The sequence below is a fragment of the Pelobates fuscus genome, chromosome 5, assembly GCF_036172605.1.
Source record: "Pelobates fuscus isolate aPelFus1 chromosome 5, aPelFus1.pri, whole genome shotgun sequence".
In the NCBI taxonomy this organism is placed as follows: Eukaryota; Metazoa; Chordata; class Amphibia; order Anura; family Pelobatidae; genus Pelobates; species Pelobates fuscus.
In genome coordinates this window covers 29,347,973-30,501,405 of record NC_086321.1, presented here as the reverse complement: position 1 = coordinate 30,501,405, position 1,153,433 = coordinate 29,347,973, and the positions used below count along the sequence as shown (strand labels likewise).

The following is a 1,153,433-nucleotide window of genomic DNA, read 5'->3' as shown; positions in this document are numbered from 1 at the left end:
GGACCACTATGGGAGGGAGGGGGGGATAAGGACCACTATGGGAGGGAGGGGGGGATAAGGACCACTATGGGAGGGAGGGGGTGGGTTAAGGACCACTATGGGAGGGAGGGGGGTATAAGGACCGCTATGGGAGGGGGGGGGTATAAGGACCACTATGGGAGGGAGGGGGGGATAAGGACCACTATGGGAGGGAGGGGGGTATAAGGACCACTATGGGAGGGAGGGGGGTATAAGGACCACTATGGGAGGGGGGGTATAAGGACCGCTATGGGAGGGGGGGGGTATAAGGACCGCTATGGGAGGGGGGGGTATAAGGACCACTATGGGAGGGATGGGGTGGGTTAAGGACCACTATGGGAGGGAGGGGGGTATAAGGACCACTATGGAAGGGAGGGGGTGGGTTAAGGACCACTATGGGAGGGAGGGGGGTATAAGGACCACTATGGGAGGGAGGGGGGTATAAGGACCACTATGGGAGGGATGGGGGGGATAAGGAACACTATGGGAGGGAGAAGGGGGATAAGGACCACTATGAGAGGGAGGGGGTGGGATAAGGACCACTATGGGAGGGGAGGGGTAAGTAAGGACCACTAGGGGAGGGAAGGGTAAGGACCACTAGGGGAGGGGTGAGTCAGGACCACTGGGGGGGTGAAGGAACACGGGGGTGGGGAGGTAAGGACCACTGAGGGAGGAGGAGGGGAAGTCAGGACATATGGGGGGGGAGGGGGCGGCAAAAAATTTTTTGCCTACGGCGGCAAATATCCTTGCACCGGCCCTGCACACACTGCATTCACACACTGCATTCATACACACACACACTGCATTCATGCACACACACACGCTGCACTCATACACACACGCTGCACTCATACACACACACATAGGCACACACTGCATTCATTATACACACACTATAAATAAATATTCAATTAATATATTTTTTTTAGGATCTAATTTTATTTAGAAATTTACCAGTAGCTGCTGCATTTCCCACCCTAGTCTTATACTCGAGTCAATAAGTTTTCCCAGTTTTTTGGGATAAAATTAGGGGCCTCGGCTTATATTCGGGTCGGCTTATACTCGAGTATATACGGTACATTGAAACTATAAGGTACGATAGGCTGACTATCCTACATCTGTAAATTGGGTTTTGGAATTAATCATTCATTCGGCAATGCTAAGATTTCATTATAAACATTCAGAAAATGTATTAATCAAAAATATTTCTCTAGAACACATTGGTTTTGAACTCCTGTAATCTGACCTGCATGTATGCTTTCCTATCTATGTTATCCACTAATTTCAATGTAACCCCTTTGATGCTGAGGGAATGATCACCTTTCTCCCTCATATCTGTATTCCCTACAACCCCAAAAAGCGGCCTACCCATACAGTCCTTGTGGTTACCCTAAAATAACTTGATATCTTTAAAGGTACTCACAGTGGCTGCCATGGAGGAAAATCAAAACAAAGTTTAATCTCCTGACACTCTTACAGCTTCTCCACCACTGTGTCTATCTATAAGCCCAATTGAAGTGATTCAACCTAGAAGACACAAAAAGCACATAATCAAATATAGGAAACCTCTTTGTGTGATCCCCATTAGAAGACACAACATTTCCAAAGTACAGAGCAAGAACTCAGAACCCCAAGACTGTCCTGTCAGATCAGTTCTGTGCAATGCCAGATCAATAAGGAACAAAACAGCTATTATCGCCAAACTTTTGGAAACATGCAAATTAGCGTGCATTTCAGAATCCTGACTAGATGACAATGTGGGGCCTATTCTAGAGGCAGCTGTTCCAGACAATTAAGCGGTTTCATATAAATCGTCACTCACAGAAAAGCTCATACACTTGATCTAGTATTTAATTCTGGACTAGAAGTGTCACCAGTAACTGTAAATCCAGTTGTTTGTCAGACCAGCAATCCATACACTTCTTCATTGTATCACAATCAGCAAGACTCCTGCTTTAGAACTTGGTCAAGCACTCTGCTCATTAAAAGAGATGACATCATTGGACATAACATCACCTCTGGATCTAAGTAAAGACCCCAGCTCCTTAGACCTACTCTACAATAAAACCATGAGAGACACCCTGGAAAGCATTGCACCAACACACATACGCACTATCAAAACTCACAACAATGCACCATGGTTTAATAGCACCATCAGAGATATGAAGAGTACAAGCCGTAAACTCAAGAGAAGGTGAAGCAGGACACATGAGCCAGAGGATAAAGCCGTTCTTATCAAACATCTAAATGAATACTAACTGAAGATAACTCAGAAAAAATCCTGACTAGATGACAATGTGGGGCCTATTCTAGAGGCAGCTGTTCCAGACAATTAAGCGGTTTCATATAAATCGTCACTCACAGAAAAGCTCATACACTTGATCTAGTATTTAATTCTGGACTAGAAGTGTCACCAGTAACTGTAAATCCAGTTGTTTGTCAGACCAGCAATCCATACACTTCTTCATTGTATCACAATCAGCAAGACTCCTGCTTTAGAACTTGGTCAAGCACTCTGCTCATTAAAAGAGATGACATCATTGGACATAACATCACCTCTGGATCTAAGTAAAGACCCCAGCTCCTTAGACCTACTCTACAATAAAACCATGAGAGACACCCTGGAAAGCATTGCACCAACACACATACGCACTATCAAAACTCACAACAATGCACCATGGTTTAATAGCACCATCAGAGATATGAAGAGTACAAGCCGTAAACTCAGAACAAGCTGTAAACTCAAGAGAAGGTGAAGCAGGACACATGAGCCAGAGGATAAAGCCGTTCTTATCAAACATCTAAATGAATACTAACTGAAGATAACTCAGAAAAAATCTACATTCATGTAACGTGAAATTACACTCTTCCACAATAGACCCAGGCAACTGTTTCGCACAGTAGATAGGCTCTGAAAACTATGATACATGAATATCCCCACCATCATTTCTCAAGATAAGTGTGAAGAATTTGTGATCTTCTCACAGACAAGATTCCCTCCATCTGAGCCTCTAATCATAGCAGGCCAAACAGTTATACACCAGAACCACTATAGTGGAATGTCAGATTGCACCAGTCTCTGCCAAAAAATCAAATAGTACTTGCACTCAATCTCACCTTAGGTGCAGGTATCTGGGTCACCTCTAAAGGCCAAAAATCAAATACTAAAAAATACCAAAATGATACCACACTCAAGCTTATAGCAAAATTGTTTTAAAAAAGTTAGTTTATTGACACAAAATAGTGATATAGGAAATAGTGCTTATCTATCCTATGTAAAGATAAATGTATATCACAGTTAAAATGGCTAATCCACCATAGTTAAAGTGCAAAACAAAACTTAAATCACCATGAATGCTATAACTTATACCAGGGCTGGACTGGCCCACCGGGATACCGGGAAATTTCCCGGTGGGCCGCATTAAGCTGGGGCCAGGCTGACAGCCCTGATGATTATTATAATAAATCCTCCCCTCGGACTGTGCCAGCCTGTCATTCCGAGGGGAGGGAGGGGCTGGGGGCTGGTGTGGCTGCCAGCAGCTGCAGGGAGACCTGTCAGTCTCCCTGCACAGTCTCCAATCATTTCGGCTGCATGCCCCGCCCCCAAACGGAAGCTCCGCCTCCCACCCACAAGCTCCGCCCCCACGCACGGTTCTGGAAAGCTGCCTACCAGACCAACCCACCATACCCACCATTCAGGCCCCCCCACCTACCATACAGCCCCCCACCTCACAGACAGTCCCCCTACCCACCTCACAGCCCCCCACATACTATACAGCCCCCTACTCACTATACTGCCCCCTATCCACATCGCAGCCCCCCTACCCACTATACAGCCCCCTACCCATACCACAGCCCCTCTACCCACTATACAGCCCCCTACCCACCTCACAGCCCCCCTACCCACTATACTGCCCCCTACCCACATCACAGCCCCCCTGCCTACCTCAGAGCCCCCTACCCACCTCACAGACCCCTACCCACCTCACAGCCCCCCTACCCACTAAACTACCCGCTACTCACCTCACAGCCCCCTACTCACTATATAGCCCCCCTAACCACCTTACAGCCCCCTACCCACTATACAGCCCCCCTACCCACCTCACAGCCCCCCTACCCACTATACAGCCCCCCTACCCACCTCACAGCCCCCCTACCCACCTCACAGCCCCCCTACCCACTATACTGCCTCCCTACCCACATCACAGGCCCCCTACCCACATCATAGCCCCCCTACCTACCTCAGAGCCCCCCTACCTACCTCACAGCCCCCCTACCCACCTCACAGCCCCCTACCCACCTCACAGCCCCCCTACCCACTATACTACCCCCTACTCACCTCACAGCCCCCTACTCACTATGCAGCCCCTAACCACCTTACAGCCCCCTACCCACTATACAGCCCCCCTACCCACTATACAGCCCTCCTACCCACCTCACAACCCCCTACCCGCCTCACAGCCTCCCTACCCACTATACAGCCCCACTACCCACATCACAGCCCACCACCTACTTCACAACCCCCTACCCACTATAATGCCCCCTACCTTTTATACTGCCCCCCTACCCACTATACTGCCCCCTTCCCACCTCACAGCCCCCCTACCCACTATCCTGCCCCCCTACCCACATCACAGCCCCCCTACCCGCATCACAGCCCCCCTACCCACCTCACAGCCCCCTACCCACTATACAGCCCCCCTATCCACCTCACAGCCCCCCTACCCACTATACTGCCCCCCTACCCACCACACAGCCCCCTTAACCACATCACAGCCACCCTACCCACATCACAGCCCCCCCTACCCACCTCACAGACCCCTACCCACTATACCGCCCCTGTACCCACATCACAGCCCCTACCCACCTCACAGCCCCCCTACCCACTATACTGCCCCTACCCACTATACTGCCCCCCTACCCACACCACAGCCCCCTACCCACCTCACAGCCCCCCTACCCACCTCACAGCCCCCCTACCCACTATACTACCCCCTACTCACCTCACAGCCCCTTACTCACTATGCAGCCCCTACCCACTATACAGCCCCCCTACCCACTATACATCCCTCCTACCCACCTCACAACCCCCTACCCACCTCACAGCCTCCCTACCCACTATACAGCCCCCCTACCCACATCACAGCCCCCTACCTACTATACTGCCCCCCTACCCACTATACTGCCCCCTTCCCACCTCACAGCCCCCCTACCCACTATCCTGCCCCCCTACCCACATCACAGCCCCCCTACCCGCATCACAGCCCCCCTACCCACCTCACAGCCCCCCTACCCACTATACAGCCCCCCTATCCACCTCACAGCCCCCCTACCCACTATACTGCCCCCCTACCCACCACACAGCCCCCTTAACCACATCACAGCCACCCTACCCACATCACAGCCCCCCCTACCCACCTCACAGACCCCTACCCACTATACCGCCCCTGTACCCACATCACAGCCCCCTACCCACCTCACAGCCCCCCTACCCACTATACTGCCCCTACCCACTATACTGCCCCCCTACCCACACCACAGCCCCCTACCCACCTCACAGCCCCCCTACCCACCTCACAGCCCCCCTACCCACTATACTACCCCCTACTCACCTCACAGCCCCCTACTCACTATGCAGCCCCTAACCACCTTACAGCCCCCTACCCACTATACAGCCCCCCTACCCACTATACAGCCCTCCTACCCACCTCACAACCCCCTACCCACCTCACAGCCTCCCTACCCACTATACAGCCCCCCTACCCACATCACAGCCCCCTACCTACTTCACAGCCTGCCAACAATCCTATGCAAAAAGCAGATTACTTTGATAAATAGAGGGCGCACAGATATCAGTAATCTGTGAAACCGAGTTCCTAAGATATACTCTAAGAGTATTGTGGTCTGTCCCAATCCTGGATATGTAGCTGAAGATCCAATACAGAATACACAAAAAAATGAAACACAAAAATCACAAATGCAAAATCAGAAAAAGATAGAAAAGATAAAAAAAAAATATATATATATATTTAATAGAAAAATCATCAAAAAGTTTCTGTATTAGAGCGTAGGTTAGATATCACCCAAAGATAATCAAGGAGGCCTCCTGATAGATAGTCATAAGGTGCAGTTTCTTCACAAAGCAGGAAAAAGATCAGGTTTTTCAAGGTAAATCTCATGTTGCTGTGTCTTTAAAGGTTCCTTCTATGACAGCAGGATGGAGGAACCACCGACCCTACTTCTAACCCTACCCTTAACCCCTACCACTAACACTAACCCTACCCCTAACCCTAACACTACCTTTAACCCTAACCCTAATGCTAACCCTACCCCTAAACCCTAACCCTACCCTCAGGGGTAGGGTTAGGGTTTAGGGGTAGGGGTTAGGGTTAAGGGTAGGGTTAGGGGTAGATTCCTGTCATCATTCCCGTCATTTTCCCTCCCTCTCCTTTTTTGCCACTTTTCAGAAATCCGAAGCACTTCGGCACTTCCGAAATTCGACACTTTGGCAATTCGGTTCGGCACTTCTGAAATTCGGCAATTCTGCACTTCGGCAATTCGGTTCGGCACTTCGGCAATTCGGCATTTCGGAAATTCAGAAGCATCCGAATATCGGAATTGCCGAAATCCGTCCGCATTTCCATTCGGAACGAAAGGAATTGCACATGTCTACTAACAATGCAGTGGATTAATTCAATCAAAGCAACCTAACTATTTTCAAGTAGTGACTAGATCTATAAATTTCTTTACTCCTCATTTCCCCTATCTCATTCTAACTTCTTGTCCAGGTCTTCCTGTCATTGGCTGTTTGCATAATGAGTTTAAATAGATAATATTACAGTGACAGAATGTGACAACCTCTATGGCTAATTGTATACATTTCAGAGGTGTCTTCGATTGTTCTTTTATTGTGATCCTAATGATCTCAGTAAAGAACTTGTTTTTAAATTGCACCTACTATCACTTTAGCATGAAATTGAGAACTAAATTGCTAAACTGCCAAATGTTAGTATTACAAACGATCTGTATTATAATAAAGCTTCTCTCGTATTTAGAAATGTTTGTATAGTGTATAAAATATAGCTTAGCCCTTACTAAAAGCTGTTTACCTGTATGCGGCAAATACAGTACCTTAGTGACGCTGTGCACTCTTTATAAAAGTGTTGAATCTGGAAAACACCTGGTTGTAACACCAGTTTGAGAAAGTCAATAAGTTAATCTAAAGTTTCCAACAAACAAGTAATTTGTGCTACACATGTTGCTGAGCAATGAATTCATAGAATATCACTTGGGGGAGTATACATTAAAGATTTTTTAATGAACTGACAACCATTTGGGAGGTCCATACTCTGGTTTCCAGTTTTATCACTCTAGTAACATAGTGATATAGTAATCTAGGTTGAAAAAAAAGACTCAAGTCCATTGTGGTTAACCGTTACTCTACTGAGACTCTACTTAGACTGCTGTAACCAGAGTCACCAAGAGTCTAATTACTCATTGTTTTAACAATGTATAAAAATAAATAAGGAAGAGAAAAAGTTGGTTTGTAGTCCTGAAAAACTTCTAGATCAATCATCAGTACCTGACACTTATACCACGCATAGAAGAGACTTCCATTTAGATTACAGTCTAGAACATTGTTAAAACAATATTTATATAAAGTGATCCTTTAGATTCAATTACCTTGCATGTAGACATTTGTTAAAAAAAACAAAAAAAAACTGATGGCACTTATGGTAATGCTCCATAGTAAAAATGCCAATGCCATGTGAAATAATGTCTGTGTGCACCTAATGCTCACATACAGTAAGTACAGTTACACCAAGTATCTGTACAGTGCAGGACATTTCAGGCACTTTTGCAACCTACATAAAATCTGAGTAATATACCAATACACTTCTCTTATTCTTCTCTCACTGGCTAAAATGAAGACAACAAGCTTGAGCTTTGAAGATTGCTGAAGAGTTTGAAAAAGAGAGGGTGATCACAATGTACAGTCCTAGTAGAGATTCAGACGAGCTAAAAAGAGTCCTGTTTGAGAGATTTGTATGACTTCATAAAGGGTAATCATTCTTTGTAAATTTAAGCTTAGCTAAAGTAGCCTTGATGACGTGTTGGCATGTTGTTTAACACTCCATTAAAGTGGCACTGTTTATTTTAGGTTGTTTGACTATTTTACAACCAGTAAAAAAAATAACAGTGGCACGCCCGCTTGTATTGTGGCTGAGCTTAGACTCTGAAGAAATATATACTTAACTGAAGTGCTCCCTCCCGAGACCACAGGATCCTTCATAAAACTTCTACAATATGTTCAAAATGTGTATTTTCCACAGCTGCAAAACTAAAAATGTTAATGGCAGGATCTAAGCATTTTGTCAATTTTTGTCAAACGTATCATTGACAATAAGGCAAGGTAGTCCCTTCCTTAAAGGAGAGGACAATTTTTTTTACTTCACACTTTTACATCACCGGATGTACCTCAGAAGGCAATGAGATGTCAACAGGCTTTGGCCTTACACATCATTGAAGTCTAGATGATAACATATTGATCTCTGATTTTCTTGTATTTTGTGTTTGCTTGATAAGTTTGTTTTTTTCTCTTGCCTTCTATAAGCAGAAGGTCTGCATACCACAGTACATACTATGCTCCTTGACTTTTATAATTACCATCTAGACCAACTTTCAAGTAAAAACCCTTCACAGTTTTCTTTTTTTATATTTTTATATCCTTTCCTTTGTCATCACATCAATGAAATTGTGTCCCCGAGCTTATGATTATTGTGACGGAACCATCCGTCTGTCTAGTACTCTTGTGGATTCGGCTATTTTAGGCCATCCGTCTAAAGGACTGATTTGGGATGTTATAAAGTATGTTTTACCGTTCCAGCCTGTTTTCCAGCCGTTCGCCTCGTTTCGCACGAACTCCCTGTCTAACATATGGGTGGCCGCCATTTTGGGACTGTTGCACGTGTTCGCGGCCATCTTGTGTACGAACAGCGGTGTTTGCCTGTGAACGCGTGGAACTAAAAACGGATACCCAAACAGGCGAACACCGCTGAGACCTCCATACACCCAGAAGTTCGTGTTGGAACAACCGAACGACGAGCCATTCAGTAGTTACTTGTAATCAGCTATGGGGAATCCAGCGAACTCGGAGACAGTTGTGGATGATAAGGATTTCGTGTGATTTTAACCGGCGAACGGAGACCGACTGCAGGGCCGAAACTTGTGGAACTCTTTTCAGCTAGAAGATCCGTGCAGTCGGTCAAAACTTCAATCGTCCATAACTCCCGAACCCCTTAACCGAATGGGCTAAGATTTGGACAGAGTGTTCCCCCAACCAAGACCTTTCAAGCGGTGCTGGACTCGAGGGTGTACCCCCTGGTTTTGGGGTACATCCATAACTGGGGTGAATTATTGTACAGTTTAATTGTGTTATGTGATTATCTGAGGGGAGGAGAGGTGGGAGTGTTACCCTGTGTATAATTGGTTATTTTCATCCTCCCCCTGGGAGTGCCCTGTGTGTGCCTTTTCCTAATAAAAAGCAGGCTGGATGTTCCAGTCCTCAGATCTTGTTTTGACCCTCAACACGGAGCTTCAGTCTCGTTATTGGGGGATTCTTATTTACGCTCAAGGACTATTATTGGGAACTTATGCCGTTTGGTGGATATCGTTACTCGAGAGATTACTACTTCCCCTGGTTATGGTTCGTGGATTATACAGTATACGAACAAGGACTTGATACGGTGAGAGGGGAAGGCAGACTAAACAGTGACTTACTTATTAAGACAAAAGGTGTCTTAACAATTGGTGGCAAGCGACGGGATGAATCCCACAACACAGAAGGAAAGAAATGCAGTATGAACAGTTAAGACGTGCTACTCTTAAGGACATAATAGAACGCCGAGGTCGATCAGCAAGCAATTTAAAGAAACGAGAAATTATTGCTTTGCTAAGGGAAATGGATGCAACACAGGGAACGGAGAACGCTAATGTGCCCAGCAGTTTGGATTTAACACCCGAGGAGATACAATTTAACCGGGCAGTGCAAATAAGGCTGGCACACTTTGGCCCCAACCCCTCAGCAGACATTGTGGAACGTGTGCAAGCTGCAGTAGCAGCACACCAAGCGCTCCAAGGAAGAGGAGCTGCAGCAGCAGAGGTACCCAATAACGATTCCGGAAGGAAAAAGGTACCATTTGCTGCATTCAAAAACTTTATTGAAAATGAAGGAGAGATCGATGGGTTCCTGGCCGATTTTGAGAGGCAGTGTGCCCTCTATCAGGTACCCACAGACCAATGGGTCACCATCCTCTCTGGGAAATTATCCGGCCGGGCTAGTGATGCATTTCGGGCCATCCCAGAGGAGGAGATCACCAGCTACCGGGCAGTGAAGGATGCGCTTCTAGCCAGGTATGCGGTGACCCCAGAAGTTTACAGACGGCGCTTCAGGGAAACCAACAAACAAAGTGGCGATTCGTATGTGGAATGGGCCTGCAGAGTTCACCGTACTGCAACCCACTGGATGGCAGGATGCCAAGCAGTATCGGGGGAAGAGGTACTACAGGTATTCTTACTGGAACACTGTTTCGAGAAATTGCCTACCGGGGTTCGGGAGTGGGTCAGAGATAGAAAACCCTCTACCCTACCCGAGGCGGCCCGGTTGGCAGACGAATATACTGATGCTCGCAAACTGGACAGTACCGTGGTTAAAGTTCCGACCAGAGTGGAATACCGACCAGCAGCCCCTCCGATTCCAACAACCTACCAACCCCCAGTGCATCGCAGCCCAGTAGTACCACCGTCCAATAATTATGTACAGCCATCCAAATTTAATGCCCGGGATTATTCCCAACCCATCCGGTGCTTTCTGTGCAAACAGTTGGGACACAAGCGCCCGGAGTGTCCGCTGAACCAAGCTAACCAAGCTCAGTCCTGGAGGAGATCAGCCAACCCGAATCAGCGACCACCACAGCCTGCTGCTCACTGTGTAGAACAGGAGGAATTCTGGGGTATCTTGCACGAAGCCGACCCGGTGCAAGCCGCCCATCAGGACAATCGCCAGCAACACCGGCAGACTGTGAAACTAAATGGCCGAGTGGTAAATGGACTTAGAGACACAGGAGCCACCATGACACTGCTCCAAAAGAACTTGGTCTCAGAACACCAGCACACCGGAGACACAGTGGCCGTGAGGGTAGCAGGGGGAGCCGTATTCCGGTTACCTGTTGCCCGTGTTCACCTGGACTGGGGAGTGGGCGCTAGACACGTGGATGTTGGGGTTATGAAAGACTTGCCCGCTGATGTGCTTCTTGGTAATGATTTGGCCCCTTTGGTTTCGGCCTATGCTCCAATGGGTCCCTTGGACGTTAACCCAGTGACTACTCGCTCTCAGACCCGTGCCTCTGGAACCAGCCCACCTGCCGAGGAGGCCCAGGTAAGACCCTTTTCCCCGACTGACACCTTAGCTCAGACCCCCTTACGCTGGGATTCCCCAGAGGAGTTTGGGAGGGAAACCCGGGCAGATCCTACCTTACAAAAGTACAGGGACAGAGCAGACGCTGGAGAAGAAGGGATAGACGGAGAGCGGTATAAGTGGGTGGGGGACAGGCTATACAGAATCCCGAAACCTTCCCAGAAAAAGATAGCCCCTCCGCAGAACCACCAGCTGGTGGTACCCGCGAAATACCGGCAGGAGCTTCTGCGGATAGGGCACGATGTCCCTTTAGCAGGACATCTAGGGTCACGTCGCACAGCCTATAGGATCTCCCAGAATTTCTTTTGGCCCAACTTCAACCAGGCTGTACGGATATATTGCAGTACTTGTGACACATGTCAACGGGTAGGAAAACGGGGGGACCACCCTAAGGCTAAACTATCAGCGATGCCTATTATAGGGGAGCCCTTTTCCCGCATAGCTGTTGACATTGTGGGTCCACTGGCCAGGGCTAGTCCATCAGGCAAGAAGTATATTCTTACTGTAGTGGACTATGCCACTCGCTATCCAGAGGCAGTAGCGCTGTCGAACATAGAGGCAGAGACAGTTGCTGATGCCCTGGTGAGGATTTTTACCCGGGTTGGGTTCCCTAAAGAGATCCTCTCCGACCAGGGAACCCAATTTACTGCGGTGCTCACCCAGCAGCTGTGGAAAGTATGTGGCATTAAACCCTTGCTTAGCTCGCCTTACCATCCACAGACTAACGGTCTCTGCGAGCGTTTTAACGGTACCCTCAAGCAGATGCTGAGGACCTTTACGGACACTTGCAGGGACTGGGAGAGATTCTTGCCGCACCTTCTGTTTTCATACCGGGAGGTGCCCCAGGAATCTACTGGGTTCTCCCCTTTTGAGTTACTGTATGGGAGACGGGTCCGCGGACCCCTAGATCTCATCCGGGGACACTGGGAAGGGGAGACCGAGCAAGAAGGGACCCCCATAGTGCCATATGTTCTGGAACTTCGGGACCGCATGGAGAAACTGTCCCTGATGGTAAGGGAGAATCTCCAGGCGGCCCAGGGGAAACAGAAGAGGTGGTACGATCAGGGTGCCCGACAGCGAGCCTTCCAGGTGGGGCAAAAAGTATTAGTGCTCAAACCTGTGAAGGCAAACAAGATGCAAGCCTCTTGGCAAGGCCCGTACAGGATAGTGGCGCAGATCTGCGATACTACCTATTTGATAGCCAGCTGTTCCGACGAAAGGGTCCAGAGATCCTTTCATGTGAACATGCTGAAAGAGTATCAAGAACGACCTGAGAACATTGCAGCTGTATGTGCCCCAGCTGCAGATGACCCGGAGAATTTGTCTCTCCCTGATCTATTAGAAAGGGACCCCCAGACTGACCTCACCTCCCTCGTACAGTTAGGAGACAGGTTAAACCCCACAGAAAAGATCCAAGCAAAACAGTTGTTATGGGAGAAGCAAGCAACTTTTTCCCAGGAGCCAGGTTACACCCACCTCGCTATACACAAGGTAGAGACCCCCGGACAGACCCCCTTACGACAGCCGCCCTACCGTATCCCTGAAGCAGTCCGAGATGGAATGCGGAAGGAGATACAGGAGATGACCCAGCTTGGGGTCATCGAACCCTCTGACAGCCCTTGGGCTTCGCCTGTAGTCCTAGTACCGAAGAAAGATGGGACCACCCGGCTCTGTGTGGACTACAGGCGACTCAACGAGCGGACTACCACTGACGCCTACCCGATGCCCCGGGTAGACGAATTATTGGATCGTATTGCCAGGGGACGTTATCTGACCACCATAGACCTATGTAAGGGCTACTGGCAGATTCCCCTGGCCGAGGATGCTATCCCCAAGTCGGCCTTCGTCACCCCATTCGGCCTGTACCAATTTAGGGTCATGCCTTTTGGGATGAAGAATGCCCCGGCTACTTTCCAACGGATGGTGGATAGACTCCTGGATGGCTTCCAAGAATTTGCCTGTGCATACTTGGACGACATAGCGATCTATAGTGGGTCCTGGGAGGAACACCTGGTACACATAGGGGTAGTGCTGGATAAGATCCGGGCCGCTGGCCTGACATTGAAGCCAGAAAAGTGCCATGTAGGTATGGCAGAGGTACAGTACCTGGGTCACCGAGTGGGATGTGGGAACCAGAGACCAGAGCCCGCCAAAGTAGAAGCGGTGGCTAACTGGCCCACACCCACTACTAAGACCCAGGTATTGGCCTTCTTAGGGACAGCGGGGTACTACCGACGTTTCGTTCCTGACTACAGCTCTATTGCTAAGCCCCTGACAGATCTGACGAAAAAGAATTTGCCTAAGCAGGTCCTGTGGTCCCCGGCTTGTGAAGCTGCGTTCCAGGCACTGAAGCAAGCTCTCGTGAATGCCCCTATCTTGGCTGCCCCAGTCCCTAACAAACGCTTTCTCGTTCACACAGATGCTTCCATGTATGGACTGGGGGCTGTGTTAAGCCAAGTTGGGGAAGATGGAGGAGAGCATCCTGTCGCATACCTCAGCCGAAAATTACTACCCCGAGAAGTGAGTTATGCGGCAGTTGAAAAAGAATGTTTAGCCCTAGTCTGGGCATTGAAAAAGTTAAGTCCCTACTTGTATGGGCAAGAATTTTCCCTTGTAACAGACCATAACCCCCTCGTTTGGCTTAACCGGGTCTCAGGCGACAATGGGAGACTGCTGAGATGGAGCTTGGCATTACAACCGTACAATTTTACTATTAGCTACAGACCCGGTAAGCTGAACGGAAATGCGGATGGCTTATCACGACAGACCGACATATCCACCACCTCGTAAGTCCGGACATCCCCAAGTTGACCCGCCACAGGGTCAAGCCGGGTCTGCCGGAGTGTTCCACAAGGGGGGAGCCGTGTGACGGAACCATCCGTCTGTCTAGTACTCTTGTGGATTCGGCTATTTTAGGCCATCCGTCTAAAGGACTGATTTGGGATGTTATAAAGTATGTTTTACCGTTCCAGCCTGTTTTCCAGCCGTTCGCCTCGTTTCGCACGAACTCCCTGTCTAACATATGGGTGGCCGCCATTTTGGGACTGTTGCACGTGTTCGCGGCCATCTTGTGTACGAACAGCGGTGTTTGCCTGTGAACGCGTGGAACTAAAAACGGATACCCAAACAGGCGAACACCGCTGAGACCTCCATACACCCAGAAGTTCGTGTTGGAACAACCAAACGACGAACCATTCGGTAGTTACTTGTAATCAGCTATGGGGAATCCAGCGAACTCGGAGACAGTTGTGGATGATAAGGATTTCGTGTGATTTTAACCGGCTAACGGAGACCGACTGCAGGGCCGAAACTTGTGGAACTCTTTTCGGCTAGAAGATCCGTGCAGTCGGTCAAAACTTCAATCGTCCATAACTCCCGAACCCCTTAACCGAATGGGCTAAGATTTGGACAGAGTGTTCCCCTAACCAAGACCTTTCAAGCGGTGCTGGACTCGAGGGTGTACCCCCTGGTTTTGGGGTACATCCATAACTGGGGTGAATTATTGTACAGTTTAATTGTGTTATGTAATTATCTGAGGGGAGGAGAGGTGGGGGTGTTACCCTGTGTATAATTGGTTATTTTCATCCTCCCCCTGGGAGTGCCCTGTGTGTGCCTTTTCCTAATAAAAAGCAGGCTGGATGTTCCAGTCCTCAGATCTTGTTTTGACCCTCAACACGGAGCTTCAGTCTCGTTATTGGGGGGATTCTTATTTACGCTCAAGGACTATTATTGGGAACTTATGCCGTTTGGTGGATATCGTTACTCGAGAGATTACTACTTCCCCTGGTTATGGTTCGTGGATTATACAGTATACGAACAAGGACTTGATACGGTGAGAGGGGAAGGCAGACTAAACAGTGACTTACTTATTAAGACAAAAGGTGTCTTAACAATTATATTATAATTTCTTTGCTTTTCCTTATATATGCTCACCATGGGCATACCCATACAACAGTCAGGTCACACCACAGAGTGCCATATTTGTCCATTAATCTCACTATCATCTATCATTTACACGCAAACCACAGCCATCAGAGAGAACTCAACTTGCTACTGATCCTAAATAAATCAGTCATGCCACAGGTGGCGCTAAACATCATTGTGTTTTTTGGTTTTTTTTGTGAGTGCCCTTCACTTTGCTTTAATGACTTAAATATTGTAGTCTACAAGCTGCTTAACAGATACAGTGTCTTTGCTGTGAGTTCATAAGGTTCATCTTTTCAGAATAGGATGGCTGTGCTATTACGTTAATCTGGTTTATGATATGATAAACAAAGCGTGATGAGAATACATGGTATAAAATATTTTTTATCAGATAATCCTCTTCAAAATCCTCTTTAGAAATAAGAGGTCAGCTATTAAGTATCGATTTTGCAAATCTCTTTATCCTTTATCTGATATAGGTCAAATGAGAATTTTGGAGCCTTCTAAAATACAAAAAATATGTCATTTGTAACTTCATTGAACAATAAAATAAATTTGAAATAATGTGAAGTCAGGTTATACCATAAAGAATGGATACTCCACAAGTCTTTGCCATTTGTTACTAGGGACAGTTCATCATTAACGTAAATATAATTGGTCAACAGGTGCTCATCTTTCAAAAGTAGCATTAAAAGTAATTCTTTAAACAACTATTCACATGTAGTAGTTGCAATTTACTTCTAAACTGTATGTGTCACCGAACAATACAAAATAAAAATAAAAAAGGTTAATAATATGCTACCGACATACTATACAGGTTGTCAGGAAAACCTGGATCAATATATGATTGGGACCTGAACCTATTTAAAAACATATAAAATTCTTTGACATGTAAGTTTCAATTTTGCCATTATAGCAGTATCACTTTGTGGTGGAACTAATGTAGAGAGGGCCTTGGTGCAATAACTTTTTTGGGGCCCTAGCTCTAGCACAAGGATGGCCAAAAGGTAGATCCTTAACTGTTGTGCAACTCTCACAATGCTTTGCCAACTATAGGTCTACTATTTCCCAAGTGTTTGTGTGTTTGAATATAAGCATGTTTATGCACGGAGTATGCGTGTGTGTGGGAATTTAGCAGTATATTTGTATGTATTGATGTAATTTGATTGCAGAGGTGTGTTTATGTAGTGTTGGCATTCAAATGCAGTTGTGCTTTTGCGTGCGGTGCTGGTTTTAAATGCAGGGGCGTGTTTGTGTATTGTGTTGGTGGTTGGATGCTAGAATATATGGATATATACATACACTGCCACATACACAGATACACATACACACTGCCATGCACAAATATACTGACATAAAAAAACAAACACTGACACAGATAAACACACTCTGAGAAATACACAGACACACACACATACTGACACAGATATGCACATTGATGCATCACTGCCATCCTATGCTCATTTGCACCTGCTACAGCACAAGAGGTTTCTGCTCTGCTCCTGTCCTCCCGCCCCACAACCTGCTCCCTCGATCCTATTCCCTCGCATCTCATCCACACTTTGTCTCCCTCTCTTGCTCTTCCTCTCGCTAACATCTTCAATCTCTCCCTTTCTTCTGGCACATTTCCCTCACCCTTCAAACATGCAACCGTAACCCCGATTCTGAAAAAGCCCAACCTTGATCCCAACTCCCCATCCAACTACCGCCCTATCTCGCTACTGCCATTTGCCTCCAAGATCCTCGAGAGAGTTGTGTACGCCAGATTCACTGACTTTCTCGAATCCAACTCTCTGCTTGACCCCCTTCAGTCTGGATTCCGCGCTGGTCACTCTGTCGAAACTGCTGTGACCAAAGTATCCAATGTCTTAATTGCTGCTAGATCACGCGGCCAATACTCTATCCTAATCCTCCTTGATCTTTCTGCCGCCTTTGACACTGTTGGTCATCAAGAGCTTCTTCACATTCTCCGTAACTTTGGTCTATGGGATACTGCTCTGTCCTGGTGCTCCTCCTACCTCTCCCAGCGCTCTTTCAGTGTTTCTTTCTCTGGCACTGCCTGTTCTCCCCAACCCCTCTCTGTCGGCGTCCCCCAAGGTTCTGTCCTCGGCCCCCTACTGTTATCTATCTATACTGCCTCCCTTGGTAAACTCATCAGCTCCTTTGGCGTTCAATATCATTTATATGCAGATGACACACAAATCTACCTGTCCTCCCCTGATCTCTCTCCACCCACCTTGACTCGTGTTTCTGACTGCCTCTCTGCTATTTCCAACTGGATGGCTGCTCACTTCCTTAAACTCAACCTGTCCAAAACAGAACTTCTAGTTTTTCCTCCCTCAAGTGCTGCTACTCCTGTGTCTGTCTCCATCCAAGTCAACGGCGCTGCTATCACATCTACCTCGCAAGCTCGCTGCCTAGGGGTTCTTCTTGATTCTGACCTCTCTTTTACTCCTCATGTCCAATCGATAGCCAAATCCTGTCGCTTCCAACTCAAGAACATAGTGCGCATCCGCCCATATCTAACGCCGGACGCGGCTAAGGTACTGGTTCATGCTGTTGTTCTCTCTCGCCTTGACTATTGCAATCCCCTTCTCACCAGTCTTACATGTTCCCAGCTTGCACCGCTGCAATCTATAATGAATGCGGCTGCAAGGCTTGTTTTCCTGTCCGGTCGCACCTCCCATGCCTCCATGCTCTGTCACTCACTGCATTGGCTTCCAGTTAGATATAGGGCCCAATTCAAAATTCTGGCGCTTGCTTACAAATCCCTACATAATGCTGCTCCAACATACCTATCCTCCCTCATACACAAGTATGTCCCGTCGAGACCCCTGCGCTCAGCCCAAGACCTACGCCTATCCTCTGCCCGGTTCCCCACCTCTGATGCTCGCCTTCAAGACTTCTCCAGGGCTGCACCTGTGGAACTCCCTTCCCTCCTCAATCAGACTTTCACCCAGCCTCCACTCCTTCAAAAAATCTTTGAAAACTCACTTCTTCATTAAAGCGTATCAATTAAACTGTCAGCAGGTTTTTCATCCCCCACCCCATGACTCCTTTCCTGCAACTGTCAAAAATTACCTACCAAGCACTCAATAAACCCTTCTCTAACAAACTATTTAATTCCCCTACTCTAACCGTTTGTGTCACTATACCCCACTCTCTCTAGCATGTAAGCTCATCGAGCAGGGCCCTCAACCCCCTCTGTTCCTGTACTGATCCCAATTATATGTCTGTTAGTCCACCCATTGTACAGCGCTACGGAATTTGTTGGCGCTATATAAATAATAAAATAATAATAATAATCACTGACAGATACACATACACATTGACACACACATAGATGCACACCCATACTGACACAGATACACACAAACACACAGATATACACACATACTGAGATATACATTTACATACAGATATACACACATACTCAACATAGTAACTGACATATATATATATATATATATACACATACAGATATACACGCATACTGACATATATATACACGTACAGATATACACACATACTGCATATATATACACGTACAGATATACACACATACTGACTTATATATACACGTACAGATATACACACATACTGACATATATATATATACACATACCGACCGGACTTGCCTTATTGCCACACTGTTATGTAGCTTTATATTCATATCACTAATACCTTGCTATGTAATTATTCTGTTGTGTTACTTTATGTTCACACCACTGATAGCTGACTTGCCGTTTGAATCTGTCTTAACCTCTGCCTCCTGTGTACAGAACTGCCCTGCAAACCGATCGGCAGGTTGCCATGACAATATGCAAACAAACGCTGTCTCGCGTCCTGGCCGGTCACCATGGTAACGGCCGACGCGCAGAGCGCACACAGCAGCAATCTGTACAGCTGCTGAATACACGAAAGGGAATCAATTTTGCCCGCGATTTTCTGGCGTCCAGGGAGATCGGTACACAGGGTGAGGGGTAAGTCCCAGCTGATTCCTATGTACTGAATTTTGATTTTAATTTGATTAGAACTGTTTAACTTTGCTATATATTCTGTAACAATCACAATGCACTGTTATCCTGACGAAAGTCCTGACACAGGACTGAAACGTTGATTTTTCATGGCAGTTGCCGAATAAAGTTAAGTTATTTATTTTCAACATTGAAAGAAGTCCTTGGAGTGCTTTTCCTACATTTGATCTCTATTAATTCTGCTGACAAGCACCGGGCTATATCCATAAGTTTACAGGAGTGCAAGCATTGGACAGTATTATATACACATACAGATATACACACATACACACATGCCTCCTAGGCATCGTTCTGTTCTGAGTGTGACGTCACTTCCGGGTAAAACAGTGTGTGAGGAGACGCAAGAGCAGCAGCATAGAAGCCTAGCTACCTGACCAGTTTTGTTTTTCCTTTCTCAGTCCCTTAGGAAAGTGAGTTACTGGCTATTCAGAGCAATAGGAGCCATATTTAGTTTTCTAAAGGCCTCTATGCCTTATACTAGTGGTCCCGCAAGGCCAACACCCATCCTCATACTCGGAGGTATTCGGCCCTCGGTCCAAAGCATAGCTAGCCGCCTTGCAAGTTACATAGAGAGGGCCTCACCAGTCACGGACAATTCTGTCTTCTTTTACACCTCACTGAGTGGCCGACATCCCACCACTTCTTTCCTTGGTATAGCCCCTCGGTCCAACGCATAGATAGAGCCTCTCAAGCTGCTTGGCACTAGTAGGGCCTCATCTATCACCACTGAAGCAAATATCTTCGCCACTTGGCACTACTAATCAGCAGCCAGTACCCTACAGGTAAACATTCTAAATCTCAAATTTTCCTTTTTAGTATGTCACAAGCTTCAGAAGGGGGAGATGAGCTTTCACTCCCTTGCACTCCAGCTAGGTCTGGTTCACCTTCTGGATGACAAAAATCTGCCAGCCCTTCTTTGATTAGGTCATGGACCATACCACATATACAAGCGGAACTAAGGCAAAGGAGCATTGCATTCCCGGCTACTGCCAGGAAAGCGGAATTGTTCAGATTGATGCACACGAACACCGATAACACTGGAGCAGGGGAATGGTCTAGTGCTACCATCAACATGCCCAACTTACAGACCATGATGAACTCTCTCCTATCTTCCATGGGCCAGATCAGAGATAGAATCAACAGATATGAATCGGGCCATTCGACAACTAACCCACCATTGTCCAGTGCTACATCCCTAGCAGCCGCTACAGTAGTAACCCTTAAAGTTCTCAGTACATGTATTCTTAAATTGCTATGTGTGTCAAAAAAATCACCAACTGTTTTTTATTTATTTTTAATTTGGCATAGTTTGGTGGTAAAATGGTTGCATGAATAGAGTCAAAAAACCCAGAGTTTAGATAGCTTAGGTTGTCCTCTTTTAAAATAGATATACATGTGAAGGGTTATTCAGGGATCCCTGATGGATATCAGTGTTACAATGTAACTTGCGTTAATTTTGAAAGAAAAATGGTTTGGAAATAGCAAAGTGCTACTTGTAGTTATTGCCCTATAACTTGCAAAAAAAAGCTAAGAACATAGTTACATAGTTACATAGTTACATAGTTAGATAGCTGAAAAGAGACTTGCGTCCATCAAGTTCAGCCTTCCTCACACCTGTTTTTTGCTGTTGATCCAAAAGAGAAAAAAAAAACAAAAAAAAACAAAAAAAAAAACCCCAGTTTGAAGCACAATTTTGCAACAAGCTAGGACAAAAAAATCCTTATTGACCCCAGAATGGCAGTCAGATTTATCCTTGAATCAAGCAGTTATTACCCTACATTGAAAGATTATATCCTTGAATATTCTGTCTTTGCAAGTATGCAATTACCATTACCATTGGGAATTTCTAAAATCAGGACAAAATTTAGAAACTATGCAGCACAGGTTCTTTTTGGCGGTTGTCGATATGCAACAGATTTGGGGGGTCAAAGTTAAAAAAAGTGTTGTTTTTTTTGTTTTGTTTTCATCATATTTTATAAAATCATTTATAATAAATTATATAATATGATGAAAATAATGGTAGCTTTAGAAAGCACATTTAATGGTGAGAGAAACGATAAATAATATGTGTGGGTACAGTAAATGAGTAAGAGGAAAATTACAGCTTAACGGGGGCGTGGCCTAGCAGCGGAGCGGAATGGCTGCCTAATCTCTGAGCTCCTCCGTACTCGCCCTGCACATCGCTAGAAAGCTGCCCCAAACGCAAACATGGGGAAACACACTAAGGCTGGGGGTACCCCCAAACCAGTGGCCACCCGCCCACCTGCAATCCAGGCATCGGTCAGGCAATACATGACCACACAGCCGGACCCATCTTCCCAGGCCTCCGCTGAGGCCTTCCTGTACTCGGAGGCCTCATCCATGAGCCCGAACTCCCAGGTCGGCGACGCGAGCGGAGAACCCACTGAACACCCGCCGGCAGACTGGATGGCCCTGCTGAGAGCACTGCCTACCAGAGCTGATCTGACCCAAGCCACATCGGCCCTCCATGCCTCGATCCGGGCCGACCTCCAACTGATGAGAGCGGACATGCAGGGTATGGCGGACCGCATGGCGCGGCTGGAAGAGGAACAAGACAACCTCACTGTGGCCCACACAACCACGGAGTCCACGCTTCTCAGCCACACTGCCCACCTACAAGCCATGGCGCGCCATGTAGAAGACCTCGACAACAGAGGCCGCAGGAACAACCTGCGGATCCGAGGCCTACCTGAAGGCGAAGAACCCTCAACCCGGCTCACAGACACACTTACCTCCCTATTCAACGACCTTCTAGGCCGTCCTACGGACACGCTGATCGACTTTGTCCGTGCACACAGGGCATTAAGACCCAGAGGCCCTGATGGAGCGCCACCAAGAGATGTTATATGCTGCTTAACTATCTTCTCCCTCAAAGAAGACATACTACAGGCGGCTCGTAATGCGGGATCCATTACTCACGAGGACCACCCGATCCAGATATTTCCTGATCTCTGCCCGGCCACATTGGGCTACCGCAGGGCCCTGAAACCCCTCACTCGAGCCCTGACGGCTCAGAAGGTGAGATACCGATGGACTTTCCCGACCGGCCTAATTGCTCACACCCCTAATGGTCCCATGCCGGTACGCAACCAACAGGACCTGCAGGATCTCACCATTGAGCTCCAGCTACCACCTTTCAACATGCCTTGGCCGGACCCATTAGACTTCTATGTAGGCCCACCGAGGCCGACACGAGACGACCCACTGCCACAAAGAAGAACTAGATCTAGACAGGAGACGGCGCGACCAGTCGGCAACACCCGCTGAGTTCTACGGCTCCTAAGAGACTTTGAGACCCACAGTTTGAGGTACCTGCCTATGAACAATAACCCGCTGGGGAGCTTCCCATAAGGTATCTCACAAACCACACTGAACTGCCGGTCTCCCTCTCTTGTTACACTTTTGGGTGGGGGGCTGAAACGGGGGATTTGATGACTCTGCGGCTCACGCTATGCCTCGACCGCCACTCAGAAGGGGAACATTCTCTTAACCGGCTGCGTTGCCATAGGGGGACTGACATTGCCACACCACCAACCACGAGCCGCAGAGACGGGGAGACTCGGTGCCACCGGCACACTGTGTGACTACTAATAATGGTGATATAGGGTCTCTGTCGGAGGGCCCATCCTCCCCCTCTATTGAAGTGGATGAGTATATACCATGGGGAAGGATAGGCAGGAGGGAAACACAACCACCACACACACGCCTGACGCCAGAGCTCAGGGCCACAACACGACACGCCATCCAACTAGACACGCCATGATGCTCGCACACACGACTCACAAGGCTAGAAGCCTGGTCCACACGACATGCATAATCTTTACGATACCCCACTCACAAGATCACAGATAACCTAGGGGCTAGAGTATTTTTTGGGCGGGGCGGGTAGGGGGTAGCCAGAGGGGCCTTCCACGTGGGAGTTTTTCTTTCTTTTTGTTGTCACCGCTGTAGGTGACCCCACGGGGAAACACCTCGTTTTTTTGTTCTCCTTTTTTATCCTTTCCTCTCCCCTCTCTGAACCGGGACACCGGAGAGAGACCGGGTATATCCGAGAGGCATTCAGTAACCAGTAGGCCACGTTCCCACCTGGTCGGGGTGTCAGGTAGAAAGGCAAGGGGACTCGACCGAACCGCTAGTACGGACGGGACGACTCCACCTCGGCCTACACCCGAGCCATTATTTTGTATAGTGTTGTTTTATTGTTCATTGTTTACTTATTGTTTACATAGTGTTCATTTTATTTTTCTTTTCCTTTTTGTGTCGTCTCTGTATCTAATCCTAGGCGCTCAAAGTCCGGCTGCGGTGTCCGCGTGGGGACTCGGGAAGGGGCCTCATCAAGGACCACCCGTCCAGGTAACACCCTTTCCCTGTACCTCTGACACGCTCCTCCCCTGAACCCGCCCACCACCTGAGTGGTACTGCAAACCGTAGGCCCACCATTTATCTGCCCGCACTACCCCTCCCAGAATAGCCCATAGGTACTCCGTCATGCAGAACCCGAAACCGGTAACCAGAGCAGACATCAACATTGTCTCTATTAATGCCAAGGGCCTTAACCAACCTGAGAAACGATCACAGGCGCTCCGCCACTTTCACAGCCAAAGAGCCCACATAGTATTCATACAGGAGACACATTTCAAGGAAGGTCTGACACCTAGAATGACTGACAAACGGTTCGCCCAATGCTATCTCAGCAACAACCCCTTAGGAAAATCCAAAGGCACGGCCATCCTCCTTCATAAATCCCTACATTTCACTCCCACAGCAACCATGAAAGATGACTGGGGAAGGTATATATGTGTTAAGGGAACGATAGCTGACCGTACGTACACGCTAGCCAACCTGTATGCTCCTAACACTGCGCAACACCGTTTTCTGACTAAATCACTGAAAGCCATCATGGCCTTCACGGAGGGTTGTCTGATCATGGGAGGAGACCTAAATGTGGCCCTACAACCGAGTCTAGACACCTCTACGGGCACCTCGACGATACCCAGACATGTGTTGACCACTATCAACAAAACCCTTAGAGACCAACGCCTGACCGACTGTTGGAGAGCGACACACCCTGATGACAGAGACTTCACCTTCTATTCCAATCCAAACAAGACGTACTCCAGACTTGACTACTTTTTCCTACAACACTACTACCTGACTGATGTTAAGTCTGTGACGATTGGGACAGCGACATGGTCCGACCACGCACCACTCACCATGACGCTAACGTCTCCCCTCTATAAGCCGACGTGCCGCAACTGGCGACTGAACGAAGCCCTACTTAACGACCTAACAGTAGCCACGGAATCCCGAACCGCACTTACTCAATACTTCACTGACAATGTTACCCCAGATGTGACACCCCTCTGTGTGTGGGAGGCCCACAAATGCTACGAGGCTACTTCATAGCCAAAAGCGCAGCCCTGAAAAAAGCAAAGGCTGCCAGACTGGCGACCATAATCACGGAGATACAGGTGGTGGAAACCAGGCACAAACTTACACGGCTCCAGAGCGATGGTGCCAAGCTACTGACACTACGCAGGGAACTGGCATCCATCATGAATGCCTACCACCAGAGGGCGCACCTGCGCACCAAAGCCTTCTTTCACACACACGCCAACAAATGTGGGACCTTGCTGGCCCGTATGATCGCTAAAAAGAGAGCAGAATCCTACATACCTAAAATTCGTGATAAAGAAGGGCGACTGAAACATCTCCCGGGAGACATGGCGGCGGCAATACGGGAATATTATGCGGAGCTTTATGCCATACACCCCGACAGGGAGCCACCACGCCAAGGTGACGCCTTACCAGAAACTAGACAATACCTACGCACACGCATACATAACCGACTTCCCAGGGAAGCTACGAATGCCCTTGACGAACCGATCACGCCTCGCGAGTTAGCCTGGGCCATAAAAGAGTCGAAATTGGGCAAATGCCCGGGCCCTGACGGTCTCCCCACTAGATACTATAAAAAATTTGCTGACGTGTTATCCCCACATCTCTTGACTGCCCTTAACACCTTACGTGACGGAGCCAGCCTACCCACACAGACTCTAGAGGCCAACATCTCCCTAATCCCAAAGGAAGGTAAGAACCCGGAACTCTGTGCGAGCTACAGACCTATCTCCCTACTAAATTGTGACCTTAAACTCTTCACAAAAATACTAGCCCGCAGACTACAAACCTACCTCCCTGATCTCATACATAGAGACCAGGCAGGGTTCACGCCCCAGAGAGAAGCAAGAGACAACACCATCAGGACACTAGATCTCATCCACAAGGCACAAGACAGTCGGGAGGGCCTCCTCTTGCTCTCCACAGACGCGGAGAAGGCCTTCGACCGCATAGATTGGGGCTACATGCTGGCGGTATTAGAAGGGATAGGTCTGGGCCCGCACATGATGAACTGGATACGAGCGCTATACTCCAAACCCACAGCAAGGGTATGCGTGAACGGACTGTTCACGAACCCGTTCCCCATCCGGAACGGCACAAGACAGGGATGCCCCTTGTCCCCATTGCTGTTTGTACTGGCACTGGAGCCCTTCCTTAACTCTGTCCGGGACAACCAAGCCATAAAAGGGATACAGATAGGGCAGACGAGACACGTAGTGGCTGCCTTTGCAGATGATCTGCTGTTTTATGTCACTCAGCCTGAAACATCAATGCCAGCAATTATGGCAGAGTTCCAGCTCTACGGCCAATTATCGAATTTCAAAGTTAACCTCGCCAAATCTTCGGTTCTGAATGTCTCGATCCCACCCAATAGAGTTGCAGCCCTGAAGCACACGCTCCCATTCCAATGGTCTGACACTACTATAAGATACTTAGGCACCTCCATACCAAGAGACCTGTCACAAATATACACCGCTAATTTCCAACCCCTCCTAACCACAATGCGTAGAGACCTGGAGGAATGGACTAAAGTTCGCCTCTCCTGGTTTGGACGCATTGGAGTGTTGAAAATGAACATCCTGCCCAGGCTGCTCTACTTGTTCCAGACACTGCCAATTCACATACCTGAGGCGTACTTCTCAACACTGCGCTCCATGGCACTCAGATTCACATGGCACAACCTACAGGCACGGGTCAAACACGACACTCTCACATTACCAAAACAGAAGGGCGGCCTGGCCCTCCCAGACTTCCAGGTTTATTACAAGGCAACCCATCTCCAGAGGGTGATGGAATGGACCAAATCGGAGGTCCACAAGCTATGGAAGGAAATAGAGTCAGACCAAATATCCAGACCAATAGGGCTCCTACCGTGGCTAGATCACCGCCAGGGCAGACAGCTGGCTAATCCACACCCGCTAATTAGAGCAACCTTAATGGTCTGGCACAAAGTGGGGACACCCTCCTCCTTCACCACGCCCATCTCACCACTCTTACCCCTGACGCATAATGACGCCTTCCCACCTGGACTAGACGCAGGCCCGTTCCAACAACTGTTAGGAAACTCACTACCCAGACTCTGCCACGCTACCACCAATGGCACGACACGGACTCTTGAGTCCCTGCTGCCCGGGGGGAGACCAACGTTCATGCTGCAGTTTAGATACAAACAACTATCCGCTTACCTACTAATAGTCACCAAAGACATCCACGCCCACAGGCCGCTCACAGACTTTGAAAGGCTCTGCCATGACCCAAACCCACTGGCCAGGGGACTGTCCACACTCTACAGCCTCCTCATGGACGCAAAGAGACTTCCCCCACCGAGCTTCATGAGTAAATGGGAAACCGACCTGGGAATTACACTCTCGCCAGCCCAATGGGAAAAGATCTGTACCCTGTCCCTTCACTGTTCAACATCCAGCGGCATACAAGAAACGGCCTATAAGGTACTGTCTCGCTGGTACCGCACGCCACTGGCCACCCACTCCTACGACCCAACCGCCACCAACACCTGTTGGAGATGTGAGAAAGCCCTAGGCACTCTCTTCCATATCTGGTGGACGTGCCCCCTGATACGACCCTACTGGGCAGCGATCCACACGATCATCACCAAATTTTCTGATACTCCCCCCCAATTAGACCCAGCAGCCTTTCTCCTGCACCACACCACCACCCGTAGCTCAGCTTACAAAAAATCCCTAACGATCAGGATCTTAAATACAGCCAAGAGTCTCATTCCCTTATACTGGAAACAAAAGACCCCACCACCTGTGTCGACCTGGTTTAAGCGCATGGAAGAGCTAAGGGCACTAGAGGAACTCACCTCACACGCAGAGGGGAGGGAACAGTCGTATATGACGACCTGGACACACTGGATACTGACCACGACGAAACCTGACTTCCAGACGCTTATCACAGACTGAGTAGACATCAGAAGGGACATGACCCGAGACGATGGGTAGGGGTGACAAGGAAGGACCGACAAGACAGCGCACGTCATACATAAAGCTACCACTGACAGACGTTAACTCGACAATTCTGACCCTGACAGAGACGAAGGACCACATAAACCTAAAGGGAAGGGAGGACACTTTCTCAAACGCTGAGGGATCCCCCCCCCCCCATTCCCCCATTTTTTATCCCCCCCCCCCCCCCTCTCCCCCCCTCCCCCCCCCCCCCCCCTTCCCGGGTGGACTCGCGGGCCGCGCAGCCGGACCAGGATACAGCAGACCACAGGTATGCCATTAAATGCTCAACTACACATGTTCCGACCTGGAAACCTGCGCGTTTCTCTGCATTACTTTACCGACACCTCAGAATCGCTAACAATGTGCCTTATTACCTGTATCTGCCAGTTGTTGGAAACCTGCGTGTTTCACTGAACCACACTTGAGACGTTTACCTTTATTGTTATTTGCAAATTTATTCTTGAAAATCTGAATAAAATTTAATTCACAAAAAAAATTACAGCTTAACACAAACACCGAAGAAATGTAAAAAGAGTCCTGGTCCTTAACGGTAAGAAAATGGAAAAACGGTCTGGTCACTAAGGGTTAATGAATAACCCTGAGAGATTTACAACAGGCCCTTCTTATTTAGACTGTGACAAGATTTACTCAAATAGACATCAATCTCAAAAATTAAAGGGTCTACTGACTATAGAGTTGTTGTTTTTTGAGTTGTCATAAGACTCTGGAAAATGTATACAAAACTGTTAGAATTGGAAAACTATCTCAGAAACTACTGTATTTGGCCACTTTTTTATACGCCAAACTTTTTGGAGTCTAAATGTTATTATATATCAAATCTCTTCAACTCATGGTTTGATGTATTTTTATTTCACAATGTTGAGAATATTTGTGTATCTGAAATAATCTTACAAATAATGGTACAACGTATAAACATGATCCACAGTAACGTCACTGAATCTCTCCTTTGAGCAATGCAACAATTATAAATTAATCTGAACATCATATTACATAGTAACAAAACTATCTGTAACTTTACTGGACATCTGCACTATTTCTCCCCCATCCAACATACACAACAGATAAGGACCCAGCATGCATTGGCTTGTGAATCAAAGACTAAACTATTCTATGATGAGTTAATGTCTGGATGATTAGATAATATGACATTGAAAAATAACTACGTAAAGAATAATAAATTAATGGGATTTTTGGCATTATCTACTGGAGTGGTTTCTATTGGTGAACCCAAGTATAATTTAAAAAAAATAAATTAACATCAAAGAAGTATGATTAATTATAAAGAAATGAGATTTAAAAATAAATCTATATTTATATAAATATATTGTTAATGAGAAAAAAAACACTCCTGAAAAAACATCTTCTGAGTTCACGGTATGTAAATAAAATAGCTTCAAGAGCGCTTGACTTAGATGCCATGAATCAAACAAGTCACTGTGGGATTAAAAAGCACTAGGTTTATCATAACAACTGATCTTATTAAAAGAAAATACAGCTGATGTTTAATTTCCCTATCTGACTTTTGGGGACTTCATTAAATATATGAACGGTACTGTAGAAGATAGTTAAAACATAAGGAATATATAGTGAGTTGTTTTTAACCATATTTGCAGATTTCAAACCGATTGAGCATATGTGGGCAGTGCTGGAACAACAAATCTGATCCATGGAGGCCCCACCTCACATCTCACAGAACTTAAAGGATTTCTCCTGATGTCTTGGCGCCGAAATCTGCAGAACATGTTCAGAGATCTCGTGGAGTCGATGGCTTGAAGAATCAGAGCTGTTTTGGCAGCGAAAATGGGACCTACATGCTATTAAGCAGGTTGTTTAAGTTTTGTGGCTGTTCAGTATACATATAGATTTATATATAGTTGTAATCAAAATTATTCAACCTCCATTGAAAATCAGGTTTGTTGTCAAAATTTACAGACTTTCAGCTGCTTGCAATGAACAAATCAAACAAAACTAATTGAAAAAGCTCAACACAAGAAATGCTTCAATTGGTTTCCCCAAATTCAACTGAAAATGCAACTTATAATGACTTCTCCAGTCTCAAAATTATTCAACTCGCTAAGTAGTATACCTCACAACAGCACAAATAGGCAATACCTGATGCAACTAATCAAGGACTTCATTAGTTGCACCAGGTGTGCTTGAGCTGGAACATTTGAAATACTTGAACTGGCTAGGGGTTTGTTGTGTGTCACTTTTGACTGCATGTTAGAAATATTGCTAAGTCAGAAGAATGGTCCACAAAGTTAAGAGAAGAGATCATCCCCCTACACAAGCCAGGAACAGGATACAAAAATATAATGTAGTAACTGAATGTTCCTAGAGACACCATTGGAATCGTATAACATAGTTCACACTACCTGGACGGGGCAGAAAAAAATAAGCTATTAATGGCTGCAACCAGATTTCTGAGAAGGTAGGCTATAAATAACCCTCAAGTGACTGCAAAAGACCTCCAGCAAGACTTGGTGGCAAAATGCACAGTAAGGCATGTACTAAATGAAGAAGGTTTCCATGCCAGATTTCCAAGATGTACACCACTGCTGACCAAAAAGCATGAGAAGAGTCAGCTCCAATATACTCAAAATCATAGAAATCAACCACAGAAGTTTAAGGATTCTGTTTTGAGGAGCAATAAAACAAAACTGGAACTTTTTGGCCCAATGGATCAGCGGTATGTCTAGAGGAAAAATAATGAAGAATATGCTGAAAAGAACACTCTGCCTACAGTTACGCATGGTTGTGGCTCGGTGATGCTCTGAGGCTGCTTTGCATCCTTTGGCACTGAAAACCTACAGCATGTGAAAGGGAAGATGGATTCATTGAAGTATCAGAAAATCCTAAGAGAAAGCATCTGTGAGAAAGCTAAAGCTTGGGTGTCATTGGACCTACAAGACATTGATCCCAAGCATGCCTCAAATTCCACCAAGGTTTGGTTGAAGAAAAAATCCTGGAAAATTCCAGTGGCCATCACAGTCACCTGACTTGAATCCTAAAAAATCTCTAGAGAGATTTGAAGAAGGCAGTTGCAGCACACAAATCCAAGAATATTACTGAACTGACAGGGCCATCTTTCTGCATGGGCACGCTGAGCACTTGACCGGGGTCCCCACACATATGGGGGCGCTAGCGCAATGCCCATTTGCCCAGGCTGACAGGGGAGATCTTTTGATCTCCTCTGCCGGCCCACGGAGAAACGGACCTGCTTACTTGCTTAGGGCCCTCTCGGTCAAAGATCTCCCTCACTGTTCCAAAGGCCCTTCGTTGCTGAGAGAGAGGTAGGTAAGACCCAAGACTGCAGGAGAGGGAGGACCTGTGAGGCAGTTCCTCCCGCGAGCATGCTGGTTTGAGCTCTGCCGTGCTTTTCCGCGCATTGCCATGCAATGCTCTGACACAGTATTCTGCTCGCGGGAGGAGTGAAGATAGCCTGCAGCCAGATGAGCTGCAGTCTGTAAGGTCTATAGTACTCACCACTCGACCACCAGGGTTGGCTATGTGTCCCCTCATTTACCAAAGGTAAGAAGAAGGGTGGGGGGATGACATTTTCTTAAAACTTGGCTAAAATGTACCTACCATCAAATTGTTTTCTATGAGAATGAATGCTTCTCCTCTTCAGGCGCCCCTGCTGGTTGCTACACTCTTCTCAGGCTCCTGACCTCTCCAGGAATTATCTTAATTTTAACCTCCTTACACTCATAATCCATCACAAATATTTCAAGGACCAATACTGACTCCACATATCACACAACTGGATTTATCAAACTTGAGCGGATGGCATTACTAAACTGAGATACACAACGGATTAAAACATACATCCACTGGACCATTTTACTACCAGGAAGAGATACCTTCAGCTGAACACCCCAGACAAGGTACATTTAAACTAAAAAAAAACAACTCACCTCCATGTGTAAATTGGGTTTTGGATTTGATCATCCATTCAGCAATGTCACAGATTTCATTTCTAAACACCAAGAAAACTAATTGAGGAAAACTGTTTTTTTTTTTGTTTTTTTTTAAATTAGTTTTTATTAGAATTTTTTAATACAAAAGACAAAACAAATATGACATTAAAGGTACACTACAGCACCGAAGAAGGAATTACCACAAGGACATCCTCTTTCGGATAGACGTACAAAGCACAGAGTATTTCGATTGAATCATATAAATATGTTGGATAACTATTACTATACCTAAAAAGTTAAGCTTACATTATCAGTATATCAAGTCATCCCAAATCTAAAATATCGATACTCATGTACAAAACACAAATACAGACATATATATAACCGGATAGGAATAACGGAAATGAATCATCAGGTCTAGAATTCCAAATTAAGAGAAGAATGAAAAATAAAGATCAATAATAAGTCTGAAATCAATATCAAATAAGTATATGGTCAGGGAGCAGTTGTCCACGTTTCATGCCAGCCCTTTAATCATATCAATAAGATTGGCGTATAACATCAAAGTATCTACATTAGGGTAGTCATTCATAAGTATAATCCCTTTTTCCATCTCCAATTGATATAACAATTGGGCTAAAACTTGGTCTCTATTAGGGATCAAGATGCTTTTCCAAGATCTCGCAATAAGAATTTTAGTTGCTATGATGAAAACTGTTTTACTAAAACACATTGGTTTTGAACTCCTGTAATCTGACCTGCATGCATGCTCTCTTATCTGTTATCTACAATGCAGCCTAAAGTGCAAAATCTCACACCTCACTCTGACCTGAATACTGTAGAGCAGGGAAATGTAACCAGCCCCCACTGCTAACATCCTTACAAAAACTAGAAGCAATTTTAACTCCTTCACTGCTGAGGAAATGAACACCTATACTCCCTCGTATCTGTATTCCCTAAGACCCCAAAAAGCGGTCACTGCACTCAATTTCTGACTAGTGGCTACCCTAAAATCCCTTGTTATCTTCAAAGGGACTGACAGGGGCTGTCATGGAGGAAAGTCAAAACTTAAAGTTCAATCTCCTGTCACTATCACAGCTGCTACACCAACCTGTTTACCTGTAAGCCCAATTGAAGTAATTCAACCTAGAAGCCACAAAAACTGCATTTTCAAATCAAGTCTCACTTGGCATCTGACTTCCTCCACTATAAATGTTATGCTGCGCTCCTACAGCCTGGCTCTTTCCGCTGCAAAAGTCAATTACTTTAACACCCTCATAAGTACACTGTCCCATCAACCCAAACACCTATTTCACACTTTTGATGCTCTTCTTTGCCCTTTTACCCCTCCTCCTTCTACCACCTTGTCCGCCACAAACTTTACATCTCACTTCACTGAGAAGATCTCTACAATCAGAGAAGAGATCGCTAATTTCTCTCCTTCCCCTACCAATACATCACCCAACCCCACTCCCTCAACCATTCTACACTCATTCGCACCTGCTACAGCAGAAGAGGTTTCTGTTCTGCTCCGGTCCTCCCGCCCCACCACCTGTTCCCTCGATCCTATTCCCTCATATCATAACCGTACTTTGTCTGCCTCTCTTGCTCTTCCATAAAATTTTAAATCTCTCCCTTTCCTCTAGCACATTTCCCTCACCCTTCAAACATGCAACTGTAACCCCAATTCTGAAAAAGCCCAGCCTTGACCCCAACTCCCCATCTAACTACCGCCCTATATCGCTACTGCCATTTGCCTTTAAGATCCTCGAGAGAGTTATGTACACCAGACTGACTGACTTTCTCAAATCCAACTCTCTGCTTAACCCCCTTCAGTCTGGATTCCGCGCTGGTCATTCTGTCGAAACGGCTGTGACCAAAGTATCCAACAATTTAATTGCTGCTAAATCTCGCCGCCATTACTCTATCCTAATTCTTCTTGAGCTCTCCGCTGTCTTTGACACTGTTGATCATCAACAGCTTCTTCACATTCTCCGTAATTTTGGTCTACGGAATACAGCCTGTCTCCTGGTGCTCCTCCTACCTCCAGTGCTCTTTCTGTATTTCTTCTCTTCCCCCCAACCACTCTCTGTCGGCGTCCCCCAAGGTTCTGTCCTTGGTCCCCTACTGTTCTCTATCAATACTGCCTGCCTTGGTAAACTCATCAGCTCCTTTGACTTCCGTTATCATTTCTATGCGGATGACATGCAAATCTACCTGTCCTCTCCTGATCTCACTCCGCCCATCTTGACTCATGTCTCTGACTACCTCTCTTCAATTTCAAACTGGATGGTTGCTCACTTCCATACACTCAACCTGTCCAAAACAGAACTTCTGGTCTTTTCTCCCTCAAGTGTTGCTACTCCTGTGTCTGTCTCCCTCCAAGTCAACAGCACTACCATCAGCTCTTCCTCACAGGCTCGCTGCCTGGGAGTTCTTTTTGACTCCAACCTCTCCTTTACCCCCACATGTCCACTCAATCGCCAAATCCTGTCGCTTCCATCTCAAAAACATAGCATGCATGCACCCCTATTAAACCCCAGATGCGGCTAAGGTGCTGGTCCATGCTCTTGTTCTCTCTTGCCTTGACTACTGCAATACTCTTCTCAGTGGTCTTACATGTTTCCACTGCTGCAATCTATAATGAATGCGGCTGCGAGGCTCATTTTCCTGTCCGCTCACACCTCCCACGCCTCCCCGCTCTGTCAGTCCCTGCAATTGCTTCCAGTGAGACATAGGGCTCAATTTAAAATTCTGGTGATTGCTTACAAGTCCCTACATAATGCTGCTCCAACCTACCTATCCTCCCTAATACACAAGTATGTCCCGTAGAGGCCCCTACGCTCTGCCAAAGACCTATGTATATCCTCTGTCCGTACTCCCACCTCTAATGCTCGCCTCCAATATTTCTCAAGGGCTGCACCTCTTCTGTGGAACTCCCTTCCCTTCTCCGTAAGACTTTCACCCAGTCTCCACTCATTCAAAAAATCATTGAAAACTCACTTCTTCAAGACAGCATATCAATTAAACTGTTAGCAGGTTTTTATCCCCCACCCCCATGACTCCTCTCCTGAAACTGTCAAAAATGACCTACTAACCCCTCAGTGAATACTTTTCTAACAACCTACTTCGTATCCCTACTTTTACCCTTTGTGTCACTATGCCCCACTCCCTCTAGAATGTAAGCTCATTGAGCCCGGCCCTCAACCTCTCTGTTCCTGTGCGACCAGTTGTCTGGTTATAATTACATGTCTGTTAGTCCAACCATTGTACAGCGCTACGGAATCTGATGGCGCTATATAAATAATAAAATAATAATAATAAAACCTCTTTGTGTGATCCCCATTAGAAGACACACTGTTACCAAAGTACAGAGCAAAAACTCAGAATCCCAAGACTGTCCTATCAGATCAATCCTGTGCAATGCCAGATCAATAAGAAACAAAACAGCTATTATTGCAGACCTTATTGAAACATGCGAATTAGCGTGCATTACAGAATCATGGCTAGATGAAAATGCGGGGCCTATTCTAGAGGCAGCTATTCCAGGCAATTACAAGGTGTTCCACCGCCCGAGACAAGATCGCAAGGGAGGTGGAGTTATGATCTGTGCGAAATCATCCTTAAATCCCAAACCAATATCATTCCACAAACCCCAATCTTTTGAATGCGTAGCTGCCAGTGTATCAATAGATAGAGGATTCCGGATGCTGTTAATATACAGACACCCAGGAGATGGAAAGAAATTTCTTCAGGAACTCGACCTTTTGGCTGGCTTAATCCTGGAACACCCCGGATTGCTTATATTGGGAGACTTCAACACTTGGATTGATGACACCCTATTCCTACTTGGGCAGGATCTCCTCAGCTTGATGAGTGCACTTAGCTTTACACAAATCGTTGCCACTTCCACCCACAGAAAAGGTCATACACTTGATCTTGTGTTCGAGTTTGGACTAGAATTATCACCAGTAACTGTAAATCCAGTTGTTTGGTCAGACCACCACTTCATTCACTTCTCCATTGTATCACAATCAGCGAGACCCCAGCCTCAGAACCTGGTCCAACACCACTCATTAAAAAGGGTGATGCCATTGGATGTAATATCACATATGGATCTAAGTGAACTAATGGGCACCTGTGAAGACCACAGCTCCTTGGTCCGACTCTACAACAAACCCTGAGAAATACCATAGAAAGCATTGCACCAACACGCATACGCTCTGTCAAAACCCACAACAATGCACTGTGGTTTGATAGCACCATCAGAGAAATGAAGAGAAGAGCCCGTAAACTCGAGAGAAAGTGGCGCAGGACACATGATCCAGAGGATAAAGCCGCTCTTACCAAACATCTGAATGAATATTAATTCAAGATAACTCAGAAAAAATCATAATTTTTATCACGTGAAATTGCACTCTCCCACAATAGACCCAGGCAACTGTTTCGCACAGTAGAAAGGCTCTGTAAATCAGCATGCATGCATAGCCTCACCAACTTTTCTCAGGATAAGTGTGAAGCATTTGCAATCTTCTTCAGAGACAAGATTTCCTCAATCCGAGCCTCTATCACAGCAGGCCAAACAGTTACACATCAGAACCACTACACTGAAATGTGGATATAGAGTGAAAAGAACCATTCAAAAGTTACACCCTACTACATGTGTCTTAGACCCTGCTCCAACTCCGCTTATAGCCGCATGCATTGAAACACTCGCCCCAGCCCTCACAAAAATAGTGCAGTGTTCACTAAAAACTGGAGACTTCCCATATCCTCTAAAAGAAGCTGCGGTAAAACCACTCCTAAAGAAACCTTTATTAGACCCAGACTGTATGGCTAATTACAGACCAGTATCCAACCTTCCATTTCTGAGGAAAATAATTGAAAAAGTAGTGGCCATCTATCAAGCTTGAACATCTTTGATCCTTTCCAGTCAGGTTTCAGATGCCGCTACAGCATGGAAACTGCTCTAGTCCGAGTGCTAAACGATCTCCTTATAGCGAGAGAAAAAGGTGATTACTCCATCCTAATCCTCTTGAATCTCTCAGCTGCATTTGACACCATTGACCATAGGATTTTTATAGAGTGCTTGCAGCACACCTATGGTCTAGAAGGCACATTCCCTAACTGGTTTAAATCTTTCCTCATTGGTAGATCACAGAGAGTAACATCAGGATCAAGCTCATCGGCACCAAAAGAACTGGCATGTGGAGTTCCACAATGATCCATCTTGTCTCCCATGCTATTCACAATTTACTTGCTACCACTGGGGGACATTATTAGGCGACATGGCCTAAGGAATCATTGCTACACTGATGAAACACAACCCTACTTCTTCTTTGCTACTTTGATACCACAGACCCAACATGCGGCATCAACGTTGACGTTGGCTGGTGGGCTTATCCTCTTATGGCCATTGGAGGTAACTAAAAAAAACTCCTTTTGTTTAAGAATACATAGGGATTAAGGAGAGAGCGCAGGTAACTTGTTTTTCTTTGGTTTTTGCTATATATTGGGGCTGATGTGTACTGTAGTCATTGCTGCCGCCCAGTGATGGGAGTGAGCGCAGGACTTATCTTTCTGCATTTGTATCCATTTTTTGTATCACTCAGCCTTGTTACAATGCAGCCGCCCATCCCATGTGCTCCCTATTAAGGGTTAATATATAGGGGTGTATATAAAAAATACCCCTTTTTGTCTCATTAGAGATCTTTGCCAGAAGCTCAAGGAAGCAAGGTGGATGGTTAGAGTTAGGACCCAGCTGGGGGGGTCTGCCATGACGTTGGCAGGTGGGCTTATTGTCTTATGGCCATTGGAGGTAACTAAAAAACCTCCATTTGTTTAAAAATACATAGGGATTAAGGAGAGAGCGCAGGTGACTTGTTTTTCTTTGGTTTTTACTATATTTTAAAATTGGCCTGCTAACCTTCAAAGCCTTAAACAATCAAGGCCCACAGTACCTGAAGGAGCTCCTGACATCCTACATTCCATCCCGTTCACTGCGGTCAGCCAGCAAATCCCTCCTGTCAGTGCCAAGAATAAAGACAGACTCAGGTTCCTTGGCATTCAGCTACGCTGCCCCTGCCTTCTGGAACTCTTTACCGTGCGCAATCAGAGAGGCACCATCCTTACAGACTTTTTTCAAAAAGCTAAAGACCCACCTCTTCCTTCAGCGGATGCTCAGCTGACCGTCAGAAACTCCTAACTCTAGTGTCTTTATGTTTGTATATTTGTAAAGTGCTTTGAGTCTCACAGGGAGAAAAGCGCTAAAATAATTGCAAATTTATAGCCCCTCGTACTCGATACATTGTCAGTGCTCTCTTACAGATGCATTTAATTTATGGATGATGTCCGGCACTAACTAGGAAGTTAATGCTGGAAAAAATCAGTAGATCACTGCTTGCAAGGCTGGTTCTACAGATAAAGAAAGGTACGTTTTTAGGACTGGGGGAAGGTATATCAAAAAATGGCAGATGCATGTTTTCTGGGCATATTGTAATAAATGCCTTCATCAAATGTATTAGAAAATATTCAATTTGAAATGTACGATTTCCCTTTTATAACGTTGTGAATATCAGGACTTGAGATGGCGTTTGTAGAAAGTAAGGATGAAGACAAATAGAAGCTAGAATGCTTGGTTTAGAAGGTTTTATCCCTTACAGACTGAAAATGGAGCATTAAATTCCAAAATATCAAGGGCAAATCTTCAGAGCACATGGTATAATCAGCATGCATAGGAAAAGAGTGTTTAAAAGGTCAAACATGGCAGATGAAGAATCCACGATATATTTAGAGTTTATAATTTAATTTCTTATTTCTAGATGTTGTCTAAGTGTCGCACTTTAATAGGAAAATGTGGGCTGCATCAGGTTTTTTTAATTGTTGCTATTTTTGTGTCTTGTAGTATATCCCCTTGCTGCTATAAATGTGTTTTTTTTTTTGTTTTTTTAACAGATTAGACCACTGACAAAGGGGTTTGTTTGCCAATTACCCAAATTGCTGTGAACGGAGAAACAAATTGCAAACTTTAGACTGAATAGGCAAGCTGATTTTTTTTCATCTATTTTTGCCTAAATTTTGCAATTTAGATCACTATGATTCAATGTTTAGTGAATTTGAACACTAAGTCTCCAGTGAAATTACGCCTAAATCTCATATGCTCAGTCTAGGAGGTAAATAGTTACTATAACTACTTCATCTTATTGAAGTGATTTTAATGCCTGAAGTCTCCTGGCACCATCAATCCATTCGATGTTAAACCCGCCCGATCAATGAGATCAGTCCAATTGATGTTAAACCCGCCCGATCAATGAGATCAGTCCATTCGATGTTAAACTCGCCTGATCAATGAGTGCCTGCAGTGTACCTTTAACCCCTTAAGGACACGACGTGTGTGACATGTCATGATTCCCTTTTATTCCAGAAGTTTGGTCCTTAAGGGCTTAATGCAATTCAGGAAACACTGAAAATCAACACTCGCTCAGCCTGAATGCAAAGCATAATCCAGACATTCACCCCATAATCACTTTGCCTATAGGAGTGTCAGCTGCACCCCATTGGTAGGGTTAACAAAGTAGAAACGAACTTCTGGAATTGCTGTATTTCTCATACAGAGATAATTTGTTAATTTGGTTCCAGAATTCATTTGTAGGTGGGATCAGTCTGGCATGAAAATGGAACAGAGTCACTCTGTAATGGCCCCCAAAAAATAGAAAAATTTTTTGAGATATGAGTAGGGATTCATTAAAGGGCAGGATATTCTGTCTACGCAATGTCCTCTTGCACCATGTTTTGTTTTTTATGAAAGCAAACCTTGCAAGATGATCTCCAGGGCTAATACTGAGGTTTAACGCATCTCCGCAGATACAAATAATGCATGTTGTTACCTATACAGAGTGAGTCGAAAGTCAGAACCCACCTTAATACCTCTAAGATGCTTAATATTAATGAGTTCAGGAAGGCTCATGAGAGGATAACATATGTTATAAAGACACCCACTGGTCTATTAGATCATGTTAGAATTTAAAAAATAAAAATAAACATCTAGGAGTGATTAGTGTGGTCCCTGACCTATGACACACTATGTCAGGGGTAGGCAACCTACGGCACTAGTGCCATGCACGGCACTCGAGGTGTCTTTCCACGGCACTCAAGGCTGGTAGAGCCAAACAGGGTCTGGCCTATCAGGAGTCTCAGTGAAACTTCAGATATCTGCTAATACAAAGAGGTAGTGAAGGACAATCCTCAATTTATGCATTGCAGCACTTAGAGGAAGTGATCTCCGATCACGTCCTCCCAGCACTTGTGAATGGGAATCCACACTGTAGTAGAGCAGCCCACAGCTGATGTTGCAGCTCCTGTCCTTGACCTGTACCTGCCCAAGCTGGTCCCCAGTGGAACCCAGGGAAGCCACCCACACTGCTAGATATACACAGACCTGCAGAATAAACCTCCCCTCATACAAATAATATGAACAGCCCACACCCAAACATACACACAATCCCCACAAACGCAACACCACTAACAATCTACATACATGCACACAATTCCACATGCAGCCTCTCACATGCAAAACCCTAAACAGCCCCCATACACTACCTAACACACAATGTGACATATCCACCCACACACAATTCCACAAGCAGCCCTCATACACAGCCCACATTCATATGTATCATACATGATACCATAAACTACTAATGAACATATACAATATAACAGCTCATATACGCACAAATACAACGATACAAAGCAATTACAGTATATATAACACAAGCAGAATACGGCAGCATACACACCTCAATTTAAAAAAATAGGATCGGCAGGGCCGTTTGAAGGAATTTGGGGGCCCCAAACAAAATGGACATTACTCCCCCCCCCCTGCCTCTTTATGTTCTTCTCACCTCCCCTTCCCTGTAGCGTGGCCGAGCTCAGGGTGCACTTCCTGTCAGTCCGGCCGGGAACAGGAAACTGAATCTCCTGTACCACGTGGTACCCGGCCAGACTGACAGGAGGAAGAGGAGCTTGGCCACGCTACAGGGAAGGGGAGGTGACGACAGAGGCAGTGCTGCAGCCGCCTGAGGCTCTCTATAGAGCGCTCAGGTGGCTGCAGCCTTATAGGAAGCGCCGGCCCTGCTTGGGGGCCCAGGCCAGCTCGTGGCCCCAAGCAATTGCTTGCTTAGCTTGCCTGATAGCGACGGGCATGAGGATCGGCACGCTACGGGACATCACAATCCTATATCGGCACAGTGCTGCTAAAAGGTTGCCTACCCCTGCACTATGTATATTCAGATCCCTTTATTTATATTATGTGTTTCAAATGCCATAGCTCAACATTTTCTAATGTGCAATAAAATAGAGTGGATAGATATATACTTGTCTTGTAATAATACAAATTCAATGTGACATTTTTAATGCCACTGTAAAAATGACACAGGTATTTAGAATTGTCAGCGACGATGAGAATATTTCTGAAGTAGTCAGATGCTTGCCCTACACATCAGTTTGTGTCAGATTTTATGAAGACGCGTGACTATATTCCTATCAGATTCTGCTCCATAATCAAAATGTGTTTTAAGAAGTAGCTGTAGCAATGATGTGCGCTAGTCATGTTACTCTCAAAGACTCAGCGAGGGATTCTGGAGAAAATATTCCACGGCAGCAAATCAGCCCCAATTGGAGAAAGGAAATATGCATTGAAGTTTCGTTGCCCACCATGATAAGGCACTGATTATTAAACAGTCAAAGCCTTTCTGTTTTGTTTCCTGAAAAATTGTTATAGAGATTCTTAAAAAGTGACAACAAATAGGTTGATTCAAAAGAGAAAGATTCAAAGATCCATTTGACAGCACATTCAGGTCTGACAAAGTGGAGTCACAACATTTAAAATGTTTGTTTTGGTTTTTTATTTACAATCTTGTTGTATAGTTATAGATTGACATTTATTTATAAAACATATAAATGCCTATATGCACCACTAAAATGGGTTGTAATAGGTAAAAAATATTCTATAAAAAAACAACAAATAGGTGCGCTATATTTGAACCCCTTAAGGACCAAACTTCTGGAATAAAAGGGAATCATGACATGTCACACATGTCATGTGTCCCTAAGGGGTTAAAGTGCAATACTATTAAAGCAGCACACAATATATTAAAAAAAATCACAGTGCAATGGCAAAAAGTGCTTAGTATTGTGAAAGAACCACACTTCTATACATTCATCAATCTGTGTAAAAAGTGCTTCAAACCAGTGCAAATCACTGATATATAAGCAGCAAATAGTATAAAATACACAACTTATTGGAGCAAATGCTTGTGAACTCAAAGGACCACTTCCAGTGATATTGTGCAAAAATAATGTGAAAAAAAACTAGCAAATTTTCAGGTAAAACCCAGTATAAGAAACATAAAACAGAAAAAGTATATATAGTGTAACACTGTAAAATACACACAATATAAAAATGTAAGTGAGGTAGGTAATGGACTCACAAACGCAGAGCAAATGAGTCTGCTCTAACTGTAACAGCCTTAATCAGTAGACCTTCACTACAGCCAATAAAAGAATGAACAACCTTTATTGTGACATAGGTAAAATCAAAAGCTTCTAAAGTCAACCTGATCCCTGGTAGCCACGAGTCGTCTTATTGCTGAATGGATACAGTTGCTGGCCGGCACAAGAGTTTCTGCAGATTTCTGTAGCCGCTCCGTTCTTGATCAGCTACTTCCGGGAGGCGGGGTTAAGCGTGACGACGTCAGATGGCGCGTTTCGCCTAATCCAATCGACTTCCTCAAATCTGACGTTCCAATCACACACTGTTCTTTATAAGTCCACCCAAATGGCGTGAATTAAAAAATGAAGATTCTTCTTTGCTATCTTGACCGTCTGTTAATCCTAATGAGAAGAGAATTTTTCGGCAGTCCCAATGTTTACAATGCAAATGCCGGGGGGCGTGTCCTGGACGCGGACCGGAGCAGCCGCATGTAGCCAGAGCTCCGTGCCGCGACGGCTAATAAAGGTGGAATACGAAGCCTATCACGCAGCACAAAGCCACAGCACATCATCCGGAACCACAATGTCTCAGCCCAAAAGTAAACGGGCAGGAGAGAAAGGGGAGAAAAATAATCTCTTTGCCGCACGGACAACGCAGGGTAAGGCCTCAAGCCAGGCCGAGCACTCACAAGATGGCACCTGCGGGGAACCCGAAGTGGAGAATGGCAAACAAGAAAGTCCACTGACCCACAACTCCCTGAAAAAGTTGCTGGAGGAGATGTCAGACAAAATAGTGAGTAAGATGGACACTGCCATCAGAGACCTGCAAAAAGAAATACATGATATAGGCCAGCGCACCTCGCACGCTGAGGATCCAATCACTGAATTGGCGGAAGCCCACAACACATTGGCAGACACAGTAGAAGGTCTAGTTGAAAGGCTCAATGACCAAGATCTCAAAATAGCTGACATGGAGGACCGGGCACGCCGCAACAACCTGCGGATAAGGGGAGTAGCTGAGACGGTGAAAACGGAGGATCTGTCCGCCCACATCACGGGCCTGCTACGGGAATTGGCCCCTGACTTACCACACGATCTGCTCCTGTTAGATAGAATCCACAGGACGGCCAAACCTAAATTTTTACCTCCATCCACGCCAAGAGACATCTTGCTCAGGATGCATTACTATCATGCTAAAGAAGCAATCCTCAACGCCTGTAGAAAACGGAAGGAGATGCCACCGGCCTACAGAGGTATGACTATCTATGCGGACATCTCCTCCTATACACTAAAGAGGAGACGGGACTTCCGAGAGGTGACCACCCAACTCAGAGAGAATCATCTTCCATACAGATGGGGATACCCCACCAAGCTCCTGGTGATGAGAGAAGGGAAGACTACCGCCATCGGCTCACCAAAGGAAAGCCAGAGAGTCCTGAGAGATTGGAACATCGCAGCCGCGCCACTGACGGCCCAATTGGGGGACAGACCCAAAGTGTCACAGGACTGGAAAAAGGCAAAAAGGAGATAAGAGACAGAGACTGTCAGTGTTGGCGCTCTATGGCAACCTAACTCATGGACATATCAGCTGCAGGGCTGGGTAAAGTACGAAAATACACCGCACTCACGATATAACATATGTGCTCCGGATAGAGCAAGGGGATGAGAGAGGGAATACACTGGGAGCATAAGGGACAAGAGAGTAGCACAGGAACCGGCTCCCTTACTTCCCTCCCAGCTCATTGAGGAGAGCCAAACCAGCCTAACATACCCGCCCAAACACAAAAAAAAATAAAAAGAGCCACCCACACGACCTTAGCACACTCTGAACCACAATGGAGAGCAAAAATGCGTGACTAAATTAACACAAAAAAAAAAACACGTGACGAAATGCATCTACATATATGCATAAAGCCAGCATAGTCACAAGGCTTTAGCACTTTGTTGGGCCTACCCAACATAATCACAAGATATAGCCGCACTTGGAAACAAAATTCCCATAGGCCATAAGCCTCTTCCCCCAAGGCACGACAATGCAGTGCCAAGCCGAACATACGGCATCACTAGTACTCAAGAATGTTTATGTAAATACTTTGGTTTATGTTAATGTATTATTGTATAATGCAAAGAAAAGGAGACCCTTGAAACAAGGGGATCCTGAGAAGCAGCTCTGGACACGGAAAAGGCACTTGAATGCCTGGTAACAGGAAAGGAAGAGAGAATGATAGGTGGGGGAAGAGAAAGGATAAAACGTAACCCTATACAATCCCCCAAACCTCCTTGATATACAGCTCCTTGCAGAGTAGTGGTAATCAATTGCCCATCATAGGCAATATTAGAAAGGAGTATCCCAACTCTCGAAATGCCGCCTAAGTAGTACTGCCCGTGGATAACATCCACCAGGATCAAGGCTAGCTATCCTAAAAATCTGTATACCCTGGGAAACTCAAGAATCACCACATACTAACTAACTAAGTGCTACCTAAACAAAGTGCAAAATAAACATAAAAAGAAAAGTAAAGTAAACGCTCGACGCGCGTTTCAGCGTGGATACACGCCGTCGTCAGGAGCCAGTCAAACACTGTGTGCACTCAAGCCTCTTAAGTACCTGTCATATCAGGGCGAAATGCCCTGCAGCTGATCGGAGCGTTTAGGGGGGCGTGTGTGAGCTCCGTTCCGTCCAGCCTCCTCTACCGCGTCATATCCTCCTGCAGCTAAACATTGGTGGTTATGTGGGTCAATCTAAGTTGATCCCGCGAGGTCCGCCTATCCCCCTTCTTGCTGTCTCACTCACTCGACGTCGGTCATAGGCTGACCGACACGTCCGTTAAGTGTGGACAGGGGGGAGGAGGGATGAGGTGAATGACTAGACGCCCATAACGCCTCCTCTATCACTGGGTGGTCCGTTCGAGTGGGGGGGTGTGTGTGTAGAGTCCCATCTACCCCTATGGGGGGTGGGACTATGTCCTACGTACTGCCCCTTCTACGGACCGATAAGTGTAATAAGGTGCTCACTGAATTGACACATCACTCGAACACCTTATAGGGTGTTAATAAATGGCTGATGTGTGATGAATGATAAGTTTGCAGATGCCTGGGAGTGAAGAGTCGGGTTATTTCAACTTCATCACTTCTCCAGATCTAAATATCATTAAGGAGAAATCTTTGCAGGGCTAACTCAAAACTCCACTGTCCAAAAGAATATAAATGAAATGAATTCCTTTTCTATTACGTACTGAGGAGTATCCATAACTTTACACCATTGTCAACAATAATAGGACTGGAGAGGGGAGATATAGATTAGACTGCAATACATCACCATTTAAAGAGGTAGTCAATTGGTAAGTGCTGTATAATCAGGAAGGGCCGGTGACTATACACAGTGTGTTCATAGGAACAAAAAACAAAAAAACTTTATTATTTACATATATACACAATTATACAGACAGCAAATAAAATAAAGTTAGTCAAATGGGTTACAAGCCTATTGACCGTGGATGTTAAGTACCCTTAATTCTATAAAAATGACGTGAACGAAAACCCTTCGTTAAGTCCTTTGGGGGAAAGTGTTTTTAATTTGTAAATCCAATAAGACTCCCTTTGTTTCAATTTACGATCCCAATCGCCTTTACATTGGGTCTGAGGTATTAATTCTATACCCATGAAACGTAACCTACTTGATGAGTTGGCATGATGTATCTTCAAATGTCTAGAGATGGGGGTTTCCAATCTCCTTCTGACAGAATTCACGTGTTCCCTAATACGGAATTTGAAAGGGCGGAAGGTCTTCCCGACGTACTTAATTCCACATGAACATGTCAGAAGGTAGATAACCCCCTCCGTACGACAATTAAAGAAGGATTGTACAGAATGGGAGTCTTGATTAGAACTATCTGAAAAAGTCCTAGTTTCTTTAGATATGAACTGACAGGCACTGCAATGTCCGCACCTGTATGTGCCCTTAGGGAGGTATGGTTTAGTTCGGTTGCCAATTGGTCCAAAATGGCTAGGTACCAATAGGTCCCTAAAGTTTTTTCCCCTCCGAGCTGTGACTGACGGGAATGGAGAGATCACTAATTTTAACTGATCGTCTGATGTCAGGATTGGCCAGTACCTGCCGAGAATCGACAGCATAGTATGCCAGCCTGCATCAAAAGTTCCGATACAGCGGATTTGGTGACTTGTTGATGAACTGTTATCCTTGAGAAGATCACTTCTTTCGGAGTTTAGTGCCCTTGAATATGCCCTTTTTAGTACTCTATTGGGATACCCTTTATCTTTAAAGGATTTCCTTAGACTGACTGCTTTAGTTTTAAAGTCTTCCACGGTTGCGCAGTTTCTGCGCAACCGTAGATACTGTCCAATCGGTATACCAGCCTTGGAGGGGTAGGGATGGTGACTCTGCCAATTCAAGAAACTGTTTGTAGCAGTTTTTTTACGAAACAGGGTAGTGGATATATGGTCATCTTGCAAGGACAGTGTAATGTCCAGAAAATTTAATTGTTTGCCTCCAATTTCACTTGTGAAGTGTAGATTTAAATCATTTATATTGAGCAATTGCACAAACTTATTGAAGTCTTCTGTAGGTCCCAACCATACTACCAGCACATCGTCAATATAGCGTTTCCATCAATGTACCTGTGTCATATATTGGATCAAGCGTACATCAGTTGACAGATTTCTCTCCCATGTGCCCAGGTATAAGTTTGCATAGGATGGGGCACATGATGTGCCCATTGCTGTGCCCATAATTTGATGATAAATTACCCCATTAAAAAGGAAAACATTTTTGGTAAGCACAAAGCTCAGAATGGTGCAAACAAAGTCTATATACTCTTGGGAGAATTTAGACTGTTGTTGTAAAATTAGTCTTAAATTCTTAATACCAAGGCTGTGTGGAATAGAACTGTAGAGGGCCTCCACGTCCAGACTGCATAATAATGCGTCTTTAGGTACCGTGAGGCTCTCCACAGTCTGTAACATCTGTTTGGTGTCCCTTACGAAGGGGGGAAGTGCCAAAATGAAAGGACTCATTATCTTGTCAAGATAAATGCTCATGTTTTGAGTTAAGTTCCCTGTACCAGAGACTATTGGTCGTCCCGTAGGGTTCGTCATAGATTTATGAATTTTTGGCAAACTATAAAAAGTTGATGTCGTAGGGTGCCTTGTAAATATAAAGTCAAACTCGTCTTTGGTGATTAGGTTGTTGTTGAGTGCTTGGGACAACAACGCCTTCACCTCAAGGATGTATTCCCCCGTAGGGTCCATCTGTAAGGTTTGGTATGTCTTAGTATCGCTCAGCAGGTGGTTGACCATAGCTATATAGTAAGAGCGGTCCATTATTACAATGTTACCGCCCTTATCAGAGGGTTTAATGATTATGTGCGAATTAGTACGTAGGGATTTCAAAGCTTTCATTTCGGCATTTGTTAAGTTGCCGTTTGTTTTGAAATCCAAATCATTAGGGTTTATTCGTTCAATATCCCTACATACCATTTCCAGGAATACTTCTATACTTTTATAGTCCTTAAAATGAGGAGTAAATGTACTCCTGGGTTTCAAGTCGGTCTGGGGCACATCAATTTGTCCGCCGTCCTCATTACACTGTAGCAAGTCAACCAACATATCGAGACATTCCAAGTCTTTGACCGTCAACCCTAAATTCTGTGCTTTCTGCTCTTTCCTAGTAGCGTGGTATTTAAATAGGGCTAATTTACGAGCAAAAAGATTTAGGTCCTTAGTCCAAATAAATTTATTAAATGGAGGAATAGGTACGAACGTAAGGCCTTTCTGCAAGACCGAAAGTTCTATTGCTGATAAGGTAATAGAAGACATATTGACAATTATTTGGACTAAGGACCTAAATCTTTTTGCTCGTAAATTAGCCCTATTTAAATACCACACTACTAGGAAAGAGCAGAAAGCACAGAATTTAGGGTTGACGGTCAAAGACTTGGAATGTCTCGATATGTTGGTTGACTTGCTACAGTGTAATGAGGACGGCGGACAAATTGATGTGCCCCAGACCGACTTGAAACCCAGGATTACATTTACTCCTCATTTTAAGGACTATAAAAGTAAAGAAGTATTCCTGGAAATGGTATGTAGGGATATTGAACGAATAAACCCTAATGATTTGGATTTCAAAACAAAAGGCAACTTAACAAATGCCGAAATGAAAGCTTTGAAATCCCTACGTACTAATTCGCACATAATCATTAAACCCTCTGATAAGGGCGGTAACATTGTAATAATGGACCGCTCTTACTATATAGCTATGGTCAACCACCTGCTGAGCGATACTAAGACATACCAAACCTTACAGATGGACCCTACGGGGGAATACATCCTTGAGGTGAAGGCGTTGTTGTCCCAAGCACTCAACAACAACCTAATCACCAAAGACGAGTTTGACTTTATGTTTACAAGGCACCCTACGACATCAACTTTTTATAGTTTGCCAAAAATTCATAAATCTATGACGAACCCTACGGGACGACCAATAGTCTCTGGTACAGGGAACTTAACTCAAAACATGAGCATTTATCTTGACAAGATAATGAGTCCTTTCGTTTTGGCACTTCCCTCCTTCGTAAGGGACACCAAACAGATGTTACAGACTGTGGAGAGCCTCACGGTACCTAAAGACGCATTATTATGCAGTCTGGACGTGGAGGCCCTCTACAGTTCTATTCCACACAGCCTTGGTATTAAGAATTTAAGACTAATTTTACAACAACAGTCTAAATTCTCCCAAGAGTATATAGACTTTGTTTGCACCATTCTGAGCTTTGTGCTTACCAAAAATGTTTTCCTTTTTAATGGGGTAATTTATCATCAAATTATGGGCACAGCAATGGGCACATCATGTGCCCCGTCCTATGCAAACTTATACCTGGGCACATGGGAGAGAAATCTGTCAACTGATGTACGCTTGATCCAATATACACTGCATGCAGTATTATTAGGCAAATGAGTATTTTGACCACATCATCCTCTTTATGCATGTTGTCTTACTCCAAGCTGTATAGGCTCGAAAGCCTACTACCAATTAAGCATATTAGGTGATGTGCATCTCTGTAATGAGAAGGGGTGTGGTCTAATGACATCAACACCCTATATCAGGTGTGCATAATTATTAGGCAACCTCCTTTCCTTTGGCAAAATGGGTCAAAAGAAGGACTTGACAGGCTCAGAAAAGTAAAAAATTGTGAGATATCTTGCAGAGGGATGCAGCACTCTTAAAATTGCAAAGCTTCTGAAGCGTGATCATTGAACAATCAAGCGTTTCATTCAAAATAGTCAACAGGGTCGCAAGAAGCGTGTGGAGAAACCAAGATGCAAAATAACTGCCCATGAAATGAGAAAAGTCAAGCGTGCAGCTGCCAAGATGCCACTTGCCACCAGTTTGGCCATATTTCAGAGCTGCAACATCACTGGAGTGCCCGAAAGCACAAGGTGTGCAATACTCAGAGACATGGCCAAGGTAAGAAAGGCTGAAAGACGACCACCACTGAACAAGACACACAAGCTGAAACGTCAAGACTGGACCAAGAAATATCTCAAGACTGATTTTTCTAAGGTTTTATGGACTGATGAAATGAGAGTGAGTCTTGATGGGCCAGATGGATGGATTGGTAAAGGGCAGAGAGCTCCAGTCTGACTCAGACGCCAGCAAGGTGGAGGTGGAGTACTGGTTTGGGCTGGTATCATCAAAGATGAGCTTGTGGGGCCTTTTTGGGTTGAGGATGGAGTCAAGCTCAACTCCCAGTTTCTGGAAGACACCTTCTTCAAGCAGTGGTACAGGAAGAAGTCTGCATCCTTCAAGAAAAACATGATTTTCATGCAGGACAATGCTCCATCACACGCGTCCAAGTACTCCACAGCGTGGCTGGCAAGAAAGGGTATAAAAGAAGAAAATCTAATGACATGGCCTCCTTGTTCACCTGATCTGAACCCCATTGAGAACCTGTGGTCCATCATCAAATGTGAGATTTACAAGGAGGGAAAACAGTACACCTCTCTGAACAGTGTCTGGGAGGCTGTGGTTGCTGCTGCACGCAATGTTGATGGTGAACAGATCAAAACACTGACAGAATCCATGGATGGCAGGCTTTTGAGTGTCCTTGCAAAGAAAGGTGGCTATATTGGTCACTGATTTGTTTTTGTTATGTTTTTGAATGTCAGAAATGTATATTTGTGAATGTTGAGATGTTATATTGGTTTCACTGGTAAAAATAAATAATTGAAATGGGTATATATTTGTTTTTTGTTAAGTTGCCTAATAATTATGCACAGTAATAGTCACCTGCACACACAGATATCCCCCTAAAATAGCTATAACTAAAAACAAACTAAAAACTACTTCCAAAAATATTCAGCTTTGATATTAATGAGTTTTTTGGGTTCATTGAGAACATGGTTGTTGTTCAATAATAAAATTAATCCTCAAAAATACAACTTGCCTAATAATTCTGCACTCCCTGTATGACACAGGTACATTGTTGGAAACGCTATATTGACGATGTGCTGGTAGTATGGTTGGGACCTACAGAAGACTTCAATAAGTTTGTGCAATTGCTCAATATAAATGATTTAAATCTACACTTCACAAGTGAAATTGGAGGCAAACAATTACATTTTCTGGACATTACACTGTCCTTGCAAGATGACCATATATCCACTACCCTGTTTCGTAAAAAAAACTGCTACAAACAGTTTCTTGAATTGGCAGAGTCACCATCCCTACCCCTCCAAGGCTGGTATACCGATTGGACAGTATCTGCGGTTGCGCAGAAACTGCTCAACCGTGGAAGACTTTAAAACTAAAGCAGTCAGTCTAAGGAAATCCTTTAAAGATAAAGGGTATCCCAATAGAGTACTAAAAAGGGCATATTCAAGGGCACTAAACTCCGAAAGAAGTGATCTTCTCAAGGATAACAGTTCATCAACAAGTCACCAAATCCGCTGTATCGGAACTTTTGATGCAGGCTGGCATACTATGCTGTCGATTCTCGGCAGGTACTGGCCAATCCTGACATCAGACGATCAGTTAAAATTAGTGATCTCTCCATTCCCGTCAGTCACAGCTCGGAGGGGAAAAAACTTTAGGGACCTATTGGTACCTAGCCATTTTGGACCAATTGGCAACCGAACTAAACCATACCTCCCTAAGGGCACATACAGGTGCGACATTGCAGTGCCTGTCAGTTCATATCTAAAGAAACTAGGACTTTTTCAGATAGTTCTAATCAAGACTCCCATTCTGTACAATCCTTCTTTAATTGTCGTACGGAGGGGGTTATCTACCTTCTGACATGTTCATGTGGAATTAAGTACGTCGGGAAGACCTTCCGCCCTTTCAAATTCCGTATTAGGGAACACGTGAATTCTGTCAGAAGGAGATTGGAAACCCCCATCTCTAGACATTTGAAGATACATCATGCCAACTCATCAAGTAGGTTACGTTTCATGGGTATAGAATTAATACCTCAGACCCAATGTAAAGGCGATTGGGATCGTAAATTGAAACAAAGGGAGTCTTATTGGATTTACAAATTAAAAACACTTTCCCCCAAAGGACTTAACGAAGGGTTTTCGTTCACGTCATTTTTATAGAATTAAGGGTACTTAACATCCACGGTCAATAGGCTTGTAACCCATTTGACTAACTTTATTTTATTTGCTGTCTGTATAATTGTGTATATATGTAAATAATAAAGTTTTTTTGTTTTTTGTTCCTATGAACACACTGTGTATAGTCACCGGCCCTTCCTGATTATACAGCACTTACCAATTGACTACCTCTTTAAATGGTGATGTATTGCAGTCTAATCTATATCTCCCCTCTCCAGTCCTATTATTGTTGACAATGGTGTAAAGTTATGGATACTCCTCAGTACGTAATAGAAAAGGAATTCATTTCATTTATATTCTTTTGGACAGTGGAGTTTTGAGTTAGCCCTGCAAAGATTTCTCCTTAATGATATTTAGATCTGGAGAAGTGATGAAGTTGAAATAACCCGACTCTTCACTCCCAGGCATCTGCAAACTTATCATTCATCACACATCAGCCATTTATTAACACCCTATAAGGTGTTCGAGTGATGTGTCAATTCAGTGAGCACCTTATTACACTTATCGGTCCGTAGAAGGGGCAGTACGTAGGACATAGTCCCACCCCCCATAGGGGTAGATGGGACTCTACACACACACCCCCCCCACTCGAACAGACCGCCCAGTGATAGAGGAGGCGTTATGGGCGTCTAGTCATTCACCTCATCCCTCCTCCCCCCTGTCCACACTTGACGGACGTGTCGGTCAGCCTATGACCGACGTCGAGTGAGTGAGACAGCAAGAAGGGGGATAGGCGGACCTCGCGGGATCAACTTAGATTGACCCACATAACCACCAATGTTTAGCTGCAGGAGGATATGACGCGGTAGAGGAGGCTGGACGGAACGGAGCTCACACACGCCCCCCTAAACGCTCCGATCAGCTGCAGGGCATTTCGCCCTGATATGACAGGTACTTAAGAGGCTTGAGTGCACACAGTGTTTGACTGGCTCCTGACGACGGCGTGTATCCACGCTGAAACGCGCGTCGAGCGTTTACTTTACTTTTCTTTTTATGTTTATTTTGCACTTTGTTTAGGTAGCACTTAGTTAGTTAGTATGTGGTGATTCTTGAGTTTCCCAGGGTATACAGATTTTTAGGATAGCTAGCCTTGATCCTGGTGGATGTTATCCACGGGCAGTACTACTTAGGCGGCATTTCGAGAGTTGGGATACTCCTTTCTAATATTGCCTATGATGGGCAATTGATTACCACTACTCTGCAAGGAGCTGTATATCAAGGAGGTTTGGGGGATTGTATAGGGTTACGTTTTATCCTTTCTCTTCCCCCACCTATCATTCTCTCTTCCTTTCCTGTTACCAGGCATTCAAGTGCCTTTTCCGTGTCCAGAGCTGCTTCTCAGGATCCCCTTGTTTCAAGGGTCTCCTTTTCTTTGTATTTTTCTGGGTTACCCCCTACCTTGCGGCTCTGAGGTAGGCCATGTATAGGGCTATTTTCAATGCTTTACATGTGTCATTGTGAAGTATTGGATCTACCCTATCCATTTTTCTCTCTTGTTATTATTGTATAATGTTTTAAGTTATGTTTACGCTATATATGGTTTATACCTTACCAACAAACGGGTGACAGGGTTAGTGGGTAACCCAATGACAAACACCACACAAAATTTGACGGGCCCCGGAAACCACAAGGTCGAGCCTACTGACAACTCCGCAGACCCATTAAGGGATATAACCTACACACAGGGGGTAAAACAGCTCGGCACGAACAAGCTGGGAAGGGCAGTGACCCCTCCTGACATAAAATACCATACACGAGGTAGAGAGTACCAACCCCATGAACCACCCTGATAGTGTGCTCTTTTAAAGTCAGGGGCCTAAATGCCCCGGTGAAAAGACACCTACTTGCCAAAGAGGTTATAACCCTGGGAGCTGATATCCTGTGCCTCCAAGAAACACACTTTAGACACAATGACCACCCCGTAATATTGACTAATCACAACCCACACCAATTCCACGCCACATCTCCAGCGAAAGTTAGAGGGGTGTCCATCCTGATTAGTAAGGCGGTCTCGTTTACACTCCACTCCATGGACATAGATCCAAATGGCAGGTACATCACTCTCATAGGGAAGTTTAACGACATGCTATACACCATCGTAAACATATACTCCCAAATACCAATCAGAGGAACTTCCTACACAAAGTCCTAACCAAAACAAACACTGTCCAAACAGGCATCACAGTGATCGGGGGGGACTTTAATCACATAATAGACGCAGTGCTTGACACGACACTACCGCCACATAGGAAAAGCCATCGCCCTCTAAATAGGCAATGCAGAGCCATAGCGAAACTCTTGCACACCTACCACCTGTATGATGCCTGGAGGGTTACACACCCGACAGAGAGAATTACTCTCAGAATTACTTTCAGCGGTGCATAACTCGAAAATCGACGGTTTCCTAGTATCAGGTTCGGCACTAGACCAAATCAGGACATACAGCAAATTGCATGGTCGGACCACGCACCAGTAACCATAGAATTAAAAAACAATTATGACTTTAAACACCGTAGCCCCTGGAAAATCAATAACTCCCTGCTTAGGGATGAGAGGTTTGCAGAAACACTGGCAGGAGACCTCCGCACATACTTCCAACAAAATGACACCAAAGAACCACAGATGCTACTCTGTGGCTAGCACACAAATCAGTAGCGAGAGGCCTACTAATAAGCAGAGCAACATACGTGAAAAAGCAGCGTCAAACACAGCTTAGAGCATGGCAAACAGAACTATATGAGATGAATAGACTAAACCAAACCACACCGACTATAGAGACAAAAACCAGAATAGCCCAGATCACCAAGCTTATACTTCAACAAGCACTGGACGCACTTAACTCAAACATGCAACGGCTCAGACTGACACATTATGTGCAGGGCAACAGGGCAAGCAAGCTACTAGCAAAACGACTAAAAACCAGGCAGGCGAATCAGAAAATATCCTACCTGACAGACCAGAAAGGGTCCAAAATCTCCACCCCTAAGGGAATCAGTGATGTGTTCACCACATACTACTCCTCCCTGTATAACATACGAGACGACGCACAAATTACGCACCCGACAAACCTAAATATTAGGAAATACCTAGACGAGGTTACACTACCTAAGATCACAGCACAACACAAAGAAGCTCTCACTAAACCGATAGAGGAACAGGAGATCAGGGACCGCTCGTTCTCTCACTTTACTTTATTTATTTTCACTAAGGGACACTACTATCTCACTATGGGTATTTAGACCCACTTTTTACTTTGCACTGTGTGTTCTTTTCTCTTTCCCTATTAAGCATGGCAATTGGAGTTTAGGCATTTGATTTAAACGCTCAGATTTAGCTCTAGTTTAGAACACCCACAAAGGTGTTAAAGGAGAATTAGGGGCTAGCCTAGAGGATTTCGTTTTAAAGAACTCTTTCTTTTTCCCTTTCCTTGAGCTATTATACCCTATTACTCCTGTATATAAGCTATGATTATACCGAAGGGTGGCTTTTGGTCTATGTGAAATACATCTTTATATCATCACTGTACTGGGACCTTAATTACAGCGTTACTCTGTTCTGTGCATTCTCTGCCTTCACCTATAGACTTAGAGGGAATTTTTTCCTACCCCTGGCTAGAACACTTTACAGGTGATTATATCACCATTCTTGATACTAGTAGCCATATTTTTTTTTGGAGGGGGGGGGCGGGGGGGATGTTATATAGTGTTCCTTTGCCCTTTTCATTTTTTAAGGATTCAATAAAGATATACTCCAATTATTAATGATTTTTTTTTTTTTTTAATTCTTTATTTTTGTGCGCTTGGTTTGGCAAGTTAACAGTTTCCTACATAAAATGGTAGGACAATTTCAAGCGGTACAGTATAACAGTGTTAACATTGAGCTTGCAAAGTTGTGAAGCACATTTTCATATAACAGACAGGCTTGGTGACATACCCGGGGTTGGTAAGGTTGCTACATGCTTGGTGTTATGTGTGTTATTCCCCTGGTGTACTACAAGTGTGGAGGTGTGAGGGTGCTCCCTGGGTCGGGCTGCAGTGTGTCGTCTTGTATGGGAGCATGTGTATACGTGTTGCAAGCTGGTTTAGGTTTGTGGTTCTGGATGCCTGTGTGTACTCGCCTGTGGAGCTCTTAATGGGACCAGGTTGGCTGGGATGACATGTGTGTGGGGTGCTCCGGTGTGCGTTGTACCTGTATGGCATCTCATCTATCCCCCTATCCCTGGGGGAGGTGGGGGGTGGGCGGAGCGGCGGTGTTCATGGTGGGCGCCCCAATGCTATTGTGCGTGGGGGACCATCCGTCGGTCTTGTGAGAGTGGGGGCCCCATGCCTGCAGGGCAAGGTAAAAATAGAAGGAGGGACATTTATATATATAGTGAGTAAGCTGCAGGAGTCCCAAAAAAAACACACAAAAAAAAGAACAAACAAAAAAAACAATAATATATATATACTAAAATAAAATTAAGTTTAGGAGTCTCAAGGTTGGTTCCTCACTGTCCCTTAGTGGGTTCAGGTGCTCTGGGGTTGTCGGCTCCTCTCAGCTTGTTCGGTTGAGGCGCTGGCTGACGTTCCTCAGGTAGTGGTTTGGGCGTCATCTGCAGTGTGCAGTTGTTCCAGGTGAAGTCCCAGTGCGGACAAGAATGCCGGGGCCCCCATTTGGGATGTGAGGTTGTGGGTGGTCTCTGCATGATGGACGAGTAAGGAGCCTGTGTTGCCCCATCTATATGGGATGTTGGCTTTACGCAGGGCTGTCGTCACTGGGCCAAAAGATTTGCATCTGAGTAATGTGGCCCTGGTTAGGTCTTGGAAAAACAAAAGGTTTGCGTTCTCAAATTCTAGTGGCGTTTTGCCCTTTATGGCAGTCATTATTCGGATTTTGTCATGCGTGGTAGCACATCTTAAGATAACGTCTCTGGAGGTGTTAGGTGAGATGCGGGCTGAGCTGGTTACCCGGTATATTCCATCCAGTGTGATTTTTTCCGCCACTGGGAGCGTCAGGATTGTAGACAGGAGGCGCCGCGTGTAGCGCGGCAATTCTTCAGTGGTGATGGTGTTAGGTATGCCGCGGATCTTAATGTGTGTTCGGCGTTGTTTGTCTTCTAGGGACATTAATTGTGCCGCTAGGACATGTTGTTCTGTTTGTAGTTGCTGGACCGAGTCTTGCAAGGTGGTTATGGTGTTGTGGACTTGTGTTATGTCCAATTCTGTGGTAGTGACTCTGTCTGTAATCTGTTGCATGTCCCTTTTAATCAGGGCAACGTCGGCGGCCAGCAGTTTTTGGATGTCTGCCAAAAGCACCTTTAGGTCTCCTTTGGTGGTGGGGGCTGAGTCCTCTGGGGAGACAGGGGGTTTGGCTGGGCCCTCCTGAGGGTACTGTGCGTTTGGGGTCCCCCTTCCCTCCGTTCCTGGGGTGGGGGCCATGTTTGGTGGGGTGTCTGTTTGTTTTGGTGTGGCCAGCCCTGGTCTGATCAGCATTTCCCCTATGTCCCTACCTTGGGTGCTGGCTCCGGTTGTAGGCTTGGGAGTGCGGCGGCCCATGTTTAATGTGTCCGGCGGGGTGTATGCCTGGTGGTCACGGCAATCCCCTTGTCTGCCGAAAAGTGCCTCTAGATTGAGGATTGGTGTCGCGTGGTAGGCCGCGGTTTTGCGCCGCTGCCTAGGTTGTTTGGCGGCTTGAAAGAAGGGCATCGATCTGTTCGCCCCCTCACTGTGGGTCCGGGTGTGTGGTTTGTTTGGGCAGATGGCCCCTCTGGCAGGAGATATTGGCAAGATTGCGGGCGACAGGCCGGGAGCTGTGAAAGATGGCGTCCGTGCAGGTTCGTCGTCAGGCTCCGCCCCCCCAATTATTAATGATTTTTGACATAGGACACTAGTTACGGTATTAGGAAACATAATTTTGCTTCCTATTTTCCCTCTTCTATATATGCCATGCTCTCTAGGATTTGTGGGGATTTTTATACCATGTTGTCCAATTCTTTCTTTTCACCAGCAGTAGTTTTCCCTTAGGGGAGATTTCTTTCATTCTTCTTATTATCCAACAGTGTATTCGGGTACAAGCCCTTGGTGGGGCTGGCACCACCATCTGACCATATTTCCCTTGTCTCTACCTCCCATACCTTTCTTTTTACATCTCTGAATGGTAATAGGTGAGACAAGGAAATAATCTTTTACTTATAACCTGATTAAAGACCTTCCGTCAGGAAAATCCCCAGGACCTGACGGGTTTGACAACCATTATTACAAAAGGTTTGGCGACATACTGGCGCCTTACCTGGTTAGATTGTTCACGGAGGCAGCTCTTAAAGGAGAACTCCCCAGGGAAACGTTGGCAGTGCATATTGTCACACTACCTAAACCGAATAAACCCCCAACGGTGCTACAGAACTTTAGACCCATCTCCCTCCTAAACACAGATGCAAAACTTTTCGCCAAATTATATGCTAATCGCCTGGGAAACATACTACCGCATATCATCCATAATGACCAGGTGGGCTTTATCAAAGGGAGACAGGGTGCGGATAATACGAGGAAGGTTATCAACATCCTCTACCATCTGAAAATCTGGCTAAGGGGGGGACTACTGGTCTCCCTTGACGCCAAAAAAGTGTTTGACCGCCTACACTGGGAGTTCCTACAAGAAGTATTAGGCAAGTTTGACATCCCCGACGGGTTTGTGATGGTGGTGAAAGCCCTCTACAGCGACCACTCAGCGAGAGTACTTAATGCGGGATTTCTATCCAAGCCATTCCAGCTCACAAACGGAACGAGACAAGGGTGCCCCCTGTCCCCCATGCTTTACGTCATGGCATTAGAGCCACTGGCGATTCGGATATGGGATAACCCTGCGATACACAGTATGGAGATAGGGAAAAAGATGTACAAGGCGAACTTATTAGCCGGCGACATAATGCTAACACTCACACAACCACACATATCGCTGCCGAACCTCTTATATGAAATAGAAACATACGGCGAGCAATCATATTACAAGCTTAACGTCACGAAAACCCAAGCTATGGGAATAGGGATACCGCGAAGCGACATAGACCAATTAAAACTCACATTCCCCTTAGACTGGAGGGACGATTACCTCACATTCCTGGGATTGAGAATTCCTAAAGAGCCACAGGTTCTCTTGGAGCTCAACTATGGGAGACTACAGGGAGAAATCAGCGACACACTAAAACAATGGGAAGATAAATACCTGTCTTGGGTGGGGAGACTGGCGGCGGTGAAGATGATGCTATTGCCTAAATACCAGAACCTACTCAGAACACTGCAGATCCCACTCCCTCATACATACCTCCGACGGCTACAAAAAAACATCATTAGCTTCATTTGGGCACACAAAAAAGTTCGAGTAGCCACAAGGATTCTCACTAAACAGGTATCGCAGGGGGGATTGGGTTTACCAGAGGTGCAAACGTACTATAGGGCAACATTGCTGGCCAAAGCATTACATGCACACACAACACACAGCCCACCACAATGGGTGGAGATGGAATCGACCTGGGCATGACCCAGTGGCCTTAGATACCTCTTCTGGGTACCGCATGGGAGACGCCCGTCGCTCCCAGGGATGCCCACTACAACTGACACCCTGCTAAAGGCCTGGGACAAGGCCAAACCGCAGCTAGGGTATACCACTGACTGGGCGATGGCCACTCCCTTATACAGCATACATATAGCATACCCCAATTTTGACCACCGCATATGGACCGGAAAATGGTGCACACTAGTTACACACCTATATAGCCAAGGACTACTGAAACAAGCGCATGATTAACCCAAATGTGAATGCTGAAAATGTCTCATTGAAATGCTATTGTTGTAATACAAATGTCTCCCCCCTCCCCTTTTTTCCTTCTGTACCCTAGTTTCAATATCCGAAAAAGCTATAAAAATTGTCAAATTGAAAAAAAAAAATGCAAATGCCTAACAAGTCCATAATTGCTATATTCCTGGCTAATCATGGCAGCATTTAACATATGGGTTTAGCTCCTCCCTCTAAGCCTCAGGACAGGAAACACAATCAATCAAACAATTAAGCCTACCTTCCCCTACTATATTAGGTACCCCAGTATCCTCCACACCTCAGTCTTTTCCTGTCCTCCTAGCCCTAGGACAGTTTATATATTTTTTTTTTTTTTTTTTCTCTCAGTTTATCTGAAATATTTTTTTTTTTTGCTCACCTGACCATGTTTGATATGGTCTTGTCCCTGTGGAGGTCAGCCTCCCTCCTCAGGAAGCCCAGGCACATGTAGCCCAATCTCCATGGAGTTGGGAACCCCTGGGAGCCTGGGTGGTTAGTTCCACAGGCTGTGGGAATCCTCTGGCGTCCTGTGTGTGCTTCAGACCTCGATCAGACGATCAGCATGACGGTAAGACGCTCGCGCATGCGCAATGCGTCCGACCGGACTCGGAGTGAATTTGCCCATGTCCAAAATGGCAGTTTCGCGATCTCGCGACCAAGTGCGCATGTGCGATCCTTTAAAGGTGCAGAGCGGGAAGTTTGAAATGGCGGTTTTCAGACTTAAAAACGCTCGTTTTCAGTTCCCTTTACAGATACAGTGCTCTAGTAGACTGTTCTTAAATCTCTGCAGGTAAGTGACTTACTTTTCTTTTAAAATCTTCATAATATTGGGCTGGGAATACATTACCTTTTTTTTAATGTTCTTAGCCCTACAGTCAGTATGGATCCATCATCCCCTTCTGCAAAATTAACGAGATCTGCTATAGGTCATAGGTGAGCAATGTTTTTTATGTTTTCTTCACGTTACAAAAAGAGTGCATAGAGGGTACAGTCTTATGACTTCTGTTTCTTACAGCCCTCGTGACCGGTCCTGTCCCAGATCCCCATCGAGGAGAAGGGAAAAACCGGCAGCCTGCCCGGGATGTGGAGCAAGGCCTATGGATAACTGCAGGCTCTGCAGAAGATGCTTAGCCATGGTCGCAGGTGAATCTGATCGCCAGAAGTCACCGCAAGCCTCTACCTCCTCAGCAAAGGATATTGCGTATTGGATTAAGCAAGCAGTGGTAGAGGGAATTGCTGAATCTCACAAGAATAAGAGATCAAGAGGTGAGACCTTCGGCATGGATTCAGATCAGTCTGAAGACGAATACAGACAACCTTCAGCGTACCAGGATTTAGAGCCAATCTCTTCCAGCGAAGAGGAGTATATGGAACAACCTTGCTCCTTGGACTCCAAAGCTATGGAGCATTTGATTATGGCTGTTAGAAGTACGTTAGATTTGCCGGAAGAGGCCAAAGAATGTTCGGCTTCTGACAGACATTTTGGAGATTTGCATAAGAAAAGACCTTCCTTCCCAGTTCACAGCTCGATTAAAGACCTGATGAGGAACGAGTGGCAAATTCCTAGTAAAAGGATTACTAGTCAGGGAAGGCTTTCAAAGTTATACCCGATCAAAGAGGAGGATTCCAGATTGTGGACTACGGTCCCTAAAGTGGATGCTCCTATCATTAAGGTTGCTAAAAGATCTACGCTTCCGATTGATAGCAATGCTTCCCTTAAGGAGCCCATGGATAAAAGGATCGATGCTGATTTATCTAAAGCCTTCATGACAGCGGGTTTAGGTTGCCACCCGGCCGTATCCATTTCTGCTTTGTCTAGAGCCATGCGTTCCTGGTTGCTTGACTTGGAGGATGACATCGATAAAGGTGTTAGTAGACGTCAGATGGCAGAATCCTTAAGGGATATCAAACTCGCCAGTGACTGGCTTTTGGAATCCTCCACTGACCTTATTAGAATTCTTTCGAAGGTTATGGCCCATTCAGTCACCGCTAGACGGGCGCTTTGGCTGAGGTCCTGGGGGGCAGACCTTTCCTCTAAGAATAATTTATGCTCACTTCCCTTTATGGGAGAAGTGCTTTTTGGGAAACCGCTGGATGAAGCTATTAAGAAAGCAGCGGAGGTTAAACAGGTCATGCTGCCTCAAGATAGACGTCCTAAGAGACCTCATTTGGACCGCAGACCTTTTAGGGATCAAGGCTACTTTAGAGAAAGTAAGACCTACAGACCAGGCAGAGAATTCTCTAGGCATTCCAATTGGAAGAGCGGCCAGAATGTAAAATCCTCTAGGGGCAAGACGCAGACTTCTTCCTTTCGCCCCAACAAGCAGTTCTGAAGGTGGCTTACTCCAGGTTCCTCGAGTGGGAGCACGTCTTTTATTCTTTCAGAGAGCCTGGGAAATCATTCCAGATGCTTGGGTCAGATCCATTATCAGCGGAGGTTATCATCTGGAATTCGAAGAATATCCGCCTCCACCAAGGTTTGTTCGCACAAGGCTTCCTGCCAACATCCAAAAAAGAGAGATTCTGAGTCTCTATGTCTACAATCTTCTTATGGAAAAAGCCATCGTACCTGTGCCCATAAGAGAAAGATTCCAGGGTTATTATTCTCCCCTGTTTTTGGTCAAGAAACCAGAAGGAAAATGGAGACCTATTCTAGACCTCCACCAGCTCAACCTTTATCTCAGAGTCAGAAGATTTCGCATGGAATCCATTCGCTCCATCATTCCTGTTGTTCATCACCAAGATTGGATGATATCAATAGATCTCAGGGATGCCTATTTTCATGTCCCTATCACGATCGCCCATCAAAAGTTTCTCAGGTTTTGTGTCCGGAAAGAACACTTTCAATTTCAGGCCCTTCCTTTTGGTTTAAGCACGGCCCCAAGGACCTTCTCGAAGGTTCTGGTCACCATCATTGCCTTGCTCAGAAAAGAAGGTGTAGCGGTGTTTCACTACCTGGACGACATCCTGGTAGTGGCCCCGGACCTAGGATTAATATTTTAACACAGACAACTAGTCCTCGACACTCTATCTCATTTCGGTTGGCTCATCAACTACGAGAAAAGTCTCTTGCATCCTTCAAGAGAACTAATATTCCTGGGAGCAAATTTCAATACGGACACGGCGATTGTGTCTCTCGCACACGACAGAAAGATCGTACTTCAAGATCGGATAAGAGACTTCAGACTGAAGACTTCAGCCTCGGCAAGAGAGATTATGAGGCTCCTGGGGACTCTCTCCTCCATGATAGAGCTTGTCAGGTGGGCGCAGTGGAACCTTCGCCCTCTTCAACAATTTTTTCTGAAAAATTTCAGGACCAGCTCGAGGGATTGGGAGTCACTGATTCACATTCCTTCGGCTCTGAAACAGAAGCTCCTTTGGTGGATGTCGTGGGAACATATCTCCCGAGGATTCCCCTTACGAGAAATAGATTGGGTGGTCATTACGACAGATGCCAGTCTGACAGGTTGGGGGGCACATTTAGGCAATCGATTTTTTCAAGAAAAATGGCCACCGAAAACTCAATGCTTGCCTTCCAACATCAGAGAACTAAGAGCTACTTTCCTGGCTCTTCTTCATTTTCAACAGGTCATCAGACATTGCTGGGTCAAGTTGAGAGTGGACAACAAAGCAGCGGCTGCCTACATAAACCATCAAGGCGGAACAAGGAGTGTAGCCCTGATGAGAGAGATCGTTCCCATTATGACCTGGGCTCAGAATCATGTGGAAGGCCTGTGTGCCACCTATCTTCCAGGGAAGGAGAATGTATTAGCGGATTTCCTCAGCAGACACCTGATAGAAGCTTCAGAATGGCAACTTTCCAAGAGGATCTTCACCCAGTTGGTCCAGAAGTGGGGTCTTCCCCAAGTAGACCTCATGGCAACCTATCGGAATGCGCAGGATCCATGCTTTGTGTCAAGGAGATACCATCCAATGGCAGTTGCTCAGGATGCTCTATCCATCAATTGGGTGTTCAATCTGGCTTATGTCTTCCCTCCGATTCCGCTCATACACGCTGTTCTGAGAAAGGTCTCCAAAGAACATTGCAAGGTGATAGCTGTTCTTCCCTTCTGGCCTCGTCGCCCTTGGTTTCCCCTGTTGCAGAGACTATCGATGGACCTGCCTTGGGAACTTCCAATATCAGAAGACCTGCTGATTCAGGGTCCAGTGTTTCATCCGGAGCCTCACAAATTCAGGCTCCATGCATGGCTATTGAGAGGAAGTCTCTAGTTGAACATGGCCTTTCGGACCAGGTTATCTCAACCCTGTTACGTTCCAGGAATCCTTCTACTTCTTCTACTTACCATAAGGTATGGGAGGCCTTTGCACGATGGTGTAATTCCACGGTTCAAGATTTAAGTTCCCCTTCCGTGTCTCAGGTTCTGGGTTTCCTTCAAGCAGGCCTGGAGAGAGGCCTTCAACTTAACACGCTTAAAGTGCACTGCTCGGCTCTTTCAGCTCTTTCTGGTGTTCGTTGTGCATTAAATCCTATTGTGATTCGATTCTTCAAAGCAGTCATTAGGATTAGACCTCCTATCAAGGGATTCTCGGCTCCTTGGAATCTGCCTCTGGTTCTGCAGGCCTTGACGGAACATCCCTTCTAACCTATCGATGAAGTCCCTATGCAGGTTCTTTCTCTAAAGACCCTGTTGTTACTGGCCTTGGTATCTGCTAGGAGAATGTCAGATATCAGAGCACTGTCTTCTGAGCAACCGTTCACTACCTTCTTCGATGATAGAGTTGTGCTACGCCCTAGACCTGAGTTCCTTCCTAAGGTTGTTACTTCCTTCCACCTGAATCAAGAGATTGTCCTTCCGGGGTATTTTCAGGATCCATCATCTCCTGAAGAAGAAAGATGCCATACACTTGACCTGAGGAGGTGTCTTTCCACATATATTGGACGTTCAGCTAATTGGAGAAAGTCTCCCCAATTGTTTGTGATTCCTTGGGGTTCTCGTAAAGGTGAGGCAGCCTCTGTCGCTACCCTTCGTTCCTGGACCGTTCAGGCTATTTCTAGAGCTTACAGGTCGAAACAGGTTCCGGTTCCCAAGGACATCAAAGCTCATTCCACAAGGTCCATTGCTACTTCATGGGCTGCAGAGTCAGGGGTTTCTGCAGAGAGCATTTGTAAAGCTGCCAATTGGTCGTCTTTGAAGACCTTTGTACGTCACTACAGAGTGGATGTCTCTTCTCATTCTGATTCAGAGTTTGGCCTTTCGGTCTTGAACTCTTATAAGCCTTAAGTGGATATTAAACAATTTTTGTAGCATGACTTACCCTCCCTGAGTGGTTATTGCTTTGGGAATCCCATATGTTAAATGCTGCCATGATTAGCCAGGAATAGAGAAAATGTATTTATACTTACCGTAATTTTCTTTTCCTGGCTATTATTCATGGCAGCATTTGGTCTCCCGCCCTCTCTTGGTTTATTTGTCTTGTTACTGGACTGAGGTGTGGAGGATACTGGGGTACCTAATATAGTAGGGGAAGGTAGGCTTAATTGTTTGATTGATTGTGTTTCCTGTCCTGAGGGTTAGAGGGAGGAGCTAAACCCATATGTTAAATGCTGCCATGAATAATAGCCAGGAAAAGAAAATTACGGTAAGTATAAATAAATTTTCTCTATTCATTGCAACAGAAAATGTAATGGCCATACGAAGAACATAACAAAAAACAACCCACAATTTTTACAGTACATTTTAGCCTTATGCTAAATTTGATTATAACATTAATTCCTCTACAATAACATGTTTTAATTAGGCACCCCTTGCTTAAAGGTATACCACATATATGAAATTAAAACATTTTCACTTGTAAAAAAAATATATATATATATAAAAAAAAACTAAAAACTGGGCATTCATTAATTTAAAATCACATGCCTCAATTAAGCAACACGTTCAAGACAGTACAAACACTACATACTTAGAAAGAACAACCGGATTTTAAAAAATAATCATAAGAAACATTCTCCCTTTGTGCAAAATCAGCATCAATTTAAAAAAAAAAAATTCTACACTGATCAGTTAAGCTTAACCGATCACAATCACTCTGAGGAAGGTTTATCAACATATTTGTTATGAATTGATAAATCACAGAAAACACTTTCTAAGTAATTTGCCAAAGCCTCAAAAATTTGCAGTTAACCGCAAAAACAGTGACTGTTAATTACAGTTAATTACCCATTTAATTTATATTTATAATGTTTATACCTTTATAGCTTTTCTACAGCGTCCATGCCCTTAATGTAATTTTACTCATTGCCCCTTTCCTAGTAACATGACCTGAATATTTCCCGTTTGGTTCATCTGAATATTTTTTTTTCTGAAAATATTGCCTGGATGAAATTCATCCAAAGAAATGCCACCCAAACCAAATTTTTCCGCTGTGCACAAATCTACTAATTGATCAATTTAAGCAAGGTAGACAAGGGGAATATCAAAAACATTTTCTAAAACTTATATAAAATGACAAGCACTAATATTTGCACCAAAAATAGTATAATTTGTAGCAATGTTATTAGCAGTATCGTTCTTTCTGATTTCACATTGGAAGAAAGATGCAATGATATAGTGTAACATTGTTATATTCACTGGGATAGCAATTATTAAATGTAAGAGCTGCACTCACGTGTTGGAGAGCTAGCTCTCTGTCATACAGATTAACAGTTTAACGTGTGAAGTTCTGCTTTTCACAAAGAGTGAGAGCTTGGAGCCTTAATGCGGCCTGTCCTACTCCTCACACAGGATTCCAGGAGGCTCACAGAGCTCCACTTTACAGCTCTGCCAATCATACAGAATCCGCTGCTGCTCTGTGTAGCTGCAAAGATGGATCATGGGTCATGTTCGGTTGACGACATTGCGATTTATTAAAGAAATTTCCTTTTTTTTATCATGTAAAATTAATATTCATGTAAAAAGTATTTGATGATGATTAAACACACATTAAAGAAGCACCCTTAGCAAGGCAACCACTATAACTTGGTTTAGGAGCGAATTTAACAAAAACTGAGACCCATGTTATGCCCAGTCCTCAGTGATCGGACAAAAATCCTAGGAATTACTCTCAGAGACCTTTAGCGGCATGCACTACAATGATCCATAGTTACTCACTTTAGAGTTTTACAATCAGGGTTTTTTTTTTTGGTTTTTTTTTACGTGAAGCTCTGTGATGCACTCATACACACAAAAAATTCTAAACTTCTAAAACATGATTTACATCAGGGCAGTAAAACTTATCTGTGTCTCAAAGAGGTACTGAGCCTTCTACAATTAGAACACTTGGGGTATGCTATCATGTCTTACATTTGTTTATTGACAGATCTTAATTACTGGAATCCTTAATCTTATCATAAATCTAATTGAGTCCAGATGGGTGTCCCTTAACTATTTAGGCACTGATTAATGGTCAGGCTTTATCTTGGTTCTAAAATGCTGGTATCTACTAATGACAGCTAGGAATTGGTGATAAATCCACAGAACACCTAACCATCCTTCCACTCATGGTAGTACACTAACAAACAATACAGAAGTTGGAAAGATTTTTATTAAATCTCATCGAGCCCATTAACACTAATTTCTAGAGCGCTGTACGATACTGAGGATATTATAAATTGTACAACACTTATTGAGCAATTTGACATATTACATTTTACAAGGCAGTCCGTGATCCATTTTTCCTCATTCTTGCATTATATAACATTGAATATCAATAACATTGAAAATATAATAAATACAAAAAATTATCAGAATTCCACTGAACAAGCCCTGTAATTCATTCCATCATGGCCTCTTCCTAAAGCTACACTAAATGTACCAATATTCATTCTTTAGCGATGCCCATAATATGAATTATACTCACACAATAGCAATGCGCACTTTTAAGAGTTATACAATAAATATTAATATTATTTATAATGATTTTCCCATTTTCTTGACACCTTGTTGCTTATTGGTGATATAACCACAAGCACTCTGTGATTTTAGCATCTTATCAGCATAATTCACCTAAACCTCATTCTACTCCAATCCAGGGAGATTCCTTTCTCCTGAAGTTACCTCCTAATATTGTGTATTTGTGTTTAACTTCAGTTAGTGCTAGGATTTTGACTGTTTGATTTTTCTTCTGTTTAACGTTAATAAACATCTCTTGATCTAATGACTGTGTTTCTGAGTTTGTTCCAGTACCTGTCTTCCTGACTGTATCACATTGCTTACCTGCGGTTCCATTCCAGTTACTCCTGCCTCATGGTCAGTTTCCTGCAGGTGTCATCGGGGATTTCATAGCACGACTTGTAGGTTCAACTTATGAGGGAAAATGAATGCTAGTGAACAATTCTATAACAGCTACTATCACATTCTATCACTGCTACTACAGGTAACTGGTTTCCATACCAAGTCCCTGACAGAATACCATTACAAACAGTGGAGCCTGGCAATGTTTTGCCTAGTGCAATGTCAAGCAAATTTTATTTTTGCTAAAATTCACAGATATCAGTATGGAGAATATTGTATTCGAGCATGCAATATATGGGACTGGTGGATGGAGACTGCAAGGTATGACTTCATATATACCTACCAACCTTCATCAGTATGCACTGTGCAGTATGATGGGTCACATACAGAACGTTGCACTATGTAACTATGTAACTATGAAAGAGTTCATGTGAGACTGACTACCATTCCATCACTGAAAGGGTTAATGCCCTACTCTGCTATCTTCTTTTTTTTTTTTTTTTGTCAATCTTTCTTTTATTGAAGCATTTTTGATGGGGTACAGAAGAGAAGGAGGGAAAAGTATAGTTTGATTACAGTAGAGGGTTTAAACATTATCAGCTTTAAACTATTACATTTCTGGGATAACGATGCTTCGTTTTTTAAATAGTTAACTTGTCGTTCAGGAACAACATAATATATTCATGAGCACTGCATGACGTGTTAGAATGTCAAAGGAATAGCAAAATACAATATAATTTCCTAGTCATGCAGTTAGTAAATATAGCACGATTCAGGCTGGATTCGCTCCAAAAACTACCGAACATATCACAACAGAATATAACAACTGTAGCGTAGCAGACAATCACATAACACATAAGTTAAGCGGGTATGACCTGCGTATGGACTAAGTGAACTGTAACACGGCTTCCATTGGTGTCTAGCGCCTCCTGCCCCTTAGTATCACCCAGTTAGACTAACGCTTAAACGGTTTGGTTTTGGGCATGTAGACAATATTAAGGTACCCCTATGCACCGGTCCCTGTCTGAACAGTGTAATGCCTGTTTATAAATCAAATGCATGTGAGCATGTGTTCTCAAGTGTGTGTAAGGTCAGGTGGCAGGTATGTGTCGGTGTTGCATAACTGTCTAAGCTCAAAAATGCTTTTGCTGGCAGCATATAACGTGTATCTGTACCTGCCACTGTTTACCTACATAGCAAGGTATAAGATCAGTTAGATAGGCATCATATTGTTCAAAAGCGTGTCCGACCGTCCGGTAGGATCTACTAAGAGCATGCTAGTGCCCAGAGTATGCAGGCTAGCAGAGTGACAGTGTCCCGTACCAGCGCTTACATGCAGCCTCCATCCGGTTCTCTATCACCCGATGCCGGCTCTGCAAAGGCGATGTGTGTCCGACTCTCGGTTGTTGTGGTTAGCTGCAATCCCTGTGTCAGAGAGGGTGTCCCCCCAGCCCCAGGCTGGAGTGCAGGCCTGCATCTTCGTTCCACAAACTCGGTTGCCTCTGGGGTCCGGGTTTCCTCCTCTTGTGGGAGAGACGGAAGAGCGGGTCGTTGTCTGTCGCTTGCATTTATGTTTCCTCCGCCGATGTGGACGATGCTTACGGGCTCTATGCCCAACGGCCTGCTGCCCGGGTGGGTAAGGTAGCGCTTCGGATGGGTAAGTGAGATGGGTTCTTACCCAGGGTTAGTTCCCTCCTTCCCCAGCATTTACAGTTCCGTTTGTCGTTCTTCTGTGGTGGAGGCGTTTTGGGTCGGGTCGCCTGTTGTCTCCCCTTAGGTGAGTCCCAGGGGTGGGACCGGATCGCCTCTGGGTGCCTCAGTAGTGCGGTCGGTGGCTGCAACATCCTCACCATGCGGGATAGTGTGCCGTCCGCCATTTTAGGTGGTCTCGTTAAGGGCCTGCTGATTAGTGCGCCCGTGTCATGCTTGTGCGGTCTGCTCGGCTGTGTGCTTTTGGAGCAGATTGCGGACCGGGATAACCCCCACCGGTCCAGGGGGGGGTGGAATAGGAATGGGGGCTTGAGAGGGTCGATATCTGGCATTACCATCCAGGAGAGCGGCCGTCTCTCCCTGGCTCCGGCACAGATAGGCCCCATACACGGATTTCGGGTTTCCGGGCGATTTACTACTCGTTTGTGGCTTCATTCGACGCCCCATGGTTACCCTGATTCGATGGGTGCACTCAGGCTCCAGAACGTGTCCGTTAGCGGGGTTTATACCCCCGTTTTCGTCGTTTTTTGTGGGAGCTGATTTACAGCACGTCTGGTCGGCTCTGTGGTTAGGCTCCGCCCCCTACTCTGCTATCTTCTATCTTGTACTTTCCCAAGCCTCTGTTTTCAGAATATTCCAACTTTTCTTGGTAATAACGCACACCACCCTACTCTGTTTCTAACATTAACTGGCGTAATCAAAACATGAGGCTAAGATGCACCAAGACAGCTCTCTTTCACAAGGCTTATTTAATGTATTCAAGTATTCATTTATTGAGAAGTACTATTGTTTTTATTGGTGTGCCTGGGATCCACCTAGACACACCCTCTATGAATAAAACTGTTGTTCCACCATTAAACGGGCAGAGTAAGCCTTGAACGACATTTTGTTTCAGTGATTTTGTTCCCTAAGCATGTTTGAATTGGTGGTGTTCCTGGTGTGTGGTCTCATGTTATGCCCCAGTGAACACCGACCTCCCCTGGCTGTTAACCACAAATTAACAATTTGACACCTTCGCTGAACCGAATGCACATAGTAGAGTGCATGGCCATTTTGTCCTTTGAACGCAGGAAGCGGTACTTGGTCATCGAACGCCTGGAACTGTTTTCAGCCTCGCATCTCTGCGAACCCGGGCAAAGATGGTACTGCTGCCTGTTCTATTTCCCGATCATCTAGACAAAGGGTAGTCAACCTTTTTCTACCTACCGCCCACTAATGCATCTTTCTTGATGGAAAAATGTCCTTACCGCCCACCAGTTTTCACGCAAGTGCGGAATATTTTTTAGAAAGGAGGGTGTGTTTAAAAATATAATAAATGTATGTACATTTATCTTTTTATTTCTACTTCATCCATGTTTATAATGTTTTTAACTTTAGAAAGTTTAATGAGAAAACAATAAAGTAAATTGAAATTACCTTTACTAGTGATTAATGAGGTCCTTGAGGTTGATGCTGCGAGACTATATATTATCTGGTTCGATTTTTGTAAGGTGGATGGGGGGCTGTGAGGTGGGTAGGTGTTCTGTAAGCTGGGTAGGGGGGCTGTATGGTGGGTAGGGGTTCTGTATGGTGGGTAGGGGGACTGTGAGTTGGTATTGGGGCTGTGAGGTGGGTAGGGGGGCCGTATAGTGGGTAGAGGGGCTGTGAGGTGGGTACGGGGACTGTGAGGTGGGTAGGGGGACTGTGAGGTGGGTAGGGTGGCTGTATAGTAGGCAGGGGGACTGTGAGGTGGATAGGGGGCTGTATAGTGGGTAGGGGGACTGTGAGGTGGGTAGGGGGGCAGTATAGTGGGTAGGGGAGCTGTGAGGTGGGTAGAGGGCTGTATAGTGGGTAGGGGGTCTCTATAGTTGGTAGGGGGGCTCTATAGTGGGTAGGGGGTCTGTATAGTGAGTAGCGGAGCAGTATAGTGGGTAGGGGGGCTCTATAGTGGGCAGGGGGGCTGTATAGTGTGTAGGGGGACTGTGAGGTGAATAGGGGGGCTGTATAGTGGGTAGGAGAGCTGTATAGTGGGTAGGGGAGCTCTATAGTGGGTAGGGGCTGTGAGGTGGGTAGGGGGGCTGTATAGGGGATAGGGGGCTCTGAGGTGGGTAGGGGGCTGTGAGGTGGGTAGGGGGGCTGTATGGTTGGTAGGGGGCTGTATAGTGGGTAGGGGGGCTGTGAGGTGGGTAGGGGGGCTGTGTAGTGGGTAGGGGGCAGTGAGGTGGGTAGGGGGGCTCTATAGTGGGTAGGGGGCTGTGAGGTGGGTAGGGGGGCAGTATGGTGGGTAGAGGGACTGTCTGTGAGGTTTAAATGGTGGGTAGGGGGCTGTAAAAAGGTAAATACCTTTCAGTATCCTCTTGGACCGGTGGCAGCTCTCCAGAAACGTGTGGAGGCGGAGCTTGTTTGCAGGGGGTGGAGCTTCTGTTAGGAGGCGGGGCATGCGGCCGAAATTATTTTAGAGTATGCAGGGAGACTGAGAGGTCTCCCTGCAGCTGCTGGCAGTCACACCAGCCCCCAGTTTCTCCCTTCTTCCTCCCCTCGGACAGACAGGCTGGCACTTATCAGAATGATCACCCACTCTCTCAAACAGAGGATTTAGCCGCTGAAATCCCTACCACCCACCTGGAATCCTGAAACGCCCACTAGTGGGTGGTGGGGACCAGGTTGACGACCCATGATCTAGACGAATGGTATTCGGGAGATATGATCTACTGAACAGGGGGAGCCCTTGCTCCATAACAGCAAGGAGGAGCGTTCGTCGGTGTTTGCACAGGAACCCCCGAAAGCCGAACAGCCATCCTAACAAATCCTCTGGAACTATTTTTGGCTATCCCCTCGTGGCCAGTCAGTCAAAACTTTATTCAAGCATAGCTTTTAATCTACCAAACCGATCTGAGTGCTTTTTGGATATGTTGTGCACTTAGATCGGGGCTATTCGGGAATATGATTATTGTGGGGTTCCTGACTTCTTGTCATGTATTTTTGGTTCATGTTAAAAATTTATGAATGTTTCTGTATTTGAGAGATAAGTAAATCATCCTAAATTGGGCTCAATTATCTCTCAAACACAAAGGCTCTTGTAAAAGAAATCTTGAAACCGCATGCTAGGGGCAATGCATAAAATGCTGTGTGTTGGAGAATAAAGTCAGTTGTACTCCCAGAACTGTGTGTCGTCCAATTGCTGGGGAGGAGGTGGGCTATTTACTTGGCATTCTCTTGTTCCTGATTCTACTGTTGGTGATCCAGCTCCGCAACATATGGTACTCAAGTATGCAGTATATGGGACTGGCAGAAGGAGGCTACCTACCAACCTCCATCAGTATGCCAAGTGCAGGTTGATGGAATCATTTAAAGAGCTCTGTGCATGACAAAGAAAAGCAGACTCTGTTTCCTAGACTCCATTTCCATCAAAGACAATCAGCATCTATTATGAATATCAACACTGTCTCATCTCTGGTCTCTAGTCACTTGCAAAGGACACCATACATGTTCCTCATAGTCTGGCTTCCTAAGTAATCTCAGATACAGCAGACCCACTTAGAAAATCTACACCAGGACATTCCCTGCATAATCCCTGTCTGCTGTCTCACCCCTACAGATACTGTGCCAACAGAAATCCAAGCATGCTGCTTGTTATTTTAATCCACAAAATACTGACATGAGTGCGGTGCTCTTTAGCCCCAGATTATTAAAGTTAGTGGAGGGGACAGAAAGATTAATATTTTTTTGGTTTTGTTTATTTTATTTTATATCAGACAGCTGCTTCTCATCAGTAATATATGCTCCATCAAAATACTTTGAGGGGGTTCTGTGCCACCCAGGTGACAGTCATGGGGGGATGGGGAGAGCTTTGATGCATACCTCTCTATTAGTTAGATAGTGTGCAGGGATCATATTGAATACCTGGCGATCCAGAATGAGCGTGTTTCCAGTTATGCTTTAATTGGGATCCTGAAGAGCCTCTGCCCCACGCTGAACGTTGGCAGAGAGGAGGAGATATAACAGAGAAAGACAAGAATATATCATGACATATCCCCACCTCTCTGTTAGTGTACGGGTCTTCCAGCCTTACTCAGATTTTATCAGTACTGTATACTGTATACCTAAACTATGCTGACAGTGTAGCTAAAGTAATTGTTTAAAAACTTTTCCTCAATAACCAAAGCCAAACTTTAGTTTATGTTGACTAAAGAACCATTTTTTATCAGAGCAAGAGAGCTCCATATGGAAATCTAATAACAGATGTATACTAACATCTATAGTGTTTATATCGGAGCTATTACACCTCTTGCTTGAGTATAACTTGTTGCGTTGGTCCTTGGATTCAATGAAATGTAGACCCTAATTAGAAGAATTCTGTTTTGAATTAGCAGGTTTGACATGTGCTAATTGACGGTTCTTGTGAAATGGCTCTAATTAAAGTCAATATGTCTTTTTCAATTAAAATGAAATTTAGCATATACTAACATACATTAGCAAATTAATCAACGTGCAATATTCTATACATCATTTTTTTCACAGCATTATTAACGAATCATCTGACATCCATCTTACCTAGTTTATTTAACTGTACCTCATTATTCTGCGAGAATGCTACGTACAGGAGACCCCTTGAGGAAGAAGATAAGGTGACATCCATTTAATATATTCGATTGCTTAGGAATTTGGTTGATTAAAGATAAATCTACCTTTTCTGAAAGGAAAGAGTGAGAATGTTTTGTAAATCTTAGCGTTCTTACTAATTGTAAACTTCATCCTGAGTTCTCAATTAGTCATAAAGTCGGTGCTTTTATTACGGGCTTACAAGTAATTGCATGCCAGCGAAAGAGAGCCTTCTTAACAATGTTTTTATCTTTTGGCCCCGGCAAAGGCAAGGGCATGAATTAAGTCTCACATTTACACAACAGAACACATCTTTTTAATCATGTTTTGTCACCCAAGCAAAACCTACAAGAATTGCAAGGTAAAATGCCTTTCATTTAAAATTAGTAGAAGTACAGAAAACAGATTGCCTTATAAAAAAAAATACATTTATTAAAAATCCTCGTGCAGAAAAATAAAGAATAAATGAGGTTAGAGTGGAACACATTTTTCGCTTGCAGAACTGTGTTTCACTGTCAGCCTGTTCTCTGCGTGATGCTGACATCCCCATTTCAGAATTTAATGGTTCCATAACCTATCTTATCCCACTTAAATGAAATGAAGATAACTCTGCATGAACTATTCAACGAATGCATTATTGGCAGTCAATGGAAGTGCAGGAAAGCCAAGACAGGTTGACATTAGCCTCTGATGCTATGAATTAGTTGTTGTAAATTGTAAAAAAAAATATATTGTATACTTTTTATATGCATTTGAAATTATTTTGTTTATGTTTACTTTTATAAAACGTTTTTAGCTTTAATTATAGGATCGTCAAATGCTAAATCTGAATTCAAATAATTTTTTGTAGTACAGTATTGGTCAAATATTAAAAAGAGTTTCACGAGAGCTAGAAGGGTAATTAGATTTCGTGAAAACCAGTCGTAACTGGTTGACACTTTCCTCGTATGTGAAAGTCTACTGACAGAACGTCTCAATTGTTTTTGGTTCCATCGTCAGGGCTTTTTAAGGGGGTGCTTTAGGTTGCGAACTAATTTATTAATGCACTATACTCCAGATACTCCAGATACTATAGATAATCCATTAAAATATGCAAAAACAACGAATCCAAAAAATAAATAAATTCAAATTTGAAGTTCTGGCATTTGCTGCAAAGCCATACACTTGTCAGGATCTGAAGTGAGCTTGCCTGAAAACCACAGTGTCTCAGCTAATAATTCTCACTTACATTTATTTAGCATTGCTGAGCTTATGCCTCGTACAGGGCTTTGTAGGAGCATGTCTAGACTTTCTGGGAGTTCTAGGTCAACTGGCAGCTTTCCACTGTCGTTCAGTTGTCATCGTATACCAAGAGCAAAAATGGAACACTGTGTTAGGAGAGGGCCCTTATAGCAAAAAGAAAAATTATTTTTTTAAAAGAAAGTCTACCAATATAATTATTTGTAACCTAAACAACACAGCATAGCTAATTTGTGTGCGTGCCTGGAGTGACTCTTTAATCATGAATCAACAGGCTGTGTTTGGCTTGTGCTGGCTCTGCCCCTGATCTGCCTCCTTGACAGTCTCAGCCAATCCTACTTGGAAGCATTGTGATTGGCTCAGACCACCACTTCTGATGATGTCAGCATACAGCAGACAGGTCAGGGGCAGAGGCAGCAGCGGCAGACTTGCATAAAGTTCGATTTTACTCTATTTAGGGAGGCAAGGGCAGACCAGGGGGGCTAGATGGTAATTTTAACACTAAAGGGTCAGGAATACATGGTTGCGTTCCTGACCCAAAAGTGCTCCTTTAAATGATTGTTTTAAATTATTTTATAAAATATAACAGCATATGGAAATCAATATTTGCACCTGAATCTAGCCATTATTCACCCAACTTTGCTAATATTTTGATTTCATCTTTACATTTCTGTTCATGTATTGACCATATCTCCATATCCCTACACAGGTAAAAAGTTATACATATATATATATATATATATATATATATATATCTCAAGGGGTCTATATGTATTCAATATTTCACACTCCAGTAGATGTGCAACAATTAGTTTTAAGCAATTTGTCAAAATACAATTTGTGGTAATAGTCAAACGAATTGATTTTAAAAATGTGGTTTATTAATAACTATTAGTTACCAGGAAATGTATTGAGATAAATTGTTTAAGTATGCCTGCACTCCCCTAGCCTTTAGTGAGAGTAGAAATTCAACCCTGATGAGTGTCCCATCAATCCTCTAGGATTGCCATTATGAGTAACTATTAGGCCTGTCTTGTAGCACTCCAGATGTTGAGGACTCCATCTCCCACAATGCTCTTGCAGCCATAATGCTGGCAATGCATCAGGGAGATGTAGTCCGCATCTGGAGTGTCAAAGGCTGCCTACCCATGGATAGAACTTGCCACACAATATGAGTAATGCAGTGCATGCTGTTGAGGATAGATGATGATTAATAGTACTCTGAAACAATGTAAATAAAGGGGTTGGGTTGCTGGGAACTTGTTTAGCAATAAAACATTAAAAACTCCTTACTGCTGAGTGGAAGGATTGCGCCAGTTTTTTTTCAACAATATAACCACCTTAATGAGATAAACTTGTTACAATTAGACATGTGCAATTTGTTTCATTCCAAATGTATATGTGTACGAATTTCATGCCATTTGGACATTTGAATGCTTATGAATGTCCGAAGTGCCGAAGTCCCTAAGTGCCGAAGTGACGAAGTTCGGAAGTGCTGAAGCGCCGAAGCGCCAAAGCTCCAAAGTGCCAAAGTGATTTGGATTTCTGAAAAGTGGCAAAACAAGAGAGAGGGAGGGAAAAGTACGTGAATGATGACAGGATTCTTGACCAATAAGCTAATTCCTTTTGTGCAATGTAATTGTCATGGAGTAACACTTCCGGGTTCGGCACTCAGCTGTGAGGAGCCGAACCCCGCCCCCCTCTGACACAGCTCTGACGGTATTTAGGGAGACTGGGCCAGAGGGAGGGTGCTTGGTGATTGATTGTGTGAGCTAACGTGTGAGCTGCCTCCGCGAGACCGCGGGCTCCACAGGCTCAGTTACTGGGAGCTACTTCCACCAGACTTATCTCTCCACAAGCTCAGACAAGCCGTTCCAGCCTTTGAGCAAGTGCAAGGATTGCTGCATGCCATAAAGGATTACTGGAGAACGGATACTTTGCTACTTTACAAGTGGACCATATCTCTGAACTATTGGAGGACTACCCATATTAACCTTAAGTATATCTTTTAGCTATTTGTCTACAATATCATTTATTAATGAACTATTGCTTGCTTACTCAAATCTTCATTGCTACAAGTTACTAATCTCATGAAGGACAACTCCCATCATGCTTATTCACTATGAACTGTTTCTTGCTTTGCAATTACATTCAGTGCTTCAAGTTACAAATCTCATGAAGGACAACTCCCATCATGCTTATTCACTATGAACTCTTCTTGCTTTGCAATTACATTCAGTGCTTCAAGTTACTAATCTCATGAAGGACAACTCCCATCATGCTTATTCACTATGAACTGTTCTTGCTTTGCAAATATCCTTAGCTACTTGATTTTTGTTCCTATTGAAGATTATTCTCATGAACTAATGTTACTTAATGCATCTCTGAAGAAATACTTAATCATGAACTTTGTGTTGTTGATTACTTGCACTTCTTCTTATTGGATTATTGCCTAAATGCAATTCATTTAAGTTTAACACTTATTAAAACTTCGGTTGAATCAAGTTTACCAGTGATTCTCTCTTTTCTTAAAGCTACAGTATTGATACTTAAGGATTCTCCATTTCTTCACTATTGTAATTATGGAGATTACAAGCTGCAGTTGAGTTCCAATCCAAATCACCCCTAGTAGCGTAACAGTAATGCTTGCTTGCCCAATCCGGTTTCACTATTCCCTGTCCAATGAAATGAGCAATAGAAGTGCAATTTGTTTCAGTCCGAATGTACATTCGTATGAATTTCATGTCATTTGGACATTCGGATGCTTACAAATAAAGCAAGTATAAATGACCTAGACTTTGTCTAAATTACATCATGTTATTCAAATACTTATTACCAGCCTACAGAGAAAAAAATCAAAATATTGTTGCAACGGAATTTCATGCCTTGTTTATTGTTTATGTTGTTTTTTAAGGAACTGTGGATTGCAAAAAAAAATAAAATGATATGGAAACTAGTGTAAATGTTCGAAATTAACAATGACAAGATTTGTATTTCTAAGTCTAGCTTAGTACCTCCAAAATATGCATTGACAAAGAAACCATTGGCAATCATCTAATTGTAATAACCTTACTTAATGCAAATTTAAAGAACTTGCAAAAAATAGGATTACATCATCCAATTTATGCCTCTCTGCATTTTTTTTTTTTTTGCATCATATGTGCCAAATAAACTTTGTGTAATTGACAACTAATACCTTTTTACAACACAAGAGAAAACAAAAGATTTTTCTTTAAGTTGATTAAATGAGTCCACAACCGTGAAATTTCTTCGGTTTGACCTCTTGACCCGAGTAATGTTATCTTAACAGATTTACTGACTTAACTGTATTTAGATAAGGATACTTAATCAAGGTGAGACAGGAATCTAAAAATTAAGGTCAGAAGTATTTTCCCTCAATCCTTGTCTTATTCTACTATTAAATCACAAAAACAACCCAACCCTGTCTAAGCTCCGTGATTAATAGGTAGAGTTGGTGTTTTGGTCCAAGGTCATAAATTTTGCCAGTTGCATAAAATAAATGCTGGTGTTTAATTTACTTTGTGTTTTTATTATCGTTATTGTTATTATTTTTCTCTGATTAGTGTAGGTAGAACACGCATATTTCCCATCACACATCTGTATTTTTCATTATGAAGGGAAGGCCCTCTAAATTATTGAAACTAATATTAAACCACAAAAAAAATGGAAAGGACATCACAAAATGTCACAAAGCATCTACAGCGCTTTACAAATTAGTTAAAAACTACAACGGTGGGTTCACTGACCGATGGAATATAAAATCAGACGGAATAACAGCTGAGAGCAGAGAACTCTGAACCCTGGATTACAATGTAAAGCCTGCCGTACATCCAACATAGTGGCAACATTTATATGTATAGATAGCCCCAGATATAGAAACCCCACTGTATCTCAGCTCCTCTGGCGTAATGCGTTTCTTCTAATTTTTTTATCTCATATATTACGTCATTTATATCTCAGAGATAACGTATTGCAGATTCTTTTGTCACTACATAAATACTAATAATAATAATAAACCTGATACTATGTATAAATAATAGGTCATTCTTCATTCTCTCCAATGCCTCAACTACATCCCCCTAAGTGCGAGAGCTATGAGTTAGCAATCCTAAGAGTGAAATATAAGAATGTTACTGCCTGTGCAATATCAGCATGTATTACTTACTGCCTATGCAATATCAGTGAGTGTTTCTGTGTATAAAGTGTGGGTGTGATTCTGCGTGTGCAGTACCTAGAATGTATGTGTAACACTATCGATGTTATTCACTAAAATGAATTGTCCGGAATTTCAATTTTAATTGTTAGCACAAAACTGTGCAGCTAAAAAATTCTTTAAGTCGCCCATATGTAAAAAAAAAATCAAAACATTTTCTTTTATTTCTCATTTCGTTGTTTTATTGTTTGTTTGTTTGTTTGTTTTTTAATGTGCACGTAAAACATGCCCCTCTATATATAAAATAATGTTGTATATGTTTTGCAACTTTTTCTTTTCTAAGTATCTGATTGGTTAGAAATCACAGAAATAATAGTGTTTAAATAAAAAGAGTCCAAATCTAATTTTACACTTAAAAAAAAAATTATGGTATACTAATATTTTTTTATTATTGCTATTTTTATGTCAAGTTAAGTTTTTTTTATTACTCAAAATTCAATAATAACAACTATTCAAGAAGCTAATCATAGGTTTTATGACACAAAAATAAAATTTCGTATTGTAACTTAATTTGGTTATTTTTTTATTTTTTTTTAATTCGATTAGCTTTGCCTAAAGAGTATACTCAAAGATTGTTAATGTAAAATCATGCAAGCTATTGTGAGCATGTTATAACTTTGTTTTTAATTATCCGGTAAGAACGGTATACAACAAAAAAACTTGCTGCGGGATATGAATTGGAGAGGACTTGGAGGTGGAAAGGCATCATATTTTTGTTTGTTTAGATTTTGCATGTGTAAGGTGATCCCCTTTCAGCCCTCTCATCACTTAGAATGTGATTAAAACTTTGCCTGTCTGAACAAAGTGTTGGGTGTTCATACTCTTCACCTTTCTGTCAATCTCTCAGCAAGCTAGTTTGCGGTTTGTGATAGAAGCAACGAATCGCTCCTTTGAGTACGTGGGAGATAGACTGTACCTTAGCAAATTAAACTGGATGCATGATATAGCGTTGTCTTTTAACTTTCTATTCATAAGTGACAACTGTGAGAGCTGAGACTGCTGCCACATTATACAAAGCTCTTTTCTTTTACCGCTTCTCGAATTCCCCACTGATCACTCTTATTTTTATTTCATTTGGCGAATCTCTCTCCGAGTCACATATATATTCTTTGTATCTACTTATGGAATGTCAGTCTCATGTTTACAAATATTGTGTCTTCCCGTAATATGTGTCAAGTTGTAGCTTAATCAGGGGTACAGCAGCAAGATGTTATCCCCCTACAAGTTTTTTAGCACCATATTAGAATATTGTATTTTTTTCTAGTTACTTTGGTTAGAAATAAGGGTAGCAAATAAGGTGGAAAACTGTGAAAAATAGAAGCAAAAATAATATTTAAGCAGCAAAATGGCAAAACCTCTATTGATGAGCAATGAAGAGACTGTGGAGCATGGTGACAAGAGTTTGTTAGGTTTATCTAACACGTTGCTGTCTTATCTCGTTACCAGCAACCATAGGAAAGGTCTGTGTTATGTGTCTGGATATCATTACTGTAGTCACAAAAATTATCACATTAGAAGTTCAATCCATTATCTCAATCACACCCACAATGATACTATGAAGAGACCTCCCATGGTATATATTGGAGTTAAAATATTAGCCAAGTGATGTAGAAGTAACATAATAGGTCATCGTAGTATCTTGTAATGCCTTTATTATTGAACTAACAGAATCTTGAAGCAACAAGCTGTCGGGAGATTCTCCCATTGTCTAGTCTAAAGCATTTCTGAGCAAACCGACACATAGAGTTCACACTTGAATTGTTATGCAGGGATTAAAGCAGAGAAGATAGTACATACCAATAATTAGGGTAGTAGGAAAGAAAAACGACAGAGAAGATGGACATCATTCTTCCCGTGGGTCGTAAGTATTAGGTGTAAGGAACAGACGAATGGTGGCATCATTTCCAATGGCAGTTGGGGAGGTTTCAAGATGGTGGTATCAGAGTCAAACTGTGAAATTAGATTCTGCCCACTTACCCTGATGTACTCAACCCTTAATTAGAGTTCATGCCCTTTTTTAATGGCACAAAAATATAGATAATTGCATTTAGGAAACAGCAACCAGTGTAAAAAAATCTTATCCAATGACAGACCTGGAAGACAGGACAATATGTAGGCCTGTGTTTTAGGGCTTACAGGAAATGATAGACCTATGCAAAGTCAATAAACGTTGTCAGAATCCCACACGAACAGACTAAGCATGATTGAGGGACGTGTACTCAACATGGTGGGCATTGTTCTCAACATGCCGTAAAATCTAGACAGCATTAGTTGCTCAGCCTCCTTTGTATCTCCTGCTATCAAGAAAGAAGGAGACGCACAGTGAGAAACTAACCACATTTTTTTCCTCTACCACACTTATCGTTAGTCCCTACGATTTCAATGTATAACTTTTCATGCAGCAAACACTTAACACCCCACCTGCCCCGATGGCCAAGCCACCACCGCTCATATCATCTGTTAGATACATTAAATGCTTCAGTAATGATTTAGTGGGAAAAGATGCAGACAACCTCTACATTGTCTTTTGAATATAGAAATTAATCCAGGCACTCCAACGAATTCCAAAGCAAAGGCAATTTTATTAGAACCAGGAACCAAAATGTCTTTTGGATCCTGGTTCTAATTGCCTTTGCTTTGGAATTTGTTGGAGTGCCTGGATTATATTCTATATTCAAAATTCCATGTTTGGTCCTTCCTGGTACTGGGACTTATCCATTAGAGCACCCTGAATTCCATGACGAAGGGTTGAGTGCACTTCCACTATCTACATATAACCTCTACATTGTCATCCAGACACCTGGCTGGCTCTTACTTATGGCCTTCTGCCACTGGCCAATCCCCTGGTGGCCTTCTTTATACAAATTATAAAGTTTCACCTAACTCTAGTACACAGGCACTTTTTACTACCATATAAAACACTGTATTTCTTTGTATTTTACCTGCTTCCTAGTTATTCTACCATTTCAAGCTTAAAGACATAAATACACCAGCATCTATTCACTCACAGTTCAGTCCACAATTAAGTTACAGGAGTACAAATTAGATCTACCAGTTACAACCAGACCATTACCCATGCATGTGAAGGCAGTATCCATGCCTCTGTGTGTGATATTGAGGCCAATTAAAACAAATAGACATTCACAACTTACCAATTACATCATGTACACTCCAACACTCCCAGGGGGAGGGGGGGCTTTTACTCAGGGAATCCTGCATTTTTATTCCTAACTTTCCATTTATTTATCTTCACAGAAATTCCTGTGGAAAATAGTCATGGGTTTGTTTGTTTTCTCATGAGAGCAGAGAGTATACATTTGCCATTTGTCCCAGTTGTGTTTACTTGGGAAATGGTCCTGGTGTCTTCTGGATGCTGTCCCTTGTATTAGTTTAAGATTGGGTCGGGGGGTTTGTTTTTGTTTTAAGTACAGAGAAAGCGAAGTTCAAACAGATTAGGTACACAGAGTATGGAAACTGGATGTGTGGGGTACAATATCATAAAGAAAGCCTATGCAGCTCCCTGGGACTCTGTGTATTTCTGAGGAATTCTAGAAAAGGTTCCATTTACCTCTGATTAAAATATATTTAACCCATGTTTCACTGCACATCATCCTTCCATTCGTGGGGCTATTTTGCTCATAGTGCCTCCTACTGACAAGACTATATTTGAACAGGCAAGTCTCGAGGAATTTGAGAAGTTATCTTAGGATGTTTAAATTAAAATGAATAATATAATTCTGTATGAAAGTATATCACAATAGAGTGTGTGTATATGTCTGCATTGAAAATTGATTTTTGCTTTCAAATAAATGTTCTGGGGAGATTTGGATCCAATCATTTCTGAGCATTAAAGCGGCAGTGTCATGGCCGCACCCGTTGTTTTTTTTAACACCTCCCCCCCCCCTCCCGACTCCACTACATCTAATTTCCCCCCTAGTTTCTCCCATATGCCCCTAAGCCCCCCCATATTACCTTTTTTTAAATCTTTATTTTGTGCCCCGACTTAGGTCCTGGGTGCCGCCATCTTTGTGTCGATAGATGAAGGGATATCCCTCTGGGATATGTCATCTGCCCACACTAGATAGTGCTGTGAAATTCCCACACATGCCCAGTTAAACACGTGGGCATTCGCTATTGTCTGAAAATCGTACGGGAATTTCATCTATTCATTCATTGGTCAGAAAGACGAAGGAATGAATAGAAATGTCAGATAAACAAGCAAACACTGAATATCGGTGTTCATTTGCTCATTCATTCAGTTTATTACAAGGAGGGAGCTACCGGCGCGCAGCTTCCTCCTTGTAATATGTAAAGATAGAAGCGGCATGGAGCTGTGCTCCCCACCACTTCCTAAGCACGCCATGTCCTGCCTCAACCCTATATTAGCTTAAGGGAGATTGAAATCCTCGCTATGCCACTATGCCTGTGGCTGCTCACTGTTAAAAAAAAAAAAAAGCCCTCCCAGCCCTCACCCGCCGCTCAGAGTGCTCTAAGTCAAATTACAGGGCGTGGGAAGGCTTTATAAGCCTTTCCCCACCTTGCAGAGCTCAGTCTGTGCAGTTCCCTTGCTGGTTAAAGATGGATTTTTTTTTAGCACCAGGATTGGGTTTTTTTCGCCCTTTTTTTTTATATATATATATATATATATATAAGTTCGACAGGTATTATGGTTTTTTATCTGGCCTTTTTTTGGGGGGGAAAAAGAAGGTTTTAGAAAAAAGAATGTTAAGTTGTTTTTTTTTTTTTTACAGATATTTAGTTTTATTGTCTACCCCTTCACTATTTTTAGGGTGAGGGGGGTAGGTAGGGCTTTATTTAATTTTATTTGGGTGGGGTGATGACTAGGGTCTTGGGGACCCCTAGACACCCGGGGGGTATTTTTAAACTTAGCCCCCACTCATCGCCCATGGGTGGGGACAGGGCGGAAGACAATAGGTCCCCCCCTCCATTTTCATTTAGGGTCCCCACTAGCCGCTCATGGGTGGGAGCCGGGGGGGGGGGCAATAGGTCCCCCCTATTTTCATTTAGATCCCCCACCCACCACTCATGGGTGATGGCCAGGGGAGAGGACAATAGGTCCCCCCCCTTATTATAATTCAGGACCCTACCAGCCGCTCATGGGTGGGGGCCGTGGGGGAGGACAATAGTTCCCCCTCTTTATTGTAATTTAGGGCCCTCACCTGTCGCTCATGGATGGGGGCCAAGGGGGACCCTATGTCCTCCATTTAGTTGAATAGCCCCCACTCGCGGGGCATGGGTGGGAGTTCGGGGGACACACTATGTGCCACTTTAAGTTATATGAATCCTGCCCACACACACTTAAACAAGGGGGTCATATTTGTCTTGAAAACTCATAAACTGTTTCTTGAAAATTTGGAAATTTACATGGTTGCATCTTGATAATTAGTAACAGTTACAAGGAAGCATTTACTACAGTGAAATAAAAGCAAGTGTGGTGAAAGTAACCTCGCCACGGGCTTTTGGAGGGGCCTGCTTGCCAGCCTCTTACTATGGTCCATGTATTAGACCTTGGTTCAGGACTCTGGAAAGGCTTTGTTCATGCCTTTTCCCTTATATGGTTCAGTATATGGCGCAGTATATGTACTTTTTCTGTTCGGTTACCGAACAGTTGGACCACCCGTAATTGGAGTGTGCAGCTCATTACCCATATTAACACCTCTAAACTGCAACTTAATGGGGGATCGGCTGGGTGGTTGTCATTCGTATGGGCGAACACGTGGCGGCGGCCATCTTTAGCAGCGAACACATACAGCGCTGTTTGGTCATCGAGTGCATGGAACTATAATCGGACACTCGATGGCTTGAACACCACTGGGACTTGCATCTCTTCATACGTTCAGCTGAATTCACTTGAGAAGAGTGGCGTTCGGTGGAAACACACTCCCGAACACACTCCAGAACAAGAGACACAGACTAAGTGCACATACAAACAGTTTCATTTGTATATATTGTTGTATTGTGAACTCCTGAAAGAGACCGACCGCACAGCCTGATTTCGTGGAACTCTTTTGGGCAGGAGCCTTGTGTGCGGTCGGTCAAATACTACCCTCCATGGAAATCCCGAACCCCATGAACCGATCTGGGTGATTTTTGGATATGTTGTGACTTTTGTGGGGTTTCCATGTGTTTTATGGGTACTTTCAGGAGGTTGTTAAAACGTATGTTTTCTGTGCCTGGAGATAATTGAGTTTAGTACAGTTTCTGACTCCATTATCTCTCAGGCACAGGGGAGGGATTATCTTGTTTCGTGTGGGAGTGTCTTGAACCTGAGAGCCAATGTAATCGTGTGTATGTTTTTACTGTACTCTACTCTCAGGTCCAGTGGGGAGTGCACCTTGCATGGGGACCTGCATATAAGGCCAGTTGAGGCTGCCAATAAAGGAGTTATTGCTTACCCGCAACATAGAGTCTCATCTCATGTGTGGGGGGAACAGCTGTATCTACTCTGGGGATTACTATATCACTATGCTCCCCTGGGTTATAATTACTTGCTCTTGTAAGAGCACCCTGCTCTACTCTATGCACTGGAAGATGGATCCTGGTCTTGGGTCCAGGGTGGGTGGAGGACAGTGAGACCCCAACCAAGCTGTAACACTGGAAGTGGGGACTATGGTGGTTATGGTGTCTGGTGCGGTGCTTAAGGTACTCAAGGATTACTAGGAAGCAGTGATTGGCAGGGGCACCCAGTCGGGGTGCCAGGTGGTCCATCACAACAAGTATAGTCAGTACCTTCAATTAAATCATTAGAGTTTTCAATGCCACAAAACTGTAGATAATTGTATTTAGGAAACAGCAAGCAGCTTAAAAAAGTATTTTATCCAATGACCGACCTGGAAGACAGAGCAATATGTAGGCTACAGGAAATGATAGACTAATGGAAAGTCAATGAATGTTGTAAAAAATCCCACATGATTTCTTTAAAAGATAGAACAGCCTGTATATTTCTTGTATTTATCTGTCCTGCCTGATAAATTTGCTGTTATCCTAGTCTCCTCCACCCTGTCGAGTCAATTAGTGAAAGAGGAGGCTGAGGGCCGCATCCAGAAAAACAGGGATAAGTATTCTCGCCGCCAGCAACAAGTAATTGGAGAGTGTTTTTTTTATATTTAGAAATGGGGAGTTTATTTCAGGACAATAACATATCTGCTGGGTGGAAAGCCACTCCTGGGTTACCACATCATGACTTGTGTCCAAAATGATTGGTTTGGCGATAACAGGCCCCTTGCACACTCAGACATTTGTTTATTTATTTATTTATAATTTTACCAGGAAGAATACATTGAGATTTCTCTCGATTTCGATGTCCTGGACTCACTAACTCTTCATCGTTATAAAATTGTTATAATTGAACGTTAAAATACAAAATAATATTAATGTACAACACATGTATAAATGTAACACAGAACAGGTAAGAAATAAAAATCAACCATGATTACAGGTGCATTCTGTTTTGAGATAAGTAGAGATTAGCATCTCTTGAAGGATTTTTGTCTGGGGGGAGATTTGCCAGTGTCCAGGAGGTTATTCCATAATTGTGGTGCTCTGTAGGAAAATAAAGATTGGGACACTTTCTTAATATATTGAGGTAGACTGAATAAAGTGCTGGTACTGGATCGGAGGTTATAAGAGGTGGGGACAGCTCAGGAGAGCATTTTGCTCAGATAGGGTGGGAGCTTCCCAGAAAAGCTCTTAAAAACAAGGCTGGAAAGATGAAGGGTGCGTCTGGAATCCATAGACTGACATCAGCATTTTAAATGTTTGCAATGGCTACTTCTTGTTTGTTCTAACATTTTGTTTTTCTGTCTACTAAAGTGCTGCTTTATTGTGCAAGTAGTTATTCCATTATAACTCGTAACATTTTTATTTTATGCTTATTGAGTACATTGCATTTGTATTAACATTCACACTACGCTGTTGACAAATAAATACTGATTTACCGCCCAACCTTTGCAACATTTTATATTCTGATTTAGAATCGCTGCTGTTGTATCCAGGCATGCTGAGTTATTTTTTTTTTTGTTCTTGTACTTTTGAAACTTTTGTGTGTGATGAGCGCATCGCATTGTTACAAAGCTACTTCCCAGTCAAGGCTAGAATACCTTGCATCCTTTACAGAGACAAAATAATTGATGAACACTTTTCTAGAAAATAAGAAACTGGTCTCCTTATGACAGAATTGCTATGAGTTACCACTGACCTTTCTGCCCTAGAATGAAGGACGCAGAAAGCTAATTCAAAGTGTCTCTCATTCGTTTGAAAAGTAAGCAATAAAACCAGGAAACACATTTTTTTTTTCCCAGCACTATTAAACATTTAATTAAAACCATTAAACTCACGTCATGATTTCAATGAAAGTCTTTTGCCACCGAAAAATTGAAGAAGAAAAAAAAAATGATGGCAAATTGGACGTCTGTTTCTGACATTCCTGCTGACTTTACTTTTAAACGAAATCTCGTGACAATCTTGGCAGGTTATAGTCTGCAAATGCTGCTAATTTTATCTAACTGGCTAGCAAATGTAAAGACATCATGTTATTTTGCCAATTGTGCCTTCTCTTGAACTCCTTGTTAAAAGGTACCAGGATCAACCACACAGGGGAAAAAAAGACAAAGATGGCCTCTTGGGATTGATGTGAATGGCTAAATTCATTGCTGTCTGGTCTGGACATGAAAAGATCCATGTACATCATTTGGGAAGGTAGACATCTTAGAGGAGGCAAATGTGATCTTCTAATCTTCAGAAAATTATGTATTCTCAAGTTGCCGAAGAGATGGCTCTGAATTTAAAGGCTTGCACAAGTCATGTACTGTAAAAAGGATCAAATTGAAATTAATCAATCCTAAAGGGCAGGCCCCTATAAATACCAACAACATTACCATGACCCATCAGATCAATTCCAGGACAAGGAAACTGAACTACAAATCTAGACTTAGCCTCAAAAGCCAGACAGCTTGACAATTTCTAAATTAGAAGACAAAATGCACCTAAAAGCTAAAAATAAAAATTGGGGTTGGGGAGGGTCACCTCATAAAAATACATCTTACCCATAGATATAGACATAATATATACATTTATGTCTGATTGCTGGCAATGTAGCATGTGATAGTAGCCCCTCAAGGTTTCTGGAGAGCATGGAAGTCCTGTGAATGGCTGATCTTCCTGACATATGGCCAATTAAGCTGAAGCCATGCAATTTTCTATCGGAATTAATAGTTTTTCATCCTATAGCTGTGTCAGTAGCTACTCAGAGTATCAGTATACCAATCTCCTGTCATATGCAGAGAAACGGACTTCAGTAAATCAGCCTTCCTCTGGATTATTACTACTATTACTGGCTGGCTAAAGAACTTGAAGAACCATGGTCTTTTTTCAAGGACACTAGTTATATAAAATAGTTTTGACAGATGTTACTGTGTTTTATGTGTTCTGCTGTAATTAATCTGACAATGAATCAATTAACAATGTTGCAAGTCTCAATAACAAAAAGAACACGAATGCTGGCCATATCACTTTTCTTCAGTGGTTATGGTATATAGACCAAAACCTCTTTGAAATAAGGATAAAGAAAAGAGATATGCTTACTATATAATACACCAGAAGAACATACCCCCAAAACACACACTATATAAAATATGCACAAAGACGTATATATAAACCCGAGGGTGATAAATACAAATAGAGGGTGGTATGGAAACAATACAACCTGAATATGGCTGATAATGAACGTGGAATCTATAAAATGGCAAAAATACAAAATATGGTGAAGTAAATAAGGCAAAAATACATTTTGCACGTGGTAGAGAACTTACAAGAGAGAAGTGGTAATCACGCCTGTCACCCTGTCAGGGGTACTGTCCAAATCAAAGATCGCATATATATAATAGGAACTGGATAGTGGTGGAAGCAGATGTATATCTCACAATATGTAGAGAGTGGAAATTCCAAGTTCATTCGTTTATACGGCAATGTCACTTTTTCTTCGGCTCAGAAATAAAAGAAAAAAGAAATAGTGCAGATTGTATAAAAATAACAACATTTATTCCAAAGATTGCACTTACAAGAAATCAGTAGTAAAACAGCATATCTCCAAAGTGAAGTAATGACCAGGTCTCCAGGTGGACATGAAAAGAGATCCCAGAATGGAGATGCACAAAAAAATAAATTAAAATAGAAAATGGACTATAGCTGTACTAATAACTAGCATAAAAAGTCCAAGGTGTAGTATCCAACGCGTTTCGTCACTGCAGTGACTTCCTCAGGGATATAGATGTGTTGTAATCTTCATGGTTTATATATCATGCCAATTTTCAAATTCGCGGGGAAATTTTCTCCAATCACGTGTTACTTCCGGTTTTCGGCCGTCCAACTTCCTGCGTTCCACCTTGGAACGCATGACATCACTTCCAGTTTCGGGTCTAATCCGATCGAGGGGAGCCCCCCTCTGCTAGCACTAATTATGGTGCAGCAGAAAAGGCTTCCCCTCTGGAACCACAATAGGTTCCCATTATACAAATATGGGGCAAAAAAGAAAATTATATGTCCCTAAAATGTAATGATAATAGGACACTAAAAACCTACATAGGAATGAAAAAAAGGATGTCCATCAAATTAACTTAATGGGTATAATATAATATAATCCAGAATAATGCATGTCATATCTAAGACATGGCATGCAAAACATGGTAAAAAATAATTATTCTAATACAATATATACTGGTACATGGTAAAAAATAATTATTCTAATACAATATATACTCTGTAGTATCAGAATACATGGCTTCAAGCCATGTATTCTGATACTACAGAGTATATATTGTATTAGAATAATTATTTTTTACCATGTTTTGCATGCCATGTCTTAGATATGACATGCATTATTCTGGATTATATCATATTATATCCATTAAGTTAATTTGATGGACATCCTTTTTTTCATTCCTATGTAGGTGTTTAGTGTCCTATTATCATTACATTTTAGGGACATATAATTTTATTTTTTGCCCCATATTTGTATAATTGGAACCTATTGTGGTTCCAGAGGGGAAGCCTTTTCTGCTGCACCATTATTAGTGCTAGCAGAGGGGGGCTCCCCTCGATCGGATTAGACCCGGAACCGGAAGTGATGTCATGCGTTCCAAGTAACACGTGATCGGAGAAAATTTCCCCGCGAATTTGAAAATTGCCATGATATATAAACCATGAAGATTACAACACATCTATATCCCTGAGGAAGTCACTGCAGTGACGAAACGCGTTGGATAAGACACCTTGGACTTTTTATGCTAGTTATTAGTACAGCTATAGTCCATTTTCTATTTTAATTTATTTTTTTGTGCATCTCCATTCTGGGATCTCTTTTCATTTCCACCTGGAGACCTGGTCATTACTTCACTATGGAGATATGCTGTTTTACTACTGATTTCTTGTAAGTGCAATCTTTGGAATAAATGTTGTTATTTTTATTTTTTCTGAGCCGAAGAAAAAGTGACATTGCCGTATAAACAAATGAACTTGGAATTTCTCCTCTCTACATATTGTGAGATATACATCTGCTTCCACCACTATCCAGTTCCTATTATATATATGCGATCTTCGATTTGGACAGTACCCCTGACAGGGTGACAGGCGTGATTACCACTTCTCTCTTGTAAGTTCTCTATCATGTGCAAAATTTATTTTTGCCTTATTTACTTCACCATATTTTGTATTTTTGCCATTTTATAGATTCCACGTTCATTATCAGCCATATTCAGGTTGTATTGTTTCCATACCACCCTCTATTTGTATTTATCACCCTTGGATTTATATATATACGTCTTTGTGCACTCTTTGAAATAATAAATTGACTTCCCTTTATTCATGTAGAAATTTATGAATTTTCAGTCAAATATATAGAGAATCATTCAGAGACAAAACATTTTAAGCACAATGAGCCAGCTTGAATATCTCAAAATGTTGTCTATCACAAAGATTCACGTGTGTACATACAGTTAATATTGTACCATGCTCATGTAAAAGGGGTATACCTGACAATGCTCTGTATTTCTTACTAAATGGAGTGTCATATATATATATATATATATATATATATATATATACACCATTATTATCATTACTATATCTCATTGTGCAATCTATTTTAAATATCTACTTTTAATTTAACAAGTAGCAGGTACCTTCTAAGATAAGCAGGTATAAAATGTGAAGCCCAAAAGGTGAGAGTCATTTTCAAATGACCTTACAGTCTTAATACTGGATTGCTTTTACAAAAACACAGTTGACTGATGTGATGTGTTCAGAAGACAGGGGAGAGCTTGAACGGATAAGAAGGAGATGCTCTTGAGGGGTAAGATAAGTGGATTATGGAAACCAGTGGGGATTTTCTGGACCTCTGAAGTGACAAACAGAAAGTGGTAACAGCATGAGAATATAGCATTGTAATACTGCCCCTAAATATTGGGAGTCTGTCTTTTTAACAACTTTAAAATGTAACATGATATGCTCATATATTTGGCTGTTTTTTCATGTGGAAGAAAAACATTAATTGTTCAATTGAAATGGGCACTTTTATAAATTAACCTGGTTACACCCCCTGGCTTTCAATCATATAACCGGTCCTTGCACTTCCTGGTTGATTAACTCAGTGGAGCTAAACTCAAGAGGCTGCAATTGCCCAGAGCACCTGGCTTGCAAAGACTTCTCATTGAGCTACATTGGGAAGCCTGTGATTGGATAGCCACAGAAAGTCTGGGCGGGGTTAGAAGGGGAGGGCTTGCAAAGGATGCAGACAAAAGATCTGCAGCTTTTGCAAGCTGTTTTGATATAAACCCCAATGACAAAATGCATAATTAAATACACAAATAATTCAATTGGTGGTATCTCTCTTTTTATTTAAGTATTTATTAATTTACTATATTTCAGCAGTGGAGTGTTCCTTTAAAGAGCACTCCTTCCTAAACCATTTACCATTTTTGTTCAGAAGACAGGATTTCTATTTATACCTTGAGGTTTATGGGGCATTGAAAGTGAACGCTTCATCCTTCATCCAACTGCTACTAGCTAGACTTGGAAAATAACTTTCGCATATTCAAACAGTTTTTTCCTTCTATTCATTTCTCTTAAATTACAACATCCTTACCATCAAAAGCAATGGCCCTCTAATCGTCCTTTAGTTTAACAAACATATCATACCACGAGAGAATGTAAAACCGACAACGCTCATTTATTATTTATAAATGTAAAGAGCTTTACAATCTGAAGAACATATTTATTGTGTGAACACATGTCTAACTACACAACTAGCTATCCATTTATTTTTAATAAGAATGCAGACATAATATGAAATGATACACGCAAATGCTTCTAAACATGATATATGTACATCCCTGTCTTTTATAGACATTTATAAACTAGGTATGTTCATATGTTCTCATTAAGCTCAGAAAAATAACAGGGGATGGTCAAAAGTCAATGATGTCTCTCAATCATATATTTATGTTCGCAAATATCGTCTGAGGATTATAATTAAATGTTTTATTTAAAAATACTGTAAACTTTAATAGCAGGTACGTATCGCATCGGGTTATAAAAGTAAATTGTTTTGTTTGTGAGAAAAAAAAGGTTTGTGTAGACACATTGCACTTGTAAATGTGGATATAAGCAGTTAATTAATACCGTTCCCAATTGATCCAGATTTACATATTTTAAATTCATGTGGATTTTTTATGGTGATGGTACCAATAAAATAGCTAGAAGTAGGCAATCTATATGTATATACGCAGACTCCAAGTTTTAATCCAGTTACTCTCTGCACAGCCGACACGGGATCTTAAACTAGTGACCCTGAGAATTAAAGAGACAAAGTCAAATAGAAACCCCCAACCGAGTATGGAATCAAAGTTATGTATCGCTTAATTACAAGTGAAATGTCTTGGCACTAAATAATGCCATTGTCTGCTCAATGAGATGGTACACTACACATGGTAAAGCTAAATTAAAGAAAATCTGCTGTAAATTATCAACATGTTGGCACGCAGCATAAGCCTGATATTCATTTTTTTTTTTTTAAATGATTTATGAAAACATCTCTGCTGCTGTAAAGGTCAAAAAGTCTAAACAATTATATGATTACATTTTTATTCAGATTTTTTTTAACAATGCTTGATACAGATGACAGTTTAAAAATGAGCATGCCAGATAGAAAACAAAGTTTCAAAATATTCTGCTTTATGTACATCCTATTATACAAAACACAGGTCTGCCATTTTTTTTTAGGTCTATGTGGACTTAACGTGTGTCTTGCATGCATTTAATTGACTTGTTGCGTGGGATTTAGATGAAATCGTATTGTCTAATAAACTCTGGGAAAGCTATGGATCTTTGCTTTGAGCACTTTAAGAGTTTGTTTGCATGACCATGCCTTTTGCATGAGAAAACCATGGATTTTGCTCACTCCATAAATGTAGCACACAGATCAGCTTCACCGTGATTAATATTATCGTTGGTGTGATGCTCGTTCACACTTTACACTACTTTTGCATGCATTGCCTCATAGTATAGTATAGGTCCCTGGGCTGATGAAACAAAGAGGCCTATTCATCAATTTGGCAATGTTACCAAACTGACCAGATAATTGCAAACATTAGGAAAAAAATAACTGAACTTAAAAAATAGTAGACTTTTTCGAGTTCTGCCATTTCGACTAAAAATGTGCAATTTCCTTTTCAATTCTTCCCAATTTTTTGTTTAGCAAATAAGCCATAAACTATTTTTAACTATGGAAATTTAAGGGCAAATAGCTTTGATGTTGTACTATGAGTACTTTTTACATGAAATAATAAAAATGAATTATTTGAACTGAAAGCACTTTTTTTTATTTGCCTCATGGCAGGATAAATTAAGGTTATTTTGGTAAAGAGCTATAAATCTGTGTTTCTCCAGTAAATATGGCTGTAGGGGGCCCTTCCTTTACAATGTCATTTATCAAGTGCTAATAACCTGGTGAGGTGAAAGTTAGCTCATTAAACTCATAGCAAGCTACTTTGCTTCAGTGTGCCTTAAAGGTTGCTAAATAATTGCTTGGTTTTATTGCTGTATGGGTTTTTAATGATGAAAGACGTTAATAATACTTAAAAATAATTACACTTTGATTTTGTGATTTTATTCACCGCAAATAAATAATAATTCTTGCATACCGCATTGTTGTAGGCATTTATTCACTAAATAGGGAAATGCGTTGATCTGAAACAGTTCATGTTTATGCCAAAGTAGGAAAAAGTTTTTTCGATTTTGGCTTACATTTTAAAAAGAAGTCTGCTTTCAAAACAACACAACCTGAGTATTCTAGCAAAAAAAAAATATAAATTTTCTTGTTTCTTTTTTTTGTGTTTGGTTTTTTATTAAGTTTTTACAGAGTCATAAAAATCAACACAAGATCAGTTAACGGGTAAAAGAGGAGTCGTTTAGACAAGGTAGGAACATTGAAGTCACACAGATCAAACTAGTTACGATGGGGCACGTGATGGAAACATTTTTGTTAACTGTAAGCAGTCATACAATGTAAATAAGTGAACATTATAGATCTTGTATGTATACCATAAAAAACAGAATTAGAACTGTGGCTCCTCGATGGTTGGAAATGTTCATGGAGTAAAAAACGTTAACTGAATTAAACCAAGAGATGAAGTGGAGGAGGACAATCGGAGAAAGAGGAGGGAGAGAATGAGAAAAAGAGGATGAGAGTAAAAACAAGGGTACTAGGGGTTGGAGTCTCTCAATGGGAGCGTAGAAGGAGATTGGAATGTATCTTTCCAGATTTTTTTATTTTTTATTTATCTATGGAACCCAAAGCTCGATGTGACATTTTTTTGTATATTCCGGTTTTGTCAAGACTGTATTGGACTATTTTTTTCTATAAGTGTAGTTGTTGTTTTCCACAGTGAGGATTTTGATTATTTTTTTTAGCAGCAATAAGTATATGTATTATCAGAGTTTTATCAGATCCCTTTGGGAAATACCAGCATATTTGATTAAGTTGTTTGGTAGATGAAGTCCTTCAAAGAGGACCAAAATTATTGTAGTAGCTGACAGTCTCTGAAGACGTGAAACAAGGAGTATACAGCCCGGGCACAACTCCAACAGTCTGAGATGAAGCAGTAGAACATATGAGAGAGTCTTTGTGGAGTGAGTTACCGCCTCATTATCCAGTGGTCTAGGCACCTGGTGGCCCCATGACTTTGGACTACCATACATTTCCATTCTGCTGCAGTAAAAGTTCTCTCTACTAGTTAATCATATATGGGAGTTTAGAAGCAGCTGTAATGAAGACATGCTATGTAATAGTAGAGACATATTGTATTTCAGACTATTTCCTAGCCATGCACAGTTCTTTTAAATTGTTGAGGAATACTTGGTTTAAAGAAACAGTTCCACAGGACGAATTAATGAGTTTCATCCAAATATATGTAAAGAACTCTGACGTGGGTGGCTTGTATTTCTCTAGGAGACTAGGGAAAGGTTTAATATCACATTCCTCCAGTAGATTTCTCACATGGTGGACAGCACATGAGCTCTATTTTAGAATGTTAATGTCCTTTGTAGGCAGGTGAAGGGTGGTCAATGGAGAACAGTGTAGCAGTTAGATGTTCCAGAGAGGAGAAGGAGCTTTATCCTGCAACATTTTTAGCATGCGTTTTGTAAAGGAAAGTGCATAGAAGAGAAATGGAAGTTAGACATTTTGAGGGCACCATGTCAGTCGCTGTACTGTGTAAGGCTGCAAGCAGGTATTTTCTATGCATAGTAAAAATAGTAAAAATTCCCAGCGTAAAAAGTTGCGTCATTGTGGAAGCAGAACTACAGTACCAACTTTAGGGATACCTGACACACCGAATTTTGTAGGCAACCAACAGGTCTGTCTAGATATTCTAGGTGGGATTTTTTCCATATCTATGAAGAAATGATTTTTTGAAAGTCATTTAAAACATTATCAGGAACTGAAATGTGCGGAAGCGGTATAAAATTCTAGGTCAAATAGACATCTTTTAAAAACCAGAGGAAAAAGGTTACTTGTGCACTATTCCAAATCCCTGTGCAAATTTATATAAATTAGGGTTTTAGTTCCACTCCAATGGCCATGTATTGGGGCTGATGTATACTATGGTCATTCGCTGCCGTCCAGGAGTAGTGGAAGTTTGAACGCAAGACTTATTTTTGTGTATTCAAATAGACATCTTGATTGAGTTCACTTGGCCAATTAATTTATTTTCCCAGGAGCCCCGCATGGTCTTAATTAAAATTGAAATGGATAAGACATGCTATGGAATTAGTGATTTTCCCACCTAAGTTTAAAGTCTGCTTTCCAGTTAAACTGACAATTATCCTTCAACAGTTTAATTTGGGCAACTGTTAGGTCAATAATAAGGGCCTGAGTTTTCTCTACATTGTTCCGAGAGTATGAAACTGTATTGGAATATGCAGTAATCTTGAAAAAGAATGTAGCGATTACATTGGATTGATAAGGCATTAGAATATGTCATCTGCAAACAGAGCCATGTTATGTTCTTCTTGGGAAATGCCCATTCTTGTAATATCTGAATTGGATTTAATTTTTTGAGCTAGGGGTTCTAAAGCTAAAAAGAAGAGTAGCTGGGAGCATGTACCGTTAGATATACGTAAAGTCTCCAATAAAAAGCCCAAGTTCATTATTCTAGCTGAGGGGGATGTATATAGCGCTTATACAGTGTTCAAAAAGGCAGTTGGGAAACCAGTTTCTGTAATAATTCTCACATGTATTGCCAGTGAAGGTGATCAAACACCATTCCAGTGTCTAGAGCTACTAATAGGTAGGCTATTTTGTTGGAAAAGGCATATTCAATAAGGTTCATGGTAGGTCTGGTGGGAGCAGGGGCGGACTGACCGGTCGGGCACTTCGGACATGGTCCGAGGGCCCGGCCGGGAGGGGGGCCCGCCATCAGGGGGCCCGGCCGCCCCTTTAAATGCTGCAGCCGCCTGAGCGCTCTCTTAAGAGCGCTCAGGCGGCTGCAGCTTCTCACCTCACCTCCCCTGTAGCGTGGCCAAGCTGCACTCCGGTCCGCTGTGCCCGGCCGGAGTGATAGGAAGGTGCACACTGAGTGTGCACCTTCCTGTCAGTCCGGCCGGGTACAGGAAACAGAAACTCCTGTTCCACGCGGAACAGGAGTTTCTGTTTCCTGTACCCGGCCGGACTGACGGGAAGGTGCACAGTGTGCACCAAGATCAGAAAACTTGCAATAGTAATAGTTAGAAAACTGGGCTCAGGAAGTTATCTTTAGGGAGGGCTTGTACAGCCTCTAAAACTTCCTGTTCTATTATAGTCTAAAAGTACAGGCAAGGTAACCTCTTACAAATTTTGATTGGTCATTTGGGAGGATAGAGGGATCCGGATGTAAATTATATAGGGATTTATAATATGAGGTCAGCTCTTTAACATTTTGGCAGAGGTTTATTAGTTTGTCACCTATCATTACAACGGAAGTGGATTACTGTTTGAGAGAGTTACTGTTTCAATGTGTTTGACAGTAATTTATCTGACATATTGATGAGTAGTACTATGTGGCCCAATTTGTGCCTGTCGTTATAATTAACGTAATTTCTGTTTAGTTTTACTGATCTGTTTGAGGTATGGACCAGATGATTGTTCTTTATTCTGTTTCTCAAAGTCTGAAAGTATTGAGGTGAGTTGCTTGTGTTGTCTGGAGAAGGCTTTTTGTGCAATGTGGCTTTGTGCATTAATCAGATATTCTCACTTGTAGAATCTTGAAAGGAGTGCGCAATTTCTGGAAGATAAGTGGTTCATCCACCAATGTCTGGTTGATACGCCATCTACCAGGACCCTTGTTGAAGTGAAGAGTTGCTATAGAGGTAGTAATGTTATGGGAGATGTTTTCCCACTTTTGTTCTAGGAATGACTGCAAAACTATAGTAGATTAACTCAATATTAGTCTCAAATGCACAATGATCAATGAAGGGGTTTGCACCAAAGAAGATTCGTTATATTGTTAAAGGGACATTCCACCGCCCCAAAAAAAATAACAATCACTGTTTAGTAGATATATCCCCAGTGAGAACAGGCATGCATTTAATTAAAAAGAATTTCACTGGGGTATATCTAAAACATTTTGCAAAAGCTGCAGATCTCTTGCCTACAGCCTATGCAAGCCCTGCCCTTCTTTCCCAGCCCAGGCTTTCTATGACTGACCAATCACAGACTTCCCAATGCAGCTCAATGAGAAGTCTTTGTAAGGCAGGTGCTCTGGGCAATTGCTGAGTTAAACAACCAGGAAGTAACAGGATAGGTTGTTTCGTTGACAGTCACTGTGTGTAACAGGGTTAATTTATAAAAGTGCCAATTTCTACTGAAATCTGCACTTTTTGCAAAATTAAAAAATGAGGAAACATTCTTCACACATAAAGCATTTAGGAAGCTAAAGTGCTTTAAGGGTCCAGAGTGTCCCTTTAATGCTCGGAATCTTGGAAAAAATCGCTACTAAATATAAGATAGCAAAAAAAATGATATGCGAATTCATTATAACAAAGGCAAAATTCCAGCACAAAAATATAATAGTAACTTAATAAATTATCATTAATAGGAAATTATATATTAATTGGCCTATTTATTTGTTGTGAATATCATTAAATTAAATGAATGGCCATTTATAGTTTTGTTGTTCCAGAAAGCAATCCTAAATTGTATTTATCCCAAACAAATGATATCTTTCTAACAACACAGTGGGCGTGAGCCTATTTTAATCTGCCTGGCATAACTTCCATTTAAAAAAAAAAAATAGCAACGTTATTATAGAAATAATTTCTCTGACAAGACAAAATAATAAATAAATATAAGCACAATTCTAGATTTATATTAAAAACATACTGCCTAAACTATGTTACCGATATTTCAGGAATCCTAAATGCTTGTTTGCTATTAAATTAGCTTGTAGGCGCAAAAACAATAACACATAAATTACACTGTACATGACAGTAATGTCTGGTATTTAGAGGTAATTATCTGTAGAATTCGACTTTTTACAAAGGATGATGCTACCCTCCAAACATGCAGAATGAACAGGAGGTCTTGCTTTGCAGCCGGAACATGTTTGAGAGGGATTCTATGAAGTAGTGATTCACAGAGAGGATAGTTAGTGCATGGTGTTGGCAACCAACAAATATAGCAGCTTAAAATGCATTAAAATATATTAAACCAGAAATAAGCATGAGAAAAGCAGTTGAAGAAACAACATTACAAACAGGAACTATGACATACTGAGAAGGGGATTGCAAATTATAGGCTTTAAAGAATAACTATAGGGTCAGGAACACAAACATGTATTCCTGACCCTATATTGTTTAGCCCACCATTTAGGTGGCTTGCACCCCCTTAGTCCCCCTATAAAAGTTTAAAACTCACCTTATTTCCATCAAAACGGCCACTTTTTAGCCAATCCAATGCTTCCCCATAGGGAAAGCATTGGATTGGCTAAAATCGACACGGGGCGGGGCCAAATGCAGTTTTGGCCAATCACGACCTCCTCATAGAGATGCATTGAATCAATGGATCTCTATGAGGGAAAATTCAGCGTCCCCATGCAGAACGTGGGGACGCTGAACAGCAGGGCTGCTTACTGTGCAGCCCTGAGCCAGGAAGCACCTCCAGTGGCCATCTAATGAGTGGTCACTTGGAGGTGTCCCTAGGGGCAATGTAAACACTGTGTTTTCTCAGAAAAGGCAGTGTTTACATGAAAATGCATGAAGGGAGCTATTATACTCACCAGAAAAGCTACATTAAGCTGTAGCTGTTCTGGTGACTATAGTGTTCCTTTAATAGTCAACCTAGGACAATTTTCTTTTTCAACTACATATGCAATTATTTCATGAATAACTCCCCATTACCCCCAAATTTGATGGGATTTTTTTTGTTCTATTTCTTAAGGGAACACACCAGACACCATAACCACCACTGGGCACTGTAGTTGTCATAATAGCAGGATTGCCCTGGTGCCTCACCTAATGTAAGTGGTCAAACTGTTTGCTAGCACTGGGATCCACTGAGAACCGGCTCCTGACTCTCCTCTTCATGTGTTGTGAACCAAAAGTTCCTTCTGGGAGTTTACATAAACTTTACTGAGCTAAGCACTGTATTACAGGACCAGCTTATTGGCTGAGAATGTCAGCTGATCACTGTAAGCCAATGTGCCGGGCTTGGCAGAGACCATCACATGGGGAAAACATTTAATAAGTCAAACCATTAGCTAACGGTTTGACTAGTTGCATTGAGTGGTCCCAGGGCACCCATGACTCCAATACCCCTACAGTGCTCAAGCATCTAGGTGGCCATGTAGTGAGAAAATCAAGAAAACCATATATAGATGCAGACGGACTAACTTCAAAATTTTAAGAAATGCCTCCATCGATAGGGCCGTAGAGAATAGAGAATTTCAACATAAAATTCATAGCTCACATGGTCCGGCAGCCACATTGGTTTTAATGACCAATTTTGCACCATATTCAGACATCTTCTCCAAAATTGCTTATTCTCCAGATGTACAAATTGCTGTGTGAGATAATACAATGACCTAGATTCTCACATTAGTGAAATTATTTGTTACAACATAAACGTTGGACCCAGTGTCCACACTAGGTCCTCTCAATGATTATTAAAAGAAGGTCAATATCAAGACGACGAAGAGACAATTACTTTTAACATGTAGTGTAGTTGCATTTGTTGTATCTATGCTCCTATGTGCTTGCCACCTCTAATAGTCAATCAGGTCTAGGGATAGTGCTAGCATGTATTTTTTTGGTCAGTGACCTAGATGAACTTTGTGTCACCTTCCACCCACAGAAAGATACGTTAAAGCAAACTTTCCAAAAGAGAAGGCACTTTTGGCATACAGGCCTTGTAATTCTTTCTTTCTACGGCAGGGTTCTAGCAACACTACTTCAGTACTCTCCCTGATAACAGAGCTGGACCTTCTGAATTCAAGAGTGAAACATGAACAGCTTGATAATGGAACAAATGCTTAGCTAGAGAAATGGGAACTTATATTCAAGACGATAAATTAGTCACATCAAAGTTAAGGAGTGGATACTTTTTAGTGACAACTACCGGAGTTTATCTATGTTTTTTCAATTTGCCAATAGAACACACCTTGTCATACTGAAATAATTGATTAAATTACCTTTTGAAATGATAAGATAAAACAGCGAGGAACCCAATTCCCAATTATGATGGCTTCACTCCACCAAAGCTAGGGGCTTCCAAAAGTGCAAATAGATAATACTAAATTCCATAGTTGGATTGAAACCCATCCTGATATTAATTATCAGTTTTACAGACAAAAAAAAAACAACTTTTGTTCTGTTGCCTAAACATCTCATTCTGCAGACTATTGACCCTCTCTTTCCCCATCTACTAAGAGAATGGAAAAATAAACATGCCTTGTGTTTGTCTTCCAAAGTAAACTTTATGGGGTTTTTGTGAATATGCAATAAATCCCTGAACTGACCTTGTTTTCTATTTTTATCTCCTCTTGTGCTCAAAACCGCATCATTATACTTGACATTTGTACATATGGGACTTATTGTAGTAGCTGTGAAAGGTTTATTAATATGTTTCATCCAAGACTTTGCTATGATAGTCCCTCTGGGAAAAGGAAGATTAGATCAAAGCCCTGATAAACATTGCACACATACAAAGTTAGAGTTAAATCATAGAGGTAGGTTTGTCACACCAGTTTATATAGTACTCCAGCTGGTATCATCCTCGTCCATCTCAATGCAGAGTTAGAATATAAGAAAATTAACAACAGCTGGGTTTGACAGGCTTCAAACAAGTACTGTGTTCATTTTGATTAGACTCACACAACACACCCTCTTCTGTTCTAGAGGTACTTAAACGGTGTCCCCTGATCAAAGAGACTGTCAGCAAGGTCCTATTTCACAGCAGCAAACATTATTTATTTTTTTGGTCAATGTTTAGAGCAGCAACTATTATTTAACAGTATATTATGCCAACATAATATTTAACATACTGTAGCATATCGATAGTAAAACATATATATATATATATATACGTAGTTAATTGAACACAACTGGATCATCATAGCCTTCCCAAATTATTGGTGCAGTACTAATTTTGAGCCCCACTGTCCTGGATTGGGTCTTTGGTGTCTACTCCACTTGACCATTCAGCATGGTGAAGAAATGACCGAACATTCTACAGGCCAAAATTATAGGCAGTGGTGTTTTGTTTTTTTTCTCCAGCTTAGTTATTCTGACCTTAATTTTATTTAGTGTATAGAACTAACTCCATGATTTGCCCCTCGCAGATCAGTGTTTGGTATTGATGGTTGTTGTATTAAGTTACATACATTTACTGTTAACAATAATGTGCACCAGTCACAAATTCAACAGTATTGGCGTTTTGCAGGTTATCTACTTTGATAAGTAATTTACATTAGACTTGGAGATTGATTTTAGGCCGAACTGCAACTCGACTGAGATTGGGCCGTTTGAATCATCAACCAAATTCCTGAATTCCAAGCCAAAATGTACCCATTAAAAATATACAAAAATCATAGACCAACTGAACCGCAAAATGCAAAGTGTGTTCGATTGGGGTTGTGATTCTAAATTCCATCATGACGATGATTGGTGAAGAAAAAAAAAAAAAAGATGTATTGCTGGGGGCAGTCACTAAATGTTGATTTTATTCAGAGATCAAGTGGTTTGATGAACAATTGATTGAAAAATGAGATACAGTACAAAAAAAATCTATATTTATCTAGATTTGGGTTTTTTTTGTATGCTTTTCCTGTTTTTCCCTCTATTGGTTACGTTTACTTTTTCTCACTTGAACTGTGGACCAATGCTCCTTCCCGTGTACTACAAAATATTTTTATTATTCTGAATTGGTCCATGAATTGTAATCTCAGTTTGGAAATTCTGCCAAGTTTAACCGACATTTGGACAAAGTTCGAGTATCCTAAAACAATTTCTGTTTTCTGGAAAAAAAATTGGCTAAGCCAGATTTTCTCACCATGTACAAATCTATTATATACTGTAACTATGGTTTGCCTGTTTGATTCTCAGTTTTTTGTTTTTTTTTAAATTAGGACAAATTGTTCAACTTTTTATGGCCAAATATGCCTATATATATTGGTTATTTGTGTTATTACGCTGCATATCAAAGAGTATAGTTACCCTCAGAAACATGAGAGAATGTAGACCAGATATAGCTATATTTGTTTACCCTGATCCAGATGGTAATTGAAGTAGTTACCCTTTTATTTGAGTCGTTTCATGAACCTGTTAAAGATGTGGTCTATTAGCGGTCTAGTGTAGTACTCTAGAAGCGGTCTAGTACAGAAATCTTGAAGAGGTCTAGTATAAGACTCTAGTAGAAGATTAGTGTCACTTTTCCATGGTCAAAATGTGAGTTAAGGTTCTTTTCATTAAGTAGTTCTCTCAACTGTGTCAATGTGAATTATCCCATCATTCTGAAAACCAAAAGAGATTCAGTAGACATAACAAAACCTCTATTTTTTTTAAATTCACAATAGGATATGACATAGCATGCATGTAACTTTAATTTTGAATCGTTTTGTTTATATATTGGGGCTAAATGCTGTAACCAATGTTGCTGCGTAAAAGTAGTAGGAGTTTGATCTCATATGTGGTTAAAATCGAGTTCTTAACAAGCAAGCACTGGGAAATGCAAATACAAACCCCATATTAATTTATTAATACATTTTTGTGAGACAATATATTGTTCAGACTATGTTTATGATAATATCTCAGTGTGTTTGTCTGTGTGTCTGTGTTTGTGTTTGTCTGTGTGTTAGTTGATTCATTTTTCTTGATATTTAACTTCATATTTATACACATGTAGCCCACTTTCCTGTTATCACTGTCAATTATCAAATATGGAACAGCTGCAATGTAAATGTGTCTTTACAGGTGCTTCCTGCTGTTTTTCCTTCACAATGGATTGATTCTTAGAGTATTGAAGCTCATATGGAAGCTGCGAGTTTGGTATAGAAATGACTCAGGAAGCCAAGAACTTCGCTAAACCATAAGGTAGACAAAACATCTCGGAGCAGCTTAAAGGGAAACTGTCGCTTATCTGGAATTTACACTACTTTACAATTCAATTTATTTTAAAGATTTAGCAAATTACCGTACATCAAATCCAGTTTGGTTCAGTTTCTGCCAGGACACAAATGGCAAATAAGAAGAAGAAATAAAAACGAAGAGGAGATTCATCAAAGTGTTGTCTAATCTGCTCGCATTTATTATATTGTTCCACAGATGTTCTCAAAAAGTGTTCCGACATTTGTCTCAGAAATTGAGAGTCACAGAAACAAGAGACATGGAATAGAAGACTTTTCTGGCAGAAAAAAGTGATGAAAAGATTGATAAACCTGTTGCACCCCCAAAATCAAATTATGGTTCCGGCACAAAAGAAACAACTGATGAAAACCAAAACAAACAGATTTAATAAATTACAGTGAAAAAAAAAAAGCATTAAAAAAATCAGAAGTGCAGAACTTTCATAATTCTTTCCCACTATTTAATTTATCCTATCCTGTGATTTCTCTATGTTGACCGACAGGAGGAAAATAACAGCGTTTATATCAATGGCTGACAGGAAGCCAAGATGGAGGCACCCAGTTGCCGGATAAAGAGATGTGGATTTCTAAATTCTACTTTATTTTTTGCACCTCACAAATAAATATGTGTTAAATATAAGAGGTACGTAAACATAACATTAAGCACCCTGTGCAGTGAGCGTTTCCCTTTGAGCTGACTCAACAGACTCGCCTCGAAGTTAGTACTACTCCTGAGACCATGACTTTCACTGGATTTGTCAGCCATTGTTATTTAATATTGAGCCATTTAGCCAGGTATGAGAAGTTACTTAATATTCCTCAAATATAAATTAGATGGAGTATCTTACATGCACATACGAGAACAATTATTTCTGTTAGCTATAACTCCTATAATAAAACATAAAAAAACAAATAATGGTGCAATATCGTTTGAACTTGTGGGAAAAATGCCAATATTTCCAATTAATTCACACTCACAAGTAGGGAGCCAATAAGTATTAGGCTCAGATATTCAGCTTTGTGGGATATAGGGGGGGTCCCACTCACTCCTCTTATGTATTTCCCTTCTCCCCTTTATTGCATTGAGAGATATATTATGTACGCTATCTCTATAGGACATTTGGAACGCATGTATGCGTTCCACAGGAATAAGGACAACCTACAAATCAGAGGGAGATGATATGTGGAACGCAAGGATGCGTTCCAGCCCAGAGAGGAACAGGAAATCCGTGATTGTTCTTTTCATACGTTCCAATGATGGAACGCAAAACCCGGAACCGGAAGTGCGTCACAAAGAAAAGACACCCGGAAGTAACAGAGAAAGAAGGGAAAAACGAAGATGAAACAGATTTAAAAAGGAACACTACTCACAGGACAGAAAGCCAGCAATTGAGGAAGCCTCTTGGAGAGGCGAAACGCGTTTTGCTACATTTTAAGAATTTACCAGTATATTACATTGTGCACTTTATTGAATAAAGCACTTTTGTTACCTTTACTGCATGCCTGTGACTGCAATCAAAGGAGGATCTTTTACATACAGAGGAGGGAGTGGGACCCCCTATATCCCACAAAGCTGAGTATCTGAGCCTAATACTTATTGGCTCCCTACTTGTGAGTGTGAATTAATTGGAAATATTGGCATTTTTCCCACAAGTTCAAACGATATTGCACCATTATTTGTTTTTTATGTTTTATTATAGGAGTTATATCTAACAGAAAGAATTGTTCTCGAATGTGCATGTAAGATACTCCATCTAATTTATATTTGTGTTTTATACTATTGGTGAAGGTTAAGGGGACCCCACCTTGACGTTAGAGTATTTCACATTAGCACTAAGCACTCACTTAATACCTGCATATCTTTATGTTTACTTAATATTCCTACATGGAACTCTGACAGAACTCTTTCATTCTCCTATGACCATTTCTAGAACCCCTCAAGGAGTATAAGAAGGCCTGAATAGTCTCTTTTAATGCACCTTGCAAGAATGAAAGAACGAGTTTCTTACATTGCATCATGAATCATGAGCCAGTACCATTTTGAGTAAAGTGCTATTCAAAATATTTAAATAGGAAATGTTTTTTTTTAGTAAGCAAACCACATAATATGGATGATCATCTATCAAGTGCTCTCTGGTGTGTAGATATATCCTTTACCAAGAAATAGTTTGTCAGAAATTTACATTCTCCGATAATTGAGAATCCCAAGAAACCACAGATTTGCTATTTTTTTTTTTTTTACTTTTTTTTTCTCTGAGTCTTGCGTAAGGTTACAACCGCACGTTAATTTAAAATTCCAAACCTCTTCACTGCCAATTTTATTTTTCATTTAAACAAAATTAATCAGTTTACGAAAAGGACACACAGGAATAACTGAAAACCCCAGGCTTTGTAATTGAGCCTCACCTGGTTTGGGTCTGTTACATGGATTGCTGATCTCAGTTGAACTGTTATTTTTATGATTGTCAGGCAGATCCTTTTGAGATTGTGGAATTAAACCCCTGATAGAGGAAGAAAAAGAGGTCAGTAACTCCAAACACTCCCTTGAGCACCTGCAGCAGATTTCCCATGGCAGCATGCTGGTAGAACTCGAGGTCCCCCAGCATGTTATCTTTGCACGGGGTGGCTTTGAGAGATTGGTTCCGTGGTAGGCCACTGCTTAGGGAGAGTGCAGCACATCGCTGGTCCAGCATGTGGGCATTGAAGCTTTCATCGGGACATCCTCCTCCTGCTTCCTGCCATTTGTGCTGCATCAGGGCCCCATCTGGGAGCTGCGGGCTGCTGCTTGGTGTCACGTGGGACTTTTGCCAGCGAAGTCTCCTCATGATTGCCCCTGCTATGAGAGAGCTTGACCCAGAAGTCTGAGAACAGGTGGTCCAGCCTTTCAGCGAGAGAGGGCAGCGAAGAGCTGGGTGTGGAGTTGCACGTGGCATCCGCCATGATGAACTGTGCTGGTCTGGTAGTACAGATGACACAGCGTCGGTACTTTGTATCTGTCCCACAGATTGTGGTTGCCAGGATATCCCTCACCGGTGGGGGCGGGGGGAACCAGGGGGAGAGAGTGTGCAAAGAATATCGTCTCTGGGGCTTGTGTGCAGGCAGTATTTAGGGCTCTTTTCTTTCATTTCGGCTGCAAAGCTGCTTTGCACAGAGCTGTTTTGCAGAGCTGTTTTGCACAGAGCACACCTGTTCAGCATGGCTGCTAGGCTCCGCCCCCCCAGATTCATATGCTTCTGTATATCCCATCAAAATGTAAAAACATTATGTCAGTGTTGTAATAATAAACCAAACATCTGTAGCATACAGAACATTGCAGGCAGTTATTGCTACCTGAAATGAAATCTTGTAGTGTACTCAGTGTGTCCATTGCTCTCTCCCCAATCACTGGTTGCTAGAAAGGATGAATAAATTTAGTGTGGCTGAAGGTTGGGTACTGCTTTTTACAGTCCCTCTGCAGAGATTATGTCCTTTTAGCAACTTTTGTCATTCTGCATTTCTTCCTATTGCTCATTGCTTTACTCGAAAGCAGCTAACTCACTCCTCTTAAACACAACAAAGGGTACAATAACCAATCTGTCAAATGGACGCCAAAAACTGATTGGGGTGAAATCAATCTAGCACGTACTTATATAGTAGGTACATCTATAGACCAGGAGCCAAAAGGTGTCGCAGAAGTATCAATCCCATCATGCTTTGCCATGATGGGACTAGTATTTTATTTGCCTAGAAATGCTTTTCGTTTTATATCGTTTTGTTTTTTTGGCAGCCAAAAAAGTAAAAATGCTTTTTTTTTGGCTAGCCAGCGGTAAATAGACCATAGGCCAATATCTTGTCGTACGTTCAAATTAAGGCTTCAAACTGATGTTGTAACCATTCCTTCAAATGATTTTCAGTGTAGTAGAGTGTGCGATAATTTTGTATTTCTGTTCCAAAAAAAAAAATCGATGTTTAAACTTTTATTCAGACAAGACATACTAAAGAAATACTACCATCTGTCATTCCGAACTACAATTCACAATAAAGGTCTCTCAGCTCAGACAGATATATTTTTGTTGCCAAATTAAAGACATTTCCTCCATGTTCACAATTGTTTTGTTTAGTTTCCCCTTTTAAAGTCTTGCTTTCAGAAAACTTTATATTGATGTATATGTTTTATATCTTGCTCAATTCATTTTATATATATATATATATATATATATATATATATATATATATATATATATATATATATAAATATGGCTCTTTTCCTTCTTACCTCGAAACCATGAAATAAAAAATCAGAGGCCGGGGTCTTAAATGAAAGAAGTAATTGCTTGATAGTGGCTTGCTAACTCTTTAAAGTGTTCTGCAGCTGCTGATCCAACTTAGTGCTGGCATTGCACAGTAGAGTCTTGGGAATAAGGAATCTGATTTCAGAGAAATAGAATATAGCTTCAAAGGGCAGAACAGCTCTCCCCAGCTGATAGAACTTTTACTGAAAGAAAACAAAAAGGGGGTAAGAAATACAGCAGCAATATCTCCTGTTACCCCTTAGCAATCCTTCTCCAAACTTTGCTCACATTTATCTAATTATGCACTTCCTCCTCCAAATTCTCTTCTCTGATGGGCTCACTCTTTCTGTTGGTTTAGGTGTATGATTTTAGAGTTTAACCTAAGACCAGACTATTTCGAGCTAAGTACTCGCGTATTAGCTTTTTAAGCACATCAAATACCTTTTATAATTGGAGAGCGCTTTAGTATTTAGGGTCCGGACAATGGGCACGCTTAATAGCCGTGAGGGTTTTATATAGACATATAAATTAAAGGTTAATATCCTGTTGATAAGTAATGCGTAAAGTCATAATCAGATCTAACAGAACTTTAAATGTATCCCCTCTATCTAACAGGAGTAATAGGAGAATTTAACTTCTTACAAATTAGTGTAATATGCGGGGTTATACCATATGCTAACTCACAAATATGTAATTTGGCACAATAAGCATTTTGTTAGAACTGCCTCCATCAGGTCTGCACGATTCTATACTGGAAATCCTTCTGTCTGAGTAGACTTTATATATATAATGTTTCCTGGGCCTCTAAACTAGAGACACATATGTTTCAACCCTTTAATGACCAATGATCTAATAGGCAAGATATAAAGTGATTTTATGAAACCACGGTCCTTAAGGAGTTAGTTAAAACTGTATTATTCCATCACGGAGGAGTCAACTCTAAATGCCGTTCTTTTTTCAGCTTGTAGTTACATTTAAGCAAACAACTTAAATTCGAGAATACAGGCTTAAAGCAACACTCCAAGCACCTTAACCACTGCAGAACTCTGGAGTGGTTATGGTGCCAGGAGTACCCTGAAAGCCCTCCAATGTAAGTAGCCAAACCATCAAACCATTTGTCAACAATTTGACTTTTCAGCTGGAGTTCACTGTCACCATTCTTTGCAGCTAGAAAATTTATGTCTGTTGCAAGCAGGGCTCAGCTCAATGTCTGAGAGAGATCAATTGACACTCTCGGTTCATAAGTAGACCCACCACTGCAGGGCTTAGCTCAAGAGAGTTAACGCAAACTACTAGCAAGAGCTTTTGACTCTTAATACCGGAAGAAGAGAGCCTGTAACCATGCCCGGTGTACCACAGGTTAGAATCAAACCATTAGCAAATGATTTGATAACTCTTATTGGGGTACCAGGGCCTCCTGATACTATAACCACCACAATGCATTTAATTTAATTCTACATTTCATTATCCCAACCTTTCCTTTATTTGACTATTCAAATCTAGATTTAGGCCTAGGAAGTCCTAACTATAAACGGCTGATGTTATAAATTACAGCAACCCTAACCCTAAAATAAAAGCTAGCCTTTAAATGTCCATATTTATATCATGAGCATGCTTAACTCATTGTACTGTACTGCATGTGATAATGACACATTACGAACAATCTGTAACGATGTTCAAGAACACAAAATATCTTTTTATCTATTGTAATACTATAAGACCCAAAATATAATTATAACTAATGATGAGAAGGAATTCTAAGACTGCATTTTCTACAATTCCCTTATGATGGTCCTCACCCACATTTGTTCACTAAAAACTAGATTAGAACATTATGGCTGCTTTGCTAAATTTCTCTCTATATCAATGTCCTTCAAGGAGATTCAGTTACTTCATTCTGGTGCTGACGTGATGTGAGATATCATGTTACATTAGAATTAGTTTTCTAGAGCTTTGTAACAAACTGAGAAGACATCTTCTAAAAGTATGGATGGACAATGCTAGTGTCTACTCAGGACTGGCGCATCCATAAGGCGGCACAGGTAGCCGCCTTTGGGTGCACAGGCTCTGGGGGCGCAAGATTCCAGTGACCAGCAGGAGGGAAATGCTCCCTTCCACCAGGCTACCTTCTGGAACCCCCGGCACGGCGTGCAGGTGTGGTAGAATCAGAGGTGGCGAGGGAGCTCTGATCTCCCTGCTCTGCTCCCTCACGCACCGTTTGCTGATGCCGCGGGAGCCGTAATATGATGTCATATTCTGGCTCCTGGCATCAGTAGACAGCCCGCAAGGGAGTAGAGCAGGGAGATCAGAGCTGATTCTACCACAGCCGCACGCCTCCCAGCAGCCCCACTGGGCCCCAGGGATAGATCCACACCAGCTCTCCAGGTAGGGAGGCTGGGTGGAAAATTTTTAATTATTAAAATATTAATAATTAGTGAGTGTGTGTGTGTCTGTGAGTGAGTGAGTGAGTGAGTGTATGAGTGTGTTTGTGTGTGTATGTGAGTGAGTGAGTGAGTGTGTGAGTGAGTGTGTGTGTGTGTGTGTGTCTGTGAATGTGTGTATGTGTGTGTCTGTGAGTGAATGAGTGTTTGAGTGTGCGTGTCTGTGAGTATATGTGTGTGGATGTGAGTATATTAGTGTGTGTCAGTGTGTGTGTGTGTATGTCTGTCAGTGTGTGTTTGTGAGTGTCTGTCAAATCAGTGAGAGTATGTTTGTCATTAAGTCTGTGTGTGACTATCAGTGTGTGTCTGTCAATGAGTGCCTGTCAGTGTTTGTGTGTCTGTCAGTTTGCATGCGTGTGTCTGTCAATGAATGAGTGTGTGTCAGATCAGGGAGTCTGTGTCTGACAGTGGCGACTGTGTGTTTGTCATTGAGTGTGTGTGTGTGTGTATGTGTGACTGTCAGTGTGTATCTGCCAGTGTATGTCTGTTGGGGAATGTGTGTGTGTAAAATCAGTGAGTCTGTGTCTGTTAGTGATGTCTGTGCATTTGTCATTGAGTGTGTGTGACTGTCAGTGTGTATACTCCACTCAGTGTAGCATGGCCGAGCGGTGCGGACCACTGTACAGGAGCTTCTGTTTCCTGTACCCGGCCGGACTGACTTAGTCCGACTGGGTACAGAAAACTGAAGCTCCTGTACCGCGATCCGCTCCACTCAGCTACGCTACAAGAGAGGGAGTGAGGGGTGTACCAAGGGAAAGGGAGGGGAGAGAAACACTGAGGGACAAGAAAAGGAGGGGGGAGAGAGGGAAAACCCTAAGGACAGGGAAGGGAGGGGACCACTAAGGGACAGGGAGGGGAGAGGGGCTGGATGTGAATGAAACACACAGCAGGGCTTGAGAAGGGGGAAAAGAGACACACAGAGGGGCTGGGTGGGAGACAGATGGGCTGGGGGTAAAAGAGACACACACAAATGAGCTGGGAAGAGCAAAAGACACAAAGGGTCTGGGAGAGAAGGAGTCACACAAAGGAGGAGGAGTAAGACACACAAAATGTGGGAGGATCTAAGGGTCATACAAAGAGGGGAGATAAGAGACACACAAGGGGGGGTTGTAAGAAATACAAAAGGAATGTGTAAGACAAACAATGGGAAAAAATAGGGATAAATACACTAAAGGGGGTAAGACATTTAAAAGAGGGGATAAGAAACACAAAAGGAAGGTTAAGAGGCACACAGGTGAAGATGTTGTTTTTTTTTGGGGGGTGGGGGTGGAAAAATGCATCTTCGCCTATGTACCCAGAAATCCTTGTACCGGCCCTGTGTCTACTATATAAATCATATAATGTATTTAGACAAATTAGCCAAAATCAAGAGTTTATGAACGGACATCAGCTTCAGTACCTCGTCCTTCTGTGTTTTTGGCTAATTTGCATTAAAATAGACATCATGTGGGGGGCGTGGCCAGATGAGCAACCAACAGGGACAGGTAGAACCACTCCACATAGCTGAGAATACCTTCGGGCTGTCAGAGAGCTTAAGTGCAACCCATATACTTTACTTGTTTGACTGCAAACCACCTCTAGTATCGCTGACATCTGTCCTTAATTCCTATCTTTTGTTTTCTATTTGATTATAATTTAATATGGGAGGGCTAACTAACTATCCTGACAAGAAGTGAGGGCGAGCATAAGGAACACGAAGGAGTGTGTGAACATAGACTCAGTTATATTGGTGTGAGTCCTGCGGGTCTTAAGCCTCACTTTACTGAGACGTCTCAAAATGGAAAGATGCCCCAGGCATAATAGGCTGACCGGGAAGAGCGGATGACGGAACCAGACCCATGCCCACTGACTGCAGTTCGACCCTCTGCAACAGACATCAGAGGCAGGTAACTCTGCACCTGACATTATAACCCACCTTCCAAGAAGCCCCCCCAGCACCGCAGATGCACAGTGCTTAAACAATTGTTTGTGCTCTTTTGATTATTATTCCTTTGTAACATGTATTTGTTTTTATGCCATAATCATCTGTACTACTTTATGTAATGGCAAATTTCTTTATTACCAAAATGTGTGGACACAACCCACACCAAAAATAAAGATTTTTTTAAAATAAATAAACGTCATATCTTAAGAAGAATTAAAATTCAGTTAAATACAAGTGTGTCCTATTTCGTTATACCATTTTTAATAGCTGACCCGGGGCATCAAGGTTTCTTTTTTTAACAAGAACATCTTTTATTCCTTTATTCCTTTGCTTTCTATTACGATATACTAAGCCTACGTTATCACAAAATATATAATCACATTACTCTTTCACATTAGCATGTTTTCAGTAAGTTTACTAAACTGCGGTAGCTGGAGACTGCAAGTTTTAAAATAAGAAATCCCTACAGCCTACTTGTATAAGTGATTCATTAATTGCCAGGCATCTACAAAGTCTATTATGCTCTGTTTTTTCATCATCAAGTTTTAATTAAAATATACCATATTAAGTGAGCTCTCTGGGGAGGTAATTTAGCTGACCCCTCGCAGAGTTTAGAAGAGCGGTAAGAGTCGAGAAAATATATTTAAGATCCATCAATCCAAAGGATCACAACAACTAATACCATCGCAAGAGGCTTGTCAAGAGAATTATTTCCACAACTTTAGTTTGAGATTCAGGCAGAAGCATTACAGAAAAAAAAGAGGCTAAATATGCCTTCTAACCTTTGACCTTTGACTCTTGACCCTCTGGTCTCACAGGGTGTGAATGAGCACTTTTTTAAACAAAAAAAATAAAGCTGAGCCTTCTATTTACCTGTCACTTCAAACAATAATTTCCTTCTTGTGAAATGAAACAGTCAGGGATTTTACACAATTTTCCCGAATTTTGTGTCACAGTCACAATCTATCCACACTATCATCACTGTTTTTGTTTTGTTTTAATCTCCTTTTGATTTACTTTTAAAATAAAGTTTCCAACTGAATCTATAAAATCAACAATTAAGTATTAAATATTATATTTTCTACTTAACAAATGCAAATTGAAAGATAAAAGTGGCACTTTGTGAGTTTCATAGCGATCTGAAACAATGAGTAAAGGAGACTTAGAAACTAACCAAGAAATTGATATTCAGTCCTCTCTTATCTTAGATGACCCTTTTATAATGGTCTTAAATTCTATTTCTTTCATTGTGAGGGTGCTGAGTGTCTCGCAGGGGTAGATATTATATTTTATGGAGATTGGAGTCTGTAATTATACGTTTGTATCTATTTAGGAGATTCACTTTAACATACGCCTTTAGATTTGAAACTGTTTTACAATTTCTGGTTGTTGTTTTCACTATGTTTTATAACATTCTATGACCATTATTTTTATTGATGTGTTACAATGTATTATTTGTCATGTGTATTTATACTGTGGTGGATGGATAAATGTTTTCCCCTTTTTATTCTCTGAAGTATCCCTTAGTTGTTGTTCTTAAATGTGTTTTGGTTTTTTTTTACGTTTTATAAAACCTAATTTGGGAATAAAAAATCAAATTGGCATCTTATAACGCAATAATATTTGGAATTGACCAAGGATGGATGGATATGTGAATTGGCGAGCAGATGGATGGATAGACAGGCAGATCAAGCACCCAGCACTCCCAAGCAACCAAGTCCTGCTGAATCTTCAGAGCAGAGACTGGGCCCCTTAAAACAGCATTAACACCCAGCACTCCCAAGCAACCAAGTCCTGCTGAATCTTCAGAGCAGAGACTGGGCCCCTTAAAACAGCATTAACACCCAGCACTCCCAAGCAACCAAGTCCTGCTGAATCTTCAGAGCAGAGACTGGGCCCCTTAAAACAGCATTAACACCCAGCACTCCCAAGCAACCAAGTCCTGCTGAATCTTCAGAGCAGAGACTGGGCCCCTTAAAACAGCATTAACACCCAGCACTCCCAAGCAACCAAGTCCTGCTGAATCTTCAGAGCAGAGACTGGGCCCCTTAAAACAGCATTAACACCCAGCACTCCCAAGCAACCAAGTCCTGCTGAATCTTCAGAGCAGAGACTGGGCCCCTTAAAACAGCATTAACACCCAGCACTCCCAAGCAACCAAGTCCTGCTGAATCTTCAGAGCAGAGACTGGGCCCCTTAAAACAGCATTAACACCCAGCACTCCCAAGCAACCAAGTCCTGCTGAATCTTCAGAGCAGAGGTATCATCTCTGGAAGATCTACTCAAGAATACCTGTATTCCTGTTTCCTTTAAACTCTTATTTTAAAATTGTGTTCTATTCCATCTCCCTCCCTATACTATCACTACTTAATTGATACCTATATCTCCCATCCCGATCTTCTGTTCTTGTTTTGCTTAAAGCTGCTGTGATCATGTCATTTTATGTTCATTCTTTAAGACTTTTTGTTAATTGTTTGTTTACCTAGTGTTACTACTCACTGATAATCTTGTAAATTTATGTTCATGGTTTATGACTTTCACCTATCTGATCCTTCCTATCTTTTTATCCCAAATGTTATCTCCTTTTAGTTTTTCATCTCGAATTAATTACCTCAATAGCCCCATGTCTCCCCACCCATAATAGTGTGTTTTATTTCTTTTTTTTCTAACCTCAGACCTTATATTTCAGACTGGGCCCCTTAAAACAGCATTAACACCCAGCACTCCCAAGCAACCAAGTCCTGCTGAATCTTCAGAGCAGAGGTATCATCTCTGGAAGATTGCCCACCCACCCCTCCCCACACCATCCCACCCCATGGTCGACAACTTACTTATAGATAGTGCACATCAGCTGGTTTCCTTAACACACCAATCAAATCACTAAACCTCTCCTCACCTGAATTTATTTAACACACTGCATCCTTACATTGGTTTAATCACTCATTGATATTTGTGTGTTTGTATATATGATCTACATATCTATATAATACACTTTTTCTAATGTTCTCCCTTCTATTTTTCACTTTAACACTAACTTCTCTCATCACTAAAATATCCCTATCCTTTCACTCACCTGTCCCTAGCAACACCATAATTATTACTTCCACCTTACTCCCCTCCCCTCTCTATTCATCCCATGCACTCTACACATACCTTTCCAGCCTATCTCCACCAACTCCTCCCAAATCCTCTACATACATACCCTCCTACAAAACTTTCAAATCCTACTCCCACCTTCACTTCCTTTCTATCCTTCTGCTCCTAGCTGCTGGTGATGTCTCTCCTAACCCCGGCCCCCTCGCAACAAACTCAGCACATACTAACCCAAGGATCCACACTAATCTCATACCCATCTCATGTTCCTCTAAATCCTCCTTCAATACTGCCCTCTGGAACGCACGCTCTGTTTGCAATATAACTAAATCCACTGCTGTCCATGACTTCTTCATCTCTCGTTCTATTGATTTACTAGCCATAACAGAAACCTGGCTCTCCCCCTCTGACACTGCCACCCCTGCATCTTTGTCCTTCGGTGGTCTCCAACTTACCCACAACCCAAGAAACTCTGAATGTAAAGGTGGTGGTGTTGGTTTTCTCCTCTCCCCTCACTGCTCTTTTAAACCTCTTCCCACCCCCCCTTCTCTCTCTTTCCCATCATTTGAAATACACTCAATTCGCCTTTTCAAGCCCTTCTCTGCTAACATTGCTGTTATTTACCGCCCCCCTGGTTCCCCTCTTCTCTTCCTTGACCACTTTGCTGCCTGGCTACCCTATTTCCTCTCTTCTAACATTCCATCCCTAATTCTCGGGGACTTCAATATTCCTATAAACCCACCTTTGACCTCTGCAGCCACCAAACTACTTTCCATGACTTCCTCCCTCGGGCTATCGCAGTGGGCAGATTCTCCCACCCATGTAGCTGGCAATACCCTTGACCTAATCTTCACTTATGCATGTACAGTATCTAATATCTGCAACACTCCATATCCACTCTCTGATCACCACCTCTTATCATTTGCTCTCACATACCCCCTCACCCAAAAACCTCAGCCTAACCCCCCTCAACTCAGGAGGGACCTTAATTCTCTTGATCTCCAACAGTTGTCAGCTGACATTGATTCACAACTGCTGTCCATCCCTTCCCTCTCCTGTCCTTCACAGGCCATCTCCATATATAACTCTACTCTTACATCTGCCTTGAACACTGCAGCGCCACTCCAAACAAGCACCTCGAGGAGGACCCGCCCCCAACCATGGCATACTAAATCAACGCGCTACCTGCAAAGATGCTCCCGTTGTGCTGAACGCTCATGGAGGAAGTCTCGTACACAATCAGACTTTCTCCATTATAGATTCATATTGTGTTCATACAGTGCAGCCCTTGCCCTTGCCAAACAGTCCTATTTTTCCACTCTCATTAGTTCATGTTCCCGCAACCCCAGGCGTCTCTTTCACACCTTTAATTCTCTTCTTCGCCCTGCTGTGGCCACCCCCAAAACTAACCTTACTGCTGATAACTTCGCATGTTACTTCACTGACAAGATTGAACAGCTAAGGAAAGAATTCTCCCCTCCTTGCCTTTCTGTTTCTCAATCACACATAGATCATGGCTTTCCTACCCTTCAGACATTCTCCCCAGCTACTGACCAAGAGGTGGCTGCTCTTCTTTGCTCCTCTCGCCCCACCACTTGCCCGCTCGATCCTGTCCCATCTCACCTTATTAGATCTCTCTCCACTTGTCTCGTGCCTTCTCTAACACACATCTTCAACTGCTCGCTCTCCTCTGGCATCGTCCCTGCTGACCTTAAACATGCCACTGTAGTACCTATACTAAAAAAACCATCCCTCGACCCATCCACCCCCTCTAACTACCGTCCCATATCCCTGCTCCCTTTTTCCTCAAAGCTTCTGGAAAGACTTGTCTTTACCCGTGTGTCTCATTTCCTCAATTCCAACTCTCTCCTTGACCCTCTTCAATCTGGCTTCCGCCCTCTCCACTCTACAGAGACTGCCCTTATCAAAGTTACTAACGACCTAATCGCAGCTAAATCCAAAGGCCACTACTCCATACTAATTCTTCTTGACCTCTCAGCGGCCTTTGACACCGTTGATCATGCTCTCCTTCTTCAAACTCTTCAATCGCTTGGTCTCTGTGACTCTGTCCTCTCATGGTTTTCCTCTTATCTCTCCCAACGCTCATTCAGTGTCTCCTTTTCTAATGATACCTCCTCCCCTTGCCCTGTCTCAGTTGGAGTTCCCCAAGGCTCCGTCCTTGGTCCCCTTCTATTTTCTCTTTATACTGCCTCTCTTGGCAAACTTATTACCTCTTTTGGATTTCACTACCACCTGTATGCTGATGACACCCAGCTATATCTCTCCTCCCCGGACCTCTCCCCTGCCGTCCTGCAACGTGTCACTGCTTGCCTTTCTTCCATCTCTGACTGGATGTCCTCCCGCTTTCTGAAACTCAATCTCTCAAAAACTGAGCTCCTTGTCTTTCCTCCTCCTAATACTGATCCTCCTCTTTCGCTCTCCCTCCAAGTTTGTGGTACCAACATCAGTCCATCCTTGCAAGCGCGCTGTCTTGGCGTCATACTTGACTCTGGTCTCACCTTTGAGCCTCACATCCAGCATGTTGCCAAATCCTGTAGATTCCATCTTAAAAACATAGCCCGCATCCGCCCCTTTCTCGCACCAGATACTACCAAGGAGCTTGTCCATGCTCTAGTAATTTCCCGCATGGATTATTGTAACCCTCTCCTGATTGGTCTCCCCAATAGCCGTACTGCACCCTTACAGTCCGTAATGAATGCTGCTGCTAGATTGATTTTCCTCTCTAGTCGTTTCTCTCACACCTCACCCCTCTGCCAGTCCTTACATTGGCTTCCTGTATGCTATAGGAGTCAATTCAAGGTACTAACTCACACCTATAAAGCACTGAACAACTCTAGCCCCTCTTATATCTCCTCACAGATCCATAGGTATGTCCCTTCTCGGTCTCTCCGTTCTGCCCGTGACCACCTCCTGTCCGTTGTCCGCACTCGTACGGCCAACTCGCGCTTGCAGGACTTCTCACGGGCGGCTCCCTTCCTATGGAATAGCCTGCCTACCGCCATCAGACTCTCCCCTAGTCTTGCATCTTTTAAGAAGTGCCTTAAAACCCATCTCTTTAGGAAAGCTTATGGCCTCCAAGACTAACCCTTACCTCACATACCTGTCTTTTGCCCTCTCCTAAAGGGCAGCCCACCTTATTTGATTGTAAATTCCTGTCCTAATGTGTTTTACACCCCACCTCCTATAGAATGTAAGCTCGTTTGAGCAGGGTCCTCTTCAACCTATTGTTCCTGTAAGTTTATTTGTAATTGTCCTATTTATAGTTAAATCCCCCTCTCATAATATTGTAAAGCGCTACGGAATCTGTTGGCGCTATATAAATGGCAATAATAAATAAATAAATAAATAGATCACTCTAAAATGTTTACCTTTCAGGCAGATACATAGCACTCTATTCTTTGTGTGTGAGGTTTATGGGTTACAGAACAGCCCCAAAATACGTTTGGAGAGTTTATTCCACCAATGTCAACATCGATCGATCAATAGATAGATAGATAGATAGATTCTCAGTCACCTTTTTTATATGAAGTAAAAGGTAAAATAGGTGATTTGATATCCCTATAACTCCTTTAATAAAATGTTCCCACAAGAAGATAATCTTATTACATAGATTTCACGTTACCAATAATTGCACATTGCTATAAACATTAAATGAAAAACAGCCGGCCAGCTTTGTACGTTTTTAATGTGAAACTCTCAGTATGAAAAACACGTAATGGCCTTACTTATAAGACCAGGTGCAACTGTTTTGTGCTCTTTCATTTATATTGATGTAGTTTAATTGTGATGTATCACTGTGTTATACTAATCTTAGTTGAAAAGTGTCGGGATTATTGAATAGGAGAATTTCCGAGGAGTGCCAAAATAAAGGGGGGGAAAAAATTCAAGTCTTTTGGTGTCAAGAAAGAAATACATAAACTTTATTTCATTTAAGTAACTTACAGAAAATGAATGTGGATCGCCCGCTATAAATCTAGCAATATTTTTTAACAATGAAATATTCTTATACTATTATTCAGATAATCTGAAATATTGTGAGGACAAGAAGTTTTTATTTCAAAGCATAAAAGGCTTCGCTTACTCACTTGCAGAATTCTCCCAGAAACATAAATCACTCAGTATATGTCTAGTTAGTCAATCAAGTGATTTGTAATCATAAAGGCTGTCGGGTGTTGAGTGAATAATGCACTATAGAAAAATCACTAAAAATGCTATATTTCTGATTTTATTACATTTTTGCAGGTTCCCTGTGTTTTAGCTTGTGAAATTGCTGACAATGTATTTGCTAACTTCACTGTTTATTTAAATCAATTTGGGTTTTTTTTTATAGATGTTTAACCTAAAAAAATATGGGTTCCTCCAAATGTTACTAATGGGGAATTTAGTCAAAGGTGTTTGTGATAGACAAGAGTGCCCCACATTACAGACAAAGAGTTGTGGCACATTCCTTTTTGCACTGGTTCCTAGCAGACTTGTGCAATCGGTTTATCCCAAATCGCGATTTGTCCAGGTTTATGGTAATTGCTGGCTCATCTGAATTTCAAAACTCTGTAAAAATAATATGGACAAATGAAGTGGGCAATTAACAAGCTGTTTTGTTTGTTTCATGATTCCGAGTTAAGTTTATGGGACCAAAAATAAAGACACTACACTACAGGAATATATATATATATATATATATATATATATATATATATACCCAGAATCCCTTGCAGTAGCGAGAGCACTGTTAAAGTGAGATTTCTGTGGGCAAGCAAGTCTTATGGCTTGACTGGTGTGTGTATTTGTGTTTAGCAATGTATTAACTATCCACTTACTTCAGCTGGAAGGGGTTTTCATCCACACTTTTTTCCCCACCACAACTGTGCTGGTATGTACTTTATATATATATATATATTATATATTTAGTAAACCTGTAATATATAAATACAGAGAATTTACTGTTTCTCCTCTTTATCCCTCTTTGCATCACTTCTTCGAATTCGGTCCGTGAACCAAATGGTGAGAAAATGCACTTCTAATGCACTGCAAAATAAATAATAATTAAATAAATGATATTTATATTTTGAAGTACAGTAATTGACCTTCCAGTTAAGGTCTATGTGAATCATTTTTGCCAACACGATTGCACGAACGAAAATAAAACATTTTATGAACTACATTCAGCCTATCACATCCCTGAATTTAATATGTTCATGGAACACTTTGAGATGGCTTGAAGAATACCTGCATTCCGCAGCACACTGTTGAAATTATATGCCTTTTCATACATCGTGCAGGCACTATCGTTGGCCAAGGTCAATGGTCATTTGCTGGGTGTCTTGAGTGTACAATATGCTGGCTTGTCTTTATATTCACAAGAGCAAATTTATCAATGTATATTTGTATTCATTCATTTATTTATTTAACAGTTTCTATACAGCACTTATTCACAGCACTTTAACCAGCATAGCAGCGTCGTAAAGATTAAGTTACAGACGCAGCAGAATAATAATATTATGATTAGCATTTATATAGTGCGAACACATTCTGATATTCTGTAGTGCTTTACAATTACAGAATGGGCATATTTGACAACAATTAGCGTGACAATAATTATCAAACGATATTTTGCAGTGTACCCCCAGTTGCTTGGATGCCATCTCATACATATATGTTACCTGCCAATGTCATTATTCATCAAAATTAATTCCTAAATATTATTCTTTGAAAGCCCTTCAAATAATTTGTCAGCCGCTGATGTCAGGTTCACCTGTCTGTAATTTCTGGAAGGAGATATTGATCCCTTTTTAAATATAAGCAACACATATGCTTTTCGTCAGTCCTTTGGTATGATTAGTGACAAAAAGAATCCTGGGAGATTAAAAACTGTGATTTTGCTCGGGCCTGTGAAAGGATTTTTCTAACCTGAGGCTACATTTGGCAAATTTCTCATGAATCCCACATCTCCCTTCAGTCTCATTTTCCCATCTTTTTCACCTCTCTAATTTCTCCATCTGTCACTTTTTCTGTTTCATCTTTTCCCCACTCATTTCTTTCATTATTTATTTCAGTGTTGTCCTAGTATTACTATACACTCAACTCTCTTCCCAGGCCCCCCAGCTCTCTTTTTACCCCCATCCTCCTCTCTCTGTGACTTTTTACAGAAGTTCTTTTCCAGTCTCTATTCTTCTCCCCGTCAGTGTTTTCCATTTTGACTTTTCCTGTTTCCTGCACCAAATTTCTAGTTTCCTCAAATATTAACTGGGAATATTGTGTCACTGAAATAGTTAGTGTTTAATTTCTTGTGCAGGGTGGAATATGGATTAGGAGGTTTAACATTCTGCTCAACCCACTAACAATTTTTACTCTCTCTCCTCAGTTATTCTTTACCTACCTCTAGTATGCGTGATGGTATGTGAGTGATTCAGGATAAAGTCTGTGCCGCCACCCCCAAACAGAATACTGGGATCATTGAAATAAATATACTCACTGAATTCAGATAATGGTTCAGAATTCAGGTACTTCTGTTCCTCACACAATAATTCTCAAGTCAAAAGTTTGGAGACGTACTCAAATATTATCAATCACCAATGCCATGAAGATTCCATGAAAAGTCATGGTTTGTTGAAAAAAAAAAACATCTTTAAACATATGTGGCAGTATTTCAGACCACATGGGTGTGGACATACATGATAGAGCACACAAGGAATACCCAAAAGTCAAAAAAAAATTAAGGTGGGTTTTCAAATGAAGTATGGACATGTTGCGGTTTCTTGGGATACTGCCGAGGAAGTGTCTTTACAGACATGCAATCAATCTAGTCTTCGTTTTAATTTCTTGTGCCCCTTTAAATTTTTATGATGTTTGGGCAAAGTTCATGCTTGTTGGTAAAGTTCAGGAGTAAAGTTTAGACTTTATGGTTCATGGGATCTCGAATTTAGGATCTTGTAGGAAATTGAGCCTGTAGAAAACCCAGGAAGAGCCATTTCAATTACCGTATTTATCGGCGTATAACACGCACTTTTTCTCAAGGAAAATAGGGGGAAAATGATGTGTGCGTGTTATACGCCGATATCCCATATTTACTTACCTGTCTTGAAGCGTGGGCCGGTGCTCAGCGCGCACCGCGGTACTGGAACTTCAATTTGTGCACACTTGTGCACACTTGTGCACACTTCCTTTCAGTCCCGCCGGAAACCGGAACCTGAAATTGAAGTTCCTGTACTGCGGTGCACGCTGTGAAGCCGGTCCACGCTTCAAGACAGGTAAGTAATTATGGGATAAGGGAAAGTGCACCATGGGACAAGGGGAGGGGGGGACACTATGGGAGGGGGGAGACTATGGGAGGGGGTGGAGAATACTATGGGGGGGGGGAGAATACTATGGGGGGGAATATTATGGGAGGGGGGAGAATACTATGGGGGAGAATACTATGGAAAGGGGGGGACACTATGGGATGAGGGGGGGGGACACTATGGGATGAGGGGGGGAACACTATGGGAGGGTGGAGAATACTATAGGAGGGGGGAGAATACTATGGAAAGGGGGGGAGAATACTATGGAAAAGGGGGGACACTATGGGATGAGGGGGGAACACTATGGGATGAGGGGGGGGAAACTATGGGAGGGGGGAGAATACTATGGGAGGGGGGAGAATGCTATGGAAAGGGGGGGAATACTATGGAAAGGGGGGGAACACTATGGGATGAGGGGGGGGACACTATGGGATTAGGGGGGGAATACTATGGGAGGGGGGGGAATTTCCTGGAATTTCCTTCTTAAAATGAGTTGCGTGTTATACGCCGGTGCGTGTTATACGCCGATAAATACGGTAAGTGTTGCAAAGCATAATTATAAGTGTTAATGCAACATGGAGTAAGAGCTTATTGGGTACAAATTAAGATTACTGAATGAAAGTAAGATATGTGTCACCATATAGGGTCTTGATAAACCCTAGCCAGATAATTATCAGGGAGGCGTTTATGGCACTTACAACTAGGGACAGAGCATTTCATGCTCTTTATTTGTGTCTTTATATCACAGTTAGAAAACCTGAGAGCTTGGGAACTGCTGGTCCATGAGATTAAAGGCTAAGGCAATAGGCATCCTCTGTGATTTATGCCTCTGGCCAATTAATTATTTCTCTTTATTATTAATTTAGCAAATATGCCTCAGCTCGGCCTCTTCACTCCGCTAACAACTGTCCCATACTTGCACACGCACCCTAGACACTAGACTGCAGGAATTCTCCAGAATCTCTCCCTCTATGGAATTCCCACCCAAGGGACATTCGACTCTCCCCGTCTCTGCAGCCTTTCAAAAATCCTTAAAAAAACACGTCTTTAGAGAAGCCTATCAACTTGCCCCTTAACTCCTCTTCCCCTACAACATTCCACTGCGGTATCCCAACTACTGTGCAACCTCTTACCAAATAGCTTTCTCATCCAAGGATACATTCAGATCACTTAAGTACATCACTTGACCTCGTGAATTTGTCCCTCATCCCTTTAGATTGTCAACTTGTTTGGCCAGGGCCCTATTCACCTATTCTTCCTGTTTTTCATATATGTTTTGTTCAAATTACATTTTCTCTTGCTTCCCATGGTACAATGCTGTGGAATTTGTTGGCGCTGTATTAATAAGTGTAATTGCAAATGCAGCATTTATAAAAGTAAATACTGGTCAAAACAAAAACAAATGCCTCCAGTTTTAATAGGTCACAGTAAATCTCTATGGTTTTTCTACAGAGCTCTAGCAGTTAAAAAAAAAAAAAAAAAACTAAGCTATATTGCAACATCGAACACAAGAAGACACATTTAACATGGCCCAGTCTTTCAGCTTTCGTGGAATCTGAGATTTTTGTGGTTCTGCTTACACAAGAACAGGCTGATTTGTCTTAGGCTATTACTGTCTATTACTGCTGGAAGTCTCACATAAAGGTGGGAAGCAGCAACTCCTGGCAATCTGCCTAAAGAGAAATCAATGAAACAAATTAATCCTTTGCAGGCTGCAATGACACAGTAATCCATCATTCCGAGCTGCTTTTATACACCAAATCAGAGAGCACAGGAAAGCGCCCTAGGGGACACAACAGACAACAACTTACACTAACACTGAGAAAATACTGGGGAATCAGTTTATTTAAAGAGGATAGATTTCGGCTGATTGCTTATCTCGTCAAATAAAGATTTTACTTCCATCACAAGGTCTACCCTTGGGTGAATGCGTATACGTTCTGCGGCTCTTTTGGGACTTCGCAAAATTTAATTTTACAAAGTGGCTGTAATTTCTGCCAGAAAAATACTGAGAGAGATAAAAAAAAAAACTAACAATGATAAGGTGAAACTTTTTACAGTAACATTGCAAGTTCAGAAAATCGGCCAATAACAGACTTTAAAGTGTAGATTTTTCCAAATACGCATGTTGGCACAACTTTTTATCCAATCATTATTTAAAGGGACACTATATTCACCCAGACCACTTCAGCTCAATTAAGTGGTCTGGGTGCCTTGTCCCTCAGGTTTTAACCCTTCAGATGCAAGCATAGCAGTTTCAGAGAAACATTTGGGGTTAAGCCAGCCTCTAGTGGCTGTCTTCCGGACAGCCACTAGAGACGCATCTGTGACGCTGGAGGCATATTATGCCTCCATCCCACAGATCATCCATAGGAAAACATTGAGAAATGCTTTCCTATGGACACTTTGAATGCGCGCGCGGCACTTGCCGCGCATGCACATTCAACTCCACTAACGTCGGACGAGGGAGCTGACGTCGGACGGGGAGCCCGGCACTGGATTAAGGTAAGCTGCTGAAGGGGTTTTAACCACTGCAGCGCCATGGGAGGGGCACCCTGAGGGTGGGGGCCCCCTCAGGCACTATAGTGTCAGGAAAACTGCTTTGTTTTCCTGACACTATAGTGATCCTTTAAATAGGAAATATATATTTATTATAAGGCATAAAAAGGTTAGCATAGCTCCATCCTTGGGGTAACAGGCAGTGGCATACTAATAGGGGGGTGGGAGGGTCCGCCCTGGGTGCCCCTCCTTGCCACCTACCCTCATAGCAAGAGCGGCAGCCGGGCAGCAGGAGGAGGAATGCAGAGGCTGTCCATGTGATCCACCCTCACTGTGTTATGATCAGAGGCACTCTAACACTCTGTGCGGGCAGAGACACGGTGGGAGAGTCTGGAGTCCGGATCAGCAGGGAGCAGCGAGTAGGTGAAGGAGCAGGGTAAGTGATTGCTAATATTGTGTTGTTTTTTTGTTTTTTTAAAGTGTTTATTTTGTGCAGGGGTCTTTTTCAACAGGGGTGCAGGGTTTTTGTAGATGGGGCAGGGTATTTGTAAAAGGGGGACTGGGCAGGGGTTTTGTAAGAGGGGAGGTTTGTAGAAGGGGGACTGGGCAGGGTTTTTTGTAGATGTGGGGGTGCAGGGTTTTTGTAGATGGGGCAGGGTATTTGTAAAAGGGGGACTAGGCGAGGGTTTTATAAGAGGGGGGTTTGTAGAAGGGGGGGTTTGTAGAAGGGGGGGTTGTAGGAAAGGGGTTTGTTGAAGGGTGACTGGGCAGGGGTTTTGTAGAGGGTGGGTGCAGGGTTTTTGTAGAGGGGAGCAGGGGATTTGTAAAAGGAAGACTGGGCAGGGGATTATTAGAAGGGGGACTGAGCAGGGATTTTTGTAGAGGATGGGCTGCAGGGATTTTGTAGAGGGGGCCAGGGGCTTTGTAGAAAGGGGGGGGGTTGGTTTTGTAGAAGGTGGACTGGGCAGGGTTTTTGTAGATGGGGCTGGTGTTTGATAGTGGGTGGTTTTTACATTTGAATTGGGGAGGGGTTGGCAAACACAGGACCCACCCCAGGTGCCAAATGCTCTAGGTACACCCCTGGTAACATCTGTTTAATGTTATTACTGGTTTTATGTGGTTTGGTCCTTGAGGAAATTCATAGGACCTGTGGACCTTTTATATATTTGTATTTCATTTATTTTTAACCTTTATGTGAATAAACTCCGTTTTGGATCATCCTTTCGGCTAGAGATTTGTGAACCATCATACCGGCCTAGGTGTCCGACGGCTATCACTAAAGGAGGAAACCCAAGCCCCTAACAACATCGAGGGTGGCACCGATAAAATGCTCTGACCATCTGAAATTTGGGAGTGCAATATAACATCAGATTTTGATTATTTTCAGACCAATTAGGCACTATGTTTTATCCTATTTTTTGGTACTTTAGCAGAATCCCTAAACTACCCATTTTGTATATAACAGGAACAGGGGGCCTGCTCCCAGACTTTGGATCCAGACCTGTACCTGTTACTGTGTCCGTTCCTTCTACACGCCAACAGAGACCTCCAGGAGCTACTGCAGCAATGCATTCCTTATGGCTACTCACCTTGCAGCCAGGGCCAGATCCTGGATAAAGGGATGAAAAGCTCTTCCTACTTTGTACCCAAACACGAGACATGACTTAACAGAGGGACAAGACAATACTGGTTTACTGAAAGACAGGCAGTATATATACAGTACAAGGTGTTACGTAAAGGCATGTATATCAGTGTTAGGACCTAGTGGGAGACTACAATGACACAGTGGGAACTAATCAGAGTGTGAGGCACATACACACCCCTGGTGGCAATATTCCTGGGCTGAGCTGAGAAGATGGTAAAGGGGGAAGAGAGCAGGACATTATGTGTAGAGGTGATGCTCACTTAACGACCAAGTTCCATTCCTACGACTTGGTCGTAAAACAAATTGGCTGTTAAGTGAGGATACCGAATCTCACATGCGCTAGATAGCAGGTCCCCCAAATTCCCCCAAAGAGAGACCAGTTCACTAGCACAGGGAATCCCTCAAATCAATGTTCGGGGAATTTCGCCAAACATAGACAAATGCACCAGAGCAGGGAATCCCTTAATCTATGTTCGGGGAGAATTCCCCAAACATAGAACAGCTCTTTAACATGGGGAATCCCTCGAATCCCCATGCTAGAGAGCTGGTCGTAAGTCAGAGTCGTCCTTATACAGGTACAGGTAAGTCGTAAGGCGAGGACTACCTATATACTGGGGAGAGAGGAAGGTCAACAAAGAAAGGGGGGGTTCTCTAAATAAAAATTCCTCGATCTAATGACATCACTGGATATATAGAGTATACCCTCAGCTACCTATGATGTAAACGACAAGTGTTGTTCATAATCCACATAGTTAACCCTTTAGGTGTCAGGAGAGAGTAACGCTTCGTCTTAAAGTTCCATTGTCCAGTACTGTGTACTGTGTCCTTTGTGAATAACCTGTTAAAACGCATGCCCAGATGTTTGTACTGAGATGTTCTGGATGGTGTAGCCTTTCAGTGATGGGGGTAATTTATATAGTCTTTATGTGAAAGGCCAGCCAGTGTACATCTCTGCAAGGTTCTGAGGTTCTGCTATGGTTGGGCTTTGCAAAAGTTTTCATAAGAAACAAAGAAACTAATTTAGAAAGAAAAAAAAAAAAATAATACAAATAAAAAAGTGTGTGTTCCTTTATTGAGTTGTAAACGCATAATCTGTTTAGTGTTAAAAGACTGGCTAATCATATTCCATAATGATAACGAGGAGATTGCAATGGTTACCTAGCAGTACAGCAAGATAATTGATGTGTCTAGTAGGTGCCTGCGATGCCCCTAGGGTGAGATAAATTGAGTTGATCATCATTGCTTCATTCCGTGGGAGATCCGAATTTAATAAGTCCACAATTGGGGATTACTGCCTTTACACATGAGAGGGGGCTAGAACAGTCTGATTAGTCTGATATCTCTAGCAAGCATGGATTAATAAAAAATACATCATTACCATTAGAGGCCAGCTTACGAAGTGTAGCATAATTATAGGCCATTGTTTATGCTATCATAGTAGTAGTTAAGGGCAATTGGATTTACCACTTATACAGAATAAGATAGATGAGCACCAGAGGTTTTCTAAAAATAATATAAATGTATTAACAGCAACAGCTGGATTCTCATTACAGGAAATATTTTGTTATATTGTTTTCTAAATTGCCAGCTTTAAAGGGATACTATGGGCATCAGAAACAACTTTAGCTTAATGAAGCAGTTATTGGATATAGATCATGCCTCTGAAGTTTCACTGATCAATTCTCTGCCATTTAGAAGTAAAACAACTTTTATTTCTGTTTATGCAGCCCCTAGCCACACCTCCCCTGACTGTGACTGACACAGCCAGAATAAAAAATGGTTTCATTTTCAATCAGGTCTTAACTTACTTTAGAAGTTTTTATCTCCTGCTCCATAAATTGATGTTTAATTGCACAGGTGGCTCCTGTCGGCTCTAGCAGGTTATTAACAGAGCAGGAGACAAAAAACTCCAAATTAAGCAGAATGTTCAATAAAGAAGGTTGAAACATTAACATGTATCCATATAACAGAAGAGTGCTCCCTTGCTCCCATAAAGAATTCCGATGCTGTAGGATGGAAAACTAGTGAGCATTTTTCATCGGCTGTCAGTCCAGGAATACATTATGTCTCTGGGCACCCTATAACAGTCTACTTCTGCATAACAGTATCAATTTCATCCATATTTGTTATTGGTTGAGCATGTCAGGCTGTGAATCTGGGGTCTCTAGGAGCCCCTTAAATATAAATGGAGCCACTGCTTGTTTACCTTTCCTAAACCAACACCTTCCAATATTCCGTTTTTAAAATAGATAACTTGTGTATATTCATTATGAAACATTATGAATGCCAAGTGAACTCCAAAAAAAGATTTTAGCTCCCTGTGTTGCTACACTAATATCCCTCTAATACCCTTTGATCTATGTAGTGGTCTGGGTGCATATTCCCAGGTCCCTTTTAATAAACTGCAATCATTGTCTTTCTGGGTTAACTCCAACTCTAGTGGCTGTTAAGCAGAAAGCCACCAGAGGGACTTCTGGGTCGTTAGGCAACTTTTGGTCACTCAACTGGCGCTGGACATCCTTACGCTATGCATGAGGACTTCCAGCATCACCCAGAACCCCATAGGAAAGCATTTTATAATGCTTTCCTATAGGGCAAGTACTAATTCAAGTGGGTTTTTGCCATTTATGTGCATTAGTCCTCCCCTGCCGGGAGGAGCGGAGGAGGAGCCTGAGCCAGCGCCAAGGGACATCGGTGTTGGACTCAGGTAAGTGACAGAAGGGTTTTTTAACCTCTTCTGCACCACAGGGGTTCCTTGACAGAGGAGGGCACTATAAGGAGCTATAGTGCCAGGAAAACAACTTTGTTTTTGTGTCTTGCCCTATCAAACAGGATTAGAGTCGTAACACACTCATCCACACCAAAGAAAAGTAGCTTCCACTCATACAGTAGCTCAAAACAGGATCTGATTCACAACCTTTAATAGCACAGAGTGTTGCAGAATATAGGTAATTGGAGATATAATATTTTTGATAATTACAGTACTATTTGAATATGCTAAGTAAATAAATAACTACATAACTTGAATGATAAAATCACAACAGCAGATAATAAGTGCAAAAAAACAAGACCTTAATAGAGTTTTTTAAATTATTTGTTTATTGATTTTTCACAGACATGGGATATTTAATGGTCGATGCACAGTACAGTCTTGCACTTAAATGGCTTAACACAGATATTAAAATAGGATCTCTTTATTAGTAATATAACATAACCTCAATGCATCTCAGGCATAAAAATAATTCATTTTTGTTGAGATATTTGTACCCAGAGAGCACTGACACAGGTCTCTGAGTGCCTTACCTGACAGTTAACCGCTGATTGCCCAGCACATAGCTGATAGGAAGCTAGCATTTAATGTACTAATCAGCACACTGAGAGTTAAAGGGGAACAATAAGGAACACAAGTTCTGTAGCTCATCACTGTATGAGATTTAGCACGTGTGTGTGTGTGTGTGTCTTTGCATGTATGAGAGTGAGAGTGTGTGTGTGTGTTTGCATGCGAGAGAGAGAGAGAGTGTGTGTGTGTGTGTGTGTGTGTGTGTGTGTGTGTGCTAATTAGTTGTTTTTTAGATGTGTGTGTGTGTTAATATGTTTGTGCGATTGGTTAGTTATGCGTGTTTTTTAGCTAATAAAAGCCATTAAAACACTTTCAGTAGCTCTTTAACCCCTTAAGGACACATGACATGTGTGACATGTCATGAATCCCTTTTATTCCACAAGTTTGGTCTTTAAGGGGTTAAGGGATGCAGATCTCAACTGACCACCCCATACTTCACAGTTAAATATAAATACTTAAATTGTTAATTTATATGAATAATATAGTGTTTTAGAAGTAATTATTGACAACACAATTAATAGGTGTAGTTTCTGATAAATAGTGTGTGCCTTGGTCTCTTTATATAAGGATTTGTTTGCAAACTCTGCAAGCCATAACGTTGCTGTGCTACCATTGTCTATGTTCTAGTAGTGTTACAATATAATGTATTACTGAGGATCTCATTTATTGTATGATGAAGACGTTGCATCAGTTTTCTGTTATGTGAATAATAACCCCTACGGAATAAAATTGAGGAAAGTTTTAAATAATGGATTTTTCTGTAAAAATAGAATGATGCAAAGTTCCATGCTATAATTTTGACTGACAACCTAGAATCTAGCAAAGACAATAACAGATTCAAGCATTTGCTTGCAAAAAAAACGACTTGTGCAGCACGCTGTACAGTAAGTGATAAAAATAGCATTGCAGGTTAAGGTGGAGCAGTAACTCAGATCTGAACAGCTATAGAGGGATTACTCTGTTCTAGAGTGTTTTGCAAGTTAAGGGGAAGGCTTCTTTGGAGCCTTGGTCATACATTGAAAGAGTCTGTAAAGGGTTAAACAGGGCTATTCGCTAAATATTGTGGCGTTTACGCAAGGCAATGACAAGTTTTAAGTCAAAAGAGCAGAAACATCTGATATCAGTCTGGTCTGATGCAAATTAGGTTTGGCGGAACTAAGGAAGAGAAGGCACTGGTGCAAGGGATGGACTGTCTTCCCCCCAGCTCAAGGATGGCCAAAGGTTAGATCCTCTACTGTCTTACAACTTCCAATAATGCTTTGCCAGCTGGGGTCTACCATTTGCCCAACCTATCAGGGTTATATTTGTGAGCAGTTTCCGTTTGTATAAATGTAAGCATGTTTTTATATGGAGTATGTGTGTCTGTAAGAGGGGCGTATTTGTGTATAAGGTTGGCATTTGAAGGCAGTTTTGTATATGTGTGTATTGTTGACATTTGAGTGAATTGTGTATTTGTGGAGTGTTTTAATGCAGTTGTGTGTTCATGTGTAGTGTTGGTGTTTGAACGCAGGGGTGTACGGGTATCTAGTGCTGACGTTTAAATTCAGGGGTATGTTTTTATGAAGTGTTGGTGTTTGAGTGCAGGTGTATGTTTGTATGTACCGATGGCAATTCAGTGCAGGAGTATGTTTGTGTGTGGTGTTGGTGTTTGAATACAGGGGTGTGTGTGCATGTAGTGTTGGCATTTTAAATGTAGTGATGTGCTTTTGTATCATGTTGGCATTTGATTACAGGAGTGTATTTGTATTTAGTACTGGCATTTGAATGCAGTCATACATTGACACACAGACTGACAAACACAGATACACATACACACTGACACACACAGTAAGACAAACAAAGATACAAATACACAATGACAAACACACAAACATACACACATAAAGAAGTCATTATTTACATATTTTAGTTACTCTCCTATTGTCATACCTTTTGGATGCAGACCGGTGGCTTCCCTGGTCCAGGTTCTCTCTATCTTCTCTCTGCGTCCAACTCTGTCTTTCTGTGTGGCTCTCTTGTAAGCTGTGAGGAAGTGACCTGAACTCACTTCCTCCTACCACCGCAACCAAGCTGCAGATCTAACCGAGGCCCAGAAATTTTGAGTTACTAAGCCGGGCTGACTTACCCAGTGTTTTCATAGATGTACCACTTCAAGATGATGATTGGTGAACTTGGAAAGTTGTTGTTACATTCATTCAGACTTTAAACATGTGGCCAATAAAAGTCATGAAGACACCTTCAGGGGTATTCACTGGAATATGAATTGTGGGGAATTCACCAGAGAATTGAAAAGATAAGACCAAAGTTTACACAGGGTTAGAAACGTTAGTGCATACAATACATTTCATTAGTTAATTTGTATGTTATATATTCACATAGAAGTCTAAAATATATTGATATTAATATAAGAAAGGAAGTTTAATTTCATACAAGCCATGCTTTATTATATTTCATTAAGCACCAGGAAAATCTTTCTTAAAACTTGATAACAAGGTTTATATAAAGTAAAAATATGCAATTAATATTAGACTTGCTCAAAGCAAAAAAAAAAAAAAACAATAGCTACTGCCGAACCACTTCATCCAATAATAAAAAAATATATATATTTATGTTTTACTGATCCTCCTTTTTACAATTTATTGGCCACTCCTCACTTCATCGGTGAATAAAATCAAAACTAGCGGCAGAGCACTAACAATTTGTCATTTTTTGACCCATCAAACATCTCTTTTTTTGGCACCACGGGTGTAATTCCTAATCATAAATTAAACTAATGTGTTGGGACATTGTGAGATTTGTTTGGTTCGGCTCAAAATTCTGAAATTTGTGCCATCAACCGATCTGCCCAAATTCAGACAAATTGCAGTTAGTAAGTAAATTAATTTCTAAAGTCTAATATTCCCATTATGTATTTACTCTTCTCCATTTGCACACTAAACCTGATTTAAAAGTGGCCTTTGATATTGGCGGAGAACCCTGGGATTAACTCACCAAGTTTGCACTTTTAAACCAGCGCTGATTACTAAATTTTGGGATTAGTCTGCAATGTAGAGAGTTTGGTTTAGCCATACTAAGGAAAGCCCATCCACAAGACAAAATACCTCTGAAACTTTATATACGGCAGACATGCGTTCTACTACAAATAGATCCTCCTTCTACAAGACCTGCCAAGTCTACGTAATGGGTTCCCTACCATCAAACACCCTCCCTTTCCATTTCTTCCCATGTTTTGTTTAATTGTTTCACTTTTATTTTAGAAAATGGAAAATGTGGATAAATAAGCTCAATGTATTGCATTATTGGCAGTATCAGTGATAAAACATGTTTCTTTACTGGTCCTCGATAAAGATTATAACGAAAAAATAATGTGTGTGTGTGTGTATATCTATGTAAAACTGCAAACAGCTATAGAGATTGAGGTAGTACTCACCTGCATTTATTAAGAGAGATAAAAACGATTTTTTTACAAAAAATCATTAACACAGATGAAATTGAAGTAAGGGGTGTTTTTCCTTTGTGGTAATCATATCATACATCACCACCAATTATTATTATTATTTATAAAGCGCCAACAAATTCCAAAGCGCTGTACATGGGTGGACTAACAGACTTGTTGGACACACATGAACAGAGGTTGTTGACCGCCCTGCTCAAACAAGCTTTCATCACATTATGTCTTATCCACCAAAACAAGAATGCACATCTGGTGCCTCTATGATACTTTTTTTTTTTTTTAATAATGAGTAATTATTTACAAAAGGTCTTATTATGAAGAACAAATAGAAGATGATAGATAGGCCCTGTTATAGTCTTGGAAGATGTTCAACTGCAATGTGTGTTGGGCTGATTAGAGGACATGAGGTTATGGACTGTAGTCAGATGTACAATATCGATGCACATAGGAAATCACACTGATTATGTCTTCAAAGGGCAGATTGCATTACAAAACAGTGTTTGGTCAATGATTGAGGCCCCAAGGCCCCGCTAATTAGTTTACTTGCTGCAGGCAGTTTTCTCTCCTACCTTGAAGGAGGCACAAGCTGGATAATAAATTGCTGAACTCAGTGAAGAAATGGGTTGGCACTCCTGCAAAATTAATTTTTAGGATTAGGTGGAAAAAGAGCAGATTCTGTCTTGCCAACGCTTGCATAGATTATGCAGCCACATCTGGATTAACTTAAACAAATTCAACCGCTTGTTCAGTTCATGGACTTAGCTATTAAAAAAAAGTGATTTAATTTTTTATATCTTATCCCAGACAAGGCTATTACATGAACTCCTTAATTATGCTCTCCCGTTATCCTGTTTACTGAACCTGCAGATCTTTAAACATGGGCTTAAATCTGAGAAAATAGATTTTACACCAACACATCTGCCATTTTACACTTACGGGCTGGTGTTTGCTCTAAATAGTATTCGTGTTTAGAACTCTAAATCTCCCATGTTCCATTAAAGGCTATTTATACCTTACCTTGCCGATTTGAAGTACCGTATATACTCGAGTATAAGCCGACCCGAATATAAGCCGAGGCCCCTAATTTTACCCCAAAAAACTGGGAAAACTTATTGACTCGAGTATAAGACTAGGGTGGGAAATGCAGCAGCTACTGGTAAATTTCTAAATAAAATTAGATCCTAAAAAAAATATATTAATTGAATATTTATTTACAGTGTGTGTATAATGAATGCAGTGTGTGTGTATGAATGCAGCGTGTGTATGAATGCAGCGTGTGTATGAGTGCAGCGTGTGTATGAGTGCAGCGTGTGTATGTGTGCAGTGTGTGTGTGTGTGTGTGTGTATAAGTGCAGTGTGTGTATGAATGCAGTGTGTGTATGAGTGCAGTGTATGTGTGCAGTGTGTGTGTGTATGAATGTAGTGTGTGTGTATGAGTGCAGTGTGTGTGTATGTGTGCAGTGTGTGTGTATGTGTATGAGTGCAGTGTGTGTGTGCAGTGTGTGTGTGTGTGTGTGTGTGTGTTGCAGTGGTGGGGGGTGGGCAATTTTATTATTTTATTCATTATAATTTTTTATTATTTTAATATATTTTTTTTCATTATTATTTCTTATTATTATTTTTTATTTAATTATTATTTTTATTTTCGTCCCCCCTCCCTGCTTGATACATGGCAGGGAGGGGGGCTCCTTCCCTGGTGGTCCAGCATTGGCAGTTCAGTGGGGGGGAGAGGGGGCTGGCAGAGATCTTACTTACCCGTCCTGCAGCTCCTGTCAGCTCTCTCCTCCTCCGCGGCGTCCGGTCAGTTCTTCTGTCAGCTCACAGTGTAAATCTCGCGAGAGCCGCGGCTCTCGCGAGATTTACACTGGGAGCTGACCGAGGTGCTGAACGGACGGCGCGGAGGAGGAGAGAGCTGACAGGAGCTGCAGGACGGGTAAGTAAGATCTCTGCCAGCCCCCTCTCCCCCAGTCTGTATTATGCCAATGTAAGTTGCCATAATACAGACTATTGACTCGAGTATAAGCCGAGTTCCGGTTTTTCAGCACAAAAAATGTGCTGAAAAACTCGGCTTATACTCGAGTATATACGGTAAGCGGTTTTACACTTGGATCTCAATAAAGATTGCAAGGATTATCTATAAACCAAAAAATACTTACTGGGGTTTATTCACTAAACATCAAATTTCTCTTACTACACTATAGTCAACGCTTGGCTATTGATGCTTATATTTGCAATTCAGTTTTCAGTTTTAAATTGTAGCTCCAAATAGTCAACTAAATACAAGGCTTGACTTGAAAAACTGTTTCAATTTGGTTGTTCGGGGTTGTTCTGAACTGTAGCGAATTTAAATTTCTATTTAAAAATGTTGTCTAAAACATCTTAGCTGTGACTATAGCCAAGTTGGCGAATTTCTTCCCGATCAGCTATTTTAATTTCACATTTTAATTAGTCACTAGTCAGAGTTCCATGAATAATCTAGAATGTAGGAACTCTACACAATTTAAGATTATTTAACTTTGAAAAGTACTTGAATAGGAGATATTTATATTTTTATTAAGGTCTGATTTAAATATAGATATTTATAGATGTGTATTTTCACGTTAGTTTAGACGGATTATAATGCTTGTTAATCTATTACTAACTATCCCAATTTATTAAATTATCATTGTTTGATAAATATTCTTTGGACCATTTCTTTGCTTTTTTTTTTTTTTTTGTAGCAGACCCTATCTTGTCCTGAATCTAAATCTAGATCTAGTAAATATACAAACTGCAATTCTGAAGAAAATCTTCTCTTTTTTTTTATATATCATTTTGTAAATTCAGAGTATATTCATCTCCCTGTTTTGTGCTGTATGCCTGCCGAGAGGTTTTACATGCGCACATTATGCGTGCTTAGAAAGTATTTTATTATGTTTTTTGCTTAACTTGCAGTTTACAGCGCAAAACATTTAATTCATGCATTAATTTATTAAACGATATAGTACAAATAATATAACATTGTAATCATTTATGCAGCAAAGTGAAGGCTGTCACATAGTTGTTTTGATGTAGTTACACTAATCATATGGGCACGTTTTGTCAGTTTACTTGTCATTCCAAAGCTGACTCTGCAGTTATAATAAATAATAGTAAGTGTTTATTTTTATTCTATAACAACTATAACACAGGACCAGTGATGCCTAAATCCTTGGCACTTCAACTGCTCTGATCTATGGTACCCATGATGTGGGCCACAGCAGTTAGAGTGGCAAAGATTAGCAATCCGCTGAGTTAGACAAAGATAATGACTCTAAACAATAGTTAAGCTATCTTGGTTGACATGGAATTATTTTCTCTATTTGTCATTCTTTCTTTGTTTTGGTCCATTTTTCTACTTTGTTCTGTTATGTTGCTGTGCTGTATCGATGTTTCTTGTTACGTTCCTCTTTCTCAAACAGTCCAAAACTAATACATGCTATTTATTGCTCTGAGACGAGATTCGAAAACTTAATTTGTTATTAATTCTCGCTCTTATCTCTTGTACACAACTGCAGCAAAAGAGATATACCCAAGATTGGTCTTATTATCATGCTACCTGTGTAAAGTATCACTTAATTGTCCGTGGCTTTGACATCTTCAAGACCTAATAGGAAATTATGAACAGAGACGTGTTGGGTGCCCAGGGTTCACAAGACCAAGGTGAACTAGGCAGCTCAATCTGCCACATTCAGATTTTAAAAAATATACCCTTTTTTGTGGCACACCATTGTTTTAATGGAAGCACCTTTTGCTTGTATACTGTGTCCAGACAGCCATCATTAGTGATTTAGCAGCTATTTACAAACAACATTGTAAACAAACCTCACCAAAGTCAGGTCGTCTGACACGTAGATCCTGTTAGGGTCAATGTAAAATGCATTAAATACAGCCCCAAATTGCTAAACTTGGCGAAAACTTCATTTTTAAAGTTAATGGAAACCCCAGTAGATATAGGGGGAAAGTTAGGTCTTGATGGGAACAGTTTGACTTGAGTTGGAACCAGGTGCAACAGCCACAGGACATGAACATGAATCCGGGCACATATTAGTTAAATCGATCAGTACCAACAATCATGAAAATAACTAATTAACATTTTTATCACCCACATTGTTTTAACCTTAATTCTCATTTTAATAACCATTCCATAACAAGCAGTGGTAACATCACTGCCTTACATTTGGGAAACTCAGGTTAAAAATCCCAGTGAGAACTCTCCACATAAGTGTCCCTAGACAAGACACCTAACTATATATCTGTGTACCTCAAAATCCTTATACAGTGTAAACTTATGTGGGCAGGGCCTTTTTCGTGTCTAAATATCCCCTTTCAATAAATGTGAAGTGCTGCAGAATATATTGGTGCTATATAAATTGATAATACTAAAATAAACTAACATGTTTAACCCCTTAAGGACACATGACATGTGTGACATGTCATGATTCCCTTTTATTCCAGAAGTTTGGTCTTTAAGGGGTAAAAGAGAATTGTAATGACATGACCAAGTCATTCTATTAAAGGGACATTCCAGGCACCCAGACCACTTCTGCCCATTGGAGTGGTCTGGGTGCCAGCTCCGACTACTCTTAACCCTTCAACTGTAATTATTTAAGTTTTTTATAAACTGCAATATTACATTGCAGGGTTAACTCCACCTCTAGTGGCTGTCTACTAGACAGCCACTAGAGGGCACTTCCTGGTTTCTAGCACAGGAAACCTGTGCTAGAGCGTCGCTGGACGTCCTCACGCTGTGTGAGGACCTCCAGTGTCGCTCATTTCCCGATAGGAAAGCATTTTCAATGCTTTCCTATGGGGAGCTCTAATGCTCCCCGGCCGGTGGGCGGAATCAGTCTCGCCCACCGGCCGACGCAAGCACAGGGAGGAGCGGCGCGGAGGAAGAACCAGCGACGTGGGCCATGTCGCTTCCTCTGGTAAGTCACTGAAGAAGTTTTCCCCCCTTCAGCAACTGGGTATTGGGGGGTGGGAGGGAGAGGGGACCTGCAGTGCCAGGAAAACGGATTGTTTTACTGGCACTGGAGTTTCCCTTTAATATTCCCAATATCCATGAGAACAAATGTTTGTTTTTTCAGAAGACTAGATAGACTTTTTACTGACGGCATACGCAAATGTAATGGAAATATTAAACCATGGCATACCTGAACTAGCCTACTAAGTCCAAGATTGGTGAGAGTTCCATCCCTGGATACCGTTTAATTCTTCCATTACGGACATGTCGAGAAAAGAGCCGAGGAGACAATGGAATTCTCTTTCTCCAACTCCTCTGTTGAAAGCAGATGCAAATGGCTTCTGCTGCCCAGAAATGCAAAGCACAGCGATCTCAGGCAGAGAGATACGTGTCTCAGTATTGCGCCATCATTAAAGGTACTGCACATTGTAAACCCAGTAACCATGCTGCACATTGCGCCGTGTACTGTATTTGAAAACATCATTTGACGGTTAGAATAACATGCAGAGCGTCTAATATCAAATCTAACTACAAAGCAATTTTTTTTTTTTATGTAATTTAGATAATATAAAATTTACTGGATAACATATCCTCAAATGAGTAACAATAAAAGATGCAAACGGTATGTTATCGTATGTGTTAATATAGACACAACGACACTGTATTTATGGCATGACAAATTACAAATACTGCAACAAAAAGTGAAAACGCTAGACCTGGTCAACCAAACTTACGGCAGTAAAACATGTTAAAATGAAAGAAATCTCAACGTGCATGTTTTGCTAGAATGTTTTGTAAATTTATGTTGTAATGTGTTGGGTTTTTTCGTTATTTTTTTTGTTTGTTTTTTTGTTGTTTTTTCTTGGCAGTTAAATCGTGTCAGCTTGTTAAAGTTGTTTTCTTTTTAATTTCACCACCCTCTTGAGTGGCTCTGTCGGGAACAAAGAGATTAGTTCTCTTCTGGCTGAAAGGGTTCTCCGTCCTGTCACCACTGTGAATGGGAAGCGTCTGATAATGATCTGCAGAGGCCTGTACGCACCTTCTGCAGCTAATCCTCCCTGAAGTGGGAAGAAATAGATGGAAACTTAAAACTCTAAATAGAGGACGAGGTAGCACCACTTTAAAAAATACAAACCAATTTCAACTTAGGAGTGCCTTGATAGGCTGGAAGCAGGTAATCCATTTACAGTCAATCATTGCTGTCCAAGGTCGGACACATTTGGACAAACAATTTAGATTATCCAAGTCACAGAAGAGAGGTCAAGCTCTAGGTGTCAAGAGAGCCCCTTTCTTGTCCACTCAAAAATGTTTTGACAAAAAAAATTGGAAGCAGTATCCAAACCCTTATTGCACCATAATCACTAGTATGAGCTCTAGTGGTTATGGTGCTTAGATTATTTAAATAATCATATAAGTAGAATATCTCTGATGAGAGAAAGTGGGGAATGTCGAAGACATCTGCAGCTTTAGTTCACCCTGTTCACATTCCGTAAAATATACCATTTTAATTTGGAGTAGATTTTAATTAGAGCATTGCAAGTATACTTAAAGAAAATGTGATAAAAAATATATATATCTTGGGTCATTAGATCAGGATCTGCGCCTGATTTAATGCTTTTTATTCCAGTGAACAAACAATTATTGTACTGCCATTTATATGTTGTTTCTATGTTTTGTGCAGCACTAAAGAATATCATGGGGAAAAAAGAAAAACTTAAAAAAGCAAGACATTAACCGTCATTTAACAGTCATTTTTTTTTTTTAAATCCTAGCCTTAGTAGCAGCAATTTGATTCGAACTATTTTTAAAAAGGCACTGCATGAAACATCATTTAATTGTTTTTCTATTGAACAATGACATTAATGTATAATGTTCATGTTCACAAAATAAATGCATGTGAATCACTAAATGAATCATTTTAGTATATCTCATAAACATTCCTTACAATAGTAGGTTTGGGGGAGGAGGACGGGGGGGGTTTGAGAATACAATTGCCATACCTTTCTATAGAAAACTGGGGTGATGAATTCTCAAAGAAAATTCTATTTATATTATGGGTTATTAATGGGCTCTTTAGTTCTTTAAAGTAATTTAAACAATGTCTGGTCCGGAGTCAGGCAGACATTGGGAACGAATAAATAAGTGTAGCTACCGCTACAGTAATAAATTCGGTAGACAAGTGCTCCCAGCCAATATTTGGGATTCAAAACAGAAAGATAGAGATGTCGGATATAGAACAATCAATAGTTTATGATTAAACAAATTTTAGACATGTATATTTGAATGTAGCATTCACGAAGTATGAATGATTAAGAAAAAGTTACAACGTACTTTTGTCCGTTAACCAAAATGTTTTAATGATAAAGTGTTAGACCAAGCAAGTTGATGGTGCTCGTTAGTGCATTCACCATCGTGCAAAAGGAGATTGAAGAATTGCAAGTATAAAGGGGTTAAACACTAGCTGAGCATCATGGGAAATGTAGTCTATACATTTCTAGGGAGTCATTGTGAGACAATACTGAATTAAATCAGTGGAGGCTCTCACCAAGCAAGTTATAATTTTTTGGGGAGACCATCTTCTTGTAATGAACGCCAAAATTATGGCACTTGCGAGGTTTTTGTTTCCTGTTCATTTCTTCTAAATGGGCAGATTATTTGAAACAGAAGTGTTCCGGGACAATTACAACTTAAAGCCCATTCACTGTACCATTCACACAGCTGACGTTGTGTGATTATTTCTATAAGAAATGACAAATAACATTTCATGCAACATCCATCATTCTAGTAAAGTTTTTCATTCCTAACCGCTGGTGTATATTATTTTTTTGTTTTTTTTATTTATTTTTTTACAACTTTCACTGAAAAAGCAAAAACAACAATATGCAGGTAATATGCATCCATTGCTAAGCTGAAGAGAGATCAAAGCAGCCGATCGGGAAGCCTCCTCCTCTCTACTCTAGTTATCTATACAATCTAATGCAATAAATACAATCCTCTTAAAATGTTCCATTTGTCTCTGTGTCTAGACACTGTCCTTATAATACTGCTAACAGTAATGTCTTCATAAAAGAAACATGATTATTGTTTTTTTACACTAAACACCCATCTCTAGATTGTAGGCTTGTTAAGTAGGGTACTCACCAACCTGTTGTTCCTCTCAACAATTGTAATAGTGTGTCTCACTTCTTGTTAAATCCCGCCTTAATAATATTGTAAAGAACGGTGCAATAAGCTGGTGCTATATAAATGCCAGTAATAAATAATAATAATAACTGAAACCAAACTGCAAAATGAAGAAAAAAATTGCAGATTTGGACAAATACTCAAACCAACTAATGTAACAGCTAGTATATTAACAATTACAATTATTTATCTAGCGCTAACCTATTCTGCATTGCTGACCAATAGGAACAAAGACAAACATGTAATTCGAACAAAATATGTATGGCACGCAGCGACAGTAGGTGAAGGCTTGTACTCTCGACAAACATTTCAGTGTTACAAATAAATATATTTGATGAAGGGAGTGTTCAAAGGTAGGTTTGGAATTCTGAGCATCCTCTTCTAGTAAAAAAAAAATCTATTACTTAGCTCTAATCCACTGACGGGACAATCTCTTTGCCACAGCTCCCCTCCACCACTGGATGTCATGATCTCCTGGCTAATCCAAACATTCTCACTTAACTTTCTGTAGGTACTACTCAGTTTCCACCGCAGGCAGCACTTTCTGCGCATTGCAAGGGTTTCTGGAAGTTATAGTTTGATTGTCAGTGGAACTCGAGTGCTCAGGAACCGCATGACCTGTTCAGCATTATTTTGGGAACAAAAGTGAAACCCTGCAGGTTTAGAGGGTGAGGCAAAAAGAGTCAAATGATGGAGTAAAAAAAAATAAGTTATTTGTTAATAAAACTAAAGAAGATTAATAAAAAAAAAAAAAAAAACATAATCTGTAATCTAACTAATTTGTATGTCTCTTTAGTGCAAAATAACGATACGCATCTTACAGGTTGTTGTATGGTTTGTGAATGCAGAATTATCTAAAAAGCCTAATTTCGTCTTCAGCTCTCAAGGACTTAACTTGAACCACCCTTGGGTTATATTTCCCAATTTTACAAGCTCGCCCAAAGATGTCTTATAGAGTAACAGAAAGAAGAAGGATCATCTTTAGTAAAGACAAAAAGGGAAGAATATATTGTTCTCCTACCTTTCTTGAAATAGGTATAGACAGTTAATCTATAAGGAAGTATGTGTGGAAGTCTAAAACAAAACTTAAGAGTGATATAAAATAAAATAAAACTTTAGAGAATTTTAAATCACAGTCTTACAAGACATGGGTAACCCCTTGTTTAAAAATCTTCAATGAAACTGGGAGGCACAAGTCTTCTACAATGTTTAACCTACAAGTCACTAGAAACCTGGAAAATAAATTAAAGGGAAATTTGAAAAGTTATTTCATTATTTGTATGTAACTAGATCTCCTAATACCAGCAAATTAAAGACATATTCAGTAAGTGGCTGCTGTAGCTACAACAGTAGAGTTTGTTAGACACATAGAAACATAGAATGTGACAGCAGATGAGAACCATTCGGCCCATCTAGTCTGCCCAATGTTCTAAATACTTTGATTAGTCCCTGGCCTTATCTTATAGTTAGGATAGCCTTATGCCTATCCCACTCATGCTTAAACTCCTTTACTGTGTTAAATCCCACCTTAATAATATTGTAAAGAACAGTGTAATGAGCTGGTGTTATATAAATGCCAATAATAATAATAACCGACAAACAAACTGCAAAATGAAGTAAAAAAATTGCAGATTTGGACAAATACTCAAACCAACCACTTCAGCTGGAAGGCTATTCCAAGCATCCACTACCCTCTCTGTAAAGTAATACTTCCGGATATTATTTTTAAACCTTTGCCCCTCTAATTTAAGACTATGTCCTCTTGTTGTGGTAGTTTTTCTTCTTTTGATGTAGCTAATCCACTGTAAGCATCGGTGTAGGAACCAAAGAAAGTGTGTCAGGGATGGCCTGTCATAATTATCAGAGATCCACTTTTGGAGAATATATTAAAGGGATAAACTAAGCACCAGAACAGCTTTAACATAACGAAGCGGTTTTGGTATACAGATTAGGCCCTTGTAATTTCACTGCTCATTTAAGTCAAATCATTAGTTAAATCATTTTTGGTTTTGTCGATGTAACCCTCTCCTGGCTCCTCTATCCCATGGTTGCTACACTCATGACTGTCGGCTCATCAACCAAGTGACCCTTTATCGCCAGGATCAGTAATATCTTAGTAGTTAGGTCTATACCTTTTCATATCTAAGCCGTTATTTAAAAACAGGTGAGAAACAGAATTAAAGAACAAAGGGCTAAATTAGGAGCAATGCGTTGATTTCAACTTGATCACTTCATTTAGAGCACTCTAAATCTAAATTGCTGTTGATAACTTTGCCTTATATGTCACCAAATATTTATGGTGGTTTCAATTTTATATATGGTTGTTAATGTTCATTTTGGGCATTTTTCATTACTTGACACATAATGAACTAAAACAACATTCAACCTAACTGATACCCTGTGTCATGTTTTAGATGGCTTACTTTATATAGAACACACATAAATATACCCGGGGTAACCTCCATTGATGATATGAGTCAGCTGCTCCCTGTAATGTTGAAAAGGGCAAAGTTCCACCAATTGTCCATTCATCGCATCCTATCTCTGTTCAACAGTTTCCAAAGGCTGTAAGAAAAAAAGGAAAAAACATTATTTTGAAGGCCAATTCTTTAAGAGCGACAATGAAATCAGATATGCCAATTGCCAAACACTCTATTAGTTAGACTGTAACAGCCAATATAAAACTTTAAGGCCCTTTGATGCCCTTCCACCGAGCCTCTTCCTGGAAGCTTAGCTGGTTCTATAGCAACTTTAGAAGAAATCAAGGAATAGATCCAGATTCTCTTCTCTGATATTTGAAGATTTCTCATGATTTTGATTCAAGAATATATTTATTCACCTTAATGGATGGTATGTGAACAAAGAGAGCTTGAAGCAAATTTGGCAAGTCTGTTTCTTTTTCCTATATGAATAAAACTACAAAATGTTCTTCTAGTGTCCGTTTTGTTCTCACCCCATTTAGAAGAAATACCACCTTTGGACTATCGATGGCCAATATTAAGTCAGCTCCTTTAGTACTGGACAGAAATACAAACTGCACAACGGACAATGGATCCACATTCCACCTCTGTAAGATGTGCCCGCTTCCCGGCAGGGGAGCACAACACTTCTTACAACTAATAAAGTCTTTAAGGATACAACAATAAGGGAAAACACAAAAACACATAAGTTACAGGATGGAGTGGAACAAATGGATTCAGAAACCTGTACAGTAACTAGCATAGTTCCTCTTTTACCCCTTACCTCGATGTTATTCTAAGTTCTTAACAAAGTTATTTCTCCTTTTAATTGTGTGAGGTCATCACTGCTCTAGATTAAACAAAAATAAGGAAAAAAAAAAAAAGCATGTTAAATGCAATGTATATTATTTGCAAAATCTAACAGTAAAGTTTTCGCCTTTTTTGGTACAACTGCCATCTATTTTCAGTGGGTGGGGAGGGTTTGACACTCGGCCAGTGAGCTAAGCCTTGTATTTGAACTTCGTGGTCTCCAGCATTGGTAGTGTAGATGGCCTGGTAGGCCCCAGGTAAGAAGTCAAACTAAAAATGGTTTCAGTCCTTACAGTGGGAGCATTCCAGGGCTCTATTGGCACCATAACTACTATAATGCGCTGGTTATGGCGCTGGGGGTGTTCCTTCAGGAATCCAGTAACTGATAGGAAAACGTTATGAAGCAAATAACGTTTTATAGGGTTCCTCTATGGTGGATTCGATCCATTCTTTTTAAAATGCATTATATTTAAAAATATGCAAAACAGTGTATTAAAAATAATTAAAAAAAAAAAAAAAAGATACTCATATTTGAGGTCCTTGTATTTTGTGCTCCAGGTTTTTTGTGTAGGATTTTCAATAAGCTCTTACCAAAACAGCAAGTGGCGAATACTTTCTATACTTTCTGTAGTACTGTTGAGCTTTTTCCCCCATGAGCAGTGGTTTGTGGGTACAGCAAGAGCTTCCGAGAGTCGTAGTACAATCAGCTGCCTCGTAATATGTCTACAAGTACAGTGATACTTTTGGAGCACTTGGAGAGAAAAAAAAAGGGAAAACTGCTAAATGGTCTGTGAGTTAGGTCAAGGCGGCTAAGGCTTAAATCTAATAACTATTTGTAACCACTAAAAAGGATTATGGAGAAAGACACCAGGATAACTAAGTATAACCTAATTCCACAAATATGTAGGCGCTCGGCAGGCTGCTTCAACCTGGATTTGCTGAACAAATATAGTAAATTGCCAGATTTGCATCTTTTGCTCCTAGGCAAAGAATCTTTATGCCGCTCCGATCTCCAAAGCAAAAATGCATGATGGGTTAGACGCAAGAGAGCTCTGAGAAATGTATCAGTGATTAATAAATGGTAATAAAAGCAATATACATTTCTATCCACATTGTTTACACTTCTCCGCTCTGTTACTTTAATAGTAATATATTACTATAATACATACATATAATGTGACATGATGTGGAATTGGGATTATGTTTAATGAAAGCCTAGCAATTGAACTAGCTCCTTACAAAAATATTTGCCTTGGGTTAATAAATCTTGCCATGTAAAATACTCACCAGCCACTTGATGTCCATACCTAGTCATGGGTAATTTCATAAACGTCCATATTGGCGCAACAGGGTCCAACTCACATCCTTTACTATAGACGGAAAAACAAAACATACAGAATAGATTTTCCAGATTTCTCCCCTCCCCTCCTTTTTGCTCTGGGGGGTCCGCAGCCTTTAGATCATCCTCACGTTTTTATAAAACTCCATGAAGCACTTTTTTTTTTTTTTTTTTTAATTAAAAGTCTTAAAAAAAAGAAAAGTAAAAAAAACACAACAATAACAAAAAACAATGTACAACATTGTAAACAAATTGCATGTCTAGCATACGAAATGCATGCATTGAGATTTTACACTTAGCATTGCTTTATCCAAGGTTATATCGCCATTATAAATGTATTGTGATATTTAACAAACCCTTTCTATAAATGACAGTAACAAATAAACTTGACATTTTTGTCGTTCACTACTTCACATGTTCGAATGTCGAATGTTTATGCAGAGAATTTGACCTCGCCATTTTTACAAGTAGCTCGTCGTGTTAAGGACACTTGTTTTTACGTTACATTCTATTCTCTGATTCCAACACATATTGCCATTTACAAAGAGTATGTGAACAGCCTCATCCCTCATATTTAATTCATATTTGTCGACGGACTTCCATTAGCTTTCCTTTTTTTTTTTATTTTAATGCTGAAAAACATCAAGTCAAATTATAATGTATTCTTCTCCTTGAGAGGCACTCAGACAACAAAATTAATAGAAGCACCAATGATTTATCTTGCAACAATGTATGTACATTAATGTAAAATTATTTCTTACTGCCGTATGCAGAATTACACAGTGGATAAATTTGGCATGTCATTCTGGATTAGTGCACTTTAATTCCGGTAATGTTCAAAAGGAAAATATCTGCAATTGTTTTCATATTCTGAACAGACAAATCAGCAGCAGCCCTGGTAAGGGAGAATAAAATAATTAAATATTTATGAATTGTTATAGCTCCAATTCACACTTTTTTATTATTATTTTTTTTTAATTGTAAAAGTTAAGAGGTACAGATAATAACAAAAACACAATAACAAATTTACTATCTTCCAAACTACAAGGATCTAGCCTAGTGTAAACAAAATGAATACATGTCTTGATAACGTGCTGTACAAATGATGGTTATAATATATTGACAATAAAGTCTGAGTCTTTTCTTATTAACCTTTTTAAAAACCTATGGGATTTTATGCCACCATTACTATGTGGTCATATATAAGCTTATACATATCCTGCAAACGTTGTATTCACAGCTCCATACAATCCTGCTATAGCTACGTCAATAAAGTTTAATTCTAGAATGTTACAAACCGCGACTAAAATAGTCGAGCTGTAACTGTTGATAAATTGAAGAATTATTAGCCTAAAAGTTTGAGTTTTCAATTCACCACAATTCAGAGTTTAGAGAATAAATTCTATTCAACAAGCGTTGACTTCGGAGCAACTGGTGTAAGTCAGATAAACTATCGGTTGGTGTAAGTGATTTCCGATGCCTTTCCCTGATTTATTGAATTTAGGCTTCTATCCATAAAATTGTCAATCTTTAATTGTGATGGCAGTAGATAAGTCCGTACTTCCTCACTATCACCCCCTACAGGACACATATCCCATTTGCAGACCAACAGTAAAGGGAAATATAAAATATATGTATCTCAGAAAATACACCAGAACTCTTCGGTTCCCAGTTTCTTAGATACCTAACATCCCATTGTACAGCGCTATGGAATCTGATGGCGCTATATAAATAATAAAATAATAATAATAATAATAGGAAGCTCTACACTAAGGATGACCACCCACTCTCCCAACTGTAGTAAACAAAGAATATGTTGAAAAACACACCTCGTGATATCTATCCTTTGTACAATATTTAAATACTGGAGAGCTACGGGCTAAAAACTGGAGAGCTACAGGTGTTCAGTCTACCAACAATAGATGGAAAGTTTGTTGAAAAAGCAAAACAGAGAAAGTAAATGAGTTGTAGAATTTAGGTTGCAATAACCAAGCTGTGATTATAGCCTGGTTATTGCAACCTAAACAATGTTGGAGATTTTTTCCTTGTAAGTTATTTTTGCTTATGTTTTGCAATTGGTTTTTAACTTTACTTCAATTTGGTCTTTGGTGAATAACCCCCAGAGGCTTGTTTTATGGAGTATTTGCCCTTTTCCTGCCCTCCTTGTTTTAGTAAGTATTGCTGGTGCAAAGCAATTTTGTAAAGAACTCTGATCACTGGACTTGTGCACTCACTTCGAATGAATCGCAATACAGGAAATTTTGTTCGATCTGCGATTTGTCCAAATTCTGCAACTCCGAAATGCTATATGGACGAAAACAAAATGGCCACCTTAGGGCCCCTGGGAGGTGGCTGGCTGTACACTAAGGCAGAGTGGGCCTGTGCTTACCCGGTGAGGGAGCGCTGATGTCTGCACTCTTCCAGCACTGCTCCCTCTCATGCCCTGCGGTGATGCCGAGAGCTAGGTTATGATATCACTTACGCCCCTGCATCACTAAATAGCATACAAGGGAGCTGTGCTGGAGACGCATGAAGATTACACCTAACAGTACCCCAGGGAAAGGATCCCCACTGGACCCCAGGGAAAGGATCCCCACTGGACCCCAGGGAAAGGATCCCCACTGGACCCCAGGGAAAGGATCCCCACTGGACCCTAGGGAAAGTATCCACTCTAGCTCCCTCAAAGTTAGGGAGGGTGGGCTTAAAAATAATAATTTGTGAGTGTGTGTGAGAAAATGTGTATGTGTCTGTCTGACAGTGTGTGTCAAATCAGTGAGAGTGTGTGTATCTGTCAGTGAATTTGTGAGTGTTTCTGTGTTTGTCAAATAAGTGGGTGTGTCTGTCAGTAAGTGTATGTATCAGTAAATGTGTCTGTCAGTAAGTGTGTGCGTCGTCAGTGAATGTATGTGTCAGTAAGTGTGCCTGTTAATGTGTCAAATCAGTGAGTGTGTGTCTGTCAGTGAATGTGTGTGTCAACAAGTGTGTCTGTCAGTGTGTGTGTGTGTGTGTCAGTAAGTGTGTCTGTTAGTCAGTATCTGTCAATGTCTGTTAAATCAGTAAGAATGTATGTCAGTGTGTGTGAAATCAGTGAGTGTGTCTGTCAGCATATGAGTGTGTGTCACTAAGTGTGTCTGTCAGTGTGTTCCAAATCAGTAAGAGTATGTCTGTCAGTGTATGTGTGTGTATAAATGTGTGTATGTCCTCTTGGGGTAAGAGAGTGAGTGAGTGTGTGTGTGTCAATGTCCTTTGTGTGCCAGTGTCTTCTGTGTGTAGCTATTATGCGTGTATTATATTTTCATTTTGTGAATTATATACTTTAGATTATACAGTCCTCCTTACATACACAATATTCACATTATGTCATATCTATTTTTAAAAATTCTTTACTACCTTAAAACAGGCTTGTTCTCATATACGGAATTAACTTAACCCCTTAAGGACACATGACGTGTGTGACACGTCATGATTCCCTTTTATTCCAGAAGTTTGGTCCTTAAGGGGTTAAATATCAGTGTCTACACGTTTCATTTGGAATCTAAATCAATAAATATTACTTTCTAGAGGCAGGGGTAATTAGAAATGTTTTGTTAACATGCATGGGTACTTCTGCGTAAAAGGTTATGAAACACTGGGCTAGGGGAGCCACTGAATGTTGATTTTATTCACAAATCGAGTGAGAAGTGACCAAAGAGGGGAAAAGGGAGAAGGATTAAAATAAATTCTATATTTATATAGGATCTATTTAATAAATATGTAATATATATATATATATATATATATATTTTTAGATTGTAAGCCTGTTTTGGCAGGACCCTCTTCAACTATTGTTCCAGTATGTCAGTCATGTTTGGTTGGAATTTAGTGCTTTTTTGTTTAATTATTGTACAGCACTGCAGAATATGTTGGCGCTTTAAAAATAATTGTAATTCTTCGCATTTTATCTGGGAACCAAATTGTGCAAAAATGCACCTATGAGTGAACTGCAAAGTATATACCCAATTTTTACATTATTCCTATATTATGATGGATGAAACCTGATTTGCCCAACGCATAAAATGTTCAGACAAACCAAAATTCTAGGCCATGAACAAGTCTGTCACACGAAAAAGGAAATGCGTACCTTTTATGCTTAATAATACCTCGTTTTTTATAATGAAAAGAGACAAATTTTACTTTTATTAATCTAAGTCTGCATTATGTCAATTTATTTTTTTTTAAATAAATATTGACAATGCACAATTATATGGAAAAGGCAGTGATACAGATCAATGTATGCATTGCGACAAGGTGCTTACTGTTATCACTGCTAATCAAAGGATTAAACAGCAACAATTTAGAATGTCCTATAAAAATAATATTTTTTGCCAAATATTTTGCCAGCTGTGGTAAAACCATGTCACTAATATTAATATTATTGGTGTTTTTATAGCGCCAACTAATTCCGCAGTGCTTTATAATATAGAAAAACTAAAATATATTTAGAACGATGATGATTGATAGATAAAAAATAAATATTGCAATTCAGGATGAATCCTGTAACACAGGTTAGAAGTTGTTCCTTCAATAAATATCTTGTCTTCCTGCTGATGAGCAGTGCATGAAAAGTACTCCCCTATAGTATGTAGAATTAGCTAAACCTTTCTGTGCCCTTTTGATCGAGGACTTTATTTCACTTTCACACTATAGGAGCTTTATCGAGAACAAGGCAGTGCACTTCATGTACTGCGCATCTGGATGTATGGATTATAAGTATCCAGAGAAATTTGGAGTTTTCTGGCATCTCTATTACAACACCAGTCACTACAATTGATTTGGGTATGTAGTTAAAAACATGAATGGATTAAATTACCAAAGAGCAATTCAATGTGAGTCTTCCCATAGAGTTTATTAGAAAGGAAGTCATGGACAATTAAACGTCTACCTGAGGTACACCCAGGACCTTCCCTCACATTCCTGTCTGGATCTGGTTAATAAATCGAAATATTCCAAACTGGACTCAATATATAATGTGATCACAGCATTTTCTCCATCAATTAGTAATGTGACAATATTTCACAATGCCTGGATTGGATTAGTGAAAATGACACTAACATTGGCATATAGTCACTGTCACTTTACTATCTGGTCTGTTAGGGGGAGATTTTTCTGCTAATGGAGAGTGTGTTACCTAAAATAAAATAAATCAGCTTTATAACTGCAGGGTGTGATCACAGACAGCCAGCAGGTACTCAGACTGCAGTTCATTCTGTCTGTCTGTCTGTCTGTCTCTCCCTCCATCTTTCTTCATACACCCTTTACCCCACTGGACACCCCTTAGCACTGAATTTGATAAAATACTCTGTACTCTCTGCAGACAAGCAGCATAGCCAGGAATACTTGTATTGAAGTGAGAAAATAGATTATAGAGGGCTGAGTGCATCTGGAGTGGAATGCAGTATTTTCTGACAGTGAATAACTTGATCCCCCTAGCTGACAATGAGCCTGTTTCCTCCTTCCCATTCTCACTAGTTCAGCACTTAGACACCTGAGGTTAGGGCCCTTGTCTCTATGTGCACCTGTCTGTCTGCAGATCACATGAGCTGACTCTGCATGTGGATTTCAGTAGGCAGCCAGGGGGGTCTTTAGAGAGGATTGATGTGCTGGCTGCTTTGTCTCACTCTGCACAGTCTCAATACAGTCTGAACTATTAACACATTCAGTGCCAACTCAAACAGGGGGTTAATTACATTTTACTGTATTTATACAAGAAAAACTGTATGTCTGCCTCCTGGGTTATTGAGAGATACACTGTTTCAAGCCCAGAATCCACCTCTTGCAATTAACCCTTCAGTTACCAAACTATGCGTTGACAGCAGTGTGAAATTTAACAAATTGGAACCATTTCAATTCCACTCACCCAAGCTGCTTCAGACAGCTCTATGCTGGGTGTACAATAAATAATCACATTTCAGGCTATTTAACCCTTTGATTGCCAGGTTGGTACTAAAATATAATTTATGTTGCACCAGCTACAGTATCAAATACAACTCCCTTAGCCTTAACCAACAAACCAGCTGGCCAAGCGTAGCAGGAGTTAAAGTCCATACCTGCACTTGTTGCAAAGACTGTCTATTCTTAGTAACTGTCTGAACTATTTAAGGCTTCATAACCAGTGTGAGCATATTATATAACAGAGAGAAGAGAGAGATCAAAGGGGGGAGATCTCTTAGGGTATGAATGAAAGTCTAGTGGGTATCAGGTGGAGCAAAGTAACCTGATGACTATCTCTTCTCTCTGTCATTCAAATAGTTAAATTATTTAAGGTCTCCTAAGTATCACCCACTGGGTATGCAAGTGGAAAGGAAGTCAAGGTCTGTTAACTTAAACAAACATATCCCCAGCACACTATTTGGTGACATGACCTAAAGTGAACATAAAACTCCTGATTAAATGGACATATTTGGCCATGAATAGAGCCCTCCTCTGTGATGGGGATCATTGCAGTTGTAGAAGCACCATATACCTTTTACAGGCTAATAGACTCGTTCAGTTCCTATGGCCATCTGAAGTAATTAGTATATGTGCTCTAAGGAGATGATAGTTTTGTGAGCAATAAAGCAATTATCTATCGCTGGGGCTGACACGTCCTCCAACTAAACTGTAAGCGGCTGCTAATTGGACAAGTCATTTTATCTCTATTGTCTCCAATTAGTCCTGCTAAAACCACTACAACCCCAACTAGCTGGTTTCATGCTAATTTGTACATTTCCATTTACACAAACATATTGCCAAGCAGAACCGAGACACTGAAAAACCTTCAGCTTTCTTGGTTGGTTTATTTTTGGTGTGTTTATTTTGTTTTGTTTGGTTAGTTTTGTTGTTGTTGTTGTTTTGTGGGGTTTTTTTTTTGTTTTTGTTTTGTTTTTCTGGGGGAGATATGTACCTCACTCAAGAACATCAGAATAAGATACATGTTGACTTAGTCTATTGACTGTATACAGTGTATGTGTGTCTGTTTTGGGGCAAGAGAGTATAACTTAATATCAGTATTAATAAAAAGGTTAAAAAAAAACTAATCTTCTCAAAAGACACACATTTATTTATTTTTATTGGGGGAGAGGGAATTGTGTGTCCAGTTCAAGTAGCTTTTTTGTATATTGTTTGTTGTGACGTGACTATAACACAATATTGAGCAATATAATGCATTGTGAAGATTTAACATTGACAATAATAATAATAATAATAATAATAATGTATTTAAGCAGGAAGGGTACATTCACATTACTCTGGTTTACAAGTAGGTCCTGGTTTTGCTCTTTTGCAACGTGTTTTAAGCAATTTTATTTATTTTTAACATTCCTTCTGGACCTCTTTTTACCATTAGTAGATGAAAAGTGCATGAGATTTAGCCCAGGTAATGTTGATTAGAAAACTGTAATTTTTAGGGCTTACCTGTAAAACTCTCTACGAACTGGTAGTATTTCATAGTTGTGCTTTATAAATTAAATCAGTAATTTTTTTTTTAATTTTTTTTTAAATGGGCTTTGAGACTTTTGATAAGATCCATTGCTGTTTAAAAGGAGTCTAATTCTGAGTACATTTCTAACTAATTTAATATTTCTCAAATTATTAAAACGTTTAAACTTCTACCTTCCCAGTGTTATGTGCATTGTAATATGGGACTGTGAATGTAAACACATTGATTTTTAACCCAGTTTAATAATATATTATTATTATTATTTTATCATCAGCCTTGCGATCACATTGACAAATGTTTACAAAGAGCAGTAACTGCTGCCCAAAGGGTTAAACCATAGAAACTGGTTCTTAAGTGGTTACGTTATAAAGTAATTAGCTAAAGATGTATCTGGGGGACAAAAAGTCATTATACATCAGTTACATGTCCTCCTTCCTCTTCAGATCTAGAATAAACACGTGCTCTAAGATTTTGTAAACCGATTTAATTTATTTTTAAAAAAGCACCTTTCAACGCCTAATATATATATAAATAAAATAAAATCTGGGATAATTCTAAAACTATTTTCATTTTATTTGATTTGATTAATTACATTAATTATTCTCTCTTAAGGAACCCTTACTTAGAATTGGATGACTGTATTTTAATTCAATGTACATGTAGGAAAATCTGTAACAGATTAAAGAATTTAGACTTTTCTAATCATTTCTCAGAAATGCAGGTATGTATTCACTAAACAGCGAGTTTGTTATGTTCTAACAAACAAGCGGTTACCAGTTGTAGAATTCTACCGAATCAGACTATTTACTGCCTGTAGGTTCCAATTCGCTTCTTCACCCTTGCAATTCACAGTTTATGGAACACACTCCATAATGTTCACAAAGTAAAATCGAATTAGAAAAGAGTTTAACTTGGGAAAGTGTGAATCCTAACGTATGAACGTGTTATATTTATTTTATTTTTATTAATTTCTATCTCAGATTGCTTAATACGCTGTCAGACTCTCAGTGTAAAAAGTGTTAAATCTATCAACTTTTTGTGTGGGATTGCTAAACAGTGTATAATGTAATTTATTGTATAGTTGCATTTGTGTGATATAAAGAAAGGGGGCATTTTATTTTGTTCCACTCCTTTTTTTCCATTAGGGGCGATAAGATGTGCCCTTTCAGAGTTGCTGATCCAGAGAGAAAATAGGGGAAGATAAAAGAGAATTTCAAGTGACCTTTACGCCCTTTTCACACAACCTGAGTGTAGAATAGACCTCGGCTCTTACAATCAAATCCCTCTCCCTTTCAGCCTCTCAGAATTCCTGCAAGGGTTAAATGGTCTCACAGAACTTTCACACCCTCAGAGCAATTAGTTAACCCTCTGTGTGCCTGAGAGTGGGACATGCATGACAGTTTAACACTCGAATGGCAACCACATATACAGTAGCTCTGCACAAAGTTCGACATTCTAAGTAACTCTCTGGATTATTTGTACAGTTAAAGGAACCTCATCTAAATTTAATTTTTTTAATTTTTATTTTTTTTAACAAGCTAAACTTTTTCTCTGTACATTTAAGAGTTTGCAGGGATGCTGAAAGGTAGGCAATCAGATCTACAAATCCGAATTAATAGAGAATTTTGCATCTGAACGATTTGTTTAACATGATTGAAGAATGTTGTCACTTTTATTTTTTATTTTTATTGGAAATAAATATTCACTTGCAACGTTATTTCAACGTGTAATATATTTTCTCCTAAATTGAAAAGCAGTAGTTTTTGACAAAAGTTGAAAAAAAAAATGATGAGAAACATTAAAACTGATCCCGAAACTCTTAGCAAGTCAACAGGGGTTTTGTACAGTTTTATTAAGTGTCTAAATGGATTAAGACGCCTTTAATGCTGATTTTTTTTTTTTTTTCAATGCTGCTTTGTTACATTGTCTACAAACTGAGTTCTATCAGCTGTCCAGAGACCAGCACGTTCTACTGCACGAACAAACTCACATTACCTAATTTGAAAGAATTTTTAGATGTTTTGTGATGTTTATGACTACAGGAAGGCCTCATTTTGTCAGAATGTGGTTAGAATTTTGCACAAAAATGCAGATTGTACAAAATGTAAAAACTATCATCCCTCCTTTATTCCCTTCCACAAATTGCTTTTATATATCATATACATTATCTTGCTGCGTCAAAATATACAGAACATGTAATCATGATTTTAATATAAAATAATTTGATTATTTAAGCTCCATAATGCCTTTTTTCATACATTCCCCAACTTTACCTTAATGTGCAAAATGCCTACATTTATACTTACACATTGGACTAAGTTGAATCAGTTACATCCTGCAGATCAGTGGATGTTGGTAATCCAATTTGAAGTGTGCTCTGAAATTATATAATCATATCCTCGATTAATAAAATGATTATTCAACTAACCCCAATCCTCAGAATTCTGATGTCAACAATATAAATTATATTTTACATTGAGGGCTTAAATACAAGTTTCCAGCTATTTATTAATTATTTGAAACGTGACAATAAAACACAATATTCTGTTAAATTACTGAAACTATAACTATATGTAAATAAATATATATAATGATTACACCTTACACTTTTATTAAAACCTCGTTTGTTTTTGCAGTGTTAATAATATTATGACTTCGACAAACAAAATATAAATAACAGTCTCACTGATGAATTATCCATGGATCTCTACTCTGTGCTAAACACTAGGATTTGAGGTTATTTGTTCTGTAGTATAAACCTCTGTAATCCACATCACATAGTTATTAAATTGTGTCTGAAACTAGCCAATGACAAGGGCTTCCTCAAGTTATATATATATATATATAGAGAGAGAGATAAATGGATTGACTTGGGTTGTTGATGGTTAATCTTAGCTGATTTGAGGATTAGTCTCTACTTTCCCGTTAAGGACCAACAACTAATAAGATCATTTCACAAGATATCCCTAAATAATATCTGGGGAGCCCCACCACCCCTACAGAGAACAGGATAGTATTTATTTAATAACACTGACTCTATTCCTTTAAGAGGGGTTAGCCATGCAAATGAGAAGCTTGGGATTAGTTTAGCTTTTTTTTTTTATTATTTAAATAGGTTGCATTGGGCTCCTCAAATCGAGGCAAAACATGTTAGATGACATTATAACAATTTAATGGACTGTCTAGCGCTGCACCCTATTGTAACTCTTAAAGCACAATGGATAATTTAACTCTGTATCAGTATTTTCTATTTCTATGCAGTAAGAAGCTGTATAGGGGGTTACTAAGGAAATAGAATGCTAGGGAGATATAACAGTGTTTATATGGGGGAAGCTACATTTACACCCAATATTCTATGCCAGTTACTGATTAAGTCACTTTCACTGCCCCATCTTACTGACACTATCGCATAGATTAAATGACTGGCATTGATCTTTTAATTAGCTGGCCAAAAAGCAAGGAGGAGGTGAATGCAATGGACATTTCCATGTTCTGGGTTGTTTAAGGTCTAATCTCCAATCTGTTAACTTGTATTAGCTCTTTATATAGATCATGCATTATGGCCATGTATAAATAGAGTTATAAAATATATTACTCTATGCAGGCCCATTACAGGACCATTAATACCATACCCTGGCATTCTATACTGGGTTATCGTCACACACCATCAACAAGAACCGCTCACAACACAAACAACATTCAGGAACATATTCAGAATTAACTGTTTCTCCTTAAACATCAGATGGGGCTGATTCACAAAACAGGGGAACTTTAGACAATTGACCTGAGATTAAATGGCAAGTTCCAAGCCAAATAAAACCAAGTAAATACATTAACTGAGTAGGGTATTTGTCTTTTTTTATTATTATTATTTTATAATTGACCCAACATATACCATTCCCTTAATAAAACACTTACAGGGTGCAGACCACACTGAGCTAAATGCACAAACACCCTTGTAATAAATGTTCAGAATAAATATGTCAAATATGACATGCAACATCTCAAACATGGAGACCAAAATAAATTGGAAGAGGGGAAATATATTGACTACTGGTTAAACAAATAAGCCATATTAATTCTCCATAAAATGCAGCAAACTACAGACAGCAAGTAACCAGAGACCCATGCTTAGATGTACTTACCGTCGAGGAGATGTTTGGGGGTCTTGGCTTGAGATATTGGAGAAAGAGATGCTCCTTCTCCTGTCTTGAATCTCCTGCCTGGGCTGCCCTTCTCCAGTCCAGCTAGCCTCTCAGCTTCCCCCTGCGTCTCTTCACACAGAGGAGTAAAAATCTAAATGATGCACAGACAGAGCTCTCTTTATGTCTGATTTAATCGTATTCGTTTCACCTTTTCACTGACCAGAAGACAGGAGGAGAGAGAGTTTATTTGAAGAGAGAGAGAGAGGGAGAGAAGGAGAGAGATTCTCTCTGTTGCACAGTCAACACCATCCCTCTTACCAATGCCTGTACAATAGGGGTGCTTGGCCAGGGACCCATTGAAAAATCTCTTTATTATTTCGGGGGAGAAATAAACCGTTAACTATTCGGTTGGAAGTGATCTGAAACTGTCATTAATGGATTCAGTGCCTGCCACCCCCTCAACCCCCACCTTCCCCAACCCAAATCAGCATGTCTGGACGGTAGGGGGTATACTTCAATGCCCTATAGTGTCTTTACCTTGTATTTAATTATTTTAAGAAAAGTAAAAAAAAAAAAAAATAAACATGAATATCCCTGTCGATTTATTTTATGTTTATATATATATATAATGTTTGATAGTGCCTGAGTGTTTTAGATTATTATTTAGGTTATTTTTAACCCTATGACAGCCAGATTGTATTAAAACACTCATGCACTGGCTTTAAAATTGATACATTCTATTTTCAAAAGTTTTGTTTTTTTGTTTATTTTAAAGTCTGGAGAGGACACTCGCCCTCTCAGATTTAAGCTTTCACTCATGTCTGCACATCTGGAAAGAGCCAAGATTAAACGAGCCCCCCAGCAGCGTTTTTAAAGAGGGGGTCCTGCTGTGCCCTTGGTTCTGGGAAGCATTCTGTAGCTTTAACAGCAGGTTCTATTGTAAGGACGTGTTCCACTGCTGTCCGCTAGATGGCAGTCTGCTCCAGCTATTCTGCAATAGAAAGGATGTATCACACTAGCAATGATCTTCTCAGACAAAAAAAAAAAAAGAATCTTATCGTTGTTTCATTAATAATTATGGTAACATCGTTGCTGTCTGGACAATGTCTCCTAACACTTCCCGAACTTTATTTTACTTTTTTTTATTTTTTTCCTGAGAGGAGATAATAATGTGAATATATTTATATTTATTTTAGTGCCATCACACTGTAAGAAATATCCCTCCAGGTTCAGTAAACGTATTGTTCCCATAATAATGTCAACCTCACTGTACAAGTTCTGTGGGTTTAGCAAGTCCTGTTTATTTTTACTTTTTTTCTCATGCATTCTTTCTATTATTATTATTAAAAATTTTTTTTTTTTTTAATCCTATTGCTTTTACTCTGTTAATACTATTTTACTAAAAGTGTCATTTATACTGTTAAACTTTGATTTTTTTTTTTAAACACACACACATATATATATATAAATTGTTGAATTGTTTTTTTTTATCTCATCTTTTCTAAGTTCTCCTAATTTCCCAATCCACCACCCCAAGTAAAGTGTATTTTTTTTTAAAAAAATTATTTTATTTTATTTTTTTTATTATTATTTTTTTTTTATTTTATTTTGTTCAGCTCAGCCCCACAGACGACCCATACTAATCAGGGCTGAAAGTAAATAGCGACAGGCAAGGCCTGTGTGAATGAACAGTGTGCCTGTCACAGCCCCCCTCCCCAATTTCCCTCTCTCCCCTCCTCTCAGCCCCAGCCTTAGGTAACAAGGCAAAGAGGAGAGAGAGAGAGAGAGAGAGAGAGAGAGAGAGAGGAAAAAAAGCCAGAGCTATTCAGCCAATGCAGTGCAGAGGGATTGTCTAACCTTAACCTCCCATTTTTTCTCCCCCCACCCCCTCTCCCCTCATTCAGGGCTCTGACCAGTCAGTCGCCTTTGATTAGTGGCTGCCAGAAGTCCCTCTCTTGGCTCCTTGACATGAACACCATATAAGGTAGCAATCTCCATAGAAACGTGTCAGTTTCAATATTAGAGTCAAAGTTCACTATATACAGCTATTCGAGATCCCCCTCTCAGCAACATTGCTCTGCAAGTCTCCTCGTTTAAGCGCATTTATTTTTTTTCACTGGGTCTATCTCTCCCATTCTCTAACACTCTCTCTGTTTTATTGCACATTCTATTAAGTGGATTTTTTTTTATTTTTGGGGGGGCTTTGGATTTTTTTTCTTTTCTTCTCTTTTCCAGCCCCTTGCTTCTTTATAGACAATTCCAGCAGAGGACCATCCACACTACCACTGGCTTCGTCATCAGATATTTATATTTAAAAAAAAATAGAGATATTTTTTTTTATTATTTTTTTTTTTTTATCTCTGTTTGATTTGCCTGCACTAGTTCTGCATTAATTCTACAGTTTCAAGCAAGAAGGACAAGAGGTCTCTCTCTCTCTCTCCCTTGACTTTTTTTTCCCAACGACTTCTCATTTTACAGACTTCAAAAAAAAAAAAGAAAGAAAGATTTTACACTCCCCTGGTCACAGAATGTAAGATGCTTGTTGTCATTTTCTACCAGAAGGAATAAAGCCAGGAGCCGAGGAAGAAGAAGGAGAATATCTGGTGCTGTTGTTGCTCTGATACTTTGGATCCTTCAATTATTTTTCAATATTTATTTATTTTTTTATTTTTTTATTTTATTTTTTTTGTCCACACTTCTTCCTGCTGTTTCCCTCATGACACATGGAGGTCTTGTACGACTATTTTCCTCTTGACAAAAAAAAATTGAAAAAAATAAAATAAAATAAAAAATTGAAAAAAAAAAAGGAAAAGGAAAAGAAGAAAAGAGAAGAAGGGGAAAAAAAGCAAAGGAAGAAAAAAAAATAAAAAGAGGCAGAGTGGAAGTGTCTGATCTCCTGCAACCTCCTGGCTCAGACTATCCAACAGGACTGGTTCTTTCCTTGAATGGCTGGCTGGGCTTTACCCTGGATTTGGCCCCTGGACACTTACAAACCCTGATCAGCTTTTTCTTTTTTTTTTTTTTTATTATTTCAAGATTTATTTATTTTTTTCCCTCCCTCCTTTCCTCGGCCAGCTGCTCTCTCTCTCTCTCTCTGTTCAGCCCTAGTGCAGCAGGGATCTCAGCCGCAGCACAGCCCAGGAAACCCTCAGCAGAGCAGCGGCAGCCCCCCGGATCCCACCGCTGCAGCCCTCCAACCAGAGCCTGCTGCCCTCCCCACCCCCCAACCCCCCTGGCCTCCTTATGTCTGCTCCTCCGTGCCCTGGGCAAATTGGGGCAGCCAGCCCTGCCACCTCCCCAGCCTGATCTGACGCTTCACCCTCCTCCAGCCACAGCCTGCAACCCGGAGACCAATAAACACAGGCAAGGGGAGACAACACAAGGGGAGGGGGGCAAGCAGCAGCAATTAAATAAATACACTCCCAGCCACTTCAGCATCTTTTTATATATACAAATTATACATCGGTTGGCACTGAGAATTATTTTATTTTTTTTATCCATATTTTTTTTTTATTCTACATAATTTTTTTTTTTTTTTTTTTTTTTTTATTATTATTTTTTTTTTTTTTTCTTGTAATAAGAGGAAGGTGGGGGGTGAAATCCCTGCAAAAAGACAAATCTAAGGAAACGGCTCCCATCAACGGCAACCACGGCAGAGACAGCCAGCTTCTTCTTCTCCTCCTCCAAAATCAGACCCCCCCCGACCCCGGCCATCACCTCCCTCCCCAGTTCTTTCTGGGCCCGAGATATGGCAATGGTAGTTAGCAGCTGGAGAGATCCGCAGGAAGACGTGGCCGGGGGCCCCAATAACCCGGGGGCGGCTCAGCCGGCCAGGGAGCCCACCCAAGCCCCCTCAGCGGCCCCCCACACGCCGCAGACCCCCAGCCAGCCGGGCCCCCCCTCCACGCCGGGCACCGCGGGGGAGAAGCAGCCGCAGGGTTCCGCGGGGCAGAGCGCGCAGCACATAGAGTGCGTGGTGTGCGGGGACAAGTCCAGCGGGAAGCACTACGGACAATTCACCTGCGAGGGCTGCAAAAGTTTCTTCAAGAGGAGCGTCCGCAGGAACTTAACTTACACCTGCCGGGCCAACAGGAACTGCCCCATAGACCAGCACCACCGCAACCAGTGCCAGTACTGCCGGCTCAAGAAGTGCCTGAAAGTGGGCATGAGGAGGGAAGGTGAATATTTCTTCTACCACATTATGTGTTGTGGTGATTAGTGTTGGTGTTGTGTATTGTGCCAAGTGTGTGTTTGTGGTGCTCAGTGTGTGTTTGTTCGTGTTGTGGTGGACTTGGTGGGGTGCTAGCTGTATGTGTTGTGTTGTGTTATGGTATGGTGCTATGTATATGTTGTGGTATGGTGCTAGGTGTATGTGTTGTGATATGGTATGGTGCTATGTGTGTGTTGTGGTATGGTGCTAGGTGTATGTGCTGTGTTGTGATATGGTATGGTGCTATGTGTGTGTTGTGGTGTGGTATGGTGCTAGGTGTATGTGCTGTGTTGTGATATGGTATGGTGCTATGTGTGTGTTTTGGTATGGTGCTAGGTGTATATGTTGTGTTGTGTTGTGGTATGGTATGGTGCTATGTGTGTGTTGTGATATTGTATGGTATGGTGCTATGTATATGTTGTGGTACTAGGTGTATATGTTGTGTATGGTGCTAGGTGTGTGTTGTGGTATGGTATGGTGCTAGGTGTATATGTTGTGGTACTAGGTGTATATGTTGTGGTATGGTGCTTGGTGTATGTGTTGTACCTTGGTGCTAGGTGTGTATTCTGTGTGTTGTGTTTTGCTTTGGATAATGCATGCTGTATATATTGTATTTGTGTTTGGTGCAAAGTGTTTGTGTGGTATAGTTTGTTGTTGTATGGTGCTATGTGTATTGTAGTATGGTGTGTTTATGTTGTGTTATTGTGTAATACTAGGTATATATGTTGTGTTGTGGTACTAGGTGTGTCTTGTGATAGGGTGCCCAGTGTATATGTTGTATTGTGGTATGGTACTAGGTATGTGTTGTTGTTGTTGTATATTACTAGGTGTATATGCTGTGTGTTTTGTAATGGTACTAAGTGTGTGTTGTATGGTACTAGGTGTATATGCTGTGTGTTTTGTTATGGTGCTAGGTGTGTGTTGTGGAATGGTACTAGGTGTATATGCTGTGTGTTGTGGTATGGTGCTAGGTGTGTGTTGTGGAATGGTACTAGGTGTATATGCTGTGTGTTGTGGTATGGTGCTAGGTGTGTGTTGTGTGTTTTGTTATGGTGCTAGGTGTGTGTTGTGGAATGGTACTAGGTGTATATGCTGTGTGTTGTGGTATGGTGCTAGGTGTGTGTTGTGGAATGGTACTAGGTGTATATGCTGTGTGTTGTGGTATGGTGCTAGGTGTGTGTTGTGGAATGGTACTAGGTGTATATGCTGTGTGTTGTGGTATGGTGCTAGGTGTGTGTTGTGTGTTTTGTTATGGTGCTAGGTGTGTGTTGTGGTATGGTGCTAGGTGTGTGTTGTGTGTTTTGTTATGGTGCTAGGTGTGTGTGTTGTGGTATGGTTCTAGGTGTATATGTTGTGTTGTGATGTACTAGGGGTGTGTCTGAGTAAATATTAATGTCACTCTGGGTTTGTTTGTTTATTTATTTATATATATACATATTTCTGTTTCTACTTGCTGATGTGCACCCCCTACCTCTTCCCTGTTTTGCATTGTGGCGCTATTAATATTAATAATAGAGTCTCTCTGTGTGAGAGGATCTGTGTGTGTGTTTTGTGTGTGGCTGCATGCTGTGGGATGTTGTCTGATCCTCTTTAGATGTGCTTCTTCCTCGATCTGTGTTTTTCCTCTTTACTGTCATTTAAACACACACTCACGTACACACACACACACTCACACACACACACACACTCAGAGACACTCAGTCACTAACAAAATCTACTGATGAAACCAGTAGATCCCTCCAGCACCTTGTTAAATGGGGCTCTTCAAAACAGGGGCCTTTGAAAAACTTTAGAAGTGATGCTTTGAGTTTGCTGCAACCTTGTTCGGGAGAAGGGGGGGGGGGGGGGACGTGGCCTTGTTAAAACACATGTCCTCACATACAAGGAATATACAGACAGAGGGAAGTTTGGGCTGGAAACCCTTATAGATCACTTTGTTTCTGCTTATCCCAACATCCTTCTGCTTATCCCAACATTCCACCCTCTCTTTAAGGAAAGCACTATGTGGGAAAAAATACAACTTAATTAATGAACCATTGAATATTAACAGAATCCATATATCGTCTCCAATTGGCTTTGTACCCACTCACTCCTAGTATCCAGTTGGAGATTAAAGTTACAGTGTAGCTATTTTTATTATTATTATTTTTTTATCTGACACTATTTACTGATGGATAAAATGGGCTGGAAATTCTATTAGACCTTCACTAAACAATCGATCAGCCGAATGCATAAACACAACTACATAGATGTATCAGTGAATTCACTTGCTAAGTTAAACCTTAAACTATATCATCATCATGAATATATTGTGCACTAAAATATCTCCAAGCTAATTTAATAAGAGTGTTAGGGACCAGAATTAAAAGTTCAACAAAATAAAAATAAAAAAAATCTCATGTAGAGCCTTTCTGTTAATTTTATATTATTTTATTTTTCTTTGTAGACGTTTGATGTGTGCTGTGTTTAAAAGAAGCCTCATCGCCCCATACATAAATTAAAATAACTGATAATTATTGGAATCCAGCTGTAGGTAAATAAGAGGTGAGGCTTGCCCACAGAGTGCATTGTATGATTTAATTTAAAAATAATAATAATGATAATTATAATAATATTATTTTTTAATGCATTATTAACATAGGAAAATTCTACTTTATCTTAAAGTTATTTTTGTTTACAAGGCAGATACAGTATTTGGCACATGCAAAAGCACACATAAAAAACCACTTTGGTCAGCTATACTATAACCAACCATAAATAAGTATGCTTACGTTTCGCATTCATGGAGATAATGAATACAGTGTTTGGCATCGCTGATACATGATTCTTCAGACTCAAAGCATGCTTTACACAAGCAAGCGAGAAGCCTAAGCCTTAAATATAAATTGCTGGGCACATTTTTCTCAGAATGTTTAACTATTGTAAGTTTCCCTTTTATATTTTTCGACATTATTTAACATTTTAAAATATATATATAATATATATTTTTTCATAGTGTTTGTTTGTGTGTGTGTGTCTGTGTGTGTGTCTGTGTTTGCTTGGCTGAATTAATCTAGAAAAATAAAAGTTGCATTACAGCAGCTACTACAGAGAAAATATATCCATGATGATATACATATAGATATAGCTACATGTATTTTTTATTTTAGAGGCTATATATTTTTAATCGCCTTGCAAAGTATCAACAATGAGCAGGAAAAAAGATCTTACACACACAAGCAGCATGGCACAGCCTCCCGAGTAGAATATATCACGATATGGACGTGTTTTAAATCTATTTACTGTTATTTTTAGATAATATCAGTAGACTCACCCTGTACACTATGAATGAGAGAGAGTGTGTTTCATTGTTGTTGTGTGTGTGTTTGGCATCTGTCACGTTTCTTCCTATAAATTGTTTCTATTCATTGTATTTTTTTATTTGTGTATATGTGTGGGTGTCTGGTAATATATTTATCTATGTCTCTCTAAAAATATATAATATATAATGTGTGTGTGTGTGTGTGTGTGTTTAATAGGTGTTGTATGTAATATATATATGTATAAATATAAATGTATGTGTTTTGTATCTATACGCACATGTATATACAGTATAGACTTCCTTAATGTTATAACATACCTACTGCTCATACAGTGATACATAATATACGTGTATGTATAATGATATATGTATATAGACATCCTTATGTTTATTATATACCTACAGTGACACAGAATATAAGTGTATGTATAATTATATATGTATATTTATATTATGTAGATTGTTGTGTGTGTGATAATATATGTACCTACATGCACACAGACATAAACACACATAATCAAAAACACACAGAGACATGAAAACACATAACCAGACACACATAATCAGACACAAATAATCACACACATGAACACACACATACGTTAATAAAGCCATGAATTCTATAGAATTGTGCCAGGCTGATGCCATTGTTGCCCAGTCTGTGTGTCAGTGTCAGTGGTGTATTTTTGCTGCCCTGGTTGCACATTTCCTCTCCTTTCTCTTTGTTTTTGTCAGCGGTTCAGCGAGGACGAATGCCTCCAACCCAGCCGAACCCAGGCCAGTACGCCCTGACCAACGGGGACCCCCTGAACGGCCACTGCTACCTGTCCGGCTACATCTCCCTGCTGTTACGGGCCGAACCGTATCCCACCTCCCGCTATGGCAGCCAGTGCATGCAGCCCAACAACATCATGGGCATCGAGAATATCTGCGAGCTGGCCGCCCGCCTGCTGTTCAGCGCGGTGGAGTGGGCCCGGAACATCCCCTTCTTCCCGGACCTGCAGATCACCGATCAGGTGGCCCTTCTTCGGCTCACCTGGAGCGAGCTCTTTGTGCTGAACGCGGCCCAGTGTTCCATGCCCCTCCACGTGGCCCCCCTGCTGGCCGCCGCCGGACTCCACGCGTCCCCCATGTCAGCAGACCGGGTGGTGGCCTTCATGGACCACATCCGCATCTTCCAGGAGCAGGTGGAGAAACTCAAGGCCCTGCACGTGGACTCGGCGGAGTACAGCTGCCTCAAAGCCATCGTCCTCTTCACCTCAGGTGAGTGAGTGGTTGGGGTGAGGTTGGCTTGAGTCCTGGGACCTCCAGGGACCTCCTGGACTTGGGTGACTCTCTGTAGTAGGAAGCCTCCTGAGATTTGTGTGGGTGAGGGTGGCTTGGCTCCAGTGACCTCCTGGACTTGGGTGAATTCATGTAGTAGGAAGCCTCCTGCGATTTGGGTGGGTGAGCGTGGCTTGGTTCCAGGGACCTCCAGTGACCACCTGGACTTGGGTGACTTCCTGCACTAGGAAAGCTCCTGAGATGTTTCCTCAACTCTGGGTCTTTTAAATGCAAGGTTGTGGGGGTCCTCAGCCAAGCTTGCAGCTGGGTTACAATGTATTATAGGATGATGGGAGGCTGCACAGAGTGAGTGCTGTCACCCCAAAATTAGAGCCAGTCTGACCCCCCCCCCCCCCCCCCATGTCCAGGATTGCAAACAGCGCCTGCTGGTGATATTTAATGAGGATACATTTAGTTTATGTAGAACAAAAATACATCCATACACCGACTGATTTCCTTTGTCAAAGCACTGTTTTTATTTTTATTTGACTTTATTATTATTAATAATAATAATAATAATGATAATAATAATAATAGTGTTGTTATTATTATTATTATTTAGCAAGGCAGAGTGATAGTAAAAATTCAGGGTATTCCAGTAAATATGAAAGCAGTAAAATAGCCCCATCGAAACTGCCAGCAATAAATCATTTTGCTATGGAAACCACACTCCTATTAAATATTTAACAGATTGTCTATGAAGGGGGGGAAAAGACTGCAAATTGAGTGCAGGCGATGCTTAGATGCAGACGTGGTGAGATGATTTTTTTTTGTGATAGATTTTAAAAGCAATCTCAGAGGTAATCAGTGAGGGCTTCCCCCTTAAACTGTGTCCATTACAAGGAGAAGATATAGTTAATGAGCTATGAATACAGAGAGCCCAGATTGCTAGGATATTTCTTGTAAACAAAGCTAAGGAAACCCACATCCCCATCACACATGTATTTAACATCAGCCAGCTCCTTTAATTATTGCTTGCATGGAATCCATTTTTCTTCGAATTCGATTAAATGATCTTAGTGAATCCCACTTGTGAATAGCTGGGAAATGTTGTGGCTTTATTTTAGACAAAGATTGTCAGAGTGAGAGCCTGGGGCCCAGGCATCCTGGCTGTTCTTTCAAAGTGTATACATTGTGTCAGATAGCTCCTCCAAGTGCATTGTATTGCCATTGAGAAAATGCACTATTATTAATATCGATTTGAACGCCTGATCATTTCTTTAGACCCCAGAAAATGTGATTGCCATGCAGGGTGGTTCAGATCTGGTAGCCAGGATTGTGACTGTCCCCCCCTTAGCACACTCTGTGCAAATACAGCCAAGCCTGGGATGCAGCCTGGAAGAGCCATGAATGAGAGTCTAGATAGATAGATGGATGGAGGTCAGATCACAGGATTACAGAGACCCAGCTATAGAGAAATGTCTGTTTAAATAGCAGCATGCACAATTAAATTCATCAGACAGTGTTAGCTGTGAGAGAGATTCACACAGATACAGCCCCATTGTTTGCACGTGGACATGATAAATGTGTGTCATTCCGGCTATTTATATGGATCATATGTAAAAATTTAATTTGTGTGTGTGTGTGTGTGTGTGAGTGTGTGTCCGTGTGTGTGTGTACATTTAAGTATGTAATGCATTATAATGTGTGTGCATTTACCGAAAAACGTGTTAGTGTAGGTATAAACATGTATGCATAGATGTATGTATGTATAAATATATGTGTGTGTGTGTGTGTTTGCGTTTGTGTGTGTGTGTGTGTCTCAGAGAGCTGTTGCAGCAATCTATTGTTTAAGTTAAGCATATACTCACAATATCTATTTAACTGCTTAATGTTTCCCTGTGTTGCTATAAAACACTTTGCTTTAATAAGGACTGGTCATATACTTCTCTAGAGTGATGTCCTTGATTTGAAAATTAGAACACCTGCATTTAAACAAAATCAGTGTAACATATTATGCATTAATATGGTGCCTATAAAAGTATTAAATACTTTAATCCTTTGAATAATTGAACATGGAAATAGGACTGTCAGAATTAATTAGACTTGTTTCACCCCAGCATCGCAGCTACACCCCCCAACAAACACACACACACACACACACACACACACACATACAGAAAACTTTTATATAATGTTGTTTGTTTGTTTTTTAGACACACTTTCTTTGATAGCCTGTCAGAGAAAATCTAATTGAAAGTTGTTGTTGTTGTTTTTTTTTTGTTTTTACTTTACTTTCAATTCTTATACAAACTCCAGTTTTGTATGACACACTTTACAAGCATCATGTAGAAAATGAGTTTCGTGGGGCTAAGTATTTAAGGCTGGCTTGTGGTTTTCCCATTTAGCCCTCGGAAAATATGTGTAACCTAATGTATTTCTGGATGCCTTCCAAAGGTTAGGTCACGACCCACGTTCCCCTTAAAATAAGAATAATTTACCCATTTCATCTAAACATTAACCGATTCTGCTACTAAACTTCACAATCCGCCTGTTTACTGGAATCTCCTGGGAAACAAACAGTAAACAGTAAACAAATGCAATCTGAGAGTACAATGTAACATTGCTTGCTTGTGATAAACAATAATAATAATAATAATAAATTGCTAATTCTTTATATCAGTTCTGCATAGTACGCTTAGTATTCCAAAACAGATTGTGCTGGCAACTTTAATTAAGACATCATAAAAACTTGATTAAAGGAGTCAACAGACCTCCAAATCAGATGATTATTGTGTAAAATAAAATAAAAATAACAATAAAAAAAATAAATGAAATAAATAATATGTATGTTGGAATTAGGGATGATATACACATTTCCCACCGACTGACATATTAATCCACACTAAATGCAATGCAGGGGTTTCTGATGCATGTGAGCAGTCATTCATATGTATAAGGGGGCGTTATCTCTATGCACTATTAACTGCATGGATGTAACGATGAATTTGGTTTGCAACACAATTCCTAAATCTGTTTTCCAAGCCCAGAGAAGAGGCACAGAATGAATTAATATTCTAATATCCTTATCCCCCTGGAAGGCAGCACACATTCCAGTTCTGTGGTTTTTTTTTATATAGATAGATATAGATATTAATGTTAGCACTGTTACAGTAACACTGTATGTGCCACTCCTTTTAAAAACAGTATTAGATTGCTGATTCCCCAGCATTATATTGATGTAATTGGTGTAGATAATGATAAAGCATATGGGATATGGTACATTTGCTTGTGTGAATGGTGTACACACAGTGCTTGGAGGCCTTGCACATTGTACCTTCAGAGTTATTAGCCAACTATCAACATATACCCTGTAAAACACTGCTGAGATTATTAGATATATCTAAAGGCTGATTAAAGGTTCACAAGCATCATCTCTTTTATTTCAATTTGTTGCTCCCGGGCAAAAAAAAAAAAAAAAAAGATATTTAGTGATTGATCTACCAAAATACATTTAATTACTTCAAATCGTTTCATCGTCTGGTTTATTAACGTCCGAATGAAATCACTTGGTTTTGATCATTTTCGTTAAATTGTCTTTTATTTTTAAGTCTCCAAATTTAGAAATGAACAGTTATCAGGATTAATGCTGTAGCTTTATTTATTTTAACCTGATCTGAGATTTGCTCGGCTGTCATTTCAACATAGTATATATATATATATATATATATATTTATTTATTTATTTTAGTCTTTTTGTTTTTTTTCACCCGAGCAAATTAAATATTGGTTAAGATTTGCCAGGTTCGATAAGAATTTTACAGTTCGATTTGTGATAGGAGTTTTATATGATAAATATGAATTAACCCCATGACTTCCGAGAGATAAAGCCATCACTCTCCCTGCTGCTCTCACGGTTAAGGGGTTAAAGGTCCCAGTTAATAAGTAGTGATATTAAATAGCTTTCTTTGGTCATATGTTGGTGTCTGGGTGTCAGTGTGTGCAGAGCTGTAACAGTGTAACAATGTGTGGTTGGGCTGTATGGCTGCAAGCCTTTTTTAATTCATATTGATGTTTTCTGAAATTGTGTCTGTAGGTGTGTGGATGGGGTCTGTACATTGTGGGTCTAGGTGTGTGGAAAGTTTATGAGGTCTGTACTGTGGGTATAGGTGTGTAGGTGGGTTCTGTACATTGTGGGTATAGGTGTGTGGATGTCTGAGTTAATTGTCTCTATATGTACCTATATATCGTGTTAGTATAAGTATGTATGTGTGTGGATGGGTACTGTACATTGTGGGTAAAGGTGTGTGGATTGGTTATGGGGTCTGTACATTGTGGGTAAATGTGTGTGGATTGGTTATGGGGTCTGTACATTGTGGGCATAGGTGTGTGGATGGGGTCTGTACATTGTGGGTATAGGTGTGTGGATGGGGTCTGTACATTGTGGGTATAGGTGTATGGATGGGGTCTGTACATTGTGGGTATAGGTGTGTGGATTGGTTATGGGGTCTGTACATTGTGGGTATAGGTGTGTGGATTGGTTATGGGGTCTGTACATTGTGGGTATAGGTGTGTGGATGGGGTCTGTACATTGTGGGGGTAGGTGTGTGAATGTCTGAGTTAATTGGCTCTATATGTACCTATAAATCCTGTTAGTATAAGTATGTATGTGTGTATAATTACTATTATTAATGAGATAATGCATGAGTGCAATTTCAAATATAATAATGAGAGAGATAGAGAGATAGATAGAGAGATAGATAGATAGATAGATAGATAGATAGATAGATAGATAGATAGATAGATAGATAGAATTTTATTGTGAGGCTGGGTTCTATAGGATAGGATAGTATGGGTGGGCTGTTTAGATATGTTGGTATGTAGTTATATAGGTGTGTAAAGGCCTGTTTGTGGTGTAATTCTGTAGCTGTATAGTTAGGTTATGTGTTTGTGTTTGTTTATGTGTTTGTGTGTGTGGACTGAATCTTCAGTACTATTTCTATATTTTTATGTTTCCATTGTAGCCTTTTGTTCTATTGAGATATATATATATATATATATATATATATATATATATATTTGTGTCTAGTGTACAATCTGATAAAATAGCTGTTTGTGGATTTCACCGAATGGTCTAATTTTAGAAGAGTGTGTGGTTCTTACTGCACAATATTTAAATGTGTATGTGTGAGTATATAATACACAAGAATGTGTGTGTGTGTGTGTGTGTGTGTGTGTATTGATGTATATATAGAGCAGTGTATGATTTCCTTCTAATAAGTAAAGTAGAGAGAGAGAGTGTGTGTGTGTGTGTCTGTCTGTCTGTCTGTCTCTCTGTCTGTCTCTCGGCCTGACTCTCTACATAAGAATAAATGGGATCAGGGTGCAATGATAGCACCACACCAGCTGTCTAGATTATTTACCAGTTAAATATGCCGAATGTGATAAAACACACTTTGATCCCCTCGAATCTCACTGTTACAAATAGTAAATGGCAGAGGGCTTATGTACTAAACAGCGAATAGCGATACGTTAAGAGCCTACTTACAAAATGTCAGGATGTACTGGCCAGTTGGTTATATTCAGGTAATTTGTTACAGTTTGAAATTGAGCTCCTAATAGTGTCTCTTTAGTACATTAACCCCATAGAGTAACACCAGGCAGGCATGGATCACGTGTTTTCTTTAACCCAGACGTTTGGCACTTAAAGGGTTAAAGTACCCCAGACAAGCTTCATAGCCTCTTGAAACTGTGTGTGTTTAATGGGTTTTTAGAAGAAGCCAGGAGTGTAGTGTGTGCAAATTGCTGAAATCCCCATATACATTTAACACAATAATACTCGGAGCAAAACAAGTGAGCTGTGGCCCCCAGGGACAGGGCCCACGACTAGTGTGGAGCATCCCATCCTGTTTATACCGGGAGTAAAGTGTCTGTGTACAGTCCTGCAGGTATGCACTGGGGTTCATTAAATATACATGATTTTATAGTAGTCAAGTATTTAATTGTGCACTTGGAGATTTGCTCTGTGTGAGAGAGGTTAAGAACCGGTTTACAGCTTCATTATGGCTTCAAATATAGTTGTCTATTCACAAAACAGCGAGTTTCAGTGACAGGATAATGATAAAAAATAATAATGAAAAAAAGTCAAATAACAGAGTTGGGGGGGGGGGGGGGTAAATAAAATACCGACTTGGATTAATATAATATTCTTCCCAATTTGGTTTCTTTTCTCTAAATATTCACCTTCGCTGCATTTCAGGGTCTGCGTTGTGTGCAGATCTCGCTGATTAGTAAATAGGCCCCAGTTATTCTAACATTGCAGCGTCTATCCTGTAAAGAGCGAGCTGTGGCGAATTCACCACCCACTAGCAGATCGCTGGCGTAAAATAACCCATGTATTAAAGAATAAAACATAGACTATTTATTGGTGATAACTCTGTCATTATTCTTTACATTTCTCAAGCCTTTCCTCATTTAACTCCACTCACACTGGGGTGATTTTGCGAGTTTACTATCCAGGCATATTCACTAAACTCCGAATTGTAGCGAACTGGATCCCTAAAGGCACAAAATCACCGAATTGGGAGGGGGTCGAGGTCTCACGTTTAGCTTCAGCAGAGACACCTTCCCTGTCTGTTTAATGAATTATATATTTTATTTCTCTTCTTTAATATAATATAAATAAAATGTTCTTGAAATGCATTTTAATATTGATTATTTTTTTATCAGTCTGGTTTTATGTCTATATCCCACTAATTCGATGCCCTCTCTATTTCTCTCCATGGTCCCCTATAGATGCCTGTGGTCTCTCAGATGCTGCTCATATTGAAAGTCTACAGGAAAAGTCTCAATGCGCCTTAGAGGAGTATGTAAGGAGCCAGTATCCCAACCAGCCTAGCAGGTTCGGCAAATTACTTCTCAGGCTGCCCTCACTTCGTACTGTATCTTCCTCAGTCATCGAACAGCTCTTCTTTGTCCGTTTGGTAGGTAAAACCCCAATAGAGACTCTCATCAGAGACATGTTATTATCTGGAAGTAGCTTCAACTGGCCTTATATGTCTATCCAATGTTCATAGAGAACCTTCAAAGTGGACCTCAGACCATGTGTGGTGGGGAGGTAGACTTATCTAAAGACTTCCTAGAATATGGCTATACCAATAAAGAACTCCATGTGTTTGGAAAATTGAGCAGAAATGGACCAAGGGATTCTAATATTAAATAAACTAAGGATATGGACCTTCCTTGGATGTTCTGTGAACTGGGCTGGATTAATTTTGTACAGAGATAAAAACAAAAAATGGACTGACGATAAATCCCTTGTAGGAACAGCGCAATCCCATCCAATGGAAACTGATGTTAATTTTGTAACATATTAGTCTTTCTTTTCATTTTTTGTTGTTTTGTTTTTGTTTGTTTTTTTCTTTTTGTTAAATTGGATACATTGTATGCGCCTACAGACAGCAAGAAATTCGAATTAGGAAGAAAACAGTTTCCAAATCATTATATAAAAACAAAAACGAAAAAAAAAAAAGAAATTGTCCTGTGTCTATGTATCTATATCTGTTTTGTATTTTTTCTGGTTCCAAACCAGCAATTCCTGTTTATTCTCTACTAATCATTTTTGATATAACCCTTTGCTTAATGAGTGCGATATATATGTTGTCGAAGCTAATGTTCTCCAAGAATTAAAATTGAAGTGAGAATTTAAACAAAATAAAAAAAAAGACTTTAGCAAAATCAAATATATATAAATCTATATAATAAACACTGTGTTTGGCTGTAAAGATGTTGTTAAAAAAAAAATGGCCAGTAGTGGTCTTCTGGTAATATATCCCACAATGGGGAGGTTTATATCTGGATACATTAGGCGATTATACATTTTCTTGTGTGTTTGACGAGCAATGAAACCACCGATCAGAAGGCCAATAATTATTTAATAATTCTTTTTTTTTTATTTTTAAATATTCAACCTTGCTATTTTAATCAGTGGATTTGATGACAGCTATTTATTGCCCAAATTTGCAGGCTCTATTAGAGGTTGATTTTTTTTTTTTTTTAATGTATCCTTTTTTGGGCTTATTATTTTTATATATATATATATCTTATCTGAGCTGACAGTGCAGCCTGTAAAGTGACCTGCCCAATGAGTTAAAGCACAGGGTATACTAGAAGAGATCTTATCATTGTCTGAGCAGTTTGATTGTATAGAGAAAAAAAAACCTTTTCATAGGTCTGAGTACTTCACAATGGGTATTTTGATATGACCCTATTTTTTGCTATCTATTTCAGTAATATTATTATCTCCAGCCTCCTCTCAGGGTAAAGGCTATTCCCAGCCTATTAATATAGCTATCACAGTGGGTTTTTTCCTTGTGTGTGAAGTTTGTAAGGATTTTCATATAATGATCTTTTTTTTCTCTCCCTGAGTGAGATATCCATAGATATATTATAAATACTGGATGTGTGTGTGTAATTATATATAGATATACACACAGACCGCTGTCTATAGGAGACAAACCAAATAAGGATGGAAGATGAGTGCATTCCCCTGCTCCCATCCTACACACACAATTTTCATTTAAAAATCCCTTCTAAAATAGCCCTTTTGAAGGTAAAGGTTCGCCTGATGCTCCTGGGCTGCTGTCGCTGGCTTCCAATCGGAGCATTAATGTTTCATAGAATGTGAGGCAGATCTGTGAGGATACATAGTGTCAGGGGAGCGTTCTTAGTGTATTAATAAGCTAGCAGATTTAAAAACAAACCGAAAAGGATGGGGTTTAAGGGCTTATTGGCAATGGCTTCTCATTATTGAAAATGTATATTTAGAAAATAGTGAATAATTACTTTCTATTCGATTTATAATAAATGAATTCAAGGTCAAATGTAATTCTGTAACATATAAAAAGACACACACACACACAAACAAACAAACAGAGACAGACAGACAGACAGACAGATAGATACAGACAGACAGAGAGAGAGATAGATAGATAGATAGATAGATAGATAGATAGATAGATAGATAGATAGATAGATAGATAGATAGATAGATAAATAGATAGATGTACACCCACACACAGTCAGTCAATGTATACAGACTGCTATGATGTTACTATAGACCCAGTGAGGAAGTCTGGTTCTGTGGAACTGGTTCTGTAAATGAGATGTCAGTCAATCTGTGGTGGAGAGAATAGGGTGAATGACATCATATCTGTATGTCTGTGAGCACACCACAAAGATACTCTCAGATACTTCAAACAGGGCTGTTCTGTGAGAGATATAATCTGGGGAGGCTTATCTTGATAGCACCAATACTGATGTGCAAATTAGACATTTGTCTCATAAATACACCGCTTGCAAATTATTCTACAAGCCTCCCGTTTAGTCTTTTGATGCAATACAAGTGTAGAAAGACATTGAGTCTGGTTCTCCCCCAGTAAGATGGGAGCAGTCCCTCCCTCCCCCGTCCCCCCCTGTAAGACAGCCAGCAGTGATCTAAGCGAGTCCCAATATGTGCAATATTTGATTAGTATCACTGCTATCATTTATTGGGTTTACATTTAACCCTTGCAGGGATCTTCATTTAGAACTCTCTGTTACTGGGTTCAAACCTGAGCAGGCACTCAGTCTTTCTTTGTGTAAATTGGAGTGAAGTCTCGCATGCTCGGAGTTCCTTTAACTCCTTTTTAATTTAATTCCTCTGGACTTTCTGAATTCATTCTGAATTTCGATTGAAACAACTGGCTTTACAGTATTTGCAGAAATATTAAAATGAGTCTATATTATAAAAGTAAGACAAAATGTACGGGCATTTATATTTAAATCGGTTTTTTTTTTTGTTTGTTTTTTTTTTTCCTTGTTTATTTTTATTTTTTAATTTAATTATTTTTATTTGGTAGTTTAAGTAATTTAATGGTGGCAGTGGTAAACAGAAATCCGAAGTTGACAATATGTGGAACAATTTTAATTCATTTTAATGAATTAACAAAAAAATGTCCTGGATCATTTCTTCTATTTGGCTATATGACCCTAAAACCGTCAAATTCGGTTTTCTACTAACCCAAAGTTTAGGGATGAAAATCCATTTTGTCATTTTAATTTTTTTTTACCAGCCTAGAGGTACATCTATCTATTATCTATTAACCATTTCGCTGCCACGTGAATCTCGCTGTATTGGCCTGAATGAAAGCGTTAACCATTTCGTAAGCGACTTTCAGTTAATTTTTGTATTTTATTTCATTCTTTTTTTTTGTTTACTAGTTTTTTTTTTTTTGTTTTTTTTTACACTGATTCTTTGCGTTCTATATAAAAGAAAAACAAATTACTTTTAAAAGTTGATATTTAAAAATATATATATTTTAAGTATCATAAAAAAACTAACAAATAGAATCAATCAACAAATAGAATAATTAGTAAATTAACAAATCATTTATTTAAATTGTTTAATTTACCCATATATCTCTATCTCTATCGAGGCAAACATGGGGTAAATATTTAGCATTAATACAAATTAAAATCCCAGCCTTCTGATTCCGAGATCAGCTTCTCCTGGATAGGTGGGTTATCGTTTGACTTTGATAAATAGGGCAATTTCATCAGCTGACCAAGATGAAACCTTGTAGAGAAGTGTCAGCCTCTCTGTTCAACAAATGCTCCATCTTATCGGACAGTTCTAGGTCACAATTATGGGGGCCAACAGCTACCTCTCCAGCTGTCTGATTGTAGTTTTAAGGTAGAAGTGTAGTTTCCTCTTCTATATTATTAGGTAGTCTGCATTTCTCAGGAATACATTGGTTACAATAATCAAATATCCGACTCCACAGGTTGTCTGGGAAAGTGCGTCAGTTTTTGCGTCATTCAGTATACCATAGTAGCTTTCCTATTTGAACTGGTTTGCGTACATGGTGACGCAGTTTGGCTGATTAAAATTAAAGACATAGTTTGCCAAAGAGTTGGCAAAGTACCTTATTTCCACAACACACAAAAAATGGTATCAGGATATCTGAAACAAATCCACACAAATGGAAGGGATCTCCTGCTTAGAATGAAACATTTATGGACGACGGTTTTATATAATACAATGTATTCAACATGAAAAGGAGGGAGATGTGTGTGAATTGGGGCATGACTTCATGTGATTGCTTCAATGTATATAAAAAAAAAATTAATGTTAAACACTTTGAAATGTTGGTTAGGTGGGGGTTTGCCAAACAGGATAGTGAATGCCAAAAACTGGACTTCTGAAGAGTCCCCAAATCTCTGTCTAACATTAAGCAGCCAAGGTCCCCCTGTGATTTTAACCCTTTCTGCGTTGTACGACTTCATTCAAAGCCTAACAGGGCCAGCTGCAGCCATTAACTCATGTGATGGCATGTCACTTTCGTCCCGATATAATGGGACCTTGCCCGGTTTGATATAAAGGGGTTAATTCGAGTTTTAATTGCTGACACAGTGATTTGTTTGGACTGTTACCTCACAGTTACTTCCCAAGTAAGTTGAAGAATGTTTGAGATTCAGTTCATTGACATTTTATGACTGGGGTCAGACCTCGCTCTTTCTGGGGGAGGGAGGGGGTTAATTTTATTTTACTGCCATTATCGATCTCAGTAAAGGGCACATGTTCCCCGTGTCCCAGGGAGGGCCAGTTACAAGACTTGTACACCATATAGAATTGTAAAGTTTGCCCTATGAGCCTGGGAGTCACAGTTTGGTGACATATGATAAATCAGCTCCTAGCTATGAGTAGCACTAATCACAAGTGCTCACTAATAACTCTTTGTGAACTCTGGGTCCTTGGTCTCTTTTACTACACAAGCCAAACAGTTTTATTCCTAAATGAGTTAAAGAGCCATTTACCTCTGTTGTTTCCTATTCATCAAGCCACAAGTCTAGGGTGCCCCTTATACAAAACTATTTGTTTTCCATACACAACCAGCTGGGTGCAATTTCACGTCTGAGATATCTATCTGAAAGACACCCTCATTTATTACAGCTACTTGTCAGAGAATCCATTTCCCCAACTTCTCTCCCTCTTCCTACATAGCTTTCTGTCCTTCTGAATAACTCGAGACCTTCTTAACTCTTCACGCCCCAGAGAGTTCCAGTAGCCTGTAACTGGTACAGAGTTAAACCATTTATTAACTCTTTTCTTGCTTAGCAGGCGAACCCCTCTTGTGACTATCAAGGGAATCTTTTATTTTTTATTTTTATTTTTTTGTTATTAACTGAGTTGACAGCCAACTGAGATCAAAATGGAAAATTTTAAAAATAAATTTAGAACAAACTTGCCAACAGTGGGGGAAAAAAAAAAACTATCGAAGTAGAATAATTTAAACAAAAATCTCCTAATAAATTGGATCATGTTTACAACTCGACCTTAAATTCGAATGTTGTACTTTCTCATCAAGTCACTGTTTAGTGAATAAACCCCAATGTATCCAATGTCCTTTTAACAGTTTATTTGCCAATCACTCTTTTTTTTTTGTATCACTTGATTTTTTTATTTTATTTTTTACAAGTCACGATTGTCTGCCTGCACCCCTGCAGCTTTTATTAATATTTGTGTTTAACCCAGGCCTGGTTTATGTGCTGAGATTGTCACAGCATCGAATTCCTCCTAGACTGTGTCCGTTGCTCATTTATCAACTAGTAATTACAAAGGTACAAAGATAGCCAAAGCTCAGCACCCTCTCCTTCATACCAATAAACAATTTAATTTGATTATTATCATTGAGGTTTTTTCCAAAGTTGCTCTAGATATCAAATTTAAATTTGCAGCCTGATCCTGTATTTTGGAGAATTTCTCTTATTAATCCTAATTATGCCCTGATAATATGAATGTATATTCCTGTAAGAACCTCCATCAGACTTAACCCTTTAACTGCCAGCAGGTGTGAGACCAATGCAAACTGTCTCTCAAAGGGACCATATTGGTCCACATGGGGAGGGGGGGGGGGGGGTGACAATGACAATATCCAATCATTCAGCTTTACTGTGAGCAATGCTCTGTGTTGATTTAGCTGTATATAACGTTTAAGGCTGATAATATCACTGCTCACTCAGATAAATAAAGCACTAGTAAAATCATGGGGTCATTTATTGATCCCCCCTTAGCTTTTGAAAAGAGGAAGGGTGGGGGAGTGAGAGAGGTGGGGGAAGGGAGAGAGAGTGAGAGACAGAGAAGGGGGATAGAGACAGGGAGAGAAATAAAGCAGGAGAGAGATTCTTTGGCGATGTGGTCTCTTTCCAGGCTAGCAAAGCTCATTAGCATTCTGATCCAATGAACCTACATTGACAACTAACAGAGATATCTAGCTCTCCAGCAGGCCTCCCCTCCTTTTGTCTTCAAATCTCTAAGACCTGCAGATTTATACATCAGAGAAGGAAAGTGAACTTCAGTTCAGCTCGAGGATATTTAGATATCTTGAAAAATTCGAATTTAGAATGTTTTCCTTGTTGCCAAAGGACTGTGAATAAATAAAAGCAAGAGGCATGTGTCCCCCCCAAAAAGTGCATCAAGCTTTAATCTAAAATATTCTAGGGGTGTTACATTTACTATAATATTCTTCAAAGTCCTCATTTGTTTAACAACAAGCTTTTACACCATTTGCATTATATCTGAGTTGGCCTATTATGTCAGGAAAAGGCCAGTATTTGATGAGATTTCTGTAACTGAAAATAAAAGCAGATTAATCCTAGCCTTGCTATGGTACCCTGGTGATTGCTCCCTGTATTGCTAATATCCCCTTCCCATTACTTGATTCCCATATCATAGACTCTTGTTTGTGTATATAAGAAATCATTGACGTTAGCAGGGCAGCCCACTCACATTACTTTATGTTGACAGATGTTTGTCACTTAGTAACTTTTCCCTAAGTTTTTTTTTTCTCTCTCTCTCACTCTCTCTCCCCTTAAGCCTTCTTCATAGCTCGCTTTTGTTGTTTTAAAATATGCATGTCTTTCAGGAATGCCAGTCACGAGTCCAAACTTTGTGTGCAACCTCCCACACAAAATGATCCCTTTATAGGGATCTAGATATGTCTCAATCTGCAGTCCAGTGAAAGCCTCTAGGCATAGACATCAGATCTAACTCCCAAATAACTCAGCACACAGCACTCTGCTCCTCCCAGAGAAGAAATATAGCTAACAATCACAGAAGCCAACGCTCACAGACAGAAGTATGAAGAAGAAAAGTAAGATTTGTTTTTCCCCTGTATTTTTTTTTATTATTACTTTTATGGAGATAGTATCAACATATTGTATTTAAATATTATTTGTTTTAATATTTTAACTGAGGTCCTGCTTCTAGAAGACAAGGTATGTCACTTCATTATACCTATAGAAAACTATATAAAATGTCCCAAATTCACAACTGTGGAAGGATCTGACATACAGATTGATTTTATTTTTTTTTGTATCAATCATTCTGTGTATTAAGATTTCTTAAGGATATTTAGTAACTTTTCAAAATAAAACATAAGAAAACTAATTTAAAGAAATAAACAAACATACTAACTGCTCTCATGCAACTGCAGGCTGTAAAAACAAACAATAAAACAAAAACAAAAACAAACAAACAAACAAAAGACAATTACTTAAATGAGGTGGTTTGTTTTAATTAATTTCATAATAAAACAAATAATAAAGAAAAACATGGCCTCTGACACAATGACCCCCTGCAAAACAAATGTTCTAAATAAACCTTGAGAGCTTGGACCAACTTTAACACTCATCTGTGCCGGAAGTGAAAAGTTGAAACTTTGTAATCAGGTGATGAGTTTGTTGACGAGTTTCTGCCATTTTCAAGTGACGTCACAGTCATGTGAGCAAATCCCCTTCACTTGAGTAGGGCTTCCCAACCCAAATAGGTAGTCCCCCAGTATTTTAACTGGAGGAGAAATAGAAGTTCTACTAGATGTCTACTGGGCAGTGGGGAATGGTGAAATATTTGTTTCTGGGGTTTGTTACCCTATAGCTGACATTTCTCTCTATGGGATTCACCATATGGGGAGCTTGAAGGCCCTGTGCAGTTCTAGGAGCTGATAATCTATGATCTTTCAGCAATATTTACATCCTCTTCTCTAATACACACCAGATGGTTTGCGACTGTGTCACCAAAGCCAGCCAGCTCCTGGGTTTGAACTCAGCAGCATTTTGTTGCAATCACACACCATGCTGAGAACAATTTTATTGGTGACCTATTTTTCATATTTGCAAAAAAAAAAACTGTGTATTTTAAATTTGGGGAAGTTTGAAACCCTCCTCTGTGGCCTCTCTGTAAAGTCTGGAGGTTCCAAAGAAGTATGATCTGTCAGACTGATTTTAGATAGAAGCCACATAGCACATTACATATAAATACAGGCATTCCATAGCATTTCATTGGTGACCACTAGAGTCTCAACTTAAAATATTTCACTCAATGTTACGATGACTTTGAAGTTCCTTATAGAAACAAGTGGATTTTAACCAGAATGATCTGGGTAACATTAACTATAAAATGAAACATTCTGTAAATGTTCCCATATACACAGTAAATAACACCCATAACATTCACACCCTGCCCCCTACACACAATACACAGGCTGTGATCACACAGATCATTTTAGGAAATAGTTTTTTTAAAAAAAACTGCCCATACATGTAAATTAGGAGTTCATTTTTCAATATATTCTTATATTACACATTTACCCTGAAATTCAAAATACTCTAATCTTAGATAGGGAGAGAAAGGGCACATACAAATAGTTATAAATTGGATGTTTGTGGTCGTTAAAAATGTCCTCTTCATTGATGGATGGGAAGTAGGGGAGAGGGGTCTGACAGGCACAAATACAATGTGATTTATTTTAAAAAAAAAAAAAAATACAAGAGAATTTTTTCCTCCATGAAACAGCATTTTCCATTTATTTATTTATTTATTTATTTATTTAAATCTGCTTTTGTCTGCTTTGGTAGAATCCCAGATGTTTATTTTACTGATATAATATACTATTTTTTTTTACTGAGAATACTAAACTCAAGCTACAGTAATTTCGAAAATAATAGAGGCGTCCTGAATAGCTTCCAATATTACACATGTACATGGTCATAAAAAAAAAAAAAATACGTGAAAAAAAATAACATCTGCTTTCTTAAAGCAGAGAGAGACAACTTGCTTTTTTTTTTTTTTGTTTTTTTTTTATATAATTGTCTTCTTCGTTCTCAAAAGAAATATGGATATATAAACTGGCATCCAATTGCCTAACATCTCAGTACTGGCTGCAGAATTTTAAAGGTTCTGATAATTTCTCTAAGCCATTTAGATCTGTCATTTTAAAAAGCTACTTAACCTTAGGCTGGCTGGAATTTTATGGTGGGGGGAGGGGGGAAGGGATTCAAACCATATGATATGTTTGAAATCATTAAATTGTGCATCAAGGATCAATTTAATCCTGAAATCCTGTGCATTTTTTTTTTTACATTGTTTTAATTATTTTTATTGTTTTTTTATTTTTTTTATTGGGATACAAATGTATTATTCTTGGATGTAAATGAGAGCAGATTACCTGTGTTTGATTTAAAACGTATTATTTTTTATTGCAATCATGCTGCTAGGTAAACACAATAATATCACCCCCAATTAATGGTGACCTTTGCTAGAATAGGGGGTAAGAAGGATGGAGAGGGTGACAGTGAAACTTTTATTCATTAGAATCTCTTTAATGTTTGTACAGGCAAATAACATTGCTATCTACAGAGGCTACCTCAATGTTTTGCAGATGTAAAACTTAGACCTGGAGTGACCTCTAATTTCCTTCTAAATCATTCTTAGCCCTCTCCCACTAAGGCCCTCTATAGTGCTTGAGACCAAAGAGGGGGTTTCAGGAGGGAGTCTTAACTTGACAAAGCTGGAGGCACTCTAGGGATTATTAGCTAAACAGTAGAAGGTGCTGAATTAAGAAAACAATTGCAAATTCAAGATAAAATAGCCACACTGAGACGATAGATAGAGTGGTAGAATGATCATTTAGATGGTTATTGTGGCCTACATTTTACAATTAGTTTTCTAATGTCAATATTTAATTCACTAGTTAGCAAATAAGACCTATCATGTGTGGGATGTATTGGTTATAATGACCCAGAACACCCCCCCCCCCCCCACCCAACCCCCCTATGTTAAATACTCCTCCCCCACTTCCCTGGCAAAGACACACAATGATATCATTGGAAGGGTTAAACTGGACCTAGAACAGTCCAAACAACAAATCTCTAGCTATATCGAGAACTCCAGACAGTATAAGGAGACATGGATTTACGTGTGTCTTTTGATCACCCCTGACCTTGACATCAGAGTGTCCCCAATATCTTATTAGACATAGCTAGCTCTGATCATTATATGCATATCAAAAATAAAGGAATATATTGAATTGATGCTTATTAGTGAGTGAGCAGTTGGCATTGTGTTTATTAGACATGGATACAGTTTTCACTCTATTGTGATATTCTAGAACCTCATCCAGAAAATGCCTGTATTTCATAAAACATGTTTACAAATTGGTATATATCCACGCGTGTGTTCCTCAGTGGATAGGTATGTACTGTGCATCTCTTTCTTTTTCTTCTTCTTTTTCCATCTTTCTTTCTTTGAAGGTATTTTCTGGGACTACACATTATTTACTAAATGCCCCTTGTGCGTGTGTTTCCCACTGCCTCTCTAGATGTATCAGTCTCTGTCTCTGTCAGTGGTGCTGTGTTCTGTTTGCATTTGTTCAGAGTGGGTCTGTGTGTGTGTGTGTGTGTGTGTTTGTTTGTTCCACTGTTGCCTAGCTGTCTGTTTGTGAGCCCAGCGTCTTGGGCTGCCTTGTGGATGCATTGACAGCAGGTTAAAGAAATGGCCCCTTTCTGAGTGACAGGACCCCTTTACAAAGGCCACACTGCTGATGATATGAATAGGGGGGGTTTCAAGCATCTATTCTGCTATCACGTCTCATGCCTGTCTGTTTGCTGCCAATCGAAAAATATATTTTCCTTATTTTTTTTTATTTTTTTAAATATAGTATATATAAATATACACGTCTAACACTAAATCACTTTTTATCTGGATAGATTCTAAGCAAATAGGGGGGGGGGGGGAGTGAAAGTTTGGGTCCATATTTATGGGAAGAATTCAAAATAGACGGACCAGCAGGGGTAGTCACGCTTGGAAATAGGGGGTCTTTTCTTTAAAATTGTGTGTTTATGGGAAAATACAAGAAATATTTCCCAGGGTGTCAGTGATCTATAGATAACAAAAGTTGACACATCTTTTACTCCTGAACTTGCAGTGAAAGTCTCCCCACCCGGCAAAAGCCAGTCTGGTAGCAGCTTAATCCCCACAGACAAAGACATATTAACACAGCATTCAGTATCTCAGTAAGATCAGGTAAGTACCAACATTCAGGGTTTTTTTTTGGTTTTTTTTTGTTTTTTTTACCAATAATGATGAACAGACACGGGCATCTAGGGGTTAAATTCTAGCAAGTTAGCAAAAAATAAATAAATATGATTTACTATTATTTTTTTAAATGGAAAATGGGGGGAGAGGGGGGAATGGGGGGAAACGAGAGAAGGTGTAGATTCCATTAACCCTTAGGGTCACCTTAGTGATAGGGGAAAAAGGAGATGGTGGGCATGAGATGGTTAATCTGGCACTGAAAGGGGTCACTGTAGAGCATTTGGAGATGAAATCTGCAGCACATTGCACCTTGATGCCTTCAAAGCAAATATTAAAAGTAGGTTTGATATATGATAGCTGTTCTGTGACATTGTAATGATGAAACTCGCCAGGCAATGCATCTTTTCAATATGTACAAACACAGATTTTTATTATTAACACAGCTCTGCGGTGTGGACATAATAACCCCATTAAGGAAAAAAAAATCCCAACAACTTTACCTTCAGTAATAATTCATTTATAATAAATAACTGTTTCCATAATATTTTTTTTTTCATTTCATGTCTTTAATGTTGACTATTTTGGGATACGATTGATGCTTTTTCGATTACTGTGTTTTTTTGCGAAACAGCTTCTAAACTGATAAAAGGATTTGAAAGACAATATTCTGAGTAATATTATTGATGAGTTCAATTAAAGGACAACTAGTGAGAGAATTGTCTCAGTAAGACAACCAAAAACTGTCTGAGCTAGTAACTTCTACCACCTTGGATGCAATGAATCAATGTTACATTAAGCTCTCGGTCACAGTTGGAGGGGGGCTTACAGGAAAGTAACAATATAAGTATCATTTTTATTTCAAACACATTTTATATAAATTCACTTGGACCACGTATGTCCAAAGGCAATCTCTAAAAAATGTAGTCTAATTAATCAAATGTGTATCAAACATTCAGATATGTAGCTGATGCACAAAATCAATAAATACATTTAAAAAATAAATAAATTAAAAAATAATAAAATATATGTGTGTGTTTATTTGTTTGTGTGGTTATACGTATATGATCATGTTACAAATTGTTTAACTTGTCTAAATAAATATTTATAATCCACACGATGGTCAATTTAGGCAATAAACTAAACACTTTTTTTTAATAATCATTTATTTAGTTGTGTTCAATATTCCAGTTCTATTTATAAATCTGCACACATCATGTGCCTTTACATTAGAACCAGTGTGGTGTCCTGCTCATACACTTGCCATTCGTGCTCATGGCATTCCTAGATCAGGAATTTAACACCTTGGTCCCAGAAATGCATTATTATCACAATGGGGGGAATTCAGCAAACCAAAGCTGGCTTGAACCTTGCAAAGGGCAAAATGCATTCGAGTTTGGCAAATCAATCTCTACTAAACCCAATGCTAATTGTTTAATGCAAAGCAACATTACTCTGTTTAAAATATAGCACTTGTATATTAGTCTGAGTGTTTCATGACATGCCACAGGCTAAGCTTTTATTGATAAATGATCACACACACTGTGGATTTATTAAATAAAACTATATCCCCAGCAGCAAGCAAGGAAGGGAAAGACTCAATAAAGAGAGTGAGGATTATTATTTATTATTGAGACACAAAACACTGAGATACTGGACAATACCTTGCTGGACCACATGGCAGGTAAATGGTTAAATTAAGATAGAGGGAGAGGTCAGACCCTCCATGGCTTATTCTGTGAGCTGCCACCAGTTCTCTCTGTGGGGTGGACTGTCCCCCCCTGTCACTCCCATGCCAACACAGACACACACAATGACAAAAACACTGAGTTCTGCAACTTTCAGGCTGTGAGTGGAATCCTGGGAAGATTTGAATGATGATGGGAAGATGACTGTGAATGGGATTATGGGGGCGGTGAATGGATGTATTGCAGACAAGGACAGTGAGAGGAGGTGCAACCATCACTGGGGAAGGATGAGCTCAGGGAAAGTAAAGCTCATTTAGAAACCTCTGGTTTTTTGGGGGGTTGTTTTTTTTTTTTGCAGAGGTGTGCAGGTCCATGCCAATTTACTAGAGTGTCTATACACCAGAGATAAGTCCAGGTGAGAGCTCACAGCGGTATGATACCCTGTGCCAGCATTGAAGAGAGTGGAAGGAATTCTTATTTCAAACGAGCTGCAGTACTATACGTGTCTGCTAGGTGGCGCTCTTAGTCTCAGAGGAGAACAGAACGTGTGAAAGAGGGGAAAATACTAAGGAAAATCGCATTTTATTTCTATAAAGTAACTAGAATAAATGTATTCACGGTTTCTGTGTGTGTATATTATATATACAGGTGTGTATTCTATGATTGACTTGCTAGTATGCTCCCACACACATATATCTATCAGATCACATGATATTAACTGATATCTTCAATTTATCCTTTAAGATAATATTCAGTACAATTCCAAACTGCTCTCCATGATGACAAATTAATATTATTAATGTGAAAAAAATAAAAAAATAAATATTATTAATGTGATATTAAATGAATCAATCTTGGACTTCATTTCTTTACCTACCAATGCACTTATTTTTAATTATAGACTAAACTATACTAGATTTAAAAAAAATAAATTAAAAAAAATGTCTAAAAGATAAATTGTAGGAGGGGTGGGGGAGGGAGGGGAGTGAGCAAAGTATTGATATAAAAAAACACCAACATATGTAATGTATCTATATTACCCCCCAAGCTCCATCATCGAACTAGATGTTTAACAGTTCATAGAGACATACAGTGAATGCATGCATGGAAGGGTTGTAGGTAGGTAAAGCCCCTAAGTAGACTGTCAGCCCCAGGAATCAGGTAGCTTGAAAGGATTATACCATCAACTTGTTAGGTTTCAAAGCTTAGGAAATAATAGTTTAAATAACGGACTAAGTGCCTTTTTAAATCTCCTTCGATATTTATTTGGATGCAAAGTGGAAGGAAACCCATCCCATTAACCAGTTAGAGTACTAGTGATAAAAATAACTACACAGTTATAGTGGGGAAATTATAGCGACTGTTACATAGAATTCTTCTGGTCAAACGAGCTTGTAGAGAAATCCTTGTTAAATAACTTAATCATAAACTCAAAGAACAAAATCATGATAAGAATATATATATATATATATATATATATATATATATATATATATATATATATATATATAAATATAAGGCTGGTACTGTCTGAAATAATAGAAAAAAATGATGTAAAATAAATGTAAAAAAATAATTTGAAAATTCAAATGGTTTGATCAGAATAAAAACGTGTTTAAAGTAAAGGTTCAAACTTCTATATATTAAACAGAATAATCTAACACAACTGCCCTATTTCATCAACCTCCCAATTTCCCTAAATGTTTTACCTATTAACAGGGAAACAAATGGGAAAATTATGAACCACAACACGTCACACAGCCCCAAAGAATTCACTTATGTTTCAAAGGTTATCGAAAAGAAGTGGGAACAAGTGAAATAATAATACGATCTCCTGTAACTATATCGTTTAAAGAAATGCATTTTAATGTATAAACTATTGTTATTAAAAAACACAGAATTCAAGTGACAGCATCTGTTGTTTTATCTTGAAAACGTCTTATAATGTTTATATTGTTTTTGTTTCTTATAACAAAGTATTTCATTTTGATATCGAAATTCCTGATTATATAAAATATTTCTAATTCACCAAATACAATACTTTATTTGATAACTGGTTTTGCAACATTAGATTTAATGCTAATCATTTGAACTTGTCTGTCAAGTCCCTTTGCAACAGTTTGAGCAAAATATATATCCTTTTTAGTCAGTTTAGTTATATATTATACCTTTTATATATTTTTTCATATGACAGTTCAGTAGGTTTTATCTAAAATCTCCTATTACCTGCACATTAGTCGTTAACATTTAAACTATTTCAGATTTATTAATTGTTAAGTATTTTAACAATTTACAATTTTAATTAGATTTATCTTACTTTAAGTTAAGAGATATAATTTTTGGAGAATATTTTGTATCTTCTAAACCAATTGATCCCAAATCTTAATTTTAATTTCTTTAATGAGAATACTCTTCGCTCAGAGGGAAATATATATTCGATTTTCTGTTTATTTAAACTTAAAAACAAAAACAAAAAAAAACACAGTAAAGTTATATGTTCTTATTATTATGATTAAACAATTAAAATACAGAGAATAAACATTCAAGGGGTTCCATTTAAACCCCCCAAATCTCCTTATTATTATTGTTGCTTAAAGCAAATGTATCTTACAAATCTGAAAAGATACATTCGTTCCATGTGACTTCATAATGTCAAGTAATATTCCAAAGAAAATTCTGAATTCAACTAAAAACAGTTTTTTCGCTTTCCTCTCTTTAAACACCATCTGAATAGTTACATTTATAAGTGTATATATATCTATAATATGTATATATAAAATATTGTTCAACAGGTTTACAATGAAACGAAGATTATACACAAATGGTTACAGTGTATCAGCAAACAAGTATAGATTACCACTGCACAACTAGTTCGAATAAATAGGGTTAGTTATCAAAGTTTCTTTCAATAGCCTGATATGAACTATTGTGTTCATTATTATTACCATATTAATCGGCATTTTGATAAATAAGACACATATAGAGAGACAGACAGAGTGCGTTGTATGTGTGTTTGGATATAGGTGTGTGTTTGTATATAGGTGTGTGTCTATATATGTGTGTGCTTGTATATCGGTCTGTGTATATATGTGTGTTTGTATATATGTGTGTGTGTATATTGGTGTGTTTGTATAGAGGTGTGTGTTTGTATATATGTGTGTTTGTATACAGGTGTGTTTGTATATATGTGTGTGTGTATATTGGTGTGTTTGTATATAGGTGTGTGTTTGTATATATGTGTGTTTGTATACAGGTGTGTATATATATGTGTGTGTATATAGGTGTGTGTATATATGTGTGTGTGTATATATGTGTGTGTATATAGGTGTGTGTGTATATGTGTGTGTATATAGGTGTGTGTATATATGTGTGTGTGTATATATGTGTGTGTATATAGGTGTGTGTATATATGTGTGTGTGTATATATGTGTGTGTATATAGGTGTGTGTATATATGTGTGTGTATATAGGTGTGCGTATATATATGTGTGTGTATATAGGTGTGTGTATATATGTGTGTGTATATAGGTGTGTGTATATATGTGTGTGTATATAGGTGTGTGTATATATGTGTGTGTATATAGGTGTGTATATATATGTGTGTGTATATAGGTGTGTGTATATATGTGTGTGTGTGTATATATGTGTGTGTGTATATATGTGTGTGTGTATATATGTGTGTGTGTGTATATATGTGTGTGTATATAGGTGTGTGTGTGTATATATGTGTGTGTGTATATATGTGTGTGTATATAGGTGTGTGTGTATATGTGTGTTTCTATATATGAGACAGAGGAGACGGCCACGCGTTGTAGATAGGTGGGGGGTATTTAGAACAATTTTCGGTGGGTGAGGGGGTTTCTTTTACTCTAAATACCAAACCAATAAAGGTTGCTGGCGCTCCAGCCTCCAGGCATTAAGAGATGGGAAATTGGGCTTTGGAAGAGAGCTTGGTTAACGCTTTCCTTGCCATTCCTGTCTGTGGGTGGCTCTCTGGCAGGGAGTGGGTTAAGCAGACAGCTAGCACTGAGTGCAGTCAGGTATTAGGAGCTGCCAGATAACTTGCTGTCAGGATCTTAGCAGAGGTTAGGGCTCGATGCTATTGGTCCCCAGTGGCTCTAATTAACGAGCTGTCTGGGATAACTATAGCTCATCAAATGGTAGTCTGACTTAGATCAGCAGCCCAGGTGTATGTACTATATAACGTCTTAGTATACTTACTGTGTTCCTTCCTAATATACTTACTGTATTCCTTCCTAATATACTTACTGTATTCCTTCCCAGTATACTTACTGTATTCCTTTCTAATATACTTACTGTATTCCTTCCTAATATATTTACTGTATTCCTTCCTAATATGCTTACTGTATTCCTTCCCAGTATACTTACTGTATTCCTTCCTAATATATTTACTGTATTCCTTCCTAATATTCTTAATGTGTTCCTTCCCAGTATATTTACTGTATTCCTTCCTAATTTTCTTACTGTGTTCCTTCCCAGTATACTTACTGTACTCCTTCCTAATAGTCTTACAGTGTTCCTTCCTAATATACTTACTGTATTCCTTCTCAGTATACTTACAATATTCCTTCCTAATATATTTACTGTATTCCTTCCTAATATTCTTACTGTGTTCCTTCCCAGTATACTTACTGTATTCCTTCCTAATATATTTACTGTATTCCTTCCTAATATTCTTACTGTGTTCCTTCCCAGTATACTTACTGTATTCCTTCCTAATATTCTTACTGTGTTCCTTCCCAGTATACTTACTGTATTCCTTCCTAGTATACTTACTGTATTCTTTCCTAATATACTTACCATATTCCTTCCTAATATACTTACTGTATTTCGTCCGAGTATACTTACTGTATTTCTCCCTACAACATTTACTGTATGTCTGCCAGGCTATGGGCTCAGCAATCTAAATATGTGTATATATAGTCAACAGGCAGGGGATTAAGCGATAAAAATATGTGTACTTGTAACGAACCCTGAAGTGGTAGCTATGGTTTCGTATGATTTGAGCCTAACGGCTGAGAGCCAGGGTGATTATAGCTCGCCGTTCAGTACTTCTGGTCAGTAGTTAAATTCCCAAGAAACGAAATCCTCTAGTACAGCTTTCCCCAAGTAGCAATCAGGTACCCAAACACCAGCCGAAACATGATGAAGGGTGTAACAAGACTGAAGTTTAATGAGACCACACAGGCTTTTAAGGGGACCTCCCACAGTAGACAAATCAAATAGCCAATCATAAGGTATAGTTACACTTAAACACTCCCTGTCTCCGCCTGTGAGATAATGAGATAATTTAAGGAATAACCCAATTATCTCCAGGTGAAGTGCATACATTTTCCCCAAAATTCAGAACACCCCTCTATGCTTAAGGTATCCCCACAAATGTCACATCCCCTGATAGCCCCGATCTGGGGGAGCAACATATTTAACTTTCACCCAGATCGGTTCAGGTTTTTTTAAAAAGTGTGGAAGTCTTAAGTTACCGACCGCACACAAAGCTCTTGCCCAAAATAGTTCCACAAATTCAGCGTGTGCGGTCGGTCAATTCTGAAAATGTTAAATAACGCTAAAATCCACGAATGGAGCCTCCTGGCTCATAGGAGCGATTGTTCCCCTCCTGTGAATACATCAAAGTACCGAAAAGCGCTCTCCTAGCTGTTCGGGAAATACAGTTCCATTGTTCGTATGCTTGAGACCGGTGTTCGGGAAGTCATGTGTCCGATTTTAGTTCCAGACACTCGACGACCAAGTCCCACTGCCTTTGTCCCGAACAAACAAGATGGCCGCCATTTTCTCCGCCCTGTGGCATTCGTATATACAAATTGCGGCCACCCTGAGAGAGCGCTTAATTGACGAGCTCTTTTGAAGTCAATGAGCCAGGAGGGTGGTCTGTGTTCGGTAGTTTCAATCTACCGAACCAACGTGGCATAAACTAACCGAATGCTAAACAGATGAATGTTCAGAGAAAACCCCGATCTCCTGGTGGGTTTTTTCACAGTACTAAATAGCTTATTTGCTGGGGACTCAGCAATCTATGTACTGCATTGTCTGCCAAGCTCTGGACTCAGCAATAAAAGTATGTGTATATATGTACCTAACTGGCAGGGGACTTAGCAATATGTACTGTATGGATTCAGTAATCCAACTATGTGTACTATATACCTTACTGTCTGGGGGCTCAGCAATCTATGTACTATATACCTTACTGTCTGGGGACTTAGTAGCCTACGTACTATATACCTTTCTGTCTGGGGACTCAGCAATCTATGTACTATATACCTTAGTTTCTGGGGACTCAGCAATCTATGTACTATATACCTTACTGTCTGGGGACTCAGCAATCTAGGTACTATATAACTTACCATCTGGGGACTCAGCAATCTATGTACTATATACCTTACTGTCTAGGGACTCAGCAATCAATGTACTATATACCTTACTGTCTGGGGACTCAGCAATCAATGTACTATATACCTTACTGTCTGGGGACTCTGCAATCTATGTATTATATACCTTACTGTCTGGGGACTCTGCAATCTATGTACTATATACCTTACTGTCTGGGGACTCAGCAATCTATTTACTATATACCTTACTGTCTGGGGACTCAGCAATCTATGTACTATATACATTACTGTCTGGGGACTTTGCAATCTATGTACTGTATACCTTACTGTCTGGGGACTTAGCAATCAATGTACTATATACCTTACTGTCTGGGGACTCTGCAATCTATGTACTCTATACCTTACTGTCTGGGGACTCAACAATCTATGTACTATATACATTACTGTCTGGGGACTCTGCAATCTATGTATTATATACCTTACTGTCTGGGGACTCTGCAATCTATGTATTATATACCTTACTGTCTGGGGACTCTGCAATCTATGTACTATATACCTTACTGTCTGGGGACTCTGCAATCTATGTACTATATACCTTACTGTCTGGGGACTCAGCAATCAATGTACTATATACCTTACTGTCTGGGGACTCTGCAATCTATGTACTATATACCTTACTGTCTGGGGACTCAGCAATCTATGTACTATATAACTTACTGTCTGGGGACTCTGCAATCTATGTACTATATACCTTACTGTCTGGGGTCTCTGCAATCTATGTACTATATACCTTACTGTCTAGGGACTCAGCAATCAATGTACTATATACCTTACTGTCTGGGGACTCTGCAATCTATGTACTATATACCTTACTGTCTGGGGACTCAGCAATCAATGTACTATATACCTTACTGTCTGGGGACTCTGCAATCTATGTACTATATACCTTACTGTCTGGGGACTCTGCAATCTATGTACTATATACCTTACTGTCTGGGGACTCTGCAATCTATGTACTATATACCTTACTGTCTGGGGTCTCTGCAATCTATGTACTATATACCTTACTGTCTAGGGACTCAGCAATCAATGTACTATATACCTTACTGTCTGGGGACTCTGCAATCTATGTACTATATACCTTACTGTCTGGGGACTTAGTAGCCTACGTACTATATACCTTACTGTCTGGGGACTCAGCAATCTATGTACTATATACCTTAGTTTCTGGGGACTCAGCAATCTATGTACTATATACCTTACTGTCTGGGGACTCAGCAATCTAGGTACTATATAACTTACCATCTGGGGACTCAGCAATCTATGTACTATATACCTTACTGTCTGGGGACTCTGCAATCTATGTACTATATACCTTACTGTCTGGGGACTCTGCAATCTATGTACTATATACCTTACTGTCTAGGGACTCAGCAATCAATGTACTATATACCTTACTGTCTGGGGACTCTGCAATCTATGTACTATATACCTTACTGTCTGGGGACTCTGCAATCTATGTATTATATACCTTACTGTCTGGGGACTCTGCAATCTATGTACTATATACCTTACTGTCTGGGGACTCAGCAATCAATGTACTATATACCTTACTGTCTGGGGACTCTGCAATCTATGTATTATATACCTTACTGTCTGGGGACTCTGCAATCTATGTACTATATACCTTACTGTCTGGGGACTCAGCAATCTATTTACTATATACCTTACTGTCTGGGGACTCAGCAATCTATGTACTATATACATTACTGTCTGGGGACTTTGCAATCTATGTACTATATACCTTACTGTCTGGGGACTTAGCAATCAATGTACTATATACCTTACTGTCTGGGGACTCTGCAATCTATGTACTCTATACCTTACTGTCTGGGGACTCAACAATCTATGTACTATATACATTACTGTCTGGGGACTCTGCAATCTATGTATTATATACCTTACTGTCTGGGGACTCTGCAATCTATGTATTATATACCTTACTGTCTGGGGACTCTGCAATCTATGTACTATATACCTTACTGTCTGGGGACTCTGCAATCTATGTACTATATACCTTACTGTCTGGGGACTCAGCAATCAATGTACTATATACCTTACTGTCTGGGGACTCTGCAATCTATGTACTATATACCTTACTGTCTGGGGACTCAGCAATCTATGTACTATATAACTTACTGTCTGGGGACTCTGAAATCTATGTACTATATACCTTACTGTCTGGGGTCTCTGCAATCTATGTACTATATACCTTACTGTCTAGGGACTCAGCAATCAATGTACTATATACCTTACTGTCTGGGGACTCTGCAATCTATGTACTATATACCTTACTGTCTGGGGACTCAGCAATCAATGTACTATATACCTTACTGTCTGGGGACTCTGCAATCTATGTACTATATACCTTACTGTCTGGGGACTCTGCAATCTATGTACTATATACCTTACTGTCTGGGGACTCTGCAATCTATGTACTATATACCTTACTGTCTGGGGTCTCTGCAATCTATGTACTATATACCTTACTGTCTAGGGACTCAGCAATCAATGTACTATATACCTTACTGTCTGGGGACTCTGCAATCTATGTACTATATACCTTACTGTCTGGGGACTTAGTAGCCTACGTACTATATACCTTACTGTCTGGGGACTCAGCAATCTATGTACTATATACCTTAGTTTCTGGGGACTCAGCAATCTATGTACTATATACCTTACTGTCTGGGGACTCAGCAATCTAGGTACTATATAACTTACCATCTGGGGACTCAGCAATCTATGTACTATATACCTTACTGTCTGGGGACTCTGCAATCTATGTACTATATACCTTACTGTCTGGGGACTCTGCAATCTATGTACTATATACCTTACTGTCTAGGGACTCAGCAATCAATGTACTATATACCTTACTGTCTGGGGACTCAGCAATCAATGTACTATATACCTTACTGTCTGGGGACTCTGCAATCTATGTATTATATACCTTACTGTCTGGGGACTCTGCAATCTATGTACTATATACCTTACTGTCTGGGGACTCAGCAATATATTTACTATATACCTTACTGTCTGGGGACTCAGCAATCTATGTACTATATACATTACTGTCTGGGGACTTTGCAATCTATGTACTATATACCTTACTGTCTGGGGACTTAGCAATCAATGTACTATATACCTTACTGTCTGGGGACTCTGCAATCTATGTACTATATACCTTACTGTCTGGGGACTCAGCAATCAATGTACTATATACCTTACTGTCTGGGGACTCTGCAATCTATGTACTATATACCTTACTGTCTGGGGACTCTGCAATCTATGTACTATATACCTTACTGTCTGGGGTCTCTGCAATCTATGTACTATATACCTTACTGTCTAGGGACTCAGCAATCAATGTACTATATACCTTACTGTCTGGGGACTCTGCAATCTATGTACTATATACCTTACTGTCTGGGGACTCTGCAATCTATGTACTATATACCTTACTGTCTGGGGACTCTGCAATCTATGTACTATATACCTTACTGTCTGGGGTCTCTGCAATCTATGTACTATATACCTTACTGTCTAGGGACTCAGCAATCAATGTACTATATACCTTACTGTCTGGGGACTCTGCAATCTATGTACTATATACCTTACTGTCTGGGGACTCAGCAATCAATGTACTATATACCTTACTGTCTGGGGACTCTGCAATCTATGTACTATATACCTTACTGTCTGGGGACTCTGCAATCTATGTACTATATACCTTACTGTCTGGGGACTCTGCAATCTATGTACTATATACCTTACTGTCTGGGGACTTAGTAGCCTACGTACTATATACCTTACTGTCTGGGGACTCAGCAATCTATGTACTATATACCTTAGTTTCTGGGGACTCAGCAATCTATGTACTATATACCTTACTGTCTGGGGACTCAGCAATCTAGGTACTATATAACTTACCATCTGGGGACTCAGCAATCTATGTACTATATACCTTACTGTCTGGGGACTCTGCAATCTATGTACTATATACCTTACTGTCTGGGGACTCTGCAATCTATGTACTATATACCTTACTGTCTAGGGACTCAGCAATCAATGTACTATATACCTTACTGTCTGGGGACTCAGCAATCAATGTACTATATACCTTACTGTCTGGGGACTCTGCAATCTATGTATTATATACCTTACTGTCTGGGGACTCTGCAATCTATGTACTATATACCTTACTGTCTGGGGACTCAGCAATATATTTACTATATACCTTACTGTCTGGGGACTCAGCAATCTATGTACTATATACATTACTGTCTGGGGACTTTGCAATCTATGTACTATATACCTTACTGTCTGGGGACTTAGCAATCAATGTACTATATACCTTACTGTCTGGGGACTCTGCAATCTATGTACTATATACCTTACTGTCTGGGGACTCAGCAATCAATGTACTATATACCTTACTGTCTGGGGACTCTGCAATCTATGTACTATATACCTTACTGTCTGGGGACTCTGCAATCTATGTACTATATACCTTACTGTCTGGGGTCTCTGCAATCTATGTACTATATACCTTACTGTCTAGGGACTCAGCAATCAATGTACTATATACCTTACTGTCTGGGGACTCTGCAATCTATGTACTATATACCTTACTGTCTGGGGACTCTGCAATCTATGTACTATATACCTTACTGTCTGGGGACTCTGCAATCTATGTACTATATACCTTACTGTCTGGGGTCTCTGCAATCTATGTACTATATACCTTACTGTCTAGGGACTCAGCAATCAATGTACTATATACCTTACTGTCTGGGGACTCTGCAATCTATGTACTATATACCTTACTGTCTGGGGACTCAGCAATCAATGTACTATATACCTTACTGTCTGGGGACTCTGCAATCTATGTACTATATACCTTACTGTCTGGGGACTCTGCAATCTATGTACTATATACCTTACTGTCTGGGGACTCTGCAATCTATGTACTATATACCTTACTGTCTAGGGACTCAGCAATCAATGTACTATATACCTTACTGTCTGGGGACTCTGCAATCTATGTACTATATACCTTACTGTCTAGGGACTCAGCAATCAATGTACTATATACCTTACTGTCTGGGGACTCTGCAATCTATGTACTATATACCTTACTGTCTGGGGACTCTGCAATCTATGTACTATATACCTTACTGTCTGGGGACTCTGCAATCTATGTACTATATACCTTACTGTCTGGGGTCTCTGCAATCTATGTACTATATACCTTACTGTCTAGGGACTCAGCAATCAATGTACTATATACCTTACTGTCTGGGGACTCTGCAATCTATGTACTATATACCTTACTGTCTGGGGACTCAGCAATCAATGTACTATATACCTTACTGTCTGGGGACTCTGCAATCTATGTACTATATACCTTACTGTCTGGGGACTCTGCAATCTATGTACTATATACCTTACTGTCTGGGGACTCTGCAATCTATGTACTATATACCTTACTGTCTGGGGACTTAGTAGCCTACGTACTATATACCTTACTGTCTGGGGACTCAGCAATCTATGTACTATATACCTTAGTTTCTGGGGACTCAGCAATCTATGTACTATATACCTTACTGTCTGGGGACTCAGCAATCTAGGTACTATATAACTTACCATCTGGGGACTCAGCAATCTATGTACTATATACCTTACTGTCTGGGGACTCTGCAATCTATGTACTATATACCTTACTGTCTGGGGACTCTGCAATCTATGTACTATATACCTTACTGTCTAGGGACTCAGCAATCAATGTACTATATACCTTACTGTCTGGGGACTCAGCAATCAATGTACTATATACCTTACTGTCTGGGGACTCTGCAATCTATGTATTATATACCTTACTGTCTGGGGACTCTGCAATCTATGTACTATATACCTTACTGTCTGGGGACTCAGCAATATATTTACTATATACCTTACTGTCTGGGGACTCAGCAATCTATGTACTATATACATTACTGTCTGGGGACTTTGCAATCTATGTACTATATACCTTACTGTCTGGGGACTTAGCAATCAATGTACTATATACCTTACTGTCTGGGGACTCTGCAATCTATGTACTATATACCTTACTGTCTGGGGACTCAGCAATCAATGTACTATATACCTTACTGTCTGGGGACTCTGCAATCTATGTACTATATACCTTACTGTCTGGGGACTCTGCAATCTATGTACTATATACCTTACTGTCTGGGGTCTCTGCAATCTATGTACTATATACCTTACTGTCTAGGGACTCAGCAATCAATGTACTATATACCTTACTGTCTGGGGACTCTGCAATCTATGTACTATATACCTTACTGTCTGGGGACTCTGCAATCTATGTACTATATACCTTACTGTCTGGGGACTCTGCAATCTATGTACTATATACCTTACTGTCTGGGGTCTCTGCAATCTATGTACTATATACCTTACTGTCTAGGGACTCAGCAATCAATGTACTATATACCTTACTGTCTGGGGACTCTGCAATCTATGTACTATATACCTTACTGTCTGGGGACTCAGCAATCAATGTACTATATACCTTACTGTCTGGGGACTCTGCAATCTATGTACTATATACCTTACTGTCTGGGGACTCTGCAATCTATGTACTATATACCTTACTGTCTGGGGACTCTGCAATCTATGTACTATATACCTTACTGTCTAGGGACTCAGCAATCAATGTACTATATACCTTACTGTCTGGGGACTCTGCAATCTATGTACTATATACCTTACTGTCTGGGGACTCTGCAATCTATGTACTATATACATTACTGTCTGGGGACTCTGCAATCTATGTACTATGTACCTTACTGTCTAGGGACTCTGCAATCTATATACTATATACCTTACTGTCTGGGGACTCAGCAATCTATGTATTATATACCTTACTGTCTGGGGACTCTGCAATCTATGTACTATATACATTACTGGAGAATTACTAGGCAATCTATGTACTGTATGTCTGCCAAGCTATTAACTCTGCAGCTCAGGTGTATGTTCTGTAGATCTTCATGATGGTCTACTCAGAAGCCCAAGTACACGGTATGCATGTAGTGTGCTCTCACCAATTTTTATTTTTTATTTTTATTCACTGTATTTTGTGTGGTTTGGGTGACCTATACTAGGTGATTGTAGCATTTTACTTATTTTTAACCGTTTATTCCTATTGCTGTTATATTGTAGGTATGGCAGGCTGGGGATTCAGCCGCCCAGGTGTATATACTATTGCTGTCTGTAGACAACCTAGATATATGTATTGTGTTGCTTGTCTGGCAAGAGACTCAGCAGCCTTGGTGTATGTACTGTATGCCTGCCTGACTGGGAATTCTGCAATGTGCAGGTAAAGTATAAATTCCTAGCAGGGAATTCGGCACTTACTGAATCCTCAGCCCAGTTGCACATACTGTATGATTCTTGGCTCAGGACTCAGCAGGTGAATGGCTGCCTGGTGTAAGTACCGAATGCCTGACTGTCTGAGGTGTCAGCAGTGGTGTATTTTGGATTTGTGCTGCCCTAGGTAGGATGGTGCTCAGGAATCCCCCCTTTCCCCCACATATTTAAATTGTCCCCAACCCCTTCCTGTCAAGGCTGCACTTTGACTGACAGACACTTTCTTACTGATGCATTCACTGACATACACTCACTAAAAGATACAGACATTGGCACACATACTGTTTAACCAACACACACTTTCACTGACAGACACACACACTCACTGATAGACACACGCTCTCATATACACTGACAAACAATGACATATACACACACTCACTATTACTCAGACACACACTGACAGACTCACACTCACTGACAGATGCATACACTCATTGACAGACACACACTCTCATATACACTGACAAACAATGACATACACACACACTCACTGATTTGACACACTCTGACAGACACACATTATTACTCAGACACACACTGACAGATGCACACACTCACTGACAGATGCACACACTCACTGATAGACACAGACATACTCCTTGACCAACACATACACACTCACTGACAGACACACACACATTAACTCCCAGAAACACACGCACTCACTCCCAGACACACACTTACCCTGACAGACACACACACACACACAGACACACACAGGTACAGACACACACATTCACTCACTGACACACGCACATTTCCCCCAACACTCACAAATTAGTTTTTTTTTTTTCATTTTAATTTAAATCCACCCAGCCTCCCTTGGAGAGGTGGAGTGGATTACTTACCTGTAGTCCAGTAGGGCTGCTGCGCCGGCAGGTAGGGAGTGGATAGGCAGAGTAGGTACGAGGATGCTCTAATCTTCCTGCTCAGCTCCCTCTCGCACCGCTTAGTGATGCCGGGAGCTGGAGTGATGTCATATTCCGACTGCCGGCTTCATTAAGTGGCGTGCGAGGGAGCTGAGCAGGAAGAGCTCAGGTGAGCATGCTCCCTCGCTGCCCGCCGTGATAGAAGCTGTCGCCCGCCATGGGGGGGCTCAAAAGTGGCCAGCCGGCCAGCTCTTGAGCCCCCAGGACACGAGGCAAACAAGGCATCCGCCTGGGCTTTTTTTGCCGCTCCCTGCAAAGTGCCGCCCAAGGCCTTGTTTGCCTCGTGTAAAATATATCACTAGGAGTCAAGAGTATAAACTGTACAATGAGCAAAAAAGTATTTGATCCCCTGCTGATTTTGAACATTTGCCCACTGACAAAGAAATGATCAGTCTATAATTTTACCACATGACAGGAGGCGAATATTAGCATAATCTTTCTTTACTTAAAACTCCAGCAGCACAGATGAATCAAAACTTTTAAACCAATCAGAAACAATAGTCACTACTAGACATGTGCAATTCGTTTCGGTCAGAATATGTATTCGGACGAATTTCGGGCAATTCGGACATTCGGGTACTTCCGAAGGTCCGAATTGCTGAAGTGCCGAATTGCCGAGGTCCTGAAGTTCCGAAATTACCGAATTTCCAAAGTGTCGAAGTGTCGAAGTGCCAAAGTTCCTAAGTGCTGAAGTGCCGAAGTGCCGAAGTTCCGAATTACAGTATTGCCTAAGTACTAATATACTTACCCAGTGAAAGAAGAAAAATGTTACATTGTATACAATTCTAAATAAAAAGTATACAAACATAGCCAGTATTCACCTGTAAGCATTTGCAACACTTACAACAATCAAGTAACATACATTCATATAAAATGTAAATTACTTGGCCTGTCAATGTAATGACAGGAATGAATAAGTAGATAACTCCCTAATTAGGGGGGCCTAATAAGGGGGGACCTAATGTCCTCCCCCCTAGCCCCCACCCCTGAGCGGTGGGTGGGGGCCCTAAATAGTAATAGGGGGACCTAATGTCCTCCCCATGGCCCCCACCCCTGAGCAGTGGATGGGGGCCCTACAGTAAAATAAGGGGGGACCTAATGTCCTCCCCCCTGGCCCCCACCCCTGAGCGGTGGGTGGGGGCCCTAAATCCTAAAAAGGGGGAAGGACCTAAGGTCCTCCCCCCTGGCCCCCACCCTTGAGCGGCGGGTGGGGGCCCTAAATTATAATAAGGGGGGGGGGACCTAATGTCCTCCCCATGGCCCCCACCCCTGTGCGGTGGGTGGGGGCCCTAAATACTAATAGGGGGCGACCTAAGGTCCTCCCCCCTGACCCCCACCCCTGAGCGGCGGGTGGGGGCCCTAAATACTAAAAAGGGGGGGACCTAAGGTCCTCCCCCTGGCCCCCACCCCTGAGCGGCGGGTGGCGGCCCTAAATACTAATAAGGGGGGACCTAATGTCCTCCCCCCTGGCCCCCACCCTTGAGCGGTGGGTGGGGGCCCTAAATAGTAATAGGGGGACCTAATGTCCTCCCCCCTGGCCCCCACCCCTGAGCAGTGGGTGGGGGCCCTACAGTAAAATAAGGGGGGGACCTAATGTCCTCCCCCCTGGCCCCCACCCCTGAGCGGCGGGTGGGGGCCCTATGTCCTAAAAAGGGGGAAGGACCTAAGGTCCTCCCCCCTGGCCCCCACCCCTGAGCAGCGGGTGGGGGCCCTAAATACTAATAAAGGGGGGGACCTAATGTCCTCCCCCTGGCCCCCACCCCTGAGCGGTGAGTGGGGGCCCTATATACTAATAAAGGGGGGGGACCTAATGTCCTCTCCCCTGGCCCCCACCCCTGAGCGGCGGGTGGGGGCCCTAAAAAAATGCCCCCCCCGGTGACTAAGGGTCCCCAAATCCCTAGTCCCCCCCTCCCCCCACCAAAATAATGATCCCCCTACCTATCCCCTCACCCTAAAAATAATGAGGGGGGGACCTTTAACTAAGAACCTGTAAAAAAACCAAAAAACTTACCATTCAATGTTTTCTTTCTTCTAAAATCTTCTTTTTTCAGCCCCACAAAAGGGCAAATAAAAAAACATAATAACCGCAATAAAAAAAAGAAAAAAAAACGATCGCCAAAAAAAATAATCCTTCTTCACCCATGGAGGGCTCCGCGCAGACTGAGCTCTGCAGGGCAGGGGAAGGCTTATAAAGCCTTGCTCCGCCCTGCAATTAGGCTCAGAGCACTCTGATTGGTGGGTTTAAGCCATCCAATCAGAGTGCTCTGACAGGTAAATGAAGAGACTGACAGGTAAGTCTCTACATTTACCTGTCACAGCACTCTGATTGGTTGGTTTGAAATCCACCAATCAGAGTGCTCTGTGTCATTTTACACAGAGTGGGAAAGTTCTTTGGAATTTTCCCACGCTGTGTAATTTGACTCATAACTCTCTGATTGGTTACTTAATCCACCAATCAGAGAGTTATGAGTCAAATTACACAGCGTGGGAAAATTCCAAAGAGCTTTCCCACGCTGTGTAAAATGACACAGAGCACTCTGATTGGTCTGTACGGAGCCCTCCATGGGTGATGAAGGATTATTTTATTTTGCGCTTGTTTTTTTTTGTTTTTTTTTTATTGTGTCGGTTATTATGTTTTTTTATTTGGCCTTTTTTAGGGCTGAAAAAATAAGATTTTAGAAGAAAGAAAACATCGAAAACATCGACCCCTAGTCACCGGGGGGGGGCCACAATAGGTCCCCCCCATTGGTATTTAGGGCACCCACCCGCCGCTCAGAGGTGGGGGCCAGGGAGGAGGACATTAGGTCCCCCCCCTTTATTAGTATTTAGGGCCCCCACCCGCCGCTCAGGGGTGGGGGCCAGGGGGAGGACATAAGGTCCCCCCCTTATTTTACTGTAGGGCCCCCACCCACTGCTCAGGGGTGGGGGCCATTGGGGAGGACATTAGGTCACCCCCTTTTACTATTTAGGGCCCCCACCCACCGCTCAGGGGTGGGGGCCAGGGGGGAGGACATTAGGTCCCCCCCTTATACCAATTTAGGGCCCCCACCCGCCGCTCAGGGGTGGGGGCCAGGGGGGAGGACAATAGGTCCCCCCATCGTTTTACTTTAGGGCCCCCACCTGCCAGGTCTTTCAGCCTTTTGGTAGATAACTCCCTAATACCGTGGGAATTAGGGAGTTATCTACTAAGCGGCTGCAATAGAAGTGCCGAAGTCCCGAAACTCCAAAGTTCCGAAATGCCAAAGTTCACTCCCTGACAGTAGCCGCTCACTACGACCGGCATTGAGATTCACTCTCACTATAATTAGGTCTACCTTATTTGTTGAGTAAATAGTATTACGCCATTGGGCATACCCCGATTGTACTTGCAGGGGACTCCCGGCAGCCTTACACGGCCTGCACGGACGCTAATCTGTGTACTCCCCTCCACAGACCACGAAATGAGTGATACACCACCGCAGACCCAGGACTTCCAGTCCATGATTAACACCGCAGTGGCAGCATCGGTGGAAAAAGCCCTAGCTAAAATACTCACCCAACCTCTACCTGAGGTATTCAACCTGCCCTCGAGCACATCCCCTTCACAGGGTGATGATGCTGCAGGGTCTGAGAGATCCATTCCAGGCGGAGCCCTGTTATTTAAACACCACAGAACTGGCGCAACACCCGTATCCAGACCTTCAGGGAAAGAACCAGCAAAGCGCACCAAATGGGTGGCGAGGCCTGATCCCTCCCCACCGGTACACTCCTCTGGGGAGAACGAGGACTACCCTCCAGCTCTGGATATCTTAGATGAATGGAGGGCGGATGAATCCACATCCGACGACGGGGATGACTGGCATGCCCTGCCTCCCCACGACTCAGAGTATGTGTCTGGTGCTCTTGCAGGTGCCCCCTCTCCTCAGGGGTTAACACATGACCTCTCCTCCCAGGAGGTAGATGGCCTTTTTCTGGACTCCCAAGGTTGCCCTTTGTTTGATCCTCACACTATTAGACAGCCGAGGTCCTCAGAATGGTCCCTACCCGGGCATTTAGCACACTTTGTGCATGTCTGGATACGCAAACCTCTAGACAAAGAGGTTAGGGCGAGATTGCGGGCGGAATGCCCGAGCCCCATCCTGCCCAATAAGATGGAAGTGACTCCAGAGTTCGACCAAACCGTGGTCGTGTTCATGTCCCGGATAGGACAGGATCCCAGGAAAGGAGTAGAGAGAGGCCTGAAGGCCACGCAGGACAAACTGCTTGATATCCTAGGACCTTTGGCAAAGATACTATATTTCGCCGATGAGGCCTTGACCCACGGCTCGCAGCTGGACTCTCACGCCATATGTGGGTGGGCTCAGAGATGCATGTGTCTCCTATGCAATACCAATGCAGCGATCTGCATGGAGAGACGTAGAGCGGCGCTAGTGCGCACGGAAACTAAGCTCATGAACATGGCAACCAAGGAACTGGGGGCTTCGGCCAATGGTCTCCTGTTTGGCAACGCTTTTATAGCGAAATTGAAGAAACACGTGTCTCTCTTTACGACACTCAACAAGGCCCAGACATCACTGCGACAAGTCTTCCGCACACCAACACTCCGTGGGTTTTTTGGAAGGGCTGGCAGGCAGAGAGGCCATGCCACCAGCCGGTTTTGGTCTTCTGGACCCAGGCCCAACCCTCCATCTACATCATTCTACCAAAGTTCTGCCTACCGACAACCCACGCACTATAGAGTGTTGACCAGGTCCAGAGGCTCTTGGGAACGTGGATGCAGTCAATTCCCTTCAGGTAGGTCCCGCTTTATGTTACCCTTTCATGGCCTCAACTGCAGGGAGATTGTCTCTTTTCTTCCAGAACTGGAAAGACATTTCAGTGGACACCTGGATACGCCAGATGGTTCGGGGATACAACATCGAATTCTCTTCCACCCCCACTCAACTACGCCCATCGCAGCTCCTTCGGGTATCCGAGGCCCATCAGCGTCTCATGGACGAGGAGATACAGTCGCTTTTCGCCAAAGGAGCGGACCAATGGGCCCCTGGCAAGGGAGGCTTTAGCAGCAACATCTTCCTGGTGCGGAAAAAGACGGGCGAATTTCGACCGGTCATTAACCTTGCCAGTTGAATACCTTCGTTGTTTACCGCCACTTCAAGATGGAGGGCATCCACCTGTTACGAGACCTCCCTTTGAAGGACGAATGGTTCACATGGTTAGACCTAAAGGATGCCTACCTGTCGGTTCCGATCGCACCGAACTGCCGAAAGTTCCTAAGGTTCCGTTGGAGAAACGCCACCTGCCAATTCACCTGTCTGCCATTCAGCCTGAGCTCGGCCCCCTGGTGTTTCACAAAACTACTGAAACCTGTCATGGCACGGATACGGACTCTGGGGATAAGGTGCCTGATCTATCTAGACGACTTGCTGATCTTCTGCGACTCGGCCTCTCTACTGGTCTCTCAGACGAGATTTATCGTGGACTTTATCGAATCATTGGGTTTCATAGTAAACAAGGAAAAGTCGGTTCACGGACCAGCTCAAGACGTTGAGTCCCTGGGATTCGACCCTTGTCGAAAATTGCATTTATCCTGAAGGAAATTCGCAAAGTCGTACGATTAGATCTCATGCCTCTACGGCTCCTGGCACATCTCGTGGGTCTTCTGTCCCCCTCCATACAGGTGATATATCCGGGCCCACTCCACTATAGAGCCATGCAACGACACAAGGCCCGCTTCTTATGGGCAGGCTACTCCTACGACCAACTGATACTGATCAGCACAGAGGTGCGCAAGGAACCCCATTAGTGGCTCCTTCATATGCAGGCCTGGAATGGGAAAGCCATCTGTGGGCCTTCTCTGGACTTCGTGATGGAATCGGACACCAGCCTTTGGGGCTGGGGAGCGCATTGCGCAGAGTCCTCCACTGGGGGCCCATGGCTTCACGAGGAATCAGAAATGCACATCAACTGCTTGGAATTGATAGCAGGCTCCTTTGCCATCTGCAGCCTGGCCAAACACATACCGAACTGTTGTATACTGCTGCGCATGGACAATATTTTGGCAGTGCAATACATCAACTGCCTGGGCGGTGCTCGATATCAAGCACTCTCAGAAGTGACCAAAGACATTTATACCTTTTGTCTCTACAGGAACGGAATACCTCCCAGGCACCTCCAACCTCACGGCAGATTGGTGCTCACGCCACTGGAGGGACAACAGTGACTGCCACCTGGATGGGGAGGTATTCGAGGCTCTAAATCAGCTCAGGGGTCCCCTACAGATAGACCTCTTTGCCTCCCAGGTGAACCATCAACTTCCCAGATTCTTCAGTTGGCTCCCGGATCCGGAAAGCGAGGCAGTGGATGCATTTCTTGGGATGTCTCTGGAATATCGCAGTCGACTAAGGACCTCCTCTGGGACTCGTGGGTTCCGGGTACTAGACAATGCTACCTGGTAGCCTGGAACGAATGGTCTAACTGGTGTCTGGAGAGGGACACAGATCCCTTTACGGCCACTGTTCCCGTCATGCTGAATTTTCTATCGGCTATTTTTAAGTCGGTCGGGCTTATCAATCGGTTAATGTTACATGGTCTGCAATATCAGCAGCCCACGTCCCTATCCAGGGTCGCCCGATAGGACAGGACCCGCTAGTTTGTCGACTCATGAGAGGTATGTGACTTTCCCGTCCTCCTGGTCCAAAATATTCTCGCCTTTGTGACGTCGACTTGGTATTGAATTTTCTACAAAATTGGTCAGACAACTCTATGCTGTCCCTATGCCAACTTTCGGCAAAGCTTGCTTTACTGCTATGCTTGGTCTCCTTCCGAAGGGTTTTGGATGTTAGCGCCCTCGACATGGACGGTTTATCCTTTTCCCCAGAAGGGGTCTCTTTTTCGGTTTCGCATCGCACAAAAACGAATTAGTCTTCAATTTTTTTTATCCGTTTTTCTGTCTTTGCCCCGTCTTTGCTCATTCTCCGATATGTGGAGGTTATAGCTTTGCTCCGGTGTTCCCCCTCGGGACAACTACTCATTTCCTATGTCCAACCGCATGCGCCGGTTTCGACTACAACCCTTAGGTAAAATAAAAGTAAAAGCTTCGCCAAACAAATAAATAAAAAATAGAAAATAGAAAATAGTCCAAATAAGAGAAGAAGTCCAAATAAAATATAAATAAGTCTTAGCTGCATGAATCTTCTTTAAATAGGATAAGTTCTACAATGATGGTATCCTCGTTGTCCTTCTTTATATACACTCAATCATCACCTGGCATTTTATACTTCTGAACTCCAAGCAATCCTTGGTGGGGATTATTCCACCTACGCTATCATCAAGGAGCAGTCAGCCTGCTCCACTTTTGTGAGTACCATTTCATTTATTTATTTTATTTTATTACTACTTTTATACAGAGAACACTATTGTTTTTTTATTTTCTGTTTGAGTGGCACTTACCCCTGAAGAAAAGAAAGCTGCATTGTATCCTACAAGCGGGGATTTATACCGCTGTACGTTCTCCACACTAGAGCTGGTCATAGCCCTATTAAATGTGAGTGCTATATTTTTTCTTTTTTTTAATCTATTATATTTTAGTGAACATATTACACTATTTTGGATATCTGTTTTATCTTTTCATCTTATTGGATTTACCTGAGGAAGGACAACGAGGATACCATCATTGTAGAACTTATCCTATTTAAAGAAGATTCATCCAGCTAAGACTTATTTATATTTTATTTGGACTTCTTCTCTTATTTGGACTATTTTTATTTTCTATTTTTTATTTATTTGTTTGGCGCAGCTTTTACTTTTATTTTACCTATTGTGCTGTAAGGGTTTTGAGGGATTCCCTTTTTAAAGTTGCTGCCTTGTTTTGTTTTAAAGCGCTAACCCTTTATTTTCCTTTCGACTACAACCCTCCCTAGATGGGTCCGATTTCTATCGTTGGTGGGCGTCGAATCGACGTTTGGGGCGCACTCCATATGCGGGCGGCAGCCACTCACGTTTTTTCGTCGGGTGCTTCATTGGCGGATATTATGCGTTCGGCTGACTGGTCTCGCGAGGAGACTTTTCATATATTCTATTTTCGCCCTGCTTCTCATGCTTCTTTCGCCCTTCTTTCACAGCGTTAAAAATGCAAATATGAAGCTGTCATGTGGTAAAATTATAGATTATGCTAACGTAGTGTAACTATAATCTTAATTTTAGTAATGACAGGAGGCGAATATTTCCCACCCTTCCTCTCCCTAACAGGCTTCACTGTCTTCTCTCTGTTTACTTCTTCCACTGTTGCTTACGCATGTTTCCTACTTATTATAATGTTGGTATTATTTATGGAATTAACGTGAATTTATCTAGGTATTATCACTATGGTATTGATAAATGTGGCGGAACCAACCTCGCCACTGTGCACTGGAGAAGCCTGGTTGCTGGCCTGCTCCCTTTAGACTATAGCCCTGCAGTTCAAACCTGTTATTTCCCTTGCTGAAAGGTTTATTCGTGCCTTTCTGCCGGGGTGTTCGGTAGATTCAATCTACCGAACAAAGTACCGAACTATGGACCACCTAGGAACTGGAGTGTTCCGTCAATTGACTGCCCAGAAGCTGCGGTTAACCGCAGTTTAATTGACAAATGCTGGGTGGCCTTTGTTTGTTTGCCGAACACGTGGCAGTGGCCATTTTAGCTCCCGAACGGCCAGCGGTGTTCAGCGCCCATACTATGGAACTGAAAACGGACACTTAATTGCGCGAACACCGCTGAGCCTCCAGCATCCTTACCTCTGCATTCGGTAGTGGAACTGACTGACTGTTCATTCGGTAGTTTGACTGTATGAACAGCATCACCCCAGATAGCCATGCCATGGAGCCTATTCGTGTAACGAAAGACTATGGGAAAGACTTTGGCTCCATGGCGATTGAACTGTATGTATGTGATCTGAGCGCCATTCGGTAATAATGTGCGCTCAGATCTAAGCTATCTGGGGATATGTAGGATGTGTATGTTTTATGTGTTAAATGTAACCGTATGTCATTTTATGTCTTTTTACTAACATGTGGTTAATGGAGTTTTGCCTCTGTCCTTGGAGATAATTGGATTAATTCCCAATTATCTCCAGGGCAGAGGGGAGGGATTGTGGTGCATTGTGGGAGTGTTTAAAGGTATATGTCTGTGATTGGTCAATGTCCAATATGTTTCCCAGTCTTCCATCTGGTCCCTTAGGGGAGTGTCCACCAGGTGGGAGACCTGCATAAAAGCCGGGCAGGTTGCCCCAGTAAACCAGATTCTGCTTGACCCTCAAAACGAAGTGTCGACTCGTTATTGGGGGAATTGGATTGTATGCTTACTGCCAGGAGTGTAAACCTTTAGTATGGTTTTTCCTGTAAGGCTGTTTCCGGTACTCGTGTGTTTCATGTTCGGGAGTTGGAGGATTCTGTAGTTTGCAGTTCGGGAGATTGGTGTTTACAGTAGCTGCCTGTGCATCTGGAAAGGGGAATATCGCCTAAACAGTTTTTAACCTCTGGTGAGCAAAATGGTCCGTTACAGATATTTATTGCCAAGTTGACACTTTCCTACGTTTCCACTTGCTGGAATTACCGACACAAACTGACATTGATCACAATAATTGTTTGTAACAGTAACCTGTGGGATGGGGTCTAGCAGAACTGTGATCTCCAAAAACAAAGAGCGAATATACTGAGCTCTCTGATATTAAACCAAACAGAGAACTGAGACGGTATGACTGTAAATTGGATGTTTCGGGTGATCTGCTCCTCCTCAGATTATTATTATCTGTGTGTCCGTGTCAACCTGTTATCTGTTCCCTCTGAGATACATTGTGTTAGTAAAATGTATCACACGAGACCGACAAACACCTTCCTGATAAAGGCATTGCTTATAACCACTCCATCAACATTGTTTAGTTTACAGGAGTTTATTTATTTAAAGAAAACTTTTAATTTGAACGATAATATTGATTCAAAGAAAGGCAATCTGTACAAAGAAGCTGTGAGAATTATTTGTGTGTGATATTTTGTTATATTTTGTAGTGACAATAATAATAAAAAAAATAACATTTAATACATTGTTATTATTATATATGTGATTGTGATGTTTATAAATATAAAATATTTATAAACGAAAGGGTTAATGCTGAAAAGATCGTGATTCTATCATAACATTATATTGTATTTATTCTGATTTCGTTATAATTACTGCCTAAAATATTTTAACACTTTAGGAGGTGCATGTTGTTTTACATCGTTGGATTAGATTAGAGATCACGGTCAGCATTCAGAAATCGGGGATTTCAAGTTTGTCTTAAATCTATAGAAAATAAGTAGAATTTCTATAAATGAATGAAATTTAAATTTATTGCTAAGGTTTTTTTTTTTTTTTGTGTAAATAGGTTTGAAATGTCCAAATCGGCTAATTCTTTGTACTAGAAGCGATGACACTCAATACTCCCAACTACCATATAGCTTAACCCGATATATTCCAGAGATCTAGGACACAGCTAATACCCCCCCATTCTCACATATAGGAGACATATTGTAACAATTCGTATTAATTAGAGCACAATTCCAAATCCACACTTTAAATATTAATGATCCAGTTAACTAGCAGGACGGTTGGTAATTTCATAAAAGATAAGGACTGTTTTAAATCATTAAAAATAAATCTCTCTCTCTATGGGCAAAACCTATCAATCATGATCTCTTCCAAATAAAACTATTGTTTGCAAGAGCGACCTGCTACATATTACAATGTATATACCCACTATTTTGTATATATCTCAAACTATATATATATATATATATATATATATATATAAAACACATTTACAAATTCCATGTGTGTGTGTATTTATACAAGGATTTTTAAAAATAAAAACTTTAATTTAAGATTTTTAAAACCCATTGAGTGCTATCCTATTTTCCAATGTATATTTTCCTACACACACACACACACATATATATATATATATACATATATATATATATATGTATATATATATATATATATATATATATATATATATATATATATAATATTTTTGACGGATTAGGCACCAAGTTTTTGTAGTTTAATTTACACTAGAGTACTGATTTTTTTAATAAATATATCTATATCTACACGCGCACACACACACACTGCATACATATACTTACAATTTCCATGCCATTACTTTAGGTCTAATTTTATAATAACTTGTAGAAAATACATCTGACTTTGATCTTTTGTGTCCCATTCTGTACAGTGATCTTCCCAAGCAGAAACGCACCTGGGTCCTTCTCTAAACCTACATTGAGGATCTGACTTTATCTGCTGAATCTCTGGTTCACCTCTAGGTACAAAGCTCCCAGACATCCAGGGACAGAGACTGAGCTCTCATTCAACCTTTATTTTACAGAGAGACAAAAAAAACCTACTTTCTTTCTAAGAAACTTCATCAGGCTCCTCGGATTTAGCTTAGCATACGTGATAAAACATTGATTGTCCCAGAGCGCTGACCCATCAAATGTGAGGGTTAGTTTTCTCTTCAGACCAGAGCATATAATTATGCAAATACTGAGCTGTCAGTGATCAAGTGAAATACTCACAAATACAATCAATGAAAACGTGAAAACAAAGTGAAATTGACAAGTAGTTATGAGAACACAAAGGCAGATCAGTGGAGCCGCTGATTTGGAGACTTAGTAATGATTGATCTTCAGAAGACTTCATGCTAGACTCGCTGCTACATGGACCTTTTCAGACGATGCGTTTAGGAGGGGTCCAAAGACAAGACATTGAAGACCCCAAGTATTACAGAGCAGTACTCGGGGTCTCACCTTGGCACTGTAGATGTTTAGGAATTACAATTCCCAAAATGTTCATAGTTTAGATGACTCACAGCCAGGTCTCTGAAGAGTCAAGAAGAGCCACCACTGAGACATCAGATACGTTTAATGGGGTTCTAGAAGATCATGATGTTAAAATAAAGCCAAGTGAAGGTTAAGGCAGAATCCATGGACAGTTTATCAATCATGAATAACCTTGTACAAGATTCGGATTCTCATTGAGAAGAGATGATCAAGGTCAATTGTATCCAGGGTTCTGGATTTTGGTGAGAGGAATAATGTGATGTGAAATCAAGGTCTTCCATGGGTTGTGTGAATTATTGACTGGAGGTCAAGGAGAAGGGCATTCATGTAGACTTTGAAACAGTCCAGAATAGATTGTGTGACTGAAACTTTGGAGACTAGAGATCTATGGACACAGGATGGAAGGGACTCTCTTAGAAGAGTTATCCTACCCAAATTGGGATGCACCAGGTTTATAAAAAAAAAATAAAAAAAATATTACCATGATCCTTAAGATTGCTGTAGCGAAGCAAATTCCTCTCGAATAATTGGTAGGTTTACCAAAAAAGCAATTCATTTAGAACAAAAATTCATTAAAAAAAATTCAAATCTATAGAGACAGATACCCTCTACTCTAATAAAACTGTATCCATTATAAAACCACATACAAAGTATGGGTAACGACTGCACCCTCCCTTCACTGTGACTTTCCCTTCAATTCACTATCCTGGGATATGGGGCTACCAGCAGTAATCTGAGGGCACAGGGGCAATTAGCTAATGAAACAAACTTTTCTATAAAAGGCATGTGCTTTGAAATAACAATTGGAATTATTAGAAAGGAATGTCACCTATATTACCGTATATACTCGAGTATAAGCCGACCCAAATATAAGCCGAGGCCCCTAATTTTACCCCCAAAAACTGGGAAAACTTATTGACTTGAGTATAAGACTAGGGTGGGAAATGCAGCAGCTACTGGTAAATTTCTAAATAAAATTAGATCCTAAAAAAATTATATTAATTGAATTTTTATTTACAGTGTGTGTATAATGAATGCAGTGTGTGTGTATGAATGCAGTGTGAGTGTAGGAATGCAGTGTGAGTGTATGAGTGCAGCATGTGTGTATGAGTGCAGCGTGTGTGTATGAGTGCAGCGTGTGTATGAGTGCAGCGTGTGTATGAGTGCAGCGTGTATATGAGTGCAGCGTGTATATGAGTGCAGCGTGTGTATTGAGTGCGTGTGTATATGAATGCAGTGTGAGTGTATGAGTGCAGTGTGTGAGCGTATGAGTGTGTGTATGAATGCAGTGTGTGCGTATGAGAATGCAGTGTGTGCGTATGAGAATGCAGTGTGTGCGTATGAGTGCAGTGTGTATGGGTGCAGTGTGTGTGTATGAGTGCAGTGTGTGTGTATGAGTGCAGTGTGTGTGTATGAGTGCAGAGTGTGTGTATGAGTGCAGAGTGTGTGTATGAGTGCAGAGTGTGTGTATGAGTGCAGAGTGTGTGTATGAGTGCAGTGTGTGCAGTGTATGTATGAGTGCAGTGTGTGAATGCAGTGTGTGTATATGAATGCAGTGTGAGTGCAGTGTGTGTGTGTGTGTGAATGCAGTGTGTATATGAGTGCAGTGTGTGTGTGTGTGAATGCAGTGTGTATATGAGTGCAGTGTGTGTATATGAATGCAGTGTGTATATGAATGCAGTGTGAGTGCAGTGTGTGTGTGTGTGAATGCAGTGTGTATATGAGTGCAGTGTGTGTGTGTGAATGCAGTGTGTGTATATGAATCAGTGTGTATATGAATGCAGTGTGAGTGCAGTGTGTGTGTGTGTGAATGCAGTGTGTGTATGAGTGCAGTGTGTGTGTATGAGTGCAGTGTGTGCAGTGTATGTATGAATGCAGTGTGTATATCAGTGCAGTGTGTGTGTGTGAATGCAGTGTGTATATGAGTGCAGTGTGTGTGAGTGCAGTGTGTGTGTGTGTGATGCAGAGCCTTGGTGGGGGGTGGGCATTTTAATATATTTTTAATTATTATTATTTTAAATTTTTTTGTTATATAATTTTTTTTATTACTATTTTTATTATTATATTATTATTATTTTAATTTTTTGTTATATAATTTTTTTATTACTATTTTTATTATTGTATTATTATTATTTTCATTTTTTTTGTTATATAATTGTTTTATTACTATTTTTATTATTGTATTATTATTATTTTCATTTTTTTATATTATTAATTCATTTATTTTTATTACTATGATACATTTTTTTTGTCCCCCCTCCCTGCTTGCTAGCGTGCCAGGAGGGGGGCTCCTTCCCTGGTGGTCCAGCATTGGCAGTTCAGTGGGGGGGAGAGGGGGGCTGGCAGAGCTCTTACTTACCTGTCCTGCAGCTCCTGTCAGCTCTCTCCTCCTCCGCGCCGTCCGGTCAGCTCTTCTGTCAGCTCACACTGTAAGTCTCGCGAGAGCCGCGGCTCTCGCGAGACTTACACTGGGAGCTGACCGAGGTGCTGAACGGACGGCGCGGAGGAGGAGAGAGCTGACAGGAGCTGCAGGACAGGTAAGTAAGAGCTCTGCCAGCCCTCACAGCCCCTGTCTGTATTATGGCAATGCAAATTGCCATAATACAGACTATTGACTCGAGTATAAGCAGAGTTGTGGTTTTTCAGCACAAAAAATGTGCTGAAAAACTCGGCTTATACTCGAGTATATACGGTAATTGCTGCTACCTGGGTAACTTGCCCAACCATGAATTTAGCAGGTAGGTTGTGGCTCGGTCTGTTGGGCAATGAAGAACCCGATTTCTGCAATTAGCAATCTTACATAAGCCAAAGGGGCTATAAGTGACTAGTTATAATCTGGAGTGACTATGAATCCATATCGGTTGAATTTCCCCTGTTTCTGCCAAGCACTGATCAGTAAGATGGAAGTATAAAGCAAGCTCTGGGCCTTTAAATGGATTACTTCATTCAGAGAGGCACTATTTAACTTTATTTATTATCCTATTTACGCTGGAAATTGTCCTGGGAAGGAACTGAGGATGGATTTAAATATTTCACAATTGAAGACAGAGGGGGAATTATCTGCCACTCCTGGGGTTTCCTATCTGTGTGGAAGTTTCCCTTTCAGGACCCCATCCACCCTCCTATCCCAAGAAGCTGTCTCCTCTCAGAGATTAGGGGCCCATAATATATGCATAGTGTAGGGTATACAATAAAGGGATAGGACCCAAGCCAGGGAACTCCCCAAAGACTCCCAGGCAGCACAAAGTCTCAGCTTCACAACCAATTCCTAAATATCTGAGCAGTTTCCCCAGCAGCAACAGCCAATGGTTCACATGTGTATCCACTAAACAGTGAATAATGTTACGGAATAAAATGCCAATGGCAACATTCAATATAAAATAACAAGATGTGACTGGAGCTGAACCGGATATTCATTTTGCAAATCAACTATTTTAACCTAAATATGTTAATTCGTTGTTAAATTCATTACAAATCCCTGTTTTGTGAAAAAAATACCTTAGTGCTTGGCAGTTTTACAAGTTGTAGCCAGGACATGTAGGGTTAAAAAGGCACAGGCAGGGGGACTAAGTTTGTTTCTGCTTACAGTTAGATATACAACAGAGATAAAAAAAGAAAAAAAAAGATCAATGATTATTGTGGGTTAACATTGTAATATAGCAGGAATGCCTAGTTATGGCACTCCCTATATTTATGAACTACATTTACCAAGATGCTCAGCAATAACTGGAAAAAACTCCTGCTGATAAGAGCTGGACTATTTGTCCAACTCTATTTTGATCTAATATTACCCAGTTTTCACAAATTGCTTTTCAATGAACAGACCCCCATTGTTGCAATAAAAAACACACACACACACACACACACACACGCACACACACACACACACACACACACACACACACACACACACACACACACACACACACACACACACACACACACACACACACACACACACACACACACACACACACACACACAGGCACACACACACACCAGATAAAGCAGACTCAGAATGAGCTGTGTTTTTATCTTACTATTTTTATAATACATCTATCATTTTATTCATGTTTGCATGCTGATTAAACTATGCCATGTTAAAAAAAAATAATACAATAAATTAGAGATTTCATTTATTAAACTAAAACATGAAAAAAATATGTATATACACACCCAAGATGTTACAAGAGCAAAGGATTATTTTATTAAGTGTAAACAGATATACAATGTAGGATTTTTCTGTGCTTTACAAATTGGAACATAAGCAGACAGCACTCAATGAGTTAACAACAAGAAGAACACAAAGTAGCCCAGTGAACAATAAATAATTGTTCAAATTGGTTTAATTTATGAATGAAATAGTACAACTGAACTGATTCAGAGTATTTTTTTGGCATTTATTTATTTTTAACACATCATATCAGGTGTATTAAATCTTGAGCAATTTTATGGTGAAACAGGTTTTAAAGCAAATCCCCATATAACAGATTCTGGGTTTACAATGTCACAAAGTAGAGATGATTAGAGCACAGGTTAATATTAATTCACGGTAAAGTGCTGTATTCTGGTGAGCTTATTGGGTACAATCCAGATAAAAGCTTTTATACTTGGTGTTTAAACATGGCATCAATGTATAAGAAAGCCGTTAGCAGGCCAAGCATGGTGAGAAGGTATAATTTGTCACCTAACCCCTCAAAAGCCAGAATTATTCGCTATTCAATGCCTAGAAACACTTCCCGAACCAAAAGTATCAACTACAACTTTGGGGTTTCTGCAGGGTTACTAAGCCATCATCACTTAAAAGGAATTTAAGTGTCACAATTAAAAATAAATTGTATGTTTAAATAATTAAGAAAATAAGCTTGTATTGATTTGAAAATCAAGTTTGCATTTACCACTGAAGATACATTGAAAGTGAAAACACACACACACATATATATAGTGACTGTCCTTAATAGTATGTAATAGCATGTATAGAGACGATAAAAGTCACTCGGGCAGTAATTTCTAATTAGTAAGGGGCTCAGTTCCTGAACAAAGACATATGTTAAAAAAAACATTTTGCCAAATTTAGTTCAAGGGCATTCGCTCTGAAATTGGGGATTTGTCTTCCACATCTAACAGCATTTGCCTACATTTTAAAAGAGGTGGTCGAGTATTATTCAGTGCTAGTTATCAGATATAACTCTATAATGTTTAGCACACTTGAAGCATCACTCCCAAGGGTCAGACGTTTGTATTTATGGAAAGTCATTCTCAGATGATGTATATTTGCGTGGAGGCACTAAGGGACAGAGTGGGAAGGGAGGTATACTTACCTAAAATCATCCCTCCTTGCCCTAATCTCAGTCTTCCACTCTTGGAAGGTGATACTACTTGGACCTACAGAAACCTCCATAGATTTTATTACACTTACACAACAAGAAGTCACGAGAAGCCACAAACATCTGCTGAGCATTGCGAAAGAAGACTCAACATGGCCGGGGAGATTTGGAAGATGTGGCAGGCATAAGAGAATTACCTTTTGACACATTCTGCCAAAAATAGATGTGCATATACGATAAAGTAGCATGGGTGTTGGTAGGTTTCAGAAACACCTGGGGCTTCAGCCCAAAGGACAACTTGATGACATACACTGTAAGCTCGTTTGAGCAGGGTCCTCTTCAACCTATTGTTCCTGTAAGTTTTCGTGTAATTGTCCTATTTATAGTTAAATCCCCCCTCTCATAATATTGTAAAGCACTACGGAATCTGTTGGCGCTATATAAATGGCAACAATAATAATAATAATAGAGGGGGAAACATCCCCACCTATGACATCCCCACCTTTTTATGTTACGACCCTCCTCTCTGCCCATGAGCAGTGTTCTGGATCTCAGCAATATTAATGTAAGCCTGACAGACTACCTAACTAACAGAGGGGTGTGAAGCAAAGCTTTGTTCTTCAGCACCCTCTCCTAACAGACCACTATACAACTGATCTTTAATTTTATAGTACGCAGGGTAACATTGAAAAATAAACACCAATATCCTCCTGTCCCCACTACAAAACTGTAGAGATCTGGGGCTAAAGTAAAGAGTGAAGAGTGACTCCCCTAGTGATTCCTATGCAAATTAGTCATATTTTGTCTTACAGTATATTTTTCATGAAAAATTAACCAGTTCCAGTGCCCCCTTTACAGTACTTATTTTTATCTTGTATGTGAGGACAATGATTATTATTGGATATTGTTCTCTGTTTCTCTTTATATGTCTTTATCTGTGTGACTTCTTAAAACAGTAATCAGAAAAAAAGAGAATGCACACCAGAAACCACAAGTAATATATAACTTGGTTTAATAAACCAAAAATAGGTTTAAGAATACACATAACATATAAAGTGACAAAAAATAGGCAACATATGAATAATGAACAATAATAATTTACCAGATCTCTCACAAGCCTAATAGGGCAGAAACACGAATCCAAAATAAACCCCCAATGTTTCGGCACCACCTGGCTGCCTTTTTGCGATATTTTTTGTCACTTTATATGTTATGTGTATGCTTAAACCTATTGTTGGTTTATTAAACCAAGTTATATATTACTTGTGGTTTCTGGTGTGCATTCTCTTTTTTTCTGATTATTGCTTGTATTGGTATTTGAGGGAGTACCATTGAGGAATAGCACCCAGGTGATTATAGTCTTTATTTACTGATTGTTTCTCCATACTTTATTTATTATATGACTATTGAGTCCCTTGTGTATGTTGAGAGATAATGTATTTTGTAGACATTGGTGGCATTAGTGATAGAAGGGCAGAAACACGGATTTATACACAGGCTGAGGTGGATGCAATTATTGCTAAGTATAGCATTTGTGAGAGTGTATTTGTGACTGATCAAACTACTCTATACTGGCGGGTTGAGTATTTAAAGAAAAATTTTATTAATTATCAGTTACACTCAGATACTTTGGTCGAATATTTAAGAGTAAGAAGGATCCCACGGGGTTTGAGACTGAATATCAGACCTAGCATTTGTAAAACAAACAAAGAATTTTGTAAGAATTGGTTTAAAATCTTAAATAAGTGCAGTTTGGATCTCATAGCACTTACTGTAGAAGGTTTACAACAGGAGTTTTCAGAGATTGAAAGTTTGTTATCAGAGACTAAAAAGAAGTTGTTGGAGGGGGAAGATAAATCCGTGGTAGAAGAGAAACTTGTGACTATAACAACTAAATTACCTAAGCATAAGGAAGAAATCCTAGGAAGAAAGTTGGATAAATTTCATAGAGATACTGTTGATTATCTAGAAGATAAGGTATACTCCTGGCGTACGTTACGCACACCACATAATCCTCAGTGGCGTAAGAAGAATAACTACGATACAAGCTTATCGGATCCCGAAGTGACATCTGGGGAGTCTGATTCTGATAGGAATCCTCATTTTTTAGGGGCAACTCAAAGAGGAGACGTGGCAGAAGGACGAGGCGGTCCAAACAAGCCGATCCCGATTACAACCGAGCCCAAAAGGAGATATCCAGGGAGGACGAGACATCAGCAGAAACGCTGGTAATTAATATCTCCAGCAAGCAGTTATCTATGGCACAGGTGAGTTTATTGGGAAAGAGTTTTGGGTTTGTGCCCACCTTTGGAGGAGATAAACTTACTATAGATGTTGAAATGGAACGTTTTTTTCGTACCGTACGCCTTAAGAGTTTTTTTCACTTACAGGACGCTCCTATTGTCCAGGAGGAAGGAGTCTTATCTAAATCTGCCAAATTTGATAGGCACAAGTGCAGGCCAAAGAGTAAGTTCCTCCCTCCATTAACAAATGCGAGTGTTGAAACTTTTATAAAATTGTGCCAAATGGATGTGGATAAGATTCGATGGGGGAAGAAACGAAAAATGAATCTAAGCAGACAGGAACGGTCTACGCTTAATGAATTGAGAAATTATAGGACAATTTTGATAAGACCGGCAGATAAAGGTGGTGCTCTGGTGGTCATGGATATTGACGAGTATACGGCTGAAATGGATCGTCAATTGACCAATATACAACACTATAGGATTTTAGAGCTTGATCCAACAGGTGAGTTACAAAGAAGGATTAAAGAAATTACTGGGGCAGCACTTGATGGTGGATTGATTAATAGAAGGGATTTTAATTTTTTGAATGTGGATTATCCTAAGATCCTGTTTTTATATCTGCTCCCTAAGATACACAAGAACTTGAGACATCCTACTGGTCGCCCCATAGTTTTGGGATGTGGATCAGTATTACAACCATTATCAAAATTTGTTGATATACATTTACAACCATTGGTTTGTAATATGCGCTCTTTTGTGCAAGACACTACGGATTTTTATCAATAAGTTGGAATTGATCGGTGATGTCCCTAGTGGCACCTTTTTGTGCACAATGGACATCAACAGCCTCTACACATCCATACCACATGAGGAGGGACTCGAGGCAGTGTTTGGAGCTATACAATCACTTGACATTAGTGAGGCGTACAGAGATTTTCTTATAGAGCTGTTGTCTGTGGTGTTATACAAAAATTACTTTGCATTTGGGGATAAATTTTATCTGCAAATACAGGGTACGACGATGGGGTCCAATGTGGCTCCGACATATGCCAACTTGTTCATGGCAGCATTTGAGGAGTCTTTTGTATATTCTGATCCTTTTTTTCAACAATTTGTTGTCAATTGGTTACGTTACATAGACGACATCTTCTTTCTTTGGACAGGGAACATCGAAGATCTACTTCTTTTTAAAGAGAGGTTGGACACCAGATTGGAGACCATCGAATACGATGACCACCAGATGCATTTTTTGGATGTCTCAATGGAGGTGAGTGAGGGACATTTAACATTTGATCTCTATCAGAAACCGACAGATCAGGCATCGTATTTGCATGCCAGTTCCTTCCACCCTCCACACTTTATTCAACATTTACCGTATGGACAATTTGTAAGGGCAATACGAATTGTGTCCGAAGACTGCAATTATGACAGACGTGCTGAGGATTTAATAAGAGCATTCTCTACTAGAGGATATGAGTCTGATGTTTTGATCAATTGTAAGAATAGGGCGAAATCGTTACCCAGGGAACAATTGTTAACTAAGAAAACAAGAGATCAAAATATTGGTATTCCATGTGTGACAACTTATTCGACACATTCCCAAGAGATCAAACACATTGTAAATAGGCATTGGGAGATTTTACAGTCTGATCCTAAGGTAATGAGAAACCTTTATTTTGATTTAAGAAGCATAAAAACTTTCGGGATCGATTAATGCGGAATGTGGACTTACAAGGAACGAAGGCTGGAAAAGAAACATGGCTCAAGGCGCCAGTGGGTATGTACAAATGCGGGCACTGCATTAATTGCAATGGGGTAATCACTGGTGATTATTTTGTCCATCCAAGGACTGGTAAAAGATACCCTATTAAGGGATTTTACAATTGCCAAATGTAATTTGTAGTGTACATGCTGAAGTGTCCTTGTGGCCTAGCTTATGTGGGGGGGACCACAAGAAAATTTACTACACGAATAAGAGAACATAAGAGCAGTATCAGAACTGAGAAAGTTCAGTACCCAGTGGCCCGACACTTTTCTGAGAAACGACATGCAGTTTCTCAATTGAGATATATGATCTTGGAAACAGTGAAACCCCTGGTGAGGGGTGGATCAAGGGAAGTGGTGCTGAAACAGCGTGAATTGTATTGGATATACGAATTACAAACCTTATATCCTAAGGGTCTTAATGAGGAACGAGACCTCTCCCCATTTTTGTGATCCATATACTAAGGAGTGGGCGATTCTGCCCTGCCTGTGTGTTGTTTATATCTTTATTGATTATTTCTTTCACTTATTTATTTATTTAGATTTCCATGTGTAAGTTACTGATTGGTATAATGTTGGGAAGATGGACCTTTCGAGATACCGGAAAATGGATCGTGAGACTTCAGTTTATTTGATGCTATGATATTGGATACTGCATGGATATATGGATAATTGAATTTTGAATGGATATATTGTATTGCTTATTATGTGGAAGTGGTATATTTCCGTTTATTGTAAATAGTTGAATTAATGATGTATATACTGATGTGGATAAAGGAATTAATTTTGCTGATTGTATATATTGACACATAGCAATGTTCGATGTGTGTGTATATATATATATATATATATATATATATATATATATAATAGATAGATTACGTATTGATTATGCTGATCACTGAAAAAAGTTTTGGAGTACGTATAAATAATTATTTGGTGTTTTGCACCTGTAGATATGTTTGATCTAATGTGCTTATCAATTCAAGATTCGGATATACCATAATATGTTACCATTAGGAGATTCCATTATTTAATGGGGTAATTTATTAATGATAAGAAATGAAAAAGTTTACCATTTATGAATATTTTTCCCTATGCAGCATTGTTAATGAATGGATGCATTAGGGGGTTAATATGTATGCAATATGCCTATTAGGTATTATAGATCAATACCCATTATTAGTTATTATCCATGTATATTCTTTCATGTAACTATAATTGTTATGTAATGTTATTTCATAAGTGATATATACACTGGAGATTATAAATAATTTATGCACTTATTACTTTTCTTCACTTTTTTGTGGTGTGTTTCTTTAAATGTATCGGTGTAGGTAAATTAATAATATGTGGGCAAGTTTAATACTCTTATACTTGCACTTATATCATCATTCTTTCCCCTTTTTTTTATTGCTCTACTTTAATTGGATGACTGTTATGCTAATTCCTTTTATATACACACTCTTTCTTTTTCTTTTTGCGATTGTTGGCTTTTTGGGCACTAGCAGAGCCCGTCCTTTCAATGATAGTGTGTGAATATGTACTGCGCATGCACGGTATGCACGAGGACATTGTTTTCCAGTAATCAAAATGGCGATATTGGCGCCTTTTTCGTGCATGCGCTCTGATATTATTTAGCCGTTTTTTTCTTTTTTCGTTTCTTTGTCCGAGTAGTAATCATGTCTTGTCATTGGATGAATTTATAAGAGGATATAATTATGTCAATAAGTTATGCAATGTATGTGTATGTAATTGGATGAAACCGAGGGCAGAGGTGATGATGTCACTTCCAGTTTCGGTTTTCTATAACGAACTGATGGCCATCAGCTGTGTGAGAGCTATTTAAAGGATGAGTTGTGAGTCTGGATATAAACACCCTTGATAAAGGCAGCCAGGTGGTGCTGAAACGTTGGGGGGTTATTTTGGATTCGTGTTTCTGCCCTATTAGGCTTGTTTATTATTCATATGTTGCCTATTTTTTGTCACTTTATATGTTAATTGTATGCTTAAACCTATTGTTGGTTTATTAAACCAAGTTATATATTACTTGTGGTTTCTGGTGTGCATTCTCTTTTTTTCTGATTATTGCTTCTATTGGTATTTGAGGGAGTACCATTGAGGAATAGCACCCAGGTGATTATAGTCTTTATTTACTGATTGTTTCTCCATACTTTATTTATTATATGACTTCTTAAAACAGTGACATAGAAAACAAGCTTCTTATCAATTTAGAATGTGATAAATCTACTATATACAGTAAACCTTTATTAGAGACATTTCCAAATATTAACATACCTCCCCTCCCCACCCCCTACTAAATTAAAAAAAAAAGAGGCACGGCTGGCACTTAGAGACAAAACACCATCTCATTATCCTTCTAACCAGTTTAGAATAACAAGAAAAGAAACAAAAGAAAATGATAGAAAACAAAGTAGGTGCAGAAAAAAAAACAAAAAACGTAAACATTCCATTTTAAGAGTTTTGTGAAAATGATTTGCTGTTATGTTTGGTAAATGTAGCTTCCCAAAATACTAACAGATTGTGTAGTAAAGGGTCTGCATACAGCTACAATGCCACATACAGTATCTATGGAATATGACAGATCTGGACAAATATTTAGTTGTTTTGCTCTACAAGACCTTCCTCATTCCCTTTTCTGACTATTTGCACAGGGCTTTAGAGGTAAGCCTTTCAGGTTCATGTACAGAGCAGGCTACAGGGATGTCAGAGTTACATCTCTGCAAAACAAAACTGGGATTTTTCCTCCTCTTTCTTAAAGGGTCACTCCAGACTAATACATAACTTTAGCTTGCTGAAAAGCTTTGTGTGTGAAAAGCATGTCCTCTTTTTTTCATTTTGCAAAAAGTGCAGATTTCAATAGAAATTGACACTTTTATAGAATAACCTGGTTACACCCCCTTCACTTTCAAGCAGACAACAGGTCCTGTTACTTCCTGGTTTCGTTAGCTCAATGCAGCTGACCTCAGGAGGCAGCAATTGCTCAGAGCACCTGATTTACAAAGACTTCTCATTGAGCTGCGTTGGGAAGTCTGTGATTGGACAGCCACAGAAAGTCTGGTGGGGTTAGAAGGGAACACCTTGCAAAAGCAGCAGGCAAGAGATTTGAAAGTTTCACAAGCTGATTTTAGATGTATCCTCAATAAAAAAATAAAAAATCAAATGCAGCCAAGTTTTCATTTATAGTATATCTACTAAACAGTGATCTTTATTTATTTTGTATTTGGGCAGTGTGGTGTCCCTTTAACAAAGTATATTACTGCAGGTGGAGCTTTGGAGTCCAGTCCCAGAGTTGAGCAAGAAGAAAGTTTCAGTGAAATGTTTTGCTTTTGAAAAAAAATAAATGAGAGATAACGAGACAATAGGAGAGTTAAGAGATTAGGAGAAAGTAGAGAGAGAAACATTGAGGGAGGCAAATGTTTAAAAGAAAGAAGAGGTTAGCAGTTCAAGTGGGAGGATGGAACATGACAGCAAAAAAAAAAAAGAAGAAAAAAAAAAGATGATCCCTCCTCCATTAACCTGGAGGGGCCGGAAAAGGGTTGCTTGATAACCCATAAACTACTGAAAAAGTAGGGAGAACATGCTGAATTACATTTACCAATTACAAACTGCTGTAATGTAGAGGATATTAACCCTTATTCCCCAGCAGAGGAAAACATCACCCAAATGATAGTCTAAGAGCACTGCACTTACCAGTCTCCCATCACTTGCAGCCTATCGTTACTGTTCAACGTTATGGAAGCAAAAAACTTTAGCAGCCAGAAGAGCTCTGTTTTTTTTTTAAAAACAACCAAATACTTTGATTTTAAATGCTTATAATTTCTCTGTCATTATTATTCTTATGCTGTTAGCCTGGCCTTAAACATTACTCACCACTGCAAGCCTGAAGGGTCCAAGACACACTAACCAGAGGGTGAATTTCTACTCACAGGTTCGAACGTCGTCAATGCCAGGCTTGTGGATAATTTGAGGCCCGGTCTATAGTGGCATCATACTAAAACATCTTGTGCAACGACTCATTGGGTCTTTTCCTTTAGAACCACAAAGTGTGATGAATGTCGAAGTTAGCAGTAATGATTGGTGTTAGTATGGGGACATTTTGTATTCTACCACTGTGTTAAGAGGCTAGGGGCGCAGGTTCACTTCATGAGCTAAGCTCTGCACTGCCAGGCTAAGCTAAATGCTTCTGGCTCTCGTGGAGGAGAAATTGGCATCTTCTAAAATGTATGTTACACCCCCTGACTGACAATCAGCAAGCCGGTCCTGTTACTTCCTGGTTTAATTAGCTCCATGGAGCTAAACGCAAGAGGCAGCATTTGCTCAGAGAACCTACCTTGCAAAGACTTCTTATTGAGCTGCATTGGGAATTCTGTCATTGGACAGGCACAGAAGGCCTTGGCGGGAATAGTCTGGGCAGGGTTAGAAGGTGAGGGGGTGCTTGCAAAGACTGCAGACAAGAGATAATTAAATGCATGCATGTTGTTGTTAGGGATATATCTACTAAAATTGATTTTTAAAAATTTGGTCAGTGGAATGCTCCTTTAAGGCATTGTATTTATAATGCATTAAAATATACGCAAACATAGAAAATATATATAATAAAAATTATAAAAGGAGAAAGCCTGGTCATCTTCAAAGTTCCCGTATTTGATGGAAATCCTGCTGGCTGTTCCTATATGGCAGTGAGCTCTCCGCAAACTAGCAAGCGATTCAGCTAATTATGATGCTCAATTTACCACCCATAGTGCTACTGAGACTCAATGTTGTGTTTCATGAACACAGCATGGGTTTCTGGGAGTATTGTTCAATTGTCAACTTTCTATTGCTGAAAGTTAACAGCTGACCCACAACTCCGAGTAAACTTGTGGCTTCCTGTAAATCAGTATATTGAAGCAAAAATAAAACCATGTTGGGAGAGGGACATAAAGGATGACTTTTAAGAGGAAAACAAACAGAACTCCCCCTACCCACTCCCCACCCACCCATAAACTAAAGAAGATTAAGAAAAAACTCAACACCCCGCTTAACTGTAACCTAATGTATACATTGTGCCGAATGTGTGGATGCATAAAATAACCTTTTCAAATAATCACTTTTGTTTCTGAACAGCTGAAAGAATTCTCGTGCTCTGGATCCATTCTCTTTCACGATTGCAAATAGCTGCTATAAGTCCTGGAAATAACTTTTGAATCTGTGTTGGAGAAGAAAACGTGGCATGGACTTTTATATCATGGAGTTGGTATATTTTATTATAATAAAAATTATAAAAGCGATAGCAAGAATCAGAGAAAACAAAAACATCAGGGATGGACACATCACCATACATTTTAAAAATACGTTTTATGATTTGTTTCCAATGACTAAGCAGTGTTTTTGGAGGAATCCTTTTTATACTGTCCATAAAGTTTCATACACAGGAGATGGTTGGGTTTTGTTTTGTACTAAATGTGTTGGTGGTACTGCATTGTAACAATGATCACATTACATACCTGAACACATTAAAAACAGGGATTTGGGGTTTATTTGTAGAAAAAGTGTTAATTAAAAGGGTTAACATAACTATGTAAAAAAACACAAGTTCCATTTAATTTTATTATTTTTTTTTTTTCCGTTTCAATAAAACAAGTTACACAGTACAATGATGGTTTGCGGTAGGGTTAAATTGCAGACATAATAGAAAATATGGAAGGTAAACCATTTAAAGATTGCAAGAGTACGAAATAATAGGAAGTGATTGATTGTGTGAATTAATAGCAATCCCGTTTTACAGAGAATAGATCAATTTGAAACATTAAAAATATATGGATTTCATAATAATCCCACATAACAAATTATCGATTTTTGCTTGTACTATTCACAGTGTATCAGTTTCATCACAAAAATAAGCTGACAGGCATAATGGCGGAACTAGCGGTCTATACTTGTGAAGAGAAGAGTTCCCATGATCCTCCTCTATATTAACCTTTTAAATGCCAGAGGGTTGAGTAATAAATTATTTACCGCCCTCTGGCATTTGAAAAGTTAAGATTTGGCATTACACGGAAACTGAAGTCAGTGACCTTAAACCAGAGAAAATACAAATAATGAAATATTTATAGCGTTATTAACATGGACCAGAGTCCAATTCTCAGTAGCTAAGCAACACGTATATAAGATATTTAAAATTCTTCTGGCCCTATAGAATCCCATGGAAGCAAAAATCAATAAATCTGTATTAAATGTAATTTCCTGTTACCCAATCTAGCCATCTACAATTAAAAAAGCAACCACTATTATCTTATCTATCTTAAAATAGATATAGTCTTTTTAGAGTAAAAAAAAAGGAAAAGGATTAACCTTATTTGTAAGAATCAAAAGTCAACCTGATATCGTATGGCAAAGCACAGACTATATAGAACATAAGATGCAGATCACAGTATTTTAACATATAGAATGAATTGATTTATTACCCTCCCATAATGAACAGACAGATTCATTCACTGAACAACATATTGTGAAGAACTGACTCCAGGGAAGAGAATTCCAAAACAGTAGAATATAAACATTTCTCAATTTCAGCTATTTTTCCATCTGGGCTATTTTATCCAAACATTTGCAATTTCCTTGTTAGTTTTCTACAATTACCAGTTTAGTGATGAAACCCTACAGCATTAACTTTTCTGCTGCCAAGGGTTCTACCCAGCCTTATTATGTAGTAGTAATCCCAGGCCGCAGAACAGTTAATACTCATTCCCAATTTAACATGTATTGTAAACAAAGAAAAATTCAACATTGTTCGGAACGGTTATAAAATATTTGTTAAGACCTCATCAGACAGTATTTTTTATGTTGATGTTGATGAGGGTTAAAAAGCACATTCAGGCCCATTTCAGATCCATTTGGCACCAAACGTGTTAAAATAGAATTGGTTTGGTTAAAAAAAAGAATGCATGAAGATGCTTTTGTCTCTCTAAAACACATAAAAACGCGAGTGGGTGGTGAATGAGTTAAAATGATCTTCTGTTGTAAAGGCTTTGGGATTCCAAAGTAGCACAGTCAGGAGTTCAGCGGGGCAGACAGAGGTAAGAGTGACGAGGCTGTGGGTACTGGTGTAGCAGACAGACTGTGGCATCAGTTCAGGGTAGGGCTACGACAGGGCAATTAGACTTGCACCATGCTGTACTGTGCTGTGCTGCTGTCATCCTAATGTGTGCTCTGATGGGCAGCAGTGAATCCAAGCAGCAGTCTACAGGAAGCACAACTAGTGAACTCATATTGCTTTGACAGTTGCACTCATCTAGAATAATGCAAAACGCTATTTAAATGTATACATCATGACCCTGTGCTCTAGGAGGAAAACAATCTAATGAGGGATGGAAAGACTGGAAAAAGCAAGTATTGGGAGAGCTAGCAAAGATCTGGTTGACATCCCTTCCCCATCCCATAATTTTATTTAGATTTTTTTTTTTTACAAATCTTCATTCTTTATTCTGTTGGAGCGCCTTGTGGAGGAAGAGGCAGGTTTGAGTTTTGTATTCTTGGTTTCCAAGGCTTCAGAGAAGAACTTGAAGATGGAGTTGAAGCTCTTCCAAGATGTCAGTTCATGACGCTCTGTGCCTGAAGAAAAGAGAGAAGACGTGAGTGACTGAGTGACAAACTATGGTAAGTAGACCGTTCCACATCGCATCCCTGGAAAAATGGGCAATATAGAAGACACGCTGACCAAGGCAGCTGTAAAACCACTGGGTTATATAAGATGGACCTTTCTTATTTACAAGCCTCTAGATCAGGGGTGACTAACCGGTAAATTCCCAGATCATTTGCATGCATTTAGGATGCCTAGTATGACAAAGCATCATGGGATTTGTAGTTTTTAAACATCTAACTTTTGGGCACCCCAGCTCTAGATCAACTGTCTGGGTTTTATACGAGACAGATGCTGACGATTAGACAACTCTAGATCAAATGTCTGGGCATTATAGAAAGCAGGCTCTGCAGGCTAAACAGCTAGAGATCAAATGTTTGGGAATTATTATTTAAATTATGCATGCCAAATGTGAATTCAGAAGAAACAAAAACAGTATTACTAATATCTTTTTCAATTTATGGATTGCAATATAAGTTTATGTACACTATAAGTATTATTCAAAAGGATGAGTTATCCACTGACAGGGTTCATAAAAAAAAGCAGGACCTGTTAGAAACTCACCACAAATTATAAATATTAGGAAAAACCAGATGAATTGGAAAAGTAGCCTTTTTTGTTTGAGCTGGACAATTTTGGCTATAACAGGGGTGCCCAAAGGGTATTTACCCAGATGTTGTAGAACTACAACTCGCATGATGTTTTGCAGGGCTCGAGTCCTGCAGGAACGCGTGGGAACGGTGTTCCTGCACTTTTTTCAGAGGAGCAACGCTGTTCCCCCTACAGGCACTCAGGGGGCAGGAAAAATGCCGCTCCAAATGCCCTGTGTTCCCCCGGCCACCTGATTTGCCCCCCCCCCCCCCCGGCGGGCGGCTCTCTTCCTGTCACACGCGGCGAGCGAGCTGTGTCCTCTCTGCTCCCTCTCACCGCGCGCCATTTTCTGATGCAGGAAGCCAGAATATGACATATTCCGGCTCCCTGCATCAGCAGACAACCCATGCGGCAAGAGGGAGCAGAGAGGACACAGCTCCCTCGACGCGTGTGACATGGAGAGAGCCGCCCGCCTCACTGCAGCCCCACTGGACCCCAGGGATCCATCCATGCCAGCTTTCCTAAAAGGTAGGGAGGCTGGGTGGGTGGGCAATGTTAATTTTAATAATTTGTATGTGTGTATGTCTGTTCGTGTATGTGTGTATGTCTGTTAGTGTATGTATGTGTGTATGTCTGTTAGTCTATGTATGTGTGTGTATGTCTGCTAGTGTATGTGTGTGTCTGCTAGTGTATGTGTGTGTCTGTTAGTGTATGTGTGTGTCTGTTAGTGTATGTATGTGTGTGTGTGTCTGTTAGTGTATGTACGTGTGTGTGTGTGTATATCTGTTAGTCTATGTATGTGTGTGTGTATGTCTGTTAGTTTATGTCTGTTAGTGTATGTGTGTGTGTATGAGTGTATTTACGTCTGTTGGCGTTTGTACGTGTGTGTGTATGAGTGTATGTGCGTCTTAGCGTATGCATGTATGTGCTTCTGTTAGTGTATGCATGTGTATGTTTGCGTGTATGTGCTTCTGTTAGTGTATGCACGTGTGTGTGCGTATGAGTGTATGTGCTTCTGTTAGTGTATGCACATGTGTGTGTATGTGCTTCTGTTAGCGCATGTTTGCGTGTATGTGCTTCTGTTAGTGTATGTTTGTAAGTGTCTGTCAAATCAGTGAGAGTCTGTTTGTCATTTAGTGTGTGTGTGTGTGACTATTAGTGTGTGTCTGTCAGTGTGTTTGTGTGTGTCTCTCTGTCAATGAATGAGTGTGTGTCAGTGAATGTGTGTGTGTGTGTCAAATCAGTGACGTCTGTGTGTTTGTCACTGAGTGTGTGTGTTACTGTCAGTGTGTATCTGCCAGTGTGGGTGTCTGTCAGAGAGTGTGCTTAGAGGGACACTATAGGCACCCAGACAACGTCAGCTCATTGAAGTGGTCTGGGTGCAGTGTCCCAGTCCCCTTAAACCTGCAAGTGTAATTATTGCGGTTTCTCAGAAACTGCAATAATTACCTTGAGGGGTCACTCCACCTCTAGTGGCTGTCTACCAGACAGCCACTAGAGGGACTTTCGGGTGGTTAGGTGACCAAAAGTCGCCTAACTGATGCTGGACGTCCTCACCCTGTGCATGAGGACATCCAGCTTCTGCTAAATACCCATAGGATTTTAACCCCATCAGTGTCGAGTGGGGGAGGGGAGGACATGAGGGAGGGGGACACTATAGGGAATTAGAGTGCCAGGAAAACAGCTTTGTTTTCCTGGCACTATAGTATTTCTTTAAAAGGAGCAGGAAAAGGTGGAGTCTAAAGAGGAAGGGGTGGGTTCTTAATCAGGAAGCGGTGCGCCCTTGACAGGAAGGGGTGGTAAATTTAGATTAGGGGGTGCTCAGGTATAGTCATGCCTAGGGCAGCACAAAATTAAAATACACCACTGTGTGAGTGTCTGAGTATGTGTGTGCGTCTGTGAGTGTATACGAGTGCATACGAGTGTTTTTTTTTTGGTGGGGGGGGGGAGGAGTTCCCACACTTTTTCCCCCAGGACTTGACCCCTGATGCTTTGCATGTCTTTAGAATGACAAGGCATCATGCAAGCTGTAGTTTTAAAACATCTGGGGATTTACCTTTTGGGCACATCTGGCCTAAAAATACCCACAGTTAAGTCAATATATACCCCGATATGTTTTTAAAACAGTGTATACACGTTTATATACCAATGGACTATTTTCCCCTTAATATTGGTAATTAACACACAGTGATTCACAGACTGAAATATATAAGCAGATCCTCATGTAGGTTATTTACTGGACTTATGCAATTCAATAGATGTATTTGGTATTAAAGATACCATGCAAATTCTGTTATGTTATCTCAATTCTAGTGACTAGAAAATAGACGTGGTACATAGATATGACAGGACTATATGACAGGGAAGACTAAATGACAATGTCAAGCTATCGCAAAACAACAACTGCAATAATGCAAACTAACAAAGTACCAAGAGGGTTGAAGTTTATCAATTACCCTACCCTATAGATTTATTTGTTCATGTGTGGTCAGGAAAAGTGGGAAAAAAATAAAATAAACTGGCCAATCAAGACATTGTTGCCCGACTCTAATTGAAGTATGTTTTAAGTTTGCAACATGTTAGTACATTTATTAGTAATTTCCTTTATTTCAGTTAGTCTCTCATGTCTGGTATAGATCCAACAGCATTAAAGAGTTAGTTCCAGTTGTATAAAAATTTAGATTTCCTGTATCATTAGCATTCTCTAATGCTTGCTACAAATCCGCATCATTAAAGGGACACTCCGCTGCCCAATGAAAAATAACTATTTAGTAGATATGCCCCAACAAAAACATGCATGCATTTATTTATGCGTTTTTTCCCCATCGGGGGTATATCTACAAACAGCTTACAAAACATGCATATCTCTTGTGTGCTGCCTTTGCAAGCCCTCCCCTTCTAACCCCATCCAGACTTTCTGTGGCTGTCCAATCACAGACTTCCAATGCAGCTCAATGGGAACTCGTTGCAAGGCAGGTGTTCTGGGCAATTGCTACCTCTTGAGTTTAGCTCCACTGATTCAACCAAACCAGGAAGTAACAGGACCTGATTGACAGCCAAGGGGTGTAACAACATGAATTTTTAAAAAAGTGGCAATTCCTATTTTGAATCTGCACTTTTTGTAAAACGAAAATGAAAATACACAGTCTTCACATATAAAGCACCGTAGCAAGTTAAAGTGCTTTAAGGGTGTCCCATTACCAGCTGCACAATAAATTCTGTGGAGACCACAAAATGTAACGGTGAGCGTCATCATTGAAGCCCCAGTAAAAGGTATTTTAAATGTCACAGTCAGAATGGCACATTTATAATGATGTATCATTTGAGCAATGCCGGAATAGCAATACATTGATAAGGGAATGATGGCGATACAATGAGGGTGTCACCGTAACGTTATGTCCGCTGTAATTCTGATTATGACAATGATGGTGGTTACAGTAAAGACACTACTGAAACCTTACGCTCTAAGGACACAGGATTTCAGCATGGGGTACATGGACATACCTGTGTGTCATTATACACAAGTCAAACTACTGACTGACAGGGAGAGCAGAAGAGACCTCCCATAGGTGGTCCTCCTGCTCTCCATTCATAGCAACCACAGCACATGCGCTGTAATCGCTATGGATCTACCAGGCTGGCAGTGCTAGCACTTGTTAGGGATTATAGGAACTGGGTGACTGATGTCACTCTGCTCCGACGCCGGCAATGAAGCCTGTGGGTCAGCATCATGGAGGAGGTTGACCCCGTTTTTGTAAGTGTTCCCAGAATAGGAAAACCAATCAAGAGCACAAGAGGAGTGAGGGCAGACAGACGTGTAACACCCACCTATGACAGGACAATGCGCGGGAGCGGAGGGTCAGGCAAGTCATGACAGGTTCCCTTAAATGTCTCGTTATTTCAATGTCAGTATTTTAAAGTAAGAATAGCCGAATGGGGTGTTTGATCAGAAACTGATGGTACACAACAGCTGTATTAGTTTTCACATGCCAAACACCTGACGATATGAATGAAATAAACGTAACATTTAGAATGTTTGCTTTTCCAGATACATTTTTATCTGTGTTCTCGCTCTTTCAAGATGCTGACAGAGTGACAAGTCGGTGAAGGAATCGAGCAACACCTGGCGAGCATCCATTCGTCCAAAGCTAGATTTAGATTCACACTTTTCGTCCGTGCTATTCTTAAACGGTTAATTCACACGCGAATAAAAAGCTACTTTTCTGGATGTTTGCCAAAAAAGGTAACTTTTAATTCCTATCATTTGGAAGTGTTCTTTTGCTTAAAGGAACAGGAATACGATCCTGTATTTTCTCCTGTTTTTACTTACCTTTACTCCAATGCTGAGACTCTCTCGGTGCTGCCGGCCACTCTACCTCCTGCAATTTCATCTTGCTTTTGAGTCCAATCCAATGTCTGGAAACTGATGCCCATGAGAGGCGAGTTCCGCGAGGGCATCCAAATGCTTCTCATGGGAAAACATTGAATTCCATGCTTCCCTGTGAGTTACAACCTACAGTGAGCGGGTTTTATTGGTCATTGTGGAGGAAGCACCTCTAGAGATGTGTTTAATCTTGCCATGTTTTACAACGGACAGGACCGATGCACTCAGACCAATGCATTGAGATGAAGTGGTCTGGGTGACTTTAGTGGTCCGTTACATTTTTCCATAGTCTACATCCCGCTTCCATAAAGTGCAACGTTTATTTATAATATATATTTTACCAGGAAGAATACATTGAGATATCTTTTGTTTACAAGTATGTCCTGGAGAGCACATACAAAGACATTGTTACACATTTAACATGAAACATCTGCAATACAATTATAGAGACATTCTCACACATAAAGCAGAATATATACAGCACAGTTATAGATACTTTGCTGCACATAAAATAAATGAAAAGAATTCTAAATTAACAATGAGTATGGTTGATTTTCGTTGTTTTTTTTTTTGGCTGCAGCCATAACATGCCACTGCTCACCCTTACATTCAATGGAATTAAATGCAGAGCTACAGAAGGGATTTCCAACCAAAACATCTAGTATATATTCTTATTCCCTTTATAAGTTTCCATGCCTTCCTTCCACACAATATATGGAACAGCTCTACACATACACATGATATATGTGACAGCTTCCGTGGAAAGGTACATGGGTTCCCTCAAAATAAAATGAAATTTGAGATCACGTTTCTAGCACGGGAGCTTGCACTTTTATGGTAATTTAATTCCTCTGATCCAGCAACGTACACATGCCAACAAGTTGTTTTATTTTCTTGGACGTATGCAAAGTCTAATTACATGAGCCAGCTGATGGCTCCCGTTTAAAATGCTCTCCCCAATCTGTCTCCATTTTAAGCTCTTTTTAATCACAGAAACAATGCACTTAAAATGTGTTCTCTCTCCCATTTCTCATCATTCCGACACTACGTTATATTGATTTACTGTTATGATGTCTACTACATTTAAAATGTATATATATTTTGAAGGTTGTTTCCTATATTACAGTGGATCCCAAACTGTGTGCCGGGCACACAGGGGAGCCGCAAGTTATTTTCCCAGTGCTATCTGTGCTCTCCCCTGCCGGCTCTGCAGGACCGGAGAGGAGATCAGAGTTCTCCCTCTCAGACCCGCTAGCACTTTGCTGACAACCTGCAGGGTAGGGAGGGAGAGAGGACCCGGGGGAGCTCTAAACTGCAGCTCCGCCGGATTCTCCTCTCACGAGCTCTGAGCGTTGCCACAGTTACCAAGGCAACGCTCCGAAACTCGCGAGAGTGATCTTTAGAAGCTCCTGAGGCTGCTAGAGTTCGCTGTCACCACAAGGGCTTCCCCACCATAACCACCACAGATTGCAGGAAATGTCCCCCCCTCTCAGGCAAAGGTAAGCAGGGAGGAGGTGACATCATTTTTATTTTTAACAATAAAAAAAAAGTATATATTTATTAATTTGCCCTCCTACTCCCACAGACCCCACACCACAAAAAAAGCTCCCCCCCCATACACACACACTGCAATGCTTTAAGACAGACTGACTCCATATAGAAAGTATATTTGACATTCCAAAAGTAAATCCCTCTGTTGGGGTGAAAGGAGAACTTTTGTTGGTGCTTCATAGCTAGACAAAGTGTGAAACAAAACAGAAGATAAAAACTTTCTTAGTAATCCGCAAAATAGTATGAGCTGAACCTCTGCCTTTGTGTAATGATATCATTTTGACCTTCTCCCTCATGCATTTTGAGAACTGGGACTATCCAACTAGTAACATTGCATTGAAACCCTGCAACCAAAAGACTACATCAGATTATAGAAGTAGAAATATTGAGAACACTATTTAACTATCACATTACAAGGAAGAGCTGTTTGTTTGCTCTGAAAAGGTCCATCGGACATTGGAGATATGCACGAAAGAAAGATTTGTTTTATATTGTTTTGGATCAATTTGTAATTTTTCAAATTTGGTTTGTCCGGAAACCACGAAATCCACGAAATCCGGAAAATATCGATTTGGAAAAAAACTAATTTTGATTAGGAAATTTGTGAATTATTGAATTTCCGCAGCTCATTTTTCCCTGCAGTGAAGGTGGCAGTCACAAAGTTGCCAAAGAAAAGTACCAATTTTGGGAATTATCAGCTAAACTGCTGAAAATGCTAAATTCGGAAAAGCCCTTTTCCTAATTTTAATCTTTCTGCCGTTTAGAAGATAACGCCCTAATTTGGTATCCTTACATGGGGTTACATGGGATATTTAATTACATCAAACGCGAGAGCAATCTACAACACAGACGAAAAAGCAAAAATAGAAAAGTGCTTTTAGTAAATTAGATTTTCAGGTGTTTAGTAGATAGCTCCCTAATTTGCTATACTTATGGGGAATATTTAACCCCTTAAGGACCAAACTTCTGGAATAAAAGGGAATCATGACATGTCACACATGTCATGTGTCCTTAAGGGGTTAAGGAGACCAAATTATCGTTCTACTAAACAGCTGAAAGACCAAAATTAAGAGCCTGTTTCTTAATATTTACCTTTCAGATGTTTTAGTATCATTTGCTAATTAGGTTTCCTCATCAAAACAAATGGATTTGTTAAATTTTGTTTCAGTTCAATTTGTTCAATTTTGCTTTGTCCCAAGCTGACGAGTTTTGATTCAGGATGCCATTAATTGCACATCTGCATTGCATATTATTGATACACAAATTGATTCCAATTAAAAAAAATAAGGAAAAAGACAATTTTTCTTCTTAGATTCAGAAAGAAGACATGGAGTCAGTAGAAGTATTTTGATTAGAATTTGTGCCAGAGCTTAGTTTTATGATCTGTTTTGCTAACCTCTAATTGATTAAAAATGAAAGCAAGTTATACATAAGAAATTAAAAATAGAAAGTAAAATACTCTCACAACTCCTATAGACTATTGTGTATCTTGGAAAAAGTACTTTATTAAAGCAGAGGTATCTTTACCAAACTATTAATTAGGCTGGCAAGTGAAGATTACTTTAGATCTAAATAAACTAGTTGCTACCATGTAACAGCTAATTACGCAACCTTTAAAGTACTGGAAGAAACGTTCCCTCTAAACACCTCTAGAAAATTAGATACACAGCTCATTATCAAATAACAACTAAAATTGCTAAGAATCTGTTGTGAAATCTGATATCAGGATGACAAACTTGTAGCCTGGATATACTTCAAGGGATTCTATAGTGTAAGGAATACAAAGTTGTACTATAGAACCCACTGTCCCCCCCCCCCCTTCCCCCTTCTCACTGCCCCAGTTCATAAAGGGTTAAAAAAAACCTTGATGTACTCACCCGATTCCAGCACGTATCTCCCTCGGTGCTGGGCCATCACTCTGCCTTCTTTGAGATAATTCGATTGGGGTATGGGGAGGCTAATGCGCAGACTTTACGAACGCTGGTTATTTTTAAGCTGCCCGTGAGGATGTCCCGCTAAAGACATCCACTAGAGGCAGTCTTAGTCCTACAATTCAATTATTGGAGTTTCTCGAAAACTGCAATAATTTACATTGCAGGACTAAGTGGGACTGGGGGACACTGCACCCAGAACACTTCAGGAAATGGTCAGGGTGACTATAGTGCCCTTTAACGGATATTAGAGAATCAATAAAAAAATTTATTTAAAAAAGTGTACTGTGACAGCTTACATTGACATGTACACATAGTGATAGAAATTGTGAACACACTGAGATACAAGAGTAAAAAAATAATAATTATATCATTAATATATCCCACCAAAAAATGAGAATGGAAAAGACCAAGAGGGACATGCATTTTGGTGTCAAATAATGTGCCTTTATCTTGATTTCACTCAGATGAGGTGGTTGCATATTCTGGCAGTCAATTAACAGAACAGGAGATAAGAGCTTCTAAATACACTGCATGAGTTCAAAAATTAGATCTCATTTTTCAGGAAGTGTGTAGGGAGGCTGTGTGAATCACCTGACAGGGGGAGGTATGGCTAGACCTAAAAAAGCTAAGTGACCTAACAACCAAGTTGCAGAGAATTTAGCAATGAGACTGCAAGGGCGTGAGCTATATAATACACTATTTCATGAAGGTAATGTTGTTTTGGTGCCAAGAGTTTCCCTTTACAAGAAAACTCTGAGCATTATGTGGAAAAAAATCAAAGTTAACAAAACACCAGTTATAAAAAAAGTCAATGTTTTATTCAACTAAGTAATTTCTGAAGTTATGCTTCTAATTAAAAACAATCAAGATTTTGCAACCATAACATTCTAAAAATCTCTGCCATAATTTATGATCTCGCAGTACATTGTTTAAAGATTTCAAGGAACCATCTGAATTAACAAATTGGAATACACAAAAAAATTGAATTTTAAAAGGAGCACAGACCATAAATCACATGCATGAACTGAATATATTTTTGTTAAATATTTTTTTTTAAAACGTATATGCAAATAACATACGGGCAGCTAATGAAAATACATTAACATATATAAGTAAAAGAGCCAGTTAAAAAAACAAACAGAAAAAAACAGCCCACACTACGAAACACCCTTTTCTTTTCTCTATGTGACATATATATTTTTTTTCTGAGCCATTGTAAATCACACACCATAAGGTGTGGCTGTGTTACCGCACACTCTGAATAGCATCTGGCTTGTGAATATCATTCACCAGCAGGTCTACACAAGAAGGGCCGTGTTCTGTATGTCACGGTCTCGTCTGCTCTGATGGGCTGTTCTTAGGAAAGGGGTAAAAAATCCCTAAATCCTGAAAGGAAAAAGAGGTATTGTGCTTGGTGAAAATATCAGAAGGCAGCTAGGAGTTAAACAGATTGTTCAAGCAAAAATATCTGCCATGGGACCTTAATGGGTTGAGAGAAATGAGTGTACTGCATAGCTGGCAAAGGGGTGAAGGAAACCACAGCACCACCTGCTTCATCGGTTACAGCAAATTTATTCAAAGGCAGAGATAGGTCATAGGTCTGCAAGGCATGTGTCTGAGAAGCTTAATCATCTCCAAACAGCACAATGTCAGGGTATGCTCTTATAGGGCTTATCACACATCTGCTTGCGCTATTAACGCTTCACCTTAAGAAATGGATGCTGGCTCTTTCCCGCATCCTGCATTATATCAAAGGTCGAGAATAACGGCCAGAGGATTTGGGATAGCACTTCTGGACCCTGCAGACGTACACAAACCATTACCAACAGCGAAATAAACTATATTATATATATATATATATATATGTATATACAGGGAGTGCAGAATTATTAGGCAAGTTGTATTTTTGAGGATTAATTTTATTATTGAACAACAACCATGTTCTCAATGAACCCAAAAAACTCATTAATATCAAAGCTGAATATTTTTGGAAGTAGTTTTTAGTTTGTTTTTAGTTATAGCTATTTTAGGGGGATATCTGTGTGTGCAGGTGACTATTACTGTGCATAATTATTAGGCAACTTAACAAAAAACAAATATATACCCATTTCAATTATTTATTTTTACCAGTGAAACCAATATAACATCTCAACATTCACAAATATACATTTCTGACATTCAAAAACATAACAAAAACAAATCAGTGACCAATATAGCCACCTTTCTTTGCAAGGACACTCAAAAGCCTGCCATCCATGGATTCTGTCAGTGTTTTGATCTGTTCACCATCAACATTGCGTGCAGCAGCAACCACAGCCTCCCAGACACTGTTCAGAGAGGTGTACTGTTTTCCCTCCTTGTAAATCTCACATTTGATGATGGACCACAGTTTCTCAATGGGGTTCAGATCAGGTGAACAAGGAGGCCATGTCATTAGATTTACTTATTTTATACCCTTTCTTGCCAGCCACGCTGTGGAGTACTTGGACGCATGTGATGGAGCATTGTCCTGCATGAAAATCATGTTTTTTCTTGAAGGATGCAGACTTCTTCCTGTACCACTGCTTGAAGAAGGTGTCTTCCAGAAACTGGGAGTTGAGCTTGACTCCATCCTCAACCCGAAAAGGCCCCACAAGCTCATCTTTGATGATACCAGCCCAAACCAGTACTCCACCTCCACCTTGCTGGCGTCTGAGTCGGACTGGAGCTCTCTGCCCTTTACCAATCCATCCATCTGGCCCATCAAGACTCACTCTCATTTCATCAGTCCATAAAACCTTAGAAAAATCAGTCTTGAGATAATTCTTGGCCCAGTCTTGACGTTTCAGCTTGTGTGTCTTGTTCAGTGGTGGTCGTCTTTCAGCCTTTCTTACCTTGGCCATGTCTCTGAGTATTGCACACCTTGTGCTTTCGGGCACTCCAGTGATGTTGCAGCTCTGAAATATGGCCAAACTGGTGGCAAGTGGCATCTTGGCAGCTGCACGCTTGACTTTTCTCAGTTCATGGGCAGTTATTTTGCGCCTTGGTTTCTCCACACGCTTCTTGCGACCCTGTTGACTATTTTGAATGAAACGCTTGATTGTTCGATGATCACGCTTCAGAAGCTTTGAAATTTTAAGAGTGCTGCATCCCTCTGCAAGATATCTCACTATTTTTAACTTTTCTGAGCCTGTCAAGTCCTTCTTTTGACCCATTTTGCCAAAGGAAAGGAGGTTGCCTAATAATTATGCACACCTGATATAGGGTGTTGATGTCATTAGACCACACCCCTTCTCATTACAGAGATGCACATCACCTAATATGCTTAATTGGTAGTAGGCTTTCGAGCCTATACAGCTTGGAGTAAGACAACATGCATAAAGAGGATGATGTGGTCAAAATACTCATTTGCCTAATAATTCTGCACGCAGTGTATATATATACATATATATATATATATATATATATATATATATAAATGCACAAACATGCACTCAAAGAAGCATGCGAGAGAAAGAAAAAAACAAAACAGCGGCCCTGACAGAGTTTAGCATAGCTTGCAAGACTCAGTACTAGTGATGTGTGACTGGCAACAAGTCATGTAATTGCGTACGTCTCATACCTTAACATTGTTAATGTTAATTCTTTATTCTGTAGTAGTAGGTCATTGCTATGGTTACCCTACAATGGTGCAACTCTTCTCATTCCCTTCAGCTATTCGTTCAGTCCTGGTAACCACATTTGTTGCCTAGCAACAGTTTTGTGACATTATCACAATCTGGGAGCCCAGCAATAAAGTCTTTAGTTTTTTTTTTTTTTTTAAATGTGTTTATTTATTTTGCCGATGAATGAGGGGGAAAGGGGAAAAATTAGGCTAGGATCACACAGAATACACAGCACCAGAGATCAGGAAGATGAGACGGTAGCATATCAAAGTCAGAAAAGAGACACAAACACAACCTAGTGATCTTTGTTCTCATGGTGAAAATACTTGGATAAAGAACTGTAATGTCAAGTATTTGTCAGACGAGATTTTCAAAACTTTTGCAAAGTAGCTGTAGTATAGTGGTTGCAGAACTTTTTATACGGGTATTGTGGTTCTACGCTTTATTTAACATTTTTTTATACTGATATACTTTAACACATTTTATAATGGTATTGTAGTTCTATTCTGTAATATGTTTTATACTGGGATTGCAGTTCTAGACTTTACAACAAACTTTCTATACTGACATTGTAGATCTATATTTTGTTTAACCGTGGTTGTGTACCTTATTTAATACTTTTTATAGTAGTATTGTAGCTCACCAGACCCATGGCTGCTGATACTGTACGGTGAATTAGGTATTCACCTGGAGCTCTGACTCAAAGAGTCACTCTCACGCGCAATTTCCTGGTGAAGACATTAAAAGATCTCCCGGAGCAGGCTCAGAATAAAGGATCTCCCTTGCTGAACCACGCTGGGCAGAAGCGGCCCAAAGAAGGCTCTGTGTCCATGCAGCCCATCAAACCCCAGAAGGAAGTGAGCACAGCAAGTTCTAGTCTGCATTTCCTCTGGGTGCAGGCCATGTAATTCTGTTTCCAGAACTCTTGTCAATCAGAGAGTTACTCGCGGTCTGCACCAGGCAGAGTTGCAGACCAGAGATTCAGCAGTGCACTCTGGACCACCAGGGATGGTAATATCCCACCCTCCCAGCAAGGTAACAACCGGAAGATGGTGAATAATTTTGTTAAAAAAAAATATTAAAAATTTAATAACACCCCTATCCCTTCCCATATATACATTCACTCACTACACCCTCTAAAAACACAAACTATACCTACTCAATACATCCCCCATACACATACTATATACTGTATACAGACACTATACATACACTTACACACCACAGCTCCTAGCCACATACAGTACATAATCCCTCAACTGACCTTAAAACACTTATAACACGACAGGCAGTCTTAACACAAATCTACAACACCCCTTACCAGCCCTTCCCACCTTTGTCCACTGATATCCCACATATGGGGACTCGGAGACAAATTACCAGCAAACGCAGTGCGTGCATGTTGTTGAATTCACTTGCACTGCACAATACAAACACAAGAGCACTTTGGCAGGGCTCTGACCATGGGGTGAGTGTGTTTGCCATTAACGATGACATAACCCACCCGCTCTCTGGCCCTGTCCATCGTATGGCCGACTCCATCTTTAAAAGCGGAGGTCACATTTTTTCCCACAATTTGGCCATGCTCTTGCATTAAAAACAGAGAACAATATTTTCTTTACAATTGAAGAGTCCTATAGATACCAACGCACAACAGCTGCCACCATTCTGCCTGTCTTTTGTTGACTTGTTACAGAAACATGGACAGTGCAGCTGTATAATTACACAAAGAGAATGTTTATTAGTAGTTTTTAGATATTCCTGAAAATAATGAGTGAATTGTTTATTTTCCTACTTTGTAGCCAGCCCCCCATATCTCCCATAGACTGGTTGGAAGTATGGATGGAGATGAGCATAGTATGTCACATGTATAAAACAGGTTTCTTCATTAAATTATTGTAGCTTAAAAGTGTAAATTCCCCTTGAATTCACGACAATTCGCACATTGAATCACCCTGTAAATTAGGACCCACCTACTGTAGGGTAGTGCAACACAGTGAGCTTTATATCCTAATATATGTGTTCTATATTACCTTGTTAGATAGTGCTGGGAGTTTTAAAACGGTATCCATAATTCTGCTTTTGTGTATTTAGCCTCATTTAATGATCCCTTCTCCATTAAATAATGTTCATCATCCAGGTTGGACTTAACATTTTTTTTCAGACAACAGAAAACAATTAAATCAATGAAAATAAATAAATGTTATAGTGCAAACAATTCTGAAAAACCATGTGACATTTATATTACAATAATAGCAGGTACAGAGAGGGTCCTGCCCAAACAAGTTTCCAATCTGAGAGAATAAGTTGTTACATTACATTAAAACATCATTCTTTAAAATATAGCTCCTGATCAACTTTTCAATGCACCTGCATACAAATATTTTGTTGTTGTTAATTTTCCCATTGATGTCCATTTTCACACAATAATCCCAGCCTTTAATTGAGATCATTTTGTATACCAGACTTCCAGTACACAATAACCTGTATATTTTAGATGTCAGCAGGATTGCATTTCCCAACAAAACTCTGACACTAGATTTCAGCTAGATTTCTACGTATTCAGCAAAAAATACAAATAAAAAAAAAATAAAAAAAATGAAGCTATAATCCACTCTAGTCGCTTCAGGGATTTCTCTGTCCTTATATGAGGCAATAATGCTTCAGCGGGTGGCTTTGTATTCCCTCTGAAGTACAATTTTTGTTTATATTACAGAATACAAGAGAAGAAACTTGTCCCAATAAAGTATTTGAGGAGAGCGGTGCGTGTTTTTTTTTTTTTTTCTCGATTTGCTATAGAACTGATGCCAAGAACAGAGTTTTTTATTTTTTGTTTGTTAACCTTTTGTGTGACTAACTGCAATGATACACAATAACATTTACATATTTGTTAATTTTTTTGCAAACACAACAATGTTTACTATGTCAAGTAGAACTTCTTCGACATCCTTTTCTGTGTATGTCAACTATGTGCTATGTGCAAAGCTACCAGAGTTTTGAAGGCACAAAGGCAGATGTTAATTTATCAAAGTATAAATGGCATGTCACACTGTGAGCGCAATGTTTGTTATATATACTTCATGGAATCCCTGGGATGACACAGGCAGCACTGCAAACTCTTCAGTAAGCCAAGGGGTTAGAATAATGTGTCAATCAATCAGTCTACTACAACAATGCTGGAGTGATTGTGACTGTCTGTCAATAATACCATTAACTCTGTGAGTGCCAGGGCAGACAAACAATGCATTGCAAGCTTTGCATACAAAAGCGTGGACACAATCTGGTGCAAGGAAGCATACATCCTTTAGCCTCAATATACTTGGCCATTTCAAGAGTATTATTTCAAAATCATTTTTATTGTAGAATTTAAATTGCAATGTTTGTGACGGGATTTCGATTTTTAATTTTTATTTTATCCATGTTGTTTGTATGAATGTAAGACTGATCTTTACGGATCTTCCGGTCATTAAAAGGGTTAAACTCGATTATGTTTAATCAAAATAGAACAGAATGTGGAATGCCTCGTTATGGTGTTAATTAATTACATTGTGATTTGCAAAGAACGAAAAATATAATTTACAATACTTCGAATAAAATCGCCAATATGGAAAAAAAATAAATATTGCCATTTTTACATTTATTTATTTATTTCAATCTATGCTATAGTGACCAAATTGCATGAAAATTAATATTTCAGTCCACCATTTAGTGAATAAGGCCATTGTCACAGTGACAGATTCAAGTAAGTCGGGGATTGGTTACTTTTTTCTGTTAAGTTCTTTGCAAGTTGTAGAGAAAGCATCCACCTGTCAAACAATGTTCGCTTAACCATTATCTTGAACAACTTCTCTAAAAAGGTGAGAAGGTACTTCAGTCTTAATGTTCATTAGTCCACAACCTCTAAAGGTTCCAATTGTGACGATGCATTTGGGATGCGGACCACTGGGAATCGAACAGAGAAGACCAATCCCTCTCTTAAGGGTCAACAAACCGCTTTAAAATGTTAATTATTTGAGTCACTCCTGCAGAGAGTCAGATTTGAACCGGTGACCTCAGGGTGAGAGGCTATGTATCTCAATGCCAAGCCTCAGACAAGCTCATCTAGCCTTCAATCTCATCCTGCTTGGAGTAGTGGCAGCGTAAACGATGTTCGACACAATTTTATTAAAGCTTTTTAAATTCATCAGATACATCAATGCCGCGTAGCCAGAATTGCAATTAATATTTAATTTAAAGAGAAAAAAAAAAAGATATACTTTGCTTACATTTCAATCTTTTTCTTAAATAAATTAAAGTAAAATAATTATTAAACAGATTCATTGTTTATTTTTGGTGTATATACCTTGTTTCCCATTGTTTTTACATGTAGTACGAATGAATTGTTGCCAGGCCAAATTAAAACATTCTCTTCCACGCTGTCACTCGTTCGCTCACCCACTCGGATACTGAAAAATAGTCATTTTCCAGACTGCATTTACATTGATGTGGCACGTACTGACCCTGCATTTATTAGAGTGACCTTTAGGTGGTATGCGCTGATGAACATTGCTGAAAAAGGCAGGGCGAGGGATACATGTCTTTGTTATTTCACGGACAGTGTTCGCTGCTTTGGGTCAAGTATACCGGTGGCACAATCATCAAGTTAATAACCTTCACACCGACAGCTTTACCTGCAGATGCTCCTGATGAGATCGGTTCTCTAATTTATGGAAATGTTAGCTTTAATTTACAGCCAATCTCATGCTCAACGTTCAATGTTTTTAGACTGGTAAAGCACAATAATCAATAGCCCTGTTGTAAAAAGTACCAATGTGACAGGTGACACACAGCAAATATGGGTGTGAAATAAGTACTGTTATAGGAGAAAATGTAATTACCAAGGTACATCATTTAGGTTGTAAGTTGTTTTTGGAAATGGGCCATCTCCACCTACTGCTCTCATATGCCAAATGTGTTTTTTCAGAATGAATGGTTTGTCTTGGTTTATCTACTGTACGACGCTGTGGAATAAGTTGGTGCCATATAGATAATTGTAACAATATGCTTTCCTGGCCCTTTTGTCCTCTGGCATCTATTTAATGGAAACACCAGAGAAAGGACACAGCGCAAGTGCGTAATTAAATTGGTTTGCGCTGCGCAGAACAAATACAGGGCATTTTTCTCACGCAAGAGCTTTTCAGCAGAGTTCTGTACATGGTCTGCCCTGGAAGAGCATTTAACCAACATGCTTACTTTGAGAGGGGGCGTGCTTGTCATTGGTGATGACAAAACACCCCCTCACTGACCCCGCCCCCTTCTTATAGGGCCACTGTGATTAAAAACTACATGAGCCAAATTTCTCTCTCAGTCTGGCCCTGGGCAGGCGACATTTTGGAAGTCAGCTTTGCTGACATAAAGCTTTCAAGTCCCTAATGGTGCCAGCCTGTTTTGTCTTTAAGGCAATGTTTATGTATGTTGGAGAATAATGTACGTGTTATGTATGGGTGCGACGGCTGCTTAGGTTTTACGTGTGTATATGTGGGCTCTGTATGGTGTTGTGTTTGTGTGTAGGCTGGATGTATTGTGTGTGCGTTGTGTGGGTTGTTTGTGGTGTTATAGGATTGTTCATGGTGACATTGTGTATGGAGTGGTTTGCGGCACTGCATGCATGTGTGAGGGATGTTAGTGGTGTTGTGTGTGTGAGTGGTTTGTTGTATTGTGTGTGTGATTATGGGCGACCCCTTGATCCTCTTGCTCTTTTCTTTGATTTGTCCTGCTTTGGGGTGATTCCCTAAGTTGGGCAAACCTCCAGTGTGACGAGGTCACGCTGGCTTCATGCCGAAGAATTAAATGACAGACGGGAGAAAAACTATTTTAAAATCAGTACTGCAGGCACCATAACCACTACAGCACACAGGGGAGAGTCCAAGGTTATGCTCAAACCATAGGTTTACACAAACAACGCAAGACATCAGAGAGACAGAAAAGATACTGGCTTGCTTGGCTGTTATCGAATGTGTTCTAAAAACACAATTTTCTGTTAGAATAAAGAAACAAACATTAAGGTTCATCTCATAAAACAGATCTTTGTCAAACTAAGCCACGTCACAATAAAAGAAAGGGAAAAAAAAACACACTGGTTTGAGTATGAAGATATAAATACATTGAATTTGATAGGCAGCATAACTACAATTAAGCTATATATATATATATATATATATATATTAAGTTTAGCTTAATATGCGTACGTTGTTCTGAATTCCCACAACTGGATCCCTCCATAGTGCCATTTAGAATTTTTTTTTTTTTTAAAGCATAAACTAAGGAATTTTTGCTTCTCACACAACTAATTCATAGTGGATAATTTTGCGAGGTGGAGATTTAATCTCAGGGGTGCAGCTGTGCTTTGTTTAGTGGCTAAAAATAATGCAACCTAGTTAAATATGACAAACAGTACGGAAGACACGCTGGAATTGTATCACAAAGGTGACCTCCCCCCTCTCCCCCCCCCCCCATTTCCAGGCTGAGGAAATATGCATATTTGGAAAGGCTTAACTTGATAGACATTGTGTCTTATTTTCCATCCAATTAACTATGAAAATGCAAAGCAAATCTGACTAGCTGTATATTCTTTTACTACCTATCTCAACACACAAAGTACCTAACCAGAGCAATAACCTCTGTGTCTCAGTATACTAACCAGAGCAGTAACCTCTGTGTCTCAGTATACTAACCAGAGCAGTAACCTCTGTGTCTCAGTATACTAACCAAAGCAGTAACCACTGTGTCTCAGTATACTGAGTGTTGTCAATTCACATCAGGATATAGAGGTGGTTCCTAGAATGGATTGGTCAATGCAAAATAACCATTGGAATTTGGTAGAAATCTTCCACTGTCATCAGAAATGCCAAAATGATATCTCTTCATCTCTTCCTCTGCAGACGTTTCTAAGACCATGTAGATTCTGTCCTGTGTCCACGAAACAAGACTACGTGTCTCACTCTCTGTAAATAAATCTATTGCTGTTAGGGTACCCTGAAACTTTTTCTTTTATTATTACTTTTACGCAGTTTATACCACGTAAGCAATAACACTGCTGTTCTTTGTCTATCCCTGATTTCTTGTGGGGATAAAGAAAGAAACAAACAAAAAAAAAAGACAAAACCAAACCTCTGAGGCCAAAGACAGAATATTTTTTTATTTTTTTTATATAGTTTAATATTCGGCTCAGTGTTGAAAATATACCCTGACATTTTACCTGTCTCTAGAAACCCATATTATGACACAGATGGCAGTCGAACATAAAAAAAGAAAAAGAAATACACACACACACACAAAAAATAATGCTGGCATATCCTTATATCGATTTGTATCCAATTTACTAATTTTTTTTTAAATAAATGGATACAAATTTTAAAAGTTTTTACAAAAACTATTACAGCAAACATTTTCAGTAATGTTTTAGAATATCTTTCAAAAAGCATTTGTCAAATATTTTTGTAACCAATTTAATAAGTCAACTGGCCACTTACATTAACTTAAAATTGATGCAAAATGCTTTATTGCAATTTTACGGAAAATGGCTGTGAATGAAAGTACTGTAATCTAAATCAGATGGCTAAATGTCTATGCACACTGTTTTAAGAGTAAAAAAAAAATGTATATATTATTATTAATATAATTTGTGGAATTTATAAAGCGCCACCATATTACGCAGCTCTTTACAATATTATAAAATAGGGAATTTTCACAATTAATTTGACAAATATAAAATGTAACAAATAAATAGGTTGATGAGGACCCTGCTAAACTGAGCTTACATGTTACGCAAAAATTTATATTTTCCATAAATTTGCGGTATATATATATATATATATATATATATATATTGTAAAGCACTTCAGAAGAAGTTGGTGCTATATAAATATATAATAATAATATATGCAAAGATTAAGATTCCCATAATAGAAAATAAGAAACAGGATTGTGATAAATTTGCTAATTTTTTAGTTGAAAACCTCTCAAACTCTCATAGATTATTTTTTTTTTTAGGATTGTAAAAATTAATTACTACAAAATTTGAAAACTTTTTTTACATTGAGATGAGTTAAAAAACAAAGAGAACTGATAACTTAAATGATCAAATTTAGGTTGAAACAGCAGCATTGAAAAACTGTTCAAAAACTGTTGAACTGCTTTTGGTCTTAATATTGCAATTCAGGTTTCCATTCTCCTGCCCTGTTAATAGCCTTGTAGCCCCTTAAGGAGCCTTGTGTGTGACTAAACCTTTATAAAGCAAGTTAACATCTGATTGAAAATGAAACCTTTATTTTCATGCAGGCCAGTGGAGGTGTAGCTATGGTGGCATAAAAAGGGGAAAAAGGTGATTTATCTCCTTAATGGCAGAGAATTGAGCAGTGAGACTGCAGGAGCACAATCTATACACTAAACCTGCTTCATTAAGCTAGCTATGCTGTCTCTTTAAGACCAAAGTAGCCAAACATGAAGCATAACTGACTTGGGGAACTTTTCAAGTTCATTTTATTTTTACATTCAAATTAAAATTAACTTTGAATTCCTGACAATTCTTATTTCAGCAAATGTAAAATAAGAAAAAACAATATCGTACAATACCACCTATGAGGTTCTCTCTCTCTACTTGTTCAATATCTTCGGGAGAACATCGTTTGGGATAAAGGGGTGTGTTGCTGCCTCAAGAGCAAAAAGGAGTCACTTTTAATGATAGCTTATAGCTTATAGGCTCCAACCCACGTGAGTGGTTTCAACCAATAGCTACTATAATTCATTTTTTATTTTTGTAAACCATCTGCACTATATTCCCTTTTTTTGTTGTTTTACTTTGTATGTACATTTGGACACATTGTATCACTATGTTGGAGAGGTGAGTATACCCCCTCATTATTTATATCTATATTTATTATAGCGCTCCACTCGCTGGTATATTGTTTATATCTTTCTTTTTCTTGTATTTTGCACTTTATTGTGGATTAAGGTATTCCACTTTTTGTGTTGAGCTGCTTTTATTCAGGCACTTTAGTATATCACTCACTATCTCAGTAAGGGATAGTTATTGTTTTCTCTAGGAGCTTAATTTTGCCTGTTGAGGGCATGGTAGGACAGTGACCAATGGTGAAATTTTTCAGCTGGGGTGCACAGCTCTTTTATGAGAACATCTCATAATAATGATTGTGACAATACTTTAAAGGAACACTATAGGGCCAGGAACACAAACATGTATTCATGACCCTATAGTGTTAAAAACACCATCTAACCACCCCAAATATAGTATAATTGGGGGAGGGAGAGGGGAGGGATTTGTTACTGTATATATTGTGGCTGATGTGTACTATGGTCGATGCTGCCGCCCAAGAGTAGTGGGAATTTGAGCGCAGGACTTGTTTTTTGGTATAGTATAATCTTAGCTTTATTCCAGTCTGCTGCTGCTGGCTCTGATCTGCCTGCTTGGTTGGTTGGCTGACATCATCAGAAGTGTAGATCTGAGCCAATGCTTTCCACTGGAAAGCATTGGATTGGCTGAGCTTGTCAAGAAGGCAGATCGGGGCAGAGCCTGCACAAGCCAGAAACAGCCCTGGTCAATCAGCATCTCCTCATAGAGATACAGTGAATTACTGCATCTCTATGAGGAAAATTCAGTGTTTACAGCAAAAAGCCTGAAGGGACTGATTGTACTCACCAGAACAGACACAATAAGCTGTAGTTGTTCTGGTGACTATAGTGTCCATTTAACGGTCATATTCATAGATTTGCACATTTGCACTGATGACTGCTCGATGAATTAGTATACAAATTTTAAAACTTGTGATGCTAATAGTTACGGATTGGATACACATATTGCCTCTTCCTTGTTAAAATAAATTGTAACAACAAATCTAATTATTTGCAGTAAGCAGATAAATTAATGTGTAATTTAATTGAGTAAGAATGAGATGTCAAAAAAGACAGATACGATAAACACATATACACACGAACCAAAGTGAAAAGCAGTAGTAATTACAAAAGTATCTTTGTTCTTTTCAACCGTCATTTCAGCAACAGACAAGTTAGATAAACTATACAGAAAAAAATAAGATATTGTATAAAATTACTAAATAATACTATTCTAAAAGAGACCATCCCAAATGAACAAATTCTTCTTTCCAGAAGGGTCCCAAATACAAAAATATCTAACCTTGAAAATCAAGGAGAGGACAGAGTGCTGGGGGTAGGGGGCTAAGCATTATGCGTTTGTCTACCAAAGCAAATCTTCCAATATTTCAAATGGACAAAGAGCGACATTGTCATTTTAGGGTTGTGAGTTGGGGTGTGCACAGTGGTGGGACTGATCTGAGAAATTGTAGGATGACTTTTTAAATTCAAATTATGCAACTAAACTATAATCCAGAGCAAAAAACAATGTAACTTATTTATAAACACATTTATTGTAGTCTAGAAACACATTGCTGTGAGAGTTATAGCTGAGGTGCTCTCTGATACATGTAGACACGCCACTGATATGGGGCTCCTAGAAAAGGGGGACATTATGATCGAAAAGAGAGACTGAGGGATTTGGGTCAAAAATAGGAACAGTCTCTCTTAAATAGGGACACTTGGTTTGTATGCCAGGCAAAATTTGCAGCTCTAACCTTTAGACCCTCTCCGCTTCATGTTACGCTTTGTTCAAATTGTCTAATTGCAATTACCGTATTTGAATGTCATGTTTGATAAATATAATACCTAAATAATATAATAATACAATTATAAATATAATCGTAATAATGTGACTAAGTGAATATCAATATCCGATTCAGGAAAGTTATCCCGAAGGTAATCTAGGCAAGTTGATAACTTGTCCTTTAACCAACAGATCTCCATAATTTACAAAGCCTGCTTTTTCGTGCAGTACAGAGCAAATCTATGAAAAAGTTTGTATCATAAAGGCCGAATGAGCGACCGACATGTCGCATGAGACAAAGAATAGGTCAGGACAGGACACACAAGGAATTACAGTATAATCACAGCTAAATAAAGCACTTTTCTATAACTTCTCTAGGTGCAAACTCTGAATTTTAACTCCAGTTACTTGGTGTACTTTTAAAATTTCTTTTCATAAACATTATTTAAAAGACTTGCTTCCAGCAACAACATCACTAATCAAATGCAGTCAACCATATTACAAGTCTTTACAAAGGAAAACGAACAAATCACCACTTTACGATACACATTCATTTTCACTCATGCTTCAAATATTTAACTTCTGTCATTATTCACATACTACTTCAATAAAGTCTTCTTAGCAGGCTTTTTTTTCTTATTATTTTTATTCCTAGACATTTGTATTTTTTTTTCCTTCTGGTACATGAGCGATGTTATTTGGTTCCATTATATACAAAAGAAAGATGCCATGTAGCCGCCACAGGCTACTGAATATCAAACAAACACCCCCCAAACTGCAGAATTAGAATTTGACATTATCTCTCTGTTTCTTATGGAAAAAAGGGACCTGTCAGTATAGTCATGTAAACAAAAGAGGTTATCGTCTCGTTTGACTTAAGATGAATATTTTATTTATTTATTTATAAAATATTCTACCAGGAAAGATACTTTGAGATTTCTCTCATTTTCAAGTATAAATAGGAGATGCGTCATATAATGTGATATTAACTATTTATGTTCATGTAAGCAACCATAAAAATCAGAAACGAGGATTAATTTATGTTTCTACCAACGAGGGTAATGTAAATTTATTTTGCCCTGAATATATAAGTCAATCAATAGCTACTCATTGTATCACTTAACATGGAATCATGGAATGTAGAATATTATATTTGTGCATTCTTTAGATCCATGAAAATAGGTTTACAAAAAAAAATAAAATAATAATAATTTTCCCCCACTTCCCCCAAAAATTTCTGGTTTCACTAGTCAGCACTGTGAGAAAAGCGGAGTTTGTGGTACTGGTTTCACGAGCAGTTATACAGACTTTATTTTAGTGATTTATCTCAGTATTAAAAATAAGCAAGACGTTGAGACTAAGCCCAGTGTGCTTGGAAAAAACATTGGCCTATTTCCCCATGCTTAATTATGTGTCTCCAATGCCTGACCGCTATGTAGCACCCAGTCCTTCCCTGTTCACGACACAAAGTCCCTTTGCCATATCTTGAACTTTAACACTGCTGGAGTTTCGTGGACCTTTTTTTACTGGCTTCAAACCATTTCAGGATATAGCCATGTGTTTATCACTCTCTAGTGTCAACTGTGTTATCAAAGATTGGCACATGGTAACTTCTGGACACACATGCATGCACACACAAACTAAAAAACGTTTTATCGGTATGCGTGTTATTTGATATTCTATTCATAAAAAAAAAAAAATCAAAAAGTGGGAGCAATGTCAGGGGAGATAACTTCCGTGATTTAGCATTTTGTTTTTTTAAAACAACATATACAAATAAAGCTTGCATTGTTATTATTATTATTATTATTATTGCCATTTATATAGCGCCAACAGATTCCGTAGCGCTTTACAATATTATGAGAAGGGGGATTTAACTATAAATAGGGCAATTACAAGAGAACTTACGGGAACGATAGGTTGAAGAGGACCCTGCTCAATCGAGCTCACATTCTATAGGAGGTGGGGTGTAAAACACATTAGGACAACATATTGAGATAACGATTGTTCAACGTACACTTCTATACACTTTATGCAACATATCCTCAAAAAAAAAAGTGTTGCTGCTTCCCTTTATCGTGAATTCTTTAAAATTTATTCTTGAGAATGCTCCAACAATTTCACAAATAAAAAGCTTCTAATGGTGCATTTAACAGAGAATTCCTCTCCTCTCCTAACAATAAACAGCCAAACAAAAAGATATACAGGCATTAATCAGAGATATACCATCTCTGTGATACACATAACGCATGTTCCTACTCCGCAAATACAGATGCGTACATAAGACAGCATATTTTATCATGCTTCCCAGGATTCGTTTCACACTATGCATTAAAACGTAGAGACATCACAGCCTGTCTGATAATCTTTGACAACAATTCTAACACTGCCATTGTGGCCACTGGAGGACATGCACGTACTAAGTCCTGACCCACCAAGCTTTTATCTCAATATGTTGTCTCCACAGGCCCGGCAAATAAAGGGCAACTGATCATTTACACATGAATCAACTTTTCTGCAGCGGAGACACTGGAGAATTTTCCTTTTTTTTCCCAGTCTCTTTTAGAGAAGAAGGAAGCCAGGTTTGAGCTTGTCTCACTAGATATCATACCAGTAAAACAGTGTTATGCAAAAAAAATAAAAATAAAAGCCAGCAAAAGCATTGTGAATTCCCGATATAAAACCACAAAAAAAACTGGCAGCCACAAAGGAGTCAATGCATGTATAACTTTAAATGGTCTTGTCAGTAAGTTATCAGTTTTCATCTGATTCAAGAGTGGTGGTGTATTACACATTGAAATGCAGATACATGTGTCATAGATGATCACTATAGATACGTGAAGGTGACCTATTATTTACAGAACTGTTCTGCTCTCAGTTCCATTTCAGATTTTTTTCATTTTATATTAACTATAAACACATTTTAATGGAATGAAAAACAAACAAAAACAAAACTTTAAAAAGACAAAATTAGAGAAATCGTATATTATGTTATCAAATGAATTCTAAGGGTTAAAACAACACATGCAATGAATAGATGATACACACTGAAGTAGAATAGCTTGTATAGTGCATACAAAATACTACAACACAGAGGTTTGAGGACTCTGCATTACTGGGGAGATTTATCTAACACGTAATATTTTGCCACTGGTCCCTAAACACACACTAAATAGAAATCCTTCAAACTAGAACTCCCGAATTAGGTGGATTTTCAAATACGTCATGGATGGGCACATCGTGGTTGTCAATATGATGGTATGCCAAAACTGCTATTCTTATTCTTATTTCCTTTATCTTTTCCAAGTTAATTACTTGCAAGCAATCGGAAACATGTAAACCAATCTGTTTGAAGACAGAATTAAGTCACTAGGTCTCCCATGCTCCGTAGAATGGGTTGTCACGGTCACAAACATATAGCATACTTTTATTTGGGTACGCCATGGTCAACTGGCATGGACCAATTAAAGAGTATGCATGTATCCTATCCCAAAAAATAGAATTGCCAAGTTTATAGCACAGACATTAAATTTGGCATTGAGACTCTTGTAGAATTAAAATCCTTGGGGATATGAATTTGGCAATGACTAAGTTCAGCATAAGTTCACATATTCAGCATCTGGCTACTAGCCATGGGCAGGCAAATAGAATGTTGGCAATCATTTTAGTAAAAGATGGTCAAGTAACCTTCAGGATCTCGAAGAGTAAAAAGGAATTTCTAATACAAACTTAAAAGGAAAGATCACTTCTAAGGATTTTTAATATGAGGTTTCCTTTTCCCAAAAACAAATATGTATTTAACACCTCTACATCCTGCAACTGGGCACCTTCATCGTGGCTTCCTGGAATATTTGTTTTAAGTTTGTCTTTTGCACCTGGCAGTCGGCATACAGAAAGCAAAATGAAAAGAGGAGAAATTAAACAGTTTTTCTATTTCCCCTTATCATTAGAAAATAGTGTCTTGGGCTGTGTACGAATTTAACTGGATCGTAATTTGATTGTATTTTTTTCTGGTGAGTATAATTCCCTTTCAGGCTTTTTGCTGTAAACAATGTGTTTTCAGAGAAAATGCAGTGTTTACATTACAGCCTAGGGATACCTCCACTGGCGGCCACTCAGATGTCTGCTAGAGGTGCTTTCTAGGGCAGTGCTGCACAATGTGCAGCACTAACTCTCAGTGTCTCCACCTGTCAGGGTACCTGAAGCCTCTACCTCTGAGAGAGGTAGAGACTTAGAAGTTTATCCGTCCGGACGGCATGTCTCCTCGGCCCCTCGCGGTTCACTCGGTCTTGCTAACGCCGGCCGCGAGGGAGTCACTTCCTTTTATAGCAGGAGGACCGGAGGTCGACGTCATGACGCCAACCCGGAACATCCTGTCACTCAAATCTCGGGAGACGAATCAGGACTCGCCGGAGGCGTGTCTTCTCTCCCTAGCCAGGATACTTAACAGTGGCTCTCTCATTTACTCATTGCCCTGTCGTGGTTCTAGTCCGCCTAGTCACACAGTGCTTTGTTATTCTCTTGCCTTTTGGTTCTGATCCGGCTTTGGTATTTACTCTCCTGTCTTTCTGTTATCCTTGACCCGGCTTGTCTCTCGCTTACCTGTCTTCTCGTTCCCTCGACCTCGGCTTGTCTCTGACCATTCTATCGTAGTTATACGTTAAGTCCGGCCATTCTAAGGACCGGTATACGTATCTGCTACTCTTTGTACTCTGCGTGTTGGATCCCTGACCCGATCCTGACACCACCCTCTGCATGGAGACACAGAACTTTCCTCATAGAGATTCATTGATTTAATACATCTCTATGAGGAGATACCGATTGACCAGGGCTGTGTTTGACTTGCACTGGCTCTGCCCCTGATCTGCCTCTTTGACAGTCTCAGCCAATCCAATGCTTTCCTATAGGATAGCATTGTGATTGGCTTCAATCAACAATCTGCTGATGATGTCAGCCAAGCAGACAGATCAGGGGAAGAGCCAGCAGCAGCAGAGTTGTATTGAATCAAATATTCAAACAAAAATGCAATATATAGCCTAAAACATCAAAAAAGACTTTGTATATATAGTAATTTGTGCATTATTGCAGAGATGGCAATATTATTATGGAAAAATAAAACATGCTTGTAAACCTATAAAAATATGAATGTGTCTATTAAACCCCCAAATTTAATAATTCTGATGGATAGATGATAAAGCCACCATTTCGCATATACGTGTTGTTAAAACAATGGAATATAGCAGTGGGATTTAACAGTCAAATATCAAAATATAAACAAATAAAACCATCTATACAGCATTATCCGCATCCAACACACATAACAATATGACATTTAAACCACTCCCAGCTCAAATGAGACTGCGCGATTTGTTAATGGACAGCCTACCTTTATTCTCTCAAAATTCTGTCTTGTGTTAAGGGAGAAACACAGGGTTATATAGTGAGCACTTGGATTTGCATACTTCTTTATTTGCTTCTTTGCACTATTCAGTTCTCTGTTTGAATGTTCCTGTACTGTGAGCAGGAAGTAGTGCGGGAACTTTGTTCCCTCTGCAAATACACAAAGAGGACCAAGTTCCCAATGGATTCCCACTGCAATAAAGCTCTGAAAATACACATATAATGAATAAATAAATGTACAATTTCTTTAACAACTAAAAACCAGCAAATAAATCTGCAAACCTACGTGCCTCTAGGGAAAGAAAAGGATTTTAGTAAACAAGCTCAGAAATGACACAAATGGGGCAATGGGCCTGGTGGAACTTTCCTCCCAATAAATGTTCAGGGCACTTAGGTGACAAAGAGATTTGTGCTCACTGCTGCTTTGGGGGAAATAAAAGTCTTGATCAACTCTATATTTGAAGGGATCTACACTAATTTCCAGAAGAGATCAGCAAGACATGCTGTAAGCCACACCGAACCACCAGTTACACGTGACACAGTTGCACTAAAAATTTCATAATTTCATAACTGCTTGCCTGACTATGGTTTGCCTCATGATTAAGGGGGTCGTGTGATACTTTCTTTGAGCTACGTGCTGATTCCTTTTATGGAAATAAGTGACTGGTTATAGCAATTTCTGTTGAGGTCCTTCGTTGCAGTTTTGATGACTACATTGCAGAAGTCCAGCTTGCTGATGTATTATGGGTTCCTAGCAAGATGTATTACGTTATGAGTCTCTTTCTTCACAGACAAATAACTGGGAGACCCACTCTTAATAGTCTATTACAAAGGCGATAAACTCAAAGAGGGTTTAAATATCTAAAATACCACTGAAGAGAAGGCATCAACAATAGAAAGACATCAGGCATTTATAATAATGCGGAGGTCCCTTTCGATGAAAGCTCATTTATTTATTGCCACTTGAAACTGAAGGTTGCTTTCTTTAGAAATTCAAGCAGTAACTCCCATCAAATGAGGATATTTCTCAAAAGTCTTAAGGATGCTTGACTTTTGCAATAAGTCATTTTTGCTCACTGTTTTTTTCCATAGCGCACTGGGCAGTACCAACAAGTGGGTTGTTGACCTACCTCACATACTATACAAGTAGCCTGAAACGGTTATATGAAGATATCAAAGCACATCCTATTCAAAGCCTATTCGAGCCAACATCGGCCCAAGCTCCCCAGTATCTATAAGAGCTCCCCTATAAACCTAAAAGTAAGAGAGGTAGTACTGCCGCTCAAACTATGGAAATAGTATTTTACCCTGAGCAAAAATTTAATTTTTCCAGATGTGAAGTAGCAGTACCAACAAGTGGGACATAGCAAGCTGTAATAAACATCAGAAAGGACCTTAATACTTACAAGAACGTTCCTACTTCCAAGCAGGAATTGATCCATGTGAATGCTCTCAACACTGTCTTTATATGGAAGATTGTGGCTCACAGGCCCAACTCTATGACAACAGGTTGTCATACTCTGTAGGAGATACCCACTACCAGGGAGCAGTGGTGCCCAAAAGCATGTTCTTAGACTCTGTCATTGAAATCCCAGAAAAAAACAGACAAGACGAACAGTTCCAAAAAGTACTCAAACTCTAACTTTTTTTTCAATCCAGGTCTAGGCTTTAACATTTTAAGAGGAACACTTTAACGTCTAGTTAACTGTATTAATGTCTACCCCTCCGTGTGAGGGAATGAAGGTTGAGTTTTACTTATCTTCTCCAGTCTCTGCGGGGAAGTTCTGCCTCCATATTTGAGGCATTGGGAGGCTAGTGTGCATGCACCGCTAAATGCCACACTGTTTCAAACAGATGATCTCTACGAGATCAACTAATAGAAATGGCCAAGGGGAACACAGACAAACATCCTGCAAACTTTGTACACAACATACAAATATATGCAAAAACATAGGACTTCCCGTGTGAGAAGAAACCTTTTACCAACAGATGGAGCTGTGCAACACAATGACACTGCAGGAGGCCAGCAATATTGTCTCTACTGTTAGACAGAGTTTCCTTGAGTCTATAATCTCTGGCCTTCCCTCCACAGGCCATATAGTCTTTTCACTGCCGGTGAGAGGTGGTAGAAGCATCCGTAAAAAAAGCGGATGCAACGTCTGTCATTATACAATTATTGTAATTAGACAATTTCTACAAGTAGACCGCACCCCTATATGCATTTATGGTTTTTACAATTTTCTTTTCTGTTGCTCAAAAAGTTGAGAAGAAAACCACAAAACTAAGGATCAAAAAGTCAAATTAACCTCTAGAATATCTGCACTGTATAATTAGCTCGGCAGCTGCTTTGCACTTTAACAGCAATCTTCAAATGACCTCAAATCTTGGACAAGTACCAAGGAAATGTCACAAAGCATATAACTTAACACATTTGAAAGCACAACAATGTGCAGATATGTATACGTGCATTCCATATAAATTTAAACAAACTGTTTTAATAAAAACCATGAAAGAAATCATCACTTTCTAGATCTGTTTTATAATGTTATCCTGATGTGGGTAGTCAGCACCTTTCTAATAATATTCGGAAAAGGTCAAAGTCTAAGAATTCCTTTTAAACAACTGAAAGGCGCGCAGGGGTCACAAGCTTTGGCATATTTCAGCAATATTCACGTAGTCATAGGTGACTTTTCTATAATGGAGTTCTATGCTATATGAATTTCTGCTCAACCAGTGTATGCAAACCAGACAGAAAAATCTTTATCTGGGGCTAGGTTGCCTGAAGCAACAGAATTTGCTGCACTTTGTTTTAGTATCATAAACTTAAATATTATCATATGAATATCTATACTACAATATATACATATCTGTTTTTTTTTTGGAGGACAGACTGACTCCCCAGTTTTGCACTGGTTCCTCATTCCAGGACCCTATTTAACCTTCAACTGCAGAGAGCCCCAGGAGGATGGATTCCCCAAGTAAGTGGATCAATCTCATAAGAGCAGGCATTAGGTGCCAGAGTAGGACTGGCCAAGAATGGGGTACATTAACGTTGTGGCAGGCTTATGCAATTTATGATCATACTGTAACTAAATCACCCATTATTTTTGCCTTAGATCACGTGATATAAAGATACACATTTCTAATACACACAACACATTATATAGCAGCAAAGTACAATATTGACTACAAGTTTATTTTAGCAAAAAAAAAAAGAAAAAAATATTATATATACATTCACACCATATTGTGAACAAATCACGGATAATTCATAAAGCAAGCAAACTTGGTCAAAAGGTGTAGCTGGTCAAAACAATAAAACATTAAATGAAGCACGATAAAGGCATCTTCGGACAGGACATGGTAGTCACAGCATTCTAGAAACCACTGACCTATTTTTTCCACACATTTCAGTCTTTACTTTACACAGAGATGTATACAAGTCAAAAATATTGAGTAAGTGACAGTCAGGGAGCAGAAATACCTTGTTAATTAGAGGGGTCAGATACCTACAGTCACACTCTGTCAAGCTGAATGGAAGGTGTCAATTACTAAAAAAAAACTATTCTTCCCTACTGTGGGGTGCAGGAGAGCACCTCCGAATAACGTGCGTCAAATCTTGAATCAGATGGGTTAGAGGAGCAGAATACATGTCAATTAAGAAATTTATAAAAGGCAACTGTAAATATGTGATCAAAAAATGACAGTTCCAGAAATATAAGGCCCTTTAATCCCAATCAAGTAGCATTTGAATGTCACAGAATCCTAAAGCATCAGAGGCATCTGTATGGTCACAAGTGACATTTTTAAATGGATAATTCCAAGATCTGATGCATCATGTTAAAAAGCACAAATCAGATTAAGCTGATTCCACAAACATTATAGTTGACTTCATTTATCACGTAGACCTCATGTCTCAGTTCAAAAAACTGCTTTGAGATGAGATAGATCATATGCTTAACTTGTGGCTGAACCATTTGTGGGCACTATGCGATGCTATCAAACCAACCTATTTAAATATGTTATCACTTTACTGATCAGTATAAGGTTGCCCTAACTAGTACCATATATATGAATCTAATAAAGGGGTCAATGTGCAAATAAACACCAGTTCCCCTAAATTTATTACAGATATATGTGAATTAAGTGACTACACCTGCCATTGTATTAATGTTTTATGCAGCCCATTTAAACTTACAGCTGCCTGAAGTCTAACACTTTATGAAATTTGATAGATTTGACATTTGATGAAATCAATCAGTTGCACAACACTATTTATCAAAGGTCTCTGCGTGGAAAACTGGATCAAACAAAGCATCGTATTTATAATGAAATGTTATTTTGCAGCAAGCACTGACATTTTTGTAAATTAAAAATATATATTTATTTATAGCGTAGTACATGGGTGGCCTTAAAAGATTAGGAGGGTGAGATGGGAAACAACCTTCATGATAGACAGTGCTACAGTGACGATAACAATCTTGAGAAAGACACAGAGTGTGTCGAAACATTATCTCTGTAATGACTGAATAAAAACCTGGGTTTCACCACATTCGCCGAGTGCTGGGATTTTATTCCCTTTTAATTGGTGATAAAGATCTAAACAGGGTATGCTAAGCACCATAACCATTACAGCTTACTGGAGTTTTTATGGTGCAAAAAGTCTGTGGGCATCGTCTCCGTTTGTGTCAAACCATTTTCAAGCAAAAAAGACTAATGAAGTTCGACACAAACCTGGTGGAATAGTGGCCACAAGTTATTTACACCATAACCACTATAATGAGCTGTAGTGCTTATGGCATTTCGATCTCCTAGGTTGTGACCTCATTTGAGCAGGACCTTCTTTTCTACACAGTGCTGTACAAAATGTTGACCCACGATAAACACTAATAATAATAATAATAAAATATGAAATGGCCAGTCTAACCTGTTGTAAAACTGCAAATCCCATGATGCTTTTAAATACACATGGTGGCTGGCAAAGTACTATGTAGACTGTAGTTCCACTTCAGCTTGGGATCAGATTTTGTCCCAGCTTTGAGCCAACGGTATGAACACAGGCTGGCCTTTCAGTCAATGGGTGTCCAGAGAAGGCTCCAGATTTTGACATGCAGACTGTTACATATATAATATGATACATGTGCAATATATTGAAGTAGGGAATCCACACATTTTAAACAGAGCCAACTTGGAATTTGTAAACGTTGAAAAGGATTTACATACCGTATATACTCGAGTATAAGCCGACCCGAATATAAGCCGAGGCCCCTAATTTTTCCCCAAAAAACTGGGAAAACGTATTGACTCGAGTATAAGACTAGGGTGGGAAATGCAGCAACTACTGGTAAATTTCTAAATAAAATTAGATCCTAAAAAAAATATATTAATTAAATATTTATTTACAGTGTGTGTATAATGAATGCAGTGTGTGTATGAGTGCAGCGTGTGTATGAGTGCAGCGTGTGTATGAGTGCAGTGTGTGTGTGTATGAATGCAGTGTGTGTGTATGAGTGCAGTGTGTGTGTATGAGTGCAGTGTGTGTGTATGAGTGCAGTGTGTGTGTGAGTGCAGTGTGTGTGTGAGTGCAGTGTGTGTGTGTATGAGTGCAGTGTGTGTGTGTATGAGTGCAGTGTGTGTGTGTATGAGTGCAGTGTGTGTGTGTATGAGTGCAGTGTGTGTGTGTATGAGTGCAGTGTGTGTGTATGAGTGCAGTGTGTGTGTGAGTGCAGCGTGTGTGTATGTGCAGCGTGTGTGTATGAGTGCAGCGTGTGAATGCAGTGTGTGCAGGGCCGGTGCAAGGATATTTGCCCCCCCCATATGTCCTGACCTCCCCTCCTCCTCCCTCAGTGGTCCTTACCTCCCCACCCCCGTGTTCCTTCACCCCCCTCCCCCAGTGGTCCTGACTCACCCCTCCCCTAGTGGTCCTGACTCACCCCTCCCCTAGTGGTCCTTACCCTCCCCTCCCCTAGTGGTCCTTACCCTCCCCTCCCCTAGTGGTCCTTACCCTCCCCTCCCCTAGTGGTCCTTACCCTCCCCTCCCCTCCCCTAGTGGTCCTTACCCTCCCCTCCCCTCCCCTAGTGGTCCTTATCCCCCCCCTCCCCTCCCATAGTGGCCCTTATCCCCCCCTCCCTTCCATAGTGTTCCTTTTCTCCCCCCCTCCCTCCCATAGTGGTCCTTATCCCACCCCCCTCCCTCCGATAGTGTTCCTTTTCTCCCCCCCTCCCTCCCATAGTGGTCCTTATCCCCCCCTCCCTCCCATAGTGGTCCTTATCCCACCCCCTCCATCCCATAGTGGTCCTTATACCCCCCTCCCTCCCATAGTGGTCCTTATACCCCCCCCTCCCATAGTGGTCCTTATACCCCCCCCCTCCCATAGTGGTCCTTATCCCCCCCTCCCTCCCATAGTGGTCCTTATCCCCCCCTCCCTCCCATAGTGGTCCTTATCCCACCCCCAGTGGTCCAGTGGCAGTTCAGTGGGGGGGGGAGAGGGGGGCTGCAGAGAGCGTTACTTACCTTTCCTGCAGCTCCTGTCAGCTCTCTCCTCCTCCGCGCCGTCCGTTCTGCTCTTCTGTCAGCTTACACTGTAAGTCTCGCGAGAGCCGTGGCTCTCGCGAGATTTACACTGGGAGCTGACCGAGGTGCTGAACGGACGGCGCGGAAGAGGAGAGAGCTGACAGGAGCTGCAGGAAAGGTAAGTAACGCTCTCTGCAGCCCCCCTCTCCCCCAGTCTGTATTATGGCAATGCAAATTGCCATAATACAGACTATTGACTCGAGTATAAGCCGAGTTGGGGTTTTTCAGCCCAAAAAATGGGCTGAAAAACTCGGCTTATACTCGAGTATATACGGTATATAATAAAAGCATGATGTCAGATTTGGCCTTTGATGTCTTTTCCAATTAAACATTGCCAGTGTGGGTAAAGTCAGATAGATAGAGTTAGATACGTACCATTAAGGGGGACTCACGGTTAAGGGGTACCTGCATTAAAAATGTTTAGGGCTGTACTCCTGGAACGCACAGCTGGGGTAAATATGGGGTAAATCCTTTCAGGTGACAAAGTGGGATGGCAATTATCGGGTCGTGTATAAGAGCTCTGCGAGGTCTAATGCAGATGTCCACATACAGCTGTGTTGTGATTATCGCTACGTATGCTCTGTAATGTCCTTATTCTATAGCAGTTATCGCTAACCTTGGCACCTCCGATGTTTGTTTGCCATATTTCCCATGATGCTCACCTTACCTGTCTCAGCATTATGGCAAATGCTGATCACAAACATTGAAGTGGCCGGTGTTAGTCGTCACTACTCTGCAGTACCTGAAATTCATTAATTATTGGGCAGAACTAGTAAAGGTTAAACTGACAGAAGCTCTGATGTTTTCACTGATCAGATATTTCAGGAGACAAGGCATGCTTTAAAAAGCTTAATAAAAATGTACTTGTTTCCACTCACAGCCCTCATTTGTTTCTGCCTGGTGTTTTTACGTGACTAGAGCACCCATTAACGCTACGTGAGAAGCAGCAACTTAATGCCAAGGGATCGTGACCTCAACAGCATCACAATTAAGTAATCGAGGGGGGGCAATCATGCTTTTGCTCTTCCATCTTGTGACAGCATAAGTACACAGTACGCCTGAATTTAATAAGTGCAAATGAATGTGTGTGTCAAAAAGCAGGCATTGTTGTGAGAGGTGTTAGAACGCTCCTTCTCAACATTGCAATAAAGTACATGATTTGCCTGGCTAAACTCTAAGCCCACACTCTCCCCACCTGGTATTTCCAGCTTTTCACTGACTGAAACCGGACCATTACCAAAGGTACAAGAGGGGAATGCGATATAAAGAAGTATATTACATATGGAATTGTCATCAACAGAATATTCCAATCAACATAGGAACTTATGTTTCTTGTATAGGTAAAGGTGCAATGAGGTCCCCACTCTGCCAACCTGCACAGTGTTTAATAATTTGAAAAAATGACTGCAGCTATAAGCCCACTTCATCACGCATACATGTCAAAGGGGGACCTATGGCTCCTTGCCATACAACGCCTTATTATATTAAACTACTCAGCATGGCATTTGGGAAACTGTTGCCAATAAAGCCCTACCGTGCAGGGATTTGGGGGACAGACAGAGATTTACCATAGAAAGGCATGATAGCATAACGATAGATTGGGTCACTCTCTGGTCTTATTACTCCAGAAACTGCAAAGGCTTTGTGATTTATAGCAAATGCAGGAATTGCAAGTGTATGGTTTAAAAAATAAATTTAAAAAAAAATGAAATATTAACATACATATTTGGTCTATCGTCTATAGTGGTTATAGTGCTTGGAGTGTTTCTTCTGGCTGTAAAACTTATTTGAACTATCATAAAAAGCAAACAACATTTAAAAAAAATAAATTATTATTAAATGAACACTCCAACCACTACAGGCCAATATTGTGGTTATGGTGCCAGGAGTGCTTTCCCAGGGTAAGAAGTAAAACTACTCATGAATAGTGTGACAAATATTGGACACACTGCTTAGTAGCTCAGAGGCACTTGGTGTGTGGGATAGGAGGGAGACCTTATAAATCCTCTCCTGGTTACTAAGGGTCATGGGCATCCAAAGTATTATTTCATATAAATCCAAACCTCAAAATTTAAGGCATGCAGGAATTAGGAGGGGCATAGTGTGTACTTCGCCTATTTACTAGTGTTCAAGGAACAAGCACATCAATTACAACCTTGCCATATGACAGTACACGAATGGGTAACGAATAAGTGGAGAACTACTCTGCTAGCCGAATATAAGTAGGGAGTGTGTGCGTGTGTGTATATATCAATATATACAGGATGGGTCAAAATTCAAATTAGGATTTGATAGGTAAATAATTTACTTGTTAGTAGTTCATTTTTGTTGTTGTTGCAGGTACATATTATAGCAGAGCCGCCATGTTTTCCTGATCTTTCAGCTCCCGATTACTTCCTGTGGGGACACCTGAACAAGTTGGTATACATGAACAAACCACGTACAAGAACCAACCCGGAACAGCTCAAGGAGAATAAACATGCTAGAGCCTCAATCATTAACTAAAGTTATAAACAATGCGAGGCGGCAAAAGGAGCTCGTTTAAATGATGTCATCTTCTGTACCTAGTCAAACAAATATCGATACCTTAAGCATTCATGGTTTGTAATATCATTGGAATTGGTTCTTAAATAAAAAAAAAGTTATTGACTCCTCAATCACTACTCTGAATTTTGACCCACCCTGTCTGTCTGTCAATCTATGTATCGATAGATATATCACAATAAAAAGATGTATTGAATATAAAAGATTTTACAAAACTTTTTCTTATAATGACAAACACTTTTAACAAAGCAATTAACAGGTTGTTTTTTTTCCCAGAGACCTTGCAGAATCTCAGAACGTTAACTAAGCTTGAAATGTGTGAAGCAAAATAGAAGGAATAATTAGGACAACTGTGTACCTCACCAGACAGAACACAACTTTTACAGACCCTGATGTGCTCATTTCCATTTGGTATTGGTATAAAGAGACTAGATGCCAGAGATTACAGAACAATCTAATGTTCTGAAGAAGCCAAATTAGCCCTAAGAAATAAACGGATACCACATTCTCTAGTGTCGTACCAACTGTTAATCCTTTTGTTGCTCAGAAAGATTTTGCTATGAGCTACAATCACTACAAAGACTGTGTTTTTTAATCAACTAACAAAATGTACATGAATAATCATTAATAGCAGCTCAAAGTTGCAAATTATTCCATTTGAGACCTTTTCCAAGTCATTAACAGGATTCAAAAGTAAAGATGAGAATGACTTTCCTGCGAAGAAGCGTTTTTTTTGGATCACTTAAAGGGAAACGATTGCTAAAATACATGTTTCTTTCATACAGAACATCCTTTTATAATATTCACAAAGAAGAACGTTAGCGTTTCTGTACTTTGAAATTAGAAGGAACGTCTGAATTTGTACAGGCATTTTCACAAAGGTGTAAATTGCGAGGAATTAAAAATATCAAGATTTAGGCCACAACAGCCAAAAACAAATTGGCTTTGTGTTCTTATTCGTGATGGCGGGCTTAGGAATCAGGTTTGTTTACAAACATTTTTTGCACAAGGAGAATGTGTGCAAAAATTCATCGCTCACTCAAGACCTTCAAATAGAGTCCATGATTAACCTGGGGTGTGAATGAGCTTGCATTATTTTTTACAGAAGTATCTCTCTCTATTTTTAATTATTACTGCGTCTTACTAATAGTCAAAAATAAAAAAAAGTAAAAAAATGTATTTTCAGAAACCTTAGCAACCACAACGTCATTAGCCATTTACTAAATGACAGACGTGTTTTATATACAGAAAAGACACTGACTTTGAGCATAAATGCTACAACTATAAGAACATAAGGACTCACATGGCAACCTGTCCTAACCATTGTTGTACGCACAATATATTATGTTCATAATTCATTGGACACTATAGGCACCCAGACCACTTCATCTCATTGAAGTGGTCTGGGTGCAGTGTGCCTTTCCCATTAACCCTGCAAGTAAAAACATTGCAGTTTTAGAGAAATTGCAATGTTTATGTTGCCAGGTTAAGAATGCCCCTAGTGGTTGTGCCCTGGACATCCACTAGAGGCGCTTCCTGCTGTTTCAAGGAGTTTAACTTTGCATGAGGATGAGGATATTCCTGACGCTATAGTGTTCCTTTACACTTTACAGTGTGCATTTAAAATGCTATTGAGTTTCTAAGGGCACAGGTCATGTTTAAAGGGGAACTCTAATGACCATAACCACTACAACTTAATGTAGGGGATCTTGTGTATTAAGGCTATGGGCAATATTTCATGCACAGTGTGGCGGAACCAGTCCCGCCACTTGTGTCTGGAGAGGACTGCTTGCCAGCCTCTTGCCATGATTATGGTCCCTGGGAGGTTTGGCCCTTGAAATAGCAGATTTGGGCATAATGGATTTTTGTTGTGCTGCTGCTGGCCCTTTATCTCCCAGAGAAAGGGTTTGTACTTTTAAATTGGCACTTCGAACGCCGTCGACGTGCCGAAGTAGTTGAAGTGGCCGCCATTCGAAAAACGAACACGTGGTGGCGGCCATCTTGGTTCATTCCATGCGGTCAGCGGTATGTGTAGCCAAATTCATGGAACTGAAATTGGCTACACAGTTCCGCAAACACCGCTGAGCCTTACCTTCTCCCACAAGGATTTTGCAGCCGCAGAGACTAAGTCCCGTTCGAAGATTTGAACGCACGTTCAATGGAACTGTTTTGGGCAGGAAAATGTGCTTGCGGTCGGTCATAAAGGACTTCCATCTAACTTTTTAACACCTGAACCGATTGCCCTGATTTTTGAGTATGTGTTTATTTCTCGCATGCTGAATATGAAAATGTATGTTTTATGTTTGTGACATGTATATTTTAGAAGTTATAAATATTGTGTAAAAACTATATTCCTCTGCCTGTGATAATGAGATTACCCATTGTGTTCAGTAATCATATCACAGGCAGAGGAGAGGATTTTGTGTGGGAGTGTCTGTGTGTATTGTACGGATTGATTGGTTGTTCTGTAATACCCTGTGGGCTGTACTGTTGTTGTGGATCGGGAATAAATAGACTGTATGTGCCAGGACAGTCAGTTCTGCTTGACCCTCAAACGAAGTGTCGTCTCGTTATTGGGGGAATTGGATTGTATGCTGATTGCCAGGAGTGTAAGCTGATTGTATGCTTTTCCTGTTCAGCTGTTTCCAGTGTTCGTGTGTTTCCTGTTCGGGAGTTGGAGGATTTGTGTAGTTTGCAGTTACGGAGACTGGTGCTTGCAGTAGCTGTCTGTGCATTCGAGAGGGGAATATCGCCTAAACGGTTTTTAACCTCTTGTGTGCAAAACGGTCCGTTACACACAGTACCCTGTCAAACCCTTTGTGGGCAGTTTGACAAAATCCAGGTCACTCACCAACACCCATCACCCTCCCTTTGTTGAGCTTCTTCATTAATGCTAAATTTACGCTTCTGAATTACTAGATCAATTAAATCCAACATGGACAATGATTGGTTGAGAGCATGGGGGGCAAGTTAGCCATAGATAAACCTAACTGGTATAACTAATCGTAATTACTTGCAAAGGAAATAAGATGGGTAACTACTGCTTGGGATGTTTAGAATGAATTGACCCGAGCAGCTCAATACAAGAGGCAGTAACTTCCAATCCAAAGACCGCTCCCGTTCAAAGTCAATGGGTTATCAAGTCAGGATTGGATAGCAATTAGTATATCCACCAAGAGCACACAACAGAGTTCAGCAAAAGGGCACATGAGCTGAACTTGGACTGAACTGAGCCTTATCTATGCTGTTAGGCAGCCTTAACATACCGCTCAGAATCTAAGCCCCAAGGGTTAAGATTAGGTGGGCTGTGTTTGGGCTTAAAAATAGAACATTGAAAAGTCAGCATTTAAACAGATACATTTGAGCTTCAAGACCATTCTTTAAATTATCAAACACCTATTGTCTTTACTGACTAATGGTGGCAATGTAATTAACCAACTGAACACAGACAGTTTAATCTAATTGCCTAGGAATAGAAGATTATAAATAGTCTTATCATTAAGGCAATTACGTAATCAATGAAGAAAACAACATCTCCAGAGTATGTGCTTACTATAAACATACACAAGAAAATGAAAAGTGGATTTATATTTTCAGGGAACAAGAAAAAATATATCCACACAAACACACACACACACATACATATGTACACATATACATACACACACATCTAGACAGGCCTGCTAGGATACCATGGGACATCTCTTTCGACAGCTCTAGATTTGGGCTACGGCTGTAACCGTAATCTGTTTTCCTCTTATTTCATATTTCATTTAAACATTGCTTGCAGAAACATTTTGCCGATATGGCAGCATGGATATATTATTATTATTTATAACAATGGATATATATAATATGACATCAGACTTCAGAGGCATTGCCTTACTCATTTCCATCAATAGAACATAGAATCAGACTATAGAGGAATTAACCAAGTTGAACAGTCTTTATGGGCGGGAGAAGCCAATGACCCTGCTTCTCGGGATGCCAATGTTGAGGGGTTTTTTTTGTGCCCAAGCCCATTAAATAAAACATTGAAAATAACCTGTAGCTTGTGTTAACCTTTTCTCCATGAGATGAAGAATCTTTTTTCAAATATGTAGCAAACCACATTATAATCCAGTTCAAACAAGGCAAAACCAGGGCACACAATGCAAATGAGGAGGTGAACTAGAAATCTAGTTTCCTTTCTCCTCTTCTCTGTATGCGTTTTCTATGGAGGCTGCCATGTGCAAAGGACAGAGCTTATAGCAATGACTGACAGGGAGCTAAGGTGGAGGCACCCAGTTACTGCATAAAGAGGTGTGGATTTCTATATATTTTATTATTCACACCTCACAAACACATATTTGTTTAACATAACATTAAAAAACAGGGAAGTGACAATTCCCCTTTAATACACAGAAACATAATGGTTTCAAAATGATGTGTTTTTTTTTGTGTTTGTTTTAATTGTCGATTCTTAACTCTGAACTTTGTTTTTATTACTGTGTTTACATTTCCTCTAAGCATTCAATGAGGAAACATGCTAAGAAGTTGAGATATGGAATTTGATTTTGAAGAACCCGGAGCTCAGCAGATATTAGATTTTAATGTAATGCACGGTTCTACGTGCATCACACCCGGCATGAGCTTTACATATGGTGCTATGGGCATCTTTCAACAAGGGGAGCATTAAAGTGCATTATGTGCACATTTGCATCACAATACGCGGATCTTTATATCAGCGGCTGGTTTAAACACGGGGCTTCGGAGACTGCTGAATATGTTGTGTGTGTGCAGATCGTATATGGACTTCATGGTGTTTTTAATTTCAGTACTAATCATATGCAAAATGTTATGTTTTCTCCGGGCCTTTAAGTACACAATGGAGTAAAGAAATTGTGAGGTCTTCAGAGAAAATAGCATCTATGCCAATATAATCTTCCATTTATCCTGTGAAGCCTCCACGCTTGCATCAAATGAATGAGCCCGTAAACAAATGAATCACAAGTCTGTCCTAGAAGAATGAATGCCTGTTTACTACAAAGCAACGTTTTCAAACCAATAAGTTGCTATTTATTGGCACAAGAGCTACGTTTGGCTCTGTATACCACGGGCATGGTCCGCATCATGGAAACATTTCCATTTACTCCAATTAATTTTTTGTCGAGCGATTCCGCTAGATTAAGGAAGTAGATGGTTGACATAAACATTATACATGAGGACAATGATGAGGTGAAAGTGTGTAATTCTTATATTGTGAAAGGAAGCACAGAAAAGCATTTATCAATAATAAAAATAAAAAAAATAAAAACATTTTTAGAGCCACAAAACAAATCTTAAAACATAGATTAACAATTTCAAAGTCAGATGAAAATATCAGTGAGTCAAACTAAATAGGTAGTTCAGTAAAGATTTAGCATGATTCCTTGGGAGTCCTTGGCACGGATATCCTGTGTATGCTCTGTTGGCAGGGGTGTTTAGTTGCCGGACCCTCCATACATATTGCTAAAATTGCTGGTCTGTCTGCTCCTCTACAGCCCAATCGATCATTTTCTTTACCTTTGATAAGCAAGCATGCAGGAAAGAGTTTTGCATGGATCAGGATTCAGTGTTGTAAATGTTATAGATGTACAGTACCCAATCAATGTTTTCTTTATTTTTTTAAGCAAAGGGAGTACTTAATAGAGTCATTATTGTGATGAAATGTATGTGCAACACATGCATTTCAGATGGGTTGAATGAATCAAATTCATTTTAATCCAACTCCCAAAGAAATCTGTTTGTCCAGAAATGACTAGGACTCCACGGGCTCAAGACATGTATATATCCCACAATGCAATGTGCTGTGAAAAAACAAAAACAAATGGGTTCTAGGACCTTGTAATTTGCCTATTAAAGAATAATGAACGCTGGTCTTTCTAGCCACGAAAATGGAAAACATTTACAGTACTAGACAATATACACACTTAAAACTAAAGGATATATAATATCTTAATTCAAAATAACACAATGTAATGCAACTTGTTTTTAATGGAATAATGAAACAAAGAAATGACAAGTGTGATTCTGTATAATGTTTGTATACATGTGTAACACTTAGAATATAATCTATTATATGGAGGTGTATGTTAGAAAAAGCAGTATTGCTCAATATATGTTTTATTTATATTATTTAGATATTGTTACTTATGCATGTTCGTATCACCAATGGTATACAACATCCGATTCCCGATTCACTTAACTTCCTCATCTAAAATTTGCCAAATTCTTGGGGATCCCCAGTATCCTCTTGCTTAATCCCCAGCTGGCATTTATTTTTTGATAAAATATTTTGCCAGAAAGGAAACGTTGAGATTTTTCTCATTTTCAAGTATATCCCGGGCCCATTAACACTGGATCGTTACATTAGGGTATAATATAATATTAAACATCCAAAATAACATTCTATTACACAAGTTTAAAATTAACACAGATAATTAATATAATCAACCATGATTACAGGTGCCGTCTGTTTTGCGATATATAGAGAGGGATCTCTAGGCTGGGGGTAGATTTTAAAGTGCCCGGGAGGTTATTTCATTATTATGGTGCACTTCAGGTAAATTAACGAATCGCTTTCTTTTTGTATTGTGGTAGACTAAATAAAGTACCAGTACTGGATCGGAGGTTAGAGGAGGTGGGAACAGCCAGGGAGAGCATTCTGCTCAGGTAGGGTGGAAGCTTCCCAAAGAAGCTCTTAACCCCTTAAGGACCAATCTTCTGGAATAAAAGGGAATCATGACATGTCACACATGTCATGTGTCCTTAAGGGGTTAAACGGAACGAGTGGAAAGATGAAGGGTGCGTCTGGATCCAGCGGTAGCCTGTTTTAACATGTCACAATGGTGGGTCATATAATTACATTGTAGCAGCATTCGGCAGAATGAGTTTTACAATGTTGTACATTTGTAAAGGTGCAGGTTTGCAGTGCAGGTGCATACACTACATTCCCTTAATCGATGACGGGCATTACAATTTGTTGTACAATCAGTTTCTTTACTGTAGGAGCCATCATCTGCCTAAAGAGGTCCACAGGGTTGCTACTTAAACAGGTAGCTGCCATGGTCAGACTACTGATCACTATATTAAAGCTACAAGTCCTCCAACAGAAGACTTTTTTTATGATAGATTGTCCTAAAAAGGACACAGCAATTTAAGGGATGGATGTAAAGGGAAGTAGGAAAATATTCCAGACAAAATAAGCACTTTCAAAATATCTTTAAATTATTTAAAACCATAAATAAGATACTAGCCACTTTCTGAGAGAAAATACATGAGCAATATGATTCAATGGAAGAGACTAAATAAAAGCTAATCTATCTGGGGGTGGTATATCCCCTGAAATATGCTGTTAATCAGAGTAGTCAATTTTCTTCAGTGTCTCTTAATGGAAACCATTGTCCAAGGACAGAAGATGAGGACACATGGCCATCGTTTAGCCACAAATTGTGTACGAAAGTTTAGTTGAATACAGAAGACAATTAATCATATCCATATAAAAAGGTAAGTGATAGAGACCGGGACTTTATATATGTTTTTGGTAGACTCAGCACCCCAGGCACCATGTTTAGAAATAAGGCACAGTTTGCATAGGCTAGAGAGAATAGAATATTTACTATTTGAGTGTCTCTTTCACTGGGTGAGGAAAGAAGAGGATGCTACTAGCAAAGGTTAACTTAATTCCTAGCTCCAACTTCCTCCTAGCTTCCTCCCCGCTCCAACCAGTTCCTAGCCCAAGTGGGTTTAGTCGTGGGAGGAACAAACATGCAGGGGATCAAACATTATTATAACGGACTGAACGTTGTGGGTATGAACATAGTCAATATTGGTAACAACCAGCAGTATTATATATCCGCCAACCCCTCAAGCGTTTCCCACCAGTAAATCTTCCCCACCCCCCTGCCCCGGAGCAGACCCCAAGTAGCATTTGTATCCCCATCCCACCCTTCGGGCTGTGCCATGAATAAGTACAACCCCATGTCTGTATGGGTAGTTAGGTTGGGTTTAACGAGGAAGTTCAGCCAGAATGTCCCTGTCCCCCAATCTATGCGTTATACTTGGATCCAGGCATGAGTGAGCCATATATATTATCTCTATGGGTCCCTTGGAAATCGCATAACTCCCTATTGTTCCTATGGTAGCAACCCAACTAGTTTCTATTTTTTTTTCCTCCCCTCACCTTACTCCCCCCCCTATCCCCCACGTCCCTGTTGGCCTCTAGTTTGCGACCCACATACCCATCTCTCCCCTTGGCGTGTTCTTCCCACTTATAGAACGCAACAGGTGTATCAGCAATAATAAACATAAAGAACACTTTCTAGGCATAACGTCAAGGGAAGGAACTGGATCCAGCTTCTTATTACGATGTACAGTTCGGGTCACGCAGAGTGTCTCATCCCACGGCTTTGTCCCATATGTAGACAAAATAAAACAGCCGTATTCGTACCAGAACAGGAACAAAATATGTCCAACTCCCCCACCCCCCTCTCCCCACCACCCCAAGGTCTCATCCGTGAACCACAGACTACACTTATGGAGGGAGGGTCAGGAGCTCGGGGAGTAAGGAGAGATGTGGAGGTGCCACTGTTAGTACTGCATGGGAGGGAAGTCGATCCAAGTTGTCCCATTGCCAGGTATGCTCACAGTTCGGGTGCGCCATTCCTGCATGCATACCAGGTAGTGCGAAGTCGGAGCTGTAGGTTCCATCGCAATGTCCCCAAGATCCATGTAGACATCACCCATCTCTGTCCAGGCTAGTGTGGGTGTCAGGGCCGTTGTAAGTGTATCAGTGAGGCCATTCAGCTCAAAATAAGTAGCAATGTAGCGTTAAGGGCAAGGGGTCCCCCAAGGGCAGATAGGGCAGCATCAGCCTGGTGGTTCAGCGGTATCAGAGTGGTGGTTGTCATTCCTGGCCCCCTCGCGCATCTCGGCGGCGATAAGGTGGGCCCGGTGGCGACCTTCCCCTGCGTCGGCGGGGTGCGCGCTGTGGTCTCTGGCCAGCATCCATCGGTCCTAGGACCCAATCCGGGACAGGTAAGGGTGGTAGTCCCAGATCCTCCAGGAACCTGGGGACCTCGTCCGGCCAGCGGATCGCTACCCATCCGTTCTGGTGCCTCGCCGAGAGGGCGAATGGGAAGCCCCATTTGTATGTAATATTGTGATCCCTAAGGAGTGACGTGATGGGCCGTAGCGCTCGACTGGCCTCCAAAGTAACTGGGGATAGGTCGTTAAATAATGATATTTGTGCCCCTCTGTATTCCCCTGTGGGTTGGGATCTGTCCGCCTTCATGATGGCATCTTTCATGGCAAATGAATGCAGGCAACAGATTATGTCCCTCGGGCCTTCCTCTAGGGAGCGAGGTCTAAGCGCCCTGTGTGCCCTGTCATACCTGGTCTCCAGCGGGGTGTCACCGGGCATAATCAGGCGGAAAAGGGCATACTGCGTACTCGAATGTTGCAGCGGCGCCCGCGGTTGTCGAGATCTTCGACCGTTCTTCTGAGCTGCAGGAGCAGGTCACCCTGTCTAGCTACGGCCGTGTCTGCTGAAGCCATTCTGGCAGTTTGGGCCTCATGGAAGCGCTCCAGCTCTTGGACACGAGTACCCTGCGCTGCCACTTGTGTCCGGATTCCGGCCATTTCAGCCCGCAGGGCATCCTGGATAGTGGTGGTGAGTACCAGGAGGTCTGCTTTTGTGGCCATGGAGGCCGCTATAGTGCGGATTTCTTCCCCGATGCCATCAAGTGTGGAGGTAGAGGGAGCTCTGGATGCGGAGGGAGTGGGCGCCATTTTGGGGCCTCTGGCCTCGCCGCGTGTGTCTGCTGGCGTTTGCAGGAATTCGTCCATCGGACCCAACGACTGCTGCGATTGGGATCCCCTGGGGGTCCCGGGAGGTTCACCACTTCGGTTCCGTCCCATTAGGGCTTATATTAGCGGATTAGTAGGGCTTTGCAGGGACCGGTGGAGCGGAGCTCGCAGCTTAAGCTTCCATCCTGGTCGATGTCCAAGCCACGCCCCCCCCCAATCTCAAAGTTTTAGATAGAAAAAAAAAAAGAAAGTGAAAAAAAAAGTGAAAAAAAGTAAAAGAGAGATGTAAAAGTATCACGAGGGAGGAAAAGAGAGAAACAAATATGTAAAGAACAGATTATTTAGGTGCCTTAGGTCCTACAGACATAAACCACAGACAATTATTGAGCCCAAGAGTTTTGGCCAGTCCTAAAGCCTTTCAAATCTACAATTGCTTTAGGTGGGCTAACACAGCCGGTATTAATTTAAAATAAACTACAAATTCTACCATAAAGAGGTTTATTTCAATAGACAGGGTAACATATCCAACTATTTGCCTTCTTAAAGTACTTCACTCATTACACTATTTACTCAATTAATAGGCGATGTAAAGAGGATGTTGTAAATCACTCTTTGAGTGATTGTTGTGAGAAAAAAAACAAACAAACCCCACAGGCTTTATCCCCATTACCAAGGCACTAATCAATCTGGAACAAGTATACACTATCGTAATGCATGACCTTGGGACTATTGTTATATTGGGAAAAGGAAAGTACTCTTTGCAATAAAGACATCACACTGTGCAGGTTGTGTGATAAGTGCTGCCAATTTGTATAGGCATTTTAGTAATGGAGATGATAGATAGACGGATAGACAGACCTTACAAAAAAGTACATAGTATCTATTATGGTGTATATAGATAAATGTAGCTTATGAAGCTACACTAGTTAAACAAATAGGTGGCATTTGGAAGTTTGAAATACTTGGGATTGGATTTTAAAATCGTTTCACAAATTGCCAAGTTACAGGGATAACATGTTGAGTGAAAAAACATGTTGAATTTAAACATTTCAATGCTTTGCACGAGTTTCTGCCACTATTGCTTTATATTTTATAGAAATGTTATTTCATTCTTTCTTTTGGCACACCGGCAACACCGAGAGGCATTCACTTGCTTTTCTCAAAGCATGTGGCTGTTATCTCAAGTGAGTAATAAATCAATTTGTGTCTTGTGTGATAACATTGTTTGTGAAACACTGTATACTGGAAGAGATATAGAATAGTTGATTAACTTTCTCTTTGAAGCTGTGTATGTGTAATGATCTTTGAGTAAGTCACAAGAATAAAGCTGGGAAAGGAACAGCTCCTTTTAGATCTTCATTTATTCCCCATGAGAAGCACTGTCACCGGCATTGAACACAGGTAAAGCGGTTCTTGGATGGACCCAGAATTTTTCCCACCTATCCTCAAGACGATTTGTACTCAATCGTGTAGAGCGTAAAGTTTGAGATTGCCATAAGGTGTTTTGCAGGTTATGGTTGTGCAATAGTTATCATCTTATACTGCTCTAATTGCAGTTAGTTTGTTTTTTTTAATGTAGAAATTAACCCCTTCTACCGAAAGTGACTATGATAGACATGAGCTAGAGAAATTGTGGATATTCTGTGACTATTTATTTATAAAATATTTTACCAGGATGGATACATTAATATTTCTCTCATTTTCAAGTATGTCCTGGGACCACAAACACTGCATTGATACAATAGGATACTGTCACGGCTCTCGGCTCGCCACATTGCCCCGCGTCTGTGCCTGATCGGCACGACCACGCTGACAAGCTGAGCTTACCTGCTTGGCGGTCAGGACCTCCTCCGCGTCATTTGGGCAGTATGCCCAAAACAATGATGGCACAGACCATGCGGTCGCGGCCATCAATGGCTCCACCCCACAAAGTTATACGAACATGCGTGTGACATCACAATGCCAACGCACACGCACGTTCTGGGGTCAGAAGTCACCCTCCGACCAATCACAGCCTAGAGAGGGATATTTAAATATACCCTAGTACCTTACCCTGTCGTGGTTGCCTGTCCTGGTTCCCGAGAGTGCGTTTTTCCTTGCTGTATTTGTTATTTCCGATATATTGACCTTGGCTATTCCTGATTACTCTGATTTCTAGTTCCCCTGACTTTGCTTGTTTAATGGTATTTTTGTATATCTGGCTTCCTTGACCTCGGCTATCCCATGACCATTCTCTGTCTATATTAGTCCAGCCATTCTAAGGACCGGTTTACGTTCTATCCTTTTTTATTTCCTTTCTATTTTCTATGTAAATGTTACATAGTTCTGCGTGTGTTGGACCACACTAGCAGCCGTGACAGATACAACATAATATTACAAAAAATAAATACAATATTTATACATACACACATACATAAATGTAACACATAACAGGTAATAAATATATTCATACATATAAGGTGGAGTTTCTTTCTTATAAATGATTTGACCATTTTTGGGCAAATGTCGTCAAGGTTGGAGCCAATAAATGTAGGCTCAAATTTCCAGCTTTGTGGAGTATAAAGGTCCCCACTCCCTTCTTTAGGTAAATGGAATGGTTTCCAAAGAATCGAATATCCTCTCAATAGTAGATATAAATGTAGAGTGCTTTATTGTAAGGTGCAGAAATGTTAAAAATAAGATATAAAAACATATAAATAAAAATGGAAACCTTACAGTCCAAAGGTAAGTCCTTAATTAGGTATCTGTAGGTTCTTTATGATGCAATACACGTTTCACCTCGCTGGGAGGCTTCCTCAGTTGCTGATACCGTCCTGTCTGTGGATTTCCTTTTAAATTCACCTCAATTGGCATTTTTTCCCCTTATTTGTGCTATTGTGTGTGTCATGCCCGCTCTGTCGGCCACTTGTCGGCCACTTGTAAGGGATCAAATTTTCCTGGAGGAGCTGGGTGATTGCCTTGAGGGATCCCTGCCATGACAGTGTATGCCTAAAAATGTCCCGGTAAAATGCCAGCTGTGCTCCCTCAAAAGACAGTTTCAGCAAGACATCCCTGGGTACCTCTTGAGCTGCGTGGTCGCTCTCGAGTCGGAAGCAGGAATCCACCACGAGTTGTGATAGAAACATTTAAATACATAAAGGGAATCAACACAGTAAAGGAGGAGACCATATTTAAAACAAGAAAAACTACCACAACAAGAGGACAAGTCTTAAAATAGAGGGTCAAAAGTTTAAAAATAATATCAGGAAGTATTACTTTACTGAGAGGGTAGTGGATGCATGGAATAGCCTTCCAGCTGAAGTGGTAGAGGTTAACAGAGTAAAGGAGTTTAATCATGCATGGGATAGGCATAGGGCTATCCTAACTATAAGATAAGGCTAGGGACTAATGAAAGTATTTAGAAAATTGGGCAGACTAGATGGGCCGAATGGTTCTTATCTGCCGTCACATTCTATGTATCTATGCTTGACCTGTTTGGGCATGAGGAGAGTGGCAAGGAGCTTCCGGCAATAATGAGGGAGCTCTGCTCCGGATATAGTTTCTGGCACTCCCCGTATCCTCAGGTTGCGTGCCCTGTTCTTGTCCTCCATGTTGGCTATCTGGGCTTGGTGGTCAGCACACTGCTTCTGCAATGCTTCTATTGTAGCATCCATAGCTGATTGTGCGAGTTTGGAGCCCTCCATGCTTTCTTCTACTGCGAGCACCCGCTTACTGCTTCCCGGACTGGTGCCATGTCTGCATTAAACATGGCCTGGATTTCCTTCATTAGGGCTTTCATGTCTGCCTTGGTGGAGGGAGCAGAGTCTTCCGCCTCTGTGTGTGCCTGTGGCCATGTTAGCCGCCTCAACGAAGGTGAGAGGTCGGCAGTAATACTGTCCTCGTCTGAGGACAGTGATGTATAGGCCACAGCGGGCGCCATCTTGAGCACCGTCGTGTGCAGGAAAGTGCCTATATCTTGAGAACCCAAGCACGGGTCAGAGCGCATCTTCTTACTTTTCTTCCTCATGTTATCGGGGATTGGGCCATAGCACTTTGAGCTCAGTAGCGGGGTCGGTAACAGCTCGTGGCTCGGTTTGGTAGGGCCGACTCGCAGAGCTTCCAAAATGCATCTAGCTCGTGGAGGCGCTGGCTCCGCCCCCCAAATAACTGTAATTATACTGCAGGAACCAATGAACTAGATTGTTCTGTTTGCGTTACTTAATACCTGCACCTTCTGTAGTGGCAGAGATTTTAAAAAGGAATATTTAAAGGAACACTATAGTCACCAGAACAACTACAGCTTATTGCATTTGTTCTGGTGAGTAGAATCATTCCCTTGAGGCTTTTTGCAGTAAACACTGTTTTAAGAGAAAATGCAGTGTTCACATTACAGCCTAGTGATAACTCCACAGGTCACTCCTTAGATGGCTACTAGAGGTGCTTCCTGTGGCAGTGCTACATACAGTGCAGCACTGCCATTCAGTGTTTCCACCCTCTCCACAGAGACACTGTGCTTTCCTTATAGAGATGCATTAATTTAATTCATCTCTATGAGGAGATGTTGATTGGCCAGGGTTGTGTTTGACTTGTGCTGGTTCTGCCCCTGATCTGACTTTTTTGGCAGTCTCAGCCAATCCTATAAGGAAGCATTGTGATTGGCTCAGACCACCACTTCTCTTAATGTCAGCAGACAGCAGGCAGGTAGAAGCAGACAGGGGCAGAGCCAGCAGCTGCAGACTGGAATACAAGTAAGATTTTACTATATTTAGGGAGGCAAGAAGGTGTAAGGGGGGCTAGATGTTGGTTTTAACACTATAGGGTCAGGAATACATGTTTTGTTCCTGACCCTATAGTGTTCCTTTAAATTATTGTACTTTGTAATATGGCACCAATAAAACAAAAACATAAAAAAAACCAAATAACCTTATAACTTCCTGTAAAAGTTCACGTTTGACAAGAAGTTTGGAGTAATCCTATTTAATTGATTTCACACATTTAGTATAGATAATCAAGCATAAAGTCTTAAAATGTTCACTTTTCCTTTACACGTCTCTGCAGCACCCAGAGTAACATTCTACAAACACAGCAGTTTGGGCCATATGTGGCGGAATATGACATGAACTGCCGCTTTCGAGCTTATAGAATACGGTCCTTAGAGAGAAGAGTGGTACAGCGTAATTAGGCAACTACAAAAAGAACACTACAGTGAGCAGACAGATAAGAGGTAATCCCCGTCAGTGGAATAATTTCAGAGAAGTGGATTTAAAAAGAAGTGATACAAGTGGATAAAAAAAAAAAAAAGGAAGGAAATGGATGTGATAAAACAGTAATAAGTACAGTGCTTACAGAGAGAAATGCACGCTGTTCAAATGCTCCAAAAGTTGGAAGCGTGTACAATAAACATGGCATCCAACTCCTGTCTCAAAGTGAAAATTCAGAGAATGGATTAAGGTCTTTAACTCTATGGATTCCAGAGAGGCAAAGAGATTTGTGGAATCTAGAATTTGTTTTTTTTGATCAGGTAATTGTTTTCAAAATGCTCATTACTTAGCTTAATGCAAAACTGTTGCCGCCATACACAGTTGGTATGGTAGGAAGATCTTAAGGTCAGCTAAGGTATATAAAAATAAAGATGTGGGGGATTATATACAGTGGATCAACAGTATTTATCTTTATAGTTAGGAAAAAGGCATCTCAATGCAAAAATGACTTATACATAAAAAACAGAGTCAACTGACTGGTGGAAATCCACACAAACCCAGTGCGGCACTCCAAAAAAGTGTACACTTTCCCCTTGGAAAAGGGAGGGTTTAAATCAGATAATATAAATTAGGAAGGAGAAATGCACATAGAGTGTAATACACCTCATACAAGAAAGTGCAATAAGTAGATACAGTATCAAAGATGATTCTAAATCATAAGTAGAGTCTACACCATCACGTCAAAGTGTCATTGAGGTAGATGCACAACTCCCCATCTATTATGCTAAATGATCAGATCAATAATCTATAAAATATTTTTCTAACCTGACGTTGCTTCATTAGTGAGTACACTGTTGCTATAAAGGGATGGACATGGTTAGATATGATGTTCCAGATTGTTGTTGAATTTAAATGTTGCTCGCTTAATATTAGAGAGCTGAATGTGTGCAAATAAAACGTTCCTTCCAGGGCTTACAATTTCAAGCCTTATGCCACTAGCCAAGCTTTAAAAGTTACTAGCCACTGCTAGTCTGGAGGGTCCACCTGAATTTCTCCTTGACAGGGCTAAATTTCTATTTCCCCATTGCTGGTGGCAGTGGAAATATTGAGCCCTGCATTCCACACACTGTTGCATCGTCAAACACAAAAAATACATGATATAACAAATAATTCACTTTACACTGAACCCTGACCATACTATCTGCATGTCACAGTAAAAGCCTCTTCAAATCAGGAGAAATAATGGTTTTGGAGATCAAGTGATCATTGGAACTTGTGGGGCTATGACCTTAGCCCATCCACTTTAGGTTTCACTACATGAGCAGTGAAAGATGTCCTTCTGCACAGCACTCTTGTAGAAAGTGTTTACTTAAATGAACACTATAATCGACCAGAACACTTCATCTCAATCTGAATGTGTTGGTCTGGGTGCAGTAGCCCTTTCCTTTTAACCCTGCAACATAAACGAACAGTATTTTACGTTTTTTTTGTTTTTAGAAAATGCTTACATTGCAGGGTTACATCCACACCTAGTGGCTGTCTGTATGAGAGTAAAACTCGATCTCATGATTCGGCCACAGGACTCTAGGAGAGTCATAAAGGCCCACCGCAGAGGAGGCCATGATTCTGCCAGTTTGTGGAAAGGTAAGCAAGGGAAAGTTAAGTAAAACATTTTTTTACATTTATATTGCAAACTATAGTATCATAGTATCCAAACGCTAGTGTCATTCTCTTGTGACCTTCGATATTATCTGGGTATTTAATTCCAGGTGGTGAGCTGTTCCAAACATGATGGAAAACGTGCACCAACAATCATACCGTTGTATTAGTATCTTAATTCACATATTTTTAAACTTTCAAAGCTTGGTCAAAATACAACAAAAAATTAAAATACAACCTTTACATGCTTTATATAGTTGCAGTCATGTAGATTTATACACAATATCGGCTTGGAATTATATAGCCAGGTAAGACATGACTTTTTGTTGATGCAATATATAAATTTCTAGCTATTTACAGAGAGCTGGATTGTCTGTATGTTTAGTTTCACATGCATTGCCCTGTGATTGCACTTTTGTCCGGGTTGGATGAGCCTACTCTGAGTGGCGGTCCTGCAACATAATGCTTGGTAATCCAGGACAGTATGTGTGTCTGTCAACCCATCTACGACAAACACGGGACACACATACACTCTTTGGGGCGATGCCGATACAGAAAGTAGAAGGAAGCAGTTTGCCCACTGAATTCAGTATGACGGCGCCTTCCTTACAAATAATAATTTGCGGTTTTCTTTCAAGTATATTTGACACTTAAATAAAATGAAAAGAATAATGCACCTCCGATGTCTCCACTCATTTGTCTGTAAAAGGTACATTGTTTGTAATTGTCTTGATTATTTTGTGTAGTGGCATTACGTATTAAGAATTAAAGTTAGATTTCCCAAACAATAAAGTTTCTTTACAATTCTTGGCTTTTTCAACTGTGCATAAAAAAACAGTAAGTTGATAAACTGTTAATAAAAACCCTACAATCTTACTACACTAAGCAGTTCTACTCTTAAATGTGCTAAATCTAAATTTACTTTCAGAAGATACAATGTGCTACATTTAAAATATTAAAGCCTTCTTTTATACAGGAGATCCAATGGGAGTTCACAACAGCTGTGTTATTTTTCCTTTTCATGTGCTTTGCTACCATCATAATCTCTAATTAGTTGTGAATATTCACCCCTGATAGAATGATGTTCATTAGAGAAAAGGGAAGGCACATACAACCATTATTGGGCATAATGAAAACTAGGAAATCTACTTTTGAGGTATTTAACAAGAACCCACCGTCTGCAGAGACGTGATTTATTTATGAACCAACATATGACATGAGGTTTTGCCGTGAGCACTACAAAACAGAAACATATTTTGGGTGTTTTGAAGGTACAACGCTATACAATCTTTTTGCTGACTTCTGCTCCAACAAATAGCAATTTGTTCATTTGAACAATAACTTTCAAACCTAAATTTAACAGTGATTATTGGCACATGAAAAAAAAAACATTGTACAGGTGAATGTCTAAAATATGTTTAACATCGTGTTAGAAATACAAATATGATTTGGTCCCAGAATTACATGATCATGTCAGAAGTTCAAAAGAAATGTTACAGAATCATCAGCAGATATCATGAACAAAATTGGCCGTACTTTGTCTTAAAGGACCACTATAGTGCCAGGAAAACAAACTTGTTTAACTGGCATTATAAGGTCTTTAGGTCCCCCTCACCCTCTGGGTCCCACTCCCACCGGGCTGAAGGGGGAGGAAGGGGTTAAACGCAAGAGCCGCGCGCGCATTCAATCAGTCCATAGGAAAGCATTACTCAATGCTTTCCTATGGACGGCAGCGTCTTCTCACTGTGATTTTCACAGTGAGAAGCGCGGAAGCGCCTCTAGCGGCTGTCAATGAGACAGCCACTAGCGGCTGGATTAACCCTAGTGTAAACATAGCAGTTTCTCTGAAACTGCTATGTTTACAGCTGCAGGGTTAACCCTAGATGGACCTGGCACCCAGACCACTTTATTGAGCTGAAGTGGTCTGGGTGCCTAAAGTGGTCCTATAAGTGCAAATTTGTCTGTCAAAATGTAGTGAAGCTAAAACCAGCATCCACTCTCACAGCTTGCCATTGGAATCTCAGTGCATCGTGTGCAAATTCATCTATAGTCCTTTAGATTGTAAGCTCGATCGAGCAGGGTATTCATCAACCTATTGTTCCTGTAACATTTTGTTCTTGTCTCATTTATTGTTAAATCCAACATTTTATAATATTGTAAAGCGTTGCGGAATAGGTTGGTGCTTTATAAATGCTAGAAATAATAATAATAATAATTATAGATCCCCAGTTTGCATTCTTGCAAGTTTAGCTTCTGGTGAATAACACTGCCAGGACCTGAAGACTGGGAAGAAGAAAATAATCATGGTGGGTGAAGAGGTGATGGTCTGTTAATATTTAAATGCCCCTCTAACTCCAGGTTCCACCATATATGCAGACATGTCAAACTTAAGGGTTCTTTGCATAATACACAGAGCAACACCACCACATGTAGCAATTTGCTTAAAATATAGACTTCAGTGTGGCTACCACAGTTTATGTATCTGTCAACACCAAAATGTGTCCAGTACAGGGGCATTGATTGGAGATGCCAAAGCAGGTTGCAATGTGTGAGAGCTCCTTGAATAAAAAGCCTAAAAGAATTATAATCCTCAGCACTAAAGCTTGCACTCACTGGAAATGGTGAGATGGCACCTCAGAAGCACACCCAGAACCTCCAGACGAAGTAAGACTGCAGCCAGACCAGGATTGCGACTACCTGTCACTGCCATCCCCTGCCTCAGACAGACACTCACATTACAGTCTTAACTTCCCCACAAGCTCACAGGTGACTCACCTGCCTCGGGGAGAGCTGTGCAGGCGAAGCTGCAGGACTCAGGCCTCCATATCTGTCCCCAAGGAGCTTTAATGAGGCCTGACTGATGTAACGGACAGACCACAAGGATGAAGTCCATGGAGGAGAACCCCACAGCGCAAGTTAGCTGCCCTTGAGAACAGGTCACCCAGGAACAATGTGCTCCTCAGGGGTTCCTAGAAGCCATACCCTTAGCTGAGCCCTCTTCTAAAAGCTGGTCTCAGACTCTGAACACAAGGACTGGATTCAAGACATGGCTCATAGAATGTTGGAACCCAAAAACTTACCTCAATCCGTTGCACATGATGTGGTGATAAGAGTCCATTTCTACCACCTTAAGGAGACTCTTATGAAAAATGCATGCAAAGTGAAATATTTTCCAATACCCTAAGAAGCTGTATCACGGTTCTCTGATCTATAAGCCCGCATACCTGCATGTTGGGAGGAATTTCTACCAACCACAAAGAATTTACTTAGCCAGTGAATCCTGTACCGGTGAGGGTACCCCACCCAACTAATGATATGGAGGAATGGGATCTAGGTTGCACTTTCATCAACAGAGAATGTGATGGTGTTGCTGCAGGGTTGGAACATTGCACCACTAGAGGCAGTCTTAACCCTTTATTGTAAACATTGCAATTTCTCGAAAACTGCAATGTTTTACATTGCAGGCTTAGGAGAACATGGACACTGTACCTAGACCCCTTCAGTGAGAGGAGATAAAATAGCTTATACTAAATATAACACAAGGCAGTTTTCAGCAACAAAGGTGACAACTGATACTAATGTTAGTATAAGTTTGACAATCTTGGTGCTTATAGCCAAAGTATGGAGCAGCACATACCCCTGGTGCAGAGAGCCTGGCTTTGACCCACAAGCCAGTAGATTACAAAAAACAAAATAAAAAGACAATAAAAAGTACTCCAGCACATCGTTGTATCTGTATCCCATGACCCACGTGGCTATACGTTTGGTGATCTTGGTGATACCTTTGGTGCTACCTGTAAACCGAATTCAAAGTAATGAGAGGAAAAGTGAAACAAGAGCAGATACGTTGTCCGTGTCAAAAAAAAAACAGGGCACTGATTCAGAGTCATCCCACAGATGTCAAGCCAGAATATAGGGGGCTAAAACGGATTGCTCACATTACCAGTGAATTCATTACAGAGACAAAAAAAAAGTACAATAAACACTTTCCCACAAAAAAAACCAAAAAACAGAACCAGCCAGAAACCTTCTGAAGATTTATTTACTCATTTGCCCGAATATACACGGTGTCTGATTCCTAAAATACCTGCTGGACTATTCACAGACGTGGTGCTACCCTACTATTAGCAATGTGAATGTGTACATACAAGGGTGAATCTGAACATATTACAAATCAATAGCACACAGGTTTTAGGGGATTTTGACATATATGTAACGTGACACGGCGTTAATATGTGGCAAGTATTCAGAATGTACCTGCAGTTGCACGTTTAGCATAACTAACATTATTAATTGCGTGCTAGATTACATTTGCAAGTTAATTGTATTACCTCGGTAGGAAGGTGTTATAGGATAAGTTAGAGATTGTAGAATTGTGCGAAGCAGCTGTATGCCGTCATCGAACAAATGGCCAACGACCTCTAATATGACGTTAACCATACAATACATCTTAAGCTGCTTCGGAAATTTGTGTAATGTATACAGAACGTGAAAAATCCAAGCTGGGGGGGGAGGGGGGGGGGGGAGAGTGTCAAGGTTACTGTAAATGCATTTCTGGTTTGCAATACAATATGTATATAAATATACAGTTGCAAGAAAAAGTATGTGAACGCTTTGGAATGATATGGATTTCTGCACAAATTGGTCATAAAATGTGATCTGATCATCAAGTCACAACAATAGACAATCACAGTCTGCTTAAACTAATAACACACAAAGAATGAAATGTTGCCATGTTTTTATTGAACACAACATGTAAACATTCACAGTGCAGGTGGAAAAAGTACGTGAACCCTTGGATTTAATAACTGGTTGAACCTCCTTTGGCAGCAATAACTTCAACCAAACGTTTCCTGTAGTTGCAGATCAGACGTGCACAACGGTCAGGAGTAATTCTTGACCATTCCTCTTTACAGAACTGTTTCAGTTCAGCAATATTCTTGGGATGTCTGGTGTGAATCGCTTTTTTGAGGTCATGCCACAGCATCTCAATCGGGTTGAGGTCAGGACTCTGACTGGGCCACTTCAGTATTTTCTTCTGTTTAAGCCATTCTGTTGTTGATTTACTTCTATGCTTTGGGTCATTGTCCTGTTGCAACACCCATCTTCTGTTGAGCTTCAGCTGGTAGACAGATGGCCTTAAGTTCTCCTGCAAAATGTCTTGATAAACTTGGGAATTCATTTTTCCTTCGATGATAGCAATCTGTCCAGGCCCTGGCGCAGCAAAGCAGCCCCAAACCATGATGCCCCCACCACCATACTTCACAGTTGGGATGAGGTTTTGATGTTGGTGTGCTGTGCCTCTTTTTCGCCATACATAGTGTTGTGTGTTTCTTCCAAACAACTCAACTTTGGTTTCATCTGTCCACAGAATATTTTGCCAGTACTGCTGTGGAACATCCAGGTGCTCTTGTGCAAACTGTAAACGAGCAGCAATGTTTTGTTTGGACAGCAGTGGCTTCCTCTGTGGTATCCTCCCATGAAATCCATTCTGGTTTAGTGTTTTACGTATTGTAGATTCGCTAACATGGATGTTAGCATTTGCCAGTGACTTTTGTAAGTCTTTAGCTGACACTCTAGGATTCTTCTTCACCTCATTGAGCAGTCTGCACTGTGCTCTTGCAGTCATCTTTACAGGACGGCCACTCCTAGGGAGAGTAGCAGCAGTGCTGAACTTTCTCCATTTATAGACAATTTGTCTTACCGCAGACTGATGAACAGCAAGGCTTTTGGAGATACTTTTATAACCCTTTCCAGGTTTATGCAAGTCAACAATTCTTAGTCGTAGGTCTTCTGAGAGCTCTTTTGTGTGAGGCATCATTCACATCAGGCAATGCTTCTTGTGAAAAGCAAACACAGAACTGGTGTGTTTTCTATAGGGCAGGGCAGCTGTAACCAACACCTCCAATCTCATCTCATTGATTGGACTCCAGTTGGCTGACATCTCACTCCAATTAGCTCTTGGAGATGTCATTAGTCTAGGGGTTCACATACTTTTCCCCCCTGCACTGTGAATGTTTACATGGTGTGTTCAATAAAAACATGGCCACATTTCATTCTTTGTGTGTTATTAGTTTAAGCAGACTGTGATTGTCTATTGTTGTGACTTAGATGATGATCAGATCACATTCTATGACCAATTTGTGCAGAAATCCATATTATTCCAAAGGGTTCACATACTTTTTCTTGCAACTGTATAGATATATATATATTTATGTGCATTTATTTCTCTTTTGGATTGTAAGATTATTTGTGCGTTGTTACCTGTTCAAGATGCATAGCAATGAAGGGGCTTTAAATTTAAAATAATGCAGCTGATGGGTTCTGAAGACCACAAGACCAATGGTTTGACTGAAATAAATGTTTTTTGAAGGATCCGGTATGCTTCATGGTTCTATGCATTACCCATGAAAGTGCAAAGTCACAGAAGTATAATTTCACATTATACATCCATATCGTCCCTTAAAGGAGCACTATATGGTCAGGAGCACAAAAATGTATTCCTGACCCTATAGTGTTAAACCACTATCTAGCCACCTTGGCCTCCCTAAAGATAGTAAAATCTTACTTGTATTCAATTCTGAAGCTGCTGCCTGTGAACTTTCTCTGACCTCTGACATCATTAGAAGTGGTGGCCTGATCCAATCACAATGCTTCCCCATAGGATTGGCTGAAACTGACAAGGAGGCAGATCAGGGACAGAGCCAGCACAATTCAAACACAGCCCTGGCCAATCCACATCTCCTCATAGAGATCAATTGAATCAATGAATCTCTTTGAGGAAAGTTCAGTGTCTGCATGCAGAGGGAGGAGACACTGAATGTTTGGATGCATTTTAAGCAGCCATCACCCAGGAAGGATCTCTACTAGCTATCTAAGGAGTGGCCAGTGAAGTTATCACTAGGCTGTAATGTAAACATTGCATTTTCTCTTAAAAGACAGTGTTTACAGCAAAAAGTCTGAAAGGAATGATTCTACTCACCAGAACAAATTTAATAAGCTGTAGTTGTTCTGGTGACTATAGTGTCCCTGTAAACAAAGTTTGTGCTTACGTATTAGTGTCTGATTTCATATTGTACGTCTTTACACACCCACACACAGTTCATATAAAAAGTTCCACAATGATGAAGCTTGTATTAATAGAAGATGACAGATCTGTAGATTTCTATAGACGTTCTACTAAACCACAAGACTAGAGGTTGAGCAGTTTACGCATGTCTCCAGAGTTACCTGGGATTATTTAAGTTATTTTTCCCTAACACAAACTTCCTCACTTAGTATCTTTATAAAAGTGTGTTTTGCACGAAAGCCTCGCAGAGCTGTATTGTAAATGAAAATATAGTAGCATGATGATGGTGACGAATTTCTAGTACTCCTAAAAGGTAATCAAGCCTAAGAACACAGAACAATGGGCCACCAGCAATGGTAAGTTACAAGAATACCTCACTGAACAACACATACACATACACGTTGGCTATCTTTCATTTAAATGAAATAAAAAAATAAAACACAGATCCTAAATATGACTTGGAGATTGCCACAGGTTCACTGTATTTGTGCATACTGTCCACATTGATGCAGAGGAAAGCCGATGTATCTCACAGAAAGTTAGAGGGACTGAGTATGTTGGAAATCTCAATCATTCCCTTGCTAAAGAGGACATCTAACAGGCTATCAATCTCTTATAACATGCATTTCATTATCTGTACAATAAACACGAACGAAAAGCAATTAATCAAAAAAAGAAAGAAGTCTGCATTATTTTTTTTCAGGTTTTCAAACCATATTTGTGCAGAATACCTTATAAATTACAATACATTTTTAAAGCAGAGCTTTTTATGCCAATGCATTTGCACCGATAAAGTATTTCTGCTTCAATACTTAACAACATGGACTAGTTCTGGTCCACAAAGATTTCAACCACAAGACAAGAATTGCACCATGCTGAGGAGTCTCTAAAGGACGTTTCTCCACCATGGTTTACATGTTATTTAGATCTTCACTTCAAGTTATAGAAGGAAAAAAAAAGAAAAAAAAAAAAAAAGAAACCCCTTAAAATATACAAAAACTCTAGTTAAATTATTTGCCAGGGATGGAATTGTAGTGTGCTCGATAATTTTCACATCTTAATTCTAGTTGATGATTCATGGAAAGATCTAAGTACTAATATACAAAGTTTAAATTAAAATATGTAACTCGTTTCACCTGATTGAAAATCCAAGTGGCAAGGTCAGCTCTTTCAGTACACAAACATCTCCGTCGCCTCTGGTGTAGCTGTTATCTTCTTCAACAAGGGTAGACATTTGGTGAGGCCTAAAGCTGGGGCATGAACCCTGGCTGAGCTTAAGATATTTATCTGACAGCCTCAGCTGACACTCTACAAACACATTTGCTCTCCATGACCTCTGGAGCATTTGTGATTAATCAAAAATGTATCTTGGATCCTGAGAATGTGCTACAAGCAGGGACACAAAGAAAGGTGGGCTCTTGATCTTACTTATCGACTTGCGAGACACAATAAAAATAGTAAATAGGGTGATCGATATTCTCACGCTTGTCAGCAGCAGCAAAAACTTTATTCCTAAAGCAGCACTTATTGATCATGTAAATGCTTTGGACTTCTGGTCAAACAAAGGACGCAAAGAAGTAAATAACAGGAAGGAGGGAGGATCTCCGCAGCAGAAGCCGTGGCATGATATACGAGTTATCTGTGCGTGAAAACAAACAGTTTTAAATGCCTGTAATTTTGTTGTTACAAGCATATTGCTGATGTTGAATACTACCGTGCTACACACAAAGTCACTGACAATATGCGTGCATTTAGTTCTTGTATGCTTGCCTAGGGTACTTTAAAGGAAAATACCACTTTGTAGAATATTATGCTTTTTATCCTCTATATTCAACAAAAATGAATTTGTAAGGTATGAAAAATAAAATGAAATGTAGAAGTCAAGGCCTCTGTATCTCAAAACTGGACCCCTCCATTTTGGTTCCTCTTTAGTCACTGTTATAAGCATACCTCAAGGGGTAAACCGTAACAAGTTAACCCAAAAGTCTTCAGTGCAACACCCAATTGCTCTGCCCCTGAACTTCCTTGCTTTGTCTAAGGATTTCGAGCCTTTGATTGAGCGGCCATTCACACATTAACAAAATGGAGTGGGAAAAATATGTACGTTAAGCTGATAGGCTTCCTGTTTGAAGCCTCGGACAAAGAAATAAAGTTTAAGGGCAGAGCTAAAAGGCTTCATATTCCAATTAATTTGTTATGGTGCCTAAAGTGTCCTTTTTACTTAAGCAAATGACTGCCTGTAATAAAATTTGCTATCTAAGGGACAAATTTAAAAAAAACAAAACTAAAAGCTTTTATATATTTACAAAAAATGTATAAAATCGTGACTGTTATTGCAAGATTCTCGACTTTTTTTTGATTTCTTGTAAACATCGTGCCTTGATTGTCCATTAAGGTTGCTTGTACTGTGGTGACAAATTAAGTCTTGACGCGGTTTGACATGCAAGCAAAAACTGACAAATTTAAATGCCAAAGTTGGGCAGTTTAATGACACCTGGTGCCATCTCAGCCCTCATTCTTTACATTCTCTGCAGATGAGATGTGAAGAGATTTTAATAAAACATTATAGAGACGACTTTAAAACTTAATGAAGGTACATAATCTGCTGCAAAGAAACATCCCAGCTTTAATTTAAATGAGGCTCGGTTATAACATATCCCCCACATACTGTTTACAGTCTATAATTTATGCCACTCAATTTAAATCCACTATTCTACATGACTACATAGCCTGTGACAAGCATCTGTACATTGTATGTATCGTTTTTCTGTGCTATAATTTAGCTGGGTTCGTTTACAAATTGGGTACATTACAGGGAGTAATATTACTCTGCATCAAGAAATGATGAACCAGCTCTTCAAAATCTACAAATCACTGCATAATTCTCTGCAATTTAGGCGTTAAATCTCTTTGCTTGTATAGCCAAAGCCAAACCTCTCCTGCCTGTCCGTTACACAGGTCTCCCTGCACACTTCCTGTAAAGAGAAATGGAATTTGTAAACTTAATTTATTGCACATTGTGTTTAATTAAGAATTTCTGCTAGGGCCTTCAGGAACCTCCTTGTGTGTGATTAAAATTCAATGAATTAGGGATCGACCGATATTGATTTTTTTGAGCCGATACCGATAATCTGCGAACTTTCAGGCCGATAGCTTACCGATATTCTGTATATTTACCGTTTTGAGGAAAAAAATTTTTTTTTGCTAAATCTTTTTTTTATTAAGTGGTAAATGCACAAAATATACATGCCAGTCAGATTGGTTTTATGTTTTCAAGAATATTTATGTGTGTGTGTAGTGGATGCAGTGAGAGTACTTGATTAGTAAATGCAGTGTGTGTGTGTGTGTGTGTGTTTGTGTAGTGGATGCAGTGTGTTTGTGTGTAAATATGTGCAGTAGTCTTGTTTCGCGATTTGGAGTTCTGTATGTAATGCCAGGCAAAAGGGTAAGGAATGTAGACAAAGCATACTTTTGTTGTTGTTTTAAATAGCAGTACATTAACAGGAGCATTGGTTCATCCAAAATATTTCCCTGAAATGATTGCATGGATAAAATTCATCCAAACCCAAAACTCCACAGATACCAATCTTTTTCTACCATGCAGAGGTCTAAAAATCAATACAGGAGTACATTATTGAACCAAAGTGAAACCAAAAGCAAAAAAAAAAAAAAAAGCACTTGCACAGCTGAGGCATTGAGTTGGCAGGCACAATAATTTTGTGTAATGAGGTACACCTTTCAGGTTAATATATAACACTTAAAAGGGACACTATAGTCACCTGAACAACTTTAGCTTAATAAAGCAGTTTTGGTGTATAGAACATGCCCCTGCAGCCTCACTGCTCAATCCTCTGCCATTTAGGAGTTAAATCCCTTTGTTTATGAACCCTAGTCACACCTCCCAGCATGTGACTTGCACAGCCTTCCATAAACACTTCCTGTAAAGAGAGCCCTATTTAGGCTTTCTTTATTGCAAGTTCTGTGTAATTAAGATTTTCTTATCCCCTGCTATGTTAATAGCTTGCTAGACCCTGCAAGAGCCTCATGTATGTGATTAAAGTTCAATTTAGAGATTGAGATACAATTATTTAAGGTAAATTACATCTGTTTGAAAGTGAAACCAGTTTTTTTTTTCATGCAGGCTCTGTCAATCATAGCCAGGGGAGGTGTGGCTAGGGCTGCATAAACAGAAACAAAGTGATTTAACTCCTAAATGACAGTGAATTGAGCAGTGAAATTGCAGGGGAATGATCTATACACTAAAACTGCTTTATTTAGCTAAAGTAATTTAGGTGACTATAGTGTTCCTTTAACCCCTTAAGGACACATGACATGTGTGACATGTCATGATTCCCTTTTGTTCCAGAAGTTTGGTCCTTAAGGGGTTAAAAGATCTGTTAGCAGGGAAAACCGTAAAAAAAAAAAAAACAGAGTGAAAGAATAGGATGTCAAGGGGGAGGCAAGTTACAAAGGAGAGAATTAAAGGGATACTGTAGTGCCAGGAATACAAAGCTGTATTCCACTTCAGCACCCACACCCCTTCAATGAGCTGAAGTGGTCTGGGTGCCTACAGTGTCCCTTTAAAGAGGGTCCCACTCGATTGGGAAGTAATCCGGAGGTCTTAAATCTTGCCAAAAAGTGCATGAGTATAATGTACTAGTAAGATTCTTCATAGCATAGAAGTACCAGCCTGTTATTTTATTTTTTTTAAATACATTGTACATTTTATTTGATATATTTAAACAATGAATGTATTGTTTCTATAATATATTTAAAAAGGGTAGTAATACACACTGAAATGCCTCTTCAGATCATTAACTTTGCAAAATAAATTCATAATAATCAGTAAAACAACCACGCACTAGTTTCAAAATATTAAGATATAAAACTAAATACATCTCAATCTATGTTGTCTCATTAAATGGATGTTTGCAAGTCAGGTGAAGGGATATCACAGGAACGTTAGAAAGGTTTAACAGCAGAGCTCACAATTAATTCGGTATTAACGATTAGTTCTAGCCTTATAAAGGTCCTACTTAAATACAGAGACTAGTCTTTTGCAAGTACTAGCCTACATTACACGTTTAAATGAACACTGTATTTGCGTTATCGCTAGTGTCTGGGGTCCCCTAGTGCTGTCCCTCCATTCAGAGTTTAACCTTTTTAAATGCTAAATTAGAAACCCCAGCAGCCGGTCATCTTTGGGCTTCTTGGGGTAAGGAGCAAACTTCCACCAGAGCAACTATGGGCAGCTATGATTTGCTTAGAGTGTCAGTTGACCGCTTTCAGCCTATCAAAGCTCCCATTACTGGAATTAATTAATATGGCTAAAAGGAAGTGCATAATCTCTGCCTTGGACATACTTCCTGTAGGGACTGAGCTGTAGGTGGCCAGGGACTCTTATTCAGTGTTTAACGGCTTGAAAATGTCTGAACACTGAATGCAGGGACAGTGTCAGGGGACTCTAGATGAATTAGTTAGAGCAGGGGTGTCCAAAAGGTAGCACTCCAGATGTTTTAAAACTACAGCTTCCATGATGCTTTGTCATTCTAAAAGCATACTTTGCATCATGGGAGTTGTAGTTCTACAACAACATCTGGGGATCTACCTTTTGGGCAACCCTTGGTTAGAGTGCCTAGATAGTCCCTTTAATGAACATTCCACTGTCTGATGTTACAACTAAATGTTAAATGCTGAACTTAAATAGGACAATGACAAAACAAACAGTAATCTATAGGAAAGGCATGATTCTTCTCAAATTAGACACATTAACTAGAAGTCATATTAAGACATGAAAAAACTCTTGGTTTTTTTATAACTACGAAGTGCACCACAGGTCCAGCTGTGTTTGCAGATTGGTAATTCTTATTAATGACTACATAAACCTCCATAACTATATATAAAATCTATTTCATCTAGAAAGAAAATCCATCATTTAATCATGATGGGGATCCGAATGAGCCAAGGTAAATAATTGATTTGCCCCTTAGGAACATATAGATTGAAAATATAAGTAAACTGCACTTTTCATGTGCCATTAACTCTAACCTAAAAAGATATAATTTGATTTAATAAATGCATAACCGTGAATCACGCATTAGGGGAAAATAATGTCATCTCGGGGTTCAGGAGACCTTTGGTCTCGTTGCTTATTATGATGTCCCCAGAACACAATGTTCAGTGTTCTGGATCATATCGATAGACCGATACACACTTCCTTAATTCCAGTGAACATGCATTGCACGGCCCTAAAATCACAGCGGTATGTGTTGACATCAGTAGTGAAAATGAGCAGAAAATCTAACTGTTCCATATCAAGACGTATTTTTACTACAGCTAATACGCCTTAAATACCTTGTTCCACAGATGAGTGGCCTGGCACCTGCTGCATGAAAAATAGCCAATTACTACTCAGTGTCTCTAATTTTCTGATTCAATTAGCATGCTTCAGAGCTTTCCAGTTTAATTGCAAACTACTTCACAGTAAGCTTTCTGATTAATCATTGCCCATCTGCAAGCCATCGGAAAACTTGGTGGAACAAATTTGTGTACTTTGGAATGCTGGGAGATTAGCAAATCAAACTTGTTTTGGTATATAAAGCCTTAATTTTGTTTGCCCTTTTCAGCTGCACTTGTAAGAAGCTCTGTGCTGCATAAACAGGAAATCCGGACAATACTACGCTACATTATGCATATAATTACTGTAAATACGGCCAGGACTACAGAAACATCATCAAGGCTATGCACCAACATGCATGGATAAGAGGTCAGGAAAACACATTTGGCATTAATTTTAGAACATTATGACAAAATAGAGTGTGTCCAAAAACAACCGCGTGTCACCCGCATGTCATCACTAGGGGGGAAGGCACAGACGACAATTCATAGACAACATTGTACTGGGAATGCACTATGAAGAGTTTATATATGTTCTTTTCTGGTGTGGATCATGCATGCAATAAACTAATACATCGTATTACAATCCTCATCCTTATTTATATTTTATATTGCAGTTTTTTAGTTGCTCCTAATTAGGGTTAGGGTTAAAAAGAAGAAACGAAGAAAGGGGTTAGGTAGTGGAAAACCACCACCACTGCCCCAAAGTAGGTTACAGGAGGTATAGGGGGCTTAACCCCAGAGACTGTTTTGGTTATTCTATTCATTGATTATACTATTGATTGTGCTACTCCCACTGTGGTTAAATCTAATAGGGGTTTCTTCACCCTTTATCTTTGTTGGCAATAAGGGTGCAACTTTGATTTAATATTCTATATTTAAACTCCCCCCTTTTTTCCATTTTTTAGGGAGGTACTCCTTTCTCCTAGACATCTTAGGACTTAGTTCATACGCCCCTGTCTATAATTCTAGTTTTGCCGTTTTTTTACTGTCGGCACTACAACCACTGCAAGATCACTACTATCCCATTAACGCTATTTTCTTTTCAACTGTATGTATGATTAGACTAGACCGTCTTGTCACTTTTATACTGAAACTATTCAGGTGATTCTACTTTGATCGTTTAAGGCAAATATTAGTTATTCACCTTTATCTCATACTCAGCAAAGTGACTCTGTAGGTTTATCCTGCCCAGGCTTTTATTGGTGTTGGTATTTACTTTATCACTATTTACACACACTGTTTTGGTGCATTTAGTATTTTTTCCAATAAAGGTTTATTTACCCTATTTATGTGACGCTTTATATTAGGAGGTATATTTAAGTGGGTGGGACTTTTTGCTGCTTCGTGTAGGTGAATTCTCTACCCCATTTTCTCTGTTCTTTTGCTGTAGGGTTAGGGTTCCTTAGATCTAAGGGCAGAGCCAAGGCATACATCTCCTGGTGTGCTGGAGAACTTTGTGTGTTGTTCTCACAGCAGCTGTCCTTAATTCAGCCATTATCCTATATCCCTTCACGTGCATACTTCCCAACCATCCAGATTTTAGGGTTTTCACCCGTCACTGCGACTTTGTTCCCTGGTGTCCCACTTTTGGGGAAACCAAGGTACAGGCCACAAAAAGTTTAGCAGGAGTGCATCATTAGACATTGTAAACATTATGACCCTGCAGAGAGCATTAACACTGGCCCTCACACCAGGCTAACCTGTCAGTTATTCATATTCATATTCATTCATTCACCCCCTTTATCCCTCCCCATGGGCGTTTTATTCCCCGTCAGTCAATATTGAGAGTTATGCACTTGTATAAAATAACACTTTTGATTTCAACCCGATATTTATTTTGAACCATACTCACTGAGGGTTCTAAGGAAGGTTTTATAACGGAACACTCCACCCACAGTGTATTGCTCCTCCATGACCGGGTAGACAAATATTACTTAGAGCTCGGTGTCCTAGAGGAAGTTGTTGAGGGCAAGGAAGAACAAATAAAATACCCCAAAAAAATTCCCAACAAAAGTAAAACAAACAGAAATAAAATAACATCTGACAAATCTCAGTGTCTGTTCCAGTGAGAAATAAAAAAATGTTTTCAAACATCTGCTCTCCAACGTAAGCCGTGTAAGACATGTTTACCGGAATCTTGCCGTTAAAGCAACATAGGTCACACTGTTCTGACGTTTCCAAGTCTCTGAACGGTTAGGAGGATCTATTTTTCTCTCTGTATTTTCAACCTGTTCTTGTAGCGAGGCAGCGGTACAAATGAACTATGATTGATTTTAAAATCACAGGGAACATTTTGCACACAACCCAGAATATTTAGATCTTGCAATTTATAAAACGATCATTAGGAACTGCATTTTCAGCCACTTTCAGTCTGAAGAGAAGCTCTCTGATTGTCCTCAGTGCGGCAATTCATATTTCCAAGTGAGAGATACTTAGTTGTTATGGCTGGGTGCTTAGAGGAGAATTCAGAGTTTATCTGGGGAATACACAGAAACACACACAGCATTCTAATGCAGGTGCAGACAGGTGCTTTAACTTCAGAAGATGGTCCCCAGAGGAAGAACGCCATGAGATTAATGCTGACGCGATTTAAAGAGATGGCTCTGCTTCTCTGCAAACTGCTGTAAGCATGTATCTATGGCATTTTTTTTTCCAACTGAATTTAGATCTGCTGTTTTTGAGTTATGATAATTCTCTGTTATTTACTACATTCAGAATTGAGTCAATGCTTTCCTATGGGGAAGGCTTAATGCATGTGTGGCAGTAGCCAGAGGCCTAACTAGAAAGCACAGGGCCCCCGTGTGAAAATTGCCCTGGAGGCTCCCCCATCTGTCTATCCCCCCTCCCATACCTTGTCCCCCCACACATGCATACACACACATACAAACACAGAAAGACACATATACACACACACATACATACAGACATACACAGACAGACATACACACACACATACACACAAACATACACACATACAAACACACACACACATATACAAAATGGTTTAGTCACCCTCCTGTTTCCTACCTTTTGGGTGCAGGAGGCTTCCCTGGGGTCCAGTGGTGGTTCAGCCTGATGGGAGTCAGAATTCCCACTCTGACTCCCTCCTGCTTCTTCTTGCACGGTTCCCGGTGGTTGCTGGGAGGAAGTGACCAGGGCTGTCACTTCCTCCCAGCTATGATGTCATCACAGGGGGCCTGGTTGCGCTGTTAAAGCGCTGCAGCGCTGACCGGGCCCTCTGGAAATAAATTTCCATCAGGTGACCCTAACAGCATGAGCCACCCGATGGTCCCCATCAATGGGGCACCGGCGGCTCTACCGCACAGGCAGGGGCCGCAACACATGGCGGTGGGCACCCGTCGCAGGGGTCCACTGTGCGGCCGGGCCACCTGGAGTGGCAGGCACGGTCGCAGCTGCAACCCCTGCGGCCGCGGTAGTTTCGCCATTGGCACTAGGCCAGTGTGCACATTAGGTTCCCCACATCGGCTGACTTTGGTAGAGGAAGAGTCCGACCCAGCACTGAGGAAACCTTGGTGCTGGAATCAGTGTTAAGGCTAGGGGGGAGGGGCACAGAGGTAGAGGGACACTATAGTAAATATACATCTTTATATTCCTAACACTATATGTTATGTATTATGTATAAATGTTTATTCTATTTCCATGTAATTACAACTTACTTGTGAAACATACTTACATGTATACTTCTCGCTTTTTCCCCATTTCAGTATAATTCTGTCCCCACTTGCCCCATATCACAGCACAATAGTGTAAAACTTCACTGCATGTTTGTGATGTTGAGAATGGCAACTGAAGAAGCTGAATAAGCTGGTTGAGTTAGAAACATAGAGTGGCCAATAGCCAGCAGCAGGGGCCAAAAAAGCAATCAGAATGGAGAAATGGGCCAGCAACATGACAACCTGGAGGTTTTGGGCCAGTGTCAATATATTTTACAGGAAAGTACCAAGCATATTGTTTTATTAGCAATGGGCAGAACAAGTTGGGAACAGGTAGTTAATGATGTCACAGCTGTAAATTGAGAACTATTCAATAAAACTCTACAAGGCGCCATAAAAGAAAGACACAAATGGCTGCAGGTGACAATTTTATAGTCTGGGTGTATATGTACTAGATAAACATTTGTATGCTCAATGCGTGCTGTTTACTGCCAATAGTCTGTAAATGAAATGTAAAACAATATTGCTGGTACTGTACCATTAAGCTGATGGAGACACTGTAAATGTTGCATGTGGAGACACTGTATCTGTCTGTAACTATGTGTGAGCTAGCTCATTGGCTGAGAGACCACCGCTACTCTTAAACGGTCTGACTACAAGCAAGGGGAACGGCGCCATGGTTGTTATGGTGTTTGGAGTGTTCTTTTAAGTTTGCTTCTTAGTTTGTATGGGGAAAAGATATGTTGCATGCTGTATTGTTGCAGCGTTCTGAAAAACACTCACACAGTAAACAAACTGCACATTGCCACTTACCTCATCTCACCTCCATCGCCGATACACATTCTCATCATCCAACCTCATCTATTTTATCCATTTTACTTGCCCACTACACTGTCATGCATCCCTTGCTGCCCCCATTCCCTTTCATCTTAAAGTATGATTATTAATTGGCTATTGTTCATTGGGGTCTTAAAAATATCAGATTTTCAACTTCTGGGACTTTGAACAGATTAGCTCCATATTATTTAGAGAGATATATTGTATACATTACAGGTACATTTGGTTTTAAATCAAGATTTCTGCAATCCACCCTATCACATGATAAAAATTCTAGACTAAGATATACAACTACCAGTTATACATATATATTTTTGGTATAAGTGTAAAACACGAATATGTTTTTAAAGCAATCGTTTCTTTGAAAGGACTGACTGTTCACTGTGCAGCAAAAATTGTAGGACAAGGGTCTAATATTTAATTGGGCGATTTTATTAATATGATCAGCACAACTTTGATGATATGACGATACCAGGACATATTTTTTTCTTCGTATAAAAGATTACAAAAAATGTAAGCCTCCCCTCAAAAAGGAGAAACATTTTTAAAATAAAATAAATTGTTTCAAATGGTCAGCAGATTTCCATTTTTTTTTAATAGGTGCAATAAAAAAGTATTGCAAATTCTAATTTACATGAATTAAAGACAATATTCTAATTGCTAATCAAAACAGCAAAGAGCATTGCAGTGACAAGCTATTCACCCTCCCATACGGTTTGTGTCTGCCATGTGGGGGTGGGGGGAAGAAATAAAGATATTAATGTAACAGATGCCCAATCCGTTGGGAAATAATTTTTACAAAATTAAAAAGCAGCATGGCAGTATGAATACATTTATAGGAGCGATTGCGAAAGCGCTCCATGTGTCTACTGGAGCAACAAAAGCATTCAGATTGCTTGCTTTCTAATGCAATTCTTATTGTTGATAGAATCGTGTGATTATGTCCCATTGTGAGTGATCACGAGCATAGATGGTCTTGCACACGACAGTAACAGGGTGACGGTGACAAACAGAGTTTCCAGAATGACATATCCGAGGAGCTTGACATCCTGAAACATTAGACAAAGTGAGTTTTAGCTAACCTATTAAGCGTTCTTCGCCATAAGGGCAATTAGAACTTAGAATGAGTTTCCTGCGGAGTCAGTACTGGCAGCTCCAATTAGTACTCATATAGACTCACTGAGCAATGGGATTAGTTGATAAACAGACTTGGGGAGACTGACATATTAGTGCAGAGTCAAGAACAGTTTCAATTATCATTTTTTTTTCTGGGTTTCCCAAAGTATTTCTTAACAGCACAAAATAAAGGCGTCTACGCTAACGGCGATGGGAAAATATGTCAGAGGGATTTTGCTCTAAGTCTAAAGCATGAAACAGGGATAGGTCACCTACAAGATCAGCGTGATTTAGATATCACCGCACAAATGTAGCTTTATCTTTCCTAACCCACCGAGAGCAAAGTGAAGATGTGTTTCAAAGGTCAAGGCACAGATATTTTTTTTTCCAGAACTGGTTTATTAGCTGGAATCCTAAATACACTATTCATAGCGGACGTTTACTGGTGGATAGCATTCCAAAGCTGTAGCGGGCCCTGTTCCTAGTGTCCTGTTCCCAGGTTCAGACAACACTCAGCCCTGGAGGCTCTCCGTCTTTACCAGGACTTTTCCACTATTTTCTTCTCCCTGCAAGCTGGAACAGCAGAAGCAGGGGTTAAAATCTTCTGCCCCTCCAGTAAAAGGAGGACACACAGTTTGGAGGTTTACACACTGGCATCTCACCAGGCTGAGTCACACTCTTAAATGATTACAGCTTCCTTTAAGCACAGACCTCCGCAGGGGTTCTGCATTCCACACAATACACTTCCCTTACTCCCAGGCAGGAGGGGGTTGGGTTACAGATAGCCATCTCCCGCCTTAGGAGATACCAAGCAGTACACAGGAATACACTTTACATCACATTACATTCAGGGGAGGTTACACTTTAAAGGACCACTCTAGGCACCCAGACCACTTCAGCTTAATGAAGTGGTTTGGGTGCCAGGTCCAGCTAGGGTTAACCCTTTTTTTTTTTTTTATAAACATAGCAGTTTCAGAGAAACTGCTATGTTTATAATAGGGTTAATCCAGCCTCCAAAGCCTCTAGTGGCTATCTCACTGACAGCCGCTAGAGGCGCTTGCGTGATTCTCACTGTGAAAATCACAGTGAGAGCACGCAAGCGTCCATAGGAAAGCATTGTAAATGCTTTCCTATAAGACCGGCTGAATGCGCGCGCAGCTCTTGCCGCGCATGCGCATTCAGCCGAAAGGGAGGATCGGAGGCGGAGAGCTCCCCGCCCGGCGCTGGAATAAAGGTACGTTTTAACCCTTTACTCTGCATCCAGCCCGGAAGGAGGGGGTCCCTGAGGGTGGGGGCACCCTCAGGGCACTATAGTGCCAGGAAAACGAGTATGTTTTCACAAAAGCTAACGGAACAGGGTTCTATTTAAAGAGCTTTAGAGAGAACCCTGGACTGGACCCTGGACTATCTGAAAAATATAAACTAAATCAATAGCCAATGGTCATCGTAAAATGTTTTAACATTATGCTACTTCGTTAGGTCATTCCCTGTAAACGGATTTTATGTTTAAATTATTTATATTGTATTTCATTTATAGAAAGGGCCAAAAAAAAAGATATGTCTGCATTAGGCGGTGTGGTCAACATTATGGAAGGGGGAGGGGCTATGCCATAACATGTTATGTGACGTCATGACCTGCTAATAACCAATTCATGAAAATGTAGTTTAAAATGTTAGAACTAACGTAATCTGAGCAACGGTGAGTCCCGACCACCCCTTCTTCTATTAACTATGCTATATAATAAAACATAAAAATAATAATAAAAATAATATAACTACCCCAGTCAGTGGGAACTACCGTGTTTCTCCGAAAATAAGACCGGGTCTTATATTAATTTTAGTCACAAAAACTAGGGTAGGGCTTATTTATTTACGGTACCGGTATGTACATTGAACCCCCCCTTTAATTAATCCACCCCCCCTTTAATAAATCCACCCCCCTTTAATAAATCCACCACTCCCTTTAATAAATCCACCCCTCCCTTTAATAAATCCACCCCTCCCTTTAATAAATCCACCCCCCTCTAATTAATCCACCCCCTCTAATTAATCCACCCCCTCTAATTAATCCACCCCTCCTTTAATAAATCTACCCCCTCTAATTAATCCACCCCTCTAATTAATCCACCCCCTAATTAATCTACCCCCTCTAATTAATCCACCCCCTCTAATTAATCCACCCCCTCTAATTAATCCACCCCCTCTAATTAATCCACCCCCTCTAATTAATCCACCCCCTCTAATTAATCCACCCCTCCTTTAATAAATCTACCCCCTCTAATTAATCCACCCCTCTAATTAATCCACCCCCCTTTAATAAATCCACCCCCCTCTAATTAATCCACCCCCCCTCTAATTAATCCACCGCCCCTCTAATTAATCCACCGCCCCTTTAATTAATCCACCGCCCCTCTAATTAATCCACCCCCCTCTAATTAATCCACCCCCCTCTAATTAATCCACCCCCCTCTAATTAATCCACCCCCCTCTAATTAATCCACCCCCTCTAATTAATCCACCCCCTCTAATTAATCCACCCCCTCTAATTAATCCACCCCCTCTAATTAATCCACCCCCCTCTAATTAATCCACCCCCTCTAATTAATCCACCCCTCTAATTAATCCACCCCCCCTTAATTAGTTCACCCCCCCCCTTTAATTAATTAAGTCCCAGACATAAAATACCGGTATCTACTCACAGTTCAAAGAGTCCGACCACTGGGTGCCTCACCGCCCGGAATGGATCCTTCCGCTGAAGATCCGTGAAGGCAGATTGACGGCGCTGCGCACGTTGTCATCACGCTGCGCGATGCCGCGGCCCGCAACGCTCCTCCCCCTCCTCCTCATAGAAGAAGGAAGTCCCGCCGGGCCGCAAAGGTAAAATGCCTAGGTCTTATTTTCGGGGTAGGGCTTATATTGCAGCCCACTCCGAAAATTCAGCTAGGGCTTATTTTCGGGGTAGGTCTTATTTTCGGGGAAACACGGTACTGTACATGCTTCAGTCATTTCAAGAAGTGGAGTATTTCATTTCAAGTTTTAGGTAAAAATAAACAAACAAATACACAATATCTACTAGTTACAAAAGTGTAAATGAAAAAAAAAAAAACTTTTGTAGTCTAAAGTTTGACATTTATGACAATTATAGGTTTAATATGTTAGCTGGAATATTTTTTTTTCCCAGAAACCAAGATAATGGAAAGAATACACTCACTTAATCAGGGCCGTGATCCTTTTTGCGTATGAAGATTTAAATAGACATTTTACGCTGCAAAATACTGGGCCATGTGTTTAGAATTATACTGAATAATTAGGGTCTGGGTTCAAGGACCAGTTTAAATGTTCCTTGAGGAACTCCTGCACCATTGAGAGCTGGTCGTAAAGTAAAGAGGTCTATAGATTATGGATTTTAAGTAAAGTGGTGTTCAATAAAAGGGGGCTTTTCCATTTTCTGGCTGAGTAACACAGACACTAAGGAGACATTACCGTTGGTTTAATTACCTTTAAGCAGTAGTCGTGTATCCCAAGCATTCTTACTGATCATTATTATGCTTAACAAACAAACAAAATAAAACTAAAAACAAATTTGAGTGCTGGTAAATAAAAAGTTAGTGTATTGCAAAACACAATATACCAAGGATATAAAGATGTAAAACAAAGATATTGAAACGAAAGTAAAAAAGATAAATGAGAATAGAACTTAAATGAACACTTCAAGAACCAAAACAACTACAGCGCTCTTCCTATGGAGAGCCGGAAGGACTCTGACTGAGCTAATCCTGGAGGTGTAGGTATATATAAATATAATTTACCCCCAGGAGTAAAGCTATGTTTACTGACTTAGGAGAAGTAATATTTGAAGTTGAACCAGAACAGATTTATTTTAAGCCTATGAATTTATTGCAACATTCCAAGCACCATAACCACTACAGCACGCAGTGGTTGTTATTAATGGACCTAATTTTGTAATTAAAGAATGTCTCTCCAAGAGAATGTCATGTACATAATTCGTGTACCTGTCAAAGAGGCAAATCTCCCCCTCCCCCCCAATAATAATTTAGCGAATAGTTGATAACCTTGGGCTATTAGCAGCTGCAGGGCTACTAGTTCTTCGTTTGGCTGACAACAATGTGAGATGCAGTCCATGGGGCAAAGGACTAAAGCTGCTAAACTTGATAAAGAGATTTGACACAAATTATTGAGTGAGTTAAGTACACCGCAACAAAGGGGCATCACTGCCCTCACATCAAGAGAAAAATAACTTCAAAAAGTAAAATACATTGGACAGAACAAATTATTTTTTTTGCCAGAACAGTACTAAAGTGAAATAATTTGGCAAATGATTCCATTCTCCCTGCCTCGGGGCTCATATTTTCTGTGTAAAGCACAAACGGTTCCCTTTGAGGTAGGCTATCCAGCAATGAAACCATTACTAAAGAAAGGTTCTAGAAATACAATTCCAAAATCCCCATATAGGAATAATAAGGCAATGAATGGTTTCTGGGTTAGACACTGATTAGGGTACCCACAGATAATGTGCATATACGCTCATTTAAAGGAACACAAACATGTATTCTTGACCCTATGGTGTTAAAATGACCATTTAGGTGGCCTGCTCACCTTAAAATGTAAGAAAATTTATGTTATTTCCAGCACTGTGCGAGTCTGCTGCCGCTGGCCCCACACCCGACCAGCCAGCGCAGACTGACATTATAATTGATGTTCCTATAGCATTGGATTGGCTAAGATAGTCAAGGAAGTGGGGTGGGAGCAGGGCCAAACACCGGTCTGGCCAATCAGCATCTCCTCATTGAGATGCATTGAATCAGTACATTTCTAAGTGGAAAGATCAGCGTCCCCATGCAGAGTGTGGAGACACTGAATGCCAGTGCTGAACACTGTGCAGCACTGGCCTAGGAAGCACCTCCAGTGGCCGTCTGAGGAGTGGTCACTAGAGGTGTTCCTAGGCTGTAATGTAAACACTGCCTTTTCTCTGTGTTTACAGCAAAAAGCCTGCAGGGACGGATTATACTCACCAGAACAAATACAATAAGCTGTAGTTGTTCTGGTGACTATAGAGTCCTTTTAACTATATTATGGGGAGAAAATATAATGTCAATTGGAAATCTACACCCAAAAATTTTGGTCTGGATAACCCAGTTCTCTTACTTCCACTTTCCCACATTAAACTTATCTATCTGCGTAAATTCTGTGTCTATGATCGACAATTGCTGAACACAACCAGTAGTGTTTAACAACAAAACAAAAAACACACAAAAAACACCAAACAAACAAGTTCATTTTTGTATGCTGCATTTAATGCGCTCACTGTAGATGTAAATTGTGTAGAGTACCTCTCTGTATTGACGGAAATCATTTTATATATATATATATATATATATATTGCTCTTATTTGCACAGCATGGTATTTTCCCCACAATTTGCATTGTTGTAATAGCTTATTGACTGTTTTGAGTTGAAGAGGCTGATGTGTAGCACCACAGAATGCGTCTGTTTATTGCACACGTCCTAAGTTCAGTCACCCCAAGCAATTTAGTCAATAACCAATTTTTATACTTCTATCTTCTTTAAGATTCCACACCAATAATCTGTCTGTTTTTTTTCCTTTTTTTAATTATTTCAGTACTAGGCTAACATTTCCCATGGAAATCAATATGGGTACGATCTATTAGCCAAAAATTCTGCAGTACCGCAATGCACACATATTAAAAATATTGATCTTTTAGGCTACTGATGTTTTCATTGACTTTAATGTTATCAAGCAGCCATAACAGAATTTCAATGACTCATACACACTTTTGATTAAAATTATAGATTACAGATGGAAGGAAATTAGCTATTTTAGCTCGTGATAACAAAATGCATTGTTTCTTTTTTTTTTCAATGAGGTCAGCCCTGTGTGATTATTCTGTGATATATAGTACATACCAATGACTAACCATTCGAGAAACTTCACTTGTTCAGGAGTGACAAACATGAATATTATACCGAAGCCTGCTGCTAATTAAAATATTTATTTTAACAGATGACTTAGAAAGAAAAGTAAGCAGGGCAGTCCCGGTATTTTGGGATTAAAAAAATACTTCCCACGTGTACTGGATCCATCAGGATCTTGTTTAGGACGCCATTCGGCAGCCCTGCATTTGTTTAAATTTCTGGGGACACAAGAACAAGTCATCGCAAAAAGTTCTGTGCAAGCAGATTATGACATTCACTCCCTGCAGAACACTGCAGCTCATATCAGTTATATGAGTGAACTTCAGCAGCACTTAATACACGGGTAACCGTTGTTGGCAAGCTTGCAGTGCCTATACACATGGCACATAATGTTTGTACTTCCACTTGCTTACTTCCACGTATCACCAGTGACACATTCCGGCACTATTGTGCCCATAATCAAAATTTGCACCACTGTCATAATAACAGCCGCAGTGTTGAGTAGCATGCCCAAGACAAGAAATCTTTGCAATTAAGTCACATTTTGAGTCAAAGTTTCAAAAAAAGGATAAATCACTATGGTTTTTTTTTTTTTTTAAATAAAGAAAAAACAAATCAATTTTTGTTTCAAAATGGGTAAAAATCACGTAATGACAACAGCTATGTACCTTGGGTGAATATTACAGGAAAACTCTTATCTAGAGTTTTCATGCATGTTAAAGTTTGAAGAGGAACTGTTACCAAAGAGAAACAGCACATTCTAATAAGTAATGAAGAGCTGGTAATTCGTTAGTTCAGTGGTTCCCAAACTTTTCAGGTTCAAGGCGCCCTTAATATTGCAATATTTTTCCAAGGCACCCCAAGTCAAGCAAATGTCTCAACCTTCTTCTACCTGGCGCAGGTTAAACATTAGATCACACCCAGAACCTTCGTGCTGCCTGGCAGAGAATAAATAACAAATATATAAAATGGACCAAAACATATATTCGTTTTATTCTACCGAACGCGCTTTTGAGTAACGAAAATGAATCCCAACATTTATTATTAATTTTGAGTTTGGTTTTTAAAAGTTGTAAATGCTTACTCGTTTGTGCATTTTAATACTTAAAGAGAGTCTAGGAAACACAACAGATGTTTGCTTTGAGCTTTAACTTGATAAAACTACCTTCAGAGAAAAAGGGACATTTTAATAAAAGGTTAGTATACTTTGTATTTGGAAATTGCTTTCAACTATTCAAGCATATGCATTACCACCTGCAGGCTGAAGTGTCATACACGGAACATGTACAATTACGGCGTTCTGAACTGGATTACTGGATAGAATTCAAGCACTTAAATTGTCAGTCAGAAAGCGGTGAATACCATTTGAACAATTTCTATAACAGGCAGATACCCATTTAGCTACAGTACTGCCTGGGCCAAGGGCTGTCCGCTGATGAGATTAGATGATTTAGACTACAAATCCCACTATTCTCAGGCACTCATAGAAGAGATCAGAAACATTCCAGTAACAGCTTAAACATTATAAGGTGTTTATTCACTAAATAGTGGGTTAACAATTGTATTTCCCGACAACACAAGACGCCATATATATATCTAGATTATAATTGAGTTGGCTAGTCTAACCTGAAAATATATGAAAGCTACATTGCACAGATTTGGTTTTCACCCCAAATTTTTAAATGGCATCAATGCCTTATATTCACAAGCTTTGTCAAAAAATCGAAATTTAGAGTTCATGTCCAAATGTTTTACCATTATAAACAGGGCCTGTCAGGGGTTCCCATTATCTCCTGGTCTATCACATCAAAATTCATCCCATTATTAAAAGCCTCACCTCCCCAATAGGCGAGCAGACCCTCCTCGCACTGCTTGCTGATGATATTCTGTCATTTCTGGCAGAGCCAGAGGCGTCCATACCTAGTCTCTGTAAAATTACTCGATCAATATAGTAAAGTCTCATAATACATAAATAATCTAATTAAAACCCCTGCCCTCTCTATCAGGTTACCGTATTCCTTTGGTCCAATCCCTGAGATGATTCTATTTCTTTGATTGGAGAGACACATCCCTAGTATAATCACGCTGCACATTAGTCAGGGAGAACCATTTTAAGTTGCTGACCTAAATAGGGTCCTCCTTGGTAGAGTGAGCTGGGCTAGATCAAGGTGGTCAAATGATGACCTTACCGATTATTTTTTATCTCTTTAGAACACTGCCAACAGCTATACCAAGCTCACTACTGAAACAATTTAAACAACTATTCAATGCTTTCATACGGAAACGTAAGCCACCCTGGGTGTCTTTGGGCACCTTGAGGCCTCCATTCAGTATTAAAAGGCTACAGTTATTAGATTTAGAGGTGTTATTAGATTTTACAGGTGTTAGATTTCTAATCTTTCTGCCCCTCTCCATTTTCATGGCTTAGAATAGCAGACTCTGACTTTGATATGTTCACGACACACCAACTTCTTTGGGTCCTGCTTTATCTGCACTCCCAAACCCCAAAATCCAGATTAGGATTTGACAGGTAAATAACTTAGTAAATAAGTTACATTTTTGTTGCAGGTACATATTAATGGGAGATTCATCATTGGTAATTTCACGAAGGAACATGTAAAAATAGTGGAATTTTAATGTCAAAATGGCAGGTCAATTTTCTCCATATTTTATTGCAGAGAACGTACCGCCGCCACTTCAATGTAAATAAATGGACCCTCAGTAACGATTGTTTTGGAAACAAATACAACATTTTAAGAGAATGAACCGTGTACAAGCTCAAGGAAAATATTTGTGCAGAAATTCAAGCCCTAGAGTCTCAAACATTAACTAATGTTACAAACAATGCAGTCAAAAGAACTCGAATTTGCAAGGTGGCAAATGGAGCTCATTTAAAAGATCTCATCTTCTGTACATAGTCTTTAAAATATATGATTTGTACATAGTCAGAACAATCTCAATACGTTAAGAGTTCATTGTATGTAATATCATTAAAATTAGCTCATTAATAAAAATGTTATAAACTCTTCAAACTCTACACTGAATTTTGGCCCACCCTGTATAGTAAAGATACACCACTTGTTTTCATTCACGTAGCTTAGCCTGGATTGAAATTATTTAAGTAACAATTAAGTAATGCACAAAAAAACCCCCAAAAAACTAATTAATGTCACTAACAAGTTACTTATTTTTTAGCTCATGAGCTGAGCAGCTCTTCTGAACCCTAGCAAAGGCTCAAATGCACAATGCAATTCCAAATATTTAAACAAAATTCTCTCTGTAAAAGTTAATGAAGGCCATGAATTCTGGGCTACCAGATGCTACATACTTGCATCCAACACACATTCAAGTGCACATATGTCCTGGAAAAGATTCTCGGACGCCCGATAGAAATGGCATGCATCTGACCTTCTTCAAGGACTTCTAAAGTGACTGGGCCAATTAACTTATATGAAACGGATACGTTTCAACTTACGATAAAATGAAAATGTTAAAATACCTCATTACATGTAAGGGGAGAAGAGCTTTAAAAAGAAAAGAAAAAGTGGTGATAATCCTCCTAAATAATCTTGTTAAATTATGTCACAACATGTGTTACTTGTACACCGCTACCTTTGCACTTTATATATTTAAGATCAATATAATTAACCAGTACTAGGTAGTGTTTACGTTAGTTCTCAAAAGGTTAAGAAGCTGATTATCGTTAAAATCAGCTTTGCTGGAGGTTTCACTGGCTGTGTGTAATCAAATTAGACAAGCAGGGCACTGTGTCACCAGACACTAACCAGTGGCACTCTCTTATGTTATGACCTCTTCCATTAGAAGAGACAGCTACTTAAACTTATTCACATTGGTTTGGGAACGATTAGCTTCCATCAACAAAAAACAATGGCCGGAAGACCTTAGCTATGATATGGTTGCTTATAATATAAGAGAATGTTAAAGATTGATCACTAGTCTCTACCTGATGTAAAGGTACGCTAGAGCAGAGGGACAGAAAAAATGCCTTGTTTGCATGTTTTGTCGTTCAGCGAAGTGGTGCTCGACTGGGCTTGGAATTATGCAGAACTTTTACAGGTCTTTGGTAATGGCAAAAAAAATATCGGTGCTGGTCAGTTTGATGTTTTATTGAGAAACATGCTATATTATTAACACTGCATAAATTTATTTATTCACTAATTCATTAATTATAGGGAGCTGACATGGGAAGGGATCATTTTAGGACAAAATATTGGAACAGGAAATATTTACATCACAGTATTATTCACGGTCCTTTCTCTGCAATTCCCCACACTGAAAAGACAGTGTTTGCATAAAAATGCCTGAAGGCAATGATTATGCTCACCAGAACAACTACATTAAGCTGTAGTTGTTCTGGTGACTATAGTGTCCCTTTAAGGCGTGATGTGGTCTTTCTTGGTGGAAAGCACATTGAGTTACGTGGGATTTGTATGGCTGAGAATAAAGTTGTGAGTAAGAAAGATGGAGCAGTAACTTTATTTATACACATTATTGCAGAGTTAAACAGATACTTACTGTGCTAATTGCTTTAGTATATACGGTACTATTACACTTAGAAAGATATCCCAAGCACCTTTTTTTTGGCTTGTATTAACTTTATTTGAATTTTTTTATTTTTACAGTGCGGATAAATGGTACAAGCAGGCATGAGGTGCCCCAAAAGCAGTCCTCAGGCATTTTCAACGTGTAACATATGGGACATCATAGTAACAGGCACATTGTTTTTATATTATAGTCAGGTTTAGTTGATCAACGTTAAGAGTAAGTTTAAACTGTAATCAGGCTTGTTCAGTACATAAGCTAGTCTATTAATGACACTAGTACTATAGATATGCAGCGCTAGGTTTGTAACATGCTAGTGTAGTGAGATTGGTTAAATTATAGATTAACATTCAGGCTAGGTCTAGGTAGGTTACTTTAGCAAAGATATCACCCTGCTTGTTTGTGGTTGCCCAAACTGCCTCAGTGGGGAGGGCCGTCATCATGGAGGTCCCGAGTTCTTACTTATAGGGGGAGTCCCATTGCTGTCCTATACCTGCTCTGCTATTTCTGTGTATCAAGGAGTGAGTGTCCGTCAGAGCAGGCATCAGAACACAATCCGTCCTTGCTGTACTTTTTACATTCTCGCTTGATTCCCTTGTGTTGCAGCCGTGGTTTGTTAAGGTTGCCCCTTTTATTCATCTGAGGGCTGATGTCCACCGTAATGGTGTCGTCTGCATAATTTTGCCGATTTCAGGGTTGCCCTGTTGCAGGCGGCTTGGAGGCTGAGTAAGAGGTCACTCTTTTTGCAGAGGTATTCTGCTTGGCTGGCTCGGTTCTTCCAGGCGGGAATGTTCGGTGCGCGGTGGTTTCTCCCCCCCATTACATCCGTTGTCATCGCAGTTTTGGCTGGCTACGGGGGAAGGTGAGGGATTTCCCGCCTCCCTATATGGCAGTGCTGGAAGGCAGAAGCCGCAATGTCATTTGTAAAGTGGGGGGGGGAGCTGGACTTCCCTTTGCCCCCTGCGCACATGGCACCCGCCATCGTGGGTGCAGCGGTCGGGCCCTCTAGCCTCGATTGCAGTGTCTTGGTCAGGGCCACAGGGTGAGGACCGGGATCACCCCCCCCCCCGGTCCATTGGGGGAGGGGGGGTTACAGGGCCGGGTCCGTTCGGGTTCGTGCTTCTGGCTGATTTCTGCGTTGCAGGATAGTGGGGCAGCGACCGTCTGCCCTACTCACTGCCGGAGAAGGCCTCAGTTGAGGTAACGAGAATTTCTCCTCCAGGGGACTGAAGCTCGATGAGCCAGCCTCTCCCTGGATCCAGTAGTCCTTTTGCTCCGGGCACCATTGCTGTCGGCCTGTTTTTAGGTGGAAAGGCATGTTTTATTGGTTTTATTTGGCATTTTGTTGCAGGAGCTGTTCTTTCTTGCGACCGTCCAGCCCCGCCCCATCCAAGCACCTTTTTAATACCTACATATACCACATAGTTAATAGAGTTATGAGTTATCTTGTCAGTATGTCCTTAAGCATATTTCCATATAACTGGAGCTATAAACCTGCTCCTCTTTTCCCTGTGGATTACAAGGAGGAAATGATAGGATTTCTTGTAGCAAAAAACAAAACAACAAAAAAAACAAAACAAACAAAAACATCTCTATTAAGTGTGTGCCGTGTGGGTGCACAATTGTTCCAACGTCCTCTGCCTGGCTCCTAAATAGCGAACCCAACCCACAGGTACAAACCTGCAGAGGGAGCAGCTCGGGGGTATGATGTGCACCTCCCCAAAATTGTATAAGGTCGGTGTAAAGGCTGATAGTGACTTTGCACGCAGATTGTGAAAAGTCGGTGAAAAGGCTGATAGTGACTTACGCAGCAGTTGGCGGGACAGGAGGCTTGGCGGAAGGAGCTGTAGCTGGGAGTTAAAATACATATTCCAACGAGGGATGAGGGCCTCACTCTACAGTACATAACCTATTCTCAACTTCTTGTATATGTGGTTATCTTTCTCTTATGTATTCAGTATTTTATAAAAAATATGTGACAGTACACGCAGACACTAGTCATGTACACAGAGGACAACTGAGCATCTTGATTACCTCGGCTTCTGCGCAAGCCACTCTGTATGTGAATGTATTATTTCCTATCGCATGTGTCACGACAAAAATAAAGAATTGAAAAAAAAAAAAAAAATACACATTCCATAACCCAGCCTGGACGAAGTTTATGGGATAAGATCTGATAACATACATCAGAATCAGAGGTCCATGATTAGTGGCTTGGGGCGGTTATATGCTGCTGCTGCTGCTGGGTGTCTGTGGAATTCCAGCAGCTGCTAGCATTTTCTTTTAAATATTTTCTTATTATTTTTAAGTAACATTAATAAAAATTATACATTTTTGTCAACGTTTCAAAAATCAATAATGAATAAACATTATGGTATATGCATATTGACATAATAAAAAAAAGATCTGTGCTATGGATACATTGTCAATAGTATAGACAAAAACATTCAGATCATTAAGAAAAAAACTGAAAAAAAAGCTGGGGGAAAATGAATAAATTTCACATCCGTAAAATGACATTAATAATAAAGTTTGAAAAAATGTGCATGAAAAAATATATTTTTTTAATGTAATATATATATATATATTTGCACAAGTGTTGTATATTAAGCGGTAAGCACAGTAAATTATGAGTCAAACATAAATGGTAAAATTATTTTAAAACATATATGCATCATTTTTTTGTATCCTATTATGCATTCTCTATAAGGCATTACAAACATTTGCCTCTTGTGGTCCCTTTAAATACATTTACATGAAAAAGTGCAAACTGCTCAAACCAAACAAAGTATATTTCCAGTTTAGAAAACAAATGAGAAAAAAAAAAAAAAATCATTATTCTCCCAAAAATATTATAAAAAATGTACAACTCATTCCTTGCATTCAAATATTTGACACATGGTGTTATTTATCTATTATTTTTAATGGCATATTTCTTCTATGTACTTACTTTCTTCATACTATATATTTGAACATTCATATCTGATTGTACTGCTAGATCATAATTATGTAAAAAAAAATATCAATAACAAGTTACCCTGATACAATAAAACACTGTATAACACTACAGATGTGTGAATTGTCCCCATATGTTTATGGAAAGAATCGCTAGTCGGTAATGAGTTCTATATAGAATGGAGAGACACCTTACTTTTGATACGGTACTTGGTTATCCTAACAAAGGTCTGGTTTTGATTTTTTTTTTTTAGCTGCCTTTTGGTGGCTGCAATGATTCAATCTCTCTGGAGTCTGATGGGGTTGAAAACCTTGAGAATGAGGTGGGAGGATCTAGGGCAATAGGTCAATAAAGAGCTAGGCCATTGCTGCCTTCTAGAGCCCAACCATGTGGAACTAAGTGTGGCCAAATATCCAGCATGTTGGACTCCAGCCAAGAGTTTTAGAACGGAGGAGTGTTGCCAAACGAGCCCACTATTTTAAGAAAAATAAAAAGACTGACTTTAAGCCTTTTGCGAATGCTTCTCACTTAACATTTAAAAGCTGTGCAATGCCGGAGAGAGCGAAAATTCTCTTTAACTTTTGATAAATACTTCAACTGGTAAAACTGGCTCTTTGGTGTTAGCAGCTGTAAATAGATTAATGGCACTTAACTCCAGAGTACATGTCACAGATCAGGTCTGAACATATAAACGGTTATGTAAAAAAATTGTATATACATATTTTATTCAAAAGATTTAGACCCGTTCGTAACTTTATATTAACAGGTTCATTTTACAGAGCCGTCTTGAGCGATTAATAAGTAATTTCAGTGAGGCAGAGGTTTAGAAATACCAACGAGAAAAAGAATAACATTACAGTTTTACAATCGAAAGTGCAGAATGATAATAATATTAGAGTAAATCTTAGCTAGAGCAGAAGACGACAAATTAAGCACCCTATAGAAATATCACAGCTGGTTCTTTCAGACCCCTTTGCAAAACTTTATCTTAATTAGCCTCTGAAAACACAAAATAATAAACTTCATTGACTTCTAATAAGTAGCCACTGATTTGTAAAGTCTTCGCTGTTGTTTCTTTTTTTTTTTTTTTTTTTAAACTGCATTGTAAAAAGAAATAAAAACATAAAAACTGAAACAATATTTTCGATGTAAATTATGGCTGCTATACCATAAGAACGATATCGGTCATTGAGACCCAAATCTAGCACAACAGTCAAAAGTTTTGGTCCCTGGTCTTCACATCTGGAAAGCAGAATGACCAAAAAAAAGTGCAGTGCATCTTTAATTCCAGGACATTTAGACTGAGTGGACAACCATGTCAAGTCTGTTAGGATGCACATCTCCTGAAGGGTCTGGTCAGTCATTAATAATAGTGCACCCCCGAGTTACCCTCCAAATCATACCACACCGTCACACCTTGTGCTTGCTAAATTTGCCAAATGTGGGTGTAATGGAAACATAGACCACCTCCCCACAATTTTAAAACTGCAATTCATACAATTCTTTGCCAGCTGTTAGACTGCTAGGGGTCTGTCTACATTTTGACCACTCAACAGAGGAACCTCATATAAACCCTTCCTTTTGCTTACCTTCATATGCATGAAGTAAGAAGCAAGAAGTGCTTGAGAACTACTATTTCCCAATATTCTCAGGCAGATATCTTAACGGGACATGTCAAAACAGAAGTGGTCTAATAATTTACCAAAATATCGTACCACCATGAACAATTAAAGCAAGATGTTGGGTGGCTTGTGGGATTTCCAAATCTGGAGTCTTAATTCTGCCCTTACCAGTGGAGAAATGTCTGTGTATTTGTACATGAACTGGAAAATGGAGCCGCTCTTTTGAAAGTCCCATGCACATCTGAACAGATGGATATAAAGAACATGACATGTGACCGGTACATTTCCAGAGAGCAACACCTCTGGGTTGGAGGTCACTGAAGATTTCAACAAATCGCACCAGATATGGCAACAGATTAAGCAAGGGTAGAGATTGCCCTCTCAACCCTAACCTGTTAAGACCTTTGAAGTCTTATGACGACCTCTATTCTACTCTTTCATATTAGCTGTTAGTTACACTAATTACTGCCTAATAGTAAGCTGGTGCCAGACACTGTTTCTAAAGACTTCCAGAGATACAAAACCAGTAATACAATTACCAGTTCAGCCAACTTTCTAGCGGTAACATACAGTACAGTACACACTACAAAGCACGAGTTGGATTGCAAACAACTAAGCAATATCGAACAACTCTGTAAAGATCCTGGCACCAAAAAAGCATCGTCTGCAGCTAAAATAAAAAACACTTTATAGAGTCTTAGAGAACACGTTAGATACATGTGTGTATGATCGGAACGGATACATTCGTGAGAACCCACGGAGATAGATACATATTAGATAAAGCTGACATTCTGTTAAAATTTATCCCACAATGCTTGTCAAAATGTGACATGGAACTGAAATAAAGACTATAGAACTGCTGTCCTACTCTATTATCACTGATTTATCAACATTAATATTAATACCAGGCTAGCACTGTCTAGAAATGGTTTGTATAGAACATCTTTAATGGTAGAACACCATCTGCCATGCAGCACTAAATCAGGCACTCACACTTCCCTTTAAGACACCTATTAAATCAGGCATAGGCAGAAAGGGAGGACAGGGATTCAATGAAACAGAGCCGTTATAGAATAAATCTTTTACACTTCTGAGAGGTGCTGCAATCTACTCAAGGGAGGTCAATGGGTGGATTTTACAATTACTAAATGTAAAAAGAAGATTGTGAAATTGCAAATAAATATTGCAACGAACAGCTCTTCCCTCTCCATTGATAAGATTTTTGTCTTTCTACTGGGTAATTTCACAATACTTAGAACACTACACAATATATTTTCTTTGAACTAGAAAGACGTACCCTGTCTTTACCCTGATCATGCTAATCGCAAAAGTTATTACAGGTGGGATATTAAAAGGGGTAACATGTTATAAAGTAACAGCCAGTCAAAAAATTGGGGGGGATTCGCTAAAGAGAAGCAAGTAACGAATTGTGATGCCAGTCAGTTACCCATTCACACAAAGTGATATTTGACAGGAATAGTCTGACTGTATTCAAGATGGTCAGATTCTAAACATTGGGGTTTATTTACTAAATTGAAAATGGCAACGACATTTAACAATTTGGCCAATATAGCAAAGCTGAAAAACAGATTTGGAGAATGTTATAATTTGGTTACTATAAGGGCAAATGCTACTGTAAACCCTGTTAGGTCCCTTATGTAATATTTATCAAAGGGGGCTTATGTTAAAGGGTTACTCCAAGCATCCTAATCACTACAGTCAGCTGTACCTGGTAATGGGGCAAACAGCTTTGCAATGGTTGGCCACAACTTACCAGGGTCTTGCCAGGGGCAGAGGGTCCTCTTCTCCTGGCTGTAACGACATTCAGCTTCGGCAGCTCTGCAGATGCTGTCGCCAATCACTGGCTGAGAACGTCACCTGATTGCTCACAGCGAATTGAAATATGCACAGAATTTACATTAAGCAACTCTTGTTCCAGGAGGAATAATGACATCCTAACGAGAACGTCAGAGTTGGAGTTCCGGAAAGAGGTTAAACTCCATACTAGGAGTTACCATTTAATATAACAGTAACACTGCCACTTATGCAGGGGCGTTTTAGCCGCAAGGCAAACAAGGCATTTGCCTTGGGCGGCATTTTCCAGGGGGCGGCAAAAAACGCCGCCCCCAAATGCCTAGGGCAAATGCCTTGATAGCCTATTATTATATTATATATATTATATATATTATATATTATATTATATTACCGTATATACTCGAGTATAAGCAGAGTTTTTCAGCACATTTTTTGTGCTGAAAAACCCCAACTCGGCTTATACTCGAGTCATAGTCTGTATTATGGCAATTTGCATTGCCATAATACAGACTGGGGGAGAGGGGTGCTGGCAGAGCTGTACTTACCTCTCCTGCAGCTCCCTCCTCCTCCGCGCCGTCCGTTCAGCACCTCGGTCAGCTCCCAGTGTAAGTCTCGCGAGAGCCGCGGCTCTCGCGAGACTTACACTGGGAGCTGACAGAGGGAGCTGCACAGACCACGCGGAGGAGGAGGGAGCTGACAGGAGCTGCAGGAAAGGTAAGTACAGCTCTGCCAGCCCCCCTCTCCCCCCACTGAACTGCCAATGACACTGGACCACCAGGGAAGGAGCCCCCCTCCCTGGCCAGCTAGCAAGCAGGGAGGGGGGACGAAAAAAAAAAGATAATAAAAAAAATAAAAAATTAATAATAATTAAATAATAAATAATAAAAAAAATAATATAAAAAAAAATAATAATTAATAATATATCAAATGCCCACCCCCACCAACACATACACAAACACACACTGTATCACACACTCACACTTCATTCATATACACACACTGCACTCACACACACACTGCACTCACACACACTGCACTCATACACACTGCACTCATTATATACACACACTGGAAATAAATATTCAATTAATATATACGCACACACACTGCACTCATACACACACACTGCACTCATACACACACTGCACTCACGCACTGCACTCATACACACTGCACTCATACACACACACTGCATTCATTATATACACACACTGTAAATAAATATTCAATTAATATAATTTTTTGAGGATCTAATTTTATTTAGAAATTTACCAGTAGCTGCTGCATTTCCCACCCTAGTCTTATACTCGAGTCAATACGTTTTCCCAGTTTTTTGGGGTAAAATTAGGGGCCTCGGCTTATATTCGGGTCGGCTTATACTAGAGTATATACGGTATATATTATATTATTATATTATATTATATATATATTATATTATATATTATTATATTATATTATATTATATATTATTATATATTATATTATATATTATATATATTATATATTATATATATGAGTGTCTGTGTCTGACAGAGAGTGTGTGTGTCTGACAGTGTGTGTGTCTGTTAGTGTGTGTGTCTGCTAGTGAGTGTGTGTGTCTGTTAGCTAGTGTATGCGTATCTGTTAGTGAATTTGTGTGTGTGTGTGTGTGTGTGTATTTAGAAGGCGGGACGGGGGGGGGGGGAGGGTTGGGTGGGGGGAGGCAAGGGGGGAGAGGGGCGCCTGAGTTTTGTCCTGCCTAGGGCAGCACAAAACCAGGATACACCACTGCACTTATGGCTTCCCCAGAGCCTCAGATGTTACTTATGCCTATATTCAGTTTTTCGCTGTCCTAAAGGAAGCTAATTTCTCATAAAATACACCATGTATAAAAAGCTCACAAGGATTACTTGAGGACCTTAAGTGATAAAAATGATCTGCCTACGGTGGGGGTTGACTGCTGGAAGCGTATAACTTGGGAAAACGTTGCAACCTTGCGGGCTCCATGACACTTGCTCCATCAATCTGATTTAAAGACTACTTATTTATTTAGTATTCACTTGGTGTCTACCTGTTTGTAACCCTAATATATTGTAATGCACCAAGGAATTTATCAATTCTCTATGAAACGGCTAGAACACAGAAGATGTATAATAAAGCACAGACACAGAGTGACAATAAATGACAAGAGGATTCGTTTTACGGAGGTCAAATATTAGTCACAGTTTCTGTGTTTCTGTCAGCGAATAATCTCACATGGTCTTTGGATTTAAATATTAGTGAAGATGAACGGTGTTTGTATGTCGGATGAATGAGGCACATGTTTACAGAACACAGACAGACAGTACATCAGAGATAATAGAATCCTCTCTGATGATTTATATGTGATAAAGCCTGGATGTGGTTATGATCACAAGCAATACTCCAAACCACTTGTTACAATACCCTAACCTCAACTGTTGTCTCTCTCGCTGTACATCATCCTTTCCCTGTCTGAGATGCAATTGTAATCTTTTTCTATGGCTGTCATCTCGTAAAGGGATTTCTATAAATCAATTTTTTAGCATGCTGGAGTAACCAATCATTTCAAGCAATTTAGATAAATGGAAGTTTTCATCATTTATGAACTATACTTCCGTATGTTCCACAATTAAAAATCAATACATCATATCAGTTGTTTTTGACCATTTAACAGCTGTGAAATCCTCTAACACGGTGTATGACCGTTCTGCTCTGAACCGGCCCTATTTGGTAGGAGACGTATCTCCTCATTCTGTTTAACCCCTCAAGGACAAATGATGGTCTATGGCAAAACAGCATGGTCATTTAAGGATCTTGTTCCAAATGGAAATGTTCTTCTGATTTAATGATAGCAGGGCAGTGTAAAGCCCTGACATTTCATCATTATTCCAATAAAAAATATAATTATTTATGGTAACTATGTGCAGCGTTCCAATGCAATGCAAATTTACAAGAGAAACCGGTGTAGTCATAACTTGAAAAAAATTACTTCAGACCTACAAGCTCCTTTCTTAAAACCTGAAACTGATGCTTCACCAAAACTCCACCAATTCTCACTTATTACGCAATGATTCTTTAAAACATGGTACCAGATGTTCCCTGTGAGGAAGGTGTGTAAAACTGAAGTAAAGAAAACATCACTTGGAAAATTAAGGATGGATTGCTATTACTTACCCTTTATTACTTCAGGCATCTTGTCAATACTTAATCGTCCGAGAACCAATGAACAACCAATAAGTGGATACTTTAGTCAGACAATGATTGGTAAAATACAACAACATTTTAGACCATAGTCTTGTATTTATGACCTTGGGCCTTGCTTGTTATCTCGCTGGGAGCCATGGGTACAAAGATTATGCCCTTTATTTTTATTTCTGCCATTTTAACATTCTTTGCTCCACATTATTTTGACTCTCAAATATTATCGCCCTCATTATCACTACACGGTGACCAAATAAACCACCGTTGTACAGTCTGAGCGCATCTTACGCTGAAAACTAGAAATTTCAGTAAAATGGAAAAAATATTTGGTTGTTTAAAGGAGTCCAATAAGGCCAATAATGTCTGCTTGCAAAGACATCAACCAGTCACAGATTAGCCACTTACTGGTAAAGCACAAAACTATACCAACTACAACTTGCCAGAAAAAAAACTAAGGCCCACTCTACAATGCTTCTTTCACCCCGGGCTTGGCCTTAGCAGGAGAAAGCAGCTGTGTTTTAAACAATTTTGCGCTATGTTAGATACATATATGTGTACCATCTGAGGTCCATTTCTCCCATGGGAATTGTTCATGTAAGTGAAACATGCACTTTACTTGTTTATAAAAATAACTTAATTTTTGGGGCGGAGCCTGGACACCAAACGGAGCAGACGTGTGTAACACGAGCAAAAAGCAGGGGCAAGATGGCCCATAGTTCCTCACGGGAGCACCACCCACATTGGGGGTGCACCGTTAAGCCGACAGACATTACCCCGGGGCCAGTCGGGTCCGGGAGCACGGAGATCCGGGTGCAGCCTACTGGGGCAGGGGAGAGACGGCCGCTCTCCTCGGCGCCGAGGCCCTCCAGCGATGCAACTTCAGCCTACCCCCCCATCCCGGACTGGTGGGGGATATCCCGGTCCCCACTGGGCGAGCCGGCCAGGACGAACAGCGGACAAACCAGTCACACGACAACCAGGGGCAACAGGCCTAAAGAGCACAACCAAGATGGCCACCCAAAACGGAACTCGAGAGCGGAGCGCCCATAGCAAGCCGTCCCCGCCAACACAGGAGACCTTCGACTGGCTCTGCAAGAGTTTCTGGGATGCACTGCACAGCAGAGGAGCTACCTACCGCCAGGCACAATTCTGGTGGCATCGTGGATCCGACCAGCGAAAAGACGCAGCCACTACAGGCACACACCAAGAGACTCAAAAGCATCAGTCCGGCGGCGCAGATACCTGCAGTCAATAAGGCGGGAAAAAGCTCCATGTTGCCTAACAGCCGGTACCCGCAGGCGACCACGCAAAAGTAAGCCCTCCACACAAGCGGCACCAAAAAAGCCTCACCAAGCCAGCTTCCCAGCACCCGGCTCAGCACGACCCAGCGCTCTGCGGCCAAAGCTACAAAGCAAGAGAGCGGCTGCATACCCCTCTGAGAGGCATCGAAGTTGGCACCCAACATGGAGAGACTACGCCCAGGGGATCTGCGCCTACCGGGCGAAATGGACTGCGGGCCTCTCCCACTGCCCATCACTCATACCTGGACAGCAACCTACACCCGATGGGCATCGGCTGAACCTCTATGGACACTCCACTAGCCACAGCTAGTTCCTGGTGGTAATCACCTGTTCCATGAACTACCTATGCATCACTATACATTATGCAAACCAACACCAACCGACATCACATAACTCACACCCAGACTTGCCTCACATTAACAATATGATAACATCATCACTCTGTCTCACTTATTACCTAGCACAAACACATGAAACACGTTTACCAGTGGGATTCAACTAGTTTATTAATCTTGTTCATTGCCCCTTTTACATATCTCCATATAGTCCTGTCTGAAGTCTAAGCCATTAAAGAAACGTAGATGTCTCACTCATACTCAGACGACTGTATGTGACATACCTAGCTTGTTTAACTCCTTTATATGCAATGCTCTGCTCGTTCATGCAATACTCATGACCCTTTAAAATGTATTAACAATGAGCAGCCATCTTAAATGTCATGTATAACTATGCCGTATTTAGCTCTTCTCTCAACAAAATTTTAAAAAATTGTGCCGTATATTTACACGCCATGTTTTGATTGTTATACCTGTTACCGCTTACGACTGCTACCGTGGCTGAGTAATTGTTATACCATGCACAACAGAAAATAAAGAATAATAAAAAATAAAAAAAATTTTGTGACCGATTAATTTATTTTATTACACTTTGCGGTGGCTTAATATGCTCAGACATGTGCCGTAGAGTTGAAATGTAATACCATATAGTGAACATGCATTTTTCCTGTTTGATGTATAGGGATTTAATAGCCAACTTCTTTCTAATAAGGCTAGAGGTTGGTGATGATTTTGAAAGCTTGTTGTGTATACCTGGGAGTATGTTGAAGAAGAACCAAACTAGGCAAAATAATGAATAAATTATCAGAAACTTTACTTGTGATTGGCAAGTCTTCTATCCAATAGTTTTTAGTATGTTGGTATTCCAACCAAATATCTGGTAAGTGGGCAGTATAGTGTATGGAAAGGAAGAAAGATTTCATTTTGCAGACTATGTACTTCAGTATTGTGGGGTTGCCGTTGGGTGAAAGCGGACAGGTAGTGAGCTGAGATATGAGCCAACATATAGATGAAAGCACCATACGAGAGAAAAACTGTAGTTTTATCGAAAGGAATTGTATTATTTCTGCTTCCAGAAATCCTGGGCCAACTAGTATACTCCATTCTTATATGCTACAAACCTTAAAGTTCCATTTTTTTTAAATCAACAGATAAGAAGACAGTTAAGGTTGGATAGGTAACAGACTCGGAATACACTGTTCATTGTAAGGAAAGATACCAGTCCATGGCGGAATACATGAACATTCCAACATTGTGTATCAGATTTCAGTTTTGTAAATATGTTGAGATCTTTGTCAAGAAAACAAACAAAAACAAGTAACAAGTCGGGCATTTAAGGAGGAAGGAGACCACTGGAAAGGATGACACACGAAAAGGCTCCATGGTTTGTTCTAAAGGAAATACAAAGTATGGGATGTACATGTTAAAGTTTCATGGAATAAAGAGATTGTACTTTAATAACAAGACCATGATACTCCGGAATATGTGTAAAAGAAAGATGTGTTTGTAGCAGGATGAACCTAATGGGAGATGTTCATACACAACAACTGGAAGTCTGTATGTTGACTACCATCGATCTATAATTCTATATGCATCTAAACCAAGTGATGTTGTTAAAAGTCATTACCCTCATTTATTGCAGAACTAGAAATTCCTATGATGTTTTACAGGCAATTAAGTATGTATACAATAGATGTAATAGATCTAATTTTACAGCCCGAAATACTCTGCATGTTTCACTATCACCTGTATCATTGCAGTCTTCAGCTCTGTCGTTCGGCTATCATCATGTATTTGTACAGCCCTTTATCTCAAAATGTATCCCTTGCTAAAGTCATTCACACAACACCCAAAGTGTATAATCAACTGCTCAGGATCAGAAAACTGGTGCTTGATAGCAGTGATTTTGCATGTCATCACAACACGCAAGGAATATATATGCTGACTAACCACTAGACAGCAGGACCAGTTTTATATTTGCATCCAGGTACTTGGAAGTCTTCGTGCCCATTCAATCTCACTTCTTGGGGCATTATTAAAAGAAGTGACATGTAGGTATTCCCACTGGGGTTCTAGTAAGTATGCTCGACACCAGTATATTTATTATTTTATTTATTTATTTTTATATATACTTATGCCTCTAAATGACATAAGATGCATTGCTATACTAGATGAATTTCACCTGGGAAAGACAAACTACAATCTAGGTACATTAAAAAAAAACTGTCAAAGGGACAGATGCATTTGATGGGGTTGATTTGCCTTAAAAAAAATCAATACCAAAGTCAGACCATTCACTCTACAGCAATTATTTTATAATACTACATCAGTGTATGAATCTCTATACAGCAATGTCAAATAATTCACGTTTCTGGCAAACAGAAAAACCAGCGGAAGAGGTTATGAAAAGTAATGCACAGCTCTCGGCTGGTGACAGGGTTAAACTCATTTCCCTACCCCATGGTTAAATAAAAAAATTAAAAATTGCCATTGTCATGCTTTACCCCATGCGAAAACTGTTGGCTCCAGTCCTCCAGCACATGTCTTGTTACGTTAAACAGCCTAGCAAACTTGTATACTCTCCTCGTTGTTAAGGGCTACACAGAGTAGTTACAATTAACAAATAATTAATTTGATGAATAAATGCCAGGCATCATTTTAATTATTTCAGTTTAATGGACCATTTATGGAAAACCCTTGCAGCCCCGGCTAGGACTACTTTAGATTGGAATCCGGCTATTAGCACAGGATACGTTACGGATATGATTTGTAATTGATTGATTGTAAGTGATTGTAAATGATAGTTCTATTTGCCATCATTTTTCATACAATCTTGTTTGTAGGTTTTGAATGTATTTATTTATTTCTTTGCTTCATCTGGTGGTCTCTTCACATATTTTTGAAGCGAATTCATTTGCAGCATTGGTTTGATTGACTTTCTACCACTGCCAGCTGTTTTCCCTATTATCTCCCTTCTTGTAGAATAGCACAATGAATTCTGTAGTGCGGCGGCACATTATAATTATATACTCCCTGCTATCTCTTTTTCTTCGTGGCGCTTGCCTGTGTCCATTTCCATATGCGTTCGCTATTGTTGGTCTCAGTTACAACGCTGGCCACATGTGATCTCTTCCAGATCTTCTTTAACCTTTCTAGGGGAAAGGGAGGAGGGGTGAAAGCTCCCAATGCTGTGATAAGATGGTCCTTTTAGCACACGTGTATTACCAAGATGGAATCATCTGGACGCGAGCCCATTTACAGCTTCCTTGGCGACCCTAGAACACAATTTAACATAACAAGAACCCAAGTACCAAAACACTAGAAGGACTCATTCACAGACAGCTCCACCCCATAAAGGAAAGATATAATTTCAGTTCAAATAACTTCCTTTTGTCCTTTTTATCTTCTTCCCAAAGGAACAGCAATCAACAAAATAACTACAATTTTACTCTGATCGCGCGTCGCTCGTTTCATCAGCCGTCTGCAACAGCTGGCTCCTCTTATTTATAGAATGCATCTTAGGGCTCCTCTACGAACATGACACGTATCTTCTCACTGCATAGACTTCTCTTAACAGGAAAGCCCCCTATAAATGGATATTATTACATTATATCCTGAGTGAGCACCAAAGAGAACTAAGAACATTCTGCCAAATTAAATAAATAATAATACAAATAATTAGGGGGGAAAAAAAAGCCTCTGTATGCTGTGATGTCAGTTGTGTGTTCAGAAACACATCCCATCATATTTATGAAAGCCCTTACCATTGATGTACTGTACGTGGATTTATTTCTTTGATTCTGCCAAAGTTCTAACAGCAGGCAGTCTGTAAAGGGTTTTTACAGCACACTAAGCACACACAATATAGCTGTCTACATTCATTGCAGTGTCATTAGTCGATGAACCCCACAAAAAGACACACACATACAGGTCTACGATACGTGTGAGATAAATACTACTGGCCTGCAAAAATATATAAATATATAAATATATATATACACCTTCTATGAAAAGAAGTTTGGAGTGCAAAAGCTTAAATTTAGACACACATATCGATATACATATATATATAAAGGTAATTTTAAAAAAGCACTAAGAAGGAAATTTGCCACGTGCATATATATAGAACACTAATAAATTATGTTAAATTTGTATTTAATTGTCTCAAACTCGGATAGAACGAAGAGCAATTTTGTGGACGCTCAACAAAGAACAATGGAAGTGTGGGAAATGTGTTTGAATATATATGTAAGGTGACAGCAGTATGACTACATAAAAAAATCATAAATGGGGTAACTGGGGTTTTACACAGATCCTGTACAAATAGTTGGTAACCACAACACCAAAAACAGCTGTTCTATTAGCAATTAAAGTGCAATTACAAGGCAATGGAAAGACATTAAAAGGATGCGCTCCCCCCCCCCCCCCCCAGGTGAAAAGATGTCAGCCCTTCCCTGATTACGATACATTCAGTGCAAAGCATATTAGTGAAGTCTGATGGAATATGGAAAAATAGGATGAGAGAGTAGGGACGAAGAGAAACATGGAAAACAAGCAGAAACAGGATTACAAATGGCCTTTATTTTATTTGGTTTTAATTTGTACACCTTATGTGTTGCAAGCACCGTTGTATGAAATCTGGAGAACAAGACTATTTAAAAACCATATATCTAATCTTATTAATAAAATACGTGTCATGGTCTGCACCTGCTAGCGATGTAAAAAGCTTATTATGATAGCTATTACAGTTTCCCACAATCTCTATACTACGATTAGATAGCGTGCATTACTGCACAGTGGCGCCCCCTATACTTGGCCAATGATACATCCTGCGCATTATAACATTCTGAAAAATGAGTTCCACCAACATCATTGCTTGCCACCTTTTTAAGAGATAAAATATTGAAGATATTTGAAGGTGGTGTCACGTTCTCTATATTTATTGTAAATGCACACATTTCGTACAGTTAGTATTCACACGATAGTTAGACCGTTCCGTGCAAGCTGGATGGTGGATCACCTGATGTCCATCATAGTCTCCTGTATCCACATATAAAATAGTCTCTGCAGTAATAACAAAACCTTGTAAGTATAGTGGGCCTGATGCATCAGCTCTTCCCATAATAAAAATGATTTAAAAAATCCCTATTAACCTGAATGAGCTCAGTAAGTAACTAAGTCAACTAACTGCTAACCCAACACCCATAAACCAGTCCACGGATAAGAATTATTTCCCTACCTGCACGACTTTATGCTTTTGCCTCTAATGGCTTAACAATGATTTTGAAAAATAATATAGCAGAGCTCCAATACCAAGGGTTGCCAAAATGATGAATCAGAATATAATAAATACAACTGAAAATAGATTTTTGTTTATTTTGTTAAATAGTGTGGCTTCCAGTAGCCTTCTTCCAGTAGCCTTAGTGACCTTACAAATAAAAATGATTCCATTTGCCTCAGGCTGACCTAACAAGTCTGTTTATAAATAGGATCAATGGAGGAGACATTAGCTAGGCTCCACATTCTCTCACTAGCGTTATAGTTTAATATCACACCTGATAGGTAGTGATACTATGGATGCTGTAAATGGTGATCTGTGATCGATGTAACCCATTGGGTGTCTGTAAAGATGCACTCTAAAGTTACAAAACTCAGATGGCAATAAAATATTAACCTATACTTCTACTAAAGAGGTAAAATGACTCTCCATATACCATACCCACTACAGCCTATCATAATGGTTAAACTAGCAGGAAGCTATGGATGATGTTCCTCTTTTTATTTTTTTCAAACTAATTTGAAAGGCTTTGGCCAAAACCCGGAGGATTCCTTTCCAACAAAGACCCAATGCTCGACATAGGATATTGCTGTTTGGTAAGGATTTGATTGTGTCAAATCACCATTAACTGTTTTGGTGCCATCAAATTGACACAGGCTTACAGTCAGACATTTTGGCCGTGGCGAAAGGGTGGAGGTTAAGCACAGCCAAATCCTGCTTACCCTGTGCAAATATTCTGAACGAGTAATGAGAAAGTAAATCATTATTATCATGCCCCAAGCAGAGAGTGTAGGCTTTAGAGTCTGTACCCAGAGCCACCTTGCATTATAATTGCTTAATGTCACTTTAATGGCCTGCAAAGCTTTGCATGTCAATTATTTACTTTTTATTATGCACTGTTTATCTGTAACTGGGTATAGAATTCATGCTGTCTTATCCATCACACAATGAACATATGGTGAATATCAGATCATACGGCTCTTCCATTCATAATGCGTTATGAGCTGTCAGACAAGGTTTCCCCAAATCTGCCCATCTTACTGCACGGCATGGACATATTGCAAGGTTAAAGTGTCATGTTATGGTTCTAATAGTATGTAATATGTGCATGAATTATTTACTTTTAATATAACATATGAGGCAACATATGAACTATGTACTATTTTATGCTTCTTTCAGCACGCCCATATGAATTATATGCATGATTGATACTATTATTACATTATTGGATACATAATGCTAAATTAATTTACCTATACCAGGAGTTCTAAGCTTCTCTGTCTAGAACCAAATCGGCTGAGGCTCACAAATGTAACCACTAAGTAATAGGTTCCCTGGGTAGTGCTGAAAACAGAATCTAGAACTAAATACAACAATAATAATAATAATAATAATAAAAATAAATACTGAAATACATTCTAGGCATGGTTTATAAGTACAGCAAGGGCTTCTGGGAGCGATAGTCACAGGCAGCTGGTGAACATCAGTTGATTTCTGATACTATTTCTTTTTTTAAAAATGTATTGGTGGGGCGAGGGGGGACAGCAGAAATATAATTAGAACACTATATATCAATAATTCTTTACACACAACCATTATTATGCTTATATTAATGGTATTAATGTTAGATAAACTAGACTTACAATTCATACTCTTTAAAACCAGTCCCACCAAACATCCAATTGGGTAAATGAGAATTGTTTGCTGTGAATAAGCCCAACTGATATCCCATTCCATTTTTGTGGACCCAGTACATACTTGAAAACGAGCGAAATCTCAATGTATCTTTCCTGGTAAAATATTTTATAAATAAATAGGTAAATAAATTTGCACATCCAACTCATTATTTGTCATGCGGAGTTCAGTTGGTTAATGCACCAACAGTCCACAATATACAGTTTACTTAGGCTTCTATATTTCACAGATTGAGAACACGAGTATCATTTCTGTAAAGAGCAACACAAACTACACGCGAAATGCCTGCCGTACACATAGTATAACTGCATGTGGGAATAATGCTCATATACAGTAAGTACAACTGCTTGGCTGAAATTAGGAATCTGTGGTTGCAGACTGCTATTGCAGCAAGCACATATGTTCTAATTTGATCATTTTCTTCCAAACTCTTTCTTGGGAAGCGAGGTAAGGGACATAGGATCAATAAAATTGTTATTGTATCTAGTGCTGTGCATGCTGTATGCAAACTATGGCAAACGAGATGGCTAACCTTTGTCATTGTAACTATCGTGGTCTACGTTAATGGTTGAGAATTATAAAAAGCATCAATAACACCCATCAATTCCACCCATGGACTTTGACTCCGTCCCTCTTTAGAAACCACACCTCCCGTTCTATTGGACTAATGGAAATATCAAAATGGCTGTAATTATAATAAATATATAATATTTGTAAAAATCTATTTAATTTAACTCTTGATTATACATATAGAAAGCCAGTTGATATACAACCCAACAAAAAAGAGTGGGAAAAAAAAGAAACACTCTTTAGAATGTGGCTAATATTCTATAAAATATATATATTCTTCAATTTTTGTTTTAACTCTTTGAATACCAGATACATGACCATTGCAGCTCTGACACAATAAATTATGCTAAAAAAAAAGGAAGTCGGCACAATTGTCAGCACAGAAAAATCCCCCCCCCCCCCCCCCAAAAAGACAGTAATTAAAGTGTGCCACACGGTGCTGGGATTTGGGGACATATTTTCAGAAGACACACGGTGCTGGTATTGAAGGGTATATTATTTGCACACACACAGTGCTGGTATTGAAGGGTGTATTATTTGCACACACAGTGCTGTTATTGAAGGGTATATTATTTGCACACACACAGTGCTGGTATTGAAGGGTATATTATCTGCACACACACAGTGCTGGTATTGAAGGGTATATTATGTGCACACACACAGTGCTGGTATTGAAGGGTATATTATTTGCACACACACAGTGCTGGTATTGAAGGGTATATTATTTGCACACACACAGTGCTAGTATTGAAGGGTATATTATTTGCACACACACAGTGCTGTTATTTGCACACACACAGTGCTGGTATTGAAGGGTATATTATTTGCACACACACAGTGCTAGTATTGAAGGGTATATTATTTGCACACACACAGTGCTAGTATTGAAGGGTATATTATTTGCGCACACACATGGTGCTGGTATTGAAGGGTATATTATTTGCACACACACAATGCTGGTATTGAAGGGTATATTATTTGCACACACACAGTGCTAGTATTGAAGGGTATATTATTTGCGCACACACACAGTGCTGGTATTGAAGGGTATATTATTTGCACACACATAGTGCTGTTATTGAAGGGTATATTATTTGCACACACACAATGCTGTTATTGAAGGGTATATTATTTGCACACACACAATGCTGTTATTGAATGGTATATTATTTGCACACATACAATGCTGGTATTGAAGGGTATATTATTTGCGCACGCACAATGTTGTTATTGCAGGGTATATTATTTGCACACACAGTGCTGGTACTGAAGGGTATATTATATTATTTGCACACACACAATGCTGGTATTGAAGGTTATATTATTTGCACACACACACAATGTTGGTATTGAAGGCTATATTATTTGCACACACACAATGCTGTTATTGCAGGGTATATTATTTGCACACACCCAGTGCTGGTATTGAAGGGTATATTATTTGCACACACACAATGCTGGAATTGGAACTGAGATTTGTAATGAGTCTTAGAAGTAGTGGTTAAGTGGTTTGTTTTTCTCCCTGAAAAAATAAATTCTGTAACGGAATCAGGGGTGACTGGTTCTCGTTTTGGGATCCAGGCCTCTCCTACCCAGGCAGTGAGCAATCCGTCGGACTGCGCCTATCACTGTCTTTATAAAGTCGATTTTTGGATCGGAAGCCTAGCTCTTACCTAAAGGCTTTATGACTCTGTAACAGGTCTCAACTACCAGGGAGCAGCAACGCCATGAACAGGCCCTTAGAGTATATCAGTGGACTCCTGGGAAGGGAGATGCTTAGATAACTGTTCCAAAAGACAAACTTTCAAATACGCCACATTTAACATACAGAGCATTAAACATGAATATACAGTAAACAATAAGACAACAATAAAATATAATAAAATATAACTATCACACAGACAGGGCCGGCGCCACCTGTAAGGCGACCTAGGCAGCCGCCTAGGGCGCAACTTACCAGGGGGCGCCGGATCCCTGTCCCCGCTGCGCCTCCTCATGCTGCGCCGCCTGAGCGCTTTAACAAGCCCCAGGCGGCGCAGCACTGCTGCACGGAGGGCGGCCGGGTTTGAGTGACCGGCAGGAGGGAAGCGCAGAGCGCTCCCTCCTGCCGGTCTCTCCATGTAGCGTGGCCGGGCGGCGCGGAACGCGGGACAGGAACCTTTGTTTCCTGTACCCGGCCGCCGGCGGAATGACAGGAAGTGCTCACTGAGTGAGCATTTCCGGTCATTCCGCCGGCGGCCGGGTACAGGAAACAGAGGTTCCTGTCCCGCGTTCCGCGCCGCCCGGCCATGCTACATGGGCAGGAGGGGAGGGTAAGGACCACTAAGGGGGGGGGGGGGTTGTAAGGACCACTAAGGGGGGGGGGGGTTTGTAAGGACCACTAAGGGGGGGGGGGGTTGTAAGGACCACTAAGGGGGGGGGGGGGTTGTAAGGACCACTAAGGGAGGGGGGGGGGTTGTAAGGACCACTAAGGGGGGGGGGGGTTGTAAGGACCACTAAGAAGGGGGGGGGGGTTGTAAGGACCACTAAGAAGGGGGGGGTTGTAAGGACCACTAAGTGGGGGGGGTATAAGGACCACTAAGGGGGAGGGGGGTATAAGGACCACTAAGGGGGAGGTGGGGTATAAGGACCACTAAGGGGGAGGTGGGGTATAAGGACCACTAAGGGAGGGGGGGTATAAGGACCACTAAGGGAGGGGGGGTATAAGGACCACTAGGGGAGTGATGGGGGGGATAAGGACCACTATGGGAGGGAGGGGGGATAAGGACCACTATGGGAGGGAGGGGGGGATAAGGACCACTATGGGAGGGAGGGGGGGGGATAAGGACCACTATGGGAGGGAGGGGGGGGATAAGGACCACTATGGGAGGGAGGGGGGGGATAAGGACCACTATGGGAGGGGGGGGGGATAAGGACCACTATGGGAGGGAGGGGGGGATAAGGACCACTATGGGAGGGAGGGGGGGATAAGGACCACTATGGGAGGGAGGGGGGGGATAAGGACCACTATGGGAGGGAGGGGGGGGATATGGACCACTATGGGAGGGAGGGGGGGGGGATAAGGACCACTATGGGAGGGAGGGGGGGGATAAGGACCACTATGGGAGGGAGGGGGGGGATAAGGACCACTATGGGAGGGAGGGGGGATAAGGACCACTATGGGAGGGAGGGGGGGATAAGGACCACTATGGGAGGGAGGGGGGGATAAGGACCACTATGGGAGGGAGGGGGGGATAAGGACCACTATGGGAGGGAGTGGGGGGGATAAGGACCACTATGGGAGGGAGGGGGGGGGATAAGGACCACTATGGGAGGGAGGGGGGGATAAGGACCACTATGGGAGGGAGGGGGGGGGTAAGGACCACTAGGGGAGGGGGGATAAGGACCACTAGGGAAGTGAGGGAGGGGGGATAAGGACCACTATGGGAGGGAGGGGGGGGATAAGGACCACTATGGGAGGGAGGGGGGGGATAAGGACCCCTATGGGAGGGAGGGGGGGGATAAGGACCACTAGGGGAGGGAGGGGGGATAAGGACCACTATGGGAGGTTGGGGGGGATAAGGACCACTAGGGGAGGGGGGATAAGGACCACTAGGGGAGGGGGATAAGGACCAGTAGGGGAGGGGGGATAAGGACCACTAGGGGAGGGAGGGAGGGGGGATAAGGACCACTATGGGAGGTTGGGGGGGATAAGGACCACTAGGGGAGGGGGGATAAGGACCACTAGGGGAGGGGGATAAGGACCAGTAGGGGAGGGGGGATAAGGACCACTAAGGGGGGGAAGGACCACCAAAGGGGGGTAAGGAGGGAGGACTACTAAGGAGAGGGGAGGAGGGTGATTACCACTAAGGGGGTGGGGGGAGTAGGGGAAGGTCTACTAAGGGGTTTGGGAGAGGGAGGACCACTAAGGGGTTTGGGAGAGGGAGGACCACTAAGGAGGGGGGAGTGAGAAGACCACCAAGGGGGACTGCAGAGGGACAGGGGGCCAAGGGAGAGCACTAAGTGACAGAAGGGGAGAACACGGAGGGACAGAAGGGAAGGGGAAATCAATAATTGAGGGGAGAGCACTATGAATTTTTTAAAAAAAAGAAAGAGCTGTTCCCCTCCCAGTCTCTATCCTACCCCACAAACCCTCTCTTTTACACTACACACATACACAATGCACCCCCCCCCCACACAGAAACATACAATGCATTCCTACTCACACACAGACACACCCGAAACACACAATGCATCCCTTACGTTCTCTTACATAATTAATGCACCCCTTACAGACACACGCTGCATTCAATTACATACAATGCATTCCTACTCACACACACACACACACCCAGAAACATACAATGCATTCCTTACACGCAAACACACACTACATCCCCTATAAACACACTACATCCCTTACACAAATTGCACACATAAAACATCCCCAACTCATGGATGGGCCATGTAGGTGGATTTATGGGTGGGCATTGTAGGCGTATGCCCCCTGGGGGCCCAGACCTTGAGCTGTGTAAGGGACCCTAAAAAATGGAGCTGCTTCCTGTTCGTTAATTGTTGTGAGCACTGTTAAAAACAGTCTCCAGTGAGCCTCTTCTACACCAGACCTGTGGAGCCAGACTGAGCCCATCATCAGCCTCTTGTCCTCATCTGGTGGTAAGTAGGCAATCCAATATATTATTAGTGGCACTAATCTCTAATTTACCTCACATTAAATGGATACTATAGTCACCAGAAGCACTACAGCATAATGTAGTGGTTCTGGTGTCTATAGCCTGTGCCTGTAGGCTTTTTAATGTAAACACACTGTCTTTTCAGATAAGACACTTTGTGAAGACTGGCGTTGGCCCATATGGCAGAGCATATGGGCGGGGCATTGTGATGTCACATGGTGGGCTGGACATATGGGGGGGCGGCAAATTTTTTTTTGCCTAGGGCGGCAAAAATCCTTGCACCGGCCCTGCACACAGAGGAGAATCAGGGGAAAAAATATACAATCCAAATACCAGAGCATTCCCAACAGAAATTATCGAAACAATGCACAAAATATTAACCAGGCTTTACCCAATAGATGGCGCATTAAACAAAGGGCTTTGAAGTACAAGCCCACTCACCTGAGCTTTTTGTCTCCCCCTCTTCTTTGGATGATGACTTGTCAACTTGTGGAGTGGGAGGGAAGGGGGGGGTTATAAAATGAGAGCTGGGGATGTGTCAGGTACACTCAGGATGGCCATTTTTCACATACAGCCATAGTTCTACTCACTGCTCTCAACAGCTTATCAGGACAGTTTGCACTCACTATCAAGGAGTCCATGCTGTGGTGGAAGGAAAGAAGGTGTGGGGTCCTCTTCAACCTATCGGTCCTGTAAGTTTTCTTGTAATTGTCCTATTTATAGTTACATACCCCCTCTCATAATATTGTAAAGCGCTACAGAATCTGTTGGTGCTATATAAATGGCAATAATAATAATAATTATAGCACTGCAGTGGTAACCATTAATATAGGAAACCAGCAAGTTCACCTTCCCCCAGGTACACAATGCTCATAGATAACTCTTTTACCACTGGTAATGAACTTATTTATTATAACTCCACTTATCTGATGGGTGTTACTCTAAGTGCTCCTATGGATGACCACCTGTTGGCAGAAGATGTGCTGCTCATGTCTCCTGAAATAGAAGTTTGTGGCCTACCAAACTATATATATATATGAATGAAACAGGAGTATAAAACAGTAAGTAAACTTAATACCTGCAGATACGCGTGGACAGTCTGGCAACATGGATTCCACCGACGTGTCTAGAGGCTCACTGCTGGATACCCAGTTACAGCAATTCTAGAAGACATTAAAAGTTTGAGAAAACAAACATTTAACTACAAAGCATATTCAAACAATATTCAAAGAAGCAAAGTGATGCAAATAAAAAAAAAAGTTAAATAAAAATGAACCTCCGAAGAACAAAATGATACACTTTATCAGCGGCACAATCCATTTAGGACATGTCCTGCTTATTATGTTTGGTAGACACATTAATTCCTGGAGTCATTCATTAAGTGAGTCATTGAATTTGCAACAGGACCTTTAAATAACAGACTGCTATGATGGCACTGGTTGTTACAAGTCCTAAACGGGTTAAATAAACAGGTTAAACGTGACAACACAGAGAAATCAAACCTAATGCTTTTAAACAGTGTGTTCAATAAATGCTCAGCTAGTGAAAAAGAAAAGAAGATACCGGTAAATAAAAATGTGAATGTGTTCAAAATAGGAATCAACTCCACCTCTGATGAAGGGACATGTAAATTGATTATCTTTCTTACAGGGCTCTGAAAACGATCATGGGCCAGAAGTAATAAACGGTGTAATTATGATTGATTAGGACTCATCCATCAAACAGAACTAAAGACACAGTCATTAATTGTGCACAGAACATTGTCTTGTCGAAGATTCCTCATTTTTCACACTGCAACTAGAATATGGACTTAAAACCTAATGCAACCGAACATGACAAAGCAATAGTGAATACGATGCCACTACTCGCACTTCGAATGGTTACAGATAGTCTACAAATACCACAGTGGGTGGTAGGGGGACATAAAAACCCTGTGCTTCTCAAACAGTTGTGTTTTTTTTAAGTTCTATTTTCTAAGAGACTTATTGAATGTCCAGACAGTTTTATCCCATCAATCACATTTGCCAAAAAAAAAAAAAAAAAAAGGACTTGATTGCTATTCTGGTAAACCAACACTCAGCCGTGTATTTTTAGATGCTGGCCGCTGTCCTAGTTGCGCACTAAGGAATCTTTCCACGTCGTGGAAAGATCCTTGACTGGTAGATCAAATGTCTTATTGTATTTCCTTAATTCATTCTGTCTGGAAGAAGATGTTAGCTGCATAGCAGTGAGGGGAGAATTTCAAAGGCGTGTATCCCACCAATAAAGGCCGAGCAATGGGTATTGAATAGATTTGTCAAGGCAACCCTACTGTTCTGAGACCAGAGAGACCAGAGAGTGCAAAAATGACATAAAGGAAGGGTCGCAGTTAGCGATTACATAGGGAACTCCACAAAGAGCCCATGATTGTCATAAGCAATAGCTGATCAATCAAACAACAAAACTGTAAAGAGATGAAAATATATGGAGATATATATATATTACTTTTTTTTTTAAATAAGGAACATGGTTTTCATTTATATAAACCTATGTCTATCAAGAAGAATAATAAAAAAAAAAAACATTAAAAACAACAACAAAAACAACAAAAAACAAAGACTTCTCAGATCATTCATTTCAGAAATAGAAGAAACCTATAATAGCGGTGTCCTGTTAGAAACAATGTATGGAGATCAGACTCTCTGTGAGTTCCATCACATATAGACTAAGTAATTGAGTATTGCCACTGACCGAATACGGCAGTGAAACTTTGCAGAATGCTATACATTAGCACGCAATTAACATTTACCGTATTCTATGAACTGTGACTACTGCTTGCAAGTAAAACTAGTAATGCTGAAAAGCACTGTCAAGAAATGTAAATGAGAGATTTGCTTCATCATTCATCATACATTTCAAAATCTATGACTTCTATGGAAGCTAAGAATAGGTCGACAATTTTACAGAAATGGCCCTAAAACGAGTTCTCTGTTTCCCCCCCCTCCACCTCTTTACTTCTTTCTCTCTTGGTAATGACAGCAATTAGAGGATCAGACAAGCAGCTATTAGTTATATATATTTTTAATATATCACTCAGTCTTTTCACACACCCCACCCTACTGCACAAAAGAACATCAGACAGCACGGCCTCTGCTAAATTAAATCAATTAGAATAGGGCTATTCTCTTCGGGTTAACTCCTTGTGCGGCAAGAGACTGCACAAAAGGCCGCAAACGCATATTAAATCACACACTTCTAAAGCTTAACGTTTTCATTGCCAAGGCTGGAAATAAGGCAGTCAAAGTAAGGCTGCATACTGCACTATAGCTTTCTTCTTAACACTTTCAGAAGCCTGATGGCCAGGAAACGCAATACACCGCACAATTGTGTTAAGGTCTAGAAACAGAGACACAAATTGTGTGATATTAATGCAGCTGTTTAACACTTTAAAGTATGTGAGCAATTACGAATACATATGGAACAGGAATATAAAACGGGGATAAAAAGCATTATACATTAAATTAACATACGAAGAGTATTCCCGTAGTGGGGAGGCTAACCAAAATAATTTGTTTAATAGGCGCTGGTTGGTTCTTGTTTAGACAGTCTTTTAAGGGAACTCCCAGGAATGGATTAACATATGAAAATCATTACCTTGGGGACTTTTAAAGCCTTTAATTTGAGATTATTTAATTGTAAAATCATTCCTTCAGCGCCTAATTGCTTTTATACTCTCAGGTGACACTAGGACAGGCCATAAATTTCTAATAATCATAACAGGTTATGACCCTTCTGAGCCACTTTCCAGAATATCAAAGGGACTTAGGGCCAAATCTAATAAGATGTTTGTCAACATAAAACATATTCCACGGTTTAAAACATGCATCGTTCATTTTCCACTTGTACCAAATTCATTTAACCCTTTAGGTTCCAGAGAAGTGTATAAGGTACAGACGGAAGGTGAGCAAAAGTTTCTACTTTCAAATAAATTAATTCCTAAAATAATTTCACGTGAGCTACTTTTGTCATATCAAGTCCTTTCCTCTACACGCGTGAGTGTGTAACATGTACCTATGTGTAATGAGACGAGATGCACAATGTGTCATTTTAATGCAATCCCTCTGTTTTGTTTTAATGAAACTGGTAAAAATGACAACTAGTCAGAATAATGGATTCCATCATCAAGAAATTAGATATTTACTTTGTGTGTGGTTTTCATGTCCTGTGCTTTTTTTTTATTTTAACACAGGATAAATAGTGGTGACTATTTATGAATTTTTTAAGAGGAAATTTTTTAATATTTTTATATTGAGTTGGTCTCAACTTAAACCAGTTTATTATCAAATGCCCCAAACTAACTGTTCCTTTTAGCTCCTATTGAATTACTGCTCCCATCGTTAGTAGCAAACAAAAAGTCATTTTTAAAAACTAGCCATATAGTTTAAGGTAATTTTATGTTAGAGAAATTTACACCTGGACACATTTTTTGTGTACAATTTTCAAACATATTTCTGTCTTTACTTTCGGTTTTACATTATCTCACTTCCAACGACTTATCTTATTGTGAACGAGAGAATGGATGCTGTTCTACAGAGTTGTGAGATATGTGTTCGGATTTAAGAACTGTAATAGGTTGTTTTGCATGTCGGCAAGGAGAACTCTTTTTGTAACAATTCACAGAATTCAATGAGGGGCGTGAGTGTGCCCCTAGTCCATCACAGTGTTGGGAGTCAGAAAATTAACATTGATGTATCACACCAGGGCACAACACGATATCTGCTATACTGAACATCGGGCCAGTCACGCAGGTATACCCGTGTAATAATTAGATACCAAATAAACTAGACCAGCAGGGATTATACCATGGCAAGGTTTTGTATAAATAATCTAATTTGTTAATGTTTTTTTCAACAAGTTTTTGCTGCAACTGTTTTTTTTTTCTGTATTCTTATTTTAAGAAGTACTGGAGGTGCCCACCCTGAAATGTGAGCGTCTGCGTTTGGGTAGAAGGTGGCAGACGAACTAGTGAGTGGGCACAAAAATTCTGAAGCAAGCAATGAAGCCAGCAGTGAGTGGGCAGGAATCAGTGAGGTGGAAGCTACTAGTTGGAGCTTAGGTCAAAGAGAAAGAGAGAATAAAGTTTAAAGCTGCATAATTGTGTTATCTGTTGTCCTGAGTACAGATAACATACACCCAGTTAAAGCAGATAGTAAACAGTGGTAATCAGAAGAGGATGTAGTGTTGGCAGAGAACTTTCCCAACGAGTAAGAGTACTCATCCCATTGTACAGCGCTACGGAATCTGATGGCACTATATAAATAATAAAATAATAATGTATAGAAATGCAAGAAACATTAACAAAGTTGCAGGAGTACTCTTCCAGCTGGAATTCCTACACACCAGTTAGGCAACCTTTCGGAACTCCAGATTTTGTGAACCACGTCTGCCACAATGCTTTTACGGCCATAATGCTGGCGAAGCATCATGGGAGGTGTAGTCCAAAATATCTGGAGTGCCAAAGGTTGCTTATCTCTGTGACATACACTATGCAGGGTTATGCTGAAAGCATGGTAAATCTGCTTTTCCCCAGTTCGATATTTATAGGTTTGTTACAATTAATGACAATGCTCTCTCTGTGGAGATATAGGTGTCCACAAGCCACGCAAGACTCTCTGCAGATTATGAAACGTAAAAGTATATAATTAATGGATAAGGAAAAGAGAACGTAAACTGTCCTAAGACATAAAGGTCAATTTAAAACATAACATTTATTTGATATTATAATACATGTATATATTTAATGGACTGCGATTCAGACATGACTGTCTGAAGGACTGTGAACACAACCAAGCAAGGACATATACATCAATTTACTTTGATTATCAGCAGTGACAAAATACAAAACGTTCAATGAATGTGGTAATAGTCAATCTGTTTGTAACCAGCTACAGTTTGTTTTTAACTTCATCTGTTTTCGCAAAGCCCAGCACACATGAACTTTTATACCGGCAGCATAAACCGTGGTATTTTTATTAGGGAGGAAGGACTCAAACGGTGGTAATATAAAAGGAGTTGCCACCATAGTAAGACACTTGCTGCTACCCCTTCCTACCAACCATGGCCTCTGATCCAAATATCATATAACGTGTCTCGTGATACCTCTTGGTTTTGCATTTCATTGGTATTCCAACGCAGCAAAGTACTATTTTTTTTATAGATGATATCCTTCCGAAAAACTCAAAAAGAGCTGCTTTGGTTATTTGATCAAGAATAGAAACCCTGCAGGTTGAGAGGCAGAGGAAGTCATGACTTGAATCATGACGCAAAAGTACTTACAATAAAAACAAAATAAATCCTTCTGGAGTACAATCCCTTTCCTCCCCCAAAAAACCTTAATGATAAGCAAAACAAAACAAAAAACAAAACTCAATTACATAACGGAGTATGTGCTTTCCTCTAAGCAGATCATGATAAGTAGAGTTTCCATTAGAAGCATTATTTGCAACACTGATGGGTCATAATAATCCGAAAAACTAAAGCATGTTTTAGGAATTTTACTTTTGTCACAACATGGCTTAATTTTCAAGAATTTAAACCACTTTTAGAATCATAATCTCTTTAATTAAACAGTGTGCTCTACTGTCATGGCCTTCCAAATATTTCCGTCAGCTTGTGTATTCAAATTCATCTATCAGCAAACTACAACTCCTAATAAACTTTGCCAGGAAAAGACACAGGTGAATAGCAAAGAGTTAACCCCTTAAGGACACATGACGTGTGTGACACGTCATGATTCCCTTTTATTCCAGAGGTTTGGTCCTTAAGGGGTTAATGAACAAGTTTGCCATTTGCCAACAACAGCAGGTGCTGCATTGCGATAGAGTGCGGCAGCTGGCACGCTACTCAGACTATATTATATCCCAGTTCCCTTTTTGGTACACTACTCTTCATCCACTTATACAAGTTTCTATCCTGGGGTTACCCCCCGTTATTAGTGTACCAATTGGACTACTGGCTCGATTTCATTTCTTTTCTTGCGATAGAGATGCTCTAAAATAAATAATTTTTAAAAAGTCTGGAGTTCACCATCCTTTCCTTGAAATTCACAAGAAGAGGGACTTGTTTATTTGTTATATATGTATATATATATATATATATATTTTTATACCCTCTTTAGATTTACACATTGTTTTTTTTTGGGTTTTTTTTACGTTATTAAAAGATAAAAACAAATACATGTTTATTACCTCTCGCATCCATTCTCGAATTGTTTTATTGGCCTCCTGATGCCACACATTGTGTACAGAGTCTGTCAGGGCTACGGCTGTGACCTTATTTTTTACGTCTGCTTCACGCTGAATTATCTGTTGGGTGAAGAACAAAACCAAGTTTATCAAACATATGCAATACGTGAGATTTAAATCCAGCTGAGATAGCGACTCAACAATTACCAGCATTCAACTGTATGCCTCCTTTGTTTGATCTAAACTTCATTGAGCCAGCATACATACTCAAATCTGGACGGGGAACAATCATGATGCTACCAATAAACAGTTACTCAAGGCTACTAAAAGGCATTTTATTGTTCACTGGAAGCTCATTCAATCATAGGAATATTTTGCAGACGATAAATAAAATGCATTGAACACATTACAATGCAGCATCGTGTGTAAATTATACATTTAACGCTAAAAATTTGAATGGCTAAGGTCATTTTTTTTTCTTCTTTCGAATATTTAGCCCTTCCACAGTACTAGTGTCCAACGCAAATAATTAATGCACAAATTAGCTAAAGGAAAGAATTGAGTGCTAAAAATCACACCATTTAACGATGTTTCGAAAAGTAAATTAAAAAAAAAATATATATATATATATAAAAACCCAAAAACAATACAATGATTTTTCATAATGAACACGTATGTATAATGATTTGACGAGTTAAACATACATGCTCAAAGTTTTTCTTTAAATATAACTAAAATTAAAAGCAGCATTAGTCTAACCGATCCCTCAAGTCCACTTTGGGCTCAGTACGAATAAAAAGTAAACCTTGGGACTCGGGCAGCTGAAGCTCTGTCCTTGGTGTCTCAGTTTAACCCCATAAGGACCAAACTTCTGGAATTAAAGGGAATCATGACATGTCATGTGTCCTTAAGGGGTTAAACACTGAGATGGGCACAAAGTATTTGTGAATGACGTCTCAATTTGTAGGGCGGAGAACTGAAAATCTACATCTGAATTTAAATACAAAGGTATTTCTTTTAATGCATTATCCACATAGTGTGCTTATGTATGGATGGTGACGCTTATGTATGGATTTTGGCGCAGTGATGTCCCTTTAATTTAGCAGTGTCAATTTTAATTGCAGTTAGGATGGTGTCATAAAAAGTAACAGTTGTCATTCTCAACTATAACATTTTATATTAAGATTTATACTTTTAGATAGATTACAGAGAGGAATATCACAGATAAAATAAAACTTACAAAGCAAGTCCCACTGGTGTGTAGACTCTGTGGAGGTCTGCCTCATTGCTTTGTAAGTTTTATATTACAAGGGTTAAGCCCTGAGACATCCCTAGCGTGTCCCACTGGTGTGTAGACTCTGTGGAGGTTCGTATGCACATAGTTATGTACACATTGATGTATGTATACGTGTATATTTCCTACCCCTTATTCTTTTTATTTTTTTACATCAAAGATAATTAACACGTTTTTGAGACTTGTGATTCCACACATATTTGCAGAATTTGCATTTCAGCCATCGTTTCTGACAATTCTGTTTTGGGTCTCTGTCCCATTATCCTGGCCCCAAAAATTGAGACAACAGATACCCATAAAGTGGTATTCCTGGGGCATTTTAGCAAAACTCTGCACATGAGAAGTCCTTACTGACAGCACTGACTAACTTAAGGTGCAAACTGGGTAATTGGTATATCTGAGTCGTTACCTTGTGTTACACTCATGGACGTAATGTGAATTTTCTTCGTTAATTATTGCGGGAAAAGATGACAAATCTCCACTAGCAGAAGTAAAACTGCATGAACCTTATCACCTAATTTACAGCAATAAAATGTGTTGTTCCACTTAGAGAAAAACATTGACACAGTTCTCTGACACGTTAAAAACACAAAAATTAATCAAATTTGTGATTTAGTCCTTGCTCAGTAGATTTGATACACAAAAAAAATACTTTTAAGCAGCTATGTCTCCTGCTACTGCAGCAACAAAACCTAAGAAAAAAACAGTGGCCACTAATTTGGTCACATTACATATCTACCAGTACCCTGATCCAGAGAAAATATCAGTTTGTAAAATTGAAGCACTATAACCATTACATCTCATTGAATCGATTATAGTGCCTGAACATCGTGACATTGTAAAGATTTTATTTATTTTTAAATGAAGTATTATGTAAAAAATAAGAGAAACTCATCCCTACATTTAAAATAGAAGGGGAAGGGGAGTGTACTAAATTGTGGGGGGACAGTGTATTTAATTAGGCGGAAGTGCAGTATATTAATTGGAAGGGGGGGTATACTAAATTGTGGGTGGGGCAGTGTATTAGAGTGGTGGCGAGGGAAGTGTGTTAAATTGGGGGAGGAATGGGGCAGTATATTAAATTGGGGTGGGAGTGGGCAGTGTACTAAATTAGAGTGGTGGGAGTGGGGCAGCATATTCAATAAGAGTAGAGGGAGGAGGGGCAGTGTATTAGATTAAGGGGCAGTGTATTAGATTGGATTTGGGGGCAATGTATTGGATTTGTCGGCAATTGGCGGCGCAGCTTTTTGGCACACGTGCACAATAGTGCAAGTTTGATGATCTCAGCCAAAGTGAAGAATACACTCATAGAACTTCAAAATCAACAAGGTAATGTCATTGTATTTACAGCTGTGCAACAGCATACATTCACCATCTCAGTCTCATTACCAAACGTATTTTTAATATTTTACGGTAGTTGGACTGAAACCATAGGCGTGCGCACAGGGTGTGCCGGGTGTGCCTGGGCACACCCTAATCCCCATGGCATGCCCATGGATTCAGACTGGCAGGGGAGATCTCAGGATCTCCCCTGTCGGCTCATGCAGAGCCCAGCGCTATCCGAGCGACGTCTCTGCTCTAAGCCTCCATGGGCCGGTGGGGAGATCAAAGATCTACCTTACCAGCCCATAGCAGCATGGAGGGAGGGAGGCAGGAGAGGACCCGAGGAGCTCTAGTCAGCAGCTCCACCCGGGTTCCTCTTGCGAGGTCGGAGCGTTGCCGCACACACACAGCACACAAACAGCACCCACACACATACAGCAACCTCACACACAGAGCATGCATACAGCACCCTCACACACACACACACACCCACAGCATCCTCACAAACACACAGCACCCTCACAAACACGCACACACACAGCACCCTCACAAACACACACCCAGCACCCTCACAAACACACACACAGCACCCTCACTCACACACACACAGCACCCTCACACTAACTGCACCCTCACAAACACACAACACCCACACACAGCACACAAACAGGACTCACACACACAGCACCATCACACAGCACACTAACAGAACCCTAACAAACACCCACACACACACACACACACACACAGCACACTAACAGCACCCTCACAAACACCCTCACCCACATAGCACACTACCAGCACCCTCACACACAGCACCCTTACAAACACACACACACAGCAGTGTATATGTGTGTGTGTGTGTGTATGTATATACATACATACATATACACGGGGCTTGTGTTTGTGCTTTAGGGTGCACACCCTAATGCAATAGGCTGCGCACGCCTATGACTGAAACATTGGTTATATGCAAATGCACGTCTCCTTAAAATAAATTCACTCTTTTGTTTACTTTGAAGCCCTACGAGCGTGAGGATGTCCAGTGTCATTTAGGCAACCTTTTTTATACTGTACTTTTCTAAATGAACCTACGTTTCGATGAAAACTGAAGTTTTGGTTTTTTTCCGGCCCAGAAAAAACTTGAGATGCATCTGATTGGCAGAGCACTGCCATGCACTAGAGGTCCCCAATACTTCTCTAGGAGAAACATGGTATTGGACCGAGTTCCTCACAAGTGACAATCTCAGAAAAGAAAGAAAGCTGTCTGGCCTTTCCGGTAACGGCATATATTTTTTTTCATTGTACAAGGGAAAACCGACAATCTAAGCAGGAAAAAAAAAAAAAAGAACACACTACGTTTTTACAATAAATTAAAGTTTTCCTTTATATATAAAATGTAAGAAAATAATATAAAATGACAAGCCAAAACTAAATACACTCAAATCATGGCTGCATTTGAAGGAGTTGAGGGTGTGTTTTCAACTCAATTAAGATGTGTATAGTTCCAATACTTTTATACCCAATTTGTTTCCTATTTTGAAAGGTTTAATTTTTACAGCACATTTCCTTCTCTTTAAATTAACTTTAATCACACACAGGAGGCTGCTGTAGGCTCTGGAAGGCCATTAACAATGCAGGAGATAAAATAAAATAAATACATCTAAATTAAACACACTGCGCAATAATGTAAGCTAAAGAATTTCAACTCTTTTTTCAGGAAGTGTGTAGGAAGGATGTGTGAATCACAGCCAAGGGAGGTGGACCCGTGGAGAGCTGGCAATAAGGCGAGTTTTAACCCATTCTGACGGGGCAAGCCACCTAAATGGTGGGTTTTCCCTATAGGGTCAGGAATACATGTTTGTGTTCCTGACCCTATAGTGATCCTTTTTATGAAGCAGTTTTACTTTACAGATCGTGCCCCTGATATTTTACTGCTCAATTCTCTGCCATTTAGGAATAAAACCACTTATGTTTCTGTTCATGCAGACCTAGCCACACCTCCACTGGCTGTCACAGCCTGCATAAAAAGAATGGCTTCATTTTCAGATGTTAACTTTCTTTAGGAGTTTTTGTCTCCAGCTCTGTAATTTGAACTTTAATCACTTACAGGAGGCTCCTGCAGAAGTCTATTAGAGCAGGAGATTAATAAAAATAAATATATATATATATATGTGTATATATATATAAATTAGACAGACTATGCAAAGAAGGAAGTTTAAACATAACATTTCTCTTTACATGAAGTGTTTAGGTCACATGCAGAGAAATGTGACAAACTGATTTAACTCCTAAATGGTAGATAATTGGGCATCTTTACACAGAAACTGCTACATTAAGCTAAAGTTATTTTGGTGTCTACAGTGTCCATTTAAAGGGATCCTATAGTGTCAGGAAAACAAACCCGTTGTCCTGGGACTATAGGCTCCTGGAGTGCCCCCCTCCTGCAGGGCCGAAGGGGTTAAAACCCCTTCAGCAACTTACTAAATCCAGCGTCGATGTCCCTCGGCGCAGGGTCGGCTCCGCCCACGCTCCTGCCCACTGACGTGGGAAACATAATGTGCATGCACGCCAATGGCAGCGAGCGCTTTAGACCTCCAAATAGAAAAGCATTATTCAATGCTTTAATATGGGGAAAATCTGACTCTGGAGGTCAGTGAGGACGTCCAGCGTTAGATAATGGACCAAAAGTCTGTTTGGATTCTGGAAGAGCCCCAGTGGCTGTCTGGTGTTTTACATTGCAGCACTAAGTGCAAAAGGGTCACAGCACCCAGACTACTTCAATTAGCTGAAGTGGTCTGGGTGCCTACAGTGTCCCTTTAATGTAGCTGTTTTAAAGGGACACTATAGTCACCTGAACAACTTTAGCTTAATGAAGCAGTTTTGGTGTATAGAACATGCCCCTGCAGCCTCACTGCTCAATCCTCTGCCATTTAGGAGTTAAATCCCTTTGTTTATGAACCCTAGTCACACCTCCCTGCATGTGACTTGCACAGCCTTCCATAAACACTTCCTGTAAAGAGAGCCCTATTTAGGCTATCTTTATTGCAAGTTCTGTTTAATTAAGATTGTCTTAGGCCCTGCTATGTCAATAGCTTGCTAGACCCTGCAAGAGCCTTCTGTATGTGATTAAAGTTCAATTTAGAGATTGAGATACAATTATTTAAGGTAAATTACATCTGTTTGAAAGTGAAACCAGTTTTTATTTTCATGCAGGCTCTGTCAATCATAGCCAGGGGAGGTGTGGCTAGGGCTGCATAAACAGAAACAAAGTAATTTAAGTCCTAAATGACAGTGAATTGAGAAGGAAATTGCAGGGGAATGATCTATACACTAAAACTGCTTTATTTAGCTAAAGTAATTTAGGTGACTATAGTGTTCCTTTAATGCATAGGTAGTGTCCCTGCACAATTCTCTGCCATTTAGCAGTTAAATCACCCTAGACACACCTCCCCAAGACTCTTATAGCCTCCAAGCAAAAAGGTTTATTTTTTACAGCAGTGTGTTTACTTTAGAAGTTCTTATCCTTCACTGTTAATTTTAGCTCAATTATACACAGGAGGCTGCTAAAGGCACTAGCAGGCAATCAGCAAAACGGAAGAGACAAACATCTAAATTAAACTCACTAGGGAAGAATGGGAAATAAACAAAAAATACTTATTTTTGTCAGGACTTGAAGGGAGGCTTTCATAGTCACAGACCGGGGGAGGAGGTTGTGACCAGGGCCGCAAAGCAAAGGGGAAAATGTATATACCAAAACCACTACATTTAGCCAAAGTTGTTTGGTGCTTAGAATACCCATTTACACCAAGGATGACCACCTTTAGGACATTTGTTCCACAGAACGAAACGTAAGTTTTGCTGACCAGTCAGTCCAACCTTTTCTTTTACAGAGGTAATACCAAGCTAGTTTTTGCATTTGATATAATCACATTTTTTACCCTGAGCACATACCCAGTTATTCTACAGTGTATTGTAAATATTTTATGAGAATTGTACATGTTCACATGGTCGTCTTCATGATCCTGTTTATCTGTATTCTAGATTTATACATCTTCATTTTTTTTGTTTTAATTCATACTCTCTGAATTTGAACAAAAAAGTGTGCAGTTTTCCAGGAGCCGAAGGGTGGAACCTGTCAAATGTTTGTATCAAAGCAACAGCAGTGTGAAAGCTTCATTGCAGTAATTGACATTAAAAATCACTTCATTACTGAAATGGTGTTAATTTTTCCCTAATGAACCAGAAGAATAACATTTACAAAAAGAAGTAAAATGGCAGACAATGCGATCAGAGTTGTTTCGCATTAGACTGCACTGTAAGAATGACATCTGTGTGACTTGATAATTGATATCCACAGGAAGTTCAGGAGAAGACTTCCTGCAGCTGGATGACTTCTGCTCAGATAAGATACAAGTATCAAGTCACTGGAAGCTATACGGAGCACACAGGACACAGTCTCATAAAAAGGGCTTATGTTCATGACATGAGATTGACTGAATGTGTATTTAAAAAATAAAAATTCTCAGTTATTTTATCAGTGATTGTTCTCAACAGTCATATTCTTCTCAAACGTTTTTAATGCAGCTTTGTAAGAACTCAATAGGGAGTCAAAAAAGAGGAACTAGCAAACCAATGTCCATTTTTTTCCATCTATTGTTTGCGTAAATGTTATTGTTTCAGATTACCGTCTGAAGTTTATAACGGACAATGGCATTGTTAACCATATGAGAGAGAGCAGTGACCAGCACTCAAGGGATGAAGGATTTTGACACCCTACCACCCCTCCACCTACAATTCCTTTGTATTTACATTTTGGTTTGAGGGCTGGTATCTTGTAGTATACCTAGAAACATCACATATTCAGACACACAAGGCCACAGTGAAGCCAGCTAGTAAAATGAAGGCAGGGAAAGAAAATCTACTGAAAAAATGGCTCTAATGTTAAACACTGTAATTACAGATAGTGGACAGCTATGCTATACCCCTAGCCATCCACTAATTTAACAAACAAGGCTGTTCAAATACTAGATTTGTTAATGTGATTCCTATTATTTTCCAAAGTGACCATTATAGTGTCAACACAACATTATTACTAAATATCACAGAGAACCAAAAATGGCAATTAAAGAAACTGTTTTAAATTATTATTATTTATATAGCACCAACATATTCCACAGTGCTTTCCAATCATAGAATGTGGATAACTGACAACAATTAGTGCCAATGTTGAATAAAATAGCTTGAACCTCATGGTGATATGGAGGGGCAATTTAGATGTTAGATATTAGAGAAGTGGAAATGAACCCTACTGAAGAGGATGCATTGTTGTCTCTTAGTGTAAAGAGTAAGATTCATTCACTTTAAAATGGGGAAATTTGAAGACTTTCTGGCAAGGAATTGAGGGACAGACGTAGTCAACTATTTCCGGACAGTGCCTCGTACTTCCAATTGCAGGGATCTGGCATGCAAAACTCAAGTAGGTTATAGTTCACCGTGAAATTCAGTAAGTTGTCTGAGTGCAAGAGGGGTGACCCTGAAAATTAAGGATAATGATACTGAAAAAAAGACATTTTCTTAAACCTTTAGCCACTACACTGACGTTACAAAAGCAACCTTGGGCAATCCAATCTGCTTCAATGTGTCTGTTTCACAGCAGAATTGAAATACATATCAATGCGTTGGGCATCTTCTTTCTAGGAGTACTATCACACCTGATATCTAGCCTAGATATCATTGTACTGACTTGGCACAGTTTATCTTTAAACACAGTATCCCAGACATCCAATTTACTGAAACCTCACAGTGAAGGCTCAAGCCATGGGTGAGCGCGTTGATCTCTACCTAGCTTGAAGCGCAAGTAATAATTTTGTTTGTGTATGTCAACGCAAAGACCTTGCAATTAAAAGCATTTAAACCAGATAGTAGGGATGACGAGGAAGATAATACAATGCATCACAGCTGTATGGGACATTTTAGCCTATTTAATACCAGATGGGTACTGAAAAGGTTAGATCGAAGTTGCTATTTAAACATAGCTGGCAGGATTTCCATTGCCGTAACAGGATAACAAAAAGTTGGCTATCCTGTGCTTTGAAGTCCTAACTTCAGTTCATCAAACCTCAGAATGGAGGAAGGAAGAAATACTTACAAATAAGAATAAATTGTGTCAAAATGAATACTACGGGTTACTTGCGTCGATACAAACTCACTGTCACCAGTACAATGGTTGTGATAACTCAATGATGAGCATTTAAAACAGAAGACGTCAATAACTTCTATTTCCTGATGTCTACAAAAAAAGTGCATACAATACTGTGTTTACTAAACAACAATTAAATCGTAAGAGAATAAACAAGATACAGGCCCCGAAGGATGGTCATTGTTAACCATGTCTAACTGACGGGCGATGAAAGTACGGGTGGGTAAGCACATTTAATACATGTAAATGCGGAATTACAAACTGAACAAAAGGTATATCCCTCCATGTCTATCGGAGTGAATAATAGTCAAACAAAAATATGTTTAAAACCTCTCACATACAGGTTAGATTGGAATCCTGTGTTAGGCCTGTCCGTATCTCGATATGTAAATCTGCTGACTACACTACTTACTATATTTACCTACCTAGCCTGTGACCTATTACCTGTACTAAATACAAAATTGTGCAAGTTCTACCGCATACCTCAATGTTACTAATGTCTGAAAAAAGCATGAGGATTACCGTTGGGGTACCCCATGTGCATTTGTTACGTTCATATGCAAAGCAAAAAAAAAAAAAAAAAATATATATATATCCCCCCATGTTTCCTATATATATATATATATATAAACGCTTAAAAGTTGTGCATATCAGAAATATAGTGATGTACGTAATCTTTCAATATGTACGTCTTGCTGGAAATGGCGAAGAACACCCCACAACCGATAACACAGAGCAAGAAAAGGATGATCTAAAAAAAAAAAAATCAACGCCCACGGTGGTGGTGGTGGTGGTGGTGGTGCAGCATTATGTACGTAGGTTAACAACTCTTGACACACCTGTGTGTGAATGTAACAATTCTAATGGTGTATTAAACACACACACACACACATATATATATATAAAAATAAATCTCTGAAAATCCAATAATTAATAACACACAAGTGGACACATTTTTAAACACATCTTTAAGCACATCTTTAAATTAATATATATATATAAATATATATATTAATAAAAAATAAAAAAAAGACACCAAGAACAATATATTTATTACGTGTGCAATTTGCCTTAATACAGCTCAGTGATAATGCATTAATTTCCTAATCAAATCCCTGTATTTTCCCTGAACACATCAAAAGTGAGGGAGGTATATTTCAAGTCACACAGAAAGAAAAAAATATTAGGATACAAAACGCTTTATTATTATTATTGCCATTTCTATAGCGCCAACAGATTCCGTAGCGCTTTACAATTTTATGAGAGGGGGATGCAACTAGGTTGTAGAGGACGCTTTATCTCCTCAATACTTTAACATGATAAGTTACATTTTTAGATAATTCTCAAAAACGCAACATACTGTTAAGCATAATTGGCTAAAACCTATCAATAAAAAAAAAAGTAATAAACCAACACTTGTTTGTCAGTTTCATCTTTGCAATACAAGATGTAAAACAGCCTTATCTAATCCAATGACAAAGTAGTAAAAGCATTGAGATTTGCATCTCTCTTTCCTGGACAATATAGGAAAAAAAAAAAAAAAGTTTCCTATCATTACTTGCACAGTTTAACATCAGATAAGGGAAGAAGTGGATTCTAAGCCAGAACTCTAGAGACTTTATGGGTTATTTACCAAATGCAACTTCTACAATTTAGGCTAAAGTAAGGAAATTTTGGGAAAAGAAAAAATAAAAGAATTGGATAGTTTTATTCAGTTAAGTTATGTTGCAGAACATTGCCGTTCCCCTTGATAATTCCCCACAATCTGCGGTTTAGTATATATCTTAACTGGAGAATAGCTGCCTTAGCAGAATACGATACACGTGCTGGGAAAATGTTATAAGATACTTAATCATCATGCACACACATACAAAAAATACGATTTAAAAGAAATCCTAATGAAAACCACTATAACGGCTCTATAAATGCCACTCGGAAGTGTATTCAAAAAGAAAGCTGTGGATAAGTTCTGAGCGAACAGATTTGATCAGACTGCCATCTGTATGTATTTTTTTGAAAGTGTGATGTTCCAAACTTTAGTGATAGGATTCTTCATTCTTTAACCTTAATTATATAGATACCATCTATCTTTAGAAAAATAGTTAACAATCTAACACATGACAACGAAACAGACTACTACATATGATTGCTTGACTTCCATCTCTCCATGCTGTTGACCATAACAGTTTTATGAGAGGTGGCAAATATTCCTACATGTATCATACTATAGACTGTAAGCTCGGTCCTCTAAGCTTTCTTGTAATTGTCCTATTTATAGTTACATCCGCCCTCTCATAATATTGTAAAGCGCTATGGAATCTGTTGGCTCTATATAAATGGCAATAACAATAATACTATAGATGCAATACATACGGTAAATGTAGAGTATGATACAAATGAAGCACTGTTCAAGCTGGCATAACAATATGAATTACAGCGGCAATTAGGCCAAGCGTAATGGGCTCAACCACACACCCAATTCTCAATGACTTTCCCATGATGCACGGATTTAAGTTCTGCGTTAAAGGGAACACTTCACTGTGGTCAACGAGGGTTTGGGTGAGAACGACTGATCTGGTGTAATGAGATCTAGGCAGATACTAGACTAGTTAGTAACAAAACCATTGCTCCAATCCACTGTCTGGCTCCATTTGAGGTTAAGGTTTGCAGGACATAAGGTCTCAACCCAGCGTCACGCACTTGGACGCGCCAGACATTTGGACCACACTGTAATTTAAGGATCTGTGCTGACAGAGAAACAGATCATCTGTACTTCCGTTTACGAAGATTGGGAATGGTAGAAAGACAAAGGGGACTGCATAGAATCTATAAAAAAAATAAAACAACCGTAGGGCAGCTGACTATCTACACATAAGAACAAACAAAAAGGATTACCAGTTATCTGAATCTGAAAGGATTGTGGGAGCTGAAACTAGATGAAGGGGTACATTAAACTAAAAGGGGAGAGGGGGAGATGGGGGAATGAGGACATAAAAAATGAGAAACTTCAGAAAATAGAGAGGGGTTATAATAAAATATTAAGCAAGGGGAGGGGAGTGATAAAATATTTTGCTTTAGAATTTGTCCTCTATATTTAAATTTTTATTATAAAGAGACACTAATGACGAATGCATAAAATATTGCTTGTTTAAAAAAAGAGTGCTGGATATATTATATTGTTGGGTGATTTCATCCACAAAATACTAATGTTTAAAAGCAATTAAAAAAAAAAAAAAATCAGAACTAATACTTTAGCCAGTAGATAATGGACTACACCAGTTATAAAGAAAGAATGATTCAAACGTTAAATGGGTTGTGAATGTGGTATTTGTTGTCATTAATAATCACTGAACAAAATGATTATTCATTTCTTAGCGAATTTGGGGTAAGCCAATTTCAATCATACGGATTCAACGTAGCTGCCAAAAATCTGCTGCTGATTTATTCACCCATTAGTAAAGTGTGACCAAAAATACCTAAAACCTACAGGGCCTGTCGAAAAAAATTGTTTCCAACATCATGTCTAGCAAAACTCATATTAAAAAAAAGAAAAAAAAGAAAAGAAAAAGAATTCAGTAAGCATAAACTGCAGTGTCAGGAAAAAGCCTAGAGACATTTTCCTGTAAATGAGATACAAATGCCTGTATATTTTTAGCATATGTTAATTCCAGTGAGCTACAGCAATCAAACTTCTGGTTCATACACAAAAGCAGACAATTTGGGAAAGTGATGCTGAGAAGCGCATTTGTGGCATTTGTATTTGTCAATCAGCTTTTTACAGATAACACAGGAATTATTACTGGGTGAATTAGACACCGAGGAATGTGACTCAAATCGGAATGAAATCCCCAGACATGTATACATCACACCATGTGAAAAAATATATTTTGTGATAAGGTTAGATAAACTAAATGGAGAGGAGAGGTAAGGATCCCCTTCCACCCACCAAAAAATAAATGAATAAATAAATAATTGGGAAAAAAAACATTTAATTAAAAGAAAACAATAAACAATCAAGGTGTTCTGACAAGAAAAATCAAAAGGAAGAAAAGTGAAAATTACAAATAAAACCAGAAAAAGATTTGTACTTTATGGATAAAAGTAGAATTGTGCTGCTTCAAAACTAAAAAATAACAGCCGGAAGGTTGTAATGTCCATTCGGAAATCAATACATATTAATACTTTGAGAGGTATTTTACAGGATATTGTGAACGGATGGGGTATGGTGGCCATTCTCCACAGGGCTCACCGATAATTGGTACACTACACTGTCCACAGTCATAACGAGGAAGCTCAAACTTATTGCTCACATATTTTTTAAGGTGTGTTCCGTAACACTTCTTACTGTCTAGATCGTAAAAATGTTATCTAAAAGATTACCCAAAGGAGTTCTGAAGGTGTGTGGATCATAGTTCACTGGAAGAAGATATGAGCATCACTACACACATTCTGTAGCTGTAGGCTGATAGCGCACCTTCAATAATGGGTGGGTAGGATAACTGACACATTTTTTTTTCCCTCTGGGTTGTGATGTGAAAAAAAAGATATCAGAGAACTTATGGCAGATTTATCTCGAGCCACTAACTAGTTTAACTTTCGCGCAACTGTTACACAGGGTAAGTGTGAATTCAATTAGAGACAATGCAGCCATACACTTATCCAAATATTCTATTATAATGACCGTTTTATATGGCGGAATTACTGTGTAATTAAGAACATAACCATAAAACAAAAATTATGGATAACAGCGGATCTAGTGGTTAGAACGCAGGATTCGGAACACGTAACCACCTTAAGAGGAAAGATAGATTATAGTCGTGTTTAGAACTACAGCTTTTATTAATGCCACATTTAATCGAGCAATATAAAAGTGTCTCGAATTTATAACATTAACATCTTATCTGATGTTATACAAACTTGGGTGGAAGCTTGCCAGGTACTCTGAAAGTGTTTGATTATTGTTGGTTAGCTATTTTATTTTATGTCATGCTGTATGGGCACTTTACAATGTTTATACATGTCCAGGATGGCGCTATTAACACCACAACTTTACATTCTGCTTTCTAAACTGCACATACACTTTACTAAACAGTGATATAGATATATATATATATATATATCCAACATGCACTCATTCATTAAATGGCAATTTCAAAACCTCACAGAATGTAATAGTTTTTTTTATTTAAAAACACCTAACCTTGGCAAAAATAACGGGGGGTTTAGTAACAGTATATGAGCAACACCAAGGTACCCCATTCTTGGCAGATCCTACTATAGGAACCTAATGCCTGCTTTTAGGATATTAATTCACTTACTGGGGAAATCCTCCCTCCTGCGACTCTTTGCAGGGCATAGGCACCTGTGACAGAGGGGTGCAAAACTAGGGAGCTAGCCTGGACCCCAAAATATTTATATCTACTTCCCCCGTCAGAACAAACAGTCTATAAACGTAGCTTAAAGTACTTAAGTCGTGAGTTGCATTTATTAAGTAATTATCTACAGTTACACAATAGATTCTTTAATATGAAACAATATTGTCTTTCTTTATATGTAAATTGCCGTTCCATTAACTATTTACTATGGATTTACCTGGGCTGTCTTTTTTTGCATAGCTGGACTTTTTATGTGGTTTGTGAAAGGGTTAAATATGATTTTACCACAAGTAGTACTCTTCTTTTCAGCATATGGTAACTTAACCTAATACTATCCAATTATAAAAAAGGCAGTACTCAAATTTATACTAATTAAGAAGCAGCAGGTACGTAAATCCAGTAAAAAAAATAAAATAATAATAATATATATATATATATATATATATATATATATATATTTTATTTTTTCCATTGGTAGCACAACAGATTTTGAAAATCTCTGTTAATGAGCAACTTGTACATATGGAATATGAATAATTTCAAGCAGATGACGCACAAAAAAGTACTTTTAAGACTAAATACCCATTATCCCCTTTTGGAAGTTTGAGCGGATGATCAATTTGTAGGTGTGATTTAATATAAAATATAAATATAAAAATGGGAACAAAAGAGAAAAAAAATATTATTATTATTATTGGATTTTAGGCTTAATTTCATTAGACTGTAAATTAATTGTGATATTTATACACCTAAAAACAGGAATCAGAGATATGCAAGGCACACCTGCCCAAAAATATATTCTTTTACGGATTATTATTTAAAAACATTTTTTTTTTTTTAAATATTAGTTCTTTAAAGAGATATTTACAATTTTTTTTTGTACCTTAAAACAGTTAACTAAATTAAAATCAATACTCACTCATCTGAGCAGTCACGAATCCATCACCCATGAAGAATCAGGTGAGTAAAAACAGTTCTATATCCCAAGCAGCATGCACAGCATAAAACGGAGGTTTAATGATGGGGAGGTTTGATCGAGTCCAGCTGTGCTTGATCTTTAATCCTAGTGTGGACAAAGGCACTTTACCAAGAACCCCATGATTACTCTCTTTTGGCACTAAAACAGTTGCAGACTATAGTAAGACTACATTCCACATCATGCTCAGCCAATAGTAAGGGCATAATGGGAAATGTAGTCCAGAAAAAGTTTATCATTACAATATTTCAGGATCAACTTCTTAAGGAAAATCTTAAAACTTTGTTTAAATTTCAGTTTCTCTTGTCACTGTATATATTTAATTTCTGTTTGTTACTTTAAATTATTCAGAACAGTAAAATATTCATGTTGGTTTACCATAAAGCAGGTACGTTGTACTGGTTTTAGCAAAATAAACGCAAATGCCCAGTTATTATTATTATTACTGTTATTTTTAATGTGTCCCATTTAAAAGTTGTTGCTACGGTTAAAGGAATATTTCATCACATGAACCTTCTTTCTAAGGTACCAGGAGGTTCCGTCAAAATGCTAATTAGCTTTCAGGGCTTAGACCTCCTATTTTCTCCCAAATCGCTGCAGGTATCTTTAATGTTGGCTGACCTTAGAATGATCTCGCTGTCAATCAAATTACACAGAAGGAGCTAAACATTCTGACAGTGGAACCAGGAAAGGATATCTATAAAAATAGTAAAGATGAAATAGGCCCCAAGCATTTAGCAAAAAAAAAAAAAACAACTAAAATTTGGAAACAAATAAAATTTTATAGCCATGTTTTGATATAAAAAAAAAAGAATGGAATAGTTCATTTAAAGATCTGTAGTCTACAGTCATGATTAAAAATGAAATATATATAGTATTCTTTATTCTCGGTCCTAAATAAATATCTTTAATGTCAAGGATAAAATACACAGTAATATTCACACAAAGTTTCCTTTTGTGTCTACCCCCCACTAACAGATGTTGCCTTTCCATTTCTACTATTTATTTTAATGCTGGAGGTAAAAACGATTAGCTACAGAGCTGCAGTGTAAAGTTCATGCTATTTTTTGTGTTTTTACACCCAGAAAATGTCCGGAAAATGAATGCAACTATATCAGGATCTGAAATTAACTTTCGCTAGCTAAGGGCAATAAACTGCTAGGGGGAGAAAAATCTATTATAGCAGTACTGGCATCTGATGGCTTGTAGACAGTTAACGCCTCCATGTAACATTTCAAATGATGAAATGCTGGATATACCATAAGCTGCCCCTTATTGATTAATCAGTGTTTTGCTTATAAACTGATAAGGCATAACAAGACCATGCCAGTTCTTGTTAAATGACAGATCCATTACTAAAGGTCACGTCGAGACCCAAACTGTCCTAGATTATATGCAGAAGTAATTAGAAATCTGCTCGGGCTGTAAAAATAAATAAATAAAATGCTAAATGCATTTGATATAAAACATGTCACAAATTTGAGCCATGGCAGTTCCCAAGTAAGCTGAAATGGCTAAAATAGGACTGTTCCATTGGTTGAAAGTTTGTTGAACATTTTTTTTTTCCCCGAAGGGATAAGTCCTGCAAAACAACAGCATAGATGTACAAATAGATAATCCATGCAACAGAAAATAAATGATTCTTCGTTAATATTTGGATGTAAAATAGTTGCACATATTAAACCCAACACTAAAAAAAAATGATATATGAGTTAAAGTTCCAGACACTACTCCAGTAATACATCTATTAAAAGCCGATCATTGTTACTTAATGTCGATATTAATAACTGAAATTTCTATTAAAAAATATTAACTATTTATTAGACAAGAGGGTTTAAACTGTATGCAAAAAAATAATTTTCTGTGTTATTCCAGTATATAATTACTTGAAATATACTATAAATAAACTGTACTCAAGGTACCCATTTTGAGCAGCATTTAAATCAAATTAAAATACAAACAAACAATCACAGCATCTACATAGTATAAACCAAACAAATGTCCAGGCACAGGGTAAATCCAATGCAAATTTAATGGAAAGGCAACGTTTTGACTCAAATTTGTCTTTTTCAAGCCATACTCTATGAGGTATAGGAAAACTAAAATGTACACATGAATATTTAAAAAAACAAGAACACAAAATAAAGCCCTTTGCTATTTTCTATTACTATTATCATTAGTATGCACATAGGGAGCAGAAATGGGTTAGAACTCTCAGTAATATATATGGTGCATTCATTGATGGGGAAAATGTTTCATTAATAGAACACTTAGAACTGGACACGATCACATTCAATGTTATTTATTAATTGCAGGTAATCCTACTTAAAAAGAAAATTACTAAATATTTTGAGCGCTATTTAGTGATACACCTAAAAAAAAATATCTTATTTAAATTTTTTTTTGCATTTGATACAACCCTCTTTTCATTTAACCGTTCCCATATGTTCGTGAAGAATTGCAGCAATAAAAGCAAGTGTATTATCCTCTATAACTACAATTTCAGATTGAACAAGTTCCATACTCTCCAATACCTTTGTTATATGTCCGAGGAGACTCAATATAACAAAGGGGTGTTTCTCATTGAAATACTTAAGAATTCATACTTGAAAATTTCCCAGCAATGAAACACTGGATTCTGTGCATAAAACCACTGCATTGGGCATTAAGTACAGGCCTGACAGATTACTGTAGTTTATGCTGAAAGCCTGTCTCTTCCAATCTAATGTTTTGCATAAATGGCTTAATCGAGACTTTTAAAGGATTCTCATTTACACACCGTAAAGCTGTACTTGCTCACTGAACAAGCAATTTAGATTTTTTTTCTGTTTACCTTAATATTTTGATAATATTATTCACATAAGCAAACGCATTATAGACATACATAAACAGTAATATAAAAGATTAAGAATTAATCAAAAGAACACATCACCACAACCTTATACAGAGGTACTATATTTTACAAAACATAGGACGCCCCGGATTAAATACAATGGATAAAATACATAAGGGAATAAAAAAAAAAAAAAAAAAAGGAAATAAAAAGAATTCCGCGTGTATTTGGGGCGCGTTGCAGAATTTAAGTCAAGGGCACCTTGATGATTTTTTTTTTTGTTAAAGGAAAAATACATTTAAAAAAAAAACACAAAAAAAAAACCCCAATGTCTTTTCCCAAAAATACAATAATTGAGGGTTTGGTAAAAGCTAAAATCACTTGATGTATGCTGCACAATAATTACGGACATTTGTGTTAAATCGGCTCAAGGACTTTTATTATATTTTTAAACAATTTAACTGACAGAACTCAAGAAATCAATTTATTGAAGTAGAACGTTTTTTGTGGGTTTTTTTTCTTCTCCTTCTCCTCATAAAGATTCTCGTCATATCACACCGTGAACACGGTATAACCTGAGAACATTTTAAGAATTCATAGAGTCTTCAAAACAAATTCAACATCTAAAATTAAATCCCAGTGTATCTTTACCTTATTTGATAAAAGTTTGTTCTGAGGTTTTTTAAACAGAAAATGACCTTCTATTGGAAAATGTAATTTTAATAATTTTATAACAAAATAAAAATAAAGAAAAAAAAATATTTTATGCCATGCGTATAAAGATAGCAGGCCATTAACGTGAAATATATCCTAAAGTAGATATAATAGTAAACAAGCATACAGGACAACGATATATGGAGGGTAAATATAGATGCTATTTTACTTGCTCCAAACTGATTTAGAAGTCCCCAGGAGTCAAAGAACACACACTTTATAACTCTGCTGCTCTAACCTAAGCTACGAGGTAAGTATTCATCAGCTTAACAATGTTAAGAAACAGTATTTATTCTAATGTAGAATGATATGAAAACGATATAGGCCTGTTATTTATATGTACATAAAATACTTAAACATATACAGAACATTTACGATGTGTATATATATATATGTGTGTGTATTTATTACATACATATCTACCTACAAACGTGCATTCCAGACATACGGACAATATAATAAATTATAAGACATGCACACTACTTTAATCACTTTGGTGATCTTTGCATGACCTGTCTTTAAAATAAATCCCACTAACTCTTTAATTCCTTCTCTTACTTCCGTTCTAAAAGATTGGCACTGCACATGACTGCTAGAAGCACAGCTGATGAGAAATACAAACCTCCTCTCGGGGTAAACTTGAGCTTCTGGGTTTGACAAGAATGGCATTTCTGTTTCAGGAAGAATGTTGCTAAACCCATCTAGGGATGGTGATTGTGGAAGAGGTGCTTGTGGCAGCCCCCTATAAAATTAACACTAGGTGATGGCATTTCACTAATGAATGGAGCACTTTGCTATGTGCTTCCAAGAATTTGATATACCTTATATTTCTGCATAAAACAATGTAGAAGCCTGTGAAGTTTCACTGAACGTTCATATAAAAAGCTGCATTGAAGGATGAGCAGTGCCCCCTAGTGCCCAATAAAAGCAGGGAGGTGTTTATTTTATGTTCGAAATTAAAAAAAAAAAAAAAGGACAAATATTTTAAACTATTAATACACAACATAATGTAACTGCACAAAACACAAAAATGTTTACTTAAAATAAAAAATATACACAATGTTAGTAATTTGGAATATTTTATGTGATATTTTTTTTATCTTGTGTTGCTTGTAAAAAGTATAAATCATTTAATCCATGTATCAATGGAAACACACATCTAAGAGTGCATAAATTCTAACTTCACGTGGAGTGAAAGGTGATATAATCACTTCAATGTGTTATAATGCCCGGTGAACTTGTCCCTTCAGTAGTGCGCCACGCAGCAATGCAGGGCAAGCAGTAAAGGAGTAAATGCCAAGAATCTGTTTGAGATAGCAGGCCAAGCATGACAACGGGTGTCAGCGAGCCCAGCAGAGGCACTGACTGTGAAGATGTCTAATAGATGCTGGTGAATGCACAATGTAGACAGCAGGGGCTGAATGGCTAAATTGGAATGTCTGGGGCCTAGTCAGTAGGTTTCTGATCCGCTGTAGATTATAATTCTGGGTAATGGTAGGTTTTTATATAAACTGAAGTATTATATTGAACCCTTTCCTTTCTAAAGGTAGAAATAGATGAGCGCTAGATACTGTGATCCCCTGTAAAACAAAAAATAGCAAATGAGGTTTATTCCATGGTAATATAAATGATCTGATTAGATATTACCGGACACAAATATACGTATATAGTGGCCTGCGTATTGATGAGGCTGAAATTGTCCGATTGATAGAAAATTAGTTATCTTCTTTTGTTCATTTGGCTCTGAGAAACTCCCCTCGCTCTGGCCTTCATTTAATACGGTTGGATAAGCTTTTCAAATTATTTAATATTTTTGGATAAACTTTTTTAATATTTTTAAATAATAATTGTAAAAGTTTATATATACCGGTAGTTTTTTTTTAATCATATAAAAAAAAAAATGTATCGATATATATATATATATAAATATAAATTGTGATAGTACACCAATCGGCCCCATCTTTCCATTGTCACTTGGACACATGGCTTACTTAAAGCCACACAATTCCAGGATGTTTTTCCCACTTTTTCTTCTTAGTCCATCATCGTAATGCACACAAACTAAATGTGAGAAAAAAAAACGAAATAAAAATAACTAAATGCTTTAGTCACATTTCCAATTCAACACAATTTGCCTTTTTATTTTTAGAAAAAAATATGTTTTTTTTATTTTACAGCTCATATATTTTATGAGCACAAGAGAAAGTTAAAATGATTTGCTCAATTACATCTTTTATTTGTGTGCGTGATTTTAAAAGCATATCCATTGACAATCATATCAAAATATGATATTTTGGGGGCGTGGCTACCAGCGGAGCAAGATGGCCGCATAATCTTTAGCTCCAGCACATAGGCTCCGAAAAACGGCAATTAAACTTTAATACGGGGGACCTGGACTTCCACAAATGCACCATGTCGCAACCTAAACAGAAACGGCAGACAACCAAAGCCGACAAACACAATTTTTTTGGACAAAACATGCCGTCCACCAAACAAACAGCGCTGCCGCGCCAACAAGATGGTGGAGAGGACTCTAACGATGGCTGCACCTTAACCGAAATAGCCGACCAAACACTGGAGGAACCTGTTACCAAACAATTCCTCACGGAGCAACTAGATGCTTTCTCGAGCAGAATGATGACTAGCTGGATGGCTGGCCTGTCAGGCCTGAAAAAAGACATAGGGGACCTGGGCGCCCGAACTTCCTGCGTGGAAGAGAGAATGGAAAACAATCTGAGCTCCCATAACCAGCTAGTGGAACAAATAAACACGCTACAATCAACTATACTTACCATGGAAAACAAACTTATGGACATCGAGGACAGAGCACGGAGAAACAATCTGAGACTGCGGGGCATACCGGAGACGGTAACTCCTGCTGATTTACATGCCTACTTACATGACTTCTTCCATACGCTGTCGCCGGATACACCATCCGCTATGCTGCTTCTAGATAGAGCGCACAAAATACCTAAGCCTCGGCACTTACCGGACGCAATACCCCAGGATGTAATCCTATGTTCCCACTACCACCACATAAAGGAACTTATCTTGAAACAAAGCAGATATGCCAAGAATGTACCCAGCAAGTACACGGACATCAAAATATATCCAGACCTGTCGGCGGCGACGCTGAGGAGACGGAAAGCCTTCCAACCGATTACCATCATCCTCAGGCAGAACCAAATAGCCTACCGGTGGGGATACCCTCTCAAGCTTCTGATCTCCAAAAACAGAACCACAGAGACGATACACTCACCAGAGGACGGAGAAAGACTTCTCCAGGAGTGGAACCTGCCCCCACCGAACAAAGCACCGCGTGCAGCCACTAAAATGCCAAGAGAATGGCGGAAAGCATAACAGCCATGGACTCGCACCAGCTGCAATGCATGATCGCTTTACCCTACCACACAATGGCTGGTAAAGTATTATCACAACCTCCCCCCCCCCCCAAAAAAAAAAAAAAATTTTTTTTATGATTTCCACTGTTGAATCTTGTTTTACCACGTTTCTCCTGAAGACACATACCTCCAATCATAATTGTAATATGCCTATACATCCCCGTACCCCGAAGAGACGAGGCCTGCACTCTACCTAGCATAGCAGTACCCCCCACTGGTTATGAGAAGAGGGTTTTGAATTGACAACAACCCTAGTTTGCCTACGAGGGAAGCTCTCATAAGCCACTGAGTGGGACCACTGAACTAGGAGTGATTATAAATAAATCCACCTATGCAGCTAGATAACCACAGACATGGCACTAAACGAGCAGACAGAATTAGGCACAGCAACTCTGCTTACATACCCAGCAGAATATATAGTTTAAGTTATCGTATTACAAAACAAAAAAAAAACAAAAAACCTTTCAACCTTGTGACCTCATACGACCCTATGCGGAACTTCATACCCATTAATGTATAATAGCATGTTTGGGACCCAATTGTAATCCTATTCCCATAGACCGCAGGGCATAAAGACTACTGTAGCTTTATGCAGGGGTGACCAATAGATTTTATACTGCTGTATTACTGTATACGAAGGTTACTATGAATATTGTTGCTATGAAACTGTATACATATATCTGCCATGCTTATCACTCATGTAAGCATGTATTGCACATTTAGCTTATAGATCCCATGAACCCTGCTCCACAAGCTACCCGAAACAGGAAGCACTAATATTGACTAAGGCATATTCCGCATACACTATGCATGGGGAGTCGGCCCCACGTACTACTCGGGGACTACCAACCACACCAAACTAATGAAGGAGCCCAGGTAGCCTTTTCAGTGAGCAATACACGCATGCTCACCACCCCCACGGTGCCAACACAGGGTACCAAGCCCACCATCCGGGCCATATTTTATATAGTTGAGCTCTCGCTGAGACTCCAGTTTCTCCCTTCCTTCACCCTGACCCAGGTTGCACACTACTCAAGCAACCAAAGTACACCCACACCCGCTAATCTGCACACAGTTCCAGAAATCAACACACCAAACGAATACCCACAAATGCCAGGGATCGCTATGATCTCAAACCACACATGCATAATGAATGCTACCAGACACCGGGAGACAACGAACACACGACGATCTGCTTATACGCATACCCAAAAACCGTTATTGGTATACCACTGCCAAACACTACTAAATATTAGACGATGCAACCCAACGACTAACACCATGCATACAATGAACTGCACCCTTAATGAAAATATATTCACATAATGTACGGGGACTTAATTCTCCCCAAAAACGCCAAATGCTGAAAACAGACATGAAGAAACACAACGCTGACGTGATATGTCTCCAAGAGACTCACTTCCAACGGTTAAAAACACCATCCCTGGGTCTTACACTATTCCCACACCAATACTACTCCACTTACAGTCGCAAATCAAGAGGAGTTAGCATCCTAGTGCACCAATTGGTAGCATTTGAACCGATCAAAATACTTACAGATAGTAAAGGATTGTTGTGTGCCTTATACTAATATGCAATCTTAACAATGTAACATATACCATTGTGAATTTTTATGCACCAAACGACAACCAGAACCAATTCTTCCATAGCTTAATGGCTAAGACGGGCAATATACAGCAAGGCTTACTAATATGCTGCGGAGATCTGAACCATATTCTAGACCCTGAAATAGACAACGCTAAATACCGCAAAACCTAGGTCAAAATCCCTCATGTCCGCCTGTACCTTACTCAATAAAACCCTAACCCAATGTAACTTGTATGACGTATGGCACACCTTACACCCAGGTGACACAGACTTTACCTACTTCTCACACGTGCACAAAACTCACTCTAGAATAGATTATTTTTTCACAACCAGCGCAGGGCTCCCACAAACACAACAATGCACACACGGGGACATAACCTGGTCTGACCACGCACCTGTAATCCTGGCAGTGACAGACGCATTCTCTAATAAAGGCAAAGGCTCATGGAGGCTCAATAACTCACTTCTGTACGACCAAGAATTCACCTCCTCAATAGAACAAGAACTCAAACACTATTTTGACACCAATAGCTCCCCACATATCACAGCTCCGATATTGTGGCAAGCTCACAAACCAGTCATGAGAGGACTATTAATTCGTAGAGCATCACATCTCAATAAACAAAAACGAGCCACACTCATTTAACTACTCATGGAACTAAGAGACACCACACAAACCTACTACCAAACGAGGCAACAAGACCTCCTGACAAAAATACAAACCATAACCACTAAGATCAATGAACAACAATTTCAAAAAACAGCGTATACCTTACAAAAATTTAAAATGACCCATTATGCCCAAGGAAACAAGGCTGGCAGACTACTAGCCAACATGCTACGCAAAAAACAATCAACTGCTAAAATCCCATACATACTATCCAAAGATAACCACAAACTTTGGAACCCACAAGACATGAACCAAGAACTAGTAACATTTTATAGCAATCTATATAATTTACGAGAAGACAAAGCCCTTCACCAACCTACCCCCTCCGACATTGACGGATATCTGCAGCAGATACCATTACCGACGTTGACAACTGAGCAGAAGGACACACTATCACAAATCACGACGGAAGAACTGCAACTGGCGATCTCCCGCTTACCCACGGGGAAATCCCCGGGTCCAGACGGCCTAACAAACTACTATTATAAGACTTTCGCACCCACACTCGTCCCATACCGACAACAGGCATTCCTACATATAGTTAACACAGGCACCATGCCACCGGAGATGCTTATAGCTCATGTGGCCACACTGCCTAAACCAGGGAAAATACCGGACAAAGGACAACATCTTCGCCCCATCTCGCTTTTAAATACCGATATTAAACTGCTAGCAAAAATATACTCCAATAGATTAGCCACAATACTCCCCAAGCTAGTACACGAAGACCAAGTAGGCTTTGTGAAAGGCAGACAAGGCACGGACGGCACTAGGAAAGTCCCGGACCTCATATATAGCCTCCAAAAACGTAGCACAGGCAGCTTATTTTTTATCATTGGAATGCCGAAAAAGCCTTTGATAGGCTTAACTGGACTTTCCTAAAGGCAGTACTACTGAAATTTGACTTCCCACCGGCATTTATGAACACTTTACAGGCACTATACAGTAACCCCACCGCTAGAATATCAGACGCTGGATTCCTCTCTGACCCATTTCGTATTACAAATGGAACCAGACAGGGATGCCCCCTTTCGCCCCTCCTGTACGTCCCAGCGCTAGAACCCCTTACAACTCTCATTCGGAAACATCCCTCTATCACGGGCATTCACACTCAACGCAAAGAACATAAACTAACACTATTTGCAGACGACATACTCCTGACGATATAAAACCCGGACACCTCCCTGCCATGCTTTCACTCCATCCTGGACACTTACAGCAGGATGTCATACTACAAGTTAAATATATCCAAGACGCAAGCCCTAAGCAAAGGACGACTCCCTCTAGACGTGACTCAAAGACTAAAAAAAACATACAACTATGACTGGAGAAGCGACCACTTCTTAGGCATACGCTTCACTAAATCGCATGCAGCATTATTTAATTCCAATTACGACAAACTCTTGATAGAAGTAAAAAAACATCTGCAAGACTGGAAAAAATCCTTCATTTCCTGGTCGGGCCGCATAGCAGCGAGCAAAATGATAATCCTTCCTAAATTACAATACTTATTTCGATCCCTACCGGTACATATACCCCCAACTTACTTTACAACACTACAACGCTGGGTGACCAGATTCGTGTGGTGCGACAAAAGAGCTCGCATAGCACTGAAAGCCATGCATAAACCATTAAACAAAAGGAGGCATGAGCCTGCCAAACTTTAGACAATATTACCACGCTGCTATATTAAGCAGCATAATACAAGCGAGACCGAGAACACAAGCACCACAATGGAAGCACCTAGAAGCAGAATGGGCTAACGGAGCGAGCACTGACAACCTAGTGTGGATCCCAAAAAGACAAAAAGACCACAGATACTGGACTGTCTCCCAACCACTAAATTGACTCTAAAAATATGGGACAGACACCCGAAGACCCTCACGAACTGCTCGACAATACCCAGAGCCACACCACTCAACTCCTATGCATATCTCATCCCAGACTTTAATTACAGAATATGGGAAAGACATGGCATATATTTCTTATACCAAATGCTTACACATACCGGTTTAACACCATTCCACAATTTGCAGGACTCCCACAAACTTCCATCAACTGCACACTATTCATATCGCCAACTATACTCATGGTTCCACTCACAAACTCAAGAGAACGACATTACAGTTCTGGGAAAACAATTGACGGAGTTTGAAAAAATGTACATGGGAACTAAACCCCCGTTGAAAATCATCTCCTCAATATATGCAACACTACCCTCAAAACACGCATTGAAAGAACACAAATTTATCAAAGCATGGGAGGGGGAGCTACATAGGTCATTCAACGACTCGGATTGGGAACGTATGATTTTAACCCCCAAAGCCTTCTCACTCTGCTCTAGACACATAGAGCTAGCTAAAAAACTCCTTTACAGGTGGTACTTAACACCAACGAGACTACACAAATATAACTCGACCATATCTACACAATGCTGGAGATGCAAAACCGGTATAGGTTCCATGTCACATATCTGGTGGACTTGTCCACTCTTACAGCGATATTGGAAAGATATAACCAAACTCATTACAGACAGTACAGGACACACCCTGCCCCATAGATTGGAACACTTCGTTCTATTTGATATACCAGGATCGATCCCCAAACCGGATAGATACCTGATATTCCATATCAACATAGTAGCCCTGGGAGCACTAGCACGGCATTGGTCTACACACACGATACCCACTTTGCCAATATGTATCCAGCACATAAACCAATCCCGCCATTTCAAGACCACTATGAGGAGACAAAATACACCCCCCAAAAAGAATCATAACAAACACAGACCATACTGGGAAATAGCCTGGGAAAAGTGGGAGAATTACAAAGTGAAAATGTTACATGTTTGACTAAAACGTGCCATAACCCACAACTATTCCCGGAACACCGGCACTATCACCAAGAGACAGACCTAACTGGACACACGTTAGGATGTCCTCTTAACCCAGGTCTCCAAGCCCTGCAATACCAAACTTCCCAGAGTGTCAAAACAGAAAGGAACAAAACAGGCTGAACACTAATACTAAGACATAACTGAGCACTCCACGGTGCAGAAACTGAATGATTCCCCAACACACGCAACGCATCAAAGCACCTCGCCCTCAAACCGGACTAATCTAGCACCACAGAGACCAGAGCACAATACGTTGTATTATGAAAATCACAGTTGCCCACTGTAAGCTACACAGCGATAGAATGAAATTTTTTCATGTGTGTACCGACAACGTTATAAAATATGTATAAAAAGCGATAGAAATGGATCTGATGTAATTGTAACCTACTTGCTAATCTCAACTGCCCCCCCCCCCCCCTTCTTCTTTTCTGTATCCCCATGTTTTACTAATCGACAAAACAATAACAATTGTCAAATAAAAAAATTAAAAAATATGATATTTTGTCAAGGAGACCCAGGATTGCAATAGACATTTTGCATTATACCTGCTGAATCTCCATTTGCTTCTAGGTTAAAAAAAATCTTAACAAGATAGAAGTGCAGTGTGTATAAGGACTTTGTAATTAATACCTATCTCTTTGTTTTTCTGCACACCTGCTCTATGAATATTTGTGGTTCTTCTGTCAACATCAGCAAGTCTGGCCCTCTCCTTTGACCTCTTGTTTGCACGTCGTATTTTTTTGCTCACAGAACTGCTATTCAATGTTTTTGTTTATTGTATCATTCTCCACAGAGAGACTGTGGTATGTTGAAGTCCCAGGAACTCCAGCGGTTTCTGAGAGACAGAAACGACCATATCATGCACCAAAAATCAGACGACTGTCCGGGTTACTCTGTTTAGAAAACTTCTACCTAATCTCAGGTCTTAAGTGCTAAGGGCCAGGTGCATCTAATAATAAAAAAATAAAAAAATAAAAGACAACTATTTTGTAACAATAGTAAAAACAGAATTCAACATGGGACAATAATGCAATATGGGGAGGACTATTATAACTGCACAACAAGCTCTATGTAGCGTCTAACAAATCATATAACATTACACTTATTGATAGATGTCAATCAGAGACTTCACAGATTAGTATGGTATCACATGAAACAGGTTCACTCAATCTGAAATTGCCCCTATAGGATTTGAATATATCATTTATCAGGGATGCCAAATGTCCCAGTGTTGGCAGGACTGTCCTTATTTCAACATCCTGCCGCAATCCCAGATTAGTTACCTGGTGTGAACCCCCGGCAAGCTTAGCCTTACACATGCTCACACTACACTAAGAGCAGTAGGACAATGTAGAGAGTGTTGTATCAGTGAGCACTGCATGGTAAGCCCTTTATAGGGCCAGCCTGCATGATTGGCTGTCATCTTGGCATGCATTGATGTAGAGTTAAATTATATATTAAATGTAAAGTTGTGATATAACATGCTACCTTTATATTAGTGCTACCGCGTCGTCAGCTCAGTGGGGGTTACATTACACTATACCCCTTCATTCTGTGCGTAATGTGAACGCACTGGCTCTGCTTGAGAACAATTGAGGCATGGCAATTCATCTCCACAAAGCCGATACATTAATCATTCTGTTCCTATTCCCCAGTAGCAGCAGCAACGACTAGGAAGTGACCATGACAGTCAAAATGTATGCATAGTTGGGGTGCTGGAGAGCAGGATGATAGTCCTAGGGTTATCCTACAGTCATTTCCTGTAGTAGGGTTATCCTCCAGTCATTTCTTTGGCATAGAGTTCTATGCTGACTATGTCGAAGAATTGATTGACAGGTGAGGAAGGTACCTTTTCCTAAATAGGTTTATCTCTGAATCTATACATTTACATGCAATTTTGCCAGTAGGCTTTGTAGATTAAATTAAATTATTTATTATATTAAATACATTTGGACTCCATCACTAGTACTCATTAACAGGGAATCAATGGTTTTAAAAGTGGTCTTTGTGTGCCCCTTAAAGTGTATGATGGGTCTCAAAGTACCGCAGTCACAAAAATCTATTAGAGCAGTTATGTTGAAATGAATCTTTCAGTTCTGCACCTCCCCTCAGGTTTTGCTGTCAAACTCTTTTGTCAACAAAAACTGAGCCCCTGGCTTACGCCCCAGATAAAGGGGCAATTTAATATCCAAATTATTTCTACAAAGCCTTCCAACATGGGACGGCAGTGACAGGTATAGTGCCTGGGCTGAGTTATCCCACTGAAGTATACAGCCAATTTTACAAAATCTCTGCACCTTAAAGCAAATCCCATTTACCTTTCCACCGGTGGGTAGGTAGGTAGTCTTTTCCTAAGTTACACATACAGCAATAACTCAAATCCCTCTCCACGTCAGATGCTGAAATACTCTGCTGTAAGTGATATCAATGTCTGCAAGGTATAGAAATTAGAGTTGAATATGGTATACCAGATGGAATAAATAAGGTAAAGTACTCGTGCTAGTAAACCAGAGAGCATTGAGAGACCGTTATTTTACTGCCCCATATTAGATGATGCCCCTGGGGAATAAGTATAAGTATAAGATAGAAACTCCTGAAAATAATAAATCCAACAGGATGTGGTAACAGCAGCTTCCTTTCTCACACACACATCACAGATCAGGCGATTCTCACTGATGGATCTACCATCATTCATGGAAAAACTGGAAACACATTTTCTACCTTGGTCAAAGAAACCAAAAGCTCACAGTCACGCACTATCACATCTGTAAACAACAAAAACTCTTTCCGAGAGCCAGTGTGGTACACAGGACAGCCTACCTTATCTACAATGAACTTACGTAAACTCTATAAGCACTTGTTGGAGGTACGTTTCTGCAGGTATGGTGGAGCCTCTTTATGCTCTCTCTCTATAAACTGACACATGACACTATTTCAGCATTCTATGATTTTCCTTGTCCATTTACACTGCAGGTAATAGATTTTCTTAACAGTATATTATCAACCTCCTGGAAAGATACATCTCAAAACTACTGCTTCCAACCATAGCATTGCTATTCCTTTATATTGGAACACATACTTCCTCTTTAAAAGTGGAGCTTCCATAAACTGAAAAACTCTCCATAAGATCCTGATCTTCCACATGATGAACCTATGATGATATTTCCTTTTTAATTACCCTTTCTCATCAGTCACATGACACTCCCTCTTTCTATCCTCGTATTTCCCCCCTAATATGATATATATGGTAACCAGTGGTGACAGTGTTGTACTATCTTTATCGTTGCTCTTATCTTGATATATCATATATAATATTTTTGTTGTGCGCTACACACAAATTCATCAATTGCTTGTAATATATTGTAACTTTATGACTTCATCAAAAAAAGACTAATAAGAAAATATATATAAAGAACAATATTAAGAACAATCAGGTCCTGGATATTCCATAATACTTAAAACTTCTAAATTTTAAGTTGCTTAACTGGGCATGAAAGACAAAATACCATCGGACATGAAACATAGCTCATAATACCTATTTTATGTGTGTGTATATATATATATATATATATATATATATATATATATATATATATATATATATATATATAAATGAAATAAAGGTGCACTCCTGGAGTAGCGTTTTTCTATTTTATTGTGCAAACAAGAACGATCAATGCTTTGACCTATTCAGGTCTTTCTCAAGATCAAAAGAGAAAGACTTGAATAGGTTGAAACGTTGATCGTTCTATTTTGCACAATAAAATAGGACAAAAATACTACGTCCAGGAGTGCACCTTTATTTTATATATATATATATATATATATATATATATATATATATATATATACACACACACCGCGGGTTTGCACCCTGGCAGTAGTCAGTTTTGAGTCTATATACCGGTAGAGTGCCGAACTTATCTTTTTGACACACAGACACACACACACACACACAATGGCTGTCACAAATGCTCCACATTCCACACCGCAAGACCAATATAAGTCTCCCCCCTTTGATGAGGCCAAGTTCCTTTCCATTTTTATCTAGTGATAAGGCTAGATTGCTTCCTAAAGAGTGATGGGAAAAAAATGAATATCGTTTACAGGTTGCAACGATTTCACCAATAAACTAGGCTAAACATTTTTGACAGTCCCCAGATAGGATGGTAACAGGAATAAAGCAATTAAGCTATTAACATCTGTTTTTTTTTTATTCTTTCCCATCTTGCAGAGCCTTCAGCCTCCAATCTGATGTGCCAGAGACTTGTTAATGACACTATCACAATGCAGCATCACTAGATACATCCTTGCCTATGAAGATAAGGTCAATGGCAATTACAGTAATTAGGTCTGATCACGCAGTACCAGTGAATAGGTGCAGCGCATTCAAGAATGTGGGTACATTGCGCTTATGCTGCAAAGAACGAAATAAAACCAAAGTACGGTATGCATAAAAATTTTTTTTTTTTTTTTAAATGCTTTACAAAGAGATGCTATGGCAATGGCTTACAAATGTTAAAATGCACTTAAAGGAACACTATAGAGTCAGGAACACAAACATGTATTCCTGACCCTATAGTGAAAACCCACCATTTTGGTGGCTTGTCCCCCTTTCCTCCCCCCCCCCCCCCCCCCCCACCCCATAACACCCTCAGAATGGGTTAACACTCACCTTTTTCATAGCTTTCCACGGGTTTATGGCACTGGCCAGTGAAAAGCATTGGATTGGCTAAAAATCAGCAAGGGGCGGGGCTAAACACTGTTTTGGCCAATCAGCACCTCCTCATAGAGATGCATTGAATAAATGCATCTCTATGAAGAAAATTCAGCGTCCCCATGCAGAGCGTGGGGATGCTGAACGGCAGAGCTGCCTACTGTGCATCACTGACCCAGGAAGCTCCACCAGTGGCCATCTGAGGAGTGGCCACTTGGAGGTGTCCTTAGAGGCAGTGTTTACATGAAAATGCCTGAAGGCAATGATTAAGCTGTAGTTGTTCTGGTGACTATAGTGTCCCTTTAACGTGAAAAAATAAATATATCATAACTGACAAAACGCTCGTAAATGCAGCAATTTTGTTTAATGTTATTTTTTTTTCTCTAATTAGATCTCAACTTTGTTTAAAAAAATCCTAGACTGCAGTTTCACACAAGGGACGTGGAATGCTGTGCATTTCATATGGGTGTTTGGTGGCTGTGTGGGAAACCATCTTGAATGATGAAGAAACTCCCTATTTTTTTATAATTAGAGACAACCTACATGCCCTGCTTAGCATGCACTCAAAATGATAGTGGTAATTGTAATAAAGCAGTGGTTGTTAACATCATAATCTGGTACTCTCCTTGCTGCCTAGAGTTTGGCCAGTTATCAGTTTAAATCATTTTTGCAGTACCAACAAATGGAAGAGTGTTCTTGGCTGTTCTGAGTGCACACGAGAGGTTCACATTCAGTACAAAATGCTTACGAAGAATTGCACATGCACTTGTTGGCTGCTGTGTAGCTTACAAAAGCCTGAGAATTGTGGGGGAAAGCCCAAAAAAGACCGACGTTTCGTGTAAGCTTTTTTTTCTGCCCAATTTTTTTAATGTATTAGCTATTTTTTTTCCTATTCATTTCCAGATAGCTGATGCTTTTGTTTCACACACACACTTTCTCCTTCTCTAAATGTATATTTACGCTATTGTCCCTTTAATTACCTATGGAATATTGACCATTTTATACAATCATGCTTTTAAAGTTTGATGCACTAGTGTCCATGAATATAATTCACAAAATATGGTTCCTATGTCAAAAAAGGCAAACTACTATGATGACTAATTAGAAGCAAGATCGTTCTACAAGACTCAATGCTTTGTATGGCTGAAGGCTACAGATTTCCCACTGATGGACATATGACATTCCCTGACCATAAATAAGCCCAACTTCTCTATAAGACAGTCCTCAACACCTGAAGAATGGAAAAAGGCACAGAGAGACAAAAGGAGAAAGACAGAAGTGTTGAAGTGGGCAAGTTCCCAAGAGTTCCTTTTGTAAGCACAGAGAATGAGGGGAAGCACATGGGTCCATCTAAGAGAATCAAGAAAATAGCAGCTAAGAAATTAAACAAAGGCTGATAGGGCTAATGTTCACAATCCATAAAGCACCAAACTGAACACTGGCTGTCCCATCTTGTTAAAGTAATCTATTTTACAAATGCCACCTAATGCCATATATCTGAAGGGATTCCATTAGAAACATGACAGCAGATGGCTAATTGTCTGTTGCGAACGACGAGTGAAGTAGTGCTTGTTCATGAGGAAGGCAAGCCTGCAAAGGTGGAATATTCAGTAAAATACGGACACTCAGAGCTAAATTATTAAGCCGTAAAGAGAAACAATTAGCCGGTTTACATAAAGATAGATTTTTTTAGGAGCTCCCTGGAACTAATTGTTATTTTGACATTATCAAGAATACCAGGACATAAGTAGACCGAAATGCAACTTGGAACTGCCAACTTGAATTTAGAGTTGTGGAGCCGGAAACAAACACATTTACCTTCTAAACCTGGGTAAAATGTCCTCTCAAACTTAGCTGCTGCGGGAGACACTGTCAAACATACAACAGGATTGATAACAAATCTGGTATACAACAAGAAAACCATAGGAGAAATATACAATAACGAGGACATTTAAGAAAACAAAATACCAGAATAATGAGATGGGTTTATATCATGAATTAGTGACATCAAGGTATCCCCCACATTTGACACAAGGCTCTTTCAGCAACATTTCTGGAGAACGTGAGTTACTGTATGACACAGAAAGAAAGGAAATCTCACTCATTGGATGAAGAAAATATATTGTAGGGAAAAATATATTCACAGTTAAGAAAGAGTATATATTTCTTTTAAGATGGCATCTTAAAATAATTTGTGAAGTCATTTGGGTAAAGGGTTACTGCAAGCACCATGACCACACCATCATTTGAAGTGGTTATGGTGCCGGAATGTGCATCGTTTCGCTTTGAAACGCTGAACCTACAGACGCTAACACTTCTGCTGCCAGAGGTGTAACTCCACCTCTGGCAGCATCATGGGGGGTCATAAGCAAGCCATAAACAAGAGTTACGGGCTAACTAATATCAATTCTTTGTGAAGGTGGCCTCTTGGGCTAGTACGCGCAGCATGCTGGTGGAAGAGAGCCAATAGGGGACTGGCCCTTTTCCTGCTGCCTCAGAGAGGGAGAGTGAGGAAAGGCGAGGAGGATGGAGCCGAGGAAAAAAGATAAGTATAAATTCTTTTCTGTTTCATTTTTTTTGAGGGGGGGGGGGGGGGGAATCCAGGTAAAAGTGAACTTTAGCGTATTTTATTATTTTTACATTTTACTAAAAGAAAATAGCGTATTTTATTATTAACATTCATTATTAAAATACACTTTTACCTTAACCCCTTAAGGACCAAACGTCTGGAATAAAAAGGAATCATGACATGTCACACATGTCGTGTGTCCTTAAGGGGTTAAAAGGACCACTATAGGCACGCATACCACTTCAGCTCAATTAAGTGGTCTGGGTGCCAGGTCCATCTAGGGTTTACCCTGCAGCTGTAAACACAGCAGTTTCAGAGAAACGGCTATGTATACAATATGGTTAATCCAGCCTCTAGTGACTGTCTCATTGACAGGTGCTAGAGGCGCTTCTGCGCTTCTCACTGTGAAAATCACTGTGAGAAGACGCTGACGTCTATAGGAAAGCATTGAGAAATACTTTCCTATGGACTGACGGAATGCGCGTGCTGCTCTTGCCGCGCATGCGCATTCAGCGCTGATTTCGGAAGAGGGAGGAGAGTTCCCCAGTGCCGAGGGAGCCCTGCGCTGGAGAAAGGTAAGAGTTTAACCCATTCCTCTCCCTTCAGCCCGGCGAGAGTGGGACCCTGAGGGTGGGGAGGACCTAAAGACCTAAAGAGAAGAAACAAGTTTGTTTTCCTGGCACCATAGTGGTCCTTTAACTCGTTTAATTTTAGGATCCCCCCCAAGGATTAAATAGATAAGCATCCCAACTTTAAACCTACTGAGTTCACAATATGGGTGTAAAAGTAAACAGGCATCGTCCAGGTGTTTAAATCCCCATCAGGAAGAGGGATGACTGTACATATATTGCATGGAGGCTAACGTTGTGGCATTATACATGTTTCATGAAAGGACTGCATTATCTATGAGCCCATCCTGTAACAAGTCTGGCTGAGCCTCACATCAAGTCTAAGGCACAGATGTGTGGCTCAGCATTATGGGACTGGCAGTTTACAACAGAGGTGACTGTAGGTATTCCGTGTGAGAGTACTTACCGTGCTCTAGGGATAACAATACCCAGCACACCGTAAGTGCCCCCTGCCCTGCACGGTAGATTACAATTTGCCGCAGTCCATGGTGTTAGCGAGTAGACGCCTCCTAGCTAACTTAATCATGGCAGTGTCCGGATTTGGGAGATGGTATGCTAACAGAGATGCTCCAAATTGATTTATTTTATTGTTTTTAGAATATTTGTATGGCGCACCATGACAGCAATGCAAAAAAGAATAAAATATGCTAAAATACGCCTGAACGAAACGGTAAATAATAAAATACGCTAAAAGACACTTTTACAGAGTTACACCAAATAAAATCAGTGTTTTATGAAATTAATACATTAAAATTATTTGTGCAATGGATTTCATTAAACAAAAGGAAACACTGCAGAACCGTCCTGTTGATCCCTTTGGATTCCATGGCACTCTCTCCAATTTTAACATTTTGCCCCCTCCCCTTATTATTGCCAACATTTGTAAAATTCTATTTCCTGTTTTGCACATTGCAAAATTCTTATTCTGTAGTTCGGTAGTAAAATACACAAGCAAATAAATAAGCAGTGAAACTACAGATTTTCGAAAAGATGGACTGCAGATGGTCCGTTCTTAACAGCTATGAGCTCTGATTAGCTTGAGTAGAAAATAAGTAAAAAAACGACAACAATCAGCTACTCTGGAATAAAAAGAAAAGAAACATTATGACGCAAGCATCCTCCTCATTACCATTTTGCTATTCTAGGTAGGAAACTCGAAAATTTCCTCTGCTGTCTCAGCGTAACAAACAAAATGTATGAGCGGCAACGTCACATAAAATGTGAAAAAAAAAATCAAATAAAGCTAGAACACTGAAATCAGTCCCACTGTCCCTAAAACCCACTCTCCACCCAACTCTAGAAGTCGAGGTCCGACACTGTGCAAGTGACCATATTTTACAGCTCCTCACAGTGCCCAGTGGTGAAAGTCAGGTAACGGGCTTCAGATTGCGAGGTCAATCACAACACAGGACTGTTAGGCAAATATGACATCTGCAATGTTGGGAAGTACGCAATCTCTTTGAGCCACTTTTAACTATACACACTAGATCAGGGGTAGTCAACCTTTTAATACCTACCGCCCACTTTTGAATCTTTGTTAATGGTAAAGTTTCCTTACCGCCCACCAGTGCCAACTTAACTAATTTTGTAGCGCAATTGCAATGTTTTTATTTTTAGACAGGAGAGCTCTAGTGTGTGGGGTGCAGTGTGTGTGTGTGCGTGATGGGTTCTGTGTGGGCTAGTGTGTATGTGTGAGGTGTGCATGGGGTCTATGCTGTGTGTAAGTGGGTGAGTTGTGAAAATCTTAAATGATCACTATAGGGTCAGGAAACAAACATGTATTCCTGACCCTATAGTGTTAAAACCACCATCTAGCCCCCTGGGCCCCTCATGCCTCCATAAATATAGTAAACATTTTACTGTATTCTAGCCTGAAACTGCTGGCCCTGTCTGCCTCAAAAAAACAAGCAGTCTGCTGACATCATCAGAAGTGGGAGCCTGATCCAATCACAGTGCTTCTCCATAGGATTGGCTGAGACTGACAAGGAGGCAGATCAGGAGCAGAGCCAGCATGATTCAAACAGAGCCCTGGCCAATCAGCATCTACTCATAGAGATGAATTGAATCAATGAATCTCTATGAGGAAAGTTCAGTGTCTGCATGCAGAGGGGGGAGACACTGAATGTTTGGATGCATTTTGGGCAGCCATGACCCAGGAAGAATCTCTAACAGCCATCTGAGGAGTTGCCAGTGAAGTTATCACTAGGCTGTAATGTAAACACTGCATTTTCTCTGAAAAGACAATGTTTACAGCAAAAAGCTTGAAGGTAAAGATTCTACTCACCAGAACAAATTCAATAAGCAGTAGTTGTTCTGGTGACTATAGTGTCCCTTTAATGTCTCACGCTGCCTTTTTCTCACCTTTTACCGGGTGGGGGGGGGGTCATAATGCGAGCACAGCACTGTATCTGAGCGTTGCCATGGTAATGCGAGGCAAAGCTCCCACCAGCTTGCTAGCGGGAGGGACACAGAGCATCCCAGGCCCTTCCCTCCCTCTGCTGGAACTAAGTGCCAGTGGGCCAGTGAGGGAGATCTTTGAGCCCGAGAGGGTTTACAGCAAGGCTTGCTCTGCATGGGCACGTAAGGGAGATGATCTCCCCTGCTTGCCTTGGTCCATGGTCATCAAGGCCAACCGGGCTTTTTCTGCAGAACCCACCACCGTCCAACTGAAATCCCAAACCGCCCACTAGTGGGTAGTAGGGACCAGGTTGACTACCCATGCACTAGACAGTGTCTGTGTCTTTGAGGCCTTCTTCCTTTTAAATCTTCTTTTAGTGCGTTTGCTGTCCTGGGCGGGAATGCCGGGAGTCAGTCGCTGGGATAACTTCTTCTAGAAGGCAGCAAATATTTGATCGAGTCTGCCAAGCACTGTGTGTTGGCCTCCAGTAACCTCCATGCTTTGGAGAGTCATTTTACTCAAACTGCTGAAAGTGCTACAGGTTCTGCGGAGGCTAACCTAATGTTCATAGGATAACCCACTTTGGCTGAAGGGATGAAGAACCACATGGATAGTTTTTGGTAGACAGAAGCTGCGACATATCATGAGATTGTCTGTCTCTCATTTTCTGGGTCTGACAATTAGGTCACAACTCCTACAACAGTTTTCTGGAGTTTTCTAAAAAAGAAAAAGCAGGTTCCATTAAAACAGGTTGCTTTTAAGAGTCAACGGGAGACAAAATATACTATATGCTTAAGAAGCATTTGTCTAGTCTAGTTACATGGCAGTTGGGATATGCCTACTTGAAACCAATCATTTTCTTTTGGGTATCCCTACCATGCTAGGAGACATTTAGGATGAATTGAGACCAGAATTAGGACAGCCTTGGGAGGTCTATAAAAAGTTGGGGGGGGAGAGTTTATTTGTATTCAATACGGGTTAAAGTCCACATGTCCGACAATCCCACAAAATACATACATCATCTACACGTTCTTCAGCAACCTGACTGCTTTTATTGTAACTGCAGATTATAACCATGTTAAAAAAATGCATAGCAACAAAAACAGAGAGTATGAGAATGGACAAAAGCTTAGAGAAACTCAGTAGCTAGCCCTTTGGTAAATCCCTGCTCAGGTCTCAAAATATTTTTTGCTCACTTATGTGCTATTACAGAGAGAACTGGTTCCAGGGCATATCAGACCAATCCTACCCATATGGGCAGTCCATAACTGAAATGTCGGCAAGTTCTCTCCGAACCAGAGATACAGCAACCCCAGAGGATCGTTCGGCCTTCTATGGGCCTCATCGGTGAGATGTAGCTGACAATACCCCTTTCATAATATTGTAAAGGATATAATCTTTCAATGTAGGGTAATAACTGCTTGATCCAAGGATAAATCTGACTGCCATTCTGGGGTCAAGAAGGAATTTTTTTCCTAGCTTGTTGCAAAATTGGAAGTGCTTCAAACTGTTTTTTTTTTGCCTTCTTTTGGATCAACAGCAAAAAACATATGTGAGGAAGGCTGAACTTGATGGACGCAAGTCTCTTTTCAGCTATGTAACTATGTAACTATGTAAAGCGCTACGGAATTTGTTGGCGCTACATAAATAACAATAATAATAATAATAAGCACTTAAACTCAAACTTTCTTATCAGCAGTGTGGAAGTGCATAAACCGTACAGTGGAGATAGTGCTCGGGAAAAAGCAAAAATAATTAAGAAATAATACCAATAGTAAAGTCAATCAATTTGATTTAAAAACCAAACAAAAAAAAAAAACAATTCTCGAACCCAAATATAAAAAAAAATCATACATTATATTTTACATAAAGATCAATACCGCAAAGTGCACACAAATAACTGTCCTCCCACCACAGCCATGTCCCTGCATCCTCCAACGCTGCCTAGGTACCGACTACTGTTAAATATTACAAATTGTTTAAAGACAAACACAAGAGTTGGCAGAACTCGGGAACAAATATTTGGACAGCTATCAAATGCTGCGTGAGCAGTTACAAACTGGAAAATTCAAGATTATTTTTATTTAGCTGTGCTCTGTTTTCATCACATGTTGCACTCATTTTTATTCTCTTTATAAATTGAAAGTACGGGCTTCATCTATTTTTTCTTTTCTTTTTGGCCACTGATAAATCTGCTTAGATTCCAGGCCCTCTTCCCAGATGAAATACTGAAAATGGCCCTCTGAACAAAATGATGGCTTCTTGACACCTGCTGAATGAGTCTCCAAATAAAACAAAATATAAAAATTTGCATAGTAGAAAAGAACAGATAAGATGTGGTAGATCAAACCAGTCCTTCGTTTAAAACAAGACTCAAACTCAAAGGTGACTCAAAGACTCAAGACTCAAAGGTGGAAGAGACATCAAAGACAAGATGGATGAAGGAACAGACAAAGCTAACCACCACATCTATCCAGAAAACACACTTAACTACTAGAAGCCCAAAAATCTGAAATCAACTGTATGACTTTATGAAACTGCACAAGCAGAGCAAAGCATTAAAAAAAGTTTTGTAATTTTTTGGATGGAGTGAGTGAGCAATATACTTCCGGAGTCTCTTCTGTGCATCATTTCAATCTTGGAGCGAGCATTAGAGAACAGGATTTTTACGATGAGGGGAGGGGGCTCTTGGAAAACCTACTCCCTACGGGCACCTGATATTTATATCAGGCCCTACATGAAGATCTGTGCAAAGTTCCACCACGAAGCAGATTGGGATTATGCTCCTAATGCAACAACTTGCTTTTCCCTGGCATGCAGACAGTTAAAACAGATTGCAGAGCGGCAGTTGTCTGTCTTCCTTTATGGCAGGCTCCTTCTCAGGCTATATAACAGCCTATGTCACCAAATGCCAAAAGATGAGCTGATGGGGAGAGTGGCAGGCCTTGGTTTAATTAGTTACATAATGCTTTGCTGACATTCTGGCCAACAAGCACTTCAGGTTGTTTTTCATGAGAAGGCAGGTGTCAGCTGAGAAGGCCCCTGGGGATAATTTCCAGTAAATGCAATGGGTTGTGTTCATCATGCAAATATACACCACAGAGACGAGCACTCAATGCCAATTCTGTGTCTATGGAAAACGAACCTCTGAAGAAGTAGGAAAAAGAAAAAAAAGAAGAAAAAAAGAAAAAAAAGCTCCCAGGACTGAGCAGCAGAGGGATCCATCTTTTTTTTTACGATTCTCAGACATTGAGAAACAGTTGCTAAATTATGTCTGAGCTATTTCTCTCTGCAGAACTACTTGGCATTGTCACAGCAAGTTATTGTATTAGCAACAGAAAGAGGGCTTTAACAGAGGATTAAGTGGAGTTCAGTTTGGAGGTTGTATGTGTATCTTGGCTTCAGATGGCGAGATGTGTGGTATATTCACAAAACAAAAAAACAAAAAAATGAAAGGATGCTCGAGGAAAGGGCAGGTTGCTAGGCAGACTATAGGCCACCACGATTACGCTGCACTCTGTGAATAATCTGAGTACCAGCCAACCCAAAGAACCCAGCTGGTTGCCAGTTGAATTTGTGAAGGTCTTGCGCTAATGGAAGGGTAGGCGGCTTCTCAGATAAGGATCCACTTTTCTCTGTTCTTGGATGACAGAGTGGCCTTGACAAAAGAAAAAAGTTCATAGGCTGGAAAGATACCTTGCAGTCACATACTATGGTATTTAAAAAAAAAAAGCAGACTTCTTTTAAAGACATTCATTAAGAACATTGGCCTCAATTGATTATTTTTTTGGGATAAACCTTTAAAATAAATTCAGATTTTGAAAAATAGTTTTATATATTGATATCTTTTATATATGCTATATTTTTACTATTTAGAAAAAAATCTTTTAAATGTTTAGCCAAAAATATTAAATTGAGGCCATAATGTTTTATATCCACACATTAAATTCCTAAACACTCCTATTGTGGTTTTTTTTTTTACTCCCCCTCCTCTAGATTGTAAGCAGGGTCCCTCCTCTATCTATTGCTCCTGTAACAATTTGCAATTGTCTCATTTATTGTTAAATTTCCATCTTCATAATATTGTAAAGTGCTGCAAAGTATGTTGGCACTATATACTGCCAACAATATATATATATATATACACACACACACACACTATGTGATTATTATTATTTTTTTTAACATTTTAGTACAATGCCCGACAAGGCCCCAATCTCTCCTGTTTCACAATTTTCAATATTTTACTACTGGCTGATATTAAAGAAAAATAAATATTTGTATGCAAATTCTGCACGAAAATGCATGTGGCTGAGGGTATTACGAAATATAGCAAATTAACCCTTTACTCACGCACCATTTTCACTTTGAAATAAAATAAAGAATAAAACACTATGAATGAAGTCCACACCTTTGATTAAGAATAAGCTGCAAAAAATATATTTTACCTACTAGGGTCGTGCAAAGCTCCCGGTTCCCACTTCCACGCCTCGGTCTGACGTCACATGGACCTCACACGGTCTGTTAAGCATGCGCTGACCCGGCAAGGGGAGGGCCATGCATGAGAGAAGAAAATATGCACAGAATGGACACTAAGCAACCCAGAACTGAGTTCTGGGCTACCAAAGGCATGTGTGCTGGAGGTCCAACTAGCCTCTAGCACACAAAAATAACTCATCATAGCACGGGAAGGGACTCTGCTCCCTTTGTCCCCAAAGGCCACCACTAAACCCACAGGGTTTCCCACACCGACCGCCAGGGGTCTTCTTCCCAAGAGCCTCTGTGCCTGGGAGTATAGGCGCGGGAAAAGGGACCATCTCTTTGTCTCCCAGGCACAGAAAAGCCCACCCACGGGAAAAGAGCTGGTCTCTTTGTCCCTCAGGCTCACAAGAGCCCGCTCAACTCACCAGTGCCCCAGAAGTGCACACACCACTCTCAGGGACACTCACCTTGGTACCTTGATCGACTGGTCTTCGTTCGCAAGGTCCTGGTGTGAAACCCAGACAAGGGAAGCGTCCCTGTTTGGGGTATGCATGTTCCCCTGGCCGGCATTCGTCTATACGAACGGCGGCCACCCAGGGAAGCACTCATTAATTGCGGTTTTGACACTTAGGTTGCGAGGTGGGAACATTCTAACCTAACATTCTAAATGAGGGATTCAGGAGGCAATTTAAATTCCTTTGTGGACCAAGGGGGACATAACAGCTCAGGATGGACTAGCGCAGAGCTGGGGGGAGGACAGGGCATTTAAAATATTTAAGCTCACCACTAATCAGTACAACACCACACCTGAATCATAGTGGGATGACATTGGGTTTTACTTAGTATCATAATGTAGACACTAACTAGACACTGTAAATTGTTCACTATGGACCTGTGTGTCCTAATAAGTTGGTCCTGCGTGACCTATCAATAATTGCTGATTCGGATATGCGTGTCCACGAATGTTGCATCAAACACTTGTCTGCATGATAAATAAATAAAAAATTATTCACAAAATTCCTTAGTGGAAACGCTCCCGAACAGGGAGCGGGTCAAACACACGAAAATACAGGGGGACTACTTGAAAAGAAGAAGGCAATTCATGGACTGGCAGCGGTTTCGCCACAATTTGTATTTGGTCAATCAGCTAAAAGGTAAATAGGAATGTACAATGCCAATACTTATCTTTATTAGAGCTTCAAGAAATGATTCAAGGTATTGCCACTGCAAAGGGTGGTATTTCAATGTTCCATATACGTAGAAATCAACGAATCATTAAAGATAGAGAGTCCTACAGAAAAGTGATCACCCAAGGCAAAGACAAGGTTCACAATGCGGTGTTTGCAGTCTGATTCTGAGCCTCTTTAATTCATTAGGGGGACTATCAGAGGCAACTAAGTAAAATGATTACTGGTTAAAACAAAAACCTGTGATATTTTTCAAAGCATCCTTTTATCTCCACCTTAAAATTACATGCAGCATTTCTCAATGTCTTTCTTTTCTTCAGAAATCACTGCGCTCTGTAACTTTATTAGCCATTTAATGGGTTCGAGGATGAAATGAGCATCTTGTTCAATTACTGGTTTTATGTTCTTCAGAATTTTCCCACGCTGTGTAAAATGACTCCTAACACACTGATTGGTTAGATTTCAAACTGAAATCAATTTGACAATAGGTCTCCTCCCCTTTATTGTTATTTAGGGCCCCCACCCGCTGCGGCACGAATAGGATCGGAGTTTCATTCATTCAAATTAAATTCCGATCTGAACAAAGATCCGAATTGCGTTCTAACACGAATGGAGAAACTGTTCTCATTATGTTAGGACGCAATTCGGTAGTTTCGCCGGCGTTCTGTCTAAGTGACAGGACGTTCGGGAAAAGTGAAAGGAGGCTTCGCGGGAACACAGAGGAAAGGTGAGAATTATGGGAAAATTGCTCTGACCACCAGAAATTCATCTGGTCATAGCTGGTCAGGCATAGGAAACCTACATAAGACAAATAGTCCCTACTTTGTCTTATGTTTATAAAGAAAACAGAATAGATCCTGAGAGAGTGAGAGAAGAGGAATCGATTAAAGAAAGGCAAGTTCGGCATATTTGCAGCCATTTTGTATTTATGTACTAATACCCTTTATAGATTTTGTTATTGTGTCCTCTGTTTACAGCTGCAGTCCAAACGGGCAGCTAAATATGACATCATCGGAAGCCACTCCCCTAAACACTTCAAGTCAGTCCGGGCAATATACTGGTACTTTTCCCCCCAAAAAATATTTTGAGTTCGCGGAGCATAGCTGCTCATTACTCTGCAGATTTTGGCACATGTCATCCATGTTGAATGCCAGTTTTTCACTCTTCTTCCATACTGACTGGCTGTCGGTCAAGCCCCCTATCCAGCCCATCTAATTTATATACCTCTCAACGTAGGGGGAGGGATGAATTGGTATAGGGAGGATGAGCTTGCATGCCAACAAACATCACTGGAAACAAAGACTGGTGTGAATGCTTTCTAGGTTGGCATGCCCACGAGATGGCCAGTCCCCTGCTTAGGACAATTCCCTATATCTTAGATATGAGAAGCCAGGGAACTAAACTTGGATGGGACAAGGGCTAAAAAACAGGACTGTTTGGCCAGTTGTAGGACAGTTGGGAGGTGTGCATTTAGCTCCTTTAATTGCTGCAATGCATCCTACAGATACACATAGTGAGGCTGTGCTATATCATTAGTTACACAGAAAAAGGTAAAGGATAGATAGGTGCCTCTCTGGAGGTGACCACGGGAAAGCATAAACTAAGGAGAGTATTAACTTTTTGAATGTAGTGTTCCTTAAAAGAGGTTTGACAACTTGTCTGTGGTCTGCCACCTGCCAGTCAGACAGTTCCTCCATTAACAGCAGGAAGCTCCTGTGCAGAGCTTCTTCTAGTATTCTTTAGGTAAGCTTCCCCATTATAATCTGGTCAATATTATGAATGTAATATTAGCAATTAATTGATCAGGGGTTTATTCAGTAAATAGTACATTTTGGAGAATTGAAATACAAAATGCATGCTAACATAGCCAATCTGGGACTACAGCTAAGTTGGAAAATGTGTCCAAAACAGTCTTATTGTGAACTAAAGATCCACATAAACTTGCATTATACAATCCCGAAATCAAGAAAATCAATCAGAAAAACACATTGTGCGTGTGTAAACAAGCGCATGCATGAATTCCAGGACATAATAGCAGCTACATATACAAATGCATCTTCTACCTACAAATATCCTTAATTTGATCATTTCTTTCCACGAAACATCATTTATACAAAGACCATCCTGCAGTCTCTGTGACAGCTGATGCTGAATAATCTGCGGGACCGGCTCTGAAGCACTGAGGATCACAGAGAAACAGCCAGAGTTGACAGGTCCGCCCCTTGTGATTTTAGACTGCTCTATATTAAAAATGTCCTGCTGAGAACTTTGCTCCAACTCATTTCCATATTGTAAACATAATGAGACCACTCATGTTTATTTGTGGGTAAAACAACCCCGAGGGGCGCTCACAGCTGCATTCGGAGAACGCCACACACCTACTGCTTCTCTACCATTTCACACGCCTGCCTTTTTAATCACAACTTCAGAAATAGAAACAGCAGGGAGACATGGTTATCTGTGCAGGTACAATAGATACAATCTATACACAAACCAGTGAGGACAATTAAAATTCTATTGATTTAATTTATTTTTCGGCATTTCTCTTTTTGCTTTAATATTCCCACAATGCAAATTTTATTTTCATTCGTTCGGTATTCTTTCTCAAGTGATTAATTGGAAATAATTTAATTATTCGCGGTTTTAGAAAACAAACAAACATGCAGTAGCTTGAAGGGAATCCGTCATCCATAAAACCCGGACCATTCGGATATGTACGCTGTGCTGGCACAATTTGCAGTGAATGCGTAGATTAACACATACATAAGTAGATAGACACCTTAAACTAAGATAGGTTTCCTCCAAAATGATCTACTAAACACTTATAAACAGTTAGCAAAAAATACTATAATTGCAAGAAACCTATATGACCTAAAATTAATCGCAAAATTGTTCACGGAAATAAGACTTGTCACTGCACTGCGTCACTTAGGGGAGATAGGACGGCGAAGATATATTTTGCTTCTGGTTCTGTCTTTACCTTCGTCCTCAATTCTTGGCAAATAAGGGAGCTTTGTCATTAAAACTCTCAGAGATTCACAATAGTTCTAGGAAGGTAAAGGATAGTTTCAAAGATTTCCAGTGGATCCTCCATTTTTTGGCAACATTGTGCACAACATGCAACGTGTATTTTATTTGGTGATATAATTTGGGAAGATCTGAGGGATGCCTTCAACAGGTAAAAGCAGGGGAAATCACAGATTGTAAAAGAGAAATAGAAAAAAAAAAAAAAATCACAGCTATTTTGACTTGTTGACATTTTTGGAGCCACTCATGTGAAATTGTATTCTGTGTTATCAGATTTATGCAACCCTCCATCCTCCCACAAAACCCCCCAAAAAACTTCACTTTGATGGCGGTTTTAACATCTGCACCTGCAGGGATCACATGCAACTGCTAAAGGGTGTTTCATCCAGTGGAAAACATGAAATTCAGCTTGAGTCAATAAATTAAGGTCAAAAGGAGGTGCAGTAGTTTATGGGAAATGCAGAACTATTCCTTTAAGATGAACTGAGAATATCAGACATTTCCTGTTTGAACGGATAATCATTGCATGACGCTGTGAGTCTGGGATTTGCAGAAAAGGAAGGAAATTCAGCGGTATATTTGCAGGAATGTTAATGCATTATCTATAATTCATGAAATTAAAAGGTGGTAAAAACAAACAATCTGCTGTTCTTTTTTTCCCCTAAGTTTTATAAGAACTTCCATTGCGACATAAAAGTGTTCATGGATTCCTGCTAGGAGGATAATGTAATAAACTGTGGCTGTCATTCTTATCTTCCAGAGCTGTCTCTATAAGCATATAAGTAACTGAATGAGATTGAATAACACAAGAAACAAGAGCCATGTAGGTTAAACTAAATTTCCAACGTACTTTAACAGAAATACGATTGTGATAGGGTGAAGTTTAGAGCAATGAAATCTGCATTGGATAAACAAAGATCTTTGGATTGGGAAAAGACAGTAACGTTCTCATAGGAGCATCTGACAAAATTGAGACATCTGCAGTAAAGTTCTCCTTTCTCCCTGGAATGTGTGAGCTGAACTCCACGTAACACCGTCTTCCAAGAAAAGACAAAGTGATCAATGCGAGAACACATCAGCTCCCTTGGACAGGCCAATCAATGCAAGAAAGAACCTTGCCCAGGGCCTTATGCAAATGGAAGCACGTTCAGCAATCTGAGGAGGGAACATGCGCAATACATCAATGGGATCTGATAAAACCTTACAGCTATATCAGCCTGAGACAGTAAATATATAATGATGAATCCCTCATGTTTTCCGTGAACTCTTAAACTAGGTTATTTTCAGCAGCAGGAGGGTAAGGGAAGCTCACCAGCCGGAATGGAGCTTAGGAATAGCACTGCGGCTAAAATGAATAGTTAATTAAGCTAAACTGTGATTACTGCTAATTTAATATTTAGACCTGATGTCACATCGTCTTTTTTCCTACATCAGATTACATAGTTTAGAATGCTCAATATAAGAGGGAAAGTGGTTTATTGCAGATAAATCAAAGCGTATTAGTGGGAATCTTTAGTTACGAAGGCAACACCAGATTCTGAAATAATCGCAAAGAGTTCAAACATAGGACAGAAAACTCGAGTTGGAGTTGCAAAAACACAGGTGGAACAGAAGATGCAATTCAGCCAACATACAATGTGCACGGATTCTGATACTTCGAGTGAAACATTGAAAACCGAATCCCTGGGCTGACAGAGTGATGAGCGTGTAATAAAGTTTGGTATACATAAAGATATGGAACAACGTATCTTTTACATGTGCCTCCTTAAGAGGAACTGTCCAATGTTGGAACCAAACCAATCTGTCTCTCTATTCTCCAATGTTAGGAGTTCAGAATGTTTGATCTGTACAAGTGTTATATAGACTCCCTACAATCCTCACTTAAATTTACTGCAATACATCAATTTGTGCAAATAAAACATATTGATCTTGTTCTAAATTACAGTAGTGTGTCAGTAGGAGAAATCATCAGCTAAAATGTGCAGGAATTGTCCCAATGACTGGCTACACCCCCTAAAACATTTTGAGATGCTGGGCTGTACCTACAAATGAAGAAAATGTAGCTGTCTCCCTATTGAACTATCAAACTTAGTTCACTTAATGAGCAGGGGGTTATAATGGAATACTGTAGCAGGTACACCCTCAGGAACAAGCAGGAATCAGGGAAAAAATAGAAACATATTGTGTAAAAAAAAAATAATGTAAAGAATTTTTTCTGCGCAAGTTTAGGGTAGTGGGAAAACGATATGCATGTTGTGCCTATAGGCATGTTTCACTGGCAATATAGCAATCAGTATGAGGGACTGTAAGGTGTTTACGGGAATTAGTCAGCGGACAAGGTTTCTAGATACAGTTTTCTTTAGGAAGTGAAAAATAGGTTGAATATTTGTTTTAAAACCTGATCATTATGAGCAATGCCCACTAAGCTGGGCAGATTTAGTGCTTTAATACTCATTGACGCTGTGTTTATGCCCGTAGTGCCTCATTAAAGGGAATGTTTGAACTGAGAAAAGTGTTTAAAATAAATAAAGTTTAAATATGCACCAATAGACCCAAAGTGTGGAGTCTCACAAATAGACAGTTTATTTATAAAAATAAAAAAAAAACAGGAATCACTTCATCCTGAGGACTCCAGAGAGAGGTGTAAAATGACACCCTGGGAAGAGAATGTCTGTATTGGATTGACAACGACACAGTGACGACAATGGATTTTGTTTTAAACAATTTGATTTTTAAATAGGGTGGGGCATTCGAGATAAGACACCGGACAACACTTTTGAGACAGGCTGGATGAAAGGTCAGACAAGGCTTTTGGTATTTGGAAATCAACAACTTTGACATGACCCCAGAAAGAAAGAGACAAGCACAGAACCAGGGTTGGAAGCACAAGAGTAAAATATAGGAAAAGGTACATGACTCAACTAATGGCAAGGACGAACTCCAGAATTACTGAACTAGCTGTAGCATACATATTAGTTACAGGAGCAGATCTAGCTCATATTCTTCAACCAATCTGCACATATCAGTGTCATCAAATCATATCTTAAAATGTTCTAGCACAGGAAAATAAGCTTATCTGGTGTCTGTGTGTGAGTTAACCAGTGTAACTATAGGGTACACACAATGTATGCTAATATTAAAGAGCATAACAGATCAACTGTACATTGCACTAGTAGGATTGATAGCATATCTATGGATTATTTATTTTATTATTATTATTTTAATACACAAATAGTAAGTGGGCTGAAATGATTCTTTAGAACAGTTTGCAACTCTAAAGCAGACAAGTCAAAAATCGACCAACCTACCCATGAAAATTTAGTTGGAATTTAAGATGTAATCAATGTATTCTGCATGGAATTTGGGCATTTTATGACAGAAACGTAGTTGCAACAAAGCCTTTTGTTTTTAAATTTGTGGCTAAGGGTCAGATTATGTGCATTCAAACAGCTCAATTTAAATTTTGGGGTTTATTCGCAAAGCTTGAAGCTCAGAGGCACATTCATAGCTTTGTAATATTTGTGTATCCCATGACCGGTGAAAGGCTTGGTATCACCGATATGCAGATCACAAACAGAAACCATGGTCCTTCTCAAGGAAAATGAGCCAGGAGAGTATGATTTAGGTATTTGGGATTGGGATTAACATGATTTGAAACACTGATGTTTCATGGTAACCTGCTCTGTGATATCACAGAATATCTCTGCAGCTACCCTAAGAAGGTATATCCAGTCTAATTCTTCTCTGTGGGATACACCAACAATGCTTCTCATAGACACGCATACAAAGCAATGCTTTACTGTGAGAAGCACTCACTTCCGCTTTTAACTATAGATAAAAGCAAATGAGGCATCTCCCATGCTACCAAGGAGATGCACAAATTAATAACAAACGTACAGATACATAGCTTTAACCCTGAAAACCCAGTGTTGAAGTGCCATAAAGGTTCGGAGAGTCAATTTAATGTTCTAATATTGTTTCATTAGTCAGTTTAAAACTATATACACTGAAAATTATACATTTCTATAATTGTATTATATTTGTTTATTCTTTATTTTATGGGTGGTAAGTCACGTGTTCATGTCTATTCAAATTCTAGAAATAAACTCTTAACTTCCTACGTTTCATGCAATGATTTCCCCAAGGTTTGTGAAATTTTAGAATTTTATATAATCCTAATTAGCAATAGCACGGATTCTAGATCTGTATTGCCACTGATATTAGACCCAGATAGAATACGGTAAGCTAAACTATCATCCCAACCATCTCAGTGTGGAACGTTTACATAGGAGAGGGGCTGCTGTTATGGAGACAAAATCAGTTCCTCGACACAGGTCAATATAACATTTAAAAGCAATTAACCCAACGCTTACACTTGCAACAACAATAAACTTCTATGAATCCCTTGTGAGCAACTTGATACTATTAGCAAACATTTAAAAACATTTTATAATTGATTTTATGACAGGTTACCTTTAAAGTCCGTTATGTGGGATATAGATTACTGATACACTAGCAATGCAACGTACAGTCTATAAAATGCAGTACACAGAATAACATAGCAACAACAAAGCAATGGGCAAAACGTTCTCACACGGTATACAGTTACACCGATTGGTAAACGTAGATGCAAAGCGCTGGTATTTGTGTTTGTGAAATTGAGATTTTGTTTTTTGTAGCAGTTCGTGATACTTTTTCAAGGTCACCATTCTGGTCTCCTACAGATTAAATAACAGCACACCGAGCTTTGAGAACACGAACACTTGGAAAGCAGAATGCGTAACTATATTTAGATCAAATATAGATATATATGTTTTTATTTGTCTTTTCCAAAAACCAAAAATTACAAACTTATAGTAATAGTACTATAAATAAAAATGAGCTCAAAGTAATAGATATATGGAAATTAAACAAAGTCCCTCTTAAATACTACTCTGTTTTTTGTTTTATTTTTATAAATAATATTCTAAAATTTCCAGATAATATTAGTGTTTAGTATTGCAAATGCAGTCCATCTAGTACCTGTTGAGCATGTCAGATCAGTGTTAACTCTGCTTATTATCTATCCTCCTTCTTACTGGGACACTTTAGTATATCTTATAGTAGTAGGAATGATGCTAAGAGGCTACAGCTACACTCCCTCCAGTTTTTATCAAAACGTTTTCAAGCCGCTTGACTAACAAAGATACCACAGGCACACAATACCCACCCCTGTGCATTTAGTGTCATGATGTGGACATTCAGCTTCCTTACTGTGTCAATTCTGCTATGTTAAAATGACTCAATAGAGATTTTACGTACTGAAAGAGTAACAGCAGTCCTGAGAGGAAAACTCTTCCTATACCCCAGAACTTGCAGCCCATCACATACAAATACTTGGATTGGAAACGAGGAAGTAAAACGTCCTCATTAACATGCCTCAAGCTGTGGAGGGAGCCTTTGGATTCTGGTGTATACACAGGTCTTTCTTTTGTATTAGTTTTTTGTCAAACTGCATGAATAAGCTGCAGTGGTTATGGTTGAGAATTTGCAAAAAAGAAAATATAGCACTGGGTGGATAAAGGGAAGATAAAGAGATTTATGGTGTATGAGAACTAGTAATATAGCAAACCACATACTGAATGAACTGAAAAATATGAAAATGAGTTGCATTAAAGTCTTAGTTACTTTGGACAAATTGCATTTTTTTATTCATCTTTTTTTTATGAAATTCAGTTAAGTTTCTTAATTTTGGCTTTCAATATCATTTCATCTACTGACTTTAATTTAATTTACCGTAGATTAAGGCAAAACCACACAAAACAAAAAGCTTCAGATTTAAGATTTAAGCATATTATTAAGCAAATAAATCATTTTACTATGTTATTTTTGTATTCAACATTTTATTACCGCACGCAGTGAAGTTTCATAGATTTGTCTATCGATTACATTTTACCTTTGGGACTAGTGTTGAAATGCAGCGCTGCAGGATATGGCGGTACTTTGTAAATGCCAGTATTAAATAAATTATTATTATTATTTTATTATTTATATAGCGCCAGCAAATTCTGTAGCGCTGTACAATGGGATAACGGTTAATGCACCATTCTTAACTCTGTCAGTGCCGCAAGCACTCAAAAACAGCAGACATGTTCTGATTACATATACAGAGTGAAATGGGTTAGAATACTGAACGAAGAATCTATTTCGTTTTTTTTTTATTATTATAAATGTGACTTTGAGAGTCAAGGCTCGCCAGCGTTTTTATCATCAGCCGGCTGCGGCGTTACAGTTTAACAGCCGCTATATTGCTGAATTCCGTCTCTTTGAGTGTGTTGAAAAGTATCTTCTCAGTAGGGAAGACACATGAGGCTAAACGCTGCTCCCCATTCATAGTATAGTCACACTTTGATGACTGTGTATGCTTTCCCAATAATCAAATCTACTTAGAGAACAGAACTCCATGCTCAAGATGGTTCCTTTCAAATGACTGATTTTTTGGGACAAAGAGAGATGTATTGCTTTATGACAGCAACGCCTCAATCAATGAGACATGATCTAAAAAAACAACACATTTATGGCCTCATCATCCCACACTAGAAAAAAGTGCAGTTAACAAGAAAATCAAGTCAATAATAGACAAGTCACACTTGGGCATATTTACAAGGTGATTATTTTTTTAGCTTCAGAGCCCCATTTAAAAGACTGTGCATAAACACATGTGTTCTACTCCTATTACATTCTAACAAAAGGCATACTAAGTAAATAAACTGCTCAGATCCTGGGTTCTCATGACAGATATGTGATGTGCCTGTGGTTACATTATATTCTAGCTTCCAAGCATGCGCCTCCTGCAGAGTATGCAGACTACAGAAGCCAACCCTCACTGAGACCATCTTGTCTCCTTGACAAAGCTCCTTTCTCACTTCTTATTTACCGGGTCACTTTCTATGACGGGAGAAAAACCTTTAACTCAGCTTGCAAAAATTTTGCAGGCCCTGAGTACCATGACCCTGGCAACCATAAGGTCAGCAGTCAAGTCTTGTTCTCAAACATCTGTGTGGCATATTAAGAAAGAAGAACAAAAGTGGAGATGGGTCCACCAGTGTGATGAGACAGACAAGCAAAGAACTGATGAGACATGGGTCATCTGCTGTTCCAGGTAGCACTGGAATTTTTAAACAACAGAACTGTAGTTAGTGTTTTCACTTCATTGTTATAGCAGCAGGAGAGTTAACATGAACATTGACAAAACTTGGTCTCATCAATGAGTAAACTATGAGTGTCTACCATGCAATGAAAAATGCTAACAAAAATTCTGCAAAATGCATTAAGCGCTTTGCAAGATAGTACTATTTTTATTATTAATAAAGTGAGAGCATATACTACACTTCTGTACAATGTATACATTAAACTGGAAGGGGGGGTGGGTCATTTTTTTTTATTTGTCCAGACATAACATTAAAAAAGTTCCCCATTCAGATAATGTTTTCTCACCTTAACGTACATTCAATACCTCATAATGACAAGGCAAAAACAGATTTATGACACCATTGCACATATATTAAACAAAAAAGATATATATATATATATATTTGTGTACGGCACATTCCGAGGACGTAAGGAAAACAGGGTTTAAAAATAAGTAGTTCCTTAATAGCAAGTCAGTTGAGGTGTGCCGAAACTGACGTAAGGTTAGGCCTGTAAAAGAGGGCCCACCTAGGAATATGAAAAAATTGAGGGTGCGGTGGGAGGGGCACTTCCGAGATCGTCGAAGACAGGTAAGCAGGGGCTCACTGAGTTTAAATAGGGAATTTAAGTGCCTCCCACAATTACAGGCCAAGCCTTCTATTTGTGTACGGCACATTCCGAGGACGTAAGGAAAACAGGGTTTAAAAATAAGTAGTTCCTTAATAGCAAGTCAGTTGAGGTGTGCCGAAACTGACGTAAGGTTAGGCCTGTAAAAGAGGGCAAAAATAATAACCATTGAAACAAAATGCGTTTATTAAGCGGTACATCATATAGTCATATCACAGAAAGCCAGCCTTATCTCTTTCTCTGGATTGGGAATGTATCTGTTGTATGCAGATGATTTCCACCTCCCCATGTTTTTAATTATGTGTGTCGGTACATGATTACCTGAGGCAGCTGTGGCTGCTCCAATGCGAAAAGAATGGCCCGAGAAAGAACGTGGGTTTTGTCCCAAGCGGAGTAAAAGGGTGCGTATGTAAAGCATGAAGATTTTTGTGGTCAGGGGTTTCCCTAGTAAAGCTAGAAGAGGGCTATCGGGAGCGGAACTAGCTTGTGCTACTACTAGCCTATCCAATACACGGACGGGACACCATTTGGTTGACGTGGGATAAAAGTTAATTACCACTGGTGGGCCTGTTTGGCTTGTTTTGGTACGGGTAACGGACAAAGTGTAGTGATCTAGATTTTTAATTAAGTGTTTCTTTTGGAGGCACGAGCTGAAATCAGAAGCTCTCTCTACAGTGAACTCTTTGGGTCTCAAGAAACCATAAAAGGCTAGATAAGCCGCTGATTTGATAATGAGGTTTGTGATATGTTCGAATGGGGACGTGTCGAGTACATCGGACAAATTCTTAAACAACTTACTATCTATGGGGAGGCGTTTAGTGGGTATGTGTACTGACAAGTTGTGAATGCCTTTGAGGACACTTTTAAGAGGGTAGGAAGATAGGAAAGGAGACTTGTTGGGAAAGGAGGTTAACATGTAGTGTTGGATTCCCGTCAAGTAGAGTTTGATTGTGTTGTAAGATAGATTAAGAGAAAAGTGGCAAAAAGTTGTGAAAGCAACCATGGTTTCAACAGAAAAAACATTTATTACATAGTAATTACGAATGAAACACAAAAACAGTTCATATGCTCTGTAATAGGCTTTCCTCGTGTTGAGGGATAAACCCGCCTGAGCAAGCGTGCCGCTCAGATGTAGGAGAGAGCTTAATGCATTACCAGGTCTTCGAACTTTGGAGGTACCCTGGGTCGCTGGGAAGCAGTAGGATGTAGCCTGAAGAACTCCTGCAAATTGAAGCGTGACAGAGCATCAGCGGCAGTATTTTGTATACCTGGGACGTGAACACAGGATATGCAGAACTGGAGATTAGCTGCTAGCCAAGTGAGTCTCCTGACTAGGTTCATGATCGTGAGGGACTGAGAGCGGCCCTTGTTGATGATGTTACAGGTAGCTAAGTTGTCACAAAAACACCTGACTGACTGCCCCCTCCACTCTACCCCCCACGTGTAAGCTGCTGCTACGATAGGGTAGATCTCGAAAAGAGAGGAGGTGGTACTGAATCCCTCGAGTGACGTGGTTTCGACCGGCCAGGAGTCGTATAGCCACTCGTCTCCAAAAATGGCCGCATATCCCAAGGCCCCTGAAGCGTCAGTCCAGAGTACTGGGGAATCGTCGGAAACGGGGGGAACAAACAGCGACCTGCCGTTCCACGAGGAAAGGAACAGCTGCCACATTCTCAGGTCAGCTATAGCCGACTCGTCTAGGGTTGTAGTGGAGTCATCGTCAGGGAGACCGTGCAAAAGTGAAAGGATCCTGGAAATGAACGACCTACCCTGTGGAATTATTCTCATGGCAAAATTAAGTGAGCCTAAAAGTGACTGTAGCTGTTTCCTGGTGCAAGTGCCTAGTGACATGCAGGTGCTAATGTAAGATAGAATACGGTCTACTTTCTCCTGGGGTAGGCTGGCGTGCATGGTGACAGAATTGAGTGTGATCCCCAGAAAAGTAATTTCGGTTTTGGGACCTTCAGTTTTGTCCAGGGCTACGGGGACACCTAAATCTTTGAAGAGCGTGAGCAAGAGATGAAGGCTGCGTGGAGTGCAGTGGTGAGGTTCAATGGTGAGGAAGTCATCTAAATAATGTATCACAACTGGGCATCTGCAGAAGTTAAGGAGAAGCCATGTCAAGGTTTCGGCGAACATGTCGAATAACTTGGGGCTACTTTTGGAGCCGAAAGTAAGCCTGGTAGCGAAATAGTAGTTATCTAGCCACTTAACTCCGTGCAGATGCCAGAGTGATTTATGGATGGGAAGTAACTTAAAGGCGTTGGTAATATCCGACTTACTTAACCAGGCCGCCTTCCCGGAGTAAATAATCGCCTGAATGGCATCATCAATTCTGGCGTACTGAAGAGAAAAATCTTCTGACGGGATTAGTGCATTCAGGCTAGGTGTGGGAGAAGCGTGTGGTGCAGAAAAGTCAATAATAAGCCTCTTTTTGTTGTTAAATTTCCCAGTGGCGATACCTAGAGGGTTAGTCCTCCATGAGGAGAAAGGGGGAGTAGTGAAAGGGCCTATCATGAAGCCGTTATCCACTTCTTTCTGTAAGAGAACTTGTAGGGTATCGGGGTCTGGGAGAGCTGACTGAAGGTTGGGGCACTCCAGGATGCCTGAGGGGAGAGAGACAAAGCCTGTGTGAAACCCGTGAGTGAACCCTGACGTGAGAAATTCCACCAGATGCAAAGAAGGATGATTAGCCAGGTAACGTTGCAAACTCGGAATGTTTATTGGAGTAGAAGCCTTTTTAGGGTACAATTTGTTAGGGCACATCGTCTTGGCATGTGCCCTGAAACAAAGCGAGCACACATGCAGCAGCCTACAAGCACTGTAACTACAACCCCCAGCATTAAAATTATTGCAGACCTGAGCTTTTCCCAAGAACACTATGGGCCTGCCTAATTTATCTCTAACCTCCTTCTGGCTGGAAGTTGACTGGAAATCGGAGTTGGCGCTGCTGGTAGAGGGGATAGCTACGTTCTCGGGACAGAAATTAATAGAGTGAGCTGCAGATGAGCAAATGGCACAGGAAGGGGTTTTGAGACCTGCAAAATGCATGAGAAACAATTCTGTATCTAACTGACCCCAGTCCGTACTGTATTATACTGGGACAATGAAGCGGCTGACCTAGCGGAGAACGACTTGTGATAGTCGTAGAAGGCAAAGCCCCCGTACTTATAAGCCAACTCTATCACCTTGTGAAGGTACAAATCCAGCTCCTCTCTGCGGAGGGGAAAAGCAGTACAGATAACATCTCTGTATAGGCCAAACGCCAAGACAAACTCAGGGATGTTAAGTTTCCTATTCAACCTAGGGTCCCTGGCCCTCATCACTACTGATAGGTCCTCGAACGTGTATGCCCTGTTTTCAACTACGTCTTGAGCCGCTATCAGTAGCGAGGCCAAGTTAACATCCTTTCCCTCAATGATGTCACGTCTGAGAGACTGCGGTATCAGATGAATAGGATTAATAAGGTTGGAAACTTTCCTAGCCGGTGGAGGGTCATTGTTACCTCCTAGAGCGGGCGTGGGTTGGACGACCGGCCCGGGCATGTCGGGGACTGAAGGGACGTTATTAGCTTCCAGGTTATCCAATCTGTTATTGATGGTGGCAACTGAGGACACTAGGGAGGCCATCATGGCGTGTAATTCAGCCAGGCTATTAAGTACGTTAACCTGTGAACTAGGGCCAGGCCTTTCGTTATCCTCAGTAGAGTTCAATAAACGAAACAGTTCATTCTTCCTAGCTGAAGCCGGATAAGGGATATTTCTCTTTTTAAGTTCAGCGGTAATCTTAGGGATAGTCCAGGAGCGATAGCTGGAAGCTGGACTTGGAGGGGTTGGTTGCGTTCTCTGCGTGCCCGACCTGAGCGGGGTGCTGGAAACCGACAGATTGTCTTCTAACACCGAAGCGTTGGACATTCTAAGGGGCAGAGAGGGCGAGTTTAGTGTTGAAAACTAAAAAAGCTGGAGGGACCCCACTTACTAGGCTAGTGCCCATAGGCGAAATTGTATTAGCTTAGCTTTTGTTGGTGGCAGATGAGGCCCTAACTACTTGCCAAGCGGCTATGAGAGGCACTAACTATGATTTGGCGCGTGGGGCCTTGGTGCCACTGAGGTGGGTGGCGGGGAGTTGGCCTCTCGGTGACATGAAAAGAAGCAATATGATTGGCCGTGACTGGTGAGGCCCTAACTAATTTTGAAGCAAGGCTATAGCTATGCGTTGGGACGATTGGCCTGAACCTCCGAACGTAAGGGCTGACCTATGCCTTGCGGGACCTCTAACCTTATAGGCAAAGAGCCCACGGGAACATACCTAAGTTGGCGGGAGAAATTACAACTAGTCCTCGAACCCCCCCCCCCCCCCCCGCCAGGACACCCCAACAACATACCTGCTGATTTTACTTGACCTAATAAAGTATAATCCTGCAGGGAACCAATGGAACTAAAGGAAAAGAAACGTGACCTATTTATGATATGTACTATTTAACTACAACATACACACAAGAACTGGGTGACACCGAGGCCTACCTCTTAACAAAGCTGCGAATACGTACACCCGCGAAGGGCCACTTGCGAGAAGTGTCAGTACTAGTAAGAACTACAACAAAAACAGGACAGGAACAGCCATTTAACACAATGGAACAACATACTCCCTATTTACACTATTTAGCTATTTATGACATTAAGGGGACCACATAACTACTTCAAACACCGAAGTTGAGAATACTGGGCACTACTAAACCGCTTAACCCCTTTCATATCAAACGTAACCACTAAGACTTAGCTTAAAAACGTAAACACAGCCCCTGAACACGGAACAGAATGAATATAAACGTACCCCCTGAACGAAAACGTATGGCAACCCGTTGTGGCTGAAGGAGACTAAGAGGTGTAAGTGTAACTGAACGTGTTACACTGACCGAGAAAGCAGGAGCGGATTGAATGCGAGCCCGTGAGCGACAGGGCTAAACTTACGATTCTGATGCCGTCCGAGAGAGGCAGGAAGCGGAATACTCACGAATACAGCCACCGGGCGTATGAACCGGGCTGCCGGCGGGCGGGAATACTGACGTTACGAATCTGCAAACCGGAAGTACACTGAAGCACTTCCGAGATCGTCGAAGACAGGTAAGCAGGGGCTCACTGAGTTTAAATAGGGAATTTAAGTGCCTCCCACAATTACAGGCCAAGCCTTCTATATATATATATATATATACAAATGGCATAAGTAACTCAGCACTTAGTTGAGGCACCTTCTGCAGCTATTACAGTCTTAAGTTTGTTTGGGTATGATACGACAAGCTTTGTACACCTGCATTTAGGCAGTATTTGCCATTCATCTCTGCAAATCCTCTAGAGCTTTGTCAAGTTTGTCAAGTTGGACCATCGATGAACAGCCATTTTCAGGTCTCTCCAGAGATGTTTGATTGGGTTTACGTGAAGGCTCATGGCTGTGCCTAACTAGCTTGTAGTACGTGGGACTCTTTATCCATTGTAGTATGATACAACACAATTCCAAAAAGGTATTGCACTATGTAATCAGTCAGTTTCAAATCATTTCCACAAGGTGGATCCTTAAAACGAAGCAGTTAACATGATAGAGAAAATACTAGCAGTCCTCATAAGTAACATGCAATCTTAATGAAATCCTAAATAATTTAACAAAAAGTATGTGTTAGGGTAAACGTGAAATGCGTTCACACCCCATTTAGCCTTCATTATGTTTTTCTTCTCACAGGTTAGAATCAGACTTTTTTGTACTTTATGTTAACTTATTTAGGATTTCATCTTGATCGCGTGTTACTTAGGAGGTTTGTGAGTATATTCTTTCCCATGTTGCATATTTTTCAGTAAACAGAGAACTTTAATGTATCCTGAAGCCCAGCAGTGAATCTATCAGCTACAGTAAGTCACCACTGAATACTTATTTTCCCTTTTTTATCGGAGTTGCAGCATAACGGCTATGCGTAGAGGAGGTTTTCTACGTTTCTGAGTGGTTTTGTTTAGTTTTATATTCTAGTATGGTACAGGCCTCTAACATACGTATACAGCATATTGTGCAAAGGATTACCAACAGCTGCCTTCATTTTCCAAAAGGCATTAATGGGTTTTCTCCACTCGCCAGCTTTTCGCTGGTATTAAGAATTTTATCTCTTCCTTCTCTGAGAATTCCAGAGGGGAACAAAACCTTTAAATTATGAATTGTAATAAAAAATACACATCTGTAATGGCCGTAGAGCAGATACAGTTTCAGTCTTCCAGAAACAAATTAGGAGTAAAAACGTCTTTATCAGGTTTCTCAGTGGGCGTTCTTAACAGCACATGCATACTAACTTTCATTATGCATTGCAGTATAAAATATAGCCCACTAGTGTAAATACGGATTCTACAATATACATATATAGGAGAAAACAGTCTGCCACCTGTTGGCCGAACTGGCCTGCATCGAGATTGCATTACTTGGGTCTTCTGTTACTGTAGCCATAATATTATGTTGAATATTGTGATGAGTGTCACTGTCAATGCAGCCAGTACTTATAGTTTGTATTACCCTCTTTATTACAGAGATAAAGATAACTACTTTTAATTATAACTACTTTTAATTATGAATTAAACCTTTTTGGACTTTTCTTTTTTCTATATCATCATGGGTGTCACTGCAAGTTGCTAAGGAATAGTTTTTGTGCTACATGAAGACTGCTAATTTTATTGCCTCTAATAATTGAAAAGACACTTGTGACGTGTGCATTTAAGTAACACTCTAGTCTTGACAATCTCTGGCCATCTATTGGTTTAGTATGAAAAAGTTTAAGAATATTTTAATGTAGACCAGTTCTCTTCCTAGTAAGGGACCACCGCCATCTTAGCATCATAGATAATGCAAAATTAACACTTCTGCTTTCTCAATGCCCGTTGTGTCCAGCCTGGAGGACACTACTTGGCTGAACGTGTTGGTCACAGCACTGTTTATCACATATTTTAATCTGGTGCTGAATAGTGCTAGCTGGTGTTAACCATCAGAAAAAGCATAATCTTTCAAATCAGACCGATATGGATTCCCTTTAGCATGATAAGAATCTGTGAAGGTGGCATGTCCACTTTGATGGTTTCTACAGACCAATAGTAATCAGCCACTAGATACAAAACAATAGTAACAATAGTTTTAGATTTGCAACTAAAGATACACTACTGCACATAAATCCACATTTAGAAATGAGGAAACGTCTTACCAGCTCCACAAAGGCAAGTCCTCCGTAGCTGTGAGCAACAAAAAACACGTTCTCCGCTTGTGCCTTTGAGATGAAATTGTCCCATACATATAAGGCATGTTCTTCAGGACTTCCATTTTCCTAGAATTACAAGGTTATAGCAGTTAGCTCCATTATATAACATACTCTCTACAGCTTTTAAAAAATTAACACAGATTTCCTTGCAACTTTTTGTTTCAAAGAACAGCCAATTATTATATATGTACTTTGTATTTTTGATTTAGCAAAGCAATATTATTATTATTGCCATTTATATAGTGCCAACAGATTTCGTAGCACTTAAATCACAGTTATAAAATAATGTTTTTTTTAAAAAAAAAAATGCAATTAACATGAATATTAAAGAGCTGGATAAACAAGGAAAACACATGTTGTTTCACAGAAGAAATAAAGGATATATCTCTGAATGTAAAAAATATAAGGTAAATAAAATGTATGTGACCATGTTTAACAATAGATTAAAAACATTAAGTTGAAGTCCAATTGGTGGAACGATGACATGCTAATCTACCTCGAATACTTTAGGTATCTTACACATATTACAGGATATTGTAGATATTACAATATGATAATATGATGAGTATACACTTTGTTAAGCACAAGTATGCTCTAAGCAGGACGTTGAACAGTCTGGGATTGCCATACTGGTATTTGATTTGCCTTTAAGTCCACAAGTCTTAAGGTTGTTTGGACGCCTGACATAAATTGCAGGTCTGGTAACATTCAAGACTGTTTTCCAATTCTTTTTTGAGGCCAACTAGGGGAATGCACTACAGAAATGGTTATTATTTTCATTATTAAATAATAACATAGTACACACCAAGCTGGACACAGATCTTAAACATCATAGCTTGAATTTCCACTCTTAGCTTGTACTTGTACTTCAATACAATATTCAACATGCGTGTTCTCCGTCAGGTCTAGTTTGTCTGTTGTAAAAAGCTAGAATTTATCAGACGGTGGTGCGTTCCTTACAGTTACATGTATAACATAAGTAAGTCAGGCGGTGACAAGCATTTTTTTATCAATTACAAACTAAACAAATGTAAAGGTCAACTTAATGTTATCCTTTAAGGAGTCAAGGAAGAGATACATAGACTTCCGTAAAAAAAAGTCTCCAAAAGGTTAGCCATCGGCAGTAATATCTATGAGATGTTTTTTTTACTGGGTTGATAAATCCCGTATATAAGGCTCAGTTGTCTAAAACTCATCTAAACCGATATCCTCAATGGACCCGTAGTGGAGTTTGACAAATGGCTGAATCTTATGGAAGATCACAAGCGTTACATTGTAAAATAATTGCCATCTACTGTCTGTCAGTAATTAAATCCATTCATCAAAACAAAGTAGCAATGCCACAAGATAGCAATTAAAATATGACAGAACTAAGAACATGTCTTCTGTATGTCACTCTTTCAAAATATAAGTAAAGTCAAGCACTTACTAGTGATGCCGGACAATTATTATCCTAGACTGCTATTAGTTTATCCCCATTGTGTCCCACTTTGGGAGGGAACGTCCCTTGTTGGCAACCCATTTTCTACCTTGGTGTCCTTTTCCAGGATCACAGAATGATTGGTATATAGGAATGTCCCTTAGTAATCCACAGAAATAGAACGCATAATAACACACGTAGGAGTGTATCAGACAGTGCCAATGCAATAAAGCAAACTGTAATTTGTGTATGAGTATGCCACAGGGCTTCACATCAATAAAAACCTCCAGCAGTGTGTTCTGTTTATTAGTATAAAACGTGGGTAATATGCAATGCATCGGAGTGCGTTTCCAGATTTAAAATAGTACACGATGCATAGGAGTGAATTTCAGAACTAAATGGCAATAAAACTCACTCTGGTTTATCAAACCTACAGTAAATGTGAATCATTGACATGTCTGGGTTTTTACCAGGAGCCTCTAGGTCTGACAGACAGACTGTGGCTGAAACAATTCAGCGTTCAGCTCCATCCACTCCCAGCACAGACCCATCCGAAGGTGTTCCTCTTGGTCAGTCTTAAGTCAGGTGAACCAGGGCTTAGACTCTTTTTACTAACCGCCACCTTCCTGATCAGCAAGCTACGTCTTGTGCTAAATATGTTAACTAGTTAAGAGATATGATATAGTGGTTCATACACTGGCCATACATATATATATGCTCTCTCTCTCTCTATTTAAAATATATATGCACTTAGATGAACGCTACTGTTCAAAGTTTTATAAACACTAAAATTAGGAGTCTATTTATTAAACATTTTGTTTAGAAAACCGAATTACAAAACTCAAAGTCACAAAACGTTCAAATTTCCAATTTTTCAAACGTTTACAATTTATTTTTCATTCTACCACAATATATAGTCTACAAAGTAAGGCCTGACTCCTGATTTTTTAATTATTTTTTGCTTTACCTCATAAAGAATACACAAATTATTGCATTGTTGACATCATTATACATAGACGTGAGGCACAGAAATATTGTTGTGTCCCACAGCCTCTATAGAATAACAGTTTGGATTTACTAATGCAATAGACAAGTCGTTAATTGCTAAATACCAACTGAAAGAACGGGAAGAAACAATGCCTTATCGAGTGTTGCAGATTCGTACATCAAGGCACTTCAAGGTCTGCATTTATGATGGACTACCTGAGCTGATAACACATGGAATTATCTAAACAACATTTGCATATTGGTGTAATTATTTCCTAAGGTTAATTAGCTGCGGCAAAGCAGTTCCCCCTTTGAGACTGCTCGCCGTGACAGGTTCCCATACTTCCTGTACTGTTGCCAAATTTGACAGATTCTCTCGTGCAATCCTGACGCAGTAAAGTTTGTGTACGGGTAGCCAGAGGAATTGTGTTCTAGAACTCTATGACTGCACAGCGTGAAGGGATATGCTTCCTGGATCTGATTGGCATGCAGCTGGGTTTCTGAGTATATAGCGTATTCACAGAAAAAATATATATATAATTATAATGTACTTGTTACCCTCATTCTAGAAATGACACTGTTGGGGTTTATTCGCTATTTTAGGAATAGTTCAAAACTGGCAAAGGGATTGCAACTTTTAGGTCAAATTAAATCAAACTATGAAAGGCAAACTAAAATTATATTGTTTCTGATTCACTAATTTTGACATACATTTGTAGAATATTGGCAAGAAAATTGGATTTCTGGTATAGAATATATACATATATATGTATTACATTTATGAGTGTTGTATGAGGCATTCATATTCACACAAAACATTTTTAGTAGTGCTCCGCTTATGGGCAGTCTAGCTAGCCTGGCAGCATGTCATTCTGGGGTTCATAGTCATCATGATCAGGATGCCCTGTATGTCACCGGTAAGACCCCACTTACCTGCCCCCAGGCACATTAAGCAAGGATGGCAAAAATGGTTGGTTAGAGTAGCGGCACCATCACTGCCTTAGATTGTAAGCTGGTTTGAGCAGGACCTTCTTCACCAAAACCCCTTTCTATAATCTAAAGTTCTACATAATATGATGACGCTATATAAATGCTAATAATAATAATAATAATAAAACAACAAAAAAAACTGTGACCTACACATAGGTTGTTTGAATCATATGGCAGAGGAAATATGCAGAATAGTTTGACCCAAAGTAAAATCTGAAAAAGTTTAGATTGTAATACATTGAGTACCCATTTGATCAAAATAGACAATATAACGTAACAGGGGGATGGCTAAAATTCATAACTCATGTTAGAATTTAATGAGAATTTAACAAGTATAAACCATATCATGTGACATTAATTTGTTGTCAAATTGTTTTACTTGAATCACAAATTTCTTGTTTGACATCGGTGCTTGGGATGTTAGGATGTGATAGAGTTTGTGTCTTTTCTTCCCAACCTAATTAACCGTGTATCTATGTAATGTGAAATCTGTTCAAGTATAAAACTGCTTTAAATATGGGCATTATATGGTAAAGTTTAATACCACCTGCTTTGTTCTCACAACTATGCTCATTGTAGCATTTTAATTGCACACATTGTAATCAATGCAGTTAATCTATCTAACATAACTAACTGTGCAGAGGAAGCCAGCTCATTGTGCAAAGAAATGTTTGTTAAGGAAAGTAAAGCATTGTCATTTTAAAACATTTTAGAGATAAATGCTGGGGCTTAATCAATAATGAGTTAAATCAAAGAAACGTTCACTTAAGGCAGGGTGCACATCCCTTATCAAAATGGTCTGTTTGTGCTACTGTTTCAAAAACAAACTTCTACACAGTAGAGCTAGCCATAGCATGTGTCCGGATAGCACTACTAGTTAATGTGGTCATGTTCATAATCTTTATTTACTTCGGATCTTCTGTTGGACGCACAATATGTTTTCTTTTACTTTCTCCGTGGGGACAGGGCGGTCACCAGTGGTATCTACTGGCCGCATAAGGTCAGATTCAACTTCTATACTGGGTTCTATGATTTCAGAGATTGATTGGTCGAACTCTCTGCTGGAGGCCCATCATTTTGAACCAAGTAGGGCAGGGGAGCTACATGTACATTGACAAACAACTTAAATGTCTAATTCCCAAGAGTAATTGCTGATGAAACCTCCTTGTTCCTGTTGTACCCAGGTAAGACATTCATAGGCAGCCTGACTTTCCTAACCAGGTTTTCTATCCTTATATAAATGACCTTGCACGTGAAAATAATTATGTGATAACGGCAAAAGCCTTTATATTTCATATGGCTGAAAGCAAGCATACTTGATGTTGCTACAGTCCAGCATCTGTGATAGAATTTATCTTGATTCCAAGGCTCAAGCTTATAGGTGTCATATAATGATATCCTATATTAAAATTGGCTAACTTGGAATTAGGAAATGCTTGATGCTTGAACAACACTTAAGACCATATGTGTCTAAGTCCCGGGAGCAGAGAGCCCCCACCTAAGATGTCTCTACTCTAATGTTTTTGTTCTCTCTTACCTTGAAACTTATTTGTTATGTGTACATGGCGCTCATCCCTATGTCTTATCTGTACTCCCTTGCTATTTTTGTTCTAAGAGTATTTGCACGTAAGCACTTACTTTTTAATGTATAAAACCCAGCTGATGAATAAAACGTCAGAGGCTTATTTTGAATACCAACAGGTGTCTGGTGTCTAATTCTCGCTTCTCCAAGTGCACTTGTAACAACAATTTTGGTTTCCTCTGAATATAACAAAGATCATTATTTGGATCCACAACACATCTTTCAATGGATCAATTCATCGTGGCAGTACCGTTTATCAGAATAACAAATATCTGCATAATTGTTAATCAGTTACTCATCTCCTCCTCTACCTGCTTGGACCAGGCACATTCTACCAGAGGGATGGAACACCGCATTCATTCAGTGTAACCCTGGATGATCCCAGGAAGAAGGATCTGGAAATTACAATATGTATACATCGCACATTCTATTTTAAACAATGACAGCTGGATATAATTGACATATTTCTTTTATAAAACATATTGCTGTCTTTTGATTGACAATATAAGTTCCTAGAAATAAACTAGATAGTCTTTGCAATTTGCATTGACCCACATTTTTCTTGTATCTGAACAATTCAGATCTAAAAAACTGATATCATATTTTTTTCATCCCAGCTACACGACATTGAAAATTCAACTAAGAGTTAGCATATTTTTTTCTTCATTACTGCTTGGCTGAGTCACATTACTTTACTTTCCAGGACAGAATAGACTTTTGAAATACAATATTTGGGATGTGTCAATCATTAACCAGTTGAGTCTATGTCACATATAAGCACATTTTCATATTGTCACTAAATACACAGCTGCCTTTATAGCCACAATTAACATTATTCTTGGCTTTTCTTGTACAATATATTAAGTCCCTTTCCCAATGATCTGATGACATTTTTTGCCTGCCGGGTAATCTCTGACTGGTGCTCCATCCATTGGTTATGCATTTTGCACCATTGAACTTGTTGTTAGGACCTTGTACATGGAACCTTTTTATGACAAAGACTATGGACTTGTGTAGTGAAGAGATGTACTGTGGACCTGCAACATCCGAAGACGCACACACCTGTGTAAAGTATTTATAGACTAAACTCATACTGGCGCATATTAGAGAAGATCTTCCATAATATCATCATCATACCATTTTTTGTGCCACTGCCACTATTTACTCATTTCTTTCATTGTCAATTCAGGGCCTTTGTAAATTATCAGGGCCTTTGTAAATTATGCCTGTCAGGCGTCCTTTTGGGTTTTAGCCAATGATACTCTCACCTTTGTCTCAGTTTACATTCCAGCGGTGTTCATCCTGGATCCAGGTCTCTGAAATACAGACTTTGGCTTGTTACAGTTACACTTTTATCTGCTTTTGATCATGCCTTCTTTTTGGCTTGGTCCAGTTTAAGTTATTCTACAAGTTGCAGATAGTTTCCACTCACTTCCGAGCGCATTAGTCCAGATTTTTGCCACGTTCCTGGAAATAAACTAGAAACATACTGTGGTCCACAGCCTGGCCCCAAGCTTGGCACTGTCTAACTGGCACGTGTGTAATTCCTTCTATTAAATCCATCTATGTCTCCAAACACTTGGCTCACGTTTTAAGCATTTTTCCTCTGTAATGCATTATTTGATTTCTAACATCCTGACATAATGAACAATAGAAACGCATTACTGTATAAATCTCCCTAATCTCCAGAAGAGGATAATTTATTATTTGTTTTAGCATCAAAATTTTGAGAAGCATACTCCAATCTCAGCAAATCTCAATGCAAACCAGGACTATAGAAAAAGAATCAGCTCCGAACAAAAGGTTTAGCGACAGCAAGAATTCTTTTGCTGTATAAAGATTATCAGAAGCAGACTGTCACACGGTGACCTTGCTGGCGTCTAGCTAATCTGACAATATTTTGTAGCGTATTGTTTCAAATCAATAACCAATTAACAAAGTACAAAAGAAGTTGCACTCTTTCCGAGGTTCCTTGTTAAAAAATGGCTTTTGGTTACACATGGGCTGAAAGGTCACTTTTATGACATATCCACAAGTCTTTCAACATCTTGCCATTGTCAGATTACATTACTTTTAGAAATTAATTGCAGTAAGTTAAAAACACAAAACCATTTGCTACAGGCCGCTCTTATAATGGTATGATGAGTGTTGTTTTGATATCAATTTGTATCTCAAGCACCCGAAGATATCGTAATTCTTGCAGTGACCTAACCAGAAGATTGGGAGCAGGAATCTAACTTTAGAACCTAAGGGGATCCATGTTTAGTTAAGATACCTACAGATAATTAAAAAGAATATCAACACAGGTAGAGCTTGGAAAGATAGCACGATATAATAAGTAACACATTTAACTGATAGAGCAAGTCAATAATGAATGGAAAACATGTGCAGAAAACAATCACATCCGTGTGTGAACGCATGCTTATAATGTTATACCTTCTTTGCAGTTCTTTAGAGAGGTGTTGAGTGATAACATTACAAGAATATTAAAGAGATACTGTAGTGCCAGGAATACAAAACTGTATTCCTGGCACTACCGATCCCTCTGCCTGCCCCCTCACTCGCGCCCCCTACTGTCCAGTAAATAAAGGGTTAAAAAACCTTTATTTACATACCTTATGCCAGCGCCGATGTCCCTCGGCGCTGGGTCTAAGCTCCGCCCCTCCTGTCCCACGATTAGCAGGGTATAATGCGCGGCAAATGCTGCACTCGCATTACACCTCCTCATAGGAAAGCAGTGAATCAATGCTTTCCTATGGGGGGAAATCTGATGCTGGAGGTCCTCATGGAGAGTGAGAGGACGTCACATGTCAGATAACGGACCAAAAGTCTGTTATGATTCTAGAAGCCCTCTAGTGGCTGTCTGGTAGAGCTGCAATTTAAAAGGGACACAGCACTCAAACAACTTCAATAAGCTGAAGTGGTCTGGGTGCCTACAGTGTCCCTTTAAATAGATCTCTCATGAATAAAGTCCATCAGATGAAATCTAAACTAAAAGTTTACTACAATTCTAAGGGTAGATTCTTATTACGAACAGGGATTTACCATGTGATAAATACACAAAATGGAATTCTAATGTAACACTAAATTATAACTATTTCAATATAAATGTCAGCTTAGATTTGCCAACAGGTTTTCTAACCTCAGAACCATCAGGTCCCTGCCTCCAATATTGAGATTTGGAAGATCCAGCTAGGAGCTTCCGGTAGCTCCCCTGAACAAAGCACTGCAGTGCAGGGTCAGCGCACTGGCTGAGAATGTCAGCTGACTGCTATCAGTCAATGAGCTAAGTGCTAGACCGCTAGGCTCAGCTCAGGTAGAGCATGCTGCAGTGCTTATGGTACTTTAAGTGTTTCTTTAAATGGGCATTTTGTGTCAGGCACAATAAATAGCTGCAGGTGATGTTCAAATAACTTCAATAATTTGTGGCACATGATTGCAAAAGAAAGATAATCAATTCTATGATTGGTGTTCACGACTTACTGCTAATGGTCAATACATTCAATGAAAAATAAACTGCTGGTTGGGTCTCTTTAAATATATGCTGGGGCTTGTGCTTAAGGGCACAATTTAGAGATCAGTCAATCTACTCACGGTGAAAGCCTGTTTAATGGAAATAAAAATAAACAGGAAAATAATGCCACTGGGAGAGCTGCATCTTTTTAATTAGTGACAATGTAGCCACGTTCTTTTTATAGACAGTTTCTATCCGAGAAATCTCCTGAAGTTAAAATTACCATGGCTTTACCACTGGGAATCACATATTTTCCATCACCATGTATCTCCACAGTTAATATAATGGAGCAGATAAGATAATGAAGGTAAGTAGTGATTATCCACTTGTTTATTCCAACACGGAGAAGGGAAGTGGCCGTGGTGCTGAATGGTCCTTGGAGGTTACAGCCAGTAAAGAGAATCAGGTGATCAACTGGCACTGCAGCTGACGTCCACACAGGAGGAAAGAAAGGGGCTACGTGTGTGTAGCTATTTACGAACAGACAGAAGTTCTTGTATCTTAGAGACAAATTCCAGAATGCTCGTTCATGCAACCCAGCTGCCAACCATGTACATTAAAACAAATGACTGGGCAAAGTGGGCATATAGATGTATTGTGCATGTCCCAACAGCTGTTTGTTTACTTTGATGAGAAATTAGTGGCGCATGGCTGAAAATGTTAAGTCCTATGTTCCTATCCAGGTCTTAAAAGTTACTTGTTACTACAAGTTTGGAAGGCCCATATCACATTGAACAGGGATGACACAGGGATGAATAGGGATGACACTCGCCAATGGCTAGAAGCAAATGGAAAGTGTAAATCCTGTTATTGAGGAAGCACTCATGTAAAGTCACAAAGTGCATGCACTCAGTCATTCACTCTCCAGGACATACTGGACCCAGGACATACTTGAAAACAAGAGAAATTTCAACGTATCCTTTCCTGGTAAAATATTTTATAAATAAATAAATAATACAATGGGAGGCAGCTGATATAATTCAATTTAAGGGCAACACAAAATCAGAAATTAACTTTGGATTCCCAACAATTCATGCTTTAGAAAATAAACCTGAAAGCAATTAAGTAGCTATTCTACACATGGCATGCTTTTAAAGGACTGCTTCTTGTTAAGGCCTACCAGTGACCATACAGTATCACTTAGATACAGATAAGGTGTTCTGTGTGAGTAGAAGGTGATAAATGAAAAATAATTTCAGAGACAAAAAATGTGGGGATCAAAATCGACACCTGTGTCACCTAGCACATAAAGGAGGGGTGTGTTACTTGTCGTTAACCACACCAGTCCTAATGCAAATCTGGTCACAGTGGGATTTAGTTGCTAAACGCAGCATGTACCTTAAAATCACTGAAAATCAGAACGGCCGCTACATAGATAAAAAGCCCATCAACATAGATTTACATATATTATAAGGCTGAGCATTTTTCATTTTCTTACAAGCACACATAAAAATGGTGCCACATTGCATATTTAATCAGGCACTCAAATAGCAGTGTGAAGTATAAAAGGTAGAATATTCAAAAACATGGCACCGGGTACAGTTAAAGAAACAAAAGAGAGAGTGTTAAAAATAATTAGCACGGAATTAGTTGAGAACACTGTACAAGGCTAAATGACATAGCGGAGAAAGCTAGGTCCTTCAGATTTCTTTCCCGATTTATGACAGACTAAACTCTTGCAAATGCACACTTCTATCAGACCTAAGGAGACTTCCTTTGTGTGTTCATTCAGTATGAAGGCAACCAGATGTTTTTACCATCTGTAGTCTTTGTGAAATAAGCTGGTGGGTCTCCATCCACTTCTCGTTGGGCAGGTGTGCGCGTAGCAAAATCACCATCATAATGTGTACACAGTCTGACAGTCTGCAGAGAGCAGGGAAAAAATTCGATCTGCGGGAGCTAGGAAGGTTTCCTATTAAACCGAGCAGGAAAGTTCAGCGTTCCAAAGACAGAGATTAGAATAAACTTGGGTTCTCACTTCCTTGGCCACACTGTGCATGTTAAATTCCGGAATTTAGGGCACAGGAATTCTAAGATATCCATGAAACACAAAATATTGCTTTTTAAAAAAAACAAAAAAAAAGTTGTTGAATCTCTAATGTCATTTTCAGCCTATTTCTAGTTAAAACTTCTAAATATGCACAGCTGAAGGAAAGGAAGAAATAATAACAATGCCCATGTAAAAGAAATTGTTCAAATACATTCTTGGATTAAAATATACACTTATTTAAACACTTAATTGGTTGAACATTAACCGGCTCGCCAGCTTTTATAGTGACATCTGCAGGATCCAGTATGCGACCAAATGCTCTGAGCCAATGGAGGAAGCTTAAACATGTGGTCCGTCACACCAATCCTCCCACTTACTCTGTTTATAATGGGATGAGTGTACATTTCTTCCCAGAAGATGGATAGCTTGTAGCACACCCACCTTTAATAGTTTTAATCATGGGAGGATTCTGCGAATGTCTGTAAGTAAACTTTATTTTAGTTTTCAATGTATGAAACTACTTACAGAAGCTATTATTATTATTTTATTATTTATATAGCGCCAGCAAACTCTGTAGCGCTGTGCTATACAGCTCTCACAGAATACTGCAATACATGTAAAGCTATTACATATATTTTGATATCATAAGACTTGGAAAGTCACTGGCAGCAAATACCACCAGACCACAGTTCATTGAAAGACACTGGCAGAGAATACATCCAGGAACCAGTTCATAGCAGGACACAGGCAGCGGGTAGCTCCAGTAACCAGTCCATAGCAGGACACAGGCAGCGGGTACCTCCAGGAACCAAATCATAGCAGGACACAGGCACAGAGTAGCTCCAGGAACCAGATCATAGCAGGACACAGGCACAGAGTAGCTCCAGGAACCAGATCATAGCAGGACATTGGCACAGAGTAGCTCCAGGAACCAGTTCATAGCAGGACACTGGCACAGAGTAGCTCCAGGAACCAGTTCATAGCAGGACATTGGCACAGAGTAGCTCCAGTAACCAGTTCATAGCAGGACATTGGCACAGAGTAGCTCCAGTAACCAGTTCATAGCAGGACATTGGCACAGAGTAGCTCCAGTAACCAGTTCAGAGCAGGACATTGGCACAGAGTAGCTCCAGTAACCAGTTCATAGCAGGACATTGGCACAGAGTAGCTCCAGTAACCAGTTCATAGCAGGACATTGGCACAGAGTAGCTCCAGTAACCAGTTCATAGCAGGACATTGGCATAGAGTAGCTCCAGTAACCAGTTCATAGCAGGGCACTGGCACAGAGTAGCTCCAGTAACCAGTTCATAGCAGGACACTGGCACAGAGTAGCTCCAGTAACCAGTTCATAGCAGACATAAGCAGCGAATACCTCCAGGAGCCAGTTCATAGACACAGGCAGCGAGTACCTCCAGGAGCCAGTTCATAGCATACGCAGGCAGCGAGTACCTCCAGGTACAAAATGCAAATGGTTGCAAGCATTGTTTATACATACACAATATTCATATACAAATTAATCAAGATTACTACAAGCCACTATTTGCTTATGTAAGAGTTTCACTGTTCCTTTAACATCTAATGAATAGTGTGCATCACTAAGCGACAAGAATAAGCTTCAAAATATGGTCAATTTAAAACCCTTGGGCACGGGAGCTGAACAGCTCTGCTCTAGGGAAAGACTGCCTGTACATGGCTAAAAAAAAAAAACTATCTAAAGACTAAAACAGAGAGCTGCTATTTATGGAAAATCGCCCAATTAGACAGTTGTTAAGAGGACTACCTCGGGGTTCTTCCTTTGGTCCATTAATTATGCTGCAGTGGGACATTTAAAGCGGTTGCTTTAAAATAGAAATCAGTTAGGGGAATCCTTAAAACACCAGTGTCTTCCAGGAACTGGAGATAAACAATCATAAAATAAAATATATTCTGCGCGCACAGAAGTGTTCACACTAATCTCACTAAAATATTTTCTGCTGTGATTCAAATTCTCATAACATGATGAAATGATTGAGAAAGACCAGTTGCTAAAGACACATTTAAATGAGGTTTCAGAACCAAATAAAGTGGACTTATTATTCTATATTAAGACACAAAAAAAAAACATTTAATTTATATGATGTGTTCCTTATAGATATCACTGCCCAGTGGCACCAAATGCAATTGTTTTAGTATCACATGCGAATTACTCTGGAGTTTCCTCTGTTCTCCAGGCTTTCTCTTGTCCCTCTAAAGGAATTTAATTCTCCAATGCTGTCCGTTCTACTGTTCTGGATATGGCTATCCAGAAGAATTTGTCATTGATTGAGCCTCTCCTGATCTCCAAAACACGTTTCTCCGATATTTTTGGCTTCCTCAGTTGGAAATATTGGAGAAACGCGTTTTGGAGATCAGGAGAGACTGTGGACATTTATCCTACCTTTGGTATCTTTATATATTAATTTGTTTTTATAGATTTGAATTTGTTTTAATTGTCTAAATAAATTTGTGGAAGTTACACTAAGTCTCAATTCCTGACAGACCTGCTTGTCCGAAGAAGGGAGGTGATCCCCACAGTGGCACACTTGTGGTTACACTGAGATCCAAGTTCATTGGCTCTCAAATAGATGAGCAGAACCTATACTGCATATTCTGTGTGTATATATATATATATATATATTGCTTCTACAGTATCACACTAGGAACTTTTTCCCCATTCTGCTTTATCCCTTTATCTGAACTACCCCAGGATTAAAGAAGAGGTTCAGGTTATAGTGACTGGAGATCACTGGTACTGTCCTTCCATTCAGCAGTAAACTGTGTTTAATATCTTAAATGCTAAGCAAGAATCCCCAGCAACCCATCCACTCTGTGCTACTTGGGCTACCCAACGTCTGAGCAGCAATGGGCGGCTGTGACTGGCTGACCAGGTGACCACTTTCAACCTATCACAGTGCCATTGCAGGTATGAAGTGGTATAACTACAAGGAAGTGTGTAATCTCTACCTTTGTCATACCTCCAGCAATGGCCCGGCTGTGGTGACCAGGGACCCTCATTCACTGTTAAACTCCTCTAAAACACTGCATGAAGGGACAGCGTCAGAGTATTTCAGGCAATAGAACCAGTAAGATAAAACTGGTATTATGCCAACAGTGTCCCTTTAATGAGACTCACTTATCTGTCAACATTATGTCTGTCAATTACTAGTTAAATATCCTATATATAATAGAATGTATAATTTTAAAGTGCCACAGAAAGTGTTGGTTCTCTATAAATGCTTACAATAACAGTTATAATAACACGGCAAATAAACGAAAGGTCAGGCGTTGTGATTTCACTCACATTCCCATGGCAAAGGAAAAGAAACTTTATGACTCAGTTTTATTGCTCAGATTAGCAGAGTTTTCAAAGCACTGAAGTAGAAAATAATTTAAATCTCAAAAAATGCATCCTGTGGCCAATTACGCTTACCTACAGCCGCAGCACATTAGTCAAATGCACATTATCCACAAGTTTAGTTTAACAACTTACAGAGTTGAAAATCAATCAATCTACTGGATGGCGGTAAAAAAAAATAATATTAATAGTCACTTCATCCGGTTGTAACAGGAAGGTTAGTGTTGAAATGTGTTTTTTATTTGCTAAACATATATTTTTATGGCTTTTCGTTTCAGCAAACTGGGCTCAAATCATGATGAAATGATCCCTTTTTAGCTTTGCATCCTAAAACCAGGTGATAAAGCACTCCGTTTATTCAAGACTCAATAATGGTGTCAAAGCGCTATTTCGTTGATAAACGGTACATCCAGGATTGGCTATTAGCATTATTTTGCAGTGTGTTGAAGGGCTATGTTTCTTCCTATACATCTTTTATGATCCATGACTAGTTTTGCAGAATATACTTTTATTATATTCAATCACCGTGCTGTTGGAGGAAAATGCAACACACTACTGAAAGTATGAGCCAAATGCACACACAACCGAATAATTACTCTTCTGTCGTCTGTGCGAATGAAAAAGGAGCTTAGTATACCCTTTTTGAATCAACTGTGGCCATTTGTCATTCAAGGGCCACCTAAAAGGGCAATAGTCGTGCCACCATGAACTGTGTGTCACACATGGACAATGGTCATGCTGGAATCTAGGCATCGTGCTACAAAATGAATAAGCAATGTTGAGGTTACAGTTTAAGTTTAGAAACTAGAGTCATGGCAGTCCTTATAAGAGTTCTCTCGCTTGTTATTAACCGAATGTGTGATCATGGTAGTATGCATGGCTTTATACATCTCACATTGCAACCATCCCGGTAGTTTTCAAAATTAAAACCGTTCGTCATCAAACCAAGAATTTTAGAGTAAAAACAGGCAACAATCTACTATTCCCTAGTAGATTCCCAACAATTTCTTGTTTTGTGTATGAATTTTATATTTAAGGATAAAGTAGACAAATTTAGGCAAAAAAAAAGGCTGAAAATGTGGAATTCTCTGGCTGATTGCGAGCAATCCCTGATCTTGTCTATAATCATATTTTGTCAGGTACGTTCTACATCTGTGGAGCCTTAACCCCTTAAGGACCAAACTTCTGGAATAAAAGGGAATCATGACATGTCACACATGTCATGTGTCCTTAAGGGGTTAAAGGGACACTCCAGGCACCCAGACCACTTCTGCCCATTGGAGTGGTCTGGGTGCCAACTCCCACCACCCTTAACCCTGCAACTGTAATTATTGCAGTTTTTTATAAACTGCAATAATTACCTTGCAGGGCTAACTCCACCTCTAGTGGCTGTCTACTAGACAGCCACTAGAGGGCACTTCCATGTCTCTAGCTTCAGTCTCGCCCACCATCCGACGTAATGCAGAGGAGGAGCAGCAGCGAACCGAAACCACCGCCGATGGACATTGGCGGGGGTCTCAGGTAAGTCACTGAAGGGGTTTTCACCCCTTCAGCAACTGGGGATTGGGGGGTGGGAGGGAGAGGGGACCGGCAGTGCCAGGAAAACTGATTGTCTTCCTGGCACTAGAGTTTCCCTTTAAAGTTGACAAAGAATAACCATATTTTAAGCTCTGTAACAGTCAGGGGTGTACGTTTTTGCCATCCGAGGCTTATGTATGTTATAGGTAAAAGTCAATACCATAAGAGATTTGTTTGTTTGCATTAGGCGGTATTTAGTTATATAAAAAAAAAAAAAATGTAAAGTGGTGTCTTCTTGGGAGAATAGGGAGTTGTACAATCAGACAGTACAGTAGACACAGGTGCAGGGATATGCATGGTTTTATCTAGGGAGCTATCAGCTCACAGGGGGTAATGCATTGAACAGCGAAGGTGGAATTACACCTTTTGTAAATGGGACTCCCAGGTGCATTGAAATGCTGGTGGTAGAGATCATTAATCCGCTGTAATTTTGTTTCATTGAATGAAAAGGTGAATGGCATGGCTGTGAAAATATAATTATGTTTTCCTTAAGCATATAGCCAAAGTGGAGATCATTTTGCACTAGGTGCTCATTATGACCGGCCTGCCGTGCTTTGAGCAGCTTTTTCTTTTGTTGAGATTAACTGACAAATGCTGTGAAGTTGCAGTAAGAGGCTGAGCAGCTCCATTAACGGGAAGCAGAGCTGGCCCAGGGTGACACAGAACGAAGAACTGCAGCAAAAAAGTTCACCAGAGAGGTAGCATTAGGCAGTAGGTGTATTCTCCATCTGTTAGCATATTCCAAATTCCCATGAACCTTTGCCACCAAAGACCACAGTAAAAAAGTGTTCAAGGGTCATGGGAGTTGTAGTTTTTGCCAACTGCCAAAGACCTGGTAATAGACCTGCAGTATGGGGATGACGACAACTATAACTGTTTGATGTTCCGTTTGTATGTGGATTTCATTCTACAGGGCAGATGTGTACTCAGCACTGCACACCCATATTTTCCAAAATACTATGTACTGTATCACACACTAGGTAAAGAATTGTCAGGCTATTACAAACCTCCCAAGTGAAGTGTGCTTTGAAGGAGACAGTCTGTCCTTGTGACCTAAACCCCTGTTTCATACTCTTTTCAAACGTCCTCTTTCAAAGAAGCCAAAAAGCATGCATCACATGCCAACAAAATATACCCATTGGTATATTATTTAATTTAATGTGATTTATTTATTAAACACTGATCTGTAGTGAGTTGAAACTCTCTCTGCAAAATGTAGGCAGAAACAGCTGATTTAATAAAATTCTCTGACTTCAATATAGTCACAGTTTGCTCCCCCCCCCAATTGTTGCACTTTTATGTTCACTTTGCTGCAATTAAACCCCAGTGTATGTGTTACATTGTATTTGTTATCTTCTATGATGGATTTACCATACGAGTGGATAACAAAAGTTCACTTTCAAGATGAAGCGATTGTTGCCCGAGCACCTACTTACATGGGTGGGTGCCCTTGACCCAAGGTCCATCACACCGTTTGTTTAACAGGTTGCAAAGTGCAAATAGGGTCCCATCACCCCATACAATAATTCTGTGTAATTTATAAGACGTACGGACAAAAAACTGCAATCTATTTGGCCGTACACCTAATAAATATGCAAAACTGATGTAAAAACACAAAGTGCTGGACACTGCACAGTTCACGGGGTGCAGGCTTTTTTTTTTTTTTTTTACCTTACTCCTTCAACTGGATACTCATGAATATTTTTTATAAAAAAAAAAAAAAGTTATGTAATGAAAAACCGACCATAGAGGGGAATAAAGCTAACAACACGAATATCAGGTCACATACAATTTCAATGCGTGCGTGCCCATGGCTACATTGTAGCAGTGAAAGTATCATGCCTGTAACAATCCCATACTGCTCGCATTACAAAGATTCTCAGTGTCCGAGAAGGAAATGGCAAGGGCAATGTGTTCTAATCACTTCACAGCATAAATTGCAGAGTATGTCATTTCTTATAAGCGTCTAAGAGGAAAGGTCATGTTGTTATTTGTAAATTAAGACAAAACAAATCCCATAAACTCAACGTTTGGATGACTTGTGAGGGGCAAAAAAAAATAAATAAAAAAAACAAGATCCATAAAAACGCATAGCTTAAAGATTCAATAAAAACCAAAAGATAGGGAACTGAAAACGGATTTGCAAAATGTAGGCAAAAATACCTAACTTGGAAAACCTTTCTAACTCCACGAACGACACCTGGGGGTTCACTACATTGAGAATTGTTTGACACAGAATGTAGCTGAACTAAAAAACCGAAGAGAACCCCTTCCCCATTTGTTAAAATATTCTAATCTAAAACGGTTTACTTTCTTGTCATTCTCCACATTTCCCGGATTAGAGAATAAAGCACTCTTCTTGCATCTTGGATATTCTGACCAGTATTTTGCAGATTGTTTACCTGTGTCCACAGAATATTCCTTATTTTAATACCGCTCCATAAATGATAGCTTCATCACATTTATTTGTTTTTGCATACTTGATATACAGCAGTGGACATATGGGAAAAAAAAAAAATTATGTTTTTTTTTTTTTTCTTTGCCAAACTAGGACAGAACACAAATTTAAAAACGATCTCCAACGTTTTTTCCCTGTGGCAGCGTATTTTTTTCACATTATTGCATAAAATCCTTCAAAAAACAATCACACTATATATTGTCTGATTCAAAACAGATATTGGGGGGGTTTAAGGCCATGACCGCTGCAGACTAAAGCCAGCAATTTGTAATAACACAAAGGCAAGCTGTCATTATAAAATGATGGAGTCCCATTTAGGGAGGAGAAACAGTTTTTAACCATTTGTAAAACATGCAAATAATAGTGACATTTTCATAAAAAAATATATATATATATATATATATTTTAATATTGCACATCAAACCCACAAATTGTCTCAGCCTACAAGAGTTTGTGCATGCTTTCAACTACATTCTGAAACATGCCAATTTTAAAGTGTATGACAAAATTGTCAAGACTATTCCAGCTAAATACGGATAGTTAGCAGTTATACTTTTACTCATTCAAAAACAAACTTCTGTTCGTGCTAACCATTGTACATCCAACCTCATGTTACCACAAGATATTTATGGAAAATTAACATTTCACTTGCCTTTCAATGAGAATTTGGGGCATTGGGCTGAATTCGGAATATAACGAAGAGTTGGAGATGGGAAGTAAAAATTAAGAAAAGTTGCATGGATGTTGGGGGACAAGGGGTCCTGTGGTAAACACATTGTAGGGGTCCATGTGCCACCTTGGTTCTAAAGAGCACAAGTTAGAGCATTAGAAGAATTGCTTGGAAAGACCAGCACAAAGTGTCAGAGAGCAGATGTGAGGATTTCCATCAATAAGGTACAGCCTATTTGAGCACATTCCCAGATCCTGGCCAGGCATGCAGCAACATATTCTAAAGATACTTTTAGTGAAACAGCTGTGAGATATCTTACAGGATATGGTTGCTTTCCGTTAGAGGCAGCAACCTTTGCAACATTATTGGAACCTTTGCATGCTAGTTCAAATCTGACGCAAAATAGATACGCAGATACATATCTCAAACATTTAAATAGTGATGTTTAAATGAACAAATCGATGATGTTGACTGGTTAAGACAATCGGTGGAGCTCTTTCCAATACAACATCTGAAGAGTTGCACTCAATAAAGCAATTAACACGACAAAAACAATCCATAGACACATTTTCAAAATACTTTATAGAGTAATAGACTCTTTAAACACCGTCTGGCTTCTAGAGGATCAGGTTTTCCACTGTCATTACAGCCAAACAGGAGATCTTACTGAATGGCAGATACAATAATATACAAGAGGACAGAACTCTTACTGCCTGTGCGGTGGCATAAAGGACAATTTGTGCTCCACTTGGGGAAATGTTCCCACGCAGGGTCGGTTGGATAGGAGTTGGACAAGACACAGGCAGGGGTGGGATATGGCGGTTACTTTAGACAAAGTGGTAGTGTCTGCAGGATGGGAGGTAAGCATTTAGTCACCATCTCCTAGTGCTATTAAACATTTATATTCATTATAAATTATATATTCATGACTTAACGAGTTGTTCGCAGTTATAGTGCACTTGGCACGGCATGTTAATATCTCTGCGTAAGAATCAGGCCATCTCTTGCAATTTCAGCCACTGTACCTGGCTATGGCCATCACAACCTATGGCCTCAACTCTTGTGGCAGAAAAACTGCACTTTGTGAGGCACCTAACAAGCAATGCTAGACAATCCTGCCTTTTACTCGGGCATTGCCAGACACTTATAGATCTGGGAAGACTTATTAATGTAGGAATTATCCCACTAAATGATATTAAATGGATTTATTATTAAAGGGTTACTAAAATCCCTTTTGTTTTTGTAAATATATAATCTTACAATTTAGAATGCCCTATTAGGCATTTCTAATTAGATCCATCAAACCCTGCTCCTGTTATAAAGCAGCCATTTAAGCTAAAACTCATCTTGAAACCTTGAAACCAGCGCCGGATGAAACTCCCAGCACTCCTATGCACATTTGACACATACACGTAGGTGGTGGTTACAGTCGAGCCATACAAAGAAGAAATAGACTCCCTGGTTATAAAGTGATATTCCACACCGTGGAGTACTAAATTCCGGTATGACAGAAATTGGTAAGACAAGAGTTTCACAATGCCAAAGGACTATTTGAATGGCAGTAGATGATATAATATTGCACTGTATGACGTGACTTACTCTGATATAGAGCTGCAGGGTCTCCTTTTCCTTCTGGGGGTTCCGGTACTTCTCATAATCCTTCCGTTTCTTTGTTTCTTTGGGAATTCTTTCTCGTCTTTCCCTCTTCTCTGCTGGCTCATCTGAGCTGTCTGGTGAAGGCTGCTGTGCTAGGGGTTTGCTCTTCTCCACTTCAATGTAGTTTTCATTGGGATTCAGGACAATAACTGCATAGTTTTCCTATAAACAAAAATAGCAGTAGTACAGTTAAAAATGTTGTGTCTCTAATTTCAGAGTATGTAATGCATTAAAGGGAAATTACAAAGCACTGTTTACTCGCTCTAATGACGAGAAGTCATTCTCTTTATATTAACAAGTTTATTGATCTTTTGGAGAGACGGGATTAACTCTGCCACCAGAGTAAAGAATAGATTGCACAGGTATAGAAGGGTTTTTCTCAAAGTTAAAACCAATGAATACAATTGGTCAAAGATGGCTAGAACAGAAATATAAATATATATATAATACAGCTAAATTTGAAAGATTGGTAGCCCTTGGAGCACATCTGCAATGTCACAGCTTTCTATTCTAGTATTACATGCCCCACAACTGCTACGCGGAACCTTTCCTGTTATGCAAGGGCCATTGGCCAAGAAAGACCACCAATAATCTTGAATACTTCTAGCAAATGTGAACACACTGTCCCTGTATGTCTTAATCAAAAAATATGAAGCTAAGTTGATTTTCCTAATATGCCATTCTATACACTACCTTTATTAATACTGGTATTTATAAAGGTCCAACATTTTCCACAGCGCTGTACAATCAGGAAAGACAGACAGCACAGTATAGACAAATACTCTGCACGAGAAAAAAATGCTTCCCCAAGAGTTTTAATAAAAATTCTGCACCTCTGACCCTCTTCCCATTGGATATGTGTAGTGGTCCCACAAAAAAATAACAGAATTGTTAGAGAAATCTTTGACACATCCAATTCCTTGCAGAAGTGGTGATGTATCACACTAAATTCACACAAAGTCATTATATAGGAAATTATAACTCTGTAGACTAACCAACCGATGTCCAACTTAACGGAAGCTGTAACGTTTCTTAAAGAGGACACTAGATATATAGATGTACATTTTAAAATCTGTCACGACTTGACTGTTTGACTTAGTATGTATAACACTAAGAGATTGTTTAGTTTTTATGTACACAGCCGATTGTCAACCTTTACAACATTTTAATTCCCAGAGATCTTAACAGGAGAATGTGAAGATGGTACTATTGGTGGGATCGTAATAGGAAAGTATGAGGATTCTTTCCACCAGGATAGGCGAGATCTTAATAAGAGAGTGGTGAATTATTTATAGGGATAGCTGGAATCTGAATAGGAAGAATGCAGGGAAATTATTACTGGGATTGGTGGGATCTTGATTGGAAAAGTGCAGATAATTTTTAGCTGGGATAGGAGATATCTAAATAAAGAGAGTGCATGGGAATTATTATTGGAATGAGGAGATCGTGGAATGGAATTGTAAGAGAGGGTAGGGTATGTATTATTGGAATAGGCTGGATCTTAGTAAGACATTTAAGGGGATTTATTATTGGAATAGGGTGATCTTAATAGTAAGATAAGTCAGGAAAAGTATTATTGGGATAACCGGGAATTTCAAGGGAAAAGTTATAGGATTTTTTTACCATGGTCAGTGGGATTTTAATAGCACAAATACGGGTGATTTACAAAAAAGAATGGTTTTATCAGTTAGGTTGGATATTAACAGGAAGAGTTCAGGGAATTTATTTTGGGATAGAGGGCTCTCAACAGGAAGCAACTGAAATCCACCTTCTTCAAGGACATCTCTGCATTAGCTGGAAATGTAACCCCCATAAAGAGCAAATGCTACATATTGTTGGCATCAAAATGTGGTTCTTGTAGACTTTGCACAATAATGGATCACTCCATTATTTCTTGTTGGCAGCTCTATATTTTCCTGCAGTAATTAAGTGACTCATTCCACTTTGGGATACGATCTGTAAAAATAAATTGTTATGACATTACAGCCCACCATTGGTCGTTTTGTTACCAAACTCAGCATTTTTAACCTGTGTTTCCCATAAACTGGGGTGAAAAGTCAAATGTTAGAGATTTATCTCTGGGTAGAAAGAGTAGGGAAAATAGAAGTATTTTTAGTTTAGTAATACCGTTAACCCACGTAATATATTTTACTACATGGTGTATGACTAATACAGAAATGTACAGAATATAAAACTTTAATTACCTTCTATAAAATAAAATAAATATCTGCAGTGAAACTTCACTCTGCACCAGCTCATTGGCATGTGACACATACAACATCTGTTCTTTATATTGATCGAGAAGAAGACGAGCAGTGAAACAGGAGTACAACATGTGGCAATTATGATCCATACGGGAAAAACTAAATTTATATGTTATATATTACAAAAAAATAATCACACTCAACCACTTGCTAGATCAATAGCCTTTGCGTTTTTCAGGAGTTTAGTAAAAATACATACTTCTATCACTAACCTTTCACTTTTTTTTGTCAATAAAGATTTTAAACCTTCTTGATATGCCAATCATCCTTTTATTGCTTGGGCATTGATCTTCATAGTTTACTCATATGAAGAAGACTAAACATTGATCTGTACAAATCTAACCAGAAAGCTCTACTTTCATGTTGAATGTAAGGGTTGGTACAAAGCCAAGCATCTATATGACACAATGATAACCCCATCACAGAATATTACAGGGCTCTAGGTCTTGTATCCTGGGTCAGGACACACAAATTGGTCCTCACTGGTATTTATCAAGCCCCTAGCATCGACCTACATTAAACCGTGGTTCTCTCTACCCAGGCTAATTCTACATTGGACAATATTTAATTAAGGCATTCAACAAAAGTTATTCTTCAGTTAATTATATTACATTTGAAGAATGGGTCACTGAGCAAAACCTCTATTTGGGAAATGGATTGCGAAGCTAATACAATGCACAGAATTTGTGTCCCAGGCTAATAAATAAATAAGAATTGCTACACTCCGCTTCAATGACCATGAATAATTTACACTTCCTCATTACCCATATCAATTCTGCCCAATCAGGACAGCATGGAGACTGACTCTGCTAACTCACCTATACCCCGGACCTCAACACTAAGTTCTGAAAAGTATCTTTCACATTTAGAGAAAAACAAAAAAACAAGTCTAATATTATTAAGCGATAGGTCCTCTTCCCCACAGACTTGGCTGCTCTATATCTCTGCTGGTGGAGCCCTGGAAATTAACAGTCAGAATGACTTTTTTGCAACATAGAGACATACAGAAATTAACTTTTTGCTTCCAAATTCTATAAAACAAAAAAATACTCAAAGACCTGGAAAAATACCTCCCAACATTGAGAGGTAAAAATATATTTAAGGGATGGAGGAAGAGGGAGTTGTGGGAGGTAGTGTGCTGGTGGTAATGCATGGCACACCAGAGGTGGTCAAGTTCAGTGGGTTTACAAGAAGCCCTTCAGGATTAGTAAACAGGGAGTTCTATGAAGACCAGCACTACAGCAACTCTCCGAATATGGACAGAAGTGCCCCGGGGTAGCCGTGCACAGCCACAAACCTGTTTAAAGAAATGCTTCATTACTTTTCAGGATCTTTTATTTGGAGTCTTCGGAAGCAGAACATCATAGCAAATACCAAGCACAGCAGGAGACAGGTGCAAAATAGTGACTGCCCTGCCACTACTGGAACCGTTGGTGGTGGAACAATGACTAGGGTCATACAATGTTTAGATTGCACACTCAGTTTTACACTGAATTTATCTTGTGCACAGCTTTGCTTTATATATTGCTTCTGATTACAATACAAAGGAGAGTGGAGTGGAGGAGTCAGAGTTAATGAATGTTAACATTTTTTTTTACCCAAAACAGATAAAGATATTCACTGTAAAACACATCCTTGTTATATTACGATATTTTATCAAAAAATGGCTGACCCTCATTAGAACCTGCTTGGCTCAAAATGCACAATGTATATACTTAGAATCATGACAATCATTTATCAGTGTGCCACGTCCTGACACTTTGCAAACAGCTTGTGGGGGAATAGGAAATTACTTTAATAATTAAGAAATCAAAACCAGGTGATTATCATTATGTGAACTCGCTAATTAGAAGGTATGCAGGGCATGTCATTTCCTCTCAGTTAGCTGTAGGTGTATTTGAATTAAATATATATTCATACTAAAAGTTGAAATAGGACAGCTGACGCTGATATTTTATCACATTTACGTTAAATATCCAAATGGCTTTGCTCATTAACATTTATAGCGCAATATCTACGGACAGTGAACTAAATCACATTATAAAACTGCTGCTTTAAATAGTTAACTTTTTTTTCCCTCTAAAAGTATCAATTACGTCCAACTTTCCCCCATAACTACAAAAGATCAAGGTTATAAATGCTGTAAAAAATTCATAAAGCCATTTGACTTTATGAAATTATGATTCATTGCAGATTTTTAGTTCCCCTTTGCCTGAAACTCTGCTAATGGAGAGACTCTAACAAGACTCTACATACCGGGCTGACCAGAGTAAATCAGATCTAAACTAACAAAAGACAAGTTTATTTGGTCTGGCTGTATTCTAATCTGTAAAGCCATTCAGAACATCTTGTACCACATTGTTGCGAATGTCAGGTAGACAGATTGTCATTTGGTGCAGTGCTACAGTTGGTCACACTTGGCTTGTTGTTAAAATGACATTGGCAGGAAGTTTCATGCCCTCCGCAACCCCTTTAACCCCTTAAGGACCAAACTTCTGGAATAAAAGGGAATCATGACATGTCACACATGTCGTGTGTCCTTAAGGGGTTAAACAAGCCACTAACTTTCTTAGAGATTCCTTTCTTAGTTTTCCTGCCATTAATGAAAGTTTAAAAGAGAAATGTGTACCGTCAGCCTGGAGAATCAGTATACGCTCAACGTATACATACATATTTATTAACCATGTGTTTCTAAGTCTGTTTTCCTCCCCATCTTTAAATTATGTTTTCAAGTTACTGCTTGTTTTATTAAAACTTTAAACAGAAATAATCACTTTATCCAATTTCATTTGATTCAGCCAGGAACTCGTTGAGATATGTCTGCCTACACTTGATTTACAAGAGGCGATGCATGCGCGCAGGCTCACAGCCAACATCATGTAGGCTCATATGCAGAGAAGTTTCTCTCATCAGCTTTATAAGTAACTGGTATCAAAAACTACTTTTTTTTTTATTATTCATTTGTGTGGTCTTTGAAGGTGACCCCGATATCTGCACCCATGTTTTGATTGAGTGCAAGTGCATTTGGGATCTTTTATTGTTTATAAGTAGCTGGCACTTGCCTATTTTAATTTTTGTTCATCAAATGCATGCAAAACTAGACATGGCTATTGTGCATCTGCAAATTGCTAGTTCACCTTTTGGATGCATGGCTTATATTACATTTTTGCATAAAAATATATCATGCATCATTTTAAAATTAAATAAATAAATAAATAAAAATCTTAATGATGAAATAGCTGTGGGTTCTAAGCCTGACCTTTGCCTTGAAGTGGTTTTCATCTCAGGTAAAGCACTGTGAGTCTGGTATGAAGTTTTTGTATATAATAAATGTCCAAATCATAAATATAATGTAAAGAAATTCAAGTGACACAATTAACACAAAGTTTTAATAACCTTTAAGACATACGATGATGTGAAGGAGTTTCTCATTCACACCATATGAGAGCCCTGAAGCCAGTTGTGTCAAATGCTTTCAATTAATTTTTATTATTTTATTATAGAGTGTTTTACACATCAATTATACAAATACATTTTTTTTAAAAACGTATCAAATTATGATGCGGGAAGGGATGGGGGTTATATATAACACTTCAAAGCAAGTGGTCTATGGAATGGACTAACTTTTTATACCCCATTATAATATCTTGTGCGATCAGCACTGTGGTGCTATAGTTTTCTATGGGTAGAGTTTGTTCTGGTTAGAAGCCTTTGATAGTGTTAAACATAGGAATTATATAGTTTTTTTAGCATAAATTTCTCTCACACAATTTCAAAACAAGTTTAAAAAAATGCGTTGGGCGCTTTAGATCAATCTAAGTCTTTTTATTAATATGAGCCCAAATACTCTTAGTCCTGACTTTTGTTATGGACCTAAGTTTCTATTATTAAAGATTTTATTTGACATAATACAATAATAGGAAATAATAATAATTATTATTATTTATATAGCGCCAACAAATTCCGTAGCGCTGTACAATGGGTGGACTAACAGACACATAATTGAGATCAGACCACTGGACGTACAGGAACAGAGGGGGTTGAGGGCCCTGCTCGATGAGCTTACATGCTAGAGGGAGTGGGGTATTAAATAGTTTGTTAGGGAAGGGTTTATTGAGTGCTTGGTAGGTCATTTTTGACAGTTGCAGGAAAGGAGTCATGGGGTTGGGGGGTGAGAAACCTGATGACAGTTTAATTGATCCGCTTTAATGAAGAAGTGAGTTTTCAAAGATTTTTTGAAGGAGTGGAGGCTGGGTGAAAGTCTGATTGAGGAGGGAAGGGAGTTCCACAGAATAGGTGCAGCCCTGGAGAAGTCTTGAAGGCGAGCGTCAGAGGTGGGGATCCGGGCAGAGGATAGGCGTAGGTCTTGGGCTGAGCGCAGGGGTCACGACGGGACATACTTGTGTATGAGGGAGGATAGGTATGTTGGAGCAGCATTATGTAGGGATTTGTAAGCAAGCGCCAGAAGTTTGAATTGGGCCCTATATCTAACTGGAAGCCAATGCAAATAATTATTTTTGATTACTCAGTGTGAATATTGGCTTCTTGTTCAGCAGTTTGAGTTATGTTTATCTAGCTATTCATCCGATAAACAGGATCTTATATAGAAACACATACCTTCATTTTCAAGAGCATTCTTTGTCTGTTAAAAAAACACAATAATAGGTCGCGCTGACTACAAATAAATGAGTAATAACAATGTAAAATAAATAAATAAAAAGATAAAATAGAACACAATCTAAAAGACACAAAGGAGAGGAATAAAAATATTAATATTAATATAAATATAAATCCACTTGCACACACTCTGACGGTGAGGAATGGAACAGTTATAACGAATAGTTCCAATACTTTATAGTCTGCTGGTATATTCCAATAAATTAGTGGAAGGCTTGATATGTAGGGATTTCCAATGAAGAAAAATGGATCCTCTAATTCATGGGGTGTCTTGACTCCGTGATATACATGGAAAGACAAAGCAGAGAAACTCCAATAGTGCAAACTGAGGACCAATAGGAGCAGGATAAATATAGGGGAGGTAAATTACTCACCTATTATTGAGCTTAAACTAGCTCAAGTATAGTAAGCGTTCAGTGGCGTCTGCCCCCCACTGGCGGGATAAGGTGAAGATAATTCCTCGGTATAAAAGAAGGGGGAGAAAAAACAACCAAATATAGTGCTCACTGTAGATATGATAAAAATAAGTTTAAACAGTAAAAATGCAGGTACTCACATATGGATGAGCAGGATATACTGCTCAATCTATTCGTTTGGGTGGTATAGTCCCCACCTAGGATTCTTTAGCAGGTATCAGCTTCACAGTAGTATAGGACCAGGTAAAATAAATAAATAAATAAAAAGAAAGGATATATGGCAAAATAATTCTAGGTTAAGCCAATATGCCTTTAATAAGATAATAAATATATAAAAACAGCCAAAACGCGTTTCGCCACACAGGGCTTTATCAACTGGCAATAGATAAAGCCCTGTGTGGCGAAACGCGTTTTGGCTGTTTTTATATATTTATTATCTTATTAAAGGCATATTGGCTTAACCTAGAATTATTTTGCCATATATCCTCTCTTTTTATTTATTTATTTATTTTACCTGGTCCTATACTACTGTGAAGCTGATACCTGCTAAAGAATCCTAGGTGGGGACTATACCACCCAAACGAATAGATTGAGCAGTATATCCTGCTCATCCATATGTGAGTACCTGCATTTTTACTGTTTAAACTTATTTTTATCATATCTACAGTGAGCACTATATTTGGTTGTTTTTTCTCCCCCTTCTTTTATACCGAGGAATTATCTTCACCTTATCCCGCCAGTGGGGGGCAGACGCCACTGAACGCTTACTATACTTGAGCTAGTTTAAGCTCAATAATAGGTGAGTAATTTACCTCCCCTATATTTATCCTGCTCCTATTGGTCCTCAGTTTGCACTATTGGAGTTTCTCTGCTTTGTCTTTCCATGTATATCACGGAGTCAAGACACCCCATGAATTAGAGGATCCATTTTTCTTCATTGGAAATCCCTACATATCAAGCCTTCCACTAATTTATTGGAATATACCAGCAGACTATAAAGTATTGGAACTATTCGTTATAACTGTTCCATTCCTCACCGTCAGAGTGTGTGCAAGTGGATTTATATTTATATTAATATTAATATTTTTATTCCTCTCCTTTGTGTCTTTTAGATTGTGTTCTATTTTATCTTTTTATTTATTTATTTTACATTGTTATTACTCATTTATTTGTAGTCAGCGCGACCTATTATTGTGTTTTTTTGCCATTTCTCTTTGAGGTTATTAGAGGGAACCTCATACCCATAGGTTGCAGCTTTTCATTTGTTCCCAGTCCTATTAGATCACTCAGCGCTGATCCAACACCTATCCTTTGTCTGTTAAAAGCAGCAAAGGTATTCATGTGTTTATTATTTATTCAGAATATCAATCAAAAGGCGCTATTTAAACAACAGAGACTTAAAGGGACTGCAGGTGCCACTGCAGGTCCCCTCTCCCTCCCACCTTCCATCCCCGGTTGCTGAAGGGGTGAAACCCCTTTAGTGGCTTACCAGAGGCAGCAACGATGTCCCTCGTCGCCGCTTCTTCCTCCGCCCATGCTCCTCCTCTTCATTACGTTAGACCTCCCCATAGGAAAGCATTTTTAATGCTTTCCTATGTGTTTTTTTTAGCGACGCTGGAGGTCCTCACATAGCGTGAGGACGTCCGGCGACGCTATAGCACAGAAAATCTGTGCTATAATCCTGGAAGTGCCCTCTAGTGGCTGTCTAGAAGACAGCCACTAGAGGAGGAGTTAACCCTACAAGGTAATTATTGCAGTTTATAAAAACTGCAAGAATTACACCTGCAGGGTTAAGGGTAGTGGGAGTTGGCACCTAGACCACTCCAATGGTCAGAAGTGGTCTGGGTGCCTGGAGTGTCCCTTTAACATTCCATTTCACATTGGTTGCAATATGTGACATTCTCTTTTCTAGTCACCAAAACATGAGATTAATTTCTATATACAACATTTATGCAGTGGTATGTTTAGATCAAAATAAAGAAAACGATGATCTAGTTTAAAGGGTTAGTCCAATGCACTGTGACCATCAGTGATTTGAAGTAGTATCCTCCTGCGGATCTTAGTTATCTATAAGTCAGCAGGAGATGATTCATATAACTAAATAGTTACTGTTGTAAAGTGGTGCCTGAAGTCCGCATGTGCAGCGTTTCACAATGAAACACTGCACATACAAAGCTTAAACCCATTGCTAACGGAGGTTTAACTCTACTTTTAGAAGTGTCATTAAGGCATCACTGACCAGTCTGGAATGAGAGTTCTGGCCTGGCTAATGTAAATTCTCTGCCAATTTCTATACATAGAATGTAATTCATTAGCTTAAATTCTCAGCCAATGAATGGCCACCAATATCGGCATCCAGCTTCTGAAACTCTGGGAAAGTCAGATCTATGTCACCTGCCATAATATACCCTCAGCGTCTAGTGGGAGGGGACCCAGTTAAGAGGGCAAACCATTATTGGGAAATGGAGCCAGGGTACGCCTCACTTCATAACCACAAAAGCAAGGAGTATGATAATAATGGATGATGGATTCAATATTCACATCACATAGTTTTCCAAGGTTGGCATATACAAGGAAACTACAACGGTTTCTCTACTGGTACTAACGCAGGCAAGATCATATTAAGTGTTTGGTAGACTACACAGAGGGTGGCAGCCGACTACAAGTTAAGAAGAAAATCAAAGTGTATATTCCAGCTTAGTTTTTACGATTGGGGGGGGGGGGGAGGAATTCAAGATAGAAATATAATGTTTCTATATTTGTAAAAACATTTCAACCATTGGTTCTTTATTAACGTTTGTGGCCAATCAATTTTAACGATAAATAAAAAATGGAATTTAGCTCTGAAACGGGCTAATGCAACGATCATGCTAGGATTTTTTTATTGATGAAATAGACGTTGGAAAGAGACCGTAAAAAAGGAAAGCTTGGCGATAATGACAAGGATGGCAAAGCATTATTAAGATTGGATTTCTAACAATAAGATTAAACAGAGGGGCAGGCCCAGAAACTGTGATATAAATCTGCCTTAACCCCTTAAGGACACAACTTATGGAATAAAAGGGAATTATGACAGAATATTTCCGTCATGTGACCTTAAGGGGTTAACATTTGAAACAGTTTGGAGTTTACTTTCGACCCATGGCAATAAGCATAGAGAATCAGCAGGAATGTTTTTTTAACATTTCTCTAAAAGAGGCAATAAGCAACAACTGCGTTAAATCTATGCAAGCTTTTAGAATATCCTGTGGAGTTATGCAAATGGTTTATCCACTGTCATAGTCCCGTCTTAACATTGGCCTAGTCTGTGTTATAACAGAGAATAGAAAGCAATTTTAATACAGAGAGTTTAGCTGGGGTAGTATTGCATAGAAGAGTATCTAAGGAGTGGCTCCAATCTTCATCTGTTTAATATGGAACTAGGCAAACAATGGCATTAGAAGGTCCAGGAACCACTTTCTGATGTTTGAGTAAGAAAGCAATCTTTTAGAAGAAAAAATGATGGAAGGATTTCGATTATTGAACCTGCATTGACCACAACATGAATGTGTAAATGCTAGATCCGTTTTGAAATTCTGTATTAATAGTGAAGGGGACATGATAAGATTTGAGAGGGTGAGTGCCTAGCTTAGAGCGTGGATGTTTCCATAAGGCAGAGAACATACACTCTATAGATGAAAGTGTCCTTCTGATCCTGGTGAATGAGTGGAAGTCTCTGAGAACACTGGATTGGAAAACTAGTGTTGGGAACCTTCTAATATAAACAAACAACTTTTTTGTAACTCAAGACTCCAAGAATATCAGTATCACCACTCTTGAAGAACCAGTTGAACACTCTTTATACGAGCAATTTCTGGCAATGCTACTCTCTTTATAAGTTTGGTATTTGGAACAAAGCAAATGAATTTTTTAATGTAAATCATGTTTTCTTTTTACAAATGAACAGATAAATCTCAACAAGTTATTTATTTCCAAATAGATATGGTGGGGAGAGAAAAACAGTCATAATATTTGGCTGTCCAGACACTTCATAGAGCCTAGAATACGCTCTATGAGGGTGTATCACAGAGCCCCAAAATGAATAAAAGAAGAACATGCATTGTGTATAAATGTATAGGAGTACAGTTCACTGGAAGAAAAGTCACAGTGCAGTCAGGGATCTCACATTCTCTCATGCAGGGCTCCAAATTATATATCAGATGTTTGTGGCTCTGACACTCTGTTGATGTCAAGAATTCTTACTTGATCAGAATGGAAAAACTGACAGCTTTTTGAAAATGTTAGAAAATTTGGAACCCATGAATCTCTTAAAGGTGAGGCCCTTGGTGGCTGTCGTCCACTCACCTGGCCTTGGCTTTCATCTTGTATCCTCTTTCTTTCCTTGCTTGCACAACAAATAGGCCCCATAAATACCCAACAGACTTCTATATATTATATGTTTTGGCATTCGGTCTTGTCCCGTGTTTTATTGATTTTTAAATGGCTGACTATCTGTCAATTTAGTCTTCTGTTTGTACGTCTTCAGGAACTGCATAAAACTTCAATGAAATGTTATAGGACACCTGTCATGCACAAAACTAAATTTACTCTTTTAAAAGAGCTTACAATTTCATCTATACATAGTGGTAGCAGTGTTACTACATTTGGCTGCTGTTGGCTGCCCTCCATCATTCACCCATATAGGTGGCGTCTGGGGGATTTTTCTGGACACTCGTATACATTTTTTATTGTTTCACAGTCTATACCTCTGGTGGGGGCCCACATCGAGGTCAGGTACTCTTTATATTTATCTCTTTATTTATATTTGTGTTTCTCATTTTTATGTTTATGTTTTTTATGTTTTTTCTCCAAACTATCTCCACTATTGATATACTTTGGAATTGTCTTTGATATATTTGTCTTTTGGTGTATCGAATGACAAATGCTTTGTGGAGATACTTGGAGGAGATCATTATTGATACAAATTGTTACATTTTGTTGTTTTGTGCATCCATTATTTGATTTATATCTGAGTATCCCTGTCTGGTTAATTTTGCCACTGAGGGTGAAACAGATTGTTTCTTTTAATTAATTAAAGCTTTTATATATGTGGTTACTACTAAAAGATTTATATTCATTTTATATTTGTTGAGGTTTTATATTTAAAGCGCACATACCTATTTATCTGAGTTTATTACTCATTAAGTTGCTGATCCGTGTATGTAGCTGCTCTTTTGTTTAATGTTTGTATTATATAATTTATTACTAGCTATTTGTACCCTTTTGTTATATAGATTTTTTTTGGGAGAAAAAAAAAACAAAAAATTTTTTTCTCTACTGCCTGTCAATCAATTCTTTGGCATAGACTCTATGCCAAATAATTGATTGATAAAGAATAGTAGAAGAAACCACACCCAGGTGATCCATCTCTCCATGCATAGCAACCACTGTTTATGTGCTGTGGTTGTTATGGTAACTCTCTAGCCAGCGTTGTTAGAGTAGAGGGTCAGGTAAGTGGTGGCAGGTTCCCTTTAATTACAACAACAACAAAAAAACAAAAACAAAAACTAAAATAAACTGTAATCACAGTACAGTGTTCCATATTGTAATCAATGTATCTTACTTCACTTCCTACTTCTGGCTGATTGAAATGTTAAGAGTTAGACAAAAAAAGTAGTAAGAAGTAAGATTAAATATGTCATAAAAGCAAGCTGTGATTCTATGGCTGCCAATGATATAAACATGCAGGAGAAAAAAAGGAATTATATAGCTAAGATGCCCAACTCAGTCCTCAAAGGCCATAATAATGTCAGAATTGTAAGATTTCTCTAATTAACATGTAATCAGACAATTAGCATCGTGCTTCACTGAGCAATTATCCTAAAAACGGAGCGTTACAGGCCCCTCCATGACGGATGTTTGACGCCTACTTGCAGGATACGCTAAAAAGAGACAGTGTAACAATTCAATATTGTGATATCTCAATTCTAAAGTAAGATAGCCAAAAGGAAAATCATTCTTATGTCATAGAACTTCTACTCAGGATTTTTATTGGCCTTCGGGCTGGCAAAGCCTCATGGGAGTTATGAATCCATATTGGATGGAGATCTACATTTTGGCTACCCTTATTTTAGTTTAATGTTGTATAGGGAAGCTCAGGTTATAAATTCGGTGGATTTTAGCTACGAGTGGTATGGCTTTCTTTATTCGTCTTAAAGTACGCACAGCGTAAAGATTTGCTGAAATACGGTGAAATGTGTCCAATTTTTACTTTTCCCGCAACAATGAATCAGCAACAACTGTTACAACTAATATTACACGGATAAAATAGTCACTGACAGGGGGGCAGCTTTCACTCCCACGTAAACCTTAAATTAAATCTACTTTACTGGATTAAAAGAAACCAATAACCATTATTAAATAAGTCCAGTGGTTTATGAAATGGTTATATGTCTGTTTTAACAGACTGAAATGCAGATCCCAACATTTTACCCAGCATACATCCATGTAGACTTTGAATTATTGTATCCTATGAATGCAAAGCTGGGACCATGGAAACCAATCAGAAGCGTTGAAAGTAAACATAGCTGTTGAGAGGGCCAGCTAAGCTCCCTTTATTTGGGCAATTTTCTAAAGACGTGACCTGGGATGAAAATGAAAGAACGTGCCATCGGCCTATGTTTTTCTTTTTTTAGGCATCTCTGCCGTTCACAGCATTTCCAAGCCAACCAGTGACCCTGCTTCCCTCCTAGAACGGCACCTCAGTAAAAATTCTTCATTTTGCTGCTGATCCCACATTGTCCTAAAAAATCCCCATCTTTAAACACTTGCAACCAACCCCCCAAAAAATAAAAAAATTATGCTAAGCAAATAAAATATGCCACAAAAACGGTTTAAAGGACCACCTGTTGTCTATTATTTTTGCATAGCATCTACTCATAAATCATAACACAGGGTAATTAATCAAGCTGTCAAATAGGGGGTCACAGGTCATGTCAGAGTGTCACGGGGTTAGGCCTGGGCTGATGGAGGTCAGGGTCACACTGCATTCCTCATTATCAAGTTGGGATGAGAGACCAGCTCAAGCAAACAAAAGTGAAAGCAGATGGAGAAGTGAGTGAAATGAAAGAAGAGGAGGGGGGATAAAAATGAATACAAAAAAAATTTCGCACACAAAAAGGAGAACGAACAACGTGTCAGCTGCCTTCAAAGAAAGGGTAGAATAGAAGGAGAATACATTGACATGGACTCAAAAGACATCACATACGACAAGGGAAATATGGTTCTCCCTATGCAAATAACGAGAGACAGGAAAATTTGCTCTGTTGATTTGGAAGGGGGGGGGGAAGTAACACGAGAAATTGCTGTCATTTACTCAGTTTCCAGGCATCAAGAAGATCCCTGATAGCAAATTAAAAAACGATAATCAGATTTAAAACAAAAATTACAAGTATTTGATATATCTGTTTATTTAAATACGTTCAGTGATGAAATGTCCAGTTGTATATTTCCAAGCATTCCAAAAAGCAATCTTGAAAGAAAATATGATTTTCTTGCCTGTAATCGATAGATCTTAAGGGGAGACTTATGAAGTTGCATTACGGTTGCTCTTCCCGTGAGAAAACAGAAAAAACAGAGTGAGAAACCCCTAGGAGAAACATGGAGCTGTGATGGAAAGATGGATAAAATATAGCAAGCACAGACGCACGTCGGGAAAGAGGGGACATAGATCTATACAAGGGATAAGAGCTAGCTTTCTTAAAGATTTGTCAAGAATTCTAGTAACTAAACCCCTTATTGTATAACATTACTATGAGGATATAAATATAATGGACTGAGATATACATGTATTAAGTACTACAGGTATCCATATTTTTAAATCCATTCGCTATACTATGTGAAAATACGGATTTCTTCTGTATACACATGATATGCACATACACTAATATAACGGTCTATATCATATATGTATATTGTACTGAATATACAATAAAATAAATACAATTCTTTGAGTGTACACCTACAATGGAAAGTTAATGTGTGTGTATTTATAATATAAACAGGATGTTATTTGTAAAAAATCTATAATAATATGTTTTTTTCTTCAAATAGTTCCTTTTTTTGTAATGCAGCCCTCTAACTCATAATTATTTTGATATTTCTTATTCCTTGATGTTATTTCTTAGATCTCTCTAAATTATTCACTTTTTGTATAAAGTTGTATGCAAACCAATTTTTGTAACTGCCCTCCCCCCCCCCCAAAAAAAAAACAACCCCCCAAAAACACAAAACTCTACCAAAGGAAATGGAATTCAAGTATAATTAATTTAATGCACAACTAGAAGTTTTGAGTAAACAAGCAAAAAAAAAAAGTCAACAGCACTAATTTCCTTCGGGATGACACGCATTATAGAATATTAGATCAATATATTGGTCTGCTTTAAATGCAGAATACTGTGCGAAATTAGCTGTCACCACCTCTTCAAAATCTTTGTTAATCTCATTTTGAATGTATGCAGCTTTATCAACACATGCATCAATGTCAGATCCTTGGTTACTGAACCGCTGCACTTGGAAGAAGATATAATTAAAATGTTTTGGCACAGAAAAGGTGAAATTTTATCTTCCCCCATTCCCAGAGGAATTTGTAAAACATGTTGGAAATAATGACAAACACACAACCTTGCCCGGAACTTTGACATTTTAGGTCAACCAAGTGCTATTTATTTCAAAACATTCACTTTGCACTTGCCCAATGCTGTCACCTGCGGTGTTAACAACTTTTAATGGGTATTTTAACACTGGGCTTTAAAAATAATATGCATGTTCTCGGTCGGTATAATGAATCTCCACTAGCATAGTCGGCTCTGGAAATATTAAGCAATATGTTAAAGTATGTGAAGTTACAGTGTTACCCAGTTTGCTTTTAAATCCATTACACTCAAAAATGTTGCATTTTTATTAATACGTAATGTTGACAATCACTAATGCTTGACTGCGATAAGGCTATCAATCAAATATTGGCGGCTATAAAAAATGAACTTTTATTGTTTCACTGACGGCAAGGACATACAAAATAAAGCAAAACCTTCAAAAGAAAAAAAATCAAACAAATGTAAATGTAAGGTATCTGTCTATCAAAATCACAAGGGGCCAAGCACTTCTTTAAATCGGGTTTACACTTCTGTAATACCTGGTGTCCCAACTGGCAGCAGTGACTCCACGTGGCACGTGGGATAAAATCTGCACCTTATGACTAAGCAGTAGCTCTCCGTTTTCAGACTATTAGCATTAATATCTGGGTAACGTTAAACATGACCATAAGAAAGAATAACAGATTTTTAAAAAATGTTTTAACTTTTTTGCAGAAAAAGTAAAAGTTGCTTTGACGTGGATTACGTAATTGCCTTCTTTTGGATCATCAGCTGCACAAGGAATGATTGAAAGTTTGATCATAAAGACCAGAGACAGTTGTGAGAGAAAAAAAAAAAAAAACTTCTCAAAATATAATTCTAGTGTTTATTTTCTTTTGAAATATAGGTGGGTGGTCCTGATGAATGCTTTATGGAATGGAACACTGTAGTTTAGCAAAAGTAACTATCTACCTACTCAAATATAAGACTTCAGCATCTTAACCTATAATCTTTCTGAGATAAATACAAATTAATTTATTCAATATACCTTTCTTAGTCAAATAGTTTGCTTAGTAATTAACACTATTTTAAAGGCTTATATTCTAATTAAATTCATGTTCTTTAAAATCAGGATTCAATACTCACTTATAATTTATGGATGCTTGGGTAAAGGAGAAATAATAAGATATTGACAGATGTTTCATTATAACCTAAAGTAACTATTACTTCAATGCCCCTGAAATCAGCTCTCCAAACAATTTATGCTGATCAACAAGTATATTGATAGCTAAACTATCCCATTACTGCCACCATGTAACCAAGGAATGGACTTATTCTAAATGCCGACATCTACTTAAACAAGGTGTGGTTGGTTTCATAGGTGTTTGATTACTAAGGACATCCCCGAGCCGCAAACACGATTATGAAATCTTTTCCATGAACACACTTCGAAATAAGTAAATATGTTCTCATCTCCAAAAATTTCAAAGGGAGAAATCAGATTTTGTATACCTTTACAACTGAAGTAAAGACAGTGGGGTTTCAAATTTTAGTATACAGAACTGCACTTTGCACGCAATATATATATCTTATCGGGATAGGAGAACATTATGGTGTCTTCATAAAAAGTATCAGGGTTTCCCCTCTGTGTTATAGACGCTTCAGGGGTCTACTCTATGCAAGGGCTAAAGAAAAGCTCCAGAGTACGTTTATTGCCCAGTTAGGTGTCTTTACGAGGAAACCCCACTGGATTTTTGGCCTTTTAATGGTTTCCTTTTAAGACATGTTGTCCATGGTGATAGCCCAGCAGTCCATTAACTTAACCTACTTAAATAACCTATCCTACTAGGATAGTAGTAGCTATATGATGATAGCACTGGGTTGCCAATGGCAACTTCTGTAACTGTTCCAAGCATCTTGGCTTAGTTAACCCAAGTGAATTGTGAAGAAATTCAATGTGAAAGCCCTGCATCTGACAACACTCTGAAACATGACAGTTCTCCTTGTCTTATTCACTCTGCCTTATAAGCACTGTATACACCATCACCCTATTCTTCAATCCAACGCAGTACTCTACCCTATCAAGTCAACTGATTAACATTCAGAAAACATTCAAATTGTAAATGGAATAATACAATTTGGGAATAAAGCACATCTGTAGGATGTCTTTGCGCAATTCATAAAATCTTTTGAAATCTGTAATAGCAGGAGGGATGGATAACAGGAGAACCCTCTTGTGATACATAAATAGTGTAGGTATATAAAGCATAGTGCTTTTAACATATGTAAAGAATTCAGTAAAAAAAAAAAAAATCTACATTTTGTTTTAAATATCACTGAACGGCTTAAAGAAACAAATGAAAGATATTAAGACCGCTCTGAAGAATAGATAAGCATACAGAAATGTCTAACGGCATAAAAAGTACAATATACATTTAAATAGTTCTACTTGCAAAGATTTGAATGGATTGTATTAGGAAGTAACAAAAAAAGTGCACATATATAAAAAATAAATAGAATACTATATATCTCTATATTGCTACATATCCTATAGACTGTAAGCTCGTTTAAGCAGGGTCCTCTTCAACCTATCGTTCCTGTAAGTTTTCTTGTAATTGTCCTATTTATAGTTAAATCTCCCCACTCTTCTAAATTTGTAATGCGCTATGAAATCTGTTGGCGCTATATAAATGGCAATAATAATAATATCAATCCAATTTAACCCCTTAAGGGACGCTGACGTACTAGGTACGTCAGACATAAACGTCCGCGGCAAATAGATTACTTACCTGATCGCCGCCATTACCCTGCTGGAGATCGATGTTGCTCCCAGTCTGGGGGACTGCCCGACAGCCCAGACAGCCCCCCCCCCCCCCCCCAAGCAAATTAGGCCCCGATTTATGAATTTAATGCATTCTCCGGAATGTTCCTTTTTGCAAAAAAATTTGTAAACCGAAAGTTTACCATAGGAATGTATTGAAAACCAATCCGTTCTGGAGTTCAGAAAAAAGTTGGCATGGAAACCAACCCACAATGCAGAACACACAGTAAAAGGCATGCACACAACGTAGCTCAACTCCCTACCTTCCACCGCTTAAGAAATGCACCAAGAAAGTTCCAAAACCACTGCAAAATATTTCTAGAATGGCTCCAAAATTCAATGCAAAAGCCGCTCCAACACCTCCATACTCTACGCCACGTTCTACCCACAGACTCCAGCATGCACGGGGGCGGCGCTATAAACCTCCCAGGCGCAATGCATCGTGGGGAAACTTGCTTTGTATTGCGCATTGTTTTTGTAAACTAGACATTATTTTCAATGGATTTTCATTTGTAAACCGAAAATTATGTTAACCGAGGTACCACTCTATTATATCTATATATAATATGTATATACTGTATATATAAATCTTATGTCATACTAAGTGTATTTTTTATATTACTATATAATACTATATATAATATTATAAGATATAAATAAGGAAATACAATTTTTTTTAAATATTTTTTTAAAAACATATATATGTGTTTAATTTTATGCTAACTTCATTTTGATATTAATATATATATATTTTATCCAAATACACTTATAATTAAATTATATACATATATCTATGTATATATAAGTAAATAAAAATACTACAATATATATGTGTATATATATATATATATATATATATATATATATATATATATATATCTCAATATACATAATTAAATAAATAATTACTAAATATACACGTAGACTGCAAATATATAAATATGTATATATATTTAAATTCTATGCGCCTATTTATGTAATATTTTTACGTAATTAAGTAATTTTATTGATTGCAATTTGAGGGACCTGCCTGACAACCTAGGCCAAAAGTCCAGAGAATTGAATTTGCTGTTTTTGACCCTGTAAGTTCCCATGACACCCTAAAACCTGTACATTGGGGGTACTGTTTTACTCGGGAGACTTCGCTGAACACAAATATTAGCGTTTTAAAACAGTAAAACATATCACAGCGATGATATTGTGAGTGAAAGTTCATTTTTTTCCTTTTTACACACACAAACAGCACTTTCACTGATGGTATTATCGTTGTGATACGTTTTACTGTTTTGAAACACTAATATTTGTGTTCAGCGAAGTCTCCCGGGTAAAACAGTACCCCCATGTACAAGTTTTATGGTGTTTTTGAACATTACAGGGTCAAATATAAGGCTTTATTTTCATTTTTTCACACTGAATTTTGACAGATTGGTTAGGTTGCCTTTGAGAGCACTAGCTAAAGTTAGCGTTCATAACTGTTTTTTGTATTTTTAACACACAAACAAGTGTTTGTTAATAAGTGGCTACTAAAAAAGACTGGACATACTCCATATTACATACCCTAGGTTGTCTACTTTAAAAAAAATATGTACATGTGAGGAGTGATTCAGAGATTTATGACAGATAACAGTGTTACAATGTCACTATTGATAAATTGTAAAATATATATATATATTGAAACAGCAATGAGTCCTACTTGTACTTATAGCCCTATAACGTGCAAAAAAACAACAACCTAAGAACATGTTAACATTGGGTATTTCTAAACTCAGGACAAAATTTAGAAACTACTTAGCATGGGTGTTTTTTGGCAGTTGTAGATGCATAACAGATTTTGGGGGTCAAAGTTAGAAAATTAGTTTTTTTCAAAAAACATTTCATCATATTTTATAATTTTTTTAATAGTGAATTATATATGATATGATGAAAATAATAGTGTCTTTAGAAAGACCATTTAATGGCAAGGAAAACGGTATATAATATGTGTGGTTACAGTAAATTAGTAAGAGGAAAATTACAGCTAAACACAAATGCCACAGAAATGTAAAAACAACCGTGGTCCTTAACAGTAAGAAAATTGAAAAACGGGGTTGAAGTAGAACTAGGATATACGTGTCCAAGGCTGCCAGAGACTGATCTCAATAACATTGTCATGTTCACTACTGGAAGGACCTACCATTAATTCCACACACCCTCTGGTATTAGGATTACTGGGTTAGGGGCTGGGGAGAGGAGGACACAGAGTTCTTCCTGGTATATAAGTATGGGGAGAGTTCCTGAATTAATTACAGATAGCAGCTCCTGCCCATCAATCTTATCTTCATATAAAGAATTGTCCCATTAGATTCCTACCTCGGCCCCTTTCATCCAAATTCCAAATACTTTTTTTCTTTAAATCAGAATGTGGCTCTGTGGAGGACGTCCAGCGACGCTCTAGCACAGCACATTTCCTGTGCTATAGAGCAGGAAGTGCCCTCTAGTGGCTGTCTAGAAGACAGCCACTAGAGGTGGAGTTAACCCTGCAAGGTAATTATTGCAGTTTATAAAAAACTGCAATAATTACACTTGCAGGGTTAGGAGTAGTGTGAGTTGGCACCCAGACCACTCCAATGGGCAGAAGTGGTCTGGGTGCCTGGAGTGTCCCTTTAACAATGTACAAAAAAAGCATTTGAAGAATGTTTGACCATCTGAATGTGAAGAATTAGATTTTTCTTGTAAACTTCGATTCACCAGTGAGAATATGTCCACATTCTCATTCCAATCTTGATTCTAAGACTGAAACTCTTAGAAATCAGTCAATTAACACCAATGTCCATAAATCTAGCCACCACCTTTCCCATGTATGTTGCAGACCATTGCATTGCATAAGAAATGAATGTTTCACCTGCCCCATACATATTTACATTGCAAGCTTCCTAGCAGGGCTCTCAAATACCACCATTTTTTTTCAGTAAAACTTATTTTACGCCCTTTACTTGAATGAATGGGACGTGCTGTGAAATTGGTATAGATATATAATGAAATACATACTCCTGGTGCTCTACTCCTTGCATGTTAAGTCCTCCTCTAGATGAAGCTCCCATGGGCAGTTATAGCTAATTGGCCGTCCAACTCTGGCCAGGCCTTGCAGACCATCAGAGTACAGTCACATATTATAGAATCTTCTCTATCCAGAACGGATTTAGTGTCAACCCCTCTTTCTCCAGGTAATTTCCACTCGTTTGCTAAATATTGTAGACTTAATGCACCTAAATCCTGCATAATTTAGCTTTATCTTTCCCTTTGCTGCCAAACTTGAGTAACTCATGAAACTCCCACATTTTAAGTTCTTTTTCTTCTATAATTAGAATTTCATGCTGCTTAGAACCGGCCCATTGCAAAGCAACTAATGACCTCCTTGTGGCTTAATCCCAAGGTCACAATTCAGTCCTAATCCCCCTCAACCTCGCTAGGGCTTTTGATACTGAGCCTCATTCTTCAGGCTCTTGACAATATTGACAAGTCAGAACTCTTGTTCTCCTCCTACCTTTTCCACTGATCCTTCACCAGTTTTCAAGCTGCAGAGTCTTCATCCCTATAGATTTTTTCCTTCGTTTCCTCTCGTAGTTTATAATAGGAGAATTGTTCTGTATTGGTTTTGTTTGCGTGTACCCTGGCATGTTATATTCATCTAGAACTAGATAAATAAGTTTATTTCTGACTATAATTTTTTTTTTATTATTATTGTTTTATGTAATGCCCATGTACAGCAAATATTTTATATTTAAAATATTCCCAGGATGAAGAAAACTCACTTCCACAGAATTAAATATTATCATACCATGTAAAATGTGTAAAAAATAAATAAAATAAAGAAGACACTGGCATATGAAACATCATCAAACTAGAGAACCAATGTATTCAAACAGACAGGCAGACGGGGTCTAGTTGTCTAATGGTAACTGCCATGGATGTCTTGGTCACCTCAACCAAATAAACTAAATAGGTATAATAATTCCATCTGGACGTTTTTGCTCTCTTGAGCAGGCGCCTCATCATTTTTTTTAGCTTTTATGTCTGAACTAGTGATATTACTTGTAGACTATATTTGCCAAAAATCCCTGGGACTGATGTTAGAAGACAAATTGGCCTAGCGATGGTAATATCCTTATATTAGCCAACTGGAATAGATCTGCCTTTACGCAGACCTCACATTGGGCTGCATCAGCATTGTGCCTTGTATCATGAACATACACAAGGAAAAATTGCTCCACCTCTCAATGTCTCCACGAGAGACACAAAAACACCATTGTGGCTTCCGGTTCCGCCGCCATCTTAGCTGGCCGCGTTTCCCCGCAGCTCTGCTTGAGCAAAACGGCATCCACCTCCATCCGGCGCCCTCTGGCTTTGTGGAGCTGCCCTGCGGACAAGATCTGCTCTCCTTCATCACTGCCGATCGACCGGACTCCATTTGGGGACCGGAGCGGAGGTCTGCTCATCTCTCCGACATCAGAGAGTGAAGACCGGAAGTCAAGGCCCGTGAGACGGGCCGCCGCCGCCATCTAGCAGCAGCAGCTGGATTTCTCTCCCAACACGGAGAAGAGACCCCCTGAGGGCTCCCGGCGTCAGCGGTGGAAGGATACCCGCGGTGTAGATCATGCCAGGTACAGAACCCCACAACCACAGCCCCAATCCTGCATAGGACATCAGGCACACTTAGTCCCCCTGCTTACTCCAACACCAAGGGGCACTGTCTCAAATACCTCATTGGCCCCCACCAGGAATCCAGGCTGCCACACAGTTGCTTCATGTGTAAATAACTACGTTTCCTTTTTTTTGTGTACTTATTCCATTTATTTTTTTATTTTATTTTTTATTATTTTGTGTTTTATTTTATTTATTTATTTATTTTACTTTTCTTTATTTTATTCTCTCCCTCTCCTGTTTTTTTCTTCTACTCCTTTTCATTAGCTGCAATATAAAGACAAACCCGCCCACTGGTCCTACTGCACTCCTGTGCTACAATAAGGAACTGGCATCTCATTCATAATCAGTGCCTATCAATCAGACTCCTGCAAACCCTACCCTGTCACCACTATCTCTCACCTCATTGCTAAATGACCACAGCTATACAGCGCTGATGTCTGACAGCTGCTCCTCTCATAAATAGTGGTGTTTCCATATCTATAGGCACTCGCAGACTGTACATACTCTGGGTGACTTCTATTATTCCCTTTTTCCAATTGGAAGAGGAGAGGGCGATCTTTTGTTCTCTTTTTTTCCTTCTCCTCTACCTCCACCTGATGGGGGGTTTGCACCTGTGGCTGAAAACTCTCCCTCGCTGTAATTAATCAGCAGACTCCTGAATCACGACAAAACCCCGGACACCCCTACGGGTCCTAAGTTGCCATATCTCACCCGTAGACCTCTACTGCACCCTGTAACGCTGCAAAACCTTGGATATCTCCAAGCCCCAAATCTAATATCCCCACGTGCAGGGGTCCTCACGTAGCTCCCCGATAGCCACGTCCAGACACAACAGGAGGAGATGGGAGAAGAGAAATCCTGCGTTGACAGCGCACCAGAAAAGCGCTTTTTTTTTATTTTTGTGTTGTTTCTTTCCATCTTTTTTCCACCTACTATAACTTACCTCCATTTCCACGTCATGGATAAATTCGTTGACAAATCCTCCTCTAAACGACAAAACAGCAAACCACAACGACCTGCCAAGAAACATCCAAGGGGAACCACATCCTCACCCACAGCGGACCTTTCCTCTGCTGGCTCTGACCCCGGCGGGGATCCCCCCATGCCCTCGACAGAGTCTACTTTCATCTCACAGCAAGCTTCAGAAACAGCCCGTGAAGTGTCAAATCTCCTCAAACCGATCTTTGATTCCCAATTCAGGGACATTAAAGAATCCATTGATAATGCAGTCCACTTACTTCAATCCCACTCCACTCAAATCACTCTACTAGAAACCAGACAAAGCGCAACTGAAGACGAACTGCACCAATTACAATCGACCATACGAAGACAACACAACACTTTAACAACCCTACAGGACAAATTAGACGATCTCGAAAACCGGAGTAGGAGAAACAACCTACGGTTTGTGGGCTTCCCTGAATTGATAACTTCGGCTGACATTATTCCCACTCTTCAAAGCTGGCTAAAGGATACCCTACAGCTCAATACCCCCACATCCACTCCCATCGTTATTTAACGAGCACACCGATTAGGGCCCGATAGGCCCACTGACACCACTAAATCACGACCAATAATAGCTAAATTTCTCAACTTCAACGATACAGTTCGTATCCTCATAGCTTATAAACAACTGTCCCAACTCACCTATCAAGACAAAAGAATTATAATCTTCAAAGACTACTCTGTACAAGTCACACAGCGGAGGCGAGCCTTTACTCTCAACTGCTCAGCATTACACAAGAAAGGCATAAGATTCGCCCTGCTATATCCTGCCACTCTCCGCTTACGTATCGCAAATCATACTTTATCTACATCTTCAGTATCAGAGGCCACCACCTTTCTCCAGAATGTTCTCCCAAACTGGAGGGCACCTTCACCAACCTCCTTGGCCAGATCCTCACCACATAGGGAGGAGTGATGAACCCGCAGTTTTCACTGTTATTTGGTTTACCTATCTGTTTATAGTTTGGGCCACTTGGCCTTCCACACACCGGACCCACTGGACTCCTTGCTTACCTCTGACTCTGGGACTCTCTGCCAGCTTGGGCTGGGATGGGCGGAATCCCCTTTTATACTACCAATCACAACTCTACCACCTTCCCCGCCGAGGTATCGGCTAAGAAACCAATGTCTTCTCACCCAGGACCTCTTATCTATTTCTACTATCAAATTCCTCTCCTGGAATGTAAAAGGGGCAAAAGAGAAAGAAGATTTTGACATATTTAAATAAACAGCAACCGCATGTTACCCTTCTACAGGAGACTCACTGGTCACGAGCGGCTGACACGCAGCTTAAAGCGCCTTGGATCCAGGCCTGTATTACAGCTAAATATAAATCCAAAACACAGGGGGTGGCGATCTTACTGCATTCAAGCCTTCAATACGCAATACACAGAAGCGAAGTTGACCCGGAGGGTCGATATGTAATATTATGTCTTACTATCAACTCAATCTGTTACTGCATTGTGAATGTTTATGCCCCTAATTCTTCATCAGGCCCTTTCTTTACAAAACTCCTGACCCTGCTTGCTCAGATAGATGTAGATCAAGTTATAGTTGGGGGGGATTTCAATGAGGTTATGGAACCGGGCAGGGACAGATCCTCAAGAGGTGCGACTCCTCCCACAGACAGTGATCGCAATCTCTCCCAACTCGTATCCACCTATAACCTACACGACCCTTGGAGGAAACTCCATGGCAGTGAAAGGGACTACACTTTCCACTCCCTGGTGCACAATTCCTTCTCTAGAATAGATATGTTTTTAGTGACCCCAACACTCCTACCTTACATATCAAAGACAACCATTGAATCGATAGTGATATCTGATCATGCACCCATCACAATGGCAATATCCACCCCTCCGACTCCCCCACACACTAGACATTGGTGCTTCCCTACATATCTCACGACTCAGCAACCGTTCCAGACTCATTTACAGACCCATTGGGCAAACTTTCTGGATGACAATCTGGAACACATGGACGAACCAAAATTACTCTGGGAGACTTCCAAGGCAGTTATGAGGGGACAGATAATTTCCTACACTTCCTCTGCTAAGAAAAAATGGCAAAAGGACTACGCGGTCCTAGAAGCAGATCTCAAATGAGCTCACACGAGATATTTAGCTAATCCATCTGACGTAAACAAACAAACCTACCTTGACGCTAAGTCCACCCTAAACACTTACATAACTAACTACGCTCAATCAAAACTAGACTTCCAGGCACAACACTTCTTCAGATGGGGGGAGGTCCGGGAGGTTGTTGGCCTGTATGGCCAACCCTAAAACCAGGTTCAAACCAATAACGGCAATCAAATCACCGGAGGGAATCCGGTCCACTGCCCACGCAGCAATCAATAAAGCTTTTTATGACTACTTCAAAAAAATATCGACAGCCCCGACTGATCAACATGCTCAGGGTATGGCTTTCCTAAAAAATCTGAACCTACCCCACATAGACGAGGACTCCCGGGAACTACTTAGCGGCCCCATCACTGAAAAAGAAATTCACACAGCTATCGCTTCTCTTAAATCGGGTAAAGCCCCAGGACCGGATGGCTATACAGCTGAATACTATAAAACTCTGAAACACCAGATCAGCCCCACCCTTAAAGCCCTTTTTGACCAAATCTATCTGAAAGGACTCTCAATAGACTCCCTTAACCAAGCACGTACTGTGCTAATACCGAAACTGGGTAGGGATGTGGAGGATTTGGCATCTTATCGCCCTATATCGTTACTCAATTTGGACCTTAAAATCCTCACTAAGATCATAGCCTCAAGAGTTCAATCATTTCTACCCGAGACCCTCACGGGCCACCAACTGGGGTTCGTGGTTGGAAGACAAATGGTCACGGGTGTCCGGAGGGCATTGGCGGCGGTGACGGGTGTTATGGTGGGCTCCCCCTCGTCTTCCCTCATCAGCCTCGACATTGAGAAAGCATTTGATAGCATCACGTGGCAACACCTGATACGCGTTCTCAAACTGCGCTACTTCGGACACGTCTTTGTGACCTTTGTTAAAAACCTACAGCACAACCCAACCACTTGCATCACAACAAATGAACTAGATTCCCCATATTTCACGCTGGGACGAGGGGTACAACAGGGATGCCCGTTATCACCCCTATTATTTAACCTGGCCATAGATCCCCTCTTGCGAGCCATTGAATCAATGCCGGGCTTCAAGGGCATCCCACTGGGAGATGTCACTATGAAGGCCTCTGCCGACGACATACTCCTATATACCTCGGAGCCGACCTCCTCCCTACGACCTATCCTTGACCTACTTGACAAATTCCATGGATTCCAGGACTCAAAGTTAACTGGTCGAAATCCAGTGCATTACATCTGGGGAGGGGACCGCCTCCTAGCCTGCCAAGGGATGTCCCACTGAAATGGCAAACCTCGGCCTTACAATATCTAGGGATCAAGATCCCAAGAAACATTGACCAACTGTACAAACTGAACATTCCTCCTGTTCTCGCCTCCATCTTCAATGAATTGGAAACACTGGCACAAATTGCCACTCTCATACATAGGACGGGCCAATCTTTATAAACTAGTTAGTTTCCCAAAGCTACTATACCCACTTCAAGTACTCCCAGTCCTACTCTCAAAAAAAGATGAATGCCTTCTAAACCAAAAATTGAGGCACTTCCTCTGGCAGGGGTTGAGGGCCAGGCTGAGTCTAACTAAACTTTACCAAACTAAATGCAATGGAGGACTTAATCTCCCAAACGCCAGTAAATACAGTATGGCGGCTCAACTCCGGCATGCGCTAGATTGGATCCAATCGCAATCACGATACTCAGACCTGGCCCTGGAATCCTTCCTGGCGCAGCCGTATGCTCCTACACACACCACACAACCTACTTTCGGATGACATTCTCTCAAACCCTCTCTTGGCTGTCACGACTAAAGCCTGGAAGATGGCTCGGGCCAGCTTGGGGGCAAGTCCGCTATGCTCCATACACCTACCCCTGCTCCGGAACCCTGGGTTCCAGGACGGATCCAGCACATACCCATTCACAATGTGGTCAAGGCGGGGTCTCGGGCCTCTGAGTTCCATTGTAGATTTTGACACAAACACATTTCTCAACATTGGGTGCATCAGGGGGCGCTTCCCGGACCTTCCCATACCCTGGTATGCATACTTCCAAGTACGACACTATTTTCACGAAGTCAATAACCGCCTCACGCCCTCCGACTGGAGTAACTCTCTGGATCGTCTCTTATGTACCACAAACCCAGCATTTTACTCCATTTCTACCCTCTATGCCCTTCTACGATACACGCCCGATTGTAACACACTAAAAACAGGTCTGGGGAAATGGAAGACTCATTTCCCCGACATCACACCTCAGAACATCCTCAACTCACACTACACTCAAAGTCAACTACTCCCCATGGTTTCGTATCGAGACATATTCCTGACAACCACACACTACGCATACTTCACGCCACATCGACTGCATCTCATGGCAAGGAAGGACTCCTCTACCTGCTTTAAATGCACCCACAACAAAGCAGATATGTATCACTGTCTGTGGGAGTGTCCCATGATCCAGACTTTCTGGAGAGAGGTTACACAATACTTAACGAACAACAACATGACGCCCATACCATTGAATCCCAGTTTTCTACTGTTGGGACCCGTACGCGGTGACCCCATACCTAACAGACGCTTCTCTATGATCATAGCAGCGGTGGGCCGCAAAACCATTCTTCAGGTTTGGAACCAGCCGGGCAGTCCAACACTCACTTTATTCTTAACCAAACTTAAGTTCCTTTTTAAAATGGAATGGCTTCATACCCTAACCAACAAGGAACTTCTGGTGAAAAAAAAAATTTATCACGTGGAAATGGTACATTTCTACGCTTGACACCTCCTTCCAATCTAGAGTTAGAACAACTTTGGAGTACACGGCATGGTTCTTGACCGAGGTGGTGGCGGGAAGGGATCCATTGGGCGTGCTACCCAGTGCCACTTCTCCATAAACCTATACACGGCTCCTGGGGGGCAGGGATGTCCAGTGGACCAGTAATTGTAAATAGTTATTGACGTTGGAAAAATCTGAGGGGAGGGCTGAAAGGCAAATCTATATAGATTTAGGGGATGCAGAACAATCAAAGCAAGATAGACATAAAGAACACACAATGACTAGATAAACATACCTAAAGCAAATCTGTTAAATGTAGTAAAGCAGCTAAATTTGTATGACTTCCAATACAAAATGTCATTCTGACATGTACCGCCGACTACATAACCACTCTCTCATTGCTCTACCAACTTAACACACTCAGATACTGCTCACACCTCATGATAAAATCCGCTAACAAAAACCTTGCACACCACTGCAACAAACACAACCCCACTCCAACACAACATGTTGAAAGCAACACTCCCCAAGGTTATTTGCTTGTTTGTTTTCTGTTATTGTTCTACTTTGACTACAAAAAACTAAACTGGCAGAGAGCGACCATGTCAACCACAACAACAGGAAGAAAAACCTCAACAAAATGACTCTCTACTGTATTTTCCTTTCTGTAATATATAGTTGACATATGTACTATCATATGGCTTTTGCATAAGCCTAAAAATGTTACTTTACCATCCGATCTGCCATTGCAAAAATAAAGATTAAAAAAAAAAAAAAAATACACCATCGTTATGGCTCAAAGAACAGAGCTGTGGTGTATGCAAGTGGTATGGGATGCAAGAGACAGCCATGCTTTCAGGAAACCAGAGATTCAACTGCAGAATGTGCTTGACTTTTAAAATACTCCTTATTGCCAGCTGATTGTCATCTATGGAATGTGATATTATAATAGGAGATTTTCACATTTAAGGAATATATCTGCTCCAGATGTCCATTCTACATCTTACTACATTACAAAAAAAACAAAACAAAAAAAAAACACACACAAAACTTGGGGGAAAACAATTAAAAGAAAACAAAATGTGCCACACACATTTGAATAACAGTGTTGTTATATTTGTTTCGTTCTAAAAACAGTAAGAACGGTTTTGAATATAAAATAATACAGTAACTGGCTAAAATAACAAAAGCCATTCACACTCTACAATACCGAAGAACAATAGTCCTGACTGTACAATGCAAATCTAGTGGCAGTAATTGGGTTTGCTCTAGAAATAGTAAGACTGTGCATGGGAGCTCTAAAAGGAATACACAAAATTCTGTGTGCCCTCAAACAGGAACTGTGTGCACATACAGTAACAATATTTCAGCAAGTCTTCAAAATCACTTTTATACTTTAACATATGACATAGTTCCTAAAGCAGACAAGACATGTACTCTACTCCAGAGATTTCCATCCGTGGCAGGTCAACTGTTGGACTCCAGTCCCCAGGTCATCTGTTGAGTTCAACAGCAGCAGAAAATACAGGCTTTCCCTAAACACAATACCTTTATGTATCCATTATAACTAATGACATAGGATTGTAAAAAATGAAAATTAAATGTAAAAATCCACACCATGGATTCCTCATAAAACAATGAGAAAAATACAGTGTTTGCTTCTATGTTTTAGCACAGAGAATTTACCATAACTTGCACCAAATATCTTTATGGAGTCAGAGACAATCAGTGGATAAAAGTGAACATAACTATTGGACAAAAAAAAGGAGAAACAATCTTTTTGTTTTTATTAGATCAATGTAATGTGTGTCCTGATTATGCCAAGGCTGAACTTGATCGACGTGTCAACTGCTAAATCTTTAAAAATTTTATTTTAAAATCTTTTTGTTTTTTTTGTTTTTAAATTGCGCATTACACGACTAATAGTCATATTTTGTGTTGCATTTTCAAAGCTCTCTTTTACTCAGTGGTGTAATTTACAGAGAAGTGATGTCTCCCCAGTCAAGAAGATGAAAAATGCCTATAAACAGCATTATAATTATATGAAATATTCAAAGGCAATTCAAAGATACTAGAAGACAAAGTAGGGATTGGTTAGCTTTATGTATATGGAAATGGTGACCTATTCCGGACCAGCTTGTCACTTTGCAACAAATGTCAATTTAATTCTGCAATACTTCAAACTGAACATCTTAGTGTGACCACAAGGACAGCTTCTTGATTCTCGGTTGGTGTGGAGAAACATAACATGTCTCCTCCACCTTCCCTGCTCAACTTAATTACAGCATTTTATTATCCCTTTGTTAACTCTTCTAAAGTTTTAAACCAGCAGAGAAAAGCATAGCTTTAAAGGGATACTCTAAGTATCAAAACAAGTTAAAGGAACACTTGTAGTGGTCTGGTTGCACTGTCTTTGTCCCCTTATCCCGGAAGCTGAAACTGCAATGTTTAAGGTTGAAGTGTTAAGACTGCCTCTAGTGCCTGTCTACCACACATCCATTAGAGGTGCTTCCAGGCTGCTTCATGGAGTTTAACTCTGTGAAATGACGCTAGATGTCCTCACGCTTTGCATGAGGACATCCAACATTTTGCAAAATCCCTAGGAAAGCATTGATTCAATACTTTCCTATGAGGAAGGCCTAATGTGCTCAATGTGCATGCACATTAGGTTTTCCCATGCGATGCAGTTGGATGAAGCAGAGACAGAGACAGTGCCGAGGGATCTCGGAGCTGGAATAAGGTGAATGTTTAAGGTGTTATTTAACCCCTTGAGTAACATGGTGCGGGGGCAGAGGGACACTATATTGTCAGGAATAAAATTACTATTCCTAACACGATAGTGTTCAGTTACGCCTCACTGCGCAGTTCTCTGCCATTTATGAATCAAATTACTTCTGATTGTATTTATTCAGTCATAACCACAACTACCCCGGCAGTGAGTCACACAACCTTCATGATAAAACAGTTTAATAAACACATTTTACAGCACAGTGTGTTTACTTTAGGAGTTATATATTCTGCTCTGTTAACTGAAGTTTAGTCACATACAGGAGGCAGCTGCAGTCTGTAACCAGCAATGTAATCAGGGAATAATTAATTTTAAATTAAACACACTTTTTGAATAAAGGAAGCTAAAAACACAGATGTGTGAGTCAGAGAAGGTGTGGCTGCATAAACAACATTATTTAACGCCAACATAGCAGGAATTTGAGCAGTGGGACTGCAGTCATGATCATTAAAGGACCACTATAGTGTTAATAGGTCCCCCCCAACCCTCATGGCTCCCCCTCCTGCCGGGCTCTAGAGGGAGGAAGGGGTTAAACCCTTACCTTTCTCCAGCGCCGGGCTCCCTCGGCACTGGGGACTCTCCTCCCTCTTCCGACGTCATCCGCCGAATGCGCAGGCGTGGCAAGAGCCGCGAACGCTTTCAACCAGTCCATAGGAAAGCATTTCTCAATGCTTTCCAATGTACGCAAGCATCTTCTCACTGTGAAAATCACAGTGAGAAGCGCCGAAGCGCCTCTAGCGGCTGTCAATGAGACAGCCACTAGAAGCTGGATTAACCCATATGTAAACATAGCCGTTTCTCTGAAACTGCTATGTTTACAGCTGCAGGGTTAACCCTAAATGGACCTGACACCCAGACCGCTGAAGTGGTCTGGGTGCCTATAGTGGCCCTTTAAACTAAATAAGTTTAGGCCTTTAGAGTATCCCTTTAAGTTGTTCCTCATCACATGTGCGACAGACTACACTGTAGAGCAGGAGGGACAAGACAATTCTCTCCCTTTCATCCTTTGGAATGTTGCAACCAATCTTGCAGAAATGTTTGCATAATTTTCTGTTATGTTTTAGGTATAGATCACGGTCTTAAGCAGTTATCTGTAATTATTATTTATGTTTTTAAGTATAATTTTAGCCCAGCTTCATTGGCTGGATACCCCAAGTTTTTAACATAATCCCCCGCTGCCTCGTTTTTTCACTGGACTCTTACAACGGGCTAAACTTTTGAGATGCCACCATGCCTAGATTACACCCTCAGGCCTAGGAAAGCTGGCTACATTTCTACCAAAGCTTTGCCTCATGGGTTTGCACCTTCCACCACCTTACTCCCCTGTTTGAAGGTGCGTTGCCTCCCTTCCTTCCTTCCTTGTTCCATCTTGCCGTCTTACCAAAACTGGCTTGCTTTTTTTCTCTCTTCTTATCTTGTGGTTGTTCCATTTGCTATGCATCACTGGCCAACCTGCCTCCTTACGTTATCATCTGGCCTTTGACATCAGTCATTACTGTCCCTTCTTTGAATAGTATCTCCTCATAGCAGGAGACGCTTGTTGCCCCTAGACACATATGATAACCTGATCTACCCAGGTGTTATTTCATTAATGGCATGGATCCTTTTTATCCTGTTTTGCTACATATGCTATCTGTGTTATACACCCTCCAATTTCACCATTGGTGCTTCAGGTGATTTCACTGAATTTTCTCTCATTTTGTGATATTTCTCTTAGTCTCAAAGTTCTGTACTGATTGCAACATCGTTGAGAAAAAAAAAAAAAGTTAAAAAGGAAAAAAAAAACATTGTACCAGTATTTTAACATGAATTCCTGCACCTGATGCAGGAGGCCGTGTAGAATTATTCACTAAATCGTGATTTGTCAGGAATTCAAAGGAAGTAAACTCAAGGTGAATTTAACATTTTAGGACATAACCATATTAAGTAAAGTCAGATGGTTTCAGTTCAACTATTTTGTCCTAAAATTTAAAAATGACTTTGAATTCCCCCCTAAAAAAAATAAACTTAAATAAAAGGTCATATTATTTCGTCCTGCAAGGGTCTTTTCTATTTAATATAGCTAATCAATTCCTTATTGTTCGATTGACTCTCACTCAGTCTAGGGTTCTTACAGCTACACTCCCACCTCACCAGATCTTATTATCCCTGCTGATTGATTTCCAAGCAAATGACCACTGTTCTCAGATATTGACCACTTTAACCTGGGGAAAAAAAACCTTCAGGAACCTCTCCTTGGACTTTAAGACTGATAAGTTGCCTAACGAACCTCGGACTCGGAAAACGGTACACGCTCTCTCTAAGCCCCTCTTGCTTAGATGCTCTAAATACCTGCTGTTCCTGTAAGTTACCAGACATAGCCTATATTTAAAGACAACCAATCCTTCCTGCATGTTGCACACTATATACCGGACTGCTCAAATGTTACTGACCATGGGTCTGGATTCTGGACTTTACTTGTGTTGCATGTTATATACCAGACTGTTTAACTGTTGTCAATCTAGCGTTCGGACATTGGACATCTCTCGATCTCTGAACTTGTAAATCAGACAGTTGTATTGTTGCTAAACTTTGCCCTTCAAGCGCAATAATAACCATTATTACCACTGGCAATTCTCGTGGATAAAACTGGAAACCTGTATAGTGCAATTGTCTCCGTTTTTGGTAATTTAGTATATCTTTTCACTCTGTTTTCTAACTATCTGCTTATTCAACAAGTTGTTATTGTTACAATTCCATTTTTTAAAAAACATGGTATCTTTTTTCAAACTGTAATAATTTCTTCTCCCACTTCATTTACTGGATCCATGTGCTTCTATATACTCTGCAACATCTAATGTACATTTTCAAATCTATTGTGCAACTGTTAATGCTTGTTACCAACTAAGTGGATTTGGCTATGCAGCCTGTATAGCACCCTCTGTTGGTAGCAACCGCTATATGCACTACCTGAATAGCAAGGCTTGTTAATGTGAATATTCAGGTAGATTTGCATATTTCTAATTTTGCAGGCAGGAGAGAGATTTTGTGTTAATGGACTTCCCCAACCCTTTAAAAATATGTCATTATGTTATAATAAGTTGCTGTATGTTGTTTGATGCGATGTGATTATTTGTATTTTTATTGAGTTTTCACCATCACTGTTATACAAGAAGCATACGGGCTAGTTTTGAATGTTCGTTCTGTTTGGAACGGTGTTTCCAGTGTATATTTGGGATCCCAGCCACAGAGTTGGCTGGGTGCAAGATTCATCTAAACCTGGGATAAATCAAGAGAGCTAGGCCTAAGAGCTGCAAGTGTCTTTATAAAGACAAGGGCAATGACATTGCAGGATGTATACCTGCCTGGAAGGAGGATTGCAGAGGAATATGCAAAGCGGACAATACCTTCCTGGGTGAAGGACCGCAGAGGAATAAGCAGAGTGGACGACACCTGCCTGTAAGAAGGGATGCAGCGGAATAGGCGGAGGGACGATACCTGCCTGCAAGAAGGGATGCAGCCTGGTTGGTGGAAAATCTCCAGAGAGACCCCAGTCGAGCTTTGGCGAAAGGGGTTTAAGTGCTCCAGGCCCCAGGCGAACGGCTAAGAAGCGTATAGGGTGGAGGTACTCTGTAGGAGGACAGAGGCTCCGTCATATCTATCAATTACTGTGTCCTTCTATTTTGGCATCATCTAACATAAGTGTTTCACACACAGAACACAATAACCCGAATAATGTGTTCTAGCTCACATGCTTCCGTACTCCATGCTTGACAAAATAAAATAAATTTTTCATTCCAAGGAAAAGAAAATACCTTGACACGGAAAGAGGAGTGCATTCACTGCAGAGACGCAGATGAAAATAAGACTTTAAAGCCATTACAGCTTTCATTATTATCATTACTGGTATTTATATAGCGCCAGCTTATTCCGTAGTGCTTTACAATATTACCAAAGGGGGAGATTTAACAATAAATGAGACAATTACAAGAAAACTTACAGGAACAATAGGTTGAAGAGGGCCCTGCTCAAACCAGCTTACAGTCTATAGGAGGTGGTGTATAAGACACGTTAGGACAGGAAATATCAATTAAATACGGTGGGAGTGAAGCAGAGCTGGAGGAGAGAGCAAAGTGCTGCCCTTTGGGAGAGAGCAAGAGACAGGTATGTGAGGTAGAGGTTTCTCTGGGAGGCCATAAGCTTTTCTAAAGAGATGGGTTTTAAAGCACTTCTTAAAGGATTGAAGACTAGCAGAGAGTCTGATGGGGGTAAGCAGGCTATTCCATAGGAAAGGAGCCGAACACAAGAAGTCCTGCAAGCGCAAGTTGGCTGCACAGGTGCGAGCAGCGGTCAGGAGGTGGTCACGGGCAGATCGGAGGGAACAAGGAAGGGCATACCTATGGATCTGTGAAGAGATAAAAGAGGGGCTAGAATTGTTCAGTGCTTTAAATGTATGGGTTAGCACTTTGAATTGACTCCCATAGGATACAGGGAGCCAATGTAAGGACTGGCAGAGGGGTGAGGTGTGAGAGAAACGACTAGAGAGGAAAATCAGTCTGGCGGCGGCATTCATTACAGACTGTAGCAGGGCAATACGGCTTTTGGGGAGACCAATCCGGAGAGGGTTACAATAATCCATGCAGGAAATTACTAGGCAATGGACAAGCTCATTGGTTGCATCTTGAGTAAGAAAAGGGCGGATGCGGGCTATGTTTTTTTTGTTGTTTTGTCAATCTTTCTTTTATTGAGGCATAAAAGTAATCGGGCATAAAACACAACAGGACAGGAGGTAGCAATCAAAATAGGTGGGAGTGAAGCAGAGCTGGAGGAGAGAGTAGAGAGAGCAAGGGGCAGGTATGTGAGGTGGAGGTTACTCTGGAAGGCCTTAAGCTTTCCTAGAGAGATGGGTTTTGAGGCACTTTTTAAATGATTGAAGACTAGGGGAGAGTCTGATGGCGGTAGGCAGGCTATTCCAAAGGAAAGGAGCCACCCTCAAGAAGTTCTGCAAGCGTAAGTTGGCCGTTTGGGTGCGAGCAGCGGACAGGAGGTGGTCATGGGCAGAGTGGAGAGACAGAGAAGAGGCATACCTACGGATCAATGAAGAAATATAGGAGGGGCTAGAATTGGTCAGTGCTTTATCGGTGTGGATTAGTACCTTGAATTGACTCATATAAGATAGAGAAAGCCAAGGACTGAGAGAGGGGTGAGGTGTGAGAGAAGCGACTGGAGAAGAACATCAGTCTGGCGGCAGCATTCATTACAGGCTGTAGCGGGGCAATACGACTTGTGGGAAGACCTATTAGGAGAGAGTTACAATAATCCACGTGAGAGATTACTAGAGCATGGACAAGCTCCTCACTAGCATCTCGCGTAAGAAAGGGGCAGATGCAGGCTATACTTTTAAGCTGGAATCTACAGGATTTGGTAACAGACTGGATGTGAGGCCAGAATCATGTATAACGCCAAGACTGCGCGATTGCAAGGGTGGACTGATGTGGGTACCACCAACTTGAAGGGAGAGAGCGAAAGAGGAGGATCAGTATTAGGAAGAGGAAAGACAGAGTTCAGTTTTAGATAGATTGCGTTTCAAAAAGCGGGAGGACATCCAATCAGAGATGGAAGAAATGCAAGCAGTGACACGTTGCAGGACGGCAGAGGAGAGGTCCTGGTAGGAGAGGTATATCTGAGTGTCCTCAGCGTACAGGTGGTATTGGAATCCAAATGAGGTCATAAGATTGCCAAGAGAGGCAGTAGAAAGAGAAAATAGAAGGGGACCAAGGACAGAGCCTTGAAGGACTCCAACAGAGACAGGACAAAGAAAGGAGGTATCATTATAAAAGGAGACACTGAATGAGTGTTGGGAGAGATAGGAGGAAAACCAAGAGAGGACAGTGTCACAGAGACCAAGAGATTTTAGAGTTTTGGGGAAGGAGAACATGGTCAACAGTGTCAAAGGCAGCAGAGAGGTCAAGAAGATTAGTATGGAGTTGTGCCCTTTGGATTGAGCTGAGGTCATTAGTGACTTTAATAAGAGCAGTCTCAATAGAGTGGAGGGGGCGGAAACCAGACTGAAGAGGGTCAAGGAGAGTGTTGGAATTGAGGAAACAAGTCAGACAGATAAAGACAAGTCTTTCCATAAGATGAAGGAAGGAAAAAGGGAGCAGGGATATGCGACGATAGTTAAAAGGGGAGGATAGGTCATTAGATTTTTTTTTTTAAAGATGGGTACTACAGTAGCATGTTGAGAGAGAGCAGGTAAAGATGTGTGTTAAGGAAGGCAAGATAAGAGGAAAGAGATCTGATAAGTTGAGATGGGACAGGATCAAGCGGGCAAGTGGTGGGGCGAGAGGAAAGGAGAAGCACAGCCACCTCTTGTTATATGAGGAGATAGCCAGTGAGGGACAGGAGAAAGTAGGGATGGATAGAAGTTGGGAATCAATATTAGCCGATAGCTGCTGGAGGTCAATATAATTCAGATTTCTTCTTAGTTCAGGGGGGTTAGGTTGAGGATGATGCGGTAGGGGGCTAAAGAGAGCAAATGACAAGAGGTCGTGGATCTGAGAGACTAAATGGAGTGTTGCAGAGATTAGATATTGTACATTCATGAGAGAAAATAAGATCAAGGGTATTGCCAGCTTAATGCATATTAAGAAAAACTTAGTTGGATAACATTAGTAGTATCAGTAGAGAAATGGGGGGGGGGGGGGATATTTTTATGTTGCTTATTATACTCTTTGTAATTTGCTATCTAATGTCTAATCTGACACATTTTTTGCATTTTTACTAAAATAAATGAGAGGATTACTGCAAGGTCTCCTTTAATGGCAGACCTCCATCATAAATAGTTCTCATTGCGCTGACTGTACGTTATAAAGACGATAATCACCTGTTGCATTCGTTGGCAACCTATGTATCATCTTATATTGTGTATATTGTGTATAATATTACTGTATTGTCAATATTGAAGGCGTTACTTCCTGTACGACAAACATACTCAATGCTTGTACTAACCACTATACTTTTCTTCTCTCTGAGAGATATAAAAAAATCAATAAAAGAGAATAAAACAAATAGTTCTCATTGAGGTTGAAATGTTTGGATAGAATAATGTATAATGTATCTCGATTGAGATACTTCTGCAGTTATTGTATGCAGTAAGATATGATTTTAATAGATTTAAGAATAAATGAAAGTCTTTCAAACTTAGGAAGAGGGAAACAGTCAAGGAGTTACCATCTGGGTGTAAGTAGACCTGTCACATCTGTTAATAACATTAAATTCTTTATGAAGTAACATTTGTCCTGTGTTTTTAAGTTAAAAATTCCAACAAATTAAAGACTGATATATATTTAAAGTTTTTTTCAAATATTTGTCAAACTTTGTCAGGTACCAAAAGGTCCTCAGTGAATGCTTACATCGTGTAAAACCTTGAATGAGGAATGGAGAAGTTAAACCGAAAAGATCTCGACAAAAATAAATATATAAATAATAATTGATTGCTTCACTGCACTATAACCACTGTATTATTTTATAGTATCATGGATGCAGAACTACCCTGGACCTATTTTCCAGTAATGGGGCTAACTGTTTGCCCTATTACTTGGATCTCCACTGGGTGCCAACGATCATCTAGGACCAGTGACATGTATCCGGCTTCTGCAGAGATGCCAATCTGACCGGCAATTCATTGGCCGAGAACTTCAGGCGAGTACTTTTAGCCAATAAAATGCAACAATTAGTCAGCCCAGAACTCATTTCTTTCCTGGCTACTAATGACAGGGGTTAAGCTCAGTTTTTGCAGTGTTTTATAAAGAAATGCTGCACATGCAGTCTCCTGACACCATGGCCACTTCAAAGTAGTAACCCTTTAAATTATATGAATCATCTCCTGGTGACTTATAGATAAGCAAGATCCACATAAGGACCAGGGATAAACATGTACTGTAATTGTACGTATCAGAACATCTTGCTACCACAAAGAGAAAATACTTTAACATTTTCATCTTCCATTCGATACTGTCCATCACTGCATCTCATTAACAAAAGCTTTCTAGCAGAAGGATGCACTGGTGTTCATCTCTGTTTGTAGAATGTATCTGGAAAGTGGAATCAGAGTGTACAGACTGTGTAACCAAGAATGACTTTGCTCCTTTATATCTGACCTTGAAGCATTTCTAGCATTTCAAAAGAAATCCTCTAGATCATTTTCTTTCATAGCAGAGTATGCCTTGCACATATGTTTGGAGAGAACCCTCTTAGGGGCAAGACACGTCTTGGAATGGTTCCCAAACGTAGCAAGGTTTTTTTTCCTTCGTTACCATGGAGTGTCATAATGGGAGAATTAATATCAGAAGCACACCATTGACACAGCTAAGGCCATTTCTATCTAGAAGAAGTAGTTTAGTCCCTAGTGAAAGATTCTTTTAGACAACCTAACACCACGATCAGGTGCAGCACAATATCCGATCCTACCTTCCTCGCTGTGACCTATGACCCGTGAGCTTAATAATTTAATTACTTATGAGTTATGGGTTCTTTGTAACCTTTCAAATTACTATCACATTAAAATGCAAAAATATGCATCACATGATGTCACTGGGTCAAACAGCTGTGTTGGTAAAACGATGGCAGCACGTATTCCAATGAATAGGAAAATATTAATCATTTATATCTCTCATTAGATGATAAAAAAAACTATATATTTTTAAACAGATTAAGAGACAGATTAAGTTAATAATCGCAAAGTGGTTCAGCTTCCTAACAAGACTTTCTGCCCTCTGCAAGTCAGTACAGAGAGACCGTTTCAGACTCTGTATTGTTATATTCTCCCTATTGCAAACTGACCTATTAATGCGATTTGGTTTTAAAATGTTATATTGGAACGTGAAGTGTTTTTGTTGAGGTGAAATTCTTAACAGCTATTTCTCTTCAAGGCTACAAAACAAATAAAATACCCCTAAAAGCCCTTTTAAAATACCTGTATAGGTAACTCTGACTTTTATCACTCTCTCCAAAATCTTTTCTTTAATTTGTTTTTAACTCTACATCAACAATAAACTTTGTAATTAATCATGTATTTAATGTTTTATTACAAACTGCACCAATACATTTTTAAAGTTAATAAAAAAAAACCCACAAAAAACAGGTAATGTGGCAGGATTTAATCTACTATAAAGATAAAGGGGTAATATTCACTGTGGAGTATTGGTTTAATACAGCTGTTCCAAAAGCTCTCAGTATACCTATCCAAATTAATGGTATAGTGCTAAGTGCCTTATGGTTTCAGTTACCTTAAAGGGACACTATAGTCACCACAACAACTACAGCTTAATGTATTTGTTCTGGTGAGTATAATAGCTCCCTTAAGGCATTTTCAGGCAAACTCTACCTTTTCAGGGAAAATGCAGTGTTTACATTGCCCCTGGGGACACCTCCAAGTAGCCACCCCTCAGATGGCCACTGGAGGTGCTTCCTAGGGCAGTGCTGCACAGTAGGCAGCACTGCCGTTTAGCGTTTGGCCCCACCCCATCCCGATTTTAGCCAATGCTTTCCCTATTGCTAAAAATCGGCAATTCTGATGATGTCATCAAGGAGGCGGAGTCAGTGCCGGCAGACCTGTTCGGCGCTGGAAAAAAGGCAAGTTTTAATTCTTTTAAGAGGGCTGAGGGTGGGGGGGCAAGCCACCTAAATGGTGAGTTTAACACTATAGTGTCAGGAATACAGGTTTGTATTTAAGTAGTTATTTGTACTCTAAAGTGACTCTATATGGTAGGCATGTTTGAGCAGCACACTCTTGTATTTGCGGACCTTATTTTGCCTGTCAATAATTTGCTGTTAGATATCTTCACTGTAAAACGTACTCCGTGGATAGGTACCTTTTGTGTCACTATACCTCATTCCCTCTAGCATGTAAGCTCATTGAGCGGGGCCCTCAACCCTTCTGTTCTTGTGTGTCCATTTGTCTGGTTACAATTAGGTGTCTGTTAGTCCACCCATTGCACAGCGCTACGGAATTTGCTGGCGCTATATAAATAATAACATAATAATAATTATGCTGGAGCTATTAAGGCTAAAATAACTAAGATGGTAAAAACCTTGGATCCTTCATGTAATTTGCTGGGTAAAAATCTTGAGAGACATATTACTAGTTTTGAGAGACTGTGCTTTGAAGTGGATCCGCTGGAGCACAAGATATCTTCTCGATATAACCCTCTCCAGCATTATATAGGTTTAAACCTATACATCGCTTAAAAGGTTTTTAGACAACCCTACTCCCTTCCAACCTGCCTCGCCATGAAATAAAAAAAAAAAATATATATATATATATATATATATATATATATATATATATATAAATCTATGACTATTAGGATAATGAAGACTGATATCCCATTCCTCTATCAGAATGGAGAAACTCAGAGCTATTGAAGAGACGACGACGACATATGACTTTTCAGGCAATCTTGGGGACACAGACTTCAGAACTAGCAATCGCGATGCTTTTGTGATTATTTCAACAATTTAAATGTTATTATGGAACTCTGTTCTTTGCAACCTTGTTTTGCAGCACATGTCAGTTGTCTGCCACATTGTAAAATTTCTCCATACCCATTTATTTTTAGAATCGGTTAAATTAACCTTTAGGACAATTTCAATGAAAATGTATTTACTAAACAAAATAATTCCTTGTAAAACATAGGTAGTTGCCCCAATTTAGCCACTTTGCGGCTTGTTCTAAGACACGTATAGATTCATACATTCTTTTCCACCTGTAACTCCAATATTATGAAATATTAATTATTATACATTGTCATTTTAATATCATAAGTAACAGCCTACAAAAATTATCACAATTCTATTATACACTTACACGTCTAGGCCAAATGTTACAAAAAGCGTGCCGTATATCATACTTATGTAATAGCACTTCAGTAAATTCGCAGAAGGGATGTTTCAATTTAGTTTTAACGTCTGCTGTAAAACCTAGCAGGGGATGATGCTGGCTTAGAGTATCTAAATCAGGCAGTATAAATGCCACCTACATAAACATTTGGTCTCCGCTAAATCAGCAGAGGTAATTATTCATACTGCTGACTTCCATCCCAGACAGTGAAAACAAATTCACCTCAACTATGACAATCTAAAGAAAACCTGTCTATAACAGTACCCCAAAAAATTATATTATCATTCACATAAATTATATATTTGATTGCTGTGAATTCAGATACCTGCTCCCTCACACACCAATTACTGGCGTCTGGTCCTCTTGATCTGACTCCCTCTACAGCATTTTCCAAATCAGGGCAATTTTCCCTGATGACGCTGACCTGCTGGGCTCTCCTGCTCTACTATGTCACTCAATTCTTTGGCATAGACATCCATATCGACTGTATGCTGTAGAATTGACAGGTAAGCAAGAGACCAACAGTTTAAAGGGCTTTCAATTAAACTCTATACATATGCCATCATGTTTGCTGCCATGATGTATAGATGATATAAAATGTTCTTTAATTTAAAGCTGATTTGACAGATACACTTTAAAACATGCTGCTATTAATTGGAATGTCGATTTTAAAGTTGCATAGTAGTAGAGTTTAAAGGGACACTATAGTCACCCAGACCACTTCAGCTCAATGAAGTGGTCTGGGTGCAATGTCCCTCAGGTTTTAACCCTTTAGATGCAAACATAGCAGTTTCAGAGAAACTGCTATATTTACATTTGGGGTTTAGACAGCCTCTAGTGGATTTCTTCCAGACAGCAACTAGAGGTGCACCTGCGACGGTGGAGGCATATTATGCCTCCATCGCGCAGAGCGTCCATAGGAAAGCATTGGAAAATGCTTTCCTATTGCCAGCTTGAATGCGCGCGCGGCACTTGCCATGCATGCGCATTCGGATCCGCTGACGTCGGCAGAGGGAGCTGACATTGGCTGGCGCTGGAATAAGGTAAGCTGGGGCGCCCTCAGGGAACTATAGTGTCAGGAGAACAGCTTTGTTTTCCTGACACTATAGTGATCCTTTAAAAAAAAAAAAAAAAAAAAAAAAAAAAAAATTGCTTTAATCCACCAAATTTAAACTTCAAAATTCTAATTATTTCTGAAAAACATAAAAAATAAAAATTTAAAAAATTATTTCCCATTGTGCCGCAAAGTAGAAAGAGTTTTTTCTTGACAAACAAGTGGCAGGTTCGTCCTTGGAGTTAGATTAAGGAAACATTTGGAAAAACAGCACTTCTACCAAACTCTGCTTTACCTGCGACCTGTAATTGTACTTACTACGATCCATATTTAGCGAAGATCCCTTTTGCATTTACTAAAATAAGATAATTGGTAAAAGGTTTCTGTGTTACCAGCTCATGTAACACATATAAGCATAAAACACACAGGTGGATATATGCAGTAAGCCAATACGGTACAGACATCTGGTTTTAGAGCAGGGTCTCCCGTTCAATAGGTCAAGAAACAATCTTTCATTAGCGTTACAAAAAAAAATAAAAAAAAGGGAGTCTGGAAAATTTCTTATGAAGCTATGTAAATATGTCACTTAATTTACGGACGTCTAAAGATTTAGTCTTCACATCGTTTGATACAACTAGAAGGGTATTAAACTTACAGATGCAGCATTAAACACGGAACATATTGTGTATAAAGTTGCATAACAGAAAAATCACATAATCTGTAAAAAATGACCTTGGTTAGAAAGCTTCCAGCATTGTGGCTGCCCTTTGTTGTAAAGAATTTAAGCAGGAACTGACAAGTATTGATAAAACTATGGAGACAAAGTATTCTATGCCGGGTCTAAAATGTCACAGGTCTATGTTACTATGTTAAGGCCAGGTGTCAAAAACAAATGGCAGTGAAAAATTCTTACTTCTCAACCCCAAGGAATTTGTAAACAGTGGAAGCCAGGAATTCGAAATCTACGTTTACATTATAAAAGAAAGGCCTATTAATTAAACGATGGGGCATTTATTATCACTCCACATAAAGTTCAGAAACTGTTTAGTGGTTACTATGTCCTTCTCTAACAGTAAGATCGTAAAACACAATAAAGCCTATGTATAATTCGGTTTCATGTACAGAAAAAGAATATTGTTTTCAGTTTATTAGTTTATCTTTGAGACCCTGTTCAATTGAGTAACTCATCCCATGCTAAAAATCTGTGCCGTTAATGCCACACCGTAGACCAGTGGTTTTCAGACCAGTCCTGAAGGCACGCCTTTAGGGATTACCAAATTGTGTAAAATTGTTTAGAAAGAAAGAAAAAAAAAAAAAAACACCTTGACGCAACTGGGTAATCCCTAAATCCTGGCCTGGTAGGTGTGCTTTGAGGACTGGTTTGGAAACAATTGCCGTGTAGACAGTCCTGCCACCCTTTAACCCTGCAGTGTTTCAGGGCTCCTGCAATAGGTGTTTGTATGGTTCACTCATCCCTTTCCCCTGGATGTATATCTGTTAATCCAGGTGGGTTATAGTGGGGTCCAGCGTCAGTAAATGGAGAGGAAGGAGGAAGGAGATCTTCACCTGAGTAAAGATACTCTAAGAATTGGTAAAAGAGTGACACATAACATCTGATTCCATGCTGGCACAAAATCTGAATCAGGATTAAAGAGGGAACTGCTTGAAAGACGTCTTATGGATTACTCATATTACACCACCAGGAGAAGAGGCCATTGGGGGGGGGGGGGGAGAGGGTTAAAGAGCCAATAGACACTTTGTAACTCAGCGTCGAGACAAAACTGCAAACAATATACTGTAGTAGTGAGTAATTACCGGTATTTTGTTATTAAATCAATGTTTTTAATAGATTGTTTTTTTTTAGAAAGCGTTTAAAAAATAAAATAAAATACAATACTGTATATGAAAATGTATCACTAGTATAAGATACATACACACATAATAAACACACGAGTGTACTAAACAAGGCTTCCTTAACTGGCTCCCTTAGGGTTCATTTAATTCCAGATCCACTGTCTGCCAGAAATAATAATTTAATTGAAATGATGGTCTAAATTAATTATAGTCATAGGTCGCGGTCACTTTTTAAACTGTGACACCAGAGATACAAGGAACGGATCTCGCAGCGTGTAATGCGGCGCTCCCATATGTGGTACTCAAAGGGTTGAAAATCCCAAGCTCTAAAGCACCGTCTTAGATCATACAGAGTCTACTAGAAATGTCAAGAATGTGAAGAGGCGTCTTTAGCCAAAAGGATACAACTTTAAGTACATAATGCTAGCTTACACTGCTTCGTTTATTCCCCTCTTCATTAGTGAGAAAATGGACTCTCGTAAATGCTTGTTAAAATCCCTACCTACTCTCCTCTAGTTAATGCGCCTGATCCATGTGTGCTCATTCCTGGCTGACAATACTCACAGGAAGATTAATTGCCCCATGTCACACTGTAGCAACCCACGTCCCCTTCAAATTTCCTTTCCTATATGCCGTTAAAATAATAACAAACCTAGTATGTATTTCACGGAGAACAGGTTATGTTTTGTACGCCATTTATTATTTTTAATAAAAACCTAATAAGGAGATAGATAGACAGACAGAACAGAATTCCAACAACTGTACAATTCAACAGTAAAAATAAACTTAATGATATGATAATCATAAGCAATATGTTTAACTGTATCGACCCATCTAAAAAATATGCCAAAAAGTAAACAAAAAGAAATTACAAAAAAATAATCACACACAAAACCATCGTATTTACAAATTATAGTACAAGATATTACCTAACAAAACGGACAATACTTTATCATACTTTTAATTGTTCGTAAATGAAGAAAAAAAAAATGAAAAAAAATAAAACAAAGAAAAAAATGGTGACTTGGATGAGCAGAAATCAGTCCTTGGCAAACATGCATTCCTTCTCAAATGGGACGTGTTTGCTGGAACATTAGAGAGTGTCGCGCTATCAGAAATCCTCAGAAAATGCAGAGCAGAATAGAAACCTTATTACGAGTAACTGGCAGTATCTCATTAAATCTTTCAATTGTCCAATCGTCCACAGCAGACCTCCAAGAGACTTGTATATTATACTCATTGCAATTAACCAAACAAAAGATTTTAACCGCCAGACCATTCTGGAAATGTTTGGTTGAGGCTGTATAAGTGAAATTATATTCCAAGGTTGGCCAGATGTCACAAAGGGTGATATGCATGTGTTCATTTCATCAGCAGCTTTGTGCAAGACCTGTCTATTTACAACACTACAGCTAAGCACTCCGAGGCCTATTCACTCCTGAATCTTTTCAGAAAGTGTTGAAGCACCCCTTAAGCCCACTTAACTACCATTTTCACACACTCTCCCAGCTTTCCTTTTTGTCCTTGCCTCCATTACATCAAACACAGGAACAAAGCAAAAGAACAGAAACTCGGAGGCAGAGAATAGACCCATCACAAATATTAATTTGAAAAGGTGTTGAAGTGCAGAATCTGCTTTCATGCAGAAGGACAACTTGCATTTTTGTGTGAGATTCTCTTAGCTGCAATAAGCTAGGTTTTCAGCCTAAGAGAGGCAAAGACTCAAAGTGCAATTATATACAGGGAACGGATTCAAATCAAACAGCACTCTGAGCTGCTTTAGATCTGTGGTGATAAAGACTTGGCTAGCAGTTAAATAGAATCTCTATATGAGATGCAGGGCTCACTCGAAGGGTACACACAAAGGAGAGAAATGAAAGAATGCCCCTTACATAAAAGTAACATTACAATTTCACTTTTAATTTGCGTGTAAACAACCCTCACCAAAAATCCCTCTTAAACCGTTTAGCCTGTGAAAAACTACGTCATTTAAGCCATGTCCTCTGTAAATGCATTTTTTTTTCTCTCTCCCTCTCCCAGTCATTCCCTTTTTCTGTACTTCAATGAATCGTAATGGCGTTTAAAGAACCAAAAACAGAATTCAAAGTTTAGAATCCTGTGGTCACATAAAAAAAGATATACGTATAAAAATCGAGATGTCGTAGCGTTTCACTTATAGACAGAAAGATTTTTTTTAAAAAACGTGATACATACTATATCTACATAAGCTACAAACAGAAAATGTAAAAACTATAAACATGACAAGCCAGTTAAGTTTATTGTGCCATGTGAAACTTGAATTTATGGGGTCTAGGGCAAAGAAACCTCCATTCTTCCAGCAGACTACAGAAAAAAATTGATGAGGTCATGAATTCTTCTTCTGAGATATATCAGTCTGTTAAATGCAAACATATTAGGGTCTCCATTTTGAAATTTAGTTGTAGTTATTCTTAAAACTAAATTAACAATACAAAAAAAAAATAATCTGCATGTTGAACCATTGCACCTCCCACACTGGCTATTAATTCGCAGTAGAAAGCTGCGCCCTGCGGTAAACTAGAAACCAGCCTTTAAGATGTGTTCATGGTCCCCCATCCACCCCTCAAATAGTACTTTTCCTAAAATATGTTTCCAATCAACACATCACACCAAGCGCGGATCAATCTGGATTCCATTAATAGGGCCACGGTTAAGGCCGCCGCTGAAATATTGCTACTTTTCCAAGTCGGAAAATACAGGCTTTTTTCTTTTTATCACCACCTTCTGTATGATTAAAAAATGTCATAAAACCTAATTTTAATTTAAATCCAGACTGATTTGCAGGTGTTCCTGAGGGTTACAAATTTATCAGGAACATAACTGCGACTGCAGAGATCAAAACATCGCACAGCAGGCTAGCAACTTCATGGGCCACAGACACTCAATGGAACGCGGTCCTTCCCACAGGCTTTATGATGAAATACAAAACAGCCAGCAGGAATCTATATCTTATTCAAACCCAAAGAAAATGTCTCCCCTCCCCTCCCCCTAAAATGCATACACACATACAATTACCGATAATCTGCTTACACTGGCTGACTGCGGTGGGTTTGCTAACATTAAATGCAAACAGTCTTTTGACAGAAAATACAACTAGCCACCGGGTGTCCGGTAATAGTATAGTACTCATTTAACTATTATCTGCCACACATATAGAAAGTATATGCACAGAAATATATACAACAACATTTCAAGATAAAATTCATTTCTTTCAAATAACGTCATTGAGATGTAGAGAGAATTTGAATGTTGTGAAGCTAAAACAAAACAAAACTAAAGTGTACACATAGGAAATGAATATCAATTAAAATATATATAGTTTGTTAATAGTATATATATATATATATTTTTTTTTAAAGGGTTTAAAAAGAAATAAAGATGTATGTATATCTTTTTTTCAGTTGTTATCTGGAAAGAACAAATGGTTTGAAAATTACAACGCAATTCCTTATTAACATAATTTAGACGTATTATGGACCACAGTGATCGCGTGTAAAATGTGCGTACCCAAGTACCGGTATGTTATTACCCCCTCAAGGTTCAATGATGGGGTATAGGCCGTATTAAGAGGCTAATGTTAAAATAGGCAGATTATTCCCACAGCCTGTTAGGATTGCGATGATACCATGAAATATCATTGGTCCTTAAGAGTTTAAGCTCCACAAAACTCCCAGGACATAAAATAATGAATAGGTGCTCTCTTTTTAGATAGGTGAAAATAACAGGAGTCAATCACACCCATCATCTAGAATACAGATTGCACATGTTCATGTAGAAATAATTAGAAATAGGAAACGTGAGTTACGTATAGCTCATATGTGTTATATTTATGCTGGCCAACAATGTAACTCATGGTGTCCAAACAGCAAAAACCACAGAGCTTGAACTCATGTGATGCTTTGATAACTTTAAGGTTGGCAAAGTATTATGAGAGTTGTAGTTCTAAACTGGGGATCTACACGTTATTCATCAGCTTTTTATTGCGTTCAGAATTTACATTGTATCCATCTTGTACTCGCTAACAGACGTTCTAATGAAACTTTGTGGTCATGTTTTCAAAGCAAAGTAGTGTGAAAAGTAACTTTGCAAACCCTTAATGTTCTCAGAGTATGACAGTTATTAATGTTAAAGACAATATGAGATTGACTCAGAGAGAACCCTGGTTCAATCCAAACGTCACAGTTCTGTATCTAATCTGCTTCCCTATATTTGGCTTCAGGAATGACCTAGGGCTAGTGGCTAAGCTTCCTATTAACAGGAGTGTCACGAAAGTGACCCTTATATTCAGTGGGAACGTCAAGGTCACAGACTGTTCCCTGGTGCTGTCTGCTTCGAAAAGCAAACGGAAATCTCACTTGTTTATACAGTTTAATGTCTGCCTTTTTTTTTTTTTTTTTTTTTTTTTTTTAACAGTTAAATACAATTTTATTTTTTAAGTTTGTGTTGTAAATGAGCAGATTGGCCATTTTTAGCGGGACTTGTGTGAACTTGGGTATTTCTCCAGTTACCTAAATCCATGAATTATTAATTACCTGTCAATTCAAACTAAATTGAGCTAAACGTTTATTTTTGTAATACACCACGCTTGATTTTTTATCTGAACAAGAACACTTGTTTCTAAGTGATGGAGGTTTATCTGAAGAATTAACGTGTATTCTGTCTGCTTTAACAAATGTTGAGAAAGTAGTTTTGATCAAAATAGGTTTTTTTGTTAAAAAAAAAAAAAAAAAAGCCCTGCGCTCTAACTCCCACTACTCCTGGACGGCAGTAATGACTATAATACACATTAGCCCCAATACATAGAACAAAACTATCCCAAATCTCTATGTACTGAAATAACGAGTTTTTTTTGGTATTACTCCAATGGACAATATTAATCCTTAAAGGGACACTATAGTCACCAGAACAACTACAGCTTATTGTAGTTGTTCTGGTGAGTATAATCATTAAATGCAGGCATTTTCATGCAAATGCAAACAATGACTCCAAACCTCCAAGTAGCCACTCCTCAGATGACCACTGTGGATGCTTCCTGGGGCCGTGCTGCACAGTAGGCATCAGTGCCGTTCAGTGTCTCCATGCTCTCCATGGGGACGCTGAATTTTCCTCATAGAGATGCATTGATTCATTGCATCTCTATGAGGAGGTGCTGATTGGCCAAAACAGCGTTTGGCCCCGCGCCGATTTTAGCCAATCCAATGCTTTCCCCATGGCAATTCTGATGATGTCATCAAGGGGGCGTAGCCAGTGCCGGCGGACCCGCGCGTCACTGGAAATAAGGTGAGTTTTAAACTTTGATAGGTGGGTTAAGGGGGGAGGGGCAAATCACCCAAATGGTGGGTTAAACACTATAGGGTCAAGAATACATGTTTGTGTTCCTGACCCTATAGTGTTCCTTTAATAGGGTGTGTGTGTGGGGGGGGGGGGGGGGGGGAGCAGCACTGCAAAAGAGCTACTATACAAAATCAAATCTAGATATACAATCAAGCAGGGCTTACTTTTGTGTGTTTGTATTTGCTTTTGTATTACACAGCCATGTTACAGTTCCCACCCCATGTGTACCCTTTTAGGTTTGATAGGTGACGTGGCAGGTGAGAATACACTTTAATGGCCATTGGAGTGATACTAAAAACCCTCCAGTTATTTAAATGTGCCTAGGGATTTGGGATTGTGCGCAGATGTACGTGTGCAAATTGTTTACCAGCTACATAGAACATTATTAAATACTTTGTATTATAGCATGCATTAAAACTTTGTCCAAACTGACTGATAAACACTTCTTTAGGAAAGCATATAAGATGAATTGATAACAGCCCCCCCTCCTCACACCTTGCTTCCTTTCCTGCAACGGTCATATAAATATTGAAGCCCTCACTGTAGACTATTTTAGCAACCTACTTTTCCCATCCATGAAATACATCCTATTTTATGATCCCTTACCTCTCGTGTCACTTTACCCCACCCCCCCTAAAATGTAAGCTTGTTTAAGAAGGGCTCTCCGCACCCTCTGTTCCTGTGCGTCCACCTTGTCTTATTGCATATACTAGCCTTTTACTGGTATTTATTGTACAGCGCTGCAGAACTTGTTGGCACTTCATAAATAATAATAATAATAATAATAATAATAATAATAATAATTTCATAGTGGCATTACAGATTTAAAGGAAAAACATTTTCTTTTAGTTTACTTGTGTAAAAAAATATTCATTGATCATTATAAGTCATGCATGCACAATAAGGAGGGTAAGTTAACCCTGGGACATGTCTAGAATGAATTCCGCTCCCTCTCTCCCACCCCCATTCCTTCCCTTATCTGATATTCATACTACCGCATTTTAGTTTTAAAAGTAATGCTGCAGGTTTTCCATTTAAAATGTATAGAACCGATTATTGCTTGCTGAATTGTGACACATTGCTTTACATCTTTTTTTTTTTTTATATATTTTTTATTTATTTATAAAAGTAAAGAGATATACAAAGTATCACTATTTATAACATCCTTCCCACAGGCTTATCTTTTGACAATGGGAAGAACTTGGTTTCAAATTGTGTATATTCTTGAATGAAGATGTAGAAATGTATATTAATAAACTTGTGGTTTATAAATACGTGAAAGATACATTGCTATTATGCTAATCTGGCACTTTTCCATCACACACTTTGCTTCCAGCTATATTTTATGGTTTCCTGATCCTTAGAAAGAGCTCTTTACATTGCAACATGTGAATATATATGTTAACATAGAACTCACAAAGCTGCACGGCCAGCAAAATATTACTATGTTCTTAGAAGAGTACATAGGGCAAATCTGTAAGGTTGTCATCACACTGGCTTATGACCGGAATGATTTTCAGCGTGCTGGTGTCCATCTTGGAACTGCATCACAGTTTACAACGCTGAGTAGCAGATTCTGATCAATATGGGGGAAGGGGAGAGACGCACATCGCAATCAATAGGATATGTAGCAGCCAGTTGGAATACAGGATTTGCTCAGGAACTCATAGCATTGTGTATGTATTTCAAGTGTTATTAAAAGGAGCAACATAGACTGCAGCCATTTATAACGTGCTGTGCAATTGCGCATAAGCCTTGTCTGATGACACAGGGATGTCCCAAGCATTACATTTACTAGCACGTTCAAGGTAGGCACTCCTGCAATAAGTGCTGCTTCTAAATGCATTCCTCACTATGCCTTTCTGATTTCACTTGTTTTGTCAAGTAAACTGGTGTTAAAATGGCTCACAATCCACTGCACATTATTATTATTTTTATTATTTTATATTCCTTAGCGCTGTACAATGGGTTGCTTCGTGTTTCCATGTTTACACCACTGGGTGCCATTTGAGTACACACAGAATTGTAGGAGTCCCAAGGCAATCATGGATGCACTCAGCATGTGTTATCTGCTTCCATTGGTTTCTATAGGATAAGAAACCAATGGACTTAATGCATTCTGTGGCCTAATTGAACACTCCAAGCACCAGCGTGTTGTAGTCACAACCCATGGGGCCCCGGTGCGAAAACTGATCCGTGGGCCTCCCCCCCTCGCTTACTCTGCGCGGGCCGGAGCCGCAACACATGGCGGCGGGCACCTGGTCGCAGGGGTCGCATGGCTGCGACCCCTGCGACCACGGTATGTATGCCAGTGCATGCAGATACACATACACTTAAAGGACCACTACAGACACCTAGATCACATCAGCTCAATGAAGTGGTCTGGGTGCCAGGTCCCTCTAGTTTTAACCCTGTAGCTGAAAACATAGCAATGTTTCACTGAGGGTTAATCCAGCCTTTAGTGGCTGTCTCATATGACAGGCTCAAATCGCTTCCACAGTAGTTCGTATGGAGACACTGCACATCAAAGTGTCCAATTGCTAGTATATGAAAAATGAATGTCCCAGTAGTTGGCTCTGGCTCCGAGACGCGTTTCGCCCACTTTCAGTGGGCTTTTTCAATCGGAATTGGTGTTGCGGTCATCTTGCCGCTCTTTGATTTTATCCTCTCTTTTTTTGGTTTTATATTTAAAGTGGCAATAAATTTATACTTTCTATATTAGGTCCCATTGGCTTTCCATTCTCTCTTGCTGCTAAAGAAGGGCAGGTGCCCCCCCTAGAGGCACCCAGGTCTACCATCCAGAGCCAGGTTCTCATGAGAACCTGGCTCAGAAAAAGGTGAGCACAACCATAACTACTGGGATTTTCATTTATGCTGAAACATTGTACACTAGGAAGTCTCCTTTTTTGTTTTTTCTCTTGAGAAAACTCACTCCAGCCAAAGGGTGCAGTGTCTCCATACGACACTACTGTGGAAGCAATTTGAGCCTGTCCTTTTGAGGCTCTAATCCATGAGTTTGACTATTATAAACATCACTAAAATACATCATCATTTGTGGATTTACACCATATTGTGTTCTAGTCTTCTGTTTCTTTTATATGTACCAATATACACCTGAGCTTTAACCTTATTATAAGGGTAAGTGTATACCTTTAGCGCTCCACTCACTTGATTAGTAGAGTCTGGATGGTATATCCAGACTACACTAAACTCACTCTGGTTCTATACTATATTTAGTGGGGATAAAAGAGCACCCACTAGAGTGTGTAGCAGCTTTTTGTCACTTAACTACATTTGCAAGCGCACTTTACACAGTAACCACTTATTTGTGCATTTTGTGAACTTCCAAAATATATGTTAAAATTAACCATTTTCAAGCAAGCATCTCCAGCATTTAGGAGAAATATCAGCATACATACGAGACAGTCTCAGCAGACCCAAATACCACCTCACCATACCTTTACAAAAAGCCTACCAATGTGTTAAACAATGAGAGGCAGCTTTGGTAATCTTCATTGTCCGAAACCATAAATCTAAAGGAAACGTTACACCTAATTCTTCCTCCCATTTGAGCATATATAAAGGTTTAATATCTGTGTCTATATCATATATATCAGCTCTGTATAGCACAAAGATAATTTGGTTTCCAAATATTGATAAATCTGTAGGATTATAGCTATGTAATTGTCTAGTAGTAATAATGTGTTTTAATCACAAATATATACAAATTTCCTTAGGTGAAATGAAAAACTATTTTTGAAGATCAGAAAATGGCTTAATACTTCTATATTACATAGCTTATCGACTGTGTTGATCCCCGCATTTACCCAATGTGTAATACAAAGATACCGTAAGTTGTTATTCCTGTCTTTGATATTGTCTGTAAAGGGGCAACTGAAAGTAATTTATTTGTACCAATTAGTTTCGGGGCCCAAGTATTTTTTATGTAAGTTTTAAACATGACAGTTTAACTTTCTATACACTCTTTACGGGTTCTTCTCTCCACAATATTGAAATCGTATTATTTGGTGTCAAACAATTATTCTTGAATGATAACCACAAAGGAGTCTGAAGCTTTGTCAAAAGTTGCACTCCTTGTGCAAGAGCAGATGCAATATAATATGAATGGACACATGGTAAACCCAGGTCTCCCTTCTGAACTGACAGTCTAGCTACCCCAAGTATAATTGGTGGGGGGGGTGGGGGGGGTGCTTTTTCCATACATAAGCATTAATCAAAATCTGAAATTTCTTTAAAGGATCTCCAGCGTCGCTCAATTCCCCATAGGAAAGCATTGAAATGCCGACGCAGTGCAGAGGAGGAGCAGCGGCGGAGGAGGAAGCAGCGACGTGGGACATCGGTGGGATCTCAGGTAAGTTTTCACCCCTTCAGCAACTGGGGATTGGGAGGGAGAGGGGACCTGCAGTGCCAGGAAAACGGATTGTTTTCCTGGCACTGGAGTTTCCCTTTAAAATAGCACTAGGTATCTCAATTGGAATAGTTATAAATATATACAGTATATGTGGCAGGATCATCATCTTAGACATATTTACTCAGCCCAACCATGACACCTCTAACTTGTCCAATTTTTTTAATTGTTGTTCTAATTTTACCAATAAGGGTAAATTATTTTCTGCTATTAAAGGGTTAGATGACTTTGTTATTTTGATACCCAAATAATTAATAGAATTTTTCTGCCAGTCAAAGGAGTACTTATCCTTTAATTCCCTTATAATTTGAATCAACATTCTAATGGGGAGTATTTGAGTCTTCTTGATAATATGACACACTGCTGTATCTCTCAACAGCTGCATTAGACTTGGTAAGCACGTTTCTGGATTTGAGAGAAACAGCAGAACGTCATCAGCAAAGAATGCAGCTTTCTGTACCTCAATAGGAGTATCAATACATGAGATTGTTAATGAATATTTGATATGACAGATGAAGGGTTCTAAGCATAAAATATTAAAGGAGACAGTGGGCAACCTTGGCGCGTGCCATTTGTTATTTTAAATGATTTAGATAAAAAGCCTGTGTTAAATACTTTTGCTGAGGGAAAAGAATAGAGCTAATATGTGCCTCCAGCATTTCAGGCGGGATTTTACCTGATTCTTTATTTTAATTAAAAAGAACAGTTGTGAGGTGTAAATAAAATAATAATTAGAAAATCCATCCGAACCAGGGGCTTTATGTTTTGAGAGGGTGCGGATGGCTATTCGAATCTCATCTTCCGTAAAGGGGGCACTTAGAACTTGTATTTCGGACTGTGTCAATTTTGGTAAAGAAACTAAAAAAAAAATCACTGATATAATTTAATGTTGGATGATAAAAAATAGTATTCATTTTAAGATTGTACAGATCCTCATAATAATCAGCCAGTTTGTCGAGTATATCATTAGGTGTGTATAGTCTTATTTTATCTGTTGAAACAATATCTTGGTTGATAAATATTAATTTTTTAGTTTCGCAGCCAATAGTTTCCTCATTTTGTTGGCTTGTATTTAATTTGTTTGTCTAAGGTTTCTCGTGGATTTTTCTGTGTCTTTAAGGTCTAACAAATTGATCTCATTTTTTATATTTTTTATTTGCTTAGTTAAAGGGACACTATAGTCACCAGAACAACTACAGCTTAATGTAGTTGTTCTGGTGAGTATAATAGCTATCTTCAGGCATTTTCATGTAAGCACTGCCTTTTCAGAAAGCATTGGGTTGGCTAAAAATCTGCAATTTTGATGATGTCACCAAGGGGGCAGGGCCAGCGCCGGCAGACCCGTGGAGAGCTGAAAATAAGGTGAATTTTAACCCATTCTGAGGGGGCTAAGGGTGAAGCCACCTAAATGGTGGGCTTTCACTATAGGGTCAGGAATACAAGTTTGTGTTCCTGACCCCATAGTGATCCTTTAAGCTTCTAGCAGGATTTTGACATAGCAACCAATTCTGTCAACTCTCTGTGAAGTCGTGACCAATTTGCAGAGGTCTTTTTCTTTTGTGTAGTTCCTAATCTAATAAAAGTCCCCCTCATCACAGCTTTATGTGCAAGCCAATTTATCATAATAGATGTAGCATAATTTATATTACCTATAAAAAATTGTGTTGCTTCCAAATCCAAATCAGATTAATTTACCTCCGCTTTCCTCGCCCACGTACGGGATAGGATATAGAACATACTACTATTAACAGGGCATGATCTGACCAGGGGCATGAACCGATCTGTACCTCTTTAAAATTTGGAAGAGTATACATGTCTACTAGGCACATATCAATGCGGGAATAAGTTAAGTGAACTGATGAAAAAAAAAAAAAAAAGAGTATTCCCTTGATGATGGATATAAACATCTCCACGTATCATATAAATCATAAGCATGAATTAAAGCCGTCAGCTTATTACTCAATCGTGACATCCGCTGGGGGGGGGATATTATTCTCTCTAGAGATATCCAAATCAGGATTTAAGGTACAGTTAAAATCACTGCATATTATTAAATGCCTTTTTTTCATTATTGAGATCCTCCTAAAAGATCTCTGCAAAAAGATTATTTGTGCCTTATTTGGCGCATATAAAGAAACTATTGTTATTGATATCCCATTCAGTGATCCCGACAGTATCAAAAGTCTACCTAGTGTATCAACATAATGCTTGTCCATTTCAAATATCCAGCCCACATGAAACAATAGAGACACTCCTTTCATTTTATTTTGGGAGAATGTGTGGTATACCGGAGGGTACCTCTTAGAATCAAATGTAGGCGGATTCGGTATAGAGAGCTGCAAATATCGATTTGGTTTCTTTTTTTTCTCACCTCTCTAACTTTTTTCTTCTTCCCTCCTCCTTTCCATTTGTTTTATTTTCTCTTCCCTCACAATATATAAAGGGGAATATACAAAAACAATAAAAAAACAAAAAAACAAAAGAGTTATACAATTTTTACTTCTCTGCCCAGTATTCTAGGTAACTCTCGAAGTTGAGAGTACCGTATATGTTTTCATTCTACTTTTATTATTGTAATTTTTTATTTGTCTTTTTAAAAATAGTTTTGCTTTTTTTTATATAGAACACCTTTTTGTGTTTTTGGGATACAGCTTAGTCAGTATATCTATGCATATAATGGTATATTAACTCGAACACCTCTCTCTGATTTTGGAACAAAGTTCAAAAGGTTTATTTGCATAAATGAATGTATAATTTTGCATTTGAAGTATATATGGGAAGGTTAGGATGTTTGTGTAATAGGGGGACATGAGATGATATTTGGCATGGGTTCACTATTTTTTTTTTTATTTATGATGTGTTTTAGGTTTTTCTCTCTTAATATAAATTACCTTAACTCACATAAGAGAAGATTAGCTATTCAGGAAATGCATAGATCGGGAGCTGCCGTGATATGCCTTCAGGAAACACACATTTGTGTACAGAACTAAAGATTGATATCCTATTAAGTGATCAGAAAAATCCAAGGCTCTTTTTTTTTTTTTTTTTTAAATCAGTGTCCCTTAACCCCTTAACAGGGCTCGAGTCCTGCAGGAACGCATGGGAACGGCGTTCCTGCACTTTTTCCAAAGCAGGAACGCCGTTCCCAGTCCTGCAGGACCTGCCCTGCTAACTGCACACAGGGGCCATCACACGCGGCGTTCTTCTCCAGCTCTCTCAGCTTCAACTCTCGCGAGACCCGCAGCTGTAAGAGCGTTGCCACGGGTTACCATGGCAACGCTCCGCACAGGCGAGTCTCGCGAGAGTTGAAGCTGAGAGAGCTGGAGAAGAACGCCGCGTGTGATGGCCCCTGTGTGCAGCGGCTGCTACCCTCCACCGGACCACCAGGCGATCTCCCCCCTCCCTGACAAGGTAAGAAGCAGGGAGGGGGGAGTAAAGTAAAAAAAAAAAAAAAAACACATAAAAGTTAAAAAGCAAATGCATCCCCCCCCATCATCCAGCACACACACACACATAATCCAGCACACACACACATAATCCAGCACACACACAATCCAGCACACACACACACATAATCCAGTACACACACACACATAATCCAGCACACACACACACATAATCCAGCACACACACACATAATCCAGCACACACACACACATAATCCAGCACACACACACACATAATCCAGCACACACACACACATAATCCAGTACACACACACACATAATCCAGCACACACACACACATAATCCAGCACACACACACACATAATCCAGTACACACACACACACATAATCCAGTACACACACACACACATAATCCAGAACACACACACACATAATCCAGCACACACACACATAATCCAGCACACACACACATAATCCAGCACACACACACATAATCCAGAACACACACACACATAATCCAGCACACACACACACATAATCCAGTACACACACACATAATCCAGCACACACACACACATAATCCAGTACACACACACACACATAATCCAGTACACACACACACATAATCCAGTACACACACACACATAATCCAGTACACACACAATCCAGTACACACACACATAATCCAGCACACACACACATAATCCAGCACACACACACACACAATCCAGTACACACACACACATAATCCAGTACACACACACACATAATCCAGCACACACACACACACATAATCCAGCACACACACACACACACACATAATCCAGTACACACACACATAATCCAGCACACACACACATAATCCAGCACACACACACATAATCCAGCACACACACACATAATCCAGCACACACACTGCATTCATTATACACAATCTGCACTTACTACAAACACACTACATTCATTATACACACACTGCACTCACAACAAACACACTACATTCATTATACACACTCTGCACTCACTACAAACACACTAAATTTATTATACACACTGCACTCACTACAAACACACTACATTCATTATACACACTGCACTCACTACAAACACACTACATTCATTATCCATACTCTGCATTCACTACAAACACACTACATTCATTATACACACCCTGCACTGCACTATATGCATAGGAGTGCAATTTTTTTTAAGGGGGGGGGGGAAGGAGGCGGAATCTTGGGTGAGTTCCCACACTTTTTTCCCCAGGACTTGACCCCTGCCCCTTAAGGACACATGACATGTGTGACATGTCATGATTCCCTTTTATTCCAGAAGTTTGGTCCTTAAGGGGTTAAAACAAATATTCTCTTGGATACAAGGTGGATGGATCATAGACTGAAAGGGAGTAACAAACATGTTTTTTGCTAACTTGAGAAGGAGCAGGATACTGTCTGCACCATAACAAATTAAGAGTAGGAAAACCATCACACAAAATATTGCCAAAAATTTTAATGTATTTAAGTTTTCTTTTTTTTTTTTTAAATAAGATTAATATACTCTAGATAAAAAAAAAGATCATTCAGGATATGGCTCTGGTCATTCAGCTCACTATTCCCGAACCAATGACTGGAAGACCAGGCTATGGCTATGCACTTTATATTTATGGGGCATTCCTCTATCTCACCTAATTTTATTTTTGGATTTTTTTATTAACATATTTAACTCCCTAGTGACCAAATGTATTTCAAGACTCCATGTGCTTAGGAACAAAGTCCTTTGGCACTTTTGCCATTTGTAAGTTTCACGTAATGTCACTTTTTTACAACGAAGAACTTGATTGTTAAAATGCCAAATATGTCTTGGATTTAAATCTTTTTGGAAGTTAGACAAATATTGCAAGGCTAGAATTACAATTTTATAACAAGACACGGAGGCTCATATTGCATATCCCTTTCTTTACTGTTGACAAATAGCAGCAAAGGAAACAAACAGAATGAAAAAAGAATTTACATGTGATAACATAGGCCCCTCCCCCTCAGGTCCCAGTATAACAGGCAGCACTTCCCTTCCATTTCCCTCTTTCTTTGCTGCTCTGACACAAAGATAAGTACATGCCATATTTTCTCCTCATATTTCTCTTATATACTGTTCATTGATAATTTTCTCTTATTTAATTGATATTTATTTAATTTGTATTTATTTAGTCTTTTATTTCTAAGGTTAGTATTTGTCTCGTTATACACTAGCCTCAGGGCCCAGACCTCCCCTGCTTATGTAATCTTGTCTGTTTCTTCTGCTCGAGCGCCTCTCTGCGCACTTCTCCTTGTTTCATAATTTCACCGCGTATCTCGCGGGTGCCGCGAATCCCGCGAGATTCCCGGCGGCCATTTTCTGACATCCTGTCCCTACCTCTTAGTGTGTCGCTGGTCTGGGCCCTGGTGAGAGCGTTTTTTCCTTGCTTAGTTTGTTTGGGTGACTAACCCATACGTCCTTTATTCCTATCACCATCATGCCTAAACCCAGACTATCTACTGGGTCCGCTCACTCTGGGGAGTCGGATTCCCCAGTAATCAGAACTGAGGCCCCTGTCACCTCAGATATTTCGCCTTCTATGGCGGATGGGACTACCCAACCCGGTGGACCACAGTTTCTGGCGCTACAGCGCTCAGTGACAGACGCCATTATGGCTGCTATGGGGTCTATGTCCTCCACCCTCTCCCACACCATTTCACAAGCCCTCTTGCCCCGTCCTTCAGACGAGCAACTCTCGGGCACCTTGACACCCCAGGGAGAGGTATCTAAAGGGGACTTCAAAAAGGCTGCCCGTAAGTCCAAACACTCCTCTGCCTCCAGAAACACCATGACTGGCGTACCTTCGGTCGCCCCAGAAAGCGTGTCCCATCCACGCAAAAGAGCCTTTCCGCGCCAGGCAGAACGGGCGCGGCTTTGGAAATGTGCTAGAGCACAGATTGAGAGCGACACCGACTCAGAAATCGGGTCAAATGAGGAGGCTATGAACGAGTCAGATACCGACTCTGATGCGGATTCCGCCGATGGCGCTCTCGACCTCCTTTCCTCTGCTCAGGCAGAGATGCCCGGAGGCGAGACAGGGACCAGGAACCCCGCGGCTGCGGGGCCATCCCTCGTGGATCCTTCGGGGGTCCCACTCTTCGACCCGGATGACCTTCATCATCCGAGGTCGGCGGAGTGGCTCCCGGCCGACCACGTTGCCACATACCTGGAAAATTGGGTCAGAAAACCCTTAAGCAAGGCGGCCCGCAACAAATTGAGGGCGGAGTGTCCTAGGCCTCTGGTGCCCAACAAGGTGTGTGACACCCCAGAGGTTGATCCTAAAATGACCCAGTTCCTCACTAAACTGGGCTGGAACCCCCGTAAAGGACTAGAGTCCGCTTTGAAGTCCTGCCAGGACAAGCACCTGGACATATTCAGGCCTTTGGCCAAATTATTTGACTTGGCGGAAGACGCCAGAGCGGAGAACCGCATGGTCGACCCTGAAGACCTTAGAGGTTGGGTCCAGAGAGCAATTTGTATTGCTGGGAGCATAAATACCTCCCTATCTATTGAAAGGCGTAAAGCCATATTATTCAAAATTGAGCCCAAACTAGCCAACCTCGCCCTTACGGAGGCGGGCAAAGACGCCCAAGGACTCCTCTTCGGAGACTCCTTCATTAAAGACTTAGGGCGTTTTGTGGGAGCATTCACGGCTCTAGACAAGGCCCAGGCCTCCATGAGGCGAGTATTCCAGGGGCGGGTCTCTACCAGGGCCGGCAGAATCAGGAGCCGTCTGTCCGGCCGCAACTATCCCCAATCCCGTGGCACGGGAAGAGGCTCCTTTCAACACTATAACCAGTACCAGGAGACCTCCCGCCCCATGTTTTTTCCATCCCGTGGACGTCAATGGCGATCCAGAGGCCTTCGGGGTAACCCAAACTCAAGACGACCATACGGTGAGTTGCCTTCTACCACACATTTCTTCTCCGGGTTACATAGGGGGCAGACTCCAACATTTTTTTTCCCAGCCTGGTCACAAATCACTTCAGATCCCTGGGTACTGGCCACTATTCGGGGCTTCCATATAGAACTCACCTGCCACCCTACACACATTCCCCCTCCTCGACCGATCCGCTTTTCCATCCAGGATCGCGGTCGGATCGACGAAGAACTTTCAACCCTCCAGTTCAAAGGGGCTATCGAACTAGCACCCCCCAGCCCTGCGGGCGTAATAAGCAATATCTTCCTAGTGGAAAAGAAAGGCGGCCAATTGAGGCCAGTCATAAATTTGCGCCCCCTCAATGCCGTAGTCAGGTACCGCCATTTCAAGATGGAGGGTATTCACCTGCTAAGGGATCTCCTCCTCCACGGAGACTGGCTAGCGAAACTAGACCTAAAAGACGCGTACCTGACAGTGCCAATAGCGGAGGCCTCTCGGGACCTCCTACGCTTTTACTGGCGACACGAAACATGGCGATTCACCTGTCTGCCCTTTGGCCTATCCTCAGCCCCGTGGTGTTTCACAAAGCTTCTACGGCCCGTTATGGCCTGGCTACGCAGTCGAGGAGTTCGGCTAATCGTCTACCTAGACGATATTCTCCTCATGGCTCAGGAGCGCTCCACCCTCCTCACACATCTACGACTAGCCATAAACCTCCTGTCACGCTTAGGTTTCATAATCAACTGGGAGAAGTCATGCCTGACCCCCGCCACCCGCTTGGAATTCCTAGGATTCCAAGTGGATTCGGGGGCAGCGACGCTGAGTCTCCCGATATCCAAGATTCGATCCATTCGCAAAGAATTACGCAGGGCCCTTATCCGACCCCAGCTCACCTTACGCCAATTGGCACGCCTCATAGGCCTGCTGGCCTCTTCAATCCAGGCCGTGTTCCCAGGCCCACTCCACTACCGAGCGCTACAGCGCCTAAAGATCGCTCACCTAAGAGCCGGGGCATCCTACGCAGACCTGGTCTCTCTGGACAACGAGACGAAAGACGAGTTGCGATGGTGGATTCTCAACCTGTCTGCATGGAATGGCAAAGCCATCTTCGGCTTAATGCCGGAATTCACGATCGACTCGGATGCGAGTCTACACGGTTGGGGAGCCCACTGCGAGGGCATCTCAACTGGGGGCCGATGGTCGGAGTCCGAAGCCCGACTACATATCAATGCCCTGGAACTTCTGGCAGGCTCCTTCGCCATCCGCAGCTTCGCCAAGGACCGTGCCCTATCATGTATTCGGCTCCGCATGGACAATGTTTCGGCGGTGAGATATGTCAACCACCTGGGTGGTACACAGTCGGCGGTCCTGGCCAGGTTGGCGAAAGACTTTTGGGAATTCTGCCTGGAACGGAACCTGATGGTCTACGCAGAGTACTTACCTGGTCTGCACAACGTCCAGGCGGACTGGGGTTCACGTTATCTTTCAGACACCAGCGACTGGAGATTAGCCAGGAAGGTGTTCTCCAACATATCATCTCTCTGGGGACCATTTACCATAGACCTTTTCGCCTCCCGGCTCAATGCCCAACTCCCACGCTTCTTCAGCTGTAGGCCGGACCCAATGGCGGAGGCAGTGGATGCCTTCCTACAAGATTGGAAGGGAGGCCTCCTCTATGCCTTTCCCCCATTTTCCATGATCCCTCGCTCACTCCTGCAGACCCGCAAACACCGGGCGGAGCTAGTCATGGTCACCCCATTCTGGGAAACGCAGTCTTGGTTTCCCCAAATGCTCGAGATGACGTTGGACTATCCTCGACTCCTGCCGGGTCGCCACGACCTGCTGCAAGACCCGACGGGACGCTATCATCCCCTCCGGCTGGAGGGCTCTCTCCCACTTCTGGCATGGCGAATCTCCGGGGACCCTGGGAAATCCAAGGAGTTTCGGACGCAACTAGACACTTATTGGCTGCAGCATGGGCTCCCGGCACTAGACGGGCATATGGGTCAGCTTGGCGAGCTTGGGCTAGCTGGTGCATGGCTCGGAACGAGGATCCCGTTTCGGCCCCTGTAACAACGATCTTGCAGTTCCTGACGTCTCTCTTCGAAGCCGGTAAGGCTTACAGGACCATTAACCTTTACCGTTCCGCTATCTCGGCGATTCACCAAGGCTTCGAGGGCCGCCCCGCGGGACAACACCCTCTAGTGTGCCGACTCGTCAAGGGCTCTAGATTTTCAAGGCCACCCAGGCCCCGCTACTCCACGACCTGGGATGTTTCAGTTGTATTGGCTTTCCTCTCATCCTGGCCCGCTAACGCAGGACTCTCCCTCAAACAGCTGTCTGCCAAATTGGTGTGCCTGCTCTGTCTCATCTCATGCAAGAGAGTCTCGGATGTCAGTGCACTGGACGTCGATGCCAAGTCATACACCCCGGACGGGGTAACTTTTAACATCAGCAGACGCACTAAGACTTCCATCAAAGCGGTATCCTACCCTAGTTTCCCTGCCTCTCCTTCGCTATGCCCAGTGACCTGCCTTCGTGAATATGAATCTCGCACCGAACCACACCGATCTACTGCCTCCCATCAGTTGTTCTTATCTTTCCGTCCTCCTTTTCACCCAGTTTCCAGCACTACCTTGTCACGCTGGGTGAAATGGCTGCTGGCCCAAGCGGGCATTGACACTACAGTGTTCGGCGCCCACTCAGTACGAGGGGCATCGGCCTCTTCTATGATGTCTGCGGGCGCCCGCCTAGAGGACATTATGAGAACAGCTGATTGGTCTAGGGAATCTACCTTCCGAGAATTCTACTTTCGGCCGGCCCCACACACATTCGCTGTAATAATGGATCAGCTTTAAACTTGCAATATGAGCCTCCGTGTCTTGTTATAAAATTGCATGATTTTGCTATTACATGACGAAAAGTCATGATTTTATTAAAGACACGGAGGCGAGTATTGCCCCACCCTTTTTTGTTATTCTCACACGCTGGTAAGTATGTATCTCCCCACCCAAATTACTCATACCACGATACACCACATAGTATAGTTTGGGACGGTAAGTGGGGCCGTCCTTAGACTTGTTGTTTTCAATATTACTGGATATGTTAACATTGATTGTTTTGTGGGATTGTATATACAAGGGTCTTTGTTCTCACTGGTGTAACCTTGTAACTAGTTGCAAGTATCGACTTTAACCTGTTGGCTCCTGTCCTTTATATCTCCACAGCTTAATCTGGCAAGACGTCTAGCAAGGGTCCGGTTTATTGGTCTCCTCCCGCTGTCCTCCATCGGTCCTATGGATTCTACGGCCACACTTCCCAGTTTTTGATGTTATACCTCTTCGGTTTTTTCTGTTATTACCTTGGGACTTTATTCTCGCATTACTCTAGTTATGGACATTGTTCTTTGGTCGCATCTGCAGAAAGAGGGAAATGGAAGGGAAGTGCTGCCTGTTATACTGGGACCTGAGGGGGAGGGGCCTATGTTATCACATGTTCATTCTTTTTTCATTCTGTTTGTTTCCTTTGCTGCTATTTGTCAACAGTAAAGAAAGGGATATGCAATACTCGCCTCCGTGTCTTTAATAAAATCATGACTTTTCGTCATGTAATAGCAAAATCATGCAATTTAATTCAAACCCATGCACAATTTGGTCTGATACAACTATAACTGCATAGCTACTAACTATAACAACTATAATCCCAGTCACAAAATAAAAATAGGCTAAACAAAAGTACGTATTTGTAGAAAGTTCCCTCCGGTGAGTTTAGCGTTTAGACATCATCCTATGCTAAATTTGCTGGAGATATATATATATATATATTTTTTTTTATTTGTGTGGCGGGGCCGCTGCCGGTCTGTGAATTGCCTGTTTGATGTTATGTGTGTTACCCCATCTTTTCGTATCTTCTGCCCACCAGACCGATACCCCATTTAGAATGTTGGTTTAGAACCTTCACACCTCACAACAGTGTCAAACCACAAGGGAAACAATTAATGAGCACTCCTCTGGCTGGCCGTCGTTCATGCAGACGAACGCAAGCCAAGGGGAGCGTTCGTGGATTTTTCCCTACTCATTCATTTCCCAAATGAGGACCTCCACAGTGCCCCATTAGAACATTCACACCAATTAATCAGTACTTTCGCACTTGCAACAAAAGTGTGAAGCCGCGAGGGAAGTAATTAATGAGTGCTCCACTGGGTGGCCGCCATTTCGTGCAGATGAATGCCACCCAGGGGGAGCATTCGTGTCCCGAAAAGAAGATGCTTCCCTTGCAGGGTTTCACACAGAGACCTCACGAGTGGAGTCTGGTTGAGGAAGGCACCGCTGCGAGGATCCCTGAGATTGGTGTGGGCACTGGCGAGTTTGGTGGGCTTTGCGGTGCCTGCTGGGACAAAGAGACCATCTCTTTTCCCATGGGTGGGCTCCCTGTGCCTGGGAGACAAAGGGACTGCCCTTTTTTTACAGAGGTACAGAGGCTCATGGGAGGAAGACCCCCCTGTCCCCGGATGTGGGAAACCCTGTGTTTGGGTGGTGGGTTTTTAAGAGACAAAGCCCCTTCCCGCGTTAGGTTCCTGGGGAGGGGACGTTGTATGCTGTATGTTACACCCATTGCATGGGGTATGTATAAAAGCTGTGTGCGGCCAATATAGTGGTTGTTGTACCTCCAGAACTGTGTGTCGTTTAGTTACTGGGGGGTGGAGGGGGAAGGGTAAATGCATTTTAAAAAAAGCTTGGTTAATGTCATTATTATTATTACTATTTATAATGTGTTAACAAATTCCGCATTGTACAATGGGTGGACTAACAGACAAGCATTTGCAACAAGACAAGTTGGACCCACAGGGACAGACAGTGCTGAGGGCCCTGCTCAAACAAGGTTACATTCTAAGGGGAATAGGTAAAGTTAAAAGTGACAAGAGATGAGGGTAAAATATATTTCATGTATAAGAAAAGTAATGGGTTTCTAGCAGAGAGAGTGAGCGTGTGTGTGTGTGTGTGTGTGTATATATATATATATATATATATTTGGATGACATAGTAGCAGGGGAGAAAGTAAAGGTGTGGGGAGGGAAAGCTGTTAACAGTCTTATTGATATGCTTTTTTTTCTGCAGAAGTGAGTTTTCAATGATTTTTTGAAGAAATGGAGACTGGATGAGAGTCTAATGGAGTCATCATAAGGTATTGGTTATTAGGGCCACACTGTTTAACTAAATGCTCTGCTAGTGAATGAACAACCTGTAAAATGACAAGAATGTATTCAATATGTAAAAATAAATACGGTATGTATAAACCCACAAGGACCACAGGTTAGGTAGGTCCCTATATGTTATAACTTTCCTGGTGTGTCATTGGTGATCGTGGCATTAAAAAGGACACACATGGCTGTGCTATACAAAAGTATATATAAAACACAGGAATTACCAATATGACTATAGTGCATATATTATACAAGCTTGTACATGTCTAAAGCTCTTTTTGAGATAGATAGATAGAAATATTTATATACACACACATATTTATACATATATAAATAGATAAAACTACGGTACTTATAATAATTGACAGGATTCTTCAGCCATAAACATGCACCTTCCCAGCTTCACTCAGACCGACTGTTAAATTGAAACACTGTCTGACCCAAGGTGGTACGTGTATGTGGCTGAAGGATCCTGTCATATACTAAAGGTAGGGATGGTTTTTTCTCATTTGTTGATGGGTATACTCCATTTAACAAAGAAAATATTTACTTTCAATATTTGATGAAAGGATTATTTTATTAAGAATAGTTTTGAGATGGCATTTCTAATTTAAGTATACATATGGGTTTGGTTTGACCTACCGTCCCACTCCCACATTGTATTTCTTCTCTTTTTCTTGGGTTTCTAAGTGTCCCTCCTAAATGTAATGTCAAAGTCCTGTCTATATATAATAATGGTCAGATGTCCCAATAATGTTGTCCTTTTTAGTGTAGTATATATATATATATATACACACACACACACACTAAAAAAAGGACAAAATTATTGGGACATCTGACCATTACACCAACAGGGACTTTTATGACTGACCGCCTTGCTGAAGAGTTGCTCTTACAAGTTGGGGACTTTTATCACTGATACCAGCTGAATCTGCACCCAATTTAAGCCAGAACATTGTGGCAAATTACCTAAAAGACGACTGGTGTTGAGACTGAGCCCTGGAGCTGAGTTGTCAGAGCCTCTTGCTGTGGCCTAGGCAGGAGACGAGTGGAGCCGACGGCCGCTGCCCTGCACAGTCACTCACCAGTAACACACCTGCTCTTCAGGGCCAGTTCTTGATGGCCCCGTCCCATCCCCCGTCCCCCCTCTGGACAGGAGGGAGTTATCCTGGTCCCCACTGTGGAGGTTGCTGCCTCATTCTGACTGGGTGGAACTCGAAGTGCGGGAGCACAAGGTCCCACTATCCAAGATGGCGAAGCGGCAGCAAAGCACTAAGACATACCCACACTTGAAAGACATCATGGCAAAATACGATTGTCTGTTCCAAAGCCTCCTGGAGCAGCTGGACATAAGATTGGCAACTCACCTACCTCCTTCTCACAAACCCGACGGAGACAGGCACCTGGGGCCCCATGCCGGGAAACCCTTGGCTGAAGCACCTTCCTTGCAAGGAAGCCAACCGGAGAATTCATCAAAGCCTTGCAGCAGAGGCACCACCGACCGCAGACATCACGGCCCACCGAGAACAGTGTCTTGGACTGTGTTCACGTCCAGCACAGTGGACCTAGGGCGATGGTTTTCATCAGGCCTGAGGCTGGCGCATGAGCCCACTTGGGCCCACTGTGGCTGTACTAGACAGATGCATAGCCTAAAGCATTTCCCATGTGAATGGATAGGCTGACTCAACTTAGAAATGCTGCTGCCTTGGGCTTTCATTTTAATATCTGAATATACCATTTAACAAGTCTTAGTAATGTGTCTTATCAGTTACTATGCCATAGTGCATCCTCTTAGGGCTGGGTGGCCTCCAATCTATTCAGCTAACTGTATTGTTGCTTGTTTATACTATCTATGTTTTTCTCTTTGTTTTCGTTGTAGCATTAGTCACAGTAATCTGCAGCATAAGGTCCAAACTATGTATTGCCTGTTCCTGTTTAAGCATAGTTATTGACCACCGTTTATTTTAATTATTTTAACATAAGGAGAAGCTTGAGTACTCTTGTGACTATGAGCAACATGTACATTCTAGCATCAAACTACTTCTGTATGTTCGCTCAGCTTTCCTTTTGTCATTTGTACCGGTTTTTTATAAGGGGGAAAAAAGTGCAGCATCTCCTGACATTACCTGAAATATCTGCGTGTCTACGTTTACTGTTTACCTGTGTACAGTATGCCTAACCCAACTCATGTATTATTTACTGCACTAAAAAAATTAAGAATTATAAAAAATGTTTTACCTTCACTGGAAGTAATTGGCCTAGCCCAACACCTGAAAAAACAGCCTCATCCCTTTACCCCTCCTCCACCAAACTTTACAGTTGACGCAATGCAGTCAGGCAGGTAATGTTCTCCGGGCATTTGCCAAACCCAGACTCGCCCATCAGACTGCCAAACAGAGCAGCGTGATTGGTCACTCTACAGAACACGTTTCCAGTAGCGGCGTGCTTTACACCACTTGCTCCTATTTTATTCACGTGTTTGTAAATCAGACTGCATGGCAAGGTGCTTGATTTTCTACACCTGTGGCAATGGGTTTTGATGTAAACCCCTTAATTCAATAAGAGGGGTGTTCCAATGCTTTTGTCCATATAGTGTATATACACCCCCCATGTGACTTTGGGATAGTGTGTAGGTAACTTTGGCTTAATTTATGCATTGGTGTTGATGAATAACTGACGGGACGGGGGATAAGAATGGGAGTCACTCACGACAGACACCTTGACCACAGGTTTTGCATTGTGTTACCTCTTTAAATGGTAAGAACTAATGGTAAACACTAATATATCATTTGGATACTTTGTAATAAGCTAGAGGCCAGCATCAATGATTTAAATTTTCCCAGATTTAACCCTAAAATGGGTTATTCCTCTGAACTGTGATTACTAGGAATTCAATGTAAATTCCATATTTCAGTCTAAAATAGGAACATTGGAAACATTTTCAAAGTCAGCTATGGTTTGGGCCTAAATATGACTTTTGACGAATAAGCCTTTGTGTGTTAAGATATTGATTTATTTTTTTCCCCAAAAAAAGAATATTCCAAAATTGATCCTGTTAACGACCAGCTATAAACAGGCCACACATAAAGCGTGAATGTGTGTCGCTGTACTTTTATCTGGTTGTAAAGTAATTCATTATTTCAATAAACTTTATTTTTAGGGGTGTGAGCAGGGGGCAGAGCTTTTCTGATACATTTTAGGTTTTTTACTAATAATTTCTGCAATTAAAATGTAATTTAGAACAGCGTATTTTATTTACACAAACTGATTTATTAACACAATTATTGCCATTTAAAGACACTAACCCCTAGAAAAGAGGGTCATTGAGATAGAAAAGATGGGCTAAAATTGCACTGTCCCCCCTACGTCAGGATAGTTGGGAGGCATGCATACAGGTTGCTGGTAGCAACAGGGTAAGTAGCTTAATCACATATTACTATGCTATTTGATAAATCATGTTAATTACATCAAAACCCATTCATAAAAGGATTAAGGTTTGACATACAATTACCTATTAGGACTGGCTAGAGGATTTGAAAATCTTGTTTTGCTACAAGTTACTGCTAATTGTCATGAATACTAATACACTTTAAAAACAATACCATATACCGTATTCTAATTTAACTGGAGCTGTGGTATACACACAAACAATACTGAAACATGAAAATGGCCTTGTGCTTAAAAACATTTGACAGAAATACAAATATATTTTTTTATAGATAGACCCTGAATATATGGAAAATTAGAATTTGAGTCTGAAAAAAGGCAGAAGAGATTCAATCATTTGGCAATTAACAACAACAAAGCGAATCAGTTAGGCCAACCTTGACATCCTAATTTAATAAGCAGAACGGGATTGAAACACGTGACTTTTAAAACAACAATCAGACACATCCAAAACTAGGTTTAATGATGTTCTGGTCCTACTTGAAGAACTATATAATACACGGGTGCCAGATGGTGCTAGGTAGATGTCATTGTTCGTAGTTTGTGAATTAACACTTCTACAAGAACCAGTAGAGGGACAGGGGCTCTCGAAGAGCTGGTCCCTTTGTTTTGGCATCAGATCCCAAATGGCAGCCATCTATCTGTATGTCAACAGCCATACTCTACATAATAATAAAACCAAATGATCTATGTAGCACCAACCTAATCTATAGCACTGTACGGTCAGGATATGAAAACAAACAAATTAAGCATAACAGGGATAAGAGTTGGAGAAAGCTCTTGTACTGGCATATTATCATAACACAGAGTAATACAAGAAATTATTACACAAATCGTGCACAAGCAATCTTCAATGGTAAATGACTTAACTCTTTCAGTGCAAGCTTCTTCTAGTTAATGTGTGTATTCATTCTATATCCTATAGACCTGTTGTTCTGCTGAGTACATGGGTACTATACAATTATTAATATGTCGTACAAAGCTTCTGACCTTCTACACTTTGATTTAACCCTTTCAGTGAAAGATATTTTGGATGCCCTGAGGTTTTATTTCATTCTATACACAGCAGTAACAGATAACGTGTAACGTCTGACGTTTTACATTACACTTGATTTAAGGACGCCCGATATCGCTTGAATTAATTAGAATGCCGATTTTAAAATTAAGATAAATTTAAATATATTAAAAAAAAATAAAAACTTGCATTCATTGTCCAAAAATAAAGGGAAAAAGAAAAAACAATAAAAAAGGGAGTTAAAATAAATGGGAATTCACCACTGCTGTTTAATTCATTATCCCAAGTCATTATTACTTTAGGAACTTGTTACAATTTATATAAAACAAATGCCTGTCATCTGCAATACTGTATTCGTATGTCCAGGAGTTAAAAAGTAAATGCAATGAGGTGACTGACGATTATCTAGAGTAGGGCAGCCCAAAAGGCAGGCAGACAGCTGCACTACAACTCTCAGCATGGTCTGCCAGCCTTCAGCAGTAATATGAAGATACATTACTCTGTGCATAAATTATACAATGTTTTCTGTTTGAACAGCTGTACAATGGAACAAGCATAGAGAAAGATTTACATCCAGCCGGGAGGGGGTTAAACTTTGATGATGCTGTACAAGGGCAAAAGCTATTTCAAACGATAACCCAGTCAGTTTTTTCCTTGATGTTACAGTATAAAAGTTCCTTGATAATGAGTGCCCTGTAGAGGAAGGGTTAAACTGCGCTTTGTCTGTACACAGTCAGATGCTGGTAGAATGTAAATTGACTCTCTTAAGGTTCTGTACGTCTGATCTCAGAAAACCTTCAAAATCTATCCTTGATCTCAGCAAACACGGCAGAGCATAACGTTATTTATGCATTCATTTATCTTTTCATCAAGGGCGGCTTATGTGGTCTTTACTAACTTTGGTATCTCATCACCGCCGTCGCATTGTATGCACTTGTAAGGGGGATAATGGATCTCGGCTTACAATGCCTACAAACTCAGCCCAGAGCCTCGTAAAGCAAATGGCCATAAATGGCCCCATCGTGGCCCGAATCTTGATGAATAAAAATGAAGATCTTGTCAAATAATAAAGTGACAGGTTTATTTAGAGAGCAGGAGGGAGAGAGCGCAAACAGACTAGTGGTTACATTTCCAGTCCGTATGAACACTGCCATCTATCTACAGTTTAGCAGAAAGCTCTGCTAATTTACACGCAGGGCCAGACACGTCAGGTCTTGCTTGCTTTTAGTAAATATCACAGGACTGGAATGGATGATAAAGGGAAAATGTCAGACTCAATACATGCAGTTGTTTTTATTCTCCCCCCCCCCCTCCCCCTCCAATAAAAAAATAAATCTACTTTTTTTTTTTTTTTTTTTTTAAACAAAGAAATGCATTATCAAACAGAAACACAGGGCCCCGAGCACAGTCTCGCTCATGCCAGTTGTCATGCTTAAATTCTGCTGCCCCATGGTTCCCCTGCTTTGACATTGAGATCTGCGCAGCCACGAGAGATAATTATTTCAACCTTCAGGCCATCAGAGTTTGATCACGGTATGAAGTAGATAGTTTGTGGGTTTTTTCCTGTGGATTTTTAGTAAGATTCGCGAGTCGCACAATTTTAATATTTTACAAAGCTCTGCTACTTCTATACTAAAACTTTAATGTTGGCTATTAATATTATCAGTTTACTCCACTATCTATATATATTGAGTGTTTAAGTATACCCCTTGGTATAGTTGGGACCAGTTCTCGTGTTTTCCCCCCTAAATAAGATGCAAGGTTGGGCTGACCCTGCAGGGAATCAAACCTACAACATTGTGGTTTGAGTTGGCTCTTTCTTTATAGCCACAGGGCATAGCAGGACACTGCTGGCACCTATGATGCTATATAAATATAGTAAAACTTTTTTAATGCAACATTACTGCGTAAGAGACACCTTAGCTACACCCCTTGGAGGAAGAGTTAGAGGAGCCAAGACACATAGTTATATGTACTGGTCTCAGAATGTGCTGGTCATGGGGGTTTGGGGATATCCACCACTTCTATAAAATCTATGCGGGAAAAACACTGCCCAATTTGATTTTTTTTATTTTATGTTAGGATCATTACTTAATTCACAAAGAATGTATCTCCTCTTTGCTCTATAGTGCACAATGTTGTGCTAGTCCCTACTCTTACAGGTGAGCTCGCTTCATTAACGATGGGATGAAATTACGGTAAACATCTTTTACAGGAATAGTTTATTGATTAAATACATTTATTTATATGATGAATTTTAAGGAATGATCTTTCTGTTATGGTACAGTGGTATTCTCAGGATATAGGAAAGCAACAATTTAAGAGATCCAGATAGAGGACCATTTGCAGGAATGATCAAACTGCATGATGTCTATAACTAAAGTTAAAATAGGAAAATATTTATACCTCCCATCTGTCCATGTACTACTTGGATATTCCCCATTTAAAGCCCAAACGTTCTGCTTGCTGTTGCTCGGTTCCGTGATATGTGTGTAGGACTTGTGCATCAATACAGGGGATGTATGATGACTGAGAGGATAGCCAACAAACTGTGGAAGCTCCTCCTGGTAAGTCATTGCTTTAGCCACCCATCAACACTTAATGCAACAAGAAAGGCAGAAGGCCAATGCTAAGTGACATCAGCAGGTGCGAAGAACACGTTTCTGGTTTCCAACAGCTGTATATGAGAGTGATGGAAGAGACTCGAGTGGAAATCAGCACATGATTAGAGGTACACAAAGATAGAAGAAAGCAGGGGATACAAGATTTGGGAAATCTAACTTTTGCCCCAACCCTGATATAATGTCACAAATGGAATAAAGTGAGCACAAGCATGGACAGATGTGGGAACAAATAAGGAGGAGTCAAAAAACACAAGGAACTACAGTAATAAAAGAGGACTATTTAAACTAGATAGGAGACCACAAAATTACATGGGAATGTCCATTAGAGGGTAAAGTCGCATACATAGAAACATAGACTGTGACGGCAGACAAGAACCATTCGGCCCAACTAGTCTGCCCAGTTTTCAAAATACTTTCATTAGTCCCTGGCCTTATCTTATAGTTAGGATAGCCTTATGCCTCTAAATGCTTAAACTCCTTTACTGTGTTAACATCTACCACTTCAGTTGGAAGGCTATTCCATGCATCCACTACCCTCTCAGTAAAGTAATACTTCCTGATATTATTTTTAAACCTTTGTCCCTCTAATTTTAATCCAAAGTCCAATTGGACTCACCACCACTGTGTATGTATTGCAACTTATTTTATAAAAGTTTTATACTAATGGAATAAATATAAATTTTATTGAATCTACACGTTGGTGGACCATTTATCCTGCTCAAAGAAGGGTAGAGTCACCCTAGAACTGGACTCATCTACTTACACACTTAGAGCCAAGTGATAGGCTCTTTTTAAGGTGAGAAGCCATCTATATGTGTTTGCACTATACCTTACCTGATTAAGGATTTCTGCACCAGGGCAATTCCCCCTGTCTCCCCCCCTACCTCTTTGTTTTACATGCTTCTGAGGAACATCTTACACGTGGACCTAGAAGGTGTGTGCCACCTTAAGTGCACAACGGCGCAAGTGATTAGAGCCAATCCATAATAGGCTCTAGACCACGTGAGTGCTTCCATTTGGAATATATATTTACACTTTAATTCAACAGTGTTGCACTATATACTTTTCCCTTTTTTTATACAGCCATTTACACACTACTATATCCCCAATAATTTGGGAGTAAGTAATCTACTTTTTAGCGCTACACACCTTCACTAATTTGGCAATTCTCCTTTACTGTGTTGATTCCCTTTCACTAATAAAAAATATTAAAGAGAATGGGTCCAAGTACAGATCCCTGAGGTACCCCACTGGTGACAAGCCCAAGCTTCGAATATACTCCACTGACTACAGCCCTCTGTTGCCTGTCACTCAGCCACTGCCTTACCCATTCAGCAATACTGGAATCCAAACTTAAAAATTGCAGTTTATTGAAAAGCCTTCTATGTGCAACAGTGCCAAAAGCCTTACTGAAATCTAGGTAAGCAATGTCTACTGCACCACCCTGATCTATTATTTTAGTTACCCAATCAAAAAAAATCAATAAGATTAGTTTGGCAGGTTGTCCCTGAAGTAAACCCATGTTGTCTCTGATCTTGAAATCCATGTGATTTTAGATGTTTGACAATCCTATCCTTTAACATGGTTTCCATCACTTTCCCCACTACTGAAGTAAGGCTTACTGGCCTATAGTTGCCTGAGTCCTCCCTACTACCTTTCTTGTAAATGGGAACAACTTTCGCTAACTTCCAATCTTCTGGGACTACTCCTGTTAACAATGATTGGTTACATAAATCTGTTAATGGTTTTGCTAGTACACCACTAAGCTATGTTAATAGCTTTGGGTGTATTCCATCAGGCCCCATTGACTTATTTGTCTTTACTTTTGACAGTTGAATATAACCTCTTCCTCTGTAAACTCACATGTAATAAATGACTAATTTGTCCTTTTTCCTAACTGAGGTCCCTTTCCTTCATTTTCATCTGTAAATATTGAACGCAAATATTCATTGAGGCAGCCATAAAGGCAGACCTTTATCCTCTTCTACATACCTTCCTTCTTTTGTTTTTAATCTAACCAATCCTTGTTTTACTTTCCTTTTCTAATTTATGTATGTAAAAAAAATGTTTTCCCTTTTTCTTTTTTTTTTACTGGCTGTGCTATTTTCTCTTCTGTGTGTGATTTGGAAGCTCTTATAACTTGCTTAGCCGCTTTCTGCCTAATCTTATAGATCTGTCTATCTTCCTCACTCTGTTTTTTTTTTTATAATTACTACATTTATTTTTTTCCAAGTATGTATTGGTTCCATAAAACATTGCATTGTTAAATTACTAAATGCTAACTTTTTGGTTTTTTTTACTATTTTGGCCACATCTGCGGAGTACCACAGTGGTTTCTTAAATCTTTTGCTATTAATGACAAAATTAGTGGAAAGAATAAAACCCTGATGCTAAAACAGGAGGAATTACAAACAAGAATAAATCCCCTGTATATTGATGATAACTATATTATGCAGATGGACTTTGTAGACACTGACTGTAACTATGATATTGTCTATAAAGCTAAGTAACTACAATAAACGTCAAAAGAAAGTCTTGCAGGGTTAATTACTAAAATAAGAGCGGTGGGGCAATCATAGTGAATTTACTTACTTTAGTAAATAATTCTGAACATTGATAACCTATGTAATGACAGAATCTATACTTTACCAATTTCTAATCCAAGTAATATACTGATGGTGTACTTTGAAAGGACCTATATTCAATTATGCTCTATATGAGTTGGCTTATCTAAATGCCAATATTGTTGTAATAGTGATGCTGTGCTACGATCACTTATAGTAACTACTTTGCTATATCCAACTGTTTATCAACACTTATAGTAGTTTCATTCTATTAGATGCTTTATCTATACACTCTTGTCTGTAATATATAGAAACTGTGATGATGATAAAATTCTTGATTACTACATAAATAGCTGTAATTTATGTATTTACCCAATATGCCAGCAAAAATCTGCCACTTAAAAAACAATACATGCCAGGATTGGTAGTACTATTGATGGGTGTATTAAAGCACTGACTGTAGAGCATGCTCAAACCCATGGGTATGCAGTTTATTTTCACTTCAATTTCTATTTTGGGAAGTTTATGTCAATGAAATGGCGACCTGATTTGGTAAGCCATACCAGGCACTCACTTTACCTTTAAAAAGATAATAAGGAAGTTAAATTCCTTTTCAACAGTAAAATATTGGTGTTAGAGAACTCTACTTTTATTCACTTTACATGAAAACAATAGCAGAAAAAAAATGAAGGGACTCTGTGTACCATAACCACTACTATAAGCCGTCAAGCTCATAGAGCAATGCTTTGAGACCATTGGTGGTCAATGTATAACTATATAAGAAAGAAAACCTAACACACCATAATATTGTCACTACAAATTAACATTACATTAGATTTCAACAGTCATATTATTATTATTATTATTGAAAAATAAATATTTTGCAGAGCTTCATAAAATTAAGTATAGACAGTCCCTTAATAGTAAACAAGTTGTAACTACTCGTTACTTTAAGAAGAAAAAACAGGGAAGGGGGATTGACTCAGCAGAGGAAGCTAAAGTGAAGGAAAAAAATAAATAAATAAGAGAAGACACATGGAAAAAGTTGCCAAGAGATTAGAGACGGAACATGGCCAACACAACCCAGATACACACCTGGCAACAAAGTTAAAGTCAACGGGATCATAGAGTTGGGCAGCAAGATATTCCATATTATAAATATGGTACATTTTCAAGAGAATATGGGTTTTACGAGGAAGCTAATTATTAAAACAAACCATGGCAAAATTGAAGACAAAGTCAAGTACAGGCAGACATCACCGTATCATAACCAGAGACAAATGAGGCAGTGGTCTTATTTTAACATTTCTGCATTCAGATATGCTACCGAGATGAAAAAAAGTGTGTCCCTTTGGTAATGAAAAGGAATAAGGAAATTGGAGAAAAAAAAAAAAAAACATTAGCCTGGGGAACTCAAGAGTACATGTTTATAAATCATACTGATTGCAAGATCTCTTGCAATTATCAGATATTCTTGTGCCATGCTGTGACATAACACAACTTGTACCACTGATTTGAGATGCTTGCATGGTAACAAGCCTCAGCTCTGGAAATGGATTTTCAGTGAGTGTCGAGAGGAGAGATAACATTTCTTTATCTATACTACTCAACGCCTTATTTTTTAGCTTACGTCATGATCCTTCGTTCCCAGTAGAAAAATCAGCAGAAATAAAGAACGAAAGCTAAATGCAAAGTTGCATCTACCCTGAACCGCTAAACATAAAGTAGTGTGAAGTATCATAAGACATAATAAAATAAAATACAGTTATAAAATATATAGAAAAAAACATGACAAAAAACCCAAAAACGCATTCCAATTACAAGGAATTAAAAAAAAATTATGTTCTTAACTATTCCACCATTGAACTAAATCAAAATGTCTAAATATTAAGACGCACCGCAAAGATTGATATTAACTGAGCAAAATTATTTTAGGAACTTAAATATCGTCGAGGTTCAAGGCTTACGTAGCAAAAATACAACAATTCATGCATTCATCTCTATAGACCCAGCTGATTTTTTGCTGCCGCAATGCTTGTGAGGTTATACGAGACACAAATAACATACTATGAAAGAGCACTGCTGTCATGGAATTTTCTATAAACAACAAAAATAAACAAAGGCAATAATAAATTATGCTTCTCTTGACATAAAACGCCCTCCAAACGCTCAGATAATTCTATAGATGATATGCAAAGAGTTAATACCGCTACTTTGAAGAGCATACGATATTCAGGGATGCGCTTGTACAAGGTTGACGAAGGGGGTAGGAGTGTTCCCATACTATGTTAAGTTTGTCCCTTAACATAACGTAATGATTTTGCGGGGGAAAAGTTCACACCGCTCCTTTGAGCTCCCCAAAAAGTAGCCATTCTATTGGCAGAATTAGCACACCTGGGACCTTTGCACGATTGAAATGCCTGCGGCAAAATACTTAGTCAATAGCATACTGATGTTCACGTGTGAGAGAATAAAAGCAAAAAAATCTAATAATTAACAAACCTCACACTTATGCAAAAGCTATTTCATAGACTAAGCGTTCTGAAAAATATAATTACAAATTGTGTAAGATCTTGGCTAAATAAAGAAATAAATATTAAGACTCTGCTCTTTAAACTATGATATGTGTGTGTGTGTATATATATATATATATATATATATATATATATATATATATTTATTTATCTTTTTAAATTTTATTATATTATTGCAGATATTCCCCTCTACCCGGGGGGGGGAGGAACAACTACATTTTTCTGGAACGCCTGGAAAATTGCCTTTGCCATGCAGAGTCTATGTATATAAGAAGGTACAAATGCACATGGAAAAAAGAAGAAGAAAAAAAAAAAAAACTACTGAGCAATATTAAAATAAAAAATATGAATGTTGCAGGCAATGACTACAAATAAATAATTTATTTCCACTCATTACCGTTGACCTTTCGGAATTTACATGTTGCCTCATTTCCCTTACCCACTTTTGAGATAATCATGCCCTAGTTACTCAAGTATAAATAATATATAGTCAGGCATCCCGTGTGAGCCTTTGTTTGTGCAACCCTGTCCTCGGTTAAACAATAAAATAAGCAGCACACTGCCAGTTTCAACAGCTAGCTACTAACGCCGAGTGGTAGGAATGTGGAATCTAAAAACACCTGTATTGGTTTATGCATTGCTGTCACACGAATACAAAAATCACTCATTAGCAGAGTTTTATTAACCTTTTGATCGCTGCCAGGGAGAGTAGTTTGCCATTTCCTACGAGATCTAAAAGCCAGCACAAAAAAAATCTTAATATGATTTAAAATTTACAGAAACGGTTTACATTACGGTCTCATAAGCATTTTTTTGTATTTTCTGTTTAGTTAAACAAACAAAAAATGTTTTAACCAAACAAATTGTTTCTACTCAATATTTAAAAATGATGCTCTTAAAACAGTTTAAGAAATCATTTTATCACCGTTTTTATTGTTGCAGTTTGAATATAAAAGATTTTTTTACATTTAATTCAGTGCTCAGATTCCAAGCCACGAATGGCTTTTAGTAATAAAATATGCCGAGCAATCTTGGAATTTAGCTATTCTGCACTACTAGTGAAGTTTTAACGGTGTTTACCAGATAGCCAGATCTTTCAGCAATGAAAGTAAAATTTTATTACAATGCAACTATATGTTCAGATCTGTTCTGACAATTTTCAACATGCTACTTTAAATGTATACCATCAAATAATTTATAATTTATTATTTCAGGGGTGATGGTGTTACAAAAAATGGTCAGCTTAATATTCTTGCATACCGGTGTGTCTACAAAATATATTTGACTCCAGGACTAAATAATGCGAATATATATGAATACGGGATACATAATATTTAATGTATATACATAATGCATACCCTCTTGGAATTTCAAATGGCCAAAGAGGGCCGCATAGGTATTAAAGGGTTATTATTATGGGTTTAAGATTTTTTTTTATTTTTTATTTTATTTTTTTAAGCAAACAAAGATTTACTCGCAGTCATCAAATTAAATATATAGACATGTAAATTTATAGCGGTTTTGCTCTGTGGTAACGCAGAAAAATAAAAACAGAGAGAAAATGTTGACACGGACTTCCAAAACAGGCACACTTATAGAGAATAAACAGAAAATAGATTCACAGCCTTTGGTCATGATAACTCAATAACCTTCAGTTAGGTTTAATAAGAGATGACATTTTATTCATTTATTTTTTTAAACCCTTGAGTGACATTACTTGGAGTATCAAATTATTGATAAGCTGAATGTTTTCCCCAGTCATGACGTATGCACGTCTAAAACAACACACTGACACTTATTAATATAGAGTTATGAATAGAAATCAGACCATTAAGAGGTGGTTTTACGCAGCAAGATGTGTTGATGTTTTTTTTTTCCTGAAATTCTTATATTACCTTATCGTAAGACTGAATATTCCAGTGCTCAAAAACGGGACATTACAAAATAAATATATACTTACATTGCAGAGGAAAAGAAACTGCACTGTTCGCTGCCACGAGATGAAGAAGAGGACAATACAGTATGTGCAAAGTTAACTGTAAAAAATATACAGCCCTTATCTATGGCTGCCAAGTGGTCGGATTCCTGTTTGCAAGGATAGGTGCAGCTTAAGGTAGTCTATTGGTTTGTACAATACGAAATGGAATATCGCAAGGATTAGCAGGCATACCACAGATAAAATTAACACTAAAAACTTGTGTTCAATCATTACCCCTCATATTAAATGCAAGAAAATCACTGACCCCAAATATATATAATTTCATTGTTACCATATAACAGCCAGTATTGTATCCGTAGTATCTGGCAGTATGGTAAACCTCAGCAACCTGGTGACTTGAGACCTTAAACACAGCAGTGCATACTATTTTAAACATGACTTATACTAGGCAGATATCTCCAAGCTCACTCTTACCTAATGCCTCAAGCTGTGCTCTGCTCACAGCATGGAGGGGTGACACACGAAGTTGTGCTCCCTTGGCTTGTGGCTGGACGTGAAAGACAACGTGTAACTATATTATTGGCAATATCAGTAACTAAGGAGGCAAATTCCGCTTATTAGAAAAATATTGGCTCTAATAATCGGCCAAGTTGATAATCAGTTGATCAAGATATGTATGTCAACATATATAGTATCAACCTACACTGGTCTAATAGTCTTGTGGCGATATAATAGAGTATTGCAGTAGTTTTTGTTCCTCCTTTATCAAATGTTACAGAAATGTGTTGCACTTGATAAAGGAACATATTATCTAGAAAGCTTGTCGTTTGAAAATGTTAATAAAAGATTTTGCAGTACATTATTTAGCATCAACACATACTGCACCTACGCTAAAAGGTTAAAAAAAACATTAAAAAGTGGGCACATCAAATAGCGATACTGTGCTCAGGCCTCCCAGAAAAAGACAAACAAAAAAGACGGCAACGTTTCGACCTACTAAGAGGTATTTTTCAAGCTTGAAAGAGACCTCTTAGTAGGTCGAAACGTTGCCGTCTTTTTTGTTTCAATAAATCTGTCTGCGGCTTTAACACTTTGAGTGCCTGGGAATCTCTTTGCTGCATAAGATGTCACAGCTAAACTGGGCCAAGAAAAAAGAAATAGAAATAAATGATCGCATTGGGAGATGGAATGGAGATCACTTTTCAATAAACACTTGAAATAATATTTGTTTTTTATATCATTTTCTTACTTTTGCTAAGAATAATTATTATTTTAGAAATGTTAAATGTACATATTTTGATTGTAATGATCACTACATATTTACCAAACTTCCCATAAAATATAAAAACCTGTTGTATTGCTTCTAGGCCATAACAACTAAAAATTAATCTTAAGACTTTTATTGTATGTAAGCTGGGTTCACCTCACTTCTATTCTATACAGATTCATTTCTTTGTACCATTTTATATCTTTAATATAAAATTGTACAGCACAGCAGAAAATGTTTGCACTATGCATAAGAAATATATAATTCTTGTTTAACTCACTACCTAGTTATTTTACATGAGTACAAATTAAATTAAACACCCCTGCACCATACAGGACATTAAATGCAGCTATTGCCACCTGCAAAAAAGACCCATGGAATACACAGAGGTCATACTCTAACAATAATAAAATAAAGCCCGGTTATTAACCCCTTAAGGACACAACTTCTGGAATAAAAGGGAATCATGACGGAATATATCCGTCATCTGTCCTTAAGGGGTTAACCCATTTAGAGTCACTTAGCAGAGCAGAAGAGGGACAGACTTGATAGAAAAGATAATGGAAGAAAAATTCATACCTTATATTGTCCTTCTGCCCCCACCCTCCCATGGCAATCAAATAATCAAATGGTCAAACTGTTTTTTTTTTTTTTGTTTTTTTTTTAAACTTACTTAATTTGTCTTTGCCTCCTTTGACGTCATCACAAGGGGGAACCTTAATGTGAATGCGGCGAGCGCCACGCAACAGGCCTATCCCTTAGGAAAACATTGAACCAATGGTTTCTTGTGGGGGATTTGCAAGATTCTCAATCTACTCAAAAACATTTTGATATAAAACCAGGGGGCAACTGTAGTTCTTATATACTGCCCCCCAAAAGTGGTCCTTCGTATAAAACTTAGCTTTTGAATGATATGTCAACATTTTAGGTTTTCCATTAAAGCTTAAACACTGAAATTTTTTATCTAAATGAAAGTCAAGATTTATTTTATAGTTTTTTTTTTTTTTTTTAAGAAGTGTCAGGAGTGCTGCCATTCTTTACCTCTCTATTTGATTTTGTAGACTAGCACCGGGCATTACTGAAATTGGACTCTGGAGTACAGGAGGTTCCTGGCATTATTTTATATCACACATACATACACATGCATATATATCTCTGTCCCAGAAGCGATCACAAATCTATGCATATTATTCATATCCAAAGTGCTAGAAGCATTTAAAAGAAAGGAGCGTTAACACATCCCCAAGCTGGTCTACAGGTGCAAATTGAAAGCAAAAATCTACATCTAGGATTACTGGTACAGTCTCATAGTCAGGTCAACCCTGTGAAGATATTAAATCACAAACAGGTAGACGTTATCATAATGCATATGAAAAAAAAGGCAAACTTGCTAGATAGCAGTGAATTTCCAGGGATGCGTGGGCATTATTAATGTGCCTATATAGATTCCATTAACACCTCCAATGTCACCAGCGCCTACAAAGCATTACACAAAGGAGGGCAGAACGTACTAAGACAGAGCTGAAAATGTGGATCAAGCATCCTTTTTTAGAAGAGATAATTGGTAACAAATGGCAGCTGAAGAACAGAATGGGCGCACACATTCAGGCCAATGAGTGGGGAGCTTAATCTCTTACTACCACCAGTCTCAACACATGCCTGCACCTTACATGCAATTAAGGTGCTAACATTCTCCCCGGGTCCATGGAAAATTCATCACGTTGTAAGACCAGAAGCAAAAAATAAAAGAGCTGATACTAAAGAATAAATATTTAGAATATTAAAAAAAGTTTATCTCATCAAAAATCCTACGCACAGTTTACATTTTGGTTCCTGCAAGAGGCTGGGTACAAGGCCGCCCTGGGGTCTTATACTAGTGGTTCAGGGACCATAACAGTGTTTATTATCTTTACCCTTTATTATCTATACTATTTGTAAGATTGTGATTGTTTGCTCCTAGGTGAATGAAGTCAATTGCTTTAAACACCTTAATGAGATGCTTTAATGACTAATAACGTTCCACGCTTTTGGGATAAATGCCGTTTGTCACTTAGATTTTTTTCCCCCAGACTCTTTTCATACTCTCTATGTTTCTATATCACAACATGAAGTATTAATATTAAAAAAAAAAAAAAAAATGTCAATCTATTTACAAATACATCACTGTTTTGTTCATGATAATTTCTTCACAAGAGAACAAAACTCTACAGAAATGGACATATTAGTCACAATTGTTAAAATGTTTGTATATCTGGGATTTCAATTGGAAGTTATAAGACAAATACTGCAAGGAGGGAGTTATGGTTTTAAACTAAACTAAACTGGCCATTCAGCCAAAACAACATTTATGGTGGCAGGCACTGATGCAGCACAATAGGGTCTGGGTTCAAATCACGCTGGATTTGATTTAGATCACAATTTAAATTAGTAGTCAGTAAGACTTGATTTAAATCATGATTTGTAAATGTTAAGGCTCATTCTAGTTGTTACAATCTTCAATATTTACAATCGCATAAATATATATTTAGAATAATAATTTTCAGATTAGTTCAACAGTGACATCAGGATTGATTTTGTCATATACCATTAAAAATACAAAGATTATCTCAAGTTTAATAGGTTAATCACTCATGTTTGAAGAGCAACTTAAATAGGAGGTGCTCATTGTGCGTACATAGATTTGCAGAATAACTGTAGGATTACGGTCTCTTTCTGAACTTTGCTTATTATATAAAAAGTTTGCTTTGAAAAAGTGCATGTTACATCTGCAGACATAAGGTCTATTAAGTTTGATTAATGGAATTCATCTACTGAAAATGTAAACATTGCATTCATATACAGCTTTATGCTATATAAGTAATCCCTATTTCATGCTGAATAATATAAAGAAAGCAAGCTATCTTTAAATAGATTTTTCCTCCACCAGAATTTAATAAAATAATATATATATATATATATATATATATATATATATATATATACACATACATATACACACACACACACACGTTCTAATTCATCCCACAGGTGTCCAGTGTGGTTGAGGTCAGGGCTCTATGCAAGCCACTTACGGTAAGTTCCTGCACACCAAAGTCCTCAGACCCCGTCTTTATTAACCACCCTGTGTGCGCAATTAGTAAAGCCATTATGCTCTTAACCCACTTACTTGCGATATCTATCCACTTGGTGCTCTTTGCACTGCAAGGTTTATACAGGACCATTTATGTATTGGCATTCAAACACATACACACACATTTATATTGATTGATTTAATGCTCGTCCTTCACAATGGCCTGGTGTCTGTTTAGACACGCTCTCTCCCGACCATATAACACTCACGTAGCTAGCATTCAAAGGGTTAATTATCTTTGCGTAACATAAATGCTTAAATATGTCCTTAAAAAAACATATATTACATGGTATACACCCTACAGACATCAAACAAGGAACCATTCTCTTGAAAATTCACAAATCAGAGGGTATCAGAGAGAGCTGCTGATACAACTGATATAAAAGAAAAAATAAAGCACACATCACACAAAACCAGTCCTATTTCTTACCAAGATTAAGAAATCAATTATTTGATGCTATTTAGTATATAATATGGTCGTGAATTGCATCTGCCAATCTGCCACAGCTGCAAGGTACCCTGTTTATAGAAGGTCACTACCCTCAAATTGCTCTTATGAGAGTAATTCTCTCTATGGGACCTTTGTCCTCTGGGACCCTCTCCAATTCGCGGTTCTCCTGGGACCTTGTAATGAGGCACCTGTGATATATTATTCATTTTTAATTCACACCAGTTTGTCAATTTCCAAGATAACTAAGATAGCCATCTCTGACACCTTTTGGAATTATCACCCTGCACTTTTTACCATATTTTAATGGGATCATCAAGTGTTCCAATAGTTTTTTTCACCCTTTAGTAGGAATGTCACAAGAACATTGACCCTTGATAATGGAAGCCAAATACATTTTCACTATTTCATCCAGACTGTTTCTTGTTAATTTTATTATTATTAATAATAATAATAATATACACACAGGCTTACATTATTTAATCTAGAAAATGTATTCTCTTACTTAGAAGTTGTATACCCCACTTACCATCTGACATGTAAAGAGTTAATCCCCCTTTTTACTTATCTTAATTTCAGCGCGGAGGCTCCCTCAACGCTGGCTAGGTCTCCTCCTGCAACGTCACAGCAATTGTTGGACCCAATGCACAGTGCTCACCACACTGAATCAATGCTTCCCCATGGGGAATTTGAAGACGTTCAATGTCCTTCTGCAGAGCGTGAGGACATCCAATGTCATTTCACAGAGTAAAACTCCATTATGGAGCAGAAAGCACCTCCAGTGGCCATCTGTAAGACAGCCACTAGAGGTGGACTTAACCCTGCAATGTGAACATTGTCGTTTCTCAGAAACAGACAGGGACACTGCTCCCAGACCACCTTAATGCTATTTACTGGTCTGTGTGCTTATAGTGTTCCTTTAAATATATACAAATTTAATCCACAGTACTGTTGTCCAACCCCTACCCTCCACCTGGTTCTGAAATGCAGTTCCCACAATTCTGTAGTAGGCCGACTAAGGGTAGGCGTCCAAGGCCAGAGAACCCCAGAGCTATCACACGGTATAGCTAAAAACCTTTTATGACCACCCATGTCATCGTTTGTGTTTTTGTGCTTTGACAAACTATTTTTGTGACAAACACGGCTGCATTACAAGCAACAAGTATGGGTTTAGAAATACACATTTTAATTGAAAATATTTTAATTTATAAAAATGGAGGGCATAAGCATATTCCTCCGTGATACTGAAAGCAGACGGATCTTAATTACTGCATGCATGATATTTTCACTGTTAGCGGGTTAGTCTTTCATTTCAGTGTTCATTGTCCTTTGTTGCCTTTGATCTCCTTCACCATTGAGCTCAGTGTTATATATTCAGGGTGGTCTAACATCAGGTTGCAGTGATCTGTCTCTCTCTATTGGTTGCCTTCAAGGGCTTCCTATCATCAGTTTACTGACAACTTTATTAGCTCAGCCAGATAGTACCAACATCTCCATTGCTCATATACCATTCTCAAACAATCACACTTTTGTAGTCGACTTAGAACAAATAATTATATGAACTCTTCAGATGTTCTGCTCAATAATAAGGTCGAGAAGAGCAGAAACTTCACATTACATGTAAGTCAAGGCTTGGTTTTCATGTTCTGGCTCAAAAAAAAGAGAAAAAATAAATCAATCTGAGATTGATTTTTGTGTATATATTGTTATTGTCAGAGGATTAATTGATGAATTTTTCATTTGAGGAGTCAGTTGGAATAGGCTCCTAGGCACAAAGTCAGAAGAATTCTAATTTGCTCAGCTTTGTATACTATCTAGTGAATTTGTCTATTTTGATATTTTATTATACCTCTAATTTATATCCACCCTTCCCCCATAAAAAAAAAAAGATAAAATAGAAAATTAACCAATGCCAGAATAGGAGAAACACTGGAATACAAACAAAATGATAGTATTTTTTTTTATATCAAACTACTGATAAAAAAAGGAATAAAAATTAAATACTATTTTATATAATTGTCAGCTATAACAAATAATGCAATCATTTATTAAAAACAAATCCACGGTTATAAAATATCTTCAAATAATATATATGGTAAATACTTAGCATTAAGAGATAAAAAAAAAAAAAATGTAATTATTCAAAATGAATGTCTGTTTTGACCATATAATTAACAGAGTATGATGAAGTATTATATATTGGTAGCATGCCTCCCTACCAAACCGATTTTCGGGTACTGTACTGACTTTGTTCCATGGTGTCCCAACTATTGGGGACACTAGGGAACTGTCCCCCAAAAATGTATTGCGAGCGCTACACTCAGGGCTCTGGGATTTTGCTGTAGAGCTCTACGCAGAGTTTGCCCATTTTTAAACTCATTCTTGCCAATCGGCATTAACCTGACAAAATATTTTGGGAGTTTTTGATTTGCTTGTTTAAAATTTTTTATTTTTTTTTAAAAGCCCTGTATATCTTATCATAGGACTACAGGAGGTCCGTTAAAAGCAGTTAAAGAAATGATATCAGTGCAGAACAAGTAGCGTAATAAATAATCCAAAAAGAGAGTATGATATGTCTCAGAGGAAATGAAGAGGTGATTCCAGAAAACTGTATTCCACAGTAAAAGAAAAAAGGTAATAGTTTTAGAAGATCTGTAAACTACAAAAGTCATAAAGTACTCGAACAAGGACCTGCAGATTGAAGCAATTTGCAAAGTTTAGGTTTAGAACTTTGTGAATCTTCGTTAGATAATGGCTGTAAATGGAATGAAGGTATGCAGGTAATGAGTATCTCTATTATATATAGACTGCTCTCTTACTTGGTATATTATTATTGTTATTGCTGCCATTTATATAGCGCCAACAGATTCCGTAGCGCTTATAATATTAACATTAATATAACAATATTATGAGAGGGGGATTTAACTATAAATAGGACAATTACAAGAAAACTTACAGGAACGATAGGTTGAAGAGGACCCTGCTCAAACCAGCTTACAGTCTATAGGAGGTGGGGTATAAGACACGTTAGGACAGGAAATATCAATCGAATAAGGTGGGAGTGAAGCAGAGCTGGAGGAGAGAGTAAAGTGCTGCCCTTTAGGAGAGAGCAAGAGACAGGTATGTGAGGTAGAGGTTACTCTGGGAGGCCATAAGCTTTTCTAAAGAGATGGGTTTTAAAGCACTTCTTAAAGGATTGAAGACTAGCAGAGAGTCTGATGGGGGTAAGCAGGCTATTCCATAGGAAAGGAGCCGAACACAAGAAGTCCTGCAAGCGCAAGTTGGCTGTACGGGTGCGAGCAGCGGTCAGGAGGTGGTCACGGGCAGATCGGAGGGAACGAGGAAGGGCATACCTATGGATCTGTGAAGAGATATAAGAGGGGCTAGAATTGTTCAGTGCTTAAAAGGTATGGGTTAGCACTTTGAATTGACTCCCATAGGATACAGGGAGCCAATGTAAGGACTGGAAGAGGGGTGAGGTGTGAGAGAAACGACTAGAGAGGAAAATCAGTCTGGCGGCGGCATTCATTACAGACTGTAGCGGGGCAATACGGCTTTTGGGGAGACCAATCAGGAGAGGGTTACAATAATCCATGCAGGAAATTACTAGAGCATGGACAAGCTCCTTGGTTGCATCTTGAGTAAGAAAAGGGCGGATGCGGCTATGTTTTTTTTTTTGTTTTGTCAATCTTTCTTTTATTGAGGCATAAAAGTAATCGGGTACAGAATAGAGAGGGGGAGACAATAAAAATCATACTGTGTAAGGATATCACTTTACATTTTCCAATTATCTCCGTGAGTTGTCGGCCTCTTTTTATAATTAACAAGTCTAATGTGTGTAATTGTTCGGTTATGTGCTGGGAGATGATGAGTGTGTACTATCTATTTGTCGTGTGCCCAGCCGGGCTGTCGGTCCTCTGCTATCCAGCATAGTGTGGGGGCGTCAACTCGGGGGTCTCCCTACCTGCCAGTGTATGGAGTGTGTCCCTAGAGTTGCTCCAGTGTTCTCGTGTGTGGAGCCTAGGAGTGTGTCGATATGCGATTGCCGCATGTGTGTCGTGGAGTAGGTCACAATTAACTTTATGGGTCAAAACATGTATTCAACTAACACCTAACAAGGCATAGCATAACAGTACAAAATCGCTGAGTCTATAATTAGTAAGCTGTGTGTTTAAAACTTAAAGTGGTAGAGCAGCTTCTAATTGGCGAGCATAGTTTGTTCAGGTTGGAGCAGTTGGGTGTTCGTTACTTCTCGGTGTAAAGGGCACCGTTCTCGTAGGGTCCCAGACGTGTGAGCTAGAGGTGGTTGTTGTTTCCGCGTCTGTTGCGGGGAGTCCTATGGTCCGTAAGTAGTCGGTTGCGTCCTTAAGTGTGGAAAGTCTCTTTGTGCACCCCTCTTTGATGACTAGCAGGGTGCGCGGCAGAGCCCATCGATATTCAATACCCACGTTGCGTAGTTGGGTAGTCACGGGTCCCATCGATCGGCGCCAGAGCATGGTGGTACGGGTGACGTCCTGGTAGAATGTGAGTTGTGCTGCTTCGAAGTTGAGCGGGGTTTTGTCACGGACCGCTGTCATTATTTGGATCTTGTCGGCTGTCGAGTGGCAACAGATTATAACATCCTGCTGGGCTCCTGATGGTGCTCGCCGTGGCATCGGGATATGGAAGACACTTGCGAATGTGAGCTTCTTCGCTTGAGAGTGCAGCATGATGGAAGCAGTGAGCCGCCTGATGTAGTGTGGTAGTTCCGTTGGGTCTACTGAGTCAGGAATGCCCCTTATTTTTATATTCACCCGTCTATGGCGGTCTTCCGCCTGGTCTGCTCTATTTAGAAGCGTGGTCTGGGAGGCTTGTATTTGTTGTAGTGCTTCTTTCAGCCCTTGTACCTCCTGTCTCAGGTCCAGGATGTTTTCTTCTGAGGCCTGCGTGCGTGCTGTGATCGCAGAGATTTCGGTCTTAAGGAGATCTAGGTCTGCGGCGTGTAGCTGCCTCATTTCATGTAGCAGGTCTGCTATGTCTTGTCTTGTGGCCGGGGTCAGGTTGGGTTTTATTGCCCGTTCCGTTGTATGCGGTTTAGTGTGTGCAGTGTCTGGGGGCCTCTTTCCAGGTCCCTCGTGGTCACTCGGGCCCTCTGGTCGCTCCAGCGCCATCTTTGTGGCAGTTGAGCGCTGTAGCAGTGCGCCTATGTCCTGAGTGTCCTTACTTGTGCTCAGTGAAATCTTGGGCTTTTTTGCCCATGTCTTCGGTGGCCTGTGGTGGGAGCGGGGTTTGGTGAGGAGGGGAGTATAGGTATGTCTCCGGCCACTCCGGTGTTTCCCACGGTGCCCGCGTGTTGCGATGCTCGGGGTAGGCCTCAGGCCTCCATTGGGCTTTCCTGCTGGATTGCGGGAATAAAAAAGGCATCTAGTTGTAGCCCTTCTCCGGGCGTATCAAGGTGGGTGGTTTGCGCCGTCAGTGGGGACATTAGAGGGCTGTTTGAAGTCGTCGATTGCTCTCCTTAGCAGGCTCTTGCGGCCATTCTGTTTGAGCGCTAGGCTCCGCCTCCGCGGGCTATGTTTTTAAGTTGGTATCTACAGGATTTGGCAACAAACTGGATGTGAGGCTCAAATGTGAGGCCAGAGTGACGCCAAGACAGCTCGCTTGCAAGGATGGACTTATGTGGATATCACTGCCTTGAAGGGAGAGAGAGAGAGAGGAGGATCAGTATTAGGAGGAAGAAAGACAAGTTCAGTTTTAGAGAGATCGAGTTTCAGAAAGCGCGAGGACATCCAGAGAGATCAGTATAGCAGTTTGATAATGTAGGTTAGCGAGCAGATTACATGGATCATTTTCGCAAGCGGATTACTAGTATCTTGGGATATACTGATCATGGACTCTTTCATAGGTGACCCCGATAACAGAAGTGGTGAAGATCATTAAAACACACCAAGAAAATGTACAGGAACAGGTTAGTGCTGGCTCCAATACTATACTAGATGTTACTTAAATACATATGGTTTGTTTGCCCATGGTTCTAAGAAGCCAGTCAAAATAATTATTTAAATGGTTGAAAAAGTAATTAAAGGGAAACAGTTTTTGCAGTCTTATATTTTCTTATTCCTACATTTACAAAATAAGAAGTTGCGAGGTGTGAAAAAAATGGATTAAATGCAGAAGCTCACACTCTTATTATCCAGCAAATTAGGCACCTCCATCTTAGCTCCCCGACCATCAAACTTATCGGCTCAGTCCTTTACACCTGGCAGTCAGCACAAAGAAAACATACAGTAAGAGACAGAAACAAAAAGCGATGTTTCTATTTCCCCTCCTTATTTGCACCGTTATCTGAACTCGATTAGGATGTCATGTCATTTACTAAATCTTTAATATAAACTTTTAAGAAAAGAGAGCATCTTGTGAAATAAAAAGGTTAACACAAGTTATAGGTGATTTCCTAATGTTTTATTCAATGGTGTATATTGAGAAGATGTAACAAACATCGTCTTTAACCCCTTAAGGACACATGACATGTGTGACATGTCATGATTCCCTTTTATTCCAGAAGTTTGGTCCTTAAGGGGTTAAAGCAGGTACAGCGGAGGAGGATTGTTCTACTTGAAAAAAAATGCTCAAAAGCATTTAATTTTCAGTTATTTCCTCTTAGTGTTACAGCCAAACAATACCGCACAACCATAGCAACTCAACCTATAGAGAGACAAATGGGAATATGTAGGAGTGTGCACACTAGCAATGTTGCAGAAAAATATACAAAAAAAAAAACAAATAAACTTTTACCGATCGCAGCATAAGTACACAGATTGACTGGATGAGCAAAAAATCAACATGAGAAAAAGTACAATGTGCAGCTTAGTTAATCAGGCCCACTGGCATAGGCGTGCGCACGGGGTGTGCCTGGGCACACCCTAATCACACCTCCGTGCTGCACTGCCTCTGGGCAGACTGACATGTCTGCCTCGGGACCGAGGACCCGACACAGGAGGGGTCCCGGCAGCTTGCCCACAATGCCGCCAGGTGCGAGGCCCCTCCTGTCCGTCTGCCCTGATCCTCAGTCTGCAGCTCCGCCGGGAGTGAGCTGCAGACTGAGGTGTCTCGCGATCTCCAGCCTGTCAGAGCGTTGCCGCGGCAACGCTCTGACTGGAGATCGCGAGACTCACCATGTGGTCTGCAGCTCACTCCCGGCGGAGCTGCAGACTGAAGAGAGAGGGCAACCACTGGACCACCAGGGCAGGTATTTAACCCCCCCTCTGTCCCCTGTCACTCACTGCCCCCCCCCACCCTGCCTCTGCCCCCATACCCCCCCCAACCCCTGTCCCTAGCCCTCTACCCCCCTAACCCCTGTCCCTAGCCCTCTAACCCCTGTCACTACCCCTCTACCCCCCTAACCCCTGTCACTAACCCCCTAACCCCTGTCACTACCCCTCTAACCCCTGTCACTACCCCTCTAACCCCTGTCACTACCCCTCTAACCCCTGTCACTACCCCCTAACCCCTGTCACTAACCCCTCTAACCCCTGTCACTACCCCTCAACCCCTGTCACTACCCCTCAACCCCTGTCACTACCCCTCAACCCCTGTCACTACCCCTCTAACCCCTGTCACTACCCCTCTAACCCCTGTCACTACCCCTCTAACCCCTGTCACTACCCCTCTAACCCCTGTCACTACCCCTCTAACCCCTGTCACTACCCCTCTAACCCCTGTCACTACCCCCCTAACCCCTGTCACTACCCCCCTAACCCCTGTCACTACCCCCCTAACCCCTGTCACTACCCCCCCTAACCCCTGTCACTACCCCCCTAACCCCTGTCACTACCCCTCCAACCCCTGTCACTACCCCTCTAACCCCTGTCACTACCCATCTAACCCCTGTCACTACCCCTCTAACCCCCTAACCCCTGTCACTACCCCCTAACCCCCTAAACCCTGTCACAACCCCCTAACCCCTGTCACTACCCCCCTAACCCCTGTCACTACCCCCCTAACCCCTGTCACTACCCCCCTAACCCCTGTCACTACCCCCCTAACCCCTGTCACTACCCCCCTAACCCCTGCCACTACCCCTCTAACCCCTGTCACTACCCCCCCTAACCCCTGTCACTACCCCTATAACCACCTAACCCCTGTCACTACCCCCCTAACCCCTGTCACTACCCCTCAACCCCCCTAACCCCTGTCACTGCCCCTCTACCCCCTAACCCATGTCACTGCCTCTCCACCCCCAACCCCTGTCACTGCCTCTCCACCCCCAACCCGTCACTGCCTCTCCACTTCCCCCCACCCCCTGTCACTGCCCCTCTACCCCCCTAACTCCTGTCACTACCCCCCTAACTCCTGTCACAACCCCTCTATCCCCTGTCACTACCCCTCTAACCCCTGTCACTACCCCTCTACCCCTGTCACTACCCCTCTACCCCTGTCACTACCCCTCTACCCCTAACACCTGTCACTGCCCCTCTACCTCCCTAACCCATGTCACTGCCTCTCCACCCCTTAACCCCTGTTACTACCCCTCTATCCCCTGTCACTACCCCTCTACCCCTAACACCTGTCACTGCCCCTCTACCTCCCTAACCCATGTCACTGCCTCTCCACCCCCTTAACCCGTTACTGCCCTTCCACTCCCCCACCCCGTCACTACCCCTCTATCCCCCTAACCCGTCACTACTCCTCTATCCCCCTAACCCGTTACTCCCCCTCTACCCCCTAACCCCTGTCACTAACCGTCTACTCCCACTACCTCCTGTCACTGCCCCTCCACCCCCCTACCTCCTGTCACTCTACCCCCAACCCCTGCCTTTGCCCTCCACCCTCCTAACCCCTGTCGCCCACACAGTGCACCCCTCACAATCATACACACTGTACCCCACACACACTGAATCCCTCACAATTACACAAACTGTACCCCTTACAATTACATACACTGTACCCCTCACAATCACACACTGCACCCTTCACAATTATACCACACTGTACTCCTCGCAATCACACACACTGCACCCCTTACAATCACACACTGCACCTATGTATATTTGTATATATATATATATATGTGTGTGTGTGTGTGTGTATGTATGTATGTGTGTGTATGTGTATATAAAAATACATATACACGCGGCGTGTGTGTTTGTGCTTTGGGTGCACACCCTAATGCAACAGGCTGCGCACGCCTATGCCCACTGGTGAAACCTAAATTTATTAGACGAGCATTCCAAAATACAAACGTTTTGGGACCCCTCTCCCTTTGTCAATGTAATATTGCCCCTTAAAGGGATTCTATTGTGCCAGGAAAACAAACCAGTTTTCCTGGCATTATAAAATCCTACAGTGCCCCCCCTCCCTCGCGACCCACCCTCCCCCTTCCATGATGAAGGGGTTAAAACCCTTTCAATCACTTACCGGAATCCAGCGTCAATGTCCCTCGGCGCTAGTTCAGGCTCTGCCCACGCTCCTCCCCTGAAGTCTGCTGGCGGGAGAGACCTAATGCGCATGTACGGAAATGGCCACGCTCGCATTAGGATATCCCCATAGGAAAGCAATATTCAATGCTTTCCTGTGGGGGAAAATCTGACGCTGGAAGTCGTCATGCAGAGTGTGAGGACGTCCAGCGTCAGATACCAACCAAAAGTCTGTTTCAATTCAGGAAGTTCTTCAAGTGGCTATCTTGTAGACATCCACTAGAGGTGGAGTTAACCCTCAAACATAATTAAGGCAGTTTCTCAGAAAATGCAATACTTACCACTGTAGGGTTAAGGGACATAGGACATCGCACCCTAACCACTTCAATGAGCTGAAGTGGTCTGGGTGCCTACAATGCCCTTTTAAGGGATCCTGAAACATTTGTAATTTTGGCATTCTAATAAATGTAGGTTTCACCAGTGGGCCTGATTAAATAAGCTGTGCACTGTACCTTTTCTTTTTCTTATGTCAACCTATAGAGAGAATCAGTGGATTTCAGGTGACGTCAATAAGGATAATAGAATTGCGTTGCTGCTTGAACACTTTTGATGAAGATACATTTTTAACTCTGGCAACTGAATGCATATTCCACAAAAAAAGTCATAAAAATGTCAACTTAATAAATGCTAAGAGCTAGAATGGTGTCATTTTAATAGCACTCTGATGGCACAGCAAGGAGCATTATTACACATTATCACAAGAACTCTGGTGAAATAGCACCATTAGGGCTAGGGAGTGCAAAACAGTAAAATAGAGACTGCAATATCTAAATTTAGGGGCTAGGAGACTGTCCACATTTGTTGATACATTTGCATTCAAGAAGAGGTGTTGAGTGCGTCAATGCTGCCTCACAGAGTTCTGAGAGTGCAAGGCATAATACAGATCCCTACAATGTAACACAAGACACACCAATGTGATTGGCGATGCAAGGGTTACGCTCTCTATAGAACGCTGAATTATTACAGTGATGCGCAGTATTTTTAATGCTACAGTTTCATGAAGCTATTTTAATAGTGATTAGTTTCAAAGTTGCAGATGAATTGAAATCAATGCTCGTGCTCTCCTAGAATCCATTTCTTTTGTTCTGTATATTTTATATATAGCCATTCCAGCCCCAGCGTGAATATAAAACTTCAGCCTTTTGTCACAGCACAACACCAGATCAGGTAGCAGCGACTGGGGTGATCCTTTTAACTGGGATTAGCAGAATTGTTACATGATTTATTTCATCTTGATCATGAATCCAACTGTTCCTAAAATGTCAGCTACAGTACCTGCTGACGCTGAAAGAAGCCTGAAGCCAATACAGATGTTTAGCGTGAGCAGGGGGGCTGCGGATAACACTTATATCTCACACTGCGCCAAAAACATAGGACTGGAATTACCAAACCAACATGCAGCAATTTGCAGAGATCGTGCACTAATAGCCGGTGACCTCAATGGCAGTTACTGGATCACACAGAAATACTGTGATTACTTTTACCGTAAACTGAGAACTGCAAGCATATGCATTTAAACACCAACGATTTCAGAGAGATAATTCTATTGGAAATAAATATGTAATATATACGTACATGGATATATACTCATTTATTGGGTGTAAAATAAGCATGGGGAACCAGGATTGGTACTTGCAACCCTTTAGTAAATTCATAATATAAATTCTGTTTTTTTTAGAGAATTTTTATTTTTTTACCCTAGGGAACTCCATAACACAACCAAAACTACTCCTTTATTGGTATATTTCACTATAGATGAAAGGCTGTAGAGAAGACCTGAAAACCAATCGTTAAATGGGTACTATAGTTGTTGCTTTAACCGACTGAGCTATCTCACAATGATTTAAAAGTGGACACATAGATGTGTTTTATCTTCACATGGAAGCAATGGCTGCCCGTGTAAATGCAAATGAACCCTTCAGATGTTCTGCTCACTAATAAGGTCAAAGATTTCCATATTCCCCGGTAAATAGTACAGTGGAGGTAAATAAAAACGCACTCACCTCTGCAGCACTTCTCTGTTTTTACATGCGTGCATGATGATGCTCAGTGCATCTGCTTTGCATAGTATGCCCTGGCTGTGCCAGGACTGCCCCCAAAAAATACGGTAGAAATAGAATTAGAAACCGTTCAACTAAAGAGAGAAACAAGCCATTATAGGCCCTCCAATTTTTGCGTGCCAATCCTGATTCTGGGGTCCTTTCTTGCTGTCCCAAATTTTTATGATGTCCCCATCTGGGGACACCAGTGATCTCTCCTCTGGCAGCACAATGCAAGCACATCATTGAAAACATGTGCTGTGAAAGGCACTATGACACTGTAGAGAGCACTTCAGTGTAGGTTGGCCACAGGAAACACCCCCCCTCAGGGTTCCCTGTTTGCAATCTCATACCTTCCAATGTGCGGAGGGATGCCAGACAGGTAAGATGACGGTTATGTTATTTCTACAATTTGTAAGTCCCATTTGCCTAGTTGCATGGATCAAAAATCATGGTTGCCAAAAAATACCAACTCCCCCAACAAAACACTAAAATAAAAAACAACAAACAACTACCTCTCTCATAGCTACCTCTCAATTAAAGATACAGAATACATACAGAATCATGATACATGTCTACACAGCTGTTGTCTAAACAATGAATATTGAATCTAGTTGGAAAAGTTAAGACCAAACAGCAATACTATAGAGCAGCGGTTCCCAAAGTGTGGGTCGCGACCCACTGGTGGGTCGCAGGGCGATTCCCAGTGGGTCGCGCTGACTCACACATCCAGGGCCGCCGGCTAGTCAGGCAGACTGACACCAGGAGGGAGCCGGGCGGTTTGCCCTGTATGCCGCCGGGCTCCCTCCAGTCAGTCTGCCCAGCAGCTCCGGTCTGCAGCTCCGCCGGGTGCAGAGCTGCAGACTGTGTGATAGGAGTCTCGCGAGCTCCCAGAGCGTTACCATGGCAACACTCAGGGAGCTCGCGAGACTTTTATTACACGGCCTGCAGCTCAGCACCCGGCGGAGCCGAGACAGGAGAGTTACCCCACCGGACCACCAGGGAGACACTGGACCACCAGGGAGACACTGGACCCTCAGGGATGTCTAATGAAGGTAGGGCACAGAGCCCAAACAATGCCCCCCACCCTAATGTAACCCCTTCTCTGCCCCCCCACCCTAATGTAACCCCTTCTCTGCCCCCCCACCCTAATGTAACCCCCTTCTCTGCCCCCCCACCCTAATGTAACCCCTTCTCTGCCCCCCCACTCCAATGTAACCCCTTCTCTGCCCCCCCCACTCCAATGTAACCCCTTCTCTGCCCCCCCCACTCCAATGTAACCCTTTCTCTGCCCCCCCCACTCCAATGTAACCCCTTCTCTGCCTGCCCCCCCTTCCCCAATGTAACCCCTTCTCTGCCTGCCCCCCTACCCCAATGTAACCCCTTCTCTGTCCCCCCCCCACTCCAATGTAACCCCTTCTCTGCCCCCCACCCTAATGTATCCCCTTCTCTGCCCCCCCCACTCCAATGTAACCCCTTCTCTGCCCCCCACCCTAATGTATCCCCTTCTCTGCCCCCCCACTCCAATGTAACCCCTTCTCTGCCCCCCCCCACTCCAATGTAACCCCTTCTCTGCCCCCCCCACCACTCCAATGTAACCCCTTCTCTGCCCCCCCACCCTAATGTAACCCCTTCTCTGCCCACTCACCACTCCAATGTAACCCCTTCTCTGCCCCCCCACTCCAATGTAACCCCTTCTCTGCCCCCCACTCCAATGTAACCCCTTCTCTGCCTGCCCCCCACCCCAATGTAACCCCTTCTCTGCCTGCCCCCCCTTCCCCAATGTAACCCCTTCTCTGCCTGCCCCCCTACCCCAATGTAACCCCTTATCTGCCCCCCCACTCCAATGTAACCCCTTCTCTGCCCCCCCACTCCAATGTAACCCCTTCTCTGCCCCCCCACTCCAATGTAACCCCTTCTCTGCCCCCCCACCCCAATGTAACCCCTTCTCTGCCCCCCCCCACTCCAATGTAACCCCTTCTCTGCCCCCCCACCCCAATGTAACCCCTTCTCTGCCCCCCCACCCCAATGTAACCCCTTCTCTGCCCCCCCACCACTCCAATGTAACCCCTTCTCTGCCCCCCACTCCAATGTAACTCCTTCTCTGCCCCCCCACTCCAATGTAACCCCTTCTCTGCCTGCCCCCACCCCAATGTAACCCCTTCTCTGCCTGCCCCCTACCCCAATGTAACCCCTTCTCTGCCCCCCACCCCAATGTAAACCCTTCTCTGCCCCCCCACCACTCCAATGTAACCCCTTCTCTGCCCCCCACTCCAATGTAACTCCTTCTCTGCCCCCCCACTCCAATGTAACCCCTTCTCTGCCTGCCCCCACCCCAATGTAACCCCTTCTCTGCCCCCCCCCACTCCAATGTAACCCCTTCTCTGCCCTACCCACTCCAATGTAACCCCTTCTCTGCCCCCCCACTCCAATGTAACCCCTTCTCTGCCCCCCACTCCAATGTAACCCCTTCTCTGCCTGCCCCCCACCCCAATGTAACCCCTTCTCTGCCTGCCCCCCCTTCCCCAATGTAACCCCTTCTCTGCCTGCCCCCCTACCCCAATGTAACCCCTTATCTGCCCCCCCACTCCAATGTAACCCCTTCTCTGCCCCCCCACTCCAATGTAACCCCTTCTCTGCCCCCCCACTCCAATGTAACCCCTTCTCTGCCCCCCCACCCCAATGTAACCCCTTCTCTGCCCCCCCCCACTCCAATGTAACCCCTTCTCTGCCCCCCCACCCCAATGTAACCCCTTCTCTGCCCCCCCACCCCAATGTAACCCCTTCTCTGCCCCCCCACCACTCCAATGTAACCCCTTCTCTGCCCCCCACTCCAATGTAACTCCTTCTCTGCCCCCCCACTCCAATGTAACCCCTTCTCTGCCTGCCCCCACCCCAATGTAACCCCTTCTCTGCCTGCCCCCTACCCCAATGTAACCCCTTCTCTGCCCCCCACCCCAATGTAACCCCTTCTCTGCCCCCCCACCACTCCAATGTAACCCCTTCTCTGCCCCCCACTCCAATGTAACTCCTTCTCTGCCCCCCCACTCCAATGTAACCCCTTCTCTGCCTGCCCCCACCCCAATGTAACCCCTTCTCTGCCCCCCCCACTCCAATGTAACCCCTTCTCTGCCCTACCCACTCCAATGTAACCCCTTCTCTGCCCCCCCCACTCCAATGTAAACCCTTCTCTGCCTGCCCCCTCACCCCAATGTAACCCCTTCTCTGACTACCCTCCCCCCCACTGTAACCCCTTCTCTGCCTGCCCTCCTCCCCCCACTGTAACCCCTTCTCTGCCTTCCCTCCCCCCTAACCCCTTTTCCGCCTGCCCCCCTCCCCCACTGTAACCCCTTCTCTGCCTGCCCCCCCAATGTAACCCCTTCTCTGCCTGCCCCCCCTGTAAACCCTTCTCTGCCTGCCCCCCCTGTAACCCCTTCTCTGCCTACCCTCCCCCCCAACTGCAACCCCTTCTCTGCCTGCCCCCTCCCCCCACTGTAACCCCTTCTCTGCCTGCCACCTCCCCCCCATAACGCCTTCTCTGCCTCCTCTCCCCCCCTGTAACCCCTTCTCTGCCTGCCCCTCACCCCCCTGTAACCCCTTCTCTGCCTACCCTCTCCCCCACTGCAACCCCTTCTCTGCCTACCCTCTCCCCCACTGCAACCCCTTCTCTGCCTGCCCTCCCCCCACTGTAACCCCTTCTCTGCCTGCCCTCCCCCCACTGCAACCCCTTCTCTGCCTGCCCTCCTCCCCCCACTGTAACCCCTTCTCTGCCTGCCCTCCCCCCTGTAACCCCTTCTCTGCCTGCCCTCCTCCCCCACTGTAACCCCTTCTCTGCCTGCCCCCCAATGTAACCCCTTTTCTGTCTGCCCCCCTCCCCCCTGTAACCACTACTCTGCCTGCCCTCCACCCCCCACTGTAACCCCTTCTCTGCCTGCCCCTCTCCCCCCCTGTAAACCCTTCTCTGCCTACCCTCCCCCCAACTGCAACCCCTTCTCTGCCTGCCCCCCTCCCCCCACTGTAACGCCTTGTCTGCCTGCCCTCCCCCCTGTAACCCCTTCTCTCCCTGCCCCTCTCCCCACACTGTAACCTTTTCTCCCCCTGCCCCCCACTGTCGCCTTTTCTCCCCCTGCCCCCCCCCACACTGTAACCCTTTCTCCCCCTGCCTGCCTACTGTAACCCTTTCTCCCCCTGCCTGCCCACTGTAACCCTTTCTCCCCCTGCCTGCCCACTGTAACCCTTTCTCCCCCTGCCCACCCACTGTAACCCTTTCTCCCCCTGCCCACCCACTGTAACCCTTTCTCCCCCTGCCCCCACACTGTTACCAGTACACACACTCCCTCCCACACTGTCACCCTCACCTCCTGTCTCTGTGTGTCCTTTTGTGTCAGGGTGTCTGTGTGTGTGTATACACTGCACACATACTCCATACAAAAAAACATGCTTACATTGAAACACACATTGTGTATATGTATATTTTATAAACACAATATACACACACACCATCCACTACACACACGCACACACTGCAATCAAACGCAAACATTACATACAAACACACCCCTGCATTAAAACACTAAAATGATCTACAAACACCCCTTCATTCAAACACCAACACTACACACAAAAAGCACACCTGCATTTAAAGTCCTACACTACATTTACAAACACCCCTGCATTCAGATGCAAACATTACAAACAAGTACACCACTACATTCCAATAGCAACAGTACATACAAATACACTCATACATGCACACATATACTTAATACAAAAACATGCTTACATTCAAACACTGCTCACAAATATAACCCTGCAATGATGTGCAAATGGTAGATCTCCATCTGGCATATTATTGTTGAAGTTCTCCGACAGATGGAGATCTACCTTTTGGCCACACTTTCACTAGATGGGGGCCCAGAAAACATACTTGCACCACGGTCCTCTCTACATTAGTTCCACCACTAGGATAATCAACGTGAGGTGCCTGGATGAAAGAGCAGGACAACAACATTTCTGATTCTGAGTCTGTGAGTAAGCAGTTGTATGTCTCTAAAACTGATTGCCTTGATGTGTAAAGTTTCTGCGTCTAAAACTGCCATGATATATCAAAATTATGCCTCTAAAACTGCCATGGTATGCCAATTTTATGCATCTAAAGCTGATTGCCATGGTGTGCCAATTTTATGCATCTGACTGTTTGCCATGGTGTGCCAATTGAATGCTTCTGAAACTGATTGCCATGATGTGCCACGTTTATGCATCTAAAAGTGATTGCAATGATATACCAAGTTTATGCATCTAAAGCTGATTGCCATGGTGTGCCAATTTTATGCATCTGACTGTTTTCAATGGTGTGCCAATTGAATGCTTCTGAAACTGATTGCCATGATGTGCCACGTTTATGCATCTAAAAGTGATTGCAATGATATACCAAGTTTATGCATCTAAAGCTGATTGCCATGGTGTGCCAATTTTATGCATCTGACTGTTTTCAATGGTGTGCCAATTGAATGCTTCTGAAACTGATTGCCATGATGTGCCACGTTTATGCATCTAAAAGTGATTGCCATGATATGCCAAGTTTATGCATCTAAAGCGGATTGCCATGGTGTGCCAATTTTATGCATCTAAAACTGATTGCAATGGTGTGCCAATTGAATGCTTCTGAAGCTGATTGCCATGATGTGCCAAGTTTATGCATCTAAAAGTGATGCCATGATATGCCAATTTTATGCATCTAAAGCTGATTGCCATGGTGTGCCAATTGAATGCTTCTGAAGCTGATTGCCATGATGTGCCAAGTTTATGCATCTAAAAGTGATTGCCATGATATGCCAAGTTTATGCATCTAAAGCTGATTGCCATGGTGTGCCAAGTTTATGTATTTAAAGCTGTCATGATGTTCCAATTATATGCCTCTAGAACTGATTGCCATGATGTACCAATTTTATGCATCTAAAACTGATTGCAATGGTATACCAATTGTATGTATCTAAAGCGGATTGCCATGGTGTGCCAATTGTATGCATCTAAAGCGGATTTCCACGGTGTGCCAATTGTATGCTTCTGAAGCTGATTGCCATGATGTGCCAAGTTTATGCATCTAAAAGTGATGCCATGATATGCCAATTTTATGCATCTAAAGCTGATTGCCATGGTGTGCCAATTGAATGCTTCTGAAGCTGATTGCCATGATGTGCCAAGTTTATGTATCTAAAAGTGATTGCCATGATATGCCAAGTTTATGTATTTAAAGCTGTCATGATGTTCCAATTGTATGCCTCTAAAACTGATTGCAATGGTATGCCAATTGTTTGCATCTAAAGCAATTTGCCATGGTGTGCCAATTGTATGCATCTAAAGCGGATTGCAATGGTATGCCAATTGTTTGCATCTAAAGCAATTTGCCATGGTGTGCCAATTGTATGCATCTAAAGCGGATTGCTATAGTTTGCCAATGATATGCTTCTAAAGCGGTTTGCCATGGTGTGCCAATTGTATGCCTCTGAAGCTGATTGCCATGGTGTACCAATTTTATGCATCTAAAGCTGATTGCAATGGTATGCCAATTGTATGCATCTAAAGCGAATTGCCATGGTGTGCCAATTGTATGCATCTAAAGCGGATTTCCACGGTGTGCCAATTGTATGCATCTAAAGCGGATTGCTATGGTGTGCCAATTGTATGCATCTAAAGCGGATTGCTATAGTTTGCCAATTGTATGCCTCTAAAGCAGTTTGCCATGGTGTTCACTTTTTAAAATACGCATTAAAAGCAAGTGGGTCCCGAAAAATTACCATTTTGAAAAGTGGGTCTCGGCCCATAAAAGTTTGGGAAGCCCTGCTATAGAGAAAACGTAATATTCAGTAAGCATTTTCCCCTTACTGTTATTTTCTCCCAAATTTGGCAATCCTGTTGTCTGTTCATAGCTTGGTGAATACAAATGATATTACGTTTATATACATTAACCAAGACATGTGGAGAATTGGAAATCTAATTGCAAAATAGCCTAAATGAATTCTGCTGTATACTCCGCTCAGTTATTTAACCTACAATTTTTCAATGTCCTTTTAATATTCCACAATTCACGATCTAGGGAAAAATTCCCTATATTTATAATTTTAGCATTTCTTTTTAAGTTTTGGAGAGGCAGACCGGGCTTGGAAAAGTTAATCTAAAAAAAAAAAAAAAAAAAAAGGTTTTCTTAAAACCTTTTTTGGTTGGATTAATGCTTAATGGCTTAAAACTAAGTATGTCAGGATAAACTATAAAAATGGTAAAAGTGTCGCCCTGAACAACATGTATAAATGTGCATTTTGGAAACCACATATTGGTATATTGTGATAATTGCTCGTTAAAGACTTTTATTTTAAAGTTAAACTTAAGTAATGTTTTGTCTTTTGCAAGAATAAAAAAAAAAAAAAAAGGAATAAAACAATGTTGATAGCACTTTACAGGGTCTTTAAATCCCTGTAAAGTCCATACACACAGTTTGCAGTGGGTACAAGCTCAGATTTGCAATGCCTCATTAAGAAAGGAAATAAACTCCCTTTAAATGCAGTTTTCATGTTCGTTACCAGATGTCCTTACGAAGTCTGCAATCTCCGATTACTATCCAACAAGTGTTAGAATTGATGTTCAAAGCAATAGTTCCACCTACAGCTGAAAGAGACAAAATATACAGCAGAACTAAAACAAGCAAGAAAAGTGCAGAAATACTGCGGCTGACCTGAACACACCAAAGATGTTCTATTCACAAATCCAAGGAACCCGTTATGTCTAAATGATGAAAGCATGTGACATTCTGATATAACATTACACTGAAAGAAACGGTAAAGAAAAGGAAATAAACATTCCTGTGATCGGTGAATTGGATTATGACTTGCTTCCTTGTGTAGAGATGTGGCGTTCTAAATAGTGTTTTGAATTAAAATATTGCTTGTGTACCTAGTGTGGCCACTGTCTACAGGTACATTAAAATAGCCTATAAAATAGCCCATTATTGATGTAAATAATGGTACACGCCAGGGATGTCCACTTGCCCCATTGCTATATGCTTTGACTATAGAACCACTCGCCTCAGCCATTAGATTAGACCAAAAAATTCAAGGGATTCATCTTGCCGGCAAACAAGTCAAGGTTCTATTATATGCAGATGATATAATTCTAACATTAACTGAATGCGAGGATTCATTATGTCATTTTATGGAACTAATTGAGAAATACAGATCTATCTCTAATTATAAAATCAATGTAAATAAAACACAGGTGATATACACCAACTTACCAGAACAACAACTTCTAACTCTAAAATCTAAATTTTCATTTATTTGGTCGAGTGAGAGCATAAAATATTTGGGAGTTAAAATAAGCTTTGACTGGAACCAAATAATTAAAATTAATTACTACCCATTGCTCAAAGATATGAAAGATACGTTACTTAAATGGAATAATCTATACGTATCATGGATAGGGAAATCTAATGCGGTTAGACATTATTTACTACCCAAACTTGAATATATAATGAGAACCATTCCTATGAAAGTCCCAAAAGACATATTAAAAGAATATCAAAAAATATTTTCACAATACCTATGGGGGAAAAAAAAATCAAGAATAGCCCTCAAATACATAACTACAAAATTTAAGGACGGTGGAATATCATTCCCAGATGTGTATCAAATACATGACGCAATTATGTTCTCCCATATCCTAGAATGGAATAACGATAATATGGACAACTTGTGGATAGACCAAGAGCAAATCTCGAGTAATATATTTGATATTAAAATGTTATATTGGATTGATTCTTCAACATTCGCTAAATTAAAAATACAAAATAAGATAATACTGGATATTTTTTCTAATTTACAAACTTTGAAGAAGAAATTACAGATTACAGAACATCTAACTATAAATTCACCAATTGAAATAATACAAATATATATAGAGGACATTAACATTAAAAAATGGAAAGACAATGGTCTTGTAAAATTAGCTGATATTCTAAAACCAGATCTTAAAATAAAATCGTTTCAACAAATTCTTACTGACACAAAAGGACTTGATAACGAACACTTTACATATATTAGAATCAAACACTTTATACAATCTAAACCAGTACATAATATTTCACTAATAGATAATGTTCTTGGTATAGAACATAAGAATAATATGGTCTCAAAAATAAACAAGGTTCTATATAGTAGATACAATAAGGGAAAAATGAAATCTATGTTGAAATGGGAAAATGAAATTGGAACTGAGTTTTCATTGGATCAATGGAGGGAGTCATTCGATTTGCTTGGAAAAGCGATTCATAGTATAAGTTTGTATGAATTACAGACTAAATTGGTCCATAGGTGGTATATGGTTCCAGCGAGAGTTGCAAGATTTCACTCTCCCACAGAACCTCTCTGTTGGAGATGCTTAAGATGTGACGGAACGTTTAGACACATATGGTGGGATTGCAATGCTTTGGATTCTTTAAAGCAAGTGACATCCACAAAAATCAATACCATTCTCAAAATAACAATGGACCTTTCTCCACAACTATTCTTGCTACATATGAATATTCCTACTAAAATTAAAACTATAAAATATCTAATAATTCATATTCTAATGGCGGTTAAAATTTGTATCGCCAGATATTGGAAAACTGTAAATATTCCCTCATGGAGAGAGGTGGAATCCCAAATAGGATATCAACGTTTAATGGAGAAACAGGTATATAGAAACCTTAATATGACAAACAAACACATTAAGATATGGGAACCCTGGACAACTGAGATATCCACTAACCAATAACATAGAATATACTAAAAGAAACTGGTCCTTAAACTTATAAATTTCCGCGATATGCTCCCTAATGCCCCTGGTGCACTGTGTGAATGAACAATTTTCCACGTATGTTTTGTTTGTTTAGTCTGATAAGATATGACCAGGGGAGCTAGGCATCATTCACTAGCTAACATAGATTACGAGAAGGCAATTGACATGATGCTGATGCTCCATGGCCGGTCTTACGTTAAATTAAAATAATATAATAAAACGAATTTTGATGAAATCTTAAATAGAACTTTTTGTATATACAATAACATATGATGAATTGGCACCTACCCTATTCCTAAGCGATACCAACTCATGGGACAGAAGCCGTTCTGATGTAAACAAAAAACAAAAAGAAAAAAAAAAAAAAAAAAAAAGAAAAAAAAAAAAAAAAAAAAAAAAAAAAAAATAGCCTATAACAGGTCAGGGTGCAACGCAGAGACCATGCCGACCACCATGTAAATTACACGTACAAATAAAAATAGTTTGATAATTTGTGTGTGTGTGTTTGGAGGTTATAATAATTTTGGTTAACTACTTAAAAGAAAGATGATGAAAGCAAATTATTGATTCATACGAATAAATTCGATAATAAAATGCATCTACTATGAAAATAAAGTATACAGAAAACAATAACTAGTGAAGTATCGGCCTGCATATACTGATAGGAATAAAAACTACCCAGAGATATGTTCAGGGGAAACCAAATTGTAAGTTCGAGCGCTTGGAGAAATAAAATAAGACTCGCATACGTGAACCATAGATTACTTCTGCTTTAATGGGAGAGCTTACATATTATATACTTGCGCAACAAAAAACAGATGCTGAAGGCACTTTGTACCATAAAAGGAATTTACAGAACTAAGCATATTTCAACAGTTATACATATAAAAGCATGAAGTTAGTTAGGACATAAGAAGGGGGGCTGAGGGTAAAGCTGCAATCGTCTCCTCAGATACCACAGAATGTCACAAGAAAAATAGATTTTTGCCAGGCTCTGAAACTAGGGTAGAGGTCAAAGCATATCATGATCTAAGTTAGCGAATTTAATAAAACAGACTGGTCATGCGGTCATCTGAAGCTTAAGCCCTGGGTCAAGGTGCTTTCCTTCACAATACTATATGGCATATACTTACAAAATGTGTAAGAGATAAAAATAGCAGTGTGAAAGCAAAACTACCCATCGGTACAGCATGTCCCTGAAAACATGTAGAGTAATTATTGTATCGGAAGAATCGTAACCAAGCACATTGCGTAGGAGCAGAAGCTGTGATTATTTTTATGATTATTACTGTTATCATTGACAGTAAGTGGACTAACAAGCAAGTTGCTGCAACAGGACAGGTCAGACACAGGAAGAGAAGTTTGTATGTGCTCTGCTCAAACAAGCTTACTGTCCATGGGGAGTGGATAATTAAAAGGTAAGGGTGAAATGTATTTCACATGTAATAAAAACTGCTAATATTTTCTCAAATTACACCTTGTGTTTCCATTATAAAATATTGCCATTCTTTGACCTTTTGACATTAACTTTGCAAGATGAGCGTTCTGAACTCCGACTGTGTGAGGGACTCTAAAACGAATAAAAAGATATCTTTCATGTAGCAGGTTATTGTCAGGAATATATAGAAACCCAACACGCATAGTGTAATAGAATAGAGGACATATACCGGACCTTTGAGTAACCGGGCTACCGCTTACAAAGACAGAGAGTAGTCAGGGACAAGCCGAGGTCAAGGAATCCAGTAATCAGGAATAGGGAAAACACAAAATGTGAGTCAAAGGAGAATAGAAGGTAGAATATTCAAATCAAAGCAAAAGTCAGAACCAAGAATACTCAATAAATATCACGCGCTTATTGGGAAAAAACTTGAACCACAACAGGGCAATGACTTATGTCCTAAGAGCCTTTTTATATTGTAGCTCTTTAACTTTGTAGCCTCGATCCCCCCCTCCCCCCCCATTCAAACATTTTGATGGAGTGTGCCGCCACTAACGTCATGATGTTGGGGCGCATAAGCTGCATCATAAAAAGAGGCGGGGCTATCGCGATCGGTGTGAGAACAGCTGATGAAAGTAGAGGGACATTGGGAAAGGTCCCTCTCCACATGCTGGACATCCACAAGCTGTGGAACAGCCTGGGCTACAACATAAGGTACCCTGACAGTTATATGTCCTACTTTAGAATGTCAAAGAGCTAGTTTTAAAAATATTTTTAAGTATTTCAAAAAGATAGAATAGTTACAACATTCTCACACGGACTGTGTTGGAATGTCAATGTGAAAATGACCATGCCTCAAAAGAAAGCAAGACAAAATAGGGACTACTAACTCTTCTGATAAAGCCTCAAGTTGACAAAACGTAACAAGAAGTGGAGTTCCACCATAAGGTGTTGCCGATTTTCACAGGTGTAGCTAGTGACCGCTATCAGCCACTGTATCACTTTTTGCTAGACTTGATCTAAGGAGGTTCCCACGGTGTTGCGGAATCCTCCACAGATATCAGTGCTGTTCTCTATACATGTGCAACAGTGCAGCGCTGATGTAAGATACTGGCAGATGAAGGACCAGGTGGTAGCGCCTTGTTAGAAACCGCTTCAGGTAAGTAGGACTTACTCCTGCTGCACCCTGGACCACAAGCACAATGTGCTGCTCTGTTGGTAACTGGATAATGGGATATTAACTCAATCGGGTACAGTCTGTGATTTATTTCAACCTGCAGAAATCAATCTCTCATTTCTACGCCATGAAAGGTTTTTACAGGTCACAGGTACATATTTGGTAAGCATAAGACTTCTTGTAAAATCTTCTCAACTCAAAGGCCGTTTAATCTACATTCAATATTGTTTAAAAGGGAAAAGTATCAATGTATATTTTTATATATAATTTAACATAGAGTAGAAGATTTTGTGCCACAACTCAGAATCAAGGTAGTACAGCTTTTGGCTATACGGTATAATCAGACACTATTACCGCACAAATAAATCATCTTCTTCTCATAGAACAGGTTCTCAACAAGAATATCAGTAATTGGGCTCTAAATGCTGGTTACATCAACAGACTGTATCCCTTTGCTTCGAGGTCATTCATAAAAACACAAATCAGAGATCGGTTATAAGAAAATGTAACACGGGACAGGGACAGTTGCCTTCATTAAATATGTAATATTTATCATTATTGTACATGACAATTTAGAGGACTCGAGAGACCAAGCAAGACAGAAATAATTATAAAAATTATTTTTACTTAAACCTATTATTTAGTGCAAAACCATATTATGGGAAAGTCTGAGTAGGTCTGCTTTTGGGCAAACTGCTCCCCCCCAACAGCTGCACTAATTGAGACCGCTGCGTCTGCTCCTATAAACGATCTGTCAGGCTGCAGGTGATGACAGTGCTATTGAGGGACTGCTTAGGCAATGCAAGCTCTTTATGTACTATTGATTCACAAAGCCTTAAATACATTACAGTGCATCAAATCACAATGAAAGCGGTTACCATTCCCAAGGCCATAGTTTGTTCAGTCTACATACAGTGCCCACAATACCTACTGAAAGAGGATTTTTTGTTTTGTTTTTGTTTTCTGACAAAAAAATAAAAATAAAAAAAATTAAAGAGTCTGTTTTATTAAATTTGCTAACTTAGACAGGTATGTCGGAAATTTTGTGTGTTTTTGCTATGGATAAAAAAAAAGTAGAAAATAAAAAGTAAAGGGAATAAGAGAGATTGCAAAATAAGCCTGTTATTGAAAACAATTGAGAAAAACAAGATACAAAAAAAGAAAAAAGAAATACTGGTTTGAAAAGGATTCTCACAGCTACAGGTAATTTATTGTTACCACTGGGAATATAATACCTGGCTGAGAGGCAGCAACGAAAAGAGTTAGTACATCAATGTTTTAATAAAAGATGCTTATTAGAAATGCACCCTTCAGGGCTGCAACACTACTTCTTTCTCCTTTAATAAAAGACCAATGTCTTTCATTTGATACTACCTCATTTAAAGGAACACTCCAAATACAAAATAAAGTATATACATAGACACATTTTTTTTCCAAATTAATATATCTTTCCATTTTGAAGTCCTATGCAACTAGCCAGGCCTTAAAAGTTAGTGGCCAATGAAAGCCATAATATACCCTCCAAGACCGGATTTCTACTGGTCACGCCACGTTTTCACTCATCAATAGTTAGTGGAAAATTTGAGCCCCGGGTATGTCTGTATATATTTATTCACTCACAGAAATATATAGACATTGAGACATTATTCATAGCAGCAAAGTAACAGTCACTACCAGACAGGACCCATACGGCAAAGAGGAATCCGAGGCAATCCAACACATAGTACCCGAGTGTAAGCTGTTAGAAAGGGCAGCATTCAGAGAGAGACAACCAAGTTGCTGGGATTGTGTACCGACACATCTGACACACGTCCAGATGGGAGACACCACAATGGGCAGTTGAGAATGACAGGGCTAAGATCATGTTGGACTTTCAGATCTAGACAAACAAGCAGGTACTGGCCTACCAATTTCACATCATAAAGGAAGACATGAGACTGCAGTCGTGGTGGATGTTGCAATAACAAGTGACTATAACATCCGGAAGAAGGAACACGAGAGAGTGAACAGATACCACAGACTAAAATATGAGCTGCAACAGATGTTGAAAGTGAAGGCAATAGTAGTCCAGTTGTTATAGGAGCACTTGGGGCTGTGAATCCCTCAAGTTGGGGGAGTGGTTTCACCAGATCCCAGGTGGGACATCTTAGATCGCTGTGCAGTTCTAGGATGAGCTAAAATACTGAGCAGAACCCTCAGAATCCCAACCTTCTGGTAGAGGATCCGAGAATGAGGAATACAAAAAAATAACAGCTGGAAGGGTGAGAAAATTAAAATAAAAAAATTATAGATGATCTAGTGTTTTTCCTTTCTTTTATGTAATATATATATATATATATATATATATATATGTATTAAGGCCTTTTAGCCTGTAATTGTGGGAGGGGCGTATGACACACCTCTTCCCTACTTAAGGGACACCCCTTACCTGGCTCCATATCGTTCGAGGTCAGCGCTGCATCATTTCCACTTCCGGGTCATCCAGACGCCATTTTACCTGATTACTCCATGAGGTTTTTTAAGCAGAGCTGTGTCAGGAATCCAGCCACAGGCTTTTCCGGCCTACAACCTTCTTTCTTCAATCCATCGCCGTGGATGGTGTCCAAGTGACTCACAAACTGTAAGTCAACCTACCCGTTATGCCAGGCATCAGTCCCACGGCACCATGCACGGGTCAGGTCCTCACTTTACGGCTGCATTTTGTCTAAGTCTGTTCTAAAACCATTGCATGTTCATGCATATCATTCGTTTAAACCCCCTACTGGTCTTTGGGTGTACTACAGGCTTCTCAGACATTATTGCATTTCATGTATAAACCAACGAACCACTGCATTTTCGCCTACACACTGACCCCTACCGGTCATTCGGTGTACTACAGGCTTCTCAGACATTATTGCATTTCATGTACAAACCATCGAACCACTGCATTTTCGCCTACACACTGACCCCTACCGGTCATTCAGTGTACTACAGGCTTCTCAGACATTATTGCATTTCATGTAAAAACCAACCTTGCTTCATTTAAACGATTGTCATTTCGGTTTGTGTTTTCTGGTCGGCACTTATTCATAGTATATTCTATGCACGATTGCTGTTCGCATTGAAATGCATACGGTTAAGCTATTCATGCTAACTTCTGTTTCCATTCATACTAAGATTCGGTTATTCTGCTATGTGTTCACATAGATCTTTTTCGTGAGTTACATTTCATCATTTCATGTATTTACATTAGGTTAAAAAGTTGCTTGGTTAAATAGACAGACCATTTTCATGCTATTTTTAAGGTATCACTTATTACATCAGGGTATGAAACCAGCTAACATTTCTGTATAGACATTGGACTCCCACGCTTACTGGAGTTTTTTTTTTATAATTATCCATTTCATTACAATTAAATCAGCCTACGTTACAGGCCTCATTTCTTTGTTGTTAACCATGACACAAGGATTTAATTCCTTTTCATGCATACTCGGGTTGAATCACACGTACTGATCCAACCAATCATACGTTTCCTGCACAGTAATCGGTTAAACTTTCAAATACTTATTTTACACGATCTTACGTTGTCTGTTTTGTTTCAGTTTGCTTATTATATATATATGGTTTTAATAATAAGTTATTTTATTTTACAATGCAGATATTACATGTATATTACTGTTATGGTTAGCCTACATTACGGCTCCTTTTTCTGTCATGCTCGTACGACATACCACGAGTTCAAGGACACGGTCCTATTTTCAAAGAGTATAATGGAGATATGATGTTATTACAACCATGTACATTACGATTACATGGCACTAACTATTCAGGCCATTTCTTATCATACTCATACGATATACCACGAGTATATAAGAACACGGTCCTACCTTCCACAGAGGGTTTCGGGTTGAATCACACGCATTGGTTCAACCACTCATATGTCACGTTACAACATTTTCTGCATAGATTGTCATTTCACATAATTTCACATGGCATTTACAAACTCAGGCCTTTTCTTGACACACTCAGACGACGTAACACGAGTATTCAAGAACACGGCATATACGTCTCACAAGACTTTCGCTTTTTGAATCACACGTTCTAGTTCATACATTCATACGTCACTTTACAGCAACATTTATGATTCTGCATATTGTCACTTCACATTAAAAAGTCCCTTGCATTCCCAGATCAGTTTAGTGACATGCATATCATCTGATCACCTTCCATATATACACATTACACGGCCAATCCCCTGCTGCCAGGTATCGGACTCAGCGTAACGCTTGTCACCAAGCATGGGCAGTCATGTCACTATCATACTCATAGATTTTACACCTCCCACACATACTGCTAGAAGCCCTAATCCCAGCCTATACAGATTACACAGGTCTCACAGGATCCATTCTCACTCTATCCCTTTTTAGGTTTATCCAGGTTTTCATACCTGTCGAATCTCAAAACTTCATACATACTACCAGGTACGTAAGCCTGCTCACGTTGTAGTTCACATACGTTTCATTCTTCTAGGCCATAGAGTACTGGCAAGTTAGGGGTATAGGCCCAAATAGGTACCTCCCTTCTTGGCATTTCTGCCTATAGTTTAGTGGTCCGCGAGGCCAACACCCCGCCTCAACGTTTCGGAGGCAAACGCCATCAGGCCACACGTGAGTTAGCCGCCTCGCAATATTATAGAGAGGGCCTCACCTGTCACTCCCTCCCCCTGTTTTCTTTTACTATCACCGAGAGGCCTACGATTCCTGCCACTACGACGGGTGGCCTCAATAACCCCTCGCGCCAACTCATAGACAGAGCCTCTCATAGCCACTTGGCAACTAGCAGGGCCTCACCTGTCACAAAACAAGATTAATTTTTCGCCTTTCAGGCCTAGTTAGCCTGCCAGTATCACCCCTGGGGAATCGGTCACTACACCCCTTACCATGGCTGGGTCCAGCACTGGTTGAGTTGCAATCACTTTCTCCAGCCATCTGTTTCAGGGCACATGCTAAATCTGTGTCCAAATAAAATGTATCCCAAAACTATACTTAACATCAATAAACATTTCTGTACTTACGACATTACTGCCACATCATCCATCTAGACATTTGGTGGAATTCATTATCTCGGGTCTATCAGAAGGATTCACACAGGCCTCATACACATGCCTTCCGGAATCCTGGAATGTCCTAATTTACAATCCGCACAACAAACCCTACAGCGGTGGAGACACTCATAGCCAGGAAGTGGCAGAGGACTTCCTATGGGGGCCCTTCCAGTCCCCTCCGTTCACCACATGGCAGACAAACCCCATCGGTATTGTCACGGGGAAATCTTCTCACAAACAGAGACTTATCATTGATCTATCAACACCTCACACCTCTGCCACTCCTAGTCTGAACTCCCTCATACCCTCTGAGGAATTTTCACTGCAATATTCCACCATAGATCACGCCATTACGGCTATCATGCAGGCAGGGGCCGGAGCATGGCTCAGTAAGACTGATATCACAATGCTTTCAAGTTACTGCCTATCCACCCTACACTGTGTCACCTGCATGGTATCAAGTGGGCAGGGAACTACTATTTTGCTCACGTTTAACATTTAGGTTCCAAAGTAGTCCGGCCATTTTCGACGTATTCGCCGAAACCCTATGCTGGTTTTATTAAATATAGCCAGATGCCCTACAGTTATATATTATCTGGATGATTTCTTACTGGTCGAGGAGAATATTTCCCCTCCCAGTAGCCTAAAAGAAACCATCAGTCTATTCGAACAGGTGGGTGTCCCAGTCTCCTCCACCAAGACTGAAGGACCAGATACCTTCATCACATTCCTGGGTATCATACTAGACTCAGCCACCATGCAAGCTAGCCTGCCACGCCCAAGGTAGAAAACATTCTGATCAACATAATCTCTACATACAACTCGGTACTTGCAACCGCAAGAATTACAGTCTCTGCTTGGGTCACTGAATTTTGCCATTCACATCATACCTCAAGGCTGGGCTTTCATCTCACAACTCCTTTACATGTTTCCCACTTTTAGACATGATGGACACAGGTCACCCCTGGATACCCAAGCCACGGCAGGCGTAATTATGTGGAGAAAATTTTTAACCACCTTGAATGGTAAAAGCATGTTCCTTCCAAAATTGTCTGACTCCTCACCTACCATTTGGTCAGACGCGGCGTCTACCACAGGTTTTGCAGCAATTTTTCAGGAACGAATGGCTTTGGGGCAGCTGGCCTTCAGAAGTTCAGAACCTGGAGGGTTTTTCCACTACCTCAGCTCTGTTTGAGATATATCCCATCGTGACGGTTGCCGTGGCATGGGTGCATTTATGGGCAGGTTCGTCTGTACGTTGCTACTCAGACAACCAAGTAACTTGTCACATTATAAACAAGGCCGATCCAAATCGCTGACTATTATGAGATTCTTGAGGAAACTCACCTGGCTGGCTGCATGTCATAATTTTCTCTTGTTTTGTATTCATGTTCCAGGTGTATGTAACACTGCTGCTGACAATTTGTCTCGCTTTAATTTCCAGGCTTTTCGTCAAATACTCCCGTCAGCCGCACTCACAGCCACGAACACCCCACTATTCCATCATCTAGTAATGGACTAGATGCTATTATGCAACAAAGCAGAACATTGTCCCAATTAGCACTGTCTACTAATACCCGGGAAACTTACGATAGAGCTTTCATTTGATTTAAAGATTCCTTTCTGAACACAACATCTTACAACCTTTCATCGTGACATCCTGGTTGGGCTTTGCTTCTTTTTGCCACCTCAAACTCAAACTATCATACAACACAATCAAACCATATCTGACAGGCATCCAACATCACATGCTAACTTTACAACCAGACAAATCAAGTGTCCTCCTACCAATTAAGAACATCCTTAGGGGTATTCAGAGATCCGAACCCCCACATACGGCCCAGAGGCTACCCATAGATTTCCATATTTTTAAAGACTTATACAATTCACTAGATTTAAACCCTTTGCCAACAACACAAACCTCATCGTTAAAACCGCCATATACATAGCCTTGTTTATGGTTTCTTGAGACCAAGAGAATTTACCGCCATCAGCACAACACAGTCCACTCACATCCTACTTCATTCACACTTAACAAAACACATGGACTATTATATCTTGACTCTGCCTCACTCCAACACCAGTCAACATGCACTTTCAGTAGAGGTTAAGTACTATCCTACTCACAACAGGTGGAGCCCCGTCAAACTACTGGACTCATATACCCAGCATAACAACGAACCACCATCTCAACCACTTTCAGTCTACAAGGTTCGGTACTCACTACCACCACCTTTATGACACACGTCAGGTCTTTACTTACACAGCTGGGCCTCAAATCAGCTAACTATTCGGGCCACTCCTTCCGCATAGGAGCGGCCTCCACAGCATCCAGTGCAAACATTCCAGTTCATGTTATCAAGTCACTAGGGCGCTGGAAATCATCGGCTTACTCTAGATACATACCTAACCCGGTACAAGAAGTAAGAAATGCCTTTCAAGACATGTCTGGTTAAAGTATGTATATTGCTGGTATGTAATAAATTTGATTTTCTACTTTTATTTACAGGCCTACCTCATCGTCGGTTCCGGCACACCACAGCCGACTTGCTCTTTTAATACCATCCTACACTTATCAGTGTTTGTATCTTCTGTACTATCATGAGCCCTTAACACAAGTATTAAGGCCTTTTGGCCTGTAATTGTGGGAGGGGCGTATGACACACCTCTTCCCTACTTAAGGGACACCCCTTACCTGGCTCCATATCGTTCGAGGTCAGCGCTGCATCACCCTCCCACCCACTCCTCATTATTAACTCCTTTTCTCTTTACATTTCTTCTTGGTGGGCCCTCTTTATTTACAGGCCTACCTCATCGTCGGTTCCGGCACACCACAACCGACTTGCTCTTTTAATACCATCCTACACTTATCAGTGTTTGTATCTTCTGTACTATCATGAGCCCTTAACACAAATATATATATATATATATATATATATATATATATATTTATATATTTATTACAAGTTGGACTTTAAGAGGTCCTCTGTGGGCTCAGAAACTCAAAAATGTAAGTTTTCACAGCCCTCCCAGAGTTCTCAGCTTGACATGCAAATGAGCACTGACAGGCATTGTATTTCTGACTTCATAATACATTTCTGCAGATACCCTTAGCAATAGATCCTATTTTTTAAAAATTGTTTAAAGAAAATCAGTCAATTTTATTTTAAAATAAACACTTTATTTCAGCTGTGAAAAAGAAAATAATAATCACTTTTATATCGATTTTTAACTATTTATTCCTATGCAAATAGTTTACAATGCCAGCACAAGTCTAACTACACAAAGAATACGGCACCCATAGTATATTTTACTAAGCATGGTTTAGATAAAAGACAATATTGTGTTATAGGAGATGAACTGGATCCAACAGTCCAGTCTTTATTGGTTACAGCGGATTACACAGACAGCACATCAATGTTTAGACTAAGGTACATGTTAACTCAATAGATAGGCACATGATTTTATTTTATTTTATATTTCACTTTTTTTAAACAAAACTACGTATGTTTAGAATATTTAAAAAAATATTCCCAGCAGATAGTTCTTAGTTGTTAAGTATATATAATATAATACACATAAATAATTTATATATACATAAACCCCAGGAGCAGATAAAGCAAACCTCTAAAATATGCAACTTCCTTGTTGATTTTCTGCAACTGCCAGGTAAACTACATTCTAAACTAAAAAAACAGATATAGCTTAATTAAGTGGTTTTAGGTGTACCCCTGCCCCTGCAATCTCACTGCTCAATTTTCTGCCATTTAGGAGTTACATTACTTTGTTTATGCAGCCCTAGCCACACCTCCACTGGCTGTGACTTGCATAGCCTCCCTACACACTTCCTGAAATAAATCTCGTTTTTTTAAGCTCCCCTTATAGGACAGTTGTAGTTCTTATTCCCTGCTCTGTTAATAACCTACTAGAGCCTGCAGCAGCCATCTGTGTGAGATAAAAAATTGATCAACAGATCAGGAGATAAGAAAACAAAAATAACATAAACAAAGTAATTTAACGCTGAAATGGCAGAGAATTTAGCAGTGAGACTGTAGGGACATGACCTATACACCAATAGTGCTTCATTAAGCTAAAGTTATTTTAGTGACAATAGTGCCCCTTGAAATGATATATTTTTATATAATGTTTTAAAGAAAAAAATATATTTTTTAAAGTTTACCCAAACAAAATATTAATTCATTTGAAAATCTTATCCAAAAGTATTTGAATCGAAGCCACTGTGCTGTAAACTTCTAAATGGAGTTATGGGGCCTGGAGGCCCCCAGGCACACGTTTACCTTAAGGGGTTAAACTATTGTTGAATAGTTTAACCCCAAAGTGTGCCTCCAGTGCAGATCTGCACATCCCACAGGCAACATATAGCTTCTGAATCTCAGGGTCGGGAAGCATGGAGTGCTGCCGGGCAGGGGCATCGCTTATCGGCTTAGAGCAGTCAGCTGATTATTATTATGCTATTATTTATATAGCGCCATCAAATTTGCAGCGCTTTACAATGGGTGGACGAACGGACATGTAGTTGTAACCAGACATGTTGGACACACAGGAACAGAGGGGTTGAGGGCCCTGCTCAATGAGCTTACATGCTAGAGGGAGTGGGATAAAGTGACACAAAAGGTAAGGATAGTATTAGACTAGTGACAGTTGCAAGAAAGGAATCAGTCGGGAGCTATTAACAGTTTAATTGATACGCTTTTATGAAGTAGTGTGTTTTTAATGATATTTTTTTTTAAGGAGTGGAGACTGTGTGATCATCTAACGGAGGAGGGAAGCGAGTTCCTCAGGAACGGTGCAGCCCTCGAGAAGTCTTGAAGGCGAGCAGAAGATAGATGTAAGTCTTCAGCAGATCGTAAGGGTCTAGACGGGACATACTTGTGTATTAGGGAGGATAGATAGGTGGGAGCAGCATTATGTAGAGATTTGAAAGCAAGAACCAGAATTTTAAATTGAGCTCTATATCTTACAGACTGACAGAAGGGTGAGGCGTGGGAGGTGCGGGCGGACAGGCAGATTAGCCTTGCGCCGCATTCATTATGGACTGTAACGGCTCAAGTTGGGAGCATGTAAGACCAGTGAGAAGCGGATTACAGTAGTCAAGGCGAGAAAGGACAGTGGAATGCCCTCAGCCAATCAATGACTCCCCATTCAAAAAACTGGCTTGAAAAAGGGGGACCTGTAGATCGGCGCTAGACGCACACTTTGGAGTTAAACCGTTCAAGAACAGTTTAACCCCTTAAGGTATGCATTTCGATGATGTTGTTATGGTGAACAGTGTCCATTTAAACCCTTTTTACCCATGGAGGCTTGCAAGTCAAAGACAGTGGAGGTAGCATGATCTATACATCAAAACCACTTCATTAAGGTAACGTTGTTTTGGTGCTTACAGTATCCTTTTAAATGAACATACCCATACAGTATTGTTGTGGGTCTAATGTACTACTGAGGAACAAAAAAAATCCAGAAAGCTTCTCAGAAAGTCCTACGTTACAAAAAAAAAATACAACCAAAAAGAGATGCATTCTTTGTAGGGAATGGGAATGTTCTCTGTGAGCATATATTGACTGTAACTAGAACTTATAGCTCATGCGTACACAGTGACCTTTCAGCTGAAACTGAATTAGATGCCCAATTTAAAGTTCATTATTGCTACACATAGGCAATTTTATTGAAGGTTAAAACTTGGATATTTAGCATTAAAATATTTTTCACAGAAACGCTAAAATACGGCAGATTAGCAAGAGCACAAGTCCTTACTGAAAAGCCTGTTAACACCATCAACCACAACGAGACAAAAAATGTATAATATCTACATGGGATATATGGTACATAATGGTGAACCGTGAACGATGGGAAATTAATGACAACGAGGGGCTCACAGTATTGGAAGGTCAAAAGTTTTATGAATACCTCTAGAACCATTGTTAGATTATTTTCTCATAATACACGTGTCACATGCATAATTTTAGATGTCTTTTAGATGTATCTTCTTTTAAAATTGAAATTCGGGTTAAAGTTATTGGTCCTTTAATCATTACATACACTGGTCAGTCCATGATTGGTGGGAGCTACAATCAATTTCAGAGTCCAGGAGGGTAACTCCAACTAATCTTCGACAGGTCAGGACATCCGTCCCGAAATTAAGTCTCCCGTGCAAGATTATAATGCATGGATGTTGGGACCTACTGTATTAATATTTTTGGGTGATAGAATATTATGGCGAGCCACTTAAAAAAACTATGTACATAAAAAGACACATTCCAAACACCCTAATATTTACATATCTAACGCTCCGTACTGGATTTTAAAACATGAATCTGCCGTTTTATGGCAGATTCCATAATATACAAAGTGAAAATGAAAAACCAGTCTGGACTTGATCAAATCCCAGCAATGCTGTTGAAGCTCAGTGCGCCGGCAATTGCTAAACCCACCGCAACCCTAATTAACGAATCCTTGGTGTCTGGATACATACCAAAACTTTGGAAGACTGCGAGAGCAGTGCCTATCCATAAAAGTGGTGACACTACTTTGGTTTCTAACTATCGCCCAATATCATTGCTCCTGGTATTGTCAAAAATCTTAGAAAAATTTGTCCATTCGCAACTATGTGAGTATTACCAACAATATAACTATCCAACCCCTGATCAATCGGGTTTTTTAACGAATCACTCCACTACAACTGCCCTCTTAAAAGTTTCCAATGACTTCCAAACTGGCATGGAACAAGGAGACCTAACTGGAGCTATTTTCCTTGATTTTGCAAAGGCCTTTGACACAGTAGACCACGACATTCTACTGCACAAACTCAAAACCTCAGGTATTGGTGATTGTTCGCTAACCTGGTTTCGATCATATGTATCAAATCACTTGCAATATGTGTCCATTTCTGACAGCGACTCCCTCCCTTTCCCAGTCACGTGTGGTGTTCTCCAAGGTTCCATTCTCGCCCCCCTACTATTTACATTATATATAAATGATCTGCCTAATGTCCTCACATCCTCAAATGTACACATGTATGCAGATGACACAGTAATCTATGCAAGCAAATCCGATCTACCGCAGCTTGAGGCTGTGCTCCAAGACCAGTTTACAGAGGTAGAAAAGTGGATCGCAAAAAACAAACTCTTCCTAAACACTGACAAAACTGTCACAATGATCTTTGGAACAGTACCTAAATTACACAATTCCCACCTATCCATTAAAACAAGTTCAAATGGCACACTGACCGCAGTCCACTCTTTCAAATACTTGGGTATGATGTTAGACCCCAATCTATCTTTTGGCCTCCACATAGAAAAACTTGCATATAAACATTATCCAAAACTAGGTTCCCTGTACAGAAACAAATCCTTCCTAAGCTCTACAGTAAAGGAAAAGATTGTACAGCAAATGCTGATGCCAATCATTGATTATGAGGATGTAGTATTTGCATCTGCATCAAAATCCCACATTAATAAACTCAATACATTGTATAACTCGTTCTGCCGATTTGTGCTACAATGTAATTACAGGACCCACCATTGAGACATACTAAAAGAACTAAACTGGCTGTCGCTGGATCCAGACACACCCTTCATCTTTCCAGCCTTCTGTTTAAGAGCTTTTCTTGGAGACTCCCACCCTACCTGTACAAAATGCTTTCCCCAGCTGTTCCCACCTCCCATAATCTCCGATCCAGTACCAACACTTTATTTCGTCTACCTCAATACAAAAAGAAAGCAGCCAGATCTTCCTTCTCCTACAGAGCGCCGCAATTGTGGAACGACCTCCCGCATACTTTAAAATCTTCCCCAAGCCTCAAGTCCTTTAAGAGATCCCTCTCTACATACCGCAAGACAGAATGCACCTGGCATGGTTGATTATATATCTCCTACCTGTTCTATGTTAAATTTTGTATATATTGTGCATTAATATTGTTTTTGTATTTTATTGTACCCTAATGTACCAATGCAATGTTTTGTGGAGCCAGGACATACTTGAAAACAAGAGAAATCTCAATGTATTGTTCCTGGTAAAATATTTTATAAATAAATAAATTTGGTATATATGCATACACATGTAACACAGAAGGAGACAATGGATGTTCAAGGGAACGTATTGTCTTATAGTTCATTTACAAAAAGTTAATTTACAAAAAGTGTATCTTTTTATCTATAGTGATTTGATATTTTTCTTTAGAGCTAGGGGTATTGATCTAACACACCTTGCTTGAAACCAGTAACATTCAGTGTAACACCACTGAAAATGTTTTATGCTTACAGGTAAAAACTAAAATACCTGAAGGGCTATATCCATTTAGTGATGCTTTGGTTAGACAACACTGAGTTAAAACACATCGTAAGATAAAATCTTAATGTATGTACTCCATCTGTATTGATGGTGGAGGTCCTCTCTTAGAACTTCAGATGTTTTATTTTTCCATCATTGATTTTATAGATTCTTCACCAATCTACATGCCACCATGTGGAAAACTTAGCCAAGTGATTAAAAAAAAAATAAAAAGAGATAGTCCGAAGTTCTGTCTTTGCTATATATCACAGTCTTCTCAAGTATAGATGTACAAATAAGTATTTTATCTGTATAAGCTTTTATTCTATATTTGTATTATACTAAGGATTGCTAAATTGTGATTGGCTGCATAGTTATCTATACGATTTTGGCACCAAATTTAACGTGCCTTTTACCTATACATACCCCATGAGCCAGGATGTACATTTTGAATTCATTGAAAAATCCAACTGGTGAAACGCATTAGGATATTGTTATTTTTGTGTATGTTAAATAAAGGTATTTTTTGGTCACTGCACTGGTTTACTGTGCCAATTACCTTTTATTTTGACATCTTATACTTTTATACATTTTATCATCTAACTCCAAGAAAACCTGGGATCATACCACCAATGCGGTTACCAAAGAGCAGTGAGTCTGCTCTACACTTGTATTATTATTTTTAAAAATGTTTTTAATAAGTTTTATCAAAATTGAGGGCACTATTGTTTGCCTTTCTACTTTCTCCTGGGGTCCCGGACACTTCCATTGTTGAAGCAGTTATCCTACAAGTGGTAACTGTACTACTGTATGCCATCCAAGCTAGAGCTGGCCATATCTCTGTGAAATGTGAGTGTGATACCGCTATTTCCTATACGTATATCCACTAGATTTGACATATTACACTACTGGGTCTACCTGCTTTTCTCGTTTACCTTTTATGTGGATATCCAAACTATCTGAAACGGTCATATCCCCCAAATCACCTCATGCCTCATCCAACATCTACAGTTATTTTTTTATTCTCCAAGTAGAGAGACATCTGTATGTGGTAACTTCTATGGACTACGTTCCTTTTGTATTTTACCATTGTTGTATACATTATATTTTATATTCTATCCTTCTTATATCTTTGAATATTGTCTGAATATTGCAGTTTGGTCTTTGGCACAGCCACTTTTCTCTAGTTTTTTTTATTTTTCCACGTCTTTTTAATGGGTTGAGAGGGATTCCGTTTTGGGGTTGCTCCCTTCTTTTTATTTATTTTTTTATTGGTTATTTAGCACTGACCCACTTGCGTGTATTTGATTTGTATGTATACCAACCACCCCCTCAAAAAAAAAATTTAAAAAAAAAATGTACCTGCCCATGCATAACCCATTCTGTACAGTCACAGCATAACATTTGGGTGAGTTTTAACTGTCCAATGTTGAAGAAGCAGTATTCCTATTCTATAAAGCTAATGAAATCGTAAAGTCTAGCTTATCTTTAGAAGCCCAACTGCTAATGTTTTAACATCGTGCAATGTGATTTCAAAAGGCACAGTAGATCACAAGTAAATCTGGGCATTTAACAATGAATGATGGCAGCTACTCATGTGGAATATCAGGCATGCAGCAGGCTGAGCCCCATGCCTAATCCATCTTTCCTACTCTGTATGAAGGCGCTGAAAGATGTACAATCCCAGGGATTTATGACAACTTGGCTTCTTGGCATGCATTTTTCTCTCTTTTTTTCTTTTCTTCCAACTTTGTCATTTTAGCTGTTTGGCTACAGAAACTAGTGCAATGTAACCTCCCATTAATGTGCAAGGACAAATCACATTAATAAGCTGAACAAGATTATTATTTTTTTTATTTAGTAAATTTTTTGCATTTATTATTTTATTCTAATGTACGACATTTCGTTTTTCGAAAAAGCATACCAAACAGCATCTCTTTCCGCTAACGGGGATATACCAAGTAAAAGTTTGATACAATGTGTAAGTTAGGTTAGTGTTCTTAATGCTTGCTTATTCTCAACCTCCTTTAGTTATCTGAATACTAATAAGAACTAATTAGATTTCTGCTAGGCACTGATCCCTATCTTTACTACAGCAGCAGTGGTTATAATGCCTGCAGTGTTCCTTTAAAAATATAAAAAAAAATTTAATGCACTTGAACAAGACAGTTCAACTACGCAATAGGCGTAGTGTTTCAAAACAACTGCTGTAAGTCCTTAAAAGCCCACCTCTTCTGCAGGTTTTAACTCTAAGCTGACCTCCCCTCTGTTTGCACAGCACTAACGTTCTTGTTTATGTTGGGCAGTGTCCAATGTAATAATATGACTGCTATTTTGGGGTCAAGAAGGAATTTTTTCCTAGTTTGTTGCAAAATTGGAAACGCTTCAGACTGGGTTTTTTGCCTTCTTTTGGATCAACATCAAAAACATATGTGAGGAACGCTGAAATGATGGACGCAATTCTCTTTTCAGCTATGTAACTATGTAATGTTTATTATTCTACTTGTAATATACTTATTTAATTTTTTGTATTTATTACAGATATCATTTATAGAATCCCTGCAGTGTATTACCTTTACCATACACAGGTATGAAGAATTCCAGATTAACAAACGCATCCCAAATGATCCACAGTAAACTTTAGTCTCACAGTTCATGCAAGTCCGTGTTGGGCTACAACCCATTCAATACTGTGACTTAATTATTGACTGCAACCAACCTTTGTCTATTGTGGAAAACAAGAGTTTTAATCACATTCGCTCAGTGGTTGACCAGAAGCACGTCCCAGGGTGTGGTAGAACAATTGTCTCAAAAGTAGAAATCCTTGCTCTGGAGCCATGCAGAAAGCTAAAAACGGTGTTAAGTAAAACAAAAAAGGTATCTGTCGCAGTGGATATTTGGTCCCATAGAAAAATGAGGGGGTTTCTTGGGGTATCTGTACACTTTATTGAGGCAACTGATGAGGAGATTAAGCTTAATTCAAATTTACAAGCTTGTAAACATTTCAAAGACAAACACACACACAACGGTGAAAGAATCACTGAACTATTTGAGGGCATTTGTGATGATTTCAACATTAAAGATACATTAGATGACATTATTATTAATAATGCAACCAACATGAATAACGTCTTCACTGTCAGCTTCCCTAATGAACAAGAAGAGGACATAGATGATAAGGATCAATTTTTTGACCCACATCTCTGGAATGACCTAAGCCAAGAGGAGAAGCAATCCTGGTTGCTGCTATAGAAAATACACAAAGTCTTCAGTGTTTTGCCCAATGATCCAAAAACAGCTCATTGCTGCACAGGGCAACATTCAAAAATGCTTTTCAGACTGAATTTGGAGAAGGATACGTCCCAGCTGCTGTTAATACTTCAGCGAAGTCTCCAGAGTATAATAGTACCCCTCATGTACAGGTTTTATGGTGTTTTCAAAAGTTACAGAGTCAAATATAAGGCTTGTGTTTCAGTTTTTTCACATTGAAATTCGCCAGATTGGTTACGTTGCCTTTGAGATCGTATCGTAGCCCAGGAATGAAAATTACCCCTATGATGGCATACGGTCACAGAGGCAACTTAACCAACCTGGCAAATTTCAATGTTTAAAAAAAAAAAAAAATGTAACCTGCAATATTTGACCCTGTAACTTCCCAAAACACCATATAACCTGTACATAGGGGGTACAGTGTTACACGTTAGACATAGCTGAATACAAATATGAGTGTTTTATTGCAGTAGAAGCAAACAGTATTATGACATTCACAGTTAAAATGTCATACAGAACTAAAAAAAATACTAGATAAGAATTGTTCTACTACACAAAGCAATTGAATACAAGACACACTGAAAGAGTTAAGCATTTCTATGCCTGGTTAATGGCAATAATTTTAAGGGTTAAACGAATGATAGCAATGTGGGCTTGTGAATGTCGTGTAAAGGCGAGGGGGAATTAATTGTTGGTTTGGACTGATTTGAGTGTGATGGCTTTGCCACCTCTGCAAAAAACCAAAACAAAAAAAAACAAACAGGATGTTGTCTTAAGTCTGATGAGAAAATAACATATTTTACTATAATTACAAGCAATTGGAAGCCTGCACGTGTATCCCTCCCTCTCCTGCAAGTAAAGAAACAACTTTGTAAAAACTCTCCTGACTTGATTTGTCTTCTGCTAATAAAGTGATGCTCAAAACACTGTGTTAACGTGCTGGGTGTCCCTCCCTCCCTCACTTGGCAGCCTTTAGAGTCACTCAATGTGAAGCAGGCATTTTGCAGGCTCATGAAGACATCAGCCGACTCTTTAGCTGCAGGTATCCCGATGGCGTACAGCCTAACTGGCATTACTTAGATGTGAAAACTTGGATGGGAACCACACACTTGCAAAAAGGCCAAAGGAAATGGCTGGGAACACTCAGAGACATTCACTTAATTCATAAATTGAATACGCTCACTTGCAAAGGCATTTTAAGTATGTGGGGATTCTAGCTGTGGGACACGGGAATAAAGCAAGACAAACCATTCAAGTCATTTCTAACTAATTTGTACATTTTGTGTAATGTCCTAAACCTGTTCTTTTTACATTTTATCAGTTTGCTCAAGGTACACTCCAGGTACCTATATAACTTCCAAGCACATCGATGCTACAGGTAAGATAACTTGCTTTGTTTATTATGTATTGATAGGATTGTCTAAGGTTTGCATAAAATAATATTCTCACAGGTAGAATTTAGCTTGATGGCCGTTACAAATAGCACGATATGCAGTGACAAAAAAATGTATTTGCAATGACTGCACAGGCCCAGATGCTTCATATGATAACGTAATTAAATTTGTGTGTTCATATTCAGGGCTACTCTCATACATGGCTCTGGGAGAGCATTCTGATTGGCTGAAAATCCCACTGATTCTACGAAACATTTAAAATGTACCCTTATTCTCAAACCGTTCTTCATGCATTTTGGGGGGTATTCTTCCCAGAAGAGCATAATTAATGCACAACATGTACCCATAAGTCCAAGGACATCAAAATAATTATCTTACACAAAATTGCTCACCTCTGTAGGATCACAATTGCTCCCTCTTTATAATGAGTCTTTTGTTGTAGTCTTCAGTGTCACTGCTGGCTACTCTCGGCAACGATGAGAAGTTAAATAGTCTTTTATACTTTACTATGCTAAATGTATGCATTCTTACCCAAGGAACTATGGCCTCCTTAAACTCTCCTCCTCCCCTCAGTTAGCGACTATAGGTTTATTGATAGTGGATTAAATTAAATTTGCCTCCTCTTGTCTTTCACTAGAAAGGGAATTTTGTAATCCATCGACCACTATGGTCTTTTCAATGCTCTCTTGCTCAATTAATATTTAACATGTGATTTGAGTTATTTTGCTATATGTATATATTTATTTACGTATGCGAGCTCATTGAGCAGGCCCCTCAACCTCTCTGTTCCTGTGCGTCCACTTGCCTTCTGGTAACAATTACGTGTCTGTTAGTCCACCCGTTGTACAGCGCTACAGAATTTGCTGGCGCTATATAAATAATAAAATAATAACCTTTAAGGGTTTCAAATCTGAATGTTTATTTCTTATTTTTAATGTAATCGAAAGAGAAAATACAGTATGGTTATTTATGGAAAAATAAAAAGAGGATACATAAAGATTACTTTTGCACATTGTAAAATAAAAACCTAAATATTAAACAATAAATGCAATAATAACTGATCTTTGGCAATAAAGGAATTCTGATATCATCTCGGTACAACAAGCTTTATAGCACAACACATCCTATTATATAAATGAAACATGCAGAAAATTGCAGTGGATGGGTGATAATGAAAATGCAACACCATTTATTAATTTTAAAAACCCATCCACTGCCCTAGAGATTCCTCGAAGGGGAAGGACAAGTCTGAATTTCACTATCCACAGCCACAGGCAGAAAAGTGAGATAAACTAAACAAGCACATCCCAGAGGGAGAGAATATGCCTGGAGTAGTTAATGACCTTACATACCTTGCTGTTAAATATTTGATGTTCGTAATTTCTTAATTTTCTTGTTTAAAGAAAATTCTCATTTTAGTTTGTTTATAACGGGTGAAGCATTAAGAATGCAATTTAATGCAAAAACGAGCCCCATTTATTTGTAAATCTAGACAGAAGGCAGTAAAACGGCCCAAAGAGAATGTCACAGGAAAGTACCATCGCTGGCTAGAGCAGGCATAGGCAACCTTCAGCATTCTAGATGTTTTGGACTACACCTCCCATGATGCTTTGCCAGCATTATGGGTGTAAGAGCATTAACACTGTAGTCCACAACATCTGAAGTGCTGAAGGTTGCCTACCCCTGGGCTAGAGGGTACTTTAACACTAGGGAAGGGGTCTATCAACGAGGTTCATTTTAGGGGTTTGCGCTTTAGTAAGAATTAAGTCAATTACATCCCACATTAGTTCCATTATTCACAAGGGTACACCTGTGCACAAGATTTCCAGTGTCCAATAGGATTATGGCGTACACAGCATACAATTCTAAGGATTCCAATAGTGAGCTGAAAGCCTGCTGCACCTCACACAGTAATGAACACTGCAATAAACCTACACTCCGATGAGTGCAGCGCCATCACAGCATTGCTAGAATGGCAAAGCATGATGGGAGAGCTAGATGAGCACTGTGTTATCAACTACCCAAATGTGTTGCATAAAGTACAGCTACCTGATGAACACATAGTAACTGGTCTTTAGGCTAGCAGTGTATAAATGAATGTTACATGGAAATAAAGGGATGCTCTGGGCATCATAACAACTTCCTCAGAAAAAAGAGGTTATGGTGTGAGGAAATCCGTGTGTGCCTGAAGGGGTTAACACATTAACGAATGGTTTCAATCCAAATACTCGAATCCTAGAACTCTCCTCCCATCAATTAGAAACTATAGGTATGCCGGCAGATGACTGACTCACTAGAGAGCGCAGGACCATGAGGGAGCACATGAATCCAGAGCCCGTGAGCTCGACCCAGCTACGTTGCAATCTGAGGTTTGATCTGGAAGCATTAGACTGCGTCACGAATACACTCAACCCCATTAATAGGTCCCCATTTACAAAAAGGAGTGAGAAATATATGTACGTTTTACATTTACTTGGGAACTTGCCTTAACTGCTCCATGTTCACAATATTGCCCCTTAATTGCACAGTATGCGTGACCTCAAATGTGGACGACTCTCCACTATGTAAGATTTACAGTAACTATTTAAAAATTCTATAACTTAAACTATACTTTTAATGTTTTTTTTCCGTTTTGTAAAACTTTAGGCATGGCACATTTTGTTTTGCCATTCCATTTGAAAACTTCTAGCCTTCACCTCTGATACAGTACAACATGTATCACAGCGACTGAAGTATTGTGGCATCTCAAGGATGGTTTGAGGCCTTCCCAGGTGGTTGCCTTGGGCTTTTACTGCAAGTCAGAAAAGTCATTAGCTATACCTGTCATACATTAAGATCAAACAGATCATTAATTACACTGTAATAATTGAGAAACCGTGGAAATTACACTACCGAGCTGCAGATGTCTGCATTTTAATACAGTCAGTTCTGAGCTTAAAGGGATAGCACAAAACATCTAACTTAATTATGATGGTTTTGTGTACAGACAATGGCTCATACAGTGTCACTGCTCAATGCTCTGTTAATTAGGAGTTAAATAAATTTATTTAAAGGTTTCCATTTCAAGGCAATCTTACAGCACAGTGTGTTTACTTTAGCAGTTCTTATCTCCTGCTCAGTTAATTGAACTTCAAGCACACACAGGAGGCTGCTGCAAACAGTTAACAGAGCAGGACACAATATCTTCTAAATAAAACACACTGTGCAATAATGGAAGTCTAAAAATTTGATCTCTTTTACAGGACGTTTTTATGGAGGTGACAGCCATGGGAGGTAAGGCTAGGGCTAGTGATTTAACTCCTTAATTGCAGAGAATTGAACCGTGATACTGTATGATCTATACACCCAAACTAATTGATTAGGCTAAACTAGTTTTGATGTTTACAGTGCCCCTTTTATCAATGGCAGCAGTTGAAATAACTCCGGCCCTGGGCTGTAACAGCCACTACCCTTGTGCTAAACACTGGAACGTGCAATGCCCCAACAAGAAACAACTCCAATTAATCCCTACCATAACACTTTACCACTTACTGTACCCCAAAACTACCACAATTACATATCTAGGACTTAGCTGAGCTCAGTCTATTGCGGACAAGTATATATTGCCAAAATGTGTGACTTCATAACTGGCATCCTGCATTACTACAGCGTGTAACAAGCCCAGCTCCATGTGGTTCACCCTAGGCCCCTATCCTCCGGCAAAGATAAGAAACTTGGAGGGGACTCACTAAAAGAATTTAAAAGAACAACAACTCTAATGGATGGTAGGAATGGCTGGAAGAAGGGTTACAGACAGGGCTATAGGAGGACAGTAACAGTTAAGAGGAAGGGGCCAGTGACATGGGGATAGAAAGGACATACATTGCACACTGACCCTTATAACATGGAACGGTAAGGATTTCGTTGTTTTTTTTTTTACCCCCTTTTAATTTAATTGTCCAAGGTGCTAATGTGGAAGGTCAGTCTTCTAATTTGTCATGGCAATCTACTTGTTCCGACACAAAATAATCTCAATTATAAAGACTGTAACTCCTGTCACGAGAACTGGACAATAAAAGGGATTTTTGATGAACTCTGCATATTCACAAATTAAATCTGAACAGAAAAACTGAGCAAAAATAGCGGATCTGGAAAAAATTCTCTAACTCCACTATAGTCACAACATGGCTATTTATGGCTCCGTTTTGCCATTTGGATTTGTTTAGAAAAATATCTGAGTTTTGAGAATTACCTTGAGTGTCTCACCCTCTGCACTCCCATACTATCTTCCTTTGTCATATGTTGTACTGTCTGTGTGTCAAATGTGTGCAGAGTGCTGACTGTGTGGTGTAATGGGTTGCTCGGATAAAGGGATACTGTAGTGCCAGGAATACAAAGCTGAATACAAAGCTCAATTAGCCGAAGTGGTCTGGGTGCCTACAGTGTCCCTTTAAGACCTCCTCCTGCTTGGATTTCTGCAGGAGGAGTAGGCTATGATCCCAGATGGTCCACTAGGGTGGGGTTATACTAGCTGGTGGTACAGCCTTGTGATCTAGGGGGGGGAATCCTGGATGCCTGGTGCTCTAACGGGGAAACATGACGTCTGTACCTCCAGCAGATGCAGACCTCCCTCACGGTACTCGCATTCAGTTAGTAAAAGTGCATGCTGGGTATGCTGGCAAGTGCATGGTGACTCACTAGACAGCGCTGGACTATGAGAGAGCAAATACTAAGGTCTGCACGCGCCGGATGTGCAGACCTCAGCCCCGGGACCAATCACTTTCAAGGCAGAATTACTGCTTGCTGTGGCAGGGCTAAAAGAACAAAAAACACAATACCTGTCTGGTGCCCAGAATTAGATGTGCCATTTGTTGGACGATAACATTTCCACATCCTTGCAGAGGCACACATACTATCATACACAATGACACTTAACACACCCCTGTTCTTACTAATCCTTAACACAAACACATCCCTGCATTCACACATGCTATGGGCAAAATGTGAATCAAAGCACTAGTTGTGTTCGCTTGTTGTAGCAAGTTGCTTTTATGTAGAACTTAATCAAATCTGAGGTGAAATGTACAGAAAGGAAGGCAGATCGCGCTCATAATTTTTCATTTACAAAAACGTTTCATATAATCCATGCAATGCGCTTGCAAATCACCTCTGCCAGAGGACCAAGTCCATAATCCTTTCACCGTTTCATTTTAAGTGTTTTATTAGTAAATATTTACAAACTGGATATTAAGGTGACAAACTCTGCATCGCAGCAGTGTATAAACGTATATAAACCTACCAACTATACTGCAGAAAATGAAAAAGATATCGTAGAGTTAAAAGACTCTTAAAGAAAAGACATCTTGGCTAGCACAATAAATAAACCAAACATTAATTTCAATATTAGGCAATGAGTTCTGTTATCTCACCTATAGCATGTGGAAGACAGGACTGTGTTACAAGGAAATAAGATTACTGAGGAAGATTCTATTCAATTAACATCATTTTTTGAGTTGATGAAATCATTAAAACAGAGCTTTAGCCGGACTTTTCCAATGCATTTAAAACATATCTTAACGTGTATTGATATTCTGGTCAGATACAAACCCCAAGGCTTTTGACATACTTTTTGAAAATCCACACCTCCTTTCCTAGATGGTCTCCAGAGCCACAGCTAGGCATCCAGCACACTGAATGGAACATCAGATGCTTGTAATAGAGAGACGTTAAGTCCGTTTTACCTTGGCAGAAAACTTTTTTTTAGGGGCCGAGATCATTTTAATTATTCATAGTCATTTCATTTTTGAACAGGTGCATTTGAAGTAGATATTACAGGATAGATCCACATAAATGTTAGATAAGGTGTGCAGGATTTATTTAAAGATCGCTCTGTGATCAGACTGATGACCTCTTTGACCATATATATATATATATATATATATATATATATATATATATATATATATATATATATATATATATATATATATATATATATATATATAAATATTCTATGTGCATGCAGGTGTGCGTGACAGCCCAAGTTGGGGGTTTTGGGTGAGGGGCTAGAATCCAAACAAACAAAGCTTTCACAAGATATTTTTTTTTATTATTCTGTGTAAGCAGAGGAGCTTACACTTCAAACGAGTAATTGGATTTTCACAAGTAAGTTTTTTTCCCTGTTCAGTCATGACAGGGCCACAAGGTAATGATGCATCTGCCATGATGCAACAACCTGGCATGTCTACTGTCAAAAGTCAAAATCATAAAGGGATAAGCTGTCGTTAACAGCCTCTCGCCGAACACTGGAGCTGTCAAACCTATTGTTTTCTCTCGCTGGTATGGGGGCTGGTGTGGGCTTACCAAACCTGTCAGTTCTGTAAAAAAATAAGCTTTTAACCTCTGCTAAACCCCTTCACTACCACCATGAATCCTTTGGATTTTTATATATATATATAAAGAAAAAAATTTAACGTGACAAAAGCTTATATTTTGCATCAGCAATTAACGTTTTCATTGACAATGCCACGTTATAATGTGCAAAACAAATGCTCGGTAAACGGCTCCCATTCAGACCCTTTTCTTTCAAAGCATTAAGACAAAAATAATTATAATTATTTAATTGGCTTAAACAGTATTTACTCAGCAGAAATTATACCTTTCCTTAGCTTGATTTATTTCACACAAATTATTTTTTTACTATACTGGCTAAATATATACTATTGCAGTATATGCAGATGCATGCTTAGCTATAGGTTCCAGATCTTCCTGGTGTAGTATTTTCATTAAATGCTGCATTCATTTAAAAACTTTGAACCACATGTAAAACCGAAGACACATACTTTAATGCACTTGGTATGTGTCCAAATTACACTGACGGTGCTGTCAAGTATTGCATATTTTGTTACATATAACTACTACTGCAATAAAGTTCTACATTACACCAACTAATGCATGAAAGGCAAGTTCTTATATTTTATATTTTAGTTAAGTTACAAACTATGACAACTATGAAGTTTGCTAGTCTTACATATGGCAAAGTATCCTGGGAGTTCTAGTTTCACAACATCTGGGGATCGACCTATTGGACCATACCAGTTTGTATTATTGAGATGTTGAGGTTAGTATCCTGATTTCCTTGTATTGTCACAATGAAAACTCTTGGTTTTCCAGTCAGTCTATATTCTGGCCGCAATCCATCTAGTTATTATTGTTTGTATTCAGTTCAACAGAGATTCCCATGTGGGAAAGACAAGTCCTCACTGACACTCAGTGGGAGAAGAGATTTATATATCCTACAATCTAACTGCTATATCAGAAACACACACACGAATCAGCATGCAAGCTTCTGCCACCAGACCAAGTCTTCTTTGTAATGTACTCTGAGATAGGAGAGTAGCACTTGCACATCTCCCTTATTTTCCCATTTTGGAAAAATGTTCACTCAACTATCCTGACACAAACAGATTTCCCAGTTTAATTACAAGGCAATGTTACAGAGGCACACAACCACAAAACAACTTTAGCTTAATGAAGCCGTTTTGGTGTATAGATCACTGCTCAATTCTCTGCCATTTAGGAGTTTAATCACTTTTGTTTACAGATCCAAAGGCACACACCTTACCAACACTTCCTATAAAGAGGCATCTAATGTTTACACTTCCCTTATTGCAAATTCTGTTTCATTTAAAATTACTTATCTCCTGCCCTGTTAATAGTTTGCTAGACCCTTTAAGTGCCTCATGTATGTAATTAAAGTTGAATAAACAGAGCAAGAGATAAAAAAAAAACAAAAAAAAAACACCACACTTTTAAAGTAAGTTAGATCTAATTGAAAGTGAAATAATTTTATTTTCATGCAGGCTGTCTTAGGCACGGCCAGGGGAGGTGTGGCTAGGGCTGACCTGACAGACACAAAGTGATTTAACCTAAATAGCAGAGCAGTGAGTCTTCAGAGGCATGATCTAAACACAAAAACAGCTTTATTAAGCTAAAGATTTTTGGTGATTACAGTGCCCCGTTAACATCCTACAATTACTGAACAGATAGACATGTTAAAATGATCAAAGAATGGACTAATTTCTCCAACAGAGTGGTAACCACCACCAATATCACTGGTTTGGTGAAGTCTTCCTGAAACCTTCCCTGCTGCCTCTTTTGTTGCCAGTGAATGTGCTGTTAATTTACAGTCATGCATTTTTTGCAGCAAGCTCTTTAACAAATCAGGAATATGGAGATATCCGGGGCTGAAAGCCTGCTTACCTGTACACAAGAGGATTAATGAAAATGATTACCAATAATAAATGCAGTAATTCCAGTTTCCTGGATCACCTACCTTCATTGCTCGTTTGATGAAAGGGATTTGCGTTCCACTATCCAGGTCCTCATTTATGATCAGTCTTCGTGCCCACTGTCCAGCTCTCACCACTCCACTGCCATGAATTAAAACTAACATTTTGTCAGGGTTCGTCAATGCATCTTTGCTCATAAAAATAAAACTTTTTGGTTCCGTTTCAGAAGCATCTATCTGAAAGAAAAAAAAAAAGACATAAATATAAACATGTGCGAATGTCACTGGCATTCCCCTGCCACTTTAAATAAAAATATAATAAAAATGAATATACGTACACACACTCCGAAACCTGCACGAATGGGAGAGCATCGTAAAAGAGGTTATATTTTTAGTGTTTATTTTTAATTATCTTGCAAAAGACACACTATACTGTAGTAGCAGTATTTTGTTCTAAATTCACTTCATGTTAAATGCCCAGGAAGGCTCATTTTAAACAAATAATAATATTATTCAAACCATTAAAGTGCTTTCATGTTTCCAGTATTTACTATTATGCTGCACCTAAATTCATAGTGAAAGGATCATCATATTAAGTTTAGGAGATCTGGAGTAGGTTAGGGAAACACTGGCTTGATGACCTCATACCTTGAGGTTACCAAGCAACCCCTACCATCCTCATCCAGCCACTTGAAGCTTTCAATATAGTGAAACAAGCCGATTAATAGACATGATTAAAAGGGATCCTCCTGATAGCGGAGGCACTTTGCAGTTAATTTTCCATTGATGGTGGTCTGCCGCCCATCAGGAGAATCTAAACTAGCCAGCAAGATCTATTGCACCCAATTTTAAGCAATAATTGACAGTTGAAGTTATTTTAGCTTTAAAACAAAATGTGAATAGGCAAAATCTGCAGAAAGCGGCTGCTCCACACCAATAACCACTCAGGCATCCCCAGAAAGTAACCCATGCCCAGCAGTAAAATACCCTGACTTCCTCTGACAGTGGCCCCTTGCTTGCAGATAATCACTCGCAAATAATGACAGGAACTCCAAGAAGATGGGCCTTTCTTGCCATTAACTAGCTAATAGGTGGAGATAGTAATCCCTGCTTGCCAATAGACACCCTGGCACATTTGCAAAGTGTCCCCGGCTAACCAATAGGCAGTTGAGAAAGTGGTCCCTGCTATTCAATAGTTGAAAAGGGGACCACAAGAAAGTGTCCCTTGCTTGCTAAAAGGGTCCCAGGCGTCCCAAGAAAGTTGCTTCTGCCAACCAAAATATGTTCAAGTACCCTAGAAAAGTGGCCTCTGCAAGCCAATCCGGGTATCACCCCAGCTGATCCCTGCTCACCAAAACACAACTAAGCACCCACAAGAAAGTGCCCACTGCTAGCCAATAGGTGGCCAGTAAGTTATAAAAAAAAATATTTCAAAAAGTACTCTAGCATATCCTAAAAGGGCAGTTTTGGAAAAAAATTATTTTGTTTTTCTCGTTTGTTTAATTGTCAGAAAGAATTTATCATCACACAAAAATAAAAACAAGTTAAAATATAAAAAAAAACTGCTGCTCAACTAGCGCATTGCAAAAACATGAAATGGAATTGTGAAATCCAACAGTGATTAGATACAAGAATATATATATATATATATATATATATATATATATATATATATATTTATATTATTTCAGGGTCTCCACAATGAATGTAAACTTACAACTTAAGATATGGGCCACAACAGATGTTTCTCATAAAACAAATTCTTTAGTCAGACATTTTAAATGTATCCTTTTAAAAGTCCCAATTAAGACTTCATACAGCAGCAATTTGTCTTGTTACCGTGGTAATTTATTAAACACAGCCTTCACTGAGGAACGTCCATAAAAGGTCAGCCCTTTGCACAACCTTTTTTTATCGACAATTCAACCGATAATGCATTTAGTTCTAGCAGCAGAAAGACCACATAAAGCAATTTGTATCTATTAATTCCACACAGTATGATGTGGGTTAATAAACCCCAATAACCTTAATCTTCTCTTTAAAAATAGATCTGGATAACTCTGAAAGCCAAGGACATTTTAACAAGAGGAGGTCAGGCCATAAAGGTTATTAAAACATTGCTGCTCAACCTACACCACTTCTGTCAATACGGCAACGCGCAGAGACTTATTTCTCCGATACTATAAACATCAGATTGTTTTTACACATCTACTTTACAGGAACATAGAACATCAAGAAGTGAATGCAATAATATTTGCATCATATGATATTTTCATAAGATATATTGTTCTTTCTTTCTACAATCCATTAATTGTAAGTTGTTTTATTGCTTGGATTGGTCCATAGTATTTAGCAATGCATATTTATTCAGAGATATAGCTCAGAAACCTCCAACAGGCATTTTGTTTTCTTTGTGAACTATTGAATAAACTGTTTATTCTTATTCTCAATCTTCATATTGTTGAAATTTGTACTATAAAAAGTCTGTCTCTAATGTCTTAATAAGGCAGGTTACTATTGAGCAGAACTAGCAATGCGAATAGGTCCACACAGATAAAGCTCGGACTCAACACAAAAATATACATTTGTCACAGAGACAATACATCTGAGAGTGTTTGTAGTTGGACTGTGTACACTTTTTCTTTTTCTTTCATTTCTACAACTGGTCATTTAAATGCTAGGTATTATTTCACAAACTCTTCTCTGTATTTTAATTCACCAGCAGGATAAATCACTTTTATCAGGGACCTTAAAAACATTATCAAGATAAAATATAACAAGCTGAGCACTTGTACAGCTGAAATGTTTGTCCAGTCGCCTGTAATCATATTCCCAATTTGTCCTCGATTGTATGCATATTGCTACTTTGTGGAAAGTTAAATAAGCCACTGAATTTTAATTGGCCCATACATTAATATGTGATTTTAACCTCTTAAGGATCAATCTTCGTAATTCTCTTACTGCCCTCCCCACCCAACCTCCAATACACTCATAGCTGTCCCTTCTCTTACCTAGCCCTTGTTTTCTGCTTTGTATCTATTGAATCTATGTCTGTCCAGTATTTTAAATAATAAGAATGGCAGACTAAGAAGCAGATGCTGCAAAGTCCGGCATCTTCATTTCCAAACGCTTCTTCAAAATCTCTCTCTTACTATTCTACAAGTCCCAAAAGTCAAATCTAAGAACTTTGAAATGACTGTAAATATCTGTGCTGCTTTGCTTTCGAAAAACTAGAGGTTTGGAGTGCATAACAAACTAGGGATTGTGGAAACCATGAGAAGGACAGTTGGAATCGGTATTCTGATACAAACCAAAATAAACGGCCTTGTACAAGTTCACTCGCTGGTAAAGAACAATGGCCACACACCACATCAAAATCTATCTGCAGATTGAAGAGAGCTTAATGGAATACAATTTGTAACAATGAGACTGTGCATCATGTCATGTCAAAACTGAAACTGTTATATATTATGCACAATGTGATAAAATACTGCACTTGTACAGTCAATAGAATGTACAGATTGAGATTATATACATATATTATTTTTTGGAACAGAGGAGGTAATGTCCCCGTGGAACACAAAATTCAGCCTTGAGTCATCTTGGTCCTCTATTTTGGCTCCTATGCTAAAAGGGGTCTTAATCAGGCTTTATAGTCATACAGATAGAAAGAATAAAAGAGTTCCAGCAAGCAATAATATAAAACCAGATCTGCACATCAACACATACAATGCACTACATTACAACAAATGCACACACTGATCTGAGCAAAGCTATTCAATAATTACTCTGCCGCTGAAAAGGCTTTAGATTGGTTTCGCTTTCATCTTCTCCCATTATGAGAATAATGGGTTATAAATCAAGTATCCATCTTTGTATGATGTAAGGAGAGAAAACTTTCATAAAGGGGCCACAGATTACTGGAAACATAAAACGGAGAGAAAAAGGAACTCCGTGGAGATGTCCAACAGGGTTATTTGATTATCAGCTGAATGCTACAAAGGGCACTTCGGAGTCTTCAGAAGCTCAAATAAAGAAGAATTTACATTTATATAACATCTTACATTTGTCCTTATTCTGTCTACTGCTTTTAAAAGGAGGAAGTATAAGAAATATCGAGCACTTTCAAGAAATCGCTCAATAGCATCTATAATACATCCTTTCTGGATGGATTATATATTAATATAGAAGATGCCAACCAAATATATTGTCCAGGTTAATATCTCAACTAATCTAATATGCACAGATAATATCTATGTATCTTCTGGGACTATCCACTCATGACACATGGGCAAATTCATTATTTGGGGAAAACAACGCAAGTGAGGGGGTCTGTAGACATTACATCCAAAAAAAAAAAAAAAAACTTAGACACAGTGGTGTATGAATGTCCCATGAATCCTGAAATAGACTTTCGCCAAACGATTATGCATTTTAAAAAAAAAAAAGTTTTTTAAATAAATGAAACATAAGAAAACACTTACATTTAAATAGTAACAGATTGTTTTTTAAATAATTGTTTTAGTTACAGATATACAGTTGTGTGTTGAGTAACAAATGCCTGCATATTTTACCGAATGTGAGACACATATGAAACAATAGCTTTTCAGTCAATTGTATCCTCCAAGTTGTCTGAGCATGTTCAATTGGAGATCACAACATTATTTGTATTTTTTATTTTAGTATATTGTACTTATTGTAACTGGAGTTCTTGATGAATTGCATTCAATTAATCTACAGAAACGAGTGCAGAGGGTGGGTGGGCAAAGGTCCATCAGTACCTTCAGCTTTCCACCCTATTGATACCCAAATTGATCCTTATGGAAAGTAGACACGGTGTTCTTAACCGGGGGCTATCAGCTTGTCCATAAGGTATGTATCGTTAATTTTGGGGATAACCTGTGCTAGTGGTGGGACCTTAGGTCTTATCCACAATGGAGCTATAAAAAAATAATAAATGTTTAACAAAGCGCTGATTTAATTACAATATCAATAAATGCATTTCTATGTAATATTAACTTAATCAGCTGCTACCACGCTGTAATGTGAAATCCCCCCCACCCCCAAAATACATAAAAAAAAACATTAAACCACAAAAAATATACAGGTACAGGGGAGCACTATATTTTAAATGAGTGCAATCAATAAAATGTAAATTAAGACTCAAGGTCATTAATATTTCGTTTTAGATCATCAAGTTGTACAAAACGATTATATCCTAGAATAGACTATATTTCCAAAAAATGCATTGAGACCTTTTATTGTTGTTAATTTTTAAATATGGATAAAATAAACTACACTATGAAGAATAAATATGTGGAATTATCGTCAGAGATAAAGAACATTTTCCTCTATCACAGGTAAAATTTATTTTCTTCAACTCTCAAAAAAAAAAAAAAATCACACTGTTGTGAATGTGAGTGTTGTGTATTTGGATTCATCTGGAGGACTTCCATACCTTAATACACATTTGTCACACTGCTAGGCTGCACACCAGAATTTTAGAATCCCTAAGTTAATGCTTCTGCTTTAATTATTTTGAAAATACATTGACAGAAAATGCCAGTAAATGCCTGCATTATGTTTATTTCCTGAAACACAAGATACAAAGATACATGGCTAAAAGATGTACAGATTAAATAAAGTCAGTTTTGAAGATTATTCCCCCCAATTTGGCTCTCGTGGTCTAAAACATGAAATGCTGTAGGGCTTTCCAGCAATTCACACTTTACCAAATAACCATGTAAGGTAGTTGTATAAATAAAACCTTATTCTATTTATCCTGGACGCATAAAATAAAAATAAATCACACCCATGGTTCTGACATAAAAGCCACACTGAGGTCCACTCGAGCTATTTATTTAACAAGGTGCATGCTGTTCCTATATTAACCCAACTTCGTCACAAGTGCTCTCATGTAACTGGATGTGAAGATGATCTATTCCATAAAATGGACAGAAGATAAGGTCACACGTCTACACTTGGTGCCATCAGTCTTAACACCATAAAACACAACACTGCTTCAATTACAACAATCTAGAAAATTAGTATAATGGCATTAAACAGAGTAGACCTTGCTCGTAAAGACAAATCCTGATCTAAAGCACAATTAACAAGACAATATTGTGCAACATAAGGGTTGAAGGGGATACCTTCAGAGGCAAGGCAGACATTCTGAAACACAGATCACATTCTGAACCAAGGACATAACTAGAATTGAAAAACCCCTGGCTTCACCTACAATGGATATCTGGCACATGCCGTTTCATACACCAACAGTTAATTACTCAAGATGGCAATAGGTTGTTCCAGGAAATTAGTTTAGAGAGCATTGAGACAGTAGACGCTGGCTGGTGAGAGGAGGAGGAACTGGGAGCTAACTGGAGAAGCAATATGCCTCTCACCACTGTGATTTATAGCCAAAACGAAGAACAAATGAAGTGATCAGTAGAATACTTACTGGCAGATAGACTTTCTGAAGATTGCATTCCATCTCCAGCAAATCATAAACATGTTTGGTGATAATCTGTAAAACAAAGTACTTAGAAAAGTTAGTCTGTTGAACTATGTATCAGTCTTGAATTCAATGTATACTTTTACAATCTTACATGCATATGTGACTATAAATACAATTTGTAAGTTAAAACTAAAAATTGTTTAAAAAAATAAGAATATACCTTTGGAACTCTAAACTAATTGTTCATTGCTTCATTTTGAAATAATAAATAACAAAACTCTTAAAGGGTCACGGTAGTCACCAGAACAACTACAGCTTATTGCATATGTTCTGGTGAGTAGAATCATTCCCTTCAGTCATTTTTTTAGTAAACACTGTCTTTTCAGGAAAAAATAAAAATCAGTGTTTTAATTACAACTTAGGGATACTTTCAGTGGCCACTCCTCAGATAGTGATGAGAGGTGCTTCCTGAGGCAGTGCTGCACACCGTGCAGCACTGACATTCAGTGTCTCCACCCTCTGCATGTAGACACTGAACTTTCTTCATAGAGCTACATTGATTCAATGCATCTCTATGAAGAGATGCTGATTGGTCAGGGCTGTGTTTCACTTGTGTTGGCTCTGCCCCTGATCTGCCTCCTTGATAGTCTCAGCCAATCCTATAGGAAAGCATTGTGATCGGCTGAGAGAATCACTTCTGATTATGTCAGCCAAGCAGGCAAATCAGGGGCAGAGTCGCCAGCAGCAACAAACTGGAATAAAAATGTGTTTTTTATTCCTGATATTTAGGAAGGCAAGTGGGGGGGGGGGGGGGGGGGGGTAGATGGTGGTTTTAACACTATATGGTCAGGAATACCCTGACCCTATAGTGTTCCTTTAACTATAAGAAAACAGAGTTGAAAGTCACAGCCATTTCCTGCATTTCCTTAAATTTCAGCGAGTTCTGCCCAGAGCAGGAAGTGGCTCATCCAATCAGGAGATTTTCATAAAGTTCACAAGATGATTATCTCACACCCGCCTGCTCGACAGGGATCTATATAGTATTTAGTTCAGTACTTTGCAGCAATGCTTTTCACAACATGTGCACCGTTTGTCCACTATGTTCACGGCTTTGTGAATGGAGCTGTATACTGTGATTGCCCAACATGGCTGCACATGATGTACACAGCTCAGGCTCTTTCACAGAACCTATCAGGGAAGCTTGATAATTGAAGATATCAGCCTTATACCTGCAGTGATTTTTGCAAAGTATAAAAGTAAATTTACACACAATAACAGTGCCCACAGTAAAAAAAAAAAATTAAAAAAAATTACATTTAGTAATTTTACAATTAACAATTTTTACAAGCTAAACGTAAAACATTGGTTGAAAAAAACTGAAAGCATAAGACATATAGACAATAGAAGATATAATTTGAGGACTTTCCTCTGTGTGGAAGGTCTCCTGTATACACAAAAGTGCAGAGCGGTTCTGGATTATGTCACAGAACCCTCAATGCAAAAGTGGCAGCTGTCCACACAACAATCTGAAGCTTCTATGTAACTGGCATCAACTAAAAGGCAAAAACTAAGAGGGTGGCTTGGTAAGGTGCCTCAACCCAGCAAATATGAAAATATACTAGAGTAATCAAACTGGTACTATGATTAGCTTGATAACTTTGTTATAAACATTACCTGTCAACTTGGTGCAACAATAAGGTATCACTGAGGATTCCGCTGAATCTTCTCCTTTATTCCATATTATTTGCACTTTCTGAATGCACATTCTGCCGTATCATTAAATGTTACTCCAAATTAAATTAAATCTTTTTCCATTTCATCCCTTTCTACTTTCTATAATCACTTCTCCAGAATGTGTGTTACTTTTACAAAAAGAACAAAACGTTCAAATGAGAAATAAACCTCTCCCGTTCTGTTTTCCTTGCACGATGGAAGTGATGGTTTAGCATCCTTTAGAGTAAAAACAAGTTTGTAGATACAGTTTACTTTCTAAATGAGATTAAGCCTAATGCCATTTCAAGCATTTAGCAAACGTACAATCACAACGATGATAAAGTGTGCAAAATATTTTTGCTAGAATGTGTTATGTACTTTTGAGAAAATTCTATATCTTACTATTAGTGTGTGAAACATTTCTTGTACATAATGTACTATAACTAAAAAATCATCATCATGTGATATATATGTAGTGGAAGGTCCTACAATATCACTTTTAAAAATGGCTGCCGGTATTACACACTTTACTCCTAAAACCAGTAACAAACCAATGGCACCAGTTGGAAAGAACATTTGTGCAGCCAAACTACATTCCTTACTAGCATAACATTCATTTAATAATGGAATATTTGATTGCACTCAAGTCAATAAATGTCAAGAAGAGTTAAAGTAGCTCTGAAACGGTCAGGGGTCTTTTCATAATTTGCAAAAAACTCAGATGGTGACTTTGCTGCTAGGTGTCCGGTAACGGCAGCCGGGAGATATCCCACAAAGACGCCGCCACGCTTTTCAGCTGCCAGGAACCCACATCAGCGCTGTATTCTTGTGCAAGCAAGAGATGTAGTTGTTATGGTGCTCAGAGTGTTATTTAATATAGATGTCAGGCTGAAACTAGACAACTGCATTGTATAGGGCACTGAACACTACTATTACAGCCTAAAATAATTATCTGACAAACCCAATGGCTTACTAAGATGCGTCATAATTCATTACAATGTATTTGTGTATGAATAACATATCCAATTACATTGACAAGTAATATATGTGCGGAAGAGACAGCTATTCCACACCATGCTTGAGAGAGGTTTTAAAGGCAATAAACTCATATTTGGGAAATATTGGGCACTTAGTGCTTTGTCATTTAGCTTGGGGATCCACATGTGACATGTGAATATCTGGGCACATCATATTTCTAGCCAGGAACTCTAACCAATAAACTTAGTGTAGCGGCACTGCCTTCCACAACCAATGATGGAGACTTTTCGGCGCAGGGGGGAGTTTAACGAAGGCCTTTTCCAGCTATTTCTTTTCTAACCGGCACACTGGGAAAATGCTTGCAAACGTTTGACGAGTTACTTCACTTGAGTATTTCAGTTTGTTAAACTAAATTAATACACGACTATGCAGAGCGATCTACTTGTGCAGTCTGTGCTAATACTACTAATAAAATAGTTTGTATAATGTATTTTTGTTCTCTTCTTTTGAGCGACTGCTGTATACGATTTTATTTTGTTTTGGTTATATCGCATATATTTATAGACACACATACACAATTTATTGTATAGACAGGCACGCACAGAGTGAGCAATACCTATGCAATGGCAAATAAATAAAAGGATCAGCACAATAACCTTGTGTTCTATTAGGATATGATGTTTATTTGGACAGAAAGAATATACTCACTGTAAGTACAATTCTCACCAAGAACACCATACACCTGTGAGGACCTCCCACGGAGTTAGAAAAATAATTAGGTGGGAATAAGCGACAGCCTGCAAGACAATTCTGCTAAAAGCTGCATTTACTAATGCAGAATCACAGAGTCTTTATTGGCAGACAACAGTGAGAACAATGGGCAATGTAGTCACCCTACAATTATCCTCCAGGGAAGCTTCCATAGGGCATGAAATTGCTACTGCTCCCCTAGAACTGGCTTTCAGCGCACACTGTGAGTGGTTTACTTTAGGTACCATATTCTTCTGTGATAAGCCATGGCACGCCATCTGGCTATAGATGACTGTACAATACACATATAGTGTTTTCATAGAGGTGCTTTATCATATTTCTTTCTTCTGTGATAAAACACATCTGTTTAGATATATGACAATACAAGTAATTTTAATATATTCTGTTTATTCCTTTAATATTTGGATTAGAGTTTTTGTAACTTGAAGCATGGACAGTCAGGCCCACAAAGTGAATTTCTATATTTAGTCAAATTAGAAAAACAAAATATGCTTTTAATTGGTCAATATTGAAGTAAAAATGTGACTTTCACGTCTCTACAGGTCATACATTAGTGAATTACCCTAGCAGAATTGCTTATACATTGACATTTATCAATTTGGGAATTCAACAGGGTAAATTTGGCCTTAAAATGAAGTAGGATGTCCTATTTCATTTTAGCTTTACCATTTGGCTAGAATAAATGGAATATTAATTACCAGCAGCCAGTTACAACACAGGGCACCAAGTGACTGCACTAAAAGTGCATTGCACAGAAAAACAGACACTGCTAAGTACAATACAGCATTCTGGGCATTTGTATTTCGTAACCTTCCTGCTAAGATACAGCGAGATCATTTCCTTGGCAGAGGAAGCTGGTAGTCTCCATTTGACTTGAGCACAGAAATATTCTGATTTAAAAATGGAAAACCAAACTGCAAATCTAAGGCCAAAACAGTCAAGATGGAAAAGGGGCTGGACTGGAGTACTCTTCCAAATATGCAATTTTTTCCTAAAATTTTCCATTTCTCTTTCTCAAATTGCACTTTGGCAAATAAAACTCATTATAGTGTCTCAAAAAGTCACCCCATGTTCCCTCTCAGATGAAGTTACTTTGTTACCACAACATGCGGTGACATTCATGAGTATTGAGGTTTAAAAGCTATGGCTGTGTGGGTTTGAAAGGTGAGATTTACTAACTTTTCTGCCCTCACTGTGCCGGCCTCCGTCCTGCCACTCCTCCTCCTTGGCTGCGATCGTCAGTGTAAATGATCTCACCAATCAAATGTTTCCCCACAGGGAGGGCGGAAGTGCCACTAGTGGCTATTTGGAAGACAGCCACTAAAGGCATGTAAATTCTGAAATCCTTTCAGTTGCAGGCTTCTTTGAACTGGCCTGGATGCCTATAAAGTCCCTTCAACTACTTCCACTATGTGATGACTGGATTTCATTAAAATTCTAGAGATTTTCTTATCCTGTTTTCTGCTTCTAATAACAAATCGGGAATGAAAGCCCATGGAGTTTCAACTCTCCTACCCAATGATCAGTGAGAATCTACGGCAGAGGTTGTAGAAGCACAAATGAAAAGGGACAAAAAGTAAGGAAACTATTGATACTCTTTTTTCCTAATTCACATGTTCAATTACAGAGTAATCAAAGCACAAGGAGAACATTTGGACCCACCAAGGACCATGTAGGTCTTCCATCATGAATTACAAGTCACAGAGGAGATCCACTGACATGCATCACAGATCCATAAACTGGCAAGAATTATCACAAGCCTTTTAAAAGGAATGGGGACACAGGTTTATACTGCAGTAAAAAGGGAATCATGTTGGCATACAAGACTATGTTTATCTGCAATTAAAATCCAATTTAAGGCTTCACTGTTTATCGGCCATTGACAGCAGGTCTTGTGAAAGCCATTGTGATATTTTAATGTTCAAGAAAACGAACATCCTATTTTTAAAGCTAAAACCAAAAAAATATATATTTTTTTTTGTAAACAATTCCCCAGCTCCTTATTCAACAATAAAAAAGTTGTCTTTTTTTTTTTGCCAAATGCTAGCAATATAATCAACGTTTCAGAGAAGAGATTAGAGCCTCACTAAGCATTCTTAGCAATACCACAATTATAGTTTTTAAAACGGAGGCACAAGGATGTAAACTATTCATTTGTGGAGACATCTAAAAATACTGTTTGCTCAAGACCAAGTTGTGAGCTTCTGATACAAAGGCAACAATTGAAGTATTTTTAACCAGATCCTATTTCTAACAAGCCGTACTAGCCATTTAGGAAGCAAATGCAATGATTTCTCATTATTTATTTATTTTTAAAACTGGGCTTAAATTGTGGGATTTTGACTGCAATTACAGATTATAACATGGAAAGTGATTTCAAATATCAGCTGTAGATACACATTAGTAATGATAACAAACAACATACATCACTAATAATAATAATAATACATATATTCTATAATGATTTGCATACTTTACTCTTTGCTAATTTAAACTAGACACTCATTCTATTTTGATCTAAACATACAATCGCATTAATATTGCATTAATGATCGTTACAGAAAAAAGTAAAAAAACAACAACTGTAATCTCATTTTCTGTCATACATAGCACCTATTTACTATGGTTTAAAAAAACACAACAAAAAAAAAACAACATATTAAAGAAAATGTAGCGAAGCCGTATCTGAATTACAGAGGTATACGACCTTTTCATTGTACAGTTTATTGCTAAATATGGAGTATCTTAGATTCTAAGTACTTAAAGGGATACTGTAGTGCCAGGAATACAAAGCTGTATTCCTGGCACTATCGATCCCTCTGCCTCCACCCTTCCCGGGTAAATAAAGGGTTAAAAACCCTTTATTTACTTACCTTATCACAGCGTGACACAGGGCGTGACGACGTCCAGCGTCGGATAATGGACCAAAAGTCAGTTACGATTCTGGAAGCGCCCCCTGTCTGGTAGACAGCCACATAGGGAAGACTTAGGGATGCAATGTAAACATTGCAGTTTCTCTGGAACTGCAATGTTTTACATTACAACACTAGGTTCAAGAGGGACAACACAGCACCCTGACCACTTCAATTAGCTAAAGTGGTCTGGGTGCCTACAGTGTCCCTTTAAGCAAAGATGGATGCTCTCAGTTGCAGGACAAAGATTTATGGATTTCCACATAATTTTATTGTTCACGTATTCGTTAAGTACCGTATATACTCGAGTATAAGAAGAGTTTTTCAGCACATTTTTTGTGCTGAAAAACTCCCACTCGTCTTATACTCGAGTGAGTGTCTGTATTATGGCAATTTTCATTGCCGTAATACAGACTGGGGGGAGAGGGGGGCTGGCAGAGCTGTAACTTACCTTCACCGCAGCTCCTGTCAGCTCCCTTCTCTCTCCTCCGTCCGTGCAGCTCCCAGGTCGGCTTCCTCTGCAACTCTCGCGAGAGCCGCGGGGTCAGAGCGTTGCCACGGGTTACCGTGGCAACGCTCCGCGCGGCCGCGAGAGTTGCAGAGGAAGCTGACCTGGGAGCTGCACGGACGGAGGAGAGAGAAGGCAGCTGACAGGAGCTGCTGTGAAGGTAAGTTATAGCTTCCTGACAGCCCCCCTCCTACAGCCCATCCACTGGACCACCAGGGAGTGAGAGCCCCCCTCCCTGGCCAGCTAACAGGCAGGGAGGGGGGACGAAAAAATAAAAATATTAATAAAACAAATAAGAAAAAAAAATATTAAAATAATAACAAAAAAAATAATACAATTAATAATAAATTAAAAAAAATAATTACCTAAAAAAAATAAAAAAAATATTAAGATAATAATTAAATAATAATTAATAAAATGCCCAACCCCCACACTGCACTGCATTCATTATACACACTCATATACACTGCACTCATATACACACACTACACTCATACACACACTGCATACACACTGCACTCATACACACTGCACTGCATTCATTATATACACACTGCATTCATACACACACTGCATTCATACACACACACACACTGCACTCATACACACACACTGCACTCATACACACACTGCACTCATACATACACACTGCACTCATACATACACACTGCACTCATACACACACTGCACTCATACATACACACTGCACTCATACATACACACTGCACTCATACATACACACTGCACTGCATTCATTATACACACACTGCACTCCATTCATTATATACACACTGCACTCCATTCATTATATACACACTGCACTCCATTCATTATATACACACTGCATACACACACACTGCATTCATATACACACTGCATTCATTATATACACACGCTGTAAATAAATATTCAGTTAATATAATTTTTTTAGGATCTAATTTTATTTAGAAATTTACCAGTAGCTGCTTCATTTCGAACCCTAGTCTTATACTCGAGTCAATACATTTTCCCAATTTTTGGGGGTAAAATTAGGGGCCTCGGCTTATATTCGGGTCGGCTTATACTCGAGTATATACGGTATATGGAAAATGTAAACCTTTTATTAAAAAATCCTAGGAAGTGACACCAACCATTTAAACAGTAGAAGTCCTTCAAAATTCTAAACTGAAATAGACCGTCACATGTTGCCATGCATTCACGATGACTTTGTGATGTTCATTGGTTAAACTGATTATTGCTTTAAAATTTAGAGAAGGAAAACACATAATTTTGCCTACACATGTAGGTTAGTTATTGATGTTGCATCACAAAACTTTTTTTTTTTTTTTTTTTTTTAAAGTGTCCGTTTACTCACTTCTCCTAAGGCTTCATATCGCTTCTGGTTCCATCTATGTAAGTCTTCTCGAAAGTTAAACACAAAAGGCTCCCCGGTTTTAATATGTCTTAGCTGTCCCACTGAAATAAAACATTTTGCAGTTTGGTATTTATTTTTCAATTAAACATATTTGTAACAAATTAAAATGGAAAAAAAATAAAGGAAGCAAGCTCTAAAACAAACGACAAAACCTGGATATATGTAGAATTACAATTTAACAATGGTACTCTACACGTCGAAAATAGTTAACGTAGTTTTCTTTTTTTTTTTTTTTTTTTCCCTTAAACTAAACTACTCCATGTTTCTAACTTTCAAGATGAATTTTCAGAGAGTAACATGGTTATAGAAATTCATCTTCCTGCAGAACCACAAATCCACCTCTACATCCAAGGGTTTATGTATCATCAAAGGAGTATTTCCCTTTATGATATTTGAGAGCCATTAAACACATCTACAGGACACTTTGGACAACTGTTTAATTTATCATTAGCCTCAATGTGTTGGGAACCATACCAGTGGGTGTGAGGCTTACATCCTATCGGTGGAAGTTCTAAATTTTTCTCTGCCTCTATGGGTAGGATTAATGCAAACACTACATTTTTGTCTCTATGGATGATCCTTTGTGGACTGGTGTTTTTCCACACCCCAACTTTCCTTAAGGTTGCGTGGCTTTGGTATGTGGTCTTTCTGAAAATTACAGCACCACCTCTTCAACTCACTGAATCAATTCTCAATTATTATTATTTTTTTGTAACAAAACTCGTACTCCGCTTTTGAGAAAGCTAGTCAAACACTATGGCCGAGGGAAAAGAAATAAAACACTGAAGGTATGTCCATTCTTTCACAGCTAGATTCCAGTCTTGGAAAAGCAGATGAGGGATCGTTCAGTTGTTCAGCTTTCGGGACATAATTGGCATGGAAAAATTTATTTTTTTGGCAGAATTAGATATTGGTTAATATTGAATCTTCCAAAAAAAAAAACATTTTTTTTGGCAGCTTCCCTCTCAAAAAAATCCAGAGTTCAGTAGACACAGCTGAATACCTGGAGTCAATGCTGACAATATCAGGAGACATCGATGAAAAATAATGAGGTCTGAAGGATGGCACGGAGAGGCTCAGTTTACAAACTCAAAACACTTGGTCAAAAACACGTTATTAAAAATAATTCTACTTGGGAGTATTTAACAGTTCTGCTTTCATATTACAAAATGCAGCGCCTCTCAAAAATATTCTGCTAAGCTAGATTTATTACGCTGACCCTGCAATGAACTCCGTGAAGGGAAACTTTAAAGACAACATTCTAATGAATAAATGAAAGTGCAATTATTTAAATTACGCAGTGCAAGTCAGAGCTTGTAATCGATCTTTCGTTTTGCTTCACACACAAATTATTATATTATATACACACATATATGCAAACAAAAAAAGTTAGAGGTGTATTTGGGCGCTTCTTGGGATATATATAGGGTGTGCATTACCTTTTTATAAGGACTTTTTATTTTGTGGTAGTGTATATTATACCAACTGCCTACATATGTCCTATTTTTTATTATTATTGTTTTAATAAATTTTCTACTATTGCCAAGATCCTGCCTCTGGAATATTTTCGAAGCCAATTACTGGCACCCCTGCGCTGGTACGGCTCTACACTTGTGAGTTGACATCTCATATTTTATTTTAAATCATATTATCATACAGATTTCACTGTGTATTGCAATGTCTGTTTTTTATAGATTTTTCAAGGAAGAATTGTATTGTTACTACTAGACGCTACTATTGGGAAGTATACCGTAAGTGTCTCACTGGGTGTTGTATTTGTGTGGTAATCTGATTATCACGTATTTTTGTCATACACACACACACACATATATATATATATATACACACCCACTAAAAGAAATAATGAAATTATGACAGTAAATTATTCACCCATTTAGTTTGTCAACTTCCTATCTAAATGCACAAAAGTTATTAATTATTTCAAACATGACATGTATGTGTCCGTTTAGATATATTCTTTATAATATCTATCTAAAATAACTTACACCACACCAAGGGCAGTTTTTTTTTTGTTTTTTTTTGATGTGGAGCTCTACCACCAATAAATATATATATATATATATATATATATATATATATATATATATATATATATATACACACACACACATACATACACACACACTTCACTGAATTTTTTTTTACCACAGAAAAGGGAGTGAGCAAAGGTCAGTGCAACAAGAGGGAACTCAAATGTCACACACAAACTGATTATTATTCTAAGGATTATAGGTTTTCTTTTACAGATCCATATCAACCAAATGAAATATGTATACACTGATCAACCAAAACATTAAAACCACCTGCCTAATATGTAGAACACCTCGTGCTGCTAAAGCAGCTATAATGCATCAAGGCATTAGCAGGGGATCCTTAAAGTCATGCAAGTTGGCAGTCTTCTTCCATTGCTCCATGGGCCAGTTCTGATGCTTATGCCTCCATTTATATTCAGAGAAGCCACAATAATAATATATCACTTACATTCATTGAAAGCATATTCAAAGCCCTCCAAGGTGTCTGGGAACTCAAGAGGTGGTTCATCCTTTTTCATCAGCTCATCCAGGTCTATTCTAGAGAGCAGATCTAAACATAAACATGAATATTAGAATACATTAAACATATAAAGTCATGGTGACATAATTTGCAACAATTAAAACACCAAATATCAGAAGATTGTGACATTATTATTATTGCCATTTATATAGCGCCAACAGATTCCATAGCGCTTTACAATATGATGAGAGGGGAGATATAACTATAAATAGGACAATTACAAGAAAACTTACAGGAACAATAGGTTGAAAAGGACCCTGCTCAAACGAGCTTACAGTAAATCAAATAGTTACACACCAATATACTTTAAACATTTTCAGTCAAGCCATTTTTTTTTAATAAATGTTTTAATAAACAGTTCAAACCCAACCAGTGATGTGAATATGATGTGCTTAAAGCTACACCTGGGCACTCTCATGGTACTTACTCCCATGTCTACATAAGGGAGAGAGCTTGCATAGAGCTTTCAAGGCTGATATATATTAAAGGGAGTAGAGGATTTGCAAAATGGTACTTTAGCTCTGGCTAAACACCAGCTTTTCATCGCTTTTAAGCACAACTTGGCAGCAAATATTATGTGGCTTGGAACACTATGGGGAAGCACTCATGAAAATCTCAAGAGCCAGGTGGGGGACATACCCGTGATATCGGCCTCCTACTGTCACAACCGTGTAGGCCTAAATTTAATACTAACCAAGGCTCTACATCGGTCTCGGACGACGAGGACCAAGAGCCAGAAGAGACACCATTTCAACTGCGTAGTGGCCATAAACTCTTAATACAAGGCTTTCATCTCTTCCGAGATGGCGGTGCTAAAGGATGACCTGAGCATGCTGTCAGGTAAGGGCCCAAAGGAGGACATCCATGGCTTTGGAATTAAACAGGATTCAATTGAAGCCCAACTACAAGAAGTAACTATTGTGTGTACATCTGAGTGTTAAGGTTGGACAACTAGAAAATATCACAAGACATCGTAATTTGAAGGTACGAAATATCCCCGACATCATAGAACCTGGTGAATTGTCACAGTTTACTAGGAGGTTATTCTCTGTTTCTTTGACTCCCAAACAGGCTAAGGGATTATCACTGGAAGGACTTTACTGCCTACCAGGGCGACCTAACAACAAATCCTCTGTACCTATAGATGCAATCCTGTGTTTGAAGACACTTAATGATAAGGAGGTATTTTTTAAAAGTAATCAATGGCCACATACATTTTTCACAGATTTAAACCACTCAAAACTACAATGGCCTGCATCTCTAAAAGGGTTGACCTCACAACTACGATCTGCTGCTAATCCACACAAATGGGGGTTCCCACTGGCCTTTGTAGTAGAAAGAATTGGCCACTGTTATAGGCCGACTTCCTTGTTGGATGCGGTCTCACCATTCCTGCACACTCTTTGGGACTTGATGCTCTTACTACCTCTCAGACAACCTTTAGGACTACCAACCAGTTAGACGTGGATAGTGTTGTGGGTTTTTGCTCCAGGCTGTAATGGTCCAGAAGACCCCGGCCAGACGCACGAAGAGTGTGCCTCTATTCATGTTTCTTATGTTTTACTTTTCATTTTTAGATGTTTACAATGCTTTTATATTAATGCAATGCAATGTAATATATGACTTCAATAGGTTTTTAGAACAGCAGATGGACATACCCACATAAACCTCTAAATTGCTTATCTCTGTTGACCTATGTGGTTACACATACTGACGCATAGTTAAGTAACAAACCCTACCCAGAGTTCAAGGGTTATTGAACTTCATATTCTTGGAGGTACTTGTACTTGCCTATTACTTTGCCTTAGGCCCTTGATGAAATGCATATTGCCTTATAGACCCATCAGCTAGCCACCAACTCTACTAGACAGCCACTAGAGGTCACTTCCTGATTGAGGACCTCCAGCGTCGCTCATTTCCCCATAGGAAAGCATTGAAATTCGTTTTCAATGCTTTCCTATGGGGATACCTAATGCGGTCTCCTTGGCCGGTGGGCGGGATCAGTCTCGCCCACCGGAATCAGAAGGAGGAGCGGCGCGGAGGAGGAGACAGCGACGACGGACATCGTTGCTGCCTCAGGTAAGTGACTGAAGGGGTTTTCACCCCTTCAGTAACCGGGGATTGGGGGGTGGGAGGGAGAGGGTACTGATTGTTTTCCTGGCACTGGAGTTTCCCTTTAATGAGCGACAGTGATGATTAGCCTAGCCACAGCACTACTCTACTTTAAGACTTTTTTTTGTTTGTATTTGCTCAGTAAAGAATACCGCTGCCTGTAATTTACAGACTAAAGGCCTCTGTGTAGGCCGAAACGTTGCACTTTTTGTTCACATAAACGTGCCTTTCTGCAGCAATCCTGAGTGCCTGGACCTAATTTATTTTATATAATTTACATACTGACACTTTTTCTTTAAAAAAAAACTAAAACTCAAAACAGAGGCTATTACTAGGTGTATAATATGTAATGTCTTGATAATTGGAGCCAATGTATATCAGCTTTTAGGTAATGCGATTTCTTCTATGCCTCAATAAAAAAATAAAAAAATAGTTCAGTTTCGCCATTGGTTCCCCACAATTCCCCCTTTAGTTCATGAGCATTAACACACAATTTATAAACTACCTTTAGGGATCAAGGATGTAGCACCAACAGGTTCAAAAGATTAATGTCTAACGAATCACTGTTTTTTTTAGTCCATGTTTTTATTTTTTTTTCCCATCTTTGTGTTCAGAAACAAAACCCGCCCCAAGGTGAATTTAAAATAGTGGAGTGTTTTCAATTGGTTCTGGTTCATAAAAGGCCAATGACTCATTAAAAGCTAAACAAGATTACACCATATTTGCACTGATTAGGATGAGAAACCTGCATCTGAACACGGAAGAGAAAGCTGTACTTGACCCACTGAACTGACTAAATCCTTCTTAGACTTACAATGGCGGCAATAAGAAGTAAACCATGAGCAGATTAGTTTTTCCCAGGTTCAGCTCATCGACTTGTATCGCAGCGTTGCACATTTTCTCAGTCTTTCATAATTAAATGCATAGCAGAAGCTTAATAAGAAACAGTTTCCGTAGTATATTTGTGAAGATCAGAAAATTCTATTCAGTCTAGGTGTATCACGGGGGTTATTTGTTATAGGACAGAGAAAGCTATCTAAAATCCAGTCAGCGGAGAAATTCAGACTAATCTACAAAACAATGTGAAACAGCCTTCTTTCATATTCTCAGATTAAAGGGTGAGACGTCCGGAGAGTACTCGTATTCTTAGATAATAACTCAAAGTATCATTGATTGTGGTTTACGTCAGGTATGCCAAATGATTTTCCATTTAAAGCAGATTTTGTATTTGTGCACCTCGATAAACGCAACAGCAAGGTGAAGAACATATAAAAATAAATAATAGGAGTCATTTAAGGTACATCAGACAGAAACAAAAATTAATTTTTAAAACTCAAACATTCCATATGACACTATGGCCTCCATTTAATAAGCTTTTCAAATGATTCGATACTGTTTGATAAACTTTTCAAATGAATTATCTACCGAAGTCGCCAGTAAAGTAGTCCTTTATCTTGCAATACTTTACATGGGGTTTGAAATGTTAGCGAAAAGGAAAAATGTATGTTTTCTCTTATACAGTAGGTGTAACAAAATAGATAAATAAAAATGGTCAAACACTGCTTGTATGTATTTGCATGGACCCTGAAGGAATTATTAGCAGTGCAGCTTACTAACTATTGCAACATAGCGTAAAAGGAATGCAAACAAGCATAATGCCCTCATACAGTAAAAGAAGGAGTAAATCATATATTTATAAAATAATGGGTATTGTAATACTTGTTATACGAACAGTGAAACAGCTTGTGTCCATTCACTCCTTCCCCTCCCTGACTGTAGGAATAATATCACCTATTTAAACCTCTTGTACAGTTTAAAAGCAGGGGTAAGCTTACAAGTTCAGCAAACGTCCAAGCATTATATCGTCACTAGTGGTTTTTGGCAGATAAATTAGTTCCTCTACAGGCTGGTAATCATAACTAGACTATACATGAGGGTGAGTGGGGTTTTATAGACAAGATTTCAAAATACACAAAAATGTAAATGTTTATCCTCTAGTTGGATATTAAAGGGGTTAAACAATGTAAAGATTCACTGCATTTACCTGGTCTTTGCAAATGTGATATCCCAAAACTCTTCTTATGTAAATATTTAAAGGAACATACAAGTAGGATACAGGGAAAAGGATTGTAAAGCTTGGAAAACATTGAAATTGAAAGCTGTTGCATTGCTCTGTAAACAAACTTGGTCATTATGCCAGGAAAAAGGAGAAACTAAAAAGAGTACAGTTTTGGTCAAAATAACCAATTTGGAAAATAAATATCTAGATATATTTGTCAAATCACTTGCCTATTTCACACAGCTCAGACGGGTGACATTTGGTCGGCCAAAATATGTAGCAGACAAAACTATTTGATACATACCTTTTAAAGCAGTAGTCTTCTCCTTTTCATCTGGACCTCCTCCTTGCTGGAGCTGTGCCATGTTTACAGAAACCAACCACAAGACAAAAGCCAAGAGAAGAATGGACATCAATCTTCACAAGTTGCCCTGAAATGTACAAAAAAAAGACAAACTTTAGTAGAATTTTATTTAAGGCATTTCAATGTTAGAAACTGTCTGCAGTTCTCCTGACCAAATGTAAAATGAAGTGATATTTTAATATAAATCCAACGACTTAGTCAATGGTCTACCTTTTATTTACACTGAGAATAAATATGTTAACGTGCACATTTAAAGTGGCTCCACCAACCAATTGCATAAGTAAGCAAGTTTATCAATAGATCACTTTTGAACAAATTCAGCTCCTGTAATAAGAGTTCAGCTTAGCATCCCCGAATATGGCAAAGACATTCAGTAGGGTTTAACAACAAATGCTAGGATAAGAATGCATGAAAACATTTGAAGTGACCTTAAAAGCATTTCAAGCTTTATTGAAAGCAAAACCTTGTCTGTTAGAGAAACTAGCATACCAAGTTATTTATAAACATGAAAATATGTCAAAGATGGTTCTACATGACTTTAAGAACCAAGGTCCTTGGGGTTTTCATAAAATAATAAAAAAAATAAAAAAAAGACATGATGTAAACTGCAATGAAATCCTAAAGCAATCAAAAAATACAATAAAAGAGAGACTATTTTGTCTTAAACATCAACTAGATTTTTACTTCATTTTGCAGCAGCAGGCAAGCTACGATGAGCGGCAGGTGGTCGGATAACAGTAGAGTCTGAGCCAATATGGCTGCTCATTGGACATGTGCAAAAATTTATTTTGAAGGCATTCATCCGTATAGAATGCCCTAAAGCCACCAAATAGATTCTGAAATTTTGAACCAAACACGCGCAATACCTATATACGGAAATTATTCAGATGCGGACAATTCAGTTCATATCGTATTAATAAACCAAATCTTCTGAATCAGAATCATTTTCATGTATGGTTATGGAGTGATTTGTGAGGAGAAACACGCAAGTTCGGTGAACTGCTAAAAATCCTGATCCAGTCTTAGCGCTGTTGTGAATCTCATCGTGCAGGAGATTTTTTTATCTAGGGAAATAGCTATTTGGATGTTCCTGCTCTTCTCTTCCATATGTCGTGGAGATCACAGAGTGGAAAGGCATCAACCATTGGAGTCTACACTCTGCAGTTTTACACCCAGCCTGATTGAGAGGCTCAAGTCTATGTGAGTGGGTTACCATTGGGGATTTTATTCAACATGCCCATCCTGTGCATATGTACAAAAGATTTTTATATGTTGATCTTGTCAATTGGGACAGCAGCTTATTTTTTGAGGTTATTGTACGATTCAGTTAGTTTAATTCAAATGCAGAACAACAAAATTTCATAATCAATTCTTTTGGCAGTTTTAAGGCATTCTATTTGGACGAATGCCTTAAAACAAATTTCTACACAGGTCTACTAAGTAAAAAAAAAAATATATATATATATATATATATCTTTTAATTACCAGATTTTACTAATTACATGACGTAAAGTCATGATTTTATAAAGGACACGGAGGCGAATATTATGCTTATCTCTTTCTTTATTATACCTCAGCACCAAAGAGAAGGTATAAGACATTCATAGAAAAATACTTCAGAACAGGTTCTCAAAGGGTTAACACAACATTATACCCTTAACCAATGGGAACAGTCCACATATCCATAACCACCCATGTGACCTTTCCTCTCCCTCTTTCTTTGGTCATGCCAAAGCTGGATACTATAACTTGAGAAGAACAACTGGAAAAACCTATCCATTGTGTCGAATTCTTCCATATAACTGAACTGTAGAAGTTATCCGCGTGAACTGTGGTGACAACTGGTCATCCAAGGCATTGACTGTTGCTCCTCAAGCTGAAATGGGATAGAGAAAAGAAAATGGTAAAGTGTGATCTAGCAACTGTTTGTCACATTGATGGTGACTAATTCCTACTATATTCTTTATCTGTCTACAGACTAAATTGCGTGCTGTATGTAATATAACTTTATCATATATAATCGAATTGAATCTAGACAAGACCCCAACAATGACTCTGCATGCTAAGACATATCGGGTGGGAATTCAACTCTTGTCTTCTAGTTGATATTGAGATGACATACTTACCGGGTGGGCCAATATTCGCCTCTATGTCCTTTATAAAATCATGACTTTACGTCATGTAATTAGTAAAATCTGGTAATTTTATTAAAGGACACGGAGGCTCATATTATGCTAGTTCAAAGCTGTGCAATGACTGTCGATGATACGTGGTCTGTAGGGTGAAAATAGTATTCCTTAAAGGTGGATTCACGGGACCAGTCCGCCGTCCGCAATAGGTCTTCTAATCTGCATCCCAAAGTAAATGCTTTAGACGCCATAGCTCCCCTAGTGGAGTGTGCCCCATATATGGACGTATCTATATTTGCGGGGGTCATTATCCACTTCACCCATCAGGCTATCGTTGTTGAAGATACCGGTTGGTGTGGCGTGTTCATGGCTAGAAACAATTCATGCTGTCTCGGGTTTCTAAATGCCTGTGTCCGTTTCTCATATTCCTTTAGACAGGCTATTGGACATAGGTTTGTGTTGTGAGGGAATGCTGGGTATGATACTGATGAGATTGCTGTTTTAGTACATCTGGAAATGTTGAATGTCACTCCCGTTGGGGTGAACGAGCGTGCATCAATGTCTAGTGCCCGGACGTCCGAGACTCTTTTGCATGATATCAGGCAGAAGAGCATGGCCAGTTTCGCTGATAGTTGCTTCAGTGTGAGGGTAGAGTTCTGTGGCCAACAGTCCAGTAAATTGAGAACTAGGTTCACGTCCCACACCAATGTGTATCTGGGTTGTGTGGGTCTTGCAAATCGAACCCCGCGAAGAGTCTGCCCATCAGTAGGTGTTTCCCTGCTGGGGATCCTTCTATACCCTTGTGTCCGGCGGAGATCGCTGATCTGTATACAGTGATAGTCCGGTACGCTAGGCCTTGGTCGTATAGGAGTGTAAGGAAACATAACAGGTAGTTCACAGGGGCACATACGGGATCCACTTGTTGTTCCATGCACCAACCACTCTGGGCGTTCCAAGCCCTACTGTAGGATCTCCGTGTTCCTGGAGCCCAGGCTCCCGCCAGTAGCTCGAGAGTTGCCTGTGGAACATCTGGCACGACCCAGGGTCCCCGGAAAGGAGCCATGCTAACAACTTGAGTTGACCCTGCATCATCAGTGGATGTGGGTTTCCTTCGGGATCCGAAAGGAGGTGCGGGTGCTCGGGTAGTAGTCTGGGGAGGTCTATGGACATCTCCATGAGTGAAGGGAACCATGGCTGTGCTGTCCAGAATGGTATTATGAGGACCAGGGACGTCCGTGAGCGGTCGAGGTGTACCAATGTTCGTGCCAGTAGCGCGAACGGGGGGAAAGCATACAGTCTTTTGTTCGGCCATGGTTGGAGAAAGGCGTCCATGGCTATCGCTTCTGGATCCGGTCTCCAGCTGAAGAATTCCGGCAGCTGTGTATTCAATCGAGACGCAAACAGGTCCATGTGCATCGGGCCCCATAATGTTTGCAGCCGTAGGAACACTCCGCGATTCAGGCGCCAGTGGCTGGCATCCCGCAGGTGTCTGAAGTTCCAATACGCTACGGTATTCGAGAGTCCCGGAATGTATTCGGCTTGTACCGATATGTTGCATTCCAAGCAAAACTGCCAGAATTCTGTGGCTAGGTCTGCCAAAATTTTGGATCTGGTGCCGCCGAGGCGGTTGATGTATTGCACTGCTGATATGTTGTCCATCCTCAAGATGATGGAGCAATGTGTCGTGGGACCTAAGAGGCTCTTCAGGGCGAATGCACCTGCCATAAGTTCCAGGCTGTTGATGTGCAGTGCTCTTTCTGATTGGGACCATCTTCCGCCTGTGGAGATAGGACCACAATACGCTCCCCAACCCCGTGTGCTGGCATCGGATTCTATTATGCAATCTGGGGCGGTGCCAAAGATTGCTCTGCCATTCCACGCTTCCATGTGTTGCAGCCACCACCTGAGTTCCTCTTTGGCTGTGTGATCGAGTGGCACGGAGTCTGAGTAGGAGTGACCTGAGTGTAGTTGCGCGGCTTTCAGTCTCTGTAGGGCCCTGTAATGCAGAGGTCCCGGGAAAATTGCCTGTATGGAGGCTGAGAGGAGTCCAATTATTCTGGCTAGTTGTCTCACAGTGAGTGTTGGGCGCGCCAATGTTCTGCAAATCTCCCTCTTGATGGTTTTGACCTTTGTGGGCGATAGGCTTAGGGTCCCCTGGACTGCCTCTATAGTGAATCCTAGGAATTCCATGGACTGGGAGGGGATTAGGACCGATTTCTCCCAGTTGATTAGGAATCCCAGGTTGTGCAGGAGCAATATCGCCCAGGATAGGTGCTGTTGAAGTAAGAGGGTATCCTGTGCCATGATCAGCATATCGTCCAAATATATGATCATGCGCACCCCTCTGCTGCGCAGCAGCGCCACCACTGGCTTCAATTGTTTTGTAAAGCACCATGGTGCTGATGATAGGTCGAATGGCAGGCACCAGAATCTCCACGTCTGTGTGTTCCATTGAAATTGGAGGAGGTGATGACACTCCTTTGCGATGGGGATGGTGAGATAGGCATCTTGAAGGTCTAGTTTGACCATCCAATCCCCCAGCCTGAGAAGGTCTCGCAGGCAATGGATCCCCTCCATTTTGAAGTGGTGATAACGTACAAATGCGTTGAGAGGGCGTAGGTTGATCACTGGCCTTACTCCGCCGCCCTTTTTGGGAACCAGGAACAGGTTGCTCAGGAAACCAGGGGAGTGAGGCGCGACTTGGTAGATCACGCCTTTCTCCGTCAGTGCTCTGATTTCCCTCGACACAAGTTCCCTGTCCTGTGGGGTAAACACCATCCGCCGTGGCATTGCTGATTGGATTGGGTTGTGCACAAACTCTATGTGGTACCATAAAACTGTGTTGAGGATCCAGGCATCGGACGTGAGTCTTTGCCATGCCCCGATAAATTGGGATAGTCTGCCCCTCACATATGATGTACAAGAGTGGGGGAAAGGAAGGGTACTTACCATAAGGCCGTCGGCCGTATGTGGCGCCCCGTGTCCTCGGGGTTGCCATGATCTGCCCCTGACTGCGGGATTTCTGGTCTCTGTCTGTGGGACCCTGGATATAGTGGGGCCTCAGTAGCCCCGGTAGGAGCCCTGTGATGGGCAGCTGGACAGACGGCCCCGTGGTCTGCCAGCCCCCCAAAAAACCATTGGTGAAAACACTCGTTTCAGGTTTGTTTGCGCCTTGTCCAGGGCTGTAAATGTGCTCACATAAGTGCCCAACTCTTTTACAAAATTGTCTCCGAAAAGGAGCCTTTAGCCTGCGGTCCAGGCTCAGATATGGCCATATTAACCAATTTTGGGACGATCTTCATGAGGATTGCCTTACGGCTCTCTGTGCTTAGTGCAGCGTTGGAGTTGCTGATGAGGCAAATAGAGCGCTGTGCCCACTCTCTGATAGCCAAGAGGTCCACTGGCGTGCCACCTGAGAGTGCCGCTTCGACCATGTCGAAGATTTTTGCGCTGGGGCCCAAGGAGTCAAGCACCTTGTCCTGGCAGTGGTGCAGGGAGTAATCCAGCCCCTTTTTGGCTTTCCAGCCAGCTTTTCCCATAAACTGGGCAATTTTAGGGTCCACTTGCGGTGTGGCGCAGGCCATATCAGGGACCGTCGGGCGTGGGCATTCCGCCCTGAGTTTATTCCTGGTAGTTTTATCCAGGGGTTTTCTTATCCTGGCCGCTATATATTGGGCCACATGGTCAGCTGGGAACCATTCAGTAGACCTAAGGTGTTGTAGGTCGTCCGGGATAAATAGGGGCTTGCCCTGTGGGTCTAGGATGATGGAGTCATCCTTGGCCACCCTACCCGTGTTGGTTGGTTTGACTGCCAAGCTGCGCTCCGGAGAGGAGTTCTCCGATTCAAAAGAGCCGATTTCCTCGGACTCGCTCAATAACTCCTCAGGGTCCGAATCAGAGCCGGATATCTCTGTTTGGGCTTTTGCCCATTTCCATGCCCTCACCGTTTTTGCCCGGCGGGTGGCTCGTTTACGTGGGGGGCCCCACGTCCTCATTGGTGACAGGACGCAACCGGTTCGTCATGCTCGTTTTGGAGGTGTGTCTGCCCACGTGGTGGGTCTTTTCTGTAGCCTTGCGGCCGCTGAGGGATGCAGGCTTGTCATCTTGGGCCTTAGGGCGGAGGCCGCCAGGGTTGTGGCTAGATGCCAAGATGGCGTTGCTGATGGATTGGGTCAGATTATCTGACATCGCCCCCATCGCCGTGTAGATGGCTTGAGTGACCGATTTGGCCATGGTCGCATCTAGGAGTGAATGGAACTCCTCCGAGTTCAGTTGCTCCATAGATGCCACATCCTCTCCCTGGGGGGAGATTGGACGTGTAGTAGGGGACACGCGGTGTTTGGTGTCCTTACTGGCAGTAGTAGGGGTGGAAACTTCCTGGTCCCTGGAGTGCTGCATTCTAGCCAAAGTACCTGGAGCATGCTGGGACAATAAACTCACAAGCAGTTGGAGCAAGGGTTAATCTGAGTGTACTCAGAGTATATGTGTGTAAACTTGTTATGAGTGTACACAGCAATACTGTCTCTTTAAACCCTATGTGGGGAAATAACAGTAACCCTCCAGTGAGACAGATGGAAAAGAGACTGAAAGAGATCTCAATGAGTGACTCTCTAACAGTGACAGGGCAAGGCACAAGCAAAGGCTGTCAGCTTACCGAGTGTTCCCTCCGGAATTGCCGCAAGGAAGCACTGGCAAGCTGTCAGCCACAGCCAGTAACCAATCCGCGCGTGCGCCCGCCCCTCAGGGCGCAGGGAAAAGCGCGGCAAAAAAGTCCCCGTCAGTGCCGGCAATGATAATGGCCAACGCACTGCGCGACCGCCATTGCGCATGCGTGCGCAGCACCCGGCTGTGAAATACCTGCGCTGGGCAAACAGCCGCAGCGGGGTATTTCTGGGGACAGTGTCGGGTTGCCGGAGGTGAGCAGGTAATAAACTACCCGGTGAGGTGGGGGAGGGAGTGGGTTTGCCGCCGGGGGGGGGGGGCGGGAAACCGTAGAGAGGGATTTTAAATCACAATAAAGCACAAGAAATATACTGACAAGCAATATTTAAAGAAATACATATATAAGAAATACATATGAAGAAAATTACATAACAGGAATATACAAAATCAAGCAAAAAAACAAACATAAGCTCCTCTGAAGTAGAGAGAGCTAAATTGGGTAATACTGAGCTGAGGCAGCAGCAAAGAAAGAGGGAGAGGAAAGGTCACATGGGTGGTTATGGATATGTGGACTGTTCCCATTGGTTAAGGGTATAATGTTGAGAACCTGTTCTGAAGTTTTTTTCTATGAATGTCTTATACCTTTTCTTTGCTGCTGAGGTATAATAAAGAAAGAGATCAGCATAATATGAGCCTCCGTGTCCTTTAATAAAATTATGTTTCACTACATGTAATGCATTTTTAAAAACTGAATTTTTTTTTAATTTGTCGATCGTTATAATACATTTCTTACACAATTTAGCAGAAAGCAGAGACTCAAGCCCGATTTTTCCTACTACATGTTACCATTTTCCATCAGAACCCACTTCTGTTGGTGGCTCATTGAAACCAGCATATTTTTGCGTGTAACAGAAAATATACCCATGGCATCTCAATAGGCATGCACAAAAAGAACCATGTTGGTGGCTTAACCTACCAGGAACTGAAAACCAAAGGATTATTGCATTGATGAGAGAGAGTTTTAGGTAAAATATATCTCCCTTTCCACTCTTTACCCAGACACATGTGAATATGTTACCTTGGGGGATCTTTTTGTGAAAGTAACGTTAAAAAGACACTGTCACAAACGGATTCATTCACTTATAATTCCCTTACAGCAACGTTGAAAAGGCAGAAAAAAAGTGTCCCGGGGAATCAGTAGAATAATATTTTCACAAATCTGTATTTTTGTGAATTTTAGTGGGTAAGTCACACAGTGCAATATGGTACAGATGTGATTTACAATGTGACGCAACCACCCTCAGTGCAGCCCCTGGACATACATGAGAACATCATTTTCACCCCAGCTAATGTGGAACAAAATATCAATAATAAATATATATATATATATATATATATATATATATATAAAACAGTAAATCATGTCTAATGTAAAAATAATATATCATCTAGTTCTTGTATTTTACGATGACTTAATACACACATATGCAAATGTATGTAAAATAACAGATGAAATTAGTAAATCTATTTTATTGGACTAACAGAATTTTGGAATGACGAGCTTTCAGGAGAACCTCCCTTTCTCAATCTGAGAAAGGCAGGTTCTCCCCACAGCTTATCATTCCAAAATTCTGTTAGTCCAATAAAAAGGGATATTTTTCCAGCTGTATCAATGTTCTAATACGGCTACAATCTCGACTCTTTCTTTTACACACAGTGAGAAAAGGGGCAAGTGAGAGAATGCTTTGCCAAATGGGAAATAAAGTCAGGATGTGAAAAATAAAATCTAAAGGATTTGTGTGGTTAACTTTCAAGCACCATTTGTGAGATACATGAAAAAATGAAGTACTCAACTGCACTCATGAGAAAATTCATATTTCATGCTTGAGATGGAATATAATATGTCGATTAAATACTCCTCCGTTCATTGAGAAGAGCCAGAAGGATTGCATGTATGAACAAACCCTCAGGAAACAAAAAAAAGAACCTGATATTTCCTAATCACGGAGGAGGTTCGGAAAATTGGGTAAGTGATTTGTAAAACGGTAAAGTAGAATGGAATCCGATTTCCTTCTATTGGCAATCTAGAAGAAGAGGTCTTCAGCGTAATGTTCTGTGTAACTAAAACTATTCAACATCAAATCAGTATAGGAAATGCTTTCTAAAACTGATAAAAACCTAAAACAGCTCTTCAGTACAAAACAAAAGTGTGTTAAAAAAAAATGGGGAACATGTTGCCTATGGGCAGTCACATTAAAGCATGTCTGTCACTAATATCTACAGTGCAAAAAAGCAACTGTCTTACATTGTCACAAATGTACGGATGATAAATGCCATTTGGAACAGAGGGTTCTTTTTTTATTGAAGTCTGCAGTTGGAGGTTTAATACGTCAACATTCAGAGTAATACAAAGATTTATTCCTAACGCTATAGTTCCCTAGTCCCAAATTAGTCCCTACTTGTGAGAAAGAAATAAAACCTTTTTCCAGCGCCAAGACCCCTTGGTGCTGCTGCCCACTCGGCCTGCCACGATGCTATTGCGGAAGTGTCACTTCCTTGGCAGTCTTCCATTCCAATGCTCCTCATAGAGAACGTGCGAACGTCCAATCAAGTGCTTCAAATGGGGAAGCATTGAATTCAATGCTTTTCTACGAGCTGCATTTAAGATGTTTGACGTTCTCATGGATATCGAATGTCACATGACCAGGTTTCACTCCGTTTTTGCAGTAGTTGCGGTCTGGAAGACAGTCTCTAGAGACAAGTCTAACCCTTCCAGGTAAATCCTGCCGTTTCTACAAAAGGGTAATTGTAGCGGATTGGTACCGGGCTGTCCTACAACATGCATGGGAATAATTGTATTCGGTCATATTGCTGGTTTAATGTGTGTGAACATGCATGGGAATAATTGTATTCGGTTATATTGCTGGTTTAATGTGTGTGAATTACTGTATTCCTCTGGTTGTTCGGTAGAAACATTCGAATAAAACAAGGGAATGAAACTACCGAACAACCAGACCACCCTGTGTAAAGGGTGCCTTCAATTACCGTTTGCAACAATGTTGCAAACTGGTAATTACCTATTCGTACAGTGTGGTCTTTGTTCTCTGGGTGGCCGCCATTCAGGATACGAACACGTGGCGGCGGCCATCTTAAACTGCCGAACAGCGGTGTTTTGCCGTCGAGTGTCTGGAACCGAAATCGGACACTTGACTAGGCAAACACCGCTGAGACCTCCAGACTCCCAATACTTCATGGGGAAACTACCGAACGGCCCGAATCCCCGTCAGGCCGAATCCCCGTCAGGCCACTTAACAGCAATAATTCACCTGTTTGTATTCGCCTGTTTGTGACCGACCGCAGGGCCAAAATGCATGGAACTGTTTTCGGATACTTTACCCATGCGGTCGGTCAATACTTTAAAGTCCCATAACTCCCGAACGCTTTATCCAAATGGGCTGATTTTAACATATGTTGTTCCTCCAGGCTAGGGCTATCTGGAGATATTGGACAAGTATTTAGGGTACATCCAAAACTTGGGTAAAACTATATACATGATAAGGGGATTATGATGCTAGAGGAGGGGAGGAGATGTGTGGGAGGTTACTGTTCACAGATTGGATAATGTATTAAGTGATAGAACCTCCTCCCTTGCATGGGAGAGGGCTTTATAAGGCACTGTGGAATAAAGCTTGTCAGTTCTACTCCTGAAACTGTGTGTCGTCCAGTTATTGGGATTGCGATGGGGATATTGCTGTATTACTCTACCTGCTAGAAACCTTGCCTGTGGACTTATCACCTTGTACCTGAGCCTCACTGGGTTCTCTAGTGGAGAATAGCTGTGAAAGATCGGCTCTCCGCTACATTGGTTGGCAGCGCTGGGATCCAGACTCACAGAGGAACAAGCGTAAATGGAGTACGGATGGAGATTGATTTTTCTGCACTAAAACGCTCCACGCTAAAGGACCTCCTAGAGGCAAGGGGTATACAAGCCAGCAATAAGAAGAAAGCAGTACTTGTTACAGAACTCAGGGCAGAGTACAGAATGGAGGGCGATTCAGTTCCTGCACAGAGGGAGCCGGGAGGAACACCACAGGACTCGGAATTCCGGAGGCAGGTTCAGTTCAGGCTATCCCTTTATGGGGAAAACCCCCCAGCAGAAATTATTACCAGGACAGTGACCGAGGTACAAGAATTCATCCTAAGGACACAGGCGACAACAGTTCCAGAACAAAGCTCTGCAAGTAGTGTACCACAGGAAGGTAAGCCTAAAATACCATACCAGGCTTTTAAGACATATGTGGAGGCAGAGGAAGATATAGACGCTTTCCTGCAAGACTTTGAGAGACTGTGTGCACTGCATAAAATTAACACAGAGGAATGGGTACCTATTTTGGCCGGAAGGTTAACCGGGAGGGCAGCAGAGGCATATCGGACTGTACCTAATGACGAAATAAGGAATTACAGTAAAGTAAAAGAAATTATACTCGCCAGGTATGCTATAACACCCGAGGCATACCGGCGGAGATTCCGGGATTTAAAGAAAGCAGAGAAGGACTCGCACGCAGAGTGGGCATGTCGATTACAGAGGGCAGCACTCGGGTGAGTGCAAGCTAGCGGGGCACGTTCTATGGAGGATGTAATACAGATGTTGCTGATGGAGCAGTTCTATGAGGGAGTAACCAGTGAGGTCCAGGAATGGGTAATGGACAGAAACCCTACTTCCCTCACCGAGGCTGCTAGAAAAGCAGATGACTACCTGGATGCACGCAGGCAACAAAAACCTGCAGCTCCAAAAGCAACTTTTAAAACATTCGGGGGAACCACCTACACCCCAGCTCCACCGAGACCACTACCACCACCCCCACCACCCGCTGCACAGCCCCGGTTCCGACAACCCACCGCTGGCCCCTGTCATCACTGCCAGAAGTGGGGACATTATAAAAGGGAATGCCCACAGCTGCGGGACCGTTCCACCTGGATTCGTCCAGGCCCACCTCCACCCAGGGCGGCCGCAGCCCACCACTACCAGGACCTAGTTGCCACCCCGTATGGTTCCGCAGTCCCCATTACCACTGTGGAACAATGGGAGGTACTGCACGAGGCAGATCCTGTCCAGGCCAATGTGGACAATCTACGGCACCATCGACAGACCGTATATCTGAATGGTACAGCAGTCCGGGGGTTACGAGATTCGGGAGCCACCATCACTTTGGTACAGAGCCACCTGATTTCAGATCAGGCAAAACTGAACAAAACTGTTGCCGTCCGGGTAGCCGGGGGAGCGGTGTACCGGCTACCTACAGCAAGGGTACATTTACATTGGGGAATGGGACAGGGGACGTGGAGGTGGGGTTGATGCCGCATTTACCGGCGGAGGTTTTATTGGGGAACGATCTGGGGAGGCTCACTTCTGCTTTTGAGCCCCAGTCGCCCACCACAGGGGAGGTCAACCCTGTAGTCACCCGACAACAGGCCCGCACCCAGGACCACAACACACTGCCGGAGGTCCAGGTAAGCAATCCTACCCCCCCTCTAGAATGTGTCCCCTGGGCCCCACCTAATGAATTTGTAGCTGAAGTTGCAACAGACCCCACGCTTCAGGTGTATAGGGACAAGGTTGTCACGGGCTCCCCCGGGGCGGAGGGAGAGAGATTTATCTGGGATAAACAACTTTTGTACAGGGAAACAAGCAAGCAGATTACGGGGTCAGACCCAATAGCGATGAGACAATTAGTGGTACCGCAGCGGTACCGGGCTGAATTACTCCGGATAGCGCATGATATTCCGCTATCCGGACATCTAGGGGTTAGTCGCACCAGGTACAGACTAACCCAGAGTTTCTTCTGGCCAGGGATTAGCCAGGAAGTGCGCAGATATTGCACGACTTGCGATACCTGCCAGAGAGTGGGGAAAAGGGGAGATCGCAGGAAGGCTAAACTTCACCCCTTACCCATAATAGAGGAGCCTTTTAGCCGAATAGCGGTGGATCTGATAGGCCCCCTCAATAAAGCCAGCCCGTCAGGAAAAAGGTATATCTTAACGGTAGTAGATTATGCCACCAGGTATCCAGAGGCAGTGGCTCTGACCAACATCCACGCTGAAACGGTCGCGGATGCCCTCATGCGGATATTCTCCCGGATGGGATTACCCAGGGAGATTATCTCGGATCAGGGCACCCAATTTACCGCAGAATTCACCCAACACCTCTGGAGGATCTGTGGCATTAAGCCTATTATCAGTGCCCCTTACCACCCCCAGACGAACGGGCTCTGCGAACGATTCAATGGTACCTTAAAGCAGATGCTCCGAACCTTCGCAGAGACCCACAAGGACTGGGAACGATTCCTGCCGCACCTCCTATTCGCATACCGGGAGGTGCCGCAGGAATCCACGGGGTTCTCCCCGTTTGAATTACTGTTTGGGAGAAGGGTCCGAGGTCCATTAGATCTTAGAGCATTGGGAGGGAGACCGGAGCACAGACGGCACCCCCATCATACCATATGTGTTGGCCTTTCGGGACCGCCTAGAAGCGTTGACCAAGACGGTAAGGGAAAACCTTCAGGCGGCCCAGACCCGCCAGCGCACATGGTATGATCGGGGAGCCAGAGACCGTAGCTTTCAGGTCGGGCAGAAAGTACTAATTTTAAAACCTGTCCGACATGATAAGTTACAGGCCGCCTGGCAGGGCCCATATAAGGTGGTGGAACAAAGATGTGACACCACCTATATTATCGGCCCCTGCACAGGGACTGGGGGGCGACGCATGCTCCATGTGAACATGCTGAAGCCCTACAAAGAGCGTACTGAGGAGGTAACCGCCATCTGTGCCCCTAACACGGAAGAGTTTGACAGCTTACCCCTCCCCGATTTGCTGGGGAATGGGCAGTTGTCTGGGGATTTAGGGGAGGTTGCGCTGGGAGATCGGCTGAGCCCACAGGAGCGGATCGAGGTACAGCAATTATTAGAAGAGAAACGCGACACGTTCTCTAATGTACCTGGATACACGCCTCTGGCAACTCACCGGGTCGAGACCCCAGGGCAACTACCCATGCGCCAGACTCCCTACCGCATCCCAGAAGCGGTACGGGCAAACATGCGTAAGGAGATTGACGAGATGCTCCAACTGGGGGTGATTGAACCCTCAGACAGTCCTTGGGCATCTCCTGTAGTCCTCGTACCAAAGCGAGACGGTACGACCCGCTTCTGCGTGGACTATAGGAGATTGAACGAGAAGACCGTATCCGACACCTATCCGATGCCCCGGATAGACGAGTTACTGGACAGAATGGCCAGGGGTCAATACCTCACCACTATTGACTTGTGTAAAGGTTATTGGCAAATCCCCCTGGCCCCAGACGCCATCCCGAAGTCGGCCTTTGTCACCCCATTTGGCTTGTACCAGTTTAAGGTCATGCCATTTGGGATGAAAAACGCCCCAGCCACCTTCCAAAGGATGGTGGATCGGCTCCTGGATGGATTTCAGGACTATACCTGTGCCTACCTGGACGATATTGCTATTTTTAGCAATACGTGGCAGGAACATTTAGCTCACATAGGAGCTGTGCTAGATAGGATAAGGGAAGCAGGTTTGACCTTGAAGCCGGCCAAGTGTAGTATCGGAATGGCTGAGGTACAGTACCTGGGACATAGAGTAGGGTGCGGTAAACAGAAACCCTGGTTGTTCGGTAGAAACATTCGAATAAAACAAGGGAATGAAACTACCGAACAACCAGACCACCCTGTGTAAAGGGTGCCTTCAATTACCGTTTGCAACAATGTTGCAAACGGGTAATTACCTATTCGTACAGTGTGGTCTTTGTTCTCTGGGTGGCCGCCATTCAGGATACGAACACGTGGCGGCGGCCATCTTAAACTGCCGAACAGCGGTGTTTTGCCGTCGAGTGTCTGGAACCGAAATCGGACACTTGACTAGGCAAACACCGCTGAGACCTCCAGACTCCCAATACTTCGTGGGGAAACTACCGAACGGCCCGCCATTCGGTAGAAAGAACCCCACGAACTAGGGGATTCATCCGAATCCCGGTCAGGCCACTTAACAGCAATAATTCACCTGTTTGTATTCGCCTGTTTGTGACCGACCGCAGGGCCAAAATGCATGGAACTGTTTTCGGATACTTTACCCATGCGGTCGGTCAATACTTTAAAGTCCCATAACTCCCGAACGCTTTATCCGAATGGGCTGATTTTAACATATGTTGTTCCTCCAGACTAGGGCTATCTGGAGATATTGGATTTGTGGATGTACCCCAAGTATTTAGGGTACATCCAAAACTTGGGTAAAACTATGTACATGATAAGGGGATTATGATGCTAGAGGAGGGGAGGAGATGTGTGGGAGGTTACTGTTCACAGATTGGATAATGTATTAAGTGATAGAACCTCCTCCCTTGCATGGGAGAGGGCTTTATAAGGCACTGTGGAATAAAGCTTGTTAGTTCTACTCCTGAAACTGTGTGTCGTCCAGTTATTGGGATTGCGATGGGGATATTGCTGTATTACTCTACCTGCTAGAAACCTTGCCTGTGGACTTATCATCACCTTGTTCCTGAGCCTCACTGGGATCTCTAGTGGAGAATAGCTGTGAAAGATCGGCTCTCCGCTACAGTAATGTTTTACATTGAATGGTTAAAACTACTGGGAAACTGCACCCAGGGCACGTCATTAATATGAAGTGGTCTGGGTGCATTTAGTGGAAGCTACGCTTTTTTTGTGAAGACCCATTTTCCCAGAATATTTACCTGCCCGTCGTGTCCCTTGAGTCTCATGAATCTTCCTTTGTCCTTCCCCAAGCATCATGCATGTCCAGTACAATTGTCTTTGCTTCTGGATGCTGGGCATGTGCGGACAGGCATCGGGGAGAAAGGACAAACAGAGGCAGTCACTACCGGGCTCCGAAACATGGCAAAGGATTGTAAACAGATCCATTGCCACAAACGAGGAGATAAAAAAAAAAAGTAAAATCTGATGAAAGTACACAAATAAATATTTACATTGGGGCACATTTAGGAAAGAGTCGGAGAGACCGAAAAGTTTTTTATCTGATAACAGTGCTGCTTTTTGTAATATTCAAAAATAATATATGTATTATTCTGCTACCCCAGTTAGCAATTTGAAATGCTTTTGGGCAAAGGTACTGCACCTGCAAAACCTTACAGATGGACCTGTGCCATTTCTCAGTAAGGGCAGTTTACATTTTGCAATTGCCAAACCTAATTTAGACAGCGACTAAAATAAATTCAATAATTGATAAGTACGCTGACACCATCTATGAGAAGCATTGGAAAGGCAGATCACGGCAATAGGTGAATACAAACAGTCTGCAATGTCTCTCTAGTCGAAGTTTTAATTTGGAAAAAGTCACCAAACTTTATGACTTCAATAAGGGCAGGTCTGACTACAATGAGAAATCTGCCCCCCAGTGCTGGTTTACAGGAAAATAATGATTTTTTTTAAAAATGTTTCTTGGGAAAGGGGATGTCCAGTAATCTAAAATTGAAGAACAGGGAGGAGAGAAAAAGGATGATTTTAAACAAAATGATCATTTAAGGTTTAAACTAGTTTGCCAATATCAAAGCAAACGTCTCAGGTAAGTCCTACAGTAAGAGATCTATCCATGGTATTTTCAACTAAATGGGATGACCTCTGATTTGTTTAAGAATACCCATTTTATTTCAGATTTTGCCTTTTATCTGAAATCAGTAATGTGCCTGGACATTGGTGTTCAAAGTACCCGATGTAGCTTGATGACACGAGAAACAATTTGAAGAACATGCTGTTTTGTGATACATGATTAAAGGTATGTTTCAGTGTGAGTTTTACGTTTTCAAATGTATAAAAAAATAAGTATAGCTTGAAATACCACTTCCTTTTTGAAGGCACAAAATAAATACGAGTGGCTGATTTCTTTTAATGCCAGATTTGAGGCAATGTGCCAGCGACTTGACCACAGACCTCAGGTGACACTGACCCCTAATATCTCAAGGCCCCAAAATGCCCCTACAGCGATTAATTTACTGCCTCATTCCGAGCTCACCCTAAAGCATGGCACACCCCTAGCTACACGGGGGAAGGGAAATGCTGGACTCTATGCCGGCTCTTCTTCCAAGCCGGGGACCCAAGTGGTGGTAACCCCCCACGGCCATCCAAACACCCCGGGGCAGGTCTGTAACACGACTGACCAAGGGGCCCACAATCCTGGTGAAGGGATCAATGGAATACAGGCGTGGGTGCCTGCACAGGCCTTGGGCCGAAGATGCAAGGAGCATGAACCACGCAGACCCTCAAGCCGACGGCAGGACAGTGCATATACCCCTCTCAGACAGGACACCCGGAGAGATGACGAGAGAACAGGGGTGCCGTGGCATGGACTGAATGCGGACACGCTGGGACTACCACTCCAAGGAGTTGGCTGAAAGCCACGCTCACACAAATGAAGGATGCTCCAAATTGCTGAGACCCAGCGGCAGCCGTGAATGCAACCCACTCCTCACTCCTTGATATGGCTATGGTTGTTGCCAGATTAAATTATTTTCACTCGTTTTTTGTTTCTTTTCTGTTAAAAGCTACAGTGACCCTATCCGCAATTAACTCACTACAAGGGGACCCTATCTTCACACAGCCTCAATGACACACACTGTCACCCCAACCATAATCCCGCATTCCCACCTCACTTAACGTGCCGATCCCAGAACAACACTTGCAGCATATAAGCGGGACTATGGGGCCCCAGGGTGGGTGCCACAGGTTACAGACCCCTACACGCACTGCCTCAAGGGCCACACTTCCTCATGTACCGTCTTCCTTTGTTTTAATCTTAATTTCATCCCTATTAGATGGGGTTACGCCATGGTTTCATAGGCATACAACTACACAGGAACCACGGCGGGGCCACACGTGAGCCATATAGATAGGTGTTAGCATGTACCCATATAGGTCAGCCCCTACACTCATTCGATATCGCCAATCACGCCTGACCACATATTCTACTCGGCACGCCTTCATAGGCATGTTGGCTATGTATTTGCTTGATTGCCTCCTATTACCAGGAAGCACCATTCTAATTTTACTTATGAGGCAGACAGCACACCATTAGCATCTGCCAACAGCAAGACATATACTCTAGATATCACGCAACTTAGGCAGAGACGACTAGCCAGTTAGGCATTATTTGACTAACTCTAACTACCCTTACCCATTACCTTACCCAAGAATCAATATATGCCTAATATCTTAAGCTGACGACCTCAAAGTGACTCACCGCAATAGACATACACAATTTGCCGTTTTTTAGCATGTCTTGCAAAGTCTAAAAACTGTGCTTTCCTCGGACCAATATACAAATGTTAACTTCTACTTGCTATCTAATTGCCTGCACATGTTGCCGTGCTACGGTTTGTTTCTTTTCCCTTTCTCATACTCGTGTCTCAAAAGCATGTACTACACCTACGTTTTCGTATAACCACACATGTCTAAGTAACCCACACTGACCGCTTAATTTGTATTACTATATACATAGGACATGCATGACTAAGCTGTGCCCTAGCTATTTCACTAAAAATGTGTGCAGTAATCCCATATGTACTCTAACTGTAACACTAAAAATGTGCTGGCTCATCGAAATGAAGCAAAGTGATCGCTTTAAAAGTTCAATACCTCATGTAACATGTTTCATTGTGAATTCTGCATATTCTTGCATCTGTTATTGTGACAATGCAGGATGATTTGTTCATTTGTGCACAACAAAAATAAAGATTTACAAAAACGTTATGATATTTTTACGTAGAAATGCCTTCAGTGGCCGATTGTCAAACTGACCGACACTAGAGGCATACTTACTGATGAAATGTAAACATTGCCATTTCTCGCAAACAACAATGCTCGTCGTCGTACAGGAATAGCACCAAGCTGTAGTGGTTTTGGTGCTCAGTGTCCCTTTAAATACAACAAAGCGAGTTTCACATAAAGAAACAAGAAGCGAGGAAGGCCCTGCTCAAATGAGTCTAATTAAATTATATATGTAAACTATGAAATGGCTTTTCTTTCCGAGCCATATACACTTGGTATGCACAGAAAAACAAAATATCCAGAAATGTTCAGAATGCACTGCTAAAGCCGGCTTTAAAACATTCTGACAAGTCCCACCAGCGCTCCAAAAAACACACAGTCATCATCAGTAATGTTTACATTGAGCGAGCATGTCTGTCATTGTATCCAAGTCAGTCTGTCACTTTATCAGTGTGTCTGGCTGTCACAGAATCGGAAACTATGTCAGTGTGTCACTGTCAGCAGCGTGTCTTCCAATGCGTTATTTTTATTCTGTTATTGTCTCCGTTGTATCTTATTCTGTCTGTCAGTGTATGGGCATGGTAAAGGAGGCAGTGATGCAGAGAAAAGGGTAAGAGGGACAAAAGGATTGGAGATGATGTGTGTAAGGGGGAATCCATAGGGATAAATGATTTATAAGGAGGATTCCAACTGTGCTAGTGCAAGTATTATTTAAACTGGGTGAAATGACCTGCATCGTGTCAGCTGTTTACATAAAACTTCTCAAGTGTGACGTCTCAGACACTCAGCGTGCTATATAAAATGCACAAGAAAAGACAGATTTTTTTTCCCTGAGTAAGAATGAGAATTGTATTCAATTTATAGATAATATTTTATATTGTATGGAAGGAGGCTCTACTTAAAAGTCAGGAACAATATGGTGAGAAGAGATTTTATTAAATACTGCCAAAGGAACAATGATTTTAAGATAAACCTACAAAGGGATTTTCTGTACATATAGAGCAGAAACTTGCACTCTAGATTGATAGCTGGTAATTTGCCCATCAGGACAAGTTAAAAACACACACACACACACCTCAATAAACAAAGCAAGTATCACCTCAATAAACAAAGCAAGTATCACCTCAATTTCTCAATTTCCTTCTGGGGGTGCTCCGTCCTCTAGGCAGCGCAAGTTTCCCTTGGTTTCCCTAGTAACCCAACACTATTCTATATTTTTTGGGGATAGTGATCAGAGTGTACAGTAATAAAATCAATATACATTTTGTATATTTGGGTCTTTGTAAAATACGCAAAGACCACAGAAGGTGACCGAAAATAATAATAATAATAATAATAATAAGTGAAACACAACCAAAGCATCAGCATTTCTGTACTTCTAAAAAAAAAAACCTAACCCACTAGAACATCAAAAACTATTGAAATTCAGTACAACATTTACACCTTCCTCTTGCATTGTGTAACCATCTTCATAATCCAAACAATAATGCCAATGGATATGACAAAATAACATTTGATCGTTGTCGACACTTGCTATTGATTACCTATACACAGTCACAACACTGAACGTGGCATTGTAGAAACTACATAACAAATGCAACAATTATAGAATGTTTACATGAATCAGGCTTGATAATAGATCAAACTTCACAATAGCTAATGAGGCTTCCATTAAAACTCAGTAGCTACAACAGCATAATTCATTTATATTGTTGCAAATGGAACACAATGGGATGGATCTGTCAATAAACGCATTTTTAAGCTTCCAGTAAACAGTGTCATGCCAAAAAAAAAACAATTTAAAAAAAATACCGGGATTGGAAGACAGGAGTTCACCAAACAATCAGTAAAATCTTTAGCAAGAATATTCAGTAATAAGATTTACAGAAATCACAATATGGTTACATCTGTTAGTAGAGGGGTAATGCGAACTCCCCATACGTGATGACTAAACAAAAAAAATGAGTTTTGAAAAGAACCAGAAATGTTTAGAATATTTTAATCTTGTACATACTTATTTTTTAGGAGCACAAATGTATTCAATTTATGCTAACAAATATTATATGCTGGTAGTGTTCCAAGTGGGTGCACTCCTGAAATGTGTGTAAATGCATGATTCAGGGGGGAAAAGGTAACATCTGGAAATATAGGGTTCATATTGCATTCACTTTCACATTTACATGATTATGTGCACATTTTCTTATGTAGAAAACGGTTACTCCAGCGGTTACAAATTAATCAGTACTACTTTGTATTCCTTTTTTTTGCTAATAATTTTCATCGATTAAATTCATGAAATAAGAAATTATTATTTAAACAACAAAAAAAAAAGTAAAAAATAAATTTGCATTTTAAAGGATTTTTTTTTTTACAACAGAAAGAAACACAATAGCGATTTAGATTCAGGGCACCCCTAAATTAAAAATGAAAGCGTTTTCCATTCAAACAATGTGACTCAGTCCATGTAGCGCTCGCTCAGCCTCCCGTAAAGTCTACCTCTTCGTCTTCTCATCCAATCCAATGCATTGCACAGACACGTATTGATGAGCAGCAAGCACCGCTCTCATCCAATCAAATACTTCTCATAGTAAATCTTTGAATCGGATGCGTCCACACAATAAGCATTATGGGACATTTAAAATCCTCATGCACAAGGACGTTAAATGTCTCAGAACCAAGTCAGACTCGGTTGTAAGTGCAGTGGGGGATCAGGAATAAAGCTACAAGAGGTGTATTTAGCCCTGTAATATAAACATTGCCCTATCTACAAAACGGCAACCTTTTACACTGCAGAACAAAAACGATAATACCACTGCACCCAGACTACTATATAGAAACTAAGTGGACTGAGAACTTTATCGAGGAGTTTCGGAGTTCAAATCATGTCCCCTGCAGTCTCACTGCTCAATTATCTGTCATTTAGAACTTAATCAGTGATTTGAAGGTGTAGGGAGTCTGTATGTGCAGGGTTTCAGCTTTAAACACTGCACATACAGTGATAGTGTCTGTTGTCAGCTTGTACTGCATGCTTCGCTCAGAGCCTTTCATTTCAGGTTTTATTACACACAGAGGGGGGATCTTCCCCTCAGTACCCAATAGGGCACATTACACCGGAGAGGTCCCCTGTCTCAATAGGATTATAGTAACCCTTTAAGCTTCTGCTCTGTTAATAGCCCGCTAGATCCTGTAACAGCCTAATGTGTGCAATGAAAGTTTAATTAACAGAGCCAGATACAAGAACTTCTAAAGTAAACACACTGTGCTGTAAGAATGGATTGAAAAGCAAGGCATTTTATTAATGGAGGCTGTGTTGATCAGAGCCAGGGGAGGTGTGGCTGCATAAACAGAAATAGTGATGTTATTCCTAAATAGCAGAGAATTGAGCACTGAGACCTCAGAGGCATGATCTAAACACAAAAACACTTTCATTAAGCTGAAGTTATTTTGGTGGGAAGAGAACACCAAAAGGGAGATCGTGAAAGCTGCTTACCGGTCTCAGAAAACTGCAATTCTCACAGTGAGAAAAAAATTAGCAGGAAGATAAATCCCACATTTGTGAACCAAAAAAAAAATAAATACAAGACCAAATAAAGAGGCACAGTAAGAAAGATTCTGTTTGACTCAAAGCTGGTCTTTCTAACGTCTAATCACTTTTCATATCTTCTAGCCCTGAATTAATGTAAATACACTTCTATTACTGGGTGTCCTCACAGAAATTGATGTCAGTTTTGGTCTCCAATTTCCTTCAATATCATTGTTTTGCATTCTTCTGTTTCCATACATCTGCCAAAAATCAGCATCCTCTTCTAATCAGCACTGAGATAGGACAATGGTGCAATGCTTAGTGCATAGTATGAGAGTGATCAGGTGACGTTCTCAGCCAACAAGTTGGCTCTGGCACTGTAGGACTTATTATGGTTAGACTTCTTCCACTGGTGGGGCACAATGGCACTCTCGACACCAGAATCATTATGCACCCCAGTTATGGTGCTTGGAGTGTTAAAGCAAAATTGTCTACTGTTGTCTTACTCCAGTAAATGCTGCAATAACAATCAATAGCTTAAATCAGAGCAAAATGGAAACGGTACTTCTCTCCACTGCACTTCCACAAATACATATGGTATCACAGAGGTTAGATCAGTTAAAACTTGTGGGATTTTTTAAATAAATAAACCCATAGTTTTAGTTTACTATGCACGGGAGTTCCTTTATTTCTGGATTTACAAGCCTGCCGTTCTGTAGGCAAAAACCTACAGATCCGAATACTGCTTCACATTTACACTATGCCCACCAGTTAGGTGTTAGCCCCTTTAATTAGTTCTGGTAATTGGAGATAAAAGATTCTGTGAAGAGAAAAAAAGGGGGAAAAAAATGTAATCTCAGAGCAATTATCTGCTTTAACTCTGATCACTTTTTAACAAGTTAAATATGTAAATATATGCACGTTTCCAATTGTATGGTTGCCCGCACACTCCGTGTTGGAAGCAGACAAGCAGGTTGTATTATATAAATATTTCGCACTCTGGGCACGGGATACGTCTATGCAGATGTGAACTTTTTTTGTCTTTGGGCAATGAGCATTGTTCTATTTAAAGAAGACTAGTGTGAACAAAAAAAAGTTATCTACTCCTCGTATACACTTAAATGAAATGTGTTTTTGTTTGTTTTAAGCACCACTCCACAGACATAATATATAAGCTCACCTGACAAAATCATAAGCCAGCGCATGCAGGTAATCCTACTCATTAGCCATTAAAAGAAAAAAAAAGTTTTGGAACGGTGTGAAAGTAACCTTTTGTCTTGTTTTGACATTTGTTTGTGGCTGCATAGATTGTCCATGAATGTCCAGGAGCAATGGGAGTTTGCCTACAGATCTAAAGTCTGAAGAAGCTGCATTGTTTTGTTAGTAAACAAGAATGCCACCGTTCCATATATTATAACCTATAGTTATTGTGGCGGTTTGACCAGCCCCTGATAGAGGAAAATAGAAAGCCTGCATGGTAGACAGCTTTTTATCCACAATATGCAGAACAAGTGGCAGGTGCTTGCCTCTCCCCCCCTCTCCCCGTCGTCTCAAGCACTATATCATTAGGCAAGCTGATCATTCACACAATCAGGGCAATCGGCTAAACTCTGCAAGAAATCTTACACAGAATCCAAAGCTTGGGGATTACACGTTTCCAAATTACTGTCACAGCGGGGCTGCTTTATAAAAATAGGTGCCAGCACAAAACATACCTCCCACTATGAACCTAAAAACCCAATTACAAAAATAAAGCACAGCATGCGAGAAAATATTCCACTTTCCACAGATTCAGAAGGCTTCACAGGGGTCCTTATATTTTGTAAACTGCACAGCACTTAAGTATGGATCTTTATATCTTTTGTGTTTCAGGAAATAAACATAATGCAGACAAAACACGCAGGCACTTACTGGCATCCTCTGTCAAAGTATTTGAGGCATAATGAAAACAGGAACATGAAATCTGGGCTTCTTAAACTCTGATCTGCAGACCAACAGTGTCATCCATGTGTATTTAGTATGGAAGTCCACCAGATGAATCCAGACCCACACAAGTTTTTGTTTGTTTTTTACAGCTACAGTGTGATTTTCAAATTTTAGGTGAAAACAGATGACCTGGAAACCGACCTGGCGTGGGGAGTGTTTCCAATTTGGCTATTTTGGTGCGAAATGTTAAACGCTCTTTGGAATCCTGACAACTCATACTATAGTGAAGAATCCGGTATAAGAATATTAACTGCCACAGCATTTCTGTAATCATAATGCGTTACAATGGGTGCATCAACATAATAATTGTCAATTTAGCAACCGATTATTAATAATATATAATCTGATTTAATGATTATTTAAAAAGGAAATTTAATGGCATCAAATAAAGCTTAACTCTGCTAAGTAGGGTATTCATTTAATTATTTTACATACACTTTTCAAATGATCACAATAGGATTTAAAAAAAAAAAAAAAACACTTCAAATTATTTATCTACAAAAACTTCCCATAGATTTTAATGGTGACTTCTGCAGATACATCATTTGAAAAGATTAACATTTCAAAAACGCAGCCAAAAGAAGATCCACCAAACTTGTGCATGTGTAGCATGTGTCTTATACGCACAACTAAGATGCACAACTCTTAACCCATGGAGAAAGGCAAGCATCATTTGTCAGGGTTCAGTATAAAGCGGGTTTTACTGCGCATGGGTGAAATTATACTTCTATTCCATAAAACGCCTGATTGACAAACCGATAGACATTTGTGAATGGTGAGGCCTCTTCCTGCTCAGGGAGGAGTGAGTCTGTTGCAATAAATAACTGTGCAAGTGAAGGAGCATTACATACTTTTTATTTCAAAGACACATACTAAGATATGTTTATTAATTAATAGAAGGCTAGTCAGATATAAACTTAAAAAGGTTTAAGGAATACAATCTGCTTTCCAAGGTATCTTCCCCAGAAATGATTAAGGAGACACACATCATTTGAACATTGATTTGGAACACCCATCCCCTACTAAGCAAACATTGAGTGTAATGGAAAAGGTCACAGACCTTGTTGAATTTTGTAGTACTCAAACATCAAAAGAAACAAGCCAACAGCTACCTCTAACTCCTAGCGTATGAGAGAGCTAAACAAGTCAATGTCCTCTGGCAACAAAGGGTCAAAGTGGGCTGCACTGTCAGAACCTTTCCAGGTAGAGAATGTCAATTTTACGTGATGTCCGACCTGACTGCCCTCTAACTCACACTGATAACAAAGATGAGCCCTTTCCTTCAGCAATGGGACCTGTTCTGCAGTTTGATATGATCAGAGGGCAGTAGAGATGGGAAATCAGGGTTAGTAAATTTCATTACTGTTAGAATCCAATAACATGTTTCAGTGCCCGATGTAGAACAGAAATAGACCAAGGAAACATATCCCATTTGAAATCCCTATTCCTTGCAATGGTGCAACGCAAAGACGGAATACCAATTTGTGCTTTTACTCTGCTTTGTGTTTGATTCTGTACAGTAGAACAAAACTGTAATTGACTCCACACTATAGGTCTATGAGTTTATCAAACATGTAAAAAAAAATGTATTTTTTATTTTATTTTATTTTACAATAAAAGGATTTCTTAGTACTAACACAAATAACACAATTACGACTGTATAATTACCCAAATCATACAATGTGTCATATATTGCACTGGGCCAAAACTCTAGAATGTAAGGTTGTTTGAGAAAGGCCCTCGTTAACCTCTTGTCCCTGTTAATAGCTGTAATAATGTCTTATTTGTGGTCATTTCCCCTCTGTAACATTATAAAATGCTGCAGAGAATGGTAGCACAATCTAAATGCTAGTAATAAGAATGACGGTTATAAAATGATAAAACTTGTAATGAAATGTGATATGTTCTAAAGATACCGTAATTTATTACCCTTAGCACATAAATAGGAAATCAATCTACGTTATCACTACCTGGTCTAGGTTAAAGGTTATATTTTTTTCCCCAGTCAGTAATACAATCAAATTTTAATACCAACACTATAGAAACATGAGACAACGTAGGGGTTCCCCTTACTGTATCTTACAATTTCTTATCCGTTTTTACTTATGACAGCAGATAGAAACTGGCTGCATTTTATGCAATTCATTCAGATTTCATCACGTCATCGTTATGGTCAAGCAAGACATTTTCATAACTCCAGTGCAAGAATATAACAATGATGCAGTTTCTATTGAAGACAATCAGATGGTGGCACAAGTAAGGAGGGCTTTAGAGAATAATTGTGCTCTGCTTTGAGTTGTCAGTAAATTGATGTGTCACCTGGAAGAGGTTTTAGCAAAACTTCTACAAGTTCTTAAAAAGGGACACTCCAAGTACCTAAACAATTTATGTTCGACGTAAAACAACATACCTTGCTCATACAGACCCATGATGTGAATCGACCATTTTTTTAAATAACTTTTTAAAAAGTTATAAATACGATCTGCCGGTAGAAAAACATAACATAACTCTTCCTTCCCAAAAGGGAATGGCAAGACCCTAGTGCCCTTACCTAAATATAACTATGACAATGCTAGGCTAACCCTGCTAACATGATAATGCAAATAGATTAGATCAGATTGTTTTGGGGTAGGATGGGGTTGCATTTTTTTCATTTTTTTTTTTTTTAATATAATAAATCCACCCTGGAGAGTCTCTTCCAACTTTCTAAAGACAGATAGCAGCATCTACATATAACTGGTGTTCAATTAAAAGCCCCTTTTAAAAGACATAATTATCAGTCGTTTGTCAGTAATTACTGCAGACATTATCCTTATCACACAATATAAATAATTAGAGATCAAATATTTATCCAGTTCATCCTGGCATTGTAAATATCAGAAATGCATAAATTAATTATTGATTTACATTTTAAAGAATGCCATTATCAACAGTGAACTGGGATCGTGGTTTTCAGGTCACATAGAAAATACACCTGGCATTGCTATGAGATATGCTGAAATGATACACATTGTTACCCCAAGACTATTACTGCTATAATCATTCATATATGGATTTTTAATTGAAAGAATATAGTTTAGGAGATTTCACACATTATATTGTAGCTATGAAGTGTTATTTCAATGCTTGATTAATTGAGGATGTAAATCTCACAAGCTATAAAACTGCATTAATACACAGATATCAATTTATTGACCCTGAGTAGCATCGCTTAGTTTAGAGAGTTACTCCAATCATCATAACCACACTCCATGGAGAAATGTGGCACATGTAGACTCCAGGCACCATGACTCTCAAATCTTGTTTGTCCCGCCCCAATAAAAAAAAAAAAAAAAAGACTCACCATGCCACGACAGCAATAGCAAACATATTCAAAACAATTAGCGATAGATCAATTGATAAATCAGCAGGCTATTTATGCATATGTAGACTGCTATAGCTTGACCAGGCTTGGTACACATGAATAGCCTAGATGTAGCATGACATTCCAAGAGTGAATTGCACATTTTTATAATCAGAAAAGCAAGAGAAAACCATAGATAAGTGGCCCTGCCAACATGACAGGTTGGCCAAAAAGTTGGCAAACAGGCGATCCAATCATTCAGATAGTGATGGTTGCAGATCTCGGGGTGCAATGTTACACGTGACGTCCAATTTATAAATTTTTATATACAGTTGTAATCAAAACTATTCAGCCCCCGTTAAAAATCAGGTTAATTGTCAATGAACAAATCAAAACAAAAGCAATTGAAACAGCAAATGCTTCAAGTGGTTTCCCCAAATTCAACTGAAAATGCAACTTATAATGACTTCTCCAGTCTGAAAATCATTCAACCCCTTCAAGGCAAGAATCTTTAGTACCTTTTGCTGTTATGACCTTTCATAGTTATATAGCTGAAAAGAGACTTGCAACCATCAAATTCAGCCTTCCTCACATATGTTTTTGCGGTTTATCCAAAAGAAGGCAAAATTAAACACTGCCTGTGCAACAAACTAGGAAGAAAAACATTATTGACCCCAAAATGACAGTCAGATATCTCTTTGGATCAAGAAGCTATTACAGCACATCCCTGTATATTGTGTTTTTGCAAATATTTATCCAGTTGCGGTTTAAACATCTGTATGGACTCTGGTAAAACTACCTCTTCAGGCAGAGAATTCCATATCCTTATTCTTACTGTAAATAAAAAAACTTTCATTTGCCTTAGACTAAATCTCCTTTCTTCCAGTCTAAATGCGATACATAGTGTCCTATGTATAACCCTGTTAATGAATAGATTTCCAATGGTTTGTACTGGCCCCAAATATATTTGTATTAGGTTAGGATATCCCCTCTGAGGTGCCGTTTTTTTTAAAACTAAAGAGATTTAAATTGTTTAACCTTTCTTCAGAACTAAAATGCTCTATTCCTTTTATCAATTTTGTAGCCAGTTTCTACACTTTTTCTAGTGGCATAAGATCCTTCTTTAGAACAGGTGACCATAATTTCACAGCATATGCAATGTGTGGTGAATGTATGCCCTTGCTGTAAACAAGATGCATAGTCAGACACCACCAGCTTCTGGCAGCATTCCTGCAGAATCTTAGTCTATTGCTCATGAGCAATGGCCTCCAGTTCAGTAATAATCTTGGGTTTGTGTGCTGCAACCGCCTTCTTCAAATCCCACCAAAGATTTTCTATGGGGTTTAAGTCAGGTGACTGTGATGGCCACTGTAGAATTTTCCAGGACTTCTGCAACCAAGCCTTGTGAGATTTGGGATGCTTGGGATCATTGTCTTGTTGGAAGGTCCAACAACGCCCAAGACTCAGCATGACATTTTCTCCTAGGATTTCCTGATACTTCATTGAATCCATTTTGCCTGCCACACACTTCAGGTTACCAGTGCCAAAAGATGCAAAGCAGCCCCCGAGCATCACCAAGTCACCACCATAGTTAACTGTAGGCAGAGTATTCTTTTCAGTATATGCTTCAATCTTCTTCCTTTTAGACATACTGCTGAAATGGGCTGAAATGTTTCAGTTTTGTTTCACCGTCCACAGAACAGAATCCCCAAACTTATGTGGCTTAGTTATAGGATTTTGAGCATATTAGTCAGTAGTTTGGTACAACTTGGAGTTCTGGCATGGAAATCTTCTGCATTTAGTACGCTCCTTACGGCTCCCACTGAAATCCCACTGCCTGTTGCCACCAAGTCTTGCTGCAGGTCTTTTGCAGTCACTTGAGGATTTCTCGCAACCTGCCTTCCCAGAAGCCCTTAATTAGTTGAATCAGGTGAGCTTGAGACGGTTTTGCATAGTTGTGCTGTTGTGAGCGATTCTTTTCAGAGGGTTGAATGATTTTGAGATTGGAGAATTCATAAGTTGCATTTTCAGTTGAATTTGGGGAAATCACTTGAAGCATTCGTTGTGTTGAGCGATTTCAATAGCTTTTGTTTGATTTGTTCATTGCAAATAGCTGAAAGTCTGTAAATGTTGACAATAAACCCGGTTTTTAATGGGAGTTGGATAATTCTTGTTACAACTGTACATACAGGGCTTAAATTTGGAGTGCACTGCTACTATCCAGGCCATATACCCACACATTATCCAGTCAATAGGCATGTTAACCAACTAATCAACCTACAGATTGCTGATTAAATAGTTTGAGCTCAAGAGTGCAGAACTACATAGAATAATTAGACTAAGGAAAAACATCAGAATCATACTATTAAGTCACCATTCGGTTTGTTGTACCATAAAATGCAATGTTTTGATCCTTCAGTTGATCTTTCTTGTGCATTAGAGTCCCACAGAGGAGCATTTGCTGCTCCACATACATACTTTGCCAACAGGCTTATTACTCATCCGCATCAATCATCTTTATAGGGTCATACTAAGCACCTTAAACACACTTCAGACACATCTTTTCATCAGAGAATATTAAGTCAGACATACTTCATATGTTCTTTAAAGGGATTCGCCAACCATTTTTAAAAATAGAATAATGCCCTATTGGCATTATTCTATCGATTTCCCCCACAATAAACTCTCAAAGAGCATTTTAGATGTAAGTTTTACATACCTTAATCTAGCACCGGGAGTCTTTGATTGGTGGATTTAAAGGGCTTAGAGTGCATGGGCACGCACCGAGCCCGCTAGGGGAGGGCAAAAAAGAGATGGAGGGAGGGCAAGGAACTTTAAAAAGTAACCAATCGGAGGAAGAAGGGAGGAGACACAAGAGCTTTCTAAGTGCAGGTAATGCCTGCAAGGGAGAAGCTGTTGTATCTGCACTCTGACGACAAACATTTTTTATGCACGTAAATGACATTAGGTAGCCTGGAACAGATTTCTGGGCTAACTAGGTCATGTGTGCCAGGGGTCTAACTTGCCTCCAGCACACAACTAACAATATCTCTGGATCCAGACTACTGCCACTCTTACACGTATGGTTTAACAGGACTGAACAGCATGAGATTGGCCTAAAAGATACACATTTATTGTAACAAAAACTAGATGAATTTGATCCATTGGACTGCACATGGTGTGTATAACAAAGCAGTTCTGTCCCTTTTCATTTTTTCCCCTCCTCATCATAAAAAAAACACTCGATTGACAGTTATTTAAAATAAATATATATATAAAAAGCTGCAGCTGTCTGTAGTCTTTGCAAACCCTCCCATCTTTAAGTGTGCGCGTGCGCATGCGATCGGGGCATTACGTGCAGCTAAAGGAGCTGTAGTACAGCTCAAAGAGAAGTGGGTAGGTCAGGAGCGCTCGAGCCGAGCCCACCTGACACTTATGTTAGCTCTGTGGAGTGAGGGAGCAACTACTGTGGTCTGCACCCACCAGAGGTGCAGAGGACATGCTCTCTATATTGCCCCTGCCACAGACTAAAAGCAAACTAAAGGCACCTGGAACTGCATCAGGTGATAGGAATTCCCCATCCCTATCCAAGTACTGTCTAAAGGACAGTTGAGCATATTCCTAGTAACCCGTGCTGGACAGAACTCCGCATTAAACTGCTACCAAAGAAATGTAGGGGCCACAACACAGCTTTTATGGCCATGCAGAGTAATAAAGGCATGTTTGCTTCATAAATCTGTATTTTTAACTACACATGCAAGACCACACATTTACCCTCAAAGTTCTAAAATAAAGCATTTTACTCACCTGATTTCCCCAGGCATTGCTACTCCTCTGCAGTCTGAGATGAGCAGAACTGAACCTCAGATAATACAATGCTTCCAATACAAGCACTGGGGGTTGCAATGCTGCACCAATTAGCATCTCCTCAGAGATGTTCGGTGTCACCATGCTGCATGTGGAGATGTTGACCGTCAGCTCTTCTGTTGTTGCAGGACAAACCTGTGATCATACGGATAAGCCTGCAGGGACAGTCCTTGCCCTAGAACCACTACATTAAAGGGACACTCCAGGCACCCAGACCACTTCTGCTCATTGGAGTGGTCTGGGTCCCAACTCCCACTACCCTTAACCCTGCAAGTGTAATTATTGAACCACTACATTAAAGGGACACTCCAGGCACCCAGACCACTTCTGCTCATTGGAGTGGTCTGGGTCCCAACTCCCACTACCCTTAACCCTGCAAGTGTAATTATTGCAGTTTTTTTTTAAACTGCAATAATTACCTTGCAGGGTTAAGTCCTCCCCTAGTGGCTGTCTAATAGACAGCCACTAGAGGGAACTTCCTGCTCTATAGCACAGGTTTTCTGTGCTAGAGCGTCGCTGGACGTCCTCACGCTGTGTGAGGACCTCCAGCGTCGCTCTATTCCCCATAGGGAAGCATTGAAATTCATTTTCAATGCTTTCCTATGGGGTGCGCGCATGCGCATTAGGTCTCCTCGGCCGGTGGGCGGGATCAGTCTCGCCCACCGGCCGACGTAAGCAGAAGGTGGAGCGGCGGGGGAGGAGCAGGCAGCGACGTGGGAGTCCTGGCACTGGAGTTTCCCTTTAAGCTGTAGTGGTTCTGGTGCCTAGAGCAGGAGTAGGCAACCTACGGCACGAGTGCCATGCACGGCACTCGAGGTGTCTTTGCATGGCACTCAAGGCTACTAGAGCCAAACTTCAGATATCTGCTAATACGAAAAGGTGGTGAAGAACAATCCTCAATTTATGCAGCATGTAGAGGAAGTGATCTCAGATCACTTCCTCCCAGCACTTGTGAACGGGAATCCACACTGTAGTAGCACACTGCTGTTACAGCTCCTGTCCTTGACCTGTGCATGGCCAGCCTGGTCCCCACTGGAATCCAGGGAGGCCCCCCACACTGTTAGATATACACGGAAATGCAGAATAACCCTCCCCTCATACAAATAATACAAACAGCCCACACACAAACATACACACAATCCACACAAACGTAACTCGCTAACAATCCACATCCATGCACACAGCCCCGCATGCAGCCTCTCACATGCAATACCCCAAAGAGCCCCACACATACACTACCAAACACACACTGTGACATATCCACACACAATATTCCACAAGCAGCCCCCATACACAGTCCACATTCATAGGTATCACACGATACCACAAACTACTCATGAGCAATATAATAGCTCATATATGCACAAATGCAAAGCAACTACAGTATAAATAACAAGCAGAATACAGCAACATACACACCTCAATTTAAAAAAATAGGACCGGCATGCTACGGGACATCACAATCCTGTTTCGGCACAATGCTGCTAAAAGGTTGCCTACCCCTTGCCTAGAGTGTCCCTTTAAATCGGAGTGGCAAAACTGAGGCAAAAGTAGCAAAGTTATGACTATGGCAGAGTTGGAAAATGTTTCCAGATCTGCTATTTTTGCCTCATTTTCTCCTAATCAGGATTAATTTCTGAGAATGCGGAGATAAGTGAACAGCTGTCAGTGAGTGCTCTGGGCTGGTTAATGTCAACTCTGTGCATAGAGCTTTCACAGTTCTTCATTCACTGGCTGAGAGTATTCGCTGGAGTCTGGAGATCTGCATGGTTTGAGGATTGGCGCCCGTCAGGACCCAGGTAAGTGGCAAACCATAGTAGTAAAGCAGCTTGCATCTTTTCCAGGTAATGGCACCAGGTTACTCCTGGCAACATAATAAGCCCACTCACGTGGCATCAATATTTTATTAAAAAACAAAAAACAACAACAACTTGCTCAGGTTTTCTATAAATTTAAAAAAAAAAAAATGTTTTTGAAAAAGATCCCCCTCATCTATGGTCTGCATCGTGCATGTTATTGTAGATATGGTAGTTAAATACATTCCATTCAGCACACTTTCTTCTTGCAAAATTCACATTGATCAAGAGACACTACATGCACACAATCCAGTGCAACTTATCAAAGTGGTCACAGGTGAAGTCTCTCCTGTTTTCACACATTAGCATATCTCTACTTGGAATTACCCTATGGATTAATGGCAATTCAACAAAGTGGAGCACTTCTAAGCAGTACAAATACTTTCACCATATAATGAGGAAGTGATGAAAAATGGGAATTTGGCCTTCATGTAACCCGTGGAGTCAGTCACTGGTGTGAGCTGATAAAATCTCTTTGGCATTACCAATGGACAATGTAGGTTTAGGATGGGATCAAGAAATGCAATTCACAATTGCACAAGCAAGTTTGAACTCATCACTTGTACCGAATGCACCGATACAACATTCTGAGCAATGGGTATGGAAGGATCAAGATTTGTAGGACCCAGATAGGACCTGTATTAGGCTTGTGGCTGACCGACTGGCACCCCGACTGGGTGCCTCCGCCAATCGATGCTTCCTAGTGCTCATCGAGTACTCCAAGCACTCCAGCCTACACCATAACCACCGCAAACCCCGCAGGCAGCATTACAGCTTGGTTGGGGTCTCGCTGTCCTCCACCCACCCTGGAGCTAGTGATTATAATCCAAGGGAGTATAATGAGTATAGCAATCCCCAGAGTGAATATAGCTGTTCCCTCCACACATGAGACAAGGCTCTAGGTTGAGGGTGAAGAGGAACTGTTTAATGGCAGCCACAACTGGCCTTATACGCAAGTCCCCATGCAAGGGGTTTTCCATAACATATTCCAGGGGCATTCCCCACTGGACCTGAGAGGGGACTATGACAAGCTCCCACACAAAATAGGATAATCCCTCCTCTGTGCCGGAGAGATAATAGAGTTAAGAATTGTACTAAACTCAATTATCTCCAGGCATAGAAAACATACATTTTACAATATCGCGAAAGTACCCCCAAAACACATGGAAACCACACAAAAGCCACATGCGCTGACAGTCCCGATCTGGGGGACCAACATATCCAAAAACCAACCAGATAGGTTCAGGGGTTCGGGATTTCCATAGTCATAGTTTTGACCGACCGTGAAGATGGTCCTATGCCCAAAACAGTTCCAGGGAATTAGGGCTAGCGGTCGGTCTATCTCTGGTAGGGATTGACCGATTATTGGTTTTGCCAATATTTAGATTTTTTTTGTAAGTATCAGTCGATAATCCCCAGCAATACCGATAACGAATAGTTGGCCCGGCACGTCCATAAGGCGGCACAAGCGCCTGCCTTAGGGTGCACCGGCCTGGGGGGCGCTAGATCAGAGTGACCGGCAGGATGTGGGAGCACAGTGCTCCCTCCAGCCAGGCACTCTGTCTAGCGTTGCAGGGCGGAGCAGTGCGCACCGTGGTACAGGAACTTATGTACCCGGCTGGACTGAAAGGAAGTACTCACTGAGAAGAGAGCACTTCCTGTCAGTCCAGTCGGGTAAAGGAGGCTGAATCTCCTGTACTGCTCTGCTCGGCCACGCTACCAAGAGACAAAGGGGACCAAGAGAGAGGGGAACAAAGGGACGGTGGGGGGGCACTATGGGCCAGGGGAGGGGGGGAAGAACCCTATGGGACAGGGGAGGGGGGGAGAGCCCTATAGGACAGGGGAGGGGGGGGGAAGAGCCCTATAGGACAGGGGAGGGGGGGAAGAGCCCTATAGGACAGGGGAGGGGGGGAAGAGCCCTATAGGACAGGGGAGGGGGGGAAGAGCCCTATAGGACAGGGGAGGGGGGGGGAAGAGCCCTATAGGACAGGGGAGGGGGGGGGAAGAGCCCTATAGGACAGGGGAGGGGGGGGAAGAGCCCTATAGGACAGGGGAGGGGGGGGGAAGAGCCCTATAGGACAGGGGAGGGGGGGAGAACACTAGGGGGGAGAGAGGAACATTAAGGGAGGACACTAAGGTACAGGGGTGGAAAGGGAAAAGGAACACTGGGGTAAGGGGGGACCACTAAAAGAGAAGGGAGAGGAACATGGGAATGGGGGAGCACTAAGAGACAGGTAATGAGTCGGGGGGGAGTAGGGGGGAGTTCCTACCACACATATTTACACACAAAAACACTGCTCCCAATACACAAACACTGAAACCACTACACACACGCACACATTGCATTTACTAATCAAATACTCTCACTGCATCCACTACACACACACACATAGATATTCTTGAAAACATAAAAATCTGATTGGCATGTATATTTTGTGCATTTACCACTTAATAAAAACAAAAAAGGATTTGCAAAACAATAAAAATACGGTAAATGTACAGAATATCAGTAAGCTATTGGCCTGAAAGTTCACAGATTATCGGTATCAGCTCAAAAAAATCAATATCGGTTGATCCCTAATTTCTGGAGTACATTAATCACATAAGTTTTTAAAGGGCCTATAGTATCTTGGAAAGAAGTTGGCCAGCAGGTCCCTCCAAGAGCCCGTGGCGAGGGCGCCTGTAGTCTGACACGGACTCTGGACCAAGGGTAACATGTCAGACTGGTTACTTTCCTGTCTCATGGCAACACGTATATTAGATGTCAATATAAAAACATGTGCACATACATTAACATAACAGAAGAAAATGCAGGTCCGAAGGTTTCACTAGACTACGCAGAAAATAATATTTTGCATCTAGAACACGGAAGACTACTTAGCATTCCCTTCCTGGCTAGTGTCATTTGATTGGCAGAAAGCAGTATTATTTCCACAGCCAGGTATACATCAACATGAAACAATAACAGTAGAAACCAGATTCAGAAACACTTTGTATGTTAGTCATGTATATTTTCATATCAATAATCATTTTTTTTTGGATGAGACAATGGAAAAAGATGAAGTTACATAAAACTTCCAAATCTGTGAAAGGATCTAACAAACAAAAGACAAAACTTTTTCGAGGAGCACGAAAGCATCCGAAACAAAGGCTCCTGACATGTGTTTGCAAAGTCGTGTGCAGCAATCTTTAATACAGGGTTTGACACATTTGCTTGGAATCTAGGAGCGAGATAAAAAAAGTTAGGAGACAGGTTTTTCAACATTCTTTAAAGGACACTTTGGTCACCAGAACCACTACAGCTTAATGTAGTTGTTCTGGTGAGTATAATAGCTCCCTTCAGGCATTTCTATGCAAACATTGACTTTTCAGAGAAAAGGCAGTGTTTACATTGCCCCTAGGGACACCTTTCAAGTAGCCACTCCTTAGATGGCCAATGAAGGGGCTTCCTGGCTCAGGGCTGCACAGTAAGCAGCACTGCCGTTCAGCGTCCCCCGCTCTGCATGGATACACTGACTTTTCCTCATAGAGATTGATTCAATGCATCTCTATGAGCAGGTCCTGATTGGTCAAAACGCCATTTGGCCCCACCCCCGTGCCGATTTTAGCTAATCCAAAATTGATGATTTCAGCCATGGAGGTGCTCCCAACCGCAGCATCATCAGTACGGTGTCCACCCAACCTCTCTACCTTAGGGATGCGTTGGGGTCAAATGGGGCTGCTGTCATCTCCCTGCTCTGTTGTTTAGTGATGCGGGAGCTGGAGTGACTTCATATTCTGGCTCCAGGCATCACTGGAGGGCACACAGGTAGCAGAGCAGGGAGATGGCAGCTCCCTTGCGGTTTCTGCAATCAGCCGCCCTCAGTGGTCCGTGAGCTGCTCATCCCGCCCGCCTTCCTCAGATCTCCATGAACTGGCCACCCTTCTGCCTGCCTGTCTCCGCTCTACATGCCTGCCCTCCTCTGCTCCTAGGCAGCTGAACAGGCTCACAAATCCCAAGCCAAATTTCCTGGTCGCCATGACGACCAGGATTTGTCGAGCCCTGCTTTAATACACATGGTTATTCATAAAGGTGAGAACTGCTGGAAATTTAAAGTAAATATCAAATTTAAGCCAAATAGCCAAACTAAAACCAGAATTTTCTAGGAGAATTTTTAGAACTTGGTTATTTTAGACACAATTTTGAAATTCACTTTTAAGTAATTCTCACCCTGAAAGAAAGAGTTGTTGATGCAGAAAATGTCTTCCAACAGAGGTGGCAGAAATCAATCAGAAGTCTGTTTTTATCCAGAAAAAGGAAAATGTATTCCATCTTCCATAAAAGCATGTTTTTACATATCAGTTCTTTAACTCTGAATACGTCTGCTGGTAATATAATAAACAATTAATAGTTTCAGTTACCGGATAAAAGAATAAAGAAAGTTTAACTCTGTGTTTCAAAAAATACTTTTTAGAGAGGGGAAGCCGTCTTTTCACTTTTTACACTATGCTTACTCATCTCTTCCAACGGCAAATTAGATCATAAAAAATAAAAAATCAACTGCTCATATGCAGAAGCAGACTTGCTACCAGACTAAATAAAAATAGCTTGCACAAGCCTGCCTCCTACGACGACACACGTGGCCTTAAAATGTGTTAGCTCACAGAACAGCAAATCAGAAGATTTTAGATTATACATATGCTACACTGTTCTTCACATCCAGATTTACGATTCACGTAAAGACTGTATATGTGAAAAAAAAATATGCTAACAAAAATTACAATGTAGACAAACAATACAAAGGACAAATTTTAACCAAAACACAACTTTGATAATCAAACAGCTGAACAAGCACTCTTAAAATCTACGAATTTAATAAAACCTGGCAATAATGTTATATTTAGTTGTTTCCTTAGTAGCCACGGTAAAGAAACAGTGCAATTACAATGTATTAACGTGCTTATTCAACACTGAACAGTAAAATAAATGTAAAAAACTAGCAATTGCTAGATATTTGAATTTGCAGATGCTAGTTGACAGCTGGTTAAGAGACTGCATTTTTCCTCTTTCCGACAATCTACGAGCAGAAATTTGTGAGAAGGTTTTGGAGATTTTAGTTTTTGTTCATATTTTTGTATAAGATACACAGTTATGCCATAATCATACTCCCGTCAGTCAGGCAGGAGGCATCTTGGATTTATATGTAAACATATCGGTCTCAGATCCTTGGCTGTTGGGAGTATAATTATCAAGTACTAGGGACCCTTTTTTTGCAAAACGTTACTTTTTTATACGCAATGTTCATATTTTTTCTTCATTACAGTGCTCAAAAAATATATATTATATAAAATGTCATGCAGTAAACAGTTGCTGATCATGCAAACGCATGCGCTGCTCACCCACTCTGCCTCCCTTTTCACAGGTGCGTTGCACGTGCGATCACCACCGCGTAGTCGCAAAATTATTGTTTAAAAAAAGGATATCCCAAATGATTTTTTTGTTTGTTTTTAAATTGAAAAAATATTTTAAAAATGTATACAAAATAATAACAACAATAATAAAAAAAAAAGAATATTAATTTAAAAAAAGAATAACCTTTCCAGGATATTTATTGTATGTTGACTACACACATTAAAAATAAGACAGGGTAAAGGACCCTGGTAGACAGTCCACCATACAGGCACTGCTGCAGGGTTTTAAGGCAGGGCCTGGACAGTTTTAGTAATATTTGGGGGCCAGTGTCAATAAAGCCATGGTAATAACCCAGTCATTATAACCAGCTCTATCTGCCAAGGGGCAGACTGGCAACAAGCTCATTTGAGAGGACCCGGCCGGAAGTAAGCATGGAAGGAAGAGCAAGGGGGAAAATGCACTGGGAGTCTGCGTTTCAAGCCTCGCTCTCGATCACGCTCGACCTGCTCATTGGCTGCTTCGAGTCACGTAACGTTCTGCGCCGCGAAGCTTGCCGGGACATGTAGTTCCGTCGCTCATCCAGCGTCACTGAGCCTCAGGCACAAGAGACTACCGTTCCCAGGTTTCCGCGCGCTGCCAGACTCTGCATGATAAGCCACACTGAGGGTTTAAATGCTGTGTGTTAGTGTAAGAGCATGTGAATTGCACAGGAAGGGCTCAGGGGGTCGGGGAAACCATTTTGGTTGCTGGCAGCAATTCCTCTGAGTGTCTTCATAATCCCAAACAGGATATTTTGGCTTTATATTTTATTATTTATTATTTTGGCTTTATAAATAACATCTGAGCAGGGGAAGTGGTAAAATCAGTGTGCAATGCCCATAGAATGTTATTTGACACCATTTTGGTTATAGGTTACAGTTTAGGAATGCCTAAAATAAATTACATTGTTTACATTTTATTTCTCACGTATTCTTCCTAAAGAGAGTCTAGGTACTAAAACTACTGCAGAGAGTGCTGCTGTGGTTGTGGTGCCCAGAGTCCTCTGGCATTATCACAGGGTAAACTATGAAAACATTTAAAGTGGCACTGTCACCATCTGGGAACTTTGCCGAATTTGCAAACTCCCCTCGGGGTGACATCGCAGCTGGTGGTCCGGTGACCGCGGGGGGCAGGTGAAGGTGAGATTATTTACCTGAACCTGTCCCTTGCGAATGCTGCCATCTTTCTCACACTGCTCGTCTTCAGCTAGCTGAAGTCACTGCCGTACTCTTGCCCGTGTGCGAGAGTAAAGGATCGAAGTCTATGGGGGGATCCTGCGGTCTCCATAGATCCTTAATAGACATAGACATGTCGGGGGTTGACTCTACAGTCAAAATTAGTCATTAATAAAGATTAAAACTTTTTTGAGATTGGTATTCCTTAACATGCAATATGTCAATGGGAAAATTGCTATTCAGTTATCAGTTATTTTTTATTTTTTTTTATATCAAACCAGTTAATGGTCTAAAACAGGGGTAGGCAACCCACGGCACTCGAGGTGTCTTTCCACGGCACTCAAGGCTGCTAGAGCCAAACAGGGTCTGGCCTATCAGGAGTCTCAGTGAAACTTCAGATATCTGCTAATACAAAGAGGTAGTGAAGGACAATCCTCAATTTATGCATTGCAGCACTTAGAGGAATCACTCAGATCACTTCCTCCCAGCACTTGTGAATGGGAATCCACACTGTACCTTATTATAATAGGTCTGTATCAATTTAGCTCCTATACATAATAAGCAAAAAAGATCATAGTATAATACTGCAGTGTAAGATAGATCAAATATAGCAGTCTTAATGGTCCCACTCACATGGGTTGGAGCCTGTTAGTGAAAAAACTGTCTCACGTAAAAGCGCTTAGGGAGGAATTCCCACTGAAGTCCACAAGGCTGGAGCTTGAACCTCCAAATATGAGGGAAATAGAGCAGGCAAAACACCAATTTTAGAAATATATCAAATGTATTATTTATTAAAAAGCATTTAAAATCTTACATTCCAAATTGGGTAATGTCAGCATCAAGCACAACGCGTTTCGACGTCACAATACGTCTTCCTCAGGTGCAGTATTGTATTCAAGCTCAGCATACATTTAAATAAGCAATTTTGCCCAGGAAACGGGTACAAGGAACCCGCCCTCTTTGCCCATCAACCAATCACGTAAGTCCATTTGATCTGTGACTCCGGGCTCTGACGTTGTTGTTATCACTTCCGTGTTCTTGCGTTCCACCGCTGTTACTTCCGGGTTCTCATGCGTTCCACTTACGGTATTCATGCGTTCCAGCAGTTATCAAGTCCGTTTTTGCTCGTAATCATAAAAGTTAATAATTCAGCATACACAGAATGAAATTAGCTCGAGGCAAAGAAAAAAAAAGGGGGGGGGAAAGCATACAAAAAATCATCAATATGAAATACCCTAATCAAGGGAACTAATTTTATAACAAATAAATATAATTTAATTGTATATACATAATAAAAACATTATTAAAAAAGATATTAAATATAATTATACATTTCAAAATCAATATTCAAGCTATTAGGAGAGAGGGTTTCCAATTCAAAGATCCATTTCATCTCAGTTTTATTTAGGATCCTTATATGGTCACCCCCTCTCCATGGCTTAAAAACCCTCTGTATTCCCATAAAGTGCAAATTTTTGGTATCACCATTGTGAATTAAATTAATATGTGCCGATACAGAGTGGTTGAGAACTCCCTTTTCAGTGTTCCTGAGGAATATTGATTTTGAAATGTATAATTATATTTACTATCTTTTTTAATAATGTTTTTATTATGTATATACAATTAAATTATATTGATTTGTTATAAAATTAGTTCCCTTGATTAGGGTATTCATATTGATGATTTTTTGTATGCTTTCCCCCCCCTTTTTTTTTTTCTTTGCCTCGAGCTAATTTCATCCTGTGTATGCTGAATTATTAACTTTTATGATTACGAGCAAAAACGGACTTGATAACTGCTGGAACGCATGAATACCGTAAGTGGAACGCATGCGAACCCGGAAGTAACAGCGGTGGAACGCAAGAACGCGGAAGTGATAACAACAACGTCAGAGCCCGGAGTCACAGATCAAATGGACTTACGTGATTGGTTGATGGGCAAAGGGGGCAGGTTCCTTTTACCCGTATCCCGGGCAAAATTGCTTATTTAAATGTATGCTGAGCTTGAATACAATACTGCACCTGAGGAAGACGTATTGTGACGTCGAAACGCGTTGTGCTTGATGCTGACATTACCCAATTTGGAATGTAAGATTTTAAATGCTTTTTAATAAATAATACATTTGATATATTTCTAAAATTGGTGTTTTGCCTGCTCTATTTCCCTCATATTTGGAGGTTCAAGCTCCAGCCTTGTGGACTTCAGTGGGAATTCCTCCCTAAGCGCTTTTACCTGAGCCAGTTTTTTCACTAACAGGCTCCAACCCATGTGAGTGGGACCATTAAGACTGCTATATTTGATCTATCTTACACTGCAGTATTATACTATGATCTTTTTTGTTTATTATGTATAGGAGCTAAATTGATACAGACCTATTATAATAAGGTATTTACCCTTATCTTATACATAAACTTTGGGATATACCACTAACATATTATTGCGTGTATCTATCACGAGCGCTGCACACTTTCTTGTATTCTTGTGTTATGCGTATTGTGGGACTGTGGTGATTAAATCCCACTAGTGTGTTCCAGCAGCTGTTTCTTAGCGCCACAAACTATACCTTTCTTTTTGTAAATAATACGAACAGCCCACACACAAACATACACACAATCCCCACAAACGCAACACCACTAACAATCTACATACATGCACACAATCCCACATGCAGCCTCTCACGTGCAAAACCTCAAACAGCCCCCAAACACTACCTAACACACAATGTGACATATCCTTCTACACACAATTCCACAAGCAGCCCTCATACACAACCCACATTCATATGTATCATACAAAATACCATAAACTACTAATGAACATATACAATATAATATCTCATATACGCACAAATACAACGATACAAAGCAATTACAGTATAAATAACACAAGCAGAATATGTCAGCAAACACACCTCAATTTAAAAAAATAGGATCGGCAGGGCCGTTTGAAGGAAACCACAGCAAAGCCTACAGGAACCACAGCATAGCCATACAGTTTAAGTTCACCACACTTTATATAAATAAAAAAGGTTTACAGTGCAAATACTGCTGTTGCATATAATGTGCATAAAACTTGAACATTTTCAACAATTGAAAATTCCCTGTGTTCTCCTCATCCCCCCTCCCTGTGTTCTCCTCATCTCCCCTTCTCCTCACCCCCTCCCTGTGTTCTCCTCATCTCCCCTTCTCCTCACCCCCTCCCTGTGTTCTCCTCACCCCCCCTGTGTTCTCCTCATCTCCCCTTCTCCTCACCCCCCCTCCCTGTGTTCTCCTCATCTCCCCTTCTCCTCACCCCCCTCCCTGTGTTCTCCTCATCTCCCCTTCTCCTCACCCCCTCCCTGTGTTCTCCTCATCTCCCCTTCTCCTCACCCCCTCCCTGTGTTCTCCTCATCTCCCCTTCTCCTCACCCCCCTCCCTGTGCTCTCATCTCCCCTTCTCCTCACCCCCCTCCCTGTGCTCTCATCTCCCCTTCTCCTCACCCCCCTCCCTGTGTTCTCATCTCCCCTTCTCCTCACCCCCCATCCCTGTGTTCTCATCTCCCCTTCTCCTCACCCCCTCCCTGTGTTCTCCTCATCTCCCCTTCTCCTCACCCCCTCCCTGTGTTCTCCTCATCTCCCCTTCTCCTCACCCCCCTCCCTGTGTTCTCCTCATCTTCCCTTCTCCTCACCCCCTCCCTGTGTTCTCCTCACCCCCCTCCCTGTGTTCTCCTCATCTCCCCTTCTCCTCACCCCCTCCTCCTCACCCCCTCCCTGTGTTCTCCTCATCTCCCCTTCTCCTCACCCACTCCCTGTGTTCTCCTCATCTCCCCTTCTCCTCACCCCCCTCCTCCTCACCCCCTCCCTGTGTTCTCCTCATCTCCCCTTCTCCACCCCCTCCCCGTGTTCTCCTCATCTCCCCTTCTCCACCCCCTTCCCCGTGTTCTCCTCATCTCCCCTTCTCCACCCCCTTCCCCGTGTTCTCCTCATCTCCCCTTCTCCACCCCCTTCCCCGTGTTCTCCTCATCTCCCCTTCTCCTCACCCCCTCCCTGTATTCTCATCATCTCCCCTTCACCTCACCCCCTCCCTGTATTCTCCTCATCTCCCCTTCACCTCACCCCCCTCCCCGTGTTCTCCTCATCTCCCCTTCTCCACCCCCCTCCTCGTGTTCTCCTCATCTCCCCTTCTCCACCCCCTCCCCATGTTCTCCTCATCTCCCCTTCACCTCACCCCCCTCCCTGTGTTCTCCTCATCTCCCCTTCTCCTCACCCCCCCCTGTATTCTCCTCATCTCCCCTTCTCCTCACCCCCCTCCCTGTGTTCTCCTCATCTCCCCTTCTCCTCACCCCCCTCCCTGTGTTCTCCATATCTCCCCTTCTCCTCACCCCCCCTCCCTGTGTTCTCCTAATCTCCCCTTCTCCTCACCTCCCCCTCCCCGTGTTCTCCTAATCTCCCCTTCTCCTCACCTCCCTGTGTTCTCCTCATCTCCTCACCCCCCTATGTTCTTCTTACTCCTCCCCCTCCGTGTTCTTCTTACTCCTTCCCCCCTATCCCGGGCAAAATTGCTTATTTAAATGTATGCTGAGCTTGAATACAATACTGCACCTGAGGAAGATGTATTGTGACGTCGAAACGCGTTGTGCTTGATGCTGACATTACCCAATTTGGAATGTAAGATTTTAAATGCTTTTTAATAAATAATACATTTGATATATTTCTAAAATTGGTGTTTTGCCTGCTCTATTTCCCTCATATTTGGAGGTTCAAGCTCCAGCCTTGTGGGCTTCAGTGGAAATTCCTCCCTAAGCGCTTTTACCTGAGCCAGTTTTTTCACTAACAGGCTCCAACCCATGTGAGTGGGACCATTAAGACTGCTATATTTGATCTATCTTACACTGCAGTATTATACTATGATCTTTTTTGTTTATTATGTATAGGAGCTAAATTGATACAGACCTATTATAATAAGGTATTTACCCTTATCTTATACATAAACTTTGGGATATACCACTAACATATTATTGCGTGTATCTATCACGAGCGCTGCACACTTTCTTGTATTCTTGTGTTATGCGTATTGTGGGACTGTGGTGATTAAATCCCACTAGTGTGTTCCAGCAGCTGTTTCTTAGCGCCACAAACTATACCTTTCTGTTTGTAAATAATACGAACAGCCCACACACAAACATACACACAATCCCCACAAACGCAACACCACTAACAATCTACATACATGCACACAATCCCACATGCAGCCTCTCACGTGCAAAACCTCAAACAGCCCCCAAACACTACCTAACACACAATGTGACATATCCTTCTACACACAATTCCACAAGCAGCCCTCATACACAGCCCACATTCATATGTATCATACACGATACCATAAACTATTAATGAACATATACAATATAATAGCTCATATACGCACAAATACAACGATACAAAGCAATTACAGTATAAATAACACAAGCAGAATATGTCAGCAAACACACCTCAATTTAAAAAAATAGGATCGGCAGGGCCGTTTGAAGGAAACCACAGCAAAGCCTACAGGAACCACAGCATAGCCATACAGTTTAAGTTCACCACACTTTATATAAATAAAAAAGGTTTACAGTGCAAATACTGCTGTTGCATATAATGTGCATAAAACTTGAACATTTTCAACAATTGAAAATTCCCTGTGTTCTCCTCATCCCCCCTCCCTGTGTTCTCCTCATCTCCCCTTCTCCTCACCCCCTCCCTGTGTTCTCCTCATCTCCCCTTCTCCTCACCCCCCTCCCTGTGTTCTCCTCACCCCCTCCCTGTGTTCTCCTCATCTCCCCTTCTCCTCACCCCCCCTCCCTGTGTTCTCCTCATCTCCCCTTCTCCTCACCCCCCTCCCTGTGTTCTCCTCATCTCCCCTTCTCCTCACCCCCCTCCATGTGTTCTCCTCATCTCCCCTTCTCCTCACCCCCCTCCCTGTGTTCTCCTCATCTCCCCTTCTCCTCACCCCCCCTGTGTTCTCCTCATCTCCCCTTCTCCTCACCCCCCCTGTGTTCTCCTCATCTCCCCTTCTCCTCACCCCCTCCCTGTATTCTCCTCATCTCCCCTTCACCTCACCCCCCTCCCCGTGTTCTCCTCATCTCCCCTTCTCCACCCCCCTCCTCGTGTTCTCCTCATCTCCCCTTCTCCACCCCCCTCCCCATGTTCTCCTCATCTCCCCTTCACCTCACCCCCCTCCCTGTGTTCTCCTCATCTCCCCTTCTCCTCACCCCCCCTGTACTCTCCTCATCTCCCCTTCTCCTCACCCCCTCCCTGTGTTCTCCTCATCTCCCCTTCTCCTCACCCCCCTCCCTGTGTTCTCCATATCTCCCCTTCTCCTCACCCCCCTCCCTGTGTTCTCCTAATCTCCCCTTCTCCTCACCTCCCCCTCCCCGTGTTCTCCTAATCTCCCCTTCTCCTCACCTCCCTGTGTTCTCCTCATCTCCTCACCCCCCTATGTTCTTCTTACTCCTCCCCCTCCGTGTTCTTCTTACTCCTTCCCCCCTCCCTATGTTCTTCTTTCTGCCCCCATGTTCTTCTTACTCCTCCCCCCTCCCTATGTTCTTCTTACTCCTCCCCCCTCCCTATGTTCTTCTTACTACTCTCCCCCCTCCCCATGTTCTTCTTACTCCCCTCCCTGTGTCCTTCTTATTCCACTCCCCCTGTGTCCTTCTTATTCCACTCCCCCTGTGTCCTTCTTATTCCCCTCTCCCTGTTTCCTTCTTACTCCCGTTCCACCCTCCCTGTGTCCTTCTTATTCCACTCCCCCTGTGTCCTTCTTATTCCCCTCCCCCTATGTCCTTCTTACTCCCCTCCCCCTGTGTCCTTCTTACTCCCCTCCCCCTGTGTCCTTCTTACTCCCCTCCCCCTGTGTCCTTGTTACTCCCCTCCCCCTGTGTCCTTCTTACTCCCCTCCCCCTGTGTCCTTCTTACTCCCCTCCCCCTGTGTCCTTCTTACTCCCCTCCCCCGTGTCATTTTTACTCCCCTCCCCGTGTCCTTTTTACTCCCCCGCATATGTTCTTTCTACTTCCCCTCCCTCCCTTCCTCCCTCCCTCCCTATGTTCTTCTCACCTCCCCTTCCCTGTAGCGTGGCCGAGCTCAGGATGCACTTCCTGTCAGTCTGGCCGGGAACAGGAAACTAAATCTCCTGTACCGCGTGGTACCCAGCCGGACTGACAGGAGGAAGAGGAGCTCGGCCACGCTACAGGGAAGGGGAGATGACGAGAGAGGCAGTGCTGCAGCCGCCTGAGGCTCTCTATAGAGCGCTCAGGCGGCTGCAGCCTTATAGAAATGGCCGGCCCTGCTTGGGGACCCAGGCCAGCTCGGGGCCCCAAGCAATTGCTTGGTTAGCTTGCCTGGTAGCGACAGGCCTGAGGATCGGCACGCTACGGGACATCACAATCCTATATCGGCACAGTGCTGCTAAAAGGTTGCCTACCCCTGGTCTAAAATATTATCAAAACTGAAAGATGTGACAATATAACATACATAAAAATTGTGAAATATCCTACATGCAACCAGAACACTGCAGGGGGAGTACTCTAAAAGTTCAGATCTAGTCAATACATAAATATACAAAACATTCAATTAATGCTCCACAGTTTGTTGATAACGTGTCAGGATTACAGTATGATCCAGTACGTAGAATTGTGTAACACAGAGGACTGATAGGTAATGTATACAGGGAAAACAGGGAAGTCAAAAACAATGCCAAAATCAAACTACCAGAATAACCAGAATCAATAACACGCTCTCGGACAACCACAAGGGAAACCACTACAGGGCACTGACCAGGATGAGAACTGCGCCTAACTACCCCGCCTGTGGATCTGATTGGTTGTAACCGGCCTTTGACCCCAAAGGCAGTTACCAGGTTCCTATTTGCATGATTGATGCTCAGCACAAACCCTCATGTGGATTGATTGCTGCTCGCCACAACTTTTCCTGTCAGGACAGTAATTTTGCTCGGCACAACTTTTCCTGTCTAAACAGTAAATTCCATTAATCACATTTTTATAAACGGAATACGTGACATAAGGGCAGTAAATGTGGTACAAAAAAGACTAAAGAAGTGAAAATGGCAGTAGGAAACAGAGAACGGGAAGATGGAAGAGAAAACTGGTTAAAAAGAGAGTAGGATTAGTAAGCCAAAAGTATCTGTGGAAACCGGAGGAATTGAATCCTGCCTAGAAAAAGGAGCAGTCAGAGGAGGTGATATTTGCCTGTCCAGTAGGTAAAGGAAAACACCACACTCTCAAGAATCGTGGTGGTGGTCTCTGGCGCCAGTGGAGCGTGGGAGGACAATGTAGCGAGACAGGTCTGATCCCAAGATGGGGTCCAGTCTACCCTGTTCATGCTGCAATTGGTGTTTGAAGTGGGAGTATTGAAATTGTGCCAGGATGAAGAGTGTGTCTTCTCAAAAGGTAAGGGAACACTTAGCTTTCTATGGCTCCAACTCCAGCCACAAGGTGGTTCGAGATGTGACATCTGACGTCATCAGGATACTACTGGGGGAAAAGGAGAAAGCAAAAGAGCACCAGTTCTGTCTAGCTGAGATGAAGTTCAATGGAGAACAGCTACTATTCACAACTGTTGCCATATAACAAATTTAACACACGTCTTTAATGTGTTTTCAGAGACTGAAGAGGAGATGGATGGATACCTCCAAGATTTTAAAAGACATCAATGCTGGTGACACTTTTAGAAGATCACCCAGTTACAGTATCTGATAAATTGTTTTCAAGATTTTTCTTGATCAGAAAACAGTCAAACCAGACATGCAGCAATGCCATTTGCTAACAGCACCTCAGGAATTCTGGAGTACTGTGCATCTAGTCAACAGTCTGAAGCATTTTACTCTGACTTTGGAGGAGATAAAACACTAATGGGTGACTTCAAACATTTTCATCCACATGTCTGTGAAAGGAACACTAGACATGTGCGATTCGTTTCGGTCCGAATATGAATTCGGACAAATCGGACATTCGGGTACTTCCGAATGTCTGAAGTGCCGAATTGCCGAGGTCCCGAAGTTCCGAAATTACAGAATTTCCGAAGTGTCGAAGTGCCGAAGGTGCCGAAGTTCCGAAGCACAGTATTGCCTAAGTACTAATATACTTACCCAGTGAAAGAAGAAGAATGTTACATTGTATACAATTTTAAATAAAAAGTATACAAACATAGCCAGGATTCAGCTGTAAGCATTTGCAACACTTACACTAATCAAGTAACATACATTCATATAAAATGTAAGTTACTTGGCCAGTCAGTGTAATGACAGGAATGAATAAGTAGATAACTCCCTAATTCCCACGGTATTAAGGAGCTATCTACTAAAAGGCTGAAAGACCTGAATTGGTCTTTCAGCCAAATTTACTAATACTAAGTAAAGATTACTTAGTATTAGTAAATTATGCCCCTACTCGCTATACCGCGAGTAGGGGCATGTCTATTAAACAAGGACACTAGGTCCCCTAGTTTAACAAAAATAAAAAATAAGGTTGAGACAGCCCCCCTGGCCCACACCCCTAAGCGGTGGGTGGGGGCCCTAAATACTAATAAGGGGGGGACAATGTCCTCCCCCCTGGCCCCCACCCCTGAGCGGTGGGTGGGGGCCCTACAGTAAAATAAGGGGGGGACCTAATGTCCTCCCCCCTGGCCCCCACTTCTGAGCGGCGGGTGGGGGCCCTAAATTGGAATAAGGGGGGGGACCGAGTGTCCTCCCCCCTGGCCCCCACCCCTCAGCGGCGGGTGGGGGCCCTAAATACTAATAAGGGGGGGCCTAAGGTCCTCCCCCCTGGCCCCCACCCCTGAGCAGCGGGTGGGGGCCCTAAAAACAATGCCCCCTCAGGTGAGTAGAGGTCCCCAAACCCCTAGTCACCTCTCCCCCCCACCAATAAAAATTATCCCCCTACCTACCCCCCTCACCCTAAAAATAATGAGGGGGGGACCTTTAACTAAGTACCTGTAAAAATAAATAAAACTTACCATTCAATGTTTTCTTTCTTCTAAAGTCTTAATTTTTCAGCCCCAAAAAGGCCAGGGGGGAGAACATTAGGGGCCGGGGGGAGGACATTAGGTCCCTCCCCCTTATTAGTATTTAGGGCCCCCACCCGCCGCTGAGGGGGGAGGACACTAGGTCCCCCCCTTTATTAGTATTTAGGGCCCCCACCCGCCGCTCAGGGGTGGGGGACAGGGGGGAGGACCTTAGGTCCCCCCCTTATTAGTATTTAGGGCACCCGCTGCTCAGGGGTTGGGGCCAGGGGGAGGACAATAGGTCCCCCCATCATTTTACTTTAGGGCCCCCACCCGCCGCTATTTATTTTTTTATACAGTGAGCAGTCACAGTAATTTTTACTTGGTATTAGTAAATTTGGCTGAAAGACCAATTTAGGTCTTTCAGCCTTTTGGTAGATAACTCCCTAATACCATGGGAATTAGGGAGTTATCTACCAAGTGGCTGCAAGAGAAGTCCCGAGGTGCCGAAGTCCCGAAATTCCGAAGTGCCGAAGTTGCCGAATTTCTGAAGTGCAGAAGTTGCAGAATTTCTGGAGTTCCGAACTGCTGAAGTGCCGAAGTTCCGAAGTCTTGAAGTGCCGAATTGCGAAAATCCCGAATTTCGGAATGCCGAACCAAACCGAAAATTTTCGAAAAGGAACACCCACTAGATTGGAGCCCCAGGAGCAATAGGGCCCGCATTGGACCGGCAGCATTCTATTATTCCGGCAGACCAGGCCTCTCTTCTCTCCTGTACATCATCGCTGATACAATGTGATGTTGGATCACTTCCTACCAGTGCTCATGGAAGTGGCAATGAAGATTGCATGATGAGCTAGGAGCCTGCAATCATATGCCTGCTAAAGCCACACCAGACCTTAGGAAAGACTCTGGTAACTATAAAGGTGTGTGTGTGTGTGTTTGGTACTGTATATTTGCAATGACATCCAAACTGGCATGGAACAAGGAAACCTAACTGGAGCTATTTTCCTTGATTTTGCTAAGGCCTTTGAAACAGTAGACCACGACATTCTACTGCACAAACTCAAAAACTCAGGTATTGCTGATTGTCCTCTAACCTGGTTTCGATCATATGTATCGGATCGCTTGCAATATGTGTCCATTTCTGACAGCGACTTCCTCGCTCTCCCAGTCACGTGTGGGGTTCCCCAAGGTTCCATTCTCGGCCCCCTACTATTCACATTATTTATAAATGATCTGCCTAATGTCTGCAAATCCTCAAATGTACACATGTACGCAGACAACACAGTAATCTATGCAAGCAAATCCAATCTACCGCAGTTTGAGGCTGTGCTCCAAGACCAATTTACAGAGGTAGAAAAGTAGATTGCAAAAAACAAACTCTTCTTAAACAAAGACAAAACTGTCACAATTATCTTTAAAACAGTACCTAAATTACACAAATTACACAATTCCCACCTATCCATCAAAACAAATTTAAATAGCACACTGACCGCAGTCAACTCTTTGGTAAAACTTGGGTATGTTAGACCACAATCTATCTTTTGGCCTCCACATAGAAAACTTGCATCTAAACTTTATCCAAAACTAGGTGCCCTGTACAGAAACAAATCCTGCCTAAGCCCGACAGTAAACGATTGTACAGTAAATGCTGATGCCAATCATTGATTATGGGACTCACCATTGTGAAATGCTAAAATAACTAAACTGGTTGTCACTGGAATCAAGACGCACCCTTCATCTTTCCAGCCTTGTGTTTAAGAGCTTTTCTGGGAAGCTCCCACCCTACCTGAGCAGAAAGCTCTCCCCATCTGTTCGCACCTCCTATAACCTCTGATACAGTACAAGCACTTTATTTAGTCTACCTGAATACAAAAAGAAAGCAGTCCGATCCTCCTTATTCTACACAGCACCGCAATTATAGAACGACATCCCGCACACTTTCAAATCTTCCCCAAGCCTAAAGTCCTTTAATTGAGAGATCCCTCTCTACATACCTCAAAACAGAATGCACCTGGCATGGTTGATTATATATTTCGTACCTGTACTAAGTTACATTTTGTATATATTGTATATTAATATTGTTTTTGTATTTTATTGAACCCTAATGTATCAATGCAATGTTTTGTGGACCCAGGACATACTTGAAAATAAGAGAAATCTCAATGTATCTTTCCTGGTAAAATATTTTATAAATGAATAATAAATAAATAATGTGTATAGCAGAGAGTATGTGTATTATTATTATTATTACTGGTATTTATATAGCGCTAGCATATTCCGTAGCGTTTTACAATATTATCAAAGGTGAGGATTTAACAATAAATGAGACAATTACAAAACCTGTGTTTATTATACATTATCCTCCCCATAGCCAGTAACCTGTGTTTATTATACATTATCCCTCCATAGCCAGTAACCTGTGTTTATTATACATTATTCCCCCATTGCCAGTAACCTGTGTTTATTATACATTATCCCTCCCATAGCCAGTAACCTGTGTTTATTATACATTATCCTCCCCATAGCCAGTAACCTGTGTTTATTATACATTATCCCCCCATAGCCACTAACCTGTGTTTATTATTCATTATCCTCCCATAGCCAGTAACCTGTGTTTATTATACATTATCCCTCCATAGCCAGTAACCTGTGTTTATTATACATTATCCTCCCCATAGCCAGTAACCTGTGTTTATTATACATTATCCCCCCATAGCCACTAACCTGTGTTTATTATTCATTATCCTCCCATAGCCAGTAACCTGTGTTTATTATACATTATCCCTCCATAGCCAGTAACCTGTGTTTATTATACATTATCCCCTATAGTCATTTATCGTTGGACCCAGGGCCGGTGCGTCCATAAGGCGGCACAGGCGGCCGCCTTAGGGCGCACGGGCTCCGGGGGCGCAATATTTCAGTGGCTGGCAGAAGGGAAGCTCTCCCTCCTGCCGGCCACCTTCTGGCCCCCGGCGCGGCAGTGCTGTGATGTGATAAGGCGCTGCTGGGCGGCGTGCGGCAGTGCTGTGATCAGGCCCGCGAGGGAGCAGAGCGGTGAGATTAGAGCTCCCTCGCCGCGCCTTATCACAGCACTGCCGCACGCCGCTCAGCAGCCCCACTGGACCACAGGGAATGATCCATCATCCACACCAGCTCTCCAGGTAGGGAGGCTGGGTGGAAATTTTTTATTTATTAAAATAATTAGTGAATATATGTCATGTGTCTGTGAGTGACAGTGTGTGTGTCTGTGAGTGACAGTGTGTGTGTCTGTGAGTGACAGCGTTTGTCTGTGAGTGACAGCGTGTGTGTCTGTGAGTGACAGCGTGTGTCTGTGTGTGAGTGTCTGTCTGTGAGTGACAGCGTGTGTGTCTGTGAGTGACATCGTGTGTCTGTGAGTGACATTGTGTGTCTGTGAGTGACAGCGTGTGTGTCTGTGAGTGACAGCGTGTGTCTGTGTGTGAGTGTCTGTCTGTGAGTGACAGTGTGTGTGTCTGTGAGTGACAGAGTGTGTGTCTGTGAGTGACAGCGTGTGTCTGTGAGTGACAGCGTGTGTGTCTGTGAGTGACAGAGTCTGTCTGTGAGAGACAGCGTGTGTGTCTGTGAGTGACAGCGTCTGTCTGTGAGTGACAGCGTCTGTCTGTGAGTGACTGAGTGTGTGTGTGTGAGTGAGTGCGTCTGTGTGTGTCTGTGAGTGATTGCATGAGTGTGTGTGCATGTGAGTGTATGAGTGTGTCTGTCAGTGTATGATGAGTGAGTGTCTGTCAAATCAGTGAGAGTATGTTTGTCATTGAGTCTGTGTGTGACTATCAGTGTGTCTGTCAATGAGTGTCAATCAGTGTGGGTCTGTCAGTGTCAATGAATGAGTGTGTGTCAGATCAATGAGTCTGTGTCTGTCAGTGACGTCTGTGTGTTTGTCATTGAGTGTGTGACTGTCAGTGTGTACAGAGTGTAGCGGAGCGGAGCGCGGTACAGGAGCTTCTGTGGCCAGACTGACCAGGTACGGCCGGGTACAGAAAACTGAAGCTCCTTTAGGGGATCTGCTCTGCTCGGCAATGCAACAATAGAGGTAGGAGGCACACCAGGAAGGGGAGTGTGACCACTAAAGGGGTGTGGGGTGCACCAAGGGACAGGGAGGGAATGAGAGAGAAACACCAAGAGACTGGGAAAAGAGTGGGGGGGGGATAAGAACACTAAGGGACAGGGAAGGGACCACTAATGGTCGGGGAGGGGAGAGGGGCTGGTTAAGAGGCACATAGGTGAAGATTTTTTTTGGGGGGGGAGGGACAAAAAATGCATCTTCGCCTATGTACCTAAAAATCCAAGCACCGGCCCTGGTTGGACCTAGGCAGCATGATGTCTTAGGCCGGCCCAGAGAGTGAGTGAGTGAGTGAATAATATAATATATATGTTCAGAAACATATTAGTAATATATGTAAATCAAGTTCATGCACAGAGGGTGAAAAGGTATTAAAGAAAAACACACTTTTTGCATTAAATTTACAAAGCCAAACTTTTAAAAGCTTTCCTCATTTCTTTCTCGGGATGAGGAATATATCGGTTGTAGACTGAGGATTTCCATCTGCCCAATCTTTTAATAATATGCACTGGAGTGTCAGTGTTGAAGGAGACCGAAGCTGCCCCTATTCTAAATGAAAGACCCGAGACATGGATACAACCCAATCTTAGGAGTAGTGTTCTGATGTAGAAGATGAATTTAGCCGTAGTCAGAGTGATTCAGTGAGAGTAGTGGTGAAATGTGTGTGGCATGACTGAGTGTGGGTAAGTAAGAGTCAAGTATTTTAACTGGGCACTAGTTCTAGGTGGGATAAAGTGGTATAGCGGATGGATGAGTAGTTTGGTTCGTTTTAGAGGTTTGTAGAGAAAGTATATAGTGATCATGATTTTTAGCGATATCCAATATTTTTAAGGTGGTCCCAGTACCACCACTCATATCTGGTGTCACAATAGCTTGCATTTAAAAAAAACAAAAACTTTTTTGACTGTAATATAATAGCAGTCAGTTTCCTTCATACGTGTGCGTTTCAGGGCCTGCCAGGGCACAGTGTCACACCAGTGCAACTCATATCTGGTATAACAGTAGTGTACATAAAAAAAAACAAAACTAGAAATTTGACTGTGAAATAATAGCAGTCAGTTTCCTTCACACGTGTGCGTTTCAGGGCCTGCCAGGACACAGTGTCACACCAGTGCAACTCATATCTGGTGTAACAGTAGTGTACATTTAAAAAAAAAAATACAGGGGGCTTGTTGTCACCTTTCGGGGACCCTTGGTGTTGTACGTGGCTGGGTGGAGGAAGAGACCTTCAATGACATCAGTGAGGACAAGGAACATGGCTAGCTTGGTATCCAACCTTGTGCAAATGGGGAGTTTGCAGTTGTGCAAATGGACTGTTTGCGTTTTTTTGCGGTGCGTTAAACGGGGAGTTTGGTCTGTCACTGTGAAGCGGGCAAACCCTTACACTACCTGATCGATACAACATCATACCTGATGTTTTAAAGCATGTTATTCCAAACAATTTAGGAATGTTAGGTGATTTATGCCCTTTATGGATTAAAACCAGACTCTGCATGCCACAGTCCAGGTGTTAGTCCCCTTGAAACAACTTTTCCATCACTATTGTGGCCAGAAAGAGTCCCTGTGGGTTTTAAAATGTGCCTGCCTATTGAAGTCTATCGCGGTTCGCCGGGTTCGCCCGTTCGCGAACATTTGCGGAAGTCCGCGTTCGCCGTTCGCGAACGGAAAATTTTCGCGACATCACTAGTGATATATATAGGCAATTTAAATAGTTGGCTGCACTCTCGGATTTCCTTAAAACGTAACTTTTATTGAAATATTTAAGAGAAGATCAACGTTTCAGTCCCTCTTGTGGACTTGGATCAGGATCATGATGAAAGTCCACAAGAGGGACTGAAAGATTGATCTTCTCTTAAATATTTCAATAAAAGTTAAGTTTTAAGGAAATCTGAGAGCACCCGGTCACACAACTTTTAAGTCTGAGTGCAAGGTACAACAGCTTTTTATATATATATATATATATATATATATATATATATATATATATATATATATATATATTATTGATACATTCCTTCTTCTAATTCAAAATATTAGTTATTTCATGGTAATTCAATTATACAGTAAAGCATACTTACACACAGACACAGACAATCTTACTGATGCACACAAATGGGCTCATTGACAGACAATCTCAATGACACACCCTACAGAAGAGCTCACTAACACACAGATTCACTACAGACAAGCTCACTGACACACACATGCTCACTACAGACAAGCTCACTGACACACATATGGTCACTACAGACAAGCTCACTGTGACGAGACCAATCTCGCCACATTGCATTGGAGGAGCCTGGTTGCCCGCCTGTTACCTCATGACTATGGCCTGGGAGATTGGGCTCTTTAAAAACAGTATTTGGCCATACCAGAGTGTATGTCACTCATTCTGGCCCTTTAAATACTGTGAGGAAGGATTGGCACTTTTTATATGGCACTTCGGATGCAGCCGAAGTGGCCGAAGTCGTCGAAGTGGTCGCCATTCGACAAAGGAACACGTGGCGGCGGCCATTTTAATTTAGTCGAACGCGGTCAGCGGTGTATGCTAAAGAATCTGTGGAACTAAAATCGTCTACGCAAATACACGAACACCGCTGACCCTTACCGTTGCCTCCACTTCGACACTTCGGTTAAAGTCGAAGTACGTTCGACAATTCGAACATCCTGTTGTAATGTGCTATTTGCACGAACGGACCTGTTCGTGCCTTCGAAGGGGACTTAGCCATCTTTCTGCAGGAAATTGACCGACCGCACAGCCCAAATCTATGGAACTGTTTTGGACAGGAAAATGTGCTTGCGGTCGGTCATAAAGGACTTCCGGCTATCTTTTTATCCACTGGAGGGATTGAGAGTGTTTATGTTTAAAGTATGCTGAGTTTAAATATGTAATTTTTATGGAGATTGGATGTATGGTTTTAAAGTTACAGGGTATGTGGAAAAACTGTATTTTTACTGTCTGTGATAATTATGTTAAACCATTGTGTAACATAATTGTACCATTGTGTAACATATGTGTGTAAATGCTGGGAGTGTCTTCTGTAATGTACGTGTATGATTGGTTATTTTGTAACACCCTGTGGGTGGTCCTACCTAAGGAAAACTGTCATAAAAGAAGGTTCTTTTGGTGCCATTAAACAGAACACTGCTTGACCCTCAACACGGAGCTCTGTCTTGTCTTTGGGGGATTTACTGTATGCTGTTAGAGACTGATTGCCCGGAGTGTAAGCCGCTTGGGTGCTTTTCCTGTTCGTCTGCTAACACCTATTCGTTAGGTTCCGGTTCGGGAGTTTGGAGTGCTATTTTGTATGCAGTTCGGGAGTTTGGAGCATTCCCTTGTATCCAGTTTGGGAGTTTGGTGTTCTGCAGCAGCTGTGCCTGTATCTCTGGAAGGGGGAGATCTACTAAACGGCGGTTTAACCCTTTTATGCCCGGGGTGCCGTTACAATTGGTGGCAAGCGGCGGGATCGTTCCTACAGCCAGTAGGACAGCTAAGGGAGACACCATTTCTTTGGATTTTACAATTTGAGGGCAACGCATGTCCCAGTACAGCGACCCTGACAGCACCAGGATGGAACCAGCAGTGGAGTACAGATACTTTCTGAGAGAGTATGACCATATGGTGTGGTTCCGGCTAAGCTTCTTCGGACCCAATCCACTGGAGAGATCTGTGCAGTTCGTGAGGAACTCTGTGTTCGCGATTCTGCTAGACAGGGCAGAGAGAGAGGGCCAGCTGGCACGTTGGGAGGAACTCCAGCGGCAGGTACAGTTACGGGAAGAGGAGAGCCCAGTCTCCATTCCCCAGTGGCAGAGTGAGTTAAAGGGAATTGGGCACCCAGTCTCCATTCCCCAGCGGCAGAGTATCCTATAGGGAATAGAGAGCCCAGTCTCCTTTCCCCAGCAGCAGGACTCTGTATTGGGAGCAGAGACAGTCGGTCTCCCTCCCCGCGGCTGGAAGTATATATGGGAGAGGAGCTTGTTACCCCCTCTCCCCAGTGGCAGGCTGAGTTACAGGGGGCAGAGATAGTTGCCCCTGTCCCCAAGCAGCAGAGTGCATTGCAGGGAATTGGGAGCCCAGTCTCCATTCCCCAGCGGCAGGCTGAGTTACAGGGGGCAGAGATAGTTGGTCCTGGCCCCCAGCAGCAGCGTGTGCTACAGGGAATTGGGAGCCCATTCCCCATTCCCCAGCGGCAGGACTCTGTCTCCATTCCCCAGCAGCAGGACTCTGTATTGGGAGCGGAGACAGTCAGACTCCCTCCCCCGCGGCTGGAAGTATATATAGGAGAGGATCTTGTTACCCCCTCTCCCCAGTGGCAGCTTAACGTACCAGGGGGAGACAGTAAGCCCCACAACTGTGCAGATGGGACCGTGTTCTCTGCACTTACAGCACAGGGGGTAGGGACGGTCGGTCCTGCCCCCCCATGACAGAGCTGTTTAGCCAAAGGGGAGACAGTCGGTCTCCAGCAGCAGAACTGTGTATCTAAAGGGGAGACAGTCGGTCTCCCCCTCCTACAACCAGGCTCCAACCAGGCTACTTCCACGGTAGTGCTGGCACCAGGTCTCTGCCCACTCAGCAACCCACCAAGGCAACCTACCAGCCCCCCGCACAGATGTGGTGATGCACCTGGACCTGGAAAAAGTTCTCCTCTACCCAGGTTTAGTAACCATTTATTGTGGGTGGGCTGTACTGCTGATTGTGTTTTGTGGGTGGGCTGCTGGACTAACAAGGGCACTGACCGGCAGGAGGTCAGATACCCTGTTAGTCTGTTTGGAAAAGGGGAGAGATGTGACGAGACCAATCTCACCACATTACATTGGAGGAGCCTGGTTGCCTGCCTGTTACCTCTGGACTATGGCCCTGGGAGATTGGGCTCTTTAAAAACAGTATTCCGCCATACCAGAGTGTATGTCACTCATTCTGGCCCTTTAAATACTGTGAGGAAGGATTGGCACTTTTTATATGGCACTTCGGATGCAACCGAAGTGGCCAAAGTCGTCGAAGTGGCCGCCATTCGACAAAGGAACACGTGGCGGCGGCCATTTTAATTTAGTCGAACGCGGTCAGCGGTGTATGCTAAAGAATCTGTGGAACTAAAATCGTCTACGCAAATACACGAACACCGCTGACCCTTACCGTTGCCTCCACTTCGACACTTCGGTTAAAGTCGAAGTACGCTCGACAATTCGAACATCCTGTTGTAATGTGCTATTTGCACGAACGGAACAGTTCGTGCCTTCGAAGGGGACTTAGCCGTTTTTCTGCAGGAAATTGACCGACCGCACAGCCCAAATCTATGGAACTGTTTTGGGCAGGAAAATGTGCTTGCGGTCGTTCATAAAGGACTTCCGGCTATCTTTTTATCCACTGGAGGGATTGAGAGTGTTTATGTTTAAAGTATGCTGATTTTAAATATGTAATTTTTATGGAGATTGGATGTATGGTTTTAAAGTTACAGGGTATGTGGAAATAACTGTATTTTTACTGTCTGTGATAATTATGTTAAACCATTGTGTAACATAATTGTATCACAGGCAGAGGGGAGGATTTTGTGTGTAAATGCTGGGAGTGTCTTCTGTAATGTACATGTATAATTGGTTATTTTGTAACACCCTGTGGGTGGTCCTACCTAAGGGAAACGGTCATAAAAGAAGGTTCTTTTGGTGCCATTAAACAGACCACTGCTTGACCCTCAAGCTCTGTCTCGTCTTTGGGGGGATTTACTGTATGCTGTTAGAGACTGATTGCCAGGAGTGTAAGCCGCTTGGGTGCTTTTCCTGTTTGTCTGCTAACAGCTATTCATGAGGTTCCGGTTCGGGAGTTTGGAGTGCTATTTTGTATGCAGTTCGGGAGTTTGGAGCATTCCCTTGTATCCAGTTTGGGAGTTTGGTGTTCTGCAGTAGCTGTGCCTGTATCTCTGGAAGGGGAAGATCTACTAAACGGCGGTTTAACCCTTTTATGCCCGGGGTGCCGTTACACTCACGATCACACACATGCTTACTACAGACAAGCTCTCTGTACACACATGCTCACCACAGACAGGCTCCGACACACCCATGCTCCTTACAGACAAGCTCACTAACACGCATAAACACATATGAACCCTACAGATAAGCTCACTGACACACATACAAGCTCACTCACTAGCAGGCACCCACAGAAACTCACTAGCAGGTGCACACACACAGAGACTCCCTCACTATCAGATGCGCGTGCGCGCGCACACACACACAGAAGCTTGCTTGCTCACTCACTAGCAGATGCACACACACAAAGTCATCCACACACAGAGGCAGACAGTCACTGACACAAACATCCACACATACAGAGACAGGCAGACAGCCACACACACACACACACACACACACAGACAGACACACACACACACAGGCAGACAGTCAAACACACAGGCAGACAGCAGCATACACAGGCAGATGGCCACACACACACACAGGCAGCCACACACACACAGTCACACACAGGCAGACAGTCTCACACACACACACACTCACAGGCAGGCAGACAGTCACACACACAGCCACACACACACACAGGCAGCCACACACACACAGTCACACACAGGCAGACAGTCACACACACAGGCAGTCACACACACACACACACACTCACAGGCAGACAGTCACACATACACACACACACAGGCAGACAGTCACACACACACACACACACAGGCAGACAGTCACACACACATGCAGTCACACACACACACAGTCACACACACAGGCAGACAGTCACACACACAGGCAGACATTCACACACAGACAGTCAGTCACACACACACACACACACACACACACACACACAGTCACACACACACACACACACACACACATACACAGACAGTCACACACACAAAGGGAGACAGTCACACACTCACAGGCAGTCACACACAGACACACTGACCTGCTTCTTAACTCCACATCCCTTGGAACTCCTGGAGGCTGGTTGTTGGGGAAGCAGGGACTCCTTCCTGCTTCCCATGCAGAAGTTACCAGGGCCCCCACACACACACAGTCACACACACAGGCAGACAGTCACACACACAGGCAGACATTCACACACAGACAGTCAGTCACACACACACACACACACAGGCAGACAGTCACACACACACACACACATACACAGACAGTCACACACACAAAGGGAGACAGTCACACACTCACACACAGACACACTGACCTGCTTCTTAACTCCACATCCCTTGGAACTCCTGGAGGCTGGTTGTTGGGGAAGCAGGGACTCCTTCCTGCTTCCCATGCAGAAGTTACCAGGGCCCCCGCCGCACGCTAGCTCCACCCCCGCCTTTTTTTTTTATGATCCCGGCCAGCCATGTGTGAGCTGTGCCGGCCGCCTCGCTCCCCCTGCTCCCATGGGACCCTGTGCGGCCGCACAGCTCACACATAGGCGGCCGGGATTACAGGAGCCTGATCACTGATTAGGGCTGTCAGCCCAGCCCCAGGTGCCGCGGCCCACCAGGAGATTTTCCGGTATCCCGGTGAGCCAGTCTGGTCCTGTCTGGGTGTGTGTTTCATTGTAGTGCATGTGTGTAGAAGCAGTCTTTATTGTGTGTATGTAGTTGTGTGTTTAGCAATGTTGTCAGCAGAGTATGTGTATCAGAGTCTGTGTGTATTACAGTATGTGTATATATGTAGAATGTGTGTGTATCAGTGTACATGTATTTGCCAGTGTGACTGTGCGTGTGTGTTTAGTATAGAGTGTGTATTTGTGTGTATCTGTGCTTGTGTCTGTGAGTGTATATTTTTGTGTGAATCCCGTGAGAGTGCATGCATATGCACATTGGTGTATTCTGGCATGACAAAACTCAGACACCTCCTTCTAAATTTAATTTCCTGTTAAAAAACCAACACGCTCTTTACCTGACAGACACATGCCTTTACCGATGCCTACACTGACATACACACAGTCATTGTCACACACACTGTTTAACTAACACACACTTTCACTGAAACATACACATTCACAGACATACTCACTCATTAACAGTTACACTCACTCACAGTTACATACACACTCACATTCACCGACAGACACACACATCCACCGACAGACACACAAACACACTAACTGACAGGCACGCATTCACTGACAGATACACACTCACTGACAAGACACACATGCACCGATAGACACACAAACACACTTGCAGACACATTCACCGACAAGACACATACACACTCACTGATAGACTTACACTAAATCAGTGTTATACACATATACTTACTGACAGACACACACTGAGAAAAACACACACTCACTGATAGTCACATATACACTCAGTGTCAGACACACACATTTACTAACAGAAATGCATACACACACTGACAGACACACACACATTCACTGACAAATACACACACTCTCTCTGACACACACTATTTGACAGACCCACATACACTCACTAACAGACACATACTCTCACTAACAGACACACACACTAACAGACATGCACACTGACACACTAACACACTCACCAACAGACAGTGTAAATTTCAATCCACCCAGCCTCCACACCTTTGCAGGAGTGCTGGAGTGGATTCTCCAGTTCCCTGGGGTCCAGTGGGGATCCTTTAACTGCCAGATGGACAGGCGTGCGGTCAATTTAGGCGGCAAGGGAGCTCTGATCTCCCTGCTCAGCTCCCTTGTGTGCCTCTCAGTGATGCCGGAGCTGGAGTGAAGTCATATTCCTGCTTCAACAGACATACGGGCTCATTCCCATCTTGCACCCTGGCACTGTGTTACCCCCCACAGCAAGCACCTGCATATATGGGATGCATACACACACACATACACACAATCAAACGCCGCCAATTACACACATACATAACACACTCAGCCAACCATCAATACAATCACACTGAGCTAATACACACATCCCACTCAGGCATATTGCTTAGGTGGAGTAAGGGGGGCCCTTCTTTGATTCTTGCACCGGGGCTCTGTGATTCCTGCCATCTTTGATCTTCAGCTCCTGATGCTTCATCTGCCAGGAGCGTAAGTTAGAGCTGTACTCTCGCACATGCCTGAGAGCACAACACTGATGTCTATGGAGGATCCTGCAAGACCTTCAGTAGATATGGTCCTGCGATGAGCGAGATAATGCCTTATTCCCATGCTAGTGCTGGCTGTGGAAAGTGACAAAACTTAAAGTCTATAGTTCTGCCTTTTGTTAAGTTTTAGAAAGTTAGGGATTTACATTACGTCAAAGTAAAAAAGTATTACTTTATTTTTTGATTGCCTTGAAATATCAGTAAAGTTCCGTTTAATCTTTATGAAATGCTCAGTTTATTACTATTATTTTTTTCAGAGGTGGGTTAACAGAGATCATTGCTGGGCACTGTAGACCTTTGCCAGAATGAGTGTGAACAGAATTCTTCTAGTGCTCTGTGATGTTCTAGATTGATAGATCAACATTATTGAATTGTACATTATTATTATTATTATTATTATTATTATTAGCACAAAAATATGTACATTTTATTCTGAAATGCAAAAAAAGAAGGCACCTCATATTCAATTTGTTTCTGTAAAACATAATTTATTTAGAAAATCCTTGTTAAAAAAACACAAAACAAAACAATTTAAATTTAAAGATTAAATTACATTTCATCTTAAAAAGGTAAACCTCAGCAATGTCAGGGAAAATGTGTACATTATATAATGACAAACCTTTTGCAATTCTGGGATTGTGAATGTATTGATACTTAGTGTACTTTTTGGTATACTTGCAGTGCCAGGTGGGCCACGATTCCTAGAAGCAAACCTACTACCATATTGCCACTTGCTGTGAGTGTGTTAGTACAGTGTGAGGTGCCGCTGTAACTTTTCAAGCGCTATTTGCTCCTGCTGACAAAAAAGAAAAGCACTCCCCTCCCTACAGTTATTTACTATTTAGGGAGCTGGGAGACATAACCTGTACTAAATTAGAAGAGGGCTAAATTATAATGGCTGCAGCTGATGCCTCGTAGCTTAACTCCCATTAATCGGGAGTAGACCGGGACATGTATGTATTAGAGCAGGCCTGATATTAGGGGGTATTACACAGAGTCCGTCAAACTGTGCATTCTGCTCTAAAAAAATGCAGTCTGTGTGTTGAAAAATATGCATATATTATACATAATGGCGAACTGTGAATTATGGGAAAATAATGCATCTAAAAATTCTAGCAACCTGTAAGGATTAGGACTACAGTAAGTGTTAGGGTGAGTGCAAGGGTTTTCACAGTTCCTTTATTCTCAAGGTACCCTGGGACATACATGTTACCTGTTCCACTCTCCCTGATTTTAGGTTATACTCCCACGTCACAGCTTACTTTAGCTTAGGAAATAAAATAAACACTCCACACACGTAAAGCACCTGAGCTTGATGAATAGCTTCATATGTCTGCCGCATGTGACAGTTTATACAAGTGCAGATTTAAATAGAAATAAACACTCTTATAACTGGGGCCAGGAACACCTCTGTGGCTGTCCATCTGAAATCCAGGGGGGATTTATTGCACTTCCAAGCTCACGGAAGTGTCTTGCGTTCTGTGCTAGCGTGTGCCTGCCGTCTCTCCTTCTCACTGAGCTGTATTACATGTCATTGCAAGGCCAAGCTCACGGAAGTGTCTGGCGCTCTGTGCTAGCGTGTGCCTGCCTTCTCTCCTTCTCACTGAGCTGTATTACATGTCATTGCAAGGCCAAGCTCACGGAAGTGTCTGGCGCTCTGTGCTAGCGTGTGCCTGCCTTCTCTCCTTCTCACTGAGCTGTATTACATGTCATTGCAAGGCCAAGCTCACGGAAGTGTCTGGCGCTCTGTGCTAGCGTGTGCCTGCCCTCTCTCCTTCTCACTGAGCTGTATTACATGTCATTGCAAGGCCAAGCTCACGGAAGTGTCTGGCGCTCTGTGCTAGCGTGTGCCTGCCTTCTCTCCTTCTCACTGAGCTGTATTACATGTCATTGCAAGGCCAAGCTCACGGAAGTGTCTGGCGCTCTGTGCTAGCGTGTGCCTGCCTTCTCTCCTTCTCACTGAGCTGTATTACATGTCATTGCAAGGCCAAGCTCACAGAAGTGTCTGTTGCTCTGTGCTAGCGTGTGCCTGCCTTCTCTCCTTCTCACTGAGCTGTATTACATGTCATTGCAAGGCCAAGCTCACGGTAATGTCTGGCGCTCTGTGCTAGCGTGTGCCTGTCTTCTCTCCTTCTCACTGAGCTGTATTACATGTCATTGCAAGGCTGCAATCTTGTGTGTGTGAGCTTGCGGCTCCAACAAAGAGGTTTCTCAATAAGATGACTCTGACTGTAGTATTCACCGGTACAGACCTGATATACACAGTCTTATAGTAGCTTTCGTTAATCTTGGGCAGACTAGCACATGTATTCCTGGTGCTGCTCGAGATTTTCAATGGTTTTCCCATTTATATACATTATAGTGTCCTAAATTACTTTTTATTTTAATGGGCTAATAATTTGGGGGACAAAAATACTTTATCTTTAGATCATATATATCTCAATGTATGTATAATGTATGTGTGTGTTTGTATGTTTATATGTATAATTACAATAGTTTATATTTTGTGTTTATGAACAGTTTTGAAGAATCAAGGACATATAATGTCAGATAGCCAGTAGGTTCTGCCTGACTTGCTTCAATGTGACAAGAACGAGGTTTAATAAGAGGGAGATGAGGGTCACTGCTTTGAAGAAGATGCGTTTCCATTTAAAGTCATTTGTCTAACTTGTTCCAGTAAAATCTTTTCCTCTTCACTCAGACTTTGTTCATCTTTGGCCTCCCACCTGTTAGAAAGAAAACATTAATTAGGCTTCTGCAACTTGGGATCCTTTTGTATGGATTAATGTAAGACTTAGCTCTCGTATGAATGAGTCACGTGATATGTCATGGGTGACTGTGGTGTCTCACAGTCAATCAAGGCGCAATTACCAAATACAATCCTGTAAGGAATTTAATGATCGCATTGTCTTCCTTAGTCATATGTAACCATAATTAGACCAATTATTTGCCGGCTTGGATATTAAGAACAAAAAAAAGTTTTTTCAGGTCCACTGAATCAAAGAATGTTTGTCAATTGCCTATTTAAAAAAATAAAAAATAAAAAAAAATAACGATAAATGGTAAAATAAACTGGATTTTCTTATGCTTCGAATAATATTACAATAGATGATAAACATTTCACAGACAAGGGAGCACCTCATTGTGTAACTGTTTACAATCTCACCTTGGAAATTATACCCTAGGGCATCTGCAGACATTTTTCCAGATGGGGCAAAGACAAAAGAGATGTCAAGGGATGGATTTACATCCTAGAAGCCCATAGGGAAAAATACTTTAGATGAGTGGTTCTCAAACAAGTCTTCGAGGACCACCCATGGTTTTGGAATTATGGATGTCATTTCTTTTCCTGTGGGAAACGTGGTAAAATGTGGAATGTTGGTGGTCCTTGATGACTTATTTAAGAAGCACTACTTTGAATGCCAAACACTTGACACTTGCACAATTAAACAGACCATCCAAATTGTCAACAGGTATAGGAACATGAAATGAGACTATATTTTAAATTGCAGCTGACTAGGATTATCTATGAAAAATTAGCTACATTTAAGTTACATTAGGTATATTTTGTTCCAAATTCTACAAAAATAAAGGAAAAAAATGCATAGAGTAGTGCTGTGTACACATGTATAGACAATACTACTCTGTGTATTTTTTGTTTTGATTTCATTATTTCTGTAGTGTTTGTGATGTTACGGTATTTTATCTTGAAGATTTGAAGAAAACCTTTTTCCATCTACAGAGATACTGTGTTCTTTGGTACCATTTTTTTTAACCTTATTTCCTACTGGTGATTTGAATAAGGTGTATAAGTTCTACCTTCTCGCTTTAAGTGCACATTTTGTTCCAATACTGTTATAAATAAAATTAACACATCATTTTTGGTAAGATCCATTTTGCTTAATTACCAGACTTTTGTTGCAGTAGCTTTAGTTTAGTGTTTTAAAACAAATGGTAGACCAAGGGTTGGTGGACCGGCCAAAGGGGTAGTTCACCATAAAAGAGGCACCAGACACCGAAGCACCGCGTGCACCCCACCTATGGACCCGCAGGCCAAACAGCTGAGTTGAATGATTGTTATAGACCTTACGGACACTTGTAACTATAGGGATTTAAAGGTTTAAATAATAGGAGGCAGTAAAGAGAGAGAGCAAGGACGAGGGTTTACGGAGGGTCAGAGCCCAACCATGAGGCAGACACAGACACAGCTGGACCAGGTCACTTAAAGTAGAAGCAGACAACGATCAGTTTGCCACCTGAACCAAGACAGGCCCTAGGGGCGACTTTTACTGCTCAGTTAAAGAGGTTAAGGTGAGCTCTACGTATCCCAGGATACGGACTAGTGGACAATAATGAGGTTACCTAAACGTCCCGACAGACTAAACAGCCGCTTCTTCTTGTACTAGAGGGTCACAGACAGATTAGAAAGCAGACATATACGCAGCTAATCATGGTACCGCACACCACCAGCAGAAGGTTTACAACAAGCCTCATATACCCAGAAAGACCTTAAGGGCAACTTCTGCTGGATTTATACCACTCTGAATCTAGGGCTAAATGAGAGATCTGCGCATCTCAAAACGTTTTACTAAACAATAACGAGGAAACCTGCGTGTTTCCAACAATTTAACCATATGCTTCTCTTCTTTCTGTATCGCCATAAAAATTTTGAATACAAAAATAAATTTACAAAACAAAACATATGGAAATAATAGTGAGATATGTGCCCTAGCTTCTATGTATTGCAGATAAGTTATGGGCAGATGCAAGAGGGGCATGAAGAGTATCAGAGGATGTCAGTATGCCTCTATACCTAGAAACTGCCCAGAATTAACAGAATTGTTCTAATTAGAGATCAGAATTCACCTGTACTGGTTTTATTTCTATGGTGTCTTGCGTTCCTGAGATAGCAGAGAAAAAGAATTGCAACTGCTAATTTCTCAATTCTAACAATCCGTAATTCTACCTCTCTTGATCCCTTGTCACTCCAAAAACTGTTTTACCATTCTGTACTTAAACAGTTTTTTACACAGGCCAAACCGTTTCTTTCTTTAAATTTTAAAACAAACAAAGCTGATGCAAACATGTTATTAATTCTAGAATGAATCAGGATCAGAAAACTTTGCCTGGTGAGATATGCAATCTTTCTGACTTGTTTAGTTTCTCTTTGACTCCCTGTATTTTATTGTTTGTTTGTGCTTGTTTGTTCCAGTGTTAATGTAATTAATAATTGTATTTACTGCTTAAACACTAAAACTATTTTTTTAACCCCTTAAGGACCAAACGTCTGGAATAAAAGGGAATCATGACATGTCACACATGTCATGTGTCCTTAAGGGGTTAAACTGGTGTTTTCTGCATTTGTATAATATAACTTGCATGAATACTTGGAGTGCATGGAGTGAATGGATACCTCACAACATTGATGAGACCACGCAGGGTGGGCAGGCCCTGATGGGGCATTGCTCGCAACACAACTTGTGTCTGAAATGCCCACTGCAGGCTCGTAGTGCCTATGAATAGTGATGTACCGAACGGTTCGCTGGCGAATAGTTCCTGGCGAACATAGCGTGTTCGCGTTCGCCATAGTGGGCGAACACATGCGCAGATTCATTTGGAAGCTGCATACATTTTTTATTTTTTTTATTTATTTTTTTATTTTTATTTATTTATTTTTAAATTCTTTATTTTTGCAGTGCATGGAGGTATAACAAATGAGCATGTGGTACCCCAACGGCATTCCTCATGCTTTTCAAGTAACAATTGTAACAATAGGGTATATGTTAATACCCTAGTCTGCGCAGAGCCCTCCATGGGTGAAGATGGATTAATTTTTTGGGGGCGCTCGGGTTTTTTATTTAATTTTTACGTTTGACGGGTATGATGGCTTTTTATTTGCCCTTTTTTGGGGCTGAAAAATGAAGATTTTAGAAAAAAGAAGACGTTGAATAGTAAGTTGAATTTTACTTTACAGGGTAGTAATTTTATTCCCCCCTCACTATTTTTTAGGGTGAGGGGGGTAGGTAGGGGCTTTTTTTGGGGGGTGTGTGACTAGCGGCTTGGGGACCCCTAGTCACCTTTGATGGGGGAGGGGGGGATTTTCATTTAGGGCCCCCACCCGCCGCTCAGGGGTGGGGGCCGGGGGGGAGGACAGTAGGTCCCCCCCTTATTGTAACTTAGGGCCCCCACCCTGCCTGGGGGGAGGACAGTAGGTCCCCCCCATTATTCTTTTATAGGGCCCCCACCCGCAGCTCTGGGGTGGGGGCTGGGGGGAGGACAGTAGGTCCCCTCCTCTTATTGTAACTTAGGACCCCCACCCGCCGCTCAGGGGTGGGGGCGGGGAGGAGGACAGGAGGTTCCCCCCCATTATTGTTTTATAGGGCCCCCACCCGCAGCTCAGGAGCCATGTTACTCTGTATATAGAGGGAGCCATGTTTACACTGTATATAGAGGGAGCCATGTTACTCTGTATATAGAGGGGAGCCATGTTTACACTGTATATAGAGGGAGCCATGTTACTCTGTATATAGAGAGGAGCCATGTTTACACTGTATATAGAGGGGAGCCATGTTACTTTGCATATAGAGGGAGCCATGTTATTCTGTATATAGAGGGAGCCATGTTACTCTGTATATAGAGGGAGCCATGTTACTCTGTATATAGAGGGAGCCATGTTACTCTGTATATAGAGGGAGCCATGTTACTCTGTATATAGAGGGGAGCCATGTTACTCTGTATATAGAGAGGAGCCATGTTTACACTGTATATAGAGGGAGCCATGTTACTCTGTATATAGAGAGGAGCCATGTTTACACTGTATATAGAGGGGAGCCATGTTACTCTGTATATAGAGGGAGCCATGTTATTCTGTATATAGAGGGAGCCATGTTGCTCTGTATATAGAGGGAGCCATGTTGCTCTGTATATAGAGGGAGCCATGTTACTCTGTATATAGAGGGAGCCATGTTACACTGTATATAGAGGGAGCCATGTTACACTGTATATAGAGGGGAGCCATGTTACACTGTATATAGTGGGAGCCTTGTTATTCTGTATATAGAGGGAGCCATGTTTACATGGTATATAGAGGGAAGCCATGTTACTCTGTATGTAGAGGGAGCCATGTTACTCTGTATATAGAGGCGGTGCCCGGGGCGAACTTTCGCAGGGGCGGCAAAATGCCGCCCTGTGTCTTGTGTAAAGGGACCGGCCGCTAATGAGACTATCTACCCGAGTTTCCCATCCAGCAGCAGCAGGGTCCTCTGTTCTCGTGATCCGCGAGAGCGTTGCCGTGGGTTGCCATAGCAACGCTCTCGCGGATCGCGAGAACATTGCCATAGTAACGCTCTCGCGGATCGCGAGAACAGAGGACCCTGTTGCTGCTGGATGGGAAACTCAGGTAGATAGTCTTATTAACGAGCATGGAGAATACTGGGCCCCTCTAAACTGCCCAGTGATACTGTGCCACCGGACCACCAGTCGAGGAGGACGGGAGGGACAGGTAAGTGGCAGCACTTATTCCAAACAACATACTGCATCTGCATACACTCTACACACACTGCATACACTCTACACACACTCTACATACACTGCATACACACTGCATACACTCTACACACACTGCATGCACACTACACACACTGCATACACTCTACACACACTGCACACACTGCATACACTCTACACACACTGCATACACTCTACACACACTATACACACTCTACAAACACTATACACACTCTACAGACACTGCATACACTGCACACACTGCAAACACACTGCACACACACTGCATACACACTACACACACTATACACACACTGCATACACTCTACACACACTCTACACACTCTACAGACACTGCATATACTCTACACACACTGCACACACTCTACACACACTGCATACACTATACACACACTGCACTAACTATACACACACTGCACACACTATACACACACTGCATACACCCTATACACACATTGCATACACACTATACACACACTGCATACACACTATACACACACTGCATACACTATGCACACACTATATACACTGCACACACTATGCACACACTATACACACACAGCATACACTTCATACACTATACACACACTGCATACACATACACTCAAAAAAAAAAAGCAACATTAAGTTTTATATATACTGACAATACAAAGGGTTCTTTGGCTTAGTGATCGGGACACTGCAAAGCCACACATTACCTGTAAAATATTATACATGCAGGTACTGCGTGGACATAATGTAATGACCAAATTCTGTGTTTTTAGTGAGAAGTAAGCCGATAGAGCAGATCTCTGGTGAATGATAATTAAAGTGGAAATCACAGCATATCAGGTGAAAATTAGTTGCAATGTGTTTTTTTACATAAATGGCAAAAATCAACTTTGGCTACTGATGTAAACCAGATTATTGCATAGAAGTCATCATCCCATTATTTGTGCTCTTATTAGTCAGTCAGGGATGGAGTGCAGTGCTGTTATTAGTCAGCCAGGGATGGAGAGCAGTGCTGTTATTTTTATTTATTTTTTTAAATTCTTTATTTTTGTCGTGCATGGTTTGACAAAAGGATGTACGCTGCCACAACAGCAGACATAATCACAGCAATATCACAGATTCATACATACGTGGCATTGAGGTGAGAGCACATTTTTTTTTTAAACAAATTTTTAAACATATTCAAACGTGGTAAGACTATCTAGTGTTATACGGCAAGCAAGTATCAGCATTAGTGGGTACACGAATAGAAAAAATTATAACGTTTATACGCGGTAGAACAAAAGAAATAACAACATGTTACTAAGCAAGATATGTTGGTTATGTTAACCCATTTGTGTACTTTTTGGTTAAACTATAAGTTAAACGCGTACATAGGAATAGGTTTAGGTAGTTCAAACGCTTATGGTGTGTGTTAGGCATTATAAAAGTATGGTGCTTAGCGATACATAGGCTATGACAGATTACGTTACAGACAGATGCATTTCCAAACAATAACGGCCTGGACGCCTACCGCGCCTCAGCTGCGGGGACATACCTATTCTCAACAGAAAGCATGCTTGTTAATCTTGCGTGCAAGGAGTTACGTCTGATCTTACAGTGCCACAACAGCATCACCAAGCAGTACAGTGTCATGCAACATGGGGCATTAGTATGGCAGGCTAGGTCATTGCACATTTTTAAAATTAAAGTATAACTGGAGAAGCATAGCATATAAATCCTATAAATCAGGGTGCGACAGTACTAAAGGTAGCTGGAGATGGGGTATCTAGGTTATCAAAACGCACTGGAAGCGTGCTGGTCATTTTTCCCTTCTTTTTTCCCTGGCTTTTCACAGGTTATTTTACTGTGGCATATAAAGGAACATCACATTGTTATATATAATTAACAGATTAACACAGGTAGTGTCAGAGAGTGTCAAGGTTATAAGCGCGCTTAAAAGTAGTATAGGCTAACGCTAACCTTGTAAGACATGGAGTAATTGCAAGGTCTGGTTTCAGCTGATTACGAGCAGCAGGGAACATGCTAACGTATTTTGACTGGCTTATACAGGCATTGTAGCGAGATTTAAAGCATGGTGTCTATTGAAACTAATTGCAGACCTGGTCTGGCTGCAAGTCTTGTTTGAATTGTTAAGGGCTGGAAGTTAGAAGAAGAACAAAAACTAAGCCAGCAACATGACCTTGCCAAGAGGGCATCTATTGGTAGTTTGGGTAGTTAGGAGACCTGCCCTTTAGGAGTTACAGGGGTTGCATGTATAACAATAGTCAGCACAATCCCATATGGCCATCTGTCAGTTATATGCTGTATATGAGGTGTGCAGAGAAGCATATTCAATTACACTTACACAGTGACATTTGGTGTAGAACAAAGTAAGCTATGACAAAGCATTGGTTAGATCTCTGGGTGTCTAAGTAGTATATACACTGTAAAAGATACAAAAATTATACGAGAAACACAAACTAGCCTTTTGTGATAGGACTCTATGATGAGAACCAAACTGCTGATTCCTGGCTATCATGAAGATTTTACAATCTGAGTGAAAGCAGCAAGTGTGAGATTATCGGCTGAATATAAACCTGCTTAATAAAACAGTCGAGTGACTAACAGTTATAACTGCGCAACAGGCTCTCCTCTTGGCAACTGAGCTTCGAGTAGGCAAAGAAAAGGTGAGAATCAGTGAAAACATATGTAAATAAGCATATTTAGAATAACAGGCTAAGAATGTAGGCGTCTACACTGGTAGAGCATGTACTTCCATGGTAGCGTCGCGTGATTCAGGCTAAACAAGAGTGCAATAAGTTGTGATAAGGAGAGTCTGCGGTTGGTTTGAGAGGATACCAAAGAAGTAGGTGTAGGGCCTCCCGGCATGTAGCCCATTCCTGTCATAGGGTGGGTGCTGTCCCGTGTTGGGGGAGTCCTCAGTCCGGAACAGGCCACTTCAGTAGTCCCCCTCCTCCAGAAGAGCCCCCGTGCGGTTCCCACTGGTATAGTGCAGCCCGTTACTTAGGCTGTAATAAGAGACTAGAGAGTAAAACATATACCGTCCCGGATTGAAGAGGGTAAAACTGCGGCGAGCTGTGGTTCAATAAAGCAAAGTTGTCAGCCCTTGGCGTTGTAAATATTAGTCGGCTAGGTGGTTGGGCACATATATGGTACTGCGGGAGGCCATCGTTAGTGCAGTACCGTTGCCAAGCCCCGCGAGTGTGTGTGCAGTCCTTATTCTATCGATGCTGTTGTCAGGATTGGAGCGTGGGCATCTCGGCCTTTGTTAGGTAGTGACCGAGGCGTACGTGACTGGTGTGGTGTTTCGTGGTACAAAGGGGGCGCAAGTGGCTGGATCCCAGCTGTGAGCCGGGGTGGTGTGGGTTCTGTGATCCGTTTGGGAGGGAGGGTACCTTGGTAGGCCTTAGGCCTGTAGTAGATCCTCCGCATCCTGTGGGCTGTGGATCTGGTGAGTTGTTTCTCCCTGCCTTACAAAGAGTGTATGAGCCGGTCGCCAACGGTATGATATTTTGTGCTGCTGGAGTGTAGTCGTGAGGGGTCTGAGCGATCTACGCCACGCCAGAGTTCCGTTGGAGAGGTCATTGTAGAACGTTAGCTGTGCATTTTCGAAATGCAGAGGGGTTTTCCCCCGGAGGGCGGTGAGAATCGATGCTTTATCTGAGCTATTTTTGAAGGTAAGGATAGTGTCCCTCGTGGCCGTGGCCGGGGCCCTGGCGGATTTCGGGATCCGGAATAGATCAGTTGGAGCTATGTGTTTAGTGTGATCTGTGGGGAGTATAGTGGTCAGCAGGCGCTTGATCATGTGCGGTAATTCTGACTCCGGCAGCCCCTCCGGGATCCCCCTGACCTTTAGTTTGTTTCGCCGTCTCTCATCCTCCTGGGCATCTAGGCGCCATTCAAGCACCGTGTTTTTGCGGTTCAGTTCCTGCACTTCGGTCTGCAGTGCGGCGACAGCGCGCCGGCGGTCTTCAGAGGAGTCCTCCAGCACGGCAATTCGGCCCGTGAGGCCTTTCAGCTCTCCCCTTAACGCGGTGACATCCGCGAGGATGTTCGTTTGTAAGTCCGCTAGTAGGGCTTTCAGCACCCCGGTGGTGACCAGGTCGGCATCAGGATCGTTCCCCGCCTTGCCTGGTTTTGCCCTCGGTGTTGGGTCTGAGGCTCGGAAGTATTCTTCTTCAGCTCCCTCTGAGCAGTCGTCCGAGAAGTCTGTGCAGGCTCCGTGGAGCGCCGCCATATTGGCTTCGCTCGGACCGCATGCTTGCCGCCACATGTCCCCTATTGTCCGTCCTGGGGTTGGTTTGTCCGACATCTGCTTTTTATGTTTACGTCCCATCGGCCTTGATGGGTGTCTGCGTGTGGTCGGTGGTTAGTGGGGGTAGTTTAGGCAGTTTTTCTGCTTAATTTCTCCGGTTTGAGCTCGGAGCTCAAGAGTAGTGCGTCCGTTCACCTCGGCTGTCAGGCTCCGCCCCCCAGCAGTGCTGTTATTACTCAGCCAGGGATGGAGAGCAGTGCTGTTATTAGTCAGCCAGGGATGGAGAGCAGTGCTGTTATTAGTCAGCCAGGGATGGAGTGCAGTGCTGTTATTAGTCGGAGAGCAGTGCTGTTATTAGTCAGTCAGAGATGGAGAGCAGTGCTGTTATTAGTCAGTCAGTGATGGAGAGCAGTGCAGTTATTACTCAGTCGGTGATGGTGAGCAGTGCTGTTATTAGTCAGTCAGTGATGGAGAGCAGTGCTGTTATTAGCCAGTCAGTGATGGAGAGCAGTGCTGTTATTAGCCAGTCAGGGATGGAGTGCAGTGCTGTTTTTAGTCAGTCAGGGATGGAGAGCAGTGCTGTTATTAGTCAGTCAGGGATGGCAAGCAGTGCTGTTATTACTCAGCCAGGGATGGAGAGCAGTGCTGTTATTAGTCAGTCAGTGATGGAGAGCAGTGCAGTTATTACTCAGTCGGTGATGGTGAGCAGTGCTGTTATTAGTCAGTCAGGGATGGAGAGCAATGTTGTTATTAGTCAGTCAGGGATGGAGAGCAGTGCTGTTATTAGTCAGTCAGAGATGGAGAGCAGGACTGTTATTAGTCAGCCAGGGATGGAGAGCAGTGCTGTTATTAGTCAGTCAGGGATGGAGAGCAGTGCTGTTATTAGTCAGTTGGGGATGGAGTGCAGTGCTGTTATTAGTCAGCCAGGGATGGAGAGCAGTGCTGTTATTAGTCAGTCAGTGATGGAGAGCAGTGCAGTTATTACTCAGTCGGTGATGGTGAGCAGTGCTGTTATTAGTCAGTCAGTGATGGAGAGCAGTGCTGTTATTAGTCAGTCAGTGATGGAGAGCAGTGCTGTTATTAGCCAGTCAGTGATGGAGAGCAGTGCTGTTATTAGCCAGTCAGGGATGGAGTGCAGTGCTGTTTTTAGTCAGTCAGGGATGGAGAGCAGTGCTGTTATTAGTCAGTCAGGGATGGAGAGCAGTGCTGTTATTAGTCAGTCAGGGATGGAGAGCAATGTTGTTATTAGTCAGTCAGGGATGGAGAGCAGTGCTGTTATTAGTCAGTCAGAGATGGAGAGCAGGACTGTTATTAGTCAGCCAGGGATGGAGAGCAGTGCTGTTATTAGTCAGTCAGGGATGGAGAGCAGTGCTGTTATTAGTCAGTCGGTGATGGTGAGCATTGCTGTTATTAGTCAGTCAGGGATGGAGAGCAGTGTTGTTATTAGTCAGTCAGGGATGGAGAGCAGTGCTGTTATTAGTCAGTCAGGGATGGAGAGCAGTGCTGTTATTAGTCAGTCAGGGATGGAGAGCAGTGCTGTTATTATTCAGTCAGGGATGGAGAGCAGTGCTGTTATTGGTCAGCCAGGGATGAAGAGCAGTGCTGTTATTACTCAGTCAGGGATGGAGTGCAGTGCTGTTATTAGTCAGTCAGGGATGGAGAGCAGTGCTGTTATTAGTCAGTCAGGGATGGAGAGCAGTGCTGTTATTAGTCAGTCAGGGATGGAGAGCAGTGCTGTTATTAGTCAGCCAGTGATGGAGAGCAGTGCTGTTATTACTCAGTCAGGGATGGAGAGCAGTGCTGTTATTAGTCAGCCAGGGATGGAGAGCAGTCCTGTTATTAGTCAGTCAGGGATGGCGAGCAGTGCTGTTATTAGTCAGTCAGTGATAGAGTGCAGTGCTGTTATTAGTCAGTCAGAGATGGAGTGTAGTGCTGTTATTAGTCAGTCAGTGATGGAGAGCAGTGCTGTTATTAGTCAGTCAGTGATGGAGAGCAGTGCTGTTATTAGTCAGTCAGGGATGGAGTGCAGTGCTGTTTTTAGTCAGTCAGGGATGGAGAGCAGTGCTGTTATTAGTCAGTCAGGGATGGCGAGCAGTGCTGTTATTAGTCAGACAGGGATGGAGAGCAGTGCTGTTATTAGTCAGTCAGTGATGGAGAGCAGTGCTGTTATTAGTCAGTCAGGGATGGAGAGCAGTGCTGTTATTAGTCAGTCAGTGATGGAGAGCAGTGCTGTTATTAGTCAGTCAGTGATGGAGAGCAGTGCTGTTATTAGTCAGTCAGGGATGGAGAGCAGTGCTGTTATTAGTCAGCCAGAGATGGAGAGCAGTGCTGTTATTAGTCAGTCAGGGATGGAGTACAGTGCTGTTATTAGTCAGCCAGGGATGGAGAGCAGTGCTGTTATTAGTCAGTCAGCGATGGAGAGCAGTGCTGTTATTAGTCAGTCAGGGATGGAGTGCAGTGCTGTTATTAGTCAGTCAGGGATGGAGTACAGTGCTGTTATTAGTCAGCCAGGGATGGAGAGCAGTGCTGTTATTAGTCAGTCAGCGATGGAGAGCAGTGCTGTTATTAGTCAGTCAGGGATGGAGAGCAGTGCTGTTATTAGTCAGTCAGGGATGGAGAGCAGTGCTGTTATTAGTCAGCCAGGGATGGAGAGCAGTGCTATTATTAGTCAGTCAGGGATGGAGTGCAGTGCTGTTATTAGTCAGTCAGGGATGGAGAGCAGTGCTGTTATTAGTCAGTCAGGGATGGAGAGCAGTGCTGTTTTTAGTCAGCCAGGGATGGAGTGCAGTGCTTTATTAGTCAGCCAGGGATGGAGTGCAGTGCTGTTATTAGTCAGTCAGGGATGGAGAGCAGTGCTGTTATTAGTCAGTCAGGGATGGAGTGCAGTATGACAAGTATGACAAGCTGAAGCAACAAGTAGTTGAATTAATACAGATGTATTGTCCTCAGGTGGTAAAGGAACATGGCATTGTATGCTGTCACACAGTTGGTAAAGGAGGATGAGCACCGGCTCAGGAATGGGCAACGTAGGGATATTTCATTAGCAGGTACTATAAATACACCTCACTGAGCAAAGTTGGTAGAAGGGCAATTATAATGAGGAACTGAAGAGATAGATTTAAATATGACTCTGAGATGCTTCACGTTGGGACAGATTACAAGTCAAGTCTTTCTATGAGTTGTATTTAACCTCCAGTATGCAGCCCGATGGGTGAGGATGGTTAACAGTTTTCCACGTGTTTAGCTGCAGTGTATCAGTCTAAATCTGTCCAGCATTAAAGGAATACTCCATAGAATTAAAAACATATATAATAATTTAGTATATACCTCAATGAATGCATTTTGTTTCCATTGGGGGTATATATAAAAGAGCTTGCAATAGCTGCAGATCTGTTGTCTGCAACATTTGCAAGCCCTCCCCCTTTTCTCCAGCCCAGGCTTTCAATCTGTGCTGGGGTACACTCCAATTAGAGGCTTCTCATTGAACCATAAATGCAAGCTCACACGCTCACAGCTTTACAAGGATTCTCAACGAGCTTTGCCAAGCATTATGTTGGCTTCCTGTACCCTTCATGATCCAATTCAAACTGCTTGCACTAATCTACAAAGCTCACAATATGTATACTACTCATTACATTTACTTTTTACTGAACTAATATACCCCATCTCAATCCCTTCACTCTGGAAGCAACCTTCTGCTCATTCCCGCACTGCCAAATCGTATCTGCAGGATTTGTGAAGGACTACCGCGTTCCTATGGAATTCACCTACCCCGCGCCATCTGATGCTCTCCTTTGCTTCCAGTCCTTTAAGAAATCACTGAAACCACATATCTTTAGGAACGCTTAGAATCTTCCTGGGTGACTCATTTCTTTTTACAATTGCCCTCCTCAGTTCCCTCACCTCTATAGTCCAGATCATCGTATCCATCAATCCCTCCTTCCCTCTACATGCTTTTTTCCCTTTGTGCTTCTTTACGCCTTCCTCATAGATTATAAGCTCATTTGAGCAGGACATTCTTCACCTCTTGTCTCTGTTATATTCTGTATGTCAAATACTTGTCAAATATCCTCATTCTATAATTGTAAAGCTGTAGAATATATGTTGGGGCTGTATAAATTATATTAATAATAATAATAATTTCAAGTAAGGCGCAGGCTCTCTCACAAACTGGAATACTTAAAGGCTAGACAGACACAAGCATTGTGCCTTCAACATATGTTTTATAAAATGGGGGCTATGCATAATGGAAAGTATTGGTGCAGTGCATTAAAAGTGTAGTAATCGCCATGGAGATAAATGTTATATTACTGCCAGTCTTACACGTTATATCAAAAATGGTCATCAGAAAAAATAAATAACCTTACTTCCTGTTTTTTTCCCTCAAGTATAGACCAACAGACAGACTGGTGTGTGGAAGGATGGACAGATAAAAAGAATGTAGACAGACAGACAAAATGGTAGCTGTATAAGACAGATACAAAGATAAATAGAAGGAAATATGGAAAAATTATTGGCAGAACGTGGCGTTTTTAATCTTATTAATACTGTAGAATACAACCTCTCTTTACCTAAGATGGAGACATTAGATTTATTTATTCAGAAGAAAAAGAATGCCAAAAATCAAACCTTGTGATCTGGTGTCATGTTTGTATGTAAAAATTCACACAAAGTTCTTTGAACCTTATGAAACATTTAAAAAGACGTAAGTAAGCAATACATCGATCATGGTTAAATAAAAAGAACGACATGAAGAATGAAGCCAAAATGTCATTAATCTGTTAGAACTGGGGAATGGCATGGCTATAACAAATTAATCCATCTCATTCTATCAACAGGGAATGCCATTAAGAAGTCCACAACCCATGTGTGAGTGTCCTTTCTAGGAAGCCAGTGTAAGGAGACAATGCCATTTATTTGTCACGAGAAAACATATTTGTAAAGTAAATTCTGGCCCAGATCTTCATGGCAGTCTGGTGTCCTCAAGTTACAGTAACCCAAGGGTCAGTGTTTACCACCAGCTACATGAAAGGGGTGTGAGTTTCAGGTAAGAGATCCTTTTTGAAAGCAGGATAAATTAGCCAAACATCGGACAACATCGGACAAAGACAAGTCAAATACAGCTATAGGGCACACCGGCTTTGTGTATGGTGCCATGAAAGGCATGCGGAAAAAGAAATACGATATCATTTGTTTAACAGATGATTTGGTTTCATTTTGTGGGGGGGGGATATTTGTGCTTATAGGGTATATTCACTAAGGACAAGTTATCAGACAACAAATCGTAAATCTGTAGAATTTATCAAGCTTGGCTATTTTGGCTTGTATTTTTTAGCCCAGTGTTCCATGAATAAATCCCAAGGTTTTATATATGCACTATGCACGAGGAGGCTAAACGAGTGAAAGATGCCACAAATTGACGTTACAAGCATAACTTCATTGTCATAAGACTCAACATGGCAGCCGGGTTCAAATGTTCAAATTAAGATGTCAGAGGCTAGAAGGACCTTTTGGGCACACACTGTATGTGACCTTAAAGTTCACCTATATTTATTATATATATCCCGTTTTAATTATATATGAGTTCTCTTCAGGTTTGTATCACATCTCCCACATGCCCCTTTCATTATTTCTTTCATCACGTCCATACATGTCCATGGATGGAAAAATTACCTAATGATGCAAGAGTATGACCGGTTACTCTATACACCATAGGAAGCTGACCAAGTACTTTGACGTTGATTTAATATTTTTGGATAGGCTTTTGAAATGATTACAATCTGTTGGAAAAACATTTTCACAAAACCAGAACAACTTCTACATACATTGACCTTAGCCACCAGATGAACTCTTGCACAAACATGGCTGAAAGCAGAAACTCCTTGTAATACACAAAATTGACAAACTGACAGCACAAGCCAGGGGAACTTCTAGGAAATTAGAAAGAGTTTGGGAACCGTGTCTGACTAGTGATTGAAATGATAAGAGCAGGTGAGGCTTTTGCTTATCGCTGCTCCACTTTGGGCGGACGGACGTCCTCACCGTTCCCACCTCTCCAACATGGATCCCTAGATTTAGTCTTGCAAACAAACTTCATTTTTGGCTCCATATACCCCACTGCCCACACCAACCATCAAATACCCCACTGATCTTTAGTATAACTTGTACAAGAGGACCCACCCTCTTTCCTCTAACTCTTTTCTACTTTTCTTCCGCCTAGAATGCTTTTATGAGATACGCATACAAGAAATGGTAGAGTTCTTCGATTATCTCGTTATGATACTACCCAATTACATGGCTTACAGGCTTTCAATGGTGCCATATCGCTTAACCTGAAACACATGGTTTCTCATTTCCCTGTATTACATAGTTTTATTTTGTTAAAATCATTGGTGTTGTGTGCATAGGATATGTAAACTGTTAATGTTTGGATTACTCTCTATTTGATATGATCCATCACTGTTTTGGTTTTCTATTATTATTATTTTTTATAATTGAAGTTTATTGTTTTACGGTTTTCTATTATTTTAAACGATTTTGAGAAACCTGGCTGCTGCACCACCCAGATTTGTTAAGTTTTTTCTTTATTGTGAGTATGATCACAAGCTGTATCATTTTGCCAATGCAAAAATAAAGGATTTAAAAAAAAAAAGACATTTTTAAATGGTTTATCTACAGAAGTCACCATTAGCGTTTATGGGAATTCTCGTGGATAAATCATTTGAAACGTTTTTCAAACAGATTGTAATGATTTGAAAGCTTATCCAAAAAATACTAAATTGTGGCCTACTATAGTGACCTTCTAACGATTACCTTGGACAGCACCTTGGAATTTCGCATGGAAATTTTCCTGACATCTTTATGAACAAGAAAATTTATAATGATATTATCTTCGCCAGTACCAGCTATTTCTGCATTGCATACGATATGTTTGTTGCTTAGTGTAACATTATAGACACAGTATATACACATGATGTAAATAATATATTTGTATGTGGGTCTATTGGGGTTATTCGCTAAACTCCAAATTGTAGCAAACTGAGTTTCAAATGGAAAAATACTCTATAACAGCTAAGCTAGGACTATACCCGAGTCGGTGAATTTTTCCAGACAAGCTATTCTAGAATCAAGTTTGCCATTTGGATTTTATTCAGGAACAATTCAGAATTTAGTGAAAAAAACGGTCTGTCTGAACATGGATGAGATTGTGTAGAGGAGCAGAGTCCCGCAGGTCTTACAGTGTAAAACGTTGCTGTTTGTTTATAGACACAACTCAGGATTTGTGGACTAAAAAGCAATCACAAATTTTAGGCAATAATTAAAACATTGATTCAAATCCTCCATTTTGGACTAACATTCACAATGAATTCTCCACCACGTCCAGTTTTTAATTAATAACTTCAAAACGTATGTTGTGCCGAGCAAGTTATGATATATACCGTATATACTCGAGTATAAGCCGACCCGAATATAAGCCGAGGCCCCTAATTGTTCCCCAAAAAACTGGGAAAACTTATTGACTCGAGTATAAGACTAGGGTGGGAAATGCAGCAGCTACTGGTAAATTTCTAAATAAAATTAGATCCTAAAAAAAATATATTAATTGAATATTTATTTACAGTGTGTGTATAATGAATGCAGTGTGTGCATATGAGTGCAGCGTGTGTGTGTATGAGTGCAGTGTGTGTATGAGTGCAGCGTGTGTGTGTATGAGTGCAGCGTGTGTATGAGTGCAGCGTGTGTATGAGTGCAGTGTGTGTGTGTATGAATGCAGTGTGTGTGAGTGCAGTGTGTGTGTGAGTGCAGTGTGTGTGTATGAGTGCAGTGTGTGTGTGTATGAGTGCAGTGTGTGTATGAATGCAGTGTATGAATGCAGTGTGTGCAGGGCCGGTGCAAGGATATTTGCCCCCCCCCATATGTCCTGACCTCCCCTCCTCCTCCCTCAGTGGTCCTTACCTCCCCACCCCCGTGTTCCTTCACCCCCTCCCCCAGTGGTCCTGACTCACCCCTCCCCTAGTGGTCCTTACCCTCCCCTCCCTTAGTGGTCCTTACTTCCCCCTCCCCTCCCCTAGTGGTCCTTACTTCCCCCTCCCCTCCTCTAGTGGTCCTTATCCCCCCCTCCCTCCCATAGTGGTCCTTATCCCCCCCTCCCTCCCATAGTGGTCCTTATCCCCCTCCCTCCCATAGTGGTCCTTATCCCCCTCCCTCCCATAGTGGTCCTTATCCCCCCCTCCCTCCCATAGTGGTCCTTTTCTCCCCCCCTCCCTCCCATAGTGGTCCTTATCCCACCCCCCTCCCTCCGATAGTGGTCCTTATCCCCCCCTCCCTTCCATAGTGGTCCTTATCCCCCCTCCCTCCCATAGTGGTCCTTATCCCCCCCCTCCCTCCCATAGTGGTCCTTATCCCCCCCTCCCTCCCATAGTGGTCCTTATACCCCCCTCCCTCCCATAGCGGTCCTTATACCCCCCTCCCTCCCATAGCGGTCCTTATACCCCCCTCCCTCCCATAGTGGTCCTTATCCCACCCCCTCCCTCCCATAGTGGTCCTTATACCCCCCCCCTCCCACAGTGGTCCTTATACCCCCCTTTTTTTTATTATTATTATTATTATTTTTTATTTTATTTATTTTTCGTCCCCCCTCCCTGCTTGATACATGGCAGGGAGGGGGGCTCTCCTTCCCTGGTGGTCCAGTGGCAGTTCAGTGGGGGGGAGAGGGGGGCTGGCAGAGCTGTACTTACCTTTCCTGCAGCTCCTGTCAGCTCTCTCCTCCTCTGCGCCGTCCGTGCAGCTCCTTCTATCAGCTCACACTGTAAGTCTCGCGAGAGCCGCGGCTCTCGCGAGACTTACACTGGGAGCTGACCGAGGTGCTGAACGGACGGCGCGGAGGAGGAGAGAGCTGACAGGAGCTGCAGGAAAGGTAAGTACAGCTCTGCCAGCCCCCCTCTCCCCCAGTCTGTATTATGGCAATGCAAATTGCCATAATACAGACCTTGACTCGAGTATAAGCCGAGTTGGGGTTTTTCAGCCCAAAAAATGGGCTGAAAAACTCGGCTTATACTCGAGTATATACGGTATATATATATATATATATATATATATATTTAAAGCCATTACTGCAATGAGAAATAGTAAAACCACAGGAGGTGGTAAAGCAATGATGACTGGCTGAGCGTCATGTGATATGCAGTTCGTAAACCTTTATTATGCTAAAATTAGTCATCACCACCCTAGTGTAAAAGTGCTGAGAGAATTAGATTGGCACGCTGGGCAAGCAGGGCTGAGTGACTCACACCATCACACAGACCATGCTCAACACACATTATTAATCATGACTTTGCCATTTTTTTTGTGAAGATTGTCTAAATACTAATGGATCTGTATTACAACCTTTTACGGCACGGGGTAGACAATGAGAAGCATGTCAGAGCTTTGTCTACACCGACCTGTTACATAATCGCTTATATGGGAATGCTTAATTAACATCTGATCGGGGTGAGCATAATTTATATGAAGCAATCAAATTATTGCTGTAGCCGTATGTATACGGCGAGGTAAGACGTGAGGAGTAACAATAGGAACAATTATCTTGTAGGTTGTACGTGTTACTGGATTACTCAGGATTACTCAATGTCATCAGATATCACTCGGGCCGCAATTTGTAAAACAGTGTGATAAATAGTGGGAAATTATATTGTTCAGGTAGAGATAAAAAAGCCTGTTAATGGTTCATTTCCCAAGTGTTTCAGCCATGCCCTCGAACCATTTAGCAAAGTCAGTTCTTTACATCGAGTCTGTGAAATGCTAGCATGCTACACTTTCATATTGAAATCATAGTGAGATCACATTTCGGCAAGCTGAGCAGAGAGCCTTGTTCGCCGGCAGAAAATGCAATTTGTAAAGAGAAAACAATCAAAGGAGTGGGTAAAGATGATACCTTTGTAGGCCATATGGTATTATCAGATTGAAGCTTTCTGGAGAGCTCATGTCATTTCTTCAGGCATCAATTTATCAGGAAGTCTGAGAAAGGGAACAGACACAGAATGTCTGCATCTCACAACAGAATCATTGTGTAACCCCATATAGCTCTTTACTGTCATCGCCACTCTTAAAGGCACCCCAACAACATTTGTAAAAACACAAACGGAAGATGCCACCTACAGATAACAGATAAAAATGGTGCGCTGCTCTTTTAAGGGCAAGTAGTGCTGTGATACAATTGTATTAAGAACTAAAGGCACAGTGTAACAAATTATTATACATACAGAAAAGTTACGGGACTTTACAGATATACTATTATTCCTACAAGATGTTCTGTATTTTAGAGAAAGCAGGCAATGATAGTAGCCGAAAGAGATAGAAATAAATACTGTTGTCTGTTAAACTCACATCACTGTATTCTGTGTTAAAGGATAGCATTTATTTTAGTAAACAAGTACCGTAAATAAATAGCTGACTCATTTGGAATCAAAGCTGGGCAATTACGGTCTTCTTGATGATGTGAGCAAAATGTTCAATTGTGGAACCCTGAAACGGAGTATCTCGCCGAAATTTAAACCATACACCATCTTTATTCCATAGCCCCAGTGGACGTTTTAAAACATAATTTTGATTGAATACCCATGGTAACAATTTGACTGCCATCATAACTTTACATATTTCGACAAGCTGATGCCAAGGAACAAAGTGCGTAAAGAAGATGTTGGCAAACTGTAACCGTGTTTAAGGAATACAGGTGATGTATGGTTTAACCTGCTAGAAGATCCTCAACTTCTTAGTTAATTAACATTTTGCTTATATGCTGAGTTGGAAAGACTTGTGAAACTTTGGCATAGTTGTTTTATAGGCAAACGCATGCAGTGAAGGAAAAAAATATTAATGGTAATTTTTGTAGCCTTGAATTACACATACTTTGATATGTATCCTGAATGTTTTCAGCCAATCAAAACAAAGCACTATCTTGTACAATGACTTGAAAATGTACTTGTAAGAATAAAATGATGGTGGCCCCAATTGATGGAACCTTCGGTCTGGCCGGCACTATACATTTTGTCTTTTCTAATCATCACCTTATAAACAATCCGAGACTATTCGTAAGCAATACTTCTTCTCTAAGCAAAATAATTAATTGTATAAATTATTTTAACTGATTACATCAATATTCACCTTGTAGTAAAAAAAATAATATAATCAAAAGAACTGTTATCAAACATAATATTATATGCTATCCATACTTACATTAATTCTTTTTATATCTCATAAGGCGGCATACCCACTACCCAATTAGCAGGCCGTTCTACGTCCCACGTCTAAATACAATCCTTATTAATAATATGTGCAATATAAATATTAATCAGATCTGCTGTTTCCATTCGTGTAATGAAATCTTATAGTCATATCCCAAATTGTAATCTATTTTTAATAATAGTAATCTATTTTTATTTTACAGACGTAGAACTGTAAGAATCATTCTGTAGGTGGTGGGTTTTTTGGTTTGTTTTTTTACGTTTTTTATTTTCTTATTTCTTTTTTGGAGTGCTCTCCTTTTTTTTCTCACAGACTTGCATTAATTCACCATCTGCTGGCTTCCAGTCATTTATTTGCTTTAATTGCTGGTCATTCATCTCTACAGTTTGATGAATCACTGGGAAAAGCTAGCAATATCAAAAGGATTATGTATGAGGTTTAATTTCTGTCTGAAATTATCACAGTCAGCAAGTTAATACCAGGAGTTAGTTAGTTTATTTATTTATTTAACTCCACCCGGGGTAAATAGCCACCTGCATTAACACTTTCATTGTCGTCTTGGAAATTGCCAATCTGTCCCACATTTAAATGGGTTGTCAAGCAGATCCAAAACGGTGTATTCGCTTCCCACGTAATGATCTTATTTCACACACTTACTCATTTAATTTGCCACCGCCACCACAGTGATCGGTGCAGTAAAATTAAATATGAAATAAAGAAAAATTAGGGAAAATACCTCTAATGACTGTCATTGATTACACCAAGACAGGTGTGTCGTGCCTGGGAATTAGTATCGGCAAGCTCATTTGTCATTTTTAGGAGGCCTAATTAAAAGCCTTTTCATTAAAGAATCAGTGTATTTTATTCAGTGAATTTTATGACAACCTTGAGTAAAAGACAATAACTCCAAGGTGGGTGTCAGTCAGAAATAACCCATACCGAAATAAAAACTCAACAAAACGATGTGGCAAGCCGAAAGGTATTCACACATTCCACAGTACTCGGCAACTTTACAATTTGTTTTGAGTTCTTTTTGTTTTCTTTTATGTTGCAAAGCAGTTAGAATGTTTTTGCTGTTTCTCTGTCTGTATGTTTAGGGTTAATTACTAAAGTGTGAAAATGTCCTTTTTTAGTCTAAACTTGCTGTGCAGTCGTGGCGGTAATCAGAGGAGCCTCCTGGATGCTTGGGGCAATATTACCAAACATGTGACCTAAATTTAGCAAGGCTTTTCTGCTCTAATAAGCCACTACCACCGAACACTGATTGGTACAGAAATGTCCCCACACCCAGTTAATTAACTTGACATAGGAGTTGGGTAGTTGGCAACTCTTTCAGTCTTCTTACTGCTAGTGACGGAGTGGTACTAGGATCCATTGGTGGCTGCCAATCTTTTTACTCACATTGGTATTTGTGGGATATCATCTGTGTGGTGTAATACATAGATAGTGGGCTGATTGGAAATGTTGTATTTCTATTATTATTATTATTTTATTATTATTATTGCCATTTATATAGCGCCAACAGATTCCGTAGCGTTTTAGAATATTATGAGAGGGGGATTTAACTATAAATAGGACAATTACAAATAAACTTACAGGAACGAGAGTTTGGAGAGGACCCTGCTCAATCGAGCTTACATTCTATAGGAGGTGTGGTGTAAAACACATTAGAACAGGAATTTGCAGTCAAATAAGGTGGGCTGCCCTTTAGGAGAGGGCAAGAGACAGGTACGTGAGGCAGGGGTTAGTCTTGGAGGCCATAAGCTTTCCTAAAGAGATGGGTTTGAAGGCACTTCTTAAAAGATGCAAGACTAGGGGGGATAGTCTGATGGCGGTAGGCAGGCTATTCCATAGGATGGTTATTGGTTACCGGTATATCATTATAGGAATTGGGTTGGTGCCCTGCCATAATCAGGACTGTGGGTTCGGTGTAATTGTGATGTTATTTTGGACTTTCATGGAAAGGCGGATTGTATCTTATTTGTACGTTTTCTGTCTGTTCCTATAATAACTTGTTTGCAAAAGTGGACGGACTTATGAATTATTATTTGGGTTATATTACATTTATGAACTGTAAACATAATTCAATTGGATAATTTTTCCACTTTGGCTCTCGTAGCCTATAATCTGAAATTTCATTCCCCATAATTCACATTTTAGTGTAAAACCCTGTCTATGTTGGAATCACACTTTGTCCTATTAACCACAACCCATCTTTGGCATTGCTTTGTCCATACTCGAGATGTTCTGCTGAGCATTCCTTTATCCTGCGAGATTTTCCATAGTCTCCCCAATTGGCAATTGAACATGTTTGACCAATGAGACTCCTGGCAGATTCATCTACCTGGAGATGAAGAAGGAAGATAATGGCACCAAAAAGATAAAACCTGTGGTGAGTATAACTCTCCCCCTCCCCCCCCTCTTTTAAAGGGACACTTCACCGACCACACTTCTTTTTTTTTTATTACTGTAAACATAACTCAACTGGATAATTTTCCCACTTTGGCTCTCGTAAATTTTGAAATGTAATTGACCATAATTCATATTTTAGTGAAAAAACAAAAAGATAAAACCTGTGGTGCGTATATCTCCCCCACCCCCTTTTTTTCTTAAAGGGACACCACTGACCAAACTTCTTTTAAAAAACAAAAACAAAAAAACTATTGAGCCACTGACTGCCTCTTCCGTTTAGCTCCACTGAGTTAAAAACATACCAGGAAGTAACAGGACTGATTGTCTGACTGACAGGCAAACAGCCTGTGACTCAGCATTGGTCGATCCTGTCCTTTGTTTTATCCTCCAGTTTATTGTCTTTAGAATACAAAGTTGTCTCCATGTATTCTTTTTAAAGTTACACTCAAATTTAATGTATAATTTAAATGTACTATTGAATCTCAATAAGCATAAAATAATTCAATTCAAAATAAGATTAAAACGATCTTCCAATCTTAGTTTCTATTTGAAAAACAGAACTAAAACAAACTAAGAACCAACACTTCCTCTTGGGGATTTTTTCACTAATTCAGAGCATAAACATCATCGGAAATGAAACAGAAAGTTTCCCGAACGGCCTGCTGAGCCAGGAACCTATTGGTTTCTGTGGGGAACTGCTGTGAGATTTTACATTTTAAACATCTATTTGATTCAAAAAGAAAGATATGCATATTCGGTCATATGATTACTTGGTTATACAAAGGAAATTCATTTGACTGCAGGTTACAATACAGTCACAGGTACACAGAGAAAGTTGATATGGACTGCAGTGCTGTTAAAGAGGCACCTAAAGTATAAAAGATAAGAGTTAGTGGCTCACCACATTGATGAATCTAATTTAAGTGGAGTGGTCTCAAAAAAGACCATCTGATTGGTGCAGCACAGAGTTTTGACGCACATGCGCATTAGCCTCCCAATGCTTTCCTATTGAAGATTGATGATCTCAGCCAAAGAGGCAGAGCTTTCCAGAGGAGACGGGCTCTGCATGGAGAAAAAGGCAAGTAAAATCAAATTTGTAACCCTGGTACCAGGCCCCCAGTCACTCAACATTGACTAGGGTACTATAGACTTGTGAATATATTTGTGTTTTTAACGCTATAGTGTTTCTTTAACCTTTATATATTACATCTGTAGAATTCGGATAGAAGAATTAATCACTAATGCCATGAACTAAGTTGGGTCCCTTTTAGAAAAGTTAATAGGATTATCACTAGAGGGAGAATTATCAGGTATTCAAAGTGAAATTAAAATGTCAGGCCGAGATAACTGAACTAATAAAAATATTAAAAACATCTCCAAGTCTGGTGTGCTTCCAGTGTGGCGATAGTGGCCTTAGATTTGAAATTCACTCTGAATTCCTGACATTATTCACTTTAGTAAATACGACTATATGAAGCACTGTTGATATATCAGTGAGTTAGAAATCTAATGAATAACCTCAAGGGGCCTTGGATTAAGCAGTTTCTGGTTTGTACCACATAGTTCTGAAATAGTTCTGTGTTTTTGCCCCATAGTTCAAATCAGGTTGTTCAATATGGCACCCAGACCACTTCAGCTCAATGAAGTGGTCTGAGTGGTCTGGGTGCCAGGTCCCCCTAGTTTTAGTCCTGCAGCTGAAAACATAGCAGTTTAGTGACAGCCACTAGAGGCCACTCTTGCGATTTACACGGAAGAGTAAATCGCACTTATTTGACGCTGGATGTACTCACGGAGTCCAGTGTCAAAAAAGATCCCCATATGAAAGCATTGAGCAATGCTTACCTATGGGCGGGTTTCCTCGGGAGCTATAGTCAATGGAGGAGGAGAGGTCACCAGTGCCAAAGGAAGTCCGGACTGGATTAAGGTAAGCAAAGAAATGGTTAATTAACCATTTATTCGCCGCGGAACGGGGGCCCTAGTCACCTAAACGGTGACTAGGGCTCTATAGCATTAGGAATACATATTTATATTCCTACCACTATAGTGTTCCTTTAATCCTGCAAGGTATCTATTGCAGTTTATAAAAACTGCAATAATTACACTTACAGGGTTAAGGATGATAGGAGTTGGCACATAGACCACCTCAATGAGCTGTCCCTTTAACTGGAATGTGAATGTTGCAGCATTGTTCTGGGTTGTGACTAACCAAACTCAATCGATTCAATAGGAGGCAGAGATCTGACGACTGGGGGGATTGACACTTCTAGACGGGAGTAACTCCACCCAGTGTCTTAAAGTGGCAGGCATAGGAAATATACAGAGACAAAGTAGTCCCTAATTATATCTTTTGACTGAGTTGGAATTTCATAGACTGTGGAATCCTCCATAGACATCAATGCTGTATTCTCACACCTGCTAGAGTTCAGCAGTGACGCTGGCTCTTGGCGCTAAAGTGGAGGAAGATGGTGGCGCCCACAAGAGACAGGTTCAGGTAAGTAAATATTAACTTTACCTCCCCCTCCCTCCTGGCCAGCGAATCCTCTGCGACGATGTTACCACCGGGGGTCAAATTATGCAAACTCCCCAGACGGTTACAGTGCTGCTTTAAGGAGAGATCTGGCACCTGAGTACTTCCAGGCGTGTACAAATATCAGTCATTACAGACTGCACAGACTGTCATGGATAAGAGATCTGCTGAACTGTGCATTGCTGCTAAAGGTCATGCAGCATAAAGATTCCCGATTCCCTGACTTACGGTAGGCAGTTAGAATATATGATAGAATATAATGCATCGAACGCCAGCGCTTACCATCTCATGGCAAGTATTGCCACATTATTTATCTCTCTAAACACCGCAAACTGTTATAGGCATAATATCTTTTTATTATGGAGTTTTATTACATCAATAACCAGCCAACATGGAAACAGAATAATTGAAATCATCTTTAACATGGACTTAACAGCAGCCACACAATGGCCTGGGGTACTCCACGGGGAAGATTATCAATCAAAACGCATATTTTGGCTGTAGCAGGAAGTGATTTATACGCGGAGATACATCAAATCAATTAATATGAAACACTAGTGCAAAAACATGATTACTGGGCCAAGTATTGCACTTGGAATAAATGGTAAAATATGGCTCATCTTCAAAAACCTTTTTTTATATACTGTAGGGTTGCAGGAAGTCAAATTGTAATTTAAATTTATATCCAGTCAGAAGCCTTTCAATAAGTATAGAAGCCCATCTTGATGTCATACAGGTCTATGTGAAATAACCTCTTGATTGCCAAGCTGGCTGCAATCCCATCTGACATTCCGTGTGTTGTGGGGTATGTCACATATGAATGTTTTAATATCAAATAGATTCATATGTTAAACAGAGTAAGATCACAGTTATATGACAGGAGGTCTGCTGCCCCCTGGGAGCCTTAGGTATCCAACATTTTCCCCTTAATCAGGGCCCAAGTTACATGTCAGTTGTCTATAAGCAGATAAATCTAAGGCACCCCCTGCTCCCACCAACACCGCCAGCCCCCCGAAAATAGGCAGTTAAAGTGAGTTTAATAAATGTATTAGCTGAACACTGCAGGCACAAAAATATCTAAAAAAACACATATATTCAAATTTGACAACTGCATATCTATATGTACGCATATATCTGCTGGTAATATATTATGTTTGAATCTGTGAGTGTATAAATCTGGGTAAATGCAATACAGGGTTAAACATAATGTTAGAATTGGTTAGGGTAAAAGGGGGGTTAAAGAGGGGTTAATTTCAGAGTTAGATTATATACAGGGTTAGTTGTTAAGAGGATTTCCGTTGAGAAGGGTTATAGTTGTTGTGTAAGGGGTGTTTAGAATTATTAGACACAGGGCTAAAGTTGGGTTAAATATTGAATTTGGGTATACGGGGTGTCTAGGAATATTGCATTTGGGTTACATTTGGGTTAAATTGGGGTACATGGAGTGTTTAGCTTTTAAGATCATTTAAATTTAGGATTAAGGTAAAGGGTTTTTTCAGGTTTAGGCATTGAGTGTTTAATGTGGGACCTAAGGAAAAGGTTTCCTCATGTTTTGGGAAGTGTTACATTTAGGATTAGTAACAAAGGGTTGTTTATGGTGCAGGGATGCGTTACATTGTGTGCATCACTCAGTGCTACCTCTGCTCCTTCTGTAAGGCATTTCCTGTGTGAGAGGCTGTTAGTGGGCAGATAGGAAGTTATTTCTTCCACTTCCTGTCTGGCCTCACACACAGACACTGGAGGAGCTGGGACAGCACAGAGGTTTTACACTCTGTATAACTATTCCTGCACTATTCCTTCTACCACCGAGAACAGGCCACTTACTGGGAAACAAAGGAAACTTGTCGAGACGTCTGGTACTGATATCTCCCTACCAGCCCAAAAAGGTACATTAAAATTGCTGTATATAGGCACCTCTATGCATGTCCCTCTTCTGCCTATATGTGGCCCTGACTTTAATTTCACATTATTTGCAAGTGCTTGTTTAGAAGCTCCATGGTCATATTTTCATCACCATGCTTGATAGTAAAACTAGGTTTCAAGTGACGTAACTTAGAAGTGAGAGTCAGTCATGTTTTATTTGTGCTGAAGGTCTGTAGACCAAATACAACTGAACAGAAAGGTCCACAGACAGGACTGTATAAAATGTTGGACACTGAGATGCAGACACATTGATCACTGGATAAACGGAGTACAAGAGGGATAGTCATGGTTGACTATATGGATTACCTGTTATGTGTTAAATTGATATATACTACATACATAATAGTGAATGCAGTTATTCGCTTGACATCATGGTTAATCACTAAACTCACTAAGACTGACACAAATCCCTTCTAATGAGATACAGCTTGTAAAATAACAGTTGTGAATTAACTCCAAAATTCTAAATTAAAACTCCAATAGCTGATTAGAATTTTTTTTATTTTTTTTTAAATCACCAAATTGGCTTTAGTCTCACGTTGGCTGATTTTGTCTCAGATTTGCAATTCAGATTTACTTGAGATTTAAGTTGCTAAAATTTTGTGTAGTTTAGTGATACCCCTTTGTGAAATTAATTTCAAAGGCAATGTGTACAGTCACCAAAGTAGTTTGTAATGACGGTATATTTGGAAGAAAGTGTTCTCTACATTCTGTAATGATGCCTTCAAAAAATGGATCAAACTTAGTAAAATATAAATACATAAATAAAATGCACACACAGCTAAACACCAACTCAACGTTCTAAACACAATTACCAGAATTCAACTAAAATATTAATAACTGCAAAGGACACTGTTAACAAGCAACAGTAAAAAAAAAAGATTTGGAGAATTATTTTATATGGCAAAATTATTTTAAAAATGTTAAATGTTCACGTAACCCAATCCTTGCAAACAATACACAGATTCACATTAAGGCCTAACGAGGAGCAGAAAACCAAGGATCCATAGATGTGAATAAATGTGACCATGGTTTTAGTCATCGCTGCCTAGGTGTTCTCTTTGACTCCGAACTCTCCTTCAAGCCTCATGTTCAGTCTATCGCCAAATCCTGTCATTTCCATCTCAATAACATTGCGCGCATCCGAAGCTACTTAACGCCAAATGTGACTAAGGTGCTGGTCCATTCCACTGTCCTTTCTCATCTTGACTACTGTAATACACTTCTCAGTGGTCTTACATGCTCCCAACTTGTGCCGTTACAGCTCATCTTCCTGTCCGCCCGCACCTCCCACGCCTCACCTTTCTGTCAGTCCCTACATTGGCTTCCTATAAGATATAGGGCTCAATTTAAAATTCTGGTTCTTGCTTTCAAATCGCTACATAATTCTGCTCCCACCTATCTATCCTCACTAATACACAGGTATGTCCCGTCTAGGCCCTTACGCTCTGATGAAGACTTACCTCTATCTTCTGTCCGTACTACCACCTCTGATGCTCGCCTTCTCGAGGGCTGCACCGTTCCTGTGGGACTCGCTTGCCCCCTCCGTTAGATGCTCACCCAGTCTCCACTCCTTCAAAAAAATCATTAAAAACCCACTTCTTCATAAAAGCGTATCAATTAAACTGTTAATAGCTCCTGACTGATTCCTCTCTTGCAACTGTCATTAGTCTAATACTATCCTTACCTTTTGTATCACTTTACCCCACTCCTTCTAGCATGTAAGCTCATTGAGCAAGGCCCCCAATCCCTGTGTGTCCAACTTGTCTGGCTACAACTACACGTCTGTTCGTCCACCCACTGTAAAGCGCTGCGGAATTTGTTGGCGCTTTATAAATAATAACATCATAATAATTATATGTGTGTATCAAGTATGACATTACTCAGGGTAACAGCTATATATAAGGTTCCGTTTCCATGAGTAAACATAAACATATACCATGTCCAGGGTTTTTTCTCTTTTCATTGGTGTCTTTGTTAAGATGTCACACTGCAGTTTTGTATCGGCCCCATTGTCTAGGATACAGCTTTATGAATTAGGCATTATCTGCCCAATTTACATTTGCTGACTGCTGGCAGTCCGATATGTAGAGAGCACAAAGCCAGTAGTTTGAGCTCAGTGTCTGGACCCACAGAGAAAGGTTCTCATAACATTCCAATGGAGTATGCCTTTAATAATGTCTCCGACTGTCTGTTCCTGGGTATTTCGCCCATTACATGAGTGTTTCACAAGCACTGGAGGGCTTCTGGTCTTCACAGGGCTTACCTTGGTCGGCAGCCTGTAAGAGTTTGTTGCCGATATGATGCATCTATAGTAATACACACAACTCTTCTAATGTCACACTGAACCAATCAGACCTCATTCCAGCATGGTCTCTTCCAACCATAAAGGGCACTAAAGGCACCCAGACCTATAGTTCTTTGCACTATAGTTTCCCTTTAATTTATGGCCCACATTGTTTGGAGATGTGCATCAAGCCATAGTACTGCATGCTGTACAGTCTGGTTACCCTACACATTAAACATGTAATACATAGTAGTAAAAGTGGTGAGACAGTAAGGACAAACACAGGACAGCCATAGTGCAGTACAGCTATATATAGAGATAATATGGCCAGAAAGATGTGGGGGAGTTTAGCAAACACTGCACACCGTGACTGTAATAAGTGTGATGGTGTTTCTAAAAGCAGCAATGCCCGAAGCAGACTAGAGGAGCTGAATTCATACATTATAAGTATCCTGTTCTCCGAGTAGCTCTCTATTGTAACACAGCTCTTTGCTTCCTGAAACAAATGCCTGAGTTCTTGCACGTTAATGTGCATCCACAATACTCATTTTAAGCAGTGTTTAGGGAAGACAGACTTGTTTCGGCTTTATTATTAAACTATACTATCATGGCTTAACCTTAACACGTTCAAGAATAGATTCCAAGAATACATAGAACATGAGTGTGACATATTATACTCTAATTTTACTTTTTTATGAAGTTGTTCTGCTTGCGCTCAGTCACTTCTGTGGCAAACATCCAGGGACGTTTTAGCCACGAGGCAAACAAGGCATTTGCCTTGGGCAGCATTTTCCAGGGGGCAGAAAAAAAAAGCTGCCCCCAAATGCCCAGGGCAAATGTCTTCTTAGCCTTGCGGCTAACTGACAAGCTAGACGTCATATTCCGGCTCCCGGCATCACTCTGCGGCGCGCGAGGGAGCTGAGCAGAGCGCTCAGGGGAAAGTGCTCCCTCGCCAGCGCCGCCCGACCGACCACCCGACCGAGAGCCCCAGGGAGAGGGAGAACCCCCCAGCATTCCTAAAGGTAAGGAGGCTGGGGGGTTAAATAAAAAATAAAAAAAGAGAGAACTGGTCCTGTTACTTCCTGGTTTCTTTAGCTCAGTAGAGCTAAACTCAAGAGGCAGGCAACTTCCCACAGCTAATACTCATTGAGCTAGATTGGGACATCTGTAACTAAAAAGCCACAAAATGTTTGGGTTAGAAGAGGCAGCCTTGCAAATCCTGCAGACAAGAAATCTGCAGCTTTTGGAAGCTGTTTTTATATATATCCCCAATGAAAAACTGCATAATTAAATGCAGGTATATTTCCATTTGGGGTAAACCTACTAAATTTTTATTTCTAATTTGTTATATTCAGACAGTGCAGTGTCCATTTAAGATAAAGACACAAAGGCAGTCGAAAGAGAGAGCAATTTCATCAGTGTATGGTAGTTCAGCTCAGTTTGTTGCTGGACGGATATAAGGTGGATAAAGTGATTGAGCAATCCATCGGATTGAAAACATGCTTGTAATGCATGTAACTCATATCTCTAGTTCAACATAATTGACTACACAAGACTTGCTTAAGCACAAAAAACAATAAAGCGGCTGTCAATAGAAACACAAGATTAACTTCCCTTTTATTGATAAATCAATTGATTCTCACTTCCATCAATTGCTCATTCTCCCAAGATATCATTTGTCACTACAGATAATGTCTTCTTACTGGAATACTTTAGAGTCTGCTGTAAGTCAGGCGAAAACTGGAAGCTAAGACCATATTCGCTGCAAGTATTTAACTTTATTTATTGATTCTTTATCTGAAGGAAATGCCTATTCCACTAGTCAAATTTCATCTTAAATAAAAAATGCATGTACATTATCCTATATGAAAGTAGAAGAGATACTGTTATTAACACTCATAATAATAAGAAAAATGATCAACTACATTTATAATACATACAATTTATGTGGCAGACAAGTAATAAAATTACCATAATTATAAGGTTATGTGACCAGCGCAGAGCACTGCACGACAAGAAAAGTCATCTTCTCAGAGATGGATTTTCCATTATGTGGACGCTTAGGGCCCAGTTTAAGATAAGGGCCCGATGATCCTCTGTCATCGGTGGTAACGCTAACTCTGTCTGTGAGGGTGGCCCTTCCTGAATTGGCAGAGAGATCAAGAAATCTCCCTGACCAGTTATGTACCTCTTCACAACATTGAGAGAACATTCAGTCCGCACCTATATCAGGTGCAGTCCCATCATTTCTCAAATACTCTCCGGACTTACAGAGGTGCAGAGCACATGCTCCCCTACTGGACCACCAGGACCTGCCCAGAATGCCATCATCTGGACCACCAGGGATTAGGCCCCCTGCTTCCAAAAAGTAAGCAGAAGGGGGGATGCTTTTTCTTTTTTGTTTAAAGAAGGAAAGATGTGTCCGTGTCTTTATTGCTAACAATGATTCTCCATCAATACTGATTATGGTGACCGGAGAATCGAAAATCGAGGGGAGTTGAGTCCAGAACAGCATTAACCCTTTCAGTGTCGAGAGGCCTCACCCCCACTGTTTCAAACTCCTTCCACAACACATACACACAACACTTAACCACTACACAGAGCCACCACATACAGTCACATACAATCTTCTCTCTACATATATAACACTCTGCCTCCTTCACACACAAAATTAGGCCACCACACACACAACACAGCACAGCTTGCCCCACACACAGCATTCACACTCCTCCACATGCAACAATTAACCAACCCACACAGCCACACTCAGCCTTCCCCAACATACACAACACTCTGTCTTCTCCAAGCACAAAACACACAGCTACTAGACAACACACAGTCCCCTACAATTTCATTCAAATTATTTTATTTCAGGAGACACACAAAACAATCAGCCAACACACACAAAACACTTAGCCATCCAAGACCCAAAGTCTCTAAGTGAGACACAATCTGACATCTGGCCTAGGGCCCGAAGGTATCTTAATGTACCTCAGCATCTTTTGTTGGTCTAGTAATAAGAGCAAGTGAGAAGTAAGTGAGAAGTCCACTGAGTGTTTACATACTTGACAGACACGGTTTCCTTCTTTGTTCCTGGAAGTACCTACCATACTCTGAACATTAAAACTTATCCTACACCAAATTCCAGGTGTCATTGGAAAGGACTTCAAGAGATCAAATATAGAAGACCCATTGGGGAGTGAACAAGGAAAGATACCAGTATATACAAAGAAAACTGACAAATGTAATTGATTAACTGATCAAGCTGTTTCTTCTAAGCCATCACTATGTTATTACAGTGAGATACAAGTCAACCATTACATCCTCCCCCCTCCCCCCCTTAAAATAAACCCTTTTGCATTGCACAGTGTCACTTCACAATTATCAGACTGGTTGATAATACAGAAAAACAGTAGGACCAAGCAGAAGAATTATTGTTTTCAGAAACGACTGACTTACTATTATTAGTAAGTTATTACTACACACAAAATGTTTCCAAGTCGAGGTTACAGAACTGGAACACAGGAACTTAATCCTTTATCAAGAAACCTAAATTTCAGAGGTTCTCCAAATATATAAAAAAAAAACAAAAAAAAAAACCTTGCCACAACATGTATAGGTACAAAAAGTATAAAAACTAGAAGTGACACGATTCAGCTTCCTGTAATAGTTATGGATGAAAGTCTTTGGGTGCTGCCATTTTTTGATGGGCATCTACTTGCACCCAGTGCCCTGCCTCATTATCACCTTTATTAGCTAGTTCAGTGGAAAACAAAATAACTAGTAACAATTAAATATAAACTTTCTTCCACATTTGTAGTGGACTTGCGTCAGCATCCAGCAGTTTTGATTTGATACAGTCAGGTGAAAAAAAGTTCAGCTGTTGAAGTCTTTGTAATTACCCAAGTCCCAAATCCTATAAAAGTATACAGTGAACGAAATATCTTTTTAAATACTAGAAAGATAAGTATTCTTTTAAACAGCTAAGTCTGCGACTGACCTTGTTCTGAACCGCTGATGCTCCGTTCATTATGTTATATTTATATTCATGTATGCATAAATTCTGTCATACATTCATGTCTTTGAGAAAAGCAAAGAAGCCAATGTTCAAGCTCTGCATGCTAATAATGGGACCTCACCTTGACACAGAGCCCTGTCCTGTACCACTGCTAGGAGACTATGCATTCTACCCAGTCAATTCAACCTACAAAGACATGTTGGTTTACGGAACCTGGCATTGTGCGCAATGATAAGTTTACCTAGTTTAAACACCATACTCAATTTTATTTCTACTATTATGCTATTCTAAATTCCCATATCACTCCAAACTAATAATAGTGTTTATTCATCTATCTAATAGAATTGCATGCGTGGAAAAGATAAGACGTAAAAATCCCAAAGAGTGAAAAAATAAAATAAAAAATAAGTAAGTACAAGCAGAAGGTTAACTGTGGGAAAGCGAGATTGCAGGATGACGTGCTGGGATCTCAGCAGCTGGGACCACACTGAACATATGTTAAATTATGAACTAACTTTTAAAAGTGGTTCATAAAATGTTATGTGGCTGAGTGCAAAAGAAATAGCTTCTTCGATGCGTACTAGTAAGAAGAGCTGGTTTAAAGTGTCAGCTGCTTTATTGGTGTACAGAGTGCTGTTTTGGATATATTTATTCCTTGTTATCAAATGTGAATGGTGCAATAGGCCACAGGGGTACAGAAAAAGAATTGGGAGACTTATTGTTTCAATAAAGTGGTATGTGATGGGAAAGTGAATTCAAAGCTGGTAGAATTCTGCCGGTTCCAGTGGTGTAATGAAGTAGGCCTAGCTGCAGAAGGAGAACGGACCTTAGTACTCAGCCAGAAGAGGTCAAGTGGTGTATTTTGCAGATATCATGATGGTGGGTCGGTGTTTCTAAATTTCGTACAAATTTTCAGGATCCTAGGCGGGGCAATTTGGCAACGTACCCCTGTCCACACAATCTCTTCAAGCGACAATCCAGGCACCAAAACCACTTCTGCTCATTGGAGTGGTCTCTGTGCCAACTCCCACCCCCCTAACCCTGCAAGTGTAATTATTGCAGTTTTTATAAACTGCAATAATTACCTTGCAGGGTTAAGTCCTCCTCTAGTGGCTGTCTGTCAGACAGCCACTAGAGGGACTTCCGTGGTTTTTGAACATGAAAAGTGTTTTAAACGATGCTGGACGTCCTCACGCTATGCATGAGAACCTCTAGCGTCGCCGGAATCCCCATAGGAAAGCATTTAACAATGCTTTCCTATGGGGAGGTCTAATGCACGTGCGTGGCCATTGCCGTGCATGTGCATTAGGTCTCCCTGTTGGCTGACGTCGGTGGGGGAGGACCGTGGGCGGAGCCTGACTTAGGGTCGAGGGACATCGGCGCTGGATTCAGGTAAGTCACTGAAGGGGTTTTAACCTCCCTTTAAATGATTAGTGACACATGAGTAACAAGCCACTTATAAATATCTAACACCCTCTCACTCCCTAGGACTCACATTGATGCACGACACCCAGCCTAGCTCTCATGCAGACATACATAGAAACGTGCAGTTATGCTAACAGACTAACACACGTACATACTCAGACACTACACTGGCTCACATCCACTAACACATACAACAATATATGGTGGTTGAGAATATATTACCTGGACCACTTAAACTTAACACATTAATAAAGTAATTGTATGTCCCCTCGATTCTATGAATTTGGTTCTGAATATATATAAAGTGGTATTGAGGAGGAACTGCAGTGTTTACGAGTCAATAAAACAGCGGAAATAAGAAAGTAAAAAAAACAAAAGTTAAAAGCGATCACGCTGGGGTGACTTTGTTGCCACATGATGCCTCCGGCATGCTCATATGCACTAAGATATATATGGTAACTGAAATTCATTTTTTCGAGCAGTAAAATACAGGTGAATTCGCCATGTGTACGGCACTGCCAGATTTAACAAATTCATAGACTTTGACTGGCGTAGCCTGCTAAAGCTTGTAAATTACAGAACGTATAGACTCTTATAAAAAAAGATTAAAAAGCACAACCAATAGCTACTTTTTAGTTTGCTAGTAGGTTGTGCTAAAACTGGGGATGTGACAATTAGTCTTTAAGCAAAAAGATTATCCTTCCGTCATGCTGAAGTTGTGTAAAAATTGAGTCATCATATGCTCGACCTCGCAAGCAATGCCTCATACATTGTCAGGAAAAAAATCACTGAATGTTACATTTTTTTTAAACTTGAGTCTCTAATTTTTCCACAGACAAGACAGGGTTGGGATCAGCTTCACACTGACCTGACTTAATATTTAAACATTTTAAAAAGATGTTTATATGAAACGTACGTATCATCCAGCGCAAATATAGAGAGATTGCAGCATCACAAATTTTACATCATCGTAAAAATAGTCTAAACAATCAGCATTTTAGCCCATATACTGTTCCTTTATTCTAATTGAATCGCTTAACACTAAATAAAACAACGTTTCAACATACTGTGTCAACAATATTCTGTAAATTGGCAAAAAAACAGTACTCGCTATATTTTCTATTTTTATAACAAGTCAGCTGTGCAATGGGCTCTTGCTTAAACTAGACAAGTAATGTGCTCTCAATATATTAGCTATGACACATGGGCTTAGCACAGCCTACGGCATGCTTATGGAGAGTACCAAAAACTTACCTGCAAATAACAAACAGCAGACAAAATGTTTTCATTCACATTTTTCACATTTCAGTTTCTGGTTACTACATTTTTACAACTTCTCTGCTAAATATGACAATTAAAATTTCAATATGGAATTATAATAAACCATGGGCAGAAATTTATACCTGTAATAATTAAGTTGTTACATAGTTGCATAGCTGAAAAGAGACTTGTGTCCATCAAGTTCAGCCTTCCTCACATTTGGTTTTTGCTTTTGATCCAAAACAAGGCAAAAAAAACAAACAAAAAAAACCAGTTTGAAGCACTTCCAATTTTGCAACAAACTAGGAAATAAAATCCTTCTTGACCCCAGAATGGCAGTCAGATTTATCCTTGGATCAAGAAGCATTTACCGTGCATTGAAAAATTATATCCTTGAATATTCTGTTTTTGCAAGTATGCATCTAGTTGCTGTTTGAACATCTGTATGGACTCTGATAAAACCACATCTCCAGGCAGAGAATTCCACATCCTTATTGTTCTTACAGTAAAAAAAAACTTTTCTTTGCCTTAGATTAAATCTTCTTTCTTCCAGTCTAAAAGCATGACTTTGTGTCCTATGTAGAGTCCGGTTTGTGAATAGATTTCCACACAATGGTTTGTATTGAATTTTAAATTTGTTACCAACAGTGCACATTTTTTTGACATGCCAGCTTAACCCCTTAAGGACACATGACATGTGTGACATGTCATGATTCCCGTTTATTCCAGATGTTTGGTCCTTAAGGGGTTAAAGGACCACTATAGGCACCCAGACCACTTCAGCTTAATGAAGTGGTCTAGGTGCCAGGTCCATCTAGGTTTAACCCTTTCTACTGTAAACATAGCAGTTTCAGAGAAACTGCTATGTTTACAAATGGGTAAATCCAGCCTCCAGTGGCTGTCTCATTGACAGCCGCTAGAGGCACTTCCGCGCTTCTCACTGTGATTTTCACAGTGAGAAGACACAAGCGTCCATAGGAAAGCATTGAGAATGCGTGCGTGGCTCTTGCTGTGCATGCGCATTCAGCCGATGACGGCGAAAACGAGGAGGAGAGTTCCCCGCGCTGAGGGAGCCCGGCGAGGGAAAACAGGTAAGATTTAACCCCTTCCAACCCCTAGAGCCCGGCGGGAGGGGGGCCCGGAGGGTGGGGGGGGGGGGGGACCTAGAGACCCTATAGTGCCAGGAAAACGAGTATGTTTTCCTGGCACTATAGTGGTCCTTTAACTTGCAGTTTGGCTCCATGTGACTGTCACCATGGCAACAAAACATATACATTTACAGTTACAAAGTATGTCTCAGATATCTGTTTTTAAAGTTTTGATATATAATTTTCAAATACACTTTTCTATATTGTTACAAGGATTTTGACATCCCAGTATTATTGTTAACCAACTTTATCAACTGTTACAATGGGACTATTGGCACCCAGACCACTTTATCTCATTGAAGTGGCCTGAGTGCAGTGGCCCTGTTCCCTTAACCCTGCAATGTTAAACACTAGAGGGGCTTCCTGCAGTTTCACAGAGTTTGACTCCGTGAAACAACACTGGGCGTCCTCAGGCTTTGCAGGAGGATGTCCCCATTGGCGCTAACACTGGAAGAGACATCGGCGCTGGAATCAGGTAAGTGTTTTAAAGTGTTTTTAACTATTTAAGTGTCGTGGGAGGGGGAGTGGAGGGGGCAGAGGAACACACAGACAGCTTAACATTCCTGAAAAATGTAAATTAACAGGAAAGCCATGCCAACATACCTGCCACTATACATATAAGTATAAATGTTAGAATGCAAGGTGTTCATCTTGAAATTCAGTAATGCACAGATTATTGTTGGAGCTCATTATTTCTAAATATACCGTATCTAGGTTGAATGTATATCTCTGCATGACAAGCTGCATTTATTTTTTTCTGCAGCCTTCTTTCAAACAACAGCGACACCATGGGGTCCTCTATTGACCAACTCCTGCATTCCACAAGAAGATGCAAGGTTTGAGAAAGCTGATGGCTTTACCTTTCGGCAACTTCTGTTAGCGGGACTTTGCCCATAAGACAAAGTAGCCCCTACTTAGTTTCAGAACCGGATTAATTGCCCAGGATCATAGGCAGAATGCTAGACTAGGGCTCCTTCTAGAGCCCAGGGCTCTGTTCTGTGAATGGGGGCAGCTGAGTGTCGAGTGTGGTTGGGGAATGTTGTATGTTTGTGTGTGAGATTGAATGTTGTGTGTGGGTGGTTGAGTATACTGAATGCAAGAGTGTCATGTGTATGAAGAAGGCTGAGAGCTGTATGTGAGAGGGGGGATCCTAGAATGGTCTGCATCAGACCAGGTGCAAACCACATTGCTCTCTTGAAGTAGTGTGGGGGCGTAGGGGGGCAGAACTCAGCAGGGAGATCTTTTGATCTCCCTACCAGCTCAGAGAGGACCCCTCACAAACCGGGCCTGAGCCCTAGATGGCTGCCTGTGCTGTTTTCTGGGTAATCTGACTCTGCCTTCTCTTATAATATGTTTTCTTTGTTTGGAATTTCAAAACCAATGCAGTATTTCATAAATATTGTATCTACTACTTAAAAAGTTACCAGATGTGACAGCTACCAAAACATGGAATCCAGGAAGACATTTGGCAAATATCACATTCTTAATCACTCCCCTTTGGTAGCGTATAGATTACACTTTCAGGTTTAATTACTAAAGTGAGAATTGTTTGTGAAACCAAAACAAATTTACAGTGAATTTGAAATATAAGGCCAAAATTGCTGAATTGGAAAAATTCCTTAACTCAGCCATGCTTCCGGTTTGGCTAATTTGCTCTGAAAGGTGAAATTTGCCTTAAATTCCCAACAATTTTCACTTTACTATATTGTCCACACATCTTTGATATGTCCCATTTAAAATCAAATATTCAAAATGAACTGTGGGATTCAGGCACAATTATAAATATATTTTTTCAAGTTATAGTAGCAAATCAACAGAAAAACCATGCCCGTGTTATGAAAACACAAAAGGTTCCATAAATTTTCAATATCATTAACTTTGAATATTTCCTTTGCATTTATTTCTTTCAAGATAATATGACACTTTAAATAATGTAAGAGAACACTTAAATTATTGCCTTGTGTTTCTTATACTGTATTGATTTGCACTCCCTATTCTTCATGCCGTTACACAAATGACCCGTGTATTCCATTTAGAATACTCTGATAAAACACAATATCAACAATATATTTATTATACTCGAGGCTCAAAGTCTTACATGTGGAATTTGAAGGCTGTGACGTGAATATGTATTGGCTAAATGACCGAGTTAAAAATACACTGCCAGTTTTTTCCTGTCTCATTTCCATAAATCTTTATGCTAAATTACATTATGGAAACAATGGAGGAAGAAATAAATCCCTTGGATCTAGACTGCTGCGTGTAATAAATTAAGTTAAGAATAACATGCATTATCAAATTAACTGTTAGTATAAGCATATCTATTTTATTAAGATTATTTTATAGATAAAATGCTTTCATAAGTTGCAATTTTAAATGGATATTGAAATGGGCAGTCATGGTAAGGCATATTTATAGCTCGTAGGAAAAGACACAGTCGTAATTACCAAAACAGTGGTTTTAGGATTAGTATGTAACTTGAAGCCTTGCTTTGTACTGTATCATCAATTTTGAAAAAGTTTTTTTCAACGCAATCTGTAGAGGTTTTGAGTAGAAGCCCAAAATAAAAGATAAAAGAGGTTTCTAGCACTTGCAATGTCCAAATGTAAAAGACAGCTGTTACCCCCAAACCAGAGTCCCTCTAGTTTGGTCATTGATATGGAGCAGAGGAGATGAAAAATTGGGAGAAGCGCCTTGGAAGGGTCCCCATTTGAGTAGAAGAGCCTGAACCTTCAGCAGGAAATCCTTCATCCCCCATTCACAAGTTGCTTAGAAATTCACAACATTATTAAGACATAGCCATAGCTCATCCTCCCCAGATCAAGATTAAGGAAGAGTGACACATTTTCCAGTGGACAAGTTATTAACGGCTTATTAATGTGAATCGATTTGAAACTCAGGTGTTATCGTTAGTTTGGGAAGTATAAATACCCATTCAATAAGTGGGCTAAAACACAGAGATAACGCTTTATGGAAGCAAAGTGGAGACTGCATTGTCAATGTCCCCAGTCGTAAGTATGAAAAGTGGTTTTATCAGATAATCATCTAGTTCCCATGCCAGGCTGCTTTTTGAGCGAATACCACCAACCACAGTAAATAGATGTGACAATGTAAAAGCACGTGTCCTGTTAAAACCATTAACTACTGCGTGGGCCCCTTAACATCAATAGGAACCATATATCAGTTACATTCATTGAGATAAAAACACTGCTGTGTGCAATAAAATCCACCTCTTGTCTAAAATAAATACTGAGAAAAATGTAATATTTAGTAAAAAGGTATATGAGGATTATATGGCCTTGCACTGGATAATGCTTATACGAACCTAACTAAGAGAGGTAACTTTTTTTCATTTACAATATAAGGTACGTAGCTTTCTGTTAGCAATAGCATACCAGTGATAATTAATCACGCTGACTGTTTTATCACAGTTTGGATTAAATTCTGTTGCCAAAGGTAAGGCTCTCTCATATTTTGCCTAGAGTGCCACGAGAATATGGCTATTGAATTACCGGAGATAAATTTATCTTTAGAAATAGAATCCCGCCCTTTATTTGCATGAAACGACTAGCAGACCCGTATCTTTTACATATTTGACAATTTAAAAAGGGACAAAAAAGCACCAGTACTTTAAAAAAAAAAAAAAATGTTTTAAATGCAGTTTTAAGCTTAATAACAAAACATTTGTTTAAAACTTTAAGTATGAAATTTCCTAACACAATCTTACCATCTAAAAAGAAACTATAGTTTAGGTAGCAATGCAGCTGTATAAATACTGCTGTTTTCTCTTTTTTTGTTGGTTTAGTTTATAACTTGTTTTATTTTTGCTTTGTTTCTTATTTTCAATGCTGAACGAAAGTCATGTAGCGAAACATCAAACAGCAGGCACTGAAACATTTCGAGAGCATTTTCCAGTTTTACTGGCAGTTTCACAAAGCTCTTATGTTAAAATAAACCATTTCTTTAATCTCTTTAATGCTGGTGCAATTACTGCAAAGTGTTAAATAAAAAGGGCCATCTACCAGGCCCCCTAGATTAAGGCACATAATCGAAGCAAGTTTAACAGTTAAAGGGACAGCAACCTCATATAAGCCCCGCACGCAAACTCCCACTAATCTTGGTAACAATGACTATAGGTTCATCAGCCCAATTATATGAAGAATACCAAAACTATGCAAAGCTGGATAAACGTGAACTAAAACCACCTCACTACCTAACCAGCATATTTAGAAATCTTACAGTTTTAACCGAGACACGCTGAGTAAGATGGCTGCTTTATAGGTGGGAGTAGTGGTGTTTATTACAAACATTTTGCATGGGATTTCCCCAATATTTGGGTACGTCTGTCTATTTTATACATTTTCAAGCAACAAAAACTGAGAAAAGGGTGGCGCTAAGAATAGGTGAAATATCATTGGTAGACCCAGTGCAGCATACAGAAAAATCCCCTAAGTGTATAGTCACTATATATCACATACATACAGGAGTTTAAAAATGGAGATATGGTGATTGCGCACACATTGGTTGATATTCTTGCATTAAGTAAAAGATCTGTGGATATAAAAAACAACATAAGATAATATATCTTTTTTTTTTTTTACCAATGATGTAGCTTCACTGGGGTCCTATACCAGTTGACCATAATTTTGTAGTTAAGTTCCTGGATTTTTGAGCTAAGTGTGCCTTGGTGTGTTAGTACGTGGATCTTCTCCCATTGTTGGTCTGATATTGTTTGGTCCGTAGCTTGTTCCCAGCGGGACATGTACCGCGGTGGTGCGCGTGGCGTGGTTGTGAGCAGCATAGAGTAAAGCTGCGTGATTCCTTTCAATGGTCGATCTCTGGCTACGCACATGTGTTCGAAGGCGGTTAGGTCTCTATGGAACAGGTGTTTGCCCGTCGTGGTTTGGTGAAAGTGCTGGATCTGATGGTAGCGGAACCTAGTCATTAGTGAAATGGTGCCTTCTGGGATCAGCTCCCTTAGTGTTTTCAGTCCCGTTGTGGAGCATAGACGCTTCATATAGGTCCAGTCTGAGCCCCCAAGTCCTGCAACGTCCTCGGGTCGTAGGCCACCTGCGATATCAGGGTTGTGGGTTATAGCTGTCAGAGGGCCTGACGTCGTGGTGAGTCCGTCTGTCAATCGGGTGGAAATCCATATTTGCATCGTGGCCCGGATAAATGGGTTTTGGGTCATTCTGGGGTCCTTTAGAGGGTGTGTTGTCCATACTGCGGACGGTAACTTTCGGGCCACTTGGTTGTTCTCCAGTTCCCTCCAGAGTTTGTCTGAGTTTAATGTGTGCCAGTCCACCAACCGTAGTAGGTGGGTAGCCCTGTAGTAATGAACTATTGAGGGGAGAGCCAAGCCACCCATGCTTTTGGGCAGGGACAGGAGTGCCCCGTTAACAAATCTTATTATTGCAGTGTTGAGCGTCTGGAAGAAGGTCCTGGGTATCATGATTGGGATAGTTTGGAATAGGTAGAGCAAGGAAACACTACATCGGGACTTAACATGGTTCGACCACAAGACTACCCTAGATAAGGCGATATCCCTTCTGTATCAACACATGCTAGTGGGACACCTCACCAACAACGACCAATTCCGCAGACGCTGGGAACGCATGCTGGACACATCCTTCACCGCGGCCCAATGGGATAAGAACCTCATATTGCACCATAAATGCTCATTGAGTTCCCAATACCAAGAAACAAACTACAAACTCCTCTCATTCTGGTACAGAACGCCTGATAGCCTACACAGGATCTTCCCGAATGTATCTGACACATGCTGGAGATGTGGGGAAGAGCGAGGTACACCACTACACATATGGTGGGACTGCCCACTCATTAAGCCATTCTGGGAAGAAGTACAACAGAAAACAGGGGAAATCTTAGGGACGGAAGGAAATCTTAACGCAGAGGCGGTCCTCCTACACTCCACACCAGACACCATAGGGGCATATAGGAAAAACATTCGTAGACACCTGCTGAACGCAGCCAAAGCACTAATTCCACTATACTGGAAACAGACGACTATCCCAACAATAAGACAATGGATGGAGCGTGTAGAAGAGATATATAGAGTGGAATCAATGCAGGCCACCCTTATGGGTCTCGAGGACAAAAATGTGGAGAGATCGCGCCCATGGCTGATTTACATAGCAGACCGAAGCACAGCATTTACATAGCAGACCTGCAGCCCCGAGGAACCCCGCGCCCCCCCGGTTGGAGACTGAAACCTGATACGATACACGCGATAGCATAGGCACGGGCAATGGGACCCCCTACCCTTCCACACCACCCTCCCTTGAAACCGCTTTCTCTCTCCCCCCCTCTATCTCCTTCTCTTATCTCTCACTCGTCTTTCATCTAAGTACTCCGACAACGATCCATGAACTGACTGAATAACAGATGCAGCCCACCCCAACCCGAGATTACCAACGGATGCATCACACACTCACACTCAGACACCAGACTAGAGGCGAACACCTCTACCACGACATCACAAAATACAAACAAGAAACACATATAAACAGCAAATGATGGTCCAATAGCCTTCACCATCTCATCAGGGATGAGGCCCAAAGGCGGCAAGGAGATGTTAAGAGCGACCAACTGGCTGACTTAACATACAACCTATCGGTATACCAAACCACAAGCCGCAACCTGGTCACCCATATGACTTCTCTAGCGTGTTAAACATGATTAAACTAAATTTCTGTATAATGACGTACTATTGTTTAAATGTTGATCATACATTCTTCGCTGGGACCTGCGTGTCCGTTATACTCTGTTTGATTGTTGCATATAAATTTATGTACCACTGTGCATCGATCAGGGCAAGCCCTGAAATGTTTTTGTATGAATAAAGCCATTTTGACGCTAAATAATGTAAATGTCAAGAAACTATTACAATGTTATTATCAGCAAACACATTAAAAACACAAATAAAAGGTATATTAAACACAATATTTAAAGGTAATAGATCGATGTAAAAAATATGTGACACATTTACAAGGCAGTAAGTAAATATACTTTTTATTTACATTTTATTGTATTTTGTGTTATGGTACAAGATTGGATATAAATCAATTGATCCCCAAAATCTCTCAAAGGAACACTGCAGACATCGTAAGTGGTCTTCAACACCTTGTTATCTTAAGAGGTTAAACAATTTATGAATAGTTTAACCCCCAAATTGTTGAGATAGCACCCATTTGCTTGCCCTCCTTGCTTCTGGTGATGGTCTGAAGGTTCGATGTGGAACCCTTGGAGTCAGGGGCGTACCGGGAGAATTTGGCACCCCAGGGAGGGGGTGATGGTGTGAGGGGGTGATGTGAGGGAGGGGGTGATGATGAGAGGAAGGGGGTGATAAGGGAGAGAGGGTGATGTGAGAGGGAGGTGATGGTGTGAGGGAGGGGAGTGACGGTTTGATGGAGAGGGGAAGGTGAGAGAGAGGGGGGAGTAATACTGTGATTGAGGGGGTGATGTGTAAGGAAGGAGGGTGATGGTGAGAGGGGGTGATGATGAGGGAGTGATGTGAGATGGGGGTGATGGTGTGAGCGGGGGGATGATGATGAGGGGGGGTAATGTGAGAGGGAGAGGAGGGTGATGGTGTGAGGGACGGGGAGTGATGATGAGAGGGAGGAGGGGTGATGATGAGAGGGGGTGATGTGAGAGGGAGTGGGGGTGATGATTTGATGGAGGGGGAAGGTGAGAGAGAGGGGGTGATAGTGTAAGGAAGGAGGGTGATGTGTGAGGGAGGGATGATGAGGGGGGTGATGATGAGAGGGGGGTGATGATGAGGGGGTGTTGTGAGAGGGGGGTGATGGTGTGAGGGAGGGGGTGATAGTGAAAGGGGGGTGATGGTGTGAGAGAGGGGGATGATGATGAGGGGGGTAATGTGAGAGGGAGAGGGGGGTGATGGTGTGAGGGACGGGGAGTGATGATGAGAGGAAGGAGGGGTGATGATGATAGGGGGTGACAAGGGAGAGGGGGGTGATGTGAGAGGGAGTGGGGGTGATGGTGTGAGGGATGGGGAGAGGGGAGGATCGACTAAATACCTTAATTCCCTGGTGGTCCAGTGGGCTCCTTGGTGCAGAGCTGCAGACCATGAATCATGTGAGAGACCCAGTCAGAGTGTTGCCGTGGTAAGCCGCGGCAATGCTCTGATTGATCAGATCTCGCAAGACACATGGTCTGCAGCTCTGCACACTGCGGAGCTACAGACCAGAGTCTGCGATGGGTGCAGGAGGGGCATCTCACCCGGCGGAACATCGAGCAAGCCACCGGGCTCCCTCCTGGTGTCGGGTCCTGTGTCAGTGACCCAGGACCCGACCTAGTCTGCCCCGGGCACCCCCCTAGCGAGTGGCACCCGAGGCGGACTGCTCCCTCCCCCCCGATAGGCCCAGAGTTTCAGCTAATCACCAGCTTCCCATTCACGTAACTGTGTGAGAAAGGTATATATCCCATCCTGTGCCCAATCCGGGGCTTCCTCATAAATAAACATGCTACATAAAGTCTGTTGATATTCTAAATCAAATATTTTAAGTTCTTTCAAGCAAAGCAAACATTAATAACATCCATTTTTTGAATTACCAAGATATTAAACAAATCTCCCTTTCAAATTTAGAACATTGTTTATTTCTCATGTTTTACGAGTGTGAATACTAATTTAATATCATAACACGATCGTAACCTTTCATGACGGAGGAGTACACCGATAAAATGGTTAAGAGTATAATAGAGAAAAACAAAACTGAAATATTTTTTATGCTGCATATAACCTTCACAAACGCACTGTGGAGAGAAAGGTAAATTATAAAAGTATGCATTCACAGAATCATCTCAATGCCATAATTATAGAGACAGCTCCTCAAAAGACTTTAAAGACTCATTAAAATATAAAACAATACTAATTAAATCCATATTTAAATAAAGGTTGTATAGCTAATGGTACCACAAAACCCATGTTGCAAAAGGAAATTTTGTATGAAACTAAGTTTAAAAAAAAAAAGCACATTTATTTTGAACAAAAAAAAAATATATATTATTTATTAGGCAGTAACTTTATCCGATATAAATTATACCAAAGTTTTCAAAGAAATTGTCACACGTGGGTATTTAGCTTTCTTACCTAAATTTAAATCATGAATTAGTTAATGGTTCCAGGCCAATTACTTTCTAATTAAGTATGTGGGGTACCCATTGCACTGATTGACATCCGGTCTTATAAAAGGAGATACAATATAATTGCAAAAAAGAGCAAAAAAAAAAAAAAAAAATTAGGTAGAATCCCAGGCTTTCATATACAATCCAAGATACATTCCTTTTAGAAGTGCGACAGCCTTTAAATATTATAGACACATTGGGGCAGTGGCAAACATCCCCAGACTGCAAAGACTTTCCTATCCACCATTCCAAATTTTTCCAGATAACAGCAATAAATTACAGTTGCAAGAAAAAGTATGTGAACCCTTTAGAATGATATGGATTTCTGCACAAATTGGTCATAAAATGTGATCTGATCATCATCTAAGTCACAACAATAGACAATCACAGTCTGCTCAAATTAATAACACACAAAGAATGAAATGTTGCCATGTTTTTATTGAACACACCATGTAAACATTCACAGTGCAGGTGGAAAAAGTATGTGAACCCTTGGATTTAATAACTGGTTGAACCTCCTTTGGCAGCAATAACTTCAACCAAACGTTTCCTGTAGTTGCAGATCAGACGTGCACAATGGTCAGGAGTAATTCTTGACCATTCCTCTTTACAATACAGCAATATTCTTGGGATGTCTGGTGTGAATCGCTTTCTTGAGGTCATGCCACAGCATCTCAATCGGGTTGAGGTCAGGACTCTGACTGGGCCACTTCAGAAGGCGTATTTTCTTCTGTTTAAGCCATTCTGTTGTTGATTTACTTCTATGCTTTGGCAGCAGGGGTGTATCCTGGTTTTGTGCTGCCCTAGGCAGGACAAAACTCAGGCGCCCCCTCAACCCCCCCCCCCCCCGCCACCCCCACCCAACCCTTCCCCCGCCTTCTAAATACACACACACTGACAGATACGCATCCATTAGCTAACTGTTAGCTAATGGATGCGTATCTGTCAGTGTGTGTGTGTGAGTGTATGAGTGTGTGAGTGTGTCTGTTAGTGAGTGTGAGTGTGTCTGTTAGTGAGTGTGTCTGTTAGTGAGTGTGTGAGTGTGTCTGTTAGCTGCTAACAGACACACTCACACACTCACTAACAGACACACTCACACACACTGACATACACACACTAACAGACACACACAGTCAGACACACACACACTCTAACAGACACACTCTCACACACACACACTCTAACAGACAAACAGACACACTCACACTCACTAACAGACACACACTAACAGACACACTCACACACACTAACAGACACACTCACACACACTAACAGACACACACAGTCAGACACACTCACACACACTCTCACACTCACTAACAGACACACACACACACACACACACACACACTAACAGACACACTCACACACACTAACAGACACACTCACACACACTAACAGACACACTCACACACACTAACAGACACACACAGTCAGACACACTCACACACACTAACAGACACACACACTAACAGACACACTCACTCACATTAACTCATTTTTTTTTATTTACCCCCCCCAGCCTCCTTACCTTTGGGAATGCTGGGGGGGTTCTCCCTCTCCCTGGGGTCTAGTGGGGCTGCCGGTCGGGCTGCTGGGCTGCGTGCTGGGCGGGCGGCTGGCGAGGGAGCACTTCCTCTGAGCTGTCTGCTCAGCTCCCTCGCGCGCCGCAGAGTGAGGCTGGGAGGCGGAGCCGGAATATGACGTCATATTCCGGCTCCCAGCCTCACTCTGCGGCGCGCGAGGGAGCTGAGCAGACAGCTCAGAGGAAGTGCTCCCTCGCCAGCCGCCCGCCCAGCAACCAGCCCAGCAGCCACCAGCCCAGGATGTCTGTTAGCCGCAAGGCTAACAAGGCATTTGCCCTGGGCGTTTGGGGGCGGCTTTTTTTGCCGCCCCCTGGAAAATGCCGCCCAAGGCAAATGCCTTGTTTGCCTCGCGGCAAATACACCCCTGTTTGGCAGTGGTGTATCCTGGTTTTGTGCTGCCCTAGGCAGGACAAAACTCATCTGTCCACAGAATATTTTGCCAGTACTGCTGTGGAACATCCAGGTGCTCTTGTGCAAATTGTAAACGTGCAGCAATGTTTTGTTTGGACAGCAGTGGCTTCCTCTGTGGTATCCTTCCATGAAATCCATTCTTGTTTAGTGTTTTACGTATTGTAGATTCGCTAACAGGGATGTTAGCATTTGCCAGTGACTTTTGTAAGTCTTTAGCTGACACTCTAGGATTCTTCTTCACCTCATTGAGCAGTCTGCGCTGTGCTCTTGCAGTCATCTTCACAGGACGGCCACTCCTAGGGAGAGTAGCAGCAGTGCTGAAGTTTCTCCATTTATAGACAATTTGTCTTACCGTGGACTGATGAACAGCAAGGCTTTTGGAGATACTTTTATAACCCTTTCCAGCTTTATGCAAGTCAACAATTCTTAATCGTAGGTCTTCTGAGAGCTCTTTTGTGCGAGGCATCATTCACATCAGGCAATGCTTCTTGTGAAAAGCAAACCCAGAACTGATGCGTGTTTTTTATAGGGAAGGGCAGCTGTAACCAACACCTCCAATCTCATCTCATTGATTGGACTCCAGTTGGCTGACATCTCACTCCAATTAGCTCTTGGAGATGTCATTAGTCTAGGGGTTCACATACTTTTTCCACCTGCACTGTGAATGTTTACATGGTGTGTTCAATAAAAACATGGCAACATTTCATTCTTTGTGTGTTATTAGTTTAAGCAGACTGTGATTGTCTATTGTTGTGACTTAGATGATGGTCAGATCACATTTTATGACCAATTTGTGCAGAAATCCATATCATTCTAAAGGGTTCACATACTTTTTCTTGCAACTGTGTGTGAAAAGATAATTATCAATCTTCTTGGAGGAATTATAGGGATGATATATGTATACCTTTACAAGACAACATATATATATTGAATACATAGGACATTTCCTGCCATCCCAGGTTTTATCTGTGGTGTCCTACATCAGTAGATTCCAGGGATCTGCCCCAGGGCATCAGTAGAGGGTCTACATAGTGTCAGGATGCTAGGACCATACATAGAGGGCTTTGTTGCATAGAGTGAACTGTTTGACCTAAATGGGGCTAGCTAGGGAGGCTCTCACTCAGCATGGCATGCATTCAGTTACGCTGACATTTTGTGCATTCTTCCCCCATTTCTCGGGGAAATCTCAAGTAGAAAAATCGGTGTCATAAGAACACTTCCCTATGCCCACCCAGCCCCGTCCCAATTTCCTACTTCTCAATGTCTCAATGAATAATGTGACAGAAAGACAGGTATGGTGATTGATGAGAGGTATATCAGACCATTTTAAATCCAACATGTTACCCGTTACTTATATAAAATGTCAGGGAGTTGTCTTGACACGTTTTGAGGGCTGTTCAGAATACACACCAGGTTTTGTGTGTTAGCTAAGGAACCCCCATATGTAATTCCTGACTGGATCTTACCAGGTTTAAATGTAACAGTGGCGGCTGGTGAAGTTGTGGCGTTAATCTACCCTCCCCCGCCCCCTTTTTTTTTTTTTACCATATTTTAGCTTACCCCCCTGCACTCAGATACAGAATTTTAGTGTTTCTAAACTATTGCAAATACAACTATTCCCACATAAAAACTGGTATGGCCCTGCCCCAAGTTCCCCTCTTTGGACGAGCCTCCACTGAAATGCAAAGCCTAATCGTGGCCAGACAGAACAACTCAGACGTATTGTTGGAGAGACTGAATTGGATAAAAACTATGTAGAAATTGGAATGCTGGACTTTATTTTGGAAAATTTTAAGTTTGCTACAAAGCGGAATTGCAACTGTGTAAGTGCCTATGTGTATACTGTGGATGTTTTTTTTTGGCTGTTGTCACTGCTAAAAATAAATTCTCGAATCGCAATCTATTTTGTCATCTGCTTGCGTTGGACCTAAAAGACCATGCTTAACCCCTTGAGGACACATGACATGTGTGACATGTCATGATTCCCTTTTATTCCAGAAATTTGGTCCTTAAGGGGTTAAAGGCCAGTAACATAAATGTTACTGTTTATATGGTCTGTTGACAGGAGATTATGGCGGAAAACAAATATCATAAATTGTGGAATTAATTTTATCCCCTTAAGACCGGAGGGCGTACAATTACGTTCGTTTTTAAGCGGCTCTAAACGCCGCTGGGCGTAATTGTACGCCCTCCGTTTTTTTTACTAACCCGGTCGCAGGCGATCCCACGCCGCCAATCGCGGTTGGGGGGACTCCCAGGGAGCCCCCTGCGGCACGTCCGCCCTCTTCAGCCCCCCCCGGGCCATGTGAGAGTGAGGTCCTTGCAAGGACCTCACAATCACATGGCCGGGATAGCTGGCTGCAGCATTGCCAGCAGGGGGACTGCCTGTAATGACAGTTAGTCCCCCTGCTGGCTGGAAATCAAATTAAAATAAATTAAATAAGTGTAAAAAAAATATATACACTTGTATATATATATATGATCTAAGTATATATATATATACACATATACATACACACACATACACTGTCTAGGTGTATTTTACTATTAATATATATATATATATATATATATATATATATATAATTATATATATATATTAATATCAAATTACACGTAGACTGATACTGATTAAATATATATAATTATTGATATATATATATATATTTATATATAATATAAAAAATAAATATGTAAATACATAAAAAAAAAAAATTAAAAAAAAATTTAAAAATAAATAATTAAAAAATATATAGATGTGTTATTTCGTTCTAACTGTATTGTGATATTAATATATATATATTTATATCAAAATACACGTAGAACGAAATTATATATATATCTATATACATAAATATATACGTATATATCACTATATATATACCTATATATAAATAAAAATATTAAAAACATATATATATATATACGTATATATACACATATGTGTATATATATATATATATACATATATTACTTCTACACATATATTTATGTAATATTTTTACATAATTAGGTATCCTAATTAATTACAATTAGCGGGACCTGCCTGACAACCCTAGCACTTTGCTAGCACTATATTTAACCCTATAACTTTCCAAGACACCATAAAACTTGTACATGGGGGGTACTGTTTTACTCGGGAGACTTCGCTGAACACAAATATTAGTGTTTCAAAACAGTAAAATGTATTACAACGATGATATCGTCAGTAAAAGTGACGGTTTTTGCATTTTTCACGCACAAACAGCATTTACACGGATGATATTATTGCTGCAATACTTTTTACTGTTTTGAAACACAAATATTTGTGTTCAGCGAAGTCTCCCGAGTACAACAGTACCCCTCATGTACAGGTTTTATGGTGTTTTCAAAAGTTACAGCGTCAAATATAAGGCTTGTATTTAATTTTTTTCACATTAAAATTCGCCAGATTGCTTACGTTGCCTTTGTGACCCTATGGTAGCCCAAGAATGAAAATTACCCCTATGATGGCATACCATTTGCAATAGTAGACAACCCAAGGTATTGCAAATGAAGTATGTCCAGTCTTTTTTAGTAGCCACTTAGTCAAAAACACTGGCTAAAATTGTCGTTTTTTGCATTTTTCACACACAAACAAATACTAACGCTAACTTTGGCCAGTGTTTGTGACCAAATGGCTACTAAAAAAGACTGGACATACCCCATTTGCATTTGTTGTCTACTATTGCAAATGGTATGCCATTACGGGTGTAAATTTAATTCCTGGGCTACTATACAGTCTCAAAGGCAACGTAACCAATCTGGCGAATTTCAAATTCAAATGTAACGTGCTATATTTGACCCTGTAACTTCCCAAAACACCATAAAACCTGTACATAGGGGGAAGTGTTTTACACGTGAGACTTTGCTGAATACAAATATGTGTATTTTATTGCAGTAAAAGCAAACAGTATTATGACATTGACAGTTAAAATGTCATGTAGAACTAAAAAAATAACATTTCTTATTTTCTCCCATTTTTTTCATATTAAATTATGTTTCATAGCGACATACTTGATATTAAATGAAAGCCCTGTTTCCCCTGAATAAAATTATATATAATAAGGGGGGTGCATTTAATATGAAAGAGGTGAATTACGGTTGGACAGACATATAGCGCAAATGCCAGGTTTTGTTTACGTTTTGTTTTGTTCACAACTTGTACATTTGGCTCAGTCCGGGTTAAATTCCAATGAACCATATAATAATAAATAATATAAACAAAAAATGAATAAACAAACAATACACAAAACAGAGACAACACAATGTACAACCATGGAGTTTGTGGTTTGAAGGTTCAATACCTTCAAAACGATGACTCTACACCAGGGGTGCCCGAAAGGTAGATTCCCAGATGTTTTAAAACTACAGCTTCTATGATGCTTTGTCATTCTCAAGGTATCCAAAGCATCATGGGACTTGTAGTTCTACAACATCTGGGGATCTACATTTTGTGCACCTAAACACAAATATATACAGGGTCAAAAAATAAATTTAATGAGTTAAGATGGTTTTGAAATATCTTCCGGTCCAGTGTATGGGGTTTTTTTTGCTGGAGAATTAAGGTATATTCCCTAAACTGAAAATAGTAAATGCTACACCAAAATCACTATACTGGAACAAAAAATAATTCCCCAACTCAGTGATGTTCCCTGCTTGGCTTTTCTGGCCATAAAGTGCAGTTAAATAAATGTGTCGGTTCTTCACAACCACCACTATAAAGAATGGCCCATAAAGTAGATTGCAAGAAACACTATAGAACCTTGCTAAATCGTTTACATTATAGCTCGTGTTATTCTTGTAAAGACACTCGTAAAGGAGTGAGCACAATCACAGATTATAGAATATTTTACCATGTTCACACTAATATAATGATTTCAAAGGAGGCAAAACAACTTTAACACATCCATATAGTCGGAATGCTTCACCGCTCACAATATGCAAACTACAAAAGGAATCTTGCAAACTCATACACACAATCAACCTCAGCATTAATTGTCTTCAGAACTCTATCTTGTGACAGCTTGTCTCTGCTTGTCTCAGATGCCTTCAAATTCACTGTGTAAACCAAATCTTCTACACATGATTATGAACATGCAAATCCGCGCCAAAGTTTGTAATTTGTCAAATTCTCGGGCGCAGTGAAACCCAAAGGCGTTATGGTTTAATAAGACACAAATTAATGGAAGATTTCCTTTGCAATAAGTAATTGAGCTATTGGTATATATTACTTTGTAAATATGCTTATTTTCAGAAGGCAGTGATTAACCTGGAATCACTGATCCTGAAGGAAGCGATTCGTTATTAAAGGACATATTCCGTTCATATTTTGCACCACCTGTTCTCTTCTGTACAAGAAGTTCTCATATTCAGGTCATTGCACATATCTTTGAAGTAACTGCCTATAGTGCCATTTCATCTAATATGATAGTTATAACGTAAGTCAAAAGGAAAATGTACACAGACACACAAACACACAAGTATTTATTATCTAAGACCAAATCGTGTGTGGACGTGATGGTGGTTCACCCTGGCCATGTAATGGACAGAGTCCAAGAACTGAGAACTCTCTAACTTGGATCTCGGGGTCTTTGCGCCCTTGGACTGTGTGTAACGTTTTAAGATGCCTAAGACAGTGGGACGATATACTAAGAAGTGAGCCAATCAGTGCTCAAGTTCCAGGCTCCCTTACAGAGACTCGAGTGACATAATTCCATGATCTGCAGGCAACATTGAATCAGCTCAATGCTCTTATTACTCACCGGTTATTGTGAGGAGAGCCCCTGTACCTAGGTTCCAAAAACACAAGAAAGCTTTAGACCACAACATATCTTAAAGACCTACACATACATACACCAAAATCCCAAATATTGGCATTTTGGACCCACTAAGCCTTTAACCATGTGCTAAAAAGATGCCGCAAGAGGGTGTGGTGTGCAGAGATCCAAGATAGATGCTTGATTCCACTCTGCTCTGTATCAGAACAATGAAAACTAAGTGCTTCAATCAGAAGCACCGTGCTACGGGCAATTTAAAAGGAACTATAGAGGCTTCAAATCAAAAAGGGACTTGATCCAAGAGCCCTGAGTCCTCGAATGCTCAACATTACTTACCAAGGACACCATGGCCTCCCCTCACAGTACCTCTAGACCATTCAAGCTATGTGTGCACTTGCTGCCCAGTCTGCCAGAGGTATGGCGGCAGATGAGCTAACCTCGAATCTTGAGGCTCTCTGTTTTGCTATCTCCTAGCTGCCGACTAAAGAACATTTAGAGTCCCAAACATCCTTACTTACCTCTCGACTTACCAAATCTACAGAGAGTTATTGGCACACAGGTAACTTTGATCAAGGAGACTCACTTGCTGTATTTGGGCAGAATTCGGCTCCAGAATTCACACAAAGCAATCTTGCTTCTTTTCTTATCTCAAAGACTAAAAGGATGGCAGTCCTGTTTGCTGACTTTGTGTGGTTTTGGCACATTGAGACATATAGGGATCAGGGGGATAGATTTTTTTTTATAAAGGGACTGATAACACTCTTTTTTTTACATTTGCGAATGTTTACTCTACTAACTCTAACCAGGTCTATTTGCTTTTGCAAGTGCTTTGATTGTTAGACAAATTCACTGAAGATATTTTGTTTTTCGGGAGTGACTGCCACTCAAACTGTTACTAAGCAGCAATGTAAACATAGCCTTTTCTCTGAAAAGGACACATTTACATTGGTCAGTCTACAGAAACAGGCAATAGACACAAAAAGCACTCCGTTAAGTTGTAGTGATTTTGGTGACTACTGTGTTCCTTTAAACTACCATAAATGTGTTTAGAAATCAGACTCTGTAAATAAGGTCATTTGTACTTGTTTCAAGTTACATTTACAGTCATAAATCGGTATTAGTAAGTCAACTAAAATTTCTCAGAACAGCACGGCCCTGACTATACCCACACTCACAGCCCTAAAATTAAAGTGTCCCTCTTTGTACCTATGAAATGCCGGGGGTATGACATAGTAGCCACGTTTCGGAGATGGAAATCTGTTCAAATGTGTGGGAGAAAGACTGGAAACTAGAATTAGTTCTTTACAAACAGAGAAAAACTTTAAGTTCATGAATATCAAAAATGGAAAAGAAAGAACCAGCTTTCAGGTGAGAGTTCTACCAGAAAGGAATAATGAGAGGCGACACACGCTGTAGTGGCAGAGGCTGACTCTTTAACCCCTTAAGGACCAAACTTCTGGAATAAAAGGGAATCATGACATGTCACACATGTCATGTGTCCTTAAGGGGTTAAAGGAAAATGTCTTACAAATTCCCTTTCTCTTTTAACGGCGATGGTTTTGTTATGAAATAAATCGATTTGTGGGATTTCATAAACAGATAAATGTATTTCTATTCAATATTCCCAGTTTGTATATTGCATCCAGATCTTTACATATTGAGAATACAGATAAACATTACATAGCACAGTCTTCTGTTCGGAATATTGAGCGTAAGCATGCAGGCTATAAAACATGCACACAATTTGGTTCTCTTTTTGAAATCTAAATCAATGTTTGACTCGTCTGTTTTGGAAAGCAGCGTGGGACGGCAGCCTTGCAGACAAACCACTGTGTCTTACAAAAAATGAACAAAAGGAATTTAAATATGATTTGTATTGTGGTAGTCAGCAAAGGAAAAGCGAGCATCATTTATTTGATTTGATTGTGACCTTAGATCAGCAGGATGGATGAATTAGGAGGGGGGTAGGAGATAGTGGGATGCCCTTGATCCATAAATATATTACCTCACCAGCAGTTACTAATAATCATGTAAAGAGTATGGAAGGCATGTTCCTGCTCGGTTAACTCTTTCAATTGCATATTTTAACCTTTTCAGTGAGAGAGAAGACAGCAAAGCGTTGTCACCTTAATTTTGATATTGCCAAATCTCGCCACGTAAGCAATAAACAACAACATTAGTGGAAGTAAGAATCGTTATTGTTATTTTTATTATTTATTCTTCATCCCCGGGCATGACAGTTTTGACAGCTCAAGCCTGGTTGATTAATGTTCATAAGAACCCCTAGATTGGCTGTCTCTTAGTGATCTCATTTTGTGCAGGAATCCCTGGGCTGGTACGCTCAACCAATTCACCACCCAGGTGGCTATATTTGGACTAAATGAGCCGTGAAAGAATTTTATCTGCACCCGTCACTGCCTTCCTTCATGGAGTCCCACGGTGTGTAACCACGACTCTGTCTTGATTTGTCATAAGCCGTCAATACAAAATAAATTATTGCCTCTCTCACTTGTCAATGAGCTTATCTTCACCTCGGCTGGCCTAATGATTGGAGACTCAGAGGGAACATTTCCGCCTTGGTAGATGTGATTATCATCGGACACATTACTCTCTCATGTTCTACGACCAGTTTAAACATGTAGGGTGAGCCGATTAATTGGATCTTTGTGACAATGATAATAGCATTACACTCTAACGCTACAGAAGCTCATTTTAGATACTGAAGATAGGCTATGTCCTGATGATTTCTGCGCTCTCGTTCCCCATTATTCACAAGTGTTCTTTTTCAAGGTTTGCAGTTTACAGCAGCAGAATAAATCGGTCAAAGCATAAAAGATCAAGCGCCCCTTCTCTACGATAAAGCTGATCATACACAAGTAAAAAACAAAAAAAGTCTCCAAACTAGGTAGCAAGTCCACTTTTACAGCCACAGAATGTCCGTTCTTTATGTTTCCTGTATATTTACAGCATATTATTCCCCAGCTCAACTCAAATGATATCTGTCATTTGTAAATAGGGTGCCTTTGGGTTGCATAAAAGGGATTGAGTTACAACTACCATCTAGTGTACATTACAGAACTGAGAAATAGTGCTTTTTGTTTCCATCAGGCTTACTTTAACTCTTTTATGGTGTAGTTGCTTTGAGATATGCGTTAGAATACTGTCTATATTTTATTGTTAGTGTAACTGAATTCTAGAATACATGGTTTTCCAGTGGCTTTTAAATTAAATACCGTATATACTCGAGTATAAGCCGACCCGAATATAAGCCGAGGCCCCTAATTTTACCTCAAAAAACTGGGAAAACGTATTGACTCGAGTATAAGACTAGGTAAATCTCTAAATAAAATTAGATCCTAAAAAAATTATATTAATTGAATATTTATTTACAGTGTGTGTGTATGAGTGCAGTGTGTGTGTATGAGTGCAGTGTGTTTGTATGATAATGCAGTGTGTGTATGAGTGCAGTGTGTGTATGAGTGCAGTGTGTGTGTATGAGTGCAGTGTGTGTGTATGAGTGCAGTGTGTGTATGAATGCAGTGTGTGTATGAGTGCAGTGTGTGTGTATGAGTGCAGTGTGTGTGTATGAGTGCAGTGGGTGTATGAGTGCAGTGTGTGTGTATGAGTGCAGTCTGTGTATGAGTGCAGTGTGCTCTAATTCCTTGAATAGACTGTCTGCATCTGGTGAATCCCAATTGTTGGAAGTATAAAATAGGGGGGAAACTGCTGGAGGCTATTGACTAATATTTTAATAAAAAACTTAAAGGGACACTATAGTCACCTGAACAACTACAGCTTAATGTAGTTGTTCAGGTATTATCTATAGCTCCCTGCAGGCAATCTAATGTAAACACTGTATTTTCAGAGAAAATACAGTGTTTACATTGATTGATAGGAATACCTCCAGTGGCCGTCACTCAGACAGCCACTAGAGGGACTTCCTATCACGCAGGGCCCTAAAAAGGCCCTGTACACGTCAGACGTATTAAAATACGTCTGACGTGTTCAAGAGAGAGAAGGCACTGTGTGCGCACCTTCTCTCTCCAGCCTGTCAGCGGAGGAGGGTGGCGGGCAAAGACCGCGAGCTGAGCTGTCACTCAGCTCAGCTCGCGGCTGAGCACACTGCGCGCATGCGCGGTAGTGCGCTCAGCACTTCAGAGGGCGGCATGAATGCCACCCTCTGAAGTATGTGCGCATGTGCGGCGAAGCCGCGCATGCGCACAAGGGAAAAATGACGCTTCCAAATGGAAGCGTCTGATTGCTCCCTGCTCGCGCCCGCCTATTTCGTCATTTTGACGAAATAGGGGGCGCGGCTTCACGGGCTCCCGGCGCTGGAACGAGGTGAGTAAAATGTCCTCCCTGGAGAGTCCCTTTAAAGTCTTTATTTAATAGTGTGATTGGTCTTTAGAAGGTCAGGAGGGCTGGGTTATCAGGTTTTGTATTAAGTTTGTTCTAGAGGGTGCAACAGGTTGTATTGGATCGTTATCTATATCAATATCATTAAAAAGAGTACTAATCATTTGACCTGTTAAGGTTGTAAACCCATTGGTTCCCGGTTCTTTTCCCACAGTCTCCCGTTTTTTTTGCCCACGCTCTTTTTCCCATTCATTATTTAGAATGTCTCTATGCTTATTAGTCATATGTCCTGTCAGTTTAAGTGATACGGGTTATGCAATGGCGTCCTAGTTTAGGCTGAGCTACATGTATATTAAGTTTTCCCATCCTTTCCCTCAACAAAAGTAGCTGTTTTTAGAGAAGTTTAATTTTTTTATTTTTCCAGTTAAAAAGAGTCTAGGAATTGTTTAGCCTTAACAAAGGCCTGCTTTTTGTTTTTGTTACATCACCTGGTGCAGCCATATATGTTAAATAGGCATATGCCAAATCAGTACTAAATTGATTTAATTTTGGTGCCATTGTTTTTTATAATTAGAAACATATGCTATTATTTATTTGGCTTTGTATTACTGTCTCTGATGTTTGCCAGTACAAAATTGCATCATCTATGTGGTCCAAGTTGTCATCTGTGAAACTGTCCCAGGCTCCTACAAATATCTTTCTAAAATAATGTTCTGTTGTTAGATAATTTGGCAACCTCCACTGTGGAGTGAAAGGAAGGGGTGGACATAGATTTAGAACCAAATCAATTGGTGCATGGTCTGAGATGAAAATGTTGTGTATTTTTGCCTGTGTTACCTTACGCACTAGCTTAGGGGAAACCAAAAATAAATCAATCCTGGATGAGATGTTATGGGCTCTAGATGAGTGTGTGTAATTCCTGACTGATGTTTTGTATCCTTCAGATGTCTGTGAGGTCAAGGTTTCTCTGAAAGTGAAGTCCCTGGTACTCCTGAGAGTTTGACTATGGAGCAGAGTCAGACCTGTCCACCCAACCATCTGAAGTATCCTCCTATAATTATTTTGTAACCTACAAAAAGAAGCAGTAGGTTAAGCATTGGAATTGTCTGGAGCTGTGGTTCACAAACCAGTCCTCATGGCCCACCAACAATCCAAGATTGTATTTCCCTGTTTAATTCCAATAGTGATGAAGACAAAACCTAGACTGTTGGTGGGTCTTGAGGACTGGTTTGGGAAATATGAGGAACCTCCCCTCTGGATCTAAAATTTGTTTGTGTATACTGGGGCAGTTGATTTTTTTAAGTAATGTAGCTACTCTCCTTGAGTTTGGCAATGGCCGAAATGCATGTATCTATCTATCTTGCGTTAAGGGTAGAGGTTGAGGGTTATTCCAGTGGGTTTCATGGAGGAATACCACCTACAGGGTGCGTTTAGAGAGTTGGAACAGGATTAGCTTATGTTTGATTGGGGTATTGAAGTCATTAATGTTCCAGGATATTAGTTTAAGCCCATGATACAAAACTGATATTGATGTTAAAGGGTGAGACATTAGTCTTGGTCAATTAAAATTGTACTTTGATTTATTTATTATAAAAAAAAAACCTCAAGTGAAGAGGTTATTTATTCTTTTAAAATTAACGTGATCATCAAGTTCTTTCCTGATGATATTACAGTGCATATCTGCTGACCTCCATTAAACTAGAAGCAGAATATCCGGCATTAAGTACAACAATGAAATAAACAACATGGGAACAAAGGACACCAGGATTTGATGCCAATGCTAATGGGATTAAGAAGATACGACACATCAACAGAGCACAAATGCAATCAATCACGAAATACACTTAGTAGCACCTTGAGTTGTACAGCACAGGAATACTGGAGCTGACAAAGATTTGCCATTCAGAGCACTTTGTTATTAATGGGAATCAAAGGGAAATAAATTCACATGAAATATCACAAGTTCGTAATGAATAAAGGATTAATAGAGACTCACTTCCATTACAGTACACAGTGGTAGATACTGGCAAAATCAATACATTAATCCAAATATCCAAGAAAGGACAGTGTGGAATGCACCTTTTATGTGAGCGTTCGATGACTGCGGGTAATTGTCTGGCTGTTGTGTGTACACAGACAATGGTAAGTAGTCATCACAGAAAAGGTGTATAGAACTAATGCCAACAATCATGTATTTATAAAGATCAGCAATGTACTATAAACTCTCACTCACCGGTGTCCATGAAAATACATCAATAGCATGCATTTTTCACTCACTATCATCATACCATAGTAGTCAAGAGCCTATCTTTTGCACAAACGAATGTTCTTCGGATGGCTTTTTCAATAACTATAGCTTTGTTAAAGTGCACTTATCCGCCAACAATGACATAGTGGCACTCTATGGAAAATGATATTGCATGTACAATTAACCCCTTTTTCCTCCCGGAAAACTGTGACAGCGGTGCACGCTAAGCCGGAAATTGTAGAGAATTTACAAAGGAATAGCACATTTTTGCTATTTACTGAAAAAATTCTACCTGGAGAGCATGTGGATTTAACATTTAATGTTCAGGTCCTGCTCAAAAGAATGAAGAATTCACAAAAGTGCCGGACAAAAACGAGAATTGACAGCCCTAAGAGACGGTTTAAATTAAGAGTGGAGAGAAAGTGGCAAGTATAAATACACAGATAGAGATCACAGCGTGACTGTCACTTCGACAGGACTCTCATAGCACCATGCAGGTTAGAGAAATATAGAATGTAATTTTAATTGATTTTTTTGTAGAAAACATCGCTATTAACTTGTGCTGGGCATCAAAACAACTTTAGCTTAATGAAGCAGTTTTGGTGTATAGATCATGTCCCTGCAGTCTCACTGCTCAATTCTCTGCCATTCAGGAGTTGAATTACAAAAAAAAAAAAAGAAACGCAAGCCCCTTCTCACTGTAAAAATATATAACAGGCAAGTCCCTATTATACATATTTGAATTTGTCTCTGTGTGCTATCTCATATAAAATTCATTTATGTCAATGCATCAGTGAGCCTCTAGGAGCCATTTAATACCTCCCTCCCATTATTAATAACTGTCTGCCTTAGGCAAAGTGACAGGTCAGCAAAGGTAAAAGACATACAACCACAGTTCTGTCAGTCATGCCAAGTGTCTGGTTAAAACCTCATCCCCCATTATTATTTATATAACAATTTAATATACCTATCATTTTGCATTAGGCAAAGGGTTTCTGTGGCTATTACTATTAATACAGTTACATCTGAAAATACATTTCTCTACCTTGAAAATGTCATAGAAATGTTGAAATTAACTTGCATTGTTATTCATTTATAACAAAATAGTAAAATTGGCTGGTGATTCTGCAGTTACAAAGCACAATTATCTGCTAAGACTAAGAGCACCCCGGATCTGGAACATACTGAGCCCCAATAACAATGGTCTGACTCTTTGCAATCAGTTAAGATTCCCTAATTGACCTTTTGCCGCAATCACAATAGATTTATGGATTTAGAAATATGTTTTTCGTTAAATAAATGCAATGAATGAATCACTACCCACCGCTGTCCATACAGCTTCATAGTACAATAATAGCGTGCCATGACAACGCCTTGTTGCTGTTGCTAAATCACCCTTGCGTGCTACCGCGTGAGCCAAAGAACGTTAATCTTTTTCAATTTTTCCTAGTGCTTTAGGCAACATGGATACCTATCTGAAAGGGAAAATCTATGTCCAAAACAGCATGCATTTTGTACCTGTATAATTAATTGTTGCAAAAAATGCATTTATTAGAATGCGCACAAATACTTCCTAACCCCTGAAGACTTACCTTACGTTAGCCTCTGCAGCTAAGGAATATCCACCTGTTTTTGCTGGACATTCACCAATTAACTGCTGTTCATAGAAAGGCACATAGGACGAGAAGCTTCCTGTCCCAAGCTTCTCTTAGAGATTGTGGTTTTATTGACATTTAGGGATTCATATTGAACCCCCCCCCCCCCCCCGTTCTCCCCCAATATATCACCCTTTAAGGTTGTATTAGTTCAAGTGTCCATTAACGGTGACTTGTTATATAGAAATGTGTGATCTGCAATTCTTATCAGCCTTAGCCAACCACTGGATAAGACCGATTGGAGTTATATTCCACACAAGTTGCACTATCCCGTTACATCACATGTATATTGTATAGTTAAACTCCCACCAGTCTTGGCCAGCATATCACTCAGTATGATGGGAGTTTTTAAAGGAAAGCCGAAGCAGGCAACTCCTTGTTCTCAGAATGATGGGACGTGAATTCTCGACAGAGTGGCTTGTGTTGTATTCCTCTAACATCTACCCATAGAATGAGCAAACGTCAACATCACAACCAACGTATGTTTAGATAATTATATTGCCAGAGGCAATAGGCGCTTTGACACTGTGTGAAACGCACTCAGCCATGGGCAGCCTGTCCAAGGTGTCTGGAGGTAGAATTCTGCAAATACTGACAGCAGAAGCAAAAGCTGCACAAAACTGATATTTCTAACCAGGAAGTGAATATTCCAGCTGGCTGACTAACGTCCAGGAAAGGCAGCCCTACACACAGAAAAAAAAGATATTCATTCTGAAATAAACCTTAAAAAAAAAAAAAAAAGGGTAATGAAGAGACAGGGGTATTACACCATAACAACTTCAGTAAAATTAAATTGTGTCTAGTGTTTAAAATGTCCCTTCACAGGAATAATTTATTACCATAGCAACCTATGCTTCTTGGATAGGTTATGGTGCAAAGCTATCTAATTTCCCTGTGTCTCTGCACATCGTGTCTTGTAACTGCAGACATTTAGAGGGATAATCCCACCCCTTTACTCACATATGCTAGAGCAGTAGACTTACATTAGGAGAGACTCCACGATCCTTGATATAGTACTGCATAGCTCTTTGTATACAAGGGATCATGGCAGTACATACACTGAAGTTATCGGTAGGCTGACAGCAGCAATACTGCATAACTGTCTGATGAACAGAATTGGAGTTGAGCATTTAATTCATGTCCTGTAAATTCCCATTCAGCAGGAGTTTATGGGATTCAGCTCTCCGAGTGAATACTAAGGAATTGCAGATTTCAGACTAATCTGGAGTTTGGGCAGAGGTCACTGAAGAAAGCTACAAATTCTGACATATACAATTTTTATTTTTGCATTCCCCATATAATGCATTGAAATTAAGATAAATTCCAGTGTGGAGAGTACTTTAAACTAACCTAGTTCTGGGTGATCACATCGTAATATCTTTGAAACATTGACACAAAACGGGAGCCAAAGAAATAAAAAAATGCATTCCACATAAGCTTTCCACAATCAAAGGTTGTTTTAATTGAGAATGAAGTTTGTGATTAAGATTTTAATTAGTGCCAATCAGAAATCTGCAGAGAATGTTTTACATCTCTATTCTTTCAATACAAATCAAGTGTGTTCTGAAAGTAGATTAAACAGATCTGGTTATTTTTTTTTTTTTTTTTATAATTTATATTTTATTATGCAGTCAAAAGTTACGAAATTATTAGAATATATAGGTGTGGCATATGAACCCCTTTTTTTTTGGACTGACAGGGAGTCTTTAAGTCTGCCGGTATAGTACATGACTGTGTTGAATTGGTCAGATTTTTTTAGGCTTGGTTTTAGCCTGGGTGTCTTTTATGTGTAAGACTCGAACCTGGTGCATGCGCGCAGCCACAGATAATTTTGCAGGGTATCACAAGCAAATGTATCATTAAAGTAATCCAGCAATCTGTCTGCTGCATATCCAAGGGGCAGTCAGAACTTGTTGGATTTGTGGCCAGACTCCATATTGGAGGCAGCCACATTGGACCATCAACTGTTAAAGGCAGGTTTCTCATCCCCCACCCCATGACTCCTTTCCTGCAACTGTCAAAAATGACCTACCAAGAACTCAATAAACCCTTCTCTAACAAACTATTTAATTCCCCTACTTTAACCCTTTGTGTCACTATACCCCACTCCCTCTAGCATGTAAGCTCATCGAGCAGGGCCCTCAACCCCCTCTGTTCCTGTACATCCAGTGGTCTGATCTCAATTATGTGTCTGTTAGTCCACCCATTGTACAGCGCTACGGAATTTGTTGGCGCTATATAAATAATAAAATAATAATAATAATAATCTTGGCAGCCATATACATCTGCAAGTTAATCACTCTCGTTGGGTTGGTGACAACCCCCACTTACCCTTTGAGGAAGATGTGGAGAGTTACAGAGGTCTGACGTTATGTCCAACAACATGGGGACATGAGAGTCGCTGCTTCCCCATATTTTGCCGACCTTACCCTATCATCTTGTTTTATTCCTCTGTTAAACCATGAAAGAATAAAGGCAAGTGCTTTTACGGTTCATGGTTGGATCATTCTGTTTTTCTGGAAAATTACCTATGTAAGTTCATGGTAAGTATGTAGAAAGCCAACGTATCTTTCAAGTGAGTAATAAACTTGAATGTGACTGAAATACTCTTTGTGAGATTGGGTTCGTCATTGACATGTTTCTTCTTGTGGCGATTCTCCCGCCTGTGCTGGTTTAGTATGGACAAGTGTTTTTGAGCTATATACATATAGAACCCAGTTAGGTGGTGACACATTAATATGAGGCACGGAATAGCTTTTTCCCAAAAAAGCACAACTAAGTAAATAGCAATATTATAGTTAATGTGAAGAGTTGTCGCTAAATAAAAATACATAGTGAAGACCTCAGTTCATTCAAATAAAATTACAATATATCATCCAGAAATGTATTTTTGAACTTTTTGAGGTATTGTATAAAGCACAAGCAATATTGTTAGCTATAGCATTCTGACCCTTTTTCACCAACACTAAATAGAAGTACCAGCATAAGAAATTGCAAACACCACAAAAATAAACATTTAAGTCACAATAACCTCTAGATTATAAATATTGCAGATCTGTGCATACCCACATTTTGTTATGGAAGCTCGGCACTAGACAATATATTAATTCTCTTCATTAACGATACTTCCCCTTTAACTCAAAAATGATTTGTTTTGTATTGAATTAAAAAGTTCTTTCAATATGTTGTATTTGTATCCTGTACGTGTTATAAGACCAGTGAAGGCTGCGAGGATAAAATATTAAAAATGGATGCCAAAAAAACCTACATTTGTATGGATCATAAAATGTATCATGAACAGCTGAATTGTTGAATACATTTCAGTATCGAGGCCAATCTATACAGAACATCTTGTAAATATTCATGTCATCTAACTAGATTTATGCTTGAAGAACAAGAAAGGTAATATACGATTCAGAAGCTATATTATAGCAACAAGTCAGGCTGCTTCTTGAAATCACAAATGCAATGCTTTTAATCCAGGGAAAGGGTCCTGAGTCACCAAAACCTGTGGTTTGCTTGTAGATGTTCCATTGCAAAATTTAGTTTCACATGCTTCGTCTGAATCGAATGTCTTACAACCCAAACTTGGACGAATCGATCATTTCGGATTTACCTGTGTAGTCTTATTAAAGGGCATTTGATTCAGACAAGCTATCTGAAACATATTTTTGCACAAGTCTACAGTGTAACTGTATAAGAAAGCTCGCTTCCCTAACGTTGCAGGGATGACATTTGTGAGCACTGAATGAATTAACATAAACGTTCAACTTTTCTTTCCATATGGCATTTCGAGGACCCTTCGGGCTGAGATGGCAGGTTATCTGAGGTCCTGTGGGCCTAGACCTCCTGGAACAACAGTTTTTATATTATCCACTACTGCATATTTGAATTTAATTAAACCGCTCTCGAAACAAAATCAGGAAAAAAAACACACACTTCATTGCATAATATGTCACTTGTAATAGATATTAGGGTTGTAAGATAGTGTTACGGGTTGCATGAACATTAAAGGGTTACTCGGGGCATAGTAACCATTACAGCTTGCTCCTGATGCCAGAAGTAGCCTGCTGGGCTCTGAGCTGTCTGCTGATTTGGTCATTTGTTGCAGAAGCCGGACCGCTTATGCTATCACCATTCATTGGATGAGAGTGTCAGCTGACCGTCCTCAGTTAATGAATGTCATTCCCTGCAATTACATTTGTACAGGATTGACATTAGCCAGCCCAGGACTCTAGTTCTGGTCTGGCTGATTACTGATGGCTGATGACAACCCAATGACACCTCCAGCAGAAGAGGGGTTAAACTCTGTATGTGCAGTGTTTCATACTCCAGGCCCCATGACCACTTCAAATCACGGAGGTGGATGTGGTTCTAGGAAAAAGACACTGGGGTCACACTTGTTTACATCTCTGAATTCCTCCGCTTTATTCCCATCTGATCCCAGTGTCTCTTTCCCAAACATGTATCTAGTCCTTTCTTTAAACATTCGTAAATCCCCGCCTGCACTTTTTTTTTTATACTTACCTCTGTTTGTCACTTACTTCAATCACATGAATGTGATCAGTGGTTCCATGCTGATCAGTGATTTTGTTTTCCTGTGGCTGGTAAAGTGATTAATCAGCCATGGTCTAGTGGTCGCATTAGAATATTAATATCACTAGTCATCTAATCAAAAAAGCGTTTTCCATGGGGGGAGTCCTTATTTGACAAGACGGATGGCCGTATACAGCCACTGTGAGATCACTGCTCTCAGAGGTAAACAGGAAGAATGAAAACTGCTGTATTCCACAATTCTGTATCTAGTTATTGATGAGATAATAAACCAGAATGGGTAGGTGTAAAAATGTGGTATAGTCTCTGGAGCTGGGGGATGTGATCACTACAACAAGCACGTTTTGGGGAGACATTTATTTCCTCCTGCATCATTTTTCCTTTCTTTATATCTTCTTCTGAAATGTATGCAGAGAAGGGCCCTGCCTACCCACAAACAATCCAGACCACTAGCACTCATTATTGCCAACATTTATGAATGGGGCTACTACAAATTAAAATACATTTTAATTGTATTTGGGTATCAGTACTCAGAATTGTTTCTTATGAATTAAAAGCATAGCTTAAAGCGGAACTGTCACTTCTCTGGAAGTGAAGGTTCCTGACTCTCTGTCTCCAGTAAACGTTACTGAGGGACCAACTGGAATGGGTTAAGTAAAACAGACACTTACCTCTACTGTATATCCCAGGCTTAGGACAGTATTGCCCATGATGTTTTTTTGGCACATTAATGCCTGCTCAGGTATCAAAAGAAATGCCAAACAAGTGCTCGGACATTCCATCCTTAATTAGTGTCGTACACAAGTATATATCGGCTTAAACAGCACTATGGCATTAATTATTTACTTGGCATCCTGACAGGTAATGTAAAATATAAAATAAAATGTAAAAAAAAATAAAAAGAATGAATATCTAAATTTTGTTAAATGGTTACTCCAAGCACTATGGCTGCCTTAAAGTGGTTATGGTGCCTGGAGTCTGTATGTGCCGCAGTTCGCTTTGACACACTGCACATACGGAGAGTAAACCCTTCATCTTCCAGAGGAGTAACTATGATTCCGGCAGCTTCATTGTACGTCTTTAGCCATCCCAGGTTGGCTAATATCAACCTTGAGGAGAATGCTGCATGGCACCCCATCCATGGTGCTCAGCCCACCCTCCCTGACTTCCAACCCTCTCCAGACAGCGGAAGTGACGCTAACCACAGAGGATCAAGCTGCAGGGAGAACTTGGTACTGGCACTGAAAACGAGGTAAGATTTTGCTTTATTTCTTTTTATTTCTATTTTAAGGGGGGGTGAACCACCACAGCAAGGGTTACTCTAACTAAAACCAGTGTTTATGAAAGCACTGGCTTTTGATTTCTTGCACGTGTTAGATCCACTTTAAGATTCAAGTTCTTTGGAGGCAGAGCTAGCCACAAATGTAAGCAGACACATGAGCTTAGAGCTCCTGGGAAGCCTCACAAAAAACACCCGCTTTTAGCGAATAAAGCAGACTAAAACCTACCTTACCAGCCAGATGAACACCATGGGACGTAAACCTTAGCCCTGCCGGGGTGATATGACACAGACATAGAGGAATATCAGAGAATTACTCAGCGTTACACTGCACTCACGGCCTGCCAAGATAGTGCCCGCAAGGGATGTCTCAGGATCCACATCGGATGAGGGTAAAATGGAGGAGGTGAGAGACCTAGAGTGCTGGAACACACACGGGCTGATCCTGTTATGGACCCAAAACACACACCAGCAACCAAAGCGGACATCCACGACCTCCTTCATCAATTGAAAGCTCTCTCTGCAGCTGACATGCCCTGGTCAGGGAGGATATGGGTGTAGTAGCAGACCGGGTGCAGGCTGTGAAAGCCACAAATAGCACCATTCCAGACACATTACCAGATCTACAGAAATACATGGATCACTGCAAGCAGACCAACAAGCACCTGGAGAGCAAGGTTGCTGTATTGAAAGACTCCAAGCGTCAAAAAAATCTCTGTGTCAGAGGTATTCCTGAGGATGTAGACGAAAATGAAATTGGCCACTATATGAGGTGACTGCTGACATCGCTCCTCTCCTCAACTAAAGCCAAAGCAATCCAGATGGAATACTACTACAGGGTACTCAATGCACCCAACGATCCAGAGGGAGCTCCAAGAGATTTACTGGTCTGTTTCTCCAGAATCAGACACAAACAAATGGTGCAAACAGCTACACGCTCCTCGCCTACTTACAAGTTCGAGGTAACTAATTTATCTTTCTAGGTCTACAGTTTCGTGGCGACACGTGATGAGACCAGTGACTCAGAAACTAAGAAGTTTCAATGTCCCTTACCGCTCTGGCCCGGGACGTAGGTTGCCTGTGATACATGAGGGGAAACATATACACATCCTGCAAATGTCCGACTCAGAGAAATTCTTTCAGATGTTGGGTCTTTCATCAGAGACTGCCCCAAGTCAAATGCCAGAGCGGCTCCTTGCAGCCTCCACCCAAACATGGGACGTCGGGAAAATCAAACTATTCTACCCTAGACAAGGCCACTTACAGGGATCACAAGCATCCACCTCGGAAGACACCTGAAGGCCTGCTGAGAATGGCTAGTGTCACATAAAGTGTACGTTTAATGCCTGACCTCAAGTTACCAGTTTTATAAAATTATCACTGCTTGGCTCACCTTTATCTTTTATGTTTATATTTATTCCAGATATGATTCTTTATTTTTTTTTATTAATGTCTCACTGAGATATAAAGCAGAACAAAAGTTCTACTTAAACATAAAATAGCAAACATGATACAACAGCAGACAGGCTCCCGAGAGGTTATTACCCCCCTCCCAATCCCAAAAGGTTATATTCTAAGCTGATAAGCACAAAATACGTGCATCTTATAGCTGACCCCCATGGCTATGACTGCCTAATGTTAGAACTTTTTTTGTTTATAAGGCAAATGTATATGTTGACAGTCTCCACTTATATTGCAATGCACCTAAAATGTAGCACACCTGCCAACTACATGTTGTATTACATATGATGATACGCTGCCATAAAAACTATAAATTGAAAAAAAAAAAAGGATTCAAGTTTTTTAGTTAAAGTATTTGGTCGTTTAACATGAATAATTCATATCGTGGTGTAATGATTACATTGCAGTTCAGTTTTCTGTAATACAGCCTCCATAATGTATTTGTTGCCTTTAAAATAGTATTTACGCAGAGCACTTCTCTTACTTTCACTTCTTGCTTTTCTTTAAATGGTACACTATGGTTTTTTTGTTCCAGAGAATGCATGGTTTTCAATAAATATGCCATCATAACAGATATAGTAATAATAGTCTGCAGCCTTTTTATAATTTCATTTCAAACTGTACATATAGATCCCATACAATGCATTCCATCAAGGTCATGAGCTAAAGAAATGCTCACATAAATGCTCTTCAGTAAATAGCCAATTCATGGAGCCTTTCCACGTAAACCACCAGGCTCACTTTTTCCATATTGGGTTCTACATTCAAGACTAATAATTATATGAAATGCTATGACGTTAAAATAAATGTGACGGCATTACATTTGTGGGAAAGTGTGCTAAAGTGGAACTATCAGGTTACCGTAAAAAATGATTTCTGCCTTTATTCAATCTAAATGTGATCTCCTTTATATCCCAATATTAAATCTAACCTTTATTAAGCACTGCTCTTGGCCTCAAGAGGTGAATGATTTGCATTTATCCAAATAGGGGTTTTCCTAACCAGATTGGCCATTATTGCGATTATTGCCAGACCACAATGGGCAAATCAACATCTGGGGGTGAGTTTTCGTCAGCTTGTTGGACCAAAGTCATATTAGAAGAACTACCAGTGAGCTGTAGTACACAATGTTTGGTAAAAACGGCCAGCAAGGTGCCATTTTATTAATTCAACCACTGGGTCACATTTAGGACATGTTGGCTATATGTCCCATGAGTAAACATGGAGCTCCATGCAAAACGCATAAGGAGCCTGTGATGTTTCTATGTCACTCTATGTTTGGTCGCCTTGACTTAAAATTTTGAAATAGCCAAATACATTTTAAAAAAATATATATATTTTGACCCAAACCTTGTGGATTATTTGCTTGATCTTCCGTGAAGCTGGTATTCGGCGTTCTTACATTTCAGACATGACTATAATCATGCATGTGTTAAAAAAAAATAAAAAAATATTTATATCTCCTTTGTTCACAGAATTGGGATAAATCCCAATAGGCTCTTCTCCTGTGCTTTTACTGGAAGTGCTCTTCTCAGTGCTTTTACTGGAAGTGCCAGCATTGTTCTACAGATCCATCCTATGACAATGTGTGCGACTGTATGTGGCTGGTTGGTCACAAGGAATATGAGACACTTTTGGCAAAGACAATAGCTAATAACCTAAATACATGGTTAGGGATCTTCTTCCATTTAGCTGTTGACATGGGCGTAGGAACCAGGGGGGATGGGGGGGACGCATCCCCCCCAGCAAATCATGTGGGGGGGACAGGTTATGGGGAAACCCCCTCCGGCTCCGCCAGCCCCCCTCATGCTGCAGCCGCCCAAGCGCTCTGCAGAGAGCCTCAGGTGGCTGCAGCTTTGCCCGGGCTGGTGCGTCCATGAGGGCGCACCGCCGGGCGCAGCATGAGGAGAGGGGCTGACAGGACGGACGTGCTCAGCGCTCCCTCCTGTCACTCCCTCACTGTAGCGTGGCCGAGCCCTGTATGGTCCGCGGGTACAGGGAGCATCTGTCTCCTGTACCCGGCCGAACTAATAGGAAGTGCACACTGAGTGTGCACTTCCTTTTAGTCCGGCCGGGTACAGGAAACAAAAGCTTCCTGTACCCGCGGACCATACAGGGCTCGACCACGCTACAACAGAGGTAGGGGAGGGGGGAGGAAGAGAGTAGGGAGGGAGGGGGGGAGAAAAAAGAGAGTGACAGGGGGGGGGGAGAGAGTGACAAGGGAGGGAGGGGGAGATAAAAAAGAGAGTGACAAGGGTGGGAGGGGGAGAAAAAAGAGAGTGACAAGGGAGGGAGGGAGGGAGGGGAGAAAGAGTGACAAGGGAGGGAGGGAGGGGGAGAAAAAAAGAGAGTGACAAGGGAGGGAGGGGGAGAAAAAAGAGAGTGACAAGGGAGGGAGGGAGGGAGGGGGAGAAAGAGTGACAAGGGAGGGAGGGAAGGGGAGAAAGAGAGTGGGGAGAAGGGAGGGGGAGAAAGAGAGTGACGAGGGAGGGAGGGGGAGGGAGGGGGAGAAAGAGAGTGACAAGGGAGGGAGGGGGAGAAAGAGAGTGACAAGGGAGGGAGAAAGAGAGTGACAAGGGAGGGAGGGGGAGAAAGAGTGACGGAGGGGGAGAAAGAGAGTGACAAGTGTGGCGAAACCAACCTCGCCACTGGGCCCTGGAGAAGCCTGTTTGCTAGCCTCCTACCTGCTGACTATGGCCCCTGGGTTATTTGGGGCATATTTTACTGTATATTGCTGCTACTGGCCCTTTTAACAGCATCTATGGACATATTGGGACTTTTGGGACTACTGTCCCTTTAAGACTGTGATACATATTCTAGTGTACTGCCTGTAATATTATATGTGTATTTGTGTGTTAAGTTTAACCTGGGATATGTATGCAGCATTCACCTGATTGTTCGGTAGAATCACTCCATTTATTATATTGAGTGAAACTACCGAACAACCAGACCACCCAGGAATAAGTGTGCCTAAAATTACAGTTTGCAACAATGTTGCAAACGGGTAATTGGCAATCAGTGTAATGTATTCTTTGTCCTCTGGGTGGCCGCCGTTCGGGAAACAAACACGTGGCGGCGGCCATCTTAAACTACCGAACAGCGGTGTTTTGCCGTCGAGTGTCTGGAACTAAAATCGGACACTTGACTAGGCAAACACCGCTGAGACCTCCATACTTCAGGAATTCGTATAGAAACTACCGAATGACCCGCCGTTCGGTAGAAAGAACCCCACAAACAAGGGAATTCATTCAAACCCTCTCCAGGCTCTATAACACAGGCAATTCGTCTGTTTTCATTCCCTTGTTTGTGACCGACCGCAGGGCCAAAATGCATGGAACTGTTTTCGGATACTTTACCCATGCGGTTGGTCAAATCTTTGGAATCCCATATCTCCCGAACCGTTCATCCGAATGACTTGAATTTTGAATATGTTGTCCCCCTGAATAAGGGCTATCCAGCGATGCTGGATTTAAAGGTGTACCCCCTGTTTTTGGGGTACATCCAGAACTTGGCTGAAAAGGTGTACCGGATAATTGGGTTTAATGTTATCTGAGGGGAGGGGATGTGTGGGCTGAACCATGTATGTGATTGGGTATTTTATGCCTCCCCCTGGGTGTGGACTGTATGTGTATTATTGTAATAAAAGCCAGGCTGGATGAGCCAGTCCAGAGTTCCTGTTTTACCCTCAAAGTGATGTGTCGTCTCATTATTGGGGGAAGGATTTATTGCATGCTGTTCCAGTTGACTGCTAGGAGTACAAGCCTATTCGTATGGTTCCTATTCAATGGTCTACAGCATTCATATGCTTGGGAGAATTTAAAGGTTTCTCGGATTCGGTGATTGTGGTGTCTGCCAGAGTGCTTGGAGTCCTCAGGAAGCACTAGGAGCATCCATTAACGGAGGTACCCGGTCGGGGTGCCAGGTGATCCGTTACAACAAGGAAGGGAGGGGGAGAAAGAAAGTGACAAGGGAGGGAGGGGGAGAAAGAGAGTGACAAGGGAGGGAGGGAGGGGGAGAAAGAGAGTGACAAGGGAGGGAGGGAGGGGGAGAAAGAGAGTGGGGAGGGAGGGAGGGGGAGAAAGAGAGTGGGGAGGGAGGGAGGGGGAGAAAGAGAGTGACAAGGGAGGGAGAAAGAGAGTGACAAGGGAGGGAAAAAGAGAGTGACAAGGGAGGGAGGGAGGGGGAGAAAGAAAGTGACAAGGGAGTGAGGGGGAGAAAGAGAGTGACAATGTAGGGAGGGAGGGGGAGAAAGAGAGGGGGGAGGGAGGGAGGGAGGGGGAGAAAGAGAGTGACAAGGGAGGGAGAAAGAAAGTGACAAGGGAGGGTGAGAGAGAGTGACAAGGGAGGGAGAAAGAGAGTGACAAGGGAGGGGGAGAAAAAGCGTGACAAGGGGGGACAGACGGGGAGAAAGAGAGTGACAAGGGAGGGAGGGGGAGAAAGAAAGTGACAAGGGAGGGAGGGGGAGAAAGAGTGACAAGGGAGGTAGGGAGGGGGAGAAAGAGTGACAAGGGAGGGGGAGAAAGAGTGACAAGGGAGGGAGGGGGAGAAAGAGAGTGACAAGGGAGGGAGAGGGGGAAAGAAAGTGACAAGGGAGGGAGGGGGAGAAAGAAAGTGACAAGGGAGGGAGGGGGAGAAAGAAAATGACAAGGGAGGGAGGGAGGGGGAGAAAGAAAATGACAAGGGAGGGAGGGAGGGGGAGAAAGAGAGTGACAAGGGAGGGAGGGAAGGGGAGAAAGAGAGTGACAAGGGAGAGAGAGAGATTGACATCCATCACACACACACACAAACAAACACAATCACACAATCATGCAACCCTTACACACACAGCAACACACAATGCATTCCTTACACACACTCAATGCACCCCGTGCACACACACACACACACACACACACACACAATCACACAATCATGTAACCCTTACACACACATAAACACACAATGCATTCCTAAAACACACTCAATGCACCCTGTACACACACTCAATGCACCCCTTACAGACGCACACACTGCATCCCGTACATACACAGAAAAACACCTTGCAGCCCTTACACAAACACGGCGGCACTCCAGCACTGGCGTTAGTTAACATGGCAGAAAAATAATTGGAAAGGGTTAGGGGGGCTACTAATAAGGATAGGGGGAGAGGGGTAGGTAGAAAAATAATTGGAAGTGTTTAGGGGGGGCTACTAATATGGATGGGAGGAGGTAGGGTGGGTTCTAATATGCATGGAAGGGGTTAGGGGGTACTAATATGCATGGAAGGGGTAGGGGGTTAATATGCGTGGAAGGGGTAGGTGGGGTTCTTTTGTGCATGGAAGGGGTAGGGGGTTAATATGCGCGGAAGGGGTAGGTGGGGTTCTTTTGTGCATGGAAGGGGTAGGGGTGGTTCTAATATTCATGGGAAGGGTATGGGTGGTTCTAATCAGGAGGATCCCGGCGCTGTATCCAGGTAAGTAAAACCCCTTCCCTGTAGTGACCCTTTAATGTTATTATTTAATCATTTATATAGCGACTGCAAATTCCGTAGCGCTGTATAATGGGATAAACAACTCCTAGTTTATGGAATAAGAATATACCCGGCGAGTAAAAATGCTATCCCCCCAGATTTTTTTGGGTTCCTACGCCCATGGCTGTTGATCATGAATCAGTCAGAAGTTTGATTGTAAACTGCATCCCTAGTCTTTTGCAGTTTAATATTTGTAGAGACAGGACTCCCTTACCAGTTTGAATGCCAAGTTCTGCCAAAACAGGTTCATAATACCTAGCAGAACATATGTGGCTGGTGTTTTAACTCTTTCAATTGTTATGTTCTTTGCAGGATAATTCGTCTCACTAATTAACTTTGCTATAGTCATATGTGCCCTACATTTAATGTGTGAATTCTATTTACTGCACAAGTCTGTTTCATTCTAAAAATGTTTCATGTGTGTTTTGACGCACGCACGCACGTACGCACGCACGCACGCACACCATTTAAACCATTCAGTGAAAAATAATTTAAATAAAATTAAAAAATTCTAACGATAATTTAAACATCCCATGCTACACAATAAGACTTAATAGGCAATGCTGATTCTGCAATATCCCATATTCTAGAATAAGAAATAGAATTTGGAATTATGAGCCTACAAAATTAACTGTAAATACATGGAAATTATCCCTATTTCAGAATAACATTTACAAACGTTTACTGTGATCCTGCAAAGGAAACTAACTGTGGAACATTTCCTATAATGATCTTGCAAGAGACAGAAATGCCCACTATTTTAGAATTCAAATTATCATACGGAGCAGGCATCATGCAAAGGGTGCACAAATGATCCAGATGTATCTACTATTCTGGAATTATCATACAATAGCCATCATCCTGCTCTTAAAGGGTTACTCCAAGCACCACCACCACTTCAGTGATTTTAAGTGGTCATGGTGGTAGGAGCCTGAATGTGCAGTGTATCTGTTTGAATCGCTAGACATTCAGAGTTATTTTCGCTTGTGTGCCGGGGCCTAGTTAATGATTTTGGAATATAATATAATACAATTAAAGAAAAAATAAACCTAAAACAAACGTCGTTTTTTGTAAAGGGTGCTGAATATGTTTGGACACATAGTAATTAGCTGCCTAATTGTAAAAAAAAAAGCAAAAACAAAAAAAACAAAAAACAGGCTAAATGATTATTTATCCTGGCTGGCTTATAAGCAACATTGCACTCGGTTTCTGGAAAGCAAGGGTTAATCGCGCACCACTGAGAACCCTCCATGAAGGCGCATTAGCTAGAATCGATAACATGAGGGACAGTTTAGGCTTGCAATGCATTTTTGGTCCAATTAATAGATTGCCCGTGCGTTGGGTATTTTACATGACAAAAGAGGGGAATATTAAACTGCCATTCATAATGAAAATGCACTTTGCAAATTAAAAGCACCGAAACAGAAATTTTTCACCCTGTTTAGGAAATAAACAGTCCTTAACCAATTAAACAGCATTGTAATAATCCTATGATTTATTGCAAGTTGTTTAACTTTCAAAACTCGGCTAACCCATATTAAGGTCGCAATCCATCATGTCTTGGTTGGAAAGGCAGCGGATAATGGTTGCTGTATTCGCTGCTTTTGATGATAAAATGAAAGAAGTATTAGCACTTGTCAACAAAACTGCTTACAACATAACATTAGCATGCATGGCTATAGCATGCCTATTCATTATTCTGTCAGCTCCACACATATTGTTACAAGCTTAAGAAACATTTTGTTGGGCTGAAACCAAATGTATATGGTTAAGTTTGCTGATAGACTGAAAGACAGAAATGTCTGGGCTGACTTACTGTAGGTGAAGTGTGAATAGAGACACAGATCCTGTAACCTGTACGTATTGATAGGGATAAATAAAAAACACGCTGAATTATTCAGTATCCACCTCCTCTATTTGTGTCTATCAAAGTTATCAATTGCCCATCAGTCTCTGTGTCAAAACAGAATGGATTAATCTGGCTGAAAACAAGGCAAATGAATGGATGTTATTTCAGGGTTGTGGGTTTGCCAAACTATCAGACAGAAACCCAGGCAATGAGATTCTCCATCAAAAGTGGGATATCTGCCTTAAGTGAGCACATGATTCCCAGCTGAGAGCCAAGAATGCACTTAGAGCACCTTCAGTAAATGAATCCACCTTCCGTAACTGCAAACGCATTATCAACAGTGATAACGGTGGCTACAAAGTTATTTTTGAAATGCAGACTATATTTTACCTGCACGTCTAAATATGTGAAATATGTCTGTAACCTGGTAATAGCGATTCGCTGTATAGATAGTAACAGTACACAGAATTTCACAGAATCACAGTTTCTACTAAGAGTAGATGGAGAGCAGTCTGTAGAAAATAATTGTACATTATTCTGGCTTTCGTGAAGAAATATATTTCATTTAAAAAATAACAGGCTTCATCAAAAGAATAGGAGGGGCGGGGCCGGAACCTGAAACGGAGCGGACGCCATTCTAGCGGGCTCCCACCTTGTAAACCGAAATCCGCTGAAATCTCGGAAAATACCTGTCATCCGAACCGGACCTTGTCGGAACCGTGTCCAGGCCCATACGCCGAACCGGCAGATGCCTTTCAGGTACACTCCGAAGTCTGGGAGTGCAAAACGCAGGCCTAAGGCCTACCACGCACCAAGCCTGCACGGCCTCGAACAGTTACTCGGCGGGACATACCTACAGGGTGATTCCGATCCGGAAAGTGACTTTGAACCATACAGACCAGAGACCCCCGAACCCATGGGGAAACGCACACAGAAGGCTCACATGGGTCCCGGTATGGCACAGGACATTGGAACTTTGCTCCAGAGGCCAGCGCTGCCCAAAGCTACCGCCATGGCCCACACACCTTCCCACTCATCAACCCAAACTGACACAGCGCTTACAATGCCGGCAAAGAGCACAGCAATGGGAGACTCTGATTTTGCCACTAAACAGGACCTACAAAACTGGGTCAAAGATATACAGACAACTTTGGCAGCTGATGTGGGACGCCTGAAGACCGACATGCACAATGTCAAAGGGCGCATCCAAACCACGGAACAAGACATCACACACCTCAAAGCCGGCATGGTGGACATTCAAGATGCCGTGCAGCAACTCCAAACCACACAGCACAGCTTAACGCTACAAATGTCCGCCCTAGAGGACCGAGCCAGGCGAAATCACGTGAAAATAAGGGGTATACCTACAGAAATCCAGGCCGCTGAACTGCCGCATTACGTGCGTAGACTCTTAACCACCATCCTACCACCGGCAGTTAACCGTAAGTTCGGGCTGGACGGCATATACAGGCTCCCAGCCTCCCCCAGGATGCCTAACATGCCCACCAGAGATGTCATCTTACGATGCGCATCCACCCATGATAAAGCACAACTCCTGGCGGCAACCAGAGGTAAAACACCCCTCACCTTTGAAACGGCCCAGCTGTCCTTCTACCAAGATCTCACCAGGGCCACACTACAATGGCGCAAGACACTATCACACTTCACGAGCCACCTGCGCAACCTAGGAGTGCCCTACAGATGGGGACCACGAAGATCCCTGCTAATCCCCCACAATGAACTCACTCACACGGTAACATCGGGCGAAGAGGCACCTGCACTCCTGAAAAAACTTGGCCTACCAGACTTACCTGCAACCTTACCACCGGAGTCACAGCACGAGATAGGGGACCCAGCCACCAGCATGCCGTTCATCCCACGAGACAGGACACTGTCGAGTCCCCAAACCTGACAACAGCAGCCGGAGTGCTCACAGAGATCTACGTTGCTCGGTCGACATTACTGGGATCAGGGCTTTTCTTAACCCTCCCACATATTACTCTCAACAGCACAACGGCCACTGGACTAAGGGACTAAGCGTCCTGCATTTCTTTCCTGTTTTTTCTCTTCTGTTTTAATCCTAAGTTTAAAGTTTATGTATATAATTCCAGCCCTGAAAAGCACAGGATGTGACAAGGCCCTGGGCCTGCGATAGGTACCAACGCACTAATGCCCTCCCCCCCGCCACCCCCTTGGTTAGGGGTAATGCATCACCGCGTGCCACCATAGACCGCTACTCGAGTAATAAGTCTCACTACCTGACCATGACATAATACCCTGCAAGCAGCATATCGCAACCACCAACCCTACTTACAATCACGTTAATAGCATGAGCCTCAACCCTGACATATAGGGAATTTAACGTTAAAGTTCTTAAGCCGTGTTAGCATTTCATGCTTAGCCCCTCAAGTGACTAACATCACTTCTCACTCAGCCATGTTTAATATAATTGTTAGGCTGATATCCACTTTGTCCCTGACAGAGGCGCATTTACCCTATTACCTTCCTAGCAGACTGGAGAGATTAAACCTGAATATATTCCTATTGTTTTTTCTGATATGCCAATATACACCATCATACTGCCAATTCCTCATTGGATTATCAGTATACACGCTGCAGATCTAATCTCAATGTTAGCTTACACTGTGACCTTCCACACATGTTATAGATGACCTGCTAACATACTTATTGTCTTACCCTTTGCTAAACCGGATTATAGTAACTTCATTTTATGCATGTATAGAATGTAACTAAAACTTACCGTTTCATGCTTCAGATTCATATGTTTTTTCACCATTTTTTTTTTCTTTTTCTCATTTGCTTCCTTTACTATAACTCAGACGATACCACCGTAAAGTTCAGTTACCTGTATAACTGTTTTACTATATGTGTTATTAATTTACTAGAAAGCTTGCTGATACAAAAAAAAAAAAAAAATGAGGCTGCTATTCGTAGGAGATGTACTATTGTGTAAAAGTGACCCCACTATGTACAAATACTGTGCACCCCCTCTTCTCTATTATGTATCCCATTTGACTCCTGCCTCAATAAAAGAAAGATTGACAAAAAAATAACAGGCTTCATATATGGCATTCTCTCTTTACTGCACCTCCATAGCAGCAACAAAAAAAAAAAAATAAGAAAATCAGTAAACATCCATTCAGTGAAAAGGAACATCAATTAAAATGTTGAACCAAATTAGCACTTCCTTTACTTAGTGGCAAAAGGATCCAGAACAGAAACGAGCTGTCCAATAAGTGATCATCCAATAAGTGACCATCAAAGAATATACCTTCAACTTGGAATCCACCATCCAAGAATATACCTTCAACTTGGAATCCACCATTAAGAATATACCTTCAACTTGGAATCCACCATCAAAGAATATACCTTCAACTTGGAATCCACCATCAAATAATATACCTTCAACTTGGAATCCATCATTAAGAATATACCTTCAACTTGGAATCCACCATCAAAGAATATACCTTCAACTTGGAATCCACCATCAAAGAATATACCTTCAACTTGGAATCCACCATTAAGAATATACCTTCAACTTGGAATCCACCATCAAAGAATATACCTTCAACTTGGAATCCACCATTAAGAATATACCTTCAACTTGGAATCCACCATCAAAGAATATACCTTCAACTTGGAATCCACCATCAAAGAATATACCTTCAACTTGGAATCCACCATCAAAGAATATACCTTCAACTTGGAATCCACCATCAAAGAATATACCTTCAACTTGGAATCCACCATTAAAGAATATACCTTCAACTTGGAATCCACCATTAAGAATATACCTTCAACTTGGAATCCACCATCAAAGAATATACCTTCAACTTGGAATCCACCATCAAAGAATATACCTTCAACTTGGAATCCACCATTAAAGAATATACCTTCAACTTGGAATCCACAATCAAGACAAGACGTGATAAACTAGCACATTACATGGCAAGAGAAGAAAGGAAAGGCGTAATATAGTAATATCATATGCCATTCACATAACAGAACATCTAATATCATGCAAATGATGTATCTAAATACAGTACTAACTACAATGAAAATCAGATATAAAAATGGCAATGTAAAATATACGAATAACACAAAATAAAGCCATAACATAATCAGACAAATCAAACAGCAAGGGTGCGAAAAAGAGGTGGGAAAATATCTGCCTCCTGTCATTGCTAAAATTGTATTAAAAGATTATTTTATTAAAAGATTATTTCTTCATGAAAGCTAGAATAATCTACAATTTCACTACATGACAGGAGGTGAATATTTAGCATCTCTAATGCTGCCTAAGCAACGAGAGTGAGGCATGAACAGGGAAGCAAAAATAAAAACATTGAAAGGTATCCTCTCGCAACCAATCTGCAGATAATATCATGTACGGAAGCCCCCAACGAAAAACCAGACAAAACCGTTGCACCTGAATGGGCTCCAAAAGCAAAAGAAACACCCACAACAGACAATAACCAATGCACCCAGCGAGCCAGGGTCTTAACCAAAACCGGGTTGTGAGAGTTTAAATAGACAATGAGAAGTTAATCAGGTTAAGATAAAATGGTCACTGGACCTATCACGAGACTGTCCACTGGGAGATTCGTTTTTGCAGAGAACACCAGCAGAATACAATTGGTTCCATCAGATCCAGTCCAGTGCATGGGCATTCCTCCACATGCCAAGTCAGGAGGGAGATTGCCACTAGTGGAAAAGCGAGCGTTGTCCAGCCTCGCTATGAATCGGCCATCTTTCGCACGGTTTAAGATAATAACGCAGAAAATAAATATATAAATAAATAAATATATATTATATAAAATGAGTAAGTGAAATTACCCATTTCAATATTGTTGAATGGAATAGATCAGCCACAAGACAAAAAAACATCTTATTTTCACGCCTCAACTTTCTAAGTTTGATCCAGAAGTTTGCAGTCTGACAACTTACTTTAAAGCTCTAAGTGCTCTGGAAGTTGTGGAGAGTAGTTATGTCGACTCTGCAACAATCTCAGGCCAATAAGAGTCTAATAAATGCATATGTCATAGGACAGACTATGCAGTTACCATGTACTACCCATTTGTTTTGGTTTTTTGTCAAGAGCAATTTTTCCTAATTTATTTTCATTTATGGGGAGCATCAACAGTTACCAATATTTTAAGACTTGGTTCTATTATTTTGCTACGCTTACCAAAAATGTATCTTTACTTTTTAACAAAGCATTATCACTTCAATAACCTTTCTTATTTCTTTGTACTGCACATTTTTTGCCGTTTTTATTTTTTTTTATTTTTTAATAGCACAAAAATATAACTGATTGATGGATACTCTGCTTGTTTACACCGGATGCGGATGACACTTGAAGCATGACAGACAAGCCTTAGCTCTAAGCACAAATCATGTAGGAAAGCCATATATTTCACAGAGTTGTGGTTTGGATATTGTGCGGATAACCTGGATTTTAGGCTTTATGCACAGAGTGCTGTCGTGAATGCAAATAAAACAGCTGCAATCTCTGGGATATCACTGTTACATGTTATCACGCGTCTGCCATTGAACAATTTATCAGTGGACCTTTCACAGATGGAATGCCACATAGCCAAGTACGTTGGGTAGAACAGAACAATAATCTGACCTTTATCTATCGAAGAGGACAATGATCAATAATTTACCGAAGCTGAGACAACTAAACCACTCTTTGTTTTAGAAATAAATAACAATGTATAGAATAAAAAGGATGAACGAAGAGCTGTGCTGAAAAAAAGAAGCAAAGTTGAATACTGGAGTAATTCTGGAACAATGTGCTAAATATGAAATTTAAATACATTTCACCATTTCGTATTTGTATCAAATTATGGCTAGATATATTGATTTTCAGTAACACCATTATTGGCAAAGAATTAAAAAATTGCAAGTTATAATCATAGTCCCAAATGAATTGTTAGCACACTTTTATCTTCATATGAGGTCTGTATGGAAAAAGTCCAGCCATAGTTAATATAATGATAATGGTTTGCGAGACATTAATGTAACCTGGCAGCCAAGGAGAGTGGACTGTAATGCGCATGTGTGAACAATAACAACTTCACTGTACTAGTCAGGGGAGCGTTAGATGCTGTTGACTGAACTGTTGTACTGTGTGGCCGTTGCATTTAAAATGACTGAGCGAGTAGAGCAATAAATCTGCATAAAATTTAGCGTTAAGCTTTATTATTCCCTCAGTGAAACTAATTTGATGATTCAGAAGGCTTTCAGGGATGATGCAATGAGTGCAGCGTAAATAAAAGTGTGGCACAAATGCTTCAAAGATGGTCGTGAATCTGTTGAAAGATTTGGTGCCCTGCAACTTCTGGCTTTCCCCAAAACTAAAATCACCTTTGAAAGAGAAGAAGAAATTTCAGGCGTCGATGAGATTCAGGTAAATACGACAAGGCAGTTGATGGCGATACCAACAAAGGATTTTGCTGTACGAGCCAGGCGCATTGCGGTCAGAAGATCACTCAGCCAATGAGCTAATCCATTCACTGCTTGCCTATCTCAGTGCAATGAGCTTTTGGGCACGAGAAGATGACTGGTCCCTGGCAGACTCTAGGTTAGCCTTCAAACTGCTCCCTTATAGTTTGTCTACATCCACTGGGAGGGTATCTTCATTATAGTTATTTAAGGTTGTAAATGTTGTGGGGGCAATTAAATACCTGAGCAATAAAGTCATTCTTCGTTGAAAACGAAATCCAAACCTTCGTCATAGGTTTAGTCCAATTCTTCATCACAAACTGAGGCCAAGAATGGGATAATGGTCAAAACATCACCCTTGCAGTTGCCAATATAAAAGGATACTCATTGACTTTCACCACATGTATTTATTTGAGCACAGATGCAAGACTAATCATGGTTCGAAGTCAGAGCTTTTTGAGTTTAAACAACATCCATGTAAAATGGTTTGTGCCACCAAAAGCCAGTAATGATCAGTTGTATCCTGCTAGATAGAATATAACATCACACAAGTTAAGGTTAATAAATGTTAAATCCACAAATATTATATCAAACATTTATATATCTTACTTTTTTTTTATATTTAAAGTGCTATCAGGATTGACTCATTTTAGAATAGATGTTCCTTTAAAAGAGATGTAATGCCTTCATTTATAGACTTTTAAAGAAGCAATTTCATCATGCTATATCGAGAAACCTGTACAGAAATCCGTCTGTTTTACATATTCATTTTAACCATCTATTATATTATATTTCCAAGCTCGTAATAACCAGGATTAGGTTTTATTTCACGTCTGAATTAAAAGTCTGTAAAACATATAGGAGATTAATAAAAATAAAATCCACATTAAAAATGATAGGTAATTTGCGCAAGAAGGACTAACATTATAGCAGAGGCCATAAATGTATGTGAGTAAGAATATACCTTTAAACAGACAGTATCAGATTAGTTAACTGCCATATTATTGCTTAGCATATTAATGGAATTGAGATATGCATCATTAACTTGTGCTTTGCTTGATACACGTGGTCCCTTAGGCCAAAACAAAACCTAAGGAGCATTCATTACCTCTAACATTGCTGTATGAATATAGTTCTTTTCATAAACATATGTTTTTGTAATATAAAGTTAGTGCATATGTATATATATCTTTATCTATAAAAATAGGTAAACAAGGCACTCCTCCTGCAATTCCTCTGTAGTAAATCAAATGACTAGGTGCAATCCCGCGTTCAAATATATATCAATCAATAAAGGGAGCACTCCAGGACTTCAGTATAGTGGAAACAAGTATTTACTGTATCAAAAACATGGTACAGATTCTGTGTAAACGAAATCAACGTTTTGACCCTGCTGGGGTCTTTATCAAGATGGAGAAAGTTCAGCACTGCTGCTACTCTCCCTAGGAGTGGCCGTCCTGTAAAGATGACTGCAAGAGCACAGCGCAGACTGCTCAATGAGGTGAAGAAGAATCCAAAAGTGTCAGCTAAAGACTTACAAAAGTCACTGGCACATGCTTACATCCCTGTTAGCGAATCTACAATACGTAAAACACTAAACAAGAATGGATTTCATGGGAGGATACCACAGAGGAAGCCACTGCTGTCCAAACAAAACACTGCTACACGTTTACAGTTTGCACAAGAGCACCTGGATGTTCCATAGCAGTACTGGCAAAATATTCTGTGGACAGATGAAACCAAAGTTGAGTTGTTTGGAAGAAACACACAACACTATGTGTGGCGAAAAAGAGGCACAGCACACCAACATCAAAACCTCATCCCAACTGTGAAGTGTGGTGGTGGGGGCATCATGGTTTGGGGCTGCTTTGCTGCGTCAGGGCCTGTAAGGATTGCTATCATCGAAGGAAAAATTAATTCCCAAGTTTATCAAGACATTTTGCAGGAGAACTTAAGGCCATCTGTCTACCAGCTGAAGCTCAACAGAAGATTGGTGTTGCAACAGGACAATGACCCAAAGCATTGAAGTAAATCAACAACAGAATGGCTTAAACAGAAGAAAATACGCCTTCTGAAGTGGCCCAGTCAGAGCCCTGACCTCAACCCGATTGAGATGCTGTGGCATGACCTCAAACAAAGTGATTCACACCAGACATCCCAAGAATATTGCTGAACTGAAACAGTTCTGTAAAGAGGAATGGTCAAGAATTACTCCTGACCGTTGTGCACGTCTGATCTGCAACTACAGGAAACGTTTGGTTGAAGTTATTGCTGCCAAAGGAGCTTCAACCAGTTATTAAATCCAAGGGTTCACATACTTTTCCCACCTGCACTGTGAATGTTTACATGGTGTGTTCAATAAAAACATGGCAACATTTCATTCTTTGTGTGTTATTAGTTTAAGCAGACTGTGATTGTCTATTGTTGTGACTTAAATGATGATCAGATCACATTTTATGACCAATTTGTGCAGAAATCCATATCATTCCAAAGGGTTCACATACTTTTTTTTTGCAACTGTATGCAAATCATGAAATTTAGCAAGAACAAGTGTACTGGCCTTCAACAGAAACACAATATCAATAAAAGGAAAAACATTCTTTACCAGCTGTTCATTCATAAACCATTTTATACTCATTAATAGGAGGAAAATGTTCCACTATTGAGTTTAAGTAGGCCACATCATCAGAATACAATGTAACTTGGAAAGTGCCAATATAAACCACAATGTATAAAAAAAAGTTCTGCAGACAGTTTTCCAGCCTAGTGTTACAGTAATTACAAATGAAATATGTTACATCATAATAAATTACATTGATTCTAAATAAAACAAACTATATACCAACAATGAAACAACCAAAAACACGAGTTACAAAACAAAGCATCTATTACAATTGTGCATGGTAAAAAAGATTGGTTCACCTGGAAATATTTTTTGTTTCAGTCAATTTGGGTTTCGTCTATGTGGCTTTTCGGTTTGAGCAAATTTTGTCCATGCAATGTTAGATAAAGCAAAATGTGTTGAATATGCAGAATATCAGTGTACTACAAAATCCTAAGTATATATTATGTATATAACATATCTTATGCATATATTAAATTATTAAGTATATATCTTGCAGCACACTGTACATTTTCTCACCACTAATGCAGAGATATAAAAGTAACCAGTAGATGTAAAAGCAACAATAAATACAGGTGTTACTCGAAAAATTAGAATATCGTTCAAAAGTTCATTTATTTCAGTAATGCAACGTAAAAGGGGAAACTAATATATGAGATAGGCGCATTACATGCAAAGCAAGATAGTTCAAACCGTGATTTGTCATAAGTGCGATTATTATGGCTTACAGCTCATGAAAACCCCAAATCCACAATCTCAGTAAATTAGAATATTGTGAAAAGGTGCAATATTCTAGGCTCACAGTGTCCCACTCTAATCAGCTAAGTAAGCCATAACACCTGCAAAGGGTTTCTGAGCCTTTAAATGGTCTCTCTGTCTGGTTCAGTAGGAATCACAATCATGGGGAAGACTGCTGACCTGACAGTTGTGCAGAAAACCATGAGATCCTCCACAGGACCGGTGCTAGGATTTTTAGTTACACAGGCGAAGATGCATTTTGGTGCCCCCCCCACCCTCGTTTAAAATAAGGTTCATACAAACACAGAAATAATCATACAGAGACATACAGACACAGACAGAGACATACATGCATACAGAGACATGCAGGCATATAAAGACATACATACAGAGGCATACCGTCATACAGACACATACATACATAGACACACAGAAACATACATACAGAGACATCCAGGCATACAGACACATACACGCATACAGAGACATACCGCAACACATGGCGGCGGGCACCTGGTCGCAGGGGTTGCAGGGATGTGACCCCTGCGACCGCGGTATGTACGCCAGTGCATGCAGATGCACACACAATTAAAGGACCACTACAGACACCCAGATCACATCAGCTCAATGAAGTGGTCTGGGTGTCAGGTCCCTCTAGTTTTAACCCTGCAGCTGAAAACATAGCAGTTTCAGAGAAACTGCTATGTTTCACCGAGGGTTAATCCAGCCTCTAGTGGATGTCTCACTGACAGCCGCTAGAGGAGCTTCTGCTATTCTAAAACACTGAACGTCCATAGGAAAGCATTGAGTAATGCTTTCCTATGGGCGGTTTGAATGCGTGCGCGGCAAGAGCATTCGGAGCTGAGAGGCGGAGGGATCCCCAGCGCCAAGGGAGTCCGGCGCTAGAGAAAGGTAAGTGCTGAAGACACACACACACTCTCACGAACAGATGCATACACACCAGCTAACAGACACACACATTTACTGACAGACACACTCAGCGACAGACATACATACACACTCACTTACAAAACATACACTCTCACTGACAAACACACACTCACTAACAGACATCAAACAGACTCACTAATACACACACAAACACACTCAGTAAGAGACACACAGTAACACACTCACTGACACTCACTAGCAGACACACTCACAGACACACACTGACACTCACTAGCAGACACACTCACCGACACTAGCAGACACACTCACCGACACTAGCAGACACACTCACTGACACTAGCAGACACACTCACTGACACTCACTAGCACTCACTAGCAGACACTCACTGACACTCACTAGCCCTCACTAGCAGACACACTCACTGACACTAGCAGACACACACACTGACACTCACTAGCAGACACACTCACTGACACTCACTAGCAGACACACTCACTGACACTAGCAGACACACTCACTAGCAGACACTAACACTCACAGACACACACTGACACTCACTAGCAGACACTAACACTCACAGACACACACTGACACTCACTAGCAGACACTAACACTCACAGACACACACTGACACTCACTAGCAGACACTAACACTCACACTAAAGACTTTTCTTTTCTGTCATGTTGTTTCTTTGCTATTTAATGCAAAATAAATCCATGTTCAGTATATACATAAATCCAACTCACAGTACCTAAATAAATTACATTTTATATACATAAAAAAAAAAACACTCACACTAACACGTTTGTTTTTTTAATTTAATCCCCCAGCCTCCTTACCTTGTTGGAGTGCTGAAGGGATTCCCTGGGGTCCAGTGGTGCTGCTGGGCTCCTGGGCGGGCGGGTAGGCAGGCTGGCAGGCGGGCACACGCGCGAGGGAGCACTCTCCCATGTGTGCTTCCTCTTCAGCTCCCTCGCGCACCGCGTAGGGATGCCGGCGCCGGAAGATGACGTCATCTTCCGGCTGGGTATCAGTATGCGGCGCGCGAGGGAGCTGTAGAGGAAGCACACATGGGAGAGTGCTCCCTCGCGCGTCCGCAGAACCGGGCGCTCGGCTACGCTACAACAGGTCGTCGGTTGGAGGGGAGCGCAGTGCGCTTCCCTCCTTCCGCTCAGCCTGATTTTGCGCCCCCAGGGCCGGTGCGCCCTAAGGCGGCCGCCTGGGCCGCCTTACGGTAGCGCCGGCCCTGATCCTCCATAAAGAGGGAAAGCCTCAAAAGGTAATTGCGAAGGAGATTGGATGTTCCCAAAGTGCTGTATCAAATCACATTAATAGAAAGTTATGTGGAAGGGAAAAGTGTGGAAGAAAAAGGTGCACAAGCAGCAGGGATGACCTCAGCCTGGAGAGGATTGTCAGGAAAAGGCCATTCAAATGTGTTGGGGACTTTCACAAGGAGTGGACTGAGGCTGGAGTCAGTGCATCAAGAGCCACCACACACAGACGGATCCTGGACATGGGCTTCAGATGTCGTATTCCTCTTGTCAAGCAGCTCCTGAACAACAAACTATGTCAGAAGCGTCTTACCTGGGCTAAAGAAAAACAGACCTGGTCTGTTGCTCAGTGTTTTCTTGTTTTTTTTTGCATCTCATTTGGAAACCAAGGACCCAGAGTCTGGAGGAAGAATGGAGAGGCACACACTGCAAGATGCTTGAAGTCCAGTGTGAAGTTTCCACAGTCTGTGTTGATTTGGGGAGCCATGTCATCTGCTGGTGTTGGTCCACTGTGCTTCATTAAGTCCAGGGTCAACACAGCCGTCTACCAGGAGAGTCTGGAGCACTTCATGCTTCCTTCCGCAGACGAGCTTTATGGGGATGCTGACTTCATTTTCCAGCAGGACTTGGCACCTGCCCACACTGCCAGAAGCACCAAAGCCTGGTTCAATGACCATGGGATTACTGTGCTTGATTGGCCAGCAAACTCACCTGACCTGAACCCCATAGAGAATCTATGGGGCATTGCCAAGAGAAAGATGAGAGACATGAGACCAAACAATGCAGAAGAGTTGAAAGCCGCTATTGAAGCATCCTGGTCTTCCATAACACCTCAGCAGTGCCACAGGCTGATAGCTTCCATGCCACGCCGCATTGATGCAGTAATTACGGCAAAAGGGGCCCAAACCAAATACTGAGTCCATATGCATGCTTATACTTTTCAGAGGTCTGATATTGTTCTATGTGCACTCCTTGTTTTATTGATTGCATGTAATATTATAATTTACTGAGATTGTGTATTTGGGGTTTTCATGAGCTGTAAGCCATAATCATCGCACTTATGACAAATCATGGCTTGAACTATCTTGCTTTGCATGTAATGCATCTATCTAATATATTAGTTTCCCCTTTTACGTTGCATTACAGAAATAAATTAACTTTTGCACGATATTCTAACTTTTCGAGTATCACCTGTAAATGTAAAAAAAAAAAATTGATGAAAATAAAAAAATAAAATAAAAAATATATATATATACACATAATGGAAAAAAAATAGATTTTCTCATCCCTTCTGGGTGGTGTATTTTATTCCTCATTCTCGGGTTCTCTACCAGAGGCTTGAGAATCTCAGGGTTCAGCACAGTATCTTTTTCCTAGAAAAGCACTCTTCTGGACAGCGATCAGATGTCCCACCTGGAATCTGTTGAAGCCACTCACCCAACCTGGGAGTCACAGCCCCGAGTGCTCCTATCACAACTGATACTACTACTGTCTTCACTTTTCACTTTCCACCTCCTTTCTAGCTCTACTTTCAGTCTTTAGAATTTGTCCATCTTCTCATGTTCCTTCTTCCTGATGTTCTAGTCACTGGGTGTTGCCACATCCACCACAACTGCAGTCTTCCATTTCTTGTCTACCACCATGGTGTAAGTGTCACGGTAATATACCCCAACACGCAGGAATAGTTCAATAGTCAATAGACAAGAAACCAGGGTTCGTCTTACCGGACCTTAGAATGGCCGGACTAGGACGAGTAAGAAAGACAGAGTCTAGAACAAGCCGAGGTCAAGGGAACTGAGAGACAGCGTAACGTAGAACAAGCCGAGGACTGGTACACAGAGGACAAAACAGCGGATAAGCAAGCAAGGATAAGGAGAGAGCGGAGTCAGGAACAAAGCCAAGGTCAAGCACCAAAAAACCAACTGAACGATACAAGCACTAAAGGGAACTGGACAGAAACCACGATAGGGCAAGGAGCAAGGGAAACAGGTGAGTACAAATACCCTAAAGTTCACTTTGATTGGCCCTTGTCATATCCACGCCCCCAAAACGTGAGTGTATGGGGAACGTGGTATGACAGGGGCCAATGGGAGACTGATTCTAGTTTAGTCTCCCACTGTCCCTTTAAGAGCGCGCCCGAGACGCGCGGCGCGCTCTTAGTGTCGGGCGGGACACGTGACCGCTTCTCGCGGTCACTGCCCGCCTGACAGATCTTATCATTGGCTGAGCCGCGCGCGGCTCGTGCAGGAGCAGGACCGCGCGCGGCGAGAAGAGAGGACCCCGGCCGGCCCCTGGAGAGGGTAAGTACCGCTACAGTACCCCCCCCTGAAGACACGCCCACCGGGCGGGGAGGAGCAGGCCTGGCAGGAAAACGAGCGTGGAAAGAACGTACAAGGCGAGGAGCGTGAACAGCGTCAGCGGAAATCCAACTGCGTTCCTCAGACCCATAGCCCTTCCAATGTACCAGATATTGGAGGCGACCCCGAAGCAAACGAGAGTCAATTACAGCCGCCACTTCAAACTCCTCATGGCCCTCCACAGAAACCGGAGGAGGAGGAGGGACATGCCGAGTATAACGGTTGCACAGGAGGGGTTTTAACAAGGAGGTATGAAACACGTTAGGAATGCGTAGATTTTTAGGAAGATCCAATGCATACGAGACAGGATTAACCACATGCAAGATACGAAAAGGACCAATAAAACGAGGGGCCAACTTCATAGAAGGCACACGAAGACGAATATTGCGAGTAGAAAGCCAAACCCGGTCTCCCACAGCATAGGATGGAGCCGCCCTGCGATGCTTGTCTGCCTGAACCTTCTGGCGAGCAGCTGAAGCCACCAAAGAACACTGAACCTGCTCCCAAGTATTACGTAGACTAGCCAAATGTTCGTCCAGAGCTGGCATGCCCTGTAAGGAGAATGCAGCTGGAAGAACCACGGGATGCCGGCCATAAACAACGTAAAAAGGGCTGTTACCGGAGGATTCATGAGCAGCATTATTACGAGCAAACCCAGCCCAAGGAAGAAGGTCAGCCCAATTGTTCTGATGGTGGGACACGAAACAACGAAGATACTGCTCTAGAGATTGGTTGGCACGTTCAGCAGCTCCATTAGACTGGGGGTGGTAGGTGGAAGAAAACGAGAGGGAGATACCCATCTCTGTACAAAACGTTCTCCAGAATCTGGAGATAAACTGGCTACCCCTATCGGACACGATCGAAGTGGGAATACCATGCAACCGAAACACCTCCCTGGCAAAGATAGAGGCAAGTTCCTTGGATGATGGCAATTTGACAAGAGACACAAAATGAGCCATCTTAGAAAAACGATCCACAATCATCAGGATGACAGTTTTACCATTAGAGGGAGGTAATTCAACAATAAAATCCATGGATATATTGGACCACGGCCTCTCGGGTATGGGCAACGGATGCAACAACCCACAAGGAACTCTGTGGGAGGACTTCATACTGGCACAAGTGCTACAGGCATTAACGTAATCGGTGACGTCCTTGCGCAAGGAAGCCCACCAGAAATATCTAGAAACTGCTGAGAATGTCTTAGAAATACCAGGGTGTCCAGCAGTTCTAGTGTCATGATATAATGACAAGATGTCTCGTCTCTCTGGTATGTCAACGAATAGCTTATCAGCAGGCCTCTCCCCAGGAGCCAAGTTTTGTTTAGCCTGAATAGCTTGTAAGAGAGAAGACGAAATAGAAAGAACAGTAGTAGCTATTATTCTGTCAGGCGGAATGACAGGGGTAACGTCGACCTCGAGTTTGTCAGTAGTCTCGAATTGTCTGGACAGAGCGTCAGCTTTAGCATTACGATCACCCGGTCTGTATGTGATTATGTAATTAAAACGAGACAAAAACAGAGACCACCTGGCCTGCCTAGAAGACAATCTTTTTGCTTCACTAAGGTAGGAGAGGTTTTTGTGATCCGTTAAAATGAGGATGGGATCCCTAGTACCCTCTAGCAGATGTCTCCATTCCTTGAGCGCCAAAATGATAGCCAGGAGTTCACGATTGCCTACATCATAATTCTTCTCTGCTTTAGACATCTGTCTGGAAAAGAAGCCACAAGGGTGTAACGGCTTTTCAGGTGAATCTCTTTGAGACAAGATAGCACCTACCCCTATCTCAGAAGCATCAACTTCAAGAATAAAGGGCAGTGAAGGGACAGGATGCTGTAAAATAGGAGCAGAGGCAAATGAAGCCTTCAGGAATTCAAAGGCCTCGAGTGCTTCTGGTTTCCAGACATGAGTATTACCATCCTTCTTGGTCATTCTGGTTATAGGTGCTACAATGGCAGAAAACCCTTTAATAAAGCGCCTATAATAATTAGAGAACCCCAGAAAACGCTGAATGGCTTTCAAACCCTGAGGTAGAGGCCATTCCATAATGGCAGACAGTTTCTTGGGATCCATACGAAAACCCTTGGCAGAGATTATATAACCCAAGAATTGGACTTCAGATTGATCGAATGAACATTTTTCGAGTTTGCAATAGAGACCGTTAACCAGAAGAGTTCTCAACACTAATTTAACATGCATGTGATGAGTCTGTAAATCAGTAGAATAAATTAATATGTCGTCCAAGTATACTATAACGAATGTATGTATATATTGACGTAGGACATCATTAATAAATTCTTGAAAAACTGCTGGGGCGTTACAAAGACCAAAGGGCATCACAGTATATTCGTAGTGGCCACTCCTGGTATTGAATGCGGTCTTCCACTCGTGATCCTTTTTGATACGTATAAGATTGTAAGCACCCCTAAGGTCCAATTTAGTAAAAACTGTGGCCTGTTTAAGCCTATCAAATAGTTCTGTGATCAAAGGTATGGGGTACGCATTTTTGACGGTGATTTTATTTAGGCCCCTATAGTCAATACAAGGCCTTAATTCGCCATCTTTCTTAGATACAAAGAAGAAACCCGCCCCTGCCGGGGAAGAGGATCTTCTTATAAATCCCTTCTCTAGAGATTCCTTAATATATTCCTCCATAACCAGATTCTCCTGAGGAGATAAAGGATATATTCTCCCTTTGGGAGGCATCGTACCAGGTAATAAATTAATAGCACAATCATAAGGCCTGTGAGGCGGCAATTTTTCAGCCTCCCTTTTATCAAAAACAGATTTAAGAGACAGGTACTGAGGGGGTATGACCGTAGGCACGGGAGGAATATTAGTAGAATTCAAAGGGGTGATTTTAACAATACAAGACTCTTGGCAAGAATCACTCCAAGAAACTATTTGTCCTGACTCCCAATCAATGGTGGGATTATGAGTACGTAACCAAGGATACCCTAACACGAGGTGAGAGGAAGGAGAAGTAATGATCTGAAACCGAATGGTCTCAGAGTGTAACACCCCTGTAGACATATGTAGAGGAACAGTTTCATGTGTGATAACTGGAGAGCATAATGGTCTACCATCTATGGCCTCAACGGCCAAGGGTGTCTCCTTCTCTCTGGTGGGTATGTTATTCTCCTTGACAAAACTGGAATCAATAAAGTTTTCGGCCGCTCCGGAATCAACCAGGGCTAGTATATTCCCTGCTACGCAGTTACTACCAAGGTGCAGGGAAACAGGGAGAAGTAATTTATTAAGAGGCAAATGTGAGGACTGTGATGTCACACCCAAGGCCAGTCCTCTATACGGTCTTAGGTGCGATAGTTTCCCGGACGCACGGGACATTCTTGTCTCATATGACCCCTCCTACCACAATAAAGACAAAGTCCCTCCTTTCTCCTATAAAGCTTTTCAGCGTCAGTAAGTTTGGCAACCCCTAACTGCATAGGTTCCTCCTCAGAACCTTTAGATCCCTCGGGAGTTAACGGGAACAAAATGTCTATTTCTGGACCTGGTATATAACCTGTCACGGATCCTGTTATCTATATCGATAAGATAGTCAATCAGGTCCTCCAGGGGTACAGGGAGGTCCTTAGCTGCTACCTCATCCAACATAGTTTCAGACAGACCCTCCATAAACGCAGTAGTAAGCCCATTATTAGTCCAATCTACCTGTGAGGCAAGGGTACGGAACTGAATAGCATAATCGGCTACAGATTTAGATCCTTGCTTTATTCTCATTAATGCCCTGGCGGCATTTTTTGACCTTTTAGTCGTGTCAAATGTTCTACGAAACGCTGTGAGGAAGCTAGTGAAGTCGTGTACCATAGGCCCATTAGCCTCCCAAATAGGATTTGCCCATTCTAGTGCCTTATCCGTAAGCTGGTGCATAAGAAAACCCACCTTAGATCTATCAGTGGGAAATGAACGTGGGTACATTTCAAAGTGGAACTCCACTTGATTAAGGAATCCCCTACATGTCTTAGCGTCCCCTCCATACCTAGGTGGCGGGGTTAGATGTGCTGAAGCATTAGGCATATTAGCTGTGTCTGGTATAGGGTTTACAGGAGGCGCAGGTACAGGTACCGGAGCTGATCTGGATAACAGTGTCTGGATGGCTTGAGCCATTTGATCCATACGGTGATCCTGTTCTGCAAATCTAGCCTCATGAGTGGCCATCTGTTGTCCTAAACCTGCGGGGTCCATGGCCCTATCGTAATGTCACGGTAATATACCCCAACACGCAGGAATAGTTCAATAGTCAATAGACAAGAAACCAGGGTTCGTCTTACCGGACCTTAGAATGGCCGGACTAGGACGAGTAAGAAAGACAGAGTCTAGAACAAGCCGAGGTCAAGGGAACTGAGAGACAGCGTAACGTAGAACAAGCCGAGGACTGGTACACAGAGGACAAAACAGCGGATAAGCAAGCAAGGATAAGGAGAGAGCGGAGTCAGGAACAAAGCCAAGGTCAAGCACCAAAAAACCAACTGAACGATACAAGCACTAAAGGGAACTGGACAGAAACCACGATTGGGCAAGGAGCAAGGGAAACAGGTGAGTACAAATACCCTAAAGTTCACTTTGATTGGCCCTTGTCATATCCACGCCCCCAAAACGTGAGTGTATGGGGAACGTGGTATGACAGGGGCCAATGGGAGACTGATTCTAATTTAGTCTCCCACTGTCCCTTTAAGAGCGCGCCCGAGACGCTTCTCGCGGTCACTGCCCGCCTGACAGATCTTATCGTTGGCTGAGCCGCGCGCGGCGAGAAGAGAGGACCCCGGCCGGCCCCTGGAGAGGGTAAGTACCGCTACAGTAAGATTGGTTGAACAGTACTTGCTTGTCTGTCTGGATCTGGAAGTCCCACAGGATCTTAGCCCTGTCATTCTCAACTACCCTTTGTGGTATCTCCCATCTAAGCTTGGGCAGGTCCAGTCCATATTTTGAGTAGATATTTTGGTTTACAATCCCTGCAAATTGGTTGTGTCTCTCAGTGTATGCTGCTCCTGCTAACATCTTGCAACCGACCACTATGTGTTTGATTGTCTCAGAAGCCTCTTTGCACAGTCTGCACCTTGGATCTTGCCTGGTGTGGTTGACCCCCGCTTCTATTGATCTGGTGCTGAGTGCCTGTTCCTGTGCTGATATATATATATATATATATATATATATATATATATATATATATATATATATTGTGGCAGTCCCCTAATGTTCACTCATCTTTTTTTCCATCAATCACTCAATCATCTTAATTTTGGTTTCACAGATATACGGTAACTCCAAATCATGAAAGAAACAAAACATTTAATCCATTATCCATTTCATTTGTTTCGTGATTCATCCATCAAGCATTTCAGAGTTACGGAATTCGGACAAATCACCAATCATCCAAAATTTGGATGAACTGCAATATGTTTGTAACCAACTGCACAAGCCTATTTTCTATATTTAATTTTAGGATATCCCTGTACCTGGCTTTAATACATTGTATGCCATCCTAGGGATTGAAGCCAAAGTCGTAGGACAATGTTAAAAAGTCCCACCTCTACTTCAACGAACCTTCCAAAATATAGTGTCTCCACATATTTTAATGAAAGGCTATCAGGAGGGGGTTATGGCCCAACAGGCAGAATCAAGTCAACAAGAAAAACGTATTACCGGTCTTTAGAATGGTCGGACTTAACATATAAAGAATAGTCAGAAACAAGCCGAAGTCAGGGACACAGACAGGAGCATAAACGAGAAGACAAAGCCAAAAGGTCAGGGATAGCAGAAATACGGATAATCAGAATAAGCCAAGATAAAAAACAAGGAGTCAATAAACCAAACACGCTCTCGGATAACCAAAGAAGTGGAAACTAGGACAGGGCAAGGAAGAAATAAAGTAATGGGCTTATATAGCTGTAACGTAACCTTCCGTTAATGAACGCTTCCTAGCTTGCGCCGAGGACCACAAGCACCGCACTGGACACCACAACCACTGCAGACTCAACAATCGCCGTAGCTTAACTGGAGTCTCGCCGTCTTCTGTCTACCCTGGATCAGTTTCTGTCCTCCAGGACCGTGTGTGGGAAGACCTCTCCTCCAGGAGAGCGTATCAGGGACAAGCTCTTAAAAGAGCTAAGTGATTAAAGCTCAGGGGAGTATGCAGAGCATAGCAATCCTCTACGTATTGAGGGTCAAGAAGATCTGTTTTACTTTGCACCAAAGGGCCTTCTTTTATGCAGGTTTTCCCTACATAGGACCACCCACAGGGTTTTACAGAACAGCCAATAACACACGTACATTACAGAAAACACTCCCAGCAATTATACACAAAATCCTCCCCTCTGCCTGTGATATAATTATGGTACACAATGGGTTAACATAATTATCACAAGCAGGAAAAATACAGGTTTTATACATGTACTATAACTTTAAAAACATACGGCCAATTACATATTCAGAATCAGCACACTTTAAACATACACACTCTCAATAATCAGACAAATCCATCCAGTAGATAAAAAGTTAGCCGGGAGTCCTTTATGACCGACCGCAAGCACATTTTCCTGCCCAAAACAGTTCCATAGATTTGGGCTGTGCGGTCGGTCTATTTTACACAGAAAAATGACTAAGTCCCATTCGAATGCACGAACGGGGCCGTTCGTGCATTTAGCTTAGTATACCAGTGAGTTCAAACTGCCGAACGGGTCTCTGCAGCTGAAAACTGAGTGTAGGAGAAGGTAAGGGTCAGCGGTGTTCGTTGAAATGTGTAGCCGATTTCAGTTCCATGGATTTGGCTACACATACCGCTGACCTCGTTCGAATGAACAAAGATGGCCACCACCACGTGTTCGTTTGTCGACTGGCGGCCACTTCGACTACTTCGGCACTTCGGCTGCATCCGAAGTGCCAATTTAAAGCTGCAGAACTGCTCCAATACAATTTAAAGGGGCAGCAAGAGTCTTTTAAAATCCAATCTTCTAAAATAGACTTTAACAGGCAATATCTTCCAGGGGCCATAGTCTTAAAGGGGCATTGTTCACCAAAGTCACAATGTGCCCAGAGATGGTTCTTAAAGGGCCATACACAGTCCAATAAAAGTCCATAAGCCCAAATGCTGGTTTAAGAGGGTACAATGTCCCAGGGGCCATAGTCGCAGGGGAGGAGGCAGGCAAGCAGGCCTCTCCAGGACAAAGTGGCGAAAGGCACTTTGTCACAATAGCCCTTCCCATTCATTCATTGGAGGACAGGGGTCACCTGACTCCAGAACGTGAGTGTGTGCTCTTTGTGTGGCCGCACATGCACGTCTGCATGACCACTAACCCTGCTGGAGGCTGCTGCTTTTACAGCGGGGATGGACGCGCTGGCAGATCTGGCCATGATCCGCTGCAACTTAGGTAAGTCTTGTTTATTATTTAAGTGACCACACCGATCGGGTGCGATCATGTGGTGTCACGGACTGGAAGCTGTGACAAAGGCATTGTATGTGTGAGATATTCATTATTCAGTAAAATGCCTGTGTTTATGGGATAGCCCCATGTGACACTTGGACTAAATAATACACATCATGAATATAAGACACAATTCACCATTATGATGAATATTAGAGCAAGAAGAGTAAGATGAACTTCACGGATAGCCTAATACACACTAGGAGGACATAACAAGCCATACACTTAAAGGCACATGCATCACTTTCAGACAATGGTCTCGCTCAAAAGCTTTAAATGAGAACATTGCCGCACTTCGCAGGCTGAACAAAACAGGTAAATGTGATTTTTTATTCATATTTACCTGCTTCCTCTTTCTTATACTTTCCACGCCCATTCCAGGGGGAACATTGGGGTAACATTGATCAAACCGAGTCTAAGAAAACTCCCTTAGCTAGGAGGAGTGTCCAATATTCTGTTTTTGAGGTAAAGGACCTCTACTACAGTGTACCGGGCTAGACACAGATTACTTATTTGTTACCCTGGCATGTCACACCACAGAGTATATTTTGGTTAGTAAATAAAATACATAATAATAAAATGTAAATACCAAAGAGGCAGATCAATTGACTAGAATGTGGAATGAGAACTAAACAGGCAGTCTAATAAAAATAATATATATATATATATATATAAAAAATATCATTATATATATATATATATATACACGGTATATAAAGACCTGGTGGTCAAAACGTTGATCACATTTTTTGTTATGATGTAATCACACTTATAAACATATTGTGAAGCCCTATAAGTGCACCCTGATTTTGCTATTTGGATAAACTATACGCAGAGGCACCTAGGCCATTTATCCATTTTTTGTTAAGGAAGAGTGGAATAAAAAAATAACAGATGAGCGTGTAGGAGAACCTCTCTTTCTCAAGTTTAAAGGATTTCTAAACAAAAACGACATATAGAATTCAAAGTTGAGTTGTGATACAGGGTTTAAAGCGACATAAGTGCAGACAATACAAGAAAATAGACACCAGATTCACAGAGGGTCGTAAACATTTGAATTCTATGTGTCGTTTCTTTGCTCAGAAATGCTTTTAAATTGAGAAAAGCTTGTCATTCCATAATTCTGTTAGTCCAATAAAAAATTTATTACAAGATACAAATTTAATCTGTTATTTTAAATCGGCATCAATGGACCAATAGGGCTACAATCTCTACTTTTCGTGTATATAAAAAAAGAGAGGCTAGTACAGTAGTTTTATTTATAAAAATAAATAAAAGCATAGGAGAAAGCAGGACTGATCACCTGTATCAGTTCTTTAAAGGGACACTGTAGGCACCCAGACCACTTCAACCCATTGAAGTGGTCTGGGTGCAGTGTCCCATCACCCTTAAAGGGACACTCCAGGCACCCAGACCACTTCTGCCCATTGGGGTGGTCTGCGTGACAACTACTATCAAATTAAATCCTGCATGTGTAATTATTACAGTTTTTATAAACTGCAACAATTACCTTGCAGGGTTAAGTCTTCCTCTAGTGGCTGTCCAGCCTCTAGTGGCGGTCTGAAAGGTGTTTTAAACAACGCTGGACGTCCTCACACTATGCATGAGGACCTCCAGCCTCGCCGGAAACCTCATAGGAAAGCATTGAATAATGCTTTCCTATGGGGAGGTCTAATGCGGAGCCTGACCCAGCGCTAAGGGACATCGGTGCAGGATTCAGGTAAGTCACTGAAGGGGTTTTAACCCCTTCAGCAACATGGGATGGGGGTGGGAGGGAGGGAGGGGGCACTGCAGGGTCCTGCAGTGCCAGGAAAATGGATTTGTTTTCCTGGCACTGGAGAGTCCCTTTAACCCTGAGCATGTAATTATTGTATTATTTTTATAAACTGCAAAATTACCTGCCAGGGTTAACTCCTCCTCTAGTGTCTTCATACCCTTTAATACAAATTCCAACCTGAATTCTTAGCCTTATATACAACCACCAGCAGAGCACACTGCAATACCTATCAGTCTCAGCCGGCACACAGCTTACAAGGCAATATTTCAATTCCATTTTAAAGCATCAGAGGCCACGGCCAATTAAGGATAGTGACTATGTAAAAGAAAACCTTGTTACGTGTAAGATCTTCACAAGAAACATCCCTACTTAGCAACAAGCAAACAAACAAATTAGTTTATTAGTAATCTAACATTACAAACACTGCTTAGTGTGATAGCACAACAACAATGCTTCATTCTGATTGCAAATTTCATTTGGATCTTTTCATTGCACCATGCAGCTAAAAAATTATAAACACATTACATCCATTAGCAGTGCAAATAATTTGTAGGCACAGGTTGAGATATGCAGCGCAAGCTAAACAGAGGCGCATTTGCAATTTAAAGTATAATTCTTGATAATGAAAATGTAAAGCAGTAGTTCTCTTTTATTCAGTATGGCAGGTTAGGAGTCCCTATGAAGCCACGGCGAAGCAAAGAGTAGATTAATAATTCAATTTAGCTCTAGAATGTGCAAGTGAGGCACTGTGCGTTTTTATTCTGTTACCAGCTGCTGACCCTAATATGAATCAACCAATTAGACATCTCTGTTTAATTGCTGGTTGCCCCATCTAAAACTCACTAGGAATGTTCATTTTAAACAAGGCAATATTGCCTTAAAGAACGTTCTTCATGCCCCTACCGGAGACAAATAGTGTGATAGGCACGTATAAGGAATCTTTTAAAACGTTTGTGGATTATTATAGCTAGTGTTCAGTAACAAGCACTTCTTAGTAACAAGCCAATTTTTTTCCCCCAAATCCCTTTGGCAGAGCACCAGCCCTCTCAGATAACCCCACATAAAGCAAATATCATTTGTCTGAAGTTACATTTGCTCCTTATTATCACACGTTATGCCACTTAATTCGTTATTCAACGAATGCTCTGTCTTGCTTATTAGATGCAAGGTAGCCGCTCTTCCCCGAAGGCCGTGTATGCAAAAGACTCCTTGTAATTCTGTCACTTCAAACCTCTCTTGGCTTTTACATTGCTCTAGGAATTCGAAATAAAGAAGCAAACAATTTAGATTTATTCATGACAATATTAAATCTGAGTATGATAAAATGATGAAAGGCGAAATATTGCTTAGAAAAAAAAGTTACAAAACAGTTCGGACAAACTGATCGCTGGTTAGATAAGAAAAAACAAAGTCGCACATCGATGATACCAACAAGAAACATCTTGGACATCATTTTAAAATAGTACTTGCACAAAATAAAAACAGTTCAATGCTGTGGTTCTCAAGCTTTTAAGAATAAGACCCCTATGGACATAGCCTAATGGCCATGCCTTCAGTTGTAAATTGTGAACCTATTCTTTAATTGTATTATAATGTACTGTATACTAAAACAAATTCTGCAAACCATATTTATTGGGCTCTCAACAGTATACACGGAGGCTATGTTGTCCTGGGAATAACGCTGATGCGATACTGAAAAATATATTATGGGCAGTTGCCTGAGGCCTGAAGTTTGCAACATATTTAAAGGGACACTCCAGGCACCCAGACCACTTCTGCCCATTGGAGTGGTCTGGGTGCCAACTCCCACTACCCTTAACCCTGCAGGTGTAATTATGGCAGTTTTTTATAAGCAGCCACTAGAGGGCACTTCCGTGTCTCTAGCACAGATTTTCCATGCTAGAGTGTTGCTGGACGTCCTCACGCTGTGTGAGGACCTCCAGCGTCGCTCAATTCCCCATAGGAAAGCATTGAAAAGCATTTTCAATGCTTTCCTATGGGGAGCTCTAATGCACATGCGCATTAGGTCTCCCCGGCCGGCGGGTGGGATCAGTCTCGCCCACCGGCCGACGTAATGCAGAGGAGGAGCGGCGGCAGAGGAAGAAGCAGCAACGTGGGACATGTCGCTGCCTCTGGTAAGTGACTGAAGGGGCAACCGGGGATTGGGAGGTTGCATATATATATATATATATATGCAATTTTTCTGAAAATAGTAATTATTATGTATATAACAAACACATTTTTTGATATTTCAAATATATATTGATATATCTCACAACTCAACTCGTGAGTTTTTGTTGAGACTAAATAACTTTTTTGTATTGAGCATAATAACATTTCTCAAAAACTTTACAGAGAGGAGAATTACACTTGCCATAAGCACAACCCACAAATTAGCTATAAAAAAGACAACAACTTGATTCAAACATGTTTTGACATAAATAGAATCTGATCATAAAAAATGTTTTGTTTTTTTTTGGTGGCAATTGTGTATGCACGATATGTTCCTAAGGCTTTCTCTATGAGAAGCACTGCATTGGACAAAAGCCACCAGAACTGATGACTTCGGTGGAGGCGGAGAAGCTGCTGGGAGGAAACTGCGGTGCTGGAATAAAAATAAGTTTGAAAGTTTTCTTTACTTGTTTGTATTTTTTTTTATCATTTTAACAAGGTCAAGGGCAGAATTTAAATTAAAAAAAAACAACAACAAAAAAACCAACCACAGTTCAACGTTCCCATCACAAAAAATGTATAGATGTTAGGATGGTCTTCCTGTTCCAGTAAATTCTACACTTGTCTGGATATAGGATTGCACAATTATCTTTAAGAAGATGATTTTTATGTTGTTTTAAGACCCATGTGGAACCCCCCCATCCCCCCCAAGATTTCAGTGTTTTAATAATCGGAGTGAAGTATGAGTTTTTGGAAATGCAGGTTGCAGTGATATTGTGTGTTCCTGAAGGAGGGTGAGTCCATAACATTACACTCCAGGATTGAATTGTGGTCGGGGTGAAGGAATTTAGTGCTGTGTTTTAACTTAGACAAATATATCCTTTTTGCAGTTGCTGTACATATTTATTGATGAATGATGCAAAATGCTATTCCCATACCCAACACTAGGCACAGAGATACCAGGTGTTTTATGAGTTGCTAGCAATCCAGGTTTCAAGGTATTTATAGATGTTCAGATTGATTTAGAATATATCACACAGCAAAATGCACATATATTTTATAATCATTACTGGCTGATTTTATATTGTGTCCCAGAGAAGCAGGATCAGCAAGTAAACACTTTTAAACAAATATGCAACCATAATAAAGTTTTAAAAAAAAACTTTGACAACTATGTATAAACATTTATAAACTTACTATAAACTTGGTCAGATTGCATTGTTGGGCACGCCTCTCAGCTAGCGGAGTGTCCTCAGCCTCCCCTCCCCTTCCCTACCCATCTCAGTATCAGACCAGTCCACTAATAACAAAAACAGGGCACCAGTGAGCAGCAGCAGGAGAAAGAAACTCGATTCTGGAGTCTGCTCTGTATGATCACACTGATCAGACTCTTCTTCCCCTGTCAGGATGTTGCAAGGCGAAGAGACCGTCCAAATGCACATGTCTAAATGTGTTACACTTTCCCAGCATCCCTATGGATAGAACACTGATTGGGTAGATCAGTGCCTCCCTTGGAGTGGATGTGAAGAGTATAAAAGAAAAAGCAGGTAAACATGGAAAAATACCTGCTTTTTCAGCCTGCAGAGTGAGGCAGCTGTTTCATTCAAAGCTAAAGCTTTTGACTGAGGCAGCTGTCACAAAGTGATGCATGTCCCTTTAATCCTGAATCAGGACAGCCAACCCTTCTGACGGATCTGAAAGATTTGGCAGATAATTTATTTTTTTCCACATGGAAAAAAGGACTGTATCAGCTTTGCACACTTTCTCTTTCTGTCAGCACCCATACATTTGAACGTAATTTGCACACTTTCTCTTACTGTCAGCACCCATAAATTTGAACGTAATTTGCACACTTTCTCTTACTGTCAGCACCCATAAATTTGAACGTAATTTGCACGCTTTCTCTTACTGTCAGCACCCATAAATTTGAACGTTAGTCATTATGAAGTTGTTGTTTACATAAAACAAGGCTGCAAATTGGAGCTTAACATTTAGACCTCAAGCCATTGAAAGTGACAGTTTTTTTCCTGAGTGTTGCTTGTCTAGACACTGGTTTTAACTTTGCATATCTACATGCTCCGCAGCATAAACACTGCAGATAATCTATGCGATCGGTTTATTTCCTATGTACCACGGAAATTATACTGCTGCCCTTACAGTTCTATTATTACTCTGGTCGGGCAAAAGATATCCCTCGCATTCTGTTCAACTGATTTTGGTTGGTATTTCATTGCCTAAACACCAATAGCATTGCGCACAAGTGATATCCCACTCGGATTGGAAAGTATCCACAAGCATACCAAAGGTTTAGAAGAGGAATCCACACATTCTTTATAGATAATTAGCCAGATGCAACCTTGTATTTGTATTTTTGTGCTTGTTTGTGGGACAGACCCTCAATCCAGAATAAAATATCCTATCCGCCTAACATTACAGATACAGAACATTTTACTTATTGTGACTGTGACGAAATGCCTTTTGTCACTGGGTTTATTGGTGACAAGCTGCCCTTTACCCCTGGCTGTTGGAGGAGCCTGATTGCAAGCCTCAGTTCCTGCTTAACCCTCAAAGTGAAGTGTTGTCTCATTATTGGGGGAGGATTTATTGTATGCTGTTCCAGTTTGACTGCTAGGAGTGTAAACCTATTCGTATGGTTTTTCCTATTCAACTGTCTACAGCATTCATATGCTTGAGAGTACTCATATGCTTCTCTGATTCTGTGGTTGTGGTGTCTTCTGCAGTGCTTGGAGTCCTCAGGAAACGCTAGAAGCATCCTTTAACGGAGGTACCCAGTCGGGGTGCCAGGTGATCCGTTACAGTGGTGGCAGCGGTGGGATGGCGTCCTAGTGCGAGGAGAAGCAGCTCGGAGACACAGTTCGTTTGGAATTGCAATTTGAGGGCAACGCTAGTATTCGTACAGCGCGCCTATTCACAGCAAACATGACTTATCGCTTTGAGGGCGAGGCTTACAGGAAGGAGGTAGAGAGACGGTTAACCAGGTATGGCCCGAATATTTCGGTAGAGACGCTCCTGGCCACCGTGCGCAAGTTGGATGAGGAGAATCGAGCGGCATGGGAATTGGAGCTCCGATTTCGGAGATTGGGGCTGTGGCCAATCGGTCTCTCCTCCCTGCAGCAACCAGCATCCCAGGGAGAGGAGATTATCGGTCCCTCGTCCCTGCAGCAACCAGCGTCCTAGGGAGAGGAGATTGTCGGTCCCTCGTCCCTGCAGCAACCAGCATCCCAGGGAGCCGAAGGTGCCGTCCTTCCTCCCCAGCGGCAGTGTGTACCCCAGAGAGCAGAAGGTGTTGTCCTTCCTCTCCAGCAGCAGAGTGAGTTCCACGGGGAGGAGGCAACCGGTCTCCCTTCGCAGTGGCAACTTACCCCACAAAGGGGAGACCCTAATCCCCCAGAAGGTGCAGATGAGACCGTAGTCTATGCACCCGACATACAGGGATGCTGGACGGTCTATCCAGATCCCCAACTACCATCACAAGAACACCGGGCAGAAGAGGTAAGCGATGTCTCTCCTCCCCAACCAAGTTGCGTCCAAGCTACCCCAGCAGAAGCGCTGGCATCGGGGCAGAGCGCAGTTGGCCCCTGCCCCCCCAGTCTCCACAGCGTGTTGCCCAGCAGCACCAGAGGAACCACCAGGTGCAGTAAATGTGTGTTGTGGGTGGGCTACTCATGTACTTGTTCACTGTGGGTGGGTTTATCGACTAACTCAGGCACTGACCGAGAGGTCAGGTACCTGGTTAGTCTCCCCCCCCAAAGGGGAGATGTGTGACGAAATGCCTTTTGTCACTGGGTTTATTGGTGACAAGCTGCCGTTTACCCCTGGCTGTTGGAGGAGCCTGATTGCCAGTCTCTTACCTGTTGACTATGGTCCCTGGGAGATTTGGCCCTTCAGGTGCAACATTTGGGCATATTGGATTTGTATGGTGCTGCTGCTGGCCCTTTAAAAACCATCCGTGGACATATTATGACTTTTAGGAACAATGTCCCTTTAAGACTGTGTAGCAGATTGCATTCAGGCTGTCTTCAATATTATGTATGCTATTATGTGTTAGGTAAATTGTAAATGTGTAGGTTCTATGTGATAAATGTAACAGTATGTATTTTTACGTCTTTTATTGTCCTTTGTCTGCCATGTGGCTAATGGAGTTTTACCTCTGTCCTTGGAGATAATTGGATTACTTCCCAATTATCTCCAGGATAGAGACTCTGTGGAACTGTTTTGGGAAGAAAAGCCATGCTTCATTTGGTAACAAAGGACTTTCCCTTAACTTTTGAACCACTGGTCTGATTCGCACCATTTTTTAATATGTTGTTCCCCTGAATGGATTGATTGTGAATATGTATTTATAGAGATTGGATGTATGGTTTTAGAGTTGTGAAAGTTGGGTAAAAAGTATGTTTTAACTGTAGGTATAATTGAGTTTCCTCTCAGGATAAGGGGAGGGGATATGTGGGATGTAACTGTGATATGATTGGTTGTTTTATCCCTCCCTGTGGGCGGTCCTGTATTTGCAACAACTGTAATAAAAGCCAGACTGGGTGTGCTAGCACCTCAGATCATTTTGTACCTTCATGAAGCTTTGGCTCATGTTTGGGGGATTGGAGAACTACACTCTGGGGATTGCTATAATCACTATACTCGCCAGGGTATAATCGCTGAGCTCTGCTAAGAGCTTGTTCCTGTTCCAGCTCTCTGGATTTCGGAGAGGTCCACCTACTGGAAGCTGGACCCTGGTCTTGGGTCCAGAGTGGGTGGAGTCGGCGAGACCCCAACCAAGCTGCTGCGGTTCGTGGGGTCTGCAGTGGTTATGGTGTCAGGCAGAGTGCTTGGAGACCTCGGAAAGCACTAGGAGCATCCGTCAGCGGAGGGTACCCGGTCGGGGTGCCAGCGGTTCCGTTACAGTGACCAGTTCATAAATTGCAACGACTCAATGAACATAAAGCTATGTTTAAAGGAACACTATATGGCCAGGGACACAAACATGTATTCCTGGCCTTATAATGTTAAAATCACTATCTAGCCACCTGATCCCTACACTGACGACATTAGTTTCACCACTGATGTCACAAGAGGGGAGAGTATTTTGGGGCATTTTTTTGTGTGAGCCACTTGCAGTTTGCCCTATATCCATTTATATTTCCAGTAGTATAAAGGAAATAAAAACACAATCATGTTTAACTTTTCATACAAACCAGAAAACTGCATAATGTTTGGTTTTTCATCTGTTTTCTGAGATTTCTTAATTTAAAAAGGAGACCTCCGGGTCTCATACCGTACTTTACATCCTAAAAACTATGAGTCTCCAAACGTTTTACGTTATTAAGCTTTCTGATGACCATCACTTAGAGACCTCCGAGTTTCAATTCATGACATTTTGTACTGCTGTGTCGTTTCAAATGTCAAATAAAAAGATATTCACAAAAAAAAAAAAAGAAAAAACTAAAGTAGACAACAATCTTTCAATTAACCTGTAGCCAATGGCTTGCAATGTGCTCCAAGAAATGGGACTACATTCTGCAAATACATTAATCACTTTCCAGCCAATAAAGGTACATTATGCAAATGCTCAAACGAACTGCTAAACCACCATCCTCTAGTCAATGTACATGTACAGTCAAATAGACATAAGATAGTCAAGGAGTCTGAAGGAGGAGAGGAAGGAATATATATATATATATATATATATATATATATACACACACATATTTCCTGTCCTAATGTGTTTTATACCCCACCTCCTATAGACTGTAAGCTCATTTGAGCAGGGCCGGTGCAAGGATTTTTGCCGCCCTAGGTAAAAGTAAAGTTTGCCGCCCCCCTCCCTCCCTCGTGACATCACAATGCCCCACCCATATGACCTGCCAATGCCATGTTAACTAACGCTAGTGCTGCAGTGGTTCTGGGGACTATAGTGTTTCTTTAATGTGAGTTAAATTAGAGATTAGTGCCACGAATAATGTACTAGATTGCCTACTTACAACCAGATGAGGATGATGACGGGCTCTAGCTGCAGTCTGGCTCCACTGGTCTGGTGTAGAACAGGATCTCTGGAGGCTGTTTGTAACTGTGGTCACAAAATCAATGTTCTGGGAGAACGGGAAGCAGCTCCATTTTTTGGGGGCCCTTTACACAGCTCAAGGTCTGGGTCCCAGGGTCCACCTTCATGTTCCACCAATGAGTTTGTTCACAGGGGGTGGAGTGTATAGGGGATGTCCTGATTTGTGTGTAAGGAATGCATTGTGTGAATCTGTGTTTGTATGTGTAAGGGCTGCAAGGTGTGTTTCTGTGTATGTAAGGGATGAAGTGTGTGAGTCTGTAAGGGGTGCTTTGAGTGTGTGTAAGGGGTGCATTGAGTGTATGTAAGGAATGCATTGTGTGTTTCTCTGTGTGTAAGGGATGCATTGTGTGTGTAATGCATTGTGTGTTTTTCTGTGTGCAAGGGGTTCATTGTCTTTGTGTGTAAGGGGTGCATTGTGTGTGATTGTGTGTGTGTGTGATGGATGTCACTCTCTTCTCCCCCCCTCCCTTGTTACTCTCATTCCCCCTCCCTCCCCTGTCACTCCCCCTCCCTGTCAAAGTCTTCCCCCTCCCCCCTGTCAGTTTCTTTCTCCCCCCCTCCCCCCTGTCAGTTTCTTTCTCCCCCCCTCCCCCCTGTCAGTTTCTTTCTCCCCCCCTCCCCCCTGTCAGTTTCTTTCTCCCCCCCTCCCCCCTGTCAGTTTCTTTCTCCCCCCCTCCCCCCTGTCAGTTTCTTTCTCCCCCCCTCCCCCCTGTCAGTTTCTTTCTCCCCCCTCCCCCCTGTCAGTTTCTTTCTCCACCCCCTCCCCATGTCAGTTTCTTTCTTCCCCCTCCCTCCTGAGTGTTGCTTGTTTCTTTCTTCCCCCCCCCCTACCTATGTTGTAGCATGGCCGAGCTCTGTATGGTCCGGCCGGGTACAGGGAGCTTTTGTTTCCTGTACCCGGACGGACTAACAGGAAGTGCACACTCAGTGTTCACTTCCTTTTAGTCCGGCCGGGTACAGGAGACAGATGCTCCCTGTACCCGGCCGGACCATACAGGGCTCGGCCACGCTACAGTGAGGGAGTGACAGGAGGGAGCGCTGAGCGCTTACCTCCTGTCAGCCCCTCTCCTCTGGCTGCGCCCGGGCGGTGCGCCCTCATGGACGCACCAGCCCGGGCAAAGCTGCAGCCGCCTGAGGCTCTCTGCAGAGCGCTCGGGCGGCTGCAGCATGAGGGGGGCCGGCGCTCCTGGCGGCGCCCCTTCCCAAGGGGCGCCCTAGGTGGCTGCCTAGTCCGCCTAACAGGTAGCACCGGCTCTGGCAGGGTCCTATCGTTCCTATAAGTTTTCTTGTAATTGTCCTATTTATAGTTAAATCCCCCTCTTATAATATTGTAAAGCGCTTCAGAATCTGTTGGCGCTATATAAATGGTGATAATAATAATAACTCATATATACACACAAATATTAATACATGTTTTATAAATGGTTTTGCTGATGTCCTGACGTGTAGTTTAAGAATGTAAATGACGATATATTAAGTTTTCTGGCTTTATCTCGTACCTTTTGATATAGTTTTATTCCATTATACTAATTGACAGAACGCTATTATTATAGCACGTTATTTTCCTGTTGATATCTGGAGCAGCCATTAGATTTGCTCATGGTTTTACAATCCTTACATTTTTCTTGCAAGTGGGCTATTTTAGAAGTCACCTACTGGTTTTTACAGTGCAGCCATATGCTGGATAAAGATATTTAAGCTGTCAGGATAAACCGCTTCTGTTTTCATTTTGCATTTATTTCACTGCCAGACTCAGGGCATAAATTTTTCATTACCTGCAATGCTATGAATAAAAGATTAAAACGAGGAACTGAGAAGACATTCTAACACATGCAGTGTATGCAGGACATTGTGCAGACACACTATGCACAGCTACACCTTTCATTTTATTCTATTTTCTTACGTCAAGAATATTATTAACTTGGTTAATACATCATCAAGTCAATTTAAATATGCCCAGAGCTGTAGGTACATGCTTCGGTTCCAATTAACTATTAACCCTGTTCATTGCCAAACAGGACTATTCCTGTTGCAAATTGCATGCGTAATGCACCAGCCTTATAGGAATATATATGGATGGTGGTCGCTATAAATGGGGCTTACCATTTTGAACCAGTTTTCCTGGATCTATATTACTTCTATTGATGGGCAGTAGATAAAAACTGAAAAAGGCAAGTGTTCAAGTTATAAATCAATGCAGTTCTTTTTTTGTAATGCGTTTATGACAGATGACCCATAGCCCATCCATTAGTGTTGCAAGTGAGGGAGACAGACTTGAATCCAATGACCAGACTGTTCGTAAAAGTACTTGGGGGGAGGAGCTCTGGCATCAGAGAATAAGATTAAAATCGTGGAAATTGTGAGGATTTAAAAGATATGTTGTAAGAGACAGCTTCCGAATAGTATGCCTCTGCAATTAGCTGTAGTGGATATGATGTTTGGAGTGTCCCTTTAAAGGAATACAACCCCCTGTGTTTCCCATAAAAATAATAAAATCAAGGTTTTTACTTACCTTTTTCCAGCTCTGAGGCTCCCTTGAAACTGCTTACTTCTTCTCCTCCGGCGACGCCATGGCATCTGCTGCAATGGTCTAGTCCAATGCTTCTCGTATAGGAGCGTTGGGGATCTGATGCATATGCCTGATGAGCTTTCCCCCGTTGGAAAGATTTGAATCAACGCTTTCCTACGGGGGCTTCCTTGTTTGGTGACCACGTTTTACTTGGTCAGTGCAGTGGAAGCATTTTTAGTTGCTGTCAGTGTAACAGCCACTATAGGTGTGCAAACACATGGTAAACATCTTGAATTGACAAGATGATAAAGTGATCTGGATGACTTTATTGGTCCTTTAATATTACAAAATCAATCCATTTACCAAACAAAAAACAAAACAGGCTCCGTAATCAGATCAATATGGTATTACATCCAGATGCTGTTTTAGCCCTGATGACAGACAGATGATTTCAATGACTCTGTCACCATGTACTGATGCAAAATTGTAATTCTTTCTTACGTGTCAATGACCCATATGCATCTGGTGTGGATCACCTTTGGTAGTAGTTAAGGTCTGGTCTGCTTTAAAAGAATAAATATGTACCCAAAGAAATGCTTATAATATAGTTACGTAGCTAGCACTAATTTAGACTGCACCACAACCTGCATATTGCCGTCAAGCTAAGAGTTATTATTGGTAGTGGAATTTCAATTGTCTTAGGCATCTTTATATGTGATCCTCAAACTCATCAATTTGTGCGAAGTGCAAGCATATAATGGGGTAAATGACGGTTTGTTTCTTTTTTGTTTGTTTGATTCAAAATAGTGGCAGCGGTTTACAGGTTACATAAAGGTGCATATTCCAAAGATATAATGTCGATGTGCAGATATAAAATCACAGAAAAGTACATCGTTCAGACAATAATAAAACAGTGTTACATCAAAGAATATATTACAGACACATAAACCTGTCTTAATTATAAAGATCAAAACAAAATGTGACCACACAAACATTGCTATGCTATCAGATAAGGTGTTCCAATTAATGACAGAGAGGGTTCACTAATTTAGAATTATAAATTTGGGGTTAAAGATGCCAAAATGCAGTAAAACTCTAGCGATGAGGTGATTATATCTAACCAACATGTCCCCATCCATTGAACAGACACTAATAGTATCTAGTTGCATCTGATAGTTCATTACAAGTAACGTACACAAAAGACTGCTCATTACATTAAGTACAATGAGCATGAATTTTGAGTAAAGCCGTCTGGTTAACATTACTAAGCTGCTTACAGCTGTTCAAACTTTTGAGATGATATTTACTAAAGTATCAGTGGATTTTGCTATTATAGTAATGCTGTGTATACTCGTTATGACACTATACCATAACTTAACAATAGCTTATTTTTGTCCTTTTTTTTGTGTGCACACTGTCATATCTCAAATCAAGTGACAGAATTGGAACATGTTTTTGACACAGTTTCCACAGTCTAGTCTCAAAATAATACAAATTATTCATACCTCTGGCAATAGGTTGTGAATATGTTTTCATTGTTAAGTGTATATTTGAATTCACTAAATGTAGCAGTACTAGCCATATCACGAGCAATATGTACAACTCTAGCTATTACCAGTTTTTTTTCTGGATTAGTGCAGCTACAGCTCCACAGTCCAGGAAGAAAAGACTTTATTTGTCTTATACTTTTCTGTCAAAATCCTACTCTGTTCTACACGAATCCCACTTTACTGTGTGTAAAACCTACCCTGTCTTCCACGCTAACACTTTGCTTCCCAAATTAACAGCACATTTTAACAACTCACTTTTTTTAACCTTTAACAAAATTGCCGTCAACATTTTGCCGAACTTTCTTCACCATTAAATATAGACATAACAAACACATAATAGCACGAATCTCGAGATGCTGTTGTGTTGTATGTGTTTTCATATTGAAGTGTGTGCAACCAGAAATTGAAACGCTTATGAGAAAAAACAAAACGTATTCTTCCTGATCTCCTCACTTCCATCAAATTCCCAAACATATTTTAAAACTGCAATATATATACATAAAAATTGTATGAAAAAAATGCACATCATACCTAAAACACCATACTTTTTAAGTATTTTGATTTTGAAAAAGAATTTTCAGTTAGAAATGGTCAGAATAAATAAAATAAAAATAGAATGTGCTTCATAATTAACGCTCACTGGGTGTTTTAATACAAATAATGTTCTTAGTACACTTGGAAAGGAAGTTAGAAACTCACATACGAGGCTGATTTTTCTAATTAATCTGTGTTTCCTTATCTACCACCATAGTATGTGTAAAGCAAATGGTCTCTTACATGTGAAGAGGAGGTGATGGACTCTTGCTGTGGACTCTAGCTTTGGAGTGTTCCTGTAAAAGCCAAGGGTTAGCTATTTATTTTTGCAATACATATAATTTCTTTCTTTCTGATGTACTTGTCTGGTGCTTAAGCCATGTATCTTTATGAAACATGAATACGTACACCTTGCTTAAGACATCTTAATGAAGTTCTTGTAGAAACTGTTGCATTGCAGGGTTTAATCCACCTCTAGTGGCTGTCATACTGCATGCCTCTAGAGGCGGTTCCACTTCACAATCCGAGTAAAACCCAGTCATGTGACTAAGCATTGATTACAACGCTTTCCTATGGGGAAGCTTGGATGCACGCGCGGCACTCCCCACGCATTAGGTTTACAATGCCCTTCTATGAGGAGCTTTGGTTTGGACTATTGGACCACCTCCACGGGAGGTAGAGAGGTGAACAGTGCCGAGGAAACCTCAGCGACGGGAAAAAGGTAAGTCAATATTTTATTAAACAATTTTTATGGAGGGGAGGCAAGGGGTGGACCTATAAAAAAGCAGGGACAGGAGCACTATAGTGTTAACGCTACAGTGTTCCTTTAAATAATCTGGCAATGTTGCTTCCCATGGTCATATTTTATTGACCAGCATACACACTCACAAAAGCAATGCTTAGCACTCTGAAAATGTATTTATGGTCATCAGAATAAAATTTGTATTTAATTTACCATCTTCAGTTACTGAAATCAATATATAAAGTTACTGAAATTAGATATATAAATTCACAAATAAATTGCCAGAGTTGTGCTGCAATCTCTCTGTTATTTTAATATTTTTAATTTTTTTTAATTTGGGTTATTAAAGTCAAACTTTTCCCAATCCAGGTATAACTTTATGAGTGATGATACCTGCCTTCGGGGGGAATTTAACAATTGCTTCTGTGGTCCTCTGATTAGCTTAAGTTGCTTACAACTGGTTCGGAAGAATGAGAACGAGGGAAACTATGGAAACGAATACAGCAAAGCAATAACAGAAATCACGAGCTGAGCAACTCCTTCTCCATATGCCGTCCTGACAGCCTAGTTCTAACACTGAAAAATCCTTTAGTTATGCCAGAGGGTATATTTAACACTCACGGGGTTAAGGCAACTAGCAGTAGTGTAATCTCCTGGAGGATGCTGAAAAATAATATAAAAACTGGGAGCCACATGAATAAAATATGATATTAAAACTAACTTCTCTCGCTATCATTTTTGAACTAGCCCCAACGTTTTTTTTTTGTTTTTTTTCCTCTAACCCTTGCTTTATTTTAATGGCCTAAAGTGTATGATGAAGGCGTGAGTTCAGAGCGGAATAATATTTGAAGGTTACATGTATTCTTGAATGCCAAAAACTCAAAGATCTTCTATCTTTCATAATCCGCTATAATATGGTTACAAGTGCATTGAAATTCATCTTGTTAGAATGGTAGTAATATATCCCACCAGGACTACTGTTCCTAGTAGCAATTTAAAATAATTATTGTGAGACTTGATGCTAGACATCAGGTTTGTAACAGAATTACAATGAGGAAAGTGTATTAGAGACAAAACATTGCTGGAAGAAAACTTCATAATGGTGCAATTTGAAACCAAGCCTCAATTTTAGAGTAATAGATTCTCTTTATACTGGCACAAAAGGCATAAATGCACTTAGCAAATTTAAATCTATTATTCGCCATGCTTTGCGGAATGTGGTGCAAAAAAAGAAATGCAAAAAAGAAAGTGGCGTTACGTCTTTAAGCGTGTTTTTCATGTAAGCGGGGTTCTTCTGCGAACAGGATTCTATTCATATCACCTCATTATAGGGAGAGATAAACTACCCATAACTGCAGGGAATGCTACAGGTGAAACTGTATCTATGCAAGTACTACACATACTAATTAGGAGTATTAGGGGTTGCAGTCACATACAGCAAATTGCAAACCAGCAAAGGGAACATACGACAAGGACAGCGGCAATACACGTACTAGAATTTTAATTTAAATTTTTTTTATTAGTAGTTAATTGATTTCATGGTAAAACTACAAAAATAAATGTTATTGTAGGAAATAGAAAGTTTGCAAAATATCGAGGATGTAATCAGAATCAAAATGCACAGAAACAAACAATGCAAGTCACAATGGTGGTTGTAGATAAAGTACGTGTTAAAGGAACAGCGACACATAAAAATACTGTATACAATCTGACAAGGCTACTTGAAACCTTATTTTTGGTAATAAACATGGGGACACTGTCGCTATGTGAATGCAGGGTGGGTGCACTTAGGTCACAAGGCAGGTGCCCACCAGCTGGCACAGGCCTAGCTCAGACTGGGTGTAGTTAAACAGGACCATGACTTTGCTGGTGGGGATGCTGGTTTTTGCTGTAGCTGCCCACTGGTAATAGGTCAAAATGGTGGGCGGTGGTTTCAAAAAGTGGCATTGCCTCTCCAACATCTCCTGCCTCTTTCTAGACTCTGGATGCTTCCTCCCTGTATCTGGCATCCAATAAAGCACCTATTACACCGTGAACCTCGGAGAGATATTCAGAGAGATTTCTGTAAAGGTCAGTAACTATAGCTGTGTGACAGCTGGGCAACATAATACAACAGCACCTACCTTTAATTACAGTCACTCTGTCACCCCACCAAACCGTCTTTAACACATAACGTGTCCCATGCCAACAATTATCACCCTGTCACATACCTGCACCTCGCCTCTGTTACTTACACCCACCTTGTTATATACCCCCACCACCTGGTTTACGTATGTTATTTATTAGATATTATGTTTTATGACATTATTTTGTGGCGGAAAATATCCAATTGAGGTTTTCATTAGGGAAAAAAACAGGTTGGCTTTCAGAGCATGCAAGCAGTGTCCTATACCTGCTAAAAAAAAAGGCACAAAGGAAAACTTTAAAGGAAATGAAACCAATAGATTCTAATAACAATAGTTGACACAAATAGCAAACTGGATGCACTAAACAATTGTATTTACATTTCTGAGATCAGCAGCCAGTTAGCTGATGTAAATCCATATATGATAAATCAGATTATGGATACAGTATTGAGGCACGGGGGAAAGAGATAGATACGGATTTACATATACACCTTATCAAGGACAATCCCATCGCACGCCAGAGCACTGGATTGGCTATGATTAGGCCATCCGCAAGGAAAACTGTTGCAGAAGTGATTCCAGATTGTAAATTTGCTTGAGAAGGGCCGATTCATCTCTTAACATTTTGTATGTCAGCTATTTGTTATCAAGTATCCCCTTTTTTGATGATTAAAAAAGCACTACAGCATTTGTTGGCGCTATATAAATAATAATAATATATTAAGTATATTTTTCTACCCCTCACTCACAAAAATAAAATCCCGCAGCATTGTCAAAAGACTGTATCCTATTCAGAGAATATTACATATTTGCTTAAAGGGACAGTTTAGTACCCTTGAGGCAGATGATGTTGTTATGGTGCCAGAAGGCCCCCCAGGTGCACGCTTACCTTCGGGGGCAGAACCGTTCTCGAACGGTTTAACCCAGAAATTGCCTCCAGCGGAGTATCCCCAATGCGGCTTCTGAAATTTCAGTGACTCCCTATTCACAAACTGGCTTGCAAAGAAAGGTACCTGTTGCAAGCCATTTTTGTGAAAGGGGAGTCACTGATTGTCTCAGAGCGTCAATTGACTGCTCTCAACCAATCAGTGGCCCCTTTGCGCGGCACCACAACACGCTTCCTAAAACTGAAATTTCATAAGGGGGGAGCTGTGATTACTGCTGGAGGCAACTTTGAAAACGGTTTTACCCCTGAAGGTAACAGGGGGCCTCTGTGAAAGAATTTACTTTGATTCGAAGGTTCAAGTTTATAGGTGTCATATTAGATATCCTATATTAAAAGTGGCTAACTTAGACTCAGGAAATGCGTAATGCTTAAAATGACATTAATTTAGAATGATGTCTAGTTCCGGGAGCAGACAGCCCCCACCTGAGCTGTCTCTCCTAAATCAGTCTGTTCTTTCTCGGAACTTATCTGTTATATGTACATGGTGTTCATCCCTATGTCTTATCTGTACTGCTTTCACCCTTTCACTCGCTTCCTACTACTGTCCTATGAGTATTTGCACGTAAGCACTTACTTTTTAATGTAATATAAAACACATACTGATAAGTAAATGGCACAGGCTTATTTTGATTACCAACACATGTCTGGTGTCTCAATTCACGCTCCTCCAAGTGCACTTGAAATAACAATTTGGGCTCCCCTGAATAAAACAAAGATCACATTGGATCTATATTACCTCCTGGCACTAAAACAACTTCATCTACATGTATAATAATACACGTGAACTTACCACGCAATGCCTATGTACGTATAACTAAAGATGTGGTGTGAGAGCCATATTTTACATCATGAACTTTACTAGAATCATTAATAGTAAATTGAAATATTTCTCATGTAATTGATTTCAGAAAGAAAGTACAACCGATTTCAGAACATATAACCACAAAGATGGAACGAGTTGGTGTTTTAACTAAACGAGCTATCTCACATGGTACTTGGTAAATTACACTAGATGGAAAACATTGTTCTCTTACAGAAACACCGAATCTAAAAACGTGATTGAGAGTACTGAGCGTTGGAATCCAGTAGCACTTTTAGAAGATGACTTGCTACTTGCACAGTTGGCCAATCAGAGACACATGATATTGGTGTAGACACTAACTGCAGATACATGTCTCTGGAAAAGATTTAGGGAACATTTTGCCCTTCAGGTGACTTGGGCACGCTCATCTATAGAATAATTTACACAGCTTGCATTGTGAGCAATGATATCCAGCCTGGCAGTATTACAAAGTGCAGATTCCCTCACACATTCTCCTGATTAAACAAATTAACTGTGACGTTCACTGGAAATGTACACAACAGAATACGGGAAATGAACAGATACAATGGCCAAGCCTGTATTTAATTTTAATTAAATTTCATTCTGCAGCTCAATTAATCCACGTCTCCAAATGTCAGCAGGACTTAGGCAAATGGAATAGCATCTGCCGTACCGTACACTAACTCAGAAAGCTGACAGTATATTCAAAGTTTACAAGTGGCTCTGTAAATATTGGCTGTGTCTATTGAACATATAACATTCAGTGGTAATTTAACTACACAAACAACCCCCCAATAAATGGATATGCTTTCAATGCATGATAGCCTAGAACTATCGAAAAGTCACTAAAATAAAAAGTCGTTTATTTTACAGATAAAGTTTTATTTACGCTACACTTATTTTGTTGAAAACCGCATGGCATTTAAAAAAATCCATTGTACATAGGGAGAGTGTATCTATCAAAGTTGTATTACGCAGGGGAATATTTCAAATTTCCTCTGAAACAAGCACTTTTGGCCTATGATCACCATCCATTGTTGGATGGATCTGCCGAGCCCTGGATGAGGGTATGTAGGCCATGACTTTCCTGGTTACATAGGTGTCAACCATCCAAAATTTGCTTCTACATTCACACATTTTGGGGTTCTTTTCCAGCAGATTTAAGGCTCAGGAATCTATCCTGCATTTTGCCGGCAGATGTAAAAATGCATGAGGGGATTGGGCACTAAAACCATGCAAGGAGCACTTTAGCAGGCTCCATGGATGGTCTGCTGGATCAGGCAGGCTGTCAGTCAGCCTGGACACACACTTTAGGGGGGGACATTCCCCCTGTGGTGGGACCCTTTTAATACAGACCACCCACTTTGACCTCCAGCAAGTTGGCTGGGCTCCTGCTCTCCCCTGCCCACCTCCGTCCTAAGAGCTGGGCAGGAAAAGTGATTTTTAAACCCTCAGACAAGCAACCAGCAGGATTTATGAGACTGTGAAGAGTTATAAAACCAATGCTTTGCACTCCATCAACACTTCTTGAGGAAGAAAGTTGAAAAAGTATATGCAATTCTACCTTATTGTTCTTTTGCGGGAAATAATCACCTGCAAATAGTCACTCCAACGTGTTCAATGCTCCAGGACAAAGCAGAGAGACAGATGATAATGGCTTACACCATGTAGGCATGCCGTATTACTTGGCCACTATGCATGTGGTTGAAAGATAGATAAGTAGGCAGATAGATGCAGTTTCTGAAGCACACAGTAGGGAAAAGACTGAACAAGAGCAGGAACGGACTGACAGCAATCTGTGCCCCTGGGCAAACTTAGGCCTTGGGCTGCCCCAAATTCCAAAATATAAACATTCAAATAGACATGGTTTTATTCACTAAAGAGTTCATTGCAGTGCATTGAAAACAATCACACAATTTAGGTCAGCATTGCTGGTTTTGAAAAATAATCTCCATTATAGTTACTATTTTAGCTAGCTACAATAGATAGATATTTTAGCCTGAATATACTCCGTTTTAAAATTACTCTGTAGTGAATAAGCCCTACAGCTGGTCAGCAATAAATATTGGAATATTGACAAGTAATTGCCAATGTTAGTCCAAAATAGGCAAGCTAGAAATAAAGTGGTGTAGAATTTTCCAATTTGGTTAATTTGGTTTACAATGTTTGATCTGTGTGATCAGATTTCTACAATTCCATCTTCCGTAAATAAACTTGTATATTTGTATGTGTGTTTATGTATAGTGATGGTACGTGTCTTAATGGGTCACATGTTTGTGGATGCATGTTTTGTTTTGTTTTTTCCATCTTGTGTCAGTGAGAATGTATATCTTAATTTGTCGTGCCAGGATTTGCGTATTCATTCAAATAAGCAAATGTATTCATGTTTTGTTTATTGGTAAGTTTGTGAATGCATGTGTATTTGTGTATGTCATATTATCTTCACCATGTGTGTCTGAATGTATGGGTGTACAGTGTGATTGTTTGTGAAAGCAGGGTTGCATTTGTGTGTGCAGTGCCAGTGTGTGTATATGTAGTTAATGTATATTTAAGGCAGTGTGTGAATGCAGAGTTCTAAATCTTTACTGTTTAGATGTGTATATCTTTGTAGCAGTAATGTGTGAATGCAAGTGTGTATTTGTGTGCAGTGTGAATACAGCAGTGTGTGGATGTTGGCTATATTTTTTGCACAGTGTTAATGTATTTGCAACACAGGAAAGTCTTTGCAGATGTGTGTGATTTTAAATGTATATCTGTGTGGAATGGCAGACTTTCAGTGTTTTTGAATCTTTGTGTGTAATGTGTGCGTGAATGCATGCTAGTGTGTGTATGCAGGAGTGTATTTTACTGGAGGTCACTGTCATGGGCGTCCGCAGGAAATCTTCCAGGGGGTAGGGAGGCATAATGGTAATGACATCCATGCTCTGTTCCTTTTTGACAGTGTCATGCAGGGAAGGGGCATGGTCATTGTCACATAAAGCGCAGGCATGCAAAAGATTTGAGAAACCTGATGCAAAAGATGAATAAAAGAATCAAGTTGCCGTTGTCTGATTTGAGTGTTGCGATTTCTAGTCTGTTTTAATGTTAACACTATTCAATGCACCACATTAGTCATACACACATAATCAAGGCACTATAACTGAATTATAAAAATAAAAATGACTGCACACAAAATTATCGCCACAGCACTAGGTAGCAGCACAGCAGTTGCCACAGTACTTGGAGACACTCACAGCACTAGCTACAGCACCAGAATGTGCCCACGGTACCAGATTGAACCCACAACACTTCCCGCACCTTATAAATGCCAGTAATAATAATAATAAAGGTTCCTGGAGGGGGGCTCTATAACAGAGAATCTATTAGAAAAAAATTTATTTTCACCTGTGTGTCTCTTAACCCCCGTTTTGTTTCTTATCCCATCTTTTGAATGGGATAAGAAACCCCCCTTTAGTTTACTTTATCCTCCATTTTTTCCCTCTGTGTCTTACACCCCCCTTGTGTGTCACTTACTTCCCCCTTTGTGTGTTTTACTTTCCCTCAGCCCCTTTGTGTGTTTCTAATTTCCCCCAGCCCCATTGTGTGTCATTGTCCCCTTCCCAAGTCCAGCTGTGTGTCTCTTGATCGTCTTCCCAGCCCCTCTGTGTCACTGCCCCCTTTTCCAGCTCCTCTGTGTCCCCTTCCTCAGCCCCATCTGTGTCCCTGTCTCCATCCCCAGCTCCTCTGTGTGTAATTGACCTCTTGCACAGCCCCTCTGTGTGTCCCTGCCCCCATCCACAGCTCCTCTGTGTGTAATTGCCCTCTACTCCAGCTTCCTAGTTGCTCTGTCCGTCTGTCCCTGCTGTGTAATTTCAATTATTACGGGCACAAAAAGACCAATCTGAAATAACATCATATTTCCTATATGCAATTACATTTATATGGCTTGCTGAACGTGTTCTATGCACCCTTCTGGCATCCGAAGGGTTTAGCTTGGTTTCAAACTCTCCAGCCTCAGCATCCAGTTCCAATTGTTCTGTAAATGAAGTTACTGCTAGCCTTCTTTTGACCTTTTTGGGAGTGCCACATTAGTCACTTTTAATCTTCTGTTTACATTTGATCTGAGTAAAGATAATGGTCTGGTATTGATTGCTGCTGAGAATTCATTGCTATGTGTGCTGGATTCCAAGTCAGCCTTTTTCCAAGTTTTTACATCAGAATTGTCACATTGCTTCTTTGAAAGAATTGCTCAGTAGTAGATCTCACTACTAATACATAGACATTAGGTAAAAATAAAACATCACATCCTGCTTTATACAGGTGTAGAGGGTCCTTGATACATTCTATTCTATAACGTTCTAATAGTAGCCACTTAAATGGAATTTGATCAGTTCACCGCAGCCTGCAGGAGGAGTGGTAAAAGAAAACAAAGGGTTGAATCCAAAAATGCCACTAGAGGTCATGGGCAGTAAAATAAAATGGCTGTATGATATACTTGTAAGCATATGGAAAAAGAATTAACCATGGCCTATGGTTAATTCCCTATTAAGAAGAGCTGACTCCAACACTGAAAGCCAAACATTTCTTTTTGTTTTATAAGAAAGAACCTTTAAACCTCAAATGACTCAAAATAACCCTCTAGTGCAACGGATTATATAGGTTTTTACGGTTCTCAATTACAGAAGCACTAACTGTAGTTATACAAATATGTATTTCTAACTTTAAAGATACTACACTAAAAGGTCAAAGGAACACTTTAGTGACAGGAATACAAACACTCTAGTGACAGGAAAACACATTTTAGCTCACCGAGCTAAATGCATCAATGCATTTTTTCAGCACTCTAATGCAGTGCTGCACATTGTGGCGGCCACTAGAGGTGTTACTAAGCAGCAATGTAAACACTGCCATTTCTCTGAAAAGGCAGTGTTTACATTTAAAAGCCTGCAGGGACATGCTATACCCACCAGAACAACTACATTAAGCTGTAGTTGTTCTGGACTATATTGTCCCTTTAAGCATTTGTACTTACCTTTTAGCCCTCACTTCAGGACCACAATAAGAGGTATGAGTGGCAGCCATTAGAGGTGTTCTTAGAGCTTGATAAAATCAAAGGACTGCAATAAAAGTTTCTTTGAACCAAAAACACGACATTAAGCTGTAGCGGTTCTGGTGCTTACAGTGTCCCTTTAAGGTTCTTTTATGTGAAGAAATAAATCACGCTTTCTGCGTAATATTAGCAATCACAACCCTATGTAAGTTAACCCATATGATAAAATATCTAGCTGCTGTATGTCATAACAAATATACAAAACTCTGAGTGCTTCTGACAACATAAAAAATCTTGGTGATTGAGGTTAAATGGTTTCAGTGACTCATCAGATTCATACATCACAATTAGTCTTCATTCATACATCAAACTGTCTGTACATTATTTGCCGTACATCAGGCGGTCTGTAGTTCTTGACTGGATGTGCATAAACTTTGTATAAGGTCATTAAAGGCCACTAATAATGCAATCAGCAAGCAGGGTCTGGACTAATACAATGTGTGATAGTTTATTAGGGTTCTATTTCATTCATTTTGAGTGCTTTAATTCTGCCTATTGCTTAAATGGACCCCGGAATAATGGCCAACTCAAGTCCTCTACACCAGACATGACTATTTAACCCCTTGTATGCTGCTTTATATCCTGTTTTTAGCCAGAGGCGTAACTAGAAACCCCTGGGTCCCTGTGCAAAAACTGTCACGCCCCCCTCCCCCATCCCCCACATGTTTCATTCCCTCCCTCAGCTCCTCCATGTGTCCCATTTCCCCCAGTTCCTCCCTGTGTCCCACCCCCCCATGTGTCTCCTTTCCTCCCCCACCCCACCATTTGCATAATTTCCTCTCACCCCCATCCAGCCTTCATTAAATCCCTTCACCCCATCCACCCTCAACTCCCATCCAGTCCTCATTAACCCCCTCACCCCACATCCAGCTCTCACTCCATCTTTCACCCCCACCCAGCCCTAATTTATCTCCTGCACCCCCATCCAGCCCTCATTAACCCCCTTCACCCAAATCCAGGGTTTATAAACCTCCCTCACTCCCCATCCAGTCCAATTATCCCACTCACCCCACATCCAGCCCTCATTAACCCCTCTTCCCTCCATCCAGCCCTCATTAACCCACTTCACCCTCCATCCAGCCCTCACCCCCACTCACACCCCCACCCACACCCCCACCCAGCCCTTATTAACCCCTAACCCTCCATCCATCCCTCGTTAACCCCCTCACCCACCATCCAGCCATCATTAGCCCTGTGTCCCCACTCTTCCCCTGTACCTTATGATTGTGTAGCGCAACACACAGAGAGATTGCCGCAATACACACAGAAAGACCAGCAGGAGGGGAGCAGCACAGTATAGCGCTGCCCTCCCACCGGTCACCCAGCGACCATGGGGCCCAGGCCGGTGCAGCAGTACACCGGCCCTGTAGTTGTGGTGACCCACCGTCGCAGGTGCGGCCGGGCCCTCTGGACTGACGGGGCTAGTCGCAGCTGCGACCCCTTTGACCATGGTAGGTACGCCAATGCCTTTAGTATATATATATATATATACTAAATTGACAAGCCTCCCAAATGTCCCGCTTTCAGGTAGGCAGTCCCCATTCCAGGATTCTGTCCAATTGTCCTGATTTTGTTTCGTAGTGCACCAAAGACACCAGGAACCTGTCCTCGGGCAGCACAGAAGGAGTGTGTCAGTAGACACTCTTGTGCTGTGTAGAGGGCATTTGGACCATGCAGAGAGCATTTCAGGCAGCACTCTCTGCATGGACAGCTGCATGTGAGGCGGGCCTGTAGGCTCCCAGTCAGCCTGATGTGCGCTGACTCCACGCTGACATGCCGACCCATTTTTGGTGTAGTTTCAGTAAGGAAGCATATAGTCACATCTAAATGATAACATATGTGGCTTATACTCAAACACAAACTCATACTACTTTAACAATATATAAATATTCAATATTTTCCATGACAAATTTGGATGCCATGCTCGGAAGAGTCTGTTACTAATGCTTCAAAAGTAAATGCAAAATGAATTACCAAATAACTTAGCTCAGATGAAAAACCATGGTAACTGAGTATTTGACAATTCTCTGTGTTTTGGAACATGAAATGGTACTACTTGGAGGAGAAAGAATTTGCCGAGTCATCAGACCTGTAGAAGAGCCAAGTCCATTTATCCCACACCCAACTTGTATTAGGTTTTACGGCACCTAGTGAATACATATATAGAGAAGGATAGCCCTCTAAAAAAACTTTTGTTGGACATCTCCTCCCAACAAAAAGCATAAAACAGGACAAAGTACTTGGGGGTGTGTACCAATGTTTATTCTTATGAGTGGCATCCTTCAGCTCTACTGACCATTTATTATATATTGACAACGGTTTGCTAGATCCAAATGTTGACCAATTTTGGTGAGGAAATACAGGTCATTATTTACCAAGTGCCTAGTTCATGACCAAGGCCCAAGAGGGTGGGTCCATAGCTTGAAATCCAGACCATGTCCCATTGTGTTGTTCATTCCTTCTCATAAACCAGCCTAGCAGTGCCTGTCCCTAAAGACTAGTTGCCTAGCAGGAGGGGTTTCGGCAGTAAGCAGATCTTTTTCTCATTTCCAACAAGCTCAGAGAGTGTATGGTAGCAGGAGCACATACTGAATTATTGGACTGGTTGCCGGTTTAAATTGTGCACAATGTTTCCATAAAAGGGCCATACAACGATAAAGAAATATATGCAGTAAGGGTAAGTTAACATAGAGATATGGAAACCAGTTTGGTCTGGTATGAACGTTCTCTTCTGGAACAATAGAGGCGCAATCTGCACCAGCACAGTGAGAAAGATTGAGAGAGGAATGCACACACAAATAAAGACCTAAATTAATTTGATCTGAAGTCCAGCCACAAAGAGTAAAATGTTGTTAAGCCATAGCTAATGGGTAGCCATAGAAAGAAGGGTCAGAGGCTCACAGGCCAGTTCATGTTATATCAAAAGGGCCCTGTCCATGGGCAAGATGGTAGCTACGTTTCTTATTTAGAAATGTTACCAGTAGCTAATGTAGATTAATTAAGGTTACAGCATCCAGGTTACTTGTCTGGAAATGCTTGTTTCAAACAACTTTGTATATTTTTCTGTCCAATGAGTAGCATATACAAGTAAAAATATAGATATAGATATTTAATTTGGTATTTTTTCGCACTCTTGGGGGCGTAAATTTGTTCCCTGAACTCCCTTCTCATAATTTCCTGTTGTCATCTGCCTGTTATGTTAACAATCACAGCTTGTGTTGCATTGCTGTAGAAGGTCAAGCAGTATTGATGTGTTATTAGTAATTTAGCATTTAAAGATACAATGTAATAGTTCAAAACCAGATCAATGACATCAGAATACAGCAAAACATTGTAGCTAATACTACAGAAAGAAGAAACTGAAATATCCTAACGCGTCTTGAAGTTAATTAGTTTGAAGGTTGGAGAACTTAGAGAAGCTATTAGTTCTCAGAATATATTGGCCACAGTAAAGCTCGAACGTATTGCTCATTTACACCTTATTATATGCTTTCCTTCCTTTCCATATCTCTGTTCATCTGGTCTCCATTTCATCCTCTCGACATGCAGATTGGAGTTGACTCTCAATTACATAAAGTCTTTCTCAAAAGATGACAGTCCGAATACAATAGAGATAAAATATATCAGGGCTAAAATAGGTGCGTTCAGCCCCACTGGCGCTTCATCATGAAATGATCTAATTCACTGATGCCTCTGCCCGGTTTAACATATGTTCTGTTCACCGCTTGCGTCACTCTTCATTTAGAAATGCTTCTTTTTTTTCAGCCCTTCAAGTAATATACATTGCGTGGCTGAAGACAACCAGTGAAAGGCAAAAGAGTATTATCATATGATGACCTGTTCCACAGCGTTAAACCCCTGTCAAGATTTGATTTTAACACAGGACCCAGATGACAGCACATCAATCCCAGCATCATGTTGTGAATTAGACTATTTTAATTATTATTTGAGCGCAATATGCATGAAAATGCTGTGTCACCAACTAAAAGAGTTTCACTGAATAAAATCCAATTCTCATTTGGATGCTTAGAAATTGTTTTGTTTTTTTTACTTTTTTTCGCATCAGCTAAATACAATGTTATATCTTTCATCTCAAGGAAAAAAAATATTCCCCCCCCCCCCCCCCCATATTTATTTAAGTCTGATCGCTTTTCAACAGAAGATAAATACTTTGGGGTCCCATCCAATCAAAAAATACATAGATGTAAGAAGAACATTTTCACCTTCTCCTTTTCCAACCGGTTCTGTTGTGTAGGGGTGGTAGAGTGACAAATTTTGGTACATACTGTAACATCTCTGGAAATTACATGTTTCTATTTAAAAAAGTCACCTATAAATTGGGTTCACCTTTTCCATCATATTATGCTGTTATTTAAAGTGTGTATTTCGCAATTGACATTACAAACCTGTTAAGTCCTGGCGCTGTGATAGCACATTCTGCATAGGAAGAGACAAAACAGAGCCTATTACACTCTCTAGATGGACCAAAAAAAAAAAAAAGACAAGAATTTGCAGAGGGAAAAGTAGATTGGTGTTGAAATATAATAAAAACAGTCAACTTACTTTCTCTAATGAAGTTGTGATGTTTGATAGAAAGTGTGCTTTGGCCTTTTTTGTTGTTGCTATTTAATTTCACCTTGTGTGTTCGGTGTACACCTTTTTTTCCAACGGATTTGATCATTAAAACCCAAGAATTCTGTAGGGTGAAGTATTGTTTTCTTTTTTTTTTTTAGGTTGGAAATTGTTTTATTATATGGTATGAAATAGATAAACGGTATCTAGCTGCTTGGGTATATTTGGTTCCTTACTGATTTATTTTCTGAGTGTCAGCAAGCGTGCAAACATGCATCGCCATATTGGCACTAGAAGCACTGGTGAGCCTAAAACGGCAGATGAGGTCAGCATTTACTAAGAAGCCTCACATACAGTATGTTTTGTCCACACTAAATGTTTTTATGTCTATAACCAACCCCTTCCCTTCCTGTTTTTTTGTATTGGGCACCATCAGGGTTATTTGCTAAAATAAGAATTCAAAGTGAATTTCACATTTAAGAGTAAAATAGCTGAACTAGGAAAATTCTCTAATTTAGATTTATTTCCAGTGTCGCTGGTTAAAGTGAATTCACACTTTAAGTGGCCCTGCGTGACTTCGGTCAGAATACTTGTTCTTAATAGTAGGATGGCTACATATCTGGACCATAGTTGCCTTTAAAGGACAACTGGCATCTATTTTTTAATATTAAAATCCTTTCATCAAGATTTGAAAGGACGTGTATTTTTAAAAAATAAAGTATACGTAAAAAAATAAATAAAAGAGTAAAGCCTCTTCCCTTACTTTGGTAAATGACAGGATTTCTCTATGCATGCATTCCTAATGCTATCGATTTAATCTAACTAGTATCTCCCCTCCGCCATGTGAGGGATTGAAGGGTGAGATTTACTTACCATTCAGCCCTCGTCTTGCTGGTCTCCAGTCTTCTTTGGCTGAGATAATCAGTGCAGATGATCTCAGCCAATCCAATGCTTCCAATTGGGAGGAAAGCATTGGGAGACGTGTGTGCATGTGCAGCAAAATGCAGCTCTGCGCCAATCAGATGGTATCTATTAAAAGGATTTAATTGAAATAGTTGAGTTTTACTCAGCTATTTCGGCAAAAGTACCTGTAGCAGCTGTCAGAATGACTTGTAATGTTTTCAGCTGCAGGTTTAAAAGGACAGGGACATGGGACCCAGACCACTTAATTGAGATAAAATGGTCTGCGTGGCTATAGTGTCCATTCAATTATAGCTTATAACAAGTTACCGTAAATGTGTTTTACATAGTGTAAATTAAAAAGGGGGAAATGTTAACTGAACTAATGTTGAAAAATGCAAAGTTATGCACTTCGGCGTAAAGAATGCACAACCAATGTATACCCTTAATGGAAGCAAATTAGAGATAACACACGAAAAGGACTTGGGAATTGTTATAGACAACAAACTATGCAACAATGTGCAATGTCAATCAGCAGTGGCTAAGGCCAGTAAGATATTGTCATGCATGAAAAAGGGCATTCATTGTCGGGATGAGAATATCATTTTGCCTCTTTATAAATCACTGGTTAGACCACATCTAGAATATGCTGGGCAATTTTCGGCACCTGTTCTAAAGAAGGATATTATGGCACTAGAAAAAGTGCATAGGCAAGCTACAAAATTAATAAAAGAAATGGAACACATCAGCTATGTAGAAAGGTTAACAAATTAAAACCTCTTTAGTTTAGAAAAATGTCACCTCAGAGGGATATAATAACATTATACAAATATATCCGGGGCCACTACAAACCATTGTGTGGAAATCTATTCACAAACCAGACTTTACATAGGAAACGAGGTCATGCGTTTAGACTGGAAGAAAGAAGATTTCGTCTAAGGCAAAGGAAATGTTTTTTTTTTTACTGTAAGAACAATAAGGGTGTGGAATTCTCTGCCTGAAGAAGTGGTTTTATCAGAGTCCATACAGATGTTCAAACAGAAACTAGATGCATACATGCAAAAACAGAATATTCAAGAATATAATTTTTCAATGTAGGGTAATAGCTGCTTGATCCAAGGATAAATCTGACTGCCATTCTGGGGTCAATAAGGAAGTGCTTCAAACTGAGTTTTTTGCCTTCTTTTGGATTAACAGAAAAAAAACTAATGTGAGGAAGGCTGAACTTGATGGACGCAAGTCTCTTTTCAGCTATGTAACTTTATTAGTTATGTTTGCAAGACAGTGCAATGCTTGTATTAATCAGTATATGTACAATCCTTTAATTAGACTTGTAACTTATTATGCTAAATAAATACAATATTTATTCTTAGAATGTATATAGATTAAGGTCTTTTTGCTGGTATAATTGGATCATGTTTTATCTAAAACTGAGCTATTTGTTACTTTCAAAATTTTCGCATCTACGAGTTAAAAACATTTAAAGAGATCTTGTTACATTTTGAGGATGTCTTTAAAGGTTTGGGAAATTTAGTAATTAAAGGAACCTGTACATCATCAATGTATTTTAATGAGTATGATATGAAACCCGGGGTTCTGGACTCTTGAGGTTGCAGAAGTGTATAAGTGCTGCTTTCTGTGTTGCTGGGGTAACAGTCTGAGTACATTTAAGAGGTGTTGCTCAACCCTTTACCATCATGACCCAATTAGCAGGGATTCAGAATCCATAGAATGTTACTTTAATAAGAACACTTCACATTTAGAATTATATCTGCCCACAGGAAAATTTGTGTTGGTAGTTGTGTGAAAGGGCACTCACATCTAATCTTCGAAGGTACACAAGAAAGGACACCTGCCTGCAAATGCTCAAAGGCACAATAATAATGAAGACTCGGCAACACTGCTTCTTCAGTCTGTGAATTTTATTCCAACATCCGATAAAATGGACCTGCCCATGTTTTAGACATGTACAGAATCTTTGTTCGGTGATTGAAAAAGACACTACGAGCAGGTATTATGTTGCTAGAGTAGGACCTGCCAAGAATGGGGTACATTGGCGTTGTGGCAGGCTTATGCAGTGTATGAATATATACTGTAATTAAACCATCATTATTATTTTTCGCCTATGTTCGGTGTTTGAAAAAAAAAAAAGCAGATCTGCAAGGGGAAGCTCCAGTATCAATTGTCTCTCTCCATGTCCGCTCCCTGCTTCCCTCTAGTAACAGTTATTCTATTTCTATTTGTTTTTTAAGCAAATCCTTTGCCTACCTCCGTCCACCACCTCCCTAACCCAGATCAGAGCACAAGCATGCACTCTGCACTGGTCAAACTGGTCCAATCAAATGCGTCTCTTTCACCCCATTATAGAGTTGGTGTAATCTTAATGTATATAGAGTTATGACCTGCATTTTTCACAGAGGTTCAATGTTTAAATCCCATGTGTATGACACAAATTACAGGTTTGTATATTAGACAGGGAAAACTACAGCCAACAAAGTTACCTCCACTAACTTTCTCATTCCCTGGCATGATAACTCAGTAGTGTGTCTTCATCTTCTTCACCTTACTAATATAGATTGATCAAATTCCTCTTTAATTTCCTCACCACTACGTGCCCAAACTGTGATCCCCAAATAGCACTCCCTCTCTTATTGGTTGACTGACATGATGTTTGGAATTAAAAAAGAAACAATTAAATCAGAAGTAGTCTTTATTTGTGGTCTGATCTGATTAGTCACTGGATATCCACTATCAGTACAAAGTCTCTACAACGTCAAAGACTCTACAATATCCTATTGAATATCTACATTGGATGCTGACCCACTTTAACTCAGAGACTTTGTGCTGCTGTGTTAATATGACTGCTTGCTATCTCTTCTCTGAGTAGATTGTCCCACTTTAAAATGTGTACAATTAGATCAAGATATAGTGACTAAGTAGTCTATTCCAGTAAATCGAATCACTACCAGTTAAAGAACACTATGACATGAAGCATTATTCTGCGGAGCATACTCTAATAGTTGGATATATTACGCAAAGTCACTTTTTCTTTAGCTTGGTTGTGTGCCTCTATAATAATGTTCTTTAGGTACTTATATTGAAGGCTTGTTCCCCTTTATTTTTTGTATTTTTCCATGCCAGACCAAGACACACAACTGTTCTCACTTTCATGGGATTTCTGCTTATTTTTTGATTTACATTATTCTATATACTGGTGAGTTCACATTGTTTAAGGACAACGCACTGATAAAGGGCTTGTGCCCAAAACATTTGCGCTTGTGTCCGTCAATAAATGCTAGCAGCACTGTGGTGTGCACAAAATAGCTGATGTGCAGACCTAATTTATTTTTTTGTTGGATATATTTGTGTTTCATTGCTGGACCTACAGTGTGAGGGTCTTGCAACACAGGTCACAATTATTTATGTTCTATTTTTAAGGTACTGCAGTAATCTTAACCTCAATTTTCATTTTAGTTGGATATAGTAACTATTGTCATAAACGGAATGCACCTCATGCCAGGGACGTATTAGCCGCAAGGCAAACAAGGCATTTGCCTTGGGCGGCATTTTCCAGGGGGCGGCAAAAAAATCCGCCCCCAAATGCCCAGGAAAATGTCTTGTTAGCCTGGTGGCTAACTAAAAATCTGGTCGTTCGAGCGGGCGACGCTGGCGAGGGAGCACTGATTAGTGAGAGTAATGCTGGGACCAGAGAGCTCACTAATCAGTGCTCCCTCGCCAGCGCCGCCCAGCAGCCCCACTGGACCCCAGGGAAAAGGAGAACACCCCACCAGCATTCCCAAAGGTAAGGAGGCTGGGGGGATTGCATTTAAAAAAAGTGAGTGTGTTAATGTGAGTGAGTGTGTCTGTTAGTGTGTGTGTCTGTTAGTGAGTGAGTGTGTGTGTCTGTTAGTGTGTATGTGTCTGTTAGTGAGTGTGTGTATGTCAGAGAGTGTGTCTGTTAGGGAATGTGTTACTATATGTGTGTCTGTTAGTGAGAGTGTATGCGTGTCTGTTATTGAATGTGTGTGTCTGATAGTGACTGTATGTGTGTGTTAGTGAGTGTGTATGTTTGTTAGCTAGTGTATGCGTGTCTGTCAGTGAATGTGTGTGTATTTAGAAGGCGGGGCAGGGGGGGAGGGTAGGGTGGCCCGATGGGCCTGAGTTTTGTCATGCCTAGAGCAGCACAAAACCAGGATACACCACTGTCTCATGCCAATATAAAATATCAAAATGCCTAAAATTTGGGTAAACAGCATTTTATAACACTAATTGATCTTTAAAATTACTCTTTAGAAGATGAGTCAATAACTTTAACAGGAAAAGAGTAGAATTCTGACGTATATTAAACCCTGGGCTCTATCTCTACTACTGTAATAAAAATACTTCTTTGTGAAATATATAGATGTAGGTCAGCATAAAAACATTCTGAATCAATAGGATCACATTTGCATGTATATTCTATATTCAAATTGTATTACATGTTTTGCCTAAAGTATACAAAAATAACCATTAAACACCTGGAAGTTAAAATGTTGCTATAAGTTTGATTGAAATAGCATGTGATTTCAGTAAATATGCTGCAAACACAACAAATGACAATTTTCAGTTCTTTACAACCTATAAAGTGTTTTGAAATTTACTGTGCGTAATAATTTGGAACAGTGCATTGTAAGTTTTTTATGTTTAAAAAAAAATACTGTTATCATTAGGAGGTTTGTTCAATAAAATTTTAATTGTACTCTTAATAGTTGATAACATGAGAATTATGCTGACTGTTATTTACATCAATTATTTAGGTAAATGAGTAAATTTGCATAATAATTTGGAACAGGGTGTATATTTGGATGTCTGTGCTGCTTTTCAAAACTGTTATGTGGTACCATTTCCTTCAGTGAATCCAAAGATTTTACTTTTATATAATTGAGTTTTGGTATTTCTGAAAGTACAATACATTGTGCATTACTGGTGGGTCTTACACTGTAAGCGTTCTGTATGTTTTGGTTAACTACGATTAAGGTATCATTGATTTCACTTGCACATCATGTAGGTAATTTGGGTTAACCAAAATTCGCTCATCTGGCATTTTGACTCCGACGACTTTTGTCCATGCAATTGTTTCAGGAAAAACTATTTAGACAAACTAAAAGGATGTGAAAATGGACCAATCAGTGAATTGCAAGATATATACATAACAGAAATCTTATACATATAAATTGCAGTGTACACTGATTGGAGCATTTTCCTGACATTTAGTTCACAGATCAAGTGAGAAGTAACCAATAGAGGCAAAAAAGCTATGTTATATATTTATATATTATACATGTATTAAATATATACTATATAAATGTAGATTTGTTTACTATATCGATCTGGAGGGATCTTTGGGACCGCAATACCCAGGGCTTTTAATAAAGTAGGTGCCTCGGCTAGTGATGAGATTTTGAGTACAGTCCCGTTATGAGTGACCACTAGGAAACCTGGGGGATCTCCACTGGTACTCCACACCAGCTGTTCTCAGATGGCTAGTTACAGGTTGCAGGGATTGTCGCCATTGCAGAGTGGACCTAATGAGGTCCTGGAAGAAGGAGAGACTTTTCCCTTCAAAAGATAGTTGCGCCTTGCCTTGTAGCGCTGTCATCAGGAGTCTTTCATCCTGTGAGGTGGAGCATCGGACGATCACATCCCTCACCACAGTAGAGGCAGCTCTGCCTGCTGCCGGTAGACGGTAGATCCCATCTATGGTGGATTTCTTGGCATGAGTCGGGGGCAGTATGGAGGCCACTAGGCCCCTCATGTAGTGAGGTAGCTCGTCAGGTGTAATTGTGTCAGGTTCCCTTCTGATTTTCAGGTGGTTGCGCCGTGACCTGTCGTCCAGAGCCGTATAGTCGAGAAAGAGAGCCTATTGGTGTGCTTGGAGGTCTGAAAGCCCCTGTTTAATTGTAACTATGTCATCTTCTCAGGCATTCACCCTGTTGTCAACTGCCTGTATGTCTGCTTTGATAATTGCCACATCAGAAGTCAGGAGAGTCTTGAGTTCCTGAACCAAGTTGCGGAAGTCCCGCTGAGTGACCGGCGCAGACCCATCCATGCCCTCTGTTGTGCCAGGTACATGCTCAGGTGGTGGGTCCGGTTGCGCAGGCTCCTATGGTGCCAGTGCAGCTCTGTGATCTGCCTTGTTCACCATTTTGGCTGGTTGGTGCCGCTGCAGTAATGCCCCTATGTCTCTTGATCCTGATGGTGGATCCAGAAAAGGCTTCTGTGATCATCTGCCCATCTGTACCAGGGGAGATTGGTGGGCGTCTGGAATAGCAGTCAGCCTCCGGGTCTCCATGATGCTGCAAGCTGTCTAGCAGTTCCGACTAGTTCAGGCTCTATGGGGGCTTATAGGCCCTGGGCCTGCGCTCCTGCCTTTTTACCCTCACGGGCTGAACGAACGGCAAAATTAGCCTCTGGGTCGCTTACACCGTGGAGTGCCAGCCGGTAGCAGGCTGGGTGAGGGGCTTAGCCCTCAACAATCATGCTTTTGTCGGCTGAATGGAGCTCCACCCTAACAAACACAATTTAAGTCTTCAAACTCATGTTGGGTGTAAGAGACAGGAGGTTATGTACCTAGTAGCCAGATGAGATAAAGATGGAATTTACAGAAAAAAACATTCTCCACTTTATAGTATGTTCCAGATTTGACCCAAATATGGCTATTGAGAGAAGGAATATGATAATACAGTATTAAAGATATTGGGGGATTGTGCACTCAAATGGCAGATTAAATCCAATGTAGATGAATGCAAAGTTATGCACTTTGGGTTAAAAACAAATGCACAAGCAACTTACACCCTATATGGTAGTGAATTAGTGAAAACAACACATGAGAAGGATTTGGAAATTGTTATAGACAACAAACTAAGCAACAATGTGCAATGTCAAACAGCAGTGAGGTATAAAAAGGAGCATTCATTCTCGGAATGAAAATATAATTTTGCCTCTTTATAAATCATTGGTAAAAACACAAATTGAATATGCTGTCCAATTTAAGCACCTGCTGTAAAGAAGGATATTATTCACTAGAAAAAGTGCAGAGATGGACTACAAAATTAATACAAGAAATTGAACACTTTAGTTATTAGGAAAGGTTAACAAATTCAAATCTCTTTAGTTTAGAAAAAAATGGTACCTCAGAGGAGATATGATAGCATTCAAGAAATATATTCGGGGCCAATACAAACCATTGTCTGGAAATCTATTCATATACAGGACTACACATAGGACAGGTGGTCACTCATTTAGAATGGTGGAAAGGAGATTTAGTCTAAGGCAAAGGAGAGCGTTTTTTACAGTAAAAAGTAAGGATGTGGAATTCTCTGCCTGAATAAGTGGTTTTATCAGAATCTGTACAGATGAAACAGCAACTGGAGGAATACTTGCAAAACATAGTATTTTTAGATATAAATTATAATATATGGGATTACGGCTTCTTCATCGAAGGAGAGATCTGACTGCCATTCTGGGGTCAAGAAGTAATTTCTTTCTAGTTTGTTACAAACTTAGAAATCTCTTCACACTGTGTGTTTTTGCATCAACAGCAAAACAGATGAGAGAAAGGATGAACTTTAAGTATGCATGTCTCTTTTCAGCGATGTAACTATATAACTAATAATATAATATAACCTTTTGGACTAATAATGTGAGTGATAGTCTAAGAACAGACAGCTAATATCATATCCTATCATCTTTAGCAAATGTTTGGAAAAGAAATAGGCAAGATACATGAAAACACAAAATTCATAAGAATGATGATCTCTTTATCTACTGAAATCCTGAATCTACAAGGGCCTCTTGGTTTGTGATAAAATAAAACCGCATTGGGGGTATCAAGACAGATTTGTTGTGTGTTTCTAAGGATTTGGTTTTTATCCCACATATTAAAAACTGTGTAAATCAAATTTGCAGTTACATTAAACTAGTTTGAGTTACATTAAACTAGTACTGCTTTATTAAGATAGATGTTTGAGGGTCATATATATGTGCATCCAATTTATGTTTTCTTTTATTTCCCACATTTAAAAATATATAATAATAATCATGGTAATCCAAATGTGAACGTTAAATAAAATACAAGAAGTCGGCAAAATAAGGTCAAGAAACATAAAAGTACATATATCTGAGCAGAGACTTGTCTCGGAGGTCTTGCAGACTGATGTGAATACATGTTTTGTGTTCTAAATCAAATATTTGAACGTTAAAAGTGCTTCACACAAAGCATAGCCGTGTACAAAGATTTCTGCACGGGGCATTATGTGTACATATAATTCTGTGATTCCTTCTGGCTACAATTCTTTTCAGTTGTAAAACCATATTTTTCAGGTTTTAAAGCAACAACTTACTTCTGAGTTGTTGCAAATCCTGCCTGATTTTTATGAATTGGGTGTAAACTCTACAGGCACTTCTGTACATGTAAGAAGTCCTCATAAATCATACATAGTGCACCATATTTCTTAAGCCTGAGAATAACTTCAATAAGGGGGAAGAATAAATCAAAGTGGAAATTGCAGAAGAGGTACGAAGGAGCCTCTATATCTGAGCATCATTCAGCCGTCACTAGCAGACTTCTACTGCAATATGTCAAAGCATGTACAATAGAATACATTTCTTAGAATCCCCTCAGTCTTCAAAGGAACACAGCCTTGTAGGACAGGGCAAGAAGATTCAGCATGCTTGTATCTGTTGACAAGAAGTCACACTGCCATCGTACAGAAGTCTGCTTCTCAAGCTCGTGTAGATTATAGCTCTTTTCTATTTTATACGAACAGCTCTTATTTATCACTCAATACTCCCTTCATGTTAAGTTCTCATCCACCTTATTTTAACCCTTTTGAGTAAAAAAAATTAGCTTTACGCACCAATGCACTTTTGAGGTCTTCATCAGATCGTGCACACACGACTTTAACAAAAAAATTTTGGGATGTTCTCCAAATGCCACCTAGGGTACAGAGGTTTAATAACTATGTTATCAGTTTACAAGTTGCAATGGTGACCTCCGATGTGCAGTTTGTTTATAAAATCACATAATGCCTTAAACATTATGTGATTTCTAAATTCCTAATATAATAGTATATGAGGAAATGTTATGTAACAAAATATCTGTCTTTGAATGTGAATTTTCCCGCTGTGTTGAAGTTTGAATAATTCCAGTGTTTGAGGAGGCCATGGGCAATGCGGGCTATAATGAAGAAAACATCTTCAGTGTTCCCTGTGTATAAACACGAAGTAAGCTCCGAGGGAGGTCATTCATTAGCTTATTTAATTTTGACACATCAAATGATAATTTTGCACCCCTCCCCCCCTATTTTTCTTTTTTTGCACCTGACAAAAAAACTACCCATTAGTTATAAATGGCGTCATAGTTGGTACATGAAGAAAAGGAGACAATTACTCAGACACTGTATTGGCAGCCAACAATTATTCATCAAGAGCCTTTCAAACACAGAAATTTCAAAGTGGCAGATTAAAGAAAATACAAGAAACTTTTGTTTTAGGGGAAAAAAAGCGACGAGTCTTAAACAAAATGTGAAAGAATGAAAATGCCATTAAGGTATTGTAGCAGAGCTGAATGGAAGCTGTATTTTTTTTTTCCTTAGATTTGTAGGTTAGCGAAGACTCAATGTTTTAGGATTTTTTTTTTTTTTTTTTCTTTTTTTAAAAACAAAATGTTACAAAATGTTAATGGACGAATTATCACAAGCAATTCTCTGGCTTTGAAGTGCTTCACGGGAGAGCACTAGGTAAATAAATAAGCCTTTTGCTATTGGTTGTCAAGGTAAGAAGTATTTATTAAGAAAGAGTTGAAATTAAAGGCAAATGAATATGCTAGATTCACAGTAGTTGACTCATGTTCATTTCATGTTTAAATTTTTTTTTTTTACGGATAAATGGGATAGAAAAAAAAAATTGTTGCTTGTCCGTTATTTAAAAAAAAAAATACACATTTATTTCCCAACGCTTTTTACTGCCCCAGGACAGTTGCCTACGACAAAACACACATATGCACACACACACATATATACTAAAATAATATATGGCCTTTTACGCTTATTCTTCTGAAAATATAATACTCTGCTATGACAATAAAAAAATAAAATAAAAAATAAAAATGTAACAAAAAAAAAATCCTTTGTTTAGGCAAGTTGAAGAGTTTGCTAAAGTCCCTGTCCCTGTCCCCACGGAATTCCCTACTTTTCCCATCAGCACCCTGAGACCATTTGAATTTACACGCTAAAATAATTCCTCTGAATATGGCAACATAGGAAGCAATATCCCAGCAATCAGTTTTCATAGAGCCAGGCTGGCCCTTTCACATTACTGCTGCCCTGCATTCATTGTTCTTCTACCGCATCTGTCAGCATTTCCTGACAGCGCATTATAGAGCACATGGCTACAAAGTCAGTATCAATCAGCACGAGACCATGCGGAAACAAGCAACAGACTATTGATAATGTATCCTAAATCAGATCATCATAGCTTAAATCACAGGACTCTTAAAAGGAGGCGACCTACTGGGAATATGTACTTTGTTTCATTGGAACCATCCACAGCAAATAGCTTTCAGATTCTAACTCCAATACTGTGGGTAAGAACGCATGCAACTGTATCAAGCCAAGAAAGTAAGAGTTCTGCAGAGCTGTAAGTGGTATATATGTGTTTCCTCTCTAAGTCAGAATGTGTTACATCTGGTAAATAGGTTTAAAATATCACTTAGCAATAAGTAAAAGGCTGAAGTACATAAATAGCGGATAAGAACATGTAGCTTAACTCGAAAATAATAGTTTGAACATTGAGTTATTTGATAACCATGCCAACCGATAACACTGTCAAACAAAAATTGCTTTTGTTCTTGAGTCACTGAACTCAATGGCAGAAATATACTGTTCTCTTTTGTACCAATCTTATTATTATTATTGTTGTTGCTTTAATGGGAATATTTTTGCAGTTATTTACATTGTCATTATTGTAAATACCAGCACACGGCCTTGCTCAATCAATTAGTAATCAATGCAATTTGTCTTCAGATATACAATACATAATTAAAAATAAAATACAATAAAAAGTCTAAAATGCCCAGACAAAAATCTTTCCTTTTCTTACTCTATCTACCCCCCCACCCCATAAAACATTTAAACATTACCTAATCTGTTTGTGTTTTTCTTTTTTAAGATTATATAAATAGAGTAAACCAAAAGACAAAAATGTAAAAAAAATATATAAGCTATAATAGTGAAAACTAAATAAATTGAATACAAACAAAATGTTCTAAGAAACAAAAAAAAAAATCAAAAGCGCTGAGCACAGGCAAACTATTCATTTGAAAAGATACTGTTTTAGACGGACTGTTAAACCAAAACGTTTGTAATTTCTCAAATACTTAAGTAATAATTTTTTTACATTTTTTTTAAAACACATGCAAATTTGGTGAAGTGAAAAAAATAAATTAAGGTGATAAACAGAAGAGAGTCTGACTTTGTGCTTAGTATTCCTTAGTTATCAGCATAATTGCTGCATGTCTGTCATCACTAGGAAAAGGGGGAAAAAAGTGCCTTTCTCAGCTGCTCTGCTTGTTTTGTTCCGTAGTCTTGTAATGTGGGAGAAAATATGTGTCATTTAATGAATAGTGCTATTCTTTGTCTGACAGCTTCATATCTGTTAGGTGTAGGAGGCCCTACTACTTTCATTTCTGATAATGTTTTTGACAGTGTGCTAAATTCCTCCCCCAATAGGCCGACATAGATATTTTCTTAAAAGGGGCTTCATCTTTAGTGAATGGGTGCCCTCTTTTAACCCCCTTCAGCTTCTCGTCTTCCATTAATTGAGCTGATCAGATTGAGCATATGAATTTGTCTTTGATGTATTTGTGTTTAGTCGACGTAGCTGTCTCTCTCATTGGCAGAGGCCGAAGCTCTCAGACAAATAGGGCTGTTGCCGTGGTAACAAGCAATAGCAAGGGATCTCTTGAAAAATATTTTTATTTCAAAATTCAAACCGGAAAATTCTCACTGGGTATGATGCTAGGTTTTCAACATGTCATAACTAATGATTAATGCAATTAGGAATCTCACTTGTGTTTTAAATAATAAATAAGGCTAATTTCCCAGCCCTTTTTTTTTTTTTTTTCTTGATAGCATATAAACATGGAACGAAAAAACCCCCATCTCTTTATCCATCACAAAATAACTTATTAATGACTTTAGATATAGATAAAGTGTTAAAACCATAGACCTAAAGGTGATCATATTTTTAATTATTTGGGCTGCTCTGTCTTTTTGGTAATTCCCTTTTAAAAGCAGGTGTAGGAATCTCTCTCTAAATGTTGAAAGCTATACCAGTGAGTGAATCTCAGAGGATGAAAAAATGCCTATAGCACTTTTTAATTACTGTGCTTGAAACGTGGCTTGATGCAGAACATAAGTTTTACAGGCCCTGATATCTTAAAATACTACATTTGTTGTTAATGCAAAAAAAAGTGCTTGACAAGTTCCATTAATCCTTTGCCTGCCAGTGAGGTGTCGCTGACAATGGAAAAGCTTTCATGTAACAGTTCTTGGTACACATTCGGCTCTGCCAGTGTCGCTGGAATTCTCGTGGAAAAAAAAAACTGGTTGGGAATTATTCACTAAACAGTAAGTCGCGAATAGGCTGAACGAATTCAAAACAGAAACACTCAAAAAAAATATAAAAAAAAAAAAATGTAAACAATGATATTTCAACCTTAATGTTTACATTTGGTTGTCAGCCATAAACTATGGTGAATAAAGAACCTTCAGTAACAAAAACTCCTTAACAAAGGAGCAACATGCTGGGATGTAACTCCCATCATCCTTAGCAATAGATATTATTATAAAGCGTTAACACTCAGTAATATCATGGGCAAGAGTAAACGAGCCTGCAATGCCTGGGAGAAATCTATAAACACAGATACTGATATTATGGAAAGCCCGGCTCACATTACCAAGGCAATGATTGTTTATAGGGCAAGGGTATAAACATTTCTGGGTGGTCTCATCCTCCTTGATGGCCTGGATTGCTAAATCGTGATTACCTTCAAAATAAGTTATCTGACATATACCAATGTTCATAATCAAACAATAACAAGATACAAAGGACTAAAGTAATTTAACATTCTCTTCTCTTTAACCAATATTAGACCTGCGCCATTTTTCTGGAAGGTTATTTTTTATTTTCATGATGAATCACACTGTTAACCCTTTGAGGGGCAGCATAATGTACACAAAGATGGCAGTGATCAGGTTAAAGGCTAGACACAAAGGCAATGTATATATATATATGGTACAGGCAACTGTTCTGGGCAATATACATATCACTCGTTTTGTCCAATAGACTTTGAAAAGGAAAATGTTAAAACAAGCAACAGTGGCAAACCAACTGCTGGCAACATAACCTGTCCAAATTCAGTATTACATTTGCCAACGGTATCAATGACCTTTGGTTATTAGTATCAGTATTGTGAATTAAATCAAACCATTAATATATGCCCAACCAGAACATTAAAGCACCTGAAAGATGATCACGACAACCATTAATTAATAAATACAATATGTTTTCTTTATTTTAAGCAGGACAAAGGGCAAATGAGCTGCCTAATACAGTACCCAATTTATTTCAGCTGCAGGCTAGTAGAAAGACACTATGGATAATACTTATTACTTTATTTTGTGGTTGGGTTTATGCACAATATAATACTGAGACAGTAAATACAAAAAAAAAAGACAGGGTTCACAAAAAGCTAATTTAAAAAGAAATGTAATGTTTTTTTTTTTTCACATGGTTATAGTGTAGGTCAATAATAATAATGCCTTTAACTAAATAACAGGACATTATTTAGTTTGCAACCAAAAGAAGAAAATGTTGATCTAAAGCATTAACACTACGAAAAAACAAAACAAAAAAAACCACCACCACAACATAATCAACTGTGCAAAGAAAGCTTACTATAACATAGAACAAATAAGTGATAAAAATCTACCAGGATTGCCGATAAAGATTGTGGCACAGAAAACATCAATGCAAGCGGTGACTTAATGTAGACCTGTGTGTCCTTGAGCCAATTTCAATTAATATTCATAATTTCAGATAAGACGATAATAGACCTGATTTCATACATTACTGTTATGTCGACTGGTAGAATTTACACATTGCTGATTAAGTTAAAATATATCACATATAATGAATAATATATTATGATGAAGATAAACTATTTATCTTGGTTCTAGTATATGCTTTAAAAAATATAATATTCAGTAAAAACAAGAACACTCTATTGTATTTCTCATCAGGACCAAATACAAAACAGGGCAGTTTACAGAGATAGGTTCATTCATTTACAGTTGCAAGAAAAAGTATGTGAACCCTTTGGAATTATATGGATTTCTGCACAAATTGGTCATAAAATGTGATCTGATCATCATCTAAGTCACAACAATAGACAATCACAGTCTGCTTAAACTAATAACACACAAAGAATGAAATGTTGCCATGTTTTTATTGAACACACCATGTAAACATTCACAGTGCAGGTGGAAAAAGTATGTGAACCCCTAGACTAATGACATCTCCAAGAGCTAATTGGAGTGAGATGTCAGCCAACTGGAGTCCAATCAATGAGATGAGATTGGAGGTGTTGGTTACAGCTGCCCTGCCCTATAAAAAACACACACCAGTTCTGGGTTTGCTTTTCACAAGAAGCATTGCCTGATGTGAATGATGCCGCGCACAAAAGAGCTCTCAGAAGACCTCCGATTAAGAATTGTTGACTTGCATGAAGCTGGAAAGGTTTATAAAAGTATCTACAAAAGCCTTGCTGTTCATCAGTCCACGGTAAGACAAATTGTCTATAAATGGAGAATGTTCAGCACTGCTGCTACTCTCCCTAGGAGTCGCCGTCCTGTAAAGATGACTGCAAGAGCACAGCGCAGACTGCTCAATGAGGTGAAGAAAAATCCTAGAGTGTCAGCTAAAGACTTACAAAAGTCACTGGCAAATGCTAACATCCCTGTTAGCGAATCTACAATACGTAAAACACTAAACAAGAATGGATTTCATGGGAGGATACCACAGAGGAAGCCACTGCTGTCCAAACAAAACATTGCTGCACGTTTACAGTTTGCACAAGAGCACCTGGATGCTCCACAGCAGCACTGGCAAAATATTCTGTGTCAATCAAGTTATAGCTTTATAGAACCACCTCTAACTATATTACAGCTATAAGTCATTATGGATGAGTTAGTAACAGTTTTGAAATTTGTATCCTTGTCGGTGAAACTGCTCAAGCTTTGAGGATGTATAGGGAACTTTGCTGTATAGAAAATATTTCCATGGAACACGATCACATTGCTATTTGGTCTTTGACTAAGCCATTCTAAGACATTCAGGTTATATTTGGGTCATTGCAGATTGATACAGGTTTTCCTGTAGAACTGCCTGGTATTTAGCTCCATGTACCTTACTCTGAATCATTAAAGGGACACTATAGGCACCAAATAAACTTCTGCATAATGAAGCAGTCTGATTGAATGAACATATGATTGAAAATTAAAAAAAACAAAATTATTTTTCATGCTGACTGTCAGTCACAGCAAGGGGAGGTGTGGCTAGGGCTGCATAAACATAGAAACAAAAGTGATTTAACTCCTAAATTACAAAAAATTGAGGAGTGAGACAGCAGGGGCATGATCTATACACCAAAAGTGCGTCATTATAGTCACTTTAGTGCCTATAGTGTCCATTTAAGAGTTTCCCTGTTGCTGCCAGTGAAACGTTCTGACAACATGATTCTACTAGCTTTGCACCACACCTAGAATTTTGTGCTAAAAACAAAAAGTCAAAATTTCGTCTCATCAGAATAAAGACATTATTGCCACATGTTTACTTTGTATCCCCCATAGTATCTTCCAGCAATGGCCCACTTCCTTATATCCAAGAACCACGGCTTAGTGATGTGTTCCATGACCAGTTACAGTTATCATAGCTGCGGTTTGCTCCAGCTGAAACAGCTTTATCTCTGGCCTCGACATTAATCTTTAAACAGTCACTCAGTTCTGGTGGGCTTCTCTACAAAAGTCATGGCTGTGCTATTTTCTTTTACTTTTTAAATAATAGATTTTAAAGCGCTCCGGGGGATTACAAAGTTTATAATATTTATGGAAATATTTATTTTTAATCTAACTGTAACTTTTGATAATGTCTTGGCCTTCATTATGCTGTTTGTTCGGATATGATTAAATGGTGGTCACACCAGATATTGACTGGTTTTCAGACTCTCCCGGAGTCCCCAATACAGTAAAACTGTACATTTTAGAGTGGCCTTTTATTGTGGCCAGCCTAAGGCACACCTGTGCAATAATCATGCTGTCTAATCAGCATCTTGATAAGCAACACCTGTGAGGTGGATGGATTATCTCGGCAAAGGAGACATGCTCACTAACACAGATTTTGACAGATTTGTGAACAATATTTGAGAGAAATAGGCCTTTTGTGTACATAGAAAAAGTCCTAGATCTTTGAGTTCAGCTCATGAAAAATGGGGGCAAACACAAAAAAGTGTTGCGTTTATAGTTTTGTTCGGTGTAGTTATGGAACTTTGAAATCTAACTAGTCTCCTCAACTAACTAGTCCTCACCAGCTGGTCTATTCTCATTACAGTGCAGGAACAATCCACCTGATGCCAACTGTCCCGATTTCAGTGTCCTGCCATTCCAATTTTGTTGGATCACAGGGAAGACGCCAGTGCATAAGAGGCATGCCCCTACTATGGGCCATTTCGCTAACATATCCTCCCTAAGCTGGAACATATGCCCCAACCTATGTCCCTATACACTTTTAAAAGGGGCAATTTCAAGAGAAAACTAAGTTATACGCACCAAGCTGTCAATCAGACCGCTGGCTGCTCTACCCGATATTGCTTTGCGTGCATGCGTTCTGCATGGGTCATATGTTTCAGATCGATTGCAATATTTGGTCATTCCTGGTAGAAAAGTGGATAGCGGATAACAAACTTTTTCTAAACACTGACAAAACTGTTACAATGATCTTTGGAACTGTACATAAATGACAAACTACAAAATCAACAACTGTGTTTCAGAACAAATCCAAATTGACTGACAGCAGTCTGCTCTTTGAAATATCTAGGTATGTTGCTAGACCCCAATCTATCCTTTGGCCTTAACATTAAAAAAAAAAATCTCTTCAAAACTTTACCCAAAACTAGGTGCCCTGTACAGAAACAAATCCTGCCTAAGTCCTACAGTAAGGAAACAGATAGTACAACAAATGCTAATGCCGGTCATTGATCATGGGGATGTAGTGTATGCACCCACACCGCAAACCCACCTCAACAAACTTAATATATTATATCATTCATTCTGCCGCTTTGTACTAGAATGTAATTACTTTACCCACCATTGTGACATGTTATAAGAGCTAAACTGGCTGTCGCTGGAATCCCGATGCACTCTTCATCTTTCCAGCCTTGTGCATAAGAGCATTTCTGGGAACCTCCCACCCTACCTGAGTAGAATGTTCTCCGTGGCTGTTCCCACTTCCTATAACCTATTTAGCACACCGCAATACAAAAATAAAGTGGCTCGATACTCATTTTCCTACAGAGCACCACAATTATGGAATAACCTCAGGGGCGCAGTCAAATTTTCCTTCAATCTAAAATATTTTAAAAGATCTATGGCAATATACCTCAGCACAGAATGCACCTGTCACGGTTGAATATATTTATTACCGGTTATGTATTAAATTGATATATGTGTATGTGTGTGTATATATATATATATACACACACAGTGGGACCTCGGTTTACAAACGCCGCGGTTAACATAATTTTCGTTTTACAAATTAAAATCCATTGAAAATAATGTCTCGGTTGAAAAAAAAAAATTGCAATACAAAGCAAGTTTCCCCAGGATGCATTGCACCTGGGAGGTTTATAGCACCACCCCCTGTATGCTGGAGCCTGTGGGTAGCACGTGGCGTCGAGTATGGAGGTGTTGGAGCGGCTTTTGCATCAAGTTTTGGAGCCATTCTGTTTGCAGTTGTTTTGGGACTTTTTGGTGCATTTCTCAAGCTGTGCAAAGGTAGGGAGCTGAGCTTCGTCATTTGCATGCCTTTTATTGTGTGTTCTGCATTGTGGGTTGGTTTCCATGCCAGCTCATTTTGACTTTTTTTCTGACCTCCAGAACGGATTAATTGGTTTTCAATGCATTCCTAAGGGAAACCGCGTTTCGGTTTACAAATTTTTTGCAATAAGAAACGTCCCAGAGAACGCATTAAATTCGTAAACCGAGGTCCCACTGTATGTATGCATGTGTGTATATATATATATATATATATATATATATATAGTGTATTGTATTTTTGTAATATTGTATCCTATTGTAACAATGCATTGTTTTGTGGACCCAGGACATACTTGAAAACGAGAGAAATCTCAATGTATCCATCCTGGTAAAATATTTTTGAATAAATAAATGGTGGCCAGAAAATCTTCAGTACTCAGGATCTCCTGGTGGAGCAAAGCAGCAACAAGGAGACCCTTTCAAAAATGGATTACAGGTATGTAAAAAAAATCATTACAAAGAGAAGGGGGAGGGCGGGGGGGCAGGAGTGCTTCTAAACCTAGACTGGCAATAGAATACATTTATGTATAACTGTAGTGTTCCTTTAAATTACTTTAAGTTAAAGACTGATGCATACTAGCAGATTCACATATTTCTCACTCACTAAAATGAAACACTTTGCCTCATTCACTTTCTTTTTACTTGATAATGGTTTTCCATCCCCATTTACATTTCATTCACACGATACATGGTAATACACTAGAACAGATATGATGGAATAAAAAATATTATTTTATCATTATTATTATTGTACATTAGACATTCTATGCAAAACGCAAAGAACACATCTAGAATAATTAATATGAGAATAAAGTACAGGAAGACCCATTTCTACCATGAGGGCCTATAGTGTTAATATTATATGTTAAATGTAAGAGCTGAACGGGTGGTAAGACAGGGGACCCAGACCTTATGTTACAGATGTTGCTTGTCATGGAGAAGGCAGAGAAGTCAAATGTTCCATTGGGAAAATATCGTTTTTTCTTGTCTGACAGTAAATCAAACAAAGAAGGAACAATATTCCCCAACCTCGCTGATCAAGGCCTCTTTACCCAAAAATCATGCATTAGGTTTAATGCTTTAATTTGGAATAGAGTGAATGAAGATTAACCTGTTCATGACAGATGCCGTTCCAGGATTGTCATTAAAATATAGGATTTAAAAACAAAGAAAAGTATCCTCCACTACTCTTGGGCAGCAGCCAGGACTATAGTATTCATCATTTCAATATAGGAACAAAATCAATAAGAAAGTTACCTGTGCACTATGCCAGATCCCTGTGCACTTTTTAATTACAGCAGTTTTTCATACAACTGCCAATGGTTACTAAAGTGTAAGCTCACCTGGCAATATCAGGGTAGGGTAACATTTACGCTAAAAGGCAACATCTGTAACGAGACCAAATTGGAAAGTCTCATGCATCCGTACAAACAAATAAGCCCTCAAGTATTGTTCTATATGCAGGTTATGAACAGGGAAGCAGTGATGCACGGTCGTCCATTCACTATGTATTTACGGTACCAACTAGTGATTTGACAAGTCTTCTTGGATTAGTCCCTTCATGGTCAAATCAAGTGGTTCTATGTATGGAAACCAGTATTGACTTTGTATTTATTATTATTATTATTATTATATATTAGTGTATGTATTTAATTAAATACATCCTAAAAGCATGATATAATTTGTATTTGAGAAGTGGAAGAGATGGGTTTCTTTATGTGTCCATTAATGTAAATGCCGCTAGAACCATCTGTATGAATTTAGATGTTCTCAAACTAAAAGTGGCAATGATGCCAAAAAAAGTTTCCCTCATGGAATACGCCCAGACGAATTTCCCAATCAAGGGTATACTTACTTCATATCCAGTCTTTTGCTGCTAATCCGGGTCCACGTGTATCACTAGGTGAGGATTGTTCTACACACCGGAGCAGGTTGTTGTTCTAAGTGATGTAAGTAGGTTTTATCCTTTTTCCATTATTGTTACCCTACATACTATACCATTGAGTTTTTTTTACCTTCATCTCTTTATATATGGTGACATTTACCTACTTGAGAGCCAAACAGTGTTGACATCTACAAAGAGATCCTTCGACGGGGATTATTCCATCCAGGCCCAAGAAATAGAGCTTGTATAGCTCTATGAAGTGTGAGTGTTTATTTTGAACTATTCTAATATTTGCACTATTGTAATTATATACTGCACTATTATTGTGTCCTTTTTCTTTAAGATATACATATTTGGATACCGCCCTCTACCTTTACGTATGTAATTTAAATCTCCAGCGCTGTTGACCTTGTTTTTTTTTTTTATCTGTATGGAATATGCCAAGTCTCTGTTTAGTTAAAACACATAAAGTCATAAAACTACCTTCTAGAATCTCTTACATATCCTGCCCTGTACAGATAAGAGACTATGATATTTATGTAAGAATTGGAATACAAGAATGCTGGATAGGTAGATAAGATATTTAGAAAATAAATGATAGGAATCTGATCATATTTTGGTTGGTAGTTACAAAGGTTCTTTTTGAGTATACTCATTAATTGCTGTAGTTACAGCAATTATATTGTTTCTTATTGGATTAACATAATAATTAGTCGACTATGCCTTCTCTAACAACATCAGTTGTTTAAGTGTTAAACTCTAAGACCAAAGGAAGAGCGGAAACCTTTCGAAAGCTTGCCTTTTAAACATTATGTCAGTGCAATAAAAAATGTATAATTACAAAAAAATATGGTTTTTTTTGGCATCTTCTCTATGGAATATATATAACAAAGTATATTGTCAGATGCCGTGCTTATATGTTTTGTGGATAGTCATGGCAGCCAACCTTTATAATAATATATCTCAATGAAGTCCAGCGGTGGAACTACCACCAGTGCAGCAGCTACGGGGACTGCATACTGCATGGTCCATTAGCTGGCCCAGGAACTGTGCGGGAGGGAAAGTGAACTGACCCCCAACAGCCCCAACCAGCAGAAGCCACCCCCCTGCACCCAAAAGGTGGAAAATAGAAGGTTTGCTAAAAGATGACCAGCATGTGTGTCTATGTTTGCCATTGTGTGTGTCTATAATATGTATGTGTGTCAGTGTGTATCTGTATGTATGTCAGTGTTTGTTTCTGTGTTTGTGTATCTGTATGTGTGACAGTTTGTTTATCTGTGTGTCTATGTATTTGTATGTGTGTGAGTGTGTGCATATGTGTGTCTGTATCTGTATGTATGTCAGTGTGTGTATATGTGTATGTGTATAAATTTCAGCATTCAAAAACTAACACCACACACAAATTCACACCCTTATTCAAACACCTACACTACATACAAATGCACCCCTACATTCAATAGCAAACACTACACACAAGTATACCACTGCTTCCAAATGGCAACAGTAAAGAAAAACACACAACTGCATACAAATGCCAACGAGACACACAAATACACCCCTACATTCACATACACATACTCCATACAAAAACATGCTTACCTTTTAGATGCACAAACATTGCTCAGTGCTAAATAGAACCCTGCAAGGGTGGGCAAATGGTAGAGCCCCAGCTAGCAAAGCATTGTGGAACTTGTATGATGATGAGGATCTACCATTTGGTCACCATTGCGATGGGGCAAAACATATTCTTGCACCAGTACCTCTTATGTTAGTTTTGCCACTGCTTAAACTATATTACTTCACCAGACCAGTGTATAGCTTACATAGCCTCCTAAATGCAGTCAATAAAGTTATTAAGTAAATAAACCTATACAGCTAAACAGGCCACAAAAGAAAGATATAATGAAAAAGATTGAAGATAACTGCAGGCCATTTAGCTGTATAGGTTTATTCACATAATAGCTTCATTTATATACTATTTGATTCGTCTCGTACATGGGCTCAAGCCCAATTCTTTAGAGCTGCAGATTTAGTGACTTATTTGCTAAAAATAAGTTCTATAAGATGAATATAACAAGTAGTGTTTTATTCTCCAGTTTTTGCAATATTTGTACGTGTCTTTAGGTATCGTTAGGTTAGTTCTCATTTCTATCCACGTTCATTCTTTTAGTGAAGTGACCTGTGTCGTTGACTTGCATTCTGCTGGTGCTCGTTAAAATCCCTTTGCTGGTGCTTGCCAAGGCGACGATGTTCACATCTTCCCAGCTTTACTTCTAATACGAGGATGACCACAGGAATCAAGCTCCACTCATCATGCAGATGGTTGGCAAACCAGCAGTAATCCCTGGGGTACTGGCCATCCTCAGCATTGCCTTCGCTAGTTGAACACTAACAAGAAGATGTCAAAAATAGTGCCTTGTCTGTTGGATTTTTGGGGGGAAGAGACACAGCCTTCAAATGGAATTAACTATGACTGCAATATTCTTTCTTTTTACAAGTTCCACATGGACGTAAATGGAGTAATCAATAATTAGAAAGATCTACGACCCAGCTGTAAAAATGGAGGTTAACACTGTATGTTAGCATGCTGAATAGAATGCTTAGAATGGTCTTTTGTAAAGAATGTCTCCCTCTGCCATAAAAATAAGATATCAAAGTATGGATTCATTCAGATATACAATAAGATAGTGTTTCGGATCTGTATATTTAGTGTTAGACAGCTGCTTTGTGTGCCACTGAACCACTACAGCTGTAGCTGTAAAATTGCTTAAAATCTAATTCTCTTAATATTTAAATAATGTATTAAAATTTAATTTTAAGCACCTGGAAGTATGCGTTTATGTGCCAGAAAATGAGGTAGCTGGGCATGGTGCTTCTATACATATGGGACTCAAAACCAACCTATCACAAATAATTACTAGGCAGGAGCAGCTGGAGTCACCATACTCAGCATTTAGAAAAGCAGGTCAAAGTTGCCTGAATTCTTCTCAATTTCCAGGTTTTACCCGGTATTCATGTGCTCGCTGTGCTTTATTATTGTGTGTTTCTAATCCTTTGTGTGCAGTGGCGAAGATGATGATGGTGGCGGTGATTAGGCTGTTAATTGTTAAAGAGAAATTAGAAAAAGATAATTAGTACCCAGAAGCATTAACCCCTTCAGCACCTGGGGGTAAGATTCACATTTAACTTATGGGGTTAATATTATAAGCTTAGTAACAGGTAACTCACAGTTTGTAGTGCTGAACCAGGTATCATTAAATATATATATTTAGTGTAGATTGGATTAGCCGTATTAGTCCAGCCGTATTATTGTTAGTCCAATAAAAAAAGGTATAATTGCATTATATATATATATATATATATAGATCCCACTTAGCAGTACACCAAAATGTATAGATGTTTATATGTATAGATATAAGTGTGTGTGTATATGTCATATATATCAAATGTTTGTAATATATATATATAATCCAAGATAGAGTGAATTTGGGCTTTTCTCGAACATGTCTTAAAAAAGAAACAGATATGTTGACTACACAGTATGTTAACTACACAGTATGCTATATCTGCCGTGAATCTTAATAAAATACAGATTAAAAGAACTGTGCACACACAAACACAGTTTTAATTTTTTTCAAGGCTACTTAAAATCACGTATCTCCGCAAACAAATATGGGGATTCATTTTATCAGATGGCCATATCAGGGTAAGCCTATCACTACGTCACAGTACCCCAATATCAGTGGGACTCACCAACACCAAAATTGGGATATTATAGTTTTGTATGATGTGATTAAAATTTAGGGACAAATAGTTTATGGGAGGTTTCAACCTTAACCCAACAGGACTGTAACATTTTTTCTTTATATACTTTGTTTGAAATCCACCATTATTATTGTACGAATATTGTGTGAATATTTGTTAGGGTGCTCAGGGTGCTCAGTATTGTTACTCTGACGGACACCATACTTTAATTTTTAAAAACAACAAAATGTTTGCGTAAAAAAAAAGTATGCAAACTAAAATGTGTTTATACAGCCTTATCAGTACATCCCATGCGTGTTACCGTACTAACATAAACTAATTTATAAAGTACATGGACTCTGAATACAAAATACAAGTTTACAGACTATTAAGATTAGAGTTTGACACACAATCGTAACCCATCTTACTATTATCATTAAGAACATCTATTTTCATCAGATATGTGCTAAATCCAGAGCCCCTTAGGCTGTTTTATGATAAACCAATATAGCAGGTTGTCCTATATAAATTATACACACAAACATATATTCATATAAACAAAAAGAACAAAAGACGTCAAACCTAGACATGTTTATATTGTATACACTCACACGTGTGTACATAGAAATATTGATGCAATAGAACTATGGGTGGTATATGGGGTGGTCTTTATCATAATCTACTCTACATTTTACAATTCTAAACCTATTCACATAGAAAAAAATAAAAAATAATGCCTAATTTAATAAATTAATGGATCCAGAAAAATGTTGAAATGATGGGCCCAGTGAATGACAATGGAAAATATGAAGCAAGGCTTTACCTTGCGATAAGCCTCACAATTAAAGAGTGCTAATGAACGCAGCCTTCAAAGCCGAAATCAGGAGGCATTGATTGGATTGCTCGAAACTTTATGTTTTGACACCTTCGTCTTTAGTGGCATTATATTGTCTTATTCCATCTTACAAAGAAGGTATTCTGCAAGGCCCACACATGAACAGGAGACAGCCCTGCTCATGAAAGGGACTGTCAAGGCACTGAGCCAAAATGGGTCTCATTTGGATTTCAAGAGAAGAAAACTCCTAATGCATTTCATTACAATGTATGTGAACCACTCAAAAGAGGGATGGATTGGGATTTTCATTCCTATTAATTTATTGAAATTCATTCAGTTTTTCATTGTATATCACTAAAGACCATGCGTTTCAAGCAGGCAAACAATGGTTTGGCCAATAACCAAATATGCTATCGTGCCCCTATGTAAGATAAAGGGTAACGCTTTTTTTTTTCCCCCCGTTACAACTGGGATTTGAGATGGAAAACAAACTAATAAATGTAAATACATAAATAAACCGAAGCAAGACAATGTTCCTTACTACACTCATTTCTTGAAACACTTACAACACAAATAAATACCGCACTGCATTGTATGCGGGCTGTTGTGAATGTATTTTATTGTCAGTTAAAGCGTGGGTATATTAAATGATATTCATGTACATTTCATTCAGTTATAAAGATATGTGTTAAAATGAAATGCAGGAAAGGAATTCACAGGAAATTCACATAATGACCTCAGTACGCCACCGTACATTATATAAACAATCACAAAATACACAATGCATTTGTACTATTTAAAGGGGGGTAGTCACCATTTTTTCTAATACGTTTATTTACTTATTCCATCTTGTGAGGTTTAAAAAATAAAATATATAAACCCACATTACCCTATCATTGTACCGGGTGCCTCCATCTTGGCTAACTGTCAATCATTGTTATGAGCTCTGACCTTTGCGCCTGTCAGTCACCTTAAAGGGAGAATAGAGAGTAGGAGAAATAGAGACAAAGGGAGTAATGTATAAAATGTGTTCTGCTTTGTAACGTGGTGCAAACATGATAAAAGTGACCAGTGAATTGTGCCTCCTGGTTTCCACGATGATTGGTCTCTTTTAGTACTTTAGTCCAATTATTAGAGCGGAACACTTTTTACACATAACTCTCAAATATTGTATTTCTCTTCCTACAATACCATGTGTGCCCTAACTGTGCCTGAACAGGATTCTGATATCATTTGCTAACTCTTTAATATATATTTAACAGAAAGTTGAGCATCACATGAAAAAAAGGAAAAAAAAAAGTTATACATGAAGTTCAATGTTTTATTTAGTGGTGTATTGTCCAGAGAAATAACAATGTCCCTTTTATAATGTCGAAATTATTAAAAAAAAATGTATTCCCAGGTTTTGATAATGAGATTTTTTTTACATGTAACATATCATTGAAATACTTCTGTAGCAAGTGTTTTTCCAACTTTTATTGCTAGATACTTGTTAAACACAAGAGAAGGTCTCTATTTAGATTCAGATTGCTGTAATTTCGTAAAGGAAGCTTGGTATTTAGAACGCATGTGTCACATGAAGGGTATGTTAAAGATTTTACCATGGGTAATTTCTAAGGAGAGTTCAAGGTCATTGCTGAAAAGGGATATTTCTAGATTTCTGAACAAAATTCTAAACACCTAGAGCCTGGAAGAATTAACATCATGATGCTACAAGTTATATTATACCAGACTATTGTTACCAGTAGTCATGATTTCTCTACAGCCATCAGGAAGTGAAGAGCCTGTGGGAGAGATTTATCAAAGTGTTCTGAAAACGGGTGCAAAGTACTATGGGTGGAGCAATCACCAATGAAACCTGTGGGACCTGCAGGCACATCCCATTGGTGACACCTCGCCTAATGATTTGCCTTACTTCTCAAAACATACGTGTTTAATAAATTTCCCCCAATATGTTTGTTTTTCTTCTTTTGTGCAGTATCACAAAATATATTTTTTTTAAAAAGTAAAAATAATAGAGAATTGTAAATATGTATTTATTGTATATTGTTCTCACTCCACATCTTCCAAGAATAGAAGGTACGTTCTTTAATAGATAGAAAAACAGTTCAGACGGACAAGTGATTTATGACAAGTTTGCAGATTTCAAACTAGAAAGATCATCTGTAATTTAAAGAATGCAACACAGAAAGATCATATAGTTAAATGAATGCTAATTGAATGTCATTAATTGGAAAGTTTGTCATGTATTGCATATTATTGTTACTCATAATCAACTGATTAAAAATGGTTCATCTAAATTGAAAGCTCCATGCAACAGTTATCATCAAAAAATATGTACATGCAAAACAAACAATATTTATGAGAATAAGCCTCTGCTCTAATGTAATATAAATGGCTATAAAATTTACAACAGCTCTACTAATATTTTTCATTTAAAATGGGTTTTAATCCTGAGAAGGCGCATGGCATTTCTTCCTGTTTTCAAGTATGTCATTAATTGAGAAATGATTCCACTAAACAAAAATATAGTTTAATTAAAATCTGGACTTTCTAAATAGGTACATACCACAAGGTTGTCTTTAAAAGCATCATCAGTGATTATTTTATGTAATAATATTACAGATTAATAACTAATTACGTAGTACATTGGAAAACACAATTATAAAACACATACACATAGTAGACACACAAATATGATCCCCAAGAAAGCAAAGCTAAGATGCCGGTCTGCTAAAAGCCTTTCATTAAAGACGTGATGCAGACTATTTTGTATCCTAATTCATCTACTGTATTTTATATATGTTTTGTTTGTATTACATTGTGTTTCTTAATTTAATTGAATCTGCTCACAGATAAAGAAGGAGTCTAGTATTTTAGAAAATAAATGGTAGATTTTAAATAAAACAGACTTACTGTGATATTAGCCCTTACAATAAGATCTTTGATGTGTACTTTTTGTTTTTATACAGTGCATTGTCTATACAGCTAGAAATCTAAATTTGGTGCCTTAGGCACTGGATTCTAATTAGTCTTCCTACATTTGAACAAAGTACAATGATGTGATGGTGGCTACAGTTGCAATCAAAAACCAGGAACACTAATTAAACTTATGCATTTAATATTTATTTATAAGTATTGAGATAGCATTGAGGATGCTCACAGTGGTGCCTCCAAAAACATCTGGCACGGAAAAAATTCTACTTGTCAATGGTTAGAGGGCAAGAAGGAAAATTATATATATATATATATATATATATATATATATATATATATATATATATATATATATATATATATATATATATATATATATAATATAATATAATATACAAACATACAAATAAATATAAGCAATATTATGTTGCAAATTATTAAAATAAATATTGGGGAAAAAATAGAAATTTAAATTGTGTTCACAGCTTTACTTATAATACTTTTTACACTGGTAGTAATAGCAGTATAGATACAGAAGTATACCTCAAAAATAGACGTATTAGTCTTATTTATGGAAATGCCTTATATATTACGGATTTATAACAGTCGCTGGAAACCGCTCCACATAAATATATATTTGTAGAAAGAAGACCTCACAGTCAGGCCTTCAAACAATACGGAGGAATCGGGACAGGCTGAATGGGGCTGTGAAATGGGGCGTCAATAATGATGCTCAGAATTGGCAGGTCCACCAAGAAAAAGGCAAAAAAGGGACAGACTCACTAAGATGCTTCCTGGCTGTCCCGCAGCCTTTAGGACCATGTAAGGGTTCCCTGGGTGGTCCTAGTGACTGTGGCACAGCGCAAGCACATGCTGTACTGCTTGGGTCCATTTCCCTGGTGTCCCTAGATGTGCAATACCAGGGTACTGAAGAGGAATAGTGGGACAGGATCCTGACAGTAGGACTCTAGGGAGGCCTGCATTGACAAATCTTAGGTAACTATTTTATAAGGCATACATGCCACATATCTTGTTACATTATCTTTTTCACAAAATGCATTGCACTTTACTGAGAATATTGTAATCTTAATCTGGATTAATTCAGATAAATAAAATTTCCCGATTCCCCAAAACCCTAATTACAAAGCACTGCTGACATGGGAAATATAAGTCTGAAATGGCAGGGGTCAGGGCACTATCAGATCAGAATATTGCACCTATTCTCTTTCATAAAGATGTAGGTAGTACATTTATGACAGCCCACTCTTCGTTTAGAGACCTGATTTGTCCTACAACAATAAAAACATAATTTTGTTTTTTATAAGTTGCATCTCCAAGTACAAAATAAGCCAGGGATTTGAGAAACTGTAGATGAGTCTTTTTCAGATAGGTTTTCAAATCTGATGGGCTGATTTGCTGGTTGCATTTCATCTTAAGGATGGAAGAGCCAACTACAATCAGAAAACACTAAACATTTTTGGTATAAATCCTATGGTTCATTTGAAAAGGTGAAAATCCAAGCAATGACACTAAAACCCAAGCCATATGGTGAAAGTAACTCTTTCTAGTGCTACAAATAAAAGCAGTGTGATTTAAAAAATAAATAAAAAAAAAATGAACTGCAAACTTCTGTAGGTTATATAAAACCCTGGTCCATAAAAAGAGAGAGAACATTCTATAAAAAAAAAAAATGGGCCTCTATCTTTTTTGCCACATCCTGTGCGATGCAGTGCCGTGTCATATTGAACACGTTTGGGGCCAGGCAAACCGTTCCTATCGCTTTCTCCACCCGTTGGACAGTAGAGGAAAGGTAAGTGCAGTAGTTCTAAACACCCCCAAGACCCCTGGCCCTCTACTATACAGACTATATGCAATCATTCAGGCCCTAGTAGTATAATAATTATTCTCACCTCCCTCCCCTAAATAGGACCGGTGGATACTTACGTCCCTTTTCTAGTTTAAACAAACTGACCCATTTTCTATGCCCCCAAATATCATGGAACAAATTAACCAACTACTACAGTACCGGTGGGTGGTAGATCATAATAAAATAAAACACTAGCTAAAAAAAATCCAAGTCAAGGTTTTGCATCTTACTGCATAAAAAAGCATGGCCAAAAAGTCATACCATAAAAAGTATAAAAAAGAAAAGCCAGTGTAATTGAGCGGTGATAGTGTGTGTGAATTCAGTGTATGTGATCCCCATTCCCTTCCCATGTCACTTGCCAACTTCCTATTCCCATCACTTTGTATCAATTCCACTCACTAAGCAATTTTCACCCCTTATTTATTTTTGTCTATTTATTTGCCTTAGTGACACTTTTGCGTGCAGTGCCACTTCCTGTCAACAACCATGTTGCATCTCCCATCCATCACCTTTTATTTAACCTAATCCATTTCATCTTTTATACCCATGTCAACATCCATTTTCTTCCACATAAATAACCACTTGCCTCTCATGCCTCTCCTTTCCAGTATATATTTAAGGTTGACCTTGATGGACATTAGTCTTTTTAAACCAAAATAATATGTAACTATATACAAACTCAGAAGAAATTAGAACATTCACGGGTCTTGCAGAAAAATTTGGTAATCAACAATCACAGCATAATATGCATTTTCTTAACCTGCAGTGTCTTGATCTTAATTAAGACCCTATCATTCAAAATGGCGATGATATGCCATGCTTACATATACACACACACACAAACACTAAGTAAATGTGTGTGTATTCTCCACTGAGGAGAGGCAATATATTACTCCACTGCACAATGCTACTGTTTTGAAGGATAATCTCCACTGAAAGCAGATGTCCAAACACCTAAGCTAGTGGTGAGTGGTTTAAGGTCCCAACATTGCCTCTGTCAAGGGATGAGTAGACAGTTCAATGTCCTGCAGCTAACTCCAAAAGAAAATCCCAGGTAATATGATGTTCACTTTCTTTAGCTGTGAAGTAACAGGAGTCTAGAATAGGACTTCTAGACGATGATGATACCTATTGTACAAGGCCCTATTGCCCAGTCCAAGACCAACTTGTTATCAGGTCTATCAAGACAAGGTGTTAAAATAACAAAGAATTAAATTGAAAAAGTAATTGGCTGATTCTAGGATATTTCCTAACCATACATTACAGTAGAGTGATTGATTTTCAAGGTCTTCATAGACCTTATGAAGATTTCAATACATAGTGTGTAGGTCCAACATCATTATTAGTGGATATTAGTTGATACAAGAGGTTATTATGTTTTCTGCATATAGCCTGAAGCAAGAGTCCAGAAAATTGGAAAAGTTACAGCAGTGGAAAGTAAGTAGAGAGTAAGCTAGAGCATCATTAACGTGTGATCACCGTCCTCAAGAACTGGGACATGATCCTGAATGTTTCAATCCTCAGCCTAGATTTCACTGAGACCAGTGAAGGTCTATAATTAAAGGATATTGGGCCATAAAACATATGGGGTTACAACTGAAATATAAATGAGGAATTGTAACTGTGAAAGGTGTAGTAAAATGGGGAAGTATTTGCTATTTGCTACATTAATGGGCTGCTTTCACTAAACAGGAAAGCATTGGGTACTGACAATGAATTGATTTTTTTTAGGCTATAATAGCAATTTTGCATTTTGTCCAATCACTTGTAATTTTCTAGTCAATTCTACAAAATTCCTGGTTTAGCTAGTGTAGACGGAAGAACAAAAAATGTTTTACTTAACAGCATCTTTTTATACTACACATCCCCTTTTAAAACTCGACATCGAAATCTGAAGAGATATACAGAGAAGATGTTCTATTGTGAGCAAACGGCAAATAAATAAACAAATACATCATGGAAAATATGTGATATAGACAGCATCACATGAAAACGATGCCTTTTGCCTGATGTGCTACTGGTTTATTTTAGCGGCTTTGGGTAAATCATTCTTTACCATCTTCACACAAGAAAACAATTCTTCTCATCTTCAGCAGACTAACAAGACGCTGGACTCCTGCTGTACAGCTTCAGGCCCAGAATTAAGGCTAGAAAAGCGTGGGGAATTAACGGGCAACATTTGTTTGGGCATTTTAAGACAAGAAGCCATCCATTTCCCAGTGCTCTTTCTATTTATAGCCAGGTTGCTTTTTGCTTGGAGAATCTTTAAAGAGTTTGAGATCCGCATGAAACCCATTTCAAAAGTTATAGAATATAGTGTGATGTACGCTAGATAAATTATAATTAACAGCAACAAAAAAAAAAAAAGAAAATGCTTAACCTGGTTAGACATCTTTTGTACAGACATAATGTATTAAAAAATATCAAACATATGCTCTCGGTGCACTTTAACACCATTAACATTTAAAAGTGATTGACGGCATTATACCAATACCATTTACTGAGATTCAGGCAGATCTGTTTTTATGTTAATCAAGCAGCATGGCACTTAAAATAAAGGTTAAATAGACATGGAATCTTACAATACAAAAGTTAACAGCAGATATTGCCTCTAGATGTCATGTTACAATTTACTTATGCCAAAAAAATTAAATGAAAAAAATAAATAAAAGTAAAATGGATGTATAGTTTAAAAATGTAGTCAAATTGCATTTTGCCAGGTCATGATGAATACATTTCCCAAAACACTAGCATGTTTCGGTTTTGCCACGAACATTTATTTGTAAAGTCCAGAAATTCACTGGAACACCAAGGGAACGTATAGAATCAATACGCATTCATGCCACTGTCATGTGATTGTCATGTGACGTGTCATTGCACTCATATAACTATGCTCTGATGTCACAAACAAAATGAGTTAAACAATGCAGTGAATTAGTGAAACAATGTAGCTTTTGAGAAATGCTAAAAACTTAAAAGTGGCAGTAGAATATGGGTGACATTTTAATCTATTCATTTTATTTTTTTTAAATAAACGATCCAGAACACATTTTGGAACAATATGGCGAGATTCCTTTTTATGAAAAGTATGTCCGTAACAGTGATCCATTCTTCTTTTTAAAGAATAGCATATATAATTAAAAAAATATGCAAAAGTAACCAATCCAAAACTAAATAACTAAATAATAAAATTACTTATATTTAATCCCCTGGCTTTGCAATTGCAACCAGTGAGCATTTCCCAGGTAAGCAAGTGATCGACCAATCAGGATGCTCAAATCATTTATTTTCCCAGTAAATAACTGAACAGGAGGGGCTTTCTGGGCAGAGCAGGGGTTTCTGGACATTGAAGTACAGTTAAAATGGGGTAGGTGGGACCAAGGAAGAGTAGATGAAAATGACATTTTTTTTTTTTTTTAAATCTATACCAATTAAAAATGCAATAGGTTATTTAGACAGGGCTAAATAATGCACAAAAGTTGATGTGTGTCTGCAATTTCTTTTTAGAATTGTTTTGTTGTTTTTCTTTCATAGTGGAAACATAATGCAAAGATCGCAATGTATTCCTATTTCTTGGTGTAGTACCTAGCTAGTAAATATTAAGCTTCAAGACAATAATACTATTGTAAACTCGTTTAGTTTTCTCAATTGTTTACAATAAAGATCTTGGTGAATCTTGTAAACTGGGAGATTCTGAAGTTCAAAAATGCATTTTCAAACAATGTTCCTATTTTTCTTATTACAGTTGAAGACATAACCATACTTAAAGTGTTCGAACTCATTCCCATCCCATTCAAATCCCATGTGCCCTATAATGTGGAACCAAAATAGCCAAAAATGTTCGAACCTTTTTTTATAGATATTTTGGATTACATTCTGCTACGCAGGCTGGAGGCATAATGCTAAAAAAAAATATTGCACTTTTTTTAAACAAAGCCTTCTGCCTTGGTAAAAAAAACAAAAGAATAACATGTTATTAAACATGAATATTATAACCTGTGCATTGTATGCAGCCAAATTATTAAAGAAATCAACTGAAAATTGAGAGTTTCTGTGGCATTAAGGTAATATTATTTGATCACTTGTTATTGTTGTCGCTAGACATGTAGATGATGACAATAAGATATGAAATTTCAGTACTCAAATAGGTATGATAATACCCCAAATTGTTGTTCTCTGTTAAATTACAGTTTTAACGTAAAAAATCAAGGCAATGCGCTTTTTTTTATATGTAGGATTAGAGATAAGATTGATTTCACCGACTAAGGCAATTGCATCGGTTGTCTAAATGGTGGCAATATCAGTGCCAGATCAGTGTTTATCTTTTCATCTTGCCCATTTGAGAACACACAAATCAAATGTTTGAAGGACATTTCACTGACCTGTTACGGCCCTTCAAACACAATACTGGTATTAGTCATATAAGTGCCACACGTTGTAGGAAAGAAAGCTCTATCCCTGACTGTTTTGCGACATCTGGTGGTCCCAAGCATTTATTAAAACAAAAACAAAACAAAAACAAAAACAAAAAGATATATAAATAAATAAATGATCCCTGTCTTTCTATATTATAAAATTGAGTCCAAAAGGCTTTAGTCCCCCCCCCCCCCCCAACCCTAGTGGGGGGACAAAAGCAGGCCGGTCTCTAGAAATACAACTTGGACTGCCATGAATCTATATGGTGCAAAGGTCACGAGTCTTGAGCCTGGGATGACATGGTGACAATAGGACACTTTGGAGTCTGAAGCTGACCCAGTTTGAATACAAAAAGGACCATGGTCGCATGTTCCCACACATTTAGATATAAAGCAACATGCAAAGCATTCAGTTTAGTTGAGAAGCCTTGGGTTTAAAAAAATTAACCCTCGAGTTTCTTATGGGTTGCTATGAAGTCTATATGAGTAGATATATATACAGATAGTTAAGAGATAGGCAGTAATGTAGCCAGCCATCCAGCTAATGTTAGATTCAAAGTAATCCCAACAAGCTAATCTGGAATTTGAGATTTATTTGTGCGTGTAGTTACCTTAAAAAAAATCTTTATAGTTTACATGTGAAAAATACGTAGATAATGTCAATATGTGTTAAGTGAAAACTGCACGATAAAATTAAACAATAAAAAAAAAAACATAGTATATTTTTTCAGCGTGCAAGCCATTCTCTCAGTGCCCTAATTATTACAGTTGCACAGATAACTGCAAATCGGTTAAAGATAAATAAAAATAGAAAAATAAAATTAAATAAAACAAAAAACAATGCAATACATCTCGGAGAAACAGCACAGACTGACCTCTCTACGAAACAGCAGGGCTATGTATTGGTCTCAGTATGAAGCCATAATCATCCCATTTTAAAAGATGCTGCTACAGCTTTACCATTTCATTTTGCAGTTTTTAAGATAGAACTTTAACAAAACCATGCTGTGGCTGTAATAACGTCCTCTTTTAACTCTTTAAATGCTGACCAGAAGCTAGAACACTGTAGCCTGGGAATACAGAATCCTTCCAATGCCCTTTGTCACCGACAGTTACATTATATATTGTATTTTCTTGAAATACCGCATAAAATATTATACGCTAGTCTAGAATCATCAATATTCTAAGTAAGATTTCACACATTTTGCAAAAGCGCATTATCATCAACACATTAAATGAAGTTCTATGCCGTTTTTTTTCTTTTCTTTTCTATCTGGTTTATTACAAAAGGGATCTATTCAACAAGGGATTCCTCCAATATTAAGCCTATGGCATAACTCCTTATTAAACAAGACCTTAAATTATTATAGGTTAATGATACATATTATTGAGAACATTATGGGAACATTATTTAGCATGGCTAAAAAAAAAAAAAATACGTGCAGAAAAACTACACATTTCGGTTCTGTGCTGTTTAAGTATTTATAATAATCAGTTTGTACTGAAATGGATACTGGAAAACGCAAATACAAATGTTGAATTATGTTTTACAATTTCATTTATTTAAGAAAAATTATTGAACAAGTAAATATTTTTAAAAAGTTTAATTTGTTAATAAAATGTTTTTTTTAAATATGAATATGAATAATTCAAATATATAGGCATTTAATATATAATATACAAGAAATAATATCACTATTATTTTGTTAAACTGTAAGTTCTTCCCCACTTCCCCCCATCACCATATTAAAATCATACTATAAGGGAAAATACAAATAAAATAAACACAATGTGTCTTAAAACAATATAATTAATTACGAGTATTAAAATACATATTGCATTTTTTATGATGTAAAACACTACAATAAATGCAGAGGGGTCTAAGGAAATTCACCTGTCTCTCTTTACAGGTACCCTGCTGATGTGAAGCCCAAGATTTCCTGGGAGCAAATCCTTTATTCTACTAGGTACCGTGTACCAAAAAGCCGTCACACATAAATGAAAGGAAGGATGGCTAAAAACACAAATTATTCCAAACCAGCTCAAGTCCATTCACAAGCCTTACAGATAGTAAGTAACCTTAAGGAATAAGGTCTGTCAGGAAAGATAATGTACCAGAGGTATATGACATTAAAGGAAATAGAAGGATTTCAATACGAGGATCACTTACATTATCTTTCAATATAAAATAAATGTACACTCCAGGCACTGTATTTACAAGCAAGCACACTGTAGACAATTTAGTAATAAGCATGGCTTGCATGATAGCAATTTGAAAAATTAGAATGACATTCTTTTTTCTCCACTACCTTTGTCCTTTCTTGCCTCCCACTACGGGCCTCGATTTAATATTTTTGGATGAGCATTTCAAATCACTTCATATTTTCAGATATACTTTGAAAATAATTTTTTTCAAAATAGTAAAATAGAATACAAATAAATACAAATAATACAAAAAAAATATCAAAAATATATATCACTTGTAAAAATATTACTTTTTTTCTTAATACTTAATAATTTGAAAAGTTTACCCCAATATATTAAATTATTTGAAAATTTTAACCAAAAATATAAATCGAGAGCATCATTTTTTGTTTTGTCTGTGAGGTTAAAGCCCTCATAACAGTGTCTTCTATTAAATTCACATCTAATTTGGAACGTCAACTCCCATAATACTAGGCCAGCCCTAAGGTGCTGGAAGCTGGGAAAACTAAAACCTACAATGTACACATTATTCCTACCTTGTTATTGTACACTTTTGAATTCCTTATTTAAAAAAAAGCAAACTCATCAAAACTGTCCTTAGCTTCACATTTTATAACTTGAATTTACCAGAAGTCTATGCATTTATTTTAAATAAATAAAACAGTTTGTTTTTACAGTAACTAAGGATCTGCGTGTCTTTAGAATGCTCATGTGAATGGTACAAACAAGATTCAAATATATTTAAAATGACTAAAATGTATACATGCCAATTGCAAAAGTCTTCTCACATACCAGGTCAAACTGAAAAAAAAATCATACATTGTATAAAATTATTTTATTGGTTGAATATCCTTTATGGCATAACTATCAAACTCCTGCAATAGCATATTTTCTGATATCCAACTCTTAAAAATATAAACATATTTTGCACAAAACAAATTCTACCTTTACTTTACATTTGCGTTATTTGGATAACTTGTTTTTACCATGAAAAATGCTTTGAGATTTCTCATTTCTAAGCATTCACATACCATGTTTAATATTTAATATAGGACAATATAATAACATTGCAGTCATTTCTGCTGCTTTTTGCCTTACTGCAATAAGGCACTCTTCCGTTGCATTTAAGCTGCTGGTAGATTTGATATTTTTGGAAGCCTAGACTACATTCGATGAGCCATATAGAATGAGGCTGCCAGGTGCACTTCCTTTTTGTAACACATACATTCAGTAGCTAAGCTTTTGTCCTTACCCATCCATGTGGGTACCTTCATATGAATGTCTGTTAAGCATATACAAGCCAAACATAAAATTAAAGAAAATACGATTGTGGACGATTTTAAGCAGTAATGTTGCATATTTTTGCCCTACATTAAACTTAGGTTAGGATCCACCAACATTAAAGGGGCAGTCTAGGCACCACAACCTCTACAGATCTTTGTTGTTTTGAAGAGATTTGGCAGAGGACAAAAGAGAGCTACAAACACAGGGGGTTTAAAGAGACACAGAGGTGGGTTAAGAGACACAGGGGGATTTGAGAGACACCGCAGGTTGTTAAGATACATAGGGTGTTAAGAGACACGTGGTGGCTATTAATAGACATGGGATATGTTAAGAGACGCAAAAAGGTCTGAAATAGATGCAAGAGGGATAGAAAAAGACACAGAGGGGCAAAAGGGGTGTAAGTTAAGGGGTACAATACACTAAATGGGTAAAACATTCAAATGGGGTGTAAGATATAAATGAAGGGGTAACAGACCACAAAAGGGTGGTGAAGACACAAATGCAGAAATAAGAATGTCAAAAGGGGATAGAATATGCAAAAGGGGGGGCGGGGCAGGGCCGCCAAGCTGAGCGGTCGCAGGACAGATTAGCTCCCGCACACGATGACCCATTAAGCATGAAAATCGGGTTTCTAGGGGGAATAGATGGTCACCATCCACGACCCTCGATGCACACGGGCTACCGGAGCTGAGGAGAGGCTTGCTCCTGGAGTTCTAGTCCCTCGGAGGAGAGGTCCCTGCTGTATCAGGCGGGGGGCCTACCTGGCGGTGAGTGGAGTGGACGGCCGCCGCTCCACTATCCTGCCCAACGGAGCCTGACAAGAGCATGGCACACGGCGGACCCGGTCCCGTTCCCCCCCTCTGGGCCTGGGGGGTGATCCCGGTCCATGCCCCAGAGCCGCACCCGGAGACACCGCCGGACCATTGGGCCTACACCCAAGATGGCGGCGGCTGAGCCTGCTGCGAAAGCAACAAGCCCTCTGCAGACCTTTGAGGAACGACTAAAGGCTCACTTCAGCGAATTCTGGCGGAAACTGATATGTAGAGGGGCAAAAGCTACAGGAGAGCAGCGGAGAGAAGACGGGCAGTCTAACTTACCTCCCGACCACGAGTACCTGATGGCTGACGAGCACCGGAGCCCACCAGCGCCTTCTAATCTTCGCCGCCTTCAGGGTGCAATGGGAGGCCCGCATGCACCATCCACCGCCAGTGTCCTCACCCAACGACCTATCTCGGGTACCGACATGGGTGGCTAAGCGGAGGAAAGCAGAACCTCACCCCTTAACTGCACACCAGCATGTAACCAGCACCAGCAAGGGACTTTCAGGGGGTCATGCCGACGGAGCCTAGTGGAAAGCAGAGGCAGACCTAAGCCAGCTCGGTAGGGAGGTCGAAGAAAGCGCACAGCACCGCATCGGCACAGATGCTGACCCAAGACAAGCTCAGCCCTTGGCCCTTAGGATGCAGGGGGACGTATCCCCAAGCAAGGCTACCAATCCCGGGTACTCACCACTCAGCGATGCCGATGACTGCGGGCAGAAGAGACCCGAGACCCAGAGCAGAATGTCGGGAGCGGATGGCCAATGCACAAAGCCATTTTGGGGGACAATATCATACCTGCAGCTGGCGTGGGCTAAGTGACTCTCGAGATTTTTAAGCTAACTGTCTTATTCTTTTCTCATTGTTTTTCTTTAAGCTACATATATATGTGATCTCTGCTAGGCTCATAGCCCATAAGCCTCCTCATGTACAATGCCTCAATTAGTGAATCTGTTTAGCATGCTAGACTAAGGGCAAGTTAAGTTAAATGCTACACATAAGCTGAGGGTAAAAATTAGCGTTGGTAAACCAGCCTATTAACCTATCGTTGATACCTATATACACAGCGTGTTTAATGTCCCACGATGCGCAGTGTCACTCTACAGACATTAATACACTATTATAATACTCTGACAAGCCGCTCAGAACCATTCTGTTATTCACTCACTAAATAAACTTTTAATGAACCGTCTTGAAACAAGCAGGGATAGTGCACACAAACAAGAATTATACTCCAGGGAATGCTTTATACTACATGACTATCCCACACGTAACCCGTATGTGAAACCGCTAGGCAGCTTAGATATAGATGTATGTATAACGAAGCCTGCAACTTGACTGTCTGTAACAATGTAATTAAGTTTGATATACACAAAAAAAACTACAAAATGCATATTCTCATGCCACTGTTTAACTTTTTGGTATTCTTGAATAACGCTGTTGTGGCTTATGTTTGAAAACCTGTAACCACCTGCACAACTACAAATAAAGAATAAAAAAAAAAAAAAAAAGAATATGCAAAAGGGAGTGAGACTAAATGTTTAAGAAACACAAATGGGGAAAAAGCATTGCTAACCGGGGCAAAGGGGCGGGGGTTATGAGTTTCGGTAATTTCGGCATTATCATTGTAGCTCAATGTTTTAGAGAGACTCAAAGACTCTATGTACCATAACTATTACAATGGGCTGTAGTGTTGATGGTGCGTACAATGTGCTTTTAATTAACAGTTTACTTGCCAGTTTTTTTGTATTGTTCCCGAATATATTTGCATTGTTATCATAATCCTTCTTCTCTAAAATATTTTCTGTTTTCAAATGTAAACAAACTGAATTTTCCTATTTTTTTTCCATCCCTTAATAAATTTGCAGCCAGTCTATGTACGTTTTTACAATTCAATGTGTCCTTCTAACTAATGCCAAAAGTGCAATGTCAGTCAGTGGCTGCAAAGGCCTATATTTTACTGTTGTGTATAAAATAAGGGCATTCATATGAAGAATATGTTTCTTCTCTGTAAATCTGTAGTAAGACCGCACATTGAATATGCATGTTTTTTCTTTCTAACAATTCTGTGAAATTCAGTTATATTTTTGTCAGTTAATAATTACTTTAAATTTCAGCTGGATTGAACAAACTGAATCACCCTGGATTTGGACAGACACATTTACACCAATCACCATCCGAGTTAATCCATTGTGAATTGAATAGTAGTTGCTTAGTTCCTAACTGTACAATTTAACTTGATGGTTTCATGAAATACAAAAATTAACCTTGATTTATTGCTTTTTAAGATATATCAAAGTGTAGTAATTAGTAGCAATCCGTTATCACATTTTGCATATGTAACTGCCTACCCCATTGTCTTTCTATAAAAACACATTGGCTTGACAAGCGTTATGTTCATGCATTAAAGGGGCACGTTGGCATTATAAATAAACGCTGTACTTCTAATTTAGATTACTGGGCACCCCTTCTCCCCTGAAATAAAGCAGTTGCTTATCCATATTCATTGGTAAGAGGGTCTTCCAGTCAAAAGAAAGATTCTCATAAAAAAGCACGAAAATACATGGAGCATGTGCAGCAATCTCTGTGCTGTGCCTACAATGACGTGGCACACCCCTCCCAACATTGTACCAAGACCACTGGGAGTCACTCTCCACCTCAACTACGTCCTATAGAGAGCTGGAAGACCCTAAGCAGCATCTGTTCGCTCTCCTAAGCTAAGTCCTGCAGTGCAATCATTGGCGGATTGCCTTACTGGGCTTAGCTCAGTTAGAAAGCTTCCAGCTTCCCATAAGAAGAAGTGGAGGTAGGGAGCGGCAGTTGGCGTACCCCCAGTAAGTCATTAGAGATCATTAATAGAGCAAACCCAAATACTTTGGAAAAGACAAACTATTGTTAACATCCTTCTATGAAGAGGTCAAAGAAACAAACATTGAAGAAGATCAGGGAGTGATTTTAGAGAACATTATTCATGATATATTGCTGTAAATTAGGTATATCTCTGACAGATGTATCCACCTCTCACTTAAGTACAGAATGGACACACAGACTTCTGACGTAAATCCAGCTGTATATTATGTGTTCAAGAAGCATTTGTACAGCCATAACATAAGTATGTCTTATTGCTGCTTTATCACATCCCATTGTGCACCATGACATCCAAATATTTGATTGCAAGATGACGAAGAGTAGCTTTGATAAAACTAACAGCGACATATAAGAGCCTTGAGTTTTGATTAATGTCAGGTTATAGCAGTGTGGGAGGTCTAGCATGCCAATCATAAAGACCAGATGAAGGCATAAAGCTTCAGTAAGATCCAACATAACTTCACATTTATTATATAGAAGATCTACTAATGTGAGACAGGAAACTCCATCTTCAGAGTGACGCTTGACCAGCAGTTCGTTAAAGGACACGATGGAGCACCATCTCTCACCAAACATGACAATAACATACTGTGTCACATTGTGTTGTATGAAGATTGGTGGATAGACCAGGTTACGTGAAACCATAACAGCACAAGAAGTTGACCAAAGACAGGGCCAATACTACCATATGGTGGCACAGGTGGCCACTTTTGGTTCACCAGTCTGGGTTGCACAAAATCCCTGTGACAGATGGGACAGGGGTGCACAGAGCTCTATTTCCTGCAGGTCACTCCTTGTAGCATGTCTTCATGGACAACGGTACCCACTCAGACAGGGGAATGAGCAGCAATCAGCTTCCTCTATCACTTTCCGTGATGCCATGCTAAAATAGAGGTTAGAGACACAAAAAGGGGTTGAAGGAGAGCCACAGACACAGGATGTGTTAAGAGACAGAAAAGAGATACAAAGGTCTGCTAAGAGACACAGTGAATGTTAAAGGGACACTCCATTGCCCATGTACAAAATAAATTAAAATCACTATTTAGTAGAATTTACCCAAATAAAAACGTGCATGCATTTAATTATACATTTTTTCATTGGAGTTATATCTAAAAACAGCTTTTAAAAGCTGCAGATCTCTTGTCTGCAGCCTTTGCAAGCCTTCATCTTCTAACCCCGCCCAGTCTTTCTGTGGCTGTCCAATCACAGACTTCCCAATGCAGCTCAATGAGAAGGCTTTGCAAGGCAGATGCTCTAAGCCAGGGGTAGGCAACCTTCGGCTCTACAGATGTTTTGGACTACATCTCCCATAATGCTTTTACAGCCATATTGCTGGCAAAGCATCAAGGGAGATGTAGTCCACAACATCTGTAGAGCCGAAGGTTGCCTACCCCTGCTCTAAGCAATGCTGCCTCTTGAATTCAGTGCAAATAAGCTAACCAAACCAGGGATTTACAGGACCTGTTGTCTGTTTGAGAAGCGGGTGGTGTAACTAGTATTATTCATAAAATTGTCAATTTCTAATGAAGTTTGCACTTTTTCCAAAATGAAAAAACACACTCTTAACACATAAAGCTTTTCAGCGAGCTAAGAGACACAGCATGGTGTTAAGAGACATAGGGGGCTTATTAAGATACATGGGGGGTGTTAAGAGATGGAGTAAGAGACACCAAAAAGTGGTAAAGTCACACAAGTGTAGCATGAGAAGATACGGTGGGTAAGGTGGGTAAGATACACTAAAAGGGGTACAATATACTAAAGGGGGAAAGGACATTCAAAAGGGGGATAAGAGACAAATAAGGGGGTAAGAGACCACTAAATGGTAATGAATAGAAGGCAGGAAACAATACGCAAAAGGGTGTGATACAAAAGGGTTAAGATACACAAATGAAGCAAAAGCATGGCTAACGAGCCAGAGAGGGTGTTATGGGAGACAGGTCTACACTTTACCCGTGTGGTCAAAATCCTGGCACCAGCCCATGCAAAATGAAAGTGCCAACAGTAACCTGTGACCCATAGTGCAAAAAGTGGAAGTCTGAATATAGTAATCAGCATCACATGGCCAGCGTGAACATGGCAGACAGTCATTCAGCCATTGACCTATTCTATGAACCTTTCTGTGACCGCACACAATGGGCAAGTTAGTATAGTAAGTGTCACTATTTACCCTTTTACTAGTTAGAAGAAGAAAAATCAATATTCCCAATATTTCCTCTACACAGGCATATTAATTATATCACTTTTCAAGTAAAACAATGCAGTTTGTATTAAGTGAACATGTGTCTCTTAGATGGAAATGAAAGTCTGTATTATGTCTGAATATGCTCCACAAGCTTTGACTGTACATTATATTAATTTTCTCAGTTTTTTCCAATCCATTGTTAAATAGCCCATATAATTATCTCAGGAGAAATCATTATGTCTCCTTTATTGCTAATTTGATTAGCTCTTTAATGGTTAGAGTTTGTCTAAATTTAATTCTAGTTAGTCAACTTTGTCTGAATGTAAGTGTGCATTTAGGACAGCATCCCAGAGGCATAGTGCAAATCACACATCTCTGATTGCACTGCCCCTAAATTGTAAACCTGACTCCAAGCAGTGAAAGTTAATAGTCATTCTGCTCTCATTGTCTTATGGTATAATCAGGTAAAATATCAGAGAGAGAAGGAACAGTGTGCATGCTCAATGAAAGGGAGATGATGGGAACAATGTGTATGCTGCGTGAAGATTTAAAAAAGTCCCTAAACTGAAATTTTTTTTTTTATCTGTGGAAATATGCATTCAGAAGCCACTGCAACAGATGCTACGTAGCAACCTAATGACACATAGTACACATAGGACAGGATATTTATAATTATAACATTTTTATGAAATACTCAAAAAGACTGTGTTGGAATTTCTTTGGGTCTACTTTGTCATATGGTAAATGGCTGCCTTGACAAAACTTGACAAAAGGTTACCATCATTACTTCCCTAAAGTGACGGATGTGGGAATAGGACATTTTCCTGCACAAGATAATATCTATGGAGGCTCCTGCTGTTTCGTAGGGTCCTCCATAAACATTGGTGCAAACACCGTGCATCATGCACGCACAAGAGTACAGTACTGACGTAGGCTCTGACTGATGAGGCGCTAGAAGCTGAAGAAAGAATATGGCGACGCACGTGGGTGACATCATCAGGTGGGTATAACTACCTACGGCTGCAACCCCAAGCGGTAAATTCATCATCTGGGGTCTTCGCAAAATAGGCAAACACAAACAATGACAGGGCAGCTGAAATTATACCTTTTACAGTACAGTACAATTAAGAAACAAATGCAATGGATGTGAACACATTTAATAAACATTCATGCATTAAAAAGCACATTAAAAGTCAATAGTAGTGAGACATAATTGTAACACATCAAGTTAATCTTCTTCTCTAGTAGAAACTATGTATACCTATATAAGATGCAGAGAAGCCTAGAATTTGGAAGCAATTACAAGAAAGTTCAAGGACAGTACACCTCCCTGACTTCTCTCTTAAGAAGGGACAGGTTTTCTTGTTCTATCTTACATTTTTACTTACAGAAATGATTTTCAGTAGGTTGTGAAGGTACCTAAAATGTTCTGAGATAGCCATAACAAGTCATACGTCCTAAAATTGAAGTATCCAATCTTAAAATGTTAGGAGGGATTGGGAAGAAACAAAATATGCCAATTTTGTTTCACATTCTATTCTAGTACCTTAAAATAGTTATGTGTGGAATGAAAAGGGCTTTCTTAATATAGGGACTTTCAAACTTTGCAGTTACACACTAATATTTAACTTTATGCTTACTGATTTTGAGCTCCTGAAGCTATTTGGGTTATATTGAACACTGAAAATGGAGTCTAATGGTTACAAAAAGATTCCTATGTAGTTCTGAGTCTCTATTTCCAATCAACAACGCTAAGAGGATTGTGGTGGCTAAAATATGTGTCCACCAATATTCTATGGGCATTCAAATTTAATTGGTTTATCTTAATAATAGGTTCAAGTCACACCATGGAAGGTTTCTCCACAAACAGTCTTCAATGGAAATGTTTAGTCGTCTGTTTCTTCGGTAGACTGTCTTCCATGGCGTATTACGCATTCAATGCATAGACAAACTTCTCCAAAATATCACTGCACACTTTAGTATACTCTATGGTAAACCAGCTGAAAGAGTTCATCTCTTCTTTGACTTCTGACAAGCATTCAGAACTTACCTTATGCATTTTTAGAAGGGGCCACAATTTTGCGAATTCTGCATATTCCCATGTCCACAGCATGGGACACTACACCCATACAGACTTTTTAAAATGATCTCCAGATAGCCTGATGTATCAATGAACAGCAGCTGCTCGCCTTTCGAACTCACATCAAAGCCAAATTATCTTGTAAGAAGCTTTAGGTTCTTTCTGATTTTCATAGGTAGATATTGTTGACAGATGGGGTGAATACTTATGCAACCATTTTTTCCCCCCTTTTTATTACATTAATATTTGTGACACATTAAAAATAATAATTTTCAACCTCTTATTATACTGTGTAAAAGAAATAGTAAAAATGTCAATAAAACCAATTTTAGTTCCAGCCTGTAACACAAATATAAACAACCAGCCCCCTTTTACACTCAATCCTTAACCAATCCCATTTACAAAGGTCTGCCTCTTTTTACGGCATACATGCCTGATTAATTTAATGAACGCAATGACTAACTTTCTCGCTCAGCCTTGATCCCAAATATATGATATATAATGGTTATCATAGTCAATATACAACCCCACACTTTTGCCCATTATCCATTGAAGCCAGATAATGCACATCCAATAGCTCCAAATAGCTCCTTCTTCTACAGGACTTAGAAGCCTGGATTCAATTATCAGTCCTGCGTCGAATTTATAGAGACTGTATAAATGAAACTGAAGTCTAGAATCTCTTTTATTTTAAAATTGTAAAAGATAAAAATAAAAATAAAAAACTAAGCGTGTTATTAGTTTGCATAGGTTGCCAAGCTATCTTTAGATGTGACTTTCACAGTCTGTTGACAGCTTGTGAGGAAGTCACTACACCTGTGAGTCTGCGACTGATTAATGAGTCCTTCAAAATCCTGCCTGGCCTTCTCTAAGCTTCACTAGTTTGTTTGTCCTCTGGTACAGCCCAATGGAAGGTACGCTGCATAAAACCAATTTCACCTGCTTTACCTGACTGCCGAGACAGGAGATGACTCTACACTATGAATCCTTTAGCACCAGTGGATTTACAGACCATGTACAAGCTCAATATGTCATTCCTTAGACAAGTAAAAATGTATGCAAAAGCAGACAAAACACTCACGGAAGCACCATGAATTCCGTTTTGTCATAACCCGTCAATCTAAAGACGATCATAAAAATTCATCCCTCATTTACAGTATTGTGTCACCTTGCAGAATGACAAGCTCAAAACCTTTAGTGCCTTTGGAGACAGGGGGACTTTGGGTTATTATAGTGCTGCCGATCCAGCACAAAAAGACAGAATCTTTGTGTAATTCTTTCTTTGTCTTTTATTCACAGAGCTTTTATCTTTGTGTCACACGCTGCGATGTTAAAATATAACAAAGAAATGTAGTTCATGTATATTTCAAAATTGATTATTAAAATACCTTCGATTTAAATACGTCTTTTGCAACCCGGATTTTGTTATTTGATATTGGAAGAATGTGAAGCTTTTTTTTGCATTTTGGTAACTGAGTTTGTCTAGAAATTGAAAGCCTCCCAAAAATATGGAATTCTTATCCCAGAGAATGTCAGGAAGACTAACGAGACTGCCACAGACTCCTCTATATACCAATTCTGATATGAAGGATATGGAAAACAGAAACTATGGATATTTGTAGATGGGTGTCACTTAACAAGGCCCATAATAAACACTAATTTATATATATTTGGGTTTTCCAGACTGACCTCTGTCCCGTCTTATTTCTTAGGATTATTTTTATGATATTTAGGTTTAGGTGTCAAGCACCGATCCTTATACTTAGGTTTTAAAAAGAAAAATGCATAAAATAATAACCAATTATGTTTTAATGTAGATGAAATGTATATATGTATATATTATACTAAATACCATAAAAGCAGATCCACCTATACATATTCCATTACAGAGGGATGGAGGGATCTATGTAAAGCAGATTTTGTATAATCATATCTTTAAATTGGTTACATTGTTGTCTGCAAATGTAGACCATTTAGTAAGCACAAAACACATTGCGCGGACCAACTACAACAACCATTAAAATAATGTATCTCATATACATTAAAATGTTAATGTAACTCAGACACACCAATAGGGTTTTACTTTCATGGGTGTTAACGCATTCATTTTCTTTTTTGCTTCATGGCCAAATGCCTCACCGGGGAATTGTTTAGCTGTTTCTCTCTTTTGTGATTTAGATAAGCACCACGGAAAAAAAAAATAAAAATAGTCCTATTATTGCACCTTGGGCATTAAATAGTAATTAAACTCATCTTTGAAGGTGCTTTAAGAGTTACCCTGGGTGTCATTGTGGTTATATTGCAAGGAGGAGCAGTTTTATTGTTGTCTACATAACACTGGTATCTCCTTATAAGAAAACATGTTTTAATTAATGCATGACGGGGGGCGGGGCCGGGCCGTCGAGCTGGACGGTCGCAGGCAAGAGCAGCTCCTGCTCCAACTCAAGGAATAAACTGCTAAAACAAAGCCTTTTATTACCCAAAAGCAGACAGACAGCGAGGATGATTATAGCAAGGGGACTGTTGGATCCAGGGAGAGGCTGGCTCATCGAGCTTCAGTCCCCTGGTGGAGAGACTCTCGCGGCCCTGACTGAGGCCTTCTCCGGCGGTGAGTGGGGCGGACGGCCGCTGCCCCACTATCCTGTTTCACAGACCCCCGACCAGAAACGCAAACCCGGACGGTCCCGGCTTCGTTCCCCCCCCTATGGACCGGGGGGGTGATCCCGGTCCTCACCCTGTGGCCTGGACCGAGATATCGCAAGCGAGGCCGGGGGGCCCGAGCACTGCACCCAAGATGGCGGACGCCATGTGCATGGGGGGCCAGGATGTGGCCTGCTCCCTCCCTGCGCTTCCAGACCACAATGCGGCTCCAGTCCTCCGACCCGACCACACAGAGAGGCGGACCAACCCTCACCTGCACCCGCGGCAAACCAAGCCAACGGCGAGCTATGCAGGCTGCCTACGCAAGCGGACAAAGACGGCGGCACTGGAGGGACGGAAAGCTGTGCAAAAACCGCTACCGCCAGCTACAACCAAGCCAGCCATCACGCAAGGTATTCCTGCGGGACGACGGACCTCACATTCACCCCCTATCCAGCCAGCACCAAGCCGACCCAAGAGGCTGCGAAACCGGCTGGACGACACCAAGCTCCCTTATAAGGCGAATACCGACCTCCAGAGGCACAACAGCAGCAAGCTCAGCGACCCACAGCAGCAGCCTAAAGGACCCCAGCGTACACCATGGAAGGACTTGATACCTGCTCTGATGGACGCTTGCCCTCTGCTACCCAGAAATAGTAGAGCAGGTATCGGATAGATATGGGACTCCCCCCTGTCGGTGAGGTCTCGGCGGCTCATTTCCACCAGAGCAGCGCAGGCATCAAACAGGGTGCCAACACTCTTGAAGCGGTGTAACTTACCCCAGCTTAAATGTTTTTTTTTCACTATCATCGTGCACCTAGATACTCAATTTTGTCATTCAAACCTGTACACCACACAGCAATAACCGTCATAGCATTACTCTGTTTTAATGTATTTGTTGTTACTCAGAGGTTCTTGAGATATAATTTGTTAGCACAATTTACTTCTACAATAGTCAATGTATGCTTCATACAACCTGCTTGCCTACCATGTAACCTAATGCTCTTTACTTAACATGTCCAAAGCGAGTACAGCTTGTTATTTCAGTCTAAGCAATCTCTATGTGTGTTCGACGCTCAAAATCAGCAGCCTAGATGTATCGACGATAATTACCTACAGTCATGAAGCAGAGTTAGCTGTTAAATCTTCTATAGCCTGTTTAACACATCTATGTCTACAATGTTATGCATGCTATTACTCGTGATTTGTAACACTACTTAACTAACGTCACCTTCTTGTTTATTACATTGGTTTAATCACTCATTGATATTTGTGTGTTTGTATATATGATCTCCATATCTATATAATACACTTTTTCTAATGTTCTCCCTTCTATTTTTCACTTTAACACTAACTTCTCTCATCACTAAAATATCGCTATCCTTTCACTCACCTGTCCCTAGCAACACCATAATTATTACTTCCACCTTACTCCCCTCCCCTCTCTATTCATCCCATGCACTCTACACATACCTTTCCAGCCTATCTCCACCAACTCCTCCCAAATCCTCTACATACATACCCTCCTACAAAACTTTCAAATCCTACTCCCACCTTCACTTCCTTTCTATCCTTCTGCTCCTAGCTGCTGGTGATGTCTCTCCTAACCCCGGCCCCCTCACAACAAACTCAGCACATACTAACCCAAGGATCCACACTAATCTCATACCCATCTCATGTTCCTCTAAATCCTCCTTCAATACTGCCCTCTGGAACGCACGCTCTGTTTGCAATATAACTAAATCCACTGCTGTCCATGACTTCTTCATCTCTCGTTCTATAGATTTACTAGCCATAACAGAAACCTGGCTCTCCCCCTCTGACACTGCCACCCCTGCATCTTTGTCCTTCGGTGGTCTCCAACTTACCCACAACCCAAGAAACTCTGAATGTAAAGGTGGTGGTGTTGGGTTTCTCCTCTCCCCTCACTGCTCTTTTAAACCTCTTCCCACCCCCCCTTCTCTCTCTTTCCCATCATTTGAAATACACTCAATTCGCCTTTTCAAACCCTTCTCTGCTAACATTGCTGTTATTTACCGCCCCCCTGGTTCCCCTCTTCTCTTCCTTGACCACTTTGCTGCCTGGCTACCCTATTTCCTCTCTTCTAACATTCCATCCCTAATTCTCGGGGACTTCAATATTCCTATAAACCCACCTTTGACCTCTGCAGCCACCAAACTACTTTCCATGACTTCCTCCCTCGGGCTATCGCAGTGGGCAGATTCTCCCACCCATGTAGCTGGCAATACCCTTGACCTAATCTTCACTTATGCATGTACAGTATCTAATATCTGCAACACTCCATATCCACTCTCTGATCACCACCTCTTATCATTTGCTCTCACATACCCCCTCACCCAAAAACCTCAGCCTAACCCCCCTCAACTCAGGAGGGACCTTAATTCTCTTGATCTCCAACAGTTGTCAGCTGACATTGATTCACAACTGCTGTCCATCCCTTCCCTCTCCTGTCCTTCACAGGCCATCTCCATATATAACTCTACTCTTACATCTGCCTTGAACACTGCAGCGCCACTCCAAACAAGCACCTCGAGGAGGACCCGCCCCCAACCATGGCATACTAAATCAACGTGCTACCTGCAAAGATGCTCCCGTTGTGCTGAACGCTCCTGGAGGAAGTCTCGTACACAATCAGACTTTCTCCATTATAGATTCATATTGTGTTCATACAGTGCAGCCCTTGCCCTTGCCAAACAGTCCTATTTTTCCACTCTCATTAGTTCATGTTCCCGCAACCCCAGGCGTCTCTTTCACACCTTTAATTCTCTTCTTCGCCCTGCTGTGGCCACCCCCAAAACTAACCTTACTGCTGATAACTTCGCATGTTACTTCACTGACAAGATTGAACAGCTAAGGAAAGAATTCTCCCCTCCTTGCCTTTCTGTTTCTCAATCACACATAGATCATGCCTTTCCTACCCTTCAGACATTCTCCCCAGCTACTGACCAAGAGGTGGCTGCTCTTCTTTGCTCCTCTCGCCCCACCACTTGCCCGCTCGATCCTGTCCCATCTCACCTTATTAGATCTCTCTCCACTTGTCTCGTGCCTTCTCTAACACACATCTTCAACTGCTCGCTCTCCTCTGGCATCGTCCCTGCTGACCTTAAACATGCCACTGTAGTACCTATACTAAAAAAACCATCCCTCGACCCATCCACCCCCTCTAACTACCGTCCCATATCCCTGCTCCCTTTTTCCTCAAAGCTTCTGGAAAGACTTGTCTTTACCCGTGTGTCTCATTTCCTCAATTCCAACTCTCTCCTTGACCCTCTTCAATCTGGCTTCCGCCCTCTCCACTCTACAGAGACTGCCCTTATCAAAGTTACTAACGACCTAATCGCAGCTAAATCCAAAGGCCACTACTCCATACTAATTCTTCTTGACCTCTCAGCGGCCTTTGACACCGTTGATCATGCTCTCCTTCTTCAAACTCTTCAATCGCTTGGTCTCTGTGACTCTGTCCTCTCGTGGTTTTCCTCCTATCTCTCCCAACGCTCATTCAGTGTCTCCTTTTCTAATGATACCTCCTCCCCTTGCCCTGTCTCGGTTGGAGTTCCCCAAGGCTCCGTCCTTGGTCCCCTTCTATTTTCTCTTTATACTGCCTCTCTTGGCAAACTTATTACCTCTTTTGGATTTCACTACCACCTGTACGCTGATGACACCCAGCTATATCTCTCCTCCCCGGACCTCTCCCCTGCCGTCCTGCAACGTGTCACTGCTTGCCTTTCTTCCATCTCTGACTGGATGTCCTCCCGCTTTCTGAAACTCAATCTCTCAAAAACTGAGCTCCTTGTCTTTCCTCCTCCTAATACTGATCCTCCTCTTTCGCTCTCCCTCCAAGTTTGTGGTACCAACATCAGTCCATCCTTGCAAGCGCGCTGTCTTGGCGTCATACTTGACTCTGGTCTCACCTTTGAGCCTCACATCCAGCATGTTGCCAAATCCTGTAGATTCCATCTTAAAAACATAGCCCGCATCCGCCCCTTTCTTGCACCAGATACTACCAAGGAGCTTGTCCATGCTCTAGTAATTTCCCGCATGGATTATTGTAACCCTCTCCTGATTGGTCTCCCCAATAGCCGTACTGCACCCTTACAGTCCGTAATGAATGCTGCTGCTAGATTGATTTTCCTCTCTAGTCGTTTCTCTCACACCTCACCCCTCTGCCAGTCCTTACATTGGCTTCCTGTATGCTATAGGAGTCAATTCAAGGTACTAACTCACACCTATAAAGCACTGAACAACTCTAGCCCCTCTTATATCTCCTCACAGATCCATAGGTATGTCCCTTCTCGGTCTCTCCGTTCTGCCCGTGACCACCTCCTGTCCGTTGTCCGCACTCGTACGGCCAACTCGCGCTTGCAGGACTTCTCGCGGGCGGCTCCCTTCCTATGGAATAGCCTGCCTACCGCCATCAGACTCTCCCCTAGTCTTGCATCTTTTAAGAAGTGCCTTAAAACCCATCTCTTTAGGAAAGCTTATGGCCTCCAAGACTAACCCTTACCTCACATACCTGTCTCTTGCCCTCTCCTGAAGGGCAGCCCACCTTATTTGATTGTAAATTCCTGTCCTAATGTGTTTTACACCCCACCTCCTATAGAATGTAAGCTCGTTTGAGCAGGGTCCTCTTCAACCTATTGTTCCTGTAAGTTTATTTGTAATTGTCCGATTTATATTTAAATCCCCCTCTCATAATATTGTAAAGCGCTACGGAATCTGTTGGCGCTATATAAATGGCAATAATAAATAAATAAATAAATTACGCTTACAAAAAAAAAAAAGTGCTGTCAACAATTACCGCGACAATGTATAATTTGTATTATTACACTGGCATGTATCTGCTGTCGTGAAAAACAAGCATGTCTGTGAATTTAAAGCACTGCAAAAATAAAGAATTAAAAAAAATAAAAAATTAATGCATGACACAAAAGTACATTTATGACTCATCATGGTTATGTCTTTAAGGTTACTATACATGGCAATTTTGAGACAAATGACAAAGCAGTTGCTTCCATGTTGGTCACAATTGGCAGATTGAGGCATGGGTTCAGTCTTGAACCCAATAGTCAAATAGAAGGTCATGCTTTCTCCTAATGTGCAGGCGTGGTAACATGCTAACTGACCCTCACGGACTCTTGTGACAGCCAGTCTATTCAGTGAGCTGAAAAGTGAGTAATATCCCAGGAAGCAGATCAGTGAATGCAGCAGGAACATCTCTATGTAAAATACTATGCAGAACTAAAATTTCTAGACAGTGAAGCAAATATGCTTGATTGTACTGGTCCCTGGAATATCTATTAGTGTTACGGCCAATTTAAGGTAAACATTTTTGTGGGGAGAGAGGACTGAGTATGTTTTCTTTGCTCATGTTATCGTACTAATATAAACATGATTAGGTGTTAAATCACATTTTCACCTGATAATATACTTCCATAAATTATTTTAAGATAGTAATGCAGAGCGGTCGGGGCCGGATCTCTGAGTTGCCTCAAAACTTCATCAAGGATGCTCTAAATTTGCGTAAAACTGCTCTTCTGAGTAATCATCCACAATGCTGGACAATAAATGTGACTGCTCTAAGCAGTGGTAGGCACAGTATCTACCAGCTGCCTTTAATTGTGCTGAGTTTGCCTGGAGGCTTACTACAGAAGTGCTCTTCATACTTACCAACATGGCACCATGGCAAGAACACTAGAGCTTGCAGGATAATTGTAATCTCGTCCTCTTCAAAGGAAATTATTTTGATGCAAGGAAGTTGAGGCTACCCCTACAGCGTAGGCCCTTCCAGCATACTGGTACATGACTTCACTGTCTAATGCCTCTGAACTATGCTTCCCTTGTAGGCCCAATAGGTGGCTCTAGAGTAATATTTCCATTGTGTTTGTTGCCTGCAAGGAACAACATTTCCCCAGCAGACTAGTGTCCAGGAGGAGGGAGGTACCGACTGGTTTACCAATATAATTAGTGGGGATTAGAGGGGGCTTCTGATGTCCTTTTGGAGACGCAGGTGTGTTGGAGGTGTTGGAGGCTGACGGACTGTGAGTTCTTATTCTCAGAGACCCCCATTAGCTGGACTTATCTAACAGATGCTGATGGTCTCGTCCTCAGGGGACATAAGAGGTTCGGAGGGCCCTAATAAATCATTAACCACTCAATACAAGTAGTTGGAGGCAGTCTGCTTTGGACTTCGGATACAGTTAGTACACTTTATTTTACAAGTACACACAAAAAAAGTAAAAACAGTTGTGCTTATCCAGAATTGTCAGATCCTTGTTTCCTCATCCCAGTAAATGCTATTTAAGAGTAGTACTGATGAGGTAAGTAAAACAAATATATACATACCTCTGCACACTTCCATATTCAGGGCAACATTATAGTCCCATGTTACAGAGAAATGTCATACAAACATTTAATAAGCTCTTGCTTTGTGAAATATTCTCAGTAGTGACCATTCCACATTAATAATAACCTCTTAAGGAAGCCCATAATTGTTTTTTAAATCTGCTATATAATGCATAGCATCAGGATAGTCAACATGAAGAAGCAATCTCACTGGACTTTGAAATAAAACAAATAACTGCTTAATTCTAAGCTACCACTTGCAACAGCATACAGTCATCGTTTCAGTTCGAATATTGTGATGTCTTGAAAATGCCTGGTAATAGGAATGAAACATTGACTGTATGTTGTGTTGTGATTGCCTAAAATTCACAATTTGTTTGAAACAAGGCAACCCATACCGTATTACCTCACTCATCTAAAAAGCCTCCCCGATGTCTCCGAGACCGACATATGGTTTCGGACTCACAGTAGGCGCGTTCTCAGTGGAGAAGATAGCGGCGGCAACACTCAAGAATGGCAGGGAATAGGCCTGCACCAAAGCCAAGTGGGGAATCCCAAAGGAGATGAAGTGAGGTGGGGAACGCAGAAGGCTACAAGGGGTTGCCCTATTAATTTTTTTACCACAGAGACTGCACCATTTTATGGGACCTTGTCTTGCCTGTGACAGGTGTGGGCTGAATGATGTCTAGGAAGGCTGCTTTACCTCCCTACATAATTAGCCTAGCTGCAATACGATTAAGCTAGTTCAGATGGTTTCATAATCTGTTTATTGTTTGTTCCTTTCTCTCTTCTTAAAACCATTATTTCTCAGTCAATACAGTAAGCTTTGTCCTGACATGCTCTGGACAGTCACATTTACCTTGTGGGGCCCTGTTGGGTAGTACACTCGACTGAATACATCCATGGTCAGCCACTACTTTTAATACCTAATCACAATCAGTGCACCATATTGTTGCTTTATTTGGTTCTTGCCCAAGCGCACTTTGTTTTATTCTCATGTTCTCTACTCTTCCTTATACTTTAAAATGGCGCCTGAGCATTATTTTGTGTTTCAGTATTGTGCTCAGTACATAAACCGATAAGAAGTCTATGTCACACATCAGAATTTTACTTTTTGTATTTACGGTCACCACTGTACTGCACAATTTGACAAATTTGTGCCTCAAAACTATTTGAAAAAAAAAAAAGGCTAAAAGTAAAGGTAGCCCAACTCCTAGGATGTTTCATGGGGTGAAATGTTTTAAGGTCTGAAATAATAGTATCCAAATCAGTAGGCAGAGGAAGTCTAGTGTCAGTCTGAATTCAGTGACAGAAGAGGTCAACAATAAGGATTTATCAGACAGAGGGCCAACGTTCAGAGAGTAATTCAGAAGCACACTTGATCACAACAGCATAATAGTGCATTTCAAAATAATGTAAATGATAGTGTCTTCCCCTTGAACTTGGCAGCTTTTTTAAAAGTTTATTCAGCAAGATGGTCACATACATTTGTTAGAACAAAGAAATCAACATTAGAACAAGGCGTACATATCAATAACATGAATAAGAGGAAAAGAGGTGTCTGAACCATCAGATTCATCCATGTCAATGTCGCCATAATCTATTCATCGGAAAATTTTAGGGGATGGATTTAGAAATGGAAAGTGAGCAGAAAGAGATAAGAGGGTGAAGAGAACAAGGGGAAGTACGGTATATATGAAAGTGGCTAAGAAGAAAAAAACAAAACAAAACATGTAGAAAGTCTCTCCCGTTCTCCCTTCCCACGCATTTATGTGCCTATACGTGTTGTGGACTTGTGTGAATGTGTCAGATGGCACTTCCCTGAGTCATGGGATGGCATGTGCCAGACAGGCACCTACAACCCCAGTTCGGGCCAGAATACAGGGATAAACATGAAGGGAAACCGAGCATTATCGGAGTCATCAAGATGAGAACCGACCGAGGCCAGCAACCGCATCTAGTCGAACCAAGTATTATTGTAGCCTTGGTAGTTGTCTAAAGCCAACAAGATTAGTTCCTTCACAGTAGGGATGTCTTTCACTCTCTGAGTCCAATCTTGGATTGTGGGGATCGCTTGTCGCTTCCAAACAGGCGAATGAGGCTTTGAGCTGCATTGCTTAGGTATGGAAGCACTGACTTTCAGTATGTGGAAATAGAAAGAGGGAGTGTAGAATGTAGAACACTGGGGTGATTGGAATTTTTATATCTGTAAATGTGATTATCACTGCATGAATGTCTTTCCAGAATGATTGAATGAGAGGAAAAGACCACCAGATGTGATATAAGGTGCCTAGTTCTCTTGTACATCTCCATCTACATCTAAGGTATGCTTTAGGTCCCATTACCAATATCTGGAAAAGTAAAGCAACTGTGTGTAATTCGTCAGAGTGATTAGCATTATAGATATTGTTGAGATTGCATGCGGTGGGGGGGTCCTGCTGAGAGCATAAATAGTAGTATGTTGGAGGCAGAAGAGATATGACTGGTGAAAGGCGGTATTCGCATTGAGCCTATCTCCATATAGCCATTGTGGAGGGGAGGGTATATCCCCTAGGTATTATCGTCAGAGTGCTCCCAGCAAGCTAGGGAAGTGCTCCAACAGGGTGGGTCAAGAGGTGGACCGACAAACCGATATCTGGGATAGGCAGAATTCACTCAGTGAAATTGAAAAATACTCCCCTGCATATTATTCCTATTTCAGGCATTACCCCTACCAATCTCTAAAAAAGACCTGGCACCCCTACAAGAGAAATAGAGAGATTTGTATGGCAGAATAAGAGGCATCGAGTGGCACACAATATACTATACTGCCCCAAAGCTCAGGGTGTTGCAGTGCATGTGATCTACTTGGATTTTGCCAAGGCATTTGATACGGTTCCTCACAATAGGTTAGTCTTCAAACTAAAAGAAATTGGTAAGGATGAATATTCTTCTTCTTGGGTAGAACATTGGCTGGCATAAAGATAGAGTACAACGAGTTGTCAATTGATGGTAAATTTTCAAGCTGAACAAAAGTGGTAAGTGGTGTCCCTCAGGATACTGTTTTGGGACCACTTCTATTTATAAATGATCTTGCAATAGGCATTGAAAGACATGTTTTAGTGTTTGCAAATTACACAAAACTTTGTAAACTAATAAAATGTGAGCAGGATATTGCTTTGCTGCAGAGGGATTTAGATAGATTGGGGGACTGGGCACTAAAATGGCAGATGAAATTTAATGTAGAGAAATGCAAAGTTATGCATTTCGGGGTCAAGAATGCACAAGCAACTTACACCCTAAATGTAGTGAATTAGGGATAACCACACACGAGGAGGATTTGGGAATTGTTATAGACAACAAATTAGGCAGCAATATGCAATGTCAATATGCAGTTGCTAAGGCTAAAAAGGTTTTGTCATGTATAAATAGGGGCATAAATTCTAGGGATGAAAATATAACTTTGCCCCTCTATAAATCCCTGGAATAGGCTGTGCAATTTTGGGCACCTGTTCTAAAGAGGATATCATGGCACTAGAAAAAGTGCAGAGACAAGCTACAAAATTGATAAAAGGAATGGAGCATTTTAATTACGAAGAAAGGAAAAAAAATTGAATCTCTTTAGTTTGGAAAAATGGCGCCTCAGAGGGAATATGATAACATTATACAAATATATTCGGGGCCAGTACAAACCATTATCTGGAAATCTATTCATAAACAGGGCTATACATAGGACACAAGGTCATGCATTTAGGCTGGAAGAAAGGAGATTTAATCTAAGGCAAAGGAAAGGTTTTTTTTACAGTAAGAACTCTAAGGATATGGAATTCCCTTCCTGAAGAGGTGGTTTTATCAGAATCCATCAGATGTTTAAACAGCAATTGGATAAATACTTCCAAAAACATAACATAGAGGAATATAATTTCTCATTAGTGGGGTAATAGCTGCTTGATCCAAGGAGATATCTGACTGCCATTTTAGGGTCAAGAAGGAATTTTTTTCCCAGTTTGTTGCAAAATTGGAAGCGCTTTAGACTTTTTTTTATTTTGCCTTCTTTTGGATCAACAGCAAAAAGATATGCAAGAAAGGCTGAACTTGATGGACTCAAGTCTCTTTTCAGCTATGTAACTATTTAACCTCTTCTATCACCGCTCTATACTTCTCCTACCATTCTTGATGGGACTTGTACTACACATTGTTAACTCTACTATTATGTCACACTGAAACACATATGCCAGGAAAAAACATAATAACCCACCCCTATAACGAGAGTCCAAACTCTATCATAAAGACACCCCTTCTCATAGCACTAAAATAGATAGGGGGTGCAGGTGGGGTAGGGCATCCTCCCACTAGACCTTCAGCCACCTTGCAATTTCATTAGGCGAGGTTAGACAAATGAACAGACACGTACAATTGTATGTACCTAATGGTATAGACCCAACCTCCAAAGCTATAAGTATGTGTATTTTGTTTAAGTTTAAGTTGCATGGATTGAGCACTCAAATGATTTCAAAATGTATCATATGTGACACTTCTCTCTTATGTGATTGTGAACTGTACTATTCTCAAGCTCGCTAAAAGCGGCAAAAAATAAAGAATTTAAAAAAATTAAAACAATTAAAATGACACTGTTGACAGTTGGAGTAGAGAGTTGAGATACATGACTTCATATTGGTGTCCAAACCTAGCTTTGTGAGGACCTACTTGAGGAAAGACCAATCTACCCTGTCAAATGCGCTTTCTGTGTTCATAGATAGTAGAAGAGAGAACTTTGCAAGTGTTGTTTCTGGCTTCTCTGCCCTGAACAAAGTCCACCTGATCTGTGTGTATCATCTTAGGTAGCCGAGGCTGAAAGGGCTAGATTTTTGACAAGCAGCTTATGGTCAGCTTTCAACAGGGAGATCGGTCTGTAGTTTAGGCATAGAGATGGGATTCTTCCCCTCTTTCGGGATGACCACAATATAGGCTGAGAGAATATCAAAGGAACCTCCCTCTTGAATAGCATTGAGCATTTTAAGGAGGTGTGGACAAAGAATGTCAAAATACATTTTGTAATACTTGATAGTGTGTCAATTTGTCCCTGGGCTTTTACCTGACTTTTAGTGCAAGTGTCAATTTGTCATGAGATATGGTTTCCTCTAAAAGTTGTGTACTCTCTTTGTCAATTGTTTGTGAGATGTGGTTGATGAGATTAGACATAGGTGGCAACTTGGGCTGGGTGTGAGTCTTCTTGGCATTGGTTAGTCTGCTTGGTCAGATTATACGGGGAAGGGTAGTATTGGCAGAAACTGTCAGAGATCTCGGTTGTTGTGGAGTACATGTGGCCATTAAATTTAATGTCATTGACATACATCTTCTGTCTGCAAGTTTGGAGCGTATGAGCCAGTAATCTGCTACTTTTATTGCCAAACCTGAAGAAAGATTTTTTGGCTAATCTAAACTGGAATTGGATTTGTGTGGTCAACAAACAATTAAGTCAGGAAAGCAGTGAAATGAGTTGGCGGTATGTGTCTTTGTCAAGGGTGCGTTTATGCGCTGTACCTCGTGAGGTAGTATAGGCAAGTAATGCAGATATCTCCTATGACCGTTGTTTCTTACGCAACAAACCGTGTTTGAGTAGTCCTCGAACAGAGCGTTTGTGTGGGTCCCATATCATGTCTGGTGGTGATGTCATCGAAGTGTTTACTCGGAAGTAGTGAGTCAGGTGGGATCTAACTTCTATTTGTATGAGGGGTCCTCTAAGACAGACTCATTTAAGCACCAGGTTAATGTTTTCTCGGTGGAAGATAGAGGTTTTAGTGAGATTATGACCAATGCATGGTCGGACCAAGTGGTTAGACTTATTTTTGCTTTATGTAAACTGTTGAGAAAATTGTGTGGCATAAACAAATATTCTGTTCATGAATAGGAGTTGTTGGGTGGTGAATAGAATGTGAAGTCTCTGTTGGAGGTATTTAGTATGTGCCAACAGTCTACTAGCTGGAAATCGTGTAACATGTTAGGTGATAAGGGAGTTGTGGCTCCAAAGGTAAGTGGTCTCCACCCACGAGAAGTAGACCTTCACTAAACTCTTCTAGCTTGCAAAAAGTCGTAGCCAGAAAGGACATCTGTCTTTTATTCGGCAAGTATAAATAAGCAAAGGTATATTGAACTTGATCTGGCCCTTAGGAACAGTTACCTGCCCACTGGGTCCAACAGCTCTAAACTGAGACTAAATTGGTCTTTGCAGAGAAAAGACCCCCCTGGTTTTGGTAAATCCGCTTTAGACGTATAAAAGATATAATACAGTGAGTTATAGGTATTAAGTAATTACATGACATAATTAAAGCATATAGACCATGGGTCTGGATCGCCAGATGTTTTGAAAAGTACAACTTGCATGATGCTTTGCCATTCTAAAGGCACACAAAGCATAATGAGAGCTGTAGTTCTACACCATTATGCTGTAGATAGCAGGATAGGTAGCAGGATTGTGTACCATGAGGAGCACATGTTTGTATCCCTAACACTATAGTGTTACTTTAAATAAACAGACGGTTCCTTCCCAGGTACGCGCATGTATGTACATGATACCACGTCACGAGGGTAATTATTTAATATCAATGCTAATTTACAAAAAAAAGGTACTCAATGGAAAACTTAGAAATGTTATGTAATCAATAAATACATCAAATACAGATACCCACATATATGTTGCAAAGCTATGAACAAAACCAATGGCAGGCAGGTTTAAAGCCAAATATTAAATGTATAAACTTAAATATTTCTTCAAAATATAAATACATTATATATATATATATGTTTGAATGTATGTATGTATGTAATCATAGGGATATGACACGTCATTTACAAACTGCGGCATGAATGATTTTATACTATAGCTTTTTTCCAGCTGTGTAAAGATCAAAATCATATATGGTGAATATAAAAACATCTTGCCAATAGCAACTAAAACTGACAAAACACTACATTTGCAAATTTGCAACAACAATATAGTTGTTAGCTGTAGGAGGTTCCCTGCAGATTTTTAGATAGTAAGGCAATGATTTTTACACTAGACAATGCTGAGTATTTATACGGTAATTAAATTCAGAGAAGCTTTTATTAGTTCAGGATTACATAACATTAATTCACCCAACATTTTGATACAAAAAAAGAGGAAAAGAAGAAGCAGGTGCTATTTCTGGGCAAATTGCTAAATAAGAAGCAATCACCATGGATAGTGAAGATAGTTGTAGTCCCAGTTGTGATATGAACACTTGGGGCTCCCAAGTTAGGGAAATACCTTTTAGAGATTCGAAGTAGAACATCTGAGATGGCTGTCCAGAAGAGTGCAGTTCTAGGAACAGCTAAAATACTGTGCAGAACCCTCAGACTACCAGGCCTCTGGTAGAGGACCTGAAAATGAGGAATAAATATACCACCCAGGAGGGGTGAGAATATCAATTTAATTAAATATATTTGTGGTCGTGGACAAAACCACATAATTTAGATGTTCGGGTAGACCTATAATAAAAGAAGGGCCAAGTGAACTATATGAGAGAAGGGAGCGGTGGGAGCAAAGAACTGGACAATTGCAGGCTGCGCCTTACTTACATATATATATTCTCTTTTTTGTTTAATTTAAGAAGGGATTTACTAAAACATAGGCCAGTGTAGCACAATCTCATCTTCCAGCTTCTCTGCTAAAGCAGGTCATGAGACCATGCCTGGCGCAGATTGGAGGGGGGCCGTGAAGATGTCTTCCCACAAAATCACAGTAAAATAGATTTGCAGAAGAAAACTTTTTTGCCCTGTATTCTCTTTAATATTCCTCTGAGTATTGTTGTGTTTTTTGGACTTTTAAAGAAAATAGTGCACCATGAATGAAGGCTAAGGCAGGTTATAGGTGATTTTTATTCAGTGGTGTAATTTCTACAGAAGGGACAGTTCTGCGTTACGTTCTGTGTATGAGCAGAAAAGCCTTGAGTTCATTTTCTACAGTGCAAACATTGTTCGCTCTCGATTTAGAAGAGTTCAAAGTGGTGTTATCAAAATTCCATCCTTCAGAGTATAAAGAACTTTCCTTCTGGGCTCTTACTTGCAAAAACAGCCGGCTATGACAAAGATGTTAGTGCTGCAGTTTATAAATCCAACAATGACTACGGAGACCTGGACTTTGCAAAATAGGTTAAGTACATTGCCCAGGTTATTATGGAAAGCATATGTTGATATGCGGAAATCTTTTATGGTATATTTGGACTTTAAGGGAAAATCTCATCTATATTTCACAATGCTAGCATTCAGGATATCCAGCATTGGTTTAATGGCCCATGTTCCTGAAGGGAAGATGAGGATATGCTGGCAAATAGTTAAGGTGTATTTCCATCAATTGACCGTTAAGAGTTGCGGGAAGACTGTAGGATAGTGTATTTAGAGCAATGGTAGTGGGCTTAGTAATTATGGTGCATGGTATTTCCCTAGCTTTTGGTTCTTAGTCTTTGGCCATGGACTGCAAGTTTAGTACTTTGATCCTTATAGCCTGCACTGTGGAAGACAAACTGTTGGGAAGTAATGAGAGCATCTAGCGAGGGTTCAAATATCTGACCACAGCTCAGATAGATCCTACTTTAGGTAGTCCTTGCATAGTCTGCAGCTTCCCTGAATACATTTTTAAATATATTCAATCCTTGCACTCCTCAAATAAAAACTTGAAAAGGAGTATGCACCAAAATATATATTCTCCTTATTCACGAAACATTGTGATATCAACAATTTAAAACTGTATAAAATATTTGTGGCATAGTGGCACATAAGTAGTGATTATACTCACTGAAAACAGGGTAAAGGAAAGAGAGAGATACACCCCATGCCTAGTGAGGCTGTTAAGATGCTCTAGCAACACTATTTACATACGACTTGGTATTATTATTATTTTATTATTTATATAGCGCCATCACATTCTGTAGCGCTGTACAGAGCTGATATTGCCGGTCTATCTTTGTTTAGCTCTACCCACAGCAACTCACCAGTGGTAACTCGTCTAAAGGGGCACTTAGGGAAGGGTAAAATTAGAGTAGGGTAAAATGTTACCACATTTTTTCCCTGGGAGCAAGGGTTAATTAACAAATTCCCCTCAGTAATGCTTCCTCAGTTGCCGAGTAGCACAATGCAGGCTGTTGGGGATGTAGCATTAAACCATTAAGAACAGTAAACATTGAATGAATGGACAGAGCCAGGGAACTCCAGACACTAAATTAAAGCAGTTACTTTGCCTACAGTGTCCCTTTAAATAGACAATTTCACAGAAGCAACTGATGAATGTTGCAAACTGGCAGGTAGTACTTTCACATTTGTTTTCTAACAAAATGCTGAAATCATAACCGCTGCAAAAAAGATAAAGTTGCAACTCCAGCTAGAATGTCTTAGAATACAGAAATATTGCAAGGGTCATAAAAGGATCATATATTAATGCAGGCTGAGGACACTGAACTGCAGCTAAATCAAACCTTATATAAATGGTAAAGAAGGTTGAATTTACATGTCAAAAAATAAAGTAAAACTAAATCAGATTCCTTTTAAAATCCTTCACTTTCCTGAAGGAAAACTTTTTATGGCTCAGATAAATATATTTTTTCTGAAGATACATATACATAAACTGGCTGCATTAACGTTTTCTTCACTGGAAGTTAATCTAAGTGTTTTGCGTTGATTTTTGTACAAACCTGTAGCTAGAGGCTTCTATTATATGTTCCTGTTTCTTGTGAGATTTCTAACATTGGCAAGGATAAATCACCTGCATGGCCGGCCTCTGGGCTTTAGGCACCCTGTGCAAAAAATCTTCACAGCGCCCCCCCCCTAATTCAAGAATGAATTACGTAGTAAATATTTTTACACGCACACACACACCGTTACACACAGACAGACAAACAACCACAGTTACAAGCAGACAGTCGCACACACATAGTTACAAGCAGACAGGCAGACAAACAAACACACTCACAGTTACAGGTAGACAGTAACCCCTATCCATTATGGGCTGGTGGGGGGAGCGGGGGAACTAAAGTCCCTAAAGACTAGTTGTACAGCAGTTAACGGGTAGCATAGACTGCATTTATCGCTGACCCGTGTGGATAATGAAATCCTCAACCCAGGTGTTGCGGTGCCACACTACGTAGCGCGACATGCAGGACAAGTCTGTTCTGTGCACCCAGACACTCCCCTGAAACCTGTCACCTGGGGCATGTGCAAGCTATGTTGGCCGTACAGCTCACACACACACACACCTACAGCCAGCCCCGATCACCTTTAACCTGCAGTCTTCATTTACTTTCTTTCAGTTTATCTTAAGAGAAGGAGGGCAGAGAAAGAAAGAGAGTTTGATTACTTGTTGCATGAGCAGTCTTAGTAAGAAGAATGCCTCCTGCAGAATTACAGTAGACAACATTCCAACTGCCGCAGCGGTAACAGACCCATGCTAAGTATGATGCTCTTTTTAGCAGTTCCCATAGTGTGTTTAAGAGACAGAGAACGCACAAAAAGTTGCACCTAAATAGGCATCTTTGTATCTTCACAAATATGGAAACTGGCATCCAGACTGATAATGTGGTGATTAGGCCATGATGGTTGTAATATTGAACAATGTAATTACCACTATGCCCTTAGGATATGGCAGGAATTCAAACACAGACGAGCAGTTTAACACCTCCATTCCACTGTAGGAAGAGGAGATCGCGGTTTGACATGCCTCATGATATGGATGCTAACTGTGTCATAAGAATGTCTACATTTACTATAAACCCTCTATTCAATAATGATTTTTAAAAATATGACCACATCTTGTTTAAAACTTGGTACAAGATATATCTAATCCTAGTCTATATGATAATGCAAATACAATTTACTTTTGACAGTCACTTTAAATACTAGCCATACAATTAAATTGCTGCAAACCCCTCCGCCCCAACCTCCCCCCCCCCCCCCAACAAAAAAAAATTCTCACATTGAATTAATAATTAATCCTTAAACTCCCTCACAGATTGAAGATTTTCTCCCCTGATTTTTGGAGACTAAGATGTCCACTCAACGCAATATATTGCATAGTCATTAAACAATAGAAAACCGGAACCTCTCCAACTATTAATGAACTACAACTCTAGTAGACGTGTTAAAATGACCCCTGCCAGAAGATTTTGCCCTGAATAGTGAAACATGTATAGAACACATAGCAGCAGGTGTCATGCCTGGCGATTTGGCCTCTAACATTCTGTAAAGATAAGCTGATGTAATCTCTCCATGATGCCAAATATAATATCTTAGGCTACAGAGTTGCTAGAATTGACAGAAGGCACTTAGCAATCACTTTCCTCTTGTTGAATGTGCGATGTAGACAAGCATCGAGCAAATTACTGCAGCAAAAGTCAGTATTTTGTTTGCAAATGTCCTTGCACTCCAAACTGATTCCAAAGTGGCACAAAGCTATGCTTTCAACGTGTGAACAACCCTTAGCACCAACCTTCAGCCTCATTTAATACAATTTTGTTCACTATTACATTGAATGGTAAGTCATACAATTCCTTTCACCTCTCGTGGTAATGCACATTACTGCTAAGTATACTCAAAATGTGCTGCTACAAACAGCTTCCCCTTCTGTTTTTCTATGCAGGGTGGCAGGGGCATCCCTGGGTCACAGACTTGGCAGGGCCACCATCTACAGCAATGCAGCAAAGATGGGGGATACTTAAACCTAATTTAGAATTAGGCCAAAGTACGTGATTTCTGAACATATTTATTGTAGTTTAGTGGCTCATTAGTGTGTGGTCAGAGCTAATTACTGCTCTCTCCGTCATAGGGCTAACGAGCTGCTCTAGAGGTCTAGTAGTAAACTCTAGCATGGAGCAAACCTGATGTATCCAACCAGTGGTGTATTCTGGTTTTGTGCTGCCCTAGGCAGGACAAAACTCAGGCGCCCCCCCCCCCCCCATCCCCACCCAACCCTTCCACGCGCCACCCCCACCCAACCCTTCCACCCTGCCCCACATTCTAAATACACACACACACATATTCACTGACAGAAACACATACTCACTAACAGACACTCATTCACTAACAGGCAAACACACTCACACTCACTAACAGACACACACTAACAGACAGGCACACACTGACAGACAGACACACACACTTACAGACACACTAAGAGACAGACACACACTAAGAGACAGACACTAAGAGACAGACAGACACACACTAACAGACAGACACTAACAGACACACACTAACACTAAGAGACAGACACTAAGAGACGCACACTAAGAGACGCACACTAAGAGACGCACACTAAGAGACGCACACTAAGAGACAGACACTAAGAGACAGACACTAAGACATACACTAACACTAACAGACAGACACTAAGAGACAGACACTAAGAAACACACACTAAGAGACAGACACTAACACTAAGATACAGACACTAAGAGACAGACACTAAGAAACACACACTAAGAGACGCACACTAAGAGACGCACACTAAGAGACGCACACTAAGAGACAGACACTAAGAGACAGACACTAAGAGACATACACTAACACTAACAGACAGACACTAAGAGACAGACACCAAGAAACACACACTAAGAGACAGACACTAACACACAGACACTAAGAGACAGACACTAACACTAAGAGACAGACACTAACACTAAGAGACAGACACTAACACTAAGAGACAGACTAACAGACAGACACACACTAACAGACACACTATGAGACAGACTAACAGACAGACACACACTAACAGACACACTAAGAGACAGACTAACAGACAGACACACACTAACAGACACACTAAGAGACAGACAGACAGACACACACACACACTAAGAGACACACACTAGCAGACAAACACACACACTCCCATTAACACTCACTTTTTTTATTTATTTAACAACCCCCCCAGCCTCCTTACCTTTAGGAATGCTGGGGGGGGGGGAGGGTTCTCTCTCTTTCTGGTGTTGCTGGTCGGGCTGCTGGGCTGGCTGTTAGGCGCGGGCGGCAGTGGCGAGGGAGCACTTTCCCCTGAGCTCTCTGCTCAGCTCCCTCGCGCGCCGCCCGCAGAGTGAGGCTGGGAGGCGGAGCCAGAATATGACGTCATATTCCAGCATCTTTATTATTTTGCAAGAAGTTATAGCGTTGGATACAGGGGCGTATTAGCCGCAAGGCTAACAAGACATTTGCCCTGGGCGTTTGGGGGCGGCTTTTTTTGCCGCCCCCTGAAAAATGCCGCCCAAGGCAAATGCCTTGTTTGCCTCGCGGCTAATACGCCCCTGTATCCAACGCTATAACTTCTTGCAAAATAATAAAGATATCCTTGTCTCAATGTTTTCAGGATATCAAAGCCAAATGAGGAGGCATGGCCACACTCGGCGAGGGAGGAAGGAGGGTTATTTTTTGCCATGTAAAGAACAGATGTACTAAAGTGAGTGATGCAGTTCGGTTGTGATTTGATACAGTTACTATGGATACAAAGTAATAAGTAAAGTCCTATTTTTACAAAGAACACCAAACAGACTTGACATGGAACCTTGAAGGGTTAGATGTTACTAGGTCAGTCTGATGGCTGCTTAAAGGAGTTATTTAAACCTGGAGTCACGGTTCTGTCAATTCATCTCCAGATGGGGATCTAGACTGTACTTGTTAATACTGGCTGGTCTCTCCAATCACAGCAAATTATCTGTACAACATTACTTTACTAAATAATTTTGACTGAATGCATAATCTGAGGAAGACTATTTACACAATGGTAAATTATGTATCACTCTGTTTACGGCAGACAGTTCACGTAAGAAACCCCCACTTTATTTGTTTTAAAATACAGTCAGATCCTACAAACATTGAAAACCCTCTAAGGGCGGGCCTATAATTCGAACACTAAGCGATATGCCAACTGACCCAATCAATAATGTTTTATATAATCTACTTAATGGAGTGTAACCAACGTGATGGACAGGGAGCTTTTAAGTCCGTGAAATGCGCAGATATGCATGAGGCCAATCACATGCGCTTGTAAGACCGCAATTAAAAATATTTTCTACATTTTTCCTTTCTGATTGTTTTTTATTTCTCTTTCTTTATGAATGACCACAAAGTGTGATTGTTCACGCTATACCTATTGCGACAATGTCTTATTAGAGACGCGTTCCTTGTAATGCAACACTGTATCTGTAAAATCTCATTTGTAAAATTGTTATGTTCATGATAACATTTATGTCTTATTTGATGATTCCGCCACACAAAAACAAAAAAAAAAGCAGGCAGTTTAGGTACCTGTGTTCTAGCAGTGCAGAGAATGTCACCGTATTCATTTTCAAACAGACCGGGAGTAACGCTGACCAATCACAGCTTGATTCAGCTAAGGTAGCCTGTTGATATAGATGGAAGGCAGTGTTAGTTATTAATCATAGCTATTATGATCGGTAATTTCTCAGTGATAAACAAACTAATAATGGGGAAAAAAGAACTCGGCCTGATGGCATAAATCAAACTCAGAGGAGCAGGTTTTTATTCCAATAAAACAATTAATTTACAAATCCACTTAGTGATTTAGTCATTATTTATTAAAAGATAAATCAATTTTCCACCACATTCCAACTGTTAATGGCATCTAGCCCGACTACTTTGTCTGAGAGCTGAAGTCTTTGTTTGAAAGGAAAAATAAATGACTCCTCTAAATGCAGACTAACAATTTGCATTTCCTACTGTCAGCAAGAACTGTACCAGGAAATAAACAGAGAGCGGCTAGGATTTATGTTACATGATGTATCTTAATTAGAAGCCGTTTTATGGTCCTTATCTAAAAAAACGCTTTCACAAAGTAAAATAAGCAGATGGTACGTATACATATTTGTAAGTACGTGAATCAAAAACTCTGGTTATCTATTTCTGATTACACAAGAAATATTATCCTGCTCAGAACGATGTCCGCAATCCAAACTGAACACTTACGGTTACAAAATAAAAGCAAACGAAGAAAAATATTATTTTTTGTTAGGTGCAAACAAGGAAACCCCCCCAAAAAAATAAAAAAAATAAACAAAACATGTGATAGCTAAATAATAATAAAAGAGAAACTCCAGGATGCAAACGACCCCTAAGCATGTGTAAAGACAGAATCTTTATGAAAAGCTATCACTTACAGCACCCCAATTTTATATTTTTGGTAAGCTTTTCAAATGATTTTATATGTATGGATAAACGTTTAAAATCACTTAATATTTTGAAAAATATTTTAATATTGCAATATTTAGTTTTTGTTTGTTTTAAATTCTCAATTTTTGTTGTGCATGAGAGTACATATAACAGAGAAACCCACCATGCCACGACAGCAATAGCAAGCATATTTAGAACAATTAGCGACATAGCAATTGAGAAAACAACATGTTAAAATAAGCAGGTTAGATATGCATATGTAGACCACTATAGCTTGAACAGGCTTGGTACATATAATAGCTTAGATGTAGCATGACATTGCAAGAATAGTTTGCACATTTTTATAATAAGAAAACAAAAAAGAAAAATCTGAGATAAGAGGCTGAAAATATAAACATAGGTAACACATGCCATTAAGATGTCTGGCCTGAGGTTACCATGCTAGTGGGAGTTACCGTTCCTTACCAGCCTATGCCCCTTTGGGGTAGGTAATGACCTTACTCCAGTGATGTGGTTGGTTCACTGGTTCCATTGTTTCTCAGTCAAAGCAGATTATATTCCCCTCGTGTTCTCGCTCGAAGAGCAACAGCACCATTTCCCCTGTTTGGATATATCTGTCTTTGTCTCTGGAGTAGGCTCATTCATAGTCCGGTCTGTGTTTCATTGGTTTTGTGTGTGCCGCCTGTGGCACACCTTCTGCAGGACTAAGGTCGCAGGTCGGGGCCAAGGACCTCGAGGAAGCCTCTCGGGTGAGTGGATATGTGTCATGGAGTAACACTTCCGGGTTCGGCACTCAGCTGTGAGGAGCCGGACCCCGCCCCCCTCTGACTCAGCTCTGACGGTATTTAGGGAGACTGGGCCAGAGGGAGGGTGCTTGGTGATTGATTGTTTGAGCTAACGTTTGAGCTGCCTCCATGAGCTCCACAGGCTCAGCTACTGGGAACTACTTCCACCAGACTTACCTCTCCACAAGCTCAGACAAGCCCTTCCAGCCTTTGAGCAAATGCAAGGATTGCTGCATGCCATAAGGGATTACTGGAGAACGGATACTTTGTTACTTTACAAGTGGAACATATCTCTGAACTATTGGAGGACTACCCATATTAACCTTAAGTATATCTTTCAGCTATTTGTCTACAATATCATTTATTAATGAACTAATGCTTGCTTACTCAAATCTTCATTGCTATGAAGGACAACTCCCATCATGCTTAACATGAAGGACAACTCCCATCATGCTTTTTCACTATGAACTGTTTCTTGCTTTGCAATTACATTCAGTGCTTCAAGTTACTAATCTCATGAAGGACAACTCCCATCATGCTTATTCACTATGAACTGTTCTTGCTTTGCAAATATCCTTAGCTAATTGATTATTGTTCCTATTGAAGATTATTCTCATGAACTAATCTTACTTAATGGATCTCTGAAGAAATACTTAATAATGAACTTTGTGTTGTTGATTACTTGCAGTTCTTCTTATTGGATTATTGCCTAAATGCAATTCATTTAAGTGTAACACTTATTAAAACTTCGGTTGAATCAAGTTACCAGTGATTCTCTCTTTTCTTAAAGCTACAGTATTGATACTTAAGGATTCTCCATTTATTCACTATTGTAATTAGGGAGTTTACAAGCTGCAGTTGAGTTCCAACCCAAATCACCCCGAGTAGCGTAACAATATGTGCCAGAGGAACCTCCTCAGGAATGCCCAGACAATACGACAGGTCAGCCCAGAAGTTGGCAAATAGGCAATCCAGTTGTTCAGACAGTGATGGTTTCAGAATCTCAGGGTGCAATGTTACACATGGCGTACACTATTACTCCCACGACAGGCTTACAGTTGTATTTAGATTGTTTTTTGTATATTGATATATATATGTTTGATAATTTTAATATTTGAAAAAAAAATATTTTAAAAGTTCATCCTAAAATGTGAAATCATTTGAAAAGCTTATGCAAAAATATTAAATTGAGGTCTGTGTTAGGATTCCAATGCATAGAAAAGATATACACAAGACAAAGTAAGAACTACTTTGTTGCCTGTTACAATTACAACTATTTACATAGCGCCTGATCTGAATGTACCCGATAATTGGATGGGAGGAGGAACACAGCAGCTGGGAGGGAGCAGAGGAAGTTTGCAGGGGATGAGGAGGTGTTTGTAAATTGGAATGTCAGAGAGAGTAAGGGGAGAGCTGATAGACATCTCTAAAACATATGTTTTGAGCAATTTTTTAAGGAATCCAAAGACAGAAAGGGTTGGATATCCCGGAAGAAGGCATTCAATGAGAAGCACTGCAAGCAATAATGTGGAGTGTGGGTGCGAGAACAGGACAGTAACAGGTCTTCAGTTCTGACGACTGATGGATCATACATCATCTGATGTCTATGGCACCTCATTGCACAGGACCTACACACTTAGCGCACCTTATTGCACAAGCACAATATTAATTCTGGGAGTTCTTGCAATCTCACAGGATCTTCCATAGATCCACACATACACTTGCACGTATCAAAACATATAGGAGTTGTCTGCAAGGAACATAGTGCTACGGTAAAAGTATAAATTTATATAAATATATAGAAGATTAATACTATCATGTCTTTTTAAACAAAACGTCAGCAATTTCAGTTTAAGCATGAGCTCCAGCTGAGGTTAAACAGGTGAAATTCTCTCACTCATTGTTCATGCTGTTTAATGAATAAAGCTAGTTGTATTATTTTAAAGTAGATTTAACGCATTCCCAGTGCTTTCATTTTTAACACTCTCTATAATTTGAGACTTCTGGGATTTCTCCTACAAATATATACTTTAACAATTAATAATGTGTCCAACTGAGCACTGACAAGTTTAATCCTAAGAGACTGATGTGTCTGAGCCACTTAAGGATAGTTCAATATCCCGATGATATAGAGAAAACAATACAATGGCTAGTATGTAATTTAACAAATGGTCAATGTAAATTTTGTATGAAATTCAATCTTTCTTTCTGGGTATTATAACAATTTCACAGTTGGAAATTCTAATATTGCCCAGCCAGAGCCACTCTCCATCTTTATATGCCAAGTAAAGTCATTGTTGTGAATTAGGAAGCTCATGTATTGCTATAGTTTACTGACTGCTGTTCCTAGAAACTGCATTTTTTTTTTACATAAAACAACATAATAAGTAGATATTAGTTGGGTTGTTTTTTTGAGGATATGAATGTAAATATGAATTACATGCAAAAATATTTGTAATCATAATAAAAGCCTGTTGGGTTTACACTATGGACAAGAAACTTTAGTATCTCTTTACTAAACATTTAGCTTTGATGAGCTAGTTATTTTGGAACGCTAGAAAAACTCTTCAATCTATATAACAGGCACATGTTGTGAGTATCATCTGCCATTCTATTTCACCCCACGTAATTGTCAGTGATAAGATCTCTTAGGATTCCATCACGATATCCTGCTTGCTGTATTGCTGCTTAACTGCTGATCTGGCTCAAGTAAGTCATCGTAAAGATAATCCCCTGGATTTTCCATGACCTTCCAGTCAAACAGAATTCCATAACAATTGTTAAAGCGGGTCTATCACTTCTGATATGTCACATTCAGGTGTATTTTATGTTTGTGTTTTTATTTTTACATCTTTTTTTGTGTGCACCTTTATAAAATGTAGTTATTGAAATACATCTGCAACCCTGCAGGACTTTGGACTTGTACCTAGATGTGACTTGATGCCTACGCACTTCGCACACTATTCATTCCAAAATTGCTGGGGAAAAAACAGCTACTGTAAATTAACATGCCATTCAGCTTATTAAAGTGGTTATGGTGCCAGGATAGTCTCCCTGCAGTTTTTTGCTTAGAGAATTTCTCAAACTGACAAAGCAGGGGTTTAACATGGAGTTCATAGCTCCGCCTACAAGCCTTGCCCATCAGAGACCTGGGAATTACACGTACACCAATGAGATTGGATGTCTCTGCTGACATAGAGGGACTTCCAGGTTCTGATTTCTGGGAGCAAGCACTTACGGGTACAAACAGTGCATGCCCAGTATAAATCCTTACAGAGACATGGGTACTCTTAACTTGCAAGCACTTTCATAGGGTCTCTCTATGTCAGCACACTAAGCGTGCTGTATGCCGAGAAGCAATAATGCACATTATTTATGTATAAAGTTTTCCAATATATTCTGAAGCACTGTACTTTGGTTAGACACAACGTACAATACCTTGCTGACATTACATATTAAACTATAATGGAATCGAAGGCACTGAGCGCTTTGCTTGCAAGTAGAAGAATCAAAGGTAAACATTTTGTTCTCATGGTAGATTCAGCATCCACTCCTATAAAACGGTGAGGATGGAAATTATTATATGTGAACGTTATCATTCAGAGCGATATAACTCTATCTCTGTCAACCTTTGATTAATAGAGTTCTCAAAAACCGATCAGAATGCTGAGAATTTTGCTTCCACTCGGCTTTTGTTTTCGAAGGTCTTATTTCAGCATTATAATGATAAATGTAAAATAGATCTGAGAGAAGATGCTAGTTCTGTCTTTAATACATGGCTATTTATATTTATTTTTATGTGATTCCATTGGGCACCCCATTGATCAGCAATCATCTTTTACATGATCATGGAATCCTTGGAATAGAAATCTTTAATAAGCTTGTCCTGAATTCTGGGACCTTATTATGAAAGCACAAACGTACAAATACAAAAATATACATCTTTCAGGGAGGATTAATATGTATTTCCTTTGGGTCGATTGTTTGCACACTCCATAAAAAAAAAAGCCATTGGTGCCCACAAAAGATTTTTCAGAGGGATTAGTGACATTTTCCTATGGAGATATCAAGTATTCGTTCCTGTGGTTTTAATGGCACAGACCACTTGGCACAGACCACCATAGCATGCTTCCTCATGCTCCTCACATGTTTTAATAGGGCTGAGTGCCAGGATATGAGGACATTTAAACTGCAGACAGGGTATCCTTTCTTGCAGTAGCCAATGAAGGGAGGCATGATGCACACTCTCTTACTGCTAGCTACTAAACAAAGGCCAGATTTACGTCTTCAAGGCACTTTTCACACACAAACAAGTCTTTGTGGATGTCAGAGATGGTAGGGATAAGTCCCATCAAAACAACTGTAATAGATGCTCAGTATTTTATTCTGATTATTGTGTCACTGTGTGAGTTTGAGTGCCCCTCTTGGAACATCTGTGAGCGTGTGCATGACTGTATGTGGGTGTGAATGTACCTCAAAGTACATGAGTGTCTGAGAGTGTAGGATAGAGTCGGTGTCTCAGAATACGTCTGAGAGTCTGTGTAATAGTAAGTCAGAGATCATAGCTGCATATGAGAGTGTCAGATAGAGTCTGTGTCTCAGAATACGTCTGAGTCTGTGTAATAGTAAGTCAGAGATCATAGCTGAATATGAGAGTGTCAGATAGAGTCTGTGTCTCAGAATATGTCTGAGAGTCTGTGTAATAGTATGTCAGAGATCATAGCTGCATATGAGAGTGTCAGATAGAGTCTGTGTCTCAGAATATGTCTGAGAGTCTGTGTAATAGTAAGTCAGAGATCATAGCTGAATATGAGAGTGTCAGATAGAGTCTGTGTGTCAGAATATGTCTGAGAGTCTGTGTAATAGTAAGTCAGAGATCATAGCTGAATATGAGAGTGTCAGATAGAGTCTGTGTCTCAGAATATGTCTGAGAGTCTGTGTAATAGTAAGTCAGAGATCATAGCTGCATATGAGAGTGTCAGATAGAGTCTGTGTGTCAGAATATGTCTGAGAGTCTGTGTAATAGTAAGTCAGAGATCATAGCTGTGCCCCCCTTCACCCATCCCAGCCCTGTGCCCCCTTCACCCATCCCAGCCCTGTGCCCCCTTCACCCATCTCAGCCCTGTGCCCCCTTCACCCATCTCAGCCCCAGTGCCCCCTTTCACCCATCTCAGCCCCAGTGCCCCCTTCACCCATCCCATCCCCAGTGCCCCCCTTCACCCAGGCCCTGTGCCCCCCTTCACCCACCCCAGCCCCTGTGCCCCCTTCACCCACCCCAGCCCCTGTGCCCCCTTTCACCCACCCCAGTGCCCCCTTTCACCCATCTCAGCCCCAGTGCCCCCTTTCACCCATCCCAGCCCCGTGCCCCCCTTCACCCATCCCAGCCCCAGTGCCCCACTTCACCCATCGCAGCCCCAGTGCCCCCCTTCACCCATCCCAGCCCCAGTGCCCCCCTTCACCCAGGCCCTGTGCCCCCCTTCACCCATCCCAGGCCCTGTGCCACCTTCACCCATCCCAGCTCATGTGCCCCTTCACCCATCTCAGCCCCAGTGCCCTCTTTCACCCATCTCAGCCCCAGTGCCCCCTTTCACCTATCCCAGCCCTGTGCCCCCTTCACCCATCCCAGCACCTGTACCCCCTTAACCCACCCTAGTGCCCCCTTCACCCACCCCAGGCCCTGTGCCCCCTTTCACCCATCCCAGACCCTGTGCCCCCTTTCACCCATCCCAGCCCCTGTGCCCCTTTCACCCATCCCAGCCCCTGTGCCCCCTTTACCCTTCCCAGTCCATGTGCCCCTTTAGCCATCCCAGCCCCAGTGCCACCCCCACCCAGCCCAGCACCTGTGCCCCCCTTCATCCATACCAGCCCTTGTGCTCCCTTTACCCATCCCAGTCCCTGTGCCCCTTTCACCCAGCCCCTGTGCCCCCTTTCACCCATCCCAGCCCCGTGCCCCCCTTCACCCATCCCAGCCCCAGTGCCCCACTTCACCCATCCCAGCCCCATTCCCCCCCTTCACCCATCCCAGCCCCAGTGCCCCCCTTCACCCAAGCCCTGTGCCCCCCTTCACCCATCCCAGGCCCTGTGCCACCTTCACCCATCCCAGCCCCTGTGCCCCTTCACCCATCTCAGCCCCAGTGCCCTCTTTCACCCATCTCAGCCCCAGTGCCCCCTTTCACCTATCCCAGCCCTGTGCCCCCTTCACCCATCCCAGCACCTGTACCCCCTTAACCCACCCTAGTGCCCCCTTCACCCACCCCAGGCCCTTTGCCCCCTTTCACCCATCCCAGACCCTGTGCCCCCTTTCACCCATCCCAGCCCCTGTGCCCCCTTTACCCTTCCCAGTCCATGTGCCCCTTTAGCCATCCCAGCCCCAGTGCCACCCCCACCCAGCCCAGCACCTGTGCCCCCCTTCATCCATACCAGCCCTTGTGCTCCCTTTACCCATCCCAGTCCCTGTGCCCCTTTCACCCAGCCCCTGTGCCCCTTTCACCCAGCCCCTGTGCCCCTTTCACCCATCCCAGCCCCAGTGCCCCTTCACCCATCTCAGTGCCCCTTCACCCATCTCAGCTCCAGTGCCCCCCTTCATACATCCCAGTACCTGTGCCGCTTCACCCATCCCATTACATGTGCCCCTTCACCCAGCCCAGTACCTGTGCCCCTTCACCCAGCCCAGTACCTGTGCTCCCTTTACCTATCCCAGCCCCTGTACCCCTTCACCCATCCCAGGCCCTGTGCCCCCCTTTTTCTATCCCAGCCCCTATACCCCTTCACCCATCCCAGCCCCTGTGCCCCTTTACCCATCCCAGCCCCTGTACCCCCTTCACCCATCCCAGCCCCTGTGCCCCCTTCACCCATCCCAGCCCCTGTGCCCCCTTTATCCATCCCAGCCCCTGTGCCCCCTTTATCCATCCCAGGCCCTGTGCCCCCTTCACCCATAACACCACCTGTGCCCCCTTCACCCATCCCAGTCACTATGCCCCTTTATCCATCTGAGCCCCCTTTCACAGCCCCTCTGCCCTCTTTATCCATCTGAGCCTCTATGCCCCTGTACCCACCACAGCCTCTTTGCCTTCTTGTACACTCCTCAGCCTCTCTCTCTCCCTGTACCCACCTCACCCCTATGCCTTCCTGCACCCACTACAGTCCTCATCACTCATCCCTATCCCTCCCTGCACTCACTACAGCCCCTATCCCTCACTGCTCCCACTGCATCCGCTATCCCCCCACCGTCCGTATGCCCCCTGCACCTACTATAGCCCAATATCCCCCTTCATGCACTGCAGTAACTATCCACACACATACTGCAGCCTCTGTATCTCCCCCACACAGTAGAGCCTCTAGTATCATACAAACATACACTACAGTCCCAGTATCCGCCAGCTGCCTACTAAACCCCTATCCCACACACACACACAACAGCCCCTATCCACACACTCTCTGCAACACAACCAGCCCTCTCCACTAACATACGACACTGCAAACAGCTCCATACACACACACAAACCCACAAGGAACCTCACTGTATGCACGTAATCCCACAAACAGCATTCCCACACATTCAATACCACATGCAGCCTCCCTACACAAACATCACAACAGGCATCCTCAGCATGGCAATACTGCATACAGCCTCCTTATACACACACACACACACACACATCACAAGAGGCATCCCCAACATGGCAATACTGCATACAGCCTCCTTATACATACAAACGCAATTATTACAATTACTTATATAGCACCAACATATTCTGCAGCGCAGTACAATAGGTAAAACAAGTCAAACAATTAATTCTAATTCAACATGTTGACATACAGGAACACAAGCAGCATCCCACACAAGTAGCCTCCAAACACATGTGTTTGGAGGCTGCTTGTATGGTTGAACATGTGGGGGATGCTGCTTGTGATGTCACCAACAAACACAGAGGAAGTGTTTAATTAAATTTGCTTCATGTCTTTATTTTAATGGGGGGGGGGATGGGGAGGGGAGCGTAAGGCAAGCTATTAAGGGGTACTCCACTCAAAAACAATGTTTTATTAAAACACTGTTTTTGGTTGGATGCTGTTGGGGATGCTATTTGTGATGTCACCAACAAACACAGAGGAAGTGTTTAATTAAATTTGCTTTATGTCTTTATTTTAATGGGGGGGGGGGAGGGGAGCGTAAGGCAAGCTATTAAGGGGTACTCCACTCAAAAACAATGTTTTATTAAAATCTGGCCCTGTTTGGGGGACGCCATGACTCACACAGCCATGCTGGGTAGCGCGCACATATCTGTATGACAGCTGCACAAAGACCTTGCACCGGGAGGGGGGCCCTTAATCTCCTATTGACCGAGGGCCCTATAAGTTGTCAGTCCGCCCCTGGTTGCAACCTTCTACTCGCTACCTAAAGTACACAAACAACAGACAATAATGAGTGGAAGACCTATTGTCTCTGGTAACTCGAATTTAACACAGAATGTGAGTTTGTATGTTGACCAGATCATACGTAAAATTGTTGTAGAGTTACCATCATACCTTAGAGACACTAAACACACTCTGAAACTATTAGATGGCATTAATCTTCCTGAAAATGCAATCTTGTGTAGCTTGGATGTGGAAGGATTGTATAGTTCCATTCCACACGACACAGGACTGACCCATCTAAAGGCACACCTTGATAATAACTTTACAACCTCAAAGCGACACAATCTATTCGTTCAAGATCTTATGAAATATATCCTGACGCACAATTATTTTATGTTTCAGGGGAAATACTACCACCAGGTGAGAGGGACAGCTATGGGGACGGCTTGTGCCCCCTCATATGCCAACCTCCACCTTGGGTGGTGGGAGAAGAACATAGTATTTGGTACCTCCCTGATGGAATATACCCAATATGTCCAGATTTGGAAGCGCTATATCGACGATATAGTAATTGTGTGGACTGGCACTATCGAATTTTTCAGAGAATTTGTACTCTAAATCTCAACGATATCAATTTAAAATTTACTTATGAAATGGGTGGCAGGGCCATCAACTTCCTGGATATCTCCATTATGATAACTGATCAAGGAAAGGTGAATACTACACTCTTTAAGAAACCAACCTCCACCAATAATCTCTTAAAATGGGAGAGCCACCACCCACTTCCCCTCAAAAGAGGGATACCAGTGGGCCAATATTTACGTTTGCGCCGGAACTGCTCTACAGTCGAAGATTTTAAGACTAAGGCAAAGACTCTTAAGGAACAGTTTAAAATGAAAGGCTACCCCAACAGATGCTTAAAAAATGCATACCAGCGGGCTCTGATGACGGATAGGAAAACTCTCCTTTTGGAGAAACATGGAAGTGACAACATACAACTGATTAGGTGTATAGGGAATTTCGATGCAGGATGGCATCCAACACTTAAAATTCTCAACAGATCCTGCCCACTTCTTCAACAAGATCACCACCTACGGAAAGTTATCATCCCGTATGCATCAGTTACAGCAAGACAAGGTAGAAACATCAAAGATATGCTCGTTCCAAGCCATTTAAGCTCTCCATCTACCAAGCCCACCTGGCTAAAATCGTCAGTATTTGGAACATACCAATGCGGTAGATGCAAATCATGTAAATTAATATTACGTCCATCCAAGAAGATCTTGGACTCTACAAATACACACAAGTTGGACATTAAGACGTTCTTTAATTGTCAAACCACAGGTTTAGTGTATCTATTAACCTGCTCATGCAAAAAAAATGTACGTAGGAAAGACGATTCGTGCATTTAAACAGAGGATCCGAGAACATATTACATCTGTTAACCCTAGGAGACTAATAGATACACCCATTTCAAAACATCTAAAACTCCATCATGGAGGTTCCGCTGAAAACATAAGTTTTTGTGAAATTGAAAAAGTTACACTTGGCCCGAGGGGAGGAGATCTCGATAAAAAACTTCTACAAAGAGAGAGCATTTGGATATACAGATAAAAAACTCTCTCCCCTATGGGCCTTAATGCGAGGTTTTCATTTACGCCCTTTATCTCTGACTAAAAATACCGGCTTAAAATACCTACTATACTACATGATCCACTACTATTTACATAATAGTGGTTTCTCACATTATTTCTATGTATAATATTTTCTTTAATTCATGTGGTTTCTACTTACTTCTGTCTCTTTTTATTTATTTTTTTGTTTGCTCCTGCTCATTGAGAATATTTAGAACTTAATACCCCTCTACATTATAGGGACTCTACCTTACATTTAATCATTCATTTGATATCCAAGCTCTTATACCTGGACCTATAATATCACAATATATTCTTATTCCTGTATTGTCTATTGGTAACTTGTTAAGGACAAAGTACTGATATATAGTCATTATCCACTGATCAATTTATTGGAATATTAGTTACCATGCACTTAGTGTATATAATCAACCTTACAGATGTGTTTTACTGTATGATACATTTTAGATCCTTTTGGATCCCTGATATACATCTGTTTGTATTATTCATCTAGCTATATGGGGATATGATTTGTATTATTGATTTCATATCAATACATCTGTATTTTAACTCAACACATCATAATTTATTGCGGTGTATGGTATTTGCCTTAACACCTTACATGGACATATAACCACTACCTGTTGATGAATATATATTAATTTCGAAGATTTGGTGGTTTACTGGATGTACATGTATCTATAGAACTTTAATAGACATATGATATACCCATGTCCCCTTTCGGATTTCTTCCAACATGCAATATGTGAAAATGCAGTGTTTCCATCCACGGAGGAAAGTGGGAGGAGCTTATTATAATAGAGAAGCTATGTCCATCCCACTTCCTCCGATAGAGTCAATTAGTCTGTTCCAGCGCGGAAAACGGTCGGTCACGCCCCCTACTATGTGGAGGACTTCTATTGGGTAAGAGACCCTTTGAAGTGGGTATTTTAAGCTCACATCAAGCATGTTCGGATTTGCCTCTGACGAAGGTGCTTATAAGAGCACTGAAACGCGCGTCAGGCATTTTCACTGTCCGTTTCTTCGGACATCACTTATTTGCCCACATATTTCACTATATGGCACTATTATGGTTTGTTGGCACTTACTTTATGTCTAACTAGATAGACCTACTATTATTTTTTGTCCTACCACTACTGAGCTTGTGAAGTATATGTAAGCAAGGGCATTGTATACTTTATTGCCATTTCGACTGTTACATAGTCTGTTAAGCAACTTCCTGCTATTTTCTCTCTACATATTTACTTTCACTTTTCTTGCTCTGTTTAATAGATATGCCGTAGGCATTCTAAGCTCCACGATATCTATATCCTCTCATTAGTTGTACATATATACATTGTGGATACTACTACATTAGCCCATATTACATACTTGGTTTGGGATCCCCTTTGTAGTTTTCCTATACTATTGCTTAGAGGATTTTTCTAGTGGTAATTCTTTGGGATTATATCCCTGTACTTTCTCCCTTGGCAGATTGAGTTACTCTATATATTAGAGAACACATTTGAGCAGGATATATTAAAGCTCACTTTTTGTTGTTCTATTTGGTTTATACATACTCATATCTCATACCAGGGATACTGGATATAATTTGTCTATCTATTTTGTAGTTCTATTATCATAAGGAGATTTCCACATTTTCTGATTACTATTACTTCATTTATTTATACCTTTTTGTGAGACTACTTCATTCTTTCCAGATCTATGCAGCTAGATACACCCGCTTCTTGCGGCTGATTCTTTCTGTATGTTTCAATCTTTTTTCTATATACAATTTGGGGTTAGGCCCCTGGAGACCCTTGGAGTCTCCATTAGGTACTGGGTAGGTTTCCCTATACCAGTGGCGCCAATTTCTTTAGGCGCTAAGTGGTAAAGGTTTACTTACCTTATTTTCTATTTGTCGAGTATGTGTAATAGTAAGTCAGAGCTCATAGCTGCATATGAGGGTGTCAGATAGAGTCTGTGTCTCAGAATATGTCTGAGAGTCTGTGTAATAGTAAGTCAGAGCTCATAGCTGCATACAAGAGTGTCAGATAGAGTCGGTGTGTCAGAATATGTCTGAGAGTCTGTGTAATAGTAAGTCAGAGATCATAGCTGCATATGAGGGTGTCAGATAGAGTCTGTGTCTCAGAATATGTCTGAGAGTCTGTGTAATAGTAAGTCAGAGCTCATAGCTGCATACAAGAGTGTCAGATAGAGTCGGTGTGTCAGAATATGTCTGAGAGTCTGTGTAATAGTAAGTCAGAGATCATAGCTGCATATGAGGGTGTCAGATAGAGTCGGTGTGTCAGAATATGTCTGAGAGTCTGTGTAATAGTAAGTCAGAGCTCATAGCTGCATATGAGAGTGTCATAGAGTCTGTGTCTCAGAATATGTCTGAGAGTCTGTGTAATAGTAAGTCAGAGATCATAGCTGAATATGAGAGTGTCAGATAGAGTCTGTGTCTCAGAATATGTCTGAGAGTCTGTGTAATAGTAAGTCAGAGATCATAGCTGCATATGAGAGTGTCTGAATGAATCTTTATGAGTGTGTGCCTGAGCAGGTGTTTGTAAATTGGAATGTCAGAGAGAGTAAGTGTGTTTCTCTCCTGCTGCTGCACATTGATGCCCAGTGTCTGTCATTAGTGGACTAGTCTGAAACTAAGATTGGAAGGTATGAGGGGTTGGCGGAAGGAGACTGAAGAAACTCCCCTAGTTTAGAGGCATAATCAATAATGCAATCTGACTAAGTTATAAATGTTTACTACATACTTTTTTAAGTTTTTCTTGCTTTATTGTGGATTGTACATTTGTTTAAAAGGGTCTGCTTGCTGGTTTGAAAACAAATTGTCGAAGGATCAATGTTCCTTTAAATGTACAATTCACTTTGAATTCCCAGCATTAATCACTTTAGTAAACAGCCCTGTTAGAGTGTTCTTGTGATCTGGACAGGTGATATACAGATTTATTGAACAGAAATACAATAATATATTGTAAGAAATACATGAAACTAATAAGAAACGAATAAGCAGGTGTGCGATTGTGTGTAAAGTGACAATAACACTAACTATAGTGCTATCGAATTCCCTTTCCTTCTGTTACCTGAGATAGAAGTTCATTGGGGAGAGGGAACATGTGCAGCGGGTTAAAGGGTGGCAGCATTTGTTCTGCGCTGGTCCAAGTCATTTGGAAGGCTCCTGATTGCTCTGAGTCTCTGTCAGAATCCTGGACAGACAATATCTCATTCAGCCTCTCCTAAGGGGAAAACACATTTTTATATGAATATAGAAAAGGCATACATCTTATCACAGGACGTTAAGCTTTAAGCACATGTTTCTCCTATTATAAAGAGATGCTTTCAATATTTATGTTATGAAGGTCAAGGTGATTTACTTCTTGTCTTGATATTTACAATTGCACAGGGAAAAACAAAAGAAAAGATAAACATTATCATGTAAACCCTGTATCAAAGGAAAGATTATTATATACAGAGTAAGCATCATATGAGCAAAAATGGAGAAAATACATTCTTAGAAATATATTATTTAAAAGTTATTTTGCATCAAATATTTAGATTAGATAACATGTACTAGATACAAAGTATGAAATGAAAGTGAATCCAAAATCCCATTATGTAAATAATACATTAAATATATGCAGTAAAAAAAATAATAAATAACACAAAATAAACTCACTTTTATAGCTCCTGTTGCTGCTAATCAACATGCACGAATCAGAGAGCTCAGCCCATACCAAGAAGACGCTCCACCAATCAGGAACCTCTCCTCATAAATCATAGGATGTGATCTTATTCTATGGACCTCTGTCTAGCAGAGATGCACTACATCCTCAGCATCATTCATCAGATCTACCTCTTTCTCTCCAATTCACTATTTCCATCTCTCTCAGGGTGAATCTATCCTCTGTCTTCAAGGTCTGACATCTTGTTACACAGACTATAACCACTTCCCAAAAATAATACACATAAACAATTGTCACGTACATGAAATGGTCATTGCAGGCATTTATGAGTCACTAACTTGTGCATATATAAACTTGCCATTGCAGTCAAAAATGAAATGACCCTCATTACAAGGTATTCACCTTGATCCAACAGGAAGTTCTAGTGAACTGTAAGCCAAAAAGCAAAAGCTAACATAGCAAAGTAGTGACTATAACTGAATTGAAGAATTTTTCCAAATTAGCTAAATTGAAGAGTTTAGTTTTTAATTAACTACAATTTGAAGTGAATAGAATAACCCCCCAAGTTACAGGAACACAGTGCTCAGTATAACAACGTTATCAGATTGAAGTTGTTATAATGCCTATAGTAGACCTCCCTAGTAAGTGCCTAAATGTTTTAGTTTGGTATTTAAAATGATTGAAAGTGTGGTTTCAAGCCATGCCTCTGGACAGGAGAGCTGGGACTGTTACTTCCTGGCTCTTATACCCAGACATAGCGTAACATCAGGCACGTATGCGCAGTGCTGTCATGGCTTGTCAGAGAATTATTGCATTCTATAATTCTCTACAACATGAGAATCATTGGCGGATTGCAGTGAGCTCTGCCCATGCATGTACGGGAGGAAAACCCGACGCTGGAGAAAATTTAACAAAAGACATTTTTACATTGCACACAGGGAGCTAAAAATAACTAGGGACACAGAGACTATTGCGTTTACAAATTTGTTTTCTTAATGCTATAGTGTTCCTTTGAAACGTACATAACGACTAGTATTATTGTGTTATCTAAAAGGACCACTAAATTCACCTAGACCACTTAATCTTAATGAAGTGATCTAGTTGCTGTGGTCCTGTCGTTTTAATCATGCCATGTAAACCCTTTTGTAGAAACCGTAGTGTCAGTAGTGTGTTTAACTGGGCATGCACGGGAATTTCAGAGCGCTATCTAGTGTGGGCAGATGACGTGTCCCACAGGGACTTCATCTACCCACACAAAGATGGTGGCGCCCAGGACACAGGTCAAAGCACAAAATAAAGATGCAAAAATAGGTAAGATGGGGGGCTTAGGGGCATTTTGGGTACCTAGGGGGACAATTAGATGTAGTGGAGTCGGGAGGGGGATTAAAAAAAACAAAATGGGATTCGGCCATGACAGAGCCACTTTAAAAGGTTATATTTTGAAAAATCTCACATTTACATTTCTGTACACTAGTGTGTGGCAAACTGTAAAAATTAAAGTCTTAAAATAGTAATTAGGCAAAACCCTAATAGACAATGACATGGCTGGCAGGTGAATAAAGTAGTCTGAACATTTATCAGCTGTTTTTTCATACAAAAAATGGATTCGTAGAAAGCAGAGGCTCTTTCCTTTACAAAAGATTACATTTTATTCCACTGCGCCCAGTAAAAAAAAAATATTAGCATAAAAACAATATCTTATATACAAGTGCTGCATGCGTGCTGAATTGGCAGAAAATCAGAGCATCGTACAGAAAAAAAAATGGATACCCAGACTCCTCTTTGCTCCAATCCAAGCAATTCATATGTGAGATTAGATACAATAATACCTCATTTCTGAATAAGCATCAAGTTGCAAAGTAAATAAATAAGTCCTGCATTTTACAAAATAACATTTCCTAGACAAATGCCTAACAGACAAACTGAATAGATTGGATTACAGGGCAGTGCTGAATTTGCTACTGGCATGAAAAAAAGAAAAAACTAGGTCCACAACCTCCACAGCAAGCGCTTAGCTGCCAGCGTACTTTGCATCAACCCAATACACACCTAATTGCTCGGCAAAAAGGCTCTTTCCCTACCTCATTGAGCTGGATGATGTGATAAATTTGCCTCAGGTATTCGCAGCCACCTGGTTTGTGGCACATATTCAGGGCCATCAAGTTTATTTTCTGCTCAGTCAATTCAAACCTGCTGCCGTGGTTTTTCAATACTGAACCGTCTACCTGCATCGCGGAGAAGCTAAGAAAAGATTACAAAAAAGGATACCTGTGTTATTTATAAACCAAACAGGCGGCAATATTACTTGATCTCCTTACACTGTCCTACGGTACTTTTCAATGTATTGTGGACTGAATGGGTTAACAGTACAGTCTCATGAGGCTGATACCCTGGCAATATCTAAAATCAACATATTTCTTAAAATTCTAAATCTGATTTGTTTTTTCTCGACCCTGAGAGCATCGCAGAACATACCTGTTAAGAGCAGTGGGAAAATGACTATCATTACAAGAAAAGAAAAACTAACTTGCTTAGGCCAATATTTGGAAACATCTTAAAAGCTAATAATTTGTGTTTCTATCACTAGACTAATAGCATATTTCTACAAACAGCTTCCCCTCTTTTGTATGCATATGAATACTTGTCTGGCCGTATCTGAAAAAGGAAATTAGTGTCACAAGGGTAGCTATTATAGAACTCACAGGTTAAATCCATTCAATGCTGCCCGTGATTTTGTGTGGAAAGGTGTTTTGCCCTTGATATGCACTGTTTATAAAACGTACTGCACCCAGCTAAGTTATCGGGCAATAGTTTAAAAAGCTATTAGAGAATGCTGCTGGTTTTGATAATACGTTATTATACACTCTGTGTTCGTGCGCCTAAGGGAACAGAACAAGGTAACATAAAACGCAGCAGACATTGACTTCAACCCCAAGCTAGTTTAATTTTCCGACTGACATCATACTAGGACACACACTGTTAGCATACAGATGCAATATCACATGTTACATGTACAGGGATATTTGCTTGACACATTTACTCACTTTGTACATGACGACACCCTTGCCAAGACAAGTTGGATGTATTTTGCTATTAGAAGTGGGCAAAAGGCTTAGCGTTTATAATTTAACCCCTTACGGACCAAACTTCTGGAATAAAAGGAAATCATGACATGTCACACATGTCATGTGTCCTTAAGGGGTTAATCCCTTGATTATCATTTAATCACAGGAAATGCTTTCTTTAACAGGTGCATTTAAAAATCCTAGATCCAACTCAAGGTGTCACCCTCAAAAGTGAATTTGGTAAAATACAATACCGCAAGAGCAGATCCTTGTTTTAATTATACAAATATTGAGTACCAATATAAACTGACCTCTAGTGCCCTGTTTATTAACAGAACAGTGCAAAACAAGAGGTTATTTACATTCACCTTGAGTAAAGGAGATTTCACTTAAATCAGTGCAAGGGTATCTTGCAGGAAAAAGCAAAGATGTTGAATTCAATACCCAGAAAGATTGTGCTCTTACATTAATTTAAAGGGCTTGATTTTTTCTCTTTAACTAAGCAAGATATGCTGACATTATCAAACAATGTGTTAATTGATGGCATCAAAAAGGACCCAACCTCGCTCCCCCCAACCCCCCTAATTTCCCTTTTAATGCACCATAGGAAATCACTTACATTTTTCTCAAACATATATTGTCATGTTCTATTACTCAGTAAGAGAAACATATAAAATGTGTTGTATTTAGGAAGCTAGCACAATGTGTAGCAATATACAAGGTTGCTAATGCCATCTAAAGCAGTGATTTCCAAGCCAGTCCTCAATGCATGCCTACCACTCCAGGATTTAGGGGTTACCCAGTTGTTTCAATGTGTTTGTTTTTCGTTCAAACAACACCTTAGACAACTGGGTAATCCCTAAATCCTGGACTGGTAGGTGTGTCTTAAGGACCGGTTTGGAAAACACTGATCTAAAGAGACACTAATCACTACTGCCCAATGTAGTGCTTATGGTACAAGGAAGTTTTACTTCCATATTATTCATCCAAAACCTGATCGGGATCGATTGGGTAAACCCCCAGCCTATCATGTTTGTACTGCTTTTGATAAATAATTTGGAAGTGAAATTTCCATATCACTTGCACTCTGATGACCAATTAACTAGTGCTGTCAAAATCAAAGGTTGCCTTCAAAATGGATTGGAAGCTGTTAAGCTTGCAGTCAACAATTGGTTCTCCAATATTAAGTACACTGAACAAAACTATAAACGAACACTTTTGTTTTTGCCCCCACTTTTCATGAGCTGAACTCAAAGTTCTAAGACTTTTCTATGTACACAAAAGGCCTATTTCTCTCAAATATTGTTCACAAATCTGTCTAAATCTGTGTTATTGAGCACTTCTCCTTTGCCGAGATAATCCATCCACCTCACAGGTGTGGCATATCAAGATGCTGATAAGACATCATGATTATTGCACAGGTGTGCCTTAGGCTGGCCACAATAAAAGGCCACTCTAAAATGTGCAGTTTTACTGTATTTGGGTGGTCGGGGGGTCCAAAAACCAGTCACTATCTGATGTGACCACTATTTGCCTCACGCAGTGCAACACATCTTCTTCACATAGAGTTGATCAGGTTGTTGATTGTGGCCTGTGGAATATTGGTCCACTCCTCTTCAATGGATGTGTGAAGTTGCTGGATATTGGTAGAACCCAGAACATCCCAAACATACTCAATGGGTGACATGTCCATGCAAGAACTGGGATGTTTTTAGCTTCCAGGAATTGTGTAGAGATCCTTGCAACATGGGGCTGTACATTATCATGCTGCAACATGAGGTGATGGTCGTGGCTGAATAACACAACAATGGGCCTCAGGATCTTATCACAGTAGCTCTGTGCATTCAAAATGCCATCAATAAAATGCATCTGTGTTCATTGTCCATAAAATACGCCTGCCCATACCATAATCCCGCCGCCACCATGGGCCACTCGATCCACAATGTTTACATCCGCAAACCGCTCACCCACACGATGCCATACACGCTGTCTGCCATCTGCCCTGTACATTGAAAACTGGGATTCATCTGTGAAGAGAACACCTCTCCAAAGTGCCAGACGCCATCGAATGTGAGCATTTGCCCACTCAAGTCGGTACCGACGACGAACTGCAGTTAAATGCAGAACTGTAGTTAACAGCAGAAACAGGGTTGTAAGAAAGGTTGAACCTGATAAAAAATTTTTAAATATACATGAAAGCTATTCACTGGGTTACTAAAAGTAAGAATTCAAAGTGAATTTCAGACTTAAGGCCAGAGTAGCCAACCTGGAGAATGATGTGAAATTCACTTTGAAGTTAGTGAACAACCTTGCATAAATGGAAGATGCAATAATATGCTGCATTTATGATACCAGTATGATATGTACCAATACTTGGTGTGTGGCTTAATGTAGTGGTATGGTGCAAAGGGTCTGTGGATGTATTCACAATTTTGTTTGTGAAACTGTTTGTGTGAAACGCTGCACATCCCTTACGTGAAGGATCTAGCCAGGAGTAGACCATGTCCCCTCCCTCCCTTCAGTACATGTATTCTTTCTTTATTTTTATTTAATTCAAAATCCATCCTTCCAAAAATCCCTCCATCAGAGTGCAGAGTGAGCCATTCAAAATGTCCAATCACAGCCCTCTCTACAAGAAACCTGTGATTTGATTGTGCGAGGCCCTTGCTGACGTAGGAGGGAGATGGGCACCGGGAGCTTTCCCTGGTGCTGGATTACGAGTTTAGACTCTCTATTTTTAAGTTTCAAGGTGGGGACACCTATTAGCAATGCCCTATACACCATTTTAAACCTAAAAAAGGAAAGTCTGTTAAAGTGTTGGAGTAACCCTTTAATAGCTGAAAGATATGTGTGCCATTACTGTGCCCTTCGGAAAAAGAAAAACCTACTTCATTAGGTAATGTCCTCTATAAATAGAAGTCATATACATGCAAGCTTTTCTGTGGAATTAACAAGACAATATAAGGTTTCTTTTTATTGCAGGTACAAGCTACACTTGCTTTATGCTTTTTAAAAAATGTTTTTATTTTTTTTTGAGAGGATGACATTGAAAAAGTTGCGGGCCCTCTGACAAAGAAGTGTATCACCCAAATTGTATCCTTTTCTGTCCATCACTTTGCAGGTGAAGCAGATGATTGGATTCAGTCAGTGCTATGATTAATGAGTTCCTCTCCGGATATGGGACAGCCTATCAATCATGTCATTAGGGAGAATGTGCCCTGAAAAAGGCAGACCTCAGCCAAAGAATAACTGCATTCATCTTAATCTGTATATGCACCCAGCCAGCCAAGTCAGGGTCACCACGATGAAAAACAATAATCTTCAACGCCACAAATTACTTTGCAAAGACGGGCATTTTCCTTACTTGTTTTTGGTTGGCGTGTTGTTCCTTACAATATAAGCCAACTGTTTATAGATTGGCTGTTACTTTGATGTGAAGGTTATTGTAATGAATAGTAATGTTTTCAGTCAGTTTAGAAGACAAGCCGTGGGTACAGCTGCCATTTACTCGTCTGCGGGTGTTTTTCTCCTAATTTAATGCAAGTTAGAGTCATATTTTGATCCATTAGTGTGCGGTGACTGTGAATCTTTGCTGATTATTATAATTGATTAATAAAATGGTTACCAAGACACTGCGCAGTGTTACTGAGTCATTGGAAAAGCAGGTGATTACATTTTGCACACATATGCTTAAAATCAAGAGGACTTGGGTAATTTATACTGCCCCACCTGACATGGGTAACAGATATTGGTATTCTCAGAGCTGTGGTTAATGGACACTATAGGCACCAAAACAACTTTAGCCCAGTGAAGCAGTTATAGAGCATAGATCAGGCCCTTGCAGTCTCACTGCTTGATTTCCTGCCATTTAGGTTTTTTTGTAGCCTTAGCCACAGAGTGTATTTGACTATTCGTATTTGTTCAATTTGTAAGAGAACATCTGATTCATATGGAGTAATAGAAGCAGAATTATTCCAGGAATATTAGTATGTATTTCAATGCCATGTAAATGTTCTGCCTTTGAATGGTGACAAATAAATCTAATGATAATAGCTGAAGGGCAGATTGATTGGTGAAGGGGTAGTCAACCTGGTCCCTACCAAACCAACCAGGTTTGGGATTTCAGGTGGGCGGTGGTGGGTTGTGCAGAAAATGCCCACTGAGCCTCTATGCTGGCTCTGGATGGGCCAGCAGGGGAGATGAAAGGATCTCCCCTGCCGGCCCAAGCAGAGCCAGCCTTGCTGTAAGCCATCTTGGGCTGGTGAGGAGATCAAATATCTCCCTCACCGGCCCTCTGGCACTTATTTCCAGCAGAGGGAGGGAAGGGCCCGGGAGGCTCTGTGTTCCTGCTGGAGGACAGGAGAGTCAGGCTAAAGTGAACATGCCAAAACTAGACCACCAGGGCTTGCAGCATTATGCCCCCCATTCCTGGTAAAAGGTAAGAAGAAGGGAGGGGGAGACATTAAGGTACATTATCACATCTCACCCACCTACACACAGTATAGACCCTATGCACCCTTCACACACAACCACACACTACCTCCTCCCACACACGTATAGCCGTCACACACACATCCCCCCCACACACACACACAGCCCTCCACACAATGTACTCCCCCACCCTCCTTTCTAAAATAAATTTAAAAAAAATAATAAAAAAAAAAATTACAAAATTTGCACTTGAGTTATAAAATTAGTAACTGTGACACTCTGCAACACAATGTTGCTTTAATTGATGAAAGGGGATGACAGAAAAACATAGAAATCAGGGACATTTCAGAAAATGTGGGGCCTGAGAAACTTCCTAATTTCCTACAACACCTACGTGCCTCCATCTTCCCTCCCAAACAAGTCAACTACCTATTTGATGAGGCCTATCTTATAAACAAAACCTCATTGGCACCTTCCATAGTTTCTAAGAACCTAGTAGTGTGCTGACAATCTTATTCAGATGAAAATTGTTTCACATCTGTGCTATAAAGATAGCCCCCATATTTATTTAAGTCTCAGCCAGTCACCTTCTACAACAACCTTACTTGACCCTCCCTCTATATAAAGATGGGAAGAGTTATAAGATTACTGCACCTTCAGAAACAGCTATCTTTATTTCAACTCTGGGGATCACAAACATTCATCCAGCTTCTGTGGGTCCTACTCACTCCTGGGATGTAGGGAGAGTTGTTAAATTTGTTCCAGGGACAGGAGAGGATTCATATGTCTTACTGATGTTTGTCTATTTTCAATTTTTACTGGGCACTTGTTTGTATCTCTCCATTAAGGTTTGAATTATACAGTGGCCCTTTAGGGATATGCTCCCACAGGACATTACTTAACTACCTCCCTTTTCCATTGCCCAGTTGAGTTAGGGGTACTTTCATCTAATGGAGCCATTCCACAACTCACCCTTAGACACTTTCTTAATATCGTTCTTAATGATCCAGGCTTTAATTAGACATTACTTCTTCTGGCTCCATACCTATGTTGCATTATGCTCTTTTCTTTTCCAAAACATTGTAAAGATACTGTTATGATTTATTGCACTATGTTACATATGTTGTGCTGTATTATCTCAAACTGCCTAACTAAAGAAAAGTTGAAAAAGTGCAAAATCCTGGAGTTGATCTACCGATGATTTATCTACCAGTACCTAGCTCACGCTAGTAAGACTATCATCATAAATGGAATACTGGCATCGCCTCTAAGTGTTTCCAGCAGAGAATTACAATGCCTACATTTAGTATTTAATGCGGCAGCAAAGTTATTAGAAAATAATCCACACTTGTGCCACATAAATTCCAGTACTCCAAGCTCTGCATTGGCTGTGTATGAGGCAATACATACACTTCAAGATTGACATGCTAACATACAAGTTGCTGCATGATCAAGGCCTCAGTTTCCTGAAGGAGCTTCCAGTCTCCTACATGTCAAAATGTTCTACTGAGATCTGCAAATGAAAATATATTACGATAACAATACCAGAATCTATTTCTTGTTCTTATTAATATATACAGCACCAATCTTCTGAAATTCACCATGTACAGAGATATATCACTGGAAATGTTAAAAAGAACCGAAATACATTTTTCATTATGCAGGTTTTTAATATGACTTGGGGAAGTGAAGGTAATTACATTAAGAAGGAAACCACAATAATATTTAATAAATGGTTGAAATATTGGGTCAACAAGACCCTCCTGGCTCACAAAATGACGGTTACCCAACATTCAGCTGGATGGTGGATAGGGAAAGGTCGTAGTCTTGCAATGTAAATACTTCACCCCAGCCCAGCCCACAGTCTGAGGGAGAAGGGGGTTGTTTGCTCAGAACCCCATGGCTCCAAAGGGTTCTATGAATCAATGCGGTGGGTTGGAATGTAACTCTGCTGTACTAACACACAGCACTAACAGGGATGGCTAGAAACTCCAGTTAGATGACACAGGAGGAAAGAAGACCTTAATGGGGAGTTTGTGTTGTCTCTTTTAGCAACTTATCTGAGGATTTACCTAGTAAGTATGGCAAATTTCAAGCAGCAAATGATTTGGCATTTGCATACATTTCCATTTTTATTTATTTATTTATTACTTTGGCCTACATTACAAGATAGCAGAACATCCAACGCTTACTTATTTACTTATTTGTGTTTCATCACAGAGCCTTATGAAATAATTGCTATTCTATTAGAGGAGGCCAAATTATCTCTGCTAACAGAATCAAGACCATAAACTCACACAGGTACCCATTGTAGAACTACAACAGCCACAATGCCTTGCCAGCATTTAGAACAGTAAAGCATCATGGAAGTTGCAGTTCTCCACAATTGCCAAGTTTAGTTTCATGTGTTTTTGCTTTGTTTTGTTTGTTTACCTTTTCCTATAAACAGATATGTGGCGTGGTAATCCATATCTATTGCATTACTTAATGTGCTTTGTGCGCAGTGTTTTTTTTTAAAAGGTTCTTCAAAATGTGCGCACAAACTTGAAGTGCTTGAAACTAAGAAGAACGAACGACTACATGGTGCTCAAAACACAAAATATTATAAAATTGTTTGAAAATCAAATTGTGTGCTAAAAATCAAAGTGCTTAATATACAGCAACCATAAACAAGTTTTGTGACTTCATAATAAAAAGAATGGGCACAGGACACATTTATATAAATAAATACTTATAAACCAGTATTGTCCCTTGTAGTATATAAACCTAAAAATCAGGCTCAGGGAGGATCAATTCCGTAGGTTACATCCTACTCACAACATGCTTATCCACATCAGAGAAAAAAAGCCAGTCGCCTTAATCGCCTTAATAATGCTTTATTTCCAAAACAAAAATTGAGGTCGAGTAGGGAAGTATGGGTTATACGTACTGAGTCCGACTCCTCAGCAGCTGCTCCGATTTGTGTTTTGCGCACCATTTAGTCGATATATATACTGCATTAGTTTGGTACAATTAACAGAAACATACAATTGCGCTTACCATTCCATGCTCAGAATTCTAGCTCTTTGCAACTGCTGTTTAATCCATGCTGGTCGTTGTTTCTCAATGTTTTTCAGGACTCTTTGTGATATGTTATTGGGATCACTTGTGATTTTTCCTATTGTCCTTTCCAAACAATGACAAGTGGCAGCCAGCCTCTCCTTACTCCACCTAGAGAGAGTGGAGTGGGTCATATGCTCTACGGTGTTACCGTCTTCAAGTATTTCACAGATAATAGCCACTAGGTTCCATAGTAGTACTCCCATCTCCTTTACTGTTGCATACTGTTCAGATATTTTTCCCTTGGAGAATGAATAGAAATACTTTATCGGGGATGGCAGACATGCAATTATTGAAGGAAGCTTGTCAATAACAATGGAAACGGCTTCTGCTGTCAGTCTTGTAATGCCTTCAAAACAAAAAAGAATAAACATACTTAACCTATTCTATATGTGTTTATTTTAGTATTTTATTTTAATCACATTTATTATAATTAAGTTTAAAGGGACACTCTACTGTCCAAATACAAAATAAATAAAAATCAATGTTTAGCAGGTACACCCTGAATGGAAACTTGCATGCATTTCATTTCATTGGAGTTACATCTAAAAACAGCTTGTCTGCTGCCTCTGCAAACCACCCCCTTCTGACCCTGCCTAGACTTCATAATGCAGCTCAATGAGAACTCTTTGCAAGGCAGGTGTTCTGGGCGATTGCTGCCCAGGGCCGCTGTAAAGGATTTTTATGTATTTACCTGTGTGCCTTCGGTTATGCCTTCTCCCTGCAGTGTAAATTTGTGTAATAAGTTCGTTTCTTTTATGTATGTTAAGCAATGTATTCGTCTACCGAACAGAGACCCCCCTGGGTAGCAATCAGAACTAAGAACGTTGAGAAAACCGCTCCTAGGTGGCATCTTAAATCTCACGAATGTGGTCAGCGGGACTTACGCATAAATTGCCTGGAACTGTTTTCGGCATGGCAATTCCGCGAACACCATGGAAGTCCTGGCTGACTACTTTCCACTTCATGAATCAAACTGGCATAACAGGTGGAATCTACCGAACAAGGGGAGCATTTCTATATAACCAACTGCAACGTTCGTATGGTAGTTTTCGTGTAATTAAGCGCGAACGGAGACCGGCTCTTGCTACTGATTTCATGGAACTGTAAAGCGGATACCACCACATGGCGAGCCAAACTTCCACACGATGCGACACGGAAATTACCGAACGGAATTTCGTGAGATTTGGATATGTGACTCCCAGTATCCTCAGCTACCCAGGGATGTAAATGTTATAATTGTATGTGTTATGGAAAGTACTTTTAATGTTTCTGGCCAGCGGATAATTTAGTTTAGTATGTTGCTGAAACTCAATTATCTAGCCTGGCCCAGAGGAGGAGTCTGTTACTGTTTAAATTGAATGCCTGTTGCTTCCAGTAAATCAGTCTTGTTCCAGCATTAAGCTTTGGCTCATGTGTGGATTATTTGGCGATACCAGCGATATTTATTCCTGTGGATTATTGGGAATTTCCTTTAATGGGGAAAAAGGGAATATGGGACGGTGATACAAACTACTACCGTCACAGCCGCCATCAGGGGGTGACAACCATAAAGGTTGTCACGGGCCCTGCGGTCCTGGGGGGCCCGGCTGCCCTGCCCCACGTGTAGCGGCGGAATTGCCGCCAGTGCAGTTGCACCGGGGCCCACACGCTGATGGGGCCCATCGGGTGGCCCACGCAATTAGGGCCACCTGATGGGCCCTATATCTTCAGGGGCCCGGTCACTTCCTCCCAGCTCACTCCGCGCGGGAGGAGAGCCAGCGTGGAGGCCAATGAAGAGGGAGAGCAGCGCCAACTCCCATCAGCCCCAGTCACCCTCCTGCAAAGAAAAGGTAAGAACAGGGGGGTGGCTGAAAAATGAGCTGTGTGTGTGTGTGTGTGTCTGAAAGCATGCATGTACGTCTGTCAGTATGTATGTATATATGTCAGTATCAATGTATATCTGTATGTCAGTATCAATGTTGTATGTGTGTATGGATGTCAGTGTATGTCTGTATACATGCATGTATGTCTGTCTGTCAGTATGTATGTCTGCATGACATTATGAATGTATGTATGGATGTGTGTATGGATGTCAGTGTCTGTATGCATGTATGTCAGTATGCATGTCTGTCTGTATGAATGTATGTATGTCTGTCAGTATGTATATAAGTCTGTATGTCTGTCACTATGTATGTATTCCAGTATCAATGTATGTCTATGTCATTATGAATGTATGTCTGTATGTATCCATGTATGTCAGTATGCATGAATGTATGTCAGTATGCATGTATGTATGTATGTATGCTAGTATCAATGTATGTCTGTATGCCATTATGAATGTATGTCTGTGTGTGTGTATGTCTGTATGTATGCGTGTATGTCAGAATGCATGAATGTATGTCTGTATGTATGTATATGTAACGGACCGTTTTGCACACAAGAGGTTAAAAACCGTTTAGGCGATATTCCCCTTTCCAATGCACAGGCAGCTACTGCAAGCACCAATCTCCCGAACTGCAAACTACATGAATCCTCCAACTCCCGAACAGGAAACACACGAACACTGGAAACAGCTGAACAGGAAAGACCATACGACCAGTTTTACACTGGCAATCAGCATACAATCCAATTCCCCCAATAACGAGACGACACTTCTTTTTGAGGGTCAAGCAGAATCTGGTTTACTGGGGCCACCTGCCCGGCTTTTATGCAGATCTCCCACCTGGTGGACACTCCCCTAGGGGACCAGATGGAAGACTGGGACACAAAGGGTAAAAGGACCTATCACAGACTTACACATTTCAACAATCCCACAATGCATCACAATCCCTCCTCTCTGTCCTGGAGATAATTGGGAAGTAATCTAATTATCTCCAAGGACAGAGGCAAAACTCAATTACACACATTTTCAGTAAAAAAACATAAAATTACATACGGTTACATTTATTACATAAAACATACACATTCTACATATCCCCAGATAGCTTAGATCTGAGCGCACATTATTACCGAATGGCGCTCAGATCACATACATACAGTTCAATTGCCATGGAGCCAAAGTCTTTCCCATAGTCTTTCGTTATACGAATGGGCTCCATGGCATGGCTATCTGGGGTGATGCTGTTCATACGGTTAAACTACTGAATGAACAGTCAGTCGGTTCCACTACCGAATGCAGAGGTAAGGAGGCTGGCAGCTTAGCGGTGTTCGCACAATAAAGTGTCCGTTTTCAGTTCCATAGTTTGGGCGCTGAACACCGCTGGCCATTCGGGAGTTAAAATGGCCGCTGCCACGTGTTCGGCAAACGAACAAACGCCACCCAGCGGTTGTCAATTAAGCTGCGGTTAACCGCAGCTTCTGGGCGGTCAATTGATGGCACACTCCAGTTCCCAGGTGGTCCATCGATAGGTACTTTGTTCGGTAGATTGAATCTACCGAACACCCCGGCAGAAAGGCACGAATACGCCATTCTGCAGGGAAAATAAATGGTTTTAACTGCCGGGCCATAGTCTAAAGGGAGCAGGCGAGCAACCAGGCTCCTCCAAATTCTATTTAAGTGTCACAAAGATTAAATATTTTGTTTTTCAGTTTAACTCATGGATGGCATTGTTTCTCAGGGCTCTTTTGATCACTGAAAACAATCTCGGACACCTGTGATAATTAGATTGCCAGGTGAGCCCAATTTAAGGAAAAACTACTAAAGGAGGGTGTTCCACATTATTAAGCAGAGCACCATTTTCATGCAATATGGGGAAGAAAAAGGATCTCTCTGCTGCCGAAAAGAGTGAAATAGTTCAATGCCTTGGACGAGGTATGAAAACATTAGATATTTCATGAAAACGTAAGCGTGATCATCGCACTATTAAGAGATTTGTGGCTAATTCAGAGCACAGACGGGTTCGTCAGATAAATGCACAATGAGGAAGATTTCTGCCAGATCCATGCATCGGATCAAGAAAGCAACTGCTAAAATACTAGTAAATAGCAGCAAACAGATATTTAAAGCTGCTGGTGCCTCTGGAGTCCCACGGACATCAAGGTGTAGAGTCCTCCAGAGTCTTGCAACTGTGCATAAACCTATCTATTCGGCCACCACTAATCAATGCTCACAAGCAGAAACGGCTGCATTGGGCAGAAACATACATGAAGACTAATTTTCAAACAGTCCTGTTCACTGATGAGTGCCGTGCAACCCTGGATGGTCCAGATGGATGGAGTAGTGGATGGTTGTTAGACGGCCACCCTGTTCCAACAAGGCTGCGACGTCAGCAAGGCGGTGGTGGAGTCATGTTTTGGGACGGAATCATGGGAAGAGAGCTGGTCGGCCCCTTTAGGGTCCCCGAAGGTGTAAAGATGACCTCTGCAAAGTATGTGGAGTTTCTGAATGACAACTTTCTTCCCTGGTACAGAAGGAAGAACTATGCTTTCCGTAATGCACCATCTCATGCTGCAAAGAATACCTCTGCATCAATGGCTGCTATGGGGATAAAAGGAGATAAAGTCCTCCCCTGATTTCAATCCTATTGAGAACCTTTGGAGCATCCTCAAGCAAAAGATCTACGAGGGTGGGAGGCAGTTTACATCCAAACAGCAGCTCAGGGAGGCTATTCTGACATCTTGCAAACAAATACAAGCAGAAACTGTCCCAAAACTCACAAGTTCAATGGTTGTTATAAGTTTGATTGAAATAGCTTTTGATTTCAGTAAATATGCTGCAAACACAACAAATGACACTTTTCAGTTTTTTACAACCTATAAAGTGTTTTGAAACTTACTGTGCGTAATAATTTGGAACAGTGCATTGTAAGTTTTTTTATGTTTAAAAAAAAAATACTGTTATCATTAGGAGGTTTGTTCAATACAATTTGAATTGTACTCTTAATAGTTGATAACATGAGAATTATGCTGACTGTTATTTACATCAATTATTTAAGTAAATGAGAAAAATATAATTTGCATAATAATTTGGAACCGGGTGTATGTATGTCTGTATATCAGTATGAATGTATGTATGTGTGTATGTATGTCAGTATGAATGTATGTCTGTATGTATGTCTGCATGTCATTATGAATGTATGTATGTATGTATGTATGTATGTGTGTATGGATGTCAGTATATGCATGCATGTCTGTCAGTATGCATGTATGAATGCCAGTATCAATGTATGTCAGTATGAATGTATGTCTGTATGTCATTATGAATGTATGTCTGTGTGTGTATGGATGTCAGTGTCTGTATGAATGTATGTATGTATGTGTCTGTATGTCCTTATGTATGTGTGTCTGTATGTATGTTAGTATGTGTCTGTCAGTCACTATGTATGGCTGTGTGTCTGTATATGTGTGTATGTCTCAGTATGTGTGTGTCAGTATGTATGCCTATATGCGTGTATGTCTGTTTCAGTATATGTGTCTGTTAGTATGTATCTGTGTGTATCTGTGTCCTTTTGTATCAGTGTGTGTGTTTCTGTCTGTGTGTGTATTCCTGTGGGTGGGATTTGGAGGCGAACCCTGTGGGCGGGATTCAAATCAGGAAGTAACAGGACCTGTTGTCTGCTTGAAAAGTCAGGGAGGGTGTAACCAGAATCAATTAAAAAAGTGTAAATTTCTCTTGAAATCTGCACTATTTCTAAAATGAAAAAAAGACACTCTTCACACAAAGCTTTTCAGAAAGCTAAAGTGATTTAGGGCTCTGGAGTGTCCCTTTAATTATTATACTATAACTAAAACTTATTTAACCCCTTAAGGACACATGACATGTGTGACATGTCATGATTCCCTTTTATTCCAGAAGTTTGGTCCTTAAGGGGTTAGCATAATTATCCTGACTCCTCCTTCATCCCTCTGAGTGAGGACAGACACGTGTGAAGCACTGATCAAATTTAGTTTCCTAGCAATCAATAAAACCAGAATAGCTGGAGAAATAGGGAATGCTCCTACAGCAAAGGGCACTAGGAATATGCTCTTCAATTTGGAGCTCAGGAACCAATAACAGGTCAGGATTTCAGGATACCACTACTTTAACTGAGTTAATCAGAGGCTCAGCCATTTTATACCAATACCATTCTGCCTTGAGGGAGGTCCTCAAATACGACAGATGTCTGATATATATTGTACACAAACGTGTTCATCTCTTGGTTTTCATATTTGATTTATTTTCACAATGCAATAATATTACTGTATTGTTTGCTCACTTATTCCACATTTGATTGTTGTTTTTTTTTGTATTAAATTGAATGTTATAGTACTAAATTCAAGCTAAAGGCTTTGGTGAAAATGATTAAATGACTTACTTTTGTGAGTCTTTTTTAGCAGGGTTTCTCTCGGTGTGAAGTTCCACTTCTCTGGCACGGCTTTCATTAAATGATCAGGAACGTTGTACTTATGTGAAGAAGATTCATGACCCACTGGCTCGTTGGAGAGAATGAGGTAGGTTACCTGCTTCACAGTGCCTGCCACGGATCTCATGAGGGTTCTGCGTAAGTATCGGATCACTTGGGGCAAAGGATTTCTGCATGAATGAACTGGGGGAAAAAAGATTAATACTCCTCTGTTACACTGGTAGAGTAAGAACAGAAACGAAATATTAGAGAACTATAGACTATATCAAATATTTATAAACTGTGGTGCTCAAATGTTTGCATACCATGCCAGAAATGGTGAACTTTGGGCATTAATTTTGAAAATATAACTGATAATGCAAAAAAAAATATTTTATTGAAGGATATTGATCATATTATTTATTATCACATAGTTGTTTGACTTGATCAAAAGTTTGGCTCTGATCAAAAGTTTACATACCCTTGATTATTTGGCCTTGTTACAGACACACAGTGTTACCCACACAGGTCAAAATGGCAATTAAATGTTAATTTCCCACACCTGTGGCTTTTTAAATTGCAATTAGCATGTATAAATAGTCAATGGATTTGTTAGCTCTCATATGGATGCACTGAGCAGGCTAGATACTGAGCCAGGGGGAGCACAAAAGACTTGCATAATAAGCTAATGGAACTTTATAAAGATGGAAAAGGATATAAAAAAGTTGTCCAAAGCCTTGAAAATGCTAGTCAATACTGTTCAATCACTTATTAAGAAGTGGAACATTTGTGAATCTCTTGATACCAAGCCAAGGTCAGGTAGACCAAGAAAGATTTCAGCCAAAACTGAGAGAAGAATTGTTCGGTATACAAAGAAAAACCCACAGGTAACCTCAGGAGAAATACAGGCTGCTGTATACAGGCTGCTGTGGTTGACCAAGAAAGATTTCAGCCAAAACTGAGAGAAGAATTGTTCGGGATACAAAGAAAAACCCACAGGTAACCTCAGGAGAAATACAGGCTGCTGTATACAGGCTGCTGTGTTGTTTCAAGTAGCATAATACGATGATACTTGAATAAAAATGGTCGTGTTGCCTTTACTATGCCAATGTCACAAAAAAGCCCGGTTACAATACGCCCGACATCACCTTGACACTCCTCACAGCTTCTGGCACACTGTAATTTGGAGTGACGAGACCAAAATAGAGCTTTATAGTCACAACCATAAGCACTTTGTTTGGAGAGGGGTCAACAATAGCTATAGTGAAAAGAATACCATCCCCACTGTGAAGCATGGTGGTGGCTCACTGATGTTTTGGGGGGGTGTGAGCTCTAAAGTCACGGGGAATCTTGTGAAAATTGATGGAAATATGAATGCAGCATGTTATCAGAAAATACTGGCAGATAATTTGCATTCTTATGCAAGAAGGCTGCACATGGGACGCTCTTGGACTTTCCAGCATGACAATGACTAAGCACAAGGCAAAGTTGACCCTCCAGTGGTTACAGCAGAAAAAGGTTCTGGAGTGGCCATCACAGTCTCCTGACCGTAATATCATCGAGCCACTCTGGGGAGATCTCAAACATGCGGTTCATGCAAGACGACCAAAGACCTGAGGGCATTTTGCCACGAAGAATGGGCAGCTATACCACCTGCAAGAATTTGGGACTTCATATACCACTATTACAAAATACAGCACGCTGTCATTGTTTTGTTTTATGATTGCACCATTCTGTTCTACCTACAGTTAAATCTGAATCCCATAAGAAATAAAAGAAATGTATTTTGCCTGCTCACTCATGTTTTCTTTAAAAATGGTACATATATTACCAATTCTCCAAGGCTATGCAAAGTTTTTAGCACAACTGTATTTTACATATTTTATAAATGTAATGTAATATAATAGCATTGTTCAGTTTTATAGCACAGAGTCTTTGGATTTTGTTTTCTTAAAGGGTAACTTCTTATAATTACCTACCACAACCTGTTGTAGTGCTTATCATGCCACAAGTATGCTGGCCCAGTTCCCCGGTTATGTGAAAAACCTTGTAATGGTGATGTGCATCAGTCTAATGCAGAGCAGCAGAAGCCAGAAACCCAATGCTGGCACCATTCATTGGCTGAGATCATCGGCTGACTCTTCTCAGCCAATGATTGCAAGTCTGTTCAATGAAAGTTGCACAGAATTGATATTAGCCAGCTTGGAGCTCTAGTTCCGAGCTGGCAGATGACACCCCAATGATGCTGCCGGAGGTAAAACAGACCCCAGGCACCATGGCCACTTCAAACCATGGTGAATGGAGTAACCCTTGAACAAATCCACCAATTTAATTTAATTTGACAATGGAACAGCAAGCTTTAGAGCACTATATCTCCCCCAAAAAAGCTAAGGGGAAAAAGGGACCATGTGGGATCCTCCATATATATATTCAGTCTCGCGGGAAGCTCCATAGACATCAGTGCTATACATTGCAAAATATACAAAGACCCCAGAAGATGACAGAGTCGCTTTAAAATCAAACTTTGTCTGTTAGCGACATGGTAGCATGTTTCCATTGATACACTGTAACAGTTGCTATTACCAAAATGGTCCTTTGCCATTTCTCCTTTCACACACAACTCCTGCACTCCACCTCTTTAATATTCCAACAATGTGTTATAATTACATTTTCATGGTAACCACAGCTCCAGCCATATTACCCAAAATCTTAACCTCCAATCCACCTCCACAGTCCTTATATTCAGCCTCCAAGGTCTATTTATGTGGTGGCTGGCTTGCAATAAAAGACAATTTATGGCCACTAAATAAATATCAGGAAGAAATTCCCCTTAACACCTACTGGACATGCAGTGGTGGGGGTATATCTGCTAAACAGTTGATGTCCGTGTGATAGTGAGAATTAACTCACTGCGCACAGTATGCTGTACTCTAAGGTGTGTCTGACACTGTACTGAGAGGGGGCCCTAATCTGCAGAAAGCACGCAGGATCAGTGTGAGTTATTTGCAGCTGTCTCCATTATCTAGTTCCTTTCCTGTTAATTAAATGCTGGAAGAGGGGACGGGATAAAGAGACAGTGTGATCCTCTTACCCTGTCTAACATAGATTGGTGGGAGTTACACCACCGGGGAACAGCTGCTGTTTGCATATCACCCAGTTTATTATTATTAGAGAGGACCTGAATTAATAGCAGCAGCTGCTGACTAGGACTGTAACGCTCACTACTCTCATGCAGATTGGAATTGTACGTCTCTGTGGCGCATAGTATTCGTGTACTTTTAAGTCACTTTGTGTGTGTATATGTATACATGTGTATACACAATATTCTTCTAGTTTTTATTATTCCACCCTTCTGCAAATAACCATTCTCTTTGTGATTTTTAAGCTTTGTGATTTTCCATTATAGACAAATTCCCAACATGACACAGGATTGTCACAAATCTAAAGACTTAGGCCACCAATGACTTGAGAAGCAAAGGTTAGCAGTCTCTGACATACACTGAAATGTGACGGAGTCTACTACAAGTTTAAAAGAAAATTTTATCTGTTCAACATGCACCTTTAGTAAAATGTTTCCAATTTGAGCTGCGGAAAGACGAGACATGTAACAGCACGCAGAGTGCTGCAGCGCTAACACACTGTATACCATCTGGGTTACAGAAGCTGAGTCTCAGAATGAGACAGTGTTAGATGTGTGATCCCTCTTCCATCACATCGACTCTCATACTTCAGTCACTGGAAACCCAAGTTGTACATTTTTACATTTTCCCATATCTGACATCTGCTGCTTTTCAAATTCAACGTGTCGGATTAACTCATTTCTAGCTCTACTGGTGGCATGCAGATGGAGGCGCTGGTCATTTAAACTGATATTCTCACTCACTCATGATCACAATCCTTTCAAAGACTGGAATACATTCATAAACATAAAATGATTTATCAAAAGCCGATCTCACAGTTGTGATGAAACATCTAAATATTTCTCAAATGCATCTACCAAAGTTGAGGAGATTTCAACTGGGATCCACACTCTGAGCCCTATTTTATTCTTCCCAATGTTTGCTTCACAGGCAAAATGTGAAATACACTATCCATTTCTGGACACACTCACATGTACCACACCTGCACTACCCATTCTGGACACGCTCACATGTACCACACCTGCACTACCCATTCTGGACACGCTCACATGTACCACACCTGCACTACCCATTCTGGACACGCTCACATGTACCACACCTGCACTACCCATTCTGGACACGCTCACATGTACCACACCTGCACTACCCATTCTGGACACGCTCACATGTACCACACCTGCACTGCCCATTTCTGGACACGCTCACATGTACCACACCTGCACTGCCCATTCTGGACATGCTCACATGTACCACACCTGCATTACCCATTCTGGACATGCTCACATGTACCACACCTGCACTACCCATTCTGGACACGCTCACATGTACCACACCTGCACTACCCATTCTGGACACGCTCACATGTACCACACCTACACTGCCCATTCTGGACATGCTCACGTGTACCACACCTACACTGTCCATTCTGGACATGTTCACGTGTACCACACCTGCACTACCCATTCTGGACATATTCACGTGTACCACACCTGCACTACTCAATCTGGACATGCTCACATGTACTATACCTGCACTACCCATTCTGGACATGCTCGGAAGCGTCCGAATGTCTGAATTGAACGAAACAAATTGCACATGTCTAGGAACTAACCCCCACAGCATGGAGGAGAAACAAAAACTGCTGGTTCTCCCTGCAGCCTGACACCTAACCAGTGCAGGGCTGCAAGGAGACTTAACCTGTGTTTGACGAAAATACCACTACTCATGCGCAAAAAAAAAAAAAAAGCAAAGAGGTAGCTGGCAGCACTACCAGCTCCCTCCTTGTAATAAATAATATTAAATTCGACCCCCCCCCCATGCATTAAAACCTATGGGGACCACTATAGCCTCCATATTAATAATAAAAGGGAGGTTAAATCGCATAGGGGCATGTTGCCTAAACAGTGAGCAGACAGTGCTTGCTCAGTGTAATTTAAAAACTAATAGTGACTGGGTAGCTATTGCTGCCCAGTTGCTAGTGCCGTTCCCCCAGGGTGGGGAACCTAAATAACAAAAAGGGGGGGGGGACATAGTGCCCCCCCTGCACCTCCACCCAGGGGCTATTAATATAAACGGAGGGACTATTAATATAAACGGAGGGACTTAGTGTCCCTCTCAGTTCCCCACCCATAACCGGAGGGTGGGGATCTTAAATAATTAAATAAAGGTGGGGACACCTAATGTCCTCCCCTGGTCCACACCCATGAGCGGCGGGTGGGGACCCTAATTAAATAATTAGACCCCCAAGGTCCCCAACCATAAGCGGCATTTGGGGACCCAGACAATGGGGGGGACGGGACACCTATTGACCTCCCCCCCGCAGCCCACACCTATGAGCGGCGGGTGGGGGATCTAATTGACAATACGGGAGCGGTGGGTGGGGGCCCAAAGTATCAATCGGGGGGGGGGACCTATTGTCCCTCCCTGCCCCCCCCGATGAGCGGCGGGTGCGGGCCCTAAGTATCAATGGGGGGGACCTATCAGAGTGCTTTGAGTCATTTTACACAGCCTGTAGTTCCAAAGAACTTTCCCACGCTGTGTAAAATGACTCAGAACACTCTGGTTGGATTCCAAGCCAACCAATCAGAGTGCTGTGACAGGTAAATGTAGAGATTTACCTGTCAATCTCTTCATTTACCTGTCAGAGCACTCTGATTGGTTGGCTTGGAATCAATCAATCAGAGTGCTCTAAGTCAAATTGCAGGGCGCGGGAAGGCTCTATAAGCCTTTTCCCGCCATGCGGAGCTCAGTCTGCGTGGTGCCCTCGCTGGGTGAATATGGATTATTTTTGGGGGCGTCAGCATTTTTTTTTTGCGATCTATTTTATTTTAACAGTTGTGACGGGACAATTATGGATTTTTATTTGCCCTTTTTTGGGGCTGAAGAAAGAAAAGAAGAAAGAAGTATAAAATTTTATTTTACAGGGTGTAAGGTTCTTTTTTTTTGTCCCCCCCCCTCACTATTTTTAGGGTGAGCAGGTAGGTAGGATTTAATTTTATTGGGAAGAAGGGGTGACTAGGGGTTTGCGGACCCTTAGTAACTTGTGGGGGGAGGAGTATTTTTTATATTTAGCCCCAACCTGCCGCTCATGGGGCCGGTTTGGTAGACAATAGGCCCCCCCTTTTGTTACTTAGGTCCCCATCCACCGCTCATGGGTGGGGACCTGAGTGGACATTAGGTCCCCCCCCCACATTAATTTATTTCATTAAGGTCCCCACCCGCCGATCATGGGTGGGGAAATAGGGGGGACATTAGGTCCCCCCTTTGTTTAATTAGGTCCCCAACCACCGCTCATGTGTGGGGACCTGGGAGGGACATTAGATCCCCCCCATTATTTATTTAATTAAGGTCCCCACCCACCGGGCATGGGGGCCTGGGGTGGACACCGTTTATATTAATAGCCCCCACCCGCGGGTCACAGGTCATAATGCAGAGGGGCATTATGCCCCCCCCCCATTTTTGTTATTTGGGTTCCCCACCATGGGGGAACGGCACTAGCGCTTGGGCAGCAATAGCTACCCAGTCACTAGTAGTTTTAAATGACAGCGTGCAGCCACTGGCTGCTCGCTTTGTAGGCGACATGCCACGAGTAGGGGCATGTGGGAGGATTTAACCTCCCTTTTATTAATATGTGGGTCATAGTTTTAATGCCAGGGGGGCAGGGGTAGCACTTAATATTATTTATTACAAGGAGGGAGCTGGTAGCGCTGCCGGCTCCCTCTGTGCCTTTTTTTTTTACGCATGCGCAGTGGTATTTTCATCCTTATGGATGAAAATAAATTATTTTTTTACCGAATTTCGGCCTCAAACAAAATGATTTACGGACGAATTTCGCTATGGACAAATTAAATTTTTATTTAGTATGAATTCATTCGTACAAAATGAAAATGTCACTGGTGCACATGTCTAGTATAAACTTATACATGCAAAAACATTTTCCAAATTTGTTGAAGATATTCTGAATCACAGGGGCATTGCTAGATTTCAAATACACCTGAGGGTGAGAACCAAAGCAAAACTGGACAACTTCTCCCTAAGATCCTAAACACACCCAAACTACTCTCCTTAAATGGACACTCTAGTCACCAAAATAACTTTAGCTTAATGAAGCAGTTTAAGTGTATAGATCATGTCCCGGCTGTCTCTCTGCTCAATTCTGTGCCCAGGGCCGGCCTTAGGCCTTTGGGCGCCCTGTGCGAAAAATCTTCACAGCACCCCTCCTTCCTGTTCCCCCCTCCCCCACTCCTTCCCCTCCTCCATCCCCCTTCCCACACACCCTGTCACACACACACACAGGCAGACAGCCATACACACGCACACACACAAACACACGCAGGCAGTCACACACAGACATCCACACACAAACACATACATAGAATGTGACGGCAGATAAGAACCATTAGGTCCATCTAGTCTGCCCAGTCAGTCACACACAGGCAGACAGCCAAACACACAGAGGCAGACAGACAGCCACACACAAACACACAGGCAGACAGCCAAACACACAGAGGCAGACAGACACACACACACACACATGCAGACAGTCACACACACAGAAAGTCACACACACAGACAGTCACACACACACAGACAGTGACACACACACACTGGCAGACAGCCACACACACACAGGCAGACAGCCACACACAGACAGTCACACACACACAGGCAGTCACACACACACACACACACACACAGGCAAACAGCCCCACACACAGGCAGACAGTAACACACACAGTCACACACACAGGCAGTCACACACACACACACATAGACAGTCACACAGACAGTCACACACAGGCAGACAGTCACACACACAGACAGTCACGCACAAATAGGCAGACAGCCACACACAGACAGTCACACACACACAGACAGTCACACACACACACACAGGCAAACAGCCACACACACAGGCAGACAGTCACACACACACACACACACACACACACAGTCACACACACACAGACAGTCACACACACAGACAGTCACACACACACACACACAGTCACAAACAGACAGACAGACAGACAGTCACACACACACACAGGCAGACAGTCAAACACACAGACACACACACACACACAAGCAGACAGTCACATAGTTACCTCTGACAGGCAGTGCAGCTCCTGTATTCTGGTTGTTGGGGGAAGCGGGGACTCCTTCCTGCTTCCCCTGCAGCAGTTTTCCGGCGCTTTTAGCTCCGCCCCCGCCGCAATTTTTTTATTTTTTTTATTTCGGCCGGCCATGTGTGAGCTGTGTCGGCCGCAGAGCGCCCCCTGCTCCACGGCGCCCTGTGCGGCCGTACAGCTCGCACACCCCTAAGGCCGGCCCTGACTGTGCCATTTAGGAATTGTCACTTTTGGTTCTGTTTATGCAGCCCTAGCCACACCTCCACTGACTGTGACTGACACATCCTGCATGAAAAAATGGTTTAATGTTCAATCAGATTACTGTGTTTACTTTAAAAGTTGTTATCTCTTGCTCTGTTTGCACATTAATCACACAAGAGGCTCTTGCAGGCAATTAACAGACCAGGAGAAAAAAATATATAAAGTGCAATAAAGGAGGTTAGATCTCTCCATACAGGGAGTGTGTAAGGAGACTGTGTAGGTGACAGTGACTAGAGATGTATAAACAAAGTTATTTAACTCTTAAATGATAGCGAATTGATCAGTGAGACCACAGGAAGCTGATCTATGCACCACTTAATTAAACTAAAGTTGTTTTAGTGCTTAGAGTGTCTCTTTAATGCAGGCAAATTACATTTCATATTCTTGGGTCCTGGTATTCATGTGGATGCTACTTTGAGACCCACCACCTATCTAGAGACTGTTGCAGACCACGTACATCCCTTCATGGCAATGGTGTTCCCCGATGGCAGAGGCCTCTTTCAGCAGGTAATGCACCCTTCAACAATGCAAAAATTGTAGAAGAATGGTTTGAGGAACAAAACAAAGAGTTCAAGGTGTTGCCTTGGCCTCCACATTCCCCAGATTTTAATCTGATTGAGCATCTGTGGGATGTGCTGGAACAACAATTCAGATCCATGGAGATCCCACCTCACAACTTAAAGTGGCTCTCTCCCCTTTCTCCTGTTGTTTCCTCTTCTCTTCCTTTTTCAGAATCTGTTTCTCTTTTCTTTATTTTTGATCTAGTTCGCTTTAAAACAAAAGACAAAGTCAGGACTACTTTGTCTTATGTATTTTTTTCCTATGTTTGACAATTGTGAAAAAAGGGTGGAGCTTAAATCAAGTTCCACTTCCTTTGTCAACCTAACAAAAAGTTTCCATCCTTTGTCTAAATTGGCGAGCATAGGGATACACAAGAGGAAGTACTCCTGAGTTTGTCTTAAGTTTTAAAACGAAATAGATCGGAAATGAATAAAAGAGAACAGATTCTGAAAGAGGAGGAGAAGAGGAAATAATAGGAGAAAGGTAAGATTGAGGTGACAGAGCCACTTTAAATGATCTGCTGCTAATTTCTTGGTTTCAGAGATCTTGTGGAGTCCATGTCTCAATGCATCAGAGCTTTTTTGGGGACCTTCACAATATTAGGCAAGTGGTTTAAATGTTGTGGATGATCAGTGTAAATATAGGACCACTCCACACTATTTTTTTTAAAAATCACTGTGGCGAAACCAACCTCGCCACTATGTTCTGGAGAAGCCTGGTTGCCCATCTGCTTCCCCTGGACTATGGCCCTATGTTAAAAAGCTTGATTTTCCCCTGCAGAAAGGCTTGTTTGTGCCTTTCTGCCCGGGCGTTCGGTAGATTGAATCTACCGAACAAACAGACGAATGACCGGACCACCTGGGTATTGAGTGTGCCAGTAATTTACCACCCAGAAGCTGCGGTTAACCGCAGCTTAATTGATGAACGCTGGGTGGCCGTTGTTCGTTTAGCCGAACACGTGGCAGCGGCCATCTTAAACTGCCGAACGGCCAGCTGTGTTCAGCTACAAAACCATGGAACTGAAAACGGACAGTATATTCATGAACACCGCTGAGCCGCCGACCTTCCTTCTCCTGCAATTAGTCATTTATCCGAACGCCGGTCCATTCGGTATTTTAATGTATGAACAGTGTTACCCCAGATAGCTATGCCATGGAGCCTATTCGTATAACGAAAGACTATGTGAAAGACTTTGGCTCCATGGTGATTGAACTGTATGTATGTGATCTGAGCGCCATTCGGTAATAATGTGCGCTCAGATCTAAGCTATATGGGGATATGTTGAATGTATATGTTTTATGCAATAGTTGGAACATTGTATATTTTTATGTATTTTTTTTCTGCCATATGTGTAATGGAGTTTAGCCCTATCCTTGGAGATAATTGAGTTACTTCCCAATTATCTCCAGGATAGAGACGAGGGATTACAATGTGCATGTGGGAGTGTTTACTGTTAAACTGTTTCTATTGGTCAGGGTACAATTTGTGTCTCAGTCTTCCACCAGGTCCCCTATGGGAGTGTCCACCTGGTGGAAGACCTGCATAAATACCAGGCAGGTAGCCCAGATTAAACAGATCACTGCTCGACCCTCAACACGGAGCCTTATCTTGTTCTTGGTAGGATTTATTGTATGCTGTTCCAGTTCGACTGCTAGGAGTGTAAACCATTCATTTGGTGTTTCCTGTTCGGCTGTTCGAAGCATTCGTATGGTTCCGGTTCGGGAGTTTGGAGCATTCGCATGGTTTCCTGTTTGGGAGATTTGGTGTCTTCAGTAGCTGCCTGTGTATCTGGAAGGGAATATCTACTAAACAGCTTTTAACCCCTTTTATGCCCGGGGTGCCGTTACAATCACTATTTAGTAGATATACCCCTAATTAATAAATGCATGCATTTAAACTACAATCCTTATGACCTGCAGCCTTTGCAAGCCCTACCCTTTTTTCCCAGGCACAGTCTGTTCGTGGGTAAATAGCCTATCAGAGGCTTAAGCTATGTCTCATGCATGTGTGCATATGTTCGTGTGCACTTTTGCATGGGCACACACTGCACAGCCTTCAGAAAGAAAGCTGGTCTGTAAAGAGGTCTCTAAAGAGGTATTCGGGTGGAGGTATGCATGTTCAAATAGGAAGGAAGAGATGTAGTTTTTTTTGTTTGGGTGTCCCCTTAATTACTATTTTGAAGTATTGCATAACTCCAGAGCTATGGCACTGACTAACAAGAATGATTTTGTTATATATCAAAAGAAGAAAAAAAAAACACTTTTTTTATTCCATACCTTTTCGGACGCACAAGAAATCCCAAAGATTTTCTTGATCCATGTGTTTTTCCAGGAGGATAGTAAAAGATTTAGGTGATAGGCTACAGCAGGAGAATACCGTCAAGATTGCTTCTGTTAAATTTTGTTCTTCATTGCTCTGTCTTTCCAGCAATAAGTCATCATCACTGGCTTCCAGTCTTTCAGTGACTACAAGAAAAAACAAAACTGAAATGTTTAATAAAATCCTAAAAAGAGATGGGTGTTTAGGTTTTAGAAGTTTTGTTTTGGTAATTTTATACATTTTTATACTCCTTCAGGACGAGGGCTATGGAAAACTCTTGCTATCATGACAATATTGTCAGGTTATTGGTCTTAAATGGGTTAAGCATAGTCAGCAGGGATAGTCGGCCATTAGCACTCCAAATGACTTAGATTATGAATAAAGACATTAGCCAGACTGACTCATCTCCAAATATTTAAAATGTTGAAATAGGAAAACTTCTGGTCTGGCATGTGGCTGGAGGTATAAACATAGCACTCACTATTCCCAGACAGGCAGTCACATGACCTACTTGTGTGACACCTGGTTTTCTATTGGTTTTTCAGATCACCCAACAGACAGGCTCTGTCGCCCAGTGTTGGGACAGCATATAGAAAGTGCAGTGCGAATAATTCATGTTATAGCAGCGCTCAGCATATGACCAGTCTTGGTTGGCTTCCCTGCTGGGTAGCCTGTAATTCTGGCATTCATGCAAGCTGTCATGGCATGTCCATTTAGGAGTGGCTATGTGGCTGTGATGCCGTCTCCACAGACTCATACAAGTAGTGGCCACAAATATGCTGCCCTCATTGACGCCTGGCTGCAAGAATATGTTTGGCGCCCCATGTGGGCATAGTCTATTGCTAACTCCTCCCCTTTACAAACATAACACGTCTAACCACACCCATTTTCTATGGAAACTACTCCACCTCCTTGATTTCCCCAACTTCACCAGGTAAGTGCCAGCTTTGCATCCAAAAGCTTATCAGTGGTAATGTTGTTCCCTGTGTCATCTCTGTCCCCATACAGCTTCCCATCTTTGTCTCAAAAAGTAATCCGTGCCATCTTTTTACCCACACAGCTACCCAGTGCCATATTTGTCTTAAAATAGCTAATCTGTGCCATATGTTTACAAAATAGCTTACCAGTGCCATATTGTTGCCCAAATCTCTTACCACTGCCATCTGTGTGACCAAATAGCTTATCAGTACCATCTTTGTGTCCCAATAGCTTATTAGTGCTATCCTTGTCTCAAACTGCCTAATCAGTGCCATCTTTGTCCCAAACCAGCTAATCAATGCCATCTTTTGTCACACATTGACTAATCAGTGCCGTTTTTCTTTCCAAACAGCTTGCCAGTGCTATTTTGTCCTCAAATATCTTGTCAGCATCATCCTATTCCTAATGCCAGGAGATGTCAAAATCTTTGCCTCCCAGCTCTGCCGCAAAGCACCACACAACAGTGGCGGAGCCTAGCAGGATGGGCGTAGCTTTCCTGCCGATGCCCCTCTATCTACAGAGCGCCTGGGATTACACGCCCAGGATCGGCTCTGCTGTCTTCTAAATTTGGCAGCTCTGTATTGCAGAGTATTAAATATCAATCTACACATAATTGAATTGTTAGAACACAACAAAAGGGTTTTTATTATACAAACATATTTCTGAAGACATTTACTATACAGTAAGTTTTACTCCTGTCAAGATCTATTATTTGCTCAAACACCACAAAAATTCTGAACTCTTAGAAATGAGAAAAATTAGGATAGAAAAGAGATACAGAGGGATTTAGGTTCCACATCCGGGCTGTCTCTCCCAAAGAACACTTGGTGGGTAAAAATATAAATGATAGTAAGTTGTTTAATAATGTCATGCGTGGCCCGCTAAGGGTTTGTAGAGTGAATGCTTATATTACAACCCCAGGATTCGTGCTCTCCTCATGGACTCCAACGTGAACTTTTGCCTGCTTTATTATTTTAGGTTTCTGGTAATACAGTTACCATATGAACACATTTCTGGCCTTTAATGAAAAAAACGCACATGATATACTAAAAGCAGAAAGGCTTCCCTGAAGGGAGAGTATCAATTTTCAGAGGGCACTTCTGTGTTCTTCAAGTTTAAGTACACAATGTCATTTCAAAGCACATATCCAACTGCTTCTCAAGGACCTGGCCAGTCAATAGATTTATGCTTTCTGTCATCTCAGCCCTGTGATAATTAAAACAGCTAGCAGAATTCAATACAACAGAGCACTAGGGTAGTAATGTGATCTTGATCAAACATTTGTCAGTCTTTGTTGAAGATGACAGGTATTTGAATAGGTAAGTGAATGGAGTGTAGCTCTGAATATGAGGCAAGGCGGAATCTCAAGTAATGTTGTATTTCTGACAAATGTTAGAGCACTTTATAATGACAGGATCAAATTACTTTATGTGTAACAGGCTAGGGAGCTAATATGTTGCCTATAAAAAAGAAAATAAAACCTTTACTTAGAGATGTATTTATAGAGATATCCTTTTAAGACTGCCAAAGCATTATGTGACCTGCAGACAGCTAGGGATCTGCCTTTGTAGCTACTCTGGTCTTAACAGTACTGTGGCTTCCCGACAATCTGTATTGACACAGATGAAAAGCAGAATGATAAGGTCTATGGATAAGGACGATGGGAAGGTGGGTTGAAAACATGCATGCAACGATGGTAAATGATGACTTATTGCTGCTAAACCAACTAATGCAATACATGAAAGAAATGCACAAACTCGTTGAGGTGTTAGTAACAGAAAATATATGGAGAGCTGTGACTGTCATTGTAGACTTATGATGCAGCAACCAAACAGCGTATGAGGACTGGCTAGTGGTTTGCAATCAAAATGTAATGTAGAACTAAATCAATGTATGCTGTTTACACAGACTAATTTCTAAACACATTTATTGTAGTTTTAAGGCACATAATTGTGAGTTTTATTGCTGTGGAACTATGCTAGACAAACTAACCATATTGAGCTCCTTGAAAAGAGGGACATTAGGAAAAGAGGGACAGAGGGATTTTGAACCCAAACAGGGACTTCCCCTCCTAAACGGAGACACTTGATAGGTATGTATTGTAGATATTCATAAACATTAAGTAATTTTACCACGAGAAGTGCAAATATATTTTGCACAATGTACAAAGGACATTCTTAAGATAAAGTTGCTGAAATAAAGTAAACCTGTCAAGTAAAGTTATTTAGGTTAATTAAAAATGTTTAATCTGTACATTGTGCTAGAATAAAATGTGTTAAAATGGGATCTTCAAAATATACTTGTTTTGACGTTTCCTTCGCGATCAGTGGTTAGGGGATGCCACAAACCAACATTAGGAAAGATGTAAAGACCTTTTGAGCATATGGGAAGTGAATCATGGTCAAATGGAACTATTTATCCCAGGCAAGTTAGCAAGCCTGACCTGTTGCTGATTTTCTCGTTATACCTTGCTCACATTGCCTTTTTTTCCTCAATGAGGCTGTTAAACGTGATGGTTATATGTTTCTCTTGTGTGCTTAGTGCTAAAATTCCTTGCAGATTGGAACGTATAATAAGCTGAAGGATTCGTGGTGGTCTGGATCTGTAAGGACTTCTGCGTCTGTGCACACATCCTTGGATACTTTAAAATCCAGTCACCAGCTTTGCCAAGTAATGTCAAAAGTTCCCTCACTCTCTGGTTTAATTAACACAACAGTGTTATTTTATCTGCAAATATGAACTTTACAATATTCCCATATGTTACTATAGAGTTGTTACAATTTATACCTGTAGTTTGCCACTGTAATGTTATGTGCATGCAGTGTGTACCACTGTCATTTAATGATTCCGACCAATATTTCATGTAGACAGTTATTAATATTTTGGGTGATAGAATTTGGTTGCTAAACTTTTCAATAGTCTATAACACATGCCTACTCTGCCCCCTCCCCCCCCCACTCTCCTTTTCCCCTCCCCCCCCCCCACACTCTCCTTTTCCCCTCCCCAGTCGTAAATACCTTCATATGACTGTTCCATCCCTATTCCTCAGGCCTTACTTCACAATCAACTCAGTGAAGACTGCATTTTTCCTCCCCACTTCCCACCCACCCTCCCCTCCTCCCGCCCACCCAGGCTCCCCTTAAAGATATAGCATGCTCCCCCAGCTGCTTGAGATTCTCACCCAATTACCTCTTCATTCCCCTAACATCTTACCAATAGCTTCTCTCTGTTAACTCTTTCAGCCATCACCTCCGAACTTCCCCTGCTACCTCTTGTCTCAAATCCCCATGGTTTCCTTTAGATTGTAAGCTCACGGGCCATCTAGCCAAGCACTTTGTATAAAAGAGCTCCAATGGCTAGATATCAGCTTACGGGCAGGGCTCTCTTACCCCTTGTATTTGTATGTGTATATTGTACGTTTCTCAACTAATTGTACAGCGCTGCGGAATCTGTGTGCGCTTTATAAATAGCAATAATAAATAAATAAATAAAAATACAGGTGTGATAAATCATGGAGCTCAGGCAACTTGCCTTCGGACAATAAAGTGCTATGGAAAGTCAAGGCTGTAGTATTGATAAAGTCTGCTCAATCAAATGTCAGCAACTTGTGTGAATCATTCAGAAAACAAAGACAGCTTCTCATTTGGGACTAATGAAGTTGATGACATCATCTACATAGGTAATGTCACAACAGTCGACACAATGGGTTGTAAATGTCATGTTAAGCGTTGAATACTGCTATAAATGAAAATAAACTATCTGTACTTTGTTTTTAACATACTCCTGGTATGGATGTGTTTGTCTTTATCATTTATAAGTTTGTGTGTATATATATATATACAGGGAGTGCAGAATTATTAGGCAAGTTATATTTTTGAGGATTAATTTTATTATTGAACAACAACCATGTTCTCAATGAACCCAAACAACTCATTAATATCAAAGCTGAATATTTTTGGAAGTAGTTTTTAGTTTGTTTTTAGTTTTAGCTATTTTAGGGGGATATCTGTGTGTGCAGGTGACTATTACTGTGCATAATTATTAGGCAACTTAACAAAAAACAAATATATACCCATTTCAATTATTTATTTTTACCAGTGAAACCAATATAACATCTCAACATTCACAAATATACATTTCTTACATTCAAAAACATAACAAAAACAAATCAGTGACCAATATAGCCACCTTTCTTTGCAAGGACACTCAAAAGCCTGCCATCCATGGATTCTGTCAGTGTTTTGATCTGTTCACCATCAACATTGCGTGCAGCAGCAACCACAGCCTCCCAGACACTGTTCAGAGAGGTGTACTGTTTTCCCTCCTTGTAAATCTCACATTTGATGATGGACCACAGGTTCTCAATGGGGTTCAGATCAGGTGAACAAAGAGGCCATGTCATTAGATTTTCTTCTTTTATACCCTTTCTTGCCAGCCACGCTGTGGAGTACTTGGACGCGTGTGATGGAGCATTGTCCTGCATGAAAATCATGTTTTTCTTGAAGGATGCAGACTTCTTCCTGTACCACTGCTTGAAGAAGGTGTCTTCCAGAAACTGGGAGTTGAGCTTGACTCCATCCTCAACCCGAAAAGGCCCCACAAGCTCATCTTTGATGATACCAGCCCAAACCAGTACTCCACCTCCACCTTGCTGGCGTCTGAGTTGGACTGGAGCTCTCTGCCCTTTACCAATCCATCCATCTGGCCCATCAAGACTCACTCTCATTTCATCAGTCCATAAAACCTTAGAAAAATCAGTCTTGAGATATTTCTTGGCCCAGTCTTGACGTTTCAGCTTGTGTGTCTTGTTCAGTGGTGGTCGTCTTTCAGCCTTTCTTACCTTGGCCATGTCTCTGAGTATTGCACACCTTGTGCTTTTGAGCACTCCAGTGATGTTGCAGCTCTGAAATATGGCCAAACTGGTGGCAAGTGGCATCTTGGCAGCTGCACGCTTGACTTTTCTCAGTTCATGGGCAGTTATTTTGCGCCTTGGTTTCTCCACACGCTTCTTGCGACCCTGTTGACTATTTTGAATGAAACGCTTGATTGTTCGATGATCACGCTTCAGAAGCTTTGCAATTTTAAGAGTGCTGCATCCCTCTGCAAGATATCTCACTATTTTTGACTTTTCTGAGCCTGTCAAGTCCTTCTTTTGACCCATTTTGCCAAAGGAAAGGAAGTTGCCTAATAATTATGCACACCTGATATAGGGTGTTGATGTCATTAGACCACACCCCTTCTCATTACAGAGATGCACATCACCTAATATGCTTAATTGGTAGTAGGCTTTTGAGCCTATACAGCTTGGAGTAAGACAACATGCATAAAGAGGATGATGTGGTCAAAATACTCATTTGCCTAATAATTCTGCACACAGTGTATATATTACATATTATGTTGCTCCTTTGTTAACAGAAAGCTATAGCATACCTGTATTACTATGACCATAATGTTCTATTCGATTCAGCCCCCCCATTCTAAAATCAAAACTGGAATGAAGGGTATTGCTGCCATTTTTTTCCAGCACCGAGATTGCTTTTCTGTAACTGCTTGATCTACCTTCCATGACGTCGCCCTGATTATTCTAAATGTTACATCCTCATAGAGGAATATTGAGGACGAAAAAGGCATGTGCTTTATATTGCTTTAAGGACAAGTTATGTACCACTGTGATTGACTGCCAATTATATAAGTGAAAGATATGCAGATTGGACATGGGCAATAGCACAATGTCTTTACTACACATAAACCGTAATAATGCCTCATAAATAAAACCTTAATGGGACACTATACGCACCCAGACCACCTCATCTCAATAAAGAGGTCTGGGTGCCATGCCCCATTTTTAACTGGCAGCTGAACGCATTACCATGCTGTCTCTGATTAACACAGCATGGCACTTTGCCGTGTATGCGCAATATGAAAAGATTGCATTGGCTGAGATTAATCTCAATGATCTGAGCTTCCCCGTAAAGTCCTGCATTGCGACGCTCATTTGTTGGCTGGAAGCATTAAGTTGATACAATCTATCGCAGTTATAGCAAACACTGAGCTTGGACCTCTGTGAAAGCACATGACAAATGACTGTACACAACAATATGGTCTCTCTCATAGCTTTCTGTGAGTATTGCAAATACACATCACACATGAGAGCTGCAAATTGTCTAATTCCTCAAAAGAAGCAATACTATTCAGTATGATAAGAGAAGCAGTGCTATGGCCTGTATAGACTTGCTTATTTCATCTTCTGGCTTACATTTAAATACATATCCCACAAACCTCTGCCAACAATGGAATAGCGACAGATTGGCTGAGAGAGCTCAGTCACTTCCTGGTTCCTGCAAGCAAACTACGTAGATCTTACTAAATTTTACTGGTGGCTTTCGCCTATTGAGACGTTACGTCTGGTCTCACTAGGTGTAGAATTTAGAGGTTCCTTTTTCTGCTCTCTGTATTTTCCTCCCATTCTCTTTCTATTTTGATACACCAATTTGTATATTGCTCTTTACAGGCCGGGGGTGAATTATCTTTGAGGCTACATTTTGCTCCTGAAAAATGTTACTAAACTGACCAGCAACTTTTATAATTTTGGTCTGAAAAAGGTGTCAGAAAGTACTACTGTATATGTTGATTAATGAAACGATATAATCAATAGATCACTGTTCATTCTATGTTACTAAAGCATTTTGGTAGCTGGCTTTCCTACCTCAGTATAATAATCTATTAAAACAAGCAAAGACTCTCATCATTTAGAAACCTCACTTTCTTACCTAACAGAGACATATCGGGGATCTTGTGATGTCTTGTATTTTAATGATACAATCAAAAATTATTTAGAAAACAATTTCACCACTAAGAGCACGTTACGATTTCTCATTTTGAAATATGGCCTAAAATATATATATATATAAGTCTGCTAAGCATACCACACTCTTTTGGGACCCACTGTTTAATGGATATGTCTCCTTACTCACTGCATTGTATGCTTGGTAAGTTGTAATTATTACAATGCAAGATGTTGACGGCTAATGATGAAAACTCCTAAAAATTCCAGAAAGGTGAGAAGAATACCTGATATCAAGATTAGAATACACCAAGTCTAAAAAAATAATCATGGTGAAACGTACATGTGATCCCTGCCTATTATTTGAGGCTTGACAGCGGCACACATGGGTTGAAATGCTGCCAGGATACTTTTGGTGACTGTAAAAAAGTTACGTATTTATTTAGGAAACTATAGTTAAAAAGAAGGTTGGCTAAAAAAATACTTACTTGAGTAAGTCAGCAAAGTTCTTGCAATGAGACAATCAGGATGCAGCAGTGTTTCCAAAAGCAAGTTCCAATTACAGCATGGTTGGGATAAGAGTAGTTTCAGCTGACCCTGGACTGCCATTTTTCCTGCTGATGGAGTTCTTTCAAAACGGAAGATAAAGACAGAATAATGTAGTTAATTTATCTATGAAATGAATAGCCTTAAAGTGCAGATGTAATGCTAACTCATTTAAATGTCAATTCCTCCCAGATTACTCGGAAAATGCTTTCATGCTTGCTTACTTTAAAACTGCTCAGGGAAGGAATTACATTTAATCTCAAGTAGCTAAAAGCAAATTAACATTTGGTAGGCTGCCAGATATGTTACTGACACAAAGTAACTTCACTCATCCATTTTGTATAACCGTGCATGTTCTTGTCCTAAGACAAGACTGGCATAGCAGCCCCTTGAGCTGTTTTTGGATTTAAAACCCCAGTACCATCAGCCAGCCAACATCTACAGGGATTTCAATACAAAGATGGAGGACAGCAGCTTAAAAACATTGGTTTGCACAATCACTTTCAAAGCAATACGTCGGTGACAAGGGGTGTAGTTGGACCCATTAATACTAGAGGTTGGGGTTCACTGCAGCCGCTGGGACTGCATATATAACTATAGACTTAACAGAGAATCAGGTGATCTGTGTCTTAGTTCTGCATTGATCACTCTTCTCTGTCACACATTATAAATAATAATACAGTAACATCAGTGACATTTTGGTCTAAGCAATCTGTCTCAAGTCATTATATAAAAGATTTGTGGGGGATTGACAAAACCTAATGTAATATCATATAATAAAGAATATTTGTGAACCCTAGCGCCATGCAAATGCCATGTATCCCCTGCACAGCCAGCAAGCACCATGCAACTACCAGACATCCACTAACCAACATGCAACTACCAAGACATCCACCAACCACCATGAAACTAACAGACATCCACTAACCACCATGCAACTATCAGACATCCAACAATCACAATGAACATACCAAGACATCCATCAACCACCATGCAACTACCAGACATCCACTAACCAACATGAAACTACCAAGATATCCACCAACCACCATGCAACTACCAAGATATCCACCAACCACCATGCAACTACCAGACATCCACTAACCACCATGCAACTATCAGACATCCACTAACCACCATGCAACTACCAGACATCCACTAACCACCATGCAACTGTCAGACATCCACTAACCACCATGCAACTACCAGACATCCACTAACCACCATGCAACTATCAGACATCCACTAACCACCATGCAACTACCAATATATCCACCAACCACCATGCAACTACCAGACATCCACTAACCACCATGCAACTACCAATATATCCACCAACCACCATGCAACTACCAAGATATCCACCAACCACCATGCAACTAACAGACATCCATCAACCACCATGCAACTACCAGACATCCACTAACCACCATGCAACTACCAAGACATCCATCAACCACCATGCAACTACCAGACATCCACTAACCACCATGCAACTACCAATATATCCACCAACCACCATGCAACTACCAAGATATCCACCAACCACCATGAAACTAACAGACATCCACTAACCACCATGCAACTATCAGACATCCAACAATCACCATGAAAATACCAAGACATCCATCAACCACCATGCAACTACCAGACATCCACTAACCACCATGCAACTACCAAGATATCCACCAACCACCATGCAACTACCAGACATCCAACAACCACCATGAAACTAACAGACATTCACTAACCACCATGAAACTACCAGACATCCACTAACCACCATGCAACTACCAGACATCCACTAACCACCATGAAACTAACAGACATCCACTAACCACCATGAAACTACCAAGACATCCACCAACCACCCTCCAATAACAACACATCCTCCGACCACCATGCAATACCAAGACATCCAGTGACCACCATCCAATAACAAGACCATCCAATAACAAAATAATCCTACAGTAAAATTGTATATCTGTCTAATATAAAAATGGTTAAACAGTCCCAAAAATGTGTAATACATATTGTACGCTAAAAAAAGTAGTTATTGTTTCCATTAAACACCTATTAAACGACATAAAAGCCATCTCTATGAAGTGATGATTACAAAAATTTTTTAGAGTTTGTATAACTTTTTTCTCTTGGGGACTCTCACCACATGGAGACTACACAAAATAAATTCAGTAGCTCAGAGTGACGTTGTGTGTTATGCAACACTTTGCAAAGAAACATGATGCTTTTTATTGGCATCTATATAAAAATAATTAATAAAAAGTCATTTATGGAATATTATGTTACAAATATAGTTCATTTTTTTTCCCTAGGACCAGATGGAGAATGATCAAGTTGCAATATATACAAATTCTTGGCTCTTAAATTAGATGCAGATTGAAATACCCGGTGCAATAAAGATGATTCACTCAAAGTGGAACAAGTACGTGCTACAGAAAAGTCTTGGCCACAAAACTACCACCAATAGATGCATGAAGCAGCTCAGTGTCAGGCATATGGAGAGGCATATGCTGCTTCATAACGAACATAGCTCTATGTGAGAAAGACAAGTCACATAAACAGGGACGGAAAACACATCAAATGGAGTTTGCCCATCATTTTTTACTAAATCAACTATCAAACTGAAATGAAAAAGCTAATCATCTAACTTACCCTTTCACAGCAGATGCAACTAGGAAAAGTGATATTTATAGGTGTGAATCAAGTTGGTCTTATGTGAAGATGTACAGTTAATGTTAGAATGTTTCCTATAAACTAAATGATTAGTCCTATACGATGTTACTGTGCGTTTCTTTATGATTGTCTATGAACTGTATTACATCCCAGATCCAAGTATCAGAAAAAGTCCCTTTATCCAAATGAATCTTTAATTTGTCAGCACAAAGTCCAGCTATTGCATTATACTCATGATGTGTGCAGCAAATAATTACTGTAAACCACGAATTTAGCCTAAACTTTCATTTTAGGGACACTGGAAAACAAATAAATGGCAAAAAAAATACCCTGATTTTATTCTCTGCCTAATGCTAAATGTAAGGTCTAAAATTTCCACTCATCAGTGGCCATTGGTCAGTGCAAGTTAGGCCCTGGCATGTCGAATTCACCTCAAGCGAGTGTGTCATAGACTCTGCAGGCTTGCAGTGGGGGGGCAACTTTTAAAGATTGGCTAGGACATTTGACATTTTAAGCCCTGCTAGATGTATTGCTTTTTGTCAAAGCATGGAAACATTCATTGTACCATAACATCATTTTGTGACTCCCACTTCCAACAGGCAAATGTGAGACGTAACAAGAAACATTCTGCTGTAGATTTATCATGAAAACCAAGAGTTCCTTGAGCAATGTTACATACAGAATGAAGCCATGATCAGACTCTTATGAATGGATAAAACATTTGAAATAAATACGTAACTTTTCATAAAGGTAAGTGGACAGATAGGCCCATTGGGAGGTTCAGGCCTGGCAGAGGAACTTTAATAGTTAAAGGGACACTATAAACACCTAGACCATTGCAGCTCATTGAAGTGGTCTGGGTGCATGTTGCCAGGTCCCTTACCCCTGCAATAGTAATTATTGCAGTTATTGAGAAACTGCAAATCTTCAAAGAACAGAAAAGGGGAGTGAATTCTAACCTGGAGTGTATAATAATGAAATACTAATTAAATTGTATTATTACAGCATTCTACTAGTAAAAACGTTTACATCGTTCTATAACAAACACTCACCCAGCGGAAGGAGGGAAGAAATTCGGTTTAATTACAGTAAGCCAGTGCAGGGGGTCTCCAGCTGCTGCTTCTGATGTGTTTGATTCCATTTCTATGAAGATCTTCTTACAGACCCTAAATATAGACAATAGATGGTATTAAACTAGAGTTGAAATGTGCACTTTTTACTTTATCTTAGCCTAAAAATCCTGCTAGACATATACTGTACACCAGGGCCTCAGTACAGCAGCTTTGTAACAATGTGATAAACCTAAAATGCAGTATGAAGTCATAAACTCCAAAACAAAGATACTCCAAACATTGTGGACCCCAGGAATGGCAATCTGACAAGGCCAGTGGAGACCCTGGAGAGACAGAATAGTAGAAGGATAGGAGGAGACAGACGGGGGGGAAAGCTTGTGGTGCTCACATATTGAGCATAGACCAATAGCCGTATTGTTTCACAGCTGGGGATAAATGAAGGAGACTGATTGATGCTTTCTCACTCAGCTTTCAATCAACAGTGTATTAAGAGGGGGATCCCCTCCATGGCCATTCTGTACATGCTGCTCAGGGAGGGTACTGAATACTATATGTCCACCTCTCTGTACATGCTGCTTGCTTCCTCTACAGTGAGACATTGTAGCACACTACAATATTGGTAGGTGGGGGTTAAGAGACACTCAAGGAGTAAAGGAGGTTAAGGCAATCAAGGGGTGAGGGAGGCATGGTGAAGCATCAGGGCCGGCCCGTCCATTGGCCTCAGTGGGGCAATGGCTCCCGGCGGCACTCCCTGTACCTTTAAGAAATCTGAAGCAGGGCCCAGGCCACGTATTTGCACATATATATATATATATATATATATAGCGAGTACTGCTACATGTATGTGCTTTTCAGGGCCCTGCTGGTGTGCATAATGGGAGGGAGTCCTGAGAGTATTCTTACAATCCCTAGCAGCAGCAGGTATTCCTTTCTCGCGAGCAGTGAGAGCGTTACCACGGGTTCGGCATGCATTGTGTGCCGCGCGGAGCGTTGACATTGCAACCCATGGTAAACCTTGTGGCTCGCGTGAGAAGAGTACCTGCTGCTGCTGGGGATGTAAGATCACTTTCAGGGCTCCCTCTTCACTGTCCTCCTGCTCCACTGGACCACCATGGATTCATGTATCCCTCTCTGCCCACAGGTGAGAGGCAGGGAGGGGGAATAAGAGCAGGGGGGGGGGGGTGATAAGTGCAGAGAGGGGGGAATAAGTTAAAATAACTCAAATTTACTTATCACCACAAACACACATTGCACGCACTGCACTGACACAGTCACTGCATTCATTATACACACAAACACTGCATCCACTACAAACACACACTGCATCCACTGCACACACACTACGTCTACTATACACACTCCATCCACCATACACACACACTACATCCACCATACACTCCATCCACTACACCCACTATACACACTACATCCACTATACACACACTGCATCCACTATCCACACAAACACTCAGCATCCATTATACACACACAATGCAATGCACACACTGCTTCCACTACACAAATACACAAACTGCACATAATACACACACTGCATCCACTACACACGCTGCATAACATAATGAACATGGGCGTGTTTTGGTTGGTGTGGTTTTGTTGGAGTGGGGACAGCATTTCATGTTTGGACCCAGGCAGCACAATGCTTTGGGCTGACCCTGGAGACACAAAAGGGGGTAGAGCGACACACAAAATAAATTTACATTTTAGGGGTGGTAACACACACCCTGAGTGCCAAATAAACTAGGTACATCTCTACATCCAATTAAGCCTATAGTTTTATTTCACTTTTAATTACACTGTCTCAGAAGGCTCAAAAAAAAATATGAGCAAATAAGAAACAAAAAACATTATACACCATATTCAAAGGTATATACATTAAGTTTAAATATGATGCCATGAATATAGACATGAAAATAATTTAAATAACGAGCTACAGTAGTTATTACAAAAGACGGCTTTACATATTTAAAGTTAGTTTTGCATTTGTGCCCATTTATATTAAATATATCATGCTATTTTCCTGAAAAGTAAATTGCCACAAATAATATTTTATGAAATGTCTGCAGGGAAATGCCAATTGTTTTCTTAAGACTAAAATATCTACCTAATTGTCCCAAAGTAGATTTTGTGCGCTTATGTCTTAATTGACTCATATCTTACTTATAACGAAGACACAGTGTGAACAAGATCCGCACTCTTTTCTACAATGCTTGACATTTGCTAATGACCCTAAAATAGGTAAAGAAGATTTTTCTGTGTAAACTGAACCAAACACTATAAAGACCATAATGAGATGGCAAAACTGCCTGTGAAGTTGCGTAGGTGGCAGTTGGCACACAGCTGATGTGTTTTACTGTACGAAATACAATAGATAAGAAAGAGCAGTAGCATAATCACCATTTATTTTACTTCTACACTAGATAGGTATTTACTGGAGATCCTTATTCAAGGTAAAAATGTTTTTTAGAACTATCCATAGCTATTAACAACCAATGTGAAACATAATGTGTGTGTACCTGAGTATATCTGAATAGTGCATAACAGCAGAATGGAAGGGTAAAAACTGACAGGGGACCAGAGTAGCAATGTGCACAGGCAAATTATCAGCTGGGACTTGTTTATGGATCTAAGAGCTGCACTAAAGTCCAGAACTGAAAATATTATTTTTTTTCTCAGGACTAGCCCATAGACTCATTACATGTAGATTGCTGTGACAACCTAAATAAAATACAAATAACCAAATCACAGCAGACAACATACAGCAACTTATTTTACCACAATGACATATTTATAAGGGGTTGGGGAAGATATTAATTAACACATAATCTCTCTCCTGCCTGCAGAATTAGCAATATGCAAATCTACCCAAATATGCAAATTATCAAGCCTTGCTATTCAGGTAGTGCATATATCTGTTGCTGCAACCAACAGAGGGCGATATACAGGCTTCATAGCCAAATCCTCCTAGTTGGTAGCAAGCATCAGCCAGACAGGAGAGCACACAAACAATTAACAATAAATACATAATGCACATACATTACACACACCCTGCACCTACAATGGGCACAGGGTGATTTAAACATAGGAGTCATCCAGGTATCTAATTAAAGTGTCCATCCTATGTTTCCAGTGATGCTGGCTACCGTCACATCCCCAATGAAAAATTTACAATTTAATGCAAGCATGTTTTCAATGAGGTATACCTATTAAACAGTCATTTTAATTTTATTATTTTTACATTTGGGCATTTGAAGGCCACTTTAAGGTCAAAATAGCCAAACTATAAAACTTCTATAAGTCATATTTGCTTTCAGCTCAGGTACTCTGTCCTTAAATAGGAAATTCCATTAGAATTCTCACTCTAATAAATAACTCTGCTTGTTGGATTCCCTTATATCAATAGATATATAATATGTCTTACCTTCAGTCATAATTAATAATAATACATAAACTCAATAAAATAAATTAAATAAAACTCAAACAGCAACCCCAAAACATACACATATCAGATTCAAGGAATCGCAAAAAAACAAAACAAAAAAAACAGAACAGTTATATATGATATATGAACTACTAAAAATTTTCAGCAATACAAAAATGCAGTTGATTTATTTTTCCTACTGCTATCCTTCAAAGGTTAAATATGCTGAATTTACAGATTTACAGTGCCCAGGGGCCTCAATTCTAATCATTTCAGGAAGAAAAAGAACATATGGTTTAGAACTTATTCAAAAGCCTGTATCCCTTTGTAAGAATCGCTATTTGCAATTCCTCAACACTATTTTAACAGTATTCCTGATTTCTATATTAGTCGGATGATAATATAGTAATAATAGGCTTTGGTGTGTACATATCTGGTAGTAAATATCTGTGGTTTTACAATTTAAGGTGATTTACATACTCCAAAATCAGCTGATCACCAAATTCTCCAGATTAATCTAATTAAATATGAACGATAACTTGGAACATTTATTACACTTTAAATAGAGACAGAGACAGTAAGGATTGTATCTTCTCTTGTCTGTCTCTGTACACAGAGGTTAACTGTCACTGTACCTGGGTCATCAAGACGTCGTTCGGCCATGAATGTTAACACTGTATGGCACTCTTGCATGAATTTTGGAGCACCGTCCTACTCCTATGCCTACTCCTATGCCCCAAAAAACGGACGGCATCACGCATGCACCCATAGTGCCTCATCCTGCTGTCATTTATGATGCCTTTTAAACTACCTTGAGTTTGCGTCATCTTTCGACACAGAAAGACGCTGCGTAAACAGGCATAATTGGTCACGTGTGTTCTGGAGTCGCATGAGTGAAGTGGATTTCATGTGTTGGAAGCAGGAAAATTGGGCAAGTGAAAATCTAAGAGACTTTGACAAGGACCATAGTGATGGCTTGCTGACTGGGTTAGAGAATTTACAAAACAGCAAGTCTTGTGGGGTGCTCCTGGTATGTAGTGGTTAGTACGTACCAAAACTGGTGCTAGGAAGTACAGCCGGTGAACCAGCTTCAGGGTCATAGGTGCCCAAGGTTTATTGATGTAAGTGGAGAGTGAAGGTCTATCACACAGAAGAGCTACTGTAGCTCAAATTGCTGAGAACACACAGTGCATTGCTGTTTACAGCGTATGGGACTGCGTAGCTGCAGACAGGTTAGAGTGTCCATGATGACCCATGACCACCTCCGAGAGCATCTCCAATGGGGATGTAAGCACTAGAACTGGACAATGGAGCAATGGAAAAAGATTGCCTGGTCTGATGAATCACGTTCTCTTTTAGATAAGGTGGATGGCTAGGTGCATGTGTGTTGTTAACCTGTGCCCTGGGTTGACTTTTTCTCCAGCCTGGCCCTGCTTGTGGTTGTGATGCAACGCATCAGAGCTGTTTTGATAGCATGAGGGAGATCTACACAATATTATGCAGGTGGTTTTAATGATGTGGCTATTCAGTGTATATATTTCCAGGTTTCCTTTAGTTCATTGGCGTGTCGTGGCTTCTGTATATCCAAGTGGGCATTCCTTGTGTTTGTGTCTATTCTGAGTTCTGATTCTCGCTTTTCTAACTGCACTTGACTTCTGTAATTCTGACCTTGGCTTCTCCTATGATATTGTACCTTTCTGTGCATATGTGTGTTTGACTAGGTTTGCATGCATTTTAGGGTAGGGTTAGCTTTGAAAGTAACAAAGGATCAATACAATCTTACACCAGACCCGTACAACTGGACTAGATTGTCAGCATCTGTAACTATTAACTACTACATAAAGGTATCCACACTATGTTTAAGAGTCCACACTACCTAGTGAAAGCTCTCTTTTTTCCATTTGACCAAAGGGGAGACACAGCTCTGTAATCCAAGTTTGGAGGACTGAGGGAACAACTACACTTAAAGATATAATCAATGCATCATTTAAATGTTACAAATAGTAAAATATGTTTGTAATATAGTCAAGGGATTGTGAATAACGTTCTGTGCAAATATGCTAGTATAAATTTTATTTATAAAAATAGCAGCTGCTACACTAAATGTGTAATTTTCCCACAAACACACGTGACACATTTTAGAAAATAGTGGAGCGCTATATATTTAGTGTCAAAACCATTCTGTGCATATATATATATATCTATATTTCTATATATATACCATAAAAACACTAAGCTTAATTTCCTCTTTTGAGCAACTTCAATCAAGCGTATATCCCTTTAAACAAAAACATAAAGTGCAAATCTTTTAAATCAGTTAAAGTGCATGCATTGCCAATTAAACGCTCACAATTTCCAGAGCTATGTAACCTAGCTCTGGTGCGTATCGCTTGTTGGTCCGTTTTGGGCGACCACGCCCCTTGTCGGTGTAGTAGTTATAGTGGTGACATTTTTTCCTCTCCCCCTTCCTCTAGTTGTCTCAGGGTAAAAAGATAACATTCATATAGTGTAGATCCACTTATACGTTAATAAAATAAGTTGTGGGTAATTATCATACTCACAGACATAGAGCCTGCTTGCTGGCTCAGTAAAGATGCTTGGTGGGTTTAAGGACCACACACCCTTCTTTAGAATTGCGGGAGTCCAAAATAGTTTAAAAATACTTTATTTCGATTTAAACATCAATATATTAAAAAACCAATACCAAATGGTGTATAAGAGTCTGTTACTAGTAGTGGTCCTTTTTATTAAAGTGGATCTACACTATATTTGTATATTTTTACCCTGAGACAACTAGAGGAAGGGGGAGAGGAAAAAGTCACCACCATAACTACTACACCAACAAGGGGAGTGGTCGCCCAAAACGGACCAACAAGCAATACGCACCAGAGCTAGGTTACATAGCTCTGGAAATTGTGAGTGTTAAATTGGCAATTCAAGCACTTTAACTGATTTAAAAGATTTCACACTATTGTACTTTAAGTTGTAGTTTGAAGGGATATACGCTTGATTGAAGTTGCTCAAAAGAGGGAATTGAGTGTTTTTATGGTATATATATTATGCACAGAATGGTTTTGACACTACATATATAGCGTTCCACTATTTTCTAAAATTCATCATTTAAATGTATTGTCAATATTATGTGAAAGGCCTGTGGTTTGATGAAGATGCTGATATGTTTATGCTTTGTTACTAACTTGTAGTGGTGGCCTAATTTAACTAATATCAATACGTTTATCTATTTATGTATTTTTTATATGCAGTGATCTGTGTGTTTTATTTGTCCATATATCCCACCAAAAAACTATCATTGTCATAATTTCTTACACTTTTCTCAGCAATGTATAGTTATTGTGAGTTTGTTATACAGACTGTAATTGCATTCTGCACATGTAACCTGGCCATATTTCTGCAGGCTGCAGATACTAAGAGGGGAAGACGGCATGTGACAAAGGGAAGGAGAAGGCAAGTTGCATGGGAAGGAGGTGACCCACTGACAGAGGGTAGATGTGAGCTAGTGATGTATATATATATATATTTTATATATTTATTTGTTTTTTTAAATAATTTTTATTTTTCATTTTGTGAGCAGCAAGGATTTTATTTATTTGTAAAAACTAGAAACAAAAAACAACTAGAAATGGAAACATGTTAAAAGGCCAGGGCATTACAAGTGAATTGTAAAAATAGAAACATTATTTAATATATCCTTTTTCTCTGTATAATTCCTCTCTGGTTAATTGCCAGCTGCATAGGACACAGCTTATGATATTGATTGACAAGGAGCTAAGCTGAAGACTCCCAAGTAGGTGTGATTTTTTACATTCTATTTTATTTTTTTACACCTCACAAACAGATGTGTTAAATGTTTAGAGAAAAAAAACATCCAAACGCAACACAGTAGTCTATTTTCTTTCTCTGTAATTTTTTTCTCTGCACCAAACAATAATTTAATTAAAGGACCACTCTAGTGCCAGGAAAGCATACTCGTTTTCCTGGCACTAGAGTGCCCTGAGGGTGCCCCCACCCTCAGGGACCCCCTCCCGCCCGGCTCTGGAAAGGGGAAAGGGGTTAAATCTTACCTTTTTCCAGCGCTGGGCGGAGAGATCTCCTCCTGCTCTCCTCCTCCGATCCTCCCCGTCGGCTGAATGCGCACGCGCGGCAAGAGCTGCGCGCGCATTCAGCCGGTCACATAGGAAAGCATTCATAATGCTTTCCTATGGACGCTTGCGTGCTCTCACTGTGATTTTCAAAGTGAGAATCACGCAAGCGCCTCTAGCGGCTGTCAGTGAGACAGCCACTAGAGGACATAGGGGGAAGGCTTAACCCATTCATAAACATAGCAGTTTCTCTGAAACAGCTATGTTTATGAAAAAATGGGTTAACCCTAGAAGGACCTGGCACCCAGACCACCTCATTAAGCTGAAGTGGTCTGGGTGCCTAGAGTGGTCCTTTAAGCAGTTTTGGTTTACAGATCATATCCCTGCAGTCTTATTGCTCAATTCTCTGCCATTTAGGAGTTAAATCACTTTTGTTTCTGTTTGTGCAGCCCTAGCCACACCTCCCCTGGATGTGACTTACACAGCCTCCATTAAAAATATAGTTACATTTTTAAACCATTACACTTGCTATAGTAAAAAAATGTGTTTGTCTTTGCTCTTTAATTGAACTTTAATCACACACAGGAGGCTACAGTAGGTCCAACAAGATATTAAAGGGACACTATAGTCACCTGAACAACTTTAGCTTAATGAAGCAGTTTTGGTGTATAGAACATGACCCTGCAGCCTCACTGCTCAACCCTCTGCCATTTAGGAGTTAAATCACTTTGTTTATGAACCCTAGTCACACCTCCCCGCATGTGACTTGCACAGCCTTTCATAAACACTTCCTGTAAAGAGAGCCCTATTTAGGCTTTCTTTAATGCAAGTTCTGTTTAATTAAGTTTTTCTTATCCCCTGCTATGTTAATAGCTTGCTAGACCCTGCAAGAGCCTCCTGTATGTGATTAAAGTTCAATTTAGAGATTGAGATACAATTATTTAAGGTAAATTACATCTGTTTGAAAGTGAAACCAGTTTTTTTTTTCATGCAGGCTCTGTCAATCATAGCCAGGGGAGGTGTGGCTAGGGCTGCATAAACAGAAACAAAGTGATTTAACTCCTAAATGACAGTGAATTGAGCAGTGAAATTGCAGGGGAATGATCTATACACTAAAACTGCTTTATTAAGCTAAAGTAATTTAGGTGACTATAGTGTTCCTTTAACAGAGCAGGAGATAAGAAATGCTAAATTCAACACGCTATGTAATAAGGGAAGCTAAAAAAATGCAAGCTCTGTTGTCAGGACGTGTATAAGGATGCTGACGAGCCATAGTAGCCATAGCCATAGTAGGCGTGGCTATCACTACATAAACAAAGTAATTTAACTTTTGGAGTTAACTTAATTCATTAAAGTAAAGCTGTGTTGGTGCTTAGACTGTCTATTTAAGCACATTCCAACATCCCCCTTTTTTTTCTCTTCTTTTTATATTAAATTATCCCTGTCATGGATATTATATTTTAACAAAGTGAATTATTTTTACTGCACGTTAAAGGGTTGCTCCAAGCAGCATGACCTGTTCAGTGATTTTAATAAATCATGGTGCCTGGAGTCTGTCTGTGGAGCGTTTTATTATAAAAAGGCTGCACATACGAAGAGTGGCTCCTTTGCTCCCAGAGTTATAACTTCACCTCCGGCAATGTCACTGAGGAGTCATCGGCCAGCCCAGTCTAGAACTAGAGTGCCGGCCTGGCCAATGCAAATTGCAATTATTGGCTGAGGGTGGTCAATTGACTCTCTCAGCCAATGAAAAGCGACTTAATCAGGTTCCAGCTTCTGCAAGCCTGATGCATGTTACAGCCATGTTTAAAAGGAAACACAGCACCAAGCAGGGCCAGGTAAGAGGGCAAACCAGTGCAAAACGGTTTGTCCCATTACCAGAAAATGGCTCCATGGTACTTCTAGCATCGTTACGATGCTTGCAGTAACACCTTAATTAACAACAAGAGCAGTTTATTTGTAACTGAGACTAAAATATATTCTCTTTTCAATTATTGTTTTACTTTAAAATAAATAAAAATCACAGTAAAAGATAGACACTCCAAGCACTATAAACACTAACGCTTATTAAGGTTCAATAAAAGAAAAGTGCGATTTAGCAATTTTGGAAACATTGACCAATTACAAAATAAAGGGCGTTGCATTTCTTTTAATAAAATATTCAATAAATCTATTAATTTAGACACTGACAATGAAAAGTTAAACATAATACAAGATTTCCTATATGTTTGTTTTTATACAGAAGTGTCACTAGAAACAAGTGGTTGTGCCTAAAGGAGACTGTGTTGTATTATGTGCATCCCCTTTACACAAGCAGTGTATATTATTATTATATCATTTATAATGGGTACAATGTAAAGATGGTGAATAATATATATGGGTAAATTCATGAACAAGCAGTAGTTTTGATAGTGTGGTTTTAGGATCAAGCATACAGATTGAATTTTCTATATTTTTATATATACAAAAAGAAGTGTATCTATACAACTCAATGAAGTGGTCTTGGTGCCATGTATCAGTAGTTTTAACCCTGCAACAGAAAACACTGCCATATTGCAGGAACAGAAATGTTTTCATTGCAGACCATCGGACTGCCACAGCATTTTGCCGTTCATGGACACTAGCCTCCCGATATTTTCCTGCACTGATGATCTCAGCCAAAGAGGCAGAGCAGCAGAAGGGAGAGCGGCACGGTGATGGCTAAAAGGTAAAACAGGGGGCGTGTCTAACTTCCGGCACGGACGGTCGCATGGAGTAGGAGCTCCGCACACACCCGGGCCAGAATACCTATTTAAATAGCTGCATTCCCGAATCCACACCCTGCTACCGGAGGGGGAGACTACGAGGACTACTAGACAGCCATGTCACCGTCCAAACAAACTAAATTAACGGACACGGTCCGCCAAAACAAAAAAGACCGGCAGAAACAGGCCCAAGATGGCGCCGATAGCAGGGCGCAGTCCCCTGTGCATGATGCCAACGAGCTGCCCGCATCACTTCCATCGGACGATGGCCAAGTGACTAAAGAGCACCTAAGAGCAATGCTCATGGACCTGAGAACTACATTAAAGGAAGATTTCACGTCTATTATATCTGGTATTCACCAAGAATTGGCGGAATTGGGAGACCGCACGGACCAGATCGAACGCCGGACGGAGGATCTAAACTCTGCCCACAACACCATGGCGGACAAATTACGAAAACTGGAAGACGACAACATTAAACTGGCACAAAATGGCGGACATGGAGGACCGCTCCCGCCGGAATAATGTGAGATTTCGGGGAGTGGCGGAGTCGGTGAGTGCAGATCAAATCCCTTCATACATTACAGCCCTGTGCTCTAAACTAGTGCCCGACCTAACCGCTGATATGTGGGAACTGGATAGGGCCCATCGAACGCCCAAACCACCCAGATTCGCCACAGAGGTGCCGCGAGATATTCTGGTCCGCTTTCACTATTTCAGGGCCAAAGAAGCGCTCCTGAAGGCGGCCAGGTCCGCCCCGAAACTACCTGAACCATACGATAAGATATCGATATATGCCGACCTATCAGCCCTAACTATGGCCAGAAGAAAGGAGTTCTCTTCGGTGACCAAAACTCTGCGGAACCACGGGCAAGCCTACAGATGGGGTTTCCCCACGAAGCTCCTCATATGGCGAAACAACAAACTTCACGTTATGGATGACCCGGCAGGTGGCTTGGCAACGTTGAAGAACTGGGGCCTTTGGAACGCGCAAGGAGATGTCTCTACTCCCCCAGAAAAGGCGGCCGCCACGAGTAATATCCGGCCGGAGTGGCAGATGGTAGGCCCCTCACCTCGCTAAAAGGCAGAGAGGGACATTGGCCTTCTGAATTTATCTAGCAACGTAATATAATAGGCTACAAGATATATTCTCAACTGAACGCTCTGCTGCAATTGGGACATTACCTGCTCCACAAGGACTGACGTCTATAGAAACCCTGCTTTCCTCAAGACTCTCCCAGAACGCTGGTGACTGGTGCCGACGGTCGACGATGTGGTATTAGTATAACAATATGTCAATGTAAATAGTTAACATGGGAACAAAAAACCAAAAAAAAAAAAAAAAAATTACCTATAAATAAGAGACAAAAAAAAAAAAAAACAAACAAACAAAAAAAAAAAACAAAAAACAAACAAACAAACAAACAAACAAACAAACAAAAAAAAAAAAAAAAAAAAAAAAAAAAACGCATGGTAATATACCCAACTTCGATGTTCGCGATTTGACAAATGGTTTATATGGTGGCCAAAGCTTACTATAAGTGTGTCTCTTCCCATCCCCCAGAATACCCTCCACGCGTTGATAGAGGACCCCAATTTATGTTATTATCTGTTAATATTACCTGGTAAAGGGATGACCTTACCCAGCACATAGCTTAAATTTCCGGTAGGAGTGGTATCTATCTCTCCTGAATTTATTGATGTTTATTTGTTGTGGGGGGGGATGACTGATGTATATACTTCCACCGTGGTAAATAATGTGAAACGTTGACCGTGACCGTCACTGACTCCCTTGGGTTTTGGGGGGGGGTGCTGGCGCTGACCAGGGAGGAATGGCGTCGCCCCTCCTCCCATGCCATGGGGGAATACAGTTAGGGAGGGAAGCTGTGGAGCCCAAAAACTGGCGGGGCGCCTAAACGGTGGCTCTGTAGCTCGGCGCAATCCAAGCAATTTTTGGATATCATATTGGCAGCCTGTAATTGTTGGGAGGCTAGTGTCCAGACTCAAAATCCCTTCCAATAGATGGAACTAAACATTGGGATGCGATTCTTTAAATACAAAGAAATATTATTTTGGCCCGGACGCGGACCCGCTCCGCACGAACCCCCACGGGTGCTCAATGGACCTGGAGCGTATAGGCTCCCCATTGTACCCCATATTCTACTCTCAAGTTCGAGAGACGTTGTACATACTTACTTTACCTGTATTTTGGTTTACCCCTGTTATCTTCCTACCCCACCCCTTGCCGGCAGCAATCCCCTATATTCATCTAAAACACCGCACGAAACAAAGTCACATTATGGTATCCGTATTAACACTATTTTTCTCAAGGGCCCTGAAAATTAACACTCCCAGACCATCTCCAGTGGGCTCTACAGCACGCATAACTCTACTACTCAATGTCGTGCCACTTTAAATGCTTATCTATGAATGTGAACGGCCTGAATAGCCCTTTTAAACGCAGTTCTGCAATTAGAGAAATTCACAAATCCAACGCAGCCATAGTATGTCTTCAGGAGACTCATATGTGCCAGAAAAACCCCCCTAGCCTAATATCCTCAAAATACCCCCAAGTCTTCCATGCCCTCTCACCTACTAAAACGAGAGGGGTAGCCATCCTGTTCCATGCGGATTGGGTTTTCCAACTTACTAAGATGTACAAAGACGAGTTAGGGAGATTACTAATTGTGGTTGGTTCACTGAATGGTATGCAACTCACAATCGCATCCATATATGCGCCCAACAACTCTCAAACCTCTTTTATTAAACGAGCACTGACTAAAATAACCAAACTCCGTGAGGGGCATATCATTATTGGAGGTGACTTCAACTGTACGATGAACCCCGACTTAGACATAAAACGTACCGAAGGGAAGCTTCCACTACAGCAAGCTACCACATTGAGCCACACCTTTAGTTCACTTCTCCATACGAACGATCTTTACGATACGTGGCGCACCCTATACCCAACAGATAGGAATTATACTTATTTCTCGCAGGTACACCACACCTACTCCCGAATAGACATGTGTCTGGTGGACAAAAGCTCCATAGTAAATATTGTAGAAGTGGAGATAGGAGACAGGACCTGGTCTGACCATGCTCCAGTAATCACCACATTCAGGGCCATGTACCCGGCACGAGGCCGGAGTGCGTGGCGTCTGAACGAATCCCTTTTAGACAATGTAGACACGGCTACCAAATTGGGCGCAACTATTGAGGCATTCTATGACGACCATCGGCACGACCCCTCACATATCGCCACTAAATGGGTGGCCCTCAAAGCCGTACTGCGTGGTCTCCTAATCCAGATAGGGTCGATAAACAAAAGGAAGGTGCGCAACAAAGTAGAGGACCTAACGGCACAACTTCAATCTTTAGATAGCGAAAATAAAATAAGGCCTACCAAAATCTTATCCCAAAAAATCACGAACATAAGAAAAGAGCTACATGCAGTCTCGTTACTAAATATGGAACGACAGCTCCGTAAGCTGAAACTCACCTACTATATGCAAGGGAACAAGGCAGGCAAACTACTTGCACGACGCCTTAAAACCCAATACACGCAATCCAAACTCCCTTACATGACATCGACCGCAGGGACAAAAATATTTAACCCGCAGGAAATAGTAAATGAATTGGCATCCTTTTATGATAGGCTATATAATCTCCAACAGGACACCAGTTTACACCACCCAAATGAGTCAGACGTAAAAACCTTCCTACAGGAAGCGGACTTACCACGTCTCAATGCCCATCAATGCTCCCTGTTGACGGCTAAGTTTACAGAGGAGGAAGTGCGAAACGCAATACGCAAACTCCCCAAACACAAAGCACCAGGCCCAGATGGGTTCTCCAACTACTTTTACACCACATTCGAGACACAACTAACACCGCACTTGACAGAACTCTTTAACTTCTTTGCAGAAACAGGGTCCATACCGGAGGAGATGTTGCTAGCCCACATTGTTACGCTCCCCAAACCGGGCAAGCCACCCACCGAATGCGCTAATCTGAGGCCCATCTCGCTATTAAATGCAGATACAAAACTATATGCCAAACTCTTAGCTATGCGATTACAACCTGTTTTGTTAGATTTAGTTTCCAAAGAACAGGCAGGATTCGTCCCCACTAGACAGCCAGGGGATAATACCCGCCACTTCTTAAACCTAATCTCATGGGCCCAATCTACTCACCAGCGGGGTATACTGCTGGCCTTAGACGCAGAAAAAGCGTTTGATCGCATAAATTGGACATACATGAGGGCGGTGTTGGTAAATATGGGTATCCCGCTATCATTTTTAAAGAGCATTATGGTCCTATACTCCAAACCTGCAGCCAAAATATTCAACTCAGGGTTTCTGTCACGACCCTTTCAAATCACGAATGGTACCAGGCAGGGGTGCCCGCTGTCTCCTCTAATATTTATCCTATGCATGGAACCCCTGATTAGACACATTAAATTAGACCAGAAGATCATTGGCCTGAACACCCCGATAGGGATCCAAAAGATAGCCCTCTTTGCGGACGATGTTCTTTTATTTTTAACACAACCAGAAACCACCATTCCAAAACTACTAGCACTACTGGAGAAATACGGGAGGATGTCATACTATAAAAATAATGCCAAAAAAACACAAGCACTAGCGATAGGGCTCGCTTCCCCCATACTTGCCCGCATAAAATTGCAATACCCCTTCGACTGGAGGAAAACCTCCCTCTCATATCTGGGCATTAAGCTGCCAGTATCGCACTCGGCGATAATAAGAGAAAACCACACCCCGCTTATGCACAAACTAGAAAAACAAACTAAGGAGTGGGAAGGGAAAGAAATATCCTGGCTGGGACGGATCCACACCGTTAAAATGATGACGCTGCCACACATACTATATCTTTTTCGCACCCTACCAATCTCCATCCCGAACCCTATTTTAAAGAAATTTCAGGCCATAATTAACGCACACATATGGAAGCGTAAACCCCCAAGGATAGAACAGAGATCACTATGGCGACCCTTCACAAAAGGCGGGTTGGGAGTACCAAATATCAAATTATATTACAAAGCCTCATTAATGGCTCAGGGACTTACGATTCTTGAACGATCATCTCCTCCGGTGTGGCTCGCAATGGAAGATGCGTGCATGACCTCAGGCTCCCTTCCATTGGCTTTATGGACGGGGGCGACTCTCCCCCCACGCGGCTCAGTGCTACCAACCACTGAAACACTGCTCCAGATGTGGAAGCAGACTGCCCCGCTATTTTTGCAAGGTAATGATATGCTCCTTGCAGCACCGCTTCAGGCATTAACTGCCCGAACGACCAACCTGCAGATTGAACCCTGGCTACGTCAGGGAATTCACCATGTACGTTCATTACTGACCACTACAGGTATCAAACCATTCCCGGATATAGCTAGGGAGTACCAGCTACCGACAGGGGAGCTGTTCCCCTACTTGAGAATTAGGAACATTGTACAAGAACGCAAGCTCAGATTCCAAGATATTAACCTCTTACCTCCATTTCTTCACAAGTGTATGGGGAAGCTACCAAAAGTAAAAGCACTGTCTCTATGCTATACCACACTCTCACTCCAAGATATAGCGTCTAAACTCTCATATATGCTAAAATGGGAATTGGACATGGGGATGCAGTTCCCAGTAACCGCTTGGTATCAGGCTCAAAAAAAGACGAAACAGGCATCCCACAGTCTTTCCCAGTGGGAAGCATTCTGTAAACTAACTATGCGTTGGTATTTGGTCCCGTCCAGGCTAGCGCACATCTATCCGGGGTCGAACAACTTATGCTGGAGATGTCTCACGCAAATAGGGACCCTTTACCATATCTTTTGGACGTGCCCCAAGATCGTTGTATTATGGCAGACCTTAGCGCAATTCCTGAATAACAAAATGGGGATCTCGGTCCCAATGAGACCAGAATGTTTTTTACTACATATTTTCCCGTACCCCCTTCCTGCAGACGAGATTTACATATTGATCCATTGCCTTATGGCGACCAAAACCGCTATAGCCCATAGATGGAAGGCCGAGCCAGCGCCCACAATGAATGAAATCCTTGATAGAATAGAGTCAACGCACACCTATGAAACTATGGCAAGCCGGCTAAACGGCAACCAACACAAACATGAGATAAGATGGCACAGATGGGTGGAATATAAGACGGAGGAATATTAGCATGATAAAAAAAAAAAAAAAAAAAAAAAAAGGAAACCTCGACTCTTCTAAGATAATATAGGAGGCCTACAGCTACCTTGCCCAAGTTACACCAACTGCTGCCCCCCTTCCCTACACTTTCCATTACCCCAAAAATTAACTTTGTTTTAATGCCAGAGGGATAGTGTCACTAAATAGTACCAGGGTACACAAATTTGTTGGTCCCTGCTTCAAACCCAGACGGACAAGAGACCGCAACTGCCTGTTAACAACTGATTTATGTACAAGTGTTTGGTTCTGTACATGGCTGTTGGGACCTATGTAACCTATGTGATATGTGATGTATGGTGTATTATGTACTATTGTCCCCCCCTCCTGTTTTCCCCCTTTCTCTTCTGTACCCCTTCCCTCTGTATACACACTTTCGTGTGACCAAAAATAAAATACATTGAAAAAAAAATAAAAGGTAAAACACACTGTTTTACAAACACAAACACTTACATAGAGGGGAGAACACCTTAATACGAAGCATGTCACTATAGGACACTAACTCTATAGTGTGCTTTTAAATATATACATCTCTGGAGCACTTACTCATGTAGGTCCCTATGGGTGCAGACACGATCAGTACTTACCCCATTACAGTTTATAGCGGAGCAGCGAAGATTAGTACTTACTCATGTAAGGTCCCTAGGGGGGATGTCAAGATGGCAAGGATGGAAAGTAGACTATTACAGTGATTGTGAATCTTGAAAATCCTGCTCTTGGCATGCTCTGTTGGATTTATAAGTTCCTGGACCGAGGTGCATAATGACCACAGAACATTCTCCACACTTGAAAGGATGGCCATGACATCAACTCTGACAAAATAAAGTAAAATAAAATTGGGTTATAATGCAGCATACCACATGTGTATTAGATGAATCCAATTAACAGTCTTTCAATTCCACGTTGACGTTAATTTTGTTTACATACCACATCCTCGATCTCAAGTCATTTCTCAGGGATAAAACACGGCAAAGCACGTTAGATGTGGACAAAGTGTGTCTCATAATCACACAGTTCATTTCTTAATTACAGACAAACCTACCCCCAAAAATGTACAAGTAATATACAAATATATATATAAAAAAAAATACAAATACATACACGCACCCCTATCAAAAAGTGAGGCTTATCGGGAATTCAAAGTGAGTTCAAAATGAATTTCAAATTTAAGGCCACGGCAAAACTAAAGCAGAGTTGACAAGAATACTTTTTCCAGATCGCCACTTTGGCCTTAAATTTGAAATTCACTTTGAATTCTACCATTTTCCCTATAGTAAATAAAATTGCAAGTGTCATATAAATGATTTCATAAACAAAATAAGGGACATAGCTTGTTGGGGTTAACATATAGATGAATGGTTCCTAACACAGTCCTCTAGTACCCCCTACCAGTCCAGGATTTAGGGATTACCCTGTTGTGTCTGAAGTGTTTTTTTTTTCTTCTAAAAAGACCTTAAACACAACTGGGTAATCCCTAAATTCTGGACTGTTAGGGGGTACTTGAGGACTGGGTCGGGAACCACTGATATAGATAATGTTTTTTTTAAAAAAATAACAATTTAAACTAATTAATTTTAATATTTTTAATCAGTTGGGTATTACAAATAGTAATAGACATGAGTGTAGATTGTTGCCTACAAAGTCTAGAGATAATGCACCGTCAATGAGGCAGTAGCACTGAATGAAGGCCAAGCAACATGAATCAATGAATAATTAGAGGTGTCTGATAATAGGATACGTTTAAGTTTAAAGCACCACTACATAAACTGAAGTGCTATTCCAATACACTAGTACATACTGTACATCAAAATGTCAGCAAGGATTTGTAACTCATCCATGCTTGATTTATAGAGAATGTTTCCATTCAGTGCACTGCAGGAAACGTAAACACAGCATTACTAAATGATGAGGCATGACAAGGCCTTCTACATTACACAACGAACAGAACAACAACCAATATATGTACAATGTGCCGTTCGCACCACTTCAATGCTGGGATGAGCACACACATTATCAGAGTTATTTGCTAAACTGGGAATTGCAGGGGACTGTACATTTTAGGATAAAATATTTGAGCTGGAAAATAGCTGAGTTAGAGGTTTTGTTTTTTGGGGTTCAGCGATCACGGACTAACATTTGAATTACCGGGTCAGTTTTCTAAGAATTTCTAATTTAGTGAATAACTCAGGCTGTATCCATTCATTTATGGCAAATTACAAGACATTGTGACAAAGTATGACGTGTGTCTCAGTAACAGTCACTGAGGGTTTGAATAGTCATCCAATCCCAAGAAGACTATATGTACATTAAAAAACAGTCCGATGTTAAGGGTTTCTCTTTAAGTGCCCACATGCGTATTATAGTAATAGTATAGTATAGTAACAACAGTAAATGTGAATAAAAAGTTAATGGGGAAAAATTAAAAATGCATTTTTTTCACATATTTGCTCATAATAATTCTTACACATTCAGTGCAAGTGAATAAAAATAATTCAAATGCCCCATCTAAAGCTATACTACCCTAACCCTATGCTTAAATGAAGGGTAACTGTACACCTACCCTAACCATACCCTTTTCCTAAAATGACAGCACCTAAACCCAGCATTAACCCTTTCCTTACCATAACACTAACACTAAAGCTAACCCTAACCATACCCTTAGCTAACTCTATTCCAACCCTTACCAATAACTGAACCACTATCAGTAACCCTAAGCGAACCCTCCATACAAATGGCAGGGAGTGGGATTTTGCTGCACTCTACTGGATTATTTTAGTATTGCAGGAACATTTTCCTGTATTACTGAATGAAGCATAGTGTCTCCGACGATGACACTGTGACTGGTTTAATTGTCACAATCGATGTGGGGACATGCAGGGAAGCCCTGTCAGGGTCTTTTCAGGAGTGCAATTGCTCAGCTGTGGTGTTCTGAATGAACTTAAAGGGTTCTATGCAGTGCTGACTTCTATATCCATTGAGGTCAGCGTTTCATTCCCCAAAAGGAACTTTCATTAGGACAGTATCAATATAATACATTGTGTAATATTTGACTTTTTATTATCAACCAACCTATATTTGGCCACCAGTAAAAAATAAACTACGTATTTAGGGCAAAACTAAACTCTACAATTCAGAATGAAGGTGATGATCAGTTACTAAAGGCAAGTAATCTTATTAAATATACTGATTATACACAACCAGACTAATATGGCCAGCAGGTTGGTTATACCCAGCCAATGTCCCACATGGCAAGGGAATAACTACATATGTACTGTACATGGGTATGTATCCAAATTATGTGCCCTCTTGGATCCATCCAGGATTTCTGGTACCTGGACTAACTGATCCTATAAGTAGATCCTGATATTAACAAGCACATATTACCGCCACGCAGCAGTTTAACCCTAATCTGTTCATTTTGTTCTCAATAAATTATAAGTCATTGGCTGACATTTAATAGTGAAACGGCGGATCAAATAATCTTGTAAAACCTCATCTGCCGATTAACTGCACAGTAAATGAAATCAGGTTTTCATATGATACATGTACACATGCCTATTATCCCATTAATACCGTATACTGTCATTCTTTTTCTCATTATGTCCCAGATTTGTCCTTTAAATCCAATCATTTGAAATTTAAATGCAAAATAAAACAAAAACTCACACTCAAATCCAGTAATTCTGACAAATGTTTAACCCTCTCCCATGCCCTCTAGATAAAGAATTACAGCTAATCTTGGTGAAACTGTAAAATAAATGCACAGGCAGCAAAGGGAAACACTGCTTGTTAAACCTTTATTAGCTGACAGAATCCGTCCTGGACACTGTGTGCATTAAAGCAACAGTGTCACCTAGTGCTAACAAGAGTGACATTCTAATTGTCCTGTGGATTTATTTTTGACCGTGTCAGCCTTAAGTGTCAAAATGTGCTGTTCCGATTTGCTCCTAGAAGCTGAATGGGTCAAACAGTAAAGCAGAGTCTATAAATTCACATCAGCTTGCTATTAAGCTATAGAAAATACAATGTAACAGAAATTTCCGTATAGAGTATTGTGCTTTTTGCAGATTTGGCAACTAAGCTTGTCATTACTTTTTAGTATCAATTTCCCGGCGGATTCCTTAACTATTTTACATTTTAATATTACAGTAGATGGTATATGCTCATTTCTTCAGGAGAGCGTATCAATTAAACTGTTAACAGCTTTCCCGCCCCACACATTTATTCCTCTCCTGTAACTGTCAAAAAAGAACCAACAAAGCAAACAAACCACTAAGCCCTCAGTGAATACTTTTCTACCACTACCCTTACCTTCTGTGTCACTATACCCCACTCCCTCTAGCATGTAAACTCATTGAGCAGGGCCCTCAATCCCTGTGTTCCTGTGTGTCCAACTCGTCTGGTTACATAGTTACAAAGCTGAAAAGAGACTTGCGTCCATCAAGTTCAGCCTTCCTCACATTTGCTGTTGAGCCAAAAGAAGGCAAAAAAAAAAAAAACAGTTTGAAGCACTTCCAATTTTGCAACAAGCTAGGAAACATATTCCTTCTTGACCCCAGAATGGCAGTCAGATTTATCCTTGGATCAAGCAGTTTTTACCCTGCATTGAAAGATTATATCCTTGAATATTCTGTTTTTGCAAGTATGCATCTAGTAGCTGTTTGAACATCTGTAGGGACTCTGATAAAACCACTTCTTCAGGCAGAGAATTCCACATCCTTACAGTAAAAAAAACTTTCCTTTGCCTAAGACGAAATCTTCTTTCTTTCAGTCTAAATGCATGACCTCGTGTCCTATGTAAAGTCCGGTTTGTGAATAGATTTCCACACAATGGTTTGTATTGGCCCAGAATATATTTGTATTATTGGTTACAATTATGTGTCTGTTAGTCCACCCATTGTACAGTGGAATTTGTGGTGCTTTATAAATATTATATATAATAATAATGTAGTACCTTATTTGTGAAGCTCGCTTGTAGTTGGGGCTAACCTGAGAGTATCTGAAGGTTAACAAAGCCAAGGTTTGCTCCACTACGTCCTGAAGAATTGTCCAGGCCATAAAGGGAGGTAGCACAGTCCATAAGTCATGACGAAGTCCACAACAAAAATAATGCCACATCTGGATGGAGAATGAACATCGTTCGCCCTGACGTAAAAAACAAACAAACAAAAAACATAAAATACATAAAATATATTTTGTAAAAAATGGCAGGACGAATCCTACCAACTGAAAATTTTAGTTGTGAATGGAGATAGTAAGGAGATTTAAAATTATACAAGACATTCTTAATAATGTGATAAAAAAACTGTAAAATGTTTACAAATGGAGATTATTCCATAAATCTGTAAATGTGGAGAGCTGACAAAGGAATTCTAAATGTACGGACAAACCAGCTGAACTAAAATAATTCTTAAATGCACCTATTTCTGCAACTAAACGAAATAGCTAATTCACTAAATAGCTAATTGTGCAGAATAGTGAAGTTTAATATAATTTCAAAAGTAGCCTACAGTTTGATTAAAAAAAACAAAAATGATTCCCTATTTTTTATAGAATAAACTAAAATTATACAAAAATAAAGCTCACTTAAATACATATATACACATGCACACACATTGATCCGCCACAACATTAAAACCACTGACAGGTGAAGTGAATACCTTTGATTATATTGTTAGAATGGCACCTGTCAATGGCAGGGATATATTAGGCAGCAAGAGAATAGTCAGCAAGAGAATAGTCAGTTCTTGTATTTTATGTGTTGGAACCAGGAAAAACAGGCAATTGAAAAGATCTGATTGACTTTAACCCCTTAAGGACACATGACATGTCTGACACGTCATGATTCCCTTTTATTCCAGAAGTTTGGTCCTTAAGGGGTTAAAGGGACACTATAGTCACCTGAACAACTTTAGCTTAATGAAGCAGTTTTGGTGTATAGAACATGCCCCTGCAGCCTCACTGCTCAATCCTCTGCTATTTAGGAGTTAAATCCCTTTGTTTATGAACCCCAGTCACACCTCCCTGCATGTGACTTGCACAGCCTTCCATAAACTCTTCCTGTAAAGAGAGCCCTATTTAGGCTTTATTTATTGCAAGTTCTGTTTAATTAAGGTTTTCTTATCCCCTGCTATGTTAATAGCTTGCTAGACCCTACAAGAGCCTCCTGTATGTGATTAAAGTTCAATTTAGAGATTGGGATACAATTATTTAAGGTAAATTACATCTGTTTGAAAGTGAAACCAGTTTGTTTTTTTCATGCAGGCTCTGTCAATCATAGCCAGGGGAGGTGTGGCTAGGGCTGCATAAACAGAAACAAAGTGATTTAACTCCTAAATGACAGTGAAATTACAGAGGAATGATCTATACACTAAAACTGCTTTATTTAGCTATAAAGTAATTTAGGTGACTATAGTGTTCCTTTAACAAGGGCTAGTGATGGTTAGATGGTTAGTGATGGTTAGACAATTGGGTCACAGCATCTCCAAAATAGCAAGTCTCGTTACTGTTCCTGGTATGCAGTGGTTAGTTCCTACCAAAGCTGGTGCACGGAAGGACAACTGCTGAACCGGCGTCAGGTCATGGGCTCCCAAGACTCATTGACACATGTGGAGAGCGAAGACTAACCTATGTAGGCAATGCAGGCAGTGGTGTATCCTGGTTTTGTGCTGCCCTAGGCAGGACAAAACTCAGGCACCCCCCTCGCGCCCGCCCGCGTCTCCGCCAACCAACCCCTCCCCCGCCTTCTAAATACACACACACATTCACTGACAAATACGCATACACTAGCTAACAGAAACACACACACACTAACAGACACACTCACTAACAGACACACTCACTAACAGACACTCACTAGCAGATACACACACACTCACAGTCAGACACACACACACACACACACTAAGACATACAGACACACACACACACACACACACACACACACTAACAGACATACAGACACACACTAACAGACACACACAGACACACACAGACACAATAACAGACATACACAGACACAATAACAGACACACACACACACACTAACAGACATACACACACACACTGACATACACACACACACAATAACAGACATACACACACACACAATAACAGACACACACTAACAGACATACACACACTGACATACACACACACACACACTCACTTTTTTATTTTTTTTATTTAATCCCCCCCCCCCCAGCCTCCTTACCTTTGGGAATGCTGGGGGGGGGGGGGGGGGTTCCCTCTCTCCCTGGTGGTCCAGTGGCTGCTGGGGGCAGCGCTGGCGGGCGGCTGGCGAGGGAGCACTTCCTCTGAGCTGTCTGCTCAGCTCCCTCGCGCGCCGCACAGTGAGGCTGGGAGGCGGAGCCGGAATATGACGTCATATTCCGGCTCCCAGACTCACTCTGCAGTGCGCGAGGGAGCTGAGCAGACAGCTCAGAGGAAGTGCTCCCTCGCCAGCCGCCCGCCAGCGCCGCCCAGCAGATCGCCCGCCCAGAGGGCTTGTCAGTTAGCCGCAAGGCTAACAAGGCATTTGCCCTGGGCATTTGGGGGCGGCGTTTCTTGCTGCTCCCTGGAAAATGCCGCCCAAGGCAAATGCCTTGTTTGCCTCGCGGCTAATACGCCCCTGAATGCAGGAGGCAGTGTTATGCTCTGGGCAATGTTCTACTGGGAAACCTTGGGTCCTGGTATTCGTGTGGATGTTACTTTGCCATGTACCGCCTACCTAGAGATTGTTGCAAACCACATACACCGCTTCATGGCAATGGTGTTCCCTAATGGCAGTGGTGTTTTTCAGCAGTGTAATGCACCCTTCAGCACTGCAAAAAATGTTCAGGAATGCTTTGAGATAGTCCTCTGCATTGGTAACATCCTCTCAAAGACTCCATTACATATTGATTCTTGGGAGAGGGGCATTGCAGGGTTTTCCTGGCACTGGAGAGTCCCTTTAAGAGGGAATGGCAGTACTATTCACAACTAGTTATGGAGAAGGTAGTGAGCACAGCAAATTGTACTGATCCCAAAATTTAGAGAACCAAGTCATTCTCAGGTCAATATACAACAATATTATCCATAACATCCATCTAATTGTATTAATTAGGATTTATTATGCACCATGTTATGTAACTAATTTATTTTCTTACATCTTAAATGTTACATTTCAGGAAAAAACACTATATCCACCAGATTCAGACCCTCAGCTGTTAACCCTGACCCAAAGATGCCTTTTAACAGAAACAGTATTTGAGTTGTTCAGGCAGCCACATTTGGGTAGAATCATTAGCATTACTAATGGACTTTTATTAACTTCTTCCAGTGTATTACGAAAGGGCATAGGAATAAAATTAACCACACAACTCTACTCCCATAAATATGCATTCATGTGAGAGCACAGGCCGTGGAACATTTTTAAGATATGTCAAGACGTTTCACCTATTACATGTGCTAAAACTGATTTTTACGACTTTATGAGGAATTGGCAGATGTTCTAATAGATTAAGATGACCTAATTTCTTCCTGACCAGATCAGAAGATTAGTGTAATTTCCGGGACTTCTTAAATAAAATCATTCAGTGCTATTATGCTGAGAATAATGCATTCTAATATGAGCAGAGATTCATCAATATAGATTTTATTCAGCTCTTCGTTTACTTAGGAGCTCATGATCAAACATGCAAAGACTATTACTGAGGCGGTTATTTCCTCACAATTTATCCATCTTGTTCTTTAGTGACTCTGAAATTTGCTCAGATAAAATGACAGGTCCCAGTGACCACCAGTATTTATAATAATCTGTGTCCTACTTAGTTCATATTTGCTTATTTGAGAAATTGGATTGTCTTGTATCTCATTATTTACACATTTGGTTGTGAAATGTCAGGAAGGTTTTCCCAGTTATTCACATGGGTACTTTCCGTACCAGTAATATGGTATGGCGATTAGATGGACCTACAATACTGTATGTCATAGATGGACTCTTGATAGGAACCTGCAATACTGTATATCATAGAATATTGTGAGTGATACATTAATATGGAGACAGTAAATAAGAGGAATACATACAGCATACAATCTATATAAAATGCGATATTTCCCATTTGCAGTTAGGTCCTCCTGAGTTAATTTCCTGGGTTGAGGATTGACTGAAGTCAATCAGTACTCAAGTTGACATAGTTCAGAGACAGCAAGAACTACCACTCATGCTGAGTAGAGTTTGATGTCACAAAGATCGCTTAGTTAAGTGTTGAAGACCATGTACTGTATTTTTTTGGAATATAGGACACAAAACGTGGGGTAAAAAACTTTTTGCATCATATACTCTGGATATATCCACTACATTTTTAACTTGGGTCACCCTACGTTCGGCCATGCTACATATTCACTTTGGTCTTTAGCCATTAACTATAATTATTTTAGAACTGTAATATAACACTATATAACCATAATCAGTAGGATATGGGTCCATTTACAAGGCCCATCTATCTCATAATTTCTCCCCATTATTCCACCTCTCATACACCAATAGATCAACATCACTGCTGATACCAACAGCACGCAATATAAACCCAACACAACATTATCGCTCCAGTCATCACTGCCCTGAGAAGATCCCTAGCCCCGGGTGACCTGAGGCACACAGCCCCAAATGCCATACTTCCACAGCTTTAGGCCCAGACCATGGGCTCGCAAATTATGTCTCAACTCAGATATAATGTTCCATATCATAAATTGTTTACAGTAGCCTGCCAAGTCATACTAACTGTGTGAAACATTTTAAACGGTGCAATATGTAATAACACAAGCTCTAATCTTTCATTTTCTGTTTACCACTCTATTAGAAAAACAAAAATCAAATAAAGATGGTCAAAAAAAATTAAAAAATAAACCCAACACACGAGTCTGGATCACTCTAACCAAACACAGTCTATAGTCAAATTTAGGCTTTATGTCCCTAAAGGAGCTTTGGCGAATGGACGGAGCAACCAGGACTACCATTAATCTTTAGATCTTGTCCTATGCTAATTATTACCTGATTCATATTGTGCCTGAGGATGGATATACATTGCTTTGAATTTTTATATTTCTCTGTATGTACTTCTTTAAAATAAAAAAAAATAAAAAAAACCTGAACTGAAACTAAATTGAAACCAGTGCAAAATCAGGGTGAGGGGTGTGATTGGACAAAAGATTTCAAGTGACACTCCAAGCCCCATAGCCACTATAGCTTGGTGTGTTGGTGCAGAATCTACATTTTTTTTGTCCATCTGTTTTCAAACAGTTAGGGTGCAAACAAATTCTCTATTTTTATCAATGGCTTTCCCCTCTGCTTGGGATACCCAATAAAAAAAATTAAAAGGACACTGCAGGCACCACAAATGCTTCATCTCATTGACAACTGATAATAGAACACGGTGAGTTACACTTACCTTTCTTTCTCTGCCGCACTGGTCTCGCCACAGCTGCTCTGCCTCCCTGGCTGAGATCATCAAAATTGATAACCTCAACCAATCCAAAGCTTTCCCATATGGAAACATTGGGAGGCTAGTGAGCATACATCGCAAATCACCACACTGCGACAATAAAATGCTACTCTATGAACAGCGTTTTATTCAGAACTGAGTCTGTCTTGGCTCACACTGTAAAGCGCCTGTAGTGGCTGTCAATAGACAGCCTCTAGATGTGTGTTTAGGTCTGCAATGGAAACATCGCCGTGTTAAAACTAAAAGGCTATTGCATCCAGACCACTTCATCTCAATTAAGATTAATATTTTTTATAATGTGGTTACTTTACTCAAAATATTGTAACTTAGTTCTCAGTTCTCCATGATTAACTATTTGCAGATTTATATGATGTGATTTAATACAGACAGCTGCTTGGGACTTATTTATCCGTAACAGAGGACACCGTTTAGAATTCATCCTAAACCTCTTTGCAATTGGTTAATTATCCACATTTCACTGTTTAGCGAATAAATCCCTGCATGTCCCTATTAATTACAGGACATTTGTCACAAATTAACTAATTACAGGACATTTCTGACAATACAAAGTGCTTTCTACACATTTGTGTTTTAAAACTACTGGAGATTTATACTCCTATAATAGAAACAATAATAAGAGTCAGTAATAACATGCCCCCTAGCGACAACTCGACCAAAACGATAAAAAAGTATAAAAGAATAATAGGTGTGAAGGTGAATTAAAGAGATCTGCGAGTCCATGTTCACCTGGATTCATTCATGCATGTCAGCTGGTCTATTTTCCCTGTCTGCTGTTATTTCATAGTACAATCCTCGGGAAAAACATCTGCTATTTTTGTAAGTACAAGACAAACAGATGTAAGCTTTTATTTAGCTTGTACATATGGTAACAAACATCTGGATTTTATTGCATAAGTCACTGTAATATCATTTCGACAGCGGCAATTACTTATTCTATTGTCTAGAGCTAAAACATCTCACACAATGGCTTAAACCATGTCCAACAGATAATTTAGGAATCCTGTTAAAACGGGCTGTGGTTTCGATACTTGAACATGCCTTAAAGCAATGTTATATTCCAATGTCTGTTAGCACATTGATCAATGAGCCAATTTCACGGCACAGCGAGAACTAACTTTATTTCAGCAAGTAGCCTCCTTGTTTCTGCTAATTTATACGACTTCCATTGCCATCAGAAACCTGCTACTTTATACTGATTTATTAAGATTTAATTCAAAACAATGTCGGTTAAAGTAGAATTGAAAGCTAAAAATGCTGGAAAACGAAATCCAAAGAAATCATACTTTGCAACAAAGTAAAATGGTTTACAAAAGAATAATGTATGCTTAAAAATTTAAGTCTTGAAAATAATAATCATAATAATAATATTAATAAATATGTGTTGGCAATATTTAGTAATTAGCTAGGAGCGCCAGGGTGTTATTTATTAATAGTGATTTATGGATCACTGGAAATTAGTTGCAAAAGTTAGGACAAAATGGCAGAGTTTATAAAAAATATGTCCAACTCAGCAAAGCTCAAAACAATTTGACAACAAATAATTTGACAAGTGTCTAAAAAGGTTGATCACAAGCGACATGTGTATTTTATAATTGACATCTTTGTTTCGTTCTGAATTTTAAGAGCTGGCTGCTACTGTAGCAGAACAGTAAACAAATGTGTTTATTGACTAACTGGTAAATGGTAACGAAGTAAAAACCAAGCAACAAAATACACGGCTAATAATGTTGAATTTCCAAACGACTACTTTGACTGATAATCTGCAAATCAGTTTTCGTGTCACTGTTTATCTAATAATCCCTTAGCAGTACTTTACTATTTGTTATCCCGGTGAGAAACATATTGGTTAACTACATCAAGTAAATTAAAAACAACAATTTCTACCTCTTTCTATATAAAAAATGAATTGCCTTAAACACTCAGTGTAATTTAGTGCTTAGTGAATAAATCATGCATGCTTTTATTTACTAAAATATAATTCTGCAGCATTAACGATAGGATTGCACATTACGAGTTAGTTTCCAAGCTAGGAAAATAAGTAAGGTGACGATTTTATTTTTCTTGTTTGACTATTTGGGTCTGAATGCAGATTTCTCCTGTTGGCTCTCCTTTAATTTCTCAGCCAACATTTCTTGCCCACCTTCTGGGACATAGGGACATATGTGGGCAGGGAAAAGAGCATGCATGCAGGTGGTGGGTCTTTCTATCAGAGGAGGGTCGCCCTCCAGCGGTCTGTGCATAGAGCATTCCTGAAGTGCTCTGTGCATTGTCCTAGCATCCAGTCACCTCCTGCATTTTGAAATCTGTTGAAACCTGCTGGCAGATTTCAAAATGGGGGAGAAGTCCCTCCCTATATTTGCTGGGACAGTACCACACAAACCGGGGCCGTTCCAACAAATTTGGGACTGTTGGCATCTATTGATGCTGTTTATGTTTTAATGTATTAAAATGATCGCGATTCATTTAACCCCTTAAGGACCAAACTTCTGGAATAAAAGGGAATCATGACATGTCACACATTGCATGTGTCCTTAAGGGGTTAAACATGAATTTAGAAAATTGCGTAGCGTATCTGCATTTTGTCGCGATAATAGTCAAGTAATTCAAAAATGTTTTGTTGCTAGTTTCTGGCTTGTAATGCATCTAATGTAAGTCTGTGAGATATAACAGGCAACATTCTTAAACTCACACCTCATAAAATGCCTTGTTGTCATCCCAGTGATGGCTCTCTGCATCGTGAAAAATACTCGTGGCACAAATGTTGACGCAGTAATTAGTAACTTGAATCTGGAGGTCGCTGATGAATTCCTGGTATTGCTGGACAGCAGCAAGAAACAAGGGTCTGCATTGACGAGATGATCAAAAGAAGAAGACATTAAGTGTCTGAGATTTGGGGAGTAACAATATTCAGCTAACAGGTGGTTTTAATCATAATGCATCCATCGGATATTTCTTCCTAGAACTGCAGAGTGAATAAACATTACTAAGTAAATGTATTTAATGTGTTCAGGGAAAATGTGCATTCCACTTCACTATTTGTTGAATTGGTACAAGAAATAGTGTGACAGATACAATATGGTCCATTTTTTTTTATTTAATTTTTTTTTTGTACAAGGGTCATAGCATTTGGCAGTATAAACTTTTTTTACCTGCCTGTTTTTCTATGTGTTTGATATATATATATATAATAATAATTAAAACTTTTTTTTATAAATTAGTTTTAGACTATTTTGTGAATTTATAGCTAGACATTCTCGCAAAAAAAGTACGTAGGTAACACAGTTTTTGATTGTTTACCACAAATCTGTTGTTGAAAGTTAGTCGGCAGCCCTACTTCTGTTTATACATCTCTGCAGAATATGTTTACGCTATAATTACCAAGTAATAATAATATTAATAACAGGAAGTGCAGGATTGCATTAGGCTCATATAACACTCACTGATCACATTATTTTATTATACTAATAAAAGCAGTTATTCAACATCTTGAAAATTAGCTTAAAAAAAAAGAAGTAAATATTCCAGGGGAATATCCATTCTACTTACCTCCTCCATATTACACATGTATTAAATATAATATTGAGTGTTGCATCCTAGAAGGTAAAACAAACATACAAACAAACTAACCTTCCAACAACGTATTCTGATATCAATAAGAAAAGCATGGTGTTTTCATGTGTTATAGTGCTTGTAAGTTATATCATCATTTGATAAATCCCGCATTTCTTCACTTGGGATTAAGTAAGAAAAACTCACTGGTACACAGGTATAAACACTTTGGCTTTGATTTAATATGAATGGATACACTTTTACAATGATTTATTATTTTTGGATAAACTTTAAAACAAAAAAAGTAAGACTTTTTTTTTTCAGAGTAAGACTATTTTTTGTATCTTGCATGTTTTTCTATTTTGCAATAACAGTTATTGTATCCATGGAAGATACTATTCTTTAATAATTCTATTAAAGGGACACTATAGTCACCAGGACTACAGCTTATTGCATTTGTTCTGTTGAGTAGAATCATTACCTTTAGGCTTTTTTGCTATAAACACTGTCTTTTCAGAGAAAATGCAGTGTTTACATTAAAGCCTAGTGATAACTTCACTGGCCACTCCTCAGATGGCCGCTAGATGTGCTTCTTGTCACAGTGCCCTCTGCATGGAGACACTGAACCTTCCTCATATAGCTGCACTGATTAAATGGATCTCTATTATGAGGAGATGCTGATTGGCCAGGGCTGTGTTTGACTTGTGCTGGCTCTGCCCCGATCTGCCTCCTTGACCGTATTAGCCAATCCTATGGGAAAGCATTGTGATGATGATGTCAGGCATGAAGGCAGGTCAGAGGCAGCAGCTGCAGACTTGAATACAAGTATGTTTTTACTATATTTAGGGAGTGTGGGGGGGGGGGGGGCTGGATGGTGGTTTTGACACTATAGGGTCAGGAATACATGTTTGTTTTCCTGTCCTTATAGAGTTTCTTTAGGTAAATTGGAGAGCTTAATGAAGTGGTCTTGGTGTATAGATCATGTTCCTGCAGTTTCCCTACTCAATTGTCTGCTATGTAGGATTTAACTCACTTTTATTTCTGTATAGGTGACCAAAAGTCCATTAGCAGCCAGAAAGCACCTCTAGTGACTGTATGATTGGCAGTCTTAGTCCTGCAAGGTAATCATTGCAGTTTCTCAAAAACTGCAATGTTTTACATTGCCGTTCTGAGTGTGACTGTGACACTGTACCAAGATCACTTCAATGAGATGAGGTAGTATGGGTGACTATAGTGTCCCTTTAACCAGACTGTGCAATACAGGAATTTTATGGAGACTATGGTGGGCAGAGTGCTCTATGGTGTTAGGAATACAGATTTGTATTCTCCTCCACTGCAACAGCCTCCTGTTTGTGACTAAAGTTCAATTTACATAGCAAAAGTTAAACATTTCTAAAGTGAAAACACCGTGCTGTAAGATCTCAATGAAAAGTAAACCATTTTAGGCTGGGGAGATGTGACTAGGGCTGCATAAACAAAGTGTTTAAACTCCTAAATGGCAGCTGCCTTGTAGGCTGGAACAGAGATCAATGACTGAACTGGTCATTTCCACTTTTCTAAAATAATCGTAAGAAAACACAAACAGAGTAACAATACAAACATATTTTCTACCTGAATACAAGGGTCAACATATATCATTGGTTACTGAGAAGATCATTTCAATATTACGACCACTTACTTCTTACTCAGTTGGTCACAATAAAAGTTTAAATGATGAAGAACATGGACGGCAGAGGAGAGAGCAGCAAACATGGATTGCATCGGAGCTTTGGATGGGATATCCTCCATGCGCTCTTCCAGTCGGTTTAGGACCAATGCTGCTACTTTGCTGAAGCCTTCTACAAAACATGTCTTTATTTCCTTTAGAGAATCACCTCTACATGCCAAAGCCAGTGGAAGAAGTAAGTCAAATTCTTCTGTAATTTCAAAGCAAAACTGGTGAAAAGAAAGAAATAAAAAACATGTTAGAAGACCCATTTGTGTACATGTACGTTTGTAAATGGTCATTAACGTATAATTTAGTAGTTCAAATAATACAGGATCATACAGTATGTGAGAACAAGGAAAGGCGCTTTCTAAAGCTTACACACAAGTAAACACACAAACATAAAAAGTACACTACATTCCAAAATACATATACCAAAAAATATACAAACAGACGACATGGATTACAGGGAGTGCAGAATTATAAGGCAAGTTGTATTTTTGAGGATTAATTTTATTATTGAACAACAACCATGTTCTCAATGAACCCAAAAAACTCATTAATATCAAAGCTGAATATTTTTGGAAGTAGTTTTTAGTTTGTTTTTAGTTATAGCTATTTTAGGGGGATATCTGTGTGTGCAGGTGACTATTACTGTGCATAATTATTAGGCAACTTAACAAAAAACAAATATATACCCATTTCAATTATTTATTTTTACCAGTGAAACCAATATAACATCTCAACATTCACAAATATACATTTCTTACATTCAAAAACATAACAAAAACAAATCAGTGACCAATATAGCCACCTTTCTTTGCAAGGACACTCAAAAGCCTGCCATCCATGGATTCTGCCAGTGTTTTGATCTGTTCACCATCAACATTGCGTGCAGCAGCAACCACAGCCTCCCAGACACTGTTCAGAGAGGTGTACTGTTTTCCCTCCTTGTAAATCTCACATTTGATGATGGACCACAGGTTCTCAATGGGGTTCAGATCAGGTGAACAAGGAGGCCATGTCATTAGATTTTCTTCTTTTATACCATTTCTTGCCAGCCACGCTGTGGAGTACTTGGACGCGTGTGATGGAGCATTGTCCTGCATGAAAATCATGTTTTTCTTGAAGGATGCAGACTTCTTCCTGTACCACTGCTTGAAGAAGGTGTCTTCCAGAAACTGGGAGTTGAGCTTGACTCCATCCTCAACCCGAAAAGGCCCCACAAGCTCATCTTTGATGATACCAGCCCAAACCAGTACTCCACCTCCACCTTGATGGCGTCTGAGTCGGACTGGAGCTCTCTGCCCTTTACCAATCCATCCATCTGGCCCATCAAGACTCACTCTCATTTCATCAGTCCATAAAACCTTAGAAAAATCAGTCTTGAGATATTTCTTGGCCCAGTCTTGACGTTTCAGCTTGTGTGTCTTGTTCAGTGGTGGTCGTCTTTCAGCCTTTCTTACCTTGGCCATGTCTCTGAGTATTGCACACCTTGTGCTTTCGGGCACTCCAGTGATGTTGCAGCTCTGAAATATGGCAAGTGGCATCTTGGCAGCTGCACGCTTGACTTTTCTCAGTTCATGGGCAATTATTTTGCGCCTTGGTTTCTCCACACGCTTCTTGCGACCCTGTTGACTATTTTGAATGAAACGCTTGATTGTTCGATGATCACGCTTCAGAAGCTTTGCAATTTTAAGAGTGCTGCATCCCTCTGCAAGATATCTCACTATTTTTGACTTTCTGAGCCTGTCAAGTCCTTCTTTTGACCCATTTTGCCAAAGGAAAGGAAGTTGCCTAATAATTATGCACACCTGATATAGGGTGTTGATGTCATTAGACCACACCCCTTCTCATTACAGAGATGCACATCACCTAATATGCTTAATTGGTAGTAGGCTTTCGAGCCTATACAGCTTGGAGTAAGACAACATGCATAAAGAGGATGATGTGGTCAAAATACTCATTTGCCTAATAATTCTGCACACAGTGTATATGTGTAGAACTGATATGAGAAGCAGGATGGAGTTCCACCACCTGTTTGTCTCATGAACTAAGATAATAGCTCATCGAATAATTACACAATATCTAATGGGAGAATGAGCTCCAAGTAATGAGTGAGGATACCTCCTTCCCTCTTGACTTGACTGAAACTTCCTTACATGAATACAAAAAATATATATAAATAGTTATATATATATATTTGTGGTCGGGGACCATAGGCTCTGCCGCAGAAGTCTTTTGATTTGTACCGAAACCAACCTACCAGAAATTTCTAGTCCCTTTGATATCTAAATCTCAAGATGCACATTGGACATCTTTTATACGTTTAGATTATCTGCATGTTTAGAAAAAGAACAGGTATAGAGATTACCAAGCAGAGACCTGGAATGGAACATTGGAACTAAGCCTGGAATAGTCCAAAATGCCAATGTAATGAGGTAAATGTTGTGTATGTATAAAAGAGACGGTTCTGATATCAGCAGGATATATATGGAAGCCATTAAATATTAGACTAATCACTAAAGCATATATTGGATGTGATCTGGGATTACTTTCTACATTTTTATAGTGCCTTTAAGCAGGCAGCGGCAAGCAGGCAGCGGCAAGGTGTTAATAACCTGCTGAAATGGACTCACTGCAAATTTCCTAATGCATATTCTTGCACCTATGTATCAAGCACTTGTAAAATAACTATGGTGTTTAATGAACAATCAGAACATGTTAATCAGGGCAGAGGAAGCCAACTTTTGACCTTGTATATAATTTGCACGAATGACTCCCAGAATGTATTAATAGGGTGCAAAATAAAAGAATTGCAGGAGGCTGTTTCTTAAGGGCAAATGATTTTGCATATAAATGGTTAGGACTACATGAAGCCATTAAATAATCTGCAATGAAAACATATACATATTTAGAAGCAATAATCTACAATAATGTACCTACGGCATTCCATGCATTTTCCTGAGCCATTGACATAGTGAGTTACTACGGGTACAGCCAAACTTAATACTTAGAATGTACTTAGAACTTGTTGTCACTAGAATACATGACATGGGATTTTATTTGAAACAGATAATCATTTAAAAGAAAAAAGCAATAATTGATAACTCTGATCCCGCTAACGACAAAACGGCCTCTAAAACATCTAATCCTTTACCTATGGATTGTGTTAGCTGGGCAGACAGAGATGGTAAATTATCTTCATGCATGATGTATAAGATTAAATTATTAGAAGAATAAAATGGGACTCTGTCACATTATGTAAGATCACCCATATAAAAGCAATATGAAGCAAGTAAGCACTTTGCTCCCAACCAACAGGTAAAAAAAAACATTATTTAAATAAATCGTCAATACTGAAAGAATTGTACTCATCACTAATCCGTATAATAAGACAGTTATTAATCTTCTATAATCTACGCGTTTGCATAACATCCTTACTAGGACAAATGTTGGCAGAGGCACATTGTTTGTTGAACTATTAAATGACTATAAGTAAGAGGTTGACCTTTTAGTTACTAAATGTGTTTGTATGAATGTGATTTTTTTTTGTGTGTGTATGCCAGTAATTTGTGTATGTCTGTAATTATGTGTAGGTATGTACTTGTGTGTATGTATGTGATTGTATGTATTGGTCTGTGATTGTATGTGTCCGTTTGTGGGTATTTCATTGTGTTTGTGTATGTCTGTGATTATGTGTGTCTGTGATTGTACGTGTGCATGTGTGGGTTGGTGATTATGTGTATGTCCTTGTGTGTATATATCTGTGATTGTATGTGTGTGCAGGTCTGTGATTATGTGTATGTATGTGATTGTAAATGGGGCTGTGATTGTGTTTGTGTATGTCTGTGATTATGTGTGTGTAAATAGGTCTGTGATTGTGTGTGTATTTACTTCTGTGGTTGTATGTGCCTGTGTATATTGTATATCTGTGATTGTGTGTGTATGTGTATATCTGGGGTTATGTGTATATGAATATACATGTGTATGTGTTTAGTAGATAGCTCCCTAATTTGGTATCCTTAAATATGGCACTCCCACATCAGAGTAACAAATAAGGGAGTTATCTACTAAACAAATGAAATATCAAAATTAAGAAAAGGGATTTTGAAGTCGTATTATATAAATTAATTATTTCATATATTTTATGTGCAGCCCAAGATATTTACTCTTCACTCAATGTGGCTCGGGGAAGCCATGTTCTAAGGCAGGGCTGTCCAACCTGAGACCCCCAGATGTGGCTGAACTACAACTCCCATGATTCCTTGGTTATCTGTTTCATTGAAAGAATCATGGGAGTTGTAGTTAGGCAACAACTGGGGGCCCGCAGGTTGGACAGGCCTGCTCTAAGGTAAGATAAGTCCTTTTTTTTTTTTTTTTTTTTTTTTAATAAATATGATTGTCTTTGTAGAGTTACCTAGTTACATAGGCTGAAAAGAGACATGTAAAAAAGGGGTAAGGTACCAGCGCTAATTCAAAAACAGTGTACAATATAAAATAAACCAATATATAATAAGCTGCTAAAACACCATAATCTTATCTTAGATAGTAGAAATAAAACCCAAAGTGATGGTGAAGCGCTATATAAAAATAATAAAATCGGAGGTATTCATGTCTATCAAGTTCAGCCTAGTTTTTTGCTGTTGATCAGAAAGAAGGCAAAAAAAAAAAAAAAGGTTTGAAGCACTTCCACTTTTGCAACAAACTAGGAAAAAAATCCCTCTTGACCCTAGAATGGCAGTCAGATTTATCCTTGGATCAAGAAGCTATTACCCTACATTGAAAAATTATTATAATTGTTTGCATTATTAAACTAATAATAATAGGGGGCGGAGCCGAGCAGCCGAGCTAGACGGACGCACATCGTGTGGGCTCCGCAATACACAGGGTACTAACCAGAGATAAACTCGCTAAGGTGACCCGAAAACGGTGGCAAAGACCCTAACACTCATTATGGGTCGAAAGAGTGGAAAGCTCAGGCCGGATAAACCCAAACTCAGCATGAACATCGCAGATCTTTTGAGGCAAGCGCATGGTGCGACCAGGCCTAAAATGGCCGCCGACTATGATGACTTCTCAGACACCTCAGGAGACTCACTCCTGGATGGGAGAACACCCCTCTCGCAGCCTCCGCAGCATACCCCGGCGGTACCTCGGAGTGCTGACACCCAGCCGGTGACCACGGCCACCTTAAAAGACCTTCTGGCGGGCCTCCAGAAAACGCTTCAGGCCGATGTCGTCGCACTGCGCTCCGACCTCGCGGGCCTTGTAGGCCGCATTGAGTCTGTCGAAACAGCAAACAAACAACAACTCACACAGCTTGGCACATTGGAAGAAGAAGTAAGGAGTCTTAAAAGACAACAGCTATCCTTTGAACAACGCTTTGCCCTCCTGGAAGACGCACGGCGTCGCAACAATATCAAGGTACGGGGTGTACCCGACAACCTAGCGGAGGCAGAACTCCCACATATGATACGGAGACTGCTCTGCGCTATCCTGACCCCCAAACAAGCCAAGGCTATTCAAGTAGAGGGAACCTTTCGTATACCGAAGCCCCGGAGGGCACCAGAATTAGCCTCAGGCGACGTAGTGCTAAGACTTGCCTGCAACAGAGACAAGGCGACAATAATGGCGGCATTGAAGGAGAGGTCGCCATACCAATTCGAAAATATGGCGTTGACTTTTTATAACGACCTCTCCAGAGAAACTCTCCGATGGAGAAGCTCCCTGCAACCTTTCACAGCAGTTCTCCGAGCCGGGGGTATCCCCTATCGATGGCGCTCACCTTGGAAACTACTGGTCACACAGGACAATACTCCTCATGAGGTGCGAGACCTGGAGGAGGCGTCCGCACTGCTGGTAACCCTTGGCCTCCCGCAGGACGCTTTGACCAAGCCTGAAGCAAGAAGCACACTGAAACCGCCGCATGCATGGGACATGGCGAGGATTACCACATTTGTCCCGGCTGCCAGACGCGCCACAGCCGCAACCTGAGCGAACACTCCAACTATGTTCAAATGTTTTGTTTTATTAGTTAACCTCCGACTTAGTTACTACCTGCCAAGGCCCTCCACCCACCGACAAGGGTCAGTATAGCCCTTAAAGCGAGCTCGCTTCCCCCCCCCCCCCCGCCTCTGTGTCCTTCGTGGACCCCCCTTTCACTTACATTGAACACAGGGGCGTAAAAACAAACCAAACCCAGTATACTACCAGGGCAACAATAACACGCCACCGCCGCCTTAAGCGACCTTAACACCCGCACATGATAGTTTGATTGGCATACCTGCCATTACGCACTCTGTCCGAACATAGCAGGACTCAAGAGAGCGATTACACCTCTAATGCTACTCTGAAACTGTCACTACCTCGGTAACAGTCAAAATTAAGCAGACATTCCTACCTATGGTGCCCTCCCTTTATCCGGACTGGAAACAGGCTTTACACTAAGCTAATAATAATTAGCAAAAGCCCTCCACTTAGTCACACACTTTTAAAATCACCAGGCAATTGGTCAATCACATAATTATCCCTAGTCTAAATGCTGCATAGATATGCGTTATACCTGTTGGTGTCTTGAATGTGGTATAGGGTCACCTCTTTTGAAAAACCTACAGGGCATTCCTGATACTACGCCCTTGAGGCATCTAAGCCATTCTACTAGTTATTGTCCCTCCCAAGACCCTAACACTGCCAGCACTGTTATAGGCGGTTTTACTTCAATTCTGACCGATTGAACTGTTGGACATTTCTTTTTTTCCTTTTCTTTGGTTTATTTTTTCTTTAAATTTATACTTGTGATTTTGTACTTGCAGTATATACATTAGCTGAGAAATGTACCTAGCCATTTAAAGTTGTTACATTTATGCTATTCTTCAATTGTGCTCTCGCACGGGCACAACTTACTCCTGCTTACAGCCTGTTTTTACAATTTTAAGATGCAGTTTTCAGAAGTATAAACACTAGCTGAGAAATGTACCTAGCCCTTTAAAAATTGTTCCATTTATGCTATTCTTCAATTGTGCTCTTGCACGTGCACAACCTACTCCTGCTTACAGCCTGTTTTTACAATTTTAGATGCAATTTCAAGAAGTATGTGCACTAGCTGAGAAATGTACCTAGCCCTTTAAGATTGTTACATTTATGCTATTCTTCAATTATGCTCTTGCACGTGCACAACTTACTCCTGCTTACAGACTGTTTTTACAATACTAAATGCAGTTTTCAATGTTGTACCACTTTTATATGTATAAAAACTGTGCCAGACGATCATTTACCCCGCATGTTGAGCGTGGGAAACGCCTGAGGAATGCTTCTGGGGCACCTCAGACCTGCCTGTTATTATTTACGTGCACATCAAAAATAAAGAATTAAAAAAAAAACAAACTAATAATAATAATAATTATAATACCAGGAAAGATGCACTTGACTGTCATTAGTTAATTTTAGAAATTTTAGAAACAGAAAAACTGGTCTGCTGGGAATTGAAAGTGGAATCATGATTTGAGTAGGTAATAGAGCAATGGTCCCTAAATGTATCTATTTCCCCAATGCCATGCTGTGACATCCAGAAAATGATCATGCCCCCTCTCACATGGTTTATATTTGGTATGCTAAGAGCCCCTCAGTGGAGCAGTGGGTACAAACGGTTGAGGTTCCGCGCTCTAATGAAGAGATACATTTTTGGTAAATTGCTAGTGACTATTGTGGGTATTATTAGTGACTTGGGTCCCAATTGGGAGGTATGTTGGAGCTGTGTAATCTAATTAAGAATCTCTACACTCTTTGTAATGCAAAAAGATAATATTTTATTGCAGATAATTTACACATTTTTACATTGTTGAGAATTGAAGGGAATATAAAATTTTAGACTAAAATAGCTAAACTTGAAACATAGCCAAGATGAAAATATTTAAACATTTTGCTAGTTTGGCTGAACATTCGCAATTTTCTCCAAATTTTCCACAATTCATAGTTAAAGGATAACTGTCACTTCTTATGTTTTCAAAGTTTGTTACATTTAATGAAACATACTTACTTTTTTTTTTTTGGAGTGGGGAGAAAATCGAACTTGTTTTAACTGGCTGTGCCAGACTCTATTGTTATCTGTGCTGATCAACCTAACTTGCCTGTTGCTGCAGAACAACAGCAGTAGGCAAGCTTGGTTGAGCAGCAGATGGTCAGATAACAGTCGAGTCTGACCCAACATGGCTGCTCAGCCAGATGAAAAAAAAGTGAAATTTTCTCCAAAAACTTAAAGGGACACTATAGTCACCTGAACAACTTCAGCTTAATGAGGTTGTTCAGGTGAGAACTATAGCTCCCTGCAGCCTTTCTCATGAAAACACTGTATTTTCTGAGAAAATACAGTGTTTACATTGAAAGCTAGGAACACCTCCAGTTGCAGTCACTCAAACTGCCACCAGAGGGACTTCCGAGTTGATTGAGGCATAAAACTCCTCAATCAACTCAGATCTGCTATCAGCAGAGCACAGGGCAGCACTGTGCACAGCATCCTGTGATTCAGTATCTCCTTCCTCTGCATGCAGTCACTGAACTTTCCTCATAGAGATTCATTGATTCAATTAATCTCTATGAGGAGATGCTGATTGGCCAGGGCTGTGTTTGAATCATGCTGGCTCTGCCCCTGATCTGCCTCCTTGTCAGTCTCAGCCAATCCTATGGGGAAGCACTGTGATTGGATCAGGCTATCACATGTCAGCGGACTGCTTGTTTTTCCTGATTCTAACAGCATGCAGATTTACAGCTTCTGGCTTGAATACAGTAAGATTCTTACTATATTTATGGAGGCATGAGGGGCCCAGGGGGGCTAGATGGTGGTGTTAACACTACAAGGTCAGGAATACATGTAGTTGCACTGGTGACTATAGTGTCCCTTTAATATACTTCATTAAAAAATATATAATTCATTTTCATTAAATGTCATTAACTTTTTTTTTTTTTTAAATGGTAAGTGGAAAACTTGATGGCAGTTGTCCTTAAAGAGAATATACCACACAGAGGTGAACATTCTTTGTGAAATCTATTAACAAGCTCATTATATGGAGTGTGTGACTTCATTTCCATAGTCCTTTGTACAATCATCACAATGACTATAATTTATAACATACAATTATGCAGATTTAAATAATAATAATAACAACAAAGTATTTAACCAGAAAAGGTACATTCAGATTACTCTGGTTTCCAAGTACGTCCTGGGGATGTTACCTTAGCCCAACACCCAGGGGTTGTTTCTATCACCCAATTTAAATGCTTCTATTCCTTTGTAAAATATCCCTAATTAAGAGACTAAGCCATTACCAATCATGTATGAAAATAGTGCACCTTTTTCGTAAAGATGTATGAGTGTAAAGAAGAAAGTAGAGGGTATTAAAACTGGCGTTTAAGTTTTGTACACGTGCAATTCTAGGTAATCATTGTTACAATGTATTTAACTTTCTGTAGAGTGTTAAAACTATACAAATCAAAACAGGGTTTAAGTGTTGCTTCTAAAAAGCAACATTAATAACTTAACAGTAGAGTTGAGCTAAAGTATATCTGTTAACCTGAAGGTAAAAAAATGACCGTACAGAACATAATTGGCCAAAAAACAGGATGCACAAATTATATTATTTAATGGATCTGAGTTATATGGATGGAGAAAAGATGTGTGCATGTGGTTAAAAAAAAAAAACACATTCAAAAAAAATATACCACACAAAAATAAAAACATTCACCGTACTCACACCTTCATTAAACACTTTTGCTGTGTTTTCAATCATTAATACTTGCCTTTGCAATTTTCTTTGGCTTTTGCTCATCTGATATGGCTCCATAGAACTCATATGATTTATAGATGCTAATAAGACTGATCATAAAGCCACTGATGGGAGAATACTCTTCATTTTCACGTTGCAGAATTTGAATAGAAAAATCTTCCAGTTCGGTTGGTAGGCATTGCAGCAGAGACTCTGATAAGGCTTTCAAGGTATTCCTCCAACCAAATTTCAAGGTAGGCTGTGAAAAAAAATACATACATTTACATCTGTTACATGTACCCGTCTAGAGAACTGACAGTCCTGACTCATTTAACTCTGACACTCAAGGAGATTGCTGTTCTGTACTGCTAATGGAGACAGGGAAGTTTTTTATAAATAACTTACTGTACCTTATATGTAGGTAAACATAGGGGGGGATAAGTTATAAGCATGTTTATTTAGCAAGCATGCATTAAATGAATACTCTAATCACAAAAACATTAAAATGCATCCCTTGGCATCATGCACAAAACTCAAAACAAGAAAAAACAAAAAACTGACAATTAGGCATGTGTACAACGCACTTTTTTTTTGCGTAACATGCAAAAAAAATTCAAATATTTACATCCCAGATCCATACTGTAGTATTTTCCGAGTCAAAGTACCATGAACAATACAACTTAAAGTGTTACTATGCTATCAGAGATTGCACACGTATTCATAAAACACACCAAGAAGAGACGTCAGTGTACTTGAGCACACAGTTTACATTCATTTTTACAATTAAATGGGAACAGTCACTTTTTCAGGATTTTTAACATTAAGTATACTCATCCGTATCCTAAAAAGTATTTAGGAGGTGCGTAAAATAAAATAAAATGAGAAATCAACTCTTTTTACTTCAGTTCTGACTTGGGCCCCAATTTTTTGGATACACTTTTAAAATTATTTCATATTATGAAAAACTGTTTAATTCGGTAACATTTTGTTTATTCGGTAACCCCCCGAAACATTTTTTTTCAGATTTTATACCAAAATCCCAAACAAAATACTAAATCAATGCCTTATTTGGTTGTCAAATTTTTCCAGGCAATAATGTCAGTCACATGGCCTTACAACTGTTATACAGATAGGACTCAGGTTGCAGAATATAGTGTGGGTTTTTTATGGTAATGATACACATGATCTGTGAACTCCTCACAAAAACACAATAGACTATATATAATAGATGTGACATATAATGGATTTGGCAGATGGTGATAAAATGTTTAATGGAAAATGTCAAAATCTCCTTACCTGGGAGGTGTACTTTCTACAAATATATATTTTGTTTGGTGTTTTTGGATTCTATGATTGATATTATAGGTATGGTCTCAGCAAGACTAAATTTGCCAAAGATTTTGTTTTAAAACTTAACTTCACTCCTTGATCTTTGTTCTATAACTTGCAATGTATTGAAATACTAGACATATGCCTTATTTTAACAATAAGCAATAATATGCCAATCTATATTTCTTTAGTTACACTGGTTGTGCAGAAATGATTATATGCTATACATAGAATTTCCTTATTTTTAATAATTTATTCATGCATGCTTAACGGTACGTTATGTATACATATATGATATCAGAAGAGAGCCCTACTGCTTCTTAACAATTATATAAAGTATGTATAGGTGCAATTAAAGAGAAAGAGTTCATGTGGAAGTACAAACATAGGAAAAGTACCAAAATAGCCTTAGTTCCAAATGGCTGTTACACTTGAACATAGTAATCTCTCCATCCATGTTTGATTAAAAGAGCACGATTAAAAAAAATATAAAATGTACCCTGAAAAGGCCTATCACTGCCGGGACATTTGCTCACCACAGGGCGCTATAGTACCCAGCAGCTAAGTAAAAGGGACACTGTTGATTATTATTTACCAATAATTCTAGATTTGCATACAACACCACCCCTTGTGTTCCCGGTTTATACCAGCACCATCTATGCACACATTCTTGGAGGTGCACCTCTCTACCGGCTGGCTCGAAAAGGGACTCAAATCGGGGGGAACCCAGAGGACTTTAGCATAGTGTATGCCTATCATGATTGGATATATACAGTATAATTAATGTGTGTCTCGAATCTATAAATGCATAGAACTGTGCGCCTAGCCTTGATATAATACTTCTACCCAGATTAGCATGTACCTAGACATAGACAGGTGACTTAGTGTTAGGCACCACGATGGAATAAACACCGCACCTGTAAGCAAGTCAAACAAGGCAAATCTAGGCGACCTGCACCTAGAATGTTTAGCTATAAAATGTTTGTTTCCTCATGCAAGTTAACCTACACGTTCTCAGCGATAGACATAGATTGCATGTTCACATCTACTAATTAGCTTTACATAGCCACGTGGAGTAAGCGACTTACCTTAACATAAGCAGGGCAGAATATGTGATATGATGTAAACCTCCTAGAGACTAATCGCACTGTATTTAAAAGACGCAACTAAATAGTCATGAATCATATTCTACACGCAAGCAGATCGAAAGTTATTGTTATATAGCTGTTAAATGTATAAAAATGTACTCGTTATCCCACTGCTCCTAATATAATGCTTGACAAAATGCTCGAGGAATGCTGTTGGGGCACCATGAGCTTGTATGTACTAATCACCTTGCGCACCAAAATAAAGAATTAAAAAAAATATATACATATATAAAATGTATCATACAGCTCATAGGACTCATATATATGCACGGCCATCAGAGAAACCACAGAACTCTAAAATTTCTTGTGTATATTGTGTGATATATATATATATATATATATATATGATCCTGATGAAAGTCCTATGATGGACTGAAACGTCGATTTGCTGTATAACGTGTGTTTTTTAATAAAGACGAATAATTTTCTTCAAAAAGCCCAGAGTGTGCCTTTCTTTGTGGAGAATTATATCTATATATATATATATATATATATATATATATATATATATATATATATATATATATATATATATAAAATAGAAATGAAGAGATGCACTCTCAGGACTTGGCAAATGAAAACAAGGGAATTTATTCCAATAGGTAGAACATCAAAGATTAACCGACGTTTCGACCCATAAGGGCTTCAGTTTGCAAAATACAGCAAACAGTTTTATATAACCAATTCATATCTTCTGTAGAGACAACCTGTGTTAGTGACAGTTATTGTCTTTTCCTAACAAAATTGCAAATATTTTGCAGCATTATTACAAGATAGAGAATACATAATACTTATAAAGGAAATAGGAGAAACGTATAATATTGCAGCTACATATTTTATTCCTGGAATAATTACCAAGTAGCTTTAGATGAGTGACATAAATCTTAACATACTCTACATTTTCTGTAGGATCTATGCAAGAAATTAACTGAAAATCATAGGGGGGGTTAAAGCAGATGTTCTCTATACTATTATTGTGCCTTTGAGCAGTCCCTCCTCAGTTCCCTTAATAATAAATAACTTATGTTCATTTGTATTTTGAAAAGACACCATAGGCACTGGGGCAACTTCATTTCAATGAATTGGTCTGGATGCCGTGTCCTTGTTTTTTTTTTTGCCTTTTTGTCACCCCTGCAACTGCAAACATTGCTGTTCTGCAGGGGTGGCAATGTTTAAATTGCAGGGTTTAAATGCCTCGAGTGGCTGTGATTCTGACAGTCATTAGAGGTTCTTCTGCAGAAATAGCCAAGTGAAACTCAGCTGTTTCAATCTCACTAGCCTCATAATTATTTCCTATAGGAAGTCACTGCATTGGTTGAGATCATCAAGACTAATGATCTTAGCCAATGAAGCGGGACCAGTCACAGAAAGAGCACTGTGGATTGGAAGAAAAGGTAAGTTACCTAACTTTTTCATCCACTTGGGACGGAGCAGCAAACTAAATGGCTAAAGGTCATTATAGCTTTAGGAATTAAAATACAAGACAAAGAACCAGTTTCACCCCAGACAAGGCTGACTTTGCAGTCTGAGAATTGTTCATCAGGTGTTTGTAAGGATTGGGTTGCTGAGTGGGAAGTTGATGTGCATTAAATTTTATGTTGGCTGCACTTTTCAGGTTTGCGACAATTCACAAAAATACTGAATTGCAAATTTAAAGGAGATGCCTCTCACTCTGGTCTATGACCTTAACCCAAAAACCCATCGCCGGATGGGGCTCATAGCATAGTAATTCAGCCTCCAGCAGAAGTTCTATTCACCAGATAAATGGAATGGATAAATTAGCAGCCATATACAACTACTGTCAGTTTCCTGACAGCACCACTTACAGTTTTGTAAATGGGACTGGGCAAAGGATTCGCCCGAGCTGCTGACTAAGCCTGTGGCTCATTTGCTGAAGCCCGGAGACTCTTGGGGAGGTGATAAGCTGAATGGTGTTTGTAAGCCGTAGCAACATTTTTTTACAGTCAGAGGTAGAAGCACAGCTTCCTCTACCAGTGACTGGGTAAAAAGCACAGCAAAGTAATCACTGCATTAACAAACAACTATAAGGAAGAGGACAATAATAAGAACCTCACTGCATCATAAACTATGGAAAATGCATACGTTATTTTGGTGCTTCCAGTTGTCATTTAAATGGATACTCTAGGCAAAGTAACAACCTCACCTCATTAAAGTGTGTATAGTGCCTGGAGCCCCCTGGCACTGTCTTTCTATTCAAGTTAAATGTTTTAGTGCTAAATAAGGGCCATGGCAGCCCATCCCCTCTAACCAGCAATTGCCGGCAGTGATTGGCTGAGAGTGTCCGCATTCAGCCAATCACAGCAACACATTACTGGTATGAATTGGTATGGCTGGAAGGAAGTGTGTAATCCCTGCCTTGGTCTGTCAAAGGGAACAAAATATATATAGAATGCTAAGGTCATGTGATCACTTTGATATTTCTGTACAAACAAAGCAAAATACATGTATAAGGACGGGGGAGGGGGGCTTAAAGAGTTAAACATAAAATCCCCTTGATTATTTTATTTTTTTGTCAATTAAAAATGAATGTAATGTTATTTATATTATATTTAGGATGTGAAGCAGAAACTAGGCTATGTCATGCTCCAACTGAAATCGTCATTACCCCGATCAGATCCTCCTTACCATTAAAGCCCTCTTACAGAACGTGAATTAAGCAGAAAGTGTTTCACAACTAATTCAATTGATTCTACACATGGTAGGAAATACTACACGCACCATTTCCTTCATCAGTAGAGAATCCTCATCCAAGACATGGGTTTCCCTTGGTTTACTCTCACTGCAGTCATTCTTGGAAATTCCTACACGGAACAAAAATCATCAGAATCAGACATTTTGATATAGAACTACGTACTTAGAGATTTCGAAGTGAATGGGAACGCGATGTAATCAGATGGGGGCCATATGAATTAGTGGTATGTGAAAAGGTTCATATTGTGGGATTCACACTTTCCCGCATTCAGATGAACTCCCATATTTTTAAAACTCCACTGCCTTTCCTGTTTCATTGTTATTTATACCACTGTAGTAGAAGCTTTCACGTTTGCAACAGTTTATTGCACAGCTCCACAGCTATAAAACTCGCTTTAATAAACTGTGATTCTGTGAGGCCAAATGCTGCTATTTCCCAGCTCTCACAGCCTATCATTGCACATCACGAGCAATACCCAATATTTATTCCCAATATTAGGCATATATCCACGGCACCATGGACAGGACTGGATTGTGACTACCCCTGCCAAGTAATCTTTTGTTTTCTTGGTTTATTTTTTATTGATTATTTTTGGTGGGAGGCGGCTTTTTTTAACCACCTGAAAACGCTTTGACAAAACCAGAGGGAGTTGAGCCATAGCTACGACAATAAACTGTGGTGGTTATGGTGTTTAGACTAACATGTTAATATGGGGCATTTAGAACATTATTAAATACTTCAAATGTTATAATACACCTTTATTATAAAAGAAAATGCTGCACAAGAGTCACAAGGTGGCCAGTAACCTTTAGTTTTGGCTAGTTACTTAGGATATTTGAATACATATATATATTCACATATCACAGTACTTCTAAAACACAGATGATCAAGGACAAATACCATTTAAGTGAGGCTCCCCATACTTGCTATGCTGAATCTCACACAGCTAATTAGCTCCCTTATAGACACAATGAAAGATTGTAGAAATCACAGCCAAAAGCTAACATGTCAAGTTTTTCGATCTAGTTTCACCTATTTCTTTTTCCTGCTACCTGTCATATGACATCCTTAAAAAAGACATATAGCTGATCTCATTTTGGCTCAAAGCAGTCAGTGCGTCTGCTGACCTGTCTATTTCATGGACGTTGCCTTTTCAGCCTCCCAGCTTTGACCTTGGTTTATAACGATCTTAAAGGAAAAGGCATAGAACCCATGGCCACTCTGATATCTGCTCTATAATTCCATAAGAGGCATGTTTGGAACCTCAGTAATAAACAAGAACAATGGAGTAACTGAAATAAATTTCACACAATGTGGAAATGGCACCTTTTCTAGCAGTCGTCTGATCACACCTTCCTCTGCAACTAGCACAAATAGAAACTTATAATCCCTTACCAAATCCTTAGTGGAAATTTAAGATGCTGGCAGGCAAGACGTACCTGGATTTTATCTCTTACAGCAGTGTGAGATTATTCTCAAAATTCATTTGTAGGACAAAGATACAGAGACCTTTCTGTCTTGACAATGTGAAAGCCGCAAAACCACTTTTTTTTCCCTTTTCTTATCGTCAGAGGTTATCTCCTGGGAAGCAATTGCCTTCTTAACAGGTTCTTTTAATCCAAACTCAGAGGAGACCTTTATTAAGTTTTTAAAGAACATTGAAAGCCCTAAACAGGCTATATGACTGCCATGGTGCTATATGCTGTATTCATTTGTTCAGACTTTTCACAATATGGAGTTGATAAAAAGGGCAGATGGGCCAACGTTGATTCTACCTGGGTTCTGCTATCTTTCTATACAATCCTTCTATTATACAACAAATTTTTTTTTCCAGTTGAATAAGATTAATAAAAAGCAGGTTTTGCTTAGTGACTTTCCATTGCCAGGAAATAAAAAGATTAAAAAGGAAAAAAAACAACAACAACGATAACTAACGTGCTTGCAGATTAGTGTAAAAGCAAAATAATACATTCACATAATTACATATAAACACTTTGATAAACAGGAGAAGATTAGGGCAAACCTCATATAACCTGCGGGGTTATCAATGTATTTTAAGGTATTGCTTTTATAAAGTGCCGATTTTTAATTCAGTGCTGTACAAAGGGAACGTTACTGAAAGCTGGGAGGGAAAACAGTGCAACCAATAATTAGACAAAGCGGTGCCAAAAAAAGGGAGATCTATTTAATTAAATAAAACAATGCTTACTTTATGTGATGTGTTGTATTCTGTTTCCTTTACTGCATCTTCCTGTAACTATTCCTATTTGCTTAGTGATATTAAAGGGCAAACCTCAAGTGCAAGAAAAGGGGCGTGCAAGAGCTGAAAACTTGTAGAGCTCTGTTAAAAAGCTCTATACTTTTTATACTGTGATCACATTGTGCTATTTGGAGACCCGGGACTGCTAGACAAGAATTCACACTTGGGACTGACTTGCTTGATCCAGGACAGTTAGGAGGTATAAGACAAAAAAAACAAAAAACAAGAAACATGCAGTTCTATAGGAGACAACTATTACATTTGACCATTTAGATTAGCTTGCAAATCAATGTCAAAACTCTGTAAACGTAAATAGATTTATTTTTCTTTGACAATGTATGTTACATTATGTATTATTTTTAGGGTTTAATTGTAACTCTTTGCTCCTGTGAATGTAAATTTTTATATTTTGGTTTTAAAAACTGTATAAATTTAAATAAAACACCATATAATGCATTTAAGGGTACACTACAATGAGCAAATACAAAATAATAAATAAAAATCACTATTAGTAGAAATAACCCCAATGAAAACATGCATGCAATTAAATATGCATTTTTTTTCCCATTGGGGGCATATATAAAACAATTTGCAAAAGCTGCATATCTATTGTCTGCTGTCTTTGCAAGACCTTCCCTTCTTACCCAGCTCAGACTTTCTCTGTCTGTCCAATCACAGACTTCTCATTGAAGATCAAGTCTTTGCAAGGCAGCTGCACTAGGCAATTGCCTGCCTTGTGCATTTAGCTCCACTGAGCTAGCCAAACCAGGAAGTAACGAGATTTGTTGTCAGTTTGAAAGCCAGTGGGGTGTAACAAGGTTCATTTCTAAAAGTGTAAATTTCTACTGAAATCTGCACTTTTTTGTAAAATGGGAAAGTGGACACACTTTTTTACACATGAAGCATCTCAGCAGCTAAGATGGGTCTGGAGTGTCCCTTTAAGAAAATCTTATTTTATTTTCTAAATGCCCCTTTAAGTGTATTTAACCCTTTAAGTCCGGAGGGCGTACATTTACAAAGCGGCTCTAAACGCGGCAGGACGTAAATGTACGCCCTCCGGTTTTTATTTACTTACCCGGTCGCCGGCGATCCCACGCCGGCGATCGCGGTTGGGGGGACTCCCAGGGAGCCCCCCACGGCACGTCCATCCTCCTGCAGCCCTCCCGGCCATGTGAGAGTGAGGTCCTTGCGAGGACCTCACAATCACATGGCCGGGATAGCTGCCTGGTGCATTGCCAGCAGGGGGACTAACTGTAATGACAGTTAGTCCCCCTGCTGGCTGAAATCAAATAAAAATAAAATAAAATAAGTGTAAAAAAAAATATATATATATATACTTAGATCATATATATATATTATATATATATGATCTAAGTATATATATACACATATACATACACACACATACACTGTCTAGGTGTATTTTAATATTAATATATATATATATATATATATATATAATTATATATATATATATATATATATTAATATCAAATTACACGTAGACTGATACTGATTAAATATATATATAATCATTGTTTTATATATATATATATATATATTTATATATAATATAAAAAAAATGTAAATACGTAAAAAATAAAATAAAAAAATAATTGAAAATAAAATATTAAAAAATATATAGATGTGTTTTATTTCGTTCTAACTGTATTGTGATATTAATATATATATATATTTATATCAAAATACACGTAGAACGAAATAATATATATATATCTATATACATAAATATATACGTATATATCACTATATATACCTATATATAAATAAAAATATTTTAAAAAATTATATATATATATATATATATATATATATACGTATATATACACATATGTGTATATATATATATATATACATATATTAATTCTACACATATATTTATGTAATAATTTTACATAATCAGGTATCCTAATTAATTACAATTAGCGGGACCTGCCTGACAACCCATGCCGAAAGTATAGGGAATTTAATTTGCTAGCACTATATTTAACCCTATAACTTTCCAAGACACCATAAAACCTGTACATGGGGGGTACTGTTTTACTCGGGAGACTTCGCTGAACACAAATATTAGTGTTTCAAAACAGTAAAATGTATTACAACCATGATATCGCCAGTAAAAGTGACATTTTTTGCATTTTTCACGCACAAACAGCACTTACACGGACGATATTATTGCTGCAATACTTTTTACTGTTTTGAAACACAAATATTTGTGTTCAGCGAAGTCTCCCGAGTACAACAGTACCCCTCATGTACAGGTTTTATGGTGTTTTCAAAAATTACAGCGTCAAATATAAGGCTTGTGTTTCATTTTTTTCACATTAAAATTCGCCAGATTGCTTACATTGCCTTTATGACCCTATGGTAGCCCAAGAATGAAAATTACCCCTATGATGGCATACTATTTGCAATAGTAGACAACCCAAGGTTAATCTTATTTTCTCCCATTTTTTTCATATTAAATTATGTTTCATAGCTAAATATTTGATAATAAATGAAAGCCCTGTTTCCCCTGAATAAAATGATATATAATAAGTGTGGGTGCATTTAATATGAAAGAGGTGAATTACGGTTGGACAGACATATAGCGCAAATGCCAGGTTTTGTTTACATTTTGTTTCGTTCACAACTTGTACATTTGGCTGCGGTCTTAAGGGGTTAATGGCTGAAAATGTTGTTGTGTTATACTATGGGCAGATACAGTAAATAAATATTTGCACAGAATTCATTTTTAAATATCCTAGTACAATAGGTGAGGTGATCACTGCTGCAGCACCATTCTAGGTTTCATTTAACCTTTTTTTATACCAAAATAATTATTTTGAAATTCTTACCTTGCATATTTCCCTTTATATCACTAGAGTTTGGAAACAACTGTATTTCAGAAATCGATTCTTCCACTTTTTCTTCAAGCCACAAAAAGATTTTGATAAATTTGGATAGATATTTCAGGTGACCAAAAGTTAAATATTTCTCATTTTTCCGCAGGTGATCCCCTGTACCAGGGACTGAATGAAACACAGAGGTTATAAGCAAACGCAGTCACCAAACTCTACAAGTTTTTTAGTTTTTTTTTTTTAATAATAACAAAGATTTATAAATACATTTAGATGTATGAAACAGGTTTAATTTTCTTTTCACATTTACACCAGTTTTTAATGTATAGAACTTGTTACTACAACTTTTTACATTGATGATTATTTTTCTGTAAAATATGTGCCAAAAAGCTGTGTTTCAACCACTTTTAAACGCTTTTGCAGAATTTTTTGCTCCTTTTTTCCCCCTCATGATTTTACCATTATTTATATTCAGAAACTAAGATAAATGATTAAATGAACACGTCATGCTAAAAGTATTTACCGGTATTAGATATATCGCCAATGGACCATGCATGCATTTAGTTATGCATTTTATCATTGAGAGTATATCTAAAAAAAAGCTTGCAAAAGCTGCAGTTCTTATGTCTGCAGCCTTTGCAAGCCCTCCTCTTTTTCCCAACACAGACTCGAAGAAAAGACCAATCAGAGGCTTTTTTATTGAGAAGCCTCTAATTCTTACCCACGAGCATGCGCACAGAGAGTGTAAAGAACCATGGGAGGACCAGGAGGGGGATGCAAGGTATAACGAGCCCTACGAGTGCGCAATTTTTATCTTACATTTTTATATGATAAGTCTACATAAATAAAATATTAAACGTGTAAAAAAAAAAACATGATCAGTAAATACAATGATAAAAAGTGAAATTCAATTAGGATTAATTCAGCAAACATACAATAATAAGTGTGGAGCATATTACATTCTATATGAAAAATAAAAGTGTGTTCACAGGATAGCTTTACTGCTAAGCTAACAAAGGAAGACATTTTATTGATAGTTTCTCTGTAAATTCAACTTACAAAAAAGAAATACTACCTACATCAAAAGCATATAATTTTTATTACCTGTTATTTTGTCTCAATGAGCGAATAAAAACACTTTCTGCTTTTGCTGGTTGTTTAATTCACTCTTGGCCAAAACTGTCAGTGTATTTTTGTACACTTATATAAAAAGCCTAACTACCCTTCATGATATTACAGGAAAACATCTGTACCAAAAAAACCTAAATTACAGACAACATAAAACCATCACTTTTTCTTACAATAAAATCAGTGAGAGCTTAGAGCATTTAAAGACTATTTATTTTAAAGGCAACATCCCACCCCCAGTTTAAGTCGTTATGGTGCAAAAATGTCTAGATGTTTGGTAATGATTTAAGCATGATTTTGGGACCTTAACACCCAGCGCTCCTGCTTCCGTCCCTCTCTGCAGAGTGGTATGAGGAAGGGTTAGAAGGGCAGCCACTAATAACCGGAGAGAGTCAGCTGATGCTTTTTAGTTTAACAATGGGTGCCCATGGGGAAAAAAATGGTAGCTTAAATTGTTATGGCGGCGGGGGTATTTTAAATGATTCAGAGAAAATAAACTGCAAGAGGCTCAGACTCTGAATGCTTGAGAAGTAAAAAAAAAAAAAAATTACAAAAACATTCAAGATTTATACAGATGGCCTCAATCCAGTTATCCAACTCAATAGTAAATGACAATGGTAAGTAACCCTTTCCGGCTGAGACTCGGGATCGAATCTCGCAAATAAATGTGTATGATAATGGTATGATAGGTGATTTATATCAGTCAAGGAACTACAACTTGTGCAGAATACAAGATACAACTTTGGTTTTTCCACATATCACCTTCTCGAGGACGTAGAGGAGATATGTGATTCTTCTTGCACAGATCTCCCTGTACATTCTCCCTTACAGTGCCCTTAAGCTTGCATTTGAGCCAAGGTAACCAGTGTTAAGGAAAAACACAAACCTCTAGTCTAGTCCCTAGCCTAGACCATCAGGGAGACAATAGAAGTCGGAGGTGCTATGTGGTGGGATAGCTAGTATAGTGATGTTTCACCACTGGCTGGAACAAAGGTATCAAAGTACATAAACCCAAAACGTAAACAAATAATAGAGTGTGCATGATATATTTTATTTTGAAGACATTTAAAATATGCTTGATTAAGAGAAAACCTTTACAAGGTACAAGTGTTTTTTCCTTTTTTTTTATTATTTTTTTTATTCCAGTTAAAAAAAAAATCTTGACATAACCAAAGGCCTTGTCTTCTATATTTTTACAGGAATCCAATTTATGTTTAAATTCTCTGAGTAAATTTGCAGACACTTCTTCCCCTGGAAGCAAATTCCAAAGTCTGATTACTTTTTGGATTTCTTGTTACAAAGTTGAACCTTCCCTCGACCTGCGCGATGTTAGAGATCGTCTTAATATTATATTTCGACTCTACACTAACAAGAGCTCATTTGCTTCGGCATATTTGTAATTTATTTCTATCTTGGCTCCCTCGTTTATTGAACACAATAGTTATTTACATTTAAACCTCTTGTGTCTTCCGCTCTACGAATCTTAAAAAATGACTCTGTGTTCCATATCTGTGATGTGTTTAATGTTTATTTGTGGGGTATGTTCTTTGCAATCCTAGTTCTATAAACAGGTGTGCTTTTTTATTTTTGTAAATATATGATTATTGAGAGAGATTTTCACAAGATAGGCCAGAGGAACGTTTCATTCTTTTTTCTGTTAACCAGTTTCAACTCCCAACATTTTAAATGGATAAAGAAGGACACTTTTATTTTAGGGGTTAAAGGGGGTGTGACCAAGGGCAGGGCTGTTCTGAGAAATAAATACGAGCGTCTTAACCCCTTAAGGACCAAGGCTTTTTTTAACTTGCAACTTGGTTATATAGTATAGGTAGACTTGTCTCTTTTAAAAAAAGAAAAAACTACTTCGCACTACTACTTTTACTGTTTTAAAGGGACCCTCCAGGCACCCAGACCACTTCTGCCCATTGGAGTAGTCTGGGTGCCAACTCCCATCACCCTTAACCCTACAAGTGTAATTTTCGCAGTTTTTGTAAACTGCAGTAATTTCCTTGCAGGGTTAAGTCCTCCTCTAGTGGCTATCTTCCGGGTTCTTACGCGACTTTTTGGTCGCTTAAACAACGCTGGACATCCTCACGCTCTGCATGAGGACCTCCAGTGTCGCCCGAATCCCCACAGGAAAGCATTGAATAATGCTTGCCTATGGTGAGGTGTAATGCCGCACATGCGCATTAGGTCTCCCCCGCCGGCTGCCGTTGGCGGGGGAGGAGCACGGCCGGAGCCTGACCCAGTGCCGAGGGACATCGCCGCTGGATTCAGGTAAGTCACTGTAGGGATTTTAACCCCTCCAGCAACATGCAGTGCCAAGAAAACGGTTTGTTTTCCTGGCACTGGAGAGTCCCTTTAAGACTTGACTGCAGAATTACATGCTGATTCTTCATAACATTGATTCTTAAGCCTAACAGTTGTACACTATCAACTGGCTTGTCTCTTCTTACCTCCCCCTACCCTCTATAAACATGTGCAACGTTTATACAAACCATGATCTATGTTATTATGAATGCCATTGAATGACTTGTCTATGCTGTTGTGGCACCAAAGGTTCCTACTTTGTCTCAGTATGTATCCTGGGAGGGTTTGAATGTCAGGGAAATGCCAACACAGTCAAAATGAGAATTTATGAGAATTTCATAAAGATTATATATTTTGGGGGGGGTTAATGGGGAGGGGGGTTATATGCCACTTTACTAGAATAATGCCCTATAAAACTAAAGTGTAACTACCTTTATCCAGTGCCAGGCGAAGCTCGGCACAACCCCAAAGCAGAAGCAATCATGTTGGTTGGAGTAACCATTTAAAAGAACAAAAATATCACTGAGGATACTTACTAGGGATAAATATGGTTAGTGGATATTTAAATTCCATTTCAGGAACTTGTTTTTTTGTAAGATCCATAGTTTATGTATTGCTTCATTACTGCTTACCGCCTGACAATATATGCATTTTATTCTATAAAAATAATTAGACATATAACGATTTAATAAAAGGTTAAAAAAACATGTAAATCCCTAAAAAAAAACAAAAAAAAAAACACGTTGCAATTTTTTATAAGACAGTCAAGGTGAGAGACAGTTGACAGGCAAGATGTGGTAAACATGGTCATTGATTACCAAGGTACAGATAACATTGTATACAATGCGGAATGAGGATGAACATTAATATCATTGCTTTTGTCACTTAAACTATCAGTTCTCAATGCCTCCTGCCCATAAGCTTTCGATGTGAGTGCGGCAAGGCTGCCCTTTTGTAATAAACCAAAGCAAAAACCAAAACACGTAGAACTTAAAGCACGCCATCAGCATCTACTTTGCCGCTAACGTTCTTGTGAATCATGCGTCCAAGGAAAAATGACACCTGGGTTCTATGTGATTCAGGGAAAGGCAACCTTCGGCACTCCAAATGTTGTGGACTACATCCCCCATAATGCTCTTACACCTATAATGCTGGCATGGCATCATGGGAGGTGTAGTCCAAAACATCTGGAGTGCTGATGGAAGTTCACTAAGCCGTACTTCCTGGTCCCAACCACTGGGATTTCATTACTTTCTGAACTAGTGATACAAGAAGGGCTGTTAAGTGATATCACAGCATTTCATTACATTTTTGTATTTTTAAAGATCCAAAAATCGTTCTAATCAGCAAACTTCAATGTCAAACGATGTTAACTACAGGCCACGTGTTTATTTCCTTAAACTATAACATCCTTCCATTTCCCATATCTTGCAGCAATGCCAGGCACGAAAATCATTGTAAGCAAAATAGATGGCAAGCTTCCAACAGCAGAAAAAAATATTAAATCATGCTGTCATTTTATATGAGGGACAATATTTTAGACCAAGCACTTAATCCTTCACAAAATTAAAACTACATATTTTAACATAAACGGTAAAAGAGTGTGAGTCGTGTAGAACAATTAAGTAGTAACCATGATCTAGCTAAGTGGTTATTTTTACTACTAGGGAAACCAAATATTTTCATTGCATACACATTACAAAATAATAGAAAAACATAATATTATGTATTTAAAGGCTTATAAATATTGAAAGGGTTACTCCAAACACCATGATGTGTAGTGGTTATGGTGCCCGGAGTCTGTATGTGCTGCTATGAATTTTTGCCGCACCGGAGAGCAATAGGAGCTGAGAATACAGTTTGTGAAGTGAACACTCTCCCTCAAATCTGAAATGCATTCTGGCTAGGGGAGAAATGAAACACTTTGGAAGCATTATCAAATTGTTCTGTTCTAAAAAGTGGGGCAGTCACCACAGAAACGGTGGTGGCAGCAGGGGTATTCCATTGGTGACTCCACCCCTTTTCCATTTTTGCACCACATTTTAGAACAGGACATTTTGATAAGTCACTCTCTTGTTTCTCTTTCTCCGCTCTATTTGCAATGTTTGCCCTGGCTTTGCTGTATGCTGCGTCTGAACAGGATTATGACGTAATTTGCTAAAACTTTAATATAAAATTAGAAGAAAAGAGATCACCTCAAGGAAAAAAAAATATTTTAAAGTAACACTGACATTATTACTATATATATATATATTATCTCACAAAAGTGAGTACACCCCTCACATTTTTGTAAATATTTTATTATATCTTTTCATGTGACAACACTGAAGACATGACACTCTGCTACAATGTAAGGTAGTAAGTGTACAGTTTGTATAACAGTGTAAATTAGCTGTCCCCTCAAAATAACAACACACAGCCATTAATGTCTAAACTGTTGGCAACAAAAGGCCCAAAGTGTCAATATTCTGTGTGGCCACCATTATTTTCCAGCACTGCCTTAACCCTCATGGGCATGGAGTTCACCAGAGCGTCACAGGTTGCCACTGGAGTCCTCTTCCACTCCTCCATGATGACATCACGGAGCTGGTGATGTTAGAGACCTTGCGCTCCCCCACCTTCCATTTGAGGATGCCCCACAGATGCTCATTAGGGTTTAGGTCTGGAGACATGCTTGGCCAGTCCATCACCTTTACCTTAAAGGGACACTCCAGGCACCAGACCACTTCTGCTCACTGGAGTGGTCTGGGTGCCAACTCCCACTACCCTTAACCCTGCAACTGTAATTATTGCAGTTTTTCATAAACTGCAATAATTACATTGCAGGGTTAACTCCACCTCTAGTGGCTGTCTACTAGACAGCCACTAGAGGTCACTTCCTGGTCCATAGCACAGGTCTGTGCTAGAGCGTCGCTGGACGTCCTCACGCTGTGTGAGGACCTCCAGCGTCGCTCAAAACCCCAAAGGAAAGCATTGAAATGATTTTTCAATGCTTTCCTATGGGGAGACGTAATGCGCATGCGCGGCATTTCCGACCGGCCGACGCAATCACAAGGAGGAGCGTCGCGGAGGAGGAGACAGCGGCGAGGGACATCGCCGCTGCCTCAGGTAAGTCACTGAAGGGGTTTTCACCCCTTCAGTAACCGGGGATTGGTGGGTGGGAGGGAGAGGGACCCTCCAGTGCCAGGAAAACGGATCTCCTCGCGTGTAATGCTCTGAGAAGAGGAGCCTGTAGTGGATGGGGCATGTGACATCACTTCTCTTCCCATCAGGCCCTGCTAGAGATTACCGAGCAGGGAGAGCAGTAAGGGGCACTTTCCATCCACATATACCACCAATAGTTTATGTGGAGCTCTGTGTTTTACTAGTGCCACCTCATTTCTCTTCCCCTTATGCATTTCTCTCCCCATCACTAACATCCATACCCCCCTTCCCATATACATGTATATCTCATATGCATATACATTTAACAATGTGCAGTTATTTCTATTGCCACTGTTATACTATGTGTTTTACAGCTCTTACGTAAGAATGTTTGCTATCTGTGCACAACAAGAAATTTGTTTTTTTTAAACGGAATGAGGTAAAAATGTGATTCTTTGTTGAACTAATTTGCATATGCCCACCCAGAATCCTTTGCGGTAGTAACATCACTGCAAATGTATGATTCCTGTGGGAAAAGCAAGTCTTATGGCTTGACTGGTGTGCAGATTTGTGTTTAACATTGTATTAACTATCCACAGACTTCAGGTAGAAGGGGTTTTCAATCACAATTGCTATATAAAATAAATAAGTATATATATATATATATACACACACATGTATGTGTGTATATATATATATATATATATATATATATATAAATGTATTAACAGAACAATCCAAGGAAAGGTGCCCTGGTGTATGTATTCCAATCATTTGCTAATGGATTGACAATTTACGTGGGGTCTGCCTGGCACCAGTCACTCCCTCCATTGAGAGCTAGAAGCTCATTGATTGAGAGCGTCAGATGATTGCTCTCAGCCAATGAACTAAGCCCAGCAGCAACAAGAGTAGCTCAATGCAGAGAGCTTCTCAATATCAATTAAGGGGGTGATTGGTAACAGACAGAGTCCAGGTAAGTTATCAAGCCATTACCAATCAGTTTGACTACGTACATTGAGGGGAACATGGCACTCCTGGAACCACAACCACTGTAGCGCACTGTAGAGGTTATGGTGCTTGGAGTGTTCCTTCAACTTAACTTTATGTTATACCATTTCCTTTTTATTCATATATATTGATATTAATGACTACCTTTCCCACTCCCCACTTCTGACAACCATCATTATGCACCTTCAGCTGGAAGAGTCAATTATCTGACCCAATGCTCACTATTTTGTAGCCGTGTTCTGCTTTTAAAAACCCTGCGCTCTTTATGCCTGCAGCACTTTCCGTCAGGGTATTCTAAAAAGCAAGGCATAGGCAATATACTGAGCACAGGGTCAGAGAACTGACAATCACACGGTACATAAAGATGGCTGTCCAAAAGTGGGAGAGTGAAAAGTAACACAAGGGATTTCTTAAAACATTGACATGAATTAAAAATAATTATTGAGATGGTATAGTTAACAGGGATAGGCAACCTTCGGCACTCCAGATGTTTTGGACTACATCTCCAATAATGCTCTTACACCCATAATACTGGCAAAGCATCATGGGAGGTGTAGTCCAAAACATCTGATGAAGGTTGCCTATGCCTGGTATAGTATAACACAGATTAGAGATTATATATAATATTAAATTAATTTGATGTCGTTGATCCTTTAACACAAGTCATAGGTATTATAACCCACTTAGTCCCAATTTATAAATTACTTCTAGCCTTTGCCTTGGAGCTGCTGTGGACTATATTGCCCATGATCCTCGGTTGTATTCGAACCAAATACTAGTCATCCCTTAAGTACCAAATGTTATATTTGTTGTGATCACATAAACACATATAAGCAGCAGACTACCTCATGCCAGCAAAGTATGTCCCTGTTTATAAAGGATTGGCAGTTCCATGTAGCCCTGCAGTTGTACAATAAAAGGTATGTTCCATTTTTGAACAGGTACTAAAGAATATAGAGCGTATACTGTGACAACTCAATCCTTAAGGGGTTAATGAATTGGCATATTACCATTTTCAAAAATGAAATCAGTGGCTGCATTTGCAATTGGATGTGTTTGTTTTTTATCTTACGAGTGAAACTCCATTTATCTGTACAATAATAACACAAATAATTCATTTGGAAGGGACTTCATAGAAATTGAAAGACCTAGCACTATTAAAACTAGTAACAATACAGCTTTTTCTAAAAGCCCTGCAGTCAAATGCTAAAAGCAAATGCATAGTTTTGTGCGTTTAAACATGTTAACCATTGTCCAGTATTTGGTTTTAATGTAACAAACAAGAAAGTGTTTTTTGTATTGACTAAACGATCCTTCGTTAAGATGTACTTTTTCTCAGCTAGGAAAGCGTTAACGATATAATGCGGTTGACCCTATCAGAGCAGAAGTGGGCTACACTGCATTAGTTTCAGAATTCAAGTGGATAATGATTTTCTAGCAGTGAAAAAGAATATGACAAGATGTGCAGTGACAGCAGAAATCCAACTGGTTAATTTGTGGCGTACAAGACTCCTTCACTTTACGATTGCCCTTTCTAATGTTCTACGCCTCGTACGCAAGCTGGCACTATCTCATAACACCATTGTGCATGTAAATGTACTGGGGGGAAAAAAAGAAAAAGAAATAAAGGTTAATTAATCGAATAAAAACAACCATAAATGCCAAGTTGCGAACAATAAAATGTTACAAAAAATGTAACTTCAGTCCGGCTACAATTGAAAAGGATGCGGTTTAATAAAAGAAAAGCAATTTAACGGGTCTATTTTGAATTTCAAGACATTAAGGGGTACATTTTCCAAGCAGTGCATGGGGAGTTACGTGCGCAAATCCCATTAACATTAATGTGTTCCTTTGCTCTCAATGATATTAACTTTTAAGTGATGCTATAACTATTAGAACAGTCCTTGGTGACAGCATTCATCTGTAGAGCGTAGATCCTGAATATGCCTGGTTAGACAAAATACTAGCTCACATCTAATGATACGCTGGATTTTACAGAAGATAATAACTAACATATTCCGCGTGGTGAATGAATTTCTCTTCTTTCCCCGTCGTAGAATTACATCTTTCGGATAATATGCATAGCTTAGTATAATCGCAAATTTCCCAAAACTATAAAACGCCATCTTAATATTTCAGCATCTCAGCTGCAATACGGCAAACTAAACTAAATTATTACCGAAGGTGCCAGCAGTGTTCTACACACAGTACTTAAGATAATTATAAAAAATCATCGTCATTACTGCATGCTAGCAATTTTTAACAGTTTAATTTGGATAGGTTACAAAATACATTCAAATTGCGTAGCTATAATTACTGCGAGGCTGTGAGGCTATAAAAATGTTCCCCATCAAATCCCTTTGACCCTGTTAATGTCTGTTCCTTGTTAATCTAAGGCAAACATTGTTTGCAGCGTGCGTTTGTTATAGAATATGATAAAAAGAATGGAATTCCCTTAGCTGTTGTTATTGATTCCAGCGTTTGCGGGCTGAGAGTTAAGTGCCGTTTACAAAACAGAACAGATGCAGATGCTGACAAAAAGGTAAACAGTTGTTGCGTGGCTCGATGCCAGATACGGAGGCGATATATTAAACTCCAAGTGAAGCACATTTCCCCTATGGATTGCACTTATTGCCACTTCATTTCCTATGTGCGCCGTCTCTCTAGTGCTGTGCCTTGCGCTAAGCTATTTCCAGGACTTCGCTGACCCCCGAGGCCCAGTGCTACCTCACACAGCCATTAGTGAAGGGAATTGCATGTGTCTGACACGGGCTGAAACCAATTATTAGATATTTTCTTCAGAATGATGCTCGGCTCTGTTGGGAATGAGCAATCATGAAATAATTTACCTCCTGATTTAATTTTTTCCTGCACAAATTAGTTGTAGTCTGAAGCCGGCTGTACACAGCTGCCTGTAAGACACTGTATCTCTGACTTATCGAGATTACACTTGAAAAGCAAAGGAAGGGGGGGGGGAGAGAGAGGAGACTTGCTTGAGTGAGGGACTGTATAGGTTGGGAAATTCGTCATTAAAGCAGGCATTGACAAGCTTATCAGACACTCTGATCACAAGTGCTCTTAGCTGATTGAAAATGACAGTGTCATATAGAACTACCAGAGAAGCACAGTGTAACACAAGGAGGAATACAGATTCCTTCCTATTAAGGACTGTCTACATCCCAATCTGAACTAAGGAAGCGATTAATGGTCACTTTAAGCACTGAAACAATGATTGCTGCTTGCACAGGTTATGGTGTATGGAGGTTTCCTGTCACTTTTTTTCATTTACAAATCCGCTTTTAAAATGCAGCAATTTGCAAAGAAAAAAACATTGCAGACATAAGCCTCTAGACTGTAAGGTCGTTTGAGCAGGGCCCTCATCTACCTATTGTTCTTGTAACATTTTGTAATTGTCTCATTTATTGTTAAATCCCCCCCTCTTAAAATATTGTAACGCTCTACGGAATATGATGGCGCTATATAAATACCAATAATAATAACAATAAGCTCATCTCACTGACAGCCGACACTAGTGGAAGCATTATTTCCTCCTCTGCCCATCCATGCGTTTGAATGGTAGGCACTTAGTGCAGACCAACCCCGTCACAGCTTAGAGAGAAGGCGCTCAGGGCATAATGGCTCCATGGACAATACTGTGAATGGAGCTGTCAGTAAGCTAGTAGCAGCTTCTCTATAAGTGCAATCGTACTCATTCTATGATGGAGAGTGCTAAACTACATGTCCCACAAACCCCAACCTAGCATGGCGTTCATTGGTTTAAAACAGCTCCACTGAAAGTCATTTGAGCATGCTGACTATCTAAGTTGTTTCCTGGTCTGGGTAATGCTAACTGTAAAACGCGAGAATTTTTAAACAAATGCGGACACTCGGAAACAAAAATGGGGGCCCACCTACCGCCAGCACTGTCCATTAACACAGTCAAAATCCTCCTAAAAAGTTTTACCTAATGCCAGGCTGTATAGACTGTATAGACAGTTAGACTGGTATATACTTTAAGGACCCAACTATTAAGACAGCAAGGAATTTCACTGGCTCTTAAAAACATTAAACACATGCATAGGGGAAAACAATATTTCCCCAAATAAATAAGAAATTGTAGTTAATGTATTACATTTTTAGAATACTAAAGGTACACTCCAGGCACCAATACAACTTTAATGCATTTGCTAGATTGTGGGCTCATTAATATGCTGTATTTCTACATTCTCAAATCTTTCTAGTTTTTGTAAATATTATATAAATAAATGTTTTACCGTATGCAGCACCATAAACCGCCTTTCTTAGCCACACACCTCATACCAGATAGTAGACTTCCTTTACAAATGTATGGACACATACACACACATAAACATATGACAGGACCTGCCAAGACTGGGTAACATTGGCGTTGTGGCAGGCTTATGCAATGTATACAGAAAAATAAACTCCATTATTTTTGCCTAGGTTCGGTGTTTTTATAAAAAAAACATAAATCTTACATTCTGTGAGCAATATAATTGCTTTTTAGTAAATGAGTGAGTGTGTAGGACCTTGTTTGTGTGTATAAACATATATATATATATATATATATATATATGTAATAAAAATTATTACAATTGAAAATCAGGTTTATTGACAAAATTTGCGGATTTTCAGCTGTTTGTAATTAATAAATCAAACAAAAGCAATTAAACTAGATCAACACAACAAATGCTTCAAGTGGTTTCCCCAAATTCAACTGAAAATGCAATGTATAAAGTCTCAAAATTATTCAACTCCTTCATAGCAAGCATCTTTAGTACTTAGTAGAGCACCCTTTTGCTGTTATGACCTGCTGCGAACGGGATGCACAGCCAGAAACCAGCTTCTGGCAACATTCCTGAGGAATCTTAGCCCCTTGCTCATGAGCAATGGCCTCCAGTTCCCATGCTGCAACTGCCTTATTCAAATTCCCCTAGAGATTTTCTATGGTGTTCAAGTCAGGTGACTGTGATGGCAACTGTAGAATTTTCCAGGACTTTTTCGGCAACCAAGCCTTGGTGGAATTTGAGGTATGGGTTAGAACAGTATTCTCCAACCCATTCCTCATGGACCACCAACAGTCCAGAATTTATGTATTTCCCTGTTTTATTCCAATGGAGATACTGACAAAACCTGGATTATTGGTGGTCCACGAGGATTGGGTTGGAGTACACTGGTTTAGAACATTGTCTTGTTGGAAGGTCTAATGATGCCCAAGCTTCAGCTTTCTCATAGGCAGCATGACATTTTCTCTTAGGATTTCCTGATACTTCAATGAATACATCTTGCCTTCCACACGCTGTAGGTTTCCATTGCCAAAGGATGCAAAGTGGCCCCAGAGCATCGCCGAGCAACCACCATGATTAACTGTGGGCAGAGTGTTCTTTTCAGCATATGCTTGAGTCTTCCTCTAGACATAACACCGATCCATTCGACCGTTAAGTTCCAGTTTTGTTTCATTACTTCACAGAACAGAATACCAAACCTTCTGTGGCTCATTTATATAATTTTCAGCATATTGGAGCAGACTATTTTTTGTGCTTTTGGTCAGGAGTGGTGTCTTGGAGTTCAAGCACGGAAATCTTCTGTGTTTAGTACACGCCTTACGGTCCTCACTGAAACCCCAGTGCCTGTTGCCACCAAGTCTTACTGCAGGCATTTTGCAGTCACTCAAGGGTTTTTCACAACATGCCTTCTCATAAATCTGGATGCAGCCATTGATCGCTTCTTTTTTCTGCACCTTCCAGGTAGTGTAACCACTGTTCCTTCAAATTTGAACTTGCAAACTATGCTTCCAATTTTGTCTGTAGGAACATTCAGTGCCTTCACTATCTTTTTGTATCCTGTTCCTTGTTTGTGAAGGGCAAAGATCTCGTCTCTTAACTTTGTCGACCATTCTTTTGACTTAGCTGTATTTCTAACATGCAGTCAAACGTGACACTTAAACATACCCTTCTTTGAAGTAGGGTATACATTCCAATCTTTGAATATCTTTGCCTTTTCACCCTGCTACCCTTTCCGCAAAGACTATTCCTGATCAAACTTCTTCAGACTACAGAATGGTCAACTTGGCCTCCCGATGAAGCTACCAGATGCTGAGCCAGGGCCTTGCTGGACTTCTTCTGGTCTTTCAATAAAAGAAACTCAGACACTTTTTTGAAAGTTTTCATGGCCTTCCATTGCTTTTTTGTCCATAATATTTCCTGATTCATCAAATGTATTTATAAAAGCTTGAATACCACTTTTTAATTTTTTTTTTACATTTTTTATAATTCTTTATTTTATTTGTGCAAGGACAGTGCCACAACAGCGAGGATAAGCAGTTTTCTAACATTGTTTTACATTATTTAGGCATTAGAGGATCCTGCACAGTTTTATATATATATTATTGTCGCTCAGGGCTGCCATCAGAAATTTTGCCCCCCCCCCCCCCACCCCCACCCCCCGTCATGGTTATCACCCCCTGATGGCGGCCCTGTTGTCGCTTGTCAAGTAGTTTCTCCTGTTCTGCTTATCAGGGAAGGTGGGGTACAAGGTCAGATAGAACAAAATAATAGAGAGAACAACATAAGGTGAAATAACATTAGGTCTAGAGGTTAGAGCATTGCTATTCATGTTTACAATGCTAACATAGATTCGGTGAGCAGTTAGTCTAACATGTTATTACATTAGTTAGGCATTATATGATGCTGCACAATTTTATATCTGTTTTGATATCGCTTTTCAGGCACTTTTTCCTGTTCTGCTTATCAGGACAGATGAGGTACACGATTAGATTTATTACCATAAACAACATATGGTCTGCGCTATGAATTATGGTCATTCAAGGACAAATTACCATAAACAACATATGGTCTGCGCTATGGATTATGGTCATTCAGTGTTAGGGTGTCAGGATTATAGGGTGCTGGCTTTTCTACTCATTTATGACTTGGATATGCATGGATGTGTCCGAGTATCAGTCCCATAGGCTGAGTTAAAGTAGAGGCATGCAAGGGGCATATAAGAAACCATATTTGTGTCGGGAGTCCACTAGGATAGACCGGGTCTGCAGTGCAGTCTGTGCCTGTGCCGAGAGACAGTCCGGGGCTTCTTGCCTGTTCATCGTATGCCCAGTCTGTTGGGTGGTCGTTGGTCACTCTGCAGTGGGTATGTGTCATGCAGGTGTGTACCGTCCGCAAAGACGTGGAGCTGTACTGTGCCTGGGTGCCTCGTGGTGCTCTTGTACGCAGGTCCGCCATCCTGTGGGGCTGTGTGAGTCCCATTGGCTTGGTTCTTGACCTTGCTACCCGTCACCACGCGCTTTCCACTGGGTTTTGCAAACCTCCATGGGGTAACAGGCATGCATGTTCTCTGTGATCGCGGCTTCTTCTTCGCGGACGCCACAGGTTCCACTGTGCACTTGGTGGCTTTGGGTGCTTGGCGGGATCGTGCAGGTAGGTCCATGGTTTCGCAGGCTCAGCCATGTGTCGGTCGTGTTCTGGTGTGAACTTCTGCCGTGCCTCCAGTTGTGCCCAAAACTTTTCAAAGATTAGATTCAATCGTGCTTGAGAGGCTGCAAGGTAGCCCTCAGTAATGAGGTTGCTTGCGTGCTCTGCCATCTTGGATGCTGCTCTGCTTTGATACTCAGGAGGCAATGAGAGTAGTGGAGGGCCTCCCGGGACCAGGATAACCCCCCCGGTCCAAAAAGGGGGAGTGGGGGATGCGGGTGTCCGCAGTGATTATCGTTGGTCGGCACCGGAGAGCGTCCGTCTCCCCGGCGCCTGATAAGCTTGTAGGCCGCATTAGGTTAAAGGCTGACGATCCGGACCCGGACGGTTCCAAGTTTGGTGTCTTTTGGGTCAGCACGGTCCCCCCTGTTCAGCCCGTTGGTTTTGCCGTAAAAACCCGCTGCTCGGCTGCGGTCAGTTGAGTTTTCCTCTGGTTTAGCTCAGGAGCCCATGCCACGTGCGTCTGCTTGGCTAGCCAGTCAGGCCCCTCCCCCGAATACCACATTTTGAGTATCCAGTTTGTTTTCTGATTTCCCTTTCAGAGTGGCTTTGCATACATGCATCATACAAATTTCCTGTATTTTCTGGTTGTTTTCTAATAAAGAGACTGAGATATAATTTGTCATGGTCATTATACCATTGCTTAAGCAACAAATCTAATGGTAGCCTAAGAATTTTGCACAATACTATATATATGTCCGATGAAAGTTCGATGTGCAAACTAAAATGTTGACTTACTTTTTGAGCAAATAAAAGTTATATTTAAAGAAATTTGGATGAAGCCCTGTGAGTATTATCTGGATATTGGTTTATATATATATATATATATATATATATATATATATATATATTCCAGTTGTGACATTAGCTTCCTCTTGGCGATGTTCCTCTTGACAGACAAGCAGTGACCCAATACCGAGTGACTATAACATCAGGAAGAACATCAGAAGATGGAAAAATACCAAGGACCGAAAGAAGAGATAGAAAGGATGTGGAAAGTGAAGGCTGTAGTAGTCCCGGTTGTGAAAGGAGCATTCGGGATTGTGACTTTCAAGTTGGATGAGTGACTTCAAAAGATTACAGGTGTGAAATTTGAGATCGCAGTCCAGAAGAATGGTATTCTAGGAACAGCTAAAATACTGCGCAGAACCCTCAGACTACCATGCCTTTGGTAGAGAACGCAAGAACGAGGAATAAATAGATACCACCCAGGAGGGATAGGAAAATCAATTTTTTTTTTATAATATATATATATATATATATATATATATATATAAAATGTCTAAATGATTATTTAGACATTGTATGTATACATAAAATGTATATTTTATTATATATACATAATGATATCATTTTATTCATTATATATTGAGGGATCTGCCTTACAACCCAGGCAGTCTGCCTGCAGTCAATCTGGCAATCCCGCCGATCTGAGTCACGTGATCGCAGTGTCCTTGCGATCACATGACTCAGAACAGCGGGATTGGCTGCAGGGGTACTATCTCGGTTTTCAGGCAGTCCCCCAATTGGATGGGTGCAGGGAGGGCCCGTTAGGGCTTGCTATGCCCCATATCACCATTAAAGCCCTCCTTTTGTAGACAGCATAGAGTGCCCGAATATCGGGAAGAGGATAAAGACATTAATTCTTGCCATGGAGCTCTGCTATACACTCAAACACACCAAGAATAAGGAGGTTCTAGAAAAGAGGAACATTAGAATAGAATAGACAGAGGGATTTGGGACCAAAATACAGACTATTCCCCCTGAAGGGACACTTAGGAGGTACGGAGTAATATTTGTAGAACATGCTGTTTTTTTGGAAAAGTTTCTTTACACTGACTCTTTATTTAATAGTGCAAAGCATAGATGTCCCCAATCAATGGCATTTCAGATATTATTCATTTTAAAAGGAGTTCTACAGTGATGTGAAATTTTGAAGTGCTTTTTAAACAATAACAATCTACTATACATGAAGAGGAAGATTGATACAGAGCACTGGTCAGACATTGCAGCTTAGTGAATTTTAGCATGTGTGAGCACTAAATAAAGTTAACATGTCAAGAACAGCAAAAAAAGAAAACAATAATTCGTTTACCATCGTGCTTAGATTCTACATGAAAAATAAGGTCTTATTAGGCAATATTGCATCTCTGTGGGTGCCTTTAGGGAATAAGCAGGTTTCTAACAAATTGGGGGCATAACGGAGAGAGATAAGCAGCTGTTATTCTATATACTCTACTCATTAACGTGAAAATGCGGTGTCATAAGTTAACACAGACATTTTAATGAATGTGAAATCATTACATCTTTTCACAGTTTAGTACATTTCCCAAATGGCAAGTGAATTAAATAATATGTTATGTATGCAGGCAGGGATAACAAGAGTTGAATACATGAAAGTATATAAGGTCACTAGGGTTTTTGTAAAAAAAAAAAAAAAGAAAATGGTATCTGCCATATTTTAAATATACACGTAATACACCTTTTTAACATGTTTTTAACAAACTGTGACAATTATAAAAGTCGTTCAGAGGCAGGAATATCCTTAAATGGTGACCTAGGCTGCTATGGTGCTTTAACTTCTCCTTAAAGTGTGACACATTGCCTACCTGGCTGAGACTGCAGTTTGCAGAGGGATTAAGGGAGTATATATATATATAACAATTCTTAATCGTAGGTCTTCTGAGAGCTCTTTTGTGCAAGGCATCATTTACATCAGGCAATGCTTCTTGTGAAAAGCAAACCCAGAACTGGTGTGTGTTTTTTATAGGGCAGGGCAGCGGTAACCAACACCTCCAATCTCATCTCATTGATTGGACTCCAGTTGGCTGAAATCTCACTCCAATTAGCTCTTGGAGACAGGGGCGTATTAGCCGCGAGGCAAACAAGGCATTTGCCTTGGGCGGCATTTTCCAGGGGGCGGCAAAAAACGCCGCCCCCAAATGCCCAAGGCAAATGTCTTGTTAGCCTTGCGGCTAACAGACATGCTGGGCTGGTTGCTGGGCGGCCGGCGAGGGAGCTCTTCCCCTGAGCTCTCTGCTCAGCTCCCTCGCGCGCCGGCCGCAGAGTGAGACTGGGAGCCGGAATATGACGTCATATTCCGGCTCCGCCTCCCAGCCTCACTCTGCGGGCGGCGCGCGAGGGAGCTGAGCAGAGAGCTCAGGGGAAGAGCTCCCTCGCCGGCCGCCCAGCCTGCCCGCTAGCGCCGCCCTGCAGCCACTGGACCACCAGGGAATGGGAGAACTCCCCCACCCCCAGCATTCCCAAAGGTAAGGAGGCGGGGGGGGGAGTAAATAAAAAAAATGTGTTAATGTGAGTGTGTGTGTGTGTCTCTGACTGTGTGTGTCTGTTAGTGTGTGTGTGTGTCTGTCTGTTAGTGTGTGTGTGTGTGTGTCTGTGACTGTGTGTGTTAGTGTGTGTGTGTGTGTCTGTTAGTGTGTGTGTGTGTCAGTGTGTGTCTGTGACTGTGTGTGTTAGTGTGTGTGTCTGTTAGTGTGTGTGTCTGTTAGTGTGTGTGTGTGTCTGACTGTGTGTCCGACAGTGTGTGTCTGTTAGTGTGTGTGTCTCACTGTGTGTGTCTGTTAGTGTGTGTGTCTGACTGTGTGTGTCTGTTAGTGTGTGTGTCCGACTGTGTGTGTTTGTTAGTGTGTGTGTCTCACTGTGTGTGTCTGTTAGTGTGTGTGTCCGACTGTGTGTGTTTGTTAGTGTGTGTGTCCGACTGTGTGTGTTTGTTAGTGTGTGTGTGTCCGACTGTGTGTGTTTGTTAGTGTGTGTGTCTGTTAGTGTTTGTGTGTCCGACTGTGTGTGTTTGTTAGTGTGTGTGTGTCCGACTGTGTGTGTTTGTTAGTGTGTGTGTCTCACTGTGTGTGTCTTTTAGTGTGTGTGTCCGACTGTGTGTGTTTGTTAGTGTGTGTGTGTCCGACTGTGTGTGTCTGACTGTGTGTGTCTGTTAGCTAGTGTATGCGTATCTGTCAGTGAATGTGTGTGTATTTAGAAGGCGAGGCGGGGGGAAGGGTTAGGTGGGGGTTGTGCGCGCGCAGGGGGGGGGGGAGGGTGTCTGAGTTTTGTCCTGCCTAGGGCAGCACAAAACCAAGATACACCACTGCTTGGAGATGTCATTAGTCTAGGGGTTCACATACTTTTTCCACCTGCACTGTGAATGTTTACATGGTGTGTTCAATAAAAACATGGCAACATTTCATTCTTTGTGTGTTATGAGTTTAAGCAGACTGTGATCGTCTATTGTTGTGACTTAGATGATGATCAGATCACATTTTATGACCAATTTGTGCAGAAATCCATATCATTCCAAAGGGTTCACATACTTTTTCTTGCAACTGTATATATATATAATATATATATATACACACACACACACGGTTTATAACTGCCCCCCTACTTTTGTCCCTGGCCCACCATGTGCCCCTCCAAATTTAAATCCTAGACACGCCACTGATAAACACTGCAGTGTTATGCTTAGTGTGGCCCTTTTAATGTAGAAACTCACAGTGTTCCATAAAAAGTATAATTTCCTAAGAAGTGAAAATCTCCCTTTAGTGTTTGAGCACATGCTATTAGGGAAAACAAGTATCATAAGGTTTCCTGGTAAGTGGTAAAAAGACTGATATGACACTGGAGACACACAATCAAAGCTACGTAGTAATCTAGGTTGAAAAAAAAGGCCCAGGTTCAACCTTTCACACATCTTGTTATGCTGTTGATGTAAAAGAAGGCAAAAAAAAAAAAAAAACCTATTGGAAGTGATTGGCAGTTGTACCACAAAAAGGTAACTATTTCTTCCAATCCTGGCAATAAGATTTCTCCATGGATCAGCAAACTGTACGCTGCAGAATCGCACGGACCAGGGAATAAAACAGAAACGGAAGGTTGCGATTTTTAGATAGGAGGAAAAAGCAAGCTAGATGGAATAATTTGCTTTAATCTACTGCCAAAATCTATGTTTTCACGGTTTTAGATAGTAAGACATTTCCAGCTACCTACGAGAGTGTTTCAGGATTCAGTAGACAGCAATTTTTATATTGCTTAACGTGCTTAGGACACCTGTTCGGTTTTTTTTACCGAATGTATATTAGATCTGGCTTTGCCCTACGTATTGCCATTTGACTGGAATCTGATAAACAACTAGAAAAAAATAAATATTTTGTGACATGAGGACTGTGAAACATATTAGTTCCTTCAGTGGAGAAAAACATAATAATCTGCTACTGCTGCATCCAATATAGATGGAGTTGTACGAGTGTAACAATGAATTACTCGGAAATTATTTTGTCATGTGGTTCACTGACATTATAAAACATAAAAGTGAAGCTCAAGTGGTTTGAATGCTGTCAAAAAACAACAGGAATGGAATGAATTTCTTCCAAGCCACTTGTGTTGTATTTATGAAATGATATACAGTATGTTTGTTAATCCTGATTTTTTATTAACTCATTTCTCTTTTTCTTTCCAGCTTGTATTTCAGACTAATTGGGTTCATATAAAAAGTCAAATAAAAGAAGGTACTGATGCTAGCTGGAAACCAGAGCGAAAGTTACAACCAAAGAAATATTTCCACAAATATGAATTATGAAGTGGCGCTATCACCCCAGGGCAAAAGGATTTATAACTTGAACATCTCTGTGAAATTATAATATTGTAATAAGGTATGAGTTGCCTTGCTGTGTTCTCAAATAGGTTTATCTTTATTGCAAAGAATACATCAAAATAATGTGTTGGAAAACAAAGTAAATGACCTACAATAGGTCACTGATTTCCAATTTCACTCAATTTCTTCTTGTAATTGACAAATTAAATTACTAATTTTCTTCCAATTGTGTGTTCAAAGAATTGTATACATTAGAATACATCCTACATTGGATTACAGTCGGCATTCGTCTTATTGAAATATTGCAATATAAGATTGTCTCTTGTGAAAACCCAAAGTTAGTATTTGGGGAGCAGGAGCAATTTTGTTTTTGTTTTTTTTGGAGTCTAGAAAAAGTCATAAAATCAGAGTAACAACACAAAAAAACTAAAATGTATCACCGCAACGTGGTCTTTAATATGTGTCAACAAAATGTAATACAGATTTATATATACAAAATACTTTCTGTACGTTATATATAATTAGGGTGTAACAGCCTGTAGTGTGTACATATAATGTTCACATTCCATTTAAGGGGAGATTAATTTTTTTTTTTTTTTAAATTCTTTATTTTGGTTGTGCAGGTGGTTACAGATTATTAACAGACGCCACAACAGCGTATTTCAAGGTTACAGTAGTTATGCAGTGGCGTGATAGTTTGCACATTTTTTATTATTATTGTATAATGTATATCTTGTTTAACGAAACGGTTCCGATTGTCAAAATACGATTAAATAGCGTAAACTAAAACAAAATAAGTAATGCTTGTCGGTGTATACATCGGCATTTGTGTTAAGCGAACTGCTTTACATATGGGGCTTAATCTTCGCCAATGAGACCGTTTATTTGCTAGATCAGGAGTTGGTCACAGAGGGCAATTATCAAGCTGTTAGCGGTTTTAAATGACATTTGGCTGAGGTACTTAAATGTACCGCTGGGTTCAGAGGTTGGGAGGTGGAAACAAGCAGAATTAAGCCTGACTTAAGTGGCCACAGGCCGTTTTACGTAAATCAAACCCTCACAGGGGCTGGCAAATCACGTGGTATAAGTGGGAGCATGCTAGACTTCTTATGGAGCCTGTCAAATGCTATGTATAAATAGAATTGTACATGCCAAACATATCTAGGCTTTACTGTGTTAAATATCTAGCTTAAGAGTTTGAGGTCCTTAGTTTGAGAGGTTCATTGATAACTGGTTTCACGGTTTAACTAACTGACCGCTGAGCCACAGCACCTCCCTGTCAGTCTGTATCAATCAGCCGATGCCCACGACTGGTAGGCCGCCGCTCCAGGGTGCCGAGGGTGCTCCTTTAAAAATGTGCGTGTGTTGCCAGACCCGGATTTCTCTGCAGCGCTGCATCGTCGTCAGGTCGTTTACTCTCCAGCTCGGGTCAGATCCCTGTCCCTGTGATGTGTGTTTCTTCCGCCAAGGTGAGTTGATAGCAGGGGGTCTGTGCTTGGTTTCTCTTTGGCATTTGTAAGGGCGGATGTCAGAGTCTGGTATACTTGTTACCGTTTCCCGCCGTCTGGAGCTCCGAGGATGACTCCGTCTGGAGGCTGTTCTGGGAGCTCGAGGTGGACCTCTGCTCAGGTGGCGTCGGGTCGCCGGGCGGATCCACGCTACCACACTTCGCATCACCAGCTTGAAGTGTCGAGCCCTGGTATGGAGCGATTTCCAGAGGCTGGTACGAAGCTGGTCCAAGAATGCTTGGGTGTGCCTGGGTGGTTTGGTGGGGGTGTTTTGAGCCGCCTTCTCTCGTGGGCGCCTGGAGGCTTGTACGCTTGTGGGCTTGGTCGTTTGTTTGAGCCGCTGTGTGGGGGTAGTCGTCCCCAGCGAGGACCGGGATATCCCCCGCCGGTCCAGAGGGGGGGGTAGCAGGGCATCATCCGAGTGAAACTTGTGAGCAGGACCTATGCCGGGAGATCGGCCACTTCCCCCAGGCCTCAGGCTCCGCTCTAGTGTAGGCCACATAGCCGGTTTAGGTGCTCCGTCCATTTGTCGGTGCGGGACAGATATCACTCTGCTCCTTGTGTGGTCTTGTTTCAGTTTTTGGGCACCTTGTGCTACTGGCATAGTGAGATTAACTAGGAGAATCGTTTTTGTGCTCGCTGGCTTGAGAGCTCTCATGAGGCACGTCTGGCCATCTTGGCTGTCAGGCCCCGCCCCGAGATGAATTATTAACCAAAACAAGTTTATAAAAACAGTTTCAAAATAAGTGTGGTTTGACACATCACAAAATCTAAAGCAGGGTTCCCAAATTAGACCTTAAGGCACACCAACAGTAACCCTCTAAGGATACATGATGGACATTTTCCGTCATGCTGGTCTATTACTTCTGAAACTGTGTCCTTAAGGGGGTAAGGTTTTTGTCATTCTCAGCACAGGAAAATAATGTTAAAATTCCTGAAATATGGACAGTTGGTGTTCCTCGCAGAGGGTTAAGAACCATTGATCTTAAAAACACACGTATTTATGCTCTTTTGGGCATGGCCTTCTTCACCCACTGTTCCCGTATGTCAAACATGTTTAGTTAGAATTGAATGTTTGTCTTATTTATCTATTGTACAGCACTAAACCAAATATGGGTGCTATATATTTAATTATAATTAATATTTTATAGAATCCTTTTAAATGTAATTATACATAAATTAATGTGTACTTTGATGTTTGCATACGTTGCTAAAATGTATAGCACCCAAAACTGCTACAGGGTCAGTACATTCAGAATTTTTACCTCATGGCATAAACCAGGGTTCGACAAATTTGCTTGAAATCTAGGAGCCAGCATAAAAAGTATGCAACCAGATTTTTCGATGTCAAAAATACAATTCTTAAAGGGACACTATAGTTACCAGAATCAGTACAGCCTAATATAGTTGTTCTGAAGTCCATATACTGTCCCTGCACGCTTTTCAATGTAAACACTAGCTTTTCAGACTAAATGCAGGGTTTACATTGCTGTCTGGTAACTCCTCTAGTGACAGTCACTCAGATGGCCTCTAGAAGTGCTTCTTGGGTCTCAGCCATGGAAGTGGGGCCAGCCGTGGCGTCACCAGCACGGTGTGGGAAAAAGGTGAGTAAAAACACCTTTACCTGTGATTGGAGGGGGGCAGGTCACCTAAACATACACACTTACTGACAGACAGACACAGACACACACACTCACTATCAGACACATACAAACTTTCACTGAATTGTCACACATACACACTGCAACACTCACTCACAAATCCTTACTTTTTTATTTTAAATCCACCCAGTCTCCCTACCCTTGGGAGAACTGGAGTGGATGAGCTTAGCCTGGGGTTCAGTGGGGCTGCTGTTATCTCCCTGCTCAGCTCCCTAGAGCGCTGTTTAGTGCAGCGGGTCCAGAATGATGTCATATCCCGACTCCTGGCATCACTGGAAGGCGCGCGAGGGAGCAGGGCAGGGTGATTACAGCTCCCTCCTTTGCCGCTGTGGCTCTCATTCAGCTGCCTGCCTCCCTTATACACCCGTTTGCCTACCTCCCTCAGCTCTCAATGAGCTGATTGTCTGCCTGCCCGCCTCAGGCCTGCGTGAACCGACTGTCGGCCTACAATCTCAGGCAGCCGGTCACCTTAGGGGCTGAACAGGCTCACAAATTCCAGGCAGTGATTTGTCGAGCCCTGGCATAAACAGATTATCTAACTTTCTAACTAACTGTTAGAAAGTGTGTATAGACAAGGCAGTACATGGCGGCCTGGCGCCTGGGATGGGCAGTACATGGCGGCATGGCGGTCTGGTGCATTGGCATAAACAGGTTATCCAATGTATTCCACTAACTGTTAGAAAGTGTGTATAGACAAGGCACTACAATAATTTAAGTATTGGTCCTTACCAGACATGAAAAAGACAGCAATTTAATCTAGCTCACCAAGTATCAATGACTGTCTGTGTTGTCATAATCTAGATCAGAGAAAGGTAATCTTTGGCACTCCAGATATTGTGGACTACATCTTCCACAAGGCTTTTACAGCCATAAAGCTAGTAAGCACTTCATTAGTTGTGATGCTAGCACAAGGGCTATGCGGAGGAGAGTGCTTTAGCAGCGTTCTCTGCATGATCCTTTATGCAGCGGGTTGGCCAGGCTTTCAAGTCAGGCTCACACACCCATTAGGAGGGCAGATCTACCTACATTGCCCTCCACCGATATTGGCACACCTTGGTAAATATGAACAATGAAGGTTGTGAAAAACAGTTTTTTGTTTAACCTTTTATCTTTGCTCAAAAATACACAAAATAATCTGCTTTATCAAAAAAAAAAAAAAAAGAAAAACCTTGCTAAATATGTGTGGCACAATTATTGGCACCCCTTTCGTCACTACTTTGTGCTGCCTCCCTTTGCCAATATGACACCTGTGAGTCTTCTCCTATAATTCCTGATGATGATGGAGAATACATGGCAAGGAATCTGAGACCATTCCCCTATACAGAATCTCTCCAGATTCTTCAAATTGTCAAGTTCAATGCTGGTGAACTCTCCTCCCCAGTTCACCCCACGGGTTTTCTATGGGGTTCAACTCAGGGGTCTGGGATGGCCATGGCAGGCCCTGGATTTTAATGTATGTTTTGGATCATTAGCATGCTGGAAAATCCCACCAGTGCCTATTTTAAGCATTCTAGCAGAGGCAGTCAGGTGTTTATTTCATATCTGTTAATGTATTATAGAGTCTACAATGCCATTCATTCTAATAAAATGTCCAGGTCTGGCAGAAAAACAGCCCCAAAACATTAAAGAGCCACCACCATTCTAAACCATGAGCATGAGGTACTTTTCCATATGTTCACATTTCTGTGTCTGCCAATCTCACCTCTGGTGTTTTTTGCCAAAAAGCTCTATTTTGGTTTCATCTGACCATAGAACCCGATTTCATTTAAAGTTCCAGTTGTGTCTGGCAAACTGAAGATGCTTGAGTTTGCTTTTGGATCAGAGTAAACGTTTTAGTTTTTTTTTTTTAAACCCTTCCACACAAGTTGTGGTGATGACGGTTACATTGGTTTGTAGTTTTGGAGACTTTCTGACCACAAGACATTACTAACTTCTGCTATTTTCCAGCTCTGATCCTTGGAGATTTTGGGGCCACTCAAACCATCCACTTCATGGTGTGTGAGACAATATAGACACATGTCCTTCTACAGGTTATTTCAAAACATTTCCAGTTGACTGGAACAACTTAATTATTGCCCTGACAGTGGAAATTGGCATTATCAATGCTTTTGCTATTTTCCTATAGCCACTTCCCATTTTATGAAGCTCAACAACGTTTTTCCGCATATCACAGCCATATTTATCTCCTTTATCTAATACCCATTGTGATGAATGACTAAGGGAATATGGCCATGTGTCACCTCATAATTATACCCTTGCGAAACCTGAAGTCATGGTTGAATAATTTCCTGTTCCTAGTCACCCAGGTGTATTAATTTTTTGTATTTATCAGTAGGGATATACTGAAGATATATGTGTCTCATATGAATTAATAGAGATGTCAATAATTGTGCCACATATATTTAACAAAATGTTGTTGTTTTTTATAAACTTGTGTTGTGTTTGCAATTGTTTGATATCCATGGAGCAGAGTAATTTTTGTGTACTTTATTTGCTAATATTTACCAAGAATGCCAATATTAGCTTAGACTAAATAAGTAGGGCAATCCATGTGGACTCTATCTCTGAGGTTTAAAGGATTACAAGAGTCACCCGGATTGAAGAGTACTAGAGCTATAGATAAAATCATCAGTTTTGATGTTCCTATATCAACAAACCAGTCTACAGTGGAGTCAAAAGATATCTAAAGATTCATTTCACCTACCCATAATTCATCACTGCCTTCCATTTAAAAATTTAAAGATGAACCATCACTCCTCTGGAAATAACATAATAATACTTTGAACTTTAGCAATATCTTGTTTTAACCATTTTTCAGATTTTTTTTTTATACATTTATTCAAAAATAGCAAATTCCATATAATCCCGTCACAGCACACAATACAAAGGAGGAGAAGAGATATCAACATTGTCTCACGTCTCCTCTTCTCCGTACCCCTTCATACTGCTTTCTCTATGCTGTCCGATGCAAAGGACAGAGTTTATAAGGACTGAGTGATGAATGCGCCCAGTTCCAGGATAAAGAGGTACTGATTTCTACATCTTAATTTTATTTTTCACACGGCACAAAAACATAGTTAGCCCCTTAAGGATACAACTTCTGGAATAAAAGGGAATCATTACTATATTATATATTATATTAATATTTCCGTCATGTTTCCTTAAATTTTTAGTTAAATAATGGGGATAAGTAAGCATAATGTTAAAAATACTGGAAAGTTAAAGTTTCCATTTAAAGTGTGCTTAAAAGAAATATTGAGTTGGTTTGCAATAAAAATAAAGAGTTAAAGAGTTACATTTTTATAAATTATAAAATAAAAAAAAATTAAAATACACACATAAAAATAAAACATGCAATGTTTCTCCTATTACTCTTTATAATTAAGTGTCAGAGGGTTTTGTTCTCGAGCACAGTTTTGTACATCCCTCCTTGAAAATGCATTGCAGATCTCACTTGGACTCAAAGGACTAAACTTAAGCAATACTTTAGCAAAACAGCTGTTTCATGAAATAGTGTAGACTACGTACAGTTCTCCTAGCAGCAACTCTGTCCCCCCCAGGCTGCAAATATCAAATACGAGCAGAGTAATAATTTGAAGGTTAAAATATTGTACATCATTATTAGCTGCTGCGTCCTCCGCTGTGATGATGCAACAGAACCTGACTGCAGCTCTGACAGCGTTATTGCTCAGATGAATTACGTTATGGCTTGAATATGTATAATAAATATCTTGGAGCGTATGTTCTGCCTCCACTGCACCTTCTAGACAGCAGCTATACATCTGTATTAAATTTACATGGGTCAGTGTTAGATTATTCTGTTTTACTCATCCACCAGGATCAATTACCGCAGTTGCATTTCCCTATACGCTGCTTAGTAAAACAAATTCTAACTTGTCTTCTTTCCCCCCCCTCCTACGGTGACAGATTTCATTCCAACCTACATGCTTGAATCTAATGATGAGTTTCTGAATAGGTGGCCATATTGTTCCCAACACACTAGTTTATATTTTCATATTTGTAAAGTCAAGAAAACAAGGTAATGCCTCACGAAACTGCCAGAAACAATTATTTACCAAATAATGTCACAGAAAATATAAATAAAATATATAGCAAATGTTTTGACCATAAGTAGGCACTTAGACTTATTACCAAACCGAGACTTATTAGCATTTAGAACATAAACAAAAGTGCTCAAAACACAATGTCCAGAGTTGCTATTAGTGGACAAAAACAAATTAATTCAAAAATACTTATACTAGAAATGGTGCATTTTCTGTTTTAAAAGAAATAAATAAAATTTAACACGAAAAAAAAAAGTTTATGCTGACTGATAAATTTATATTTATGGTTTACTCATTGTCTATGAGAGTAAATTGTTTAGGAGATACTGCATGCCCCAACAAATGAGGTAGAACCAAACCCAGAAAGCCTTAACATCACCACCACCTTCTTCTTGCTCCTTAAAGAGCAGGAAGAAGATGGTGGTGATCCAGGCAGGAGCAAAGCAGCCAGCACTAGCACCCTAAGGAACATTTACACCAGAGGTAAGGCTTTGTGGAATGTGACCACACATATGAACATTAATGTATCAGTCACTATAACTTTGATTGTTTGCTTTTTGAATTTTAACGCAGCTAGGATCACAAGATCCCATTACTTGTGGGATTAGTTATAACCGAGCAGTACGGACACAAGACACATAAAAGAAGGCTGGGCACAGAAAATAATAACTAGGGACATGCATCAACGCATTCAAAAATGTAAAAAATTATAAAGTTGGTCAAACAGGTGGTCCATGGCTCCAGAGACTTGAGACAGAAGGCCAAGGAAATAGGCAATTTTGTTTTGACTATTTCTCGATCCAGAAAAAAAACACCACATGAACAGGGAATAAATAACATTTACTAAAGGACAAAGAAGAGAAAAAAAAACTACCTAAGACAGAAAGGTGTAGGAGGTACAGAAGACTATCTTACTCTGCTGGAAAATCAGGAAACCAGAAGTTTGACCTCTAGCAGATATAAATATTTTTAATTTGATAATATACAAACCAGCAGATCTGTTTAATGGCCATCAGTCTACAGAGTGAACTCTGAGGATGGTTCTCCCCACATGGACTGTTCAAATAGCTAGACCCACAGAGAGATTTCACGATGAAACGGGAACCCCAGGATAGTAGCCAATAAAAAGGCATTAAGCCTGACAGGGCATAGCAGAAAACATCTAATAGTTCTCCATCAGTAGCTCAGATCTCTGTTCACTTATAATTTCCTCACAAAATACTCCACAGAATATTACTTGACAAGAGACCTTCATTGAAAGAAATAGCAAAACTCGCAGAGCTCCATAATTCATCCATCTCTGAAGGAGGCAGAACCACAACTTGAGAAGTTCCCAGAGGAGGAGAAGGAAGGGGGAAGTGCCTACAAGGCTTTTTAAGATGGGTTCTATCTCTCCAGTTGGGAATTCAATATCTTTGTAGATCATGAATACATAAAAAAAAAAAAAATAATTTGAATGACAAAACAGAAATCAAGTAACAATTAATAAAATGGAGCTTTTCCGTGTTCATTAAGGAACTGAAGCAGACTAGCAGGTTTATACTTAAAGGATCACTATAGTGTCAGGAAAACAAACTAGTTTTCCTGACACTATATAACCCTTAGGTCCCCCCCCACCCTCAGGACCCCCCTCCCACTTACCTTTATCCAGTGCCAGGCTCCTTGGCGCTGGTGACCTCTCCCCCCCCGCCGACGTCAGCTCCCGAGTGGAGCGGAATGCGCATACGCGGCAAGAGCCGCACGCACATTCAAACAGTCCATAGGAAAGCATTTTTCAATGTTTTCCTATGGACGTTCTGCACACTAAATGCAATTTTCGCATCCAGCGTCGCAGAAGTGCCTCTAGCGGCTGTCAGAAAGACAGCCACTAGAGGCTGGTTTAACCCTGCAATATAAACATAGCAGTTTCTCTGAAACTGATATGTTTACATCTGAAGGGTTAAAACCGGGGGACCTGGCACCCAGACCACTTCATTGAGCTCAGGTGATCTGGGTGACTATATTGTCCTTTTAAGCTTTTCTTAATTTAGCATCAGATCATCTGCATGATGCCAGCCCATAATTAGTTTACATTTTGTGACCACCAGCTCTTAGATGGGGGAATCAGTGTAGCACCCAGCACTTCACTTCTGTTGGTTGACACTAGTGATGTACCGAACGGTTCGCTGGCGAATAGTTCCTGGCGAACATAGCGTGTTCGCATTCGCCACAGCGGGCGAACATATGTGCGGTTCGATCCGCCCCCTATTCGTCATCATTGAGTAAACTTTGACCCTGTGCCTTACAGTCAGCAGACACATTCCAGCCAATCAGCAGCAGACCCTCGCTTCCAGAGCCTCCCACCTCCTGTACAGCATCCATTTTAGATTCATTCTGAAGCTGCATTCTTAGATAGAGGAGGGAAAGTGTAGCTGCTGCTCATTTGATAGGGAAATTGATAGCTAGTCTAGTGTATTCAGTGTTCACTACAGTCCTGAAGGACTCATCTGATCTCTGCTGTAAGAACAGCACCCCAAAAAGCCCTTTTTAGGGCTAGAACATCAGTCTGCTTTTTTTCTTGTGTAATCTAATTGCAGTTGCCTGCCTGCCAGCTTCTGTGTCAGGCTCACAGTAGATACTGTGCCCACTTGCCCAGCGCCACCACTCATATCTGGTGTCACAATAGTTTGCATTTAAAAACAAAAAAAATGTTTTCACTGTAATAGATTGAATAGCAGTTAGTTGTCTGCAAGCAACTGTGTGTCAGGCCTACAGCGTGTACTCTGCCAACCTCTGCCAGTGCACAGTGCCACTCATTTCTGGTGTCACAATAGCGTGCATTTAAAAACAAAAACTTTTTTTCACTGTAAAAGATTGAATAGCAGTTAGTTGTCTTCAAGCGGGTGTGTCAGGCCTACAGCGTCTACTCTGCCAACCTCTGCCAGTGCACAGTGCCACTCATATCTGGTGTCACAATAGCGTCCATTTAAAAACAAATCATTTTTTTCACTGTAAAAGATTGAATAGCAGTTAGTTGTCTGCAAGCGTCTGTGTGTCAGGCCAACAGCGTGTACTCTGCCAACCTCTGCCAGTGCACAGTGCCACTCATATCTGGTGTCACAATAGCGTGCATTTAAAAACAAAAGACGTTTTTGACTGTAATCTAATAGCAGTCAGTGTCCTTCAAGCGGGCGTCAGGCCTACAGCGTGTACTCTACCAACCTCTGCCAGTGCACAGTGCCACTCATATCTGGTGTCACAATAGCGTGCATTTAAAAACAAAAAAAGTTTTTGACTGTAATATAATAGCAGTCAGTGTCCTTCATAAGTGTGTGTCAGGCCTACAGCGTGTACTCTGCCAACCTCTGCCAGTGCACAGTGCCACTCACATCTGGTGTCACAATAGCTTGCATTTAAAATAAAAAAAAAACGTTTTTGACTATAATCTAATAGCAGTCAGTGTCCTTCAAGCGGGTGTCAGGCCTACAGCGTGTACTCTGCCTACCTCTGCCAGTGCACAGTGCCACTCATATCTGGTGTCACAATAGCTTGCATTTAAAAACAAAAAAAACGTTTTTTACTGTAATCTAATAGCAGTCAGTGTCCTTCAAGCGGGTGTCAGGCCTACAGCGTGTACTCTGCCAACCTCTGCCAGTGCACAGTGCCACTCATATCTGGTGTCACAATAGCTTGCATTTAAAAACTAAAAAAGTTTTTGACTGTAATATAATAGCAGTCAGTGTCCTTCATAAGTGTGTGTCAGGCCTACAGCGTGTACTCTGCCAACCTCTGCCAGTGCACAGTGCCACTCTTATCTGGTGTCGCAATAGATTGCATTTAAAAACCCAAAAAACTTTTTTCACTGTCCTGATTGGCCAAACAGAATTTGGCCCCACCCCCGTGCCGATTTTTGCCAATACAATGATGGATTGGCTAAAAATCGGCCATTTTGATAATGTCACAAAGGGGGAGGAGCTGGCGGTGGCGGAGCTGGTGGTGGCGGACCCGCGCGGCCCTGCAAATAAGGTGAGTTTTAAACTTTTATAGGGTGGTAAAGGGGGGGCAAGCCACCTATATGGTGGATTAAACACTATAGGGTCAGGAATACATGTTTGTGTTCCTGACCCTATAGTGGTCCTTTAAGCTAAAGTTGTTTTGGTGACTATAGTGTCCATTTAATAAAATAAAAAATGCACTTTTTAATAAATAATACAGTTTGCTTTTAAGCCAGGCTTTACTGTTGATCTTTAAGTGAAAAGTGATCACCAGTGAATTGCCCATTACTACTCCCACCAAAGCCATAATGGGTGATTGTAACGGCCTAAAGCCTACGTTGTTGAGCACAAAATAAATCATTACTCTGTAAGTGAATAACCTGGTACCAACGCTTGGATACGCATAATTGAGTTACAGAAGTAGATTCTATGTTCATTCTCTACATATTGGTAGTGAAAACCAGTGAACACAATCTTTTTTTGTGTTCGTTACTTCTACTTTATATCCATTTACATAAATAAGGGTGTGTGACATTTTACTGCATCCCACTTTCCATTAGTAGCCTGTCTGCACTAATAACTGCTATATTCTATTTAGGTTACCATACCACTAGAATAGCTGCATACAATGGCTATATAAAACTGTAGCCTAAATTAAACTACTTACCAAAGGCATGTACTCTCTGCTTGTGTCTTCTCTTGCTGTGCTTTGGAGGGGCAGTGTGTTCTTCTGTATTTTCCGCATAAAGTATTTCAAAAAATGTTTTCATCTCTTCAGTTATCAATTCAAAAAATGTCTCATTGATAAACTTAATTATTAATGGAGTGTCTACCGCATGGCTTAATGTGCATAGGTCTTCTTTTATCATTGAGAACACCTTGGGGATTGCATCTTGGTAAAGTTGAAGTACATGTTCAATCTGTCTGTTACCGGGGTTGTGTAGAAGACTCAAAATGCTGTTTTGTCGAAGATTCTGATATTTCAAGAGGACATCAGATTCAGGATAAATATAAAAAAGCTGTTGAAAACATTGTGTTTTCACCTTAATCTTTAATTCTAATGTGTAAATGTCCATATTTTCTTGCAGTTTTGCAAACAGATAGCGTCGAAGATGCAGTCGAATTTCATCCCACAAAGTCTGTATTTCCACTGAGAAGCTGTCATCAACAGCATGTAGAGAGGTTTGTGATGTACAGTAAAATTCACTTCCACTGGGAGAGGAAGTGAAGGTAATGCCACATTGATTATACAAGTCTAGCAGGAACTGTAGAACCATCTCTTCCTGGTTCTCGTGGTTCTTCAGTAAATCTTGCTAATATTGGAAAGAAACAAACAAAAAAAAACACATTTCTATGTTATATGGATTTTCTCTGGGGTCAAGGGGGTGAAAGGAAGTAAATGCCAAATGACAAAATGACAAAATAATATCCACATTTCTAAAATGAAACGACAAAATGTTTCAGTGCACTTTGGGAGCTGAAGGAAAACATCAAGCTACTTTTCCATAACTTCCTTTTATCATTCATGGGTAATGCAACCTATGTTATGCTTCCTTTTGTAGACTTGCTATTGTTGAGAATAACGGTCGGCAACTGAACTGGGCATTTTCATTAGTTGTCCCTTTAAAGTTGTGACTGGTGTAGCTAATATTAAACTTCCTGCTGCTATATGAGTGGTCAATATTAAGAACACAAATCACAGCTCGTATTAACATTAAAAAGATAATATTGCCCTTCCATATTGTGCATCTATAGCTCTATTCCACAAACAGAGCAAACCCCGCTTTTATACATAAAATATAAATCGCCAGAAAAAAGCAGCCCGCTACAAAACAGAAAATCTTCCTAAAAAGTGGACGTGCTTTAGTATTTTGCTGCAGATAATTGGTTTGTTTTTAAAAAAAAATATTTTACAGGGCTATCTGTTGTTTCATCTATATTTTGTGGATTAAATAGTGCGTGCAAGCTTGTTGTGTGCGTTATGTGAATAACATGTGCAGAGGCAAAAATAAGACTAACTGGGTTCTTTACTAAACTCCAAATCAGAAAGGAGTGAATAGTAAAATGGAGGTTAAATACCCAAGTTGTGACTATATCAGATTTCTGTTTGCTACAGTATGAAGTTTAGTGTGTAAAAGGTGTATAAATCCCTAAATTGTTTAAAATTAAGGTCAGCAGAAGTTTGTTTCTACCTGCTCCAAACGAATGAAATGATGGAAACCTTTGCGGTTCCACATCTCATGCTCTACTTGTACACACTTCCTAATTCTATTTGTGGCTCTTGCCCACTAATGGTCCGATGGACTCCAGGGAATGGTTGTCTTCTGATACACCACATAAGATTATACTTCAGAAAAATACTACTTTGCTCAAGATTCCCAGCTTAATACTTTCCATATTTGGTGCCGATATCTTTTCATTTTTATAAACTTTTCAAACACCACAAATGTCCACACAACTTCTGTTTTGGTGGGGGAGTGAGGATAGGCTCATACACAAAATATTATTATGTCCCATTTGCACTCTTTCACAGCAACATTTTATGCAGTCATTTTACCAAGGTTTTGAGAAACTGTACAACATCACCATCGGCAGTTTCAGATACTTTGTGAGATGTTTTATGGCACTGACTGATCCACTGGAGACAGTCTGTAGTGTTCATAGGTACAGCGCTACCGGCCTTTTCATTCACTTCCATTCGTAAATTTGCTAGGCAGTCTTCCATGCTGGATAACAAAATAAATAAATGAATTATGGGAATATTCCATATAAGTTTAAAGAAAGAAAGAAAGACAAAAAAGAGTGATAAACATAGATGCAAAACACTAAAGAAATTGAAAAGGATGTAAATGTCCCTAGCAAGATGGGTGATTTCTGGAGGGAAGTGTATTGTGGACGACTGTCTTGACCTTGTTGAATTTCGTGTGCATCGGTATTGTTTACACTGGATGGGAGCCTATTGAGAGGCAGCAAAGATCTGTGGGTTTGTTATTTGTAACTATTTGTTAGCATGTGTTCCTTTTAATATTCATTGAAACAGAGTATGTATTGGACCCCAAAACAAGAATATGGAAAGTACAGCTGTAATCAAAATTATTAAATCCCCAAAAAGCAGGTTTATTGTAAAAATTTACAGACAAATCAAACAAAAACAACTGAAATAACGCAACACAACAAATGCTTCAAATAGTTTCCCTAAATTCATTTGAAAATGCAACTTATAATGACTTCTCCAGTCTCAAAATGATTTAGCCCGTTCATTGCAAGCATCTTTAGTACTTAGTAGAGCACCCTTTTGCTGTAAGACCTGCTGCAAACGAGATGCCTAGCCGGGCACCACCAGGCACTGTTCCTGAAGCCGAATCATAGCCTATTGCTTATGATCTCCAGTTCCATAATATTCTTGGATTTGCGCCTTCTTCAAGTCTTTTTCGAGCTGCTCGTTCCTCCCCGCTCCTGAGTTCATACTTTCCACAATTGAGAACTATTCACTAATTAAAAGTATCCATATTTCATCCGAATGAACTAAGCTTGTAAACACATTGGCAGAGTTGTGTTAGATCTGCATACATAATTCTGTGTTGAGCTGTTACAATTATGTGAATTGCTTGTTAAACCTCAACATAAAAATCTCTAAGGAGGTTGCTGTATCAATCTCTATTAACAGTACAATTAACAACTTGTTCGAAAGATGCTAGCATATGGGTCAAAGTAACGGTATAAATGTGTTATTGTTAAACTTGACATGTGATAACATGTATTATAAGTAGGCACTTTAAGAAAAATAACAATGAGATGGCCACTTAAAGGAACACTAATGTAAATATATTCCTAGTATTATATTATATATATGTATTAACATAGGACTCCTTTTTTTAGTGTAGGTGTCATAAAACATACCAGTAACCTAGCGCCAAGATAAACTCCTCTTTGCAGCCCTACTCACTGAGGGGGTGCATTGGCCTACAGTGTTTGTGTGGCAATCTTAATATGCCAATCCGATAATTATCATACCCATAGTCTACTCATGCAAGCATTAACCACATTCAGCATCATCTAACAGTGTGTGGTGAAGCTGCATATAAAGACCATTAAAAAATCAATGGTCATAAGGAGGAAGAGTATCTATTGGCGGTCTACTTAAAAATCTTAAAATTTCAGTTTCTCAGAAATGGCAATGTTTTACACTTCACGTGAAAACGGACAGTATTAATGAGCCAAAATCTCTACATTAAGATTTAAAGTGTCCCTTTAGGAGTGCTGTTTTGTTAAAGGGAGTTTGTCACTTTTTAGGGGGGGGGGGGGGGGGGAGGAGGGAGGGTTGGTTGCTCAAAGTAAAAGTTAACCAAGGATGCTACCTTTTATTTACACTGTATACTACAGTGAGTGCAGAATTATTAGGCAAATGAGTATTTTGACCACATCATCCTCTTTATGCATGTTGTCTTACTCCAAGCTGTATAGGCTCGAAAGCCTACTACCAATTAAGCATATTAGGTGATGTGCATCTCTGTAATGAGAAGGGGTGTGGTCTAATGACATCAACACCCTATATCAGGTGTGCATAATTATTAGGCAACTTCCTTTCCTTTGGCAAAATGGGTCAAAAGAAGGACTTGACAGGCTCAGAAAAGTCAAAAATAGTGAGATATCTTGCAGAGGGATGCAGCACTCTTAAAATAGCAAAGCTTCTGAAGCGTGATCATCGAACAATCAAGCGTTTCATTCAAAATAGTCAACAGGGTCGCAAGAAGCGTGTGGAGAAACCAAGGCGCAAAATAACTGCCCATGAACTGAGAAAAGTCAAGCGTGCAGCTGCCAAGATGCCACTTGCCACCAGTTTGGCCATATTTCAGAGCTGCAACATCACTGGAGTGCCCAAAAGCACAAGGTGTGCAATACTCAGAGACATGGCCAAGGTAAGAAAGGCTGAAAGACGACCACCACTGAACAAGACACACAAGCTGAAACGTCAAGACTGGGCCAAGAAATATCTCAAGACTGATTTTTCTAAGGTTTTATGGACTGATGAAATGAGAGTGAGTCTTGATGGGCCAGATGGATGGGCCCGTGGCTGGATTGGTAAAGGGCAGAGAGCTCCAGTCCAACTCAGACGCCAGCAAGGTGGAGGTGGAGTACTGGTTTGGGCTGGTATCATCAAAGATGAGCTTGTGGGGCCTTTTCGGGTTGAGGAAGGAGTCAAGCTCAACTACCAGTCCTACAGCCAGTTTCTGGAAGACACCTTCTTCAAGCAGTGGTACAGGAAGAAGTCTGCATCCTTCAAGAAAAACATGATTTTCATGCAGGACAATGCTCCATCACACGCGTCCAAGTACTCCACAGCGTGGCTGGCAAGAAAGGGTATAAAAGAAGAAAATCTAATGACATGGCCTCCTTGTTCACCTGATCTGAACCCCATTGAGAACCTGTGGTCCATCATCAAATGTGAGATTTACAAGGAGGGAAAACAGTACACCTCTCTGAACAGTGTCTGGGAGGCTGTGGTTGCTGCTGCACGCAATGTTGATGGTGAACAGATCAAAACACTGACAGAATCCATGGATGGCAGGCTTTTGAGTGTCCTTGCAAAGAAAGTTGGCTATATTGGTCACTGGTTTGTTTTTGTTATGTTTTTGAATGTCAGAAATGTATATTTGTGAATGTTGAGATGTTATATTGGTTTCACTGGTAAAAATAAATAATTGAAATGGGTATATATTTGTTTTTTGTTAAGTTGCCTAATAATTATGCACAGTAATAGTCACCTGCACACACAGATATCCCCCTAAAATAGCTATAACTAAAAACAAACTAAAAACTACTTCCAAAAATATTCAGCTTTGATATTAATGAGTTTTTTGGGTTCATTGAGAACATGGTTGTTGTTCAATAATAAAATTAATCCTCAAAAATACAACTTGCCTAATAATTCTGCACTCCCTGTATACACTATATGGCATAACTAAATAATGATTTAACCCCCAAGGTGCCATGTGCACAAGCACTGTGGGGGTGCAGGTGAGCATACAGCACTTGGGAAGTAACAAGTAAATGCTTAAGAAGAGGACAGTGTACTCTTGGACAAATAATTTACCCTGGATAGTGAAGTGCTGTGGAGATGTTTTTTACGTATATCAGTTGCACTCCTCACCTCTGTAAGCGATAAGGTAGACCAGAATGACAGCTGGTCTGCCACAAAACCAGGGAAGTGTCAAATTGTTCATAAACGGCTTTACAGTTTACCCCAGGACAACACCAGGGAATCAATGGCACCATGCAACTGGCTAGGGTTTCAGTCCCTTTGAGGAGATGTTCCTGACTGATTGGCACAAAATAGTTTTTTGGTAGCTCAACTGCAAAGTGAGGGACCACTATCAGAGAACCACTAGCAAACTGCTGGAAGGGATTTTTTTTTTAGCTTTCTCTTTAAATGTCAGCTGCTTATGATTTAATAATTCAAAATTTGGGAAGGGGAGTGCCTGCAAGTGAATGGAGATAGACGCTTGGGCACTGAGCTCCCACTGTGGCGGTATTGAACGCAGGGTTAATCAAAAAGCAACCCGAGTGCAACAGCCTTTGGAGTCCTAGGGAGGGTATGGTTACATACCTTGATGATTTCCATTGGACTGAAACGTCAAAAAGCTTCCTCTACAAGTCTCAGAGTATCTGCTCTGATACAGAGCCCTCCTCTCCAAGGTGATATCACCACTATTTCCAATGCCCCAGTTTCACAACTCAATGAGGCTGCAGTACAAAAGCTACTGGATAAACTACAAACCTCAATCCAGTGCAGCTTTACACAGATTGCCACTGACATTCATAGTGATATCAAACCATTGGGGGAAATGACAGACCATATACAGGGAGTGCAGAATTATTAGGCAAGTTGTATTTTTGAGGATTAATTTTATTATTGAACAACAACCATGTTCTCAATGAACCCAAAAAACTCATTAATATCAAAGCTGAATATTTTTGGAAGTAGTTTTTAGTTTGTTTTTAGTTTTAGCTATTTTAGGGGGATATCTGTGTGTGCAGGTGACTATTACTGTGCATAATTATTAGGCAACTTAACAAAAAACAAATATATACCCATTTCAATTATTTATTTTTACCAGTGAAACCAATATAACATCTCAACATTCACAAATATACATTTCTGACATTCAAAAACAAAACAAAAACAAATCAGTGACCAATATAGCCACCTTTCTTTGCAAGGACACTCAAAAGCCTGCCATCCATGGATTCTGTCAGTGTTTTGATCTGTTCACCATCAACATTGCGTGCAGCAGCAACCACAGCCTCCCAGACACTGTTCAGAGAGGTGTACTGTTTTCCCTCCTTGTAAATCTCACATTTGATGATGGACCACAGGTTCTCAATGGGGTTCAGATCAGGTGAACAAGGAGGCCATGTCATTAGATTTTCTTCTTTTATACCCTTTCTTGCCAGCCACGCTGTGGAGTACTTGGACGCGTGTGATGGAGCATTGTCCTGCATGAAAATCATGTTTTTCTTGAAGGATGCAGACTTCTTCCTGTACCACTGCTTGAAGAAGGTGTCTTCCAGAAACTGGCTGTAGGACTGGTAGTTGAGCTTGACTCCTTCCTCAACCCGAAAAGGCCCCACAAGCTCATCTTTGATGATACCAGCCCAAACCAGTACTCCACCTCCACCTTGCTGGCGTCTGAGTTGGACTGGAGCTCTCTGCCCTTTACCAATCCAGCCACGGGCCCATCCATCTGGCCCATCAAGACTCACTCTCATTTCATCAGTCCATAAAACCTTAGAAAAATCAGTCTTGAGATATTTCTTGGCCGTGTCTTGTTCAGTGGTGGTCGTCTTTCAGCCTTTCTTACCTTGGCCATGTCTCTGAGTATTGCACACCTTGTGCTTTTGGGCACTCCAGTGATGTTGCAGCTCTGAAATATGGCCAAACTGGTGGCAAGTGGCATCTTGGCAGCTGCACGCTTGACTTTTCTCAGTTCATGGGCAGTTATTTTGCGCCTTGGTTTTTCCACACGCTTCTTGCGACCCTGTTGACTATTTTGAATGAAACGCTTGATTGTTCGATGATCACGCTTCAGAAGCTTTGCAATTTTAAGAGTGCTGCATCCCTCTGCAAGATATCTCACTATTTTTGACTTTTCTGAGCCTGTCAAGTCCTTCTTTTGACCCATTTTGCCAAAGGAAAGGAAGTTGCCTAATAATTATGCACACCTGATATAGGGTGTTGATGTCATTAGACCACACCCCTTCTCATTACAGAGATGCACATCACCTAATATGCTTAATTGGTAGTAGGCTTTCGAGCCTATACAGCTTGGAGTAAGACAACATGCATAAAGAGGATGATGTGGTCAAAATACTCATTTGCCTAATAATTCTGCACTCCCTGTAGAATACAAAATGGTACAGGTACTGGTACAGGCCCAGAACTCAACGGCAGATAAGCACAAAACACTTGAGAGGCATTTTATTGCCATGGAATCTAAAATGGCGGACTATAAAGACAGGGCTAGCTGTAACAATATCTGTCTCAGAGGAGTACCGGAATCTATGACTTACGCGGATTCTTTCAGCTTCTGCTCCCATTGTAGGACCTAAAGGAGCTTCTTTTTGATAGAGCACAAAGTATGCCAAAGCCAGCCATTTACCGGCTATCATGGATGAGGATTTACTTTTTTAATAGGAAAGAGCAGATTATGAAAGCAGCCAGGGAAAGTCAATCCTTACAAGCCTGCTTTTCAACGATCCAGTTATTTACCTACCTCTTGGCCGCAACGCTTAAGAAACGCAGGGATTTGGGGCATGGGGGAGTGGGGATTATGACAGCGCTCAAGGCAGCAATCATTTACCATTATGGATACCCCACTAAATTACTGGTCAAGAGAAATGGGGCCATAAAAGTCATAGCAACAGTCGTGGAGGGACTTTAGCTCCTCTCATAGTGGGACATTCAGGTGGACCAGGAGGCTGCACAGAAAAGACGTCCCGGCTCTATACTGCCCAAGATTCCACAAGGATGGTCTCACATGGGACGTGGTACCTGACTCTTATACAACTTGGTGAATTTATGGGTTCTTTTTAACTTTTTAGGGAAAGTATTTTTTCTTCATTCTGCTCTCAAAAGTCGTGGGCTCTTTTGCACTTTTTTTTTTTTGATCCCGTGAGTTGCTCTGTTGTGTGTACCAGCAGTAATTGATCTACGGTGAAGGGCAATACAGAAATGCTACCCCATGACCTCCTATTTTTTTGGAGGTAACATCAATGTAGATGTCTTTTTTAACCTGGGGCTTCCTTGCCAAGAAATGTTTCCCTTACTTTTTTTGTATATTGGTTATTTTATTGTTTATATGTCCCTTCCCCTGAGCAAGGTGCTGGTCCCATAGTATATGTGTATACCAGTTGAATATGTGATGGTAGGTTGTTGGGGGAGCAGTGTAGAAGGAAGGTGGCTGCATTTTTCCAATACTGGTCTGGGACTTTTTAATTTGCTGCCAGTTTCAATGCACTCTTCTATCTTCATGTCCCATGCCGTTAACCGTTCATTCTATTAATCTTAAAGGCCTTAATACGCCCCATAAATGGTGCTTAGCTTTGGAAGCAGGGGCAGATGTGCTGTTTTATCTAGGGGAAAACAGACCGTTTTATCCTCTTAATTATTCCCTACAGGATATGATTCCTGTTTGAAGTCGAAAAAGCTGGGGGGAACTAAGATAGTCGAGATAAACACAAAAAGAATTCAGCGCTAGTAATCACAAAATTAGTCAAGGTAGGCAGCAACCCAAATGAAGGAAAACCCCTCGGATCCTTCGGTGGATAGATACAAAAAGATATGGAAGGGCTGCGCCAAATAAGGGTAGATAGTCCAGTAAAGTATTGCTAGGGTGCCAATAGATGGTCTAGGATACTTGATAGAGTTCCTCTGTGGATGCGTCTAGTGTAGACCGTTCCGTATATGTAAATACAAGAGAGGTAGAGGCGACTAATGGTATAGTATGAAAGTTCAGGGTGTGATAGGTAACAAAATGTAGAGAACTCACATTCAAGAGAGCTATGGCCAGCTCTGGTGTGGATTGCGTACAGCGGTATAATCCCCGCTTATGGGATATGTAGGGAGGGGGTCTCCGTCAACACCGTCTGGTAGTCCAGAACTCGGAAAAGAAAGACAGAAAGCGACAATAGTGCTCTCAATTTTGATGTGGTTCAGTGTGCAGATAAGAAGAGGTAAAAAAACTCACATTTGAGGGAGCTATGGCCAGCTCTGGTGTGGATAGCGTACAGCGGTATAATCCCCGCTTATAGGATTTGTAGCGGCGATACGTCCGTCAGCACCGTCTGGTGATCCAAGGCTCCAATATAGAAAAATAAAAAGCAGCAATAGTGCTCTCAATTGTGATAGGTTAAGAGAGTAGTAGAGGAAATAAAATAATACTCACAAAGATAGAGCAGAGGTACTGCTCTATGGATAGGCGCTGGTGGTATGATCCCCACCTAGGATTTCTTGGAGTACTGGAACTTTAAAATTGCCAGTGGAAGTAAAAGTAACCAGGAAAGGTTAAAATGCCAGGAATAGGTAAAAAAAGTTTAAAGTGCATAGAGAGTGCAATAAAAAGAGGATTGGTACAATAAAGTAGCCAAAAAACTTTTATTGATCTAAAATACACAATAAAATACAGAATTAATAACCATAAACGCGTTTCACCATAAGTGGCTTCTTCAGAATGGGATAAAAGTAGTAACCTGGCAGGGGTTGTTTAAATAGGGCTATGTTAATTTGAAAATTGCGCCAAAAGTGTAATTGGCCAATCAGAGACAATTTTTAAAAACAGAAGAGCACAAAAGAGAAAGGCTAGACAGACAGTAAACCCTTCAAACACTTCCTGCAACGGTATTTTTAATCTATCCAACAAAATCTTATCCGCCACCCAAATAGCCGTCCTTAACAAAGGTATGAAATTTGCACCGACTAACCCTTTTAAATCTTTTGAAGCCTTTTTAGACATCAACAAATTTGTTCGCAAAGCTACCCTAAAGAGATTTTTTAACGACAAATTACCCCACACAACCAATTCTCCACCCCCCACGCCTCGTATCAACCCCAATGACATCAACACTCATTTGAAAGAAAAATCCAAATTTTACCCTTCCTACTGCAAATCTGCACCCCTCATCATGTTCGAAAAACTTGTTTGAAAAAATTAAATATAACAAATATGACTCACACAACCTCACCCATGCCGAGCGTAACACACTGAAACAACTACAAGAAGACAAAGATATTGTCATAAAGCCGGCAGATAAAGGAGGTGGGATCGTTATCCTATCTAGCAAGAGGTACATAGATGAGGCACATAGACAACTACACGATACAGAAACATATAACAAATTACCCTCTGACCCCACCCCTACCATCCAAATCACCCTATCCACTTTTTTACAAAAAGGCTTGGATTCTGGCATCCTAACCAAAAACGAATACAACTATCTTAACATCAAATACCCTAAACTCCCTGTCATATATTTTTTACCAAAGATACATAAAAATATTAATAACCCCCCTGGCAGACCCATCGTGTCAGGGATAAATTCCCTACTCTGCAATCTGTCAGAATACATTGACATCCTCCTCCAACCATCTGTTAAATTAATGCGCTCTTACCTAAAAGACTCTATGTCACTACTACGTTTTTTAGACAAATTCAAATGGCAAACTAATTAAATTTTAGCTACTTGTGATGTCCAATCCCTATACACGATTATACCCCACCATATAGGATGCCAGGCAATCAGAGACATTTTAACTAAAGAAAACAGAATCCCCCCAGCCCAAATAGATTTTATTTTAGAAGGTATTAATATAATTTTAACCAACAACTATTTTTGGTTTTTTGACTCCTTTTACCTACAAAAACAAGGCACTGCGATGGGTACAAGGTTCGTGCCAAGCTACGCCAACCTCTTTATGGCCGACTGGGAATCCACGGCCATATGGGGAAGGCACGCTTGGTGTACGAACCTTGTAACATATTTTAGATATATAGACGATTTGTTTTTTATCTGGGATGGCACAGAAGCTCTTTTTAACTCTTTTATCCACCACCTCAACATCAACAATAGAGGCATCACCCTATCCCACGAAACAAGTAAGGAATCTATTAATTTTTTAGACCTCAACATCTTCATTACAGACAACACCATCCACACCAAAACATTTTTTAAAAAAGTCTGCGTTAACACAGCTATCGAAAGATCTAGCTGCCATTACAAACCTTGGTTGGAAAGTGCCCCTCAAAGCCAATTCCTTCGTCTCAGAAGGAATTGCTCCCAAATAGAAGATTTTAATAAACAATCAAATTATCTAAAAGAAAAATGTATTGAGAAAAATTACTCACCAACCCGCCTCAACACCACTATAAATACCATCACCAAAAAAGATAGAGCAGACCTCCTAACTTACAATACCCAACCCACCACCAACCCCATGCCCCTTCCTGTTATTTTCAATTTTAATAACAAAAGTGGCCATGTCAAAAAAATTATCAAAAAACATTGGCACCTCTTAAAAGAAGACGAAATACTTAAAAATATTATACCTGACAAACCTAATGTTGTCTTTAGAGGTGCCCCAAACTTCAAATCCATTTTAACCACCAATTTTACAAAAGAAACCAAACCTACTTTTAATTCTTTTATGCCCAATGCCAGTGGCTTTTATAAATGTAAAAGATGCATTGTATGCAAAAACACAGACCCCTCCGTCCCTTCCAAAACCACCAGTTTTAAATCAAATATCACTAACAAAACCTATAAAATTAAAGATTTTATCAGTTGTGATACCAAAAATGTAATCTACTTGCTGGAGTGCCCTTGTGGTCTCCAGTATGTAGGCATGACCACAAGAAGCCTTAAAGTGAGACTGAGTGAACACTGTAGAAATATCAAAAAAGGCTACCTGAATCACTCAGTCTCCAAACACTTTTGTACACATAATAACGACATAAGACACCTAAAATGCATCGGCATAAAAAAATGTATAATACCATGGAGAGGTGGTAACATTAAGAATATATTAGGTAAAGCTGAGATGGAATGGGTTTTTAATCTAAAAACTCTTACCCCATCTGGTTTAAATGTTGATTTTGACCTGTTCAATTTTATTTAAATTCCTATATACAACCCTTATCTACATGCCTTTATTCTTTATGTTTGGACCTAACCAACCCTCATAATAATAATTTTTAATAATTTTTTCATCTATGCCTTTCCATTTATGTATCTTGCATTCTGTGTTATCTTTTATTTATTTGTATTTGTATTTTTATTTTATTTTATTTTATCTATTATTTTCATTTAACATCTGTAATATATTATTACTCTGGGGTATAATGTAACCCCTATTTAAATCATTATGTTTGGGATTATATTACCCCCTTTTCATGCATACTCCATTTACATATATCTCTGTACCTTTAAACCATCTCCTTATGTTTAATTTTTTTTTTTTTTTTCTGAACTTTATAAAACAACTTTTTTTTTCTGAACTTTATTAAACAACCTTTGCTGGTTTTTTTTTTTTTTTTTTTATGAACTTTATAAAACAACCTTTTTTTGTTGTTGTTGTTTTGTTTTTAAAAACAACTTTCTCACCCTAGTTTTTACATTTAAATAATTTAAATGGACTCATCACCCTTATAACATCACTCCCATACTTTTGTATCCTAATTTTTAAAAGTGTTTTTAAAAATTGTCTCTGATTGGCCAATTACACTTTTGGCGCAATTTTCAAATTAACATAGCCCTATTTAAACAACCCCTGCCAGGTTACTACTTTTATCCCATTCTGAAGAAGCCACTTATGGTGAAACGCGTTTATGGTTATTAATTCTGTATTTTATTGTGTATTTTAGATCAATAAAAGTTTTTTGGCTACTTTATTGTACCAATCCTCTTTTTATTGCACTCTCTATGCACTTTAAACTTTTTTTACCTATTCCTGGCATTTTAACCTTTCCTGGTTACTTTTACTTCCACTGGCAATTTTAAAGTTCCAGTACTCCAAGAAATCCTAGGTGGGGATCATACCACCAGCGCCTATCCATAGAGCAGTACCTCTGCTCTATCTTTGTGAGTATTATTTTATTTCCTCTACTACTCTCTTAACCTATCACAATTGAGAGCACTATTGCTGCTTTTTATTTTTCTATATTGGAGCCTTGGATCACCAGACGGTGCTGACGGATGTATCGCCGCTACAAATCCTATAAGCGGGGATTATACCGCTGTACGCTATCCACACCAGAGCTGGCCATAGCTCCCTCAAATGTGAGTTTTTTTACCTCTTCTTATCTGCACACTGAACCACATCAAAATTGAGAGCACTATTGTCGCTTTCTGTCTTTCTTTTCCGAGTTCTGGACTACCAGACGGTGTTGACGGAGACCCCCTCCCTACATATCCCATAAGCGGGGATTATACCGCTGTACGCAATCCACACCAGAGCTGGCCATAGCTCTCTTGAATGTGAGTTCTCTACATTTTGTTACCTATCACACCCTGAACTTTCATACTATACCATTAGTCGCCTCTACCTCTCTTGTATTTACATATACGGAACGGTCTACACTAGACGCATCCACAGAGGAACTCTATCAAGTATCCTAGACCATCTATTGGCACCCTAGCAATACTTTACTGGACTATCTACCCTTATTTGGCGCAGCCCTTCCATATCTTTTTGTAAGATAGTCGAGAACCCGCAAAATTACTAATCTTCTGTCTCTGTCAGATATTATCCAAGAGGTGGCTAATACCAGAACATGGGATGTATGGTCAACAAACAAAGGTCATAGAAGATTGATGAGGGGAAAAAACAAAACACAAAAACGCGCTGGCAGTTATGGGATGCCTATGCACAATTGGCCCAGTTACAGCATTAAAGATACTTGGCGCACACTCCGCTAGTTTAGTTTAGTATATACAGATGGAGACAATAGGACCTGACAACATTTGAGAGATTCATGGGAAATGATTCTCTTATGGTGAAGTTACAATGGTAATGCTTAGGTTACCACCCTTGAAATTATAATAAGTTGTCCTTAGCACCATGCACAACCTCCCCCTCTATCCTGTTTTGTTAGGTGTTAACACGTTATTTTATTTTTTTGTTCTAATAGGTATGTCTGTTTGAAATATCCATCAATATGGGCTGCTGTCTTTTGCAGTGCCGGATGCAAGGTTGGGGTATGATAAGTGGGTGTGCAATAGAGGTATAGGGTAGATAGAGTATTAATTTCTTCGTTGGTTGGTAGTGTTGATCTAAGTAAGATCTTTCCCACTATGTAACACAGTACTTGCGTTCACTGTTTTCCTTCTATACCCCAAGGAACGGATGTTTCTTAATGTTAAAAAACAACAACAGACTAAAAAAACTTAAAATTTAATAAGAGAAAATTGAAATCAAATTCAGATCAAGAAGCAATTTCTAATATAGAAGTTTCACAAGGCCTGAGATTTTAGAATAAAGAAGTGTCATGTTAAAATAAGCAGGTACAATATGACGTGAATAATAAACAAGTCTTGAAATAAAAATGCAGATGTAAAGGCTTAATTCTCGGAAAGTAACTACGAAGATGCAAATGTTATTGACTAGAACCGGCTTTGGCTTAATGTGAAGGCCTTGTCAATAAGAATCAAGTGTGGGTGGGCTGTGAAATGCTATAGAAAAAGGTGAAGAAAAGAGCTTTTCAAAAAGCTTCCAAGCATGAGTGAATTCAAAATGAAGTGTAGTGAAACGAATATCTTCTCATTATCAAACGGTCTTTTCACAAAGACTGAGCACTTTTAGTAAAAGAGAATACCTCTCTGCCTGTGGCCCACTCAGCTCCCTGATGGGACAGCCCCAGTTGTGAATACAGGGTCTATGAATGACAAGAGATTGGCATGTATCTTCTTAGCTTGTGTAAACTCTTCTCGAGGCTGTGAAACATGATGCTCCATTCGTACACCTTGGCTCTAGGGACTCTTTCTTAAAAGGCTTTTATTGTGGCATCATGAAGTGTCTTATTCAATGAAACCCAACACATTACAGTGCAATGAATTGTATAGGCTTTAGTGTTGGTAGACTACATGAATCTGCTCCAATTAGCCATCGAAAACTAATCTCTGACATCTGAATCTGGGATCAAGCCAACAACCGAAGCCCATGAAGAGGTCAAAGGATGAAAAAGAGAACATTAATAATTTACTCTAAATAGAGAAAAAAAACTTATATATTATACACATACACATAAAACATATACATGAAACAAGCATGCTACAATTTCATGCCATGCATCAACTTTGTTTTGTAAGCTATGCATACCCACGAAAATACATACAGTACATATACAAATGCACATATATATATACAAAACACACACAGTGCCAGAGTGGACTGCATATCTAAACAGGTCACATTTCGACCTTCCCATGCCCAGGTAAATGCTACTGCTAGTGTTCACTGGATTAAAGAGGGCAGTGTAGGTAAGCATGTCACATTCGCCTCCACACCAGAACTGTGGCCTTCCCATGATGCTCCAAAAAAAGGTTTGTTTGTTTTAATGCATGTTATTTGTTCACAGAGGTCTACATGTTTTTTAGTTTTTTGGGGGGATATGCTATATAAAGTTTGACACTTCCTATTGTAAAAATAAATAGATAAAATAAATTAGAGTTGTTTCTGCACAGTGCTCTACACGAAGAGAGCTAGAGTGCTCAGAAGTAGGGTTCCTTATTTTTAAAGGAACACTCCACACACAGAGCGCTTCAACTTGTTGAAGTGCGGTTTCTACACGGAGTATTCTATTTTAATTGCACATTATAAAAGTGCTGATTTTCATGAGAAATTGGCACTTTTTCTGTCTATGTTTTGCTTCCTCCTACCATTAGTTCTTCTGAGCTAACAAATGCCCAGCGCGCTCTACTTGAGCGCACCTGCCTTCTTCCACACATTGCTTCTCACATGCCTCAGACTAGCGTCCTTCTTACACACGATTGCCATGTGCACACACAGAGGGTAGAGATCCAGAGGTTTCTCAATGAGTAGTCTCTGACTGGATATTTTCCCATAAAGAATGGAAGACCTTACGAACGCAGTACTGATAAGAATTACAACTTTTGCAAGCCGGTTTTAGCTGGAATAAAAGCACTTAATATACAGTTACAAGAAAAAGTATGTGAACCCTTTGGAATTATATGGATTTCTGCACAAATTGGTCAGAAAATGTGATCTGATCATCATCTAAGTCACAACAATAGACAATCACAGTCTGCTTAAACTAATAACACACAAAGAATGACATGTTGCCATGTTTTTATTGAACACACCATGTAAACATTCACAATGCAGGTGGAAAAGTATGTGAACCCCTAGACTAATGACATCTCCAAGAGCTAATTGGAGTGAGATGTCAGCCAACTGGAGTCCAATCAATGAGATGAGATTGGAGGTGTTGGTTACAGCTGCCCTGACCTATAAAAAACACACACCAGTTCTGGGTTTGCTTTTCACAAGAAGCATTGCCTGATGTGAATGATGCCTCGCACAAAAGAGCTCTCAGAAGACCTCCGATTAAGAATTGTTGACTTGCATAAAGCTGTAAAGGGTTATAAAAGTATCTCCAGAAGCCTTGCTGTTCATCAGTCCACGGTAAGACAAATTGTCTATAAATTGAGAAAGTTCAGCACTGCTGCTACTCTCCCTAGGAGTCGCCGTCCTGTAAAGATGACTGCAAGAGCACAGCGCAGACTGCTCCATGAGGTGAATACGAATCCTAGAGTGTCAGCTAAAGACTTACAAAAGTCACTGGCTAATGCTAACATCCCTGTTAGCGAATCTACAATACGTAAAACACTAAACAAGAATGGATTTCATGGGAGAATACCACAGAGGAAGCCACTGCTGTCCAAACAAAACATTGCTGCACGTTTACATTTTGCACAAGAGCACCTGGATGTTCCACAGCAGTACTGGCAAAATATTCTGTGGACAGATGAAACCAAAGTTGAGTTGTTTGGAAGAAACACACAACACTATGTGTGGCAAAAAAGAGGCACAGCACACCAACATCAAAACCTCATCCCAACTGTAAAGTATGGTGGTGGGGGCATCATGGTTTGCGGCTGCTTTGCTGCGTCCGGGCCTGGACGGATTGCTATCAGGAAGGAAAAATGAATTCCCAAGTTTATCAAGACATTTTGCAGGAGAACTTAAGGCCATCTGTCTACCAGCTGAAGCTCAACAGAAGATGGGTGTTGCAACAGGACAATGACCCAAATCATAGAAGTAAATCAACAACAGAATGGCTTAAAGAAATAAAAAAAGAAAATACGCCTTCTGAAGTGGCCTAGTCAGAGTTCTGACCTCAACCCGATTGAGATGCTGTGGCACGACCTCAAGAAAGCGATTCACACCAGATATCCCAAGAATATTGCTGAACTGAAACAGTTCTGTAAAGAGGAATGGTCAAGAATTACTCCTGACCGTTGTGCACGTCTGATCTGCAACTACAGGAAACGTCTGGTTGAAGTTATTGCTGCCAAAGGAGGTTCAACCAGTTATTAAATCCAAGGGTTCACATACTTTTTCACCTGCACTGTGAATGTTTACATGGTGTGTTCAATTAAAACATGGTAACATTTCATTCTTTGTGTGTTATTAGTTTAAGCAGACTGTGATTATCTATTGTTATGACTTAGATGATGATCAGATCACATTTTATGACCAATTTGTGCAGAAATCCATCTCATTCCAAAGGGTTCACATACTTTTTCTTGCAACTGTAAATATATATGTGTGAAATCCTATAATATGTCCTACACAACCTAGGAGAATAAACTTAACATATAAAAACTCTTGAAGCACAGGGTATGGCAAGCTAAATCTATATACACTTAACTAATTTAGGCCTTTGTAAAGAAGTGAATCCAACTTCAGAGCCATGTATGCTTGCTGAGACATCGGGAGGACTGGATTAGCATTTCAAGGCACGCCTCGCACTTGAGCAGGAAAGAATACATTTCAAACCTTTATGAAAAAGCAGTAGAGCCTCATGTGTGATAAAGACCTTATAATTCAGCAACAAATCACAATGGAATTGTCAGGGTCTTTCTCCAAGACTGATTCTAACGCCACATCTCACAGATGCTTATTACTTATTCTATTTACAGTAAACTACAATGAGAAAATAACAACTGTTTATGCTATTAAAATGTAGAGAAGGCAATTCACTTGCTGCTGTTGAATGCTCTTGACAGCAACACGTTTTATATACAGATTACAGAGTGCCTCACTCATATCAAGTGATAGGTATAACCTAGAGGGAAAATAATCTACTGAAGAAAAAGTCAGGGAATTCCCCCCCCCGCCCCCCCCCCATATAAAATGTGTGTATAAAATATATCAGCCATTTGCAGATGTACTGTCAGTATAAAGGGTTGCATAAGACACAACTTGCAAAATAAATATATATGTTACTTTGCTCGTACAAGTTTTTCTGCACGTGCTATGCTATTGGCAAAATCTCTAATACGATATACACTATATTGAGTATATTTTCATTTGGCTGGGGCTATATTTCAGGCAAATTATATACTTACGGATTTGCAGGTGAAAAGTAAATACCGGATTTTTCAGAATATAAGACAAATCGGAATATAAAGTGCATCCGCATATTTTAACTATAAATTTGGGGGGGGGGGGGGGGGGGGGGAATAAAACAACCTGTACTTCAGGTTGTGTGTAACAGTGTGAGCAGTTTGATTGTTTTTATTTATTATTATTTTGAGGGGGGTTTATGTTTAAGAGCCCCTCTCTCTGCTTCTTACATCTAGTCAGCGAGGGCAGACAACTTCTCTGGTGGTCCCATGGTGTTCTAGAGATTCTCTCTGCATCTATGCAGACTTTTATCATGAGCCACAGCAATTTGCTGCCTCACAGAGTTGCCATGGTAACCCGCAGCAATGCTTTGATAGGTTGATACGTGCAACAGAGTTAGTAGCAGAAGGGGAGTCTTATAGGCACCGCCTCCTGCAAGGGTAGAAGCTGATTATGTCTCTCTCCTGCACACAGTGTGCACAGATGACAGACATAATTTTTGCACAGAATTGACATTAGGCAGCTCGGATCAGGCTGCCTAATCACATGTGACGGGGGTGCAACTAGCCCACGGCACAAAAAGTGCAGATATTGCAGTATGTGCAGTGTTTCAAGCAGAAATGCTGCACATACAGATTCCTTCCTCCATTACCACTTTAAAAAGCAGAAGGAAGCTGGAAACATGTATTCCCGAACCTATAGTGTTAAAACCACCATGTAGGTGGCTTGCCCCACCCCACCCAGGCCCTTTAGAGGGGAAAAAACATACCATATTTTTCGCTCCATAAGACGCACCTCACCATAAGACGCACCTAGTTTTTAGAGGAAGAAACCCAGAAAAAAAATATTCTGAACAAACTGTCCCATAGTGTTTCTTACTATGGGACAGTTTGTACAGAATATTTTTTTTTCTCCCCTGTCCCATAGTGTCCCCCCCTCCCATAGTCTTCTCCTCTCTCCCATAGTCTTCACTCACCCCCTCCCCATAGTCTTCACCCACCCCCTCCCCATAGTCTTCATCCCCCCATCCCCATAGACTTCATCTCCCCCCCTCCCCATAGACTTCATCTCCCCCCCTCCCCATAGACTTCATCTCCCCCCTCCCCATAGACTTCATCCACCCCCTCCCCATAGACTTCATCCACCCCCTCCCCATAGACTTCATCCACCCCCTCCCCATAGACTTCATCCACCCCCTCCCCATAGACTTCATCTCCCCCCCTCCCAATAGACTTCATCTCCCCCCCTCCCAATAGACTTCATCCCCCCCCTCCCCATAGACTTCATCCCCCCCCTCCCCATAGACTACATCTCCCCCCCTCCCCATAGACTACATCTCCCCCCCTCCCCATAGACTTCATCTCCCCCCCTCCCCATAGACTTCATCTCCCCCCCTCCCCATAGACTTCATCTCCCCCCCTCCCCATAGACTTCATCTCCCCCCCTCCCCATAGACTTCATCTCCCCCCCTCCCCATAGACTTCATCCCCCCTCCCCATAGACTTCATCCCCCCTCCCCATTGACTTCATCCCCCCTCCCCATTGACTTCATCCCCCCCCTCCCCATAGACTTCATCCCCCCCCTCCCCATAGACTTCATCCCCCCCTCCCCATAGACTTCATCCCCCCCCTCCCCATAGACTTCATCCCCCCCCTCCCCATAGACTTCATCCCCCCCCCTCCCCATAGACTTCATCCCCCCCCTCCCCATAGACTTCATCCCCCTCCCCATATTCTTCTCTCCCATAATGTCCCCCTCCCCTTGTCCCATAATTACTTACCTGTCTTGTAGCGTTGGCCGGCAGCACAGGGCGCACCGCGGTACTGGAACTTGAATTTCATGTTCCGGTTTCCGGCGGGACTGAAAGGAAGTGCGCACTCAGCTTGTGCACACTTCCTTTCAGTCCCGCCGGAAACCGGAACATGAAATTCAAGTTCCAGTACCGCGGTGCGCCCTGTGCTGCCGGCCAACGCTGCAAGACAGGTAAGTAAAGCTTCATATTCGCTCCATAAGACGAACAGACATTTCCTCTCACTTTTGAGGGGAAAAAAAGTGCGTCTTATGGAGCGAAAAATACGGTACCTAATTTCCATCGATGCGCGGGTCTGCCGGCATGGGTCCCGTCCCCAATTCGCCTCCTTGGTGACATCATCAGAGTTTCTGATTTTAATCCAATCCAATGCTTTTCCATAGGGGATGGGGCGGGGCCAACCGCCATTTGGCCAATCAGCACCTCATCATAGAGATGCACTGAATCAATGCATCTCTATGAGGAAAAATCAGCGTCTCCATGCCATTGGAGGTGTCCCAAGGGGGCAATGTAAACACTGCCTTTTCTCTGAAAAGGCAGCGTTTGCATGAAAATGACTGAAGGGAATGATTATACTCACCAGAACAACTACATTAAGCTGTAGTTGTTCTGGTGACTATAATGTCCCTTTAAATGTAATTTTAAATGACTGTTTTATCAGTTGATGTTCTAAAACTAAGTGGTATTATTATAAGTTTTTATTCAATATTACCACCATTAACAAACAAAAGAACAAACAAACCAAAACTTTTCTTGGTACCGCAAAACAAAATCAGAAATACTATTATGCATCACGATTAATAAGGGATACTATAGGCATCAAAACAACTTTAGCTTAATGAAGCTTTTCTAGTGTATAGATCCTGCCCCTGTAGTCTGCCATTTATATGGATACTTTAGCCCCTTTATTTGCTTATCTTACCCGAATGCCGATGTACCTCAGCGCTGGGTCGCGTCTCCGCCTCCTCCTTAGTCCCGCTACGAGCTCTGGTCTCTGGCACTAATGCACATGCGCGGGAATTGCATCTGACCTCAACATAGGAAAGCATCGAATCATTACTTTCCTATCGGGAAAAATCTGATATTGGATGGCATTAAAGACGTCCAGCGTCAGTTACTGGACCGAAGGTCCGTTAGGATCCAGAAAGACTGGATTTCTCTGGAACTGCAATGTTTAACATTGCATTACTAAATGCAATAGGGACACTGCACCCAGACCAGTGAAGTGGTCTGGATGCCTATAGTGTCCCTTTAAGAATTACATTTTTGTTTATGTTTATGCAGCCCTAGCCACACCTCCTCTGCATGACAAAATAGTTTCATTTTTAGTCAGATATAAACTTTTTTTTCTGCTCTGTAAATTGAAATGTAATCATACACAGGATGCTCCTGCAGGGTTTAGAAGGCTATTAGCAGAGCAGGAGATAATAAATTCAAAATTAAACATACTGTGCAATAAAGTAAGTTTAATCATTAGATCTCTCGCTCTACAGGAAGTGTCACATGCAGGGAGGTGTGACTAGGGTTGTATAAATAGAACAAATTTGATTTAACTCCTAAATGGCAGAGAATTGAGCAGTGAGACGACATGATCTACACACCCCCTCCGGACGCCCATGTGTAATAGGCTTAAGTATAATGGGAGTGCAGGGATGTAGCACAATAGGAGAGTTGCTTAGCCTACTAGCTCACTTGTATAGCATAGCGTAGTAATCTGGTCAGAAGTATATAGACTTGTATGCAGGAGTTAGGCCAAGCTGTCAACCGAGTGGTAGTAGTGAAATGTATGTTAGCGAGATGTACAGCCTAGTGGCAGGTATTAGCTTAACTACTTGCCTGTGTTGTTTCAGAATCCAAGCTATATGCTAAGTCAGGTAGGCTAAGGTGAGATATTACAAACAAGAGGAAACCTGCTAAACTAAAAGTAACAGCAACATAGCTTGCATGGCCACTGGGTATGCAACATTCCTGAAAAGCTCAGAGAGGAGAACAGAAAACCCAATAGTGACAGGAAAAAGACAATGTAGTCTCTGTTCATCCGATGCCACATAGAGGCGTCAAGCTCCGCCCCCGTTTTGGTGACTATAGTGTCTATAACCTAATTGGTTTTGTAGATGGCTTATAGCAGCACACTGTCAATTGTTTTAATGTCCAAGTCTTTATTTTTTTAAACTTGTGCTTGTTCAGGACTCCTATCACAAATTCACTGAATAGCATTATAAAAATCATACATGTTTGCATGGCAGATTAGTGTGTTACAGTAACCAAAATGGCATCTAATACATGATTTCTATGTTTTCAATTTGACTATTTTGAGTTGAAATAAGACAATTTACAACAATTTACACTTTAGTTAATGACCTTGATTGAAAAAGCTGCTTCTAGTAAACGGCTGGGCTTGAAGCTTGTGTGGCACTAGTGATCTGACAATACAATTCCCTCCTTACAGTACTCTCAGCGACAGTGGAGTGTCTATATCTCCACAACAGAACCAAAAATTCAGACTCTGCTCATTTGCAGGTTAACTCATACCAGGTCATAGGTGTAAGAAAATGAGAAAATGTGTGTTGTACCTTTAAGATCTACATTGTATATATTAAATATTAATGGTTCCTTAAAGCAGCACCCTTCTTTTTACTCTTTAAAAAGAAAAAACTATTTTCTATGTTTCGTCCAGCATCAAGAAAAAGTCTTTGCAGCAGCCCAACCCACCTTCTCTTTCATGATCATGCTTGGTAACTTTTTAACTTCTTGTCCAATCAAATACTTTTAATAGAGAAGCATTGTGGCCAAAAAGTGCATGCTCTGCAAGTGTTGTGCTCACCCAATCAAATGCTTTGCTGCAAGCTGCCTGCAATGCGTAAGGATGTCGAGCACCAAGAACAGAGATTAATTCTGTCCTCGACGAGGAAGCACCATCTAATGGCTGTCAGGGTGACAGACATTGAGGGTAGGTTTAGTCCACAATGGCCCCGTTACATCGCAGGATCAAAACGACAGTGTCACTGAGATGAAGTGGTCTGGGTGCTATTAGTGTCCCTTTAAAAGTAGGGAGAGAAAAAAAAAAGCAACAACTCCATATTTAGCAAATTAATACAAACCAAATTAGAAATACATCCAACATTACCATTGGGCGTTATCTTTCAATTTCTCATCAATGTCATTAAGGATATGCTGATATTCTAAATCTCCTGGGAACATGTCGAGCACGCAATCCAGCGATACATAATTAAAGGGATCTTCATCTGAACAATCCATTTTGGCTTCTGTAACAATAGTAAAAAAACAAATTTATTTACTTGTATATATTAATTTTACATATCAGAAATGATTAAAAACTAAGTTTGCAATTCCACACTGCACTTTTAGGAGCTGTTGTGTTGCAAAGGGGGCATGTCTGTCTAAAGAATTGGAAGGCCAGCCGGGCATCAGTGTCCCTATGTATGACGGTGTCAGAGTCCTCATGTTGCCCAGTCCCCTAGTCTCAGAGTGTCCCCATTTCTCCCAGTGTCCCTATGTCTCAGTGTGTCCCGTCTCACTAGGATACTAGCGGACACTGAGAAATATGGGGACACAGTGAGACATGGGTACACTGAGAGACCCGAGGACACGGAGACACTTGAGGATACTGGGAGACACTGGGGAGCACGTGTGGATACAGACAGGGGGACACTGGGAGATATGGAGACACTGGGAGACATGGGGACACAGACATTTGGGGACACTGGGATAAATGGGGTCACAGACACTAGGGACACAGAGACATGTGGACACAGACAGTGCGAGATATGGGGACACAGACATTTGGGGAAACTAAGACACGAGGGACACTGAGAGACATGGGAACACAGACACTGGGAGACTAGGGGACACTGGGAGACATGGGGACACTGAGAAACTAGCTGAGAGGCATGGGGACACAGACACTTTGGGACACTGGGAGACATGGGGGCACTTGTGGACATAGACATAGGGACACTGGGAGACATTTGGGGACACTGGGAGACATCGGGAAACTAGGTACACAAAGACATGGGGACACAGACACTGGGATACATGGGACATTGAGACACTAGGGACACTGGCTGTGAGACATGGGGACACTGAGACACTAGAGGCACTGGCTGGGAGACATGGGGACACAGAGAGACACTGGGAGCCATGGGGACATTGAGACACCAGGGACACTGGCTGGGAGACATGGGGACACTGGGAGACACTGTGTCCCTAGCGTTTCCATGTCCCAATGTGTCTCCCTATGTCTCACAGCGTCCCCATGTGTCTCAGCGTCCCCATGTCTCAGTGTCCCCTAGTGTCTCAGTGTCCCCATGTGTCCCCTAGTGTCTCAGTGTCCTCATGTCTCCCTGCTTCCTTCCCCCCATCCTTCACATACCTGTAGTCTGTCTCTGCAGGCTGGGAGCTGCTGTCTGGGCTCTCTGTGCTGTGTAGCTGCTCCCCCGCGGATCAGTGAGTAGAGAGAGGCAGGGAGATGCTGTAACTTCCTATCCCTGCCTCTCTCCATACACAGTGACCCCTACTGGCCGGTGCTGGTATTGCAGAGTAATCTGTTTATGTTTATACTGAGAAAAATAATTGCATTTGTATTGCCTGTATTACTGCAAAACCCTCACGGCCAGGTAGCCTCAAATACTGGCTGTGCCTTAAAATACCAGGTGGGCAAACCTAAGAGTAGTGTGTAAAAAAAAAAAAAAAAAGTGTTTTTTTTTTTGTTTTGATTTTAAATGGGCCTATTCCATGGGCCTGGGCCTGAGCCTGGAGCTGCAGCTCCATCAGCCCCTATGTTAATCCGGCCTTGCCCCCACTCAATTTTGCTCATTTACTATAGATGTGCACCATTTCCATGGAGACTGCTATGAATTCTCACGAAATATAGGGCATCTCATTATTCTAAATGGGAGCATGACAACAGATAAAAACACAAGGGCTAATTCTTGTCTGACCATATTTTACTTCCTAACAATAGAAGGTATGGATCCAGGACTGTGGATGGGTAGGCCAAAAAGCGTGGTGACAACAGAACAATCCAAAAAAGGAGACAGCTCAGGCATATCTTGCATATATGCCTCTTTTCCCCCCATCATGCTTTAACCTATTAGATAATGTCATAGCTATCATACACAAAAGGAAAATACAGACATGCTGAGTGCTACAGATTGCAACATTTATACATCTAAAATTGCCATTGTAGGGTACATGTTACTTGAGCTAAATGAAATTGGGCCTGAAGCCAAACTAGAAACACTATCATGTGGTAGGGATAATGTGACAGTTTTCATACTTTTACGTGTTCCGTTTTATGTTATTTGTGTGTATATGTAATTGTTTTATGGCTAAGAGTTTGAGATAATTAAAGAGCTTAAAGTGACATTTTATGCACCATAACTACCACTTACGGAAGTGACTCTATGGGTGCAGTCCACAGGTAGTCCTCTGTGTATGAGTATTGTGGTACCAAAAGTTTAAATTAACACTTCAAGCCTCATAACCACCGCAGTGTTCTGGAGTAGTTGCGGTGTCAATAGTGCCCTGGCACATGTATTGTGAGGACTGAAGCAGGTTTCAAACAGTTTAATATCTTCCCTGCGGTCCATTGGGTACCGTACCCCGCCTCCTCTACTTCTGACAGAGAGCTGAAAGCACTTGCTTTTGAGCTTCCATTAGCTCTTCTCAGCTCAGTAGTGATGTCGCGAACATAACATTTTCAGTTCGCGAACGGTGAATGCGAACTTCCACAAATGTTCGCGAACGCGCGAACCGCTATAGACTTCAATAGGCAGGCGAATTTTAAAACCCACAGGGACTCTTTCTGGCCACAATAGTGATGGAAAAGTTGTTTCAAGGGGACTAACACCTGGACTGTGGCATGCCGGAGGGGGATTCATGGCAAAACTCCCATGGAAAATTACATAGTTGATGCAGAGTCTGGTTTTAATCCATAAAGGGCATAAATCACCTAACATTCCTAAATTGTTTGGAATAACGTGCTTTAAAACATCAGGTATGATGTTGTATCGATCAGGTAGTGTAAGGGTTACGCCCGCTTCACAGTGACAGACCAAACTCCCCGTTTAACGCACCGCAAACAACCGCAAACAGTCCATTTGCACAACCGCAAACTCCCCATTTGCACAAGGTTGGATACCAAGCTAGCCATGTCCCGTTCCTTGTCCTCACTGATGTCATTGAAGGTCTCTTCCTCCACCCAGCCACGTACAACACCAAGGGTCCCCGAAAGGTGACAACAAGCCCCCTGTATTTTTTTTTTAAATGTACACTACTGTTACACCAGATATGAGTTGCACTGGTGTGACACTGTGCCCTGGCAGGCCCTGAAACGCACACGTGTGAAGGAAACTGACTGCTATTATATTACAGTCAAAAAAGTTTTTGTTTTTTTTAAATGCAAGCTATTGTGACACCAGATATAAGTGGTGGCACTGGGCAAGTGGGCACAGTATATGCTGTGAGCCTGACACAGAAGCTGGCAGGCAGGCAACTGCAATTAGATTACACAGGGAAAAAAAAGCAGACTGATGTTCTAGCCCTAAAAAGGGCCTTTTGGGGTGCTGTCCTTACAGCAGAGATCAGATAAGTCCTTCAGGACTGTAGTGGACACTGAATACACTAGCCTAGCTATCGATTTCCCTATTAAATCAGCGGCAGTTACACTGTCCCTCCTCTCACTAATAATGCAGCTTCCGGGGGGCGGGGCCTAACTGTCATGGAGGAAAGACGCACTTCGTGTGAGCTCCCTCAATATCTCACTTTACGCAGCTATCAACAAGCGAATTTCACCCCAGAAGGGGATGACCCAGCAATGTTGCTCCTACCTGACCGACCCGACATGCTTAATAGCAGTCAGCAACTCGACAGAGTCTTACTTACCTCCGCGTGGCAAGTGTGGCCTGGTGCTCACCGGGCGGGAGAGGCGGCCAATCTCCCGATCCTGGGATGCCCAGGAGCAGCTACTTCCCGGCAGGAGCTCCGTTACCCCCCCCCCCCCCCTCGGACCGGTGGGGGTTATCCCGGTCCACCCCTGAGAGGCTGTCTGGAGCTGATGGACGCACAGAGCACAGCCGCCCAGGCTGACATACTCATCTGCGACTCTCCTAATTTGGCGGCAGCCGCGTGTCCTCCTGGTACCAGCAAAGCTTGGCAGGATATTGAGTCTAAGCTGGACAGACTCTTTAATCAATTTTGGAAGCAAATAACAAGCAGGAAGCCCCAACAAGCTCCACCACAGCCCCAACAAGCTCCACCACAGCTAAGCGAAGCAGTCCCCATTAAAATCCACCAACGCAAAAGGCGTTGAAGACGGGACCGGAGGCACAAACAGAAATGCAGAGCCTGCCCCACAACAATGGGTACCGCTTGTGCACCCTCTTATGCCAATCTCCATCTAGGGTGGTGGGAAGAAAACATTAAGTCATCTACGCATTTGCTACCTTTTCTGTCCAAAATTGTATTTTGGTACAGGTACATTGATTACGTCATTCTAGTGTGGCAGGGTAATAGTAATGAGTTTGATAATTTTGTGTCACTCCTCAACATCAATGAGGAAAATCTCAGGTTCACTGCTGAATTTGGTGGGACACCTTTGAATTTTTTAGACCTTACGATTTCAATCTCGGGGGACGGCTCTTTGAAGACCACCCTATTCAGGAAACCTTCAGCATCAAACTCCCTTCTTAAATGGGATAGTTTCCACCCAAGACCATTAAAACAGGGTATTCCCATTGGGCAGTATCTCAGACTACAACGCAACTGCACAGATTTAAAGGATTTTCAAATTAAAGCCAAGATTTTGAGAAAACAATTTAAAGAGAAGGGCTACCCCAACGATACCTCAAGAGGGCTTACCTTAGAGCATTGACTTCTGACAGAACTGATCTCATGTCAGAACTTCCCCTGTCAAAAAGCACCAATAAAACTATCAGGATGATCGGTACGTTTGACACCGGTTGGGATGAAGTCAAACATTCCATTCAAAAATTCTGGCCCATCCTTTTGAAGGATACCCACCTTAAGGAAGTCTTAGGTCCACAAGTTACCATCACGGCCAGGACGGGTAAGAACCTCCGTGATATCCTTGTACCAAGCCACTTTGTAACTAAACAACTTTAAACACTAGCTAAACACTAGCTCCCTGCAAATTAAGCTATAAACCAACGAAAATGCTGATAATTCTGACTCCAGAGGTTTTAAACTGCAAGTAAGCAAGCAAGCTGCTACTCAGCAACGTGAAAGCTACCGATCCTAACCTGGAACACCCTGCTTACCAGCACTCACGTCCATTCTCTTCAAGATCTACTGGGCTGGCGTGCGGGCAGAGGTGAGAAGCGGTAAATCTCCCAACGCAGTGTGCAAGCCCTGTGGCAGTTCTCAAAGAGCCCCGTTACCCCCTCACCCCCTTTGGTGCGTCCCTTTGGGACGCATGCAACATGCACTCTCCGGTCCAGGGGGGAGTGCCCCTTGCATGGGGACCTGCATATAAGGCCTGTTGTGGCTGCCATTAAAGAGATTTGTTTTATCCTTTATGAAGTCTAGGCTCATGTTTGAGGGATTGGAGAGCTATATTCACTTTGGGGATTTTGCTATAATCACTATACTCCCTTGGCTTACAAAGATTGCTCTTGTAAGAGCAGCCTGCTTTGCTTTCTGAACTAGGAGAGGTCTACCCACTGGAAGATGGATCCTGGTCTTGGGTTCAGGGTGGGTGGATAACAGCGAGACCCCAACCAGGGTACGGCGGTTTGTGGGGTTTATGGTGGTTATGGTGTCATGGTGGCAATGAAAAGCCTCTGATTTGCTTTTTCACTGTGAAGAAACTGAAAGTCTCTTCCGGGGAAAAGGGGGAGGGCTTGCAGCGCCTCCATGCAGACCCAATCTAATACACTGCCCCTACCCCCCATTCTAATACACTGCCCACTAATCCAATACAATTCCCTCTCCCCCGTTCTAATACACTGCCCAAAAATCCAATACACTGCCGCTTAATCTAATACACTGCCCCTCCACTCTAATTGAATACATTGCCCCTCCTCCCAGCACTCTAATTTTATACATTGCCCCTCCTCCCAGCACTCTAATTTTATACATTGCCCTCCCTCCTCCAATTTAATACACTGCCCTCACCCTAATTTAACTCACTGCCCCCTTCCCACCTCACTAATACACTGCCCCCTTCCTCCCTCAAATACACTGCCTCCCCCTTCCACCTGTAGCGTTACTTACCTTATCCGGGGGCCGGCCGCGGTCCTCTCTTCAAGCCGCGCGCGGTCCTGCGGCTCATCCGACTCGCCTAACAGGAAGACGGGCAGTGACCGTGAGATGCGGTCACGTGTCCCGCCTGCAGCTAAGCGCGCGCCGCGAGTCTCGGGCGCGCTCTTAAAGAGACAGTGGGAGCCTAAATTGCAAAAAGGCTCCCATTGGCTCCTGTCATGCCAATCACTCCATACACTTACCTGTTGGGGGTGTGGAAGTGACAGGAGCCAATCACATTAGTTTGAAGGCTACTTATACTCACCCTTTTCCCTTAGTTCCTTGCCCTATCGTGGTTTCTGCTACAGTTCCCTTTAGAGCTTGTTGTGTTCAGTTGTGTTTCTCCGTATTTGACCTTGGCTTTGTATTCTGACTTCGTTTTCGCTTTATCCTTGTCTGTTCTGTTTGCCGGCTTGCTGATTCCTGTGTACCAGACCCCGACTGTTCTCGTTTACGCTGTCTCTTTGTGCCCTTGACCTCGGATCGTTCCTGACTCTGTACTTCTCCTATTACGTTGAGTCCGGCCACTCTAAGGTCCGGTAGACGTATCTCTCCTCTGTGCTGTCTTCTGTTTGGCTGGATCCTGCGTGTAGGGGTATATTCTCGTTACACCACCACTCTAATACACCGCCCCACTCCCTCCCTCAATTTAATACACTGCACCACTCCCTCCCTCAATTTAATACACTGCCTCCCAACCCCCAAATTAATAAAGTGATTCCTCCCTAAAATGAATACACTGCCCCCTCCCTCCCCCAAATTAATACATTGGCCCCCTGCCCCCCCAATTAATACAGTGCTTCCTCCCTAAAATTAATACACTGTCGCTTCCCTCCCCTAATTAGATACACTACCCCCTCCCTCCCCCAAATTAACACACTTCCCCCATTCCTTAAATTAGCACACTACACAGGAAGGTCCCCCAAACCCCTCTTCCCCTACCTTAAGATGAGCCGCCCGTCTTCCAGTTCCAGCCCTGCTTTTCTCTGCTCAAGCAGGCCAGGCGATCGGCCATGAAGAACAGAATCAAACTGTCTTGCAGCTGGTCGCAGCCACAACACAAAGTGGCCACAAGGCAATTGGGCCGCAAATATTTCCATTGTGGGCCACATGCGGCCCAGAAGTTTGACATACTTGCTTTAAGGTTTCCATAAAATGAAGAGAGAGAAAAAGGACACAAAAGGACATTTATAAAACTTAATACAGTGCGTTACAATGAGAGTTGAATAACTGGGGCTAAAATAGCCACGCTGTGACTATAACCAAGTCAGAGATTTTTTCTAAATCAGCTATGTTGCCCACAGTTTTGCAATTCCTATTTTAATTTACTACAATTCAGACTTTAGTGAATAACTGTCTCCAGAAAACTTCAAAACAAAAATGCACCCTGTAGTATACATTTTGCATTGTCTTCAGTCAAACGGAAGGTCTACAGCCCTAGCATTTAGAATGAAAACTGGATCCAGCAGCGGCAGCTATAGGAAGCCGTTTGTTTGGAGGACAGACCGTAAAATAAACCAGCTCCACAGAGCAAAATGACAAATTATCATATCAGGGAGATATTTTTCATTATATAGTTTCATTACATCATACAAACTTCAGATCCTGTTTAGCACTCTCCACTAGCAGGAAAAGAAAAAACCCCAACGTTTTGTAAACATGACAGCTTAGTTTGCATATATGTATTCCTCTTAGACGTCTATGTCATTTTTTCAGTTAACTTGTCAAAACAATTTATTTGCTTCCTTTCAGATTTGCATGATCTAGTTAGCCTAGGAAAATCAAACTGTATTGATTCTGCTTGGCAAATCATCATTTCAAATAACCAGTAATGGTAGTCCCTGAATCTCAGCTCCATTCGCTGTGTGACTGGGATTAGAAGCAGTAGGGGAAAGGATTGGACATATAAACCGGGCATAAATACTTAAATTAAAATGAATGCATCACTGTCTGCTTCCGATATTCACCTTCTGATAAAAATGCAGCCGTAACAAAAATTAAGATGAGTTTTTTCCTATCTATAAGTAGTTGTTTATGAGCTGTCAGGTATTGGCTTACTGGATAAAAATGACGCGGATCACTATAGCAGATAACATTTCCCCCATCACATGCATATATGATTTCACCAATGGAAATTTCTAATGAAATACACTGAATTTTCAGACGTGTAAATAGACATATTTTATTTTTTTTCTCCACCATGAATTTTAAAACGCGGAATAACATGCAGGTAGTAATGTAGACAAAGCACCTTGAACCCTCGGAAGTGTTTTTGATAACTTCAAAATAATATATTGTTTCAGGCATGGTTGGGAAAACTCTCTTTATAGCTGTATCTCAAAAAGATTATGGAAGGTTTTGAGTTTATCAAATAAGGCAATCATTTCACTGGGGTTTATTATTTAAATAGAAAATGGTAATGAATTCAAACTCAAATTGCAACATTCGGCTGATTTTCAAGCCAAAATAGTCAGAGTGAAAATTTCTTGGCTGCAGTGGTAGCTGGTGAAGTTTAAAGATGGTGGGGTGCTGACTCCAACCCCCTAACTTGCTGGGTTCAACCCACTTAAACCCATGTAATCAACCACTGATCCAATAACACTGTGTCCTGTTCAAAACCTTTAACCTATAGCTACATGTATTTAGGAAAGCACAACCACTTTAAAGAGGCATCTATAAACACACACACTTTTGAAGGAGCTTTGGCCAGCTCTAGGATAAAGGGCGTTTAGCGGTATAATCCCCGCTACTGGATATACTGTAGAGGTGTGTCCGTCAGTCAGGCCTTGGTTGAGTCGTGCTCCACGATATATAAAAAAAACAGCAATAGTGCTCTCAGTAGGAAAAGATAAACTCCCTTTATCCTAGAGCTGGCCAAAGCTCCTTCAAATGTGAGTGTACTATCTCCCTTTTTATTCATTTTATCCTTGGATTTACAATACTTCACCATCGGCAGTTTGTTGTGTTTTTTTACAACCTGGACGGATGAACTCCCGAGGATTGTACCCATACCCTATCCAGTTATACCAGTGAGAATATTTTTTTTATCATATTGAACATTTTATTACCTGGATGGACTTTCTTTTAACTTTTTTCTGTTGTTTTAAGTGAGACTTTTTTTTACCATTTATATAGGCCTACCTGTTGTCTATTCATTTCGACCATTTGGTCTGGTTTCTATTGTCATAGACTATTGCTTCTTTAGTTTTCAGCGCAGCCCTTACCCCCTTCACTACTTCAGCAATACAAACGCCTGCTTCCTTTTCCCGACTAGCTAGGAGAGCGCTGTTCAGTAGTTTTGTTCCCACGAATTAGGGGAACAAACGCTACTATGAGCCGGATGTACTATTCATGAATTTATTCGGTTTCGAGACTTTCCGAAATAGACCGACCGCACAACCTGAACTCATGGAACTATTTCTGGGCAAGAGCCTCATGTGTGGTCGGTTAAATTAAGACCTCCATGAAACTCCTGAACTGATCTGGGTGATTTTTTAATGTGTTGGTCACCCAGATGAGGGCTATCGGGGGATATGACATTTATATAGATATTAGGTAGTTTTGAGGAAAAGTGTGTTTTTCTACCTGGAGATAATTGAGTTATAACAGTATCTGACCCAATTATCTCCCAGGCAGAGAGGAGGGATTCTGTGTTTACTGTGGGAATGTTATACTTTGTAACGCTATTGTGATTGGTGTATAACTTTGTATTGGAGTCCCGACCAAGGTCCATGTGGGAGTAACCCTTCCATGGGGACTTGCATAAAAGCCAGCTCGGCACCATTAAAAACATTTCTGTGACACCCATTATCTAGTTTCGGCTGATGTTTGGGTACCTGTCTACTTTACTGGGAGAATACACTTGGGAGGCTGACATTCGTATGGAGAATCGTTCGAATCAACACCCAAACTGAGAGCTATAATCACACAGGCTCTGGCAGTTCGGGAGGAAAAAGGCAAACAGGTATCTACTATACCAGTGTTCGTTAAATGGGGGTTGGGGACACTCAACCTGTCACCATGTACCAGCCTCCAATACAATAATTTTACAGCTTGACTTCTGAACAATTCACATTAGTGATTAAGATTTTCAGATAAAGAGACTGAGTGGTTATTTTAGCCTGAATTTGGTTTTCAATTCACAGTTTAGTAAATAAACCTAGAGCTAACGTGTCTAATGCTAGCCAGTTTGGTTACACAGGTAGTATCACTTCAGCAAATTTGGCCTAGCATATATTTAATGGACAAACTGGCTGTGGTATATTTTTATATAATGCTATCTGTGGTAGTCGCCTGCCAATCATCTAAGGCCAGCTCACTGAGAGCAGACCCTGCAGGGAGCACTGTTTCAGGAACATAGTCCATCTAATGATGCACTCACATTATGTTGGGACAAGACCTGAAAAATCAGGACTATCCTGCCAAAATCGGGACAGTTGGGAGGCCTGTGTCAGGCGAGTATAAAAATCGATACATGTGATTATGAATGTGCCAGCGTCATGTAGAGGTTGATTACATTTTTACATTCACCTAAAACTGCCTTTGTCAGCCATACACGCTATATAGGACAGGTCCATTTTAAAGCAATTAGTACATTTTAACAATGCATTATGTGAAGGTCATATGGAGAAACATTGCCATGAGCTAACTGCATTTCCCCACATATTTTATTGAGTAGCACAGACTTAAACAAGGTTGGTAACTCTCACCTGGCATTCATTAGAAAACTCAAGGGCAGAATATTTTATTAACCTGGGCTACTATGAATCAATCATTTCAGCGCACTGCTGAAATATTCATACTTAGGATAATGATTACTTTTCTGGAAAATGCAGATATGGTGAGTTCTGGTCTTAAGGATGTTGCATTACCTGAGTGCACTCAAAGGTCTACACCGAGTACATGATCTGTCCTTTCAATTTATAGACAAATATTAGCAAAGCACAACTTAGAAAATCACAATTAGAGCCAATATTCAGCATTTTACAGATAATCTTAATTGGCCTTGTAATTTATTGATAACTTAGCTTTCTCAGTCACCACACACAGTCTTCTGCACCTGACCAGCGCCAGCCAATGAAAAGCCACGTCGTAACCTCACATCACCCCTTTCTGTGAGTCAGCAAATGTGGAGCTGCGCTGAACGCAGTTAGGCGAGATAGTGAGTAATCTACTGTACATGGGCTGGCTTATAGAGCGATAGGAGTGTCTCACTCCCATCAATAACAGCACTGTACATGCTAGGATCTCACTGATCCCAGCAAGTACTGGCTGCCTGAGAGTGATAGGAGTTTGTGATTGCTGTCAGTGTGTTCTGTTAATGCCAGATTTGTGTAGAAACTTGTGATTCTTTTTCAAAACTTTAACCCTTTAAGGACAGAGTCCGTTGCACAAGTTCTGCTCAAAACAAAACGTAAACAAAACCTGGAATTTGCGCTATATGTTTGTTCAACCATAAATTACCTCATTCATATTAAGTGCATCCACAAATATTATATATAATTTTGTTCAGGAGAAACAGGGCTTTTATTTCATATCACATATTTATATATGAAACAATTTAGTATGAATAAAATTTTAAATACTTTAAGAAATTAAGAAATGTTATTTTTCAAGTTCTGCATGGCATTTTAACTGTTAATATCATAATAGTGTTAGTTTTTACTGCAATAAATTACATATATTTGTACTCAGCGATGTCTTAAAACAGGCTTCCCCAAACTCTGGCCCTCCAGATGTTGCTTAACTACAACTCCCATGATTCTATGAATGAAATAGATGGGCTGAGAATCATGGGAGTTGTAGTTAAGCAACATCTGGAGGGCCGGAGTTTGGGGAAGCCTGTCTTAAAAGTACAAACGTACCCACAGGTGATACTCGAAAAATTAGAATATCGTGCAATAATTAATTTTTTTCAGTAATGCAACGTAAAAGGGGAAACTAATATATGAGTTAGACGCATTACATGTAAAGCAAGATTGTTCAATCCGTGATTTGTCATAAGTGCGATGATTATGGCTTACAGCTCATGAAAATCCCAAATCCACAATCTCAGTAAATTAGAATATTACATGCAATCAATAAAATAAAGAGTGTACATAGAACAATATTGGACCTCTGAAAAGTATAAGCATGCATATGTACTCAGTACTTGGTTTGGGCCCCTTTTGCAGCAATTACTGCCACAATGCAGCGTGGCATGAAAGCTATCAGCCTCTGGCACTGCTGAGGTGTTATGGAAGACCAGGATGCTTCAATAGCGGTCTTCAGCATTGTTCGGTCTCATGTCTCATCTTTCTCTTGGCAATGCCCCATAGATTCTCTATGGGGTTCAGGTCAGGTGAGTTTTCTGGCCAATCAAGCACAGTAACCCCACGGTCATTGAACCAGTCTTTGGTGCTTTTGGCAGTGTGGGCAGGTGCCAAGTCCTGCTGTAAAATGAAGCTCGTCTGCGGAAGGAAGCATGAAGTGATCCAAAATCTCCTGGTAGATGGCTGCGTTGACCCTGGACTTAATATAGCACAGTGGACCAACACCAGCAGATGACATGGCTCCCCAAATCAACACAGACTGTGGAAACTTTACTCTGGACTTCAATCATCTTGCAGTGTGTCCCTCTCCCTTCTTCCTGCAGACTCTGGGTCCTTGGCTTCCAAATGAGATGCAAAAGTTGCTCGTATCAGAAAAGAGGAATTTGGACCACTGAGCAACAGACCAGGTCTGTTTTTCTTTAGTCCAGGTAAGACGCTTCTGGCGTTGTTTGTTGTTCAGGAGCGGCTTGACAAGAGGAATATGACATCTGAAGCCCATGTCCAGGATCCATCTGTGTGTGGAGGCTCTTGATGCACTGACTTCAGCCTCAGTCCACTCCTTGTGAAAGTCCCCAACACTTTGGAATGGCCTTTTCCTGACAATCCTCTCTAAGCTGCGGTCATCCCTGCCGCTTGTGCACCTTTTTCTTCCACACTTTTCCCTTCCACATAACTTTCTATTAATGTGCTTTGATACAGCACTTTGGGAACATTCAACTTCCTTCGCAATTACCTTTTGAGGCTTTCCCTCTTTATGGAGGGTGTAAATGATGGTTTTCTGCACAACTGTCAGGTCAGCAGTCTTCCCCTATGATTGTGATTCCTACTGAACCAGACTGAGAGACCATTTAAAGTCTCAAAAACCCTTTGCAGGTGTTATGGCTTACTTAGCTGATTAGAGTGGGACACTGTGAGCCTAGAATATTGCACCTTTTCACAATATTCTAATTTGCTGAGATTGTGGATTTGGGGTTTTCATGAGCTGTAAGCCATAATAATCGCACTTATGACAAATCACGGCTTGAATTATCTTGCTTTGCATGTAATGCGTCTATCTCATATTAATTTCCCCTTTCACGTTGCATTACTGAAATAAATGAAATTTTGCACGATATTCTACTTTTTCGAGTATCACCTGTATGTACAGGTTTCATGGTGTGTTGGAGAGTTGCAGGGTCAAATATAGGGCTTTCCCCATTACACATTATAATTTGCCAGGTTGGTTTGCTGGGCCTGTGCTGCCTTTGGGACTGTATGGCAGTCCAGAAATGAAAATGAACTCCAGATGGTGTACCATTTGTAAAAATAGACAACCCGGGTATCCTAAATGGGGTATGTCTAGTCTTTTTGTAGTAGCGACTTGGTCTCAAACTCTGGCAAAAGTTAGCATTCATTTTTCACACAAAGACTTTCATTGATTATATCATCATTTCACATTTTAGTGCTCTAAAACACTCATATTTGTGTTCAGCGATGTCTCTTGAGTAAAACAGTACCCCCAATGTACAGGTTTTATGGGGTTTTGGAAGTTTAAAGGGACAAATACAGGGCTTTCTCATTTCAGTTTGCCAGATTGGTTAGGTGGCCTATGTTGACTTTGAGACTACATGGCAGCCCAGGAATGAAAATTACCCCAATCATGGCATATAATTCACAAAAGTAGACAACCAAGGGTATTCAGAATGAGATATGTCCAGTCTGTTTTAGTCACAAACAATGGCCAAAGTTAGCGTTCATATTTTTTTTTACGGCATTTTTCACATTTAAAACACTCATATTTGTGTTCAGCAAAGTCTCACGAGTACAACAGTACCCCCCCCCCCCCCCCCATGTACAGGTTTTATGGTGTTATGGAAAGTTACAGGGTTAAATATAGGGCTTGTAAATTAAATTCAATGGACTTTCTGTCTGGGTTGTCAGGCAGGTCCCTTGAAATATAATTAATTATGTAAAGATAGTAGATAAATATACAAGTTGAACACACACACACATATATATATATATATACACACACACACATACACATAATGTTAATATATATAATTCTATGTGTATTTTGAGATATATATATATATATATATATATAAATAAAATATAGCAAGATACACTGATATTTTTAAATTTCATGTATATTTTGTAGTATATGTATAATATATTATAAGTTATTAAAATGTCTGATTAGCATATTATACGTATAGAATACATATAATTTAATTCTAAGTGTTTTTTGGTATTTATATATTAATAACAAATACAACAGGAATTAAATGATACATGTATAATATGCTAATCATGTGTTTTAAGTAACTTATAATATATACTTGTATAATCTAGTATGGTAATGTTTGATTCTAACTTTATATTTGATTTTCAAGCATTAGGGGGGCTACCTGAACACTGAGGCAGTCCCCCTGCATGCAGTCTCATAAACTGCTTTGCGGCCATGTGATTGCGTCGTCCGTCATGATCACATGACCATGGAGGACCGGAAAGGAAGCAGGGGGACTGCATAGCTCATGAGGAAGTCCCCCCAGACCGGGATCGCTAGTCCAGGTGAGTAATTTGTGGCCGGGGAGCCAACGATCGTTAGGGCAATCTATGCCACCCAAACAGCGTTTAGGCTCACAAAATTTTAACTAGACTCCAAAGCCACTCCATTAAGCTAAAAATGTTTTAGTGCCAATTGTGTTCCTGGTGGAGAGATTCATTTTTTTCCAAGCCTTTTTGGGGCACTGTTATAGAGACCTTTGTGGACAAGGACTAGGATTTTTTTATTGAATCAGAGAACTTACAGGGATCCAGTGCAATGACTGCCATTGGGGTTAAGTATAGTAGGAGAAGCTAACCCTAGCATTGACATTATGTATTTTAAAAGGGACAATCTTGCCTCAAGTGAAATCGGTGAGGAGCAAGCTGGTGGTAGTCAAAACAAGGGATATGAGCATTTACACACAATTTTACAACATGACAGCAGGCTTCGTTTTTTTTTTTTTCTGTGGTACCTTCGTCCTTCAGTAAGCCCTAATATTTACAAGTTACCGCTGTACTAATGTCATGGAAGACACAGAATCCCATGGATCTGCAAACTATGATCAACGCGGCTGTCGTTACATCTGTGGAAAAAAGCACTTGCAAGTGTTCCGGACGGCCCATGGTCGAACTTCCTTCTGCTCTGATAATCTTACTCCTTCACTAAGGAGTGGCCTTGGCAGGCGAAACATTGGAAAAGCGAAGGGGCCCAGTTAGGGCTTACCCAGGGAATAGCTGACTGCATGGGATGCCTCCTAGGATGAAGAGCATGATTTGCCCTACTCACTCCATCCTGGATGAGTGTCAGGAGGATGCCCCTGATTCAGATGATGGGGCTTGGGGCTCTAACACCTGTGTTCGAATGAGCTTCAGACAACAGAAGACATGGATGGTGCTGAAGCTTCCACCCAACCGTAACGTTTTCCTACACGTGACGGGTCAATGGATGTTCGAACCTAAGAACATTTAACATCCCCGATACGGGAATTGTACGCCAGACCACTTAGCTAAATGTATGCACCTCTGTATACGGAAGTCTCAGTCTGTAAACAACTGAGATCGGAGTACGGCAACCTTTGCTACTTGACAAAATTGCCTATATACTCAAATTCAACCAGCTCATGCTGCCTTTTATGGCTTCAGGTGGCAGAGATCAATATAAAGTGGGCAAACGTGGGTTTAAAGGAGCACAGAACAAGCTCCTGGAAGCAATTGGGCCTATCAGCCATGTTATGTACTTGGGAGATGACGCCTACTCCTGAACTAAAGCCTTTGATGCCGACATGGTGCGCAAATAGGCCAAGCATTGCATCTGCCTCCTGGACAATACTAATGTGGCACTCTTCAGGGAGGCGCTGTACAGCACTATTTTGCATTGATGGGAAATTAGCAGATCCCTGGGCTAAAGAATTAGACTGCAGGCATAATGAAAATTGTTTGGAGAGGCGTTCATGAAAGAGCTAAACAAGCACGTGTTCATGTCCTTGAAAACGGCAGAGTCTTCAATGAGGAAGACTGTCAGAAGCAACAACTGGGGTGTTTTTGGTGGAGTTGGTCAGCAAAGACCAGCCAGACAGGTTGTGGATATGGGGCCTTCTTACTTCACAACCACAGGGTTAGGGAAACTTGACAACGGATGTCTGGGTGTTGCAGACTGTTCTCCCACCCCTCCCTCTGTTTTGCGTATGATGTGCATCCCATTGAACTGGAACTTTGAGAATTATGGGCGCAAGGTACCATTCAACCCACCACAGAAGGTTCTACAGTAACATGTTTTTGGTCCAGAAGAATAAGGAGGATTTCGGCCTGGTCACCAAACTTCGGGGTCGTCTATCGCAACTTCAAAATAGAGGGAATTTTTCTCTTGCAGGACCTCCTCCAAGGCGGCAACTGGTTTACCCGTCTGAACCTCAAGTAAGTTTATCTCTTGGTTCTGTACACGAATACAGTTGTCCCTTTTTCCGATTTTTGTGGCACAAGGCACCTTGGCAAGTCACCTGAATTGCATTCTGACCGAGTTCTGTACCATAGTGCTTCACAAAGGTTCTTAAACTGGTGGTTGCTCACTTTAGGGCGTGAGGTATACACGGTATAATCTATTTGGTTTTCTGCCGCGTCCGAGCACAGCTTTTAAGTCACACCAATTATGCTGTGGAGTTGCTGGAATCTCTATAAAGCTCTAATCAACTATAGCCCCTCTTACATTTCTTCACCGATTCATAGGTATGTCTCATCTCGATCTCTCTGCTCTACTGGTGACCTTCTCCTGTCTGCTGCTAGCACCCTTACTGCAAGTTCACACCTGCAAGATGTCTGTCAGACTCTTCCAAAGTCTTCAATCCTTTAAGAAGTCCCTCAAAACCCATCTTTTCAGGATTGCTTATGGCCTCCAAGAGTAACTTCTATCTCTCAGACCTTCCTCTTGCGCTCTCCTAAAGGGCCACAATCCACTCTCACCTCCTTTTCTGCTACTTTTCCACCATGTTTTTTTGCTGTCTCCCTAAATACCCTTCCTATTGTGTTTGTATACCCCACCTCCTCTAGACTAAGCTAGTTTGAGCAGGGTCCTCAACTCCCTTTTTTTTTTGGGTTACATTTTGTAAGTCTCATTTGGTAAATTCCACTCTTATTGTAAAGCGCTGCGGAATAAGCTGGCACTATATAAATACCAATAATAATGGATTGGCAGAGCACGTCACCAGCCTTTAGCATTGAGACTTATTCCAGTAGCCATCAAGCACTCAATGGTAGCCAGTCTTACTTCCAGTGAGGCAATGAACTGAATTTTAAAAAAAGTACACCGAAGTGCAAAGTAACCAACTTGTGGAAACTGGAGTGTGTCCACAGAACTTAATAGGGGATAACCCTTGAATGAATACAATGACACTGAAGAATGGTGATCCTTGGCTAAATAAGCTTTAGGAGAACCACCTAAAGCTTATTTAGCCAAGGATCACCATTCTTCAGTGTCATTGTATACATTCAAGGGTTATCCCCTATTAAGTTCTGTGGACACACTCCAGTTTCCACAAGTTGGTTACTTTGCACTTCGGTGTACTTTTTTTCATCCTATTTCTAGAGGTTTTAATACCATAGAGTGTATATATATATATATATTAAAATACAGAAAGCAGTTCAACATGACCAACTTTCTATCCCAATTGAAAGAATCTAACCAATGGTGTACGATATAGATTCAGTGTTCTCTGATAAAGACGTGACCTATTTGCCCGAGCAGGACAACATAAATGCCAGATTAAGAACCTTATCAAATTTATGCAAACAACAGATTAGGTTGGGGTGGGAAGTGACCTCTTTACAAAAATATCTAAGTAAGTCAATGATACCTAGGGGATTGAGAATCCAGACTACCCCTAACATAGAAATGGATGATCCAGCACTTTTAAAGGAATGGGAGGAAGCAGCAGATACCTGTTCCAAAAAATTTATGGACATCCTGCATAGATTTGAATCAGTAAGGCTGAAACTAGTGAATGAGAAAGTCAATACAGCAGTCGAGGGTATTCAGAGTTGTAAAGATGATCCCTCCTTTGCAGTACAGGAACAAAGACTACAACAAAATCTCAATAAATATCAAAATAATGTAAAGAGTCGTAAACACGGTAAATTTATTAGAGACAATGATGATTACAGGAAGGGAAAGGTATATAGACGGTTTAGAAAAACCACAAGGGCCGATTCAGATCACTATCTGACATCAGACTATGAAACATCTGATACTGATAACGAACAAGCCACTGCTCCTACTGGTAATTCAAATTTACAATCTAACAAGAGAATTCTTAAAAAAGGGGTTGCTTTTTTAGGGCAGCCCCCCTGAGAGGGGGAAATTCAAACCCAAAGACAAACCCGGTACAGAGGAAGAGCACGCAGACAGTATTGAAGGATGATATGAGAGTTGTAAATGTATCAGATATCATCCTTACTCTCACACAAGTTAAAGTATTGATGAGGGGTTTATCCTTTGTTCCAACTCCTCCATTCAACCATTTTGAATGGATAAAGGACATTAATATGTTTGGGAGAAGACTAGCCCTACACAAGTTTTTCAAACTAAGAGACGATAAAAAAGCAAATGAACTAGGATTCAATCCTAGAGAATATCAATGTTTACAGGAACTAGTGTCTCTATTAGAGGACAACGACACCAATCCCACAGCACCGTATACTGATCTCTGTTTGAGAAGCAAGTTCACACCTAACTTTAGGGAGTTTAAGAATATCGATATGTTCATAGACTCTACCACCAATATGATCAAAAGGATGAAGACAGACATGCTCACAGTGAAAACTAGGGGGAATTTGTCTGGGGTAGAATGGAGAGCTCTATGTGAGCTTAAGGACAATGACAAAATCATAATAAAGCCTGCAGATAAAGGCGGTAACATTGTCCTAATTAACAGGCAACATTATGTACAGATAGTTGAATCTATCCTACATGATGAAAAAACCTATAAAGTACTAACCTCAGATCCTTCTTTGAAATATCAAATGGAGTACAAGATCCTCTTGGATCAAGCCTTCGATCATGGTATACTTTCAAAAGATGAGTATGGCAGTATTTACACTAAAAATCCAACAATTTCCACATTTTATTGTCTCCCCAAAATCCATAAACAACAGGAAATACTGACAGCAAGACCAATAGTATCAGGTACAAATAACTTCACAAGTAAGGGGAGTATCTATGTGGATAAGATTTTACGTCCCTTTGTGGAAAACCTGCCATCTTATCTTAAAGACACTATAGATACTCTTAAGTGCTTGGCATCACTTAAAGTACCAAACGGAGCAGTACTCTGTAGCCTGGATGTGGAGGCTCTGTACTCCTCTATACCACATTCAAGTGGTCTGGATCATATTGAATACTTCTTAAAGAGAAGAGGTGTTGAACATAATACTCATACAACTTTTGTGTTAGATTTATTGAGATTTATTATAATACATAACTTCTTCCTTTTCCAAAACAAATACTATCACCAGGTGCAGGGGAACGCGATGGGGACATCTTGTGCCCCATCATATTCTAACCTGCACCTGGGATGGTGGGAAAAGGAAATAGTTTTCTCTGGACAAAATACTAAATTCACTGATCATATCTTTCAATGGAAACGGTACATAGATGACGTCCTCATTATATGGACAGGCACTTGAACACACTTTGAAATCTTTGTTGGAGTACTAAACGAGAACAATCTCAATCTTAGATTCACCATGGAATTTGGTGACCAAGTACTCAATTTTCTGGACTGCACACTCATGATAACCAAGAATCTTGAGATCAAGACTACCTTATACCGAAAGCCTACGTCCACAAACAATTTGCTCCAGTGGGAGAGCCACCATCCTATCCCCTTAAAAAGGGGTATTCTAGTAGGCCAATATCTAAGATTGAGAAGAAATTGTTCGTCAATTGATGACTTCAAATGCAAAGCCACTGACCTTAGGCAAAGATTCAAACAAAGAGGTTATCCTAATAGATGCCTAAAATACGCCTATCAAAGAGCCATGAGCTGTAATCGTGAGGATCTGCTACAAGAAAAATCTATACCAGACCCTAAGAAACAAATTAGGTGTATAGCAAGCTATGATGCAGGTTGGGATGAGGCAAAAAAAGTATTGGGCCGTTTCTGGCCGCTATTAACACAGGACCCACACCTAAAGGACACCAATTCAACTAAGGTGTCCATCACAGCCAGAAGAGGCAGAAATATTAAAGAAATACTCGTACCCAGTCACCTCTCCACACCAAGAAAGACTAACAACAGTTGGATCAGAGTACATGGCACATATCAATGTGGGAGATGTGTGGCATGTGCTTACATTGCCAAAGGATCAAAAATTCTCACAAACTCCATAGACACAATTGAAATTCATATAAAACAGTTTTTTAACTGTAATACCTCGTGAGTGGTCTATTTACTGACATGCAAGTGCGGCATCAAATATGTGGGCAAAACCATACGCCCTTTTAAGAGATGCATAATGGAACATATCCATTCTGTGACCTCAAATAGGGATACACCAGTCGCTAGACATATCAGGTTCCACCATATGGACACCCCCAAGTGCATAAAATTTGCGGGAATTGAAAGAATTCAAATGGGTAAAAGAGGGGGAGATTTAGACCAAACCTTTAAAAGAAGGGAATGCTACTGGATCTATAAACTCGACACCCTGGCACCCAAGGGTCTAAATGAGGGTTTTACTTTTACCCATTTATTGATCCATGATGATAGAAGCAAGATATGTTCTGCATCTGTAAATATGTATATATATATATGTGTTTTGTTGTAGCTGTTTATTAATACATTTCCTGCGCTATAATATATAGAGATTCAAAGCATTATGGTACTTACCTACTAATCCAACATAATAGATTATCCAGCAAGTATAATGACTGTTAAACATCAATCCATTTCGGATCAGTCTTTTTGACCTTTACCTTGCACCTTGCATGCATTTAGCCAATGTAAAATGGAGATTATGTCAAACTGTACCCCAGTATTTTACAACATGGTAGAATAATATATTAGGAAATATCTTATGAATATTTAGTTGATGATATTCACCATGGGATATTTAATGCATAAAGCTCCTTTAAGAAAGATATCAATAATCCTCCTATAGCACCAAAAAGATATCCATTACGGGATTCATAATGCATAAAGGAGTTATGCTTACCCCTTTAAGTAAGTCATCAATTATTCTCCTGTAACGCCACTGGGGCACAGTTAGTGTTTATAAAGGGTACTTTTGAATGCCGGTATTTCCATATGTTTTGGTTAAATGGGCATATGAACCCTTTACCTTTCATACATCATCTTTACATCTTGTATTTTTTTCTATATATGATCGTTATTATTTTTACATTTTCTCCTATATATGATCGTTCCACTCACATATGAGATATGCACACAATGCGTCCGATCATATAATATACACCACTCTTTGGCAAATGTATCCACCGAAACAAACTCCCCAAAGAGGTGGAGTCTTTAGGGGTGGTTTGTTTCCCGGCTCTCAGCGCTAGGCAAGGTCTGCCCCGTTTACGCCCAGGGGGCGGACCAAGGGAAGTTTGACAGCCACACGCTCTGCTATACTTTTTAGGCGCGAATGACACCGGCGCACTCGCGTTCAGATTGGCTAACTGACTTGTATTGCTGGGTATATAACAGGGCTTAGTCCAGTACCTATTTACCTTTGACAAAGGCGCTTGAGCAGTGCCGAAACGTGCGTTAGGTCCTATGCTTTTTTGTTTTTATTCACAGCATGATTTGATGTGATCACTGGGTTGGGGGGGAGAGGGACACCCCTAGCGATCTAGCCTATGTCAGACCTAGTTGTTAGAATCTCATTCCACTGCATTTCTAGGTAGCTCTTTTTCGCTGGAGGGATACTTTGTTCACAAATAGATTTCTCAGTTTTGAGTTACTACATATTATATAGATCTCAACAAAGGATACTTTCTATTTTTTTTTTTTTTTTTTTATGGGATAATCACTATTTTATTTTTTTTCATTCCAACGGTTTTTATTAGACAGGCATGGACATTTTACAAACATGTTTTTTGTTTTGGACATGAGAATGTCAAACGGGTAGGCATCAAATAAACACACATTGTTTGAAAGTAGTAAACAAGCAGAGTCAAGTTATGTCCGATAATAAGATGGCAGTTAACGCATTTTAGACACATTGAGTAGGTTGACAGTAACGCTGTCAAAGAAAAGGTCTCATAACTGTAATTATTAATACTGTAGCTTAATGTGAGCACAGTTTTATAAGTTTTACAATAGATTAACCTTCCAGATTGGACCAATAGCCAAACTAAACTAGTGTGGCATTTATACGTAAAACAGTTGTACGTTAAACTAAGGAGAGCGGATATTAACGTGTGACATGTTCACTGTTGTAGTATATAAGAACTTGGTAAGTGTTAGAGGACATGTAACAGGTTTGCAAAAACGGTGCATCGGTGCCTACGTAGAGGCATAAAGCATCAATCAATCAAACAAGAGGAGACTTATGTATTTCGTAGTGGTTGCGGCCTCACTAATGGAGATCTTTGCTTAACATTTGACAAAGAACAGTTTACCCACGCAGGGGTAGTGTGGTAGGGTTGATAGATGGTTTGAGATGCGTTTTTGGTACATCTGTAGTTTTGCAATCTGAGCCTACGCAGAGGCTTATAACGAATTATCCCTGTGAGTTTTGAGGTCGACATTTCGTATCATTTGGTATTGTATCTTTCTCAAGTATTTTGGGTGTGTGTGGGCTCATGGGGTGTCGTCGCTATGGTAATATTGTTTTATGGTATATTGCATAGTGATCGGTGCTGCGTGCGTTCCAGAGGGAGTCGAAGAACCGATGATAGAGTGCTATATTATGTACCTAGGTCGTGTTTCGTAAAGGTGTAAAGCGGTATGTCTCTAGTGGTTGCCTTGTGGGGTTGTCTGTGGTCAGAACCCGTGTCGTGGGGTCCTTGTGTTGTTTCTCTCTATTCGGGGCCGTCTCCGGATTGGGGTCCGTCGGGTTAACTGCGTGTCGTACTAGTTGGGTCGGGGTGGTTCCTTGGGTGTCCTCCCTCCATCTCTCTACTTGGGTGTGGTGCTGTCGCTTGTGTCTAATGGAGGGTAGGACAGTAGGGGGAGGTCTGGTGTGTCGTGTGGTACCGCTTGGGTCAGTGGTGGCGTGTCTGTGTTTGTTCTGTCTTTGTGTTTCGTGGGAGGGTATGTCATGTTCCTGAGGGGGTAGGGCTTAGGGGTGGGTTCTCCTCGGGGCGCCCGAGCCCCCGCGTCCCGCCAGCACCCAGGCCCCCCTCTGCGCAGCCCGTGCTGTGTGGTCTCGTTGCAGGTCTTCGGGTATCGCCGCCTCGGTCCTCATGTGCCCTGTCTCCGGGTGTGTGTGTCCCGGGGTCCGTGGGCCCTCACCCTTCGTTGTTCATCCGTCGTGGGCGTGGTCCCGGGCTTTGTCTAGTGGTGAGCCATTGTAGCCAGTGGAACCACGTCGTCAGGTATGTCTGGGGTCTTCCTTTCGCCGTCAAGATCATTTCCTCTATGGTCCTTATGGCTTCTACCCTTGTTATCCAGTCCGTCAGGGTTGGTGTCGTGGTTTTCTTCCAGAATGTTGGGATCAGGCTGCGTGCTGCGTTTACCAGATATGGGGTGATCGTTTTTTTGTAGGCAGGGGGCTGTAGAGGTGTCAGATGTAGTAGGTAGTGTTCTGGTGTGAGATCTACGGCGTTGTCTGTGAGCGTCAGAACTACCTGATGGATATCATGCCAGAAAGGTTTGATCCGCGGGCATGTCCACCAGATGTGGTAGAGTGTGCCCAGTTCAGTTCCGCATCGCCAACATTCCGGTGCGCTCGTGTCATACATAGAGGCGAGTTTCTCCGGTGTTTTATACCAGTGCGATATCATTTTATATCCCGATTCTTGGAATCTAGTGCTTATGGAGGTTTTGTGTGTCATCGTGAATGCTGTGGTCCATTGGTCTTGGGTCAGCGGATGCCCAAGATCTCTTTCCCAGTATCTGGTAAAGTAGGGAGGTCGGGTGCCTCCCTGCGGTGTGGTCAGTAGCCGGTACAGGAGTGATATTGCATGCGGCGTGGGTGTGTCTTGCGTGCAGATGGTCTCAAACGTGGTCGGGGTCTAGCTGCCGAGGGTAGGTTGGGGATTCGCTTCAGTGCGCTCACCAGTTGGAGGTATCGGAATTTGGTCATATGATCAGGCGGGTTGGGTGTGGGCCTTTCCGTTAACGGAGGGATGGTCCCGTTCACTAGGACGTGGTGTAGCCTGCACGGGGAGGGCAGGCCCAAGTTAGTCAAGGTCCGGGGGTTGTTGAGCATGTGGAATTGTGTTGTGCCCGAGAGGTGGTATAGGGGGGAGATAGCTGGTGCGAGGTCCGGGTTCCCTGCTATTCTTCTCCACACCTTCAGTGTGGCCGCTATTGTGGGGTGTCTGATGTTGTACCTGCTCGTCTGGCCTGGGGGTTGCCATGGGAGCGAGCTCAGCGGGTCCGTTGAGAAGCTAGCTTCCATGGCTATCCAGAGTTTGTCTCTTGTCCCCTGGGTCCATTCAACTATACGCTGTAGGTGGGTCGTCTGGTGGTACTTGGCCAGGTCCGGGAGTCCCAGTCCGCCCTGCGGTTTAGCTTTTGTAAGAATGTCGTATTTTATCCTGGCCGGTTGGTTCCTCCATACGTATTTCGTGAAGGCTGTGCGAACCTGGGTCAGGAAGGATTGCGGTATATGTATCGGGAGCGTTTGGAGCACATATAGGAAGCGTGGAAGGACGTTCATTTTAAGAACGTTTACTCTGCCAAGCCAGGTGATGTGTGGTACGTCCCAGTCTGCTAGGTCTTTGAGTACGCGTTCCAGGAGGGGAGGGTAGTTGTGTCTGAACAGGTGGGTTGGGTCCGCCGTGAGCCATACGCCTAAGTATTTGAGTTCGTCCTTACGCCAATGGAGCTGGAATCGTGTTTTGAGGGTCGTGATCAGGGTGCGGTCGCATCCCAGGTGTAGGATCTCCGACTTGGAGTAGTTGATGCGGAGGTTGGATAATGAGCCGTACGTTTCGAATTCTAGCATGATAGCTGGGAGTGCCGTTTGCGGTTCTCGGATCGTGAACAGCAGATCATCGGCGTAGGCTGAAATTTTGCTTTCCCCCCATTTGCCTTTTATGCCCCCGATATCTGGGTTGGTGCGGATCGCGTTGAGGAAGGGTTCTAGGCTTAACACGGATACTTTCTATTTTATGTTTTCCTTAGGGTCTTGCTACTTATTTCACAGACAAGTATTCAGTGACAGCAATTTTTTTTTTTTTTTTTTACACTATCTCCTGTGAGAGGTTTTTGACACTCATACCCTAAGTGGAGCTTATTCTTCACTTAGGATAGCCTTACTATTTATACATCTTTGTTAAGGCTCTTTTCTTTGGTATTAAGACAGATTGTAGAGTTATTCAGGATATTATATTATTCTCTACCTCTACTATACCATAGCCTAACTGCAGACTTATAAATGCAGTTCAGTCTCCCCCTGGTGTTCATAGTTGTGATGGTGTATTAAGTTTTATTTATCAAATTTTTATATTTTTTTCTCTGGGATCGTTTTGATGCCCTCATTAAAGTGTTTTTAACAGTTCTGTGTGTATATATATATATATATAATACAACACCCACAGAACTTCTCTCTTGGTTCTACTAAAGCTTATTTAGCCAAGGATCACCATTCTCCAATGAACTGAATTTAGACAAAATCTAACAAACGTCATGTTAGATAGAGATTCTTTGTATTACACTGTGATAGTTCCTGGCCCTCCACCTAACCTACCACAGCCCCTATGCTTGCTCGGCCTCAGCTTTCCCAAATAGCCCCTCCCCTCCCTTCCCTTCCCTTCCCCAATCAAGCTATCCACAGGGGTCCCTACAGCCCCTAACACCAAAAATCCAGCTCTCTACAGGTGTCCCTACATGCCACCCCAACCCAGCTCTCTACAGGTGCCCCTACATGCCACCCCAACCCAGCTCTCCACAGGGGTCCCTACATACACCCCCCCCCAACCCAGCTCTCCACAGGGGTCCCTACATACATCCTCCAACCCAGCTCTCCACAGGGGTCCCTACATACATCCCCCAACCCAGCTCTCCACAGGGAGTTCCTACATACACCCCCCAACCCAACTCTCCACAGGGGGTTCCTACATACACCCCCTAGCTCTCACAGGGGTCCCTATAACCCCCCCCCCCCCCAACCCTCTACAGGGGTCCCTACATTCACCCCCCAACCCAGCTCTCCACAGGGGGTTCCTACATACACCCCACAACCCAACTCTCCACAGGGGGTTCCTACATACCCCCCCCCCCAACCCAGCTCTCTACAGGGGTCCCTACATACACCCCCCAACCCAGCTCTCCACAGGGGGTCCCTACATACACCCCCTAGCTCTCACAGAGGGTCCCTACATACCCCCCCCCAACCCAGCTCTCACAGGGGGTCCCTACATACACCCCCTAGCTCTCACAGGGGTTCCTTAACCCCCACACCACCGGCCTAATCCTCCATGGGGGTCCCTGAACCCTCACACAGCAAACCCAGCCCCCCACAGAGGCCCCACGACCCCCTATGTCCGAGCACCCCGCAAACCGCTCATTCTAAACGGTCCCCATAGCCCCGCCCATCTACGTCACACGTCAAGCGCCGCCCCCAGCTCTTTCCCGCCGCCGCTGCCTGGCAAACCCGGCGTATGTGGTGAGTGCGAGCTCAGCTCAGGTCGGGGAGGAGGAGGAGGAGGGGGGGGGGTTATAATAATACATATCCTTCCGCCACCCCGCCGGTTACCATTCACCTGTCAGCGGCCGCCGCCTCTATCTCCGCAGGCTGTGAGCGTCAGCGGGCCGGGACACGGGGAGCTGGTTGCTATTAGCAGAGTGACGCAGCCAGGGGGTTGCCATGTCAGTGACGTCATCCCGCTGCTGGCGCCCTCTACGTCACTATTGTGAGGGTTGGGGAGAGAGTGCAGGACTGCTGTGTGCCAGTCACAGATCCCCATGGCAACCATGGCCTCCATAAACTACCTTTCCCCGCAATACCTGGGGGTGTTGCTGAGAATCATGGGAAATGTAGTGCAGAAACATCTAGGGTGCAGTGGTCAACAATCATTAATATTGATTATTATTAAAATTAATATTATTATTTATAAAGCGCCAACTATTTCCGCAGCGCTGATTTATATAAACGCGTCTTGCGTCATGATTTATTTAAACGAGTCTTGCGTCATGATTTGTATAAACACGTCTTGCGTCATGATTTGTATAAACGAGTCTTGCGTCATAATTTGTATAAACGCGTCTTGCGTCATGATTTGTATAAACGCGTCTTGCGGCATGATTTGTATAAACGCGTCTTGCATCATGATTTATATAAACGCGTCTTGCGTCATGATTTGTATAAACGAGTCTCGCGTCATGATTTATATAAACGCGTCTTGCGTCATGATTTATATAAAGGAGTCTTGCGTCATGATTTATATAAAGGAGTCTTACGTCATGATTTATATAAACGCGTCTTGCGTCATGATTTATATAAACGCGTCTTGCGTCATGTTTTATATAAACGCGTCTTGCGTCATGATTTATATAAACGCGTCTTGCGTCATGTTTTATATAAACGCGTCTTGCGTCATGATTTATATAAAGGAGTTACGTCATGATTTATATAAATGAGTCTTACGTCATGATTTATATAAACGTGTCTTGCGTCATGTTTTATATAAACGATTCTTGCGTCATGATTTGTATAAACGATTCTTGCGTCATGATTTGTATAAACGAGTCTTGCGTCATGATTTGTATGAACGAGTCTTGCGTCATGATTTGTATAAACGAGTCTTGCGTCATGTTTTATATAAACGAGTCTTGCGTCATGATTTGTATAAATGAGTCTCGCGTCATGATTTATATAAACGAGTCTCGCGTCATGATTTATATAAACGAGTCTTGCATCGTGTTTTGCCAAAATTGGAAATGTCACGAATCTGTATTTTTAATATGTTTACTTATCGCTATGTTGCATATTTTTCGAAAAATACAATGAAATGTAGAAGTCTTTATACTTCAACTGGGCGCCTATGTCTTAGATACCTATTGATGGTATAAACTCTGTCCTCAGAGTAGAGAAAGTTTAGAGAGAAGAAGAGAAGTTAAACAATGTTTCTGTTTATATCTTTAACTTGCATTGCAGTGTTTGCCATGGCTTTGTCTTCTTTGTACTAGTTAATGATGTAATTTGCTAAGTCTTTAAATGTAAAAGAAAACGTGGCATGTCATAAAATAACAGTTAACACGTTACGGGTGTTTTTCAATGTAGATTCCATAGAAGTGACCGCAAATATAATTTATACTGTCTGCTATACTAACGGTTAAGTTGAATGTTAATGTATTTTTAGTTACTGAGCCCGTGTGAATACTATCTTAACAAGCTACTTTTCTACCCTACTCTTACATTTTATATAAATAATAATAACTGATGAGAATGTGTTGCTTGTTTTATATGTAAATGATGTTTTCTTGATAGTTTATAACAAAGAATATTGCTCAGTGTGTTACCCCCACATTAATTATAGGAGTTCACAAGCGCATACCCTGCATACCTGTATGTGCCAAGATGCATGGAGCCTGGCATCAATACAGCCACGACCGTCCATGTTACTTGAGCATTCTAAACGGTACGTGAATGACTATCTGTACAAATTATTGCTCCCCGACATACGTACTCAGGAACCCCAACATGTATAGCATCTATGATTGACATTTATATTCTATCTTATATATTCTTTTCCAAGGATCTTTAACTTTGTTCAGCTCCCTCTCTCCACCCCTTGGTTCCATGACATCTTCCATTATCAGCCAATGAATTTTGCCCAATTAGGGAAATGTATATATATTTTGCTGAAGGGAAACTTCTGCATTAGATATATCAGAAGGGGATGATGGACTGGTGGCACACAGGGACACTGGTAAGGGTCAACCGCTTTGAGTATTTACTTTGCAACTGGACCCTTTCACCCACCATAACCACTACATTGAGCTATAATGATTATAGTGCCTAGACTGCCCCTTTAATATGACAAACATGGACAAGTTCTCCTGTCTTGGCTGGTTGCTCATTACCCCTTCTAAATGTTGACTTTAAACAAAATAAGCGCGATAAGGCCATAATTTCAGTACATTCTAAAACTTGTTTGCCTTTGCAGCTGCTACACATGTACAAGGCTCACAATTCTTTATAGATGATACAAATCTCTTATTGTTGTAACCAACATAACTTAATTTTATGTAAAACTGCTATATCATATACAGTTTTTATTACTGTAGGAACTAAACAAGGTCGTTTCATGTACAACTGTGGAATTCATTCAGCCTGCTTTTTCTTTACTACATTCATGAAATTGTATTTTTAATTTTTTTAGAGCTGTTGTGTTTTTTCTTCATTGTTGGAAAATAATATTGTCAGGGTTTTTTTTTATCAGCAAAGATATATTTAGTTTGTGTTGTTTTTTATGTTTGTCTTTGGTGCTAATGTTGTTAATACCCTACTTAATTGTTCTCTTTTATAAACCATTAGGCTTCTTTATGTTGAACGATATTCGTCCACACTTTTCAAACAACTGGCTATATATAGTGTTTACAGTGTAATTTAACCCCTTAACGCCGTACTATGCCGTCGCGGCTTTAAAGGGCATAGAACGCCGTAACGGCTTAAGCCCCCAGGACCCCAGGACCTCGGCGGTACTCACCTCCACCGCGATCCTCTTCTGGAGGGCTGCCTGACAGCCCAGGCAGCCCCCCCACGGCAAATGAGGCCCCCGGGGGCCATGTGATCGCTCTCAAAGAGCGATCACATGGCCCCCTATAGCTGGCTGTGGATCTGCCAGCAGGGGGACTGTCTGAAATGAAAAGGAAGAATAAAAAAAAAATATTAAACATGTGTAAAATTAAATTAAAAGTATTTATATATATATAATACAAAGTGTATTTTAATATTAATATTAGTATAAATATTAATATTAAAATACACTTAGAATGACGTTACATATATATAATATGTATATATATATATATTATATATATAATAGATATATACACATATACGTATCATTACAATAATAAATAAAATATTGAAACAAAATTTAAAATAAATTATATATTCATATGTAATTTCATTCTAACTGTTTTGTTATTACCGTATATACTCGAGTATAAGCCGACCCGAATATAAGCCGAGGCCCCTAATTTTATCCCAAAAAACTGGGAAAACTTATTGACTCGAGTATAAGACTAGGGTGGGAAATGCAGCAGCTACTGGTAAATTTCTAAATAAAATTAGATCCTAAAAAAAATATATTAATTGAATATTTATTTACAGTGTGTGTATAATGAATGCAGTGTGTGCGTATGTGTGTGTGTATGAGTGCAGCGTGTGTGTATGAGTGCAGCGTGTGTATGAGTGCAGTGTGTGTGTGCATGAATGCAGTGTGTGTGTGCATGAATGCAGTGTGTGTGTGCATGAATGCAGTGTGTGAATGCAGTGTGTGCAGGGCCGGTGCAAGGATATTTGCCGCCGTAGGCAAAACATTTTTTGCCGCCCCCTCCCCCCCCCATATGTCCTGACTTCCCCTCCTCCTCCCTCAGTGGTCCTTACCTCCCCACCCCCGTGTTCCTTCACTCCCCCCCCCAGTGGTCCTGACTCACCCCTCCCCTAGTGGTCCTTACCCTCCCCTCCCCTAGTGGTCCTTACTTCCCCCTCCCCTCCCATAGTGGTCCTTATCCCACCCCCTCCCTCTCATAGTGGTCCTTATCCCCCTTCTCCCTCCCATAGTGTTCCTTATCCCCCCCCATCCCTCCCATAGTGGTCCATATACCCCCCCCTCCCTCCCATAATGGTCCTTATACCCCCCCTCCCTCCCATAGTGGTCCTTATCCCACCCCCTCCCATAGTGGTCCTTATACCCCCCCTCCCTCCCATAGTGGTCCTTATACCCCCCTCCCTCCAATAGTGGTCCTTATCCCCCCCCCTCCCTCCCATAGTGGTCCTTATCCCCCCCTCCCTCCCATAGTGGTCCTTATACCCCCCTCCCTCCCATAGTGGTCCTTATACCCCCCCTCCCTCCCATAGTGGTCCTTATCCCCCCCCTCCCTCCCATAGTGGTCCTTATACCCCCCCTCCCTCCCATAGTGGTCCTTATCCCCCCCCCTCCCTCCCATAGTGGTCCTTACCCCCCCCCTCCCTCCCATAGTGGTCCTTATACCCCCCCTCCCTCCCATAGCGGTCCTTATACCCCCCTCCCTCCCATAGTGGTCCTTATACCCCTTTTTTTTTATTATTATTAATTTTTTTTTATTATTTTATTTCTTATTATATTTATATATTTTTTTTTTTCGTCCCCCCTCCCTGCTTGATATATGGCAGGGAGGGGGGCTCTCCTTCCCTGGTGGTCCAGTGGCAGTTCAGTGGGGGGGAGAGGGGGGCTGGCAGAGCTGTAACTTACCTGTTCTGCAGCTCCTGTCAGCTCTCTCCTCCTCTGCGCCGTCCGTTCTGCTCTTCTGTCAGCTCCCAGTGTAAATCTCGCGAGAGCCGCGGCTCTCGCGAGATTTACACTGGGAGCTAACCGAGGTGCTGACCGGACGGCGCAGAGGAGGAGAGAGCTGACAGGAGCTGCAGAACAGGTAAGTTACAGCTCTGCCAGCCCCCCTCTCCCCCCAGTCTGTATTATGGCAATGCAAATTGCCATAATACAGACTCTGACTCGAGTATAAGCCGAGTTGGGGTTTTTCAGCCCAAAAAATGGGCTGAAAAACTCGGCTTATACTCGAGTATATACGGTAATATATATATATATTGGTAACAAAATACACTTAGAATGACATTCTATATATATCTATCTATATATAAAATACAAATAACCGCAAATATATATAGAGAGATAAATACATATAATTACATAAAAGATTACATTAGTATACACGTAGAATTTAAATACCTATAAATGCATATATATATTAAAATTCTACGTATATATTTAAGTAATTTTTTAACATAATTATGGCATTTGATTAATTAAAATTTGATTGACATGCCTGACAACACAGGGAGAAAGTGCAGAGAATTTAATTCGCAAGCACTATATTTGACCCTGTAACTCTCCAAGACACCATAAAATCTGTACATAGGGGGTACTGTATTACTCGGGAGACTTTGCTGAACTCAAATATTAGTGTTTAAAACTGGTAAATTGTATTACAACGATGATATTTTAAGTAAAAGTGAAGTTTTTTGCATTTTTTACAAACAAACGGCACTCTTATGGACTATATTATTATTGTAATATGTCTTACTGTTTTAAAACACTAATATTTGTAGGTATTGGTGGATTAGGCGCTCACTATATATATTTGGGTGGTGTGGCAGCAGTAACCAGTACAAGGAACCCCAACCTTGTAGTAAATGGATGTGGAAAAAGAAAAAGAAGGAAACCGCGCCCTTAGTGTAGATACGTAAAAATATACAAATATACGTACACAATGGTAATATCAAGGGGTCTTCTTATACAATTGACCTCAAAGAAAACATAAAATATAGAAACAGTAATAGTGTGGTATGTCAGATATAGTGGGTGGATAAATAGTGGTAAGTGATCCACACTCACATGGCCCAGAGCTAACTCAGAGCTCAGCTGTTAACACGCCTGGACGGAACAATCCCCGTCTATGGATGTGTGGCTTTCTTTCGCGATCACAGATGGGCGATATATGAAAAAATAAGAGAACTCCAAATAGTGCAGAGTGTATATATATAAAATATGTGAATAGGTAATAAAGTATCGTACTCACATTTGCTAGAGCAGAACTTGCTCTAGTCTTAAGGGCATAGGTGGTATAATCCCCACCAAGGAACAGGTTGATGATCAATTGACCTCAAAGAAAACATAAAACATAAAAGCAGTGATAGTGTAGTAATTTGAATATAGTGGGTGGATAGTAGGTAATAAGTAATCCACACTCACATGGCCCAGAGCTAACTTAGAGCTCAGCTGTTAATACGCCTGGACGGAATAATCCCCGCCTAAGGATATGTAGTTGTCCTCACAGTCTCAGATGGGCAATATATGGAAAGACAAAATGACTCCAAATGGTGCAATATGTATAAATAAAAGACGTGAATAATTAAAAAAGTATAATACTCACATTTGCTAGAGCAGAACTTGCTCTAGTCTTAATAGCTTGGGTGGTATGGTCCCCACCAAGGAACAAGTTGGTAGCCAGGAATAAAAATGATAAAAAATCCCAGTATAATAAAAAGGATAATTTATTAACAAAAAAATATATATTAAAAGTAAATAAAAAAATATGTATATAGTCTCTAGTAGTCCACTTTACGCGTTTCGCCTGTAAAAAGGCTTCCTCAGAAGTGTGGATAATGTCCTGGTACCAAACGTTTATATAGGAGTCCTAATAATGATGATTGCTTCCTGCTTTGTGCAATTGATGCTTCCTGTAACCACTGGTGAACCGCACGCGTCATACCGGAAGTGACGCGGCGCAATATGTTCGTGGTGATATCCGTGTTCCATATATGGAACACATACAAGACTATAATAGTGGTGCTGTGTTCCATTCAGTTGGATAAGGTCCATATGAAGTAGATCTTACTGCTGGATTATAATACTAATATTTGTGTTTAGTGAAGTCTCCTGAGAATAACAGTACCCCCCATGTACAGGTTTTATGGTGTTTTGGAAAGTTAGAGAGTCACATATAAGGCTTGCATTTCATTTGTTTGACATTGAAATTTGCTAGATCAGTTATGTTGCCTTTGAGACCGTATGGTAGCCCAGGAATAAAAATTACCCCCATGATGGCATACCATTTGCAAAAGTAGACAACCCAAGGTATTGCAAATGGGGTATGTCCAGTCATTTTTAGTAGCCACTTAGTCACAAACACTGGCCAAATATTAGTTTTTTGCTTTTTTCACACAAAAACAAATATGAACGCTAACTTTGGCCAGTGTTTGTGACTAAGTGGCTACTAAAAAGGACTAAACATACCCCACTTTCAATACCTTGGCTTGTCTACTTTTTCAAATGGTATGCCATTATGGGGGTAATTCTCATTCCTGGGCTACCACACCGTCTCAAAGGTAACATTACTAATCTGGCAAATTTCAATTTGAAAATGGAACTTCTATATTTGACCCTGTAACTTTCCAAAACAACATAAAACCTGTTAATGGGGGGTACTGTTGTACTCATGAGACATCGCTGATTACAAATATGTGCATTTTTTGTAGAAAAACCTAACAGTATTATGACATTTACAGCTAAAATGTGAGGCGGAACTACAATTTCTTTTTTTTTTTTTTTTATTTCTCACAGTTTTTAAAATTTTATTCATAATACATTATGTTTCATATATAAATCTTTGATATGAAATGAAAGCCCTGTTTCTCCTGAACAAAATGATATATAATAAGTGTGGGTACATTTAATATGAAAGAGGTGAATTACGGTTGAACAGACATATAGCGCAAATTCCAGTTTTTGTTTACGTTTTGTTTTGATCAGAACGTGTACTATTGACTCCGTCCTGAAGGGGTTAAATGCAGTGTTATATCGGATGTTTTTCTCTCTGCTCATAGTTGTATCCCCATACTAATGGTTGTGTACGTAGCATGTAAGAGAAGACCACTGGGAGGTTTTCTGGGGAAGGACACCCAGAGACCAGAATGATCAACTAGTTATATATTTATTTGTGATACTACACATTTACACATATTCTTAGTTAAATAACCTGGGGAATGTACTTTCTACAAATAGATGCTTTTGTGTAGCGGTTTTGGACTCTGTGACTACTATAATAGTTGTAATCTCAGACTGCCAAATATTGCAAAGTGTCATCGTTAAAATTGTAATTCACTTTGCAATATTTGTTTTATAACTTCTAAAAATAAATTTAAATTCTAGACATGTTGGGAATTTTAACAATCAGGAATAATTAGTGAATCAATTTTATCTATTATAAGTTTGTTTTCTTTAGTTGCACTTATGTAAAAATGATTAAATGTAAACCTGGGGGAAACATTTTTTTTCTTTCCATTTAAAATAAATAAATATTTTATTCATATTTAATATTGTGTTTTGCGCGTGTGTGTGTGTGTATAGCATCAGCACTCTCTAGTCACCAGAACAACTACAGCTTATTGTATTTGTTCTGGTGAGTAGAATCATTACCTTTAGGCTTTTTGCTGTAAACATTATCTTTTCAGAGAAAATGTAGTGTTTACATTACAGCCTAGTGATAACTACACTAGCTACTCCTCAGATGGCTACTAGAGGTGCTTCCTTGGGCAGTGCTGCACAATGTGACTGACATTCAGAGTCTCCACCCTCTGCATGGAGACACTAAACTTTCCTCATAGAGATGCATTGATTGAATTAATCTCTAGGAGATGCTGATTGGCCAGGGCTGTGTTTGACTTGTAAAAAACATAAGCACAGTCATCAGAATTGTTCAGTATCTGAATGTGTGTTTTCTGTTATTCCCAACTCATTCATTTTCTAAAATGTTTAAGATTAGTAACATGAAATGATTGTTTTTTTTATATAAATATAATTACAGCGTGCTCCACTGAACAAAACTCTTTCTGTAACATCCACACTGTATAATGCATGCCTCCCAAATATCCAGGATCGTCCCGACTTTGTATGGTGTGTGTTCCCTGCTGTCCAGCATTTATTGGCACCAGAGAAATGTCCCTAAAAAGCACAGTGCACGTGCAACATCAGTCCAGGGAAGCCGTCAGTTAGCCTGTTGCATTCATGCCAGGTTGACACATGTCCCTTCTTTAATTGGCCCTGCCTCCTTTCTGGATGACATAACTGGGCTGCCTGGATCCCATCTGTGATTTCAAAAGAAGAGTTACTAGAAATTTAAAATTAATTTAATATTTAAATGTGCACTCCTGACCCCTAAAAAACTTAAACTTGCTGAAGTGCTTTAGGTATAAAGAGTGAGTCCTCTTTGTTTTCATTTTTACAAACCGTGCCGACTTCAACAGAAATCGGCACAGTTATAAACTAAACTTGGTACACCTCCCTGGCTGTCAATCAGACAACAGGTCCTGTTACTTCCCCGTTGTTTAGCTCAGAGGAGCCAAACTCAAGAGGCAGGTCATTGCTCAGATCATGTCCCTTGCAAAGACTTCTCATTGCATTGCATTTGCATTGGGAAGTCTGTGATTGGACAGCCACATAAAGTCTGGACGGGGTTTGCTGAAAAAAGCTATAATTAAATGCATACATGGTTTAATTGAGGGTATATTAGAGGGACAAAGGTTTAAAAATAATATCAGGAAGTATTACTTTACTGAGAGGGTAGTTGATGCATGGAATAGCCTTCCAGCTGAAGTGGTAGAGGTTAACACAGTAAAGGAGTTTAAGCATGCGTGGGATAGGCATAAGGCTATCCTAACTATAAGATAAGGCCAGGGACTAATGAAAGTATTTAGAAAATTGAGCAGACTAGATGGGCCGAATGGTTCTTATCTGCCGTCACATTCTATGTTTCTATATATTAATAATAACAAAGTATTTTACCAGGAAAGGTACATTCAGATTACTCTGGTTTTCAAGTACGTCCTGGGGATGTTACCTTAGCCGAACATCCACGGGTTGTTATTATTACCCAATTTAATGGTACTCATTTTATCTATCTCGGAAGGATGAAGGGCCGAGTCAACCCTGTCAGGATTTTAAGCTGCGACACAGGGGTTGAACAGATTCTACTGATGGTGCATTAGCCCACTGTGCTGTTTCACTGGTCTACTATCTACGCAACAGTGACTTTGAGATATATATATATATAATTTAAACATTTGTAAAAAATATTTTGGGCAGTGTAGTGTCCCTGTAATGGCAAAAGCATCCCGAGGAAAGTCCCGTTAAGAGGACTGAAATGTTGTTCGCAATTTTTAAATGACCAAATAAAGAATAGTAATTTTAAAACTCCGTGAGTGCTGCTACCTCTTTGGACACGTATATATATATATATTTATATATATATATAAAAAAAAAAATGGAAAAACCCCTGCACTCACGCTTATGTATAGATCCAATACCGGGTACATACGCCAAAGCTCCAGAAGACACAAATAGCATTAAAGGATGGCTTCTCACCGGATTTAAAAAAAGCTGAAATATTTTATTGAGAAATGTTTAAAAAGACCAAGATCTTTTTAAACATTTCTCAATAATTTTTTTTTGCTTTTTTAAAATGTCATGCTAAGTGTATATATTTATATTAAAATACACTTAGAATGAAATTATATATATTTATATATACCGTATTTATCGGCGTATAACACGCACTTTTTTCCCCTGAAAATAGGGGAAAATAGGGGAAAAATCGTGGGTGCGTGTTATACGCCGATATCCCATAATTACTTACCTGTCCTGAAGCGTGGGCCGGCTTCACAGCTTGCACCGCGGTACAGGAACTTTAATTTCATGTTCCGGTTTCCGGCGGGACTGAAAGGAAGTGTGCACAATAGTGTGCACACTTCCTTTCAGTCCCGCCGGAAACCGGAACATGAAATTAAAGTTCCTGTACCGCGGTGCAAGCTGTGAAGCCGGCCCACGCTTCAGGACAGGTAAGTAATTATGGGAGGGGAAGTACACTATGGGAGGGGAGGGGAAAGTACACTATGGGAGGGGAGGGGGAAGTACACTATGGGAGGGGAGGGGGAAGTACACTATGGGAGGGGAGGGAAGTACACTATGGGAGGGGGGGAGAAGTACACTATGGGAGGGGAGGGGGGGGAAGTACACTATGGGAGGGGGGGTAGAAGTACACTATGGGAGGGGGGGAGAAGTACACTATGGGAGGGGGGGAGAAGTACACTATGGGAGGGGGGGGAAGTACACTATGGGAGGGGAGGGGAGGGGGGAAGTACACTATGGGAGGGGAGGGGGGAGAATACTATGGGAGGGGAGGGGGAAAATACTGTGGGAGGGGAGGGGGGGAGAATGCTATGGGAGGGGAGGGGGGGAGAATACTATGGGAGGGGAGGGGGGATAATACTATGGGAGGGGAGGGTGGAGAATACTATGGGAGAGGAGGGGGGGGAGAATACTATGGGAGGGGAGGGGGGGAGAATACTATGGGAGGGGAGGGGGGGAGAATACTATGGGAGGGGAGGGGGGAGAATACTATGGGAGGGGGGGAACACTATGGGATGAGGGGGGAATACTATGGGATGAGGGGGGGGAATACTATGGGAGGGGGGACATTTCCTGGAATTTCTTTCTAAAAATGAGGTGCGTGTTATACGCCGGTGCGTGTTATACGCCGATAAATACGGTATATATATAAACAATATGAAATATGCATATGTCCATATACATTTGCTACCACTATATTTAACCCTGTAACTTTCCAAGACCACCCTAAAACCTGTACATGAGGGGTACTGTTTTACTCAGGAGACTTCGTTGAACAGAAATATTAGAGTTTCAAAACAGTAAAATATATATTACAACGATGATATTGTCAGTGAAAGTGAAGTTTTTTGCATTTTTCACACACAAACGGCACTTTCACTGATGATATCATTGCTGTGATACGTTTTAGTGTTTTGAAACACTAATATTTGTGTTCAGCAAAGTCTCCCGAGTATAACAGTACCCCTATGTACAGGTTTTATACTGTTTTTGAACATTACAGGGTCAAATATAAGGCTTGATTTTCCATTTTTTCATATTGAAATTTGCCAGATTGGTTATGTTGCCTTTGAGACCGTATGGTAGCCCAGGAATGAAAAGTACTCACATGCTGGCATACCATTTGCAAAAGACAACCCAAGATTGCAAATTGCAAATGGGGTATATTCAGTCTTTTTTTAGTAGCCACTTAGTCACAAACACTGGCCAAAGTTAGCGTTCAAAATTATTATTTTTTTTCATTTGTAACACACAAAGAAATATAAGTGCTAACTTTGGCCAGTGTTTGTGACTAAGTGGCTACTAAAAAAGACTGGACATACCCCATATTGAATACCCTGGGTTGTCTACTTTAAATTTTTTTTTTTACATATGAGGTGTGATTCAGAGATTTATGACAGATAACAGTGTTACAATGTCCCTATTGATACATTTTAAAATGATATATATTTTGAAACAGCAATGAGTCCTACTTGTACTTATAGCCCTAAAACTTGCAAACATGTTAATATTGGGTGTTTCTAAACTCAGGACTAGTGATGTCCCGAACGGTTCGCTGGTGAATAGTTCCTGGCGAACATAGCGTTTTCACATTCGCCACGGATGGCGAACATATGCGATGTTCGGTCCGCCCCCTATTCGTCATCATTGAGTAAACTTTAACCCTGTACCTCACAGTCAGCAGACACATTCCAGCCAATCAGCAGCAGACCCTCCCTCCCAGACCTTCCAACCTCCTAGACAGCATACAATTTAGATTAATTCTGAAGCTGCATTCATTTTTTTTTTGTATTTTTTTTTGTGTTTGTGTTTATTATACATTATCCTTCATAGCCAGTAACCTGTGTTTATTATATATTATCCCCCCATAGCCAGTAACCTGTGTTTATTATACATTATCCCCCCATAGCCAGTAACCTGTGTTTATTATACATTATCCTCCCATAGCCAGTAACCTGTGTTTATTATACATTATCCTCCCATAGCCAGTAACCTGTGTTTATTATACAGTATCCTCCCATAGCCAGTAACCTGTGTTTATTATACATTATCCTCCCATAGCCAGTAACCTGTGTTTATTATACATTATCTCCCCCGTAGCCAGTAACCTGAGTTTATTATACATTATCCCCCCACAACAGTAACCTGTGTTTATTATACATTATCCCCCCATAGCCAGTAACCTGTGTTTATTATACATTATCCCTCCCATAGCCAGTAACCTGTGTTTATTATACATGTTCAGAAACATATTAGTAATATATGTAAATCGGGTTCATGCAAAGAGGGTGAAAAGGTATTAAAGAAAAACACACTTATTGCATCAAATTTACAAAGCCAAACTTTTAAAAGCTTTCCTCATTTCTTTCTCGGGATGAGGAATATATCGGTTGTAGACTGAGGATTTCCATCTGCCCAATCTTTTAATAATATGCACTGGAGTGTCAGTGTTGAAGGAGACCGAAGCTGCCCCTATTCTAAATGAAAGACCCGAGACATGGATACAACCCAATCTTAGGAGTAGTGTTCTGATGTAGAAGATGAATTTAGCCGTAGTCAGAGTGATTCAGTGAGAGTAGTGGTGAAATGTGTGTGGCATGACTGAGTGTGGGTAAGTAAGAGTCAAGTATTTTAACTGGGCACTAGTTCTAGGTGGGATAAAGTGGTATAGCGGATGGATGAGTAGTTTGGTTCGTTTTAGAGGTTTGTAGAGAAAGTATATAGTGATCATGATTTTTAGCGATATCCAATATTTTTAAGGTGGTCCCAGTACCACCACTCATATCTGGTGTCACAATAGCTTGCATTTAAAAAAACAAAAACTTTTTTGACTGTAATATAATAGCAGTCAGTTTCCTTCATACGTGTGCGTTTCATGGCCTGCCAGGGCACAGTGTCACACCAGTGCAACTCATATCTGGTATAACAGTAGTGTACATAAAAAAAAAAAAAAACTAGAAATTTGACTGTGAAATAATAGCAGTCAGTTTCCTTCACACGTGTGCGTTTCAGGGCCTGCCAGGACACAGTGTCACACCAGTGCAACTCATATCTGGTGTAACAGTAGTGTACATTTAAAAAAAAAAAATACAGGGGGCTCGTTGTCACCTTTCGGTGACCGTTGGTGTTGTACGTGGCTGGGTGGAGGAAGAGACCTTCAATGACATCAGTGAGGACAAGGAACGGGACATGGCTAGCTTGGTATCCAACCTTGTGCAAATGGGGAGTTTGCGGTTGTGCAAATGGACTGTTTGCGGTTGTTTGCGGTGCGTTAAACGGGGAGTTTGGTCTGTCACTGTGAAGCGGGCGTAACCCTTACACTACCTGATCGATACAACATCATACCTGATGTTTTAAAGCACGTTATTCCAAACAATTTAGGAATGTTAGGTGATTTATGCCCTTTATGGATTAAAACCAGACTCTGCATCAACTATGTAATTTTCCATGGGAGTTTTGCCATGGATCCCCCTCCGGCATGCCACAGTCCAGGTGTTGTCCCCTTGAAACAACTTTTCCATCACTATTGTGGCCAGAAAGAGTCCCTGTGGGTTTTAAAATTTGCCTGCCTATTGAAGTCTATGGCGGTTCGCCGGGTTCGCCCGTTCGCGAACATTTGCGGAAGTTTGCGTTCGCGAACTCAAGATTTTATGTTCGCGACATCACTACTCAGGACAAAATTTTGAAACTATTTAGCATGGGTGTTTTTTGGCGGTTGTAGATGCGTAACAGATTTTGGGGGTCAAAGTTAGAAAAGGTGTGTTTTGAAAAAAATCATCATATTTTATAATTTTTTTTATAGTAAATTAAATGATATAATGAAAATAATGGTATCTTTAGAAAGACCATTTAATGGCGAGAAAAACACTATATAATATGTGTGGGTACAGTAAATGAGTAAGAGAAAAATTACAGCTAACACAAACACCGCAGAAATGTAAAAACAGCCCTGGTCCTGAACGGTAAGAACATTGAAAAATGGTCTGATCACTAAGGGGTTAAAGTCAATTTAACATGTTTATTTTTTAAAATGCTAATCATAAGAATAACTGTGCCCTAGTAAGGTAACTTAAAGATAACATTGTTGTTTCCAAATTTACACTATTCTTTTTATTTTATTTTTATTTTTACTTTTTTTTCAATTTCGTTTTGTTAAAGCGGATAAAACTAGTGGATATATTTGCAAAATACGTAATTGTGCTGCATTGAATTAAATAAATAATTAGTAGGGATGCACAGAAATTAAACTTCTGGGCCGAAACCGGAACTGAAAATACAGGATGCCCTTGGCCTAAAACCGAAACCGAAAATGACTTTTCCCCCAAACAGATTTGTGTAGGTTATGTAGTGTGTGTATGGAATATAGTGATGTGTAGGAAAGGGATGTAGTGTGTGTACGGAACATGGCATGGTGCAGTATAGAGATGTAGTGTGTAGGGAACACGGAGGGGGTCATTGGTGACAGTGACTGAGGGAGGGGGTGATTGGTGACGGAGTGACTGAGGGAGTGGGTGACTGGTGGCAGAGTAAGGGAGGGAGAGGGTGACTGGTGCCAGAGTGACTGAGGGAGCGGGTGACTGGTGCCAGTGTGACTGGGGGAGGGGGTCATTGGTGACAGTGACTGAGGGAGGGGGTAATTGGTGACAGAATGACTGAGGGAGGGGGTGACTGGTGACAGTGAGGGTGTTAGAAATAATTTTTTTTTTTTCCTGGAGGTCCGGTGTTCTGTCTCTCCAGTCTGCAGCTGCGCCGGATGTGAGTTGCAGACTGTGCTGTATTTTGCAATATCCAGAAGTCAGAGCGTTGCCGTGGTAACCCGCGGCAACGCTCTGATTGGCCACAGATCGCGAGATACAGCACAGTCTTCAGTTTAAACCGGGCGGAGCTGCAGACTGTACTGGCTCTATCGCACGGTAGACGGGAGGCCTCGCACACAGGGCAAGCCACCGGACCCCTCCCAAGTCACTGCCCTATTTTCGGCAGAAATGGGATAGGTGCATTTAGGGCTGAAAATTTCGGCAGCCGAAATTTCAGTGCATCCCTAATAATTAAGCCAAAATAGCTGCAATTGGGGAAAAAAACACCTACCAATTAGACTCCATACGCCAATATTCTGATCTTGTTTTTGCTATGAAATTTTCACTTCACCACATTTCACCGTTTACTGAATAAACCCTTGCGTGCACATTTTAATGTGTTTTCTGTCACAAGAAAAAAAAATTTTTAACAAATTTTTAAAAGATTAAAATGTTCTTCCTTTGAACCTAACAAAACCCTGCTACCAGGCTCAGAAATAAAACAATGATTGCTTAATTTATGACATGGACTCAGTGTGGGAAATGTAACTGGATTATGTACATGAATAATCAGAGTGAGCACACATATTTTGAAGAATATTTGCATTTTTATTGAAGCAGCGCAGTCACATGGTTGTACATCTTTCTGGCTACATGATAGACGATAGCCCTGCAGCAAAAAGTGCCAGACAGACAGGCACACGACGGAGCATAATCTAAAAAGATCCCTTGTAAGACGTTCACCTATGCTAGCTAAACCTATATTAACGTTTAACAACTTTATTTTTAAGAAGTTTGGCCTTTTTATTCTTCATCACTAACAATAGATGCATTTTATTTCGAAATCCTGCATGCTGCGATATATTTGTACATTGACAATGCCATATATAGTCTGATGCCCAGAAGTCATTAAAGGTAAACTCTGCTTCGTGGGAATGTGTTCGGGAAAGAATCTGTTTCCACAATTTATGACAAAAAAAAAGGTTTAGCATGTTTCTAAAAAAAACAAAAACAAATAAAGAAAGTGTGTGTTTTATTTTTGGCACAATATATTCCCACCCCAAAACAATTTTATTGAATAATATTGAGTAAACGAGTATTGAAGTATGCAGAAATGTATGTGAAGCTCTCCCTTAGAGATTTTTAATTGGAAGTGACAGCGCATGCATCATGTGTTATTATGACACATTATACAGACCCATGTTACTTGATGTATACTAGTAATGCAGTTAGGTTATGAGCAGGGTGCATTTGTGTCAAAGTACCTTTTTTATTATTATTATTTTTTTTAACTTTATTTTGAATTTGCATGAAGACAAAAAAAAAAAAGGTGAATACAAAGAAGGTGGCATTTTCAGAAGAGAATAGAGGTATCCAGACCTTGATATAAGGGCAAAAGAAGGATTATAAATAGAATAAGATAAGGAATGGGTTAAGGAGAACAGGCAAAGATGTGATGTAAAGGGGATGTGTGTGCTGTGTTGAATTTTGAAAAGTTTAATTAGTAGGTTAGCAGTGTCCTCCAAGTCTATGCAAGATGCCCTCACCATAGATTTAAGCTTCAGAAGTGTTCATTTTATTGGGAAGATTATCACATCAGGCAATGATACTTTGAAACGTGTGTGTGTGTGTTATTGCTAAGGATACAGTGCCTTGCAAAAGTATTCACCCCCCTTGGCATTTTTTGTGCTTTGTTGCCTCACAACCTGGAATTAACATGGATTGTTTGAGGATTTGCATCATTTAATTTACCGAACATGCCCACAACTTTGAAGATGTTTTTATTTTTTTATTTTTATTGTGAAGCAAACAACAAGTAGGACAAAATAACAGAAAAAGTCAATGTGCATAACTATTCGCCCCCCTAAAGTCAATACTTTGTAGAGCCACCTTTTGCGGCAATCACAGCTCCAAGTCCTTTGGATAAGTCTCTATGAGCTTGCTACATCTTACCACTGGGATTTTTGCCCATTCCTCCTTGCAAAGCTGCTCCAGCTCCTTCAAGTTGGATGGTTTGCGCTTGTGAACAGCAATCTTTAAATCTGACCACAGATTTTCTATTGGATTGAGGTCTGGGCTTTGACTAGGCCATTCCAACACATTTACATGTTTCCCCTTAAAGCACTCAAGTATATCCCTGTATTTAGCACCATCCATCTTTCCCTCAACTCTGACCAGTTTCCCAGTTCTGGCTGCTGAAAAACTTCCCACAGCAGGTTGCTGCCACAACCATGTTTCACTGTAGGGATGGTGTTCTTTGGGTGATGTGTTGGGTTTGCGCCAGACATAGCATTTTCTTTGATGGCCGAAAAGTTAAATTTTAGTCTCATCAGACCAGAGCACCTTCCTCCATACATTTTGGGAGTCTCCCACATGCCTTTTTCACAAACTCAAAACGTGCCATTTTGTTTTGGCCACTCTGCCATAAAGCCCAACTCTATGGAGCCTACGGCATATTGTCTCCAGTCTCTGCTGTGGAACTCTGCAGCTCCTCCATAGGTCTCTGATTAATGCCCTCCCTGCCCGGTCCGTGAGTTTTGGTGGGCGGCCGTCTCTTGGCAGATTTGCTGTTGTGCCATGTTCTTTCCATTTGGTTATGATAGATTTGATGGTGCTCCTGGGGATCATCAAAGATTTGGATTTTTTTTTATAACCTAACCCTGACTTGTACTTCTCAACAACATTGTCCCTTACTTGTTTGGAGAGTTCCTTGGTCTTCATGGCAGTGTTTGGTTAGTGGTGCCTCTTGCTTGTTTCATCCTCTGGGGCCTTCCAAAAAAGGTGTGTATATGTAATGACAGATCATGTGACACTTAGATTGCACACAGGTGGACATCATTTCACTAATTATGTGACTTCCGAAGGTAATTGGTTGCACCAGAGCTTTTTACGGGCTTCATAACAAAGGGGGTGAATACATACGCACATGCCAATTTTCTGTTTTCTATTTCTAAAAAATTGTTTCATGTATATATTTTTCTCATTTCACTTCACCAACTTAGACTATTGTGTTCTGATCCATCACATCAAATTCAGATTAATAAAACGTTGAATTTAAGGCTGTAATGTAACAAAATAGGTAAAAAGTCAAGGGGGTGTATACTTTTGCAAGGCACTGTCTATGCTATACGTGGTACAGGCTGTCTAAAAGCCATCCTTGTTAGAGGGGTTTGGTTTCCAAAGAATGGGCATTTGGGAAGGAAGCTATTGCAGTTTACTGTCAGTGGAAGATTTATGACCTGACAAAATATAAAAAAGACACAAGATGCAATCAAAAGTGTACTTTTAGGACTGACTCCTTGTCTTGCCATTTCCCCACCTACACTATATTCTTATCTGCCAAGTATTTAAAGTAAACATATAGAAAATGTACATTGCTTTCTTTGAGGCTTTAGATGTTTGATCCAATGTGTATAACACCCGATATATTTCCCTGTTATCAAATAGTACGTTATTACTGTAGAAATCATTGGGCCGTGCTTTTTGGTTAACACATCTTAACAAGAAATCTTACATTTACAAACCATCATATCAATGTAGTCGTCATGACTCGAGCTGCAAATAATAGAGATTGTTGCTGTCAATTTTGCTTCCTCACATTCACTTTCCTTCACTTCATCTGATTTTAATAATCCCTGTCAAAACACAAACCGTCCACATTACTTTTCTGACACAGGAGCTTTCAAGTCGACAGAATCTCAACATTCATTTAGCCAGTACAAAGGAAAGCTGTCCGGCTGGACAAATAATATTATTTCCACACTTGACAATCTCTACAGCTAAGTATGCCTTTTAATTTTAACTGAAGCTGCCAAGGGGTTGATATGAGCTTCTTGTTCCGTGTAGATTGACTTGCTGGATTAGTAGAGGAACAGCCATAATTGTACTTGAGGAACACAAATGGGAGATACATTGTGGCCTTGCAGGAGCCTTTTTCGTTTAATATCCTGAAATCTGCAGGCTGTATTCTATAATACACTATCTGTAGATATCTTCTTTTTGGACTGAATTTGTTCGTAGATTACTGGCCACCCTTGTTGTGGAGACCCCATATCTGTGAAATGCTTCAGGTTTCTTTTATTGAATAATTAAGTTGTAGATTTACTGTTAACCGTAAAGCACGCCAGTTGTCCTTGAAATATTTAACCTTTATTTTCTTTAAAATCTTTATTTATCCGTTCACGCTATTTTGCCACACAACAGTAAAACAGGGCAAGTACCTATACACAGCGTTAATCTTCAATGAAAAGAAGCATGACAAATACATATATTAAGTGGTTTAGGACACAGGTTACAGCATTTCCTTCACATTTCTGGTTCATGGCAGGGATCCTGCCTTGTGCCTCTAGTTTGGCCGTGTGCACGCATCACAGGCGTGAACTTATTTTTATTTAATGAGAGAAAAGAACGAAGACAGATATAGGGATGAAAATAAGTGTAAAAAACGAGGAGGGGTAGGCAAGGGTGGGGAAGGGAGGGGAAGGGCGGGGAGGGAGGAGAGGGTAGTGGTCGGCTGGACGCCATAGCCCCCCGGGGGGTGGGAAGGGGACGACAGGCTGCCTGGGGATCCAGGATTGGGTCTGATCTCGCCTAGCATGTGTCCGAGCTGGTCAGTATCTCAGCGGTTGGTGTAGTCTTCCCATGGTTCCCATGTTTTAAGGAACAGTGGAAATATTTAACCTTTATTATTATTTCTAAAGAATTAAGGTTGGAAATAAAAACCATACAAGTATTCACAGCAAAATTTAGACATAATGGAACAGCATATGGCACTGCAGGATAGAATTATATCACTGGCATAAGAAAGTTCCTACAGTACTTGCTAGAGTTGTAAGGAATATGTTTAAAGCACCACAACATTTTTAGCTTAAAGGACCACTATAGGCACCCAGCCCACTTCAGCTCAATGAAGTGGTCTGGGTGCCAGGTCCATCTAGTGTTAACCCTGCAGCTGTATGTTTACACTAGGGTTAATCCAGCCTCTAGTGCCTGTCTCTCTGACAGCCGCTGGAAGCGCTTGCGCTTCGCGCTGGAGAAAGGTAAGTGTTTAACCCCTTCAGCCCAGCAGGAGTGGGACCCTGAGGGTGGGGGGGGGGTGGAGGGGGCCTAAAACCCTATAGTGCCAGGAAAACTAGTTTGTTTTCCTGGCACTATAGTGGTCCTTTAATGAAGCTGTTTTGTTGTACAGATCATGCCCCTGCAACCTCTGTTAATTAGGAGTTAAATCACTTTTGTAACATTGTTACTGTTTATGCAGCCCTAGGCACACCTCCTCTGGCTGTGACTCACATAGCCTCCATGTAGACCTCTCTGTAACCTATAGTGGAGGCAGGGAAAAGTGCCCAGTATAACCCAGATACCAAGTCAAACTGTTTGGCTGCTTACATTGGAGGGTAAGAGTAGCGGAACTATAACCACTACAGTTTGTTCCTTCGAATACCTTTATTTTAGAAGTAGTTACTGTTAAGTACTTATCTATGTGTAGGCATAGGTGTTATGCTCATGCAGTCATTGTTTTTACGTTCTGATGACTTTTTTTTAATAAGCTGTACGGTTAGTAACTTGTGGCCATTTGTATTTATCTGTTTTTGTGCAAAATCACACCTTCGATTTTATCCTGTGTGACATATTGGAAGATGAGGGATACTGTGTATTCTGTCTAAAGCTTTTCATTCTTCCAAAATCTCTGTAAAGGATTAACGAATAAATTAATAAAATAAATGTAAATTTGCATAATTTTTATTTTTATGTTTGCTTGAATTTGCTTTTTCATATGTTTGTGTGACAGTTTAGCTTCTCATGTTTCAAATAAATGTTATGCTAATATTTTATTCAAGAAAATATTACTTGTTCGTGAAGGGGTTAATAGGAGTGACGCACATTAAGCCAAGTATTTCAGTGTTTTTGGTTATGTAAAATCCAAAGAAACTACCCAAAAAGGATATTTCTCTGGAGTGTGATTTCTAATTTCACTTCCTTAAATCGATCAAAATATTCTTAATAATTCCCTTCTCTGCTGTACCACTTTCTGCCCCTTCACTGGCTTCGTATCCTGTAAATCCATACCGCCTGCCTTCCATTTTATTATGAATGAGCTTTGTAAATTCTCAACCGAATCATGGTAGAAAAAGAGAAAGCAGCCCAGTGAGTTGAGATTTTCCTATTTTTAAGCAGTCTAATGTTTCTTGATTGACACGTGCAAGCTTTATATAAAGCACTAATTATTCAACTACTGTCAAGTTCATCAGAAAAATCAATTACTTTTAGAGTGATTTATGTGAAAAGGTGATCTGTGCTAGAAAGTTCACTTTGAAGACGACATTGCAGATAGAATAGAAAAAAAAACAGTGAATAAAGCTTTTAACATCAACCTCTTAGAAGGTAATATCTCATGCTCCCTCCTGGAGTGCTCAGTCGCACAAAATCTGCATGCCCTGTTGAAATCTAATGATATATAGAAATCCTATTACTATTGATTTTTTTTTAAAATGCTCAAGTTGTATTTTATCATGTTCTTAAAAAAAGTAGCCTTTCTCCATGTCAAACACTCAGAATGTGTTTACTGGTATTACATTTGTAGTGTCCACATGCAGCATGTCACTTTACCTATTGCTACTATAGACAAGTCACCTGACCTTGATGATGATGTCATTGTTTCACCTTGAATGAGTCCTGACTCTGGACACTGCAGTACCACATCCATTCATTATCAAGGCAACTTGTCCTATCCGAAGGACACTCAGTTCAGTTTTGCCAAACCTTCTGGGGGCCTCATACAGATACTGTGTGCGCTTGTCAATTAAAAAAAAATAAAAAAAATTAACCTCTTAAGGACACATGACATGTGTGACAAGTCATGATTCCCTTTTACTCCAGAAGTTTGGTCCTTAAGGGGTTAAATCTCTTTTTATTGAAAGAATGCAGGTATGAATAAGATTGAGTTATAAGACGCAGGCCTCAATAGATACATACACGTTCATAGGACACACATGTACATCTTGTGTAGGTCCAGACATATTGTCATATTTTACATGGTTGCTGACGTTTTTTCAACAATACATTAAAATTACGGTAGCATGGGATGCATATCATTTCCCATTAGCGACTTGTGTCTGTGTCTTCTTGTAGTATCATGAGTTATATTGCGCTGTTTGTAAGGTTCAATCCTTCCCACCTCTTATCATAGAAAGAAGGCCTGTGAAATAGGGACAGCGTAAAGAGAAAGAGGGAGTGTATAAGTAGATGTAGAGATGAAAAACAAAGAGGAAGGGCAAAGAGAGTCCCCTGGGCGCCCCCTGTGTCTCCTATCCCTTCAAGCGTTCAAAAGCTGATGTTTGTACTAGAGTATGAAACAGTAAAGGTAACACAACAAAGTAGAAGTCACAAAGTAGTTATCGTGAAAATCACAGAACATTTATGACACGTGGTTTTCTATGCAATCTAGGTATGCTTTTCCTAACAATAGCGTAGGAACTTCAGTAACTAAGATGTTATTCCCGGCTCCTACCTTTTTTATGTATGTTGTATAGGCTACCTAGGTGTCACGTATTCATCCGCTTATAAAAATGTGGTTAATGACATTTACTGTCCACACAGGAAAAGTTGTGCCGAGCAGCAACCTAATCCACAAAAGGGTTAATGCTGAGCAGAAATTATGCAAATGGGAACCTGGTAACTGACTTTGGGGTCAAAGGCCGGTTACAGCCTATCAGATCTAGAGGAGGGGTATTTAGGCCCAGTTCTCATTCTGCTCAGTGCCCTGTCGTGGTTTCCCTTGTGGTTGTCCGAGAGCGCGTTATTTATTCTGGTATTTCTGGTTATTTGACTTTGGCATTGTTTTTGACTTCTATGTTTTCTAGTATCCCGGACTCGTGGCTTTTCCTTATCGTTGTGTCTTTTTCTGTATCCCTTGACCTCGGCTATTCCTGACTATTCTTTGGTACGTTAGTCCGGCCCTTCTAAGGTCCGGTATACGTTACCTATCAGTCCTCTGTGTTACACAATTCTACGTGCTGGATCATACTGTAATCCTGACACTAGGTTAGACAGTCATTTCCCCGCTGGGGAGACAGCGTTTATAGGAGTGGAAGGAGCTCATATGCCGCCCCACAGGGAGGTGAACCTGCAGTTCATGACATAAGTTCACTTTGGCACATATCGGATAGCAATTACCAGAAAGCTTTGTAGCGGTAGTGGGTAACCGTATGTGGTATGTGAAGGGTTGTTGACAGGTCATTAGGTGTGCAATACAGAGTCGCCTGATCGCTTGTCTATTTTTTGATATCCTTGTGATCACCGGGTGATATGCATATCATGATTCTGATTGATCTGATGTTGATATTGACTATTTGGTAACAACCTAGTTACTTACAAATTCACCTAAGGAATTGCATTAAATCCGGTTATAAGGATCAGAAAGATATACCTTATTTCTAGTATCCTTCATTCTGACGGTTTATCAATTATAAGGATTTTCTGTCTACAGGCATACCCCACTTTTAATTACACAATGGGACCAGATGCATGTAAAACGAAAATGTACTTAAAGTGAAGCAATACCTTTTTTCACTTCCCAATGCATGTACTGCATTACAATGGTAATTTACAGTAATAACTGATACTGCAACTGCAGATTTCCAGGGATTTTATTTCCAGTGATTTATTTAGTGATTTCCAGTGGGCTTTTATTCAGTTAAAACAAACAGAATAAAAAAAAAATCTCATTCCAGATTGTACCATTTATCTTTAATGTTTTACCCATCTGACAACCTTAAAGGGACACTATAGTCACTTAGACCACTTCAGCTCAATGAAGTGGTCTGGGTGCCAGGTCCCTCAGGTTTTAACCCTTCAGATGCAAACATAGCAGTTTGGGGTTAAGCCAGCCTCTAGTGGGGTCTTCCGGACAGCCACTGGAGGCGCATCTGCGACGCTGGAGGCATATTATGCCTCCATCGCGCAGAGCGTCCATAGGAAAGAATTGAGAAATGCTTTCCTATGGACACTTTGAATGCGCACGCGGCACTTGCCACGCATGCGCATTCAACGCCACTGACGTCGGACAGGGGAGCTGATATCGGACGGGGAGGAGAGGTCACCAGCGCCGAGGGAGCCCGGCGCTGAATTAAGGTAAGCTGCTGAAGGGGTTTTAACCCCTTCAGCGCCACGGGAGGGGGACCCTGAGGGTGGGGGCCCCCTCAGGCACTATAGTGTCAGGAAAACTGCTTTGTTTTTGGAAAAGTAAAATAAACCTGGCCACTGGGCCATTTTCTGTCAATATAGTGCCAATTTGTATTTGTTAGCAGCTTAGTTGCACACTTTGTTTAGAAACACCTCTTCATCACTTTAAGCATTTATGGTTTAACTTTGAATCCTCAGAATTGTGGCTAATGCAGCTTAGCTGCTAAGTCACAGTTATTGAAAATTGCAGGGTAAAACCTTTCACTGGATGGCAGCCGATTGCAGAATATGGACAATGTAGGGCAGAAAAAAAAAAAAATAATATATATATATGTATATATATATGTTCAGCTAGGAGTGGGCATTATAAATTTGAGATGATTAACCTGTGCCATGTCAGAAGGTGTGAAAAGTTCTTGCCCCAAGGACACTGAACTGAGCTGCTCAGGGCGAGAATAGAACCTTCCATTTACTGTTCACTCGTGGACAGAAGAGGAGCGTGGATGTCTGTACTCGCGAGTTACCATTAAGTACACTCGCGGGTATGTCTGTACACGCGAGTGTATGTAAAGCGGGGTATGCCTGTGTATTCTTTTGACCTCTGCTTGTTTTTGACCTAGATTATTTTTTGACAGGCTTGTTTGCTTAACGTGAGGAATTTCATTTAAACCGGTTATAAGGATCAGAAAGATATCTGATGTTTCTCTTTCCATTTTTTGGTTCTCTTTAGGCTTTGGATAACACCTGTCAGATGGATTGCTTAGTTTCTCCTCCTCTCTTCATATACCCTGTAATGGATATAATAACAAAACATAATCTGACAGACACATGTCAATGAAGTATGTTTTTATTTCTTGTTTGAGAAATGGACATACCTCAGGAATATTTTTTCGGGGGACATGGCATTACTGATTGAGTAAACTTGACTGTATAGTAATAACGTCACTCACAGGGAGGACAAGTTCAGGTAGTAGTGGAGACGATTTGAATGGCTTTAGAGAGTATGATTTTCAGGTAAAGGTGGGACATGCAGTAGGTGGTTGAAATGCAAGTGGTGGTGTGAAATATAAGAGAGAATGGAAGATCTGGTGGATTGAATGGTATGACTGAAAATGGTCTGCTAGTGACATTGAAAACCGAAAGATGTTCTAAGGTTGCCAAGGAAAACGTTGCGTAGGGCCTATGATTGATCATTGTAGGACACCAACATAATGTGGCAGGGAAAATGATGAATTGCCAGAGGAGACAGAGATACTGAAGATGTAAAATGTCAGCAAAGAAGGAGCAATGTTATGAATGCTAGTAGAGCACAGCATGTATAGAAGCAATTTAGTAAGAAAAAAGCATGTTTGGCTGTGACCTGATCATACCTCCCAAGTGTCCCTATTTAGGAGGGACAGCCCCTCTTTTCTATCCTAGCGTCCCTTTTTTTTTATAGGAACTCCATATTGTTGGTGTGTCTGAGTATATAACAGAGCTCCTCTGCAAAAAAAAAAAAACCTAACAGGAATGTGTCTTTAAACTACAAATGAATGTGTTTAGAAATCAATCTATGTAAGTAGGATATGTTGGTTTTGTCCTAAATCTAAATTTTATTTGCATACATTGTTAATAGTAAGTTACCTAGATATTTTCAACCCCAGCAATTATAGTGTCCCTCTTTGACCATTCGAAATGTTTGGAGGTGTGCATGAGTCTCATAGCTGATTTAAATATGTTTGGAATAGAGCAGTTCGGAAGGCGCTGGCGATCAACGGTAGCTGAGATCCATAAGGACTAATAGGGAATAGTCCCTTTTGGATTTTGCAGAGATCATCTCCGTAAAGGCCATTGTCAGGAAGACAGCCACTAGAGGTGCATTAAACCCTGCAATTCAGGGATAAAATGACAGGACTACTGCACCCAGACCACTTTTTTGAGATAAAATGGTCTGGGTGACTGTAGTGATGCTTTAAGGGATGAGCCTTGAGTGTAAGAGAGAGCAATGGGGTGGGCGGGAGCAGAGTCGAATTTGAAGGGTGGCCGGTAACTGATGTGGTGATACACATGTTAAATTAAGAGAAACAAAAATGTCTCGGATGGCAGTGATCTTGTCCTTGAATTGAGTGTCACGGTTTTGGATAAGTACGGAAGAAGATTTGTGGAGGTGAAGAAGTAAGAAAGAAAGTAGGGTGGTTGGATAAAAATGAGGAGAGAAAATGTAATCAAATACGATTGTCTAGTGAGTGAACAAGCTGACTTGTAACAAAACTGGCCTGGAATAAACGTTTTACAGCACCAATTTGATCAATGTTGATTTTATAAGTGGCGGTTGATGTCTTTGTTGAATTGAACAGTGAACGGTGATATTGGCAGTTTTTTCAAGAGCCAAGGGAATTTTGTTCCAGAAATAAGCCTTTCTATTGGAGACTTTGTATGGAAGGCAGAATACATTTCAAAGAATCTGAATGCTTTCATGCACACCAGAAATAAAATGTAAACTTCACATTTCATTTTAAGGTGTTTTTATTTAGAGTAAAACTAATTTTAATAAAGTTGTTTTTGATTATGAAAAATTAAATATAGAAGAAATCGGCAGTGGCAAGAATCAATGCCAAGTAGGTTATTAAAGGAACACTACAGCATTAAGAATACAAAGCTGTATTCCTAACGCTGTAGTGTTTTCCTCTACGTTTAGTTTAAGGTCCTCCCACCCTCCAAAAAGAAATATGATTTTAAAAAATGGGGGGAATAGGTTTTACTCTGCTTTTTCCCCCCAGAGCTGTGACTCTGTCTCTGCAACATCACGCCAACTTTTTTAATCTTCATTTTTGTTGCTGTGCTTCTTTAATGAAATGGAATTGACTTAGTTCTCATAGTGGAAGTGCCTCCAGTGGCGTTCAGGGAGACAGCCACTAGGGTTGTATTCAACCCTACAATGTATGCATGGTATCTAATAAATGTCAATGCTTTTTACACTGCAGAGATAATCCTAAAGGACCACTGAACCCTGACCACTTCTTTGAGATGAACTGGTTTGGGTCCGTTCAATTCAGTAGTGTAAAAACAAACAAACAAATAGGTATACCATACAGTTGACGTTGTCCTCACATTAATAATGTGTCAGAAGTCAAGTCACGGTCACTTTAAAATCATACATATGGATGAAGTATATATGTGTAAGCACAATGGAAAGCATTGATACTTGTAAGCAGGGATTTCTTCTATTTATTTATTTATTTTTATGTATATCTTTTTAAGATGCCCTAGAAGAGCTGGGGTAATTGGAAATACTGACCTGGTTCTGTCAACACTTTTTGTGTTGTGTGGTGTTTGCATATTTTTTGTTTCTTGTTTTGATAATAGTTTTCAGTTTTTTTGTTTTTTTTTTGCATTATTCCTTAAAATACATTGTCCTCCTTTTTTTCTGCAGTATTGCTTAAATATTTTATGTATGTATTTTGCAGATGGAAATAGCTTTGCAAAATAAACTAGTAGTTCAACTGACTGGTTTTAAGGGGAGTGAGAAAGAAGAACTAATTGAGTTGCTATTCACACTTGATTGTGTATTTATTGATTCTGAGGTGAGTAACACATTTATTATACTTACTAATATTCTGCTTTTCTATCATATTTACATTTCTTGGGGGGGACAATGAAGTTTTTTTTCTGAGGCTGAAGGCTGATCTTTCCTCACACCCCTAGACAAATGGTCCTCCACAATTATATTGATGTCAGACACCATTTTGCCTTAAAATCTGTGCAAATTAGATTGTCTGTAGGGCTGCTTGCATTACATATGATTCAATGATGTAAAGATGTAAGACAGCTCATGATTGGACAGCTACAGAAAGTTTGGGAGGGGGGGAGGAATGGAGGGTTTACAGTAGCTACAGGTACTATATCTGCAGCTACTGCAAGCCAACATTACATTCACCATTAAAAAAAGAAAACATACACAAATGTTTATCTGTGGTGCATTCAATTGTTTTTCTTTTTAATGGAGTGTTTTTTAAACTAATTTTTTTTAAAACTAATGAAACCAAATGGGATTTGAAAGTTAAATTTGATTTGTTATTGCTTTCTTATGTATAAACCAACATATGGCAGAATCAAAATAAACTTTATGTACAGGACAGTTGGAAAAATCCAGTCACGTGTTTATTAAGTCAGCAAATCTATAATATGTTTCCCAGATTTTTGAAAACTGCACACATTTAATTGCCAAGAAACCCTGCAGAAGTGAGAAGTGGCTTGCAGCCTGTGCATCAGGTCAGTGACTACTATTACTTCACCAAACTTGTATTTCCTAAAATTCAAATTGCAGATTACCTAAACCCTCCCCCCCCTAATTATGAGCATATTTGAATAGGTATTCAGAATCTTTACATTGGCCAAACATACAATATCTATTACAAACATACAATATAACATTATAATATATTTTATAGAAGCTGGTCTGTTTTAACACAAGTAGAATGTGGGGATTCCTTCCCATTTCTGGGACACAGTTAAAGGGACACTATAGTCACCAGAACAACTACAGCTTATTGAATTTGTTCTGATGAGTAGAATCATTCCTTTCAGACTTTTTGCTGTAAACAATGTATTTTCAGACAAAATGCAGTGTTTACATTACAGCCTAGTGATGACTTCACTGGCCACTCCTCAGATGTCTGTTAGAGATCCTTCCTGGGTCATGGCTGCCTAAAATGCATCCAAACATTCCGTATCTCCTCCCTCTGCATGCAGACACTGAACTTTCCTCATAGAGATTCATTGATTCAATTCATCTCTATGAGGAGATGCCGATTGGATAGGGCTGTGTTTGAATTGTGTTGGCTCTGCCCTTGATCTGCCTTTTTGTCAGTCTCAGCCAATCCTATGGAGAAGCATTGTGATTGGATCAGGCTACCACTTCTGATGATGTCAGCAGACTGCTTGTTTTTCTGAGTCTAACAGCTTGCAGATTTACAGCTTCAGGCTTAAATACAGTAAGATTTTTACTATATTTATGGAGGCATGAGGGTCCCAGGGGGGCTAGGTGGTGGTTTTAACAATATAGGGTCAGGAATACATGTTTGTGTTCCTGACCCTATAGTGTTCCTTTAATCAGCTGTGAGAGACCTAACAATACACTTAATCTCCACACTGGTCATACCATGAAAGTTGTTTTTTGTCATGAAATGTATGCAGTATATCTAATTGAAACCTGTTGCAATGATTATTTGTAAAACCAGGCTGGTAATGGCTGATTGTTGGTAAATACGTTGTCTCACAGCTTTCAGGTTAAAGCTAAAAAAACAAACAAAAAAAAACCCTGTGCAACTTAAAAAGTACTTGACATAGTTTATATGTAAGTACTTGCCTTAAAAAAAAAAAAAAAAAGCTACTAACGCTAAACATTAAAATAGTACAATACATCATGTCATAAACTAGGCGATTGGATAAATGAGAGACATGATGTAGTATAAGACATGCTTAGTCTTAGCTAGAACATGTATTTATACTGTATTTTTAATTTTGATAAGTGACAAGTCTGTAATTTGATTGACAACATGTTTTCTGAAATTGCACCAGTATTTTGTGTACACGTGAGGTGACTAGATATGCTTGTATTTTAATTCACGAGACATGCTAATGAATAGCACAATGCTTTTTATGACTTCTGTTTATGAGCAGCATAGCTTTCTTATCCAAGTTGTAAATCAAGCACATTGTTGTGGACCAGTAAGGTGCTCATTGTAGTATGTGATAAGTAACTTCAAAACAGAGAAAAATTATTTAACCATATGAAGTCCTCCCCATCAGGCCCAAAAAATGATCTGGTTTTAAGGTATTTTTCCTTTAGTTGCCAAATTGTGTAAAATGGCAGGAAAATCTGTAAAAGTAAAGTGCCGTGTAATAGTCTGATTTTATAAAATGTGTGTTTACTAGAACCTTTTTTTTTTCATCACTTTTTATTTGAGTTTACATTATAATAGTAGCAGAGAAATAGTAAAAAAACATAGGTGCATCGAGAAAGATATCACAAATAAATGGGTAGGTACAAAAGCTTATAATATTCTGCTCCTGCTTGTGTCTCCTTATTTCTGGAACTACTTTTTACCACCTTTCCGCTTTGTTGCTGTTCTAAAGGGGGGGGCTTAAAAAAATAAATTTACACTCCTATGCATATAGTGCAGTGCAGGGTGTGTATAATGAATGTAGTGTGTTTGTAGTGAATGCAGATTATGGATAATGAATGTAGTGTGTTTGTAGTGAGTGCAGTGTGTATAATGAATGTAGTGTGTTTGTAGTGAGTGCAGGGTGTATAATAAATTTAGTGTGTTTGTAGTGAGTGCAGAGTGTGTATAATGAATGTAGTGTGTTTGTTGTGAGTGCAGTGTGTGTATAATGAATGTAGTGTGTTTGTTGTGAGTGCAGTGTGTGTATAATGAATGCAGTGTGTTTGTAGTGAGTGCAGATTGTGTATAGTAAATGTAGTGTGTTTGTGGTGAGAGCAGAGTGTGTATAATGAATGTAGTGTGTTTGTAGTGAGTGCAGAATGTGTATAATGAATGTAGTGTGTGTAGTGAGTGCAGTGTGTATAATGAATGTAGTGTGTAGTGAGTGCAAAGTGTGTATAGTGAATGCAGAGTGTGTATAATGAATGTAGTGTGTTTGTAGTAAGTGCAGTGTGTATAATAAATTTAGTGTGTTTGTAGTGAGTGCAGAGTGTGTATAATGAATGTAGTGTGTTTGTTGTGAGTGCAGTGTGTGTATAATGAATGCAGTGTGTTTGTAGTGAGTGCAGATTGTGTATAGTAAATGTAGTGTGTTTGTGGTGAGAGCAGAGTGTGTATAATGAAGTGTTTGTAGTGAGTGCAGTGTTTATAATAAATGTAGTGTGTTTGTAGTGAGTGCAGAATGTGTATAATGAATGTAGTGTGTGTAGTGAGTGCAGTGTGCATAATGAATGTAGTGTGTAGTGAGTGCAAAGTGTGTATAGTGAATGTAGTGTGTTTGTAGTGAGTGCAGAGTGTGTATAATGAATGTAGTGTGTTTGTTGTGAGTGCAGTGTGTGTATAATGAATGTAGTGTGTTTGTTGTGAGTGCAGTGTGTGTATAATGAATGTAGTGTGTTTGTTGTGAGTGCAGTGTGTGTATAATGAATGCAGTGTGTTTGTAGTGAGTGCAGATTGTGTATAGTAAATGTAGTGTGTTTGTGGTGAGAGCAGAGTGTGTATAATGAAGTGTTTGTAGTGAGTGCAGTGTTTATAATAAATGTAGTGTGTTTGTAGTGAGTGCAGAATGTGTATAATGAATGTAGTGTGTGTAGTGAGTGCAGTGTGTGTATAATGAATGCAGTGTGTTTGTAGTGAGTGCAGATTGTGTATAGTAAATGTAGTGTGTTTGTGGTGAGAGCAGAGTGTGTATAATGAAGTGTTTGTAGTGAGTGCAGTGTTTATAATAAATGTAGTGTGTTTGTAGTGAGTGCAGAATGTGTATAATGAATGTAGTGTGTGTAGTGAGTGCAGTGTGTGTATAATGAATGCAGTGTGTTTGTAGTGAGTGCAGATTGTGTATAGTAAATGGAGTGTGTTTGTGGTGAGAGCAGAGTGTGTATAATGAAGTGTTTGTAGTGAGTGCAGTGTTTATAATAAATGTAGTGTGTTTGTAGTGAGTGCAGAATGTGTATAATGAATGTAGTGTGTAGTGAGTGCAAAGTGTGTATAGTGAATGTAGTGTGTTTGTAGTGAGTGCAGAGTGTGTATGATGAATGTAGTGTGTTTGTAGTGAGTGCAGAGTGTGTATAATGAATGTAGTGTGTGTGTGTGCTGGATGAAGTGTGTGTGTGTGCTGGATGAAGTGTGTGTGTGTGCTGGATGAAGTGTGTGTGTGTGCTGGATGAAGTGTGTGTGTGTGTGTGCTTGATGAAGTGTGTGTGTGTGTGTGTGCCGGATGATGTGTATGTGTGTGTGTGTGCTGGATGATGTGTGTGTGTGTGTGTGTGTGTGTGCTGGATGAAGTGTGTTTGTGCTGGATGAAGTGTGTGTGAACTGGATGAAGTGTGTGTGTGCGCTGGATGATGTGTGTCTGTGTGCGCTGGATGATGTGTGTGTGTGCTGGATGATGTGTGTGTGTGTGTGTGTGTGCTGGATTATGTGTTTGTGTGTGTGTGTGCTGGATGATGATGTGTGTGTGTGTGCTGGATGAAGTGTGTGTGTGTGTGCTGGATGAAGTGTGTGTGCTGGATGAAGTGTGTGTGTGTGTGTGCTGGATGATGCGTATGTGTGTGTGTGTGCTGGATGAACTGTGTGTGCTGGATGATGTGTGTGTGTGTGTGCTGGATGAAGTGTGTGTGAACTGGATTAAGTGTGTGTGTGCGCTGGATGATGTGTGTCTGTGTGCGCTGGATGATGTGTGTGTGTGCTGGATGATGTGTGTGTGTGTGTGTGTGTGCTGGATTACGTGTTTGTGTGTGTGTGCTGGATGATGATGTGTGTGTGTGTGCTGGATGAAGTGTGTGTGTGTGTGTGCTGGATGAAGTGTGTGTGCTGGATGAAGTGTGTGTGTGTGTGTGTGCTGGATGATGTGTATGTGTGTGTGTGTGCTGGATGAAGTGTGTGTGCTGGATGAAGTGTGTGTGAACTGGATGATGTGTGTCTGTGTGCGCTGGATGATGTGTGTGTGTGCTGGATTATGTGTGTGTGTGTGTGTGTGTGTGCTGGATTATGTGTGTGTGCTGGATTATGTGTGTGTGTGTGTGTGTGCTGGATTATGTGTGTGTGTGTGTGTGTGCTGGATTGTGTGTGTGTGTGTGTGTGCTGGATTATGTGTGTGTGTGCTGGATTATGTGTGTGTGTGTGCTGGATTATGTGTGTGTGTGCTGGATTATGTGTGTGTGTGTGTGTGCTGGATTATGTGTGTGTGTGTGCTGAGAAATAGTAAAAAAACATAGGTGCATCGAGAAAGATATCACAAATAAATGGGTAGGTACAAAAGCTTATAATATTCTGCTCCTGCTTGTGTCTCCTTATTTCTGGAACTACTTTTTACCACCTTTCCGCTTTGTTGCTGTTCTAAAGGGGGGGGCTTAAAAAAATAAATTTACACTCCTATGCATATAGTGCAGTGCAGGGTGTGTATAATGAATGTAGTGTGTTTGTAGTGAATGCAGATTATGGATAATGAATGTAGTGTGTTTGTAGTGAGTGCAGTGTGTATAATGAATGTAGTGTGTTTGTAGTGAGTGCAGGGTGTATAATAAATTTAGTGTGTTTGTAGTGAGTGCAGAGTGTGTATAATGAATGTAGTGTGTTTGTTGTGAGTGCAGTGTGTGTATAATGAATGTAGTGTGTTTGTTGTGAGTGCAGTGTGTGTATAATGAATGCAGTGTGTTTGTAGTGAGTGCAGATTGTGTATAGTAAATGTAGTGTGTTTGTGGTGAGAGCAGAGTGTGTATAATGAATGTAGTGTGTTTGTAGTGAGTGCAGAATGTGTATAATGAATGTAGTGTGTGTAGTGAGTGCAGTGTGTATAATGAATGTAGTGTGTAGTGAGTGCAAAGTGTGTATAGTGAATGCAGAGTGTGTATAATGAATGTAGTGTGTTTGTAGTAAGTGCAGTGTGTATAATAAATTTAGTGTGTTTGTAGTGAGTGCAGAGTGTGTATAATGAATGTAGTGTGTTTGTTGTGAGTGCAGTGTGTGTATAATGAATGCAGTGTGTTTGTAGTGAGTGCAGATTGTGTATAGTAAATGTAGTGTGTTTGTGGTGAGAGCAGAGTGTGTATAATGAAGTGTTTGTAGTGAGTGCAGTGTTTATAATAAATGTAGTGTGTTTGTAGTGAGTGCAGAATGTGTATAATGAATGTAGTGTGTGTAGTGAGTGCAGTGTGCATAATGAATGTAGTGTGTAGTGAGTGCAAAGTGTGTATAGTGAATGTAGTGTGTTTGTAGTGAGTGCAGAGTGTGTATAATGAATGTAGTGTGTTTGTTGTGAGTGCAGTGTGTGTATAATGAATGTAGTGTGTTTGTTGTGAGTGCAGTGTGTGTATAATGAATGTAGTGTGTTTGTTGTGAGTGCAGTGTGTGTATAATGAATGCAGTGTGTTTGTAGTGAGTGCAGATTGTGTATAGTAAATGTAGTGTGTTTGTGGTGAGAGCAGAGTGTGTATAATGAAGTGTTTGTAGTGAGTGCAGTGTTTATAATAAATGTAGTGTGTTTGTAGTGAGTGCAGAATGTGTATAATGAATGTAGTGTGTGTAGTGAGTGCAGTGTGTGTATAATGAATGCAGTGTGTTTGTAGTGAGTGCAGATTGTGTATAGTAAATGTAGTGTGTTTGTGGTGAGAGCAGAGTGTGTATAATGAAGTGTTTGTAGTGAGTGCAGTGTTTATAATAAATGTAGTGTGTTTGTAGTGAGTGCAGAATGTGTATAATGAATGTAGTGTGTGTAGTGAGTGCAGTGTGTGTATAATGAATGCAGTGTGTTTGTAGTGAGTGCAGATTGTGTATAGTAAATGGAGTGTGTTTGTGGTGAGAGCAGAGTGTGTATAATGAAGTGTTTGTAGTGAGTGCAGTGTTTATAATAAATGTAGTGTGTTTGTAGTGAGTGCAGAATGTGTATAATGAATGTAGTGTGTAGTGAGTGCAAAGTGTGTATAGTGAATGTAGTGTGTTTGTAGTGAGTGCAGAGTGTGTATGATGAATGTAGTGTGTTTGTAGTGAGTGCAGAGTGTGTATAATGAATGTAGTGTGTGTGTGTGCTGGATGAAGTGTGTGTGTGTGCTGGATGAAGTGTGTGTGTGTGCTGGATGAAGTGTGTGTGTGTGCTGGATGAAGTGTGTGTGTGTGTGTGCTTGATGAAGTGTGTGTGTGTGTGTGTGCCGGATGATGTGTATGTGTGTGTGTGTGCTGGATGATGTGTGTGTGTGTGTGTGTGTGTGCTGGATGAAGTGTGTTTGTGCTGGATGAAGTGTGTGTGAACTGGATGAAGTGTGTGTGTGCGCTGGATGATGTGTGTCTGTGTGCGCTGGATGATGTGTGTGTGTGCTGGATGATGTGTGTGTGTGTGTGTGTGTGCTGGATTATGTGTTTGTGTGTGTGTGTGCTGGATGATGATGTGTGTGTGTGTGCTGGATGAAGTGTGTGTGTGTGTGCTGGATGAAGTGTGTGTGCTGGATGAAGTGTGTGTGTGTGTGTGCTGGATGATGCGTATGTGTGTGTGTGTGCTGGATGAACTGTGTGTGCTGGATGATGTGTGTGTGTGTGTGCTGGATGAAGTGTGTGTGAACTGGATTAAGTGTGTGTGTGCGCTGGATGATGTGTGTCTGTGTGCGCTGGATGATGTGTGTGTGTGCTGGATGATGTGTGTGTGTGTGTGTGTGTGCTGGATTACGTGTTTGTGTGTGTGTGCTGGATGATGATGTGTGTGTGTGTGCTGGATGAAGTGTGTGTGTGTGTGTGCTGGATGAAGTGTGTGTGTGTGTGTGTGCTGGATGATGTGTATGTGTGTGTGTGTGCTGGATGAAGTGTGTGTGCTGGATGAAGTGTGTGTGAACTGGATGATGTGTGTCTGTGTGCGCTGGATGATGTGTGTGTGTGCTGGATTATGTGTGTGTGTGTGTGTGTGTGTGTGCTGGATTATGTGTGTGTGCTGGATTATGTGTGTGTGTGTGTGTGTGCTGGATTATGTGTGTGTGTGTGTGTGCTGGATTGTGTGTGTGTGTGTGTGTGCTGGATTATGTGTGTGTGTGCTGGATTATGTGTGTGTGTGTGCTGGATTATGTGTGTGTGTGCTGGATTATGTGTGTGTGTGTGTGTGCTGGATTATGTGTGTGTGTGTGCTGGATTATGTGTGTGTGTGTGTGTGTGCTGGATTATGTGTGTGTGTGCTGGATTATGTGTGTGTGTGTGTGTGTGTGCTGGATTATGTGTGTGTGTGTTGGATTATGTGTGTGTGTGTGCTGGATTATGTGTGTGTGTGCTGGATTATGTGTGTGTGTGTGTGTGCTGGATTATGTGTGTGTGTGTTGGATTATGTGTGTGTGTGTGTGCTGGATTATGTGTGTGTGTGCTGGATTATGTGTGTGTGTGTGTGTGCTGGATTATGTGTGTGTGTGTGCTGGATTATGTGTGTGTGTGTGCTGGATTATGTGTGTGTGTGCTGGATTATGTGTGTGTGTGTGTGTGTGTGTGCTGGATTATGTGTGTGTGTGTGTGCTGGATTATGTGTGTGTGTGTGTGTGTGTGTGTGTGCTGGATTATGTGTGTGTGTGTGTGTGTGTGTGTGTGTGTGTGCTGGATTATGTGTGTGTGTGTGTGTGTGTGTGCTGGATTATGTGTGTGTGTGTGTGCTGGGTTATGTGTGTGTGTGTGTGTGTGTGTGCTGGATTATGTGTGTGTGTGCTGGATTATGTGTGTGTGTGTGCTGGATTATGTGTGTGTGTGTGTGTGTGCTGGATTATGTGTGTGTGTGTGTGTGTGCTGGATTATGTGTGTGTGTGTGTGCTGGATTATGTGTGTGTGTGTGTGTGTGCTGGATTATGTGTGTGTGTGTGTGCTGGATTATGTGTGTGTGTGTGTGTGCTGGATTATGTGTGTGTGTGTGTGTGTGTGTGTGCTGGATTATGTGTGTGTGTGTGCTGGATTATGTGTGTGTGTGTGCTGGATTATGTGTGTGTGTGTGTGTGTGCTGGATTATGTGTGTGTGTGCTGGATTATGTGTGTGTGTGCTGGATTATGTGTGTGTGTGTGTGTGTGTGCTGGATTATGTGTGTGTGTGTGTTGGATTATGTGTGTGTGTGTGTGTGTGTGTGTGCTGGATTATGTGTGTGTGTGTTGGATTATGTGTGTGTGTGTGCTGGATTATGTGTGTGTGTGCTGGATTATGTGTGTGTGTGTTGGATTATGTGTGTGTGTGTGCTGGATTATGTGTGTGTGTGCTGGATTATGTGTGTGTGTGTGTGCTGGATTATGTGTGTGTGTGTGCTGGATTATGTGTGTGTGTGTGCTGGATTATGTGTGTGTGTGTGTGTGTGCTGGATTATGTGTGTGTGTGCTGGATTATGTGTGTGTGTGTGTGTGTGTGTGTGTGTGTGTGTGCTGGATTATGTGTGTGTGTGTGTGTGTGTGCTGGATTATGTGTGTGTGTGTGTGTGTGTGTGTGTGCTGGATTATGTGTGTGTGTGTGTGCTGGATTATGTGTGTGTGTGTGTGTGCTGGATTATGTGTGTGTGTGTGCTGGATTATGTGTGTGTGTGTGTGTGCTGGATTATGTGTGTGTGTGCTGGATTATGTGTGTGTGTGCTGGATTATGTGTGTGTGTGCTGGATTATGTGTGTGTGTGCTGGATGATGGGGGGAAGCATTTGTTTTTTAAACCTTATGTGTTTAGGTTTTTTTGTTTTATATCCCCCCTCCCTGCTTCTTACCTTGTCAGGGAGGGGGGGAGATCGCCGGGTGGTCCGGTGGAGGGAAGCAGCAGCTGCATACTGGGGCCATCACACGCTGTGTTTCCTCTCCAGCACTAATTCTCGCGAGACTTGCCTGTGCGGAGCGTTGCCATGGTAACCCGTGGCAACGCTCTTACAGCCGCGGGTCTCGCGAGAATTAGTGCTGGAGAGGAAACACAGCGAGTGAGGGCCCCTGTATGCAGGTAGCAGGGCAGGTCCTGCAGGATCACTAGCGGGAACGGCGTTCCTGCTTTGGAAAAAGTGCAGGAACGCCGTTCCCGTGCGTTCCTGCAGGACTCGAGCCCTGGTAGCAGGATTCTTGCTGTATGCAGGCGTTGCAGGATCCTTACTCTGCACATGACACAGTTTTTTTTTCTTTTTGTCATTCTGCTTTTTATTGAGGCATTAGAATGATACAAGACATACAGTGTAATCAGGAATAATGGCACATGAATAAGCATTGCAACGTGTCATAATAAGTTCCAAGAAATAAAAAGCCTTTTTTTAAGTAAGACAATATTGAGAGAGTATACAGGCTAGAGTCTAGAGCAGGGATAGGCAACCTTCGGCACTCCAGATGTTGTGGACTACATCCCCCATAATGCTCTTACACCCATAATACTGGCAAAGCATCATGGAAGGTGTAGTCCAAAACATCTGGAGTGCCAAAGGTTGCCTTTGCCTGGTCTAGAGTATGCATGTCCACAGTTTCAGAAAATGCAGTGTAGTCAGTTAGAGGTATACAGACATGCAAGAGAGATGCATAGTGTGCAACTGGGACAATATAAAGAGTATCAGGTACTAAACGGTGTCATAGAGGCAAGATAGCTCCGATATCGCTAATGGCACGGATTTCGTGCTCTCTGCAGGCAATGCAAACATCCTTTTTTTTTTTTTTTTTTTTTTTTTGCTCTATGTAGGCGCAGCTGGGCCCTTGCTATGTGGGCATTGCTGGGCCCTTGCTATGTGGGCATTGCTGGGCCCTTGCACTATGCAGGCGCTGCTAGGGTCCTTGCACTATGCAGGCGCTGCTAGGGCCCTTGCACTATGCAGGCGCTGCTAGGGCCCTTGCACTATGTGGGCACTGCTGGACCCTTGCTCTATGCAGGCGCTGCTGGGCCCTTGCTCTATGCGGGCGCTTCTGAGTTCTTGCTCTATGCGGGCGCTGCTGGGCCCTTGCTCTTTGCAGGCGCTGCTGGGCCCTTGCTCTATGCAGGTACTGCAGCATCCTTATTTTTGCATATGGTGCAGGATCCATGTTCTCTGCAGGTGGGGCAGGATTAAATTAATTTCAGTATAAAAATCTGACCTGTCAATCTGTAATTATTGAAAACAAACACTCATTCTCTGTAATGTGTTAATTTGAAATGAAACTTTCTTTTACCTCTGATCTGAGTTATGTTTTTGTGATCTTTAGATTGAGTTCAAATGGATTTGTGTTAATAAATGTGTAAATAACATAGAAGACCTTCAGCTCGTAACGGAGGGCATTTCTTTTGTATTGGCCGAACATAGTTTTGGATTTAATTGCTGTTCTGATTATCCTTTGATTTACCATTTGTCTACACCCACAATCATTTTTTTGGCTCACAGTTCATTTACTTTCCAGGAAAGTGGGTACTGACTAAAGACTACATAATTAACAGTGCAGAAAGTGGCAGATGGCTTGATGAAACGACTTACGAATGGGGATATAAAATCGAAAAAGACTTCCATTATTCACCTCAGATGCAATCTGCACCTAAAAGATGGCGCCAACACCTGACACGCACTGGTGCTCTAGGGGCCTTCAGCAGATGGAAAGTAGCCCTGCTTGTTAAAGACGGCCATAAAGAAAGGGAGGCTTTTATAAGGTAGGATGAGAGTCCCTTAAATTAAAGCTAGGAGGCAAAAACTAATCTTCGTTTGACTGTCTTCCTCCAGGGTCCTTTCTGCATGGTATGGTGTTAGAATACAGTATGCCCTGTTTGGATAAGATGTTTAGAGTTAAGTATTTGGCAGAGCAAAAAGCATGGTGGCTCCCGCCTTCCGGTACTCCAAGGGTTAACCATGTGAACACGATTTTGCCAATGTGTGTTAACTGAGAATGTTACAGAAACATTACACTTTTTTACATTTACTATTTACATAAAAACATAAAAACGTTGAAGCTGACGCGATATATTCAACAAAATTGTCTGGTTTGAATGACAAATCCAGAAAACGACACAAGTCCCAGAGACCAAAGGCAGGAAATAAAAATAATACATCCATTCAGCGATGCAGCAATTGATACCACCATAGTTCCTTTCTGCTAACAAAACCAGTGAATATATACGCAAAAATTATATTTTATATGATTTGTCCAAATTATTAATATTTTATTTATTTATTGCAAAAAAAAATTCATTTTAAAAAGGACTTTATTTCTCCCGGGATTCTTATTATACATTCAAATGTTTTTGGTTTTTGTTTGTTTGGTTTTTTTAAACCACCCCATCCCACAACAGCATTATGGGAGATGTAGTCCACAACATCTGGAGTGCCGATGGTTGCCTAACCCTGTTCTACATATGCTGTGAGCTTAAACATGCAAGCTTCTTCTTGTGGGGACTATGACTTGGAAGGTTATTCTGATGAAAGTTATTAGAAAAGGAGGTGGGAAATATGAATTCATAATTTCCAGTGTAGTCATAGTAGACTTTGATGTATTTGGTGGGTGGAGGGGTGGAATAGGTCACACGATGTGATATTCTCCACTGTCATGCTGAAAATTCTCCATTCATATGTGGAATCTTGTCAACCACCAAAGTGACATGAGGAATTGTTTTGTAGATTAGCAGTTAAGTGATCGCATCTTCGTATATTATGCTCTCTACACTGTTGCAAGTCAATTAATTGGCATAAAGATTTAGAATTGACAGCAGTAAGATCAGCCTTAGACCATCAGTTGTTAACCTGGGTCAAGACACAAATCCCCAATGGGTCCCCATGCTATTTTTTTGTTGGTCCTTAATGTTTAGATCACATCCCAGATAACTGTTTACAGTTTGTTATTTAATTTAGTGTGATTGTCTTCCCCAGTGTAATAGAGCCCCCCCATGATTATAAGAAGAAAAACCATTGTAGAACACTTAGACTTCTTACCTTCTACCCGCCTCCACCACTGCTTAGATAGAGCTCTAAACTTCTACTCAGGAGCTTCTAGTAGCTCTCTTAAGCCAAACATTTCAATGCAGCTCATAGACTGAGAGTGGCAGATGACTGTCCTCAGCAAATGAGCTAAGACTAGCACTGCCAGTCTTACGTCGGTGAAGAGCACTGCTGGCTCTCACAGAGCAGTGGTGGAGTTAGGAAGTTGTGCTTGGCGAGCAACAGGTAAGAAGTTAAACTGTTCTAAAATAGTTTACAATAGCTTAACGCCATTGCACACCTGCATTCATAACCACTACTTTGTACTGTTGTGGTAATGGTGTTTGGAGTGTTCCTTTAAGTGACATCCAAATTAACAGTTTGCTATTTGAAGGTTTGGCTTCTGATACTGTCTATATTATGTATAATAATACAAATACGGTACCAATAGATTTTAACCTACAATTAATCTATACTATTTCTTGGTTCTAAAAATAATAATAATTTAACCCACACATTCATGTTCCAGTGTTGATGATGTTCCAGTGTTGATGATCTAGTCTAAATGTAGTCTAACTGTAGATGAAAAAGACTTGGGGCTGATTATAGTCTACAGACTAGACCACCGTGTGCAATGTCAGTAGTTGGAAAGAGCAGTAAAGTATTGTCTTTGATAAAAAAATTGGTAATTAACCTGATGAAGTAAGTGTTCCCTTTTCTAAAACCATAGCATAAGCCCATCTCGAAGCTGCAGTCCAATTTTAGGCATCCGTTGTAAAGAAAGGTAAAGAAAATGATTTTAGCGCTTTCAGGAATTGTGTAGGGAGGCACAGCCAGGGGAGGAATGACTAGAGCTACATGAACAAAGTGTTTAGAAGGAACAAATATGTATTCCTAAGGTTGGATTGTTTCTTTAGCAATTTAGATTATTGTGCCCCCCCGCCCAAACAAAATAACTTAGATTTACTGCCTTATATCCCCCAGTACGCTGGTCTCATCGAATTGTGAGACGCTGTATTGCACATGTGGGACTCAGTCTCACAGTGCAATTGAAAACCCTTGCGATGTCATCACTGATGTCACTGAGTGAACTCCAGCCATGGACACGAAATATTATTTGGAATTGTTCATCTTGGATCATTTGTAGCTAGATCCTTAATTCATGTATGACATAATGCAGTGGTCTGCTGCTTTTCTATAGCTTTGTAATGACCTTTTACCATTTGTTCTTGGGAGTAGAACAAATTGATCTTCTGACGGGCTTCTAACCACAAGTGTAAATATACAGTCTTCCTCGGTACGGCGTCTGAAGTTATAATATGTTTATGTCTTCATATGTTTCCAAGTATGAGGAACACAGAGCATAACCTTTTCTTATATCAGTTTGTTGGACTAAAATGTGGATTTCTATCAACATATATGATTGTTTTGTTGGTGTTTTTTTCTCCTTGTCAAATGATCATGAATGTATTTGCTTTTCCCCCTCAAAAATAAGTGTCCTGGTTCGGATTAAGGATATATATATATATTATAATTCTTTATTTTTGTGGTGCATACTTTTACAAACAGGCTTTCATTACCACAACAGTATGAGCAAGCATTCATAAAACAGAGAGGTAAATGTTATAGTGGTAGAGAGTAACAGCACAATTTTTTAAGAAATAAATAATAAGTTCAAGCTAGTCAGAGAGGAGTTAAAATAATAGGCTTGTCAGCAAGGGGTCAATAGGCAGCAGTGAAGAAGTCATGCCTTATTGAAAGGTTTACGATAATAATAAACTTGCTCCGTCCTTGTGTGTCAGTAAAGTAGTGGTCGGGAATAGTTGTGGTCAAGCTGTACAAACTGACATTATGGTCTAAATTAGAAGAGAATTAGAAGAGATAAACATACAAGCGAGTTGGGTGCTACAGAGGTCATGCAATAGGCAGTGTAATCTCTGCGTACTAATGAGTTGGTCATTATGTCTCCAGTAGTTACAGGTCTGAGTTGTGCACCTTGTTAGAGGAGTTACCACTGGGTGTAGGTGTCACATCAATAAAAGGGCACTGTAAGCCTCATGGTGGCACAAAAAGTAAAATATAAAGCAACAGGTCAGAAGCACATGAAAACAAAATCAAACCAAACATGAGAGCAGGACGTTGACAACCCAAGGCAGGAGAGTAGTAGGCCTAGCACCAGTGAGAGTCCCTGGTCATCCTATTCCCAATATTGGGAAGCTGCTGGAGTATACTGGAGGGTTAAGTTCTCTTTTCCCCGCTGTCAGGCTTGGTGATTGTTGCTCAGGTGTTCTGCTGGAGGTCGCTTCTGGGGTAACTGGGTAGAAGGCGTGACTGTGTGGTGCCGGTTGCTTTCCGCTTCAGGAGCAGGTCTCCGGGCTTCACTCTTGGCGCGCTGCTGGTCCTGCCTGGCGGGAACCCTCCGAGAGCACCGATCTTGTACCTGCGGCTCTGCGTGGTTCGTGGTGGTGGTCCTCCCCGTGCTCCTCTCCGTGCGTGGTAGGTGGTGGTGGACAGCAGGGAGGCGTCTTTGAAGTTGGGGCGCTTTCCCCCCTCCCTCGGTTCTGCACTGTCACTGAGTTGTGATTTTGTTGACAGGCATAGGCTTTGCTGCAGTTGGAGCAGTGGGCTGTCGAGAAACGTCTGTGGCTGCTGGTGACTGTGCCCTTTCAGCCAGTTGAGCCCATAATTGTGCCCAGAAGTGATCAAAGGCAGCTGATATGTGGTCTTCATGGGGGAACCAGAGTTTAGGTCTTCGTGCGGCTGCCATCTTTGCTGCGTGTATGTGGCCCAGTAGTTTCTGTTGCCTGGCCACAGTAACCTCTCTGTACAAGGCTGTGTACAGGTGGATGTCTAGTGGGGACCAGGATAACCCCAGCCGGTCCAAATGGGGGGGAGGGGTGTCCGGCCGAGTCGTTTGCCGCCTCTTCCCAGCTCCAACTACAGTGTGCTGTGGTGCAATGTTCCCGACTCCCTGCTGTGACCAGCTCGGATGAGATGTCAGTCGCTTCAGTGATGTACCCCCAATGTGGGAAGTGCACCCCGGTGAGTATTTTGCTGTTGTGCAGCTGTGGGTACCCCGAAATCTCCAAGCTTGGCGGGAGCTCGTGCTGCCTGCGTCTGCACTGCTCGGAGGTCAGGCTCCGCAGCCTGAGGATATATTTTTGTATTGTTTCAGGAAATACACAACCTGAAAATTCTTGTAATGAGAAGGCATCTAAAGTGGCATTATTTGCATATTGAAATATCTTGCATTGTCCAAAATGTTTTATAAATTCTTTTTTGGGGCCTTTTTAGCTATAGTTACCAAAGTTTTCTGAGAGTTGTAATTAGTTAAAGGAACGCTGGAAGCACCATGACCACTGTAGTGTGATGTAGTGGTTATGGTTGCACAGTCCCCAGATGCCCTCCCAGTGGCAGGCGTCAAACCGTTTGCAGTGCAGGGCCATCACATTGGCTGAGAGCATCAGCTGATTAATCTCATCCAATGAGCGAAGCCCTGGAGTTTCAAGCTTTGCCCAGACAGAGAACTTCCCGCAGAGGCAGGGACCGGCGCATGGAGGACCCGAGTTAACAGATCAAACGGTTACCAAAGAGTTTGCTACTTACATTGGGGGCACTGGGGCACTCTTGACACCATATCCACTACAGCGCTCTGTATTCATTTGTATTCAAAGATTAAGTAGTACCCTCACTGATATTTACATTGTATTTGCCTTTTAAAAAATGTGTAGCAGGTTTTATATACTGTGTTCTTGTTTCATTTTGTGGCAAGATGAAGTAAAACAAAAAATTGCTGCATATTTCTCAAATGCTCATACCTATTACATGAATGAATTATATTATTTAATGTTTATTAATGTCAACAAATTGCAGTCATAATACTACACATTTGTATTTGTGGGATGTAGGTATTGATGCAAAGTGCTGTTTTAGTGAACTGAGAAAGTTGTTATAGTGCCCAGTGTGTCCCTTTAATTCTTTTATTCCCATGGCCTTTTAGAACTTCAGAACTTGCAACTATTGTTGTTTATAGGCCATACTGTAAATCTAAAGCTTTTAATGCTGGATTTTTTTCTTCTTCCTAGAGTTCTGAAGGCTGGACAGGCAACTCTCTGCAACGCACAAGAGTCTAATGCTGGGATTACACACGTTTTTGTAACAAGTGCAAGAGTTCTGGAAAATCGAGGAAATAACCTATTTAAGATACCTTATTACTCGGTGCAGTACCTTGGGACATACCTCTTAGAGGTAACATAGCACGATATTTTGGTTAACAACTTCACCAAAACGCATGCTGGAATGGGAATGATATTCTTTCACTGTTTGCATTTTATCTTAAAACGCTTGCATTAGTAGTATATTCTTAAATGGATATTCAGTACACCTAGACCTGCAAGGAGAACCTCGCTGGGCCGCTTTCATTGACTGAGAGCATGAGCTGAATGCTCTCATCCAATGAACGTAGGCCTGTATTGGGACGCGCTTAGCTCAGGGGAGACATGGCTTTTGCTGCTGGAGAAGCCAGATTCAGCACAGGCACCCAAGGGACCCTTGTCAAAATAGGCTTAAACGTTTTGATGAATAACTCTGGGAGGGCCCTAGGGTACTCCTGGCACCATAATCATGTAAGCATTGAGTTATGATGATTTGAGTGTTCCTTTAAAAAGGAAATCCACTTTTACAGTATAGTTTTAGAAGTTCATTATACTTTTTCTTGTATGGGTAAATACAAAGTGGACGGAATGAGTTCTAATGCTTGTAACAATGGTTCCACCAATTCCGAGAGATTATTCAACCTTTTTTTCTTAAAGCTTAAGATAAATAGTCACAGTTCCACACAAGGCGTGAGAGTGCTTCTCTCTAACAAAAAATAGCCAAAATTGGCAGATATGTACTCAATAGTGTAGAAGCACTAGACTAAACTACCTAATAGCAAAGGAATAGCTCAATAAAATCTAACAATTATCCTGTGCATAATCCCTTTGTCATAATGTATCTAGAAATATAATAGAAAGGGCTTTTAATAAAGGCCAATGTACCCACAATGAAACATAGAGAGTAGTGAGAGTATCATATACATAGTCTCGTTAGAACCCTTAATATCACTTGGTAAAAGTTGTAACTATCAACATTTATATCTGTGAGATATATACATAGAAGGGTTGCTCAAAGAAAGTTACAAAAACAACACCTAGAAAACTGATACAGTCACCAAAAGGGTTTATAGCAGTATAATAGAGATCGAAGAGGGGTGGAAAAAAGAAAGGAATTAACATTATAAATATGTAAAGTGCACAGTGCTGAAAGTACGTGAAAAAGATAGTGTAGATGCAGAAACCTTGGATTCATCATGTATCTACATAATCATGAGGTTCTATGTACTGTCCCATTCATCTAATATAGTAAGGCTTTGCCCCATATAACCTTGGATAGGGAACAAGCATTTATATTTAAGACTGAAGTAAAGGACCCACCACCATTTTGCTGAATAATAAATAATAAAATGGGCTATGTACTCCACTGGATACTCATCTGGGGAGGGGGACGGTTAGCTACCTATTTTGTAATAGCCACCGTTATTGATTTGAACCATTTGGGCGTTTCTTTTTCACTCCCGTTCAGCACTGTGCACGTTTTGGTACATGTTACACTTTACATATTTACACTGCTACTTTCTTTTCTTCTTACCTATGCATGCAGCATTACGTTATCTATTCATGCAGTGTTATTTTACCTTTTCTTTTATTTTTACCTATGCATGCAGGATTACTCTTCTCTCATAATGTCACGATCCCGGGGAACCCAACACGCTAACACACACACAGACACACACACAGAAAGTGTGCTGTACCGGTCCTTAGAGTGGCCGGGCTAAGCACACAAAGAATAGTCAGGAGACAAGCCGAGTAAGGGGAACCAGAAAACAGAATAACGAGAAACAAGCCGAGGTCAAAGGGTAGGAGAAAGTCACAAAGTCAGTATAACAAGCCAGAGGGTACGTAACCAGAAAGCACACGTTCACAATCGATACTATAAAGCAAAGACCACAACAGGGCACAGATAGACAGGAAAGGTAAGTATATAAATCCTAGCTTGAATCCTGATTGGCTAACCACCAATCAGTATTAACAAACACACGTGGGGGATATCTATACCCCCCACTGTGTTTGTTGCACTGTAGCTTTAACGCCGGGTCACGTGAGTGACCCCGGCGCTTAGATAATAGTGCCGGCTCCCAGCGTGCAGCGTTAGACATGCTGCCGCTGGGAGGAGGAGAGGAGGACGCGAGCGGCGTGTCAGGAGGAGAGGACGCCGCTCGCTTAACGGTAAGGGGAGAGGGGACCGCGGGCGGCGACGGACCGAGGGTGAGTGCTGCGAGAGGATTGCAGCCTCCCCTCACCGCTGCCCGCGGAGCCCTGACACATAATTAGTGAAAAAAAATTTTTTTGCCAATTTTATAATAGATTTTAAATGATTTCTCAAGCCGATCATCTCTATATTTGGCAACATCAATGTTTGTGCTCACTGTGTGATTAGGTGCCCAATGCTTTCGTTGATAAGATACTATAAGGAGTCTAGCTGAGGCCTCCTGGATGTAAACCTCGTCTCAGACAGCTGATTAGTTTCTGTCTAACATGGAGAAGGCTAAACACATACCACTCTATGAACCTTTTCTTTATTTTATTTTGTTACTCTCTGTGTTTTTAAAGGAACACTCTAGTCACCTAAATGACTTCAGCTAAATCAAGCAGCTTTAGTGTATAGATCATTCCTCTGTAATTTCACTGCTCAATTCACTGTCATTTAGGAGTTAAATCACTTTGTTTCTGTTTATGCAGCCCTAGCCACACCTCCCCTGGCTATGATTGACAGAGCCTGCATGAAAAAAAAAACTGGTTTCACTTTCAAACAGATGTAATTTACCTTAAATAATTGTACCTCAATCTCTAAATCGAACTTTAGTCACATACAGGAGGCTCTTGCAGGGTCTAGCAAGCTATTAACATAGCAGGGGATAATAAAATCTTAAAGGACCACTATAGTGCCAGGAAAATATACCCGTTTTCCTGGCACTATAGTGCCCTGAGGGTGCCTCCACCCTCAGGGTCCCCCTCCCGCCAGGCTCTAGGGGGAGGAAGGGGTTCAACTTACCTCTTTCTCCAGCGCCAGGCGGGGAGCTCTCCTCCTCCTCTCCACCTCCTCTGCTGAATGCGAATGCGCGGCAAGAGCGCGCGCATTCAGCCAGTCTCATAGGAAAGCATTCACAATGCTTTCCTATGGATGCTGGCGTCTTCTCACTGTGATTTTCACAGTGAGAAGCACGCAAGCGCCTCTAGCGGCTGTCAATGAGACAGCCACTAGAGGCTGGATTAACCTTAATATAAACATAGCAGTTTCTCTGAGGGGTTAATCCTTGCTGGACCAGGCACCCAGACCACTTAATTAAGCTGAAGTGGTCTGGGTGCCTATAATGGTCCTTTAATTAAACAGAACTTGCAATAAAGAAAGCCTAAATAGGGCTCTCTTTACAGGAAGTGTTTATGGAAGGCTGTGCAAGTCACATGCAGGGAGGTGTGACTAGGGTTCATAAACAAAGGGATTTAACGCCTAAATGGCAGAGGATTGAGCAGTGAGTCTGCAGGGGCATGTTCTATACACCAAAACTGCTTCATTAAGCTAAAGTTGTTCAGGTGACTATAGTGTCCCTTTAACATTATATTGAGTGCTTTTATTTCTACTTACTACCATACAGCTTTTTATTCTGGATGTTGGCATGTAGGATTTTTTTCTTCTCCTTCTTAGGCTTGCTTTTCAAGTTGGAGCAAAGGCCAATAATTGTTAACTTCCAACTCTGTCATACATCCTCTTGTTCAACATTTTTGTTAACACGTGTGTGTATGTTTCTATGTATAACATGTTTCTTTAGTCCAATAAACGGTTGTCAGCGAAGGGAACCTAAGAATGGATTGCTTGTGTAGTTTTTAAAAGGAACAAAATGTGTAAATGATGGTTTGCTTTTGTTTTCATGCACATACCAGGAATAACGGGCTGGGGAAATCGCCACCAAAGATAAAAAAATACATACTTGGAGTTGGTTACAAATTGAGTCTGCATCATATTCTTAAAGGGACATTGTATGCCCTGTAACTGCTTAATCTCGTGTATAGGTTTCCTGGTGCCATCTTTCCATTTAACATTAAATAAATTTTAATGTTTTAATCATATGTGAGAATTTCCAGCTGTTCATGTCCCTTGTGCTGTTCGAGCTAAGGTGGAATCATTAGCCTGAGCAGCAATAGGCAGCTGTGATTGGCTGAGAGTTCCAGCTGACCATTTTCAGCGTATTAGAGTTAAACTGCTTGAAAATGGTTTAACACTGAATGGAGGGACAGTGCCATGGGACTCCATGCACTTTAATCAATTCAATTAGGTTAAAAGTTTATAGTCCCTACTGTGTTCCTTTAATTTGGTCGATCATAGTTGAAATAAAATGTTTAATAATATAACTGTTGCAGGGTTGGATTTCTCATTAGGCAGATTAAGTACCTTCCTACAGGCTCCTGTCAAACGTTATCACTTATAATGAGCTTTTTTGTAGCTTTTGTGGACTGGTGAGGGGAGATAAGTACCAAGAGCCATGGTCGGTGTCCTCTGTAGCCCAGTCCGTATCCTATGCTTGACAGCAGTGCTGTAGGAGCTGTTATAGAGGGTGTAATAGTCTGTACTGTCCCGGCTACTCCCAGTGTCTGTATGTGAGGCTGGACAGCAATTGGAAGGGATCATTTTCCATTTGTCCACTAGTAGCCTCTGACAAAGGAAATGCCTTGCAGGAGGAATAGGAACAGCATTGAATGATGCACACTGTATAACAGCTACTGCATTTTTCTATCACTCATAGGAGAATGAGTACTTTACAAATAACCCTTCATACTCCACATGCATGTACCCTATACACCCCTTTTCCCCTAACCCGAAATGTAACCCCCTCCTAAATCCCAAACTCTTTACAGTAATTAGTCATTAATACAGTAAACTAGTAACTATAACAATAGAAACACATTTGTATTCCTAAAGCTATAATGCTTTTTTTTTTAAATCCAAGAAATTGTCTATTTTTCAGATTTGCACTTTCTTGGCACTGTTCATTTAATGTAGATTTATGCACAATATCATTTTCCGTGGGCACTGTAAAATGTAACTATTTCAACCTGTGATCCAATAGCGGACATACATTTCTTTATTCTTCCTTCAGAGTACATACCCTGTTGAAGATACACCATCGGATCTGACAGATGAGAAGATTTCTGGCATAATGTATTCAATATGGAAGCAGCTTTGCATTGCACAGGTAGATAGCATTGTCATTTTTTTATTGTTCTTGAATTGAGGTCATGTTGTACAGATCAATTGCTAATTGGTAGAGCCCATCTACTCAGCCTGTTCTTCTGAGTGATATATTCAAACATTTACCAGCATTGATCCAAACTGTTAGCATTTGTTTTTAAAATTCTTTATTTGTGATCAGCTCTCCAGCATGAGACATAGCAGATCAAACATTTGCCACTATGATCAGGCACTTGTACAGTATAGTACATCTCAAGTTGGCTCGGCGGGGGAGCTGAGGGTTTTATGGTTTTGTGTAACTAGGGGGCTGTGCGAGTGTGTCCCTTACAAGTCTGGTCCAGAGAAATCTCGCTGTGTTATCAAGATGGCAAATGTGTTGTCGCTTGCTTTGTATTTGTTGTGGGTCCAAGGCACAATAGGGAGTTACATGGACCAGCAAGTACTAAAAGGGATAGTGAATAGGTAACTGGACTTGGATATTTGTTTTTAAAATTCTTTCAAAAATATTAAGTGGCCTTCGTGTAGTGAACGAGAAACCCATTGTCCCATGGTGGCGCAGCGCGGGTTATCGATGGACTTTGGGTAACAGGCCCTACATTAAAGATCAATGCACCTCCAGTCTCGGGAGCCCCAAGGACAGATTTGACTTTAGGTGTTTAAGAGCAGTATGGATATTTTTTCTATTTATTTTTTTCATATGAGAAAACGTAAAATAAGGGTTCCTAACATAAGTAAAACTAACTTTGAACCACTTTCAACATTAGTCCCTATTTATAGAGAGTATAGTAGTAAATGAGAAAGCTCCTGGTTTCAAGTAGTTGCATCTGCTCAGGTCAGTCTCCGAGCCCCAACCCCCCATGCCCCTTTTATTTATTTTTTCCTTTTTTTTCTTGCAGTTAGTTTAGTATATACAAACTAAGCTCACTTATAATAGTTTCACTTTTTTTCTGACCATAAACTAGTAATGTGTACTTATAATATTTTTACTTTCATGCTTTCATAGGCACGCCATCATAAGAGCATTAAAAGAGACACTGTGCTAAGCGAGAACATTATGGTAAGTTGCTTATGTTTGTATTTTAAGGTCATATTTAGAAATCAAAGCACTTATATATAATCTGGTATACCCTTGACTAAGCAGGTATATATAATTATATTTGTATTCTGTGTGATGGCTTGTAAATTAGAATGGGGTTATGTTTCCTTGTTAGATTTATAGGCATACTCCTGGCTGAAACTGGCTCTCTTTTAAAATATAATACAAAAATAGAACATATAGAAAGGAAATGCACACATTATTTCCTACTTTAAAGTGTTTTAGCATTTTTTTCCAATGTGTGCTCCCCCATACACTCATATTGAAGTAGCACTGAGCATGCATTCACATAGCATTCAATGCGGAAAACACCTTGTCAAGCCTCGTAATGTATTCAAGGCAAACACTGATCAAACTGCAGAATTTAATTTCCAGAGAGATGACCCAAATCATGGGTATTCTACCACCATTTTTATCTCCTGCATTACAGTGATAATACGCATACAATAACAAGGTGGCTCCATGGTGTCTATTTTTGCAGGTTTTCCAAAGGCTTCCTTCTGATCCTCTGAAGTCCATTCCATCCATGGTGTGGCTGAGATATTTCAGCCAATCCGTAGTCTCCTTGCAAAACAAGTTTACAGAACACATTACAAGTGTGTATGTACAGTGTTTCCCCTGTAGGACTAGACTGGAAGCCTCTTATGATTCTTTTCCCCCCCGTTCCCAATAAGGTGCTTAATAAGTTAGAGCATATGTACATGCACTGCTGATCAGTGCTGAAATAGTCATTATGTAAGAGGGCTGTCTGGTTTTGTGGATCATTACAGCTAGCTTATAAATAAAGATTGTAAAAATAAAACATTTCAGCTTTTTATCTGTTGCTAGATAAAGACAAAGTAGGGTGGAACAATGGTTTAAGTATTTTTGCTTTTTTATTTATTAGATTTTTGTGTGTAAAAAAAATGCTAATGACAATGTGCAAATAAAAAAAAAAAAAATATATATATATATTCTGTTATGATTTGTTAGGTATGTTCTTATATATGGCACCTGCTGTAATAATGAAAAACTGATACAAATATAAAAAAAATGAGTGATAATAAAGCCATTGCTAATAATTGGCAGGAGAATAGCTGCACAGCATTAGACAATGCAAACGGAATTGAATATATAACTAAGACCAGCCAACCCGACTATCATATTCAGTATGTAAATCAGCAAAACAAAAGATTTACACTCCTTGCTTAGGAAACTCTGCCAGAAGCTCATAAACACCTCAGAGTAACATCAAAGGGTTCACTTGAACAAAAACGAATTATCAAAGGAATCGGTCCCAAATAGGCTGCTACCCTAAAATTCACGCACAGTACACATCAGCAGCAAGTAACAGGATTTCATGGGAACCATCGGAGCTACAAAAATCATTGATTATATACTCAGAATTGCTTTGAGGAGAGATAACAGATGTTCAGTTGCTAAATGAGCAAACATACAAGGTTTTCTTGTCTGAGGGAATATAAAGCATGGTTAATGTAAAAGTGCATGCGCAGATAGAGCTTATTTGTCTGTTGCACTATATATGCTGCGATGAAGTTTAGTTTGAAATAAAAAGTAACATGGCACCAGCCTTAGAAAAATGTGTTATAACTCTTTATATCGCTAGAAAAACTGGCTATTATGCAACTGGAAAATCAATTATTGATACAAATTAATTTAAGGTAGTTGTATAATAAAAGCTGGGTCTTTTTGCTACAATAATGCCCTTATCAAGTTCACTTTACAAAATGTACTAATTTTACATTAAACAAGACAAATTGGTAAACAAGACATACCAAAAAAAATCAGATATCGTTAAATTAAAGTTAGCAGTTTGAAAAGGGAAAGTAGATGACTTTAAACTACACATACAGTTTGGGGACTATACATTCTAATTGGTTCAGATTTTATGTTTCATTCTTTAATGTTGTGTGTTTGCTTACAAAGTATCAGCCTATTACACTGCCCCGTTGGGACTACCAGACAAATAAAAAGAACACTAAATGGAGATATGGATGACCTTGCTGGTAAGCGTGTACATTCTGTAGGATGATAGACTGTGGTAGAGACTCGACAAAAGATCTTTAGTAATATTAATTAGTGTCTGCATTGGCTTGCACCATGATATGTTTTAATAAAGAGGCACTTATGGATAACTATGAATATGCGTAATTTATTATGGGACACACAGATTTTCCTATTGAATCACTCAGCAGGGCAAATCTGCAGGCTGTGAGGAGTTCAGGAAGCCAAAAAAGGATAACATGAGATAAAGGATATAAATTAAGGAATGTAGAAATATAGCAAACCATTTTTTTAATGATTCGACTGTAGCATGATCCCTCTAACTGTAATTATTAGGTATGAAGACCAGATAGATTGAATCGTACAAAATCAAGTTAAAAATAGTGCCTCCACTGACCAGGCTCTTTACCGACCTCCGGCAGGGGGGTCGGCTGGATCCAACAATGGCCCTAGCTACAATGGTACTGATACCCAAACCCGATAAGGACCCGCTCGCACCTGAAAATTATCGGCCTATCTCGCTGATCAACCATGATCTGAAGATCTTGGCGAAAATACAAGCAGATAGACTAAACCCGTTACTGACCTCTCTGGTACATGCCGACCAGGTTGGCTTTATTCAGGATAGACAGCTGTTTGAGAACACTCGGAGGAATATAGGTTTGATCTGGCAACAAGTGACCTCGAAAGTACCGACGCTGGTGGTAGCTATCGACGCAGAAAAGGCTTTTGACAGGGTGCGGTGGCAATTTCTATTTACGGTACTGAAACACCTGGGGTTCCCGGATGAATTCGTAACAACCACGAAGGCCATGTACCACAACGTTCAGGCACAAGTGCGGATCACGGGAGCCCCTATGACGCCGTTTCGGCTGTTTAACGGTACTAGACAGGGTTGCCCACTCTCCCCCCTCTTATTTGTACTGGCTCTGGAACCTTTGCTCCAAGCCATAAGGCTTCACCCAAACATACAGGGAGCACGGGTGGGGGATAGTGAGTTCACTGTATCGGCATACGCCGATGATATCCTCCTTACCGTTACTAACCCCCTGGACTCCATGGCCGCTCTACAAGGAGTCATAAGAGAGTATGGTGCGATGTCGGGTTATAAGGCCAACATGAGCAAGACCAGCGCAATGCCGATCCATTTGTCAGATGCCACCGTTCACCGCATTCAAGAGACCTATGGCCTTAAAATAGAAAGAGATGCCCTGAAATACTTGGGTATACAACTTACGGCCGACCCTCTACGCCTATATTCAGCTAATTATGACCCCGTGATTCGCACTCTGACCGGAGACCTGGAGAAGTGGACGGACAAGCCCATGTCCTGGATCGGACGGATTAACTCGGTTAAAATGAACGTCCTCCCGCACATCCTGTTCCTATTCCAAGCCTTGCCGATCCGAGTTACAAAAACCCAACTGATACCGTTACAAAGATCAATCAGCGCATTTATATGGCAGAATAGGAGACATAGGATATCCTGCCAAGTCCTCTACAGACGTAGGGATAGAGGGGGACTGGGCCTACCAAACGTCTACTTCTACTACCTGGCAGCCCAGTTGACTCAGGTTGCGATGTGGCACTCGTCAACAGGGGAGAGGCGATGGGTGGAGATTGAATCCAGGATGATGGGGAGCGACGTCCCCCACTTTACTATGTGGGTCCAGAAGGAATACAGGCCCCCGACACGGGCATTCTGCCCGTCCATCCAGAACTCTCTCCGCATTTGGGACGAGACTAATTGCAAATACGGACTGTCCTCTTCCCCCTCCCCCTTGACCCCGATCCTCCGGAACAGGGAATTCCCACCGGGAATGGCTCCTAGAGATTTTAGGAATCTGGAGGGACTAGGGTTGAGGCGGATTCACCAACTTTACCGCAACGGACAGATAATCCTGTTTGACGACCTTAGACGGGACACCCACTTAACACCATCAGACTTCTTTCGCTACCTTCAGATTCGGGACTTCGCCAAAAAGCCCCATATAAAGGGAGCTGCGCAAACAGGGATGACATTCTATGAGAAGCTGTGCCGAGAAGGATCCGTCCCTAAGGGTATGATCACACTCTTGTACGCCCACCTTAGCTCGGAGAACAAAGAATGGGGACGTCTGACCTACGCCGACCAGTGGGAGGCTGATCTGGGAGAGGTTCTGGAGGGGGTGGAATGGCAGGACATATGGGAGGCTAATAAGAACTCCTCCGTCTGCGTCACTCTCCAAGAACAATCATGGAAGACTATGTTCCGTTGGTATACCACCCCTGTCAAACTATATAAGATGCACAAACTGGATACCGATGATTGCTGGAGGGGATGTGGTAACCAAGGCACATACCTCCACATGTGGTGGGATTGTCCAAAACTACGTAGCTTCTGGAAGGCAGTAAGGTCTTACTGACTCAGACCTTTAACAAACCCCTACTACTGGATCCATGGGTATACTTACTGAATAGACCCCTTGACGGGTGGACCAAACTGGAACAGACATTGGTACATAAACTAACCCTCGGGGCTAGACGTACTATCGCGACCGCATGGCTCTCCCCGGAAGGTCCAGAGATCTCAGGCGTGATATCACGGATCCGAGACTGCCGACTGATGGACGACCTGACGGCACGGGTGAAGGGTACGACAGAGAAGTTCATAAAACTCTGGGAGCCCTGGGATAATAGCGTAGCAGGATCTGCGTAAACGGAATATGTTCACCAGGAAGATGGGGCATGGGGGCTCTTGGGCTCTCCCACCGCCGGTCGCGCGATGCCCCGGGCCGGTTGCCCCGCACTCGCTGCGTCCCAGTTCCAGCGCCTCACCTCTTTTTCTCTTCTCTTCTTCTGATCTTTTACTTCTCTCTCTCCTACAACCACCCCTGATTTCTCGGCATCGGGTTTCGGGGGTAGGTTTTCTCTTTTTATTGAAGGTCTTATTCTTCTTGGTTCCTCACTTTGCCTGTATACCCAACATCTCCTCAGATACGATCGGTGCGATAGGGGAATGCGGAGATACCATATTCTCTGGATGCCTTTTTCCTGCCAGACCCCTTGTGGGATAAAGGGTAATTCCCCGAGTCATATACACTTCCTCCAACTAGAGTCAGCTGACTGTGACGATCTGTACGGGGAAGCTCGGGATGGTTTGGCTATGGCTATTAGGTGACCTCTGGTATCACTAATGTGGTTTAACGCTAACCGGACACGTTACCTTATATTCCTGGTCCTTTATTCGAATAGATATTGGAAGACAACAGCCAAAAAGTACAGCATAATTCCAAATCCCCGATGGGGATCAGGCGCCACGGAAACTAGGGATAAGCGTGTCTGGAGGACAACTGTCGTTAAGACTGTTTTCCTCAGACCGATCTCTTCCACTGAGGCTTATAAGCAGGACACACAATAGTACCGTTCCTGTTATGACACCCTCGGGCAAAAGTGAGGAATTTTGATACTTATGCTGTATAAACAATAAAAAACCCCCGATGGGGGGCAGGTTGAATAGAATTATCAAGGTGGATTGTACTACATGCTGTTGTTGCATTGTTGCATTTACGAAACTGTTTGTGTATATTTTGGCTTCTGCGCAAGCCTTCAAGTTGTATGAATCTTGCCTTACCTATCGTGTGCAAAAATAAAGAATTAAAAAAAAAAAAAAATCAAGTTAAAAAATATTTTACTGAAAAGGGTATTGGGCAAATAATACGTGTTTCTAAAAGATTGCAGAGGTTATCATAAGTTCTGACATCATTCGAGACTTAAATGGACACTAGGCACTGCTTCATCTCATGGAACTTGTTATAGTGTCTTGAATCCCCCAGTGCCATAATTTTGTTCAGCATTAAACGGTTTTCAATGTTTTAATGCTAGCTGGGAGTCATTCCCCTTGTGCTCCTTTGGCTAATAAGGAGCAATGGGCAACTGTAATCGGTTGAGCATGTCAGCTGACTGCTGTTAGCCTTTTAGAGCTCCAACTGATTGTGTTATGGTACTTTTTGCAGTAAACCAAAATGTTTAAATGTCTATCTGTTCCTGTCCAAATCAATAAAATAAATTGCGTATATACGCTGAAGTAATTAAGTCTGACACACAAGGTTCAGGTTAAAATAACTTCGAGAAAATTTATTGGCAAGTGATTAAAAAGCGGACACGCAGGTCCTTTTAAGAGACATTTTACGTCATCATTGCTTATTAGAATATCAGTAAATAAACATCATTAATTGGATTAATTGTCAAGTGTCGGGATTAGTGTCCACCTATCAATATTATTAATTGGCTCAAAAGACTAAGTGGTTAATCCCGTGTCCACCCACCAAGAGGTGGGATTGTTCTGGACACGGGTGGGGGACAAGGGGTCTTGAGCGTCATTTTACACGGTCGGTGATCTCAGGCCTCGTGGCCAGGTGCAAGGTCTCTTATGAATAGAACATTTCATTACTACTGTGTTCGCATGGCCTTCAAATTATACTTTGTTGCAAATCTAAGGAAAAGTCAGCAATTCCTGTGTTAATCATATCTTTATAGAAAATACAGTCTTTGTTCTATTGTATTAGATGTGCTGGGAAATTCTGTCATGTAAGGTGATTTTAAAATGAACAAGTTAGGTTATGAGGACAAAATGGAGGATTGAAGAAGTCAGGTTAGGGGGACAAAATGGAGGATTGTCACAGTATAAAGTTAAAATGGAGTTAGTGCAATAATTGAATACAAATACAATAAGGTTTTTTTAAATAATCCCACATCAGTCCCCCCTATGAAATGTTAGATTCTAAGAGATAAAACTTTATTAAGTTAGTACCAGGAAGACGTGTTAACCCAAAGGCACAGAAACCCCGTGGCCGCTAGCTAGGTGTTAATGCAAAGTGCAAGGCTGTCCCTAGATCTGACCCTAATAGGCTAACTCATCCGTCAGTATGGCTCTCGAACACTTCACACCCAAGGGTATCCCATGGCAGCTAACCCACCACTTCTCCACATGGGGCCTTTACCATTCACTGACAGATGCTGTCCCTGAGCTAGTCCCTTCCTAGAATTCCTGCACTTTATCAACAAAAGGGATTGTTTGCAGCGGCAGACAGGGTGAGTTGATGTCTTGGAAATCTTGGCCATCAACTTCAAGATGGGCGAAAGTGGGTGCCGCTTGGTCAACAGTCTTCAGGAGGGATTTTCTCAGACATGGGAGAATACAACAAAAGAGAAGAGCAAAGAGAAAAAGAAAAATTAGTATAGCCATACCAATATGCATTAAAGCCTTTTGCCATCCCGTCATCCAGCCAAACCATCTTTCCCAGGGATCTTGTATCCCAGAATTCCTTTTCAACTCTATAGACAGGTCATTTAATTTTTCTATGGCTAATGTAACTTTACCATTAGGGCCTGTGTTTTCTGGGATATAGGTACAACATGTCAAGGTGTCGGGCAAAATTTTACAAACCCCTCCTTTTTCGGCTAAGATCATATCTAGGGCCATTCTATTCTGGAAAGCCATTTGGGATGTGGCCTGCAATTGTTCGGCCAATCCCTGGAGGGCGTCTCTGGTATAATTAACAAAACGCTGTTGATTATAATAAATGTAGTTTATCCAATTTAAATTCTTGTTTGTGGTAACTATGGCAAAAAGTGATTCAAATCCTGCAGCAACTTCATCTCTCGCTTTAAATTCATTGGGCACCCCCCTAGGCACCCCAATGGCATCAATATAAACATGAGGATCAAAACTTCCTTTTACTGGGGCGTCACGCTTAACCAGGACTCATGGGTGACGAGGTGTGTGTCAGAGATGATATGTATAGGCATAATAGCTTTAGCCAAAGTACACTCCCCCCACCATTCCTTGTCCATTCTGGATCTTAGCTGTAAATCCCCACACAACCAGTAGATATCCCCTAATGACCTGGTGTGAAACTGCAACAAGTTCATAGAGACACTCCTGTAGGTAGCACAATACCCCTTAGAGAAGTTACCCAAGAATTTACCAATTCCATCATAATTAGCATAACAAGTGTAATTACCTTTATACACGGTAATACCATCTGGGGGTTTGACATCCTTGGTTAGGAGAGGATACTCCTTTGTCCATGCAATACATATGGACCTGTTAAAATCATAGTGATAGGCAAAAAGGCTTAAAACACATTCCTCTATATCTACTGGCAGGATTAGAGGTACAGTACCCAGGTGAGGCCGGGCACCACCACACACATAGCATGCAGTCTTATTATGCTTATTAGCATTATATTTCATCCATTCTAACCATAAATTTACATCATTAAAACCTGTTTCAGCGGCCATGGTATCTTCAAAGGTGGGGTTAGCAATGGCCATCATGTCTTGAAAGGTCTGGATGTGAGGTTTTAATGGGTTAGGGACCATATGGGTGGCCCCTTGCCACTCAGAAGAGTTGCACATATCTTTTAAGAAGAAATGCCCTAATTTACGGTAGGAACCCTTTTTCCAATACATTCCCATCACATACTGGTCTGCATCCGTTGGGCTTGGATGCTCAATGTTAAGGATTAATTTCATTGGTGTACCCCCCCCAGGCTTTCTCAAAGTCATTCTCTGGAGAAGGGATCTACCTTGATCATCTACTTTAGATAAGGCACTTTTTGGCTTGTAACCCCAGGCAGGCCCGGCATTCCATCCCGCCGCCCCCCAATGATTACAATTGTGCCCCCATTGCTTGTCAACTACACAAACATATGGATCTTTTGAATGAGGGATATCTCTGTAAATACTCTGGATTTGTGATGTGGGGAACGGGCATTCTACAATATCACAATAGTCAAAGGTGTAAGTAGCCACATGGGTGCATGATGAATTGTACCAGAAGGTATACCCACTAATATCTTTGGTGATGGCTACTTGTTGGGCCTTTATGAGGCTGATTAAGGAGAAGATGTGCCAGAGGTACATGCTTGTGCGGTATCTGCTTCCTCTGGGGCAGGAGATTTCTTGCAGTGGGAAGCGTGGATCCAATTTGGCCTACCGGCCAGTTTGACGGAAGTTGCGGTAATCAGGAGAACTTGGAATGGACCGTCAAATCTTGGTTCCAGGGTATTTTTCCGCACAAACTTCTTGACCAGAACCCAATCTCCGGGGAGCAGGTTATGGGCACCTGTATCCAATTCGGGATCTGGAATTGAAGAGAAAACTTGGGCATGTATTTTGTTTAAGGCACTTGCAAGTTCAGTTACATAATCTACTAAAACATCTGATTGGAGCTGTAACTGCTGCGGATAATAACAACCTAGTCTGGGTGCTGTCCCAAATAGAATCTCATATGGGGACAGTGAATGCTTCCCTCTAGGTGTGTGCCTAACACTAAATAAAGCTATTGACAGGCTTTCTGGCCAGGGCATCTTTGTTTCTTGTGACATTTTTAACATTCTGGCCTTTAGAGTGCCATTCATGCGCTCTACTTTACCACTACTTTGTGGGTGGTAAGGGGTGTGGAAGGCTAAGGTCACCCCTAGAGCAGTCCAAATTTCTTTAGTCACTGTTGCTGTAAAGGCTGGGCCTTGATCACTTTCAATGACTTCTGGGAGTCCGAACCTACATACTATCTCTGTAAGTAGGCGTCTTGCGGTTGTTTTCGCAGTGATATTGGCCACTGGGTAGGCCTCTGGCCATCCTGAGAACATGTCCACTATGACTAGTGCATATTCATGGGGCCCACTCTTGGGCATCTGGATGTGGTCAATTTGAATTCGCTGGAAGGGGTACATGGGCTTTGCCAGGTGTTTTGCAGGCACCTTGATTGGTCTTCCTGGATTGCATTTTGCACAAATGACACAGGCCTTACAGAAGCTGCTGATCAATGTTGTGATTCCGGGTGCTTCATAATACTTCTGTATGAGGGCGGCCATTAATTCCTTTGACAAGTGTGCAGGCCCATGTGCCCATTGGACAACTGCTGGATATAAATTTTTGGGGAGACAGAATTTGAAGTTGTTGTAATATACTCCGTCCTTTTGGACAGCTCCTTTCTTTTTCCATTTCTGGATTTCTTCAGGAGTGACTGCAGCTTGCTGTTCTCGCAAAATTCGCAAATCAGTAGGAAGAGTTTGCAGAGCAAAAATAGGGACTTCTTCTTCTTCTTCTTGTCCGGACACGTCTTCATCCACTTCCTGCAAATCCCTGGCTGCTAGCTTAGCAGCCTGATCAGCCAAATGGTTGCCCATTGCTTCATCTGTATCCAACTTCCCATGGGCCTTTACCTTCAAGACGGCCACTTCTTTAGGGAGTAGGAGGGCATCCATTAGCTCCTTGATTGCAGTACTATGCTTGACTGGCGTACCGGCGGTGGTAAGAAATCCTCTTGTCTTCCAGATTAGGCCGAAGTCATGTGCCACGCCTAGAGCATATCTTGAATCTGTATAGATATTGGCACGTTTTCCTTCGGAAATTTTGCATGCTGAAGTCAGAGCCTGTAATTCAGCTTCTTGCGCAGACATTGCTGGTGGTAAGGATGATGATTTGATAACTTCATCTGTTGTGGTTACGGCATATCCTGTATGGTATCTTCCTTCTTCATCAGCATATCTTGAACCGTCCACAAACAGGGTAAAATCCGGATCTGGTAATGGATTCTCGTGCACGGTTGGTAGGTGCACTGTCTCCATTTTCATCTGTTCAAAACAGTCATGAGGTGTTTCGGGGTCATAATCATTCACTATGACCAGATCTTGAAATTCTTTTTCTAGGAAGTGGCGTGGCCATGCTTCCAGAAGGTCAGTTGTTGGGTATTTGACAATACCATTTTCCTGTAGCTGTTCTTCATCCATGGTGGCCCATAACTTTGCCATGGGCCCAAGATCATTCCATGACTTTGTCTTCAATTTGGTAACAGGAATATGTGGGATAGCAGTATCCCAATGGCGGTAGAGGTAGTTAAGTTGTTGAGGTAGTTGGACCAAGACCATGCTATTGCCTTCAGAGTCACAATAGAAATCTTGAGCAGTGAGCTTAACATCAGTCCAATGGTAGAGCTCATCTTCATAGCAAGGCTCGGGAGTAATGTCTGGTTTGTACCACATGGTACAGAAGGCGTGATCTGGGCCTTCACAGAGAGGCTTTTCACCTTCATAAAATGTCAAATGTGGATGCATGACTTTCTTGATACATCCACAAAGCAGGTAAATGTAGGTTTCATCTGTGATAAATCCATAATAGATACCCCCCTCAGGGAGTGGAAGAAGAGTGGATGGGTTAAGAACTTGACATCTTTGGATGGAAATGTTGTCAGGTAGAAGAAGATGGCACTGGAGGCGTAGGTGTCTGGCTGGAGACACGTGCTTGAGCTGGACTTGGTTGATGATGGCAGAAATGTCATGAGGGGCCAAAACAACCAGGGGGTGGCCAAGGACCAGGTCTGAGGTTCTTTCTATGAGCTCTCTTGCAGCAAAAACAGCCCTGAGACAGGAAGGAGTCCCTCTGGCCACAATGTCCAGTTGACATGAGAAATATCCAATAGGCCTCTGGCGGCCTCTTAAGTCATTAGTGTGGGTGAGAACTCCTGTTGCGTGGCCTTGTCTTTCAGAGACAAATAATTTGAAAGGTTTGGAGTAATCAGGTAGGCCCAAGGCAGGAGCAGAAGCAATGGCACGCTTGAGAGCATTGAAATTGTCCAGAGCTTCATTAGTTAAACAGAAAGGGTCAGACTTAAGTGCGTCATAGAGGGGTTGCATGAGCAGGGAGGCTTCTGGGATCCATGCTCTGCAGTAGGAAATGAGGCCTAGGAAGGCATGGAGAGATTTTGAAGTTCTTGGAGTTGGAATATCCAGTACGGCTCTTACCCGGTCCCGGGTAAGATGTCTGGTACCTTGAGATAGGCAATGTCCAAGGAAAATTACTGAGGGTTGGCAGAACTGTAGCTTGATGAGTGAAGCTTTGCATCCTTGTTCTGCCAAATAACAAAGCAGGCTAATTGAGCACTTTTCAGTAGTGGGTATATCATCTCCACAGAGCAGCAAATCATCCACATACTGAAGCAGAACAACTTCTGGGTGCTCGGCTTGCCATGGGTCAAGGATGGTGGCCATGGCCTTTGCAAATTGACTTGGTGAATTTTGTGCCCCTTGGGGCATGACAGTCCAGGTATACTGTTGCATCTCATGGGTGAAAGCAAACAGGTATTGGCAGGATGGGTCCAGTGGAACACTGAAAAAGGCATTTGCTAGGTCAATGACTGTGAAAAATTTTGCAGATGGTGGGACTCCAGAGAGCAGAGTATGGGGATTTGGTACAAGAGGGGTGTCCAGGACGGTAGCTTCATTAACAGCACGGAGATCCTGAACCATCCTGTACTTCTCTGGCTCACCTTTTGGAGTTTTCTTTTTCACAGGGAATAATGGGGTGTTGCATTCAGATTTGCATTTCACTAGGGCACCCTTCTCCAAGAGTGCCTTGATGTGGGTAGAAATGGCAGCAGCCTGTGCTGGTTTTAATGGATATTGTGGTTTTCTTGGTAATTTAGCCCCTGGAATAAGCTTTACCACCACAGGGGGAACATTTAGGTGACCTATGTCCTCTGGGCCTGAGGACCATAACTTGGCGGGCACCTGTGTTTTTAATGCCTCTGGGAAATTGGACCTTAATTCTGCTGCTTTCTCACGGGGCTTTTCTAAATGCAGCATTAGAGGCAAGGAGCACAAGGCTGAGATGTCTGATTCAGATAGAGGTGTGGACATTTCTACCTGCCCATCCGGGGTGAAGGTAATGGATGCTTGCAGGCGTGAGAGAACATCAGCACCTAACAGGTTAATTGGGCATGTGGAGGATACCACAAAGCGAGCTAGCAGGCTGGAGCCAACTCGGAGTGGAGTTGTTAAAGGGCTATGTCTTGGCTGGCCATCCACTCCGACACAAGAGACATCAATATTTGACAGAAAGGATGGATCTGGCAGGTCTTGTTCACGGAGAACACTACGGGCTGCACCTGTGTCAACTAGAAAGGTGGTAGGGTGGCCTTCAATGGGCAAAGTCACTGTGGCAAGTGGCCCCCCTTTATCCCCTGTAGACACTGCCATTACAGGGGTTACAGACACAGGCTTGCCAATTTCCTAATCATCGGGTTCCTCAATTATCGGAACCTCTTTTTCGGCCTTAGGGGCCGGGGCAGGCCTGGATGGCTTTCTTGGCTCTCTCTTGGGTTCTGGACAGTCACTTTTAAAATGTCCCTTGGCTTTACAATTAAAGCAGAAACCATCCTCTGGTCTGGTGCCCCTGGGGACAGGGGTACTGCGTGATACCATAAGAGGGGCAGAGCTTGGCCTTCTGGGGGTCTGGGCAGATTCTAAGCCCCTAGCAACTAAAAGTAGGGTATCCAGGGGAACAACCTTATATTCAGGGCGTGCAGCAATGATTCCCTTGCGTATAGAGTCCTTAACACCTTGGACAAACGCACCTGACAGCATTTGTGAATGAATTTTGTCAGTAAGATCAAACCCCAAATCTGTAAACATTTGATACAGTCTTGCATGAAACCTTTCCACTGATTCTCCTTTATCTTGAATAACATCAGTAAGGCCAGCAGCCTGATCTGCAAGTTTGTCCTTAGCCCATTCTTTTAATTGGGTGCAAAAAGTTACTCCAGAGGGGTAATCAACATCACTGTTGAGCTGATCTGTACTGAGGTGTCGGGCCATACTTGGCCAATATGCATCCCCTGCTTTAATAGCACAAATGCTCAATAGATCACGCCATGCGGCTGAATAAGTCTTTTGAATTTGAACTATCCCTCGGTAGAAGGGCATGGGCTGCTTTTCTGGGTCCGGGAGTGATTTCATCAGAGCACTAGCTTGAGTGGGGTTAAAAGCTACATATTTAGGAGGGGCCTGTTCTCCCCGACCCTTGTGGCCGAAGGGATCATCGATAGAACGATGAGATGGGGCTCCCGCAGCAAGTTCCGATGAGACATGGGACACCCTGTCCATCTCGTCATCATCGAATTCTATGATATTGACTCTTCTACGCGGTGCAGGTCCCGCGTGAGGTGAAAGGGTCGGTGGCTGGGAATGAGCCCCAGATGCAGGGGTGGCTAGCGAGTCGTAACCTGGGGACAGGTAGTCGCCGGGAATTACTGGCATCAGGGCTGAACTGGGAGCCGCCATATTGGAGGCGGGGAAAGGAGTTGCTTCAGGATTAAGGGAAGGAGCGGCGGCCATATTTGATATGGGCACTTCCGGGGTAGATTGGGCCGGACTGGGCATGACCGGAACCTGGGGAGTGGCTTGGGGAAAGGGAGGGTAACCGGGGTAGGGCAGGGCCATGGGATATGGGAAGGGGTAGGGCCAGGCAGGGGAGGGCAAAAGAGTAGGGTGGGCAGGTACGGTTAAGGAGGTAGGATATTGGACTGGGGCGGAGCTGGTTATCGGAGGAGACAGGACAGGATTAGTAGGGATGGATGCAGAAAGAGGAGTCGTAGCATGGGAGGGAGGGGTAGTTAGCTGGACGGGTGCTGATGGAAGGGGATTAACCATAGAGAGGGATTGCAGGGAGGAGGCGGCAGATGAGATGTTAGGATTAGGCATGGAAGGAAGCGTGGGGATGGCTGAGGATGATGGGACCGTTAGAGAAAGGGAAGGGGTAAAGAAAGATCCATCAGAATTCAGGACCGGGCAGACAGGGGAGGTGATGGGATGGGATTCGGGAGGATCGGGAGTGGGGAACATAGTCAGCTGGCTATCACCTATGGCTGACTGAACCTTGGGGACGGACATCCCCTGGGCGCCATTTTGGGGCGCTGGCTGGGGGTAAACCCCAGCAACACAATTTTTATGATACACAAACAATTTTACACCTTTGTGATTTACTTCTTCCTCAACCCAACCTTCTAACTGAATAGCCTTCGCTACTCTGTACCATGCTTCAGCAGTCTTTAATAAACCATTATCTGTAAGCTTGCCTTTCATTTCTGCTAGTAACTTGCGCCAACTTTCTGGTTGCAATCTCCCACATGTCGGTACAGCAATTTTACATACTTTTGCAATCTTTTCAACACCTTTAACCATCTCTTCACCCTCTCTGTTCTCTACCAAATCACATGCTAACCAGCCCTTGCTGGGCTTATCTAAATCCTGTCCCATAGTCCCTTTACCCCTATACCAGCGTCCTAGATATAGAGAGAGAGAGGGAAATTTGAACAAGAACGTCTACAATGCTCGACTGCCACCCGAGAATCGTGGGACTTTCTCAGGTGCGTCTTCCCAAAACGTAGACTAGTCACTGAATCCGCCTACCCGGGGTGGTAGACACGGATTGGAGCGAGGTGAGAAGTGTGTGACCAATCACTTCTCTTTTAAGAGGAATGGGAGTGGATAGTATAATAATATAGAAAGTGTAGAAAAGATGAAAGGCAAGGAAAAATCCTTAGAGACAGACACAGGAGTACATGAGACTCCTCATTAAACAACCAAGACAACAATACAGTTGAAATACAGTGCATGCATCACAGTTCAAATAAAATCAACAGTAATTCCTTTCCTTTACTCGTGTGCTTACTCCAAAGTCACCTCCCTCAATCCCGTAGTATCTTACTACCAACGGCCAAGGATAACAGCTAACACCGGTCCGAAATCCATATGCCTCCCTCGTCACAGCAGCCCACTAATGGTGTCTGCGCTACCCTCACCCTTGTAGTGCCCCTATAAAAACCCACTTTATAAGTCCCACTACTCCGTGGTGATGAAGACAGCAATGCCTGCCCGAATTCACACACCACAAAATAAAAATTGGAATAGCTCCAGCTCAGCGCTCAAAGCTGGAGGGTACCACCACTCTGCAAGCAGAGTAACGTGCACAGAGAAGCTAGCAAGGCTATCAAAGTGACACAAGAAGGATCCCCAGGAAACTATGAGTCTACACAATCTCCACAGATCCAACACACCTCTTTTTCCCTACAGCCCCAGCCACGAGGCTCCTAAAAGAGTTAAACAGGAAAAGATGACCCCCAGGAACACATCCACAGGTCAACCCCCCTTTTTCCCTACAACCACAGCACCGTGGTTCCTAAAAGGGGTAAAACAGGCAACAGAAGACCCAGGCAAATCCCCTCAGGTCCACCCCCCTTTATCCCAAAAGAGGTAAAATACAAACAGATAAACAGACAAAACAGAAGACCCAGGCAAATCCCCTCAGGTCCACCCCCCTTTATCCCAAAAAGGGGAAAACAAGCAAGACAGAACCCCAGGCAAATCCCCTGCAGGTCCACCCCCCCTTTATCTCAAAATGGGGAAACAGGCAAACAATTCAAACACAATTCAAACACACCCAGGCAACAGATAGACTAAAATGCAGGTAAACAAATGAGTAACGAGACACCGGGCAAGATATTACCTGTCTTTGATGTCCTCCCGGGAAGCAGTCACAGACACGTGGACGGGTCAATCAAAGGGGCCGGAACGTACCGGTGGCTCTGCAGAAGTCTCTACCGTGTATCTGGAGGTGATCAATCTCCCTTCCTTCCCCCTGGATTCCTCCGTCCACCCTTGTCTTCCTTAGGACGGCTCACCGGCCGGACATAGCCCGATGCCCCACGTTGGGCGCCAAGTTGTTATGGTACTTTTTGCAGTAAACCAAAATGTTTAAATGTCTATCTGTTCCTGTCCAAATCAATAAAATAAATTGCGTATATACGCTGAAGTAATTAAGTCTGACACACAAGGTTCAGGTTAAAATAACTTCGAGAAAATTTATTGGCAAGTGATTAAAAAGCGGACACGCAGGTCCTTTTAAGAGACATTTTACGTCATCATTGCTTATTAGAATATCAGTAAATAAACATCATTAATTGGATTAATTGTCAAGTGTCGGGATTAGTGTCCACCTATCAATATTATTAATTGGCTCAAAAGACTAAGTGGTTAATCCCGTGTCCACCCACCAAGAGGTGGGATTGTTCTGGACACGGGTGGGGGACAAGGGGTCTTGAGCGTCATTTTACACGGTCGGTGATCTCAGGCCTCGTGGCCAGGTGCAAGGTCTCTTATGAATAGAACATTTCATTACTACTGTGTTCGCATGGCCTTCAAATTATACTTTGTTGCAAATCTAAGGAAAAGTCAGCAATTCCTGTGTTAATCATATCTTTATAGAAAATACAGTCTTTGTTCTATTGTATTAGATGTGCTGGGAAATTCTGTCATGTAAGGTGATTTTAAAATGAACAAGTTAGGTTATGAGGACAAAATGGAGGATTGAAGAAGTCAGGTTAGGGGGACAAAATGGAGGATTGTCACAGTATAAAGTTAAAATGGAGTTAGTGCAATAATTGAATACAAATACAATAAGGTTTTTTTAAATAATCCCACATCAGTCCCCCCTATGAAATGTTAGATTCTAAGAGATAAAACTTTATTAAGTTAGTACCAGGAAGACGTGTTAACCCAAAGGCACAGAAACCCCGTGGCCGCTAGCTAGGTGTTAATGCAAAGTGCAAGGCTGTCCCTAGATCTGACCCTAATAGGCTAACTCATCCGTCAGTATGGCTCTCGAACACTTCACACCCAAGGGTATCCCATGGCAGCTAACCCACCACTTCTCCACATGGGGCCTTTACCATTCACTGACAGATGCTGTCCCTGAGCTAGTCCCTTCCTAGAATTCCTGCACTTTATCAACAAAAGGGATTGTTTGCAGCGGCAGACAGGGTGAGTTGATGTCTTGGAAATCTTGGCCATCAACTTCAAGATGGGCGAAAGTGGGTGCCGCTTGGTCAACAGTCTTCAGGAGGGATTTTCTCAGACATGGGAGAATACAACAAAAGAGAAGAGCAAAGAGAAAAAGAAAAATTAGTATAGCCATACCAATATGCATTAAAGCCTTTTGCCATCCCGTCATCCAGCCAAACCATCTTTCCCAGGGATCTTGTATCCCAGAATTCCTTTTCAACTCTATAGACAGGTCATTTAATTTTTCTATGGCTAATGTAACTTTACCATTAGGGCCTGTGTTTTCTGGGATATAGGTACAACATGTCAAGGTGTCGGGCAAAATTTTACAAACCCCTCCTTTTTCGGCTAAGATCATATCTAGGGCCATTCTATTCTGGAAAGCCATTTGGGATGTGGCCTGCAATTGTTCGGCCAATCCCTGGAGGGCGTCTCTGGTATAATTAACAAAACGCTGTTGATTATAATAAATGTAGTTTATCCAATTTAAATTCTTGTTTGTGGTAACTATGGCAAAAAGTGATTCAAATCCTGCAGCAACTTCATCTCTCGCTTTAAATTCATTGGGCACCCCCCTAGGCACCCCAATGGCATCAATATAAACATGAGGATCAAAACTTCCTTTTACTGGGGCGTCACGCTTAACCAGGACTCATGGGTGACGAGGTGTGTGTCAGAGATGATATGTATAGGCATAATAGCTTTAGCCAAAGTACACTCCCCCCACCATTCCTTGTCCATTCTGGATCTTAGCTGTAAATCCCCACACAACCAGTAGATATCCCCTAATGACCTGGTGTGAAACTGCAACAAGTTCATAGAGACACTCCTGTAGGTAGCACAATACCCCTTAGAGAAGTTACCCAAGAATTTACCAATTCCATCATAATTAGCATAACAAGTGTAATTACCTTTATACACGGTAATACCATCTGGGGGTTTGACATCCTTGGTTAGGAGAGGATACTCCTTTGTCCATGCAATACATATGGACCTGTTAAAATCATAGTGATAGGCAAAAAGGCTTAAAACACATTCCTCTATATCTACTGGCAGGATTAGAGGTACAGTACCCAGGTGAGGCCGGGCACCACCACACACATAGCATGCAGTCTTATTATGCTTATTAGCATTATATTTCATCCATTCTAACCATAAATTTACATCATTAAAACCTGTTTCAGCGGCCATGGTATCTTCAAAGGTGGGGTTAGCAATGGCCATCATGTCTTGAAAGGTCTGGATGTGAGGTTTTAATGGGTTAGGGACCATATGGGTGGCCCCTTGCCACTCAGAAGAGTTGCACATATCTTTTAAGAAGAAATGCCCTAATTTACGGTAGGAACCCTTTTTCCAATACATTCCCATCACATACTGGTCTGCATCCGTTGGGCTTGGATGCTCAATGTTAAGGATTAATTTCATTGGTGTACCCCCCCCAGGCTTTCTCAAAGTCATTCTCTGGAGAAGGGATCTACCTTGATCATCTACTTTAGATAAGGCACTTTTTGGCTTGTAACCCCAGGCAGGCCCGGCATTCCATCCCGCCGCCCCCCAATGATTACAATTGTGCCCCCATTGCTTGTCAACTACACAAACATATGGATCTTTTGAATGAGGGATATCTCTGTAAATACTCTGGATTTGTGATGTGGGGAACGGGCATTCTACAATATCACAATAGTCAAAGGTGTAAGTAGCCACATGGGTGCATGATGAATTGTACCAGAAGGTATACCCACTAATATCTTTGGTGATGGCTACTTGTTGGGCCTTTATGAGGCTGATTAAGGAGAAGATGTGCCAGAGGTACATGCTTGTGCGGTATCTGCTTCCTCTGGGGCAGGAGATTTCTTGCAGTGGGAAGCGTGGATCCAATTTGGCCTACCGGCCAGTTTGACGGAAGTTGCGGTAATCAGGAGAACTTGGAATGGACCGTCAAATCTTGGTTCCAGGGTATTTTTCCGCACAAACTTCTTGACCAGAACCCAATCTCCGGGGAGCAGGTTATGGGCACCTGTATCCAATTCGGGATCTGGAATTGAAGAGAAAACTTGGGCATGTATTTTGTTTAAGGCACTTGCAAGTTCAGTTACATAATCTACTAAAACATCTGATTGGAGCTGTAACTGCTGCGGATAATAACAACCTAGTCTGGGTGCTGTCCCAAATAGAATCTCATATGGGGACAGTGAATGCTTCCCTCTAGGTGTGTGCCTAACACTAAATAAAGCTATTGACAGGCTTTCTGGCCAGGGCATCTTTGTTTCTTGTGACATTTTTAACATTCTGGCCTTTAGAGTGCCATTCATGCGCTCTACTTTACCACTACTTTGTGGGTGGTAAGGGGTGTGGAAGGCTAAGGTCACCCCTAGAGCAGTCCAAATTTCTTTAGTCACTGTTGCTGTAAAGGCTGGGCCTTGATCACTTTCAATGACTTCTGGGAGTCCGAACCTACATACTATCTCTGTAAGTAGGCGTCTTGCGGTTGTTTTCGCAGTGATATTGGCCACTGGGTAGGCCTCTGGCCATCCTGAGAACATGTCCACTATGACTAGTGCATATTCATGGGGCCCACTCTTGGGCATCTGGATGTGGTCAATTTGAATTCGCTGGAAGGGGTACATGGGCTTTGCCAGGTGTTTTGCAGGCACCTTGATTGGTCTTCCTGGATTGCATTTTGCACAAATGACACAGGCCTTACAGAAGCTGCTGATCAATGTTGTGATTCCGGGTGCTTCATAATACTTCTGTATGAGGGCGGCCATTAATTCCTTTGACAAGTGTGCAGGCCCATGTGCCCATTGGACAACTGCTGGATATAAATTTTTGGGGAGACAGAATTTGAAGTTGTTGTAATATACTCCGTCCTTTTGGACAGCTCCTTTCTTTTTCCATTTCTGGATTTCTTCAGGAGTGACTGCAGCCTGCTGTTCTCGCAAAATTCGCAAATCCCACATCAATTGTATGAAGTGTATTGCTACAAGGAAGTGTTTAATCTTTGCCATAGCGACACCTCCAGAAGAGGCCGGTCTGTGCTTGGAACCATTTCATCACAATTAATTCATTATCATGCCTGGAGTCCCCTGGCATTGATTTTCCTTTCAATGTTAAACCATTTTCAAGCAATTTGACATTGAATGAATGAGGATCCCTGGCTGTCAACAGCCGGGCCTCTACTAGAGTTGTGACCTAGTTTTAGATTACACACTTTTTTTTTCTTGATTTATACCTGCAATGGTTACTGTGATAGGCTGAAAGTAGCCAGCTGACATTCTCAGCCAAACACAGCTGCCCACTGCTGGTCAGGCAAATGGTTCTTCATTATCCAAAACAGCACAGAGGGGTTGGGCTGCATGGCACTCTCATATACCATTAAAAATTAAAAACACGCATTGAAAGGATGGCACCAGGATACTCCAGATACTGAAGCCATTCCAATGAGATGAATCGGTTACAGTGTCTACAGTGTCCCTTTAAAGTTTTTTTTTTTTTTTTTTGTGTATTAGAACATTGGAGGAACTTCCAAGGAATACGGATAAAAATTGTGAAGGAAGTTTGTTTATGGTAGTATATATGACCAATTCCTAGTTCACTGATCTATGGAACTTAAATATTAGTTCATGGCCAGTCTTGAGTATATGTAATTTATTTCAATACATTATTATTCGTGCAACCCAAGATGACTTCACACAACTTGCTCCTACTCACCAACCCTCATTACTTCCTGTTGCAATTCTACTTTTAGAATCCACGATCTTTGTAAAATATCCTGTAGAAGGGAACACTGTATTCAAATTTGAAAAGGCTTCTAAGACTGTATGGATTTTAAGTGTTACATCCAGCTGCTTAGCTAAAACAGCAACATCACACTACGTGTTAATTCCTTTTGTTGCACGCCATTATATAATATAGTGATAAAAAAAGAGGTTCGGAAACGTATAATCTGCCTTCTCCCTTAGTTACCTGTAAATGCCCACTCTAATAATACATTACATTTTAAAATGAGCGATTGCCCATTTAATTGACTGCCTATCTAACAAGAGTAACACATTTTAAGCTATCTTTCGAGGTATCTCCCCTACCTCTTATATGTAAGAGTCCAGCCGGGCATTGATCATTTATACATCACGGTAGCAAAGGGATTAAGCACTGCAAGATAAGTGAGGGTAGTTAGAGTCTTTTAAGCTCTTGGAAGTCTGCAGAAAGCAATTTTGCTGATAAGCGTAGCCATACAAAGAGCTCTGACACTGGCTGACCTCTGTATAAAATGTATAAGTGCGTGCTTTTAATTATTATAAGGTCATTCTGCAGCAGCGTTTGCTTTATATAGTGTTATTGTAATTAATGTATTACATTCCACATGTTATTCAGTTCTTTTCTTAATGCATCATACAAATTAGATTTTGTTGTATACTCAGCGTAGTGAGATTTGAAATCTATAAATACCACGCTGGCCTTATGAAGCTGACTGCATGCCATTTATTAATACATATAATAGCAGTATATTTTAAGACCTCATTAATACATTAGGATTGTTCATTGTTATAGCCTTACAAGGCAGCGGGTAGAGGCTCCAACATATTCAGTGGTGGGTTCACCCCAGCCCCCACCCACAGGCCTTAAGTGGGAAGTGTTATTGCCATTGTCCACCTCCCCACCCCCCAAAGGGTGAGTACCATTTAAAAATATAGAAAGGTAGTGGACAATTCTACCCCCACCTATGGGCTATGGTTAGGGGGATATTAAAACAAAGAGCTGGTGGAAATGCAATTGTCCCTCCTAGTCCCTTCTCCACCCATGGATTTCAAATATGGTGGTATTAATGCCACAATTGGGATGTTGACGTGCCGTTATCCACACCCATCAAAAGACTTGGATTGGGAAAAAAATTAAGAAGAAGAAAAACTATGCCACAATTTTATTTTTTTTTAAATAGTCCCTCCAATTAAATGTTGCAAGGGATCCATGCCAATTGAGATTTCAAGACGTTAAAAGCCTTTATAAAGGCCTTTGAAGTGTCAGTCAGAGCCCTCTCACTTGCAAGTCTTATCTCTTGAGACTTGCATGGGAATATTCCCACCTCTCTTGTGCTGGTCATAAAATAGGCTGTTTAAATTTTTCTTACTTCTTTTTTTTTAATTTTTTTTTTACAGCTTTATGTAGCGGCTGGCAAGCACGTGCTGACTAGGCGCCACAGAACATAACTTTCACACCACAAGAGTTTTTTCCATTAATGCTAGCACTGCCAGTGTGCAAATAGAGTTATGGAAGTCAGAGGACCCGCCTAATTCCGAAAATTTTAATGAATCACAATTCGTTTGAAACCGAATGTACAAGTCTAATAATTTTTTTTCTAATTTAAGTAAAGAAAAAAAACACCAAAACACTACTTTATGTTGAACACTGAATATTTCTTACCTGTTTTTTTTCTCTTAGCATGGTTAAACAATGAAAAGGAAACTTTCACTTCTGTGGAATTACACCTTTTGAATAAAAAAATGAAAGATTTAGAAAATTGGTTTCATTTCTTTTTTGCTGTTTATGCTTATCCTGGCTGCCAGGTGCAAAGGACAGAGCTTATAAAAATGTTTGACGGGGACTAAGATGGAGATTCACAGTTGCAGGATAGAGAGATGTGAACCTCTACATTGGAAGGGGAGCTATCATTTTTCTAATGTACACCATTGAGTAAAAATTAAAAGGAGTGAAAATCTCCTAAAACTTAAAACGTAGCCCATGACAAGTTCAGACAAGGATAATCCAGGACAAGTATTGCAAACGAAGAGGAGAAATAGAAGCATTGTTTAATGCTTTCTCTATGCTGAATGTCAGATGCAAAGGATATGATAGCCATGATTGACTGTGAGTTAAGATTGAGGCATCCAGTTGAAGATTTCTACATTAATTTTCTTTTTCACACCTTACATACATATGTGTTTAATATAGTGATTAGTAAACATAATGTCAAAAATCTTATAAAGTGACATATCCCATTTAATTTATATATTTATAACTCACAAATACACCTTTTTAAGACTATAGGAAATTAGTAAACCTAACATTTAAAGGAACTTTACAAACACATGAACCCCGCTCTCTCCCCCACCCCTAAAATTCTAAAAGTGCAGGACTTGTAATTCTTAAAGTTCTAAAAGTGCAGGACTTGTAATATAATATTATGAATTGCTGTTGAAATACTTCTCTGCTCAGTGGAGCTAGCGGAAGCTGCAGGTGTGCTTGAGTACAGCAGGCCTCTGATTGGTCAGTTCGCTGGCACAGACTATGGGAAGAAGGGGAGGGCTTCCAATAGCTGCAGATACTAGATCAGTAGCTATTGCAATCACATTTTTCATGTAATCCCCATGGAAAATAAGGTACATGCATGTTTTTTTTGGGGTGCATCTACTAAATTGTTCCTCTAATATTCTGAGAAGTCATAGTCTACATCGATTTAAAAAAACCTCACGTCTCACAAAACATTTTCATTGTTTTGATCAAATTGGCTTTCTTTTTTTTTAGATAAATAACCCTGAGATTGGGAGGGTGAGTTTCAGCAGAATTGAAGTGCTTCTGGAAGAGCATGTGTTCAGTGAAGCCTTGATAGAACTTGATCGTCTCTTTCCCTATGTTCCGCCTTTAAAGTTACTTCAGTCCCTTCTCAAGCACCTTTTGCAGGTAAACAATTTGTACTTTTTAAGGAGAGGGTATTTGTTTTTATGCTTTTAAAAATGTATTGATTTTACGATCCAGTCACATATACTTTTTGTCTATATTGTACTTGCATTGCCAGCTTATGTTTATATTCTTTTAATTGGAGATCATTCACTATACATTGAGCAGTGAAGAATTGACAACCAACTTAGGGCAAAACTAAAAATCTCCAAGGCTCAGTTGGAAATGTCTTCTTACTGGCATATTGGTTGTCAAGTCACCAAAACACAATACTTGACATATAATGTGGTGTTAAATGTTATGTACAACTAATGCACTAATTTACTGCCTTTACTTTAAAAAATCTAGGAAGTATGTATTTTATTTAAAAAAGTATTACAAAAAAAATATATATTCAAGAATTATGCGATATGGACTATATATGTTTTATATACATATACAGTTGCATGAAAAGTATGTGAACCCTTTGGAATGATATGGATTTCTGCACAAATTCTGATCATCATCTAAGTCACAACAATAGACAATCAGAGTCTGCTTAAACTAATAACACACAAGGAATGAAATGTTGCCATGTTTTTATTGAACACACCATGTAAACATTCACAGTGCAGGTGGAAAAAGTATGTGAACCCTTGGATTTAATAACTGGTTCAACCTCCTTTGGCAGCAATAACTTCAACCAAACATTTCCTGTAGTTGCAGATCAGACGTGCACAACGGTCAGGAGTAATTCTTGACCATTCCTCTTTACAGAACTGTTTCAGTTCAGCAACATTCTTGGGATGTTTGGTGTGAATCGCTTTCTTGAGGTCATGCCACAGCATCTCAATCGGGTTGAGGTCAGGACTCTGACTGGGCCACTTCAGAAGGCATGTTTTCTTCTGTTTAAGCCATTCTGTTGTTGATTGTCTTCTATGCTTTGGGTCATTGTCCTGTTGCAACACACATCTTCTGTTGAGCTTCAGCTGGTAGACAGATGGCCTTAAGTTCTCCTGCAAAATGTCTTGATAAACTTGGGAATTAATTTTTCCTTCGATGATAGCAATCCCTCCAGGCCCTGACGCAGCAAAGCAGTCCCAAACCATGATGCCCCCACCACCATACTTCACAGTTGGGATGAGGTTTTGATGTTGGTGTGCTGTGCCTTTTTTCACCACACATAGTGTTGTGTGTTTCTTCCAAACAACTCAACTTTGGTTTCATCTGTCCACAGAATTTTTTTCCCAGTACTGCTGTGGAAGATCCAGGTGCTCTTGAGCAAACTGTAAACGTGCAGCAATGTTTTGTTTGGACAGCAGTGGCTTCCTCTGTGGTATCCTCCCATGAAATCCATTCTTGTTTAGTGTTTTACGTATTGTAGATTCGCTAACAGGGATGTTAGCATTTGCCAGTGACTTTTTAAGTCTTTAGCTGACTCTCTAGGATTCTTCTTCACCTCATTGAGCAGTCTGCGCTGTGCTCTTGCAGTCATCTTTACAGGACGGCCACTCCTAGGGAGAGTAGCAGCAGTGCTGAACTTTCTCCATTTATAGACAATTTGTCTTACCGTGGCTTTTGGATATACTTTTATAACCCTTTCCAGCTTTATGCAAGTCAACAATTCTTAATTGTAGGTCTTCTGAGAGCTCTTTGGTGCGAGGCATCATTCACATCAGGCAATGCTTCTTGTGAAAAGCAAACCCAGAACTGGTGTGTGTTTTTTATAGGGCAGGGCAGCTGTAACCAACACCTCCAATCTCATCTCATTGATTGGACTCCAGTTGGCTGACATTTCACTCCAATTAGCTCTTGGAGATCTCATTAGGCTAGGGGTTCACATACTTTTTCCACCTGCACTGTGAATGTTTACATGGTGTGTTCAATAAAAACATGGCAACATTTTATTCTTTGTGTGTTATTAGTTTAAGCAGACTGTGATTGTCTATTGTTGTGACTTAGATGATGATCAGATCACATTTTATGACCAATTTGTGCAGAAATCCATATCATTCCAAAGGGTTCACATACTTTTTCTTGCAACTGTATGTATGTATGTATATAAAACACATGTTTTATAATATCTTGGATGGGAATTAAAGGGTTATTCCAACCACCATGATCCCTTCAGTTATTTGAAGTAGTTATGGTAGTCTGTATGTGCAGTGTTTGTGCTTGAAACACTTTACATACAGAGTTATTGCTAATTGTGTGATGGGGCTAGTTGCACCCCCAGCACACGTGATATGAGCAGCAAAAAAATATGGGGATTCAGTTCTACCATATGTCCATATTTTGTTAAGCCCACCACTACACAGTACCCCAATATCGGGGTGGGGGCTACACTAATTCCAACGTGGGAGGCAAATGATATAGTGCTGGTGCTAAATAAGCTAAAGTAATCTGTTGTAAGAATATTGTGAATATATATATATATATATATATATATATATATATATATATATACACACATATATATATATATATTTCAAAATGCTCTTAGAACATATTATTTAAATACACTTTATCTTATTTAGCACTAGCACTATTTAATTTGTCTCCCACATTGGAATAAGTGTAGGATATTGTAATGTGATGTAGGTGTGGTCTTAATACGATATGGCCATGTGGTGCAACTGAATCCTCATATTTGTTTGCTAAGATAGGCGATTTGAAATAGTCTCATAAAATGTTAAAATGTATTTTTATGTGTGGGCTGTTCCTTAATCTGTATTAAGTAACCCTTTAAATAATACAGCCTATGAGATTGTTTCTCCCTTACTGCATTAGGAGGGAGTGCAGCGTTCTTCCCAGGCCGAATTAGTATGCGCCTGTGGGGTATAGCCTATAATTGCATTTTGATAAAATTCCTCAACTCTGCTATGTTTCAGCTTGACCATCTTGTTTTGGCCACATTCTGAATGTATATGCTTCTTGCATATCTTGCACCTTTTATATTGAGGACTTCTAAAACGTTTTCTTTTATCTGTCATTATTTCCTCTTGATTCTAGGGGAATGTAGACAGCAACTGTTTTGGTGCATTATATGACATTTTTTGCAACTTACTGGTTTTCCACCCACCATGGGAGTCCGCACGTATGTTACAATACTACCTGGATTTATTTCAGTGTCCGATATGTAAGCGAGGATCATGGCCATTTATAGAAGTGCTGATCAGGTATGTATAATTATAGGATATAGTTAAGTAGAGGTTACAGTATGAGTGCACATTTACAGATAAGGCTTTCTCTTTGTACTATTACATTTGGATGCAAAGCTATGTGTGTCTGCCTGCAGCATGCCAAAAATTCCACCAGAGTGTAAAACAAAAAGGTTTGTATGTAGACACGATGCCCGTACAGTAACTACAGTGGGCCACGTGAAGTAAGTTGTATTTCTGACAGTTAAAGCCCAGTGCGAGTAGAGGGAAAGATAAATGGGATATGGTGAGCTAAAGTAAAATTGTTTTGTATTGTATTACAACTTGAAACTAATTTTATGCTATACAAAGGGGTTTGGACGGAAGGGATTAACAATGTAGGAGGTGAGACTGGCAGAATATTACAGTTAAATAAAAATATTTTATTTTATTAATAAATGTCCCAACATCTTTTTGTCTAGATAAGTAGTAACCTATTAGTAGTAATGTGCCAGTAGTTGTGTACGTGTATGTGGATTGTCAGGGGTGTTGTGTTTGTGGGACTGTACGTGGGCTGTTTGTAATATTTGTATGAAGGAGAGGCTTCTTCTGCAGCTCTGTGTATATCTAGCAGTGTGTGTGACCTACCTGCGTGGGGACCGGACTGGCCAGGTACAGGTCAAGGACAGGAGCTGTTATTGCTGCTGAGGACTGCTCTACTCCAGTATTGATTCCCAATCACAAGTGCTGGGAGGAAGAGATCTGAGATCAGGGCTGCAATGTGTAAATTGAGGTTTGTCCCCCACCACCTAGATTCACCGCTCGATTTGCACTAGCAGATATCTGGACTCCCACTGGGAATCCTGGTAGGCCAGAGCCTGTTTGCCTGTGGCAGCCTAGGAGTTCCATGCATGGCACACATGCCATTGGTTGCTGACCCCTGGCCTAGATCATGAACTAAAAGTGTAAAAGTTTTTTCTGGCAATTTTATTTTTAAATCTGTAGTATTTACATATTGCATGGATAGAGCTGCTTGCATTCAACACATTTTCAAAGAAGGGAAGGCTTTTTGTTGCAAAAATAAATACCATTAAGACTTATAGATTTGTGTTATGTATATAATTTATGTTAACTGGGTGATTTTGTTGGGAGGTCAAACAAAAATGTATTCTATAGATGTGTGATTTTTTTTAGAGGGGTATGAAATGCATTTCTTTGTCTTTTTAGGTGTTTTCTTAGTGACAAATTAGCCTTGTGCCATCAACCACTTGGCTTGGAAATGGATTCTCAGAAAAGAAGAGAAATTGCTGTAATACTTCTGAAAGTTCTGGCAAATATTATGTGGGAAGAAGCAAAGTTCCTGAGCACAAAGTGAGAATCTTCCTTAAACATATTAAATAGATCTATATAGCACAAAACACATTTCTGTATACTTTTACTCATGCAAAAAAAAGTTTACCAAATGGAATAAATAACTGATACTCTCAGAGTGAAGAGAATTGTATTATCTGGGCGAGTGGTGTGCAGCTTGTATAGACTAAAGCATTTAATTCAGATTAAAACAAGGTAACATTGAAAGGAAATGGGACTTAAACTTATCTAATTGAAGACAACATTTTAAACGGCTCTGTCACCCCTAAAAATGTCTGAGTTACCTATACTGCACCCCCCAGACCACCGCATGCCAGGTGGTGATATAACCATCAGGGGTCTTTGCAAATTATGCAAATACCCCAGAATTCGCCAGAGCCATTTTAATGGTAACTTTAAACGGTCTTTTAATTTTACGAAAAACAAAACAAAGTAAGATGTTTTGGAAGAAGAAATCATCAGAATCATGGGGGGAGGGGTGTTGGTAAGACATATTTGGCTGCTCTAGCAAGAATTTATGACGAAATAAAAAATATTGATATACAACACTGCTAGGAATCATGTAGGTCAGAAAAGAATATTGGTCTAGGTTATCTTGTACCATTGTATTGGTTTAGGGATGCAATCATTTGCTGCAAGAATGCTTTTGGTTTATTACTATCTGAGCCACAACAATTTTAATTGTAATGCAATTTGTATCTTATTATATCATACTATTATTATTATTATTATTATTATATCACAGAAGAAGGTCCAATGTTTTCCTGTTGAGGTCTCTATATTTGTATTAGTTTATCTGCAGGTCATGGCTCACTTAAACAGAATTTACACACTTCAATGAGCTTGGTCATTTTTTTTTTTTAAACTGCCTCTTATTAATTACAATTCAAAGAGTCCGTGGAATACTAGTGATGGAACTTAAAGGGATACTATAGGCATCAAATCAACTCAAAAGAAAGATTTCATATTTAAAGGGACACTATAGTCACGTGAACAACTTTAGCTTAATGAATCAGTTTTAATGTATAGGTCATGCCCCTGCAGTCTCACTGCTTAATTCTTTGCCGTTTAGGAATTAAATCACTTTTGTTTCTGTTCCATGCAGCTGTAGCCACACCTCCCTTGGCTGTGACTCACACAGCCTGCATCATTTACATTTTTAAATCAGATGTTAACTTACTTTACAAATTGTTATTTCATCCTCTATATGTTCATTGAGTTTTAATCACATGCAGGAGTCTCGCAGGTTTTAGAAAGCTTTTCTCTATTATCAGAGCAGGAGATAAGAAATACTAAATTCAACATACTGTGCAATAAAGGTTTACAAATTATATGTCTTTCTACAAGATGTGTTTAGGATGGCTGTGCAATTTACATGCAGGGAGGGGTTGCATAAACAAAGTTATTGAACTCCTAAGTGGCAGAGAATTGAGTAGTGAAACTGCAGGGGCATGATAGAAAAAAGCTGCTTCATTAAGCTACAGTTAATGAGGTGTCTATTGTATCCCTTTAAAGGGTTAAAATGTTTAGAACTACTGTTAGACGTTAGCTTATTCAGGGTGCAAGCAAGGTTAATTCTCTAGTCATAAACTTTTCCAAATAGTCTTGCTGTGAATGTATATGAAGTTGCTAGTCACAGCATTTTCCTGATCCCAAAACGTAGATGGTGTCTGTGTAGTTCACTATTTTAGACATTAGACATTCAGTCAATAGAAAATATATTTTAGCTGATTAATGATTTTTTTTACTGCTTCTTCTAACTCTTTAATTGCAGGCTTTGTGAGCAGCGAGACATTAAGCCCCGAGCAATGCTGCCATCTTTTAATGTTGGTGTTTTTTGGCCAGAGCTCAGGGCTATGAAGCTTCTAACAAACCAAATCAGTACCTTAACAAATCAGGTTTTACGATTCCACAAAGAAAACCACAGGGGGAGTGTAAGTGAGATTCTTTCATTTATTATTTAGGGTGGAAAGTTTCATTTCATTTTAACATTTTGATTCTTGTTTTGTTGTGTTTAACATTAATACTAAGGCAAATGATATAAACATCTCATGTACATAGTCGTGATGTAGGCTCTCTCCAGAGGAGGAATAGATGTCCATCCAATTTATTGTTCACTTTGGAGTGATATAATATGGTAAAGTATGTAATATTGGTCCTTTTTATTCTAGGTTTTACATGAAGAAGTAGGATACCAGTTGAATGTGATGCTTGGTGCTGCAGTGGAATATTGGATTCTTCTTGGCTTTTATATGGACAAAAATTTAATTTACCAAGTGGCCAATGATCTGGTATTTTACATCTGTGTTCCATGTGAAGGTGACGTTAATTTCCATTTTGCCCAAGGCAATTCCAGTCTTATATCTTTTTACATCACTAATGTAGCCGTTTGTGGAGGAAATTCTACTGTTTTTGGAAGGAATTCATTGACTAAGAGTATCAGCTGATGCCCTCAGCCAGGAAATTCCATCCAGAGTGAAGGAATGCGGAGCAATGAGGAGGGAGTGACAAGAGAGGTGTATGTATGTATGTTCATTTTGTGTGTAATGGGAATGGACTTTCTGTGTATTGGGGAACGTTAATCCTCGCCCACTGTTTAAAGGACCGTGATTGTGCAAATTAATTAATTTTCACACTGAATTCACATTTAAGTCGGTGAAATGGACATGCACAGCATTGCGTCAAGTGCCCCCTTCCGTGTTTGTGGGAGCAGTTGTAGCTGTGTTGTGGATGAATAATTTTCATATGGATTCAGAACTGAACAGACATTTCAAATTAACACATTAAGAAAAAATAAACGTAACCGTTAATTGTACTGTTGAACACTGTTTTGGTATGCAAAGCAACATTAATGTTCCTTTTTTTTCCTTTTTAAATCATTACAGATTTTTCCATGAAAGAAAAAGAAATATTTATCCACTCAATACCATCCCCTTGGCTTCAAATGTTAGTTGCAGAAGTTTTCTTTAAGAACCTTTGTATGGAGAGCAAAATTAACATTTCATCTGAGCCTTTATCTTTAGAGATGCTGGTACGTATTTCGAAGATATTTTTCTAAATTACTGCTACCCAAGTCTGAAAAGTATCCTCGGTGGATAACTTGTTATTTATCTTCAGTCTTCTATCTTCCATGTTTAAAAATAAAACTTCTATTTTTATTTTATTTAGTTGTCAGGGGATTCCTTGTCACCTGGGGGGGGGGGGGGGGACATTTAGGGACCCCACCCACCGCTAATTGGTGGGGGGCGGGGGAGGCAGTAGGCCCCCCCATCCCTTTCTCACTGAAGGTCCCTATGCGCCGCTCATGGGTGGGGACAGGAGGCAGTAGGTCCCCTACTTGTCACTTAGACAAATATGGGTCTTTCAGCTTTTTAGTAGATAGCTCCCTAATATAGTGGGAATTAGAGTGTTATCTACTATGCATTCAAATGGAATTCCGAACTGAACAAAATTTGGTGAATTCGCCTGCGCCCTAGTCTAAATGACAGGACATTCGAATGGTGAATGAAGTAACACGAGAACACGAAGGAGGGGTGAGAATTGTGGGAGAATTTATTTGACCACATAAAATAGAGCGGACATAAGCACCTCCTTTGGACAAAGAAGGTCAAGCGTAGGAAAAGTACATAAGACAAAGTTGTGACAGGAAGACAAGAAGAACAGATTCTGAGAGAGGAAGAGAAGAGCAAATAATAGGAGAAAGGTACGTTCAGTATGACAGTGCCACTTTAAATTTAAAGTGACAGACAAGTGCTTCAAGCTGTCCTGATTGGTACAAAAATATGGTCAGCGTTTTGTGATTTCTCTTTGGAGGTCCTGTAAAATGATTTCATTGTGTTGTATGACACTTATAGACGGCCACATCTCCAAGTGATGCGTTACTAATATACTAAACTTTGTATCTGTTCTCTCAAATAAGCAAAAAAGAAAAAAGGTCTATCTATGTGAGAGCTAGTAATTTACTAAAACGTAACTTTTATTTTATTAAGATAAATAGGTTTAATATATGCACCTTAACATAGATCATGAAAACAAATGTGAATAAATAGAATGTAAAAATAGGGGCACCCCTTACCCAAAAGGGTTCTCACATTACTAGATTTATTTTGATATTTTTTTTTTGTTTTCTTATTTGAATTAACTATTTAGGGGTTACCCCCCATTTTTTATAAATCTCCTAGTACTTATCTTTACTATATTGTTACTGCATTGGCTCCTTTTTTTAATTTTATTTTTGTATTTGTATCTGTTTTCTTCTAATTATATGGACTGTCGATGTCTGTACTAACACAAATGTGTACTTATGGGAAAGTCCCGGGTGTGAGAATGCATTTCCTCTGAGTAATGTATTCATAGGAATTCCACAGACATTGTCTAACACAGCCTCCTGTCCGCAGCTTTTCACATACATCCCAGCTATATGGAGAGTGGGAAGTTGTGACAATGGAAACGTGCAGAAATTCAACGGAAAAAGAAAAATGGGACATGGGCATTGCCTGCAGTCTCAGAGGGCTGCGCTGATGCTAAATGGTGAAAATCAGAACCAAGGCGAAGCAGCGCCTGATCTACCGTAAGTAATAGCTATAACATCACCATTGTAATGCTTTGGGGGACAGCTTGTGACCTGACACATATCTTGAACTTTCGGTGACCTTTGCTGTTGTCGGAATATGGATCTGGCTGTCAGAAAGCCTTTTTGTGTTTAACCTACAGCACACATAAATGTTCTCCACTTATTCACTCCTGAAGGACTTCCTGGACTTATTGTATGGCAGTATCAGATGGACAAATGAATGGAGCACTTTCAGATTGATTTGTTTATTTATTTTTTATTCTTAAAACAAGTTAGATTAGGTATAATAGATAAACACAGCAACTGCTAAAATGATTAACAGCATGAAATTAAAGGTTAATTTAAATAAATGTGCTTAATATCTCTTCTACGGGTTGATTAAATAAAAACATACATTGATCATTAAACTCCACTCTACAAAACCAGCTTTTAATTGTTAAATATGTTTAATGTTTCTTTCTTTTCTTGTCAGTACACATGATGAATTATAGTGGAGTCACATATTGCAATAGGCACCCATCACCAACCACAGATACAAGCTCATTTCTTATCTCTGGCGCTATTTCATACATGTAAAACGTGGAGATTTCTTTATCCCCAGTCATTTTACATGACAGGACATTTAAAACTGTGTATGTTTCCCACAGTACATGATTTTCTTTTTACTCAGAGCCGTACAGTCTGCAGATAACAGAACTCAAATTTAAACTAGACTTGCAAGGTAAAGTGCAAACATAGCATGCATTTTTTATAATAGCAAACACCTTACTTATTCTAGTGAAAACAAGTCTCCCAGCAGTCAAATCTGTGGCTACTGTCAAATAAAAGAGCAGGACTACTGCTGGATATGTAGTTATACAAATTAAGGAAAAAAACAAAAAACTGATTATTTTTTTAGGTGAATTCTCTAAACCGATGTCTTCTGTGTGTTGGTGTGAACATCACAGTTTCTGCCCATCTTTTAGTAACTCTGCAACATCTACTTAAAACGTGTAGTTGAGATAGACAGACAGATGCAGGGCCGGATTTGCATACCTGATAACTTTTTTTTTTTTTTTTAGCAAACAAAAAATAAACCTAATTGTATTTAAAAAAACAAATATATATATATATATATATATATATTTAAATGTTTTAAGTAAAAACTAGTTCCCTCCACATTATCCTTGCGCCCCTTCCTAGACTACTTTTTTTTAAAGGTATTTTTCAACATTTTACAGCCACACAATGGATTTTCATCAGGACTTATGTCTTATCTGTGCAGTCCTGATTCATTGACAGTTAAGCTGGTTTGCCTTCATTTTGCTCACTAAAGTGGTTTCTGTATTTGTAATGTATATATGTAAACGTCATGCATGTGTAATCATGTATATGATGTCTATCCCCACTCTTTATAGCATTGTTTACATATTACAATTGTCACGTTAGAGAGCTCAGGAATCCTCTGTACAATCATGTAATTGGTTCCTGTTTAATATTGTTTTACTACATTCCTTCACTTTTTTTGTTAACCAGGTGCTCGTTTCTATATAGGTAGAATAAAGATGATTCTGTTTTCCTATTTGACAAGTCTTTTATGCAAACTCCAGATGTGTTTTTCAAATGTTTGCATTCTTACTTAATTAAGATTTTCATGACCAGAAGTACAATAGGCCAGTGATTCACCGATAGACAGCATTAAGGTTTTTGAGACGGTGTCATGGCTTACAGGTGTAGGTAAAATATGCCTACAACAAAGGAAGCTCATGATTCTACCATAACCCTTATTAACCCATATAAATGCCGTTTCAACCATGTCTGCAGGTGTGTTTTAATGTGAGTACTAAATGGAAAGGCATTTTTGTGCCATTTCCTCTAATGTATTGCCGTTGCTTCCTCCCAAGGCCATTGTTCAAGGTTTTCCTTAATGGACATGATTTAAATTGTACATCCCTTAATATTTCCATCTTAAGAACACTCTAATGTAAAAAATAAATGTATTAAATGTACATCTTGTCACGGTCATCTCTACTTTGTATGTCAATACTTGATGTTGGGACATAGACGCTGGACATCGGGTAACTGTTAAAAAGTTTTTTTTGGTTTGTTTTTTTTAGCCCATTCCTTGGTATTCCTAAAGCCATAGAACCCATCTAGTGTTTTTTAAAAGCTTAATGTGTTTTGTGGCAGATTTATTTAGTAATAATATAAAGTGCTAGAGTAATGTAGGAGTTAATGTTGGTGTTTATTGATAGTGTGTAGAGGACATGTCCCAGTGCTGCTTGGAATAAGGTTACATTCACAGGTGGCAGCAGTTACCACTCTCACTAATCCCACTCACATTTATGTCTTATTATGCCTGAGATTCGGGCAAGTACTGGAACTGAGATGTTCCAGTACTTGCCCGAATAGTGAAATCAGTTCTGATATTCCAATACTGAGCTGATTTTAGATGGTTTGGGACCTTGCCTTGGTTTCTAATTTTCCAAACCGATTGATAAAAAAAGTATTTTTTGATGTTGTATCTAGGGTCTGCCCAAAGATAAGAAGAACAAGAGAAGCGGGATCCAGTTGCACCAAAGAAAATCTGCCATCTGCAGTGCAAGTTTTACCACATAACTGTCAAAACGCCAAAGGTAACAGCTAAACTAGTAAAACGTACGCTTTATGCAACATTAAATTTGGCTTCTTTACTTTAGGAGAAGGTGTTCTCAATCTTTTCATCCATCTCTGTATTTGCTGATTATTTGCCGTTATGCTCCATAGGCTATGGGAACTCACTCTCATCCACATTTATATTGGAGACCTTTATAATTGTACAATTTATTCATATAATTTTATATACTGAGTAAAATAACTTAGTTGTAGGTCAATTAAGTACATCTATAATAACATAAAGAGAGAAGGAAATTAAACCCAGTGTAAAAGTACAAACATGTTTAGGAATTGGGGGCAGAAACCTCCATCTCAACTGATGCTAGCTATTGGTCAGCTGGGAGACCTGAGAATAAGCCTGTTAGCAGAAATATGTATGTACGGCCGCACGTGTATTTGTAGTGCAGCCTCACAGGCCTGTGAGAAAGCATTAACCCCTTAAGGACACATGACATGTGTGACATGTCATGATTACCTTTTATTCCAGAAGTTTGGTCCTTAAGGGGTTAAAGGAACACTATACTGGTAGGAATACAAATCTGTACTCATAACACTATATTGCTTTTGTCCCTAACTTGATAGATCCCCCACTTCATCCAATGATTAAAGGGTTAAAAACAATGAGGATAGGTCTCCTTTTACATCACAGCAATGGCCTAGTGCGAATGCGCAGCACTGACCATGCCAGCATTAAAGCATCCCCATAGTGCTTTCCTGTGGGGAATTCAAAGATGTTAAGACATCCTCATGCAAAACGTGAGAGACGCCCAATGTCATTTCATTGGACAACATTACGTTAGGAACTAGAAAATATCTCTAGTGGCTGTCTACAGGGGGACTTAACCCTGCATTTTCTCAGGAACCACAGTGTTTTAAATTGCAGGGTTAACGGACCGGGACACTGCATCCTTACCATTTTACTGAGATGAAGTGGTCTGGTTACTAATAGTGTACCTTTAACTAAGATTGACTCACCACTAAATCTGCCTTCCTCCATGAAAGAGACACAGAAATACCAATAAATCTTTAAAGGGACACTCTAAGCACCATACACTACAGCACCACTACACTACACTACAGCCTGGTGTACGTCTTCTAGTGCCAGGAGTCCACGGGTGCCTTATTATAGTTAAGTGTCAAACTGTATGGTGTGCAGTGTTTTAGTTTTACTCTTGCCCAATAATCCAAATTGGCTCAATTTTATTCTTTTGGCTTTGTTTTTCGAATGATCACAATCTGTTTGATAAACTTCTCAAATGATTTATCTACAAAAATGACCAAATGGTGACTTCTGTAGATAAATTAATTGAAACCGTTTTCCTACAGATTGTGGTCATTTTAAAAGCTTATTCAAATGAATTAAATCAAAGGCATTTTTAGAAAACCAGCAGTAAACAAGTCTAGAACATTAACCTCAGTTTTATTGGATTTACATGTTTATGTATGTAATATATGGGCTGAAAATCCCATGTTTATATATATTATATAACACCAAATTAGAGAATGCTCCTCTTACTAGCAAATGCTCAATCCTGATTTGAGTTGTCACTGTTTATCCGCTTTAAGGCTAAACACTTGTGAACAAAGATGTGAATGGATTGCTGATTTCTTAACATATGGACTGTTTTATCCTAGGCACCGAGCCCAGACTACCTCATTCTTCTGGCTTTCATTCCATGCAGAATTTAAACCAAGTATTTCAGGGTGAAATACTGCTGTTGTCATTCACTTAGGATCTCCATAAAACTCTCATTTAATATTATACAGGTTACTCTGCTTGACCAAAACGTGATTAACATATGCATATTTGTATCTCTAATTCTTTATTGCATGAGTCATAAATACAGTCAGAGCCCTTTGGAGAGATTGCTGCTGTGTTTGTAACCTAGTAACTTTACTTAAATGAAAACACCAGCCATGATTCCAATGTAATAGAAGTATTTTATGTGTCACTTCATGTAATATGTGTGCTTGAACTATATCGACGACTTCAATGTACATAGCTAATCACATTAAGGTTATTTAGAATGACGACCACAAACACAGTTATGTTGGTTTGCAAAACATTAAATATTTTTACTGTTTACACTTTCATTGCCTCACCAATCATGGTGCCGCTGTCTGCCTTTGTTCTGTCTGTCTATGCAGATGTTAGACTTTTGCACAGGGAGATTTTGTTTTTAATCGTTTTTTTTTTTTATTGAAGTTGAAAGTTAAAGAAAACCGCACGTGAGCAATGTTCTTAAGAACTTCAAATGCATCTTAGTTATACATATGTTTCAAAGCAACATTCTTGGGTAGAACATGGTAACACACATACATAAATCTACGAATTATAGTTTTACAAATAGATAATACACAAAAACGAACCCACGTGAAAGATGGCATCTTTTGACCATTTAAAGTTTGGTGTCATTATGATTTTCAAAAATATTAATTCAAGATATTAATTTACTAAATTAAAAATTAATTTAGTCAGAGAGGCATATGTAGGAGCAAAAGCATGATTAATGAAATAATCAATACCTGTATTTATTTTTAAACAAACTTAAGGAAGGAGAGCAGGGTCATGAGAAATACACCCTCTTCCAAATTATTATGCAAATTATATCTTTCTCATTTACCTAAATAATTGATGTAAATAACAGTCAGCATAATTCTCATGTTATCAACTATTAAGAGTACAATTCAAATTGTATTGAACAAACCTCCTAACGATAACAGTATTTATTTATTTATTTATTTTTTAATCTCTTTATTTTAAATTTTTTGTAAATTTGGCATAAACAGTAAGACAAACGTTGTAGCATACCGGCTTGTGCAAAAGCCTGTAGTACATGTCGTGCAATTCAACTTTGTTATACATTATGTAGTTCAGTACATTGGCTCTTTCCTACTGTCAACCAAGGTGTGTTTTTTAGGAGAGCACACTGAAGATAGCAATAATCGGCTGCCGGTTCGCCACTGTACCTTTTTTTTTTTTTTTCACCTTCTGTATCTACAGAGCTTGACAGTATTTTTTTTAAACATAAAAAACTTACAATGCACTGTTCCAAATTATTACGCACAGTAAGTTTCAAAACACTTTATAGGTTGTAAAGAACTGAAAATTGTCATTTGTTGTGTTTGCAGCATGTTTACTGAAATCAAAAGCTATTTCAATCAAACTTATAGCAACATTTTAACTTTTTAAACATTTTAACAGGTCACGTTACATTTTAACATAGCACCCCTTATTTGATAGCAGCTTCACAAGTCTTGCATCCATTGAACTTGTGAGCTTTTGGACAGTTTCTGCTTGAATTTGTTTGCAAGATGTCAGAATAGCCTCCCAGAGCGGCTGTTTGGATGTAAACTGCCTCCCGCCCCCATAGATCATTTGCTTGAGGATGCTCCAAAGGTTCTCAATAGGATTGAGGTCAGGGGAGGATGGAGGCCACACCATGACTTTCTCTCCTTTTATCCTCATTGCCGCCATTGATGCAGAGGTATTCTTTGCAGCATGAGATGGTGCATTGTCATGCATGAAGATGATTTTATTACGGAAAGCATAGTTCTTCCTTCTGTACCAGGGAAGAAAGTGGTCAGTCAGAAACTCCACATACTTTGCAGAGCTCATCTTTACACCTTCGTGGGACCCTAAAGGGGCCGACCAGCTCTCTTCCCATGATTCCGGCCCAAAACATGACTCCACCACCGCCTTGCTGACGTTGCAGCCTTGTTGGAACAGGGTGGCCGTCCACCAACCATCCACTACTCCATCCATCTGGACCATCCAGGGTTGTACGGCACTCATCAGTGAACAGGACTGTTTGAAAATTAGTCTTCATGTATTTTTCTGCCCAATGCAGCCGTTTCTGCTTGTGAGCATTGGTTAGTGGTGGCCGAATAGAAGGTTAGTGCACAGTTGCAAGACTCTGGAGAACTCTACACCTTGATATCCGTGGGACTCCAGAGGCACCAGCAGCTTCAAATATATGTTTGCTGCTATGTAATGGTATTTTAGCAGCTGCTCTCTTGATCCGATGCATGGATCTGGCAGAAATCTTCCTCAATGTGCTTTTATCTGCACAAACCCGTCTGTGCTCTGAATCAACCACACATTTCTTAATAGTGCGATGATCACGCTTACGTTTTTGTGAAATATCTAATGTTTTTATACCTCGTCCAAGGCATTGAACTATGTCACTCTTTTCGGCAGCAGAGAGATCTATTTTCTTCCCCATATTGCATAAAAATGGTGCTCGGCTTAATAATGTGGAACACCCTCCTTTAGTAGTTTGTCCTTAAATTGGGCTCACCACAAACCGAGATTGTTTTCAGTGATCAAAAGAGCCCTGAGACACAATGCCATTCATGAGTTAAACTTAAAAACAAAATATTTAATCTTTGTGACACTTAAATAGAATTTGCATAATAATTTGGAACAGGTTGTAAAGTTTGTCGACAAAAATGCCCCACACATAATCAGCTGTTACACCTTCTGTTAGGTGATTTGACAAATAGTTCTACGAACGTTATAAGGACCAGGTGTAGATAAAAAGAAAGTATAAACTGTTCAAGTTGCTAGATAAGAATCCTCTGCTTTCACGTTTGAAAATGGAAATGTAAGTATGTTCATTCCATCGATTGGATCTAGACCCGCTTAGCAAGTGTTTTGGGGGACTTGCAGTACACATGATCAGCTGATTTCATTATTTTTTTTTCCTGTTAAGAAGCAGATAGATAAGAGGGGTTAAAGGTTTCAGGGAAAATGCAAAGTGTGAAAATGTCCTTCCAGTTCGCCTGCATGAGGTAGCAATTGCACTACAGGTGTAGTAGTGTCCCTCCTGTGCTAGCACAGAACCAGTAACTATCATCCAGATACACTCTTGTGCTTTACTGGCAATATTTACCGAAAAGACAACCAGAATTGTAAGTGACGAAGCTAGCAACTTCATCAGCAGCAAAACCTTCCACATACATAATTGTGCCTTACTGGCAACATTTACAAAAAGGGCAATTAGTATTGTTTGTGAGAAAGCTAGCAACTTTGTCAACAGCAAAACCTTGACTGATAGGCAGCCTGCTTTCTAATCACTGTTTACAATCCATAAATTCACCAAATGGAAAAGTTGTGCCAGTACTTCAAATAATTAAAACTAAGGTGTCCCAAATGAGCAACACATAAATAGATTACTCTATTGGAAATAGAGTAAATCAAAGAGGCGCACTTTTGTTCCATTAGAAAGAGACCGTCGGTATTTGCAGCAGCCCGATCCACCTCCTATTTCTTCATCATGTTTTCTGACATTTTGCTCACTTTTCCTCAATCAAATGTTTCTTATAGAAAAGCAATTAGGATAAAAAGCACATGCGCATAACATTCTGCACTCAGCCAATCAAATACTTCCCATAGAGAAGCTTTTAGGATGAAATGCGCATGCGCATCACGTTCTGCACTCAGCCAATCAAATACTTCTCATAGAGAAGCTTTTAGGATGAAATGCGCATCACGTTCTGCACTCAGCCAATCAAATACTTCTCATAGAGAAGTATTAAATCCACGAAAACCATGCAAACTGTCTACATTGTATAGATAGGACATTCAGCGTCGCCATTCAATGTGTGAATATGTCGAACATCAAGAACAGAGTGGACGAGGAAGCACCGTATAGTGGCTGTCAGTGTGACTGCCATTGGATGTGTGTTCAGCTCTGCGATGTATAACTACAGGGTCAGTGCTCCACAAACACTTCATTGAGATTAAGTGATTTAGGTTCCTATAGTCTCCGTTCAAACCTGTGCAAAAGGGCTTTATATCTTGTATATATAACATTCGCCATAATGTGTAAACACTATTAAATCTTAGAGAACAGAAACATCCAGATTATACCTGTTACAATTACTTGATACAGTTTATCAGCTACTTAATAATGAAATCAATAACCTGTCTTCTAATACAATAGACACCTTTTTGTTGAGATTCTGCCCATGCTGGCTTTTCTGTTCTCCAACTCACAATTAAAGTAGTAGAAGCATTCTGGATTATTCACTAAGTGAGAATTCAAACTGAATTTCAAATTTAAGATACAAATATACGAACTGGAAAAATTCTCGAAGTCAGCAATGCTTCCAGTTCGGCTACTTTGGCCTTCAGTTTGAAATTCACTTTGGATTCTCACCTTAGTGAGTGACCCTGATTGTTTCAGTTAACTGTTACATGTATCAATTGAATGTTTCTGTATAATAAGATGTAATAAAGTGTTCATATCTTATAGTAACTTTTATACTTTTCCAATCATAGTTTGCATGTATCTAGGATTGCTGTTTCCACACATCCTTGAGTGGGCAGACTTATTAAGAGGAACACTATAGCGTTCGGAATTGAAACGTGTATTTCTAACGCTATAGTGTTCTAGTCTCTGGTTAGAATCAGGCTCCTCCTCCACTTAAATTTAACAAAAGGAAACCGATTTTAATTACGTTTCCAAGATGTTCTCCCATGACATCATCTTATATGCTGACTTTTCTTCAGCTTCTCGTCTAATCAAATGATGCTCATAGAGAACTCGTCATTGCTGAAGTGCGTCTAGTGGCAGTCAGTGTAAGCATTGTCGCTTCTACAAAAGGGCAAAGTTCTACATTGCATGGTTAAAACGATAGGGCCTCTGCACCCAGACCACTTGATTGAGAGGCAGTGTTCTGGGTGCCTTTAGGTGTCCCTTAAGTTGTTTATCTCAACATTAATATTAGGGATACCTTCTTGATTAATTGGAATAACTTGTGCAATTTGTAAAGAAGACCAGGTGAAGTATAATTTTTTTTATTTTTATTTTTTTTTAAATTCTGTATTTTTGCAGTGCATTTGTCAATCACAGGCTTGCATATGTTACCCCAACGGCAATCCATATGTAGGTTTCAAGACATTAGTTACATTGGGGATGAGATAAACAGTTCACACTTTTTTTTTTTATAGATACACACTTTTGATATCAGGTTGGATATAAACATGGTTTAGGAATAACTTGCTCCTACTTGCAATATGACATGCTAAAATAATTATACATGTAACTACGATAAACACAGATTGATCACTCGGTTGCTTATAAAGAAAATTGCAGGTCTCTCGTGATACATAGGAGGGCAAGAGGAAGAAAAAAAAAAAAAAAAAGAAAAAAGGAACCAGAAAAATATAGAAACTCTGAAGAACTTTCTGCTTTATAACATTAGTATATTAGCTCAGGTAGGTTAAGCTAGGCAATCGACTGACTAGTTTGGTCTCGTCTAAGGTGAATACTCCGTTGAGCAATAACATAACATCAGGTCAGATACTTTCGTCCTGCACCCACTCAGCATATAAAAGCTAAACACCAGGCTATACAAATATCTCTATCCGCTATATCTACTAGGGATAGCTCTAATTACAGGTTGGTTAGTCGAGTGAAGTAGGTACGGTAAACAAAAAGAAGTTAAAACCCAGATTAAGACATGCTACTCATATTCATGATCTACAAAGTGTTAATGCGCTCTAGCATAAAAGTACAAACATTAACAGATTACTTAACCTGCACCTATCTGAACACTAACAGTGAGGAGTAGACATGCTAGCTGGGGACTCAGGCTAATGCTACCTTCAGGCCTATTTATACGCTGGGCCTAGGAGAACATGCTGATCTGAGAGCTAAATTATTACAGTTAGGACCTTACAACAATTAGCATGTTAGCGAGATCGTGGCAGTATTAAATGAGTTAAGTCCCGTATGTTACTGCATGTGGCACAGAAGGGTGTGCTCGCTGTGTCCCGATGTGTACAGGCTCTGGGTCGTGTGCGGTCAGGCAATCCGACTGTTCAAGGCTGTCTGCAGACATGTACCTGTCAGCAGTGTCGTGGGTGTGTGGCTCGAGCTCTGGGTATCTGGGCTGCGGGTTGTTACCAGCGGCTTCAAAGTCCCGAGATGTGCATAATGCAGGGGCTGGAGCCCAGTGCCGCCTGCATTGCAGGTAGACCCCCTCAGCCTATGCCCACCGGGTGTACAGTCCTGATCAGCATGGGGGCGCCCTGTCCGAGGGCTGCACGCTCGCACGGTGAGGTGCGGGTGGGTTGGCTCACCATCCTTGTGCCGGCCTGTGCTTGCTGTGCACCGGTTCGGTGTATCCCTCCGTTGCAGGCTGGAGCTCGGAGGTTGGTAAGTTTGGCGTGAGGGTCGGAGGTCACAGGAGTCTTAAGGTGGCTGAGAGGTCGAGTGTATTGGCTGGTCTCGCGGGGGTATGAATACCGGTGAGTGCCGTCACCCACGGCCCGTTGCGGCTGTCCCGGCCATCTAGTTTTTCGGCGCCGTGTGAGTTTGGAGGTCGCTTTAATGTTTCTCGGCGGGAGTCCGCCCAAGTGTCGCCGGACCGCTGGGCGAATCCAGGATGCTGCCGCTTGTCTCGCCATCACGAAGGCTCGGCGCCCGGTCCCGCGTTCTGTCCAGAGGGCCATGCAGAGCCGCTCGAAGAATACCCAGGTATGTTTGGGTGGCGTGATATGTGTGCGCCGTGTTGCAGGCCGTGCTTGTGCCGCCATCTTGATTGGGCCCTGAGAGTTTCGCCTCACCATAGGTTTAGTCGCCTGTTTGCATTGCTGTGCGGGGGTAGTCGCCCCCATCGAGGACCGGGATATCCCCCACCGGTCCAGAGGGGGGGGTTGCAGGGCATCGTGTGCTACTAGCTTGTGAGCGGTTCCTGTGCCGGACGATCGGCCGTCTCCCCCAGGCACTCGTCTCCGCTCCCGTGTAGGCCTCATGGCCGGTTCAAGCGCTCGTGTTGCGGTCTGTGGCAAGGCAGGTATCATTGCATTCCGCCGGGTGTCCTGCTTAATGTTCCGAGCCCCCGGCACTGCATTCATGTTTTGGTCGGCTAATATTGCTGATAGAGTGCCTGCTGGTGCCGGAGCGGTTAGAGAGCGCGTCCGGCCATCTTGGCAGTCAAGCCCCGCCCCAGTATAATTTATTTTTATCAAAATCTAATTAAAAAGCAAAAAAACCACTGAGCATATTTCAAAACAGCTTTTTTTTTAATAATGTATAATACAGCAATCTAGTAATGACAAAGAAACAGGTTTAGAAACAGGAACAGGCAGCGTAATTGTCATTCACACATTGATTAGCATTTATTGTATAGTAGTAAAGCTCCTACTTTTTACATGGAAACACTGTATATATTCAAACTAGCTTGATTGTCATGATAAGGTCGAATGACTAGACAGGGAGTTACACCATAAACTATTTATAACATATCCAAGCCACATAGCACTTGTGTTTTATTGGACACCTCCTGTGTAATATCACGACATTTTTCTAAACCTATTTAGTTTAGAAAAACATCGCCTGAGAGGGGATATGATAACATTATACAAATATATTCGGGGCCAATACAAACCATTGTGTGGAAATCTATTCACAAACCAGACTTTACATAGGACACGAGGCCATGCGTTTAGACTGGAAGAAAGAAGATTTCGTCTAAGGCAAAGGAAAGGTTTTTTTACTGTAAGAACAATCAGGATGTGGAATTCTCTGCCTGAAGAAGTGGTTTTATCAGAGTCCATACAGATGTTCAAACAGCTACTAGATGCATACTTGCAAAGACAGAATATTAAAGGATATAATCTTTCAATGTAGGGTAATAACTGCTTGATTCAAGGATAAATCTGACTGCCATTCTGGGGTCAAGAAGGAATTTGTTGTCCTAACTTGTTGCAAAATTGTGCTTGAAACTGGGTTTTTTTTAAATTTTTTTTTGCCTTTTGGATCAACAGCAAAAAACAAATGTGAGGAAGGCTGAACTTGATGGACGCAAGTCTCTTTTCAGCTATCTAACTATGTAACTATGACGTGATATTGCACGAGTATTGTGAGGCACATGTAGTAAATATATATATATATATATATATATATAAATGATGCCATACACAAGTGCTACATCATCGCATGACATTTCACTGAACTGCACATCAGCTGCGTCATAGAAATGTGAAGTAAACTTTACTTGCTAGTTGGAGTAAACGTATAGAATTAATATCTAAAAATAATAACTTAAAAACCGACATGTAGGCATAGACACGTGATACAGTTACCACTCCATTGATCATCAGCTGAGAGTAAGAGAGAGAGTCCCCCCACTTATTACATAATGCTATTCCAATATGAGCGTGTTTGAGAGTGAAGTTGTATTATAGTATAGCAAAACTACCAAAAACTTTATTTTAGATTGATGTCACATACATCAAATATATGACATCATTCTACAAGTTTATCAACTTATACTGAAAATGTAAAATTAGCAGAGGACGGCCTGTTTTTGAGTTGTCGCAGTAATGCTTTCATTTCTTCTAGTTTGTCTGACGTGTGATCCTGGCGTGCCAGCTGGTATTGCAGTGGTTGCTGTTGAGACATGTGTAAAATAATCTGATAATTGGCCAACGAGTCTGTTTGTTCTGGTTATGCCATGCTTTGTCTTTAGGGGATAGTCTGTCAACACTGATAGAAAGAGTCCCATCGTTTTAGATATGTTTGCAACAAGTCATTAATGATGTATCTTGCTTCTCTGTAAATCTTGTGATACTGTTAAAGTCTTTGACATGGTGTCCATGAGTGTGAGATTGGAAGCTGGTGATATGCTTCAGAGGGTGAAGTGACTGCTGCTAAGGTGACTGTGACTGTTAAAAGGGTGGATAGGGAGGGGCGTGGTCTGACCCGCGACAATAGCATGTAGCAGGAGCTCTGCTCATACAGACCCAAAATAAGCGTTTTTTTACCAGCGAAAATACAGGGAAGCATACAAAAGGGAACCTAAAGATGTCCCAACCGAAGAACAAAACCAAGAACCCGGACAAAGGGGAAAAAAACGCATTCTTTGGAGCAAGATCTCAACAGCCCAAACAGGCCGCAGTGCAAGAGAGCGACCAAGATGGCGACGGAGATGACACGCTGCCGCTGCAGGAAGACCCAACAGAGAACCTGCCGATCACGCAAGGAGTACTGCAAAAATGCCTAGACTCTATGTCAGACTAAATATTAGCTAACATTAATAAAACTTTAGCGGACCTAGGAAGGACATGCAAGATCTGGGCGACCGCACGGCCAGAATGGAGAATAGAATGTGAGAATACGCGGAGGCCCACAACGACATGGCGGAGCATGTGCAGAGACTCGAACATCAACAAGACCAGCTACAGCTAAAAATAATGGACTTAGAAGGTTTCGAGGTATCCCCGAAGATGTGAAACACCCGGACCTAACAGAGTTTTTAACAGGCCTGTTTAAAATGCTGGTACCGGACATACCCGCAGACATGCTGCTCATCGACAGAGCGCATAGAGTGGCCAGGCCGAAATTTTTAATAGCAGAAGCCCCACGAGACGTGTTGGCAAAACTTCACTACTATCATACAAAGGACACCATTATGCAAGCATCGAGAACACGTGGAGACCTGCCAGAATGTTATGGACACATTCAGTTATACTCGGATCTCTCAGCACTTACCCTCCAAAAACGCAGAGCATTTAAGGAAATCACGGAGGCTCTCAGGACCCAGAAGCTCCTGTACCGCTGGGGCCACCCAGTTCGGCTAATCCACAGAAATGGGACTCTCACCACCATATTGTCACCGGAGGATGGCAAACGGGTTCTGAAATCCTGGGGCATCACCACGCAACAACTTCCAGAGATTACGAAGCCCTCGCAAAGATTACCCTCGGACTGGAAGAAAGCCCGAAGATGAAAGGGCCTCCCAAGACCAAACATGGCGGCTCATGGTTTGAATATAATTTAATAGTCAAGTTCTGTTGTAATGTATTTAACTAGATAATCTCAGCCTGGAATGTAGATATAACTGCATTATGCTGAATTGATCCAGGGCATAGAAATAATGATCAGGAGAACAATAACAGGCTGAGGATACAACTGTTTAGATGATAAGAGATGTTAAAGTTTAATTGTTTCGTTATAATCTGACATGTGTTATTGTGATATGCCATGTCCCAGGATGAGTTCACTGAGCGGTTAAATACCACCTACCACAGACAGTAGGAAGAATGACAAACGCCAAAAACTCACCTACATACCACACCTGAACCCTATTATAATACTTAGTGACATAACACAATACCACCCAGGGAGAGGGAAAGACGCTATAGAAATTACACAACTCCCTCGACTGTCGCACAGAAAGGGCGGCTATCACTAAGGGGAACAAAAAAAAAAAACAGTATAATGGGCAATACCAGAATTGAGAGCTCCAGCAAACCCCATTAAGATGGGACCATGCTCACTAACCTAAAAGAGAAAACTCTGTAAAGCACCGATAAGGGTCGGACACTACTACTGTACTGTAAGTTCAAACCCCCACCACGTTCTCTCACAGTGCAGACGCTCTGCACTCAAGCCCAGTTTAGGGTATTAATAGTAGGTACTACTACTTTGTCCCCCCCCCCCCGACCCTCCTTAGTTGCACCAACATCCCATTTCCCTAAACCGCGAAATCAAGACAGCACAATAAAAAGCAAGCAAACGCATCGCAAACCAGGACAGACGGTGTGAGTACGATATAGCCAAATATATCGTGTTACGAGCCACACACAGTAAACACACACAGAGCAACTAAACCAAAACACACACCAAATCATAGAAAAAGAAAACCCTGCGCAAAAGCAATAGAACCACAAAATGAAAATATACTCCCATAACGTAAAAGGGTTAAACACCCCCTACAAAAGACATTGTTTATTCAGAGACCTGAAACAAGAACAGGCTGATATTGCATGCCTTCAAGAGACTCACTTTAAAACAAGCCCCATGCTCAGACTAGATCTTTACCCACACCAGTACCACTCAGTCACGGGGCACAAATCCAAAGGAGTGTCAATCCTCATCAAAAACACGGTAGCATTCACACACCATGAGTCACACATAGACTCCTTGGGGAGATACATTTTACTACTATGCATGATAAATAACGTAGAATATACCATAGTATCGATCTATGCCCCAAACATTGACCAATGAAATTTCCTTCACAAGCTATTAACTAAAATAACGCGGGTTCATTGAGGCATGTTGATCCTATGCGGAGACTTCAACCACATTATGGATCCCTCTTGGGATACGACCACACACTCGAACTCTAAGCAAAGAGCAAAACTCCACTCCGCATGCACCGCATATAAGAAAATTATGGACGACTACCAGCTATATGACACATAGCGAGTACTGCACCCAATCCAAAGGGCTTACACATATTACTCTGCCCCCCACAAGACCTACACACGAATCGATAGATTCCACATCCACAGGCAACACCTAGACCAACTAGCAGACAGCAACATACACATGATCAGCTGGTCAGATCACGCAGCAGTGACATTAACGATTAAAGATCAATATGAATACAAGCACAAAAGCCCATGGAGACTAAACGAATACCTGCTAAACGATAAGTCATTCATAGACTCCCTATCAATAGAAATCACACAATACTTTGAAACCAACCACTCTCAACAAATGCCAATGAGCACGATATGGCAGGCACACAAACCAGTTATCAGAGGATTACTACTGAAAAGAGCAGCACAAGCATAGCACACAAGCACAGTGGACAAGCTGGCACAAACAATTGCAAGAGGCAACCACACAACATAAAACACAACCAACTGACACGCTACAAAACACAATTAAAGACTTACAGGACAGTCTTTAGGAGCACACTCTACAAAGAGTGAATTTCAATTTAAGAAAACTCAACATGCAACAATACACGCAAGGCAACAAAGCCATTAAACTATTGACGTCTAGGCTCAAACGCAGAGAAGTAAAGAACAGAATCGAGTACGTAATAGACCACAACAACACGAAAGCCATATCACCAGTAGATATAAGTAAAGCCTTCGCCTCATACTATCAAGCGCTATACAACTTAAAACAGGCGGAAGGTATAGAACAGACTAGCAGGGACATCCACACATATCTAGAGGACATCCAATTGCCATCATTAACAGACACCCAAATAGCAGATTTAATAGCACCTATCATTGCAGAAGAAATAGAAAATACAATCAAATCGCTACCAAAAAATAAAGCTCCGGGCCCGGATGGCTTTTCTAACATATACTATCAAACTTTCCGCAAGATCTTAGCACCACACCTAGCGCAACTATTCAACCAAGCCACACAATTAGGAACGTTGCCCCAAGAACTGCTAATGGCGCATATCATCACACTCCCCAAACCAGGCAAACCACCAACACACTGCCCCAACTTCCGTCCAATCTCACTTTTGAATACAGACGCTAAATTGTACGCCAAAGTACATGCACAAAGATTAAGCAAGATACTGCCGTCATTGATCCACAATGATCAAGTGGGCTTCGTAGCAGGGAGACAGGGATCAGATAACACACGTAAGGTATTAAACCTTGTACATAGCATACGAAGGATGGGAAAAGAAAGCCTCTTAATATCATTGGACTCAGAGAAAGAATTTGATCGTCTCAGCTGGCCATTTCTACAAGAAGTTCTCCAGAAGTTTAACTTTCCCGAACACTTTCTCAGAACGATTCATGCCCTGTATAGCCATCCCACAGCCAAGGTTGTAAATGCAGGTTTCTGCTCGGAGACCTTTGAAATAACGAACGGAACAAGACAAGGCTGCCCACTTTCGCCCTTGTTGTACATTCTAGCGTTAGAACCGTTGGCCAGCAAAATAAGAAACAAAATCTCAATTAAAGGTGTCAAGCTGGGCAGTGAAGAGTACAAATTAAGTCTCTTCGCAGATGATGTTTTCCTCACATTAACGGAGCCGCATATTTCAATGCCTAATCTTGTGAAACAGATAGAATTATACGGGAAATACTCATACTATAAGCTAAACGTTAAAAAGACGCAAGCCATGGGAATAAATATCTCCAGACCACAACTGTTTATGTCAAGTGCAATGTATGTACAATTTACTTGAAATATGTAATGGAACAAAACAAACTGATTTCGCGCCCCCCCCCCCCCCCCACCCACTTTCCTTTCTGTATCCCCCATACATTTATTATGAAAAATAAAAATTGTCAAATTAAAAAAAAAAAAAAAATTGGATAGAAGACTGCACTGTAAAACTCTACTACTACTAGGTCTTTATTCTATCTCATCCAATGTTGAAGATACTAGGGGGGCGGGAGAAGGGGGGAGGCTGGGTAAAAACAGGCAAGTAAAATTTGGGGCTTGTGGACAGTAGAAGCTGTTCAGTCATGTGTTGTAATTAGCTATTTGCTAACCCAAAGTGATATGTAGTAATGAGACTGCAAGAAGTGACTATGTCAAGCCTTGTGGTCCTTGCACTTAGACTCTTGCTGTCTCTACATCCCACATCTTTGCTGTCTATTGATGTTAAAGCCTGCCTAAAGCAACTGTTGGTATTGCAGCCTACCCCATGCCATGCCTTCGTGATGGAGAGAAAGAATGCGAGTGGTAGGGATTGAACAGGTCTTTCAGAAGGAATTGATTAGCTTTATTTTTCTTTTGATTGATAAAAAAAAATTGTTGACCCACTATGTCATTTTAACTTATACTTGAAGTGATATGATTTGCACAGTGCTTATTTCTGAATTACGGTACTTGCATATCTTATTTTATAAGCTCTGCAAGACCTCTCTGTGCGTCTGTGTGCATGCTAAACATATAGAGAGATATTTAGATATTTAGATATATATCTGTAAAATTGGCAACACAATCATTGGAACATCCTTAGAAAAAGATCGCCTCATTAAAGGGGTGATTTATTTGAAATACTAGTTATGGCATTTTGCAGTGCGGGCCTCTGCATGTATAAATGAGTCGTGCCCTCTAACCAACTAGTCACTGTTCAGCACGACTGTAATGCACCGTAATCTGGCGGTCACCACTGGAGACAGGCTAACATCTCAATCATCCCTCTTGCTCTCATTAAAACACAATTTACTGCTAGAAGGTATTGAAATGTGTGAGACTCGAACATCTTTAGAAAGCACGCGTGGGTGATTTAAACTTCCACTTTAAAAGCATACATGTATGTGTCAAAATGCGTCACCTTTTTCACATTTTATTCAGTGTCTGTCTGTAGTCAAGGCACTTTGCAGGGAATAAGAAAGCCATCTGCTAAAGGATTTGAAATTGTGAATTATCCTGTACTGTGTAAAGGCACTCGTGCTTGGCCAGGGAACATTCATTTGAATTAAGCTATAAATGCTGTGTAAAAGGATGGCTCATGTAATGCAGGTTCATGAATAATTTTAAGGGAGGGCAACTGCACACTTTAAACTTTTATTGCTTCAAAACGTAGTGTTTTTGGAGTTCACTGTTCATTTTGAAGTTTTATTATATGCCATTGAAGCATTAAAACCTTAACTGTGAAAAGGAGGGGGGCAAGGATAAAATAATTTTACTACTAGACCTCGGGCAGCCCAGCCTCACAGCTAAATTTGCAAGTCTGCTATGACTATTTATTTATTTTCTTTCTCTTCCATGAATAGAAAAGGAGTAGTTTTCTCATTCTCGAACATCTTGGCAGGCGGCCACACAGCCTACTTTTATGCACTTTTTTAAAAATAATTTGTCTGCGTTATATCTTACATTCTTCAGTGTTATCTAATCATTTTGTTATGGTTAGGAGAGACCGCTCTACATACAGCTTGCATAAAGAACAAAGTGAAAAAATTGATCATGCTGCTCAGTTTACCCGGAACAGACATTAATGTCAGAGGTAAGTTCTTCTTTAGAATTTCATGTTTTTTTTACATTTAGATTTATCATTGCTGAAAATGAATGCTCTTTTTTTCTGGCTGTACAACCAATGTATTACCGCACCCCACCATTATTGTACAAGCAATTCTCTGGCATTCAATATGTCATTACTGTACTCATTAATATGTCAGTATTGTTATCATTGGTTTGTGTTTTTGGTGTTTTTTTTTTTATTATTCTTTTTTCCACATGCACAATACGTTTAGTCATTAGAGCTATTTTCTTTATTTTTCCTTGTTTTCCTTTATTTGTATGAAACAAGCTGCCTACATACACTGTTATTCGGCATAGTGTCGATTGCCATTGTGTGGGATGTGTATGGTGTTCCTGCATCTTTCCCTTGTTTAATTGTTTCTGATTTATAACTCAGACAATGCTGGCTGGACGCCTTTGCACGAAGCATGTAACCATGGCAGCACTGAATGTGTCCGTGAAATTTTGCATCGCTGTCCAGAAGTGGACCTGCTCAGTCATGTGGACGGTGTGACTCCATTACATGATGCCTTACTTAATGGTCACGTTGAGATTGGCAAAATGCTGCTTCAGTACGCGGGTAAGTTGATGCAAACATTTTCTTCTACGTTATCTTTAAGGAATTCTGATAAATTAAATTGGGACTTTAGAACATTAATGTTATGGTCATTTTTTTAATTAATCACAATTCAATTTTATTCAGTTTGCTCATTGTGCATTTCACAATCAAGCAATGGATACATTAAATTGTGTTTTTCCCCTCCTTTTCAAATGATTTTTTCAATTTGAAAATGTATGAATGACACAATGTTTGAGTGTAATTACTTGTCTAGATTAGTTTGACAGTTCAGGGTTGTTGTTTTTTTTAAAGGTTAACCTGCAAGGTGTAACGGCTGCAGTAGTTTAGAATGATTTAAGTTACATTCGCTGTTGGCCAAAGTAACCCCTAGGTGAGCAGAGAATAGCTTTTAATTCATTTAAATTAGAGTATGATGTCTCTTAATTATCTGCAAGCTTCTCCTGCCCTCTAAAGGCCACTTACTGTCTCTATAAAAGACAACCATTCTCAGTCCCGATCATTCTTCACTCTTTACATTTATTGAAGTGCGATGGTCTGTCTCTTAATTTATCAACAGAGGCATGCTTCTGACATGTCGAGCCAATACCTGGCTACACTTCAATCAGTCCGACTGATACACCAGCCAATGTTAGATTAGATTCCAGTCCTGCGTGGGAGATGGCTCAGCAATGAGAGTTGTGCACATTTTTTTTTCCTCCTGTCCTTATGATAAGAGAAGGTTTCAAAACGACTTGTGTCCTGAGAGGGGAGATCTTTTTGAACTTGCATTCATCAAGATCTTTGAGCAATGATTCTGTCAGCATGCAGACTCATCTATGGGTTTGTTACATATCTTGGGAGTGGTCTGTCAAGTTATCTGACACCATGGGAGAACAGCATTAAAATTCAAGGAGGATCCAGATGTATTTAAATACAAACTTTGTAACATGTTAAGTGCAGTGGAATATTAATGTGCATTATGCTAACGGTTTTGACAGTGCACTTAACCTTTAGATACAATAGACTTAAAATATGCTTAGCAGCTTTTCTGGTTATTTTGCGGTCTACACGTTATGCAACTTGCATTATCTGGTTTGCCAATATACATTTTTTCTCCTGTATGGATATTCATTGACAGTTTTCTTCGGGGAATATACATCATACTTACAATGGGACAGAAGCAATGACATGAGAGAGAGAAAATAAAAAGCCAGAAATTGCTTAAAGAGTTGCTCCAAACACAATGCCCACTGCAGTGGTTTGGAGTGGTCATAAAGTTTGTATAGTCTGGATGTGCAGTGTTTCTGCTCAGAGTTATTTTTAACTGTGTTGGGTGCTAGTTACACCCTCACCACATTATGACTTGGGCATCCCAGAATTGTGTTCCAGCTGCCTAATGTCAATTCTGTGCATGTTTTATGTATATCATCAGGGCACCTGCAAGGGGAAGATAGCTTTCCCCTCCTTCTCTGTGTACGCTCCCTTCCACCTCTCTCCGTAACTGTTTATTTATTTATTTTTAAATAAAAATATCCCTCCCCTCGCTCGGATTGCGCAAGTGCGCTCTGAGCTGGCAAAATAGGAGAAGCCTGTGATTGAGATGACGTCAGGACGGGGTGTGGAAGACAGCTCCAGGAGCTATGACCAGAGATGTAAGTCGTGTCAATTAAAATCCTTTGTACAGGTTTTAAAGTGGATGTCCAGAGGTCCTAATAGTAATGCCCTATATGGTATTTTAAATGGAAAATAATATATACCTAAAGGGTTGGATTAACCCTGTAAGTAGTCACACAGAGTAGTAGTTGTTATGCAATGAAGTACCACATTTTAAGGTTTATCATAGATAAGGTATTAAACACATTCTCTATTCTACTTTTTTTAAGTTTGTAAAGATTCCTTCCACAGGGTATCTGCAGTAGCAGACAGCTTCCACCCAGACCAGGAAGATGCTCTACCAATCAGGAACTTGTCATTCTATTCTACGGAGTACAATCTTATTCCATGTTGTTGGATATATGTATCAGCCACTGGCAACATTTCGATTCATCTATTCTGAATCAACTGATAGCAGCCGTACTGCAACTTTTATTGGTTTATTGGCGCTCTCTTCACAGATAAGTGAACCGAGCTTTGGCCATGGCTCTGGCTTCCTCCAACATCCAGTGAGGTTAGGAATGAACTAATTGTAACAATATCTTCTATCACGGCAGTTATAAACTTTATTTAGAGGGAGAGAGTATTGAGAAATAAAGGCTTCCATAACTGGATGAGCCACAGAGACCACTCACTATTTATCGAATGCTTTATTCCAGATTGTGTTATTTATATTGCCCTAATATACTTAAACTGTAATTAAACTACTTGAATCCCACTACTGCAATGTTTTTTTTATAGCTAAGTATTTTATTGTTCATTTTTTGTAAACCACATGAGAGCCAGCATTTTAATATGCCGTAGGAAGATTAAACTAAAACCTGAAAGTGAGAAACAGCCTAACAAGTGCCATTCTCTAAATTATGGCCTCAGTAATATCCTTTTTCAAGTTTATTAGCCGTACAAATCCTGCTTCTTGGTGAACATCCCTAACCTCCTTTTAACTAACTCCAAACAGTATTAGAACAATAGCTGAGATTTCTAAACAAAGACACGATTCTTAATGCTAAACGTAATACCCTTAGTACTCCATTTTCTCTTAGCCATACTTTTTTTTCCCATTCACGTGCCTCCAGTGTGTTTTATAGAGAATGCACTAATATTGTTTATCAGCATCATGCAGCAGTAGGTGAAAGGGATCAGTCAGTGAGCTAATTCCCTTCATCTCTCAAGTAATTTAATGTATGGCCATTGACAGACCATTTGTGGTGGGCTCCACTCGAAGAACCCCGTGCCAAGGGTGGACGAGACCCCGTTATAGGTGAATGCTCAGCTCACAGAATGCAAATTATATATAGCCATGCCAATGATGCCACTGATTATTTACAGTCTAATGCCAGCCATTAATATATTACAAAAGAGAGGCACTGTCAGTAGAAGGCAGGTAGAAAGAAGGATACAAAATGATACATGGTGGAGGTGTAGAATATGTTAGAGATTTACAAAAATTGGAATGGAAGGCGTTTTTAACCTGTGAGTGCCAGATGGGAGAGAAGTGCAAACATCTTCACATACTGCATCCTTCGTCTTTTAAGTGGGAATTAATGGCTGGTAACTGTATTTCCCAGATGGTTGAGGTTTTTAGGGGAAAAGTGAGGCACATAGAGGTATTAACAAAGGTTATAGGAAGGAAATGTACAGAAAACAAAATAAACATAGCTCTCTTTTTGGAAACGAGGAAACAGCAGGACTGAATATTGTTCATTAACATTTGATGAATTTCAAGTCTTTTGATGTACCTACGTACCCACTTTAGAAATCACAGCTGCATTTCATGGATTTTATTCCCCTTTCTAAGTAAGTTCCATTAGGTTATGAACAATGCTAGGTGAATTCTGATTCTAAAACTGGGGCACTCAGTAGGTATCTTTCTGATTTTTGGAACCAGAATTGTTGGGGGGCCCACTGTTTCTTTCTAATCTACAGTGTGTTCTCAAGGTCCATGGATGTCAGGTGTCTGTTTTTCTACTGACATTAAGTTTATCTCAAATGAAATGTATTAAAACCTGGAATTACCCTCCTACAACCATTCAAATGAAGACTGGTCCATACCCTTACTTACAAACTGCTCTGTGGGTTTTTGTTTTACTGAATTTAAAATATCTTTTGTTTCAGGGCCTATTATTTTACAGCAAAAGGACGGTGATGGGAAATTTCCGTTGGATTATGTTATATCACCTGAGCTGAAAAAGGAACTTTTTGATATTGTCCAACTGGAAGAAACCATTGAGGATTTTCACAAGCATGCAGAACAGGAGTTTGACAAACTCAGAACAGAATTTAGTGCATTTTTACTTTCTCGAATGTTGTTGAATTTCATATCTCTTTTCGATTTGCCTTTAAATTCTCTCACTGCAAGGACACTTTATCCAAATGCTGCTGCTTTTGTTAATTGTATAAAGGCTAAAGGTACTGCACAGTCCTTCTCGGCCTCACTCGTGGAACGATACATCGAAGCCATAGTCACCATGCAAAACCTAAGTGACCCTCTCCAAGCTTTTCCAGATGGTCTACTAGACACCGAGGGATTCAATTTACAGATTCTGATGGCACTCCTTCAATCCATGACGTCACATTAAACAAAAATGAAAATTCACCATTGAAAATTCACATTACAAAACTACTTTTGCACATTTGTTTTACCTGCCCATAAAAGTGGCTGAAATCAACAGTTTTCTGTGCGATACCAGTCCGGTGTTATTCCTACAACTAACATGTTGAAAAATGCTTCTCCCATTTACAGTTTGTGGGCTCTAATGATATGTAATTACTCATTTTTTTTGTGAAATCCCACATTTATATTGAAATGTCACATAATACACACAGCAAGCAGCAGGAGTAAGACCATAAACGAATTACAAATGCTATCGATTCAAAGGAATACTGTGCAAGCACACAGCACCCTAGCCTGAACACAGATACTAAATGCATATTGATGGCTTCTGTAATACAGCCCTTGTTTTTATTTTTTTCCATAAACTGTTGAAAACCCTGTGAAGACTCTGAAGAAGCTGTTGAACCCGGAATGTACAAAGCAATAGAAGGATATTGTGCAATCAGGTGGACAACGTTTCCATCATAAATGTGTTCAGTTTTTGTAACTTACCATGTAGAATACATGCTATATTTTTCTTTCTTGTTGTGAAAAATGTTTCCAGTGTGTAAAATAGGATACTTCAATTAAATTAATGTAATCATTGTAGTGAGGTTTATAAACCAAAACACATTGTTTTAGTAAATGCTAGCAATCATTGTTTTCTTTTTTTCCATCAAACTGTATTTTTTTTTGTTTTTTTATTTTCTTTTTTTACATGCAAGAATACTGAAACTTGTTAAAAGTTCTTAGATTTCAACACTACACTGAACCATTGCATGTTGTCACTATTTACCGTCACTGTTATACCTTCCCTAGTAGTTAGTATTCTTTTTATATATATTTTAAACTGGGATATGGTGTAAGCACTCATCGCAAATGTTTCATTGATAGCCAGAGGGAATTTGAAAGGAAACCATATTACAATAGTGAAATAAACAGCACACAGTTACCCTTTAACAAAGGGAATCCGATTTACTCATATTTCTGTTTTTCAAGACAATAAATTAGTTCAGAATACTGTGCACTAACGTAACTAAATAAATCACATATCTTTAATGACAAGTATATAAAAGCTACATATTGTACATGTTGTGGAGCATTTTAGTGCATGCATTATATGGCCCAGTACTGTACAGAATTGTTATAGTATTCTTTATAAATTGTGTCACCTTCATGTTACTTACATCATCAAGGTTGGACTGTGTTATGCTTTCCAGATTGCAGTGAATCCTGAAAATCTGCTGCTCTTGCCTAGTGACAGCACCCAATTAATGCTAGTAAAACACATTTGGGTTTCATATCCTGAAAGTCTTTGTATGTTCTGTAATACAGCACCAAATATTCTTTCACAACAGAAGCCCACTCAAGCATCTGTGCACCAGAATGTCTGAAAGGACGGCTGCATTGTTCTTGATGAGCAGAATGTCTGGCACAGATTCTTCACAGAAGAGAGGGGTTTCTTTATATATAAAAGATTGACAAAAGAATCATTGTGATAAGTCACAAAATACTTTTACATCTTAGAAGTATTAACTTTACTTTGATATCCTGGAAAGGCGATAATGTTCGTTTGACCTAGTAAGCACTTTACTAAGTCTGGAAGGACTACGCAGAAGGACTGGTCAACGAGCCATGAAAAGCCTAGTTCCTATTACCCGGCGTTGCCTGTTGCAGCACTTTATTTGTTATCCTACTTGGTAAAGATCATAAAAATTGTAATTAAACAACGACTTTAAGCCAACGGTGTGGGTAGTCCACTTGTTTATTATGCAGTCCTCGATTCCGTTAATGTCACATAGTTTAAATAATAGAAATAGCCCATGTGCCTCTAGATTTAAGGAAGTAATGTAACTCTTTTGCTTATAAATAAAGTTCTGCCAAAGTACAATTCTATTCTTTTTTTTTTAAATTTTATTTAAGAACTATTGATAATCCTTGTGGTTTGTGCGACATTACTGTATTGAAACATGTAGGCCTGAAAAGAGAACGAGTTGGAATGTATATCCTGTTTGTGTTTTAGC

General features: G+C 40.5%; 4 protein-coding genes and 1 long non-coding RNA gene across 7 annotated transcripts; 2 read left to right on the top strand and 3 right to left on the bottom strand.

Moving 5' to 3' along the window:
* Positions 1–145,060: 145,060 nt before the first annotated feature.
* LOC134612400 (uncharacterized) lies at positions 145,061–157,460 on the bottom strand. Its single transcript, XR_010090928.1, has 4 exons — positions 157,389–157,460; positions 147,575–147,652; positions 146,262–146,327; positions 145,061–145,583 (listed from the first exon to the last, which is right to left on the bottom strand). It is a non-coding gene; the product is annotated as an uncharacterized LOC134612400 (long non-coding RNA).
* A 4,468-nt stretch (positions 157,461–161,928) lies between these two features.
* On the top strand, positions 161,929–175,916 carry NR2F1 (nuclear receptor subfamily 2 group F member 1). 2 transcript variants are annotated; one of them, XM_063453694.1, is made up of 3 exons: positions 161,929–163,405; positions 167,474–168,001; positions 174,796–175,916. In XM_063453694.1, the coding sequence occupies exons 1-3, from the start codon at positions 162,976–162,978 to the stop codon at positions 175,074–175,076; spliced, it is 1,239 nt and encodes a 412-aa protein (XP_063309764.1). In that variant the 5' UTR covers positions 161,929–162,975; the 3' UTR covers positions 175,077–175,916. The 2 variants fall into 2 exon arrangements, with proteins under 2 accessions (XP_063309764.1, XP_063309765.1); XM_063453695.1 differs by lacking the exon at positions 161,929–163,405 and adding an exon at positions 166,141–166,358.
* A 53,666-nt stretch (positions 175,917–229,582) lies between these two features.
* Positions 229,583–625,568, bottom strand: ARB2A (ARB2 cotranscriptional regulator A). 2 transcript variants are annotated; one of them, XM_063453692.1, is made up of 11 exons: positions 625,472–625,568; positions 586,862–586,988; positions 582,315–582,416; positions 579,753–579,853; positions 571,520–571,585; positions 565,105–565,296; positions 427,491–427,709; positions 407,276–407,395; positions 345,956–346,072; positions 339,808–339,892; positions 229,583–231,684 (listed from the first exon to the last, which is right to left on the bottom strand). In XM_063453692.1, the coding sequence occupies exons 2-11, from the start codon at positions 586,968–586,970 to the stop codon at positions 231,536–231,538; spliced, it is 1,260 nt and encodes a 419-aa protein (XP_063309762.1). In that variant the 5' UTR covers positions 586,971–586,988; positions 625,472–625,568; the 3' UTR covers positions 229,583–231,535. The 2 variants fall into 2 exon arrangements, with proteins under 2 accessions (XP_063309762.1, XP_063309763.1); XM_063453693.1 differs by lacking the exon at positions 625,472–625,568 and adding an exon at positions 587,411–587,486.
* Positions 625,569–650,448: 24,880 nt separating this feature from the next.
* Positions 650,449–1,042,014, bottom strand: KIAA0825 (KIAA0825 ortholog). The gene is made up of 20 exons (XM_063453688.1): positions 1,041,928–1,042,014; positions 1,014,563–1,014,701; positions 992,540–992,708; positions 990,650–991,295; positions 958,067–958,240; positions 952,975–953,057; positions 947,793–948,017; positions 937,971–938,227; positions 935,435–935,585; positions 927,193–927,383; positions 922,868–923,050; positions 905,717–905,830; positions 901,913–902,052; positions 893,620–893,808; positions 882,223–882,453; positions 875,888–876,296; positions 867,434–867,593; positions 864,753–864,905; positions 849,996–850,090; positions 650,449–652,593 (listed from the first exon to the last, which is right to left on the bottom strand). The coding sequence occupies exons 2-20, from the start codon at positions 1,014,691–1,014,693 to the stop codon at positions 652,488–652,490; spliced, it is 3,807 nt and encodes a 1,268-aa protein (XP_063309758.1). The 5' UTR covers positions 1,014,694–1,014,701; positions 1,041,928–1,042,014; the 3' UTR covers positions 650,449–652,487.
* On the top strand, positions 1,041,811–1,151,754 carry SLF1 (SMC5-SMC6 complex localization factor 1). Its single transcript, XM_063453690.1, has 18 exons — positions 1,041,811–1,041,830; positions 1,070,279–1,070,395; positions 1,071,008–1,071,083; positions 1,081,861–1,082,104; positions 1,087,448–1,087,610; positions 1,092,616–1,092,711; positions 1,093,711–1,093,764; positions 1,117,995–1,118,150; positions 1,121,139–1,121,305; positions 1,122,494–1,122,637; positions 1,124,412–1,124,571; positions 1,124,809–1,124,956; positions 1,125,523–1,125,668; positions 1,127,035–1,127,207; positions 1,129,719–1,129,825; positions 1,146,498–1,146,590; positions 1,147,002–1,147,184; positions 1,150,932–1,151,754. The coding sequence occupies exons 2-18, from the start codon at positions 1,070,279–1,070,281 to the stop codon at positions 1,151,393–1,151,395; spliced, it is 2,691 nt and encodes an 896-aa protein (XP_063309760.1). The 5' UTR covers positions 1,041,811–1,041,830; the 3' UTR covers positions 1,151,396–1,151,754.
* Positions 1,151,755–1,153,433: the final 1,679 nt, after the last annotated feature.

Coding starts and splice junctions, on each gene's coding strand:
- NR2F1 (XM_063453694.1), top strand. CDS start 162,976: ATGGCAATGGTAGTTAGCAGCTGGAGAGATCCGCAGGAAGACGTGGCC. Junction 163,406..167,473: donor AGTGGGCATGAGGAGGGAAG/GTGAATATTTCT, acceptor TGTTTTTGTCAG/CGGTTCAGCGAGGACGAATG. Junction 168,002..174,795: donor CATCGTCCTCTTCACCTCAG/GTGAGTGAGTGG, acceptor GGTCCCCTATAG/ATGCCTGTGGTCTCTCAGAT.
- ARB2A (XM_063453692.1), bottom strand. CDS start 586,970: ATGTCCATTCTTCTCTTGGCTTTTGTCTTGTGGTTGGTTTCTGTAAAC. Junction 346,073..407,275: donor GACTTGCCTTTGTGGAGCTG/GTAAGACGTTTC, acceptor TTCACCCAACAG/ATAATTCAGCGTGAAGCAGA. Junction 339,893..345,955: donor TTCGAGAATGGATGCGAGAG/GTAATAAACATG, acceptor AATGTCTTCTAG/AATTGCTGTAACTGGGTATC.
- SLF1 (XM_063453690.1), top strand. CDS start 1,070,279: ATGGAAATAGCTTTGCAAAATAAACTAGTAGTTCAACTGACTGGTTTT. Junction 1,125,669..1,127,034: donor CTTTATCTTTAGAGATGCTG/GTACGTATTTCG, acceptor TCCTGTCCGCAG/CTTTTCACATACATCCCAGC. Junction 1,127,208..1,129,718: donor GAAGCAGCGCCTGATCTACC/GTAAGTAATAGC, acceptor TGTTGTATCTAG/GGTCTGCCCAAAGATAAGAA.
- KIAA0825 (XM_063453688.1), bottom strand. CDS start 1,014,693: ATGGATTGTTCAGATGAAGATCCCTTTAATTATGTATCGCTGGATTGC. Junction 991,296..992,539: donor TACAGTTTCTCAAAACCTTG/GTAAAATGACTG, acceptor TTCCAATATTAG/CAAGATTTACTGAAGAACCA. Junction 876,297..882,222: donor GCTAAAAAAGACTCACAAAA/GTAAGTCATTTA, acceptor TTTGTTTTGAAG/GCATTACAAGACTGACAGCA.